Source organism: Homalodisca vitripennis, chromosome X, assembly GCF_021130785.1.
Source record: "Homalodisca vitripennis isolate AUS2020 chromosome X, UT_GWSS_2.1, whole genome shotgun sequence".
Lineage (NCBI taxonomy): Eukaryota > Metazoa > Arthropoda > Insecta > Hemiptera > Cicadellidae > Homalodisca > Homalodisca vitripennis.
In genome coordinates, this window is record NC_060215.1 from 21,395,832 (window position 1) to 22,487,295 (window position 1,091,464).

The window sequence follows — 1,091,464 nt, forward strand, 5'->3', positions numbered from 1 at the left end:
GCAAAGAAAGAACGTGGATGGCCAGCCATAGTGAAAATATATATATACTCGCCTTCGGTCGCTGGGGGCTACGCCCCCAGGCCCCCAAAGTAAACGCTTGCAAATTCGGGGATAAGCGGAATTCGGTGACTGGTTAAGTCGGACATTAAGTAAACTGACAAGGGATTTAAAAATTGACCTTTTTCATAGATTTTTTTCCGGATTCGTAAAAACTTTTGACTTTGAGGGCATTTTGCGGTTAAACCGTTAGAGATACGACAAAAAAGTGACTGGACCTTTCTTGTTGGAAATCTAATTTTGTCTTTCGATTGTGCCCTCAGATCTGATCTACGACCTATGGTTTAGCCAGAAATGAGCTCGGGAGTAAAAGTCTGCACGGGTCAGCTATCTTGGAATTGTTTAGTTTAAACATAATAAAAACCGACCTCAAGGCAGTATTTTAAGTCGAACAGGGGGTTTAATATCACCCAGGAGACTATCTAGTCAAGGCGAGAAATTCCCTGGGGTGGGTGATTAATGTTAAGGAGGTTAAGACAAGAGGGGGTTAATTTTCGTCAGGATATTGTCTGGTCATATGAACAAATTCCCAGGGGGGGTTAACGTTACCGGGGGATAAGTCTCCAGGGGGTTATCTGGTCATACCAGGATCTTCCCAGGGGGGGGGGGGTTAAGAGATTTGGTGACTGGTAAAATTCGGACATGAGGTCATGGCAGGAAAATTCCCTGGGGGGGTTTAATGTTACCAGGGGGGTTAACATATCAGGGGTTGAATGTACAGGAGGTTATCAGGTCATACCAGGAAATCCCCGGGGGGGGGGGTTAATATTACCGGGGGTTTAATGACACACTTGGGCCTTTTTTAGAGGGTATTGTGTCTGTGAACATAATAAATATTCCTCTGTCCCTATCTACTATTGACGCTTAGCTAACGCTCAGCCAACTCCCGAAGTCACTGAACCTTTTCTGTAGATCACGTGATTTTCCTAAATCCCGTTTTAAAATTTGTTTTGAGTTACGACCAACCGTTTAGCCGCTATCAAGCCCGGAATGTAAATTTTTAGGCGAAAATGTCCAATATTTTCACTTAATCGCGTTTTGCGGTCAAACTAAGGGAATATAGTAAAAAGTCCACTGGACCTTTTTTGTAGGTCATCTTATTTCCTAAATAAAACGTTAGTCTTTATTTTGACCTCCGACCAATGGTTTCGCCGCTATCGACCCCAAAAACAAAAGTTTCGCGTAAAAGTTACAACAAATTGTACATAATCACGTTTTTTCGGCCAAACCAATCGAGATAGGGCAAAAGATTACTGGACCTTTTCTGTAGATCGCGCAATTTGCTAATTTGATGGGTCCAATCAGATTTGAGCTACGACCAACGGTTCGGCCCGCTATCGGGCTTGAAACATTATTTTTATCGAAAAAATCTCTGGAATTTCAAATGTTCGAGCGTTTTGTCGCTTAACCATGGAAGATAGAGCAAAAAGTCATTAGACCTTTTTTGTAGTTCACTTCATTCCCTGACCATGAATTTTCCGTCAGATCCGAGCTAGTTCGCCGCTATCGGGGCTTACAAAAAATGCCTGCAGGGGTGAAGAATGCGCGATTTTTTGGGAATTTTTTTGAGGGGTTGAAAATGAAAAATTCTCACTTTACGGGATTTTCCTGGTGGTTACACGTGGAAAGCTATCTGTGTACCAAATTTCAAGTCTCTAATCTAACTCATCTGGAAGTAGGTTAGAATTAGTATACGTGAGTGAGTGAGTCAGTCAGGTTCAGTCAGTTACACATGCGGTTGTATATATATTAGATTTGAGAAGAAAAAAAAGGGGGACAAACGCAGACAAAACTACCCAGAAAGGTTGCCTACTCAGGTGCACCTGGAGAACAAAACTATAAGTGGTCAACCCAGACTTATGGATAAAATTAAAAAAACTTTATAAATTTAAGTTAGATAGAATTTAGAGCGCCAAATTTCAAACAGGACAAGCCCAAAATCACCCGGAGTCCTGTGGCACAGGGCGGGTTCCTGAAAGGATAGAATTAACCTAACTTAACTACTTAAAACTAGATAACAAACTGGATAACAGTACTTAAATAACAGGCACACTGAGACAATATCACAGCAGGTATCACAGAGAAATAATGTCCTCAGGTAGGAAAACCTTAGTAGCCCGCCATGGCACCGGTGTAAGGACCCGGCCCCAAGAATCATGGGAGAGGCGGACATTGGAGCTGGAGCTCGTGAACCTCGTCAGTTGACACAGCCGTGTTTAGCCAGACATTTGGGGCAAAACAAAACCCAAAACTAAATAAAAGGGTAAAAACAAAATAAACTTCACTAGTAACGGTCTGAACAGAAGTGAAAGTCGCTACTCTCTCGATCCAGTCGCAGACGACACCAAAGCCTCGAAGAGTCAACGAGAGCAAACACCAACAACAAAATAAAACACTATAACAAAAAAGAGTCGGGGAAAACCGAAAGGGGCACGAGAATTTGACCCGGCTCAATATGTGGTAAATGGAAAGATAAAAGGGATGTATTATTCCTCACTTCGAAATCATTGCCTGAAATGGTGGAGGTTCAAACTAAGACTGGTGTTACAATGAAACCTTCCACAGTTTTAGATTACAATGGTGTGAACTCCTACATTGACGTTTCAGATCAATTTGCCTCTTACGGAACAGGTGTTAGGCGTGGAGTAAAGTGGTATAGGAAAGTGCTGTTTGAACTTCTCACAAACACTGCTGTTGTTAACGCTCACTCAGTATACAAGAGTACAGTTTTTCAACCGATGGACATTGTAGCATTTCGGGAAAATCTTGCAACCTATTTAGTTGAAAAACAATGAAAACTGCCGTGAAAATGCTCCTAATAACAGAGGTGGAGCCCATAAACTAACTGAGCTTCCAGATTTGCGAAGGGACCGATGCCAGTCATGCTACAAGCAACTGTCTGCTACTTTAGGGCGCAAAGAAGCATCAAGAAAGTGTCTTCAAGTCAAAACTTCCTGCCCAGGCTGTCCTCAACAAAAATTTAAGAGTAAAAATTGTTTTTTTCAAATGCATAGATCATCATCAAAATATTAGGGACACTTCTTTTATAGGCCTAAAATATTTTATTTGCACTGTAAAAAAAGTAACAAATTAACATAACATTTATTTGTTTCGACACATTATTTTACCCAATAAATAAAATTCATATTAGCTTGTAGCTCTTGTAGCGACTTATCTAACCTTACCTAATTTACTAAAACAATAGGTTAGTTCTACTGCATAGGCTACAACAATGTTTGGTTTTATAGGTTATCTAATACTTATTTGAAATGATATACCAGCCTTTATTTGTTGATATCCAATTCAAGTAGTGTGAGTCAAATTGATACACATGGGCTACGAAGAAAAATAAAAAGAACAACATTTCCTTCCCACCCCACATGTATCATTCTGACTCACAGATTCCATACGGCTAATTTAGATGACTAGGAGCAAAGTAAAGACACATTTTTGATTCTGGGAATCTTTTCTTTGTTTTTGAGGCATAAAATCCTTTGGTCTTTACATAACCTTGACCACTTTTAGGTTGGGCTGGAGGTGCGGCTTCATAGCACCTAATCTTTTAGCACCTAATCTCATACCACTAACAGCAAAAAAAATCGTCTTTTAGGTTCTGTGATATTAGGCGCTATAAGGTTAGGTACTGTGCGACGATCCACGGTTCGTTTAGGTGCCGTGATACTGTTTCAAGTTTCAGTGTCACAGCACCTCTCGCTTTGTTACAAAGGGGCCTTGGTGGGGACAGAGCGGTTGGAGGAGAATCAAACCTTGCTCCTCACCCCGCTCACGACGATCCGTCATTACAGCAGAGCGAGCAGTCGACAGCACAAGGCGAGGCGACAAGAGATAGACAATGTGTCTACTCGCACAAGGGTAGGGTCGGTGCGTATGGCGTGCGGCGGTTGTTGATTACAACTAATGATGGCACCAAAAATTAAGTATCTTGAATTTGAATTAATGTTTAGGCCAAACCGCAAATCTTGCCCATAATCCAATAATTTCAATGATGTGTTCATCTAATTTAATTTTGTTTTACATTTTTCTATAAGTTTTTATCGTCATTGGAATTAAATATGTTCAAATCTTATATACCGTGCACTGAAAACCGGTAATAATTTGCATTAAAATCTCTATAAAAATAGGCAAAGCCTTAAATCATTCATCACTTATTCTCCAATTTCTCTACATCACACAAAGTACAATTTTTATACACGTAAGCATCATGACTTAAATAAAAAGCAAAAGTATTTGGATTAAAATGTAACATCCATAGGGAATTGCAACCATTAGAAGACTATAGTTTAGCTTTTTTACCTCCCGATGTTCTATAACAGTGAAATTTGACTCACGAGTTTTATACTTTCATGTCAAACTGTTAGATAAGTGTTATAATGAATACAAGTACTATACATCTATGATGTTTTTGTGAGCTAAATACGAGATTACATAAAAATAACCCGAACGATGTTAGAAGCATTGAAAGACTCGACAGAATGTAACATAAGTGGTAGCGCACAGACGATTCTTCTTTATCTTAAAATCAATAGAGTTCTTAATTAGACCAATAAGAGCATATGTACCAAGTTTGAGTCACTAGGGCCTTTATAATAAGAGTTATCGCACAGACGGACGCACAACAAACCATTTCAATAAAGCCTTTCGATTCTAAAGCGTTAATAGATAGGCGGCTCATTACATTGCATTAAAAAATATATTAAAATAACGAAACTAACCTGAGCTTTTTATAGTAACAAAATCACACTGGAAAAAAATAGGTTATATTAGTTTCTAATATTTAACACAATGCTGTTTGAGCGAAATTGATTTAAGAATATTATTTTAATATTCTATTAAAAAGTGCATAATGTCGTATATCAATGGCATGAGTATACATTTTAAAAATGTGAAGATGTCTAAAGTCTTTCAATCTGGCTTATGGGCTTATATGAAATAATATCCATCTTATGATTACAAATAAGGCCTACATATTATACATAAAAATGAATCACAAAATATGCTTATTTCGAGAACGGCGAGAAAAATTTTCGGTAATCCGTTGAAATGTGAAGAAATTTTATAAGAAGAGGTGGATCAGAATTGTTGCCTGGAATATTTTGCAATTTGAAAACTATTCTAATATTATTGTTTCATAATCTAAACAGTTGTTAACACTTTCAGTTCATGTTCGTAAAACTGGCAAAAACATTTTAATGCAAATTAAATTTCAGAACAGTGCTGTGTGTGTGTGTGTGTGTGTGTGTGTGTGTGTGTGTGTGTGTGTGTGTGTGTGTGTGTGTGTGTGTGTGTGTGTGTGTGTGTGTGTGTGTGTGTGTGTGTGTGTGAGTGAATAATAAATCGTAAACTAAAACTTTTAGGGTTTTAGTTTACGATTTATTATTCTAACATAAAGATAACCCTATAATGTGGAGTTCATAACATTATATATATATATATATATATATATACATATATATAAGTAGATATGAATATGAGGTTCGATAATAAAAATCGATGGTTGCAATCGATATTAGAACTGTTATAGTTTCCAATGTATATTAAATAAGTGAATATCAATATTAATTTCAAACCTTGTTGTTCAAAAACCACTCAACCGATTATAATGAAATTTGGTACACATATAGTAAATACTTAACTTATTCATAAGGGTGAAATCATCCCCTATTTCTTAATATTCATAAAAATTAAAAAAATTATCAGAAAAATCTGAAACTTCAAAAACAAGCGAGTTCAACTTAAAATTTCATGAAAATAACAAAATGTTCAAAATCTACCCCAATCATCCCTTATCTTTAAACTCCTATATCTAGAGAACTATTGGAGCTTTTCTGATGAAATTTGGTATATAGGTTCAGTAAATATTGAAATATTTTTTAAAATCATCACTTCCGGTCCATGACCTTGAAATAGTTTTTTCCTAATATCATCCCTATTTTTCAAAGTTTTTTAATGCAATTTAAAATGAATACTTTTATCAATGTCTTTAACAATTCTGTAAAGTTTTAAAACTATCCGACGAATAATAGCGAAAATAACGCGATTTTTACTGAATTTCTCTAATATCGTTCTTAATCACATCATAGGCTAAAAAATTTCTCAGAAACCACAACCACATAACAAATCGCGTTTGTAACAGCATTTTGAAAATCCATATTGATAATTATATCGTTCTTTGAACCAGAAATATTTGTCAAACTCTTTGTTGTATCAATGACATAAATAGGTCTATTCGCTAAAAATTCTTTAGGATTGTAATACATTTCCTTATTATTACAGTAAACTTTCTTAAAATCTTGATACATCTGATATATGATTCTGAAAAGACCTCCGGAAATGTTTAAATTTTGTAATTCATCTGGATAATAAGAACCGTTCAATTTTACTCTGATATTTTTTACATTCAAACTATCAAACTTTGAAGGATTCTTTTCTTGATTATTCTGTCTATCTGTTTGAAAACCAATGATAACGAACTTGGGATTGAAGATATTTCTATAAATATTTGTGATATCGAACGAATAAGTTGTTCCGGAAATACCTTTTTGTTCAATACATTGCCAATCTAGAAAATTAAACATAATGTTTTGACTTTTTGTAATTTCATCAATCAACCTAATTTTACTCGTGGTTTTATAATCAATCATTGAAACTCTAATAAAAAAATCTGTAATTGTTATTTTTCCATCAACAGGCATAACATTTCCAGTTGCAGTCTTCAGAATCACATCATCGTCTTCTGCTCTTATAAAACTTAGATAAAATCCTCCTTTATAGATCGGAATAGTAACATTTTCAAAAAATCCTAATCCAAAATGAGATAAATTTCCAGCTGCTTCAAAAACACCAAATTTAAAATCTGATTCAAAGCCATTAGAAGTTTGAGAAATAACATCACTTTTTGAATACGAAATAGTTCCTTTAATTGTGCTTAATTGGCCACAGTTTTCGACTTCTTCTATCAATTTATTGTGTTTTCTTACTTCAATCTTAGAAAATAAAAACGGTATAAAATTATCGATTAATCTAACATTATCAGTTCCAAGATATGCTTGACCATGTTGTTTTGTTAAAGTTCCAGAAATATAAAACTGGAAGTTAGACAAGCAAAAATTATCTCCAAAATCAATATTAAACTCAGTTCTTTTATTCGGTTCATTCAAATGTTGTTTACTAATTGGATAGAAATTTTTAAACTCCGCCCTTTCAATATCGCCTGAATAATTTTTGTAGTCCGCCATTTATATAGAAAAAATTTCAAGATTTTTTTACGAAAATTTTAATCATGTATAAGTCGATAAGAAAAGATTTTAGTCATTTTTTAATGATCTACTTCGTCATATTCAGGATTCTCTTCCTTAAATTTTGCGATCTCGGTCACATATTTCAATAAAATCTGCACAGGATAGTAACCACTATCTATAATATTATTCCAATCAACTGTATCTTTATTTTCATCCAAAAACTTTATACTCAAGTGTTGATAGAGACAAAGAACAGACATATGATCTTTTAATTGATAATGTATATTTTCTTGAATGAACTGTCATGATAAAGTTTGATATTTAGCAATGTTATACCAATTCAATTTGTTTACGTATAATCTCATCATATCTTCGGATAATTCATATTTTTGAGAAATATCATCCCAATGTTCTTTTTTCAAATCTCTTTCGTGTTGCATTATAAAAAGATCGAAAGCACTGTAATGTCCCGCCATCTCTATTTATTAGGAAAAAATTTCAAAATCAAGTTTTTATAAATTGGCTCTTTTTAGCGTTACATTCAGCACATTTTTCCAGAAACTCTTTTAACTCCATTGATATTTGCATAATATTTTATATCATTTGTTGCAGTTTTTTCTTTACATCTCACACAGTATATGAGCGCCATTTATATAAGGAAATTTTATCATGCATAAAACCCTACGCGACTACCTATTTCAGTAAGATCTTCCTCGAAGTTATTAATTTTTTCTTCTAATTTTTGAAACTTTGCAGCATAAGAATCATTGTATTCAATAAATTTATGACCAATATTCTCAAAAGTTTTCGTAGCATCTAAACTAAACTTATCAAAATACTCTTTAAATTTAGTAAGTTTTTCATTAATTTCACCAACATCGTCTACTGATCTTTTACTTCTTTCATACAGTTTTTCATAGACTTCTGTTGTAAAATCTTTAACATGCTGTTTATGATTCTCATAATTTTGTTTTAGTTCATTAAACATTTTAATAGGATCTTCTAATTGAATCATTACAACAACATCAAATGGATTAATTCCTTTACTAACACTGCTAATTCTTTTTCCTTTAAAATCTAAGGCATTTTTAACATTCGGATCATGTACATCAACAATATCGATGTTTTCTGATAATTTTAGAGGTTTCAAAATTTGTTCTTTAACAACAACATCATGTTTGTCAATACCAGGTCGAACACCGACAATTCTTTTTTTATTAGCCAAACTAACATAATTCTTTTCAACTTTGATCGCTTCAGTAATTTTATCAGCTTTTTCGATATGAGACATTAAATTGGTAAATATTTTTTTTGCACCATCTTCAAATTCTTTTTTCAATGTTTTTATTTTATCAGCAACTTCACTTGAACTCATGAAATTTGCAAGTTTGTTATCATATTCTGCTTTAAAATCTTCAATCTCGACAGCAAACATATCTGAATCTGGAAGGTTTTGTAATAAATTTTCTAACTTGTTATCAAACTCATTTCTCAAACTATCAAAATTGAAACTATTATCTACATTTTGAATAATTTCTGTTTTAATTTGTGTTCCAAATACATCAAAAATATTTTGTGAATCCATATTTATTAAGTAATAATTTGTTAACAACTTCTTTAAAATCTTTACCATCAGTCAACTCATTCAAAACAAAAACACATAAATGACCACAAATTGGGGGATCTTTATAATCTTGAATCTGAGAATCATTGTAGTAGACGCTTGATTTTTTCAAATATTTAATCAATTCTCTCGGTGGTTTATCCTCAATTCTTCCATACGAATCAAAATAACATGCATTCTTATCATTTTTATAATAACAAATCCAATGCGTTCCACTTCCCATAATCGAGTCTAAATTCACAATTCCACATTCAAATTTCTTAACTTTTTCAGGTAATGTATCTCTCATGAAGATTCCTCTAAAATGTTTAATATTTTTGCAGATTTCTTCCAATTCCCCGAATGTTAAAGGTTTAAATTTTTTTTTAATATTTGATTTCACGTATTTTAAAGTTTTTTCATCTAATCCAGATCCTGTAACATCTTCCAACTCTTTATCTAACCAATTTAAAATGTTTCGAACAATAGGAATCACATCTTTTTTAACGATTGGAGCAGCTTTACGAACATAAGGAACAACATTTTTAACAACTGGAATATTTTCTCCAAAATCTAATAAATCTTTCAAAAGTCCACCATTTTTAAGTTCTTTCAACTGATTATAAGAAAATTCTATTCTGGTTCCTTTATTGTTTTTCTTATGTTTTTCGAGTTTATTGTATTGTCTATTTGTTAAAAATATCTTATCTTCGCCATTTTTTAGTTGATCTATTTTAAATTGAATACTAACGGGTATTTTTTTTCTTAAAAGCGGATTTTATTTTTTCTTTCTGATTTTTGCTGAAATTTACATTCACCTCCATTTATATAGTTAAAATTTCAAGTTCTCTTCGATTCCCATTCCTAGTTTTCTCTTCAAAAACATTGCTCCAGCTGTTGGAAGCGCAACAAATCTTTCACCTAAACTAGCATCTTTTGATAAAAATCTATCCATTGCCTTATCTTGCAAAACTTTATCTGCTATATGTCTGGAATTTGTGTCTCTATGTTTTGCATAAAAAATATCGTGTTCCATAGCAGCTTGATCTAATTTATTTATACCAGGATCTCCTCTTTTTAGTCTTTTTTCGAGTTTTGTTCCAGGCCCCAGATACTGATAAGTTGGTACGTGTAATTCAAAAGGTAAATTGTTGATAAAATCATTCAAAAGTCCACTACCCTCAATCATAGATGAACTTATTGCCGGCAAAATTCGTTTAAATATTTAATTCCATCAGGTTTTTTAATCATTTCATCAAGTTTGTTCGAAATAAAATCTTTAATCGCTTTCTTTTCATTAAAAAAATTGTTGTTTCCAGCCTTTTCTTGAGCATAAATATAATTAATAATTCCATCGAGTTTTGTCAAATCGTCGATATATCTGTATTCAATCTTATTATCACTGTATTTTCTTACACCTGATCCTTCGATTCGTTTTTCCCAAATTGGTTTAATTAATTTCATATATTTTTTACCTCTACTTGACTTAGGCTTCTTAGTAGATGGATCATTATTTTTGTAAATTGAGTCAGATTCCCATAAAATTTCTGTATACTTTTTCAAATCTTCTTCAGAATATAAATTATCTTTTGGAGCGTCATAGTCTGTTAATAATCTCCATAAACCTTGAGTTCCTTCATATGTTTTTTCATTAATAATGATATCATTATGTTCAAAATTCACGGGAAAATTTCCAATCATAAAACTATTCTTTTTTTTATCCCAATACAAACCAAATTTATCATCTTTTACTCTAGGAAGAAACTTTCTACCAATTGGACCAACTATTATATCCATTGTTCTAGGACTTATTGGTTCAACTATTGTAGATTCTTCAATGATTCGAGGTGTTGAAGATGGTAATTTTGGCAATTCAAACTCTTCTACTTCAGATTCTGGAATCGAAATATCAGCAAATTGTCGTACAACTGGAACCAAATTCATCAAATTTTGATTATCACTTAAAACGTTTTCAATTTTACCTTCAACATTTTTAATTGCAGAAGTTACAGGTTGATTAATTTTTTGAATAAATTCTTGTTCTTTTTCATCAATTCGAATCTGTTCTTTAAATTCTTTGATTAATTTCTTTTCGATTTGATCAAGTTTTTTCGCTTCTTCAGAAGTTACGTTCACCATTTAATTAGAAAAATTTTGAAACGTGAACGTGGAACGTAAAACGTGAACGTGGAATGTAAAACGTGAACGTGGAACGTAAAACGTGAACGTGGAACGTAAAAACGTGGCACGTAAAAACGTGAACGTGGAACGTAAACGTGAACGTGGAACGTAAACGTGAACGTGGAACGTAAAAACGTGAACGTGAAACGTGGAACGTAAAACGTGAACAGATTTACCGTTTTTCAGTTGTTTTCATAATGTAAATAAAAAGTAAAGATAATGTAAAAATAATTGTAACAAATATTTTATCAAGTAGATTTGTCAGACCACTGAGCAACATTTATATTAGAAAATTTATTCATATATTTACCATTTTTAGGCTTCAAAGTTAGATTAATAGTTAAAAATCCATAGTCTTCTTTCCAAATTTTATCACATAATTCATTAAAGTGGTTAAAACTCATATCAGATCCCACATAAATGTTGTAAATATTTCTCGAATAGTGATCATCTTGCTTAAAAACACACAACATATTCAAATTATTTCTAATAACTTGTTTATCAACCTTTGAAAAGCACCTGGGAAAGATAGATACAAGATATGTTTTTGTGACGAGACATTACGAAATATTCCTTAATAACGTCCTGATTTTCCAAAATACAATCATCAAAAACGATTAACGAATTGGGTTTACATTCGCTTAACGGAACTATGTCCTCAGAAGCATTATAAAAATGTGATATTTCTTTGCTTAAGTTCTTCTCAATATTTTTGAATCTTTGTTGTAATTTTTTGTATGCGTCTTGTTCTAAAGATTTACTAAAAACATACAAATTGGAATAAGGAATCATCCTATTGTAAATAAAATTCAATAATAAAGTTGTTTTTCCACATCCACTTGAACCAACAATTAACAATCTGATTGGTTGATCTTTCTTATTTTCTTCAAACGTTTGAAGTTTTATCTGATCTTTTTGCTTTAAAAATTTCTCCATTTAAATAGCGAAAATGAAGCTGTTCAAGTTGACTTCAGAAAGCTCTAAATTAGTTTTACACTTGGAACATCCTATTCATTTAGAGGAAGAATCAAATTATTTTATCGGTTTAAGCGGTTTTTATTCTGACAATTTTGTAATAAATATTAGTGAAAGTTCTCCTTATTGTATAGGATTTAGTGAGAAGAACATAACAAAATATTATGGTTTAAACAAAGGATATTATACCTTCGATCAAATAAAAAATTCCCTTAAAAATTATCTGAAAACATTCAAACAATCAGATAAATCTTTAAACTTTGACGAAAACAAGTTTGAAATGCAAAACAATTATCTCTCTAATAAAATTCAAATAAAATCACCAGTAAGAATAATGTTTTCAGCAATTATAGTAGATTTATTAGGGTTTGTTCAAGAAACTATTGAGCCAAATCAGGTATATTTAGGAAATAAAACGCCAAAATTTAGACCGTTCGATGTAATTGAAGTAGGTACATTGTAATCTCGTTGAACCTAGTTTTGAAAATCATACCGAACATTTACACAAAGAATCTGAAATGTTGTACACTTTTTTCCCAAATGTTGCTTATGGATCAAAACTCAGTGAAAAACCGAATGAAATCGATTATATTCCAATTAGAAAAAAATATTAAAAGAATTCAAAAAATCGTTCTAACTATACAAGACTCTGAGGGAAATTTATTAAATAATGAGAGTAAAACAACAATATATTTAAGATTGTCGAAAGAATGATGAATCAAGGGGGGAACGAATCGTTACTACCTTCAAATTTTCAAGAAAACACCGTTTATCAATGAATCTGGACTTTACACTCAAAATAAAAATTACTATCTAAATGAAGACAGTTCTAGATCTAATAAATAATCAACTCAAATTCAATAATACAGAAATTTTTACGATTGTTGACGAAAATAACGAAATTTGGTTCAAAGCAAAAGATGTTGCAGAAATTTTAGAATATGAAAACACGAGGCAAGCTATCATAAATAATGTCGATAATGACGATAAAACAACTTTTGAATGTATAAATTACAGGAGTCTATCCCATAGACCCCGAGAAAATATTCAAAAACATACTATTTTCGTTAATGAATCTGGTCTTTATACTGAAATAAAAAATTACTAGTTAAAAATTTTTCTATCTAAATGGAGTCACTTGTAGGCCTACTCAATAATCAACTCAAATTCAATAACACAAATATCTTAACGATTGTAGACGAAAACAATATGATCTGGTTTAAGGCTAAAGATGTTGCAAAAATTCTAGAATATGAAAATACTATGCAAACGATCAGATTAAACGTTGACGAAGATGATAAATTAACGTTTAAAGACATGAATCAAGGGGAGCTATTGAATAGCTTACCTTCAAACTTTCAAAACAACACTGTTTTCGTTAATGAATCTGGACTTTATTCTTTAATTTTGAGATCGCATAAATCAGAAGCGAAATTCTTTAAAAATTGGGTTACAAAAGAAGTTTTGCCAAGTATTCGTAAATTTGGTGAGTACAAACTCAAAAACGAAAATAAGCAGTTAAAAGATGAAATAAAACAGTTACAAATTAAAGATGAAATAAAAACGGAAATAATCGCAAAACAAAGTGTAAAAATTGACTTAATGAAACCAGACCTTGTTTGTAAAGATTTTGATAAGAAAAAACACCATGTTTTTGTATTAATTAAGAAGAATCACATGTGGGAATATCCTTATTACGTTATCAGAGCTCAAAAGAGAGAAATACCGAAAAGATTGAAAGAACTTGAAATTGATTACCCAGAAATGGAAATTTTATTAAGATATGGAGATCCAAATAGTATAAATCTCTACAACCAAATGAAAGAATCTTTGAATATTTTATACAACGGAAATCATTTTACTACAAATATGGCAAAAATCTCGACTGATTTATAGAATATCTAAATTACACGATGAAAATGTTTCTAAATTTTACTAAACATTCGAATTATGATATTTTGTTTGTAAATGTCTTTTAAGACTATAGAAATGTTGAATTTCTCTTCCGCATACGCAATGAACTGGTCTAGCAAAGATTTGTTTAGCACAATCTTTACAATATGCTTGTTTGTTGTCTTTACTATAATGGAGATTATAAAATTCTGAAATATTCTTAACTTTTTTACACCGTGTGCATTCTTTCTCTTCTAAAGTTAATTTTTCCATTTTATTAAATAATTCTTTTCTATATTTCTTATTACAATCCTTACAATAATAGTATCATCCATCTTTTCTAGTCTTATCTTGACAAAACTTTGATAAATCTTTAAATTCTTGACACATGGAACATTTCTTTTGGGCCTCCATTTATATAGAAAAAATTACAGCTTTGACTTTCTCAATTCATATTCGTAAAAACTTCCGGTTATTTCTCAATTTTCAAAGTTTCCAAGTTTATTTAATTCGTCTAATATATCAGATTTCGCTTCATTTTTATAGCCATACGGTACTGTATCGATCTTATTTTCTAGGACAATTCTCTTATCATTTTTAGCGTTCAGTGCCAGCTTGTTTATGGTAACTGTGTACAACTCATGTTTGTAGCTTTTGATTACTGTCATCTCCCTAAATTCTTCTTTATCTTCGAACAAACATTTCTTCAAGTTTTCGATATTTATTGTTTTATTTACAACGCTTCTCTTAATCCCTTTGCATCTTACTGGATTTTTGTCTAGATATTTGTACGAGTACATTTTCGATCTCAATCCACAAAATTCTTCTAAAACTTTGCTATTTAACTCATCTTTGAATTTCCCTATTACCTTCTTATTTTTAGTAGTGAAACATTCGTGATCTTTTGGATAATCACTTGTATCAAAGTCATCTATATTTTCTTTAATAATTTTAAAAGGATCTCGTTTCAATTCTAGGAAATAACTGTCTGTATCCATGTAACACAGATTCAAATCTGGGTCAAACTTCTTTAATTTATCGTAATAAAACTCATACATTAACAATTTTGATAGGTCAAGAACTGAAAATCCTATGTAGATCGGTTTGTTAAATTTAACCTTTTGTTTGTACATGTGACTCGCTATACAGTTATCGTCAAAGATATTAAAGCATTTGAAGTTCGTTTTCTTGGCCTGTTTAATTGAAAATTCTTCATTTCCTAGTTTGATATCACATCTATTTCTAACATTTTCCATAGATTTTCCAAAGACTGAGTTGTTCATCAGCTTGTAAAAATCTTTCTCAAAGTCACTTGTAGCTTTGGTCCTCATATTAGTATTAAAATCAATGTACTTTTTCATAAAAGGCTTCTGATCGAATGCAATAACTCTATTTATTTATTTCAACGGTTCCACCATTTTTACAAAAGTAATTCAACAAATCAAGTACTTAGCAATCAAGATGACGAATCATAATCAATATACACAGTCTTATGTAAGCTCTAACTTGAACAACATAGGCAATAACAGAGTGATATACTATAAATATAAATAACAAAAAACAACAATAAATAACAAGGAATAATAACAATACAGTAACAGCAACGATAAATAAATAGTTGACCAATGCTATAAACATTAATAAAATTTAAAAAACTCAACAATATACTATCAATAATTAATACAATCGTAGCTGTTAGTTACTGTAAGTGGATCTGTTTAAGCATGTGTTAGGTGTTCACATGTTTCAAAATCATACCTTGTTCCAGATAGAATTTTAAATTTCTTGAATGAACAACGTATTCAGTTTTATCCAGTAAAGTTGTGCAAAGTTTGTTTTTATAATGTTCGGGAGCAAGAGGTAAATCCTTGTGATGTTCATGTAAATTTGTTGGATATCCAAGATCAACTTCGAGAATATAGCCATAATCTTCGTCGCCAGTGAGTTCCAAAATTGTTTCTTGCCACTCTTCTTTTGTATATGTTTTCGGATCCATCCACTTGATATCACCATATGGTAAATTTTGCATAAGACCATAACCATAAAGGTTGTTTGCATCGACATAAAGTAAATAGTTTTCGGGCTTTGTCTTATCGAAATCTTTCAAATATTTGTTATTTGCTTTAACATATCGTTTAATACATTGAGAAATTCCTCCACGAATACCTTTTTCAATCATTAAATACATATTATAATCACTAATCAATTGTAATTCTATTTTCGTTAATTTTAACATAGCGTCCTATGCGAGACTTGGAGCAGTTAGATAATGAGCAGGATCAAGTTTGTAACAATTTAGACAAATGTTTCTGAAGTTTTCGAATATATCAGCAAGCAATAAAACATCTTGGATGTTGTACAAATCAGAGTAATTTCCAAGATTTTTCTCTTTTAATTTGTTCCAAACGCTCAAGTAGTGTTGATAATCTTTCTCAGATATGCTCTCGTCTGTCAAAAGTGAATAGAAATCTTGAATTTTCAGGTCTTCTGTGTAATCAGGTTTTTCAATACTATCGATAAATTCGTAAGGAAATATGCCTTTTCCAGATAGAATTTTAAAGATTTCTTCTTCGTCATTTGGTTGTCTATCTAGAATTGCGTTCAATATTCGTCCATCTTGTATAAAATGATTTGTATGCTTGAAATCATCTTTTTTGAGGTTTTTAGCTAACTTTTCAATAGATGATGCCATAAATCTAAATGTGTCTACGAAAGAAAACTTGATAAATTTTCTAGGTTTATCATTGTCAAACTCATAGCCATATCCAGAATTTACAGAATAATTTATATATATTTTTCATCTGTGTTTGCGATCAAATCAACATTTCCATATTGTTTAGCCAATTCTTTTATGTACAAATGAGTATCGTAATTTGACATATTGTGACAGAAAACTGGAATATTTTGAGGAAATTTTAGATTCAAGTTACAAGATAAATGAGCTGAACCTCTAAATTTACCTGTTAAATGACAATGATCTCGTACTTTTTTTCTTGTTTGATTATCAAAACCCTCACATTCACAAATATGACAAAGACTAGAATTTTGTTAAGCTAATTCTTCTTCTTCGGTCAATTTCATAGGTTTTTTGTTCTTAGAATTATATTTTGTAGCTATGTATTTTGATATTTTATTGAGCTCTTCAAACAATTTTGTAGGAACATTTGGCAAATCGTCTTCATTTTTTGCTCTATAACATATCGGTTTATACTTGCGATTGGTCACATTCGACACTAAATATAGAGTAAAACCATAAGGAATATGCTTCTGAATCTTGGTTGTAGTCGATTTTTGCGGATTGTTTTTGCATGTTGGAATCTTCTCTAATATGCTTTCAAAATCCATATAAATAACGTAAGGATGAGAAAATTTCTTTTGATAATTAGTAAATGTTGTTGTTTGACCTGGAAATGGCATAATAGGTTTGCATACTTCGTGATTTTTACAAATTTCCAAATGATCTGCTAAATCTCCAGATTTGTAGAAATGACTCAAACATCTTCTACAAAGAATTTTTTTATTTTTACATTTAGATAATTGAGAGAAAACGAGTTTATTTAAATCCGTGATCAAAACATAATGAGATTTATCATCTTGCTTAAAATACAATAAATCAACGTTTAATTCAGCGTCATACATTTCTGAAATTTGCAATGGAACAATATTAATTTTCTCATCAAAGCTATACACATTTACAGACATTTTTGGATAATTGTACTTAGAATTATAACTTCGTTTTTCAAATAACTGTATATCTTTTAAAGACATTGGATACTCAAAGCCCGAAAATATCTAGTCATTTACAAATTTTTCATATTGTTTTGATCTGTCAACATGTATCTCGGGTTTTTCAATAGCACATCGGATAGAATAAATAAAGCAATAGTCATCTTTATTTTTTATATTTATACAAGCTTTTTTATCTTTGATTTTCTTTGGTAAATCGATATACGATCCGGCGTTCATCATTTCGTGTTTGTTAATGCTCAAAACTAGTTGTTTGCAGCTTTTAAATGTCCATCCTGAACCTCTATTTGGATGATTTGTCTGTTCACGATGTGTTAATTTATTAAATTGTTTGGTGATAAAATCGTTTACATCGAAGATTTCGTCTGCTTTTATAGTAAAATACATTGGACATATTTGTGTTTCACCGTTTACTAAAGTTCGTTCGTATTCACATTCCAAAGAGAGATAACCTTTCATATTTTTAACATTCTCTTGAAATTTTTCTATTAAACTTTTAATTTCTGGCCTCATAATTGATAGATATTTGTAAATTGACATGGAATTGTCGTTCAAGTTTGTTAAAATGTATTGCTTGAACAGACCGTGTATTGAGGATAAAACTTCTACATCTATGATATTTTCAGGTTTTTCGTTAAGAGTTTTATCAATTTCTTCGATCATTTCAGACTTAGTTTTATCGTTTGTTTCTATGGACAATTTTTCAGCGATTGATTGAATTTTTTCATCATTAAATAGATTGAGATCTTTTTTATCTTCCTTAAAGCTTTTCTTTAATTCACGCAATTTTTCTATATTGTACATCTTTTCGTGACCATCGATTTGATTCTCTTTAGCCCAATTCCTCAAATAATTTAGTTCTTTTTCATAAATATCTTTATTTTTCAGATGATTCTTTGAATTATAATGCCTGGTGTAATGATGTTCAAAAACATCTTTTTTGCAGTATGGACATGATACCTTTTTCCTCTCCATTTAAATAGGGAAAATTTCTTAACTATGAATTTGAAAAAGTAATGATTTTTACTTGAATTTGACAGAAATCAGCACAGTTTCTGCTGAAACAGTGATAGATTCTTCTATTTATTATAGAAAAATCTGTAAACTAAGACTTAAAATTATTGAAAAAATAGTATAGTTATAGGACAAAATAGTACTTTTATTACTATATTGGTTTGTAGGAGGCAATTTAAATTCTTTATGTTATTTTTTCAATAATTTTTTCTTTAACTTTTCCAAGATTTTTCATTAAGATTTTAATATATTTACAACAGAATTTTCGTTGATTCGAAGCAGATATGAGATCATTTCCAATAGATTGATTCGAAACAGAAGTTTCCAATAGACACCTTCAGAAAGTAGAAGCAAACAGCTATTGATTCGGTTAATTTTTCATTCGTGATTTACAGATTCGTTTATGGTTCAATGAACAGTATTTTACATTGATTTTCTGTCTGTCCCAAAAGTGGTCTAGGAACCTCATATTCATATCTACTTATATATATATATATATATATATACAGGGTGAGTTTTTTAAAGTGATCCAATAGCTAACTTTTTAATTACACGACTTAGCACCACACTTTAAATTTGGAACTTGCTCAATTTTAAGTTTCACTCAGGGATACACTTTCAAATTTTTTGAAGATGGCCGCCATTTTCCAATATGGCGGTCAACTTTAAAATCTCTTATGGAACACCCTGTATTTTATGTTGTTTTTAGATTCTACTCAACAAAAATAATACATTTTTGCTTTTGAGAGTTTTTCAATATCTCTAATGGTTCAGGAGCTACGTGGACTGGAAGTTTTCATAATTTTTGCCAATATGGCGGCCAACTTTAAAATATTTTATGGAACACTCTGTATTTTATGTTGTTTTTATATTCTACACTACAAAATAAGACATTTTTGCATTTTAGAGTTTTTCTATATCTCTAATGGTTCAGGAGCTACGTGGACTGCAAGTTTTTATCATCAGTCCGAAAAAATCCGAAAACTTGCAGTCCACGTAGCTCCTGAACCATTAGAGATATAGAAAAACTCTAAAATGCAAAAATGTCTTATTTTGTAGTGTAGAATATAAAAACAACATAAAATACAGGGTGTTCCATAAAATATTTTAAAGTTGGCCGCCATATTGGCAAAAAATTATGAAAAACTTCCAGTCCACGTAGCTCCTGAACCATTAGAGATATTGAAAAACTCTCAAAAGCAAAAATGTATTATTTTGTTGAGTAGAATCTAAAAACAACATAAAATACAGGGTGTTCCATAAGAGATTTTAAAGTTGACCGCCATATTGGAAAATGGCGGCCATCTTCAAAAAATTTGAAAGTGTATCCCTGAGTGAAACTTAAAATTGAGCAAGTTCCAAATTTAAAGTGTGGTGCTAAGTCGTGTAATTAAAAAGTTAGCTATTGGATCACTTTAAAAAACTCACCCTGTATATAATTACAGATTGCGCCAGTAATGCACTTATAAGAGCGCGTCTTGTTTTGGCTGTTCTAAGAAATAAAAACTTGTTATGAGTCTTTATAAAAATTATTTGTCAGCCTGCCATCTCTGAATTTTGGTGTATCGGCGTAAATCTCTCTCTTAGTAATGATTGCATAACAAATTAAAAATAATGTTTAAATTACATTGTCAAAGCTGAACATTCGTAGATTAAAAAAGAATGTATGAGACCATGTTAAAAAAGTCGTCAATCTTAAAAAGAGGATGAGGGCGATTAGAACATTACTTGAAAAAAACTGAGAACAAGTAATAAGGCTTCAAACGAGGCAAGAACGAGGATAATACGAAAACCGTACAGGAGTGGCAAGATCGATGGACATCGGGAGAGACAGGCAGATGGACGGCACGGCTGATACCAGACATCAACGTCTGGCTCTCTCGGAAGCACGGAGAAACGGACATTTTCCTGACACAGTTCTTGACGGGCCACAGCCAGTTCAATGACTACCTCTTCAGGATGAGACAGGATGAACACACGCTCTTCGAGTGTGCTCGGTGGAAGGACTACAGAAGCAGCGCCGAAGAGATAATAGGCGCCAGGCTCTCCCCCTCAAGCCTGGTGACCTATATGATCACACAAGAAGAAAACTGGTCAGCTGTCGCAGCTTATGCACACAGCACCTTCTGAGAGATAAAATCACCGAAAGGGACCAGGCGTCGCAAGACGCAGCACGGACTGGATTGATGTAATGCTAACGCGGTTCCAATCCAGTCCTCCCCGTACCATCTACGGGGAGAGGGGAGAGGAGTGTTCTTTTAGTGGGTAAAAATCTCCACACTACCGTCCATTGTTATCTGCCGTAAGATGGGCGGCGGAGGGAGTGCAGTATTAACGATGGCGGTGTCTTTTGAAGATTTTTTTTCGCACCTCTATAAAAAAAAGTATAAGGCTTCATAAGACCCATATAACATGACACAGAGCAAGACGGCAAAAATGAAAAAGTATCTTAACACCTTTATTGCTGGTATATACTGAGTGAGAATGACTACTCTCAGTCCTCCCACTGCACCGAAAGAAGTTTTTCGCAGTCTACTTGTGGACTGATTGTTGTTAAAATTAATCTTCCTGATTTTTTAGGACCAAAATTATTAATTGTTTAGGACACAATCTCAATACCTCTCAAAATGTTCTATATGATACTATTAATAACAGATCCATTTCATTGTAATATAATACAGGATGTAATACATAGGAAACAAATAAAATTTTATAACATATAACAAAATTAGGCTTTCAATCTCGGTTTTTTAATTGTATTTAAAAAATTAGAATTGTCAGAAATAAACTGTATATAGCCTGGCTCACTTGCCTACATAACGGGCATTGGAGATTCACCTGGTAACAAGGCAGTGTGTCTCAGCACCCAGTGCAAATGCACAAGTGGCCACAAGGAAAGACCACATGTGTAGACCTTTGAGTCAGGTACACTGCACTGTTACGAGGCACTCCTGCTGCGTTTTGAATTGTAGGAGCTGCTTCTACTGGAGGAGCGGCTGACGCAGCTATAGGACGACGGGCAGGAGTTGAGGCTGCTCCTGCGGCCGGTTGTAGGATAGTGGCTGACGCAGCTGGTGCTGCTGGACGTTTTACAAAAAAGATTAACCGAATTAGTCCAGCCGTTTTCGAGATTAGCGCTTACCAACACATTTCGCCATTCATTTTTATTTATAAGATAAGTAAACAGTGCTTGATCGGTAGTGTAATGCCGATAGTAAATAAAACATTAATATATAAATTTTCCTCCAGATTGCGCCAGTGACGAATTAAAATCATCTAATGCATTAATAATACTGTTATAAAACTAACCTTAATGAACAAAGTTATGCATGTTTTCACATAAGTTACTTTAAACTGGTGGGCTTCCTTGACATTGTGATATTGCATTTTAAAAGTGGCTTATGGAAAAATAGAGAAATGAATACTAACATGCCTGAACGATTCATTCTTTTCTGCCTACAATTAAAAAAAACAAGACTTATATGACAAAACTTTAATAATGATTATTTTGGAATGTTGCATAACCTTAGTAAGAATTTTCCTCTTATACCGAAAGTACATAAGAAGTAGGTAGGACTTCCCCCTAGGTCGTAATAGGCTTGTCAGTCCTACTTATGTGTGTATTTTCTTCATCAGGACAAGGCAAACTCAACTATGTCAACACGATTTTGACCAAAATAGATTTCAGAAAACTAGATAATTGAACGTACATATTATTTTGATTGAGGCAATGTGGCAAGCTAAATTGTGACATATTAGGTAAGTGAATTTAAACGGTCTTAAGTAATATAAGGTCTTCGGTTATAAAGATTGCGTGCGATGCCGTGGGTAATAGCTAGTTTGTATATAAGTGAAATTTAATTCGGTCTAATATAATATTCAACAATATACTCGTAATAGCAATAACACATTTTCAACAACTCTTGCTTCGCGTTTTATCTAGTATAGGCTACTGTTAATAAGTATAACAACAAAAGCTTACCTATGTTTTTCGTTAAAAATATTAACTTTGTGCAGTATTTTCAAATGTAGAAATTTTAAGGTTCAGGACGTTTCTTAGCTTTATGTATTCATATACAAATTCTTTACACAAGAAAAGAAATAATTTGGTGTGTCAATGGAAGGGGTTTGTCGTATAGTAAACAAATTAATCTTTTGTTACCAGGACAGGTATAATTTATGTTGGGCAATAGCTCTAAGGGAGACTCCTAGACCCTTTCTTAAGAATCGGGCAGGTACGTATAGTTAATGAGTTCACAAACGTATGGTAAATTCGTTAAAATATATTGTTAGATGAGTTATAAATGTCTTTGCTTTCTGATTTTCTAACTCTTTTTACAGCTTTAATGAGATCATCAATAGAGACTTCTACAAAGATAAATGTTTTTCTTTCAATATGGTAATTTCTTACTAAGCTTATTTTATTAACATGAGGTTTTTTTATACTACCCTTTATTTGGTGTTAACCAAATTGATAAAACAAATGGTTTAAGTTATCTGGAGTGATATTTATTGATAATGCTGATTGAGATGCTAAATCTCTGTATTTTTGTTTATCAAATCCCATGCGGCCTTATTTTCTACTTTTGCGACATTATGAGTTCGTTTTGCATCTTCTACGGACTTTTTATAACATTTCTCGAGATTTACATAATTCAACAAGAAGTCTATCACTAGAATAATGTTTTGTCAATTTGTCCAAAAAAAAAAGTTTTTTCATTTGGTCCAGTTCCCCACTATACCAATCATTTTGATTTCGACCTTTAATCTCACTAACGTTGTTTTTTCACTGTAGAGTAAAATGTTTATTTATTAACTAAAATGGAGAAAAATGCATGAACGAATTTTTTGGCAGAGAATACTCTTCCATTACTAAGTAAGACATTCCAATCATGTGAAAACAAATGGTTTCGTCAGATCATCAATAGAGGATTTAGGAAGAATTAAAATAAAATGTGTCACTTGTACTTTTGGATTTAGCAAGGTTTTAGATGTTTCAGACAAAGTATTCTTTTGAATATTTAAAATAAGCCCATTACGATCCGAGAAAGAAAAATCAAAGATGTTGCATGAAATAACCTGATCTAGGCAGACTAAAAAAACATTAGGTATCAAGACAATAGGCTCCCCGAGTTGGTTTGCTATCAATAGGATACCGGGAAGTTTACAAAGCAAAACGTAGTTGTTATAGCGGTTACAACTTCCATGTAAACCAGTAATCTGGGTTTATCTTCTTTAATATACGTTTTGTCTATTTATATGACGAGAACTGTGTGTGTGTTGTGTGTGTGTGTGTATGTGTGTGTGTGTGTGTGTGTGTGTGTGTGTGTGTGTGTGTGTGTGTGTGTGTGTGTGTGTGTGTGTGTGTGTGTGTGTGTGTGTGTGTGTGTGTGTGTGTGGTGTGTGTGTGTGTGTGTGTGTGTGTGTGTGTGTGTGTGTGTGTGTGTGTGTGTGTGTGTGTGTGTGTGTGTGTGTGTGTGTGTCACAAGTCACAAAAATCTTTATTCGGTCATAATACATGGTAGTTGACAGTCCCCATGCACCACAAGAGTGCGTGCGGGGAAAAGTAAAACATTTTTAAATACTATATAATTTCTTCATCTCTGGCAGTATTGTGAAATTTCTTAGTTATGCACTATAATTTACAATGTTACTATTTAAGGTTACAATTTAAGTCTGTGTCGAATCACTTTTTAAATTTATATTAACTTATTCATTATAGTTTTAACTTACATATAATAAACTATTTAAACAAAACAAGCAATAAAATATAAAGAGAGTAACGTGCAATCAACAATATAAACAAACATGCAATAAAAATGAAAATTAAATATCAAGCAATAACAATTAAATATAAATGTAACAAGAATCAACAATAAATATATATATATATATATATATATATATATATATATATATATATGTAATATATATATATATATAATGTACCAGGCACCACAAAAATATAAATAAATAAATATATGATAAATACTGTACACAAATAAATTAAGCACTGAGGTAATATGAATTTCTGACATCTATGGTTTGAATTTTCAAACCGCGCATTGCACTGGGCCACCAGGCGGCTCATGGCCCTCGGGTTCCCCCGAGGTTGCCTTATCAGGCACCGTCAAAGGACATGGTGACACACCTAGTCCCTGTGAAGCCCAGCTAGCACAATATGCGCCCTTAGCAATAAAAATTAACAAAACTGCATACCAGACACAGATATGCTGAGCTGACAACCATAACAAACCTCCAACACACACACGCACACGCACAGACACACACACACACACACACACACACACACACACACACACACACACACACACACACACACACACACACACATTTTGAATCTTACAAGCAGGCCTGCTAGTTGATCTTTTCATAAGTTACAAATTGGAGTGTTTTCATTTTAAATCTAGGCTTCCTCTCCCAGTACAAGTCATCACCATGACTTTGCAATAATTCATTAAATACCTTTGGAGCCAAGTAACTAAACTGATGTCTACACTTCTCTTTCTTCAAATTTGGCACGAGAAGTCGTATGTTGTGTGTATATCTAGTTGCTTTAGTTGCCTGCTTGATTTTAAATTGGTTTAAATACTTGAACACATACAATAAAACACTATATGAAATATAATTGACAAAACGTTAAGATATTTTTTTTCTGCAAATAAATGACTCACCCGATCAATCTTTCTAATTTGATACACATTGCGGACTGCGTGTCTCTGACTTACTATCACCGACTGTAGCACGGTTGGGTAGGTACCACCATAATGGATGATACCATACCTCAAAGTGCTTTCAAACCATGCAATATACAGTATACCTGCTTTAATTGGTCTTGTCTAACAAACTCTCGCATGTGATATAAGGAGTAATTAATTTTCCTCAACTTTCCATCCAAGTAGCCTACGTGTGAATCCCACTTCAAGTGCTGATCTATGATCAAGCCCAAATATTTAGTGTAGTTTACAACTTCAATACTACTACATTCACATGAATATGTACACAAATGTTCATGACACCTAAAATCAAATCTGTTTTGGAGATCAGTTTTTGATTTTTCATAATCAAAGAACAAAATGCATTTTGACTTGGACGTGTTAATCAGCAGCTTATTTTTAATTAGCCATTGTGATATTGTCTCCATATCCTTACTTAAATTTCTCCTTAGAATGTCTCTGCTAAAAGCGGAGCATACCAGTGCTGTGTCATCTGCAAAAGCAAAAATAGAAGACTCCAATGAAAGGAATAACAAGTCGTTTATATAAATTAAAAATATCAAGGGGCCAAGAACACCACCTTGCGCTGTTCCATATTGTAATTCCAACACATCACTCAATACACCATTAATCTTAACTACTTGTTTTCTACCTTTGCAAAAAGTTATAAGCCAATCCAAAAAATACCTCCGATCCCATATTTTTTGAACTTGACAATTAAAATTTCAATATCGAGTGAATCAAAAGCCCTTTTAAAATCCAAATACACAGCAGCAGTGTACTTATGTTCATCCATTGACTCAGTTATGCTTTCCACATGTTTTTGTATGGCCAGATCTGTACCTTTACCAGGCAAAAACCCATACTGATTTTTTGAAAACAAGTCTCTATTAATAAAATACAACTGTAATTTATTTTTAAACAACCGCTTCAAAAATCTTACCCATCGTATTTATAAGAGAGACAGGTCTATACGAAGATACTTCATACCCATCACCAGTCTTAAAAATAGGCACAACACACGCAATCTTAAATTTATCAGGAAATATTCCTTGCTCAAGCGACTCAAGCGCGCGCGCGCGCGTGTGTGTGTGTGTGTGTGTGTGTGTGTGTGTGTGCGTGTGGAATGTTAACTTTTTTCGGATAGCGGGAATATGAAAAATAATACAGAGTTACAGAGTTTACAAAAACCTTTATTTCAAAAATTTACATAAATTGAGTCAGGTGCTTGGAAGCACGTGTGACTTATTAATCTTTTGTTACCAGGACAGGTATAATTTATATTGGGCATTAGCTCTAAGGGAGACTCCTACACCCCCTATAGGACGACGGGCAGGAGTTGAGGCTGCTCCTCACCCCCAAAAAAATCAAGACTTATATGACAACACTTTAATATGTAAGTCAGAAGTATGTATTTGAGATTATTTTGGAATGTTGCCAAAAAAAAATCATATCCATAAAAAGTATGGGTATATTATTAAAAGTATAATAATATACTTTTTCTTGGGTTTGCAGTTATATTTCAGTCGCTATGGTAGTTAATCTTCATTAAAGAGCTATTGTTTTCCTATGTAAGTCATGAGGCACGTGTGTGCCACATTTCATGTACATAGGACATAGGGAAGTTGTAAAAACAAAACTGAAGTTTCTAAGAATTCCAAGCCCATTTCTATCCCCTATGGATGGATTATATTTATGAAAGATGTAATTATTGCTATTTATAATTCAAAATAAATATGTAAAGCACCTAGGAGCAAAAAAAATATATAAGGCAGAAATTACAGGAAGGATGGTTTACTAGGGTGGGGGGAAAAAAAAAGGAGGTCAGATATGAAAAAGTCGAAAATTCTAGTGACAGTCAAGCTCCACATGATAGAACTAATATGGGCTCAAATTAAAGTAAATATCGCAAAAATAACAAGTCGTTCACTATTACTTCTATCACAAAATTTGTAAAGAAGCTTTGGAATAGACTACCCCTGATTGTTGGATGAAAGTTGTAGGGATACAAAAATAGTTATTGTTAAACGCTTGGACCAATAATTGATTGCTGGGGGAGACTGTAGAGATCACCCCCCCCCCCCCCCACCCCAGGCGTGATTTCTCCGGTTAAACACTGTCACTTACGGTGTAAACAGTTCTTCGCACCTTGCTATAAGGAGTCTCAGTCAACTTGCGGATGACGAAGATGAAGATTTCCCCAAGGCAGCAGAAGTAATGTGATCTCAGACCTACGTAGATGGTGTTATCACTGGTGCAAACACCATGGATAACAGAATAGACCTCCAACTACAACTCAACAGTTTGCTCAGCCGTAGTGGCTTGGAACTCCGGAAATGGTCATCAAACTGCAACAAGCTTCTCCAGGTTCTACCCCAGGACCACCTCGAGACGCCATTGTTTCTGGACGAATCTCAAAAACCCCACGTCTCCTAACGTAAGGCTATGATTAAGCACTTAATAATGAAAAAAGCGTATTTCTGGACCCCTAATCTCCAATTTACTTCTTTCAATTAAAAACTTTTATTTCAAGAACAGGTAGTTTTTAATGTGTTTTATAATGTAAGTGTGTCTTAGATTAAAAACAACGAAATAATTTCTTCTGAATTAAAATTTCATAATGGTAGTATGTGGAGTATGTGTTAACGTATTTCAAGAAACTTATTTTGGATTTTTACTAACTCCTTATCCTCTTATGATACCTTACGATTTCTTACCTTACGAAATCTGTTAAAACATAAATTAGAGCAATTTTGTTGTTTGATCATGTAGCCTATGAAACGTTTTAGAGGCAAAATTCTTAACATCCAGCAGCATAAATAAACTTTCGGTATCTCAGTTTGTTCTTACAGTATTCCTTTACAATGTAAATATTAATGTCAAATTTTACCACAGTATAACTCTTTCTTGAGGTATTAATATTTTATTCCACATTCTGTATATATTTTCTTACAAGTCCAACTTCCCCCAAGTAACTCTTACAAAATGAAATTCCCAAGCGTCATCGCCAAAATATATTTTTGTGGATTTTTTAGCTCCATGAATAATAGTAGCAAAATGTATGTAAAATTGCTATAAACTTCCGGTTTAGATTAGGATGACCCAGTTCGCTCTGATCTTACCTCAAAATGGCACACCTTTGTTATGGATTCTCGATACATTTCCGAAATTCAGGTTCCACGCTCTTTTGTATTTTTACCTTGCTCACTAAGTTGAACTACATGTCTTCTCTGATGCAAGTGAGAGTGTATATACCACATTGCCGTATTTTAGGTGTTAGATATCCAGTGGCGAAGTGATAGTGTGCCAGATACTTTCAAAAACTCATGTATTGTAGTGAAGTTATAGCATGACCGGTGACTTCGAGATGCGCCGTAGGCAAAGACGGAACTAAAGTGGTGGGGGTGGAGCGGCTCAGTCTGTTGCCGTATTTAGCCTTGTGAACTTCGGTCACCAGTCTTCTATACGTGCCGCCCAAAAAACACTCGCTTGTGCCAATTCACGAGTTGTAATACAATTTACGTTGTGCTCATTACGTTTTAAGTAAAGAGTTTGTGATGGATCGTAATGTAAAAAGTAAAATTGGACGTAGAAAGTTTATACACGGCCAAGCAAGAGAAGTGATTGCAAATGTTTACCATTTTATGAAACGGGAAGCAGAAACCAACACACTTATAAATTTGAAGAAAGTTCAACAGCGTGTCGTAGATGCAACTGGAATTTCTGAAAGTACGCTGAGACGAATTTTGAAGGAGGAAAAAAATAAGTCCAATTGGCAATTCTTTTAGTACGCCCAACAAAGTAAGAAAACGCCACCACTATGAGCCGAAAACTCTCATTAGGGGTGGTAGCACCGTATTCACTCCCCTACTCCAGATTGTGCCCCCACGCGCTCACCTCCTCCACTCCTCACGCGCATCCCACCGGTCATGCTATAACTTCCCTACAATAGTTCCCCTCAAACGCGTCAAATTACCACATTTAGAACTATATGGTGCTGACTTACTCGACCTTCAGTAGTCCTTGCATGGCTGCGAACCCCTTCGAATCGTCGAAAAAATACGCGACAAACCGCGTCTCTCAAATTAAAGAACTTCTGCCCTCGTCCTACTGGCGTCATGTCCACAGTCAGGATAACCCAGCTGACTGCGCCTCAAGAGGACTTATAGCCTCTCAACTATGTGACCATCCGCTTTGGTGGTATGGGTCCTAGTGAAGAATGGCCAACCCCTTGCTGCACTCCTTCAGATGATAGGCTAGTCGCAGAGGAAACAAAAGTTACACTCCTCTGTTAAAGTGGAGAAAGCTTAAATTTAAATATGAAACTGTTTTTTCTCCATATGTATGCCCATCACAATCCACAAAATTTTTTTACTCTAATACATGGGTGAATTCTGAATACTACCCTAACAGTACAAACAAAAAATGGTTTCCGATGTAATGTAGGTATATGTTTTAATGTGGTAAACGTTTGAAGTGAGATGTTTAGCATATCAAATAGTTCGCATGGATCCGACTCCGTCAGTTTTATTATTTAATAAAACAAACTATAGTCTGAAAACTGTGGGCCCAGCCTCACTTCCTACTTTTCTAATGGTATTGAGATATGATTAGCCACAAACCGCGCCTAAGGCAGCTCGTAAGTGGCTGTCAAAGTCTGGTTTAACGTATGATGGTATAACGTGGATGTATAAATTATGACTGATTATATCACTGAAAGTACACGTTGTTTTAAAACCGCGAGGGTTTCTGCTACGACGATAATATAAACCAAATACTAACAGATAACTTTATTCTTACCACTCAGACAAACCCAATACGTATTTGTACCAAATTATTTAGTGTTACGTTATTGATATTTGGTCAAATATAACTAAATTTACCTGATATATTACAAAATCAAGTAATATTAAAGAAATAGAGCCCAAGTGCAGGAAAAATTCAATTACGCACGCAGGTGGCCAGCCTGTAGTGTGGGACTCCCCTAAAAACGGGTTTACTCACTAAAATGCCTCCTCTACTCTTTAGGATTCTAACCTGAAATTGTTTATCACATTACGTCAGGCTAGGTCTAAATTTGGCTTAAGCCCGTGGGGCTCGTTCCTTATCCAGCCGCTCGGTCAAGGGATCTGAGCCACTTCGCGGTCTATAGCGGGTTTCTTTTCCAGAACGATGCCCCGGACGAACTGTGACAATCAATCCCAGTTCCCCTTATCCTCCAAATCTTTTCGCAGACCGTGTCCACCGAAAAAACACCGAGTTTTCTTGTGGGCTCCAGGCGGGGCCTTTACCAACGTGGACAGCGGAAGAAGGTGTGTGCCGCGTCGTCGGGAACGCCCGGGCAGTAGATGCAATCCGGTGAACCGGTCTTGCACATCCGGTTCAGGTACAACTTGAAACAGCCCTGACCTGTCAGGAACTGCGTGAGGTAGTAGTCCACCTCGCCATGCCGCCTTTCGACCCATGGTTGAACCTGCTCGATGATTCGCGCAGACCATCGTCCTCGGGTTTCGTGCTCCCAGCTGTGTTGCCACTGCTGGAAGGTTCGGGCGCGCTCTTCGGATGTTGCTGCGTCCTTGCCGATCTCGCCTTGTCTCTGATAAATCGCTTTCCTCTCCCCTGCCAAGAGCTTAATAGGGATGACTCCGGCAACCACCAGGACGGCAGGCTCGGATACTGTCTGATAGGCGGAACATACCTGGAACGCAGCTTGACGCTGAACCCGGGCGAGTCGCAACCTATAGAATTCCTTGGTGAGAGCGTCTGCCCACACCTCTGCCCCATAAAGGAGCACGGAATAAACTGCGGACATCAATAACCCTCTTCTGCTGGACCAAGGACCCCCGACATTGTCACGAAGCGCATCCAACATATCGACCCATCTCGCCGAGTCGAAGGCATTCTTGATGTCAAGCGTAACAAGGAGCACTACTCGGCGGGAGAAATGGTTGTGGCTCTCGGCTATCTCAACTGCTTTCTGTACTTCGCGTCGATTGTTGATCGTCCCTTTCTGAAGCCGTACTGAGGAGGACAAAGGTCCCCGGCAGCTACCACGGCAGAAATCAGGTGGGAATGGATTCACTTTTCAAAGAGTTTTCCAGCCGTGTCCAGCATGCAGAGAGGTCTGTAGTACGACGGCAGCTCAGGATCACCTTTTCCCTTGCTAATAAGCACTAGTCGTGCGGTTTTCTAGAGAGATGGAAACACTCCTTCAACCAAGCAGGCATTGTACATTCTCAGCAACAACCCGGCACTGATGGTGAAAATCTTCTTCAGAGCCTCGCTGGGAATCCCGTCCGGGCCAGGAGCCTTGTTGCTATTGATGGTGAGATCGGAGGTTTCCAACTCCTCCTCAAGCGGCAAATCATGGAACTATGACGCAGCTCTGCAATACCACCACACGACCTAGTGGCCGTCGCCAAAACTAACGGTTCTTTAAGTGACTGGCATAATGCTAATAAATATGTTTCTATGAACTTAATAACTTACAGATTGAAATCTCAGGGTAGTTTTCTTTGCAATATAAGCGTTATTTACATTAAACAGACTAGCCTTCAATTTTACAATTAATTTATAGTATATAAAGCAAACTATTTGCAAACAATTAACTTCTGTTTTAATGTTAATAACAACGATAATGGTAGCTGTTTTGGCACTGTTTAGTTAAAATTATACTTTCAAAATAAAACTGTGGAGATAAATTACGAAGTTTTAACTAACTAGTACATAATCTTACTTTTAAAATTGTCTTCTTAAAGCAAACTGATAGCATCAAAAGCAGTCTTAACCAGTAACAACACCTAGCTGTCTTTGAAAAATATAAGCATGTTCATTTCCTTTTTTAGTCAAAAAGCTGTGCTTATTTTATATTTTTTAATTTTTAGCATCCAAAGCAGTCCTAACCAACAACAACACCTAGCTGTCTTCGATAAATATAAGCATGTTCATTTCCTTTTTTAGTCAAAAAGCTGTGCTTATTTTATATTTTTTAAATATTGGGTCCTAAAATCCCTTTTAATATTAATTTATTTTAATAGTTTAGTCTCACACTAATACAAATTTTGGTTTTTAAAGATTTAAAATCATATTTATTCAGTTATGATTTTCATTTGCCAATACGCAGCTTTTCATAGTTGGTAGCTTTATAGTTATATTGCAATATAGAGCCACATATAAATTATTTCCAACCGTTATTTTTCAAGTGTTATTACAATAATATAACAGCCCTCTGTGGATGGCTGAAAGTGGTGACTGACGTGATTGTTGCTCTCGTTTATTTGGTTAATTTACCTTGTTTTTGTCATTTGTCGGGACTCTGTGCACGCTAGAACTCGGTTATTGGTTCGGTAAGTTTTCCACTGTCACTGAATATTTTGTGTTCCGTCATAAAGCATCTAAATCTTTCTCACATAACTTTGTTTCACTCTCCTGGCTGGCAATCCACTTGTCGTGTTCATGCAGGCAACACTAACAGTCAATGTCATTAACGCAGGTCGGTAACGTCACTCACAATTGCCAACTCCCATAAACAAAATAACGTGTACATCTTTTTTTGCCACTGCCTTCTGGATCATCTTCGGTTCTATCCTGCAGTACTATACTAAAACGTTGTGGAACATTCTCTGTCCTCATAGATTGAGTTTGATCAAACTGGGGTGGATCGAGTAGCTCCAGAGATCTAGGACATCTCGCAAAATTATACGTCTACTTTCCTAAAGTTGTTTGAACTACAATCGCTTACATAATGGCATATGCTTCGACCGCTTGTATGGTGTGTATGAGACTAGTTCTGGATTCTGAAGAGGGCATTGCGTGTGACGGAGGTTGTAAGCGCTGGTTTCACCGAACTTGCGTGAACTTAACTAAAACTGAGTACACTCAATTCTCCAAGGACTTAAACAAGAAATGGCACTGTAGCAGAGTGGACTGTAAACCGTCAACTGATGACCCCATAGTGGCTCTAACTTCGAGCGTAAACAAACTGATGGACAGAATCGAGGGCTGGACAGAGAAAATTGAACAGATAGGCGGTGTCTCCGATGGAATTGAAGCCATAAAGTCGGATGTAGGTAAAATTAGAGACCAATTATCCCAGCTTGAGCCAAGAGTTTTAGCTAACGAGTCAATGATTTCATCCCTTGCTGCTGATATAAAGATATTAAAGAATAATAAGCCACTTGATTCGGAAACTGTCATTGCTGAAGTTAATGATCGGAACCAGCGCTCAAAGAATGCTATACTATATGGTATACCCGAATCGTCTGATATAGATATCAAGAGTAAAATACAGCATGATAAGGGAAAAATGGATGACGTCCTCAAAGTCCTCCAAGTGAGTGACCTTCATATTAGTAAGATAGTTCGAATTGGTAAAGGGAAGCCCGGAAAACCTCGTCCGATGAAGGTTTCCTTTGGTGACACAAGTGAGGCCATCAGCTTCTTTAAAAATTTTGATTCTCCCAAACTTAGCAGTCTCTTCCCTGACAGTGCTGTTGAAGTGTCCCGTGATCGAACTGTCAAGGAGAGATATCACTTGCAAGAACTTCGAAATTCTCTAGCTGTCAGAGAAAGGAATGGGGAGAAGGATTTAACAATTAAGTATCAGAATGGGGTGCCGATGATAGTTAAGAAGACAAAAAACTAGTTTCATCCAACGGTCATACTTATTTTTACTATCAAAATGTGAATGGAATGAGAAGCAAACTGAATGAATTCAAGTCCTCAATTACTATGTCTAACTTCGACGTTGTCATATTGGCGGAGACAAACTTGTCAGTTGACGTTGACGATGCTGAGGTGTTGCCTAAGAATTTCTCAATTTATAGATGTGATAGGTCTCCACTGAGCAGCTCTAAGTCTGGTAAGGGTGGAGTAATGGTGGCCATCAGGGATGCTATCAACTCAACTCAACTCTACTCTGAAATCAATGATATTGAGCACCTTCTTATTGAGCTTAAGCCCTGCAAATACACCTCATGGCTCCTAGTAGCTTGTTACATCCCTCCTCAGCAGCCTCCCTCCAGATACAATAGTTTGTTACAGTCAATAGAGGCACTAATGTCAACGGGGCGAAGATTCGATGAGGTGGTTGTCGTGGGTGATTTCAACCTTCCCGGGATTGATTGGAATGGTTTGTCAACTGGTACGCATTCCCCAGCGTCAAGAGTGGTACGGTCACTGATGGACTTGTTTCAGCTTTACCAAATCAATCAAATCTATAACAGCAGAGACGTCATGTTGGACCTGATTCTGAGTTCTAATAAAGATATTAATGTATCACTGGAGAGCGATAATCTGCTGCCGGTTGAGGAGAGACACCACCCACCCTTATCCTTTGAGATCCACTACCGACATATCAACCAATCTCATTTATTCAAAAGACACATATATGATCTGAAAAGGTGTAACCTTATGAATGTTCATCGCTCGTTGTTAACTACTGACTTTCATGCAATACTGTCCAACTCAGACCTTAACAGGGCAACAAATTCCTTTATCTCTACAGTTTCCAATATAGTAAAGGCTAACTCGCCAGTAAGAAGAATTGGCTACTCTCCGTTTCCTAAATGGTTTTCACCTTATTTAAAAAACTTAATAATAACAAAAAAATGTTTACATAAAAAATACAAGCACTTTCCGTCAGCATCTAATTATTCCAGATTCGCTAATATAAGAGCAAGGTGTAGGGTCTTGGCTGCCTGGGATTATCGCCAGCATATACAAAGGGTGGAAGCTGGAATCCCCAACAATTTCCGTTTATTTTGGAGTCATGTCAATTCCACAAGAAAATCTTCGTCTGTGCCCTCTCAGATTGTTCACAATGGAGTCGTTGCTGAGGAGCCTCTTGCGATGTGTGAAGCATTCAAGGACTTCTTCTCCTCGGTTTTCACGAAGCCTACGGAGGTCTTTGTTCCAAGCGGATATTACCATCTCGGTGACGGAGTTGCTTATGAGTTCACCCCTGAAGAAGTATTGGAGAAGCTTAGAAACCTTGATGACAAAAAGGGCTGGGGCCCTGATGGGATTCCACCAGGGGTACTCAAGTACAGCAGAAGCATCTTGGCCATTCCAGTTTGCCACATATTTAATACTTCACTTGCGATGGGAATTTTTCCTGAGGCGTTCAAAGCAGCCTACGTGGTCCCCATTCATAAATCAGGACCTACTGACATCACCTCAAATTACAGGCCCATTTCCATTCTCTCAGCGATATCCAAAGTTTTTGAGGATCTATTTCTTGATCGAATAAGATTTAGGATTGCTCAGTTAACCTGTCCTCAGCAACACGGTTTCTCACCAGGAAGGTCGACTCTATCAAACTTAATGTTACTCCAGACTCAGGTGCAGAATGCTTTTGCTAATGGCAAACAGCTGGATACAATATATTTAGACTTTTCCAAGGCCTTTGACACTGTTGACCATGCCTTATTACTCAAGAAAATCTCTGCGCTTGGTTTCGATGACATTTCAGTTCGTTGGCTGTCGAGTTACCTTTCTGAGCGCAGGCTTGCAGTGAAGTTTGCTGGCTCAATATCCTCTGAGTTTATCTCACTTTCCGGTGTTCCCCAGGGCTCTATCATTGGACCTTATCTCTTCGCACTCTTTATAAACGATCTTCCTCTGAATATCAACAGTGACTGCCTATTGTTTGCGGACGATGTCAAGTTATACTCACAGATTACTCATGTTGCGGATTGTGAATCACTTCAAGATAGTCTTCATGGCGTATATGAATGGTGCTTAATAAACAAAATGTCACTAAACGCCAAGAAATGTCAAGCCATATCATTTTACCGTTGCACTTCGCCTATAATATACAATTACTTGTTGCAAGGAGAAACCATCGCTAGAGTAAATGAAGTGAGAGATTTGGGAATTACTCTGACACAGAATTTTAGCCCTGAGGCTCACGTTCATAATATTTGCTCGAAGGCAAACAGAATGCTTGGTTTTATCTCCCGTTTTTCTAAACATATAACAAATATGGTAGCCCTGAGGACAATATACTGTGCCCTGGTACGCCAGATTCTGGAATATGGATCGACTGTTTGGAATCCACACCAAAAGTACCTTTGTGATGATCTTGAACGAGTTCAGCGTCGTTTCATCCGTTTGGTGGGTGTCAGAAATGGATACCAATACCAACAAGTACCAATTGATGATATGTACGCCAGACTTAAACTGGAACATCTTGATACTCGCAGGACTGTAGCCGACTTAGTGGTTCTCCATAAGTTGGTGAACGGTGAGATGGTTTGCCCGGACGTCCTTCAACTCCTCAATTTCAAGACACCATCCAGCACTCGTTCCAATGACCTCTTCATCAGGCAACACTATGGCACAAACTATGCAGCAAACAGCACGGTGGCTCGCCTGCAGAGGGCCGGCAACAACCTGCCTATAACTGTCGACCTGTTCCATGATGGCGTGAGATCATTGAAGTGGAAAGTGAAAGGTGCAGTGCTGCCAACGTAAATGCCTCCACTTAATGTCTATGTTTGTTCATTTTCTCGGTTTATTGTATGTCATAGTTTGTCTATTTACCATTGTTATTTTTACTGTCTGCTGTTTTGAAACACTGTTACGAATATCCCTGTTATATTATTTTATAGTTTATTATGTTTTTTCTGTTGTTACTGTTATTAAGTTATTTCTGTTATTATGTTATTTCTATTGTTATAGTTTATTTATTGTTGCGTTCTTTCATTATGGTATTGTTATAGTTTTTAAAAACATTTAAATACGTTTTTATTCTAGCATATATCATGCCTTGCATTAGAGTATTATGTAATATTTCCTTTCAGTCATTCACATGTTTTTGTTGAGGTAATTTTTTGGTTTAGGTTAAGTTGTAATTATTGATCTTGAATTATGGATCTTGAATGTAAAAATGGAGTATGTCCGTTGGAAATAAATAAATAAATAAATAAATAAATAAATAAATATAACAAATATTTAGACCCAACTGTTTATTCACATAACGTAAGGCAATGGTGGAAAGGGTTAATTCAATAAGAATGTTAAGTTCACTTTCTACTCATTGTAGCGTCTGAAGTGTAACGTCGTGACAAATTTGACTCCTAAAATCTGGAGCCAACATAAATCTAAAGAGAACCATAACAGTTAGCGATGAAGCAGCTCAAAATCAACTCTCTACATCGTTTCGACATCAGACATATGGATACAAACAAACGTAATCAAAATGTAGTGGTGTTCTCATTATCTCATCATGTACACAATTGAGTGCGATTGGAACAATTGAGTGCAATTGGTGTATAAAATCATCTAGATTTTATACACCAATTTTAACTTGGTAGTTATACTTAGAAAAATTAGTATAATATAACAGAATCAAACTGCGCCTTTTCAATAATAGTGAACACCGCCACTGGCAGAAAAATGGAGAACTATATCACGTGTCTTTTCACCTGGTGACCTGGTGAAAGTAGGCGGTTACAGTTTCAAATAGCCTAGTTTCTTCAATTCTTCACCTCTTCACGTAACTGTCCCTAGAAAATCTAAAACGACTGAAGAATATGATGGCTACCTTCAAAGTGGCATCGTGTTGATGTTGGTCATAAAAGACCAGTGTTCGAAGATGAATTGGCCGTAATCACAACCTGGAAAGGATGCCCTCAGGGAGGAGTACTCTCTCTTCCCTTTTGTGGGTGATGGTGGTTAACGACCTTTTAATAAAACAGAAGAAAGGGGAATAAGTCTACAATGCTATGCTAATGACCTGGTGCTCATGGCCAGGGAAAGATATAAAGGCACGCTGTAACGTCTCACTTAAGAAACTTTATATAAGCAACTGGTGCCATGGGGATGGTCTGAGAACTAACCCATGAAAAACAGGTATGATAACCTTCACAAAAAAAGGAAATTAGAACTAACGCAACCTGTTCTGGAAGGTATTAGAGTAAAACATTCCGATGTAGTCAAGTATCTATGGAGTAGTTCTAGACAAAAGGCTAACATGGAACCTAAATATCGAAAACTTATTATCCAAAAGCGACAAAGGCCCTTGGGACCTGTAAAATATACTTTGGATTGAAATGAGTACTGAAACCCAAATTGATTTTATTGTGTGTTTATGAACCTATTGAAAGTAAATAAGTACGTATGTAATGCAACTAATATGTACACGAAAGTGAACAATAATACTGTAGTAAGCAGAGTCGCAAATAATGATGAACACTAAACAATAATATGTCTACACAATTGATAGATTGCATCGCATATAGTCCATAATCTCATTTCAAAATAGTATAATGAGCAGTTTCTTTTAACATATGCATATAATTGGCATCCAATTTAATAACAAGATAAAATTAACTGATACAAAGTATACAGTAGTGTTTTATTTTTGTGACAGGACGATTACAAATTTCCGATATCCTAAACAAAATCATTCAAGCATAATGACTAACTTATATAGATAACACTACTGTACAATTTTACCGTTAAGCTAAAACAAAGCTATAACATAATACACGTAATTCCATTAATGTCCAATGAAGTTGTGGGGGACTTTTTTTTACAGATGTTAGAGTTTAAACTTCTTCTTCAGTTCTTTTTTTTAACTCACACATGGCATGGGACGTCAACAAAATAATAACTAATGAAAACAAAATGATTTGAGTAGCAATAAATTTTATATTTAGAGTTTGGTTTACATTCTGGAACGTTGCATTGCATTTTGGTTGCGATTTACGGATAAACGTATATTTTAGATGCATAGTCATCGTGTTAAGTTTATAAAATTGGCTATAGAATTAAAAATATTGAATAATGGCAGATCGATTAACACAACTTCAAGATACAATTAACCAGGTATTTACATAAAATATTTAGGAAACAAAAATATTTACATAGCTTTAACTTGGAACTTAACTGTCCTTGATAATTGAGGTAGACAGATGCGTGTTGTTACTTCTAAATTATGGTCAATTCACCAATAGATTTGGTACATATTTCTTATTATCAAGTTTTTGAAATTTTGGATGTGTATTCCTATGCCCAATAGTAAATATACCATGGAAATTTCACCCATCTCTCGACTCTCTCCCATTCGGGTGTATCATGATTTTCACAAGGGATAATGTTTACTTGAGCCACATTACCTAAAATGATCTAAAACTACTTTTAACAATTTCTTAAACACCTGCACTTTCATTTCCATAAAGAATTTTTGGGTGGAATTCCGATTTCTCAGTTCCCAAGATTGATGGACTCATTAAGATAGCCTATAACCTAACATTAAAGCACTTTTAAAAATTATTGTGCAATTATTCTTTAACAAGTTTTATTTCAATTATGTGTGTCTGATGATGTCTTTGAAAAGGAAAGGCCTCACAGAAATGAAATTGAGCGATTATTGGAGTGTTTGTTTTTTAATTAATATATTCCAATAAGAAAAAAAGCTGGTACAATGTGTGCAATACGACTGCCTAAAATTCGTTCCGGAAATGAAAGTATAGGGTGTAAGAAATGGTTTAAAGCAGTTTTAGATCGTTTTACGTAACGTAGGTAAAGTAAACATTATCCAAAGTCTTTAAAAAATTAGTTTAAATACATGCACAGTTTCTACAACAAAGAAGGCCAAAGTTAAAAAAGAGAAGTGTGTTTTCTTCATGAATAGGAAATTGAAACAAATTATTATTATTCAAACTCATTACAAGGAGTTTGAATCTTACCATACTACAAATTTGGCAAATTAAAAATTCAGGTTATAGTACCCTTCCGTCAGAGGACGTTTAGGCGTAGTAAACATGGGTTTTGAATAATGTTTAATTTAGCCACATCACCTAAAACTACTTTAAACAATTTCTTAAAATAGTATACTTTCATTCCCAGAAAGAATTGTTAGGTGGCCTTATCATATTGCAAAATAATTATTAAAGTGTTTTTATTAGGTTATGTTATCAATTAGTCCATTTGGGGACCGGAGGATTCAGGGTTACTGGATGGGGGAGGATAACAACCTAAGCAGTTGTAGGTGTAAGAGGAGGGGATAACAGGTTAACATTCAAACAAAAATTTGAGCACAAAGATTACGTGTACCAACAGCATTTAAATATAATTTAAAAGTTTTTCAGTATTTTTTTTCTGTTTTTTTCACATTTATACCTCCATGTAGAAATTTATTCATTGTTTCTACTTTTATGGTAATCATTATTTGTGGTTCATCTTTTGTTATTTTGATCCTGTGATCCAGCTATCGTGCAACATCTTTTGGCATCTCGATATTGCTTTTCTTGATTGGTTGGATTTAGTTGTGTACCCATTTATGTATATAGTCTTTGATAATTTTGTTGTGCCATTAAGAGGTCTTTTACTGCAGATTCAATGTCAATAAAAGTTAGTGTCTTCAGTACACTTTATCATATAATACTAATTTATTTTGTTGTTTTTGGAAGTTTGTTTTTGAAAATTGTGAAGGAAACAGGATTTTTCCAGAAAATTGCCATTGTTTAGTGATGAAAAAAAATCAATAATATTACATTTCAAGATCTACAATCTGATTTCTTCCTCGGGTGAATAACTAACCTAACACGTAACTATAATCGAGATTAAAATAAAGAAATCATACTAGAGTGTGCTACGCTTAAATCAGGAATCATAAACGCTATGTTGTATGTCAACTCCACTAACTCTAAAACGTGCTCTTATAAAAAACAAAGACACTTATTATTAAAACTGAACTATAAAATACAGGTCACAATAGGTCTGCTGACCAACCACATAGAACTGACCACCGACCAATAATAAATGGCATTGTCATGGCAGAAACATGATGGCAGGTAAAGAGGAAAGAACTGGAGTGGGTCTTTTTTGTTTTTTTGTTCATTTAGATGAACTTCTAAAACCATACTGTGTCTCCGCTTTGGCTTATTACAGATCTCTATTTTGTTTGATGCTTTAGTTTCCCTGTTAGTTCATTTTTTAACGTTAGCAACCAAAGTGGCCTAATTTTGACTGGACTGATCGTTGACTGATGAGTTGGTCTGCCAATGTAATATATGAAGTCTCCATTAATTTCTTTTTAAAGAAATGGGTTTCTGATGTATTACGTTGGCTTCATCCGAAGTCTTACGATGGTCTTTGGACCAACAATGATGTGAAATTTGTTACTTTTCTGTTATCCCCTTTCTTTTATTTTCTTGCTAGCACATAAACGATTGACATATATGCAAATTTATCTCTATTCTGATTTACTGACTGAGAAATGATTCTTCTGGTTTGAACTTGTTTATTAATGATTGTGGGTATCCATTACGTCTAAGATCCGATTCAACTTTCTGAACTTGAATCTGAATTAAGAAATTTGAATCAGTTACTAAATCCACCGAAATAAAAATGGACAAACATGTGAACATGGTCAGAATACACTCAAAAGGCTTCTCTTTCAGGGTTCACCATAAACCCTCAATTTTTAAAAGTTATCAGATTTAGACCAAATCTGTTATAAAATGTATTTCAGTAGTATACTTCAGAATGCATTCACGACACATATTATTACATTGAATATGCAGATAAACATCATTCGCTAGTACAACAAGAGAAAGAACAATGACTATTTCTGTAAAGACTAAGACGAACCAAATCTAACTAATCCGGCCACCTAGAAACTGCATGTATTTCAAATAATGTTTTAAATATTTGAATTAATAGGTCTGAAAGCCAGAGATTGTTACTAGTTGATAGGAAAATCAGCAGACTTACCTTAAAAACTATCTTCTAGGATCCACTGATTAAAAACCACATATTTTACACATAATTAGAAATTTCTGATTTCACTGCAATCTTTCTCAAACAGTAGATAACATTTTAGTGGAATTTCGTGCTTAGTTTTCAATTATCTGCCATATTTACGTGTATATGTGTAACTGTGAGTTTGTATTTTTAAGTGATATTTTGAGTGCTTGTCCCGACTTTGGTACTGGGTTTCATTTACATATTTGATTTTTTTATGATATGTTTCTGTTGTCATGTTAGTTTGTTAATTTATGTACATGCTTTTGAAATGTATTATTTCAGTTTTTTAATATGTAAGGGTGATAAATGTACATAATCCTGTTTTCCTTTCACATCATCCAACATCTACAAATCAGCTAATTTTTGGGAAATTCAGCATGTATGTGGCCGATGTTCAATTTATATTTCTCTGTGTGAAGCAGTTATCTCCTGATAACTTTCACATTCTTTAACATTTAGTAGGCTTTTATAAACTGTTAAGCCCAATTAATTTTTTTAAGTAAATCATGTTTTGGCCTAAAAAGAAGTTTATAAAATATCCTAGCAGTTCTAACTTAATTTTCACTTTTTGTAGTCTCTAATACGTTCATTATCACAGGTTTATCTTTAAACAAAAAATACAGGTTAAATTCACAGGATAGTCTAAGATTCTACAGATCAGCCATTGTAACAGTTAAGTTTTTATTAATAAAGGGAAGTGTTGTAATGTAACACTTAATATACAACCTTGAAAGTGGATGAAACACATCTGGATGTAATATTTATAGCGATTTATTTGATTTAAAAATACAATTGAAATTACGAGGATCTAAGTTATGTCTTTGACCAGAACAGTCTGATAGTTTAAAATCGGCAGATACAATGTTTAGTATGTAGAGGGGGAAGTTTGTACATATTTTAGCACTGTTTATGGAAGAAACTGTACTATTCTTTTATGAATGCACTGTGTATATGGGTCCATCCAGAGGGTGACACCCAATGTTGTCAGAATTTGATGAAATTTGGTGAGTTGGTTCAAACCAAAGACCTAAGAAACCACTCTGAATTTTTTTCCAATATCGTGACTCATTTCTGAGATATAGTACGTCAAAGTTTTGGCCAAAACTCGTTAATATTGTAGTATTTGTCAGGTTGCGACACAACACAGTTTTTTGTAATAAATCTGCTATTTATTAAGCTATAGTGGTCAAATGTATTTACCATTTTATTCAGGATGAAATTCTGAAATAAAATATGTAATTAGTTTAAATCTAAATACATATCTAAGCTCCTTAACTGAATCCTAAACTAAAAATTTAGACCTCTTTCTAAAATTTGTCATGTGTTCAAAACCTGGTCAATAACTAGAGTCTGACTCCGGAACCCAAATTTGTATTTATATCACCAAAAACTAGATGGAATTTGCTATAGAATGGTGTGGTGAAATCAAAGTAATATATATCAGACTTGAATCACGATATTGGGAAAAAGTTTAGTGTGGTTTCTTAGGTCTGTCGTTTGAACCAACTCACTAAATTTCATCAAATTCTGATAACCTTGTGCGTCAAAGTGTCCTTTGGCTGGATGATTTGAAATTGAATGACCCACATGTCATTAAGAGCAGATCAGGCAGCAATTTGTTGTTGATCATATTTTTGTTGTTGACAGCAAGCAGAGTATTTCTGCAACAGTATCGGAATATTGCAGCAATATTCCACACCCAGCAAGTTCTCAGGCTTTGATCGCAGTGGATCTCAGACTCCTCAACAGCAAGAAGGTAACTTTTGTCTGTTCTTCTGTGCATGGTTACATGACTACTTTAAATCTCTTAAACAATTATTAGAAAATAAGTCTATTTTATTCAGGTAAAGCCCAGTTAAAAAAAATCAGCTCTTGTAGTGTATCATGGATTAAAATACTTAGTAGAAAGGATTTTTCAAAACTAAGCACTGTTTTGAAATACCACTGCTGCAGCGATTTGGTCGTCTCCCACTTATGTATATTATATACCTACATGTGTTGGCATGCCACCCTGGAGTGGGTGACTCTCAGTAATCACTGAAATTTTTAAATGAAATGACAAATTTTTGCACCCTGATAAAAAAAATCTTATTATAGAGGGGAAGTTATAACTTAAAAGTAATTCTGCCACTTAATCTCTACATTTCAATTTGGTGCAGAGAGTTCATGAAAAAGTGTGAATGAATAAACGTTTTATTTTATAATTTTTCCACTAAAACTACAGTCTGCACCGTGGTCGCCAAAATGGATTTTTAGCCTATTCTTCAGTTAAACATTCTTCTACAGAATAATAAGGCTTCGTTGTAAGGTGTTCTTTTATTTAGCACTGACTTAAACTTTTATATGTCTTCTATATTTCTTATTTCCTGAGGGCCTTGTTATAGATTCTTGTACAGGTATATCTTGGTCTATTTTGAGTCTGACTAGACTATAGGTAAATGTATTTTCTCCTTTTGTCTAGTAGGATACCTATGTACTTCTTCATTTTTTATAAATTTTTCAGGTTTTCTTTTTACCAACAAGCACATTCCAAAATAAACAAAGCTGGCAGGTTTAATATTTATAGCTGCAGGAACAAAGCTTTATAGCGTGTCAGATAATGTTCCTTGCAAATTGTTCTAACTACACGTTTTTGTAGCATAAATATATATTAGGCCACTGGGCTATTTCCCCAAGAAATAATTCCATATTTCATCATGCTGTGAAAACATCCAAAATAAACTTTCAAAAGTACATCTTTACCAATGATTGGCTGTAACCTAAGTACCATGTAGCATACTGCTGAAAGTCAAGATGGATTCAATATGTTTCTGACATCATCTGCCATCACTACTGATATTGATGCCTAGGTGTTTAGCGGATTCAACTACGGCTATGAACATATTTGAAGCAACCCATCAAGTCGAAGCAACAAGGTACTTTCTTGGATTTTTATTGTTATAAAAAGTCAAGGCTTTGGTTTTCTTCTTGTTCAGCAACAATCTATTTTTCTTGCTCCAGTCACTCATCTCATTCAGTCCTATCTTTGCCTTATTCCTCAGTAACTCTTGACCTTTCTGATGTATTAAATGACTGACATCATCCACAAACAGCCAAACCTTGCCTTCAGAGATTGAATCTGGTAGGTCATTAACACAGAGAATAAAAAGCACAGGACCACGATTTGACCCTTGTGGCACACCCATGTTTATAATGAAGACACAGATGAATGATAATGCCGAGTTAACCCATCTAGCCCACTGTATTGGACATTTACCACCTGCCTCCTATCTTGAAGTTAAGTTGAAATCCATTTCAGTCATTTTCCTTTTATACCTATTTCCATCAGTTTATTTATAGGAACTTTGTGAGAAAGGAGGTCAAAGGTCTCATAAAGTGATGCCTCCAGTGCTTCTATCTCATTAAAAACTGATCTGATGTTAATGAATAATGTATGTAGCCCTAGGTTAGGGCTTAATCCAGACTCATTACTATTTATGATAGACCTCCTATGCCTAGTATGATTTTTATTTTTAATACTATTTACATTTCTTGCTCAATCCATAGGCCTAACTTTAGTAACATAATTGTGTCCCACCTTTGAAATGAAGTTTCCCTCTTTCAGAATAAAAAACGTTTCAATAATACATTCCTTGGCCTTAATTAACTATGTGCAACTTCGTCCTTCTTCGCAAAGTCAACAGCTATCTTGAAGCTCTCATTCAGTCCCTTCAAATCAGAGTCTTTCCACCAGGAAGATTTCCTAGTATTGGGAAAATTTACTTTTAGAAATTTCTTTACGTCTTCTTCAGATGTATTATTTTTTAGCTTGCCTAAATGGAACCATGCCCTTTTGATTCCTTGTATAAGATTCGACTCACCTGTGCCAATCAAAACATTTTCCTTGGGCTAATTCCTGGACCTATTTTGCTTAGGCCTAGGATAAGTGTTGATTTTAGCCTCAGAGTTGAGTTATTCTATAGACCTATTTTCTTTCACATTGTTTTCCTTTACTTTTGGTGCAAAGCTCTTTTTTTTCACAAACGTATTCCATGAATTGTCATCATCTTACCAAATTAGGAAAATTGTCGAAACCGAAAAACACACTAGAACTATTAGATTCAAAATCCTTCTCAACTGCCATTTTGTCTTCTTCATTCAGTTCTCCAACTCTGACATCAAAGACTTTTAAGTCCAACTTTTCAATTTCTTTTTTTGCATCCCTGCTCTCTTTAGTAAGGTTTAAATGTTACGTGAATTACGAAATGGTGACAGACTTGTGGAGGACGCGGTTGAGGTTGCGAATAGGCTTAACAGATTCTTCGGATCTGTTGCTTGTGAGCAAGGACCTTGCCCATCACCGCCACAAGGAATCCCAAGACAGAGAGAGTTTCCAGTAGCCTCACTGGCACTGGCACCTGTCGTTGAGGAAGAGCTTGAAAAAATAATTCAGCAGCTCCCAGCCAAAAAATCAAATGATTTAAATTTAATGTCGATGTGGCTAATAAAAACATGTTCAAAGCATATTGTGAAACCATTAACCCAATTAGTAAATTTCTCTTTTGAACAAGGAGTTTTCCCCTCACTCCTAAAAACCGCGAAAGTAAGCCCGATTTTTAAGAAAGATGATCCCCACTCCCCATACAATTACCGGCCTGTCTAAATTTTGCCAGTTTTGAGCAAAATATTTGAAAAACTTTTCTTGGTAAGAATGCTTCAATTTTTGAATAAGCACAACCAGCTATCTGAAGACCAGTTTGGCTTCAGGAAGGGTAAGTCGACAATAGACGCAATTAATTGTACATCTAGTCGATATGGTTGTAGAGGGGCTAGAACATCAGGATCCTACATTGAGTGTGTTCCTAGACTTATCGAAAGCATTCGACTGCGTTGACCATGTTACAATGCTTGACAAACTTGAATCTCATGGCATCTGAGGTGTGCCTCTCCAGTGGCTCAGGTCATTTTTAAGCCACAGAACCCAAATTGTCCAGATCTCAAACAAATTATCTGAACCAGTTCACCTGAGCTGTGGTGTCCCACAGGGCTCAATTCTCTTCCTGATCTATGTCAAAGACGTAGGTTCATCACTTCTGCACGGAAAACTTGTGCAGTATGCTGATGACACGACTCTCTGTTTCACTAGCAAATAAAAATTGATTCTGGAACAGCAGAGTTTTGTTGAGATCAACAACTGCGTCCAACATTTCAACAGCCTCAACCTTAAGACAAATTCTGCAAAATCTAATTTTCTAAATTTTGCTTTGCGATCAGTAGACAGGCATGACGAGCCAGCTGTTATGTTGGCTGACACAATGCTGGAAGAAGTCTACTGATTTCTTACTGGTTTTTGTATCACTGAATGATGGAAAATGTCTGGAAAAATCCTGTTTCCTTCACAATGAATCCTCTTAAGCTTAGGAGAATATAAACTGTCCCATATTAAGTATTACAAACATAATGAGTCCTCTCAAACTTAGGAAAATAGAAACTGTCTCATATTCAGTATTAGAAACACAGTGAGTCCATTTTCTGAAGTTTGTTTTTTGGCGATGGAAGGATTGTGAAATAAATAGGATTTTTCTAAACATTTGCCATTGTTTGGTGATACAAGAAACCAGTAACACTACATTTCTTACTGGTTTTTGTGTCACTGAACGATGGAAAATGTCTGGAAAAATCCTGTTTCCTTCACAATGAATCCTCTTAAGCTTAGGAGAATATAAACTGTCCCATATTAAGTATTACAAACATAATGAGTCCTTTCAAGCTTAGGAAAATAAAAACTGTCCCCTATTTTCAGTATTACAAACATAATGAGTCCTCTCAAACTCAAACTTAGGAAAATAGAAATTGTCCCATATGCAGTATCATAAAAACTGTTTTCTCTCTATACTTCTTTACTATCTAAAACTTACCAGATTTCATAAGTTATTTTTGTGTCTCAGATTATGCTCATCTGTTTGCCACCCTGATAGGCAGAACAGCCAAAGACATCGACACTCTAATTGAGTCTTTGCCCAATGAGGACTCCTCTACTGAATTACAGGTAAAATTGTTTTACAATCCAAGATATGTTATCGTAGCTATTTTGAATTTAACACTTTGCTTTGAAATACAGTGATATTCGATTGCATTGAAATAAATTAATACAGTTTGGATTGTTGAGTATATATTTCAAACAGTAAGCTATCAGCAGACTTTAGGTTCTTCCCAGCTATTTCTCTTAACAGCCTATTCTTGCTGATTCACACTGTAAGAATACAAACATTGGTATGTATAAACCACCAAATCACTTATCAAACATTCCTGTGTGTAGATAATATATATTAATAAACTACCGCACAATAAACAGTAAGAATACAATGTACATGTGTATCAAGTATAAAAGTAATTAAAGAAGTGCAGTGTTTCAGTTTTTTCCATTTTGTATTACATTTTTCTCATTAACATAAACATTAGAATTGCAGGTAATTTGCAGATTCTGAGTGTTACAACCATTGTAGTTCCACTGATTTTAACCTGTTGGCGAGTGCGCATGTGACATGAAAAAATCCCAAATGAGGACCTTCGTCATATGACGTGTGTTCCCATACGAGGACCTTCGCCATATGACGTGTGTTCCCATACGAGGACCTTCGCCATATGACGTGTGTTCCCATACGAGGACCTTCGCCATATGACGTGTCTAGAGATTACATTAAAAATCCAGTAGTTTAAACATTTAAACATAATCTGAATGTTGAAATCACGGTATATCCAACTAAATGGTATGTCATAAGTCCCGCCCCGTGACATCAATGGTGTGTTGGAGCTGATCATCTGCTACAACCAAATCACAAGCTGGAAGGCTCAGCTGTTTGGCTCGACTGTATCAGCTGACGCAAGGATGCGCGCGATACCGCCGTTTAGTTTTACATACCATGGTTGAATGTATCCGTAACATGCTACGATCCGTGGTAACTCAAGGAACTAGTTGCGCCACTTGTGACAGATTTCGCGCCTTTTTTATTCTGCCGCTATTCTGCTCCTGACTGATGTTATGTTTCTGCTGTGCTACTTTTCTATTGTAATTACTGTTTCTTTTTGAAATTATAGTACAGTGTTATTTAGTGTGAGTGAACACGTTGCGATGGAATGGGAAAATCGCATCTGTGACAATAGCGATGCCATTCGCAGAGAATTCGATATAGAATCTGATGGCACTTGGATATGGAATGAAAGCACTAAAGGTGTCCTCGCTGAGTTTTCCAAACTTCACAAATGGGTGGAAACAAATCCCGATGAAATTTATTGCTTTTTAGCAACCAGCCTTCTGATGTCACATTGCAAAAAAAATACAATAAGACAGTATTGGTTGAGTGATCCACTAATAGAAACTCCTATTTTTACTAAGATTTTCTCTCAAGACAGATACCTACTTTTGAGGCGCTTGATCCACTTTGATGACAACATAAATTCTAATTCTGGGGATAAGCTATACAAAATTAGGACAGTAATAGAAACATTGAGGAGAAAATATAGATCACTAATTCAGCCATACCAGAATTTAGTTGTTGACGAGAGCCTCATGCTTTGGAAGGGAAGGCTATCTTTTCGCCAATATATTCCCAACAAAAGGAAACAATTTGGTGTCAAAACATTCGTCCTGTGTGACTGTGAAACCGGAGTAGTCTTAGACTTTATAGTTTATACCGGTAAGGGTACAAATATTGACGAAGACAGTTGTAACAATGGCATTTCATCAAAAGTATTCTAAGATCATATTTGAATAAGAACCATACAGTTTATATGGATAACTGGTATTCCAGTCTAGATCTGTTTTTATGGCTATATGAGAAAAATACAGGAGCATGTGGCACGTTGAATACTAAACGCAAAAATGTGCCATGTCTCATGAAAAAGGAGATGTTGAGCTGCGGCATAATGATAATATGCTTATAGTTCAATGGTGTGATAAACTTAATGTAACCATGATTACAACTGTGGACAAACATGAAATGGTAAGAGTAAATACAAGAACAGCCAGAAATCAAGTGAAGCCTTTATGTGTTGTTAATTACAACAGAAATATGGGAGCCGTGGACCGAGCCGATATGATAGTTTCGTTCAGTGATACAACAAGAAAAAACTATGAAATGGTATGTCAAGCTGTTCTTGCATTTATTAGACATATCAGTTTTGAATGCCTATCTCATCTACAGAGAAAAAATGAAACAAACTAACCCTAGTGTAAAGATTCACATCATGGACTACCGCATGAATCTAATTCAACAGTTGTTAGAAGCCCACATAGCGCCTAACAACGACGCAGCTGTTGCCGTCTCGCGGCCCTTGGGCGGAGCCAAGGACCCGCTCATATGACTCTCTGGTCACCATTTCCCCCGCCCACTACCTGAGAGTTCAAGCCGCAAGAGGAAACTTCAAAGACCCTGCTACGTATGTATGCACACAACCAAGGCCCCATCACGGCGAAAGGACACGTCTTATGAATGTTCTTCATGTGAAGTATCGATTTGCATTTTCCTTGTTTTCAAAATTTTCATAAAAATTTCTAAGAACATATAAAATGCTCAAAAATATAATGTAACCTTATCAACAGTGTTTTTACAAGTAATTAAATAGTTTTTTGTAAAAAATTCTATTTTTTTACACTTACTCCTTTGAGGTTAGTTAAGGTAAAACGGCTCACTCCTTTAATAACCATTACACGGGAACGTCATATGACGTGCGCACTCGCCAACAGGTTAAGCAGATTTTGTATGAGAAATGCCGGTCATTTGTTTTACAATAAAATACTAGCTGTTGGGGGAAAGAAAGTCGTAACAAATTAATTTGTTTAATTTTCCCATGATCTTGTGGTTCATCTCATACGTATAAAAGCTAAATCCACTGGTTGACTCACCATGATACCTCTGAAACCACAGAAGGGATTTTAATGGAACTTGGTATACAATTTTGTCTTACATCTTAGATGCCTTTCTTAAATTTGTGTCCTCAAAGTCCGAGGCTTTTGCAGAAGCCTATCAGATTTGAGGGCTCCTGTTCTCTGATATCCTTGGGGGTGAGGAGATATGCTCCCAGGAATCTTTTCCGAATTTCTAAGATGGCAGGACAATCAAACCAAATATGCTCTGCTGATTCCTCCTCTTCTCCACAGAGTCTACATCTTAAATGCTTACTAATTACTAACAAACGGTTTTGAAAATATTCCAGCATAACTAAGAAAATCCGCAAAAAAAATTATGATATGACAATTTTTATTACATTCAGAATTGTTAAAACATTAAAATTACTAATAGGTTAATTTTAATTAACTAATCCACATGAGTTCTATAGATTCGCTCAAGACGATTCTTTTTCCATGACTAATTGTGGAAATGCTCAGAAAACTAAAATGTTGTTAATGTCCTTTTTTCATCATCACAAAAACCCAGAATCTAAAAAAACAGATTTGTATAGAACTTTATAAACATGTTTGCCTTACTTATATGCTTACTAAGAAATAGTTGAAAATCTTGCAGCTTAACAGCAGAAATCCATGAAGGACTGTGATATGTCCATGAAATATTTAATGACAATGAATTGGGTGTTTAGAATCAATTTTAGATGCCATAGGCCAGGGTGACCATGCTGTGAATATCTTTATGGACCTCAGTAAGGTGTTTGACAGTGTCTTGTCATAGTACTCTTATTAGAAAATTTAGGGATTGTAGGATTTTCACTAAATTGGTTTGAACCATACCTAAAAAATAGAAAGCAATAGTACATTTAGGATTAGTAACACATTAGAATTACCGTTTGGGCCATAATATATGAGTCCTACATAACTAATCACGAGAACTCATGTAAAGCCACCCTGTCACACGTGAACTCAACGCTCTTTGTAAATATTAGATACCGAGGTTTGACATTTACATATTATGTAAAAGCCAAATGTCATTTATTGACTCATCACAAAATATCTGAAATTACAGAACGGATTTATTTGAAACCTAAGAAAAACCTACAAAACAGATTTGAAAACTTCAACTTAAACATGGACAATCCAGGAAAAATATTAGATAGTTTAACCTGTTGAGGAGTAGCTGAAAGTTGTTCCAAAAGAGTACAGACGGTTATAGCAGTTTGATCCCAAAAGAGTATTGACGGTTATGACCGTCCATGACGGGGTTGCTAAAACAATCAATATTGCAACTGTTTATGCACTCTAGTGGCGTTCTTACATACTATTTCGACTGTGAAATGTTAAAAGTAATTATTGCTGTACGGTTCTGGCTCCTAGTGACGGAATACATAATCACAGATTTGCCGCCAAATGTTCTGTCATTTTCTCGCGCCACGTCCATTTATAGGCTATACATGGAATCAAAAAACCCAAATGCTAAGGTTCACATCATGGACTTCCGAATTAACGTTATCAGACAGATACTGGAAGCACATGTTGCACCAAGAGAAGAGGCCGCAGCTGTGACACGTCCGTTGGGCAGAGCCCAGCAGCCGCTACGCTTGTCAGGTCGCCATTTCCCCCGCCCACTACCAGTAAGGGAAAATGGCCGAAGGAAGCTAAAACGCTGCTTTGTGTGTTCAAATACAACACAGGGTGAGCGTAAAAGGAAAGAAACTGCTTATGAGTGCACAAAATGTGAAGTAGCACTTTGTGTGTACCCGTGTTTTGAACACTATCATATGTTTGTAAAATTCTAAAAAAAAACAAAATGTATGAATTTATCAAGTTGTAGATCCAAAAAATGCATTATTATGATATTTTGTAAGGTTTCAATACATTTTGAATGAAAACAACAACAATTTTTTCTTTACTCCCTGGAGTTCATTAAGGATAATTTTGCTTACTCTAGTATACACTAGGTAGGATGACGGTTATAGCCGTCAGTACTCCCTAACAGGTTAATACATTTTTATCACATTCATAAAAAACTCCTTAGTTGGTCATTTAAACAACCCTTAAAGTAAGTTACTCCATCTCTAATCATAAAAAAGTTAATATGGGGGGGGGGGGACTTTCAAGATACCCGGTATATAAAACTGTGACGTAGATAAATCGTTGTTTGTAGACTATAAGCAGATACAGTGTCTCACTTAAAAGGTTTTTAATTTGATTCCAATACATGTAAGGAAAAATATATGAGCTCCCTTCAAGTGACTTAATTTTGCTATTTGATTCTTTTCTAACATACATGCAAAACTTTAAGGTCTCACCTTGAAATGTGTAGGAGATGTAGGGCTTATTGTAATGTATATTGTAACAACCACAAAAAAGTATTCTCCATCAGTTGTTATCAGTCCGTTGACTGGTACAGATCGCTTTTAGTTTTCCGCTAACATAGACTGCTCCATCTGGTCCAATTTATTTTTAATACAAGCTAGCTCTAATAAAACAGTAGAAGGCAAGCCATCATCTGCTGTCTTAACTTCCATATCTATAAAATCTAAAAAGCAGTTGTGCGCTTGAAGGTGAAGGTTTATCTGAATGTGACGCATACTTACGCCTTTTTACCACCTACCCCTGGTGGTCCATCCCTGTCCATCTTCTTGGAGTATTTGGGTATGGTGCCCTCTTTTCTCGCCCTGGCTGAGACCGATGGTCTTTTCAGAATGAATCCTCTTTTTAGGAAGAGGGAGCAAGTTGGTGTATCTTTTTGCATGTCTGCACTGTCCTCAAGAATAGACTTCTTGATTAAGGTATGTACAGATTCCTCTTGATACCTTTACGGTCTCTTCCACTTCCATCTCCTCAGCGGTGTTGCTTTCTTTAATGACGGTCTAAATTTTTCTGAGGTCTACCCCACCTTTTTGGGGTCGTCAGTGTTCTCCTGGTGTTTTTTCTGTAGTCTTAGCTGAATTCTTCCAAACTTGTAGCTGATCCATCAATCCATCAATGTAGATGGCAAAATCAACTGCCAGGGTAACAGGACAGACTTTCTCTCATCCCTTCTACACAGAACGTTCCATTGTCCAACCGTTAGCTCTTTGTTTTGTGCTTTTAAGAACTTCATTATTTTATCGGTGGATTAATTTTTGTACTGTTTGGAAAATAAGCAGTCTTGATTCTGCAGGGAGGTGCAGATTGCTCCTTTTGTGACCCCTGTCCCTTTTCGTTTCTTGTTTTTTTTTCTGTGATGAGCTTCCGGAGTGGAGCTATCAGAGTGAGGTCTTTTTGGTTTTCCCTCTCTTTGACTTTTCTAGGGATTTCTGGGAATGGCCTTTCGGCTTTTGCTCCCTCTACCTTTTGGTGGTCATCCTCCAATATGGCATCTTCTTCTGACGTATCGCCTTGGGATGAGTCTGGAGTTCCAGGACTTCTGCTGGTAAGTCCGTGTGTCTGTTTTTATTTTTCAGGACAGCTAGGGTTAGCACCCTTTTCCAGTCCCTCTTTTTTTGTGGATTTTCATCCACTTTTTGAGAGCTGTTAGAGCTCTTTGGTTTCTTTTGTACTCATTGTGTTCCCACGAATAACGGAGATCTAAAGGTCACCCCAAGCAGAAGAGTGGTGGCTGTGAGTGTGCTGCTTGGACGCGTTAGCTTGTTGGGGTATGAAGACCCCGCTACTTTGCACCGTGTTTAATCTTGCTTGGTACATGAACTGCCAATCTGCCAAGTGGGAGTGACGTCCTACCTCGGTTTGGCTTTATGGCAAGAGTGGCTTTTTCGTGGAATTGAAAAGTCCTCTGCAGTGTAGAAGCTAGCGAGTGCTGATTGCTTCCATTAACAATACCGAGGTTCGTTAGGAAAACTAGTTGGATCAATAAATAAAAGAAATCTATGTAATACCTATAGTTTTTAAAATTATATGCATTTGATAGAACTTTAAAATTATATGCATTTGATAGAACTTTAAAATTATATGCATTTGAAAGAATAACCCTTAAACTATTTTTCAACTTTGTTACTATTTACATTTAAGCACTTCATATCTAGCACACCTGTTGAATAAAATTCTGCCACCTGTGCACGTAACTAATCAAATCAGTTTTTGAGGTTTAACCCCATTACATTGATTGTCCATTTTGTTATGCATTGACATAAGAAATCCATGTTTCATCCAACGACTATGTGGTTAGGAATTTCGTTAAATGCTTTATGGTACTGGGATTGAAACAAATAGCTGATCTCGTTTTCTTGGTTTGGAGTTCCTCAGCCAAGAGTTTTGGTACCAATCAGATACAAAATTTACTAAATTCAAGTTTCTCAACCACAATTTCCCATATAAAGTGTTTTATACCTGCAGAAAATGTGAAAGATCTATAATTGTAAAACTTTGAGTTCCCTAACCTAATGATTTGTTTGGCAAAGTCATCGGTAACCACAGATGTTTACAGTACCCTCTGGAGTACGAGTACATGATGATGTATGCTAATAGAACAAAATTGTATTCTTTTAAGGCTTATAATAATATTAATTTATCATATCACACTGATTTTACAGGTCACACTGTGCCTTAGATGATTTTACTGACTTAATTTTAATCTGATTGAACATGTAGTTTTCTGCTTAATAACTATTTTAATCAGCCAAATGTTTACAGACAGAGCTGGTGGAATTTGGCTTTATGGCTGAGAAGCCAATTTTCAGTGTGACAGAATTCATCACTTGTAATGCAAAAATAGGTTTTCATAAACACACTCATGTAACAAAATTAGGTAGTATTCATTGTGATTGTTTTATTGTACAATTCCATATAATCATTTATTAAAATCTGTATGGGTCCAACATCAACTAGACAGCAGAGGCTGCTAGACTCTTAAGGGCAAGACAGGCAACCTTGGAATCAGGATCTAGAACGGACGTCCTACCAATAATCATCTGTGTGTTATATGGCGTGTTCCTAGATCTATGTACACAGAAGCAATCTGACTGGTGAAAATCTTAGTGGTTGACCATCAGCACAGTAGGGACACCAAGGTACTGGCCATCAACCAGCCATCAACCTGAGAGGAGAGCTACAGATATCCGGTAAAGAGGGAAGGCCTCACTATTCTGGAGTCTAATCCATGCCACTACCAAAGAGACAATGTGTAACAGAGGCTGGAGCAAGCCTCTAACCTGGGCACTACAGAACAGTGTGGAATACAACAAAAGGCATATGCCAGATCAAGCAATGAGTCACACTTCTTACTCCCCCGTTACCAAGCCTCCTCATAAAGAAGCTTCTAGGACACAAAATTATGCTACAAATAAACCCTTATCTGTCCAAGATATAAGGCAGTGTTAAGACATTCACATTGACATTAGATAGGCTAAAACACTGCGGAGGAGCTTCCTGACAGTGCCCAACAGCTTAATAAGGTGAAAGTTGGTGATCTCATCGGGGGTTCCCAACTTGTGAATTAGCAATGTTGAAGAGGCTTTCCAGAGAGCCGCCAAACATATATTAAATATGGCAGATACCATTTGGCCCGATTGAGTCATGGTGGCACCATATACAGTACTTGATGGTATGCAGGCCCAGAGCAGGATTGACGAACTTTCATAGCAAATAAGCCATGTTCCCAGCCTCCACAGGGTGTCATAACAGGGGGGAGATCCAGTTTCTGTGGCCTGATTGAGTCATGGTAGCACCATATACAGTACTTGATGGTATGCAGGCCCAGAGCAGGATTGACAAACTTTCATAGCAAATAAGCCATGTTCCCAGCCTCCACAGGGTATCATAAGAGGGAGGAGATCCAGTTTATGTGGCATGATTGAGTCATGGTAGCACCATATACAGTTATTGATGGTATGCAGGCCCAGAGCAGGATTGACGAACTTTCATAGCAAATAAGCCATGTTCCCAGCCTCCACAGGGTGTCATAACAGGGGGGAGATCCAGTTTATGTGGCCTGATTGAGTCATGGTAGCACCATATACAGTACTTGATGGTATGCAGGCCCAGAGCAGGATTGACAAACTTTCATAGCAAATAAGCCATGTTCCCAGCCTCCACAGGGTATCATAAGAGGGAGGAGATCCAATTTATGTGGCCTGATTGAGTCATGGTAGCACCATATACAGTACTTGATGGTATGCAGGCCCAGAGCAGGATTGACGAACTTTCATAGCAAATAAGCCATGTTCCCAGCCTCCACAGGGTGTCATAACGGGGGGAGATCCAGTTTATGTGGCCTGATTGAGTCATGGTAGCACCATATACAGTACTTGATGGTATGCAGGCCCAGAGCAGGATTGACGAACTTTCATAGCAAATAAGCCATGTTCCCAGCCTCCACAGGGTGTCATAATGGGGGGAGATCCAGTTTATGTGGCATGATTGAGTCATGGTGGCACCATATACAGTACTTGATGGTATGCAGGCCCAGAGCAGGATTGACAAACTTTCATAGGAAATAAGCCATGTTCCCAGCCTCCACAGGGTATCATAACAGGGGGGAGATCCAGTTTATGTGGCATGATTGAGTCATGGTGGCACCATATACAGTACTTGATGGTATGCAGGCCCAGAGCAGGATTGACAAACTTTCATAGGAAATAAGCCATGTTCCCAGCCTCCACAGGGTGTCATAACAGGGGGGAGATCCAGTTTATGTGGCATGATTGAGTCATGGTGGCACCATATACAGTACTTGATGGTATGCAGGCCCAGAGCAGGATTGACAAACTTTCATAGGAAATAAGCCATGTTCCCAGCCTCCACAGGGTATCATAACAGGGGGGGAGATCCAGTTTATGTGGCATGATTGAGTCATGGTGGCACCATATACAGTACTTGATGGTATGCAGGCCCAGAGCAGGATTGACAAACTTTCATAGGAAATAAGCCATGTTCCCAGCCTCCACAGGGTATCATAACAGGGGGGAGATCCAGTTTATGTGGCATGATTGAGTCATGGTGGCACCACATACAGTACTTGATGGTATGCAGGCCCAGAGCAGGATTGTCGAACTTTCATAGCAAATAAGCCATGTTCCCAGCCTCCACAGGGTATCATAAGAGGGAGGAGATCCAGTTTATGTGGCCTGATTGAGTCATGGTAGCACCATATACAGTACTTGATGGTATGCAGGCCCAGAGCAGGATTGACGAACTTTCATAGCAAATAAGCCATGTTCCCAGCATCCACAGGTTATCATAAGAGGGAGGAGATCCAGTTTATGTGGCCTGATTGAGTCATGGTAGCACCATATACAGTACTTGATGGTATGCTGGCCCAGAGCAGGATTGACAAACTTTCATAGCAAATATGCAACCAACTTCATTCTTTGATGAGGACATTTATAGGGCATATATACTTCCAATTTGGTGGAAAAACGTGTTAATTAACACCTGCACTGCTGGTATACTCTGAGTAAGACTGGCTACTCTTGTGTCTCTATGCTGTAAGGCGTCTACCACAGTCAACTAGTCATAGAGGAATTTATGTAGGAAAGTAAGATGTATTGAAAATTATATTCACTTGACTAATAAATGGTCTAAAAGATAGTCAAGTGAGTATTGAGTTCACCATCATTCTTTTAATCATAAACAAACCATAACTATCATTTAATCATACAACAGTAGACTTTTTACTTGAACAGACAGAATGAACACTGACATGTGATCAAACTATGTAATGTATTTATTATTGCTGAAAGTTAAAGTAAAGTAAAGTAACCTGTTAGGTGATTTAAAAATACAGTACAATTAAAAACTGACTGGCAAACTGTATGGAAAAAATTAGTTTTAATGAGTTTTTGTTAGGTGTTAATGTTGAAACCGCTATAAAACTGAATCTGAGATCGAAATTGAATAGTAGAATTACCGATTTTTGTAATGAGTTCACCTATGGATTTTAAAACGCTGATTTATATTACATTACTTGCATATGTGTCTGTTCTTATTAAATAATTTTGATTTTAGACTTTTTGAACAGTGAATTAGTATAATATTATTGGGCTTAATTTGGTAAGCCCTGAACATATTAAATCAGACATTCCACACAGTTACAGTAACAATAATACAGTGCCACATCTGTTACTGCATTTTTAATATATATATATATATATATATATATATATATATATATAATATATATATATATATATATATAATTTAGTATGTACACACACACATTTGTATTCAAGCTATGTACAAAGTGTATGATGGATTGAATTGAATTTTTCCTTTGTGTTACAGATGGCTAGCTTAAGAAGGCTTGAGGAGGATAATCGAGAGGCAGCTAAGAGGCTGGAGGAAGTAGTTCGCAGAGGTGAATCACTCCTTGAGAAGATTCAGGAGGCTCTAGCGGACATTGCTCAGAGCCAGTTAGAAATGCAAAACTCATTAACAGACTCTTCAAGAGAAAATATTTTATAAGATTAAAGAATATTTAAATCTTAGTTGTTCTGAATATCTATGTTATTCAGGTAATTATGTTTTGACTCTCTTTCAATCTCTAAATGTTATTTTAGATTAGAATTTTGTACTGTATATGTATATAAAGCTTATCATACACACTATTAAGTGCCACAAAACATTGTTGTATTCAAGTTTTAACTCTTGTTGAAATCATATAAATCAAGTAAATTAGTTTTCAATGCAGTAAAGCTGGCACTTCATAACATTTTATTTTATAAAGTTATTTCTCAACAAAACCTTCTAAAAGTTTTTACAGTTAAGGTGATGACGAGTCTCATTAAAATCGTTAAAGTGTCTCATTTTATTTGTTTGATTTCAACAAGAATCATATTCTGCTTTGTATTCTTGATGGAAGTGAGTAGGTTTTAATGGAAACTGATGATGCCTCAACCGGCGAAAGCGCTTTTTAAATAAATTTAATGTGGAAGTATGAAAAATGTCTTTTCCATTAAAAGAATCATATTGTGACATTGGTTGTGAAGATAGGATCACTATAAAGTATTACAAAGTAGGCAGTTAAGAAGTTATTTTTATTTTGTTTATTTCTTAAAAGCTACATTCTGTTAAATGATCTACTTTCTGCTTACAACTGAAATTTTCCAAACAGGTTGTTTTTATTACCAATTTGCAATTATTCAATCTAACATGTGGTTTGGTCGACTCCGGCAGGCTCCCATCAGGGTTTCAATGCATTGTAATGGTTTTAAAATTAATAGTCATAGTTTATTCAAAATTGTAATGACCGGTATTACAAATTTAGCATATAATAGCGTTACAGTTATTATATTTAGCTGTTTCGTCCGTCTATACGGTCCCTTAAAATAGACGTGTGGTGGGCCCCAGTAAAAATGTCCAAAAAGAAAACCACACCAGAGTGCGGGTCTGCTGCCAGACCATCACCAAGCTTCCCTCTCCAAAAATTGTTACTTATTACTAGTAAAACATGTGAAACGTACGAAGTTAGTTTGATGTTTATATTACTTACTCTGCTTATAAATTCATAATGGTGTTATAATTAGTGGATAGTTAAATCATAGTCAATATCCAAAGTACTTCCTTTTTTGTTAAATATAAATACATTTAATTTGAGTTTATCTTAAGAAAATGTTCATACCTTTGTGGAAATGCCCATTTTCAAATGTTCTGCCTACTGGGTATTTACCTGGCCCAAATCTCAAGTAAAGTCTCTTAGTAACAAAATGCTAAGGATCTGGGCAGGGCAAGTTCAGAATGTTTCTAGTTTTTATGCACACATTGCCTCAATTTGCTAAAGTTAAACGTCTTTCTTAAGGATGGTTGTGTTATGAAATATTAATATCATCACATTATTGGTGGCTCTTTGCTCATGTAAATTATAATTGTTGAATTGTACTATTTTAATTAAAATTAATTAATAATATTACTAGTCTTTAAGACTAGGCCACATTATGAATACTTGGCACCAATTGTGAGTGTATTTTTTGTGTAGACACTGGTTGTACTGCTAAACAGTTGTTACTTTCAATATTGCACATGTTTGACATTTTCTACTGTTATTTATCATCTACGATTTGTTATAGATTTCTCACTTGTATAGTATAACGTTTGGAATAAAATGTTATAAAACTAAAAATTTGTACTGATTTATTGAACTATAACACGAAGCAAATGATACGTAATATCAGCTATACAAAATAATTCACAGTGTGGTGAAAAAAGAGTCAAGCTTCCGGCTCTGGAAAAAAGCAGCTGACACTGTTGTAATGAAAATGAAAGCTTGTAAGGAGTGTGTTGTGGAAAAAATATTGAATGTGTGAGTGGTTTTCTGGTTTAATTGAAAATGGAACGACCATGTGGCGAAATATTACTACCATATGTGGTATCCAAAATTGCTAAGTAGACATGTATTGCTGTCAGGGTGTTTTGTTGAGCTGTTGTCAATCAGTTATTTTGTGCTGTCACATTCTCTTTACGATTACCTATGATTTTTTATTTAATTTCAAAAGTATTATTAACTAGAAAAGTGAAGTACTACATTAATCTCTGTGTTTAAAAAAGAAAATCTCGTCACTATCTTTGTTTTATTGTGTGATGCATAACTGTGCGTACTGTCCATGAGTTAATTCTTTTGTCAGTAGAATTAACCTCATTTACAGCACTTTTTAAAGCCTAATGGTATTTTCAACTATTTATATCTGCCTTACCCATCCACATACATTGTTCTTTAAACCATAATTAATAATGTGTGCTCCATGAACTGTTGGGTGCAATTTCCATTAAACTCTTCTGCAGCATTTCCACGTACTTGGTGAGGACTTTAGTTTGAAATATTGACTCATCAGAGAAGAATACCTTCAAGAGGCCATATTACTGCACTACATATTAGGCCTAGAAAACTTTCAAATCACGTTTAATAAATAAATAAATCTTTATTTGTTGTTCAAATTCTTACAATCATTGACAATGTCATATTGCAGTCTAGAAAAGATAAAAATACTATACCCAAAACTTGAGTATAAAATTATATTCATAAATTAATTCTTATTACTTGCTAATAAAATAAAACAAAACTTCACTTGATTTGAAAGTACAGGAATTTATTAAGTAAAATGAAACTAAAAATGTTAACACTTCTAATTAAGAGCTTTTAATGAAATAAATAAATATAAATTAAAAGTCACTTGTAACAAATTTATTCAAAACAAATAATTAAAATAAAAATACCTTTCACACAGTTTTTATTATTAAGCTAAACTCTCCTCAACTTACTTGTTCTCTACTTCAATATATCTGTTGCAATAATATATTGATGAATTGGCGCTTTACTGAGTGAGTGTACATATTCATATAATATATATATTTCAAAAAAGTTCCTTGAGAGCATCTGTGGACAAAAACAACAAATTACAAAAGGGTTTGTCAAGCTTACGCAATTTAGAACAGATTTTAAATAAATAAATCTTTATTTGTCGTTCAAATTCTTACAATCATTGACAATGTCATATTGCAGCCTAGGGCATGGTCAAAATAAAACAATTTTATCAAAATAATTTAAACTTAAACTAACATTAAAAAAAGAAAAAAAGTGCTTTAGTAACATAAATTAAATAGTAAATAAACAATTGTCAAAGTTTACATATAAAAATTATTATATATCTAAAATGTAATGTTTTTTAATTCTAAAAACTCGTCTAAACTATAGAAAGGGTGTTTCAAAAGCTAACTACAAAAAAGCTTAGTGAAGGTGTTATGTGGATACTTATTTACCAGAGGTTCTAAAAAATGATAGATTTTCAGCGATGTCACCATGTGACTATTTAAGGTTTTCTGAGGCGGTGATAACCAATTGCAGCATTGTTTTTAGTTCTTGTATTGTATGAATGAATTTTGTTGTTAAATTTTAAAAATTTTGGATTTTTTAGAATATAGTTAATTAAATCAAATATATATAGATTGATAACCGTTTGAATCTCTAACAGAATAAAAAATGGTTTACAATGTTCCAGCGGTTGAGAATTAGTCATTACTCTAATAGCTTTTTTTTTTAAGAAAATGGGCAAACTATAACTTTGGTTTAGCTAATTCATATTAAATAATTGGGTCACCTAAAATAATCAAAAGGTGAGAATCAATACACAAATTAGCAATCATAATCAGTAGTTCACTTACTCGGCACTACCCAGTCGCGGTCAAGGTCGCCTCAGCTCAGTTGCAGCGCTCGTATGTCCTATCACTCGGTACGTTCAAGTCAGACTGGCCCTAGAAGCGTAGTATTGCCGAGCAAGTTCCAACTCGTGTTACAGATAAGTAAGGCCGCAGTCCCGTGACCACCGAAAGCCTGGATGTGAACGAGAAAAAATCACTCAATTTGCACATTGTCTCTGAGAGCCTATTTTCCAAGGGTAATTGCGGTAAAGCAAAACAAAATTATGCCCCATAGTTAACTACCATTTCGGTTTATAGTGATATTAAATATTTTTTTATTTGGCTATTCACAATCTTCTTTTCTTCATTGGTTTATGCCTCTTGCCCATTCTATGTCCTTCTTTGCCAAAGTAGACCAATCCGTCATTAAGTTTGAAGTAGTGTCCAGATTTGCCAACTCAAAGACTGATGGGTTCTACTTAATACAAGGGTCATTCAATAAGTAACGAGACAAAGTACTACTGCTAAAACGCGGCTGAATTGATCCGTGTGAAACTTTCTGGATATAAAGTTGGAAACCTTGCTATGACATCTCATCATCTGTTCAATCATATTTTGCAAACATAGCCTCAACTTTACTCATTTGACAATGGTGAGTCCACTTGAGAATTGCATTGTGGAAGAGCGACGTGCCATGATCATTTTCTTTTTTTTTTTTTTGCTCTCTTAGGACAAGAAGCTTATAAATTGCACTTAGTCATGTAAGAACCTTTGCGCTGCTTCCGGAGTGATAGGATATTCAGGATGGGTAAGGTTATGGAGTAGGGGCCGCCTCCTATCAAGATCCATGAGGAAGAATTAGGGCACTACATCTCAAAGTCATCCTGGAAGAAGGGGAGGCCAGCTCTGAACGAGCCTCTACAGTCAAAGTAGGCAGGGGGTGGCACACCCTTGTTGAGGTTAACAAGAACCTCTGAGGTAAGGGAACAAACCCCACCAACTCCAACAGTCATCTTCCACAGTAGAACAGTAGACTAGACCTATCGAATTGCCCATGAACCCCAGAATCTCAACATTTGCGGTTAGTGATGTGCCGCTACTGGACATCCATAAGGTGGCCCAGATTGAAGTGGCACATCGGTTTTTGCTGTGCCCAGTGGTGGGTTCAACTGGTAGGTATAAACCAGCCAGAAGTGATCCCTACTGGGTAATCTTGGAAGGTTAGATAGGCTGTAAAATCCACGAAAGAATGTTAAAATGTACAGACACCATTGTTTGAATCGAACGTTTACAAATGGAAAGACCAGTTTTAAAGTAGCTGTACAAAAGCTTTTGTCGAGCAACGCATTTGGACGGCCGATCGAAATTGGGACTTCTTGAATTGAACATGTCTTTTTTGCTTCAATATACATTTTGTATACATCAAATTGCATCATAAAAAATACTAACTAATATTCTTATAAACTAAGAGGTTATAATGTGATAAAATACCCTAATCCTATAACTAGTCAATCTGAAGATGATCTGGACAGGAGAGGAATTTTGTTCTCGTATCATTGAGTTTAATGAGCTAGATCCTTATTGACATTCTCAAATTGTTTTTTTCAGACGAATCCACTTTCTATCGCAATAACGTTGTAAATAGGCATAATTGTAATTATTACAACACTGGTAATCCACACATTCTTGAACAGACTCTACTCAAATCATAAGGAATTACTGTTTGAGCAGTTGTCAGTTGTAATGGGGTGATATCTTACGACATTTTAGACAGTACAATGACTGGGAATAGGTATGAACAGGTTTTAAATGAACAAGTATTGCCTCATTTTACGGTTCCAGAAATGGATCAAGCAATATTCCAACAAGATGGTGCTCCTCCTCATTTCGTAAATCCTGTCAAGCAATTACTAAATGACAACCTTCATGGCTGTTGGATTGGTCATGGAAGTGATTTTTTAGATTGGCCACTCCGATCCCCAGATTTAACTGTGTGTGATTTCTTTCTATGGGGTTACTTAAAGGAACAAGTTTGTACTCGTAGCTTCAGTAATGATGAGGAATTAAAACAATCAATTGAAGAGGAACTTCTCCGGATACCGCAGAATTTCTTGGTAAGAGCTTACGATTCATTTGTTAAGCGCTGTTATCTGTGTGTCGCTGTGGATGGATTACAGTTTGAATAATTTTATTGTGGACTGTAATTGTAGATTTTTTATAGGCTGTTCTCATTTTCTGATTGAAATGCTTTATTTCTCTAGAATATGGCAATAAATAATTTTACAAAACCAAAAATACTGTTTGTTTTATTGTTTTTAAACTATAGTTTTTCAAAATGCCACCATTTTGTTTCAAAAATTGCTAGAGAGCTCGAACTTTCACAAATTATTTCTAAAACCTATCTAATGAATTGTGCAGAGTTTGAAAATGTTTGGTGCACAAATGGGCAAGTAATATAAAATCAAACGTTTAAACCACTTTGTGGGACACCCGGTACAAATACGTGCATGTGTTTATTTATGAATCTATCTGTACATTTATTTAGCTTGAAATGGGCATTACTCATTTTCCTTCTTACAAGTCATCTTTGAGCCATTTTGTTAGACCGAAACATCAACAAATAAAGGATTAGAAAAATTTAATTAGAGCCCCGCAGTTTAAAATGAATGAAACCTGAACATTATTTTTTTTTTAATTTGAAGACATTTTAAAATAAATCTACAGGTACAATTTTTCTGGTCTCTTTTTTATTATAAATTGGAGCGTTTATACATAATTTTAAAATGTAAACTTTTATTTAATGTAAGCAAGACAAAATATTCTTGTAGACTATTAAATAAGAAATAATGTAGCCTGTGTGATTTCTAGTAAAAACTAGTAGTAACTTTGTTGTAAAACCATTTGTTTTTAAATATTCTAATACAGCGCTTCTCAAACTTTTTTGGTGTCATACCACCATATTTTGAAACCTTTATGTACCACTGATTTATATACAATAATAAACCATACATATTATGTAATAAATGCTATTTTAAAACTTGTAATATTTTATAACAGAAGTGTTCAAAGTTTATGATTCTTATATAATAAAAGACTTCACCACACTCCAAAATGGCATATCTACACCAATGCTCGTACCATGATTTGGCGTACCACCATGGTATGCGTACCACAGTTGGGAACCAATACTAATACACTTGTTATTTTTGGATTTTTATTAATAGGCGGGACTGTGACAAACACATTAAGAGGGTGAAGTACCCATTGATGACCTTGAGTTTAGTCCCATATAACCAATGTTCATTTCAAACTGTCCTGACCTAATTTTTGCAGGATACACACGTTTTTTTTTTATATCATTAATTCATTGTTTTGTGAATCCAATGATTACATTTCCAAAAAGTGCATAGAAAAATTGTTGAGTGCAATATTATAATAATTTTTGTATAATTAAGTAAATATTGAAAATAAAAATTTTGTTCACTTTATTCCCTTAATATGAAAATGTACTTTAAAATACTTTTAGTTTCATAAAATTATCTTGTTTGGTTAGCTTTGGAGGACTGTTTAAAAAATGTATGTAATTGTTACTAATCGGAGCGGTGCCTACAAGTTGGAGATGAAACTACTTGGAAAACTCATCAGATTAGTTCTTGGCACAAAATTTCAAGTATCTTAATATTATCTTGTTTAAAATACATTTAAATGTATGTTTCACAATATATATATATATATATATATATATATATATATATATAATTATTAATCGTAAAACACAAAGTGTTTGGTAACTGAATTGTTATAATTATATCAAAGCATGACACCAAGTGAAGAGCTTGACGTTATTGTAGATTATTATGAATGGAGAAATGTAGACAAGACGTATATCGTACATACGAGGAGGATCAGAAAGTTTTGCAACTAAAGTATAATGAAAGGCGTTAAACATATCAAACTCATTTACTTTGATACATAATCACCCCTTAATATAATCACTTGGTCAACCTGTTCGGTAGACCTTCGATAAAAAAATTGTTTAGTCTTGGACTGCAAACCATTGTTTTGTAGCAGCTTTCACAGACTCAGAATCCTAAAATATTCTTCCTTTAAGCTGTTAATCACTACGTACCAGGTCTAGGCTGCAGTAAGGTGGGTCGTTGAGCTGCTCGAAACCACACTCCCGGTCATCCTGTCCAACATGAGACTGATGAACTGGTCCATTATTGTGCAGCAGGAGAACACCTCTTTGCTGATCATCCCTTTTCCAATATGGCTTGTCTTAAATTCCGGAGTAGTTGGGCATAATATTCCCCTGTTTTTGTTCTTCTGTTATCAAGATAAGCAATCATCAGTATACTCTTGGAATCACAGAAAACTGTGGCCATCACTTTCCCGACTGAGTCCTGAACTTCCTCGGTGGTGGAGAACTCTTATCACACGATGACGATGATGAATGGAGAGGTTTCAAGGCACTCACCTGACTGAGACTTTGGACATGCCCAGAATATTATGAACTATCATGTGTGCACTGTCATTGGATATTTAGTTCAATAGCAACTTCAAAGACCTTTATCTACTGATGTTCCATAATGAGGGTTTCAGCACGGGTATTATGATCTGGATCATCTTTAATGGGTTCACATCCACGCTTAAACTCATTGAGCCATCGAGTTATTGTAGAAAAAGGACACTTCTCACAGTACATTTGCATCATCCTTTCATAAATTTTCTTTGCGGAACTCCCTTCTTTACATAAAATTTTGATACTCTGCAGTATTCAGATGTAAACTCACTGGAATCTGCCATGTTAACATGTTTATTGAGCAGCTTCAGAGCTCAGTCTGAACCAAATGAGGTGAGATTAGGAGTGCATTCTCTTAGAGAAGTAAGATAAGATAAGGAATAAGGCTAACAGATAAGACAGAGCTGCTTTCATTATACCTAAATTGCAAAATCATTTTAATCCGCCCTCGTATCTGCTTTGAAAACTAGGGGAGCAAAGGAGGTATGATCACTAGTGATGGGAGACGTGCAAGAGGCGGTGAACCGGGATCTTGTCAAACCTCAGAGTGAAATGTGTCTGCGCTATGACAGCAGTATTGCAGTGATCAAGGATTCTGACTGATAGAAATATCTTTTGTCTTTTCTTTCTGAGTTTTATTTACATGGTGTAATTGGAACACTGTTTTTTCAGCACAGTGTGTTTTCATACAAAAATGGTTAGCAAAAAGTACATAACACAAAATAAATGGACAAGAATAATGTCTTGTTGAATTGATTGTGCTGAACGGATTAGGTTTGTGCCAGCAGAAAAATTGAATTAGTAGTACTATTATGCTGAATCTGATTATGAAAATTATAGTTCAAACTAACTCAAAGTTCTACAGTAAAAAATTGTAATATTATAGATATGTTTTTAATGAATTAGTAGAGCCACTGGAATATCAAAACCGCTTGAGGGTGTAGTTTTTGTAACCTTATTCTGAAAATATCAGTAGTACTTATTCTCAAACCATGATATATTTTTGGATATAAAATGTGTTATTTATAAAATGCAGGGGTCAATAAAAATAGATATACATTGGACTTGACACATCGACTATGGCTAGGGTGATGAATTCAGGAATCTGCGCCTCTTAGTGAGGAAAACAAATATTTCGGAGATCCAAATATACTGGTACTTAAAAGCACTTACTTTTATGTTAGATATTGATTTATTAGAATATGTATATAAAACATAACATAATTTTGAACTAAAATTAAACTTTCACAAACCATTATACCATAATTTAACATACCCTACACAGAATTCCAGAAGAGAGATGCACCTTGTAGTATATAATACATTATAGCTTACTAAATTACTGTATTGTTGATAGCTTATTACAAATCAATAATTAAATATGAAAAATATATTTCACAGAAAAATTATAGATTATAACCTAGTGAATTTGACTTCAGCTTAAAATTGCAAGCTTACGCTATACAGGGTGAACCAGACAACCTGAACCATTGATTGTAGCGGTATAGCAAGTGAGGGTAGAAACTCTGTTTCAACTTTATTCCCCTACTTTGTAGCCAAAGAACTCAAAACAATTATTTTGAACCTCCCAACAAATCTGCAATGGGTATTCATGGGGCGTAGGGGGTTGTTTTGGGAAATTTTTAAATGTCTGTGGTATGTCATATAAAAAGATCTATTGGCACTGATAATTAAAAAAAATGTGTTCAATTAATTTTGCTGTAAATGAACAGGGTGTTAAAAAAAAAGCTTTAACACTGTTTTTCATTATTACTTTATTGAACAACGTATAAAACTCCAAATGTTACCTAAAATTAGTTAACAATCTACTCTTCCAAAAAAAAAACTAGAATTTTCAGTTCCCAAAACATTTCGAGATTAAAATATTTTTATAGTTAAAAAATATTAAATACAACAGTATGGTTTGCATTACATCAAGTTAAAGACAAATAGTAAGATACAACATTTCTCAGTTTTTTCAATTTTGACTTTATCTCAAGCGGTTTCGGTTCTGTTGATTTAAAGCATTTATTCACACAATTAATTGTAACAGGACAGTTAATCAAACTCACCAACACTTTCCAGGTACTCAGACTGTTTCCCAGTGTCGCTAATGTAAAGCTCCACTCACCCACTGAAGGTCTACTGAATGCTGGAATACTTCTGGAGAAATGGAAGCTACTGTACTGCATTTCTTGTTCTTTCCATCGTATCCTCTCTAGTAGTTGGTCTTGTAGCATAAACCATACACTTGGATCTCTTCCAAAGGTAGAAGTCAAAACAGGTAAGATCTGGAAAACAGGCAGGATAACCGACTGTTGCAACCCGTCCTATCCATTTATCAGGAAACTGTTAAATAAATGTATTATGAACAGTGATAGTATAATGTGGCGGGGCACCATCCTGCTGCAGCCACATTCTTTGTCTAACTTTGTTTGTAAGACCCATCAGTAAATTAGGTAAGACATTGTTAAGGAAATAGTAGAACATATCTTTATTTAAATTTCCTTTAAAGAAATAGGGGTCAATTATTCTGTTTCCAACTATGCTATACCATGTGTTCAGCGTACAATGCCTTAGAATTTCTACTGCACGCATCCTCCAATGTGGATTCTCAAAGGACCAATAACGCATCTCATGGCGATTCACCTCGCCGTTACCTCTAAATGTCACCTCATCATACCAGAGGACAGTGTTAAAGACGTTAGAGTCTTCATTCACTCTCTCTTAGGCCCATAAACAAAAGTTGGTACGCTGAAGATAGTCATCTTCGCTGAGCTCTTAATGTAACAACATCTTGTAGAGGTGCATCTTGTTTATGAAGGATTGTCAGAAATATCATTTGACTCAACCCAGAGTCAGTCGCTATTCTCTGGCTTGAGCTTTTGTAGAGCAGCAACTAAAACAACAGCAGATTTTTCGCTTCTAATTGTCCTCGCAATCTGCTTACCTACCTTTGTTGTGATTGCAATACACAATTCCAGTTTCTTGTACACGATCAGCTAAGTAAGCTTCGAAATACCTTTTGTGAGTAACAATGTCAATGTCTTTCAAGAAAGCGTTCAGGGTATACAGCAGCTGCTGCAGTGAGATTTTGAGAACACTCACAGAAAACCGTCAACATATCAAACACGCGTTGGTCTAAGCCATTTAAAAATTGTATTATATACAATTATAAACAAACCAAAATTACTGCAGTTTTATGTTAAGTTTTAGAAACTGAGTATTAAAACTGTTGCAAAAGTAACAAACATCAAAGTTCATGCTTCCTAGCTATCATTCGTTTGTTCAGTACTGAGTTGGCTGTTTAGAGTTAGTACACCAGGTTAAGTTTTATAACAATACCAAAACCTGCATTATTGTTATTGTTTACCAGAAGAAAAATGACCACCTTATCAGCTGTCTAAGGTCAATGGTCACGTTCCAGAGAAACCAAAAACATAAGAACATGAAATTTTAAGGCAAATTGCCTTGCATCCTCTAGGACTGTCATTGAAATTGGGCTAGTGGATTTCGTATTAGAGGATGATAAGAGTTTGAGGATCTGCAACAATTTTACAATGAGTTTTATAAGGGCATTGTTTAGAGAGTGTTGATTGTTTCAAAACAAATTGGAATAAACCATTTGAAATTGTTATTTTTGCCTACAGAATCACAAATGCTTGAGATAGAGCCAAAGTTTAAATACAAAGGATTTTGTTTTTACTCCCTTTAATTTGGAGTAATACATATCATATGGTTGTATTTAATATTTGTTTTAGATATAAACATTTTAAAATTTTCAAAAAGTATTTTTTAACACCTTGTACATTTACAGCAAGATAAATTAATTGTATTTCTTTTAGATGGTTTCTGTCAAAAGACCTTTAAAATGAGGTACCGCAAGCCCCACCTTTACATTTAAAAATTTCCCAAAACAACCCCCTACCCCCTTAAAAATACCCCTTACAGAATTTTTGGGGGTTAAAAATAATTTTATCGAATTCTTTGGCAACAAAATAGGAGGATGGGGGTTCAGTTGAAACGGAGTTTCTATGTTCACTTGTTATATCGCTTCAATCAGTGGCCCAGGTGGTTTGGTTCACCCCCTACAAAGATTTACTTTTGATAATAGCCGACCTTTAATTTTCTGCAAATTAATTGCTTTAAATAATTAATATTTGTTATGTTATAAGAAAAGTACTTGAACAATAACGGTTGAAAATAATTTGTCTACGACTCTATGTTTGCAATAACCGAAATAGGTAACCGAATAGATAACAAACAAGAGATTACGCTTTTTAACGGCACTTTATGGTACATTCTTGGGATCTCATGCATTATGATTTATGTTAGTCATTGGACAGTGACTTATTATCAAGTTAATTCTATGACGCTGGATATACATATGTGACAATAGATACATATAATCTAAAATTTCAAACTGTTGAAACAAATTTTTAAATCATTCATAATTCTGAAAATTAGTATAGAGAATACAGTAGTATACCGCATTCTCTTCTGACCAAAACAAATAATTAAATAGCAAATTAGCGGCTTTAATATACTTCGCACATAAAAATCAAACCATGTTACTATTTAAAGTCCTATAGGGGCCCATTTTCGGCCCAACTTTGTTTTTCTTTGTACGTTAACGACACTGGTTCGCTGACGCAGGAACTGTAGTTATTAGAGCATTTTGGCTTCAAAAAAGCAATTCGAGTGATTAGGTACTAATAATTTAGGACACTCATGCAAACCAAGTTCAGCAAGGTGTAATTGTCGACTTTATATTGCCTTTATGTTTACAGGCAACACTTTTGTGTCTCTTTAAATGTGCTGTCAATGAAGCGTGACGTGCACAAACGGGAAACTAAAGGCAGGGACATCTACTGTATTGGCGGGAGTTCACTACGTCAATAGTTTGTCAAATTCTATAAAGAATGCTCTAATGCTAGGCTGAAATGAATTTTAAGATCCCAAGAATTGTATAGTGCTGACTAGTTTTTGGTAGTTCACTGGGACCGCTGAATTCGAAATAGGAGGAATGAATGAATGAATTAAATTTATTCACATATCTACAAGTGACAATCAGTTCACAAAATAATGTACAGTGAAAAGTCCCCACAAAGACTATATGATCTGTGACTGGGGACGAGTACCTTCATCAGTATGTTGGTATCTTAATTATCCATGAATAACTAACTGTACAGTACTATTACACAAACAACAACTTAAATCTATTACAACTTGCTTTGGCTATTTGATTAACGGTAGTCGATGTGAATGGATTAATGCATTGTTTCACTTCCTAATTGTTTAAAGTAGTCAGCTTTTTTTATAATTGTCATAATTGGGGTTGGTTTAATCCATAGTATACTAAATCAAATTATAAACTATTTGACGATTTTGATTTTAATTGACTTTTTTCTTTGATTAAATAATTAGTTATTTATACTAATAAATTGACGATTCTTATACATTTCTGATTTACAATTTTAGAGTCTCAAACCTATGGAGAATGCAAGTGACTGTAGTAGCATCAATAGAGTAATATGTTTAAAATGTTTGTGACACAAAAACCTATAAGGTGGCTTGGATGTTTTCAAATTTACAATTGAGGTCTAAAAGAACCGGAATAAGCATTCGTATATACATTGTATATGCATATATACACATAGGTATAAACACACAAGACAATATAAAATGACTAAGTGTTATGCGAATGCAAGAATGCCTCCGCTACATCTACTCCTGCCCCTATCAAAAACTCCCTCAGCCTCTAATAAATGGTTGGGTAAATTTCTATAGATTATATGCGAGAGATACAAAGAATTTGTTTTGTCAACATTATTAATTAGTCTAGGAGTGAATAATCCAAAATTAATTCAATTTCGCGTAGGATACTCGTGCCGATCATTGAAAAATAAATCATTTTTATTATTCTTGATGTGTATTAGGAGATTTTTAATAAGCGATTGTCGGATACTAAGGACTAGGAAACTCCCTTTCCAGTATTTCACCCGGACATTTCCTCCCTTCTTTTTGTACAGTAGCTCTCTAGCTACAATACTGTACGACATGTTGTTACCACCTTCACTGCGGCTTTGAACTGAATGATGTTAAGTGAGAAGAAATAATGATATAATGTAATACTGAAATAATAAGTTTATTCCTCCACAAAAATACGGTTTTACGACAATCTACATTCTAGGAATACAAACTGCCACTTCATACAGTAATTTGACAGCGCAATAACAGAAAAAATGTTCATTAGCTAGAGTCCAAACTCTCCTTTATAACTGACTGCTCACTCCGTGCCGTCTGCTAATCACTTTACTTAATCTTATCAATAGAATTATCTTATTTGACTAATGTATTTGCGATTCATGCTTTTAGATATTAAAGCTTCCTCTTGTCACTAGATTAAGGAAACGAACATTTTGTTCGTTACACGTCTAACACCAAAAGACACTCGTTATGCATGCCTTTCAGTCACCACACTAAATTACTGTACAGTAGCTGTCTAGCTATAATACATGTTGTTAACTCCTTCACTGCGGCATTAAACGGAATGACGTTAAGTAGTCTAACATCAAAAGACACTCGTTATGCATGCCTTTCAGTCACCACACTAAATTACTGTACAGTAGCTGTCTAGCTATAATACATGTTGTTAACACCTTCACTGCGGCATTAAACGGAATGACGTTAAGTAGTCTAACATCAAAGGACACTCGTTATGCATGCCTTTCAGTCACCACACTAAATTACTGTACAGTAGCTGTCTAGCTATAATACATGTTGTTAACAACACCTTCACTGCGGCATTAAACGGAATGACGTTAAGTAGTCTAACACCAAAGGACACTCGTTATGCATGCCTTTCAGTCACCACACTAAATTACTGTACAGTAGCTGTCTAGCTATAATACATGTTGTTAACTCCTTCACTGCGGCATTAAACGGAATGACGTTAAGTAGTCTAACACCAAAGGACACTCGTTATGCATGCCTTTCAGTCACCACAGTAAATTACTGTACAGTAGCAGTCTAGCTATAATACATGTTGTTAACACCTTCACTGCGGCATTAAACGGAATGACGTTAAGTAGTCTAATACTAAAGGACACTCGTTATGCATGCCTTTCAGTCACCACAGTAAATTACTGTACAGTAGCTGTCTAGCTATAATACATGTTGTTAACACCTTCACTGCGGCATTAAACGGAATGACGTTAAGTAGTCTAACACTAAAGGACACTCGTTATGCATGCCTTTCAGTCACCACAGTAAATTACTGTACAGTAGCTGTCTAGCTATAATACATGTTGTTAACACCTTTACTGCGGCATTAAACGGAATTATGTTAAGTAGTCTAACATCAAAGGACACTCGTTATGCATGCCTTTCAGTCACCACAGTAAATTACCGCAGTAGCTGTCTAGCTATAATAAATGTTGTTAACACCTTCACTACGGCATTAAACGGAATGATGTTAAGTAGTCTAACACCAAAGGACACTCGTTATGCATGCCTTTCAGTCACCACACTAAATTACTGTACAGTAGCTGTCTAGCTATAATACATGTTGTTAACACCTTCACTGCGGCATTAAACGGAATGACTTTAAGTAGTCTAACACCAAAGGACACTCGTTATGCATGCCTTTCAGTCACCACAGTAAATTACTGTACAGTAGCTGTCTAGCTATAATACATGTTGTTAACACCTTCACTGAGGCTTTCCACCATCGGTTGGCTAACACCCTCACAGGAGCACGTAAAGTGTGTCTAACTTGAACAGCCGAGTCCTCTACATATAAATCAGCTATGGCGAGAAACATTATTGTTGAGCATCGTTTCGACATCTTAGACAACCAAACTCAAGAATCGTATCGAATTAGCCCTTCCCACCATAGCAGCTTTAGGTGTTGAGGGCTCAGTTGTTCCAATGTGCTTTGGGATCTTGTTAGTCAACATCGTATTGCGCGTTCGGAAGTAGAATCCCGTGGATGTCCAAGGCATTAAATCCTTCCAGTGGATGGATGCACATTCGGTGTGAGGTGCACGTTCGAAGATTTCGTTGGTGATCGACGCGCTCCATAATTTACTATGTTGACTATAGTGGATGCTTAGTGAATGTGCTTTGGTGTTAGCCTTTTTCACAACATCCAGTTTAAAACCGCAGTGAAGGTGGTAACAACATGTACAGCATTATAGCTAGACAGCTACTGTACAATAATTTACTATGTTGACTATAGCGAGTACGTAGAGAATGTGCTTTGTTGTTAGCCTTTTAGACATCATTCAGTTTAAAGCCGCAGTGAAGGTGGTAACAACATGTACAGCATTATAGCTAGACAGCTACTGTACAATAATTTACTATGTTGACTATAGCGGATACGTAGTGAATGTGCTTTGTTGTTAGACTTTTACACATCATTCAGTTTAAAGCTGCAAAGAAGGTTTTTACAACATGTACAGTATGTCATTTCAACTAACTTCTTAAATAAACCAATAGAAATGTTCTTACACAAGCATACATTATGCCTTAACATTTACTACAAGTTTTATGGAGAACTTATGTTGCAGACCGCTAAGCTCTACGGTCAGCCAGTGTTTTCCAGTGTTCATCTGTGAGATCTGTGTGGAAAGTGTGCGGTATCGGTAACGGCGGAGTCTGTTTCTTGCGCATTTACTCTAAGCTACTTTACTCTAGTTAACGATGTTCCCGAATAAAGTATTGAAAATTTGAGCGTTTTTTGTAGGTTTATTTGGATTAAAACCACTAAATTAATTAGTTATGTTATAGATGTGTTGTGTGATTCCTCCAGCAAATTTACATAGTTTGTTCTGATTATATAGGCCTAGTAATTGTTTAATATTTGACATGGCTGAGCAAGAAAATCACTTAAAATTACATGGTTGACTTTAAGTATTGATAATAATAATAAGTATAAGGGTGACAGAATTTGTGCGCATAAAAATAAGAATAGTTTATGATATTAAACATTGTTAAAGTGATATTTGTTGTATAACTTCACACTGTATCCCCCTCCCCTGATCAGTCATTGCATCATTTCATGAAACCAGTATAAATAAAACCATTATTGAAAATTATTGGATGCATTGACGTTTGCAACAACAGTGATTAACGTAAAATACCGTAACGATAGAAAGGATAAAAAATAATGTTATGGCCCCATATGCCATAAAAAGTTTCCTTAATAAAAATGTACAACAACATGTGGTTTCTTGGAGTACCTATATTGTTACTTCTAACATATAAATCTTGTTAACCACGATTTAATTAATTAGATCACATTGTAATTAACAATGTGATATAATTGGTAGTTTTAGAGGAATAAAATGTTAAAATTGATACAAGGTAAAAATAGTCTTTAGCTTTCCATTATAATTTTAAGTAAAAAGGTTGGCACTTCTGTAAAACTAACATGCAAATTACGGATTTGTTCGTTACTGTCCCAAATATAGCATTAACATTCATTATCGACCTGTTCCCAAACATCGCTAAAATATGTGATTTTCATTAGAATAAGTCACCATTTTCGAACTCTAACATTGATTGATTATAAAGAAAATGTTAAAACTAGGAAAATATCAGCTATTTTATATGCATAAACATAAGAGTTTTGTAAATAATACAAACATAACAAATTAAGCTGTCTAAAACTGTTTTGAGGACTTCAACGCTTGGCTGTTGTGAACATAGTATATAGTTTTATGCCATTTAAAAATAACGTTTTAAATAGTTTACAGATTAAAATTATAACGGGAAATACAAATGTTGTTTGCAGGATAAACATAGTTTTGAATCGTCTAATATCAATCGTATAAATGGGCTTAATTCAATTCAATTTTAATTCTTTATTTAGACATATGATTTTGTACAATTTTACAAAATATATACAAATCGTGTGTTTTTGTCAAGTAACATAATGGAGTAAGGTATAAACAATGCAAGGAAAAGCAAGAACGAGATATCTTCGATTTCTAAGTAAAAATTGAAAGTAAAAAATTAAACTCAAGGAACTCCTTAAGAGAATAAAAACACTGAACTCTTTATTTAGGAGGTTTTCTCAGCGATCTCTTAAACCCAGAAAGGGAGGTTTCTGCTCTTATTCGTTCCGGTAACTTATTGAACAGCCGATACCAAAGTAAAACGGACTCTTCTCAAACTTGGCCGTTCTGTGCTGTGGAAAACATAGTTTAGTTTTATTTCTTGTATTAAAATCATGAATGTCTGTTGTTTTAGGAAATTCATCAAGATTCTTATAAGTAAGAATGAGAACTTTATATATATATATATATATAATTTTTTTTTTTTCAATAAACATTGAATCACAAAAAAGTATTGAATCACAAAAAGTACTTGCTCCGCCGGGACTCGAACCCGGATCTCTCACTTGCCGGGTGAATGTGCTACCATTACACCACAGAGCCCTTACTTTTTACGATTCAATTATTTGTATTTGGCCGTATCTGTCACATATGTGTTTAAATAACCAAACTAACATATGATCGGAAGACCAAATACCTGTCAAAATGACTTTTATTTACATTTAATTAAATTTGTATAAATGGCAATAGCCGAATTTAATTTTTTTTTTCAATAAACATTGAATCACAAAAAGTACTTGCTCCGCCGGACTCGAACCCGGATCTCTCACTTGCCGGGTGAATGTGCTACCATTACACCACAGAGCCCTTACTTTTTTACGATTCAATTTATTTTTGTATTTGGCCGTATCTGTCACATATGTGTTTAAATAACCAAACTAACATATGATCGGAAGACCAAATACCTGTCAAATGACTTTTATTTACATTTAATTAAATTTGTATAAATGCAATAGCCGAATTTAATTTTTTTTTTTCAATAAACATTGAATCACAAAAAGTACTTGCTCCGCCGGGACTCGAACCCGGATCTCTCACTTGCCGGTGAATGTGCTACCATTACACCACAGAGCCCTTACTTTTTAACGATTCAATTATTTTGTATTTGGCCGTATCTGTCACATATGTGTTTAAATAACCAAACTAAACATATGATCGGAAGACCAAATACCTGTCAAATGACTTTTATTTACATTAATTAAATTTGTATAAATGGCAATAGCCGAATTTAATTTTTTTCAATAAACATTGAATCACAAAAAGTACTTGCTCCGCCGGACTCGAACCCGGATCTCTCACTTGCCGGGTGAATGTGCTACCATTACACCACAGAGCCCTTACTTTTTACGATTCAATTATTTTGTAATTTGGCCGTATCTGTCACATATGTGTTTAAATAACCAAACTAACATATGATCGGAAGACCAAAATACCTGTCAATGACTTTTATTTACATTTAATTAAATTTGTATAAATGGCAATAGCCGAATTTAATTTTTTTCAATAAACATTGAATCACAAAAAGTACTTGCTCCGCCGGGACTCGAACCCGGATCTCTCACTTGCCGGGTGAATGTGCTACCATTACACCACAGAGCCCTTACTTTTTAAACGATTCAATTATTTTGTATTTGGCCGTATCTGTCACATATGTGTTTTAAATAACCAAACTAACCATATGATCGGAAGACCAAAGACCTGTCAAATGACTTTTATTTACATTTAATTAAATTTGTAATAAATGGCAATAGCCGAATTTAATTTTTTTCAATAAACATTGAATCACAAAAAGTACTTGCTCCGCCGGACTCGAACCCGGATCTCTCACTTGCCGGGTGAATGTGCTACCATTACACCACAGAGCCCTTACTTTTTACGATTCAATTATTTTGTATTTTGGCCGTATCTGTCACATATGTGTTTTAATATAACCAAACTAACATATGATCGGAAGACCAAATACCTGTCAAATGACTTTTATTTACATTTAATTAAATTTGTATAAATGGCAATAGCCGAATTTAATTTTTTTTCAATAAACATTGAATCACAAAAAGTACTTGCTCCGCCGGGACTCGAACCCGGATCTCTCACTTGCCGGGTGAATGTGCTACCATTACACCACAGAGCCCTTACTTTTTTACGATTCAATTATTTTGTATTTGGCCGTATCTGTCACATATGTGTTTTAAATAACCAAACTAACATATGATCGGAAGACCAAATACCTGTCAAATGACTTTTATTTACATTTAATTAAATTTGTATAAATGGCAATAGCCGAATTTAATTTTTTTTTTTTCAATAAACATTGAATCACAAAAAGTACTTGCTCCGCCGGGACTCGAACCCGGATCTCTCACTTGCCGGGTGAATGTGCTACCATTACACCACAGAGCCCTTACTTTTTACGATTCAATTATTTTGTATTTGGCCGTATCTGTCCACATATGTGTTTAAATAACCAAACTAACATATGATCGGAAGACCAAATACCTGTCAAATGACTTTTATTTACATTTAATTAAATTTGTATAAATGGCAATAGCCGAATTTAATTTTTTTCAATAAACATTGAATCACAAAAAGTACTTGCTCCGCCGGGACTCGAACCCGGATCTCTCACTTGCCGGGTGAATGTGCTACCATTACACCACAGAGCCCTTACTTTTTACGATTCAATTATTTTGTATTTGGCCGTATCTGTCACATATGTGTTTAAATAACCAAACTAACATATGATCGGAAGACCAAATACCTGTCAAATGACTTTTATTTACATTTAATTAAATTTGTATAAATGGCAATAGCCGAATTTAATTTTTTTTTTTCAATAAACATTGAATCACAAAAAGTACTTGCTCCGCCGGGACTCGAACCCGGATCTCTCACTTGCCGGTGAATGTGCTACCATTACACCACAGAGCCCTTACTTTTTACGATTCAATTATTTTGTATTTGGCCGTATCTGTCACATATGTGTTTAAATAACCAAACTAACATATGATCGAAGACCAAATACCTGTCAAATGACTTTTATTTACATTTAATTAAATTTGTATAAAATGGCAATAGCCGAATTTAATTTTTTTCAATAAACATTGAATCACAAAAAGTACTTGCTCCGCCGGGACTCGAACCCGGATCTCTCACTTGCCGGGTGAATGTGCTACCATTACACCACCAGAGCCCTTACTTTTTACGATTCAATTATTTTGTATTTGGCCGTATCTGTCACATATGTGTTTAAATAACCAAACTAACATATGATCGGAAGACCAAATACCTGTCAAAATGACTTTTATTTACATTATAATTAAATTTGTATAAATGGCAATAGCCGAATTTTAATTTTTTTTTTCAATAAACATTGAATCACAAAAAGTACTTGCTCCGCCGGGACTCGAACCCGGATCTCTCACTTGCCGGGTGAATGTGCTACCATTACACCACAGAGCCCTTACTTTTTAACGATTCAATTATTTTGTATTTGGCCGTATCTGTCACATATGTGTTTAAATAACCAAAACTAACATATGATCGGAAGACCAAATACCTGTCAAATGACTTTTATTTACATTTAATTAAATTTGTATAAATGGCAATAGCCGAATTTAATTTTTTTCAATAAACATTTAATCACAAAAAGTACTTGCTCCGCCGGGACTCGAACCCGGATCTCTCACTTGCCGGGTGAATGTGCTACCATTACACCACAGAGCCCTTACTTTTACGATTCAATTATTTTGTATTTGGCCGTATCTGTCACATATTGTTTTAAATAACCAAACTAAACATATGATCGGAAGACCAAATACCTGTCAAATGACTTTTATTTACATTTAATTAAATTTGTATAAATGGCAATAGCCGAAATTTAATTTTTTTTTTCAATAAACATTGAATCACAAAAAGTACTTGCTCCGCCGGGACTCGAACCCGGATCTCTCACTTGCCGGGTGAATGTGCTACCATTACACCACAGAGCCCTTACTTTTTACGATTCAATTATTTTGTATTTGGCCGTATCTGTCACATATGTGTTTAAATAACCAAACTAACATATGATCGGAAGACCAAATACCTGTCAAATGACTTTTATTTACATTTAATTAAATTTGGTATAAATGGCAATAGCCGAATTTAATTTTTTTTCAATAAACATTGAATCACAAAAAGTACTTGCTCCGCCGGGACTCGAACCCGGATCTCTCACTTGCCGGGTGAATGTGCTACCATTACACCACAGAGCCCTTACTTTTTACGATTCAATTATTTTGTATTTGGCCGTATCTGTCACATATGTGTTTAAATAACCAAACTAACATATGATCTGGAAGACCAAATACCTGTCAAATGACTTTTATTTACATTTAATTAAATTTGTATAAATGGCAATAGCCGAATTTAATTTTTTTCAATAAAACATTGAATCACAAAAAGTACTTGCTCCGCCGGGACTCGAACCCGGATCTCTCACTTGCCGGTGAATGTGCTACCATTACACCACAGAGCCCTTACTTTTTACGATTCAATTATTTTTGTATTTGGCCGTATCTGTCACATATGTGTTTAAATAACCAAACTAACATATGATCGGAAGACCAAATACCTGTCAAATGACTTTTATTTACATTTAATTAAATTTGTATAAATGGCAATAGCCGAATTTAATTTTTTTTTTTCAATAAACATTGAATCACAAAAAGTACTTGCTCCGCCGGGACTCGAACCCGGATCTCTCACTTGCCGGTGAATGTGCTACCATTACACCACAGAGCCCTTACTTTTTACGATTCAATTATTTTGTATTTGGCCGTATCTTTCACATATGTGTTTAAATAACCAAACTAACATATGATCGGAAGACCAAATACCTGTCAAATGACTTTTATTTACATTTAATTAAATTTGTATAAATGGCAATAGCCGAATTTAATTTTTTTTTTTCAATAAACATTGAATCACAAAAAGTACTTGCTCCGCCGGGACTCGAACCCGGATCTCTCACTTGCCGGGTGAATGTGCTACCATTACACCACAGAGCCCTTACTTTTTACGATTCAATTATTTTGTATTTGGCCGTATCTGTCACATATGTGTTTAAATAACCAAACTAACATATGATCGAAGACCAAATACCTGTCAAAATGACTTTTATTTACATTTAATTAAATTTGTATAAATGGCAATAGCCGAATTTAATTTTTTTTCAATAAACATTGAATCACAAAAAGTACTTGCTGCTCCGCCGGGACTCGAACCCGGATCTCTCACTTGCCGGGTGGAAATGTGGCTACCATTACACCACAGAGCCCTTACTTTTTACGATTCAATTATTTTGTATTTGTCCGTATCTGTCACATATGTGTTTAAATAACCAAACTAACATATGAATCGGAAGACCCAAATACCTGTCAAATGACTTTTATTTACATTTTAATTAAATTTGTATAAATTCAATTTTTAACATTGAATCACAAAAAGTACTTGCTCCCCGGGACTCGAACCCGGATCTCTCAATTGCCGGTGAATGTGCTACGATTAACCACATATAATTTGTTTTTGATTAAACATGGTCAAAGTCCATGTCCAAGTCTAACAAAAGAAGTTTTTTTTGACGATGGAAGGATTGCGAAGGAAACAGGATTTTCTGGACATTTCCCATCGTTTAGTGACAAAAAATAATACCTAACACAAAGTTTCGAGATCTGCAATCTGATCACCTCTTCAGGTAAATAACTAACCTAATACATAACTCCAAACTAGGTTAAAAACTAGATTTGTTTATTTTAACCTAGTTTATAGTTATGTATTAGGTTAGTTATTTACCCGAAGAAGAGATCAGATTGCAGCTCTCGAAACGTAGTGTTACTGATTTTTTGTTTCACTGAACGATGGCAAATGTCCGGAAAATCCTGTTTCCTTCATTGCCAAAGTGATATTTTTTTGTACACCTTCACACTGTATTTCCCGCCCCCTGATCAGCCATTGAATTATTTCATGAAACCAGTATAAATAAAACCATTTGAAAATTATTGGATGCATTGACGTTTGCAACAACAGTGATATAACGTAAAATTAGTGATTCTACCCGTAACGATAGAAAGGATAAAAAATAATGTTATGGCCCCATATGCCATAAAAAGTTTCCTTATAAAATGTACAACATGTGGTTTCTTGGAGTACCTATATTGTTACTTCTAACATATAAATCTTTTTAACCACGATTTAATTACAATGTGATCTAATTGGTAATTTTAGAGGAATAAAATGTTAAAAGTTGATACAAGGTAAAAATAGTCTTTAGCTTTCCATTATAATTTTAAGTAAACAGTTTGGAACTTCTGTAAAACTAACATGCAAATTACGGATTTGTTCGTTGCTGTCCCAAATATAGCATTAACATTCATTATCGACCTGTTCCCAAACATAGCTAAAATCTGTGATTTTCATTAGAATAAGTCACCATTTTCGAACTCTAACTCATCCCACTTTTTCTCTATTATCACACATAATTACATTAATTTATTATAAAGCAAATTCTAAAACTAGGAAATATATCAGGTATTTGATATGCATAAACATAAGAGTTTTGTAAATAATACAAACATAACAAATTAAGTTGTCTGAAACTGTTTGAGGACTTCAACGCTTGGCTGTTGTGAACATAGTATATAGTTTTATGCCATTTAAAAATAACGTTTTAAATAGTTTACAGATTAAAATTATAACGGGAAATACAAATGTTGTTTGCAGGATAAACATAGTTTTGAATCGTCTAATATCAATAGTATAAATGGGCTTAATGCAATTCAATTTAATTCTTTATTTAGACATATGATTTGTACAATTTTACAAAATATATACAAATAGTGTGTTTTGAAAAATAAAAAAATTGTGGAGTAAAGTACAGTATAAACAATGCAAGGTAAAAGCAAGAACGAGATATCTTAGATTTCTAAGTAAAAATTGAAAGTAAAAAATTAAACTCGAGGAACTCCTTAAGAGAATAAAACACTGAACTCTTTATTTAGGAGGTTTCTCAGCGATCTCTTAAACCCAGAAAGGGAGGTTTCTGCTCTTATTCGTTCCGGTAACTTATTGAACAGCCGAATACCAAAGTAAAACGGACTCTTCTCAAACTTGGCCGTTCTGTGCTGTGGAAAACATAGTTTAGTTTTATTTCTTGTATTAAAATCATGAATGTCTGTTGTTTTAGGAAATTCATCAAGATTCTTATAAGTAAGAATGAGAACTTTATATATATATATATATATATATATATATATATATATATATATATATATATATATATATATATATAATGAATGCGCTGTAAAGATATTGAAATTTTAAAAATATTCTTTGCAAGAGTCTTATTGACGGAGGTTAAAAATTATTCTCAGAACAGACTTCTGGGATCATAACAGCCTATTTAAAGAAGATGGATTACCCCAAACCGCTTTACCATAGCGTAGTAGACTTTCGCAGTATTCTCGGTAAACATCTATGAAAACATCTATGCTACAAGAGGGTTTCAAAATTCGTATTGCAAAGATTGCACAGCTAGTTTCAACAGTTCAACTGTATGAGGTTCCCACTTTACATTTTTATCCATAGTCAATCCCAGAACCTTCGAGGACTCACAAAAGGTGATATCAGCATTAAGCCTTTGGATTCTCTACACTGGACTTTTAAATGTTTCTATGTTTATATTTTGTTTGTACATTTTTTATTTCTGCCTTTTATGAAGTGCTCAGTGCCTCCTTGTAAACAATATTCGTGGGTTCCCTCCGGCTGGCTGGAGGATGAGCAGGCTATAGGGTTAACTGATTCTTGAAGAATCCACTTATAACAGATATGTTTCGTTTTTCAAATAAACACGTATTTTAAATTATGCTCATCTGCAACAATTGGATCAAAATTAGATTATTTTATTAATTTAATAACTCAAATGTAACATTTCTGTTTACTTTTGATAACTTGATGACACTTTTAAAAGTGAAAACTAATTTACAACAAATGAGGCCTCAAACATAATTTGAGGCCTGAATATTTTAGTCAAAGATTTTTCACGTTATGTAAATTATGTGTTAATAATTCAGTGTTTTATGAATATAAAGCCATATAAAGTTAAATAATAAGTTGAAATAAATGATCAGTCATTATGTATTTAACTTACTTATGATTATTTATTATTGTCAATGTTTCAAAATTAATCGCAATGCAAGCACAAATGTATTATTACGATATAATACATTTTCCGCGTATTATTCAGATATAATCGCGACATTTTAAACATAATTTGTTAGAGATCATTAAGCCCCAATTCGTTTAAAAATGCGTTTGGATGTTTAAGCGTCAGCTCCAGTTGTGGAGATTTTGTGATGAAATGAATAGATATTGTGGTTTTTCGTGAGTTCATCTGTTAAGGTGTAGAATGTTTTGATGAATTATAATTAATTATATTGCTAGTAAATAACTTGGATTAGTTAACCACAAAATTAATCACATTGCAATACATCAAACTCAAATATTGCAGTGAGAATAATATCTATTGCATTGCAAAAGTTAGAGTACTAATTATTAATTTTGACAAGCTCACCATAGCTTTCTCCATGCACACATACAAATATATACATTCACTCGCCAATATTTATTTATTTGTTTATTTACCCACAGCTCCACCTTTGAAGTCAGTCAGCCAACTGGGCGGTCTCCCAGTCAGATGCCAGAAGCTTGTCAACGTTATAAAATGCATTTAACACTAAACAGAGTTTGAGACGAGTTCTTACTGCCTTGAGCGTTGGGGCATTCTTGATTGAGCTTGGCCACAGTGAATACCCGCCTGTGAGGGTAAGTGTTCATAAACCATCGTTCTGTGTCTCCTAGTTCGCTAGCTTACGCTGCCTGTGTATGTCTTGGCTCCTCGTTTAGGCAAATTTAGACATACAGAGCATTGTTTTGTTTCCCAAATATATAGAATAGGCAGCGTCAACAGTTGTAGAGTTTTGAAAGCCTCTTTACACGACCCTCTGGAGTTCAATTTTGCATTCATTCTAACAGCTTTTTTCTGGAGTCTGAAAGCTCTCATAAAGACTGTGTTTGCACATGTTCCCAAAAGCACTATTCCATAAGAGAGATGTGGGTACATTAAGCTAAAATATGCCATCATCAGAATCTGAGTCGGACAGTATTTTGCTAAAGACTTCAAGACATAGATGCCTAAAGATAATTTGGTACACACAGAATCAATGTGGTCATTCCATGTTAACCCCTTATCAAGGTGTATTCCAAGGAATTTTGTTGTATGGATTTATTCCAATAAGATGTCTTCTAACATCAAGGTGGTGTCACTTGGTGAGTCTGAAGAGCGAAGGGAAAAATTCATACCAGTTGATTTTTCTGAATTTGTTGTGAGATTGATTTTGTGGAAATTTTGGAAATAATTGTTTAGATCTATAAAAGTTTGAAGTTCCAGATTTAACTTCGTTTTTGTGCTGAATCATAAAGTCATGTCATCAGCATACTATACGATTCTTCCGTACTGTAGTGATGGTTCTACGTAATTGACATATATTAAGAAGAGGACTGGACTGAGAGTAGGTCCTTGAGGAACACCGTAACTCAGATTAATTGAATCTGACAATTGGTTTGAAATTTGGACTATTTAGGTTCTGTGGGTGAGAAATTATCTCAGCCACTTGTGAGGAACTTCTTATATGCTATTAGATTCCAGTTTATATAGCAGTATACTGTGGTCAACACAGTCAAATGATTTCAATAAATCGAGAAACAAACTTAATTTGGAATTCCTACATTCTAATTTCTCTACAACCATATCCCCTCTCCCATTATCCCATATCCCATTTCTCCTTTTAAATCACGTATAAATTGACAGATTATTAAAAATTGTACAGTAATTATATCTGTTTCTATAGAACATTTTCAACTTGTTAAATAGATTACCTAAGATCGCTATTTTTAGTGTACTATTTAAAAAGATTTCCTGGGGAGTTTCTCCTGACCCCCTTTTAAAGGGTTTTTCATATTTTATATCGATAGATTTCCCCAAGCATAATTTTATTCTCGCTATTGTAACGTAGTTTTACTGATTTATTGTGTTATTAAATAATTAGAAATGTCCAAAAGAATGGTTTTTTATGGAGTGGTTTTTAATGGCAAAGATTTATTTCTGATGCTCTACAGATTCTTGGTCGGAAAACATTGAGCACACTACCCTTGTCTAAAGCGGTAGGTTTACACAGATATATTAAGACTGTACAAAGAGAATTCCTATTAAGGGTAGTCTGGAGATTTCTAGAAATGATTAGAGCACATAATATGTTCATCATCAATCAAAACCCTGAGTTACATAATTTTTTATTATTATAGTATAGTCACCGTCTATCCCTATAATAATAAAAAATAGGGATAGACGGCACGCTATGTTTTAGCCCAAAAGTTTACCTATTGAACTGAAACTTAAGCGTGGAAAGCCACGAATGCCACCAGCTTATTTTAAAGCTGTTTACGGGTTTGAAAAACATTTGGAGATCAAAGTTCCAGGGATTTATTAGTGTACTTTTCTGATTCTGCTCATACATTTTGGATCAGTTTGTCTTAATCTTAAATTTTAAATTTTGACTAGTTAGAATTTAGACATTTTTTCATGGATTTAATTTTACCTCCTTCTGAGTCTGATTTAAGGCGGACATTTGGGAAAAGACGCGACAACTTTTTATGTCCGTGAATTTGTTGTAGCAACTAGATGTAGTCACTTACATTCATAGAGTACACAAGATAAAATAATTGTAGCATATATTATTAAACATTTTAACTATATATTTTGCCGCTAAATTGTGTATTTTTTGCATAGTAACAGTACGATAGTAATAATAATAATATTTTTTATTGCGGTAACAATTATAAAATTGCATACAAACGTCATAAATAAATATTTAAATAGTAAAAAGGTAGGCCTAAACTTCATTCACTCACGCACACAGTCACATGGTTCTCTCATTCACTCTCATCTTCATTCTCACCAGACAATCCTGCCACTGCCACACCAGAACCAGAGGATTGATGGTGTTAGTTTTGAATTTCGTCCCAGCGGCTCTCCATAAACTCGTCAACCGAGTAAAACACCCCCGAAAGCAAAAGATGTCTTAGTCGAGTTTTAAATTTTTTTTGGTCATTCAATTGTTTGATCTCTTCAGGGAGCTTATTGATTAGCTTGACACCAACCTCAGACGGCAAACGTTCGAATGCTGCAGTTCTGTGTTGTTGAACGCGGAAGTTGTCCCTGCCTCTAGTCCCGTACTGGTGAACGTCCCTGCCTTGCACCAAGTTACACTTAGAACGGCAGTACAGGACAACCTCCAGGATATAGAGACAGGGCAAAGTCAGCAATCCAAGCTCCCTGAAGGTGTTTTTGCATGAATCTCTGAAGTTCAATTTTGAAATGATTCGGACAGCTTTCTTTTGACTTCTAAATACACGTTAGAATTTGTATTTAGAACAGCTGTCCCACAGTCTCAAACCGTATGTCAGATGTGGATATACCAAGCCAAAGTAGGCCGTTCTTAGTATATCCAAATAGCAGAATTTTGCAAGGTTCCGTAAGGCATAAATGCCTGAGGAAACCTTTGAACAAATGCCGTCAATGTGATCGTCCCAAGTCAGCCCTCGATCTAGGTGCATTCCGAGGAACTTGGTGGAATCAGTTTCTTCTATTAGAACATCATCCGCCATCACGGCAGCGAAGTTGTCAGGTTCTTGCTGCCGGAGAAAAAAATTGACGACGCTTGATTTGGAACTGTTGGCCCTCAGATTTAGTGTTGAAAAATACTGAATACATGAATTCAGTTCTAAAAATGAGTTGATTTCTAATTCATCTTTTGTTTTTGCTCTGATGCAGAGAGTTGTATCGTCAGCATACTGAACCATCCTCCCCGTAAGGATCGATGAGTTCAATCTGTTGACGTACACAAGGAAAAGGACAGGTCCAAGGATAGATCCCTGTGGGACACCATAAGTCATTTTAACCTTTCCTGACAGGGTATTCGCAATCTGCACACACTGGCTTCTATCCCTGAGGTAAGACGAGATCCATTTGTGCGGCAAACCTCGAACACCACATGTCGTCAACTGGTACAACAGTGTTTCGTGATGTACACAGTCGAATGCTTTAGAGAGGTCTAGAAATATGCTTAACACATGTTCTCTTCTCTCCAGGCCATCGACAACTGTATCGATTAGGTCTGTGACCGCATCGATTGTTGATTTGTTTTTTCTGAAACCAAATTGTTCGGAACAGAGGATTTCAAAACGATCAAGAAAATTTTCAAATCTGACAAGAAAATCTTTTCAAAAACTTTGCATTAACTAACGATGTTCATTAACTAAAGAGAAAATGGTATTGTCTATGTATGTAATTAAATATTTTACAGACAATTCGTATTTAATTTGGTATAAGCTGGAAATTATATTTTTGTCATTAATCAACCAGGAACTTTTAATTGTTAATTATAAGTAACTATACGTTTTACCGTTAAATAAATTAAAAAAGTTGTAAATAGTTTAAATTATGTTTCTGTTTCCATCTTGATAATTCAATCAGCTATATAATAATTTTAATATAGCTGTATTTCATAAAACTATACAAAAAGTTTGAAAACTAAAGTTAATGAATTTTTAAAAGAAAAGTTTTCCAATTTAGATAGTTTCATTTGTTTCTATAAACACTGATAATTGTAGGTATTTATATTATCTAGCTTATACAGGGTGTCCAGCAACCATTCGAACAAGAACTTTGCCACATTGTTCAGCAGGCCAAAACTAACAAATAATGCAATGACCTATTTCACTTCGTTTAGCGTCTGTCTGTCTGTATGTGTTTTTTGGGAAAAAAATTACTACTCAAAAACCACTTAACATACAGAATTCAAACTAAACAGTTTATGTTAACCTAGTGTTGGTCCTTTTCAGTGAAAAAATAAAACAAATATCTCATTTCATTTCAAAATGGCGGCCGTTCAAAAATTTTCAAATTGTATTAGCTTTGAAACGGCTACTTTGACAACACATTCACCAGGATAAATTTTTTTAGCATATTTTATTACAAAATTCAGCAATGTTTGTTTCAAAAGATTGCATAACAAATAACTGAGTTACAGCACCAAACGTAAAAACAGGTTAAATGCATGCATTGCAAGTACATACAACAATGTAGTGGATTTTTACGAATAAACTTTTTAAGGTTCTTTAATTAAAATACTGAACAATTACTATAACCTAAAAAAAATATTACTATCATTTCTGTTCCATTTACAGTAATCAATGTGTTACACACACACAAATAAAAAAAGAAACAAACTATTCACAATGCTCTTAAAAAAACAATAGCATAATATTACATGAAAACAGCTGACCAACAATCAGCAACCAAATCAGGTGTTTTAAATGAAGAAAAAACTAATAAACAAACTATCAAGACATTGTTGAGCAAGTCTATGTTTTGAACGTGATTGTCACTGTTTGAATGTTCTGTTCTTCTTTGTAATTCCTGTTAGTTTTTCCTGTTAATTTAAATTTCTTTTATTACTTTGTTTCTTGTACGATATGAACCGTTTTACTTTTGAAGAGTATGCTGATATTCACTTTGTGTACGGACTTTGCTGGAGGCAATGCCAGATTAGCTAGCAGATTGTACAGAGAGCGCTTTTCAGATAGGCTGCACCCAGTTCATAGCGTCTTCAGTGCCGTTCATATTCGTCTTAGGGAAACTGGACATTTGAAAAATAATGTTGTAGAACGGGTAAAATCCGTACGGACTGTTGATTTTGAAGAAGAGGTTTTATTATTCGTAGAAGTAAACCCCTCCACCAGCGTTCGCGCTATTGCTCATAATTTGGATGTATGCAAAAGTTCTGTGTGGAAAGTGTTAAATGAAGAACGTTTGTGCCCTTACAGACATCAGAAAGTACAAGCCTTAGAACCTGCAGATTTTCCTCTCAGGGTGGACTGCTCTCGTTGGTTCCTTCACAAATTTAGTTGATGAACCCGATTTTTTAAGGTATGTTCTCTTTACTGACGAAGCGTCATTTACTCAAGATGGCATGTTTAATAACCGAAACAGCCATTTATGGGCTGAAGAGAACCCTCATGAAATTGTGCAACGTAAGTTTCAGCACAAATATTCTGTCAATATCTGTGCAGCAATATCTGGGCTGGAATAGTAGACGGATATTTGATTGGGCCACACATTATACCAAACAGACTGAACGGACCTTATGAAGTTTTTTTGAGGAAATCTTACCTGAGCTGTTGGAACATGTTCCTATTGAAACTAGACAAAGAATGTGGTTCCAACACGATGGAGCACCGGCCCACTTTTCCCTGATTGCTAGACAACATTTGAATGAAGTGTATGGAGATTCGTTGGATTGGACGTGGAGGTCCCGTCCCTTGGCCTCCACGGTCACCTGACCCTCACACCCATTGATTTTTACTTGTGGGAACACATGAAGCAATTAGTGTATACCACTCCCATACAGAATGAAATGGATCTAGTAGCTAGAGTTGTTGAGGCTGCTGCAGTTACTCAAGACAGTAATCCTTTGAAGGGGGTGAGAGAATCGTGCTTACGACGCTTCAGAATCTGCAACAAGTTACAAGGACGCCACTTTGAGCAACGATTATGAAAGTTTTACAGTAATGTAATCATGATTTTCTTAATAAAAAATATCATGTTCAATAACATTTTTCAAACCCATTGAATTAATTACGCTGTTTCACACAATTGCCATGTAAGAAAACCCTACACCCAACCATAACGTAGCCCTATTAACATTTTTTTTAAGATTTAAAAACCAGGATTCACAAATTGGTAAAGAACTTTTTTAAATTTACCTTAAAACAAATTAAAAAAATTAATAATATTATATATTAAATAATATTAAATTTCAGTTTATAATATTGTTCACTATTTTAATAAAAAGAACCTTAAAAAGTTTATTCGTAAAAATCCACTACATTGTTGTATGTACTTGCAATGCATGGATTTAAACCTGTTTTTCTACGTTCTTTTTTGAAACAAAAATTGTTGAATTGGTAATAAAATACCTAAAAAAAGTTATCCTAGTGAATTTGTTTGTCAAAGTAGCCGTTTCACAAAGCTAATACAATTTGAAAATTTTGAACGGCCGCCATTTTGAAATGCAATGAGATATTTGTTTTATTTTTTTTCACTGAAATGGACCAACACTAGGTTAACTTAACATCACTGTTAGGTTTGAATTCTGTATCTTAAGTGGTTTTTGAGTAGTAACTTTTTTCCCAAAAAACACATACAGACAGACAGACGCTAAACGAAGTGAAATAGGGCACCTGTTACATTGCATTATTTGTTAGTTTTTGGCCTGCTGAACAATGTGGCAAAGTTTGTTCGAATCGTTGCTGGACACCCTGTATAGTGTAAAAAGTGAACTTAGGAATAAAACCAATAATAACTATCTGTAGTTGAACGTATTGACTGCGAATTCCACAGTTTTTAAACTCACATGTAAAAATAAAAAAAACCCAACTGTTATTTAACTTTATGATGGGTTCATTTGTGTACGTGATTGTTACTGGAGCAAATGCGGTTCCGCAACGGCTGGTAAGCCACGTCGGAAACAACGAACAATAGAAACTGACGCAGATAAGTGCAAAGCTGTGAAGTAGCTAATGCATACAAGCGGCCAAGACAGTAACATTTGGCAAACTTCACGTGTTCTTTGTTTCAGCATTCAGTTCAAATTATATATGCTGCTCTTAAAACATTTCCACGTAGTTCCGCAAAACTGGGTGCATCGGTAACGGACAATAATGTCGGGATTGTTGTATTGCAAGAAACAAACCAATCGTTAAGTATGTTTAGCGATTGAAACGTTATTTACAGTGCGGTGGTGTGTTTGAAAGCGTTCGTTTTCAGCTCTTTGTTTACAGAGCTACAATATCAAGAAATGATTCGTCAAGAGGTATAAGATATTCATGGACAACGTCAATCACATGAAATTACTAAAAGTATTTAGGCTACATACAGTAGTTTGGCGACATTGTAAAAACCCTACACCGACTGACAACATACATACTTTGGTTAGGAATCTTTTCATACATGCTTTAAAATCATTGAAAGGTAAACATTATTACTTGTAATGGTAGAGTACTGAAAATTTTAATACCTTGGTGTCTAAAACTGTTTTTGTATTTACATTTAGCAATAGTGAAATTAAGTATATTTTTAGTGAAATCATCGTGCACGTCAGCCATACTGAAAAAGTACGAAAGTACGACAGGGTTGTACAAACACAACAAAGGGGTGGGGGTGGGGGTTACTGGGGTGTTTTATAAACTCTATTAAACATTACAATTAAATTATATCAAAACATTTAGAGAGGGCAATGAAACATTCCCAAATCAAAATCCTTATAGTGTGTTCTCGGTAGAGCCCCATTCTTATGAAGGGCGAATATTCTTTTGGCTTGATCCCTGTTCCTCATACGTAAAATGTCCAGAACTCTGTGCGTACAAGCGAAGCTGATACGCTATCAAAATAGGGGCTCAGGGATCTTCCACCGGGAAAGTTTTGTGCTTTAAGATCTCATAAATGTGTTCTAAACTTCTATAAACGCGTTTAGACATACTTATATAAATACATTTGTATAAATTATACAGCACCATTGTACTGCCAGCACCTGTAGCTACTTACTTGGTGTTGGGTGATAAGCACCAATACTGCACATTATGTATTGGTGCGTATTTATAAATAACGTTTATACATCAGAAACAATAACCTTAAACTGTTTGTAAAGTTTTTTTAACCTTTCACATTCGCAATTCGCAACATAGATTGAATTTAAATGGCCACTGACTGTTAATTAACAACTAACATGGACTTTGGGTAACAATGCATCAGTCTATTTTGCACATACAACTATTTTTATTCACAAAATGAAATTTTACACCTTAATATATTAGAGTTGGATATTAAGTTTATTGTTAGAGGTTACTTTTGTGAATTTTAGGATTCGTAGAGATAAAAAATTAAAATTGTAATAGAAACGCAACAATGAATTTTTAACATTAAAATTGTAATGCAAAATTGTAACATAATTTACAATGTTGCAGGAAAAGTACGTATACATTTTATCTCCATTGATGTATACAGATTGTAGATTTTACATCGCTTTACGGAAATGGGACGTTTTAATACTGGACCACTTTAAAATTGATTAGTACAATAAGAAATAGCAATACATTTTTAAAACGGAGGCTTTCAGTTCTTTGGATTAAACGACTTTACAAAATACTTTATAATGTAGGAATGCAATAAATATATTTACACATTGAATAATTAGGTAAACCTCGTATAGAAATGAGAGGTTAAAAGTTAAATAAACAAATTAATGAATATGTGTAAAAATGCACTGAATTAGAGTATTTTTGCTTAATTTATTACCAGATCCAAACCTAACAAAATTCACTAGTAACCTTGTTGTACCATAGTTCAAATTCATTTATGCTGAATCGCGGTAGGAAGTAGGCTCTTATTAACTAGACGCGGTGCGGGGACATTGTTTGTTCAGTTGGACCGGCAATCAGCTGATCGGTCAGTGACGTATCGGGTGATACGTTCCGACCCGGCAAGCCTGGAGAGGGTCAGAAGTGGGCAGTCTTGTCTTGGCGATTGAGGAGTACGTGTAGCGGTCGAGTTAGTAGCTGAAGTTCTTTCTCTAACCCAATAGTTGGGATTTAGAGTAATTTATTTTTCGTGGGTAAAGTCAATTTGAAGTATTTAAAATTTTTAGTGCGTTTTATTTTGCGATCTGCCTCCGTAATCTTCAAAGTAGTAAGTCCCGTACCAGCGTATAGTTAATATCTTTTATTTTATAATACTGTATTAAAAATTTCTAAAGTTTCCCATCTTTCAGAGTCTGAAAATTTAATTCAAATTTTTGAAGTTTTGTGAATTAAATTTTGGTGATAAAGTAAATATCAAGTTTTGTGTTATATTAATTTTGAGTATTTTGAGAAGAGAACTTTTATTTTGTTTTGTTAATTTAAACCATTTTTGGAGAAGTATACATTTTTAGTTTAATTTTAATTTCAGTACCTTTTGATCAGACTCTTAATTAGATTTGATTGATTGAGTGATTTTGAATAAAATTGAATCAAAAGTTTGTAAACTTTGTAAACTTTTGGGTGAACTTGAATTTCGGAATAAAGCAAGTATTTCCGAATAGTTGTTTAATTTATAAAGTATTTGCTCCATATAAATTTAAAATATATGTGCTATAATAACGGTACATTGTAATTACATTGTATTTTTATTAAACACTAATATTCGGTTATAACGATGACACTAACAGAGAAAAAAATAAAATAAAGGATTGAAATTATACTCATTTACAGCAATGGGAACTCGTTCACTAGTCAAAATGGCAGGATTGGACTAGACGATGCAAAATACGGAAAGTGGTCTTTGTTTAGACAAAAGAGATCCATAACCGACGCTTATCTAGTTCACTGCATCCAACAGAGCAGAATAATGTTTTTGGCGAATGTATTTTTCTTAAGAATGACATTTATATTGACAGAGTTCACAGAGATAAAATACATATAACAAATCAACATATACTCAAGTTTTGGGACCTATAGGGGGTAAGCAGGGAAAGATCAGCATTCGTTCAGAATTTTAGTAAAAAAAATTTTGCAGGTTTATAATCTTGGAAACGGCCCTATATCAACTTAACATTTTTCATTACGTAATACAAACAAATTGTGTTCAATAAAGGTACAAAACATTACAAAACACAAATGGTTGTATAAAACTATTTTCTAAGTCTAATAATTATAAATATTTAACAAACTAGATCTAACTATACATAACATATAATTACAACAACAAACGACATTACAAACACTGTAAAATATGTTATTATCAAAGTAATTTATCGTACTGGAAAAGTATTTTAACGAAAAGTTTATTTACATATTTGATTACTTAAATGCGAATTGCATGTATTTAACAAAGTTGAAGTGTTATTATAACTAGTAAGGAGAACATTGGCTGTGTTCTAATTTTGCTACCTCAAAAACAAAGCGCAGAGAATGTCTGAAACGTACTCAATAGCTTTTATTTTTTGTGCACCTCCTTAATGTATTATATACGATAAAAAGTACTTTCTATGTATCTATCTTATGTATAGTTTTTCTAATGTTATAAGTTTTATCAATATACATTTTATTCAATCATTAAATAAAATACTGTGAGTGATTTTCATAATTCTTGATGGAATAAGTAACATGAAAGAACAATTTCAAATAATAATAAAAACATCCTAATATTTCACTTCCACAATTTCAATATATATAGATTTACATTAAATGATACAGACCCTGTATACCGTAATATTGTAACTTACAATCATTTTGTAAATTATTTTTACTTTAAAATAATAAAAAAACCTAATATGCTTAGGTTTTTTGGTTGAGATTTAGCAAAACCAATGACTCATGGGGCTATAAAACTTTCGTTCTGTCTTTCCGCACCATATCCCTAAAACGAACTGACCAATAGACATTAAATTGTGCATGAAGCTCCATTCCTAGCTGAGGAACATTGAGTTCAATGTTTGTTTATGTCACTCATGAGATTTGGCTGAGCGTTAGCGAATATTTTTATATGTGTCTTATGATTAACCATGATGATAACGAAAAATAACAATATAAATACATCTGCAAAAATAAAAATGAAGAAGCTTCATTTTTATTCATAGAGTAAAACGAAAAATATTGGAGTAAATTCAATGTGGCAAGGTATCATTTCAGCGACCTCTTGCGTTGTTGTACCCTCCCTCGCTCACAGGAAAATGTATTATTTAAACACTGCTGTTATAACTAAAAAAGTAGAGTAAAATAAAGATGTCTTATTTTACCAGGTGGAGTTAGGGCTAAGAAACCATCTCTTACACTTAACCTGGGGACTAACGGCTTAAAGGTGACTTCCGAACCAACACCAATGGCCAGGCAGGCGGGCTGCGTGCAAGGACAGGATCACTCAGCGGTCACCCATCCAAGCAGCAGGCACACTCGACGTTGCTTGATCCGGTTTTATCTTGCGATAACTGTTGTACCCGCTACACTGCGACATTGGCAGTATGGCGGGTACAACAGTTACTTTTGTTTAACCAATGTAATAAACAAAAAGGTGAATGTATCATGGGGCAGGTATCCTGTAAAAGGTCTCATCCGTAGACTTTAAAACTTTGTGTCAAACTTCATTTCTGTATATACAAGAATATGTTCTATGATAGTTCATGTCCAACCATATAAATTTTCTGAGTGTAATTTTTCAATTTCCATTCTCTACAACTGGCCGCCTGTACATTTGACCACAGAACCTCTTGACATTGAAATGAGCTATGTATTTGAAAATTTGTATTCAACTTCAGTGAAACCTGTTAGCGCCACATGGTGTAGTGTGCTGCACCCTTGTCACGTACTTTCTAGTGATTTATTTTGTATCGATCTTGAGTAATTTTCTCTAGCTTGTTATGCATATTTATTTTCAGATACTATACAATGGCTGTGTCATGAGCATCTGCAAAAGTATTGTTTACTAAAAGCATGAATGGCCCAAGCACTCCACCTTGTGCTGTACCGTACAATAACTAGAATATGCTGAGGAGAGCATTATTAACGGTACCGAATCCATATTAATTTCATAGCAACTTTTATTATACTGTAAAACCAATATATCAATACAGATAAATATTGGCAGGAAATAAAATGTAACGAAGAGAATATTTCGTAGACTAATACATTATGTAACAGGAGTAATGCGGTAGATCAGAGAGTTAAGAATTCTGGATGGGATTAAATGGTCTCCTTCTTTTGATCCAAGTTGGATGAAAAAGCTCAAGTCCTTGTTTAACCTAAGTAAAATATTTTTTGGTTGCTTAAAATCTGTGTACAGTATTAACATTTATTAAAAAAGATGTTTATATGCACTTGGAAATAAATTTGAAATGCAAATGTAAATAGTTAATTGGATTTGGCTATCTACAATATCGTACCATTTTAATATAACTGATCCGTGAAGGAGGGTAAATATTAGCTCTGTTGTAGCTCTAACAAAATTCTCTAATATGTATTTTCTGACTAGGCACCATGGATCTGGCCAACTAATGTTGGAAGATGTGTACTTCCATTTGCTTTCAAGTAAGCTGTAGTTAAACTGTTTTAGAGCAAAGGAATGCCTAATGGTGTCCACATGGAGAAGTAAAGGCCCATGTCCATCCCGTCTAGATTTATAAAAGTTTTTGAAAACTTGTACGTCAAACGTTTACTGGCGTTTTTCCATCAAATAACAGTTTTTAAAAAACAGTTTGGGTTCATACGAGGCTCATGGGCGTATGATGCCATGTTTGACTGCAGCAGTCATGTTTCTGTAGCTTTAACGAACGGTAATGATCGTTTGGCGTTTTTTTTTTTTTATATTTTTAGCACATTTGATATTGTTTACTATGGGATCTTGTTTTTTTTAAACTGCAAAGGCCTGGAGTTGGGGGGAGGGTGCGCATTCGAATGGTGTATTAATTTTTGACATTTTTTTGGGGACTGTGGTAGGCATTTGACATTATTTTTACTGACGATTCTGGTTCGAATCCTCAAGTGTCTTCCGTAGTAACAAAGAAGAATGGTTTATCCCAAGGCTCTACCTTAGTCCGGTCCTTTTTGTTATTTGTTAAGATACCTCGTCTAATTTAAGTGCTGGTAATTTATTTTTATTTACGGATGACACATTAATATGTCAAATAAGTTTAGAGGAAATCTCGAATATGAAATATTTGTACAATTCAACTCTCTCCTATGAAGACTGATCGATTGATCGATGGAAGATAGTTGTCTCACAATATGGACACGACGAAGACAAAATTTCTTGATTTTAAAACCAGAGTTCCCATGAGTAAAAATTCACCTATTATTATTGGCCATCTTGTAATTAACTCTTCATAATGTGCAGACTGTTTGGGGTTGATTGAAGACTCGAGCCTGAACGATTACCTTCACATGGACAAGGTAAGTAACAAACTGTGAAGCGGTATCTTTATATTGTATAAAATTTTTATAATGTTATACCTAAAAACGTTTTCCAATCTTTTGGTTGCTAATCTGGATGTATATATATATATATATATATATATATATATATATATATATATATATATATATAATATATACCCTTACATATCCATGGCCTTCCATACTGAGGCCCTGAAAATACATTATATATTCTTTGTTTAGAGAAGAATTCTATGAGTTTTGTATTAAGACTGCCATATTTCGTAGTAATTGAAATTAGAAGCAGTAGTAATAGAACAAAACAAAGAGATTATGATTAATAAGAATTACTACTTTGTAATCGATTATAACGTGAAAGCCAAAAGGATTTAGGTTTCGTATGGTACTGACTGTATATTTCTTTGTTATTTTGTTACACTACCATTTATCTTTATCGTACAATGTGTTACAATGATAATTGACAAATAAAACGTCTTGATTTAATTTTTTACTCCTATACATTTTTATTTTGTTACATCTCAGCGAAGTTGGAATAAACAGTCTGATAAGAATTATTTTAAGTAATATATTCATAATTCGACAGAACCCTTGTGCCCGTTCCGTTCATTATTAATCATTATATGTAAAGTTGAACAAGAACCTACATGGGTGATACCAACATAGGAGAACCTAAGAAGAGCTTGCATCTTAAATTAACTAAACACATTAATCATTTAACTTTCTTGCATAAATGTAAGGTTGAAGACCTTATGCCTATTGGGTTAACTCTAAAAACTCCTTTTCATAGTAGGAAAGCCAGTAAAATTTTGTCTTCTGCTTCTAAATCTTTACTTAAAGAAAGAATTGCATATCATCATCGTGAAAGATACCTCCTCCAAAATAGTATTGAGTGTAAAAAAACTGAATTAAAAACACTGATCGGTACAGAATTCAACAACATTCTCGAAAACATCCAAAATAGATGTATAAAAGTTTCTGAAACAGATAAGAAAAAGAAAATCTCCAAACTGGAAAAAACTAGGCCTAAAAAATGTGATTTGCCTAAAGATGGCAACGTGAATACGGATGCAAATAATAAAAATGTAATCAACCTCTCTTCAAAAATCCTGAATGAAGCGGAAATATCAGTCTTATCCAAGGGTTTAAACTTTTCTGTGGCACAAAAATCGGTAAAGGCACTGGATTTCATAACTGGAATCGAGTCGGCTGTTTCACAGTTACCTGAGGAAACAGGGTGATTGGTTTCGTTGTGAGGCCAGTCTTTTACTCAAAAAAATTCCTTCCACAAAACCCAATTTGACAATAGAGGAGAAAAAGGCCAGGTCGATCCTTGGGAAAGACGACACGGTCAAAATCTTACCTGCCGACAAAGGCAACGCTACTGTGGTACTTGACTCAGTAGCGTATAAAGAAAAGATTGCGGAAACTTTAAATACTGGCAAATAATACAGTTTTAAATAAAGACCCGACTGATTCATTTGAACGCAAAGTAGCAAACACCTTAAGGAAACATAAAGAATTTTTTTCAGATAAATATAGATCTAAATTAACTCCTCACCACTCCAAAATCCCCCATATGTATGGCCTTCCCAATATCCACAAACCTACCATCCCTCTCCGGCCCATCATTAGTTGTCGTGATTCACCTTGCAGGGAATTATCTAAAGTCCTCTTGGACATCTTAACGCCATTGGTAGGAAAAACAGACTCTTTCATCAAAAATTCCAGGGATTTCGTAGAGAAGTCAAAATCCCTAAAGTTGACTGAAACTGATAAACTGGTAAGTTTTGATGTCGAAAGTCTATTTACAAATGTACCAGTTCCAGAAACACTCAGAATTATTAAATCACGTCTCAAAGAAGACCAAATATTAAAGGATAGAACTAAACTTCCCGTGCCAGTAATTATGGAACTGTTAGAACTATGCACTCAATGCAATTATTTTGAGTTAGAGGGTAAAATTTACCGTCAAGATGAGGGGATGGCAATGGGTTCTCCACTGTCTCCTATTTTCGCCAATATCTTTATGGAGGAATTCGAGCGAAAAGCTTTGGCTTCAGCTCAGTTCAAACCGAAGATTTGGTGGAGGTATGTGGATGATACCTTTGTTATTTTTTCTCATGGAGACATTGAATTAAATAATTTTTCGAATCACATTAATAGCATTTCTCCTTCCATCTGCCTCACAATGGAAGTGGAAGTACAAAACAAGCTTCCCTTTTTGGATGTGTGTGTATTAAGAGATAGGGATGTCCTTAAGACAACTGTTTTTCGAAAGATAACACACACAGGAACAAATATTTAAATTATCAATCCAACCATCAAAAATCTGTCAAAAAAGGAGTAGCCTACTCGTTGTTTGATAGAGCAAAGAGCTTGTGCTCAGATAAAGATGGACTAAAAGAAGAATTTAAGAAAATTGAATCGGATCTCAGAAGCAATGGATACCCTCAATTAGTAATAAATAAGTGCAAACGAACCAGAAGAATCATTCCTGAGTCAGAAAAACAGAATTGTGATAAATTTGCGTTTATGTCAATCCCTTATGTGCCGGGATTATCGGAGAAAATTAGAAGAGTAGGTAGAAAGTACAACATTAGAACCGCGTTTAAAACACACAACACTCTTAGACAAAGTCTCGTAAAAACAAAACCAAAAAATGGCACACAGGATTCCAAAAACTGTGTTTACAGTATAAAATGTAGCTGTAATATGGAATACATAGGCGAGACAAAAAGACCACTAAACGTAAGGATAAAAGAACACAAAGAAAACACGAGAAAGGGTTTCACAGAAAAGTAAAAAATTGCACACCATTGTTGGTCCGAAGACCATCATATGAATTGGGATGAAGCCCACATAATACATCGGGAACCACCTTTCTTCAAAAGGAAATTAATTGAGGCAACATACATTAAATTGGCAGACCAACCAATCAGTCAACCATCAGTCGAGATTAGGCCGCTTTGGTTGCCAATTCTAAAAAATGAACTAAAGAGTGAATGAGTAATGAGTAATGAACCAAAAGTATCAAACGGATCGGATATTTGTAATAAACCAATGCGGAGTCACAATATGGTTTTAAGAAGTTCATCTCGCATGAACCAATAATAACGAAAGGGCCCATTCCTGTTCCCCTTCCCTTGTATTTCCGCCATCTTGTTTTAGCCAGCCGTCACGATTACCATTGGCTAGTCCTTCTGGTCAGTCGTAGGTGGTTAGTAGACGAGTGAAGACGTATTGTGACCTGTATTACGTAGTTTAGTTAATGATTAGTGTTTTGTATAGTTTTGTATTAAGTGCATGTCTTTAGTGTTAGTGAAGTTGACAAACAACATGTAGGTTGTGATTCCTGACTTAGGCGTGCCACAACGCTTTAGTAAGATTTGTTTATTTTAACCTAGTTTGTAATTATGTATTAGGTTAGTTCTTTACCTGAAGAAGAGATCAGATTGCAGATCTCGAAACGTAGTGTTACTGTTTTCTTGTTTCACTGAACGATGGCAAATGTCCGGAAAATCCTGTTTCCTTCACAAACTAAGAAGGTGATGCGTTTATGAAAGGTGAGTTCCCATAAGAACACCTAATATAAACTATTTATTTTCTGCTTTTTGAGAAAGAAGCAAGCCCATGAGGGTTCAGTACTACCTATATTCTTGTTATTTTTATCAAGTGTAAACATTTTTATTTACAGTGTTGTCTCCCTTAGTGTATACTATTTACATTACATTACAATATGTTTGGTATGGTAAGTTATGTATTTTTACGTGTTATATTAAATGTAACAAAACGTATCGCTTTTATCACAAAGAAGCAGGTTTCGATTATTAAAAAAATATAAATAGAATAACAGTAGCTACTAGAGGCCTGCAGTTCTTTAAGATATTCTAAAATCTTAAATATTACATTTGATGCGTTGGGTAAATCATATTGCTGCAATCATCATGATATATTTATTAATTTATTTACCTCATCAGGCTCGCCTTTTACATGCAAAAGTACAAGAGGCAAAATAATCGTTAAACACGTAAGTCACTGTAATTATATAAGTATGCATATTATTGATAAAATTACGTACATTACATCTGAACAAGTCAGAATTACGAATGTTATTAAGAAAGAAGATCATACCTTTAACAGTTATGGCTTATTTGTGACTAACTGCGATGTGACGTAACCATGTATTCGGAAACACTATAGAAACATTCATTGACAAGATATTGCAAAGTTTCTAGAACTTTTTATACGATCGCTCTTCTCTCAAGTGGAGTGGCAGGCGATTATACAGAGTAACAAACGAGTAGTATGGGGATTTTTATAAAATGTAGTTCGATGGACCCGTTTGCAGAAGTAATGTATTCCTTGTAAAGTGTTCATGAGTATGGTTTCTGGACTTGAACTTATTAATGTTTTGCTCGGCTTACAAAAGGCTCTGAAAGATATACAACGAAGGCAAAGGTTGTATGTTAAGCGATTGAAGTGACGTTTACAAGAATCGTTACAGGAGTCTGATGATCCTCTTTCGTTACAGGAATACCTTGACTGAGTCGCCGGAATCACTCCCCAAGAAATGACTCCATATGAGATGTGGATCTGGACATAAGCAAAGTGACTTTGTTTTAGAGTAGTAAAATTTACTGCATTTGATAACGTCAGAATGTTGTAAAAAGCTTCATTCAGTTTGGTTGTTTTTAAGAGGCTGATATGCTACTGCCAAGTAAGACTAAAGTCAATCATCAAGCCAAAAAATCGAGTCGAAGATACTATTTGGAAAGAAGATGGGAGATATGTGAATAACTTTTAGGGCCATTACGATAATTTATATGGAAATTCATGAAATTGGATTTTTCCGGATTTATTGGCACTGAACCATTCACTCCTTCATTGCAAATGTTTAGCAGAAGAAGCTGACAGCTGACCTGAGTTCGTGTGTGAAGCCAATACGGTGGTGCCATCTGCGTACATTACTAGATTAACGGCAGAGACAACTTCAGGAAGATCATTGACGAACATAATAAAAAGCGTGGGCCAAGTATCGACTCCTGCGAGACACCAGATGAGACAGTTTGATACGCACTTTCGACCCCATCTATCATCAATTTTGCTGGCGATGATTCAAGTAGGAACTAATCCAGATCAAAGTCATATCAGCAACTCCGTAGAAACACAGTTTTGTTTAATTGGAATGTCATAAATGACTGTATCGAACGCCTTGGATAGGTCGCAGAAACACCCAACAGCAAACTGGAACCCATCAGCGGTGACCGGTTCCCGAGGATAACAACCCCGGCACAGACTTCTTAATACTGGTGCAGAATTCAGTCTTCCTAGGGTTGTTGAGGTGCTGCCCATTATTTGTAAAGTCCGGTCTTTGCAACATAGATATATCTAATAATTCACAAACACCTGAGTCGTCAACAAAACTCTGGATTTCAGAATTGCTATAGTCTTGCGGCTTTGTTCATGTACCGTCTGGATGATGATCGAATTGAGGGAATAACGGACAGATAACCCATTTCGTAAAACACTTTTTGTTGATTATATTGCGTAAAGCCGATAACTGATTCAACTGTGTTAGTGTCATTTAAGTCTTGAGCAGAAAAATTGTTTGCTTCAGCATTAATGACACAAACGTCTGTATTTGTCACTTTATCTATAATGCCATCCATGTTTCTAGCTACTGCCTGAACTCATCAGATTGGGCACTGGTGAACACATCATAAGTTACAGGAAATCTTCTTTGGAGCTCGTCATGTAGATTGCGTCCGTGACTGTTCGAAAAAATCTAAATTTTATTTCTTGATAGATGAATATGAATGGTTTAATATTATTTTTATTTATTTCGGCTTCTGTATTAATTTTACTGTATCTGTGTTTACACATTTAGAATAATTCGAAGTCTTGTAAAAAGAGCTGTCGTCAGAATGAAGTATTGTCAGAGCAGCAAATCTATTTCAAAGAAAGAGTGGTGTAATTGAAATAAAACACAATCATGACTTACCTCACCAAGACGTTCAGACGATGAAGCATATGATTCCTTATGCTTTCGTGAGACTAAAAACTTCAAAATTCTAACAGTCTCAATCGTGTTCGTGGCTTCTTCTTGGAGAATCACACACTTGTGGCTGACTAAAACTCATTTTTGCTCGAATAATTCAAAAATTAAACACTAGAAGTAACATTGTATTCTAAGTTCTTTTTATGATATACAGTTTTAACACCTTCAATGCGACACGAGTCATACACCGACTTTAGAACACTCAAGAATAGTAATGTGCGTGACCGCAGTCAATGTGTGAAACTATGATAAAACTCTAGCTACTGAATACGTGTTAACACCTTCAATGCGACACGAGTCATATACCGACTTTAGAACACTCAAGAATAGTAATGTGCGTCACCGCAGTCAATGTGTGAAACTATGATAAAACTCCAGCTACTAAATACGTGTTAACACCTTCAATGCGACACGAGTCATATACCGACTTTAGAACACTCAAGAATAGTAATGTGCGTCACCGCAGACAATGTGTGAAACTATGATAAAACTCCAGCTACTAAATACGTGTTAACACCTTCAATGCGACACGAGTCATATACCGACTTTAGAACACTCAAGAATAGTAATGTGCGTGACCGCAGTCAATGTGTGAAACTATGATAAAACTCCAGCTACTGAATACGTGTTAACACCTTCAATGCGACACGAGTCATATACCGACTTTAGAACACTCAAGAATAGTAATGTGCGTGACTGCAGTCAATGTGTGAAACTATGATAAAACTCCAGCTACTGAATACGTGTTAACACCTTCAATGCGACAAGAGTCATATACCGACTTTAGAACACTCAAGAATAGTAATGTGCGTGACCGCAGTCAATGTGTGAAACTATGATAAAACTCTAGCTACTGAATACGTGTTAACACCTTCAATGCGACACGAGTCATATACCGACTTTAGAACACTCAAGAATAGTAATGTGCGTCACCGCAGTCAATGTGTGAAACTATGATAAAATTCCAGCTACTGAATACGTGTTAACACCTTCAATGCGACACGAGTCATATACCGACTTTAGAACACTCAAGAATAGTAATGTGCGTGACTGCAGTCAATGTGTGAAACTATGATAAAACTCTAGCTACTGAATACGTGTTAACACCTTCAATGCGACACGAGTCATATACCGACTTTAGAACACTCAAGAATAGTAATGTGCGTCACCGCAGTCAATGTGTGAAACTATGATAAAACTCCAGCTACTGAATACGTGTTAACACCTTCAATGCGACACGAGTCATATACCGACTTTAGAACACTCAAGAATAGTAATGTGCGTCACCGCAGTCAATGTGTGAAACTATGATAAAACTCCAGCTACTAAATACGTGTTAACACCTTCAATGCGACACGAGTCATATACCGACTTTAGAACACTCAAGAATAGTAATGTGCGTGACCGCAGTCAATGTGTGAAACTATGATAAAACTCCAGCTACTGAATACGTGTTAACACCTTCAATGCGACACGAGTCATATACCGACTTTAGAACACTCAAGAATAGTAATGTGCGTGACTGCAGTCAATGTGTGAAACTATGATAAAACTCTAGCTACTGAATACGTGTTAACACCTTCAATGCGACACGAGTCATATACCGACTTTAGAACACTCAAGAATAGTAATGTGCGTCACCGCAGTCAATGTGTGAAACTATGATAAAACTCTAGCTACTGAATACGTGTTAACACCTTCAATGCGACACGAGTCATATACCGACTTTAGAACACTCAAGAATAGTAATGTGCGTCACCGCAGTCAATGTGTGAAACTATGATAAAACTCTAGCTACTGAATACGTGTTAACACCTTCAATGCGACACGAGTCATATACCGACTTTAGAACACTCAAGAATAGTAATGTGCGTCACCGCAGTCAATGTGTGAAACTATGATAAAACTCCAGCTACTGAATACGTGTTAACACCTTCAATGCGACACGAGTCATATACCGACTTTAGAACACTCAAGAATAGTAATGTGCGTCACCGCAGTCAATGTGTGAAACTATGATAAAACTCCAGCTACTGAATACGTGTTAACACCTTCAATGCGACACGAGTCATATACCGACTTTAGAACACTCAAGAATAGTAATGTGCGTGACCTGCAGTCAATGTGTGAAACTATGATAAAACTCTAGCTACTGAATACGTGTTAACACCTTCAATGCGACACGAGTCATATACCGACTTTAGAACACTCAAGAATAGTAATGTGCGTCACCGCAGTCAATGTGTGAAACTATGATAAAACTCCAGCTACTGAATACGTGTTAACACCTTCAATGCGACACGAGTCATATACCGACTTTAGAACACTCAGGAATAGTAATGTGCGTGACCGCAGTCAATGTGTGAAACTATGATAAAACTCCAGCTACTGAATACGTGTTAACACCTTCAATGCGACACGAGTCATATACCGACTTTAGAACACTCAAGAATAGTAATGTGCGTGACCGCAGTCAATGTGTGAAACTATGATAAAACTCTAGCTACTGAATACGTGTTAACACCTTCAATGCGACACGAGTCATATACCGACTTTAGAACACTCAAGAATAGTAATGTGCGTCACCGCAGTCAATGTGTGAAACTATGATAAAATTCCAGCTACTGAATACGTGTTAACACCTTCAATGCGACACGAGTCATATACCGACTTTAGAACACTCAAGAATAGTAATGTGCGTCACCGCAGTCAATGTGTGAAACTATGATAAAACTCCAGCTACTGAATACGTGTTAACACCTTCAATGCGACACGAGTCATATACCGACTTTAGAACACTCAAGAATAGTAATGTGCGTCACCGCAGTCAATGTGTGAAACTATGATAAAATTCCAGCTACTGAATACGTGTTAACACCTTCAATGCGACACGAGTCATATACCGACTTTAGAACACTCAAGAATAGTAATGTGCGTGACCGCAGTCAATGTGTGAAACTATGATAAAACTCCTAGCTACTGAATACGTGTTAACACCTTCAATGCGACACGAGTCATATACCGACTTTAGAACACTCAAGAATAGTAATGTGCGTCACCGCAGTCAATGTGTGAAACTATGATAAAACTCTAGCTACTGAATACGTGTTAACACCTTCAATGCGACACGAGTCATATACCGACTTTAGAACACTCAAGAATAGTAATGTGCGTCACCGCAGTCAATGTGTGAAACTATGATAAAACTCCAGCTACTGAATACGTGTTAACACCTTCAATGCGACACGAGTCATATACCGACTTTAGAACACTCAAGAATAGTAATGTGCGTCACCGCAGTCAATGTGTGAAACTATGATAAAACTCTAGCTACTGAATACGTGTTAACACCTTCAATGCGACACGAGTCATATACCGACTTTAGAACACTCACGAATAGTAATGTGCGTCACCGCAGTCAATGTGTGAAACTATGATAAAACTCCAGCTACTGAATACGTGTTAACACCTTCAATGCGACACGAGTCATATACCGACTTTAGAACACTCAGGAATAGTAATGTGCGTGACTGCAGTCAATGTGTGAAACTATGATAAAACTCCAGCTACTGAATACGTGTTAACACCTTCAATGCGACAAGAGTCATATACTGACTTTAGAACACTCAAGAATAGTAATGTGCGTGACCGCAGTCAATGTGTGAAACTATGATAAAACTCTAGCTACTGAATACGTGTTAACACCTTCAATGCGACACGAGTCATATACCGACTTTAGAACACTCAGGAATAGTAATGTGCGTCACCGCAGTCAATGTGTGAAACTATGATAAAATTCCAGCTACTGAATACGTGTTAACACCTTCAATGCGACAAGAGTCATATACCGACTTTAGAACACTCAAGAATAGTAATGTGCGTGACCGCAGTCAATGTGTGAAACTATGATAAAACTCTAGCTACTGAATACGTGTTAACACCTTCAATGCGACACGAGTCATATACCGACTTTAGAACACTCAGGAATAGTAATGTGCGTCACCGCAGTCAATGTGTGAAACTATGATAAAATTCCAGCTACTGAATACGTGTTAACACCTTCAATGCGACACGAGTCATATACCGACTTTAGAACACTCACGAATAGTAATGTGCGTCACCGCAGTCAATGTGTGAAACTATGATAAAACTCCAGCTACTGAATACGTGTTAACACCTTCAATGCGACACGAGTCATATACCGACTTTAGAACACTCAAGAATAGTAATGTGCGTGACCGCAGTCAATGTGTGAAACTATGATAAAACTCTAGCTACTGAATACGTGTTAACACCTTCAATGCGACACGAGTCATATACCGACTTTAGAACACTCAAGAATAGTAATGTGCGTCACCGCAGTCAATGTGTGAAACTATGATAAAACTCCAGCTACTGAATACGTGTTAACACCTTCAATGCGACACGAGTCATATACCGACTTTAGAACACTCAAGAATAGTAATGTGCGTCACCGCAGTCAATGTGTGAAACTATGATAAAACTCTAGCTACTGAATACGTGTTAACACCTTCAATGCGACACGAGTCATATACCGACTTTAGAACACTCAAGAATAGTAATGTGCGTCACCGCAGTCAATGTGTGAAACTATGATAAAACTCTAGCTACTGAATACGTGTTAACACCTTCAATGCGACACGAGTCATATACCGACTTTAGAACACTCAAGAATAGTAATGTGCGTCACCGCAGTCAATGTGTGAAACTATGATAAAACTCTAGCTACTGAATACGTGTTAACACCTTCAATGCGACACGAGTCATATACCGACTTTAGAACACTCAAGAATAGTAATGTGCGTCACCGCAGTCAATGTGTGAAACTATGATAAAACTCTAGCTACTGAATACGTGTTAACACCTTCAATGCGACACGAGTCATATACCGACTTTAGAACACTCAAGAATAGTAATGTGCGTCACCGCAGTCAATGTGTGAAACTATGATAAAACTCTAGCTACTGAATACGTGTTAACACCTTCAATGCGACACGAGTCATATACCGACTTTAGAACACTCACGAATAGTAATGTGCGTCACCGCAGTCAATGTGTGAAACTATGATAAAACTCCAGCTACTGAATACGTGTTAACACCTTCAATGCGACAAGAGTCATATACCGACTTTAGAACACTCAAGAATAGTAATGTGCGTGACCGCAGTCAATGTGTGAAACTATGATAAAACTCTAGCTACTGAATACGTGTTAACACCTTCAATGCGACACGAGTCATATACCGACTTTAGAACACTCAGGAATAGTTATGTGCGTCACCGGAGTCAATGTGTGAAACAATGATAAAATTCCAGCTACTGAATACGTGTTAACACCTTCAATGCGACACGAGTCATATACCGACTTTAGAACACTCAAGAATAGTAATGTGCGTGACCGCAGTCAATGTGTGAAACTATGATAAAACTCCAGCTACTGAATACGTGTTAACACCTTCATTGCGACACGAGTCATATACCGACTTTAGAACACTCAAGAATAGTAATGTGCGTGACCGCAGTCAATGTGTGAAACTATGATAAAACTCTAGCTACTGAATCGTGTTAACACCTTCAATGCGACACGAGTCATATACCGACTTTAGAACACTCAGGAATAGTAATGTGCGTGACCGCAGTCAATATGTGAAACTATGATAAAATTCCAGCTACTGAATACGTGTTAACACCTTCAATGCGACACGAAGTCATATACCGACTTTAGAACACTCAGGAATAGTAATATGCGTGACTGCAGTCAATGTATGAAACTATGATAAAACTCTAGCTACTGAATACGTGTTAACACCTTCAATGCGACACGAGTCATATACCGACTTTAGAACACTCACGAATAGTAATGTGCGTCACCGCAGTCAATGTGTGAAACTATGATAAAATTCCAGCTACTGAATACGTGTTAACACCTTCAATGCGACACGAGTCATATACCGACTTTAGAACACTCAGGAATAGTAATGTGCGTGACTGCAGTCAATGTGTGAAACTATGATAAAACTCTAGCTACTGAATACGTGTTAACACCTTCAATGCGACACGAGTCATATACCGACTTTAGAACACTCACGAATAGTAATGTGCGTGACTGCAGTCAATGTGTGAAACTATGATAAAACTCTAGCTACTGAATACGTGTTAACACCTTCAATGCGACACGAGTCATATACCGACTTTAGAACACTCAGGAATAGTAATGTGTGTCACCGCAGTCAATGTGTGAAACTATGATAAAACTCTAGCTACTGAATACGTGTTAACACCTTCAATGCGACAAGAGTCATATACCGACTTTAGAACACTCAAGAATAGTAATGTGCGTGACTGCAGTCAATGTGTAAAACTATGATAAAACTCTAGCTACTGAATACGTGTTAACACCTTCAATGCGACACGAGTCATATACCGACTTTAGAACACTCAAGAATAGTAATGTGCGTGACCGCAGTCAATGTGTGAAACTTTGATAAAATTCCAGCTACTGAATACGTGTTAACACCTTCAATGCGACACGAGTCATATACCGACTTTAGAACACTCAGGAATAGTAATGTGCGTGACTGCAGTCAATGTGTGAAACTATGATAAAACTCTAGCTACTGAATACGTGTTAACACCTTCAATGCGACACGAGTCATATACCGACTTTAGAACACTCAAGAATAGTAATGTGCGTGACCGCAGTCAATGTGTGAAACTATGATAAAATTCCAGCTACTGAATACGTGTTAACACCTTCAATGCGACACGAGTCATATACCGACTATAGAACACTCAGGAATAGTAAATGTGCGTGACTGCAGTCAATGTGTGAAACTATGATAAAACTCTAGCTACTGAATACGTGTTAACACCTTCAATGCGACACGAGTCATATACCGACTTTAGAACACTCACGAATAGTAATGTGCGTCACCGCAGTCAATGTACCGCATTGACAACTTCTTAAACTTTTGTTTTGTAAATATAACCTCTGAAAGCTTTACTTAAATATGTAAAAATGCACCCTGTGCTCCTAATTTTTGATTCAATAATGAATAACTTTCGCTGTTATTAGTTTTATCGTAATTAACAGAAGGAAAGAAATAATTCAGCATTTATATTTTATAGTTGAGAAATAAGATCAAGTATCAGTATTTTTATAAGCATTTGTTCGTAGTTTTTTGCAATAATAAGAGAAACATTTTTTTTGAAATCTGCGATTTAATTATTCGTCTAGTTGACTAATAATATAAAGACTACACATGAAGTAAACGAATAATGACCCGAGTAACCTAAGAAATAGGAATATATATATATATAACTTATAATATACCAATTCGAAAATTTTGAATAGGCCATCACAAAATTATGGTTCAATATGCATGAACTGCTTGGAAGGAGAAGAAAGAAAAATTTAGATGAAGTCATAATGGATGCTATGAACAAGACAAGGAACAAGTATGATATAGTAATGGTTTTGCTGACAACTTTTTAAATGGAGTTGTAAACCTAACACATACATGCCCCCATAGGCCAAATAGCGAGATAAGCCATAGAGATCATGATGTAAATAGATATCTTTATATACCCGTTGCCAGTTATAGAACCATAAAGGATATAATAGATACTATAAAAATCGACAAGTCCCCAGGTAGTGACAAAATTAGAGCTAAAGATGTTGTATATGTTTCTGAAAAAATTGCACACGTGATAGCTAGAATGATAAACACTCATTACAAAATGGAGTATTCCCTGCTAGACTAACGATTTCTGTAATATGGCCAGTATATAAGAGTAACGATAAGAAACAGTTTGGTAATTATAGACCTATAGCTATATTGCCAACCATCGAAAAAAATATTTGAAAGGTATGTCTTTACCTGAATAAATATTTGAAAAGAAAACAACATATTGAACCTCAACCAATATGACTTCCAAAGAAATAAATCAAATGAGCACGCTTTAAAATCATTTGCAAGCAAAGTCAATAGTTTTATGATTTAAGTAAAGCATTTGATACAATGAAACACAAAGAACTGTTAAAATCACTTGAAGGGATAAGTATAAGAGGAATATTCTTTAGTTGGTTTGAATCATATTTAAGAAACAGAACATTTACTTTGAAAGTTGAAAATAAATATAGTGTATTAAAAACCATAGCATTAGGAGTGCCTCAAGGTAGTTTACTTGGACCAATAATATTTTTTATTTATTTACATAGCTTATTTGAGCAGAAAACAGACTGTACAATTTTAGCCTATGCTGATGATATAGTAATTATAAGTGGACATAGACAATTAGGAAGTGGAACTGAGAAACTAAATAGAGGTTTTAACTTTAACTAAATGGGCACATGATAAAAAAACTTATTATAGACGGACAGAAGACAGCCATGATGCATTTTGACTCCCAGAACATGTCAGCCAACGAAGAAATTATTGTTGAGTTACAGAGCTGTGATTGTCTACATAGATTTAATATTAACATCAATTGTGACTGTGATAATATAAGGCTAGTGGAAAAATTCAAATACTTGGGACTGAATCTAGACAGGAAAATGATATTTAATGAATACATTTTTGATCTTCACAAAAGGTTGAATCCTTGTATTGCTACTATATGTATGTTGAGTGATAAAGTTACCAATAATAAGGTAAAGATGGTTGCATGTCAATCGCTGGTGGAATCCAAAATTAGATATGGTATTGGTATTTGGGGTGCAGCAGCTACATCCCATTTAAAAATTATAAAGAATCTGCAAAATAAGTGTTTGAAAAGACTATTTGGAAATGAAGAAATGAGTCTGCTATGTACAAGATAAGAAACAATGAAGTGGTTAAAACTTTAATGAATCCCAAACAGTTTTATATATATATATACAGAAATATTATAGACAATTTTAATAAAAATAATCACAAAATAAAAAGGATAAAGATTTTAAACACGACTTACCACAAAATATTCTATACCTGGTTTGGCTGAAAATTTGGTGATAGGTTGCCCGAGTTTCATATTCCAAATGAAACTGAAAACTTGAGAAACTTATTTCTCTCTAAAAGGGGGTTTAGAGAGGTAGTGCAGAGATGACTTACCATAACACACATTGAGCTCACTGCTTAGCTTACATCTAAACTAACTAAACACACACACAAACACATACACTATGTACATACACATGAACAGGCAAATGAAGTGAATGATTGGGTATAGCTTAGTTATTTCGGCAGTCAACCAGATTTTGTTAAATCTAGGATGCATATAACGTCACATTTTTATTGTTGTTGATGTTTAATACTTCATTGTTATTTATTAATATTGTTGTATTGTGGATGAATGTTCAGAGCTTTATTGCTCATATTTAACTATTTATAATATGCTGTTTGGTAATGGGCGATATTGTATTCATTGTTATCCAGAAATATAATTTAATATCTATTTAAACTCTGGATAATGTATGTATTATCCCAATAATGTTATATAAAATGCCAATATTTAAAAACCTGGATTTATAGAAGCACCACAGCCACACAAAGAGCAACATAAAATGTGTTGTAAAAGTATAAACTAAACTAAGCAAAGCAAACAATTCATAAAACTTATAACTTATTAACTAAGTTTCATTGTGGACCTTACCGATAAGTCATGTTGACTTAGTGGGGCCATGATTGTGCAAAGTTACCCGTCAAAAATAAATAAAAATAAAATAAATAAACATTACATCAAAAAGTAGCGATAGCCAGGATCAAGATACGTAACATACAATCAGTGTGTCGTTCACAAACACAAATTACCCTTGACACGGCACGCGTGAGTCCTAACACATTGATATTGAGTTTCATTGGTAATTTTATTGTTTATTTAGTGTTGTTTGTAAGAATAAAACTTTAGGATGAGAAAGATATCGAATCAAAATGTAGAAAAATTAATTATATATTATTTTGTAACTCCAACTTTGCAAATACTTGTAAAAGTTCTATTGCCATTTAAAAAAGTGGCATTTTATCTCTCCATAATTTTTGATTGTATAATTAGTTTTATATTGATGAAAATAAGAAAATCTGTACAAATTCAGCAATAGTCTAAATATACCTTATTAAAATGTTGTTCAATAAAAGAAGTTTCTCGGGTTTAGGTATACGAGTACATAATAATCTCAATTCTTTCAACCCTTACACAAACAATTAGTTTTCGAGTGTAGCAACGTTTTAATTGTCAATTTTGTATTAAGAAGTCATATAAGTCTGATCTTTCTTATTTAATTTGTTTGTTTACTTTAATACACACATAAAAAACATTTTATTTCAATTTATGTCCTGTATAGATAATTCATCATTTTTATTAATGTGAAAGATAATCTATCATGGTTTAAAATTAATTTTCTAACTACTATTGTATGGAACAGAATAGAAAAAAGCTATTTAGGCCTACGTTTTCAGTATCTATTAGTCTATTAGAATTTAGTCACTGAAAGAGAATGGGATCAAAAGACTATTTTAAGTTAACCCATCCTTTAATATAAACTCTTATAGAGATTTTGTAAGTAGTTTTTATTGTTATTTAGTACAAAATATTTCATGGTTTAATGCCAAAAACTCTGAATACCTTGAAGATGGTTTGATAAGAAAAGAGAATATAACATCGAAGAAAGAGTAAACATTATTAACTTTTAACTTTGTATTTATGCCAGAAATCTTTTCTCTGGCATAATTAAACATTGAAAAGAGCACAATACTACAATCTATAAAGCAATTCACTACATAGCTTGTGTGGTAAGTAACTAAGAGAGATATGCCTTACCCCTATCCCATCTTTTTTGAATCGCGGTAATGAATTTTACTGCAGATGTTTTAACGTAACGTTTGTAAATTTCTAAACACCAAACTATGATGTTTTGAACATTAAAAAAAATCTATTTCAATTCATGAAATAGAAAATTAACAATAAAAGTGAACTCAATTGTTTTTTATTTTTTTAAATACCACATCTCTTAAAAACATCTTAAAACATGTATTTTCCTAACCGGTTTTGTAATTAGTACAGCGATAACGAACCAACCGGATGAAGTAATCGAGTATTACTTCTATGTAAGGCATGCACGATTTATTTTCCTGCGGTATGGATGAGCTGTTTCTGGATTTTGACAGTTGACTGAACTTGACCTTCGTCCTACTAGAATTTATCCTTGGTCATACTGGAATTTTTACGGTAACTCCCTTGTCGTAGCATGATGAGTACATTGTTTTCAAATGTTCTTGGCTATACATATCTTTTTACGGAAATCGCATTTTGTGCAATCAATATCTTATGCCTACATTTTTGGGTTCTTGAAGTTATTCTTTGAGCTGCAGAAAGTTTCCTCGGTGCAGAAATTTTACGCTCTTAAAACTTACAGGGTGCATTTTCCGTTTTGGCGAGAACCCACTTCCTTGTACTGGCTTAGTAATTTGGATTTAGCTTTGTGACGGGAGATTTTAATATTATTTTTAATTTATGACTCAAGAACTTTGTTCTTACGTACTTTTTAATAATTGTAATTTTTAATTTATTTATTTATGGATAGCTGCCTTTGTCCCCCATACGATATATATATATATATATATATATATATATATATATACTTCCTTGTACGATCAAGAAGATGCTTTGATCATATTGCAAAACTTTATTTTCACTATCTTCACAAAAGTACTCTGTATACACTCATTCAGAGCGATTTTCGGGCTTACGGAAGGATATACGAAAACGCCACTTGGCCTTTTTGTACACCTCATAGTGATGTTCTATCACCTCATGTTAGAAGATGTTCTATTTGCGGAAAGTTTTAGATTCAAGCTGTGACCAACAGTTCGCCGCTATTGGTTCCAGAAACAAAATTCTGACATAAATATCACAAAATATTTACATTTAAACACACTTTGCGGCCGAACAAGTGTGGATAAGGCAAAAGGTCACCGGTCCTTTTTTGTAGATCACGTCATTTCCTAAATCTTGTATACAATTTGTTTTGAGCTACTACCAAAGGTTTCGTCGCTATCGAGCCCGCAACCTAAATATTCACGTGAAAATTACACAAATTTTGCACATAATCGCGTTTTGTGGCCAAACCGATAGAGATAGACCTAAAAGTCACTGAACCTTATTTTATTTTACGTAATTAACTAATTAGATGGGAGTAGACCTCCCGCGGATATGGCCGTAACATGGGCTCTTATGGAGTTATTTTAACATGGGCTCTTATGGCGATATTTTAGCATTGTCTCTTATGGGAGATACATTTCGGTGTTTCCTAACCACAGACTTCCTGTTTTCCGACGACTTATCTCAACCTAGACTTCCTGTTTGTCACACACCTCTGACTTTCTGTACTGCTTAACCACCCGTCCACAGGTCCCGTGTCGAAGCCTATTGACACTCACCTTTTTGTGTACCTGAGAGTTTTAACACCCGCACCCGCGTATCTGATGGCTCCTACCGGAGTCCGACACTATCCTACTACCCCCCGTACTCGGAGCCTGGCGTAACGCCCATACCCGGTTTTTTACCATTTTACCGACCAATGTACCACATAGGCCTGCAATAGCCCGTCTCTTGGACATGCTAAGACCTACTTTTCTAACGGATCCTGCAGAGGCTTCACACTTTCCTATTGTCTCCCATACCTAGGCTCTTAACCACGGATATTGCACATACTATGATTTCTCACTCCCTGACCTTTACGTGTGTATACACCTACAGCCTCTCACCTCTCTCGTGTACCCAAGCGTCTTCAGCCCTCATTCGTACCCTGCCGAGAACCTACACTTTTCGACTGCCTCCAGTACTCATAGCCGAGCGTATCGCTCATACCCTGATTTTTACCATTTTACAGTCCAATGTACCACATAGGCCTGCAATAGTCCGTCTCCTGTACATGCTAAGACCTAATTTTCTAACGGATCCTGCAGAGGCTTCACACTTTCCTATTGTCTCTCATACCTCCGGGTATTGGCTTTATGCCTGACTAGGAGTGGAAAGTGTGGGGCCACGGCAGGGTGCGGATGAGGGCCGAAGACGCTTGGGTACACGAGAGATGTGGGAGGCTGTAGGCGTATACACACGTAAAGGTCAGGGAGTTAGAAATCATAGTATGTGCAATGTCCGTAGTTAAGAGCCGAGGTATGAGAGGTAATAGCATAGTGTGAGTTTTCTGTAGCGACCATTAGAAATACAGGTGCAGGTCTTAGCAAGTCCGGGAAACGGGCGATTGCAGGCCTATGTGGTACATTGGACTGTAAATTGGTCAAAATTCGGGTAAGAGCGATACGCTCGGCTAGGAGTACTGGAGGCAATCGAAAAGTGTAGGGTCTCGGCAGGGTGAAAGCACACGATTAAAATTTTGTATGTCGACATTCAGGATAAGAGGTATGCGGTCAGAGTACCGATTTGGGTATAAGTTGGAACCCTGTGAGGGACTGTTCAGGTGTAGGTCTGCAAGAGACGGGGGTATAGATGGGCGGCTAGGTCCTGGAGTGGAGTGTTATAAATAACAGTGTGGGCAATATATGTGGTTAAGAGCCCTAAGTATTGGAGGCATTTGAAATGTTTGGGCAAGGGCCGTTAGAAATGTGGGTGCGGTTTTTCATGCATTCCTGTACTCGAAAAGATGGGTGACAGAATATGTCGTGCATGGCCGGTAAAGGTTAGGCGGTCAAAACCGGGTATGGGCGTTACGCCAGGCTCCGAGTACGGGGGGTAGTAGGATAGTGTCGGACTCCGGTAGGAGCCATCAGATACGCGGGTGCGGGTGTTAAGACTCTCAGGTACTCAAAAAGGTGAGTGTCAATAGGCTTCGACACGGGACCTGTGGACGGGTGGTTAAGCAGTACAGAAAGTCAGAGGTGTGTGACAAACAGGAAGTCTAGGTTGAGATAAGTCGTCGGAAAACAGGAAGTCTGTGGTTAGGAAACACCGAAATGTATCTCCCATAAGAGACAATGCTAAAATATCGCCATAAGAGCCCATGTTAAAATAACTCCATAAGAGCCCATGTTACGGCCATATCCGCGGGAGGTCTACTGATGGGGCAATTAGGTTCTAGTTACGACTAACCTTTCGGCCGATTTCGGGCGTTAATGAAAAATCTTTATTCTACAAAAATTATAGTAACACATTCTTTATCTTTTATTGTCTTTTTAAGAAACAACTCCTTTTTATTTTCTAAAATCAGATGACTTTATGCTCTCTATGAATGTAGAATCATACTGTGACATAAGCGGGACAATAGCAACTTTGTTGAATAGTCCCAATTCCCTTAATATGACCTAGAAATAGATTTCTCATAATATCATCCCTATTTTTCAAAAACTTTTTATATAATTTAAAATCAATATTTTTATCAATGTCTTTAACAATTCTGTAAAGTTTTAAAATTATCCGATGAATAATATAGAAAATAAGACAATTGTTCTAAAAATGTACTGAATTTCTCTAATATCATTCTTAATTACATCATATGATAAAAATCTCTAAAAAAAACAACAAAATAACAAATCGCATTTGTAACAGCATTTTGAAAATTCATATTGATAATTATATCGTTCTTTGAACCAGAAATATTTGTCAAACTCTTCGTTGTATCAATTACATAAATTGGCCTATTTGTCATAAATTCTTTGGGATTGTAATACATTTCCATATTTTTGTACTAAACTTTCTTAAAACCTTGGTACATATGATACATAAATCTGAAAAGGCCTCCAGAAATGTTTAACATTTGTAATTCATCTGGATAATAAGAACCATTCAATTTTACTCTGATATATTTTACATTAAAACTATCGAACTTTGAAGGATTTCTTCTTGATTATTCTGTCTTTTTAATGTTTGATTTCACGTAATTCAAAGTTTTTTTCCATCTAAATCCAGACCTTTTGACATCTTGTTACTCTTTATCTAACCAATTTAAAATATTTCTAATTATAGGAATGATGTCTTTTTTAACATATGGAACAACCTTTTTAACAGCTGGAATATCTTCTCCAAAATCTAATAAATCTTTCAATGTCCTTCATTTTTAAGTTCTTTCAACTGATTATAAGAAAATTCTATTCTGATTCCTTTGTTGTTTCCATGTGTTTTTCGAGTTTATTGCATTATCTATTTGTTAGAAATATTTTATCTTCACCCTAGAATTTGTATCTCTATGTTTTCCATAAAAAACATCGTGTTCAATTGCAGCTTTATCTATTTATTTATACCAGGATCTCCTCTATTCATTCTTTTTTCATACTTTGTTCCAGGTCCTACATACTAATAGCCTGGTACGTGTAATTCAAAAGGTAAATTGTTGATAAAATCATTCAAAAGTCCACTATCAAAATTGGAGAACTTATTTGAGGAAATATTCGTTTCATATATTTAATTCCATCAGGTTTTTCAATCATTTCATCAGGTTTGTTCGAAATAAAATCTTTAATTGCCTTCTTTTCATTCAAAAAATTGTTATTTCCAGCTTTTTATTGAGCATAAATATTAATAATTCCATCAAGTTTTGTTAAATCATCGATATATCTATATTCAACCTTATTATCTCTGTTTTTCCTTACACCAGATCCTTCGATTTTCCAAATTGGTTTAATTAAATTTATATATTTTTTACCTCTACTCGATTTAGGTTTTTTAGTTGATGGATCATTACGTTTATAAATTGAATCGGATTTCAATAAAATGTCTGTATAATTTTTTAAATCTTCTTCAGAATATAAATCATCTCTTGGAACATAATTGTCTGTTAACAATCTCCACAATCCTTGAGTTTATTTATATGTTTTATCTTCAATAAAACATATTATTATGTATATTATTATGTTCAAAATTCACGGGTAAATTTCCAATCATACAATTTTTTTTCTATCCCAATACAAAGCAAATTTATCATTCTTTGCTCTAGGAAGACATTGTTCACGAATTTCATCAATTATTATATCTGTTGCTCCAAGACTTATTGGTTCAACTATTGTAGATTCTTCAATGATTCTAGGTCTAAATGGTGTTGAAGATGGTAATTTTGGCAATTCAAATTCTTCTACTTCAGATTTAGGAATCGAAATATCAGCAAATTGTACAACTGGAACTAAATCCATCATATTTTGATTTCGATGTAAAACATTTTCAATTTTTCCCTCAACATTTGTTATTGCAGAAGTTACAGGTTGATTGATTTTCAAATAAATTCTTGTTCTTTTTCATAAATTCTAATCTATTATTTAAGTTCTTTGATTAATTAATTTTCTATTTGATCAAGTTGTTTTGCTTCTTCTAAAGTTACGTTCGCTATTTATTTAGAAAAATTTGGAAACATGAAACGTAAACATAAAAAAGTGACGTGAAACGTAAACGTGGAACGTAAAACGTGAACATGAAACGAGAAACACAAACGAGATTATCACAAGTTTATATTTGAAAATTAAGCGGCTTCAAAGTTATATTAATAGTTAAAAATCCATAGTCTTTATTCCAAATTTTATCACATAACTCATTAGATTGATCAAAATGCATATCAGAACCAACATCATTATTGTAAATTGTTTTACTATAGTGATCATCTTGTTTAAAAATAAAAAGCATATTTAAATTGTTTCTTATAAATTGTTTATAAACCTTTGAAAACATTGAGAAAGATAGAAGATATATTTTTATGATGAGACATTACGAAATATTCTTTAACATCTTGAATTTTCTAAAATACAATCATACAAACGATTTGGTTTACATTCGCTTAATGAAACTATATTATAAAAATCAGAAGTATTATAAAAATGTAACATCTGTCTGCTTATGTTTTTCTCTATATTTTCAAATCTTTCTTGTAATTTTTTGTATGCATCTTGTTCTAAAGATTTACTAAAAACATACATATTTTAACAAGGAATCAACCTATTGCAGATGAAATTCAATAATAAAGTTGTTTTTCCGCATCCACTTGAACCAACAATTAACAATCTAATTAGTTGATCTTTGAAGATTGCAGAATTGTCGAATTTCTCTGCTACATACACAATGAACGGGTTTATAAAAGATATATAGTATATATTCTTCACAATATGCTTGTTTTTATTTATCTCTACTATAATGATAATTGATTGTTAAATTCAGAAATATTCTTAACTTTTTACACCGTGTACATTCTTTCTCTTTCAAAGCTAATTTTTCCATTTTATCGTATAATTCTCTACAATATTTATAACGATAATCCTTACAATAACAGTATAATCCGTCTTTTCTATTCTTATCTTGAGAAAAATCCCCTGTATTTTTTATTTCTTTACACATGGAACATTTCTTTTGAGTTTCCATTTAGCTGTGTCTAATGGCCCGGGTTGACACTGGACAATTATAGGTGCTGAAGATTTGTAGATGGTAGCCTACGTGAAGAGATGTCTTCTTTTTCAAAGTAAGGTTCATGGACTGTTCATAGGTTACTGATCTTCTCTGGCACATCTTCTTTATGTGTTTGAGGGAAGCTTGTTACAATAAAGATTTTACTTCTTCCATATCGTTTCTCACATAATATTTCCAATTTCAGCTCTTCCATCGCATTATGAAGTTTTGAATAATTATCTTCCACCGACTCCCTTGGCTATCACGTCTTCCTGTCTCTTAAATATTTGTCCTAAAGGTTTTTTTATGACAGGTAGGTCGGATCATCTACTTTACTCTCTTCAACGAGGTCTACATTTTGGGTTTAGTTTTTACCATATGAGGGTCTACAATTGATACATTCCCATTCTGCCTTCTTCTTCGTGCTCTTGGCCTTCCAGGTTGACTTCTGTACTGCAGCACAATTGAAGTGAAAATCGGACCCATATTCTCCAAAAGTAGCGTAATCCCCATCTGAAGGCAAGGGTTTCTTACACGTCTCACATATTGTGTTGATTAAAAATTGTGTTTATAATTTATTTAATGGTTTTTGAGAACTGAAAACAATATGAACGTATTTGGCTAAGCATGTCCCTGAACTACTTGAGGTTATCTACCAAAAGCGTTTAATGTGAACTAACCTCAATGTTGGCCTACTCTCAAATAGTTTCAACACTTTGTCATATAAAGTTACCCTATAATGCCTGATTATTGTTTTCTATTCGGATCTTGTTTCACCCAATTATAAAATATTACAAATATTTAAAAAAACATAGCGTGCATTCAGAGGTACTGCCACAGAGAATGATAATAATGATACTAATAATTATTGGATTATTTTAGTTCATATTCCAATAATACCGTAAGTAGGTATTCAGGAAACAACGTTGCGTCAAAATACGTAAACTCAGTCTGCGCCCTGCGGGATTGGACTGGACCACGTGGCTGTGGAGGGAGAGGCCGCAGAGCAAACGTTGAGGTGTTTTGTTTTCCCGCTAAAATTGGCCGTTGTTGAGAAGTAACACGCTACTTTTCCTGCAGCGTGTGGTGTAGCTACGCAAGCTAATTTATTTTACGAGAACAAGTAGCAATAAAGTAGCACATTATCGGTGTGAAGAACACAATGTAAAATTGTGAAAAATCCAACCAACTGGTATTGAACTTGAGCCCTTTCCATCTGTCAGGTACTTCGGATTCGCGTGGCACTGTGGTCACTAGTTTTAGATATAAGGCGTCACAGAAATGAAAACTGCGGTTTTTACAAGAATGTTAGTCACTACAAAACTGATGTTTTGGTCGAAATTCATACAACCTTACCCTTTTCTAGAGGAAAATAATGGCATTTTCCTTGTCAAAATAAAAATAACTAAATAATTATGTTTATATTATGTCTATATATTATATTATAGACACTAGAAAAATTCACTCCTCTGAAGTCATTCGAGCCCGCGGTAGTGAGTTTGTGGTACGTCTACTGTATTATGTAGTTCTAATTTACTTTAGTTTTGTGTTTTGCAAACATTGGAGCCGAATCAATGTCTTATAACTTTTGATGGCCACGTTTTAAACACCTGATAGTAAAATACTTAAAATGAAATGAAAGAAAGTTTATTAGCGATACAATAACAAAACTACGGTACACAATTAGTTTTTATAGCTGAATAGATAATTAATATGTAACACAATAAATAACTAAAACGTTTTAAAGCCAAACCTGCAAACAAAAACTGCAAACCACTTTGGCAGATTGCAACCCACCCCCGACTTCAGGAACCAGCCAAACCTGCAAACAAAAACTGCAAACCACTTTGACAGATTGCAACCCACCCCCGACTTCAGGAACCAGCCAAACCTGCAAACAAAAACTGCAAACCACTTTGGCAGATTGCAACCCACCCCCGACTTCAGGAACCAGCCAAACCTGCAAACAAAAACTGCAAACCACTTTGGCAGATTGCAACCCACCCCCGACCTCAGGAACCAGCCAAACCTGCAAACAAAAACTGCAAACCACTTTGACAGATTGCAACCCACCCCCGACTTCAGGAACCAGCCAAACCTGCAAACAAAAACTGCAAACCACTTTGACAGATTGCAACCCACCCCCGACTTCAGGAACCAGCCAAACCTGCAAAAAAAAACTGCAAACCACTTTGACAGATTGCAACCCACCCCCGAATTAAGGAACCAGCCAAACCTGCAAACAAAAACTGCAAACCACTTTGACAGATTGTAACCTACCCCCGACCTCAGGAACCAGTAAACAAAAAGTACATACACCCCGGAAAACCAGAGGTAAAAAGGTAAACATGTTTAGTGTCTCCCTTCAAGTGGCCAAAGCTGCAGATAAAGCAAATTCACTGAAGCTCCAAGTACCTACTAAGCCTTATGGAAAGATGAATTTGAGCAATTCTCCACCACTTAATTCAATATCAAAAAGAAGCGATGAAACCTATGAGGACTTCTTCATAAAATACATTGCCTTCTATAAGGAGCATATGAAAAAGCATTATGGGTATGCTTGCAATAGTGGTGATCTGTCATGCACTAACAATGAATCTGCCTTAGCTTCTACGAATTTCTCTAGCACATCCAGAATTTTTTTTAGAAACAAGCCAACCTCACGACGCACCTGTCTAAGTAACACAAAAACAGAGAAGCTCATAGTTTTTCATCAAAACATAGACAGAGTAAGCAATAAAATCGAAAGACTGGAACAACAACTACATACTAAACTGCTGACATAGTGGTCCTAACTGAGCATGGACTAAAACAGCATGTCATCAATCATGTGAGGCTCAGTAATTATGACTTTGTGTGTGCATATGGCAGAACAGAGCATATCAAGGGAGGAGTGGCTATATATAGACACAAGAAGTTAGCCGACAAAACCACCACTCTCAACCTGGAAAAATACAGTATAGAAATGGTATGTGAGGTAACTGGAACTAAAATAAAAATTAGTAATAAAAAGGACATACATATATTAGGCTATTACAGACCACCGAATGCAAATCTTGAGACTGCACTCCAAGTGATAGAAGACACGTTAACTGAAGTCAAAAGACACAACTCTTACATCATAATCACTGGAGACATCAACATAGATAACCTTACCAGAAACCGAGAACAAGGTGCACTAGATGAACTGCTGGCTTCACATGACCTAAAGCGACTTGCCCTGCCACCAACGAGAGTCACAGCCGCCTCTAACTCCTCTATTGACTTTATATGCACTGACCCCCCACCCAGTAAACTAAATTTCGAAATCTGTAACACTGGCTTATCAGATCATACTAGCCAATATTGCACAGCTGACTTTCCTAAAATACTTGACAATATAACATTCTCAACATACAGAAATACATGCGTGAGGAACCTAAATTACCTAAAATCTATCCTAGCCACAGAAACATGGGAGAATGTGACGCAATCGAACAACATTGATGACGCTTACGATAACTTCCTTAATACCTTTACACGGGCATTAGATCTTGCCTGCCCACTCAAGACCAAGAAACAAAGCCACTCTAGAAAGAACACAGTCTATGATGAAGAAACCTTAAGATTAAGAAAGGAATTTATCAATGCGCAGGATAAGTTTAATGTCACAGGAAGAACTGAAGATAAATATGAGGCAAACCAGAAGAAGAAGGCCTATGATCTGAAACTCAGGTGACTTAGGAAGGAAGCTAATGCAGACCACATATATCACATTATAATAACAAAACAAAAGCAGTCTGGGAACTCATAAATAGAGAAAGAGCTGCTAAGAACCAATCAACATCAGACTTGAATCATTTAACAATCGACGGAATAAAAGAAACAGACCCAAAGAAAATCGCTGACCACCTTAACACCTTCTTTGTAAATATAGCAGAAAACACGCTAAAGCAACACCAAATATCGAATGACAACTTACTGTATAGTCCATGCTACAATATAGATACCACAATGACAGAAATGACCCCAACCACAGCCAAAGAAATTAAACAAACAATCCGATCATTGAAAAGTAAAACCTCCTCGGGTTTGGACGAGATTTCATCAAAAATCATAAAATTTTGCAAAGCTGAACTTCTGAAACCAATCCTTCACATCACTAACATATCCTTTATACAGAGCATATTTCCAAAATACTTAAAACAGGCCAAAGTATACCCTAAATATAAACAAGGAAACAAAGATGAAGCAACAAACTACCGTCCCATTTCACTACTACCAACTGTATCAAAAATAATAGAGAAGGCCACTCTTTCTAGACTACTCACTCACCTACAAGACAATAACCTCCTAGCCAATAATCAACATGGCTTTAGAAAAGAAAGATCTACATCAACTGCAATAATATATCTTGTTGAATATATTACAGACAACCTGGAAGAGGGCAACACCATCACTAGTATCTTTTTAGACTTGAGCAAAGCTTTCGACTGTCTTAGCCATAAGCTACAAACTCTTGGCGTCCAACAGTCAGCCTTAAAATGGTTTGAGAGTTATTTGAACGAAAGATACCAAGTTGTAGAGGTTAAACAGAGAAGAATGGGAGAGACCTGTACTGTTAAATCTGAAAAACTACCTATGACTCGAGGGGTTCCCCAAGGCTCCGTCTTAGGACCAGTGTTATATATTTTATTCACCAATGACCTGCCAATATTCTTGGAAAACTACACAAATTCCATCATGTACGCAGACGATACCCCAGAAGGATGTTGAACAGCTAGAAATCAACTCCTACATCTCATTCAATATGGCCCAACAATATTGCAAATACACTGATCTGGTCTCAAACAGCTTGAAAACTAAACAACTCACTCTAGGAACTAATAAAAACTATGTGTCCGAAATCCCTGGTATTCAAGAAACAGAGGACATGAATTATTTAGGAATAACGCTAAATAATACATTGACATGGACAAATCACATTGACAACTTATGCCTGAAGCTAAATTCATCACTCTATGCTTTGCGAAGGACCCATGCAACAAGCACTCTTGAATCTACCAAAATAGCGTACTATGCCCTATTTGAAAGTCATCTCAGGTATGGGATAGCAGCATGGGGGGGGGGCACAACTCAATGTAACCTACTAAAAGTCCTCAAAATTCAGAAGAAAGCAATCCGGTTAATGGGGAAGCTAGGACCTAGAGAAAGCTGCAGAGCTACTTTTAAAGAATTGAATATACTGACAGTGACTTGTCTATATATTCTGGAAACGATATTGTACTGCTTATCAAAAGACTTTCCTCGAAATAGTTATCTTCATGAACATAACACGAGACATGGTCAAGACTTCCACTTCACAGAACAGCTGTATTTAAGAAAAAACCAACCTATGCCGGGAAAAAAACTTTTTAATGCTCTGCCAGAAGAAATTAAGAAAAGTGGAAACAATCACATTAACATGAAGACTGCAATAAAGAACTGGCTTTTGCAAAGAACCATCTACACAGTGGAGGAATTTTACTTATGGAGACTGACAACTTAACAGAGACAAACATGAAATTTTATATTTTATAACTATGCAAACTTTTTTTTAATTGACGCTACTTGTAATCTTAAAGATTATCAATAAAGAATTTCTGATTTCTGATAGTGAAACACTTAATGTAAACATGTTTTGAGGTCTATATAACCAAACGATTTTGGTACTGTTTTTGGTAATGGTGCACTCAGAAAATAATTATGGGGGGGGGGGCTGACCGGCGTTCCCAACCAACGGAAAACTTTTTAAAAAGTTTTAAGGCATTACTTTAACTTTATTTTAGCTCTTTGAATGCAAGTTTTGAGTAGGGACTACAGTAATGAATTATAAAATCCAGCATATTACATAAGATTTGACAAAATCTTTTTATATCAGCTGTCTTACAAAACAAAATTGAATCTTATTTGGGTCTTTATCAGTATGGATAATACACTGTCTGTGTCAACTGGAATTTCCCTGTGGATATTGAGATTGGCTAAGCCATTTAGCCTACTCTCAGACATCGTGTTTCTTAGGTATGTCTTGATTCTTCGAATAGTGGAAAAAGAGCGCTGTGCTATGCTCAGTATTCAGAATGAGTAAAACATTTTTTCTTGAGGGGGGCTACAGCCTCTTTAGCCCCCCGTTGGTGCGCGCCTGGTTTTTGACCAGGTAAAGTACCTATATATTTCTTTCTAATCACAGTTCAGGCTGTGGCTGAACATGAATTTATTTATCTTTTCATAAGCCGAGCGACTTATTATTTGATAAAATTGAAAATCAACTTGAAAATTCAAACCTTTATACATCTCAATGCATATATAAAATTTTTCAAAAAAATAACGTCCTTAATAAACAATCTGAAATCCAACTTTATCGAGGAGTTTAATTCAAAATGGCCGTCAATTGAAATACATCAGGTCGTCATTATTGATGATGCACTTTAAGAAGAGATTGAATCCTCAAAATTCCAAGGTATGCACTCGACAAAGGGTGTAGAGAATAAAACATTGATAAGATTGGTCTAAAAGTGTCAAGAGAAATTTATGTCTTGCGTAATGTAGCAAAATGTTGTCCTCTAAAAATCCTAAAGACGGCCTTTTTTGGGCTAATTCATCCTCATTTCTCACATGGAATAAGACTGTGTGGCGGATACACAAAACACGAGCGACAACTTCTTTAGAATTTAAAAACAGTACGCATCATTTCAAAAATGAGTTCCAGAATCGTGTAGAAATGTCGTCAGGGATTTACCCTGTTTAAATTCCATGCCATGTCTTGCAAATTAAGGTGTTATTTAACTCTTGGCAGGAATGTCCATGGGTATGACACCAAAGGCTGGGACAACCATATTTGAGAAACTCCCTTTCCAGGTTAGTGTCAGATTAATGAATAAGCTTTGTGCTGATATTAGACTGAAATATGAAATTTGATTAAAACTGGACTAAAATACTTCTTGAGGACAAATATCTTTTATTGTGTGGAGAAGTTAAAGGCTAGACACTGGGAATAATTAACTAAAGCTCTGTTGCTTGATATGCTTCGTATGAAAGGTGTGAATACAGGTATGTGTGTGACTGGCGTAAGAATGAATAAAAATACGATATAGTTCTTTACTCCTTATGATATTAAATTACAAACTATGAAATGAAACTTTATTTTTGTGCTAGTGACTACTATCTGAACCCAGCAGCGATCACTTCTGGCTGGTTTATACGTTCCAGTTGAACCTACATTGGGCTCAACAGAAACCGATGTGTCATTCAAATCTGGGCAACCTTACGGGTGTCCTAAAGCAGCACATCACTAACCGCAAATGTCAAGATTCTGGGGTGCAAGGGTACATAGATAGGTATATTATACTGCGGGAGATGACTGTTGGGGTTAGTGGGTTTCGTTCCCTAAGTGTCAAAGGTTCTTGCTAGCCTCAACATAAGGGTGTGCCACCTCCTGCCTGCTTTGACTGGAGAGACTCGTTCAGAGTTGGTCTCCTCTTTTCTCGAGGGGACAAGACTTGAAATTAGTGTCCTAAATTCTTCCTCGTGGATCTCGACAGGAGACGCTCCCCCTCTACAACCACCTTACACATCCAGAATATCCTGTCACTCCGGAAGCAGTGCAAAGGTCCTTATAGGACTAGGTGCAATTTCTAAGCTTCTTGTCCTAAGAAAAAAAAAAACTACTATCTGACATGCTGTACGATGAAAACATTATGTTTTTGCAATAAGTTATTTTATATTAATAGGTGTTGTTGGAGTTGATTATTCTAAAAAAGGTATTTTCTGTGCAAAGATCATACACATAGATTATAAGAGCTTATGTTCGCACAAAACCTTCCGAATTACTTAATAAACACCGTTTAGATAGATTCGAGTGTGTATTTTGCTGTGAGAAACTCGTGACCTTACAACATGCAATTTGATACCGATATGGATATCATGTAAGTAAATTCGATTGCACCTATTGGGATTTATAATGGTCCCATAGTAAGAACTTCACGATATCTGTCTCAGATGGAATAATTCCTGTACATGTGTACGAATCCTTATTAGTCAGCCGAACAAGAGCCTGATTCCGGAAATTTGGTTGTGGGACCAATGTGACCAATAAACTTAAATGATCGTACTGTTCGCTGACACAGATACAATTAGACCTTAAGGTAAACGATTAAGGTAAACTCAGGCTGGAATTTACTTGTACAAAATTTACATTTTGTCTGGGAATATGTGATCCTTTTCTTCATATTAGATGTATCAGCTTAATAGCGGTAGGACAAGTCTTACCTCCGTGTGAGAGATCATCCTGTATCTTATAATTGTAAAGATTTAATATTGTAACGTGCACACTTTTGTAAGGTTTTAATTCCAAATAGGAATCCTAGACTGAGTTTCCAGTTTACATTTTTGTTTATTTTCGCCCATTCATAGAGACTAAATTAATTTGTTGGCATTTTAAAATCTAGATAATAATATTGTTTTTACTCTGTTTATCCTGTGGTACACAATACAGGATTTGACTCTACACATACTCAAAAGCATAAAGTGACATACTACTGTTTAGTATTATAACTTTTACAGCCCTCGTTACTCATTTTTAGGCTATATTAAAAGTACAATTAAGTTGAAGTATTGACATAAAACATAATACTGTATGAAACTTGTAATATGTTCCATACAATGATACTTTCAATCATCGAATATATGCCGCGTCCTTCTACCAAGTGACGGCAACGGATTTTTGTGACATTTAAAGTAGATGGCAGAATGTCGATAGATTTGAAGCGGAAGTATTGGGATGTACACCAAACCGTTTGGCATTGCAAAAATAAATATATTTGATGAAGGTACTAAAATACGTAAATGATAATTGTTTATATTCATTTTTTACCAAATTTACTGAGTGACTGAAAAATCGATGCATCAAATCAAAATATTTTTTGGGATAATTTTACTGGTCTTATAGTGGTTAAGAGAGAAAAACTTACACAGCATTGATTTTAATGCTTAAATAATTGTGGTTTAGGTTCATTTTTGTGCTGCGTTAATAAAAGAAACGCTTTGTTTATCTAAGGACCTCAGGCGACTAATATGAAACATGCTAAAAAGTGCGTGCAGCGGTCGATATACAAATACAGGTGGCTGACTCTTTCTATCGCCAATTTCCGACTGAACTGTTAACGGTGATTTCATTATTTAGAAATCAATAGTAACTAACTTTAGTAGCGGAAACTTATGAGAAAAAGTGAAAAACTTAGTCTAAATATCAGCAAAGTACGTCAAAAGTACAATTAGCATATGTACATGAATCCACTTCATACAGATATTTAATGTTGTCCTTGGTAGTTATCCTGGGAAAATGCTAAATTTATACTCGCCGAAACACAGGAATCGACACCTAAAAAATTGACATTTGGATGTCACTTTATCGAGCTCTTGACACCAGTTAGCATCATGTGAAATAAAGGAAGAGTTGGACTGTACATTCGATCCAGAAGATTGTAATAGTGCATTCAGAAATTAACAAGCCTATGAACAGTGTGTGCTGTAATGTTGTGATGATCTTCAGATAAAACTTTTCTTGGAATATCACCATGCCAGTGAACGCGTGGAACCAGATTGCATCTACTGAAATGAAGGAAGAGGCCGACTGGTAGTTCCATCCAGAATATTGTAATAGGGCATTCGGAAAATAATAAGCCTATGAACAGTGTATGCTGTAATGTTGCAATGAACTTCAGATAATAATTTTCTTGGAATATCACCATGGCAGTGAACGCGTGGAACCAGATTGCATCTACTGAAATGAAGGAAGAGGCCGACTGGTAGTTCCATCCAGAATATTGTAATAGGGCATTCGGAAAATAATAAGCCTATGAACAGTGTATGCTGTAATGTTGCAATGAACTTCAGATAAAACTTTTCTTGGAATATCACCATGGCAGTGAACGCGTGGAACCAGATTGCATCTACTGAAATGAAGGAAGAGGCAGACTGGTCATTCCAACTAGAATATTGTAATGGTGCATTTGGAAAATAACAAGCCTAGGTAAAGTGTGCTGTAACGTCACACTGAACTTCAGAGAAACGTTTTTGATAGTTTTCAAACAAATGCTATTTAATGTTGCGACTGAGCAATGTTTCGTGTTGAAGTGAAGAAAAATACCCACCTGGAAAATTATCCATGATTGGAATCTGTCTGTAAAAACACAAAACATTTCAAGGTAAGTTAGTACTCAGTAGCTTCGATAACTTTTAACCATTTTTCATATCGCAAACTGGTGTGTTGTTGTGGGATATAGAATTAATTTAATTTTACAGCCATGTCATAATTATGGAGATGTGAATACATGACATTCCCAGTCGAAATGCTGTCAGAGGTTCCTTCTCCGTAAATTATTTTCAAACCGTGGAACTTAAATTGCTGTTTCAATAGGTATTTGGCATTACTGGCTTTAACGGAAAAGACTTGTTGTATACTTCCACATAAAATTTATTAAAATAGCGCTTTCGCCGGTTAAGGCATCATCAGTTTGACATTGTTTACAGAAAAAAACATATGTGTAAAATACATGTCTTTTCCATTAAAACCAACTTACTTCCACCAAGGATACAAAGCAGAAAATGAATTACTGGCTTTGTTATAACCACACTTTATTCCAAAAGGTATCATTAGAATAGTTATATATACTTAGTATCTGATTTAAGGTTCTCCCTATAGGCAGCAGTAGGAGCAGGATTTTGATCTCCGACCCACGAGAGCGGTGGTATAAATCTTCCTTAGGCGGAATGGTTAGTCTTGGAGTGAAATTAAAGTAAAGAATGGCTCATTTAACCAAGTTAAGTTAGGGCTAAGAAGCCCATTCCAACACTTACCCTAGGGACCAACGGCTTAGAGGTGACCTCCGAATCACCACCAGTGGCAAGGCAGGCGGGCTGCTTGCAAGGACAGGATCGCTCAGCGGTCACCCATCCAAGCAGCAGCCAAGCTCTACACGCTACATTGCCCAAATGGTACAGCCATTGAAAGTTAAATTGAGTAAAAACTCCCAATTTTTTCGGATGTGTGCTGTTTGAAATTTCGGGGGAAAAAGTACACTTGTATGAACAATTCGAAAAGTCCTGATTTACGATTCTAAAGATTTAATTCATATCAAAATATGTTGAATAAAGTTTTTCAATATATTTTATGAAATTAAAATACTTTACTACCCTTAAAATTGTTAAAAACTACGCTTTCATGTCCGAAAAAGTGGGGGGAAAAGTTTTTTGCAGCTTAAAATGAACTTTTGATGCAATAAAAATAAATATTTTATCTCTTTTATTACTTATCAAAAACTTAACAGTCATAAAAAAGTTGAAATTTTTAAAAACCACCTCTTATAATAAAATAAAGAATAAAACTGTATTGGAGGCTTAAAATGTTTTACTGGTATACATGTGATAACTTGTGACTTTCCAGAAGTTTTCGATTGGTGTATTAATATATTGTAACTTTTACATTTTTGCACAACCCCTTATATAAGACCTACCCCTTATAAAAATATTTTCTATTATTGAAACATAGCGTTAAAATTATATTTATGGAAAATTTGCCTATGAATTGTATTTTAATGAGAATCGATTTCAAGATCCATACAACCCATACAATCGTGCCAAATGCCAATGGACATAAAAATGGTCAGTTGTGATTTTATCAATCTATTCTACGCAATTCTTTTTAGTTATTGTTTTTTTTACATATAGGTACTTTTCTAAAAACTAGTTGAGCTAGTACCTTGAAATTTGAAACACAAATGTAGAAAATGGTTATGTACAATAACTGAAGTTTATTTAAAAAAAATACTTTATTGTTTTTGTTTTATGGCCTTTTGTGTATGATTTTTTTAAATGTTCAAAACATGTTTTAAAAATAATTTTAATTTCTTCTGTAATAAAGAAAGAATGATTCCCACTGGACGTGTATTACGAATTAGTATATAAATAAGTGTTTAAAATTTCAGATCTCTAACTGTAGTGGTTCCAGAGGAAAATGTACCTAAGCTAACATGGACGAAGATAGGGAGGCTGCTTCCCTTAAACTGTTAACATGAATCAAACATTTATTAAAAGATAAAAATTCTAAATCCATCCAAACTCTCCAAACTTATTGATGACAAATGAGTAATGTAAACAGACTATGAATTACGCTTAATTTTAATGTTTGTCGTCAAGTAACATATTGTATACAGATTTTTTCTCAAAAGTCAAAAAATATTTTTATTTTGATTGTAAATAAAAATAAGGCATAGTCTTTTACCTATGCTCAGTAAAGGTTTGTTCAAGTAATACAAAAATGTAACTAAAAGTTTTTAAGCAAAAGGTTTAATTTGCCCGCTAAATAAAACTGAAAATTTTAATTAAGCTATCTTGAAAATCGACTTCAACTTCAAAGATTTATAATTCGGTTTATATTCCATCTATAAATATAAAACAAAAAAACCTCTTTTTTAATAAAATAGTAGTTTTTTATATATATCCAAACAATCGCTAAAAAACATGCATTTTCGGGCTAAAAACGTCCATCTTTAGGCGCCAATGTCTCAAAAAGTGTTGACTGTACAAAAAATTCGAACAGAAAATAGTTTGGTTACAATTTGTTCTTCTCTTAAATGATATGGTTATAAAAAATCCAGCCCTTAGAAAGGTGGCATCCACCCAGCACACATCGGCAATGTACCACTTTGTTTCATGGGGTACAGTCCGAATTTTATGCCATTCCATCCAATCCGAAAAAAAATTGGTAGCCAAAATGATTCAGTGACTGTACTACATTTGGAGTCGTGCTGAACCGGTTTCGAACTGGAGTTGGTAGATGCTATTCGTGGAGGTTTAAATGGAGTATGAATTTCGACCACGTAATATGGAACTAAGCAAAACTGTGGACTGTTATGTCTGATTGAATGTACAGCACCGCCGCACATAAAGATAACACGGCTTCATAGCAAGTAAATAATTTTTAACCTGCCATTGTGGACCATAGCCATCAAAGGAAATGGCCAAATACGAGCGTGAGCGTGCCACGCTATCGGCAGTCCTGGCAGTTTGCGCGTTTTCAACGAGCAGGCGCAGGCCACGCTATCGGCAGTCTGGCAGTTTGCGCGTTTCAACGAGCAGGCGCAGGCCACGCTATCGGCAGTCTGGCAGTTTGCGCGTTTCAACGAGCAGGCGCAGGCCACGCTATCGGCAGTCTGGCAGTTTGCGCGTTTTAAAGAGCAGGCGCCAGCCATGATAAATTAATAGAATCCGTCCAGTAAAGCCGGTGTTAAAAATTAAAGTTTTGAATAGATGTTTACCAAGCTACGCGCTCAAGATGATTACTTAACCATAACGTAACCAATACCGAATGTAGCCGATCTAAAAGAAAACTTATGCCAATTTTATAACAAAATCATATAACTTAAATATTCATAAATTGCGTAATCAAAAATACACTTGTACTATTATTTGTAAAACATTGATCTCAATCGAATAAAATGTTTTTGAGTTCTGAATTTTCAAAATTGCAGTTTGGTCAAAAGCGCGAAAACAGGTTAACATTATGAAAATAACAAGTAGAAATTATTGTTTGTAGATTATTTGATTTATACGAGTATCTAGCTAAAGGCAGAAATAAACAAGCAAATTTTAATGTAACTCCCGGTTTTGTATTTATACTAGTAGTAACTAGTATAAATACAAAACCGTATACTAGTATACTAGTATAAATACTAGTATACACTATACGTGGTTAGTGTTCCATCTAGAACGATGTCTATTGAGGTACATAAACTTATGTACTTTACGATACACTGCTCTTACTCGCGACTAATGTAGTATAACGTATTACAACTTTATTAATGCTTTATAAATATTTTATTATGGATATGAGAAATGAAATTTACAATTTTGCCATCTCCCCAAATCTTGCCATTCGGGTGTGAGCACAGAATAGCACGTGCCTAATGACGGGTCTACATATATGGTGTGTGTATACAGGTATACTCGTACATGTGTATCTTCAATTCGATTTGACAAAATAATCCAATGTTTAAAGCTGTAACTCGGACTTTGACAAGTATTTAATACACTTAAGTTGTTTTTGAGCTAATCTTTTTTGGTTATTGGAAATATTTGGATATTAAATGTGGAGAAGAAGATATATCGAACGGGTTTTGTAGATAAATAAGGGATTGTGATCACTAAAGGTTTTATGCATCACATCACTAAGAGCATGTTTTAAATGTTATGACCACACTGAATATTTCTTTAGATTTATTTCTATACACAAGACCTCTATATCACAAGTATAATTGTAGAAGATTACAGTAAATTTATTTATCTCTTGTGCATATATATATAACAGTTTTTGAGTCGATTACTGAAACTGCACTATTACAAAATTGAAGCAGTCCTACACCATACGAATTTGCGCGAACACACAAGCACATGTTCACAAGTACAATTACGAAACTGCATGGACTTGCCCCTCCACCCACAGTATTCATGGTTTTATTCCAAGCAGAAACAGTTCTTACGATCAATCTAAGCAAACGTTAAATACACACAATAAATAAATAAAAAACTATTAATCTTAACTACTACAGTAGATATATCCAAATTTCACCGAAACAGCCACAAATAGATGTGCCCAGAGTAGTAGATACAGTAAGTACTCGTATAGTGTTTGTGCCGCTTCTTCCTACTAATATTAACCAGTTTATGAAACTTTTTTAATGCTTGACATTTTACAAATATGATATTCTCTCAGTTGCAATGGCAGATTTACAATACAATATACCTTTATTGCCAGAAACAATTTTAACGTTGCATAGCATGCGTCACGTAATTAATTTTTTGTATTCATTAAAATAATAAAATGTCTTATGCTAACGATTTAATTTTTAAAATATCGTAAACGATATAGTTTTTTGGTAACAATAAAAGTTGTCAAGCAGTAAAATTAATATATAATAAAAAATAACTTTGAATGTCAACGCCCCTTTACAATCGCACATTGAAGCTAGTGAGATGGTCCATGAATTCACCAACTGTATAAAATGAATGAGACACTAAAAAGTGTCGCAATGTACTTTTGAACCAATTTATATCATTTATTGACTTTATTTCTTCAGGGAGCCCATTTAGATGCTTTATGCCGGCTTGAGAAGGAAGTTGCTCGTATCTTCTCAATCCATGCTGAACAGGTCTAAGAATTTCACGATACCTTGTATCGTAATTGTGAATGTCCCGACCTCGAACCATTTGGCTCTTAAACCGACAGTATACAGTAGTTTCCAGTATATACAAACATGGTAATGTTAGTATTTTGAGCTCTCTAAATTAATTCCTACACGACTCTCTAAACTTTAATTTAGCAATAATTCTAATACCTCTCTTCTGCAAGACTAACAGTCAGTGGAAGTCATTATTTGAACAGCCAACCCACAATATAATACCGTAGGATAAATGTGGGTGGACCAAACCGTAATATGCAGTATTCATTATTTTATCTGAACAGTATTCGGCAAGACCTCTCAAGAGATACATATTACTTGATAGTCTCGTACAAACACTGCCAACATAGTTCCTCCAAGTCAACCCTCTATCGAGGTGTATTCAAAGGAATTTTCGTACAGTCAACTTCACCCAGTTACCTTCTCCTCCAACATCACAACAGGTCTGTACTGAAATGGTGCAGTGCTTTCCACAAAAAACCACGTAATTTGTCTTCGAACAATTAAGTTTCATGTTTATGTTTTCCAAAGTATTGGGTACATACATTTAAATCTTCGTAAGCTTGAATTTCAACTTGGAAAATTGTATTTACATGTGAAAGAGAGAGTCGGTGTCATGTGCATATTGGATTATGTGTGTCCTTATGAATCTTTGAATTCAAATTGTTTAGGTACACCAGGAACAAAACTGGTCCGAGGATGGATCGCTGAGGGACCCCTCTAAAACTTGTACGTGAAAATGAATTTTTGAACTGATATTTGTTGTTTTCTATCAGAGAGGTATGACTGAAGCCACTTCAGCGGCTTAATCCTCTAATACCGTTACTGTACAATTTGTTGAGGAGATATGGTGAGATCCACACAATCGAAAGCCTTAGTCAAGTCAAAGAAAACGCTGAGCGTTACTGTTTTTCTTGTCCAAGCTATCAACAATCAGCTCAATTACTTGCGTGATTGCATCGGTTATGGATTTACCTTGTCGAAAGCCAAACCGATTTGAAGATAATATATAATTTTTCTTAAATAAATTTTAGCATCCTACTTAAGAAAAAGTTTTTCAAAAACCTTACTTAGTGCTGGTAGGATTGAGATTGGCCAATAATTATTTACTTTCAATGGATCATATTCCTTAAAAAATTGGAATTACTACAACTCTTTTCAGTGCCGCAGAAAACATACCATCTTGGAAAGATGTATTGATTATCATTGTCAGTGTTTCAGCAGAGGCATGAAACATTGCTTGAAAAGCCATGTCGACACGCCATTTACGTCAGTTGACTTCGACACCCTTAGAGAACGCATCACGCCAGCCACCTCCTCCTCTGTTACAGGAGTTAACGCCCTTGACATGACGGGACTTGGTGTTTGACTCGTTTCAAAACAGTAGCTAAGATTTTTATTTGAAACATTAGAAAAAAGTCATTAAAAATGTTTTGCCACAACTGAATGGTCCTTAATAATAATTTCCCGGTTGATTTCAATTTCTATAGGTTTATTGGGTGCCTTGGGTTTGTGCTTATTAATTATACCCCAAGCGGGTTTTATGAAAATTTTTTTGTTTCCTTCATTGCTTTATTATATTCATAAGCTTTGGCCGCTTTTAATAACCTTTCGATAGGTTAATTTTATACTTAAAAAAATGTTTTAAATTCTAAACTTGTTGATAGTTTTGATTGTTCCCAATAAAACCGTTTCTTATTTCTAAAACAATTGACGTGTATCTCCTATATACAGTGGTCTTGTGTTTTTTTTTTTTAACCTGTTGACTAATTTTGATTAATTGTGCATCATGGTCAGATATGGCAGTGGCTACAACGGACACGAACGTCCCGGGTATATCTGTGACAACGTTATCTATAGCGGTCTGAGACCAGTAAACCCTGTCGTTGGTGAATTCACCATTCCCAGATTGAAGCTAGCCAGTAAATCTCGGAAACTTTCTGGTTTTGCTACAACCCTGATTCAATACGTTAATATTGAAGATCTCCAGCGATCAGAAATTGTCGATTATGTGACGTAAATTCTACTAGAATATTCTCAAGATATTCAAAGATTTGCTTTCTGGAGATCAATAAACCAACCACATACCTGAGATTGAGCGATCATTACTGAGATTAGCAGTACCCGAGAGCTCAAACACCTTTTTCATTCACTTAAGTTAGCATCCAAATTTATTTAAGAATGCAACCCTCGACATAATAACAAAAGAGGGTTCGCTGGGTTGGAGTTCGTCTGTTTGCAGTAAGTTTGTTAGTAACGATTTAACACTTCATAGTTTAATTTAAACTAATTACAATGACACTGTGCCAACCACTATCTCCGGAGCAAATCGTAGACTTGTAGCAAGGCTTCTCATTCCATTATTCGTTACTTTTTTTCTTCTAATGTGTTTTAACCTTGTACATCTCCATACAACGCTATACATCTCTCTATGCAACCTTCACCTTTAGCGCTGAGGATCATCGGTAGATTACTTTTATCTTTCTTTTGAATTTATCGTCTTTATTCATCCATTCATGCTTGTTCTTTACTTACTGCAGTCTATTCTCATTTTGCCTCTAGACAACTCTCTCGTGCATTAAGATTTTCCTCCACCCTGAACCATGATGAAGTTAAGTTTACTGCAATTCCAACTTACATTAAAATTTTTTCGACAAATTTCTGATACTATACAATTTTTCAAACATTTAGGTATCTCGGTGGAAAGCCATATTCTGTTAACATATGTTACACAGGACCTGCCAATAATAAACATCCACCTGTACAGATGAGTTGAAATGGGTGGAGCTTAATCGTGATTGGCTCACACGCATCAAACAACGACCAATGGCCAACACTGATCAATAACACTTCTGTATCTTTCGGTCCCAGTTTTATGACAATTTCACACTATGTTCTGTTAAGGAAATAGGCATTTTTCCGGACATTTGCTATCGGTCTGTGATGAAAGAAATCAGCAAATTGCGTTTCAAGATCTGATGTATTCCTCAGGATAATAGCTAACCTAACACGTAACTACAATCTAGGTTAAAATAAACAAATCATACCGGAGCGTTGTGACACGCAAATTTCTGGAATGAACGGTATCATGTGTATAGTATAGTATCCTGATGTTTCATGTGTCTAATGTGTTCACTCACTCGTTCCTCACAGTAGACTTAGCAACGACTATGGAACTGAGTAGACTCCAGGCGTACAAGTGGACATGTTTTATTAGTCTGAAACAGTTCTTTAAATTTTGAGCTATCAAAAATACAGTTATATTTTTGTCTAACTAGTCTCCTCCCTATTTTATAAGTCGTTCTTTTATGTATGGAGATAGTCCAGTTTTGTGCGTTTTATATTTTAAATTAGATTTTGCTGTATACTCTGCGACCTAACTTGCAACCTCGTGTCGCCGCGACCGAAGAGGCACCTTTCCAGAGGACTAATTATTAACCGTGGATCCGCCACTAGATTTCCCCTATCCAAACCCAACCAGCTTTGATGAGGAAAAGATAAACTAATAATCTGTTTCGAAAGTTCCCAAACTATTACACTCAAGACTAGACCATATACATACACTTCTACCCGGCCTACTCTACACGATAGCCGCACAACGACTCAGACACAACCTCCGCTATCCGCTAGCTAACCTAGGCAGGAATCATCCTACCAGAACCTGTCCAGTAGAATTCCAGATAGCAGGAGGCTCCAATTGACCTAAAGGTCGTTGCAGCTGGCTATAGTTTTCGCGGCTTAAAAAATCATAATCAAATGAATTACACGCCAAATTCAAATCTATAGTGGCACTTGCCGCAAACCTTCGTAATTAGTTATTTTATATTTTTAAACCTTCATTAATCCGTACTGTATTACACCATTTTCCTGTAATGTTTAGTATTATGCCCTCTTCTCTGCATTCCAGTTATATTATCTGATATATATCAGATAATATAATATTTATATAGATTGGCCGATTAATTCATCCATTCAATAATCCGAAGGTCTCGACTGGATGATGATGAGGTTTCTTACACTGTGATGGTGGAGTGTGTGATGGTTTGTTACACTGAATGTCTTATACTCTTGTTTGACTTCCTAATTGTCATTACGTACCAAAAACGGTAAACGACTGTTTGTTCAACTTCTATGGTATACTTAACATATGCATTTGTATGTTATAGGAACAGCTAAATTGAGTCTACCGTGAGGCCAAACTGTCAACACATCGTAGTGCGGACGGTGCCATAACTATCGTCTGTTCTCTGGTTCACCCTGCGGCGAAACATCGCTTAAACGTTTACATCCTTGACATATTTCGGCCTAGATGTGGACAGCCATCTTGAAACAACTGATGTTAAACCGAAACTGAAGCACCAGGAAATATTTAGGTATCATGATATATTGATGATATTTAAGGATGGTGACTGCTATGCAGACTAATAATTATTCTATCTTATTGATTATTTTGAATAAAATGGTTGTATCAATAATGTAATAAGTATATGCTTAACATCGAAAATGCAAAAATCATTTCCCCAGAAAATCCAAGATTAGATTACGCAAACTCTTATTACGTTTTTTTTGAAATGTTAAGTGCTAAAACTATAACACTGTTATAATTATAGCCGTGGTATTTCACACATGATATTCTACATAGCAAAAGGAACAAAATGATAAATGGTTTTCAATACCCTTTTCAGTTATTTTATTTCTTGAATTAATATTTAATAAAAAACATTATAAACACAAATTAAATTTCATAACTGTACGACATGTGCTTTTTGATGCACAATTTTCTTACCAATTGTAGGAATCAATTTATTGCAATAATATGGTCTTAGTGCTTGAAAGTTATGACTAGTTGAATACATTTAAAATTCTCAGAGAAACAATGAAACGAAACAATGTAAATCGAGTACTAACGTTTTGTCATTGCAAGAGTAAACCCATTTAGAGCTGGCATATGTACCAGTTAGATCGTATATTTTTGACATGTTTATTTCACGCGTGTGTTTAGAGTTAAGTGAAATGAGAATGGTTTGTTTGAATAATTTAAACTATAAAATATTCGAATTAAGGGTTTAGCCATGGGGACTGGACAATATTGTTATAACGAATGTAACAATTATAATTCAGAAGACTAACATAAGCGTATGGCGCCGAAACGTTACAATATATACTACGCATATTCGGTCAAATTTTTATTTTTGTGGGTGTGATCAAAACTACCTCAGATGTATGAGATGTTAAATTATAGTTCACTAACAATTAACCACGGTTACGCCCGCAATTGCAACATTCCGTGTATTTGATTGAATAGATCCCAGGATTTCAGTAACACTTGAACTATTTTAGACCAATTTAAACTCCAAAGTCGAAGTTCATAGCTTACTTAGTGAAATCACGTGTGGTGTAATACGATAGGATCCTATGATATTTTTTAAAATGGAACTATTCATATATCAAGCATCAGACAGGTACCCATTTTCCAATGTTTATTATTAAGAGTACCAAATTCTAGTTCAAATCTTTTATTACCGTAAACAATATACATTATATGGTGAAAGTCAGCCATTTAATATACAATTTTGCAATCATACCACAGTGTCACATTCACACATAAAAATTTTGCACTCATTCACTCCAGTCACTCGCCAATTATTTTTACCATTTTCAACGCCAGGGTCTGTTTTAAAAATGGGTGGTCTCCCAGTTACATGCCAAAAACTCGCCGACATTATAAAATGCCATTGACGCTAAAAAGCGTTTAAGACCGGTTTTTAACGCCTTAGGCGTTGGTGCATTTTTAATGGAAGCTGGCAATCTGTTGATAAAATGGATACCTGCTTGCAAAGGCAAGTGTTCATAAACCACCGGTCTGTGTTTTCCAGAACGGTAGTTGTCTCTGCCTGTAGTCTCATATCCATGCAAGTCACAGCCCCTCATCAAGGTACATTTGGACATACAGAATGAAACAGTTTCCACTATTTAGAGACTGGGCAGAGTCAACAATTGCAAGTTTTTGAAGGCTGGTCGGCACGACTCTCTGAAATGTTCCCAATGATTCGAATCGCTTTCTTTTGAAGTTTGAAGGCTCTCAAAAATTGATTGTTTGCACTAGAGCCCCACAAAGCCAATCCGTAGGTAAGATGTGGGTAAATCAAACCATAATATGCCGTCATCAGTACCTGACTCGGGCAGTATTTGGCTAAAGACCTCATAAAATAAATGCCTGAGGCTAAGTTTTTGAAGGCTGGTCGGCACGACTCTCTGAAATGTTCCCAATGATTCGAATCGCTTTCTTTTGAAGTTTCAAGGCTCTCAAAAATTGATTGTTTGCACTAGAGCCCCACAAAGCCAATCCGTAGGTAAGATGTGGGTAAATCAAACCATAATATGCCGTCATCAGTACTTAACTCGGGCAGTATTTGGCTAAAGACCTCATAACATAAATGCCTGAGGCTAATTTGGTACAAACTGAGTTGATGTGAACACTCCATGTCAATCCTTGACCAAGGTGTATTCCAAGGGGTTTAGTGGATATTGCTTCTTCTAGAACGGAGTCTGCGAACATTATGGCAGGCCCACACCCAGAATCTCCACTTCCTAAAGAGAAGTTCACACAAAAAAATGGATTTTGAGGCTTTTTGCGAGATTAAGACTTTGGAAGTGTTGGACGCAGTTATTCAGGTCAACAAAAGCCTGTTATTCCAACACTTCCTTTGATTTTCCATTGAAACTATAGAGTCGTGTCATCAGCATACTGCACGAGTCTCCCGTGCAGTAGTGATGACTTTATATCATTGACATAGACCAGGACAAGAATTGGACTGAGGATGGAGCACTGAGGAACACCATACTTCATGTCTATTGGTGTTGAAAGTTGATTTGATATTTGAACCACTTGGGTTCTGTGGCTTATGGATGAACTGAGCCACGAAAGAGGCACTCCTCGAATGCCATGCGATTCTAGTTGTCAAGCAGTGTATTATGGTCAACACACTCAAACGCTTTAGATAAGTCGAGAAACAAAATTAAGGTGGGGTTTCGACTTTCTAATCCCTCTACAACTCTTTCAACTAGACTCACGACTGTGTCTACCGTCGATTTACCCTTTCTGAAGCACCAATGGTCATCAGCTGGTTGTGACTATTAAGAAATCCAAGCATTCTTACCAAAAAGAGTTTTTCAAACATTTTGCTTAGAACTGGCAAAATGGAGACAGGCCGATAGTTATTGGTGGAATATGGATCATCTTTTTTGAAGATAGGAATTACTTTAGCCATTTACAGGAGTGAGAGAAAATCTCCTGTCTGGAAAGACAAATTCATTAATTGAGTTATGGGACTCGCAATATGTTGGGAACACTTTTTTGTGATCCACATGGGCATTGAATTGAGACCAGTTGATTTTTTTTAGCTGGGAATTGTTGGATAGATTCGGTTAGCTCTTTCTCAAGAACTGGCGCTAACACCATAGATGCTGCAGAACATTGTCTTCGCGTTTGGGTAACTTAGGGCTGAGATGACCGAGGATCCAGACCACAAGCAACAGATGCAAAGAATCCGTTAAATTAATGGTCAACCTCGGCTTCATCTTGCACCAATTTATCTCCAATTTTTACTTTGATTTGTTTGAAGTTTTGGTTTTATTGTTAATGATATCTCACACAGTTTTGGAAACATTTTTAGAAGAAAGAATTTTGTTTGAGACATCATATGCTTTCGCCGCCTAGATCACGTTTCTATAAATCTTTTTATAATTTTGAAAATAAATTTTGACATTTTCATTTGCAGTAGTCCGGTAAATTTCGGAGAGAAATTTCAATTTTCCTCTCGAAACCAGTATTCCTTTCGTGATCGTTTCGGTTTGCCTTTTTAAGGCAAACGTTGATTGTTTTTGTAGGATAGCATAGATCGAGATGGTAGTTAAGGCAATGATTAAATAATTGAAATTGATGTTCTACGGGTTCTCTTAAATTTAGAAAATTCCATTGTTCCTCTGAAAAAGAAGCACTAAGGAGAGCAATGTTATTTGGCCTTGTGTCTCTTATGATTTTTGTAATTTTGGGCACCCTCTCGATTTGTTTTCCCATAATTATAGCCTCTTGGCTGTAGTGGTCCGAGATGGCTGTATTAACCACAGACACTGTGACTTTTGGAATATTGGTGACGACGTTGTCGATAGCAGTTTTGTGTTGTTGGTGTTACTTTCTTTGGAGATTTAACCAACAACTCCAAGCCGAAGGACCGTAGCATATCGACAAGTCGTATTGTGGCAAGGATGAGTGTTGTTCAGCGCGTCGACATTGAAATCGACCATCAGGACATAGTTCAGCTGAAGGTTGGTCAGGTCTGTCAGTATACATTCTAATTTTGAAAAGAAAACACCATCTCTTCCATTGGGAGACCTGTAAATACCGACAAAGAATGTTTTTGAATTGTTGATGTTAACTCTGATTCCAACTGCTTCAAACATTTTTTCCACTGTTTCCTTGATTGAAAAACTGTGAACTTGAATTTGTTTTTTAGACAAATCGAGACTCCCCCTCCTTTGGATATTTGTCTGCAATAAGAGGCAAGCCCGAAATTTGGGATTTTGCAGAGTTCAATGTTTTTGTTTTTAAACCCGTTTTCGGTCACGACAAGTATATCTGTGTTGTGTTCTTCACAGACGAGTTGCAATTTGTCGAGCTTATTGGTTGCGAATTGGGCGTTTTGATGTAGCAGCCAGAGGGAATTTTTATTTAGAAAATTTGCATTCGTTTGTCGTTGATTCGGCGCATCTGTCAACCCGTTTTGGCGTTGAAATATGGAGTCCCTGAAAGAGCGCCTTTTGTTTCTACTTTTTCCTAGGTCTGAACTAGTACAATTGTAGGAGTCTAAACACACACACACACACACACACACACACACACACACACACACACACACACACACACACACACACACACACACACACACACACACACACACTCACTGACTCACTCACACACACATTACAGTTTTATAAATTGTAAAGATATAGATATTGCTATTGAAAATTAAAAACTACAATCAACATAAATTATACTTAAACATTTCAATACTTACATTATGACAGATGTAATCCATATATAAATTGCACACAGTAAAGTTCTTTCCTGGCCTTATTTCAACAATATTTACTGGACCTGTGTCTCTTATTGTTTTTGGAATTTTTAATTCTATTTTTGACTAGTTTACCTCTGATTATATCCTCTTGGCCATAGTAGTCAGAGATTGCTGAATTTACCACGTACACTGCGACATCAGAGATATTAGTAATAATGTTGTCAATAGCCGATTGTGTGTTAGCGGTTACTCTCGTTGAAGATTTCACTAACAGTTCAAGATCAAATGACCTTAGCAAATAGATTAAACGCTTGGTAGATGGGTGATTTTTGTTTAGTGCATCAACATTAAAATCACCCATCAGAATATATTTTGTTTTGTTTACCTAGGTCCGTTAGTAAAGCTTCTAAATTAGAAAAGAAAACGTCTTCATTTCCCCCAAGAGACTTGTATATTCCTACGACAACTAATTTTGATTTGTTTGTTTCAAGTTTTATCCCGACTGCTTCAGAATGTTTTTCAGACGTTTCTTTGATTGTAAAGTTTGTGAATATACAATTTTGTTTTAAGAAAATTGCAACACCGTCTTCCTTAGAGACCTGTCTACAGTATGCGTTTGCCAATTTGTAATTTTGAATTTTGCACAGAGCAATATTTTCGCTGTTGAAACCATTCTCGGTTACAACGAGAATATCTGTTTTCAGGTCTTCAGCCATAAGTTGAAGTTCTTCCATTTTGTTAGTTGCTAATTGGGCATTTTGATGAAGCATTCGTAATGAATCATTATTGCATATTTTTTGTTTGCACCGATTTGAGTTGGATAACTTAACCCTTTGTCGAAAAGTTGTCTCTCTAACAAAGTGGTCTGTCGTATAGTTGGCGATGTGTGCTAGGAGGCCTCTTTGGCACCAGCAAGACTCTCGACTCCGGGTGACATCGAACCAGCTTGACCGATGCTAACTCCCTGTGGCACGGCTGCAGCAGATCCGGACTTATCGCCACTGTCTAGAACAGCGTATTTTCTTAAAGCTTCAGCGTACGAAATGTGCTGCAGTCTTCCGGAGTGTTGGTGTTAAGGTTGACATCAGCTGAGAAATGTATGAAATGAAATGAAATGAAAATGAAATGAAATGAAAAATGCCTTTATTTACATGCGATGTCCCCTCGACGATTTTCTCTTGTATTGTTTTGTGTTTCCTCTTATTCCCTCAATGCCAAGTTCAATACAATTGGCAAATTAATTGGCAATTCTCCCATAGGCACATTTCCAATTTAGTAGGCCTACATCCAGAATAGGTACAATCCAAAATATATGAATTGGTTTGCTTTGTTGCCCCGATGTTTAAATTAGAATGTCGCTGATATTTTTATGCTATAACTTTATAAAATGTAAACAAATTGAAAATAAATGTTAAATTAAAAATATATGGCCGAGCTGTCATAATACAATGATCACACAGAATTATTACATTCAACAGGCTCTTTTATATTACACAATTTTAGAGACCAAGATGGGATTTCTGCTAAGGCCAGTGGGGCGTAGCCCAGAGGAGTTCATGAAATAAGAATAGCCGTATATTCATCTCAGGGACCGTAAGAATGTCCATGTACAATCGGTTGAATAGTTTACGCGTGAAAGTTATACAAACAAACAAAAGCACTTTCGCATTTATAATTTTACCAGGATGTTAACTGAACCATAGCGTACAGATTATCTGAAGAGGTAAAGACTCGAAGCGGATTCCAACAATGAGACACGGGCCGTTCAGCGACAGTGTAGTAAACGGTGTAAGCGGGTGTCTGCGGGAGGTGGGTGGTGGGAGGACTCGACGTCACCGTCTCCCTGGTAACGGAAGTTCTCTCTCGCGCCGCCAGACGGCTCCCGAGTTCTGCAGTTCAGAGCCACGGGGAAAATCAATTTAGTAGGAATGTGGCGGGCAGTATGGTAGTGCCGTGGCGAGGGACGTGACACCATGTACCAGTAACCATTCCACCGCACAGTATGGCCTCGGTCGCCGCTTGGTTGCCCTTTGCGCGGGCGGCGGCCATCGGTTGGGTGCCCATCGCCACTCACCCACTTCCTCCGCCTCCCATACCCAAAGACAGGCGGAAAGCCGACGACGAGAAACTCCTCATAAACGTTTCCGGCCGTCGGTTCGAGACCTGGCGCAATACCCTCGAGAAGTACCCCGACACGCTCTTGGGCTCCAACGAACGCGAGTTCTTCTTCGACGAGGAATGCAAAGAGTACTTCTTCGATCGGGACCCGGACATTTTCCGACACATTCTCAATTATTATCGTACGGGAAAATTGCATTACCCCAAACACGAATGTCTCACGAGTTACGACGAGGAGCTGGCGTTCTTCGGTATCCTGCCGGACGTGATCGGGGACTGCTGCTACGAGGACTACAGGGACCGCAAGAGGGAGAACGCCGAGCGACTGATGGACGACAAGCTGTCGGAGAACGGCGACCAGAACCTCCCCCAACTGACCAACATCAGGCAGAAGATGTGGCGAGCCTTCGAGAACCCGCACACCTCGACTGCGGCCCTGGTGTTCTACTACGTGACGGGCTTCTTCATCGCGGTGTCAGTGATGGCCAACGTGGTAGAGACGGTGCCGTGCGGCCACAGGCCCGGACGTGCGGGTACTCTGCCGTGTGGCGAGCGATATAAGATAGTGTTCTTCTGTCTGGACACGGCTTGTGTGATGATCTTTACCGCGGAATACCTGCTGCGACTGTTCGCGGCCCCTGACAGGTGCAAGTTCGTGCGGAGTGTCATGAGTATCATCGACGTGGTCGCCATCCTTCCCTACTACATCGGCCTCGGCATCACGGACAACGACGACGTCTCCGGCGCTTTCGTCACTCTCAGAGTGTTCCGCGTCTTTCGTATTTTCAAGTTTTCACGGCACTCACAAGGACTGCGTATTCTAGGTTATACTCTTAAATCCTGTGCTTCTGAACTCGGGTTTCTCGTCTTCTCTCTTGCGATGGCTATAATTATATTTGCAACAGTTATGTTTTATGCGGAGAAAAATGTGGACGGTACCAACTTCACTTCCATTCCTGCTGCTTTCTGGTATACCATCGTGACGATGACGACGTTAGGGTGAGTCATGTACTTCGTATTTGTTTTACAAAGCCCGTTTAAGCCTAGAATTTAATGTGTGCAAATAGTGGCTATAGATCAAATTTCAGTGAAAAGAGGTCACTAAATCCAAATCTTATGTAGTTTCCTTGAATGTAGTTTTAGTATTCGTATTTCAACTGAAAACAACGAATATTAACATAAGTACGACGATGAGATGCTTCATGAATGCATGGTTAAAAATAAATAAAAATATGATGTACACATCTTTATACCAATATATTACTTTGCTCATTTTATCATAAAAGAACTCAGTATCTAAGAAGACTTAATTGTAGTAAAATAATAGTTATAAATGTATCCATATGTTGGCAAGTTAATCCTCTTATTGAATTATAAAATAGGTTTATTTGAATAATAATAAACTATATACGCTAGTAGACTTTAGATAAACGTACAGGAAATAGAAATTCTATACAACAAGAATTTTGGCAATTTACTTTTTGACATAAAGAATTCTTGTCTTATAAACATAATTCTCTTACAAATTGACAAATGATATATCATTTATTAAATATAGAAATTTGAATAAATACATTCAGTGTCCATAGATTTACTAATATTTTGATTGCCTTATAGGATTGGAGGATACAAAGGTTATAATTGAAGAAATGATAACACAAAAGATACATAGTTAAAAAGATATAAACATACTCGGCTACTGTGTATTATTCCATGGAAACTACCAGAACAAAACGAAAATAGTAAATACACTGTGGTGCATCAGTTTTGAAACCAATATTACCAATGTTTGAATTAAGTTAATTAACGAAGAATCAAGTGACAGATTAATGTCATTTAAGAAACAACTGATACGTTTTTGGTAATGTATGCAACGATGTATTACGATAATCATGCTGTAATACACGAGGCAAATAAGTAACTAGGGCTTCAGTGAGTATCGCTATGGTCATCGGTTGCATTGCGTACAATATCTACGACTTCATTCCATATATTTTAAAACACATATTGCTAACTCAAAGACGAAACTGTAGGGAACATAACAGCTGTTTTTATTCTTATATTTTGAGTTTTAATTTTACACGCAATCCCTGAGTAAAACACATACACAAAAACACAGGTTGGCAATACACTTCGAAGTATTGGCAAGTGTTCTCTCCCTCAGGTGTCAAGCACAAAAACATAAGGTTTAGCATTGATTAAATTAAACACATAAAGAAACACTGCGTTAACACAAAAACACAGGTTGGCAATACACTTCGAAGTATTGGCAAGTGTTCTCTCCCTCAGGTGTCAAGCTCAAAAACATAAAGTTTAGCATTGATTAAATTAAACACATAAAGAAACACTGCGTTAACACAAAAACACAGGTTGGCAATACACTTCGAGGTATTGGCAAGTGTTCTCTCCCTCAGGTGTCAAGCACAAAAACATAAAGGTTTAGCATTGATTAAATTAAACACATAAAGAAACACTGCGTTAACACAAAACACAGGTTGGCAATACACTTCGAGGTATTGGCAAGTGTTCTCTCCCTCAGGTGTCAAGCACAAAAACATAAGGTTTAGCATTGATTAAATTAAACACATAAATAAACACTGCGTTAACACAACAACATCTGAACATTCCAAATAAAAGATTATGAGCAAAACACATCATTTGGAACTAAAAACCTTGAAAAATTAAACATAGATCTACCACAGTACACACCCAAACGACGATACGCACATACCGTTTAGTTGAGAAGTATTTTCAATACTAACCTCGATGAGGTAATTTTTATCATGGAAGGTCTAGCGATTTCCGCACTTGTTTGAAGAAGATGAATGAAAGGACCTTCACTTCCCTGGTCTTTCAGTCCGTCATACTAATGTTTTTCTACATAGTTCTTCATAGTCACGACTTATCACTAGAAAATAGGTTCCTGACTATACCCCTCATCAGCGTCTACTTGTGGGCTTGTTACTCGACAATCAGATGTACTGTGAACATCACAAACAAAATCACTGTTACCGGAGAGTCTAAATGTATGTGTAACCGTAACATTTTAATTGTTAGCAGTTACTGAAGGTAGCTGAGTGATTACTGTCAGTAGAACAAAGTAGAAGACTACGGGAAAGTTTAAATGCTTAAAGCACCTGTAATAATCATTGACCTAAATTATAAATGAGAGATTTCAGTTTTGTATTAGTCTACATTATTTCTTTTCTATGTTAGACATTGGTCAGTAATTCATGGAAAGATGGATGTAAGTGATGTGTAGATTGAGTGCTAGCGCTCACTAGGTCAACTAATCCTTTGAAAGAGAAGTTATTCACTAATAGCAAATGAAGGCACTCTAAATAAAGGTTCAGTCGTTCAAAAAATCTATTTTACAAATCACGCAATTAAGAACTTCAGTACTATGAATCATAGCCATTCCTTAAACATTAGGCTTTTAATGTTTTTAAGAACTTATTGAAAATTTTAAGGAATATCCATGTAGTAGTAGCAGTAGTAAACGAGGTTACAAAATATGTTAGATAGCTAAATCTCTAGTACAACTAACTCCGAAGTCCGAGTAAGTCTGTAGTCTAACCTAGTACATGATTAATTCTATCGTCTAACTAACTGTATAGATAACCAACTATGTAGTTTAAATACATCTTCAGATATCTAGCTGAGTAATATAAATGCGGAAATTAATTAACTTCGCAATCGTATTGACTATTGAGCCTACATAATTATGTACCATAAGTAATACTTAATTATAAATATCGCTGTAGTTTCTAACTTTGTAGTCTAAACATGCTGTAGTAAGTGTTAATGCGATTTAACAATTGAGTTCTACAATGTGGCGTAACTAACCCTGTAGCCTTAGATTGTAGTCTATACAGCGTTGTATAAATATATTGAGTAGTCTAGCCATGGAGTAATAAAACCCAAATAACGTCATATTACGTATCTATTGAGTCCAACTAGCCGTGTAGCATAAGACATTCTTTATTGTATCCCCTGCAGTAATGTGGCAGACACTGCAAGGAAGCCATTTACACATGGTAGTAGAGATTAGTTTACAGTTACATCACTTCAAGTAACTACTGTACTGCTGTGATATTGTGGGTGGACATCTCTTTAGATAGTACTCTCTTTATCTTATAACTACACAATACATCCTTCAAAATAAGACTCTTCAGAAAAGGTATCATATGAACAATAACACTACTTATTTGAAAAAGCATACTGACCTGTATACGATGGCATATTTGATTTATTCTTAAGAAACACATACAAGGATCTAACAATTTTATTTGTGTAACAAACTACAGACTAATTAATTGCATTCAGTACTAGAAAACTGACTCCAATTATACTAAAAAAATAGTTTTTTATATATAAATGTTAAAATGGTGCATGGACCAAATGCATGGTATATTATATCATCTTAAATATTGCATGTGTAGTCTATACAATTTATAAGTCGATATTTACCAGGCTAGAGGCAGCAGGAATAAAGCGGACTACCGCGGACACAATGCGTTTAACTATAGCTTTTATGTCGGTATTAACAAGATCACGGGCACTACACTCAGTGGGTGTGACTAATGCTGATAGTCACAGTAAACACAAAGTGCACGATATATTAGAAGTCTGTATTTACAAGGTCTGGTTCAATAAGTAGAGTAATTATAGAACTCATGCATACTGTCGTGTGATTATTAAAATTAACAAAAATTAAGAAGTGTGTATTGACAAGGTCCGGTTCAGTAAGTAGAGTAATTATGGGTCTAATGCATACTGTTGTGTGATCATTAAGATTAACGAGAGTTAAGAAGCGTGTATTGACAAGGTCCGGTTCAGTAAGTGGAGTAATTATGGGACTAATGCATACTGTCGTGTGATCATTAAGATTAACGAGAGTTAAGAAGCGTGTATTGACAAGGTCCGGTTCAGTAAGTGGAGTAATTATGGGACTAATGCATACTGTTGTCGTGTGATCATTAAGATTAACGAGAGTTAAGAAGCGTGTATTGACAAGGTCCGGTTCAGTAAGTGGAGTAATTATGGGACTAATGCATACTGTCGTGTGATCATTAAGATTAACAAGAGTTAAGAAGTGTGTATTGACAAGGTCCGGTTCAGTAAGTAGAGTAATTATGGGTCTAATGCATACTGTTGTCGTGTGATCATTAAGATTAACGAGAGTTAAGAAGCGTGTATTGACAAGGTCCGGTTCAGTAAGTGGAGTAATTATGGGACTAATGCATACTGTCGTGTGATCATTAAGATTAACGAGAGTTAAGAAGCGTGTATTGACAAGGTCCGGTTCAGTAAGTGGAGTAATTATGGGTCTAATGCATACTGTTGTGTGATCATTAAGATTAACGAGAGTTAAGAAGCGTGTATTGACAAGGTCCGGTTCAGTAAGTGGAGTAATTATGGGACTAATGCATACTGTCGTGTGATCATTAAGATTAACAAGAGTTAAGAAGTGTTTATTGACAAGGTCCGGTTCAGTAAATAGAGTAATTATGGAAGTAATGCTGCTGGACGTGTGATCATTGGGATTAACAAGTGTTTAGAATTGTGTATTGACAAGGTCCGATTCAGTAAGTAGAGCAATTATGGAACTAATGCATTGTAAGTAGTGTAATTGTAGATTGAATGTTACCTGGCGTGCGATCATTGAGATTGACAAGAGTTAAGATGAGTGTATTTACAAGGTTATGTGTAGCACAATAATTATTTGTGAGACTGATACTGGTTGTCGTGTGATCATTGAGATTGACGAGAGTTAAGATGTGTGTATTTACAAGGTTATGTGTAGCTCACTAATTATTTGTGAGACTGATACTGGTTGTCGTGTGATCATTGAGATTGACTGGAAATTAGAAGTGGGTATTGAATAATGTATGGTGTTGTGACTACGGCTTGCGACTACTCAATATTTTAGCTGTAAAATAGAGAGATAGAGGGAAGTTTTAAATTAAAAAACCGTTACTACTCAGAGATTCTTACACTAGAAGGAGTACACGAGTAGAAACAGATGCTCCCATTGTACCGAACTTGCCCCAAATTATTATGTCATCCTTACAAACAGTGTAAAGGAATTTTATCTTGAGAAAGAAAACAAAAGATGACAGAAAAGGTCTCGTACATGACATTGCTAAGTTTTATACCAATATTTTGGCTGTTATTACATCCCCTGATCTGTTGTATAACATTAATATGAGACATTTAAGTTAAAAATCTCAAGACATTACACTTTAAATATGAGAAAAACTACATCCAATATTTAACACAGGAAATAGTACATAGAAAAGATGTATGGTTTATTTATTTAGAGAGGGCCAAAGATATCGAGACTTCTTTAGAGTAGGTGCATAGTTTGAGACATTAAGGCATAGTAAAAAGTGTTTTTTACCAAGATGTGGAAGCAATAAAATTCAAAAGTCTGTTGAATAAAGTTTTATGACAAATCTTATTAATTACAAAATTAATAGAACATCTATATGCAAAACCGATTTAAATGTATTACCGTTGCAAAAGAGATTTAAATGTATAAACGATTAGTTAGTTTTCAACAACTAATCGTTTATACATTTAAATTCTCTTCTGCATTAAAAACAAACAATGACAATAACATGAAGAAATAGTAAGAGAACACATGGGATCGGCAATCCAGAATCTAGTAATAAAGTATTGACAGGATCAGATGAATTTAAAATTTGAAACTAATCATTTAAATACTGTTTTGAAAACTACATTTAAAACGTCATTAAAGTGGAAAGTAACAGCTTTATACATAATTAGTATTTAGAATTGTCTATTCATCCCTTATAGAAAGCAAAAGTTATGTAATTTAAAATACTAAATGTTGGAGGTAAGGTATTTTATGATGTAGGCGTAAATATCCTCAAGGCTTTTTTTATTCATAAGTAACAGTTATTTAGAATCAATTATTAACCTCTTTGGACAACTTAAGAGCTCTTGATAACTTCGGATTGATTAGGATTGATTAGAAAAGGGATTTGTAGAACCGTAGTTTTCTGTAAAATTGTAAAGCTATACTGATTGTTGTGTGGGGAGAATTGAAAATTTGTGAAACAAACAAAAAATTGCCTCCTTGTAGGCAAAAAATGTATTACCATCGTAAAAACACATAAAATAACCACATAATATAAACAAGAAAGTAAAACAAAATTATTACAGGAAGTGTTCAAAATTTCTTTCATGTATGTAGATGCAAAGCTGAGCTCCTCGTAACAGCGCCTGTTGTACCTTTTGTTACAGTCGAGGTTTTCTCCCTCTTCTGCTACTTAATAATATATTTTCAATTTATAATATTTGTTATATTCTTTTTTGCATGAAGTGGTTCTTTTATTTGTAATTAAGAAGAAAAACACAGTTTGTTTCAGTAGCATTACATTTTTCTGAACAGAAAACAGAACATTTGCGACCCCATGTGTATTAAAAAAAGTTTGTTTTTACATCCTCTAAAAACCCTGAAAAAATACTCACTTTGATAGGAATCACCCGGAATAGTGATAGTTACAGAGCTATAAGATTTGGAATGAGTCAGCATATCGTTAAATTGATTCATGACAATAAATACAATGTTGTATTGTCTTGAATGGTTTAATTTATTACTAGCAATATCATAACCATACTAATTTAGCTTGAACTTTTAATTTTTTACATTTTTAATCGTTAAATGTAAAATTAAAATAGGTTCATAGTATAGATTTGTTTTCAAACTAAAAAACAGTATCAACCCACAAACAATGTTTATAGAAGATGGCAATCTACAGATTAATATAAAACAATATACGAACAACTAGATGGTGATTGAGACCATACAATCTGAGATCATGATGACAGTATAGATAGTATGAAGTACCGTTGTACTGAAGGGTTCGGAGTGTATGTGGCAAACATTTTGGCCAGCCGACTCGGATCAGCTGTTTGTTAGATCAGGCGCTGGTCGTCGTTGAAGTACCGTTTTACTGAAGGGTTCGGAGTGTATGTAGCAGACAATGTAGCCAGCCGACTCGGATCAGCTGTTTGTTAGATCAGGCGCTGGTCGTCGTTGAAGTACCGTTGTACTGAAGGGTTCGGGGAGTATGTAGCAGACATTGTTGCCAGCCGACTCGGATCAGCTGTTTGTTAGATCAGGCGCTGGTCGACGTTGAACTACCGTTGTACTGAAGGGTTCGGAGAGTATGTAGCAGACATTGTGGCCAGCCGATTCGGATCAGCTGTTTGTTAGATCAGGCGCTGGTCGTCGTTGAACTACCGTTGTACTGAAGGGTTCGGAGTGTATGTAGCAGACATTGTGGCCAGCCGATTCGGATCAGCTGTTTGTTAGATCAGGCGCTGGTCGTCGTTGAACTACCGTTGTACTGAAGGGTTCGGAGTGTATGTAGCAGACATTGTGGCCAGCCGATTCGGATCAGCTGTTTGTTAGATCAGGCGCTGGTCGTCGTTGAACTACCGTTGTACTGAAGGGTTCGGAGTGTATGTAGCAGACATTGTGGCCAGCCGACTCGGATCAGCTGTTTGTTAGATCAGGCGCTGGTCGTTGTTGAAGTACCGTTGTACTGAAGGGTTCGGAGTGTATGTAGCAGACATTGTGGCCAGCCGACTCGAATCAGCTGTTTGTTAGATCAGGCGCTGGTCGACGTTGAAGTACCGTTGTACTGAAGGGTTCGGAGTGTATGTAGCAGACATTGTGGCCAGCCGACTCGGATCAGCTGTTTGTTAGATCAGGCGCTGGTCGACGTTGAAGTACCGTTGTACTGAAGGGTTCGGAGAGTATGTAGCAGACAATATGGCCAGCCGACTCGGATCAGCTGTTTGTTAGATCAGGCGCTGGTCGACGTTGAAGTACCGTTGTACTGAAGGGTTCGGAGAGTATGTAGCAGACAATATGGTCAGCCGACTCGGATCAGCTGTTTGTTAGATCAGACGCTGGTCGACGTTGAAGTACCGTTGTACTGAAGGGTTCGGAGTGTATGTAGCAGACATTGTGGCCAGCCGACTCGAATCAGCTGTTTGTTAGATCAGGCGCTGGTCATCGTTAAAGTACCGTTGTACTGAAGGGTTCGGAGTGTATGTAGCAGACAATGTAGCTAGCCGACTCGGATCAGCTGTTTGTTAGCTGTTGGAGCGTCAACTCATGAGCCTCACTCGACTCTATTTATAGCGGGTGTTGTGGTTTCTACAGAGGTTAGTCACCAAAATATGAATAATACGCGTAACACTCTAGGCCACACGATACTGCCGTGCCGCGGCGCCGACGACAATAAACAAGTGTTTAGTGGACTTTAACTTCTAATAGCAAGTTCATGGGGTACTTCCAGTGACGAGGCGTGAAAAGCTTTTTGTTGTGCAATACACAAGCAATCTCATGCAAGTTTAGGTGGCACGTTTTTATGACATTGTTAGAATAATGATAGTCTTACGGTTATATCTATAAAAGATTACCAGTTAGGAAATATTCATAAGAAATATTTAGTTGGTTTTTCCCCTCTTTCCTCACTATTTGTGCGTATTTCTTTATCTGTGCTATAAATCTGAGATTAGGTATGTCAGCGATATTTTGGCGCATATTTATGATCCAAAACTTTAATTAAATAATAGTCAAATCGGTGAGGTCACGAGTTCTATTTATTCGTGTAAACTCTTCAACTATATAATTAATAACGAATAAGTGATATTCTGAATGAATATATTTAAAGGGTAGTGAAGCTAAACACTAACGAAACCTTTATAGTGTATAAGTATCAAAAACACCATTTTATTCGCCCAAAGCCTTCTTTTTTTAACATAATGCGTGCAAGAATATAAAAAGGAAACAAATAGAATTTAAAATTTAAAATGATTTCGAATTAATTTTAGAATCCGATCTGCATAAATTCTGCAATTGGTGTATTTCCACAACTAAAAGCTAAACTTTGACTTGTTAAACGATTTTTATCTTTATATATTATTAAAGTGTATATATTATTATGTACAGTGTATGATATTATAATATATAAATGATTTGATAATGTGCCTCTTTTATGCATGTCTTAGGAAAATACTCTTCTTTCGTTTTTTATAATTCTTTGTGTGTTTAGGGGATTTTTGAGCAAATATACATTTTGGAAAAAATATTTTGTCTAAAAATCTAAATAAATAAATAAATATATATATATATATATATATATATATATATATAGTTTGTATAAATGGCAATAGCCGAATTTAATTTCAATAAACATAAAATCACAAAAAGTGTGTGGGCTATTGCTTTTGGCAACATTACAGAAGCAATTAGGCAATTTCAGGTTGCCTACCCAGGAGTTGAACCAACTAGCAATCAAACAATAACTAATTGGAAAAATCTTTTGTTAGAAACTGGAAGTGTCTTATAAAAGTGTTTTAGAAGATCAAATGAGGAAAGAGAAGTACTAGTATGCGCATCAGTGCTCCGCTCTCCAGGTAAACCGAAATCACTAAGGAATTTGAACTTGAAACTGGTACAGAGAATAATTAAGAAAAACAAAATTAAATTTTATAAAAGTCACCTAGTCCATAATCTTCTAGAAGATTATCCGGACAGGAGAGTGGAATTTTGTTCTCGTATCATTGAGTTTCATGAGCTAGATCCTAATTGGCATACTCAAATTGTTTTTTTTCAGACGAATCCACTTTCTACCGCAATGGTGCTGTAAATAGGCAAAATTGTAATTATTACAACACCGGTAATCCACACATTCTTGAACAAACTCTACTCAAATCAAAAGGAATTACTGTTTGGGCAAGTGTCAATTGTAATGGGGTGCTATCTTACGACAATTCAGACAGTACAATGACTGGGAATAGGTATGAACAGATTTTAAATGAACAAGTCTTGCCTCATTTCACGTTTCCAGAAATGGATCAAGCAATCTTCCAACAAGATGGTGCTCCTCCTCATTTCGCAAATCCTGTCAAGTCATTACTAAATGAGAAACGTCATGGCCGTTGGCTTGGTCGTGGAAGTGAATTTTGAGATTGGCCAGCCCAAGCCCCAGATTTTACTGTGTGTAATTTCTTTCTACGGGGTTACTTAAAAGAACAAGTTTATACTCGTAACTTTAATAATGATGAGGAAATAAAAACCAAATTGATGAGGAAAAGTAATCAATTGAAGAGGAACTTCTCCGGAAACCGCAGAATTTCTTTGTAAGAGCTTACGATTCATTTGTTAAGCGCTGTTATCAGTGTGTCGCTATGGATTGATTAGAGTTCAAATAATTGTGGACTGTAATTTTAGGTATTTAATAGGCTAAGTTCTAATTTTCTGATTAAAATGCTTTATTTCTCTAGAATCTGGCAATAAATAATTTAAAAAAACCAAAAATACTATTTTTTCAGTTTTTAAAGTATAGTTTTTCAAAATGCCACCATTTTGTTTTAAAATTGCTAGAGAGCTGAAATTTTCACAGAATATTTTTATAAACTGTTTAATGAATTGTGTAGAGTTAGAAAATGTCGGTGCTTAAATCGGCAAGTAATTTCGAATCAAACGGTTAAACCTCATCGTGGGACACCCGACACACACACACACACACACACACACACACACACACACACACACACACACACATATTTGATTTATATACTTTTGATAAAGATTTGGTTATTTTATATATATATATTTCTTATTTATTTTTAGTTGGTCTTAAAACCCTCTGAAAATATACAAATGGTTGGTTCACAGTTAGTACAATCTCGAAATCTTAGACGTCTTAGACGAAAAAATAGTCCTTAAATAATTGTTAATATTTAAATAATTTTCAACCTTATGTTTAAAAATCAAAATAACACTTAATGCGCATGCTAAAGTTGCCGAAATTTATCAGAGAAAGATGTATTTATAAAGGGGTATGTTTCGAAATTTTGATCTATTCATGATATTTATCACTATTACCGATTAAACCTGACATTTCAAGTTAACTATTTCAGGTTAAAATAAATAGAAACCTGATGCTTATCGCACCGACCTAACATTCTGTCGGAAATATTGTATATGGAGAACTAATACAGATGGACAACTTCAGATACGATCTTTCGACGAATAGGTTTAGACAGGAACCACCAAGTTGCATAAAAACACCAACAATGCTTCTAGTACTCAACGCAATAGGCTAATAACTGTCGTTATAGTTCGTGTTTTGTTACATTGCCATCAGTGTTGTATTTAGGCGACGGGTGTGACACCTTCTCTTTTCCGACTTCCGTATAATTAATGGTTCTGTTTCTGGTGCTTTAGTAATATTTCCTACTTGTGCAGATCGGAAGAAGAGATCATATACCAGTTCTCGAAATGCCATCCTATTATTTCATTGGCACGGTGTTTCTCCAATGGGAATTCGCCAGAGTATGTCGTTTTCAAGGCTTCATCAGTTATCTTTAGAAGTGAGCAAGTGAGCTTAACCTTTTTAATGGCCAATAAAGTCTGGTCCACATCTGTCTCAGCTGGATATAACATAAAACCGTAGATACGTTAATCTTCTGGAACTATCCTTTTAACCTACACTTTCTGAGTAACACACACTGAGTAACACAGTCAGTATGCCACATTTCATCAATAATCAGTCTTATACTGTATATACTGTAACTATCCTTCTACCCTACACCTTATGAGTAACACACACTGAGTAACACAGTCAGTATGCCACATTCATCAATAATCAGTCTTATACTGTATATACTGTAACTATCCTTCTACCCTACACCTTCTGAGTAACACACACTGAGTAACACAGTCAGTATACCACGTTCATCAATAATCAGTCTTATCCTGTACATACTGTAACTATCCTTCTACCCTACACCTTCTGAGTAACACACACTGAGTAAAAGGTCACACAGTCAGTATGCCACATTCATCAATAATCAGTCTTATACTGTATATACTGTAACTATCCTTCTACCTACACCTTCTGAGTAACACACACTGAGTAACACAGTCAGTATGCCACATTCATCAATAATCAGTCTTATCCTGTACATACTGTAACTATCCTTCTACCCTACACCTTCTGAGTAACACACACTGAGTAAAAGGTTACACAGTCAGTATGCCACATTCATCAATAATCAGTCTTATACTGTATATACTGTAACTATCTTTCTACCTACACCTTCTGAGTAACACACACTGAGTAACACAGTCAGTATGCCACATTCATCAATAATCAGTCTTATACTGTATATACTGTAACTATCCTTCTACCCTACACCTTCTGAGTAACACACACTGAGTAAAAGGTCACACAGTCAGTATACCACGTTCATCAATAATCAGTCTTATCCTGTACATACTGTAACTATCCTTCTAACTACACCTTCTGAGTAACACTCACTGAGTAACACAGTCAGTATGCCACATTCATCAATAATCAGTCTTATCCTGTACATACTGTAACTATCCTTCTACCCTACACCTTCTGAGTAACACACACTGAGTAAAAGGTTACACAGTCAGTATACCACGTTCATCAATAATCAGTCTTATACTGTATATACTGTAACTATCCTTCTACCTACACCTTCTGAGTAACACACACTGAGTAAACACAGTCAGTATGCCACATTCATCAATAATCAGTCTTATCCTGTATATACTGTAACTATCCTTCTACCTACACCTTCTGAGTAACACACACTGAGTAACACAGTCAGTATGCCACATTCATCAATAATCAGTCTTATCCTGTATATACTGTAACTATCCTTCTACCTACACCTTCTGAGTAACACACACTGAGTAACACAGTCAGTATGCCACATTCATCAATAATCAGTCTTATCCTGTATATACTGTAACTATCCTTCTACCTACACCTTCTGAGTAACACACACTGAGTAACACAGTCAGTATGCCACATTCATCAATAATCAGTCTTATCCTGTATATACTGTAACTATCCTTCTACCTACACCTTCTGAGTAACACACACTGAGTAACACAGTCAGTATGCCACATTCATCAATAATCAGTCTTATCCTGTACATACTGTAACTATCCTTCTACCCTACACCTTCTGAGTAACACACACTGAGTAAAAGGTCACACAGTCAGTATGCCACATTCATCAATAATCAGTCTTATACTGTATATACTGTAACTATCCTTCTACCTACACCTTCTGAGTAACACACACTGAGTAACACAGTCAGTATGCCACATTCATCAATAATCAGTCTTATCCTGTACATACTGTAACTATCCTTCTACCCTACACCTTCTGAGTAACACACACTGAGTAAAAGGTTACACAGTCAGTATGCCACATTCATCAATAATCAGTCTTATACTGTATATACTGTAACTATCCTTCTACCTACACCTTCTGAGTAACACACACTGAGTAACACAGTCAGTATGCCACATTCATCAATAATCAGTCTTATCCTGTACATACTGTAACTATCCTTCTACCCTACACCTTCTGAGTAACACACAATGAGTAAAAGGTCACACAGTCAGTATGCCACATTCATCAATAATCAGTCTTATACTGTATATACTGTAACTATCCTTCTACCCTACACCTTATGAGTAACACACACTGAGTAACACAGTCAGTATGCCACATTCATCAATAATCAGTCTTATCCTGTACATACTGTAACTATCCTTCTAACTACACCTTCTGAGTAACACTCACTGAGTAACACAGTCAGTATGCCACATTCATCAATAATCAGTCTTATCCTGTACATACTGTAACTATCCTTCTAACTACACCTTCTGAGTAACACTCACTGAGTAACACAGTCAGTATGCCACATTCATCAATAATCAGTCTTATACTGTATATACTGTAACTATCCTTCTACCCTACACCTTCTGAGTAACACACACTGAGTAACACAGTCAGTATACCACGTTCATCAATAATCAGTCTTATCCTGTACATACTGTAACTATCCTTCTACCCTACACCTTCTGAGTAACACACAATGAGTAAAAGGTCACACAGTCAGTATGCCACATTCATCAATAATCAGTCTTATACTGTATATACTGTAACTATCCTTCTACCCTACACCTTATGAGTAACACACACTGAGTAACACAGTCAGTATGCCACATTCATCAATAATCAGTCTTATCCTGTACATACTGTAACTATCCTTCTAACTACACCTTCTGAGTAACACTCACTGAGTAACACAGTCAGTATGCCACATTCATCAATAATCAGTCTTAACCTGTACATACTGTAACTATCCTTCTACCCTACACCTTCTGAGTAACACACACTGAGTAAAAGGTCACACAGTCAGTATGCCACATTCATCAATAATCAGTCTTATACTGTATATACTGTAACTATCCTTCTACCCTACACCTTCTGAGTAACACACACTGAGTAAAAGGTCACACAGTCAGTATGCCACATTCATCAATAATCAGTCTTATCCTGTACATACTGTAACTATCCTTCTACCCTACACCTTCTGAGTAACACACACTGAGTAAAAGGTCACACAGTCAGTATACCACGTTCATCAATAATCAGTATTATACTGTAATTACTCGTAATTTTTACACAATGTCGGTAAGAAATAATTTACAGCTTGTTTTGTATCCAGCTTGAACACGATACCCATATACACTTTATATAATACTAATATTAATAGTAAGTTGTGGTGTGAAAAGACTTGACAAAACAAGAGAAAATTGAGAGATTGAGAAGGATCATTCTACACAAATTCAATAATTTTATCAGTGTTTTGAAAGGATGAAAGATTATGATTGTTCGATGTAGGAAGTTTTACTATAAGATCAACATAAGTATTTAAAACGAAAGCAGATCGCAATTTCTTGTCTATTTTTAGTGTATTAAATTAAATATGATCTGGCTATAAAACATATTTTTCATGTACTTAATGAGTATTATGCGTGCAGACTGACATTCTCATTACTGTCATTCGGACTGATAGTCTAGGGCCCGATTATTCAGAGCTAACAAAGCAGAAACTCAAGCAAGATGCACAATCCTATGAATATTCCAGTCTTACCCAAATCCAAATCTGAATCATTTTTTGGGAAATGCAGTGGATTTTCGTTCTTCTATTTGATGCTAATTGATGTGGGGACGGGATGGGCCGATATCATCTATTTGGATTATTATATGTATACATTTCTATACACTACGTTCATGGAGTGTTATACAGTATGTATATTTTGTATACACGGGTTTATATGTTGAAGATGGACCTTTATTGGCTACTTGTTAATTTATTTACATTCAAACACATAAAAACAAATATTTAAAACTTTTATTTTTGTGAGGCTTTTCGATAGCAAGGCTATCTTCGTCAGATACATAACAAAAGTCGAGGCCTTGCTAATGAAAGGCCTCACAAAAATAAAAATTTAAATATTGTTTTTATATGTTTGAATGTAAATAAGTTAACGTGTACATTCACGTGTACATGGCACGTATATGTGCCATCGGATGATTGGTATATATATATATATATATATATATATATATATATATATATATATATATATATTTCCCCTATCACGTCAATAAAAAAATAATACAAACACAAATACAACTTACTTTCACTACATACTGAATGCTGTGTGGAATGTATTCATTTGATAAGATTATGAAACAAATAATAAGAAAGTTATGCCATAAAGATTACCTCCCAAGTGGGTGTCAATCTCGAAGCGAAAATTCAAGCAACTTATTACATAATCAAATTTGCTACGTATAAACAAGGCTTGTCGCTCTCAATAGCCGAGCGTAAGCAAAGGCTAGCATTGTTATGAAAGCCGAGTTGACGAGATACTAATTTTAGACCGGAGCAAAGTGTAAGTCAGGTGTCTTGGCTAGAATAGCCCGCAATAGTATTACTCAATAAGTGAGAGCTCCTCGCACCAAACATCATATCTGGCTTATTCGCTTGTTGTTGGTTCGCATGAACTGATTATGTATGAGTGACATGGCAGTGTAACTACAACTATTGCAGGTGCTGTGTACTTATCCATGGTAAATAACCTACTTGTGCGCGTGGCCTACTGTGATTATATGTTCTAATAATAATAATCTCATTAATGCATTATTTCAACAATTTTTACAATGTATCACAATCTTAAATAATTTAAGTCAACTTACACGGTTTCATCTACACATTCACACGCCTTCATACTCACCATTCATAGAATCATTCAAGACACAATCGCAATGACCTCAGATCCAGCACTCTAAAATATCCCAGTGGCTTATCATGAATTCACCAACAGAGTAGAAAGTCTTGGACACCAAAAGGAGTTTGAGGCGCGTTTTAAATTGATTTTCATTATTGGAAGTTTTGATTTCTTCCTGTTGATTAATCTGACGCCAACTTCTTGCGGTAGATGTTGCGCTAATGTCAGTCCGCGTTTATGAGTTCGAAAGTTGTCCCTGCCTCTAGTTTCATATTGAACAACGTTTCTGCCACGAATCAAGGCGCACCTTGATCTGCAGTACGTGATCACCTCAAAAATACAGAGGCAGGGCAAAGTCAGCAGTCTCAACTCCCTGAGAGATTCCCTACACGACTCTCTGTAATTCAAATTTCCGATGATTCTGACAGTCTTTTTTGGAGGTTAAAGACGCGCTCCGTTTTGTTTTTCGCACAACTTCCCCAAAGTCGTATTCCATACGCAAAATGAGGGGAATTAGGCCATACTAGGCCAATTTAAAAACTTCTGGGGAACAAAATTTTGCTAGATTGCGCAGGTCATAGATACCTGAGGTAACCTTGCACAGAACCTGTCAACGTAATCGCTCCAGGTGAGTCCTTCGTCCAGAATCATTCCGAAAAACTTTTTAAAATTATTTTCTTAAAGGTAATAAAGATTTTCAAAAATTTCTCACAGCTACCCAAGGCTCTATTGATGTAGGCTTTTGCAGCTCTTATGGCCTTCTTATAGGTTCTCCGATACCTTCTAAAAACATTTTGAAATCATGATTTTGAGTATTATTGAAAACTTTATAGAAGAGTTGGAGCCTTTCTCGAGATACAATAATTCCTTTATTTATCCATGAACCCTGCAGTGTTTTATTGCTTTTCTGTTTTCCTGAGCGGGCATGCAACATCCAGATAGTGACTGAAAGTATCGCTAAATGACTCATACATGTCATCGACATTTTCAAATCCGCTCAAAAAACGCCCCAAACTCGGTTTTTAAACATATATTCAGGTGGAAAATGTTTTGAAAAGTAATTATCCTAGTTATTTTGAATTTTGGGCTTTGATTTTCTAGTTTGCATCCATGAATCACGACCTCCTGCGCAAAGTGATCATAGATCGCAGAACTCAATACAGAGACTGTTGTGTTAGGGATGTTGGTGATCACATTGTTGATGGCAGTACGCGTCGTGGCTGTCACTCGTGTTGGCAAATTCACGGACCAATTTAGGTTGAAGGAATTCAGAAGATCGCGAAGCCGCTGGGTAAGGGGGTCGGTGTGATCCAAAATATTAATTTGAAATCACCGATTATTACAAACTTCGTTGATTTAGAAAAAGGTGTTCCAAGCTCTCGAAAAAAGAATCTCTAAAGCCATTGGGGGATCTATACAACCCAATGTTAATTATTTTTTCGGAAGATTTGGACAAGATTGTGATGCCTTTAGCTTGAAAATTCATGTCCAAACTTTGAGGAATGTGTCATAAAAATCACCACATCACCCCCTTTACAGCTGGTTCGACAAACATGTTTAGCTAATTCAAAATTTAGAATTTTAAAAAGATGTATTGAATCGGATTTGAAACCGTGTTCTGAGACTATAAACACATCGGGTTTAAGCTCTTCACACATGATCTCTAGCTCTTCAACCTTGTTGGTTGCAATTTGGGCGTGTTGGTGAATCAATTTTATTTTTTCAGTTGGAAATTTAATATGTTGAATGTTTTTAAAGTGTCGATTTTGAGTTTTGCTGTGTTTTGGAGCTGGATCTGAAGTCATCCCTAGGTCGGCTTCACACATGTCTGATCAGAACAATTTTTCAAAATAGGAGAGCCTTCTTTTGTAGTGGATCCTCCTTTTGAAATATGGAGTGTCCTTCTTTTGGACAGTCTCTGTTAGGTGTAGTTGACACCCTGCTGCCTCCGCATACGAGACAAGCTGGAACCTTGGAGACCATTGAGTGACAGTAGCCAGCTCCCCAGGGTTAGTAGCCATTTCTACGAAGAGTTATAGGTCTTAGAGGTACTATACAAGGGCTCATATAATAGAGCCCAAAGAAACCCGGTTAAAGATAAGAATATGCATTTTTACTGTATTTTTTACGAAATACGACAAGAGAGAATTATATGTATTTTATTTATAAAAATGTGTTTCTTTAATTAATACTTTAATAAATAATTTTAAGTTTCTTTAAACATATTTAACTATTGGCTGGATGTGATCTAATGCGCCGGCAAAAAGTTTTAAACCACAAAATTCAACTAAACGTAAATCTAGTATATAAATTCCGTTGTTTAACGTGAGTTTATTTCTGAAACGTGATTGACATTCTCTATCGTTGTCAATTACTATATCACATTACTTACATCCAGTTTACTATATATCAGTATGGTTACTATATCCAGTTAAGAATTCCTGGATATATAAAAACACATGACCTGAGGTAGTCATCTAAAAAGTCACTCACTTTTCTCTCTCAGGTAATCTCTATTTTTTGTAGTCTAACCAAGAATATAAAACATCAAATTTTTTTTCTTCAGGGATTTGTATTTTGGCGTAGTTAAAGTTACTACAAAAATTTACCTCTTTAATTGAGAGTCAAAGTGACTGGTGTTTTACTCATGGAGTGATAAAATATCGGCTTTATATTTAGGGATTTGTATTTTGGCGTAGTTATCGTACTGCCCAAATTTTTCACTTTACACGAGTGTCAAAGTGACTATTATTTTACTCGTGGAATGTTAATATGTCTGGTTTTATCTTCTGTACGGTTTATAGTCCAGATTCAAGTATTTTACAGGGATATATCACTGCGAAAATATCAGTGTATTGTCGTCATGTATTAGATTTAAATAAATTACTATATATGATGTTTAGAAAATGTGATCGATTAAGTTGCCTAGCTTCTCGCTACTGAAGTAAGCAAGCAATATCAATCCGAGCGAAGTTTTTGCTTGCAATCTGTATAACTGAAATATTAGGCCTGGCTCAAATCTTGGTGGATATAGTCTTATGTGTATAACAATAATACACATTTAGGATCCATTTTAGGATTAAGGATAATACACTGGAGAGGATCAAGGACTGGTGTCGAGCTAACGCCATGGATTTAAATGTAGACAAATGCATGGTCATTTCCTACACAAGAGCAAGACATCTTTGCCAGTTTGATTATTTGCTACATGGTGTTATTCTTCGAAGGATCGTTAGTGTTCGTGACCTTGATACTCTTTTGACTTCTACTCTGGAGTGCAGTGAGCACATCAGTAACATTGCAAACAAATCTGAAAGAATATTTGGGCTCATCAGTCGCACCTGTCGGTAGAACTTCTCCATCGCATCATTTAAAGCTCTTTATATTGCACTTGTTCGGCCTATCTTGGAGTTCTCTACGGTGGTCTGGTCCCCCTACCAAGTGGGACAAGCCTCTATTCTGGATTCAGTGCAGAGGCGGTTCCTCAGGATGGTCGGCATCAAACTCGGCTTCCGGTACAGGGATGTCGATGTGCAAGAAATTTAACGCAGTCTTCTACTACCCACCCTTGCATCCCGAAGAATATTAATGGACATGGATTTCTTGCAAAAATTAATGAATGGTCTCATCGACTGTCCAGAGATTCTTCGCCAGGTTAATCTTCCTGTTCCTCGTGGATCCAGACACTGTCAGCTTTTCTGCAAGCATCACCATCCTACAAACTACCACTACCACAGTACTATACCTAGACTAATGAGAAATGGTAATGCCGTATGTCCTGACGTTGATTTTTTGGTTCTTCTTTTGCTGCCTTCAAAAACAGATTAGCCACTATAATTATGATTGAGTAGTTGTCCTATGAATCTTTGTTCATAACAAATATATGATGCTGTTATTATTATGTATAGTGTTATGTTGTTATTATTATGTGCATTGTTATGCTATTATTATTCTGGTAAATATATAGACCTAGTTAATGTTTTCGAAATTCTATAATTTGCTACTGTTTTGCCGTTAAGATTTCCACCATTTTAGTCTATTATTTGTTGTTATATTACCTAATTTTCTAATTTAAATTATTGTTATTGGAGCACTTGCGCTTTTTATTAAAGTTGCCTCATGGTAATGATTTTACAGAAAAAATTATTATTTTGCTATATTTAAAACTATATGCTATATTGTAGTATTAGTATTTATTGTTATATCATTGTATCTGCATGTTAATCAGCCATTCTCCATTATTAATTTAATGTAAAAAGGTGTATTGCCGTGTACAAATAAATAAATGAATAATGTTGCCTTCCCTCTTGGTCGTCACTAATAATTGAGCCAATGTAAAGGAATGAAACCATCAAGGCTGTAACCACTTTAAATTACCCAAACGTGGGCTGTTTTAGAAAAGTTATTTTTACTTGTAGTTAGTTCTCAAAACATTTATTTAAAATACAACAGAGACACCGGGATTGCAATTTAACCAATAGGCCTGTACGAAAGAGATACATTCACATTTAAGGAGGCGGTACACACTATCTCCTCCATGTAATTTTTGCATATTTATGGAAATGCATAAATTGGAATGGAATGGAATGGAAATGCATTTATGGAATGCATATTAACACCGTAGAGTTTTCTCAAAAACTAATAGAGGTGGGCTTTTGACAGTTTTGCATCTGATTTGTTACTCATCCGGATTTTTAGTTCATCCCAAAGTACACCTAATCAAGAGTGTTTTTGTCAAAGCACCACTTCAGAAAGAGAATGTTTGTGGATGCACTTTTCTTTGGTTATTTTTACTCTGTTGAAACCATGAAACATAAAACCCCTAACTTTTCCTGTGTATGCCTTTACAATTTTATTTTTAAGGGTTTAAATTGTCAGAATAACAAGAGAGTGGTATCAAAATGTTCAGAAGAAAAGACCTAAATAAAAAAAACAAACAAACCAAAAACAGAAAATTTAAGAAAAACAATTTTTTATTGCTACGTAACCTTAGCGTGGGTTATTTGTATAATTTCATATGACTAATATGATTATTATTGACTAATAATCGACGAGATAACACGGATTATCAACTCAGGCTCACCGGACATCTGCTAGCAAAAAAATGTAGTCAAAGTTTATTGCCTGAAATCTGAATACAAGTACAGGTCATCGTTTAGTGCCTGCTGCCACTTTTATGTCAACCAAAGTAAATTTGGAACAGCAGAAACGCCCTAATGACGTTTCTCCTGCATTGTTATCAATCACAATCGGATGTCTTTATCCGTAAAATTAATTAAATAATTTAAACTCGAATCAAAGCCTTTGATAGAATTTTATATTAAGGCTTAAACGAATTTCGATGACGTTTAGCAAGCCCGTGTCAATTTACTGGGTTCGAATGCGCAAAACACGATGGGAAGTGACGGGCGTCTGGGAGCAAGGGAGCCCATATCTCATTACGCGCTCCCCACACCGTAAGAGTGCCTCCCCGTCTCCTTTCCAACTCTTTTTTGTGTTGTTACTTAATACGTTACGCTGAACATTATACCTTATAATTTCTGGTCAAATTAGTAACATTGGAGTGAAAGTTTAAGTTTCACATCGTGTGTTTCTCAGTGAAATAATATTTATAAGCGGTATTGTTAAACTGAACGTCAGTGCAAACAAGCCTGTCATACGTTCACGTCAAGTTTTTAATCTACACGATATAATGACTTCCAGTTGGTGTTGTAATTAATTACAATTCCATGGTTCTTAAAACCGATCGAATTTACCGGCTGGATAATGGTGTTTATCACTATCCTGTTCTTTTAATAACGTAATAACTTCCATTGAATGATATAATAATTTATAATTTGTGGTGTAATGAATTACGATTATATAGTGTTGGAAACCGATCGACTTTACTAGCCGGACAATGGTGTTTATCAACATTTTTAGCTCTCATATATAGGTTATCACAAATCCAAAAAGTGCCAACAACAACAACTTTTAATTAAATTTAAGAAGTTATATTAACAGTTTAAAGTATTTAATTGGACGCAAATTTAAAAAAGGAATTTTTTTTTCAATTTTAAACTCCATAAAGAATATCATGACCTCTCGTATCTATGTTACAGTATAAAAGTACAAAAAGTTCGAAGAAAGAAATGTATAACATTAACTTTTCTAATAATAAAATAATAAAATACAGGTGTCCATAAGAAAAAACCAAAGTTGACCGCCGGTTGTTAGGACACGGAGGTATTTAAAAAAGTTTGATATACATATTTTTAAATGTCTCTACAAACAAAGTAAGATTGCCCAATTAAAGTTTCCAGTCAGCTTTATAGTTTCCAAGATCACACTGGTGGCCCATGTTGTGTGATGAATTTACTATACTCTCTTACTTGCTAAATTATAGGTGTTTCACGTGTTAAAAATAAACTAAATGTCATAATCGATTCTTATGTTGAAAATAAAATCCTTTCACTTTACAGTATAACGATATATGCCCTAATACGTAAAATACCCTGTTGTGAAGTGAAACCTTCAGATATGTAAATAACAGTTACTTTAGCGTCAACAGACGATATATAGAGGATAAATCACTAGGAATTCACTGTTTTGGTTTAGTTAAAAGTCTATCAAGTTGAAATATGATTCTTTAAATAAACCTTATGCCACCCTCTCATTTCGTACTTGCCTAGATTACAACTAAAGGAAGGTTTGTTTTCTATATGTACGTATGGCTGAACTCCCGATCCAACATACTGCTCGTGTTCCACATTCATGGAGAACAGTGGAAACAGTGGTTTATTTTATTTAATCAAGAAGTTCCGATATTTTGAAATTCTGTCGATCATGAGAGACAATTTTGGTATCTACAAGTCTACGGATATGATTCGAGTACTTGCGAAACGTGGATGAGGTTTTAATCGTAACATTAACGCGCAGAATGTATCTAGCCAAGTCTCATAAATAAGCAGTATACGAATCTCATGTGGAATCAACAATTTTGAGTGACTCAGTGTTATGGAAGACTCAGACCTGTAAGGAGAGAGGTTGGTCCTTGCTCGGGCAGAAATTTATGATTATCAAAGTACCCCGCAGAGGGTATCAACCGGCGATCTTCATATTACCGGTCAAGCAAACGCCATGACTCTAAGGGTGGATGACTGCCAAGTGTGACTGCCTTCGCAAGAAACCGTACTTCGTTCAAAACACTTGAGAATCCATAATTACATTTTAAATTCATTCAAAGGTTAAACTACTAATACCAAAACCGTTGGAGCGAGAGCGTGAGGACAACCCTGTAGTGACCACATTTTGTCAAGCGAAAGTCACGGAATATTCAACGAGATATATCGTGCACATATGTGCATAGAAAATTAAACTGGAGTTTTACAGGGTCGTCAACACATCTTTAAAACGATACAAGTACTTTGGAATGTGCATCTTTCATGAAAGTTCAAAGAGTTTTCATTAATGCTATTCACAATACATCGCTACTGACTAAAACTCACACGACTTCATCGTACTTTTCGTGACGAATGATAGAGACAACTAGGTAGAGGCGAGCGTTTATTTGATCTAAAGCTAAACAGTGGAGCTGTGTGAGCGGGTGGCCAGTCGTATTTCTGGAACGGAAGACCTCCTACTCAAATAGTTGCATCACTTATCTAGAAAACACAAGTCAATAATGTTGTCTTGCTTTGTGGGTCGTTTGTTTCAGCATTAAATCACGTGGAAGTGTTGAACAAACAGAAAATCGCGAGGGATCAGATCGCTCCACAGCGGTACCGGCCAGTGTTATCCACTCTCGAGTATAAATCTCGCCCTGTGAGAGCAAAACTCGCGACTGGCAAAGTTCAATTTATCGTGGCTATACAACCGTACCGGGCTTACGCATCTGTTAGTGCAGTCGACAATCAAAACATGGCTCCAGGAGAGACTGGTCTACATGATTACGCGAACTGACAACATAGTCTTCTTTGTCTGAAGTTTATTTTTGACGATGGAAGGATTGTGAAGGAAACAGGACTTTTCCGGACATTTGCCATCGTTCAGTGAAACAAAAAATCAGTAACAATACGTTTCAAGATCTGCAATCTGATCTCTTCTTCAGGTAAAAAACTAACCTAACACATAACTACAAACTAGGTAAAAATAAACAAATCATACCAGAGCGTTGTGACACGCCTGTCAGGAATCACAACCACCATGTTGTGTGTCAACTTCACTAACTCTAAAACATTCACTTAGTAAAAGCTAAACATTTGTTTATTTTAACCCAGTTCGTAATTATGTGTTAGGTTAGTTATTTACCTGAAGAAGAGATAAGATTGCAGATATCGAAAAGTAGTGTTACTGATTTTTTGTTTCATTTAACGATGGCAAATGTCCGAAAAAATCCTGTTTCCTTAACATAGTCTTCAGTCAACCTGTTTGTTGGCAGCCTTATCCATGAGCCTGAAAACGTCCATTCGGCTCCTTTCTTGGAATTAAGGTGATATTAGAGGATTCTGAGTAATATGGTCAATTCTTACCGAGTTTTACTTCATCGAACTAATTTTCCGTTTAACCTTCTTTTATATTCTTTTTTGTATTGAAAACATTTCCATTTATGTTTTCTTTCCTACTCAATGTACTTAATTGATGTATATTTCTGTAAAACTCAAACCAAAAATGTTTCATAGTGAACCGTTCTCAGCAACAGGAATAATTCACAAGTAATAAGACAAAGTTATGTAATATTGTTCTACACAACAAATTTTAAGAAACCAAAAATTAAGTTAAATATATTTAAAATAATAAAAATGGCTTTAATGTACATCCGTTGTTAAAATTTTAGATAGTAAATAATTTTTATATGATTTTTTCTAAAGCTAGTTGATCTGGAAGCATCTTGGGAATATAAAGAAGACGCGATAATCGGAAGTGTTAATATCAGTGGATGTTTGTAATACTCTGCAACAACAAACTTGTGCATTTTTAAAATTGCCTTAATAAATATGCCGTTTGACGTTTTAAAATATTTTTTCCGAAAACGGAATGTATGTTCAATAAAATCTAAAACTCATCGAAATATCTCCAATTATAGATGCACAGAGATATTTGTTTAGAAAGTATACATGATTTAAATTTAATATGTATTTATTTATTATAAGCTTCACATAGGTTTATAATTTTCAGCATAGCTAAAAATAAACATGTGAATTGTCAATATTAAAAATAAACTAATAAACTAAACTAAACTAATCAAGAAACAGTTACATATCTGCAAAGTTTAGTAAGCTTAGTCTAAAAATTCAATAATAAGAACTAGTAAACAATGTTATTAATTTAAGTATTCATCAACTGAATGGTATGCCTGGTTAATGAGGTAGCATTTTAAGGAAGTTTTAAATGCATTTATGAAATTCTCCCTCTTTAGATTATAGATAATTTATTATAGATTTTAAGAGCTGAATAATAAGGACCCTGCTCGAATAGTTTTAATCGGTGTATGGGGTATTGTAAGGTTTGATTTTTGATGTTATGATGGTGCAATACTTGATTTTGTTGAAAAGAGTTGTTATTAGTTTTAAATAGTAATAGGGTTTCTAGAATATCTAGAGATGGTAAAGTGAGAATGTTACGGTTTTTAAAAATTGGTTTGCAGGATTGTCTCTTTTTAAGTTTGAGCATGATTCTAATGATATATTTCTCAGTTTTGAAAATTTGTTTTGATAATACTGAATTTCCCCAAAATACCACCCCATACCTCAGATGCGAGTAAACATAACCATAGTAAACCGCTTTCACAGTATCTAAACTAGCCACATGAGAGATAGTTCTCAATGTGAAACAGGCTGAATGCAACTTCTTTTCTATAAAGACTGTATGTTCTTTCCATGAATTGAATTATCCACAACTAAACCCAGAAATTTACATGACGATGTTACTTTAATATTAGTTAGGTTAAAGTTAATATACGTGCTTGCCGATTGGAGTGTTGAGAATATTAATAATTGGCTTTTCATTGAGCAGTAGCCCATTTGCTGAGAACCACTGTCCTGCTTCGTCAGTTGAGTGATTAATTTTATTCTCTAAATCATCAAGAGATTTTGTTTGTGTAGTAAGAATGGTGTCGTCAGGAAACAGAACTACAGATGATGTAGTTAGGTTATGTGGGACATCATTCACGTAAATGAGAAATAGTAGTGGACCCAGCACTGAGCCCTGGGGAACGCCACGATCATTGAAAAAATCGGTTATATTATGCGATAGCGAAATTTAAACCGCTAAAAGACTTTTACAAAATGTGTTTACATTGGTTCCTATTTAATTCTTAGATTTATAATCATGATTGATTAATCATATTTTAAATCTGAAAACGTGCTTATGTAGGAGAGAAGTGTTTTCTAGAAGAAATCTGCAACGAAATTAGATTGAGTTTGAACACCCACAATCCATTGAACGTTAAATGAAGCGTCAGCAATCGGTCTTCTAAATATACGTATGAAACAAAAGTTATAATACCAATATTAATAATTATTACATACTTAGATTTTGGTTAAAGATACAAATGGAAACGTTATAAAATTAACGAAAGACTACAATGTTGTTAGACTACTAAAATTTATAAATAATGGTCATTAACCATGAAAACTTAAAAGTATAAAAAACTAAACAAACGATTACTTAAAATAAATGTCAACATTTTGATAGTGTTCTCTTCACAACACAATGGTAATCGATGGCTATTGTTTGTACGGTTATTGGTTTTGAAATCATAAAATTTACAAGAACTCTTAAATGTGGAGTATTCAAAACATAGCTTAAAACCCTTCAAGTTATGCTACAGAAATCCAGTCGAAGTAACTTCAAATGTCGACACATTGAAATCTCGCGTGGCCTGCTAGGTTGTTAAGCAATTTTCATGGGTTTCACAACGCGACGTTTATCAAAACTAGTGTCGTTGTTACCTTTTGTATTTGTACTCTGCTTTTAATGAATTTTATCTCGCGTTAAGTTATCCTATTCTATCAATGACGTAATGACTTCAATTGAATGATGTAATGGTGTTAATAACTCCTAACCAGGAATTTAATAAATCATGAATATATAGCGCTGGAGACTAATTAAATTCACTGGTATTGGACGATACACTGACTTCCAGTTGGTGTTGTAATAAATTACAATTCCATGGTTCTTAAAACTGATCGAATTTATCGGCTGGATAATGGTGTTTACCACTATCTTATTCTTCCAATAACGTAATGACTTCCATTGAATGATGTAATAATTTCCAATTTGTGGTGTAATGAATTACGATTATATAGTATTTAGAAATTATCGACTTCACTGGCTGGAGTATGGAGTTGTAAATGTGTGAGTCTTTTTGTAAAAAATGCTGTTAGCCATAGGTTATTATTAGTAGTGCCCATTGATAGCCCCAAATACCACAGAGAGGCTATCTTTCCAATAAGTATAATAGCGTTACTACTTCACTCAAAGGCGTATAAAAATAGAAACACGTGGAAATGGTATCCTGTTTTTTTTATTTCAATACTTATATTATAAGAATTTTACCAAAGCGTTAATCACAAGGCGTTAAGAAACATAGATCAAACAAGATTGAGATACGTAGAACATTATTTCTGAAATCAATATTGTTTATAACACCTAGCTTGTCTGAAGAACACATCAAATATCGTCACATTTGACTGTTTGTCGTAAAGCTAGAAATATACTGTGTTAATTACAACAGCTAGCCCATGGTTTATGTATAAATTACATGACTCAGACAACAATCCAAGGTGGTGGCGTCTAAAGCGATACTATAATAAGTGCAATACTAAATATTACAACAGAACAATGTTTTATGTGGAGACTGAGCCTTGAATCATTTACAAAAGAATACTGGAACAGCCAACCAGAATGTTGACGTCTAAAGAGAAAAGTATAATACTGAATATTATAGCAGAAACACAATGCTGATATTGAGTCTAGGCCGTGGTTTATTTATAAATGATATGATGACTCGAACAGCTATTCAAGGCGTCGGCGTAGAGAGATACTATAATAAGTACAATACTATAACAAAAATAATATTGATATAGATATAAGTTGTGGTTAATGTATAAATGGCAGAATTTGTACAGTCATCCAGTATGAGTGTTGACTTCTAAAGTGATACTTACGTACAATACGTAATATTACAAGAGAAAAACAATGTTGATATTGAGTCTAGCCGTGGTTTATTTATAAATGATATGACTCGAACAGCCATCTCAGGTGTTGGCGTAGCGCCTATTCTTTATCTACAGACCGTTCTGAATTGTGCGTACATTCTTGTACACGAGGGAAACTGTAAACAGTGGCGCTTCTCGCCATTTTCTCATCTCGTAAACTGTAATTTTACCAGCGGGTCAAGTCGGTAACAGAAGGATAGATAGAACAATGAATATCTTTTCGTGATACATTTTGGGACTTGATGACATGTTTACATCTTATATTGCTAGAAATTGATATTTTAAACTTAATGCAAATATATATTAGAATACAGTTAGAATAAGCAAATACATATTAGAATAAGTTATATTACTGACGCATGCAATACAATTGTAAAAAATTGTCTAGTGAAATAATGAAAATTTGAAAAGTGTCGTGACACATTTTGGGACTTGAAGACATGACTACATCTTATATTGATAATTCGGAAGCTGTATTCATAAGTGGTATGTTATGTACTATGAAGGGAACGAGAGTTTTTGGGACATTTACTATCAATGATTACAAATGATGGCAGTCCGGGAAGTCCTGTTTCCCTTACAATCATTCCATCGCCAAAAACAAATGTTATGTAAAGGAGTATGTGGTATATTACAATTCTTAACAATACAGTGTATACGTCTTGTTCTACTATTGCAAATTAGAATTTACATTAAAGAATGGCATCAATTTGTAATTATAGAATTTATGTAGGATAGTATTCTATTATTTAATACCCTATAGTAAACTTAGGATGGTGATCTGAAACATATTTTAATCAGCTCTTAACAGATAACTCACAAAAACTGTTAAAATATTCACGGGTTGACTCACATATAGGTGGGGCAACATTCAGAATATGAATGGGTGATTCAAAAAGAAATTTGACAGTTTGAAGAATATAATAAATGTTTTACTCAAAATTGGGGAAACGTTCGTGCATACGCATTGGCAACCGAACATAATTATGGCAACCAGTCATACGGCAGCAGCCTTTTAATAATTTATGATTATTTAAGGTAATTATGTGAGCTGCGGTTTAAAGTTACTTTTATTAGACGATTGCAAAAAAAAAGGTTTTTCTTTAATTTTTTTGTATTGGCGTTTGTCTGTATTTTGGTTTATCCAACCGCCATAGTAAAGTGATATTGTATGTGGCTGAATTACATTCAGTTGTAGGGCTTAAACTTTTACTGAGCTGTGACAACAAAGGATATGAGACAATATTTTTCTTTACAGCCCGTTTTCAATAATTGTTCAAGTTTAATTTATTCATATTTTTGGTATATTTAGAATTTCACTGATATATATATATATATATATATATATATATATATATATATATATATATAGACGTAAATTTTTATTCTAGAGATACCTAGGTTATTTATTATACTCGGAAAAGTGAATATTAGAGATTTAATGTCTTGTTGAGTTTATTCGGAGTACAATAGTGTATGTAAGGATAATTTAGGTGGAAAAAGATATAGAAACTGGCCACACTGCACTGTACTTTGTACGGACACAGATTTAAGGTGAACTGATGTATGTCGACCCACACCGCATGCCATATATGAAAGCAAAAACTTTTGATCACCTTGAGTGCTGAAACCTAGATTCTGTCTCTACAATGTAGATGTCATTGTATAAATACATCATCAATACATTATCTCTTGACGCTGAAACAACACGAGCTCTTCAACAACCGGTTGTTGTTTTGGTAATGTGTTCTGCAAAGTCCATTCCCTTCTGTTATTTATAACTGCTAGTATTAATAACTACATAACGTATAATAATTGCCCATTCTTGACGACTGAACACAGTTTACAGTAACAACACGAGCTCTTCACCAACCGGTTGTTGTTTTGGTAATGTGTTCTGCAAAGTCCATTCCCTTCTGTTATTTATAACTGCTCGTATTAATAACTACATAACGTATAATAATTGCCCATTCTTGACGACATAACACAGTTTACAGTAACAACACGAGCTCTTCACCAACCGGTTGTTGTTTTGGTAATGTGTTCTGCAAAGTCCATTCCCTTCTGTTATTTATAACTGCTCGTATTAATAACTACATAACCTATAATAATTGCCCATTCTTGACGACTGAACACAGTTTACAGTAACAACACGAGCTCTTCACCAACCGGTTGTTGTTTTGGTAATGTGTTCTGCAAAGTCCATTCCCTTCTGTTATTTATAACTGCTCGTATTAATAACTACATAACGTATAATAATTGCCCATTCTTGACGACTGAACACAGTTTACAGTAACAACACGAGCTCTTCACCAACCGGTTGTTGTTTTGGTAATGTGTTCTGCAAAGTCCATTCCCTTCTGTTATTTATAACTGCTCGTATTAATAACTACATAACGTATAATAATTGCCCATTCTTGACGACTGAACACAGTTTACAGTAACAACACGAGCTCTTCACCAACCGGTTGTTGTTTTGGTAATGTGTTCTGCAAAGTCCATTCCCTTCTGTTATTTATAACTGCTAGTATTAATAACTACATAACCTATAATAATTGCTCATTCTTGACGACTGAACACAATTCACAGTAGTAACATGAGCTCTTCACCAACCGGTTGTTGTTTTGGTAATGTGTTCTACAAAGTCCATTCCCTTCTGTTATTTATAACTGCTCGTATTAATAACTACATAACCTATAATAATTGCCCATTCTTGACGACTGAACACAATTCACAGTAGTAACACGAGCTTTTCACCAACCGGTTGTTGTTTCGGTAATGTGTTCTGCAAAGTCCATTCCCTTCTGTTATTTATAACTGCTCGTATTAATAACTACATAACCTATAATAATTGCCCATTCTTGACGACTGAACACAATTCACAGTAGTAACACGAGCTTTTCACCAACCGGTTGTTGTTTCGGTAATGTGTTCTGCAAAGTCCATTCCCTTCTGTTATTTATAACTGCTCGTATTAATAACTACATAACCTATAATAATTGCCCATTCTTGACGACTGAACACAATTCACAGTAGTAACACGAGCTTTTCACCAACCGGTTGTTGTTTCGGTAATGTGTTCTGCAAAGTCCATTCCCTTCTGTTATTTATAACTGCTCGTATTAATAACTACATAACCTATAATAATTGCCCATTCTTGACGACTGAACACAATTCACAGTAGTAACACGAGCTTTTCACCAACCGGTTGTTGTTTCGGTAATGTGTTCTGCAAAGTCCATTCCCTTCTGTTATTTATAACTGCTCGTATTAATAACTACATAACCTATAATAATTGCCCATTCTTGACGACTGAACACAATTCACAGTAGTAACACGAGCTTTTCACCAACCGGTTGTTGTTTTGGTAATGTGGTCTGCAAAGTCCATTCCCTTCTGTTATTTATAACTGCTCGTATTAATAACTACATAACCTATAATAATTGCCCATTCTTGACGACTGAACACAATTCACAGTAGTAACACGAGCTTTTCACCAACCGGTTGTTGTTTCGGTAATGTGTTCTGCAAAGTCCATTCCCTTCTGTTATTTATAACTGCTCGTATTAATAACTACATAACCTATAATAATTGCCCATTCTTGACGACTGAACACAATTCACAGTAGTAACACGAGCTTTTCACCAACCGGTTGTTGTTTTGGTAATGTGGTCTGCAAAGTCCATTCCCTTCTGTTATTTATAACTGCTCGTATTAATAACTACATAACCTATAATAATTGCTCATTCTTGACGACTGAACACAATTCACAGTAGTAACACGAGCTTTTCACCAACCGGTTGTTGTTTCGGTAATGTGTTCTGCAAAGTCCATTCCCTTCTGTTATTTATAACTGCTCGTATTAATAACTACATAACCTATAATAATTGCCCATTCTTGACGACTGAACACAATTCACAGTAGTAACACGAGCTTTTCACCAACCGGTTGTTGTTTCGGTAATGTGTTCTGCAAAGTCCATTCCCTTCTGTTATTTATAACTGCTCGTATTAATAACTACATAACCTATAATAATTGCCCATTCTTGACGACTGAACACAATTCACAGTAGTAACACGAGCTTTTCACCAACCGGTTGTTGTTTCGGTAATGTGTTCTGCAAAGTCCATTCCCTTCTGTTATTTATAACTGCTCGTATTAATAACTACATAACCTATAATAATTGCCCATTCTTGACGACTGAACACAATTCACAGTAGTAACACGAGCTTTTCACCAACCGGTTGTTGTTTCGGTAATGTGTTCTGCAAAGTCCATTCCCTTCTGTTATTTATAACTGCTCGTATTAATAACTACATAACCTATAATAATTGCCCATTCTTGACGACTGAACACAATTCACAGTAGTAACACGAGCTTTTCACCAACCGGTTGTTGTTTTGGTAATGTGGTCTGCAAAGTCCATTCCCTTCTGTTATTTATAACTGCTCGTATTAATAACTACATAACCTATAATAATTGCCCATTCTTGACGACTGAACACAATTCACAGTAGTAACACGAGCTTTTCACCAACCGGTTGTTGTTTCGGTAATGTGTTCTGCAAAGTCCATTCCCTTCTGTTATTTATAACTGCTCGTATTAATAACTACATAACCTATAATAATTGCCCATTCTTGACGACTGAACACAATTCACAGTAGTAACACGAGCTTTTCACCAACCGGTTGTTGTTTTGGTAATGTGGTCTGCAAAGTCCATTCCCTTCTGTTATTTATAACTGCTCGTATTAATAACTACATAACCTATAATAATTGCTCATTCTTGACGACTGAACACAATTCACAGTAGTAACACGAGCTTTTCACCAACCGGTTGTTGTTTCGGTAATGTGTTCTGCAAAGTCCATTCCCTTCTGTTATTTATAACTGCTCGTATTAATAACTACATAACCTATAATAATTGCCCATTCTTGACGACTGAACACAATTCACAGTAGTAACACGAGCTTTTCACCAACCGGTTGTTGTTTCGGTAATGTGTTCTGCAAAGTCCATTCCCTTCTGTTATTTATAACTGCTCGTATTAATAACTACATAACCTATAATAATTGCCCATTCTTGACGACGACTGAACACAATTCACAGTAGTAACACGAGCTTTTCACCAACCGGTTGTTGTTTCGGTAATGTGTTCTGCAAAGTCCATTCCCTTCTGTTATTTATAACTGCTCGTATTAATAACTACATAACCTATAATAATTGCCCATTCTTGACGACTGAACACAATTCACAGTAGTAACACGAGCTTTTCACCAACCGGTTGTTGTTTCGGTAATGTGTTCTGCAAAGTCCATTCCCTTCTGTTATTTATAACTGCTCGTATTAATAACTACATAACCTATAATAATTGCCCATTCTTGACGACTGAACACAATTCACAGTAGTAACACGAGCTTTTCACCAACCGGTTGTTGTTTTGGTAATGTGGTCTGCAAAGTCCATTCCCTTCTGTTATTTATAACTGCATAACTTATAATAATTGCCCATTCTTGACGATTGAACACAATTCACAGTAGTAACATGAGCTCTTCACCAACCGGTTGTTGTTTTGGTAATGTGTTCTGCAAAGTCCATTCCCTTCTGTTATTTATAACTGCTCGCATTAATAACTACATAACCTATAATAATTGCCCATTCTTGACGATTGAACACAATTCACAGTAGTAACATGAGCTCTTCACCAACCGGTTGTTGTTTTGGTAATGTGTTCTGCAAAGTCCATTCCCTTCTGTTATTTATAACTGCTCGCATTAATAACTACATAACCTATAATAATTGCCCATTCTTGACGATTGAACACAATTCACAGTAGTAACATGAGCTCTTCACCAACCGGTTGTTGTTTCGGTAATGTGTTCTGCAAAGTCCATTCCCTTCTGTTATTTATAACTGCTCGCATTAATAACTACATAACCTATAATAATTGTCCATTGTCGACGACTGAACACAATTCACATTAACAACCTACAGAAAATAACAGTGAGCGGAATATCGATACTGTACTGCAGTAGTGTTAGAAGTTAGGGATTTACTATAAAAACCACGAAGGACTGGTTTGAGCATGTAGTAGATACTTGTAAAATTCTTTTTCGCAATGCACTCACTGAAGAAAATGCAACTTTTTTGCAAACTATATTTAACTGTTACTTGTTAAAACACTTGTATTTCCAATTACTGTAATTAATGATATGACTGTAGTTTAGAGCAACAAAATTTGCTATCCAAAATTATCGCATTACATTTTTGTTTGATTTATGGAATATGATCACATTAACTCTTATTATATTCGTATATCAATATCAAAACTAAATAATTTGAGAAGCATTCTGAATATGTTATATTCCATTTTCAAAAGTGGGTTTCCACAGTATTTTGTCAATGATTTCCAATGCATTTGTAATAGTGGAGCACAAGAAATACCCGCACTGGATTGTCTATGCTGTTGATTCCAGTTCATAGAAGAGCAATATTTAATAAACCCGTCATTTTTACCGCATGCAGAACTTAGAATCCCCTTCCAGATAGCACTAAAGAACTGGAAAGCCGTGCACAGTTCAATTCAGCTGTAAAAAACTCTTCTTGGATCAGATGACCGAGGCTACCGAGACCGATGGCCTGGACATGGGTGAAAGCGAGCGGAATGAGTGTATGGGTTTGAAAATGTATTTCCTTTGTAATTTTATACATATTATTATGCAGAGTAATATTATTGTTAATTTTAATTTTTAAATATATTATAAACAGATTTAAATTGATATTTTTCTACTGGAGTTATCTATTTGTTTATTAATTGGATTTTTTCAAGGTCAAATGTAAGAAAGGGCCATGCTGCCCTAATTTCGCGTCTGTACTCATGCACTAATAAAGAAAATGATGAGTATGACTACATTGCTGCAATTAAAAAATGGTTGTCCGATGAAATAAATAAATGCTGAAGGATAGGTATAAAATCTTTGGATGCATATGAAGTCATAATGGGATCATTATGTAAGGTGCGCTCTTACAACACAGTAAACTCTTCACTCTGCTCAATATAGGGCAATGACTCAGCAGATTTCAGTTGACTTTGAGCCTGAACGTGTATAGGAACGTACTTCACTCTACCACTTCACTATTTTTAAACATTCTAACATTATTGCCTATTTAGCCATAATTTCTCTCTTCTACGGAGTTTTAACTCCCTTTCCCCTTTCAATATTTTCATTCTTTAGGGAATTTTAACTACAGTTAGTTAGTCACAGTTACATGGTGCACATTACCTTTTGGTACTGTGGTCATTTTAGATCACCATTTTCGTTTCATCATCTAGAAATTAACTTCAATTTCCGTACATTTAAACTAGCATTTACATTATTTAATTCAATTCGTTGACAGAAATAAATATTGTGCTTTTAATCGTGTTGTCAGTTTTCAACTCACATTTTATGTCACATTTTCTATAGTAAAATTTAATGAGGTTTTACATATTATCAAGTAATCTTGCATGACTGATAAAACCCTTGTTGTGAATCAAATGGTATATGTACAGGATACAATATACCAAGGAAAGTAAGTTTTGTAACAACCAGATTTCCTGTCCAGTAATAGTGTAAGATGAAAAGATAATGTTGTAGTAACATAAGCAATAATGTTGCAGATACCTCAGAATTTGCAGAACTATGGGTCATTTTATTTCTTGTAACTTCACATAATAGTCTAAGAATTACCTTGTGTACTAAGTGGTATATACACAAGACGCAAATATACCAAGGACTGTTCATTCCGTAACAACCCGACTTTGCACTACTAGGTCAGAGCCGGTAAAATGACTGTTGATCTCGATGGCCACTTCGTAGCAAGTAATCTTTTCCGGAATCACTCTCTACGTATGAACCAATAATACACAATTCCTTTCATTTGGAGAATAAGTCAGGTTTACGCTGTGCTCAGTGTAAGTCGAACAACTAACTAGTCCTGTTGTTATAATTATTACAACAAATATAAGACAGAGCCACAGGGATAACTTGCAGCATAAATACCCTGACTGCAACGTCTATTAGTGGTGGTAACTTCGAATCGACCTCATGCACAGAAATTATCGATATATGACAACCTATATGACACCGAGCTCAAGAATGTATTCTTGTTGGGACGCTTCTGATTTTAGACGTGGCATAATTCAAAGGAAGTTGGTGTCCATCCTAGGTTTATTATGGCATTTAGATTCTTCATGAGTTCAAAACCGTTCTTAGAATTTTGGAGTACTTTTCCTACAGATATTCCGTAAATGGTTGTTCTCCAACCGACTATAATATCTGAGTTACTATGGGCTGATTATTGTACAGGAAACTGTTATTTCTTATAATCAGTGTAGTTTATTGTTCTACCTATGTAGAACAATATCTACTGTACCGCGTGTAAGGCCTCAGGTATACAGTGGCGTATACATATTTAATAAATCAGGTCGAATAAGATCATTTCTATATTTATGTTAAAAGGACAATGAAGGGATAATACTGCTGCGTATCAGGCCTAAAAATTAAAATATCTACCTCACAAAAATGAAAGTGAAATAAATACTAACAAAATTTTGAATTTTTGAAATATATAAATTTTCTTTACAAATACAATTTTTCAATACAATAAGCAGACGGCAGTTAAAATTACCATTAAGGTTTTATGTTCCCGGTGTGGAACTTACATTTTTTATCTTATTGTTTTGATTTATTAATAAACGTTGGTCTTTTTTTCATGTAATAGAATGAATTACTGATACAAATATAATAATATGCATTATATAAACTTACCAAGTTGGTATAAAGATAATACTACGTAAATACTAATATGCAAAGTAAAATACCGACAAATACACGTAATTTACATACAATAATCTTTTTAACTTACTGATGGTGATGTCGATGCTTCAGTGTATGTAGTATGGGGAGAAAGTTCGTTTTAAATTATCGTATTAAATATGAGTATCTTAGTTTCCACAAAAATCACCGTTGCATTCAAGTAGTCAATTTAAATTTTGAATACCTACATTTTTATTTATTAATAGTTATGTATTGAATTTTATATTTGAATACAGACCAAGATATTTTTATTTGTCAACCTGACGATGGTATACCTCGTTCACTAAGATACCAACTGCGAACTAGAGACTGACGAGTATTAGGTACTTGACCTACTTTTATTAAAAATTACTGTTTCAGGATTCGTTAATGAGATAATAGTTCTATTTAAAACAATTCTTTAAGAGCACAAAATGCTTATGTAATATTTTATCATACAATTATACCTAGCGTTTTAGTTATGGTTAAAATAAAAATTTGTTCAATATATTGAAAAAATTTTGAATAATTCCAAAGTGTATGAAGAATGTAATATGGAAATGTCAACGTTTTGAAACAATGGTCTACAAGTGGTCCGTTTGGTTGATATATTACATACAGCCCTCCCAATGATTTTCTGTGCTTTAAGAACAACAGGGATATCGACAGCAAAACATTTATACTGCATGTCCCCTGTGAGTTACTTACTACGCTTATGTTCAGATGTTAAGATGTAGAAAAAAAGATCTGAAACTTTAAATATTGGTATAACAAATTCTCGTTTAAAAATATTAAGTCGACCTCACACTGTTCAGTATGATGTAAAATTACAATCTATGCCCATGGCTTTTTATATCAATAATTTATATAAATAGCGTTAATATTTTATACAGGTAACAATTAAGTTTATAATTTTAAAACAATCAAATACAACAAATTCACTTTTAAAATAGAAATATAAACATGGTTTGTTTTAGTTTAAATAAAGACTGAAGAATATTGTTCTAGAACGTGCAAGAGACTAAAACTTGTAACGTTCGTTTGGAAGACATTAAAAATCATGTTTAAAGGATTTATATGCACTACCTTTCATAATCTACTTAATTAATTTTTGCTTCCCGCCCCCCATGGCAAACATATCCTCTATCAAACAGAATCACTAACAAGCACGTAACAGCTACTATGATGTCAGTGCTCCATGCGTTCGTTATAGACAGTTAACGTGACGTTAGTGCGCCATGCTGTCAGTGTAGACAGTCAACATAACGTTAGTGCTCCATGCTGTCGGTATAGACAGTCAACATAACGTTAGTGCTCCATGCTGTCGGTATAGACAGTTAACGTTACGTTAGTGGGCCGTGCTGTCAGTGTAGACAGTCAGCGTGACGTTAGTGAATTGTTGTCAGACTAATACTATTAATAATGATAATAACATTTATAATTTTTCGCTATTTAAAATTGTATATCATTCGTTCAATCTGATTAGATAAAAAGTACCCAATCTATACATAATCACGTACAGTAAACTTTACATTCCATAAATTTACTCCCGTAACAATCACATTTACTTTGTACAACTCCTCATCTGGACTGCCTCATCTAGATCTCCTCATCTAGATCTAGTTGTAGATCTCCGTGTTTCAAGACATCCCAGCGGCCCATTTTCTGCACGGAATCATTCTGAGAGACCTTATACAGAGTTGAGTTGAAAATTCTGCTTTTTTACAAATTTTACAAGGTGTCGATGAAATATCGGTAATATTTTCTATAAAAGCTGGTCCTCGTCAAATTGTGTTACGTTTTTTGATTTACACAAATATATATATTTTTTCACAGACATGTTTGTTAAATATTTTGATATTTTAAGACTTTTTCTGTGCCAACAGAAAATATATGATCTTCAGAATCACAAGGAAGTTTTCACCTTCATGTATCTGAGCAATTAACAAACAAACAAACGAGGAGTGTAAAAATAGTCTTCTTAAAATTCCTGTCTCCAACTATTATCCTTCAAGGACACAGAAACTTAATTATAACTTCTGTTTTAATCCACATAGTAATATTCGTTATGCTAACGGCTGCTCAGAATGGACATAAGTTTAGGTTTAAAATGTGTGTAACGTCTTGGGTTATGTTGCGAACATAGGCAGTATTGTAAAACATAAAGGGCGCAAGCTGAGAGTTTAGTAATCCACGAATTAGTAACACACGCCATAGAAAATAACGCGTCGTTCTACCTGTGGCAATGGACAGGAAGTAAAAGTGGTAGAGAGGGCATAGCATTTTTGTAGAAAAAAATTATTGGGAAAATTGCAAATGAAGAGAATGGGTGAAACCTGGAATTAAAAACCTGGAAAAAGTAAAAAATAACATATAACACCATTACATATACAATTTATTATATGTGCCAATCCTATCAGTGCCTAAGCATATGTTCAACTTAATCTAGTAAATATTTTAGAAATGCCGAATTAGAGTTTAAAGTATAACTCCAGGTGTACATTATCCGTCGTATCCACCTAGTTCTAGTCTTATCAAATTTTTGTCTTCAAGCTTTGGACAAATTCTATGGGCTATTTTAGATTGGTAGCACGGAACTGTCACATTGCCTGTTTGGGTTCAATGCCTTCTTAAAAAAACTTGAACATTCATTGAGCAACTGTTTAGTTTAAATCTCTATTTCAAAGAGTTCAGGAACAATTATGACGCAGGGCTGGTCTCAGACAATTTAACCTAAAACTATTTACATCAAAGAGAAACACGTCTGTTCCAAACCAGAAAATAATGTAAACGGATTTCTAAAATTGAAAACACTCTTTGTACCATGGCCAACGTAATGACTGCGTGGTTAAGGGAGTGCCGTGAAATTAGTTTCTGTAATCCGATGCTTAAGTATGAGATTTTGCTCTCGGGGAGTCAGCAAATGCCTTCTCGATGTATTCCATAAGACAGAGGCGCTGTCTGTTATTATAACCGAAGTCTGCGTGATAAACGTATCTACATCGACACTTAGGTATCAGCATCATCTCATCCGTATCAACAAGAACGTATTTGTATCAACATCAACATAACCGTTTCAACATCATCACATCCGTATAAACAACATTTTCGTATCAACAGCAGCATATCCGTATCAAAATCAACACATTAAAAAAAATAAATCATGATTTGTTTATTTTTAAAATAGTTTTTAATTATATGTTAAGTCAGTTATTTAACTGAAGAAGAGATCACATTGAGATCTCGAAACGTAGTGTTATTGATTTTTGTAGTGATTTTTTGTATCACTGAACTGATAGCTAATGTCCGGAAAAAATCACGTTTTCTTCCCAATCCTTCCGTCGTCAAAAACAAAGATTCAACATATCCGTATCAACAACAAGATACACATTTCAACATCATAATAACTGTATCAACAGCATTCTTTTGTTTGAAGTTTATTTTTGACGATGGAAGGATTGTGAAGGAAACAGGATTTTTCCGGACATTTGCCATCGTTCAGTGAAACAAGAAATCAGTAACACTACGTTTCGAGATCTGCAATCTGATCTCTTCTTCAGGTAAAGAACTAACCTAATACATAATTACAAACTAGGTTAAAAACCTAATACATAATTACATAGTTTGTAATTATGTATTAGGTTAGTTCTTTACCTGAAGAAGAGATCAGATTGCAGATCTCGAAACGTAGTGTTACTGATTTCTTGTTTCACTGAACGATGGCAAATGTCGGGAAAAATCCTGTTTCCTTAACATTCTTTTTTTAAAGTGTGTTATGGACGTTGGGCAGTTGTAAGACATTAAGTTAAATATGCACTAAGAATTAAATTTAAAAATTAAAAGTGTGGCATACGACCCTCATTTATGATGAAAGATACATTTTGGTTAAACACTCCATAACCGTAGGACTGATTATTCTCGCCTCCCTCATTTCTCTTTTCAATCGTTGATTCGATCAATACGATGAGTTGTTGGATAATCAACGATCAATCTCTCATATGAATGTCCTCTATAGTTATAATATTATGTTGGCTAAGCTACCAAGTTGATAAGCCAATATAATGAATCCTAAATTGTCACTCAGCTGAAAAAAAGCTATGAGTATGCAGCTGGGACAATAATCTAAGACGTGACTTTAGATATTTAAACGGTCTTTTCTGTATTGGAAGATGTTGCAGACGGGGTGGCTGGTATTATATAAAATCTTAGAACCCTATTTCAACAAAATTTTGTTGTGCCTAATATGCAAGGGTGCCATATTACTTAGAACCACGAGCCAATGCCAGTTATGATCATCTTTGCCTTGTTTAGCTGTATTGCTTCACTAGAATGGTTTTATTCAACATTTCGCAAGTTTTTTAAGTTCATTTTATAACAATGTAGAACAGAAATTGCTATTAGAAGCAACTATTTAAAAAATGAATATAAACACATAAAAGTACTGCCACTAATTACAAGAACATATATACTATAATTTTGTAGAATCCATACAAGACCATTACTTACACACATAGACTAATATGCCAGTACTATTACACCTCAAAATTAAAAAAAAAATATTCCCTTTGAATTTTTGTTGTAATGGCTTCAATTATGTTCCAATATGATTCTCCTAAGTCATCTGAGTTGTGCTGAAGAGGTGTAAATGGTAAGGATAATGTGCTCAAATTCTTTTATTAAAGCAGTGTTTGTAGGAGGCACCGTTCCTTTTTTAAGCCTTATTTGTTTCGTTGTTAGAGTTTCAAACTATGCGAGATTCGTGATCAATGATTCGTGATCTCCTGCCCTTCAGTACAGGAGTGCGAGATAGAGCGATAAATTAACAAATGAACTTGGCGGGAAAATAGTTTGATGAACACGCAAGAATTGAAATAAAAAAAAAATTTATGGGGAGGAAATACATGTTCATCCGGAGACAATATAACGCTGTATCGCCTTTCTAGATTTATTTAGTATGAATTTGCGCAATATTACTTGATGGGATAAAACAACTACGGTCTATCTTGTAAAATTGATTTACAACTATAGATTATTACAACGTAATGAAGCAGCTTAGTATATCGATGAGTATTTCAAAAGTATTCTTATTCTTCTTAAAAGTATCGATCGGTGTGGTAGTGTGTCGACACCTTCAAAGGATTCAAAAACAAGGAGGTAGGTATGCCCTACCACGGGTCGCGTAACAGGCATCGCGCTGAGGTCGCTAGCCCCATTGCAAACCTATAGCTCATCTCGTTCTTGAGGTGTCGTGCAGCGGATAGACAGGTGGATAACCATGCAGAAAATTAATTTTTACATCCTTCAACAGAGAAACTGTGTCAGCCTACTGAATGATGGTTTTCAATGACGCTCAGCCAAATTTCATACTTCTAGATGATAAGTTCTTCATCTGAAGTTAACCTTCAATTATTAAATCTGTCGTGTACCAAATCGTACACCTGATGAGGTATGAGCTTTTTAGCTCTGAGACCGAAACAGATGGTACTTAAAAATTGCGTTGCGCTTTTACATTAGAAGAGTGATCCACCATTAGGGTGCTGTTTCCTAACGTAAACCCCAAATTGCCAAGCACTTTACTTCTACCGCAAACCTTCAAAATTTAGAATTTAGATAATAGAAGTGAAGATGCTTTAACACTTGCACTTAACTGCTTTAACACTCAACATTAATAATTGTGTAAGGTGTTGTGGTGGGGTGTGTAGTTTTAATCGCTTTTACATACTCCTTCCGTCTGGATTGCCCTATTTTCGAAATTTCATGAGATTATTCATACTACCTCAAAATGTATAAATTTTCAAATTTGAATTTCTGAATGGTAGCTAAGTAGTTGTAGATTTCAGCTACTCTGCTACGCAGGAGACAGATTTCAGTCACCTAGGGAGGTGGAGAGCCAGGCACATAACCTTGTTAAACGAACGATCTCTCCATAACAATAATATCAAACAGTGGTCAAATTACATAGTTGGACTTACATCATCACCAAATCACTATTAATTGTCTATCAAGAAATCAAGTTATATGTAACATTTCAAGTCTACATATGAAATATTTCTAGAGATGTCTTCTCACATGATAAAATTCAATTTTTTGCTATTAGGTTAGGTTTTATTACAGTGTTCAAATAATAAAAGTATCGGTAAGCTAGGGAGGGTACTACAAAGCAAGAGTGCTCTGAAATCAAACCCTTCCCTTTCACAGACTTTTAACATTGACAATCTGTGAGTATTTTATATTTACTATATAAACCACACAGATAACATACTTATAACTTATACGTCTCATATATATTTGATTACAAATCTATTTATTCTGAAATTTTATCGTTTCCACCATGGTTACCCATAAGACCAATGTAAAAATATTCGCCAACGCTAAGCGAAATCCAATGGAGTGGCATGCACCATAATCGAACTCAGTGTTTCGTAGACAGAAATTAAGCTCATAAAAACATTCCCCAGTATGTTTTTTATATTTCATGCGGACAGACAACAATGACAATTTCCAGCCCCTTTATTGATAGACTTCCTGACGGTCAGCTAATACCAAATGTATACCTTAAAGGACATTGTAACGGATACTCAATTCCTGTGACTTTTAATGGAATTTGTCCTGCACATAGTGAGCACCAAATATGCAGTGTGGCTTCGCTGACCGAAGAGACTACCTGCTCTTGAAGTCATGTTTACTAGGCCAATGATGATGACAATGACTCCTGAGCAGTTTGTGTCGTGATAGGATCAGGTGACAACGTATTGCCCTGCCCATAGTGAGCATCAAATATGCAGTGTGGCTTCGCTGATCGAAGAGACTACCTGCTCTTGAAGTCATGTTTACTAGGCCAATGATGATGACAATGACTCCTGAGCAGTTTGTGTCGTGATAGGATTAAGTGACAACGTATTGCCCTGCCCACAGTGAGCATCAAACATGCAGAGTGGCTTCGCTGATCGAAGAGACTACCTGCTCTTGAAGTCATGTTCACTAGGCCAATGATGGTGATAATGACTCCTGAGCAGTTTGTGTCGTGATAGGAGCAAGTGACAACGTATTGCCCTGCCCACAGTGAGCATCAAATATGCAGAGTGGCTTCGCTGATCGAAGAGACTACCTGCTCTTGAAGTCATGCTCACTAGGCCAATGATGGTGATAATGACTCATGAGCAGTTTGTGTCGTGATAGGAGCAAGTGACAACGTATTGCCCTGCCCACAGTGAGCATCAAATATGCAGAGTGGCTTCGCTGATCGAAGAGACTACCTGCTCTTGAAGTCATGCTCACTAGGCCAATGATGGTGATAATGACTCCTGAGCAGTTTGTGTCGTGATAGGATCAAGTGGCAACGTATTGCCTTGCCCACAGTGAGCATCAAATATGCAGAGTGGCTTCGCTGATCTAAGAGACTACCTGCTCTTGAAGTCATGTTCACTAGGCCAATGATGGTGATAATGACTCATGAGCAGTTTGTGTCGTGATAGGAGCAAGTGACAACGTATTGCCCTGCCCACAGTGAGCATCAAATATGCAGAGTGGCTTCGCTGATCGAAGAGACTATCTGCTCTTGAAGTCATGTTCACTAGGCCAATGATGGTGATAATGACTCATGAGCAGTTTGTGTCGTGATAGGATTAAGTGACAACGTATTGCCCTGCCCACAGTGAGCATCAAATATGCAGAGTGGCTTCGCTGATCTAAGAGACTACCTGCTCTTGAAGTCATGTTCACTAGGCCAATGATGGTGATAATGACTCATGAGCAGTTTGTGTCGTGATAGGAGCAAGTGACAACGTATTGCCCTGCCCACAGTGAGCATCAAATATGCAGAGTGGCTTCGCTGATCGAAGAGACTATCTGCTCTTGAAGTCATGTTCACTAGGCCAATGATGGTGATAATGACTCATGAGCAGTTTGTGTCGTGATAGGATTAAGTGACAACGTATTGCCCTGCCCACAGTGAGCATCAAATATGCAGAGTGGCTTCGCTGATCTAAGAGACTACCTGCTCTTGAAGTCATGTTCACTAGGCCAATGATGGTGATAATGACTCCTGAGCAGTTTGTGTCGTGATAGGAACAAGTAACGACGTATTGCTTCGCTCACCGATAGCTCTGAAGAAGAGAATATTTCAGGCAAGCAAGCTGCTGAGTTCGCTGACCAGGACCTAGCGAACGAGCCATGGTACCTGAGGTAACACATCAGCTAAATTGTACTCGCAGCCCAGCTGCAAATTAACGCTGCGCTTTTTGGATTTATAGTTGTGATATCTATGTCATATTGGTTTATCATAATAATCTTTGCACCCAGTGCATGTTATATTTACTCTTGTTAACAAGTATTGTTTTGGAAAGTACATATACAATACACTGGTGTCTGATACATTGTTATTGTAACAAACTCAGTAACTGTAACTGATATTTAAACGGAAAACTCAGTTTCATTGTTCAATAATACAGTTTAGTAGTTACAAACTAATACAATGATAGACGAAAATTTTGTTTTGACCGCTACTAATTAGTGTTACAAACTACGGTAATTCACTCGACAACTGTGCAATGAATGGTTAACCTCTACACTGGCAAGTCATTTTTGGTCTCTGCAAGCTCTATTTAAAAAAATATTTACGAAAATTATAGCTTTCATACTCACCCCATCATTATTTATACGGGGTTTTCACACAAAAAACACAATTTCATGTTATTTTATAAATATCATTTTACAACTGCTTAGGCACACTTATTATGATTAAAATGATGAATGTTTGATTTTGAAATAAAACTTCCAGCTGAAACTTTTATTAAACTTCCCTTTGAAAAACGTTAAAAATTTTTCAAACATTTATTATATATACAAATATAAAAAAATACATTTCTAATAATTATAAATACAATACAGTTTTATGTAATAAAATTAAAATGTTAAAATTAATAATAGTCCACCAAATTACCAAAGACTCACAATTACTTTTAAAAATGCATTAAATCAGTTACTATCATTATAATTGTTTTTATACTTTAAATATGAAGAAAATAAGTTTGTGCACATTAATCATAAAGGTTTTACTACACAAATTCGAATTTTTATTTAATTTTTAGTGATGAATCATAAGTTGAATTTGAAAGGAAAAAAATACAAAGAAAACAATACAATTTTCTAAAAACATCCAAATTTATTGGAACAGGTAATAAAAAGTTACCTACATTTATATGAGTTAAAATTGTACGCATTTACATAGTTTGGCCGTTATATGTATTCTTAAGTTATCTTTTACATAACATTATACATTGCAATTTAAATTACATACAAATATAAAACACACACTAAATTATCACATTATAACATTGTTTAATGTAGAATTTCTTCTAGTTTTACTTCAACAGGAAATGTTTACGTTTCATATGAACCGCGAATAGTTTACAGGCTCGTTGAACTTTATTTAAAATTCTTGAATTTTGGATGTGAAAAATAAAAAAAAGTCGTTCATTTTATACGGTCGAAGTACGAAACTGTCTACTTAAGTAACCATATATTGATAAGAGTGTAGCCTAGTTTAGTGCTTCTTCTCCAGTTATCTGTGAATACTGTGACTACTATCGACCAGATCGCTGTATTCTTATTCTGACGTTCTCCAACATCACCTTTCAATAAAAAATATTGCATTTTTTAATTCTTAATGATAAAAGTTGGAATAATTATTATTTGACTGTATAATATACTAACTATACGTACATAGTTATATTTTAATACTACTAATCACTCGTGTACTTTTTATGAAAACAAGACTAGTTGCGCTAATGTTTATTAGTATAAGTTAACTTGTTTTTTTATGGGCAAAAAAGTATATTACAGTTAATTTATAAGTAGTAAAATCAGGCATATGTCATAAAATTTGCAAGTCGGGTCGAATGTTTTTGTATAGGGTAAATGGTACTTTTTGATATATTTTAAATATTATGAATATAAAGACTACATCTAGCTTTATTTTTCAATAATTTCATTTATTTTTATTTCGAAAGAGAAAATAAGCAAATTAATTATTAAGTTCATACCGACTTTATATATATATATATATATATATATATATATATATATATATACATATATATATATACATATATATATACATATATATATACATATATGTATATATATACATATATATATATATATAATATATATATATATATATATATATTGTATATTGATACTATACTCTTAGTGCACAAGCATTCATATAATCATATAAATATAGCTAATAATTTTTACCAATAACACATTGCTAATGTTGGCAATACATCATTACGACGGGTAATAGAGCAGCGACCGTGTCCGTGGTACATTAAGCTACCTACTAAGACCCGGACAAAATGAAAAGTAGAGGTCATTAGGTCAATGGTAGGAAAAGGAGAGGTAATTAAGTAACGAGAACTAAGATGCAGAGAGAGAATGTACGCAACACAAGATAGATCTCAGTTGAGATATTTAGTCATTACTACGTATTTGTCATTATTGGAACGATTATTACTCTGATGGTATACATAAATTAGTATACGTATTATAGTTCAATATTATTTGTATTATGCGTCTTTACTGACTGAACTTGCACAGACCAAGTTTAAGTGCTTCTGAAAACAGTAGGACTGCACTATGAGTGGACATACAGTTTCATGATGAATTGTGGCTCCAATGGTAAATCATTGATCTGTTTTAACGTGACTGGGGTACATTGAAACACAATATTTGTGTAGTAAGTCAGACATGCAATATTACAGCAGTGGTAAGTTGATATGATGTCATTGTTAAGAGCTATAGATACGTGGTTATTTTAGAGGGGTTTAAATTCTATACTATACTAGTTGTTTTTATTAGCAGTACTATTGTTTTTTTTTTGTATATGTAATACGGTTAGTAATACGGTAGTAGTGCGCTGTAGGTACTATATTCTCTTGTGGGCTGTAGATGTGACGTTTTTGTAATGGGCTGTAGATGCAATGCTATACTGTAAGTGGTTAACGTGTTGTTATTATAGTGGTTTGTGCTTATAATGCTGTTGTAGTGGATTTTTAGATGAGATGTTGTTTCAGTAGTTAAGCATGCAGTGTTATTAACTTTAGACGTAATGTTATAATAGAGAACTGTAAATGTTATACTATTGTATTTGAGCTGTAGATGTGGTTTTATTGTATTGGGTGGTATAGCCAAAGTCATTGCAATGCAGGATCAATGTTATTACAGTGGGTTTAAAATCGCTGTTATTGTAGTGGCCTGTAGGTGCGTTGTTGCAATATTAGTTTATATATATATATATATATTATATATATAGCGTTTATGTGATATATAATAGCCTCTGTGTGTGATTTTTCTGTAATGTAATATAGGATCAGTACTACTAAAGTGGGTTATAGGGTCGAGTTTTTAGTAATAGGCTCTAGGTGTAATGTTTTTATAGTGGGTTGTAGGGTTGATGTTACTGTAATGGACTGCAGGAGCGATGTTATTGTAGTGGGTTGTAGGGTCGATGTTATTGTAATGGACTGCAAGAGCGATTTTATTGTAGTGATTTGTAGATCTATGTTATTTTTATGGACTGTAGGTGTTGGGTTGTAGATCGATGATATTTTAATGGACTGTAGGAGCGATGTTATTGTAGTGGGTTGAGGTGCGAAATGGTGCGATGGAGCTTGGCATCAATTGCAGCGGCCCCAGTATTGATCCCCGCATTCCCCTTTCCTTTACCCCTTCAAAACATCCCTTTGCACAAGTATCTCTTATTTTTTTGATGTTATTGCAGTGAGTTGTAGATCGATGTTATTGTAATGGATTGTAGGCGCAATGTTGTTGTAGTGAGTTGTCAATGATGTTATTGTAATTGACCGTAGGAGCGATGTTATTGTAGTGGGTTATAGATTGATGTTATTGTAATAGATTGTAGGCGCGATGTTATTGTAGTGGGTTGTAGATCGATTTTATTGTCGTGGACTGTAGGCGCGTTGTTATTGTATTGTGTTGTAGATCGATGTTATTGTAATGGACTATAGGCGCTATGTTATTGTATTGGGTTGTAGAATGATGTTATTGTAATGGACTGTAGGAGCGATGTTATTGTAGTGGGTTGAGGTGCGAAATGGTGCGATGGAGCTTGGCATCAATTGCAGCGGCCCCAGTATTGATCCTCGCATTCCCCTTTCCTTAACCCCTTCAAAACATCCCTTTGCTTAAGGTTTCTCTTATTTTTTCGATGTTATTAGCGGATTTCGGCTTCCTTGCGATCAATCCATATTTTAAACGCGCATACACACGAACGCACACATTTTAACACAGTTTTTTATTTTATTTGGCAATTTTGTACACTGGTAAACCATTAAAAATCTCCTTGTATACAACTGTTAATACTGCACCATTTGGTTATGTCGTTTATAATAGCTTTGAATACGAATAGATTGTAATAATGAATAATGAAATAACGATTTATTCCTTAAAGTAATTACAATTACAAAAAAACAATTTAATATTGTGGAATTCACCAACCACTCTACCAGTAATGTGGATAAAACTAACAAATAAACGAGAAAAGAATTCTTAGCATGGTTATTGGAGTCCAGTCCATCGTAAGTGAACACTATCACTTAGCACCTTACTGCAGCGAATGGTGCACTTATTAACAAACCTAAAGAATATTTGACATTTACAAATACAAGATAATGATGTAAACTTTAATATATCTTATCTTTCAAACCAATATCTCCTTAAAAGGCTCTATATTTTAATATCAAATAATCATTTTTTATTTCAAGACAGAACAATTTTAAATTTACACATTCTTTTAATGTAATTGGCAATTTGATCAAATAATGTGGACCAAGGTAAAGAAAAGATGGTCTAACTGTGTGTTTTCTCACTTTAGGCTTAAAAAGTAACGTTGTAAATTACTTCTTACCCCTTACTGACAGCGAATTGTACCCTTATTCCCACATCTGATGTAAAATAAACTTAAAAGTTTGAAAACAAACAAAAATTTGACAGGGAAAATACCGAGTTTTAAAAATGACTGAAATGAAGAATCACGTTTACGTTTCTTTAAAACAATTCTTAAGAACATATTTTGAGTTTTTATTCGATCAATCGTGGAATTCCATTCGCGCCACTGCATATAATACCGTACTGTAACCTTGAGTGTATTAGACTAAAATATAAAGTTCTTAGAAGATCATGTTACAGAAATTACGAAGAAAGTACAATTTTGTGATATTACATCTCAACTGAATATGAAAGTTGTTCATGTGAGTTTTCCACGTCCATTATTTATCTAAATATATTCCAAAGTAGTTAAAACATTTTACCTGTTCTAATTCAGGGCAATGGCACAGTGTAGCATTCATTATACATGTAATTTTATGCAATTTCAAGTTATTTTCAAAATCGAATTCCTCAAGAGCAAAGTTAACATACTTGGTTTTATCTACTTTAACAGCCATACTATTTTTCACACCAATTTCGTAGTATATTAAAATCACTTTCAATATTTATAAAAATATAGTTTTTATACTTAGAAGAGTACAAAACAGCAAAGACGTGAGCAAAAGCACACATACTACCCTGAAGCTGTTGTTTTAGTAAATCAATTATAAAATTAATAAATAAATTTTCTGAAATTACAGACCCTTGTGGTACGTCTGCTTTAATAAAAAACCCACAAAAACAAGAAGCCACTCTAACTTGTTGTACGACCTACCACAAAACTACGAAACCATTCTAAAACTACTCCCTAATGCTTGTCTTTTCCATTTTTAACAGCATAACTTCGTAATTAATCAAGTGAAATGCTTTTATAAATTCCACAAAAATACCCGTTACTTTATAATTTTTGTTGAAACTACCGTATACATTGTTGACAAAATTTAATATCGCATCTTCTGTGGATTTTCCCTTTGTGAAACCATACCTGATGCATGTATTGAAAATGGTTTCTGTTCAAAAAAATGTATTAATATAACTTTCACGCATTTCCCCAATATTTGTAAGAAAATTGAAAGTAGACTGATAGGTCTTATAATATAATTTAATTGAGCTTTCTTTCTTTAAAATAGTTATTACCATACTTTTTCAATTCTTCAGGGGACACACCGATTCTGAAACTTAAGTTTATGATATGTGATATTGCAGATGCACTGCTGTTTTTTAGCATTTTAACTGAAAAATTATAGTCCGTGGATTTTTTATTTTTAAGATATGTTGTAGTATTTCTTCATCATATGTAGGTGTTAAAAAAATAGGTTCAGTCAAGGGTGCCTCAGTAACAGTAAGTTTCGGGTCAGTTTGCCTAACAACTGGCCTGTTGTTATCAGTTTCTGATTGTACTGATATAAGATCAGAGTGTATCTCTTCTGCGACCAACAGTGTGCCATCAACAGTTAAACTAAAGTGATGTTTTCAAGGTTATGGCTTTTTGAGTCTCCCGTTAAATTATTAATAATTTTCCATACTGCCCTGAAATCACATTACATTCTTCTATAAGTTTTGAGTAATAATTATTTTTCACACTATCAATGTCATTATTTAATTTATCACAGTTATTTTTTATATAACGAAGCAAGCTGCAAACCGTATGGCTTTTGTATGTACTTTGTAAAGCTTTCGTCTGATTTTTATTCTATTTAATTTTCTTGAGTTAATCCATGGACTCTTTAATGTAGCCATAGATAATGTTTTATTACACAAACTGCCTTTAACATTTCTTATCAAGTATATTTTTGAATATAGTAACAAAATTGTTGTAACATATATTTACATCTTCATTCTTAAAAACACGGTCCCACTATGTCTTACTTAGCCCTTTTCAACTGTCTGATACTATCATATTTTTTAATTACTGCAGAATTTTACTCTATTATGAAATTTTTAAGTTAAGTATTTTTAATCCTAAGCAACAATGATCGGTTAAACCAAAATCAAAGACAGCAGTTTTAAACCTATTTAATATTTCTACTCTTAACAAAAATGTGATCAACACAAGTGGCTGTTTTTGTGTGTTATTTATGTGCTTCTAATAACTAGAGAAGCAAAACCATTGTTACTCATTAGACTAAGATAGTTCTGGACATAACCCCAGATTCTTTTAAAATATCAATATTCGATTCCGAAACAAGGATAGTGTTAGAACTCAAGTTTGAAAAAATATTATTTAGTTCAGTGATGAACTGATTTTCAGAAAAAGAATGAAGTCTGTACAAACAAATAAAATTAAAACTAAAATATATCTTTTATTTCTATTAATAAACAATCAGCTGTTCTCATATTTACCTCTTTAGAAGAAGCGCTAAACTGTTCCCTTATGTAACACACAACACCTCCTGCTCTATATAAGTTGTTACATTTACTAACATTTTAAAGCCGGGAATTTTATAAAGATTTATTTCATCACAATCAGCCTAAATTTCACTTAACTTGCCCTCTCGTGATCACTATAAAATTTGAATAATTTTTAATTCTTTCTATCTCTCCTAAAAACGTTTAAACATTTTCCTAATGCTTCTTATGTTTATGTAAATTATATTCGTGTCAACAGGAGGGTTAAAAACCCAGTTTTCTGAACTATTAAGCAAAGGACAAATTTCTTCAGTTTTCATTAATATTATTTAAAATAAAACATTTGAACTAAAACTAACTTCGGGTACATATAACGGGATTGTATTAGCAAACCTTTTTCTGTCCAATATCTTTACACTGTTCAGATATTCAAGCTTGTTAATCTTCTAAGCTTTTTGTCCGTCATTTTTCCGAACGTAGAACTTGCCCTCTCGTGACCACCCACGTATCTGATGTCCATCTCACTGCACTTGTTCTCCAACTGCGACAGGAATTGCTGTTATCTGAAGTAAGGTGTTTATTTATGTAGACTTGGTTGTTCGGCAAGGCACGGTTCACTTCATTGGCAGACAGCGATTTCTTCCTCCTGCAGCTAGCTATCCACGAGTCTCGTTGAAGTCCTTAGAGGAACTGCACCACTATTGGCCCAGGCCGCTTGTTCTTGAAAGAGGGAACTCTATGGGCCTCCAACGCTTGATTCTGGTGAATTTCTTTTCCAATAGCCTTTCCGATATCCTGCAGTAAAGCGAAGTTGTTCTCGTTCTGGGTTCCTGGCACACAGCTGATTTCTACGTTTAACCTTCTAGAGTACCGTTTGACCTCAACGTATTCCTTTTTCACCTCCTCTAGAAGTTTATTTGATCGATCCACGTTGTCAGATAGAAACTGGAGAGAGTACTCCATTTTTCAAACTGAGTTGAATGATTCCTTAACTCAGCAATAACATCTTTTTCGAAATCCTCAAGAACTTTTACTACAAAATACTTAGTAAATGCGGATGAGTCTAATGATGACTTGTTGATACTTGCTAAGGATGCTCCTCTTTTACACTCCTCACACTTCCAATCCTTACCTCCGTTTCTCGTTTTCACTCCGGCTAGTCTTATGCATTTCAAACGGAATACTTCCATACAGACACTGCATTTAACGTAATCCTCACTGCACTCACGTTCATACTCGCCATAGAAAACCACCATAATAATTATTGGTACGTTATAATTCTAAGAATAACACAGGCAAAAGCTTGCTAGCTTGGATATAATATACATCATGCGTGTAACCTTCAATATCAAATTTTGGAGGAAAATATTCTACATAGTTTTAGGAAATTGATATTTACTGTAAAGGTATACACCTAAATACACACATTTTTCAAACTAATGTTTTATCAAATTTATGCACTTTCTAAGAATGTCTTATTTACATTGAATTATGTGCTAGAGGTTATAAAAAGGGATCAAGAATGTTACTTTCATCGTAATTGTTCAGAGTTGCATAATATTTCAAAAACTTATATCTCCTGTCCTTAAAGTGTTATTTTATTCTTTAAATTTAATAATAAAAACTCTTTTTCAGTCATATAAATGTATTCAAGAAACTTTTGCAAGGCATATAAACCATTACATGTCGTCGTAACTAGACAAACAGATTTATTTTTCACCTGGAGCAATTGATATTTGACATTTACAATATATAATTAACTATGCATTTTCCGTCAATTTTTATCGTCTAACTCTAGAACCTTCACTTACGACACACGTTTATTCTATTATCCTGATCCCAATCTGGATTTTCAGTACTGATTTAAACCAAATATCTGTATCCCAGAAAGTTTTTCTTCAGAATGTGATTACCAGCGAATAAAAGCCGTATTCCAGTCCCAAATTGATTAATTAATTTTAAAATGTAGCCACTGTAATAGAGTTCCAGTTTGATGGAATCGAACTGTTTAGAAATCTTTCTTTAACTGTGTATTGAATTGTACAACTAAAATAACTGTAGTTATGTTGATTATGGATTTATTTTTGAGCTCTTTTATCGTGTCTTATTTATTTACAATTACATTTGAAATGTTATCAATAACATTTTCTGTTAAACACAAAACACATACTACATGACATGCCTCTCCTTTTTATTAAAATAGAGAATAATTACAGAGAGTAATTTGATATACAGGGTGATCAACATTCAAAATCCTGATAGTTGGTAAATAGAAAGATGAAATTGAGAGGGGTACTACTAACAAAACAAATGTTGTATAGCTCAGTAAAATGGAATAACAAATAAGAGATTTCGACTCATACGGCTGGGTTTTCATATTTACTAATGATCGGTTGATCAGTTTTTAACGGTAACAGACGAAATGTCAATAATTCTTGCAGAAAATGACGTTTCGAATACTCATATATTCTATCTTCTTCAGATGTCTAATACTGTGGCGATCCTGATACATGGCCATGGACACATCAATGTTTAAGTTGCCATAAAAAATGTGTAAATCAAAACCTTAACCATACACCTGGAACATCATCAAAGAGCACGATACAGCAAGGATGTACCATACGATCCATCCACAGCAGGAGGTAAATTCACTGTAACTTTTTTAAATTTTGTTTGCTAAAAGCAGGCTTTGAGTAACTCATACAGCCTGAAGGTACACTATTATTGGTTTTGTGGTTCAATCACTAGTAAAGAACTACAATCCTGAACCACAATGCTAGGACAAATGTCAGTCACAACATGTATATACACGTATCACTGTGTCAGTTTAAGATTTTGGGATACTATAAATATTCGTGGTATTTAGAGACTTTTTTTAGAATTACTGAGCATTCCTCACTCCCCAAGCGACGACATCCCGACCGTTGTCGCCTTCCAGTTGTGCTGGAACGACGATGTCAGTCTCACCCTCCTTGCTATGATGTGTGTATCATGTGTTTCAGTGGTTCATCACTGTTGTGCTGTGTTTTTGTTTGACCTTCTCCTGACTTGATGGTGAATTTCAGTTATATGCTTCCTTTTTTTAACTGACTTTAGTGTGTTAATAGTTTACTTTCGGAGTGCTTAACTTTATGCTAATCTGTGAATAAAGCAGATATCAGGTCTAGAAGTGCCAGTTTCTCTCGATAAGAAATAGCGATATCGAATAGCCATAGTCCTATTACCTTTCATTACCATCACCACCACCACTACTTTGCCCTATAGTGGTAATCCCTCTTTCGTAGGCAGTTCTTTCGTCCTTCTCCCCCTTCTTTCCTCCTCCAACTTCTCCACGTGGTGAAACAGATGCCGGAATGTGACAACGGCACCCCTCTTACCTTGCATTCATAGCTGTGCTAAGGAGCTAAGGGCCAAATTATCTTCCAGTGAAACGCCCTTGTCTTTACTACATTCTTACGTTTGATGAGAAAACAAACGATCCGCCTTTGAACAGTTTCAAAACTTTTATGATAACAAATGAAATAACGATTTGGCTTGATTATAACAATTTTAATATATTTATTTCTTTGTTTGCTGACCTGGAATCTTCTTAACTAATAGGACTAAATTAACACACACACACACACACACACACACACACACACACACACACACACACGCACCAATTTAAAATGAGTACACACCAGACAAAGAGAAGTTAATACTCATTGTTTATCATTTTCGATCCATGGTGCATCTATACACTAGAAAATAATTTTTACTGGTCTTGTCTGTTATCTGTGGAATTCTCTTCTCTTGGAAAACGATACACAGAATATTAATTTATTCGGTTAAGGAAAACCTGTAATGAAACTTTGTGTAGACTCGTCGGAGGAGGTGGTTTGAACCTCTTATGGTGACGATTGAAAATATATACAGAGGACTGTAAATATAGTACCATGCGGCGCCTGTTTGTTTTGATACATTGAGATTTGCATTCTATTCATTATTGACCTTAAAATATATGTTTGTAAAATGTCATGTAAACTATTATATATATATATATATATATATATATATATATATAAAACTAGTATCTAAAACTAGTATCTCTTTTCAGAAATTTGTTTGGAAGTCAGATGGTAGATATGATTTTTTATCATCAGAAAACTTTTCATCCTATCACTAAGAACCATACTAGAAATACTTCTATGCGCTTTACAGTATGTTACATTCTATATTTATTATAAGAAGAAGGAGAAGCAATAGATTATATATTATTGAATTCATTTACTAGTGTACATCAAAGAATCACATGCACGAGAGCCTGACAGTTTCAACAATGGCCTAGAGAGTCATTTGTTATTGTTGTCAGCGTTATTTATTCATAATTAAGTAACACAATAGAGTGCGCTTTAAATCATTGACTAATTATGAAAACAGAAGAGATTTGATGGAGCATGACCTGCCTCAATAAAAAAGTAAATCTTATAACTTAAGTGAATTCAAAAATTCTATATATGACTATCATTACATATTATACTATTCCATCAGTATCATGTACTGTTCAATTACTGTATTACTGTTCTTGTTATTACTTGTATATTTTATATATTTCGTTATTTTGATTATTTTTTGGCATCACGATTACTGATTACATACCCGTAGATAAATGCACGGGGCTCCCCTGCAACCAAACTATCTTCCAGTTAAACGCCCTACATTCTTACGTTTGGTGAGAAAACAAACGAGCCGCCTTTGAACAGTTTCAAAATTTTTGTGATAACAAATGCAATAACCAAATTCACACACACACACACACACACACACACACACACACACACACACACACACACACACACACACACACACACACACACACACACACACACGCCAATTCACACACACATGCACTGCCTATTTACATGAAATCAGTGCACTGCATATATTAGTGGTAACACGACCCTGGCAGGATAAGATACTGTATTACCGATGGTACACTGATGCAATAACGGAGACTAGCAACACAACGTTGAGCGTGACTGTCCAATGTTGAGAGATCCAGTCCTTCTGAGCAGCCCGCCTGCCCGGCCGTTGTCGGTGGTTCGGGAATCACCTTTAGCCGTTGGTCCCCAGGTTAAGTTTTATAGAGGGCTTCTTAGCACTAACTTCGCCTCATGGAATAAGACATGTTTACCAATATTTTGCTACTGTTTTATGAGTTTGCTCAGTGGATATTTGTTTTGAAACTTTAATAATTAATATATGACAACTCAACATGGTAATAAATATAGACCTACGTAGACACAGTCTGGACTGCAACTCTAGATATGAGTAGATATAATTTCCAGATACAGATGTGATTTTTTCAGAGACTACTACCGTAACGTAGATTACAACCGTAAGGAACATTGAGACATTGCTACGTTAAGAAACATTTCTACAGTTAGATATAGTGGTGTGTAATAACGAACTCTACACCCTGCTCAAGTTAAAATCTGAATGGCAGTTTATAGACAATGGAAGCGAATATTTTCAGTTAGAAACAGATGATTTTTCTATATTCTCAGATTTGAGGGAATTTCACCTGAAAAAAGGTGTCGCAACTCCCCGAGTCCACACTTTTAAATAGCAACTAGATACTGGACACCAATCTTTGAATACATTACAGTAGTAAATCATTCAGGAAATCAAAATATGAGATTTTTTAAAAGTGCAACCGACTTGGAAATAAAACGGAATAAACATTGTTAAGAATATTTAACCCCCAGAAGACACAATCACTAAAAGCTGTACCGATGGGACGAAACACATGCGGTTGGATACCGCTGAGACCGTAATAATGAATACTCGATTTGCAAAGTTTACTTATATGTTTAAATTATCAGTAGAGATTTAAAATTCTACTTCAAAAGGCAAATTCAAATTCTTCTCGATCCACCGGGCAAGTCTCCCTAACTTTCGCTTGTGGTTTAGAAGGTAGTATAAAGCTTGGTTTTCTGTAATCAGCTTAAACGTTTTACCTTATATGCAAATTAGTGCACTTAAAGCTTGTTTTTCGTAAATGGTATATCTTGATTCGGCATCAGAGAATTTCCTCGAGTAATAGTTTATCGACATTAATTATTTTGGTCGTTCTCTTGAAATAAACAACCACCTGCGGCTATTCCGCTAGCATCTGTCATTACTACAAATTGTTTTGAGAAACCGGCTAACTGGAGTTGTCCTGTATTCATTATTGCTTCTTTTAACTCTAAAAATGAATTCTGACAATCAATAGTCCAAATAAATTTAGCGTTCTTTCTTCTTAGACGATTTAAGGGGCTGCATAATTTAGTAAATTGTTTTATGAATTTAGAAACCAAAATTGTCATACCTAAAAACTGCGAAACTTGTTTGGAATTTTTAGGTGACATAAATGCTCTTCGATCGGGATCTATGGTGTAACGACCTTTTTACCAACGTATAGTAAATCGTAAGCGGAAACATGGATAACCGCTAGGGTCCTGGCAAAGGTCAGGGTAAAAGAGGTAGGTGGAACTAGGACACGACGCAGGGGAAATTAGTACAAAGCTGATTGTGGATAGGAGGGGAGTAGAGGAGATGTATTAGGTGAAGCGGAAAATGAAGGGTGTAGAGCGAGACGTAGGGCCGTGGGAGGGGAAGCTAAGATAAGATAGGTTAGAAACAAAGGGACGTCGGTAATAGCGGTAGGCGGAAAATAAAAAGGTCAAGCTCAATAAGGGAATCTAAACCCCGGCAAACAGGGTGTCTATTAGAAAGGAACGAGGATTAAGGACAGGGACGAATAAGGGTCGTTGTAATGGTGAATGTATTATTTTTTGTTAAATTTCACAAAACAGGAAATTTCCTCATAACAAAACTTGGCTTTCTATGGGTTTGCAATTAGGCCATGTTTAATTAATCTATTTTACTATGTCTCTTACATGAACTAAATGTGACTTAAGATCTTTAGTATCCACTAAAATATAATCACAAAAATGTATCAAATGCTCAAATTTTATGTTTTCTAGAATTTTATGCTTTTTATTTAGTTTTGTGTAGTTGATTACAAGTCTGTTCCTTTTAAAAAAAAAAGGTGGACTAGCAGTAAGCTGAAGTACTTGGTTCGATAATTCCCTGGTCAAGCCAATCTTGTATTATTGTTTTTATTTTATTTACAGTGGGAGGTCTCATAAAATAAGGCGCTTATATTTACAGGCCATTCAGTGTTAATTTTACTTCTAAATCTAGATACTCTTCTAGTTTTGCAATAAAAACATTTGGAAAATCGCTTATTAATTTTTTAATATCAGCCTCAGCTCGAGTGCACCCTATGTTTACATCTATCTTATTTATTTACTGTTCAAGGGGGCTGTTGTCTCACAATAGGTATTTTCTCATTACAGTTATATAAAAATAACAGGAGTCTCCAATAATATCTAAGATTAGTTTGCTGTTAATTATAAATGGGTTCCCTATAATTACAATGTCCCATTTTAAATTATCTAATACAATACATTTTATTTGGCAACAAAATTTGGAAATTTTTATTTTAACATAATAGTAACTAAAATTTTAGTGTTATTTTCAGCAAGCATCCTATAATTTGACTTTGATTAACTTTGAGACACATTTGTTTAATAACAGACTATCATAAAATTCTTAACTTGATATATCTCTGGTTGCTCCTGTGTCTAATAAACATTTAGTTTTTAAATTTTTACCCCCTATGGCTTCAATTATAGGCGTGTTGTTATAATCTCTTACATTTAGTCTTAAATTAGGTTTTCTATAATAAAAAACCTATAATTATTAGCTTACTCTAATTTTTTAATACACTAGCATACATTTTCAAGAAATAGCGTTTTTCTTTTCTTACTGCATGATTATTTTCAAACTTATTATTTTTAGACTTCTGAAACCGGGGAGGGATATGTTTATGAGTGGTACCTCTCCCCTATAAACTAGTTTTTCTTCCTATAAAATTGTTTAGCCAAGTGACCAGGCCCATTACAGTTGAAACATAATTTTGAGTTTTATACAGTACCTATTTTAGGCTCAACATGTGGTGGATACATGTTGTTCAAAAACGTCTTATTTTAAGTTTCCCTTAATTTCTCATTAAAAGTTATGTTGTTACTATCTATAGATAAATGTTCCAAATCAGTTAAACAAATAGGATTTTAAAAAAAATCAACTTATTTCTATCAGAAGGCTTAATACCTCTTTTTATGCAAGTTACCAAGTCCTGTTCACTTATATTACACAATAATACTTGGCTGAGCTCTTGAACACTGTAAATATATATTGGTTAAGTAGCTCATCATGCCTTTGTGGTCTAAATACTAGATTTAGTCTAATTCTTTCAAGTAGGCCTACAGGGATGAATGTGCTTACTGTTTCACTGAGTAGATAGTTGACATAGGGCATAATAGACTTACAGTGTATTATTTTAGCTAATAGAGGGCCTTCTGCATAATAAAGTAATAAAGCTAATATTTCATTATCAGATAAGCTGGTTTCTGATTTAAGTTTCAACAAATATTTCAAAAAATGTGTCAGCTCAGGGATTACTAGACCATTTGTTACTAAGAATTTTTGCAAGTAACTTTCTACAGAGTTTTTTGACTTATTAAAAATATTTAAATCAGACATAGTTTGACCTATGCCATTATTGTTAGCATTATAAATAGGTATTATAGGTGAAGTGGGGGTACTGGCAGTAGGCTGCATTGTTGTTGGTTGTTGCACAGAAATGGGGCCTATTTGTTCTTTCCTCTGGGACATGCTGTCTTGGATTTTATTTACTGCTTCCTCCATAGCCTCATCCTGTTGTATTGAGTTGTTTAATCTAGCTTCCATTACTTTAAGCTGTCCTACATCCACATTTGGTAGTAAGTTTTTAGGTAATTGTTCCTCAATATTCAATAGCCTAGACTTTAAAGCACACAAAGTTTCACTATGTACAGTACTTAGTTCTAGCTGGCTGTCTAGGAATAAAAGGTTCGTTACATGTTTAAACTTTTCTTGACATTTGGTAATTTCTAAGGGGAAACTTTCCTTATTTAATTCACTGCACCCATGTTCTAATAAGATCACTTTTTAACCCAGGCGTTTCACTTCCTCACTGTGATCTATTTTTTAATAGGCTATTTGTAGTAGGTAAAACATTGTCTCTCAAACACTACCTTAATTTCATTTACGGTAAAAACTTTACTTTACTTGAAACCTCTGGATATCAGTTCAAACACTAGTTCATCTTTAGATAAGTACTCTAACTTAATGGCAGGCATTGTGGCTTTTTCAATTAGTTGAATGGCAGTTTAGGCACATTAAGAGCAGATTCGCGCAATAAATTATGTGTACCGAATGAACGAAACACACGGGGTTGGATATCGCTGAGGTCGTAGTAATGAATACTCGGTTTGCATAGTTTTCCTATATGTTTAATTGTGACAAATAAACATAAAATCACTGCTTCTTAATGTTAAAAATAAAATAATGCATTGCCTCGTTGCTGCCAAATAGAGTAATAACGAACTAAATTATATCATGGGGGTGGACCTAATGGTTAAAATGTTGTATGGTAATTTCGCATACAAACTTAATAATTATTAAAATTTGACTTCCCTTCACGTTGATGTCGACTCACAAGCGCGGACCTCTGCAGCATCTTGGCTCGACATTGCAGCTGTAGTCGGAAAAAGTGAAGATTAGTAGACTAGAAGTCTAAAACATGCTGGAAACGCTCGAAGCTGTACTAATAGTTAAAATCAAACTCAGAGACTAGAAGTTAAACTCGCCTAAAACAAAATCACGACTATATTAGCCATTTATCGAGACAACTTAAGATTCATGACAACGTGGTCTCGTCAGAAGGACATCACCTCACTATTATCCATATTAATCTGCCAAATAAAACATTAACCAAGGTAAGTTACTTTACTACTTACAACTTTATATTACATTCAAAGTTAGATGTCTCGCATGAAAGGGCTAATTTTTAATACGAAAATATAAATTTTACTTACGGACTAGGCGCGGGAGGTGTTAATTAAATCAAACGGGCAAATGCAGTTAAGCGACCAACGTTTATTTAATTTTTAATTTGTACAATTATAATTAATATAAATTCTTACAATTGTAGTGTATGTGTATTCATGTATATTCGGCGTCTTAAAACCAATGAACATAAACAGACTTAATTAATTTTTAATTACGTGAGCAAAGTTCCTATTGTGATGGTGATGACATTATCCTGGAAGAAATAAATTCTGTTGAACTTCATGGAACAAAACCTCGATAAGAGATTTACCAGGAAAGTGTCTGCAAAATAGTCATATGTAAAAATCTATCGTAATCCTGCAGCTCCGATGTAGTACGAGTGATAGAATAATATTCCCGCGCCTGCCCTGCGGCACTACTCTATGGGATGGTTGTGCAGTACCCCAATTGTTATGCAGCCGAAAAGAGCAATTAAATTTGAGAAAAACACTGAATTACTGTAAAATAAAACATGAAACACACTAGTGTCAATGTGGTTTCAGGGAGCTGACCTGTCTAGTTACATCTTGGAGAGTGGTCTCTGATGTCGATATAAATGTACATTAAACACAAAGCGAAGATATCCCCAGATGTAAGAAAAGATCAAAACATTGCGCCATACCTTGTCATCATAGAGAGACGGCTTTGAATCGCTTGTTGTCTCAAGCTAGCTTAAGGTTATAAATGATCTTCCTGAAGCATTACAAACTTAAAGAATTAGAATAGTTTCAAAGCTTGACTGAAGTAATTTTTTATTTCCTTTGCTTTAGTCGGATTTATAAAAAGGTGATCGGAGCTGCAAAATCATATGACGTCACCAAATAATTGCTCACGTCAAATAATTTTCCAAAAACGGCATGTACTATCATAAAAAATTAAAGTTCACCATCTGAAAGACAAATTGAGCTTCAGATTGGAAACGATCAAGTCGGTGATGCAGCCAAAGTCGCGAACGCTTTCAATAATTTTTTTGCCTCGGTTGATATTGACCAAGTATTCAGTCAAAAGCAGCATCAGCCACATTCCACTTTGGTACGGAGCCCAGCAGCTTCCATGGCTCTGGCTCCTACTACAGAAAAAGAAATTGCCAGAGTGATGAGAGATCTTCCTTCAAAAATATTAAACTATTTGAATCATGTTTCGACGTGGCTTCTTAAACAATGTGCACAGCACCTGTTGAGGCCGCTTGAACATTTGATAAATCTCTCTCTTCGCTCAGGAATATTTTCATCTTCTCTGAAAAAGTACTCCAATTTACAACAAAGATGACCCCAAATTAGTTCAAAATTATCGTTCCATCTCAATTTTACCGGTTTTCAGTAAAGGTTTTGCAAAGATCTATTTCAGTTGAGTCATGAATGTTTTGGAAAAACACAAGTTATTATCATCAAACCAGTTCGGTTTCCGAAGTGGGAATTCGACAATAGACGCAGTCGTTGGGCTGGTCGAGATGATAGTAGAAGGAATTGAAAGTCATAGAGACACACTTATTGTATTTCTTGACGTATCAAAAGCATTTAACTACGTTGATCACAACACCCTAATTCACAGACTGGAGTATTACGGGATACGAGGAGTGCCACTCTTGTGGCTTGAATCATATCTCAATGATTGAACACAATTCGTAAAAATTTCCCACGTACGGCCGGAAGGGGGTGAGCTGGGTCGTGGGGTTCCTCAAGGCTCCATTCTCCATAGTCCGCTACTCTTTCTATTGTGTATCAACGACACTGGCTCATCTTTGCACCAAGGACGAATAGTCCAGTATGCCGATGACACGACTCTCGGTTTCAAAGAAAAATCAAACACACAACTTGAAATGACAACATTTAATGAGCTCAACAACTCAATTCAACATTTCAATGAGCTTAATCTTAAAACAAACCCATAAAAATAGTATTTGTTCAATTTCGTTTGCGAACAACCGTCTCTGATAAAAGTCCTATAGTGATGCTGGAGGAGACTGAAATTGAAGAAATCTACTCGACTACATTCCTTGGAATACACCTTGATCGAGGGTTGACATGGGATATCAACCCATGTAAACAACGTTTGTTCAAAATTTGTCCTCAGGCATTTATGTTTTGAGGCAGTTATCCAAATACTGCCCAACTCAGGTACTGATGACGGCGTATTATGGATTAATATACTCCCACCTGTCATACGGAGTGGTCTTGTGGGGAGGTTGGAGGCAAATACACATTTATCTAGAGTGTTTACACTTCAGAAAAAAACCGTTCGAACAATTGCAAAACTACAATGGAGAGAGTCGTGCAGACCAGCATTCAGAAATCTGAAAACGTTGACATTATCCTGCCTCTACATTCTAGAGATGTCTCTGATTTTCAGGTCATAATGCAATCACATTAGAGGCAGTGATATACACTAGTATGAGACTAGAGGCAGGGACAACTACGGAACTGGGAGACACAGGACGGTAGTACATGAGTCTCCCAAGGAAGGAGGTCTTCTCAGGAAGGAGCTTAGTTTGTCAACAAACTGCCAAATTTGATAAAAAGTGCCGCAATGCCTAAGGCATTTAAAACTCGTCTGGAAACAGCATTGCTCTCAGAAGATTTTTACAGTACAGACGAGTTCATGGCACATGTTTGGGTGACCACATGATTGGCTGACTGACGTTGGTGCTAGAGTGGGTGAGGAACAAATTGTGTGTATGAAAGTAAACTAGATGTCATGTATGAATCCAAACTTTTAGCCTATTTTTTTATTTTGGCAATTGGTACAACCTGTACATTTTTGAAAGCAATAAAATTATTATTATTATTATTATCATCGGTGAGTTCATAGCACTCAGAGCAAATCGTATATGTGGAGGCTTGATCCTATGTAAAAAAATTAAAAATTTAACAGCCACAAAAATACTGTTCGATCTAAAACAAAGGTGGCATGTTATGCTAAAAATAGATGAGGTTTTGCTGTGGCTTGAATGTGAGGCAAGTCGAAATTGAGCTTGCTTCCATTATTTAAACTAGGGATTCTAAATCAGAGAGCCCCCAGAATCTGCGATCATCGTCTATTGCTTCTGCAGCAGGACATGTTACATACCACTGCTGCCGACAGTGTGATACAAGCACATACTTCTGCAATGCCAAGCGCATAAGAGCCAAAACCCTGAGTGTGATTGAAAACTTCGGGAAGTAAGAGGGTTCAATCGGTTTTAGGTTTGTATAATTTTAAGAATTTAAAAAAAATTTTAGTCATAGCACTTTAAAATACCATGAAGAGAGGCAAAATAAAAAAATGATCATTCTATGACGATTGAAGCTGAATTTAATGTCATACTCTAATCATACCCAAAAGAAAATGGTTTGCAATAATGATATGAATTTTTTACAACGTGCATAAAAAATTACACAATTTAAAATTTTGTATAAAAGTATTCAGCAAAATATTTGTACTAAATCTCTTTTTCTAAAAGTATATTTCATAAAAGAAATAATTTTTATAAGTCACAAACAATTCAAAATGGTTATTAAAGCTATAAGCCATGTACATTGTACGTACTGTACAAAAGTCATTTTTATCTTCCATTGTTATTATTTTTTTTAAGTTTGATATACACGTTTTACTTTAAACGCCTGTAATTCATTGTGGAATAGAAAAAATCATGTTCTGTATCAAGGGAAGTTATCTTGATGGGATTACTTCCAAATTAAAAAAACAAACAAAACATGTGTAGAAACAGAATTGTTGTATCTAAATGGGATTCGGTACCTTGTTTCTCGTCAGTGCTAAATTGGTAGTTCATTGGTCTTTTTCTTAGGAATATAAAATTATCTGGCACTGGTACTTTGTGCTATTTCTTGAGTGTTTTATGAGTACTTTAACGCTGTATTAAAACTCCAGTTCTAATGCTTTGCATATTTTTGCCGGGCACTAACGACCTGGCGGTTGGCGGGCAGCGAAATATTTACCGCCATCTGGAGGGGTACATCGCTGCTGGATCTTCCAGCACCGAGATCATCCTCACCACACTGCCGCATCGCCACGATCTGGACCCGACCCACCCTGTCCACTATCAGGACCGTTCTCGTGAATGCCTACATTGAGGAACTGGCTGTTAGACACAATATTAGAGTGTTAAACTTCGATGACATCAGCCGTAGGTATTTCACGAGACACGGCCAACATCTCTCCTGGCGGGGCAAGCGGTTTACTGGCTGGGATGATCGTGGCGGCGATGAGTCCAGCCACTCAAGAATCAAAAATGAAGGCGCAGCCGCGACTTTGGAGGAATCCTCGCGCAGCGCCTGCTTCCACTTCCAGCATGCCAACGCCCGCTGCTGCCCGAGAAGAGTCGGCGACCACCCCTCAACGGCCAGCTAGCATCCAGGATGTCTCCTACGCGGACGCCGTGAGACGCTCCCCCAGTCCAGACATTCTGCAGATCAAAGGAGGCTCTACAAACCTAAAAGAAAATTCAGTTTTTTTAGGGGACCCACTTTACAGCAAAAGGACTAAATTGACCGACCAAAAATCGGCAAAATCAGGACAAAATCAATAATTACATGTTTCAAGGTTCCCTAAGACTACTCCACCAAAACGCCCAGTACGCAACCAACAAATTGGATGAAATTCAGCTGATGTGTGAGGAGCTGAAATCAGATATACTCGTTGTAACCGAGAACGGTTTTAACAACGAAAACCTTGAACTATGCAAAATTCCAAAATTACAACTTGGCAGAAGCGTACTGTCGCCAGACCTCCAAAGGAGGTGTGGTGTAGCAATTTTTCTGAGACAAAATTTAGTTTTTACAAAATTTACGATCAAAGAAAACGACCGCGAAAGATTTCGAAGCAGTTGGGATCAAAGTACAAACTAACAGGTCAACATTAATGGTGATAGGGATTTACAGGTCTCCCAGTGGAAATGAAGATCAGTTTTTTTCAAAATTCGAAGTGTTACTCACTGACTTGACTAACCCATCAATGCAATTACGTCTTGATGGGCGATCTCAACGTGGATGCGATGGACAGCAACCATCCATCCACCAAGCGACTAGTCCGATCTGCTGAGGTCATTCGGCCTTGAACTGCTGGTCAAAACTCCAACGAGAGTGACGGCTACAACACAGTCGGCTATTGATAACATCATCACAAACATTGAAAATGTCACAGTATCGGTGTCAACACAGCTATCTCAGACCACTATGGCCAAGAGGCTATCATTAGTGGAAAACAAATCGAGAGAGAACCAAGAATTACCAAAACAATAAGAGACACGAGGCCAGAAAATATTGCTCTCCTCAACGCTTCCCTTTCAAAAGAAAAGTGGAATTTTCTAAATTCTTCACACCCAGTAGAGCAGCAGTTTCAAATATTTTCAATGAATGTTTGAACTTCCATCTCAACACCTGCTGCCCTACAAAAACGATCAAACCTCGTCCAAAGAAGGTAAATAATACTTGGGTCACTAAAGGCATTCTGGTGTCGAGAGAAAAACTCAAGTTTTTCTCCGAAATAAACAGAAAAACAGCCAATGAACAGTTCAAAATCTTTTTTCGAAATTATAAAAAAATTTACAGGAAGGTGATCCAAGCTGCAAAATCGTTATGATGTCTCAAAATCAATTACTTCTTCAAAAAACGTTTCTAAAACTGTATGGGGAATCATTAACAATAAACATCAAGAATCCAAGCAAATCACAGTCAAAATTTGGGGACACCCTTGTGAGCGATGCCTCTAGGGTTGCCGACGAGTTTAACGGATTTTTTGCGTCCCTGTTGCTTGTGGACGGGGCCCTCGTCCATCGCTGCCACAGGGGAATCCCACGCGTAGACAGAGTCCCAACAGCCTCAATGGCTCTGACTCCTGTAGTTGAGGAAGAGCTCGATAAAATCATTCAACAATTCCCAGCTAAAAGATCGAATGATCTAGAATCGAGATCCATGTGGTTAATAAAACAATGCTCTAAAGCATATCGTGAAACCACTGACTCAATTGGTCAATTTGTCTTTTAAACTCAGGAGTTTTTCCCTCTCTCCTAAAAAAATTGCAAAAAAGTGCATCCTATTTTCAAGAAAGAAAAACCCTGTTCATTAAAATAACTATCGGCCAGTCTCAATTTTTGCCTGTACTGAGCAAAATATTTGAAAAACTCTTTCTAACGAGAATGCTTTATTTCTTAAACAAAAACAACCAGCTTTCTGAACACCAATTTGGATTCAGGAAAAATAAATCGACGATAGACGCAGTGGTGAGTCTGGTTGATATGGTTGTAGAGGGTCTAGAACGTCAGGATCACACATTAAGTGTGTTCCTGGACCTTTCTAAAGCATTCGACTGCGTTGACCATGAAATACTGCTTGACACATTACATTCTCATGGCATCCGAGGTGTGCCGCTCTTATGGCTTAAATAATTTTTAAGTCAGAGAAGTCAAGTGGTTCAGATCTCAAACCAATTTTTCTAAACCAATTCAACTGAGTTATGAGTCCCTCAGGGCTCTATACTCAGTCCAATCCTTTTCCTGATATACGTCAACGACGTTACATTCATCGCTGCTGCATGGTAAAATTGTGCAGTATGCTGATGACACGACTCTCTGTTTCAGAGATAACACACAAGAAGGTTTGGAGCTACAATCCTTTGTAGATATCAACAATTGTGTGCAATATTTCAATAACCTCAACCTTCAAACGAATTCTTCGAAATCCAACGTGTTGAATTTCACACTGCGTCCAACGGACTCCCAATGTGGGTCAGCCGTCATGTTGGCAGATTCCTTATTGGAAGAAGTCTACTCCTCAAAATTCCTTGGAATACTCCTCGACGAGGGTTGACATGGAATAATCACATTGACCATGTGTGCGCCAAACTGTCCTCAGGAATATATGTTTTGAGGTCCTTGCCCGGTACTGCCCCAGTCAGGTATTGATTGCGGCATATTATGGGCTAATTCACTCTCACCTTTTCCTATGGAGTGGTGTTGTGGGGGGCCTGTACAGGCAATAATTTCTGAGGGTGTTCAAATTGCAAAAAAAAGCTATTCGTATCATCGCAAAGTTGAATTTCAGAGAGTCGTGCAGGACAGCATTCAAAACTTTGCAACTGTTGACTTTGCCCAGTCTCTACATTTTAGAAACATCTTGGTTCTGTTTTGTCTAAATGTGCCCTAACCAGGGGACGTGACATACACGGGTATGAGACTAGAGGCAGAGATAACTACCGTACTGGAAGACATAGAACGGTGGTTTATGAGCAACTTACCTTCGCAGGCAGGTGTTCATTTCATCAACAGTTTTTGCCAAATTTTTATTACAAACGCCCAAACGCCCAAGGCGTCAAAAGCTCGTCTTAAGCGCTTCCTGGTGTCAAATGCATTCTACAGCGTAGACGAGTTTCTGGCGTTTAACTGGGAGACCGTCCCAATTCGATGACTGGACTCCAGCGCTGAAAGTGTGGGTTGAGATTGGCGATGGATGAAATGAGACTGAATGCATGAACATTATGTAAGTTTGGACGTGGTGGTAATGTGGTATGCGAGTTTTAAATTTATAATTAATTCTGACTATTTTGCCATACAATGTGTAATTGTGACGAGCAATAAAAGATTTGATTTGATTTTGATTTAGTAAAAAAAGGTTTCAAATACAATCTACATGTAATATTTTTTTAATGTGCATGTGATATAGTGTTGATATTTTCTCCTTCACTAGAAACAAAAGAATTTTTACTGGTTTAAGAAAATAAATTATTGTTGCAAATTAGTGCTATTCTAGTAATATAGTGATCTCTAAAACGTGTTTTATTTGTTGAAGTGGTTTAAAATACAAGTACAAATTAATTTAATATATAATATTCATAACTTACTATCATGTTGACATTTTACTTTTTACAATGTTATAATCGCTTATTTTAAGATTCTTGAATCGTCAATGAAAATGTTCAGACGTCTACATGTGACAAAATATTTTCTTACAAATAAAAAAAAAACTTTCGTAACATAAAAACTTTGGCTCGTCTACTTATGTATCACTGTAACTGTTCCTGAATCATATCTTAAGACTTTTTTCTATATGTCACTGTTTTGGCCCAGTATTTTAAAACTGTCCTATGTCAAATATTATATCATTCTATGCCACAAATGGCGTTATAAAATTCATTACACACTAGTGCTGTAATGAGCCCTAACTAAGAATACATTGCACTAACCGTTTGAGTGATTTTATAACCATTAAATAACACTAGCCACATAAGGGGCGTTGGTAAGGGAAGGTTATACAGTATTTATAACCTGAAGTCTGTAGAGGTTGAACTGAAATAGCAGTTAAACAACGAATGAATCAACGTAAAAATACGTGATATTTAGAAAACTCGATAACAATTACTACTATCACCCACATATGCACTGATTATCTCTGCCAGCATCATGTTTAACACATATTTTTCGGTTAGAACATGGCATTGATTCTCTTTCGACTTACCCCAATTTTTGTATTTGAGTGCAACTTAATTCGTGTCCCATTTATGTAATATTCTTACAATCCTTAAAATAGGTAGGAATTGAATCAATTCCATACACAAGTTACGTAATTAATCCACTAACATAATCTTAAACCGTGATTAGTGGAGAAATAGACAGATGCATTTATCCTTTTGGAACATCTTGAAAATAAGGTCGTGTAAAACTAACATTTTTTGCAGGTGTTATGAAATCTTTACATAATTTGTTGTAAAGTAAATATTTACATCATGTGATAAAAATTATCAAAAAGATGCTTGTGGAAATGATTTTGTATATCCCATTACATTTTGAACGTTCCATTAAAACGTTAAGTTATATGAAGTTCGTAACTTTTAAAACCATTTCTCATCTTAAGCGAGTTGTCATCAATATTCACTACTTGTATTTTGTGTAACAACGTATCTCACATATTGCATTGAAAAAAAAGGTAAACTTACTATGTTAATGCGCTATCAACTTGATTATAGGAAAAATGTGTTCCAAAACGATGAAAACGTAATCCTTTCAGTATCAACCAAAAGAGGAAAATTCGTTTATCAACTCAAACTTATATTTGGTTTTACCACTGCTGACATTTCCATAATTTTTATTTATGTACATACAATCAATGATTATCAGATTGTCATGAAAGTAAGAATATATAACATTGTATATAAAGATTTCATGTTCATTGCTAATCATTTTTACCCAAGAAACAAAATTTGGTTAGTATCAGCCCATCAAATTTCATTGCGTCCTTCTCCAAAGGCCATCCGTTACCTCTGTTCTGTCTATTGTGCTGACAGTGTACTAAATCTAGTTCGGATTGCCTCCTGTATAATCACTTTATGAGCATTGATTCTGTCCCACAACATTACTCCACTGATACGGAGTTTAGTACAAGTTCACGTAAGCTTCTTTAGCTATTTAAACTGCGTGGTGAAAGGTGAGAATTCTAGTTAGGGAATTGGCTCTCTTTTACTCCACCATTAAACATAAATGCACATACCCTCAGCTAAGTTTGTATAAAAACACTCAAAGCGTCTTCTCAACAAGTCTCAAAAAAATAAAACCACGGCTTTTCTACTCAAATTCGTCCTCAAAATTGAAAATTCTCAGAGTCATGACGAAGCCATTAAAATACCTCATACTCTGGATTTAAATATAAGTAAGCAACGTCAGAATTGTATTTTCAAGTTAAGCATTTAAGAATTGTAAAAGGTAAATGCAATGTTAAAATTGCTATCTTAGGAGTTTCGAAAACAATGTTCATGGGGATCATTTTAGGAGCGTCAAAGTTAAATGTAATGCTCAAGATATATCAAAAGTGTCAAATGTCAATTCAGTTAATTTTTCTATGTTTTGACGCTTCTCTACGTTTCGGGACTGGAGGCCTTTCTAAATAATCATTAAATACCCAATCTCACAGAAAATAGTTTTAAACATTTCAGAAAAGTTATGCTTCCATGCTTGTTTCCTGTAATAACAAACACAATCAGGCGAGTCTAGTTTGAAATCGAAATAACTTAGTCGATTAAAGCACAATATAATCAAACCGTCGGGATATTTTCATTTCTAACCCCTCTACGAATAATACTTACTCGAATGCCATTAACAAGGAAAGGGAATGATACAGTTCAACGATTTGAAGCTACGTAGCTAAATACTAGGAAAACCCTGTGTGAATATTCATCATTCTTCACAATAGAGCGACTTTTTGTAATTTTCTCTATTTGGTGAGATACAAACTGAAGTTTAAAGACCATAACCGTTTAAAAGTAAATTGATATAACGGTGTATCGAAAGATCTAACATAACGAAACGAAACAGTTATCGCATGGACTCCTGGACACCTGTTCCTAAAATTAATAGTTATTTCTCGGGATGGAAAGGCAACTACATAGCAAGTTTTAAGTCTCTAGGCCTTTTTTTATCAAGAGTTGTCGCACAGACGGAAAGCGACACAATTTTTAGGGCTCTTAATTAATATTAGAAAATTGGACTAATAACTATAAAAGTAACTTTGATGTGATACCATATGTATATTACTACTTAGCTTTAGCGAACAGGGGCTTTGGACATAGGAATTAAAGCATTTAATATCACATTTTTTATAGTCAAGGAAGATTCTGTTAACGTATTAGTAGGTGATATTGAAATATCGAGTAAAATTTTATCTGAAAAAAAAAACTGATTTATTTACTTGTTTTCCTCACACTTCATTAAAGTAATTTGTTAAATTGTTTTTCAATCAGTTATTATTTTTTACTCCACTTGATGCTTTTTTAAACCACATATCTTTTATTTAGTTTTATGAACCTGCAATGTATCTATCTGCTGACGTTTAAAATGGGGAATAACCGGGTTCAAATCATGTTTTTCAGAAAACTCTGACTGACAAACTATTGGGTTTTAGACCCGATGTTTCTATAAGCCCATAATACAAAAGCGTATTATCATCCAGTTAAAATTGCGAAACCATTACGAAAGGCTTTATTTTAATTGGAATAGAGTAATTCATATGTGTAACGTGTCTTGTGCTTACCAGGGCTGCTTGTTGCGCCCTGACAGAAACCGCACCGAACAAATGGAGAACTCTCTTGGCAGGACTTGTGCGCTACGTAATACTTTGTCTTCTGTCACTTAAGAATAACAATTAATAATCCAGACACCTGTTTGGATACAATAGCACTTAGCACCTGTAATGGTATGTTGTGGAAATCACTATTGGTTTTTTTTAAATAACAATATTTAGAGTTACTTATAGTTGTTTAAGTTAGGAAAACATGAGCAATGCTCAATTTGCAGGATTAATAACATCCACTATCCATAATAAATCTCATGCATGGATTTTAGGACATTCCCGATGTTCTCCGTCTCCTTTAATTATATACTTAGCTTCGGCTTTTTGTTGCACTTCCTGGTTCTTTACTTGGCTACGATATTCAAATGAACCTCTCAATAAGTTAAGGATTTTTGTAAAATTTCCAGATTATTTGTTTTGTACGTGGCCACAGTTTTCGGACTCATGATTGTGTACTTGGATGTGGCACCGTAGTGCAGCTCTCAAAAAGCTAAGGCTGCTCGATTAACATTCAAATTTCTTTATTCTCTATTTAATACATTTTGTTGAAGAATTTTTTGATAGTCTTTTGAGTATTTGACTGCTGTTTTGTGATGAACTCCAGATTCTATGATCCGAACATTAGGGTTTTTGATGGTTTTTGGATTCTTTACTGCCTACTTGTTTTTGCCAGTAGATTTCTTTGCTTGACTGCGGTCATGGCCAAATTCTCTTAAAAGAGAATTTGGCCTTCAACGATCTGTAACTTATTTTTTGAAAATTTCTATTAGTATTTCGGATGATATTCTAATATTATAATTTTTTTTGGTAAATTCAGAAGAAAATTGTAGGGGTTGCCCACAGGCAAAAAAGGGCGCAACGGAGTGCATATTTTTAACATTAATTCACAAGCAGCAGCAAAATTGCACAGCACGTGAGGTTTATAATTGCTAGTAAAAAGTGTGTTAGGAGTTTAGACAGATACACCGACAGTAAAATAAAATAACAATAAAATTATATTCTATTAATTATTAAAATAATTACAGAAAAGACGAAATGCATTGATGTCTGTAATAGGCTAATGGTGACCGAACTACTGCCATCAAGGTAACTTCAAATCCAGTGACGAATCTATACATGTGGGTGTGCGTACTTAAGAAACTGTTTCTGGTTGTACAATTTCCATGAAATAACTAACACGCTTAAAACTTGTTTTGGATTCTAAGATGTGACGGAACTTACTCGTGGCATCTACAGTCGCACTTGGTTATGATGAGTGGAACTCGCCTCTCGCAGCAACATATGCGACAATGTGAGCATTAGTTTGACTCATCATAAACTGACAACGAACACACTAACCAATAAATCGAAATTTCAGCAGCACATTATTCATACATTTTACGACGATCAATCTACAAAAAAACGGCTTCAAATCAACACAGCGTTGCATTTCAGGAGTATTAGAAAGTATAAATCTTTGTTATTAAAGACTAGGACATTAGTAAAAAGCAGAAAATGAAGTACAAAATCACATATCTGTAAACTACAGTGTTTGAATACAACCACATCTACTTGATTATTTCACAAGATCAAAATATAGAATAAAAAATTAACTATTGCAGTATATATAACGTATAGAAATCAACGACAATTAATTTAACATTCAACAGTATTAGCAAGTCTTAAGTAGAATCTAAAACGTCTAAAGACTTTTTCAATGGAAAATTTAGAATGCGTAATGCACTTACCCAAAGGTGGATCCTCTCCCGTTGTGCTGGGTGCGCTGGACAGAGTGTGAAACAGATGTCTTCACTCTTGGTGGTTTCACCACGTAGACTCAGGATTGCCGGATGGTGCCCTGGACGTAGAAGAGCGCATCTTCGCCATAGAGGTTGAGTGACATCCTCGTGATGACTGGGATATATGGAATATAACTGTTACTATTATTGTATTAGGCCTACCTAGGCTTGTTGAACATTGTTATGTTTGTTAAGTTATAGCTGAATTTTAATGCTGGGTACCTGCTGACAGTATTTTGGCGGCTTTACACAAATTGAATTGTTCTATTTTTGGAATATCATATAATTTGCTGGCCTCATCTGCCTTAGGGGGTGATGGAGGATCTTCAAACTAAAGATTCAATAAGTGGATACTATTTGATGTTCTATAGCTTTTATATATTTATTTAGTCAGGTTGTATTATCTTTCTGGTGTATAGTTACAAACTAATTCTTTATCTCATATTGTCCAGCTGTTAATTTGAGTTGTTATATAAGAATTGTTAACTATGGTTTGTTGCTTATTTATTTTGGAAGACAAGGTGGTGGGGTAGGATATGTTATTACCATAGTATATCGTGTATTATGTAATGTCATAGTTGTTTTATATTATAACAGTTTATATTATTATATCGCAATTAGAATTGTTGCACATTATGTTATTATATAATACGTTTATATTGCTATTTTTTGTGTGTGTTATGTTTTTATTGTGATTTTGTTTCTAAATTATCAAGATATGCCTATACACAGTTTAGGCTTTGACTTTCAAAGCTGTTCTTGAATGCACGATTGTGATTTGTGCCTTTAGAGAGCAGAGTCTTTCATTTCTAAATATAAATTTAAAAAATCCTTTAATATAGCATTCTTTATAAATATATATAAATAAGTATACTCTTTACCCACTGGGTTCTGTAGATGATACTGGAGTTGCTCTAATAGGGTACGTGTAAAGCACACTCACCAGGATATATATTGTTTCCCAGCACCAAATAAATTTTACATATAAATAGAATAAATTAACTCCCAGAAATACAATAAAAAATACAACCTATAGTAAGCACAATAGACACAGAGGTGATGGGTGGATTGTTGAGACTGACAACACAAAGATGTATAATAAAGAAAAATGGAATTAATCAATAAACACATAAGCTTATAGGTACTTTATTTAATTTTAGATTAAGTATTGTAGATTGCCGGCTGCATCACACTGTTTCCTTCTATACACCTAAACCCAACAACTAATCGATGCATTTGCTTGGACTTGACAGTATAGTAGAAGGAATGTCGCCGCCAGATGAAATTCCATAGACTAAAAACTGCAGGCGCAAAAAAGCAAATGGGAGTTTGTTTTATACGTATCATTGTAATTGGGAATATAGTAAATATTAATATTTCAAAACATTTTTGAAATAGTTAAATTAAAATTGGAAATATTAATGATTACGAATAGAATAAATCACAATGTAGTTCTTAAAATATTATTTAAGTAGAACAGATAACAGAGCCCAGTAAATGTTGTAGTAGTTTTATGCCGGAAAAATAATAACATATAAAATAGATTAAAATGATATAAATCATTTTGTTCCCACGCGAACCTTCTATTGTGATTGGAACTGCGGTATATGATTGTAAACAAGTGTTGTGAATAAACGATTTTGATTACTGGTTACTGATATCGTTTGTGTATAGGCTATCATAAGTACAGTATTGGTGTTAACACATATCCCTTTGTTACACTAGCAGCAACAGCCTTGGCCGTCGAAAATGATAAAAACTTATGTATGTATAGGAATGAGATTTGTTGTTCGTGGCTGTAGAAAATGAATATTTTAATTAGATCTGTGGTAAGGGAATTTGTGTGTGAATTAGTTGGTGTAATGTGTAATTTGTGTCATTGTAGGTATGTGTGGGTGAGGTTGTGTATCGTCTTCTCTCTCTCTCATCCTTTTAATTTGAGGTTGGATGATCACGTAACTAGATACTATTCTAGGTTGGAATGGCTTAAAATAAAGGAAAGAAGGGAATATAATATTTTAAGTATGATGTATAAACTTTTTCAGACAAGGAAACCTAACTATTTGTGCGAAAAATATTCAAGATTGTTTGATGTTCATTTGAGAGAAACACGTTTTGGTAATAGTACGCTTCAGTTTCCTATTCATAGAATTGTATCGTATGGGAGATCTTTCCATGTAATGTCCATTAGGCTTGTGAATATGTTATGTAATGATATTAAGAATAGTGTTAGTTATGATATATTTCGTAAAAAACTCAGAGAGGAATTGTTAAGAAGGTATTTATAGATATTAGTTTAATTAATAACATTTGTATGATTTTATTAATTAAATTAAAATATTAGTATTACATAAAGTTTAAGTGCGTAAATTTAGAAGATACCTAGTGTAAGTGTGAAAATTTGTAGTAAATATATATATATATATATATTTACTAGTATATACTATATATATATATATATATATATATATATATATATATATAATGTAGTAAAACGAGATTTAATTGTTATTCTTATTAAGTTAACTATAATGCCACAACTCAATTGGAAAATTCTGTATGTGAAAGTTTGAAGCCTGTGTTGGTGGAGGAGTGGACCCTCGGTCCAAACCAAGGCAGGGTAAATATATGTTATGTAATGATATTAAGAATATGTGTTAGTTATGATATATTTCTTAAAAAACTCAGAGAGGAATTGTTAAGAAGGTATTTATAGATATTAGTTTAATTAATAACATTTGTATGATTTTATTAATTAAATTAAAATATTAGTATGACATAAAGTTTAAGTGCGTAAATTTAGAAGATACCTAGTGTAAGTGTGAAAATTTGTAGTAAATATATATATATATATATATATATATATATATATATATATATATAATGTAGTAAAACGAGATTTAATTGTTATTCTTATGTTAACTATAATGTAATTGTAAAATTCTGTATGTGAAAGTTTGAAGCCTGTGTTGGTGGAGGAGTGGACCCTCGGTCCAAACCAAGGCAGGGTAAATAAACGAATTGTCAATTGTCTCTCTCTCTCTCTCTCTCTCTCTCTCTCTCTCTCTCTCTCTCTCTCTCTCTCTCTCTTACTTGATTTTTTTTAATTTCTCATATTTTCCTGTTAAACAACTTGTAAATACTGTGGTGGATAATAAGTTTCATTCACTCGTCGAGGAGGTAGTGTGATCAGTCAGTCAGGTATGAGGAGTCTGGAGAGCGGTTAACCAACTTGTAAAGTAGTTCCTGATGTCATAACAGATGAAACTACTTACGGTACTCACATGGACAGAGACTGCCGTAGTGGTGAGGTTCAAGTTTTAGTCGGTTAGTTGAAGGGTAACAACAATAACCAATCATCGGTCGCTTTTATTTGGTTGAGTAAACTAAAATAAAGTCTTCACTAATCTATTAATTTGTATAATATCGTTAGTTTTCTTATTAAATAGTCGTAGGCCTACTGTTAGTTACGTGTTTTTTTCGTTGAACGGAACGTTTGTGAGAGAGTGAGAGCTTGATTCAATAAACCAAGCGCCGTGCAGGCCTGATCTGTGATATGGGCAAGTGTCGCAATTATTGCCTGCCAAAGCGACACCAGGCGCTAGCCTGAACTTGGCACTGCCGAAATCTAGATTCTTGTTAGTCACAACTCTATTCCTTGTCACCCCCAAATATAAGATAATTGCATTTGTTAACACTCTAAATGTATATATATATATATATATATATATATATATATATATATATATATATATATATATATATCTTCTAGGCGTACATAACACGTGTATCACTTATTCTTATTGTCACGTCAGTCAAAGACAATTTAATTTCTTCTCATTATATTTTAGGAAGAATTCGTAAAATATACGTAATTGAAGGGCGTACAAATATGGGTTTTTGTAAATCAACAATAATATGGAATAGCGAAATATTTCAGTCAAGGCCAAATAATAAAATATAACCAAAATAAAATTCGCTTGGTTTACCTGCTATCGTTTTAACAGCTATTCTAGATTACTACGTCATCGCTTACTATTGCCATATAACTGGAATTTATTGAATAAATAATTCAAATGTGCTGCAACACTCTTTGAAATTAAAATAATGATATAACACTAAAAAGTCACATCAAAACAGTTGATTTACACCAATATTTTCTTGTTAAAGTGCCAATTATTTAAAATTAACTACTCAAATAGTTAGTGTTCTAAAACAATTACTGTTCTAATTTAACCTCTGTGTGATCTTAAAAAAGCTTACAAGTTATGATATAAAAAGTTGGTAGGAGTAGACTTATTCACCAATTTTAAAAATTTTGCTTTAGCTTTCTTTCTTTACAGAGTTCTGTCATGGTTGATGTTTAACTATGAAATTCGTCTGAGCATCATTGAAGCCATCTCTAGTAGGCTGAGACAATTTCCTTGTCCCCATGGGTGATCTAGAAATTTCTTTTGTGTATGTCGTCTTTCTGACAGCAGCACAAATGAGCTGTATGCTAGAAATGTTGCGTGCAACCTTAGCAAATGCTCTCTATATATATAGTATCCCACAAAGAAGTTTAAACGTTTGATTTTGTATGACTTCCATTTGTGCACCGAACATTTTCAAACTCTACACAATTAATATAGTAGGTTTTAAAAATATTCTATGAAAATTAAAGCTCCCTAACAATTGTAGAAACAAAATGGTGACATATTGAAAATTTTACAATTTTTCTTCCTATCAAAATTCATTTCTTGAATTACCTGATTTGATAACTGTGTTGCAGTTTTAAAGAACAGCTGTTTGATTGAAGAATATTGCTTGTGCTACGTATATAACAACATAACCTAACCTCCTCCATTACATTTGTGCGTTTTTAATAGGCTATATTCTAATGTTTTGATTGAAATGCTTTATTTCTCTAGAATATGACAATAAATAACTTTACAAAACCAAAAATACTGTGTATTTACTGTTTTTAAAGTATAGTTTTTCGAAATGTCACCATTTTGTTTCAACAATTGATATAGGGCTGAATATATATATGTAAGCCATAATCACTACTTTCCCCGTGGTTTTTAATAAGAGAATGTATAATATATAAAAAGTGAATACTACTCAAATTATAGTGCTGATAACGTTTTGTGTTGTTTTAACATATTTAACGTACAAATTAATCAAGTTTTGTCTATTAAACCTACAACAAATAATTATTGTTTAAGAAGACGTAAAAAGCTACTGCACATCACAAAAAATCGTACATGATTCCGTGATCTAGCACAAGTCGTGTTACTGAGCAGACTGCTATAACTAATTTACAGTAGCAACGTGGTTACTTCCACCATATTATTATGATGGCTATGGAGTGTACTACGTAACCCTGACCCTTGCTCTTGCGGAGAATTTATTTTATTCTGATTTTTTCCAGTTATTAAAGGTAACTTGATACACAGCTCAAGTCTTGCCATAAATCATAATTACAATTTTTACAGTAAATGTTACTGGTTTAGGTCAACTATACCTACTATAATAGTACATTAACCGAAAAACTTAATTATATGCTATTTACGATAGTGTAAGCTGAAAATAAGTTTACATGTATTGTAAACAGTGTACAACTGTAATTTTATTTTTGAAGTAATAAAAACATCCATTGCAGTGTTGTATAAAACAAAACACTCGCCACAGCTTTAACATAAAAACATACCAGAACAATGTTGCTTAAAAAACAGAAACATGCCACAGCAGCATTGCTTGAAAACAGAAACATGGCACAGGAGTGTTGCCCGAAAACAGAAACATGCCACAGCAGCATTGCTTGAAAACAGAAACATGCCACAGGAGTGTTGCCCGAAAACAGAAAAAGGCCACAGCAGCGTTATTCGAAAACAGAAACATGCCACAGCGTCGTTATTTCCAACAAAATTACGGCACAGTAGTGTTGCTTAATAAAATATATGCCTTAGAACTGTGACTTAAAAATCAAAACATTACTATTTAAAAACAAAACACACGGCCCAGCTTTGTTGCTTTGATATCTTATCCAAACCCCCAAAGTGAATAAACTAGCTTTCAGACGTTCGTTTTCCTACATGGGTCCACATTTGTTTAGTCAAATTCCAAATAAAATTAAAAAAATTAAAACCTTAAATTCCTTTTGTAATGCTATAACTAATTGGTTACTTAGTCAAACTGAACAGATAGATATCATACACAACAGATTAGTCTAAAATATTCTTAACTGGATTCTTTCTTTTCCTCATCTGCAAACTAAAATTTTGTCCCCTTTATAAACAACTATGTTATTTTATTGTATTTCTCTTTTAATTAGTAACCAATATAACAAAACATTTTGTAGAATCTTAATATTATTTCCATTAGTCTAAAATGTCAAGATAATATTGTCGTTATATAGATTGTATTTTTAAAATAGATGATTTTAAAGTCTTCAATATATTAGTCTTTTGTGTATACTTAAACATTGTATGTAAAAATAAGATGGACTTAAATGGATTAAGTTATACTCTTATCAACGTTAATGTATTTTTCTTTTAAGGTTAATTTTAGTTAAATATAGTGAGAAACTTTCAATATACCGCAGTGATCTGCACAAAAAGTCCTTTTCAGAGAAAACCGGACTGTTATCAGACCTTTTACAGTTTTATCTAACCACGCAACTTGTTAATGTGGTTAGATTATATTCCTTAATAATCTTGTTTGTAAAGTCTATATTTTTTCGGAATAAATCTCATTATCTCATATAAAAACTTACCACAACAGTGCTGCTTAAAACCCAAAATATTATTGTTTAAAAACAAAACGCCGCAGCAGTGTTGTTTATAAAAATAAAAACATTACATAGCTCTGTTGTAGAAATAAAAATTAACAACAGAAACTTGCCATATGCCACAGCCTTAATCGTTTAACAAGAAAATACAATTATTGATCCAACTTATTGTTATTTAGCGATTACTTAGTTATGGATGATACTGTGAGACTATAACACACACACACACACACACATATATATATATATATCGATATATCGAAAAGTGAACAGTACTTTATTTTAATTCTACAGTAAGTTTTACAGTATTCTAGTTTATGCCGCATATCTAGTTAAATAAAAATAATAATAGTAAAGTCAGTTTTTCAATGGATAAATTATAAGTGAAATAGTTCAACGTGTCAAATTTGCATTAATATTAGAAATTGTATTGCAAGTTCTTATTTACTTATATTATACTTTTTATCTTATAATTAATAATAAGAACCATTAGAATCGCTTTTATGGAGCGCCGTTATAATGATACTCAAGCACCACACTTTAACTGCATTCAAATTTAATGTCCCGGTGTATTATATTACGTCGTAGTAATTCTGAAGTTTTAAATTATCAGTCTCTTCACAATTAACACTTATATCAGTAAACGTCTATTATTTTGTTGTTGTCTCATTTCAATATCTCAAATTACTAAACGTACTCCTAATGGAGGCTGCAAATTTGGAAGTAAATAAAGGAAATTTACTTAGAACCGAACTTTTTCATTAGAGTTTGCTAATTTTGACTCTAAAATTTAAATGTATTTTAAAAGACTGAAAACAAATATAAATGTTCATTTAACTGGAAATCAAAGGCGATAAAACATACTTAAGAGACGAGACCTCTGTTCACTTAATACATATTTAGGAACTAGGTGGGTAGGACACAACCACGAGACAAAACATAGGTATAAGTGACAAATAGTGTTTTAGCAATTTGCAGGCATTCGGATCTAGCGTCCTGCCATAATCTGCGTCCACAACTTGTTTGTCCGTATATCTGTATTAAATCCACGAGATCTGTTAATTTGACATTAAATAAATCAAACAAATTGCATTTGAAATAAACTTAATTTTATTGCCTCCTGTTGACCTCTTACTTTTAAAAAAAGGGAGCCTAATGGCTCCGTCATTGTCGTTATCTGTTATAAAACCGCTACAATATTATGAGCTATAATCAACTATAATAAAACATTAAATTCGGAACATAAGATTAATTCAATATGTTAAAACAATACCACATGCAGGGAAGGAATATTATTTAGGACATATGAAACTGGGATTATCAATATTTTAGTTTTCCAAACAAGTTCCGGAAGCTCAAACAGGAGCTGACCAACGTGCCAGAAACAGGCCAACAAAACCTCAACAGGGCCTTAACTATTATATAGCCTAAACTCTGCATTTAAAAAAATCCAGGGAAACAGAAAAGACAACCAAAGTTAAAAGAACTACTTGAATCCATAACTGAAGGGGAGTTAAGAAACTTACCAGACTGTCATGCGGAGCACTGTAAAATCAGCGAATACTTGAAAAGTCTTGGTTTTTCAGAGAAGATTACCTACAGATTATGTCCAGACGGTATTGGGATACGTTATAATCTGTAGGACCGGATGCAGCAAGAAGTAGAAAAGTCAAAATCCGATGTTGGTATCCAGCTAGGGTAGATGAGCAGCCCAGCCTTAACCACATCCAAATGATTAGATTTTTTGCGGAGGAAGGGCAGCTTTAACTGGAATTTTTCCCAGTAAGCAAGGAGTAGGGGAACATTCTTTTAGAGGAGAGGATCTTTTAGATTGTGCCATAGACTAACTAAATACAATAAAACTTATTCTCCTTCGGTGAATGAATTATTCATGCTTAACAAATATACTCTGTATCTTAATAAATATGATTGATAAAGGTGATTGATTACAGATTACAATTATATTTATACTAAACTATTAAATTAAAATTAAATAATTTATAAATACATATTAACTGCTGCAGCATTTTGAACTATAAATATTGTTTTATTTTATTTTTTTTGATAATGTTAAAAAACTAAAATAATATTTGTTAAAACTAGTTTGGAGAACATTTGGAAGTTTGCTTTGAGCTAGTTGTATGTTCAAAGTGGTACAAAATTCCCCACCCTTTCTCCTTTATAGCAGAAAAGTTATTTTAAATATCCTTCACACATTTCTAATATGATCGCTTTTAGTTGTTTTTAGTGGATTTAAAAATGATCTCCTAAAAATGGGGAAACGTGGTGAGAGGTTATTGTAATGGAAATGGATATCGGGTAAGGTTACAAATTAAAACTATTATAGGACAAAATGGAGGGTAAGAACTCTTTTTCGGTCATGTTGCCTGGATTATCAGCTTTTATTCTGAAAGAAATTAATCATACATATAAAATAACTCAAAATCTATAAATGGCAATAGTTCCAAAAACACCTCAAACTGAAGTATTTAGCCACTAAATGACCGTTGAAAAAAAAACAATGTTTAAAACAACCTCATGTAAAATTGTGGCTTTACAATTAAATGACGTGCTTACCCATTTGAAACTATTGAATATTCCCCACTTCTCTTGCACTAGTAGGGATAATTAAAAATAACAATGACGTATATCTGCTACATCTAATGTTACACAAGCCCTTTAAGGAGTTTAGAACATTTAAGTACATTTGATTGTAAATTAGGAGTTTTTAGTAGGACGTGCTGCTTTTTAATCATCTTGCACATTTTACATTTAAGTGCTTTGTATTAATACCAATTAAAGCAATTGGTATCTTCCCTGTTAAATGTGATTGCTGCAATAAAGTTTCATTGGATATATAAAAATATGTCAATATAGTATAGTAGTTTAGTTTCATTGAAGACTATTAACATGACATTTTAGTTCCTGACTTGTTTATAAGTTATGGAGCAATTACCTATTTGTTGTGTAAACCACGATGTTTTACTTTGTTGCTATAAGTTTACGTTGGTGCGACCGATTATCACGAACGTAGATGGCGGACGATAACTGCAGCTAGTGAGCTAATGACACTTCACATCATTCTTTGGCTAAAGAAGTGAAAGGAGCATACTAGTGTTACTACACAGATCTCGGTGGTCAGATAGAGCGAGCACTCTACACACTCATAACTACTCCACACTAGAACATAATTTAGAGCTTACATTTACTCACATGTATATGTTTAGATTTTTATTCTTTAAGGCTATACCAGACAAAACGACGTACTTCGTTTTTAAGTAAGTTGTTTTTTTTTTTTTCATTCCATATCGAGGTTCATTGCAAACTAATAAAATGAAACGTTAGCCTTTAAGAGTTAATAGCAACTTTACATTATAACACCATTCTGTTTTATACACATGGCAATGTACCCTGGACAAATTATTCTGACTTCTTAAACGTTCCAATTTCTGAACGTTATATAGTTCTAGCTAAGTTCTAATTATGAATATTTGTACTAAATCTAGAAGTTTTCTCCATAAATTTATAATAAAAAACAAAATTTCTCTTCACTAATGCGGCTCGTGCCCCAGCACCGAAGGAAGGGTCTGAACAGGTTTAAAATCTAAAGGTGATACCACGAATCTTAGTTCTATGAAAATTACCACTACGAACCCACTTAAAGTAGATCCCGAACTAATCAAATCAATACTTTTATTAAAATTAAGTTTTTTTTAAAACAAATTGACAAACTAAGCTTGCCAAAAAGTTTAAGCATGTGCACATACAAAATCGTTGCAACAACCAATTAAAATAAAAGTTAAAGCAAGGTAACTGGCCCAATTTTATATGTCAATTTATATTTATAAATTGCACATATTTTTACTACTTAAATACATCAAATTAAATATCCGTGGACAGATTTAAGGAGATTTCGTGTGGAGATAGGGCCACACGAAAACTACTCGACGGAGGGGGGGGGGGTTATTTTCATTCTAACCTTCAGATCACCCTCACATTTACAAGTGGATGTTAAATTCAGCCAGGTAAAAATAATTTTGCAAAGGGAGATTATTATGATTGTTTTATCGTACTGTAAAATATTGTATAATTTATTATATACCGTATACTTCATAAATAATGTTGTATAATTCATAATTGAGTGTGAGTAGGAATTTGTATATAAGAAGCTATTAACCAACATTTTTCAAATAAAATTCAAATGTGCCTACGATTGACATTTTCTGAAAATTTTCTTTAAAATTATTGCTGCCTTTGCATTAGACTTTGCTGAAAGAATACATGAATTAGACAGTTGCATAATGTCTAAAAACCCAGTCATTATCATTTTTAGGTTGAAGTTGCGTAGGCCTATTAAAAGAAGTTGAAAAGACACGCTAAAAATCTATTTCCTGATCAGAAAGAAGAGGGAAAGTGATAAAACTCGGTTATTTATAGTCACACGTTGTTTTAATAGCCGCAAAAATTACATTTGCAAATAATTTAATGTGAAGCTGACATCAAATAAAGTAATAGTTTACATTTGACAGACGACAACTAGATCAGTGAATGCAATATACATGTACGTAGAGTGGTGGATCTATCTATCGACTTGTACATCTAGTGGTCATTGCCCTGCATAACTAATAATCAATAACCTTGATGTAAAGTATTGTTGTATGAATAGGAAAAAATTGTTTTCAAGAAGGGTAAATGAGATAAATTTGTAACAATCTGTTAATATTTGCTTCAATAATCTATGATTGTTTTGTTTCAGGTAAGTCAGAGCAAAAAGTCACCGTGCCACGGCCAACCAGCTCATATGTGTTAAGTATGCCTAGGTGTACAGCATAAGTAATCATTACAATTAATCCAAGAATAGTCACGGAATACGTCACTGGCATATTTATAGTAAAGAACTATTCCCACCTAAGATGTTCGGTTATGTGCGAAACATATTAACTCGTTAAGACCTCATTCTACTTAATTGGACGGTTTTAGGTAAACTAAACATGCTTATTTATGGTACACATCATGATTCACCAAGGAAACCTTAAAGTTAAAAGTTAAACATAAAGGAGGAATTTATTTTTGATACGAAGTTAGGATTAAGAAGGCCTTTATTTCACCTAACCTGGATTTAAGACAGGACGAAGACTTCTGCCCGGACAGATTGGCATAATGGACGGAGAGGATCCCTCGGTGGCCACCCATCCAAGGAGAAGCCACTTTCCTTGTTGCTTCACTAGGTTATTTTAACGATGACAGAGTTACCAAGAAAGAGAGATTGCTCTTGTTACGAAAGCAATTAAGGTTATTTTAACGATGACAGCGTTACTAAGAAAGAGAGATTGCTCTTGTTACGAATGCAATTAAGGTTATTTTAACGATGACAGCGTTACTAAGAAAGAGAGATTGCTCTTGTTACGAATGCAATTAAGGTTATTTTAACGATGACAGCGTTACTAAGAAAGAGAGATTGCTCTTGTTACGAATGCAATTAAGGTTATTTTAACGATGACAGCGTTACTAAGAAAGAGAGATTGCTCTTGTTAAGAATGCAATTAAGGTTATTTTAACGATGATAGCGTTACTAAGAAAGAGAGATTGCTCTTGTTACGAATGCAATTAAGGTTATTTTAACGATGATAGCGTTACTAAGAAAGAGAGATTGCTCTTGTTACGAATGCAATTAAGGTTATTTTAATACAAACTATGTCCTAAAAACCAAGCAAACTCAAAATTGAATTTTCGAATTACTGATTGAAATTTTACCACTTGAAAACAGTTTAATTCTTGCCTAGATCCAGAAAAGCAGCATATAGATGTAATAATATGAAATTATCGGCCGTGGGTAAGCATAAATACATGTTGATCATTTTTGTCGGGTCTGGAAAAGCATTTTAATTCTGTGTCCAGGCATGCGAACTGAAAAATGTGCGATTTTACTATATCATATAAATTTAACCCTTCTTTCGAGAAATTTGGCTATAGTGATTGAAACTTGCAATTTAAATTTCATTTTTTACATTTTTTCAAAGGCTATAAATTTACTTTACATGAAAGTTTTGAATTAAAATGCTGCTTTTCTAAATTAGTATAAAACACTATCAATGAAAACTGTTTCTGTTTCCAACCGTGGAAAATTACGATCCGTACAGAGACAATCGAATAACTAAATAAATAATTAAATTGAATTCATTATTGTAAAATGTAAACTATAAATTCCTATGCGCGGTTATATTACACATTCAATACATATAATGCTATAGTTTGAATATGTCTAATTGCCTATATACATTACAATTTAAATAAATTAAAAAAACACATTCAATAAAAAATATAGAAAAAAAGAATCCCAGGGAGGGCTCACTATCTAGTGCCACTTGAAGACAGGATAAAACAATCTCAGCCCAGTGATATTTTAATTTGGTCTTGAATGATTTAATATTTTGAATTTTTCAGGTTTTCAGGAAGACTATTAAACAGTTAGGATTCACAGACAAAAATGAGTTTAAAAAATGTCCAGTCTAAACCTTTCGATGACTAAATTCTAAACAACGATTCAAAAACGACTTAATATAATATCAAAACTTTTTTTTGTAATAAGGAGAGGCCCATCTCCTTTTAAGCCTTATTCTGTCCGCCCTCATGGGCCACTGGCCTGTGCGAGGATCTTATCAAACAGAATAAGGGGGAGAGTCGATACAGTACAAGATCGATGGTACTGATAAAAAGTGCAATGGTCACTGACAGGATTTGAACCTGCGTTATCTCTAACTCAGACCCAAAGTCCAACGACTTAGACCGCTCGGCCATCGCCACTCCCAACATGGCAATACGGTTTACAAATCTGTTTGCATTATTCTGCATATCCCCAATTCTCGTCAATATTCTGCCGGGGCTCTGGTCGCTTGTTGCTTTCATTATTCATCAAATAAGTACAACAATATACCTTTTCTACATCATTCTTTTGTTTCGTAAAAAGTTTTTTTTCTCTATTGTTTTACTTACAGTGCATACGAAACCAAAACATCATTAGGGAAGCTAGTGCATTAATACTTTTATATACTAAATTTTTTTCCGTTCAATGATAAATATAGAGTCTTGCACTAATAAAAATGGAGACGTAACATGACGCTGCCTTGCCAAAACTTACGCCATTTCTGCATAACATTCAGCTCGGACCCAGGTGCTACCCTATGGGGACATACACAAAATGAGTCACCCGTCTCACTGAGGTACGCTTACTCATCACTTCCACATTACCTTTCCAGAATATTCCGTTATCGCCTCTTGTCTCTCAACGAATTAAGAAAGACAAGAAACGCTTTCACGGAGTCCGAGGACCTATTTCTGTCTGATAAAGATAAAATCGTAGACAAAATTCAGGTGTTAACCCTCTCTCGACATATTTTAATAGACAAAATTCAAAGCCTGACGTGCGAATCGGAAGAAGCACTCGAACTCATTAATCAACTTAAGTGGCGCAATGAGACGTCACCAACTGCAGATCCGCGGAGAGGTCATCAATGGCTTCGACTCAGGATATTCTCCCAACGAACTTTCTCTCTCATATGACAGTCCCTGAAGAAAACACTACTAATAAAACGTTAGCTACTAACTTATCAAAGCCCTGTCCACGATCAATTTAATTATAAAAAGTGGAGGTGGGCATAAACACCTTAAGTACATTTTAGTGACAACATTTTAGTTTTAACACCATATGAATGTTTGGGATCACCTTTCAAGTTCCCTCGAATCAAAATTTTCAAATATATTTTTCTAAATTTGATCTTGTCTTGGCTAAAATTAGTATTTCTAAGCTTACCAAGGTAATATCGATAGCTTGTATTTTAATTTTTATATTTTAATTATTTTTTACTACTAACTGGAGTCTATAGCGAAAGGCGTACCCCAAGGATCTATTCTTGGCGCCTTAATTTTCATTTCATGTGTCAATTATCTTAATCTACATTTGCCTTTATCTATAATTCAATATGCGGATGACACTATGGTTGCTGATGTTGCGAATTATCTTGTAATTTGTTAACGTCCAGTTTCATAAATCTTAAATCATGGTTTTCACTCAAAGGTCTCGTTAAATACTGAGAAGACTGCTGTTCTCCATTTTTGTCAACAAGTCCCTTAATCGGAAACGATTCCTGTATAATTTATAATGCTTTTGTTCATGAAAGAACTCAGTTTCTTTACAAGGCTTCGATATAGATTCTTCCATTAATTGGTCTCGTCAGATTGACATAATTTGTACTAAACTCAGAAAACGTTTGTGGTCTTTATGACGTACATCTGAAATTTGTAATTCTTTTGCAGAAGAGGAGAGTTTGCTTGTTTTGTGGTTTAATAGGGAAGGAGAGCTACAAGGAGGTTTTTTCTGTGATATTTATTTTGCATCCGTGTACCCTAAGAATTATCCAATATTTTCAGCTATCACAACTATTCTACCCGATAATAATTCAAATCAAGTTCCGCAACACCAATCAAGTACATTTAAAAAGTCCATTTAGGCCCAAAGATGTTTAATGACTTTCCTGCAGCAGTTAAGGACTGCACTAGTGAACATTCTTTTAAAACTAAAATTAATTAGTAAAATGTTTTTACTCACTGAATAAGTTTTTGACCACCACTCAATGGTAATAGAAATTTTATTTTAATTAAATGAACTGATCCAAATTTTAAAACTGAAAATTTACTTATCTTAATGCAATGTAAAAGTTGTCTATGAGAAAAAATAAGTTTGATTTGATTTTTACAGTTAATATCTGTTACTTTGGCTCGAGAACGGATCATATCTTGAAACCTATACGCCTCAGAAAAACCATCAAATCCTCCCTTTTAAATTCTTGAAAATATACCCATAAATTTCAAAATAAGATGAAAAGTATGGAAGGATAACATAAATGCTAAAGACATTTACCGTTTTTAGGTACGAAACAATTAATAAAAACCCATCCTGTCGATAAGCAAGGTTTTCTCTCTCCTTTACGTGACAACATTAAAAAGTAATATAAAACATTCAAAAGAGTTAAACAATAAAAACTAGTGCTGAACGTTAACTAACACAAATAAGGAGCTTTGAGTTAAAATGACAGAAACGCAACAACAGAACTTTTATCTCTTCCAGAGTGTGTGTGTGTGTGTGTGTGGTGTGTGTGTGTGTGTGTGTGTGTGTGTGTGTGTGTGTGTGTGTGTGTGTGTGTGTGTGTGTGTGTTTAATATCGCTTTTATATAATATAATAGCATAAGGTACTGTTTAGTTGTCCTGTTGTGTTATGTTGGTTTGATAAAAAAACTCATCGTATAAAGAAAAGAGTACACGGATTTTCTTAAAGTATATTCAGTTATTTTTGTAAAATAGACAGTGGAAAACATATGAGGCATTCTTGTAATCCTTTCAAACCAGTCATTATCGTTAATAGACTTTAAACAAAGAATGGGCAGTGTGGTTGCGTGGGTGGAACGGACATTTATGTGGCTTTCCACCTCACTCGGAGTTCAATCCTTATTTCATAGAAGCAATCTGCTATTTTTATTGGGATGAGAGATCTATGGCTAACCGAGTGTTTTCATGTCGGAAATATATTTTTATCAGTTAAACAAAGTATGCAAGACTAATGAGGGACCGACTAATCTTACGAGCTAAAGTCTTCCAGGCGTGGGGATGAAGCGGCACAAGTGGTCGCCGGCACGGCTTCGCAAATACCATAAGCAATTGGTTTTAATGCTCGTCCCTGAATGCTACTCTATGGTTTCCGAGGAGTTAGTTGCTAAATTTGTTATAAATTGTTTACAGCCGGGCCTTTGCATCTCACAGATGGATGTGTTTATTACTGGCTCCTGACTTTGAATCACGGCCGTATTCACAAAAACAGACTCTAAAAATACACTTACCTAACTCTCATTAGTATTCACCTCCATCAATAACTTGAAGTTGTGTCTATCCGTGTCACTAGTGAATAAGTGTAAGCTAATTCAAGGAACAGTATACCGAAGTTTCTGTGCTGTGCTTTCCTGCTGTTGTTATCCTAGCAAAAGAAATGAGAAATTATATTTGTATACCTAACTAGGCAGCCTAACTAGGCTAGCCTACTAATTTGTAGAAGGAAAGACAAATTTGTTTTTCATACGTAATGAGGCGATTAATTTTGTTATATTTATGTAAATGTCTTACAAATTTTAAACTTAAAGACAGTTTTACTCATAAACTATGTAATAAGAAAGCCAGTATTGGGGAGATTCGTGTTTTTCTTTTGTGTCTTCTCATCCCTTATTTTTCTTCTGAAAGAGCATGCTTCACCATATCGACTCTCAAATAATGCTTTCTTCCTAACGACATGTTTGGTATGTGATTGAACATCGTTATTTTTGAACAAACGTTCAAGAAACGAGAGGTGCAACTAGAGTGACGTCAGTTTGATCGCAGTTTTTAATTATATTAAAAGAATGCAATGAAATTATCATAGAATTGTACTGTTATGGGTTTAAAGCAGAGTATAGTTTGCCAATATATTGACTAAAGAATCGAGATGCTTTATAGTTATTTTTTGTATTTCTTATACACCAAGCTTTTTTTGTAGATTTCAGGAAAAATACAGATTTAAAATATTTTATTAAAATTTGTTATTAATTTGAACAGGATTTTACATACGTTAAATAAGTTTGTTAAGCTGGAAACAATAATTTTTAAATTTATAGTCAACTTTTAAACACTAATCATACGAGTACAATACATTTTTAGGCTAGAATCCGTCTTGCATATTTTTTAACGGGTAAAGAGAAAAATGCATTAATATAAAGAATATAATAATAGTCCAAATAAACATTAATTACTGTATTTTCAAAACTTTAGAGTTCTCCACTCAAAAAGAAGTGTTTCACATTAAAATTTGAATTAATAATCGAGACTAAATATTAAAAAGTTAAACTTTGTACAACATATAAAATCTCTATATTCTTCAAATGACGAGAAGGAGTTCTGTATCCCTAAAAAAAAATTTTAGAACGACGCAGCTGTGGGGGAGTTTCTATAATACATTTTCAGATATCACATTAAATTTTCGTTTAAGTTACTCTTGAACCGATCATTCTGCAAACATAGTTTACCTTGTTTATCGGCCTATCAACTCCCCCAAAGCTGTGTTGTTCTAGAAATATCTTTTATTACATTGAATTTTCGTTCATGTTTCTCTCAGAACGAACATTCCACACACATAAGTTTACCTTGTTTACCAGCCTATAACTCACCCAAAGCTGTGCTCTAGAAATATCTTTTCAGATATCAAATTGAAATTTCGTTCATTTTGCTCGAGAACCGATTATTAAGCCCACATAATGTACCTTGCCCGGCTGATTAACACCCCAAAAAACGGCTTCGTTCCAGAAATATCATGTTTGACATCACATTGTTTTCGTTTGTTTTTCATCGCAAACCGAGTATTCTAGTCACATAGTTTACTTTGAATACCGGCCTGTCAACTCCCCCAAAGATGCGATGTTCTAGAATTATCATGTCAGACACCTCATTGAATTTTCGGTCACGTTGTTCGCGGACTGATCATTCTACACACATAGTTTACCTTGCCTTGCAGTTCAACTCCTCCAAAGCTGCGTTGTTATAGAAATATCTTTTTAGATATCACATTGAATTTTTGTTCATGTTGCTCGTGGACCGATCATTCTGCGTACATAGTTTCCCATGTTTACCGTCTGTCAACTCACTCAAAGCAGCGTTGTTCTAGAAATATCTTTTCAGATATACCAGTAACATTTCGTTCAAGTTGCCCACCAACCGCGCATTCTGCGCATATATTTTACATTGCTTACCGGCCTGTCAACACCTTCAGCGCGGCGTTGTACTAGAAATAGCTTTTTTAATATCTCATTGCATTATTATTCCTGTTGCTCACGGACCGAGCATTCTGCACATATAGTTAACCTGGCCATTTTGTTCAACTCTTCCAGAGCTGCATTGTTCAAGAAATATCCTTTCGGATATCGCATTGAAATTTTGTGCCTGTTGTTCGCAAACCGAGTTTTCATCAAACATGGTTCACCTTGTCCTGCTGTTCAAGTCTTCCAACGCTGCAACGTTCTAGAAATGTCTTTTCAAATATCAATTTTGACTATTCGTTCATGTTCTTTACAGACTGAGCATTCTACATACATAGATTACCTTGTTTACCAGCTGTCAAACTCCCTCAAAGCTGCGTTATTCTAGAAATATGTTGTCAGATATAACATTGAATTTTCGTCCACGTTGCTCGTGGGCCGAGCATTTCGCACACATAGTTTAGCTTGTTTACCAGCTAGTTCAACTCCCCAACCCTGCGATGTTCTAGAAATGTCTTTTTTAAATATCACATTGATTTATTGTTCATGTTGCTTGCGGACTGAGCATTTTGCACATTTAGTGTACCTTGATATTCTGTTCATCTCCACCAAAGCTGTGTTGTTCTAGAAATATATTTTCAAATATCACGTTGAATTTTCGTTCATGTTGCTTGTGGGCTGAGCATTTTGTGTACATAGTTTACCTTGCCCGGCTGTTTAACCAAGACTCTATTTGTTAGCCCGTTTCTGGGTGAGGGAAGGGTAACTGAAGGTATTGAGTCAGTGTTTTATCTAATTGGATTACCTATTTATGTAAAAATAATATTAAAATACGGAATTTTAAACCAATTTATTTTGTCCTACCTGTACTGTTTCATAATTATTATGGTGCAAAGGGAGAGGAAAGAATGTTAGATCATCTGGTATAAATTATACAAAAAAACTTATTTGAAAAACTCGTTTTAAAGCAAATGAGCATAATTATATTTTGAGTTTTTTTTTTAGTTAACATGGAATAAAAGACTACCTTTAAAAACGTTTCACCTCACAGCTGAGGTAATTCGTGACTGTGGTCACTGTATCTGAGGTAGCTCTTTCTCGCAGATGAGGATATCCATTGTACTGATGTCACTCTACCTTTCTGCTGCGGTCACAGCATCTTTGTTGAGTTAGTTCTACCTCACAACTGAGGGTGCTGTACCTCACAAATGTGATCAGACAGTATTTTTAATGAAGTAGAAGAGCTGCAATAGATGAGACAAATCATCATCCAGATTAGGTAACTTTATCTCAGTGCTGAAGATGCTCTACCTGACAATTTTAGTCACTCCGTATTTTCTACGAGGTAGCAATACCTCATATACGATATCGTATACCGTAGAAAATTAGTGACTACTGCTCAACGAACTTGAATTGAACTGAACTTGAAATGAACTTTACTTGAATTCGCATTCAAGCTGTACAAACTCTCTACTATTTATCTTTGTTTTTTCGACATTTAAAACATAAAAGGTTAGAAAACCAAGAAAATTGTCGCTATAATCTTTTTCACTGTTAACACATTTTTTTTAAATTGACTAACAATACATTACATACCATACCAATGTGATAAATAGTATGAAAATCCAACATTTTGGTGCTATATGCAGGTATATCTTTATTCACTTTCTAAACTAGTAAAAATCCTTAATAATCACGATTAAATAGATATTTTCACCGTAGAGCGAGATTTCCACGAGAGAAAGATATTTTCTGACGTATAAACATCCCGCTGTCAAGTCACCGCAATAAAAAATGGTCCGCTTCTTCTCGGGACCGAGTGATTTTCCGTATTACGTGAAGAAAGTACCCGAGACTCCCCAGAAGAGTCACATTGCGAGTTTTCCCACCCACTGAACAGCACCGATATGAGTATATGAGTAATGAGTTATCTTTCCCCTTCTTTCTGAGTTTAAGTACTTTATAAATAAGCATTTTTCTGATCCAACCCTTCTAGTGGGTGACCATTTTCTCGATAATAGAATCTGAATGAAAATTGAATCTGAGCCAATATACATTTCAAGCTCTCTTCTCTCTTCTCCCCTCTTCTGAACGGAAAGTAGTTGTGGTTGGTGGTTAGAATCATATAAGCACACTCCGAGTATCCAAAACTTGCCTATTTTAAAATAGAAAAGCTCGAAGTTGCCGTGCTAGTTGAAGAGCTGGGTTAGTTAAACATTTATCGTATTCCTTCAGTTAAGCTACCTGACCATCAAATTCTTATTTCTTGTTGCCTCTGTTCTTTCCAGTCCTCCATAGGGCGGGACTGGTAAGTGCTTCTTTTATCTCAAAAAGCACTCGTTTCAAAAGCGAGCACATCGATGAAAGTAGCCTTTGCATCCACGAAGACAGCTATCCGAAGAGTCCTTCCTCTCAACCACCGGCATTTCATGCCTTCAGGGGTCCTGCAGCGCACCGGCTCAGTTAGTGGATTCGTGTAAAAGAAAAACGGTGCATAGAACATAGACATAAGCTTGTTACAAGTCCATCCAATCTTTTCATATTACGGGCTTAAAAAGTCAGTGATTTCCTCCGCCGTCTTATCCTTGTGAATAGAATGATTAAGAAACCGCGAGTAAAATAAATAAAATAAAAGACAGTTAAATCTGTGTCGAAGGCAACCATTCATGAGATACAGGTTGGGAAAATTTAGAAGATACCACTTTAGCCTGATTTAGGTGTGATCCACCTTGCATATAGACCAAAAATACTCTTTCCGAATTTTATCACGCCATAATCATATTACATTCGATAAATCAGGAGCACCACCTTCACTGCGGTTCTATAATATATAACAACTAATGAGCACAATGAGTATTGTCGTTATAAAGCCCCACTTCTTTGTTTGTTGTAACTAGATCTTATCTTTTCAATTCAAAAAAACCAAGGGAGTTACGCGAATGTTAGACCGTTACTATTCCTATAGTCCAGAAGACAAAAGCTAGTTTGCATTGACTCGTTTTTAAAGTACATTATCGGTAAAATAGCACAGACTTCAGCATTTCAAAAGTCAAATTTCGCAGTATGTACATAATATACAAAAGGCCAAATTTACGGCCTTAAGACCCTGTTTTACAGTTTTTAACCAAAACTAGGGATGTTTAAATTTTGTATTTTTAACTATTTAAATGCTGTAATACTACACATAAAAATAAATAAATACGAGTATATACTTATATTTGTTTATTCAGTAGTGTGAACTCTGGAAACATTGCAGGGTTTGTATATTCAGGGTGTTTGTTCACAAAAGGGCGTCACAAACTTCTGTGGGTGGTGGTATCCATCGTTTCACACAAAATATTTCATATAAATATAGGTTGAGAAATGTCTCGTTTATCCTCTAGCCGCCTTTTTGTATTTTTTATAAAACAATTATTATCTTTAAAACAAGTCAAGCTAAAGAAAAAAAATTGGCATTTAGCTTTGAATAGATAAGAGAAAATTTTAAAATATTATGTTATTTTCTGTAATATTAACGAAATCAAAAATATATATATATATATATATATATACATAAATTTGAAGATTATAGTATGGTGCTTCTGTAAATAACTTATACAGAAAATTTCCAATGGATTGAAACTCTTTATAACTCAAATAGATTGATAGTGAATGATTAATGTTTCTTTACTGCTGAACATATAAATTGTAAACATTCTAAAGTTTTTTTAAAGATTCAATCTGTTCTATATATTTGTTCATAATAGTGTCAGACATGATAGTTTTCCACAGATTGTAGAATTGTCTACAGATTAAGTCAGAACTTTCCTGAAGGCAATGAAAGTAGATAAACTAACCGTATCTTTCCTATACTCTGTAATATATTAAAATGTTCGCCTTAATGTTCCAGTATGTTCAAAATACTGTCAATTGGCTCTGAGAATTATTTTTATTTAAAAAAATTAATACTCGCAGCGCGGTTAGTAAATTTATTCAACCAAAAGTTTATTAACAAAGGAATTTTATGTAATGTGATTCAAAGTAGTATGAAAAATAACAATTAGATTTTTAATGAATTATAAAGACAGTTTTGAAAATTTTATCCAACAACATTTATTTTAACACAATCATTTTTGTTTATTGTAATTTTTCCACTAACAAGCAAATGTAAATTACCCTTTTTATTAATTTCTTTACTCTTTTATCATCAAAGATATACAAAAATCTGTTTGGTAATTGAACTTTGAAATCTTTTAATTCAGAAATAATTGTCAAACTTTCATTTCCCAAATTTCTATATTTCTCATTTTATTTATAATCACTGAACTTTTGATATATTTTACATATTAGTTCTCCAAATTTGTTTAACTCTGTTATGTACATTTAAGAATAAATAAATTTAACTTATAAATGTAATTGTGAGAAATCAAAAAGGAGTAATTCGAAATAAAGTAAACCCCATATTGAAGATTGACTCTGGACAGTGGGGAAAAATAGAGAATGAACGGGTTTTATGAGTGCGAAAATTGTATTTAAATTTGGTATGAGTGCCAAAAGATTTACATCTTTCAGAATATCTTTTGCCATATAATTTAAACTGCTATCGCCAATAAAATTTAGAATTTTACTTTGAGTACGTTCTTTTTAAGTTTTAAGTTTTATATACTCTGTGGGTTTACGGGACAAATAAAATAAAATAAAGAAGTAAATTATAATGTAATTATTCCCTCTAACCACTATATTTAACTAAGTTTCAAGTCAGTTGACATAATAATATTAAAATAATAAAATATTTACATACAGAAATACAAACAGTTTGTTGTTACTGTATGTTTACTCTGAAACATTGGAACGCTTGGTCATTTATACATTTGGGGATATCTTACTTGCCGGGTGAGAGCGCTACTACTACACCACAGAGACCTTAATTTTTGCGATTCAAGTTATTTTTTTGTGTGATTCAATGTGTATTGAAATTAAATATGTAATAAATCAAGAAATAATATACAGTCTGTATTTACTTCATATTTTTAAATTAACAACAACCTACCACAGCTCACTTGGCAAATCACCCATTCCCTAACATTACACTGGAGATTAGTATTTTCATTCATGTTAAATTACTTGGTATTACTACAGCGTAAAGCTGAATTGTCTGGGTTGCTCACACGCACTGACGTAAGTCAGCTGCAATATGTTTTCCATTGATGGTGAGATAGGGAAATCTCGTATAAAATCTGAAACATCTGAACAGAATGAGCTCTGAACGATTGGGAAACTGAAGGTATCTCCTATACAAAACACATTAAATTAACATTAATTTTTTCCGAAATTTCCCTTACTATTTTATTAAATAAAGATTAGATAAAAAACGAATGTTTTGCAATATATTTAATTCCACGGAATGCAAAAATTAAAGATTTTTGTACTCAATCCGAATATGTGTTTAGATTTTTGCACTCAATGGTTAACAGAGTTCAAGCAAAGTTAACGAAAGTTATACATTTTGAAAGATATAGGCACGTTTTACTACGTATTAAAATGTGGTACTTAATCAAAGGCATTTTTTTGTTAGATCTGAACATTTCCTCGGTTTTTTAAGTGTTGGTATTACGGACTAAATTTCTAAACGCAGGCCTATTCCCTACACTCCAGCTATTCCTGTATGCATATTTGTAATTGAATCAGAATTAAAAGTTTTCACTACACTAGGAACGATGCAGTAATTATCATTAAATGTACAGATACAAAGTACAGAAAACCGATAACACAACAAAGAACAATAAAACTGTACATTACATCGTAATGTCTTTGAGACGGTTATGCATGGCTATTTACATACTTGTATGTACGTGCATATAATTACATACCGCTGAATCGGTATACTAATATTCGAGTATTATTAAATATTTTGAACCTATATTATATATATATAGATAGTTGGGAAAACAAGGTAACGAGTTAGCTGGTAGTGCAATATGTTTTTGCTTGTGTTGTTTTTTAATTAGAAAATCACAACAGTTTATAATTTTTTTTTTAAGACGTGAACAAAATAGACAAAGTATCTATTGATATGCAGTATTTCGGGCGCTCATGCAACCATGCCATTTGTTATGTATTAAAATATATAATTTCCTTCAGTTACACTTCCATGGGCCTGATCCCTAGATAGACCAATGAAGAGCCAAATGTATAGAAACGATCTTGGGTTTGATCTCATAAGAACAGTCTTAACCTTATATGTCCTCACTGGTCGAAATCTTATAGGAAAACGTCTCGTTTAAAGGAGAATTGGATGGCTAAATGAGACAAAAATTCATGATTTTTTAACTCGTCAGTTTTATTCTAAGAATATTTTTGTGCAATTCAGATTATTAGATTTTATAATATACTTTATTTAGTGAAGCACTGCACATTCAATTTAGCAAATGTGAATAATATATGTAGAACCATTATGGTAGCGGAAGTTATTTTATTCTGTTGGCTAAACAAATCTAAATATAATAATGGTTTACCCAAACACACTATTGTATAAGAACCAACATGCTAGTGGGAGAAAGTGAGAATTTACACCGTAACACCGTATGGGAATTGTTTCCAGAATAAATTATGTATAAAGACCAAGGAAAGACCAAGATATCGAAAATGAAGGACTATAAAAGGCAAGTTTGAAACAAAGGTAACTAACTGGTTGATAAATGGCTACAAATTAAGTAGAACAAGATGAGCCGTAAGTCTGATAAGTCTGATAAGCCACATAATGGGACCGGAATAAGCACTAAGGCATGGACAATTAAAAATATAATAGTAAAATAAGTAAAATATAGAATATAAATAACATTTTCCAAAAGTTACGTATTGTATATTACTTCGTGTTATGTTGCCATTAGTGCACTAACACGGGGAATCACAAAGTACGGGCTCGATTGTATATTACTTCGAGTTGTGTTGCCATTAGTGCACTAACACAGGGAATCGCTACGTATGGACTCGAATTGTATAATGCTTCGCGTTGTGTTGCCATTAGTGAACTACCACAGGGAATCACAAAGTACGGGCTCGAATTGTATATCACTTCGAGTTGTGTTGCCATTAGTGCACTAACACAGGGAATCGCTACGTATGGACTCGAATTGTATAATGCTTCGCGTCGTGTTGCCATTAGTGAACTACCACAGGGAATCACAAAGTACGGCTCGAATTGTATATCACTTCGAGTTGTGTTGCCATTAGTGCACTAACACAGGGAATCGCTACGTATGGACTCGAATTGTATAATGCTTCGTGTCGTGTTGTCATTAGTGAACTACCACAGGGAATCACAAAGTACGGGCTCGAATTGTATATTACTTCGAGTTGTGTTGCCATTAGTGCACTAACACAGAAGGAAGTAAGTTAGTTTATGTGTGAATTAATCTACGCCTTGTTGCGAGTTGTTCATTAACCATGGCTCGTTACACCTACACTAAAAACCATAAGACGTTAGAGCCTGAAAATGTATACTTTGTTCTTTACGGATACTTAAGCACTTATGTATATAATTTTTACCATGCCCCAATACTATTAATAGTATTCTAGTTGAATGTATTGTTTGCTTGCAATATGCATATAAAGAATTATAAAGGCACTGTGATTATCATATTACAAAACTATATATTGTTATGTATTTGATATGAAAGTAATAATTAATTTTGCTATAGATATTTACAAATGATAGAAATACGAGTATGTATTTGCATTTTTGGAGATTGTAATTTGTGTCTTGTTGTTACAAAAAGACATACGCCAAATAAGAACAGATTTTGACAGCTAGCAAGTCAATTCTATGGCTTTTGCCGAAGATCTCTTGCTTGGAACGGAGTCTTTAGGCAATGCAGGACCGTGTGGAACATGTGATGTCTTTTGCAGTGTTTTGTATGTTACGTTCCCAGCCGGAAAAGTTTAGAGGCTGTAATACCTTCCACATTTCTTGGAGATAGTGAATTTATTCTTCAGATAGCTGCTTCTTAGGAATGGCGTTCATAGATATGAAACTCGAATCGAGAAAGAAGAAAGTAAAACATAATTCACTTATATCTTGGCTGAATAACGAAGGCAAGCAACGCTTGGACTTTTGAGATCGCTTGATCTTTCTATGCGTACTGCAGTTCGGCGATGGCTTTGCTTGTCAAAGGACGTGCCAACCTTCGTGCTCTTCCATACTAATGCACATGGAGGTAGATTACTAGTAACCTACTAGTAGACGTCATATCTGTTGGCTTTTATCGTCCTTAGGTATATGCTCGGCATGCTGCAAAGCAAACAATGTACAAGCCATCATTTCCTGTCATAAAAATGGTGTCCCATTCCGCGTGAACTGAGAGGAAGAACAAGTATCTACGAAATGTTACCGGTAAGTGGTGAATTAGGGCGCTTTAAAGTTCAACGGACGTTTTTGGACTTAGAGAGAGTCCAAATGTAACCCGTTGTTTCTCTTTGACATTTTGATTTCAAATTCAACAGTGTTCTTCCTTCGATCAAGTAGAACTTATGTACCAGATTTCAAGTCTGCATGACCCCCGATATCAAGAGTTGTGATGTCCCCAAATCAATTATCTCGTCAAAACATATTTATAAAACTGTATGGGACATATCATAAACAATAAAAATAATATACAGAACCCAAAAAATTTTAAATAGACTGGTGGAGGGAGCGACTGAGGTTCCAAACGATTTTAACGGATTTTACGTGTCTGTTTGCTCGTGAGCAAGGTCCTTGTCCTTTACCTCCGCTATAAAATCTCACGCGTAGACAGAACCCAGTGACCTCATTGTCACTTGCTCCTGTAGTTCAGGAAAAAAGGACGAACTGCTCCCGGCCAAAAAATCTGTCGATACTAACTTAATGTCTGTGTGGCTAATTAAAAATTGCTTAAAGCATATTCTGAAACTGTTAACTAAATTGATCCATTTATCTTTCGAACAATAAGTTTTTCCTCGCTCCTAAAAATCGCGAATGTTACCCCAATCTTTAAGAGACAAGATCGCTAATATACCGATAATTATGGGCCTCTCAATTTTGTCTCAATAAAATTACTTGACAAACTTGAGCTTCATGGTATCAGAGGTGTGCCTCTTTAATGTCTTAGCTCATTTCTTAGCCATAGAACACAATTTGTCCAAATATCAGACAAATTCTCTGAACTGAGTTACGGTGTCCCTCAAGGATCAATTCTCAGTCCAATTCTTTTTTCTTATCTATATTAATGACATTGAGTCGTAGCAACCGTATGGAAGTCTTGCACAGTATGCTGATGACGCAAAACTTTGCTTTAGTAACAATTCCAAAATAATTCTGTAACAACAAACTTTTGTTGACACAAATAATTCTGTTCAGCATTTAACAGCCTAAATCTTAAGGCAAATTCCTCAAAATCAAATGTTCTGATTTTCGCTTTGTGATCGGCAGATCCAAACCTCAGACCAACCGTTTTATTGGATGATTCCCTGATGGGTGAAGTCGATATTCCAAAGTTCCTTGGAATATTCCTGGATAGGGGATTGACTTGGAACGTCCACATATATCATGTATGCTCTAAATTGTCCAAAGGCATTTATGTTCTGAGGTCCTTAGCCAAATACTGCCCTATACAGGTTCTGATTTGTTCGGCTTGATCTACTTCCATATCACCTACGGCTTAGTGTTGTGGGGAGCTAGCGCAAATATCCAGTTCCACAGAGCGTTCAAAATGCAAATCAAGCAATATGCATAGTTGCACATTTGAAGTTCAGAGAAGTTGCAAGGAAACTTTAAAAAAACTGCAACTTTTGACTCTTTCGATCCTCTTAATTTTAGAGACAACTTTATTTTGCATGTCTAAATGTACCATGACAAGTGGTCGAGACATACATGTGTATGAAACAAGAGACAGAGACATTTTGCGAACCGACAGACACAGGACTGTGATTTACGAACACTTACCCTCACAGGCAGGAGTTCGTTTTGCCAACAAGTTGCCATTGTTAATTAAAAATACCTCAACGCCCAAGGCGTTAAAAGCGCGCTCTTGAAATGATTTTTAGCGTCCCAAGCATTTTTAAGAGCTGACGAGTTTATGGCATACGACTGGGTGACTGCACAATCAATAAGTATACAGTACACAACCGGCACTGGAAGTGGGAATATTGGCAAAAGTGAATGTGCTATAAGTGACATTACTGTAAGTTTGACTGGGTTTCTATGTGGTGAGAATGATTTAAAACATTCGTATAATACTTTGACGATTGCTGTACATCTTGTTATGTTCTGGCAAAATAAAATATTTGATTTGATTTGAGTTATCTCGCCAACAGACATACAAGATATAGTTTTGAAAAAAGGCATATCGGGCCCTTATTACAAGGTTTTTGCTACTTGGAAAAACATCTACAACATGATTAAGAATACTAAACAAAAGCTTAAGGTTGGCCACAAAATTAATATTCTACAAAACACATTTGATTTTCTATGCATGAGGAATCTGGTGTTAAGAGCGACGAGGGCAAATTTTGTCTTGTAAATGAAAGCTCTTGTGCTTTAAGCATAACTGAAGGTGTGTTGCTATCAAGGTGTTTATGACGATATTTTCTTCTATTCTATGTGTACATTGCGGGTATAGAGACACATATATTTTCCGATTGTACAGTTTTTCTACATTTATATTTCAAACCAGGTGCTCTCTTTTTCTCCCACTCCCCCTTTCACTCTTGCCAACTGTACATGAATAGAAAGAGATGTCACCTGTTCAGGTTTAGTTATAAGTAAGAGATGTTTAGTTTCTTTCTGTTAATTGATGTATTTGAAAATCAGTATATCATGCATATTGTTGTGTTAAAATTGCTTAAATGTTTGTCACCATCTATCTTATTGAGACATAGTTCGAAATAAAAACAAACATTTCATTTATATCTTTGGTAATTAGTTGAAAATAATTTAGTTCAAAACCTCGATGATAAAAGAAACTGTCACGTAAAACTACGTAGTTAGTAAAAATACAAACAATTTGGCACCTCATTAATTAAAATTTAGAAAAATTCAGAAAATACATTGAAATAATCCTAAATTATACCCAAATAACTGATAGCTAATCCTACCAAGTAAAGTAGAAATCATATCGGTTTTTGGAGATTTCTTTCACTTTTTCAGATTTCCTTGCTGTCATTGGATAAATAATTTTTCACATCAAAGATTTAAGACACTGTCATCTATTAAATAGTGAAAATATTTGTTAATATTTATACTAAAGTTGATTTTACGTTAAATTAAAGTGAAGATGAAACATGACCAAAATCGTAGGCAGTTATGGTGATATCAGAGAATGGAGGAAGAACAACGGTTACGCAACGACACGTTCGCACCTCAGTTGGGTTGTCTCGGTAAAATACGTGAGGAAAAAGGTCCTCGGAAATTCACCACTAACTGAAATACGTTTACTCATACTAACACTTACTTTAATATTCAGTAGAAGAGAACGTAGAGAAAATTGCCGGAGGTTCGCTTGTATGCTCTTTTAGGTCATCGAACCGAGAGTTCGAATGGTAACTTTATATTAGCAGAAAAAAGTGTAGAATTGCGAAGGTATTTCGTAACAATGCTCTAAGAAAGACGTATAATAGGTTGGATTCGGTGAAATGCCAATAATTATTATTTTAAAACAAAATATATTGTATAGTCAGTAGCTGTACATACAATAAATTTATTTCAGACAGACATTTAAATTTATTCTAATTATGTAAAGACTAAACAATCTAACAAATGTAATAAAAGATGTTTTCTCTGAAAAATGTTTGTCATTATGTGTGATTAATGTTTCTCTTATGTAAAAATGCATGTATAGGACTAGCTAAGTGAGGATGAAGTGACCTTATTTCTAAAATTCATGTGATACAAAAGTCAGTGCCTAAAATATACAATTTAACAAAAAATGTATTATTTTAATCAGAAATATACGTGACTTTGCTGAGTCTTCATAATTTTGAAAAAAATGTGAACAGTGAGAATAAATTCTTTATCACACGCTACTTATAATGCGGTGGCAAAAGTTGCATGGGAAATAATAGTGAATAGAGTTACGTCTCCAACTACTTTAAAATGTATACAGTCTCCTGCTATTATTCTATAGGAACGGTCCACGGGAGGTCAGTTGAAAGTTTTTGATGTAAGCATAGGTTTATATACAATTTTAAAGTGCTAGTCAAGCAAAGAAGTATGCTGCAAACCACACTTCAAAAGCTTTATCCGTTACAAAATGGAGTGGTTCAAAAGTTTTTGAACGTTTACGTGTAAATTCAGTAGAAATTCCAGGAAGTTGTCTTGATTATTTTAATTTCACATTAATAATTTTTAGTGGTTAGTAACAATAACAACACAAAATCACTACCCAGATTGTTATAGGAAGTGTTCAAGTTCAAATTGTTTTCCCTGGGCTTCTTGGCAATATCCCAGCCGATAGTAAAGGTATTTGATTTTGTGTTGCTATTGTTACTAACGACTAAAAATGTGTGAAGTTTTGTAGCTTCATCTAATATGGTTACAATAAAATTAAGCTATTCTTGAACTAGCACATACGAATAGTATTGAAGCTTTCGACTGCCGCCATTTTGTTTAGGATTAACCTTTTTAGGTCTAATTTACGGCATAATGTTCTATAGTTTCTTTTTCAAAATAAGATACCTGACGGAGCCGGGTCTCGGCGACCTCTCCCACACGCTCAACATATCACTTCAAACGTCTACCACATTATAATGTACTCCTTATATTACTTCGGAAATAATTTTTTACTATTTGTGTAGTATTCTCCCATGTATTCAAGAAAGAGAAAAAATATTTTGTGTGTTATTGTGGATTGTGATAAACAGATGGAGAAAAACACGGTTTTCTGTTTCAAATTTTAGCTTTCTCCATTTTACTTATCATTATTTGAAAAGTAATGAAAGTTAAATAAAATCTTATAACGTATTTATCTCTTGAAGATCTACGTACCAAAAGTTGAGAATTCTTAGTTAATAATTATTAAATGTGTAATACATTTTTCTGTACCCTTACGAAATCGGTTATTAGTTATTATATTGAGAACTTGAAAATACTTTATGATACTCTTATGAACTTATATGAACTTTTTGGACCAAATAATTAAGTCTAATATAAAATTTTTGATTAATTAGCTATCATTATTGATTTTCTGTGTGTATTTGGCTTTGTTGTGGATGAAGAAATTTCCTTATTGCCTTTCAATCGCAGTTTTTGGAAGAAAACAAAGTTTTAATAAATCAAGCATAGTTTTTTTATGTAGAAATAATTATCAACAATATAAATTCTACCTCAGTCAATAGTTGTAATATAATAAAACATACTCTTTATGCAATATACTACATGAATTATTCAATTTATTTAATATCATTTCACGATTATTGTTGTCGGTTTAATACAAACCATTTAAATTTACAGAAATGCAAAAGGTAGACGAAAAGAGAAGAATATATTAATACAGAAGTTACGTGGTTATATTTATTACGTAACTCACGTGTATTTGTGTACATTACGAACTTTTATACACATTATAACAAAGTAAGCAATAAAATATTAGGAGACGTGACAATAAGAAACGATACATCTTACACGCGTCCGTCACTTCCAACTCCACAAATTTAAATCACATCTGCTCGCGCTTACAATAAATTACGTGACTCTCAATTTTATTTTAACTACTTATTTCTGAATACTCAACCTTTGGATTAGCAATTACTAAAAAACGGTGTATGAATTAAGATAATTAATTTAAAGCACCAGGGTCATCAGCCACCGCTTCGAGTCCTGCGCTTGTTTCATTCTGGGATCTGAATCAGGATAATTTTTTAGGCCAACCACCTTTTTAATTGAGTAAAAATTAAATCCATAATACTGGTTCTCCTCCAATTAAAATATAACAAAATTCAACAGTATTTCAGTATTGTTCTCATCCAATTAAAAAAAGATTTTATTCAACAATACAATGAAATAAACTGTTAATAATACCGAGATAACGGGAGAATTGTTCATCATATAATGAAATGCCTAAAAAATAGATACTACAATATTTTAAAAATTATGGACGATTATAGCGGTTTTTGATGATAAATTAAATTGAATTCAATTAAACTAATTTTATTCAAAAAAGACATTATACATTTATAACAAGCCCCATGCACTACTAAAAGTGCGTGCGGGGAAAAATTAAATATTAAAATAATAAATATTATAAATATTAGCAGCCGGTGTACATGTCTACTCTGTCCTTATGTTTGGTGTTAACTTCTCAAACACTAAGTATTATACTAATATTCAGACACAAATATCTACTTTGATATGCAAATACATATACTTATATATACATATATACACGCATACATTTACTATAATTTATATCTGTATAAAACATGCCCTCTACTGCAGTATAATTTTACTACAGCAAATAGAATTAGCATACTAGCAATACAACCAATTTGAACATGAAAATGGGTAAGAAATGGTTATTTATAAAATAAAAAATTTTAATTAGTAATAGTAAAATAAATTAGCAATTATAACAGAAAAATAATACTTTCAAGTACCTTAACAATTACGACAAAATTACAACGATAACAGCTCAATTTAACCAAATATATTATAGGGATATCACAAAATCAGTTAAACAAACAATAAACTTTCAAAAAGGTAACAACAATAAAAACATTATAGATTAAATTATACATAATAATAATATATCACATACACTTATACTATATTGTCGATAGGCAAACACAGAAATATATCTAGGGAGTTTTAAAGCTTAAGAAATAAAAATTTTAGTTAAGTAGATTGCCATTTTCGGTAATGATCTGTTTTAACCTCATTTTAAATTTAGGCCTCCTTTAGAATAATATCTCATTTACACTGTGCTGTATTATTGCAATACAATATTTAGGACCAATATAATAAAACTTATGTCTACTTATTTCTCTCTTAATACGAGTTTGTATATAAAGCAAGTTAAACTGGGTCAATCGCGTTGTTCTATTTGTTCGTCTGAAAAAAATGTATGTTGGTATTTATAAACATGCATTATTACACTATGTTCTTGGAGTTGTTTAAACGTTAAAATCCCATTCTCCGAAAAGAGTGACTCACTCTATCAGTTTTCTTTAACCAGTACATTGAACGTAACGCGTTACTTTGACACATTACTACAGGATATAACATTTTTGTATATACAGGGTGTTTGAAAAGTATGGGTACGGCTTAATATTTTAAAAACCATAGGAGATAACATCTATAAACTTTGCACAGTGTCATATGACTATGTAAATTATTTTTTCTTGCTATTACCATGACATGCCAACCATGGGGGGACGGCCCACAGAGGAAAACATGGAAATCTTAAATTGAAGCATGGGTCGAGTGATACCTCATTTGAAAGAGCTCACTTAGTAGAGTTGAATGCCGCAAACCGCATCTCAAAAGGTTTATCCAATCAGAAATGGCGGGTTGTTTTAGGTACACATTGTGAAGTACATTATGCGCTGCCATTTCTGACTGGATCGTCGTATTCTGATGCGGTAGGCGGCGTTTCACTCTACTAACCAATGTATTTTCACTAATTTTTTTTAATTTGCAAATTATGTCATAAATTTATAACACAATAAATACCGATGTTTTTTAGTTTTATTTATTGTGTTATAAATTTATGACATAATTTGCTAATTAATAAAAGTCAGATCCAGTCAGAAATGGCAGCGCATTATGTACTTCACAATGTGTACCTAAAACAACCCACCATTTCTGATTGGATAAACCTTTTGAGATGCGGTTTGCGGCATTCAACTCTACTAAGTGAGCTCTTTCAAATGGGATATCACTGGACCCATGCTTCAATTTAAGATTTCTATGTTTTCCTCTGTGGGCCGTCCCCCCATGGTTGGCATGTCATGGTAATAGCAAGGAAAAATAGTTTACATAGCCATATGACACTGTGCAAAGTTTATAGATGTTATCTCCTATGGTTTTTAAAATATTAAGCCGTACCCATACTTTTTAAACACCCTGTATGTGCCACCATAATGCATAATACCATAATTAAACCACGAAAAGTACAATTTTCTCTAATATTTAATGTTTGTATAATTCCTGATATAATAAAATTAATAATTTATTTTTCTTAATCAGTTTAGTAAGATAATCTACGTGATGATTCCATTTTAAATTTATTATTACTTCATAAACCTCATTATACTCTATATCAAAGGTTCGAAAAACAACATTGTGTATACTGTTGTCTTCAACTAATAAATCGCACCCAGAACAAAACTGTGGAACAATATTAGTCAGATATTTATTAAACTCGTTAGAAACAACATTTTCATTTCCAGAAACTTGAACCAATGACTCATTAATCATAATTTTATCCATTGTTATCTTATTTTTCCCAACTATTTGTTTAATTATCTGCCAGTATTTCTTAGAACCACCTTTACATCTATAAACTAAGTTTAAATAATAATTAAGTTTGGCTTGTTTAATACTCTTTGTAACCCTCTTAGAAATAGACTTGTATTCATCTCTTATCTCCAAATTATTTGTGTCCCTAGAAAACAATTTATATAGATGATTTTTTCGATTAATTAAAGTTATAACGGAATTAGTTGCCCATAAATTTCGCTTTCTACTCTTACTATTCAATTGTTTAAGTTTACTGGAAGCGATGTAACATTCATTAAAAGTTTTATACAATTTGGCCAAACACAAATTGACATCATTAATTTCAAATATACGATTCCAGTCAGCATGTCTAAGTTGCCTTTGTAATAACATATTATCTGTTACTCTTACAAATGTCAGTCTTATTTCATTATTAATTACGTCAGATAAAGCAATGTTCAAAACATAGTGATCAGTAATATCAATTGCAGCAATACCACATTAAAAATCGATATTTTTGGAATTTCTTTTAAAATATGATTAATATATGATGCAGCGGAATTTAATATTCTAGTAGGAGCATTGATACAGCTTTCGAGTCCATATGAAGCAATCAAATTAAGATAATCAATCTTGGAGCTATTATTCTTTAATATACATTCATATCTCCTATTATTATAGTTGGATCACTACTACCATTTAAAATATTTACAAAATCATTTTTAAAGAATTAATATATTTAAACTGACGATAAATTCCAATAATAGACATGATTTGATTAAAACCATTGCAGATAATATCTAAACTAACATTTATAACTTCAGCAGAGGACAGATACATAAATAAATAAATAAAATAAATAAATAAAAATGCCTTTATTACAAGCGATACTCAGTTTACACTGTTTTTTCAGTACAACTCAAGTCAAGTACAATAAATATGTCCTGAGCTAATTAAATAGATAACTTATACTGACAATAACTTACATGCACATAGAACATAATTACAAAAAAAAAACATGAATTTACAAATCACAGAAAGAGCTCTTTGGTCGTTTTTTTAAAACTGGTAACTGAGTTTAAAGCTTTGACGTTACCGGGGAGACCATTGTACAACTTCGGACCGAAGTACGAAAATCCTTTCCTCCCTACTTCAAGGCAGGTGGAGGGTTCTAGTGACATTTTTCCCGAGAAATACTATTACCGTATGCAGGATAGCAGTACTGAAATACTGACAAAACCAACGACTGCATGAGACGAAGTTTTGTAGGCTCAGGTAAAAGATCTCTGAACCTATATAAACCTCTTAAACGACCAAGCGCTCGTTGAATGGCGTAAGTGACATGATGGGTAAAGGTGAGCTCACTGTCTAGCACAACACACCCAGGGTCTTTACAGTGTTACATACAGCCAGGCTTTCTCCGTTAAGCCTGACAACTAAACCTTGGTCATCCACCATGTCAGTAACAGTTTGTGCTGCCACATGCAGGACATTACACTTGCCTACGTTCAGCTTCAACCCATTTTTTCGCTGACCATACGGAGATTTGCTGAAGGTCAGTGTTTATGTTGTTGATAGCTAAATTTATCTTTGCTGGGTTCGTAAGCCAAGTGCAGTTGACAGTCATCTGCATATAAATGAGCCGTGCAGCTTTGTATACTGTCTGTCATATCGGAAGTGTACAGATTGAAGAGAAGTGGACCCAGACAGGATCCTTGAAGGACACCTCGCTGCTTGAAGAGTAGCGAAGAAGTGTCACTTCCCAGCTTAGTGACTTGTTGCCTACTACCCAAGTATGATTTGACCCATCTCACAGTATTATCGTCGAAGCCCATATAGCACATTTTGGCCAGCAATCATCTCATGGTTGATCGAGTCAAAGGCCTGGGAGTAGTCTAGAAGTACAAAGTGAGTTTTGCAGTCCACGATCTTTGGCTTGAAACATGTCACTGAACAAATTTGTCAGCGCTGAACAGGTACTGTAGTTTTTTTGCGAAACCCTGACTGCAATTTAGGAAGCAACTTATTATCTGCAATGTATTCATTCATTTGAGCGATAACTATTTTTTTCTAACACCCTTTGACATTGCTGGCAAAGATAGAAATTGGCCTCAAGTGTTGTACAGATGTAGGGTTGGTATTTTTTGGGCAATGGTCGAATAACACTAAATTTCCAAGCATTGGGAAAAGTACCTGATCTAAAGCTTTCATTCAAAAGATGGGTGATATGCTTTAATTGCATATGGGCTAACAGCTTTTATCATTTGGATGGAGATCTCGTCCGTTCCAGTAGCGTGAGATTTTTTATTGCGTCAATAGCCCATCTGACGTTATCATCGGTAATAGTCTTGAATTTAAATGTTTCTTCTCCATTACCCCCTTCTATTAGCTTCCAAGAATCTAACTAAAATCCTTATCTACCTCTAACCCTGAGCCCATCTCAACAAAATAATTTATTCATTTCATTAACCTCTCTAAGCTGTTTTGAAGAGTTTTATTCGCCTTATCAGGAACAATATCACACTTTCGAAGGCATCTCCAGAATTCCTTAGAAGACTTAGTACAAGTAAGGTTATCAGAGAAGTGGTCTTTTTTTAGCTTTCCAAATTAACTGGTTTAAAACCTGTTTCTAACAATTCTGTATTGATTCCAGTCACTTCTCTGTCTGGTTCTCCAATATTGATTTCTAAGTTTATTCTTAGTCTTAGTGAGTTCTTTGAGTTGATCACTTCTCCAAGGGGCTTTCTTCTTTGTTACCCGTTTGCAGACAACTGTGCATGTTCATCAAATATTTTCTTAATTTCTGCACCTAGTAATAAACTGCTCAATTTCATTCACTCCTTCCATGCCTAGAGCAATATTCCAATTAACATTTGAAGTAGTTTTCTACTGCCTTTTCAGGGTCAAATTTGGAGTAAATCTCGGTATGTGATCAGTTTTGAGCTTGGCCTTCTTTAGGCACACAAAAATCTCACAAAAAACAAGTTTGTGATCTGTCATAACCTGCCCACGATGATCTTTAATGCTTGCAGTGTCTACTACACCGGTTCTCTTGACTTCAGTCGACTTGTCCACGATAATATGGGTCGAATTATGTGGTTGAAGTCCCTGTAACTCTTGTAGGCTCGATGACCATCTGAACTGCATTTGATTCCTTCAGGAGACGGCGGAGATACTTTGCATCGTTGCTTGTGGCAGAGAGAAGGTCAATGTTTGTGTCTCCTAAATAAATCACAGTGTTGACTTGTACTGCCAGTTCCACAAACAGCGAGTGAAATAGTTCCTCAAGGCTGGAGGATCTCACATAAGAAGGTCTGTACACTTCACAAAGCCCAACCCGCACTCCTTTCCACTTTAGAATTACACAGATGTGTTCTACTCCAGGATTTATGTCTTCAGACAAGAAATGTTGCTCAAATGAAATGCCTTCCTTGATGTAAAGAGCCACTCCTCCACCCATCTGGTGCCCATCTGGAGCTCTGCATCAGTTGATAAGAGTTGCAGAGATCAGAGTCCAAGTAGATAACCACTCCACCAGCTTCGTTTTCCGGCCTTTCCTGCAATAAAATAACAAAGAACAATTTTAATTGGACACTTTTAACCTATAATATCAGCCTCTGCTAATTTGTTCACATCACCTATAGTTGACAACCGCACTTTATTTTTGTCTTCAGACTTCCCCGCATATATTTTCCATCCGAGCACCAGATTAATTTATAGCCATAATCTTTCTTTCAGTTTCTTTGCATAAAAAAGTAAAGTTTTGTTGAAGAGTGTTGGATGTTCATTAACAAATACTTTTGTTTTGGGGGCGGAAACTAAGAAATTTGTTGGATTTCTTACTTTGTTTAAGAAAAGCCTCACGTTTTTGTCTGTTTGAAAAGTGGATGATTGGCTTTGGAACACCAGATCGCTTACTAGGAATTCTGTGCATAGCTTGGAAATCCGAGCTAAAAATACAACTGGCTCATTAATTACTCCAGAAGTCACACTTAATATCTGCAATTTTTTCTTGTTTTGTTTCAGAAATCCCCTCAATTTGAAAATGTTGTATTCCTATTGTATTGCTCAATTCTCTCATTTTGTAACTAAACATTACTCAACTCTCGTTTAAAATTACTGTATTCACTTTTTAACTCTTTTTAACTGCGATCATTATTTTTTTCAAGTGTTTTTATTTTTTAAAACATTTCACTATTTATCTGTTCATGATCATCAATTTTCTTTGAAAAAAATTCCAATGATTTTTGAAATTAAATATTTTTTACCAGTATTTTTTTTTCTTGTTCAATAAATTGAATTTCAATGGTTTCTTCCATTTTTTGGAGGAATTCTCCATGGAGCTTAGCGATTAAATCATTAGAAATACCTTGTTCTCTAGGTGTTGTAGACTTACTTGATATGCACGGTTTACACTTCCAGGCATTCTTTCTCTTTTGTCCCATCCGGTTCCAATTACTCTCCTAGACTTCAGCACACTCAAAGTGATAACTTTGAGAGCATACATAACAGACAGTAAAATCATCATTTTCAGGCAATGGACCACCACATGAAGCACAATCACTCATGTTGATAGAACAAAGTGCAGATTAGGTAGAAACACAGGTAAGGACGTCTGCACTGCACGGCTGCTTCCACTTTACTCTATAAATGTTGAATATGCACTGTGCGTGTAAACCTAAAAATGTTTGGAATACGTAAACAAGCAAAACAGTCAAAGTCAAAGAATGTCTTATTTTACCAGGCGAAGTGAGGGTTAATAAGCCATCTCAAACAATTAACATAGAAAGAACAAAGGTGTGTATAGATTTTATGAAACAATTGAAGTTGCGCTGTAACATTCACAGATAGGAGGAAGACACACAACTTCACAACTCCAAGTTTTATGGATGACGAGACAGGTCCGATATAACGCGGCTCTCATCTAATAAGACACCCTTCCATATATAAATCAGATGCAAGGCGCGATCGGGTACTACGTAACCTAATCCAATCTTACCTGAGCAAGATTGGCACGTCACCTTCAGCGTAGTGTCTGTACTGTTCTATGGAGGTCGCCAACATAGAATGTGGTGAGTAGAAAGTGTATGACTACTCATGTATGACCGGCGGCAAGATCTTTTTGAGGGAAAAATACAACACGGTCGCCAGTGGCTTTTCACGCGCAGGCAGAGCTGATTGCTACTTTAGATAAATTGGTTTTAGCTACCAGCAATCCCACTTGGCGGTGTTGTGTAAATCAATTGGCCCAGTTCGATGTAATGTACTTCACAAACGGTGCCATGAGCTTTATACCATGATGCTGAAGAAGAGGGTTTCAGTGAGTAAGTAGTTTGTCTAACAGGAGTTTCACACTGCTAGTAGTGTTTAAATGCATTTCCTACCTTATTAAATAAGAGTATCGGTGAATTAGTTAACTGCTGGTAACTCGCAGAGTTCTTCAGTAACTCTGATTTTATTTCGCTGGAGTTAGCTAGTCCGTTTACGTCACTCTGGTTACTATTGCATGTCTTCTCTATGTACGAAGTCTGCACTCTCCAGGATCCTGTTTTAACAAATGATCACTATTACATGAATTTAGATATTCAAACTATCTGAATTTTCAATATAGCTGAGTCTAGCCTGAAGAAATTTGTTTACTTTTTTCCCAACCTTCTTCATTTGTCAAGATATTCCAAGATATAGTTCGACATTAACTAACAAAAAAAATTCATGATCATGTAAATACGCTAAATGAGTTTTTACATATAGAATTAATTACAAGTTGAATGTACTCCTTGAGCGTATAATAATACAGTATAGAAAGTTGTTTATGGAAAACAAATGGCGGATAAAGGAGCACGCGTGTTACTTGAATGTGCAAGGGAGATAAGGGTTATTTTGGGCACTGGCCTTGATCTGGCCCGAATCACTGAGAAATAATTACCCACACGATGCGGCGACAGGATCAAGGCAGGCGTGGCTTATCTGGGGACCTGTGTTTGAAGTCGACGCCAACCTCCTCGTCAATCCTCCCTCTTGCCACTCTCGGGGCAATTTATTATCATGCGGTTCCACCAATTGGCCCAGGTCACTCTCATACTTCATACACCACACAGCACAATTAGGGGGCCATTTACCCATAAAAATGATTTTTTTTTCAAAATTTTTTTTTTCTGTTTTATTTCTTAAACATTCTGGAAGACATGTTTTGACATTTAAATAAGTTTTTATTGACTAAATCATGGATTTTTGTGTGGTTTTTGTACATGCATACCACTGCCTGACTCCCATTTTTTTCGCCTGCATGCAGAAACCTTCATTATGCTACACCCAAATACAACTATCCAACAAAAGTATTATTATTATACAATTATTATATAATTATTATATAATTATACAATATAACAGTGGTTGTTTCTCAGAGTTTTTGATTTGTTAGGTTGGCAATACCAGCCAGAAACAATCTGATTTTTTGTACTGGCAAGCAGAAAGCCAGCTGTTTGTGTTTTGTTTACTTCTCTAGCCTTGTTTTTGTTGTGGTCAGTAAACACAGTGTTTTAATTTTTGAAGTTTGTTTTTATTTTCAGTAGAAAAGCACAAACTATAAATAGTGAATTGATATTAGTTTTTATATGTTAGTGGAAGTGTTGAAGGACGGTGCTGTCTTCTTTGATTTGTTTTGAAGGTAGACAGATTTGTTTTGAAGAATTTTGGTGGTGAGCTTATGAATTTTTGTATTGTTAGTGAAAATGGCACCGATAAAACATTCTACTATTCAGAAAAGTGCTAGAACTAAGAGTAACAAAAAACTAAAAGCTGCTTTAGCAGCCAGTAAAAGATGGGGGCAAGTGAAAAAACTTATAGGCCTACCACATCCTGTGATGATTCTAACCCTGTTCCCAGTACTTCTAAAACATCTGAGAATAAGAGTGATTTAATTAGGTCTACAAAATCATTAGGCCTACCTACTATTAGAGTAAATGATATAAAACACAGCTTTTACTAGGCGTAACTCGGAAGTTAGCTGCGAGGATAACACAAGCCTTCACGGCAGTACGCATAACACACCGGAGTACGCAGTGGTTGACATTAGGTGTTTGAAGCCTCTTGTATACCTAGCCTAGCTTGCCCTCTATGCTTTTTAACAAAATTTAGTTTTTGAAGACATCAGACCAACGTGGGTTTGCAATAAAACTTACGATTTCATGTAGTACTTGCGAAGAATTAAAAGCTTCTTCTTTTACTTCTGATACAATTGATGAATCTAACAACTTTGATGTAAACCGTAGAGTTGTGAAAAGTTTTACAGCATTAGGAAAAGGTTATGCTGCTGTAGAGCAGTTTTGTATGATTATGAACATGCCTATTTTGAGTAGCAAAACATTTCACAAGCATGCTTCAGTTGTAGCAAATACTGCCATTGATGTCAGTCAAAGTAATCTTGAAATGGCTCGAAAAAGAGTGCGTGAAGTATACAAAGAAATGGATTGTACTGTAACTGACGATTCTGTCATTGATCTCGGTGTAAGCTACGATGGATCGTGGCACAAGAGAGGCCATACATCCAATTATGGCATTGGATGTGTGATAGAGCTACAAACTGGCCTAGTCGTAGACTATTGCGTACTGTCAAAGTATTGTCAGGTGTGTGAAATTACTAAGACAGAGTTAGGTGAAGATTCTCCAGAATATAATATTTGGTTTAGTGGACATAAAGACTTGTGCTACAAAAACTAATGATGGGTCATCCCCCAGCAATGGAAACAAAAGCTGCGGAAATCCTTTGGCAGAGATCTTTTGACCTATAACTTTCGTTATGTCACTATTTTGTCGGACGGTGATTCTTCTGTATTTGGTCACCTCCAGAGCCTTCATATTTATGGAAATGACTTAGTCCTAACAAAAGAAGAATGTGTTAACCACGTTTTGCCAAACGCCTTGGGACTGGGCTTCGCAATATTATTAAGACATGTCGTGCTAAAGGTATAACCCTTGGTGGCAAAGGCTACGGAATGCTCAAGGAAACAACAATTATAAAACTGACAAAATATTACAAGAATAGCATCCCTTAGGAATAAAGATGACATTTCTAAAATGAAAAGTGACATACCTTGCCACTTTACATCATTGTACATCCACAGATGAAGCGCCTCGCCACTCAAAATGTCCTGATGGAGAAAAGAGCTGGTGTTTTTACAAAAGGGCGCAAGCTACAAACGTTACACCTGGTCCGCATAAGGACAACTTGGGTACTGCCATCACGCCACAGGTTCTCAGACACATCTTTCCTGTTTACCAAAGGTTAGTGGCAAAGGAATTTGTTGGAAAGATGTGTAAAAGGAAGGACCCAAAATGCAAATGAGAGTTTGCATGGTACCATATGGAAAAAGTGTCCTAAAACAAGAAACGTTTCGAAAAAGACTCTTGAGGGCGCAGTAGCTGAGGCTGTTTCACAGTTTAATTTTGGAAACTCTGTATTTTCATTGAGCATGAGTGCTGCTGGAGTCTCTCCTGGAAGGTTCAGTGGTAGAATAATAAATATCAGAGACAAAAAGAGAGTTACTAGCACTGTGCGCAAGAACAATCTGCATTACAAGAGATATCGAAGGGAATTTGAAGCTGAAGAAGCAGAGACTAGAAGACAAGAAGAAGAAGAAGGAAGGGCCTACTTATGGAGCAGGGAACTTCTTCTAGGAACTTATATCCTTATAAGTAAGTGTTTAAACTAAATAAAATGTAAGAATTGTGTCAAGCCTTTTGTTTTTTTGGACTTTTCCGAAAGTTTTAAATTTCTGTGTTTTGCGTCGCAGGAAACACTCTAACTTTTTTATTTGTTAATATATCAACTTGAAATTTTTTTATGTACTCTCCTAGATACTTTATCTACACACTGTAGCATGGAAATTACAAAAATACTACAAATAACCCCACAAAAAAAATCTTTTTGAAAATTTTTTTTTTAAAAAACCTGACTTTTTGAGGAAAAAAATTTTTTATGGTAATAAATAACTGAATTTATTAAAACCCATGCTACAGTGTGTAGGTATTTGCTTACCCTACAATTAAAAAAAATAAATACTTAATTATCTATAATACTAATAAAACTAGAGTGTTTCCCGTGAAAACAAAAAAAACTGCTCTCCCCCCCCTAAGGCAATGGGTGGGGGGAAAGAAAGTTTTTCATTGAAATTTTTTTTACAAAACTAACCAGGTTATAATAAAATAGTCAAATTAAAAAAAAAATTATAATTAAAAAACTTTTGGTTTTGGTAAATGGCCCCCCTTAAACTTCTGGGTCAAGATCTGGTTATCGTGTTAAGCTAAAGAAAGTAACTGCCAATGATTGTTAAAATACTTATCTCTAAGCGTTTTAAAAACTCCATTTATTTTAAAGACAAAGATACATCGTTGAACATAGCGATTATATTTAGTTTTTAAACATAATGTAAACCCAACTCGTATCGTACGTTTTCAGACCTAAAGTTTTGTACTATAACTTATAACTCTTTTAAGCAACAACATTTAAGAATTAATAATATTAATTTTAGGAATAATTTGTGCAACTCCAATTACTCAACCCTGCACGTGAAATTATCGTATCAGTCTGTAATCACATCCAGTACTGGGGATTATTTGAAACAAAGTTTATAATGTATTACGTGTATAACCGTACATATGTTTTGTTATACTCATTCACTTATCTTACAGGTGGAAATGAGTAACTTTTGTAGAGTCAAGAGTAACTTTTGTAACAGTAAAAATAAATTCGACAGCTTAAGGAAATGTTCCTATGCGTACTAGAGGGTCGATTTAAAGAATTTTGCACCTTTGGAGGTATATTGGAAAGGGGGAAGAGGCCATCTTGCGACCTTGTGATAAAATTAAAAGTCATTAACATTCGAATAGTGGACAAAAGTGTTTTCTTGCCATCTCCATCCTTGTAGGTGATATCTGCTACTTCTACACAAATCCCTTAGCTGAAGAGGCGAATCGAAGCCGAAACAGCTCACAGCGTAAAGTTTGCAAGAGCTTACTTACTGTGCGTTAATTATAGCATGACCGGTGGAATGGGCTAAGGGAGTGAAGAGGTGAGCGCATGGGGACACAATCTCGACTATGGAATGCGTGGGATCCCATAGCGAGGAATCTATCAACAATCCCACAACAAAGAATCTAGTAGGTAGGAATCTCACAGCGAGGAGTCCCACAACAAGCAATCCCATAGTGAAGAATAGCATATCTCGGAGCCTCACAGCAAGGCGCCTAGCTGTAGGAGTCTTTCCTGTGAGTTGCCTCGCTATGGGATTCCGAGCTATGCGACTGATTTTCCCATAAGAAGGAAAATAGATGGGAAAATACGAACGGAGGGGAAGGCTAGATTATAATTTCCCGTTTGGGGAGTTTCTCCCTCATGGGAGGCAAATTGTTTGCTCATTAATGGTGACCCTCACACACACCGTCAGGCGCCCAACTCCGCCTTCCTGCCGTCGCTTTTGTTGCGATGACCTACATACCAGGCTCTAGTCTGCAAAATTGCTGATTTTGTTTTTATCTTAAGTCAGTATTCTTGTAATTTTATAATTCCGCATTTTATTTCATGAAAATAGAGTCCAAACAAGAAATGCTTACGACATTCCTGACGTATCTTACAAGTAAAAGAGTAAATGATCAACTAACCTTTGTAATTTCAATCATAACTCTAAGTACTTTTTAATGAATTCCTGTTAATGATGCAAATAAATAATATATTACAAAAGTTTAAATTTATAATGATATTAGCAATGTTGTTTACGACAAATAAAATAGATCAGTTTTTAATTTCATAATTGTGTTAAACATTTAGCTTAATCATTATCGTTATTAGGTTAACAGTACGCTAATCGCGTTTTCGGTTTTTGTTCTAATATATTTAATTTTAATTTTATCGTCATTTTTTATATCCCACATTTTATTTTATTTCTAGAACACCCTAAAAGGATTGTACGATGAGCTAACCTTTGATGGGAAGAAGGATAAGGTTTGATTAAGATTGGCATTAGGGTAATATATGTTTTCTATTTCGATCGCCAAATATTGAACTTTATTTTTAACTAATTTCTCTCGGGTTAAACTATGGCTTTGAGTTTACGGTATCAACATACTTAATTATAAGCCAAGGATCCATCCATCAACTTAGATGAAGTTGAAATTTAATGAGTATTTTTATTCGTCAACCGTCCCAACTCGTAACTGATAGAAACCATGCCCTGCAAGATTATTTTAACCCTCCGAGCATCCACCATCACATTTTACGTCAATCAGTTTTTTAATAAATACCAGTGTGCATCACTGTGAAAAAATAAGTGCTCGCCAATAAACTAGAAATAATTTTATCACTGATATTTCCAAATAAAGGTTATAGGTCTACCTTATATGTTACAGTAATAATGACCTCATGAGTGTTTCCTAAGTTTTAGTTTTGGGAGGGTAGAGTTTGATAAGCCGATTCGGTTTTTATATTGATCTTAATAGACAATAGATACAGCCATTAATAATGGAGCGATAGAAATTAATGAATTTAATAGTTGCTTAAGATATCTCTACCAACGTAAATACATTTTAATATTGTGACTATTATATTTGTCAAGTAACGTCATCTAAATTACATTATTAGTTAACTTTATAAAACTAACCAAAATACCATTTAAATATAAAAACCTGTTTTTTTCTTGTTTTTTATGTTTGTTTTGTATGATTATTTACATTAGAATATTTCTATTACATATCGCACATATCTATTTGATGGTTATTGTTCCTCTATTATTTATGATGTTGAGACATTGTCCTCCTCTATGTAAACATCCAAATGACAAGACACCGTACTTAATAATAATAATAATAATAAAATATTATAATATATGACAACTAAAATTCACCATTCATTCACTGCAATTGGACTCATTCTTACATACAATAGCTTCCATTCATAATCTCGTTTATTAGAATTTGTCCACTCTAGCCGCAGTGTCTCCAATTCAGCCAATTCAGAGGTCTCCCAATCGTGTGTTAAAAATCTGTATTATAAAATGCTGCTCGGATTAAGGCTGCTTTCAGATGAGCTTTAAATGCCTTGGTCATATTTGCACTTTTAATGGAATTTGGCATCTGTTGACAAATTGAGCGCCTGCCTGTAAAGGCAAGCGTTCATGAACTACCGTCCTGTGCCTCGCAGTGCGGTAATTGTCCCTTCCTCTGGTTTCATAAGAGTGTACATTACTACCTCTTAAATTTTCGAATTTGTACTTACGAAAGAGACAAACTTCCAAAATATAGAGGCAGGGAAAGTGTCAATAGCTTTCAACACTTATTTATGCGGAGGTATTCCAAAAAGACTGCAAGGAATTAAGGAATTCTATATGAAAATGAACTGCCTCATAAAGATCTAGCACAGTGTCTACAGGGTAGTATGTTTGCAACTATGAATACATTTTTGAAAGAATAAAAGTATTACTTTGTCTACTTGTTTGTTTGTAGGTAACAATATTGCTCTCTTCCTCATCCAAGCTATAGTTTTACAACTTATGTTATTGATTTCGGGATATACTTTGTCGAGCAATTTATGAACGTCATTTACCACAACACAAAATTTTCAAATGTCCTAATTTATTCTACAACTGACTTGTGGTAAATTTTAGTTACCAATTTCGAGCAAAAATTCTGCAAAATGCCTGTTTTCATGGATAGAATAATAATGTTTTCATTATTATATTTTACAATGAAGTGTGGTATGAGTCTCCGCTCGACCCTTCAGACCACAGGCGCCATTCTTTGGCCATAAGTCGCCCAACCAAAATATGCAGGAATTTTATACAATATACCGATTTAACAAAATATTAATCGAAATTAATTGCTTAGAGTAATTTGACCTAATCTTTACGTTAAGATTAATGGATTGATATGGATACTTTATTGATCTAAATAGCTTAGGAAATGCTAATAAACATGTAAACTTAAAACAAATTGCTACTTTGCGTTATTCTTTGGATGTAGATACATGAAACCGCGGACTACTTTTTGTAAGCCTTTTTGAAAAGTAAAATTCCACAGTACATTAATTTGTTATAAGTCGTAAGGTCAATATTAACAATGAACGTATTAAAAAATATACATTTTCGCATTATACAAACTTTTCTCTTCTTTATATGATTAAAATATCATACGTAAGAAGCCAGCCCTTGTTTATAACGAAGCCGACAGTGAAAACCGAATCAAAATACGCTGAGTAGTTAAGAAAGTACGGGGAGTGTTCTCTCAGACACTCCCCTTCATCGCAACCAACATTGCCATACCAGCAAGGCAAAATCCTGTGAATCAGCACTGCACCAATTAGTCAGTAGGATTGAGGATAGCCTGTCCGCCAAGGAATTGGCATTGTGCACCTTCATAGACATTGAAGGAGCTTTCGACAATGCCAAATTCACTGCAAGTGGTAAGGTGAGCACAGCTCTGTGCCAGGTGGCTTAGGGCCCCTGCTGTGCGTCCGAGGTCAGGGCCGATCTCAATGAAGTATCGCTTGTGATCGCACCCACAAGGGGATGTCCTCAAGGAGGCATCCTGTCACCTCTACTGTGGAATCTAGTAGTAGATGGTCTACTTGAGGACCTTACTAACAACGGAATCTATGTCCAAGGATATGCAGAACGACATAGTCCTTATGGTACAGGGAAAATACACAAATGTTGTTGTTGATATCATGAATACCAACCTTCAACATGTACACAACTGGTGTCAGGTGAGAGAGGGACTGAAAGTAAATCCCTCTAAGACAGTAGTTGTACCATTCACTAGAAAAAAGAACCTAGAGTCTCTTTCTAGGCTGAAACTCGCATCCACTCAGCTGGAGTGGTCAAAGACAGTCAAATATTTAGGACTGACTCTAGACCATAAGCTTACGTGGAATGATCATCTTAATAATATCCTGCACAAAGCAAAGTGGGGGCGCTCATGACGTCCAGGAGACTTGCAGGAATCTCATGGGGCGTAAAACCCCATATAGCACTATGGCTTTACAAAGCAGTTGTAAGGCCTCAAATCACTTATGGTTCATTAGTCTTGGTGGACAAAGGTGAATCAGGTAACTGCCAAAGCCAAGCTTGAAAGCTTACAAAGGCTTGGCACAATCTTTGTAACCGGAGCATTCAGGAGCAGTCCCTCAGCGACCCTCGAGGTGGCTTTTAGGACTTCTACCTCTTGATGTTTCATATAAAAGCTGAAGCGCGTAAGTCAGCTTATCGGCTGATGGTTGCTGGCTTGTGGAGGAATGGCGCGTCTAACGCGAGCCATGGCGCCATCACTGAAGCTGTAAACCCAAGCGCTATTCTCGAAATGGTCTCCGACACAATGAGAACGGAGTTCGTATTCAATAAGCCATTCTCTGTTGACTTCTACTCCAGAGATGAGTGGAAATCGCAAGATAACATCCCAACAATAAGAAAGAGCTTTGTCTGGTACACGGATGGCTCGCTTATTAAGGGTAGGGTAGAACTGGATATGGAGTGTTTAGTCAATCCCCTAGAACTGCCCTTAGCGGCAGTTTGGGTCGGAACTGCTCCATATTTCAAGCCGAAATCTATGGTATCCTAGCCTGTGCCAACCTAGGCCTCACCAGAAGGTACCAGGAAATGAACATCTGTATAATGTCAGACAGTCAGGCAGCTCTTAAAGCTCTTGACTCCAACAGCATTTCATCCAAGCTTGTGTGTGGGAGTGCTTTTTAACACTCTCTGCAAGCTTGGATCACGCAACTGTGTGCGTCTTGGTTGGGTACCGGGCCACACAGGCATAGGTGGCAACGAATGCGCCGACAGGCTTGCCAAAAAGCGGAGCAAAGCATGCCATACACCGGTCCAGAACCGAGTTGTGGTATAAGCAAGTCAGCCGCTTATCAAAGTATAAACAAATGGTCCAGGAAGACACACCGCTTGCGGTGGCAGAGTCACCAAGGACAAGCACTCGGCAAAAGACTGCTTGCCGATTCTAGCTCCGGATTCACCAGATGGCTGATGGGGCTGGGGAGGGGATCGGGTTTAAGCAAGTGATTTGCCTTGATCACTGGACACGGCCACTTCAGGAAAACACCTAAACACTCTAGGTTTACGAAATGAGGACTTCGGAGTGTAGACTCTGCAATAAGTCTGAAGAGACTGCAAAACACATAATACTGGACTGTGAGAGACTGGGAAGCAAGGAGAAGGGCTCTTTTCGGTGATAAAACAACCAGGCGACGAACCAGATGCTAGTATCGGGGAAAAGCTTCTTAGCCTAATTAAGGGCACGAATATAGGCTTACCCCTCTAACATCAAAGGGGCACACAATAAGCTCAGGTTGACGTGTGAGGATCTAGGAATCCACCCCAATATCCCAAAGGAAAAAAAAAAAAAAAAAGTTAAGAAAGACATATAAAATTAATTACAAGTCCAAAATTAAAGAAATCCGAATTCTAAATTAATCTTAAATTCTTACAAATCCTTGTAAATTGTTGAAATCTTTCTCTAATTTTCCTGTCATCTGAACAGTTACCTTAAAGGGATACATCATCAATCATCATTTACCTCAAGCAGCAAAATCACGTGGCACGAATAATAAATAATTTTTAACACATTTCGAAAAAGTTCTAAAATAGAAAAACTTGTTGTTAATAGTTCTTTGTTTGATGTGTATTTTTGACGATGGAAGGATTGTGAAGGTAACATAATTTTTCCGGACATTTACCATTTTTCAGTGAAACAGTGGATTTTGAAATCACTTAGTTTTTAAAATACTTCGAAAGATTTTCAAAGATATTGAAGAGGAATTTTCTCGACAATCTAGTTTATTTTATTTTTGTTTCAAAGTTATTTTACATCTCATTTTATAGTTATTTCAAAACAAGTTTTTGACATAATTTTAGAATTATTTTTTATATTTAGAAAATGAATTTCAAATAAATTTTAACTCGAAAGAGTTTTAAAAGAGTTTTAAAGTCATTTTCCTACCATTTTATTTTTTTTAGTTTTGTTTTTAATATGGTTTTATAACTCATTTAACCAAGCAAGTTTTTGACATAGTTTTAAAATGAGTGTGCTTCACTGAATTAAACATAATGTAATACGATATCAAACAGGTGTACAATAATATTACAGATTATTTTAAATTGATTTTTCTATCAGTTGCTAAATAATATTGACATCTAAACAAATTCATATTGAATTTAAAATAAGTTTTGTTTCACTTTAAATCAGATGCTGAATAGTTTGAAAACTACATTGAAATTATTTTTATATTTAATTTAATATATTTTTCAGTTACATTATATAAGTTTACAGTTATATCTTAAATAATTATATTTTTAAATAAGTTTAGCATCAGTGACAGTAGTCAATCAAAATTGGAGCTGAGGGAGTTGTAGAAGCCGCTTCAAGTCACTGAGCGAGGTACTTACTTTGTAAAACGTTACGAAATCGGCTATTAGTTATTATTTTGAGATTTTTAAAATACCGTATGATACTCTACCCACTGGTCGTGATTACTGATAAGGATTCGTGGCAATTCAATGTTATACCATCGCACATAAAAGATATTTCAAAAGAGTTTTGGATGCACAACGGGTGAGCAGTGGCTGCTTCATGGGCCGGGAGTACAGTCTGTCTTCAGGCGGCAATTATGGCTGAGTGTCATCTTTCCCCAGAGGTCTATGAAGTCGACATACCCAGCTAATAACTTTACCACGTTTAAAAAAAATACATCTTTAGTTCTTCGTTAGTTCCTGTTTGTTCTGGTGAAACATCCATTAGTTCAGCAATATTTAAAATTTTAAAGCACTGATTGAATGTGAGAAGATCAATTTCACAGCATAACACGTAATTTACCCACATTTAAATATTATAATAATTAAGCTTTCATTTTATATATATATATATATATATATATTTCCTGTAATTTTTCATGTATAAGTTATTATATCAACAATAATAAAGGGTTTTTCAGGCTTAATTCAATGTGTAAGCCAACTTCTCAGTATTAAAAGTAACTAAATTGATGACATTAAATACAGATAATCGTATATTCGGAATACCTATTGTTAGTCCCTGTTAGTTTATGTAAGACTATTGTTGTTAGCCAATTTCACAGCCTGGAAAATAGCTTATCCATAATAAAAGAATTCATAATTAGACCTTCGGTGAATGCCGTTCATGTTTCGTTACTGCCTGGTACTACTACCGTTCAAAAATAAACATATCACAATTTTAATTAAAAGAGAAGTGGTTTTTGTTAGTTCCCATAGTTTTATATGAATAAAATCACAAAATTACTAGCGGCATCCATTCACGAAAGGACAATAAAACAAAATTGGTTGGCAAATGTAAGAAGGAAGTGGCCGTCCCACAAAGAACACAGTTTAGACATGTCTGTAACTTTGAAACATTGGGATTTCCAGATTCTATGGTTTGAAAGCACATTTTCACTAAAACATCGGTTGTGTTTTACTGAGGGTGAGAGGCATTACAGAACATTGACCAACGGAGTGTTGCTGTTTTGTCCCACTAGGAATTTATATTTTTGAAATTTTCACAAAAGGATCCGTCTACATAGTTGCCCTTTTCATTCATTCGCTCATAGGCGTCCAAAAAACGTAGTACCTTGTCATTGAACAGGGTACGGAGGCTAGGCGAGTTCAGTTCCCGCAGCGGGATAGTGCACAGGATGTAGGCACAGTGGCGGGTCTATAGAGTAGAGACAGTCAGTAATAAATATTGCCTGATTTCTAAACAAATACAAGTCTTATGAGTATTAATCCAAATCAATATTCACATCCAGTATATACTTTGTCATAAAGTATTTTAAACATATGACACAATAATACCTAATGACCGACTTCGTAAGGTTTACAAAAATATTAATTACGCCTTTAATTATTAACCTCTCCACTTTGGAATGTCCTTGTTCAAGAGACATAAAACAAATGTTTTATAACAATTTTTTTACTGTCATTACTTGTAGGATAATGATGACTTAAAGTGGAGAAACATCGAATTTCAAACATAAAATAGTGTTTTTTCCATGTTTTTCATTATTACAACCCACAATAAGACACACAAAAATATTGTTATTTTACCCGAATACATGGGTGAATACTACCCACCCAAACAGTGAGAAATTATTTCTGAGGTCATATAGATGTATAATTTAATGTAGTAGACGTTTAGCGTGTGAGAGAGGTTGCTGGGACCTAGCTCCTTCAGGGATCTTTTTTAGAATAACAAACTGTAGATGTGGTAAAAGAATGGAGTGAGTATATTCTTATCTTGCTCGCTTGCTCCTCAGAACAGCGTAAAGGCTATCCCTGTATCAAAAATATCAATACAATAATTTCGAGCACCATTTAACTAGAATTAACCTACAACTATATTTGGAAAGAGCAAGTAACTGAATAGATACTTATTTTAGGCTATACCCCTGGCCTCTGCATATATGCAAATTGAAAGCACTAACGTTGCATACGTAGTTTGTGAATCCACACTTCATATAAATATTACAGTTTTAATTTAAATTATGTACTTTTTTAAATTACATATTTAATGTTCCATTGTATTTTAAAAAGGTTTTAACTGTAAATACTATTTCTTTAGCAACCGCAGAGAAAATTAAATTTCAAAATTAAACCCAAAATTACGTCCAAATGCTACTTTATGTCAGTTAAATGTGATGAACTACAAATAGTGAATTTATTCAGTAACTATTTCAGTTAAAAAAATGACGAACGCAATTTGAACACTTGAAAATAGTACACTAAAATAAATAGTGCTAAATGTAATAAAGGTATTCTATAATGAAAATGACCGTTAAATGATTGTGGCTGTGAAGTGTTTGAATAAAATGTAGTTGTAAAAGTTTACTAGAGAATTGATGGATAACGTTGATTCAATTCAAACAAATTTATTTGAGTGCCTTTAAATACAAATATAATTTGTTTGACTTTCTTTAAAATTTCTTAAATTACAAAAACAATCTTCAACTAACATCTAACATTGAAACATAATTAAATGAAACGGATATTTAAGGAAATATTTACAGTACACATTTTACTGTATTTACCCAAAATAGGTTTTGGAAATAGCGACATGTTAAAATGGGAAATGCATATGAATTCTTTTACGCAGTAATGTCTTTAGTTGTTATCTTGCTTCAGTTAATTTTTAACAATCCAACATTTCTTCGTCATATCTTGGCCATGGTGAGGCCAATTTCGACATCAGATAAACTGGACTCCTTTCAATATAGTCTCCAAGTCGAGTAAGCATTTCATGCACAGGATCTTCCACAATTCCGTTTCTCTCTCTTTTGTGATTGCATGTTTACAATACTTTTCCAGTCTGAAGGTCCATCTACTTCTGGTCTGGGGGCCAGTCTTCATTCATTAGTTGATCTAGACCTAATAACGACATCTTACATTCCTTGATCGAATATGGTGTTTAATTATTGTGGACAATATAAACCCAATTGTGTTGAATTTACATTTTTATGGGGATTCCTTAATGCTGTGTGACCCTGTTCTCTTAACATATATATTAATTTTTCAGGTCTTTTTCATTGGGCTTAAACGTTGGATTGTTTCATACAGGGTGATTCTGATAAAAGTTGAGGGTTGATAGAGGATGTGAATAAAAACTTTCTTTGTCCAGTGCACATGGGGTCGAAATTTCTCATTCCCAGAATTTATAAAACTCCTCCTTTTAGCCAACACATCGTGTTTCCTTTGAGATTCGGCCAGAAAAACGAAAATGTACTAAAACTAAATGTGTTTTTCTTCTTAGTAAGAAATATAACATTTGTGTCTTACTTCATGGCAAACAAGAAGTCATTTTTAAAATATTACTAATCAGTAGGTGTGGGAGAAAAACCCCGACTCTTTCAAAATATGACAGCCGATGATGCGAAAAGGTCAGCTTTCCATTGATACAAACGGGAGAAATTTGGAACATTTGCTGTAATAATAATTTTGTTTTACTTTCTTTTTCACACTATGTGGTAATTTTATGTATTATTACGAAGGAAATAAAGTTTTGATACAGCAGTTTTGCGTTTATTTTACATAATCTCAAAGGTAACACTACGTTTTTGTCAACAAAGAGTCGTTTCACAAACACTCAATTTTCTCGGAAACTTAAGATGTGCAACCCCATGTGCACTGGACAAAAAATTTTTGTATTTACATCCACTCATCAACCCTGAAAAAACGCACTTTTTTGGAATCACCCTGCATAATGTCGCCTTCCTGATGTTTTTTGTTCTTCATAGTTTTCAGCTGTCTCTGTAGCCAGTGGATCATGTCTTTGTTTGGCTTGTTTGGTTGTTACTATATTATTTTGTACTGTACGACATAGCGATATACAATACCCTATGCATAGATCGTTGTCTACCAGCCATTGTTGATCAGCAATGAGTTTGGAGGCAAATTTGGAAGAAATTTTTGGGGAATATTTCAAGGATCATTGTCTACCAGCTATTGTTGACCAGCATTAAACTTGGAGGCTAATTTGTAACAAATTTTTGGAAAATATTTCAAGGATCATGGTATACCAGCCATTGTTGACCAGCATTGAATTTGGAGGCAATTTTGGAACAAATTTTTGGGGAATATTTCAAGGATCATTGTCTACCAGCTATTGTTGACCAGCATTGAGCTTGGAGGCTAATTTGTAACAAATTTTTGGAAAATATTTCAAGGATCATTGTATACCAGCCATTGTTGACCAGCATTGAATTTGGAGGCAATTTTGGAACAAATTTTTGGGGAATATTTCAAGGATCATTGTATACCAGTCATTGTTGAACAGCCCTGAATTTGGAGGAAAATTTGGAACAAATTTTTGGGGAATATTTCAAGGATCATTGTATACCAGCCATTGTTGAACAGCACTGAATTTGGAGGCAAATTTGGAACAACAACTTTTTGGGGAATATTTCAAGGATCATTGTATACCAGCCACTGTTGACCAGCACTGAATTTGGAGGCAAATTTGGAACAAGTTTTTGGGGAATATTTCACAATTGACCGCTTTCAATTGATACTCTCCACCGGCGGTGTTAGCCTTGTAATCAGGCACTCTCCATTCAAAAACTCATCTTCCGACCTTATATCTAAAACTATTAAATAGTTTTATGAGTTTTTGTCGGTCAAAAGTATATAGTATTACACTGCCAAGACTTGAGGGAAGGGTTCATCAACCCATGTTTCATCTAGATAAAATATTTTTGACCCACCGCCTCTAAGTGATTTTATCTGGCGTAAATATGTGTACCTCAAATTTATCTACACTATATTCCTCTAAGACTTTCCTATTTTAACCACACTTCCTCCTCTTTAAAACACGTTTTCGTGTCCAGTCACCATATTTAAACCCTACTTTTAACGTTGTACTAGTACCATTTTTTACAAGTTGGAATAACATTTTTTTCGTCTAATACTTCCTTACGACGGCTAAAATAACCCTCCTACCAAAGTCATATACAACTGCGGTGTGAATATTATTCCGTTTCCTATTTTTTACAGGACCACGAAGTTTTCCATTTAGTGTGTTCTTCGCTTCTTTCCAAAACTTTTTTACAGTTTTTTCTTGGTCACGTTACAATACTTTGCACTCTGCGCAATTGCCTTTTACATTAGACAAATCAACGTTTCTTCCCGCGTTTCTTTATCACAACACCCTTCCGATCACTTCTCCCTCACAACTACGCATCGTCGCACCAGTGTTTAGAACAGTAAAAACAAGTACAATATTAGCATTAGAAAATCAACCACGTTAACAATACAAAGGAAGGGGGGTCTATTGAAGCTGTAAATAGAAAAAAATAGCTTGCAGGCTTACGATTGATAAAAATTGCCTCTAATATCAAAATAAGTTTAATGCTTACAATTAGTACAATGTATAATATAGTTAGTTTAATGATTTACCGTTCTCCAACAAGAGTAAATAACGGCGCACTAATACGTTGTTATCCTCCAGTGATAAAATGGATGATTTAATAGTTTTAAGATAGATAGATAGATAGAAAAAATATTTATTTTCTTGAAAATATGTACAATAGTAAAATTATATAAACATCATTTATACCTTAAGCACAAACACAAACATTGCTCCTTAATTGTAGACACAATTGACATGAAAATAAAAATAAAACAATGTAACTTTTTGTTAAAGAAATATGAACATGTCTTTTTTTTATATTAATACAGCTAAGGTACATCAATAAACAAAATTCAAGAAAACAAAATAGGACCTCAAAAGGCAAGGAACTGCCTGTGTAGAGGCTCCAACTTTCTTAGAAAAAAAAGAAAACAACACTCAAGCAAATGAAATTAACAAATAAATTCAAATACGATCAATCTTCCCATTTAAACTAAGCTTTAACAAAACAAATTTGAATAAAAAACACATTTTATAATTTTCAAAGTCTAAAGCTAATTCAGTACATAAAATGCCATAAATATAAATTATAACCATATCCAGTTATTATATCTTCCATATAGACTTAACGTTTGTACAGACTTAACCAACAATAAACCTAAAATTAATTATCAACTATTTATATTTACTAGAAAATCAACACTTTCAAAAGACAATAACCACGTTTTTAATTTTTTTGAAAATGATTTAGAATTATTACAATTTATTATTACACTTGGCAAAACGTTGTAAATTTTGGGTCCTAAAAAGATGTAACCTTTTTGAAAAAAAGTTAAATTAGGCTTGGGCACAGTAAATACAGGTTCATTTCTTAATTTAGAGATATAACTACTATTTTTTTGTGGTAAATTCCCACTTCTTACATAAAACAGCTTTAGGACCTTGAAAACAAACAAATGCTTCAGAGGAAGAATTTTACTAGTTACGAATAGAGGATACGAAGCTTCTGTCTTAACCTTTCCTGTCATTAATCTTAAAAAAAAACTTTTGCAAAAGAAAAATCGGTTTGATATTTGATTCATAATTCCCACCCCAACAAATTAAACCATATTCCAATCTACTATTAACTAATGAGAAATAAACCGTTCTTAAAACTTGTTCTCTACAAATTTTTTTCAAAAAATAAAAACATCTCAATACGTTAGTAAGTTTAGACTTCAAATTTTGTATATGTTTCTTCCAATTTAACTCATGATCTAATATAACTCCTAAATACTTCATAGTGGTTGTCTGACCTACTATAGCACATTCAATATTGCATTTGGATTGAAAACAAAGGCATTTAGTACATTTATAAACTATACAGTCTTGGAATTTCTTTTCAATCCTTAAATTAAAGTTTATATATTTTGTCTTGGCAGGACTTAGCAGCATATTATTACTAGAAAACCACCATTGAAGTGCATTCAAATCAAAACTAAGGGAATTTTTGACCGTTTCCCAATCATCTTCAACATAACATAAGGCTGTATCATCAGCAAAAGAAGTTATGTGACCGTGAAAACGTGCATCGCAAAGATCATTAATATAAATTAAAAATAAGATCGATTTAATAAAATAATCTGTGCGTGTTACTGACGTAAGTGCCTGCAAAATCTGAACAATGCATAGCTGCACCCTATGCTGGGCCATCGTAGCAGGTACAGCGACATGCAAGCCCGGCCATGTTCGAATTCCACGAACAAAATATTTCCACAATTTAGTACCCTTTTTTACTAATTTGTACAGCAGTATCAGAACTTTTACCAAATACGGTAAAAAGTTATTACCAAAACATAGTGGCTGGGACTGTAACATGCCAGCGGGCTATGTGTTTATTTCTTAAAAAATATACCATAGCGTAGTACATACTACGTCCCAATTCCTGAATTAATATTATTATTATTTCTAGCTTAAGTTACAACAAATATGTATAACAGTTATAAGGAAGTTCTATGCCAGCTATTATGTATTTTAAAGAACATACTGATTTATAATAAAGCACCCATTTTACCATTATTACTCCAGTAGTAGAATGATGTTTCCCTCACGTAACAACCGTTAAAAACTAAGTACTTTATGTTCTCGTTATAGCTATTCCAGTTCAAACGTTTATACTAAAGAATACATTGGGAATATATATGGAAAGAGTTTAGAGGTACTTCATTTCAAATGATAGGTTTCGTTAAGCGGGAATTTTCTTTTAGATGTCTGAATTATTTTGTTTAGATAAAAAGAAGAGCGTTAAGATATAATAAATTAATAATTTGTAATAAGAAAATGGAGGTGATCGCCAAAATTTTCCATCAAGTCAGGGGTAACCCTTTCTTATTGAAATAGCAAAACGGTTTTTTTTAGGAATGTGACCGGCTGTGAATATTTCCCAGCAAATTTCTGCGAATTCACTCGTAGGTTTTCCCACATCTCCCCCAATTGGTCACAACCCCAGAGGCTCGGTGGGCTGTGGACTGGGATCACTCTCAACACTCCGTGTTAGTATAAGGTCAGTGTCGTTGGAAGGGTAGTGCAGTAGTGGTGTGAACATGTAAATAACAGATTTAGATAATATTCGCAGTTTATAACGCGAATGTTCATTAACGGGATAGTTGTAGGTGTTTCGGGAAGTTTAAACTGGCGTATGTCTGCTAAAGTAATATTGTTTGTGAAAAGAAACTCTTTGGTTAGAGAAAGATACCAGGAATGGGGAGTACCGGAGAAGAACACCAGGAGTGATACAACAACAAGAAACTCACCAAAAGATAAACTATCTATATAATGTTATATTAACTTAAATAGATTGCTATTGTTTATATTTATAATGTTTGCCCGTTAAGTGAGAGATTCAGATTCCAGACTTAGCTGCTGAACAAGTACTTTTTTTCTACTATTTTGGTGAATACGAAGCTTTTTATTTGAAAATCACGGCCGGAAATGTAAGACTTTACTCATTACACAATAATAAATCCAGTTCTTAAGATAACAAATTATTTAGATTTTTATTTTTAAAACTACCTCAGGGTTATTTAGGTATGCAACACGATAATCTTTGTAATGATTTCATGGTGTGGCCAAAGTTCAAGTTTTGAGAAATGTTATGTTATGTAATAATTACAATAAAATACAAACATAAGGCTCAATATGCATATTTTTGTTCGGTTTTGTAAACCAAACAAATTTTACAATTTGTTTCAAAATAAACTAATAGTCATTTTACAATAAAATAATTTCTGCTTATTTCATTTTTTAATACAATATCACATTTTCATTATTATTTTTATTATTTCAAAAGAAAACGTGTTGTTTGCTTTTACATAAAAAATAAACAGATAACTACACTAATTTTCGTATCTATACATTCATGAATCATCTATTCCATTAAATTTAACTTTTCATAAAACAGCAATAATTATGAAAAATCACGATTAACAGAAACTGGTTATCATTCAAGTAAAACTTCTCCAATAATCACCGATAAAGGTTAATTTTTTAGCTTTATTGACAGCTAGTTGTTTCCACTCAAGTAAACCTCTTTTCGTTCCTTTTGAAATAATTTTACCAAGTAATAATAATAAGTAATAAAATATTATTATTAATAATAATGCAGTAACAGTTAAATTAACTTTATTGCATATTTCACAATTCAGAGCATATCATTCTAGAAATACCAGGAACAACTATTATCTTATTAACTCTAATGATAGTTCAATTAAGACTTTTAAGACTCTATCAGTTTAGGTAAGTGCCCCTAAACTATTTCCCTATAGTATGTTACTAATGTAATCTTTACTATAAACATGTGGCAAAAGTGTCATGTCTTTAACCATGACATACTTAATTTTTTATTATTATAAAATAATGTAAAACATTCTAACAGTGACTATGAATACTGATACTGATCCTGAACATTCCAACACATTCAAAGTTGGTACGGTATTGTAGATTAGATATTTTATTACCTACTTCGTGGCTGGCGTAAAGCTTCCTTGGCTCTTTTATACATTTTTGAAGGAAACAGGATTTTTCCGAACATTTGCGATCGTTCAGTGATAAAAAAAAGAACAGTAATACTACGTTTCGAGATCTGCAATCTGATCTCTTCTCAGTTAAATAACTAAACTTACATATAATTACAAACTAGGTTAATATACAACACAAATCATACCAGAGCGTTGTGACACGCCTAAGTCAGGAATCACAACCACCATGTTGTGTGTCAACTCCACTTAATAAAAACATGCACTTAATAAAAAAACTAAACACAACACTAATTATTAAAACTGAACTACAGAATACGTGGCCCATTGCGTCTGCATACTGTGTTTTTGAAACGTAGTGTTACTGTTTTTTTTTATATCACTGAATGATGGCAAATGTTCGGAAAATCCTTTTTCCTTCATAATCCTTCCATCGTAAAAAATAAACTTTATACATTTTTGTTGATAACTTGTATAAAGGAAGGGGTACAACTATAATCAATTGGTGAATCAGATCATCGCTGGACCGGCCACATCTTTTTGTCAATAAATGTTTATTTCTTTAAGTAAAAATTCTGATACTGCTGTACAAATTATTTTAAAAAACCAGTACTAAAACGTTGTATAATTATTTTTGTGAAATTCCAAAATGGCCGGGCCAGCGACATGGTCTGACCACTTTGTTTTTATTAATAACATTCTATTGCTTTGGGTATAAATTTTGATACTTCTGTACAAATGAGTACTAAGTCATGGCTTAAAATTCGTTTCAGGAAATTACACAATCAATACGAAATTCCACAATAATACGAAATTCCACAATCAATACGAAATTCCACAATCAATACGAAATTCCACAATCAATACGAAATTCCACAACCAATACGAAATTCCACAATCAATACGAAATTCCACAATCAATACGAAATTCCACAATCAATAGGAAATTCCAACATGGTCTAGCAAAAATGTAGCTATCCGGATCAATATGTTTTACTAATAACGTTTTACTGTGTTGTAAACAAATTCCGATACTGATGTACAAATTAGTACAAAATCAGTACTAAATTGTTGTATAATTATTTCCGTGAAAATCTAAGATGGCCGGACCAGCGACATAGACATCAACGTGTCATCTAGTGACTCGTCTACAATACACAGTTTAGAAGATCAGCATAGGAAACACACACTGACTGTGTTCTTCTTCCCTAACGAACGGCTAGAAGACAGCAGCCGAGACCAAGTAGTGAGAGTATGTTCAGTAGGGGTGGTGGTGTGGAGGCGTGATGCCAACAAAAACACAGACGGCCTTCGCATAATAGATCTTCCCAATCTTCACATTATTCAACTAAATACAGGTACAAATTAGGTTATTAAATCATTTAAACTTGCAATATTGCAATTGTTTACAATTATATAAACATCTTTTACCATAATCTATTTAAAAGTATAAAACATTGTAATCAACGTTAGAGGGATTATATGGAAATAATTTACAGTTATATTGAAATAATTTTAAAATGGGGTTTGAAACCAATCCCAATAATGAAAACAAAACTATTTTAAACAATTATAAAATAAAAAACCAAAAATTATGCGCAATGCGTGTCTTTGCGCCATTATTATTGGCTTTAGAATAGTTTTAAACGTTCCACCGTATTGTATTAATCCAAATCTTAATATACTCTCAAACCAAGAAAAATATAGTTGCTTCATGTGCTTATCTTTAAGGTGCTGCTTAAGATGGTATAAAGAGTAATTTACTTTCTTTAGCTTTTTCAACAGAAAGTTGATGTGGTGGTCCCATTTCAAATGCTTATCAAGATATAAACCCAGATATTTCACACTATCCACTACTTCAATAATTTAACAGACACACTTACACAAACAGCAATGTGAGTGACAAACTAAATTTAAATAATATTTATCATTAGATTGATTGAAAAAAACAAGACATTTTTATTTTGAAATATTGATTAAAAGTTTATTTTTAATTAGCCACTCCGACACCGCACTCAGATCCTCTTTAATCCTCATTTTTATCCCTTTGTTGAAAGCATAGCACACCAAGGCGGTATCATCAGCATATGCAAAGACTGACGAATGTAAAGGTAGTTTTAATAGGTCATTTATGTATATTAAAAAGATAATTGGACCAAGAACACCACCTTGAGCCGTTCCATAAAGCAATTCTAAAGAATTCACTATACGATTTACTAATGCTTACTATCTGCCTTCTTTTAGAGTGACATCAGCCAGTCTAAAGCAGTAACCCCCATTAATTTATTAATTTTCAATATATAGGCCAGTTTATGGTGATCTAGAGGATCAAAAGCTTTTGGAAAATCAAGATATACTGCACGTGTGCATTTATGTTGGTTTCTTTAAGCATGTTATACTTGAAATGTGTCAAGTGCCAAATCTATCACCCTGCCTGGCAGAAATCTGTATTGATGTTCCGAGAGAAGTGTCCTAATGTTAATAGTCCATACAGCAAATATTTTTAGCGATTGTTTCAAATATCTTTGCTACAGTATTAAAGACTGAGATCGGCCGGTATGACCACACCTCTTTCGGGTCACCATACTTTAGAACGGGTGGCACAGAAGCTATTTTGAAGTCGTCTGGAACCAATCCTAAGGGAAAAGGATTTTCTATATATATTACAAAGTAAAGGACAAAAGACGTCAATATTTTCTTTAATAGTTATAATATTTATTCCGTCAATGCCACAGCTTTGTTTATTTTGAATTTAAACTATGGTATACTTCTTCATCATTTACATCAAAATTTTACAATAAATAGTTATGCTCGGACTGGTCTTCAAGGAATAGGTCATATCAAATTCTTTTGATCTTAAATCCGACACAATATTTGTAAAATAGTCGTTAAACTTATTGGCTATCATACGCTCATTGCCTTCTATTTCCAAAAGATTACCATCTACCATTAATTTACTGAGTTTACCTGTTTTATTTTTCACTATTCTTTTTATAATTTCCCAATAGTTCCTTGAATCACCATTTGTCCTATCAATCATAGATGAAAAATAATCAGTCTTTGCCTGCCTTACCCTCCTAGAGACGATTTTTGAACAATGTTTGTATTCGATCTTTAGTGCCAAATTGTTCCTATATTTAGTAAAAGTTCTAAATAAGTCATTTTTACGATTGATCAAAGAGATAAGACTATCAGAAACCCAAGCATTTCGTTTTATAGTTTTAATGTTAACTTTTTTCAAGTATAATGAGGCTTCCCGACACTTATAAAATATTCTATAACATTCTGCCAGACATTTGTTTACATCATGTTCACTGAAAACGTAAGCCCAGTCAGCCAAACTTAACTGTCTACGTAACATGTTATAGTCTATTTTCTTATAACACAATTCCTACTCGTGATATAACAGTCTAATTGGGACAGTTTCAACTCTACTGCAAAAAAGTCGGTTAAACTTAAATTTTAAATTCTACATTTAAACTCTATATTCATTTAAAATCCTACATTTGAACTCTATATTCTTTAAATTTCTTTTACGCACACATCATCAAGGCAAGAAGCAGCGCTGTTAAATATTCTAGTGGAGGCGCTAAAATAGCTTATAAATTCATTGGACGATAATAGATTTAAATAGTCCTTACCTGAGCCATTATTATTTATTATACAAATATTTAAATCTTTTATAATAATTGTTGGGTTATGGATCAATATTAAAAATATTTTCAAAGTCGGTTTTAAAGTGTTGAGATAAAAGTTTACAATTACAATAGATACCATATAATGAAATGTCCAAGAGTGTGTTATTATAATTTATCGTGAAGGTGATATTAATAATCTCAGCTGTGAACAGCAATATAAGGCGGTGTTTATCTATATGTTTATATAGATGATTGTATCTACCTATTTTTATATAGATTTTACTTATTAGGCTTGCTTCTTTTATATTTGCACAGTGCAATAACTAAAATATTAATGAAATATCAAATAATGTAATAACTATTGCAAACGCACGTATCCGGTAGATATAAAAAATAAGTCAGAGTGCACGAGAATCCTTTTTTAAGTTTCTGAGTAGAAACCACCATTAGTCTTCAGTGAGTCAGGAGTTCATCTGGATTTGTGCTGTGATGAATGTACGCAGGAATGTTTCTATTCCCTTCAACTCCCTGGGGTTTAGTTGAGACCCTTCTTCATTATCTTCCCATGTAAGGGAAGATCGTGCCACCAGTGAATACACGTGGTGATGAGAGCCGTGAGTAGGTTACTTCCTGTTATGTGCAGTAGCTGCCAGTTCTTAGGGACTGGGCAAGGACTCTGACCAGGCACTGTCCTGCTTTCTGAAGTAACAAGAACGAGCAGGTCTGTGGACCTAGAAATGCTTTCATTATAGAAGAGAAGTTAGGAATTTAAATGAAACTCTGCTACTTGAGGCATTTAACGGTTTAATATCCAACGTGTATTTTTATAGCTATGCCATAAGTTGCCATTACAAATAGTATGTACATGACAAACAAAATATTAATTCTTACAATTGATAACAAGTAAAAACCATCAGCAGAAGTTACGCGACTTGTTTTCTTTCGCAACTTCTTTTTGCCTTGTTTAATCGCATAAGGGAAAACATAAGAAAAGTGGTAGTTTGTATTTCTAGCCCAAAAATAAAAAAAAGAATATAAATGAATACAATTTCAAATTAGGTTTCCTTAAGTCAATACAACGTTATGATTAAAGGAAATGAATTGTTTTGGTTACACCCAACTCCAAGATCCAAACAATATGAAAAGCGGGTACTGCAGATTTGCCATTTTAACTAGTGTGTTCTGGTTTACACACCACCCACCACCCGCAACTACCTCCCCCGCCCCCTCCGCGGGCACCACCCCCAGCCAATGCTGCCCATTCTATTGACAATGTCCCACTTTTGCATGTCCTTTTGTAATCAGCTGAAGACCGAGCAAGGTCACAAGCCAGCATATTGCACGGTGAAACCTGTCATTTCATATCTTGGCACCGACAGTTTTAACAGTTCTGGTATGTGATGAAACCGTTCACAGACAGATAATAAATATAGTTAACTACGATAGTTTAATTGGCTGAGCTTTACCGAAGCCATCCCTCGTGGCGCTGGAAAAAATAATTTCTGTCTGCCTATCTGCATAATACCTCGAAAACAAACCAACTTAAAAACTTTAAAATGTGCGTTAAGTTTCATTTTTATGAGGATCACTAGGTTCGATGATGGTGTTTGGTGTCACTCCATGGAATTTGGTTGAGCTTTAGCGAATGTTTTTATATTTTACCTTAATGGCAACAGGAAAATAGTAGAATAAATAAATTTGTAAACAAACTCAATCCACCCATAGAAGATTCAAACACACGAAGTCCAACAATCCCACAAATTAACACATACAAAATCATTTTATTGTGACTTGGTGTAAAGGAGAGGCCGATCCCCTTTTAAGCCTTATTTTGTCCGCCCTCATGGGCCACTGGCCTGTGCGAGGATCTTATCAAACAGAATAAGGGGGAGAGTCGATACAGTACAAGGTCGATGGTACTGATAAAAAGTGCAATGGTCACTGACAGGATTTGAACCTGCGTTATCTCTAACTCAGACCCAAAGTCCAACGACTTAGACCGCTCGGCCATCGGCACTCCCAATCTGAATGTATCATGTGCAAGATATGCCAAAATGAGTTATGTTATATGTAGGGACGAGAAATAAGTGTGAAAGCGAAATTTGGCATGAAACAAGATTGAGCTGCACGATGCGCCATTTCCATGTCAAACTTTTATATGATAATGATTGTCTGCCTTTATGTCCGCGGGTTAAATCGAGAATGAAATGAGTTATAGATTTCAAATGTTGCAAACCTGTTACGAGACACGTGGTGTGGCGAACTTTTACCTTGTATTGGTTACAAATCGATAGTTTTAAACCCGTCTATTGAAAGTTTCTTTTAGTTTGGGAACGGAAATTACTCAAGAGATGCAACTTTTCCTTTGCAGATATTGCGATATTATATTATTTATCCAATTTTGCGGATATAAGGCAAAACATGATAATTAGAACCTATACTAAAACCACTGCACAACACAAACTATAACTTTATAAATTATAGATACTTTATAGATTGGTTTGTTGTTCAGAAATCTGACAAACTTATTCTGTCTTATAATATATGTTACTGTGATATGTAAATATGATAGTGTATTAAGTTTCTTAAAAATAAGCGTACTTCAATGTATAAAAGAAAACCTTTAATGTTTGTCATCTTGGTTTGGTGGTCTTTGGCAATATTTAAAATATATATTTTATTTAAAATAAGTGTATTTTGTTTATTTTTAAATTCACGAAGGGTAAGTTTAAGTTCTATTAATTCTGTTTGCCATAAAAGTAAGTGTAACAATAAATGAATTTACGTGATTGGTAGTTATGCAACCGGAAATGAGCTCTTTATCTAAATGATTAACTTATCTGATGGAATCCCTAATCAGGATTTGCCTTTGAGACCCTATTTTCCTATTAAAACTATATATCAGAATTGTCGTAACAAAATGTTATTTTATACTAGTATAGATTTAGAATATGATTTTGTCTTAGTACTAATATTTGTATTTCTTTAAGAAATAAATCATTTATTCATTTATCCATTTATATTTCAGTGGATCGTTCCTTAGACCCATAAACATGTCATATAAATGTCCTTTTCTGGTTTCTGCTCTTTTATTTTAAATTGTATAGATTATAGATGGTTAACATTTCAGTGCGATAGTATTTTTTGGACATTTTTTAAATTCAGAAACTAAAAAATATTTTCTCAGTAAAACGTTTTGCACAACATTAGCCTTAAACTAATTTAATGCCATGTTTGATCGCTGTATCTGGAGATACCTCACTTTGAAGGTTTGATTTCACATTATTCCTACTCAATTTAGGTTTACGTCGATCAAGGTATGTTTTTACTGTAAAAGTGCTGTCATTTAAGCATTGAAACTAAACCCGTTGTTTTTTGTGGAATAACATTATATCATTATAGAAAAATCCAGATCATACATACCATACCTATGAATTGAGGCATTTAAAATTTCTAATATAAAATAAGAGTGTAAAATAGTTATACGTTTAACATTATTCTTATAAAAGATGGCCGTTGATACAATATGCAGGCAACCAAAGAAAGATCTCTTCAGCATTTAAGGCGCAATGCTTAAAATTACGTTTTCATCACTTGAGAGATTATATAACTGGTTTATAGTGGAAGTAATAATGAATGTATTTGCATGCATATTGTAGAACATGCATGATTCCTTAAAATAATTTCAGATAAAAAAGTTGTTTAAAGGAATTTGTATGAAATTCCATTGCGATTTCAAGCCTTCTTTAATAACTTTGAATTTAAATCGAACAAGCTAATAGCTTAGCTAATAATAAGCACAAAATTATTTACGTGCGCTTTTGAGCTAATTTACATACCACTGTCCAGTGATACACTAGATGTTACTCTCTCAGAGGGAAATTGAAATAAATTATACATGTGGTATTGCCGTAGAGATAAAATGACAAATCAGATATAAAATTATGACTCATTTTAAAATCGCATAAATGTAGAGTGGTAGCCTTCTTAGTACAAAACCTTATTAGCCAATCGTGTTCCCAAAATATGTCACAAATACTTCTTCAACAAAACGTGCCCTCTCATTCCAATAAATTTGAACTTTTTCCAACGTCACAAGTCGTAAAACAAGCGACAATCGTTAACAAACCGATTTAACATGTTCTTTTTTATTCACAAGACTATTTCTGAGAGTAGTTGTTGACAATGTCGTCCTGTTGAATTTTACTCTCTTTGTACCAAAATATTTATCTTTCTAATAACATTAGGGGATATTAAACAACATAATACAACTAACACATAATTACGTGTGCAAACGTTTCTTGACCCATATTCTGCAGTTCAGTTTTAATAATTAGTGTTGTGTTTACTACTTCTATTAAGTGCATGTTTTAGAGTTAGTGAAGTTGACACACAACATGGTGGTTGTGATTCCTGACATAGGCGTGTCACAACGCTCTGGTATGATGTGTTTACTTTAACCTAGTTTGTAATTATGTGTTGGGTTAGTTTTATTTACCTGAAGAAGAGGCCAGATTGCAGATCTCGAAACGTAGTGTTACTTAATTTTTGTTTCACTTAACGATGGCAAATGTCCGGAAAAATCCTGTTTCCTTTACAATCCTTCCATCGTCAAAAATAAACTTCAAACAAAGAACTGACACTGTACATTTTAAACCAATAGTATATCCATTTTCATCTCACAGTGCTATTTTTATCCTGGCGATTTCTTCGTTCAGGTCTATTATTGACGATTCGGGGACTAGAGTCTGTTCTCTCTAGGCGTCAAATGCTATACTAAAAGTTTAAACTTACAAAAAAGAAAAAAATCATAAACAATTCAGTGTTGAAGTCTTGATGAACACAAAGTTAAAAACAAAGTTTGCTTGTAAAAAATATGTTGCTTATTATGTCTAACAGCAACTTGTATGTTTTGTTGTCATTTTTAGATTTTACTTCTCCCGCGAAGGAGCAGTGTAGGTGCAGGTATGTCAATAAGTTTAGGTACAACTGTTGGTTCATATTTACATTATAGTTCCTGATATAATTATCTATGTAATTTTTTAATTCTTTTCCATAGTTTGAGTATTTTACACCTTATAAGAGAACAGATTTCAATCCTCGAAACGTCCTGGTCATGTTTCTATCATTTTAACATAATGCGATGGCAAATGTTACATAATCCTGTTATCCCTTTGCAGTACTAACCATAACGACATCGATTTTCCTAAGTATAAAATTTTAATACTTTATTTAACGTGTCTCCATTTCTATGTATGTATTACATATGCTATCGCTAACTTTAACTTGTTTAACGTAAGTTAAGTTATGCCTTTTTAAGAGTTAATTTAATGATATAATTGATGTACTTCCATACGCTTTTTGGTTTTTCTGATATTTTATAGGTTATTGAGAAACAATTTCAAACTTTTAGTACTTTATTGTTGAAATATTATAAAGGTATAGAGTAAAAAAAGCTAAGTAGTGTTTGGATGAATTATATCATAAAAATGAAATCTCTCAGAGCGCTACAATGGAAAATTAACCGTAAAAGTGCATCAATTTTAAAATGTTTGCAATGGGGAAAATGAGGTCTTATAACTACAAGCCAGCTCTCAATATTTTTGATACGCGATTTCACTGAAGATATCTTGTTTGGAGTAGACTTGACGTATGTAAGACTGAAAAGTCTTGCTGCTGCAATCACAAGTTTACACCTTGTATGTGGTATCGTTTTTTTCTCTCCGAGATAAATCATAAAAGTATTTATGGATTTAAATCACTTATATTATAAATTAACACAAAACATTTCGTGCTACTAGTGGACATAAAAATGGTTTTATTTTGGTTATGATTATTAAATGTTCATACTGATTGTAGATTTTTTTTCGTTTCCCTTACCATATCTTGGTATTATACTGGTCTAGTAGCGTACAAGGAATAGAAAGATATGTACAGGGGACAGACACGTACTGGGTAGATTCGAGAGAGATCCAATTGATGAACAGTAAACTACTATACTGTACTTATGCTTACGTAACCTTACTCTAAATTATTCATTATATTTTGTTTCAATACTTCTTAGTACCTTTTTTCATCATTGAGGAGCTACAATTAAAACAGATGGCGAACAATTCTCCATTACAATAAGTAAAATTGAAATTAATATTGAGTGGTCTGCACGCTGAGAATAGTTCCAAAAGAGTGGCGTTTTATAAATTTTATGCCACGAGACTTCATATACGAGAAGATTAATTTATCAAATTATATTTTATTTTACTCTTCCATGAATCAATAATAATAATAATTCAATAATAATAATTTTTCACCACCTATATAGTCACAAACTGGCTGCAACAATATTTTTGGTCAATTTTAACCTTGGTTTATTAAAATCGAAAGTATCAACGTTCTCCGTAGTGAGGGATGTCAACGAAAACACACTGACCTCTCTCTTAGTGGTTCCAAAATATCCTCGACTCTATTGGTCTGGAAGTTAGAGAAACGTCTGATGGTTGAGGGTCTTGTTGTTGTTCTTTCCTCTACCCTAAGTCCAGCTCTTCATGTTGAGCGCACTTGCTCTTCTGATTCTCGTAGTCTCGGAATGGTCTTCCGCTTCTCAAGGGATTTACCCTGTCCCTATGCTTTTAGATCTCTGTATATGCTTACGTGCTTACCTCATTTTGAGTACTACAGTATTGTCTGGTAACCCCATCAAGAATACGTAATGGACCGATTCAGAGGAGATTTTTTTCATCTGGTTAGGCTGAATCTTGGATTTGGATACCGGGATGCTCCTCTCAGTGACATTGCTGCTCTGCTCGGACTGGGGACTCTTGGTGTCAGATTTATGGTCCAGGACGTTCTCTTCTGTATCGCATCTTGAAAGGCCTGGTTGACTGTCCGGAAATCCTCGATGTGATCAATCTTCGTATACCATCCAGCACAAGATCAGAAAACCCGTTTGGTCGCCTACATCATGCCACACTAATTACGAGATTAACTCCACGATCAACCGATATTCTTCTTGCGGTGGATGTTGACTTCTTCCTTAATGACATCGCCTCCTTTAAGCATTGGCCATCTTTAAACACCTTTGTCCTACATAGTCACTTTTACACTCACAGGTTTTTTTTTATTACAATTCTTGCATGTTTCATCGCTATTGATTAACTATTGATGATTAAGATAGAGTTATTTTCGCAACATAGCTTGCTGTTCTTAACATCAATTGTTATTATTTTGTTATTTTTATTAATAATTGTATATAATTTGCTAAAAAAATCGTTACTACTATTATAAATTTTATATCATTTTAATAGTTTTCATGTGGTTATGTTATTATTACTCAAACTAGTTATTATTATTGTTTCCACATGTTGTTATTATTAGTTGTTGTACGTAATTATCATTGCTTTGCAACCATATTGTCTAATTTATACATTGTTAAAATTTTATTGATCTTAGTTTTAATTAAATATTCGAAAATATATTTCAGCTTTACTGTCATATTTTGTAATTTATTTACATAATGGATTTGCCTTTAATAAATAAATAAATAAATATCCATTGTTATGGCAATGGTGAGAGACAGAATGATGCAACGTTAATGATATGTTTATTTCCAAGTGCTCTATTGTGACTTTCTCTAGATCAAATGCTCCTATTCTTTATCATTATGACCTTAATAACCAACCCCTCACATATTGTACTAAGATCAAGGATCTAGATGTCATACTTGCTTTCGGCCTTGGTTCTCATGAGCATATCAATCAAATTTAAAAAAAGGTTAATGCAGCACTCTATTTCGTTATCAGCACAAGTCGTGACGCGATCTCTGTTCAAGCTCTATGTCCATCTTGTTAGACAAACACTTGAATATTCCTCTACTGTCTGGAACCCTTACCTTTTAGTCATATTGATAGGCTTCAGAGTATACAGAACTACTTAATTCGTTTGATTGGGCTGCGGTAGGGCTTTGAGTACCGTAATGTGCCGATTGGTGACCTTCAACTTCTGTTAAACTTAAGACCCCCCTCCTTTCAAGACGTTAAGTACATGCTATTTCTAAAGAAGTTTATCTACTCTGTCACCTGATTTGCTGGACTTCCGGGAATCACATCGTCTTCGCCACCCCTAGTTGTTTGCAAGGCACTACTCTTCTCAGTTGTTTAATAGTGCTTTTCCTCGCCTTCAGCGCCTGGCTACTAACCTGCCCGATCACAGGACCAGTATGAGCGGTGATACCTCCAAGAAAGACATACTGACCTGTCTACCGTCTAATAAGCTTCGCCGTCTTGTCTAATAAATTACCGCCTCATTATTGTTGTTACTCTGTTGTAGTGCTATTGTACTTAATTGTTTTTTGTTATTTATTTGTAGTTATTAGTATGCCTCTTTGTTATATAGCTTATTATTTGCAGCTTGAATTGTATCGTTTAATAAATGTCCCTGCAGTCATATTCTGAACCCACCCATCACATCAATTAAACTGTCTTTCGATGTGGGAATTTACCATTATCATATAATGTGAGGGATATATGGCCCATAATGTTCAGCTTAATTTCTTAACATGGTGCCTATAACGACAGAAATTAAAGCGGGTAGATTTGAAAGCATACAATCATGAACTATCACGCTGATATATTTAATTTATCAGCGACATAACCTTATTTATATATTTTTCTTAATATTTGTTAAAACTCTAAGCACATAAATCCAAAATTGTGGAATAAATATTCAGACCAATACACGAATTTATACGCCAAAATGAACACACATCACACTCATACTACACTACATTCAGAACTACACCTGCATGCCCACATGCTCAACCTCTATCACAGTTTCTATCTTGACTGATATTTGTTGTTGTTAGTATTAGTGTTATTTTTTATAGCAATTCTTGTTGTTGAGCATCTTTTTTATACCATTGCCATACTGTTTATTGTGTGTTAATTACCCATAATTTATTTCTATTATACTTGCATATTTTGTTAATTAGCATGTAAGAATTTACTTTTGTAATTACTATGCGATAACACAGAACGTTCATATGAATAAATGTGATAAAATCTACTACTATAAAAACCAAATTGTAATTATATCCATTTTATTAAAAACTGTATATTTTATTTTGGTTCATTGAAAGCTTACTATCTCAAGATACAAACATGGATTTCAGCTAAGATCAGTCATTGTTTACTGGTATTTGCTTTACGCTAAGAGACATTCGAGCAAGAAATTGTAGGGGAGAGTACCTAAGTAATCTACCGTTCGCGGCCCTATTGAAAATGTATAGAACAGGTTCTATAGGAAATCGAAAATATAAAGGTAGACGAACTGTACCAAATGAATAAATAATATAATAGATAAGCCGATATAATTAAACATCGAAAGACCTGACTGAATGTAACCGTAAGAAAGTATTTACCGAACTTACAGTGTGGGAAACTTTGCTGACCTGTGACCTTTTGACCCCAAAATCAATAGCGTTCTTCCTTAGGCCAAGAGAAACCATTTTATCATGCTTAAAACTCTGGGACTTTCTTATTACCGCACAACGGACAGATAGAAAACTACACGACTTTAAGTACATTCGACTCCTTATTAAGAGGCTTCTGTTACTGTGGAAACTCACTTAAGATTTCATTAAAGTAATTAAAATCGTCTGAGGCTTTAAAACCTATTAAACTGTTAAGTGTGACTACTAATTTACCTCCACACCAGAAGCAAGCGTGAGCATTTTCAGTATAATTTATTCAAATTCGTTCTTCTTGTCTTGGACCTACAAGGTGAATACAGTATAGCAAATGAAAGTCAAGGTTCATGCAATTGTTTAAGCATCGTGGTTTTTTAATTATATTCTGTTTATTTCATTTACTTAAAATGTTTGAAGTGGACAATAGGACGAAATTGAGACCTTTTTGTAAGTTATTAATAGCAATATGTTGTAAACTCGTTGTTAAAATTCATAGAAGATCAATCTTGTTGGTTATTCAATTTGAGGTTAGGTACTCAAATAAAACAGACATAAAACCAGGATAAATAAGTGTTAATTCAACTATTGAAACAATCTGTAAGCTATATCTAGGAGACTTTTTATAAACATATTTTTGAATTTACTATAATGTCTTGCTCCAAGTGTTTAATTGAGCTATCCAGGGACAATGCTAACTTTGAAGCGTGTGGAGAGTGTGAGCGTGATATTTATTTTTGGTGTAATGGGATATCGAAGACCACTTGGAAAGCTAAGATAGTGAGGGAGAAGCAGGAATGGGAATGTAAGACATGTAGAACAAGTACGACTCACATACTGGGCCTTGGCGTAGGTGAGGAGGCTCTGAGAGCCCCGCGCTTCTTGCTCTCAAGGAATTCATTGAGAAGATTGTCAAAAAAACAAGAGAAGATTACTACTGAGAAGGTTGTTAGGGTCATGGCGGTAATTTCAGAGTTTGAACAAAAATTCAAAGACATTTTTGATAATTTGGGTAAGTGGGAATACAATACAGTTTGTATGTGAGAGAGAAATCAATAACCTAAGGACGTACTTGGAATGTGAAAAACAATACAACAAAAGTAAAAATGTCATCATCACCAGTATACCACAGACGGAGAGGGAAGACGTTGGGGAGATCATCGTTACGCAGCTGAAAAATGAACTTTGAAATCAGGAGAGAGGAATTCACAGCTCATTGCCTTCTAGGGAGAACGGCCAGGCCTCAGTGCTCTACAAGGGGTACCAGAGACAATATAGTTCGTCTAGCTAGAATAGTTAAGCCTAGATTATAGATGCTTAGCAAAATAGATCAAGATAAAGATATCTACTTCTATCATCATTTAATACTCTACTTTGCTAATTTGATGATTGTGACTGAATCAATATTAGGAAAGATGAAGAATGTAGCCTTTACAACATTACAAACTTCAATACTATATACAAGTGCCGAAATAATAATAGAGGAGGTGGAATCTTTATCCTTATTTTGTATAGAAAACATTTTAAAATCCTTAGTTTAAAATTAAATTATAGCTTTATTGTTTGTACACTTTACAAGTTCTCCTTTAATAACGAGCCTTTCAAATTACCCTCTATTTTAAGGCCTCCATCCCAAAATATTAATAATTTTAATATTGAGCTGGAAAATTGTATACAGATAAATAGGATAAAAGAGGAACAAAAAACTGTTTGTAATAGGAGATATAAGTTTGTGTTGTCTTACACGAGTTTATGTATCTGACTTCTATTTAAATATTTTATATAATTATGGTTTAGTAAAAACAATTGAAGAGCCAACTAGAGTTGAATTGTATAATAGACGGGTATACACTTGTTTGGACCATATTAATATAATATTAGGCTAGATAAACCTAGTTTGGAAGGTACTTATTCATCTTTTACGGTAGAAAAGAAAATTGCTGACCATTTTTGAACAGGTACGGTAATTAATTTGAATATTAAAGATGGTAAATCAAGTCTCAAAATTAGTCAAGAGGTCATAGATACAAACAAATTAAACGTAGGTATACAACGGTATAATTGGTGGCATATATACTAGATAATTAATCAAGACCTAGTAGAAATTTATATATTTATTGTTGGAACCTTTGAGAAAGTATACAGTCAATCGAAAAAACAGTTAAAGGGGTAAAATCAACAAATTCTTGATACAATGTAGAAATAAAAATTCTTTCGGATTATCAAATTTACATTTGGAAGCAATTAAAATGAATAAATGTAATTTAAGTCTAAAGGAAATATTTCGAAGTGCAAGACTCAGACTAACTTTTAAGATCAGAGAGGCATAGCAAAAATATAATTTTAAAAAATTTGCGGATAATGGATAAACGCAAGAACAATTTGGAATACAATCGATCAATTTCTATCAAAAAATAAATCAAGTATTTTAGATAATATCAAAACAAATTTTCAAATTAAAGAGGATAACGAAGTACAAGCCATAGCAGAAGGTTTCAAAGAGTTTTAAAACATCAGTAGAAGATATTAGTAAAGAGAGAGTAGGGGAATCGTTTGATTGAACAGAAAACATAAACCCGGAAATTATTTAATAGGAAAGCAAATGATGGCAATTTAATACTCGAGTTTATATTATAATTAATTTATAAAAAATATCGAACTTAATGAATATGTTACCGAAAGAACTACAACTTCATAAGAAAAATCAGATAAAAAATTGTTGAAAAACTATTTTATTTCTCTATACAAAAAGGACAAGTTTTCCAGTTTAATAAAACAATTTTTTTATAGTAAAAAGAAAGAGTCATACCACTCAGCAATTCACAAATTGAGAGTAAAGCACTCACAAAGCACCTTTTTTTTCTTCTCTTAGGACAAGAAGCTTATAAATTGTACTTAGTCCCGTAAGAACCTTTAGCTGATTGGCTAATATATAAAAAGACTAAGGAACAGAGTCAAGCAACAATTTCGCAATGCCAAAATAAGATTTTATTATCTACAATTTTTTCTGTTCAACAATCAACAAAATCGTTATGGAAAAAAGTGAAAGAGCTTGGCATAGGTAAAGTTAACTCTGATAACCTATCTCAATTGATCTAAATATAATCAATAACTACTTTGTGGATATCCCTATTGATCTATCCGGGGCCCGTGATTAATACCAATGAGTTGAGTGTTGTTCCACTTAATCGTGCTCGGCATCAGTTCTCTTTTGCTAGTGTGACTGAGACTGACGTTTATGAGTGCGATCTTGAGAATTTCTAGTAACGCAGTTGGAGCCGATAAAATACCTATGAAATTGTTGAGATATATTCTTCCCGTAGTAGTTCCTATAATTACAAATATTTTTAAACAGATCTCTTTCTTCTTCAATATTTCCGTCTGTTTGGAAACTCGCTATTGTTCGCCCACTTCAAAAATGTTCATGCCCTGGGTGACCCCCTCAGACTTCAGACCTATTAGCATTCTATCAGCTTTATCTAAATGCCTTGAGAGAGTGGTGCATCAACAAGTATGTTTCTTTCTCGAATCCAATAAACTTTTGTCCAACTTTCAATCAGGATTTCGTACTAATCACAGTACAACGAGTTCTCTTTATAAAATCACTGAAGATATACGTTCGGCAATGGACAAAAGGCTTGTTACTATTTTAACGCTTTTTGATTTTTTCTAAGGCTTTTGACTGCGTTTACCACCCATTGCTTCTTTTGAAATTGTCTAAAATCGGATTCTCTGATGGCTGTGTGGAGTGGTTTGGGTCGTATCTGTCGGGTCGTCAGCAGTGTGTTAGGTCTAACGACAAAGACTCCTACTGAAACCTGTGAATCGAGGGGTGCCACAGGGCTCTGTCCTTGGCCCTCTTCTTTTTTTCAATTTACATCGACGATTTGACTGCTATGATCAAACACTCATTTTTTCACCTGTATGCCGACGATTTACAAATTTACATCCACTTTTCCATTTGGAACTATCTAAACATTGTTGCTGACATGAACACTGACATTGACGCTATTGCAACGTGGGCCTTCAAACACGGACTGAAACTTAACGAAAGCAAGACTCAAACTATTCTTATTGGAACTTCCAGACTTCTGAGCAGTATCGACTTGAACAACACTCCTACACTCATATTGAACGGTCATCCTCTTTCATACAGTGACAAGGTCAAAAATCTTGGACTGACTATTACAAAAACTCTTAGTTGGGCCGATAATGTTACTGAGACTTGTGGCAGGGTGTTTGCTGGTATTCATAGTCTTAAGCAATTTGCTATTTATTTACCTTTCAATTTGAAAGTAATGCTAGTGAAGACCCTGATTTTCTGCAATTTCAATTACTGTAGCGAAGTTATAAATGACATGACGGTTGAGCTTTCGGACAGATTACAACGTGCTTAAAATTATTGTGTTCGCTTTATCTTCAACCTCAGACGATATGACCATATAACACCCTTCATCAATCAGTTACATCTGTTAAAGTTGAATCTACTCCGTCAGTTCCACATTCTCAGCATGTTACATTCTATTTTTGTATAACGATTATTCCCCTTCCTATCTGTCCTGAACGCTTTTCTTTCATTTCTGAAACAAGCAATTGGAATACTCGACGTGGAGCCTCTCTGTTATCTATTCCTGTTCATAGATCCTCTATTTACAGTAAATCATTCACAGTCTCTGCTTGTCGACTTTGGAATAATCTCCCGGATCATATTAGAGGTATTCGTGGTCGGAAACGGTTTCGGGGGTGCTTAGGGACCATCTGTTTTGGACCTCGCCGGGTTGACGATATCGTGGCATAGGGTATGGGACGATGGCTTTGTATGAATGGTGATGGATGAATGTCTGTTAACTTCCTTGTAAGTTTTATTCTATGTATTTAGTTTTAGTTTCATAGAAAACCTTTGTTTCATTTTATTACTTTATATAAATAGAGATTATAATTTTTTGATAGTAAAATAGTAATGTAAACTGTATTGTGGCTCTTGTTTTACAGTAATAGTAGAGTTTATTAATTTGTGGTTAGGTGTAAGAGAGGACTTAATAGTCCTAACCTCGCCAATTGAATATGTTTTTACGTTGTATTCAATAAAGTCATTTTTCATTTCATTTCATTTCAACCTTTGCGCTGCTTCCGGAGTGACAGGATATTCAGAATGGGTAAGGTTAGGTAGTAGGGGCCGCCTCCTATCGAGATCCCTGATGAAGGATTAGGGCACTAACATCTCAAATTCATGTCTCCCCGGAAGAAGGGGAGGCCAGCTCTGAACCAGCCCCTCCAGTCAAAGCAGGCGGGGGGGGGGGGGGTGGGGGTTGCACACCTCTGTTGAGGCTAGCAAGAACCTCTGAGGTTATGGAACAAACCCCACCAACTCCAACAGTCATCTCCCACAGTAAGACCTATCGAATTGCCCTTGAACCCCAGAATCTCGACATTTGCGGTTAGTGATGTGCCGTTCCTGGACATCCATAAGGTTGTCCAGATTTAAGTTACAAATCGTTTTTTCCTGTGCCCAGTGGTGGGTTCAACCTGCCAGAAGTGATCCCTGCTGGGTTAACAAAGCACCTTACTAGTCCCTTACTCCTCCACCCGCTCTGAGGAATTGAGCCACTTCTCTTTTCATGTTCATTCCACCAAGATAGGAAATATTCAAGAAGAAATAATATACCAAGACATAATAATATCTTCCGGTTCAGTTTTGTGACCCATCACATTAGCTTCCCATTATTGTGGACGTATCATTACAGTTAAACAACCCAGCACTCATAACCCCATAGGCAACTTTCTCTTTTAAAGTACAGGCAAGCAAAGGTCACTCACAATTTCCACTCTATCAAAAATAAAACGTTCAATTTTATTTCTAATAATTTTATAGATTTTTTATTCATTTAAAAACAAAAAGAATTTATGTATTATTTATTGTAAGAAGAAATATGTTTAATATCTATAAATTATTTCAACTTGTTCATTATTATTTGCTGAATTAATGTAATTAATATTAACGTAGAGATGTATTTATATAAAACAATATGCATGTAAAGTAAGTTTAATATAATCAAAAACAAGTATTTTAATCAAATTTTATCCCTCGATTAGCAATGTTCGAGGGTTAGATATAGTTATATTTATACTGCAATATAATCAATGCTTTTCCGAATAAATTAATTTTTAATTTGAATTTGAAATGATTTAAAAAAAGTTCACACCTTAAAAGCCAAACCAGGAAAGGATAATAAGGCATCGACATACAGGATATTAGAAAATTTTACATATAATATAAGTAGGATGGGCTTGCTTTACATACTGAATAGATTGTCTCATTGTATTCATACTATTACTAGATCATTACACGCTTGAATCTAACCGGAATTCAAAACAGTATTTTTGAAATCTTTTGCTATATTTTTAATTTGATGAAAATATTTTCCTTCGCTCAAGACTCTCTGATGAAAACCCTATTAAAGTGATGTACACCATAAGTAAGCGGGGATTACAATATTTCAAACTTTTGAGAATTTATCTGTTATACTGTGTATAAGCGGGCGATGATGACCTAAATGTTTTTCGCCCACAAAAAAAAATACTGTGTGTAAAACACTCAGAAAAAGTTCTTGACACTTCTTTATAATATCATAGATAGATTAGTGCAAAAAAATTAATGATACTTGAGTCTCTCTTGAACTTGTCATTTATTACTCTCAGAAATTAAGATTGCTACTGCAGTAATGGTAAGAATACACTGACACTTACCGAGTCTTCAAAATTCCATGTAGGTGTGGTTCAGTTTGTACGGAAGAAAAGGAATGTTTTTTTTTTTATCTGCACGAGTTCACTTTGCACATTCACTTTGCACAGACCACGTCTGTATACTGATAACAGACTACGATTGAAGGTATTTACACAGAATAGAATCTGATAAAACAATGGTATTTGCAAAAGTTCCATACTTTTAACCAAAGATAATAAGATAAACGTTAGAAACAATCAAAGAAGAAAACGTCAGTCAGAATCGTCCTGGTAACCTGCGATGTTGAAGCCATATTCATCATATTAATAGTAGTTGGTTGGCTGAGCTTCAACCAATCACGATATAGCTCCGCCCCCTTCAACTCCCCTGTACAGGCGGATATGTATCATTGGCATATATAATTTAAAATATGGCTTTACACAGTGAAGCTGAAATAATTTAAAATTTTGATCGTGTTAATAAAATTCGACGTGGTCTAAATCCATTATTACTGTATTGCTCATCTTATTTCCCATATTGACTACTTGTACCGAGTTCAGCTTCGTATTTTGAGGGTGTTGGGCGTTCGAATGGGCTATGGCTACCTGACGACTCCAATTGAAGAATTGGAGCTGAGATTCAACCTGCATCCTCTTCACACTAGACGTCAATATTGCAAGATCTTCAATTGCTTCTTTACAAGTTGGTTAATGGCAAGTTGGATTGTCCTGACCTCTTTCGTCAAGTAAACTTCTACATTCCTAGAGGAACTAGATCAAAGGCAGTGTTTGGAAGAGTATACCGGCCAACTAGTTATGCTAGCAACTGTGGTTTGGCGAGGATGCAAGCGTACTGCGGGATTGGTTTGCGATGGGTTGGATTTCTTCCGGGGCTCTTGGTTGTCCTTTAAGTGGAGGTGCTCCAGGGTGTTGTCATGAGTTCATCAGTGCATGTGCTTGTTATTATGGTTATGTTGTTTTTCTTCAATTTATAGTTTGTTTTACCTCGTAATGTATAATTGTATATTATTTCCCTACATATTATAGTTCTGTTAAATATTGATATTTGTTATTGATTTGTTACATTCTTGCTATTGTGATCTGCCGCCGACCTGTAGTTTGCCCAGTGGGAGACAAAAGAAGGGATCTTCGTTCTTGAGTTCGCGGCGAGGAAAGGTCGAACTTTAGAAATAAAACAGCGAAGTCGGAATAAAATCTTACTTGTTTAATTTCGAACGTTTGTGATTAGAGATTTAGATTAAGATAACAAAAGATTAAAACTAATTGAATTAAAAATTAACACATGATTGAAAATTTAGAATTTGGCTCTAGAACAATAGAGTTAGAGAATTGTAGAGAGAGGAGCCGAATTATGATCTACCGCATCCCGAACCAATTTTACGACTCCCTGCTCTAAGATCGCCTCCAGTGATGCCCCTTCCCTTCTCTCTTGGCCCCCGACCAATCAGAGCGCCAGTTCTTCCCTGGTGGTTGTCCATCAGGTGCTGCCGCCAACGATTCACCCAGTAATTAACAAAACTACATGGTACTTTGGACGGCTCGAGGCCTGCGTTGAACACAGCTCTTCGCTGATGTCAGCGGATTCTTTACACGTGTCTGCGGCAACACCAGGTCGTTAGCTTTAGTTTAATGCACCTGCAGGCTGTGGAAAATTCCCTGTCCCCTTCCTCTGAAGTCGGCTCAGCGCCTATATTTCGCTATATTATTCCGGATGGCACTTAATGTGTACGGTGGCATTATTACACCTTGTGGAGGTCTTGACTTCCATTCTAAATATTGATTATAAGTAGTCACTAAATTAATGTTGTGTAAATTTTCGCAGAATTCTCAGTTTAATATTAGTTTAAATTAATTTATTTGTTGAAGCTTTGGGGCGTTAACACCGAGGTGTCACACTATGAATGTTAAATGATTTTTGGTGTCAAACTATTGTTGTTACTGCTTTGCCTTATGATTATCTGTTATGCTGATTGCTGTGTTGTTGTTTTGTGTACAATGTGATATTCTATTTTTCTAGCTTTAATTTAATATAGTCATCTTAGAAGTCTGAAATCTTGTAATTATGTTAAATGGCGTTGTACCGTTGGAAGTAATAAATAAATAACAGTTTATTTTACTCGTATGACACACAGTACTTCAGATCATATTTTGTGTGACACCTTGCTTTGTGTTTTGTTGTGTGTCATATTTAATAATCAACATATAACACAGACCGTGTACTGATGAACTTGTTTTGTTTCAGGTACGGGGACATGGTGCCAGAGACGATTGCAGGCAAAATCGTGGGTGGTGTGTGTTCGCTTAGTGGCGTGTTGGTAATAGCGCTTCCGGTGCCCGTTATAGTGTCCAACTTTAGTAGGATATACCACCAAAACCAAAGAGCGGACAAGAGGAAAGCTCAAAGGGTGAGTGACTGATCCTTTAAAGTTATTCCTTATCAGTTTAAAAATAATTTAATGAACGACGCTCAAAAGCCTTAAATGACATTTTATTTTAATGGTGTCTTTGTCACTGAGGTGGATAGCAACGTTTAAACATAGCTAAAGTTCAGTCAGGGGTTTATTTATGGTCGGCACTTTTTATAAACTTGGGTATTTTATAAGACGTTGTCTGACTTCAGGCGATTTAAGGGTAAAACAATAAAAAATATTTGGTAATTCTAAGCAATATATGGGTCAACCTCGATTTTTCTCATATTACAATATAATGTTCCAATAGTCAATTAGAAAAGGAAATGACTAGAATTTCTTGCCGGAAAGCAGTTATAGGGAGCAGGCAACCGCCAGACGGTCATATATTGCTTAGAGTTACCTATTAGTGATCAGGGGCACTGACGTGATCTGGGCTTCAAATTTGGAACTACTCGAGTTAATTTTTTTTTCTAAAAGAGCAAGCAGCGCGAAGCGCTGCGCAGCGGGCAAGCATCGTGCGTGATCCTTTTTTTTATTAAAAATTTCTGATAAATTGTTATTACATATTACGATATAATGTAGGTAATGTATGTAAAACAATTTTAAACACATAATTACATGCTGGAAAGCAAAGTAAACCAATATAATCCGCCCAATACAAAATCTCCGTAAAATCTGGTAAAGGAATCTGTGTCATTCCTTTGGCCTGAATCAATTCAGTATAGACGAAGATCACGCACGATGCTTGCCCGCTGCGCAGCGCTTCGCGCTGCTTGCTCTTTTAGAAAAAAAAATTAACTCGAGTAGTTCCAAATTTGAAGCCCAGATCACGTCATTGCCCCTGATCACTAATAGGTAATTCTCGCGGTTGCCTGCTCCCTATAACCTTTCCAGTAAGAAATTCTAGTCATTTCCTTTTCTAATTGACTATTTTAACGTTATATTGTAATATGAGTTGCCTGCTCCCTATAACTGCTTTCCGGCAAGAAATTCTAGTCATTTCCTTTTCTAATTGACTATTTTAACGTTATATTGTAATATGAGTTGCCTGCTCCCTATAACTGCTTTCCGGCAAGAAATTCTAGTCATTTCCTTTTCTAATTGACTATTGGAACATTATATTGTAATATGAGAAAAATCGAGGTTGACCCATATATTGCTTAGAATTACCAAATATTTTATCTTTCACACTGTAGATATTCATAATATAACAAAAATAAAAGTCAGGATTACCTGTTACAAAATTAAAACTTGATCATAAGTTTTTGATCTACGTAGAACTTGATCTAATTAACAGTTTTTGGTTAATGATAAAATAGTAACAAATTATTAATTTAAAATATTTTATCATAAAAGCTGTCCTGTTTTTACAACTCCACTAGTAAATATTGGCTAGTGACATTGTTCGAAAACACATCTGTATCAGATCATTATATAAAAATCAATAGTTATCGCTGTTTTATATTTTATAACTATTGAATAAAAGAATTCTTATGAAAAACTAAATCTTACATCTCCAATCCGCATAAATTGTTCAAAATATTTCGAAACTCATAAATAAAACATGTTAAATCGCTTTAATGCACACATTACACATATCGTTTGCTACGCAATGCGCATACTTATTTGTTTTATTAACACGCAGTTAAATTATAAAATAAATCAATCCTTATATTTTAAACGTCTTTCAGATGGCAACCGTTTCAATTTGTTCATATAAATTTTAATGAAAACCGAGGAAGCAAAGCAATATTAAGGGCAACCAACTTTCCTAAATATCATTAATAATTGGAACACTATTACTTTTTCAATTTTAAGGTACAGTATTTTCAAGGCTCCATGTGTATTCAGTTCAGTCACATAATTCTATGTGTCTAGATTGTATTTATGATAGCTTTAAATACGATTGTTAGATTGTATAATGAAATTCAATACGAATAATTTAAGCTAAACTTATTTTATAAGTAATAACAACATAATCTATGTTTTTCGCCTTTAGTTACGTTTTTGCAAGCGAAACGTACACCATTGTACTGCAATGATGAAAGGATTTCGGGCATTGCCGTTGTCGTTACGGAAAACACAAATATTTGTAATACAAGTTTTTTTCAATGATGTGAAATGTCCAAAACCATAAATACGCAGTTGTAATTGGAACAGAGTGTAATCAAAATTTCGGGTTATAGAACAAATGTTCCTACAACCAATGTTGGAACAGAGAGAAGAAGACACTATAAAAGTCACTACACGAGATTTGATACAGATAAATATGTATTTTAAAAAATTATGAATGTTAAATGTGAAGATGTGCAACATTTACACCACAGTCAAATAAAAGGATGTCTCAAATAAGTCAATCTTCTTTACATTAAAGAAATGACCGATAAAATAGGCGGAATATTGAGGAGATACAATATCAAAACTTTATAGAAGCTAGCCCAACCGGTGGAGGGTGAGATACCGCTCTGAATGCCGTGTAGGCATGGTTATGTCTTCATTTGGGAGACCAAACATTGAATATCTGAACGAGAGAGTGAACATATTAGACACAAGTAATGCCTACCAGTGAAGAATAACAATCCACTCTGTATACCAGTAGGTTAAGATATCCCGTATAAGTGTGGCTCAATTACATTAGAGAGGACAAACTTTTAATATCCACAAGAGTGAGGGAACACTTTAGACAAATTAAATGTTAACCAATGGAGGATAAGATTCTACTCTGCATGCCTAGAGTGTACAAAGTACCATAGAGGTGTGGCTAAGTCTACATCGGGGCTACCAAGCGTTTAATATCCCCACGAGTGAGGGAACACTTCAGACAAATGAAACGTTAACCAATGGAGGATAAGATTTTACTCCGCATGCCTACAGTGTACAAAGTACCATAAAGGTGTGGCTAAGTCTACATCGGGGCTACCAAGCGTTTAATATCCATCCGAGTTAGTATAAGATTTCATACTGTATGCCAGGAGTGTACGTAATCCCATGTAGGTGTGACTCAGTCTTCATTGGGAAAACCAAGCGTTTAGTATAAATACGAGGGAGGGAAATTATTAGACACCCGAAACGTCTACCAGTTAAGAATAACACTCCACTCTGTATGAATGAATTAATTGCCTCAATTGTTTTCTTAAAAAGTAATTTAAATTGTCTTGGAAATAACCTAAGCTAGTCGCACTTTTACCTGCTGATAGTGTGGCTCACTGCGGCACTGGGCGAGCCTTACCTTACTACAGCTTAATGCTATACCTAAACCAGCCTTCATTATAGTAAAATTAAACAATAATCCTAGTACTAAATAATTTAATATTTTTAAATGTTTGCAAATTAAATTGTCTAAGCTGTATGCTATAATTGCAAACACGTTATGTGCATCCTCCTTATTAAATAGGCAGATTTTAAACTTAGACAAACAAGTATTAAGATTTTGGGTTTGTTTTAATTATATGTGTTAAGAATAGAAAATAATTCTTAAAATATGTTTTATTAAGGGGACCCGGAATGCCCATCTCGGTAGTGTTAATAAATAGTCCAGTTTGATAAAAACAACTTGACATATTGATTTGAATTTTTTTACAGGGGTTCAAGCAACTCTATATACACATACTGAGTTTTTTTTAATTTCAAGCATTTGAAAGATAACGAAGAAAAATAATTTTGATCCTTTTTCAAAGTTTTCAATTATTTTTTGTTGTTTTATTTAAACAAATAAAACTGTTTCAGTTTCCACACCATAAATAATAATGAATCTCAGTTTAGGTAACATATGCACATTAGGTAAACATTTCAACTTAATATCTTTACTAGTTCCTGAGAAAATGGGGTTTTTATGTTAAAAAATGAAATTTGCCGAAAACTGTAAAAAACAAAAAATATTGATTTTATCAATTACCTCAGTACATTCCAGCCTCATAAGCAGCGGTTTCTTCCTCATTTTCCTCCAGCCTTCTTTTCTGCAGCCTATTTTTCCTTCTTGCTTGTCTCGTGAAGTCTGACACTGATTTTTCAGCACTTCGGATACGTTCAGAGTCCAATAATTTCATCGCGGTTATTGTGCGAATACCTGGTTGAAAACCCATTTCATGTAGGACTCTGCATTTTGAAATAGGTCCATCATTTTAACTGGCAACTGCTTCATAAACTCCAAATTCAAGGGTTTTTATAGTAACAAAATTATTTTTTTGGAATCCTAGCCCACATGACATTATTGACACTCTCGTTGACATTTTATGTCTTGCCATGTAAATATTTTTTTAGTAGGTTTTGGTCAACGAGTGCCTTGAAGGTTGGCTTTATTGCAGCCATTATAGCCTCTGGTATAGCATTATTACGTGTATACTCTTTGTTTTGAGCCATGGCTTTGTTATATTTACACCAAAACAATTCTCCATCAGGACGTAAGCTATTTTCTGGTGTTCTGGTTTCTCGTCGGTAGAGCCTATTTGGCCAAAAATTGCCCAAACTGCCTGTCTCATTAGTTGAAGGTTGTTTTTATTTTCCTTTATGGCCTTTCCATAATAAGACTGTATTTTGTCTATTAAATTGTCATTGAGGCGATTTTTCTCCCCTAAACTTTCACCATCATCCAGTTTCTTATTCTTAAAATCGACTTTCAATCGCCGAAGTCTAGCACCCATCCTTTCCATCACATGATTTATGCATTCTAATTTTTCTATTTTAATGTTTACATAGGAGTTACTAGCAACAATACTATCAAAACTATTGGAGTCTCCATCTCCTAAATATTTTACATATCTGACATCATACCGCTCCAACGATCGAATAAATATTTTTGAAATACCAGCCCCCTCCATGCTGCCACTTGAGCCCTTATGATTTGCTGTGCATTTATCATCATGGTTATTTCTGTCTAAACATAAATAATGCTTTGAAAAGATCTCCACATCCATAACCTTACCATTGTCAATGTTTGTACATGTAGCCACTCCGTTTAGGGACCGATGGCCCCGACCTTGCCAGCTTCCGTCAAAACCTGCTGAAATATTTCTTGGATCTGCCACTATTTCAGGTGTAGTCAGCTTTTCATCTTCAATAATCAGTTTGTTTTCTTCTACAGCTCTTTTCATTGACTCAGTTGCTACATCTTTACATTTCTTTTGCAGTACAGCATTATAGGGAGCAAATTTTGTACGAGGTTGTGGTAGGTTGAGAACACCGCAAAATGTTTGACCGGCGGTTTGACCCAACCTAATATTGACATAATAGAATTTTTTATTTTTATTAAGGATGTCAACTTCTTTAGAGTTAGTAAATGTATCACTAAAAAATCACAGTTTGAACAAAGTAGCTCTAATTTAGATGCTAGGCTTACAATGTTTACAGCTCGGATGTGTAGATCATTCTTTTTACAACGATTACACAACGAGTTTTCTTGGAACTTACTAGACAATAGTCGTATATCTATAATTTCATTCTATAGTCTCATATTCAGACAAATCTATTTTCTTTGTAGAACCAGACACTTTCTTAGGCTGAGACGTAGAACTAGAACTATGGCTATCAACAGAAGCAATTGTATTTACATTTAGGACTACAGTTATCTTCTTGCCACGTCCACTAACACCTTTCCTGCTTTTAGTGAGTTTAGAACTGCGTGTCACTATAGAAATATCATAATCAATAACATTACTAACACTAAATTATAATACACACTACCGGTATTTCAAGAATCAAAACATAAAACTTGGATATACGTACTAGATTACTGACATAGGTCAATGCATAACAAACAACAGTAAACAAAATTACTGGTGAACCAACACAAGAAAACGAAATAAACTATGTATTTCAATAAAGCTAATATATATGATTGTGTATAATAGTTTACACATGCAATAATTTGAAGCGCACGCTTATGTTTGAGCAAAACGTCTTGTGCAAACATATTTTAACTAATTATTGTGAGGTAAATGTGTTATTATAATTAGAAGTATTATACATCAATAAACTCAGAATGAGCCATATTTTCATAAAAAAATTAACAATTGATTTAAAATAATGTTTTGGGTTTCCGGGTCCCCACGCTGGCTGGAACATTCCCTATTGCTAAACTAAGTGTTAAGTATCATGAAATTTGCATGTGCTCATTCCTATTCTGGCCACTTTTAATATAAAATATTCGTAAAACTTTAAAAATTTACAAATGTCGAATTGGAAGAATATTAATAATTGATAGATATGAAATGAAGTTTTGCCTTTCAGTCTAAACAGCAACACCCGAATTATTTGGTTCTGAGTTGTTCTTATTTTCTCAACATATGATTTAAATGTACCTCCCCAGCAGTGTATTCCATATTGTAATCTTGAATGTACCAGAGCAATATAAAGTGTTTTCATTAGGCCAATGTCACATAAATGTCTTAAACAATAGGAACTTCTTATACTCTACATGTGTTATTTAGTGTCATAATAATATGTTGATTCCAAGATAACCTTTGGTCTACACTTATGCCAAGGTACTTAAAGTGATCTTGTTTTTAAAATTTTTGACAATTACATGCGTATATATCTTTACAATTTTCGACGTGATATTTTGATGGATAATCAAATTAAAAACTTTTATGTCCACGAGTTATGTTTTTTGAAGTTAAATATCGCTGTATTATGTGTATGCATAATTTTCTTAATAAATTCAGATCATCAGTCATTTGCCTCTATATCGTTTCTTTGTCTTTTTGAAAGCTAGGTCATCAGCAAAAGCTGTAATTTTTCCATTATAGTTTTTGATTAGTAGGTCATTCATAAGTATCAAGAATAGATTAGCTGATAACACTTAAGAAACGCCTGTTGTAATTAATTTTGGCTCCTTGGCAATATAATTTTTAATTCTTTGCTCTCTTTCATTTAAATAACTTCTGCACAACTCTAAGCTACTTCTCTAATTCCGGCCCGCTCTAACAGTTTCATGATTTACCATATCAAATACCTGAAGTCTATAAACAATGCTGAGGCTTTAATATTAAAATGCAAAGCTTCGTTCAACTTTGCAATTAATTCTGTAAGTTCTTACTCTGCAGATTTTCAATTGATAAAACCAAACTGATGGCAATGTAAAAACCAATCCTATTCAGATAATCTATTAATCTACATTTCATGAGTTTCTTTAATACCTTCGACAGGACAGGTAGTAAGCTAATTGATATTAGATTATCAATATTAACAGAATTAGGCTTTTAACTTAGCTTTAACCGCAATACTTTTTTAAAGCCTTTTTTGCCGTGTTTTAAACTCAGGTTAAAAATATGTTGTAAAACATATTGTGTGAGATCTTCTTAATACAAAATGCTGAAAGGTTATCTACTCCAAATTATTTCTTATTTTTAAAACTGCTTAACACCTTTTCCACTCCTTTTTCTACAACTAGCAAAATAAAAAGAGATCGACATGAGCTAAACACACTTGGCTCCACTGTGTAGCGGCCATTAAATACATTCGGTTCAAAATTTACTAAATAATTGTTTATCTAATTACACATATCTTCCACATTATCTGTAACTATACCGTTATCTAGAACTGCACTATTCAATGTGCTCTTATCTTTGCTGCCAGTTATTTCATTGATTAGCTTCCATTGTCCAACTCTATCACTTCTCAGTTTTGTAAATTCTTTTTGGAAGAAATGTTTCTTTGTAATATCTATTTCTGTGGTTAGACTTTTACTAAAAATATTATAATAATGCCTAAAGTTTAGTTCATATTGTTTCATAACTAATTGTTTATATAACCTATTTCTCACAATTAGCTTCGCTAATATTCGTAACGTTATCCAAGGGCTTCTATTTCTTGCTTTTGCTATTTCTATCGATTTCTCGTGTGATTGTGCTTTTCTTTATGTACTTGCTTAAAATGTCATAAAACCTATCGACATCCGCCAAAATCATTGCATTCAACTTGAGGCTGTTTATCCTTGTTAGTTTGCTGTAACTAATTCAGCCAATTATTCAAAAATTAATGTGTCTCACAGGTTATATTTACTATGTTCTCTTTATATACACTAACACGGTCAACATTCAGCCTTATTAGATACTGAGCAGACACATCAAGTCGAAAATTGCTGCTGAAACAGGCTGTAAACCTCTGCAGCATACGAACACATGGTTTATGCAAGAAGAATCATATCCCATTCGTGTTGTTTGTTTAATTACTAGAATAAAACTGTAGTGGCTCATTAAACTCATATAATTTCCAAACCCAACTGAATTACAATGTATAATTAAATAAATGTTACTGATAAAAAAGGAATAATGTTTTTTATTATTTAGTAAATCATTTAATTCTGTCAAAAAGTGTGTTGTGTTAATTTCTGAAGACTACACACAACAATAAGTGCATGCAATATGTAAGTCTAAGTACCTAACCGTTAAAACCAAACAATCTGCGGTTTCCATTGTTAACTCTACTTTACAATTACTATTTGTATATATATATATATATATATATATATAACCCCTCCTGACACACACACACACACACACACACACACACACACACACACACACATACATACATACATATATATATATATATATATATATATATATATATATATATATATATATATATATATATATATAATAACCCCTCCTGACACACACACACACACACACACACACACACACACACACACACACACACACACACACACACACACACACACACGTATATATATATATATATATATATATATATATATATATATATATATTACATCTACCTCATACACTGTAACCAGACATTTTATAAAACTGAAATTCATATGAATTTATCCTGACCTCACTTAAAAGTATTATATCAATTTTTCTTGTTACACTTCTTTTATTCCTTATACTTCTTATATTAAAGTTAAAAAAAATTACAATTTAAGTCATGATGGGTAGGCCAAATTATATCATTATCCAAATTTAACTGTTACTTATCAAAGAAAACAAATCGTTATCCTTGAATTTTATATTATAGTCTTATCAATGTACACATAATAGGACTTATAAATGATTTGATTTTCGCCAAGTCATCTAGAATATCAATCTTAACATATTTCTATTTGTCTACCTTTCTCGCAAATACTTTGCCCTCCCATCACCAAACATACCTCCAATCTACAGATTTACTCATGAAAGCAGCATCTTTGTCTCAGGTGTCAGGTGTTCTTCGCTTTAGGGAGCTCCTGGTCTGCCGTCAGATCCCGTCGTTCTCTAGCCTTGACGGTCCACTCTTCGAACTATTTCAATGTTACATCTCCTAGAGTACTGCTCCATATTCCTCATACGTATTTTGAGTCCTTTCACCTTCTGCAAGGTTCTTTAATTTTCCAGCCTCAAAGCGCTATTTTCGTTCTTAATCTCATTATACTGCATATTGATTTATTTGGGTTTACATGCTTCATCTATTTTGTCAGATGAAAATGCTTACGAGGTCTTGAATTCATTTAACTCCTTATTATGCATCTTTAACTCATTATGTGCTAAAGTTTCCTCAGGCATATTTGCCTTGCGAAAACTAGCAATGTACTGTTCCCCAAAACTCTTAAAGATGGCATTTATGGCCTTATCCATGCACATTTAGCGTATGGAATAAGACTATGGGGAGGTTGTTCCAAAAGTAAAATGGAGCGAGTTTTTAAACTCCAAAAAAAGCTGTAAGAATAATTTGAACGTTAAACTTTAGAGAGTAGTGCAAGACATCTTTCAGGGAGCTGGGATTGCTGATTTCCCCCGCCTTTATATTTCTGAGGTGATCATGTACTGCTTGTCCAAGTACGTCTTGGTTCGGGGCGAGAAAGTTCACAATATGAAACCAGAGGCAAGGCTAACTTCAGAACACAGCAACACAGACTGACGTTATTTCAACACCTTCCGCAATAGATTGGTATCAGAGTAATCACCAGGCTCCCTGAAAGGGTAAAAAATACAAACAACACAAATCAATTTAAAACTCGTCTCAAGCGCCTTCTGGTCCAAAGCGTTTTACTATGTCGAAGAATGCATGATGTGCCGCTGGGAAATTTAGAAATCAAGAAATTACATGGTTTTTTACAAAATTTATTAAAATTGGCGATTGCGATACAACGTCAGACAATTTTAATAGATTGTCATAATCATCTTTACCGTTAAACGTATCTAACTTGAAAGCTTCCATCACATTTACTAGAAACTCCTTAGTCAGGGCTATGCCAGGAGTTGACTGGTTACTCTCAAGTGATGCTGATGCCTTGCTCGTATCTTTCTTGCACGATTCAGACAAAAACTCCATCTTTCCTTCCCGTTATTCGCGACCACAGATGTACATGATAAGTGTAAGTATCTGCTGCAAACTCCCGCACAGTTGACAGCTTCTGCGCTTACTGCCCACGGATTACAAATGGCACAGTTAGCAGCCGTACTTAATTTAAACTGTTGTGTACATTACATAATACAAGTAGCTAGACAAGATTTAGATAGAAATAAGTCCAAAGATAACAAGTGTTCAATATTCATGCGAGGGATTGAACACTTTACACACACGAACTCCCACTAGTGAAGGATAAGAATGTGCTCTGAATGCCAGAAGTGTATGAGATCCCATGTTGGTGTGGCTCAGTCTTCATTGGGGAGACCCAGCGGTCAATATCCATACGAATAAGTGATCACATTACACACTGAAACTCCCACCAGTGAAGGATAAGAATGTGCTCTGAATGCCAGGAGTGTACAAGATCCCATGTTGGTGTGGCTCAGTCTTCATTGGGGAGACCCAGCGGTCAATATCCATACGAGTAAATGATCACATTACACACTGAAACTCCCACCAGTGAAGGATAAGAATGTGCTCTGAATGCCAGGAGTGTATGAGATCCCATGTTGGTGTGACTCAGTCTTCATTGGGGAGACCCTGCGGTCAATATCCATACGAGTAAGTGATCACATTACACACTGAAACTCCCGCCAGTGAAGGATAAGAATGTGCTCTGTGTGCCGGGAGAAATCCTATAAAGGAATGGCTCTGTCCAAGTTGGTGAGACCCTGCGGTCAATATCCATACGAGTAAGTGATCAGATTACACACTGAAACTCCCACCAGTGAAGGATAAGAATGTGCTCTGAATACCAGGAGTGTACAAGATCCCATGTTGGTGTGGCTCAGTCTTCATTGGGGAGACCTGCGGTCAATATCCATACGAGTAAGTGATCAGATTACACACTGAAACTCCCACCAGTGAAGGATAAGAATGTGCTCTGAATACCAGGAGTGTACAAGATCCCATGTTGGTGTGGCTCAGTCTTCATTGGGGAGACCTGCGGTCAATATCCATACGAGTAAGTGATCACATTACACACTGAAACTCCCACCAATGAAGGATAAGAATGTGCTCTGTGTGCCGGGAGAAATCCTATAAAGGAATGGCTCTGTCCAAGTTGGTGAGACCAAGCGTTTAATATACTACGTAAAATATAGACACACTAAGAGTAAAAATATTAGACACACTAAATGCCAACAAATGAAAGATAAGATTTTATTTTGTATGCCAGGAGGGTATTATACCCCTTGTTGGTGTGGCTCAGTCTTTATCGGGTTGGCTAAGTTTTGAATATCCATACCTGTAAGTGATCACATTAGACACACGAAAGTCAAACGGTTAAGGATAAGATTTCTCTCCGTATGCGAGTAGTGTATAAAATCCCATGCTGTTGTGACTCACTCTACATCGAGTTGACCGCGTGTAGAGCTCTCGAGAACGTGTACCGGTAGAAGACGACGATCACTGGCCGAGCAGTAGCAGCAGTGTGGGGAAGTCCAATTATTCTAACCAATTAAGTTATATTATTATAGTCTTTTCGCGAACTTTACTGTAAATTGAATAAGCCTTAATTAAGTAATCCGTGGGGCTTTTGGGGGTTGGGGTTACTGTATATTAAAAAAGTATTATTATTTTATCAGTAATATATAAATTGTTATTTGTAAAGTTGTTAATTATAACAGTCTAGAATCAGTTCATCAAAGCTGGCGAGGGAACTAGGCTGAATTTACCCTATGGGCATAGTATTGGTTGATTCGGATTATTCCCTTCTAGACCAACAATATTGATTAATATAAAATTAATAACTTTCACTATTTCGTCACGCCCTGATCGGTTCAAGAGATAGCAGATCGTTTTTATTTCTATCCCTCGCCAACATTAAATTTATTAATTAAGAACAGGAATCAACAGTTGAACCATTCAAGTACATTCACGATAACGCATGAATGGCTTTGTGTATCAAGTTTAAATTTATCAGTGTCACTAGATGAACTGCCTTAAATTATTTAAATTGTTTAAATTAAAATGTTTAAATTACAGCTTGTTTATATGAAAAGAACTGTTTTTAAAGTCATTATTTTAACTATAACAAGAAATTGATGAAAAAATAATTGAAATTTAATTGAGGAAAAGACGAAAAGAATCTGGTCTTTCCCCAATGGTCTAAATTTGTCATTTAATTTTTTCTATGAACAAAAACAGTATCAGCAGGTTACATTAAATTCTGAAATTTAAAATGAAACTCTTTTGTAACTTTTCCACGGCAAGCAATGCACATTTAGTATGTAATTGTTTTATTGGAATTAGATATGAATCAATGCGTATATTTTACAAATGGATAAAACAGATTATTTTGGTCCAGTGTGATATTCTCTTTCTGGTAAAAAAAATTACAGCATTTATGCTTAACAAGGGCTTATACTTAAATTCATTGATTTTATATTTTGAAATTTGTTTGTGGGAGTGGGTAGTAATTAATTCTGAATTTATATACGTTTATTTTTCAAGCATTCCTGAAAATAACGTTCTGATCTCCAAAAGAATTCTAGTTACAATACATGCATTGAAATATATTAAAGACTAGTAGAAAACCTATAATTAAATGCTACTTTAATTGATACTTACACCACAATACAGTTAGTTCCATATTTTATTTTATGTGTACTGAGATAGGTAGAATATGGAAAAGGAATTGGAGTTGTTTCCAATCATTTTATTAAAATATTTTAATTAAATCCCAGTCATGCTCTAAAGGTGAAATTAAGTTAATAAATCGTGGAAAGATGCACGATTCTATAAAGCTGGGGTTTTAATAGGCTTAAAGTAATACATCGTGAGAATTAAAATTAAGGTACAAACTAATTAAAATATTCTGAAATAACTTGTTATTTTAGTCTCAAGGGAAACGTTGCGAATATTATCGTATTTATAAAGTCTAAGGGCAATAAGTTAAGGATGTTATATATTTCTAACATGATTTATAACCATGTCTTGTACTTTTTAATGTTATGTTTGACGCGAATTAAACTTTTTATGATTTCTTATAGCAACAAAATGCTGCTTAACAACTTTATCAGGATACATTTTATTGATTTTTAAGTTTAAATAGCAACAATGAAAACAACGAAACACGCAGGAACTGAAAACGTGTAACATTATATTTTCAATTTTCTTTTAATACCACAACACACTAGTTTCATTTATTCCTATAAACTTGAAATTTTCACAAAACATTTAATAAATATAGATAATAATACTTTAGATTAAACATTTAACAACTCAGATTAAATATTTCATTGCTGTTTCACTAAATTTCTTTACAGTATATCTTTGTAACCAATCGCAGCAATGTATACAAGGCTAAGCAAAAAAGTATTAACTATTAGATAAGTAGTTATGTTTAGTTTTATAAAAGCGTGTGTGATTACCAGGCACTGTAGAACTGTGAGGTTTGTTTGTTATATGTATGTACAGTTTGTTATATGTATGTACAGTTTGTTATACGTATGTACAGTTTGTTATACGTATGTACAGTTTGTTATACGTATGTACAGTTTGTTATACGTATGTACAGTTTGTTATACGTATGTACAGTTTGTTATATGTATGTACAGTTTGTTATATGTACATTGAATTTAAAGCAGTTCTACAAATTAACTGTGAAACATCAAATTCACCATTTTTACAGGGTGGTTTTCATTCAAATTGTAATGTGACACCTGTGATTTTAAAGGATAATAGCATTTTGAAGTCACACGTTTATTTAAAATTTTAAGTTCTCTAAGCTCGTTTTAATTATTTGCCGGTATCGTAGTAAAACGTAGAAACAAGGAATGGAGCATAGTATTAGTAACTATGTTTTCACCAAATCTTCCAATGCTGTAGTTATTATTTCTGGGATAAAAGGTTTTTAAACAATTATAACGCGTACATTGACAATTTAATTGAGTACTCGCGACTTAAATGTATACAGTTAGATCAGCTGTCACCCTCACGCGTTAACCTCTAAACAATTATAACGCGTACATTGACAATTGAGTACTCGGGACTTAAATGTATACAGTTAGATCAGCTGTCACCCTCACGCGTTAACCTCTAAACAATTATAACGCGTACATTGACAATTTAATTGAGTACTCGCGACTTAAATGTATACAGTTAGATCAGCTGTCACCCTCACGCGTTAACCTCTAAACAATTATAACGCGTACATTGACAATTTAATTGAGTACTCGCGACTTAAATGTATACAGTTAGATCAGCTGTCTCCCTCACGCGTTCACCTCTAAACAATTATAACGCGTACATTGACAATTGAGTACTCGGGACTTAAATGTATACAGTTAGATCAGCTGTCACCCTCACGCGTTAACCTCTAAACAATTATAACGCGTACATTGACAATTTAATTGAGTACTCGCGACTTAAATGTATACAGTTAGATCAGCTGTCACCCTCACGCGTTAACCTCTAAACAATTATAACGCGTACATTGACAATTGAGTACTCGCGACTTAAATGTATACAGTTAGATCAGCTGTCACCCTCACGCGTTAACCTCTAAACAATTATAACGCGTACATTGACAATTTAATTGAGTACTCGCGACTTAAATGTATACAGTTAGATCAGCTGTCACCCTCACGCGTTAACCTCTAAACAATTATAACGCGTACATTGACAATTTAATTGAGTACTCGCGACTTAAATGTATACAGTTAGATCAGCTGTCACCCTCACGCGTTAACCTCTAAACAATTATAACGCGTACATTGACAATTTAATTGAGTACTCGCGACTTAAATGTATACAGTTAGATCAGCTGTCACCCTCACGCGTTAACCTCTAAACAATTATAACGCGTACATTGACAATTTAATTGAGTACTCGCGACTTAAATGTATACAGTTAGATCAGCTGTCTCCCTCACGCGTTAACCTCTAAACAATTATAACGCGTACATTGACAATTTAATTGAGTACTCGCGACTTAAATGTATACAGTTAGATCAGCTGTCTCCCTCACGCGTTAACCTCTAAACAATTATAACGCGTACATTGACAATTTAATTGAGTACTCGCGACTTAAATGTATACAGTTAGATCAGCTGTCACCCTCACGCGTTAACCTCTAAACAATTATAACGCGTACATTGACAATTTAATTGAGTACTCGCGACTTAAATGTATACAGTTAGATCAGCTGTCACCCTCACGCGTTAACCTCTAAACAATTATAACGCGTACATTGACAATTTAATTGAGTACTCGCGACTTAAATGTATACAGTTAGATCAGCTGTCACCCTCACGCGTTAACCTCTAAACAATTATAACGCGTACATTGACAATTTAATTGAGTACTCGCGACTTAAATGTATACAGTTAGATCAGCTGTCACCCTCACGCGTTAACCTCTAAACAATTATAACGCGTACATTGACAATTGAGTACTCGCGACTTAAATGTATACAGTTAGATCAGCTGTCACCCTCACGCGTTAACCTCTAAACAATTATAACGCGTACATTGACAATTTAATTGAGTACTCGCGACTTAAAAATTTCCTTTATTAAAGAACAAATAAAAATTCATAACGCGTACATTGACAATTCCTAATTGTAACATATCTCGGCACTTAAATGTATGTTTTGGGAAGGACCCCTTCTTAAAAGTATTTAAGGGCCAATATTTATCGCTGTGGCGTCTGGTCAGGAGAAGATATATAGATATCCCTTGTTCATGTTCAACTACCGATATTTCATAGATGTTGGAACGCTAATCATCTAATCCAGCGCAATAAAAATTGTAATAGATTTCCAGACAACTCTGCGAAGTGACTCTACAAGCATTTAGAGAGAGTAAATTTAGGAGAGTATTTAAAGTCAGAACAATTTTTCACAAGTGTTATCCACGGTCAACAAGAATCGACAGGCTTCACCTTAATAATAAGGGTCATAGTGTCCTGATCAACTTTGTGAAAATTAATATAAACGCTTAAGGATCCATTTTAATACCACATCTATTCACTCTAAAAAAACAAAGTAAAATCGACTGGCGGCCATATGGGTGTACTATTGACCATTGTTAATGGGCATTTGATCCCGTCCAACAAGAATCTTCTGTTTAACGCGAAAAAATTAAAAGTATCTGATTGGATGTACGAGTATGTATGGACCAGGGAAGGTAAAATATTTCCTAAAAATAACGAGGAAATATTCGATTTTTTTTTTTTTTTTTTTTTTTAAGGAATGAGGATGGGAAAACGCTTCGTGTCACTTCCCTGGGACAGATTGACAAGCTCAGTAGTAGGTGTGAATGGACAGGCGACAGTGTCGTAAAAATTTCAAATAAATAATCAGTTTTAGCTGTAATTTTCAAGTTTTGTTTTGCCAAATTATACTGTAAACCATAAACTCAATGATTTAAAGACCTTTGTATTAAATATTAGAGGCTCTTTTCGGTGATAAACAACCAGGCGACGAACCAGATGCTAGTATCGGGGAAAAGCTTCTTAGCCTAATTAAGGGCACAAAGATAGGCTTACCCCTCTAACATCAAAGGGGCACACAATAAGCTCAGGTTGACGTGTGAGGATCTTTGAATCCACCCCAATACCCCAACGCTAAAAAAAAAAAAAAAATATTAGAAGTTTAAGGAAACATTTCGATTGAACTATGTATTCATCTTCAGAGTTTACCAGAAACGTATAATTTAATTGTTCTCACGGAATTGTGGATTAAAAGCGGTGAGGAAGACAGGTATCAGTTGACGGGCTATGGCATGTTGCTACAACCGAGACCAGGACAGGCGGGGTCTGCATGTACGTGGAGTCTACACTGCGGTACGCTTATCAGCTGACCCTTCTCACGGCCGAGAGCATTCGACTGGTGCTCAACGTCACCCACAACAATCACAACCTCCAGATATCCGTGTTTGGCATTTATAGACAGTGTAAATTTGCATTTAACCCATTTAAAGTCTGATTTGTATTCTATTTTGAGTAAGACCATTAATCCTACCATTATTGTAAGTGATATGAATCTGTGTTTACTGAAGAATAATAATTCATATAAAGAGTATCTAACTTTAATTTCGTTACTCGGGTTTGAGAGTTTGTAGCATATCTATTAGAGTTGTAAATAATAATCTCACATAGATCATGTGCTTTTAAGAAATTCTTTAAAAATAAAAATTGAGTCTAATGTTGTCGTGCTTCATATTACTGACCATGATGCACTAAATATTTCTATGTCTGAGATTGTAAACATTGCAGAGTGCCCTAAATAATGTAAGTTTTGGATTATGGAGTGTTTAAGAGGCAGTTACAGATGGCTGACTGAAAAAGCTAAATAGTAGAAATAGAAAAATAAATGTGTGGGCTACAGATCAACTAATCAGATTAATTAATAGGAAGAATAACTTGAATAAAATGTCCTGTAGGAATAAATGTAGTTTAGTTTTAAAAGATAAATATAATAATTTTGCTAAATATTTAATTGGGAAAATTAGGAGGGTTAAAATTAATTATTATTCTTTTCTTATTGATGACTGTAAGTGTGATTCGAGAAAATATTGGAGTGTAATTAAAGTCTCTGGGTGTTAGTAAAGTTGAGGATAGGTTGATTGATGCCAATGGTAATGAGCTTGAAGTTGCTAATGAATTTAATAAATACTAAAAATCTGTACTTTCTAAATTAAAATCCGAAGCCTTTGGATGAGATCTGTTTTTGGAGAGTTTTAATGAATGTAATGTTTTGATTAATGGCTTTGATTGTGCATTTGAAAATGTAAATGTTATTAATTCAATTAAAAACAAGCGTAGTACTGGTATTGATGGTATCAATATAACGAATGACAAGCAAAACCTAGATATATTGCACCCCTTTGTGCTGTATGTTTCAAAAATCATTATAACAGGTAAGAGTCCCTGACGAGTTCAAGATAGCCCCCTCGTGTCTTTTTTAAATCACGATGTACTAGACATAGATATTTTATTAAATAAATTCAGGTACTATAGGTTTGGTTGTTTGGCTCCCACATGGTTGAAATCTTTTTGTAAAGGTGGTAGCACGTTAAGATTAATAATGTTATAAGTGATCTCTTACAATTGTACTTTGGCACATCTCGGGGTGGAGTGTTAGGGCCGATTATATTTTTAGTTTACATTAATGACCTGTTAGACTTGGAAACATATTCATCCGTGTTTGGCTGTGCTGACGACACTGCCCTTGTGTGCTCTGCCTACAATAAACAATCACTACATATCATAATTAAAGTCACGCAACGGTTGTCATGTCATCTAATCGACTTTTGATTTCCTCTTCTAAATCTAACTGTATAGTGTTTTTTATCACCTCATCAATGAGCATCAAAGGCATGAATTTAATTTATTTTGTCACAAACACCAGTGTATTTATACTGTAGTAATATTGAGGTAATATTTAGGGCTGTACATAGATAAACGCTTTAGATGGGACCATCACGAAGATTTTCTGTCCAAAAATTTCAGAAAGGTTAATTATGTACTCTACCACTTAAAACGTTTTGTAAGAAGTGACCAGTTGAAAAATGTTTACCTTTCATGGTTTGAAAGTCTCATTATTTTTAGACTAATTCACTATGGTGGAACTTATATCACTTATCTAAATAGCATAATTATGAATCAAAGACATCCCTTAAGATTAATATACGATGTAAGACGCATGGACAGGATGAGCTGCTTTATTTCCGAAAATAAAATTTTAAACTTTTCATAACTATACCAATACTCTGTAATATTGTTTGTTCAAAAGTTCATTGGTCAATTTGAATTTATGTAAACTAATACAGTGACAAGATGTAGTCAGAACTTGGTACTAAAAATTCCGTTTGTAACCAAGGAATCGAGTCGGCATCAATTTTGTTATATGGCACCTAAAATATACAACAATTTCTTACTACATCACAATGTAGTAAGTAGTAGCAGAGCGTTATTTTTGAAAGGAGACGTAAGGTAAAATTAAAGGCTCTGGAATATGTCAAGAACTTGCCTCTTGATTAATAATATAATTGGTGTAACTTGAAATGTCTTGTCTTAATTATATAGTATATAGTTATGAATGTTATCTTGTTATAATGTTTATATGTATTTATTTGTTGTATAGCCATTTATTGCACTCATAGTAACAATGAATCTGGCCTGGTTAACGCTTTGTACCTGCCTTATAGTTTTTTATGAATTTATTTTTGTATTATGCCACTCACTGCTTGTTTGATCTGTAAATGTATAAAGTTATTAATTTATCTAGATTGTTAATATGTTTATTTCTTTAGGCTGTCAATACGTTTTTTTGATTATATGAATTGTTATTAAATTTATTTATCTAAGTTGTTAACATATATTATTGCTCATATGAATTGTTATTGTATTTATTTATCTAAGTTATTAATGTATTCAATTATAAGAATTGTTAATGTACATTTTTATAGAAATTATGAGTTTGGGTAATTATGCTTAACATGCACTATGCACATAGACAAATTTTATAGTATTAATTTCAGTGAATATATTACACACATGAAACGCCTACCACTAAAGGTTAAGATTCCATTCCGTATACCGGGAGTGTTCAAAATTCCTTATAGGTGTGGCTCAATCTTTATTGAGGACACGTTTTGTGAAAAGATGGTGTTAATTTTGTTGTTTTAGACTTTTTGAGCAGAGAAACCCGCTTCTTCCTTTTGGAAAATTGAATTATAATTGGGTTTGGACCTTTAGCGCGTCTTGTGGGAAGTCTGTGGATTGCTTTCAAATCCCTATCAAAATCTATTTCCTCATTAATGGCTTCAGATATTTTCCCAACAATGCCAGCCATCCACTCATTGTTGCTCTCTGGAATGCCTTCGATATGTAGATTTTTGTTTCTACTATATTGCTCAAGATCTTCAAGTCGTATTTTACACGCATCTAACTCCGATTTAAGGGACAAATTTTCATCCTTAAGATAATTTTGCGTATTCACCACCCTACCAGATTAATCAATAATTTTCTACTCATAATCGTCAATGTTTTGTGGAAAATATTCTACAAAGCTCTTAAATTCTGTAATTTGATTAGAAAATTCTCATATCCTTTGACTTCCTTGTCAATAACCAAGAATAACCAAGTTCTCTGGGAGTTTGGGACCTATTTTGAAAAGGTTTACATTTCAAAGTTTTACTTTTATCTTCTCCCATTCGAGTGCATTTCAAGTTCTTTCTGTAACATCTGCACACTCAAATGAAGTTCTAATTTCATACTAAGACGGAAGAAGTAAAAAAATCAGTATTACCTTCAGGCAATGGTTCATCACGGTAGGTTCAGTCAGGCATCTTGATAAAGAGATAGCAGAGGTTATGATAAGCACGTCGACTCACCACATAGCCACTAACACAACAAAGGGAGTAAACACAATTAACACACAAAACGCCTAACAGTAAAGGATAAGATTCCCCTTCGTATGCCAGGAGTGTATGAAATCTTATGTAGATGTGGCTCAGTCTCCATTGGAAAAATTAAACGTTTAATGCCCATACAAATGAGGAAACGAATTACACACACCAAACGCCTACCAGTGAAGGATATGATTCTACTCCGTATGCTGAGAGTGTACGAAATCCCATGTAAATGTTCTCAGTCAATTCAATTCAATTCAATTCAAAAACATTAATTATTTCCAAATAAAGAAATTACAATTCCATTATACATTAATTATACTATAATATTTTTAAAACATGATTAAACATGAACATTTCTTAAAATATAGGGAAAAAATTTACCCACATAGGCAAGGCTGTATATCCGTATAGCTAAGTAAACACATTGCACACACGAAACGGCTACCAGTGAAGGATAAGTAAGATTCCACTCCGCATGCCGGGAGTGTACGAAATCCCATGTAGGTGTAGACAAACCTTGCACTTCCATGTATCTCTTCTAGATAGACCCATGGTAACCCAAGTGTTTCGGGCCATTCCAGCACATTCAAATTGCAATTTGGAAGTGTTAAGAGAACAAATAGCATAATCATCTTCACCTGTAAAAAGGTCGGAACAAACTATACCACATTCACGAATTTTGAAGTTATGTACACAGACAACTTTCCAGCCAGTTATCCGCAGCCAGCTGGATATCTAGAGCCTCCTGTATGCCGGGAGTGTACGAAATCCCATTAGGTGTAGCTCAGTCTTCGTTGCGAAAACCAAGCTTTTTATATCCATACAAGTGGTTGAAACACAATACAAATACGAAGCGGTAAGCTACCTTAGCAGAACTCGGTTTAAAACTAAACAAGAAATATTATTCTACGAATGACTTGTAAAACTTCTCTAATATTTTCAAGGTTAATAATAGAATCTTTGGAACGAAATAACTTTAACAAATAGGAGATCGTGTAAAATTGCCTAGAAGCTGGCAACTGTAATAGAGTGCTATTTTTATCATAAATGGTTTGTGGTTGGTTAAGATTCTTCCAATTATGATAAAGCTCCACCCCTTCCCTTACCTGTACAGACGACTGTTATTATTGCCAGTTTCGGTTTAACTTCTGCTTAAAGATGGTTTTCCACAGTGAAGCCGAATTATGTAACGAAGTTAACTACGTAAATAATATTCGTTATTTATTCGTATAATAATATTAACTGCAGAACTTAATATTCCAACTCTGTCTTTGCGCCGTGATGTAGCAGATGTACTCATGTTGTGGAAGTTAGTTGGCGCCCATGTGCAGTGCCCGGATCTTCACGCTGAAATTGGTATCAGGATCCCTGTAAACACCAGATCTAGTGGGCTTTTCAGCCGCAAGTACCACTCCACGAACTACGACTTCAACAGTCCACTGGCAAGATTTGTTCGCCTGGGGAATCGTGTTGCATCAGAGTGCGATTTTTTCGCTGATGGCCTACATCAAATCAGAAAGCGGGTCACTTATGTTTTGTCTCAACACACTTAAAATCCCCTGTAACTTTAAGACTGTTTCATTTTTTAGCTTTTGCTATTTTGTATTTTTTATTATGTTTCTGCTCTACTGCAAGGTACATTTCATTTAATTTCGACTTTTTGCATCATTGGTGTATTTATATTATTTTGGTTGTTGTTATTTACGTGTACTTGTTGTTGTTATACTATTCTATTTTATACATTGTTGTTAATTCTATTGTACGTTGGTCTATTTCATAATACATTGTTGATTTTTTATATGATATTAGTGTATAACTAAACTTTCTTGTTGTGATGGACAGTTATTGGGACTTGGAATCGATCATTGTTATATTGTGTTGTGTTCTGCCATTGCTAGCTCTGTATTATTTTATACTAGTTGTACTTTTTACTGCACTATATACACTGTACTGCCATCTTATTGCATATTGTATGTAAATTGGCTGCTTGCCGTTAATAATTAATAAATAAATAAATATTCCAACGAAGACTGAACTGGTAGACCTTAATGATAGTTACTACACCGGTCGCGGAATCATAAATATTAAGATCGATGAACTCTCGCACTTCAAGATTTACGCTTATCCGATAACGTTTTGATATTATAATTTACTAAACAAAATTATTGCACTTAAACAGAAGCTCTAACTTATTTTTTTTAATAAAAATAGATCATGCATTATAGAATAAACCCTATAGCGTAGGGAGGAACTATTGTCAAACTGTGTCTTTGTGTACTGTTTGTCACACAAAAACCAGTTCCGGTCTCGGTCAAATTCTAAATATTATTATTCATTTGATAAATATTCTCAAGGTAATTTCTTCATGTTATTGCCTTAAATACACTGCCTTTCCCCGGTTGGTAATTTTACTGAATTGTTTATGCCACCATCCTCTTTATACTGTTAGGCGATTACTTTCTATCTCTGAATTTACCTATTAAAGTGCCAATTGCATTTTACAGTGCCATACGTTAAAAATTGAATAAAGGTAAAGTAAAATTACGCTTAGCAGGTTACAAAGGTTGGGCAAGTCATCATTCTCTGTAGTTCCAGCAGTTTTCTATGTAGATTAGGGTGAGAAGTGATTGTTAGACTTGAAATCTATCACTTTTGAATTCAGAGAAGGACTTACTAAGTTTCTACTAAAACATTATTGGGTCAGATCAGTCGAGACAGTCTGATGGGTGGTTTTGAACTCAGTAAAGTTCAAATGTCACAAAGTTAAAGTAAAATTACGCTTAGCAGGTTACAAAGGTTGCGTAAGTCATCATTCTCTGTAGTTCCAGCAGTTTTCTATTTAGATTAGGGTGAGAAGTGATTGTTAGACTTGAAATCTATCACTTTTGAATGCAGAGAAGGACTTACTAAGTTTCTACTAAAACATTATTGGGTCAGATCAGTCGAGACAGTCTGATGGGTGGTTTTGAACTCAGTAAAGTTCAAATGTCACCGACTTAGCTGCATGAGTAAATGGTTTACAAGGTAATACACCGCGTTTCTCGGTAATCTCCCTGTATAAGCACAATTGCTGTACTTTTATTACCTTGGGAATCCAGATTTGATGTACGTGATACTGATTGTCACGTGACACAAAAGCACAGAGTTTGACACTTGCAGTTGACGTCATAAACCTAAGAGGTGAACTAACTGTGTGATACTCACATTCAGTGGACAAAAAATAAAGGGATAATCCGTTTTAGGGAAAGCTTCCAAAAGTACACTATACAATCAAGTACTGTCGTCTTTCCGTCCTGCCTGATCACTATATCTACCAAAGCCGTGTACAAGTTTGGCGAATTAAAAAAGTGATATTGCGAGTGCAAGCTCCTTTCTAATCATTCCTGTTATCTCCTGTTATTATCCCTCGAACGTATACGGTGTAACCAAAGTTGTGGTTCAAAACGTGGGTGATACTATCTTAAAACTATAACCACTCGCGGATAAAATCTATAACAAAAACTAGTGGAATATTTTGTTCACGGTTGTTTGATCATTTCCAGGGTTATTTGAAAATACAATAGTCATCAATAATATGAAAATAACTACAAAACATAAAAAATAACCAATTGGGTATGAGTTCTGTGCTGTTATAACATTTGTCTTCCAAGTTGGTTACATTAAAACTAGAGTGATCGTACAAAGAGTGGGTTTAACTTTTCACACTGTAACCACCAATTCCAAAAAACAAAAATTACTCAAGTCGTTTGCTTACGATTATATAGTTTATTTCATTTTAGTTTTTGGTACTTTTAACTAGGTCTGTTGGCTAATGAAATAAACGCTGAATACATACAGTTTTTTGAAATTATATAAGGTATCTAAGCCGATTTAACAACAAAAATGTGTTTTTGTTTTTGGTTTACTTTGTTGTGTTTGAAAAAAAGTGGCAAATAGTTTTTAACTGGGTATATGTAAAAATACTTCTATCGCCTATAGTAATCATAAGAATACATAAAGAAAATAGTTAAACTCTTTTCAGCGTGACCGCTGTTTGGATAGGTGACCGCTGAGCGATCCTGTCCTTGCAAGCGGCCCGCCTGCCCGGCCATTGGTGGTGGTTCGGAAGTCACCATCTAAGCCGTTGGTCCCCAGGTTAAATGTTAGAGAGGGCTTCTTAGCCCTAACTTCGCCTGGTAAAATAAAACATTCTTTTACTTTTTTAACTCTTTTTTCCTATATTTTCAATAGATTGTTATGGAGTAAAACGAACATGCAAATGGATTCTTATTTACTTCCGTTGCACTTGCAATATTGGTAAACAATAGCAAACAAACAATTCTTTTGCACTTTTATAATTTTTGAGTAACTGGGGATGATGTAAAATTAGCAGGACTCAACTATGTGTACATTAAAATTCTATATGTTTCCGACATTACCAATAAATAGGTATACTGTGAAAATAACATCCAGTTATAAACTTTCTGTTACATTTGTAAACTAGTGTAAAATATTATACGAAAAAATAAATGAAAAAATCCTTTGTAACTTTATAAATTTGGAATGGCTAGGTAAAGTGGACATGACATTCCTAAATCCAATATTTGTACACTATATTGTTTGACCAAATAAAATAAAAAGACAATAACAATATTGACCAAAAGTAAACAAACGATCCTACTAGTTTGGTCGTTATTTAAAAAAAGAGAGGTTACAACATAACGTAGCTCAATTTGCAGGTTAAAGATATTTATAAACATATAATAATGTATCAACATGTATGTACAAACATAATGTATCAACATATAATGTATGCACATATATAAATGCTACGAATAATAGTGTATTTTTGGTCCAAATTTGAAGAAAACCTATTAAAAATGCAGCTTGTAAAGATTTTAGTAATTTTAAATCCTAAAATTAAACCTACACTTTTTTATCACTATCTAATGGTAATGATAATGGGATAATTTATCATTAATTTACTTAATTAATTTAATTAATCATTAATTAATCAGTATGAAAGTCCTTGTTTTCCTCGTATTTGTCATTTGATTCCCTCTCCCCCCTCAAACATTACTTTACCTATGTAAAATATTCGTTTCCTTGTATCATAAACTAGTATTAGTTTCCTTCTGAAAGAATGATTACTAGACTATGAAGTGTCAGATCATTTTAAAAAGATTTCGTCTGCTTTTTGGATCGTAGGTTCAATACTCGTCTCGGAACTTCTATTGCGAGGCTCGACTTCGTCTCGTGTGTAAATGCAGTCTCAACCTTCAATAGGCCATTTTCGAGACTAGTAATGAAATTTACAATTATATTCATATAAAGTATGGCTGAATGAATGAAATATTGTGTTTTATTCATAAATACGCCAAAAGGTATGTAATTAACATTGTATTTGTACTGTATATTTGTGTAAAGATTGTATTTGATCAAATTAAATTTTGTTAAAATCACGTCATTTCGTGGGACACAAAATAATTTTAATTATACCGTTTTTTACGCCATAATATATTAGTATATACAACAAATATCACATTTTTATCTTAAACCTGATTAAAAAATGTCCTACGATTACTATGCGCCTATAAATCATCGTGGAGTGAAAACAACCATTAAAGTTTTTCCTGGGGTCTTTTTGCTAGCCCAGACCGTAGAAATATATACATTCTAATATTTTAGTGCTCTCTCACGCATTTGTGTTCAGATCCTCTAGAATTTTATTCTGTTACTGAAAAGTACTAATCCAAGAAGGTTAGTCTTTTATCACTCCCCTAGAATATAAACATCAAAAATAACGATTACAGCGTGATTGGTTTCATAGGTTTGGGGTGGGCTAAAAAGATAGACTCTTATTCTGTCTTTAGTTCAGCATGTTAAAGGGAAATTACTCTCCTCAAAAAAACTCTTTATAAAAATATTTGGAAAAACAAAAGTTCGCTTAGCAAACAGTTTATTAAAATGCTTAAAATGTATAAGGAGAAGAAGGAATGCACTCATTGCCATGTAATTCCTGACTGCAAAATAATACTTCGCAATGAACTAAAATATTTACACCGGCTGGTAGCTGAAGTAGCTGGAAGGGGGATGGGTGGAAACTGTCCTACTCTTTTATTATTGCTTTCCAGTGCATGTTAGTGTTCAATTTTAGTGATTCTCAATAAAATATTGTTCAAAATAATTATTCGTGATTTAGAGGCTGATTACTTATTAATTAAATATACTTACAAAAATTGCTTATTCATATTATAAACATAATAACTACCCTACGGCGTTTAAACCATTGCTAGATGTTGTGGAGAGTGGAATTATAATACTTCTCACTACTAGGTACTACTGTCCCTAATTACCTTTTTGAATATTTTATATTCACGTTAAATTAGATTTCTTCAATTAGGACTATTGAAAGAAAAATTTAATTGATGGACTTAAAGGATCAAGTTTAAATGTATATAAAATAATGTTTAAATGTAACGCCGAACTTTAACTGTACCTTTTAGGCATTATTTAATGGTCCGCGTAGTCACTTGTCTTTGGCTAAAGTATTTACTTTGGGAGAATGTAGAGTTTAGCTTAGTTTAGTTCACCTTTCTTTTACATGCAGTTACTGATGCTTTCGCCGACTCGACTCCTGAAATCTGGAGTCATATTCTGGAGTCAATTCAAATCTGCGACTGCATCAGTTTTCAGATGCTGCACGTAGGAGGAAGGTAAACTGGAGCTAAACTCAACATTCGCATTGAATTAACTCTTCCCACTATAGCTGCGTCATGTGTATTTACTTTGTCTTCGGTTGAAAGCAACAGAAGAAATTGTAATGTTAACATAGCCATACCTGGAGTACCTTTGATTACACTAATTGCTCTACCAGGGAATGTTATAAACAACCTCGGTTTGAACTTGCATTTACCTCAGTAACTAGTTAATCGCTTTATAGTTTCGACACGAGTGTATTAAGTTCGGTGTATCCATATGGAGAAGTTGCCGATTCACTGAAACAACTATACACGATTGTGGCTCATGTAAATGCGTTCCTCGTATCTTGGTTATCAATAGAGGGCGTGAATATTCAAAATATCAGGTACGTCATATACCTTTTGTAACATATAACGATGACAAATGTCCGAAATCCTGTTATCCTGTCAATCCTTCCATAGTCAATAACCAACTTTAAAAAAAGAATTAAAGAAATGTTAACGTACTCAAAAAGACTACACAGACTTGGAAACCTCGTCTCCTCCCAGCATGACTTTTTCAGTGATAGTGTTTTGCACCTGAAAAAAACATTTTCTTTTGTTGTAGACATTGACACCTGGCTCATACTAATATGTGTATATATTTATTTCTTTCTATTTTTTCCTCTACTCTTTTCTACATGCATACATTTGATTCTTTTTTCCCCCCCTTTTATTGTAATAAATTATTCCTATGTAGTATATGTGTAAGTGCAGATGGATGTATAATTGATTGTATAATTACTGTTACTATTTATTATTGTTGCTATGCTATTATTGTTATTTTCTATATAGTCTATTTTATATGTCATTGTTATGTTGTAGCAATTTATTTTGGCATTGTTAATAATTTATAATGTGGATCATTTTCATTAGCTTATTTTTGGATGTAAGAATATCTTATTGTTTTTTCCATGTACTAATGGTGTTACCGTAAATATATAAATAAATAAATAAAAATGACTTGTGTATATTTAACTCTACATTGACGATATTTATGTTGATGCGGTGGTACTATGGCGGGTATTAGTCTACCTGAGAGTTAATCACCGAACGTTGTTGCCCTGTTAACAGCAACCCGCGTGTATTGTGCTGTCCACTGCCTATTATACGTAGAGAGAGGTAGAAACTAAACATTGTAGTATATTTTCAGTAAATAGAACTAAACATATCAAATATGCTTTCAATATCAACCTTGTTACTAAACTTAATAATCATCAATAAGTACAGTTTGTAATTTTAATTTTAATTTATAATTATAATTCACTATCATTTTGGCCTATATGGTGGTTTGCTGATTAAGATATTTAATTTTACATTTTTTCCAAAATTTATCTCATTCTGACGAAACTCACATCAAGAATGGCAATTACTATTGCCCACGTAATAGAACAAAGCTAAAATCCTGAATTTGTTTCATATAAAGATATATTTGGTGTGTTTACTATTTAATCATGTAACAAACTCTTGAGACTTAGATTGACCATTTTTATTAAGAATTGACAAAGGACTGCTCAGATTAAAATTAATGCTGCTGTGTCTATTAGTTTTCCCACAGAGATCATGTCTTTGTTTACCTATACTGGTGATAAAAAGTTAGGTGCAATAGAAAGATATTGTTAAACCAGCATTTACTGGATAGCGTTATTGCTGTCTTGAAAAGTAAAAAATAATTTCCATTCTAGATCCCATTCCAACTATATCGCATACTTTGTAACTAAGAGGTCCCTAACTCAGAAACTCCACACAGCTGGCTATGTATCCCCGGATCTTTAGGGGCAGCTCTTTCTGGAAGGTATTACTTCTTCAGCAATAAAATATTATGGTCCTTTGGTTGTGCATGAATATATATATATATATAATGGTATGTTGTTATCTTGCAAGTCACAGACGTCTAGGACTGCCTGCCTGACGTCACAGACGCATAAAAGAACCACCACTACGGTTCTCTGAGACAGCTATATTAATGTTATTAGTGATAACAAGAGAACTTGTAGGACGAGGACGAGGGCTGTCCTGAGTCAGTCTTACAAGGCCCATTCGTCCCAAATGTGGCAGTTGGGTAAAGTACTGTGGGTCCCGTTCTATCAAAGTTTCCTCTCATGCTGTTAATTTTCTCGTTATTTACATTTACGTTGCTGGCAAAATATTTTGCTTTCTTTGTTGAGTGGATATAACCTCTAGGCTCATTACTTTAGTAGCTGGAAGATAGCCTGAAACTGGCCTGATACGTTTAAACCAACCCTATTTTGTGATGTTGAAAACATCATTGATATCGGTATTGATATTGGTATCATTGGTATGGTAAGCCTGTGCTGAGACAGAGAAATGATTTGATCAGAACTACTGGATATGGAGGTAGCATGTAGCATGGTATGGAAAACTAGTTGTGAAAAAGTTAGTTCAGTTATTAAACTGACAAACCAGTACAACACAAATTATCAAAAGTATTAAGATACCAACATTGGAGTGTAATGAATCAATAACAGGATTTTTCCGGAACATTTGCCATCGTTAAGTGAAACAAGAAAACAGTAACACTACGTTTCGAGATCTGCAATCTGATCTCTTCTTCAGGTAAAGAACTAACCTAATACATAATTACAAACTAGGTTAAAATAAACAAATCTTACTAAAGCGTTGTGGCACGCCTGAGTCAGGAATCACAACCTACATGTTGTATGTCAACTTCACTAACACTAAAGACATGCACTTAATAAAAAAACTATACAAAACACCAATCATTAAACTAAACTACGGAATACAGGTCAACAATATGTCTTCACTCGTCTACTAACCATTTACGACTGACCAGAGGGGGTAGCCAATGGTTAATCGTGACGGCCGGCTAAAACAAGATGGCGGAAATACAAGGGAAGGGGAACAGGAATGGGCCCTTTCGTTATTATTGGTTCATGCGAGATGAACTTCTTAAAACCATATTGTGACTCCGCATTGGTTTTATTGCAAATATCCGATCCGTTTGATACTTTTGGTATTCTCTTTAGTTCATTTTTTAGAATTGGCAACCAAAGCGGCCTAATCTCGACTGATGGTTGACTGATTGGTTGGTCTGCCAATTTAATGTATGTTGCCTCAATTAATTTCCTTTTGAAGAAATGTGGTTCCCGATGTATTATGTGGGGCTTCATCCCAATTCATATGATGGTCTTCGGACAACAATGGTATGCAATTTTTGACTTTTCTGTGAAACCCTTTCTCGTGTTTTCTTTGTGTTCTTTTATCCTTATGTTTAGTGGTCTTTTTGTCTCGCCTATGTATTCCCTATTGCAGCTACATTTTATACTGTAAACACAGTTTTTGGAAATCCTGTGTGCCATTTTTTTGGTTTTGTTTTTACGAGACTTTGTCTAAGAGTGTTGTGTGTTTTTAAAACGCGGTTCTAATGTTTGTACTTTCTACTACCTACTCTTCTAATTTTCTCCGATAATCCCGGCACATAAGGGATTGACATAAACGCAAATTTATCACAATTCTGTTTTTCTGACTCAGGAATGATTCTTCTGGTTCGTTTTGCACTTATTAATTACTAATTGAGGGTATCCATTGCTTCTGAGATCCGATTCAATTTTCTTAAATTCTTCTTTTTAGTCCATCTTTATCTGAGCACAAGCTCTTTGCTCTATCAAACAAACGAGTAGGCTACTCCTTTCTTTGACAGATTTTTGATGGTTGGATTGATAATTTAAATATTTTCCTGTGTGTGTTATCTTTCGAAAAACAGTTGTCTTAAGGACATCCCTATCTCTTAATACACACAATCCAAAAAGGGAAGCTTGTTTTGGACTTCCACTTCCATTGTGAGGCGGATGGAAGGAGAAATACTATTAATGTGATTCAAAAAAAATTATTTTAATTCAATGTCTCCATGAGAAAAAATAACAAAGGTATCATCCACATACCTCCACCAAATCTTCGGTTTGAACTGAGCTGAAGCCAAAGCTTTTCGCTCGAATTCCTCCATAAAGATATTGGCGAAAATAGGAGACAGTGGAGAACCCATTGCCATCCCCTCATCTTGACGGTAAATTTTACCCTCTAACTCAAAATAATTGCATTGAGTGCATAGTTTCTAACAGTTCCATAATTACTGGCACGGGAAGTTTAGTTCTATCCTTTAATGTTTGGTCTTCTTTGAGACGTGATTTAATAATTCCGAGAGTTTCTGGAACTGGTACATTTGTAAATAGACTTTCGACATCAAAACTTACCAGTTTGTCAGTTTCAGTCAACTTTAGGGATTTTGACTTCTCTACGAAATCCCTGGAATTTTTGATGAAAGAGTCAGTTTTTCCTACCAATGGTGTTAAGATGTCCAAGAGGACTTTAGACAATTCCCTGCAAGGTGAATCACGAGAACTAATGAATGGGCCGGAGAGGGATGGTAGGTTTGTGGATTTTGGGAAGGCCATACATATGGGGGATTTTGGAGTGGTGAGGAGTTAATTTAGATCTAAATTTATCTGAAAAAAATTCTTTATGTTTTCTTAAGGTGTTTGCTACTTTGCGTTCAAATGAATCTGTCGGGTCTTTATTTAAAACTGTATATTTGCCAGTATTTAAAGTTTTCCGCAATCTTTTCTTTATACGCTACTGAGTCAAGTACCACAGTAGCGTTGCCTTTGTCGGCAGGTAAGATTTTGACCGTGTCATCTTTCCCAAGGATCGACCTGGCCTTTTTCTCCTCTATTGTTAAATTGGGTTTTGTGGGAGGAATTTTTCTGAGTAAAAAGACTGGCCTCGCAGCGGAAGCGGTCACCCTGTTCCTCAGGTAACTGTGAAACAGCCGACTCAATTCCAGTTACGAAATCCAGTGCCCTTTACCGATTTTTGTGCCACAGAAAAGTTTTAAACCCTTGGATAATACTGATATTTCCGCTTCATTCAGGATTTTCGAAGAGAGATTGATTACGTTTTTATTATTTGCATCCCGTATTCACGTTGCCATCCTTAGGCAAATCACATTTTTTAGGCCTAATTTTTTCCAGTTTGGAGATTTTCTTTTTCTTATCTGTTTCAGAAACTTTTATACATCTATTTTGGATGCTTTCGAGAATGTTGTTGAATTTCTGTACCGATCAGTGTTTTTTTAATTCAGTTTTTTTTACACTCAATACTATTTGGAGGAGGTATTTTTCACGATGATGATATGCAATTCTTTCTTTAAGTAAAGATTTAGAAGCAGAAGACAAAATTTTACTGGCTTTCCTACTATGAAAAGGAGTTTTTAGAGTTAACCCTATAGGCATTAAGGTCTTCAACCTTACATTTATGCAAGAAAGTTTAAATGATTAATGTGTCTAGTTAATTTAAGATGCAAGCTCTCAAGGTCTTTGATTTGTTTACTGGTTCCGGGTCCGTACCGAGAATCAATTCTTTGTTTGAAGGTTATTTTTGACGATGGAAGGATTGTGAAGGAAACAGGATTTTTCCGGACATTTGCCATCGTTTAAGTGAAACAAGAAAACAGTAACACTACGTTTCGAGATCTGCAATCTGATCTCTTCTTCAGGTAAAGAACTAACCTAATACATAATTACAAACTAGGTTAAAATAAACAAATCTTACTAAAGCGTTGTGGCACGCCTGAGTCAGGAATCACAACCTACATGTTGTATGTCAACTTCACTAACACTAAAGACATGCACTTAATAAAAAAACTATACAAAACACCAATCATTAAACTAAACTACGGAATACAGGTCACAATATGTCTTCACTCGTCTACTAACCATTTACGACTGACCAGAGGGGGTAGCCAATGGTAATCGTGACGGCGGCTAAAACAAGATGGCGGAAATACAAGGGAAGGGGAACAGGAATGGGCCCTTTCGTTATTATTGGTTCATGCGAGATGAACTTCTTAAAACCATATTGTGACTCCGCATTGGTTTATTGCAAATATCCGATCCGTTTGATACTTTTGGTATTCTCTTTAGTTCATTTTTAGAATTGGCAACCAAAGCGGCCTAATCTCGACTGATGGTTGACTGATTGGTTGGTCTGCCAATTTAATGTATGTTGCCTCAATTAATTTCCTTTTGAAGAAATGTGGTTCCCGATGTATTATGTGGGCTTCATCCCAATTCATATGATGGTCTTCGGACCAACAATGGTATGCAATTTTTGACTTTTCTGTGAAACCCTTTCTCGTGTTTTTCTTTGTGTTCTTTTATCCTTATGTTTAGTGGTCTTTTTGTCTCGCCTATGTATTCCCTATTGCAGCTACATTTTATACTGTAAACACAGTTTTTGGAATCCTGTGTGCCATTTTTTGGTTTTGTTTTTACGAGACTTTGTCTAAGAGTGTTGTGTGTTTTAAACGCGCGGTTCTAATGTTGTACTTTCTACCTACTACTCTTTAATTTTCTCCGATAATCCCGGCACATAAGGGATGACATAAACGCAAATTTATCACAATTCTGTTTTTCTGACTCAGGAATGATTCTTCTGGTTCGTTTGCACTTATTAATTACTAATTGAGGGTATCCATTGCTTCTGAGATCCGATTCAATTTTCTTAAATTCTTCTTTTAGTCCATCTTTATCTGAGCACAAGCTCTTTGCTCTATCAAACAACGAGTAGGCTACTCCTTCTTTGACAGATTTTTGATGGTTGGATTGATAATTTAATATTTTCCTGTGTGTGTTATCTTTCGAAAAACAGTTGTCTTAAGGACATCCCTATCTCTTAATACACACACATCCAAAAAGGGAAGCTTGTTTTTTGGACTTCCACTTCCATTGTGAGGCGGATGGAAGGAGAAATACTATTAATGTGATTCAAAAAATTATTTAATTCAATGTCTCCATGAGAAAAAATAACAAAGGTATCATCCACATACCTCCACCAAATCTTCGGTTTGAACTGAGCTGAAGCCAAAGCTTTTCGCTCGAATTCCTCCATAAAGATATTGGCGAAAATAGGAGACAGTGGAGAACCATTGCCATCCCCTCATCTTGACGGTAAATTTTACCCTCTAACTCAAAATAATTGCATTGAGTGCATAGTTCTAACAGTTCCATAATTACTGGCACGGGAAGTTTAGTTCTATCCTTTTAATGTTTGGTCTTCTTTGAGACGTGATTTAATAATTCCGAGAGTTTCTGGAACTGGTACATTTGTAAATAGACTTTCGACATCAAAACTTACAGTTTGTCAGTTTCAGTCAACTTTAGGGATTTTGACTTCTCTACGAAATCCCTGGAATTTTTGATGAAAGAGTCAGTTTTTCCTACCAATGGTGTTAAGATGTCCAAGAGGACTTTAGACAATTCCCTGCAAGGTGAATCACGAGAACTAATGATGGGCCGGAGAGGGATGGTAGGTTTGTGGAATTTTGGGAAGGCCATACATATGGGGGATTTTGGAGTGGTGAGGAGTTAATTTAGATCTAAATTTATCTGAAAAAAAATTCTTTATGTTTTCTTAAGGTGTTTGCTACTTTGCGTTCAAATGAATCTGTCGGGTCTTTATTTAAAACTGTATATTTGCCAGTATTTTAAAGTTTCCGCAATCTTTTCTTTATACGCTACTGAGTCAAGTACCACAGTAGCGTTGCCTTTGTCGGCAGGTAAGATTTTGACCGTGTCATCTTTCCCAAGGATCGACCTGGCCTTTTTCTCCTCTATTGTTAAATTGGGTTTTGTGGGAGGAATTTTTTTCTGAGTAAAAGACTGGCCTCGCAGCGGAAGCGGTCACCCTGTTCCTCAGGTAACTGTGAAACAGCCGACTCAATTCCAGTTACGAAATCCAGTAACTCTGAAAAAAATTCCTCCCACAAAACCCAATTTAACAATAGAGGAGAAAAAGGCCAGGTCGATCCTTGGGAAAGATGACACGGTCAAAATCTTACCTGCCGACAAAGGCAACGCTACTGTGGGTACTTGACTCAGTAGCGTATAAGAAAAGATTGCGGAAACTTTAAATACTGGCAAATATACAGTTTTTAAATAAAGACCCGACAGATTCATTTGAACGCAAAGTAGCAAACACCTTAAGAAAACAAAAAGAATTTTTTTCAGATAAATTTAGATCTAAATTAACTCCTCACCACTCCAAAATCCCCCATATGTATGGCCTTCCCAAAATCCACAAACCTACCATCCCTCTCCGGCCCATCATTAGTTCTCGTGATTCACCTTGCAGGGAATTGTCTAAAAGTCCTCTTGGACATCTTAACACCATTGGTAGGAAAAAAACTGACTCTTTCATCAAAAATTCCAGGGATTTCGTAGAGAAGTCAAAATCCCTAAAGTTGACTGAAACTGACAAACTGGTAAGTTTTGATGTCGAAAGTCTATTTACAAATGTACCAGTTCCAGAAACTCTCGGAATTATTAAATCACGTCTCAAAGAAGACCAAACATAAAGGATAGAACTAAACTTCCCGTTGCCAGTAATTATGGAACTGTTAGAACTATGCACTCCAATGCAATTATTTTGAGTTAGAGGGTAAAATTTACCGTCAAGATGAGGGGATGGCAATGGGTTCTCCACTGTCTCCTATTTTCGCCAATATCTTTATGGAGGAATTCGAGCGAAAAAGCTTTGGCTTCAGCTCAGTTCAAACCGAAGATTTGGTGGAGGTATGTGGATGATACCTTTGTTATTTTTTTCTCATGGAGACATTGAATTAAATAATTTTTTGAATCACATTAATAGTATTTCTCCTTCCATCCGCCTCACAATGGAAGTGGAAGTCCAAAACAAGCTTCCTTTTTGGATGTGTGTGTATTAAGAGATAGGGATGTCCTTAAGACAACTGTTTTTCGAAAGATAACACACACAGGAAAATTATTTAAATTATCAATCCAACCATCAAAAATCTGTCAAAGAAGGAGTAGCCTACTCGTTGTTTGATAGAGCAAAGAGCTTGTGCTCAGATAAAGATGGACTAAAAGAAGAATTTAAGAAAATTGAATCGGATCTCAGAAGCAATGGATACCCTCAATTAGTAATTAATAAGTGCAAACGAACCAGAAGAATCATTCCTGAGTCAGAAAAACAGAATTGTGATAAATTTGCGTTTATGTCAATCCCTTATGTGCCGGGATTATCGGAGAAAATTAGAAGAGTAGGTAGAAAGTACAACATTAGAACCGCGTTTAAAACACACAACACTCTTAGACAAAGTCTCGTAAAAACAAAACCAAAAAATGGCACACAGGATTCCAAAAACTGTTGTTTACAGTATAAAATGTAGCTGCAATAGGGAATACATAGGCGAGACAAAAAGACCAATAAACATAAGGATAAAAGAACACAAAGAAAACACGAGAAAGGGTTTCACAGAAAAGTCAAAAATTGCATACCATTGTTGGTCCGAAGACCATCATATGAATTGGGATGAAGCCCACATAATACATCGGGAACCACATTTCTTCAAAAGGAAATTAATTGAGGCAACATACATTAATTGGCAGACCAACCAATCAGTCAACCATCAGTCGAGATTAGGCCGCTTTGGTTGCCAATTCTAAAAAATGAACTAAAGAGAATACCAAAAGTATCAAAACGGATCGGATATTTGCAATAAACCAATGCGGAGTCACAATATGGTTTTAAGAAGTTCATCTCGCATGAACCAATAATAACGAAAGGGCCCATTCCTGTTCCCCTTCCCTTGTATTTTCCGCCATCTTGTTTTAGCCGGCCGTCACGATTTACCATTGGCTACCCCCTCTGGTCAGTCGTAAATGGTTAGTAGACGAGTGAAGAACATATTGTGACCTGTATTCCGTAGTTTAGTTTAATGATTGGTGTTTTGTATAGTTTTTTTATTAAGTGCATGTCTTTAGTGTTAGTGAAGTTGACATACAAACATGTAGGTTGTGTGATTCCTGACTCAGGCGTGCCACAACGCTTTAGTAAGATTTGTTTATTTTAACCTAGTTTGTAATTATGTATTAGGTTAGTTCTTTACCTGAAGAAGAGATCAGATTGCAGATCTCGAAACGTAGTGTTACTGTTTTCTTGTTTCACTTAACGATGGCAAATGTCCGGAAAAATCCTGTTTCCTTCACAATCCTTCCATCGTCAAAAATAACCTTCAAACAAAGAATCAATAACACTAAAACAAATTCGTGAAGCAATTATAATGATAGTAAATAATGATAAATTGTTTAAACATTGTAATAGGTCCTAATAAATATGAATATGAGAAATAGAAAATTTAGTATCTGCAGAATTAGCAGAAACAATAATATCAATACCAACAAATAAAAAGAAAAATCGGAAAATATTATCAAAAAAATGACATGTGTGACATCCATAGACTATAAAATGGCATTCCAATGCCAGAAAAAGTTAACAGACGCAGTAAATATCAACAAAACAATAAATATTAATAAGTGATGAGGCATCTACCTATTGAGCTTATCTCTTAACATGAACACTATGTTATTCTTCTTGTTATTTTCGTATCCGGGGCATGTACAAAGTTCCTAAATTAAATCGAGTTGTCAAGTTGTTTTGAGTTGCAACTGTCTCCAATCTAACATGTATTTGTAGATTTTCTTATAGTTTACTCAAAAATACAACACCAGTTAATGAAAAAACCTTTCCAATTCAATTATTTCAGAGTAGAATCGTTTTCAAGACCGTGATGACGTCGACCACCAACCTAAGTTGGATTTACTTTAAAACCCTAGATTTTCAATAATGGAAAGAGTCCTGATCTGCAATACAATATCGCAAAGTTCTATTTCAGCCTTTTCGACGTTACTTCGTCACACGTACTGCCTTATCTACAAACAGAAAAATACTTATGTATTTGTTAGGTTACATCAAATTGTTGAAATAATTCATTTTAATAAACCTCTTAATAATTAGTAAAAAAGTAGCCGATGGAACGCAACAAAAGAGTTATCGCCCAATGGATAAACTGATGGACGGGCTCTCATTCATAAATCTAATTCTTTCTTGGATCAAGGGCAATCTCTGCACTAATTTTCAAGTTTCTAGAACCTTTCTATCACGAGTTATAGCCCAGACAAATAGATAGATAAGTCAACAACACGATTGTAAGAAGGAGATGTTGGATACTTAATAAATACGAAGGTAAATTAATGTTCCCTCTACCTATCTGTGTTCTGAGGAGTTTTAACTTCGATTCCGAGCAATGAATTTCTATAACCGAGTGTTTGGTTATCAGTATTTTAAGATTTGATGTCTTATAGTTGTGATCTTCTGGATTACAAATTTTTGTATTCAACTAACGTCTAGATGCTTGATTCACAGAATAAGCTATCGATAAGTTTCTTAGTCTATGAGCAGTTTGGTATACATTTTAATCTAGTATAAGATCCTAAATACTAAATCATTCTGGCCTCTTGGTGTTACTCTTGAAGATCCTAAATACTAAACCATTCTGGCCTCTTGGTGTTACTCTTGAAGATCCTAAATACTAAATCATTCTGGCCTCTTGGTGTTACTCTTGAAGATCCTAAATACTAAATCATTCTGGCCTCTTGGTGTTACTCTTGAAGATCCTAAATACTACTAAACCATTCTGGCCTCTTGGTGTTACTCTTGAAGATCCTAAATACTAAATCATTCTGGCCTCTTGGTGTTACTCTTGAAGATCATAAATACTAAATCATTCTGGCCTCTTGGTGTTACTCTTGAAGATCCTAAATACTAAATCATTCTGGCCTCTTGGTGTTACTCTTGAAGATCCTAAATACTAAATCATTCTGGCCTCTTGGTGTTACTCTTGAAGATCCTAAATACTACATCATTCTGGCCTCTTGGTGATACTCTTGTTTGTGCGGGGTTTCCAAATGTGACTCACTAGGTTCACCAAGCCTCTTGGTTATCAAGTCTCTTGTTTTCCTAAATCAATGGTATCACGATCTTCAAACCTTTTTCTGCATGGTCTTCTTACTGTCAGTGGAAGTACAATGCAGTTTAATATCAATCAATGACGGCCATATTTTCCTTAAATTTGGTCTTTCTTTTAATTTATGGATTCTTAGGAGTATAGTTTGATTGATTGAGTTTATTTATTTTAGGGATAGAAAATATGGACACTTTTCAATATTAGTTCTGTTTTTAATTTTTATAAAAATCTAAAACTCTCAGTGATGAATTTTTAAATAAAACTCGGCGTTCTAAAAAATGTAAAATCATGGCAAGTAAAGGAAAGTACCGCATTACCACCACAGATCCAAGCATCATAGAGATTTCTAAAGACACTGTACTTACTATGATTGAATAGAGAAAAATCATCAACCACTCGTTTTCTCCTAATCCTCTTGTTCACATCCTTTCTACGCCCTCGTGCTATTCTGCTGAACTTATAATTGCATTGTATTTTACTCTGCGCTACGCTATTTAACGAGTTACGTAATGGTCTATATGGAAGAAGTGATGCACCGAAGCCTAGTTACAGTGATCAACTGAGAATGTTATGATTTAAATATGACACGTCAACATTTTACGCGTAATATACACTATAAGTTGCATTTATTTATTGCATTGTTATTATTGCACTTCTATGCAATTTAAAGGAGGTATTAAAAATATAAACTCCATTAATTCACAACATAGCTATTATATTTATTCAAAACTAATCGGTTAATCGACATTTAGTTCAATTTGTATTGTTTAAGAACACAATCAAGGTTTTCGTGAAATCGATATAACAATATACTTTAAGAAATAAATCGATTGTTATCCACGCTATTCTTTTGGGGTCGGAATGAGAGGGTATCTAAAGAGTTAAAATTATGAAACTACAATGATTTCACTGGCCATATCTTTTAAACTTTACTCACATAAAATCAATCGTTAGTCAAGTAATCAATCATATAAGCGTTAGCCAACCAGATACTGACAACCTATTGGCTAAAAATGATGACGTCAACCTGAATCTCGTTGGCTATCACTGATACATGTATTATTTAAGCGTCCATCTCAACTATGGCATATAGTACAATTTATTATTTAATATTTAACCCTTCCTGACTGTTATCCCAAATCCAAGCAAACACGAATGACGATCGGTGTCTTTAAAATTAAAATTCCTCTAAAGATTAAAAACAAAATTACTTTGTATTCCATCAACATACTACCACATAAATTGGTTCTCGGCTACTGGAATATTTTTTCATATCAACTTCATCAAACATTACTTTTCTGTGTAATCTCGTTTTAAGTTTCTCATTTAGTTTGATGCCTCTAAGATGGTTGAAGCCTTAAATAATATAATCGTAGCTCATAGATTTATTACAACACAAGTGCAGTTATGAAGGTTGTTGCGTGAAAGATATGTCAGTTTAACGTAGGAGGTTTAGAACAATGGCTTTGTCAGCAGTCCATTCTCCCAAAATATTAAATTTATATAATAATTAAAAAATCTTACTCTTTTATCGACCTAAGCAGCACTACCCCTATCCCTTCACTAACTCATATTCTCATAGTTGAGATAGTTTTCTCAACTTTGGTAGCATTTCCTTCAGCCCGTGTTTCTAAATCTTGATTACCTTCTAGATTATACAACCTTTATTCTGCTATATTCTTTTCGTAACCCTTATGAAATCGTACCATAAGTTATGCTATGACGGTTACGTTCCTAACGCCATATACCGTATTACTTTCACTTGTCGTAGCTGTTACCTACCGAAGACAATTTTCCGTAAGTATTGCAAACCTCCCTGAAAATATTTAATCGTATTAAAATAACGAGATCAAGTTCTATCAATATTTAATATTACAGCATATGCTACAAATTTCTCAGAAAAAACTAAATAATAAGTCGTCTTTGTAACAGCATTTTAAAAATCCATATTAATAATTGTATCGTTCATTGAACCAGAAATATTTGTCTAACTCTTCGTTGTATCAACGAATTAAATTGGCCTATTTACTATAAATTGTATGGGATTGTAATAAATTTCTATATTTTTGTAGTAAACCTTATTAAAATCATGCGATTTATTTTCGGCGCAAGCGAAAATATTCGCAACTTACCAGATAGCCAGTCGAGCTGGGTTCGAGAATTTAATTTAACTATTAAAATTAACTGTTAGGAGTCGAATCAGATGGCCCTGCGGAAGAAACCGATACTTCCAAAAAAGTATTGGGCTTATTTCATCACGTCAACTACAATAACATTTTGAAAAAGTAGAAAAAAAATAATCTTGCAGTAAAATAAAACTTTCTTGTATTTGAAAAATGATTGTTTAAGCGATTTTGAATTTATAAAACAAACTTTGATCCTATAATATCCGAAATTAAACCAGTATACTGTATTGTTAATTAATGCGTCGGTCAGTGAGTAATTACTAGTGAGCTAAGTAGTCTCCACTGATAACTTGATCAGGAAATCGTATGCAGTAATTAATTATTGTAAGAGCCCAGGTCGGAATGATTAATCGGTTAAACAATGATACTTAGTAAAAGCAAAATACAAAATTAAAGGAAACATATTAATAGCAGTAGGATAACTATAACAAACAAAGCAGTATTCAAATAACACCATTAGTAAATATACAGTCTTATAAACTAAAGATTACCCATGCACCAGTATCAGAGTGCAACTACTATATACATAAAGGAAGCAGATAATCTTTAACTAAAAAAAAATACTTTTAAGAGATACAAAAGGTAGATAATCTACAGTTTAAAAATAGACGAAACTGTATTTATCCTGTAGGCAAGTGTATATAACTCCAAGATATAATACCAAGCCTTTAAGAGTTATTAGTCAGGCATTTCTTCCTATAAAATCCTAAGCATTTTTAACATTTGAACTAAATATATAAAACATATCTATGCTTTATGATAAATGTTATGGTTTTAAAATTTTGTTCTTTAACAACAACATCATGTTTATGAAAATTTGGTTTTACACCAACAGTTATTTTTACGAAATGTTTCTCTACTTTAATTTCGTCAGTTATCTTATCAGCTTTTTCGATATGAGACATTAAAGTATTAAAAACCTTTTTCCTTCAGGCAACAAAATCTTTTTCCAACTTTACAACATTCCTTTCGAATTCACCTTTTAACACTTAAATTTTTATTTTGAATACATCTGATTGTAAAAGGGTTTTAATCTTATCATCACATTTGTTTTAAATCTTCTATTTTTTACCAAAAATAAACATCTGAATTACTCACAGATTTTGCATCACATTTTCAAGTACAATATTTTGCAAATCTATAATTATACATTTTAAAGCATTTTTAATATCGGTATTTCTTTAAAGCTCATTTTTTACTAAAAAATACTAAATAAAATTTAATAAATAAAGATAATTGTAAATGATTTGAACCATGCAATAAAGGCTACTAAGCTAAATTACTATGGATATCAGGGCTCTATGAGAATCGAAAAAATTCAACACTTAACCTATCTGCAAAAAAATAAATTAAAATATCGTTAAGTAAATGTTTTTTAAGTAGAATAATCGAGGTATGGGTACCGGGACGTTCGCCGAGAAAGAAAGGATTGCGAGTCCTGAAATATAGGCTATCAAGGAAATTTTTTTTTATTATTTATAAGGGCATACGGCTATCAAGGAGAAAAAATAACAATAACTACTTACAAAAATATAAATAATAATAAAAATGAAAGATTTGATTAAATTTGAAGAATAATAAAATATTTACAAGTAGGTTAGAGATTAGCAAAGAAAAATTAATAGTATTCAAACAACAGAACTATGGTCGAGAAAATGTTATACTTAATTTATAAAAATAAATAACATCGATTGAGTATAAGATTTACTTTATAAGGATGGGGTCGGCAGGAAGAAAGTATTTGTGAAAGGGAGTACTAAGGATATGATGCTAGTACAATCGCCGAAAAAAAACAATGGTAAGGCAAGTCCCGACTATTGTGTTGTTTTCGGGTAGGAGATAACTGGTAGAAAAGAGATAATCGTAAATGGAAACTCAGTATATTTCAGTAAAATTTTCATTGGATAATCTCCACGATCTATATTATTTTTCCAATTATCCGAATCCTTAATTCTTTCAAAAAGTCTGGACTCAGGTATTGATATTGGCAAATAACAGACATATAATAGTTGATAACAGATGTTTTCCCTAATAAATTCTGAAGAAAGATATTGGTATTTTGCAATTTTAACACAATTTAACGTATTAATATAATATAATACCCCCATATTTAAGATAATTTCTACTTTTTTTAATATCATCCCAATGTTCTTATTTAAATTTTTTTTATGTTACATTATTAAAGGATCGAATTTGCATAATATCCCGCCAACTCTTTTTATCAAGAAAAAAATTACTATAAAATATATTTTTTCGTATTCTTCTATATCCAATTTCATAAAAAATTGATAGAAGAAGAATAAAAGTTATATTCTTTTCTATCTGTTTAAAAAATTAAGAAATACAAAAAAGGTCTTCTAAAATTGACCTTTTCTAGTGTTAAATTCAGCACATATTCTAGAAGTTCTTTTAACTGCAATAATGTTTATATAATATGTTATATCATTTATTGCTGTTTTTCTTTACACTTCACATATTATACGAGCATCATTTATTTAAGGTAAATTTGAACCTTCTGCTGCATTATTATACAGTTTATTATCAGCAATTCTTCAAACATTTTCATGATTTTGAATAACATTATATAATGTTTCTTCTAGTTTTTAAAATTTGTCATCATATGAATAATTAAATTCAACAAATTTATGACCAATACTTTTAAAAGTCATGATAGCATTTAAACTAAACTTATCAAAAGACTGTTTAAATTTTAACAATGTTTCATTAATTTAACAAAAGTCATCTACTGATCTTTTATTTCTAGCTTTTAACTTTTCATAGACTTCGTTTGTAAAATCTTTAACATGTTGCTTATAATTCCCATACTTTGTTTCAAGTTCATCAAACATTGAATATCATCATCTAATTTTTCTTTTACAGTAAAATCAAACGAATAAATTCCTTTACTAACACTGCTAATTAGCAGTGTTGGTAAAGGATTTTAAAGGAAGTACAATTGTACTTCCTTTAAAGTCCTAAGTATTTTTAACATTTGAACTAAATATATAAAACATATCTATGCTTTATGATAATTATTATGGTTTTAAAATTTTGTTCTTTAACAACAACATCATGATTATCAAAATTAGGTTTTACACCAACAGTTATTTTTACGACATGTTTCTCTACTTTAATTTAGTCAGTTATCTTATCAGCTTTTTCGATATGAGACATTAAATTATTCAAAACCTTTTTCGTTCCAGCAACAATCTTTTTCCAACTTTACAGCATTCCTTTCGAATTCACCTTTTAAATCTTCAATTTTTATTTTTATTACATCTTATTGTAAAAGGGTTTTAATCTTATCATCACATTTGTTTTAAATCTTCTATTTTTACCAAAAATAAACATCTGAATTACCCACAGATTTTGCTTCACATTTTAAAGTAAAATATTTTGCAAATCTATAATTACTCAATAATGATTCATTTAAACCATTTTTAATATCGGTATTTATTTAAAGCTCATTTTTTACATATGCACATAAAAGTCCGCAGATTGGAGAATCTGTATAGTCCTAAATTTGAGAATCATTGTAATATAACATGGATTTCTTAAATGTTCTATTGATTCTGTAGAAGCTTTGTCTTCGACTCTTCAATATGAATCAAAATAGTAAGCAATTTTATCTCTTTAGTAAATTTCGTAACCTTTTCAGGTAAAGTATCTTGCATGAAAACTCCTTTGAAATGTTTAATACTCTTACAGAATCCTTCTACCTTTCCGAAGGTTAGTGATTCAATTCTTGTATGTTTGAAGTCTCATAATTCAAAGTTTTTCGTCTAATCCATATCCAGCAAAATCTTTCAATACTATATACAACCTATTAAAATATTTCTAACTATAGGAATCATGAAGAACATTTTCTATCAATCAGTGATACAAAAGATTATTACATTACGCTTCGAGATATGCAATCTGATCGCTTCTTCATATTCTTTAGATGTTATCGAAAATCCTATGGATTTGTAGAGAAGTCAAAATCCCAGAAGTTCACTGAAACTGACAAACTATTAAGTTTTGACGTTGAAAGTCTATTCACAAATCTACCAGTTCCAGAAGCTCTCGAAATCATTGAATCACTTCTCAAAGAAGACGAAACATTAATGGGAAGAACTAAACTTCTAATGCCAGTAATTATGGAAATGTTACAACTGTGTACTGAATGCAATTATTTTGAGTTATTTGGTCAAACTTACCACCAAGATGAGGAAATGGCAATGGGTTCTCCACTGTCTCCTATTTTCACTAATATCTTTATGGAGGAATTTGAGCAAAAAGCTTTGGCTTCAACTCTGTTAAAACCGAAGATTTGGCGGAGTTATGTGAATGATACTTTTGTGCTTTTTCCTCATGGAGACACTGAATTAAATACGTTTTTAAATCATATTAGTAGTATTTTTCCTTCCATCCGCCTCACAATGGAAGTGGAAGTCCAAAACAAGCTTCTTTTTTGGATGTGTGTGTCTATGAAAAAATAGGGATGTCCTTAAGATAACTGTTTTCGAAAGAAAACACACACAAGAAAATATTTAAATTACGAATCAAACATAAACTTCCAGGGGAAAAAGGGAGTTAAAGAAGGAGTGGTAATTCGTCGTTATTTGATAGAGCAAAGAGCTTATGCTCAGATAAAGATGAATAATTATAAGAGGAATTTAAGAAAGTTGAATCGGATCTTAGACGCATTGGATAACCTCAATTAATTATAAATAAGTGCAACAAAACCAGAAGAATCATTTGTCAAAAATAAACTTCAAACAAAGTGTAGGAGTCACAATTTCTTTTAAAATTGGAGCAGCTTTTCTAACATAAGGTACAACATTTCTTACAATTGGCAGATCTTCCCCAAAATCTAACAGATCTTTCAATAATCCACCATTTTTAAGTTCTTTCAATTGATTATAAGAAAATTCGATTCTGAATCCTTTGTAGTGTTCTTATGTTTTTAGGAGAAAATCAAACACAAATAGGAAATCCAAAGTTTAAATTATTTGATATCATATATGTGCAATATTTTTCTAACTGTCCAAGACTTTGAAGGAAATTGGTTTAAATTGAAAGTAAAACAAGCGATTATTGAAGATTGAAGAAAGAATCTTACAAAATATTACAAATATCATTTAAATGCACTACTGAAATACATGCATAATATATTATTTTTATCAACAAATCTGTATCGTATTCTATCATTTTTAAATTGAATGAAATGTAAGACAATTGCTTGTTAATGATGATAAAATCCCATAATTTCATTTAAAACATGGTGGTCCTCGAGAGCCACATTATAAATAATCACAAAGATTCTAACATGAATTATAAGAAATCATGTTTGAATCTGGTCTCTATTCTCTGTTTTTAAGATCACACAAAAATGAAGCAAATATCTTTCATAATTGCATCACAAAACAGATGTTACCCTAAATTAGAACATTTTTTCATTGCTAAAACTATCTCAATTACATGATAATATTAATACATTTTATAAAAATCTTGAATTATGATATTTTGTTTCAGTTTTGTATAACTAGGTAACAATTGAATAATTCTTCCATTTCACTATGATTATCTTTCTTTTTTCGTTCTCAGAAAATTCTCTTTGCTCAATCTTTACAATATACATCCTTATTATCTTTACTATAATGCCAATTATTAAATTCAGTACTATTCTTAATTTCTTTACATCCATTACATTCTTTCTATTATTAAGTAATTTTGATATTTTTTATAATCAAACAATACTTTTCTATATTTATTATATAAATCCTGATAAATAGGGTCTAAACCATCGTTTCTACGTCTATCTTTATAAATTACTTGTAAATATTTAAATTCTTTTACACGTTGTACAATTCTTTTGAGCCTACATTTATACATAAAAACTTTTTATCTAAGAATTTGAAAATCCACATTATTACACAATATCAATAGAATCATGGCGTGAAATATCTCTAGAGTTCTTTTTATTAGTAAAATTAGGCAAAGACATAAACACTTTTTCCCCATTATTAATATTTATACAAATTGTTTAAAATATTTAATTTTTAAAGCTTGCAATGATACTTAAATATTCTAAAATACCTGTTTTCACATCATTTTATTACCCTATGGTACAGTATAGATCTTATTTTATAAAGATAACCCGTTTATCATCCTTAAAGGTCAACGCTAATTTGTTGATCTTTATCGTATATAATTCTTGTTTATAGGTCTTTACAACATTCATTTCCATACAGTCTCTAGTATTGTTGAACAAAGATCTCTTTATATTAGCCATATTTATTATTTTGTGTACAGGATAACATTCGGATAATTGTTTGTATTCAACTCGTAGATATTTTCTTTAATGTTTTTGTAAGGATCCTTCGTCATCTCAATGAAATTGATGTCTGTAAAGATATAACAGACACTCAAATCTGGATCATATTTATTTAATTTATCGTAATAAAAGTCATTTTTATCGTCCATTAGCAATTTGGAAAGGCCTAGTAAAGAAAATCCTATGTAGATCGGCATGTTAAATTTTACTTTACAATAATACAATCTTCAACAAACATTTTGAAGTATTTGAAGTTCTATTTCTTCTCTTGTTTCATTGCAAATTCTTTATTTCCTAGTTTTATATCAAATCTATTTGTAACATTTTTCATCGATTTTCAAAATACTGAGATATTTATTAGTTTATAAGTCTTTTTCGCTTGTAGCTTTGGTCCTCATGTTTGTATTTATTAAATCCATGTAATCTTTCATCAAAGGTCGCTTATAAAAAGTGATTAACATGTTTTAAAACCATTCCTTGTTCTAAATAGTATTTACAATTTCTCGAAAGAACGACATACTCTGTTTTGTTTACTACAGTCGAGTAAAATTTCTTGTTAAAATATTCAGGAGTAAGAGGTAAATCTCTATGATTTTAATGTTAATTTTTAGGATAATCTAGATTAACTTCAATAATATAACCGTAGTGTCGTCACCAGTGAGTTTTACAATTGTGGCTTGCCATTCAGAATTTGTTTAAGTTTTCGGATCCATCCACTTTCTATCGCTATATGTTAACCATCCATTTTCTATCGCTATATGTTAAATTGTGTGAAAAGGCCCAACCAAACAGATTAATCGCGTCTACATAAAGTAAATAATTGTCAGGTTCCGTATCGTCAAAATTGTTCAAATATGTATTATTTGCTTTAAAAATATCTCTTAATGCAATCATTAATTCCTCTATGAATACATTTTTCTATAATAAAATACATGTTGTAATCGTGTTTTAGCGTACCATCCCAGACTAGACTAGGAGCAGTTAGATAATGTGCTTGACCGAGTTTATAACATTTCAAACAAATTAATCTAAATTTACAAAAAATATCTGCAAGTAATAGAACATCTTGAACATTATAAAGATCTGAGTAATTGCTTAGAACTTTCTCTTTACATTTTCTCCAAATCTGTAAAAATGCTGATAACCTTTTTAGAAATATTCTCATCTATTAAAATTTAGTAATATTGAATTTTTAACTCTTTTTTGTTTTTCCATGTTATCAATAAATTCATGAGGAAATACGGTTTTACCAGACTAACTTCTATAAAAGTTCTCTTAATCATCGGTTGGTAATCTTTCTATTTTTATTGAATACTTTGCCATCTTGTATAAAAAATATTTGATTTTTTGAATCTTTCGCAAGTTTTTAATGGATGACGCCATGAATCTGGATGTATTGCCACGAACCCCTCAGTAGAAGGGTGACGCAAGGGGTAGAAAGGAATACTGAATATAAGAATATATCAATGTTTTCTTTTCACTTACCCATTTAATTAGTTGTACGATGCCCTTTTTTTCTTTATGTTTATGTAATTGAAAGAAAAACAAACCTACTTAAGTCAGTAAGCAATACACAGTGAGATGTTTCTTCTTGTTTTACATATAATAGATAAATTAATTCCGCGTAAAATATTTCTGAAATTTACAACGGAACAATATTAAATTTTTCATCATAACTATAGATATGTATAGCAATTTTAGGGTATGTGTATTTTGGAACACAACCTCGTTTTTCGAACAATTTTACATACTTAAATAACATTGGATCGCATCCAGAAAACATCTCGACATCATATAAATTGTTTCATATTCACAGTCTGTTTTTGGTTTTCCAATAGCACATCTGATTGAGCAAATAAAGAAAAAAATCATCTTTATGTTTCATATTTACACAAGCTTTTTTATGTTTGATTTCTTTTGGTAAATCGTTCTATGATCTGGTGTTTAAAAGTGTTTATTTAAGGTCACATTTAGTTTTTTGCAGCGTTTTAATGTCCAACCAGAACCTTTATTCGGATTAATCATCTGTTTTCGATGTGATAATTTATTGCATCGGGCAATAAAACAACAGGTGGTAACGTCGTTTACGAGATTTCGTCTGATTTTATATTAAATTACACTGGACATGTTTTTGTTTCACCTTTCACTAAAGTTCGTTCGTATTAATATTCTAGGGATGGATATCTTTTACTATTTCATCATTTTCTAACAATTGTTCCATGAAGTTTTTAATTCCTGGTCTCATTACTAATACATATTTGTAAATAGACATAAAATTGTCGTTTGAATTTGTTAAAATGGATTGCTTAGAAAGATCCTTAATTGGTGATAGAATTTTAACATTAATAAGTTTTTCTACTGATGTTTCCTTAAGCGATTCATCTATCCGTTTAATAATATCAGATCTCTATTTGCCAGCAAGTTTTAATAGATAATTTATCAGCAATTGACTGAATATTTTCATCAGTAAACATTTTCTTATATTACTTAAAATTTTCTTTAATTCTTGTAATTTTTCCATACTATACATGTTTTGAAAGTTATTAATTTGGTTTGGTTTCCTTGAGCCCAGGTTCTTAAATTATTCAGCTCGTTATCATTTTTTATGAATCGTTTAGTTGTAATGTCTTTAATAATTTTTTATGTATTTTTTGCAATAGGGACACAATATTTCTTCTCGCTCCATATAAATAGAAAAAATTTAAATAGCTTTTTTGTCACTATATTGGTTTGCAGGAGGCAATTTAACTTTTCTATACTATTTTTTCAATAATTTTAATTCTTGTATATGTTTCTACATATCAGCATATAAAATTATATAAAATATTACGGATATAAAATTATTAAATTATAATTATTAAAAACATGTAGAATACATGTTTTTTTACAGAGTTTGCTAGAATTTTCATTTGATTCCAATCACATTTGACAACATTCTTGATAGGTTTTTCAGTTGTTTTCGTTGATTTCATGCAAATAATTCAACATATTTTTAAGAGATCATTCAGTTGTTTTTAATAGATTTTTTAAATTTATTTTTAACAGATTATCTTTTTCTATGTTTATGTAATTTTGGATAAAAATTTACGTTAATTTACTATAGGGTTCAAAAGTGGTCTAGAGCCGCCATATTACTATCTACTTATTAGTATCCTCACAATAGAATTTATAATTAGATCTTGATAAGAACTATTAGGTTTTGCTAACTTTTAATGGAATTATGAGATCCTCCGATCAAACTTGATCAACTACATTTAATCACATTATCACACTTCGCCTGATTTGATGAAACCATTCGTTACTTCTAATCGCATGCCGAATACTTCATAACACTTATTGAATAAGATTGATCTCCGTCGATCAGAGTTAGTAGATTTGGCATAGAATCTTATCAGATTGTCATATAGATATTTTCCTAATCTCGTGTGTAATGAACTTTTTGTACTTTTAAAACAAGTACTAGGGATTTGAGTTAAGTATGTTTGGTTGAATTATAGTGTTATTTGGATTCTGTGTTTATGGTCCATTATTTTATGGTTTTGAATAGGAAATGAAGAGAAGAATAAAGGCAAAATCAATTAATGTTTACCATTGCTATTTGCAACAAAGGACTAAAAAAGCATTCGCTGTTAAATGTTGTACACAGCACATTGCAAAAGTTTCTTACATTTCTGTATTTGGTTGCCCAAAAATTAATTATTGATTTGAGGAAATTTCCACAACATATTCCGTTTTCGTTACCGAAGAAAATTCGTTCCAGAATTATTTGAGCGTCCCAATTTTTATATGTATGGTCTGAGATTTAGTGTCCTCGGCTAATATTTGATATTTGAAATAACCTTCCTTGACTTTTGTTTGTTCCTTGACTTGTTTTGATTTTTGTTTATCTTTATACCTTTCCTTGTAAAGTTGTGCTCGCCAATCTTGTGATAGAGCTACTTGAAGAGTAAGATAAGTAGTAATTTTACTAGGACATTGTAATGAAACTGCCAACTATTCCTCGGCCAGCTCGGTGTTGCACGAGGTATACATGAACTCTAGAATTGTATGATCACCTTAACCTAATCCGCGGCTTGACACTGAATTTGCACTTAGGTTAGATTAGACTTTCTTTACATTTACACATACACAAAACACAGCCAATTCACTACTGCACAATTCTGCAACTAAAATGTAACAGGACATAATTGCTCGTGGTTTCTCTTGGCCCTTTCAAATTAGCGGAAATTGATTTATTATATAAAACTTATTAAATGTTCGAAATAAAAACTTTTTTTATTTCAATGGTCCATTTTATAGAGCTAGCAAATTTTTCTGGAACAAAGTCGCTTTGAAAAGGATCTCAAGAGAACAACGGCGTAAATTTTTGACAATATCTGACCATCAAATACTTTTCTGGTTAAATGGCAGGAAGTCTATTTGGATTAAATTGCAGAATTAAATCATGCAATTAACATTGCAGGACCTGTCTTTTTATTTAGTACTCAATGGGTTGGCGGGGATCATACCTGCAGTGTTTCGGAACAGAAAGTGGGACTCAATCGATTCGTCAGGCTCAAAGGCCTCGGCTATGTCTAATTCATGGAAGACTCAGTGAATATACTCGTACTAATATAAATTCACCTTCTTTTGTTCTCTACTTTGGGTCTACGGAAAACCCATAATCATAGTATAAACATGCATTAACGTCCAGAAGTAGTCTTAAAGAAACTCCAAATCTGTATATATTTTTGAAAATAATTATGTTTATTCTGCTACTTAGCTCTTTCAGGTCGTTATTGTTGGTACAGGCCATGGGATAGTTTTTGTATCCGGGAATGTGCTAGTTTGTGGTGGCAATAATAGCGATGAATTTGGTCATTGAAAGATGTAGCGCAATGATCGAAGGCAATGTTGAACGAACTCATTTCTTGAGCAGAACTTTGAGCCAGACGAATGGTTCTCTTTATAAATGAGAGTAATAACGAACGTAACAGTAACTGTTTCTTTCCCCATAACAACAAAACCTGATCCTGTTAATTTTCTGTTACTTGAAGTGAACTTTCTAAGATTGTAAAAAGCAAAGATTGAAAGAATCACCAGAGCTTTGAATCTTTATTTAGACTTTGTCTCCTAGTAAAATTAATTTACTACATATATACATTACTACCTATATCTCATCTCCGGAAAGATAATACTAGCGATACCAAATTAGTTAGATCTTCCTCGTAAATATTTGGAGTAATTATTTTTATTCCCTTAGGGAATAAAAATAAGAGCAGGTAAATTTCATCAAGAGCAGGTATCTATACCTGCTCTTGAGGAATAGAGTCTGTTTTCAAGAAGAGTTTTAGGAATGATGCTGGATTATACAATTTAGGTTAAGATTTGATTAATATTTTTAAACATAAACTTCCATATAGGTTCGGTAGCGAAAGGAAAAATACATTAATTGCAGATCCAAGCTCAAAGTCCAAATTTAATGCATATAAGGAAAATTAGATAACAAATTAAGATATTGTATGGTTAGAACTTGAAAAATAGACAGGTCTCCTCTTATGTTCTGAGTCTAAACTTTAAAATAATATTAATATATACTTAAATTATAATTGATTTAAAATTACAAACACTGACTTTCTAGATTATCTAAATATGTTGAGTAGCAAATGTCGTAAAAACTTTACTAATGAAGAATTTTTTTACTAATGTATTGAAACTATAATTTATAATTTAATTTACTTTAAATTCTAACTTCATTTCAAAATCTTTGATTTTTCACCCCTATAAGGAACGAGCAGACCACGATGATAAGGCAAAAGTTCTGAGTCCAGGCTATTTTGGATGCTTTCGAGAATGTTGTTGAATTCTATACCGATCAGTGTTTTTAATTCAGTTCTTTTACACTCAATACTATTTTTGAGGAGGCATCTTTCACGATGATGATATGCAATTCTTTCTTTAAGTAAAGATTTAGAAAAAAGTCAAAAATTACACACCAATGTTGGAATGACCATTACGAGACTTTATAGGCCATATAGTATGTAGTTTCATTAAGTCGCTTTAAAACACTATTTTCACTTCATTCCATATCCATCGGCCAGTATTTCTCTAAAATTTACTATTGTTGGTAGTTCATTTTTATTTTACGCGCTTAGCAAATAAAAATACAAAGATAGTTATAACAACTTAGTCTATAAAGGCCTATTAGCTACCTTACCAGCTACCATAGTTTATTGAATATTGTTTATTGTTTAAAGTACAATATAAATATCTGTGTATCTGTTTTATAGCTGCTGCAAACAATTTTGTTTCGATCTGGTTCTAGGATTGCTGATAAAAATCTTATATTACGTACATACAGCTTTATTATTCCATTTTATCCATAGGAGTGACGAGTTTCACTCGATCATGGCATTATCAAGTGTACACTCAAATATATAAAACCACAGTTTAGGCATAAACACACAAGCACAGGAGACAAAATACATTAAATAATTCGCTTAAGCATCGTCAAAGTTAAAATAGTTACAAATATGGAGGAGACATGGCAGTACGGCCGAGTTACACGGACTGGTTGGTTTGTTCGCGTACATGTCCCTGGTCAAGGCGCCTTCGTTATTTGTCACATTTCGCTCAACTTGACAGCATTGTATGTATTGCTATTATTGAATTGCTGTCATAAATGAGATGCTTCCCATTAAAATTCCCAATGCCACATATTCTTTATTTTTTTAATTTTTCTCGCTTGTACAATGCCTTTTATATAGTATTTCTACACGTATGTCTTCTAATCTATTTAATCTCTGTCCTTTAACTCAACAGCATTTGTATGTATTGCTATTATTGAAGTTCTGTCATAAATGGGATGGTTCCTGCCACAGATTCTTTTTTTTTAATATTGTTCTCGCTTGTACAATATATTTTATATTTATTTGTCTTCTAATCTATTTAATCTCTGTCCTTTGTGACAATGATGTAACATTTCCATATTAACCCTTTGAAGCACGTTTTACAAAAAATAATTATTTTTTTACTTAGATGTGTTATTTTTAAAGAAAGGTCATTTATAAGCATTGTACATTGTTTTAAGATTTTTTGTACTATAAGTATTTATTTTTGAGGTGGTATCTCTGTATAACCACTATGCATGTACTGTTTTTGGCAAAAAGGTAATGAAGAATGAGTTTTCAAATAACTTTTATTTTTTACAAACGATAAATTTTAATTTAAACAAGTTATACACTTCTTATATTGATTGTATACAAACTAATTCCTAATTTAAACACTTTTCTTCTTAGTACTTTTGATGATACACTCGGAAATAGTTTTTTTGCTCACTCAAACAGGGGGCAACACCACACGTTTCACATACCCATTTTGATCTATGTACCTCTTCCTTACTGGAGCACTGAGCACAACGTCGGGATGTTCCTCTTACTGGTATGTGTGAGTTTTCTGTGAATCGAAGTTCCTGTGGCACTTTCGGCTTGAAACTACTGGTTGGAATTACAGAATTTCTTTTTCCCCTTGTTTCCTCCACGAGGCACTCCAAGCAGTGCTCTTGATACACTTCTTCTATAGTCTTTTAGTGTCAGCGGTTTTCCATCTGCTAAACATGAGAATATTACGAAAGAATTTACAATTCTCGTGTCTAGAAAGTGGCAGAAGATTCTGTGCCACCACTTTTTTGACTTTCGATCTATGGAGTATGTAGACATGTCCGCTTTATCGACATAGCCCAAATGAGCATTGTAGTCTTTCACTAATTTAGGACACGGGACTGCTTTAACTTCTCCATTTGGTTGTTTTCTATTCACAGTTGTGATCTCATTAGGATTGTGATAGTTAGAGAGGAAGTAAATTCCTCTCTTATCTTTCCATACCAAAGCTACGATGCTAGTTCTAGTTGACATAAAGTCGTGTTCTCCATGGCTCAAGTGATTGCCTCCAGGTAAGCATTCTTTTGGAAAAAGTTTCCGATCAGCTCTAGTCGTGCCACAAGCTTGAATGTCATTTGGTTGCAAATAAATTATTAGGTTTACCGAGGTAAACAAATTGTCGCAATAGATTATGTAGTTCTTATTTACTAAGTCTTCAGTGAGTTCTGTTATTACCCTTTGGCCAAGATTCTTTTCCACTATTCCGACCCTTTTACCTTCGTAGATTTGAAATTGGCTGATATAACCTTTTTCGTCAGCCCTCACCCAAACTTTATAACCACGTTTGGTAGGTTTATGTGGCATATATTGTTTGATCCCAATCCGACCTTTGAATGGAATCATACTTTCATAGATTGATTGATATCGAGTAGGAGCATAGCATGCCTTGTAGGTTTCTTGTAGCTTGTTTAGAAATACCGGATTTTGTATAATTTATCATAATTAGGAGAATCACGTTCTGGCATGTCATTATTGTTGTTTATATGTAAATGTGTTAAAAGCCATCCAAACCTGTTCACAGACATGTATGATGACATGTAGTCATCTCTCAGGTCCGCTTCTGAATACCAATACTATCTGTAGGAGGGTGTCTCCTTTATTCCCATTAGTAGATTTAAACCTAGGAACACTTTCATTTCTATTCTTGTGGTAGGATTTTTAATTACACCTCCACCTCTTTGGGTAGCGTAAACATTAGTTTCAAAAACCAGATTGTCAACAAGATCATCAGGAAAAAGTGCTGAAAACACATCAAGTGGTGTTGAAGCGTCAATAAGAGGACCTGTTTGTTCATTTAAATTTACAATTTATTGGGCGAGTAGTAATTTTGATGCCACGTAACGTTTTCTTTGTAAATTCTCTGAGCCAATGGTTCAGATTCCTTATCAAATTGAACTTCCATGGGTTCATTTTGAATTTCATTGACCGCATTTGCCGCAGGAATGTCATTCTCTACTTCGTCAGCACCACAAGGAACTTGGAAGTCATTCTCATTTAGAATTAAAATTGGGACATCCTCGATCTCACCTGTTTGAGCCAAGTCCAAATGATCCACTTCTAAGATACCATCCTCCATAACTATATAACTACCTATAAGGTCGTTTATTCCTCCAACTACATCCGGACATGCATGATCTTCGTTGTCTTCAGATTCGGGATCAGATGGAATATCTGCCGTTTCTGCCAACCAAGCATCTATGGTCTTCTCCATTTATGGTATAACCTATAACCAAATTTACAATTAATTGTAAAAAATATAAAAAATTAGTACTGCGTAGCAACATTATCAGTCTAAAACACGTTATGCTACAGGAGTCAGTTGTACATATGAGGCGTCCACAATCGCATAGTGGTTATGTCATGAAACAACCACAAGAAGGTCTAATATTTTATTTTATAAGTATTGAAATGCAATAATTACTATGTTTCTATATATGTAAGACATTATTCTAATTGAAATATGTATTTATATTTACCAGAAGAGTGAAAAACATAAAATAATTCAATATTGGTTACAGTCGATCACGACGTGATGAAAACGCAACATGTGTTCTAGCAAACAACGCTACTGCCGGGTTATAAGTGAAGCTAATAACCTACTTGATTAGTTTTCCACCAGAATGCATCCCTAAGCAGTTCAGAAAGGTGGCTATGAACATACACCACTATGCAGCATCATTATAGAAACTAAAATCAAGGTGGTTTCACTGTTATGCCACTGTGCTTAAAAGGGCTAACTGCTATGCTTGTAAAAGAATGGTTGTTTATTTAGGCGCTCATCGAATTTAGACCGTCCGTAAGTTTTATTAAGGGCTGAAATGTACTCTTTAAGCCGGTTCTGTTCACAGTCGGTTCAGTTTAATCTATGAACACCTGAACTGGAATAAATATCTGGTTTATCAATAGTCGCTTTAATTTTGTTCTGCAATTTTTTACTGGTTCTATATGCCACTAACCCGTGTTTTTAAACGTATTGGTTAAAATATATTCAACATTTTTCTTTTACCTTATTGATGTGAATTATGGGTTTCTCGTGGAAGTGGTTTATTGGAGTTAGTTAGTTTGTGTTTTATATCTGGATGAAGTTCATAGATTTCTTCTTTATTATAACTATTGTTGCTGTTGCTAAAGCTATTCGTGCATTTTCTGTAAATCAAGTCATGTTCTATTTTTTATAGAGTAGTTTCTAGGACGAAATTGTATGTTCTGTGTTTCCATGTGATTAAATGACGACAAAAATCATTGAACATGATATCATTTTAGAGACTGATACTACGACAATCTTTATAAAAATTAACCTCCAAAGAAATATGTTTATTTGGTAAAAAGTAAAATTATGTAAAATTTATCCTAATCTGAACTAACATTTAAGATATTTCTAAGGAGGTGGGTTTCATGCTGATTCGTCAAAAATATGGGTTCAGTTCAAATCAATAAATAAACTATGGTGTCAATGTGCATTTATTAAGTTAGCTCATTTTAAATTCGAAATGATGGATTTCTAAATTTTTAATTTAAGGTCTATTTGTAAATAACGCAGTCTAGTGTTGCACTGGCAAAATAAGTATGTTTTCAAATTTTATAAATTTTATAATAAATTTTCAAATAAAATTTCAAATGTTTAAAATTTACTTTTTATTAAGTGATAAAATTTGTGACCGAATACCAGTTACTGACTAAACCAAGCATAACTCAAGCCGAGACTGGATTCTACAGTTAGAGAGGACTTTAACCTCATTAAATTTAAAGGTGCCATCTGTCGTTAATACAGGATCAGGTTTAAAACTTTTGGCGCTGATAAATTATGGACTCATTACATGGCTGATATCTTATAAATATACTTGAACAAGTGACCCAAAACGTTTAGCGAGGTTGGTTTTCAGCTGCAGCATTATATTTTTACAGAAATAATGTTATTAGATGAGGATCAAAGTTTTCAGGCGACCTTTGTTCAAAATCATTCAAAAAATTACTAAAATCTGAACAATAACTAAAGTAAAGTAATGCCTTTTTTACCAGGCGAAATTAGGCCTAAGAAGCCCTCTCTAACAACTTCACCACCATCCGGACAGGTGGACTGCTTGCAAGGACAGGATCCACAGGTCACCCATCCAAGCAGCAGCCTCGCTCGACGCTCTCTAGTTTTAGCTATTGCTCAGATATAGATCACCTACATTTTCGGGTTCGTGGTGAATAGCCACAACTCGTGTTTTAGTGCGGCTTAAATTCCTACTCACTTTTTCACGAAATTTTACAGCAACTTTAAAGTTAAATCATTACACTTTTTCACACTGTTTAACGGCTGCGAAAAGTTTGAACAAAGAAGAACTGAAATATTTATTATATATAATATTTATTTTAGATCATTGAAGTGCTTTAAAGAGCTGGCCCGACTCCATTACTTTCTGTGTGAAGAGATAATTTCCTAGAGATCTGGTCATTAATTTTCAATGGGGTAGGGAAGAATTGCAAGAGAAATGGTAGGCTTTTGGTAAAATATACATGTTACCACAGTTTTTTCAGAGAAGAATTCATATGTTTAGTAATTACGCCAGTATATGGCATTCATTGAATTGGCAATAGCCGGCATTCATGAATACATTTGCTCTGCGGCGTTAAGTTACCGCGTGGGTCTACTGACATGTAGTAAGTATCCTAGTTACTCTATAGACCTGCTAATTTTTAAAAGTATATATTGCGTCCTAAAACGTTTATTTCAAACATACCTTTTTAAATTGCCTTCTTTAATATGTACAGGGCATGAAAATTTAAGAACGTGCTTAAACGATTGGTAATTTACTTTTTTTACTTTCCTAAATGCATGTTTTTATTGGCAAACATTTAATGGTGGAGTGTGGGAAAATGGATAGGGAATGATGAGGTACTTTTGGAAAAGTAAACATTCTAAAAATAGTATGATCACAGAATGTTCATCTATAAGGGACTTAAATGAAATATATGGCCAACCCCTTCACGGACGATTGTTGACAATTGTACAATGCGAAACAAGACCTGTACTGTGTTACTGTGAAATTGTTGCGATGCCCAACCTGCGACACCTAACCTGGACCGTCCCCTGGAGTCTCCTTTGGTGCAACTCAACTTCCTCAACTTCTGGAAGTTGATAAAACGTAAAACGGGTTTCGTATTTGTATTCTCTTCAGAATTAAATAAATTTAATAACGTATAAACATTTCAGTAAGCAAAAAGTTTTTATTTTTAACCAATAAAACCCGTGCAACATTTTCTGATAAGCTATGAAACAAAACAATTAACAATTACTGTAATTCCATATCAAGAGAGAGGGAGAGAGAGTTTTTAATGAAACGTTGAATCCCAACATCGGCAGCCTAGGTGAGCCGCTTTATGCGGGTTTGTGGTGCCGCCCTGCGGTTTTAGTTTTTGATACTGATTTTTAATTTTTAGAGAGATTTTACTATCGGCACAGAGATTGAAACCACAAAATCCCGACACTACCACAACAACTCGGTTGCTGCCTCTCCACAACTAACCTTGCACTTCCACAACCGACTGGCCACCACCAACTGCCACCATCGCAAATTGAAACTTAGTTAGTCCTGTAAGAACCTTTGCGCTGCTTCCGGAGTGAAAGTATACTCAGGATGGGTAAAAGTAGGGGCCGCCTCCTATCCATGAGGAAGAATTAGGGCACTACATCTCAAAGTCATGTCTCCCCGGAAGAAGGGGGCCAGCTCTGAACCAGCCTCTCCTGTTAAAGTAGGCAGAGGGTGGTACACCCCTGTTGAGACTAGCAAGAACGTCTGAGGTTTGTTCCCTAACCCCACCAACTCCAACAGTCATCTCATACAGTAGACTAAACCTATCGAATTGCCCATGGACCCCAGAATCTCGACATTTGCGGTTAGTGATGTGCCGCTCCTGGACATCCATAAAGTTGCCCAGATTTAAGTGACACATCGGTTTTTACTATACCCAGTGGTAGGTTCAACTGGAAGGTATAAACCAGCCAGAAGTGATCCCTGCTCGATACATTAATGACTTAGCTATACATGATGTCCTTCCGTATTGAATCATCGGCTGTTTATATACCAACTGCCTTTTATCTGAGGTGAAGCACTCTTAAGAGGTAGGCAAGAAAGAATTTTTCATCCCGGAATATTATCATACCGCACATTCACCGTCACCAGGATGATCAACCGACAACAGCGCCAAGCTTCGTCTTCTCGATTTTACCTCCTGGGGACCTGGAAGGCATCCCATTTACAACATCGGTCTGGTATGGCGGTCCGAAATTCGCAGGCTTGCATTAACCTCTTTTTTATCTCAGCTTCAGCAGCAATTCAATCAGTTTACCTGCCACGACCATCAAACAAAAGAGCATATATTTGGATATGGTTTTAGGATCTCCATTGATTTTGCTTATGAGGGCGAGGCTTGGACTTATTCTTCAGTGATGAAGTATCTTATCAGGGAATTGCGTAGCATGTTCTGTAACAACTACGGGCAAGTCCGTGCGTCCTTTTTTGATATTATCACTGTAACACTGTCGGGGTCAGCCGCCCTGTAATATATCGGGGTCCAACAGTCCAGGGCAGCTCCACTACGGTGATAGTTGAACACGAGTTGGATCTAAGGGGATGTCCTCACGGTCTCTGGGTGAAAGTAAACCCACGATTTTTCCGTGTGTGGATTATGTTTTTGGCTCAACTGACTGGGGACGGAACCTGTAATAAGGACTTCTGTGACGTAGTGTTTAACGATGAGTATAGATGTCTTCCATCACTGCTTCTTTTTGTAACACTTCTCCCCATTAATGTTTTCGAAGCTCTGAACTCCTAACTATATATCATAATTTTGAGGCAAATACATAGCGATGTATGATACATCTGGAGTCAAGTCTTCTTCAATAATCAGTGAGAAAGGGTTTGCGTCCAAATTTGAGTTGTCATCGACGAACGGTTATAACATGTGGTTCCATCTACAAATTGTCTTGCGTCCATTGGCTGCGTGGGTTCTCATGTGTTCAAATTTACTCTGAGGCTTATTCTACCTGAGAGGGTAAACAGCATCCTCTAAACTTTGCAGTCTGTCCTTTAAATATCCATGGTTGATTAATTAGGGATATCAATTCCCATAAATGTCTAGATCTTTACAACTAATTGCAGTTTCTCTTCATTTGCACGTATTTATACTTCATAAGAATACACAATATTAAAATGATGCGTATTGAATGGTAATGCTTAATGTATTTAAGTTATTTTGTTGGCGTTGCCTTTTGTTTTCAAATGTTTTAAATAGTCATTACGTAATTTAAATTGCCTTAAGTTAAAAATCAGCCTAAATTAATGTAAAATTCAAAATGCAAGCCTCAATAGAGTTTTTAAACTTTGTACAAACTTGAAAGTTACTGTATTTTACGGAATGTTCGACATATATAAAAGTAAACTTATGAATTACATTAGTTTTGGATCTGAATTATATTTTCTCTTAAGATCCTTTTTACTATACGATATAAATTAAATACAATACTCAAGTATTTTTATTACTATATTACTTTCGTAAAATTTGTAATAACTTTTAAAAAGACATTAACTTAAATTTATTTTTTCTTTCAGGTTCATACATAATATCAATCATAATATCAATTCCCATAAATGTCTAGATCTGTATAACTAATTGCAGTTTCTCTTTATTTGCACGTATTTATACTTCAAAAGAATACACAATATTAAAATGATTTTTATTTGATTTTTAAGGTCAAGGTGGTAATAAGAGCCCTGTATTTAATATGAGCTCCCAACATATATTATGTATATACGTATACAACATATATATGTATTATATATACATATATATATACATATATATATATATATATATATTGTTTCTTACTAACCTGTATTCGTTTAATTTACTCCCACGAAGAATGTGTTGTGACGATTTCTTTCTAAATGCGGTAAGGGTTGTATTATGAGCCAAAATTATGGTGTTGTATTATGGTCACTTATATACACTATATAAGTGAAGTTTTGGATACTGCCGATACCAAGACAAGTTCTAAATCCCAAAAACCTGCCCAAAAGAGAGTTGTATAGTTAAAAAACATGGCAAAAGCAATTAAATCGTAAGGTTCAAAGAAAGGGTGTCGAAGAAAGTGTCAAAACAAATTAATGTACCTCGCACCACATTGCAGACTTTCTAGAATTGACGCTACACAGAGCAAGGCAGCGGTGACTACATTGGGTCTGAAATCTGTCCATTGATGCAAAGTTCGAAAAGGAATTAGGTGAATACCTTTTTATCATGGGGGGTCACCAGACAAGATGTACGTCCAATATCTACGAATTATGTGAAAGAAGTTGAATAAAGCACCCATTTACTGTAGGATTAGCGGGTAGAGCATGGTTTGATGGACTCACCAGACAAGATGTACGTCCAATATCTACAAATTATGTGAAAGAAGTTGAATAAAGCACCCATTTACTGTAGGATTAGCGGGTAGAGCATGGTTTGATGGACTCACCAGACAAGATGTACGTCCAATATCTACAAATTATGTGAAAGAAGTTGAATAAAGCACCCATTTACTGTAGGATTAGCGGGTAGAGCATGGTTTGATGGACTCACCAGACAAGATGTACGTCCAATATCTACAAATTATGTGAAAGAAGTTGAATAAAGCACCCATTTACTGTAGGATTAGCGGGTAGAGCATGGTTTGATGGACTCACCAGACAAGATGTACGTCCAATATCTACAAATTATGTGAAAGAAGTGGAATAAAGCACCCATTTACTGTAGGATTGGCGGGTAGAGCATGGTTTGATGGACTCACCAGACAAGATGTACGTCCAATATCTACAAATTATGTGAAAAAAGTGGAATAAAGCACCCATTTACTGTAGGATTGGCGGGTAGAGCATAGTTTGATGGACTCACCAGACAAGATGTACGTCGAATATCTACGAATTATGTGAAAGAAGTGGAATAAAGCACCCATTTACTGTAGGATTGGCGGATAGAGCATGGTTTGATGGACTCACTAGACAAGATGTACGTCGAATATCTAACGAATTATGTGAAAGAAGTTGAATAAAGCACCCATTTAAAAGTAAAGTAAAGTAAAGAATGTCTTATTTTACCAGGCGAAGTTAGGGCTAAGAAGCCCTCTCTAACACTTAACCTGGGGACCAACGGCTTAAGGGTGACTTCCGAACCACCACCAATGGTCCATTTACTGTAGGATTAGCAGGTAGAGCATGGTTTGATGGACTCATCTGACAAGATGTACGTCCAATATCTACAAATTATGTGAAAGAAGTTGAATAAAGCACCCATTTACTGTAGGATTAGCGGGTAGAGCATGGTTTGATGACTTTAAGAATCGCCATAAGGATGTTTTTTCTGTACTGAAATCCGCAGTCACAACATTTTCCAGAGTAAATGATATAAACAAAGTGACCAACGTCTAATATGCTTTCCCAAATATCTGATGAAGTTACAGGGTCCAGCTGGCCGTTTGCCGTGGAGCATCCACTGCCGGCTTGCTTCACTGTAGTGATTTTCCAAAACACCAATAAACGTATTATCGGGGGGCTAATCTTGTGTGATGTATGTGGGGGGTATGGGACGCCGAATCTAAACAACTAATGAAGAAGCTGTCAAACTCAAACAACATTACACAATACACAGCATGGCAAGTTATCAAAGACTTAAATTCCAATAAGAAAAAACGTTATTACACCTGTCAATTGTTGGTGCCGGTGGAGTTGTAGAAACAGACCCTTATGTGATCCCGGAAGAGTTTGACTTATTTTTTACTCAAGTTGGGATACGACTTAACTCATCGAAGTCCTCCTCTGGAGGTACTTTCGGAACACTCAGAATGTAGTTTCCTCTTTGTACTTGACACTTACTGATGGTGAGGTATTAAAAATCATAAAATCGCTTCGAACTAGTAATTCTTCGGTCAGAGATGGTATATCTACTAAAATATTAAAAGCCAATGGTGAAGTCTTAGTCAGACCTCTTTCTTTTTTTAGCAAACGTGTCTTTCGAAGCTGGTGTTTTCCCACAGGATCTTGAAACTGCAATTTTTAAGCCTCTCTTTAAAAAGGGGAACCCTCACGAATCAGAAAATTTTAGTCCAATATCAATTCTTTCAAACTTTTCGAAAGTTGTAGAGGGACTCTTTCCCAATCGGCTGAATAATTCATCGTTTTTAATAAGATTATCTGCAAACAACAATTTGGTTTCAGAAAGCGAACTTCAATTTCTGATCATATTTTTAACTTCTTAGCACGGATTTTTGTATTCACTTGATTAGCATAAGCACACATATGCTTTGTTTTTAGACCAAAGTGAAGCCTTTGACGTAGTTCCGCACAATCTGCTTCTCAAAAAGGTCTACTGTGTTGGTATTAGAGGTAAGGCCTTTTATTGGGTTTCATCCTTCATTTTCAACCGTAAGCAGGTTGTGGCTGTTCCCTAAAACGACAGTATAGGCTGCCTTCGAACATTTGAATCTAGTGAACCGCCCACATTAGCAGGGGGCAGTTTCTTGTGTGATATTCCCTCAGCAGTAAATCGGGTCGACCCTTCCCTCTTTGCAGATGAGACATCTTTCAGCATTTCTAATAGTATGAGAGAACTTTTACAGACTGCAAATTTCACTCAAGGCAGTTCCATACTTCAATGGCTTGAGCAAAACCGTCTTCACGTAAACGAAAAACAGACCAAGTTCATTGATTTTTTCTAAAATCTTCTAAAAATAATTCAAACCAGTCTGATATAATTATAGGAGATTTTCGCCTTGGTTCTAGTTCATATACGGACTTCCTTGGTCTTGAGATCGACTCTAACTTATCTTTCCACAACCATATCCATAAAGTTTCAACAATGTTTAGCAGTAGTCTGTTTGTCTTGCGCAGATCAGCCTCGTTCTCAAGCTGAAAAGTCTTGTTGACAACATATCGCGGTTACTTCTACACGTACTTGAATTATGGATTACTCATTTGGGGTTATGGATCCCCCAAGACTAAATCCCTATTCGTTCTTCAAAAAAAGGCCATAGTGTAATTTTTAGACGCCACCGATCTCAATCGTGTAAAGGTGTTTTAAGAGAAAATAATTTACTTACTTTTCCTAGTATATACATTCTGGAATGCTTGACATTTGCCTTTAAAAATAAATACTTGTTTCCAATAAAACAAACCACTTATAACCTCCAAGATAATAATTCCTTGGCCCTTCCAAAACATAGGACATCCTTCTTTGAAACACATAAGTTTTATTCCTGCATCAAGCTTTTTAACAATTTGCCTGCAAGGTTCAAAGAGGCCACAAATTTAAACTCTTTTAGGAATAAGTTTAAAAAAACTCTAATCATAAAAGGATACTACAGCATTCATTTTTTTTAATTGATAAAACTTTTAGATTTAAGGTATTTTATTTGGTCATAGTCATTTTATATACTGACGATTGTTATGCAATTAACATTGCCAACAAAAATAAAGCATTTTGAGTTTGAGTTTGAGTAAGCGTAGGTGCGAAACATGATTCTTACGAGCGAGATCAACAACTTAAATATGTTTCGTATGAGAGTTGAGACCATTTAGAATTAACTGCACCCGGTGAGATATGTTGGGACGAATTGAAACAGATGCTAATTTTCTAAATCACGTGACCACCGGTGATAAGCATGTAATTTTGAGTACGACCCAGAAACAAAACGTCCAAGTAAATAATGGTACACTTCCAATTCACCTCGCCGAAAAGGCAAGACTGAGCAAGTCCAAAATCAAAACCACGCTGATTTCTTTCCCACGAAGAGGTTTTGCTGCTGGGTGAACTGTATATCAATACGTTTATCGTGAAATCTTTGAAAGGCTGCGGAAATAGTCCTGCGCTTGAGACAACTGGATGCTGCTGCATCATAACAATGCGCCTTGCCACACTGCACTGTCAATTTATTGTATTTGAGACATGAAAAACATTCCTGTCGTTCCTCAAGAGATTTCCCATTCATAGACATAAATGAATAATGTATTAAATATATCAGCGTATCAATCATACAAACCACTATGTACATATTTGCCTTGTAAACCTACACATATCCACAATTATACATTTTAAAGTCAAAAATACACTAAATACTAGAGTTTAATGCACAAATTTTTAATTATTCATTTTTACAAAATCCAAGGCGGGAGAAATGATAACCGAAGAGGTAATAGATGTGTCGATTTCTTCATTTGATAATGTCACCAACGTTAATTTATAAACAGTTGTATAACCAGGGAAAAGTTACAGTCACTCCAATAAAGACTTTCTTACCAGAACAGAAACCGAGTCCATTGATAATCTATTGTATAAGTGTATTTTTGTTTAATACTAATAATTGATCGGTGTATCACTGACAATAGTGAAGTTAGGCTGCACTGTTGTTTTGCTCGTTTCATTCAAACAATTATTTGAACGGGTGTGTTTATCAATGTGTTCCTAACAAACATGAATCGCAAGCTGTCTCTGGATCAATGAGCTTTTCTTGAAAAAAAACTGCAATTTGATCGAAACTGTATCAACCACCTAGTCGGCAAGCAATTTATAAAGAAACAAGAGGTTTGAAGAGACAGGTACATTAAATTAAGTGGGAACCATAGACTATTACAAACCCTGGAATATATGGAATTTCAGTTCAACTATTTGTAAAATTTTATTATGTTATGTTTATGTATACTACAAGTTATAGTTAAGCTGTATTTTGGAGTTTACTAATTTTGCCGCTCCCAGTACATAACAACTACATTTTGCAACCTCAATTTTGGAAATTATTTTTATTAGACAACAAAATATTTAGGCAATTAAGAGAAATAATTACGAGTAGATTGAAAAAGAGCAGAATGAAATTGAGTGCAGCACTTCCCTTCTGACGAGCCGGTTTGCGCGTTCAACTGTGAAAGCGCCGGTCGCGATTAATTGAAAAACCTTTTCCATTAACTTGTAATATAATTTACACGTCTTTCAATCCACTTGGTCTACCTAATTAACTAGCTCCGTAAATCGCCACGACAACCCAATCGAGAGAAAATTAACAGTTCAAAGAAAATAATATAACAGTTTTCTTCGTATAAAAAGTTAATTTCATTTATTTAAATAATTGTGTTTAAATATATTTATATTTTAGTTATATTTGTGTTGCTATGTTTCAATATTAGATATAAAAATCGATCATTTACGTAAACTATAAGACTTACTCTGCCTATAGTACGTAGGTACCATTTTGTTGACAGAGATCACACTATAAATAAATGTTATTTTGATACTAAATTTCTTACGTATCTTATTCTAAATTGTCTATAATAGCGGTATACAAAGCGCAATCGAACAATATCATCTCAAAACTCAAAAAATGTGTCAGGTTTTATGTCCCAGGCTGCTATCGATTTACTCCCCAGCCCCTCCCCCTCCACCACAAAACCCCACCAATCCATCACACCAACTACAACTCCCTCCCAACAGCAGCGTTTCGACTTCATCGTCTACGGCTGATCCTTGTGTCTCGTAATTACTTTTGCCAGATTTAAGGAGGTACTGCTCTACTAAAAGTGCATAACTGTTTTATTTTTGTTATTCTGTTCCTCACATCCCTTCCGCTATTTTAGTATAGTATATAATGTGTTTAGAAAATATAATTATGTATAAGTTTCAAAACAATTTTTTTTAGGTAAAAGATGTAAGTAGTAATAAGAAGGGGATGTCAATACCAAATTTGTCTTCTTGCAGACGAGGTCTATTAGAATCAAAGCTCCAAATGATTTGGAAATCATGGTTCTAGCTAGCTTCTTAAGAAGCACATACAATATCTGAGTGATTCAGCATAATTAGCTCGTATTAAATAATGAAAAAACACAAATCATTAATTTTTCTATCAGGAGTTCTCAGGATTTAGAACAGTTTATATTTTGTTTGGTGGATGAAGAAATATCGTCTTGACACTCGTTAAAATTTTCTTTGCATTCAGATTGACAACAAATTAAGCTACCACGAGGATATTGAGCTCGTCTGTAAGAAACTAGGGTCGGAGGTTTTCGCTATAAGAAACCTATCAAATTTTGCTCATACCAGAGTAGATGGTCTGATCTACACCTTTCTCCCAGACACGGTAGGTTTTTGGGGATGAAAAGTGTACGCACAAAATCCTCTTCCAAACTCCAGAAAAGGGCGTTAAGCGTGGTTTTGATGCAATCCTCGTAGAACTTTATGTAGGTCGATTTTTAGGGTGGCCAAAGTTCTAACATTCCTATCAATTTGTGTGTTTTTATGTTGAACCGTGTGACATTTGTTCACGAAAACCTCCACCTTTTCAACACACATAATTCCAAACGCCATCGCCACAATTTACGTAACTCCAATAAAATGAACATTCCTACCTATAGTTTTAGATTACGTGATTCAGTAATCAGCGGCATTACACCTTACAATGCTCTCACAGACTCTATGAAAGTCAGTATTTTTAAAGGGGGGGGGGTCAGACGGCTATTGGTACAGCGGGCCTATTACAGTGTCAGGGACTTTGTCGAGTGCTCTGATCAGACTAGTTTAATCTCAGGTGAAAGGCCACCTGTATAAGCTTTGGTTTATTTCTGCATTAATAAAACCTTTAGTACTATTTTAATTAGTCTGACTTTGTTTTTATATTTTACTGAATTAGGTTATTTTTAATCGCCTAATGTAATTGATTATCACGTATTATTGTTGACGCTATTTTGAAGTGTTATTCTCTCTATAAAGTAAAGAATATCTGAGTTTTGGATTGTGAAACATCCAGAAGAACCCTATATGGTAAACTCTTATCGATGGGGAAATAAATGGTTCAAATGATATAACTATTGATATTGTCAATACTCAGAAACATTAACTATTGTGAGCGTTATCCAAATATTTATATTAACTGTTTGTACATTCCTCTCGTTTCTTGAATTAACTCGTAGTTTTTTAATACGGGAACTTCAGTAACTCATAACTAACACTTAACTTTTCCAATTCACGCCGTGAAAAAACATTGCGTATCGTTTAAATTCTTGAATTAATTCGGCCATGATGTAGAGAGAAACAGGTTTAAAATCGAAACCGACTGATCTGCCTTGAATATTTCCAATATTCAATATTCAATATTCCTTGAGCAAATATCAATATCACTTCTATATCTAAAGATGGTAACTAATGTATTTTACAAACGGATACTTCTTTTTGTTTTAAATGTAAAAATACATGGTTAATTGTGTCCTACAATATGTATCTACACTAAAATATAATAAAGTACACTTTAAAGTTGAGGTCGGTATTTTATGAAAATAATTTAAAGCAAAATTTGACAATATGTATTTGAAACGTTTAAATAATTACTACCTCCTCAGGTGTGGGGGTAATGGGGAGAAAGAGTGATATTTTATTATTTTTACCCTCCGATAAATAAAATTTATAGTTTTAAGATATAAAAACAGTCTATTTCTAAGGAGTTGTGCAATCTTAAACACAAAACGCAAATTAGTTTATCTGTAATTGATTATTACACACAAACATCCTAAAGGTTAATTTAAAAGGGATGAGTTCAAAATTGTTTAGCAGAAACTTGGTTTTCTTCTTCGATTCTTCGATAAGAACTGCAATTAGCTTCCGTAAATTCATTAAGGGCGCCTGGACACAAGAATTTTACTATAAAGACCTCCCTTACCCTGAAATTTTCTGTTAGGAATATAATCAAAAATCTGCTTTTAATTTTGTTTAATGCCTCACAAGCAATTGATTAAAAAAACAATTAACTACATTTTGTAACAGTGCTTTGCATCTGATACTGTCCCGGCTCTCCTCTTATACCACCTGATACAGTTCTCACACAGACGACTGACCTTGGGGACGATTGGAATAAGACTACATAGCAGATCGTATCATTAAAAGAACGAAAGACGAAGACTGGGGAATCTACAAATGGAGGACAAGAAATAGTTGATAGAACTATTCTAAACGCTAAAAAATGTTTAGCTAAACATTTAAAATGCTTTTTGTAGATAACTAGTTTTAAAGAAGTATTAGGCTACACTCACAGATTTCCTGTCCTTAAATATTGTTTTTAATAGCAACACAAGTTAAAAAGAATAATTGAAACGTTTCAGAAAAGTGTTTTAATGTTACGATTTAAATAAAACAAAGAAGCGGATCTTAAAATGACAGATACTACAATCATAAACTTACATATAGAGTATACTAGAACCATAACTAAGATTATCAGGGTCTTAATCATGTTCATATAGATCTTCTAAGTGCCTTTTGAAGACTACCGTTACTTTCTCATTACAAATTGGCTCTGGAGTTGTCAAAGTTCTTCATTGTTTCTCAAATTTAATGCCCAGGTGTAATCCACATATTGATAAAAATTAAAAATTTAATTGTGTTCCCTTTTATTCCTTAAATTGCCAGGCATCAAATACACCTGCTTTTAGAGATTCTTTCACCAAAAAGTTTGATTCTAAAATTCATAACCTAATTACATTGTTCAGCTATTTACTTGGGTTTTATATAACACCATGAAAACACAATAAGGTGGACTCACATAAATCTCGAAATATTTGTCTTACCTCTTCTATGATTTCAGACACAATGTGAGTCGGCCTCTGAATGGGGATCGGCCTCGCCTAAAAAGCATACGAATGCCTGTCTGTAATCAATAAGTATGCCTAATCAAAGTGCATTATCTACAAAAGTCTATACGAGTATTCAAAACGTTGAGGCTGAGTACAGAACTTTACAAAATGTCATTGTTTGAACATGATGTAGACGTCCAATTGAAATAAACTTTTTATAAAATTAAAAATTAAATTCTGAGGTGAAACATTGGATTTTGAAAAATGTTGATATCTTTGACCCAGAATGACAACCAAGAGCCCATAAGAGCTGGCCGTAGTGAAACAACCTTACGTTCTGCCCCGTAAGAACAATGTTAAACTTCTAAACTTTACACTCTTAGTTTTGGTCCTATAATTGTGAAAAACGTCTAATTTTAAAGCTATAATGAATACATATCTAAAATAATTATAGTTTTTCTTGTAAAATGTATAATTTTTGAGTGCTCAAACGATGTAATACAAAAGATTTTCTGATTTTTTTTCAAGAATAATAAAATAACCAATAAAAATATCGAAACAACTTAAAGGCTTTTCGATGTCTATTAATCGTTTCTTTAAATGAGACATCTTATATGATGCTACACCTAAAAATAACGTCATAAGTGTTTGAGTTTTAGCATTGGTGTTGTGAGGTTAAACTCAAGATAGTTTTACTACAGCTGGCTCTTAAGCACCTCTTTAAGTATATATCAAACCCTTTTATTTGCCTTTAAGTCGATCCTCTTTGATGCCTTATTCTGCCCGTCCTCATTGGCCACTGGCATGTGCGAAAATCTTATCGAACAAAATAAGGGGAAGAGCCGAAGCAGTACAAGATCGATGGTACTGATAAAAAGTATAACGGTCACAGACAGGATTTGAACCTGCGCTGTCTTTACCTCAGACCCAAAGTCCACCGTCTTAGACCGCTCGACCATCGGCACTTCCAATATATGAACTTGTACTGTCTTTCATCATCCTGGAATTCCATTCACAATATAGGGCTATTCCCATTGTTCTCTAACAGTAATATTAGATGTATAATTAAATAAATAGTAGTTACATTTGACACTCATAGTTGGTTGTTTGCACATTCCCCTACCACATACATCTCCCACGCGAGTGCCCCCTTATTGCACGTTTTATACGTTTTAAGTGGTTATAGGGTGTGTAGTGAAGTACCTATGTGTCTTATAACCTTAACTTTTACGATACTATCCTCTACGAGCTGCACCGGAACTAGCGTGGCTGACGATTGATTATGTTTGAAGGAGGAAACATAATCGATAGAACATAGGAAACATAGAGAACCCTTTAGTTCTCTATCGATAACACGAAAAACTAGGTGTTTTGCTTTGCAGTGCAAATTAGTTCTCAGATTCCAGACCACAATTCCTATCTCCTCACCTCACCCCTACGTTCCATACCCATCTCTATTGAGGTGTTGCTGTGCACAGGCTGATGTGAAGTGCAATTGTAGCTAGAGATGACTTGAAACTGTGACTTGGATCCCAACCCTACGTCCCATACCCATCTCTATTGAGGTGTTGCCGTGCACAGGCTGGTGTGAAGTGCAATTGTAGCTAGAGGTGACTTGAAAACTGTGACTTGGATCCCAACCCTACGTCCCATACCCATCTCTATTGAAGTGTTGCCGTGCACAGGCTGGTGTGAAGTGCAATAGTAGCTAGAGGTGACTTGAACCTATGACTTGGATCCCAACCCTACGTTCCATACCCATCTCTATTGAGGTGTTGCCGTGCACAGGCTGGTGTGAAGTGCAATAGTAGCTAGAAGTGACTTGGATCCCAACCCTACGTCCCATACCCATCTCTATTGAGGTGTTGCCGTGCACAGGCTGGTGTGAAGTGCAATTGTAGCTAGAGGTGACTTGAAACTGTGACTTGGATCCCAACCCTACGTCCCATACCCATCTCTATTGAAGTTTTGCCGTGCACAGGCTGATGTGAAGTGCAATAGTAGCTAGAAGTGACTTGGATCCCAACCCTACGTCCCATACCCATCTCTATTGAGGTGTTGCCGTGCACAGGCTGATGTGAAGTGCAATAGTAGCTACTTGGATCCCAACCCTACGTCCATACCCATCTCTATTGAGGTGTTGCCGTGCACAGGCTGGTGTGAAGTGCAATTGTAGCTAGAGATGACTTGAAACTGTGACTTGGTGAAGTGCAATTGTAGCTAGTGAGTACTTGAAACTGTGACTTGGATCCCAACCCTACGTTCCATACCCATCTCTATTGAGGTGTTGCCGTGCACAGGCTGATGTGAAGTGCAATAGTAGCTAGAAGTGACTTTAACCTGTTGCTTACATCACATGCCTTCACTTGAATCCCAACCCTACGTTCCATACCCATCTCTATTGAGGTGTTGCTGTGCACAGGCTGATGTGAAGTGCAATATTAGCTAGAAGTGACTAGAACCTGTGACTTGGATCCCAACCCTACGTCCCATACCCATCTCTATTGAGGTGTTGCTGTGCACAGGCTGGTGTGAAGTGCTAGAAGTGACTTTAACCTGTGGCTTACATCACATGCCTTCACTTGAATCCCAACCCTACGTTCCCATACCCATCTCTATTGAAGGTGTTGCCGTGCACAGGCTGGTGTGAAGTGCAATAGTAGCTAGAAGTGACTTGAACCTGTGACTTGGATCCCAACCCTACGTCCCATACCCATCTCTATTGAGGTTTTGCTGTGCACAGGCTGGTGTGAAGTGCTAGAAGTGACTTTAACCTGTGACTTACATCACATGCCTTCACTTGAATCCCACCCCTACGTCCCATACCCATCTCTATAGAGGTGTTGCTGTGCACAGGCTGGTGTGAAGTGCTAGAAGTGACTTGAACCTGTGACTTGGATCCCAAGCCTTCACTTGGATCCCAACCCTACGTCCCATATCCATCTCTACTGAGGTGTTGCCGTGTACAGGCTGGTGTGAAGTTCAATAGTAGATAGAAGTGACTTGAACCTGTGACTTGGATCCCAGTATATAAAATTTATATAAAAATGTCTGAATTTAATTAAATTATCGTTATAATTGTCACCACGACGCGATGTTTCTAAGGCACTCGTTACATTAGGATCAGATTGACTAGTAGGTTTACGCATAAAACTTGAAATTTAATATATTAACTTTTATCATGATAAATCATATCAACGATGTAATGTGATGTCATGTGATGTAATGAACATGTTCAAGCAAAGCAGATTAAATGAAACGCTACAAAAATTTACGTTTACACCTGTCAGTTCAGATGACGTGATATCAGTGATGAATGAAATTAAATCTAAGGCAGTTGGCAGTGACAATATTTCTATAGACATGATACGCTCTGTTAGTTTTTATGTCAAAGAGGCCGTTACACATCTTGTAAACATGTCTCTTCAATCTGGAGTGTTTCCTGAAAATTGGAAACTAAGCGTAGTAAGACCACTACCAAAATTTACTAAGCCTGTGACAGTAGAGCAATTGAGACCTATTTCTATACTGCCAGCCATGTCTAAGGTACTAGAAAAGATCGTAATTAGGCAAATAATGTCCCACGTTGACTCAACAGATATCTTACCAAAACTACAAACAGGTTTTGGGAAAAATCACAGTACATGCACAGCCCTGACAAATTTAATATGCGACTTAATAGATGCAAAGGACAAAGGAAAATATAGCTCTCTCATAATGCTGGATTATTCTAAAGCCTTTGATTCAATACATCATGAAATGTTATCTGCAAAACTGAGTTATTTCGGCTTTGACGAAGACGTGGTTCGATGGATCAGGTCTTACCTGAGTTGCCGGCACCAGATCACCAAACTGGGGGACGAATCTTCAACACAACTGTTGAAAACAAGAGGTGTACTTCAAGGTAGTTGTCTAGGACCAATTTTGTACAATTTGTACACGACTGATTTCCCGAACTGTCTTCAAAGTTGCACTGCTCACTTGTACGCTGACGATTCACAGCTGCATATTTCATATGAGCCAAGCCTCATGGAATCCGCCATTGATAGGATAAATTCTGATCTTGAGGGAGTTATCAGATGGTCCTTTGCCAATGGTCTGGAATTGAATGTGAGTAATTGCACAGTTCTCCACACCGCACCAGCAGAACTAGCACAGACCTTGAATGTGAATGGGAGGGCGGTTGTTCTGTTCGATACGAGCCTTAGGGTTTGCGAAAAAGCAAAAACTTTGGGGCTTGTGTTGGACAGTAAACTTTCAATTTCAGACCATGTAACTTACACTATTCAGCTCGCACTGGGTAGATTAAAGGGTCTGTACAGATTTAGAAGCATTTTTCCAGAATCTGCTAAGATACATCTAGTTAATTCACTGATCCTATCAGTATTTTACTATTGCTATCCTGCCTACGGCAACAGTTTATTGAGGGAGGATCGGGATCGAATCCAGAGACTTCAGAACTCTGCCGTGAGGTTAATTTTCAACCTTAGACGCTTTGATCACGTATCCTCTTTCAGAGAAGAAATCAAGATGTTGCCGATGGAGGAAATGTGCAAGATGTTCAGCGGCTGTATGGTTCACAAAATTCTTTCCCTCAATGAACCGCGATACCTAGGTGAGAGGCTCTCATTTCGGGCGGAGGTGTCTCAGAGGGAGAGTCGCTATGGTGGAGCGCTGCACTTTCCAAAAGTATCAAAAGAGTGTGGGAGGAAAAGTTTTCCATTTTTTGGCCCAAAATTGAAAAAACCTTCCGCATAGCCTTAAAGAAAACTTATCTGTAGATACTTTCAAACGTAAATTAAGAAAAATACTCATTAGTAAGTAAGTACGTCACTTGTAATCTATTTATATCTTAATGGAACTATGTATTGACTTGAGTTGTTCTGTAAATCAGTGTACCTGAGAAACGCTTCAAAATAAAGGCATTTTTATTCTTATTTATTTATTATTAACGTCTAACTGTAACAAATGGGTAAATAACTTCATATAAACGTGTTATTATACAAATATATATTCCTTAATGCATTCTTAAATCTTTGTTACCAATGAACTCATTATTAATTTAACAAAACTGATATAGGTTTTTGTTAACTGGTATAGGTTGTATTTTGCAGTCTAGTTTATTTTTTATAGAGGATATTTAGTTAATTTTTACAACTAAGTGACACGTGGAAATCAATTGTATTTGCATATTTAAAAAATAAACACATTTGAGTTGAAGAAACTATATATTTTTATGATCTTTAAAAGTGAATTTCATAAATTTTTTTCATGTGTAAACCCCAAAGAGCCAATAGTTTTAGAAAACAGTTTAATTTAATGCGTATTTGTTTGAAACACGGCCTTGATGTTTGTTTTTTTTTATTTACTCTCCAGTAACGGAATGTAAAATACAAGATGAGGAGCAGTTCCTCATTACAGGTAAATAATGTTATTGTGGTCTGTTTAACTCCAGATGCTAAATCTCATCAGTTACAGAAACAAAATTAACACTGGAGAAAATTACTAATTTTGATACTTTTACCTTGTAAATTACCACTCATAAAAGTATTCTATAAAACCATAATTAGTTTACGCCATTTAGTGTCTAGGATCAAAGCGTATCTCATTAATAATTAAATGACGACGATAAATTGATACTTAAGAAGCTAATTGAATCAAGCCGGCATATTTCCTTTCGTTAGCCTGATACACAACCTGTCAAGGAGAAATTTTCTTCAAGAAGAAATAGATGTACAGTGCAAATTAGTACATTGTATAAAAGTGTAAAACACAGTTTTGTGTAAAAAAATTTAATTGTGTTCGTTAAAAATCATTTTTGTGCGATAGTATACGATAGTGTGACAATTAAGTCTTAGGACGACTTCATAGCTTTTACGACAAGAGATATCACAACCAAATTTGGCATAACGTTACTGGTAATAGTAAGCTACTTTTTTGAGTACATGGTGATCGGGTGTCACCTTTGGAGGACGGCCAATATTGAGTTGCCAGCCGCACAGAGGGGAACATTTTGAACACCTACTTTGAAATTAGTTCACTAAAATGTATTCCCAAAAACTGTTAACTTGTAAAAGGTACAGTATTAATTATTTCTTATGTACTATGTATTACAAATTTTTTAAACTTTTAACAACTATTGCTCCCGACTGGATCAACCTTTTGAAGTCCGGTTTGCGGCATCGTTTTTAGTTTAACTAGACCTTTTAAATTTCAACTCAACATTAGGTGTCATTAAATATTTTTCCTTACCCTCGACGAGCCGTCCTCCAAAGGTGACATCCAATCACCATGTACACAAAAACGTAGCTTACTATTACCATTTGTATGTCAAATGTAGTATGTCCAACTTTATATGTAGTATGTCAAATTTGGTTGTGATTATCTCTTGAAGTTTAAAAGTTATGAAGTCGTCCTAAGACTTAATTGTCACCCTGTATGTATGTAGTTATTGGAATATTGAAATGCTAGAAATCCTCGATATTTTCGTGGTTAAATGTAAGAAAGGACCGTGTGGTCCTAATTTCGCTGCAATAAAGAAGTATTTCTTTCTTTCTTTTACGTAAATCAGTATAAAGGAAAATGTAGTACCACATTGTAGGTTGAGTACAGCACCTGGTTTGAATGTATAAATTAAAAATATTATAAAAAAATATAAAAAACCATGAACAGGTCATGTACTACATAATAGCCAGTAACAAGTTAAAATACCAAGAGTATAGAATGTAGTACATGTATTTATTTAAACCTTATATATATATATATATATATATATATATAAGGTATATATATATAATTTTTTTAAAGCCTCAAAATTAGAAAAACCCCAAAATTAGAAATTTTTCCCCATTCGAAGTTTATGGGGAAAAATTAAATAACGCAGTGGAAATAAAAAGATAAAAATGCATTTTCAACCATTTATCGGGTAAACACAAATAAACACTCGGAGTATAACTTGATCATTGTGTTTACATACGGGTTTGTGTTTGTGTATGATACAGCATCAGCTAATCACTCTGATGACGACTACCGCCATGAGATCTATCGTCGAGAACAGCAGTCGAGCGTGAACAACTTTTATAACTAGCGTCCGATGTTAACCTATTAAGTAATTATTAGATTTACAATTAATTTATAAATACGTAATTAATAAATTAGATTACCATTGTACAGGTAACTGAACGCAATATTATTAAATTATGTTCTCGATATCTATTAAAACCTATATCTATTTAACTATGGCAGTGACAAGGTAATGCAAGGACTTTACATCTCTGAATGCAAACTTGAAGGCAATGACTCCTTTGAATATGTGCAAACCAGAGGAATGGATATAAAATATGCATTCACTTATGCAGTGACCAACTATTAAAAATCGTCTGTTTACTTTAATTTATGCGTGTACAGTGTTGTAAAGCCCGGACTCACCAGCTGTGGGTTTACACAGAACTAGTGCAAGTTTTGTGATAAAACGGCTTTTTAATTACATTTCAGAGATAAAAAGTAAACAACTTATTTTTATCGCTTAGTTCGCGTAGTTATGTGCAGGAATTAAGGATAACTGTGTAACCAGGCCCAAGGAAAACGGCCGAAGATAAGGATGTAAACTTTCTAAAAAATGAATATGAATTTGTGACTTCCGGAAATGCATTTTCAATTCAAAGTACACGCTTTCCTAGTAAAATTTTGGCTAAAAAAATGATACTATTGGTATATAAAAGCAGGTAAAAGTCAATCTTCTTTATTGAGCATACAGTGAACATTTCAATTTCGTCGCATTCTTCATGGTCCACAATTCGACCTTATACAACAGCACAGCATTATTACACCTTCACGATACAGCATAGATGCCTCGTTCCCATTATTCGGATGATTGAACGCAAACCGACCTGGGATCCCTTAAAGAAATAGTCTACCCAGGCTGCTGAAGCAAATAAATTGGGACTCTTGGTGAGTAGGTGTTCTCTCCAACCTAAGTGAGATATTCATAGTACGAGCAAATTACTTCTCAACCTGCTTGGAAGAGAAACTGTAGCAAAGGCCGAAGATAAGGACTTCACAAGCTTACAGCCTGCTAAGTTTGAAACAAGGGCAGTGATAATCAGAGTATGCCTTAGTTAACCGTCACGAACTGGAGTTAAAACCCCCAAATAGGCACGAATTTGGACTAGTGTTTCAAACGATTTCGACCTTTCAAGAGCTGACGGCATTTCAAAGAAACCTCCAACCTCTCAAGATAACTCAATTCTGATTTAACCTTGAAGTCGACGCCGAGTTAACAATATTCCTTTGAAAGAGACGTCTACGGAGTAAAGGCTCTTTTTCTCCAGCTAATTGGCTGAGAAAAACATATAATTGTGTAATTGACAATTGTACAATTGTGTATGGAAAAGAATGGCACGTTTTAGATCTTAAATAAAAAGTCCGGAGTGGGTATTCCTTTGCTCTTTAGTCAACAAGAAAAGTTTGAGCTTTCGTAGAATTGCCTGAACCGTCCAAGTATGAGGCTGAGTTTATACAAAAAAAAAATTATGGTTGCCTGTAAAGTCGGTTTTACGGGCGAAGATTTTACGTGACAACGTCTTTTTCTCGGTAGAATATTTATTGATATGAATATTATATTAAATTGCACAATAGGAACAAGGAATTGAATGAAAATAAGAATTGCACATAATTTTTTACATAAAAGAATTGGCTAAAACAATATGGAAATGTTGATTTGATTGCAAAAACAGATGAAAAATATATAAATTGTTCAGTCAGTTCTGGATATGATTTTGAGTTTGACAATGGTAAGCCAAGAAAATTCATCAATTTTTCAATTGTAGATACATTTAGATTTATGGCATCATCCATTGAAAAGTTAGCTAAAAATCTCAAGAAAGAAGATATCAAACATACAATTCATTTTATACAAGATTGAATTGATAAATAAAAATTCTAGAAATACAGCCAAATGACGAAGAAGAAATCTTTTAAAATTCTATCAGGAAAAGGCATATTTCCCTATGCATTTATTAATAATATTAAGAAACTTAAATATACTAAGAAACAGAAAATTAATTTTTTATTTAATTCTAACAGGTGAAACTGTTACTTACAAAGATTATCTACATTACTTACACGTGTGGAACAAAATTAAAAGAGAAAAATCTAGGAAATTAGTCTTATCTATATAACATTCAAGATGTTCTATTGCTTTCTGATATATTTGAAAATGTCAGAAACGTTTGCTTAAATTGTTACAAAATTGATCCATCACATTACTTGAGTGCTTTAAGTCTTGCTTGGGATGCAATGTTAAAATTAGCAAATATAGAATTACAATTTATTAGTGATTATAATATGTATTTAGTGATTGAAAAAGGAATCAGAGGTGGAATTCCTCAATAGATTAAATCATATATGAAAGCAAATAACAAATATTTGAAACATTTCGATAAGACAAAACCAGAAAATTAATTACTTTATGTAGATACGAATGATATCTATGGTTGGGTACTATCGCAAAAATTGCCATGTAATGATAAAAAGAAGAAGCTAAAGAAACAATTTTATAGCTTACTGGTGACGAAACTTATGGTTATATTCTAGAAAGTTGATCTGGAATATCCAACAAATGTACATGAAAATCATAAAGAACATGATTTACCTCTTGCTCCAGAACATTGTAAAAAACAAGTTCTGTACAACCTTTTTAAAACAAAACTGAATATGTTGTTCGTTCAAGATATTATCTAAGAAAATGAATAGTGATAAAACATGTGAATAGAGTTATTGCATGTATCAAAATAAATAAAAAATTATGGTTGCCTGTAAAGTCGGTTTTACGGGCGAAGATTTTACGTGACAACGTCTTTTTCTCGGTAGAATATTTATTGATATGAATATTATTAAATTGCACAATAGGAACAAGGAATTGAATGAAAATAAGAATTGCACAAATTTTAACTATAGAAATATATTTTGTTTACTAAAACATTGTACATAATTTGAAATTAATTAAAATTTTGTATTGTAAATGGTAAAGTTGAATAAAACATTTACTAAAATTGGAATTTGAAATTCTTGCTAAACACAGTTAAAATTCTAACTCCGCGCGTGGTGATTGGTCGGTTTAGTTCGTTTGTTTGGTCGCACTGTTATGACAGGTTAGAGGTTATAATTTGTTATTTTAAATGTTTGACTAGCAATACGCGCTGCTGTTTCTTCTCAATCGACTGAATTACGATTGATTGCAGAGTGATTTTAAACTAATAATTTACTTAACACTATCAACATTTGTCAATAGTATGACATAACCGATAAACTCAGTTTCTCAACTTTGTGTCAATCTAACAATTAATCAATCAATCATAGTTTACGATAATGAAATATCAGTGTACAATTATTTACTTTATTGTTTGTAGTTGTTGTAAATGACGAATCTAAGCACTCCACATTTTCACGAATAAACATAGTTATCTGCTTTATCCCGTGCGGCGGACCCACAGTTATCTGCTTTATCCCGTGCGGATCCCGTGCGGCGGACCCACTGGACGGGCATCGTAACGTTACCGGGCGTTACACTTTTTTCATGAGTGACTCCGAGCCCGCAACCTAATTTAAGACGTTGTCACGTCAAAATTATTAATGTATTAAGTTTAGTTACAAGTATATAACAGGTTTAAATATATCACGTAGAAGTTATTGGATAAAATACAGTGATAAATGCACAGCAGCAATGATACTTTTTGTATATCTTTTTTTTATTTTCAGCCATTGTGTCTGCCAGAGTTAATTCTGATTCGCACCATTTGCACTGTATCTAAATTCTATTTGTTGGTATCTACAATAATTTAACACTGCAATCAAGAAATCCACTCGAAATAAACATTTGTCGCTTATGGCTGAGCGTTATTTATAGCACTGCCACATTCCAGTCGCTAAAATTGCCTAAAGTTGAGAAACTAGAATGAAGTACTATATCGGTTATCGCTTCTGCTTAAAAAAGCTATAAGTGTCTGAGGTATAGTTTTGAAACACACTCATTAATTAATAGTATAATATAGAGTCTAAAAATATCTACTGTGAAATTCTTTCTTTCCGACGTACCCACTAATATCTTATATTACTGTGGGTGTATATGTCTTTGTATTGTTTTACGATTTACAATGAATGAAATGCACCAGACGGTGTTTAAAAATATCAAAGCACATTTTTACAATGACGGGTTTTTACTGCCAGCAAGCTACAAGATAAAATGTGTAATACAAAACTGCTCAACATTTTGACGACTGTGCCCGTAGTATGTACGGAGACTATGATTTATTTTGTGGATTCACGCTTTTATGCGTTTCGTGACCAGGCTACGGCCGTGGGACGTACGGCGGAGTTAGTTTTCCTTTCAGGTATATAGACTGTGCTTTTCTTCTGTACAGTTTCCGCCTGAAGACTATGCTTGTATAGATTACGTTTTATACATTTATTTAAATTTATTTTTGGGCACAGTGCATACAGGATTTAAATCATTGTTCCTTGTGACGTTAGGAAATTGTTTTTTCTTTGTGGGTCCCAACCTGTATGTACTGGTGGGAAGGCTTACATTTGGCACGTTACTGGTGTTGTTAGTTGTGTGACTCAATGTTTGAGTTACTATTAATTGTTACAGATAACGACTCAAATAACTAATAACTTTAATCACGCCTTTACGTGGTAATAAACGTCACTCTACAGTGATTGACCTTTATAACTTATTCATTTAAAAGACAGTATTGACTTTTATTCAATGTATTTACTATTATATTTTAAGAAATAACTATTTTACAAGCCCATATTACGGAAAAATTAAAGTGTGACTTTTAATGCGTATTTCGAATTTGATTATTAACACTTAATTCAATCCAAAGTGTTACATTTTTGGATTTCCTGAAATGTAGTTCTTATTTACGAATATGACACGGCCATCAATATTTATGAAACATTGCCTTCCTTGTTGTTATTTTAATTAAGGCATAATAATCAAATCAAATCATTTACTGCGAAACACTTTTTCAGTACAGGCATCCGTCATGTTTTTTCTTAATGATAGTTACAGTTATTGTACTAAAACTATCCCTTTACACTAAACACTAATCAATACTAATACTAAAGTTCTGACATATTAATCATTTTCTGTAATATAGAAAAAAAATATATATTGCATATTATTGCAATATTATTGGTAAAATAAAAATAATAACAAAAAAAAAGAATAGTTAACCAGTAAAAATCAACCAATAATAATTCATAAACAACATTTAATAAATAAAAATCAACAAGCAACAATGAAAACCTTAATGTCAAAAATTCTCCTATGGAATATAAACAGTTTTCCGTTAGTTTATTTCTAACGTACCTTTTAAAGGAATGAAGAGGGAGTTCTATTATTTCCGTAGGCAAACATTTAAAATATATAAAATAATACTGCTACCATAAAAACTTGAGTAAGACTTGCTGTATGAACAAAATTTGATAAATAATTTTTTAGTAATTATTTCAGGTTTTTTAATAATTTCTAATTCTTTTCTATTCCCCTTCACAAATGTCAAACACTACAATTAATAAATAGAAAAAAAACTGTTGGAATTCTATGCTTTAAAAATAGTGGTGAACAGTGTTCATCATGTCTGGGTCCAGACGGATGAATGGTGCCCCCATACAATAGTGCAGTAAGAAAGATGACTATGAAAATGGGCATAATATAAACTCTTGAAAACATAAATTTGATTCTCCCACTTAATCACCGAAGCATAAATATTCCTTTGACAACTCTGTTTGCAACTGATTCTACATGGTTATCCCAATTCAGATTCGACTGCAGTGTAACACAATACATTGTAACACCTAAAAATGTACTGTGGCAAACTCATGACCATGTACAAAAGAAAATTTATGTTTTTTATATTTAGTTTAAGTTGGTTGGATGGGCACAAGTTTTCAACAGTTTCATTTTTTTATTTTGTAAACTATCTAATTCAAATAAATTATTATGGTTTGAATTCAAAGCAGTGTCATCTGCAAAAAGGTAGCAGGAAGTGTTCGGGCAATCAAGGTTTGATGGCAGGTCACTTATATAAATTATAAATAAAAGAGGTCCTAAAACTGATCCTTGTGGAACACTGTTTCTTAACAAGGACTGAGTAGAGAATTCTCCACTAAAAAACACAGATTTTTTCCTGTCTTCGAAGTAAGACGAAAAAATCTGCAATTTTGTCAAATCCATAAAACTTCTGCTTAGAAACCAAAAAGGTTATGATTTACTGTATCAAAAGCTTTTGTAAAATCATAAAATGAAGATTTCATCTGGTTTTTGTTTTCAAGAGATGAGTAGCCGTCATTGCTAAAACTAACCACTGCATCACTAACTACTTCTGTCTGGTCTGAAACCAAATTTTCAGTGACGAGAAAAGGATACTGTTGAGAATATAGGAATCAGAGATATGGGGCGGTAGCTTTCAAAAGACTTCTTGTGAATGGAAGTAACCTTACAAATCTTGAGAATATTTGAAAAAAAACTCCCTCATCCAAACATGAATTAAAAATATGCTGTAGAACATCACAAATTTCAAAAGCAAAAAGTTTGAATATTTTTGAATTTACATTATATATATATATATATATATATATATATATATATATATATATATATATATATCTAAACTGTTACTATTGCAGAGTATAAATATAGCTGCATAAACTTCCTTTACAGAAACATGTCTTAGATGAAACTGAAAGTTTCTGCTAGGAAACATATTCAGAAAATCAGAATAAATATGTGACACATTACAACTATTAATATTATTTACAATCTTATCTATACTATCTACGAAATAAGAATTAAACCTATCACTACTGTGATGATGAGTATCTTTTTGTGTTTTACAAACACTACAATGAAAATGTTTTAAGTATGCTGCATTAATGCGTTTCCGGAAGGCCTTAACCTTATTAAGAGCATTTTCAATTATTTTTCCATTGTAGTCAAGTTTTGCATTACACAAAGCAACTTTGTAACTATTTAATAAACTTTTATAACGCTCAGCATTCTAATAATACCAAGCGTTATAGTGTGCTTAACCAAGTAATAATAATTGTCACATTCCTTCTTCATTGACACAAGACCAGAATTGGACCAGTTCTTATCCTTAATTACATTATTTACTCTAACTTTGGTTTGTTTAACTGGCAAAAAGAAATTTATAAAATATAAAAACGTATTAAAAAATGTCAAAAATTTAATATTTGAATCTCTTGCTGCTCTTGCTCAAACCAAGCATTATGTTTCAATGCGAACAATAGGTGAATACCCTCAGTCCTCAGCGTTAAAGGTCTTTCTTTACCCGTAGCAGCAACGAACGTAGTTTGGAGGTAAACTATATTTGCTAAACCGGAGAAAACATGGTCCGCGTAGATTCTACACGCGCAATCCACAGAGAATACGACGCACACTCTGAAAACGAGTATTTAAATTGTTTACTTATTTTAGCAATGAATAGACAGATATATAATTCACTACATTGTAATTCCACCAAATGCATTATTTTGATCATATAACAGGATAACAGAATTATTATTTCTTCCATCGGTAACTAACGAGATTAAAACCAAGACATTACAAGACTCAGAACTTGATTTTATTTACTTTTATAAACATTATAATTTCCGAGACAAAGAGAGTTTGAAAACTAATGCAGCTTTGTGATTTATCAAATGAATGATCGTTAAAACAGTCCAACGGCGCCTACAAAAAGGAATTTTATCTTTGTATTGTATGTTTGCGTTTAGGAAAATCTTTAAAAAGAGAAATTTTAGTGAGATAACAACCCAATTAAACTAGGTATCGGCTTACTGCAGGCTATCTTCTTTTTAGCTCCATAAGAATGATTGAACACTTGTACGACCTTATCTTTGATACAACCTTTAGACTATGATAGACTTTTTAGTCTTTTCTTGTTTTGTCATGTTAACAATTATTTTTTTATCTCGTAGTAATCTTCAATTTACAATTTGATTTCTGTACAAACTGAACTCAATTATTAAATTATATTTTTTATACAATTTTGATAAGAGCACATTTCAGATTAATGTTTGAACACTTACATCGTTTTATAATTCCTGAATTTAGCTTTAATATTGGTATATCAATACAAATAAAAATGCAATACTTTTTGTCATTAAAATGAACTAAAATAACTTACACATTTCATTTGGTTTCTTGTCCGGTTCACCGAAAATCCCGTAAACTGGATTTTCGGTCTTCTTTCAATAGGATCTACCTCTCTGCCTACGAAGCTAAACTCAAATCAAATCAGCTTTATTGCAGAGACAATAGTACATTGTATAGCAAAAGTCATGGATTTTAATATAAAATTTCCATGGTGAACAGGTGTTCAAAAACCACTGTTCTGTGTTTTGCAGTTCGTAGTAGTTATCTACCTCGTGTCTCATGCTTATGTATGTCACGGCCTCTGGTTAAAGTACACTTATGCATACAAAACAAAGGGGTTTCCAAAATGTACAGACACGGGAGAGTTAACAGCTGCAATTCCTTGAAAGCTTGCCTGCACGACTCTCTGAATTTTATCTTTGCGATTATTCGAATAGCTGTTTTGGAGTTTAAATGCTGTCTGAAACTGAAGTTTGCGCACGCTCCCCACAGGACCACTCCGCAGGACAAATGGTGGTAAATTAAATCATAATACGCCGTTATCAGTACCTGTCTTGGGCAATATTTTACTAAGGATCTCAAAACATAAATGCCTGAGGAAATGTTGGCGCAAACATGATTGATGTGTTCATTCCAAGTCAACCCTCGATCAAGGTGTATTCCTAGGAATTTTGAAGAGATCACTTCTTACAGTGTGGAGTCAGCTAACTAGACGGCAGGTCCACAATGGTTGCCTACATCGCGCAAAGCAAAATTTAAAACGTTGGATTTTGAGGTGTTTGTTGTGAGATTGAGGCTTTGGAGTTATTGTATACATTTCTTGATGTCAACAAAGGCATATTGTTCCAGCACTTCACTTGATATTGCACTAAAACAGAGCCGTATCATCAGCATACTGCAATAGTCCTTTATGCAGAAGCAGTGGCGTCGGGCCGGGGGGGCACGGGGGGGGCACGTGCCCCCCAACATTATGCAAAAAAAGAAAAAAATAATATAAATTATCTTTAAATTACGTATATGTATACACTAAAAGTTACGAATGAATAACTAATATAGATCCCCCGTTAGTCTATTTTTCTGTATGCATCTAATTTGATTCTGTGTGTGTAAAGTATGCGCGTGTTACAACTAAATTTACAAGTGCCGGTGAGCCGACTCTGGCCGGTTGCGCCCGAGCTGGAGCAGCCGATCGAATGCACCCGAGCCCAGCCGACGCCGGCCGAGGGCCTCCGAGCATTGACGACGCCTGGCGGAGGGATATCATACCAGCTCAGTGCGCGTGTGTTGTGGTGTTGTGTAGGTGGTCGCCACGTTTTATTCGTTCAATAAGCTTATTGTTACTAGCTGAGCTGCTATTGTTTGTGTAATTTTTGCGGATGTTCGTTTGTTATCATGTCTAAGAAACAGTCCTCTGTACTAACATTCTTTAAAAAACTTGGAAATTCAAGTGAAAGTGTAAATGAAGATAGACATTTAGCGGGAAGTAGCACTGGAGGTAGCGTTGGTGATGAATCGCCATCTTGTTTACGCCCAGATCGTGATGCTACATTCCAGGGCGAAAGTAGAGATCCTTCATTGGGAGTACAAAGTGCAGATATTGCAAAAGGAGCATTTCAGCCTGTTGATTGTTTTAAGGTAAGCAAGATTCAATCCAAATCGAGGCAGTTCAAAGAATCCTGGTACAGTGAATTTAATTGGGTCGAATATAGCCCCATTAAAGACGCTGCATTTTGTTACCCATGCCGACTATTTTGTCAACATAAGTCTGGTCGCGGGGAGGAGTCATTCACTAAACTGGGCAATGAACAATTGGAAGAAAGCTTTGGAAAAATTCAGGAAACATGAGAATAGTGAAATGCATCAAAAATCTAAACAGTTTCTCAATGAGTATAGAAAAGCAGGAAGCACGGTAGCAGATTCGTTGTCCTCGGCACATACTAAAATGGTTGAGATGAATAGGAGGTATTTAAAATTCATAATTGAAAACATCCTATTCCTTGGAAAACAGAATCTTGCCTTAAGAGGACATGATGAGAGTACTGCTTCATTTAACAGGGGGAACTTTATAGAACTGCTACAACTGAGATCTACTCAAATGGAGGAAGGAATCCAAACATTAATGAAATCCCAGTCCATTCATACAAAAGTGCCCAGGTACAAAATGAGATAATAGATTGCATAAAAAGTGAAATGCTTCAACAAATTGTCCAAGAGGTGAGTGAGGCTTTGGCCTACTCAATTATTTGTGATGAAACTACGGATATTTCAAACCCGTGAACAGCTTAGCATTTGCATTCGATACATTACTAAATAGATGGACACATTAAAATCAATGAAAGGTTTTTGGGCTTTCGTTGATGTGTCAGGACACTACTGGTGAAAATTTACATCACACTATTAAACAGTATCTGCAGCAGTTGGGTATAAGCTTAAATAAAATGCACGGCCAGGCATATGATGGAGCTAGTAACATGAGCGGCAAATTCAAAGGTGTTGCCTCAAGGTTCCAAGAAGAAGAGCCTAAAGCTTTGTACACACACTGCCATGCCCACTTGCTTGATCTGGCTGTTCAGAGATTTTGTGAAGAAATAAGACAGCTTCGAATTGCTTATCATAGTAAATCACCTGTATAACTTAATTAATGCATCAGCTAACAGGTTTTCAATATTTGAATCAATATGTAAGCAAAGCGGAGAAACAAAAATGAAAAGACTGGTGAGCTTGTCTCGAACTAGATGGACAGTTCGACACAAAGCAATCCATGTAATTCTAGAGCAGCTCCCTGAAGTGTACGAAACTTTGGAAGTTATTGCAAACGATGTATCAAATCGTAAAATTGCAGCCGAAGCTGATGGTCTAGCCAAACAAATCAGCACATTTGAATTTGTATTCAGTTTAAAACTATTGCACAGCGTTTTGAGTCAGACTGATATACTCTCCAAAAAAACTGCAGAGTGAATCTCTTGACATTTCTAAGGTTTTTGCAAAAGTTGAATCAGTCATTGACTGTTTAAAACTGGACAGAAATGATGATGGCTTTATTCAGATGTGGAATGAGTTCAGAAGAACAGTGTAACAAATATGGTATGAAAGGTTTGTCAGTTGAAAGGCCTTCACTACCACGCAAACGGAAGATTCCGAAAAAACTTGAAGCTAGTAGTAGCTCTTCAGATGCTGCATTTCATCAATCACCTGAACCTGAACCTGAACAGATGTTCAAGACTGGCATTTACTTTGCTGCTTTAGACACAGTAATTGTAAACCTGCAATCTCGTTTTTCCAAGAACGATTATGATAAAATCAACTGCATTGCCCAGTTACTATTTAATTGGACCGAAAATTGACAACAACGCTGTTATGCAATCCAAAAGTTTTATAACTTGTCTTTAAGTTTCTCTGTACATCTTAAGTTTTTTCACTGTTATGCAAAGAACAATTTTGTCAAAACAGACAAAGCAACCACAAGAATAACGTTCCAAGAGTTGGTTGATTTTTTTATTGAGAATGATCTTCAAGCCAGTGCACCAGATGTTTGGCAGCTACTAGAAATATCACTTTCGTGGCCTATCACAACAGCAAGCGCAGAAAGAATCGTTTTCTACACTACGAAGGCTAAAGACATTTCTTCGAAGCACCATGACAGAAGACCGCTTAAGTGGGCTTGCCCTGATGTCTATTGAGCAAGAATTGACGTCTGAATACATGAAAGATAAAAAAAAACTAGATCTGTTAGTTGACAGATTTTCAAATCTAGCCGATAGGAGGCTAATGCTTCATTAGAAGTAACGAAAATTGGTTCGTTTGAAAACCATTACTGTAGTTCTGTTCACCTTAAAACTTTGTCTTGTACACAAATTTGTTTTTGTGTTATAAAATGTCCTTGCAGTTATGTCTAGGATAGAATAAACTTGTATAATTTGAAATTGAGTCTTTTTATAATCCATCAATATAGTAAACATTGAATAAAACCAATGTTTAACAAAAATACACATATACTTTACTTTAGTTCTTAAGTGGTAGTTTTCAAAAAAGTTCCACGGGACCACCCCCCCCCCCCCGGAGACCCCGTGCCCCCCAAATTATTAGGTCACGCTACGCCTATGTGCAGAAGTGATGATCTTATGTCGTTGATAAAGCCGAAAAAGCACAGGACTGAGAATGGATCTATGGGCAACACTGTAACTCAGTTCTATTGGTTTTGACGATTGATTTGATATTTGGACAACTTGGCATCTATGACTAAGAATGAGCTAAGACATTAAAGCGGCACGCCTCTAATGCCATAGGACCCAAGCCTGTCAAGCAGTATGCTATGGTCAACGCAATCGAATGCTTTGGACAAGTCTAGGAACACACTCATTGTGAGGTTCCGACATTCCATTCCCTCTACAATCATATCCACAAGACTCACGACTGCGTCTATCGTCGATTTGCCCTCTCTGAATCCAAATTGTTCATTTCAGAGCTGACTGTATTTTGTCAAAAAAGTGAAGCTTTCTTATGACAAAATTCTTTTCAAAAGTTTTGCTCAATACTAGCCAAATTGAGACAGGCCGATTGTTATTGATTGAAAATTGAAAATCCAATCCAAATCACTTTTTTGGAAATTGAAACAACTTCTGCAATTTTCAGGAGGGAGGGTAAAACTTGTGTTTGGAATGAAGAATTTACCAATTGAGTTAGTTAGGGGTAACACCAAATGCTTGCAGAATTGTTTCTTGAGCCATGTAGACATTAAATTAAGATCGCTTGACTTTTTGGCTGGGAGCTACTGAATAATTCGATGAAGCTCATCCTCAATGACAGGCGTTTGTTACTTTCGGAAAAAAATTTCACTTTCGATCTCGAAACCAAAATACCTTTTGTGATCCATTTGTTTTTATATGTTTTTTTCGCAAATATTAATCGGTTTTGTAGGGCAGCATGTGGAAATAAATGTGGAAATTTAGGATGTCGTTAAACGTTTTGAACTGCTTCTCTACGAATTGAGAAGAGTGAAGAAAATTGCAATTTTCTGTTAACAGGGAAGTGTTGAGATGAGTGACATTTTCTGCTTACATGTCATTTTTCTAATGTTTACGGGTTTCTTTATCTTTAAGTTTTATTTCATACTCAACATCGATTGCTTCCCCTATTTCAGTGGTAAATACATTAGGGTAGGCATTGATTAGCTTAAAAATTTCATTTTTAACCTTGAAACACCCAATTTGGATATGTTAATTTACATTATTACTCATAACAATAAGTTGTTATGAAGCTTGTTGTTAATAAGCCCAATATTTACGATTTTATTAAATTTAAAATAACATTCCTCGTTATTAAAATCCATAACTAATCCAACATCTCTCATAAAGTTTGCTCCTAATATCATACTCCAAGCAAAACTTTTCCCTATTATAAATGTAACATACCAACTAAATGTTCTAATTTTAATTTTAACAATGCAACTACCAACAAGCTCAATTTTATCATTTGTATCAGTTAAACATTCCCTGTCAGAAGGATACACATTTTTTACAAGTTTCGCTTTTTATACATACTGTTTTTTAAAGTACTAAATTTATTACTGTTATACATGCATTTACTATTTACAGTTTTATTGTTTATCTTGGAAGAGGCATCCTGAGGGGTTGTAAAACCTCTCCCTCGATTCAAGTTTTTCTTTGTTCATAATTTCTTAAATTCATTTTTGCTTAGTAACAATTTTTTGCAATATGACGTACTCGTTTACAATTATAGCATTTCTTAACTTCCTGAATACTACTGACAAATCTTGGCTTAACATTAAAATTTGTAACACTAATATTTCTTCTTTGGTGATCTGCAAATGCCACATTTTAAGCTTTTATACATAACCTATCAAGGTCCTCAAAAGTGTTTGGATTGTTCATGAATACTAACCTAGCCCTATCGTCCTGATTTATTCCAAGCTTAATAATTTCCACTAGTTCTTCTTCACTGTAGTTACAATTTAAAATATTTGAGTTTTCCCTAACCTCAGTTATATACATGGAAAAGGGTTCTACTTGTTAGTTTGTGTAGTTACCAGTCCCGTTTTTAGATGTTCCTTTAAATCTAGTGGTACAAAATAATGTTCTATGTAACTCTTGAATATCTTTTTGTCCGATTCACACTCCATTATTTTGGAAAGTAAAGGTCCAGTCGCATAATCTAACAACGATTTTATAACTTGTGTATCGAATAAATGTGTTTCGTCATTTAATTTTAATAAGTTTGTTATAAACTCAAGTAATTGACTAATATTCAAGACATTGGTAATTTTAAAGCTTTCCTCTCAACCGGATTAGAAAGTTTTGAAAATATTTGTGTATTAATAGCCTCAACACTACAATACTCTCCCTCTTTTCTACGAATAATTAAATCAATTAGTGGGGTTTTACCATTACTTTTACTTGCACTGAAAGTTAGTTTATTTTCGAAAACCTCACTTAAGCCTTATTCATCCATATTTTTCTCACTTAACCTTCTAACTATTTCTTCTTTTAGCTTACTGTCAACTTCTAAGGTTTTACATTTTGTTTCAGCTACATATAGTTTTTCTATATATGTATGCAACTCTTCCGCTTGGGTACTATCCAATTTAAATATTAGCAAATTTTGTATTCTAATTTGTGGGTGACTTAATTTTTGTTCGAACCTAACAATGTTAGTAGTTGATTTACTTTTTATTATCTCTTCTAATTTTGTCAAACGTCTTAGCCTTTTTCTCAAATCTGTTACTTTATCTGACTTATCTGTATTTACATTCCTAACAGTAATTCAAAAACTGTTTTTTTGGTGAGAAGATCAACTTTGAGTGACATTTTAAAATGTTACACTTAATCAATTAAACTAAATAAATTTCACCTTTTTTCCAAAATGTCACACTTCACTTGTAGATACACAACTCCATGTTTCTTTCCAAAATTGAATTCATACATTTTTATAACACAGTTGCGCAATTTATTGTTACATGGTTGGACTAATAAAATTACACAAAATTATAATCATATTATAAGGATATGAAGGCATCTTTATTAATGAAGGCATTAATAAATAATTATATTTAAATGGAGATGGTGTTCTGGCAAATGAAATCATAGTCTTGTCATGTTAACCATTATTTTTATCTCGTAGTAATCTCCAATTTACAATTTGATTTCTGCACAAACTGAACTCAATTATTAAATTATACTCTTTTATATAATTTTGATAAGAGCACATTTCAGAATAATTTTTGAACACTTACATCATTTTATAATTCCTGTAATGAGCTTAAATTGGTATATCAAAAAAATAAAATAAAATAATTCTTCTCATTAGAATGAACTAAAACAACTTAACCGTTTGTTTGGTTGCTTGCCCGGTTGAACAAATCCCCCGTAATCTAACTCTCTGCCTACAAGGCTAAACTACACTAGAACGTAAGTAGAGCTCTCCAGTAGTTTTTTTGTAGCTTTACATCACATGTAGCAAACTAGATTTCCTATTGATCAACAAGTTTCAGGCCTCTGGACCAATAAAAATATTAGTTATTGACAATGTAATACCATTGTTTAAATATTCAGATTTCGACTTGGCCAATTCAAGCAAATTTACTTGTTTTAAAATTATATCAATCTTACATTTTATATTTATCAAACTAAGTTTATTACATGTAATAATTTTTTTTTAAATTTTCCATTTTGTTATAAAACAATGTATTATTGAAACAACTGGCATATACGGTACATTGTATTTGTATTTTAAAGGGTGTCAGGGGGGAGTGGGTTAATTAACTTCCACCTTAGATGCATAATATAACATACTAGAGGGGTATACAAAGATCGATTTACACTGTAGGAAACATGAGTGTGGCAGACTGGCGTGTAATAAATAAAAGACCAGAGCAGACGGGATAGGCAGCAGTCATCCTATACGGAAGGTAACGAGCTACAGAGAGTCCTCCTCCCTCCCAGCTGTTTCTCATTTGGAAGAGAATGTGTTTCTCGTGGGCGCTCAAGAGCGTTTTGAAGCCCCAATTTGCGTCAGCTTGACTTTTGCTCTCGGGTCTACATTTTTAGAATATACCTCCCAGACTTGTTCGGCGCACAAACCTTCCTTGAACGCGGGCCTTGAATGTGTGTCTACTGCTCCCACAAAGCATTTACACTGGGGATCAAAGTTCCAGTGGTAAATTTAGTCCAATTTTCGGCAATTCTAAGAATATCCTAAAATATAAATAAATAAATATATATAATTATATTCCTCTAAATTTACATTTTTCATGGAAAGATTTAGATTGTTAATTTTCTAATATTCATTAGGTCTCTTAGGCATTCGTGGTCAAACCATGAATTTTGATATGTTACACGTTATGTTCTTGAACAACCAAATTAAGAGAGTGGGGGGGGGGGTGTTGATGCTTGGTGTTGAGATAATTTTTGTTCGTTACCATTGGTGACACCCCTCTCTGATGGTCGGAGACATTAACATCGGAAAAACTGTCTAAAATTGTCCAAAAACATTTTCTTGGTTTGATCTCTACTTTCGTACGAAGTGTTAGGAACCGATATCTTTATTTTACCAGGCAGAATTAAGTTTGGAAATCTTTCCCACGCTCTACATTAAAAATTGCATACACCAGAATATCACTTATAAACACTACATATGAGATAGGTGTTACCTATGTAGCCTGTGATTTTCAAACACGTTGTTTTCAAATCATCATCACGTGTTTATTCGTTGTTTGTTTCTTCTGTCGTGAAAATGTTTTATAGGATAGGTGATAAAGGAAAAGGAACACTACTAGTTTCCTACTGAGTGTCCTACTTCCAAAATGTGGAACTTTTCAACAAAACTTGTTGAAATATGAACATAAATTTCTATTCTTTGTATGAAGTTTATTTTTGACGGTGGAAGGATTGTGAAGGAAACAGGATTTTCCGGACATTTGCCATCGTTAAGTAAAACAAAAAATCAATAACACTACGTTTCGAGATCTGCAATATGATCTCTTCTTCGGGCAAATAACTAAATAATTCTGTGGTAGGTTGTTTATTTACTTAAAGAAGAGATCAGGTTGCAGATCTCGAAACGTAGTGTTACTGATTTTTTGTTTCACTTAACGATGGCAAATGTCCGGAAAAAATCGTGTTTCCTTCACAAATTTCTATTATTCTGAATTTGTTATTCAGTCTTTATACCAACATTTTTTTAAATATGTAGGTAATTTATTAGTCATAAATTACTATATACTTAACACCAGATGTTACTTAATAATACCTATGTATATAAGAATTACCACTGACTTGAATAAGTACCATTATATATATATATATATATATATATATATATATATATATATATATATATATATATTCTGTGTTGAGAGTTACCTTTAAATACTCAATAAGATTAATATATCAAGACTCTGCCATTACATAATTTCTATATATAAATTAATTACTAATTAAAGATTACTCGGTAAATGGCAACATATATGCATTCGGGGTTTCTGGGATTGTAAGTATTTTACAGTTTGGGATCGAATGAGGATATGAAGGTAAAATGAAAACCCGAAATTAAACTGACGGAGCTGTGCGGTACCGCACGATGGCGTGGAGGTGGCCCGCAACAATGATTGGCGCTCCCTCCATCCATCATCACGCTATACAAGCTTATAAATGGAGCCTAGCCGGGAACATGCGATGTCGAGATAGCGGCATAACTACTTCTAGATTACTATTAACGCCTTGCCCTCTCGCTGATGCTTCGTTTCCGTTGTCTTCAACCTTATAAACAACGTTTTGATATTTTATATATTTTGCCGGGTAAGTTATTATATCAACAAATCAACAACCTTACCTCACTTTTCATAATTAAAACAAGATTACAAATAAAATAATTAAACTACAAAGTTTACACTATTTTTATTCTATTTGATTATAGTGCCTTACACAATATGTTAGTACAAGGTGGATCACCATGTAAACATTTCTCATTGATCACGTAAACAAACAAGTTTGGAGCATGTGGAGTGCCCACAGCATACTCGGTTTGTGTGTGTGTGTGTGTGTGTGTGTGTGTGTGTGCGCGCGCGCGCGCGCCGTGTAGTACTTGGGTTGTTAGGTACTTAGAGGCTTGGAGATCCAACTGAGGTTGTAGTGCCACGGCTATATTACATTTTGTAAACTTCTCAATTCAATTTAGTTTCTATTCCGCACGGGTATGTATTTTGCTTTGAAATAAGACAATTAGTCCGTAACACATGTATTATGTGGATAGTTTAAATGTACTCAAAATTACACCTAAATCATTGAAACATTTCCTTTTTGAGTTATTTACAATTTTGTACCACGTCGATGCGAGGTGTGGTTATAACTTGTATTCGAAAAACCACAATTCAATAAAAACTGTTACCGTTCATGCAACATTTTTATTGAAATAGATTTCTATAAAACTGACGGTTGTGCTTTATTTTATACTTAGGGCAACACCTGATCAATATGTAATAGTACTTACACTTACTAGATAACTAAGAAGTTGAGGGAATAAATACTTTTTAATAATGAAGAATGGTGAGGTGGACCTGTGTTACAGCGTTTATATAAAGTTATATAAAGAAACTATCATTGTGACAACCTATTAGTACAAGCGCCTATGATTTATTTATTTAAATCTACCTACTTTTAATGGTCTTGATCCAGAAGAGACTGGTTTATATACTTATTCTGTGTTTTTAATTATGTATGTTTGCATTACACGGACGCGTGAACAGTGTTTACTCTGCTGAGTGACTTCTACTAAGAGTGTTACGTTTTGTGTTGCAGAAAGCCCGGCTTGCGAGGATCCGTATAGCCAAGGCTTCGTCGGGCGCTGCGTTCGTCAGCAAGAAAAAGGCCGCGGAGGCACGGTTGGCCGCCCAGGAGTCGGGACTGGAGATGGACGAAAGCTACAGAGAAGAGGACATCTTCGAGCTTCAGCACCATCATCTGCTTCGATGTCTGGAGAAGACGACAGTAAGTTATCTTTTATCTTATCGTAACACGAACCTCATACTGTACCGACTTACACAATTTTCTTTTTCTTAGCCAGTGGATATTTTAAATAAATGTAATTTTGACAAAGTAATTTCAAGTCCAGGAAATATAAAATATACTAGCCCTGGAAGGAAAGGAGAGCACGGTTCACCTGTGAATGTCCAACAGAATGGCCGTACAAATTCAGTGTACTCCATGTTTTGTTTGAAACCCCATTACAGAATTTAATTTTTTGTTTTTCAAATTATTGATTATTCTACAACAAAAATTGTAACATTACGTTATACTTAAAATTATCAGTAGCACTTTTCTTATTTATTTAACTATTTTAGTATATTTTAAACTAAAATAACGCCTGTACGGCGAATAACACCACTATTAGCATGAGGAATTTCCTCTTACTTTGATTTTTACAACTCAAAATAGAACTTAATTATATTAAATTATAGTAAACAATATGGATCTATTCATTAAAGTTAAATTGAATTGTAATCTCTAATCTTAACTCTCACGTGATATGAAAGTAAGTTTATCTGAAGTTTACCTTCAGATACAGTGGAAGAAAGTTCAATTTTAGCAATGAAACCTAAAGTATATACTGTAGTTTTAAACTGCGACGAGAAACATATTTATATTGGGTAACGTTTCTTCCAAAACTGGTCACAGAGTCGAGGAAAGTTCGAACACACATAAAAAAGATAATACATCGAACCCTGCTGGCAGTGCTGTATTTTGCAACGAGGTTAGATGTTCCATCAAATCTAAAATATTAAAATGAACTATACTTGCTGATAGCATTAAGTAACATCATTATGATGTGTAATAGAGCCGAATTGTATGCATGCGTATCAAATGTTATTTGTTTTACTTGTGTGTAAATTAAGATTTAAAAAAAATTATAGTTCCTTTAGTAATAGATGTAATGTTAATAATAGTTTTTTTATCCATGCCAATTTTTCTCACTAACGTAGTTACAGGTCCCTAACTCACATTTCTTAATAGTAAATGACAGTAAATTTTTCAAACTATATTATGTCAGAATTGGATTTTAAACTCTTACTCATTAACATTAGATAACGGTTATATGACATCACATAGTGTTGTATAATTACTGAACTATGTAAATATACGCATTTTTGTGTAAGGTGACAATTGAGGTGCTGTGAAAATTATACAGTAGCCCTTGTATATTGTATTTTCAATATGCCCTGTAACCTGTAACGTACAAATTACAATATTGACTTAAAGAATACAGTAAGCTTGATTGTATTTCGGTAAGGTATACAGGTACAGGTAATTTATGGAAGAACAGATAAAATGAAAAAAAAAATTAAGTAAATGATGTATTATTTTATCGGAACAACTTGGGGCTAAGAAGCCATCTCTAACATACAGCCTGGGGATCAAGGGCTTAAAGGTGTATGTGTGTGTAGGGACAAATGTGTGTCCCTAGCTCACATTTCTTAGTAATAAAGGACAAGGGCTTAAAGGTGACCGATCAACCACCAACTGTCGAACAGGATCGCCCTGCGGTCCATTATCCAAGCAGCAGCCACGCTATGGGATAACCGGTGTTCCCGCTACAATGCGTCATTTGCAAAGATACTGTGACAAATAAAAGTTGCCTTCACATTTGATGGCTAATCGATCCTTTAATAACGCATAAATAAAAAGACATCTTCTTTCAGTTAAGTACCAGCAATTACGTATCTAACAGGACCAGAAATTTAAGTCTTCCATATAAATTAGAAAAAAATTGTATGATTAAATACTACCTACCCAGCCGGTGTATAATCTAACTACTAACTTTTTATAATATGAGTGATCGATTTTCATTGATGAGCAATAATAATGCACACCTATTTCAGTTAGATAGAGACTTGAAACACAAACACAGTTCCAAACATTCAGTTGCGTAACAACGAGTCGATGTACACCATCGAATATGGTGTGTAATCGAACTATATACATTGATGATTGATATTCAAAGATGATCGATTTTCATTGATGAGCAATAATAATGCACACCTATTTCAGTTAAAGGCTTGAAACACGAACACAGTTCCAAACATTCAGTAGCGTAACAACGAGTCGATGTACACCATCGAATATGGTGTGTAATCGAACTATATACATTGATGATTGATATTCAAAGATGATCGATTTTCATTGATGAGCAATAATAATGCACACCTATTTCAGTTAAAGGCTTGAAACACGAACACAGTTCCAAACATTCAGTTGCGTAACAACGAGTCGATGTACACCATCGAATATGGTGTGTAATCGAACTATATACATTGATGATTGATATTCAATGATGATCGATTTTCATTGATGAGCAATAATAATGCACACCTATTTCAGTTAAAGACTTGAAACACGAACACAGTTCCAAACATTCAGTTGCGTAACAACGAGTCGATGTACACCATCGAATATGGTATGTAATCGAACTACATACATTGTTAATCTCTTTGATCTTTCTGTCGTCTAGGAAAGAAAAAAACAAAAATCTGTTCTGCAGATGCACTTTGCAGTCTTCTAACTCCTTAATAATAATTAATTTAAAATAGCAAACCCGAATTTGTATTTTATTTTCACTAAATTTAAAGTTTTGTACTTCTTTTTTCTTCTAGATCAGAAAATTTCTTGTATTCTTTGTATCTCAGATCACCTACTTTATTTACAGCTATTTAAAACTCCATAATTTAGCAAGAAAAACATTTATTTAACAAACTCAAAGAATAAAAACTTTGACTTGACTTTTGAAGATATTGAAAAAGTAAATATATTATTTGAAGAATGTATGAGGCTTTTTGATACAAATAAGCATATTTATTATGAAAAGAAGATAATACCTATTTTTTACTATTAAGATATACAAGTTGTTTGAAAATTTTGCTAAAAACAGACAACTTTATGTCCTCTACACTTCCCCAATAATACAGAGTATAATGTCACCCAAAACAACTTTTTAGAATACTCGTAATTATTCTCATCAAGAAATACTTCAAGCCTTTTTTGCAAGTATATTATGAAATCATAAAAAAACTTCAGGATTGAAATCATAATCACATTTTAGATCTATGTCGTGAAAAATCACAGGTATTATCTTCTCATAATACATTTTCTTATTTGCAACATTAAATCTGATATATTCTTCAAATAATATTTTGTTTTTCAATATCTTCATAAGTCAACTCAAAATTGTTTGATATATCGTGGCGTGATTTTTTCATCGTGCCCTTATTGCATTTTTTCTAAACAGATTATCCAAATGTGTTTATTTTCTTTTCTTGGGTTTAGTCCTTTTATACAAGATTATTTTACAGTTTTTACACACTAGATATCTTTTATCAATAAGTTCTCCTCTTTATGAAGATTTATAACAGTTTATACTAATAGCTTCTTCATTCGTTTATATAGAACACATTTTTGTCATAAATGCAAAGAGAAATTATAGAGCTGAGTCCACCGAGAAATAAATTGTTTAGCACAAAGGTTTGTGTTTACATTACTACATCTGTTTTATCATTAGGGCATATTTTATTCTATTGTACATCTATTTAGGATAGTATTTTTGTGATAGCAATGATTATTACGGATTTTTTAATTACTAAAGACTATTTTTGATTTTCTATAAAGTATAAAAGAAAACATTATGAACATCATCAATTATTGTTTAAGAGCAAAATGAATGGTTGTGTAGTTTGTAGTGTTGTGTTTGACTTAACTAAATGACACTTGACAAATGTTCAGCAAATTGGTCATATTTGGTTCCAACTTTAAAATTGGTAATACAATTATTATTGTCCGACGTTTAATATTAAATACTTTAAGATCGTGTGATTTTTTTAGGTTATTTGTTTTATATTCAATGTCCTTAAATGTAGCTTCCCTGGAGGCAGGATAAATATAATATATTTCCCACTCTACAAGGAATTATGAAAGTTTATAGTAGTCATTATAAGCAACCTTGTAATCAGCCCCGTGATACAATGGCTTAAGACAAGTATATAAATTTTTTTTCTCTCTCTTAGGATAAGACGCTTATAAATTGCACTTAACTCTGTAAGACCCTTTGCGCTGCTTTCGGAGTGACAGGATATTCAGGATGGGTAAGGTTAGGGGGTAGGGGAAAAAATCCATGAGGAAAAATTAGGGCACTACATCTCAAAGTTATGTCTCCCCAGAAGAAGGACATAAGCTCTGAACCAGCCTCTTCAGTCAAAGTAGGCAGGGGGTGGCAAACCCTTGTTGAGGCTAGCAAGAACCTCTGAGGTTAGGGAACAAACCCCACCAACTCCAACAGTCATCTCCCACAGTAGACTAGACCTATCGAATTTCCCATAAACCCCAGAATCTCAACATTTGCGGTTAGTGATGTGCCGCTCCTGGACATCCATAAGGTTGCCCAGATTTAAGTTACACATCGGTTTTTGCTGTGCCCAGTGTTAGGTTCAAATGGAAGGTATAAACCAGCCATACGTAGTATTTCAATTCATACGTAGTACTGAAATATGTCCGAAGTTAAAATATAAAACTTTAAGGTAGTGTGATAGATTTTGATCATTTGTTTGTTTTATAGTCACAGACTTTAAAAGTAGCTTCCTTGGAGGCAGGATAAATATAATATATTACCCACTCTACAAATAATTATAAAAGTTTATTCTAGTCATTATAAGCAACCTTGTAATCTGCCCCCGAAACAATGGCGTAAGTCAAGTATATTAGTTTGTTACAGGTTAACATTATTTCACTTCATAAGTTCAGACGTGGTTCTATAAAATATGTCTGAAGTTTAAAAATTAAACTTAATGGTGGTGTAATAAATTTTGTTTGGCTTATTTTTTGTATTCACTGACCTTAAAGGTAGCTTCCCTGGAGGCAGGATAAATATAATATATTTCCCACTCTACAAAGAACTATAAAAGTTTATAGTAGAAACCTAAGATATAAGCAACCTTGTAATCAGCCTAACCTAAACCATAAGCAACCTTGTAATCAGCCTAACCTAAACCATAAGCAACCTTGTAATCAGCCTAACCTAAACCATAAGTAACCTTGTAATCAGCCTAACCTAAACCATAAGCAACCTTGTAATCAGCGTAACCTAAACCATAAGCAACCTTGTAATCAGCCTAACCTAAACCATAAGTAACCTTGTAATCAGCCTAACCTAAACCATAAGCAACCTTGTAATCAGCCTAACCTAAACCATAAATAACCTTGTAATCAGCCTAACCTAAACCATAAGCAACCTTGTAATCACGTAACCTAAACCATAAGCAACCTTGTAATCAGCCTAACCTAAACCATAAGTAACCTTGTAATCAGCCTAACCTAAACCATAAGCAACCTTGTAATCAGCGTAACCTAAACCATAAGTAACCTTATAATCAGCCTAACCTAAACCATAAGTAACCTTGTAATCAGCCTAACCTAAACCATAAGCAACCTTGTAATCAGCGTAACCTAAACCATAAGCAACCTTGTAATCAGCCTAACCTAAACCATAAGTAACCTTGTAATCAGCCTAACCTAAACCATAAGCAACCTTGTAATCAGCCTAACCTAAACCATAAATAACCTTGTAATCAGCCTAACCTAAACCATAAGCAACCTTGTAATCACGTAACCTAAACCATAAGCAACCTTGTAATCAGCCTAACCTAAACCATAAGTAACCTTGTAATCAGCCTAACCTAAACCATAAGCAACCTTGTAATCAGCGTAACCTAAACCATAAGTAACCTTATAATCAGCCTAACCTAAACCATAAGTAACCTTGTAATCAGCCTAACCTAAACCATAAGCAACCTTGTAATCAGCCTAACCTAAACCATAAGTAACCTTATAATCAGCTTAACCTAAACCATAAGCAACCTTGTAATCAGTCTAACCTAAACCATAAGTAACCTTGTAATCAGCCTAACCTAAACCATAAGCAACCTTGTAATCAGCGTAACCTAAACCATAAGTAACCTTATAATCAGCTTAACCTAAACCATAAGTAACCTAAACCATAAGCAACCTTGTAATCAGCCTAACCTAAACCATAAGTAACCTTGTAATCAGCCTAACCTAAACCATAAGCAACCTTGTAATCAGCCTAACCTAAACCATAAGCAACCTTGTAATCAGCCCCACGAAACAATAGCTTAAAACAATTATATGAATTTTTTACTGTTTAATATTATTTCAGTTCATAAGTTTATACGTGCTTTTATAAAATATGTCCGAAGTTTAAAATGTAAAACTTCGGCTAGTGTGATTTATTTTGATTAGTTGTTTGTTTTATAGTCACTGACCTTAAAGGCAGCTTTCCTGGAGGCACGATAAATATAATATATTTCTCACTCTACAAGGAATTACTTTTCAATTCGTACGTAGTTCTATAACACATGTTCAAACTTATTGTAGTGTGACTTACAAGTCTTTAATTTGTCTGACTTAAGTTTCCTTGTTAGATCATTTTTCAGAATTGGTAACCAATGTGGCATAATTTCGACTGAAGGTTCGACAGATCGGTTGGTTTGCTAATTTAATGCATAAAGCTTCGACTGATTTCCTTTTAAAGAAATGAGGTTCCCGTTTTGTTTATTATTGTTATTAAGTAGGACTCGTCTTACTTTATACAATGGTCTTCGGGCCATCAATGATATGAAATTTTGTCTCACTTAAGTATTTCCTATTCCAACTAAATTTTGTACTGTAAGCATAGTTTTTGGAAACCAGTGCGTCATTTTTTTTTTTTTTTTTTTTTTTTTGTTTCACGAGGATTTGTCTAAGAGTGTTGTGGATTTTAAACGTGGTCCAAATGTTCTACTTTCTACCCACTCTCCTAATTTTCTAAAATAATCGCGGCAAAATTCTACAATTTTAATAAACGAGAACTGAATTATTTTCTGATTTACTGTCTCAGAAATGTTTCTTATTTTTCATTGACACTTCATTAAGACTGCGTTAAGATTTATTTGAAATTTCTTAAACTCATATTGTAACAATATTTCAATCAATTATTGCTCAATTACATTACGTGTTGAGGTTACTCCTTTTTAGACGGATTTGATATGGTTTGATTGATAATTTAAATATTTGCCTGTATGGTTTCTTTCTAAAAGACTTATACTTAAGGTCATCCTTATTTCTTAATACACACATGAATACCAAAAAAGGAAGCGTGTTTTGGAATTCTACAGAAATACTGTAATTTGATCCTAAAACGTGTTCAATTCAGTATTTTCATGATGAAAAACATCAAAGGTATCATCCACATGTTTCCACTGAATTTTTTGTTTGAACTGAGCTAAAATCAAGACATTTTGCTTAAATTCCTTCATGAATATTGGCGAAAATAGGTGATAGTGGAGACTTCTTTGCCATTCCCTCATCTTACCGGCGAATGCAATCAACATTATTACATTAGTGCATAGTTCCAACAGTTCGATAATTACTGATTCAGGAGGTTTGGTCCTTTCATTTAATGTTTGGTCTCCTTTGAGACATGATTCAACCATTTAGACAGTTTTTTATAATGTACCAGATTTGTGTATTTAAGACTTTCCACGTCAAAACTGATTAGCTTGTCGGTTACAGTCAATTTCAGAGATTATGGCTTCTCTACACGATCCCTAGAGTATCCCTCTACTAATCCCAAAAACGTTAAAATTACGTTAGAAAAATAACAATTTTCTTAAGTCGTAAATGAATGAAAGCATGTCACTGCCTGAAGCTATAACTCGTGTAAATACTATAAAGATTTCATATGTTTATCTTAAACCGTTTTATTTGAACCTGATTTCAAAATTGCCTACATTTCCTACTTAAAACGACTGCAATTCCATTTGGAGTAGTAAAATAAAATTTCTACGTTTTCTTTATTCTTTGATATAGTCTTAACGAGCTAAAACATTGACAAAAACATCCAAGCGCAAAATCGATTGAATACATGTTAAGGTAGATGAATGATATTACTATACCTGACCTTCTTATGAATGTAATTTAGTTGCCACCTTTCAGCTTGATTGGACAATATCATTTTTAAGAACTATGAACTATTAAATTTGAATTTAATCGTAAAAGTGCAGAATCAAATAATTTGTTTTAATACTATAGCGAAATAAATTGTCTTATTTTGAAAATAATATTTGTATTAGTTCTTTTTAGAGTAATTTAAGAAAAAAGGAATAATTTTAAACTCGAATATGTTAGTAATTATTATCTGTAAATTTTGAACTAACGACATACCTCGGCGAGAGCTGCGAATGTATGGACTGGCGCATCGGCACTAGCTAGCAGGACACTGACAGAAGGCAATAGAAACTGGTTTTGAGCTACAGGCTATCCATTAGACCATTAGGCTCAAATTTATATAAAGTCCGCACTTTTTTTATGTCTGGAACTCTCTGGAATATTACAACTGCTTTATTAAATTTTTATTTTAAAGGTGACTTTTATTAACAGGAAAAGTAATAAAAATATTCTGAAAAGCATTCTAATGTCATTGAAATCCTACGTATCATATAGTGAGTTATAGTGAATTAAAGCTTAGTAAGCTATAATCGGACTACATGAATAGATATTTTATATACTGACAATGCCTAAATTTTATTCTATAGTATTAGTTTTGCTCACCTTTAATTCACTGCATTTGCAATGTCAAAGTTTTGTTATTATTTTTTCTCGCAGTCTTTAAAATAGCAAGGCACACTGAACGAAGGGGAAAAATATTTGTCCTGTGATACGTTTTTACAGTGTTCAGTCAAGCACTTATTCAAACACTATTTTAGCCCTACTCCAAACACCTTCTATATTCTTATGGTGCATCTAAATTGTACTCCATGACCGGGTTTATAGTAGCCTAGGTAACGTACAATGTACAATAAGGTAGAATCGTTATCTCAGTTTTTACCCACCCCACCCACCACCTCCAACGCCGCCGGTGTCCTGTTATCGCTGTTGACTGTGGGAGTGGGTTAATCTAATCCGTTTTCAGTCGACATTATATCATTGTTTGTTTTAGCTCGTAACATGTCACGTAAGTTTTTTGAGAAAATATAGAATAAGTAGGAAAATGTAGGGGCTTTATGCAAATTTTGCTGATAATGCTGGGTTACTAGTCAGGGTGGCAGTAATGCCTCTATCCCTCAGAGCGGGCGGCTACAGCCTAGAGATAGTTACCACTAAAATATCAGAATTCTATCGTCTGAGTTTTCCTCTTGAAAAAAGTAATGTGTTTGTGGTGGTATTTAATCAACGGAAAAGGTACACTATATTTTGTACCCGCCACTATACGTTAAACGTCAATATCTGGAAAAAGGTTAAGATTGTTTAAACTTAAGCACATACAACTTAAAACCCTTGAACTATGGTATAGAGCTATCTAAACTGTTTTATTATGCAATGTAGGCCATCACACTCCTATATTGGGGGGGGGGGGGTAATCCGTGAGAAGCGGTGTGCAAGTCTTAAATGGAAACCTAGGTCAAGTATCTTTTGATAGGCATCTATTATTATAATTATAATTTAATTCCATAAATTACACTTAAAAGGCTTTATTCATTGATCGATTTTGAACGTTAAACGATCACAATATAGGATGAATGGTTTAGGAATCGCGCTATTTTTTCATATGCACATGTAATTTATTTATTAATATTCCAAGGGCCAGTGTTATTATAATAATGCATATTAGAAAATGCAAAAAAATAATACTGTATTTGAAAAAACAGAACATTTGATAACATTCCTTCAAGATACACTACTACATATAAATAATATACATAATAATAAACAAAATAACAATACATAAAAAGAAGCCATAAAACGTAACAGTTCAAGTTATCAAATACAGTAATTGTAAAACAGAGAATATTCATTAATTATATCTATAACTATTATAGAAGGAAAAAATGTTAGTAATCATTCAAAAAATATAAACATTTGAACATTCAACAGTGATATAAAAATATGAATAACATAATTATGCCACAATCATGCAGTGGAGGATGCTAATAGCTGTCGCCTGAAAACTGGTATCCATAAAGGACGAAATAAAGGTGTGTTTCAAATGACTCCTGAGACCTTTTATGTCTTGAAACACGCCAGTCCACCAAGGTGAGAAAATCTGGACAGCCCATACCACCATTTAAAAGTTTGTATTGGAACATGAGATCGTATGTCCTCTTCTGGTCTCCAACCGTACGTTTCCAAGGCCTCTCTGCAACTCCGTCACAGGAACCTACACATAACCATATCCCAGCACAACGCCAACAGCTTCTATAAACCTGTGCCGCACCCTCTCAAGTAGCTCGCTGTGGTTTCTTCGGTATGGGCACCAAATCAAGGAGGCATATTCGAGGTGCGGCCACACCAAGGATCTAAATAAGTGCATCAAAGAGTTAGTAGAAAGGCCGCCACGGGAAGCTCTTAAAACAAACCCAAAAGAAGCACTGGCTTTCCTAGAAATATATAGCAGATTTTCAGTGGAATCGAGGTTGAATCACTCCCAAATTCTTCACTCTAATGACCCGTTCCAATGGCAATCCTTCCATGCAATATGTAAGAGGCGCTTGTGAGCTTGAGTAAGACATGACAAAACTCTTACATATATTCAGATCCATGCCATTGAGAGCGCACCAAACAGCTAAAAAGTTGAGATTCCTCTGCAGTTTAAAACAATCCACAGGACCCAGGACCTCATTGTTGATTTTGGCATCGGCCGCAAAGAGCAAGAAATTAGTAAGGTGGTTGTGGCCAGAATATTCGATAACAATGCTGAACAGGACTGGAACCCAATAACCATCCTTGGAGCACTCCTGACAGAGCCGGCATACCCTCTGAAAGCACCCAACCAAATCTAACATACACATGTCTGTCCATCACATAACTCCTAAACCACTAGAGTAAATTGCCATGGATTCCATAGGCTTCAAGCTTGTGGATGAGATGAGCATGACTAATTCGGTCGAGAGCTTTGCAAAACCAAGTACATGGCATCAACCTGTCTATTTTTCGCAAATGATTGCAGGATGTAAGTATTAAATACGGCTAGATTTGTTGTTGTAGGTATATCTCCACAGAAGCCATGCTGTTCATTTACGATTGAACTTTTTAAAGCAAAAGCACATCCATCACGATGATCTCAAATATTTTGGCAATACATGAACGAATGACCATTGGTCTGTGGTTCCGAACATCACCATCTTCACGTGTCTTATAAATCGGTGTTATAAAACCTACTTTCCGAAAAGATTCCCCTTTCCATCAGGAGATTGAAAACATTGTGAAGTTTGGTGGAATTACACAAGAACAATACTTGATCACTTTGTGTGGAATCGAGTAAAGACCCGGACCCCTATTAGGATCCAGAGCCTCCAGCTTTTTCTCCATCTCCAACAAAGAAAACAGAACATGAAGACAAGTTTAGGTCGAATAGAGGAACATGGAAAGGGAAGTCATACCGGTAGCCTGTAGACCGAAGCGGGCAAATAACTCACACATTCTTTGGGTCTCATGTGCGAATGATCCGTCAAGCTGCATTCTTGAAGTAAACCTTTAATATTTTCTTTAGCTGTTTATATGACCTCAGAAAACCTTAGTATTTACTGGTTTAGTTGCATCTAGGAGATTGATGTAATTTAAGTGGAACTGCCTCCCAAGCTCCTTACATCTTCTTCTAAATCCGCAAAATCTCCAGTAGTCTTCTTCTTTCTGTGTGGTCTTGAAGATTCTTGTCTATAACCAACTGTTTTAACTCCTTAGAGAACCATCTACGAAACCTGTTGCAAGCGATGTATCTTAGCGGTAAATTCTCGATCATGAAATCCCCTAGGCGCTGACAAAACTCAACAAATGCTCGCTCAACATCATCATCCACCATTGGGTATAGATTATTCTGAATTCATGTCAATACACTCTCAAGGTCACACTGATTCAAGTCTCGATGCAACCTTCCATTTTCCACCACAGGACGAGAAGAAGGTTCCACATTTATCTCAAAGGCAGGATGGTGTCTGTCCTGATGGAACAATATGTCTACAGCCGGCTTTGTGACATCATAATCCACCATTGGGTATAGAGTATTCTGAATTCATATCAATACACTCTCAAGGTCACACTGATTCAAGTCTCGATACCACCTTCCATTTTTCACCACAGTACGAGAAGAAGGTTCCACATTTATCTCAAAGGCAGGATGGTGTCTATCCTGATGGAATAATATGTCCACAGCCGGCTTTCCGATGTAATGTGAATTGAGGGAATAACCAGGTCCAAGATGACTCCTTGCTCTTTCAAAACTGACTTACACTGTTTAAGACTCAAGGCAGTAGACAGATCTAAAAAGTATTGAGACCTCAAATTTAACTCATTATTCCAGTCCGTATTAGGAAGGATTTTACCCCAACCACTATTTCTTCACCGTGTGACAAGTTTTTTAGTGAAAGCCTCTTCACCGGCGTCACAGAAGGCAGAATATTTATCAGGAGGATAATTAGGGTGGATATAAATACCACCCACAACTACACAGTTCCTTGTGAAACCTATAGCAACAAATAAACATTCAATATGAGCCGTTGATACAGGAACAAGCCATGATCTCAAATCCCTGTGCACTCCAATCAGAACTCCACTACTACTTTATCTTAGAACTAGATTCCTCGTGCCTATCCCTACGTTAGATATTAAAGCTAGACAGTTCAAGTTCCTCATCGTTAATATCCGAATTGAGGTTGGTGTTACAAAAAGTTATTATATCATAGGGGCACAGCTGTATGAATCTCTTAGCTAAAGATAATTTAGACCTGAGACCATTTACATTTTGTTAGAATATACATTTATGTTTCTGACCGTTGTAAATTGTTCGTTTCTTTCAGTGCCTTGACGATTGCTAGAACACCGTGGACATATTTTATTGTTAAGTCGGCCTGCTCTTAAGCAGATGTTACCAACATGCTCTCTCAGCCTATCCATATGTTGACGCTCTCTTTTAGTCCTATCTCGACCCATTCTTATTTCTGAAAATTCTTCAAGTTTTTACACCGCAGCATCATCAAATCCTTACAAAAACAATTTCCTTGCATCAGCCTCGGTTTTGCAAATGACTTTCACAAGAGGAGGGCGGCTACGTTTTCTTGATAACATTGCCTACTCTGAACATCTTGAGATCTTTTGCACGTACTTCAAGGCATATTATAGAGGATAGAGTGGTAATCTTAGTAGAATCGACATCTATCTAACATTGACATCCTTAGAATTCGACTCAGGAAGGCCGTAAACAATAACATTTGAAAGGCATTTGGACCGCTCATTCATTTCTCTAAGTAAATCCTCGTGGCCAATACCTTCAGATAGACCTCTAATTTCCAGAACATAAACTTACGTGACATTTATATGGGACTCCGATCCTGCTAATCTTGGATCAAAAGAAGCACACTTGTCATTAAGAGCTTTTAACTCACTCTTTAGCAAACACACTTTCAGCAACATTATCTGACACTGACGTTACAGACTCGATATTAGAAATCAATGTAGACCATTTCGAAGATGCTTCAGCCATTTGGATAATTAGTTTATTAATTAATAAACTAATTAATTATTCACTGATGAGTAAAAAGTCTGTGTAGCTGCAAGACAATTTTTATTATTATCGTTCGCATATTTAGAATATTCCGATTTGGTTTTCGCACACATTTAATGTGTAACCAGCGTTTACATCGACTATTACATACAACTGCATATACCGTATCCAGTTACTTGAGTAGACAAACAGGACAAGTTGGAACATCCATAATGACCTAACTTCAAAGTAAATCAATGCCCACCAATTTGGAGGTACTCAGTCCTCCTCAAATCGGAAAATCAAATCAATACCTGGTCCTGACAAACAGAATATTTTAATACAATATTGAAGTATTAATATAGTATAGGAATGGAATATAGCGCTGACCAATATCTAGAAGGCCGTGGCTGAAATGAAATTAACGTTATTGATTGGAATTGTTCATTGGTTGTTGCAAATGTAAAAACAAGGAATAAAATGTGTTGGCGTGATTCAGTTGTGGATCACATGAACACACTCAACTCACTGAATATAGAATTTTCAGAACTTGATTATTCCAGGCAAACAATCAAATACAAGGAGAATATCAATACAAACAAGCGACAAGATCAGCCATCTTGAGGGAAAAGATCGTAATCGGTAGAACGACGTACTAACAGGTTTCTGGGTCAATATCGTAATCTAGATTGTATATACAATTTTCTGTGATTGCGGGAACTTACTAAAAATGAACCAATTAACAATAAAATTGTATCGGAGTAAATCTTTTAATCTTGGCGTATTTGCGGATATAATAGATAATGCAAAATTCCAAAAAGCTATTTGATAGTTGTATATCTCAAGTATGGTTTGATCTGTAGAGTTGCAATTCATGTAGGCCAGATAGAGTTGGAAGATGCATGCCTCTCCATGGATTTTTCCTCATCTCTCCTGAATACTGTCGAATAAATGCCCATTTCCTTGTCATTTAGAAACACATTGTCTGATTAACCCTTCCTCTATACTACATAGTATCTTAACGTTCCATAAATTCCTTACATCTTTACTGAGAGAAACAGTCAACAAAAACATGAGCAATATAGATAACTCTGTTTATAGGTTGAAATGTGTGTTAAATTAAGATTAATAGTGAAAAAATAGAGAACTCTTCAAATTTATTATAATAAACTTAGATTATCAAGTTTGGTAAATGTTTGGTTACTAATAATAGTTATTATACGTTTTAATACAAATTATTAAATTACAAGACTTAGGCAATAATAAATATTTCCTTATTGCAGAAAGATCATTTTCAACCTCTAATTACAATCAAGTTGCAGTGTAAAATAAAATTACATGTACAATTAAGAAAGATTGCACATATTACAAAAATCTGTATGCGGTATTTTATTGTTATAACACCTACCAGTTAATGGCAGTGTTTTAAACATTTTCTTGGACACAAATGTTTCAATCTGCTACCATTATATGCTAAGTTAGGTTTGAAAGATTACTTCTTTTATCGAGGCTTTAGAAAAGAAGTTTTAATTGACGAGCTTTGCGTTAAGCCTATAAAAGGAAGTTTTGGACACTTGGGGAAAGTTGTGGTATCAACAACAACAATACCAGTTTTAGTCGCCAATGTAGTATACTAATGGTTTCGTTAATTCACCTCATTAAAATTATATAGAGCCTATTACGTTTTTATATAACATTTTTACTATGTAACTCAATATATTTTCTCTGTATTTCTATAGAAATTTTAAACTACATGTAAGTTATTTCATACATTTCCAAAAAATATCATGAAAGTAAGTTACTATGTAAAGCCTATCGCTGTGTACGAAATTCATCGAAAAATCATTAGGTACCGGTTTTAGTATATAGAAACAGAAATTATATAAATTGGCTCAAAAGACGCTACAACTAATATTTTGTATTAAAATAGTTTTAAATTGTTTCTTTCCAATGATAGAGGATTAGTATAAAAGAATGTAATGTAAGCACACGGTTCAAAGAATGGATTTGTATTTGAGAGGAAAATTGAGTCATATTGCTTTGTTAGATCTCCTTCTATTACTGTATTTTCGTGGTACTTATTTGTTAAAAATTGAGCTTGATATTATCAGCGATAAAATTTTAAACTATTTAAACCTCTTTTATAAACCATTTGTACTATTTAATACACAATAATTTGACTTACATCTAGTTTCAGCTTTAATTTTTTAGTGGAGAAATGGATCACTTTACCTATGGCGCTATTTCGCCATCCACTCCGTGTGAAAATACTTGCTTGTTGTTGCTTTGATCTCTCCACGCGATAACATATACAGTAGTCATAATGGGTAATTTAGTCATAATGGGTTCAAAGAATGGATTTGTATTGGACAGGAAAATTGAGCCATTTTGCTTGATTAGATCTATCCTTCTCTTACTGTATTTTCATGGTACTTGTTTGTTAAAAATTGAGCTTGATATTATCAGCGATATAAAATTTTAAAACTATTTAAACCTCTTTTATAAACCATTTGCACTATGTAATGTACAATAATTAGACTTACATCTAGTTTTCAGCTTTAATTGTTTAGTGAGAAATGGATCACTTTACCTATGGCACTATTTCGCTGTCTACTCCGTGTGAAAATACTTGCTTGTTGTTCCTTTGATCTCTCCACGCGATAACGTGTACAGTAGTCATAATGGGTAATTTTGCAATCGGTCTCAAGTATAAAAACTATTGTAGACAAAGAAATATCGTTTTTACATTATACATTCATACAGTAGTTGCATATAAATTATGAACATGTCATGTTTTTAATTATTTGTAACTTATGGAATTGATATGAGATTTTTTTCTCCTGTCATATTGCATTTACACGTTTCAAAAGATCAAATTCTTATCTGAAGCCATTTTCCGTGTGTTTCCCTTAAAGATGGGCCAAATTACGATTTCGATCGGCCACATTTCTGTGTGGAGTTGCAAAAAAAAACTTTCGTTCAGATGTCTTGAAGGCATCCATACAAAATTTGCATCGTCTTAATTACTTATTAACAAGTATCATAAGAATTACACATGTATCTAAAACTAAATCAATTGTTAGTAGCTACTTTAATGTTGCCTAAGGAGATGCATGCATCAGTAGATTTGACTCTCAGAGCTTCTAGTATACTCATAAAAACTTAAAAAGTTAAATAGCTTTTCGAAAATTCCATCCTTTTTTGACGGAAATGAGCTACGCATTGCACTACGGGCAGAAATGTCCGTGCGTTCTCTTGCAATGCGTTGCGTGGCATTCTAAATAAAGCCTACAAGAAACACTTTACTTAACCCTACCCTTTGAACAATACCTACCTATCTATCCTTTTGTTTGTCAGAGTATACTAATGATTCATCGTTACTAATTATTTTAACATGAATTGGTATTTTTGTTTAGCGCCCAATAGCTTAAAGAAATAGTTAACTGTGCAGGTCTTTAATTAAATGTCGCCTTTTTTCTTTTTGTTTACTGTGAGAATAAATAGCTCTAGGAGAAGTGATTACTTCCATTCAAGTTAGGAAAATAATTTGATTGGTGGATTGAAATTTGTTTAACTTTAACGAGAGTATAATTTCAAATTTCTAATTTGAACTGTTAAGTTACCGCATCCTATTTCCAGTAGAGGTGAATAATTATTTAAATTCAAATTTTTAAAACAGCATGCGATTTTAGATAATTGAAGCACGTCTAAAATCCTCAAAAGGAAAGGGAAGAGGTGAAATCTGTATACATTGCAAAATGAGGCATCCTTATTTTGGCAGGTTTGATTCCCGTGGGAAAAAAATTGTGCGTAACATTTCGTTTGTGCGCGTTTTCTTAAGTGACTCTGGTTTTACAGTGGTTTCTCAAACGATGAGTCTCAAATGCGTCCTCTTATTACATTGTGTAAACGTTCTATATAGAATGAAATACCTGTATGAAGAAACAAATGTTGATTTAGTCATCGTGCGTTATTGACGATGGTTGCTTAACCACTACATTTTTCATCATAAAAAATTTCAAAATATGAGCTTGAAATGTGTGATCATGCTTTTTGAATTGATTTATTGATTTCAATTATACTCGTAATAAGGATTGTGCTGTCACAACTAATCAAATATTGAAATGTTGATCACATTGAATCAAATCCTGCGTTTTCATTGTTGTTTTCGGATGGATTTTGTTTTCTAAATATATTCTGATTCCATACAGAGATAGATGTTTATTGGTGTGATGAACACAATTATGTTCTTTCACGCACCGACGTTTGACCTTATGGTATTAAACGCTCAAAATCTTTAAAAACACCATAACTATGAATTACTGTTTTTTAGAAAATCACTTTATTGACACAAATTTGTCACCCGTATTTATACATATTGAACAGTTCCTGTTTTATTTATTGAATAATTATACTTGTAAACTATTTCAAAAGTATACTTTATACGATTTCCCTGGATATAGAAATGCACGTTATCAGTTTTGACATCACTGTATACAATAAATTCGATTTTAAGTTAGACAGGGTGCCATCGGTCCTTGCCACTGTTAAACGGGTTTTACACCATGTGCATCGGTCCTTGCTACTGGTAAACGGGTTTTAGATCATGTGTGCATCGGTCCTTGCTACTGGTAAACGGGTTTTACACCATGTGCATCGGTCCTTGCTACTGGTAAACGGGTTTTATATCATGTGCATCGGTCCTTGCTACTGGTAAACGGGTTTTACACCATGTGCATAGGACCTTGCTACTGGTAAACTGGTTTTAGACCATGTGCATAGGACCTTGCTACTGGTAAACGGGTTTTACACCATGTGCATCGCTCCTTGCTACCGGTAAACTGGTTTTTGATCATGTGCATCGGTCCTTCGCTACTGGTAAACGGGTTTTTACACCATGTGCATCAGCCCTTGCTACTGGTAAACGGGTTTTACACCATGTGCATAGGACCTTGCTAATGGTAAACTGGTTTTAACACCATGTGCATAGGACCTTGCTACTGGTAAACGGGGTTTTAGACCATGTGCGTAGGACCTTGCTACTAGTAAACTGGTTTTATACAAATGTGCATCGGTCCTTGCTACTGGTTAAAAGGGTTTTACACCATGTGCATCGGACCTTGCTACTGGTAAACGGGTTTTACACCATGTGCATAGGACCTTGCTACTTGTAAACTGGTTTTAGATTATGTGCATCGGTCCTTGCTACTGGTTAACGGGTTTTACACCATGTGCATAGGACCTTGCTACTGGTAAACTGGTTTAACACCATGTGCATCGGTCCTTGCTACTGGTAAACGGGTTTTACACCATGTGCATAGGACCTTGCTACTGGTAAACTGGTTTTAGATCATGTGCATCGGTCCTTGCTACTGGTAAACGGGTTTTACACCATGTGCATAGGACCTTGCTACTGGTAAACTGGTTTTACACCATGTGCATCGGTCCTTGCTACTGGTAAACGGGTTTTACACCATGTGCATCGGACCTTGCTACTGGTAAACTGGGTTTTAGACAATGTGCATAGGTCCTTGCTACTGGTAAACTGGTTTTACACCATGTGCATCGGTCCTTGCTACTGGTAAAGGGGTTTTACACCATGTGCATAGGACCTTGCTACTGCTAAACTGGTTTTAGATCATGTGCATCGGTCCTTGCTATTGGTAAACGGGTTTTAGACCATGTGCATAGGTCATTGCTACTAGTAAACTCGTTTTATACAATGTGCATCGGTCCTACAGAGTTTACAAATCACTTTATTTTCAATAACATCTACAAAGCGTACAATTTCAGTTGCTCACAGAGCACGTTTGACTAAATATTTAGCATATTAATATTAAATTGCCATAAAATTTAAATTCATTTTACAGTTAGTAAAATAGCATAGTCTGTTTTCTTCTTTGATATTCATGATACTATAATTCCCAAATAACCATTCCCGAATCACATTGAAATGTATAAATTCATAAAACAATAACAATATCAACAAGCATATAAAGTGGTAGAACTATGTAAATATAACAATAATAAGTACTAAAAAACCCAACAATTATGTATAAAAATATGAAAGATAAAAAATAAATATCTAACAATTAATAAATTATAATATATAAACTAATAAAGACATTCAATAAAAACTATAATTTTCTTCGCTGTTTACAACATACCTTTTTTACTTAAATTTTAAATGTTGGTTTTGTTTCAAAAATTAGATCATTTCCCGTATTTGATATACATTTTTTATGATCTTAGGGCTCATATAGCTGAACTGTTTTCGTGCAATGTCTTTGGAATAACAAGGAACTTTTATTTTAAATTTATGCGATAATCTTGTATTGATGTTATATCTTTTTGTTTCGTATCCATCGATATGTCTGTGAGCTTACTTAAAGTTAAAATATTGTTATCTATAAATTCATTTAACACTCTTTCAAATTTCTTCAAACTATAAACATTCCTAATAGCATATCGCTGGTCAATAACAATCGGATTTAAAACAGTAGCACTACTGCCCCATAATGAATTATGCCATATCTTAAACACTCTCAAGCCATGAAAACAGTTTTAAAAAATAATTTATATTAAGGAATTCTCTCATGTAGAATAGTGCATAATTTATTTTTCTTAATGTGTTTATTAAGTGATTACTGTAAACATCCAATTTTAACATCCTATCTATAATTAGTCCCAAATACTTGATGTCACTTACAATAACGATAGGTTCGCACACACATTCATTTAAACAGAGGTGCTTATGGCAGTAGAATTTAGAATTTAAAATCTACCTGCAAATCTTTGCATGTTCTATCCCTTTCTGAGAAAAATATGCATTTTGTTTTACTAACATTAATTAATAGCCCGTGGTCTACAAGCCATTTTGATATTGCACTCAAATCATCTGATATTGATATCCTTAACCTATTTTTGTTATACGATGAATACACCAGAGTTGTATCATCAACATATGCTAATATCTGAGAATTTAGTCTTAATTTCAATAATTTATTGATACTGTATATATATATATATATATATATATATATATATATATATATATATATTATATAAGTATATATAATAAACAGGAGTGGTCCAAGAACTCCTCCTTGTGCCACTCCATATTGTAACTGCAAAGTTCCGCTTATATGATCCTCAATTTTAACTGCTTGTTTTCATTGTTTACAAAATGGCCATATCCAAGCTAATACATTATTTCTGATTCCATAGCTCATCACCTGCTTCAACAAAATATCAACATCCACCAAATCAAACGTTCTCTGAAAATCAAGGTAAATTGCAGCAGTAAACTTGTCTTTATCCTACGGTTTTAGACCATGTGCTTCGGTCCTTGATACTGGTACATGGGTTTTAGACCATGTGCATAGGGCCTTGGTACTGGCATACTGGTCACCCGTATTTATATATATTAAACAATTCCTGTTTTGTTTTATTGAATAATTATACTTGTAGACTATTTCAAAACAATACTTTAGACGATTTCCTTGATATTGAGATGGACATTATCCAGTTTTGACATCACTGTATACAATAAATTCGATTTTAAGTTAGAACGGGTTTTACACCATGTGCATAGGACCTTGTTACTGGCAAACTGGTTTTAGACCATTGTATCGGTCCTTGCTACTGGTAAACAGGTTTTACACCATGTGCATCTGCTCTTGCTACTGATTTTAGACCATGTGCATCGGCCCTTGGTACTGGTGAACTGGTTTTAGACCATTGTATCGGTCCTTGCTACTGGTAAACAGGTTTTACACCATGTGCATCTGCTCTTGCTACTGATTTTAGACCATGTGCATCGGCCCTTGGTACTGGTGAACTGGTTTTAGACCATGAGCCTCGGTCCTTGGTACTGGTGAACTGGTTTTAGACCATTGTATCGGTCCTTGCTACTGGTAAACGGGTTTACACCATGTGAATCTGCTCTTGCTACTGATTTTAGACCATGTGCATCAGCCCTTGGTACTGGTGAACTGGTTTTAGACCATGAGCCTCGGTCCTTGGTACTGGCAAACTGGTTTTAGACCATTGTATCGGTCCTTGCTACTGGTAAACAGGTTTTACACCATGTGCATCTGCTCTTGTTACTGATTTTAGACCATGTGCATCAGCCCTTGGTACTGGTGAACTGGTTTTAGACCATGAGCCTCGGTCCTTGGTACTGGTGAACTGGTTTTAGACCATTGTATCGGTCCTTGCTACTGGTAAACGGGTTTACACCATGTGCATCTGCTCTTGCTACTGATTTTAGACCATGTGCATCGGCCCTTGGTGCTGGTGAACTGGTTTTAGACCATTTGTATTGGTCCTTGGTACTGGTGAACTGGTTTTAAACCATTTGCATCGGCCCTTGCTACAAGTAAACAGGTTTTAGACCATGTGTCTTTGCAACTGCCAAAATAATGTTTAAATATATTGCGTCCGTCCTTACCACGCAACGAGTTTTAGGCCGGGAGCATCGGATCTTGCTTACGGTACGGATTGTAGGACAGGTACATTTGCTACTGGTCAATGATTTTAAGGGCAAATGCGTTGGTTCTTACCACTGGTAAACGGTGTTCAGAGCACGTATGTCTTTATCACTCAGATTGAAACATGAAGAACAATATCATTAAATATTGTCGTTTATGGAGCAAAGTAACAGAGATTGTAGAAAAGGAGAGGTTTTTAAAATAAATTTATAGTCTTGTTAAAACCACTCTTTTGGTTCATGAATCGACTGTCTAATCCGTTCTCAGATAAGTAAGGTTATAGGAGCTAAAGTTAATAACAACAAGGTAATAAGACTTGCAGACAATAACAGCTCCTTTTATTGTACCCACAGCAGTAGTTTTGACGTTAAAATGGCATCCTTAGGCAACTTTCCTAATAACTCAAATACCTCAAAGTGACTCCTGAATGCTTTAATTCTCAGTAGATGTAATAAAATGAACTAATTTTCAAGTTTTACAGCAATCTTCCTCAAATTATCCATAATCTCCTGTTCTAACATGTTTGCTAGCTTGACTGGTAGTATGAGTTACTGGTTACAATACATTTGTCAAACTCGGATACATTTTATTCAATTTACACATTAAAATAAGCCTTTTTCTTAGTATCTTTTTTTAAGAATGCTGGATATAAAAACGAAATCTTCCATCAATCTTTTAGTTCCCAAAAATAAAATTATCTCCTGAACGTCAAACATTCAGTCTTACAAGGATTAATTCGAAACTCTGTAACGAAATAACAAGTTTTAGGAAATTAAACTTTCAATTTGTATACTATATTAAAGAAAACACTAGAAATTATGCCTAATATTTTCAAAAGAAATTTGCAAGTACGCCTTTCCCAGTTTTGTACAATCCATAAAATGGAACCTATTACTAACTACAAAATATTAGTTTTCTTGTAAATATAGAACAAACCAATTATTGAAATTAATTATCAACGTTTCTTCTAGCATAAATGAACATGTGATTTAGGTATGAGACTTGATATCGAGAACGATAATTATAGTTTTAACGAAATTGCCAATTACTACAAAAGATTAGTATATTGATGATATGCATGTGTAATGAGTAATAGATTATAAAACAATTTTATAGTGAAATATAGTTGTATGTACCTATACACTTACTACTTAAATTCTGTTGGAGGCAGAATATGTGTTCTTAACATTATCTCAACGAGTAATCAGTTTATATTTTTATTTACATTGAAGAGCATCTCGAATGGAAATGGAGTACTAAACGTTTTGTTTGCTTGTCAACTATTTTTATGTTTCTTGACAAGGTGTCGTCCCTTTCGCAAAACCTAAAATTGTTCATCATTTGGAAATAACGGAGTTTTTAGTTATAGTAAGCTAAATGCATATCCATATAAAATATGCAACGCTATAGCGCTGTACTAATGTTATATTTAACGCTTTGTACTACTAAACAAAGTGATTTAGGAGATCCAGTCTAAGGAAAATTTTGTTTATACTAATTATCTTACTTTACGTTAACTATCACGAACAATAACACTCGAACATTGCAAGTAATTTACATTTGCTAGCTATTCCTACATCAGTAAATGGGCACACGAAAAATGTTTGAAATAAAAATAGTTAAAAGGATTCTGTACGATGTTTCCACATAGTTCAACATGTTGCGGTTCAAATAATGTAAACATGACCCTTCTCGCTTATTGCTGTTTTCAGTGGATATACACCAATAATTAATTTTGCTTTCTTTCTTTAATTATTTTAAAATTATATTTGGCGTTTATAAAAACTAAGTACACATACCTGAATACAAAATCTGTTCATAAATCTGTATTTAAGTTAAATTAGACTATTGCTACTGGTACAAATGTAATGAGTAAAACATTTCATTTGACAGGCATTTGGGCTTCCAAACACGACATAACATACCTATCATACGGACTTTGGTTTCTCTCATCTCTTTCATTAATTCATTTATTATTGTTGATGGATTTTGAGATATTTTTCATATAACGGGAGTAGGAAAAATTGGCGATAATACATTACATTTGATGTTGTTTTAAAAAACATAGTAGCCTAATAGCCCTCTAAAGGTGTAGATAAAAAATATAATATATCCCCGGTACTTTTGGATTTGTCCAAAGAATATGAAAGATGTAAATGTTATAGTATTAATGGCAATATTTGTAATTGGCAACATAAAATTGTCTATGGTACTTATGGGTCTCAGGCTGGTATTTTATCCGTCTTGATGACAATCGCTAAAAAATAAAAGAAATGTGTTGTTTAAACATTGCTGGCAGCAGTGCAATGAGCAACACTAATTCTTACCGTTGGCTTGTTTCCAACCTTTTCTGGATAACTTTGAAAATAAAAAACCTCCTTGCAGTTCTTGATAGGACGTTTTGTTCTGAAATAACCGTTCAGGATCGGTTAAAACCCTATAATGCGTGAAAAGTTTGAGTTTTGATCATGGTGTTTTGTAAAACATTAATTTGAAAGGACATTGTGATTATTAAACATTGAACTTCTTATTGTAAGATGAGTTAGCAACTAAATTTTTCTTTTATAACTCACAGAAACTTTCAGAACCTAACTATCCACATTGTGGAATGACATGAAATGTTACCAACCTCAGTTGAAGGGGGGTTAATTTAGAATTAGATGGAAGAATTGATTCGCCGAGAGCTCATTAAGCCTATATGATGATGTGACCTACATTGGTCGTTCGTTAGTTTATTGGCGTGTAGACATTTCCCAATCTTGCCCCAGCGCAATAACTGCCCTTCGACAATAATTTCCCAGGGCTTCAACAGATATGGTGGATCTAATTATACAATCTTCCAAATGAGAACATCGTTGCTGAACCTCATAATCTTCAAATACCGCAAACAAAATGTAACAAATCGTATCCATAGACGTTTTGATGCTACTTGAATGTCAGATATAGTTACACATTCGGTGTCAACACAATCATGGTGTGAAGCCTTAAAAGTTCTCCAGTATTTCGTTTTTGGATGTTTATATTTTTTATGCATACAGAGTGTTCACAAAAGGGTGTCACAATCTTCTGTTTGGTGATAGTACACATCATTTCAAACAAATCAGTTGTTTGTTGCTCTCGGCTTGTGCTAGGGTACATTTAAAGTAATCGTGCGCTTATACGTTGCCGGATTTCGTTTAGAATATTAACATTGGAGTTGTTATAACAATTTTAAAATAGTTGGTTTTTTTAAATATTTTATAATTGATGTAATACAGCTGATGCCTATCAAAACACAAAATGTGTGTTACTCCTGCTTGTGCAAGCGTACATTTAAAGTGGTCGTGCTCGCTTATGCATTAACGGATTTCGTTAAAACGAGTACCGTTAGAATTATAATGAAATTGTTTAAATAGTTGATGTCTGATAAATTTGTATAACTATACTAGATTCTTTGTTATTTTACTTTCAAAATTTTGAACCGACGCCATTTTTTAGTGTTAAAGGAAAACCATTTTTTTTAATTTTTCACTTATCTATTCTAATATATGTGATGGATTTGGTTACGAACAGTTTTATATATATACATATATATATATATATATATATATATATATATATATATATATATATATATATATATTATATACAAAATGGCAGCTAGTGCTAAACGAGATATTTATCGATTTATTTTTATGACTTTTTTGTCGACTGTTTATAAGTACCCTTGTGTGAAAACCCTGCATAAATACCTTCGTCCAACTTTCGTCAGCTGAAACAACATTACTTAAAATATAGGATGAAACAATGATAACTCCGCATTTGTTTTTATACCACAAATTTAACACTTTTATTACTTTACTGGTAATTACCATATAAATGCAAGCGTAATACAATGCAATTTTACTTTGTCAATCATTCTTTGAAAATCATAATCCTTCTCGGACGAGTTTGAAAAACCTTGAATTTCAAATAGCTCCATAGGAATAAATCACATCAGATAAATCTGGTGGTTGAGCTAACCAGTATAATATGTCGCCAAATATTGAGATCAATCGATCATTAAAACATTTTCTGAGAGCGGTCATGGGTAATTCTGCAATGTGCGCAGTGAACCCGTGTTGCTAAAAGTACGGAACATTAATATCAATATTCAGCTCCTCTAGTAATGGAATAAAAAAGTTATTCAACACTACAACATACAGCATTGAGTTCACAATAACCGGATTTCGCGCTTATCTTCAAAGAAGTACGGTCCAAAAGTTCGCTCTGTCGTAACTGCACACCGTACTCTCACATTGGGGATATGTAAAGGCTTGGGTTGAAGCTCTCTGGAGTCATGCGTACTCCAGTAACGCATCTTATGTTTGTAAACATGGTCAGAAAGTAATGGTGGCCCTTGACGGAGTAATGGGTTTACAACCATCCTTGTGGATGTAAAACCGATTCCGTCCGCCTTGTTCCTCTCTGAGAAGAAACCGAATACAAAGGTCGTAAACGAGTAATGGGTTTACAACCGTCCTTTTGGATGCAAAACATACACTGATCGACTTGGTCCTCTTTGATAGGGAACCGAACACGATGGTCGTAACCAAGTAATGGGTTTTACAATACTCCTTATGGATGCAGAAAGGACTCTCACGGACTTGGCTTTTTCTGAGAATAAAACAAACACGATGGCGTTTATAGGAGTAATAAATTTACAACCATCCTTGTAGATATCAAATGACTTGGTCCTCTTTGAGGGAAAACCGAAATCGTTGGTTGTAATCGAGTAATATGTTTTACAACCGTCCATGTGGATTCAAAACAAATTCCGACCGACATGGTCCTCTCTGAGAGGAAACCAAACACGATGGCCCTTAATGGAGAGTAATGGGTTTTACAACCATCCTTGCGGATGCCAAACGGATTCCAAACGACAAATCGTCCTCTCTGAGAGAAAACCAAACACGATGGTCGATAACCGAGTAATGGGTTTTACTTACAACCATCCTTGTGGATGCCAAACGGATTCCAAACGACTTCGTCCTCTCTGAGAGAAAACCAAACACGATGGTCGATAACCGAGTAATGGGTTTTACTTACATCCATCCTTTTGGATGCCAATCGGATTCCAAAAGACTTCGTCCTCTCTGAGAGAAAACCAAACACGATGGTCGATAACCGAGTAATAGGTTTTACATCCATCCTTGTGGATGCCAATCGGAATTTGCAACTCTGTCTGAGAGTTGAAAAGTATATAACTTAGGGATGTATCTAGATATTAAGTAGAGTCATATACAATTAATTTTTCATATTATTTCATGTCTATACAAGGAACATGTTTTATGATAGTACTTGTCCCTCTAAGCTATACGAGATTGGGTGAGCGCTTTTAAGAAAAGCTTTAGATACTTTCCCACTCACCACTAAAGCCCTGCAGCCCTCTGAATGGCATATCACTAATAACAAACCAAAATAGGCTAGAATTAGTGGCTGAGAATTAGCAAAGCCTACCAAACGTTGGGCTGGAAGAATTTTATTTCCGTTTATCTATTTCTCTGTATATATGTATGTCTCTCCGGATAATATATCGAAAACAAACCAACCAATAGACTTGAAATGTTTCATAAAGATTCGTTTATATATTAGCAACGCTGAGTGTGATGATACTGCGTGCTTGGGATTTGGCTGAGAGTTATCGAATATTTGTACATTGACTTTATAAGTAAATAAATTGAATCCAATCAGATTTTAATATGGAACCTTTATTCATAGAGTAAAAAAAAGGGTGGGAAGCCAATGTCAAAACTCGTTAAAAGATTTTATTTTAGCATAATCTTGAGTTTTAACACCCTCTTAGCTCATAGGAATTTTTATTATTACAACACTGCTATGAAACCTAATTTAATGAACAAAAATGGTAATACATTGTGTAGAAAGACATCTCGAGAAAGTTTTCATCTCTTAACTCAACATTTTTGCGTGACACATCATTTCGACATACAGGTACACAAGAATGTTATCTAAGATCGTGCATGTCCAACCATGAAATTTGGCTGAGCGTCATTGAAGACTATAACTCAGTAGGCTATCACGGTTTTTTCTCCTGTCGGAGGAGTTGCACAAATTTCTTTACGATTGTCCGCCTTTCTATCTGTCAGGAGGACAGCTTGAGAATTAAATGAGCTATAGAGGGCAAAGCTTGCATGCAATCTCAACGAAACCTGCCACATGACACATGGTGTGACGTACTCCTACCTTGTTGGCTGAACGTTAGCGAAGCCTATCACTCGTGGCGTGGGGCTGGACAACTTTTATTTCAATCTGCCTGTCCGCAACGATATATCAGAAAGTAACTAACATATAGACCTTAAATACCTTAAATTGTGTTTGAAGTTTCATTTCTATATGAGCAACACTGCGTTCGATTATGGTGAATGTCACAACATGGGAGTATATTACATTAGTCTTATGGGTAACCATGGTGGCAGTGATAAAATAGCACAATAAATAAACGAGGCTAAATAAAACTGAACTAAAACTTCCCAAAAACTTCTTTGTACCACTTATGTCACAACCTGTTACTGTTGGTACAGTCTCAAAGTTTAAACTAATTTAACTATGTTTCTCAAAAAATCTTTGTTAAAAGCTTTACATATTGATGTATAAAGATTATTCTCACTGTCGAATACTAAATGGTTATTAATAGCAACTTTTAAATAATATTACAATGGAAAACTTTACTCTGAACTATACTGGTATCGACAGGGACATGCAGTCTCTTGAAAACTTGGGTTAATTATTAAGTGAATTCAAATCTGTATATTTCCTTTTTGTATACAATTAGCTCCTATCTGAAAATCGTAATTCGACTATAAAAGAGCTATTTACGAAAACTCCCTCGCAGATGGATTCAGAAAAACTACAAATCCGAAAACACTAATGAATTACTGCAAAAGAACACTCAAAAGACCCCGAGAAGTGCGTGTCGTAGCTATTTAAAACTCTCCTTCCAGCCAACTATAAGCTATAGATTTAAACCAGCCAGCTATAAGCTATAGCTATTTAAACCAGCCAACTATAAGCGGTCCCCATGATTGGGCTCCCACTATCCAACAACAAGATCAGCGAAAACAGAAGTTAACTCTCATTGTAAACCCGTTAAAAAGCAGGTTTGTTTGTTTTCTACGGTAAATCCATGTTCCAATGTCATATTTACGCCGATAGCAAATATGACCACAACAATAACTTAATACATTTTAAGAATATTATACATAATGTATAAAAAAATAACAATATTAAGATAGAATAAACCAACAATAATGAATGGGTAGCAAGTACATAAAGTAATAATATCATGTTTAGGAACAACGTGCTAACAATATCAAGAACAAGTAAACTATAATTCAATAACAGAAGTGAAAAGGAAAATCAAACAACGATATCAAACAGTATTAACAAGGATGACGTCTACAACAATAAATATGCAAATGAACTATCAACAGCTGTGGTAAAAATAAATAGACAATCTAGTTTTATATAGTAATATGAGATAGCAGCAACAACAACAATGATCGTATGCAGTATTTTTACCAAGATCCTCTAGCGATGTGACAACAGTAACACAGGAAATAAAGTTAAGGTGAGTGGTAGGTATGAATTATCGCGGAAGGATAATTTCGCTAATACGTCTTATGAGTGAGCCCGGAGTGCTGCCAAAAAAGTCACAAACCTCATCACCCTCCCTCATCAGCCGAGAGGTGCAGCTATGATAACTGTAGAGTGATGACAGTAGATCTCCTAAGAAAACATCCTGGGAACGAGTGCTAACTGGGATACGAAATTCCACCAGTACCAGGAGCTCAAGGCAGTCGATCACACCATTTATCAGCTTGTTTAGCAGCAAGAGGTCAACCCTCCTTCTTCTTGCCGACAGGAAAGGAAGACCAAGAGCACTCCTGAATTGGTCCACCGGAACTTCCAGGTAACGATAACCCAGCCGCACACACACGAGCCTTAAGAGTCTTACTTGAAGACGTTCCAAAGCATCGATGTGCCCAGTTTGATATGGACACCACACGACAGAAGAATACTCAAGAACTGGTCTAATGAGGGTTTTAAAGAGTAGAGCCAAACTTCGAGGTGATTTGAAATCCCTAGAAGATCTGCATAAGAACCCAAGAAGGGAGTTGGCTTTTTTACAGATGTCAGTGATATGCTTAGCGGGGTTAAATTCTGAAGACATTATCACTCCCAAATACTTAAATTTGGTGACTCTATTGAGCAGGGTACCAGAAAGATTGTAGTCAAAGTTTATTGACTGGATGTGTCTCGAGTAAGTAAGGACAGCACTCTTGGTCGCATTAAGATCCATAGCGTTACGCTGGCACCAAGCCATAATATTATCCAGGGTCTCCTGCAGCCGGCGACAATCATCCAGGCAAGCCACCTCAAGAGAAATGTTGACAGCGTTAGCAAACAGAAGATGTTTTGTGGTAATCACGCTGCAAATGTCATTCTGAAAAAGGTTGAAAAAGGACGGGGCCAAGTGTGAACCCTGAGGTACACTAGACAACACAGGAATTGGCCTAGAGCAAGCACCAGCAAATTTTACTAAGAAATGCCGATCAATCAGGTAACTACTTAACCACCGCAGAAGCGCTCTAGAAATCCCATAACCCTTGAGTTTTGCCAAGGGGGTGTCCTGATTCGCCCTGTCAAACGCCTTGGCAAAGTCCAGGAGGATACAATCCACCTCATGTTGTTTAACAAAAGCACAAGTGATGTAGTTGTTGGTTAATGACAGTGGTCTTTCCTCGTCTGAACCCATGTTGTTCATCAGCGATTAAGTGGCCTAAATTAAGCTGTAATCCGTCTAGGACCAGATCTTCAAACACTTTAGCTAGGGCACATTGGATCACTATAGGTAGTAGTTAGATACTTCATTTTTGCTCCCGAACTTGGGACTGTATTATCCTACATCCGCAGAGAAATTATAAAATCCAATTTTCCTATATTTTAACATCACTAAATAACTTATATAATATTTTTAAATATATTTTCCTCTCATTAATATTTAATAAGTGCATTTAAAATTGCCTATGTTCCAAATGCTACAGCTGCGTATTGCTACCTTGTTTTAATTATAAATTGAATTGGCAAAAAGCATTATTTTTAACTCTCAAGCCTTTAAAACAAAGTGAGTTTTGAATTTTGTTCCATTTTAAATGAGCACGTGATAATGCCTCTTCTTGTGTGCATTGTTGCTGGGTAAGATCACTTTTGTAGTCTAGATGTCTCTGTTGCCGAGATTGCGTTTTGAGCGTCTTCGTTACCGACTGTCTAGGCTGACTGTAAACCATTGGTTGGCCTTCTTATGTCAGAACCCTTGAGAAACTAACAAATTCAAGGATACCGAAATCGTATTCCAAAGGCACTCTGCTGTTTCGGTCTTTGTCGAATTCCTTCAGACGGACGTAGACTCCAGATTCCAGTAGTCAAGGCTGCAGACAGAATGTCAGATTTCAGACGTTGCACAAAGTGGAAGGTGAAGTAGAGCTAAACTATTAAATTCTCTTTTGATAAAATCGATATGGATGTGGTATTGTTATATCTCTTCTACGAGATCTCATAGTTAATACTTTAATAAAACAAGGCTTTAAGAAAATGTCTTGTCAATAACATGTATTCTAATAGGCTACAACCGAATTACAAGACTATTAAAAATGTCGTCTAGATAAAAAAAAAAAACAATGAAACATTGTTTGAAATTCCATGTTTTATTTTGTTAAATATATTTTTTTGTGAATTAAAAAGAACACTTTGTTGGAGTGATCACTAAAAGTATATATAAAACTTAATGGACTGTTTTTTCTATACTAGTTTCAATGAAAATAGTATTTCAAACTTTTTTATAGTATTTTACGAAAGTTTAGTTTGGATTTTTAATAAAGATTTTATTATACTTTTTAAGGTTTTATTTCTTCTGAGAAACTTCTAAATAAAAGGACTTCGCGGTCAGACAAGCAGGATTATAAATAATGTATATGCAAGAATAACATAAATGTGCCTATACCATACCTCCTGTGACGGATCTCAGGCTGTTGCCTGAGACATTAGGTTTGTCTGAGACTCTAACCAAAATGAACATCTATTGGAGTCTTTGTTTTAACCAGTAGGATAACATAATAATCTCCAAACAACAAAATAGATTTATTTTTCGTCGGTTTATATTGTGAACGTTCATTCGTTATTATTTACCGATCACTAACATGTGTTAATTTCTTGCTCGACCATGTCAGATATTCCACAACTATTAAGCCAGCATATTAGAACAAACTATGTAATCTTGTGGAATAATGAAACAACACAAACAAAATAGAGCTTTGCTTCAGTGTTTAAATTAAAACAAATATACAATAATGCTGATATTTTCCAGGAATTTATTCCGGAGCACCATGCCGTTAAGATAATATAAGACGTGTACGAGACGAAAGCTATAGACAAGTATATTGTGTCAGAACCGGATACGGAAAGGCGTCTATAGCATGTTGCATCTGTCAATGACCCATCATCTCAAATGTGACGATGGTGCAATAGACTAACACTCCCTCGTCCCTTGTTTCGAGCCGTGAGCCTGCCAGGCTCAAGGATTTCCTCGCCGAATTTCTGTCTAAAGGAGAAATTCAAGATTGTTTTCTTACAGTGTCTAATTTATTATTAATAAAAGAATTATCCATGAGAATTGTTTGTAAGTTAAAAGTATATTAATTGATACACATAAAAATAATAACATGAGGGAATGACATGATAATACAAATAATATGACGAACTTCTAAACGAAAATGAAGTAAATTCACATAAGTTATTAACATTATGAAATTTATTCGTCGAGTAAAGTACCTGTATTGTAATGAATAATGTTGTATATAAGTAGATTAAAATAATGAATAAAAATTAGAAATGTCTTGTAAAATATGACTGGAGATTATATGAACCTTTTGAAATTAGCTGGTTACTTTCAAATGACAAAACTACTTGCTGGCGCTTTCAATGAAGGATCAATTAAGGAAGGAAGGAACAAGGATTAAGGAATTAAGAAGGAATTTAAGGAAGGAACAATTAATTACAAATAACTAAAAAACTACTAAAACGATACAATTTCCGCCTATAAAACTGTACAGAACTTTGCTAGATGCAAGAGTTGAATATACGTAAGACAGAGATACGGCCGTTTCTGTGTAGCCTACAGCTGACTTTTCACACATTCCACAGATCTGACCGGTAAGTAGCGATGAAACTTTCTCTATCAAACGTGGATAATTTAATTTCACCCTTGACATTGTACTCAATTAACAAAGCATAATAGAAAACGGCGGGTTATTTATAGGAAAGATTTTAAAACAAATTACACCTAATATTTTACAATTAGGAGGGAAAGGAGGGCCTAAATAGGATCTATACTACTGTTAACTTATCATATTTTTACTTAGTAATATGAGCTTCTCCATTTAACCCTATACAACGTTGTATAAATTTGAAAATTGCATTTTAATGTTTGATCAGCAGGTTTAGTGAGACGCGTTTACTTGTCTAGTACCGTGCGGGCTGGAAGAGTTTTGAGCATTTTGTCACCCAAGTTTCTTTGGCCCGGTTCCTTTTTTAGAACTTCTTAACATTCTGGATCCAGATAAAACTCACTCGCAACAAACCTCACGCGTGACTTTTATTCGCATTTCCGGTGCTGTATTACATTAAATCTTGTTAATGGGTAATCTTCAAATACGGATTTACTGGTTTTAGTGTTTTAGTAAGGAATATAAATTTACATAACAAGATTGTACAAAAATATGCATTTAATTGAATATCTAGATTAAGAAACAACTATAAATAATTTCATTTAGGTCAGTCCATTGCTAAATATATTTTTATTCAGACTAAAATTGGAACTAACTTGATTGAGTTTTATGAATACTAATTGCACATGCAATATTTTCCCATGCACACAATCTGCGTAACTGTTTATTTCAGTTTTTTCTCTGAATTGTTATTATCTTATTTATTTCTTTACTTCTTTGTTACATTCCTTTGCGTAAGTACCAATTACAAATTATCCAAATAATTCTTGTATTTTTATATCTAGTTAAAAACTTTTAAATTCCAGAACTAACTTGTCGGTAACTTGAACCGAAGGTATGAATAAATTATTGCAATAAAAATAATTCTATCAGACGTAGTCTGAATAAATAAGATTCATATGCGGCCACAACATCGACGTTGAGAATGTGATGCGTAGTGAAAATCACAAATTTTATTCTACAGTATATGTTAACACACGGTGCAATAGCGAACTCGCCGTTTATTTCACACAACAATCCCATTAATAACATTTACCATATGTTTCTAAATTAATGACAAAGATAAAAATATTATATGTTAATTCGAGTCACATGAAAAGTATAATTGGAAATCTAATTCACAATTTAGAAGTTATATTGTTTTGTACTCATATATTAAATATGATTATAAATATATTTACCTATTATAAGCATAATATTGATTTATAAAAACGTGGGTTATTTTAATAGTTTATGGGTCTATAACTTAGAGGCATTGTTGCACGATTGTAAAAGTACACTTTTATCAATTTAAACAAAATAAATTGTTCATCGAGAAGTGACCAAAAAATATACGAGACTGATCTGAATGTTATTTTAATGAATAGCGTTTAAACCTGTATAGTCTACCAAATGTTCTAAGGAGGCTTCAACGGGAGCGTCCAAACATCGGAAGTTCGTTCCCTTTCCCACAGTAGGCTATCGCTGAAAATTTCGTTGATTAGGTTCTACAGTTACCGCAAGCTAATTTTTTAATTAAACGAGAGTTTATTGCCTTCGGTAAGATTCATTAGACAGATACACAATGTTAACTTTTTCTTTGGTGGGAAGGTTAGGCGCTGTACAAATTTAAGGAGTTCATGTAGATTTAAATTAAATGATGAAGCAAACGTATTCGCAGTTTCACAATGTCAGTGAAAATATGGAATAAATGCCCAAAATCATAAGATGCAATTGGAAACCATTGATAATCAGTGAGTTGTGCATTAATTTATTTTTGTTTACTAATGTTCAAAAGGTTTATGATATACTGATACACCTTCAAAAACACGGGATGTTTTGTAGTTTTTTGTAGTACAAATCAGGCATCTTATCCAAAGCCTTTTACTGTGTGGATCACTTGATCCTTCTTGATCGATTACGAGGCTATGGTATCCGAGGGGTCCCATTAAACTGGGTTCAATCATACCTAAGTAATAGGACTCAACAAGTTCAGATCTGCGGTACATTATCTAAAGATTTGAAAATAAGATATGGTGTACCCCAAGAATCAATCCTGGGACCTATACTTTTCTTATTATATGTGAACGATGTTGCATCATCAGTCAATTCCGGAAACATCATACAATATGCTGATGACACAACTGTTTCTTTTAAATCGAATAACATGTCAAATCTTGAAATCCAAACTTTTGAAGGGCTGAATAGCTGTATACAATATTTTAATATGCACAATCTAAATACTAACAATTCTAAAACCAATTATATATATTTTTGTAACCGAATACCTGTAAACGTTCATAGGCCAACCGTGATGTTGGGAGAAGAAGAACTCAACGAAGTATATAGTACTAAATTCCTCGGTATATTCTTAGATATAGATTTGACATGGAATGTACATGTGGACAATCAAATCTAAATGTCCTTCCTGGGGATGCTTGTTATCGGACGTTTATTGAAATGGTTACAAAATTATTGCTACATAAGTTATTATACCTTTTATATGAATCACATAACATTGAACATAAAATTAAGTCTACAGTGTTTCATATGTGTCTTTTGTCAATTCAAGCTGTAAAAAGGTCTCATCAGGCATTTATGCTCTGAGATACCTGTCAAAATTGTATTCAAGGCAGATCTTGAGAACGGCTTACTATGTGGTTGTATTTCCTTATCTGTCCTAAGGCATTGCATTATGGGGCAGTTGTGGGAATGCAGCTTTTCTGAGACTTTTCAGACTACAAAAGAGAGCGCTCAGAGCGATTCTGAAATTGAAAATTAGAGACTCGTGCAGGAATAAATTTAGGGAACTTGAGTTTTTGCCACTGCCCTGCTTATACATATTTGAGACAATAATATATTGCCGTTCGAAGTGTGTGCTGACGCAGGGTAGGGACGTTCATAATTACAATACTAGAGGCCGGGAAAATTTCAGAGTTTGCCCAACATAGACTAAAATCTTACGAGAGCCTACCATCTGAAGTTGGTGTAAAATTTTTGAAAAAACTTCCTGATAATATAAAGAACCAGACGAACCTTTTCCATTTTAAACGATTGCTTAAGCGTTATTTAATATTAATTAATGAGTTTTATAGCGTGAGCGAGTTTATGGAACATACAACTTGATCGGACATCTCTCACTGGGTGTTGACATGTCTATTCTTATGTTGACATTGTTAATTTTAGAAGTAGATCTTGTTTTTTTTTACTAGGTACAAAAGTTGTTTAAATAAAATAATTTTAAACATTAACATAATTTATTGATAAATCTATAGAATTACACGATAGTTATAGAGTTATGACGATTGCTATACAAATTTTGTATTTGTCTTCTGGAATAAAGAATTGTGATTGATTGATTGTGATTGTGGCATAGTACTGAGTTATTTTGAAATTGGGGTAACAGGTAGAACAACTTTAACGTTTTGTTAATATGACTTGTACCGTAGTTTTGGTTGTCCATGTAAAAACAACAAAAAAATACACACAAACGAAATATAAAGAAACAAGTTGGGATTATTGTCTATGGAACGGTTATAGTGGGATTTCTATTGGGTATATCATATTTTGTTCGTTTTCGATGTGTGGCTGGTCGAAAGGCTCGAACTCGCTCAGATTGACAGAAACGAACGCTGAGGTTCATGGCCGTCTACTGAGCCACCACTAAGGCATGTGACTTCTTTAGGCAGTCTCAGTATAAATCCAATTACTTTTTCACCCTAGTTTATTTAAATATCCAATTTAATAAATAAAATTATTTACCACTTTGAATTCATATTATTTATGTTAACACATTATCACTGAACCTGATATGTAATTTTTGTAACCAATGAATGATGCCACTTTCGTACTGCCATCGCTCATCTAAATGTCCTTCCTGGGGATGCTTGTTATCGGACGTTTATTGAAATGGTTACAAAATTATTGCTACATAAGTTATTGTACCTTTTATATGAATCACAAACCATTGAACATAAAATTAAGTCTACAGTGTTTCATATGTGTCTTTTGTCAATTCAAGCTGTTCTAATAAAGTTAATTACTTGAACATTTGATACCGTCAAATCGAAATTACAAGGAAATTAAGACATTGAATAGAGATCATATGATGTGACTGTCGCATCGGCTAGTGAATGGTGAATCAAGTAATTGACAGTGCTATAGCTGTTAATAGGCAGATACATTCCGCAATAAGCGACTAGGGAGGAAGTTAAAATAAACAAAACCATCCGAGAGTATTTGAGTCATCTTAGGACAAGATAACGTCAACGTACCTTTTTTTCTCTTAGGACAAGAAGCTTATAAATTGCACTTTGTCCTTAAGAACCTTTGCGCTGCTTCCGGAGTGACAGGATATTTAGTATGAATAAGGTTAGGGAGTAGGGGCCATGAGGAAGAATTAGGGCACTAATCTCAGTCTTGTCTAATCTCAAAGTCTTGTCTGAAGGGGAGGCCAGCTCTGATCTAGCCTCTCCAGTCAAAGTAGGCAGGGGGTGGCACACCCTTGTTGAGGCTAGTAAGAACCTCTGAGGTTAGGGAAAAAACCCCACCAACTCCAACAGTCATAGGCTATACCTATCGAATTGCCCATGAACCCCAGAATCTCGACATTTGCGGTTAGTGATGTGCCGCTCCTGGACATCCATAAGGTTACCCAGATTTAAGTGACACATCGGTTTTTGCTGTGCCCAGTGGTGGGTTCAACTGGAGGTATAAGCCAGCCAGAAGTAAATCCTGCTGGGTAGTCAATGTACCTTTCTTTACATCAATGTAGCAGGCTTTTCTGACCCGAATTTATAGAGCTAGGCTGTTATTAGCAAATCTTTAAAATTGTGTACAAATATTTAAGTTTACTTAAAAGAAAAAAGCGGTTAGGGATTGTGCATTGGGAGCTTAGAAGGGCAGGACATTGACCTTGACAGTTACGAGGCAAATAACGGCTTGCCTACATTCCGGTCGCTCACGATGCATTTGTGGAGAATAAACGGGCACGGCGATTCGCGCAAAGAAGGCTTTTTTCTGTAAACATGAACAAGGAGGTTATCTATAAACAAATTCAGGATGGACGTGTACATTTTTAAATTTTGAAAAACAAAATTCGATTTAACTATTTTATTTTTTGGTAAATAATACAAATGTCAAGGGAAGAAGCTAGAAAATTCCTCTTTACTGTTGTATCTTACGAATACCATACAATCTACATTTTGGTACGACGGAAAATATAGTCAAAATACTGTATGAAACATCTACTAACAATTACTCACAGCTTCACATGCAATATGCGATTGAATAAGGTTGGCCATATGTGAAATAGGCGATGGCCATTGGAAAATATTCCAATATCTTGATTCATTCAAGAATAATTGTTAGAATTTAAGTTTAAAGAGCAGTGCTTCGTGGCTCTCAAACCGGAGAGTGAAATGTAATTTCAAAAAGTAATGTAGGTAGTAATAAAGGGTTTACATATTTTTTAGTTATATAGGTATGATATAACTCAAATTTCTGTGAAACTTTTACGATTTCAGTAACACTAAAACAATTAAGGACAGTGTTGGTTCCTCTACTCAAGGCGTTAATAGGTTTGTTAGTGAAATCATTAATAATGTAATATGATCGAGCTCTATGATAATTTGAAACGGAAGTAGGTATGTATGAAATACAGCGTATTTTAATGTTCATGCAAGATTTCAACGAAATTGTGTAGAGCTTAAGCGTAAAATAGTAACATCCAAAATCACGTAATAATCACGATTAGTTTAATTATTATAGTTAATATAGTTATAATGAACAAATATGCCTGCTTTGCGGGCCCCCTAGCTCACTATCTTTTGATGTACACTTAGTAGGTTTATGAAAATATGAAAATCAATCTAAAACTTTAAAATACAGATCATTTTGTAAACAACATATATGTTGTGTTTAATACAACTTTAAAATATACCAAAATTAATATTTTAAATTATATTTATTTTTATGATATTTGAGGCGAAATCTAAACATAGTTATATTCGCTTATACACGTTTTCTTAAAGCGAAGAAGCTTTCTTAAGCTTTAGTCAGGATCAACATTAATTCAGAATCTGAAAAAAATAATAAAGTAATCTCAAATGTCAATTGATATTTTTAGCTATATACACCGAGTATATAGTAGTACAATCTTAAAATATACACTGCATTTCACTTTTTTTAATCAACCAAATACTTTCTTGCTTAGAATTTCTTAAATTACCAAGATTAAAATATATTTTATAATATCAAGGTTAAATCAGGTTTTATTAGGAGTCTTAAACCTAACTCCACGTCGAAATAAATTGTAAATTATTTAAAGTCTTTTGCAATCTACACATGTTATAAAAACTTATGGAATCCTTTTGTAAAACATTGTTTAACAGTAAAACTAGGACTAAATTTTATTTTAATACCATACAAATCCAAACTATTATTATAATATAATATTTAATGCAAAATTTCGTCAACATAATAAAATTATGGGTGTCGCATGATTTAATTTTCAGTAAGATTGAACTTTTGTGTTTTTTTTTACAAGAATTGGTATAGAGACAAAGTTTGTGCTAATAATTGAAGGATTAAAAAATATTTCGTAATTTAATGGAGTCGGAGTGTGTTTTAAGAAAATCTTTAATGGTTTTTGAATGTAAAAAGAGGAAATTTACTGATTATACCCCCGTGACAAACATCAATATCGTCCATTCGTTTGCTTACGGCCGATACTTATATTCTCAAAAGTATGGAAGAAAATTTTTCAAACACTTTTTTGGGCCCACATAAAATTCGTGTAAGTTTACGACATATAAAAATCATAACACACTCCTCTATCATATGTATGATGTATGTATGATATCAAATTCTTAGTGCCGACCGTTCGATTCTGAAATTATGACGTATACAAAAGGAAAAGTACGTAAACACTGGGAGGATCTAACAATTTTTTATTTCTACTCATTTGAAGGTAGGATTGGCTAAAATGGGTGATAGCAATATAATTAGGATTATATAGTGAAATTCTTTCATCGAATTACGGTATTGGTAATAGGAATAGCTTAAAATATTAGAATACAATTATTTTTTAATGTATAACAGTTCAACTCATTTCGTGAATGTAACAGTTTTACTCGTATGAAGAAAGTTTTATCACTCCACTAGGAACAGGTAAAATATTAAAATATAGGAAATTTTTTAATAATGCTGGAATAAAAAAGGGTGAATACATTTTTACAGTATGTATATGAATGAATGCCATGTTATTTATTAATTTTATAACGTGAGGGGATGAAATTTAGTTAGTCGTATTTCTCATGTAAAGTCTACTACAAATAGATCATATGTCTACAAGAATATTTTCTTTGGCCTTGTTATAGTGCCCCAAAATTCTGCTTCAAACTTCTACCACTTTTCATGGAGTAAACCGTTTTTCGTGTCTGTATGAATGGTGCCCAGATTATGACTTTTCTTGAAACTTATAAAAATATTGTTCCAATCAACAGGCCTATTGTACCATCATAATGGGATTAAGCATGTAATTGTATTTAAAATTTCTCGAAATCTAAAGATATAAAAACTGTAAATAATACCTACTGAAGTTGTATTTTATAAGCTTCAAATAATATGTTTAATGTGGTACATAGGCTGTAAGTATCCAAAGATACAAGAATCGAGTATTTATATCAACAGATGCAATGACAAGACTGATAAAAGTGCCTCAACAAATAAGTATCTATGTATAATAAAATCTCTCATTAGAATATATTTCACTAGATTATTTCCTAAAATCAAATTTATAAATAAAAGTCCAAATATACTTACGGATATTACAGTTATTAGACTAACATTGCATCACGGTACCTGTTAAGATATAAAGATCATTTACATGAAACGGACACCGAACATTTGGACATTGAATTCATAATCGCATTTAATGTAAAGGTATGTTGCACATGTGTTGTTTATTTGGGTATAAACTACAGGTTCACAACATCTAGTAATGGCATTTCATTGTTTTTTACAGTTGAACACTTTCAGATAATCGGTATATTTTCAGTTTGTTGACTAACACTTTAGAAAACTCTTTTTCTAGTTATTGCATGTCTATGCGGCAGTATATTATGTACAAGAATATTTATTAATGCTAAACGCTACAAGTTAATTTCATTAATAACTAACCATCAATGACTATTGTCAAGGTGTACATAAAGCAAAACAAACCTTAAAAGTATAAAAACAAATCTAATATGGTATAATTAATCTAAGTTATAAAACGCGCCTACAACTGAAGGACGCTGCACGTGGCATTGGATGTACAAGTACTGGTTTAGACTGTTCGACCTGGAATCTTTGAGACTGCTATATTTTAATAATATTTCAGACCGGGGCACAATGATACCTGGATTTTATGACAGATGTTGTATCCTAAATTAATATTAGATACCTGGGTGAAGTGAAACCTGGACTTTATGAAACAAGCACTTTATTGTATGTATTTTTTTGTTGAAAATTCAGACCTGGACTTGATGAAATCTGGACTTAATGAAACTCTCCTTAAATAACAACTTATTTACTGACAAACACTTACATTTTACTACACATACACATGTCACCACGTTTCACCATGTTCCTGGCTACTCTTCTTAGCTGAACTCTGTATACCTCATTAATCGCATTGGTAATGTTTGTCTTCAGTTCCTGTATGGCATGATGATTACTCCTGTAAACAATTTATCTTAAGTAGCCCCAAAAAAGAAGTCACGACTAGACAGATCAGGGGTGGCCACAACCCAGTTGAAATTATTCTTACTTGAAATACATCCTGTAGTTTATACATACTATAGCGAGCTGTAAGGCAAGTGCCACAATCCAGTTGAAATTATTCTTACATGAAAAACATCCTGTAGTATCTCCATACTATAGCGAGCTGTAAGGCAAGTGCCACAGTCTTTTTGAAATTATTCTTACATGAAATACATCCTGTAGTATCTCCATACTATAGCGAGCTCTAAGGCAAGTGCCACAATCCTGTTGAAATTATTCTTACATGAAATACATCCTGTAGTATCTCCATACTATAGCGAGCTGTAAGGCAAGTGCCACAGTCTTTTTGAAATTATTCTTACATGAAAAACGTCCTGTAGTATCTTCATACTATAGCGAGCTCTAAGGCAAGTACCACAATCCTGTTGAAATTATTTTTACATAAAAAACATCCTGTAGTATCTCTATACTATAGCGAGCTGTAAGGCAAGTGCCACAACCCAGTTGAAATTATTCTTACATGAAATACATCCTGTAGTATCTTCATACTATAGCGAGCTGTAAGGCAAGTGCCACAACCCAGTTGAAATTATTCTTACATGAAATACGTCCTGTAGTATCTTCATACTATAGCGAGCTCTAAGGCAAGTGCCACAATCCTGTTGAAATTATTCTAACATGAAATACATCCTGTAGTATCTCCATACTATAGCGAGCTGTAAGGCAAGTGCCACAACCCAGTTGAAATTATTCTTACATGAAATACGTCCTGTAGTATCTTCATACTATAGCGAGCTCTAAGGCAAGTGCCACAATCCTGTTGAAATTATTTTTACATAAAAAACATCCTGTAGTATCTCCATACTATAGCGACCTGTATGGCAAGTGCCACAATCTTTTTGAAATTATTCTTACATGAAAAACATCCTGTAGTATCTCCATACTATAGCGAGCTGTATGGCAAGTGCCACAATCTATTTGAAATGATTCTTACATGAAAAACATCCTGTAGTATCTCCATACTATAGCGAGCTGTATGGCAAGTGCCACAATCTTTTTGAAATTATTTCTTACATGAAAAACATCCTGTAGTGTCTCTATACTATAGCGAGCTGTATGGCAAGTGCCACAATCCTGTTGAAATTATTCTTACATGAAAAACATCCTGTAGTATCTCCATACTATAGCGAGCTGTATGGCAAGTGCCACAATCTTGATGAAATTATTCTTACATGAAAAACATCCTGTAGTGTCTCTATACTATAGCGAGCTGTATGGCAAGTGCCACAATCTTGTTGAAATTATTCTTACATGAAAAAACATCCTGTAGTATCTCCATACTATAGCGAGCTGTATGGCAAGTGCCACAATCCTGATGAAATTATTCTTGCATGAAAAACCTCCTGTAGTGTCTCTATACTATAGCGAGCTGTATGGCAAGTGCTACAATCCTGTTGAAATTATTCTTACATAAAAAACATCCTGTAGTATCTCTATATTATATCGACCTGTATGGCAAGTGCCACAATCCCGTTGAAATTATTTTTACATAAAAAACATCCTGTAGTATCTCTATACTATAGCGAGCTGTGTGGCAAGTGCCACAGTCTTTTTGAAATGATTCTTACATGAAATACATCCTGTAGTATCTTCGTACTATAGCGAGCTGTATGGCAAGTGCCACAATCTATTTGAAATTATTCTTACATGAAAAAAATCCTATAGTATCTCCATACTATAGCGAGCTGTATGGCAAGTAGCACCATCGTGTTGCAGCCAGCAGTAACGCTCATCCTCTTGCAATAAGATTATGAACTGTTGGATAATGTCTTAGTAGAGGGTAACATTTACAGTTGTTAAAAAAGCAAAGGTGCCATCATTATTCGCCTTGAAACCGCAAACTATTCGCCTCATTTTTCGCTGTACGGGAGTTTCAATGACAGTGTGAGGGTTTGTCAGTACCCAAGGTCCGGTAGTTATGGCTATTAACATAACCTCCAAGATAGAACCAAGCACCATCTGTAAAGAACACCTGATCTAAAAAGTCAACGTTGCCTTTAATTAATGTCTTAAACCATTTGTGGTTTCCTTCGTGTGATCGTCTGTTGTTTCCCCAACCAACCATAATAAGAAGTGTTATACGTTCACGTTCGTCAAGCGACATAGTGTAGTTGAAGAACTACAAGCAATACGATAAACTCTTTTGTACTAAAGCGCACTGATAGAAAGGTTGGACGGCACTACTAAAACAAGAAAACTAGAATAGCCTACTATGAATAGACTGGCTAATAGGAAAGTCCAAACTGCGACCCAAAGATAAGAGCTTTCTAATTGTTACTGTTATCAGGTTTTCCCCGTTATCAATATATTAGGACCAAATTTGTAAGCCTTGAGGATAACTAACGTCATAATTCACTTCTGTACAACTGACAAGCATAATGTAGTATTTAGCTGTAGTATTCGTTTGGTTGCAGTTTTGCTTTACTGGGGTTATGGCTACTAATAAAATGTAACCAAGTAAAACCTTTGAATAGCCACCATTTTGTACTGGATCAATCTGTTTTGAGTGCGGTTTGCGGCATTAAACTCTGCTAGATAATCCCTTTAAAATTATGTGCATATTGACCTATGCTCCTATTTAAGATTTCCTTCTGACTCCTTGCGGGACGTCCCCATGATATTACAGAAAACTGATAGTTCCTTCAAAAATTAGATTTTTAGGTTTAGTGTTGATGTACCAAATCTTATTGATTTATCTGTTATCGTTCAGAAAATATTCTACCTGTGCAGGACATTATGTACACCCTGTATATTATACAACGCTATGTGTTTTCACTTGTTACCTTATAGCATGAATGTATTGTATTAGATTCCGTGCATTATTTATTGTACATCTTATTAAAAAAATAGCTTAAACGTTCAGGAGCATACTATTACTTCTAACCCAGAATACATCAAAATGATTGTGTTGATTGCACAAATATGCCTGAATGGTTTAATATCTGAGCAGTGATCAGTAGAGAGATTTTGATATCATGAGCATAACACTGAATGTATATTTCACGATAGATATTGTAGCATTTTAAATAACGATTAAGTGAGTCTCAAATTGGACACTTTTAAGGAGATCTATGTATTAGGATCGTTCAGTGTTAAACATTTAATGTTAACTACCGTTCGGAGACCTTTCTAATGTTTGTATTCAAACGTTCTACATCCAAAAAAGGCTTTACAAAACAGACACGGATATTTAGCTTTACGGTAACAAACAGAAAAGGGGGAAGAGCCTAATAGCTAGACATAAAAGGAGTGAAAGGAATTGCATAGGATTTCCACAACACAGACCCCGTTTAATAGTTATAAATGGCCCGCCACAATTCACCCCAACCCCACCCACACGTGAGACGGGTGCATGGACTCTCGCAGCTTTAGGGGTTTTCTTGTTCTGATTAGAAAAATTCATACGGCTACGTCGGGGCACCCTAATGGTAATCCATTCCACTAAGTAGCGGAGATAGTTAGAACGAACTTGAGACAATGTTCGAGCAGGAGGATACAATGGTACTATCAGCGTCAGTAATATAACCTCAATGACTGGTTACCTCGAATATTACTCGCCTTGCCGAAAGAAACTTCTCTACTCAGGGCTGATAAAGCCGCCGCCACTAAGTCCTATACATCCTGTTTTTTTATTTTCTTATTCTATATTCACTAACTACAGTAGCCGTTGAAACAAATAACTACTTTTATCGCATTGGCTTATTTTATTTTATTTTATTAAACACTCCTTTATAAATACAGTGTATCAAAATGAATGACCTGATTTTAAAACTCAATATCTATTGCTAAAAATGTACTACAAAAATAATATTTATTGCAAAATACTCACAAAATCTTAAATTTTTAGGTATGTTATTACAAATGTTCTATATGTCCACCAGCAGCAGCACGAACAACATCCAGACGATAGCTAAATTCCTCATAAACCTTACACAACGCATCTGCGTTCACAGACATTATTGCGACAGTTATTCTGTTCTTTAGTTCTTCGATGTCATGAGTTATAGGGGGAACAAACACTTTTTCATTCACATATCCCCACAAGAAAAAGTTGCATGGGGTCAAGTCTGGTGATCTTGGAGGCCGAGAATGAAGGGCATTGTCTCGAGGTCCCGTGCGGCCTATCCAGCGGTGGAGCAGAATGTTGTTGAGAAGCTGCCGAACATTGTTGTGCCAGTGAGGCGGAGATCCATACTGTTGGAAAATGAAGTCACCAGAGTCTGCCTGAAGTTGTGGGAAAAGCCAATTCTGTAGCATTTGAAGATAGCTCATTCCATTCACAGTGTCTCCCTCAAAAAAGGAAGGGACTGTTTCTACAATTTCGTCAGAAGTGCGAGGTCGGCCTGAACTTTTACCTTTGCACAAGCACCCTTTCTCTTCAAATTGGCGATACCATCGACGAATGTTTTTAGGTGAAGGCGGATCAATGCCGAAACGACGACGAAAAGCACGCTGGACCGAAACAACTGACTCATCCTTGGCAAACTGCAACACACAAAACGCCTTTTGTTAAGCGGGACGCCATTTCACTTCAGACTGAATGGAAATGTCTGGAAACGAAGAAGACGCACTGACCGAACGAGCTCCTCCCGTTTTGTTTTCAATGGGGTGATCGTGACAGGCGGAGAGAAAGAGTGGGGGCAGAGCCGAGCAGTACCGATAAATCCCGAACATTCCTGACAAACCCTGTACATGCGGCTGATAGCGACCTCAGTTCGGAACGGTTCTGATTTCTATTATCTTACAAATTAATGAGTCGTTTTATATCCGAATTAATGAGTCGTTTTATATCCGAATTAATGAGTCGTTTTATATCCGAACATATCTGCAAAACATAGAAATTATATCGAATTAATTATATTAATATTGAACTTTCTTTATAACTCTAAAGATACTTTACAAAATGTGAGATGGTGCACAACGAATAAAATGTCATAATCTAGAATAGAATAGAAAAATTATTTATTTTCTTGAAAATATGTACAATAGTAAAATTATATAAACATCATTTATACCTTAAGCACAAACACAAACATTGCTCCTTAGTTGTAGACACAATTGACATGAGAATAAAAATAAAACAATGTTACTTTTTATTAAAGAAATATGAACATGTCTTTTTTTATTTTAATACAGCTAGGGTACATCAATAAACAAAATTCAAGAAAACAAAATAGGACCTCAAAAGGCAAGGAACTGCCTGTGTAGAGGCTCCAACTTTCTTAGAAAAACAAAAGAAAACAACACTCAAGCAAATGAAATTAACAAATAAATTCAAATACGATAAATCTACCCATTTAAACTAAGCTTTAATAAAACACTTAAATTTGAATTAAAAACACATTTCAAAGTCTAAAGCTAATTCAGTATACATAAAATGCCATAAATATAAATTATAACCATATCCAGTTATCTTTTTGTGATATTGGAATATATTCAAATTAATAGGACAAAAGCAACTTATTATAATGTGGAGTCCTTAATTGGTAGTAAATAAATTAATAATTACTTAACCAAAAACATAATTATAGAAATATGACAAAATCAATGACAACTACCTGACTTAAATACCTAACATAGCACGTGAGAAATAAGCTAGACTTGAAATTGTGCATGCAACTTCGACCAAGCCTGATAAGTGTCATTTTGTGTCGTCTGGCGTACGCGATTATAATGCTGATCTGATCTATAGTACATGGAAATTATCGAATAATTTCTAACTAATAGTAATGTAACCTACAAATTATATTTATTTGATTAAGGCAGTTGGAAAATGCAATGAACCAAATATAATGTTACGAAACAATTTTATTGGTTTACATTTTTAATACGAAAGATGCAATTAAAAAACTCAACATAATTGTTGATTTTGTGTTTGGAGACCCTGAAGATAAATTCTTTAACTACTATGCTAAGTAGGGCTCTTTTTAATCCTCCTGGATGTTTAATCCACCCTCGAATGTTTTATAGCTACGCCACTGAATGTAACGAAGTTACTTTGTTACATTAGACTTCCTTACGTCTTTTTTGGTATTTCGATACTCCGTTGTATTGGTTTATTTGTATGTAGACAAGAGTAATTGCCTGCCATTAATTACGTTGTAAAATCACGGTTCAATGAAATAAATTTAATTGCGCTGCATCCTGCAGCATCCAGCTTTGAAAATGTAATATATATATTACATTTATAACATATACATACATATACATATTACACCACCAGGCTCTATTTAAATTCAGAGGAGTACAGAGCGAGAACGCGCGGACTGCTTATTTCCACTATTCTAATACGCGGGCTATCTCTAGTTGGCAGGAGGGGCCCCTCCATCCCCACTTTTTCTCTCCGCCTGTCACGATCACCCCCATTGAAAACAAACGGGAGGAGCTCGTCACTGACCGACATCTAGCGGCGATTTTATGAAACTTTAGGCCACGCCCATTCCAAATACACAGCTTTCCTTGCCCGCACGCCTTATGTTTCGTAATTATTACCGTACAAAATCAGGTCATTCTTTTTGATACACCCGGTATAACTGAAACTACTAAGCAGCTTCACTTTAATACCTTCAGGACTGTCTTAAAGTCATGTCGTTGCCAGCACATCCGTCTGTACGAAAAAGGTTGTAGACACTTGAAATTTGGTCTCTGCAACCTTTGTCCAAGGCTGTAGAGACATAGCTCTCTTTGTCAAAGGAAGAACTCTGTTGGTCTTGGAGTCAAAACGTCAAAGGGCAGAAAAGTTCCAATAATCCAGAAAAAATATTGTAGTCAGTGGATTATAGAGATTTTCTTTACGTTTTGTGGGTCCATTATTATTACTCTCAGTGAATTATTAATTTCTAGAAGGTTTAAGTATCAAATGTTGTTCGAACCAACTGAGAGTTCAAATTATGTTTGCTACTATTATTATCATCATTTTCACTGAATAAAAATTTCTGACAGTTTTAAATTTTATTATTTTACGTAAAAAGATCTAAACTTAAACAAAAAATAAATTTAAATTTACAATGGGCATTGGTTTCAGACGAAAATTAAGCAAATTATTAGTACGATTTTAAAGTTTTGATTCGTTAATATTAGATTCCTAGTGGTTTTAAAATTATTTAACTAAGTTAGAAATATACTGAAGTTATTAGTAATGCTTTTTATTCGCTGATTATAGCAAGATTTTGCCTTATATAGAGATTCCAATAACTGTATTTATATTATAGATATGTTATTAAATTTTTAATGCAACACATTTATTGTAATGCGAAAACGTTTAGGTTATAATCATAAAGTTTGTAATTAGGTTTCAGTCTTAAAAAATAATGGCATCCTTAAAAATTTAAGATATATCTTAATTAAACTTTGCCTCTACGGTATTTTGTTTACAGCTTTTATGGAACTGAGTACTCTTGACCATAGCACTAATGTAGATAGTTGGTATGAAGGTCATGCCAGGAAACACAACAGTCATCGACTCAACTGGGTGGAAACTAACCTGATAGAGTGGACACTACTCCAATTCGGCTATGCAGTTGATTTAGTGCAGTTGCAGTGTCATTTGGACTCTATAATCATGCGGGTCTGGACCATCCTACCCTTCCAATCTAGATCGTGATTATCTTCAGCCTATTCAAAATGACAGTGTAGTGGGTACGGCGGTTATCGAATGATGCGTAACATCAATCAACATCGATTATCCTGCCCTTGCAAACAGCCCTTTCCCATTGGTTTAACACCCAGGGTAAATGTTAGAGACCGTTTCTTAGTATACATTTTTCTGGTACAATAAGACGTATTTTACCGTTTGCATGTTTTAATCAGTTGCCTCCAGAAATGAAGAAAAGAAGAAGACAATTCGAATTTCCAATCGTGGGTCGATTGTCATGTATCGGATATTGCAGTGCAAGTGACCCAACCTCGCCACAGAATGCATGGTATCAATTGCAATGCTGCATCCGACACGGTAACTGATGTTGTATGCTACGACAGTTCGTCTGATATATAGAAGCTCTATTGATGGACAACACCGATGAGAAATATTACGACCTTCAAGGCGCAATATGGTCTGTATTTTTACTTAATTGGCGTGAGAGTGGGCCTTCTAAAAACACAAGGTTCTTGGTGTTTCTCAATTACTTAAAGCATGATTGAGAAATTAGGAGAGTCTTTGTTGTTCACTCACACCAAACAACTAAAAAGTTAACCATAGGTTTAGATAAATTCTATTTTTTTTTTATTTCTTTCACAACCATTTGTGATCATACCTTATAGAATATTATTTTGTTACTTGTCAGGCACTAACTCGTTTTCTGTCATACGATCAGTGCGAGACAGCCGCGAACTGCATTCCGCACTGATCGCCGGACGCATTAGATAAGATAAGATAAGATAGGGACGTTATCCAACTCCAATCTGTAAGGGTAAATTATAAATACAAGAAGAATATAAAACTTACAGATGGTTTATAATACCTTCAAGGTTTGGAGTGAGCTAACGAAATAAAACCAACCAGGGTATAACATGTAGTTTGTTGAACAATGTAGCCAACAGAGGAGCAAGCGCAAACAGGCTGTGAGGGTAAAATCAAAGAGTAACATTCTTAACGAAATAGGCCCAACCAGGATTCTCACAGTTACAAGTATTAGTTTGTTGAACAATGTAGCCAACAGAGGAGCAAGCGCAAACAGGTTGTGAGGGGTCAAACAAAGAGTAAACATCCATCTATGCTCTAAGCTAACATATAGCTCAACGAAATAGGACCGAGTTGTGGGGTCGTTTGGTTTCTCATAATCAATTCAATTCGTGCTAATTATTAATTTTATTCTTTGCTTTAACATGTTATAATAAAATAATTATGATTGAGTTAACAGATCCTCCAATTTACTCGAATGTTCAAATATCAGAAACAAGCTACATTAGTGCATAATTCCATTTTCTATACTAAAGTATTACATAAATTTTATAGCTCGTATGACTGATTATGGTCTATTTTCCTCAGTATAGTGGGCTACTGGCCTTTCCCAGTGGGAAAAGGTTTCAATAAAATAAAACCCAAAAAAGTAAAAAAGTAATGTAAAGTAAGTAAACACAATAAAGTAAAACCTAGTATACGACAAACATAAATGGCCTCTTACTCTATTTCTATTTATATTTATTTTTATTTTTCATTTTTATTTATTCATATTTTAATGTATATTTTATATATCTAATTATATTTCTATATAACATTTTTAGTTATCAAATTGGATTAAGTTTTTCTACGTAAAACAAGTATAAATAATTGTTGTTACTATATAATTATTAATTCATTAATAGTTTAGCAAAACTACAAATATACATACACGGTAAAAGTAGATTATTTTCAACGACAAATGTTCGATAATATTCACACACTTAACCACCTTCAGAGGTTAACGCCTTTTTAAACACTGCGTAATAATTGAACTGACAATAAAAATATATTGAACACAATTTTAAGTTTCCAAATAATTTACTGAAATATTTTCAATCTTAATGTAAATTTATTTAATTTCCAGACGTTTCGATGGTGTACTACAATTGGAATACGTGTTCATAAAGTTATAAAATAGTAAATATGTAAACAGAGTTCATAAACGAATAGCAAATTTAAAAAGGCATATATAAAATAAATATATAAACTAATTTCAATCAACTATAATTAATTTTGACTGCATAATATATACGAGAAGGGGAAATTTAAAAATGGGGACTGGGATATCCCTATACTTGTTAAATTTGTTAACTTTATGTACCTGTTTCTCAGTAACCATAAATTATAGAGACTTACTCTTTGTTTTATTTTGGATAGTACTATTCTGATCAAATTAAGTAGAAATGTTGTTATATTTATTTTTTTTAATTATTTATAATTTTTTAAATGCTTCAAAGTTTACATATCTTTTTACTTTTAAATGGCCAAGAAACTACTATTTAAATGAATTATGAAAAAATCTCAACTTAAAATGTCCAAAACACTAATAGAAACAAAACAAACAAAAACTTATATTGATACCTCCTATGGTTCTCAAGAAAAAGGTACATGAGTAGTAAAAAACACTTTTTTTCAGGAATCGCAATTTAGAAATGTAATAATATGGAAAGCAGCAGTTTTCATTACCTTAGTATATTCCTGCACCATAAGCTGGTTGATCTGGGTATTCCTGTGCTTCTTAATCATCCTCCAACTTCCTTTTGGCCAACTGCCGCTTCTGACGACACTTTTTTGGATTTCTTACACCGCTTTTTCAGCTTCCGCAATTTGTTTTTCATCAATAGCTTTCATGACTTTTGTACAGTTACTTCCAGGCTTTATTCCCAATCTTTCTAATAGTCTACATCTTATTATGTTCCCATTGTTAAAAGTAGCTATTCCTTCATACACACCTAGTTCAAGGGTAGATCTCATCACAAAGTTGGATTTCGGTATTCTGGTCCAGACTACACTGTTCAGGCTCTCAAAAGGGTTTTGGGTGCCACCATGGAAACACTTCTTCAACAGTTTGGGATTCGAGAGGTCTCTGAATATTGGTTTTATTTGATCCATAACATCTGTGGGGAAGTGTGTGTGATCGTCATGGTTGTACTGCTCATTGCTATCTTTAGCCTTATTGAATTTACACCAACTGTCGGGACCGTTGGGACATAGCTCGTGCATTGGCGTTCCATTGGATGAGGAGAGATGAAAATATCCAGCTCAAACAGCTCTTTGCGTAAGCTGTGAGTATTACGCCTTATTGCTAGGCCATAGTGAAGCTGGATTTCTTTGATGTTAGCCGGCCACGACCACCGATTGTTTTCCCATCGGATATTTTGGTTTTTGACAATTTTCTTTTTAGTGTCAGAAGTCGTGTACCAATGCGCTTCTGAACGTGCCCTACGCACTCTAGCTTTTCTATTGCAAAATCAGGGCGATAAGTTTTGGCTGCTATGACTGTTGGGTAGGAGGAACTGTCCCCATCACCAAGAAATTTTTTATATCTAATACCATGAGTTGTTACGGATGTTTGAAACGTATCCAAAATACCCTGAACTTCCATCCCGCCTCTTGTTCCTGAGTAATTGGCTTCACAAGTACTCTCATGCTCATTTGTCAGCCTATTTTTGCATCTGCAAAATTTTGAGAATATCCTGACGTCCAAAACTTTTCCAGTGTTTGCCCCTATAGCTGTGACATAACCGTTTAGGCTTGTGTGGCCGCGTCGCTGCCATGAACCATCAAAAATCGTTGTCAAATCTGTTTCATTGCCATTCTCTTTCTACACATTCGGTAACAGCACTCTTCATAGTTTATAAGCAAACCTCCTTTGCAGCAGAGCTCAGCAAGTTAGGGTAATACTTAAAAGCCGGAGGTCCAGGCATATTCATTATTGCACAAAAGTTGCTTGCGGCAGACTGCCCCTTTCCGATACAGCGGAATGCATAAGCTAGACGCACATTCAGTTCTGATTTCTTACCAGTACCAGTACGTATTTTCTTACTGTTACTTCCAATAACAGAAAAACCACATCCATTACATACAATGTTTATATCAACACTGAGGCCTAGTCTCCTACCACTACTAACAGGCAGCCTACTTTAACATTTGGTACAAACAGCTATTTGTGTGAGCAAAAAATCCATATCTTGTAAATTAATAAGGTCTGTTACAGGTACACCAGTGTTGTCATCTTCAAAGTTTTCATATTCAGACAAGTACCTACTTACCTTCTTTTTAGAGGAACTTCCCTTATTGGGTTCATTAGCAAAAGTGTTTGAACTAACACTAGTATTTTCATCAGGCCTAGGCCTACTTTCAATACCTAAATCTTGTTTTTTAACACCAAAAACACTGATTTTCATTTTTTTGAAAGGTTTGATTGATCTAGGCATGTTTAAAAAGTAATTTATCAGTAACAATTACTAATAAAACACAGTAACAAAAACACTCAGAATCTTCACCACACAGAATCAAAACAATAACATAACCAAGCAACCAGAAAGTATAAAAAATTACAAAACCATCTGCTCTTTCTGCTGTACATATTTACAGTAGTACCAACAGCTTAGAAAAAAATTAAAAGTTTATCTCAAAATAAAGCACTATAAAAAGTATAATGTTGTAGATGAATTGTCAGACCTTACTTAGCGTAGCTGAGAAGCTTATGAAAATGCTTATGCGTGTTGTTAATAAAGTGTTAATAACTTTTTTAATATTGTTCAGATAATCATAAAAATTGTACTTTTTACATATAAATAAACAGGAAAACACACAGAATGCAAAAATGGAAAAAAATCATAAATTGAAAATTTTCACCCTTAGGGTCATCCCAGTCCCCTTGCTATGATGAGATTGTAATAATATTAATCCAACAAAGCAAAGAGTATTTATTTATAGATAAATCTGATTCATATTTAGAGAAAAACACTTTATAAACAAAAATATATGCAGTTACTCAGTCTTACGTCAATAAGGAGACAATTTGTAAATTAAGGCATTTGTTTAATTTATTCATTACACGCCTACAGGCATATTAATCCATGTTATATGATAAGTAAATGGCGTGAAAGTTTATACGATTTTGATTCTTAACCTCTGTATCTATATTATCTTTAAAACTCAAATATAATCTTTTAGTTGGTATTTTTCAAATAAAAATAACACGCTTTTAACACTGTGAGCATAACACGGAATCGCAATGCAGATATTTAAAAAATAAATGAAAAACCTTTTTTAGATATTGAAGCCAAGAATAAAGTTTATCTTGCAATTATGGCATTGTTATTAATTAAATTGTATTGGTAACTCTCTTCAAGGCACATTTAGACATACAGAACATTGATGTTTCCCAAATGTATTGTGACTAGTCAGCGTCAGAGTTTGAAAGCCTCTTTACACGACTCTTTAGGTTTCAGTTTTGGAATGACTGAATTTTTATTCTGTAGTATGAAAATTCTGATGAAGTCCATGTTTGCACTTGCTCCCGAAGCACCTTTCAGTAGGAAAGATGTGGGCAAATTAAGCCAAAATATGCCATCATCAGCATCTGAGTCTGGCAATATTTAGCTATAGATCGTAGATGTCTGAGGATAGTTTAGCACAGACAAAATCACTGTTACCATTCCATGTCAGCCCCTTATCCAGGTGTATTCCAATGAATTGTATTATATAGGCTTGTTTCAATAAGGTGTCGTCTAGCATTACGGTGGGGCAAACGGTGAATCTGAAGGACAAAGGAAAATCCACCATAATGTATTTTACTAAATTTTCTGTAAGAGTTATATTGAATTTTGGACACTACAATTCTTATGTCAACGACATACGTCAAAAAGAGGACTGGTCTGAGAATGGATCCTTGAGGGATTCCTTAGCTCAGACTAATTGTATCTGACAATTGGTTTGAAATTTAGGAGTTTTGCGTTCTGTGGGTGAGAAATTATCTCAGCCATTATCTGTGAGGAACTTCTTATGTGCTATGAGATTCCAGTTTGTCTAACCGTATACTGTGTTCAACACAGTCGAATTCTTTCGATAAGTTGACAAACACACAATGTGGGATCCCGCCATTCTATCCATATACCAGATTAACCACTGCGTCCACGGTAGATTGGCCCTTTCTGAATTCCGGTTGTTCATTCCAGAGCTGGGTTTTTGTATTTAAAATTCGAATCATTCTTAAAAACAGTTTTTTCCAATATCTTCAATTGGATAGTCCAATAGTTATTGACACCAAAATGGATATTTTTCAAATTAGTGTTAAACTAGAAACTTTTAGGAGAGAGGAAGACACTCCTGTACGAAAAGACAGGTCAACTACTTTTGTTAATGGTTTCACAATATGCTTTGAGCATTTCTTGTGAGCCATATTGACATCAAATTGAGATTGTTCGATTTTGTTTGGGGGGAGGGAGCTGCTGAATAATTGGTTCGACCTCTTCCTCTTCCTCTGGAATAATGGTTCCAGAACCATTGAGGCTATTGAGATCAGTGTTCTTCGCATGAAATCAAACTGAGGACTACGTGGCCGCGGGCCTTGCCCACAAGCAACATATGCAAAGAATCATTATTAGCAACCCCTACTGCATCATCCACAAGTCTATTATTTGTATTATGGCATGTCCAATAAATTTATATTCCAAAACGTGCCGATTCCGCTTTCTAGATTGGATATTCGAAAGCGGTACCTATACTTATTTTATTCTAAAGTCTAAAGACGAGGTGAAATGTCAAGTACATATCTAGAACATAATTTATAGAATATTATTCAGTGAACATTTAATTATAGTGTTATGATTTGTACTGATATTGACCAGACGATGAAATATAAGCGTCCCTTACGGTTTAAACAGAATTTAAAGTAATGAGCCTAAAACGACGTTGTATGATAGTGGAATGTTAAATTAATAATTACGAGTTGTAACAAACCATAATAAACCCCGTCTTATACCTAAAACACTTTTTATAGGAAAAATGGAGATATATTTGAACTAACCTATTACAAAGAAAGGGTTCAGTTGCGTAGTGTTTCAAGCAAATTATTGAATTTCTCTAGTATCATTCTTAATTACATAATATAAGAAAAATTTCTCAGAAGTAACAGTAACATAACAAATCGCATTTGTAACAACATTTTCAAAAACCATATTGATAATTATATTGTTCTTTGAACTATAAATGTTTGTCAAACTCTTCGTTGTATCAATTACAAAAATTGGCCTATTCACTATAAATTCTTTGGAATTGTAATACATTTCCATATTTTTGTAGTAAACCTTCTTAAAATATTGATCTGATACATAATTCTGAAAAGTCTTCCGGAAAAATTTAAATTTTGTCATTCATCTGGATAGTAAGAACCATTCAATTTTAATCTAATATTTTTTATGTTCAAACTATCGAACTTTGAAAGGATTTTTTCTTGATTATTCTGTCTATCTGATTGAAACCCAACAATAACGAACTTAGGATTGAAAATATTTCTATAAATATTTGTGACATCGAACAAAAAAGTTGTTCCATAAGTACCTTTTTGCTCAATACATTGACAATCTAGAAAATTTAAAATAATATTTTGACCTTTCGTAATTTCATCAATCAACCGACTTGTACTCGTAATTATATAATCAGTCTTTGGAACTCCAATAAAAAAACTCGTTAATTGCAATTTTATCCATCAACTGGCATTCATTACCAGTTTTTGTTTTTAATATTGCGTCATCATATTCAGCTCTTATGAAACTAATGTAAAATCCACCTTTATAAATAGGAAAATTTACATATTCAAAGAATCCTAAGCCGAAATGTGATAAATTGCCAACCGCTTCAAAATGTCTAAATTTAAAAGTTAATTCAATACTATTTGAAAATACATTACTTTTGGGATAAGATATGGTTTCCTTTAACTGTACTTAATAGACCATCATTTTCAATTTCGTTTATCAATTTATTGTGTTTTATTACTTCAATTTTGAAAAACAAAAACGTTATATACTTATAAATTAATTGTCATTTGTTCCAAGATAGGTTTGACCATCTTATTTTGTTAAATTTCCACAAATATCAAACCGAAAATTAGACGAGCAAACATTATTTCCAAACTCAGTATTAAATATTCTTCCAATCAACTGAATCTTTAGATTTTTCCAAAAATTCTTTGATTCAAGTGTTGATAACAACAAATGACATACATATGTTCTTTCAATTGATAATAAATACTTTCTATAATGAATTCAGAAGACAAATTATGATATTGTTTGATATTTTTGAAGTGAAAACTTCTTTAGGCGCGTTGAGCGTTTTGGTAGAGGGTAAAATCCTCGGTTCGCGTCACCGACATGCTAATGATACTAACCTGCATGAAAAAGTCAGTCTCGCTGTGTTTTTTAACCGTAGACTTGTCCGCGAACTACTAACCTGCATGAAAAAGTCAGTCTCGCTGTGTTAAAAACTGTCCCGGCGGAGTATGAAAACAGACTGCGAAAATCAGTGACCTTTACGGCTCCCTCTCGCGATTTAAAAGTGAAAGCCAATGTCGTACAATTCTGTAAGATGCGTCAAATTAAAGCTCTTAATATTGGCAATCTATTGGTTACATTTTTAAATATTAAAAAAAATTTCGAAATAATTTTGATTATTGTTTACATTTTACATAGCGTTTACAATGACAAGAAAAAAGTAGTAAGCGAGGATTTTTTTTATTTTTTGGTCAGACAAAATTTGTCAGCGAGAAAGTTGTGTGAAAATAGATGAATATTTTTTTTTGTAATTTATAATTTTTTTATTGGAAGTTTAGTTTTAGCCTGTAGTAGCGTATGAAGTGATGACGTGAACGTTTCTGCCGGAACTGTAGTTGGCGCATTGGCTCACTGATACCGTATTAACTCAATAAATTAGTTTATTGTGCAATAAAAATACCTTTACGAAAGAACCAAGTTAATTTAACTAATTTATTAGTTTTAAAAATATTGTGGGTTTAATTGTTATTGCAATTATATACTTTATCCGTAGCAATAACTGTATTATTTACAACGGTGTTCAAACTCACTGTTGTTCACTCGGTGTTTACTCACTTGTATTCTATGTTTAACTAACTATTAATATTGAGCAATTACAACATATTTTTATACAGATAAATGAATAATGAAAACAACGAATATATTTTTAAACATTTTTAATATTTGTACGAATATTTGTATTTAAAATTTTAGCATTATTCATTTTAATTATGTTTTTAATATTTAACCTCTTCATCATGAAAATGAGTATTATTACGGTATAAGATTTATCTTACTAGCGTGGTAAAATATATTTCTAGTTATTTGATAATATTTTTTCGTGGATTTTAAAATTGGAAAATTAAAAAACGCGTCACATTTACAATTACAGATGTACTGCTACTATAACGTATTGTTAATTACTCTCAATTTAATAGTTCCGTTTTCACTTCTATCGGCAGTCCCACGACTGCTACTGTTTTTTTAATTTAATTTATTAATGTAAAATCTCATCATATCTTCGGATAATTCTTATTTTTCATAAATATCATCCCAATATTACTTTTTTAAATCTCTTTCGTGTTGCATTTAAACAAAGATCGAAAGCACTGTAATGCCATCTTTATTTATTAAGAAAAAAATTTAAATCAAGCTTTTGTAAATTGACTATTTTTAGTTTTATATTCAGCACATTTCCCATACATTCTTTTAACTCCATTATTGTTTGCGTCATATTTTATTTCATTAGTTTCAGTTTTCTCTTTATACATCAATGTTTGCAATATTTTCAAAAGTTGTATTAACTTCTTGTTTAAATTTATTGAAATTATCCCTTAATTCTTATATTCCAGTCATTAATTTGCCAATATTTCTTTCATTGAATTGAATACGATCATCTAAATCATTTTTACATGTTTCATATTTTTCCTCAAAGTTTGCTAATCTTCCACTAATTTCATCACTATTTTCTATAGATCTTTTACTTCTAACTTTTCATAGAGTTCTATTGTAAAATCTTTAACATGTTCTTTATGGTTCTAATAAATTTTACAAGTTCATCAAACACTTTAATATGAGCATCTAATTGCTCTTTTACAATAACATCAAACGGATAAATTCCTTTACTATCACTGCTAATTCTTCTTCCTTTAAAATCTAAGGCATTTTTAACATTTATATCAACAATATCGATATTTTCTGATAATTTTAGAAGTTTCAAGATTTGTTCTTTAACAACATCATGTTTATCAATACTAGGTTTTACACCAACAGTTATTTTTTATTGGCTAAACTTACGAAATGTTTCTCTACTTTAATAGCATCAATTATCTTATCAGCTTTTTTCGATATGAGACATTAAGTTGTTAAAAACTTCTTTCACTCCAGCATCAAAAAATATTTTTAGCTTTACAAAATTTCTTGAAAAAAACCAAATTTTACCTCAAGTACGTCTGATTGTATATGATTTTATCTTATCTTCAAATTCGTTTTTTAAAACTTTTATTTTTAGCTCAAGAAAATCTTTTTTTTAAATATTTTTAACCTTGCTTTCTAATTCCTTTTTTTTTTAACTCTTCTATTTTAACATCATCTGAACTACCCGACAGATTTTGTTATAGATTTTCAAATAATTCGTTCCTCAAAGTATCTATATTTTGTTAATTATCAGTCTTGATTTATGTGCCAAAAACGTCAAAAATATTGTAATTATTGACAAGTAATTATTGTGTTGTAAACTTCTTTAAAGTCTTTACCATTAGTCAATTCGTTCAAAGCAAAAACGCATAAATATCCAGAAATTGGAAAAACTTCATATTCTTGAATTTGAGAATCGTTATAATAAAGGTTTGATTTTTTTCAAATGTTTGATCAATTCTATCGGTGATGTGTCCTCAATTCTTCCATATGAATCAAAATGATATACATTTTTATCATTTTTATAATAACAGATCCAATGCGGTCCACTTCACATAATCGAGTCTAAATTCACAATTCTACATTCAAATTTCTTAACTTTTTCAGGTAAAGTATCTCCCATGAAAACTCTTCTGAAATGTTTAATGTTTTTATAGATTTCTTCCAATCCTCCAAATGTTACTGGTTTGATTTCAAAGTTTCTTTTAATGTTTGATTTTATCTAACCAATTCAAAATGTTTCTAACAATTGGAATTATGTATTTTTTTAACAATAGGAGCTGCTTTTCTAACATATGGAACAACATTTTTAACAACTGGAATAAATCTTCGATAGTGCATCTTTTTTAAGTTCTTTCAACTGATTATAAGAAAATTCTGTTCTAATTTCTTTATTATGTTTTTCAATTTTCAAGCGTTGTTCCAGGTCCTAAGCTGATAGCCTCGTATTTGTAATTAAGAAGTTAAATTGTTGAAAAATCATTCAAAAGTCTAATACCTAAAATTGGTGAACTTATTGCTGGTAAAATTTATTTTAAATACTTAATTCTATCTGGTTTTTCAGTCAATTCATCAAGTTTGTTCGAAATGAAATCTTTTCTTTCTTTTCATTCACAAAATTGTTATTTCTAGACTTTTCTTGAGCATAAATATAATTATTAATATTTTCAAGTTTTTTCAAATCATCAAGATATTTGTATTCAGTCTTATTATCACTGTATTTTCTTACACCAGATCCTTCAATTTCATTTTCATTTTCCCAAATTGGTTTGATTAAATTTTTATATTTCTTACCTTACTTGATTTAGGTTTTTTAGTTGACAATAAATTGAATCAGATTTTTATAAAATTTCAGTATAATATTTTAATTCTTCTTCAGAATATAAATTATCTCTTGGAACATCATTGTCTGATAATAATCTCCATAAACCTTGAGTTCCTTTATATGTGTTATCTATAATTATGTAATTATGCTCAAAATTTACTGGCATAATTTCAGATCATAAACATATTCTTTTTTCTATCCCAATAAAAACCAAATTTATCATCTTCTATTCTAGGTAGAGGTTTTTCTCCAATTTTACCAATCATTACACCCTTAGTTCTAGGACTTATTTGATCAACTAATGTAAATACTTCAATAATTCTAGGTCTAAACTGTGAAGATGGTAATTTTGGCAATTAAAATTCCTTTACTTCAGATTCTGGTATCTAAATATCAGCAAATTGTTGTACAACTGGAACTAAATCCATCATATTTTTATTTTTATTAAAACTTTTTCAATTTTTCCTTCGACATTTTTAATTGCAGAAGTTTCAGGTTGTATTTTTTTAAATACATTCTTGTTCTTGTTCATCAATTGTGATCTGTTCTTTAAATTGCTTGATTAATTTCTTTTCAATTTGATCAAGTCTTTTGGCTTCTTCTAAAGTTAAGTTCGCCATTTATTTCGAAAAAATTTTAAACGTGAACGTTTTTGTATACACCTTGTTCCAAATATTTACTGAAACATATAAATTTGAATAAGGAATCAACATATTGTAGATGAAATTCAATAATAAGGGTTTTCCACAACCGCCAATGAACCAACAAATAATAATCTGATTGGATAATCTTTCTTGTTTTCTTAAAATGTTTGTAGTTTTATCTGATCTTTTTCTTTCGAAATTTCTCCATTTAAATAGAAAGATTTTAATCTTGTAAGCATTCGCTTAGCACAAAATGAAACTATTCAAATTGACTTCAGAAAACTCTAAATTAGTTTTAAACTCAGAACATCCTATTCATTTAGGTGAAGTATCGAATTATTTGATTGGTTTAAGTGGTTTTTATTCTGATAATTGTACAACCAATATTATTGAAGATATTCCTTATTGCATAGTTTTTAGTGAAAAAAACCATGAAAAATATTATGGTTGTAATAAAGGATTTTATACTTTTGATAAAATTAAAAATTCCTTTAAAAATTACCTGAAAAATAAAAAAAATCAGACATTTCCCTTAAGTACCTAATAAAAATGGCTTCCAAATTAACACAGTTTACAATATAATTTAAATAAAATCACCTGTTAGAATTATTTTATTGTCAGTTATATTAGAATTACTGGGGTTTGAACAAGCAAAAATTGGACCAAATCGAACAATTTCCAAAATTTAGACTATTCGATGTAATTGAAAGTACATTGCAATGTTGTTGAGCCAAGTTTTTAAAATCGTTCCAAACATTCTCACAAAGAATATGAAACGTTATATAATTTTTTCCAAATGTTGCAAAAGCTGATGCAACACTTGACTTGTACTGATGTTGTTGATGAACACTTAGTAGAAAACCAAATCAAATCAATTATATTCCAATTAGAAAAAATATTAACAGAATTTAAAAAAAAAAAAACGTTCCAACAGTTCAAGACTTTGAAAGCAATTTGTAAAAAAAGACAGTAACACTACAATTTATTTAAGATTGAAGAAGGTATAAAAATGCCCCACAAAAAACAAAGGAAAGCGTTACTTATCAATGAACCAGGTCTTTATATTCAAATATATAACTGCAGTCGATTGTGTATCTAACAAATAATAAACTAACATATCTTTACAAATGTAAATGAAAACAATGAAATTTGGTTTAAAGCAAAATATATTTGTAAAATATTAGAATATGAAAATACAAAACAAGCAATCATATTATACGCCGATGATAATGAGAAATCAACATTTAAATACATAAATAATAAGGGTGTATTGAACAGACCTTTTATAAATCTTCATCCTCATACAGTTTTCATCTATGCATCTGTTCTTTATTAGATGATTTTAAAATAAAAAAAAGAAGAAGCAAACATCTTTCAAAAGTAGGTTACAAAAGAAATTTTGCCAACAATTCGCAAATTTGGAGAATTTAAACTTCGAAATATAATGTAAACATTAAAAAATAGATTATAAATCAATATTTTTAAATGAATTATGTTTTTTAAGTAATGAAATTATACCGCGAATTAAAAATACAAATTTATTTATTTTTTGTAATATCTCAGTTACATGACGATACATTTTATTAAAGTCATATTTGAATTATGATATTTTGTTTGTAAATGTCTTTGATCATTTTGCAAATATTCAATAATTCGTCCACCTTCATAAGAAGTCAGTTTCTTTTGACTTTCTCGGAAAGTTATTTTTGCGCAATCTCTACAATATGCGTCCTTATCATCTTTACTATAATGCCAATTATTAAATTCTGAAATATTCTTAACTCCTTTACAAATGCAAAATTTGTTCTCTTCTAAATTAATTTTTCGATTTTATCGTATAATTCTTTGTAATATTTACTGAAACAATCTTTACAATAAATTTTTAATTTATTTTTTCTACTGTTGTCCTTATAAATCTGTAAATTCTTGACACTTTGTACATTTCTTTTGCGTCTCCATTTATATAAAATATAGTTTTTATAATTTTGTCTTTTTCAACTCATAGTCATAAAAACCTCCAGTTATTTCTACATTATTAAAATCTTTTATACTATATTTTACAGGATCTGTGTTATTAATTTTATCAATTACCAAAATTTCTCCAGGACAATGGTTTTTTATATTTGTTTGAAAATGTGTTTCTTATAGCGATTCTTACATGATCACTAGTTGCAAAATTCGTCTTTTTGTGAATTTCTGGTGAAAAGTACCTGAGAATTGTCTTTAATAATTCTTTTTCTGCTTTATCTGCATTCTGCATCTTTTTTATGTATATCTTTTGGTTTCATTTTAATCGTGTTATGAACTTTATTGTTATAATTATTAATGATTTTTGAAGAATATCAATCCATTTAAAGTTTGAATTAATCTCAAAAAGAACTTTCATTCTTCATTTTGAGTTCTGTTGTATCTTTCTACAGTACTTGATTTCTCTTTATTTTCAGTATGATAAATCTTAATGTTATGTTTCATCAAAACTTAATTAATTTCCTTATTTTTATACTCTAAACTTTGATCCGTATGAAGTAAATTTGGAGGTTTATGATTGATCTTTTTCGCATCTGTTATAATATATTCAAAACGCTTTTTAAATATCTTTTCCATTTTTCCTTTTTATTGCTCGTGACCAAACATATTTTTTTAAAGTATCAATAACATTTAGCACATACTTAAATCCTTCATTTTGATCTGAATAATCATACATTATAACCAATTCTGCTTCCCATAAATCATCAATTCCTAGAGTTATTGTTTTTCTCTTTTTTCGCACTGGTGCATTAATTTCTCTAGCCTCAATCTCTATTTCCTCTTAATCTTTCAGATCCTTTTAATAATCATCAGTTTTTCATTGGGATATTTACACATTTACTTTTATTTGTTTTACATTTTGAACATTTTGCTGCAATTCTACTGCATTTAGAGTTTGGACAATTGTAATTTATACTTTTTTATTTCTGATAGTGAATTAAACCATCTTCCATTTATAATCATTAATTTTCAAAAATTCAAATTTTCTTTAATTCATCTAATATATCATATTTTGCTTAATTTCTATACCCATATGGTATAGTATCAATCTTATTTTCTAGAACAATTCTTTATCATCTTTTGAGCTCAGTGCTAACTTGTTTATTGTGATTGTATAACATTGATAATTATCTTCTAGTGCAAGATATTTCTCTAAATTCTTCTTTATCTTTGAATATATATTTCTTTAAATTACCTATATTTATTGTTTTATTTTACACCACTTTCCTTAATACCTTTACATCTAACAGGATTTTATCTAGATATATCAACAAGTACATTTTCAATCTCAATCCACACAATTATTCTATAACTTCAATATTCAATTCATCTTTGAATTTTTCCTATAACTTTATTATCTTACTTATTTTTATTAATAAAAAATTCATGATTCTTTGGATAATCACTTGTATCAAACTCATCTATATTTTCTTTAATAATTTTGTATGGATTCTTCTTCACTCTCGAAATAACTGTCTGTATCCATGTAACATAGATTCAAATCTGGATCATATGTCTTAAGTTTATCATAATAAAACTCATACATTGACAATTTTTACAGATCAAAAACTAAAAATGCAATATAAATTGGTTTGTTAAATTTAACTTTTTCTTTGTACATATGACTAGCAATACAATTTTTATCAAATACCTTGAAGCATTTGATTTTTTTCGCTTGTTTCATAGAAAATTGTTCATTTCCTAGTTTGATATCGCATCTATTTCGCATATTTTCCATACTTTTTTCCAAAAACTGAATTGTTCATTAATTTGTAAAAGTCTTTCTCAAGCCGCTTGTATCTTTGGTCCTCATATTTGTGTTAAAATCAATATATTCTTTCATGAAAGTTTTTTTATTTTGATACATGCAATAACTCTATTCACATGTTTTATCACTATTCCTTTTCCTAGATAATATCTTGAACGAACAACATATTCAGTTTTGTTTAAAAGAGTTGTACAGAACTTGTTTTATAATGTTCTGGAGCAAGAGGTAAATCATGTTCTTTATGATTTTCATGTAAATTTGTTGGATATTCCAGATCAACTTCGAGAATATAACCATAAGATTCGTCACCAGTAAGCTATAAAATTGTTACTTTAGGTTCTTCTTTTTATCATTAGCTACATGGCAATATTTGCGATAGTACCCAACCATAGATATCATTCGTATCTACATAAAGTAAATAATTTTCTGGTTTTGTCTTATCGAAATGTTTCAAATATTTGTTATTTGCTTTAATATATGATTTAATCCATTGAGGAATTCCACCTCTGATTCCTTTTTCAATCACTAAATACATATTATAATCACTAATAAATTGTAATTCTATATTTGCTAATTTTAACATTGCATCCCAAGCAAGACTTAAAGCAGTCAAGTAATGTGATGGATCAATTTTGTAACACTTTAAGCAAACGTTTCTGACATTTTCAAATATATCAGAAAGCAATAGAACATCTTGAATGTTATATAGATAAGAGTAATTTCCTAGATTTTTCTCTTTTAATTTGTTCCACACGTGTAAGTAATGTAGATAATCTTTGTAAGAAACAGTTTCACCTGTTAAAATTAAATAAAAAATTAATTTTCTGTTTCTTAGTATATTTATGTTTCTTAATATTATTAATAAATGCATAGGGAAATATGCCTTTTCCTGATATAATTTTAAAGGCATATTTTTTTCTTCTTCGTCATTTGGCTGTCTTTCTAGAATTTTATTTATCAATTCAATCTTGTATAAAATGAATTGTATGTTTGATATCTTCTTTCTTGAGATTTTTAGCTAACTTTTCAATGGATGATGCCATAAATCTAAATGTATCTACAATTGAAAAATTGATGAATTTTCTTGGCTTACCACTGTCAAACTCAAAATCATATCCAGAACTGACTGAACAATTTATATATTTTTCATCTGTTTTTGCAATCAAATCAACATTTCCATATTGTTTAGCCCATTCTTTTATGTAAAAATGAGTATCTTAATTTGACATATTGTGACTGAAAACTGGAATGTTTTGCGGAAATTTTAGATTCAGATTACAAATTCTATGAGCTCCTTCGCGAAATTTTTCTGTCAAATGTCAGTGATCTCTGCATTTCTTGAATGTATCATGGTGCTAATCATCTGGCATAAAACCTAAGACTTTTTCTGTATGTTGATACGAAATGTCTTCACAAATGTGGCAAAGATTTGAATTTTGATTTAAAGTTTCTTCTTCTTCGGTGAATTTCATAGGTTTTTTATAACTGTAAAATGTTATATTTTTTAGCTATATACTTTGATAATTTATTGAGCTCATCAAATAGTTTTACTGTAATATTTGGAAAATATTCTTCATTTTTGCTCTGTAACATATCGGTTTTTACATTTTATTTGTTACAACACTAAGTATAGAGTGAAACCATAAGGAATATGCTTCTGAATCTTAGTTGTAGTCGATTTTTGTGGATTATTCTTACCTGTGAGAATTCTCTCTAATATGTTTTCAAAATCCTTTAAAAGCATGAGGAAGTATCCTTTTTTTAATCTTTGAAGGATGAGGAAATTTCTTTTGAGAATTAGTAAATTTAATGGTTTGACCTGGGTATGGCCATAATTAGTTTATAAACTTCATGTTGCTTACAAATTTCTAAATGATATGTTAAATCTCTAGATCTGTTAAAAAATGATAAACATCGTCTATTAAAAAAATGTCTTTCTTTATGTTTAGATAACTGAGAACTCACTAATCTTTTTAAATCTACTATCAAAACATAATGAGATTTATCATCTTGTTTCAAATACAATAAATCAATGTTTAATTCACCATCATAAACTTCTGATATTTGCATTGGAATAATATGACATTTTTCATCATAAGTATAGATTTCTAGATATTTTAGGATATCTATATTTTGGATCAAAACTTCTTTTTTCAAAAGCCTTCACATCTTTTAATGTAAATGGATAATCAAATCCATAAAATATTTCATATCTTAAATAAATCTGATACTGTTTAATTCTTTCAGGATGACGTTTTTTCTTTTGAAACTGGAAAAAGGTTTTGCAACTCGAAGAGTTCGTATAATTCATCGATCAATTGTTTTCGAGATTTTGTAGAAATCATCAATCCATTCTCAAGTGCTAAAAATCTTGCATATATCTATTACTTCTCAAACCAAGACGATCTGGATGTTTCTGGACCTTTTCAATTTGTTTTATTAAAGATTCGCGTGATGAATCAACTTTTCTAGGAGAACATTTTTCTGCTATATTTTTTTAATTTTTCAATATTGAAAAGATTTAGATCATGCTTATTTTGTTTAAAAGATTTCTTTAATTCTTTTAACTTGTCTGCATTTGGTTTTTCATAATTATAAATTTGATTTTCTTTTTTCCACTATCTCAAATAATTAAAGTCACATATTATATTCATAGTCATATAGTATTTATAGTCATATTTTATTTATTTTCTAGATGCTTCTTAGAGTCGATAAGTTCTAGATGTGGATTATAATAATGTTTTAAAAGATCTTGATTGCAGTATGGACAGTTAATCTTTTCGTTACTCATTTATCACCAAATAATTTGATTAACAAATTTTACTATGTAGTAAAATATCTTTTTATTTAAGAAAAATTATTTACTAAATTTGTATTATTTTTTCTAATACTTTCTAAAAATTCAAAAATATACTCTTTCGCTGATGAAAAATCCCAATTTCTTAAGTAATAATCTTTATAATCGTTAAGATAATATCCTAAATAGTTGAACAGTACAATAAAATCGTTTCAATTTATCACAGTTGTAGAAATGTATAAACAAACATTTGCGTGGAAAAATGTATATCTTGGTATATTTAGTTCTATAATTTCTCTTTGCTTTATTAACAAAAATCTTTATAAATATATGAATGAAGAAGCCATTAGTACAAACTGTTATAGTTGTTCAGAAAGAGGAGAAGTTATTGATAAAAGATATTTAGCTTGTAATAATTGTAATTTAATTTTGCATGACAGACCTAAACCTAAGAAAAGAAAAAACAAATTAACACTTGTGAATAATCAGCTTAGATAATTACAAAATGGAGGTGAAAAACAAACACGATTTATAAAAAATGATGCGGTATTTCGTAGTAAGTAGTGAGGCTGATGCGGTTGCAGTATCGACCGTCCCATGGAGCTCAATATGTTACGATACAGTGTGTCATACCACGAATATTTCGTAGTGAGTAGTGAGGCTGATGCGGTTGCAGTATCGACCGTCCCATGGAGCTCAATATGTTACGATACAGTGTGTCATACCACGAATATTTCGTAGTGAGTAGTGAGACTGATGCGGTTGCAGTATCGACCGTCCCATGGAGCTCAATATGTTACGATACAGTGTGTCATAATTCGTAGTGAGTAGTGAGGCTGATGCGGTTGCTGTATCAAGCGTCCCATGGAGCTCAATATGTTACGATACAGTGTGTCATAATTCGTAGTGAGTAGTGAGGCTGATGCGGTTGCTGTATCAAGCGTCCCATGGAGCTCAATATGTTACGATACAGTGTGTCATAACACGAATATTTCGTAGTGAGTAGTGAGGCTGATGCGGTTGCTGTATCAAGCGTCCCATGGAGCTCAATATGTTACGACACAGTGTGTCATAACACGAATATTTCGTAGTGAGTAGTGAGGCTGATGCGGTTGCTGTATCAAGCGTCCCATGGAGCTTAATATGTTACGATACAGCGTGTCATATACGCGAATATTTCGTAGTGAGTAGTGAGGCTGATGCGGTTGCAGTATCGACCGTCCCATGGAGCTCAATATAATACGATACAATGTGTCATAACACGAATATTTCGTAGTGAGTAGTGAGGCTGATGCGGTTGCTGTATCAAGCGTCCCATGGAGCTCAATATGTTACGATACAGCGTGTCATATACGTGAATATTTCGTAGTGAGTAGTGAGGCTGCGGTTGCTGTATCAAGCGTCCCATGGAGCTCAATATGTTACGATACAGCGTGTCATATACGTGAATATTTCGTAGTGAGTAGTGAGGCTGATGCGGTTGCTGTATCAAGCGTCCCATGGAGCTCAATATGTTACGATATAGTGTGTCATAACACGAATATTTCGTAGTGAGTAGTGAGGCTGATGCGGTTGCTGTATCAAGCGTCCCATGGAGCTCAATATGTTACGATACAGTGTGTCATACCACGAATATTTCGTAGTAAGTAGTGAGGCTGATGCGGTTGCAGTATCGACTGTCCCATGGAGCTCAATATGTTACGATACAGTGTGTCATACCACGAATATTTCGTAGTGAGTAGTGAGGCTGATGCGGTTGCTGTATCAAGCGTCCCATGGAGCTCAATATGTTACGATACAGTGTGTCATAACACGAATATTTCGTAGTGAGTAGTGAGGCTGATGCGGTTGCTGTATCAAGCGTCCCATGGAGCTCAATATGTTACGATACAGTGTGTCATACCACGAATATTTCGTAGTGAGTAGTGAGACTGATGCGGTTGCAGTATCGACCGTCCCATGGAGCTCAATATGTTACGATACAGTGTGTCATAACACGAATATTTCGTAGTGAGTAGTGAGGCTGATGCGGTTGCTGTATCAAGCGTCCCATGGAGCTCAATATGTTACGATACAGTGTGTCATACCACGAATATTTCGTAGTGAGTAGTGAGGCTGATGCGGTTGCTGTATCAAGCGTTCCATGGAGCTCAATATGTTACGATACAGTGTGTCATAACACGAATATTTCGTAGTGAGTAGTGAGGCTGATGCGGTTGCTGTATCAAGCGTCCCATGGAGCTCAATATGTTACGATACAGTGTGTCATAACACGAATATTTCGTAGTGAGTAGTGAGGCTGATGCGGTTGCTGTATCAAGCGTCCCATGGAGCTTAATATGTTACGATACAGCGTGTCATATACGTGAATATTTCGTAGTGAGTAGTGAGGCTGCGGTTGCTGTATCAAGCGTCCCATGGAGCTCAATATGTTACGATACAGCGTGTCATATACGTGAATATTTTGTAGTGAGTAGTGAGGCTGATGCGGTTGCTGTATCAAGCGTCCCATGGAGCTCAATATGTTACGATACAGCGTGTCATATACGTGAATATTTCGTAGTGAGTAGTGAGGCTGATGCGGTTGCTGTATCAAGCGTCCCATGGAGCTCAATATGTTACGATACAGCGTGTCATATACGTGAATATTTCGTAGTGAGTAGTGAGGCTGATGCGGTTGCTGTATCAAGCGTCCCATGGAGCTCAATATGTTACGATATAGTGTGTCATAACACGAATATTTCGTAGTGAGTAGTGAGGCTGATGCGGTTGCTGTATCAAGCGTCCCATGGAGCTCAATATGTTACGATACAGTGTGTCATACCACGAATATTTCGTAGTGAGTAGTGAGGCTGATGCGGTTGCTGTATCAAGCGTTCCATGGAGCTCAATATGTTACGATACAGTGTGTCATAACACGAATATTTCGCAGTGAGTAGTGAGGCTGATGCGGTTGCTGTATCAAGCGTCCCATGGAGCTCAATATGTTACGATACAGTGTGTCATACCACGAATATTTCGTAGTGAGTAGTGAGACTGATGCGGTTGCAGTATCGACCGTCCCATGGAGCTCAATATGTTATGATACAGTGTGTCATAATTCGTAGTGAGTAGTGAGGCTGATGCGGTTGCTGTATCAAGCGTCCCATGGAGCTCAATATGTTACGATACAGTGTGTCATAACACGAATATTTCGTAGTGAGTAGTGAGGCTGATGCGGTTGCTGTATCAAGCGTCCCATGGAGCTCAATATGTTACGATACAGTGTGTCATAACACGAATATTTCGTAGTGAGTAGTGAGGCTGATGCGGTTGCTGTATCAAGCGTCCCATGGAGCTTAATATGTTACGATACAGCGTGTCATATACGTGAATATTTCGTAGTGAGTAGTGAGGCTGCGGTTGCTGTATCAAGCGTCCCATGGAGCTCAATATGTTACGATACATCTTGTCATATACGTGAATATTTTGTAGTGAGTAGTGAGGCTGATGCGGTTGCTGTATCAAGCGTCCCATGGAGCTCAATATGTTACGATACAGCGTGTCATATACGTGAATATTTCGTAGTGAGTAGTGAGGCTGATGCGGTTGCTGTATCAAGCGTCCTATGGAGCTCAATATGTTACGATACAGCGTGTCATATACGTGAATATTTCGTAGTGAGTAGTGAGGCTGATGCGGTTGCTGTATCAAGCGTCCCATGGAGCTCAATATGTTACGATACAGCGTGTCATATACGTGAATATTTCGTAGTGAGTAGTGAGGCTGATGCGGTTGCAGTGTCAATAGTACCAATATGGGACATGTTTTAGTATGTCGCAGACAGTGCAGTTGTCTGTTACCAATAAGTCATATTTTATAACGACCTCTTTTGCTATTTGTCTAATTTAAAATTTGTGTTGTACTTGTTTTGTGTCGTGTTAGGTAATGTTAAACTACATCAATGCTTTATAATGTTATGGCATATATTGCCTATTTGGGTAAATAAAATATAAAAGTTTCCAATTGTAACATTTTAACCTGATTTTGTGTTTATATGTGCTTTTACTTTAAATTCTTGTATCTTAAGTGGTTTTAGGCAATGTAATATGTTTACATCACCAGGGCTAAACGTTTCTATGATTTAAAACCGGCGGTTATTCTAGGACTGCTATGTTTTATTTCAAAATAACCGGCATAACAGTGAATATTTTAATAAATACTGAAAATCACAGAACATAAATGTGTAATAGCTGAATTTTTAGGAGCAGATAAAAATTATCCCACTGACATGTTTCGTTTAGTAAACACAAGATCAATACTGTCAAACTCCAACGATAAATTTCAATTCTTTTTCTTTAAGTTTCGTCTTATTTATGTTTTTTTTTCAGTATTCGTTAGTAAACTCATTACTTTTTCTTTGAAAATGGTTTTGTGTTTTGGGCAATGTTATTTTTAATTAGACATACATCCACGGAAGTCCTTTGTTTGAAGGTTATTTTTGACGATGGAAGGATTGTGAAGGAAACATGATTTTTCCGGACATTTGCCATCGTTCAGTGAAACAAGAAATCAGTAACACTACGTTTCGAGATCTGCAATCTGATCTCTTCTTCAGGTAAAGAACTAACCTAATACATAATTACAAACTAGGTTAAAATAAACAAATCTTACCAAAACGTTGTGGCACGCCAGGTCAGGAATCACAACCACCATGTTGTTTGTCAACTTCACTAACTCTATAACCATGCACTTAATAAAAAACTATACAAAACACTAATCATTATAACTGAACTACGGAATACAGGTCATAATACGTCTTCATTCGTCTACTAACCACCTACGACTGTATTAGGTTAGTTCTTTACCTGAAGAAGAGATCAGATTGCAGATCTCGAAACGTAGTGTTACTGATTTCTTGTTTCACTGAACGATGGCAAATGTCCGGAAAATCCTGTTTCATCCACGCAAGGTTACAATACTTTACCTTAGTTGAATAGTATTTTTTTATTTAATATCGGTTCAAAGTGAAGCACAGTTATACATAGGATAGACAAAGATCGAAACTAGATAGGATATATTTGCTCACAAAATATATACTGACCGTAAAATCAATCACATTTTATGACCAGAATCAGAATCCATTTATTTTCATTTTTTAAATATTATATGAATTAAGTCACGTCAAATAATAACAAATCAAATAAGGTCGCTTAATATAACTGACATATTGGTACGATCTGACAGGAATTCTAGTACAGTATATGGACGGACATCTTGAGTAAAATGAGTTTAACTATTTTTAGAAAATTTTTTGAGTTGGATAGGATTTTCAGGTGCCGAGGCAGCACTTTATAGATCCGCAGAGCTGAATAGTGCATGCCCTTTTTCAACAATTATCAATCTGTGGATCGGGTAGACCGTGTTATTCTTGTGGCGCGTAATAAACTTATGGTTATAGGTATTTCTGAAAAAATGAGGGTTATTTAAAAAAAAGTTTAAGTGTGTAGATACTTGGAAGATTGAGGAAATTCAGTTACTGAATAAAGGCTTACAGTGAGCACAGTGACCAGATCCTGACATAATGAGAATATACCTCTCTTTTGGACTCTAAATACGCTTAACTTTTCATTAGATAACCCCCAGAATGCAATAGCATATTTTAACCTACTGTACACATAACCAGATTATATTTGAAGGATAGTTTCTTTACCAACTACAGTCATTAACACTCGAAAAGCGTAGGTAATTGAAGATAGCTTTGTGCAAAGGGTATCAATATGTTGAGACCATTTGAGTTTATCATCCAAAGTCACACAAAGAAGAGAAGCAGACTTTTATGGGGTGATGTCATTTACGCTGAAACTCTCTAAATCACGGAAATATGATAAGAAAATCATTATCTTAGTTTTCTCTTCATTTGAGTGAAGACCATTTGACTTAAACCATGTATTCAAGTCAAAATATGACTGATTCATGATAATTTCTAGATTGTGAACAAGACCAGAAAACAGAGTAGTTGTGCCATCTGCATAGCAAACAATGTTTGAATTTGTATTGGAAGGAAGGTTATTTATGTATATAGAAAATAGGAAAGGGTCAAGTATGGAGCCTTGGGGTGCTCCAGAACAGACTTTCATCCAACCCCCTTGAAATTGTCCTTTATGTCTTAGTGCAGTTTCCTGATTCCTTTCAGTGAGGTACGAGGAAAGAAGTGAGAGAGCTGCACCGTTTAAGCCATATCTTTTCAGTTTCCCCAAAAGGACGGGATGGTTGATAAAATCGAAAGCCTTTGTTTGATAAATCACAGTATAAAGCACCGGCACACTGCGACTCATCCAAAGTTCCCAAAACGGTCTCCATGATGTTACTGACAGCACTTGGAGTTGAATGTCCCTTTTCTAAAACCAAACTGAGATGCAGTCAAAACTGCATTAGAGTCAAAGTATCTTTGGAGACTTGCCAGAATGATCATATCAAATAATTTAGCAAAATAAGAAAGCAGGCTAATTGGCCTGTACTTTGAAATCTCGGTGTTTTCTCTTTTTTATGGATTGGATGTACAACAGAAAACTTTAAATTTTCCGTGAAAAATACCCTTATAAAAGGATTGGTTTATTAGATAAATAATAGATTTGTTGACTTTATATCACTTATTCCCCTTTTTTGTGTAATATTTCAATAATATATTACGGAAACAAAGTTCAGTATGTCTAAAATATTTATGTGTCACAATTTTATTTTTCAAGATTAAACTTTTCTTCCCGTAAATTTAAGAATTTTTTGTTAGATTCGTAAATATTATAGATCTTTATTAGAACCTTCATTTCTGATATATACTTGGCCATCATTTGATACAAAAAAATGTGACCTTTAAAGTGTTTTTAAGGCTGACCAAATTGATGTAGATCCTCTTTCAGCCAACTCGATGCGGACCAATTTTTCCTAAGCTTTTGCCAATCTGCACGTTAAAGTCAGAGGTGACTCGCAACTAAGTTGACACTGGTCCTACAGGCACATTTTATGTATTTTACATGTCAAAATATTAGATTTAATATATAATAGACACAACTACAACCAATCATTAATTAAAAGAGTAATGAGTTTTAATTCGTTAATAAACCGAAATGGTTTAGTTGATTAACTACCGGCAACAGACAGCCATTTCTACAAAGATATAATAAAAACGGATAGGCAAAAGTAACTAATATTATTCTTCCTCTTAACAGACACCACCAAATAGTTGTTCAATATAATAAATATCGATTGGTTTTGAGAGTGATTTAATATCACGTGGGATTCAAAGGGCTTCCAGCTAAAACACTTTATAGTAAAAATAGTAAGTTATGAAAATAAAAAGCTTAATAACAGCAGTGGCCAACCAGGTTATTTCAGAAGGCTCTCATAGCCGACCTTGTTCATGGTGAGATTAAAAAAGCAAACATATCGTATCAGAAGATTCTTCTCTAAATTTCCCGTTACCTCGCACCCTTATGTTCTTGTATGTCTTGAAGTCTTAGAATTTTCCTAATGGAATTTTACAATAAGCTTCGGCCCGTTTTTTCACCGGCAGAAAAGTATATTCAGATGAAGTAGTTTCTGAGATTCACACTCAAGAATGTCTTAATTGCGTATGGGCTTTGGAAGGCTTACGATTGATAGCAAAGAAGTAATATTTACACCGATGCCGTCTTAGATAATCGTTCCTGGGCGGACTCTTGATATATGTAATTAAAATTGTGTGACGTACTGATTATGACGGTGGTAGGTGTGGTAAATTGAAACGACAGCAGATATTTCCTCTCCATCATTTGATGATTTTTGAAGTCGGTCTTCAGAATAAACGTTCACCAGTTATCCAGAATATATCGGTAGAAGAGACAGTCAGTGGTTGCACTAAATATTCTTGTATCAACTAATTTGTGATTTCTTGGATAATCATTTTGATGAAAGAGGACGTGAAAGACTTAAATGGATGTTATTTTCTCTGACGCAGATTGTGTTGCATCGGCATATGATGAGCTATCCAAAATGATATTGAGGAGATATGAATAGTTTATATAAACACACTTAAAGTCACCATTGTTCGTCAAAGCAGCCTGTCTTCATGTGGTTAAACTGACGCTGCACTTTTATTTTCATGTATGACGGTTGATTTTAACTGAGTCAGTCTGACACTACATGATCTGAAAATGAAATTTTTTTTCAAATCTTTTGGACCCTGCTAAAATTAGAGCATCTGTCGGTGTATTTATTTTTTATGGTAAATTCCCTTATCAATTTCATAGAAAAAATTAAATGAGATGAAAATTTGTTTATTTAAACAGGCAAAGTTAGGGCCTCATGGCCCTTTCTTACACTTAACCTGTCTGAACAATAATTATTGACAAATATTAACCAAATTAATATTAACACTAATCTACCTTACTAAATACATTAAATTAAACAATAATCTAAACACTACAAAATTATAAATATGATACTTCTAAAAAAAAAAATAAAAATATAATTATACAATCATAACACAAAATAATATTAGAACTTCCATTTTTAATAAGAACCAAAAACTATAATTAATACCTAATAACAATAATTTATAAATATATAATAAAAACATTTATAGAGCATAGAAAGCTAAGATGTGTGCTTATACAACGAAAACTGACGCTTGACTCCTGGACTAATTAGTATTTCTTCGTTGTGAATTATGTACGATGGAACAATACAACATGTGATTTGAGCTACAAACGATGGTGATCATGTATTTCTGTTGTTAATTCTGTTTTAGTTCAAAACCTCATGCATCGTACACATCGAACATTGAGAAACATGTTTATGATGTAAAATGTGTTTTTGGATATTTTTTTGTTAGTCCACACGAAACCACTCAAACTTTCCAATGGGCTTCTATAAATTCTAATATTTGACTGATCTCTCAAGCATTTGTGATTAGGCTCTCTAGAAATTGTTTCTGTTACGTGGTAGGCGCAGGGATGTTTTTATTTCGTAGCCATCTCAGCGGTGCAGCACTGACGGTACTACCCCATTCCGCACAGATGTCCAGATCGTTAGTAAGATAAGACAGGAAAGTTAGATAAGATAGGAAAGTTAAATAAGATAGGAAAATTAGATAAGATAAGATAGGAAAGTAAGATAAGATAAGATATTACGTGACCCCCATTCATGTAAAACAAAGTAAATTATACTTCCGTAGAATATAAATCTCATTAATACCGAATAAAGTGTGATCGTTGTGTATACGAGTATAAGGATGCCAGTTTCAGTGCGAGCTATCAAAATTGACAAGTCTTTCATGTAGGTTTTCTGTGCAATAATCGTTAATCCATCTTCTTGAACCACTAATATACTGTATTGAAAATGAGTGGGATTTCCACTTGTACCACGTCTACCTCGGTTCATGGCAGACAGTAGTTATGTAGGTCGGTTTAACTGTCGCGCCGCGTTGTGGCCGTCGCAGAATAATATTTTATCGATTCGTCTCTGTATCTGGGAGCTTGCTGCTGAAGCAACAACAAACTTTTGACCCATCTCATTTTTGGGCACACTCGTAAAATTTATATGTTTTAACACTGAGTTCAATCATGGTTCATGTCACTCCACAAAATTTGGTTGAGCGTTAGCGAATATTTTTCATAGGTCTCATGGGTAACCATGATAATAACGAGAAAACAGATTTATAAACGTATATTTCTTTAGAATAAATCATTTATAAACAAGCTCAGTGCACTCATAAGATATTCAAACCTGTGACATAATTACACGTGCAGCCTAAATATACCAAAACGTACAATATTATTTTATAGTGACTAGGTGTGTAAACTTTTCTTGATTGTAAGATATGTCAAAAAGACTTCGTTTGTAGACCTTAAATTTTGCATAAAACTTCATTCCTGCAAAAGGCAGTTCTATGACGTCTCATTTTCGTGTCGATTTCTTTTTTCTGAAATTATCTTTCCCATATGTGCGCAGAAAAACTCGAGATTGAAATGTGCTATAAATATCTAACATTTGCATTGCAACCCCAATGAAGCCTGTTACGACAAGTAGTGTAGCGAACCTTGTTTAGGTCACAGTGTTTAAATGAAATTTTATAAAATCTATAACGTTCCTTGAATGCCATGATTTTGTATAGCAATGTGAAGTATAAAACTAAATATAATTTAAAAGTATTATTTTAATTAAGTACCAATGATTAATCCAAATTATTAATTAGATTTTAATTATATCCCACTAAAGAGCTCCACCACACTGCTTTTTAATGTTAATCTTGTGACGAGTTAAAACTAATCCCAATATTAATTGAAAGTTATTACACTCTAGACATATTTTTGTACATTTTAAATATACACAAAAAGGGCTATACCAAACGGATTTCTAATATTATTCATATGACGATTTCATATTAATCCGAATATTAATTGAACCATATTATACTATTAACATGTGTTCGTGGATTTTAATTATATCCATCTATAGGTCTCACCCAAGCGGGTTTTTAATCTTAATCTTAAGTCCATTTTATAATAATCCAAATATTAATTGTCACATGTTAGGGCCATTTTCAAATTGGGAGCAAATATGATGTAGTAATCAATTGATAAACAAAAACTGTTTTAAATCACACCAGCAATGTTCCTTAGTTATTTGTAGTAACAGCTCCTGGAGTAGCAGAGTTTAATGTTTACAGTTTATAATTTTTTATATTTGAAGTCGAATGCGTCTGAAATTATTTTATGTTTATGTTATTTATATTATTTTATGTTTTAATTACAAAGTTAAACTTCCATACTTATATTATTTTATTAGTCACCGTCATTAATAAATGAATACGAGAGAAAACTTCATAATTTGTAAGAATTAAAGATATTTTATTTGAAAAACATGCTCAAACGGGAAAAATAAAAATAAAACTATAAAGATTAGAAAATACAATAAAATAAAATATAATTAATAATAAAAAATTACGCAACTTTGTTTATTAGACATTTTGTATCAACAAAATAAAAAAGGACCCTTTGCTTCCATTATTTATGTTTCAATATGCAAAAAAGTAATCGTCTGCGAGGAGGCAAGTGTTGGCGAGGGGACAAGCGCCATCGGCGAGGGGACAACCGTCATATGCGATACTAACAGCTGTTCCTTCAATCGTGTTTTAACTTCTCTTGCATTATTATAAAAATATAACAGTGTGGTATAGATTCGAAAATAAAAAACTGAAGACGTAACAAGTTTCCACTCAATGATTTAGATAATATTAGGATAGTAAATACCAAATTTATTTACATAAGACAATTTCAAAATATTTGTGAATTATGAAACTACCATAACCTAAACCAATCTTAAGATTAGTCTTTAAAGTTAGGCTTACGACCATGTGCAAAAAAAACACACGTGTTTTTTTTGGAATTAAAAGTTATTTCTGCACTCTGTATTTGATTAACATTTTCGAACCGATAGCTCTGGGTATTATTTGGCTCTCTTTAGTATTTTTGACTGACGATTTCAACTGCTTTCAAGGACATATCCGGCAAAAAGTCTTTCTTTACACGCGGAGATACCTTTTCATGGCCAACCAGATTTCTCACCTTTTGCTTGGTGAAGGCGATGTTAAATTCGATTTTTCAATCGCTCTTTTTGAAACAGTTTTTTGTATTTGTCTAGTTTGGCTTTTAGTTTAGTTTTTTTTTTTAGTTCTCTTTATGCTTTGGCTTTGTCTTTCCGGACCATTTTTCTTCCAACTTGTTTTTGACGAGAATCTCTCTCGGTAAGTGCTAAACTGCCTTCAGTGTCACTGTTGGGTGGAGTGTTTCTTATTATCTCTTTATCTTCTTTTCTTGATAAGACAAAATGATACTTATAACATTTATTGGAACATAACTAATTATCATTTTATTTTTAAATGAGTATATATAACAACTTCGCATCCGCATTATTAATCCTTAACCTATTATAAAATTTATTTGTACATTTACTGAAATGTCATTAACCAGGGAATGATATTTGCTCTCAATTTGAAAATGACCCATAACACTCTAGACATCTTTTATTGGTTTTTAATAAAACCACACGGGTTTCTAATGTTAATCTTATGGCAATTTAATAATATTACAAGTAATAATTAAAACACACATTACTTTCTAAATATATTGTTTTGGATTTTCAATATCTCCAACTATAGGCCTCTGCCAATCTGGTTTCTAATGTTAATTTTACTACGATTTGATTCCAACCCAAACATATTGTTGGATTTGTTGTGAAATATTTCATTCTAGACATAATATTTGGATTTTACATAAATCCAACTACATAATCCAAATTATAATTAAAATATATTACATTCTAGACATATTATTGTGGATTTTTAAAAATTCAACTACAAGGGTAAATCCTTTGACCATTTAATAATAATAATAATAATGTAGTAATGGAAACATTTAAATCTCTAAACATGTTTTTATGTATTTTAATTTTATCCATCTATACTTCTCAGCCAAACGGCTTTGTAATGTTAATATTATGATGATTTGATAATAATCCAATTATTAGGTGTAACATATTACACTCTAGACATAACATTGTAGATCTGTAATAAATACAACTACAGGGCTCTGCCACATGGGTGTTTTAATGTTGATCTTATGAGCATTTGATAGTAATCTAAGTAATAATTGAAACATTTTACACTCTAAACACTTTTTTTATTTTAATAATATCCATCTATAGGTTCAGCCTCGCGAGTTTCTAATGTTAATCTTCTGACCATTTGATAATATTCGAAGTAATAATTAAATCAAACGAGGTGTGACAATAAAGTAATGAGACTGATGTTTTGCAAGATGTGGCAACCCTGCAGGCTTGCGTAGGCTTAATATCTTTGACCTTCATCTGTAAGCTGCTTTAGTCCAAGCGGGACATCGATGCAACTGCTCAAGCGTGAATGTAAGTTAAGACGTGTTTGTGCCTTTCGTCACGGAAATGGAATCGTATAATAATGCGCAACGGTATGCCAATTATTTTTGCGGTAAACTGGGTGAAAACGCGACGATAATTTACGGTAAGTTTTAGAATGCTTTTGGAGAGGAGGTTATGTCAAGAGTTCAAATGTTTCGTTGGCACAAAATGTTTAGTGAAGGCAGAACGAATTTTGAAGATGATGACCGCAGTGGACGACCATCAAACTCACTCACGGATGTCAACTTGACCAGGGTGAGTGAACTCGTACGATCTGATCGATAATTACCCCTGGAAATGATTGCAGAAGAACCGAACATCAATCGGGAAACGGTTCGTATAATAATAACTGAAGATCTTGGTATGAGAAAGATCTGTGCAAAAATGGTTCCCAAAAATCTCACACCACAACAGCGAAAAACGTCGAAAAATGTGACCACCGATCTATTAGAGCAAACTGAAATTTATCCAGAATTGTTGAGCCGTGTTATCACTGATGATGAAGGTTGGTTTTTATTCCGCATGATGCAGAGACAAAACGCCAAGTTTCGCATTGGTGCTCAAAGGCAACCCGGACCAAAAAAAGCTCGCATGTCAAAATCAAAAGCGAAATGCATGTTTGTGTGTTTTTTTTATTCCAAGGGAATTGTTCATAAAGAGTGAGTGCCTTTTGGACAAATAGTTAACCAATCAAACAAAGAATTCCTACAAAGAATTTTTAGAAAGTCTTTGTAAAAGAGTTCTTCGTGTTCGTGCCAACATCGCTGATAACTGGATTCTGCAACACGGTAATGCGCCATCCTATAGTGCTTTGTCAGTACAGCAGCATTTGACCTTAAAACAAATTTCAGTATTACCACAGCCACCTTATTCACCAGATATTGCTCCGTGCGACTTTTTTTTATTTCCAAGAGTCAAAACGGCGCTCAAGGGACATCATTTTCAAACAACAAAGATGTCCAAAAAGCTGTGACGAGGGTCTTGGAGGATATTGCAGAAGATGAGTTCAAGAAATGTTACCATCAATGGCATAAGCGCTGGAAAAAGTGTGTGCAATCAGAAAAGAACTACTTTGGAAGAGACATAAGACATTAAATTTGAGTAAAACGGTAAGCAATATTTTTTTCACATCAGTCTCATTACTTTATAGTTGCAGATCGTATTTCTCTCTAAATATGTTTATATTTGTGGACTTTAATACATATAGGTCTCAGCCACACGGGTTTCTAATGTTAATTTACGATTATTTGATACTAATCCAAATACTAAATTAATATATTACACTCCAGACATATTATTGTGGATTTTAATTATATCCATCTATAGGGCTCTGCCGCTCGAGTAATCTTATGAGAATTTTATAATGATCCAAGGGATAATTCAAAATATTACTACAGGACTCTGTCACACGGATTTCTAATGTCAATCTTATGACAATTTGATAATAATCCAAGTATTAATTCACACATATTACATGCAAGACATGTTTTAGTGGATTTTAAATACCTTCAACTATAGGGCTCTGCCAAACGGTATTTTTTAGTGTAATATTTGGTTTGAAGAGTTTGAAAGAGGTATGTACTGAAAAATAAGCACTTTTAAAAAATATTTACGTTGAAGTTGAAGTTTTAGGGAAAATTTGCTAAAAGAGATAACCTTGTCCTTATTCAGACATAATCAATTCTTTGCCTATAAAGCCCTCATTATTTATCCTATCACTGTTTCAGATTCCTCTCCTTAGTTTCTCTGGCATTTTTGATCATCTCATCAGCTTCTGTATCGACTTTTATTTGAAGCATTTCATCAAACGCCTGTAGCCCCCAATTTGCTCCGGTGTCACTAAAGAGTTCTTGTGACACATTTACCCTATCTAAGCAATCAGACTTTTAAATAACTAATATAATGACAAACTCCTATTATGAATATGTCAAGTGCAACCAAAACTTTTTCTGATGTCCATAACTATCGAACATTATTGAAAGAATTATTTGGACTTTGAGTCTTTCCGTGCAGACGTTTCTGGTCATATTTGAAAATCTCTGTACATAGACTTTATTTTATTTATAACTGCCAAAAAGGAGTAAAGAGCAGTATAGCTATGATATACGGAGTAAAATATTGATATTTCAAAAGTTATGTTAGTATAAGAATCTAAAATGGTAAAATCAACCTTGTGCCATGTAACGTTGTAAAGTTTATTTGAATGACTTAGCAAATTGAAATACTCACGTTTTGTATACGAGAAGAGTAAAATGGAAATCAATGTTTTTAAAGGCGAAAGACTATCCTTAACTAAAACAAAATGTAATCATAACAAACTATTAAACAAAATAGTTAAGTTTAAATCAAAAATCATGACCAAAGCTAAATCTTGATGTTTATTTTCGGAGCACAATCTAATAGAGCACCAATAACACGAGTTATACTAAAATTCATCTTTTTTTATTTCTGCGTGTCTACGTATGAAACTGTTTACTAACAATAAATTCCAGTTTTTATATCAATGACAACGAGAAAAATACCGGTTTTTTGTTACTTTTCAAATAAAATGCAGCTTTTGAACATTCATAACTCGGAAACTTGTGAGTTCATAGTGACTAAAGGTTTTTACGATATATGCAAATGTACTTTAATTGACCATGTAATATTTTAGAATCTTAGAATACTATGGGGATAAATTTGTTATCAAAATGTCATCTTAACTTTTATTCTTCACTTGGTAACCCTCAAAATTCCGTATTGGTCAAGTCATGGAACTCTTAGTCATTGAGCATGTAATTTTGTAAACCACTATTAAAAATGTTAAATTTTTAACACAGATTAAATTTCATGGAACTCTTAGCCATTGAGTATTTAATTTTGTAAACCACTATTAAAAATGTTAAAATTTTTAAAACAGATTAATGTGCTCAATTTAATCTGTTTTAAACCGGCAACTGATCGATTTACCGCGCAAATCGTCACACTGCCCAGGGCGGTTTGCTTCGTAATGACAACAAATGGTAACAAACTAATACAGTTCAGAACTGCTCAGAGCTCGGGAACATACTCACTACTGTGGCAACTGATCATACCAGGACTATTCCAAAAGATAATTTGTACCGAATAATCGTCTGTCCTGAGAGTACAAGTTATAGCAAACCGGAAGTACCCGGTACAGTTTACTTTCACGATGTAGATACTTTACACGTTTACCGCCGTTCCTGGTACAAAGCACTCGGACTCGTTTAGCAGTTTCGTACGTGTACATTTTGCACTCGGTTACTGAAAGTACCGAGTAAAGGGAGAAGGCCACAAGAAATAGTAACAACTAACCTCACTTTCGTAATTGCTGCGTGGCGGTCGCTTTGGACTAAATTGAATTATATGTGCAGTGCTGTGTATTTCATAGATTAAAATGGTTATAAAGTTTGAATTGATATATTTGATTATAATTCATTTCAAAGTTCCAACATAAATGTTATGTGTCGTCCAAAATAATCTAATAGGGCATTGGTGACTGAAATTAAAATGCTCTTGGGGGGAGGGGGCAGGTCTCGTTCGTCCCCCCTCCGCGTCGGTGCATCTCTGAAAGTATGAAACAGTGTTGATTGTGGCTGCTGTTAGCTTTTGAAATTTACTGTATTGAAGATAAAGTGAGAAAAATCAATTCTGTCCCGCACACACACCCATCGAAAAGCATATAAGATGAATCAGTCCTCTTCTCTTGAAAACGTCATCCAAATGCTGCAAAACACTATCATAGTCATTCAAGCTTGGTTTTTCGTAATATCCGCTCGATAATTAAACTCTATATTAAGACACTTGTTGACTGTTCTGTAAAGCCGATTATTGGAGAGGCAGTTTTGCGGTGGTCGGTCAGCCAAAACTCTTCTTAAATATGGTACTCACTCCAGCAGACATATGATGTGAGTCATGAAAGTGCGAAGGATGTTATGCAAAGCCCAGTTTTGTCATTCTTATACTGATCCATTACAGGCGGACATATGGGTATTATTACACTAATGTTATTTCTGATATAGTTATTTGCAAGAATAATTTCTTCATGAGCAGATGAGCAGGATCCATTCCTCTTTGTTGTGACTTCGCTTCGTGTGTCAATGTTTTCTCTACATGTTGATTTGAGAATGGCGTTTTGCTATATCTTGAACAAACGTATTCAAGCTTACTGTTTGCAGCCGTATATATATATATATATATATATATATATATATATATATATATATATATATATATATATGAGACAGTCATGTTATTTCTTGGCTGGGGGACTGCTACTGCTGAAATATCATTGCTGTCAAGTTTTCCAAAGTGGTTTGTAAGAAGTTAGCAATTTTCAAAGCATGTGTACATAGTTGTGTTTATCAAATAAATTAAAATATATAAACTAATCTTGAGCATTTATATACAACAAGAGACTCCAGTGAGAGTCAGAGTCCCCTAGATTATCCACAGCTGGCAAGTCATTCACCGGTATTAAGATATAAGTTTCCCAGCCAAATTTTAATTTTAAAATAAATCATTTGTATTATCTAAACATTTCACAGCGTTTGAAATAATTGGTGTTAACGTTCAAATAATTTTTAACTAATTATTTGAACGTAATTATAATTATGTATAATTATGGAAATAAATTTCCATTCATATTTGTGTCTTTAAAAGTAGTTCTCTATTCAGTAGAAAGCACAATTTCTAATATTTATTATTTTGGATGATAACACAATATAAAACTAAACCATTTAATACAAAATGTACTATATGCTTTGGTACCACAAAAATGAGCATTTTCCTTTGTATTAAATGTCAATACCGTAGCTTTTGTTAATGTCAGAAGCACTTTACATAAGGAATACAACATTTAATTAGATATAACATTACAAAAATCCTAAAAATGATACATTTTATTTTGTTACGTTACTGAGGGATGTATTGTTCGCAAAATATATCGGCTGGCTGTGCTTTACATGTATTACTTAATTTTAAAAAATAACCCTCCCGAAACAGAAACTTGAGATAGACCACGAGTTACTTTACCATAATAATTTATTACAGGACTGATTAAATCTAATTTTGACAAACTTATATAATTTTGAAACCATTTTTACTAAAATTTCATAACTAATCTATATAATTTATTTTCCATTATTTCATGCTCTCAAGTATTAAATATCTCATTATGTCCAAGAACAAACCATTAGTACAGCTACGCAATTTCAAACCATATACATTTGTCATAAAATACAGGGTTATCATAAAAGAATGGTGCGGTTTCAAACATGGTTGAAAGAAAACTTACTTACAGTTAATCTTGTTTATTCATCTTATTTGTCATCGCAAACAGTTTTGTTTTCATAATTAATAAATTTCAATATGTGCACCCTTAGTCGCTCGACAACGATACGCTTAGCATGTCCATTAACATGTTGACAACGATACGCAACTTCTCTCCAAACATTTGCTAACATTTCTTAGGTTATGGTTGTCATTGCTTCATTAATCCTGTGTTTTATGTGGTTTAGATCGCGAACTTTTTGTGAATAAACAATGCTTTTCATGTACCCCATAAGAAAAAAATCACAAGGTTTCTAGACTCCTTGAGGGCCACAGTATAGGTCCTTGCCGGCCTATTTATCGATCTCCAAATCTTTTGTCAAAGCGTCCGTGACCAATGCACTGAAGAGTGGGGGAGCACCATCTTGTTGGAAAATGAAGTTGATGAATGTTTTCAAGTTCATCAAGTTGAGAAAAGCAATAATTGGTTTAACATGTCAAGATACTCAACGTCATTAATTGTTTTTTTTTTTTTTTTTTTTTTTTTTTTTTTACCTAAGAAGAAAGGCTCTACTATGCGATTTTTCATTACACCACACCAAACATAAACTCTAGGCTAATCACGTTGTATCCTAACAACTACATGTGGGTTTTCAGAGCCCCATATTCGTGAATTGTGTATGTTAAACACATCCATTTACATGGTACATAGCTTCGTCTGTAAGAATTATATCATCTTAAAATGATTTGTTTTCACCTATTCTGTCCAACATTTCAACAGCGAAATTGTAATGGTTTACGCAATCATTGCATTGGGTTTTAATTCCTGCAGTATCTGGATTTTATAAGTCTGTAATTTGAGTTTTTTATTAATTTGTGAACTTTTGTTTTTGGAATACCTAATTCAACGCGGACTTCACTGTATGGACTTCACAGGACTTCTAATTGCTGATTGTTGAATTCAACCGTCTTCGTCTGGTACACCTGGTCTGATGGTTGATTTCTGTTTCTTTACTGATCCAGTTTCTTCCAATTGTTTAAGCCAACGTGTTATTTAATTTTTATTATATTTTATTCACGTGGTGGACCTCTTTCTTTTGGGGGGGGGAGAGGCCGATCCCCTTTTAAGCCTTATTTTGTCCGCCCTCATAGGCCACTGGCCTGTGCGAGGATCGTGTCAAACAGAATAAGGGTGAGATACAGTACAAGGTCAATGGTACTGATAAAAAGTGCAATGGTACAGACAGGAGTTGAACCTGCGTTATCTCTAACTCAGACCCAAAGTCCAACGACAGACCGCTCGGCCATCGGCACTCCCAAATTTACCTAATTCACGTCATAAAGCATGTTTAATTAACTAAAATTACGGATTTTAAATCAGCCAACAATAAAACACACTTTGCTTTATCTTTATCCGAGAACATTGCAACTCATTAAACTCACCGCAACAACAATACAAGAACTGATTTTGAGGTTAGAACAGCCTATAAACAAAATGTTGAGTTGGAGGCTTTCAGTGATACCAACGCACCATTCTTTTATGATAACCCTGTACTGTAAGACATTCTAACTATACGTGCTTTCTTTGAAACCATTTGTACTGAGAAAACCTACCTCCCTTCATTCATTGTATGATTTGAATTAAATTGATACAGTAATATTTCAATATAGTTATAACATTTGCCTTTTCAACAGCTCTGGAAACATTTTATTGAAATTCGAGTCTTCTGAAAATGACAAATATATCACTGAATATAATTAATGAATTCTCCTTCTCTGCATTAGTGTTGGTTGTTTCAAACAAAAAACACAGAATACAATGTTTTTTCAATAAACCTGTGTTTTTCATAGAAAAGATATAACCATTTTGTAAAGTATTTTTAATTTAATTTTGATGTTTTATGGCATTAGTTACCAGCGTTCGTTACCATTGTAACTCTTGGTTCCTCGTTCTTCTATTTTGCAACATGGAAGAGTTGAAGTATAGTGAGAGAACTGGCGTATGCAATGCAGTTTTAATTTACCCAAATATGGGTTATCTGGAAGGTCTGGCTAGCCTTCTTCTATATAAGTTCAATTGTCTGATGCTTAAAAAATATTGGGATTTCCTTCCCCGGGATTTCCTTCCCCGGCCAATAAGGGAGGGCTCAAACTGAACAATAGGTACTCGTCCAAGTATGACAGATTCTTTGACAGACCAACAGATTGATCTTTTTGTCACTACATAGGTAAAACCGAAGTAGAAAGGGTTGTGCACTAATAAAGAAATCTTTACCTTCAGAGCTGATAGTAAATATTTATTATAACATTCTAATGTTATTATTAACTGACAATTTGCCTGAGGCGACTATCATTGAGGGACCTCTTTAAATTACACAGCCTTATTTAGAAAACTTAGTCTTACTTAACAGCTCTAATCCTGAACACTTCCTTCTTCGCATCCCCAAATAATTTTCCAAAATAATAACTAATAAAATAAAAACTACTTTATCGCTAGGGTTAAGCGCGTGCAACTCCAGTGCTGGTTTGACTGATCAAAAAAGCAAAAGGTGTGAACTTTATCACGTACTTTACAGTATTATTAATATTTCGCAATAATTTCTTGGATCAATAACTACCATACGCTAAATGAATATCTAAGGACAGAGATGATAGATAGCTAGAATTTGTCTTCGTGACTGAGTCTGTTCAATTTGTCTATCGGATATCACTAGACTAAAGCCGGAAGTAGGTGTTCAGCCACGCATAAAATATTGAGGTGTTTAATTATGGTTCTTTGTTTGAAGGTTATTTTTGACGATGGAAGGATTGTGAAGGAAACAGGATTTTTCCGGAGATTTGCCATCGTTCAGTGAAACAATAAATCAGTAACAAAAACAAAATGTAGGTTGTGATTCCTGACTTAGGCGTGCCACAACGCTTTGGTAAGATTTGTTTATTTTAACCTAGTTTGTAATATTATGTATTAGGTTAGTTCTTTACCTGAAGAAGAGATCAGATTGCAGATCTCGAAACGTAGTGTTACTGATTTATTGTTTTACTAATTACGGTTGTTTTCTGTATATAATGTATTACAATCTGTATAATGTTTGATTTGAAAATTGTAAGTATTTACAATTGCTAAAAGTAAAGAAATATATAAAGAGAAGGATTAGTTATGTAAATTTATGTTGCAAACCCCTCATTTTACAAGTTTGTAAATTAGAAGCAAACATAGTTTTTAGAAGTAGGTTTAATTAAATGGCCAATGTTTTAACACATTTAAAGTTGTAACTGACGAGTAAATTACTCAAAATTGTATATAGTTTTACTATGTATAAGTAGTTCCTCCATAATATAGTTATATGACTGAAAATGCTTATTCACAAGTCAAGCTGCGTAATCAGAAGAAAGAAAATCAGAGACAATTTATAAAATTATTATGTATCTAGGCTTTATGCACGACAGAGGTCAATAATTCATTATTAGAAAACAGCAAAAGGGAATTGGCGTTTTAACTTAAATATAAGTAACATCTGTAAATGTGTGAATGTTTAGAAACTGTCAATAAATAAAGATTGTAGATTTTGGATGTTCCGGAATTACAAGATTTGTGAAAAGCACAGATAATAGAACATTGATCTAGGTTGACTTAAATCTGTTTTCAACGTTTCTTGTATCAGTTAAAGAATAAGTTCTTGTAGGGTAGTATTTAATTAGTTAGTACCTTAGTTATCACATTTCGTCGTACAGGTTTCGGATATCCCATTAAAAATGTCATTCCAAAACAAACACAACACGTGAAAATTTATAATTTCCGAGAAAGGTGATTTCTGATAAGGTAATAAATTAAGGAATTGTTCTCTATGTCAACGCGACGAGTTGAATAACACTAAACTCAACATAAGTATTTTAAATTAGGATAGTTCCCCCAAATTTTAATGTTTTATCCCATTTTAGTTCCTCTCTCTGTTCTCAACTTCCTCCCAGATAAAAAACTACCATACTCAAATTTGAAACACTTTGTTACTGATTTGTAAGTGGTACTACAGAATGTTTTGGTAAATCACAATACTGTTAGCTGTACTATAGCTTACGTTGTTGCCAATAGCACAGTGTAGTGTAGTAAGGACGGTTGTCGCAAGATAACTGAATCAAGCAGCGTCGAGCGTGGCTGCTGCTTGGATGTGTGACCGCTGAGCGATCTTGTCCTTACAAGCAGCCTGCTCGGCGTTTCGTGGGGGTCAGAAGTCACCTTTAAGCTTTTTATCTCTATATTAAATGTCAGATAGGGCTCCTTAGCTGTAACTTTGCCTGGTGAAATAAGACATTCTTGACTTTTATAGTTACATTGGGGCGATAGTTTTGATTACTGAAGTTTGTTAAGTGTCCGTTGATAACATCATCCTCATTGGTTTAAAATATATATATTTATGTTTTTTTTTAATGTCCTCTATAGTTCAAAAATGCATTATTGTGTTTATTTCGTCAAATTACAAAAAGTTATACCCTTATTCGGTGAAACAAAAAGTCAGTAACACTACGTTTCGAGATCTGCAATCTGATCTCTTCTTCAGGTAAATAATAAACCTAACACATAATTACAAACTCGGCTAAAACTAGGCTTTTTTGTTTCACTGAACGATGGCAAATATGTCCGGAAAAATCCTGTTTCCTTCACAATCCTTCCATCTTCAAAAATAAACTTCAAACAAAGAAGTTATAGCTGCTTACCCACAAATACTCCCACCTACCTCCTTTTTCAAACCAAACGTTCCTAACGACATCAACGACGTAGAGTAATGCTGTAACGTTTCGTTTTTAGGACAGAGAGTTCGTGGAGTTGGAAGTGCCGTACAACGGACAGCCCAAGAGGCCGGGATCGCCCAGCCCCCTGATCAGCCCAACGCACTCGGCAGGCAGTCGCACGGGACTTCTGCACAGCTGTTGCGGCCGCTGCTGTGGCCAGCGTTATCAGGTACCTCTCTCACTTATCCATTCACCTCATCCATCTCTCGGTGTGTGTTTGTGTGAACAGTAGATTCCAATAACTGGCAGTTGTCTGGATTATAGTCTAGTGACGTGGAGCAGCTGAAGTTGGTCATAACAGCGGTCAACAAATATCACCAGGGTAATTTCTCGTACTGTCGTACTAAGCTCTCCCGCCGGGCCTTCCATACAAACAATGGAGCCATCATAACATCTGTTCAACCACTGATTTGCAATAAAGCGATTCAACAGAGATTCACTCAGACTATAGTAAAGTAAAGTAACCACTACTCTTATCTCTTGGTATCCTCTTGATATCACTTTTTACCATATACGAGTATGATTTTACCATACATCGAATTCAATATAAGTTTATTTATTACTATGTAAATAAACATTTATTCACCATATTTTTGTATCACACCTCTTAGAATTACATGGTATCATCACAGTTTTTATTGTTTGCCGTCTCCGTTAAAATTTTTCGGTGTCATTTACACAAGTTTTGTTAATTAAGAATGTTTCTTTATAATACATCCCAAATAAAGCAGGAATTTTATAGTCAATACACTTTTCAGATCATCTACAACCGTTTAGCTTTACTTCTTATAGTCTCCTTGCATTTTAACTGTCAATTATAAATAACACATTGGCTTCGTTAACGTATGTAATATTATTTGCACATAATTCAATAATTCCACTGAATACAAACTATCCTTTTTGTTTTTGGTTGCAGAATTTTACCTGGACATTTTACATAATATCACATAAACTTATATATACCTTTTATCAACTTTTTGTTTATGAAATCTTCTCAATGAAGTTAATAATATTTACTACTTATTTGAAACTGATATAAAGCTAATTCATAATTAATTAAATAACTACATACAAAGTTATTTTGTTTTCCTCTGCAATAGAGAACGAAAAGTACACAATCTATATTTTAGTAATGGCATTTTAATCAATATGAGAAAAAAATATCATCAAATAAAAATGATCAAATCTGTTTATATAGAGTATTCAGCTAAAAATTTACTTTTTAGATGACGAACCTTGAATTAAAAAACGTTATAGTTTTTTAATGAGGTAAAGCTAGTTTAAAATATATTAATATCAACACTCAATAAAAGATTTTGCAGGCAAGGTATTCCTGCCTAAATATTACGGTTTTTTATTTATAAAAACAACAAAAGAACTTATATGTACTTTAAAAGCATTAATACAAAGTATGGTTAAAGATTGCACAATCTAAAATCAAGTTGAAATTGGAAATAAAACTTGATAAGAAACAATTGATAGATTTTACAACATTTGAGAAACTAACCGCTATTAAACACATTTTAAAATTTAAACATCATTTTAAGGACATTTCGAAGAAAATGTTTTATAAAACGTAACCATATAAATTAACATTTCTGCATGTATGAAATTCCAAAGATATGAAATTCAAAAGTAAATAGAACAGATGTTCATGAATAAAAATATGAACATTTATATAAATGTATCTAATGAACGAAATCAAATGTAAATGGTGTATTTTAAGAATTGCTAATCATTTCATTAAATAATAGATACTGTATTAAATTGCCTACAGACATTATTATATAAATTCTATTATTTCTTTTAATTACGGGCAATACAGTGTTTAAAAAATGTTTCCCTATTATTTGGTAGATTAAAGAAAAAATGCAAGATCTCATGATCGTTATAATTTAATTGATAATATTGTACATTTAACCTTGCAATTTGAATAAGAAACTTCCTTAAAGTATTGTATGTATGTCATAAGGTGTCATTTATACAGAGTGAATAAAATGTCAGTACCCCCCTCCCTCTACTTTGTTCAAAAGTTTATATAAGGAGATATCCTATGAGTAGTGGTGCAATGTGGAAAGGAAGTTTCATTTGGTTATTTTCGAAATTATTTGTGTCCCCCAAAAATGCGGGATTTTTTGGGCAATTCAACAATTATCAATGTAAACCCCACTCAAGTGAACCCTCATTTTGAAAAGTACAAACAACTTAAAGAATAGTGAACACCGGAGATCGCAAGCTCTTTCCCATACAAAATAATAGGTTGTCCAAATTTTAATTTTTACGCTTACATTTAGTTGTTGTAAAGTTACTGTCTGCGTGTGAACTCGCATATTGTTTTTGTTCTGAATCAATTGGGAATGTAATGGACGAAGGATCCAATGAAGATTAGAAAGTACACTGATAAGCAGTGAATTTGCAATGAGTGGCCGGGCTATATCGATTCCAACAACGGTTTAGTACAAACAAGTTCCTTCTTTGTTTCAATCTCGTCAGAACAGGTCATACTTAGAGTGCTTATTATCCAGTGGGTCACTATTACCCAGTGGATCACTATTATCCAGTGGATCACTAGTATCCAGTGGATCACTATTATCCAGTGGATCACTATTATCCAGTGGATCACTATTATCCAGTGGATCACTATTATCCAGTGGATCACTATTATACCCAGTGGATCACTATTATCCAGTGGATCACTATTATCCAGTGGATCACTATTATCCAGTGGATCACTAGTATCCAGTGGATCACTATTATCCAGTGGATCACTATTATCCAGTGGATCACTATTATCCAGTGGATCACTATTATCCAGTGGATCACTATTATCCAGTGGATCACTATTATCCAGTGGATCACTAGTATCCAGTGGATCACTAGTATCCAGTGGATCACTAGTATCCAGTGGATCACTAGTATCCAGTGGATCACTAGTATCCAGTGGATCACTATTATCCAGTGGATCACTATTATCCAGTGGATCACTATTATCCAGTGGATCACTATTATCCAGTGGATCACTAGTATCCAGTGGATCACTATTACCCAGTGGATCACTATTATCCAGTGGATCACTATTATCCAGTGGATCACTATTATCCAGTGGTATCATTATTGTGTGTATTTACTGTTTTGCGAAGTGTTTTGAGAAATTGTTGTGTGTTTTAATATCATTACAGTTATTGATTTTGAATCGCTTTATCATTCTTACTTTTCAATAATATTCTTATATTCTTACTGCCTACGAATAATAATGCCCCGTTTTCACAACGATTAAGTAGAAATTATATTTATTTTCGGACTTTCAAATTATAATTATCATGAGGCAGAAAGTTGGTTTACTGTTGCACATCCTGATAGATCCGTGACAAGTAGCACAGTTTATCCACAGCAGTCCACCAGAGCAGTAGCAAATCTTACGTTTTTAGTGAACTGTAAAAACTTCAGCTTGTACGTGAGCTAAATAAAAAAGAACCACTCCGTCGACTACAATTTTGTGAGGAAATAGAAGCACTCATTTCTGGTCTTCCATTGTTTTTTCAAAACGTTGTGTTCAGTAATGAGTGCTGTTACTTTATCAATGGAGTTGTTAACAAACACAACTGCAGGTACTGGGACACAGATAATCCCCATGTTTTCCATGAATCCTGCATCCATTACCCAGAAAAAGAAAATGTGTGGGCCGAGATTTTTGGAAATTACATTTTAGGACCATTTTTATTACTGGGAATCTTATTGGTGAACTGTATTTGCAAATTTTACAAGAATAAATTATCCCCACAATTACTACTGTCATTGGGAAAAATGAACATGAATTTTATTAAGAAATCGTTTAATTCCAGCAGGGTGCCCATCACATTTTCACCGTGCTGTACGACATGTCCTGAGAACTCAACTACGTGGTCAGTGGATTGGTAGGCATGGTCTATTAGAATGCCTGCGCGGTCTCCGAACCTTACAAGCATAGACTTCTTTTTATGGGGTCAAATTAAATCCATAATTTACAAGACACCAGTAGAAAACGTTGAAGATTTAAGAAACAAGATTGTTGAGGCCTGCAACCAAATACCACTTCAGACTTTTCAAAATGTGAGAGAGAGCTCACCCGACGATTTTCTCATTGCCAAACAGTAGGAGGACTTCAGTTTGAACATTTCATTTGACTTGGCAACGTGGTAAGTTGTTAAAAAATATTGTTCTGGTAACTCTGGGTATTACTTTTGATGGGAAAGAGGTATCGATTTCTAATTATAACAATTCTTTAAGTTTTTTATGCACCTCGAAATGAGCGGTCATTTTCGAGGAGTTTACATTTAAAATGTTTGAGTTGCTCCAAAAATCCCATATTTTTGGGGGACACGATAAATTTTCAAAATCACCAAATGAAACTTTCCTTTCTACGGTGCACTACCCAAAGGATATTTCATTATATGAAATGTATAACAAAATAAAGGAGAGGTCCTGACTTTTATTCACCCATGTACATAACCATTATATAAAGCATTAGTCATAAAATATAAAAAATTGTGTTTCATCTGCAAATTTGGGCAAAATTACATAAATTACTCTGTATATACAGAATATTAATTGGACGAAAATAATCCGAAAATATTTTAAGTTCTCATTACTTATCACAGCTACCCTACTACCACATAAATATGGCTAATCAATCGGTGAAGAAGTGTCCTAGCTTCTATTTCGAAGGATTTTTTCAAAATAATTTATAGTTAATGTTGAGAAACTACATTACAACAATAACCGAAAATCCAAGGGTATTTTCAATTTCCTACATTGACTGTAGCAGATTGTTAATTGGTTTTACGAGAATTTTCAGTTTTTTACATATTATTCTGTTGTTTTTAATAGATTATTTTTCATATTTTTAAAAGATTTTTAATAACAATTTTCAGAAACACACAGGTCTGAACAAGAAATTTTCTGTGGGTTTATTTATGTTCCTTTGAACAGTATTTTACATTGATTTCTGGTCTGTCCCAAAAGTGTGGTTAAAAGATTTTCTGTTGTATTATTTATAGTATTTTGAACAATTTACTTTACAATAATTTACTTTGATTTGCTGTTGGCTCCAAAAGTGAGCTAGGAACCCCATATTCATATCTACTCACGTCACTTTATATCGTATACGAGATAACCTTTCAGTAAAGTAATTTTGTAAACTCTAGCTTGCCATATTAGTGCATACGTTTCTGAAAACTTGTAAATCTTCTTATCTGGGATGTAAGATGGAAAAAAGCTGTTATGGGACGGAATACCTTATAGGATGACACTGCGCAACTGCCAGGAGGCAACTAAGAAGTCCACACCGTCCTCAGGAGGACAAGGTCATTATCACTCATTATCACGTCGCTTTTCTACTGCTATAGCAAATCCTACTTTTTGCTATTATTTTTAATTCCAATTATCTACACTGCATTGTTGACGGGGGCTTTGTCATGGAACACTGAAGTATCCACTGTAATGTTCTACAAGACAAGTGTTTGTATTTAAGCCCCTTAGCATTTTAGCTAATAACATACGAGTATAATTTGACATGAATCCCTTCGTAAGACAGTGATGCTAGGCTGAAGTCTGCTCTAGGTAAACATTATACTCACCTGTTTTATGTGGATAACGGTTAGCTGCAATGTATACGCCATATCGTACTCGTATAATCTCAGAAATAATCCTTGTTAGACACAATGTTGAAGGACATTTTTTTGTATCCATGGAGGAAAAAGGCTGTGAAGTCAGAGTGGTGGTGGTGAGGGTTTGATCGTCTGGTGAGCATTCTCAATAACCTCTTGAAGCTGTAGGCGTTGTCGAGCACGGAGTTGAGAGCAGTGTTGTGCTGCGATTGCAGGGTTCTACGGCCGTCTCAGACATGATTATACTACTAGACTATCGGTTCCTCATTATTACGGGCGACAATCGTATTTTTGGTTTTCCAATACACTTCTACATCGCATGCGCTTTAAAATGTATTCAAGTTGACACTATGTGTTATTGTCTGACGCTTTAACTAAAACGATATTACAAATATATTCCTGTATTTATATCTTTAGACATAGTAAATGTAATTTCTGTAAAGAAAGCTAATTCGGTACCGTATTTTATACGAGCTATCATGCTTGTCTCTGATACATTATGGTGGTATCTGATCGAGTTGTATCGTACTACAAATAGTAGTTTATAATAATGATAGAAGTTACTTAAATTCAATAAAACTTTTTTTACTTGTAAATTCTGAAAAGTAGAAGAGAAATTTTAAACAGCTTTATTGCGGGCTGTTATAGCTCTTCAATAGTTTCTGTGGCTTCTATTAGAATCTCATTGCTCACTATAATTTCTGTAAAATCAATTACAACCTGAAGCGGAATACATCAAATATTGATACAACTGTTCTGTCGATGCTGAAACACAGCTGTTTTCATCATTATTCAGGTACGAACCAAATAATTTTATAATCACCATACACGTATAAAATACAGACGGTTTTAGTACAGTATGGTGTAAAATAATTAATTTTACAATCATATCTCTAAGCAGTATCGTGACTGCATAACAGTATCATGATTGTGATTACTTTGATCAGTATTCAGTTATACCTGAACAAAGTAATTGATTAATAATATATTGTTCATTAAAGTATAGATGCTAAAAATAGAATTTCATTCATAATTCATTTCGAAAATTCATTTTTATGGTGTCAGTTGGAATGGTGAGTGCATCATTAAATGATCAAATGAAGTCTTTAAAGGGTTACTCGATTGCTACTTTCTCATGTCTGAGAGGATAACTTAAAGCGTTTCATAATTCTCAACTCATGAACCTCCTTCCTTAGTATGAGATGTCGTCTGCTGCCTAATTTGAATGAACATTCAGTAGACGCTATGACGAAGAATTTATTTATTTATTTATTTATTTTTTCAATTTTACATGACAGCTACAGGACATGATATAGCACAAACAAAGTACAAAACCTTCAATTATTCCCAAAACAGCCATCCTAACTAAAATTAATGTACTCTTAATATGAACTTTACATAACAAACTAAACTAAACTAAACTGCTGGCAGTTACACAATTTAATATTTAAATTTCTTTACACAACATAAATAAATGAACTCTATACAATTTAAATAAAAATAACAACTTGCTACATTGTACACATACACTTCTACAATGAACAATAAATTAAATCAAAATAAAAGGTTGCTGCATATCTTTAAAATATTTTCCAAATTATAATTAAAAATATCTAAGTTTAATTGGTTTAAATTAAGAAACCGCAGAGTCTTGTACAAAGGAAAATTATAATGAGAAACTGTTCTACATCTAGGTAAAGCAAATACATTAAATTCTCTAAATATATGATGTGGTACATGCAAACCTATCTGACTTAACAAATACGAACTATCAACTGAGTTATTAAGTAACTTACATAAAAAACTTATTGAGGCTAGTTCCCTTCTTATGGACAATTTTTTAATCTCAAACATTTCCCTTAAATTAGAAGTGGGCATGTAGTAAGGACATACGTAATTATGTTGTTTGTAAAATAAAAATTTAAGAAATTTGTTTTGTATTATCTCTAAATTGCTACACTCTAACACATTTATTGAATTCCAGATAACAGAACATTACTCTAATTTACTTCTTATCATAGTTTTATACAAAGTCATAATTGTCTCAGTATTGTGAAAATATCTTGAATTTCTCTTGACAAAGCCCAGAAGTTTGTATGCAATCGACACCAGCATGTGGACATGATCATTAAAACAGAATGAAGAACTAAAAATTACACCTAAATCTTTAATTTTAGAAACATTTTTTAAAGCTTTATTACTTATGAAGTAAATGTTAAAATCAGGAATCCTCCTCCGTGAGTATGACATGGCAAAACACTTGTTTACATTCAATTCCAACTTATTAGTCGAACACCAAACATACAACTGGTCTAAAGAATTTTGGTTATATCATTAATCATACCCAAATATAATGTTTACTCCTTCTGCAATGCTTATTCAACAATCAAAAGAGGGAAACATGGAGTGGAAATTCGCTCAACTGACCAATTTTGGTCTTTACCTAATCCCCCACTCATCACGTGACGCTGTCTAAGAAACAAGATCTTTTACTGATACGTTAAAAAAATAAACAATAAGATTGTTCCATACAGTTTCAGAAAATGGTCTTCTTTCTTTAGACAACGTCACGTCGTGATCTCTGAATTAGTTAAACACCTCCACTATTGGTCGGATAAGTCTTGTCTGAACACTGTTTGTCAAAAATCTTCGGCTAACGTTAAATCTTACCATCATCCAAGCTACAAGTTCGGGTGTTGAATACATTAATTGATCACGCAATGAACTTATGAGATAAATAAAAGTGGACTTGCAGAGAAGAGATAAGTACAGAACACGTTTCAAGACAACAGGAACCTGAACTAAAACAAAGATTAATAAAGTCTTTATAAACAAGTCCAAATAAACATATATCACTCACTGATCTTCCTTACATCCAAGGACTGAAAAAATAGATCTTATATTTAAAATTAATATTAAATAGGTATTCAAGCCGACTAAACCGCCAAAGAACTATTAAGAACTGTTGATCGTGTGTTGATCTCAATCAGTACACGTCACGGCTCCACTATGCATTTATGTTGGGGAATCAATGAACATTCAATATTTAGACGAGTTAGAGAACGCATTTGGAACAAAAAAACGTCAGGAAATGGTAAATGGTGTATAGGTGAACACTGTTGAGAAAGAAAACACACTATAATTCAATAAAACAAACGTTCTTGAATAAAACCCATAACATTATCTAAGAATAATCAAAGCCGTATAGATAAAACCAATGAATAAAATACGGTAAAACCTCGTTTATCTGGATTAATTGGACCTGAGTGATCTGGATTAACCAGTAATACTCTAAAAACATAATATAGGACTCACAATATAACAAATACTCTGTATCTTTTGTTTAAATTTGGTAGACTTGCTAATGGCGCAGTGTAGCGGGTACGGTATTTATCGCGAGATAATGTAATCAAGCAACTCAAGCAACGTCGAGCGTGGCTGCTGCTTGGCTGGGTGACCGCTGAGCGATCCCGTCCTTGCAAGCAGTCCGCCTGCCCGGCCATTGGTGGTGGTTCGGAAGTCACCTTTAAGACCAGGTTGTGTTAGAAAGGGCTTCTTAGCTTTAACTTCGCCTGGTAACAAAATACGTTACATTTGACTTTGCATCGCTTCCGGCAAGTAAGACCCCACATATGTTTTAAAGGTCGCTATTATCAGAAGTGTCCACTGTCCTCTGTTGCCGTTAAAGAACAAGCACTTGATGCAAAATTCTTCGGCAATCATCGTACCAATGCTATTATCGATCTTAGGCCAATAATTACATCTGCCATGTTTGTCATTATCAACCTCTGGTACAACATTGTTGATTTGTTATTATATTGTATGCATTAGCTAACAGTGTTCTGATGCGATGTGAAACGGAAAACTTAGATAATAATTTAAATGTTTATTTAAATAAAATCCCAAGCTAAAGCTAAACACCTTATGGTAAACCCAATTTGAATGTTAGAAGGAAGATGTGTGCCATTAACTCGTCTATACTATACATATACACATATATATGTACCATTCACATAACTTCCAATATCGACGAAGTTTTCAGACAAGTTTTAACTGCCACATGCATTGTGGCATTTTTATCGAACTTGGCAATTTTTTTACGACTGGACTCCTGCCTGCGAAGGCAATCGTTCATAAGCCACCGTCCTGCGTCTTCCAGTACGGTAGTTATTCCTGCCTCTAGTGTCATAAGAGTGTAAGTCGCTACCTCTTATGACCTCGCATTTAGATTGTTTTATGTTTCCAAAATATAAACAAAGGGAAGTGTCAACAATTTTTGATATTTTTTAATACTGGTCTGCACGATTCTCATTGTTGAAGTCTTGCAATTGTTTTGACTGTTTTTTCCTGCAGGGTAAACATTCTATGAGAATGTATGTTTGCACAACCTCCCCATAAGATCACTCCATATGAGAGATGTGGGTATATTAATCAATAATACGCAGTCATCAGTACCTGAATTGGGCAGTATTTTGAAAGCAGTCTCAAAACATAAATGCCTGAAGACATTGTCGACGTGAGAATTCCATTCAGCCCTCTTTCAAGAAATTTAGTTGAGAGGACGTGTCAACTTCAGTTTCATCCAACATGACTGTTGGATTCCAATCTGAGTCTGTATTTCGTAAACAAAATTTAAGGAAAGTTGACTTTGGTGGGTATGTTTTGAGATTGAGCTCACTGAATTGCATTGTTGAGCTCTGTGAATATCACAATTCAAGTTCTGGGGTTGATCTTGCGTTGAAACAGACAGTCATATAATCTTCGTATTGGACAATTTGATTAAGCAAGCAATGAATCAGCGTCATTGACATGCTACAAGAATAGAAGCGGGCTGAGTATGGGGCCTTGAGGAACTCCACAGCTCAGGTAATCTTCCCCTGATTGCATGTCTGACATTTTGATGAAATCTTTTCTATTACTAAGATAAGGTTTGAGCCAATCAAGAGGTACTCCCCGTATGCCGTAAAATTCCAGTTTTTGGATCAAGGTGTAATTATCTACGCAGTCAAACGCTTTCGATGTCTCTGACACTTAGTGTCTCTGTGAATTTCATGTCTATCTTCATTCAAGTCAACTAGACGAACGACTACGTTTAATGTTGACTTCCTACTTTGGAAATCAAACTAGTTTATTGACAGCAGATCATGACTCTCCAAAAAACCGCACGATACGAATTAAGAGGGCCTTTTAAAAAACTTTGTTTAAAGACGGCAAGATTTTAAATCCGGCGGTTATTTTGAACGAACACGGGTCGCCCTTTTTAAAAACTGGGGTAACTTTGACCGTTTGAGAGAGGAGGGAAAAGTTCCAGAGGGAAAAGAGAGATGATTGAGGTGTTCAAGTGGGGCTTTAGCAAATTATTTTAGCACTGTTTTAGAAGCCACTTTGACAAAAAATTTAAATCATTCGACATTTTGGATGGTAAATCTCTTATTACCCTGGCAATTTCCTCCTCTGTTACCGGAGACAAAACCATGGAGGCTGGTGGGCTCCGTACTGATGGGAGGAAAGACTGAGTCCTTGTTCACCTCCAACCGAAGCAAAGAATTTGTTGAATTCATCAGCTACCCAGGTGGAATCACTGACTGATTCATTTCAAATCTGTATTTCAATTCGTTTGTTGGAATGTGTATGTCTATTGTTAATTATGGCCTAAGTGGTTTTTGAAACATTTTTTGAGCAATACTTTGGTGGTGTCATACGCTTTAGCAGCTCTGATCACTTTTCTGTAAATTCTTTTGTAATTTTGAAAAAAAATGTTTTGAACTCTAGGTTTGTTGAGTGCTTGGAGATTTCGGAGAGAAACAATAATTGTTTTCGCAAAAACCTTTGGTAACCCACACGCATGTTAGTGTTCTCGGGTTTAGTTGTGTCATTTTTTAGGGACAGCTCCCGTTTAGGTGAAAATTAAACGTTTCTTCAAAAGATTAAAATTGCTACTCTAATGGATCATCATAAAATTTGAAAGAAACAGGATTTTTCCGGACATTTTCCATCGTTCAGTGAAAAAAGAAATCAGTAACACTACGTTTCGAGATCTGCAATCTGATCTCTTCTTCAGGTAAAGAACTAACTTAATACATAATTACAAACTAGGTATTTTAACCTATACAATCCTTCCATCGTCAAAAATAACCTTCAAACAAAGAAAATTTGAAACTTTCGCAAAAGGAGAGATTTTAGAAGCGCGATGTTTGTGGGCCTCGTGTTTCTGATTTTCTTTGTCTTAATTGGATCCCGTGTTAACTCGTGACCTTTGATTATAGCCTGTTGGTCATAATGGTCCGAGATGGCTGTGTTGAGCGTTTACACCTTATAGTCAGTTATGTTGGTGATGATAAGTGTTGGGTTACCCTTGTCGGTTCCTCTATTTACCAGACGAGACCGAATGACCCCAACAAGTCAGCGAAGCATTTTTTCATAGGGGCGTTTATATCTAAAATGTCGATATTGAAATCGCACATGACAATTAAATTTTGTTCTTTCCTCGTCACATCTGTTAGTGAATCTTTGAATATAGAAAAAATATTTTCCGTTTGGGGATCTGTACACTCCAATTAAGAGTAAAGGAGTGTGGTTTGTTTGCACGCTTACCTCAGTAAGTGTCTGTTGTCTCGTTAAAGTTGTAAGAGGCAAACGAAAAATATTCACAAAAACGTATTTGACTGAGGTTCGGCCGTGGACATTGGCCAATTGATTATTTTGAATTTTGAAAACGGCAACATTGCTGATGTTAAAACCACGTTCGGTTATTACTAGCATGTCAGGATTGAGTTCCTCGCACATGAAAGTTAGATTGTCCACTTTATTTGTAGCCATTTGTGCATTCTGGTGAAATAATGTCACTTGATTCTCAAATATAAAATACAAATTTGATTGTTAATTATTTTACTTTTGTCAGTCAATTTGGATTTGTGGTTGAGAGTGGGTTCCCTAAAAAACTGGTTTACTGACAATGTTGGTAGAGTTCGTCTGTTGTGCAGGTGAGATCCGCTGTTGTCCAGATGCCTTTAGAGCGTTGGCGTAACTTTCAAAAGGTAGTGTTCTGGGATATAATAATAATAATAAATTATTTATTGCGTAAACATAAAAACGATGGTATTGCAATCGTCAAGTTGTTTAGCTAAAGTTTCCATCCATTCTAGCGTCGAAGTCCCTTTTAAACGAACAATTTTTGTGTTCACTGTCATCCATTCGAATTTATCCACCACTTTCCCGGTTAGTCAACAAATTAAGAGGTCTCCCAATTGTGTGTCATAAACTCGTCTATACTGTTGAACGCGTGTGTGGCCAATATTTTTTTGACGAGTTTTAAATTCCTTCAGCATGGTGGACACTTTTGATTGAGTTCGGCAACTTGTTGACAATTCGAACTCCTGCGTGAGAAGGCAAACGCTCGTGAGCTACCGTCCTGTGTCCCCCAGTTCGGTAGTCGTCCCTGCCTCTAAGGAAAGCTGGCCTGCATGACTCTCTCAATTGCAGTTTTGCAATTGTTCGAACAGATTTTTTTAGGATAAAAATTCTTTTAAAGTTAGCGCTTGTGCAACCTCCTCATAATGCCAATCCTTCAGAGAGGTGTGGGTAGATAATTCCGTAATATGCCGTAATCAGTACCTGAGTTGGGCAGTATTTGGACAGTTTTCTCAAAACATAAATGGCTAAGGATAACTTTGGACAAACATGGTCCACATGACAATTCCAGTCAAACTTAGATCTAGGTGTATTCCAAGGAATTTCATTGAGTACACTTAGTGATTTCAGTTTCATCTAACATGACTGTTGTACTCCAATCTGAATCTGTTTGTCGCAAACTAAAATGAATTAATTTCGATTTCTAAGGATTTTTTTTGAGGTTGAGCTCATTGAAATGTTGACCTGCACTGTTGAGCTCAATAAAAATCATTTTTTCAAGTTCTTCTTGTGATTTTGAGTTGAGACAGAGAGTCGTGTCATCTGCGTACTGGACGAGTCGCCCTTGTTGTGCCGATGAACCAACATCATTTACGTAGATCAATAAGAGTAAAGAGCTAAGTACGGAGCCCTGAGGAACACCATAGCTCAGACCCTCCTCTCCCGATTTGACGCCTGAAATGCCTACAAATTGTGTTCTATCACTGAGATACGATTTGAGCCACTTGAGCGACACTCCTCGCATCCCGTAGTAGGATTTGATAGTCGTTACAGTAAAACGCTTTTGATAAATCAGGGAAGATACTCAAAGTATCTCCTAGATCTTCAATTCCCTCTACTATCGCATCGACTAGACGCACGACTGCGTTTAATGTCGATTTACCACTTCGGAATCCGAACTTGTTTACAGACTGTAGATGGAGTTTGCCCATAAAATTCACACAACGGGAAAGAAATAGCTTCTCAAAGATTTTGCAGCACCGATATCTCTGAAGACAGGCAGCATCGATATGGGGCCGTAATTTTGAGTTGAAAGAGGTTCGCCCTTCTTGAAAATTGGAGTGACTTTGGCGATTTTGAGAGAGGAAGGAATCGTTCCCGAGTGAAAAGATAGGTTGATCAGGCGTTCGAGTAGCCCCAATAAATGCTTAGAGCATTGCTATAGGAGCCACGATTTACACATAATTTGAGTCATTAGACCGTTTTAATGGGAAGCCTCGTATCACTCTAGCACTTTCCTCTTCTGATATCGGGACCAGTGCCAATGAAGCTATTGGACTCGGCACTGATATGTGAAAATGCTATATGGTAGACGATGTCCTAGTTCAGCTCCAACCGAGGAATAGAACTTATTGAACTCCTCAGCTATCCTTACAGGATCATTGATGAGATTATCTTTGAATTGTAGTTCAATTGGTTTGTCAGTTAATACATGTGTATTTTTGATGAAGGCACATGCGATTTTTGAGGCGTTTTTTAACGTAAGAAACGCATTGTTGTAATTTTGAAAACAATCTTTTGAACTCTTAGTTAACTGATTGCTTGTTTATTTCTGAGAAAAATATTTTTTTCTCTGGAAACCAGGATACCTTTTGTAATCCATGCTCACTTTTGTTTCTTAGGTTTTTGTTTAGTTTTCCTTAGAGGACAGCTCACGTCTAGATGGACATTAAAGGTTTGTTCGATTTTTTGGAATTGCAGCTCAAGGGGATCCCTAAAGTTTAGAAAGTTCCAACTTTCTTTTGACAGTTGAAAGTTGAGCAATGTTATATTTGTGGGCCTTATATCTCTGAATGTTTTCTCTGTGATGGGACCTCTTGGTGCCTCGTGACCATTGATGATGACCTGTGGGTGAACCGCGATTCAGAAGGCTTCAGAAGGCATCGTGGTGACGTCCGATGATCTGGTCGCAGCGACAGGCCTGCGAGATTGAGGTGGACGTAATGAAATCTTCTTCAAGCCTTTGACAATTTGACAGGAAAGCAGTCTCTTTCCGCTGTCAGTTAAGTGAAGGCCGTGACATGTGAAGTGGTGTCTGTCGCCGATGTCAATCATGCTCGTTCTCTCGTGCCGGTCGCAGAGTTCCTGGATAAAGTTATTAACTTAATACAACGGTGTCGTGAATGGGGCTGCTGGAGGGCAGGTCATGCCTGGGAAGAAGTGGTGAGATCAGCACCTTGTGTTTGCTGCAGTTTTCAAGGACAGTTTCCATGTGCTTGAAGATGATATGCTGACTCCCATTTGCCACATCATTTGTCCCCGCGAGTAGGACGTAGCAATGTCCGACAGGAGAGCCGAGATGGGCGCGACCTCTAGAATACCAGCACTACATTTACACAGCCCTGTGACATTAGTCTTGGAGAAGATGGCTTTCTGTACATATGCTGCAAGTCTACAGGCATGACTGTCATCTAATACGGTGATATTATTGAACGGTGTTGGGCTAATCAGGTTTCTTCTTAGGTTATTTATTATTATGCTTTAATTATTTGAAGGTTTTTTTAGTTTAAATGGGAAACTTTGATAGCAGGTCTGCTAAGAATGTCCATTAATGTTTCCAGTTGGATGACGCGAACTACGCCGTCAGCTCCTGGAAAAACTCCGATGGTGCGGCAGAGTTTCTAGGTGAGAGGTGGAGCGTTGGAGTCATGGATGACGACGAGTCCACAATCTTGAGGTTGTCCTGGGGAGTATTCCACCTGGATCTGGACTGTAGTGTCTGGAGGTATTCTTGTTGCCATCTGCTCCAGATGTGCTGGACAAACACCTGAACTAGCTGCTATCTTTGCAGTATGTTGGAAGGTGTAGTGAGAAGCTGAGGCTCCACGATAGATGTGCGGGGTCCTCCAACCAGGAAGTGTCCGGTCGTTCGGGTTAAAAGTGGTAAAAAGTGAAAACTTTACTGATTTTTTCAGCAAAATGTCGAGTTTTTTGTTGTTTAAACAGTTTATGGAAGGTCTTTTTAAGCACCTTCAAAGTTTGTGCCAAAGTCACTATGTAAATTGCTGACCAAGCCGTGTTTAGAAATGAAGTGGGTGAGTGAAGCGATGAAAGCGTCTGCAGTAAGGTCTGTAACTACCTCTAAGTGTACAGCCTTCGTTGTGCAACATATAAAGGGGCAAATTTAGACAGCCTGCGCTCGTTTTAATAAGTTTACTTTCACTTCAAACGGCCCTGCGTAGTCAACACCAGAGGTTTTAAAACAACGTGTAGGCACTACACGACCTGACGGCAGGTCTCCCATAAGAGGGGCAGAGATTTTAGGTTTTCATGCGATATAATATATGAAATATAATATAATATATAATATTCTCGTGCGTATTATATTGCATGCGGATACTATCCAGAAGTTTTGAGAAAGCGTGGAGTGAAGGAGCAAGGGTCCAGCATGAAGATACTGTACATGAAATAATCAATTAATATGTTGATCACATTATGACATTTAGGTAAGAGGATTGGATGTTTAGCGGCGAGGTGAAGAGAGGAGTTACGAAGTCTGACTCCGACTCGAATTATTCCTTTTTTGTCTAGAAAGGGAGCGAGTCGCTGAATGCGTGTCGTACTTGGTTTTCCATTTTGCATGAGTTATAATTTCTCAGAGAAATTTTCATTTTGTACTAGCCAGCAAATTTTAAGCGTTACGCTTTCAAGTTCAATAGAAATTGGCGAACCAGAAGTTTTCCTTTTCTTGCAGCAATTAATGAAGCAAACCAGATAGGCCATAACATACTGTAATTTAAGCCGGGAACACTCATTAATTATGGCAAGCGTATGGGTTTCTGTAGTTACAAGCGTTTGAATAGTATCTCTTTTAAGTTCAGCCAAGTTTGAGTCTTCAATGATTTTAGATTAGGAGGGAGGCCATTCGCTAGACGAGCTGCTGAGCCAAGGGGGCCCTGACCACCAGAGCGGGTGAGGAAGTACACAACTAGGAGTGAGGCCGCACGATGCGCAGTCGGCGTACTTATTTCTGATACTCTATTAACCACATAGGCTTATAGGCTTCCTCTTGGGAGCACGTATCCAGGCTGAAACAATAGTCGAACCACACGAAGCTGTGATAGCGTCGATCTTGATTTAGTCTATAAAATATCAAAGCAGAATTTTATCAGTTTTGACAGCAAGCGCGCTACATAATTCTTGTTTAGGGAGAATAATTTGTTTAAGAGACTCGCGACTTGGCCTTTGGAGTCTGTAAACCGGAGATAAACACAACTTGAATAGCCTGTGCTGCTAACATCAGAGTACCCGTGCAACTGGATGTTTGAGACGTCAGAGACATCTAAAAGGCGAAGAATTTTAAGGTTTTCTAACATTTTGAGTTCTGTTGTAAATTTACTCTCGTAGAGTGTGAATTACCGGTAGCCTGTATGGATGAACTGTGTGTCGAAGCTTGAGCGGTCGCGAGCAGTCTGAGGACCACAGTGGAAGTGCTTGAGGCCGAACTGAAGTGCCTGAAGGGAACTATGGCGAGTCGAGAGTGTGGTGTGGGAGGTGGGAAGGTCGAATGGACAGTTCAACGTGGAAGAAGAAGTTTCGTCCCCCACTATCACTAGGGACGAAAATAAGTTTTACTGTACTAAAAAGCGTAATGAAGGATGAAGGATGCAAAGCAAAAGGATCGCAATCCTATAGGAAGGAAACGGACGTATAGAGCTAAACGGAGGACAAACAAGCTAGGCAACCGGTCCCCAATCAAATAAGAACTCTCCCTCTCCGTAGGATCCACATCGCCAGGGATAGCCACAGCCGTGATGCTGATGATCTTTTCCGCTGTATGGTGACTGCTGATACGACAGTGAAGGGTGTCTGCAGACCCGGGGCTGGGCTGCTGAGTGTCACTTCTGACAGTCCTCATCCGCCAGACAGCTGCTATGTGATTATTGCGGGCACCAACGAAGTCGCCATCGGTCAGCAGCGCAACATCTACAATCATCTGCAGCGCTGCATCAGAAACTGAGGACAGCTAAGGTAGTGGTATCTACTCTGCCTCACCGACACGACTTGCCTGTCCAACACCCAATGAACAAGGAGACACCCTTAATTAACGCCTACATAGAGGAGCTCTGCGTGAGGCAGAGTGGAGTGGAGGTGGTGGATTTCCACCGTATCGGAATGGGTGCATTCACTAACCATGGGATGCATCTAAAGCCTCAGTATAAGCGTCTGCTGGCCGAGCTGCTGGTGGAGTGTATGGGAAGGTTCTGCCATGCTGTTCGCAGGACATCGCGTCCGCCTCCTCTCAAGTCCTGTAGACCGTCACTTCCCCGGACTGACAACCTGTCGAAGACATCGGTTGCCTGTAAGTCTACGGCTGCCTGCAGTAGAGCCCCAGAGCTGCCCTTCGAGACGTTTGCGGACACAGTGAAGTTTAAGAATAACAAAAGCGGCTACAAGCAAAAAGACTCTTTTAGTTCAATTGACCTCAAATGTAACATCAAATCAAGGATATCAGCATCGGGTGTCCAAAATAATAACCTAAATCCTAAACAAAAACAAAATAAAGAAATTCTGTTTTCACAATCAAAATTTTCTGTTGTGCGCCAAAAACCCGCAAACCGCTTCTAACAAGGTTGATGAGCTATCAATCATGGCTGGGGAGCTCCATCCGGACGTTTTCATAGTCATTGTGCATAGCTTCTCACCTGAAGCGAATGTCTTCAACGGAAACAAAGGCGGGGGTTGCATATTTCCACCTTTCCACTAGTCATTCATGAAACTTCATTTGTGATTACTTGTGTACATTTTTTTAGTTTGAGGTTGAGTAGCAAATTTTCTCATTAGGATAAAACATTATATATATATATATATATATACAAAATATATAAAAACAATCTTTTAGTGTTTGGCAGTTCCTCTAATGCCCAAAACTTTGTAATTGACTCATTAATGTCAATGTGATTTACAGTGAGTAATGTAACTAGCTCATTGTTTGTTTATTGAAAGGTGAGAATTTGGAGCGGGCCCGATTAAAATTGTCCCAAAGACTGTGCTGATTGTAGAAGGTATGCATTTACCAAGCGAGACAGGCGTACCTTTCAAACAATGTTTGCACATTCAATGCAATGCAATTCAATTCAAAAATTCTTTATTTTCATTATTTAACAAGTATACAAAATTGTATGACATGTGTCACTAATCCTATTTTTCTGCCAATAAGCCTTGTCATGTATAAAACATTTTATATTAAAATTAAATAAACATTTGAAATAAATATTAATAATAATAATTCGTTCAATAAATTTCACAACTATACATATACACATGTTTTAAAATATTTCATATCAAATGAGTCGCACGCCCTTCAGCTCCCCACGTCTTTCAGCTCTGACAACGTTGGTTGCCCGCCCGGAACTCGCCCACGGAATAAAATGTGTTTTCTATTAAATATTCTTTCAACGCCTTTTTGAATTTTGATTTATTTGTAATAGATTTGATGTTTTCTAGTAACCAATTAATAAATCTGACACCCATCTGAGATGGGAGATGGCCATGAAGCTGTAGCCTGTGTTGAGCAACTCTGTATTTTTCTCCAGCTCTTGTATTATAACCATGGACATCCCTACCTAGCAACAACGTACACCTGAAACGACAGAACACGCTCGTCTCAAGCACGTACAGCGCAGGCAATGTCATTAATTTGAGCTCCTTAATGGATTCTCTACTCGACTCTCGGGAAGTTAAGTTGTTGATTATGCGAACAGATTTCTTTTATAATATAAATAATCTTTGAAAACACAAATTTGGACAATTACTCCACATTGTAATTCCATAAGATATGTGTGGAAAAATAAGTCCATAGTAGGCAATTCTCAATAAGGTCTTAAGACAATGATTTGATAAATTTCTTAGCAAATATATATTGGACGAAATTCTTTTAAAAATACTTTCAATATGCGTACTCCAGGACAGACAACAATCTATGTCAATACCGAGGAATTTAGTTGTATATGTTTCGACCAATGATTTTGCACCAATCATTACCGATGGTGAGGATTTATTTTAATTTCTCTGGCTATTAAATACCATGTAGGTCGATTTGGATTCGTTGGTTATGAAATTTAATTCTTGAAGATACTGAATACAACTATTCAATTCCGCGTAGGCTGGTAATTCTACTAGGGCTCTTAATTTAGCCTTAAAGGTGAGGCTTCTATCATCGGCATACTGCACAAGATTACCGGTATGAACCACATCTTTAACGTCATTTACATATAGCAAAAATAAAATAAGTCCAAGGATTGAACCTTGTAGAACCCCATACTTTAACTTGGATAACTGGGACAATTCACCCAAAACCTGTACTTGCTGACTGCGAACAGAGAGATAGGATTGTAGCTAATTAGGGGGATTCCTTTAATTCCATAATTATACAGCTTATCAAGTAGAATTGCATGATCTACTCGATCAAAATCCTTTGACATGTACAGAAATATAGCAAGTACTGTATCACGTGCCTCCAAGCCTTCAGTTACAAATTCAATTAGACTATTAATTGCGTAGACAATCCCTTTATTAAACCAAACTGTTGTTTAGATAGTACAGGTATGTTATTTTTAATCCAAATAAATTATTAACTGATTCAAAAACAACTTCTCAAAAACTTTACTTTAAATGTGGCAAAATAGATATAGGTCTGTCGTTACTTGATTTTGACAAATCACCGGTTTTGAACAGGGGAATACTTTTAGCTAGTTTCAATTCTGATGGAAATTTTCTTTCAGCAAAGGACAGATTTATGGCTGCTGTAAGAGGTTCTAAAAATATATCATAGCATCGTTTTAACAGCCACACAGAGACACCATCAACATCTGCAGACCTCTTTGTCTTAAGATATTTTATAACCTCCTCAACATCCCTTGTGGTTACAGGGGACAGAGCCATAGAAAATATAGGACCACTGTTAACCAAGTGTGTGCACGGTTTGGTTAATACGTCAGTACTTCTGACAATTGTCTCGAAGTACTCGCAAAACATATTAGCCACGTCGATCGGCTTACTACATGACTTATTTCCTTTTTCAGTTCAATCTGATGTTGATGGGACTTAATTTATTCATAGTTTTATTCATTTATAATTTTCCACGACGTTTTAGAAATATTATCCGAATTTTCAATACACTTTTGGATGTTGTGAGATTTTGACGTTTTTATTACTTGTCCTGTAATAAATTATAAAATTGAGGATCATCGTTATTTTTAGAGTACTTGGCATATTTTGACAATCTTTTTAAACGTTCTCTGGACACTAAATTCCTTTTGTAATTCCATTGTTTTTTTTGTTTTGTTTTTTTTTGACAATGTTTTATTTTGTTCAATGGACATTACATATTTAAATTAAATATTAAAGTATCATAGAATGTTGCAAACCTTTCCTCGTCAGACATAGAATTATAAACAGGTTCTCAGTCTTCCTTTTGTTAAAACCTAATCAATGTTTTAACATTCAAAGGTCGAGTGTGTCCCTCGCCAAATTTACCACCGGTGGACATCGAGTCGCGGGACACCTCGGCACAACAGCGAGTTGTCCGTAGTGGTCAGCGATACCCGTCGATACAACTGACACACAGAGACGTCTGGTATGTTGGTGACCAGATTGTCGATGGCTGACTCTGAGTGAGCTGTAACCCGTGTTGGCGAGTTGACGGACCACGTCAGACCAAAACTTCTCAAGATGTCTCGAAATCTCTGTGTACTGTGTAGTTCTCGATTCAGTACATCGATGTTAAAATCACCCATGAGAATAAATCTTTTATTTTTATTTATTAATAAGTTTAATAAAACTTTCAATTTATTATAAAAGTGTTCAATATTTCCTGTGGGAGATCGGTATAAACCATAAATACTTATGTAAGAACCTTTTACTGCAGTAAAGACTTTTAATCCAGAAATTTAAAAGTCCTTGTCAGAGCTGAATTTTAAATTAATAAGTTTGAATTTCGACGACCGTTTCAGAAATAGAGCAACACCTCCACCTTTTAAATTTATTTCTGCTGAAAGAGTTTCCTAAAATATAATTCCTTAGTCTAAAATACGTGCAAAGAATCGATGGTAAACCCGTGTTCAGATATTACTAATATATCTGGACTTAACTCATCGCACAAAATTTCGAATTCTAAAATTTTTATTACTTGCAATCTGAGAGTTTTGGTGCAGTACTGTTATATCATTTAAACTATTGTTAAAGCCTTTATCTTGTAGAGAGTTAGAGGGAGAGCGATCATTTACTACTTTACATGAGATGGTATTTGTTTTAGCTCTAAAAAAGTTTCGGAATAAAAAACATGATTGCTCTTATCTATAAAGTGAAGTTACGACTTGTTGGACGGAGCATCGACGGACTCGGCAACATCCGTGTCTCTGCTTCGGGCGCTCTCTTCCGTTGACGGCCGTGATACAGTGCGGAGAGGCGACTTGACAGCGTCAGCGTAGCTCACAAGCTGAACACTTATGGGTGAAAGAAGATATTTTATGAGCATCATCTTTTCGCAAATTTGAAGTCGAAGCGGTCGGTGAAGGAGCGTAATCTGAGATATCCGGCAGCACTTGCATATCGAGTTCAAAGGCTGGAAGTCGAATAGTGGATAGACGGAGTCGTCTTGCAGATGCAGCGATCATACCGCAGAGCACCCGCTTACCGATTACATTAAGATGTTGGCCGTGCAGTGTAACAGTCTCCTGCCAAACCTCACCATCGCCGCACCCACCTCTTCGAGATTCTCTTGAAGCTACATGTTAATTCGTCTCACTTCTCTATTAGCAAAGGAATTCCAGTGATCATGATACCGGTGGAACATGGATACCACTATTAAGTTAGTGTGGTTATGCTTCATAAGAAACCTCTTCACTTGGTCAACAATGCGTCTGGCTGGCTGGTTATCCCTCGGAGTAATGTCTGAGAGGTCGTTGGCTCCAGCAATGATAACCACTTTATCGTCGTTCGTTAAGTTTTCCGACACACTGTGGGCATTGTTCAAGACATAGTTCAAAGGACGCTCCTGAGCACGCATTGACGAACACTTCACACTTTGGTGGAACTTTATTTGCCCATAGATTATAAATATTTTTTTCCATGGCTGTCAGCGAAGACATGAAGTTTCTGCCCTGTTTCAATATTCTTTTATGTCATTCATATTTAGTTTTTTGTGACGGTTTAAATTAATTTTTTTGTTATTATTTTGTTTATTGCGTTTTTTCTCTTTAGATTTTCTTTTTTTAATTTCAACACAATCCCCATTTTCAGAAATTTAACTTCGTTTCTCAGAAAGAAACGGAGAGGAATTGCTTAAAGACAGCGACGAGCGTCGTTGCGAGCCCTCGCTGTCATCAATCGAGCTGTCCACAGCAAACTGCGTTCAGTCATGATACGCTCTTGCAGTGTGTTCTGGAGTCGCAAGTTCTCACTCTCTAAAGTTCTGATGGCCTGGACCATGTTTTGTGCCTCTTCTCTGAGAATTACGCAACGTTGACAAGATTCGTTTTTTCTTTATCGCTTTGGTGGAGTCAGACCCGTTTTATCGAATAGGCACGGTAGGCACGTGCCTAGGGCGCTAGTCAATTGGCATTTTTGGGAGCGTAAAAAAATTGGGGAAAATTTGCTTGTCCGAACATCACGGAGATGGAAAAATTAAGGTGAAACGAAAGCTTTCGGTCAACTTATGTTTTTGTCGCGCTTCCGAACGGAGAAAAGATCAAAAGAGACTGGCTTATTTACTCGAAATTAACAGGGCAGGTATTTTGTAAAATTCTGCCTTATGTTTCAACCAGAGGACAAATCCACATCTTTTAGCAAAGGGTTTAATGATTGGGAAAATTCCTTTCCATTAACTGAGAAACATGAAAAATCTGACGACCACAGGGCTAATGTTTTGAAAATTTATTTTGAGGAAAAGGACCACATCTAATGTCACCCAACAAATTCAAAGCCAATACCAGGAGGAAGTGAAATATTGACAAGAGTTGCGTCTGTTGTATAATTTTTGTCGAGTAGAGGCCTCCCATTTAGAGATGAGAACCAAGCGTTTCTACACCAGACGGAATTTTCTAGGCTGTCTTGAGCTGATAAGTAAATTTGATCCATTTTCACCCAACACACAGGTAAACAAAAGCAAAGGTTGCAAGTGTATCATACTTTTCGTCTGACATTTGCAGTGAATTTATTGAGATTATGAGCAAAGAAGTACCGAAACAAATGTTAAATGAAATCAAGCAAGCTCGCTATTTCTCTTCAATCCACACCTAATGTGTCGCACAGACCAATTGGCTGTAGTACTTTGGTATGTTTCATTGCCCAATGCTTGCGCCAAACGAAACGCCTGATACAACTCTTACAAGTGTGTGCCACAAATCTGGAAGTTTTGGAAGAAGCAACCCTCAGTTTACTTGAGAAACTTGAGCTGGATGTCGATAACTGTCGGGGGCAAAGGTACGACAATGCATCAAACATGTCGGGCATATACGCAGGTCTTCAAGCAAGGATTAACAGCAAAAAACGATCTTGCTGATTATGTACCATGCGCAAATCACTCACTAAACCTTGCAGGGTGTTTTGCTGCCGAGAAGGCGTGTCCAGAAGCAACAATATTTTTTTTACATTCGTACAAGGGTTTGTATGCTTTTTTATCGGCATCCACTTTCAGGTTAGAACATCCTAAAAAGTCATATTGGAAAGAGTAACGAAGGAAAATCGAAGAAAGATCAGAGAAAGCTAATGGTAAAACCCCTGACTGACACAAGATGGTCTGCTAGGGCAGACGCCCTTCGAGCTTAAAAAATAAGTCGAACATGAATTAAAATATGCTCTTGAAGACCTAAATAAAAAACGATACTCAGAAGCCAAAGACAATGCACAGCCGCTGGGTTTATAGAAACAATTGGAAATTTCCAAACCACGTTATTTACTGTGATCTGGGACGAAGTTCTCGAGAGAGTTAATAAAAACAAGTAAGACTCTTCAAAATTGAGATTTAGATCTGTTTGGTGCTATAAAGGAACTTGAAACACTATCCTCGTTTTTGAGTGAAAGAGAAATCTATTTGATGATTTCGATTCTAAAGCATTGGAACTTGCAGAAAAAGAAGAAGCTGTGTACGACAAAGTAAGAAAAAGAAAGTAGCCCGATGTAAAGAAGGACTTCTGTCCTTCTTTATTCTTCATGAAAGAAACATCTCCTCGCCAAAGATTTCGCACTGGGGTGTTTATTGCCATTGTTGACAACATAGCTTCGCAGCTCAACAAAAGAAGGGAGGCGTATAAAAATCTCGACACAAGATTTAAGATCTTAAAAAAATCTAGAAGAGGAAAATTCCAAAGAGGGTGGCTTCTGAAGCTAAAACTGTTAGGAAAAGTATACAGGAACGATATTTATGGGCAAGACCTTGCCCAGGAATGTAACTATTTCAAACTATACATGGCTTTGGATAATCTTTCTAAGGTCAAAGAAATGTACGCCTACATAAAATCGAAGAGAGATTATTGGTGTCCGCCCAAAAACGACATTACTTTAAAGTTAGACTACAAAAACATTATTGATGACTTTGCAACACACGGAAAAATCCATTGGTATAAATCTCTAGTCAGTCTAGTGGTAAAGCCAACAAACCAAAAATAATCTAAAAAAAATGTGATTAAACGAATACTGTAAATAACGTAAAATACTTCAAATGTAAAGAGGGGAGGATGGATGGTCCGTGAGGTATGTTACACGCATTCCCACCGGAGGCCAGTATATACCACATGGCTACAAGGCTCTCGAAAAGAATCAGGATAATTTGTAAAGTAGAGTTAAGGGACATTAAATCTAAAATCCCTCCCGAACCAAAATTCGCATTTTCAGACTAAATCTAAATTTACGGGGCATAGGCGTTATGGGAGGGCTGCAGGGGGGGCGTAGTCAGCTTACAGGGGTTTAAAAAGGGGTGCTACTCTTCGTGCATAGGGCGCAGGCAAGGTGTAAAACGGGCCTGGGTGGAGTGCCATGGTACTTTCAGCCAATTTTTTGAGTATCTAAACATGCATTTTTTAAGTTCTGCATTTCTTTTTCTTTTTCCTCAAGCTGTAGATGCATAGTTTGGCACTGGAGGACTAAGCAGGACTGCTGATTAGTTAGCTGATCAATACGCTCTATCAGTTCATCCTTGGTCTTCATGTGGCCGTCTTCAGTCTGACTAGCAGAGTCAGAAAATGACTTCCTGTTGTAGAATTGTGACCATAGAGGTGAGGCAGACGGACTACTTTCGACAGAATGGTTCAAAAGGGATGCGCCAGCAGAACCACTCTCAGGTATTTTACAGTTGGGAGTCAGGGAACGCATAGTGACGGAATGTGGCCCACTGTGTTTCTCATTACATATAGTTAAAACAGTTTTTTGAGAATCAGTTTTTACTACAGTGGCTCCACAATTTTCCCAAAACAACACCATGATAAATCACCATTTACTAAAGAGTGTTTTCTAAAGTAAATTCCATTTTAATAAATTTCATTTAGTCCAGCTTTCGTATATATTTAAATATATAATTCCTAAGTAACGATTAGTAATAGGAATACGCAGTTGACACATAAGTATACATAACAATAATTGTCTGAATGCAGCAACAAGTTCTTGTCACTTGCTGGAATCAAACTCGCTATCTCTTGAGTTACCGTATCGCTCTTTACCACTGAGCTATTAGTCCTTATCATTGAGCGTGAAGGCACTAGTATAAGAAAAGAAACGTGTTGTGAAGAAACGACAAACGTCGGCATGTACTTCACTGACTAGTGCTTGAATATTAGCTCTAATTTATGTTATGTATTATCAAAACTTACTCACTCTAGTGTTCCCAAAAGAGTTACTTATCGTCCAACACGTTCACGTTGATAAGACAGTGTTCTCACTATATAACTAACATTTCGATGTATTTTAATTAAATGTTTTTTTTGAAGACCAGATTTAACATTAGGACTGTACCGTGGCGACCACAGCGACCACATCTGATAGTTGAATACCACCATATCAATACATCGATAGAGTCACGCGTGTCAAAGGTTTGGTCAGCGAGAACAGAGTTTTTAAGTCCTGATTTTATACCAGGTTAAATAAGAGCTTTTGGTAAATTCTTAGTGATTTTATCCAAAATAGGAATTGGGTGTGCGGCAGACAAAATAACTGCACTAAGAGAGAAGATTGTGAGGTGTGAAGATCCTTTGGTTTTCACTTTTGAGACTGAGACACCATTAATACAATTATTTCCGGCTTGAGAGCTGCTAAGTCTTAGGTTGTTAACACAAACTTCGGAAATAAATGAGGTTTGAGATGCACTATCGAGTACAGTGCGGGCTACTGCAGTGTGCCCCTCATAGGATAATAACAGTCCTAGAGCAGTTGCAAGCAAAACAACTAGAGTTATTATTTGTTGTATAATTAATTGCGATAATGGCATTTCCTATAAGGGTTTTAGGGAGATACCCGAACTATTTTGTGAGATAGTGGCTTGGCGGGCGGGCGGAGATTGTGTATATATTGTGTTATGTAGCATGCTGTGGTGGCGCTCGTGACAAACACTACAGTTGCGTTGGGACTTGCAGACCGTCAACTTGTAACTACCAAAGCGGTTAATGTATAGGATCTTATTTTTAATAAACATTTGTCTACTTTATCTGGTGTGTTAAAAAATGCAGGACAGCGATAAATAATATGCACTGTAGAGGAACAATAGGTACATCCATGTGACTGAGTAGAAGAGAACATGTACCTTATTGTATTTTTGAGAGCTCAATTTTGTTTGGGAAAACTTGGTTTCTTAAAATGCGTGGCTTTTGAAAAAGATTATTGGCAAACATCAACAAGATTAGCCACCTCTATCTGTCACACTCGGTCTCAAGAAACACTGAACTCGTCTATGTTAGAGATTTCTTTTGAGTTTTCTCTCGAGTGCTCAAATTTAGATCTAATTTCTTAGTCAAGCTTTCTTAGAATGTACGAAGTGAGAAGCAAACTCTTTTTCGAGATATCATGGCCCTAACACTTTCAAGGCTTGAGCGTTTTCATTATAAGAGTTGAGAAAAGCACGCATGCTTTTCACCGAAGGGGCGTTAGTTTCAGGTAAATCCAGAATATTGTTAACTTGTAATGAGATTAGCAACCAACTATAAAATAATTAGCGTTGGTAAGTAGGAAAGATTTTACCATATCTTGTAGCTCATTACACAGGCAAGACAGTAGGTAAGTGAACTTTTCAACTTTAGAAATATTTCATTTTTACTTATAGTATGTTCAAACAAACTGTGAAATGCAACTCAGTTTTCTGGTTGGCCATTGAGAGTGGGTAGATTCCGTTTAGGCAGTTTTACAGAAGGTGCAGAGGCGTTAACTGATTGAAATTTGCTTAAATTCCTTTGGTCAGCTAAGCCGTTAAGAGGTGGCAACAATATCGATGGTGGTAGTATCGGTTTGAAATGACACAACACAATCTGAAATAGCTGCTTGTAGTTTCGTAACTACTTGGTCATCAATGTCGTCAGGGAGAGGTGAAGTACTATAAAGATTGTAAATAAATTTTTCGAGCTCGATATATTTATTATTAGCGGTAAGTATAAAACTTTAAGTAAGCTTAGATATCGGGTGTTCTGTAAGGGTTTCCTCGGCTGCTAAAGCCGAAACTTGACCTTTAATAGTATCCAGACGAGACTATAAGTCCAGCTTGCCTCACAAAAGTAATGAACCTCATTTTGAAAATTATTTTATTTCACTCTTACTTAAGAAAAGTTATAAGTAAAAATATCCTTAAAGAGCCCAAAAGTTTATTTCTAAAACATTTTTAATCACAATTCTGGTTTAAGCAACACTAATTATAAGTTTAGAGTATTTATTTTTAACACAATAAACACTGTTTTATTTGAAATAAAAATCAGTTTAATCTCCCTTCTGATTTATGTTTATTCTTTGTACCACAATAAAATGTAACATAGAGTTGTTATTGTCAGTTGATACAAAAATATTCTTTCTTCTTTCACAGGTAAGATAGAATATTTAAAAATTGTCGTGGCTTAAAATAACTAGTTGAAAGGCAACGTGTTTAATGTTGACAGTGGATGTGAAGCAAAGAATTATTTCTTTAAGTCCAATGTTGAATGAGGAAAAAATTATTGTAGGTAGGAAAAGGTAAAAATATATGTAATAGGCATCTATATTTAGATTGGAATGGCGGTGGCAGTTATCAGTGCAGTTGTAAAAACAAAGTGGGTGGGCGGAAGTAAATGTATGAGTATGAGAACGAGTATTAGTTACTGAAAATTAATTCTAGAAACCCAGAAGTGCTCACGTGGTTTGAGCAAGGTTTGGTTTAAGGGCGTCTACTAGTACAAAATTCAAGAAAAAAATATATATTGGTAGAAACATTAAAACTTTATGTTGAAACAATACGTGCAAGGAGAAAATGCTCATGTCATATTTTTCGGAAAGAAAAATGTTCACATTGAATTTAATACTAATTTTCATCAGCTAATAAAACTACTTTCTATTACTTTATAGGTCAGTTGAATAAATAAATAGAAAAGAGCACTGAAATGTTCAATTTACACAACTTAATGTCTAAAAAGCTGATTTAGTTTTAAAAAAATATTTTTTTAAATCCGGCTCGGAGGCTAAAAACTTATCTGAAGTCTTTAAGAGTAGTGGACTGTTTTAAAGAAATGACAAATGTTAATACAGAATGAAGCACCTTCAGGTATTGTGTGGAACAATGAATCACAAAAACATAGTATTTCGTAACACCATTCATACGTCTACTGTAGACAACCTTACCGTAATTCTATAGAAACCCCGTGATATTTTTAATTATACGGCACAAAGAACCATTTTTACGGTTTATCGATTTGGCCTTTAAAATTATAGTAAGTTCTCTCTTGATATGACACTGGAAAGTCAGCCTATTCAAGTTTTTACGGTCTTCTAACCTCAACTACTTCAAATTTTCGTAAAAAGTTTAAGTATATTAATTTTTTATTAACACACAAATATGGGACATTATTAACATTAGGTGCACATTTATTATACTAAACATATAAAATAAATACACTAATAAATATAAAAAATGCTTAAAGTCAAGTAGAGGGCCAAGATTGAATAAAGAATCTTCGCAAATGAATATTTATTCAATTACGTTTACACTAAGACGCATATTTCTAATTACATGACAGTTATTTTTTTAATGACACCTTTGTGTCGATAAAATTAATACTTTTTATTTTAGCTAGTCGATGCTGTGGCTATTAAATTTTGTCAGAATATGTTGTTCAAATGGTAATGATTTTTATATAACATATTTATTATTTAAAATCTGTTCTATAAAATATGAACAATAAGTAAATATGATACTTTAGAAAAACAATGGTTGATTAGCGTCCAAAGACCTTAAAGAAAGACCAACGCAAAGAACTTAAAACCGATCACTTAAATCAATGAAGTCGTTCCCTTTAAAGTATACACACTCTCAGTATTGTCCAGTAAATTCTAAGCAAGATGATTTTGACGTCCTTCAAGCTTAGTTATATAGCGTAAAATAAACTTTGATATCTCCTCTTCTACATACCTGTATGTAATTCCAGTGTCAGTAAATTACCGCATTTGCAACGAACCATGAAGGTAGGTTTCCAGATAGGTTTCAAAACAACTTTATATAGTAACAATGTGATAGAGAGAGAGAGATGTTATTTCCTTGCAAAGAGCAAAATACATTGTAGAAAACTTGATATTTCGTTCCAGTTTGTTTGATGCAAATGTAGATTATCCATTTTAATCGCCTATACAGGTGGATTCCTAAATATTTGATGTCAATTTGTCGAGTTAGTTGAATGTTGTTAAAGAAAACATGTGAACAATTTCCCACGTTAAAAGTAAATCTAAAATCCACGGATTTATTTTATTTTTTCCGTTGATTTATTTTGTGCTATACAACAGAATATTAGAAATATTAGTAGTGCTAGGCCCACAGAATAACTCAATGCCAATAAAATCCTGTTATGTCTAGGAAGACTAAACATTACTCCTTAAAGAGAAATAATACTACTAATGACACAATGAAGCGCAAAAGACCAGAAAAGCGTAGCTATACAACTGGAAAAGCCACAGGTGGCCATAACTTATCTGTGACGGATCGTCTACAGTTCATGTTTATTTTTAGACTAAGTATCGAAACTAAGTGTGATGATCTAAAAAGCTTTCTGACTAAGAGAAAGAATGGTAAATACATTGTTGAAAAGTTAAATTCAAGATTTCCAAACAAATACTCGTCATTCAAGATGAGTGTTCCAGCTGCGTATTATAAAGATATTTTTTCTACTGAATTTTTGCCAGAAAATGCATATGTTTCAAGGTTTTTCAAGAAACCTAAGAAATCTGATAAGCCTTTAAACTCTTAAATCCTAACTTTACAACCTGTAACTTAGACCTTGTTGAGTCTTAAAAGGAGATAAGTTATTTCTAGATGAATTGAATAGTAATAGGCCCTATTTAAGGGATTTTAAACTCCCAAAACCTCCAATCAAAAGTGGTGACCAAACGTCAAGTAGGCCTACCTATATAATCTTGACTGCCAGCGTTCAATCTTTCTTAGAGAAGCTCCCTGAACTTGATATTATAATCGCCAACAATAACTGTTCTGTTATATGCTTAAGTGAGCATTGGTGTACCTTTGACTCTAAGGACCTAGCTCTTATAAGTGGTTTTTACTGTGCTGCCATATTCTGTAGATCTTTAAGATCGCGAGGTGGAGTCGCTATCTATGTACATGAAACATTAAAGTTCTCTGAAATTAATATAAACAATTTCTGTGAAGAAAATGTTATTGAAGTTGTTGCTGCAGTCGTGGAATATAAATAGTCTTAAAGTAATCTTTGTATCTATATACAGAGTTTCTAATAGCAACAAAGATAAATTTTTAAACAACATGGAAAACTGTGGTTATTTTTTGTAATCTCAACCTCCCTATCATTACCTATGGGGACATCAATAAAGTAAATGAAGAATTTACAAATGGGTTTCTCAATCTTCTCAGATCGTTCGACTGCTTTTGTTTCAAATACAAACCTACGAGGGGAAAATCATGACTGGATAATGTTGTAAGTGCCCTACTGAGGGATTCTCTCTCTGTCGATGTACTACAGCTTCCCTTGTCAGATCACAATACTCTGATAACTACCTTGACATCTCAGTCCAGTATTGAACCTACACGAGGGATTCTCTCTCTGACGATGTACTACAGCTTCCCTTGTCAGATCACAATACTCTGATAACTACCTTGACATCTCAGTTCAGTATTGAACCTACACGAGGGATTCTCTCTTTGTCGATGTACTACAGCTTCCCTTCTCAGATCACAATACTCTGATAACTACCTTGACATCTCAGTCCAGTATTGAACCTAACCGAGGGATTCTCTCTCTGTCGATGTACTACAGCTTCTCTTGTCAGATCACAATGCTTTGAAAACTACCTTGACATCTCAGTCCAGTATTGAACCTAACCGAGGGATTCTCTCTCTGTCGATGTACTACAGCTTCCCTTGTGTCAGATCACAATGCTTTGAAAATACCTTGACATACCAGTCCAGTATTGAACCTAACCGAGGGATTCTCTCTCTGACGATGTACTACAGCTTCCCTTGTCAGATCACAATGCTTTGAAAAACTACCTTGACATCTCAGTCCAGTATTGAACCTACACGAGGGATTCTCTCTCTGACGATGTACTACAGCTTCCCTTGTCAGATCACAATACTCTGATAACTACCTTGACATCTCAGTCCAGTATTGAACCTACACGAGGGATTCTCTCTCTGACGATGTACTACAGCTTCCCTTGTCAGATCACAATACTCTGATAACTACCTTGACATCTCAGTCCAGTATTGAACCTACACGAGGGATTCTCTCTCTGACGATGTACTACAGCTTCCCTTGTCAGATCACAATACTCTGATAACTACCTTGACATCTCAGTCCAGTATTGAACCTACACGAGGGATTCTCTCTCTGACGATGTACTACAGCTTCCCTTGTCAGATCACAATACTCTGATAACTACCTTGACATCTCAGTCCAGTATTGAACCTACACGAGGGATTCTCTCTCTGACGATGTACTACAGCTTCCCTTGTCAGATCACAATACTCTGATAACTACCTTGACATCTCAGTCCAGTATTGAACCTACACGAGGGATTCTCTCTCTGACGATGTACTACAGCTTCCCTTGTCAGATCACAATACTCTGATAACTACCTTGACATCTCAGTCCAGTATTGAACCTACACGAGGGATTCTCTCTTTGTCGATGTACTACAGCTTCCCTTGTCAGATCACAATACTCTGATAACTACCTTGACATCTCAGTCCAGTATTGAACCTACACGAGGGATTCTCTCTCTGTCGATGTACTACAGCTTCCCTTGTCAGATCACAATACTCTGATAACTACCTTGACATCTCAGTCCAGTATTGAACCTACACGAGGGATTCTCTCTCTGACGTATGTACTACAGCTTCCCTTGTCAGATCACAATTAATCTTGACAAAACTACCTTGACATCTCAGTCCAGTATTGAACCTACATGAGGGATTCTCTCTCTGACGATGTACTACAGCTTCCCTTGTCAGATCACAATACTTGATAAAATACCTTGACATCTCAGTCCAGTATACTGAACCTAGCACGAGGGATTCTCTTTTTGACGATGTACTACAGCTTTTTTTGTTTGTTTTTCTTCCCCTTGTCAGATCACAATACTCTGATATAACAATACCTTGACATCTCAGTCCAGTATTGAAACCTACACGAGGGATTCTTTTCTCTGTCGATTGTACTACAGCTTCCTTGTCAGATCACAATACTTCTGATAAACTACCTTGACATCTCAGTCCAGTATTGAAACCTACACGAGGGATTCTCTCTTTGTCGAGTGTACTACAGCTTCTCCTTGTCAGGATCACATTACTCTTGATAACTACCTTGACATCTCAGTCCAGTATTGAACCTACACGAGGGATTCTCTCTTTGTCGATGTACTACTAGCTTCCCTTGTCAGATCACATTACTGCTTTGATAAACTTACCTTGACATCTCAGTCCAGTATTGAACCTACACGAGGGATTCTCTCTCTTGTCGGATGGTACTCACTACAGCTTCCCTTGTCAGATCACAATGCTCGGATAAAACTACCTTGACATCTCAGTCCAGTATTGAACCTACACGAGGGATTCTCTCTCTGTACGATGTACTACAGCTTCCCTTGTCAGATCACAATATCTCTGATAAACTTACCTTGACAATCTCAGTCCAGTATTGAACTACACGAGGGATTCTCTCTCTGACTATGTATGTACAGGTTCCCTTGTCAGATCACAATACTCTGATAAAACTACTCTTGACATCTCAGTCCAGTATTGAAACTACACGAGGGATTCTCTCTCTGTCTATTGTACTGACAGTTATCCTTCTCAGATCACGATTTACTTAGAAAAACTACCTTGTCTTGTCAGATCACCAATAACTCTGATAACTCCTTGACATCTAAGTTTCACCTACACGAGGGAAACCTTACACGAGGTCGATCTCTCTGTCTATGTGTCGAATGTACTACAGCTTCCCTAACTACCTTGAAAAACAATACTTGATAACTACCTCATCTCACTAACACGAGGTGATTATTCTCTTGTCGATGTACTACAGATTCCCCTTTGTCAGATCACAATTCTGATAACTACCTTGACATCTCAGTCCAGTATTGGAAACCTACACGAGGGAATTTCTCTCTTTTGTCCGATGTGCTACAGTTCCCCTTGTCACGATCTCACAATGCTTTGATAACTATCCTGACATCTCAGTCCAGTATCAGGTATTGAAGCCTACACGAGTGATTAGAACTCTGTCGATGTAATACAGCTTCCGCTGTCAGATCACAATGCTTTGATACCTACCTTCTAGACATCTCAGTCCAGTAATTGAACCTACACGGTGGAATTTCTCTTTGTCGATGGTACTACAGCTTCCCTTGTCAGATCACAATACCTTGATACACTACCTATGACATTCTTCAGTCCCAGTATTGAACCTACACGAGCGATTCCTCCTCTCTGGTCCTATGTACTAATCTTCTCTTGTCAGATCACAATACTCTGATACCTTTACCTTGACTCTCAGTCCAGTTAATTGAACCTACACGAGGGATTCCTCTCTCTGAACGTGTACTAACAGCTTCCCTTGTCAGATCACAATACTCTGATGACACTACCTTGACATCTCAGTCCCAGTATTTTTTTTTTTTTGTGAACCTACACGAGTATTCTTTTACAACTCTGGACGATGTACTACAGTCATTCCCCTTGTCTGATCACAATAGCTCTGATAATACCTTGAACATCTCAGTCCAGTATTGAACCTACACGAGGGCTTCCTCGCTCTGATCGATGTACTACAGCTTCCCTTGTCAGATCACATACTCTAGATAACTTAACCTTGACATCTCAGTCCAGTAATTGAACCTTACACGGGGATTCTCTCTCTCTGACGAATGCTAACAGCTCTCCCCTGTCAGATCCAACAATACTCTGATAAATACCTTGACATCTCAGATCCAGTATTGAACCTACACGAGGGATTAGAACTCTCTCCGACGATTGTAATCTACAGCTTCCCTTGTCAGATCACAATACTCTGATAAATAACCTAGACATCTTCAGTCCAGTAATTGAACCTACACGAGGGGATTTCTCTCTCCTGACGACTGTACTATGCTTTACCCCTGTCAGATCACACAGTGCTTTGAAAATAACTATGACATCTCAGTCCAGTATTGTGAACCTAACTCCGAGGGATTACTCTCTGTCGGTGTACTTACAGCTTCCGCTGTCAAGATCACATACTCTGATAAAGTACCTTGACATCTCAGTCAGTACTTGGAACCTACACGAGGGGATTCTCGCTCTTGTCGAGTGGTACTACAGCTTCCCTTGTCAGATCACAATAACTTGTTAATAACCTTGACGATCTCAGTCCAGTATTGAACCTACACGCTTGAGGTATTGCTCTCTGACGATGTACCTACAGCTTTTCCCTTTGGTCAGATCACCAATACTCAGATAACTAACCTTGACATCTCAGTCCAGTATTGAAACCTACACGAGGGGATACTCCTCTCTCATAACGATGTAACAACAGCTTCCTGTCAGATCACAATGCTCTGATCAACTAACCTTGACATCTTCGATCCAGTATTGAAACCTACATCTGAGGGATTAGAACTCTCTCTGGAATGTACTACGAGCTTCCCTTGTCAGGATCACAATACTCTGAAACTACCTTGACATCACATGTCCAGTATTGAAACCTTACACGAGGGATTACTCTTTCTCATGACGATGAACTAGTACTACGAGTTCCCTTGTCAGATCACAATATGCTGTTAAACTACATTGACATCTCAGTCCAGTAATGAACCTAGCAACGAGGGATTCTCTCTTTGTCGATGCTGTACTACAGCTTCCCTTGTCAGATCACAATACTCTGATAACTACCTTGACATCTCAGTCCAGTATTGAACCTACACGAGGGATTCTCTCTCTGTCGATGTACTACAGTTCCCTTGTCAGATCACAATACTCTGATAACTACCTTGACATCTCAGTCCAGTATTGAACCTACACGAGGGATTCTCTCTTTGTCGATGTACTACAGCTTCCCTTGTCAGATCACAATACTCTGATAACTACCTTGACATCTCAGTCCAGTATTGAACCTACACGAGGGATTCTCTCTCTGTCGATGTACTACAGCTTCCCTTGTCAGATCACAATACTCTGATAACTACCTTGACATCTCAGTCCAGTATTGAACCTACACGAGGGATTCTCTCTCTGTCGATGTACTACAGCTTCCCTTGTCAGATCACAATACTTTGAATAACTACCTTGACATCTCAGTCCAGTATTGAACCTACACGAGGGATTCTCTCTCTGACGATGTACTACAGCTTCCCTTGTCAGATCACAATACTCTGATAACTACCTTGACATCTCAGTCCAGTATTGAACCTACACGAGGGATTCTCTCTCTGACGATGTACTACAGCTTCCCTTGTCAGATCACAATACTCTGATAACTACCTTGACATCTCAGTCCAGTATTGAACCTACACGAGGGATTCTCTCTCTGACGATGTACTACAGCTTCCCTTGTCAGATCACAATACTTTGAAAAACTACCTTGACATCTCAGTCCAGTATTGAACCTACACGAGGGATTCTCTCTGTCGATGTACTACAGCTTCCCTTGTCAGATCACAATACTTTGATAACTACCTTGACATCTCAGTCCAGTATTGAACCTACACGAGGGATTCTCTCTCTGTCTATGTACTACAGCTTCCCTTGTCAGATCACAATACTCTGATAAATACCTTGACATCTCAGTCCAGTATTGAACCTACACGAGGGATTCTCTCTCTGTCGATGTACTACAGCTTCCCTTGTCAGATCACAATACTCTGATAAATACCTTGACATCTCAGTCCAGTATTGAACCTACACGAGGGATTCTCTCTCTGTCGATGTACTACAGCTTCCCTTGTCAGATCACAATACTCTGATAACTACCTTGACATCTCAGTCCAGTATTGAACCTACACGAGGGATTCTCTCTCTGTCGATGTACTACAGCTTCCCTTGTCAGATCACAATACTCTGATAACTACCTTGACATCTCAGTCCAGTATTGAACCTACACGAGGGATTCTCTCTCTGTCGATGTACTACAGCTTCCCTTGTCAGATCACAATACTCTGAATAACTACCTTGACATCTCAGTCCAGTATTGAACCTACACGAGGGATTCTCTCTCTGACGATGTACTACAGCTTCCCTTGTCAGATCACAATACTCTGAAAAACTACCTTGACATCTCAGTCCAGTATTGAACCTACACGAGGGATTCTCTCTCTGACGATGTACTACAGCTTCCCTTGTCAGATCACAATACTCTGAAAAACTACCTTGACATCTCAGTCCAGTATTGAACCTACACGAGGGATTCTCTCTCTGACGATGTACTACAGCTTCCCTTGTCAGATCACAATACTCTGATAACTACCTTGACATCTCAGTCCAGTATTGAACCTACACGAGGGATTCTCTCTCTGACGATGTACTACAGCTTCCCTTGTCAGATCACAATACTTTGATAACTACCTTGACATCTCAGTCCAGTATTGAACCTACACGAGGGATTCTCTCTCTGACGATGTACTACAGCTTCCCTTGTCAGATCACAATACTCTGATAACTACCTTGACATCTCAGTCCAGTATTGAACCTACACGAGGGATTCTCTCTCTGACGATGTACTACAGCTTCCCCTTGTCAGATCACAATACTCTGAAAAACTACCTTGACATCTCAGTCCAGTATTGAACCTACACGAGGGATTCTCTCTCTGACGATGTACTACAGCTTCCCTTGTCAGATCACAATACTCTGAAAAACTACCTTGACATCTCAGTCCAGTATTGAACCTACACGAGGGATTCTCTCTTTGTCTATGTACTACAGCTTCCCTTGTCAGATCACAATACTCTGATAACTACCTTGACATCTCAGTCCAGTATTGAACCTACACGAGGGATTCTCTCTCTGACGATGTACTACAGCTTCCCTTGTCAGATCACAATACTTTGATAAAATAACCTTGACATCTCAGTTCAGTATTGAACCTACACGAGGGATTCAACTCTGTCTATGTACTACAGCTTCCGCTGTCAGATCACAATACTCTGATAAATACCTTGACATCTCAGTCCAGTATTGAACCTACACGAGGGATTCTCTCTCTGTCGATGTACTACAGCTTCCCTTGTCAGATCACAATGCTTTGATAACTACCTTGACATCTCAGTCCAGTATTGAACCTACACGAGGGATTCTCTCTCTGTCGATGTACTACAGCTTCCCTTGTCAGATCACAATACTCTGATAACTACCTTGACATCTCAGTCCAGTATTGAACCTACACGAGGGATTCTCTCTTTGTCGATGTACTACAGCTTCCCTTGTCAGATCACAATACTCTGATAACTACCTTGACATCTCAGTCCAGTATTGAACCTACACGAGGGATTCTCTCTCTGTCGATGTACTACAGCTTCCCTTGTCAGATCACAATAATCTGATAACTACCTTGACATCTCAGTCCAGTATTGAACCTACACGAGGGATTCTCTCTCTCTGACGATGTACTACAGCTTCCCTTGTCAGATCACAATACTCTGATAACTACCTTGACATCTCAGTCCAGTATTGAACCTACACGAGGGATTCTCTCTCTGACGATGTACTACAGCTTCCCTTGTCAGATCACAATACTCTGATAACTACCTTGACATCTCAGTCCAGTATTGAACCTACACGAGGGATTCTCTCTCTGACGATGTACTACAGCTTCCCTTGTCAGATCACAATACTCTGATAACTACCTTGACATCTCAGTCCAGTATTGAACCTACACGAGGGATTCTCTCTCTGACGATGTACTACAGCTTCCCTTGTCAGATCACAATACTCTGATAACTACCTTGACATCTCAGTCCAGTATTGAACCTACACGAGGGATTCTCTCTCTGTCGATGTACTACAGCTTCCCTTGTCAGATCACAATACTCTGAAAACTACCTTGACATCTCAGTCCAGTATTGAACCTACACGAGGGATTCTCTCTCTGACGATGTACTACAGCTTCCCTTGTCAGATCACAATACTCTGATAACTACCTTGACATCTCAGTCCAGTATTGAACCTACACGAGGGATTCTCTCTTTGTCGATGTACTACAGCTTCCCTTGTCAGATCACAATACTCTGATAACTACCTTGACATCTCAGTCCAGTATTGAACCTACACGAGGGATTCTCTCTCTGTCGATGTACTACAGCTTCCCTTGTCAGATCACAATACTCTGATAACTACCTTGACATCTCAGTCCAGTATTGAACCTACACGAGGGATTCTCTCTCTGTCGATGTACTACAGCTTCCCTTGTCAGATCACAATACTCTGATAACTACCTTGACATCTCAGTCCAGTATTGAACCTACACGAGGGATTCTCTCTCTGACGATGTACTACAGCTTCCCTTGTCAGATCACAATGCTTTGAAAACTACCTTGACATCTCAGTCCAGTATTGAACCTACACGAGGGATTCTCTCTCTGACGATGTACTACAGCTTCCCTTGTCAGATCACAATGCTTTGAACACTACCTTGACATCTCAGTCCAGTATTGAACCTACACGAGGGATTCTCTCTCTGACGATGTACTACAGCTTCCCTTGTCAGATCACAATGCTTTGAAAACTACCTTGACATCTCAGTCCAGTATTGAACCTCACGTGAGTGGCATCCCCACGTAAGAGGAAAAGGTAATAAGATCTTTTAGTATGTCTAACAAAGTTAAATTGTATTCTTATTTTAGCCAAACGGACTGGAATCATGTTTAAACAATAATCCAAATCTAACACTGTTGAAACCTTTTAAAACTATTATCATGAAAGCATGAACCTGTGCTTTCCAAATAAAGTTATGAAATTATACATAAATTAAATCTGTGATCAAATAGTAGACCCAAATGGTTTTCTGAAGAACTTCTTCGTTTAAAAGAGAAAGTTAAAAACCACTATCATATTCATTTGTGGACAGTAAGATATAATCTGTTTGTGAAGAAACCAAGTCAAACTGTGTTGAAGCTCGTAAAACCTACAAGAAAGCAATTATCCATGCCAGACTAAATTTCAATGCTAAATATATATCCTCTGCAAGGCAGCACGGGAAATTATTAACAGTTCTAAAGGCAGCTCAAATGTTGTATGATCGGCCACAACCTAGCCCCTGATGACTTCAATTACACCTTCATTGCAACAGTGAAAGAAACATGTAATCAGATTCCGCCTTCTACAGTAGATTCCTGTCAACTTGGCTGAGAACTATCGACCGATATCTGTGGTGCCCACCTTTTTCAAAATCATTGAAAACCCTTTGATATACCAGGTTAATGATTTTTTTTATTTTAACTCTTTTTTTTTCAAAAAAATCAGTTTGGCTTTCCCAAGGGTTTGTCCACTGTGAGCGCAGTCAAGCTTTTTAGTCTCAGGAGTGACAGTTGGTTATGAACACTTCCCCAGCACATTAGCCAGCTTGTGTGATTTGACGAAGGCTTTCGACTGTGCTCCACATAACACCCTCCTTTACAAATTACAACACTATGGCCTAAATGGTGTTGAGTTAAATTTCTTTCGAACTTACCTGTCTGATCGCACTCAGAGGGTGTACTTCAACAACACACTCTCTGAGTTGGCTTTAATTAAAGGTGGTGTACCACATGGATCGGTTCGGGACCCATTCTAATTCTTAGTTCTTATAGATTATTTGCCTACCAATGTGGATTGGGTTCAGTAATTTTCGCAGATTACTCCATGTTTTATTGTTCAAATGACGATATAGATACCTTGTTTGTAGAGAGGACATGTTTTCCACCAAGCTAACCACTGGTTTTCATCTAATGGCCTATTACTAAATAATAATATATAACAAAATATTTTATTTTCCCCTTGGAAAAATCTTACGTTAACGAAATATAATTTTAATTTAAAGTCCTGTGTAAGACTGTATAAATTTAGATTCTAAGTTGACTGGCAACCCCATTTTTAATGTTTTTGTTGTAGGCTGTCAAGAGTAATTTTTTTGCTGGGCCACCATGGGGTAACCATGGTATTAATAAAGTATTATTATTACAGAATAATGCTGTTAGAATTGTGGCTAGTGTCTCCTCCTTAACTACATGTAAACCTATTTTTGTGGAGGAAGGCATTCTTACAGCTATCAACCTTTATATTTATTCATGTCTGATAAATAAAAAAAAGAGTATTGGTGACTTTTCTCTTAGAAATAACATCCATCACTATCCTACTAGAGGCAGCTTATATTTAGGTCAGCCCTACTGCAGATTACGCAAATCACAATCTATGTATTCTTTTATCGGTATCCGTTTGTTTAATAAACTACCCTTTAACAGTCATAACTTTAGTCTTAGTAAATTCAAATCAGTGATGTATAGATGGCTGTTAGCTAGACCTTTTTATAATATACATGAATATCTAGCACTTTCTGTGATAGATGTTTCATTTTAATTTTAACCCTATCTGTATTATAGCCTACCTAAATGTTTTATTGTTTTAACTGTCTGTTATTGTACTATTTATTTATTATTGTCCATGCTTAGTTAAAGGTAAGCTAAAACTGTTTCATCTTGGCCAATCAGGATTTTCACTAAAATTAACATTAAATTTAATATATTGTGAACTAATATTTTATTGAAGCTTTAGATATCGATGCATTTTTTAAATGTTATGATGACTAATAAAGATTCTATATTTTAATTTTATTCTCCAGCGTTTGTTCCAATTAATTGTAGTTAAGACGTGTTAATCATCTATCGAGGTAGATTCGCAAATATTTGACATCATTTTGTTGAGTTAGTTGATTGTTGTTAAAAACAGGAAAACAATTTCCCAAGTGTAATAGTAAGTGTAAAACACAAACCTTGGCTCCACGAAATAAGTGAGGATGGTTACCACAACACTTGGTAACCACAAAGTGGTGCTACCACGAACCCGACTAAAACAATGCCAAACTTTAAGTAACACCTAAAACAACAAATAAGCTTTAAGTTGAGTCATACATTAATAAAAGTAAAACTGCTTCATCAGAAGGGTTAAGCACGTACAACTTCACCACTGGCTTTAAATTATCGAAGTAATAAGGTGAGAGCTGAGTTACTTCAAAGTTTAGTGCAGTATACATTTAAGTTACTAAGATTGATATTTACAAGAAACTTATTAATTATTACTACTCTCAAAATCAATAATTACAGACAGAGCTCGTTGCGATTTGGTTGGCTTCGTAGCTGAAACTTACGTAGTTACCGTAACGGAGATGACCACATTTACACCGGAAGTGGATGTCTAACATAACAGGAGCATTCAGCGTCATTATTCTTTTATCATGGTATCCTTAAATGAATGAATTGATTTATTTCCCAAATATACATATACAATATTACAATCTTGAAGGAAACAGGATTTTACCGGACATTTGCCATCGTTCAGTGAAACAAGAAATCAGTAACACTACGTTTCGAGATCTGTAGTCTGATCTCTTCTTCAGGTAAAGAACTAACCTAATACATAATTACAAACTAGGTTAAAATAAACAAATCATAGCGTTATGGCAGGCCTAAGTCAGGATTTTAACCTAGTTTGTAATTATGTATTAGGTTAGTTCTTTACCTGAAGAAGAGATCAGATTGCAGATCTCGAAACGTAGTGTTACTGATTTCTTGTTTCACTGAACGATGGCAAATGTCCGGAAAAATCCTGTTTCCTTCACAATCCTTCCATCGTCAAAAATAACCTTCAAACAAAGAATTACAATCTTAACTAATAAACTTTACAATTTAAAAATTACGGAAAGTTTCTTGAAACTAATAAAAACATCATAAAGAAAAGCATTGTCCTCGGGAGTCTGAGCGCAGACTCAAGTTGCTCATGCTTAAATTAATACCGGACTGAGTATTTAACATGTATAAATTGAAAATATAATGAAAGGGGTGAAAACTGGGTAAATTTAATTTGTAAGAGTAAAGCGTGAAAGTATTATAAACTTAAAGAAGCTTACAATATGATATATATATATATATATATATATATATATATAAGCTACAATGATAACAGGATCGCTGCAGATTACAATGGGACTGTCTTAGTGATAACAAATGATATGGGAAGGAGGGGGTGGACTTATACAAGTCAGAGTGTCCGCCCGTAGTTAGTACATAGCACTACCTCTGCGACATCAATGGAGAATTATAAAAACTACTGGCTAACTTTCCTTTAAAAATAAATGTACGAACTAAAATTTTGGAAACTGTTTACTGAATCCTGTATTATAATCGATATAAACAGTTTACCAAATTCGATTAAAAGTGCCACAATGCTAAAGTGTATTTAAAACTCGCCTGAAAACGGTGTTGTTTGCAAAAGCATTTTACAAAACAGAGTTCGTCGCACACCATCGGGAGACCCGTTGGTAGACTGAACACAACCGGGGGCTAGAGGGGAACAATTTGTTTTATTGAGATTATTGGATGTAGAAATTGTATTTTAGAAATGATTTTTGATGGAATAATGAACGGAAATTTTTATATTTATAAATGATTTGACTGTAGCCATGAAATTTACGATTGGTTAATACAATAAAACTTTTATAATTATTGATTCCATGTATTTTTTATTCTGGGAGTTTTTTAGTAATAAAACTAAAGAGCATTACCAGACAAATCGCATTACCATTCTATAAAACTTAATTAATATACTTTAAAACTGTGAAACAATTTCTAAATGCTTATGCACGATATTTCAAGTAAATTTAATATTAGTAAGATTAAATTTATAAGTTTAAATATTGTAAACCAAACTAAAACACAGCATGCGACCTCGCTCCTGACAAGTAGTACAATATTGACCGAAGCCCTCAACAAGCAAAGCTGGTGTCTAGTCGACCTGCACATCATGTCACGAATCTTGATAAATAAACGTCCTGTCAGCAGCAGTTGATTAAAACAACCTCACTTTATTACTCTTCCTCTATTTATCTTTATATGATAAGATTACCCTATTAAATATGTTGTTTTTGTTGTCAGCTGCGTTATTGGATGTTGATTGGAAATTCTTTGTATCCACATGTGAACCCGTAGGCTACAAGTGATATAATTCCGGTAGGGAAATATACTGAGTGTCCTCTAAATACTCTTGAACTCCTTTATCTCGTTGCTTCAAAATAATTCAAAGTATTGAGAAACATATTCCACACTATAATTTGTATTTCATTGTTTCCACAATAGCCTGCCAGGATGTTCTGATAAGTTTATACAGAGGCGTGTACTTTGCTTCTTCACAATTGCAGTTTCAGTTTTACTCAAAATTCAATCTTTTCAAAAAGATTATTTGTAACCAAATGTGGTTACAATTTTTACAATTTAATGGACTGTAGAGAATGAAACGCTTAATGACGTCATTAAATGTTCAACAAAAACTTTCTAGACCTAAAATATTATTTTAGGTCAATATTTTAGGTTTATTACGTGAATATTGTTATTTATAATAATTAATAATCCATACATGCATAAATGCACATGGATAATAAGTTAATGTAATCAATATTAATACTTAAAAACAAAATATTTTAGATTTCACTTTCTTTAAGGTCAAGATTACTTTTTATTGGGTATATCTAAATATAATGGGTGTTCCAAAGTCTCATTTCCACCTTAACTTTAAAGCAGTCGAAGATTTTCAAATACTCTTTTGAGGATATTAACACCACTGTTATATCATCTGATTGATTACTAGGTGTCATCGATGTCTCATCGGAGCAATTAATTTAATGCATCGCTCGTTGACCATTCACACTTAACATTTTGTAATTGTTCTGAGTTTAATTTACCCTTCATTTTTGGGAGGAAGGTAATTCTGAAATCCATTTTCAGGACATTTTTGTCCTGAAAGTGTTGTTATTATACCAGTTGTCCCACGAAGAGTTTAAACGTTTGATTTTATATTACTTGCCCATTTATGCACCGAACATTTTCAAACCTTAAAAATATTCTGTGAAAATTTAAGGTCTCCCGCAATTGACACAAAATGGTGGCATTTTGAAAAACTATACTTTAAAAACCATAAAATACAGTATTTTTTATTTTGTAAGATTATTTATTGTCATATTCTAGAGAAATAAAGCATTTCAATCAGAAAATTAGAACATAGCCTATTAAAACCTACAATTACAGTCCACTATTATTCGAACTGTAATCTATCCACATCGGCACACTGATAACAGCGCTTAACAAATGAATCGTAAGCTCTTACAAAGACATTCTGCTGTATCCGTTGAAGTTCCTCTTAAATTGATTGTTTTAATTCCTCATCATTATTGAAGCTACGAGTATAAACTTGTTCCTTTAAGTAACCCCATAGAAAGAAACCACACACAGTTATATCTGAGGATTGGGGTGGCCAATCTAAAAAATCACTTCCACAACCAATCCAACGGCCATGAAGGTTATCATTTTGTAATCGCTTGACAGGATTTATGAAATGAGGAGAAGCACCATCTTGTTGAAAGATTGCTTGATCCATTTCTGGAACCGTTATATGAGGCAAGACTTCTTCATTTAAAATATGTTCATACCTATTCCCAGTCATTGTACTGTCTGAATTTTCGTAAGATAGCACCCCATTACAACTGACACTTGCCCAACCAGTAATTCCTTTTGATTTGAGTAGAGTCTGTTCAAGAATGTTTGGATTACCGGTGTTTAATAATTACAATAATGCCTATTTACAGCAACATTGCGGTAGACTGTGGACCCGTCTGAGAAAAAAAACAATTTGAGTATGCCAATTAAGATCTAGCTCATGAAACTCAATGATACGAGAACAAAATTCCACTCTCCTGTCCGAATCATCTTCAAGAAGAATATAGACTAGGCGACTTTCGTAAAATTTGAATTTGCTTTTCTTAATTATTCTCTGTACACCACTTTGGGACACCAGTTTCAAGAGATTTCGGTTTACCTGGAGAGCGGAGCATTGATGCGCATACTAGTACTTCTCTTTCCTCATTTTATCTTCTAGAGTACTTTTTTAAAACACTTCCAGTTTTTAACAAAATATTTTTCCACTTAGTTATTGTTGGATTGCTAGGTGGTTCAACTCCTGGGTAGGCAACCTGAAATTGTCTAATTACTTATGTAGTGTTGCAAAAAGCCAAATCCTACGCACAACATTTCACTTTTTGTTCAACATTAAAAGCCATTTATAAGAACTTCATCAACTGAAACTGCAACTGTTATAGAGGAGGTTAGGTTATGTTTTATAGCACAAGCAATATTCTTCAATCGAACAGCTGTTTTCAACAAAGAGCGTTATTAAACAGCTGTTCTTTAAAACTGCAACGCAGTAAACAAATAAGGCAATTCAAGAAATGAATTTTTATAGGAAGCAAAGTGGTAAAATTTTCAATATGTCACCATTTTGTTTCTACAATTGTTACGGGGGCTTTAGTTTTCACAGAATATTTTTAAACCCTACTTTATTAATTGTGTAGAGTTTGAAAATGTTCGGTGCACAAATGGGCAAGTAATATAAAAACAAACGTTTAAACCTCTTCATGGGACACTCTGTACATAAATTATATTTGCTGATTATTAGAATAATCAAACATATATTGTCTTCATAACAGTTTGAATTTTTTCATGGCAATAATTAAACATTATAATTAACGTATGCATTATGTTATAACATCCATTTTATAACTAACCAAGTGCTGAAAATTGAAGGAACTAAGTTTTAAAACAGGGGCTTCGAAAATCGTTTATCAAATGTTACAAAACATTTTAAGAGTAAATTTCAAGAAACATGAAACATTCCTTAAAAGATTAAATTTTTCATACTTATGTTCGAATCAAAATAACTAAAAATGTGGTATTTTAATTTTAACTTAACATATATCCTCTAGATATAAATATGTACATGGACAAATAGATGACCAGCAGCAGTGAAAACGTATTTTTCATATTTTGAATTTATTGTATGTCTCTTAAAGAACGACATACTGATTTTTGAGAGATCGAAGTTTATTATTAAAGGCGTAACACATGTTTTTGGAAACTTATGAAATCGGTATTAGCTATCATTTTGAGACTGAAAATACTGTATGATACTGCACGTACTGGATGTGAATACCGATTTGGATTTATTCTCATTATACTTGTATTTATTTATAAATTATGCAATATTTATTACTGATTGTCTTTACTTGTGAGTGAGGGTGCAGAACAAGCGAGGTACACAGTAACTGTGCCGGGACCGTGCTACAGTATGGCTTACTGAAACATGCCAACTCATCCTGTGTATACAAAATATAAGATAAAATATTGTCAGTTTTCTCACACAAACCACAACAGCGAGATGTTTAAATTAGGCTTTTATGATTCTAGTAAATATTTAATTCAATTAAATTCTTCTTTTACCCAAAAACAAACATTGAATTAAACGTATATGTGTAAATTCACTTACAGATAATTTGAAGGAAGTTAGTATTCCTCAAAGCGAAGCGGCCGAAAACCATGCATAATCTTATCATCATCGTCTTCGTTATCAGTGTTTATATTTTCACTGTCTACCTTATATTCACTGACACAATCTTCCGACGAACTTCTGTCTCCCAGTCAAATTCTCTACAGCCTCCTCCTGCAATCATTCGTTGGTCCAAGCGTTATCAATAATTAATTTAGTGTTCCTACAACTGTTATCCAACAATCAGGTGTAGTCTTTTCCAAAACTTCTTTCAAAAATAAAAAAGTTTTAATAGAAGTAACACTGAACGGCTTCTTATTTTTGCGACATTTCTTTTAATTTGACCTCATGTTACTTAGAGGTAACAACGATAGATCGCGTGTTGGTTGACTGTCACAGGGAGTTTGACTTTTTCATATTTGTACTAAAGTGAACTCCTTTTTGGTAAACCATTGATTTCTGCCTTATAGCTTTTTTCGTAGGTGCCCTATATATTTGTTTTGAATAATACGATGTATTATCAATAACAATAACTACATCTTTCATAAATATAATACATCCATTCAAGAACTTCATCTTTGTTTTACAACTTCCCAATGTCCTATGTACATCAAATGTGGCACACACGTGCCTCATAACTTACATAGAAAAACAAGAGCATCTTCATGAAGATTAATTACAATAGCGGCTGAAATATGATTCCAAAAACCCTAGAAGAACTATATTTTTATTTTTCATCTTCCCGAAAAAAGTTGAAATTTCACACGCACGTTTCTCTTCACACATATATATATACTACTAATATATATATATATATATATATATATATATATATATATATATATATATATTACTAAAAGTATAAAGTATATTAATGAAGATAAACCCAGAATTCGGGTTTATATGGGAGTTACAACCCCTTCAATAACTACGTTTCGTTTTGTAACCTTCCCGGTATAATATGAATGAAGTTTGACATACATGTGTATTATACCCTAAAAAACTACCTGCACCGAATATGCATTATATCTGAAGTAGATTATAATGACCGAACGTAGGCTAATTTTGACTGAAGTAGGATTTTAAGACCGAGTATTTAAACAGTGTGTCTTAAAAGTCCTTCCTACCCCTATTTATTTTCTTACGAATAGAGATAAAGTGATATTTTTTGTGGCATGTTGATATGACCAAATGAGGAGTTTTTTTTTATGTATGAAAAGTTTTGATACTCTACCTTCAAATGGAGGAGTTTAGGGTAGCTCAAAATGTTTAAATAAGAACCCATTGTAATTGACACATTATTTTAAAGTTATTATAGAAAAGAATAGAATGGAAACAACTAGAAGTATCTAGTGTTATTGCTGACAAGATGCTCGACATGGCTACTATGTACTTCTTGAAAGAAAAAAAATTAAGTTATGAGGTGGCAGGCGTCTTCAATCCCTGTCCTTAATTCATCGACTTGGGTCATTATTTATTGATTGCGATTTAACTAGTGTTAAATACATAGTCATGATACTAAACTGCACTGCTCCAGCAGTAAATGAGTTTGTACAAGATGTTTACGAGTCTGTATTTCAACAGGACGGTGCTCGACCACATTGCATGTGTTTGACCGAACATGTCATACGTTTCCGGACTGAAAGATAGGTCGGCGTGGTGCTATGTATGGTATAGTGGCCGTCACGTGCACCTGACCTTTCACCTCTCGATTTTTTCCTTTTGGCGTTTTCTCAAAATTTTGTAATAAAAAGCCCACAAACTTCGACGAATTAATGAAAAAGATAAAAGACGCCTGCCACCATATAACACCTGAAATCTTAAAAAATGTGAGACGCGGTTTTGAATGCAGGTTATTTTCGTCACGAAGTACATGGTGCCCATTTCGAGTATCTCATCTGATTCAAAATGAGGTGAAATTTCAAAATGCTTACTATTTCATTTCGTTGCAAAATTAATTACACACAATGGGGTTTTATAATCCAATTCAAACTTTAATTAGCCACCAAATTTGATAGAGTAATAGAGACCTTTACTTCTTGTCATTCTTCTTCTTTTTATAATACCTTTAAAATTATGTGTCACTTACTAGGTTTTCCTATTTAAAAATTTTGACTTGCTACCCTATTTAGTGGGGGGGGGGCTTTTAGACACCCAATATATTATTTAAAGTGACAACAAGGTAAACGTTACTATGACGTGTGTAATATAATTGGTTTTAACCAAAAATTATTCAGCGCACGCAAAAACTGTAATAAGATCAACTAGGAATTTTGTTTAGCTTTGTATTCTTTTAAAAATTAACACTGAAATAACAGGTACCATAGACAGGTCTTCTTCCAAATAAAAAAATATTATAAGGTTCCATCATATTAAATTAAAAGTGCTTTCATTAATATCCTAAAATAGTTCAAGTGTGGCGAAATTGTTACAGCAATCCATTAAAATATTATGGAATTTTGCATCAAAACTCCTTTACTTTCCAACTTTGGAACCCCAAAGCACTGCTATTTAAACTTAGTTGAATTATTATGAAGTGGAACAGGACACTGGAATATCTCTCAGTGACCATCACTTATTTTCTGGATGTTTATCATGCCTATGCCATACATTTTATTCAGTAGGAAATCGCTTGCAAAAGCCGCGGGCAACTAATAATTTAATTAGTAAAAGGCTATCGGAAATTATCAACTGTAAATAGAGTTCCTCTTTGCAATCCATCCACACGTTTTATAATCAGTTTGGAAGCTATACCCCACACCTCCACAATCTGTAGCCCAATAAAGGAAAAATTAACAAGTTGATAATTAATTAGTGCAATATTATGTTTCGAGAATAAAGTGACTTTACTTATTTTAATTATGATCGTGTAAATTGACTTCAAGAGAGCAGTACTATTACCTTTAAAGTGATTTGATATGAATGAATATTCCTCTATTTCGTATTAACAGATAATACGAGTGCCGATGGCCGAGCGGTCTAAGTCGTTGGACTTTGGGTCTGAGTTAGGGATAACGCAGGTTCCAATACTGTCTGTGACCATTGCACTTTTTATTAGTACCATTGACCTTGTACTGTATCGACTCTCCCTCTTATTCTGTTTGATAAGATCCTCGCACAGGCCAGTGGCCCATGAGGGCGGACAGAATAAGGCCTCTCCTTTAAAAAAAATATATATATACACTATTATTTTACAGAGTAATACAGTGGTTAAGAGTATCATATAGAACATTTTAGAGATATCAAGATTGCTCCCTAAAGAATTAATAATATTGATGCCTAAAAGTAAGGAAGATTAATTTTAACAACAATCAATTCACAAGTTTACTGTGGCAGACTCCTTACGGCGCAGTGGGAGGATTGAGAGTAGTCGATCTCACTCAGTATATACCAGCAGTAAAGTTGTTAAGATAATTTTACTAGATATCCTCTTAAAAGAATGTGGAAAGCATTCCCGAGTAGGAGCTTAAATGTTGGTCTCTTCATGGGTGAGAGATCTCTGGGTACTGTTAGTTCTGTCTCTGCATTAATTAACGTTTCACAATTGACAAAAAGTGCCATTTTCATGTTGCAGCCAGTTTGAAGTTTAGTGAACAACAATATTATTGAGAATGTTCACTTGTCTCTATAATGATGTGGCTACTATCTACCGTCAGTAGGTTAAATTTTAAAGATTGCCATGAAAGTACTAAAAACCCTCAGTTTTAGATCTTCACTTAGTTCTCCTCTCCTTTTATTAAAGAATTTTTAAATCAAAAACAGTAGAGTATAAAGTAGGGAACAGAGCTACTTGAAACGTGAGTTTAAGTGAGCTGAAATAAAACAAAAGGAAAAAGATCTTTATTGAGAGGAAAAGACGTTATCAACGTCAACAGTAAAGCCGAGCAGCTCTCAAACTTATAAGGAAGTGTAACAATGAATATTGTTTTACTAAAACATTGAGAAAAAATGAATCTGGATGAAATCTTTTGTTTTTGTTTTACACAAGTTTGAAGATACAAAATTATTTATTTGAAATGCATTTTAAGCAATAATATGCCTAAAATCTAGGTCCGCCTTTGATTATAAAGACTCAATATATTAGAGGACTCTAGAAATCTTAAAATCATGCCTGACTGTCGGTCCGTTCAGAGACTTGAAACTTGGTGCATAGGTTTCATGGTCTAAGTAAGGTCTAATTTTGGGGTAAAAAGATTGTAACTAAAGGTAAAAATCTAACATTTTCACATAAGTCCTACGGGTAACTAATAAAAACGAGACAATCTTAGCATGTAAATATGCACAGTTTTCAAGGGCTTAGGACTAACTTTATTCTGTATAAAACTAAACAGTTGCACCATAATATATTTTATGTTATATGCAGGGTGTAACAAAAAGGTTGAGCTGGTAATGCATTTTCAGATTTTATGTTTCGCTTTCAGATTTTGTTTAGCCGCAAGTCACCATTTTGTATTTTTTTATTGACAAATTATTATTTATAAAGCTAGTACAGCTAAAGAAACTACATTTGACACACGTGTTTGAATAGGAAAGAGGAAAATTAAAAAATAACTTTGCTTTTTCTTTAATATTAACAAAATGGCGTCTGATGAAATTTGTTAAAGTCAAATAACAAAAAAAACAGTACAGATATAGAAAATCTACTAGACACCAACTATTTGGAAAATTTGGATTGCAATTCCAATGGCACTGGTTCAACGAAATGCGTCAAGGAGCCATAAGCTAGCACATATGTTACTTCGGTTATTTAAACACATATGTGACAGATACGGCCAAATACAAAATAATTGAATCGTAAAAAGTAAGGGTTCTGTGGTGTAGTGGTAGCACACTCACCCGGCAAGTGAGAGATCCGGGTTCAAGTCCCGGTGGAGCAAGTACTTATTGTGATTCAATGTTTATTAAAAAATTATATATTTTTTTTTATATATATATATATAAAACAACAAAAAAAGCTATTTAATAACCTTGCTGAAACAGAAACATGTTGAATTGGCAAAAGAAAACTTCAGTTTTTGGCGAATACATTGTTAATACTGTGCTAATTGATACGAATTATCAAATTTCACCACAGTCAAAATGCCCATCACATCCTTACAACAGAGATGAAAAAGAAATAATTGCATCTTTTATAACTTAAAATATTATGAGAATAAAAATCAACATATGTGGATATTAGATTTTTAAAACAAGTGTCAACAAATTTTAAAACAAAACAAACTCAAAGAGAAACCAAATCATAACTAAAAACATATTGAATAATAAAGGTGCTTTATTCACTAGAAGAGTATTTCCCCGCTTCTGAGTATAATTCTTAGGTGAAGTCTTTCAAACAAACTTGTATTTAAAAGATTATATTTCTAATAATTACAAAGACACAATTTATACTGTATTGTGTTCATGCATTTATTGGATTTTCAATTTATAACTCTTTTGTTATATTTAATTTGTCGTTATCATCTTAAACATAGCTAATACCAGGTTACATGTAAAAGTAAACATTAACACTGTTTGTGCTTTTAAATCATATTTGATATTTACCTGCATGTTAAATTTCAAAGAACAAACTTAAACTTCAGGTCACAGAAAGAACCCTTTGCTTGTTTTAACTTCATCTGCTTATTATCCCCAATACATTCGTTCATGAGTGAGAGTTTGCTTAAAAGTCTCTTACAATTAGAAGTGTGATCATCTATTAGTGTTTTCATTTTTTCTTCTAAGGTCCTGTAGAATATTATCTAAAACTTTGATTTCTCATGCTTGAGCCATTGTGCACTAATGCCAAATCATCAACTTACAATCATTCAGTGTACTAGCTGAGTCACTATTTTTAGACATGTTGTAAGTGGGTTCTCTGAGTTGCTATACAGTTTAAAAGCAGACAAAGCTGTCCCCCTCCATCCATCAAAGTTGCTCCTATACTATATTATTTTCCTATGAAAATGTTCTATCCTTTCGTACCCTTGAAAGTGTACAATTCATCAAAAAAGATTTTGTCATACCACGTCAAAAAAATAGCTGTCAGGATTTTACTACATCTATTTTTGAGTTCATCGTTAAGTTTAGGTGAGTCCACCTTTTGAGATGGATGAAAAATGTAGTAAAATACTTCTTTGAGGTGAGATGCGCAGTTACTGTTCAACTGTCTCTTCGCTTGCAAAAGCACAAACTTGTTTCTAGAGGGATGAATTGGATGTTGAAGTAACCAGGTTATGTAATGAATGTAAATAATTTTTTAAGTCCACCATTCAATGTTGATAGCTCTTGAAGTACTCTGACATTCTGTTTTGTTCATATGACAATGGGTGATATTAGACAAACATAGATCTGTACCTGAGAAACTACTCTGTGTTGAATGTGTGCCCAAATATTGGATCATGTGTTTTAGCACTCCAGTTTGTTTTGTATGTGTTGTATGAAACAGTATCATACGGCTTACAGGTCAAACATCAACACATTAATTTGACGTATTTACAACAGCATTCAAACAATATTTGTACAGATAAAAAAAGATTAAAAGTGATGAACAAATATTTTTATATTTTAGGGATGTTATTTTTGTGCTCATGTCCTTTTGTTTCAAAGCGTCAAATTTACATTTAAGTTAGCTAAATAACTTCCCAAATCTCTACTTAACAATGTAAAAGAGATTTAATAATAAGATTTGTTGGAACCTTTTCTGCGCACAAGCAGAATATCTCTGCAAGTGAGTGTCAAATTCCACACCACTTAGTGTATGAATTTAGTTGATTATAACCTTGTAGCTTATTTACAATATAATAGGAACTGTCATAACAAATTTCAGCGTCAGAGGTAGTTTTATAATGCTGAGTCAGTTAGTGAGTGGAGTTGGAATTGGGTGAGTCTGTTCACCATTAGCATAAAAACCAAAAAGCTAATCAAACAGTTGGATTTAGAATAAATATTTGTTACAAATACATTGGTTTCCTTTATAAACCTTTTTTGCTAGTATATAAAAGGCAAAATTTCACTATTATAACCATTACACTGCCCGTTTACCTTTTATTTGGCAGCAGTGTATTCATATTGATCTCCATGTATTACTTCTCTTTTATGTTAGATACATATGAGATGTGACTGTTTCATATCCCAACATCTCATAATAGGGCATAATAGGCAAGTGGAGATATAGAGATTTGTTCAAAAAGCAACAGGAATTTTCAAGTTTCACGGGTTTGGAGAGTCCAACTGTCAAGATTTTTTTAATTGTGTTGGTGCTCATGCTCCGGTTATATGCTACTATTATAATATAATTTCCAGCAATATTTATTGTTTACTTTTTCAGTGGAAACTGGTAAGATTAGAACGTTTTATGAACTCCACGAGTTTCGTTTGATAAAAAATATGGATCGAATGTTTTGTGAAAAATAAAATAATGTGAAGGAAATGTTACCAAAGGAATATCGTGAGTTTGCTTTGAGTAAATCAAGGGGTTATAGAGTGGTATAAACATTCCGTGAAGACATTGAAAATGAAGAACGCACCGGATGCCCCTGTATCAACAATCGATGAAAACGTGAAAAAGTGGATATGAACGATCGCTGTATTACGAACAGAGAAGTATTACGCTGACGGTGTTGACATATAAATTGGTTCATGCAATAACATTTTCTGGTATGAGAGAATTGCAGTTTTGGGTATGAAATGGGTGGCAGCAAAATTTGTTCCAAAACTGTGGAGAAGTGTTTTGAGATTCGGAATAAATGCTAGCACAAGTGCATACTATATAATGGGGACTATTTTGAAGGTCACAACATTAATATAGACAAAGAAATAAAGGGTTTTTTCAAAAAATGAAAATTCCTGTTACTTTTTTAACGTACCTCATAAATGAGACAAGGTTGAGGAATGAGATGATTGAATGAATAAAATATTTTTTCAATTTGCTCATATCTTCCTTTTACAGGTTAAGGCCTACAGCCCCAAGCACTTTCGGTCTCCTGCACTTTAACAGGCATTACTGTATTGAGTAATACTGCCTATTAAGCTGCAGACAACAATAGATTTTGTGAGTTATGCCTTTCTAATGACACAGATCTCTGAAAAATCCCAATCTTTTGTGAATATTGTCTATGTTTGTGTACAACATTCGAACCAGAAGTGCTCAGCTGAATCTTAATTCCTTGTCATGGAATCTAAATATGTCAGACTCTCTTAAACTGTTTTTTGGAAAGATCCACTGCCTGTTAGTATTCTAATCAGAAGTTTTCAACTTACCAGTTGTGTGAAAGGTTGAGGATTTTCCTTCGCCAAGTGAAGTTATAGTGCGTCAGTTATAGCATGACAGGGTGAAGGAGGAGAGCACGTGGGGACACGATGAAGGGGAAGTGGACACGATGCTACTACCTATGATATTACTATGTTCTCGGCTCCTGGCTCATAGCAGTGGCACTGTCTCTGTGGGAACTGTCAAAATCAATGGCCTGTTTGTATTGTGTCGGATCATTATGTGAATTTGTTATACATGTACTGTTGTTAGGTTAAACTTGCTACAGGTTTGTTGTTTATTATCACTTGTATTATTAAAAAATAAATTCTCAATAGCATTGTACGAAATAAAAAATAAATACAAAAATATTGCAATCCTTCCCTTACATATTAGTTTGCAACTTTTTTCCTCCCACTCGTCACTGTCGGAATCCTCGCCTAGTCTCACAGCAATTTGTTCTGTCATTTCATCGACTTTTCGTTCGAGTTCCATATAAGACGTTCGACTGCTATCGTATGATCACGCCTTTTCCTCCAATCTTCTTGAGTGATCGATTCACATGTTTCCTTCACTAATTGTTCCACCGAATTTATATTACATGTAATATTTGTTTTTGCTACTCTTTCTTTAAGTAGGCTCCAAATAAGTTCGATTGGATACAAAATAGACTGAGCCGCTCCATTCCCCCACCACTTTATTGCACTACTTGCCTTCTGCGCATCTCGAGGCCACTGGTCATGCTATAACTGAGGTATAATTCTTGCTTATATACTGTAAAATATTTAAAATCTTATTACAGGAGTATTTACCACATTGGTGTTTTGATTTCTTTCTTTGCCTTCTTCACGACCCTCTTTGGTTTGCAAACAGGAACTCCAAATTGAGATTTCAGACCTGTCAGAGTTTGATACTATTCTTCCTAGTGTAGTTGCTTCCACATTTCCTCGAATGCCTCCATGGTATATAAACCACACTACACTTGATTTGTCAGCTAAAATACTGTCTTTATTAAAGTTCATAGACTTATAACATATTTGGAAAAATTAGTTGATTAAACCTAACATGTTAATTTCTTAAACTTTGCATGTAAATATTTATTTACCATATTTACATTAGATATTAAAAAATAAAAAATGTCACAGTAAACCCAATTTACCAACATTCTAATCAGGTGGCCAAAATGGTATTATTAGTTTGTTTAATTACGAATAGGTATTCATTTACATATAAAAATATAATTACAATTAAGGCTTCACTGATCATCATCTTCATGCTGTACTTGGACAGGTATACTAATATATATATTCTAAAAACCAAACTTAAAGTTTATTAACGATTATATTTTTCAAGCTGCCCTGTTTGTAAAGAAGAGTGCTCAGGTAAACCAGCTATTTTAAAATACGAGCCTTAAAATATTATTCGTACACCCTTTAGTAGACCCTTAGTTATAACTAAAAGCTTCATAAAATTTACACATTTGCTGTAGTTAAAATACATAATCATCCTTTAGCTTAATTTTATAATGTTTCATATGTTTGGCTGAGTAAACCTGCTTAATTTTACATTTCAGTTCCAACTAGCTAATGTAGTTTTGTAATCAGTGTTAAATTGGTAGCAAAATTTTTCATAAATCAATATTTTTATACAATTGTTAAAATGTATTAAGTATGAATCTATGTCATTTAAATTTGTTACAGTTAAAGGGGTTAAGAATCTTTTTTGCTCATCTTAAAGATTTAAAAAAATTTCTGTAACATTCCTGATATAACCATTACATATCACTCACAATACAGAAGTGCTTAAATATTCCAAAATAGCTCATTAACGTTATAATAATCCGATTTTTAAATATGAAACTCTCCCTTTTCTTGTGAGGTCTTAAACACAAATTCTTCACATTTTAGGTGGCGTCTAGATCGAACGAACTGCGAATATTTGATCAACAAACTTGAATGGAAGTATATATTAAGTAATACATCAGTTTGAAGTTTTGAATGAGACAAAAAAACAACATCAGGAATAAAATAAATTTCAGCAACCTTTCACGAAATAATCGTATCAATTAAAATTGTGTATGTGAAAACTAAATAGGCAAGGATGTAGCCAGCGAGGGGATCCAAGGGGTCTGGACCATCCAATTTTAAATTTTTCCAATTTCTATTTAGCAAACAATTAGCATTGTTTAAATAATTCAGTATTACTGACATTTACTGCTTAAAGATCGTTCTCAATATTGAAACGGGTCAAGAACCTTTTAAGGAACGAAATGGGGAATGAGCGGTTGACTGTACTTGCCTTATTTTCTGATCACTGCGGGAAAATATCAGGTGTCTTGACCCCCAACATTTTTTTCCTGGCTACGTTCTTGTGAATAGGATCATTTTTTAAATGAGGTTAAGCATGAACTGAAAATGATAAATTTATTATATTTATCGTAAAATCAAATACAGTCATATTGCAACACAAGATTATCTTGTACGTATCTACGCTGAAGATTAGTCAGGCAACATTAAATACCCACTAATAGAGTCTCCAGACCTTCTTTACTTTTGGCCGATTTTACCTACAGTTTTGCATAAATAATATCAGAGAAGATGTATAAGTTATGTAGGAGAGTCTTGATTGTCACCAGTTCAACAGAGTGTCCATAGATTCAAAGCTGATCTGTTGTAAATATATAAATAATGTTGTAACTAATGCTTGAAGGTGTGGATTCTGTTATGTAGACAAAAAGATCTTTTAACAACAGATTTTGAGTGACTCTTTACAGATACATAATCTGATTATACCACCATTGTCTGGAAAAGGTGCTGGGATTAAATGTATATCAACAGTGGCTTTGCAGATGAAATTCTTTTTTTGAGCGGTCTGAAAGTTTACGATTTTTGTTTGCTCTTGTGGTTACTTTCAGTATGGGCTGATTTGTCATTTTTTACAGAGTGCTGCTGGGGCACAGTATACATTCAGCAGAAAACATATGTATAAGAGTTCCAGGGTATGTATTTTGTATGAGTGGCCAGTTCCTCTGCCCCTGTTTTGGAGTGTGTGTGGCATCCAATTTGTTTGATCCACTAAAAATGAGTTTTAATAATTTGATTTTGAAACAATGAATTTAGCAAGTTTCTAACTATAGTGAAAGAGGCATGAGAGATATGGCTGTTCGACTGGAAACTCAAATGAAGCTTTATTTTAAGACACCATTTCCTCAAGTTTTTAATATTTCAGACTTCAGTAATGTTTCGGACCCTTGAATCTGATAGTTATACCGGTCAGATTTCAGGAATAGGAGAATGGGATTGTGTAAAGAAGGATGAAAATTGCACGGTACTTACAGTTTGTAATGAATTAATTCATTCGATTAAAAATGTAAACTGTAAAAACATAATTTTTACATTAAAAAAATCAATTTTTCAAGAGCAGATTTTGCGAGTGTACTCAGTTTTGAAGGGTTAGCATTCACCAAAAATGCACATTTAGACCTCACTACTATCTGTCCCATTTCCTATTTATTTACTCTGTACATGAATCCAATTACAATAGTCATATAAACATCACGGGTTAGTATAAAAAATACTGTTAGCTCGATTTTGGAATTGTATTAAAGGAGTGAAAAATAATTAGGCAAGCCAACGTTTTTTGCAATATTGCTGGTGTAAAATTAGTTTATAAGTAACGTTACATGCAGTATATCTTTTAATGCGAGAAGAAGAGAGCGTGCTGGTCTATTGACATACACCTCCTCTACAGTGCCCTTGAAACACTTGTCTCATTGGTCATACTTTTTTTTATTTAAGTTAATTTAGTTTTCTAAATTAAGATAAAAGAGGAATTAAACAATAATAAAGTTATTGTCACAACTAAAAACCAAAATAATACAACCTATAGAATAGTGTATTATTGAATAGAATAGAATGTTTTTGTATTTCATAAGTAACATTAATTGCATGAGAACTTTTAACATGACCTTAGACATTTGAATTTTCTATATGCCTTTTAAAGAAAAAGCAACAACAACAACAAAGCATAACACTCTTTCAGCAATTCACATATGTCTTCCAGCAAGTTCTTATTTGGGTCAGTAGATCCCACCAGGAACTTAATTACAAAATAATAACACCTATTAACAAAAACATGTTTGATAAACTATTTGCTGCTATCAATGCTCCCAATGCAAAGCATTGTACTCGTACAAACTGAGAGTGATATATTGAGTACTCTTCTCATGAAGAGTCAATCACTGAATAAAAAAACCTTGTCATCCAAGTGACAAGTATTGTAATAGAGCCAAGAAATGCAATTTTGAAATAAATGGTGGTTAGCTTGAAAGAAAAACAACATCTTCATGTAAATGTTTGGAAGGGTTAAAAAATTAAGCTGTCTGGGGGTATTAACATTGACTTATTGAAGAAAATCCCTGAAGGCATACAACTGGATGAGCTTTAACTTGCAAACAACATGGAAAGTTTGCCACTATCATCAACAAGAGTCACGCAGAATACACGTTCCTCAATTGACGCCATATGTGTTGACTATAAATATTCAAGACACAGATGTGCAGACTCTCCACACCGGAATTTTGGGCCATACTGGCTGATTAGCAATCTAAACCTTCCAGTTAAAAAAGAAAACATCATCGTCAGTCAAACAACATGTGATAATAATTGTAGCCTGAACAATCTAAAACACTGCCTGCCTGAAGAGACTTGGAACACCATTTTCAAATCAGAAGTTACTAACGGAGCTTACAATAATTTTCTTTTGATCATAACAGCAGCTCTGTTTAAGGTTTGTCTCCTCAAAAAATCAAGAATAATAAACAACTTCAAAACTCACTCTGTGACGCAGAAGCGAGAACACTCAAACAACAGTTTTTTTAGGCTGAAGAAAAACATATATTGAGTGGAAAAGAAGAAGATAAATACATTTCTGCCCAACACAAAAGAACCTATGATGCCAAACTGAAATCTATCAGACGCAATTTCAGTGCTCACCACATTAATAACTCCAGAAACTAATTCAAAGCTACTTGGAACACTATTAACAATGAGAAACACCTGGGAAAGAAACAACACTACAAAATGATCCTTATAGATCCTCTGGATATCCACATCCTGCAATTCAAAATACACCTATGTTCGTCCAATCTCAACTTTTAGTACTCAAGCCGACTATTCCCAAAGAACTAAGTGAAGTCTTAAATGGCCTGAAATTTAAAATATCCACTGGGTTAGATGAGATATGATCAAGAATTATAAAGATCTGTCAAAGTGAGTAGTTCCTCCCACTGCATAGTGGAGAGTTCCCCAAGAAAATGAAAACAGCAAAAGTAATTTCATTGCACAAGAAGGGTACCAAACTGTGTTAAAAACTATAGACCGATTTCACTTACTTCAACTTTTTTCAAAGAATATTGAAAAATTGTACTGATAAAAATCTTTGAACATCTTAACAACAACATCTTGACTGAGAGTCAACATGGTTTCCTCCAAAAGAAATCAACTCAGACAGCTCTAGTAGATCTAGTAGAACATATAGTGTATAGCATGGACAAAGGCCAAAGTTTCATTGGTACATGTATGGAGTAAGACCTTTGATTGACTCTGTTTGTCTCTGCTTGTAGAGATCAGGCAAACGGTAAGTGGTCTTGAAACTAGGGCTAGATCTAGCCTCTCACCAGTAAAAAGAGGTGTTCCACAAGGGTCGGTTCTTGGACCGATCCTCTTCACTTACACACAAATGACTTACCACGGTATGTTGAGTCTTTTAGCCTCGCCATTATGTATGCTGACGATTCTGTTTTATTAACAGGGCACAAATCTGTGGAAAATATTAAATTAAATTTGTTTATAGCTGTAAACCTTGACATTGAATACTGTCAGAATAATGGCTAAGTCTACAATGAATCAAAAACTACCGAAGTTATCTTTGGAAGCAGGAAACAAGAGGTATCACCTATGCCTGACTTTTAGGCGGTAAGAGCAACAAGATATCTCAAGATAATTATTGATGATTCACTGAACTGGAAGGACCACATGAATACTCTTTGCAAGAAACTCAGCAGTTCCCTATTCGCTGTTAGAAGAACGCACCACATCTGAAGCAGTTTTAATAGCCTACCATACCCTCATTGAAAGCAACATGAGGCATGGTATAATGGTACGGGGTGCCTCTTCTCAGCAGAACCTACAACATGTGCTCATTCTTCATAAAAAAAAAAGCAGTGAGGCTGTTGTCCGGGCTGGGATGGAGAGACTGTTATAATAGAGGATATTTCAAATAGCTGAAGTTGATGACGGTGGCTAGTCTCAACATCTACAAAGTCATCGTTCTGGCAACCTCCAGTCAGCAGCTCAACATCAATACCTCTATAGGTATAATACTAGAACTGCCCAGATCTATGGTCTTCCTGCGCATCATAGGACACTTATTGAGAAAAAGCCTTCATACACGGGGACAAAGTTTTGTCTAGGAATTTAGCCTACATCTTTTGCTGTGATAGTGCATACTTTGCATAACTCATCAATAAAATAATGGGTGAAAGAATGTCATATGGCCACAAGACGTGCAGCCTTCAAACTGTGTGAACTACTTACTATTTACAAGTATTATAAATACGGTACGATAATTTGGCAAAGAGTCAGCAGATCACTTCCACACTTTCAAATCAAGAACAGCGAAAGGGTGAAGTTCCTAGCCCAGCTGATCAATTGCAAGTCAATTATTTTCATAGTGATTAGAAGTTTGACTTTGATAGTTTTACTAGTTACGCCATAAAACGGTGTTTAGTTATCATTAACAATGTGAAATAATGTATGAAATTGTTTAATATTAAATAACCATATAGAAAAATTTTACGTTTTGTAAGCATATAATAAAATAAGTTCAGTGCTAATTTTAACTTTGAAGAGATTCATTTCTGAATCTGATTTCGCTCACATCAGGACGATTATAATACTACATAATCAAAGACACGACTCTTTGAGTTGGACCTGGATTCACCATGGTACCAGCTGTAATATGACGGCTGACAGTGAGCTGGTAGAACCATGTACTAAAGTTTAATATATAAGATTGAGAGGGATGATCCTGGTTTCAACTAATATCAGCTGCTATGTAAGTTTGATGACAGTAATTAGTATGTTAAAATTTAATCTAAAACTTATTCAAATTAACTATAACATTCACCTCAAGGGAGATAATAGGGGCAGATAACATGACATAAAATTGAGAGGGAGAGAGAGTGACTGACTATATCTGACCAAAAAGATTGGTCTTGGTTGCAACATTAAACTACGAGTAGCTGCTATAGTTAGTTTCATATATAACGGCAGTCTTCAATGAGCTGGTAGAGAAGGATAATGAGAGATAATGTTAAGTCACCCCCTGGCATAAAGAGGGTGACTTTATAGATTCAGGGAATAGGTTCTAGTTTCTCTATGTGACAGCCGCTCCCGGTGATATGGTAGACATTTAAATTATAAAAAGGTCATATTTATAACTGGCTGAGTGTTGGCGAAGCGTATCACATGTGGAGCTGAAAACATTTCATTTCCATTTGTCTGTCTCTGCATACAATATCTTGAAAACGAACTGACATATAGACTTGATATTATGGATAAAGCTTTTATATGAAGAACACTGAGTTAGATTGTGGTGCATTTAACTACATGGAATTTGGATGAGCGTTAGCGAATATTTTTATGTTGGTCTTATGGGTAACGATGGCAACGAGACATTAGCAAAATAAATAAATTTGTAAATACTCAGTATACTCGTAAGGGATTTTAACATGTGAATTTTATTCAACAGGGAAAAATAAAAAATATATTAACACGTGTAGCCTAATTATCCCAACACATCCAACATAATTTTATGGTGACTTGGTGTGTAAACTTTTTATTTGAACACTGACATGAAACTAAATTTAATGAAAATAATTTGAATATACCATGTAGCAAAATATATCGAGAAAGCATCAGTAGACTTGAAATTTTGGATGAAACTTCATTTCTACATAGACAAGAATGAGTTCTATGATGTTACAAATCCAACCATGAATTTTGGCTAAGCATTGTTGAAGTAGGGTGATACAATTTCTCTTTTGTTTGCTGGGAAATGTAACATTTTTTTGGTATTTAATTTTCTGTTGTTCTATCTGTCAATAATAAAATGAGCCTTGAAATTTTTCATTGAACCTAAGCGAAGCCTGTTACACAACACGTTGTGTAGTATACTCCTATCTTGTTCATAAGAATGGGAGAGAGAAAGGGTGATTATATATGATTGACTGTGTTGGTCTTGGTTTCACAGTGATGACATACAGCAACCCCCAATGAGTTGGTGGATTAGTTAATCAAATCGAGGCCATATTAGAATGGGAAGGAGAGAGAGGGACTCTAGTTCAAAGTTTTTGTGAAACTGAGCAAGGAGAAGACTCTGTGTTCACAGGTTAGACGTGGACTAAATATTTACTTATCTGCACATCCTACCTAGTCAGTAGAGAAACTACTTTTAACCTGGTCATAGAATGATCTACCTTCTTGATTCTCGTCACGCTCTCTTTATCAGTTTATGAAGGAGCCATTATAGATAAGAAAAGGAAATTCCAAAGGGTATTTGGATCCCTTCACCAACTACTTCTCTCCTAATGTAATATGAGTTACTTGATGTTCTTGTACTTTGAACTCTTGCACTAATCCTGGTTGTATGTACAGCATATGATGAGTGCAGTTACTGACACTCAAGGAAGTCCTTGGTGGGTGTCGACTCTTGACGACAAGAGGAGGTGGAATTTCTAGGAACAATGGTGTTTAATTTCTTATTCACAGTCTTATTTGTATTGAGATCATTCCTGATGCTCTCTTTACACAACCGATAATTTCCAATATACAGCTTGTTTTCAGTTGTTCTCTCTACCCATGTCTTTTCACCTACATCACCTGAGGGGAGTTCCATATACGGTGATCTTTATTGCTTGGTTGCTTGATGCCAGTAGTATAAGTATCAGTGCTTGGCACACAGGTTTCTTGTTTCCAATAAATAAAGATTTCTTGGATAATAGTTTGGTGAAGGTGTCCATGGCCAGCTCCCAGTAAATAAATTAGTAATTAAATTGACAACCTGGGTATCAGACGTCCTGCTCTAAACTGGTTTAGAAGCTACCTTGAAGAACGCAGCCCATTGGTTGAAGTAAAAAATACATACTAACTAACTCATACTATAAGATCCAAGCCACTTGCTATAACCAGAGGTGTACTTCAAGGATTTGTCCTTAGCCCTGTGATGTTTATTTTATTCACAAACGTCATGCCGCAATACAAGGATGACTCTTTCATACGCTTATGAACGCAGATGATACCATCCTTCTGTCTTCAGGGAATTCTTCTGACCAACTGGCAGTAAGCTCATATATATTATTAAATATGGCTTATCAACTGTACAGCAAAAAGGACCTAGTGGTCAATATATCGCAGACAAAACCAAGTTCCAACTTTTCCAGAAGTTGAAGTGAAACCATAAACCAAATTTCTAGGAGTATGTCAATAACGAAAATATGTCATGGACATATCATGTTGACGTCTTTTGTAAGAATTGAATACAAGCCTTTACATCTTAAAATGAATAAAAACCATCGGTAACACTGCAACAACAAAATCAACATACTTTGCCCTATTTGAAACGCACATACTATATGGCATAGTTATCTGGGGAGGAACATCTCAAAGGAACCTAAAAAGAATTCTACGTTTTCAGAAGCAAGCAATGTGGATCCTAAATTGCCTGGGACCAAGAAACACCTACAGAGAATCTTTTACAGACCTCAGAATTATGACCGTGATATCCCTCTTCATCCAGGAAGTTATATTACAAGTTGATTGAAAAACTTACCTCGAGCAGCTGACCTCCATGACTACCGCACCAGACACGCTGCAGACTACCAACTACCAGCACACCATCTCACGCTGTACCAAAAGAAACTGTCATATGCAGGCCAAAAGCTGTTCAATCTACTCCCGGCAGAAATGAAGATTCACACAGGAAAGAATCTAAAGAAATCGCTGAATGAATGGCTGACTTCAAGACCCTTCTACACACTGGAAGAATACCTGCACTGGAAAGATTTAAAAACAAAAGAAACCTTGCATTTCAACTTTATAAACACAACTGTATCTACTTTTGTGTGAATATTATTATTATAAATACTACAAACAGACATCAAGTTATTGTAAATTGACGCTATACTTTTCTCAAAGATATTGTGATAAAGAGTTTCTGATTTCTGATTTACTTCTTAAAACACCCAGTGAATCAGCCTCCTCCAGAAATGTGTTTCTATGTATGCCACTGACACCAGTATTTTTTTCTTGTTGTCTTAAGACAAAAAGCTTATAAATTGCACTTAGTCCTATAAGAACCTTAGCACTGCTTCCGAATTGACAGGATATTCAGGATTAGTAAGGTTAGGGGATAGGGGCCGCCTCCTATCGAGATCCATGAGGAAGAATTAGGGCACTAATCTCAAAGTCATGTTCCCCCGGAAGAAGGGGAGGCCAGCTCTGAACCAGCCTCTCCAGTCAAAGCAGGCAGGGGGTTCACACCCTTGTTGAAGCTAGCAAGAACCTCTAATACTTAGGGAACGAACCCCACCAACTCCAACAGTCATCTCCCCTAGTAGACTAGACCTATCGAATTACCCTTGCACCCCAGAACCTTGACATTTGTGGTTAGTGATGTGCCACTCCTGGACATCCATAAGGTTGCCGAAATTTCAGTGACACATCGGTTTTTGCTGTGCCCAATGGTAGGTTCAAATGAAAGATATAAACCAATCAGAAGTGCCTGCTAGGTATGACACCAGTACTACAACGTATGTTGAAGACATAAAAATCATTCTCATCAGCAGCAGTGCAGTTTGCTGTGTGTATTTGTGCGTTGTGAAATCACTAATAATAAGTTAAAACATCTCAAACTCTCCTTGACTTTATTTCAATTACAAAATGGCCTATACATTGATTAGAGAAGTCCATCTATTACTTTTGAAAAATGGATGAAAATGAATTCCACTTCTTGTACAATTTCGGAACAAACCAAAATAGAAATATATGGAGTTATTTTTTTTTAATTTTTGTTTCCTTAAAACTGATTTTAACACATAAAAACAAGCAATAAGAATATTTTTAAACTAAAAATAAGACAGCCATACACAAACTTTAATAGGCAGTATAACATCTATACTTTAAGTACTGACTTAACTAATAACTATATTTATTTCATTTCAAACCAAAATTATTGTAGAAACAAATAACCCAATAATGTTTTCCATTCAATTCAAGTTGCTCATTGTAAGAAATACATGCAGCTAGAATTTATGACATATTGTTCAAATAATAAAACAACACTGGCATCTTATTACATTCCTATTACACTTTTCAATAAATTGGCTCACACAAAATTCTCTGAACTAATTCAAATCTTCATTAAAAGGATATCTCATTAATAAGACCTACTATTCAATGTTGAATTGCTTAGGTGGTTAAAATAGTATTGTGCACATAATTGTAAGCTGGGTATTTTATATGTATAGATATTTAACTTAATGAAATAAACAATGTTATGTCATAATAAAATAAATCGGTTGCTCCTAATTTCAACATGTTACCAACTGCTGTGTTCAGCTGCCTTCAATGAATTACTAGTAGAGCCAGGTAAAAATAAATTGGTAATGTAAGAGTGGTTGGCTATATTTGATGAATGGGTTACTCCTGGTTTCAGCATGTTACCAACTGCTGTGTTCAGCTGCCTTCAATGAATTACTAGTAGAGCCAGGTAAAAATAAATTGGTAATGTAAGAGTGGTTGGCTATATTTGATGAATGGGTTACTCCTGGTTTCAGCATGTTACCAACTGCTGTGTTCAGCTGCCTTCAATGAATTACTAGTAGAGCCAGGTAAAAATAAATTGGTAATGTAAGAGTGGTTGGCTATATTTGATGAATGGGTTGCTCCTGGTTTCAGCATGTTACCAACTGCTGTTTTACAGCAGATTCCAGTGAACCAATAGCGACAGGTAAAATTAAATAGATAGTATAAGAGTGGGAGGAAGAGAAGGTTATATATGACTGACTGGGTTGGTCCTGGTTTCAGCGGGATGCCAGCCGCTATATGACAGCTGCCTCCAGTGAACCTGTAGAGACTAACGCAGCGGGGATGGACGGCACATGTCTTGTAGAAGCCTCGTTCTGACCTCCCTCCTCCCACATTCACATTCACATTCATCCTCCTTCCTTTAGGTGGTTTGGGCCATCATCTTTGAGCACACGTTTCATTCGACTCTTTGCAATATTCTTTCCTCATAGTGTCTTTTTAACGATTTGCACAACTTCCTTTTCACATCTTCTCATTTTTGTTAATGACTGATGAATCATGTAATAAATAGTCTTTGTATGTACTTGTTCAACTAGAGTCATGACCTTTTCATTCCTTTGATTTAGTTAAATAAGAAAAGTTGTACCTATAAATTTGTATTCATTATTTAAAATCAGCACTATGATTGGATCAAGGTAGTTTAATCAACTGAAGAACCGAACGCAATAGATTAACATTGTTAATAAGCGTCTTACTTGTTGGAGTGGTACGATAAATTGTGAAGCCTTCATAAATATAAACAAAGTAAGTCACACATACACACATATGTATGTATACCATGTGCTTAAAAAGAGCTGAATAATATAATAATTAAACACTTGTAAATCATGCTAAAGAATATTACACATCTTGCAAAGATGTGTAATATGAAAAGATAAATTTATTAAAGTACATAACAATTGTTATTTAAAGAACTATGAATTTTTCAAACGAGTCCTATTGATTGGTATGACAATCATAAATTAAACATAATTATGCTTTGGTTTTTAAATTATTAAACTGGTACTTATTGTATCATGAATATTATACAGTGTTTATTAATCAGTGTAAATGTAACAGTGAACTTAGCCGTAAATTAATTTATTTTAAGTCAGCACAAGTAACTCCAGATGCCATAGTAAATAAATAATAATTACATTCTTTTTGAAAGAATAAAAATTGTCAACTTTTAAATTATAACTACTGTTTATTCCATGACAACAGAAACACTATCAATATTTAAAACCTTGTTTAGTTAAACATCTAAACACATTATACACATTTTAATACTTAAAACAGTATATATTATTCATAAATCTGCATTCAATTGGACTTAATAGTAATGTTACAACACATTTATCTAATCTGTTACCAGAATAAATTTACTGCATTGTTCACATAGAAGGAATAAACATAGAACATGTTAAATTTTCAGCACTTCCTTTTAAAGAATTAATTTTTTTATATTTTTAAATTAATTTATGTATTTTATTGAAGTAAAGTTAAAAAGTAAAAGGTTTCATCACCCTTATTCACACTAAAAGTGAACTAGTTTATTACTTTAACCAAGGATGAATCAAACCAACTAAATTACATGCACAAACATATAATGTAAAATATATATGTAAAAAGTATTTTAGAAGATATAAGACCGCTTAACAGATAATTAGAGCATTATAAACACGTCAAAGTTAAAATGTAGGAAGCCATATTTGAACTGTTAAAGTGGAGATATTAACGGTAAATTAGACAAATCAGTTTTATTTTCTTACGTTAACAGATTCAGTGGAGAAACCTGTGTTTAAAGAGGTTTATGTTTGTTTACTTTTTAACCACAATTCTTACATATTTCTTTTAAAAATGGAACTATTTCATACACACGTATATTGATACCGTTATCCTGAACCCTACTCCCTCCCTGACCTCTTACTCTGCTACAGTAGGCCTTCACTATTGCTTCCTAGGCTTAAGGACAACTGCTAACTTTAATACACTTTAAAAATAAATAACAGAATGTCTCACTGTTGTTATTTATTTTTTTACTGACTGTGATGCACACGAGCCATGCTCACCACAAGCACCTTACATGCTCCGCTCTCAACCACTAAAAATAAATGTCTTTGCACGCTCTTCTGGCCTAACACCACTCTGATAGTTGTTTAGCACGTCTAAAATATTTCTAAAAACCGTACTCGATGAATGTTTAAAAATAATTTATAAAAAGTTATGTGAGGTTATGTTTGAGTAGCGTATTGTGGTGAGCGCATGAGGGGCGTACCTGGCAATCCTTAGTACCTCTCTAATCACCATCCGAAAGCCTGAAACTAAAAAAGATTTGCCAATCAAAGGCACAATTTCCAATACTCTTATTTATTTTTCATCCTAAAAATATATAAACAGTATTTAATTAAAATATCTCAAATAAATAAGTTTCATGTTCAGTTCACTGTGGCCAACAATCCCATAAAACAAATATTTATTTTTATTTTGCTTTGAAATAATTTCATAAAGCTGCATAAACAACATGTAGCTTACATTGTTTTACCAGAAGAGTTTATATATTCACATTTTTACTTTGATAAAGAAGTTTTAAATAATAAATTGGAATTTCCAAAATCACCTGGCCAAACTGTCATATGCCCACCCACGTCTGCTACCCATACGTTTACCTGTGACTGCCACCCTATCCCACCCCAAGCCTGGTCAGCCGCCTCACTACGCTCACAGGTACGCCAACTCTATTTATCCATATCGTACTCTATGTGTAACTCTTGCTACTGTCTCACATGTAGTATAGGTACTTCAAAATACAGTGTTGGAGTTAGGTAAAAAGTAATACTATGTATTGAAGTACAAGTAAATGGTGCCAAATCATGGTACAAGCTCTCCGCCTTATATATCTGACATTCTGTTTTCTCATCATCTCACTACCAGAAACCACATTACCATTTACCAGACTCCTTTAAAGTGGAAGTTGGCTGGTAATGTCACTTTGGACCAAGAATGTTAATTTAAATTCGTACTTATTCAACATTTTTCAAATGAAAGTTTTTATGGAGATGTTGTATTTGCCTTTGTTGTAAAAATGGACTTTCGTGTAAAAATGTAGCCAACATTGTGACAGCTTCTTTGTGAAAACTGTGTTTTTGACCAAACCTCTGATTATTTGTAAAATACTGTATTTTGCTAAAATTTTAAAGTATTAAAATTTTTTAAATTATTTAAATTCCCTAGAAGTATTTTTAGATTACCCATACAAGCCAAATTTTACCATATTCAAATTAAACAACATAAGGACTGTATCATGGTTTCAGTTGCATTTTTAACCCGTAATTAAATCATTTTGAAAATATTAGGTTCTAGAATCGTTATATTATAGTACCTCTGAAGTAATAAAAGGAGAGTGATGATCCGGTCAGAGTGTATAGTTTACAGTACAACCACTCTGCCACCAATCACCAGGAAGTTTATACAGGGATAGTTAAAATATTTTGTAACAAATACAGTTTAAATGAAGTTCATTTAATTTAAACGAAATTGAATTATAACATTAATAAAATATTGTAAAAAATAGTTTAAATCACAAATCAAGACCAAAGCTAAATCTTGATGTCTACTCTCGGATCAAAAAGTATTGATATCCGAGTTGAATAGCTTACCACAAACTAACTAATAAAACTACAATAACGGGAGTTATATTAAAATTTAGTTTGTGTATTTCTGCGTTTCTACATATAAAACTGTAGAATCCGATTAAGACCAAATGTTTATACAAGATAGATACAAGTGTACTGAAATTGAACATATCATTTTAGAATTTATAACAGTATGAAAATAAAGTTGTTATTAAATTACCATCTTTTCTTTTATTCTTGACCAGGTGGTTCACAAAACTTGGCACTGGTCACCCAGCCGGCCTAAGCTAAGCCGAGCTGAGCTGAGAGTCATTATATTGAGCGTGTAATTTTGTAAACCATTGTTTAAAACTTTGAATTTTTAACACATATTAAATTGAGCAGGTTTTGTGAACTTACAGGTAACTGCTCGTTTAAACACACAAATCGCCAGACTGCGCCCAGGGCGGTGTTGCCTCGTGCTGACAATGAATGAAAGTAAACTAACACATTACAGAACTACTTAGAGCTCAGGAAACTCAGTCACTACTGTGACAACCGATGATGTAGGGACTGCTGTAACAGATACTTTGTACCAGATACTTTTTACTTTGTACGTCTGTCTTGAGAGTAGGTACATGTTACCGCAAACCGAAAGTACCCAGTACAGGTTACTGTTAAAGGTTACTTTTACACATTTACTGCCGTGTACATGTTCCTGATACAAAGTAATCAGACTCGTTTAGCAGTAACAGTAGCTGGAACATGTCACTATACCATTTTAGGAGTACTCTGTTACATATGATTCTAAATCAGTATGAGTACATTTTGTGCTCGGCTATTGAAAGTACCATCCATGTACAGGTAAAAACCACAAGAAATAGTAAGAACTAACCTCACATTCATAGTTGCTTTAGGACAGTAAAATTCAAATATTTAGTGTTTTGAATAAAATAGAATTATTATAGATATAGTGCCATGTATTTCTCAAATAAATATACATATTAAGGACATATTTATATATTTTATTATGAGTGATTTCAAAGTTCCGATATAAATGTTTTTTTAGCTGAAAAAAATACTATTAGGCAATTAATTATTTTGAAATAAAATGCTTCTTAGGGGACCGGTCCCGTTCGACCCCCCCCCCTTCCTCGGTTGGTGCACCGCTGTACTGGTACTTATATGGTGAAAAAACACTATACATAATAAGATAGTGTTTTTTTCACTATTTGACACCATAGCAATAAAAAACCACAACATTAAAATTTTTTAGGAATACAAATGACCTATTTTAAAATATTGTTTGTATTTCAAACATTCTTAGCTACGTAAACATCTTCATGAAACGTTATGAAAAAACTACTTCAATTAATGTCAGATGATAATGCATATATACCCTCTTGGATGAATGAAAAGAATTTCCTGAAAGCTTTCAAAAAGCGATATAAGATCTACATGATCATAGATATTGCGATATTGCTTAAAAAGTGTTTAATAGGCAACCATATTAAAATCTTATTAGACATGTCAAAATTGTCAAACCAAGTCGGTCCATAGGCTGAAAGGTAGGGCTATGTTATGAAATAAAAAATTAATACATGATATTCAAGGATTTATGTTGTGTTAGTATTTTTTTTATGTACTGTAAAAATTTATGTGTAATTCTATAAACCGCTTTGTTGTGTTTTATTGAAGAATCACTATAATTATTTGAAATATATGCATATATTGAGAGATGTGTCACATTTTATATTTCGGTTTATTAAAGGTAATATTTGACCACAATTAATCTATTCAAAATAAGGATTATTTGATTTTTCAACTAAACTAAAAAGACAACTTATATTTCAATCTTGAAATATCTTTCACAATTACAATTGTAACTGAAAGGAAGTGTCAAGGGTCACTGTTAGAGCAAGGCAGCAAGGTAGCTGTAGAGTCCAGTTGCTAGGGTTATGATGGACACCTTTTATAGGACTTGTGAACTTTTAAACAACATGTATTTATTTATAAAAAGTATATTTTATAACAGATCTGTATTTTATAACCTTACATCCATATTCCAGACAAATTTTTCACAAATGACTACTGTCATGCCCTCCTGTACTGTCATACTAGCCTACCCACCCCACTTGGAATGTAATAACAAATCAACTTTTATGAGCCGTTTCTTTGTCTATTGTTTACATTGAACTGATTGTAATCAATCAATTCATATTCTGAAATTCTTAAATTTAAGCTTTAAGCCAGTTAATTGTCACTCTGCTTAGCACACGTTACTTTGTGACGCAGTGTGTTAACTAGGACTTGGCTTTTGAGGGAACAATTTGATTGAAGAGCACATCACACTAAGAGCTATGGAATAAATCTGGATAAATTTTAATTTGAACATATTAGATAGGCTTAATTTAAAGTAAAATATTTTATGACTGTGTTTAAAACGTGTTGGATTGTTTTTATAGGAATATTATTTAATTTGTTCCGCTCTTGTGGGGAGGGCTATCCCTGTTATCCCCCTTTTAGTTGCACTACTGATGTGACAATAAAATGGCATTTGATAAACAATATAAACTTAAATAATGATAAAAAATGTGTTAATTAAAAATTTCCATATTGGCCAGCTATAATTCATATAACTGACTTTTCATCTAAAACAATGTAATGCAGTTATATTTCATTTGGAAATCAATGGAGACCAATTTGGAGACCAACATATAATTATCAAAGAAACTGCAACTTTCTTTATTTTAGAATACAAATCTCCATTTTTTCAAACAAAATATGAAGACCAGTACTTTTCACTAAACGTATAAGTACGCTTAATTCAATATTTAAAGAGTTTAGAATCAAATAGAACTACCTCCAGAGCTACTGGAGTATTAAGATAAAAATTATTTACATATAATATTAAGCACTCTATACTACACAACCAGATAGCCTTGAGAACAGAATAAGACAGTTCAGAGAAATACAGACTGAGCCATCTTACAAACTTGGATACTGCACTTATACTACACAAGCAGATAGCCTTGAGAACAAACTTAATAAGACAGTTCAGAGAAATACAGACTGAGCCATCTTACAAACTTGGATACTGCACTTATACTACACAAGCAGATAGCCTTGAGAACAAACTTAATAAGACAGTCAGAGACATACAGACTGAGCCATCCTACAAACCTGGATACTATACTTATACTACACAAGCAGATAGCCTTGAGAACAAACTTAATAAGACAGTCAGAGACATACAGACTGAGCCATCCTACAAACTTGGATACTGCACTTATACTACACAATCTGATAGCCTTGAGAACAAACTTAATAAGACAGTCAGAGACATACAGACTGAGCCATCCTTACAAACCTTGGATACTGCACTTATACTACACAATCTGATAGCCTTGAGAACAAACTTAATAAGACAGTCAGAGACATACAGACTGAGCCATCTTACAAACTTGGATACTGCACTTATACTACACAATCTGATAGCCATGAGAACAAACTTAATAAGACAGTTTAGTGACATACAAACTGAGCCATCCTACAAACTTGGATACTATACTTATACTACACAATCTGATAGCCATGAGAACAAACTTAATAAGACAGTTTAGTGACATACAAACTGAGCCATCCTACAAACTTGGATACTATACTTATACTACACAATGTGATAGCCATGAGAACAAACTTAATAAGACAGTTAGTGACATACAGACTGAGCCATCTTACAAACTTGGATACTGCACTTATACTACACAAGCAGATAGCCTTGAGAAAAAAACTTAATAAGACAGTCAGAGACATACAGACCGAGCCATCTTACAAACTTGGATACTGCACTTATACTACACAATCTGATAGCCATGAGAACAAACTTAATAAGACAGTTTAGTGACATACAAACTGAGCCATCCTACAAACCTGGATACTATACTTATACTACACAAGCAGATAGCCTTGAGAACAAGCTGAATAAGACAGTTCAGAGAAATACAGACTGAGCCATCTTACAAACTTGGATACTATACTTATACTACACAATCTGATAGCCATGAGAACAAACTTAATAAGACAGTTTAGTGACATACAAACTGAGCCATCCTACAAACCTGGATACTATACTTATACTACACAAGCAGATAGCCTTGAGAACAAGCTGAATAAGACAGTCAGAGACATACAGACTGAGCCATCTTACAAACTTGGATACTGTATTTATACTAAACAAGCTGATAGCCATGAGACTAAATTTAATAACACATATCTGTAAAAGACAGTTTGAGAGTTATCCTACAAAGCTGGATACCTTACCAGTATTACATGAGCATATAGCCATGAGAACAAATGTAACAAGAGAGTTCAGTTTCTTACAGACTGAGCTATCTTACAAACCTGAATCCTGTACCTGTACTACACAAACATATAGCTATAAAACCGCAGATAACAATGAGAGCAAACATAACAAGACAGTTCAGTGACATACAGAATCAGCCACCTGCAAACCAGGATATTGTACCTATACTACACTAACAAGTACCTGCACCATACAAAATAAACGTAACAAATTAACAGAGAAGGAAATTTTTAATCCAGCAGTTACATCCAAATGTAATGCTACTATCAAAATATGCTTCGATATTCTAAAAAGCTAGGATAATAAATTGGAAGATGTGCAGTTTATGATATTCCCTCCTTTCTCAAAATAAATAATTAAAAACAAACTTTGCTATCCATTATTAATGAATAATTTTCTACATCCATATGCCAAATATTACAGCATTTATAAATGCACCTTATTTAAAAGAAATATTTTAGACTGCAGTAAACTATAAGTTATAATATTTTACTGTCAAACTGATAGTGCGCATAATATCTAAATGCAATTTGTCTTCTAGCTTTGTATTGATACATTTTAGTGGATGGCAGCAATATGTTCAAAATCAAGATTAAAAATGAAAATAGAACATTTTAATTTGCGTATATCATTCTTGAAATAAAATTTAATAAATAATAATTATCTCCTGAATATAAGTAACCTCAGTATTGGTTTTTAATGTATTTATTTAAATAATCCGTTTTTAGTGCAAATAAGATAAAGGAAAATGGTTTATATCTACATTTTAAAGATTCAGAAATAATGTGTCACAATACCACACTCACACTCGAAAAAATAATAGTTTTAACACAACACATCCAAGATTGTAGCCGTAAATGTCAACTACGTCAAAGTAGAGTAATTTAATCCATGCCTTCCTTTCAGACAGAAAATAATTTTTTCTAGTACATAGGATTCTTATCTATTGATGAACCTTATAACATTATGCTATGTTCTTTTAGGCGAAATACAATATTTCACTTTCAGTTACTTTTTTTAATTCAGTATTTGAACATATAGATTAAGTGGTAAAAAATGACAGGTGGTATTTCGTATATTGTAATTAGTATCGCCTGTATAACATCTGAAATCTGTTACTTCTAGAATACCATACGTAATAGGCAATTATGTGTTCCCTCAATACTATAAGATGTAGGCCCTAACCCCAATTTTTGTTCTAACCTCACTATGTTTTCATTCTGATGCCTTATAGATTATAAACCAGAAGAGACCGGCAGATTCCAAAAAGTTGCTTTTATCTTATTTGTTACAGGTAGCAAAGGCACATTTTCTTAGCAGTCCTGTAATTTTCAAACTTTTGCATCAAAATGTACATCTGTGTATGTTGCAGAAACACCACCACCACCAGAGCAGTGAGGGAGGGCACGAGGAGGAACTGAACGATATCCAGATCAGGCTACAGTTCAGCAGTAGCCGAGCCGGGGGCAGTGGGGGCGGTGGTGTGGGGAGTGGTGGAGGCAGTATCAGCAGAGACAACATCGCACTGCCCAGACCCACTGCAGGCCATAAGACACCCAGTGGACCTCTGACAGGATCTCTGGTCTCCATCAGCAAAGCCAACTCCACCACGTCCTCCAACATGACTGCATCTGTCGTTGTGAACCTTCCGACCTCGTACCCCAACTCTGACATTGATTACGCTTCCCCAGCCTCTCCTTCACCTTCCTCTCCTGTCGCTTCCTCCGATCAACAGCCCGAAGTAAGAATATCATTTTTATAATCGTTTGTCGTTTTGTTTGTCGGTTTTATTAAAGTTACGTTTATATTATTACCTTGGTAACCGGTTTTTCATCAAAAGGTGCTTTCTGTATTTATTTCTCATCGTGTTTGGCTGTAACACTACAGATGAAGTGGCTGTACATTCCATGGTAGTGTTAGTGCATCTCATTCATCGGTTGAACCTTTTTGTATCTTTTCTAGAATGTTAGTAGTGGCTATACTGTATCTATTTTAGTAATGTCTTCTTGTTCGTATAAGTCAAAAGCCTGTTGTAAAGATAAAAATATGGGAAAGCCCAATTCTACAATAAACAATTCTCAAACTCTACAATATTTTCATTATAAGCAGGGAAATTTCAATTTAGCTGGAGATATTTTTGTAATATTTTCTCTTTATTCATCTGGTGTTAAATATGTATAAATTATTTCCCCCAAAAAACACTGTTATTATAAATAATATCCTCTTGAACTAAGTTATAGAATATGAACTCCCGGATAAAATTAATACAGCACTTTAGGTTTTCTTGTAAGAGTTTTTAATTATAATTTTATATACATGATATTCGCATTCCAAAATATTTGTCTTATATATCAATGTGTCAATTTAAAATTGAAAACATTAGTTATAGATCGTTAAATTAACATAATTTTACATAAGTTAAAAAAATACTAATTCAATGTATTATATGAATTCTGTCCGGGAATACAAATCAATATTGATTGTCAACACACTATTAATAATATTGTAATATTTTTGAAATAGTATTAAGTTTAGTAATAAAGATTGATTCAGTAAAACCTGACCTACAACAATCACTATTTTATTGCATAGGAGTAAAAGTAAACTTTATGCCAATAACTCCAAACCAATGTGACCAAAGGTATTGTTTTATTATCAGACATTGTAATACATTACTTTGTTTTCAAAGCCATTATATTTGTATCACATTACACATAACTTACACATATCTTACAAAAATTTAACTTTCATGTGGTTAAAAACAATAAATTTTATTTTTGCCTGCCATTTCTAGTTACCACACAAACACGTACTGATTTTCAGTTGATAACGAAGTAAAGAATATATTAAATAGATTCAATCTTTAAACTATGGTATATTGTTTGTTATTTATTCTGTAAGATAAAATAAAATATTGGACTAAAACTAATTGGTCATTCGGTAATGTTTTATTTGTATCATCATTTAAAAATGACACTTTTCTATCATAGACTAATAATGTTTTTGTATTTTATCAGATAAGTCACCATCATCCACAAATTTTTATTACTCAAATTAAACATTTTTGACTCTCAGACAATCATTTTGAAATATTTTCAGAGCTTGTTTAAATAAATAAGAATCAAAGTTCTATAAATCTGCTAAACTAAATGTGACAAAGCATTTAAATTATATTAAGAAAATGGTATTTCAAAAAAAGAAATGTTGTTCTGTGGTGTATTAAATAGAAAGTAGTTAACTATACAATTATTCAGCAATCAATGGTATTTATTTTAGAGATCAGTAACATTCTTATTGTAACACGTCCTTTAAGATGTACGTGGGTAGCCAGCCTGTGCCATAGATTTATTTTTAATAACGGTAATGTTTATGTTCTTTAACATCACTTAGCTTGAACATTTTTAATGTTTTTACATATAGATGCTTTTTTATTACACCTTAGCTATAATACCTTAATTACCGACAATATAAAAATATAGCACAGACTTATCGGGGTGTAAAAGAAAAAGTATCAATTAAAAGATAAAAACACAGGAGATATATGAATACAACCCTATATATTTTATGAGTGTCTACCAAAATTTTGATCACCTTAATGTAAAGCTGTTATCAGAAAACACAAATTCACCAAGTATTTGGGTATACACAGTCAAATATGAAACAGAGTAACTTTTGGCCAATTTGTCTAAAGAATGTTATGGTTGGACAAAATTAACGGCAAAGTTTGGCTCAGGAGATCATAAAACACAGGGTTGTATTCTGGATTTTTAAATTATTTATTTGCCATTAACTGTATGTCTGTGTAAAAGTTTGGTTTCTATTTTCCATACTGATGGCAAATTTCATGTTTATAGTTTTCAGAACTTAACATTTAAGTAGTGAATACAGCAGTTTCCACAGAACTCTCAAAATAATTTTCTGATTTGTTGAATATCAGCTAATTTGAACTTTCCCGGGCAAATATTATAAGTTTTATTTACTAAACATAGATTAGGTCAATAAAAATGAATTCTAAAAACTGAGTGATAACTTTTGTGTTGGACAGAGACTATATGTAATAAGTGATAAGAGTAAAATAAGATTTATGTGTTTTTAACTTTTAACTTAATTTTATCACAATGGGCACTATACACAATCATACAATCTCTGTAATTTCCATGGTCAAGTATAGATTTTGGGTATGTTTTCTTCTTTTCGGAGTTCATTTAAAACAGTAATTTATATATTTAATCTTCTTCTGTTAATTATATGCGAGGAAGGGATAAACTTAATAAAATACTTAAGCAGGTGATTACTTTTTCACAAAAGTTGTTTTCATCCAAGGTGAGTTTTGATAAATAACTATTGTTAAAAATTTTAATAAGATCTAAGAAATTATGAGTAATAAATTGGAATAAATAATAAAAATGTTTATAGTTTAACATGACCACAAAAGTATCCAACACTTAAAAATAAATTTTTGTTATAAAGTGACATGTCTTGAAATACGTAAATTGTTTTCAATGTTCAAATTTGAAAACTTAAACCAATATAGGAATGAGTTAAAAAGAACAAGAAAAGCAATTCAGAATTGAGCAAAGAATTAGCAGTACAGGAATGAGTTATCAGGAATTTATAGGAGCCATTGGTTCATCTTGGGGGCAGCAAAGAACAAAGAATACAGATAGGTTTATAATGACTATAGGAAAATCATCGGTTTCATCTGGTGGACAGTAAAAAATATCCAGTACAGGAATGAGTTGAAAAGGGCTCGTAGAAGAGTCATAATTTTCAGTTTTAGAAAACAGTTAAGAATTAACAGTACAAAAATGAGTTGACTAGAACTTATAAGAGAGCCATTGGCTTCATCTGGTAAGCATTCACTAATACAGGAATGAGATGACAAGGCGTACACAGTTTCTTCTCGTGGCCAGTGAAGAATACTAGTACAGGAATGAGTTGTCAATATCTATTTTTTACCGTCTAGTTGGCAGTAAATACTTATAGATTACCTTTGGGTAATGCCATGACACATTCAGTGATGCAACTTATCCCAATTTTGTTTGAGAAGATCCTAGGATTGGCCTGTGCTGAGAAATAAAATAAATTTGTAAAGAACTCAGACTACCGTTGTTCTTTTAAAACAAATATTGAGGAGGTTAACTTGTTTGGTACAGAATACAAGTTGAAATTTATAAAAATATGTTCCTTTAAATTATGCTAAGAACCTGCTTGAGGACTCTGGAACAAGTGAAATCCAGCAGTTATCCCAATCTAATTCTTCTCTACATTAGAGATCCAAACTTGATTGGACATTTGATTTAAAATGCTCAAATGAAGCAGAGTGCCACAATAACATTGGGTTCTAAAAATTTCTTGAATTTTAAAAGTTGTGCAATGCCTTTGTAACACAGTGTAATACAACTCTTGTGCCGCTTCATGTGTTCTGTATGGATTGTATTATGGTATACAAAATTTCATCAGGATTTTTTTGTACTTATGTTTAATAATCATTGTGAAATAATCAAAATAGGATATATATAAGAGGAAGATAAATGTCTGACAATGTGAAATAATACTTGCGGTCAGCTATTCTGAGTTTTGCTGTTCTTTCCAGGGCAAACGATTCTCAGAATGGAATAAGCCCTTTACAATTTTGTCAAAAAGAGGATTGTAAAATTCTCTTCTTGTTTCAACAAGAGTTATTTAAAACTGAAAATATTTTATTTTTAAATTGGACACAAAATAAAAATGTGTTACATTGATGAATTCAAACCACATTTAATTTCAACAATGTAATACATTGTACCTCATGTTTTGCCTGCTGAAATACGATACATAACTTTATCTATTTGTGTAAATATTGTGGATTACTGGCATTCTGATATTTGAGGATAGCAGTTCATTTGTAATGATCTCATTTTTGGCCATAAGACAGATTGGCTGACAGCTAATTAAGAACAAATATAAAATATACAACACCTCACTTCAAATTGGAAAGATGTTTTACTCTTTGGTGTTTTTCACAAAATGGTCTGGAATAAATAGTTAAGCTGCCACAGCCTCTTGTGTATCCAGTAGATTTGATTTTTGGCTGGATTATACCTGTTTAGTAAAATCTGAAATGGGTGTAGGATACACCGATACTGATGGAATTCAAGGAGCAATTAGCACACCTCAGACCGAAAATGGCCAATTGGGAAAGGAGATAATGAATTGACTACCCTAGTCCACTGCACAAGTTGGCAGCTGCAGTATGTAAGGCTTCCTCATTACCAGATGCTATTTGCAGGTATAAACCTGAGGGAAGTGGTAATGCCTGCTCGATTATTAGACGCTGCAGCAGCACTAGTCTCCCATTTTTCATCGTTGGCTAATTCGGAGGCTGAGCCTTCATTATAGATTGTTCTATCTTCTCTTACTATAAAAAAGGAAAAGTTTTCTACAAGCACTAGCATTTCAAAACAATTTAAAGAATTATATAAGGAGTAACTTACCCAGACCCCAAACTTTAGTTCCTAAGAGCCACCGTTTGTGCCCATAACTGTTACTACACAATTGTGTTCAATTCATAAACAGATAACACGCTTTAAGAGAAGTGTTAAAAGAAACAATTAACTGTTTGTATGACTCCTCTATTTTATAACTGTGTACATTTCTTGTGAACTACATTTGTCAGGGACAATTTTATTATAACTTTTAACTCATTTACATAAACAAATTATAAAGTAGTTGTTAAAACTCATTTGGAAAAGCAAGGGATTGAGGTCAACATCCCATAAAAATTATGTCTTTATTAATAATATTCTTGCTTGATCTCGAGCTTTGTTGGAAATATGTCAGTGGTCAGGAGACAGCTCACCTTGTATGTATTATAACTTTATTGTTCTCATTTGTACGGTTAACATCAAACTTTTATGCAATGTTTTGTGTTAAACTTAAGAACTGCGACAGTGCAGCAGACTTAATCTTCCTTGTCTTCCACAGGTCAATATGTATTTCTTTGCACTTTAGAGTTGTATAGTAACATGTTTTTCATAATATTATTGTTATGTTTTGTTGGTATCTTCACCGAAACAAACCTAGATATTCAGTTACCATACTCAAATGTTAAGGTCTGTCTAAAAAACTACTTTAAGACAAATCTGTACTTTCCTGATGAAATACTTAGAAAGTACGTAGCCTCTCTTAAAAATTTCATCAAACATTTTATTTAGTAATTAAACTTAGTGTTTTAAACTGGGTTATGTAAATTCAGATATTTTATGTGCTAACTGTTTACCCAAATACAATAATTTTATGGACAGTTGAAAATGGAGTTATATTTTATGTATTGACAGATTGTTTGACCATTTTTATAATGTCGGACAAGAGGTCAATCACACAAGAGTACGTTTATTTGTTCTGTTAGAGAAAAGGACATTCAACCTGTAATGTAAGCACTCTTCACTTAATTAAAAAAGTAATAGAAGTATTTCTTTAAAAAACTAGTATTTTGGTATTTTAACATTTTTAGTATTTTGTAAATAATGAATATAGATTGTTTTGAGAGCATAGCAAAATGTTGTCTTTACATTCATATTAACTGAGTGTGAAGTTTTTATTTATCTTGTTCATCTACTGTAAAACATACGCATGAATTATTACCACAATCTGATCTATCTATTAGGCACAAGTGCCAGTGCATAGTGGAATTATTTGAAGTTTTAGCAAAATATAAATACCATTCTGAAATATTACGTCATCTACATTATATACAGTCTTCTTTTCCATGATAAGACAGGATCGAGTAAATCGTAGCACTGTACAAGCAATGACTAATATTATTTTATTAATTTTTCAGCCCAGTTGGCTAAGACATATTTTTCACAGTTCAGTTGGCTATATTTTTATATTTCAACGAAAAAGATAAATGAATGAACTATTGTTAATACTGACATTCATAAATGCTGTATATCTCGCTATTTTAGTATTTGTATGTTGTTTGTTATCTGAAAATAATACATTGTTATTTGGCACCAAATCAAAAACTTTGACCCTGGAGTTGAGAAGTTTGTAGTTTTGTTAAAATATGATTTAATGCTCCAAACCCGGAAGCAGGCACAAAATAATCAATGATTGTTCAAAACATTCACCTGTAATCATGAACATTATATTTAAATTTATTTCAGAAACTTCAACTTATTATAAAGATCATATGTTCCAGAAAAATGACCTTCAATACATGTTTGTGAGTGTGTTTGTAATTACATCCACAGTCACATATGTAAATGTAGTTTCTTATAGTATGTTCTTGTAATGAGGGTATTGGAGACAGTTGTTTATTTTTAACTATTTTAGATAAAACATGTGATGTGAAACAGTAAAATGCATTATAGTCATGATAAAGTTATTGATCAGTAGTTTATGAGTAGATAATTCGTGTCATTAGTGATTATAAGCTCATAATGCAATATCACGAATTTGATTCCCACATAATACAATTTGTGCATCTGGTAGGAACTTATGAATACTTCTATAATTCTGACACTTGTAAATAAGATGAAATGGATAACAAAAATCAACCGGTCAGCAATATGAAAAAAGATATTTCAGAATCATACCTTTGTCACAATGTGCTTGATGTCCAAGCACCTTTTATTTTTTCACTCTCTTGAAATATATCAAGATACGCCTACACGTAACATAACTTTTATTACACAGTAGTCATGAGATTGATAGACCAAATCAGGCAACTAGTAAATTTGTATACTTCTACAGTTCTGATACCTGCAAATAAGATGACATGAATGACAGAGTAACCAGACTATATAACATATGAGGTTTATAGCCCATATTACAATATATGTCTTAAGTTTTTAATTAAAGCACACACTCGGTTGTGCGTTCAAAGGATCTTAAAATACACATGTGCAATTTACTTGTGTTGGAACAAGAGTGTGAAAGAAAACATGTAACAAGAAAATTCACATGATCTAAGTAATTTGAAAGTCATTTTCTCAATAATAATTATTTTGTTTACTTTGATTGCAAATATTACAATAAAATGTCCTACAGTGTTTATAACCAAAAAAATCATTTCCCGCATTTTGCATAGTTCACACTCATTCAAACTTAAATTTTGGGCTATTGCATTGATTAGTATGGATGCAGCAACTTAAAACTATTTTTGCAGAATAACATTGAAGCCTTAGAGCTTTAAAAGAACACATCTGTGGGTTTATCCTAGTAAAAACATAAAAGTCACGTTTTGACTCCTAGATTACACTCCTGAGATGGTCCATATATGTTTAGAAACGTAATGCATTATCAGCAAAAACACTTGAGTTTCTATTAGTAAGCAGTGATAACTTATCTTTTGTAAACCTTTTTTTTTCTTCAGTGTTGAGGCAGTGTTCCCTTAGGTTATATAGCATAAATTAAGCAATAGGTCCTTAGCTTCATACTTAACTATCAGTTGTGATTACTTTTTCTAAGGACATTACATTAATTCATTTGGTTATTAAAAGGGATCGTAATATTGCCTCTAAAGATAAAAATGTCACTTACATTATGAATAAAATAATAACATGTTAAAGAAAATTAAACAACTTTAACGTTCTCTATATAAAATCTTCACACCCAGCTGTCATATGGTCTTTCTAATTTGATGACTTTTAACAATATTCTCAAATATTAAATACCCATGACAATTGCATTGTTAAAACATTTTTATTCAATGCTCATATGATAAAAAACAATCAAACTTAATGTGACAGTAGCTGTAGATGAACGATTGATGCCTTCCTTTAAGAGTCAAAGCAAGGAATTCACATATTTAACTTCTGTACAAATAAAGAGGTTTAAACAATGTGCACACAGTTCTAAAAGTCACATGTCATTTTGGATGCACCATTATACAATCTGTATTTAGTTTGGGTAGACAACAAAAGCTAGGTTGTTTTCATTGATTGCTACTGTTACGAATTAACCTATGAACATTAACCAGGATGCACGAAAAGTTTGAGCAGTGTGTTTTTCCAACACTGCTGCTATGACTCAATAACATCAATTCTTTCTTGGTACAGCCAATCCGTTATGGACTTTTATTGTACAGGTTTAAAATTTACAATGAAATTGACAATCCCACCAAGTGTGAAATACAAAGCATGGGCTGTTTTTTTTAAAACGTTTTAGATGGTTGAATATAAAAGGTTTGTGTAGTTACAATTTATAGTTGAATTACTAAGGTTAATGGTGTGATATATTAAATAAAACTGTTCAAAAAGTGTATTGTGTTTAGTTGTGAACAAAAAAAACTAATGTTTATGTTGAACATTGTCTCCCACCAACCTTAACAAAACGCACTATTTCAAAACTTATTTCTTCCATCATTACACTATTAAAAATCCCTGGTGACCCATCTATAAATTTTGATTAGACAAGCTTTTTCCCTTTCACATAGTCTTTATAATTGATGAGACCGCTCATTTTAAAGCTCTAAAACTGCACAGTGAACGTCCGTAACGGATCAATGTTAGCCTAAGACTGAGGTACTGGTAACTTGCATTTGCTTTCAATGACCTAACTTTGGCAATGGTTGGGAGAAACGTGTCAGATAAAAATACTCCTCACTTTCCAGATGGTGCTCACATTTCTTTTCTATCAAAGTGTACATAAGTATATTGCTACTACTTAGCACAAGTAAAAATACATCCTGATGTTCCATCTAAACATATTATCAATTTTTATAATTCCTTACCATATGTTTAAAGGTAAAAACTGTTTCCAATACTTATTACTGAATAAACTCCCCCCTTTATACCACAAACTAAAATTTTTACTTTTGATTCAAGCCAGTAACAATCAATTAAATGATTTATAGTTAAAAATTTGTATATCTATCATGTCAGTTTTTATATTTAAAGATAATTTATCTGTAGATATTGTTATGTAATTGACAGACATTATACAGCCGACTGTTTGTACTTTTGACTCGACGATGTGTGTTTAAAGCAGTGGTTAAAACTGTACAGTCTTTGAAAAACTTATGGTTATCTATAAATAAAGATTCTGTGATGATAGTATTTTATATTCTTTTCCTTTGAGTATTACTTTTTAGTTAAGTATTAAATAAACCATGGACACAAGTTCCACGAGGATGACAAATATGAGAGGATTAAAAAAATGCATCCATCATTAAAAAAGTGTACTTCTATTTCATGGACAAAGATGGAAACAAGAGTCTTCCTTATTTTATGTTCATCAATGAAAGGAATCTCATCAATAGTGCAGTCTTTGTTTTTTGTTATGTTGTTGTTTTATTCAAGTACAAGTAATATTTATATTTGAATAAAGCGTTAAAGAATTGAATTGGAAGTGGAGCTAAGGGGCACATGGAATAATATGTACCTCACAGGTCAAAAGCACTTTTATCAAGCTTCAGTTCTTAACCCATTGAGGATACAATTAACTTAACCTCTTTAAGACTGAATGTTTGAATTGATTTTGGAAAAATGTACTAAAACATTAATAGAATGAGTGGTTACAGATAAATTAGTACAATTTTCATGACATTTTAGTCCATTTGATTGCTCTAAAATAATGTTTGTTATTTTCTCTAAATACTGTTTATTACATTTTTTGTATTTATTTACACATTCTTTTGGTAAGAAAAACAAAAAATCAAAAATAACTGTCAATATTCTATTACTATTTTTGTTTACCTGTTTAATTTATTTTTTATTCCAAATACCGCAATGTTTTTGTACGTGGAAACCCAGTTTTGATAGGACTACTTAACTATAAAGCATAATATCAAAACAATCAAAATTCACTTACCAAAGCATTTTTTTTTTACTTTTTGATGATTTTATGACAAGCTCCTGAATTAGTTGTCAGGGAGATGAGACAAAACTGTTTGTTACATTCAATTGTTATTATTAAAATTAAACTTTTGTGTCAGTCTTTGAATATCTAAATATCACTGTCCAAGTATCTGTCTACTCCCGAAGTACGCAAATTGTCTTGTTTATAGCGAATGAACTAAAACCTCATTCAACAACTATAAACAGTTAAACACTAAAAATTGAGTACACAATACATAGAATGGAAGCAGAACATTGAAGTGACGAAAATTTAGCACATGGCAAAATGTAAAAAATAACAAAACAAGCTATTAGTTGTGGTTCCAGTGTACAAACAACAAAACGAAACAGAACGATTGCTCATAAGAATGCTGGAGGGCACACAACTCTAATCTAGCTGAAAAACAAACAAATATGTGACTGTTAAGAGTCTAGAAAGAGCACTACGAGTACAGCTCGGGGGAGATTATTCAGTCCTGCTCACCTGCAACGAGTGACGCTCGGGCAAATTCACCAATGGGTTAATAGTTATCAGACTCTCCTTATGTAACATCTGAGAAAGGAGGAAATAAGTCCAAGGTAATAAGAAATAAACTTGTTTTATTTATTGTAACAGTACAAACTTGCAATAAAAGTTGCATATATGTTAATTATTCCTTTAAAGTGAGACCTCACATAATTCTACAACCAAAAATAAAGGAATAAAAGTCAGTGAAGTTTAATATTGCTCTACATACTGAACTTCTAAAAAGTGAACTGAAAATATCAAATTTCTTACTTCAAAATTTCATATTTCAAAATGTAAACATTTTGAGGTTTTATTATAAAACATGCTCTATTTGTAAGTACTGAAAACAATTACATTTTTTGTCTCATATAGTACATAAGAAAGGTTCTTATGTATCAAAAATTACATTTGCAGAAAACTGCTAAATAATTTGAAACAAAAATAATCCATAAAATAAAATAATATAAAGTATATAAATAACTATAATGATCCTTATTTACAAATTTATCAAAAATTCCAAACTGTAGAGTTTGTAACATGCTCACCCAGCCTATCTAAATACTTGTGTAAGTAAAACACAAACAACAAAATAAACAGAATGGCTAGTTTATTTACTAATATTATCTTATAAGATAGTGAAAATATAAACTATGCCATCCTGAGAAATATAACATAAACAGTTGAGTTAGTACCCTCAAAGTGGCACACCCACATATGCCGCAATTAGGCCATAATTCTAGTATCGTCATCATATGCAGCCCATAAACATACTACCATGTAAACAAAGAACGGCATATAATATTTAGAGGAGAGTAATATATTACGTGATCACAATGTGGTTGCTAAGAGGAACACTTAAATATGCAAGATCTGTACACTTTCGATATTTTTCTAGTGATCTGAGAGAGTTAGTACGAGGGTCAGTCAAATATAAACAGGACTTTTATTACTATACCCAACGTCCAGGTTGTAGCAGGTAGCCATGTTGCAGTAGTGGTAGGGGGCAGCCTGGGGGAGGGGGAAAGCTGCAACAATGCGTTCTCAGTGCTGTTTTGTTTGTCATTGTAGCCATGTCTGAACAAGAGGTTGTACCTGCAGTTGCGCAACGAATTATTATTAAGTTCTTGACAAACGAAGGTGTTAAACCAAGTGAAATTTTTGTTAGACTGACAACTCAGTTTGGGGATAAGACTTTATCACGTTCTCAAGTGTACGATTGGGTTAAAAAGTTCAAAGGCGGACGTGAAACAGTTGAAAATGAGAGTCACAATAGGCGTCCAAGGACCAGTTTGACTAATGAGAACATTTGTGCTGTTCGTGAACTTCTTGAAAATGATCGACGCTTAACAATAGATGAAATTGCCAGTGAAGTGGAAATTAGTCATGGTAGTGTGCATTCCATCGTCACAGAGCATCTGGGTTTTCGGAAAATTTGTGCAAGATGGGTCCCTCGGCTTCTGACTCTCGATCAAAAACAAACCCGGAGAGACATTTGCCAAAGGCTTTTGAATCGGCTTGAGAGAGAGGGGAATGGTTTTTTAAATCACACAATAACCTGTGATGAAACGTGGGTCCATCACTATACTCCTGAATCCAAAATGGCGTCAATGGAGTGGCGAAGGAAAGACGAAACTCGCCCTGTGAAAGCCAAAACACGGTTGTCTGCTGGGAAAGTTCTTGCCACCATCTTTTTTGACTGCAAAGGCGTTTTGCTTATTGACTTTTTACACGAACGTCGTACTGTGAACGCTGCTTATTACTGTCAACTTCTTGAGCAAGCAAAAGCAGCAGCCTTTCGGAACAAAAGACGTAATCAGCCAATCAGAGATGTCATTTTGCTTCATGACAATGCTAGGCCTCACACAGCTGCCTTGACCCAAGAGAAATTACACCAAATTCATTGGGAAACATTGGAACATCCTCCCTACAGCCCAGATTTGTCTCCATGTGACTTTCACCTCTTTGGTCCTCTCAAAGAAGCACTTGGTGGAAACCATTTTGAAAATGATGAGGAAGTACAGGAATTTGTGTGCAATTGGTTCAAGACACAACCTCAAATCTTTTATGAAGAAGGGATCCATAAGCTATCCTCACGCTGGGAAAAGTGTGTGAGAGTTGAGGGAGACTATGTAGAAAAGCAGTAACATGTAATCATTGTATTGTTTAGCTTTAATAAACGTATAAGTTAAAAGTCTTGTTTATATTTGACTGACCCTCGTAAATAAGCTAAATTTACTAATTTCCAGAAAATGACATGAAAATAAAGATTTATACAATATATTTATAAGATATATGATATTTTCAAAGGAAAAAATCATTATATTGTTTTCTTTTTAATCAGATACAAAAAATATTTAACCCTAACTAATTTGAGTAATGGATTTTCTTGGGTCAGCATTCTGCTTGCTATAGGATTTAATAGATCTGCTGTCATTGTCATAGCTTTTGACTATTTCATCATTCTCACATGTCATTTTTACCAATCTACTTTTTAGAATATACTATAAAAATAACCAACTGTCCAAAATATATATATATATATCGTATGGGGGACAAAGGCAGCTAGCTATCCATAAATAAATAAATTAAAAATTACAATTACTAAAAAGTACGTAAGAACAAAGTTCTTGAGTCATAAATTAAAAATAATAATAAGATCTCCCGTCACAAAGCTAAATCCAAATTACTGAGCCAGTTTAGAGACCCATCCTCTAAACCACTTAGACCAGCCAGACCACCAGAAAACAATCGCAAAGGGCAGTCGTTTACAATGTGCTCCATTGTCTGAGAGTTTGCGCCACAATCACACGTCTGGTCGTCAGTAATACCCCACTTAAATTTCCAGTGATTGCTTCTCCCAACCCCAGTTCGAAAACGATTCAATAAAACCCATTCCTTTCGAGGAATTTCCAAGCCACCCGCTGCTTTTGTCACTTAGCTGGACCGTCACTCTTGTGATCTCCCAGTTATGGCAGCTATCGAAGACTCTCCAAAATAATAGTAGTGCTTAAACTAAATTGTTTGCAATACACAAAAGAACTAATAACTTTCACAATTTGGCTAGGCTTAGAACCTACACAATATTAAGACACTTATGGAACACTATGACATAATTATTGCAAAGCACAAGAATATTTAGAGTACTATAGTACTATAACCTATATTTTTTAAAGATCCCTTTTTTGGGATTTTCACCTATATCTCAGAAGAGGTTGGTCAGAAAATTTACACTATAGAAAATGAAAGCTGATAAAATTTTCCACATCTTTTGTTTTTATAGATTATTTACTATCTGCTACCATGAATGACATAGAAATTCTCGTAAATTGTTAGTTTAAAACATGCAATGGAACTGTGGGAATTGTTTTAGCATTTCTATGTGGATGGAGAGAGGCAGCAAAGGAGTATTTTGCCTTTGTTGTAACGGCCCTGCAGACCCAACGATGTTTTTAATTTATATAAATTAATAACAGTTTTTTGTATGTTATACAAAAACAAAATATCCATGAGAGAGATAATATTGTTGATAGATATAACTAAGATAAAAAACCATTTACAAATCAGTTCGAACAGAAAATTCCCGTATTGATCAGTTGTTACGCCTTGTTGAACCACCTTAAAAACAAAACTGAATAAATAAAATGTAACGATGATAGTGTGATTCATTATTGATTCTGAAATTGAAAATTGCAGTTTAAGCTAACATTAATTCTGGTGAGTTGCATCTTATTCTATTCTGACGCTGATTATTATTGAGTATCATTACTAGAATAGTAGTAGTACTGATTGGTAACCAACACACAATTCCACTGAGTATTGAGCTCTCAAATTGGCACTGATAATCATTTTGCATCACCAATTCATCCATAATTAGAAAAATTTTTACTCATGGTAAAGTGAATAGTACATAAATTGATTTGAAAATGTGGTGTATTGATTCTAATGAAGAATGTGACACAGACTGATATAGGATGGAAGTATAACAACAATTTCAACAATTGCTATTAAACCTATATGACGTTTTTGACAGAGTCTTCAGAACCTTAGTTTTAGCTCATTTTTTTTGTAAGATTCTTTTGTCTTTCTTTTCAGCCAAAAACAAAATCATTCACTATTTTGGATGGGATGATTTGAATACAACTCTTCTGCCATAGTCTGGCTCGACTGTAAGTTCTTGTACAATTTGAATTTTGTAAGGATAAAAATGAAGGTCCTTGTGCAAAATCCTCAGGAGGGATCTGTTTGAAAACCCTAGTGCTAAAGCTTGCTACCAGGCTGCCCACTTTGGACTGCGAGTAACTGCAACTCTTACTTTTTCCACATTGTATGGTGTAAGAACAGTTTGTAGACTTCCCCCTGTTTTATTTTGAGTAGAGGCCGTATTTCTTAATAAACTTACACAGTTTTTAATTGTTTTTAGATCTAACACCTGATGCTTTTTTGTAGGATTGCGGGTATTAGTTAGCAGATTTGTCAACTTGATCTATTCTGTTATAACTGTATATTAGGTGTAACCATAGGCGTACCTGTTTGGTATTTGTATATTAAAATACAGATTACAGAGCACCTGTGTATAAATTTTAATTGCGGGACTTTGTTTGGTTTAGTCTTTTAATCGAGAACGCATGTTTAACGATACATTTTCTACGGCCGACTTTTTATATTTGGGATTTTATTTTAATATACAACTAACAGGAAACCTTCATGGAAATTTTTAAATAAGTAAAACTATGTAGATTTGGAGAACGATCGCTTTTTAATAATTAGTTTTATAAACTGTTCTTAGTTTTTGAATTATTGGAAGCGCCTTCAAATTAAGAACTGCAACATTAACGCACAGACTACAAAAAGACGCTAACTTCACGGTGGTCGTATTTAAAGCGTTACAAATACTGAAATACTGATTTAGAATATCTAATGTCTAAAACGTTACCAGTACAGAAATACTGATTTAAAGTATCCTGTATGTGTAACCAGTATTTGTACTCAGTATCGTCACGTAACGGTATCAGAAGTAGGTAATGGTCACATGTATGTACTGGTTTAGCCCATTGTACTGGTTTAGCCCATCTATAGTCACAACATAATTCTTCGTTTGGCCACTCACATAAATAATTTTCTTAAACAATATTTCCCCTCCATCAAGTGTCCCCCTCCAAGGTTCTTATTTAATCAATTTAAACCAATAGGAGTTTGTGGCACTATGCGATACCACCAAGTAGAAACAGGCGCATAGCGCCACAGAATCGGCGCTAGCCCCCCAACACTCACCCACGACCTAGCCATGGAGCCCTACTCAAATTCGAGAGGGCACTTCCCCCATAACACAGGGGATTGTACCCACCCTGAGGGGTGATCCTGTGAGGCAGCCGCAGGAGGCCAGCTCTGGGGCCTTAGGGGGCAGCTCCCCCACTTGAGTTTGCCCGGGAGGACTAACCCCCCTCCCGGAGACTTTTAAAGTGACTGTTCCCAATAAGACAAATGTAGCCTCGGATGCCCCCTGGATCTGCGCCCCCAGGGAGGGTAACTTTGCCTGGGCGCAATGGCAACGGCGACAACGCCCCAGCTGGGGTTGCTGGCGAGGACCAGGAAACCGCGGCAATATATGCCTATCCGTGGGTGGCGTCTATCTGCCACCTGTGCCGCTCCTGGTTCACCAGGGTGGTTGACTTGAGGAATCACCACGATTCCCAACATGCTGAAACGTCTCTCCGATTTCGGTGCACCAAGTGCCAGTCGCTACACCGGAGGTGAAAAGGTATAGCAGCCCATTATGCTCAGTGCAGAGGGCCACCAATGACCGTCCCCGCAGCTGAGACGTATGCTTGCAGCTGCGAGAGAAGCTTTTCCACACAAGCTGGCCTCACTCTGCACCGAAACTTATGTCAACCGGATGTCCGAAATGCGGAGAGACTTGCACAACCCCCTACCCCTCCCATTCTGAGAGTGTCCAACCTCTGGACAGAGGAGGAGGATCAAGTGCTGCGGCTGCGGTATCATGAATACTGAGCCAAGGGGCGGTTAGGAAAAGACGCCAACACAACCGTATAAATAGTCGGATCCATACTCACAGCGTCACAGCTCATTGCCCCACAGAATTGGTCGAGTGCTCACAGCGGCCAACACAACCAAATAAAAAATCGCATCCACGCTCACAGCACCTACAAATTGCTGTGGCACTGCGAGGCCGCACCAAACTAGTTGACTTCAAGTGTGCAGAAGGTCAAAACTTTAGGTCTAGAACTAATAAATTGTTTTGTCCTTCCACATTTCAGGGTATTTTTTCCTTACTCTTTGACGTAGTTTAGAAAATACCTCAAGGTATTAATATTTTTAACATTTTCATCCGTTTTTGACTTTGAAGGGCAATCTTGAATCATCTTCAACGTCTTCTCTGCCATCTTTAAAACTCTTAAACCATACAAAAGCATGTACCCACGATAAATATTCACTGCTATACACTTCTTTCAGTAAATTATAACCTTCAGTAGCGGTTTTTCCAAGTTTAAAGTGGAATTTCACAATAATTCTTTACTCTTTTATTACACTAACAATTTTATCTGGGAAAACAAAAAAAACCAAGAATAACACAAACATAGGTTCTGAGTAAATGGTGTTGTTTACAAAAGCAAGACTAGCTGCACACTAAAGAGAAAAGTTCACACTGATTGATTGATGGCGGTTGAGGCATGCTTCCTTGATCTCCAGCAGCATCAGTCTCGTTACTTAAAAGTCATACCTCATATATCCTCATTCCCACCCATTTTGATGGCCCCATAAAAACATCTAAAACCTTTTTGTAATTTTTCATTGAAATACTCATGTACATTTTAATAAAATATGTAGGTTGATTACATGATTAAAATTAGTCATCACTTATTATTCTATGACTAAAAATAAGGATGTAAAAGGACATGAGGAGTATTATTGTTCTTATTGGAGACAGAACTCCCCCCTGGGGGCAGCCTTTCCGAGCCATGATTGCGGCAGATTCGTCTCCGTACTTTGCCTTTGTGATAATAATATAGTAGAGGTGTATTAATTTAAGATAAAATGAACATTCTACTCAATTCGCATTTTTCTGTCAATCAGAACCAAAGCTAATGGTTTTTAATTGTTTTATGGATTATTCTGTATATAAATAAATAGAATGTTTATGCATTTGTACAGGTGCACATGCATACCACGCAAAAAGAAAGAGCAGTCTTTAGAGTGTGAAGAGAACCAAAATTGTCTTATTCATAATTTAAATTTCAAAGAATGATTGAATGAACAATCTCTGAATCTCGAGAACAGCTAGGGACAAAATTCAATTTTCTAAGTGAATTGACTTGAAGGTGATTTGTTCGACAAAGGTAATGTTACCAAAATCAAATAACATGTTAACAGTTATCTCAAGGCTATATAAGGCTATCTCAAATACAACTTAAGTTATGTCTGCCACAACAAATGAAAACGCGTGAAAACCAAACTTTCGGAAAACAGCCTATAGCGATGGCTGCTAGCCTGAAGTAAGTGTTAGCGTTTCATTTATAGATAAAATAAACAAGTTATAAGCATTGGAACTGTACTTGTTATATATCAAATTGTTAAGAAAAGTACAAGGGACAAAACTAGGTAATAAAAAAAGTTTTGTAAATTTTTGGCATTTTCATCAATTCTAGGGTGGAGTGCCCCCTTAAGCGATTTGGCCGTATCCCTACTTTAATTATATTTATACATTTCTGATGATTATTAATATTGTTATTTAATATGATCCTTTATGTTTTATTTCCTGATGATTGTTTTATACTAAAATATAGAACTATTATTATTATCTTAGTAACATTAAACAATTTCCCCTGAGTTTTAAAACAAATAGCATGCATGTTCTATGTATGAAACCCTATACAGTAGTAAAATTATTCCTACCATCACTAAAATGAGGCTTGATCATTAGAAGAAGAAGACCTCATCTCGACAACTTATCTTGTCTTTCAGCTCCTGGACAAATTTAATCTACAAAAACTTAATAAATCAGGTATGTACTAAATTAACTTAATTAGGAAAGTCCTCATCTGTCTCTTTTACAGTTCTTTGATAATGTATAAAAATCCTACAAAATAAAAACTACCAGTACGATTCAAGCTATGAGGTAGTTCACTGTCAAAGAGTGGTATCGCATATGGGGTTCAGTAGCTTCTCCTTGCCGTTTCATGTACGAGTGATACATAGACGGCATTCGGTGGTCTCGAATCATTATCACCATATTGTTATTCATAGGTGCCAACATGAAATCCTGAAACAATACGTAAGCTTCCATTTAAATTTCACTTAGACGGCGTGCAGTAACCTGGGATCATTATCATCATATTGTTATTCGTAGGTGCCAACATGAAATCCTGAAACAATACGTAAGCTTCCATTTAAATTTCACTTAGACGGCGTGCAGTAACCTGGGATCATTATCATCATATTGTTATTCGTAGGTGCCAACATGAAATACTGAAACAATACATAAGCTTCCATTTAAATTTCACTTAGACGGCGTTCAGTAACCTGGGATCATTATCACCATATTGTTATTCGTAGGTGCCAACATGAAATCCTGAAACAATACGTAAGCTTCCATTTAAATTTCACTTAGACGGCGTGCAGTAACCTGGGATCATTATCATCATATTGTTATTCGTAGGTGCCAACATGAAATCCTGAAACAATACGTAAGCTTCCATTTAAATTTCACTTAGACGGCGTGCAGTAACCTGGGATCATTATCATCATATTGTTATTCGTAGGTGCCAACATGAAATCCTGAAACAATACGTAAGCTTCCATTTAAATTTCACTTAGACGGCGTGCAGTAACCTGGGATCATTATCATCATATTGTTATTCGTAGGTGCCAACATGAAATACTGAAACAATACGTAAGCTTCCATTTAAATTTCACTTAGACGGCGTTCAGTAACCTGGGATCATTATCATCATATTGTTATTCGTAGGTGCCAACATGAAATACTGAAACAATACATGAGCTTCCATTTAAATTTCACTTAGACGGCGTTCAGTAACCTGGGATCATTATCATCATATTGTTATTCGTAGGTGCCAACATGAAATACTGAAACAATACATGAGCTTCCATTTAAATTTCACTTAGACGGCGTTCAGTAACCTGGGATCATTATCATCATATTGTTATTCGTAGGTGCCAACATGAAATACTGAAACAATACATGAGCTTCCATTTAAATTTCACTTAGACGGCGTTCAGTAACCTGGGATCATTATCATCACATTGTTATTCATAGGTGCCAACATACTGAAACAATACATAAGCTTCTATTTAAATTTCACTTAGACGGCGTTCAGTGACCTGGGATCATTATCATCATATTGTTATTCGTAGGTACCCACATGAAATACTGAAACAATACATGAGCTTCTATTTAAATTTCACTTAGACGGCGTTCAGTGACCTGGGATCATTATCATCATATTGTTATTCGTAGGTACCCACATGAAATCCTGAAACAATACATAAGCTTCCATTTATTAGTTCACTCAGATACATCAGTGATCTCGGATTATTATCATCATATTGTTATTCGTAGGTACCCACATGAAATACTGAAACAATACATAAACTTCCATTATTAGTTCACTCAGATGACATCAGTGATCTCGGCTCATTATAATCATATTGTTGTTCCGAGGTACACATAAGATATACTGAAACAATTCATAAGCTATCGTGTCAAAACGATAAAACCTGGCATATTTATGGCTTAACAATCAACACTTTATACAAACTCAACAACAGCTCCAGATTTGATTATTTGAGCATCTAAATAGAACAAATATGACCCACTTTGCTGCAGAATAAGACAGTGGAAGTTCAAGATACCAATGAAAATATAGTCAATGGCCATGGAGTTGAGTGTGGATTGGTGAATGACAGTGAACATAAGAGTGTGGAAGAAAATCAAAGATGGTAACCAGTAAGGACAAAAAAATAAATAAACATGTTCTTGCCACATGCTCAATCCCAGTCTTTAACAAATATGAACTTTAAAGCACATTGCTCAAGGTCCCGAACACCTCATAAACAAAATTAATTTTAATCATGAGGCAAAAAATTAAAACAAACACCAAACAGGAAAACTACTATAAAAAAGGAGTGATAAGACAGCTCTGAATAGCCAGGGAAGAGGTCTTCCTGAAATAATTGGTGCATGCAATGGTGGAAACATTAGTGTGAATGGGGTTGTTAAGCCAGGGCCAATATCAAGCAGGTGTACAATTAAGCTCCCAAGTCTGAACACTGTTCTCTATTGATAATCGCTGGTACTAATGATATATCAAACAAATCTACTTAAGTTTTGTATAGGAGTTTGGAAGGCAAATTAAAGATCCTTAGCAAAACAAGGGAAGTGTATATCACAACAATTTCACAGCGGAATGACACACCAAATAGTCACCCATTACATGATGTTACTACCACGGCAAATAATTATGTAAGAGAACTTGCAGAAAGAATGAAAAAAGTACACATAATTGATTGAGATAGATTGAACAAGTTCCACTTCACAATACATGGTCTCTACTTAAATTATAAAGGTAAAAGGAAGCTTGTTCCATGTTTATTAAACAGCTGAAACATATCTCAAGGAGTAAAACTGATAGTTTTTTTATCCTGAGGAAAAGAGATGAATTATCTCCGCACGTAGTCCTAAAAGCATCTTTGCGCCTCCCTTACTTATTTGTGTTCTCAGAATCTAAGAATTTTACAGAAGCCGATCAGATTAGAGGCTCCTGTTCTCTGATCTCCTTGGGGCTGAGGAGATATTCTGCAAGGATTCTTTTCTGAATTTTTGATATGGCAGGACAGTTTAGCCAAATAGGCTCCAATGGTTCCTCCTCTTCTCCGCAGAGTCTGCATTCATCAGTCTTGCTAAGGCCCACCCTCATAAGATGTTTTCTAAGGGGACCATGTCCTGTCAGCATCCCTATTATCATTTTTATATCCTCACACACACACGCCTGAAATACTTAATTGTAATAACTTTCATACTGGGTAGCACCCAATCATTATACACAGTTTGGCATCTTCACCATAAGGTAGTAAAAACCTTTTGATCATTAGAAATACCAATAACTGCAGACAATTTAGCATCATTAACAACTCGATACTACAAGATGGTCTGGATCATGTGACAATACATCATCTACCTTGTTTTTTAAAACTAATCTTTGGATAAATTCATAACAGACAAATTTTTTATGCTTAAAAATCTATTAACACATTTTTACACAGAATTCAAGTTTTGACTGAGGAACAAACTGCTTTAATAAATAAGTAATGCTAACAAATTTCTAAATTTAACTACTTTAGAACTTGGAGGTTGAAATTTCAAATAATCTGCATAAAGCATTGAAAAAAATCAAAGGAACACTGTAACTAAATGCATTAACCAGTCAGAAAGTGATATCATGATTGATAAACTTACAAAACTTGAAAGTATAAAAATTATTACATTTAAAACACATCGAAGCTAACATATTGCTCCTAAAATCCATCAACTCTTGATATGCTTGTATGAATATGAGCAACTTATATGAAGAACTTGAGACCTATAAATCCTATGTTGAAAACAATAAAGCTGTATCAACAAACATTTGCAGTTGGTTAAGACTCTATAACCAACTGCAGAAAGAGACAATGAATGCTGGGATTCCTTCTATACACCAAGAAATTAAATCTGCTGATTTGTACCTCAAGGCTAAAGAAGACAAAACCTCTTTTAATTCTTCCATTATATACTAAATCGAACATAATATTACATCACTATGCACAAAGTATGAAATATTGTTCGTAGACATGAGAAATGTATAATATCATTCAGTACCTTGCAATTGATAAAAGTAGCAAAGGAAAAAAAAGAACAACAACTGGGATTAAATGAGAACAAACCAAGGGGAAAGATATTTGTTTTTGCTCACGGTCATTGTTTATTCAACAGGTTGTGGGATATGTTATCAGCTTCTGGTGAGACTTTCATTTGTTTTAATTAAAATACTTTTTCTGATAACATATTAAGCAATGCCAAATGCACAGCATCAACCATGACTCTCAGGAATACTGCTGTAATAGTTGTCAGTGTAAATGACATTTCTGGTTGCACACATAGAAACAACAGACCGGTTGGTTACTGCACTTCCTGGGAAGATACTAATCGCACCGTAAGGTAGCTCACCTTCATACATGCTGGATTGTATTGATTGTTCTACCACGCTACAATTTGCCATGGAATAGCTATAAGTATGTAGAATTAATATGAATCACTAATAATATGACAAGTTTTTGAGGAATTTAATGTTACTGATGTAACCCACCTCAACAGAAAACTAGCTTACATATTAAACAGACTATCAAAATATAAAATATTTTCATCTTGGAAGAAATCCTATATTCACAACCTGGTTGCAGTGAAGGCATCAGCTGATGTTGCTGCGGAGAGGACACAATCTCTTTTGTTGGTGATGGCTTGGAGATTAACACTGAGAACCAGCAGGTGAGGCGTTCAACCAGTCTGAACATCTGGCTGAACATCAGCCACTGCCTTGTATGAAGATAGTGTCCAGTAACACGTTCTGGACCTTTCCTAGACGTATGTAGTTCAGCCATACCTGTAATTGTACAACCTTGTTTTTTATGAAAAAGTGTCAAAACAAATGTCCTGCCTAAATTAAATTGAAAATAATAATACAAATATAGTACATTCATGTATTGAAATTTAGATTGAGGTTGTTGTCAGGTCTTGCATCTCAATATTCAATATACTTGTATTTGAGAAAAAGGTCACATCCTTAGATACTATTCATATGCGGACCCTCATATTTTAATAATAACAGGATATTGATTGAAAGACAATTAGATAAGTTTTATACATTTCAATGGATACACCTTACTAGTCAAGTTATAGTTAAGTTGTAACTAAATCTTGGGGAGTTCTTATCGACTGTAAAACAATATTAAATATAAAATTACTGGTCTAAATTCCCTCACTCAAGAGATAGATTTTCAACTGCAAGAGTTAAATTGTGTATTATTCAGTAATTTGAGGTTGATATTTTTGCATATATTGTTCTCCGAGTTGCAATCTTGGTGTGTTCACTAGCATAAAGCTGATATTACCATGAATTGGCTAGCTTGCTTAACTATACTATACATAACTTCTTACATCCACTGACTTAAGAAAGCTTGTGAGCTACGTAACTGGAGTCCAGTTTGTAGCCATCGTCACTGCCAGAGTCAACACTGACATTAATGACGGTAATGTAATTATAGAGGTATTAGGTACAGGTTATCGAACCACTTCACTCAGATGATCTTTTGTTTAATTTACCTGTTCCGTCACAGTGGTTCTTGGTGTTTACTACACTACTGCAGTTTTGTTACAATAATTGTAATATCTTCAGGTGTCATGAATGGAGGAGTGGAGATTTTGTCCTTGAATTGTTAACTGTTATCAATTCATGCAGGTTGTATCCTGTTGTCATTGCTGCGTCGTAAATTATGTTAGGCTGGAAACTCGACTGTTGACCGACTTGGAGAAGCGTGAATAGCTCAGTACCATATTCACCGGAGGACATGGCACTTATCACGTGAGCATTAGAATTATTGATTTCCTCTACATTTTCATGGAACAATAGACTTTTCTGATTGTTGAGAAATGAAATAACCAAAAGATAATACAACAGAGTTTTGGGTTCTGTAAACAGTAAGCATAGCTTAAAGTGCATAACACAGTAGTCAAATCAATCATTACTTTGACAATGATGGACATTCTTCCTCTTCAACTGATGATGAAATTAAATTTACGGATCTTGTTACTATCGAACAACTATGAGTGGAAAGCACGAACAGTTTCAATGATCATTCCGAGCCTGAATTGAACGCTAAAGAGAGACCTTCAGGTCAATGATTTTAGATTCAGTGGACAAAGTAGATAGTTATTAAGTAGATAGGTCCTTTCTTAAAAGTTTGATTCAAACATATAAACAGAAACAGAATTTGTGGTACTTTATTTAAATAAGTATATAAACCTCTGAAAAACAGGACTTCTGAGGTGTATGCAGTTGGGAAAAGATATTTAGATCAATGGGTTAAGGACATTCTGATGGTCCATTTTGACTGCCTGATAAAATTCACGCTCTTCAAAGCTATGAAGGAGTTTCCTTTTCTTGATATATAATTTCCAAATAATTGTGGATATCTGAATATATGTCATTACTGTTAATGATGTGAGTGGCTTATGCTCTTTTTAAAAAGCTTATATTTTTTGGTAGGTGTTCCTTAACTCCTTAACTGCCACACAGTTATTTTGAAACAAACCCCTACTTATTTGTTTCACTACAACACTCCAATGAAGGAGATATACTTTTCAAAACATGTTTATACCACTTGACTACATAATAACTTCAAATGAATTTGTCTACGTTATGTGTTAAGTGTCTTCATTTTTACTTAATACACACTCAACTAAGTAAGAGTTTTAGCACCTGAAAATGTTACAATTATTGTTAACAAAACTACAGTAGTGTAGTAACCACATAAAGAACCACTGCTATGGACCAGGTCAATTAATATTTTATGGTATTTTAATAGTAATCTGGAAGCCATAACAATGAAGTTATCTTTTGTACCCGTAGACTACACAATGGAGGACTAACCTGGCTTCTTTACTAGGCATTGCTTGACACCAGTAATAGAAACTGATTCATTGTTTGATCAATCTAAACCTCTTATCAACACAACAAATTGCTATCTCCACAAATTCCATTTAAGTCACAGGATGCTAACTTTTCTATATGTATGTATGATTTGATGGTTTACTTGACATTATTATGCTAATAAAGCATTGTGTACATTGGCCTGACATCCAATATTTACAAGTGAAAGTTTTAATAACAAATTTAAACATCGGGCCTCTGTACACAATGCCTTATAATAGGGAAATTTTGTTTTTTGGATGGTAGCATTCACATTAGCTGTACTGTCACTTCAATGGCACCTTTTATACTGGAAACAGAATGTTACACAGATTGTACACAGTGCTTCTTCGCTTAGTAAAATGAGTAACAAATTATGTAGTCTGAAATTAATCATTCATAGTCTCCGGGTGATTTCTATGCCAGTGTGAATGATGATAGTAGTGTGGAGGCAATGGTAGTCAGCACTACCTGACCCAAATAGGATTCCTGATAAGGACTGTGAAGAGTATGTCGATGGAAGAATCAGACACAAATTTTAACGCTAGTAATGCTAAAACTATAAATAACACATCTACTACAAGTAATATTAAGAATACCAATAATAATAGTAATTATGTGCTCTGGGAAATGTATGAGAGTAAGCAAAATTGCTCAATTTAACCAGACTTCAAAATTCAATTTCAATTCATCTAATGATGCAAAATCTTATTGATCATTTGTAGCACTACTTGACTCATGCAGTAGTTGAAATGGTTATTAAAACCTACCACAATCCAAGTAAAGTCGTTTCTAACCTGTGATACCTATAAGAGTGATTAAAGACTGGAAAAATACTAATCCAGACTACATGAAAAAATTCATTAATGGGTTTAGTATCACATACATGTATAAGTGATAACTGGTAAAAAAGCAATTAGTATAACACTCATATTGCCTAAAAAGTAATAATCAGAAATAGGTGCCAGTAACTTTACATTTCTGGGACATCAATAAAAACAGTAATAAAGAAATGAGCGAACTGGCATAGTAAAAACCCCTGCTGATTGCACTAAATAATTTGTTTTCTATCTTGGGAGTAGCAGAGAAAGATTTAGTCATAAAGAAGACAATGATACCACTTTGTGGTTGCTATGTTTCCAACAATGTATTCCTGGAAAAGCGCACAAGTCTATACTTGCTAACAAAATATTCAAGCTGTGCAATAAATCTGGTTACACAAATGCAGTAAAAATATACACGGGTAAAGGTACTGTGCAAAATACTAAAGACAGCTTAGTGGTAAAAGAGCTTACGACAAACTATTTGAATAGAAGCTATATAATTTATATTTTGGCAACTATAAAACTTTAGTTGAACTAGACAATTTGATGTCAAGCCAAATACATTTAGCTGCTATTTTGTGAAATAACTGTAAAGGTTTACCATAAAACCTTTTGAACACAAAATTTGTAAGGGTGAAATAGAGTGTTCTGAAAACTATAAGGGCACAGCTATCAGTTAAGTGGAGAGAAGTACATTATGCTTTCCACCCATGCCATAGGCTTGAGTATGTCGTGCTTTTCCCCAAAAATATATGGTGGACTGCAAATATTGAAATATTCTGTCGTCATTAACTATGATAAGGCAAAAGTTGAGATTGAACTTTCGGATCAGATGTCACCATACAACGCTGCTGTGTGATACACAATGCAATAGTTCCACTAACTAAGGGAATAATTTCTTCTTGGAGCTTCGATGGTTAACAGTTAGTTGGCCTACAACAGCTTTCTAAAGTCTAAAACAACAATCAATGCTCAGAAAAAGAAACAATACTTTCTGATTAAAGGGAGTCCACCCATTCGGAACATGCTACGGCTGTTATCAGAAAACCTGAAAAATTAAAAAAATTCTTATAAAACTAGTAGTTTAATACCCGCTACACTACGCCAATGGCGTAGTGTAGCGGGTACAATGGTTATCGCCACCTTTAAGCCATTGGTCCCCAGGTTAAGTGTTAGAGAGGGCTTCTTAGCCCTAACTTCGCCTGGTTAATTAAGAAATTTTTACTTTTACTTTAATTGAACAGGCTGTAAAATTTGTGACCATTAGCAGGAGGCTGCACTGAAGACCATGGAGACAAACAAAACACATCTATGAAATAGTACTGGTCAGTAAAATATAAAAATTCTGGAGGATCATTAATGCATGAAAGAGTTAAAAATATCACATGATAAAATGTATAATAAAAGCGAGTACTAACGAATCGCAAGGACAGGTTGCTTATGCTCACCTCTGTTGCTTGAGCCAATGACCTTTACCTACTCTGTGCACACCAATGGCCAGGCATAACTTCCCCATATTGGTAACAATTTTAAAGTGAATAAACAACATATTCAATAAAATTGCACCATAACAGCCGCAGCAAGCTCTGATTAAGTGGCCTCAGTTTAATCAGAAAGTACCAAATAAACACTCAGTTTCTATTACCAAGTTCAAAAAGGAATTTGCCTATTCACTGAGAGTGTGCAACAAAAACGGCTTAATCCGTGAGTAAGACAGCAATTGGTCACCACTACCTGGTGTCATCTCCTTTTTTTGCTGTAAGAGCAAAACAACGAAGAGCACAGAAAGTATGCAAGATGTACTATAAGAGAGAATTTGAAGAAAAGGATGTAATATGGCAAGAAATATGACACAAGTAACCACATTTTGTAGTAAATGTCCCATAAAATCATTTTCGTCACAAATATTTCAAAGACAATGAAGACAAGCAGCCTAATGTTTGAGTTTTTTTCATATCACTCAGTAAAATAACATGTGCAATAAGTTGTGTGAAAAGAGCACTGAATATTCTTTTATTAGCAAATAACGGTTAATGTGTTAATAAATATAACACAAACGTGTCAGGTAAAGTGGTTGAAATATTATGTTGATTACATCCAGTCTTTCAATCTAAGTTACTCCATTAAAAATACAAATACACTTCACAAGTCTTGTGACATGTTCAATTCTTTTTAGTTCAGACAGTGTCATTGAATTCCAACAGAATACAGCACAAGTGGGAAGCTAGTGAAAATGGCTACCAGATGCTTAGTGACGCTGTTGGGCCACTGCAACCAACAAGCTGTTCAAAACAACCAAGAATGTTCACCTGAAATGGCAGCTAAAGTGTTAAGTAGATAACCTTGGAATGTCGGTTATCTTTTCAGAAAAACTAGCAACTTAATTCACTAATGAATGTTTTACAATGTTTTTGATTCTGTTTGCCTTGAAAAACACACATGAAAATATCTGAAGCCCCAAGAGAATTAAGAATGGTCACATAACAGGTATAATTGTTGCAAGCCAAACATTCAAAAATTACATGAACAGTTGAAATTTAATTAGAGACAAGGACTAGAATAATGTCACGGGAGATATATGAATATATATATATAAAAGGTCTATTAAAGAATCCCACCTTATTTTGTTTTAGCGAAAACCTGGATATAAATGAAACGGGTTTGCATGTTCCAACCTTGAACCTTTGTGTTCACGTGTGAATGTTCTCCCACCTATGGATAGCTTCAGTCTTTAAGCGAGGTAGTGTATAGTACTCTGGTTGGTTCCTTTGTTGCAAGGAAATTGATGGATCAATTGAAGTAGCGCTATTGCATCTAAATTAGCCAAAAATTGGACAACAATCAAGCAGAAATATAAGAAGAACCAGAGGAAGAATCAAAAGATTCCAGATGGCTTTCATTGACAATACTATGGGCATCACACAGATTAAAGAGTGTTAAAGATGGCCACAAATTGGTTAAAGCACACTCTGGTTTGCTATCAAAATGCCATATTGACTGAGTGACTTTGATGCTGACAGCTTTCTTTCACTTCCTGAGTTTGGTACATGACAAGTACATACTACATGGTCAAACAATCATAAAAGTACACTAAATGTCCTCCGTCACTTACATGATGTTGTGCAGTGGAAGATGCCACAGTTGTGGTCAAAAGGGAAATTGACAACTCCATCATGACAATGTTCTAACACACTCCTCACACTTGATTCAAACGTTTTTGGTGAAAAAATCATACTCATATGTGGTTCAACAGGCTCCTTATTCTTCTGATTTCACTCCCTGAGACTTCTGGCTGTTCCCCGAACTAAAACCATTGAAAGGAACACGTACGGACAAGAAAGGACATTGTGCTCCAACGACAGCAGAGCTAAAGTCTTTTTTTTTTAAAGGAGAGGCCGATCCCCTTTTAAGCCTTATTCTGTCCGTCCTCATGGGCCACTGGCCTGTGCGAGGATCTTATCAAACAGAATAAGGGGGAGAGACGATACAGTACAAGGTCGATGGTACTGATAAAAAGTGCAACTGTCACAGACAGGATTTGAACCTGCGCTATCTCTAGCTCAGACCCAAAGTCCAACGACAGACCGCTCGGCCATCGGCACTCCCTATTCTGAAGGAGGCTTTCTCAGATTGCTTCCAACAATGGCGGCACTTCTTGGAGAATTGCGTGGATTACAAAGGAGACTACTTTGTGGATAATAGGTTTCCTATGCTCCAGGTATGACAGTTTGTTTTCCATGGCTAAAGAACAGAAGGTAATTGAAGGCTAAAACTTCAGGGGATATCCATTTAACAGGGTTACAGGAAGTGAATGACGCTGACAACGCTGTGGATGCTGTACTTGACTGCGGCCTGTCATCCAGCAAAAACTTACCAGTGTAATAAGTGCAATGAAAAGTGGATCACCACATGGGTGAGACTTAATTCCAAGAAAATGATTAAAGATAACATTCATTAAACCCAACCTCTTTTACACATTATAAACCTATTAGAACTGGAATATTTCCAAACGTTTTTAACATTGCAAAAGTAGTACTTATCTTTAAATCTGGCTCAAAAAGCACAATTTCTAATTATAGACCTACATTCCTCTTAATTTCATTTTCCAAGGTCGTAGTGAAATATGTAAAACTGCAACTGACGAACTATCTTGACCAGCAGAATATTATTCCAGAAAATTAGTATGGGTTCAGATTTAATAAAAACACTTCAAATGCACTAATTGGTTTATACCAATTAGTGCATTTATAGATTTATAGATTTTTTTATTTATAGATTTTGTTATCAAAATCTATCTCAAGCCAAATCAGTAAAAAGAAACGTGTTCTGGTCAGCTTTCTAGACTTAGCAAAAGCCTTTGATTTAGTTGAGAGATCTAAGCTAAGTTGGACATGATTGGCATAAAAACTAAATCATTAGAGTGGTTTAAGAATTACTTTCAAAATCGACAACAGGTGGTTTCCACTATTGGAAATATTAGTGATTCTATTGAGGTACCTCATGGAGTCGTGCACTGGGTCCACTTTTATTTTTAATACATTTAAATATAACCCCAAACTTTATTTAAAGATAAAATATTTTTGTTTGCTGATGACACGGCGGTGGTTTCTTCTGGTTGCACTTGGGATGAAGCATTATGTGAACGCATCCAAGGACTTAACAAATGTAAAAAATTGGTTTCATCACAATTCTTTAACTGTAAATGTTAGTAAAACGAAATTTATGCCAATAGTTACTCGTAATCAGACAGACCCAGGCAAGAAAGTATTAAGAATGCATTCCTGTGGTGATCCAAGGTCGACTGCCTGTGACTGTGGTCTTATTGAACTGGTGGACCAATATAAATATTTAGGAGTAATAATAGATCACAAACTTTCTTGGTGTCCACACATTCTAAATGTTAAATTGAAATATAGAAAGCTAATGTACGGGTTCACACAGTTGAGTCAGGCGTTAACCGTGGATCAGTGCAGGACTGTTTACATGCAGTCAGTGTTGCTGTATGGTATCTTGACATGGAGAGGGGTGTCAGTTAATGTTTTAGAAACATTCACGGTCAAACAGAGGTCACTTATAAAACCTGTATTAAAGAAAGATCATAGATATTCTACTGAAGCACTACTGAATTTCCAGTGTTAAATGTTAAGCAGCTATATATAAAAACTTTATTATTATACATCAAAATTAACAAAACTGAAATTTTGTCTGAAATACAGCATAACTACACAACAAGGCAGAACTAATTACGAATTTACTACTCCTAGACTAAGTGGCATGGTTCGGAACTCATTTTATCTTCCTCAAATCATCTTTAGAAACCTTCCCGAGGAATTAAAAGCAGAGTTTGACAATGTGGCTGTTTACAAACAGAGGGTGAGTCAATGGTTCTACCACATTGGCTTGGAGGCTGCCGAGGGGCTGTTACGTTCTCCTTACATTTAAATTCTGTACTATTTTATCTGCATTTTTTTAATAAATATCTAGGAACATACGGCTACATTGTATATTCTGGTTGGAAACTCTAAACTAAAGTTATTCTAAATTGTAAAAAGTTATGTTGTTGACTATTTTGTATTAATTAATATTTTTATTTCAAGATCAAAAACCCACAATATGTAAATGATTTATATAAGAATTGTATAACTGCTGTATACCGATGGACTCTCCCTGCACACAGACCTGCAGTCTTTGCACGGAATATTCCTTTAGTTAAACTTTGTAACTTGTTAAGTGTATAATTCTTTTGAATAAATATTATTTGGTTTGATGACATTAATATGTTTGATACACCATTTTTGATGTAGTTTATAATACTGAATGTAAAGAAAACTAAATAAAGGTTGTAATAACATTATATTAATTTTACGTGTTACTAAAAATCATTACCACCACTGATTTTTGGTGTGTTTTTTAACAATGTATTTTAGCTATGATGCAATTAAACAAATCTGATATACGCAACATGACGAGACATATCAAAATGGATATGCGATTTGTTGCTACAGAACTGTTAGCTGGAACCACTCCATGGCTGTCGTGCAATCGTTGCCACGGTTTGGCACTTTATTCTACTGGTGAAACTTTATAGGTTTTTTTATCCCATGCGCTACATGATTTTGATTACATATCAAAGATGCAGTCTATTGTGATTTAATAGTTCATTATCAATTCTTTATAGGTTTTTAATATTTACAATTGAGATTAATGAAATAATTACTTGATTAACTTCAACGTTGGCTGGGTTTCATTTCCTTGATCTTAAAAATGTCAGTGAAGAAGAGGCAATTCAAAATCTAGTGTTTCAAGACTGACATTTTTTTATACACTTGCTACTTCTTTACTGATTACTAGATTCTTATCCCAATTAAGTTATAAACAATTAAATATACAACAATGAATCCATAAAACCGTTAAAATAACCAAATGAAAGAGAAATTACAATTTGTATTAGTGTTAACAATGGACTTACTAAGGCCTTTACGGAGTTGTTCTTATCTCGGTACTCCATCATCCTTTTAATCTTGTCATTTACAATTGTCCTTATTTGTTTCTCCGCCTTCTTTGAAATTTTACTTCTGTCAGCTATCTGAAAATATCAATCAGTTTAACATGATTTGGAAAAATATAATAATCTAAAAATAAACAGGGATACCAGTAAACTGATAGTGTGATAATACATTTCATAATGATGATCAATCAAAATTAGGTACATCTATAGCTAAATTTTGAAACTAGATCAATCATTTTCACAGAAAATAAACTTATATTTAATGTGTGTGAATTTAAAATTTTTAGTAAATTCAAAAAGATCTGAACTTAAAACGTATAGAGCTCAACATTTGAAAACAACATAACATTTACTTAAAAATAAGTTATGAAACTTTATTACAAAAATTGTTTGCTCTTTTGTAAAGTAAAAATCAATGAGAAAACATTGATAAAAAGTTTCAGTGAACTTCCTGAACGATCAACATAACTTTCAGTGACGTGTTCTTTGTTAACACACATGGAATGGTATTGTTGCACTCTAGGGGTATAGCTAGAGAATAACAAATATATATCTAGCTGTGTGAGTTACGTAACACACAACCAAGACCGGTAAGTGATAGACAAACAAGATTTTATGTACCTTTGATTGTAAAATTCTTGTTTGCTTGATCATTTTTAGTTTGTGTTGTACAGGCGTAGGCATCTGTAACAAAAGAATTTCAACCATATTAATACCCCAAAATAGACCACTTTTAATAACAATAAAACTTAAACAAAGTAAATAGCTTCTTTTTTAGTCCCTTCTTATATTTGAAATGTTGGAAAGATTGTGTGTGTGAATTTGTTCAAAGCTTTTCATGGATTTTTACAGTTTGTGAAATTTAAAAAATCATTTCAAAGTGATCACTTATGGAAATACTGTTACAGAAGTTCTCAATTTAAAGCCTCATCTATTTGGAAAGGTTTTGTGAGTGAATTAGTTTGCAGTGTCACCATTAAATAGTTAATTTGTAATCCATATATTAGCCAGCACACAAGAGGTAAGTGAACGTGTGTACTAAAGTTTCATCTAAATTTGTTATGTGCTTCCAGAATGAACTTCATAAAATAAATTATAAAGTTCTATTTGACTTATGAATCTGGATATATTAATAAAATATTATGTTTATAGAAATTTGGATTAGTAATATTTATTTCAGGTACAAACAGTATGGTACAATGTTACTATCCTTAAACTAAATAAAAAATAGTCACTAGATCAAAAATCTAATTATGCCCTTTCCTTTCGAGTGCATTGATGTTTCTGAACTCATTTAAAATTTTTTGATTATTTTCTGAGGATTAAATTAAAAATATTTCTTCCTACAAACATCAAAAATACATATGCAATTGGCTTCTTTTAGAGAAAAAATATCCCTAGTAAACCCACAAACTCTCACCTGTTCTATCACTACTCTGTCTAAAGGAACTTCAACTGTAAACTTATTTTCCAAACCAATAAGATATACAACATGGTAATGTATTTCTAAATTTTGGCCCTCAATACAGAATCTCGACAAAATTTTATTTTGTTAATTTTAACAAAGATATTTATCTTCAAAGTTAGCAGCAACCTACTAAACTACCCTTGAAGGATTGTCACAGAATTGTTGTGTCCCAAATTCAATATTTTTTTCTATGTTCATTGAGTAGTTCAGCTGCTTAAACAAAACAAAAAAACAATATTTGGCGCTGCATTGGCAGCCTGTACCTTTAGAGGGAACCATTTTAGGACCCATAATCATAAGAACAAAGTCTTATTTCATTCCTAGAATGTGCTCCCAGAAGATTTAATAGGACTATATTATTCATAATATCAGAACTTACTTCATTACTAACAGACACAATCAGATTTCCACTATACTTGAAGTTTGGGCCGTATATTTCACTGCTTTTGCTCAAGCTCTCATTGGCTTCAAAATATCTGTTATCTGCATTGAAGAAAAACACAACTTCAACACTTGAATTTGTTTTTAGAAAATCATTATCTGCCAAAACTGAATAACTCCCCTCTTTCCACCTTTGGACTTCAACCATGCATGTAGGAGGAATATGATCATCTGTAACATTTCAGCCATACAGTAGTTTAAAGTAAATAATACACACTCTTCAGTTCAAAGTTCAACATGCAGTGTTGACAATGCATTAATAAGTTCAAACAATGGAGATTATATCAAATTGGATACTACAGATCTTCTAATGTAAGGTCTTACATTAGAACCTCACAAAACCTCATTGATATTGTTAATATTAGGGTCTTAATATTATCATAATTAGAGTAAAATTAAGAATGGGATCAGAATTTATGATGAGGTTTTAACTAACAAGAGGTTTTGTAGACGTTAACATCTGGGTGGTTTGCATGTTCAAAAAAGTAGGTGCCGTACATGGTAAATTAAAAACCTGCTCAACTAAATCCGTGTTAAAAATGTAATGTTTTAAATAGTGGTTTACAAAATTACACAACCAAGAAAATGACTTAGGAGCTACATAACTAAACCAATGCGAAGTTTTTTAATCACTTCTGTCAAGAATAAAAGTTAAGATTAAGATACCAACTTTTTTAATATAATTCTAAAATTACATACTTAAACACAGTACAGTTGCAGCATTCTTGTATAAAATTTTAGTCTCAATCGGATAACAAGTTTCAAGTTATGAATATTCAAAGTTGCAGTTTGGTTTAAAATCATAAAAAACTCTTACCCATTTTTATTGGTAATATAATAACTGGAAGTCATTGTTTGTAAATATCTAAATGCAGAAATAAACAAGCTAAATATTAATATAATTCCCATTATCGCAACTCTACTAGTTAGTTTGTGGCTGGACTTCACACTCAAATATCTGTACTTTTTGATCCGAGAGTAATTGTCTAGAAAATTAATAATTCATTTACATACAGTACAGTTGATATGATAAATATAACTAAGGCCAATATTATTATAAATAACTGAATTGATAATAGCCTGGTACCTTTGAAAATTTTGAAGCTTTATACAATATAGAAAGATTTAAAAAATCATTGTTGCTCTAAAGAACACTTTCTATGTGGATGGAATATAATTCTACTTCTTCTATTTAAGTATCACAAAAATAAACAGTCTGATATTGAAAATAATTCTTTATCAGCCTTAAATTCTGGAACATTTCACAGTGTACTGAACTTTTCCAAAGTACATCCTATATTCAAAAAAGATCTAGTGTAGAAATTTCTTACTACCCTCGAACCCTTCTATTGCTCTCTTAGGTAATACATGTATTTTACAGCATTTGCATAAAAATAATAAATTTTTAATAATAATATTGTTTTTAATGTTAATAAAACATTAAAAACAATAATTTAATTTAAGACTAGTAACAATATTAGTAATGATTTAAGTCAGATAAATTCTAATTTTATTTATACATGTATGTTTTTGTATGTTAGTACTGAAAAAAACTTAAATTGAAAATAACAACATAGAATGCTTAGTAAATAGATTAAGTAGGTAGCCTTAGACTTGTCTTTAAATTCTATTTCATTCAGTACAAATGAAAACATGAAAACTTGTTAACTACACTTATATACTACCCATTTTGAAATCTTATATCATTTGGGGAACCTCCCGTGATTTAGACAAAGTTTCATAATGCAAAAACGTTTTACAAGAGTAATGCTGGGAGTTGATTACATAGAAATCTAGCTATAAATATATTACATTTCTTTTCTATTCTCAAAAGTGACATATTGGGGGTGAGATGGGATTTACATGCAAGTTGAAGCCAAGCGTGGAAAATGCTATCAAGCACTTTCTACAAGATACTTTGCCAGTCACAATGCGTGTCTTAATTAGGATCTTTAATAAGTCTCTAAATTCTTCCTTGTTTCCATGGCATGATTGCCGAAATATGTGTCAGAAATAAAAATTATGAAAGGCTACTTTTTTACTTATTTTTTAAATACATCTTTATAAGATGCCCTACGCCATGAGTTACGAACTTCAATATCTTGTTAATTCTGTAATTATAATGTATTTGTAAAATGTGTGCATTTTCCCAATTTTTACCCTAGTTTTCTTCATTACACTCTTCAGAAAAAGTATCCACTTAAAAAATACGTACCAGAAAAAATTACAAGAATTTGGATTGAGCTCTTTTACAAATTTTAAAATGACAACTGAAGAAATTGTTCATAGTGCAATAAATCATAAATTAACCATTTTACAAAAATATATAAATTACATTTATTAAATTACAAACAAACAAAAAAGTTAATTTCAAGGACCTTGAATGTTAAAGTAATAAGTAAAGTAAAAAATGTCTTATTTTACCAGATGAAGTTAGGGCTAAGAAACTCTCAATGTTGGATGACATATTATATTAAACATGCTCTAAAATTAAATATATTTTAGTGTTTAATTGTTGGGATACTCAAAACACACATCTCAGATAAATTAATTGAATAAAAAAGGCAGTTTTATTTTTAATTTCAACCTCATTATTAGTTAGTTTGAGGTTTAGTCAATTTTATTCTCATTACACAAAGTTAAATAATACAGTTTTACATTTTGATAATCAAAACCATATTTCAAAATTATTAAAATGTTATTTCTGTCAAACTGTTTTTTGTGAATTTTATGCAATTTGACCAATGATTATATTTTAGATCTTTATCAGTTACTCATGTGCAATCTGAGAGATAGTCACCAATTAAATTACCAACTATTTTTGTCACCTGTGTTAATCTGCAGTTTAGTACATTGACATAAATGATTTTATTTATTTATTTGTACATTAGGTTTTGTTTAGTTTTAGAATATTTTTGTATACATTAAATTTTTATTTTAAGAAGCAAAAGTCATGTAAAGATCACATAAAACTTGTGAACAGTATAATTAGTTTTATAATTTTCTTGAAAAGAACCAGAAAACTAAACAGTTGCACATTGAATTGTTTGACAACTTTCCGATAAACAACTTAGATAAAGAAATGATAACATACCTTTCAACACAATGAAATCCTTTTTTGTGATTCTGTCTAAATATCGCAACCAGTAGTCTGACATCAAGAAGTTTATCAGCCTGTTAAGAGCTGACAAGTGACTTAGGCCTTCAATATAAACTGATTCATTATCATCCTGCTCAATTCTGAGAACTTCATAGTTCCTGCACAAAAATCAGAATAAAATTTGTAATTTTTACCAAACATCTAAATACTACAACCAGTAGTCTGACATCACACGTGCAAAATCCAAAATATAACATGTTATTTTCACCAAATGGGATTATAAAGGTCACACATTTATTTTTATTCAATATTACAAAACATAAAATGTATTTATTTTATTGTAAACCCTTACTTTCATTCGTTACTCAACTAACAAATCATCTAAAAACTATAGTATAGCTTAATAAACAAAAGAAATCAAAATCTTACTTCCAGCTCAATAGGGAGAAGTATATATATATATATATATATATATATATATATATATATATATATCATTAAATATACTTATATTTATATTTTAGTATAATCATAAGTATAATCCATAAAAATATATATATATATATATATATATATATATATATATATATATATAAATATAAAAATAAAATAAATAAAAATAAGTAAATAAATAAATAAATAAAAAAAAATAAAAAAAAAATATATATATATATATATATTTTTTGTGACAACTTAAATATTATTAATTTATTCTCATGGTATTTAAATGTACTCAACATCTCAAAAACCATTTGAAAAATAGAAGTAACTCTGAATAGTATTACATAACCAAATATTGTTTTGATACATTTGCTTAAAAGAAGGGACTAGAGGGATGGTATTGTGTTAATATTGAAATACTAAAAGACCAACGCACATCTAAAAAATCTGTGTAACAGTTTTTCCAATGTTACTCTTGTAGAGGCCAGCAAAGCCGAAAGGCGAATTCCATATACGTCATGGGCAGCACTTCAATGATGCAGGAAAGGAGATGGCCAACTTATTGTGGAAGTAACGACAGGAAGAAAGACGCAGTCACAACACCCACATCTGACGGATGAGCAGCCTCCACCACCAGGCACTGAGACTCCACCGGGGAACTCCAGCTCAGCGTTTCTAGGCTGAAACCCTAGGGGGAACTTTCTGCTATACCTCTTAGCGTTCTGCATTTAAATATACAGTCGATTATGAAAAAGTTAGATTTATTAAATTTATTTGAAAGTAATATAAACTGTAATGTTTTAACACTTATGAACATTGGCTGAGTGAGCAAGAAATCTCATTTTATGTTCCTTGTAATTTTACTTTAGCTGCTGTTTTACTGTAGGAAAAAATCTACGTACCAGAGGAGGTGGCTGCATAATATATGTATAAGGAGGGTATTGAATTTGAATGTATAAAATTAGGTAAATGTTATGCTGATCTTACATTTGAGGTTACAGCAGTAACTCTCCTAAAGATTAAAGCAGTTATTGTCACTCTTTATAGAGCACCAGATTCTGATACAAATGATTTTTTTAATACTATTCGAGGTCTTTACATAGTTTTCTCAACAAAAAGTACAATAGTTTTGAATATATAAAATCAGCAGATTTTAATATAAAATATTGGTGTAAATTCATTACAAACTGAGTCCTTTTTAAATTTATTGAGATCCTACAATATTTACTGACTGAATGAAGAACCCACTAGAGGGGATGCATGTCAGATAGTATAATAACTACTACATGTAGAGATGAAATCCAGAGTCAAATTGGTTGTTGAAACCTCACTTGTCAGACCATGCTGGAGTTTTTGCTAAGTCTGATGGGATTATCTCTTTCAGATAACCGTCCAAATTAACAACACTAGAACTATAAGAGGATCTGACACCAGGAGCAATATTTAAGTTTAGAGAATATTTATATCAGTCTAGCTTATCACAACTGAATAAACATACTGATACCCAACTAGCTTTTGACAATGTTTATGTTATTAGTGACAAACTCTCTCAAAGAGTGCTATAAATTAAAGGAAATTAAGACTGGTAGGTGATGAGATTGTAATGATTGTGAGTCCCTTTGTTGTTTCCTTTAGTTCCACTATTTACTTTCGACCTTTTAGATAGCTTTCAAACCAACTAAGTGCTGTTTGTCGAATACCAACGTTTTGAAGTTTAGTCAATATGAGTTCATGTCCAATGCAATCAAAGGCTTTACTGAGATCAGGGTATAAGCTGGTGATGGTGTTGCTGATCTCCATATTGTCAATTATATATTCAGCTAGGTTGATAATTGGAGTTGTGGTAGATTTTCCAGAAATGAATCCACGCTGCTTGTCAATTAGTATTTGGTTCTCTCTTAGATACATTATGAGTCTAATAAGAGTTACTTTTTCATTAAGTTTTGAGACTAATGGGAGAAGAGAAATTGGTCTGTAATTGGCAATGTTTTGAGGGTTACCATGTTTATATTTCAGATAGATTTTGGCTATTTTTAATTTGGATGGGAAGATGCCTTTCTGAATGGATAAATTTGTGATTTTTACAGGGGTTGTTATGAGTTCATAAGCACAACATTTAAGGATCTTAGTCTACTCCAGAAAAAGATGAGCTCCTTAGAGACCTTACAGTTTTATACATTTTCCAGCAGAAGTCATGTCAATTTATATAACTGTTCTTGATTAAAAGAAGAGAGTTGCCATTTATTCTGTTTTTGTATTGTTGGCTATTCGCTGAGAACCTCAATGTGGGCCATGTCTTTTCACAGTAAATTTGCTATAAATCAGTTATTTATTATTCGATTTAAATAATGTTGGTGTCATTAGATTTGTGATAATATACTCTAAAAACTGTTATTCATGTAATTCTTGATAAAAACTGCTGGTTTTTAAGATATTCAAAGTTTAAAAGTTTTAATGGCCGCTATTTTGAAAATAATAAAGATAATTTAATAAATTTTCAGTAAGTGGCCTTGTTATCTTAAATATTTGAACCAAATTTGGTATAATTAAACTTATTAGTTTTTAAGATATTAATTTTTTCTAAAAACACATACAGACAGACAGATGTGAACCTAAGCATCACAGACCCATGTTTATACAGTGAAATATGTTTGTCTTGACCTGAACAATAACGTGGTATACCTTTGACCAGAGAGTTACGGGACACCATATATTTTGGAAATGTTATACACATTCCAGAATACCTTTTTTGATTTTCTATAGGTTCATAATAGAGTTGTGTACATTTTAAAAGTTTGAATGGCTGCCATAAAGAAATGAAATGGCGTATCAAGCTGGCCAACGAATTTTGCCAATATATCTACAATATCAATTTTTTTACTAAGTTTCAACTAAAACATTTTAAACTGAGGATGATTTTGGGTTCTGGATGTCATATTTACATGAGAACAGACAAGTTGTACAGTATTTATAACCTGACCACTGATCATTTTAATCTGAGACAATGGCTTAAGTAAGCATTAATCAATGTCACTGGCCAGTAAGGTACATTGGTACGAGAAGCAGTACAGCATTTATAACCTGACCACTGATCATTTTAATCTGAGACAATGACTTAAGTAAGCATTAATCAATGTCACTGGCCAGTAAGGTACATTGGTACGAGAAGCAGTACAGTATTTATAACCTGCCACTGATCATTTTAATTAATCTGAGATAATGACATTGGTATGAGAAATAATACAGTATTTATACCTAATATCTAATTAAATTAATCTGAGACAAGAACTGAATTAAGAATTTATAACCAAACAAGATATGTGATATTATTCATGTATCCTCAATAATTCTTTTCTTTCTTTGTTTTTAGAGAAATAAATAAGTAATTTTTTGTTCTTAAACATTCTCTAAATGCAATTGGATAAAATATTCTGCCTAGAAGGTTAATTATAAGCTCTATTACATAACTTAATGGGTAAACATCAATATATTTCCAATTAGTATTAGAAATTCATGTTAGTAAAAACTTACCTACGATTGGGTGGTCCCTCTAGGTGCCATTCCAACTTAGAGTTGCTGAGTTCCTCAGCACAAGCATTATAAAATTGGGAGTCCAAGAATCCTTGAAGTGAAACAAGCCTGGTATTTTGTAAATCTTTACAAACCTGTTTTGTTGTGTTTTTGGCCAAATACTTTCGCTCCACTATGCTCAGGACATTCGACTTGGTCATGTCCTAAATAAAAAATAGTTGTATGAAGTGAACATTGTAAATTAAATAAAGAAAATAAAATTATTTTAGTTATATTATAAAATATTAACTGATACCTCCACTCACCCAAGATAATAAAGTGAACCCCATTGAGTACACTAAATCATCTATTTACAAGTGAATTCTATTATTAAATAAGAGGTCTAATTAAGATTCATCACACACTCCATGAGTTCTTCTCATGGAATGATGAATCTTAATTAGACATCTTATTTAATAACAGAATTCACTTGTAAAAACTGTTTGAGTCTGTAACATGTCTTGATGATATTGTTATAAAGCATATTGCCTATTGTCTATTGTCTAATAAGTTACAGAAACCAAAGGTAAGGACGAGTACTGGTAACTCTAGATAAGAGGTAGCCATAGGTGTCTTTCTGGACATCAAAGGAGCCTTTGACAATACAGCCACTCATGCAATTATCAATGCGGTCTCTAGACATGGTATTGATGGTCAAATATGTGACTGGATAAGGGCCTTGCTCACAGAAAGGGTGGTTGTTACCACCCTCATGGGAGTAAGTGTCAGTGCAAGGACTATGGGGGCTGTCCGCAGCGTAGCTTCCTTTCTCCTCTTCTGTGGAACCTAGTTGTGGACGACCTGCTAATTTCTTTGAATAGTAGCGGTGTCTTTGCACAGGGGTACGCAGATGATATTGTGATTCTTGTGAACTGACCAATGCTGCTCTAAACATGGTGGGAAATTGGTGTGATGAGTTTGGCCTCACAGTCAACCCTACCAAGGCTACTGTGGTTGCCTTTACCAGGACGCGACAGATGGAGGGCATTGGTCCATTTCTATTCAGAGGCTCTTCCATTGAGCTGAAGTTCGAGGTCAAGTACCTAGGCGTGATCCTAGATAGGGTTCTAAACTGGGGACCTCACCTGGAAAGGGTCATCGCCAGGGGGAAATGGTCTTTAATTCAATGCAGACGCGTGATAGGTGGGTCTTGGGGACTGAAGCCGAGGTTTTTTGTACTGGCTTTATGTTTCCGTAGTCAGACCTGCACTAATGTATGGAGCTGTTGTCTGGTGGCCAAAAACGGAGGCCAAGACGGCGGTAGCTTGTTGGCGGGCATCCAAAGGATGGCCTGCCTTGCTATCACTGGGGCTTATCCTAGTGCGCCGGGTGCAGCTCTAGACCGTTGTCTCAACCTCGCCCCCCTGGACATTGTTATTCAGGCTATGGCCAGGAGGAGTGCCTACTGTCTTCAGCAAATGGGACTCTGGTCGGGCTGCAGCAGTGGGCACTGTAGAATTAGCATCCTGATTCAGGAGGATGTTCTGCACATGATCTGTGGCAGATGCCACAAAAGTTTTCCTTTGACAAATCCTTTAGGATTGGTTGGAGGGAAGGAAACCTCTTCCACCAGCGGAGCTTGAATGGTTTACAGACGGCTCTAAAACAAAAAGTGGCACAGGCGCTGGAATTGTGGGAGTGAGACCATGTAGGGAGCTGGTGGTCCCTATGGGTCCGTATCCTACAGTTTTTCAGACGGAGGTCGCAGCCATTATGGAATGTGCTCGTGAGAATCTTCGTCTGCGATATAGGAGCAAGACGATCAACATTCACGGATAGTCAGGCAGCACTGATGGCGCTGGACTCTTGTGTGATCAAATCCAAACTAGTTTAAGATTGCTATCAAGTTGTTTCTTCCCTTGCCAGAATCAACAATGTGACAGTTTGTTGGGTTCCTGGTCATGGGGGGATCCCTGGGAATGAAAGAGCTGATGCCCTGGCCGACCGGGGCTCAGCGTCAATTATGACGGGCCCTTAACCGTTCTGCAGTGTTCCAAGGTGTGAATCCTTTGGGGCTGTCTCAAAATGGGTTCGAGCCGAACATGAGAGAAGGTGGAGGTTGCATCCGGGCATGAGAATGAGCAGAATGGTACTACAGTCGGCTTCCTCCAGAGTAATCTGACCTTCTCTCACTAAATAGATCAATGTCTTCTCACGTTATAGGTCTGATCACGGGACATGGTCACCTGAGGAAGCATCGTCACAGAGTCGGCATCCTTCAGGAGGATCCGCTCGGTAGAATGTGTGATGAGCAGGATGAAACTGCCGAACACTTGCTCTTTTATTGCCCTTCAATAGCAAGGGAGCGGTATTCCATCTTTGGTAGTTTGGACAAGAGTGGTGAATTTCCCCAGGAGGACCTGATAGGTTGTTTTTGGCGGATTGTGGAACTGCTGAAATCATAGACTGACAGGCCTCATGGTGTGCTTTCGGGGTGCACAAAAAGCCCTTGAGGCTTAAGTGCATGGCAGTAGGCTGCCCCATAGAAGAAGAAGAAGAAGAAGAACTCTAGATAACTTTAAATCTACCCAACACTGTTTAACAATATATGTCTACTCGTTTTAGTTTTTGTCACCTACACAGAGATAAAGTCAACACAGGATTCCACAGACAAGGTTTTACTAACAACTAACAGAGTTGAGCTTGCCTGCGTATACATGAGTTAATCCCATTGCACGTTTTTAATTACAAAAATATGTTAAAAACATTTTAAGAATTTGTTTTCCAATGTGATAATTTTGATATACTAGTTGCTACAAGTATCAGCAATATAATATATGATCTGGAAATTTTGAACTGTTCTATTACTAAAAATAGTACATACCTCTTGAAGGTGACTAAATCCAAACAATTTAGTTCTTAAAAACATATTCTCATTTTGGTTCACCCTAACCATCTTTCTTCCTTCTTTGTGAAACCAACCATTAATAGACAGGCGTTGCTTGTCTCTGAGGATTTCTTGAACCTGTAAAATAAATATAATTAGATTTCTTATTTTAATAATAGATACTAAAATTATAGAAACAATGATTATAATAAAGCTGAAACTGAAAACAAACAAAGGGGCGCTGTTTTATGAATTTAACCACTGGAAAAACCTCCATGCTTTGATTTGTTTAGTGTTTATTTTCAATTTTTCATAAACCAAAAATATTTTACGAGGTTGCTCTGTTTGTGTTTTACTGATTTTAAAATAATTAAAATGGTTTATTTAATTATTTAAATTCTGTATGTAATTTTTATAACTGTATACCTATTGCCAAACTTTAGAATGTCAAGTATGATATATCAAAACATGTTTGAGAAATTTTATTATTTTGTTTTCACATTTTTAATTCCTTAAAAACTGTAATTTCAAAATTAAGATTAAAAAAAAAATTATTTGAGTAGACTGTATTTATTCTTAAAGAATGTCAATATTTAGTGACATAAAAACAGATTTTTTAAATTTATATTTGAATTTTTTTTTAATTATAAAAAGACTTGCTGCTTAACATTATCTGAAAAGATAATAACTCTTTATATAGATACTACCTTACAACACAAAAGGGAATAAGTATGAAAAATCAATATTTTAATAATTATTTTGACAAAGGTTGAAAAAAGGCAAGAGCCAGTTTTGCCACGAAAACTTTTCTGAACAGATTTAGGGCTAAATAATAAAATTTGATAAAGCAACAACCACTAATAATAGCCAACACTAAGTTATGATTGACAAAGGTTGTATCTGCTTCAAGGAGATTCAGAAGTCTGACAATGAGTAACCTTGGAAATCTTTGATACCATCTCTGGATTACAAGTCCTTTGATTGCACGCAATTGCTCACACTCGACCATAAGCGCAACCGCCTGACCCCTTCAAAAGAGTGTTTAGCGATGTTAAGCCGTAATCCGGACGAGTTTTAGTGCTGTTTTGTAACTGTGGACGAAACATGGATCCATCACAACACGCCAGAGATCAAGGAACAATCGAAACAGTGGGTTGCTCGGGGTGAACGAGGACCAGAGAAGGCCAAGGTGAGTCAGTCAGCCAACAAGGTCATGGCCACAGTTTTTTGGGATGCACGGGATGTCATTCACATCAATTACCTTGAGAATGGTAAAATGATCACTGGCAAATACTATTCAGAGCTTTTGGACAGATTCGACGTTGATTTGAAGTAAAAACGGCCGCATTTGGCAAAGAGGAAATGTTCCATCAAGACAATGCAAGTGTGTACACTTGTCTAGCCACGTTGGCAAAAATCCATGAATTGGGCTACGAACTGCTACCCCATCCAGCATATTCTCCAGACTATTATATTATATATCTAGCCGCCTGTGACTATTTCCTGTTTCCAAACCTAAAGAAATGGCTGGGCGGTAGGAAATTTGGGTCGAATGAAAAACACCTATTTTGAGACCCTTGAGAAAACTTATTATTTGGAGGAAATAAAAAAATTAGAAAAACACTGGACTAAATGTGTTGAGCTAAAAGGTAATTATATTAAAAAATAAAATGCTTATTTGCCAAAAAAAATTTGTTTTATTCAAAAAGTCACTGACTTATCTAATGGACTTTCTATTAATCAACAAGAAGAAGGTAATACATCAACTGTTGTATTCTTAGATTACAGCAAAGCTTTTGACTGCCTGGACTATGACTACTAACTAAAGAAATTGACCACCCTAAAAATATGTGGGGCTGCAAAGTCATGGTTCTCCAACTACCCAATCAACACAAGCCAACTGCTTGAATTAACACTTGTAATAAATGGAAAAACATAAAAATTCAACTGAGACTTAGACAAATCTCATGAGGAGTCCCGCAAAGGTTGGTTCTAGGACCTGTTCTTTTCATACTACTCACAAATTACTTCCCAGCATACATACAAGACCATAGTGAAACACTTGTTGAAATGTAAGTTGATGACACAGTACTATTGTTTGGTAGACCAAAAACTGATGAAATTGAAATAGAGAGCTATATTGACCTAAACATGGCAATACAATACTGCCACAACAATGGTCTTGTTTTGAACGAATGTAAAACCAAGCAGCTAGTCCTGGGTAGGCAAAGCAAGAACATCAGAAGTCTACCCGAACTAGAAAAAGTCACAATTGGCATGATTATACCTTGGCATAACACTACATTAGACACTTTCATGGACAGCACCCGTCAACTCTCTCTGCAATAAATAAGTACAAGCCTGTTTGAAATAAGATAAATGAAATATGTAAGTGACATGATGGCAGCTAAAACATTGTATTGATTGTTATTTGAGCCACACCTTCGATACAGGATTGCAGTCTGGGGCAGCATTGCATCCTTGTTACACAAAATGGTTAATTAGGATTCTGTATAATCTGCACCCCAGAAAACCCTGTAGAAGAGCCTTTCAAGAATCAAATATTCTCACAGTGGTCAACTTGTATGCCCTGGAGACAATAACCCACCTCCACATTAAGGAACCGGAAACATGTAGAAGTAGATCACAAATTCACTATTTAAACACCAGGCACGCAATCAACTAATGCCTAGCTGTGCATCGACTTAGAAGAAAACAAGCTATATGGGTGCCAAGATGTGGACCACCTTGCTGGATGTTCTGATGAGTAGCAACTTTTTACCCGAGACCTGAAGAACTGGCTACAAGGTCGACCCTCTTGTACCATATATGAATTCTTTGACTACAATTTATAAATCCTGACTCGTTAAAAATTCGTTATTACACTATATTTATCTTGATGATACTGTACTAAAGATAATTCTGACTTTGACTTATCGATGAAATTCCGAGACCATAATCAACTACAATGAAGCTAATTATTATTACTGCTAATATTGATGTCGAATAAATAAGGCCCAGCTCAGCCATTACAGATAGGCTATCATTAGTATATATAGTTGATCAATCAATCAATGTCTTTATTTGTCATTTCATAGAGAAATAAAAAGGTGTCAAACAGTTTACAGAATGTAAAATTACAGTGTTGTTAACTTCAGAAAGTTACATAGTACAATAAAAGAGGTTATCTTGATATACAATGAAATCAATTGTCATTGTAGAACTCAGCTAGGCTGTAGTAGGGTCGTTTTATCAACCATTTGCTGAGCTCTCTCTTCAGTTCTTGTCCTCTCATTCTTCTCAGTTGTTCTGGGAGATGATTATGTAGTCTGTAGTCAATGTAGAGTGGTTGTCTTTCGTACAGAGTGAGGCGATGTTGAGGTGTAGCAAAGGATGAAGGATGTCTAGTGTGATAGCTGTGGATGTTGTTGTTGTGTGGTGGATTTTTATTGTCAGCATAAGTGATTACCTCTTAAATGTAGAGGTTGACCACTGCCGTGATTCCCAGATTCTTAAAATATGTACAGCAAGTCTCTAGAGGTTGTAAATCTGCAAGTACCCTTATAGCTTGTTTCTGTAGAATCAATACTCGTTGCATGTTGCTAAGTGAAGTTCCACCCCCCAAAAAAATAAAACCATATCTAATATGTGATTCACACAATCCAAAATATGCTGTTTTGGCAGTTTTAATATCAGCTACTTGTTTAAGTCTTTTCACAGCAAATAGACCAGAGGAAACTATTTTGTACATGTTATTGATGTAAGGTGTCCAAGTGAGGTTTGTATCAATTGTCATTCCAAGCAGTTTAACCTCATCTTCTTGCACTATATTGTCATGGATTATTAGTGTGTCTTTTCTCCTTTCGAAAAATATCTGCTTCATTTTTGTAGTGTTTGCAACCAAGTCATTTTCCTTGCCAAGTACTGATAGGCTTCGGGAATTCAAGCTTTAAGAAGAGTGTTCTTTTAGCCTGTTTCATTGCTTACTATAAGAGTAGTTTAGTCAGCATACATTAAACGAGTGTTCAGATCACCAGAGTATTGTGGCATATCATTGGTAAATAAAATAAAAAGAACTGGCTCCAGAACCGAACACTGAGGCACCCCTCTTGTTATTACCTAGGGATTGGATTTCACATACTGTACAAGGTTGTTGGGTGTAGACTTTATTTCAACTACTTGGCTGCATCCACTTAAGTACCAGAGTTTGCTGCTCCATTTATGCCTAATGTTCAAGTTTCAGGAGGATGAGATTGTGCCCTAGGGAATCAAACGCCTTGTTGAAGTCCAGTAGTATTCCTGTTACTAGTTTTTGTTTTCAAGCTTCATGAGGGTGATTATGAAGTCCTGCAGACTACTTTGGTTTAAATTACTGAATTATTTTTTATATTTCTTCTGGATTGGTGAATGATAGTTCTGAGAGATATTTATTGCATCTGAATGTGACTGGGTTGACTGTGGCAGCTCTTGATACATTGCCTTTAATTAGTACTTGATCAGCAGCACATATGAAGTAGTTATTTAGTTGTTCTGCTACTTTAAGAGGGTCTTTCAGTAACTTTCCATTCACATTCAGAGGATCTGGGGCTCTATTTGTCCTTGTTTTCTTCTTTCTTTATTTATTTATTATAGCCCACATAGCTTTTTATTTGTTTGGGATGTTTCTATGTATTCTATAGTAGCTTGTTTTCGCAGGGATTTTAATTTTAGGTCATACTTTTTCTTTGCATCAGTGCAGATTGCTTTGTCTTCAATATCTCCCGTAGGTTCAAATTTAGTGAGAGCTTGCAGATAGGTTTGCTTTAGCAAGAGTACCTCTTTATTGTAATAACACATTTGATTTTTTCTTTTTCTCTGTCTTGTTTTCTTTTTTGAGCAGGCTATCTCTATACTAGCATACAATGAGTTGTGAACATTGTTGTAGGCTTGGTCAACATTTGTGGCATTATGGACTTTGAGCCAGCGATTATCTGCTAGGAGGTACTTTAGGTGTTGAAGATTCTCTTCATGGAAGTGTTGAATGACCTGACCTGGTTGGGTTGTGATTGGTGGTGAAATTTTGAGGTTGCAAATTTGGGCTTTGTGGTCAGATATGCCAGTGTGAATCACCTCAACATTCAATTATTTTGTGTAGCGATTTGTACACACATAGTCAATTGATGTTGAAGTATACTTGTAACTCTGGTAGGAAGTAAAAGGAGTCACCCAATGTCAAAAGCAGCCAGTGTTTAATTTAATTTAGCTGCGGTTAAGTCAGGCTTTAAAATATCAACATTTATGTCACCCATAATGATCAGTGGGTACTTGTAGGCTGTTGTCACTTCTATGATTGTAGAAAGTCTTTCCAGAGCTTCATCTAAGTTAGCCTTCAGCTGTCTATATAGTCCAAGCAAGTACAAATTGCTGTTTATCTTGCTTATTTTTATCATTGATGCCTCCAAGTTTCGTTCCTTGCACTCTTTAAAGATCAATGGGAACAATGTTTTCAGCTAGACAGTCTTTAGCGTATATTGCAACACCACCCATTTTATGGTATGTTTTGCTAAATTGAGCAAAGAGAGTGTAATGAAGTAGGTTTGTCAAGTTCAGTTCAACTTCATTTAATCCATGCTCTGTTAGTATTATGATGTCTGGTTGTTAGAAGCAAATGGTTTATACGGTCAATTTTGTTTGCTAATCCCCTTATATTCTGATGGAGGATTGAGAAATCTTTCCTTGATGAATTAGTCTGAACATGTACAGGTAGAGCTAGAGGAGTTTATGTGCCTGGATCTATTTTATCCTGCATTATTTTTGTTGGGTTGTTGGATGCTAGGATTGACAGTAGCCTTAGAGGAGGACTGTTACAAGCAGTAACTTAAGAGACATTGCATTTATTTATTTCAATTAAGCAAGTCTTCTTGGTTGGTGTCTCATCGGTTTCTATGGTGTGTACTATTTTATTCTCCTTTTGTTTGTGAAGTTTCTCAACAGGGATCAAACGCTTTTTCTTTAGAAGGAAGGCTGGTAGTTTCACATGAGTTCTGTCAGCTTATTGGTGAATATCTGGAAATACTGTTATGAGTCGCTTATTTGTGATCGAGGTGAAACCATTGTTTGAGGAGCCTTTAGCTTTTTTAGGTAGTTTAGAATTTTCAAGAGTTATTATTTCTAATTGATGATCCAATGGGAGATGCTCATGAATAGTTATGACTAGTTTGTTATTTATTTTTCTTATCCAGTTACTAAGCAAATCATCCACTATTGGTGTAAAGTAGGTAAATGATTTTGTATGTCTAAATATTGCAACTAGGCAATGTGGCAGTGAGTCATAGATCTCTTCTCTTTTTCTCAGATGTTCGGACCACAGCAATATTCTCTGCTTGCCTTCCTTGGAATTCATGTACAGTTGTTGCATTAAATCCCAATTTTCTTAGAGCAATCTTCTGATTGTTTAAAAACGAGAACCCTGCATTGGTCTTTATTTATTGACATATTGTTGATTCCATTTAGGCAAGTTGGTATTTTTTTCATTGCTCTCTAGATTGCTGGTTGTCATACCTTGTTGGTAAAAGGTTGAGAGATCTGCCACACAGCTTGTGCATCGATAAGAGAGGTTAAGAGTTTGTGTCACTTTTGCTACTTCCAGGATATTGAAATATTTGAGGTCATAGGGAGTCCTGTTTATATATGGTATTTGGTTTTTATCTCCTATCAACAAATCTTGTGAGACCTCAGCAAGGACACATGCAAAAAGTATCTCCCCTGCATGTAACATCAGGGCTTCGTCCACTATTACTCTCTTATATTTGCCACTCTTTTTTAGGTAGTCTGTAGAATTTATTATGAAAGAGTGAACTGTTCAGCAAGAATATCTGATTTCTTCATCAGGTATCGCTTGATACTTCTGTTTTAGCCGTTTCTGAAAGTCAATTGCTCCATCTTTAGTTGGGAATAGCACGAGATCATCTTCCTTGTAATTGTTGATTATAAAGGTGGTTTTCCCACATCCAGGAACTCCTTGCACCAACTCAATTCTTATCTCCTCTGCGTCTTTAATGTTAATGTTTTTAATACTCTTGTATAGTCTTAGCTGATTCATTACTTCGGTTTCATCTGAGACCAACAAAATTTCATTTGTTGGTTTAATGCTAGGATCAACTGAGTACTTTGAATTTTTACACAAAAGTTGAACAAACTATACCGTCAAACCCATGACTATATTGTTTTTTTGGAGTTTCTCCTTAATAAAATATCTCCTGTCTTTAGGTCAATTATGTCATAGTTATGTCTGGAAGTAGTGATTGCTTCTTTCACATCATAACTAGATAATACCTGTTTGTTTATGCCCTTAGGTTTGTAAAATTGTGAGAATTTTTGTAATAAGGAGCTTCCAGATTTCTGCCACACGTCCCTTTGCTCTGTCATTGAAGCTTTGGATGATATTGATCCAGTAGGTTTACTAGTGTCTGCTGTAGTGTGTGATTCACTAGAAGAGTGGAAAGAATGTGTTGGTTTCCTCCAATCACTGTAGATATTTGAGTTGTTTGTTGTTATTCTGGATATTTTTCTTCGATACTTAAAGGAGTTGTTTAACACAGAATCTATGTTTCTTTTTACTGCCTTTTCTCGGGTGTAAAGTCTGAATCTATACATGTAAGAATTGCAGTCAAATTGAAGTCAAACCAGCAGTACTTCTCCAACGGTGATATTTATTGGGCATATTGGCAGCCATCAGTGTTCAATATCCAGTGAGATTAGGAGTAGGTATTTAATGCAATCATTTACAACTTCTATGAATTTAAATAATTTTGATTTCCAATTATTTTGGCCTGATAAGTAATATATAACAAAGAAAATTTTCCCTTGAAGCGTAATTGTTACAAAACAGTTATATGAACATTCATTTGATTCGGCTCTATTTAATATCTGTGTAAGTAGGTCTAAGGGCAAAGAAGGTACACAGCTGTTAGTGTCTCTGTCGTACAATACCAATCCGCTTACTTTTTCCCAACCGGAGTCCAGGTTCAATTGGGAGGAGATCAGGGGGGTTTCGTCTGGGATAAAATTAAAACTTTGTAAGTTTGTCACATTACTTTCATCCATGGAGTTTAGGAAAGACAAGCGGCTAACGTTTGAACTAACTGCAGTCCTTCTGACAACTTTCCTACAGATGGTCCTAGTTTGAGGTGTATCAATATCCACATCAAACTTAACTCCTGTTCATATAAAATACTTAAGCGTACACTATCTAATTTAATAACTTGATATGAGTTTATTGCTTAACATCACACATTTTATTCTTTACGTATGAGACCATTAAATAAATTCTTCTAAAATCATTCATACTTTAACAGTTTTAAAGATTGTTCAGATTAAAATAATGTTTTAAACAATTTATCAGATTCACTCTGAAGATCGATATTAAAAATTTTTTTTTTTTTTTTTTAATATATCAGTACAATATCAATACTTACTTCATGATATGAGGTTTCTGTGACTTCGAAGAACACCATAGAGTTATATGCTGGTTGAAATTGTTTCCTGTAGTTTCCAACCACAGGATTTAATTCTATAAATAAAATGTCTGATTGTTAACCTTTATCTACATTTTATATTTCAGTACACATATTAACACATACTGATCTTCATACATATACTGTATAGATTTACAGATTGTTAGGAATAGTAATGATTAAACAGTTCCACACAATCTGATCATATAGCTACTTGATCCTGTCTGATTATTACATTATACTTGATTACACTATTCAGCAGATTTCACCAATTGACATACAGATGAGAAGGACCAGTACAAAATTTTGGGTCTTAAATTCCCCACCATCCAACTAACTTCATTCTCTGCAATTTTTTCTTTGTTTTATGTTCCTCGTACAAAATCTCATGTATATTTTTCTAAATGCACATTATGGTTCCTTACTAGTTTCTCGAGAAAGGTTTCTTACTATAGTTTTTTTGGTTAGAAATATACACAATTAAAAAAAAACAGGCTTCGTAAACAATCTTAGTTAGTTTTGTAAGGATATTAACTCTTCTACCTCGGACTTGTTTAATGCAAACCCTATCTTGCAGTACTTTTTTCAAAATCACACTCTATTTTTTGTAAGCTTTGGTAAAAACCTTTCTCCAGCTCTAGGTCACCAACATAATTCTTTTACAAAACTGTTAAGAAATATCTACACTACGAAAACACTCAACATCCTACACAATCACACAATGACCTATAGGTTATAATGTATTATTTACAGCGCAAATACTAACTCCAATTGGGAGTGCCGATGGCCAAGCATTCTAAGTTGTTGGGTTAGAGATAGCGCAGGTTCAAAACCTGTCTGTGACCGTTGCACTTTTTATCAGTACCATCGGCCTTGTACTTTATCGACTCTCCTTCTTATTCTGTTCGATAAGATTCTCGCACAGGCCAATGGCCCATGAGGACGGACAGAAAAAGGCATGAAAGAGATAATCAGCGTCTCCTTAAAAAAAAAGGCGCTACATTTACAAACTTGACTCTGAAAACTATTTGAATATGATTTAACATCATATTACACAAAAACATGGTAAAAAAAATACAATTATACGACAACAAAAAATTCCCAACAATACTGCATAGCAACAGGGGTGACGGAGGTAAAGTAACTAAGGCATGGTCAAAAACGCTTAATTTTGAAACAATATCTCTGCTTCTATTGCACACAATTCACCAAAATGTTGGCAGATATAACATGATGGAACATCCATGTGACTGATGAAATCTGAAAAACCACCACTAGTGATATTTTTGGCTGAAGGATGTGTCCTACAAACTATCTTGAAGGATTACATTACTTATTAGTAAAATAACACACATTACATATTATCTATGATAAATTACCTACCCTTAATTAAGCAGAAAATCAGCAAGTAATAAATACTCTGCAACTTTAACTTAGTTTTTTATTTATACATGTTGTTAAAGTGATAATTTTAATTGTTTGAATTTTAAGCGTTAGCGTTGAAGGTTTTTAGTCACACTGTTGGTACTTAATTGATTTTCCTTCCTGTTTTGTGTATTTCTATTTGATAAATTGTGTATTTTATTTGATCACTTTTTAATTTTCAACACTAGAATAATTATTATCTTCAGTTCACAAATACATGAACCACTTAAAGGAAAATAATAAATTGTATTATAATATAGTTTTTACTGTATGTATAGTAAATGTGTACTATGCTCATAACAATGTCTATTGTACACTTGCGTATTTAATGACAATAAAGCTTCTTGACTCTTGATTCTACTGTAATGCTATATTATTAAAACCATCTTGGCAAAGTGAAAATAGTAATAAAAAACTATATTCACTGGTACTGTACTGTAAAAAATTTGAATGTGATACTTAAAAAAACTACCTTCATCAAGCTGAAAAAATCTCAAAGATCCTCCATCCTGTTCACAAATATCTTCACTCAGATAGAGTACAAATGCAATCTGACGGTCCTCCCAGAGATCATCATGACAGAGAAGAAAATCTGGAATAAATGATTTACTGTACCAGATAAACAAATAAAGTAAAACAAACATAAACACCGAGGACTATATCCTGTTATAATATCATCTCTGTCTGTACAGGAAGAACCTGTGTCACGCAAGTTGACACAATTACTGCCCTCAAAGAGTATATAAATAAAAAAGTTTGTCTATCGTCTATTGTCTATTGACACATGGATCGCAAGCTACACAACTTCTTGCCAGCTGAGATTTATATTCAGAAAATCCTGAGGATAGTGCTGAACAGATGGCTGGTGACTAGACTATTCTACCTGCAAGAAGAACATTTACAGAGGCAAATAGCACTCAATTCTGGATATTCATAATACTACACAATACCTTGTAGCTTTCTTTTAAACTTAAATTTTTATGCCAACACCTCCATACAATTAGAAATAGTATACAATACTATACAATACCTTCAACCTTTATTTACACTGTTAACTTTTTATGCCAATATATCTTTTCATATAATTTATTGTAAATAGAGATTCAAATCTTCAAATAATTAGTGAAAAATCTCTATGGTTTGGGTTGGAGACTAAAGAGTTGCCGGTTTCCCACCATTTCCGGTTTGTAGACCCCGTTGTGTAAGCCAACACGTGTTAGAAAGATCTTGACCTGATTCCTTCTTCTGAATACCGAGACCGTACGGGAAGCATGTGTTGAAATTCTTTCTGTTACTCTACATGTGATATCTAAATTTAATTAATCAAATCTTGAACAATAATAACTGACTGTTTGAATGTATCTGGTGTGATGAAATAACAAGTTAAATACAAAAATTGTATTTAATTTCAAATGAGACTGCCGAATCTAAGTTTGGTGTGCACGTGCTGAGTGTGTATATTGAGAATGTCATAACATGTTTGAAGTAGTGAATAAATTGATAATTTGAACGCATTTGTAAATTATTTAATTTCTCAGCGAGTGAAATCAGTTCTATGAAAATCAACTAATATAATGGAGTTAATCAACTATTATAAAAGAGAGTGTTGCAGCAGTTGAAAACTACAGGTGAGCCTTATACACCTGTATAATATAAAGTGTATTACACGGCACAAATAATGAACATTATCATGTGATATAAACAATGTGGTAATAAATATTATTCAGATTTGACCAACACACCTAATTTTCATAAATGACAATTAACTTCTGAGCTTTTTCATTATGATATAACAACATGGCACCATAAACATTAACACAGAATCCAAACTGGGACATATGACGCAACAACAAAGGGAAATTAACAAGAATTAAAAAAGGATCTACTTCAACTTGTTTTTTATTGGGTGCCTTCCGTCACTAAAATGGATACTAAAATTTTAATTAGTGAGAAAAATTCTAGCTAAGAATTAAAGAAAATTAAAGAAAAAAAGCTAAAGAATTAGAAATGAAAAATGTAATGAAACCGTAAAGCAGAGTATTTTATTTTCAATCATACTGCACAGGATATTTTTATTATTAATACCAAGACTTGGAAATTCATTCATTTTGTTGTTTTTATTTGATCCATCAAATCTAGAAAATGATTGAACAAAATGTATTACTATATTTTAAAAATTCTCACCATTCACTAATATTATACTTTAATCAAAGTACAACTTAAATGAAGTAATACTTGCTCATGTATTTATATAGACCTTACCCATTATGTTATACTGTAATTTAAATTAATAAAATGTTAGTACCCTCAGTCGATACTTTCTACTTTAATCTTCACTGAGTACAGATTCTCCATAACCATCCTTGATTGTCAAAATACTTTTAACCATAAGTGTGATGCAATAGTCCTATATATAAATATGTGATATTTACCTCCTCTGCCGTACAATGAAGTTGTCATTGATATTTGTTGTTTTGTCTTTACACCGTACAGCATTTCCACTTTTTTTCTCATGGTGGTTTCCATAAATTTTACAAAATTTCTTACCGTATCTGGTAATTCAGACAGAACTGAGAAGTCTTCACTGTGTCGGAAACAATGGAGATCATTCTGTGCGAGATAGAGGGTTAAATTTCGTGTTTGTTTTGAAAGGTCCTTGATTATACCATCAGGCAATACATTTTTTAACTGATAAAGCTTTAGGTCAGGATGGTGTACCAACTCTGAAAAAATACAAGATATTAAAATAACAAAATTGGAACAAAAATTAATTGGATGATCAGCATCACAGTTTTATGGATACAAAATCTAAGATTGTTAAAAGACACAAATAATTTGCTTACTTATAACATTTTAGGCACTTCCAACTTAATATATGACGTTTAAGACATAATATAATAATAAGTAAAAAATGGGCCAATGTTCACTTTAGACACACAATTAAGCGTATTGCATAAATACATTCTTTTCAAAGTGCACAGAAATGCATTTTTCAAACAGGATATTTTTATTTGGTGCAGGGTAAAGGAAATTTAAATAAACTTTCTTCCAAATTAAAAGAAAAGAAATGTATTTTCGTAGATTACATACCTGAAATATATTATAGCAGTAGTTATGAGTCTGTACTGGTTTGTTCACTAAATAATAAATGATTAGTCTCTGTATAGGAGATGTGATGTCAGAAATATAATTTGGGGCAAAATGCATTGCTAAGAGCCCAGATTTCAGAAATTGTGTCTACAGATACAATGTTTTGTAGTATATTGATCAGTAAAAGAGAAATAAACAGAATCTTGATTATGCACTTTGTACGTAAGCGTAGATAGGTAGGTAAGCTTGGATATGAGCTCCATGTGTGGAAGGTTGTCGGTAATTGTGAGCATTTAGATTTGCAATTATAAGTGCTAGTTGGAGAATATGAGCACGTAGATGTACGTAGTTTTTTAAGTCTTGGGACCTGTATTTAGAGAGTAATACAGCTAAGATTCCACTTAATATTTACTCTGGTGTATTTTACTCCAAATATATCAGTAGGATTCACATATTCTGTAATTTCTTACTTGACAAATGTAGGCTCTTCATTCAATATCTTAATTACTTCATTTAAGTTAATGTAAATTCCTTTACTCTAACATCTCAGACGCTGTCATCACGTATTCGGTTTGCAAACATAAAAGCAATACATTTTGAGTTTCTTCTTATCTTTTCGTTGAAAAATGTATGTCAAGTGCTCTGTTATTCAACCAATCAGTTGAATGAATTGAAACAGGACTTGGGTAAGCTCTATTATTTATTAAGTTCAATAGCGGAATTTGGTGAAGTGCTTAAAACATTTTTAAAACTAAACAAATTTACTGAATGGTAGTTAACAAAAGTGTTAACTGTAATTCAATAATAATTATTTCTAGACTGGTTTGATAACCTAAAAACTATAAAACAAGAAATTTTGTTTGTGAATTGTAATTGGAATTTGTGACAATTTTTGTTATCAAAGCACATTTATCAGCAGGCATAGTGGAAGAATATTAATTTTAATCGTTGTACTAATAATAGCGTTTTTGTTTGGATGGAACAAATCCTGCCAGAGTTCTTGGCTCTAAATTTATACTTATTTTTGTGTAGCTGAAGGGCAATAGACTCTTATCCTCTGACTCTTTTATCACGTTATATAACTCAGAGGCTATAGTCTGTGTTCTGTAAATCTGAGGTACTCAGATCTAATCAAACCAGAGGTGGTGAATCTTTTTAGATAGTCAAAATAATAAATAATTATTAATAATCAATATTTTTATTCTTTTTCGTGTTTTTATTTATACATTTTTTAACTAATAAATTGTTTTTCTTAATTAGTAATTTAATTAAAATTTAATATATTGATTATATTAATGAAAACACAATAATAATAAATATCTGAAGTGTACAGACTTAAAACAAGAAGGGTTTAAACAAATCGATAAACACACAACCACAACACATTGTGATTCTGCAATGAATGTAGCTTAATTAACTTGAGCTACAAGGAATACCAAGATGTTAAAAATATTAATGAGAACCTAACTTCAGAAATATAAAACTTAAATGAAGTAGTTAAGATATTGAATGAAGAGCTAACATTTTTCAAGTAAGAAATTACAGAATTAAGAAGTCATAATTCAAGACTAGAAATTTTTGTTTTAGAAAAAGAAGAGGGGATTTAATATCTTTCATTTGAATATCCAGTAAACTAAAAATAATGTTCACATGTTAAATATTTGGATAAATGAACTTAATATAACCATAGATATAATAGAATCACGAATCAAGATGATTCTTGATATAATAACAGTTAATGAACATTGGCTTGTTGAAGAAGAATTACTTTTATATCCTCCACTAGGTTTTAATTTAGCCAGTAGCTGTTGCAGAAACCCCCAGGAGAGGAGGAAGTAGTTTATTTGCCAGGGTAGGAATGGAATTTTAAATAATTAGTTTGGAAAACTATTGTCTTCCTCTCGTGTTTGAAACTTCAGCAATTTTACTGAACAATTTTTTAATTGTAACTATTTATTGTACACCTGTTTCCAATGTTAACAATTTCTTCCGTTAACTAGATAAACTTTTACAACATTTATCAAAAACATACAAAGAAACCATAGTTTTGTCGGGAGATTTTATCATAAACATAAATCAAAAATCATTTGAAATGGAATCCTTTCTTAATTTATTGCGTACTTACAGTATCAAACTGGATTTACTAAAACAATTAATTTCCGGAATTCCATAAAACAAATTTTAGAGTTTAAATTATATATAACATTATTTATTATAATTCTTTAATTACAAAGGAACAAATATATACATTAAATACAGTAAAATACTTATTAAAAACTATTAGCCCATTTGTTCATGTCCATTATTTTGCAAAATATCTCCCGAAATTGTCTGCGATTTACTGTTATGAAGACGTATTTAATAAAAATCTCAATACTATTTTATGCGTTTTATAGACCTTTGTAAAGAATTATTATTTTTGAACAAATTTTCAAGATATAAATTTATTTTTATTCAGCTTGAACTATATTAAATTATACAATGATAACTGTGATATTTAGTTTGAAAATATGTTATGCTAAAAATAACATGCCTAAAAAACTTTTTCCAAACTTATATGACTTATTGTTTTATGTAGGGACATTTAAAAAAATAACATGCAATTTTATGATTACTTTATACAAATGTGTAGTTAAAATTTTAAAAAATAAACAAAATAATGGATATTTTGATTTATAAAATACAAGAATTCAAAATTTATTCAGTATTATTATTAGTCAAAGTCTAACTAAGTAGGGCTGAAATTAAATTAAAACACTACAATAAAATAAATATTATAAAATGGTAGGCTGAGTATAGTTGAACAAACTTTGGGTAGGGCGGAAACAAGCACTCACGTGATCTGAGCTTGAATTTAGGTACTATCTCGAGGATATTTTTCTTTTTTAGCCCGAAGTGCAGGGTGGCCGAAGGTCGCACTGATGCAGATGGGCATTTCGATTTAGGCTTTCTCACGTGGTCTGAGCTTTAATTTAAGTACTATCTCAAGGATGTTTTTTTTTTTTGCCAGAAATACGGAGTGGTGCCAAAGGCACCCCCCAAAGCCCACACTGTTGGCCAGGGGCATGTTCGATTTAATTTCAGACACTATTTAGGCTCTCCTCCCTTTTATATCTGTTATATTACTCTCCTATACATTTATTTTCTTATTTTAAATTGATTTTTTGACAAATGGTGTTAAGTGGCTATAGTAAATATTTACCCACATATCTAGCAGCTATCCCATTCGTGTATTTACAAAAATATGTAAGTTATAATATTTTATCCTTTTTGCTTCCACAATAAAAACAAAATAACTCACCACATTCTGGATTCATTTTCTCAGCGCATTCAAAATATTATACATAAGAATTTATTCTTCGATGATCCTAACTCCACTTAATAAATTAAATTAACTTGTTCTCTCACGTGGTAGGGCAACGTAAACACACAACCAGTTTGAGGTTAGAATGGCCCAGTAATCAGTTGTAGCAAACAAAACTAAACAAGACCTAGCAGAAAGCTTTACACGCTGGGAGAGGGCTGCCCATACTGTTTTGACGCAGCCTTACGTTGCTATTAAACCAAAATTATTGCTTGAATTCATTCACAAAATTCACCTGTTATCTCCCAAAGGTTTTAAAGTTGGTATTATAACCCTCCCCCCAATAAGAAATAAAACTGACGAAATAAAACTAAGCAAAATCTGAATTCTCCACATATATGCTTCTTAATAGTAACGCAGTATATTTATATACATATAAATAATCATATATCAAATAATATATATAAAATCGTTTATTAGCCTCTATTCTTGGAAATAGAATGGACACGCGGTTAATTTTTTTTTTTATATTTCCGAAAATACATTAAATTAAGGTAAATGCTCTCCTCTTAAGAAAAAATTGTAAGAACTCGATATATGTAAAGATATCGAAGCGGAAATTTGTTTAGAGACACGTACAAAGGAAAATACGAACCACGCTTCCTCGCTCCTGTTATAATTCTAATTATTTTAATTTAGCAGAGCATTAAGGGATAAAGAGTTGAGTAATAAGTCCCACCCTGGCGAGATAACCCATACTGCACCTTCGTGTTCACCAAGGAATAATAAACAGTTATTAAAACCGGCAATGGACACAAAGTTCAAATTATAAAACTTTCTAAGAACTCCATACAGATATCATTTAATTCTAGACACATGATCTTTCCAATTAAGCATTTCCTTTAACAGAACTCCCAGATATTTTATTTGGCTAACTTGTTCAATTGTAATACACTCTATGCACGTTTTGTTCTGTGCAAAAATTCAGGATTTAGATTTAAAAACTTCATATTTTCGTTGTGTTTATCACGGAAAGAAAAGTAAATGAATCTTGTCTTTGTGCTCACAACCATTTTACTCTTCGTCATTTTGTATACTTATATTGAGATCACCTTGATTTTGAGCACGGTAGCATATTGCCGTATCTTCAGCAAAACAAGACAAAAACTCCGAAAAAGATCCATTACAGAGGCTGTTAATATAAATAAAAAATAAAAATTGGTCCCAATACGGATCCTCGTGGCACTCCTAGCGTAATAGGGAGAGTACAGTATTGCTAATGCAATTTCCAAACTTAACATATTGAAACGGTTGCTCAAATAACCCTCAAACCAGTTTAAAGTAACTTCTCCGATAACCGATCTCCAAAGAGTGCTGCACAAGATTTCGTGATTTACAAAGCTTTTCTTATGCCAACAAACATTCCTTATATGTAATTCTAACGAACAAATAACAAGAAACAAGTAGTCACAGTTACCCAAGTATATCAATCTGTTCCAGGAACGTAATGACAATAACAGAATAACCTTGATTTTTCATCATTGAGATTTTGCCATTCGGCACCCACAGATACGTATAGTTCTGTAACCTCTTCACAGCCCGGGCCACTGCAAGTAGTCTCCTCGCAGGACTCAGGCTCTCATTTATGTAGACTGATTCCGGAGCAGTTCCAGTGAAGCCAACGTCTTTGGTGTTGAGGTTCCTTTTAACAAAACAAAATATTGAAGGCGTTTTCCAGCATTGTTTGTTTATCTTCCCTCCGTACAAATTTCACGATGATGCCAGCTGGACGTTTGGCGTCAGGCCTCTTACCCAGCCGGTGACACACATCAAAATGCAATTGCAATCGTCGAACAGTTTAGGTAACAAGATATTTATTTGACATGAACCTGTAATTCAAACTATCCAGAAATACATTTCATTTCTTACTGGAAAGGAATTCCCAGCACGTCGTCCAGATATTGTTTCTAGGGTGTTCAAGGGTAAAACTATTATACCAACAATATTTCGTGCAGTAATTACCTTTATGTATGTGATAGAATTTTTTAAGAGGCCTGTCACGTTGCCATATGTTATTTATTCCCTTTTATGCTGAAGGGTCTACGTCTCATGAATTGGCTCAAATTGATCAATTGCATTTGTATATTAACGATTTGTGTAGTATATGCTAACTATTAAATAAATCCTAACAGCCTATTAAGGTGGTTAAAATGATCACTTTAATTAAAAAGTACAACAGATTTTCTTAAAAAAAAAAAAAATGGTTTTGAGTTATTTTATCTATTTTAGTGTTCCTAAAGTAACATCATTAACTAGTAAGTTCAGAAAACAAATAGTAAACATTTTAAAAAGATGATAATTTTCTTTTAAGTCTTTGCTTTCAGGGAGGAAAATGTTACTAAAACAAAAGTAGTATAAAACTGTACTTCTGAGCAAAAATTTTCTAAACGTTCTGAGGGATAACCATTTCATTCCCTCCCTCTCCCGAAAATTTTGTCTGGCTACCTACTGCAAGTTATGGTATCAAGATTCATAAATATTACTGGCATTATTATTGATTTTCTACTATTGACTTTGACTATAAACAAGGATTTGACTGTTGCTATATAAAGTAAACATTGCCATTTTTCAATACTAAACTTATTTTTTTAATTTTGGATGTCAGTACGTTACGTGTATGTACTAAGGAAATCAAAGTAGACCACCTCTTTATTACTGTATCTTGTGTCTAGACAAACGTTATGTAGTCAGCTGCACCTCAGTCTCTGGAATTGAGTTGGCATTGGTTTTGGATTGTAGTTATGGTTGTGAGAAAAATTTTACCAGGGATAGGGGATTGCAGGTGTAATCGTAATGGTTCATTATTGATACGTTGTTTGTGAAATTAAATTTCGAGTGTTATAATATCTGATTATTCTTTAAAAAATTATGCTTTAAAAGGAGTATTGGTCTGCTTACAGTAACACTTTGATTGATCTATCTTCTTTTATAATTGTAAATTGTGTTTACCGTGGAAGTGAATGAAATTAATAAAAATTTTAATATTCGCAATAATTTAATTTTTTAAGTAAGCAATGCCTATTTGTCAACGTAAAAGTTTTTCTAGGCTTGGATTGTGCAATACAAATTTGTGTTTTGTGTTATAGCTTAAATATACATCTGGTTAAAAACTATGGCTAGCTCAGCTACTAATGACAAGACTGTGAACAAAGTTGCTCTCTGTTCAGCAATATTTGCTGGGTTTGCTTATGTTGGATATTCAGTTGTTAGGACAGCATTTTGTAGAAAATTGGGAAGAAGAGAAGAAGGTAAGCATTTCCATATTCATTTAAAATTATTTAGTCTAACATCACACTAGTCAAAAAGTAGTTGTCAGTATAGGTGTCTAATAGCATAGAGTAGTCCCACTGGTCATACTCTGAAACATTTGTACTAGGACGTCTAGTTTACAAGACCAACTTCACATTTTTAGTTGATTTTTAGTCAGGTGAAAAATGCTTAATAAGTGATCAGGATAACAATATCAATTAACCCTCCAATGGTTCACTGTATCATACCTGGTGGTTCAGCCTATTTTGTGGCTTCTGCTGACTTGCTTTCAAAAATGTCCAAATAATGTATTTTTTAATTTATGTAAGCTAAGCAGTTTGACATATCATTTTGCACAAGAAATACGGTAAAAGATTATTTATCACATATTTAGCGTTCATTTCAGGAAAGAAGAAATGTAAAAAATATTGTTTACTTTTCACTCCTACTAAATAAAAACTATACACTTAATACTATTTCTGGACTACAGTATAATAAGCGGCCACCAACACAATCAGTTTATGATTATCGAATTTAAATATTGATACTATCGAATACAACGTTTGACCTATAGATATTCTTAAATAATCATTGCCAGCTTTCTTTATTTAGACTAGTGATGTCATTCCCAGCTGTTTCCAGTGACGTCATTACCAGTTGTTGGTATTTCGTTTATGCAGGAGAAGGCTAGTGACAATGACAAGAACAATGGTATGCAGACAATGGCTCAAAATGTATTTATAAACACTGAGAAATATTCTAAATGGTTACAAGATAATGACTTTACTCCTTTAAATTCGAATTGTCCAGCTTTTCATTGACGAGATGAAAACTAGAATTAAAGGTGTAATTCAAATAATGTTTCGCTGCAAGAAAAGTAAGAACATGACATATCTAAAAACGATCTTGAGAAGACTTGTTTTGAACATTCTAAGTTAGGTATTATGAATATATACTAATGAAAAATTGTGTACTATTTTAGTTGAAATCAAACAAACCATTACTTTTTTATTAATAAATGTACTCTTGACAGCATCAGTACCTCTAGAAATACCATTTCAGATTGGCTAATTTTACACTGGTACAATTTTCAGGTTGGTTTTTTTTACTCTGCACTATTTTATCTTCAGCATGGGTAGCTGTAGAAATAAGAATCACAGGTTTCCTGGTTGCTGTGTGTCTAAAGTTAACAGATAGCACATCTCCTTGTCTGAAATATAAGCTTTCCCCAGCAGGTAACTTGGCTCTTTTCACAGCTTCTGATAAATATTTCAAGGATCTGATAGTTGTAAATTTTTTTTGTTTTGTAGTAAATTAAATGTACAATAATATGTAATCAAAACATGTAGTAAATAATTAGTAACCTTCTAAATTTATACAGCAAATTATAAAAAATGGAATTTGTTTTTAATTTGAGTTTATTCAAACTGTACGTCAGACAAATTTGGTATAAACGGTGACATAATTTGATTTCAATGTATACCTATAAATTAACATGTATACAAAATTAAAAACAAAAATTAATAAAATTAGTTGCAAACAATTATTTCCAAAAATACTAATTTTAATTTTTTAACATGTTTGAGAAATATTCATAGGACTTATCTCTGAGTCCAAAGGAAATTAGAGAACAGATTTTTGCAGAAGCTCCAGAATTGAGGTTTAAATGAAATTAAGGGAAGTGCAATGGTCCTTTTAGTACTAAGTGTAGGATCCTAGACTCTTCTCTCAAACAGAAAAAAAATAAAAAAGTATAAAGGGTTAATGTTTAGGCTTTACATATTTACACTACAACATACTTAGACGCCCACCACATATAATAGTGATAACTAGTACACTACTGACCAGCTACATTCAGTGATTGACATTTTTATCAATGTGACTGTAGTAACTTTATCCACTTGAATGCAAAATCCAAACAGTGATATTTACGTACCAGACAAGAACTTTGATGAGGAAACAATAGTTCAGCTTAGGTAGCTTAGTAGTGTTCTTTTAATATGTTATTAAAGTAAACAGCTAGCCAATTTTAAATCTGTTTTTATTTATTTATGATGTATTCCCCATCTATCTCTAATTACAGAAAATTATAATAATACTATAACAATGCAACTGAACTTCAAATATATTAATTTCATTATAATATGAAATTATTGATGTTAGTAAAACATAATAGTTATTAGATCTTGGGTAATTGTGTACCAACTTAAATAATTAAGTTGTCACCTTAAATCCTATCTTAGAACGATACAGTATGTTACTTATACTTCATTGTAAATAATAGAAAACTATATTTTAACTGCCAAAAAGAAAAGAATTATTAAATATATTACTGTACCTTAAAAGTCATATTGAGAATCAAAAGTAATTATTATCTGTCGCTAAAAGTATGTAAGCAACTTAATGTCTTTATTCCCTATTATAAATGTGAACATACAATAACATACCATAAATTTAATGGCTTTCAATAAAACATAAATATTTGTATTCATCATATAGACTGGAATGTTTATCCTGCTATCTCGTAGGATGTTATTTTTCATTCATTACTCTAGCATGCTGTGGAAGCAGCATCTTGATCAGACCTGTAATATTCGTCTCACATAATGAATATTCCAGTGTCTTCTTACATAATTTCAGGTCTGATCATTAGTATTTCTGGAACAAATGGGGGCTGCTGCAACAGCACCATCATTAACTAACTACTAACATTGCTGATAAGTTTACTGTGGAAACACTTCAACTGTTGTATACTTACTTTGGCACATTAAATAAGTATGCAGAAATCAAACCTTGTGGTTATGGTACTGCGTTGGCCAGAAATGAACAGGAGTATTTAGGTTAGTTTGTGAGATAGTGCATCGTCTAATTCAAGCCACTATAGACGAAATGGTTGTGCAAGGTGTGCTACATAAAAAAAAACTCACCTGACTGTAAATAAGTTACAGTCAGATTTTTTGGAAGCTATATTTCTTATACAAAATAACAAAGACAAAATTTGGGTCAGTTAGATCTGACCTTCTTGGCAGCGAAACGTTTTTCAATCAATCACTCAAAATATTTTTATTAGTTAAAAGTAAATTAATATGTACAGAATAAATGGTGTCAAGAGTATTAAAATGATCCATAAATAGTTTTTAAAAAGCACAATACAATTTTTTGTACATCAAACAATCAAATAAAATATTTTTTCTTATGGCTAGAAATTTAACAAACAAATACAGCATTTTAATATATTTTCCTTTTTTAAAATACCTGTAAAGGTCTATTTACAAAGTACTTTTGTTGTTTAATTTTAAAAAATGTTAGAATGATTAATGTAAAAATTAGGAAATTATTTTAATTGATTCTACTGTTAAGTATTCCTTTTTTGTCCATTGAGGAACATCCTAACTTTTTACATGCTACTTTAATCTTTTTCTTTTCCTATCACAGTCACAATTAATCTGTATTACACATTAAATGCTACAAACATTAAGCCTTACAACATAAGCTAAATTGCTGCTGTAAACAACTTGACGTTGCTTCCTTTTACAATGCAGATTCCAGAACAGATACCGAAACACCTTACCTAATTTGAATTTTTTGGTCCTCAATTCAGTTTTATTCACTCTTGTTACTTCGGCCGGTGTCATATATCTTCGTATCCATAGTGTTCCAACATTTAATATAAATGACTAACGGAAGTTTCCTGCAAAAAAAAGCCAAAAAGTAATAACAACAATTGATTATAAAATGTAAATGGAGAGAGGGTGTAGTGGGAATCATTGTATTATGTAGTAAACTTGTAAACAAATACTTTTCGTTCTCAATCAAAATATTAACACAAATTTCCATTATATAATGCGATTTTATAGAAAAATTCAAAGAGAGGGGATTATTAGTTGCTTACAAGAATTTAGAGCTATGTTTTTACCCTCAATACCCGGTAATCTCCGGTGCAATCCAGTAATATGGCAACCCTTTATCAACAGTTTTCTAAATGTAGATATTGACTCCAAAATAATGGAATGGGATCTATTTACTGAACTGAAATTTTCCATCTTAAATTTTCAATATAAGATTATTCATGTTTCAGCAGTTTAATGGTATTTTGAGAACTGTTATTCAATCAGTTCTAATGCATCTAATTATTAACAGCAATAACAATTTATATTTGAAGTATGAACAATTATTGATACGTGTTTTTTTTCATTTAAGTTTATTAAATGTGAATTAAAAACATATATCTCTTTTCTATACTGGGCACACTCTTCTTATTGCATCATTCCAGTTGTCTAAATGACCCTACACAAGATACTTTGCACAACCTGAGCCTTCTCCTTTAGTCATTCTTATTTTTATTTTACTTGTAATAATTTACCACACAATAGGAAGAGGTGGGTTTCACTTAATTGTAATGTTTTTGCCATTTAGCGGAATTTGTAGCACCTTGCTTGGTCCTACATCATCCTTTGTCCTGCCATTCAATATATTTTCTTTGTTTACCTCTGAGCACGTTTTTGTCCTGACTCAACACTCTACAACTAGATTTATCATGCCTTGTCCTTCATTTCTTTCTCCTCTCACATCCTTGTGTCTGTTTCAATTCAAACTCTTTCTTAAAAATTTCTCCAGTTATTTCGCTTCCTGTTAGGCTTAGAGCTTTGTGATACACAACTTTAGTTTTCTAGCAGTCAAATTATTAATGTGTATTAAATTGTTATCATTTCTTCTGTATAAAACATTAGAACAGAAATGAGGAGTCTTTTGTGAAATAACTGACGTTTTATCAGAAACGCAGTGGGAAACAATTGCACAGTGCTGTACAAGTATGGGTATTTTTGGAATGAGCATGTTCACTCATTTTTTCTAATTCATATTTCCTTATTTTCAGGCTATCCTGAAGAACATAGGATCTACTTCAGGCGCTTGTCCCAGACTACTCAGACAGATGTCCTGCTAGGCAACTTGGATCTAACAGGCACAGGAAAGGTGGTACTTCATCCACTCACTGTTCAGGACCGGATCAGAGAGCTGAACCTCAAAGCTAGGATGTTTACAGACACCATGTTAGCTATACAGGCGACCACAGGGCCATCGCCCCGCCACGGCCCCATGCCTGGACCTCGCAGTCTCCAGGTAATATATGTGTTAGTTCACAATCCTAACACAATTCAACCACCATTCACTTCTATAGTACGCAAATTATGCCAAGACTGATGTTGGAGTGATTTCGTAGCTCTATAACATAAAACTTACTACATTTTGTCTCTTGTTACATTTTTATATTTATGACACTGTATTAAACTGAATATTCAATATAAAGATTATTTAACTATGAGATTTTGAAAATATTATGGCGTTTAATTTTTTTTAATTCTTTATAAAATGTGTGTAGTTCAAATTTTAAATAAAAAAATGTTAAATTCGATAAATTCTAAATTTAGAAAAATGTATTCATTTTTTGTCTATAATATTGAGCTATGGTTAAGTAAACATTTAAAACACCAAAATATCTTTTATACTACATGACACCAATTGTAACAAGTTACTTATTTACAAAATTAAAGCAAAATGTAAAATACTATACTAACAAAATATTTGTAGCAGTGAGTGAAAGAAACTGTAGATTACATTCTTTTTACTCATTTAGAAATTCCTCAACTGCGTAGTCGGTCTAGGAGATGGTGTTTTAGGGAAACTTTGAATTTGGTGTGGGAATTTTTAATTTTGAGATGTGGTGGAAGCTTGTTATGGGTGAATCTCACAAAATAGGAGAAAATGATTATGTAAAAGAAATAAAAATAATTAAATCAAAAGTTTGTTATTATTGGTGTAACTGTTAGTACGTATTGTAAGGAATAGTTATTTGTGAGTAGCAGAGCTAAATTTGAATAATTTCTATTTTTTTTTCAATTTTTACAAAGTTCAAGACACCATATTTTTACAAATCGGTAACGTTTAAAAATCCCGATAAAATTGTATTAATATTAATTATTACCAATAAATTAATCATTGTTTTAAGATTTGAAGTCCTAAAACTATGAAAGCAGTTACTGTCACAAAGTTTGTAATAATTTTTGCCATTTTTAATGCCTTTTAAGTGGAACCTGTAAGCTATCTAGTCATTTACATTGCAAACTTTGCAAATAAAACCCGAAATTCTTTAAGTACTTTAACTAGCTTGTTAAATATGAAAGGATAAGTTCTTAACACTAAACAATTTATAGGATTAAAAAAATAAGAGATAAAAATAACCTCAATATTGCCGATTTCACGAGCGTCACCGATTTGTAGCAGCCGTCACCGATTTGTAGCAGCCGTTACCGAGTTGTCGCGAGGTTACGATTTGTATAATCAAAGTGACAGAACGAATTCTAATGATAAGGAGTAAGAAAAAAGCACGCAGCAGTGAGTTTTATATGTTTATATCTATAACATATACTCTCAAATGACAATAGTCAAGATGATGTTTTTTAAGAATATTCTGAGGGAAACTAGATGACAAAAGTGTTATAAATTCAAAACACTCTATACAAAACCCCATTGAAATAATTATAAACTAATAACTAATATGATTATCTTAAAAGGATATGTTACATAGTTAGTACTACAGCAAATAATAAAATGTCCTATGCTGTTAACAATATCTGGACATAAATTGTTTGAAAAAACGTCTTACTTAGTGTAATATTTAATATCATAGTTTGAGAAAAAATGGGTAACAGAATATTATAAATTCAAAGCACTTGATATAAAAAAGTAATGCAATAATTATATCTTAGTAACTAACACAATTATCTTAGAAAACTATGTTGCATAGTTAGTATTACAGAAAATAATAAAAATATCCAATGCTGTTTACATCTTGACAAATTTTGCTTGAGAAAAGTTTCTTTTGAATGTAGTGTAGTATAATAACAAATTAGAAGGATATTTTGTTACAACTCTTACAATAAAGTGTGGTTACTATTATTAACCTGTGTGATATTAAAATCCTTTCATTGAAAACAAACACTTAAAAAAATTAATAGTAATATTTTTAAAAAAATTAGTTAGTCCACATTTGCTTTTTTAAATTTGTAAAAAACCCGATTCCCTTTCATTACTACAGTTGGGGTTGGTAATATGGCCTTAATTTGATCACCATGAACCGAAACAAACATCTTTTTCATTAGCAAAAATATAATTGGTTATCTTTGTTGCAAAATTTCAAAAACATCACGGTGACATCTTCTTGAGGAGAGGTCGTTCTGACATACACCAATAAATTGTTCAATCTTCGATTCTTTCCTTTGTCAATTTTGTATTCAACCAAAACATGAACTCCAGAAGTAACTTTCTTTGCAAAAATCTTCCTTGTTAGTGTTACATTTATACATTTGGGTCAAATCCTTTTGTTCCTTTAATTCAGGTTGGTCATAGTGGTTGCTATTTTACTCTTCGTCTTCTGAAGATGTAAATACGTCATCAACTGACAATTTTGAGGGGTTTTTTTGTTTTGAATCGATCTTATTTTGAGTAATTAATAATTGATCATCAGTTGGCAAGATTCAGAGAGTTTGTAGTGTCTACAGGATGTTTCTGCTGAACACTTAAAAACAAGAAAGTGTACGACATACATAATGCCAGTACAAAGTCCACAAGTTACCTGATGATGAACTGCATAATCCCCTTTATAAGGGGTATGCTGAGGTTATTCACTTCCAACTTTAAGTCTTCTATAACTGCTGATGGGATCTCATACAAATCAACGTTAAAAATACTAAGAGCATCCACAAAATCTTTGGCACAAGTTATGTCAGATCCACGTAACACCTTTTTATCAGCTTCCCTTTTAAGAGTACCGCCCACCCCATCCATTGGCCCCTTTACCATGACCGGCCTCAGTGAAGTTCCAGGTGAACGATTCCATTTGGGTAAAGTATTTTGGCAGAAGAGTCTTCAGTAAATAAAGGTTTATCCTGTTTCTATACTGACTAGATGGACTGTCAGTAAATATATGAACAGCGGTAGTTGCAGGGAACTGTTGGGATGCGTTTAAAAAAAACAGGTTTCATGTGACCCCAAACGGCGTGGGCTTGGTGGTCCAAGTTATCGGAGGCAGAGGCAAAACATGATGTTTTTGTGGGTTGTCACCTACTTTAGCATACCACACACCAGTTATTTAAGGATAGCTTGCCTTTTACTAGCACCGAATGTGAACGGATTGTACTTCCTTTTCGTACTTGGCTACATAATTTTCAGAAAAATCTAATCTGAAGAGAAGCTCTCCCTCTGAAAGATTTTCAATTTTGTTTTTTAGAGCACCTGCTTGGTGTTTTGCGTAAAAAACATGTTTTTTAAAGATAGCTAACTCGTTTTTTTAATAGTTTTTAAAGACAGATACTTTAGCTACTTCTTTCACCTTGACAGTTTTTTCTAACAATTTTCTTTTCATTTTTTATTACTTTTTGCTCTTCTACCATTTTCCACTTCTGGTATTTAACCAAAAAAGTCTTCTTCATAGCAGAACTTGACTTCATTACTTTTGCACTGTGAAACACATATTTAACATGCATTTTTTTGCTATCAGTTGAACACACAACAAATTTCACTACTTCAGCAGGAGACCGCTGCGCTATAACATTAGTTAATTTTAATGCTTTTATTAGCAAATCCATATTTGCGTGTTTTACGCAGGCACATGTTTCCCTGTCAATCATTTTGGGAAATGTAACCCAAAAGGGTCTGGAACGACAGAATGATGCCTTCGAAATATTTCCATGAGTCTCCTTTTGAAATTTTTTGTGAAGATTAGATAAAGTGTCCAATAGAATTCTTCTTTGTTTTTTTAATGCCACCCTTTTTAACAAACTCCTTTTTCCCAGGGCACATTTTGCTCACACGGTCGTCTTCAAAAAATTTCATTAATTTTTCAGACAATTCTTTAGTGATGGAAGTTTTAGTTGGCTGTGTATACTCAAAAGAGGTACTGGGGCTGTTTTCGATCACTTTGTTTGCAGTATAAGGCACTATATCTCTGAAGTGTGTTTGTACTCGGTATTTTTTTCAATATTTGGTTACCGACCACTTTGTGTAATATTTGATTTTTTATTTTTGAATGTGGACTTCCTTTGTTTGGGACTTCAGCTGTTTTTCCAGGGCATAGCCAAGAACAATTGTTTCCTCACTCGCGGGGAGACTTTTTCACCTCTTAGTATATTACGTACTTCTTTTCTTGGAGATGGGGATGAGTCAATTAAATGTTTTTTTTTCTCTCTGTGCAACGCTTTTTATACTTTCCTAACTTTTTTTTCTAATTCTTTAATCTTCTCTTGTTGCTTGGCTATAGTTCTATAGGCCTTTGCTTTGTCTCTTCGGATTTTTTTGCGCCCTCTTCTTTTTTGTTCAGATTCCTCTCTCACGTCCTGTAAAGGAGAAGCTGGGGGAGTATCTGTAACTTCTTTCAGTGATTTATTTTTTCAGGCTTCTAACAAGATTTCTTTCTTTCCAATACTTTCGCATTTTTCTTTGTTCTCTAGGAGTCATGTCTGATATTTTCTTTATTTTATTTTCTGCTTTCAATCGAGCAAGACGATCTCTGTCATACTTCCTCTTTTCTTCTTTCTTTTCTTCACTCATTCGTTCTCTATACCTTCGCTGACGTTCCTTTGTCAATGCTTTCTGTCTCTCATACTTTTCCTTTGCTGATAGCTTTGAGGAACGTACCATGGTTCTTCACGACCTAGAATCAAAAACAGAGAAAAGTGTTGCAAAAGTTTTTAAAAACGTATGTTTTAAATTAAAAATAAATGTATTAGAGATTTGGTTAATTTAAGATTTTTGAGGAAAATCAAAAGTTTCTATAATTACAATATGCCAATAAATAGTAATTTAACAAATTTGTTGTTAATTTATAATCCAATTGTTTGTTCTAAATCAACATGCTACAGAGCATATGAAAAACTGTTTAAAGGCTGTTTATACTATTCGTAGTAGTAATCACGTTTAATTTAGAAAAAGTAAAAGTAACATTAAAATTAATTTTAATCATAACTTTCAAACATTATATAAATAAAAAATTATTTAACAACAGTTATTGCAAGTCACACAGTTTAGAAGTGTATTTCCAACAAATCGATAACGCTATACCTCATCGTTAACGTCACGATTTGTGCGTCACCGATTTGTAATATTCAGATATAACCTAGTACTGCCGTGTTTAATGTTGAGAAACAAAGGTTATGAGATTGAGGGTATGTTCGTTACTAATAACGGCGGCATATGATAGCTTTCAGAAATGTTTTAACTGTATAGTTTACAAAAAAATACTGTTTACGAGACTTGTTGAGGGAATTAAGGTACTGATAGTTTCTTACCTGAATATTAATTGTTTGAAGCTTCTGGATTCGATGCAATCTTCACTAAAACAGCAAGTAAACTCGATACATTCACCTCACATACAAAGACGTAATTTTTACCGCTCAAATCAAGTCTTGCTAAACTTTTCGCGGGATCGTAGCTTAGTGGTCGTTGACGTAGACTTCCCGGTGACAAGGGACCAAAGGCAACTGAATATTATTTAATGAACTAAATTTCTTTTGTAGGACTTTGGTTTCTCTGAGGCCACTGTCTTTAGCTGTATTGTTGACTAATAGTTTTTATTTTAAACGTACGTTTTTATGACTTATATTTTGAGGGTGAATTAGCAGACGATAGCTCAAAAGACAGTTACCGATTTGTATTTTTCTTCCAATAAGAAGGCATAATTTAAGTAAATCATATGAGTTATTGTTTTAAATTATTTAAAGAGCTAAAGAAAGGTGTTTAGGTAAATAAAAATAACAGAATTTTACCTAAAATAATATTATTTATTTATGAAAAAAAATTGCCAAGGACTAAATTACTACATTTGGTGAGATTCACCCTTATACAGTTTCAATTTTGTTACCAAGTCAAATTTTTCATTTTTCAGGTTTAAATTAGCCACATTTCTATTATTTTCTTCATAGAAGAATTTGATTTTTTAAGTGAATATTAATTTTTATGTGAGCACAAAGTTATAAATGGAAATAAAAAGCGAAATATAAAATATGATGTGTTCTAGAACATTCATGGTTAAATAAACTTAGACTCTGAGGAGCTTGTAATTCTAAATTGGCCTTGATCTAAGATTAGAACCTGCCTTACATGCAATAACCATATAAAGTTATACACACAAAATCACTACTGTACTATGATCTTCTGGTGTTTTAAAGCATTATTATATTTGCCTAGTAACAATACTACTCAGGATATCAACAATCATTCTACTCATATTCTTGTTTCTGAAAAAGGTTAGGTCAGCCTCATTTTTACCTTATTCTTCCCATCATTGAGGGCATCTGGTCTGAGGGAAGATCCTATTAAACGAAATAAGGAGTAGAGTCTTTACAGTACATCAGTAGTATTGATTGTAACTTGTGCTATAGATCCAAATTTCGTCCTCTTATGTGGCCTCCGTCTCTCTCCACTGTCTAATTTGAAGGATTTTGACCATTCCTGCTCAGTAATTTTATATAAAGCCACTGATGTAGACAAAGGAAATAAGTTTATTCCAGGTAGAAGATTTTAAATTAGTTTATTAGTTTCTTTTTGAGTGAAAGTTATATGTTTGTTTCTAAAAATAAGTGTATATTTTTGTTAAAACATTTGCTAGATTAACTTTTGCAATACACATAGAGTTAACTGTTTTTTAACTCTATACAAAGTAAACGTTTTTTACAAACAGGTGGTACATAGCCTATTCCGTAAATATATTTAAAGTGCAATAATTTTGTTTGTTTGTTTTTTATACATAAATAATATTACACAAATGTATAATAAGATTTTAAGGAAATATACATACTGTATGTACTACTAACCATGGTGGCATTCTGCAATCAGTGCTCAAAGAGTTAAATTTACCTTTTTTATTTTTATCTATTTTATTTATCATAGATTCAATTTGTTAAAAAAAAATATTTTGTCAGTCTCACATTTGTGTGGTACAGATAGCATGTTATTTGTAGTGCCCCTGTAATGTGCAGTCCATAGTTTCCCCACACAGTTATGAATCTCAAGTATGTGCTTGAATTTTTTTACAACTCGCTCTGTTGTCAATTTTCATGACTGGCATGTTCGTCACTACATATGGATTTGAGCTTGGTTAACCCTGTATTAAATCTTTTGAAACTGTAGAATATAGATTCCAATCCGAGAAACATGTATTTTATATTTGAAATAAATAACAGTAGCAAACATCCTAAATCCTGTTTACTTTCATCTTCAAACTCGATTTTGCCTATGTAGAAATAAAGGTTTATGTAAAATATCAAGTCTATAACTCAATTTGTTCCTTATATTTTCTGTGGACACTTTTGCCAGCCCAGTTAGTGATAGATAGTATGTTAATTCTCAATCTTTTCCACAATTTACATTTGTCATACATTTATTTGACATTTCCAAAGCAAATATACTATATTTAGACATTTAAATTTTTTGTAATACATTGTGTAGTGTTCCCCATGGGGATCTCCACGAATCTTGAGTCCTGTGGATGTGCGCCATATCCTGTCAAGCCGCTCATCGGAAAACCTGGTGATGTTGGGGCTAGGCTCACCAGCACCATCACCGGTCAAGCGAAGGTGGACACGGCGGTCTCTGCGCCGCCAACGCTCCCCAGTCGCGCAGAGTGCGCAGCGCGTCAGCCAACAAGAGGAAGCGGAGAAACTGTTGCGCGACACCGAGGACGAGTTGAGGCTGCGGCTTGAAGCTATCACTCACAGGCAAAGGTAGACTTCACGTAACTTTCCTCTGCTTAACTCCACAACACTGTTTAGCTTCCAACAATCACAATAGACAGAAATAAATTTAAATCCATTTTGTGATCCTCTCACATTTTCTGAATCTTACTCATCCCGACACCCCACTGAGTAGATCCTGACCAGTAGAACTGCCTCAGTCACAGATTAAAATTGTTAAGAGTGTTTGCAATGGCACTATATCTAATTCTTGGATCACATGCTCCAATATAGGGAATAATCATCTGATCTAATTTCAATTATAACTTGAAATTAACATGAGTGGCAATGCAATCACTCATGTAATTATTGGATCAAATACTCCAATATAGGGAATAATCATCTGATCTAATTTCAATTATAACTTGAAATTAACATGAGTGGCAATGCAATCACTCATGTAATTATTGGATCAAATACTCCAATATAGGGAATAATCATCTGATCTAATTTCAATTATAACTTGAAATTAACATGAGTGGCAATGCAATCACTCACGTAATTATTGGATCAAATACTCCAAAATAGGAAATAACAAATGGATCTCTTACATGAAAAGTATATCCTGAAACTCTTATACATTTGTTTTATCTTGATAAGGAATTCTATAGATGTAACCAATTTACTACAGTATGGCAAGCTAAAATAGTAGGAAGTCTTAAGCTTTTTTAATACAGCGAGGCTACTATAGCTAGCTCAGAAACTTCCGGATAATCCATCTAAAGATTTCCTTTGCACAGTTTCAATTGCTATATCTGTGTAATCTTTGTCCCAATTCCAGACAGTGTGTTTTTACTGGACAATCTACGTTGCAATTTTCTCCTTACCTTTGAAACAACAAATTGCTTATATATTCAGAGAAGATCAACTTGGAATCTACAAAGACACCAAGACCTGAACAGTCCTGTTACTCCAAATCTCATAAAAGAAGGAAAAGAATTTAACAACTGATTTGATGAGGTTGAGGGGCATGTTACACATCTTTTTTGTCTAATCTAAAATATTAACATATAAGGATAATCAGGTTACTGAATTTTACTTTAGGTACTTGCTCTATAAGTATATTGCTAAGTATGTCTGCTCTATAAGGTCGTCCTTTAAAAGTTTTTTTAAAGCCAATATAGTTTTGTTCTGGTTTAATTTGTTTTGGAAAACAATTGTACAGTCTTAATCAAGAGTAGATTGTCTTGATCCAGCGAATATAATTAGGAGAAAGTAAAAATAAAACAGGATGATTTTTCAACAAGAAGTGATGTGGGAGTTTATCATACACCTTTTGGAAGACGGATAAACGGTATAAACTTGACCTTATAGCTGAATTGCAGGACCTGGCATTGCTGAAAATGAAAAATTGACCAAAACAACATGGAGTTTTCCGAACATTTGCCATCGTTAAGTGAAACAAAAAATCAATAACACTACGTTTCGAGATCTCCAATCGGATCTCTTCTTCAGGTAAATAACTAACCTAACACATAATTACAAACTAGGTTAAAATAAACTAATCATACCAGAGAATTATGTGTTAGGTCAGTTATTTACCTGAAGAAGAGATCAGATTGCAGACCTCGAAACGTAGTGTTACTGATTTCTTGTTTCACTTAATGATGGCAAATGTCCGGAAAAACCATGTTTCCTTCACAATCCTTCCATCGTCAAAAATAAACTTCAAACAAAGAATTGAACAACAACTCATTTGAAAGCAGAATTTAGTTGTGTAGCACTGCTTCAAACTCAAAAACAGCTTTATTGCCATGCATGATCCTCATTGCATCAGAGTTCGTACACAAGTGCTGAGAAGTGTGTTGCTTTGTTTACGTATCTCACCAGTATTAGTGGCTTAAGCGCTATACGGTGGTCAATCTCATTACTTTACCAACAAACCCTTGTAATTACCGAACATTTAGTATTTATTTATTAAAATATGTTTTCTACAGTTGTTCTAGTTTTATTGCTTTGTACTTGTTATCTTATAATATTGATGTATTGGCAGGGTGATGGCAGCTAGTGAGGCCAAGAGTCTCGTTGCCTTGCTGCACAGCAACGATGAAATACTTCTAGAGAGAACGTTGATTACTATAGCCAACTGTGGAACTTTTGCTGGAAACCAGGTATGCTCTTAAGAGTTTTCTTTTTAACTGACTGGTCGTTGATTTAGCATCTAATTTGTTTTTGACAAACAGCATAGATTATTAATTTCAGTGAGCTCCTCTGTTGTGATCATAAATTTGTTATGATTCTAAGTATTAGTAATTAATTTTGGAAAGTTCATTGAGACTATTTATGTGTCATGCACTAAGAATATCAAATTGTTACATTTATGTTGTTGATTTTATACAGATTTTCTAAATATATATTAATTTATCAAGACTTTTGGTGATTGGGCAATTAAAATTTAAAATCGTGGTCTGTTAACTCATTTGTTTTTAGAAATGTTTAACAATTATAAAGTAAGTAAACTAAGTAAAACAGCCTTTGGAAACTGTCCATCATTTCACTTTACCTTTGTTTAAAAATTTCTTTACATTAGGATGTTTCTTCCTCAAAGATGTTAAATTTGTATTTACTATGCAGCTTAGCTTAAATATTTGGTAGAAATGAAGTTTCCATTGATATATCTAGTCCCCAATAGATGACAACTCTAATTCCTTAAAAATCCCAGCTCCTTGAATTCAACTTTAAATAATAATTTAACTCTGAATATTAATTAATATGCAACTAACTTTATATTAATTTCATTATTTACTAAACTTATGATTACTATATTTGGAATTTTTGCTACATATATTTTATTTTTATACGAGTTTGAAGTTTATTTATAACAATGTTTGTATGTAATTTGCAAATAAATTATGATTCAATTCAATCCGATTCAATTCCTTCACTGTCCCTAATATTTGTAAAATCATTTCCCAAATTAAAGCCAAAATGCCCTTGATCATTAGTTTCAGACTTCTCATTATTTATTCTGATTCCTTAACAATTTTTCATGAAATCCTAGTCATGGCCAACCATTCTATTATCAGGATGGTTCCAAGGACTCAACCATTTTAACTCTTATCTCTCTTACCCCATCTTCTTCACCGAGCTCTTTTGTGAGTTGTTATGTGAGGTCAATGCCTAAGGAGTATGGATCTGACTTCCAGCTTACATTATCACTTTTCTAAGAATTATAACCTGTCTTGGGAATTGTACATCTGTGCTCCATGCTTTCTATACAAAGGCCATACTGACCAGTTTCCCAAGTTTGCCTATACTGACTAGAGAGCACAAAACCTGCTCTGTGAGTTCAAATAATGAAGTTTTACATCACCAATCATACAGGCCAGGCTTTGGTGCCAAATTTGACTATACTGGCCAGAAAGCACAAAACCTGCTCTCTGTGAGTTATAATGTGAAGTTTTACGTCACTCATCATACAGGCCGGGCTTTGGTGCCAAATTTGACTATACTGGCCAGAAAGCACAAAACCTGCTCTCTGTGAGTTATAATGTGAAGTTTTACGTCACTCATCATACAGGCCGGGCTTTGGTGCCAAATTTGACTATACTGGCCAGAAAGCACAAAACCTGCTCTCTGTAAGTTATAATGTGAAATTTTACGTCACCAATCATACAGGCCGGGCTTTGGTGCCAAATTTGACTATACTGGCCAGAAAGCACAAAACCTGCTCTGTGAGTTATAATGTGAAGTTTTACGTCACCAATCATACAGGCCAGGCTTTGGTGCCAAATTTGACTATACTGACTAGAGAGCACAAAACCTGCTCTGTGAGTTCAAATAATGAAGTTTTACATCACCAATCATACAGGCCAGGCTTTGGTGCCAAATTTGACTATACTGGCAAGAGAGCATAAAACCTGTACTGTGAGTTATAATGTGAAGTTTTACATCACTCATACAGGTCAGGCTTTGGTGCCAAGTTTGACTATACTGGCAAGGTTTTACATCACCCTCCAAAACAGGCTTGGTTTTGGTGGCAAGTGGTTTTATTCATTTATGCTTATGAACAGTGGCTCGACTCTTAACACTTTAACTTTGACGAGGAACTTCAAGATGCCACTATCATTTGGCTGCGATCTTAGGTAGCAGAATCATTCATGAGGAAATTTCTAAACTAGTTTACATTCATGATAGATGTGTTAAAATAATTTTGTCCATTACGTTGATAAATTAGTAGGCATTTGTAGTTTTGAGATAAATAATATACACTTTCTTTATTTTTTTAATTCTACTATTTATTTTTCTAAAGCCTGACTGTGATTACTTTCCAGACATCTCTTGTATATTGAAATAAACTTTCATGTAAGTATAAGTACAAGCCATCATGGGGCTTTATATGTTTTGTATAGATTTTGCATTTTCAGAAAAGCTGATGCAGTATTGAAGTTAACCAGTTACTATGAAATGTGTGAAAGCTATTCGTTAATTGTCGTGGATATAAGAAAATGTCTTTATAAGAAATTACAAGCTTAGTAGATAACTTCTTAAATAGTGACTATTTCAACAGGAATAAATAAAAATTGTGTGTTGGTTAGCTGAAATCCTGAGGAAAAGAGAGAGATCAATTCAGTTAACATAATGAAGAAAATCTTACATAAAGTAAAATGTTTGTGTATTGCTTATATAAATAGTAATGTGTTTAAACGTTTCCATGTTCTTTCTATAAGAAAATTTTGTAGGTTTTGCAAAAATACATTTATATAAGAATTTTATTCTGTGACATACTTGTTGGTTGATATCTTTAGATTGTTTTTCATCACTGTTGTACCTGTCCAGGATATGCTGCGAGAAGCGGGATGCTTATTCAGATTAACCAAACTCCTGACGTATCCCAAAACCAATGTTCAATTGGCTGCTATTAAAGCTTTGGGTAACTTGGCACTAAATGAAGATAATCAAAAAGAATTGAAGGTGAGGTTTTGAATTAATGATTGAATTACAGTAGGGACCACCAGAGAGTGCAGTTGAGGGAGGAGCCTATTTAGCACTTGACCTTGGAGCAGCCAATGAGGACTAAGCGACGTTGCCAAACTTGTTCCCCGCTGTAATCGCAGCGCGCCGTTGACGTGTTGTGTGGCAACGTCGCATGAACCTGTCCATTCTATTGGTCGCCGCCAACTGCACTCTTTCGTGACCCCTACTGTAGTTTCTTTTCTAATTATAAACATAAGTTGTAATATGAATGTTGGATTGGCTCACTGATATTTTATTTTACGTAATAGGTGTCATATACAAGAACAATTGAAGAAGTTTGCTGAAGCCGTAACATTAAAAAACGTCTTAACTAAAACATACAAATACATGTATTATTAAGTTTCGTTACCACTCTGAAAAAAATATAATAAACATTTAAATATTAGCGTCGTTGATTGAAATTCTTCAATAGTATGGATGTGTATATCAATAGTTTTCTGTGCTCGTTAAAAAATAATTAAGAATACCACATCCTAACCAATGTTAGTACAGTGCACTCTTTTAATAATCACAACAAAAATACAACAACCATTTATTTTCACAGACTCTACAGCAAATAAGATACATTATTTAAAAGTTTTTCCTTGGACCTTGGTTAATAATATAAAGAGTATTAAAATACATTTTGTAGATAGCTTTTAAAAACCACTTTTTGCAGTATGGATGAGTGATATTAATGTGTGACTAAGGTTACATTAATTTTTTAGGTCTGTTTGGATAAGTTTAATTATTAAGGTTGGCACAGTCAGACTCAAACATTTTCAGTGACTGCAATTAATTTGAGCTGTTTTAAGTGCAAATAATTATCCCTTACAAATCAGCTACTTAGTAGTATTATATTCTATAAGAAAAAATGTAAGTTATACTATAATTTAGCAATGTTTGAAAAAGAGTAGACTAGTTGTAAATATTAACCCATTGCGGATCACTGACGAGCTGTGGTCATCACACAGCAGCCGGGCCTACCGTTGTGTGTCATTTTAAACAATTTTGAAAGTCATATTAAACAAACTTAGGTTGAGCCAGTGTTATGAACATTGTCTAAAGAGAATTTGTAAAAATTAATTTGTTCAGAAATTAAAAGGTGGGATTATTCACTTCACAATAATCCTGATGACGAGCTCAGGTCACAAAAGTGGTCTGCTTTTAAGTTTCCCTCCAAATAGTTCTATTAATGTCTGATAGATTGGGCGATCATCTTCACTTGTCAATTAATAGTGTTTAACAACGGTGTCTACAGTCAGAGTTTTCAAAAGTTTTATAAATATCCTACAGATCGCAGTTGTATATCGAAGTTGAAAAATCATTCATATGAGTTTACTCTCTGCTTTTTAGCGCTTCTGATTGTTTGTTTTCCTCAGCTGTTATTATAATAATAACTAGTATCGCATTTATTTTATGGTATAATTTGCATGTCATAATATGAGCTGATCGAAATGGAAAACTTATGATCATCTGAACTTGATCGATATTTATTAGGGATATTTATTACAATAGTTCATAAATAATATATTGTATTTAATTATTTTGTTTTTACGAATATAGATGGAGATATTTTTATAAACCGGAACCCAGTTCAACGTAGATATGATGTGAGTATACAATAGCGAGCGATACGATGTGGCGCACCATTGCTGTTCGTTCGGCCGCTGACCATAAATTAACCCGTTCCCACGCGCCAAAACAATACGATCTGCAACGGCTTAATATAATAGATATTTCGCATTGAGAACTTTTCCTTCAGTAGGTATTTCTATGAAAATATTTTGGGTTTCCTTAATTTTAGAAAAAAGGATAATTTTGAAAGTCATATTAAACAAACTTAGGTTGAGCCAGTGTTATGAACATTGTCTAAAGAGAATTTGTAAAAATTGATTTGTTCACAAATTAGAAGGTGGGATTATTCACTTCACAATAATCCTATGTAGAATATATTTTTCTGTTATAATTTTGAAAGTTTGTAACAATGACCACTATTGAAGAGCATTACATTTTTACAGGATGCAATCCCAGTCCTGTTATCGTTTGTGAACAAGGAGCAGCCGCTAGAAAAGCTGGTGCTGTGTGCACTGGTCACTCTGACCAACATCGCAGTGTTGACCGAGTGGCATGACGAGTTCTATCCTGTGTTGCACAATTTGTACCACCTAGTGGATTCAGCCTCCCCGCAGATCAGACTGCAGGCTCTCAAACTCCTCATCAACCTGTCGTGCAATGAGGACATGGTTCCTAGCCTACTGGCTGCTCAGGTAAGTTGATTCAGCCTCCCTGCAGATCAGACTGCAGGCTCTCAAACTCCTCATCAACCTGTCGTGCAATGAGGACATGGTTCCTAGCCTACTGGCTGCTCAGGTAAGTTGATTCAGCCTCCCCGCAGATCAGACTGCAGGCTCTCAAACTCCTCATCAACCTGTCGTGCAATGAGGACATGGTTCCTAGCCTACTGGCTGCTCAGGTAAGTTGATTCAGCCTCCCCGCAGATCAGACTGCAGGCTCTCAAACTCCTCATCAACCTGTCGTGCAATGAGGACATGGTTCCTAGCCTACTGGCTGCTCAGGTAAGTTGATTCAGCCTCCCCGCAGATCAGACTGCAGGCTCTCAAACTCCTCATCAACCTGTCATGCAATGAGGACATGGTTCCTAGCCTACTGGCTGCTCAGGTAAGTTGATTCAGCCTCCCCGCAGATCAGACTGCAGGCTCTCAAACTCCTCATCAACCTGTCGTGCAATGAGGACATGGTTCCTAGCCTACTGGCTGCTCAGGTAAGTTGATTCAGCCTCCCTGCAGATCAGACTGCAGGCTCTCAAACTCCTCATCAACCTGTCGTGCAATGAGGACATGGTTCCTGTTTGCAATTTTTTCCAGCTTAGTTTATCCTCTAGTTTGATGATTCCCTCAGCACCAGTCTCATTTCATTAGAATTACCAGAAATCCAATTGATTTCTGGGCAGGGGAACTTCTGATTGATGATGATAGGTGGTTGCCAACCCCCACAGCTTCTGATAAATGTTGAGTATCTCCTGTTTTCCTCTTTTACTAACTCATATTCAATATAAAATTGTAAAGCAAAGTAATAAAACTGAAATCAAATTAATTAGCACCATAAATTTTATTAAAAAATATGTACATGCATTCATTATGTACTTGATCAGAGAAGATAATTGTTAGTTGGAAATAAGTATGGCCCACCAAACAGAAATAGGTGTTTATTCTTAGTGTAATATTTTCCATTTGGATTCTTTATACAATCATAAATACAACACATAGCCCATTGAATACATACTTTAACATGTTTACTAAAGCAATTAACAAGAAAATATAAATACAATGCAAAAACATTGCACTCACAAAACGAATCCGTTTACTTATCATAAAGCCTCTATGTCTTTGGGCGATGATATTTTGATGAACATCAAAAATGGACAAGTGAATGTGATTATAAACGTAACTATAAATACGTTTACATTTTAGAGACTACTGTTATAACTAGTTATTTTAATATTTCATGTTTCTTGTTAACTGAATGTTTTATTAATAATATCTTTCTGACCAATTAAGTTGTCATTCTGTAAGTGTTATGGAACACAGTGCTGTTGAAGACCTTCAACACTTACAAATTAGTCTCTCATTTAATATTTTGAGGTTAGAGTTGCGTATCAAATTTACCATTCATAGGATTGTGCCAGTAGAAATATTTTGTTTATAGCAGCTTCTGAGTCTATAATTTGAAGTAAAAAGAGATTACATGTTATCAATACTTTCATGTCATTGATACAGTAGTCTTATTGAAATATTCGTACAAGGTAGCCTAACTTTGCATAAAGTTATGTTATTAACATATAAAAATACTATTAGTGTTTATTATAACAACTTATCAGTAGTTATTATAGATTGATTATTATCTGAGAATCCAATGTCAATATGTCGCTTATTTCTAGCTATAATGGTTATCACCATTGCTTATGTCCCATATGTTGTGCGTCATGGTTTTATTGCCTATTATAGTACAAGTTGGATGTTGCAATGTTAAAAATAAAGATACAAATCAGAATGAAATGATGTAATACTTTATTTTTATAGATCATTAATCAGCCCAATCAGTTTTAAACATACTTTGAGAGGTTTCAGAAATGCAATAATGATTTATAGAAAAATAGGTTTAAAAATGACTATATGGTATCAAAAAGATCATATAGATTAAAAATAAAGCAGGCAAAAATAGCAGCAAATAATAACTACATTAAAAAGTCTAATAACAAGTGTAAAGCAGCATGGAACACTTTGTCATTATCCTTATCATATATAATGTATGTTGTTATGGTTTATATCTCCCTTTTAATCTCTTCTAATAGATTTGTCATTAATGTCAGCTTTAACGGTTTGTTTATGTTTTGGTAAAGCTGTCATTCTACAATACACGTGAAAGAACACCACATACTTTGAAAAGCATATGGAAAACATAAACATGTGTGATGTGAAACAAAAAATGTTTTCTCCATACAAAACATACATCCATAACCCGCTAAAAGAAGTAGTCACTTAAGAAGTCCGTTATATTTCTATTCAAGGCACATAAATTTATATTGAGCAGGGAGTAGGAGTAAAACAAAGTTGCCAAACAATTCACTAGGGATATGTTGTTGCAGGCTCCTCGTCGCCTCATTTATCTGTTGGACCTCACAATGAATGAGGAGATCTTGCTGCGAGTGGTAACTCTCCTCGCTAACCTAACGAAGACCACCCGTGAATTAAACCTGGACCCCGCCATCGACCTTCCTGCGGAGGACAAAGCAGCATCCCCCGACACAATGTAAGCAACTACTGTCTAAAATTCATGTAAATACTTTAATGATTCTCAATGGTCTGGTTTAAAGGGGTAAATTCTTGCCCGATGTTATTGCTCAATCCTACAATACCTTAAATCTTAGGATTGTAGGGTTTCAAATGCAAATAGATAATAGACAAAACTCTTTATTTCATGAACTTTGAGTACAGAAATGTCGTCAAAAGTTTCCAAGAGTTGAAACTTGATGAATACAAACTAGGCTTGCATTACAAATAGGTGATAAATCCATGTACGAAATTAGTTTTGATCTTGAAAAGTTCTCTCCACCGAATGTACTTGTCGATTCAGTAAAGGGGTCAAAAAAGGCGGTCCAGTCTTTACCAAAATTGTAATGGTTTATGGGGGAAATTGCATTTAGTAAATTAATAGATATTGTTAAATGATTTAAAAATATTTTTCATTGGCAAATTTGGGGGAAATAATAAAATATAAACTTTGTAGAAAACATACATTTTTACCCACTCCTTAATAGTGTTAATTTCTATAGTTAAATTCTTTTTTTTTACATAAGATTCGAGAACAATAATAAAAAATATTGCAATATTGAAGCATACATAATATATTTAATTACAGGTTATAGTTGTTAGAGGAGATTACAAGACGTTATTTAATCACTGCGAAGAAAAAAAAGCAAGTGAAAATTGAGGATAAATAATACAAATGATTAAAATGTAGAACTGTGAAGTGATAAGGAAAAAGTGAAAAATGTAAGCATTGACTCCTTTGTCCTCATTCTCACCTTATTTCGAAATAATATAATTGGTTGTAAACACATAAACTATGAACTAGCTCACGATCTTGAATCTGTACATCTGCCAGCTGGCTATCAGATATCATTTGCCACAAGTGGGCATTTCGTTGATCTGTGGGCAATCACGAAATTAAATGTTGCCAAGTGTACCTTCTTATTTCCAAATTATTGCTTTCAGTCATTTTCAAACACAATAATTCAGTGTAAAAATATAAAACAAAAATTTCGCTAGAGAAACCCATGCAACTTATTCTTCTCATCACTAAGCAAACATTGCAAATGTCGAGATATTGGCTTAAAGGGTTGATCAGCAGTTCTATTTTACTGCATAGATCACTGTTGGAACCAGTGGAGTTCCCTTAGTGTTAAAGTCTGTTACTAGCATAAACATCATGGAGTACTATCCCTTTGATAGGAAGAGGCTGGTACAGAACTGGCCTCCCCTTTTTCAAATGTAATGATGTGATCCTGTGATTTGAAAGTGATATCAAATTTGAATTTTTTCAAAGTCAATTTATAAGATAGCTAGTTTTATAATTTATTAAATTTTACACTTAAGTTTAAAAAAATGTCATTATTGTTTATTCAGTCAAAAATTTAATTTAAATTATTATTCGTTTAAAGTAAAATATTTAAAAATTTCTCCTGAAATTAATTTGGAAACGTATTAAAATCTTATAGCAAAATATTCTGAATGTATAACTAGTGACCCTTTAAATGTCCTGTACTGCATCTTCATGTGGCCACACTTCACCAGCGCAGAATGGCAGCACAAAGGTCGAAGAAGTGAAGAATGGGTGATTTTCTTTCACCCATGAGTTATTCCTTCCCCACCCGCTCATGACTCTGCGAACCTATCAGACCCTAGATTACCGGTGGCCTATCTATTCAACACCAGTTCTATTTTTAGCCTGACTACGCAGTTTATTGTATTTTTGGATAGCTTTTGTTGCCATACTTTTCGCACACTTTAAATAAGACATTGTGTTTATGTACTCTGTTTTTAAGATTTATTTTCAAATTTGCTCTAAATTAGCACAATTATTAATTTATAATCTGTTACAGTATGACTAAGTCTGTTCTCCCTACTCATGGGATCTCGGTGGAGGGAATCAATGAAACTCCCTGAGGTTAAAATTGCTATAGTTTGTTTTGCTATCATTTGCTTCAATTTTATTAAGAAAACACAGATTTCTAAACATATATCCATGTCATCACTTATGTTAGCCTAGACATCTTTAATACTGTACTTTGATTTAAAAATGGTGGTGTCATTTTAAAGACATTTAAGGGTATTGTAGAAATTGAAATGCATAAATTGCAAATAAACATAAAGAACAAAGTTGTAGGCAATACCGAGTTCTGAGGTATTACCTGCTTTCACAACAAGTTAAGAACTTAAAGGATATAACTAGGCCTAGCCATGTTCGACATGTGAAAAAGATTTCAAACCAGTCTTTTCATATTGTCTTAGCTAAAAAAATTATAATAGGACATTATCCAAGCCGTTCAAAGATGTGTATTTTTTTACATTAACCTAAGTTGCAAACTCTAGCCATCTTTGATCGGCTGTAATTTTTGACTCGGTTATCCGTTCGAGATCAGGTTTACAGCCTTTACTCTACTAATAAAGACCTTTTATTTGATATGCATATCAACCTATGCTTACATTTAAGATTTTCTTCTGACTCCTAGCGGGCCGCCCCCCTGAGGAAGTAGCGGATCACTGAATATGTGATAAAATAGATTTTTATGTCCAGTAACTTTGTGTAAGGTTTTGTAGCTCTATTTTAAATATTTTGAAAAATATTTAACCGACCCGGGACTTTTTGGACACCCTGTATATATATATATATATATATATATATATATATATATATATATATATATGGGTGAACTGACCGGTGTTAAAATATTTGACAACAGAGAACTGTAGCTGTGTGGAGAATCACAAACCATAGACTGCACAATACAGGCACACTACACATAATTTGCTATTGTCAATAGATTCAGAGCTCCAGTTGTTCTTAGAAAGACTGGAAACTGGATTGAAATATTTGTTTACCTCTTCTAGAATAATTGACCGGTTTCATAGAATATCCCGATTTTAAAGCTCCTTACTCCTTAACATATTTTAATATTGGTATGATTTTAAAATAATGTATGTGATAAATTATTACATAATTGTTGGTAACAATTTCCAGCAGCACACACAACACTCCTCCTGCCCTATATGTTTCATTACAGTGCTGATTTGATGAAATTACACTTTATTGAGTTATCGTAGTTTCAATGAAAATAATTAAACTCAATTGTAATATAAAATATTTGAAATTTGTTCATGGACTTTTTATATTTCTATAGATTATTCTATAATTTCTTTTATTAAGCTGTGAAATATTTTTGTTCATATACATATTCGTGAAAAATTGAAGGTATTCATTTACTAGAAAAAAAGAATAGATTGTAAATTTCGAATAATTTATTCTACGTATTCGACTTATATAAATCCTTAGATTATCATATCACACATGAGGTAATTGTTCCTGAACAGTGTACTGAAGTAATGGGTAGGTATGTCAGCAGGTATGCTGCCATATTTGGAGTCAACATTCTGGAGAAAATCAGGAGCAAGATATTTGTATTGATGAACCAACACCCCAACGAAGATATCCGAGTCCAGGCAAGGAAGATGTACGAAGCTCTCAAATCCTGAGGGCATGGCACACCCACTAGTCCTGGGCCTCCACCTCCCTGGGCTCTGCTACGCCGGCCCCGCCCCTCCATCGTAGTTACCAATCACTGAGCCACCCACCCCTACAAGCGTCTGCAGTATACATTCTATGAGGGCATCCTGTCAGTTGTCAAGATAAACCATTGTTTGTTTCTAAATCAGATATTTTTATTGTATAATCAGAAAAAATTTTATAAAAAACAGAAATTAATTTCTTTGCATGCTGGCCCTTAATGTTGTGGCACTCAATAGAATTTTGGGAATTATTATTGATACAACAAAATTAAAAATCAAAAACTACAATAAACATAAAAAGATACAGTGAATATTGTGTTTACCAGCTCCAACTATAACACTCTAATACCACTTGTACAATATCTCTAACAATGTAAACTTTAGTTATCATAATGCGAATGTCCATTTCACCTTCGGTCTGAAATCTTGTGCTGTCACAGACTGGACTCATGAAATCTGGAGTCCAAGATCTTCTGAAGAGATAAAAAAAGTTAATTTTAGATTGTTATCAGTGGAGCGCTAAACTCAATAAATACCAAAAGTACTTACATGGTTTGTATTCCTGTTTTATCATTTCCTATACTGTAAGACATACTGAATCTGATTAAAATATAAGTATGACATAACATATTTAAACACGTGTATTGTATTGACATTTAATGTGACTTATGTTTAAAAATTCATTCCTCTGACAACAGTTAATATAGTCATCAAACATAGTAATTAAACTAACCTTTTCATACTGTAAAATAAGCAGTATTTAGGTCTAGAACTAAATAGATTTTCAACTTAATACGGATATAGAAAGCGGAAAGCCTGTAAATATTTTGTCCTGTGTAAACCGAAAACTCAGGTACTGGTTATAGCTTATATACTTGTGGCTGCCAATTCCTTTGTTTTCCGTGGTTGGATGCATAGACAAACGATTATGTTAACACGCCTTAGTAATGCTCTGTGAAATAGTAGCCTCCAAGTGTTTATTTGTTATATTATGTAGTACAAATTGTAATAGTTTGATTTTATAACTACTCATATAGAGTAAAACCTTTTGAGATTTTCAAATATTTCAACCAACTGTTATATAAGAATTCATGAGTATTTAGGTTGAATCTAATATTGAATTGTATTTAGTAGAAATTTGTAAAAGATGTTAATTCATAGCAATTCGATTATGTATATATTACCCTAGATAATATAAATGTGTGTCATCACAGTTTTACTATTAAAAGTGCAATGATATATTGCAATGCTGTAATATTTCAATAATAACATAACGAGTAAAGTATAGAATTATCTACAGTAGGGCCTCTATTAACTAAACTGAATAGACAAATTGAACACAAGACAACTTAGCATGAGGGTTGGTTCAGTTGTTGTTCCTAATTTCGCTTGTTCTAGTCTTACCAAAAAGTGTTGATAAAAACCGTCAGCTCCCAGACAGAAACCAACTAACAAGTTTTTATGTATTTAACATTCAATATATAATGAAGTTCCATTGCTACATAACAGCTTGGATAGTGATGATTCAATCATTATTTAATACGATTTTCATTGTTCTATTATGCCTTCAGTGTTGGGATTGTATCTTCGCTTCTTCTTGTCTGCATCAAAGTCAGTAATCAGTAGTACCAAAAGTACCACCACAACCCCAAAACTAGTTTTGTACATGTATAGTTCTTACCTGAAATTTATGTTCAGTCTGTGTACTGAATGGAAACACTAGTTCAAATCTTTAGTCTAGTAAGCTGGTAAATAAAAGCTTTGTGAGATTGATGTTTGGTTAATCGAGGTCTTACTGGGCATTTGAACTTATTCCTTGTAGCAGTGGCGTATCCAGCATTTGAGTTCATGTGACCTAACCCATTATACTGGAGGGGGAGAGTAGATTAAATTCTTATTTTTGGTATTAAAGGTACAGATTGAGAGATTCCATACGGGCCCTGAGAAGCGCGACAGGGGAGTGGTGTGGTACGGAGTGGGAGAAGCCGTCATAAGAGGGGTGGGGCTGACTGCCGCTGCACCACAAAGCTTGCCACTGTCACTATTGTCAGTGAGCTGGATCTGCGTTCGATTATTTAAACAAATGTTAGACAAATTTACATTGGCAGTAACATACTTCCAATAGTAACCATTAAAATATTTCTATCTGAATTTAAACGTTAATGTATAAAAGCAAGCGCGAGGTCCTCACCACACAGCTCCGCGATACAGACTGGGGAAGCGTTACCCCCACTCCTCCAAATGACAAGTAGACCACTGCGCATCGCCAGGCCAGGGCCCGTATGGAATCTCTCCATCAGTATAAGGTGGTTAAAAAATGTGGGCTGAATCTTCCAGAAATGGTGAGTGAAATTGGTTGTTTTAACATTATATGTTCTCAATAGCCAATACAAATCTGTATTTATTTTATTTCAGTTTTGAAAACTGTACATACCTAAAATATACAGTTTAATTTATACCTAAAGTATTTGTAACATTTTATTTTTATCTGAGGATTTTGTTATATTTTCTAGACGGTTTTGGGTGTTCTCCAACCTACACTGTATACGCCAATGCCTTTGAAAATGTAACTGAAAGTTTTTAAAGAGTTTTGTGTTTGTTATATGTGATATTTTTATCCATTTTACATCGACAGCCCTCTGGATATGCTGCATTTCAACTGCAAAACGCTAAGCATATTTTTGTGTACTGCAGACCTATTTGTTACAATGCACAATTTATATGATAAGTTTATTTTTTAATTTATTGTACATATTGTATGTTGTGATATAACCTTATTAAAGTTTAAGTGATAAATTTTATATTTTGAAAATGATTTATTTTTCTAAACTATGTTGTTAAATGTTGAAAATACAAGAAGTTTTATCTCAGTGGTGCATATGCAGAGAGAAAGGTAACACTACTAACTATATTGTGTTATCAAAATGTTGACCGGAACACACTTGTTGACATGGTCAGTGTTATACTCGTATATTTCATAGACATAGAGGCTATTTTATCAGTGTATTTTGTCTTTTCATATTTCGCACGATTATAGTTGATGCCTAGCAACAGCGCTCTCTCTCTCTCACACTCTCTCTTCACACAATTCATTATATATATATAATCAATATGTAGATAAGTCTAACTTATTATTTTTTTCTCCATTATCTATGTTGCTGTGTTCAGCTATATACACTTGCAAAATAAGATTATGGTTTTGAAGTGTCAATATTTTTTCTTACAGTTGTTTTTTTACAAATATTACTGTGCAATGTATTGTGGCTGTACTGTTTCCACCTTATATTATTTGTTAATATACCCATCCGTATGTGTACATGTTGTATATATCTTTTATGTTCAATATATTGTTTGTTTTCTAGTATAATATTGATTTATAGAATTACATTACAATTTTCAACTGTTGAATATCTTTATTTGACTTATAGTATGTTCTGTGTATTGGTAATTATCAAAATGAGTAATTAGAAAAATGTTTAAAACATCTGGAATCAAGATTTGACTTAATCATTTTTTTATGTTGGTTTATTTTTAGTAGTTATTATTTCATTAAAAAAACTTTATTAAGACTTACATTATATGTTTATGTATTATGTTCTTTTGAACATTCCCTCTATTTGAGTTTCGATCTTAAAGAAGTTTTTATTTACTTACCACATGTAGGATCAAGTATATCCTTCTTTGACCCCCACAAGTGACTACTAAGGTATTCTTGGTTATCCTGGAATTTTTCAATCCAACTCAATAATTATTATTAGTTATAACATCAATAAGCTGAAATTTGTTTCTAGTAATATACCAGCCCAATGAATTACATAATTGGGATATAGATTGAGCTAAGAAATTTTGAGTTTATTTTCAGTACCTAATCTTTAAATGTTTGTTAAGTTTAAAGTTCCGTATCAACTTATAATCGTGTACATTTAAAGAAAATGAAATTCTTCACCACAGTCGTTGTTGGCTTGTACATAGGTTGGGTTAGTATAGGGCAGTACATATGAGTCAGCCCCCAAATTGTCAAAACCAACTTCATTCACATGTTAATTTGTTTTTTTAACAAATTTTAATTTTTTAGTTTCTTTTTATACATTTTCCAGTAACGGAAGTACAATCTCTTAAAATAAAACATTTGTTTTTATTGTTTTTTAATATTTTTATAACGGATCTCATTGAACCAAATAATATGATTAAAGTTTTCATAACAATCTTGTAATTGAAACCGGATATTGTTTATTATTTGGTGTACTGTATTGATGCCCAGTAGTGCCTCCATTGCAATATGACTTGCTAGGGTACCAAGAGAGGGTGGCCGATACCTTTCTGTTGCACAGTAATTTACGGGGTTCAGAAATATTTCACTTTTGTTTTTGAAAGTGGTCCCAGAGAAATCTTTTTGGATATTTCACAGTCCATGTAATGGTTCATGATAGGCCTTTATAGAGGCTACATTCCTGGAGATTGTGATGCAAAGGGAAGGATAGATGTAGTTTTAGACCTTAAACATCGCACATGGCAGAAGAAACAGTTTTTTTCACTTAGTACAAGAAGTTGAGTAAACCCCTAATTACACTTCATCCTAGAAAGAATTTGCGCTTGCTTCTGGAGTGACAGGGTATTCAGGATAGGTAAGGTTGGGGGTAGTAGCCACCTACTGTCAAAATCTCAGTGAGCATTGTCAGTTGTGTCATCGTGGAAAAGGAGTCTAGCTCTGGTCCAGTCTCTTCTAGTCAAAGGAGGTAGGAGCCACCTACTGTCAAAATCTCAGTGAGCATTATCAGTTGTGTCATCGTGGAAAAGGAGCGTAGCTCTGGTCCAGTCTCTTCTAGTCAAAGGAGGTAGGAGCCACCTACTGTCAAAATCTCAGTGAGCATTGTCAGTTGTGTCATCGTGGAAAAGGAGCGTAGCTCTGGTCCAGTCTCTTCTAGTCAAAGGAGGTAGGAGCCACCTACTGTCAAAATCTCAGTGAGCATTATCAGTTGTGTCATCGTGGAAAAGGAGCGTAGCTCTGGTCCAGTCTCTTCTAGTCAAAGGAGGTAGGAGCCACCTACTGTCAAAATCTCAGTGAGCATTGTCAGTTGTGTCATTGTGGAAAAGGAGCGTAGCTCTGGTCCAGTCTCTTCTAGTCAAAGGGGGTAGGAGCCAACTACTGTCAAAATCCCATGAAGGATAGTGAGCATTATCAGTTGTGTCACCGTGGAAAAGGAGCGTAGCTCTGGTCCAGTCTCTTCTAGTCAAAGGGGGTAGGAGCCACCTACTGCCAAAATCTCATGAAGGATAGTGAGCATTATCAGTTGTGTCACCGTGGAAAAGGAGCGTAGCTCTGGTCCAGTCTCTTCTAGTCAAAGGAGGTAGGAGCCACCTACTGCCAAAATCTCATGAAGGATAGTGAGCATTATCAGTTGTGTCATCGTGGAAAAGGAGCATAGCTCTGGTCCAGTCTCTTCTAGTCAAAGGGGGTAGGAGCCACCTACTGTCAAAATCCCATGAAGGATAGTGAGCATTATCAGTTGTGTCATCGTGGAAAAGGAGCATAGCTCTGGTCCAGTCTCTTCTAGTCAAAGGGGGTAGGAACCACCTACTGTCAAAATCTCATGAAGGATAGTGAGCATTATCAGTTGTGTCACCGTGGAAAAGGAGCATAGCTCTGGTCCAGTCTTTTCTTGTCAAAGGAGGTAGGAGCCACCTACTGCCAAAATCTCATGAAGGATAGTGAGCATTATCAGTTGTGTCACAGTGGAAAAGAAGCGTAGCTCTGGTCCAGTCTCTTCTAGTCAAAGGAGGTAGGTGGCAGTACACCAAGGAAGTTCCACCCACTCCAACAGTCACCTTTGAGGTTTCCTCCTCACCATTCATTATTAAGTAGCTCTCTAATAATTAATAAAGCAGGTAAACACAAAACATCTAATTACTTTAGTGTGTTACTGCAGATTGCAAAAAATAAAGCTTCATAAACACAAGAGAAAGAATTTATGCCATTTAACACAGACGCAACCACAAAACTATCATCAGCTACAAACCAGGCTCACTGCTCTATCATCAAGACTGTACAACCCATACATTCAGTTTCCACTTTTAGTAAAATAATTGAAAAAGCAGCCCTAACCAGACTAAGGAATCACCTATAACTCAATATCAACTTTTAACTGACAACTAACATGGGTTTTTAAAAAACAGATCTACCACCACAGCCGTCTCAAACCTGGTTGAGTTCATCATTCACCAAATTGAGGATGAGCAGTTTATTATTGCCTTTTTCATAGATTACAGTAAAGCATTCGATTGTTTGGAACAAAAATTAATATCCAAAAAACTAGAGTGTTTGGGAATCAGAGACCTTGCGGGCACGTGGTTTAAAAGTTACTTGGAAGGTCGAACTCAAGTCAGATTACACAAATAGTGTGTCACGTACATTGAGTTCTAATCTACTACCAATGTCCAGAGGGGTACCTCAAAGGTCTATTCTGGGGCCGTAATTTTTATATTACTGACGGATGACTTTCCAGGGCATATTCAAGATGAAGATACAGCATTCGTAATGTACGCTGATGACACTACCCTACTTGTAAAAAACCATTCCACAGAGGGCCTACACCAAAATGCAATAACAGCCTTGAATAAAACATTACAGTACTGTAAATCAACGACTTGGCAATAAACTATTTGTGCAAACGAGTTGCCTCAGGAGTTTACGTTGTCCGTCAAATGAAGCGTATCGCTGGTATTAATATACAAAAAACTAGAGTGTTTTGGGAATCAGAGACCTAGCGGGCACGTGGTTTAAAAGTTACTTGGAAGGTCGAACTCAAGTCAGATTACACAAATAGTGTGTCACGTACATTGAGGTCTAATCTACTACCAATGTCCAGAGGGGTACCTCAAGGGTCTATTCTGGGGCCCGTAATTTTTATATTACTGACGGATGACTTTCCAGGGCATATTCAAGATGAAAATACGGCAACTGTAATGTACGCTGATGACACTACCCTACTAGTAAAAAACCATTCCACAGAGGGCCTACACCAAAATGCAATAACAGCCTTGAATAAAACATTACAGTACTGTAAATCAACGACTTGGCAATAAACTATTTGTGCAAACGAGTTGCCTCAGGAGTTTACGTTGTCCGTCAAATGAAGCGTATCGCTGGTATTAATATACAAAAAACTAGAGTGTTTGGGAATCAGAGACCTAGCGGGCACGTGGTTTAAAAGTTACTTGGAAGGTCGAACTCAAGTCAGATTACACAAATAGTGTGTCACGTACATTGAGGTCTAATCTACTACCAATGTCCAGAGGGGTACCTCAAGGGTCTATTCTGGGGCCCGTAATTTTTATATTACTGACGGATGACTTTCCAGGGCATATTCAAGATGAAAATACGGCAACTGTAATGTACGCTGATGACACTACCCTACTAGTAAAAAACCATTCCACAGAGGGCCTACACCAAAATGCAATAACAGCTTTATGACAGGTAACAGATTACAGTTACCTAGGGAGGTGGAGAGCAAGGCACAATATCCTTGTTTAGTAAACAGCCTTGAATAAAACATTACAGTACTGTAAATCAACGACTTGGCAATAAACTATTTGTGCAAACGAGTTGCCTCAGGAGTTTACGTTGTCCGTCAAATGAAGCGTATCGCTGGCCTACCCACAGCCAAGACAGCATATTTTGCCTTTATCGAGTCGCACATAAGATATGGGGAGGAACATCATCCACCTCCATAAACAGAATCTTATCCCTGCAAAAAAGGCAGTGAGAGCCATGGCAAGCATTAATCTTCACCAATCATGCAGAGAAGCCTTCATAAATCTAAGCATAATGACATCAATATCTCTATCATGCCTTCAAGAAGTCATTTTACTTGCTGATAAGTTGAATGCACAAAGAGGCAGAGATCATCACTCATACAACACTTGATATGGCTCAAGATTTGCTCTTCCTATACATCCTTCTGGAAAAGAAACTATCCTATGCTGACCAGAAGCTGTGGAATCTGCTCCCAAACAACTTACAGGCCATAGAAAGCACTGCATCTTTACACATTAAAATTAATCCCCTGTATTGCCTAGGTTTGCATGTTTTTATCCAATGAGAATAGAATAGGTAGAATGAGAAATTGTTAACTTCTTTTGTTATTTTCCACTGAAAAAATTGTTTTGACTCTTGAGTGTTGATATGATATCCAGCTTTTGTGGTGGTCTCTTTAATGGCACCCCTGTGTATTAACAGTCAGATTAGAATTCAACCATAAAGCTGTTAAATTGAACCTTTGACCATTGCCAACAAATAACTGAATTATTTATTTCTATTGTATTGGCAGCTTTGTCCTGGTGTAATGCATTCAGTTCGGGTTCATATTTTTGTTGAATTCATGATGTTATGTACTTTTTGAAGGTTTGCAATTTTACTTTATTTTATTTTGATAACTTTCATAATTTATTAATAACGATATTCCTATTTCATGTGAGGAGTGATGAATAGATAGCATAGACAAAGTATGTAAACCATATTAGTTCCAACAAGCTCCAGAAACTAATGAATTCTTTAAGATAATTCTTTCTACTCAAATTCAATCTTCTACACATGTGTATTGTGTACTTTGTTTCAATCAACTTGGAATTCTTAAGGTCGTTTCAGGCCCAAGATCTTTAAAACATCAACTGTCTCTGTTTTGTACAAAAGTCCAATAGATCAAAGTTACATGACCCAAGTTTTGTTATATCATTTGTAGCTTATTTCTTTGGAATCTTCTCTTTACTGTTAAATAAATTTACTCTATAATAGCTTATATATAAGTTTTCCATTATCAGTATATATATATACACAGTATATCTTCCGAAGTATGACAGTCAAAATATAGGATCAGTATTTGCCTCTCCTCAAACACTTCAAAGAGTATAACAGTTATTTTTGTATTTTCTTTAATTCATTTTAAGTTTTTACCTTTCTGAGTCATGTGAGGAGTGATGAATAGATAGCATAGATAGACAAAGTATGTAAACCATATTAGTTCCAACAAGCTCCAGAAACTAATGAATTCTTTAAGATAATTCTTTCTACTCAAAAAGTTTTCAACTTCCCTTACATCAATATAAGTTGATTTTGTAAGATACATTTATATAGAGAAAGGAAAATTATCGCTGAAAAGTTAAACTGTGAAGAAAATAATTAATAATTATGAGTAAATTGTGTTGTATTGGGATGAATTAAATTGTATTGTAACTTTTAGCATTATAGTTTGTGGTATTTGAATACATTTTAAGTAAAAATAGGGTAGATGTTACCGATTTACAGTAGGATCCTGCTAATCTAAATGCATTGGAAAATAGATTTCAAGTAAAAATAGAATAATTTCCTGTAGAGTCCTGCTAATCCGATATGATTGGACCAAAATCTAAGAAACTATTTTAACAGTAAAGCTTAAATGGGGACCATTTGTCAGTTTTATGTGTAATAAAAATCTCAAAAATCTGTTTTTGATACTTTGAATGACAGTTGTTATTTTTCAATATAGTAAACATCAAAATTTTGCATATAACACCTAAAATGTTTGTGTTTTTTTTTTGTATTTATTGGGGTAATCCAATTGAAATAACTTACTCTAGTTGCGTATAAGTATCAAGAATGAATCGACCATTGTGAGCTAGTTGAGCAATAACAAATTCAAGGCTAGACTTAACCTAAATGTAAATTTAAACGAACCCTGTGAGACAATCCTCATGTAGGAGGGTGGATTGAGGTGGAGAAAAATAGAACTTAAAATTCCAACCCTATCTTGCCATAAACGTTATAAATATCCTATTAATACTAACAAAGTTATACAAAGCCGACAACCTCTTTTCCTTTGGTTCTTTATTTGTTTCATTTATTTAATATCACATGTATACAACATAAATAGAATAGTAAATTACCAAATAACAGCACAAACTCCCAACAAAATATTAATTAATATGAATTTGTTCCTATATTCAATGTTATTTAGTTTTATAAGGTTGTTTGTGTTTATGTAATAACTGTTCATTCTTTCCTATAACTATTCAGCTGTAATAGGCTAACATTATCTTAAAATTTGGTTGTAATGTTAACGTTTAGGCCTACATATAAATGTTATTATGTATAAAGTCTTAAGCCAATGCTAGATTTACTATGTTGGGCATTTATTTTGTGCAAATTATTGCTGTAGGAAGCTAATATTACTGCATGTGGTGTTGAGTGGGAAAAGCATCTCACTTTAGCTAATACATCATCGATGTTATTTCAACCAACTCCTAGTCTTCATAGGAGGTAGGCCGTTGCAGTTCCAGGACATTAGTCCAAAACATTATGTGCCATGAGGATCGAAACATGCAAGAAACTGCTGACAGTTGTTTTCTTTTCTACAAATAGATTGTTAGTGTCAATCCAAATTCCAATTACTTCATATAAAGTTATACTATACAATTTGAATATGACCAACCTTATATATACTTATATTACACATTTTGAATGGCTAGCAAAGAAAACACCAGCTGTGAAAGAAAGTTCAGATCCGGCAGAATACTTGTTCAACAAAGTGAACCCTGTTACCTGTTTGTCAGTTAATCGTGATAAATAAACCTGTCGTTGAGAAACTATTGAGATAGTGACATCTCACAGTCCAGTATTACGACAACTGCTAAAAATATGTGATGGATCCAATGTACAATATATAAATAAATTAATGTACGGGTCCAGAACTCAGAATTTCTGCAGCTAGTAACGCATTGCCTACAGTTCATCATCAGTTAGAAGATACCGCAACCGAAGGTAGTGCTGTGGCAAAATCTAGTCAGTAGCAGCAGACACCGGACCCAATAATCTTTGTAGACACCGATCTCGTTACAATTGTCGTATGATGGGTTAGTTTCCTGACATTCAGTTGAGAGCAAATCAACAGAAATTGTCAGCACCAACATCGTAAGATCACGTACGTTACTTGTATATTGGATCCATCGAAGCTTACTTGTAATTGTCACACGATACTGCGCTAACTGAAATATTATAATTGGAATTTGAACTCTCTTGATCGATTAGTATTTTCTTTACTAGCCACTTTAAAATGCGTTACAAGTTGAGGTCGGTGATATTCAAACTATCACACTATGACTTTATATGAAATCGGTATTGAATTGAAAATCTACTTTCAGAGAAGATGATAACTGTCACCTGTCTCTTGCATTCTGCAGATTTAAGATACAAGAGAGGTTCTATCCGATCCTAGGATGTTGGTGCTGACAATTTCTTTGGGATTTGCTCTTGACTGAGTGTTAGGACCCTGATCCATCCGGTATCCTGATTCTGATGTCCAAATATTAATATGTTAATTTATTGCCTGTCTCAACTGATTTCTCCACAGCACTATCTCAGATATCGCAAGAATATCTACAATGAACTGCAGGCAATGCGTATCCATTTGCAGAAATCGAGGTTTCTAGATCGACAGATTTATATACTGCTACAAGATCTACTTGACTGCAACTTACAGGTGGATAGATCCAGGTAGATTATGTGGTAAAAGGCAGTTTGACAGGCACCCACCGGATAAGAGTGAGACTAGTGGCCGTTTGTACATAGCTCCAGTCCAAGACATCATGAAGCTGATTGGTCAGCAAGCAAATAGAACTCGCTGCAGTACTTTGTGACAACAAACAAGTGTTGGATCCAGCGAGGCACACATTTTAGTTGATATCTAAAATACATGATGTTTATAATTGATTTTTATCTAAGTTTTCCTGTTTACACTGCATAAAAACAGTGTTGACACAATTCAATTCTTGTCAATGGATCTTGATGAAACAAAATGGCCAGTAATGAAGAAACTTAGATGATAGCTATAATGCCGGCTGCATCGTACTAAGAACTAAGATGTATATGATTGGCAAGATAAGTAAACGGACGGAAAATATTTTTGAAAGTTTAAATCTGCTATTACTGTTGGTGCATACTAGAATCATTGGTGGTATTGTTCAATACAGCAATATAAGTTCAAACTACTGTCATATTTATATTACTTCATATTAAAAGATACCATTTGGTTTTTATCAATACTACTTTTATTTTTATTTTAATTCAGATTAATTATTTGTATTTATTTCTATTTTAAATGCATTTTTGTAAATTACAAAGAGTTTATGGTTCCTTATAGAATGTATTTCAATTTTATATTTTGGTTCAGTTTGTTGTAAAATATTGTTTTTGTTAATACTCAATTCATTGTGTAATTTATAACTTTTGTATGGTTTCTGTTGGGATGGTGATATAAGTATTTTAGCATAATTTATAACTTTTGTATGGTTTCTGTTGGGATGCTGATATAAGTATGTTAGCATTCTTAGTGGCCTATGCAGACTTGATGTTCAATAGCTTACCATATGTGTGAGCCACAACCTGAACTGGTAATAAACATGTGTCCTGTATGTTCTCAGAAACTTTTCATTTGATCCTGTAACCATCCTGATCTCAGAAACAAGGCATATTCCCACGTAGAACGGAAGAAATATATTAACTGGTTCTCGTTAACCGTCTGCTACCAAAGAAAATAAATTTAATACTGGACAAAAACATTCTTGTCATTTGTATAAATAAAATAACTTGTTTCAACAAAAATCCATTACTTACTTACTCCACTACACTTAGAATAAGAGAATGTCATAAGTATCGATTATAACCAAGCAATCCACAATTTTATTTTGAGACCTCTAGACTCAAAGAAACCTTGAAAGTTATTACATGTATAGACCAATTTTTATCAGTTTGTCATAGGTGTTTGATTCAGTTTTCAAATGTACAATTCATGTTTTTAGATCATTACCAAACAACTATAAGTTTTTTCAATCATTTTCTAAAACTGATTACTCTAATTTAGGTTGTTTTTATTATTTATGACCTGTTTGATGCCATAGTAACGTGCATCAGTCTACTGAATGTTCTTGTTCTACTCTAAGATAATTTTAATTGTGATGCTAATTGTATGAGTATCTCTGAAGGATCTTTTTATTTTTAATAAATAATCAGAGTCTAGCAAAGTGACTTAAAGAAATGTAACTTTTCCTTATAAATAATGGTCACATATATTATTCAAAGTACAATAGAAAGTTTAACGTTTGTAAAAAGCTAATATTTACTTGGAAAAAGTGCAGTATATTGGGGGTATTTATAATTTACAACCGACGCTAGAAAGTTATAGAAGGTCTACAAAACTTGGACTTGCATCTTCTGAATACTCGAATGTAGTACAAAAATTTGACAATTACAAGTCATGGTGTCTACAGCTGGGGAGTGACTTTCAGTGACCTTAGAAGCAAAATATCGGTGACCTTTAATGGCATTTTTACAAAACTAGGATAATTTGTTGATTGTGATATCTATCTTAACAGTTTTCACACACAAAATACAACGAAATCACTTTTTCATGATCTAACTTCAAGCAAAATATTAGTTGTAAAAGTAAGACAATTTATTAATTGCATTATGTATCTAAGGATTTTCATGTACAAAATACAACAATAAACACGTAGAGATTGGTAACTCGCGTACTGCTAACAGCTGTTGTCCAGTAATGTACAGATTTGCAAGCAAAGTTAACTTATCTAATTTGTTAATTAAGTTATCTATCTATGGGTTTTCATACACAGAGTAGAACAAAATCACATTATCGAGATCATTAATGTATATAAAACCAATCAGCTGTCTGGAAAAATATGCAGCTAACTACGACAATTCATGAACATAAATATAAAAAATACTAACCGCAAGCAAAGAAAATTCATTAATAAGGTTATATAATTACAAATTTCAAACACAAAGTACAAAAAAAATTATTTAGCGATCGGTACTTTTTGTACTACCAAACAGACGATAATAATGACGGACCAAGTCTCTGCAGATTTGATTGTTGAATCCCGTCGATTGAATTTCAAACCCGAATATCTCTTTAATTCCTTGTTTGATTTTTGTTTTTGACAATGGTAGGATTGTAAAGGAAACAGGACTTTTCCAGATTGCCATCGCTCAGTGATATAAAAAAATCAGTAACACTACGTTTCGAGACCTGCAATCTGATCTCTCCTTCAGGTAAATAACTAACCTAACACATAATTATAAACTAGGTTAAAATAAACAAATCATACCAGAGCGTAGTGATACGCATAATGTAAGTCAGGAATCACAATCACCATGTTATGTGTTAACGTTATTACCTCTAAAACATACAGGTGACAATAGGTCTGCATTCACCGACCAACCACCTACGACTGGCGAGAGGGCAACAGTAATGGCAATTGTCATGGCAGCCAAAAAAAAATAAGGAAACATGAGTGGGTCTTTTTTATTATTGATTCATGCTATATGAACTTCTTAAAACCTTACTGTGACTCCACATTGGTTTCTTACAAATATCTAATCTGTTTGATACTTTAGGTTTTTTTTTTTTTTAGTTAATTCTGCCAACGCAGCCTAATCTCGACTGATGGTTGGTCTGCCAATTTAATGTATGAAACCTCAATTAATTTCCTTTTAAAGAAATTAGATTTACAATGTAATATGTTGCCTTCATCCCAATTCATATGATGGTCTTTGGACCAACAATGATGTGCAATTTTTGAATTCTCTGGTTAGACCCTTTCTCCTGTTTTTTATCCTTACGTTTAATGGTCTTTTAGTCTCGACTATGTATTCCTTATTGCAACTACATTTTATACTGTAAACACAGTTTTTGGAATGCCATTTTATGGTTTAGTGTATAAAAGATTTTGTCTAAGGGTATTGTGTTTTAAACGTGGTTCTAATGTTATACTTTCTACCTACTCATCAGGGATTGACATAAATAAAAATTTACCACTATTCTGTTAATCTGACTCAGGAATGATTCTTCTGATCGTTTGCACTTATTTATTTCTAATTGATGGTATCCATTGCATCCAAGATCCGATTCTACTTTCTTAAATTCCTCTTTATCTGAGCATAAGCTCTTTGCTCTATCAAATAACGAGTAGGCCACTCCTTTGACAGATTTTTGATAGTTTGAAAATTTAAATATTTTCCTGTTTTTTTTTTTCTGAAAAACAGTCTTAAGGACATCCCCATCTCTTAATACACACATTCAAAAAAGGAAGCTTGTTTTGGACTTCCACTTCCATTGTAAGGCGGATAAAAGGAGAAATACTATTAATGTGATTCAATTCAGTGTCTCCATGAGGAAAAATGACAAAGGTATCATCCACATACCTCCACCAAATCTTCAGTTTTAACTGAGCTTAAGCCAAGGCTTTTTGCTCAAATTCCTCCTTAAATATATTGGCGAAAATAGGAGATAGTGGAGAACCCATTGCCATCCCCTCATCTTGACAGTAAATTTGACTCTCTAATTAAAAATAATTGCATTTAGTGCATAGTTCTAATAGTTCCATAACTGGTACGGGAAGTGTAGTTCTCTCCTTTAATGTATGATCTTCTTTGAGACGTGTTTAAATGATTTTGAGAGTTTCAGGAACATTTGTGAATAGACTTTCAATGTCTAAAAAACTTAAATTTGCTAGTTTGTTAGTTTCCATCAACTTTAGGAAATTTCAAATTCAAAATATTCTTTATTTAGTTTCATCAAGAGATTGCAATGGCATCATATAATAATGAACCTAAAGCTAGATATAATAGTTTGTCTCAACTTAAAGAGATAGCTATTACATCAAATGATGTAAAACTAGTATTATACATGTGTGTTTTTCATAGTAAAATTGGTAAAAATGTCATTTAGAATAAAAACATGTAAAATTGTTATTATGTAAAAAGTGCTAAATAAAAATATTATAAAATTCTTAAAGTTATTGATGTAGTTCAAGTTCGAGGAATTCCTTCAAGAAGTAAGCTGGTCTGTCTATCAGCCACTTGTGTAGTTTTGTTTTTAGTTGCTTTCCCTTCAGTGACTTCAGAAATTGTGGTAGGCCATTGTGGAGTTTCCGGACGATGTAAGATGGTTTTCTAGTGTACTGGCAGAATAAAGTTGCTTCCTCGTCTGGTGTTGTACCTTTTGGTAGATCTGTCTCGTTCACCCTCAGGATTACTGCTTTAATGTAGAGGTTTACAACCAGTCAAAATCCCAAGCGATCTGAAAGCTTCCCTGCAACTTTCTAAGAGTTTAAGTTTGGCAAGTACTCGTATAACTCTTTTTTGCAACATCAAAATTCAGTGAAGTTGCTTTCAGAAGTCCCTTCCCAAACAATAAGGCCATACTGTATATGCGACTCCATTAAAGCAGGATATGCTGTTTTAGCTGATAATAAATCTCCAATTCATGTAATTCTTCCCACCACATAGACACCAGTGCTAAGTTTCTTACAGAGGTCATTGATGTAGTTGTTCCATGTTAGGCCTGTGTCTAGTGTAATCCCTAGTAGCTTAAATTCTTGTACTGTTGTCACATTTGTTAGGTCTGCTATTGGCTCTGTTTTGCGGCTGAAGTTGATACGGACGGTTTTTGCATGGTTGAGGGCCAAATCATTTTAGTTGCAGTATTCTTTTGTTCTGGTTAGTAAGGTGAGGGTACTTTGTTGAGTTGATCTGCGCTGTCATTGTGTAAAGTAGAGTGGTGTCGTCTGCATACATAATGTATTCAGACATGGTGTTTTTTTTTTAATCATGCTAGGGAAGTCATTTGTGAACAAAATATACAAGACCGGACCAAGCACTGACCCCTGGGGTACTCCTCTCTTGACCAGCTGAGGCTCTCATTTGTATGTGTTCTTCATCCCATTGGTTATTTCCTGAGTTTCTACAATTTTAGTTCAACCTCAAAGATAACTAGCAAACCATGCATTTGCCCTGCTTTTAACTTCTCTACAAAATTCCTGGAATTATTGATAAATGTCAGTTTTTCTTACCAATGTCCAAAAGGACTTTAGACAATTCCCTGCAAGGTGAATCACGAGAACTTGATGAGCCGGAGAGGGATGCTAGGTTTGTGGATTTTGGGAAGGCAATACATATAAGGAATTTTGGAATGGTGAGGAGTTAATTTATTTGAAAAATATGCTTTGTGTTTTCTTAGGGTGTTTGCTATTTTGCTTTCAAATGAATCAGTTGGGTTATTTAAAACTATATATTTGCCAGTATTTAAAGTTTCCATAGTCTTTTCTTTATACACTACTGAGTCAAGAACAGTAGTGTTACCTTTATTCGCTGGTAAGATTTTGACATTGGTGTATTTTCTACATTATGATTTTCCTCACATTTATCAGAAAGTTCATAAACATATATACACTGATATTGCCAACTTATATATTTCTCAGAGTCTGGATTTGTGAAGTTTCAATTTTGAATATTGGTGTAGTTTGGAAAATAGTGAAGGGATTCTTTAGGGAAGGAGGAAATCGTTCTAAATAATGATCAAGGAAATAGATGACCGGGGTCCTAACCTCTCTACTCCTTTTTTCTATGATAGCATCAGTTTTTAATGAATCTTATCCAGTCATTATTTGTAAATACAGTATTTAATTCCTATGTGACATCTCTATTAAAGAACAATTTTCCAACTCTTTCCTTTACAACTGTTAATTAGTGATGAGCATCATCAACGTGATGCCAGGTATTTATTTATATATAAATAGCAGTATGTTAAATAAATAATTAGTCACTTGTAATAAGGAATATTTCACCTACAAAACCTTGAACGTGATAGGAATTATCATAAAGATGTGAGACAATTCTCTGTACACTTTAGTCTGACACCAGCTGGTGAAGTTATTATGTGACAGCTGATGGCATCGGTTGGAAGTTCAATGAGTTCATAGTATTGTAGACATAGGGGTGAGGGGCCTGACAGGGAAACAATGTTCTGTTGACTGTCGAGGATGCCCGATTGTAACTGAGTCCCACGATTTTTATCCCCAGCACGTTCCAATGTTCAGTGTATATAATGCACGTTTCCAAAGCGTACGTGACTTGTGATCACATTTACAGTCAATATTATCTACAACATATTTGTGAAAATAAAATTTTTGTTATCAGTAATGGCCTTCTATTATTTTATCCACAGAAAGTACAGACGATACAATAACTACATGTGTTTAATAGAAGTTGAAACAATTTCTTATGAGAAAACCTTTTTAAAAAAATATAAGGGGGTGTCTTTTGTCTTAAATTTAGAGGATTTTCACTTCTTTCAATAAAAGTTTATAATACGTACTTTTCTTTTGGGTGGAGACTCGTGCCCATTGTTTAATAAGGGGTATTCTTTAATCTCCAGACTCCTCCTGTACCTTATCTCCCCTTCATATTTAATGACAAGAAGTCAATTATTTACCAAGCAATACTGCTGCTTCATCTATATCAAGTACCACAAAAGAAGCCATTTTGAGTAATAGTCAATTGCATAGTAACACACGATTGTCACATTGAACAGCTAGTGGCTACTTTTAAAAATCTATTAAAACAATTAATTTGGACACAATACCTATCAGAATATAAGGCCTCAGCGCTCAACTCGGCTCAGCTCAAGCGGTGTTTTGTCTGTATATTGGGATCATTGTGTTGCATATTTTGATCTTGCTCTATAATAATAAGATAAGATCCTGCTCTATACTCTTGAGATATTATAATTGTGTTAGCTATCGTTCTATGGAGTGTGAACTGGAAAATTTACACGATACTTAGGATAATGATCATGTAAGCCTGAGATCTTGGAGATGCCGCACTAAAGTTTAGTGAAGGCTAACAATTTCCTTAGTTACAACAGTTCCATAGTTATTACGTTTTTATATCGTATCGCAAAATTAGGCTATTTTATTCAAACCCCAAATAATTAAATCATAATACAAAATTAAGCCATTATTAATTATTTCATATATTAATTGTAAACATTAACTTTGCCTACTACTCAGACTAAAAAACTTTGTATTAAATAGGTTCTATGAGATGGTATGGTTGTATTAAGAGATGTTTATTCTTTGTAGTGGAAACTTATTTAGTTTTGTTTTTAGTTTATATATGTGAAAAATAATTGTCCAAATATAGGAAGGAAAGTTTTCAATGTTTGTACTTTAGTCAAAACCCTCAAAACCACTATGGTTCCTTTCACAAGACGGAGATACAAGCTCCGTTTATAGGGAGTACTATTGTAGCCTTCTCCATTGAAGTTAAATATCTGGGCATAGTACTCGATAAAAAGCTGACCTGGAACTCGCATTTGACGTCACTACTGCATCGTGCAATGTTCTATGTCCATATAAGTAGAACCTGATGTAGTGGCCTAAGATTTTAGTCTTATTCTAATAGATCATTGTTTGGCCAATAATCAATCACCTATGGTTCTCTTGTTTGGTGCCCGAAAGTAGAGGAAAAACAGCGATGGCTGGACTCTTAAGACATTTAGCACCTATCTTGTCCATGCATAAGTTGAGCCATGCGCTGAAGTCCCACGGCAGCTCTGGAAACGTTGTATAGGCTGCCTCCCCTTCACCTTTACATGAAGGGCGAGGCACTCCTTAGTGCTACAAGACTATTTCAAGGGGCCATGGAAGCCAAGTTATCTGGCTGGGCATATGAATAATTATGAACAACTTGGAAAACTCACAAATACTCATATTGTTAAGATATTATGCAGAAACAATTCTGCATTGATCACCCTTTCCAGGTAATCATACCAGAGCTCCAAGAACAGTGGCAAGATGGCCTCACTTTTGAGAAGGGAGCACAGATGGATGGGTGGGTCTGGGTTTCAAAGGACAAGTTTCTGATCCCCTTAAGGCCCTGGGTTCGTTCCCAACTGTCTTTCAAGCAGAAATGCTTACATTACATGTGTGCCAAGACCAAGAAAACCTTGGCTCAATGCAACAATATTTCTTGTTGAAATAATTCAATATTTACTGGTTTGACATAAAGAAGATTTCGCCTGTCATTATGTTGCTGAACTGAACGCAATGTAACATGAACAAGACTCTTTTCCAATAATCATTTGTTGGGTCTTAACATTTCCAATAATTCAAACTTGAGACTTGCAGGTGACTACATGGCCATTATAGTCTCTTATGTAGAAACTCTCAGGGCTAGCTTAAATCTCATCTTAACCAATGTTATCAAATTCAGGAAACAACAATGTAAAAATGTATAATAAACACAATTTTATTTATAAAACTTTACTAACAGACACAAAAATAGAATTATTTAGGTTTATTAATCTATTATGCACTCAAAATGTGTTTATGCACACTGTAAATTCAATATGTAAACATAAAAATGTAAAATTACTAACATTAATAATATATTATATTTAAAAATTTACATTTCCATTTTCAAGATTATTCTTCAAATGTAATATTTTTTAACATGCATAACTAATTTGTCAAACCATAACATAGCAGGAATATAAACCATAGTAAATAAACAATGGTTACTAAATATCAATAATTAACAGACTATTATTGTCTAAATAGATAAAACTATACCACAACATTAATAACATAATAATAATAGGTTAATGTAACCTATTCCAACTCATAGTAACATATACTGAAGGAAAACTATAGATACATAAAATAATAAAATACACATAACCCCATCCTAGCAACAAACCAAAAAGGTATAAAATATTACATTTAATTTAATAAAATATAAAATCTGAATACATCAGTACATTCATAAAATAAAAGAAAAACTACCACTGAATTAATTATTGTATTGTGTTAGATAGAAAAGTGTATAATAATTTGGTAACTTTGCCAAGCATTGGTGTTGCAAAACACAAGACTAATAATATAAAAATTCATACAAAAGTACACAATGCCATTCAGTTACTGAAATGAAACATATTGAAGGGATTTGTTTTAAATTAATACAAGTATATTAAGTTTTTTTAAATGTATAAATAACTGACAAAAACAGTTTTTGTAAAATACAAAGAGAAATAAATTATACAATTTAATTTAAACCAATTCATATGGTGCAATATTCAGCTCAGTGGTGGTGCATTTGCTGTATTATGAGGAATTCTCTGTGTTCTTGTCAAACAATGGACGAAGAAAAATATTACGATAATGAAGTCTTTGAAAATAGGCATACCACAATAAAATTATAACAACTAAGGGAATAGGTGGTATTTCTGTCACAGCCTATATATAATCTATTATGTATTCAACCTGAATCTGGCAAATGTGTAAGGGATTTTGTGCAATTTTGCGCTCCTCCCATCATGATTCAAGTAGAATTAACAACATTGTTACTACTGACTGAGAAACCATGGTTGGCTTTATTTTGAGCGATTTCACCTTCGTTTTTGGGGAAATCTGGAGTAGTTTGAAGCTCTTGTTGAGCCAGGTCAACTAATGAAGACATATTATTTGTAGATGAAGTAATGTGTATTTTTGAAATTGAAGCATCAAGGCCGTGCACAGGTCCAGAGTCAGAGTAGGCTCTCTCTGATGTGTTGGGTCGGAAAGTAGGTGGTTGGGTGGGGGGAGGAGAAGATTGGCCCCAGATCAGCTGCTCAGTGGGTCCCAGCATGCCTGTGAAGCGTAAGCTGTTAAAGGCGGGTCCTACAGGAGGTCGAGGTGAAGTCACACTTGGTGAGATGGGAGGGGGTGGCGAAGCGTATATGGGAACACCACACATGTATTCCAGTTGAGGGCTTGTCATACCCGTAGTGGTTAAGTAAGGAAAGCCTTCAAAATTCCATGTATTTTGTCCCACAGCTTTTTGTTCATGATGAAATGGAACTGAATTGGGAAATCGTTGGTTATTTTGGGGCATTGGAATGAACCCTGGGGGTGGGCGAACCAATTCCTGTCCAGGGGGGAAATGATACCTAACTGGATTTATTGAACTATGGGTAGGTTCAGTACTCAATTTTGAATTGTTAAACACAATTGTCGGAATAGGCATTTGTTTATTATTGCTCATGGGAGTTTGAGGTGAAAAAGTGGTGTCTGGAGATTGTGGCTTCAATAATTTTGAAGAATTTGTACTTTTTGAAGTTAATTTCATGGATTTTGAAATATTTGCACTTTTTGAAGATAATTTCATGGGTTTTGAAGTATTTGCACTATTTGAAGATAATTTCATTGATTTTGAAGTATTTGCACTGTTCGTAGTCGGACACTTCTGTGGGGTATTGTTTGTGAGAGGTGTTTTATTTGGGGAATAGATAGGGAATTGTGGAATCTGATGGTTAGGAGTTTGACTCGAATCTTGTGCCATGAAACCAGGAGGAACTGGTGACATCTCGCCAGGAGATGTCCTGGGCAGCTGATCCGATGTATTGGTGTGGCCATTGATCTCAGAGCTCATTACTGTTTTGTGCATGAGAACCCTTTCTGATTTTTTAAAGTCTTCCCTTTCTGGATTTCTAGACCACCAATCTTCCTGCTCAGAACTTTCTTTATCAGAATTACTATCGACATCATATTCTTCTTCATCATCCTGGTTTTCTATTGGGGGTTTCCTTGCAGTTGTCTCTTTTTTGGGTATGCTTTCTTTTTTCTTATTTGGCTTGCTCCATCCTTTTTTCTTCTTTTCGGGACAATTTTTTTCTTTGTGTCCGATAGACTTGCAGATTCGACAACCCCTGTCATTGGGTGGCTCCCCATCTGTGAGATCCCTTACATTCAGGTAGTATGCCTAAAAAATAAAACACATACAGAGACTACAAAATGTTATCAGCACATTTTTTTTATATACAGTGCATTAATAGAGTTCTTATTAGAGATGGTTTGTTTTGAACTTAGACAAATTAAACCTAATCCTGAATTTGGATTCCTAGAGAAGCAGATAAATACAGTCCACTCAGGATACATTATAACTGTTTATTGCCTCATGTAAACAGTGTTCCTTGTATCTTTCTGGGGGAAATGATACTCTTATACTATATATAAAACAAAATAACATCCAGTCCGAGGAACAAAATAATTGGAACAATCACACACAAAAAAAGAAAAAAGAAAATGGACGACACATCACGATTGTTTTATGTAAAATATATATGTAAAATTATATAAAATAAAATGAGTTAATTATTTTGTTAGATTCATAAAATAAACTCTTACTGCTAGAAATGTAATTTGATTACAACTTTTGTTAACTAAATACCAATGAAAAGTTTATCATAAAAGAAATTTATTCTAACTGAAACACATCCACAGCAACACACTGGCACACTGGTAACAATGATAAAGAAATGACTCATACACTCAAAAAAGGGTCTAGAGTAACCTCAGAAGTTGCTCTACAAAAAACGCTTTTTAAATTGTCATCATTGTTAAAACTGTCAGTGTACACTTGTTCCTTTACATAATCCAACTGGAAAAAGTTACACAAAGATAAATCAGAAGATATGGGAGGCCAATCCAAACATTACATTCACGGACATTGATAAACAGTGTGTTTTATGTCCTTCATAAAAAATCAAAACATTGTCATTTAATACTGCTTGACTGAATTTGCATAGGAAGGTCTGCAGCACCATCTTGTCTGAAAATTGCTTGCCCCATTCCCAGAACTGAAAAATTGAGCAATAATAAATGTTGATTTAAAACTTGTTCATACTTATTACCAGCCGTAGTACTATCTGAAATATCACAAGACAACACTCCATTCACACTGACAGATGACCATGCAGTAATTCCTTTTGATTTAAGTTGTTTCTGATCTAGAATATGAGGATTATTGGATTATCTAGAACAATTTCAATTATGCCTATAAAAGAAATTGGACTTGCTTGAGAAAATAATATGCTTGTGCCAATCAGGTTCACACTCAATTAACTCCTCGATGCATGAACACAATTTATAACTTCTGAGCGGATCATCTTCAAGCAAGTTATGAACTTTCATAAAAAATTTAATTTTGATTTTTTAACAATTCTCTACACTGATGACTGGAAATCCTATACTTCTCACTGACGTTGTTTCTCCTGGTGAGCGGAGTAATAAAGTGCTACCCTCATATACAGTTCGAGAGACTCTCCTTTAATTATCGATGGTTTAGATCAAGAATCTCCAACCCCCCGGAGTTGCCCATGGAAAGCTAGCTATTCCATTCCAATTTAACAGGCAAATTACGAGAAGACAAAATTGCTTCTTGGAAAACTCCCTTTCAAATCAGAGAAAAATTTTTACCAAGCAATATCAACATGAGGCTGTTGTTAAAGCCAGTTTCAAAGTCATCCATATTCTGGCTAAAACTTGTAAACCTTTTACCGACGGCCAAATGGTGAAAGATTGCATCTTGGTGAGTGTGGAAGAAATCTGTCCTTATAAACGTTCACTGTTCAATGCTATTAGTTTGTCAGCAAACACAGTAGCGTGCTGTATGAAAGATCTTGGAAATAATGTTGTTGATCAGCTGAAAGACACATGCAAGGACTTTTAATGGTTCTCAATCGCTCTTGATGAATTAACTGATGTCACTGACTCGGCACAAGTTCTTTTATTTGTTCGTGGTGTGAACAGTCATTTTAAAATCACTGAAGAGTTGGCTGATGTTCACTCTATGGAGAGTAGTGTCCCCGGAGACAAAATCTTTGCAAAAATAAGTCAAACCATTTCTAATCTTGGGCTTGACTTTAAACGCATTTGGAGCGTTACCACCAATGGTGGGAAAAATATGTCTGGTACAAAATCTGGAGTAGTTGGAAATATTTGTAATTCTGTTAAAACAGCTGGCAGTGTTCAACCCGTGATTTATCACTGCATTATCCATCAACAAGCATTGTGTGGTAAACACTTAGATGTAACTGAAGTAATTAATGTACAGTGGAGTCCCGCTAATCCGAACGTCGGTTAATCCGAACAGGTCCAGGAGGAATTATTTATAACGATAATGAACAGTTATAGGAACTATGTACATAAAAAATGAAAATGGGTGCATCATTTCGTACATAAACAAAGAAAACTTTAATTAAATAGACATACAGTATTTTATTAAGACAAATTGTGTACGGTACAGTACATAAATAATGAAGTTAAATACAATACCAAATTGAAACTTATAGGTTAAGTATGAGTTAAATTACTGTATTAAGAAATGAAATCAAACAAAAATTGGACGTACAGTACTGATATTATTATTGAGTACAATATTAATTGTTAAAAGACATAAATTCAGTTATTGTATTCTGTCGCATTAAAGAGAGTCTATTGGATGATGCGTAGTTTTCGTACAACTATTGAACGCATGGACCCGTACAATATCCAGTACGCTCACATTGCTTAACAATAGAACTCTCACACTAAATACGGTAAATGTGCTTAGTATTCGCAAACACGTTTATTTGTCAAGAAATACAATGCAACAGTCAGAAAACATGTTTTAATAAACAATGTTGATAATTCTATAACAAAATATACCCATTCTCAAGTTTAAACCCTTTTTTTCTGTAATTCTGGCTAATCCGAACAATCACATAATCCGAATAGGGCTCGGTCCCAATTAGGTCGGATTAACGGGACTCTACTGTAGTTGTAAAAATAGTTAACTTCGTAAGATCATGTTCCTCAAACACTGCCAGTTCAAAAATTTTCTTGCTTGAATTGACAGTGCATACCCAGATGTTCCCTCAATATAACTTACCTCAATATCTCTTGCACGCATTTTTGGGTTCATGGGGCGTCCAAAATGATTCCGTCCCTTTCTCAAGGCTTTTATGATATACAATGACACTAGAACAAACAAAATAAAACATAAAACAAATCTATCCCAATTATTCCAACATATTTGGCTAAATATACAGTCTAGGACATGTACAGGGAGCAGAGTGTGGCAGGATGTAGTGTCCTACAGGGTCCCCACCCGACCGTGAAAACCGTGAATAAGCCGTAAATTTGTTCACCATGAAAAAACCTTAAATATGCTGTGAGTTTAATGTAAAAACGGTGATTGGTCTTGGAGCGTTTTACTAGCTAACCAGATTAAATGGAGCGGTTTACTCGAGCGAGCACGAGCTGGCTGACCGCAGTGCGCAGCAGCTACAATCGTGAACAACTGCCACCACAATTACAGCGGTGTATCGTAGTCCCGGTGACGCAGTAGTGTTTGGGGGAGCATTGAACAGTTCTCACTGGCTACTAGTTGTCACAATCGATTGCCGGACCTCATGGACGTGCCAATCTTTCTCGAAATATTGATCTTGGCGAATTTGGTTGGAGAGGAGTCCAAAGATTCTCAATTATATATAAACATTAGCCTACTTTTTGTACTTTATGATGTAAATATTTTATGGTTTTTTTATTTGCAATATTTCAATAAGCAGGTGTTTTCTATGAAACATATTACTGAAATATAAACTATATGTTTATATCAAACTGACCCACTGCTTCATACAGTTAATTCATCTTACCTCTCTGGACTATTCCTTGAAAAAAATAAAAATTACAAAAATAAAACCTCTATTTAAAAAAAGGCGATCAGTTTGATGCAGCAAATCATCGGCCACTTGCATTGCTCCCAGTTATATCCAAAATATTTGAGTGTGCAATGTATAACCAGTTGGTTGACTATTTAGAAAGAAACAATTTACTTGATAGCATACAACATGTATTTAGAAAAAGTAAATCTGTAGTTACAGCTGCCACTGATTTCATTGAGTCGGTGATTGATTGTGTGGATAGAGGGGAAAAGGTAATAGGAGTATTTATGGACCTCCATAAAGCATTTGACAGTGTTAGTCATACCAAGTTGCTAACTAAGTTGTCACAGTTTGGTATTCATGGGAAGGAATACAACTGGCTAAAGTCATATATACAAAATAGACAGTAGTTTGTGGAAATACATAATCTAAACAATAAGAATAATTTAAGGGTTCCTCAAGGATCCATTTTGGGGCCGCTTCTATTCCTCTGCTACCTAAAAGGTATTCCAGAGCTAGATAAATTATGCTTATACACTGATGATGCCACTCTAAGAATTAGTGCATCATCTAAAAGAGGAAATAGAGGAGTTTGCTTTTCTCAGCTATCACTAATAATTCCGTTTTTCAAAGAAAACAATTTAATTTTAAATCCAACAAAAACAAGAATATGGAATTTTGTACTAACCAATGTAGAAATAAAATTAATTCTCATATAGAAATGGATGAAGTAGTTATAGTTAAGGAAGAAGAAATAAGGCTTTTGGGTTTAACGTTAGTTCGCTGACACGGAATAAACATTTGGAAAAAATAGTTTCAAAAATTAACTCCACATATTTATTCACATATTATATTTGGTATTTCATTATATGGATCCATATCAATAAAAAAAATCTAGACTTGATTTTAGTAATACAAAAAAAGCAATTTATGCTATTTTAAAACTACAATGGAATGAAACTGAAGGATCACTTTCAACTGGATATCATGGTTGTTTACAGTGCATATATATATATATATGACAATATAATGTCAGTGACAAATAGTGCTCATAGCTTAGGCAAGAGTAGTGAGAACCATGTAACTGATCAATATTGGTTAAATTTAAATTCAAACAGTTCGCGCCAGCAACAGTAAGCGGAAATTGAAATATAACCTGTGAGTGGTAATAAATGTAAACAAGTATGTTTATCATTCAAATTGAACATATCGGTTTGGGTTGGAGGCTAAAGAGCTGCCGGTTTCCCTCCATTTCCGGTTTGTGGACCCTGTTGTGTAAGCCACCAACATTGTTAGAAAGATCTGGGCCTGATTTTTTTAGTCAACATGAGACTGTAAGCTCAGGGTTCCCACTCAATCTTAATTATTAAATTCATGTCTCTTTCACGGTTTTACGGTGCAACAATAGTAATTTCAGGTTCGATAGTTTTTATACACATTACGAATAAAAATAAAAAAGTGTTTTTCACATAGAGGTCGTTCAGTATCTCGTCCCAAAATGCGCAACGAGCATGTGCAGTGCCGTAGGACTCAGTACTTTTGCGTCTGTTGCCAATGAATATTATGAATGGTTTAAATTTTATAATATTGATATATTTGTGAAAGTTTTACACACCTTTTATAATAATGAATTTTGATTATATATATATATATATATATATATATATATATATATATATGATTATGTGTGCATCTGTCTGTCTGTGTGTGCACGAGTACACACGCACGTGTGTGCTATCACTCATCAAAATTCATTAATGTGAAAGGTGTGGAAAACTTTAACAAGTGTAAATATATATACACATCTCCCTCCAACAAGTGAGAGATCTGGGTTCGAGTCCCAGCAGAGCAAATACTTTTTGTGATTCAATGTTTATATATATTATTTACCCCTGTGGGTATGTATGTAGGATTTTCATTCCAAAACATTCCATTTTACACTATTTCAATAAATTCTAAGAACCATAACAAGTGAAGTAATGGAAATTGTAACTTATGGACCTGTGAAATGTTTGCTTTAAATGACCATAGATGACGTAACCTTAGCATTACATTTAAAATAACACACCAACTAGTTCACACAGTAATTTAGGGTAGGTATAAGTTCATAGAAAATGTTACTTACTTTTCCTGGTAAGGGCGGAACCTAAATTATGAGAGAGATCAAATGGGTCTTCAATAGCAAAGCCCTTTGATATCCAGAGCTTCTCAAATTTTGTAACCGTATGACTGCATCTGATACAGATCACATTATTGACCATATCAAACTGTTCTGTGTAGAAGACGAGAAGGTTGAGCCACAGTTCCCCCACACTCTGAGTGTTCTGTCCTCTACCTGGCCAGACTTGGTCCTGAAATCAGGCATATTTGATAACAATGATACTTAAGTTTACTGAACAAAGAACTGTGGGTCTCTGAAAAAATGAAAGAAACATGGCTATTACTTTCTCACTCACTGACTGCAGTAATTATGAAGCAGTCCTTGACAAGGTGGAAACTTAAAATTTTAATTAAAATTAAAATTTGGAAACAAAATTTGACACCTTCACATTGTAATGAACCTGTTTGGGATCAACGGTTCAGAAATTACATTCTTAAAAAATACTTTTATGAAACTTTTTGTAATTTTATAATGTTAGCTTAATGGTTTCACTACACAATGATTTCTTTAATAAAATGACTACATCTTAATAGGTCTTCCTCACTCTGTGATATCTATAAGTAAATTAGTAACAAATTTCATCACCAGGATACTTCAGCTTGTTCACCACATAAAAGCTACAGGCATTTATTGACTAGTGCGAGAACTTATAATGTCCAAGGGTTTTCTTCATAATGATGATGTCTTGAATTCTTTTTTAAAATTCACTTCTGAAGGATGTCAATAGAAGATATTGTGGTGGTCTAAGATTTAAATATGTACCACTACTAACATGTCATAGCCCTAGGAGAGTTCACTTACGGCTGGTTGAACCTACACTTGGTGCAGCAAAACCGATGTTACACTTAAATCTGGGCAACCCTACTAATATCCAGTAACGGCACTTTAGTAACCGAAAATGAGAAGATATTGAGGTACAAGCGGAGATTGATGGGTCTAGCCTACTGTGGAGGAAGACTGTTGGAGTTGGGGGGAGCGCTCCATCGGTATTAAAGGAAGTTGCTGGCTTGGACATAAGGGAGTACTACCCCTGCCCACTATGACTGGAGAGGCTGGTATAGAGCTGGCCTCCCATTCTTCCAATGTGACATGACAGATATAGTGCCTGCTATCTCTCTTTAAAGATCTCGACAGGAGGCGGCCCCGTACTCCTAAACTCACTCATTTTGAGTATTCTATTATTCAGAAAATAAGTGCAAAGGTCCTTTTAAAACTAAGTGCAATGAGAGGTTTCTCATCTTTTTGTCCTACGAGAAAAAAGGCATTGTTGTTTCATAAATAAAATAAATTAATAATTATCAGGGTGGGCACTGAAATCCTTTTTTTCAAATTCCCATTTTATTAGTCGCCATCTTTTCTACTTGCGCCTTCTAGTGTAAAATACAGGAAACAGTGCATACGCACAGGTGTACAAAAACAACAAAACTGTTTATGAACTGATCTATTGTAAGTAAAACAGTATAAATATTACTAAAACTTAAAAGATAGTAAATAAATTACCCCTTGACATTAAATCCATATCTAATTTTTATAACTTCAAACACACGAAAAAATTACATCACAAAAATGTTACATTGTTTTCATAACTCTTTCCATTTTTATGATAATTCTACTTTTGTTTTAAGATTTTCACAACCTGTTAAACCCATTATGATTGTACATCAGTACATTAAATGTTATATGAGTTCATTAATAAGTAAATAATTGTTTAATATTACCAGTTTTGAGAGATCCTCGAAAAAATAAGCATTGCAGCCCTCAACGATATGTTTTGGAGGAGGACCTGATTCCGTCAACTGAAAAATAAATTTTTTATGTTACATTACTAATTTACATAACAATAATAAAATAAATAACTAAAATAAGCTTTAATATTGTTTCATAATTTTACATTATTTGTATACGTTCTTTCCCTTAAGCAGAATATATTTTGAAGAATTGGGAGTTTGTAAAGGTAATGTGTTTTTGACTTGTTTCAACTGGTTGTGGATCACCGACAAAATATCTCGTCATGCAGTAATTGGACCTAGCATCATGGTTATGAGCTCAGGTCGCAAAAGTGATCTATTTTTAATTTTACCTCTGAACCCTTTTAGTGCCAGAGGTGAAACAAATTTCATGTTGAAAGTGCAGATTTATTTTTTTGTGTGACTGTGAAAAGTGCCAAAGGATTATGAACGAAAACACAAGACTAGAAATATTTACCAAAAATGTATTTTTGTTCATAAAAAGCTCCTTTTTCTTTTTAAAGGTAATTCAGTTGTGTATAAAAAACTATGTAACATTCAGATTTTTGTATTATTTTTAAAATTAAAAGATTACTTTAGACAGCGTATTTCCATGGAAACAAAATAAAATTTCACTTTGAAGTGAAATAACTATTATAAAAAACTTGATTTCTAATTTCAATATTTTCATGATAAAGAGCATTTAAAAGCAATCTAAAAATCATGTGTAATAAATAACCTAATATTTTACCATAAACATAATTGTACAATAGCCAAGTGACAGGTTTTTTGACTAGAACAGAGGGTTTTGGAAAAAATTCACTTAAAGTTTACTTAACACCATAAATTAAATGGTGACTCTTAAATTTGTTTTGAAATTTCAATACTTTAATGATAAAGACCATTTAAAAAGAATGCAAAATCATGTGTCATAAAACATTACTTACTAAAACAAAACTCAAAACAAACAAATTACCTTACTCAGGCAATTTTCAAACAAACTCTACAACACTGTCCTCGTGTACATACGAATCTACAGACGTATCACCGGTACAGACACAGACGTCTTCTAAAAGTTTTCTTATGTGACTTCAATTACTTCTTTTATTCATTTTAATAACTAATATAACTTAAAAACATTTTAAATTAATAAAAACGCACATAAAAAAAAAAAACGCTCTGCTATTTGTCACGACACCACCAACCAACTGAGAAACTGTTGTAGTTTTAGTTGTTTGTGTAATCTAGCAGCAGTACAAAGTAGAAATAACAGTTGAAAACGTTAGTTCAGTTCATGTATTGGCCTTTAGTATAATCTCAGCCAGTATGGGATAAGTTATAGAGGTAATACAAATTAAATAGAAATTGTCTCGTTCCAAGACTCAGGTACTTTTTGTGTAGGTACATATTGTCTCGGAGTGATACTCTCGGGACTCAAGCGGGTTTTGTACATCGTCTTATAGTGAGATCCCTGGCACTAAAAGGGTTAACAGTTCTAATAATGTTTTGTAGATTGCGTGTCATTACTACTTTGCTGCCAACATGCAAATAAATTCTTTTTCTGCATTGCATACTTGATGGAAGTTGTATTAGTTTTAGTACTGAATTTTTTATTACTTCCACAAAATTTTATTTCAAAAGTGCTTTTGCCGGTTAGGGCATCATCAGTTATGAAATATAAACAGGACACGTGTATAAAATATAAAAAGCAGTTAAAATAAAATTTGTAACTAATGGTAAAGACCAAAAACTAATAAATTATAAAAGTATTGTGTGAAAAAATATGGTTTACAATTTAAAAATTTTGGCTGGATTTCTTCTTTTACCAAAGGTAGGAAAATAACAATGAAATTTATGGAAGGTTGAGAACATTCATCTTTTAAAACAGTCATACATACACTTTATATATTGTTTCTTTTGGTCAAGAAAGAGTATTTAAAAACTAAACTTGATGACTCAAAATTTATATTATGATCTCCTTTAGAGCATGTTCCACTAATTTAGATTTTATAGTTATTTTTTTAATCAAAAATTCAGTAGTATCTTTCTTTTAAAATGTTATCTTTGCCATTTGTCATTAAGTTATCAATCTTCTTGAACAAATATTGTACTAATCCAATTTTAACATGGATGTGGAAGATCCAATCTTGAGGATGATTTGAACTATAATTAAGGACAAGGTACTGTACAAAGTTTGTTGCTATATCTTTATTACGTGTAAATTATAATATATTCTGGTTGGATAATAAACTGAATTTGATCAAAATATGTATAAGGTTGATAATCAATTAAAACATTAAACTCAAGTACAAAAAGTAATACAAAATATTTGTAAAAGGAGAATTGCATATTGAATTAAGAAAGGTCGGTAGTTTACATTAATAGTACAGACAGTAGGAACGATTCAAAACCAAGAACACCGCTTTCATATGTTTAATAGTTACTTCCCTGTTTAGTCCTGATTCAAACCAAGAATACCGCTTTCATATGTTTAATAGTTACTTCCCTGTTTAGTCCTGATTCAAACCAAGAATACCGCTTTCATATGTTTAATAGTTACTCCCCTGTTTAGTCCTAACAATGGTGAAATAAGACAAGGAAATTCAAAACTATAAAATATATTAATTTCCGTAATTTGTTTACGAATAGTTCAATTTAAAAGCAATATGAAATTAAAAGATTTGTATGCATAAACTTATGACTAAAACTATTCTGTAGAGAGTTTATTGGGTATAATTGTTAAAACAATATTATAAATACAAAATTATAAATGAAGATAGAGTATAAAGAAGAGATCTGTTAAACACTAAATAAATATACCGCTAATTTTTGTTATCTCTTAATTTGTGTGGTTGGATAAACATGACTTCTGTCAGAATATATTTATGTTTATATCTTTAAAGATTTCAAGGTTTTATTATGGCTAAGAGGGTTTGAACATTTTTGATGGCCCCTTCTACTGGCGAGATTTGCTTTAACAGTAACAAAGATTTGCCTAGACAGTATATTTAGCTGTATTATATTGTTTATTACAAATAATACAGAAATCTGTATCAAATTTAGGATTGAGAATCAACACTATAAGTTTGGTATCGGTGTCAGTCTTTTTATACTAATCTATCTATAATAAAAAGTGAAACATTTCAATAAACAAAATCTTTTCCCAAAAACTAGTTTTATTACCCATATTTTATCAAATTTTCCACCAGAGGACCCTGTGTATTTATTGAAGGTTATTTCATATAACCTGAATACCATGAGGTGCCTCCCATGAACTTTAACTCTGAATCCGCGATTGAAAAGATCAAGAAACCTTTACAAAATTACTTTATTAACCACAAGGAGATTTAATTTCCAAAAAAAAAAAAAGTATGACATGTTGGAAAGCACAATTGTTATGTGCTTTAGAGCATTTGCTGTAAAACATTCCATTTCAGCACATTTTTCGGATAGCACGATGCAAAATCATGTTAAGACAAACCTCTTGAAGCACTGGCAGCACAGGCGGTTGACACTGCTGCAGAAAGTAGATAACTAGTAGTGTGTAAGCGTAGGATGAAAGACTCCCCTTAGAAGCATCTCCGATTCGACAAACTTTTGAAAATCTCTTCATCATGTACCCAAGAATCTGTAATGTAACATAACCAATCTTACTAATAATTGCACAACCAGAAATCATATTCTCTGTCTAGATAAGTCTTTCATAATAATAAATATATTACTAAGTAGTAATAATAATCTCTTTATTACAACACTGCATTTTTAAAATTGTCACATTAAAATACAATAACAACTGTAGCAAATCAAAAAATATAAATCTGTAATTTGTATTAGTGTAAGTAATTTATTCAGCCACATTGACAAAGAATATTGCATTAGCTAACTCAATAGTAATGGCTGTAAAAAATATAAAAAGACCTTTACACAAGTAATTGGTATGGTATATATACAATATATCTAATGTCAGGGACCACCAGCCAAAAAAATCACGGAAGCTGTATAAACACTTACCAACGAGGAGCTTTTTTATCATTTTCTTTTTTTTTATGTTTTGTGGTTTGACTCCAAAAAAAAGGATTATACCATTATAAAACGGATGATTATTTAAAAAGTTCTAGAATGCACAGGAATATTTATGTAGGTTTTATTTTTTACACTAAAAGTGGGTTGAAAGGACAGAAAACATGCTTAAAATTTGTTTCATAAAGATGAGAGTTTCTAGATTGTAGATGCGAGGAAATGTTAGAATTTTAAAAGAATGCAATATGTCCTTGCAAAATTTATCTTTTCTTACCTGAATTGCATTTGTTGTAATGTAAACAACAAAAACATCCACCAGTTCTCTGCTCCTCACATGAAAACCATATAAGCAAGTTGTGGATACAAAAGGCTATAAGTAAGTATGCAGTCATGGCCCTTCTCAATGGCTTTATAACCACTGGATCGTTAGGACCAAATTGTAGATTCTCTTATAAGTGACAGTGCAGATGAGAGGAAACTGAGAATGCTGGACAAGAAATTACTATCCAAGTTCCACTCAAAATCAATCCAGGTCCAAGTGTGACACAGTGCACAGTTTGGTACAGTTCCCAGGTGTTCGTTTTGAAAAATTATGTAGTATGCACAATACTTAAGAAAATGTTTAAGAGTCACTATTGGTGCCCTCTATGCAATTTTAGAGTCCAGCCTGCGTATTAAAGCAGCTATGAACACTTTTGGAGGCCCTCAAGGGGGGGAAGAAAGAAATGAGAAACTCAAGCAGAAGCAGACTCTTGAGTCACATCTTTTGTAATTCCTCTATGTTGATTTTTATTTCAAACTTAAAATGATATTTTTAGATATTTAAATAAAACAGATAAAAAATATGTAAAATATCTACAATGACTCTTTTTGGGTGCTATAAAACTCATCTTTTGAAGTAATTGTTTGACTTTGCCTGATTCTCAGGTATTTTTCAGCGGAAACAAACAACACATTTCTGTTCCTGTGCTTTCTTATAAAAAGTAAATGTGCAAGTTGTACATATTTCTTATTAGTAATAAGTTTGTTATTTTGTATATTTTGAATTACTACTTCAGTGAGTTTGGTGAAATGCTATGCTGTGCTAAATGTGTAAAAGTAAAAAGAGTCGTCTCTAAAAAACAGTGTAAAGAACTTTTCAACGTGCAAAGGTAAGTATGTAATCATCATTTTATAATTTGTTAATGTTTATGTACTGATTATTTACTTTCAATATATGCTGGCAAATTCTGTAAAAGAGATGAATATAGTCAGCACTTAAGAGGATTAAGTTCTAAAACATCTTTGTCTAAACTGATTTTATTCTGGATTCTGTTTTTATTTCAGCCAGCATTTTAGGAAATGATTTGTCAAAATAATATCTTAGTTGATTATAAAGTGCTTCAAATTTTTTATTAAAGTCATTAGTGTAATTTATTATCTTGCACATCAGATAGTTGTAATAGTTCTTCTACATTTTTCATGAAAGAGATTTGAATTGAATATAACATACATAAACACACAAACTGAAGATCTTTGTAATTCCTCTGAAGCGCATATTGGAAATCAATTCACTTTTTGCTGTGTCATACAGTAAGGAGTTATATTACTGCTAATGATTAGTATGATTAATAAATTATTCTAAAACTCTATATACACAATATTAAAAACAAAAAACTCTTAAGTCAAATCAATTTTACAGTATTTACTTGATCATTGCCAATACAAACCAATATTAAGATGTATTTATTTGAATTATCAGTGTATCCATACCTCTCCTGATAACTTACCCGGGCTCTTTCATCAATCTTGGCGTAAGTACAAAGCAGTTTGCTATTTTCCATTGCAAGAACATTATATAGACTGATATCTCCATCCAACTTCGTAGCTCTGTGAGTGAACTTCACTATAGGAACCTTGGCAGTTGCAATAGGCAAGAGATCTTGTACACCTTTAAATGTTTTTAGGAGTCTGTATAGAACGTCTATGAAAGCTCTAGCATCCAGCCCCTGTAATCATATAGGAAATATTGCAGATTGTTTTTATCAGGCTGCATGATCAGTTTAATGAAACCACATATATGTAAATAATGGAATGAGCCTTATGAGCTGATTGACAAAGTGAAAACAGTTTACCACCAATCTGTCCTCAGCTCTTTCAATGCCAACCACCCACCAAATGCAAGAGGTATGACAGCCAGTAAGTACTGGTTGCAACACACATAAACACACTTGTTATCGTTTTAAGTAAGCCTACTAAGTGTTTTGTTGTCTGTAATTTCCTTGAACTATAATCACTTTTGACAACATCATGAGACCGAATAACCTTGTACAGTATCTGAATGGTGAGTAAATAATTCTTTTTATAACCATAGATTGTGAAGGAGCTAAAACAACAAATGACACTTAAGTGCCACAAACCATAAATAAAACTCCAAAGACTTTAAAATCTATTTTGATCAAACTTCCAAACTGCCTGTGCTCAGTCAGATAAGAATATGATGGCTCAGGATATTTAGATAAGATTAGTTACGATTTAAATTTTAACGAATGACGTGTTGTCAACAAGCTTAAATAATTTGACATTTATATGAAAATTAAAGTGATAAGGTTACCCAGCAGGGATCACTTCTGGCTGGTTTATACCTACCAGTTGAACCCACCACTGGGCACAGGAAAAACCAATGTGCCACTTCAATCTGGGCAACCTTATGGATGGCCAGTACCGGCACATCACTAACCGCAAATGTTGAGATTCTGGGGTTCATGGGCAATTCGATAGGTCTAGTCTACTGTGGAGGATGACTGTTGGAGTTGGCGGGGTTTGTTCCCTTACCTCAGAGGTTCTTGTTAACCTCAACAAGGGTGTGCCACCCCCTGCCTACTTTGACTCGAGAGGCTGGTTCAGAGCTGGCCTCCCCTTCTTCCGGGATGACTTTGAGATGTAGTGCCCTAATTCTTCCTCATGGATCTCGATGGGAGGGGGCCCCTACCCCCTCTTCTTACCCATCCTGAATATCCTGTCACTCCGGAAGCAGCGCAAAGGTTCTTACAGTACTAAGTGCAATTTATAAGCTTCTTGTCCTAAGAGGGAAAAAAAAGCACAACTTACTTCTCCAGTCTTGTTATTTGAAAACGTGAGACAGATATCCATGTCTGATCCTTTAAGACCAAAACCATTCTTGGTTGAGCCGAACAATTCGAGCGTGGCAAAGGGATGGACTGCAGTGATGAACTCCTGCAGCTCTCTACAGATTTTCTCTCTCATCATGATATCTTCGTCACTCTGCCTCCATTTGTCTGCCAACCACAAAAATAAATTCACAAATGGTGTCCATACACAGTATTATAATTTTGAGTAATATGTTTGTAGTAATTTATATTATATCACAAATGAGGTATGAGTAAACAGCAATTCTTAGCAAAAGAAGCTTTTAACTAACTGAACTTAGGTAAATCGCACAATATGTACGACTTTTCTATTAAAAATTATGCTTTTTATTATTTATTACATGTGGTTTCACGAGTCAGTCGTAAACATAACGTTTTCCCGCTTGTAAAAATTATATTAGATTTCACTGAAAAGTGGGTCAGTATAGTGCAAAACATTTTACATTTAATGTTTCCCATTTAAAGTGTATTTTTTTCTTCTAGAAAATACCTGTCTTCAGCTATTGTAGTTGGTCAGAATGGGCACAAGGGTTGCAATGGTGGAAGCATAGAGTCAGCATGAAACTACTGCACAAAAGTATTGCTGCAGTCGGCAACCAAGAGTCCTATTTCCACTTGTATAAGATATAAACATACCCATGTCTTAAAACCAGAAATATCAATTCTACACAAATTGTAAGGTAAATACATTTAAATTGTCTGGTTAGTTTTGAGCAGCTGACATTCGCACATCAACAGAATGTATGAACATATAGTAAATATGAACTGCAAGCAATATACCATTTTCAAAAAACTATGATTATTTCGTAACCCTTGTAGTGGCAGTCATTTCACTTGTAAATGACAGGCCGTTTTTTTGTGTTGCGTAAGGTATTTTTCTTTTTATTTAAAAAAATACATATATAACAGCAATTATGGAGTATTATACATTGATTTTTTTTCAAAAAACAGTGGAGAATAACATTTTGTTCAGATAACTTGAATTTATAATAGGTGTATTTTTGTTTTATATATATATAATTTTCCCAAAATTTTAAAAGTTTTTCACATTAATTGCGTGAGACCATGGTTTGAAAATATTTTTATTCCTGAAACTTTTAAAACTTCAAGTTAGCCAAAAGTTCTCAAATATTATGTAGTTTTTGAAAGTATATAGGTTTTTAGGAATATATAGGTTTTTAGGAATATATACAAAGAAACTAAAAATGTGTGTGAAAATTTGAAAACATGCCTAAAACCCAACTGAATAAAACAGCAACTATCAATTTGAAATCTAGTACCAAAAACGTAATTGTTTTGAGCCATAGTAAAAAGAAACTTTTTGAAAAGAAAGAATAAAGCAACAAAATTATATCTATTAGCTCTCTTAGATCAGACTAAGGAGGATATAAGACTGATATTAGGAATGTTGACAGGACATGGCCCCCTAAGGAAACATCTTATGAGGGTGGGCCTTAGCCAGACTGACGAATGTAGACTCTGTGGAGAAGAGGAGGAATCAGCAGAGCATATTTGGTTAGATTGACCTGCCATCTTAGAAACTCAGAAAAGATACCTGGGAGCATATCTCCTCAGCCCCAAGGACATCAGAGAACAGGAGCCCTCAAATCTGATCGGTTTTTGCAAAACCTCGGACTTTGAGGACACAAAATTAAAGTAAGGGAGGCGCAAAGGTCCTTTTAGGACTAAGCGCGGGGACGGACTGTCCTTTTCCGTCAGGAAGGAAAAATAAACAAAAATAAAACAAAATTATATTTACAATATTAAAATAAATAAATAATTAATTTGTTTATTGTTTGTAATGGTTTTATTTCTGACTTGGGCTAAAACAAAACCATGATATGCATCTAAATTTAGTAAACAAATATACCACTGTTAGTATTATTTAATAAAATTACTCACATAAAAACATTACAGGATCATAATAAACACGTTTTATGCTATAATCAATCAATATTTTCAGTTAACGAACGTAATAAATGAACAAAATAACCAATACAGTCTGTCAACAACTGTGCCGGGCCGTAGCAACAGAGTTGAAAATAAATTCCAATTTATAAACAGCTGATTGTGTCATCTGTCCACTCGCTACGACTATTGAAAAAAACAATCTGTAGAAAGGACAGATTCTGATGTTTGCAATGGTGCCCGAATCACGTTAATACGAGTTTACGTACTATAATAAGTGATATAGTGACGCCATGACTATCAACGCCTAATCGTCAATTGCCAACCTCCGCGGGACTGTCACCGATGAATAGTCGTCGATTGCCAAGACTAGGGTTAATTTGATTATCTATCTACGCTTTTTTATACAGGAAAAAATACAGAAAAAAGCTTTAGAGATCAATAAATAGAATACTGCTGTTCAGCTGTTGTCCGTATATAGAAGTGACTTAGCAGATTCATGGTGATACGTATACGTAAATATAGAAAATACACACTACACACGAAGTATAATTGATCATCATGTTCTTAAAAACAAGTGTACTTTGCATATTTTAATTCCCTAATTTCTAATGTATTTGATGTTCTGGGACAATTCCTGCGATTCTTTGTGAAGCAGAAAAAGAGTGTAAAAATAATGTCTGGTGCTGGCTTAGTGAGCCTTACAAACAAATTTTTCAATCACTATTTTACTGCTTCCATCAATGTTTATATTACAGTGTGTGCTTTTTTTTTAAAATGCAATTATGGATAAATTTTACAGTAGAAACTACAAGTATTGTTATTATACCAGAAACTTTTGTACTTGAATATCCACTACACAAAACTATGTTCTTTGAAAAATCTTCATTTTATACTTGTATTAATATTTACAACCTTTTCCAAAACAATATAAGAAGTCACACATCCTGAACAGTCAAGAAGGAGACAATAGCTTTCTTTTCAATCACTGTTTCTATGGCGTGTTGTGCTATCTAAAATTTTCTTTAGGATCAATACTATAAATTCTCTGTATTCATGGGGTTTGGGCCAGCCTGCAGAATGTTCTATTGCTCTAGTCAAAAAATATTTTGGGTTAAGGTCATGTTTGTAAGTTTTTAACTTTAGAAAACAAAATTTAAATTTCTTTTGTATTAGTATAGTTTTAAGTTTTGACAATGCACCTATTCAAATATGGATGTATTGTGTAATAAAGATGACTACAACAACGATAAGGCTATTACAACACGGTAAAACCAAGTTTCAATAAACCACCTCCGTGTTGTATGTATGTTAACCCATTGCGGATCGTATTGTTTTGGCGCGCGGGCACCAGCGGGCGCGAATTAATTCACGGGCAGCGGCCGCACGAACAGCAATGGTGCGCCACATCGTATCGCTCGCTATTGTATACTAGAAAATTCAGCTGCGAAGGTATTCGTTCAGATGGAACATGGGCCTGCTGGGGTATCCGTGATGTAGGAACTATAACACGCGAGCAAGGTTACGGCGTGGCAGGGATGATGTCTGAATCATAGTCTAAATAAAGCGGCTCGGGCGAATCGATTGCAACATCCGGGCCATTGTCTAGACTAAACCCACCAACATTTACGTCTGCGTCGTTTAGTTGTGTCACTAACCTCAAAAGTATTATAATAACAACTGAGGAAAACACCCAATCAGAAGCGCTAAAAAGCAGAGAGTAAACTCATATGAATGATTTTTCAACTTCGACATACAACTGCGATCTGTAGGATATTTATAAAACTTTTGAAAACTCTATACGTAGACCGTTGTTAAACACTCTTAGTAGACAAGTGAAGACGATCTATCAGACATTAACAGAACTATTTAGAGGGAAATTTAAAAGCAGACCGCTTTTGCGACCTGAGCTCGTCACCGTGCCGTTAGGTCCGGCCGCTGCGTAACGAGCCCAGCTCGTCAGTGATCCGCAATGGGTTAAATAGTGGAGTTTTACTTTAACAAAGTAAGTACAGTACAACCTCATTTATTTGCCTTGGAAAATAGGCTCTCAGAGACAATGTGCAAATTGTGTGATTTGTTCTCGTTCACATCAGGGCTTTCGGTGGCCGCGAGACCGCGGCCTTACTTATCTGTAACACGAGTTGGAACTTGCTCAACAATACTACGCTTCTAGAGCCAGTCTGACTTGAACGTACCGAGTGATAGGACATACGAGCGCTGCAACTGAGCTGAGGCTACCTTGACCGCGAGTGGATAGTGCCGAGTAAGTGAACTACTGATTATGATTGCTAATTTGTGTATTGATTCTCACCTTTTGATTATTTTAGGTGACCGAATTATTTAATGTGAATTAACTAAACCAAAGTTATAGTTTGCCCACTTTAAAATCTGCTCTAAATTGCGTAAGATTGACAAAGCCTTTTGTAATTTGTTGTTTTTGTCCATAGGTGCTCTCAAGGAACTTTTTTGAGATATATATTATATGAATATGTACACTCACTCAGTAAAGTGCCAATTCATCAATATATTATTGCAACAGATATATTGAAGTAGAGAACCATGAGTAAGTAAGGCGAGCAGAAGTTTAAGTAGAAGCTTAACAATAAAAACTGTGTGAAAGGTATTTTTATTGTAATTATTTGTTTTGAATAAATTTATTACAAGTAACTGTTAATTTCTATTTATTTATTTCATTAAATTTCTTATTGAGAAGTCTTAAAATTTAAAATTTGATTTTACTCAATAAAGTCCTTTATTTTCAAATCAACCGAAGTTATGTTTTAATTTATTAGCAAGTAATAAGATCTACGAATACAATTTTATACTCGAGCTTTGGGTATAAGGTTATTCGGATTGGTTTTACAGAGTGGGAGGAGCCAAATTGTTTGAATAATAAATCATTATTATTCATTTCCAGTGTAATTTTTTCCGTGAACACGTTAAGCGTTCACAATAATGCATAACATCACACGCATACCCAGGAGTAGATTAGTATAAATTTGAACAAAGAATGTCTAAATAAACCTTTATAATATTAGATTTAAACACAGAGCCGATAACACATGCATCTACACAGCACAACTCATCCCCACTCTATCAAAGATTTTGGCACCCACTAGATAGGCCTTAGAGGCGTTCAGGCGTAATTCCACGGATGGTAGTTTCATACCACTGGCTGTTTGACCGAATGCATGAACCAAATGTCCGAACTTGTGGCCCTTTTTATACTGAGCAGGGTTACTATTGTAACAACCTCGTCACCAGTAGGTAAAACTAAATATGGAGGTCATGGAGGTGGTTCACAACGCATTGTTAGACTTTTCACAATGTTGTAGTAGGCCTATGTATGAGAGGTAGATAACTGTAAACTTGGAAGATATCAATGATTGGTTTCAAACCAAAATAGCATCAGAGGAATGACCAACGTATAAATTGCTTCAGCAGCTAGCTCTTATAGTAACAGAGACCAGTGAAAATTATTCTGATGATGAAGAATCAGAAGTTGTTGTGACTGGTAAGGACTACAGGGTCAATCTATTTTTGATTCTGATTATTTTGTTAAGTCATTGAACTGAGAAACAGTACTAAAAATCAAACTACTCGTTGAATGGTACAATAAATATACCCTGTTATCCTATTAAATATAATTTACAATTTCAAACTGTTATCGGAATATATTTCTAAGACTAAAAACAAAAGATTGTACAAGAATAGTAATTTTCTAAACCGACCCCCTCACCTTACTTGGGAAAAGTATTAATATCATTCCTTTTTTATTCTTACGGGACTGAGGCACTCCTATTACTTATCATTAATACATAAATCTGTATAATGGACTTGCGTTTACTTAATGACTACAAAATATAAAATACGAGAAAAAGGTAGCACAACAAACCAAAGATGTGTTGGCACAGGTGGTCAAGTACACTCATAGCCTCTGGGGTACGTTCTGGCAGAGGTTCCAGCGGTGGTAACCTCTCTTCAGGGCAATTGTCCTTCAAATGGCCCTCTCGTCTGCATACACTACAGATTCTGGGTGCTTTCTAAAAAAATATAAGAAAACAACAATTAAAAATAAACGTTTGATTCATTCCAAAACTTATGAGAGACAGAGATAAAATGTGTATCTGCTTTTAAATATACTATTACATCAGCGGTAACGTTTATTGAGACCAAATAATTCAATTTATTAAAAAGGAAACAGTTTTCAGTACCTTCATGGACTAGTCAAAGGCATTGTTAGTCATAATAAGCTAATAGAGATTAAAAACAATAGATCGGAGTGACAGGCAAAGATCTAGATTGTTTTCAATCTTACTTGTTTAACAAATGACAAAATGTAGAAATTACACACATCAAAAAGACAACCAAACTACAAAGCAAAGGGTTTTCAACAAGGGCGAGTTGATTTTGGTAGCTTGTTGCAGGTATATATTTTTGGTTACATTTTTCTCATCTATTGTATTTTATTCTGATACAGATGCCAAATCACCATGACAAGTTACGTAATTCAGTGGCATGTGCAAATAATAACACTTTATTATCAAAAATTAGTCTTTCTAAGTTAACTCTTTAATGTTTGATGGCCAGTTTTGAGATGAATGGTCTAGTAAATACTCAGGCAACACCTGTAAATCAAAGGAACAATAGATCAGCCGAGAAAATCACTTCGGTTTGTCAAAATGTCCAAGAGAACTCTAGGCACTCAATTCCTCACCATGCACAAGAACTTGGCTTTCACAAGCTTCAACTTGGTGAATTTTGGCAGATTTTGCACACTATATGAGTGAGCAACTATCTATGAGTGTGGCTAACTTCAACACTGGTTTATCAAAGGCCTAAGCTGGCCAAACAAATTGTTGATTTACAGATGCCCTTTGAGATAGTCTAGCAATCTGAGCTCATCCTACATCCTACCTGGCCTCTCTTAATGCTGTTTAATACAGATATTAAGAGCATGTTTGTTTGCTTTGTCGGATAACATTGGCATGTTTTAAAAAGACATTCATAAGTTGAATGGCTCAATAGTTTTATTGTTTATAATTGATAGTCCAGTCTTCTGTTTGTTTACAGCCTGCTAACCACTTGTTTATATACTGTAAGTGTGTTCTTTCATAAGTTTTATATCTGGTTGGTAGGCAATCTTGTTTTATCCCTTGATGAGTTCTTTGGACTAGAAAGCATTTTATTGTCATGATCTGTTTTGACTAGCATCAAGAGGGTACCAATATAATTGTACAATATGTAAACATATGTTTTAAATGTATTGTGAAATACATATATTTATTTATTTAATTTTATAAAAATATATCTATATGACTTGCTGTAATAGAATTAATAGATAACAATGTCAATACTTTTATAAGTTGCATAACAAATAAATATTTATTATTTACTTAATGCTGCTGTGTTTTGTATATGTTATGACAAAAAGTTTTTACATTTCCTGCATATGAATAAGGAAAGTGATGCAAAACTATGTAACAGGGTGTTGGGTTACTACTGAGGTGGGTAGATATAAAAAATATTTGTTTCAATGCAGCATGTGCAACTTACAGTAATCTTAATTCAACCTGAAAAGTTTATTTGGCTGTACTCTGGTTGTAATGTGGTACTCTAAGCAGCCAAGATATGAGGACCTTCAATTTTCAGCAGAACCAGATTACATTATTTTGGGAGTCTCTACTAATACACTCCGTACTGACTAATGTTTAATCCTCAAACCTGTTGGTTTAATATTTAAATAGTTGTTTTACCTCTCCACCAGTGCAGTTGGGAATGTTGAAGTTGTATTCTAGACATTTCGGGTTAACGGATGAGACAATGAGTTTAGCGTCACGTGGTGATACACGCATCATCCGGTAGAGTTGAGGAGCGCAGGTACCCCACTCCAGAGACCTCAGTGGCATATTGTCTATATTGTGGAATTCATTTGCTTGTATCAGCTGGAGAAACTCATTCAAATTCCTCTCCAATATACCTACAACATCAACTCAACATTATTGGACTTAACAAAAAACATGTTGGATGTGCGTTTTAAAGTAGACAGTAAATTTTCTTTTAATTTTACTTTCAACATCAACACTATTTATTTTTGTGCTTTGTGTTCATGTTATCTTCCATATACATCTGAGTGTGTACAATTTTATGATTACAATGATAAACTTATGATTGTAATCCCAACAAGGTTATCCCTTCGCCTAAACTCCAATGGCTCTCTGCACCCTACATTATCCTACACCAGTCTCACAAGAATTACATCTTTCATACAAAAGACAGATTCCTCGAGTGGAACTCTATGAATATTCTTGGAGACTGACGCCTGCACCAACACAAAATATGGAGAGAGAGTTCTCTGCTCTGAGAGAGATCAGGTCCTCCTGTATAAATTCACCACCCTTGTCCAGGCTACCAAAGATGGTGTACTGCTCCCTTGCTATTGCAAGACAATCTAAGATCAGTTGCCTGACATAAAATCTACGGAGTGGATCCTTTTGTAAAATGCAGACTCTGAGAAGATCACAGTGTGTAGCAAAGTGACTTGAAGAAATTCCCTGATTTTTCCAGACAAAACAATAATTTTCCATATCCTAACTGATCAAATAAACAGTGCTTTAAAAGTTAGTTTTATTTATAGATAATTTGAGTACCAAAATATGGTCACAAATACTGATAGAGAGAGTTCTCTGTTCTGAGAGAGATCAGGTCCTCCTGTAGAAATTCACCACCCTTGTCCAGGCTACCAAAGATGGTGTACTGCTCCCTTGCTATTGCTACTGGTTTAAAAGTTAGTAAAAAGCTAGAATTTACACGGGAAAAATAAAAATAATGATAGGCCGTATGTGCAATATATTGGGGTGTTTGGAATCTACAAAACCTGTCTTGCATCTTCTGAATACTCAAAGAAATATAAAATTTTGACGATTACACTAGAGAATGTCTACTCCTGAGGAATGACTTGGTGAATTTCATTGACCTTTGAGACAAAAAATCAGTGACCTGATTTGACAACCATTACAAAAGTAATGTACAAAAGCAACATCTAAACAAAGCAATATTTTAGTGCATATTTCACTTATTAAACTGGGAAATAATGAATGTAAATATATATATATACAGGGTGTAACTGAAATACATGAGATTGTTCCTGAGATCAAAACAAACCCGCAGCCCAAAATTCATTCATAATGCACGCTTTTCCAGATGCTCATTGTTGGTGGTAGCTCTGGTTAGAGTCCCGCGAAAGTATCATGGCTCTGAATATATCCCACTAGTAACGACCAATACATGAAGAATGCATTAGTATTGTTAGATTACAGTCAAGGACTATGAAACAACATGACATAAAGATCCTCATGCACGTTGGACTATTTGTTTGGAACTGTTCAAATCGTCTGAACGATCGTCACTTGTGTGTAGAAGTCGTTTCCGTAAAAAGCTGACCGGAGATCTGACGGGATTTCCAGCCGTCGTTCAACCGATGCCACTTTGACGACAAAAACTGATGAGCGTGGTTGATTCGATCGGCCGTCTGCTGTTTGTAGACTGGCAACAACATTAAGTTGCGTTTACACTGACAAGTAAAGTTGCGAGAGAATTTGCACAACCCTGTAGCATAATGTGAACAAAATAAGCAATTTTACTCACGAGAACTGTCGCAAGTACTTGCTACAGTTGTATCGCTGGTTGTTCCGGGAGTCAAGACGAAGTCTGTTCACACACGGCAGTGATGTCTCGGCAATGTTTATAATTGAAATTTTAATAGCCAACACTGTTATCCAGTTCTTGTAACCAACTGACCGACACTGGTTGCAGCAGGCGCTTATCAGCCGCCAATTCTAGACATTAAATGTTTCTCCTGCCACTCACCCCTCAGCTCATTCTGTCTTTGCTGTCCAACAGGATGCAAACACCCACTTCTTGACATTACTTGTTGTAACTTAACCCACTACTTTCTTCTCCAAAAGGTATCTTATCAAGCTTTGTGCAAATCCAACTGAAATTCTGGTGTACTCAAAAAATCGGGCTGCACCTCTTATCAAACCGTTTAACATTATATTATTTAACAAACTGAATTCTTAAGCCTGTTTATAACACTGTACATTTTAGGCCTGTGCTATCTATCTAACACACGTCTTTTCAAAACATTTTTTCACTCAAGAATAAGAGTTGGACAACTATGTCTGGAGACCCCTCTTCGACAAATGAATAATACTTAAGTAGAAAAAACCTGTTTGTATCGCGGTTACTACTGTTCTGCCGCTTAAAGCGTACCACATTTAGTGCCAAAGTTCGAAACGATCCGTCGGCCGATTTTAACTGTCAAATAATAATAATGTCTTTATTTGAAGCGATTTTCAACATTACATTGTTGTTTTTCAAAATAACTCAAGTCATACATTTTCAATCAAGGCACATACAAATCTATCTATCATCATCCGAGAAATACAAAATTAAACTAATCAAACCGATAATACATGTACATTAAACAGCTATTTAGGGAGTGAAACACTCCTCCTCCAAAGCCAGTCTGAGATTGTTTTTAAACGAGGAATATCCATAAGCCTTTAGACTGTGAGGGACGCTGTTGTATATCTGGGGGCCAAAGTATCTAAATCCATTCCTCCCCATCTCCAGCCTGACCCTGGGCACCTCCAGCATGGCGTCCTGCCGAGTGTGACAGTCCCTAATCTCAGCCCGGGTCTGTAGCATCCCCCTGAGGTAAGAGGGCTTTCCTGTCAGCAACACCTTGTGAACAAGGCAAGCCACCTGAAGTTTGAAAATGCACTTTATCGGAAGGATCCTTGCTGTACGGCGATACTGGCTAACGTGGTCAAATTTTCTCAGGCCGTACACAAATCTTACAGCAGAGTTCTGTAACCTATCAATCAGGACCGTACCCTCAAGGGTCAATCTTCCCCCAAATACAGGAAGAGCATAAACAATAACTGGGAAAACCACAGCTTTGACAATCTTAAGTTTCACTTCCTCCTGGAGTAACCCCTTAAACCTAAACAATACTCTTAACCTATTCATTACACCACGATTGATATTTTGAACATGGTTCAAGAAGGTTAACTGCTTGTCAAGAGTAACGCCAAGGATTTTTACTGTGTCCGAAACCTGCAAAGGAACACCTCCCAAGGAAACTCCCAAGGGTCCATTACCAAGAAAGACTGCATTTGAAGAGGGGTAAAAATTAACAAGTGAACAAGTTCTCTCCTTAGGTTGATTGGTGTCTTCTCAGGTTTTGGGTCTAATATACGGGGCATGGTCACCTGAGGAAGCATCTTCACAGAGTCGCATCCTTCAGGAGGATCCGCTCTGTAGAGGGTGTAATGAGCAGGAGGAGACTGCTGAGCACCTGCTCTTTGATTGTCCTTCAATAGCAAGGGAGCGGTATGCCATCTTTGGTAGTTTGGACAAAGGTGGTGAATTTCCCCAGGAGGACCTGATAGGTTGTTTTCGGCGGTTTGTGGAACTGCTGAAATCATAGACTGGTAGGCCTCATGGCATGCTTCCGAGGTGCACAAATGGCCTATGGGGCTTAAGTGCATGGCAATAGGCCACCCCATAGAAGAAGAAGAACTTTTCCTGGACTTCCGTGACCACTAGATACCAGTAAGAATAACCGGACAATTGTCCTGGTCTATCGTGAAATTCCCTGACTTTCTCCATATTGTTAAAATTCCCTGTATTCATGGTTTTTCCATTCACTAGATACTCTGGAAGATGCTTTCTCAGGTGACTATGTCCCGTATATTAGACCCACAACCTGAGAAGACACCAATCTACCTAAGGAGAGAAGATCAGATGCCACTCTGAGGGTCTACATTCCAGGGTTCAGTTTCTCAACCAGGTCCATGATATAGATAGCATCTTTCTTGGCCATGAACTTGTCAGTTCTGAGGAGGACCTTAGTAGACCAAAGAATATCCTTTTAGTCTCCATCCCCTTCAAGTCTCTGCCCAGATGCCTTCGACATAACGCAGAATCTTGTTGCTTTGTTCTCAGGATATATGGTGGGTCCTGGCTGTCTTCTTCAGTACACACTTTCTCTACCAGCTTAACCTGTTTCATTGCTCCTCAAAGATATATCCTCAGGATAGGCCTACGGAGCAATGACAACTTTCTAGCAAGCCACACAATTCTTGAAAGAGAGCCTGGCATCTTCTGAAGCTCCCTCTCTCACCAATGGGCACTGGTATCACCTGTTAAGACTTTTCACATACTTAGAGGGAACAATCTCAGAATCGCACTCTTCAGATCGCACTTAGACAAGGCGATCATCACCACCAGGCGGCTCATGGCCCTCGGGTTCCCCCGATGTTGCCTGATCAGGCACCGTGAAAGAACATGGTGACACAACTAGTCCCTGTGAAGCAAAGCTAGCACAATATGCGCCCTTAGCAATAAAAAATGAACAAAATTGCATACCAGACACAGATACGCTGAGCAGACAACCATAACAAACCTCCAACACAGACATCCATATACATACACACACACATTTTGAATCATTATGCAGGCCTACTAGTTGATCTTTTCATAAGTTACAAATTGGAGTGTTTTCATTTTAAATCTAGGCTTCCTCTCCCAGTACAAGTCATCACCATGACTTTGCAGCAATTCATTAAATAGCTTTGGAGCCAAGTAACTAAACTAGATATCTACACTTCTCTTTCTTCAAATTTGGCACTAAAAGTCGTTCCGAAACATGAGTAAGCTTCTCTGGTACTTCATTGCCTTAAATATACTATATGAGTTTTTACATGGAAATAAATTTTCTGAATCAAACAGATATATATTTCTTTTAACATTGCAAATTTCATTATTTTGCTGTACTGAAACTACATGCGATGTTAGCAATTTGCCGCCGACTTATTCTTCTGCCACAATCACACATAAACTAATTAAATATACTGAAGGACACACAGAATAACTGCAAGTAAATATACATATGTTGACAAATTGCTCAAATCAATAACAAAATACAGTCGCCATCACACGCTCGCTAGCAAAATGTTCACAGATTAACTTAATGACCGATCAGTAAAGACCATGGACCATTGCAGACTGGTTTTACCCAAAATCAGGTAGTGGATGAGGATTATATCATTGGTACTCCAACCCCCTACTTTCCCTACACGAAGAAAATATATTTTTTTAAATCTGGCTTTGCAGCATTTTACTGCGGGGGCATGTAATAACATGTTAACCCTTATGATTTATTCCCATGTAGACCTCAACCAAGTTTACCCAGAGCACTATTCCCTAGTGATAAATTTCCCCAGTACGCATACTTTTAATACCACTTGGATTTTTATATTATTTAGAACTTAGAAATAGAAGCAAACAATAAATTTACTCCATCAACTAATTGTGTTGCTGGCAAAACTACAAGAAAAGTATGAATAAAACCCAAAGTAATTCATAAATTAGCATGTCATTATTAATTAAAACAAAAACAAAGTTGTGTATATGTACAACTGAAAAAATCACATTTAAAAAGTTTTTATATTAATTCTTTTATAACAATATTCTGTATATAAAGAAATTTGAATATATTTTAATTTATTTTTAAAATATATTAATTGATAACGATATCATATTTATAACATCTTGTTTAGAATGACAAAAATCAACCTTTTTATAGTAATAAATCAATTATTTTGAGATTGTTTTATGTTACATTTGAATTTTTAAATACTTTCAATGAAATTACGCAAACTATAATATAAAATAATAAATAATCGAAATAAATTTAATCTATATAAATGTCTTGGATTTTACTATTTTTGTAAAAGCATTCCTTAGCTCTCCAAAATCAGCCAATCAGAAATAAAAAAACAAAATATAATTAAATACTTACCGGCTTTAGACTGATGAAAGTTTTGATCAAGCTTCAAGAGAAGTTGAATAAATTGTGAGTTGATACTATCATGAGCATACAGCAGAGCCTCATGGTCCGGATGATAATTGGTGGCTGGCACGTAGATGTCACCAAACAGTGGTCCATTCTTGGTCTGAGGAATGCTGAAGTAGCGGCAAGTGGTGAACAGACAGCCCAGAATGTAGTAAAACATCGAGTTACATGTTACGCTGCGTGCCACATTGCGCGTAGGCAAAAACGGATCTAAAACATCAGTCACAACCTGCTAAATACTGGTATGTTACAGGGTTCCAAGTATTCATGTTTGTATGTAATATATATATTGATAAACAAATTATTGTAAGGACTAGGCCTAGTATTTATAACAAAGTTAACTCTAACAGGATCGACAAACTAGTACATTTTCTAGTACGATCTAATGATTACATTCAAATGTGTCAACAATTTAATATGAAACAAATTATATTTGGATATATACAACTTAGACATCGACATCAATGTACAAGGATAACTGGTATAAATAAACATACACACATGAACAACGTACATACAGTATGGGCTAAACTACAAAAATTCAGTACCATTCAAACAATTTTTGTATTTCTATTTTCAAATCTGAACCTGACTTCAGTTTTAGCAGTAATTATAGATTAGCCCTAAATATGAATTAGATTTTAATTCTGAACTTAAAATTTTAATTTTTGTCTTGATTCAGGTTATAGATTTGTTTCCGACACTTTGCTATATATAGTAAGGCTGTTTAGTTGTCTGAGGGCCAGGTTGTTGGGTGGGAGGTGAGTCTTAAAATTGAATTCTCATTTCATCACCCCTTCATTGATGGCACCAATTTTACTTGAATGAGCATATTGCTTAGTTTTCTGATATTCTAGTAAAAGGTTTAAGAGTAGCTTTTGAAGAACTATTCTTTTATATGTCAGTATGTGTTGTGCATGAATAAATTCTTCAGCTCTACTATACTTGTACTGAAACAATACACTGTTTTCGATATTCATTTTTCTCATCTACATTAATATTGAATTTATAAACCCATAATGGGACGAAACATGAATTAGTAAGTTGATGATATGATTCTCTGCATCAGATCAAAAACCAAACCAGATCTTGCAATCAAAGTTTTTAAAGAACTCCAATGCATTAATTGATTTGAATTGTTCAAAAACAGTGATCAATTTGGCAGATGAAGCTATATTAGAAGAATAATTCACCAAGAGATAGATCTTGATTAAGGATTGACATGGTACAATCAAAATCAAAAAAATCAAAATCACTTTATTGTCGTATAAATCTCATGATCATTGACAAAGTCATAAATACAGCACATTCTGGTAGCCAAGTCCAACATAGATAGTTAAAAGTTAAAAGTTTCAACACAGTTACATCAACAATATCAGCATTAATGCACTTAATGTAATTTAATAATAATTTACATTATTTGGCTCAATGCAAAGAACTATACAGTAAATAACAATGGTTACCACTGTAGTTACATCGATGGGTCTGCATTGAAAACATAACAATCTTATTAAAAACAAAACAGACTTATTGGAGAAAAATTCTTCTACAGAGTAGAATGGGTTCTCCAAAAGCCATAAATTAATATTTCTTTAAGAAAAGTGTTTTGTCAAACTTTGGGATTAAATGTGACAGATGGTTATATACCTTCAGGGAAAGTACCTGATGACTCTTTAAAGTTTTACTTAATCTATTAAATTTTATTTTTGATAAATTCTTGCATCTTGTATTGTGCGAATGGGTATCACCAATGGGCTTTATTAAATTTGGATTTTTGGAAAATATATTGAATTAAATCAAATAGATACAGGTTTTATGACAGTTTGAATGTTTAGTAATCTAAATAGCGGTTTACAGTGTTCTAAGCTAGATGATTTGGATATAATTCTTATGGCCTTTTTTTTGGAGGATCAGTATGTCATTGATCCTACTACCATTGCCCCATGCAACCAGCCCATATCTAAGTATTGATTGAAAAAATGCAAAGTAGGCGGTTTTGACAATAGTCGGTGCTAACAGAAAAGGTTAGTCCGCCTAAGGAGGTAAACTACTCTTGACAATTTAGAAGAAATATAGTAATATGAGAGTCCCAGTTCATGTTTCTATCAATGTATACTCCTAGGAATTTTACATTGTCTGAGAGGACTAATGTTTAAGTTACGACTGTCAACTGTCCTCGTACTGAAAAATAATATTGTGCGTTTTTGATTCATTCAATAAGAAACCATTGCTTGTGAACCAATTTGAAGCATCTGAAATAGAATTTTTTGAAATTAAACTAAGTTCACTTAAATCTTTGCTAATATTTAAAAATGTAGTGTCGTCTGCATAAAGGATGGTTGAAGCTGTAATTGAAGCAGGCAGATCATTTATACAAATCAAAAACAGCAAAGGTCCAAGTATGGATCCTTGCGGGACTCCGTACTTCACGATTACTTCATGAGACCAGCTTTCCTCAATGCAAACTTTTTGTTTTCTGTTATTAAGGTAAGACTCAAAAAATAAAATCGGCATTTGACCAAAACCGTAATATGCTAACTTCCTTATAAGAATCATTATGGTTTACACAATCAAAAGCCCTGCTCAAGTCACACATAGTGGCTTGAGCAAAGGCCTTATCCTCCAAAGCCAGAGACACATCCCGCAACAATTTATCTAGAGCTTGAAAAGTGGAACAATTTTTCCTAAATCCCAAATTGCACAGAGCTAAGAAGATTGTTAGTTTCGAGATAATTGCTAATTTGCTTATGCACTAGAGCCTCCAACAGTTTGCCAAGAATCGGAATAAATGGATTATCGGGCGGTAGCTCTCTGGTTTATTTTTGAGTCCCTTTTTATAAACCGGACAAACTCTTGAAATTTTCAGCTCCTCGGGGAAAATAACTATCCTTTAGACAAAGGTTTAAAGCAATGTGTCAATGGAGATAAAATGTGAGGGGTTATTTGCTTTAATCATATTATTAGACATACAATAAACGTCACAGCTGTCAGAGTTTTTCATATTTTGAACTGAATTTAGAATATGATCTGATGTTATTTTAGCCACTGAAAAGACTGAGAGGGTTTATTGATATTACTTTTTATTAACAGATCACTTGCAGAAATTGTTGCATTGTCTAAGTTGGCTTTAATATATTGAGAACAGAGTCTATGAAATAGTGATTGAAAACGTCAGGGACTAATGCCAGGCTTATCATCACTGGCATTGGAAAAAAAACAGTTGTTGCTATTAATAATTTTCCAGGCTGCCTTGCATTTATTTTTGCTTGTATTTATAAAATGTTTCATTATGGCGTTGCTTTGCTAAGGCAATAGCTTGTCTGTAATTTTTTTTTTTAGATTTAAAAAACTTTGCCATAACTGGGTATCATGTTTTGCAACTTTATGAAGGTATATAAGATTACTTTTCATTTCAGACAAATCTGAGGTATACCACTCATTTCCTGATATATTATAATTTTTTCCATTTGATTTTTTTAGTTTTTTAAAATAAAATAATACATTTATAATGGTTGAAAAGAAATTATTGAAAAATGTAACTGCATCACATTGTTTATGCTGGGTCATGAATTTATCCCAGTCATATGAGGCTAGTGTTATTACAATACTTATCACATTAATGGAGTGTCCTCAAAGGTCATCTCAGACGTTTAAGCAATTCAGAAAAATTTTGCTATTTGGATGTACAGCGAACTTGACCTAATACTTGAAAATTTAGCTTAAGGTTTAGATTGTGAGACGGCTGTTCTAAATAAAAAAAATTATTGAATATTTGGAACACAAAAATAAGCTGCCAGAATCATTTCCAAATTACACCAAAGAATCATGTACAATACCCTTCAGGAGCTTGGACTGCTAACTCTATATCCTTAATGTCATGCTGTACTGTCAATTAACTTAGGACCAGGTAATTTACACTTTCGTCATTTTGAAAATTGTTCGTCACGTTTACAAAATAATATTATAAATAAAAAATTGCTATTTTTAAACATTCAAGGTCTTAATGGCAAAATTACTGTTCTAGAAACTTTTGTAAAAAATGAATTGAACCTATATGTCAATTGCTTATCAGAGCATTTTCTTAAACAATCAGTGGTAACATCTTTTCCAAATAGTTTTTACTGTGCATCTGCTTTCTGTAGAGCAAACCGGATTAGAGGAGGAACATTTATATTTGTCCACAATAATTTTCATGCAAGGCCTCTTGATGTTACAGAATTTTGTATAGAACTTCATTTTGAAGTAACCGCTATATTACTAGATAAATTCAAATGAATAATTGTTTCATTGTACCATTCAACTGATGGTGACCATAATATTTTTCTCAATAAACTTGAAAATCTGTTATTATATTTAACTCAATGGACCAGCTATATGATAGTTATTGGAGACGATTTGAACATTAAATTTGATATTACAAAGAACAAACCATCCGTTAAATATTTTTAAAATTTATAAAGGGAGTACAATTGTTAATGTCTGAACCAATCTCCTACAGGGGGTACAAATTGTCTTGACAACATTTTTATCAATTGTGAGCAGAATAAGGTTAACTCTTGTAACATTTTTCGTTTTCCCTTTTCTGATCACGATGGTGTAATGGCTGACCTTAATGTGCTAGATACTCAAGCTCTTATTCCACCAAATGATAAAAATGGTTTTATTGGGAAAGACATGTACTTACAAATTGTTCTGCCTAAACAAGAAATATGCAATTTAATATCTAGTTTGAATGTTTATGGCTGGGAACACTTAATTAATGAAATTAAGTTCACTGACGCTGAACAATCTTTTCAGTCCTTTTTCTAATTCTTTTAAATAACGTAAATTATTACTCAGTTGTTAAAAAAAAATCACTTATAGCTAAAAGCAATTTTAAATATAAATGGTACACTAGTGAATTAAGGAATATGAAAGGAAAGTTGTTATGTTTTTACTCTTTAATCAGAAGTTCTAGGGAGCCTTCGAATGACCTTCTCCAACTTTTTAACCACCAAAAAAGAGTATAAATTATCCATTAAAAACGCCAAACTTAATCACAACACCAATTATATTAAAACAAGCAGCAATAAAAATAAAGCAGCATGGGAAATCATTAAAAGCAAGAGTAAAAGTACACCCCATAGGCTTCAAACTGATATTACTTCATAAGACTTTGGTAATTTTTTTGACTTAAGTCCATCACAATTTGGTTTCAGAAGAGGTAAATCCACTATTGATGCCATTGACAATCTAATACGAAATATACTGTCAACTTTTGAAAAGCCTGAGTAAGGCCTTTGATTGTGTAAAACACAGTACTCTTTTAGCCAAATTGAAGCATTATGGAATTCATGGATGTGCCCTTGATTTTATAAAATCATACCTCATCAATAGAACACAAAAAGTATATATCAAAGGAAATTGGTCACAGGAAGTCACAATAGAGTACGGTGTCCCTCAGGGATCAGTACTTGGACCCTTATTTTTTATCATATATATCAATGACATAACACTGGCTGTTGATGCTAATACGCTTCTCTACGCTGATGACAATTCTTTTCAATAGTAGTAATAACCTGAATGAACTAAAGAAATTAACTGACACCACAATAAACAAAGCATCAATATAGTTTAAATAAAACTGACTTTTAATGAATGAAACTAAAATGCAAAACATTTTGTTTACTTATAAATCAATTCCTGAAAATAGTTTTAATCTTGAATCATGTAGTGTAATCAAAATTTTAGGAATTCATATTGATAATAATCTTTTATGGGGACCTCACATTGATTTTCTGTCAACTAAATTATCTAGAATTATTTTTTATTGAGATGTCTATCTTACTGCATAAGTGAAAATTATGTTCGGACTGCATATTTTGGATACTTTCAGTCAATTTTGAGATATGGATTAATAATGCAGGGAAATAGTGCTAGAGTTCAGGAAATAATGGTGCTTCAAAAGAAAGCTGTTAGAATTGTTGGTAAAGCTGAATATCTCGATCATCATAAACCTCTTTCCATTAACCAAGGAATTCTTACAATAGTTAATTTATATCTGTTTGACTTATCTGTTTACATTTTAAATAATAAGGACTTAATAAACCATACACAAACACATAATTACGACACAAGAAACAGAAATAACATTTTAATTGACTATTGCTGACTGAGCAAAGCTTTGAATAGTCATGTTGTAATTGGCTTAAAAATGCATAAAAAATTGAAAAATCTGATTGAAAAATACCCTCTTAAAATGTATAAAAATGAACTTTATGAATGGCTGTTACAAAACCCTTTCTATATTATTGATGAGTTTTTTTCTATTAACAAAATAGACTTTTAATGATTGTATCAAGATAAACTCATGATATAATCAGTGTAATTATTATATACATACTATTTTTGTATTATACTTATTAAATATTATTTAGAGACAATGCTTATTTAGTCTGTAGCTGAATTAGACTTTGTCAATGCATGTAACATGTAAATAAACGAATTTATTATAATTATTATTATTACTGCCGATATAAATGCTTATCAGCTTGGGAAAGCAACATCCACCAATACAAAACCAGAGACCGGGACAACTTCCACATCACACAGCACAGAACCACTGCTTTACAAATCCTTTCATCTCATGTTGGTGTAAAGCTAATCAACAAGCACCCGAAGAGATAAAATATAAGTTATTGACCCCAACATTTAAATCTCAATTACTAATATCATCTTACTCTGTTGACAAATTTGCAATGGGCCTCTGGGATGACATTCAATAACAATGTGAAAAATCTTTGTGAAAAAGACAGTAACAGTCTTTGGTCATGGTTGATTTACAGTATACTTTACTTGATAGCCTTTCTTATTTTCCATGTTAATAGTTTTCATATCAAGATCCCTGACAATAACAAAAGGGATAATTGATGAATAGTGTCGTTGAAGAGAGAGCGCTCAGTGGGAGGGGTCAGCTCCCTTATCTGGCCCGTTACGCCCCTCCTACATGAGTGGCGGGTGGGTACTGTGACCCTTCACGATTTATCAAAGTAAGTTCTTAAATTCAATGTTCTCAAAGTGCCAATAACCATATAAAGAGCAGTAGCGACACAGTGAGTGAGTTGAGCTGAAAAAGTGAACTTGTTAAGTGACAGAATTAGTGGTAATACTCCTGATCATGACAAAGGAAATTTTGTTAATAATTATTAACTGTGACAGTTTTAAATAGACTTGTGAGTAGATAAATAGATAGACAATATAGTTAATAGTGGTATTGTGACAGTGTAAATTAGTGACAGTTTTATAAACAATTATTTTATTTAAGGCCAGCCTAGTTTTAAGTTTTTAAATATTATATTTAGATTTATTTATAAGACAAATAAATATTTAGTGGATTCAATATTTGCAGAGTGTTTCATTTAAGCAAACTCATAACAGTATTAATATGATGTACATGAGCAGTCTGGAATCACTGAGCAGTCCCAAACTCCTGGATTCTTGCCATTTTTCAGATAGAAAAGGTTGAATCTACCAGAGAACGAGTTTTCTTTGCATCAACTCTACTGCTTATACATATACTGCTGAGATACAACAGAACTATAAATCAGTCTATCTCAATGAATACACTTTTCACAATTGTCAGTAGCAGAATAAAAAAAAAGAGAAAGGGCTTAAGTATCAAAAATTGTTAAAAACAGTAAAACCTTGTTTGTCCAGATTAATTGGGACTGGAGACCCAGTTAAACAAAAATGCAGATAATCCAGGAATACAGTAAAATTACGTAGATTACAGATAATGAGAATTACAGATAATGAGAAATTTATTTGTTACAAATATAACAGTAAACGAGTAACAATTTACTATTTGATTTTGCAGAGATTAATTAAAGAGAGAAGAAATAACATAAAAAATAGAAATGTTGTTTACGGTTTCATAAAAAAGTCGGTCTTTAACTTTGGTACACTGTTACGATACGAACAAGTTTCAAGTTTCCGCTGACAAAGTGTCAAACACCCAAAATAAAGCATCGGTTAGTCTATCTGCACTGTGGCATCAGAGTGAATCATGACTTCTTCCAGTTCTTCATTATCAGAATCGTTTTCACTGTCCTCTGTTATCATTGAAGAACAAGCTGCTAATACAATTTCCACGTCATATGCTATATTGACAGTCAGAAGTCAATCATTTACATCTTCAAAATTACCCCAACCTCCAATTCCCAGGTTCCAAATTATCAACTTTTCGTAGGCCTCCTACAACACTGTTAATTTGATTCTTTACATTCTACATAATATTGCATACATTATTCTGAACACCAAAAAAATATTAATGGAAAAGCAATTTACACTGTAAATTCAACAAAATTGTTTATTCTTCAAAACAATTTAGTTACTGCACTCTATAAAACCAATCCAGATAACCCAGAGATAAATGAGGTTTGTATAAATAATGTTTATTGTACCTTTTTAAAATTGAGAAAAAGAACTTCCCAGGGCTGATACACAAGTTTGAACTACCTTGCTAACATTGTTACGTAAAAATAAAATAATAATGTAAAACTATAACATTTTAATTTTAATTTAATTTTTTATTCTAATTTTATACCAACCTTAGTAGGTAACTTCAACATAAAAATGTAACAACCTGACAAAAATACATTGGGTATAAATGTATTTATTTGAAATTAATGTAATAGATCAAGTGCACGAAATGAAGAAACAAAAAAGTCATACATTTAATTAATAAAACAAGTTGGTTGCCAAGAGGCTTGAAATAAAATTTCCCTTGGATTACCAACTTTTAATACCACTAATTATCTTTTGTTAGATCAAAATTTGGTGAAAGAGAAAAAGTAAATATTAATTTAATCAATAAATTTCAAATTATTTTTATCTCTAAACTGGCCTGACAATAATTTTAACATTCTAGAGAAAATGTACTTTATTGGGCAACCAATGAAATTTTAACTATAGCAATTGTTACAGCACCCTCATCTCCTGATCGAATTAGCAAATAGTTGTATTTGAAACTTGATTAGAAAACACTTTTTTGTAAAATATTACTGCTATGTACATAAATATATATACTGTTTTGCCATTACTTTGTTAAAGAGTGGCAAGTGTTTTACTACTAAAAATAAAAAAAAGAAAGCCAGCACACAGATTCATCAAAATATTCATTGTTGTTCCAAATGAGTTTTGTGACATCTGATTCAATAACAAAGTGGGTTAGTAATAATAATAATTAGAGCTATCTCTAGTGGGGCTGGAAAAATGTCATTTCTAGCTGTCTATCTCTCTCTTTGTCTGTCCACACGAAATCTCGGAAACGAACTGACTTATAGACTTGAAATTGTGCACTAAGCTTCATTTCTATATGAGGAACTCTGAGTTCCATTACGGTACATGTCCCTCCATGGGATTTTACTGATAATTAGCAAATATTTTGACATTGGTCTTATGGGTAATCATGATGACAATGAAAACATAGCAGATTAAATAAATTTGTAAACAAACTCAGAATAATCATAAAGATTTCAACATGTGACGTATCAACATATTATGCCTATTTATCCCAACACATCCAACATCACTTTATGGTGACTTGGTGCGCAGACTTTTACAGATATGAAACCTGATTTAATGAACAATAATGTCAATCACTTGGCGAGATATATCAAGAAAGATTTCATCTGTAGACTGGAAATTTTGCATTAAAATTCATTTCTACGTAGACAAGAATGAGTTCACTATCACTCTGTAGGCTGACACAATTTTTTTATATCTTGCTGGGGAATACAAAATTTTTTTCATAGATCAATCACCAACTAACTTACCCATAAATATATTTATAATTTCATACAAATAGACATTTTTACTTTTAGTTAGGTTTATGGAGTAACCAAACTTTTATTTTATTTTAAAATGTTTTGTCACCACTTCCTTTCAGAATGGACAGCAAGAGATTGTATCCATGGGATGTAAAATAGGAAAAAGCCTTCCTTCCCAACTCAAGCTTCCTCGTACCAGTTACATGTCATGTGAGTGAGTGCAGTCACTCACTTACATGACTTCTATGAATTAGCTTACAATTTAAACAATGTGACCTTTGTGTCTAGAGTACACTATGTACAATCGAGACAGATTGAAAAAAGCAATACTCCTTAATGGTTAGAACATGAGCAACTGTACGATATTCAATAATGCGGTCAAATTTTTTGAGGTTATGAACGAATCTTAGAGCACTGTTCTGGAGCCTTATGAGAGTATTTGTACTTTCAAAATTCAAACTATTACCAAAAATAGGCAGAGTGTAATGGATTAATGAAAAAATCATAAATCAGACTATCTCCAATTCAGCAGCTCAGACAAGACTGCTTTCAATCTGTATATAGATTTCAACTTGGTTAACAACATCTCGACAGATGTATTCCATTTGAGATGAAATATCAAGTTTAAGATTTAAATTGACTACTAATATTTTTAAACACTTACACACATTAAGTGGTTCACTGCCAACTTTAAATTATATTTATCTATGGTTTCTACTTCCCTACAAGAAGCTGAATTTCTAACTTTCAAAAACAGAGCATTTGCCGGGATCAAGTTGAAAGTTATCATGATCTTCCAACCATCGTTTAACAGTTTCCAAATCAGTGTTGACTTATTTTATTGTTGATGAAAAATTAGCAAGTGTATAAGATAACACCAGCTACGAGTTGTCAGCATATGAATGAAGAGAACAGTACCTCAACCTCTCTCCAAGATCAGCAGTATATGTAATAAATATAACTGGTCCCAAACAAGTGCCCTGTGGGACTCCCACACTTCTAGGGTGGACCTTGGAGAATTTTCAACCAACATTTGATGTTTGAGTTCTACCGTAGATATATGTAGAGAGCCATTCTACTGACAGTTTGATGAATTTATAACCTTAACTTGGCCAAGAGCCATAATTGACAGAATCAAAAGTCTATGGATAATCCAAGGCAGTTACTATACTTTACAGCCACTTATCTTTAGCTTAAAAGGGTTCTAGCTCAATACATTCAGTTTTTACCAAATATAGACAAAAACTCCATTACTACAATAGGAATTTTGTTTCAATAACCTTGAGTTTTACCGCATAAGAACAATGTTAAACCTCAAGCACTTTTAAGCCCTTATTACAGGAGACGTGTAATTTTAAGGATATGATAACGTGCATCCCAACGCTTTTTGGTTTTCTCTTAAAGTATACTTTATGAGTACTTAAACTATGAAGTACAAAAAAGTTTCAGATTTTTTCCTAATTAACAAATAAAAATAATTCAAAAATTAGATTGTATGGGTATTAAGTATATTTTTTTACACCTACCATAACTCTATGATAAAAATAAGGTCATAAAAGTGTTTGTTGGGGTTTAACATTGTTTTTATTTGGCTAAAATTAAGACAGATCTAGCCTCTTATAACCTAACCTTGTGTTTAAAACCTACGCAATTAAACTTCAAATATATGAAAACAGTTTCACATGTACACTTTTTTATTACTAACAGGTTTTAAATAAATATATTTTAAAGAAAAGAGTAAGCAGACAGACCCACAATGAAGATCTTCCTTGTCTTTCGAGGAATTAGTGTAGACGAATCGATGCTGACAATATATTCCATGTAGTTGAAGTCAATTGTGTAAAACTTGAGCAGTCCAATCCAAAGAGAAGCCAGGTTCTGTTTATTCGATGTTCTCCATTTCTCTTTTATTTCACTGACATTCATACCTGACAACAACATTTTACATTATAATAGTGACAAAACAAAGTACTACGGTGGTCCAAGATGTAAATGTTGTAACCAATGTGTTATTATTATTCATTGTAGAAACGTCCCCTTGAAGACAGTGGGTGCAGTACTTTAACAAAAGAAGGTATCTATTTTCAAATTGTTTATGTAAATAAGGTTTGTAAGATCTATATTTGCACATTCACTGCCTTTTTTTGCTAAAAATAAACTGTGTTATTGCTACAGTATGTGTTCTATACTAGATTTAATAGGATGATATTGTCACAATTTAAAACATTTATGTTATTTCAAAACAAAGATATAAACATGAAATTTCTGTACTAACATAACTAAATGATGACCGTAGAAAGGGCAACACTGGATAATACTGAGATTAAAATCAACATTACAAATGTAATTTGTGAGATGTACGAATTTAATATTTCTAACCACTAAGAGGTATTTGTGAGATTATCTAATTTAGAGACCAGTTTTAATAGGAAAGTGTTATCTTATGTGGATTAGTCACAGCTTGTATACATTTATCAATCAGTCTACTGTAATTAGTTTTTGTATTATGTTAAGTGGACTATATTATAAATTTGTGTGAAGATCTTGAAACTAAAATACCATGACAAAAAATTCAATTATTAAGTTTTAAAGATTGTAAATGTAGTTTGATGGGGACAAAATAACAAATCTATACATGTGGGAAAAAACTATTTTCTTCAAAACAGTCAATTTCAGTAAATTTACATTTAACAATAATGATAAGTAATTTAGTATTACATGATTATAATATTAGTGATAAGGGTTTTAATTTTTTATAATAATACCTTTATTGTAATAATGAAGACATTTTAAAGAAATATCTGAAAATCTATAGAAAAACTTACTATATACGCTTCCCTTGGTCCAAGGAAGAAACCTACTGGTTTTGTGATCAACAGATCAAAAAGCAGTCTATTCATTAGTCTGTCCACTTGTATGAAACACTAAATATGGATCAACCATAATTTTTTTCCACAAGGACCTACAGGTCTTTAAGACACTTTGTTAGACCTAGAGGGATATATGCACTGTGTTTTAAATTTAATGCACAAATGGATCTTGGAAACTATAAGAGAGATTAAATTGACAAAGTAATGCATAATAACAAGATCAACAAATCAATGAGTTAAGTTAGTTATTGACTCTGTCGTTCACACTCGCTATGCACAAAAAACTGTTTTGATAAAAAATTTCAAACTGTCCAAGCTCTCTTATAATAAACCGTTTTTACATGAAATCTTCATGTATTTTTTTCTAATTTTTAAATATTACACCTATCTGTATTGTAGCCCACATAAATGTTAAACTGTTTTAATTGTCTTTTATTGTACTATTTATCTATTTATTATTGAATATTTTACCATTTTATTACAATTTTATTAATTTATTCTCTCTAGAATCTATTAATACATGTATTTATTGTTGATTGTTCATCCTTAGTTATACATAGGATACTATTATTTCATCTCGGCCAGTCAGGTTTTCACTGGAATTCACATTTAATGTAATATATTTTGATCTAATATTTTATTGAAGCTTTGGTGACGATGTCAATACATTTTAATGATGTTATAATGACTAATAAAGATTCTTGATAGGCCATCACAGGCTTAGAGACAGAGTTCTTATAGAGAGAAAAACTGTTTTTGAGATTTCTACAGGTAGATTCCCAGTGTGAAAAATTCCCATGTTTTCCCTAGTTGGGTGGCCACCCTGAATTACTTTGACCATTGCTTAAGTGAACAAATTTTTTCAAATAAAGAATCTGAATCTAATAGAAAGGCTCTAGAAACTTGAAACCACGTTTCTTGGTAAATAAAAAACTATTGATTTTGGGCTCAAAAGGTGAAAGGTCTGTCCTATCTGTGCAGAGGATGACTCATGGTGAAAAGTACTAGAAACTTCAAACTTGGTGCGTATGTTTCTGATGGTCCAAGGAAGAGCTGTAGAGATTTTGGGGTCAAAAGGCAAAATGGTAGTTCATCCGTTTTTGTGATAACTATTTCAAAACATTATACCAGGTTCTTTGATACTGATACTCTGTTGTTTTATATCCTTATATATCCTTGTGTCAGAAACTAGCTAGAGTTACTAAGACTAGAACAACCCATTGGTGAACTAATAGGAAGGCAATGAAAGTATAGTAAAAGATATTTATTTTAACATAAAATCGTGTTTAATGTTAAGGAAAACCTGGTTAACTATGCTAAATGATCTGTGGATTATTAAAAATTAGGTAATTAACCCTAACAATAAAAATATTATTGATACTACCCATAAGATATTAGAGTAAATAAACTTACTTAGTACTTTGGTGGTGTTGGCACTTTCTGATTCACCCTTTTCAGCCAAGAGATCATTAAGAACAGGAAGAACAGGATTGGGACACTGTTGCAAGTAGAATATTGTCATCAAATAAAAAGCGTAACCAGGCCATGTCCCTTCTTGTGGCTTATCCGTGTCTGTCATCTGAAAATGCAAGACACAACTGCCTGAGTACCAAAGTATAGAAGCTGGACTGTAGCTCGTAAGTCTTAGTGTCCGTAGCTAAGTTGTTGAGTGTTGTTAAGTGAGAGTATATAGTTGTCAATCAGCGGCATACATTTGGGAGGAAAATGAAAAGACGTCATTATGAGAAAGTAAACTATGATGCGCACTTGCATATTTTCACCAACATTTACATTTCTCCAAGAGTGAAATGAAAGAGTTGAATCGGTGTATTTACATGAAAGAGAACAAATGTAAGCAGCAAATCGGTTACTCCATAGTTTTGTGGATTGCTATAGCAGGAAATTGAAATTGCATATTTAAATAGACAAAAATAGAAAAAAACCAGGTTTTTGATTCTTCTTGAAATACAGAAGAAAGCCACTCTTGCTGGACTTTCCATCTCAAAACAGTTGTAGAGAAAATGTTTTTCACTCAAGTTTCCTAATGGTCCCCAATTTCTGTATTTATGAAACAAATTCTTTCAATTAAAATTTTTGTTTCATGAGGTGTGTTTTTTAAGTAAGCACCGTTTTGAGATTCTACTTCTGCAGCACTGCAATTGATGTCCCATGTCCCACACTGTCTACCTTCATCGGTTACCGCAGGTGCAATACAGCAAAAATGAGTCGTTTTGCATCTGTTGATGCATATTTCAGATGCCCCGGTCAATTGAGAATTACGCCAACTGTGAAGCATGTGCTGTTATTTGTTCTCCTGCCACTACAAGCGTGATAGCAGTTGAAATTCACAACCAGAATTTTGAAGTGTATGAACTAAACATTATGAGTGATGGAATGGTATTCAAATGGGTAAAAGCTTTAAAAAAATGGCTATGAGAATGTTCATGATGAGATACGGAGTGGACTCTTAATATTTACCAACAATTTTGTGCAGAAAGTGAGTGATAAAGTGAAAATAAGTTTCCTCAAGTTTCAAGAAGTGGTCTCTATAACATTTTTATCAAGAAACATATATTATTGAAAAACAATGGCCATCCCACTTGCAGCAAAAGAACTCAAGATATCATCACAGCATTTAGATAGGAACAATTTGATAACCCCCAAACAGCCCCAGTTCAGCACCCAATGACTATAATTTATTTGCTCATCAGAAGAAGCATGATGAAGGTGATTGCCACAACGAAAATAACAGCAAACTTTTCTTGTTACAGTCGCTGTTAAATCAGGTGGCAATCTTCTATGAGGACAGTATACGAAAGGTTTTTTTAGATACAATAAGTGCCTTAATATTTATGGCACAAAAGTAGATAAAAGTTTGTGGTTTCATATGAAAATAAAATTGTTACATAAAGATTACTTGATTTTTGTATATATCAAAACAATACTTACTTTAAAACACGCCTCATAATTAATCCACCACCAGCTAAACATGAATACAATATGAAATATAAAGTTAAGTTAAAATATGTTGAATATCACCGAATGACAATTCAAACACAAACCTAAATATTAGACCTAAAATTTATTAAAATTTTGCCATAGGTGATTTTCACAGTGAAGGATCATGAAAAAATTTAAAAGCAAGCTTACAATGGTGAACCAATATTTGTGTAATTTAGAGTGTTTATAATTTCAATAAGTGTGATATTGAGGCACATGGGCCTATCAAGTTATTGTCCAGTAACAAGTAACAAGGAAGTTCCCAAGATGATGACTACATGATAGATTAAAACTAATATTGCAAGAGTAACTTCCTAGCACTTGTGATGTGTTAGTAACGAACCTGTCCCCAAGAGCGAAACAAGGTTGCAAGCTGTGCTAGACGGGGATCAAGAGGTGTGTACTTGGACAAAAGGATAGCCAGGCTTACAGCCCTCTCGTTGTTGAGGCTGACAGAACACAACTCTCCACTTTTCTTGTATCGGAAACTGACGTATGGAAACTCGCAATCAAAATTCTCCACTACATTTCTGAAAAAAAAATGGAAAACGGATGACAATTTGCAGCAGAAATATGTCTGCATACTTTTCAAAGTATTTGAAGGAGGACATTCAATAAGCAGTATTACTTAACACTTTGTACCCTGGGCCCTTAATACATGTTTCGGCGTGGCTCCCTGGGGGTTTTATGATGCTTTTAAAAAATTCTGTGTTATTACAGTAATTATGTTATAAACTCATACTATATATCTTTTTAAAGATAGAGATACATACTTTTTTAAATGTATACAAATATAAAGTTTATTTTCAAAATAAAATTATTACATAATATTGAATGTTATGTAAAAAATACAAAAAAGGTTATTGCTACATAGCTTGTTAGTTCAGGTAATTCGCCTTAGAGTGGTAATTTTTAAAGCACAATGGTCTGAATCAAATACAGGATCTCGCAAATTTTCGTTTAGATCGTTCATAAAATCAATATTTGGTCCCAGGTGTGTATCAAAATCATCGTCACTTTCCGACCCGCAGTCAAACAAAAGATCGCGAATTGCATCATTTTTTATTTCATCACCCATATTATTTAACCCTTTTAGGACGACAAAAATTTTGGTTATTTTTTAGGTACGCATTTTTTGACGTGACCATATTTCATAGCGAACATACCAAAGAAGACGACGGTGAAATTGGGCAAAATGTAGTAGTTTGATAAATATATTATAAGTCCATTATTTTAAATTGTCCTTACACCATTTTTTATCCACATGTACATAATTAAATTGTCTACAATATGGTAGCATTTATTACTATTTACAATAACCAGAAAAATTAAAAATTAAATAAAATTTTAGAATTTTTATTTTATTTTTTTATTTTATTAGTTTGGCTTCAGTTTACTATGATAAAAAAAAATTTTTTTTCTGTGGGAACTAATATTACTATGTTTCTTACATAGTTTTCAGTTTAAATACAAAATTTTATTAACATTGGTTGAGAAATAATTGTTTTACAACAAAAAAACTTACATTACTACAAATGTTCAGATGCACTTTCTGAGTATTGTAACTCACGGTCCAGTTCACTGCTGTGATCAGCTAAGTTAAATTGATCCATATTCACAAAAGAAGTTGAACAAAACACATTTCACTATAAATCTATAAACACTAAGTTTATAACTGATCTGAAACAATCAACTATAGTCAACGCGACCGCACTGTGACTGACTGAATGTAAACAAACTAGACGGAATTGGCGCGCTCCGCCGACTGGCACTACAATAGGCGCTCACGTGCAGCTGTTCTAAAAATAGACATATGTTGTATTGTTTGGCCAAGATAAGTTCCGAAATACTCCATTTCCTGTCTCAGGATGTGCCTCTACAAGGAAAACTAATTTTGTTCATCGTATTTTCGATATTACGTGAGTATTATGCAAACGTAAACCGGCGGGCACATAAAAGTCCGCTCGTCTTCTTCGGTAAAACTAGTGCGGACTATTGAAAGCCCGCATCGTCTTCTTCGGCAAAACTAGTGCGGACTATTAATAGTCCGCTCGTCCTAAAAGGGTTAAACTCGAAAATAATAAGTAAATAATATAAAATAAAATCAACGGAAAGTCTAGAAGAAAGAACAAAGCGAGTATAAATACAAAACAAAACACACGGATAACCTCACATTGCTTGCATTTGCCTTTACTTCATTCAGTAAGAAACTAAAGTTCTGATTATTTACAAACAGTTAAATTCACATTTATAATACATTATAATAACATTTGCTTCGGTATTTGTCGGCAAGATTTGTAGAAGACATCACTAAGACTCACAACAACACACAACGTGAAACACTACAAAGCAAACTGACAGTACCGACGATCAGCCGCGGCGCCTACGATCAGCTGTCTAGACTTGCTTGTAGTACGACGATAAATATACGTATTTCATTACTAAAACGTGATCCAGGGATCTCAAAACCAACAAATACGAACTTAGACAACCAATGAACATAATCAAAATGTTTGAATCCAAAAATAAGATGACTGAGCTAAATAATACAATTATATAACACGACCCGACCTATACTCGGGCTCAGGGTACAAAGTGTTAATTTATAAAGTCTACCATAATTCAGATTTAAAAAATCTAAAATAAACAATTATGTGTGACCTGATACATGTGTGTATAAGGTATGAGTGAGTTTTTCCATTGTTCACAAGATTTTAAGACAGGAACTAAACATCTTCCATAGTATTTTTAGTTCTATTATAGCAAATTTGTAATTAACATATAAAAATTACCAATACGCACGTGAATAATTAGGTACGTGATTCTATTACTTAACCTGTTGGATCCCGCTGCCGCACAGTTGTGGCAGAGACAAGTGTGCAGTGTTGCAGCCACTTGCAAACCTTTTAATTTCATGTTTCCTTGGACAAACCTCGCTCAATTAAATGACGCTCTATATACTGGATTCATAGCAGAATACTGGCTTTCTCTTCAGGTCTATTTCGTTTTGCACTATGATATTTGACAGCTTTGTTTTAGTCCAATGTTGAGGCGTTTCAGCCAGCAGCTGTTGTTTGTGAATACAAATATGGCTTCGCGTAAGCGTGAGTTACTCGATAAAGATATCAATGAATTATTGTTTTGTGAGTTATCTGATAGTAACAAAGAAAGTAAGTGGATATTTTCAGTTGTGAAAGATGTGATAATTTTATTTTTAACGAGCTATTTCGTGATGCAGACTTCAGCTATGATCTAGGCTATCTTGATTAACCAACATATATGTGTGTGCGTATATATATTATAAAATGTTGTATATATAAATACAGAAACATCAATAACATTAAAATAGATAATGATCTTAAATAAATCTTATAGGTATATGATATTCCAGGAGCAAATAATAACTGTAATGCACAATAATAATCAAGTGCCTGGGTCAGCTGGAGTACCTGTACTGCAACAACCCGGGACTCAACAGGTTAACAGCTAAAACGCTATAAGGTTTGTGTTGGTGACAAACTACAGACAGATTGGATCGGCAATTTTGAGATGTGTATGGGGACTGTACAAGATGTTCAAAAAGTAACAAGACTTTGTCTCAAGATTAAAAAAAAATATGTTTTTATTCATGCTCCAGAAGTATAATAAAATTTCCATCTGTGTTCATTGTCCATATTTTCAGTGGCAGCTGCTATGTTTAGACGTGATTTATGAACTCAGCGATTTTTGTTTGTTAAAATAAAAAATGGATCAATTTGTTGAAATTAGTTGAATTTGTATTGAATTTTGTGTGAAAAATAAAATAAAGTGTAACAAATTGTGGGAATGTTTAGGGTGAGTCTGCTATGAGTAAAACAAGGGTTTACAAGTAGTATAAATGTTTCAAAGATGGCCTTGAAGACATTGAAGAAGACAACCTTTCCGGACACCCCAGCACATCAACAACCGATGAAAATGTGGAAAAAAGGTTATGAACGAAAGCCATATTACAATGAGGGAAGTCGCTGATGACGTTATATCAATTGGCTTATGCCGTTACATTTGTTAAAATGTTTTGGGTATGAAACGTTGGGCAGAAAAATTTGTTCCAAAATTGTTAAATTTTGAACAAAAAAAGTGGTGAATGGAAGTTTCTTATGAGTCATTAAATGAAGTGAACAACAATACAGAATTACTGAAACATGTTATAACAGGTGACGAAACATGAGTTTACGGATATAACATTGAAACTAAGGCTCAATCATCCTAGTGGAGGCATTCTGGATTGCCAAGATCGAAAAAGGCTCGACAAGTGTAGTCAACCGTAAATGTTATGCTCACTGTGTTCTTTGATTTTAATGGCATAGTGCATCATGAATTCATGCTACAATCAAACTGTCAATAAGGAGTACTACCTGAAAGTTCAACATCGTTTGCATGAAGCAATCCGATAAAACACCCAGATTTGTGGCAAAACAATTCATGGTTTTTGCACCATGACAATGCCTCTGCTCACACTTCATTGCTTGTTCATGAATTTTTGGCCAAAAACGGTATTACAACAATGCCCCAGTCTCCATATTCTTCAGATATTGCTCTGTGTGACTTTTTTTATTTCCAAAAATAAATAGAACCTAAAAAGGGCCGTCGTTTTACAAGCATATATTACAAAAATGCATCGCTGAAAAACCTAACCCATAAATTGAGTTTTAAAAGTGTGGAGGAAGCGCTGGCATAAAACCACTGCTTCACAGGTACAAGCTCAATCGTTTTTCCTCATAACATTGCACAAAGTTTACTGTGAAAAATTGCTATGGAAAAGCTGGATTATCACATATTTTGTGTCAGATGGGTGCCAAACATTTTGACAGAAGACCAACAACACAACAAATGACTGCAGCGCTGACATTTCTCGAGGCATAAGAGAAAATGTTGACAAAAAGCATCACATGAACTGATCAAAATAATTACGTCATTAATCTTCTGCCTGTAGAAGAAAGAAACTGGAGACAACCAACGGGTAAAACATGTCAATTACATGACAAAACGAGTCCAAAGAGTGGGGGAAGACACACAAGTTTTCCTAACGGCTTGAATAAGTGGTTGTTGACAACTCTCCAAAATGATTGAACAGAAAAAGCCAAGTAGAACAATAGTGTAAGAGTGTGGAGAGTGTGCCTTTCAAATAAGTTGTTTTTTTCACTTGGTATATTTATTCCAAAACATTCTTTACTTTCTAGACAGCCCTCGTAAATTTTCACACTGCATATTGGCATAAGAGTTCAACAAAACTGACTACTATGTAATCTTACACAAAATGAGCAGATTTCCTGAGCAGAGCAGCGACTCCTTTCAACATGGCAGGTGGAAGTGCATCTTTTGGCACCTGTAGGTCAATGTTGACATCGGCAGTCTTAAGTCCCAGGCCGTGGATTGACGAGCCAAACAGACGAATGGAACAACCTACAATGACATAATAATATAAAGTTGAATATATTTACTGAACATTTTTGTTATTAATTTTTAACTGTTTATACAGTACAGGCCCTGCAGTAGATCCGTATTTGAATTCTCGTTAATAATCCTTCATTGTTGTCTTTGTGTATTCTGTGTTAATGTTTATCACGTTCACTATTCACTGTATGAGACTCGCCTGTGTTTTCAATTGCTGCAATTCTCTTTTTATAACAGTATATTCACTCCATGTATTGGTTGATTTTCACCTAATTTATTTCATTAACTGGAAATTAAATAATTTTGAATGTGTTTAAATCAGTATTCAATTGTTAATTTATTACAATGAGTTCACTATTACGAATGTCTTATAACATTATAAATGTGTACACTTAGACCGTGCTCACCAAATTTAGATTCTGGAGTCTCAGTTAAAATCAAATAAAAATTTGGAATTCAAATTGTTACTTCATCATACTAGATATATTCCAATATAGTCAATCAACATTATATAAAATTCCAAAAAGCTGAACTCGATATCATCTGAACTCGATATCCACTGTGTATAAAAAAGTATAGATAGATAACCAAATAACAGTTCCTTTTTAATATTTTGCTTTCAAATCATATTTTCTATATTTACATGTGTATCACAGCTTTCTGTTGGGTCCACTTTCGGATAATGGTTGATTGGTATTATGTAAATTACCGATTGCTGAAGCGTTTTTTTATGTAATTTGTGAAAAAAATTCAAACGAAATTTAATTGGAATAAAAAGCTGGTCATCACAACTGCACTGTTTTTTTTTTTTAATTTTTTTATTTAATGAATACACTGAAAATCATAACCTATATTTACTAACAATATCATAAGAGATTTTACTGTTACAAATTAATTTTCTCTAATTACTATTATATTTTTATAATATTATGTTACATTTTTTTCAAGTAAAACAGTGAAATACTGAGTCAAAATTTCACTTAACATTGATTCGAGCCAAATCAGGCAAATGTGGTTAAAAAAATCCAAAACCATCTCTTCTTTGTGACAGATTTACATCAGGTTGTACTGATATACTTTGTATAGAAAAAACACGCAAGATATCCAATATGACACAATTTTCAACAGCAAAACCTGAAGTTTTTGGTGATCCGTTATTGTTAGCACACCCCACTCTGGGAGTATTACATACACACACCTGGGAGGTTGGTGCTAACAAGTTCCCCCACCAAGACAGCAATAGTCCTGCGGGTCTCGAGGTCTCCAGGATCCATGCCACGGTCAGTCACAATCTTCGCAAGGTAGGTGTTAAGGATAGCTAGCTGATCCCTGGTCAGCTCTGGTAGTTCCCTCAGTGTCACATCATCGTTGTAGTCCTGCAAGAGCACACCAGATTCCTATACTTATTTTGTTCCCCGTTTGTGCTCATTTCAAGAAAAATAGCACTTACTGTAGTTAATATTATTTTTCAAGAAAAAATGTAATTTATTAAAACTGTTGAACCAGAATTTTCTGAAGGGATTTTTACTATTGACTTTTTGGGGAAAAATCAACATTGTATTGTTTGGTTTTATTCTGTCCACTTAAGCAAAATGCAATCACGGTGCAGTAACTTAATAAAGTGTTAGGGAGGAAATGTGCATACTTTATGAACTAGTTTTAGAGGATAGGAGATACCTTTCCAAAAATAGAGACCCACATTCCTAGCCATCATTAGCCTGTACTATTGTTTAAATACTACAACTGCTATCATTGTATTTCTAAGGCATTCCTATTTTTACCAAAGCACTAGTGTCATGTGTTTATGGAGGGTCTTTCCCGATGTTTATTCAGTTTACCAGTCCATTTCACATTGAAATGTGTGTTAAACAAGATCACTGTACATTCTAGTAGGCAGTCACCCATAAAACTGTGACTATTTGCTTTATTTAGTTACCATATTGTCATCTAATTCAGCTAAACATAAAAGAAAGCAGTTCCTGTAATGTTTTACTGTAACAAAATGAAATGCACATTCTCATAGCTCCTATCTGATCCAACCAGCTCCAAATACAATATTGAAGTATTTTGAGTTTTAGGTTAGTAGGCTGTTTATACGAAACACACTCATCCATCATACATGTATGTTTCAGTTATTTGCTACCCCTGGATGAATGAAACTTTACTGCACTTACTTTAAGAAATGTAATAAAATTATCCTACATTTGATGCTTACATTATTATTTGATATGATCGTGAAAATTATAACAAATATTTGAAATTGTATGGAATGATTTTGGTGAAAACATCTCTCTTGGTACTGACCTGGAGTAGTCTTTGATGAGCGGGTTTCTGAATGTGGGTAGACACAACTGCCATACTGTCACAGTAGTAATTGCACACCATACACAAAAACTGTGCTTGAGGTCTTGACTTTTCTACCTGCAATGTTATTTTTCATTAATCCATCTACTGCTATCTGAAAAAACCACCAAGATCTGTTCCAATAACCCATAGAGGATTAAAAACAACAATTCATCATTAGTATGACAAATATGTAATAACTACCCGTGAGCACTTGGTTGTGTAGATAGTTGACTGTTCACTTCATGACCAAAAACTTAGCAATAGTGCAAAAATCATTATGAAACTTAAGTAAATAACATTTGAGATAACACTTTAGTAAAACTAATAAGGCGTTTCAGATTCTTCTAAACTTACTGGAATCTAAAGACTATGAGTTTACCAACTGGAAACTGTGTCATTGTTAGCGTACAACATCTCAAGTCATTCGATAAGTCGTTCAAGATATATATATATAGTATGTTGTAAAAAACAAAATGGTGGATAAAGTAACATTTTATAAGATTTTCATTATGTTGCCCCATAAAACCAACCAATCCTGAATTATATCTGTATACTGCAGAGACACCCTGTATAAAACATATCTTAGTATTAATTTTAAAAATTATTTTTTTTTATTAAACTTGAGAGTTATTAATGTTAATTATTTTATAGTTTAAAATTATTATGATAAGATAAAGAAATATGTCTTATATAAAATGTTTTAAATTGGATCACAAACAAACAAACAGTTATGAGTAGAACCAAACACTTGCACATTTACCCAATTTAATTGCAGTACCCCATGCCTTAATAACTACTACCTAAGAAACACTCAAATGAACTGACATTAAAACAAAAAAAAACTAAAATCAGTAAAATTTTAAAATTACTAAGCGTATTTTTTTACGCTTTTGATTACTTTGATTACTTACGCTACAATTACTTCATAATGATTGTAGAAATTCAAAGACATTTTCTCAAAATATTGGTCAGCAACTAGTGCTGTTCGTTTGGTTTGATTGGAGGTCACACAAGCAACTTAAATTAACAAACTTGCCAGCAGAATATTCAAAAACATATTATAACACTAAGAACAATTCATAATCAAATTAAATTAACTTACCGACTTGAGAACCACAACCTTGTTTCGATCAATGGTTAAGAGATCATGTGGTTTTGTCAGAAAATAATGATGCCAATTCTTCCTTCTCTCTTCTTCCATTTGCCTCCTCTGTAACTCCATCTGGTACTTTTTCTTTTCACGTGAGATGTTTTCTTGTGGATTATATTCACTGCCTTTGACACGAGTGTCTTCTTGTTGATGCACAGCTTTTTGAGCAGGAGAATGATTTTGTAATCTAGTGAATGACATAGTAGTGATAACACAATTTTAGTCTTTTAAACTTAAAATTTACTATTTAAAATGAATTTTTTTAGTGAAAGGTGTAAATTGAACCTATTTATAAACTGCTGTATATAACCTTGTTCGTTTTAATATAAAAACTGGCACACGCTACATAACTAGTACAATATTGTGTTATTAGTACTACTACACAATATAGCTATATTCAGCAAACAGCTCTCGTAAAGTACTATACTAAAAGAGTATCTCATCACCTACCATGTTAAAAAGATGCTGTAAGAAAAAGCACAAACCGAAAAACTGAAGAAGGCAATGTATTTGTCAAACAGAAACAAGGTAGGGGTACGTCACACCACGTGTCACGTAACAGACTAACAGACACTGAGGTTGCATGTAAAATATCAAGTCTACAGCTTATTTCATTCTCGAGATGTCCTGCAGATAGATAGATATACAGGCAGACATCATACAGGAAGGAACGTGTTACATCCACCTTCAGACAAAAGCAAGATTGTCTCAACGTACTAAATGATAGGCTTCAATGATGCTCATTAAATTCCATGATTGGACATGCACAACCATAGAATTCATTATTGTCTAAGTTATGTAGAAGTGAAGTTTCATACAAAACTATACAGATCAATCTTCCCCGAGATATCCTACAGGCTAAACATGTTACTGTGTACTATGACCAAAGATATATTATTGTAATCAGTTTGCCACTATTGCCACCCAAAAGAACAATGTAAAAGTGATTGCTAACGTTCCCCAGTAGGTTTCACTTCTGGCTGGTTTATATCTTTCAACTGATCCTGAAGTGGGTACAGCAAAAACCGATGTGTCACTTAAATCTGGACAACCTTATGGATGTCTAGGAGCGCCACATCACTGCAGGAGATGACTGTTGGAGTTGGTGGGACTCCCTAAGTGTTAAGGGCTATTAGTAGTCTAAACATAAGGGCATTGTCACCCCCTGCCTGCTTTAACTGGAGGGGCTGGTAAAGAGCTGGCTTCCCCTTCTTCCAAGGGAACATAACTGAGAATAACCTTTTGAATGCCAAGCACTTTCGATAGAATGGTGCTGTCAGTTCCAAGTATTTATGACAGGTCACCTCTTTCAGTGTGGTGGTTGTGTAGTGTTCAGCCTGAATAATTATTCATATAATAAAATAATATAATAATAATAAAACCAGAGAAAAATAGCACGCTTAGTAGTGAATAACTCTGAAATTTTCAACACCTAAAAACAAAAGCCTCTCATGTCATGACTCTTGTAAAAGGGCAATAATGGCACAGAATATGGTCCAGTCCAATAATTCAAACCTACAGTTTATCAGGCCTGCAGTAGTGGAACAAAAAGAATTGTTGAGAATGAAAGAGAAACTACTTCTTCATAAATTCTCTAAAGTTAACCAGGATATAGAGAATTACCTTTTCTAGGTCAAAAAAGCAAAATTACCCAAGAAACAAAAAATAATCTCTCCAGCTCCAAAGAAAACTATGTCCTTCTCGACCTAGAAAGTGGGATGTTTCTTGTTGTAAACTCTGATAAGAGATATCAATGTGGCTTTTGAAGGGGTAAACTTTATAGAATTAATAAAACACAATCAACACTAAATACTCTACTGACCCTAATACTTAATCAGTAATAATATTATTCTGGTATCTGACAATGCCCAATTAATGAACGATTTAAGATTGTTTGACAGTGTAAAGAATGTTAAGAGTTGAGGAAATATCTGCCCACACTTAGTAAAAGGTGCGCCAGGATGATGAAAAACATCTTTTATTTTTGACAATTATGAAGAAGGTGACTTAGTTCTGTATTCAACCAAAGAAGGAGCAGCAGATTTCTTAGAACGCCTAAAAACAGCATCCTGAACTTCGTGGTGACCCAAAGAATTATTGCAGGACAATCCATTCTCTACTAATTAACTAAACTAAACGTCTGAGAGAAGGATTTATAAACGACTGATTGTAGACAAATCACTCATGCTGCACGCAGGTGAAATTTTGTTTGCCATTGAACATTCACAGACTAAGGAAGTCATGATGATAGGTGACATGAACCAAATACCCTACCCTGCCGTGCGTCTTTTAATGAATAAATAACAGGCCATAAAGCATTATAATTCTAAACTAATACCAATTAAAATGTAACAATACTTAATAATAATAAGAATTAACAATAAATAAATAAGTTAAAATTAACAATCGCTTCTATAACAGGATTAACTAGCAATAAAATCTAGACTCAAACTAAGGGTTCTGACTAGAGGCATTTATCTCCCACATTCTACTTCTCCTTACTAAATAATAGCTAGTCACAGTATTGGAAGAGTGGGTGGAACTCTATCAGCTCTCCAACTGGCATCTTTATCAGCTCTCCAACTGGTATCTTTATCAGCTCAGCTCTTAAATCCTATGACTATGTTTTTATGTCACAATGTTACAACATTATCAAACCTACATACAGCTTTGCAATTACAGTTGTACTGAACCAAATGATATCCTTTTACAAATATTACAGTCTCAAACAATATCCTTTTACAAATATTACAGTCTCAAACAATCATATTTACACTCAGTCATCTCAAATTTTGATTCTTACAGATAATTTAATGGTCGTAATTCATTGAATTGTTTACTAAATTTAGTCATAGAGTGCCAATAAGTTTAAAAAATATTTAAATTATTACTTCGAAAATTACGTAGCCATTAATTTTTAAACTTTTGCCTATTTAAACGAAGTAAAAATTAAAACATTTGAAAAAATGAGAAATTTATTCCACAACTGATCTGCTGTTAAACGGAGGACATCCATTTAGGAATAAATCAAAATTAAAATAGATAAAAAAAATGTATTCTTTATTTTTTAAAGCGTTTTACAGACATATGTACAAATTTTAAGGTGAATAAGAGTGGAGGATTAATGTGATGAGTCTAATGGGTCGATGACCTGTAACCTTGCTGGTATCTAAATTGTTTATGTTACTAACAGACATATTTACAGAGAAATATGTACTCGTTATAAGGTGAATGTGAGTGGACAATTAATGTGATGAGTGTAAGGGGTTGATTAGCTGTAGACTTGTCAGTAACTATGATTGTTTGTTTTGTTGACAGACATATGCACAGATCTTTAAGGTGAATATGAGTGGGGGATGAATGTGATGAGTCTAATGGGTCGATGGCCTGTAACCTTGCTGGTATCTAAGATGGTTTATTTTATTCATAAATATATGTACAGAGTTCTATGTACGCATTATAAGGCGAAAATGAGTCTAGCTGCAAGCCAATATGATAAATAACAAAACTGTACTTATCAAAGTGTGACTCCAGCACTTCCAATAGGTGGATGTGGTGGCAAAGAGCATATTACTATTGCGATTTCTCTAAGAAATAGAATAATTACCTTATTTATGGTAAAAAAATCATAGTAGACTAGCTTTCGGATCAGTAAATGTTAGCTACTGGTACTTTACAGTATTTAAAAAGGACTTACTGGGCAGTGTTAGTTTTCTTAGGAGTGCCATTGTTTTTCTTCTTCTGTTGGTACTGTGGACGTTGTCCTTTGTTTGTTCTCTCTGGTGTTGCAGCCTTGCTACTCCCTGTATTCTTTGAGAAACTCGCACTGTCTGTGTCCCGCTTTTGAACAGCCTTCTCTAATTCAACATCCTGCGTTTGCTTGAAAATAGGTTTTTGTACATTTTTTAAAGTATCATTTTTTTGCTTCTTTTTAGGTCTGTTTTTCTTTTTGGGTGACGCAGCAATGGCCGTATCTGGCACTAAAACTGCCGTTTCCGACATGGTTGACTATTTATTTCCTCTCTTTAGACCTTGTGGCATGTCCCAATAATTTTCTTAAACTGTTGTTGAACAGATATGCAGCTAACTATCCTCATTCTGAAACAAACAAAAAAAAAGTTGAATGCTAAAGCTATTGTGTTCAAGACAGTCTACAATCATGAAAGTAAAGCTTGCCTGTTGTATATTGTTCGCAACTAACTCTTAATTTATTATGATTTAAGCCAAAAGATTCTGGTTGCATCTGTATTGAATTTACTAAATTGGATAAAGTCTACCGGTGGGGCAAGTACAATAAGAGGCCATGTATTCTACAGTACTGGCATTTGGATCTGTATGGGGAAAGAGTAACATACTCAATTAAGATAAGCATCAAAAAAGTACTTTTTTTATTGAGTTGATTTGTTCTGAAGTTATGGAGCTTTTAATAGGGCGTTGAAAAGTTTGAAAGTTAGAATATAACCAATTAATGAGGTATAATAATAGTTTATATGTTCTAGCTGTGCACCATGTATTGGTCACCAAACGGTAATGTGGATACGTTTTTTGCACTCCTTGAACAATGTCTTACATTTTTACTATCTATAGATATGTCTATTGTTATTGGTACTGATCACAATATTAACCAGTAATGATGTTTTTGAATATTCTAAGGAGTTTTAACATTTTTAACACTATAACTACACCCACTAGAGGGAATGCTTCCCTTGATTCCTTTTTAACCAATATTGAGACTTGGAATTATGAGGTTAGCTTAGGTGAATATTAGATAGTAGCTGATCACAAACATTTCTCAATTTAAAATGTCGGCTCCCCAATAAGCTCAGTCAGACAGTCTCTACTGTAGAATTTAGATCCTTTAACGAGAAAAAACATGCAAGCTTTTAATAATGCTGTGTTAGCTAAGAGTCTAAGTGGTTTGACTTAGTGAAATCTCTCCCGGACAATGAGAGACTTTTGCTATTTTTTTACAATTTGAAGGCCTCTTTAACCTATTCTTTCCTGTTAAGGCTAAGATCGTGCCATATTGTGACAAAATTAAATCTAAAACCAACAACTGGTATACAGCCGAACTTGGTCAAATGAAAAATTCTATAGTACTACTGATTGATCTGCATAAGACAAGACCTGATCTTGGACCTTTACTGAGTGACCTTATGAAGGAGTACCATTTGAAGCTTAAGTTAACAGCTAATGCCGAATACATTTCAAAGTCGGCTAATCCATGCATAACTGCATGGAATCTTATTAACAGGATTAAGCCTAGTGCTTCTCATAATAATACTTTTGCCTCTTATAATGACTTCAACGATTACTTCATTAGTTCTGTTGATGAAATTGTTGATAATCTAAATAGTTTTGATTACTTATTGAATGTTCCTAATGTACAATCTAGGTTCAGTTGGAAGGTTGTAAATAGTCTAGATATAGCTAGTGTAGTGAATAGGTTTAAGGCAACTGCTAGTAAAGATGTTCATGGAATGACTCCTATCTTTCTCAAAGGAGTGGTATGTGTATTAGCACATATTCTAAGTTTTTAGTTGAATATTTGTTTGGTGGAAGGAAGTTTTCCTGATGTGCTATAAGTGGCAAGAATAGTCCCCATTTTTAAGAAAGGATCCCAATTTGAGATTGCTAGCTTTCATGCTATATCGCTGATCCCCGTCATTGCCAAAGTTTTGAAACAATCATGCGTACACAGTTGTGTGATTACTTTGAGTTGCACAATATTCTAGTTCTCGCTATATATATAGTGGTAGCACATTCACCCGGCAAGTGAGAGATCCGGGTTCGAGTCCCGGCGGAGTAAGTACTTTTTGTGATTTAATGTTTATTGAAAAAAATTATATATATATATATATCAGTGTATTTTAGAAATAAATGAGAATTTTAATGAATTACCAAAAAATTGCACGGTGTTTACAGTAACTCAACTAGGAATAGTACACATTTTTTTGCCCAGGTAGAGGCTTGATAAAAGCATAAAGTGTTTTCCTGTTACAGTTATCAAGTTTTATAATAGTTTACCTCCTATTGTATGTCTCCAATCCAAACCAAAATTTCAAAGAATTGTTAAAAATTGGCTTACTAATAACCCATTTTATTTATAATGTGAATTCTTTTGAGACTGATACCTACACTGTATTGTAACCTAACCTAAGACATAGGCTAATCAAGGTAAAGTTTATAATCTTTGCACGTTTTTGACTGTATGGTGTGATTTTCTTTAAGTAATATCTATGACTTGGCTTATTGTATATAGCATCTAATAGCTCAATAAACATATTTAATCTTTGTATCTCCTAAAAATATATTTTGAATCCTTCTTAGTTTCAAATTATGTCTTTGGGCTGTCTGAATGCAAATGTAACCAATTTTATATTGATTTACAGCTAAATTACTAACAGTAAAAAAAGATGCTAGATTTTCTATTTTTTTATACATTTATTTTCTAAATTATTGTGATTAGATCCTACTAATGTAGTATTGTTGTGAAAAGAAAGAAATTATTAACTGGTATTGTAACACCAATTTTGTTAATGAACATTAAATATAAAAGTGGCCCTAAAACAGAACCTTGGGTACACCACTTGTTACTTCTCTCGGGGTACCCCAAAGGTTTACATTGTTATTTCTCAATTTTTAATTTGAGCAATGTTGAATCTTAATTAATTAGGATAATGTTTACTTTAGCCAAGTTACATACAACGATCTAAAATAACTTTAAACAATTTCTTAAAATAGTAGGCTACATTTTTTAACAATAAAATTTTTAGGACACACACCATATATTGCAAAAAATTATTAACTAGTGTTTTAATTTTAGCTTGTATCTTTATTAGTATATCAATCTAGGAGGACAAGAGAAATCAGGGTTTCACGGTGGGAGAAGATAACAAACTAAGAAGGGGTAGTTGATATCAAGGTTGTCACATGACATTCACAAGAAAATTTGAGCTGAAAGAATAGGTAATTTACCGCATTTGAAAGTAATTAAGATTTATTCTGTACTTCTTCCTGTATTTTGTAATTTTGGCCATAGATTTTATCTCCATCGTTAAGTTTATTCATCATTTCTACCTCTTTGGAGAATATTATTGACTATTCTTTCTTTATTATTTCAGTTCCGTAGAATGTTACGCATCTTCTATGGGCATCTTTATGTTCCTTTTCCTGATTGGTTAGATCTGATTGTGTATTCATTTACAGAAATAGTCATTGTGGATCTAGTGAGTGATGTTTTTCTGCATGCCCAATGTAAAAGTTGGGTGTTATGAGTGCAGATGAAAGTACATTACTTATAATTGTGTCAGAATGAACAGAAAATATGTTGTTTTGTTTTTCTTTTACTTCTTAATGTGAATCTGTGTAATTTCTTTGTGTACTTCTATAGTAGCTGGTAGCAGCCATTGCCCAGCCATGTACAACAATACAGTTAGGTGAGTTTGTAGCACTTTTAGTTTTCAAGCATTAGTGATCAGTCTTTTGGATTTTTTATTTTACTGATTGGTACTATGTCAAAGATGTAGCCATCCGCGCAGGACAGCATTGATGGTCCTGCCAAAGCCTGTGCTGATGTCAGACGCAGTAATGTCAGCCTGTTCAACTATTAGTAGCTTTTACCCTTTCAGCCTTTCAGAAAATTAAGTTTTCCATTGTTTTTGAACCCTAAAATTGGCAATTGACATTATATATTTTAACTGACTCGATCGGGAGTGGCAATCAACATTATGTCAATCCAACACGCATCCGTGTTTCAATTTTTTAAATCTTAATTTCTAGGAAATCCAGTTCAGGTTTGTAACTTAGTTATTAGTATTTATAGTTTTAGCTACATCAGAAAAAAGGTTATATTTTTCACTAATTATTTATGGGTTATTTTCCATTTTAGCTTTTATGTTTAGTGTTACATTACTTGACATATTCTTTTTTTTAGTTGCCCCAGATTGTTTATTATATTTTACAATTCTTTCAATTTATGTTTTGCTTGTATACAATAGTATTAACAGCTCATTCAGTCTTTGTTACTTTCATCTGAGCTTTATTTGCCGATACCAAAGAATATAATTTACAACAAAACATATTAAAATTTAGGTATTTATTTACAATAGCGTGACCATAAAAAATGGACTTTTTTCATGGGTTGGGCATTTATAGCCAAGTATTATTATCACAGGTGCATATAAACTGGGGGGAAAGTATATTATTGTATTATATTGATGCCTTTCGGGCATTATTGCGTTAAGGAGCAGGGGCATCACGTGATCTGGGATTCGACTTTTGCAAGCTCGAGTTAATTTTTTTTCTAAAAGATCAAGCAGTGCGCAGCGGGCATGCATTGTTGACAGGATTAACGTACTAGTCTGCATCATTTCAGTAACATATCACTTACCTTAATGAACATCCAACACAAAGGTGTGCCATTACCACTACTGAACTAGGAGGTTAAGAATAGACACGGAGGAAAAAATAGTTCAAAATGGCGTCCCTTCTTTATTTGAGAGAGCCGCGGAGTAATACCAAACTGTCAAATATGGATAGTGTTGCCAGAGGTACTGTCAAAAACAGAGTTTTCAGAGGATTTCAAAAAATCGTAACTCATTTGATTTTCGTTGCCGACGAATTTTTTTTTCACTATTGTTTTCAGGAAAAATTGTAGTTTTCAGGAAAAAAAAATGAACATACCTTTCCATGGTCACGTTATTGTAAATTGATACCAAAATTTATATAGGCCACGTATTTCTAAAAACAAATGTGAGTTTCTAAATAAAAAACCTGCAAAACCGACCAATCTCTGCTTAGAACTACTCGGCAAGCTGCAACATGAAGTGGCTGATACTCTATGGGTTAATTCGTTTATTAGGTTTAGGCTTACAAAACTAATTTTATTTAGCTATTTCTACTAATTATGACTTGGTAAATCTATAGGAATCTATTGCCATTAAAATTACTTAAATAAGACTTATTCACATTAACTTAATTAACAGAAAGATACAAATTAGCTAATTTGTTGTGCTTATTTTTGTTCAGATGATAATTTACAAAGTACAATTTTTAATATACACAAATTGTTTCTAACCCTAGTCATAATAAACTGTATCTGTGTTACAACATTCAAACAATCATAACACTCAGTCTTTAGATTATAAAATAGGCTCCTTATTTTTTAAACAGAAAGCCTAAACATCAAAATTACATAGCAAGGATAATACAGGAAACTTATGTCCGTTTTAAAACGTAACAGCAAATAGTTAAGCATCATAACTATCCTATAAAACTGTTCAATATCTGTGAAATTATTAACAAGCAAAGTCAATGTTAAAATAATACCTCTCAAGAACTAGCTTTGTCAGTACACTTTTGAAACACTTTCTTATTTCACTGTCAGCACTCACATCGAAGTAAGTTCACCATTATTTTACTCCCGATTTCCTGATTTTCTTTCCCAACAAATTTACAAATAAGGCAAGCCATAGAGGTTGAAGCAGATGGATCACATTCACGGGTCTGGAAAAATACTTTTTTTAACTCCTTTTATTGCAATAGGTATCTTGAATATATTTTTAATGCTGATTTCCAATATGAAATACGTTTTTCTCCATCACATAAAGCTTTCCTGCAAAATGTGGCAGTTAACTTAGAAATATTTTTTTATGTTAATTGTAACAGTGTATAAAAAGTTTACATTGAATAAATGTTTTTTATAACACAATTTTATAGCATCAGAACACTTTAAACCAAATAAAGATGTACATTCAACATGGTTATCGTGGTTATATGTATATTTTTATACTATCTATCAAAACTCATTTTAGCCCTTTTTCTGTTGCGAGCTTATTGTGGATTATCTTCAACATCCAACCATAAGCGGCTATCATGTTTGTGTAAGAATAAGAATAAGAATATGTTTTATTGTCGTTCAGGCTTACAAAAGCATTGACAAAGTTATTTATACTGAGCAATATTGCACGTCACTAACCTACTTAAATAAATAATACAGAGTGTCCCATGAAGAAACGGAGAAACTGTCAGGACTTGTTCTTACGGTGAAAATAATGAAAAAAGTTCATATACACATAGCTCCATAAACGCTTAGTTAGCGAGCTATACAGAGTGAAAGATTTCGCCCAGATTTCAGTGCCACCGTTTAAAAGGGAGCCCTATTAAATTATTTTGGGCGTTACCCAGGACGTAAAATTTAATGTATATTATGCAAATTGAACTTAAAAATTGAATAAAATTGGTACCAGACCTCTAACTGCAGTAATTTTTAAGATATTATAAGAGGGTGAGGGGGAGGGGTGGAGGATGATGGAGAGGGAGAGAGAGAATTTTGATAATTTGATAATTTGTTTATTTCCCCTGCCATGGTTTAGACGAATGGTCCAATCCACCACCATGACAGGCATAAAATACACATTTACAACAAATACATGAGTTATGGCCCTTTTACATTAATATTCATTTTTGTTTGTCTTATCATACTATTTACTTACTATTAACACTAATTTATATTTCGAAAAATAAAACATCCGTTTTACACACAAAACAATACTACTATCATTATATTTTATTCTACATTTTATTACTAAATTTTATTACTAAAACACAATTATATATATATATATATATATATATATATATATATATATATATACACACACATACATATTCTTTCTATATCATTATTCTGATTCACACTGATTTACAGCGACATGAATTACGGTTATAAGTTCTGAATTAAATTCCTCTCAATTTATATTCTACATTTGCATTACAACTACTGTATGTTGACATGTTAAATATGTCTGTATATACACATTTGTTTCTCTCTAAAAGTTACAAATACCTTTCTAATAGTTTACTTTTAACTCCTCTCAAAAAAGCCTTAGGGTTTTCTGTACTTTTAGTTTCAACATCAACAGCATTTAATAATCTAACTGACTGCACATGAAAAGATTTACTATATGTCACGGTTCTGTGAATTGGAAACTGCAAGGTTTCACTACCAAAACGTGTCTCTCTAAGGTGTACATTGTTCATAAACGTATACTTTTCATACAAATATTGAGGTTCTTTATATGTCAAGGCTTTAAAAGCCAAAGCAAGAATATTATACTCAATTCGTTCTTTAACCTTTAACCAACCTAAATCTCTAAAATACTGAGTAACATGATCGTCCAACCGTAAATTGAAAATAAATCTGATACACGCATTCTGTGCCCTTTGTAACTTTGCTATCAACTCACTATTCAAATCACAGAAGGCTACACTAGCATAGTCAAACAACGGTTGAACAAGAGTTGATATCAATAATTTCTTAATATTCATTGAAGGACTAAAGCACAATCCTCTAAATTGATGCAAACACTGAAAAACTCGCTTATGTATGTAGTTGACTTGCTCTGTCCAAGATAAAGTGTTATCAATTCTTAAACCTAAATTCTGAACCATACTTTGATACTCTAACACAATACCATCTATAATTACAGGTTCCGCTAATTTAAAATCTACTGTATTTAACAACCTTCTACTTCCTAAGATAATTGGTTTGCATTTACTGATGTTTAAACTCAATCCATGATTGTGGCACCATTTAAAAAGTGTATCTAAATCTGCATTTATATAGTTAATTGAGTTATTTAAATCTTTTACATTAGTATGGATATATAATTGCAGATCATCCGCGTACAACATGGATTTACTAAAAACAAGTGACTCACAAATTCTATTTATATACAAGCTAAACAACAAAGCAGACAAAGTCGATCCCTGTGGTACCCCTAACGGATTATGCTTCCAATCCGACAATAATCCACTACCTGTTTTCACTCTTTGCATTCTATCCGTTAAATAAGAATTAAACCACATAATAGCACTTTCACTAAAACTATAAGATTTAAGAATAGACAGTAATAGCCTATGTTGAACACAATCAAAAGCACGTGCGAAATCTAGCAGTACCATTACAGTTAATTGGCGAGTGTCTATAGCACGCCTCACATCATCAGTTATACGAATTAGAGCCGTTTGTGTACTGAAGTTAGTCCTATACCCTGATTGATACTTATATAAAATGTTATTATTACTAACAAAGTTACATATTTGTTGATAGGCTATTTTATCAGTTACTTTACCCAAAACACATAAAATATTTATCGCTCTATAGTTTTTGCACTCACTCGGGTTCGCAACTTTAGGGAGCGGTAATATCAAGGCCTTTTTCCATTGCTTAGGGTAAACACTATTTAACAGAGAAAAATTAACAATGTGACACAAAACACACTTTATATCATCAAAAATCAAAAATAAAAACTTTAAATGAATTCCATCATCTCCCACTGCGTTAGACGAAATTTGTAAAATAACCTTATAAATTAAGTCACAGTTTACTTCCTTAAAACTAAAACGATCATTAAATCTATTAACAAAAACTAAATTTTCATAATACTCATATAATTCCTCATTAATATTATTATTAACACCACAGAAGAAAGAATTCAAGTCATTTAGAGGAACAACAGGATCAGATCGTTTTTTTGACTGTAAGGTTTCCTTCAAAAACGAATGGTCCTAGAATTTTGTCATCAATAACGGCACACCAAACATTAATGTGAAATCTGTGTTGAAAAAGGTTTCTACGGTACCATGTGGATTTTCTTCGCTCCATAAATGACTATTTCTACAATTGAAGGACCCGTTTCTCGTGAAAGTTGCTTCATCAGTAAATAAAATTGAATTCACCCTTTCAGCATTGTCTAGATGCCAATGAGAAAAGTTTAACCGTAAAGGGTAATCTGTCGGCAGCAAATGTTGTACCTTTTGCAGGTGAAAAGGATGAAGTCTCTCTTTACGCAAGATGCGCCACCCTTTGTTTCTCGATAAACCAGTGCGATACGCAATTCGCATCGTACTAGTACCCGGGCTAAGATGAATATGTTGAATCACTTGAAGTTCATCGTTAACGCGATGATGTGCCTGCCGTTCAACCGAAAACGAAATTGTTGGAAATGATCCATTCGTTCTTAAAAACTGAAACACTGAAGAAAAGGTTTTCGCATTCGGAATCCGCCTTGCAGGAAATCTTTCCTGATATTCACGTCAAGCAGCTTCCGCATTTCCATTAGCATATCCGTAACAGAACATTATGTCGGCATATTCTTCATTAGAAAATTGAAACGGCATATTAACTTTTATACTGTATCAATATTTACACTTAACTTATCTATATATGACACTTCAATATAAAATATTCAAAAAAAGTTCGTAATTGTGATTGTTGAACAGCTGTTAGTACTGCCAACCTATGAAAATAATATTTTTGTTACAAAAGATGTAGAATAACGTAAATTAATTCGCAGTTATTGTTAAGTTTCAGATTTTATAACACTACAGTTTTTTTACTAGTATGTAATTCAGTAGAAAAAATAGAAGAATGTTTCTATAAATAAAATCTATACATAATTATTTTAAATAATATTTTCAATAATTAACATGTTTTCTCCAAATATTAGGATGTACATTCAGTAAGAAAAAAAGTGTAACCGATTTTTTCTATTCTTCGTACGTTATTTATTTAATTAAAAATTGATTTTCTTAAAGTTTACGTATAATTTTTATTGGCTTATTTTACATCATTATCTTAAGAAATTAATTCTTTACAAGTTTTGTTAAAGAATTTTACGTATTTTGTTATACATTTAACAAAGTTAATCTACTTGAAACCTAATGAAACTTGTTTTTGGACGCCGAAGTTTGCGTATTTCTTCAGATATCTTAAAAATTACTGCAGCTAGAGGTCTGGTACCAATGTTATTCAATTTTTCAGTTCAATTTGCATAATATACATTAAATTTTACGTCCTGGGTAACGCGCAAAATAATTTAATAGGGCTCCCTTTTAACGGTGGCACTGAAATCTGGGCGAAATCTTTCACCCTGTATAGCTCGCTAACTAAGCGTTTCTGGACCTATGTGTATATGAACTTTTTTCATTATTTTCACCGTAAGAACAAGTCCTGACAGTTTCTCCGTTTCTTCATGGGACACCCTGTATAATATATTTTAAAAAATCTTTGGATCAAGGAGTCATACCAGTTCAGTTTAAAACAGCTGCTGTGGTCCCAGTTTACAAGGCAGGAGATGAATCTGAGGTCTCGTCATATCGCCCAATCTCTGTGTTAAGTACGATTGCTAAAGTATTTGAAACAATTATTAAAAGTGAATTACTTAAGTATTTTGATAGTAGACAGTTGTTTTCAAATAATCAATTTGGGTTTCTGGCAGGGAAGGGTACAGACCAAGCTGTGGGGTAAACATATCGTTAATATTACCACCTCTGTGGATAGTCACAAGTATACATTGTCAATATATTTAGATTTCCAAAAGGCTTTTGACGTAATTGATATAAATTTACTTATAAAGAAAATATCAAAAGTATGGTATAGGCTGTTATGGTTGGAGTCTTTCTGCAAAGGAAGAAAACAAGCTGTAAAAATTAACAACCAGTATAGTGAAACATTAGATTTGAACTACGGAACAGCACAAGGCAGGGTGTTAGGACCAGTTGTATTCCTTATTTTTATAAATGATATGTTGAAAATGGATCTTAATTCTTCTGTTTTTGCATACGCAGACAACACCGTTCTTGTATGTGGGGCTTAACAATAGACGTTCATTATTTCTAAGAATCAATTTTGACTTGCAGAAGATTTCTAATTGGCTGATCAGTAATAGATTGCTTGTAAATGTAAATAAGTCTAAGTGTATTACATTTTTTGATAATAAAAAAATCAAAAGAATATTTGCATGACATGTTTGAACTGCTTTGTCACTCCCATCAATGTGTATACCTGTATAGGTGTGAATGTTCTAGCATAGAAATCATTGAAAGTGTGAAATATTTAAGTTTATATATTGATGATTACTTGAAGTGGGATATACATGTAAACTATGTAATAAAAATGTTAAGGAAAATAAACTATGCACTTTACCACTTGAAAAATTTCCATAGGAGTGACCAGTTGAAGCAGGTGTATGTGTTTTCGTTTGAGAGTACCATGAGGTATGGGATATTGCATTTTGGAGGTGCATATGCCACTGTTCTAACACCTATTGTCATGAGCCAAAGACATGCATTGAGAAATATATACAATGTAAAATATAATGAAAGTAAATGTTAAACTGTATTGTTTACCAATGCAATATTTATTACGTACTATTGTTTATTTATTTATTGTTTGTAGCCACTTGGAATGTCTATTTATTTGTTATTAGATTTCAAATACTATAGTTTATAATCATAGATTCAAGATTTTTATTGTTGAAGACTGTACAGCATAACAATGGTCAAAGGTCACTAAAGCTAGAATATTTTACAGTTAAAGTTAGATTAAACTACGTCAAAATACTCACAGACCTCATATAAACAGTTTTCGACTAGGAAGCTCTTAACTGCTGACTTAAATTTATTGTACGGCAATTTCTTGATATTATGTGGTAAAACATTGTACATTTTTATACCCATATATTCAAAACTATTTTGTGTACTAGTATACATACATCTTTTCGTGTTTAAATTATTTTTATATCTTGTGTTAAAGCCGTGAATACTGGTTGGGTCATTGAATTTATTAATATTTTCTTTAATATACAACAAGGTTGAGAAGACGTACAGTGATGGCAATGAAATTACTCCTAGTCATATGAATAAAGGTTTACAATGGGTTTGATCCGGAGCGCTACATAATAACCTGACTGCTCTCTTTTGTAACGTAAAAACTTTTTTACACCATCCGGAATTACCCCATAAGGAGATACCGTAGCTAAGATGACTTTGAATGTAAGCGTAGTATATGCTCAGAAGGATGTCAGGAGTAACACTGCTATTTAGAGATCTCAACAAAAAGAGCCCCTTTGCTTGTTTGGTGGCTACATTGTCAATATGATTACCCCATTTTAAGTCAGTTTGTAAAAATATGCCCAGGAACTTCAAAGCACAGATTTCTTTCCTTTTTGGTGACAAACTAAGTGGTGACAACATAGTTTATTAAATGTTTTTAAATTTCAAACCACCTACAATATATATATATATTTATTTATTTGTTATTGCTTGTTATTTCATTGTTTTTGTGCATAGCAAGCAAATAACTTTGCAAAAGAATTTGCTTGAAAGTGTGTTAAAGTTGTACTGTTTCAAAGTCATATATATTGTTTATACTACTTGTTGCACACTTGGATTATTTATACATAGACTATTTATTTATTTGGTTTGGGAATGTCAGATTCTATTGTTTACCACTGCAATATTTATTACTTATTATTGATATCACTGCGTTATTTATTTATTTATTGTAGTCACTTAGAATTTTAATGTATTAGTTATTAAATTTCAAATTATATTGCTTGTTATTACCTACAGTATATATTTATTTATTATTGCTTGTAAATTTGTAATGCTTGTAATTACATTGTTTTTGTACGTATAACTGTTAATGCTGCTTTATTCTAAGTAATAATAATCTCGTGGTATACTATTTATTTGATTTACACTGCTTTTGGCTGGTTTGAACTGAACTGAACTATCTTATAAAAAAAATTGTCAAGACCAACATCATGGATACTCTCTTTGAATGGAGTTGTATACTTTGCTACTATCGTAGCATCAGTCACATTATTGTGGTGATTTTTACCACATATTATTTATATTGGTGGGGTAACCCAGTGAACAACTTGTTTATTTATCCCGTGTAGGTTTAGACTAAAGGTCAACTCCACCATTTTCACAGGCAACAATTACACAAATAACAATCAGTTGTGGTTTACACATACTTCAACTTAACATTATTATTTTTAAAAGAAAACCTAATTATGTTATATTCTCTTCTTTCTTTAATATTCAACCAACCAAGCTGCACATAATACTGAGACACATGTTCATCCAGAGCCAAGTTAAATAAATAAATAAATAAATAAATATATATATATATATATATATATATATATATATATATATATATATATATATATATATATATATCCGAAACAAGCGTTTTGTGCTCTCTGCAAAATATTAGTTAATTCATCGTTTAAATCACAATAAGAAAGAAACATAATCAAATAAAGGAAATAATGGGATACTTGTTGATTTTACTGCAATTTACTGGGACCTGATAACTACAAGACCAACTTGACTAACCTTTTCCGTTCCTGTAATTAACTATTCTTCAACTAAACACCACTCACCACACAGCTACTGCCAACACATTGCTGGATGTTATGGTGGTTGCTGATCCGGATCAGGTTGAGCATCAAGGATAATACCGTGCCCCTGGACTTTCTCGACATGGCCACATCTTTTGTGTTTACAGACTATCTATTGCTAAGGCGAGCTCCAAATTGGAATCCTTAAGAAATTACAAATACATTGATTCAAACGCTCTTCTCAATGATGCGTGGGCCTTAACTTAGTAATTGTAGCCCCTACTGTTGATCTTATGATCAATAAATTTAGCTCTTTGGTTTCTAGGACCTAAAGTTTATAATAGGTTGCCAGATTATTTCAAAACCCAGCCATTCCCTTTCCATCTTTTAAAAATATGCTTAAAAAAACCTTGTAAAAAACTATTTTTATTCACTCTCTGGATTTTTTTGCTCCAACCACCCATACCAGTAAAACATATTCAGAGTACTGACATTTTAATCTGTTGATTAGTTGGTAAGATTTATTATTACACTGATAATATAAACACATTTTTAGATTATGTTTAGCATTTAGTTGCATTATGCTACTCAGAAAAAGCTTTAACAACCATATTCAATAAAAGCAGACGGTTTTCTTGCAGAAGGCTATTTAGAGAGAGCAATCTCTTAACATTTCCTGTCATATACATTATATATATATAGCTTTGTTTGTTCTGCAGAATATTAACCCTCCATCGGGCGCTAAACGGAGTTTTCCTCCGTGTATTTTTTATTATTAAAAATAGTACTACTTTTCTGATGTTGGCAGTCGTGTCCCGCAGTGTACTTCACGAGCATCTTTCGGGGAAGCGAAACAATTGCCTCCCACTTATCTTAGTCAAAATCTGTCAAGTATGAGGTCTACTTCCGTGAGAGACCGGACGATTCCTCCGTGAGCGCCCGATGTCGTTTGTAGTCCTTGGACGAAATCTCCGTGAGCGCCTTATAGTGTTTAGTTTTTATGGAGTAATAATCCGTGTGCGCCTAAATGTCTGACCTGTGATGGTTTCTTTTTAAGTTTTACAATATATTTTATTTGAATTTTGTGAAATGGAGAATGAAAACGGGAGACTTGTCAGTACAGTACCCGTGTGCTAGGGAACATTTCAGTACTGTTTATGGAGTGAACATTGTCGTTATAAGAACCAGAAGGAAAATGTTTTGAAACTTTGTGTAGTGTTAAAAAATTTTTAGTAAAGAATAAATTTTGATTTTAGAATAATAATTGACATTACAATTGTATAAAGGCGGGTTTACACGCTACGATAAATTGTTGCGATGTGGTTGCAGCAATTTATTATTGCAATCAATCGTGGTTGGGATAACTGTTTAAATACGCCAATTTATTGTGTCGATATATTCATTTAGATCTCGGTTTCGGACATGGAGGAAGTATTGTTGTGGTCAGTGTATGCAGTGTGCATAGCGATTAAATTTCGAAAGACGCGAAACCCTAGAAGAAAGTGGAGCCGCCAGTGGTTATTGCAGAAAAGGACATTTTCTCATACCAAACTATTGAGAGAATTGCGAAATGAACCAAATGACTGGCGTAATTATTTAAAGATGGATGAAGATACCTATATTGATTTATTAAGGTTAGTTTCTCCTATTATTTTGAAAAATGATACGGTTATGAGAAGAGCAATATCCCCGCACGAAAGACTCTCAGCTACTTTAAGATTCCTTGCCACCGGAAGAAGCTTGAAGGATATGGAATTTTCTACTGCAATATCGAAACCTGCTCTCTGCAAAATTATACCTGAAACTTGTGAGGCTATCTACAAAGTATTGAAAAAACTCATACAGGTACGTCATTTAAAAATTTTTATTTACCTTCAAAAATGTAATACAATAGCTAGACTATAAACATGTATAATACAATGTCAAGTGAATAGTTAAGTAATAGAATAGATTATTGAACTCATGATATTTTAATGCTACTCCAAAAAATTTGTAAAAAATGTTGAAGCATTGATTTCCATTGATTGTTTAGGATATACTGATTCACTAGTAGTGTTCATCGAGTAAGTGGGTTGTTGAGTTTCAAACTGTGGTGATTGTGGTTGTTGAGTATTGGGTTGTAGGGAGTTGGCTTGTTTTGAGACTTCGGCATTATTATTTTAGTAGGGTTGGCAGCATCAGGTTTCAGAGTTTCAGGGTATCGTGTATGATAGTTTTGGAGTGGAGTGTTAGGCCGTTGAATGTTATTTGAAGGACGAGAACTGTGGTGTTGAGGGTAGGGCATCTGAGAATAAAATATTTGATCTGACTGTTGAGGGAAGTATGGTTGGTTTGGGAGTGGTGGGTACAATTGTTGAGGATTAAATTGTTGTGATGGACTGATCATTACTTTGTAATCTTTTGTGAGGGTTTCTAGCTCCCCCTCATAAATCACGTCATTCATGAGTTTTCGTGCGAATACCGACTGGTTTCCTTTAAGCGAACGTAGCTTATGGGCGATATACTTTCCAAAAGCATCAAATTCATCATCAGGACGAATCGCTTTCAGCTGCTGTCCCGCTAGCTGAAGCACCTCATCAGTAGTGGTTAGGTTCTTTTTTCGTTTTTGGCGTGGTACATTTGGGGCTGGTGTCACACTTCTTGACGATGCACTTGCTCTATCATCACCTGACGTTGGCAGAGACGATGTTGTAATGACTTCCCCTTGATGGTTGAAGTTGTCTAGATTAATATACTCAGGATCATCCTGAAATGTAGAACATGTTTTATAAAAGATTTTTCTAATACATAAATAATGGAAGACACAAATTAATTCGTTAAACAAAATCAAATAAACATATTTTTATTTCCTATCTATATCCATTAAAAATGCTATCCAATAAAATCTAAAAATTGTAGCAGATTTAGACCTAATTAATAGTCTATTTATACAATAATTTTTTTACAGATTCCAAAAACAACAAATGAGTGGTTAAAAATTGCTTCAGCTTTTGAAGAAATGTGGCAATTTCCTCATTGTTTGGGTGCGATAGACGGGAAACATGTACAGATCGTTCCACCACAAGATAGCGGATCTCATTATTACAACTACAAAAAGACACACAGCATAGTTTTGATGGCTGTAGCAAATGCTCATTGTGAATTTATATATTGTGATGTAGGAACAAACGGTAGAATATCTGATGGAGGTGTGCTAAATAACACTATTTTCTACGAAAAACTAATAAATAAGCAATTGAATATACCTGAATCGGAGCCGGTTTCTTTTGATCATGATTTGGAATATGTTTTTGTTGGGGATGATGCCTTTGCACTGCGACCTGATCTTATTAAGCCTTACAGTCGGGATTCACTTAATAATGAGAGAAGAGTATGCAACCGTCGCATATCGAGGGCACGGCGAGTTATTGAGAACACTTTTGGGATTTTAACATCACGCTTTCGAATATTCAACACTGCAATTAATTTAAAGGTTGAAACAATTGTATCAGTAGTTCTTGCGTGCTGTGCTTTGCACAACCTTTTGCGTAAAAAATCAGTCACGTACACTCCTTTTGAATATTTTGATAACGAAAATATTATCGATGGTACTATTCAGATAGGTGCCAGGTGTAATCCTGATATATTACACAACCGACGTTCTGGAGGTCGAGTTTTACAAGAAGCAAAGATAATCCGAGAAAAGTTCTGTACGTATTTTAATGGGGAGGGATCAGTTCCTTGGCAAGAAAAAAGTGCATTGAATGTTTGAAATTAACAGTTAATAGTAAAACGCATTATGATGAGTCTTTAACTGATGTAGTAGTTATAACAATTATTTACTTTACTAGGCAACATACTGTTAATTTGAATAATGTATATGAATAATTCATTCATACTTGTTGTATTTATTAATAAACTATTAATTTATTTATGAAATTTGAATGTTTATGCAATAATTTGGTAACATAGCTAGTATTTCTGCTGTTAATAAAAATTAAGTCAACTTACTTCTTGTTGTGTTTCTTCCTCATTATCCTCATCATCGTCCATTGTACTCCTGGTGGGTCTTGCAGAGTCCTGGTCGTCCAAAAATTGCAGAAGGTCAAAGTACTACAAACTAGGTTTGTATATATCATCTGCACCTGCCCCGGATTTCAACGATCTTTTAACTTTTGCCAATTCTTTTTTCATACACCGTACGTAATGCACCAATTTTTTTCACAACAATGTTCCTGTCTGCCAATGGATCAAATTCCTTATATTTTTTTACGAGTTCTACGTATGCAAGGTCTTTTTTATTTCTGTCAGAGTATTCTTTGCTCTTAACGAGCCACAAGCAGGGAAAACTCCGATATAATTCGATAAATTCACTAAGGAACTGTCGAGGGGTTTGAACTGCCATTTGTTATAGTATTTGTCCACAAACAAAACAAAACACCTAGCTCCGTGATTAATCAGACTCAAACTGAGTCACATCGCAGCGATGAATTGGTGCTACCCGTTTACACGTCTCAACTTGTCGCTACGGATCTCAGAAATTTATGCCGGCTGGCACCAACCACCCAATCCAACAACGATCCCGATAAATCGTTGCGATGTACCGTTTACACGCACTGATAAGTTGCAGCAATTAGATCACTACAATAAATTGCAGCAATTTATCGTAGCGTGTAAACCCCCCTTAATATCTCAAGAATTGAAGTAAGTTGTTTTTGTAAGAAGTTAAAAACTAAGTTAATTTCCATATATTATTACAGAAGGTTGAACATTTTTACAATTAATTGCATTATTCCTTAAAATAAATAATGTTGTTACTATACAATAACATTTTTTTAAATATCGAAATTCTTATTTGGAAAATTCATTACATAAGAGAGTAATTTTTATTTAAATTCTAAAAATGAATATATTACATTGTAATTAAATCATTATGAATATTTAAACAAATAAAAACAGTTTAAACGACTATAATATCCATTATTCACTAACCTGGAGGAAACCTCCGTGAGCGCCTGATGGTGTTTCTAATTTTAAGCGCCCGATGGAGGGTTAATCTTTTTGACACTGCCATAGGTAGCACCACCTTCACAATGAACTAAATCTTATAATTACAAAACATAGGACCACGTTTTTTGAAAATCAGCTTGTTTATAATGGAGTCAGGCTTTACATTTCATTGCCTGATTGCTGATGCAGGAGAGTGGGGATGCTTTGGGAAGGGATTAAGGAAACTTATCTTGTCAAAAACCCCTTACAGTATTGAGGAGTTTCTGTCTTAACAACAAACGTTGACAATGAGCATATAAATATTTTGCTATAAGAATATAACTATTAAAATTTAAAAAAGTTACAAAATACGAGTGGTATAGCTTTTTATTAGTATAGCTTTTATTAGTATAGGTTTTTATAGAAAATTGACGCTATTGTGCAGTGAATACAGTTTTAAATAAAGACAAGTTTTATGTATAGCGGTACGGACTATTCTTAATACATGTAAATGTCCATGAAATAAATGATTTTTTTCCATCCGGTGCAGGGGCACACCGACGGGGAGAAGGGGGGGGATGAACGGGACCGGCCCCCACAAGAGCATTTTATTTAAAAATAATCAATTACCTAATAGCAACTTTTGCTAAAAAGAACAATTATGTCAGAACTATTGTTGACTCCAGAGCTAGCTAGCCTCTGATACTTACTGTTCAGATTGGACTAATACATTACCATTCTTGTTGGTTCCATCCTTACTCACTAAAAATGCAGGACTTGCATAGTTAGACACATACGGGTTCCACATCAGTCACCTCTAAATCAGTCTAAACATATATTGCCTTGCCAATGTTACTGGCGAAAACCTCTCGATACTCATTCACTACTACTACAAATTTTACTCTATGTTACAAAATATTTCACATAATTTCAATAAAAACACAGCAATAAATGTTGGGTTTCATCATTTATTGATAGTTTAAATAGTGGAATAAAATTTCAAAAACAAAGAAAATTATTTAGTTGATTTAATAATAAGTATTGGAAAGCCAACTCACTACATCATGCATATTGACAATAAGTCTTCCAGGTGAGGTCTGATGATGAAAATGTCCTGTATGCATACATAGACTATGTAGAAGTTTACATCTTCATGTATTTTAGAGTGGGAAAAAATTACAACAATATTTCATAACAAAATTAGATTTATTTTAAAGCTATAACAAACATTTATTGGCTTGAACATTAACTTCATTGGTATCAACAAACACTTCTTTTTATAAAAATGGCAAATACAAATCATTTAAACTAATGAATGTATTTAAAAGATTGCTTACAATAATGGGAACTGACTATTTCATAAATAAGAACAAACTGTTAAGAGCCATTTTAAAAAGATTTTAAAATTAATATAGTTATTTTGTTAAAAACATAGTTTGTTCAACAATCGCTAAAATTATGTGGATTTCTTTCACCGTTACACTCAAAGATTGTAAACATTTCATAACATTAAAAAGTTATTTTGTTACCCAACATAAAATTAAGTTTGTTAATAAACATTCTGAACCATCTCTGTTTCATCTATTATACTATCTTTGAGGCAAAACCTCCAGTCCTTCACAAAAAATTAATGTTTGCAATAAATATTATCACTAGCCTTGATTTACACAAATTTAGATTATTTTCTAGGACAAATGTGACATTCAATCAACTTATAAACAAGTAAATTTTAAATGAATATTTAACTCATAACTAACAACTGTGAAAATAAACATAGCTCTCCTTTCTATTAAAAAGATTACAGACTTTTTTGTCTATATATTGGGATACTTAAAATGAAAAAAAAAAACCATAATACGAATTAAGAACGAAACTTAAAGCAAAATAAGAGGATTTTCTCACTCATAGTTTTGTGACTCAGTACACAAAGTGAGCTCAAGTTTGCTTACCTTATCGCTAATTGAATAAACAACAGTGGAACATGGAAAAAGAAACCTTGAGATATTTTATGTATGTAAAAACTTAAGGAAGGACCCCCCCCCCCCAAAGGACAGATGCTCCTATGAATTGAATTTCTCATAAGGATACCATCTTTTAGTGTTACATTATCAAAAAGATAATAAAATTCAGAGTATTTTGGTACATACCAGAAGATTGATATTTTTACTAAATATTGAAAGTCATCATTTTAATCTAAAAGGCTATAAAAATTCACAAGTGACATTTAAACATTTGTACCGAGGTAAATTATCAGTGAAAAATGTGTTTGAAAATCATGTCTTTGGTAAGAGATTACAATTTTTAATGAAGAGTGATCCTGCATTTTGCTAAAGAGAGTTTACATTACTGAGAACCATTAACTTATATTTTTCCTTTATCAGAATGTTCAAGAATTAAACATTTTTGTAAATGTAACCTAATTTTTATGGTAAATTTAGAGGAAAAGAGTAAAGGTAAAGACATCTTGCTTCCATCATAATGTTTGGTTTATTACTCCATTTTCCATAATGGATCACAAAGGGAGATTGCCATTTAAACATTTTGAGTAGCAAAATGTTCTTTCTTTGGGGAGCATTAAAAAAAGCAGGTCCCATTGACAAATACATATTCTCAAAGTTTCCTTTTTCAAATACTAAAGAAAAATATAGTTTTTTGCTAATCCAAACGATTTACAAAGTGGAAGCCTTGATTGCCATTTGGTACATCATCTAAGAGACTGATGTCCAAGATACAGAAGACGCTGCGGCATAACGGGCAGGTACATTTAGAAGATAGCCAACTTTCTGGATGTCCTTCGTCTTGTCTGGAGTAAAACCTACACAGTAAATTGTATTCTTTATTATTTGTTAACTTTCCACACATTCCTGTGACATTATACTACAGTCTTAACTAGTTCTCGTATTACAATTAGGGCAAGTTCAAATCCTGTTTGGAACTCTAGTGCTGTTTATGCATAAAAACAATGATGTATGTATGGGTTAGCAAACCATTATCTTAATGGGCAGCCATAATTAAATGGACATTTAAAGACAATTTTCTTATCCTTCTAAAAACGCAATATCCATATTTCCAGCTGTTAAAAAAAATCATTTTGCCTGCTTATTACAAGAGCCGTTTTTTTTTTTTTTTTTTTTTTTTTTTTTTTTTTTTTTTTTTTTTTTTTTTTTAACCTGCAATCTCATGGTGCAACAGCCAGACATGAGGCAGGTCTGCGGTGTGCGCAGTATTTGATCATGCATCTTCCCCGCTACAACATTTGTCACTGCCGAGTTCAAGTAGCTAGTTTGTGTTGAACTGCAGTCGCATAAATATAGCCCCTCCTCATCAGCCACCAAAAAATTAACAAAGAATAGTTTCCTCAAAAGTAAGAAGATTCATTAAAAAGTACTTAGACAACTTAAAAAATACAAATACTATGCAATCATTGTGTTTGCATTTCATTAGAAAATATCTCAAAGGATGCTGATTTTTTAAAGGCAATTTCAAGTGATTGCAGTTGAAGTTGAAATAATTGCAATTTTTGTCTTATTGTGAAGTTTGATAGTTTGGAATTGACGAACAAGATGTTGCAACGGATGCAAAGAAGGCCTAACAGGCATCTGCTATTTCCGAAAGTAAAGTTATTAATTCTCCCTTTACATCAATTTTATCAAAAATTACGCACAATTTTAAAACCTCAATATTTATTAGTGTTAATAATCGTACAAGCCATTTTTGAAACATCTTCAGTATTTATTAACTTTAATTCAATGTCACGAGCCTTTGCAGCATTTACAGGTATGGCTTTATTCCAAATTATATAATGTCTATAGAAGGTTGTAAGATTTCCTTTGTTAGTCTGCCTTTTTACTGAATGGTACATTTTAGGATTTTGTCTTGCTATAAGGATACCAGGGATATTCATGCATTTTTTTACTGATGTTTTGATTTTTGTAATGTCCTTTTTTATTTTAAAAAGGAAAACAGTTGTTTACATGGTACATGAAATGTTTGTTAAATTAATTAAATTGATCATTTAGTGTTATGCAAAGGTTTCCATGTTTCTTGTACAATGTTTCAGGGTTGAACAACTCTATTTATGATAGTGGAATTTTTTCTTCTTCCAGGTCACATCCATAGACAACTTCCAGAGCAAATGGTCTGAGATGGCCAACTAAAAAAGAATCAGGACTAGAAAATCTTGAAGATTCCTAATTACGTTATCATGCCAATATGCTTATGGGGGAGTTCACATCCCATATAAATCGAATAAGGAAAGAGCTGAGCTGTCAGGCTGGTGTGATCAAAAATAATAATACTGAAATGTTCTATAATCACAAATTTATGTCAATGGATTGATTTCATAAGCAAATCGGGTTTGTCCAAGAACATTTGAATAAGCTATTTGGAGACTTATACAGTCCAATAACTATGACTTTTTCTGAATTATTTATCAAAAGATTGCTTCTTCGACTTCAAAATTCAAGTCTGAGTAAAATCATTTTTTTATAAGATTTATATTGAATTTTGTTGCAACAAAAATGTCAAAGTACAATAGTAGTTGTATAAGGACTATCTCAAAATATCGTACTATGACGCCAAACTTTTAAACTGAGCGAGATTTCAATGCAACCCCAATAACTTTCAGTCCCATGCTAAAATTTGGTTGGTGGGGCATGGGTAAAACTCAATTTTCAGGTACCTTTGATTGGTGAGTTCTGGGTCTTTTAAAAAAATGTGTACAAGATTAGGTGTTAATAAAAAATCAAAATAAAACCACATCCAGTAATACTATGTAAGAAACTGGGATTTTACCCTAATATATATGAATTTTAACAGAAATTGTTATACAGTATTTGTAACTGTGCCACCATATCTGATAGCTTTCACCGTACTTAGTTATGTCGAAGCCATTGTCTTATAAATTCACAAAAATACTTTTTGAGACTTCTATGACACACATGGCTCAATCTTCTTTCCTTATAGTAAGTTTACAAATATTCAAAACAAGTTTAAATATTCTTAAGCATATTAAGTTCTACATATCTAATGGTGAATTTATTAAATTATATAAGTTAATGGCTTATTACAAGTCACATATAAATAATGCTTCATTATTTAATCTGTTAAAACCTTTTGTATATTACAGGCCAAGAGTTAACTTAGTGTATAAATGAATGAGAATTTTTTTTGCATCATATTGCAATACTAAAACAAATTAGTTATACGTATATTCAGTGTTTTGAGCTGCTACTGTAATGCATGTTTACAACAATAAGGGTTAAGTTTAAAATTAATTAAATTACATAGGCACTTGCAATACCACTTTATGTTTTGTTTAACTCACCATTGCCCCATACAGCTCACACACCACATTGGTTTGCAGTTGCAGTTTCCACAAGGGTCATTTACATCATCGAAGCAGTTTTTCACTAGTTTTACATTAGCTGGATTTGTATAACACCCAACACATGGTTCAATTTCCTAAAAAAATAACGTAGTGTGATATAAAATTTGTTACACAAATACAGAAACTTAATGGCTGGTTGTAAATAACATATTTTGAAAAAAACAAAACAAAATTAAATACTGTTTTTTATAATATGTCTTTCATAATTCTAAGAATTTTGACTCTTACCCTTTAATATAGAGGCATTCTTTAAATATATTATAGCATAACATTTGTTTATTTAAAGCTGTAGTTTAAACATTTTTAGTTTGTATCAACATCTATGGCCTGAAGAACAAACCAAAGTACCTCTCTGTTATACAAAGCACTGAATGAGTACTGAGTGTGCTACAAAAATTAAGAAACTGGCCAAATAAATATCTCACTCTCACTTTCAGTTACTGAAGTTCAGAAACCACATATAATTATAATGAGAATATATCTTCTATAGTTTAGAAAAGAGTAAAAAAACTGGTTTATCTTATGTGTAGTGGTTAATTTAAAAAAAAATCTTCAGGTCACAATGCAGTTACTTTTTAAAGTAAGCTCTTCAAATGTTATTATGATAGTCAACCACTAACAAACAAAAACCAATTAATATTGCTTAAAATGATATTGTACTAATAATTGTATTTCAATTAAATTTTCACCAAGAGTTTCACCTTTTTCCAGCCTATTTTAAAAATTTAATCATCTATTTGTTTCATATGAAATAGTATTTAACTATAAATAAATAAAAATTATACAAATCTAATGAAAAATAAAAGAAGATACCAGTATCTTTTATAAATGTACGCATGACAAGCATTTCTTCCCTGATGGCAGAAACATGCCAAGTTGCAATTACAATGTATACAATTACTGAAGAATGTCTAATAACCCCACTTTATATAATTTTTTTTTCGTGAACATATTCTATTTAGCCTTTACTTGTGTGTAACCCAAGTACTCAGATTAGTCCATGAGGGACTAGACTAAAGGAGCATTGTTCCTCTCTCTTGCGATAATCGCTCAACGATAGCAGCTGAGCACTGGTTAGTGTTGTTTCACATACGACTATTGTCCCTGATGTGACTAGTATATATGCACTGAAGCTTCTAGCGGCTGTAGTTAGTGATTGTAGCGAGTCTAGTCCGAGAGCAGACTTAATCACAATTGTACTAACTTATATTCTGTTGACTTTAGCTTCCTGCCAAGTGACTTGGACATTTTCGATTAAGCAAAACCCTCACCAGTCATGTTGTAGTATCTTTGAAAATTTATAACTTTCTGGAGAAAAAATATTGCTCATATCCCTTTGATATCTTTAAGAATAAGTTATATTCTGGTTGTTGGAGAATCCGTTTTACAGTCTAGATGAATTCTTCAACACCAAAAGTATTGATTTTTAATGTGTTTGTTACTGTTACTGACAATTTGTACTGTCATTTTTGTGATTTTTTATTTATTTTATTTAATTTACTTGTAAGACTTTATTGACTATTGTATTGACTTGGTTAACAATAAGCAATATACTATGACTTTGTCAATGATGTAATACATTTTCATGACAAATAAAATTATTATTATTATTATTATTATTATTATTATTATTATTATTATACCCTCCTCCATGAAGTATGAGATAAATGTGTTCCTGACTGCAAAGCGCCAAGATAACTTCGTCAAAGTACGGCTAATGATAGGGAGGCTAACATTTCTCTAGCAGAGGCAGAGGTAAGACAGAAGGCAAAAATGCTTAGATTACTTTAGCAAAGACAAGGTGAAGGCAAACGCTATGATTTCTGTAACAAAAGCAAGGGCAAATGTTATTAATTCTCCAGCAGAAGCGAGGTAAGGATGAATGCTAGGATTTCTCTAGCAGAGGTGACGTCAAATCAAATAAAATATTTTATTTTGCTTGAACATAACAAAATTTACAGCAATCGCCAAAGTAGTATACAACATTTTTAAATCATTCACACCACATCGAAACTCCAACAAAACTTACAATACTATCACTCATACCACATTCACATTTGTCAATTTCCCCACTTACAGTGCCGGTTGTCAGTATATTGATTAAATAGTCACCCAGTCGTATGCCATAAACTCAGTGCTATAAAATGCTTGGGACGCTACAAAGTGTTTCAAGCCACGCATTTTTAACTGATACTGGCAACTTGTTGACAAAACGAACTCCTGCCTGTGAGGGTAAGTGTTTGTAAATCATAGTCGGTTCGATAAATATCTCTGCCTCTTGGTTCATACACTTGTCATGGTACATTTAGACATGCAAGATAAAGTCGTTTCTAAAATGTAGAGGCTCAGAAGAGTCAACAGTTGCAGTTTTTCTAAAAGTTTCCTTGCAAGATTCTCTGAACTTCAAATATGAAATTATGGTTTTGCATTTTGGACACTCTGTGGAACTGGATATTTGCGCCAGCTCCCCACAACACTAAGCCGTAGTTGAGACGGGGGTAGATCAAATCGTATTACACCATAATCAGAACCTGAGTAGGGCAGTATTTGGCTAAGGACCTCAGAATATAAATGCCTGAGGATAATTTAGAGCATACATAATCTTATGTGGACATTCCAAGTCAATCCCCTATCCCGGAATATCTCAAGAAACTTTTACCTATAAACTTTATCCAGCAGAGAATCAACCAATAAGTCGGTTGGTCTGTCATTTCTATCTACCGATCGCGAAGCAAAAGTCATTTTGATGTGCTGATCGCAAAGCAAAAGTCAGGACATTTGATTTTGAGGAATTTGTTTTGAGATTCAGGCTGTTGAATTGTTGAACACAATTATTTGTGTCAACGAAAGCTTGTTGTTCCAGAATTATTTTGGAATTGTTACTAAAGCAAAGTGTTGTGTCATCAGCATACTATACGTCTTCCATACCGTGGCGTTGACCCTATATCATTAACAGAGATAAGAAAAAGAATTGCTCTGAGGATTGATCCTTGAAGGACACCGTAACTCAATTGAATCGGTTCAGAGAATTTGTCTGAAATTTGGACAACTTGTGTTCTATGGCTAAGAAATGAGCCATTGAAGAGGCACACCTCTGATGCCATGAAACTCAAGCTTGTCAAGTAATTTTAAATAGTCAACACAGTCAAATGCTTTTGATAAGTTGAGAAACACACTTAATGTGGAATTTTGACTTTCTATTCCCTCTACCACCAGTTTGACTAGACTCACAACAGCGTCTATGGTAGACTTAACCTTTCTGAAACCGAATTGATTTTCAGAAATTCAAGCATTCTAATCAAATACAGTAGTTTTTCAAATACTCCTCAGGACAGGCAAAATTGAGACAGGCCTATAATTATAGGTAGAGTAGCGATCATCTTTCTTAAAGATTAGGATAACTTATGCGATTTTAAAGAGCAAGGGAAAAAACTCGATAAATTGAAAAAACTCCGAAAGATAAATTGATCTATTGAGTTTCACAATACGCCTTAAGCAAATTTTAATTAGCCACACAGACATTAGGTTAGTATCAACTAATTTTTTAGCCTGGAGGTGCTGAATGAATGTTTTGAGCTCTTCCTCAACAGATGGTTTTGACAACGGTTAATGTTTTTGTTATTGAAACCGTTCTCAGTAACTACAAGTCTGCCTGTAAGTCTTATAAGAAGTCTGTAAGAAATATAAGTTGTATTTCATCCAGTTTATCTGTGGCAAATTGAGTGTTCTGATGAAGCAGCTATCTTGAATTTTGATTGTCAAAAATTGATCTTGCTTGTTTAAAAAAAAAATACGTCTGTAAATTTTGCCCTTTATTGGTAAGTGAGAGGGGTCCCTAAAAAATTTAAATTTTTCTTTGGCAAGTAGGCTTACTTGTCGTTCAGAAGAGTCAGCTGGAGACGTAAGACAGCCGTCACATTTTCTGCACCAAAACGAATAAAGGTTCTTGATGTGGCTGTCTCCAAAACATGAACTTTACAACTGGTTTGGTCGCTATTGTCATTGGGAGACGTTTGACTATTTATTAATTGATTAGCTGCAGATTTCCAAGTCTTAATTGTTATTGTAGATGTAAGGTCAATAGGCTAAGATTTCTCAAGCAAAAATTGATCTTGCTTGTTTAAAAAAAAAAATACGTCTGTAAATTTTGCCCTTTATTGGTAAGTGAGAGGGGTCCCTAAAAAATTTAAATTTTTCTTTGGCAAGTAGGCTTACTTGTCGTTCAGAAGAGTCAGCTGGAGATGTAAGACAGCCGTCACATTTTCTGCACCAAAACGAATAAAGGTTCTTGATGTGGCTGTCTCCAAAAACATGAACTTTACAACTGGTTTGGTCGCTATTGTCATTGGGAGACGTTTGACTATTTATTAATTGATTAGCTGCAGATTTCCAAGTCTTAATTGTTATTGTAGATGTAAGGTCAATAGGCTAAGATTTCTCTGGCAAAGGCAAACTGAGGATGAGTGCTAGAATTTCTCTAGCTGAGATACATTAAGGTGCAAGGTATAGTGCTAAGGTTTCTCTAGCAGAGGTGTGGTGGCAAAGGGTGGAAATGCTAAAATTTCTGTAGCAAGGGTGAGATGTGGACAAATGCTTGGATTTTTGTGGCATGAGCGGGATAATGCCAACAGTGGATTTGCTAAGATTTTACTAGCAAGGCGATGCGAGGGGAAGTATGCATTACCTCGATAATTCTGAAGTCAAAGTGCAACTCCTAACAACGGTATCCCCACGGGGGGCTGTATTCTTTTGGATGTGTCAAAGAGCGATGTCAGGGCCTGTAATGATCTGGGGCTCTGTGGTATCTCGGGGTGAAGTGCTCTGGAGCAAAATGAGCTGTTGACGAACTGTAGTGAAGTGAGCTGTGATGATCGGAATGAGGTAAGCTGCATAATGATCCAAAGTAAAGTGATTGGGCAGGAGCGAGTTTTGCTTATATATGGCTTACTTCTACGCATGCACAGAGGACCAAACTTGTCCAATCGTCACTATGACCTGAAACTGTGCACACCTAGAGCTTTTTTGAGGTTTTCTATGGGCTCCAACGTACCTTGGTGCTGGACAGGAAGATTCCAGGTTCAACCTGCGTCCACTTAGCAATGCTGGCTAGGATGATGCTAGAATGTTAAAATGGGGTGCTTCATCTTAATATCAAGGTAAGGAGTAAGTAAGGAGGGAAAAGAATGGTCAGTCAAAGGAACGATGCAGGATGTAGGATGTAGAGTAAAAAACTAAGGGAAAATGATTGTGTGAGCAGTTAAATAGAAGGGGAAGTAAGCACAAATGGCTGGGAAAAAAATTTTAGATTTGGGGATAACGACAATGAGCTTTTAAGTGCAATGGAGGGTTCAAAGGATCTTAAGTTAAGTGCAATTGTAGCTAACCAGTCCCAGTCGCTTAGCGACTATCGCAAGAGTCATTTCAGCGACAATGCTCCTTTACAACTTAAAATTTACAAAGTTAAACACCTTAATTGTGTACTTATGATTTAAAACCATTCATAATTGTGTGAAAACAAATTGTATTTCCGATTTTTAATTAATAAATATGCTAGTTTATTTAAACCTGTATTTTTAGTACAGCTTATTTGACTTACAGGTAGCAGTGTTTGACATCATACACTATCAATAATAATAGGGCTGTTTTAATACTAAGAACCTATCTGGTTTGTAATATGCATATGGGTGCTACCTCGACAGGAAGATAATATGGATTCTGGTTAACATGCTCTTTGAATACGTCCAAAAACTGGTCTGCAATGCTTCGGTAGAAAGTTACATTTCGAGGGATTATCACACGCTTGCGTAGTATTTCTTGTAAGTCTTTGAAGTCTAAAACATTTATCCTGCAAAATAATTAGAATATTCCCTTTTAAGCCAAACAATTTTGTGCTAAAGTAACATAAAAAACAAATGCATTTGGACCAATATCTGTTTTAAAGTTTCCAAGATAGACAAAATGCCTACATATGTTAAGCCTTTGTTTACTGTAGTGGCCAATCATTTAAAATCAAATTAAATTGTTTTTTGACTTAAACAAGACATTTACTAACAATGAATATATAAAAACTCTTTAAAATATAATTGAACAACAATCAAGCAATGACCAACATAACTTCTAATAGATCAATATATTCCAATTTTCACGTTGAACACCATTACACGTGTTGTCCCAAAAGTCATAACCTGTACACCTTGAATTTTGCACATGAAAAACATCACCTGAGAACAGTTTCAATGGATTACACAATTACTCACTTCATATAAAAAATTAACGTTGTTTAAAACAATTTCATTTAAAAAAGATTAGAATTACTGCAGTTATTTGTAACCCTGTTTTTTAGTCTAATTTCCTCTTCTTCCTTTAACGCACTCCATTAAATGAGGTTATTTTCCAAACCTTAACCCTTTGAGTGCCGGAGCATCGCTATTTGCAATCCTGCATTATATGCAAGAAATTCCAGAATCGCTATTTGCGACTTCTGCGCAGGAACGCTTATATTTTATATAGTATTTATCTAAATTGGCTCAATTTAGATAAATACTAACATACGCATTCCTTTTTATGTAGGTTTTGTTGCATTCTGGTTAGATTCTGATTTTTACGGTGGTTGTAAAGTGAGCGTGTCAGTCAAGTTTAGAATCGACCACTACGTGGACGAGCCGTCACATGTTTTGTTTGCACTGGTGTTTATTCCACAAATGATTGTAAATATTGAAAGTTTTTAAGTGTAAATGGGTTCGTAGTGTTAGTATCTTCAAATTATTTCGTTTGTGTATGTTGTTCTAGTCTGTATGTAAGTAGAACAATAATTTGACCGTGAGTTACGGTGATCGTAGGCAGCTAGTACTTTACAAAATACATTTGTATAGTTTTTATGTTTTTTGTGATTGTTCAGTGATATTTATAAATAATGAGTCGTAAAAACATTGCCGACAATGAAGACTTAGTATTGCAGGCATTAGATTTAAGCATTAGCAGTGTAGACAATACACAGAGTGTTAGGTTAGGTTAGAAAACTTCTAGTTTTGCAGTGGTTCATATTTTCATATTTATTTTCCAAACTTTATTTATAAGTATAAAAAAAGTTTTTATATGTCTTGTTGTAAAGAATTAAATGGAGTATAAGATAGAATAACTAAAAGTGAAAAAATAAAGTATTTCAATAACACTAAGTTGTGTTAAAATAAAAAAACAAAATGATTTTGCTCATAAAGTTTTTGTTAATGTTTTTTTTTATTGGTATAAATACATTAAATAAGTGATCAATGTGTTATATTTATAAAGAAAATATATTTATCTTAAAAAAAAAAAAAAAAACAAAAACCCAGGACATTATACCAATAAATAATTTTGTTATTAATATTTAACCAGACCCTTGCAGAATCAGGCATTTTCGCTCGCCATTTTATGCATACCATATAGCAAAGCGCTGCAGCACTCAAAGGGTTAAACATTAATGATCAAGTTCTATTCTTCAGTTGTAACAAGTTTAATAATGCTGTTGATTGTTTGGTAAGTGTTTGTTGGGTTATTTTTATCATCTTTAATTAAAGTTTATTATATAATGAACAATTAATTGATATATTATACATTTAAATATATATAATTACTGTTATAAATATACATTATTGTTTTAACTAGTTTTGCAACAAAATTTATTAACCATGAAATTTCTTTAACTTGACCCTTTATTTTTAGTTTCTTAATTACTATTATTCAAACTGTGCATACAGCTGTGTATTGTGGATAAGAGATAAATTTAGTAGTTTAGTTCATAAATTATTTAATATTTAATTTTTACTACAATTCTGTTACTTGTTTTGTTTGATTAGAATAAGAATAAGAATTTTATTTTGCCATTTTATTTTGATTCCATAGCTAATTTGAATTTACTTTAAGATTTTATTTGTACATATTTATGTGTAATGTTCTCTTAGAGCCATTTCTTATTTCTTCTATTAACTTTGTTTCTTCAGTTTGATATATTTAAATCTGCGAATTAAATTTGTTTTAGAAAATTAATTATTGCAATGGTGAGAAATTTTTATTGGAATTTATATAGCTACTGAGACTAGGAAGTTTCACATTGAAAACTATAATACTCGTTATAAGTTGATAAAACCGATAGGCTACATTGCTTTCAAAATTTAATTCTAATTTTTGTTTCATTAAATCAGAAATCAGAATTATACTTATTTTACCTACTTATAAAAAGTTTATAATGTGATTACATTTTGAAAATGATTAACCTTCAATCATATATATTTTAGCACACGAGTTTTATGAATAAAATCATATTTTCTCTTTATCTAACCACAATAAAAACAAACAAAAATCATAAGCACAAATACATACATTATATATATATATATATATATATATATATATATATATAATATATATATATATATAGAGGGAGAGCCAATAGGTTCTTCCTTTTCCTTCAAAATGATGGTTTTGTAGGAATAAATCTACATGAAAAGCACCTTAGCAATTATAAAAAATTATTGTCATTACCTTTCCAGGACACAAGCGTGTCTTTGCCTTCATCAGGGACTTCTTGATGCACTTTCTTCACTTCATACTCACATTCTTTTCAATTCAAAAACGTCTTACCTTCTTGTTGGAATCAACTGAAGAGCCACTACGAAACCTCCGATTGATGTCGCTTGCAATCCTCTGATAACAGATGTGGAACCCACCTAGACACTTTGTGATATCTCAAGTCTCTGTCACAATCTGTTGGACATTCCCGTAACTAATATTGAGTTCCTCAGTGATTTCAAAGAGTTAAGTACCCATTTTCGGTATTTTTGGTATTGGGAATATAGCAAAGATGTTCTTGTATTAGTGTCACTCTGAAAGTATTGAGATATACAAACAGTTTTTGTGCTCGAATTACAAAAGGTATATTTGTTCAAAGTAATCCTCCCTAGTATCAATACACTTTTGAAATTGGATTTCCACTTGTTAAAAAGCACCCAGTCACTCAATTTTTTAAATGGAGTCAAAATATTAATGAATCTCATCACAGATTTTGGCTTATCAAGAAAAGCGATGACCAACTAAATGTTTCTTCACATTGAAGAATTGCCAGAAGTCGCACATAGTGAGATCAAGTGAATAAGATGTATGCTCCATTTATCATTTTTGGTCAAAACACCAGAGTTTTTACAGTAATATGAGAAGAGCCATTGCTGTGGTACAAAACTAAACCCTGCATGTTTAAGTTCTGAAAAACTTCTGGCAAGCTTTTTCAGTATACGACCTAGCTGTGATAGTCCTTTGTCCCTCAAGTTTAAAAGCCTTCACCACTCCTGTACTGAGAAGAAAGATATGATTATTGCAGTATGCACTGTCTGCCGGTATCTCAACATTTTCAGAGTGACCCTCGTATTATTTGTTGACTTCAAGAAAGCATATGCTAGTACAGATAGACAGAAAATCTGTAAATTTATGAAGAAATATGAGATACCAGGAAAGCTAATTAACTTGGCAAGAATGTGTGTTTACTACTCCAAAGGAAAGGTTAAAGTAGAAAAGGAATATACAGACATTTGGAAACAGCACTGGAGAAAGGCAAGGAGATAAGCTTTCTCTCCAGTACAATTTTGCTATAAAAAGCTTTTAAGACAAACAAAGAGTGAGCCAGGAGGTCTAAACATTGGAGGGAAAATAAAGATGCTGGCATTTGCCGATGACCTAATTTTTGGCATAAAAAAAGGAAAATCTTATGAAACTAACAGAAAGATTTTTATTAGTAGCAGCAAAGGCCGAATTATTCGTGAATGAAGAAAAAAACTATAAATAAAGATAAAGAGAAGACCTCGAGTGAAACAAACAACACTTCTTCAAAATGTGGATGGGTTTTAATACCTTGGGACAACCTTGAAGAGTAACAACAAAGAAGATACTGAAATACAGCTCAAAGTATCACTCCAGAGAAAACGGGAGCTACTGGAGTCTTATAAAAGTCAGATAAATTTAATCAAATTCACTCCTTCATTCAGCTTTTATGCCACCATAATGAACAAGATAAAACACATACAAACTGATTTAAAATAAGATCTTTAAAGTAAGCTGTTAACCTCTAGAACAAAAATAAGATTGTATAAAGTAATGATCCAACCTGTTCTACTGCATGGATCAGAATTGCTGGCTCTTACATGGAAATTTCAGAGAAATTCTATTGTTTTAGAAAACATTTTATTAAGATGAATATATGGCCCTATTTAAGAGGAAGGGGAATGTCCAATTAAGAAAAATAGGGAACGAAGAGTCTTGTACCAGGAACCGGCTGTGGTTGCCCTTATAAGAAGTTAACAATTACGATGGATCTGCCATCTTAATATAAGGGGGAAAAAATTCATCACTCGAAAAAGTGTGGGAAGGAAGATCAGAGGGAACAAGACTAAGAGGAAAATCAGGATTTATTCCAAAGGACTGAAGGACCGCACTTGAGTTGTTCATGTGGAAAAAAGACAGGGATACGACTCAACCCAACTCGTACAAACCCATAAGCCTAACCTCCTTCATGGTGAAAACTATGGAAAAAATAATCAATAGGCACATTAGGGATAAAATCTTACTAGTACACACACTTAGTCTATCTCAACATGCGTATGTAGGAAGTAAATCGACTACCACCGCTCTCTACAGTTTAGTGGAAGCGGTGGAGAACACCTTCAATGAAAAGAAAGCCCAAGTCAGCGTCTTTATGGACATTGAAGGAGCTTTCGACAGAGTAGCATACCAATCCATGGAGGCAGCTATGGAACAGTTTGGAGTTCTCTCGGAAAACAATCAAAAGAAGTAGAATATCTGGGCATAGTCCTGGGATGAGAGGCTGACTTGGAACCCACATATTGAGAACACAATATCTAAAGCGACAATGGCCCTTGGGGTCTGCAAGAGACTCTTTGGATTTAAATGGGGTTTGAAACCCAAAATAATTTATTGGATATATGATACCATTGTAAAACCAATGGTCACATATGCTGCATTAGTGTGGTGGCCGAAAGTAGAACAAAAATCAGGTGAACAAGAGGCTACAGAGTCTTCAAATGCTAGCTTGCGTAAGCATCACAGGAGCAATGAGCTCCTGCCCAACTCTGGCACTCCAAGCGGTCCTGGGATACACTCCTCTGGGGCAGGAGGTGATGAAGACAGCCACTCTAAGCGTAATGAAGCTTCTAGGTACAAAGGTAATAATAACTACCACCTTGTCAGGTCACAAAATAACCCAGGAATTTTCTGAGGCTGAAATGCTAACCTGTATGTCAGAAGCAATGGTTAAGAAATACTGCTTTGAAAACCATATGTAGTCCCTATTGAAGAAAGGGATTAAAAAGGAGGCTTACCCTACAAAAGGAGTCCAGAAGTTTTACACAGATGGTTCAGGCCTTGACTTTAGGGCAGAATTCAGAATATACGGACCAGGAGTTAACCTAGCAGTGCCCCTGGGAAAACATGCCACGGTCTTCCAAGCAGAAGTCATGGCCATAGAATGATGCGCCAGAAGACTCATAAAAATGAGGCCAAAAACAGCAAAATACTTTCTGACTGGCAGGCTGCACTGAAGGCACTTGATACCTGTTCGTTTGATTCGAAAGCAGTTTGGGAATGCATGAATGCTCTGGTAGAACTAGCTAAGGAAAATAGAGTAACACTCGTTTGGGGGTACCGGCCATTTCCATTCATGGAAATGGAAAAGCAGATACCCTCACCAAAAAGGGAGCTGAGTCCTTTATGGTGGGGCCAGAGCCGGGTTGCAGGATAGCTTTCTCCTATAGCAAACCTCTTGTAAAAGATTGGGAAAAGAGGACAAGAAACTTTAGTTGGAGTAGGGCCTCAGGATTAAGACAATCAAAAATGTTTATCTCTCCTTATGCTAAACAGTTGGCATCTTTCCCAGATCAGAGTAAGGAGGATATAGAAACGATAATAGGGATGCTGACAGGACATGCCCCCTTAGAAAACACCTCATGAAGGTGGGCCTAAGCCAGACTGATGAATGCAGACTCAGCAGAGCATATCTAGCTAAACTATCCTGCCATATCTAAAATTCGGAAAAGATTCCTAAGATCAAATCTCCTTAGCCCTAAGGACATCAGAGAACAGGAGCTTCTAATCTGACCGGCTTCTGTAAGTCTCAGATTCTGAGGATACAAATATAAGTTAGGGAGGCAAAAAGTCCTTTTAGGACTAAGTGGGGGGACAATCATTTCTTTCCCTCAGGTAAAAAAGAGGAAGATCAAGAATGATATGGGGAGATCAGACGAGAGCAAACCCAAGGAAGATAGGAAAAGATCTGCAGATAAACTAAGACAGAAGAGCATGAAGGCACATTGATCGTGTGGCCAAATCCCAATTGGGTTTGAGTGGCCACAGGAGTAAGAATAAGCCAATTTTGATCTTGGTTAACTTCGTCCTTGGGCAACGATTGTAGCTCTTGTTTTCCACATTTACAAACCCTTCTGAAAATTCTTTGTGTCAAGCAAACACACGGGTTCTTGACAGGGTATGTCCCTGACCTGTGCCCATAATTACTGTAAAATTTAGGTTGTACTCACCCCAATAACTTCATCATAATCCGCTACTCCAGAGAGAAATGCATTTTCTCATGATTTGTTTTGATAATAAATGGATCTGAGAGAGTTATGGTTTGTTCCTCCCTCTCTATAATAATAGTACAGACTACCTCTGCATCAACCAATTGTAGGTGAATGACACATTCTGAATATTTTTAATAATCAATCCGGTTAATATTTGACATCTCATATGTTTAAAATATTGCTACTAGAGTAAAAGATTTGTCAAAAAAAGATGATAAACCAGTGCAAGTCAATCTGTGCTGTGTTTATCACAATAGCACTGAGCTGTCCAATTTGATTCAAGACTAGTGTACGGGAGAGGGTTAGGGTTAATCCAGCCTTCGACGTCTTCCAATAAGAAATTAGTAATCCTCAGCAGGTATACAAGGTTAGGCAGACCACCCGTCGTCCGCAATGTTTAGTGCCTGTTTTGTTGCATTTAGTAAGCCATTGTGTTCTACCTTTTCCTTAGACTATTCAAAAAAGTCTACCAATTGTTTTTAAAAACACTTTCTGTATAATGAGAGGTACCATAAACTAAAAATGTGAATCCCTATGAAATTTAACCTTTATTTCGATCTATCTATTAAGAGACCTGTGATGGATTTGTTTCATAACAAACCACATAGCAAATCCTGCTATGTTTTGACCTGTTTTTCATTAATCTAAACATGTGTTTGTATGTTCAGTTACTTTCTACCAGTATGGACAAGTTTATCTTCAACAACTACTGAACCTTTTTGAACAAGTTTGGGAGAAATTATGAGAGATGAGAATGATGTATTATCAGATTTTATTTCTTTTACACACTTTTGTGCTGTCTCTATGAAAACATGTATTGTTGTCTGTAAAATATGCCATTCACCAATGAAGAAACTTTCTTGATGTTGATGGTGTTAGGTGACGTTAGAGAACTAAACAGCTGCTGCTGCTCTGTACTCTCAACGTTACCCAGACCGTGAACATCATACAAGAAAGTTTTTCCAGAAACTTGCTAGTCATGTCCATGAAACTGGAAATATACAACCAGATTACAACAAAAGAAAACAATTCACTAAGTCTGTAAGAGATGATAAGACACCAGACATTTTGGCTGCAGTTCAGCTAAATCCACGTGACTCATCCAGAAGCCAGAAGAGTGGCTACCGATGCACGAATTAGCTAACGATCAGTAATTAGGATCCTTAAGGACAACAAAATACATCCATACTGGATTTTACTACATCACAAACTGTATAGAGATGACTATCTTCAAAGAATGAACTTTTTTTGTGGGCCAGTGATAAAATGTATGAAGATGAATATTTTTCAGAAGGTTTTATGGTGCGATAAAGCAATTTCTGTAGCAACAGAGAGATGAATCATCACAACATGAGGTTCTGGGCTTTTGAGAATCCCCACTGGATGCGAGAGGTAGATAACCAAAGGTACTGGACCCTCAATACTTGGTGCGATATTATTGTTAACCAAATTGTTGACCCTTTTTTATCAAATGACACTTGGACAGAAATATGAACAACTTCCTCATCAATTACTTGCCTAATTTATTGTTGAGTATTCCTGAACAAACTATCCAAGAATCATGGTTTATACATGACGGGGCATCAGCCTACAATTCTGAAGCAATGCGACATAGTATAGATGAGGAATATCCTCAAAAATGGATTGGAAGAGGTGGACCAGTCAACTACACATCCAGTTCCTCGTATTTAATGTGCATGGACTACTTGTGGGCAAGGTTAAAAGATTTGGTTTATGCATCAAGGCCCACTACTCAAAAGGACATGAAGCAATGAATCAGAGATGCTGTTAAATCAAAGCACGGAGAAGAGGTCTTAAGGGCAGTAGTAAACTTAAGTTCCAGGGTGGAAACTCTGTCTGGAAAACAACAGATTACATTTCTAATATCTGTAAATAAGGTTAGTTGAATAACTTAATTATTGGGCCAAAATAGATAGAATCTATGTAGTAATAATAATTAGTTAAATTACAGCATCTAACAGAGGAAAATTGTACAAAAGGTGAAAAATGATTCACTAAAAATCTCTGCAAATACAGTAGTTCAAAAGACTGTAATGTAACAAAATGTCATGGTATCTTTGGCATCAATTTCCAACCATTACTTTAAATACAAAAATATTTTAGTTTTTAAGAGAGCTATTGATAGTTGTAAAGAAAGTCATACCTTAGTATTTGGATTTTTTAAGTTTTAGAGTTGGAAAAATCCTAAATTTGAAATATAAAAAAAATTGGAAATGTACTGAAAAGTGACAGCTCTAACACATTTTTAGAAAGAGTGCTTATTTGGTAACTTTGGATAAAAATTTAACGAGGTAACAAAAAAAAAAAAAAAACTGAAAACTGTACAACTTTGACATTTCCGACCACCCTGTATGCCAGAATAGAAATGAAACCAATTAAAACTTTTTTCCAAATGATAAGTAAACTGAATGCATTTCTACCTTTAAAATGAGGTACGACTCGACCTACTTTTACATTTGAAAACGACCCCTAACCCCCTCCCAAAGCGCCACTTTGGAGTATTTTTAGTGGCAAACATTATTTTCTCAAATTCTTTGGGGTCGAAATATGGGGGTTTCATTAAAATAAAGAAGGCAGATTTCTTGGATGGTCTGCCTCACCATGTATATGATACTGCAGACAGGGTTGTTAAGATTGTGATGGGTTTATTGTGTTCCAGATAATCAACAGAAATTATTTCCACAATTATCTTCTGCAATACCAGGGCATCTGAAAAGTTCAGGAGTGACAACAGAGATCCTGTTTTTACGAGAGTAGACAACAGAAAAGGCCAAATCAGTGACGGCTGTTCTGAGTTTGTAAAGCACATTCACACGGTTGATCACTGTCCTGAAGAGTTTTGGATCGCTTGTGATTGTCAATAATATCCATAATAAACCTGTCATTATTTCAATACAGATTTCAACAACTCATGATAGAAACAATTTTGTACACAGTGACTACACAAGAAGTTACCTTATATAGAAGGTGTAATTTTCTCTGTGAGGAGTACAGTTAACTTTGATATTGAGGAACTGAGCAATGCCCGTGCCTGTGGCTGCCATTGCATGAGTGTCTGTTGTGACGACAGTCAGTATAGCATCTTGCTGTTGTGCCAAGTCCAAACTGTAAGGACTCACTTTCACGATCCACTTTTCCGTCACCACTACATCCACTAGAGAGCTGCATCTGAATACCTCCTTCCGTGGGCTGTTACAAAAATGATCAAATAAAACAAGTTTAGATGACGATCATTGTACATTTTTATTTTTACAAGAATAATCTTAATGTGACCAATGGTGAGTATACTTAGAACTATATCAGTGGAAAGGTCACACTATTGACATTTGTCTACAATATTGACATTAATGAATAATACAGTTGAAAATCCCATTAAATGTGAAATCCACTCAGTAATACAGTTACTTCTAATTAAACCTCTGAATTTGAAGATTTTACTGGCTTGTTGTGATCTGCAATTGCAGAATTTTGTGCTAGAAATCAAAGATATAAGAATTCTTAAATAGGTCTGGTGAATATTTACAAAAATAGGATGTAAAGTTCTAAGTTAAAATTAATCTATTATTTGTATCCATTTTAGTGTTTTTAAAAGCCTAACGGAGGTTACATTTCAAAGAGCCCTGTAATGTCATGTTGACTGTAATTTAATTTATTTTAATGTCATTTAATTTACAGAACTAAAAATTAACTTAACTATAGACTAATTCAAGTAATGACATTAACAGTTTATAAATTACACAAGGAATTAAGGCCTCTTTTCCACAGTGTGGGGATATTTGAAAATGCACCGTAGTAACTCATCGTATTTAGTATGCAATTGGTACTCAGACGGTTATCCATGGCTTGATGAAAATATGTCTTCAGACAGTCATTCTATCAACATCGCAGTGCTCTGTTAATTCATCTGTCAATTACTGCCATCTTGTGTTAGAAATCTTTCTAGCTTGTTCTAAATAGAATGTAGACCTACTTACTTTCTGATATCTCAGTTTGGCATAAAGATAATGTGACAGTCTGTCCGAAACAACCAAAGAAAGAAATAGTCTGGACATTCTCACTACTTTTAGGCTGATGTTACTGTATGGTTTTATTATACCTTTTCATTTTATATCAATCAAATGTTATTTTATCTTATTATGTACTTTTAAAATATAGTTTTAATTGTTAAACTCTACTAAATGCTTGCAGAAAATTGTTCAGCAAACTTAATAAGACAAACAAACCTGCGTATGTCAATATTGAGGTGCCAACCCAAATTCAAATAATGGCTCTCATTTTCACCAAGCGCCATCAAATTTTGTGAAATTGGATGAGTCTTCCAATTGTGGCTCCACCAGTAGTAAATTATAATACATGCTGATGTTTGCATAACAATGCCCAATATGCCTATGATATTGAAAATAGTCAAACCATCATCCACAAGAGGGTAGTTGGCTATCCATGATACTCCAAGTCTGTAAACTGCAATAGATCAATTAAATTGTTTCAAATGAAATTAATATAAATACCACATTATGTACCTAAGACACAATTTACTTATAAATTAAACTAAAATTATTAACAGAAATGAAAATTTTAATTTATTAACAAAAATTGGTGTATTGTGATTAACTTGACTTTTTCTATTAGTACAGTCCTATACAACTATTCCAAAATATAATAATATTTAGTGTGTTCCAGATTTTATATACACTGAAGGGATCTTGGGAACTACAAAATATACAGCAAAGATTAAAAGGACAAAGTTGTGTGTATTCAATGTGGTCAAGTTGATTATTGGTTCACTCGCTGCACTCAAAAAACTGTCTTTGGTCCAAATTTTCAAACTGTCAAGGCTCTCTTATTAGTACTTGCATAAACACGTTTTTCACACAACATGCATATGAAATTTTGTCTAGTGTTTAAATATAATGAAAAATTTGTCAAGACCACCAAGCAGGAGGTATAGGGATCGAGTAGATTGTTTTTAATGAAATGACCGATATTTTACTTAGTCAAAAGAAAATAGATATTTTACTGATTTGAAAAAATACTACATATGTTATACTTTCCTTGTCGTTTTCATCAAATAATTAATATAAATCCGTTTTTGTATGGTCGAGTGAAGAGAATTTTAATTCTTCTACTTGGATAGTTGATATACCCGAATAATATTTCACTACACAGTGTTGTAATCAGCTATTTAGTGAAATCAGACAAGGTCAGCGTAAAAATGAAATTTTAAACACATATTAGAACACACCTTATTTAACTCTAAATAAAAATGTCTGCTGCCCTACATGTGCACAAGACTTGTCACCATTAGATATTTTTATTTGGGAATAAATTACCAACAAAGTCTATACATGCAGCGTAACATGCAGTGTTGAAATTGTTGTAAGATGTGCATGATACAAATGCATTATTGAACACATTTTTAAAATTAAAAGCTACTTCAAAAACTCAGTCCTTACGATTACATTCCTATTACATGAAACAATTTAGTTATTTATTAGTTATATTCTGTTTTAGTTATAAAAAACGTAGTTGTGTTAAAATGGAATTAGGTTGTTTTATTATTTTTACATGATATATTTAGTCCTTCATCATTGAAACCCGAAGTTTCTGCCTCCACGGTAAAGTTTATTTATTGTTTTCCTTTGTAATTCAGCCCGGTTTGCCATTGCACAACTTCTTTGGGCATCTCGGTGTTGCTTTTCCTGATTAGTTACATTTGGTAACATAGTCATTTGACAAAACAGACATTGTTCTTTCCTTTTGTGGATCTAGTGGTTGATGCTTTTCTGCATAGGGTTGCAGTATAGTAATCGGCCACCAACACAATTGAATCAGGACACCAAATTATCGAATAGATATACACAAATTACCGCATACAAAAACATTCTAATTGTAGTTGTTTACATTTAATGGCTGCAGTATAAAGGGTGATTGAAAATTAAGTTGCACCACACCCTAAACATTTTTTGTTATTTTAGATATGTGAAATCTGTTTGTGGAACACTTAGCTACAAAGAACTACACTAATAATGATAGTTTTCAAATTTTTGACCCTCAGGGGAAAGAAGGGTGGAGGTCAAATAACAATTGTCAAATAGCACTTACAGTCTTGTTTAAACATATAATTTTAAAGGTTTTGGCTATTCAATAAAAAATACACTTCAAGAATTGATATTGAACCACTTTACATGAAATGGCAGCCCCAAATGTATTTTGTTGGAAAGTAAGTTGCACATCTCCCTTAACTGGTTTATTATTTTATATATGTGAAATCTGTTTGTGCACTCTTACTAACTACAAAGGATTACAATCCAACCTATGGCCCGAGAAAAAAATTTTTCCGGCCTCCAGAAAGCTAGCATACTGAAAAAATATTTTTATTTGATATTATATTTCCTTTTAAGCATTTTTACCATTAGCTCGTTCTTATTCGTACCAGTATTCATCTCTCACTTGCCACTTCTTATCTCAATAACTGTAAAACTAAATATATACAAGTAGCGATCAACCACTGAGCGATAGATAGTAAGTGGTTAGCAAGGACTGTGTGTGTACGGGTAGAAAGCTCGGCGCTGTTATACTCTACCCCGATTGTACCTGAGGCAGCAGAACGAAAATAACCTTGTCTTATCAGTTGTTTTCCAGCATTAGTTACAATCACAACTAGTGCGAATGTTATATTTCACGAAGAGCATAGTAATTGTGGAAAGTGCCTTTAATATTTCTGTTTTATTGCTCATAACAATGGCTTCTTGTAAAAAGAAGGAAAGTTGACTTTGAGTGCCGCGCGTTTAATACACAGTAGACTCATGACTTGTGAACAAAACACAAGAGCAAGTATTCCAATTTAACAGACAAACTATGAGAGGACTAAATTGCTTCTTTGAAAAATTGGCTTTCAAATCAAAGACAAATTTTTACCAAGTAATCTCAACAAAACAAGGCTGCTGTAAAAGCCAGTTTCAAAGTCAGCCCTATTCTGACTAAAGCTTGTAAACCTTTTACCGACGGCGAATTGGTGAAAGATTGCATCTTGGTGAGTGTGAAGGAAATCTGCCCTGATATAATGCTTTCACTGTTCAATGCTATTAGTTTGTCGGTGAACACAGTAGTGCACTGTATGAAAGATCTTGGAAATAATGTTGTTGATCGGCTGAAAGACGCATGCAAGGACTTTGAATGGTTCTCAATCGCTCTTGATGAATCAACTGATGTCACTGACTCGACATAAGTTCTTTTATTTGTTTGTGGAGTGAACAGTTATTTTAAGAAGAGTTGGCTGATGGTCACTCTATGGAGAGTAGTGTAACTGGAGACAAAATTTTTGCAAAAATAAGTATAACCATTTCTAATCTTGGGCTCGACTTCAAACGCATTTGAGCTGTTACCACCGATGTTGGGAAAAAATATGTCTGGTACAAAAACTGGAGTAGTTGGAAACATTTGCAATTCTGTTAAAACAACTGGCAGTGTTCAACCCGTGATTTATCACTGCATTATCCATCAAAAAGCGTTGTGTGGTAAACACCTAGATATAGCTGACGTAATGAATGTAGTTGTAAAAGCAGTTAACTTCATTAGATCAAGTTCCCTCAAACACCACCAGTTCAAACATTTTCTTACTGAAATTGACAATGCTTACCCAGATGTTCCCTACCATTGTGAAGTTCACTGGTTGAGCAGAGGCAAAGTATTTCACCAGTTCTTCGAACTTCGTGAAGTGACTGACATTTTTATGAGTGAACAGCGTCATCCTGTACCTGAACTTTCTGACAGTGTGTTTGTATGGAAATTGGCTTTTTTTGTTGACCTCACGGCAAATATTAACTTTCTGAACATGAAACTGCAGGGTGAAAACTTCAGTTTGTGACTTATACTGGCATGTCAAAACTTTTAGAAAAAGACTCATACTTTTTGAGAAGTATTTAGGAGGTATGAACTTTTACCATTTTAAATCTTGTCAGAACTTAAGTGCAATAAGCACTGCTACCTTACTGAGGGTTTACGTTTTAGGAATCATATCTAAACTATGACAAGAGTTTGAAACCCACTTTGCAGACATGCAGCAGAAGACATTCAGATGTTTCAAAACCCTTTTAAGTTTTAGCCAATGGCGCAGTGTAGTGGGTACGGCGGTTATCGCAAGATAACCAGATCAAGCAACACCGAGCGTGGCTACTGCTTGGACAGGTGACCGCTGAGCGATCCTGTCCTTGCAAGCGGCCCGCCTGCCCGGTCATTGGTGGTGGTTCGGAAGTCACCTTTAAGCCGTTTGGTCCCCAGGTTAAGTGTTAGAGAGGGCTTCTTAGCCCTAACTTCGCCTGGTAAAATAAGACATTCTTTACTTTACTTTACTTTTTACTTTAAGTGTGACATTGACAAAGTTCCTGTAGAAAAACAACTTGTAGTCATCGAGCTAACAACCAATGACTCACTTAAGGACCGATTTCCAGGAATCCTACAAAGAAGGTAACCTACTTAAATTCTATAGTTCTCTCCCAGAAACGGACTTTAAATACATAAAAAAACAAGCTCGAGCTATATTTTCACTTTTTAAGGCTACCTACAAGTGTGAGCAGACTTTTTCAAGACTTTCTCCCCTAAAATATTGCTGGCCCGCCTTTCCTCAAAATATTTACAATGTGGCCCATCAATAAAAAAAGGTTGGAGACCCCTGGGTTACACAATTGTTGATAGTTTTCAAATTTTTGATCCTCAGGGGGAAAAGGGGTGGGGGTTAACACAAAATGTTCAAATAGCACTTAATAGTCTTGTAACATATTATTTTAAAGGTCTTGGTTAGTCAATAAAAAGTACAACTAAAGAATTGAAATCGGACCACTCTAAAAGAAATGGCAGCACCAAACGTAACTGACCATTATTGTGATTCATAACGTACAGACTAATACCTAATTTAACAAATAATGAAAAATCAATTAAGACAAAACTTATTTGGGCAATGGCAGACAAGTATTGTGGTATTAGGGAGGAAGTAATTGTGAAAACTAATACCCTTTGGTTTATCTGATTCTTAACTTATGCAATGCTTTTATCCAATCAGTTTCCAAAATTTCTAACAGTTTGCTTGAAAGGTCTGACTTATTCAATTACCAAATACTAAGTTCCTACTAAGTTTAGTTGTAGTTTTTAATTCAGAGTATGACGTAGGTACGTTATTATTACGATAACACCCTGAATTTAATGCTTTAATGTGCAATTCAGTAACCCCTGTGCTAGAATGAATCAAGATAGATATATATAGAGTTGAGCATTGTTGGTCAGCATATTTTTGTGCATTGTTCAATTGCAATTTTTTGTAATGTTGTATTGTGTTTCGAAGTTTTATTGAATAAATAGACAATAGACAAATATTTATTGTATAATACGTTTTCTGTTATCACAATGTAATAAAAAACTGGTACATAGTAAATGATTAAAACTACATAACTATGCTTATTCTAAAACCTTACTTTGGATACATATTTTATGAATATAAAAACGTCATAAAACGTAAAAAAATATTAATTAAATCCAAGGCTAATTAAATTAAAAAGATATATTTTTATTATTCGTTTTCATCATAAACTGTCTTTAAAGAACTCATTTACACTATAATATGTTTTTTGACAAAGTGCTTTTTAAATTTTTTTTGTAAATGTAGATAAGGGAAGTTTTTTATATGACTGTAGAATATTACGAGGCGTATTAGAAAAATAAGGTTCCCTATGCCGCCGAGACAGAATGCGATATGTTGGGAGAAATCTGGCAACACTGTCTTACTCATCAGCTGTCCCTCTCTCTATCCATACCACTCGCGCCTCACTACGTCCAACAGTGCTGGCCTAGCTGCCTTCGAAGATGGAGTTCCCTATCGGTGTTACCGCCAGATGCGAAATTCGTGCTGTGATACATTTTTTAAATGCAAAACAGATTTCACCTATTGAAATTCATCGTCAGTTAATCGAAGTTTATGGGGAAAACTGCATATCTGTTCAACACGATTGGAAATGGTGTAGAGAATTCAGTGTAGGCCACATGGAAATTCACAATGAAAACCGAAGTGGACGGCCTTCAGTTTCAGATGGAGTTGTTGGAAAAGTTGAGACAATATTGCTTCAAGATCGGCCATCCCCCCTACAGCCCAGACCTAGCCCCAAGTGATTATCACTTACGTATTTCCAAAATTAAAGGAACACTTGGGTGGCCAACGCTTCAGTACCGATGATGAAGTCAAGGAAGAGGTTACTCGATTCCTCAAAGGATTGGCGGCAGAATTCTACAACATGGAGATAGAAAAGTTGGAGCATCGTCTATAAAAGTGTTTGGATAGAAACGGTGATTATATGGAAAAATAGCTTAACCTTTAAGTTTTAAATTTATGTATAACACTAAGTAGAAATATAGAGCTGTCTATTTTAAAAAATCATGGGACCCTTATTTTTCTAATACCTCTCGTATTATACAATTTCAAACCTGGATAATGAGGATTAGTTTTAAATTTTGTAGTTTATGTGCCAGATATTGAAACAAATTACAATTTCTTGTGATATCTACGATTAAATTTATATTTTTCAAATTAATCAGGATTTTTATGTACAAATTTAAGCATTTCAAAAAAATATATTATATATACATGGAAAAGTAAGGATGTAAAATGTTTTAATAACGGTTTACATGTTGTTCTTAAGTTGCAATGACCTATCGTTCTAATATAATTGATTTTTGACTAATAAAGAGTTTTTGCACATCTGAGCAATTACTCCACAGAGTAATTCCATAACTCCACATCGAGTATACATGGGCATAATACACAGCTATACCAACTTCCAAAGATGTTATTTTAACTAGTATACTCAAAGTATACCTGGTTGAATTAAGTTTCTTATTTAATATATTGATATGGTCAGAAAAATTTAATTTAGTGTCAAAATGTATCCCTAAAAATTTTACTATGTGTGTATTATTACTAAACCCTCTACAAAAATGATCATTTCTTAACTTAAAGCATAATGTATTAGTCTTGTCTCGATTTAACAACAGACCATGAGTAAAGAAAATTTTGTCAATGACATCTTTGGTGTCAAGTTTTAAGTCACTTGACATTTTTCGTCTAATTCATCATTTTTTGTCTTAGAGTTATCGTCTATGTTCTTTGAACCTGTTTCAATGTATGAGCTGGAAAAGATTGTAAATTCATTGAAAAATAATAAATCTCCAGGAATTGATGGTTTAAGTACTAACCTAATTAAAAACGTATTTTCAAAAACTTCAAACGTTCTCTTATTTTTAATAAATTTAAGTTTAACAAGTGCATTTTTCCAAATCAATTGAAGGAAGCAGTTGTGGTGCCATTACATAAAAAAGGCCCTAGTGCCAAGTGCAGCAACCATAGGCCTGTGTTCCTTCTCTCGACCTTCTCCAAAATATTTGAAAAGGTAGTTAAGCAGAGACTGGTTATATATCTTTCAAAAACTAAGTTTTTAAGTAAAAATAAATTTGTGTTCAAAAATGGGTGTAGTACGGAATTTGCTTTATTACATTTTATGAGCAAGGTAGAGCATGGGATGAATGATAATAAAAAAGTAAGTGGGATATTTTTGGATATAAAGAAAACATTCGATACGGTAAATCATGAAATATTATTAAATAAAATGTATAATTGTGGAATTAGAGGTGTCGTGTATGACTGGTTTTGCAGCTATTTAAAATCGAGAAAACAGAGGGTTAGAATAAATGGACTTTTGAGTGATTTTGGGGAAATTGAGCACGGAGTCCCACAGGTATCGGTTTTGGGCCCGATTTGTTTTTGATTTATATAAATGATCTTTGCAATGCTAAGTTCAAAGAATATGTTACATCATTTGCTGACGACACTGCCTTGTGTTATATTGAAAATAGTCGTGTTGATGTAGAGCAGCATATCAATTTTGATCTGATATTGTTGAGGTGATGGTTCCAAGTTAATAAAATGGTGCTCAGTCCAGAGAAAACAAATGATATACATTTTAGCCTAAGGGGAGAAAAAACAAATCTAAATCCGTTAGTGTACAGATGCTTAAACTGCTTAGAGGTTCCAACGTTTTGTGATGATTTTTGTTTCAAAATTAGAGGGGTGGATACTATTAAGTATCTGGGAATTGTATTAGATAGGGAACTAAATTAGAAACCACATATAGTAATTTTGAAGGGAAAATTGATGAATCAACTTCGTATTTATAATTTTCTTAGACAATTATGCCCATCAGACGTACTTCGCACGGTTTACTTTTCTTTAATTCATAGTAGGCTTGATTATGCTCTCTCCTGCTGGGGCGGAACTTATATCACAAATTTAGGAACATTAATAACAATACAAATGATTTTTATAAGACTATTGACCAAAGCTAATTTTAGGGAACATTCTTATCCCTTATTTGTAAGCATGAACATATTACCCCTTCGTTATATGTTCATTTGTAAAGTATTAAAATTGTTTTATATTAGAAGCGCTAATGCTTTGAAAAATGTAAATAAAGCAGAAATGAGGTTAAGAAATGCAAATAATTTTTTTGTACCAAAGCCTCAAAAAACACATTTTACAATTGTTTTTTCTTTTATATCTCCGAGGACATAATTTATTGCCAGAATTAGTCAAAAACAGTAGGAACATAAATATATGTTCTAAAAAAATTAGAGCATCATTGATCGGTCAAAATTATATTGAGTATATGTTTAAGATAATAAATTAGTGTATGGTTAGTCTTGTCTGCTAAGTTATAATAATATTTAAATAGACAAGTTAGAGAATTATAGAATAATTATTTATAATATAATATTTAATGTTAAATGTATAAAGCCTAATATTTTAATTGTAAATCATGCATAAATCCTTTTTATTTAATACAGCACAATAGTTATACTTAATTTAAACTTTGAAACGTAATAGTACATTATTTACTACATAAGCTACAATAACTAATTTTTATCATTTCATTCTTGCTTGTTTCCGCTATTTTTATTTTTTACTCTTTTAGAATATAGTCTACCCAACACAGGCACAGCCTTATGGGGTACCTAAATTTCCCTTATTGTGTAAATTTATTGGCCTAATTATTAGTTTTTATTAGTCTCAGTTCATAAATTAGAAATAAAATAAGTAGAAAACATTTTTTTTTTTATTTGTTATTTACTGCTATTGTAAATACGTTATGTTATAGTATTATTTATTTTTAAGCACTGGCAATAATATTTGTTTGTAATATTCAGTTTGTTATTTTGGGGAAATATATGATTTATTTTTATTATTATTAATTAGAGCAGTTGTATTGGCTGCATATAAAAAGAGGCTACAAACTTCTTTAGAGAGGTAATTTGGCAGATCACTGACATAGACAATGAATAACAATGGGCCTAAGATTGGCCCTTGGGGTACAAAATGTTTTACATCTGCCCAATTAGAACAATATTTTCCTGATTTATTAGTAATAACTGTCCTATGTTTACGGTTAAATAAATAAGAATGTAATAGTGTAAGAGCTCTACCTTTTGACACCCTTTCTACCTTTCTTAACTTTGTAAGCAGCAGTGTATGGTTTACACAATCAAAAGCCATAGATAAATCACAGAAACACCTGCAGTGTAACCTGACTCATCCAAGGTCTCATTGGTACTGTTTACGAATGAGAACAGAGCTACTTGTGTACTTAAGTTTTTTCTAAAACCATACTGCTCTTTACATAATTTGTTATTAGATTCTAAAATGTCAAAAAGTCTGCTATAGATAATTTTTTCATAGATTTTTTAAATCAAACTTAGAAGAGAAATTGGTCTATGATTGTTTATTTTACTAGATGAACCCTTTTTATGTATTGGGTGAATTTCTGAAAACTTTAATAGGTCAGGAAAAATTCCTTCACATAAGGACAAATATAAGTCCAATTCAGAATCAGAAAAATCTTTATTCAGTTGTTACACATGGTGTCCATGAATGGCGTCACATGAATGAGAAAGTAAACAGTAAAGTTTACTAAATATGCTTTACATTAGTATCTCACTAAATCTAATACAAAAACATGTTAACAATAGTAAAAACTCATCCCATCCACTTGAACAGTTACTGTTGCTCAGATTTAAAATTATGTTTTTGACCTCAGTTTTGTTAGTGGGTGAAACAACTTGCAAGCTCAATGTCATCTTGTTCACATGTAAGATAATGTGATGGGGGTAATATGGTAGGAACTTTTGGAACTTTTAATATCTCTACTAAATTTGTATATTGATTATTAAAAAGTTTAGCTATAGATATAGGGTAATGTATCTCCCTGCCATTAATCTTTAATTACATTCCACATTGCCTTAGTTTTGTTTTTAGAATCTATTATATAAGAACTATTACAAGATTTCTTCGCTTCCACAACCTCCTTGTTGAACACTTTTTATATTTATTGACATAACTTAGAAATAAAGGATCTGTACAGTACTTTGATTGAATACGAAGTCTTCTTTTATGTTCAGAAGATTTTATGATTCCCTGAGTAATTCATTTCTTTGGTTTTCTCTTCTGCTTCAAAGAAATAGTAGTTATCAATTGATTTTCTGGTTTTTTGAAATCTTGGTTTAGGAACAACGATAAGTAGTATGTACACTTTTAGTAATTGAGTTTCTCGGGTAATTAAAACATGGTTTTTTCAATAGAAGAACATGTAGAACTCGTCCTACTCTATGAACAAGTATGAACTTACAACGGTGCTAAATAACCTTTTAATGAGACACCCTGGCCTTTTAATTTAGCAGGACAACAGTCACTAAATTAATTCAGACCTTTAAAATTACATGTTACAAAACTATAAGTGCTGTTTGAAATTTTGAGTTTCCCCTCAACCCCCCTGTCCCCTGGGAGTCAAAAATTTGAAAACTATCATTATAGTATAGCCCTTTGTAGCTAGTAAGATTGCCGCAGACAGATCTTATGTATCTAAAATAAAAAAAAAAAGTTAAGAGGGGGTGCAACTTACTTTTCAATAACCCTGTATAAACAGCTACCAGCACAATCTAATTATCTATATTCATGATTCCCTAAACTATCAAAACAAAAATGACAAACTGAATTACGTTATTGGTATTTAAAATTATAGTATAGGTCAACTGTTTTTATATACATATGTGTTACAAAATTAATTTAATCATGAATTAAAAACTATCTAGGCTGTGTGTATTTGAAACATGTAACAATCAAAACAGTGTATCATTTAGTTACTTTTTACTGTTTTGAAGGATAAATGTGTCTTTACAGCCTGTTACACAAATAACACATGTATGTACTTTGCTATTGTACTTTCACCATTACTCAAATACCATACCAATTATTTTACTTGGTTGAATTAATTTAAAGCAATACTATTATTCACTACATTAAATAGAGCTGACAATAATTAGTTGTACTACAGTACAATAAGCGGCCACCACAACAATCAAATCATTGGTATTCTTGATTACTGAATCACCGATCTTCATGAGTAATGAATCCTCGATAAAACTACCGAAACCAAATTATGGTACAGGCTTTTCAAATTACAGTATAGTTGGGCTGTTTTTGTTTCTTAAAGGTAGTAGTTTTATTATGAATATAAAACTAGCTAGGTTATGTATATTTATACAATGTAACAAACAAAACAGTGTATTGAAGTATAGAAGACCATGTATTGCATGTGTAAAGAAATATTTATCAAAATTGGCTCGAACGTTTTTGAGGTACAGCCATTCATATGTTTTTTTCCAGTATTTGACATGTAAAATCTATATATCTCTGAAAATAGGTGCGGCCTAAGAATGAGGCTTATGTTGTAGTATAGTAGACTGTGTCTCAATTGTGTATGTAAAGTTTTATCAAAATCGGCTTGTAAGTTTATGAGGTACAAGCTATCCATAGATTGGTTTAGTCAGCATATCGCCTGTAAAATCATAGTGGCTCCGAAAATAGGCACGGCCTAAGAATGAGGCTTATATTATAGTACAGTAGACTGTGTATCAATTGTGTATATAAAGTTTTATCAAAATCGGCTTGTAAGTTTATGAGGTACAAGCTATCCATAGATTGGTTTTGTCAGCATATAGCCTGTAAAATCAGCGTGGCTCAGAAAATAGGCACGGCCTAAGAATGAGGCTTATATTGTAGTATAGTAGACTGTGCCTCAATTGTGTATATAAAGTCTTATCAAAATCGGCTTGTAAGTTTTTGAGGTACAAGCTATCCATTGATTGGTTTTGTCAGCATATAGCCTGTAAAATCAGCGTGGCTCCGAAAATAGGCGCGGCCTAAGAATGAGGATTATACTGTAGTATAGTAGACTGTGTCTCATATGTGTATATAGAGATTGATCAAAATCAGCTTGTACGTTTTTAAGGTACGGCCATCCATATGTTTTTTTCCAGTATTTGACATGGTAAATCAATATATATCCAAAAAAAAGGTGTGGCCTAAGAATGAGGCTTATATTGTAATATAGTAGACTGTGTCTCAAATGTGTATATAAACTTTTTATCAAAATCTACTCGTACGTTTTTGAGGTGGGGGAACATCTATAGGGTTTCTCAAAACTTGTCTTGTTAAATGAGTATAGTCCTGAAGATGGCTGCTATAAATGGCAATTATTATCATAAAAGCAGTCTTTGTTCATTTCAAATCTTTATTTGTAGTGTTTATCTTGACTTTATTAAATGACTATATATTTTGAATGGGTTAAGTTGATGAACTAGGTTAGGATTCAGTTAGGAACTAGGTCCGGGTACTCGTTCTTTCTATGGATGGAATCTATGGCCAGTTTCAAGTCGGCACTGTTATGTGTAGCATCTAATATGTGATGCTGTTGCAGACTTGACTCATGAAATCTGGAATCATGTTCATCTGAAGGGATCCAAAAATAGTTAGTGATGAAGAAGCTTTGGGATCGTGCCAGTCAACATTGTAGTCCTTTTAATTTAGCATCTAATGAGAATATCTCATCACCTGTATTGCACTACTTTTTGTAGTCTGTGTGTCTCTGATATCGAAACGACTACTTTTGGATCCCTTCAGACGAACATGACTCCAGATTTCAGAAGTCTGCAACATAAGAGGAAGGTGAACTGGAGCTAAATTCAACATTCACACCAAATCAGCCTTTCTCACCATAGTGACTCGTACCCAGTTGGAACCTGGGAAGGCCATTTTTTGACGTTACATCACGTTGAACTAACTGAGTGGTCACATGGACTGAGCTACAATTTAGTTACTATCTCGACAATGTTTTTCTTTTTTGTCAGAAATGCAGAGTAGAAGCTGCCACCAAGCCCGCACTGTTGGCCTGGGGCATTTCGGATCAGTGCTATTCCAACTTAATTTCAGTTATTCTTTAGGCTTTCCTGCCTTCAATATCTATTGTACTATTATCCTATAATATATTTTTTTTTGTATCTAGGTTAAAGGCTGACCCAGCAAATCACGAATTTGATGTTATTAACGTATTCTGCTCATCTTCCTGAACAAAAATATATATGGTTTTAGGGGGTGGAAATGACAAATAACATGGTTATAGGAGGTATATTCATAAATAGTTATGTTTTTAATAGTTATGTTTATAATGTTCTGTTTGTGTACTGTGTGTACTTCAATGTTATCTGCGGCCGGGACTGATAGCATATCTGTTATCTGAACGCTTCAGGGCTGTGGTCCAGTGCTTCACAAGGACATTGTATACTGTAGTTCTGATCGAGTGCTTGTCAATAATGGATCAACCATCCACTAGTTTGACGAATCGTAGTAAATTGTGTGTGTCAGAGTGTTTTGTCGGGAGTGTTAGGAATTCACGTTTTTGACCGACACAAGATTATTTCCTTTTAATGGTATGTGTTCTCTATTACTGTCCATTTATATATTAATATTGGGTTTTTATATATTACGTTTTGTACGCTTTACATAAATTTCTTTGCATTACTTTTCAATTTATATTTCTGATCAGCCCTTCTAGAATTTTATATTTTACTGATAGGTACTATCTCGAGGGATGTTTTTCTTTTGTTGATATCTCAACTCGATAACAACTAATTAATTTGTAGCTCAAAATTTAAGAATAGCATTGTTCATTATGGATCAAAATTCTGCTCATTTCAGTATTATTTTTCATTTACGTTAACTTTCCGGGGCCTAAATTATGTTTTCTTAATTTCACATGTACATCTCTAGATTATCGTAGTAAAATATGAAAAAGTTTGAGGTTGACCAAGTAATTGCTCAGAATTACCGCCCGCGCTGATGTCAAGGAAAGAAAAACATTCCTCAAGACAGTACCTATCAGTAAAATATCAAATTCTAGAGGGGCTGATCAGAAATATAAATTGAATTGTAATGCAAAGGCAATTATGTACAGAGTAAAAAACTGAATAAATCATGAAAACTCCTAATATAAATATATATAAATGGACAGTAATAGAGAACATTTACCATTAGTGTGTTCCACAGAATGTGCAGAAACTAAATAATCTCGTTTCGGTCGAAACGTAAACTCTTAACATGCCCGACAAAACACTCCAACACACCAACTCACTAAGATTGGTTGAACTAGTGAATGGTTAATCCATGATCGTCACGCACTCACTCGATCCAAACTACAGTACACGATATCGGGATGTGGTGCTTGCCCCGTGCTGATGACCAGAAGCACTCGTCTCAACCCGATAACAAATAATTAATTTGTAGCTCGAAATTAAGAAAAACATCGTTCATTTGGGTGAAAATTCTGCTCAATTCAGTATTATTTTCATTACATTTCCAAAGATGGTGGTGCATCCCATGACATCATGACGAGGTTGAATCACAGTTACGAAAGGTCACGTGACGCCCGACGTGGATGTACAACATAGAAACACTACTTCGCACGTGAAAATTAGTTCCATTATTTATGTTCTACAACTTTGTTATTTTTCATTACCACCCCGTGAAACCTTATATTGTTTTGTTAAGTAGGACGATTCCAATAAGTTAATAAAGTGAAACTCATATTTTTCCTCTCTGGCTGTTACTTTCACAATTACCATTTTAAAAAAATTAAGTCAAAATGGAAATTACAAGATTAAAGGCCGACCTGGCAAATCACCGTATTGGTGGTAAATCAATGACGTTATCAACGTATTCTGCTCATCCTCATGAACAAAAAATATATATGGTTTTAGGGGGTGCAAATGACAAATAAAATGATTTTAGAGGGTATATACATAAATAGTTAAGTTCTTAATGTTTTAACCCTTAAAAGCGCTAATATAAATTACTGTCAAACGCTAAGACATAAAAAAATATTTTTTTTAAATTTCCCAATGCTAATTTTTTGTTTCATATACCTTGGTATTACCTTAATAAGAAAAAATAATAAACATGTAATATTACATATTTTTGAGAATTTTATACGCACGAAAATATTTGAAATTTTGAATAAACTGCATTGCAGGATAATGGACATAGCAACACTATTTGACAGATTACATTACATTTATACAGGTTATTTATAATGAGTAAATTGTAACTGAAGTTCCTGTATAATTAGTACATAAAATAAATAAGTTCAGTATAAGATTTTGAAATGTAATAATATGAAATTCAACACAAACTTATTTATATGATAGCCTACAAGGGAAATGAAACAAATATTGTACTTATAAACCTTATTTATTTAGAATAAATAAACTGGACTTGTATGGTGAAACTAGTATAAAATACAAAACAAATAATTGAAAAAAATATTACACATAATATACCAAAAATGCGCTCATTTGTCAAAACTTGGATCATCTGGATTAGCCATTATAACAAAAAATTATACTAAATGTTAGTAAAAACAATTTTATAAGAATTGTATAAGAATTACAACGGACTGATTCAAAACACTTTGTTTAACAATATAACCAACATACGACCAACACACGCGTAGTTAAACAGCTGAATGAAACGAACGCGTCTGTAGGCGTATGCCGCGGTCACAGGCCATACAAAAAATGGCGGCGATTGCTTTCAACCCGAGTAGATACCGTTACAAAGTCCACCAACGGTGACAAAGCGTTTTGTTTAGTCCCGACAGTCGAAAGGAAACATCGATCTGCTCTCTTACGGAAGTTTTAACAACTAATTCTTCGCCATTTCATAAGTAAAGCTTTTGCGTTTTTAGACGTAATCCGCGTTTAAAGCATCGGCAGTTCCGCGTCTTTAGGCGTTAGCCGCGTTGGAAGGGTTAATGTTCTGCTTGTGTGCTGTGTCTGGATATCAGTAAATATTATCTGCGGCTGAGACTGATAGCGTATCTGTTATCTGAGCGCTCTGGGGCAGAAGTCAGAGATATCGTGTAATGTAGGTTGGATCGAGTGATTGCGTGACAATCATGGATCAACCATCCACTAGTTCGACCAATCGTAGTGAACTGGTGTGTCGTAAATATTATCTGTGGCTGGGACTGATAGCGTATCTGTTATCTGAACGCTCCGGGGCAGAAGTCACTGCTTCGCTAGATATCGTGTACTGTAGTTTGGATCGAGTGAGTGCGTGACGATCATGGATTAACCATTCACTAGTTCAACCAATCTTAGTGAGTTGGTGTGTTGGAGTGTTTTGTCGGGCATGTTAAGAGTTTACGTTTCGACCGAAACGAGATTATTTAGTTTCTGCACATTCTGTGGAACACACTAATGGTAAATGTTCTCTATTACTGTCCATTTATATATTTATATTAGGAGTTTTCATGATTTATTCAGTTTTTTTACACTGTACATAATTGCCTTTGCATTACAATTCAATTTATATTTCTGATCAGCCCCTCTAGAATTTGATATTTTACTGATAGGTACTATCTCGAGGAATGTTTTTCTTTCCTTGACATCAGCGCGGGCGGTAATTCTGAGCAATTACTTGGTCAACCTCAAACTTTTTCATATTTTACTACGATAATCTAGAGATGTACATGTGAAATTAAGAAAACATAATTTAGGCCCCGGAAAGTTAACGTAAATGAAAAATAATACTGAAATGAGCAGAATTTTGATCCAAATGAACAATGCTATTCTTAAATTTCGAGCTACAAATTAATTAGTTGTTATCGAGTTGAGATGTCAACAAAAGAAAAACATCCCTCGAGATAGTACCTATCAGTAAAATATCAAATTATAGAGGGCAAAATTTGGTGCGTTGCAAAACGCCGTGTTCATACAAAAAACGTTTTAACTTTTCATGATCTTCACTTGAAACCGTGAAACTAAGTAACGTGTTCTCACACCCATCACATAAAAAAGGATTATTGGATGAACCACTAGCCATAACAATACTGTCACAACTGGCCTTCCGCGCGTCTCCCGTAAGCCACTGTTATCGCGTGGACTTTGAACCTTCTTATCGCTCGGCAACCTGTAGGACGACCTTGCGGTGCTTGAATTATATGTTTCTTGCTTTCTGAGAACATCCTTATGACCGTAGTAAAATATGAAAAAGTTTGGGGTTGACCAAGTAAGTTAATTGCTCAGAATACCGCACGGGCTTCGGTGCTGCTGAAGCCCGCGCTGATGGGCGGAGGCACTCATCTCAACTCGATAACAACTAATTAATTTGTAGCTCGAAATTAAGATAAACATGGTTCATTTTGATCAAAATTCTGCTAATTTTAGTATTACTTTTCATTTACTTTTGCAAAGACGGTGCCGCATCCGATGACGTCATCATGAGGTTGAATCATGGTCACAAAAGGTCATGTGATGCCCGACGTGGATGTACAACATGGAAATATTGCTCCACGCTTGAACAGTTGTTCCATTTTTCATGTTCTAGAACTTCGTTATTTCTCATTTCCACCCCGTCAAATCTTGTTATGTTCTGTAGGACGATTCCAATAAGTTAATAACGCGAAACTCGTATTTTGCCGCTCCGGCCGTTAATGTCACAATTATTATAGTCAAAATTGTTAAAAATAGTGTGAAGTGGCTAAAGTAAACCATTACCAATTTTAATCAATTACTGATTCAATCATGGTGGTAACCGCTTATTATAATGCTATCAACATTATTTTTAAGGTATTTTATTTTTGAAAAACAACATATAATATTATGAAGTAGCTAAAGTAAACATTTACCTATGTCAAGGCTGAACAGGGAATATACTACAAAAGCCCAGTGTTAATCATTTAAGGTTCCAAAATCATGTACTTAACACAGAATTTACACATATAACAGAGATTAAATTTAATAAGCTTATTGATTGATAATTAATTAATTACTCACCTAAAAGTAGTGATGAATGTATAAACAATGTACAACATGTCCGCTTAATGTGATACATTACGAAATTGTCCATTTCATCTCCAAGGATTGCACTACATAAGTTTTCAACACTTAGAAAACTTGTAAAAACTGTCCGAAAAACCAAACAAGAACACATCAAAATATATGACAATGTAAACATTGCGATATTTTCATCCATCGTTCCTAACTAACAGCACAGATCTGTTTATTGGAAAATTTTGTTACTTCTCATTTTATAAGTCCACCTACCAAAAGATCACAAAACAAACCGAAATATTTACCAAACATCAAACACCTCCCACTCCCACAGCTGGACTATTTGACTATTATTACTACTACAGTCACAGTGTGCGAAAATCTAAACTCGTTCAACAAAGCACTTCCCTGTAAAAGATTTCACTTAGCCGAATGCAAAGTGTATTGCCATGTAATTGTATTTCTTCTGGTTTGCTGTAAGCAGACTTTATAGTTTATCCACGAAGCTTCGATATTCCTTTTTGTGATCACTTTGAACATAAGTTTTTGATTAATTACAAATATATACATATAATTGTTTTGGTTCAAGTCTGTAATTTCCTTAACACTGTAATCATAAAGTTATTACCGAATTGTTTATCAGTGTATTGTTATTCCAAAATGTGCTTGTTAATTCGTTTTATATTTTTCTTTCTGTCTTTAAATAATGGTTTATTTCTTTATATACTTCTTGTTTTGATTTAAATCTTCCTTTAATCTATTATGATAATGCTTTATACTGTGGGCACTCATTTATTAAATAATTTCATGTTTCTTCGTTACAAAGCGGACGTTTTAAGCAAAGCCTTGTGATATCCAAATTCTGTGTGAACTGGCAAGGCAAAACTTAAGTATATAAATATATTTTTTCATTTGATATTAATTTGATTGGAAGAGTATTTTAAATATTGTTTTGTGTGTGTATCTCTTAGGTATTTTATTTTCCATGCAACTGCTCATACACTTGTTCGCACTATAATGAGTTCTTTAAATAGAATTTATTTTACGTCATGGTTGCCGATTCTTAATTCTCAGATTAACATATATTATGTGTTTTATCTAGGTTATTAATCAACATTTATGTCTCTCTTTTTACACAGAGTTTTTAGATGAAAGGGACTTGGAAATATTATTAAAAGTTTACTTAAGTAAAACACTCGGGAGATATTTAATTTAAATACAAAAGATTTATTTATCTTGTAATAAATCTAAATATAATAAATGTTCGTATGATGTTATCAGATATTTTGTCATATGGAGTAGGCGATGATAGAATTCAGATAAAGGTTTTGAAACTTATTGTTGATGACATTAAACAGTTCTTATGTCGTATTTTTATTTGTTTTTTACTTAATTCAGTTTATCCCAGTCAATGGAAAAAGTCACTAGTTTTCCCTTTACCCAAAGTTTAGAGTCCAAGTGAACGTAAACATTATAGGTCTATAAACACTTTAAGTGTTCTGGGTAAAGTATTAGACAATTTAGTACATCGTCACATTTGTGGATTTGTAGATAGTAGTAACATTTTAAACGTATACTAATCTGGATATAATAATAATCTATATTGCAGTTTGACAATATGTAGATTGTATTGCAAGCGACATTTGTTTTAACTCCTATATCTAAGGTATTCACACATACATTCAAACATATGCAAGTGATCATCCATTCTCTCATTCAGTACTATCAGGACCGTCAGACCCGCACATAAATTATAGACTAATTATCCCAGCGGCATGTCAGGAACTCATCGACAGAGTAAAACGCATTTGACACCAAAAGGTGTTTCAACTGAGTTTTGTAATGATTAAAATGTTGAGTGCGTTTTAGATCTTCAGGGAGCCCGTTAATTAATTTGATGATAACTTGTTTGGGAAGTTTTGCAAAAGAATTCAGCTTCCCCAAAGTCGAATTCCGTATGAAAGGGGAGAATAAACCAGGCCAAAATAAGCCATTGGTAAGACTTCCGGAGAACATGTTTTTGACAAGATGCGCAATGCATGAATACTTGACGTTACCTTAGCATAAACTTTGTCAACGTGATCATTCCAAGTCAGAACTTAATCAAGGTACATTCTTGGGAATGTTGTAGAGTATGTAACTTCGAGGACAACATCTTCCACAAATACACAAGGTTCTATTGAATTTTCCTGACGGTGTAGAGTGAATTTCATAACTTTTGATTTTGATTCGTTTGTCTTCAGATTAATTTCGGAAAGATTTTGAATGCAAGAATTCAGTTCTATAAAAGAATCCATTTCCAAATCTTGAAAAGTTTTAGATGAAATACAGAGAGTTGTATCATCGCTCAGAGTACTTAACCATTCGTCCATGTTGGATCGACGATTTTAGATTGTTTTCATATATCAAAAACAAAACTGGCCCAAAGATTGATCCCTGAGGGACACAGTAAGGCATATCAACCTTTTCTGATATGATATTCCCAATCTAAACGCTCTGATCACTGTCTTTGAGATAAGACGAGAGCCATGCAAGCGGCAGACGACGAATGCCATGTGATTCTAACTTGAGCAGCAGTGTCTGATAATGCACGCAGTCAAAAGCTTTTGATAGGTCAAAAATATGCTTAGCACATGTCCACACCTGTCCAGGCCATCGACAACCGATTATATAAGATATGTAATTGCATCTATAGTCGACCTGATTTTCCTAAATTACAATTTTTCCGGGTCGAGAATATCCAGATGTTCCAAAAAACGCATCAGTCTCTCAAAAAAGACTTGTTCATAAACTTTATTCTGAACGGGAAGAATTGAAATTGGTCGAAAGTTACATGTTTGAAGTGGATCGCCCTTTTTAAATATTGGAATTACTTTAGATGATTTTAAAATTTATGGAAAAATTCCTTTTTCAAAAGAAGCATTTGTAAATTTTGTCAGTAGGGTTAAATTGTGCCCATAGCATTGCTTGAGCAGCCACACAGACATACCAAATGTGTCATAGGACAGGATTTTTTTTACTTCAGTCCCTGCACAACACGGGCCACCTCCACGTCGCTAACTGGATACAATACCATGGATGACACTAGTCCGTGGCCCGACATATGAGAACATTTAAACGAGGGGATAGGCCCAACAACTGATGCAATTAATTTGTTTGCCACTTCTTTTGGCTCATCAGTAACTTTTTTGGTAACTTTAATTTTTACTTTTCCATTTTTTGAGATATGGGAGGTTTTTGTAATGTGTTTATTAATAATCTTCCAAGCTGTTTTAGAAATGTTTTCAGCCCCTTTGAGGACGCGACTTATGTCATAAGCCTTAGCGTTCCTGATGACTTTTCCGCATATTCTCTTATAGGACGTATAAAAGTTCCTGAAATTATTGTCCTTACTTTTAATACAGATAGAGTGATAACATTTTAATTTAACCCGTGATACAATAATACCTCAAGTGATCCAGGTATTTTCTTGAGGTCTTGTTGTAATTTTAACTTTTTTGAAAAGAGAATATGTCTAAATAAAAGGTTAATCATTCATAAAATGATTTAAATTGATCGTCTGGCCTTTCATGTTTGTTAATAAAATCCTAGTTTGCAGCTTTAAAACAGCTGATTAACTGTCGAATGTTCAAGGGCTTAACATCCCGTTTGAATTTAAAAACTGGTTGCACGAGTTCTGGCTTACATCCATTAGCAATGACTTCCTGAGCAAAATGATCAGAGATAACAGGGTTAAATACATGGACTGAAGTGTTTGGAGTGTTTTAATCACATTGTCGATTGCTGTACTTGTCGTTGGAGACACTCTAGTCGGTTCACTGACCAATTTATATTGAAAGTATTAAGCATATCGTTTAGTCGTTGGGTTTTGGGATCAGTGTGGTCCATAACATTTATATTTAGATCTCCAATTAAAATATATTTAAAATATTTCGAAAAGAAATAATTTAGCAAAGTTTCAAGTTTTTTCAAAAAATGTCTCAACACATCCACTTGTTGGATTTTAATGCAGCCTGGCTCGAAATTTAATTATGAACAATAATTTATTTTTACAGGCTGGAATGAAACACGTGTTTTGGTAAAACATTTCCACACCAGCCTACTTGTATTTACTTCTGTTAAAATGGACTGCCAATTCATAATTTTCAATTTTAAAAAGATCTATTGCTTCTGATGTAAACCCGTGCTCTGACACAAGGAACGCAACGCAAAATTATGTTTTTGTCCGCCTATACATGTTACAAAAATGTTAGTTATGTCATTAATATTTCCTTTATTTCATTGTGCCTCCGTGTTTTATAGTGATTTAAATGATGAATTGACTAATAGGTTGCAGAGAGCACAAAACGCTTGTGTGTGTGTGTGTGTGTGTGTGTGTGTGTGTGTGTGTGTGTGTGTGTGTGTGTGTGTGTGTGTGTGTGTGTGTGTGTGTGTGTGTGTGTGTGTGTGTGTGTGTGTGTGTGTGTGTGTGTGTGTACGTAGATATGAATGTGGCGGTCCTAGCGCACGTTTGGGACGTTTGGGATTGGTAGTTCAACACAAGATCTTGTTCAATGTGCCATAAATGAACCTGAGAAATAAATAAATCTATAGATGTTTGCTTCTACTTTCTTGAGCTGTCTAATGGAAACAGTCAAATCTGCTTCGAATCAATCTATTGGAAATGTTGTCAAATCTGCTACGAATAAACGAAAAATCTTCGAAATCTTAATGAAAAACCTTTATACTACAAAGTTAATTGTAACACAATCTTCATATTTTATTGTCTTTTTACCAGTGATAACTAGATGTAAATCTCTTTTATTCAATTCTTTAATCTTTTTTCATCCAAAGCAGTCAAAAATCTGTTCGGCAAGTGTACTTTACAATCTTCCAACTCTGCAATTATTGTAAGCCCGATTTTATCTTTAATTTTATCCAAATTCATGATTTTATACTTATTTTTGTTTCCAAAATCAATTAATTTCTTATATTCTTTGAAATTTAGTTCACCAACCTCATTTAATTCCTTTAGTAGCTCCATTTATTAAGAAAGAAATTGGGTAAATTATATACTTTTAAAATTTAAAAAATCGACATTCTACTTCCAAAAACACAAGAAAACCCGTGTTTTGGAGCCCATGTTTAATTAATGTACATTCTAGTAAAATGTACGTTCTAGTACTACAGTTTTTTGGAAAAATCCTGAAAAATCTACTGAATTATTTCAAATTATTGCCAATTTTCAGCATAAAAGTTGATATTTTTCTTAAATAAAAAGATATTTTACTAAATAGTGGAACTTGATACATTCAAATTTTTTCCTAATAAATAGAGATGGCTCGAAGTAAAATAACATGTCCATACTTGTTGCGTTTTTAAAGCTACATTGGTTGATTTTTTTAATTAAAACTTAAATTAAATTACATTTTTGGGAAATAAATATTGGGATTTAATTTTAATTAGGTTGTGATAAGTTAGGATAAAATCTAATATGTAATCCTTTGGCAAGTTAGTGCTGGTAACTTTATTATTAGGAAGGTGGTTCACTGCCTTCACCGCGGATGTCCATCAGAGGGGGGTGGAAAGGGAACTATAAAAACTGCCAGCTCATAATTTTCGGCCTTCTTTTGGTAATTATCGTGATTTTAGTTGATGACAGTGCGCGCCGTGTTTCTAAATTTTTTTCCGTGAGGGATTTTGAGGTAAGCACCAAATATATTGTACGTTATATTGAAATAGTCTTCCTGATCTGATATTAGATTAATTTTGATGTCTTGTTTATAAGGAAAATTAAATTTATAGAAACTACAGAGCAATCTGCATAACTGATTCTTGATGAACAATTAAGCACAATAGAATCAAACAAGTTACATTTGGTTCAAACTTGCAAGAATGACTTTGATTGCATTTTTGGAAATTTAGTAATTTATTAATATTTAATTTGAACTGTTTTATTGTGAATTATTAATTGGAAATTAACTGAACTTTAATAATTCAAATCAAATCTTTTTATTCATACACATAAAACAATAAAATTATACATTTCCATAATTTAAATGAATAATTCCCCATATAGACTATAGGTCTGTGTAAGGGAAGAGTCCATCAATCAGTCTTTTCTTAATTGTACTTAATTGTTCTTAATTGTAATCGTAATTGTAATTGTGTACCATACTTTAACCTAAAGATTTACCAAAGATCTGTTTAAGTAGTACAAAATACATTGTTGTAAAAATTGTGTATACATATACTTACATACATGATACGCATACACACACACACACACACACACACACACACACACACACACACACACACACACCACACACACACACACACACACACACACACACACACCCCATCTCTATACAGTTTAGGCACCGCTTAACCACCATATTACTATTAGATGGATGGAAAACAATCCAACAGCACCACCAAAACCAATCCCACAATAATAATTCCTACTTACACAAAATTCCCAAATAATTTGCTATTAACAGGCTTCTTCGTAATTTATTGGTAACTGGAACGAATCAGTGCCTCTGCAGCAGCATCACCCAGGCTGAGCAACCACCGACCCACCCTACGCTTGTACTCGATACACTTCCACCCTCTGCCTCCAATATGTGCTCTGGTAGATTTTTATAAAGCACATGAGCTATGTAAAAAAGAGTGTTAAATTTTTCTATGCAAACAATTTGGTCTTGGTATCTGATATCCAAACTGTATTCTATTTCTGGTAGTATAGTTGTGGTGAAGCGCTATAAAAATAAAATCTTTGTATTTTTGTATATGCAGTAAAAGAGATTTTATATATAATTGCCTTACACTTAAAACAGGAAACTCATTATATAACAGATTAGAAGGATATCTGCGGCTTTTTCCTCAAAATGATCCTTAATATACTTCTTTGTGTGACCGCAAGTGGTTCCAGTACAGCAGACGACACTCCTCCCCACGCGAGAATACCATACTGCAGAACCGACTGCACGTAGGCAAAATAAACTGACCTAATACGATCCCCACTCAATACCGCGCTAAGCTGATTAAATGCAAATAACAACTTTCTAACTTTTTTCTTCACGTAATGGATTTGAGGTACCCAATTCAATTTAGTGTCAAAAATTACTCCCAAATAGTTGTATTGGTACACACGACCAATGATACCACAACCGCAGGACTCGGAGTAAGGATCACCGCAGGAGTGCAGTTTGAGGCATCTCTGACCCCGGATTAAAATCTATTCTAGAAACAAATGGTAAATATTTTGTTTTTGTTAAGTTAATAGTCAGAGTATTGTGATCACACCCAATTTTTTATTTTTGACAGATCTAAGGAAGCTTGTTCAAATGCCTCCTCCCACGTACTGCCAGATGACACCACAGCTGTGTCATCAGCAAACAGAAAACAACTTACTATTTATGTCAATTTTTGTTATATTATTTATATAGACTAAGAACAACAATGGCCCAAGGGTGCTTCCCTGCACCACTCCGTAGTCCACATTTGTTTGGCTACTCTTAACTCCATTAATTGAAACAAATTGCTGGCGATTATTAAAATAACTGACAAAACCAATTGAGCGTTACGTTTTTTACTCCAGCCATATTCTAATTTTGATAGTAGTTTCCGCCTATCTAAAGAGTCAAAAGCTTTAGCAAGATCAAGAAAGGTGACCAGGACTCGCTTTTTAGAACCAATTTCTGACGATATGAATTTAGTTTATGTCATAGAGAGCATCTGAAGTATTTTTACCACTCCTAAGCCATATTGGTTATTTGAAAGGAATAAATTCATCTCTAGATAATTCATCAAATTGGACTTTGATAATTTTTCAAGTAGCTTTGATACAACAGCAAGCGAAGAGATCGGCCTAAAATTATTCATTGCTGATTTAACAACCTGACTTATAAATGGGAACAACTTTGGCAACTTTAAACGCATTAGGGAATTCTCCTGTTCTAATACTACAGTTAATGATATGATAAAGGGGTTCCGAGAGTGCTTGAATATTATCTTTAATTAATTTTGTAGGAATGTTATCCCATCCTGGTGAAGAGCTTCCTCTTAGACCAGCCACTATATTAAAAATTTCCTGCCGTGTAACCGGGCGGAAATCCAAAACACAGCACTCGCGGCGTGGTCCGCGTCGTCCACCACCGCAGGGTCGCTGGGGTGCAAAGCTCCCGCCAGCATCGGTCCCACAGAGGCAAAAAAGTTATTAAATGAATCGCAGACATTTTCCACAGATGGCGATGTATCAGAGTTTTTCCGGATCACAGAATGCCTCAACAGGAAATCGCTCCTTATCAGATGTCCTACCAGCCACCTCATTAACCACGGACCAGAACTTTTTCATGTTACCTGCAGTTTCAGCAATTTTATTATTGTAATAAACAAATTTAGCTCGCTTTATCGTCGAGTGTAACGTGTTACGGTACCGAATAAATTTATTTCGCAGTTGAGTATTAAATGGCTCTTTTATTAACGATCTACTGAGTTTTATCCCTATATCGAATAGATTTTAACAAACCCATAGTTATCCATGGTTTTAATTTTTTATTTTTTGCGTTTATCTTTACTTTTCTAGAATTACGATTAATAACCGAGCGCAGAATATCAATAAATGTATCAACAGAAGCATTAACACAATTGCTCTCTAAAACAGGTTCCCAATTTGTGTCCAAAAGATCTTTGCCAATATTTACCCAGTCATACGTATTATAAAACGGTTTCAGGCATTGAGTAGTGTGTATGTTTTTGTAAATATAGCTGGGCCAATACTGGATAGTGATCAGTCACTGTAGTTTCTAGAATTATAGAATTAATTTGACTCAAATTATGAAATTTTACAAAAATGTGATCGATACAAGTGTTACTAGACGGTCGCGTTACTCTATCTATACACCCCACGAAACCTGCATCGCTCAGAATATCCATGTACCGTTCTTCCTGTGAATTCGAATTAATATTAAGAATATCACAATTAATATCCCCCTACTAAGAAACAAAGTTTGTTTCTGTTGATATTATAGTACTCATCCAAGGCGTCATTAAAGAGGACAATGTTTTGAATTAGGACTGCGGTAAATAGCCAATAATTGACAAGGGAGACCGGCCCAATTGAAGTCAAGAGATAAGGCGGTGGCCACCCCTCCAAGTCTCAGCTCACTGCAAGACACCGATAACGCACTATCTATATAGATAACAAGCCCATCTGATCGATTAATGTTGTTGTAGGATCTAAATAATTTGAACCCATTCAAATGCATTTAGTTCACTTTCGTTATCAAGCCATGCTTCTGTTAAGACTATGCAGTTGAATTTAATTTTTAAACTATCCAATAAAATTAAAAATTCATCTATATTTTTATTGTAACTTCGAATATTTTGGTTGTGTACTATATTGAATGTGGTTCCGCGGTTACTAGTGGACCGCTTGAAATATGTCGAATTTTTAAAATTGTTGATATCCGAACAGGTTTCAATTTTAATTATCGGCTCGTCGAGGGGATCGTCCTCTAGGAATCATTCTGTTATTTCGATGCCGCCGTCCGGTGTTAGGATTATATTATAGATAATCATTTGGCGATTGGAATATAAATCTCTAATTAATTGTAAATTTATGTATCTAACAATGGCATATGTAGGCTGAAATCACATATAGGTATTTATATTTTTAGGTGTATAGCTTGTGTTTGAACACATCTCTAAGAACAAAAGCTTGTATAAAATTTTATTTTTAATATATAATTACTCTGTGGATTTAGATTAGATCCTAGAATTCCGGTTCGTGGTTAAATGATGCCATTTAACAATTGTCTTTTTTTATACATCTAGTACATAATTTAATTGTTTGAGAAAGTTGTATCTGAATTGCAAATACTTGAAAGTTAAGGTGGAAAGAGAAGTTTTATTTTTTATTTTTGAATTTTGAGTGAACTTAGAAGTGAACATTTTTATTTTAGTTATTTCCAAGTGGTATTTGATTTTTATTTGAAAACTTTATTATTTTATTTCAGAAGAGAGCTCTGATTTTTAGTTTGATATATTTGACTGATATTTTTATTTCCTGCCAAAGGACCTTTTAATATTACTAAACTGTTTGTCAATTCTTTGTGGAAAATAGAGTGATGAAAATTCTGATACATTGAACTTTTTTATTTTTTATTTTAAAATAAATACATTATTTTTATTTAGAACTGTGATTTTTATTTTAGACAAACCAGATAATATTTAATAGTTAAAAATGTAGTAATAAATTGTACTGAATAATTCACTCGGAGCTTACTAATCAAAACATATTTTATATCGTCTTGGATGTCTGAATATTAATATCTACAAAGTCGTTATAATACTGCAAAAAAGAAGTTTTTGAACAACATTATACCAGACATTACAAATGAAAAAATCATCTCAAAAATAAAGATATTTATGAAAAGGAGCTAAATTATTTAAGGAAATGGGCTAGAGAGAATCAGATTGATAACTATCAAAATATGTATAATATAGAAAAATTAAGGGAACTAAAGAAAAATTTTGATCTATTTAATGATGAAAAATTCATTCAATCGCTGAAAAATTATCCATCGAAACTAACGAAAAAAGTAAGTCTGATATGATCGAAGAAATAGATAAATCCTGTAAATCTGTACTCCTTAACGAAAAACCTGAAAATATAATTGATGTTGAAATTTTATCCTCTATGCAAGGTCTTTTCAAGCAATATATTTTAACGAATTTGAACGATAATTTTATGTCAATTTACAATAATATCTATCAATTATGCGCCCAGAAATTAAAAGTTTAATCGAAAAATTTCAAGAAACTGTTAAAAATATGAAAGGTTATTTATATTTAGAATGTGAATACGAGAAAACTTTAGTGAATGGTGTAACACAAACTTGTCCAATGTATTTTACTATAAAAGCTGACGAAATCTTTATGACGTAAACTATTTTATTACTAAGCAATTTAATAAATTATCACATCGAGAACAAAGGAATCATCCAAATAAAGGATGGACATTTAAACAATAATTCTGAGCCTTAACAAACACGAAATGATGAACACAGGGTCATATATCGATTTACCACAAGAGATAAAGGTAAAAAAGCTTGTGTAAATATCAAAAATAAAGATGACTTTTGCTTTATTTACTCTATCCGATGCGCAATTGAAAAGTCTAACAGAGACTCTGTACGTACAAAACAATATTAAAAATTCGTGAATGATGAAATATTTTCTGGATTCGACTATCCAATGTCTGTAAAAGTTATAAGAATATTTGAGAAACGAAGCTACAATTCAAAGTATAAATATCCAAAAATTTCCATAAATATCTATACTTATGATGAGAAATTACACATTGTTCCGTTGCAAATTTAAGAAATATATGATGCAGAATTAAATATTGATCTACTGTATGAAAACAAGATGACAAATCTCATTATGTTTTGATAACAGATTTAAATAGGTTAGTGAGTTCTCAATTATCTAAGCATGAACACAAACAATTTCTTTGTAGAAGATGTTTAAGCCATTTCAACAAATCTGGAGATTTAACAGATCGTTTGGAAATTTGTAAAAAAAAAAACATGAAGTTTGCAAGCCAATTATGCCATTTCCAGGTCAAACAACTAAATTTAATAATTATTAAAAGAAGGTTAATCATCCGTACTTTATTTATATAGATTTTGAGAGTATTTTAGAGAAAATCTCGACATGTAAGAACAATCCACCACGATCGACAACAACCAAGATTCAGAAGCACATTCCTTATGGATTCACATTATATTTAGTGTCGATGTAGCCAATCGCATGTACAAACCGATATGTTATAGAGCAAAATATGAAGAAGATTTGCCTAGTGTTCCTATAAAATTGTTTGAGGAGCTCAATAAATTATCAAAATATATAGCTAAAAAATATGATTCAAAGAACATGAAGCTTATAAAATTGACTGAAGATGAGGAAACTTTATATCAAAATTCAAAACTTTGCCACATTTGTGAAGAAGTTTCGTATCAAGATACAGAAAAAATTTTAGGTTTTATGCCCGATGATTGGTACGATGATACATACAAGAAATGCAGAGATCACTGTCATTTGACCAGTAAATTTCGAGGCTCAGCCCATAGAATTTTGCAATCTGAATTTGAAATTGCCACAAAACATTCCAGTTTTCTGTCACAATATGTCAAATTACGACACTCATTTGTACATAAAAGAATTGGCTAAACAATATGGAAATGTTGATTTGATTGCAAACACACATGATAGATATATTAATTATTCAGTAAATTCAGGATACGGATATGAGTTTAAAGATGATAAACCTAGAAAATTCATAAAATTCTATTTTCGAGATACATTTAGATTTATGGTCTCGTCTATTGAAACATTAGCTACAAATCTAAAGAAACTAGATTTACAACATACAGATCATTTTATACAGGATGGAAGAATATTGAATGAAATTATAAAAATACAGCCAAATGACGAAGACGAGATTTTTAAAATATTGTCTGGAAAAGGCATATTTCCTTATGAATTTATCGATAGTATTGAAAAACTTGATTACACAGAAGAGCTGAAAATTGAAGATTTCTATTCACATTTCACAGATGAGAGCATATCTGAAAAAGATTATCAACATTATTTAATGGTCTGGAACAAATTAAAAGAGAAAAATCTAAGAAATTACTCTGATTTATATAATATCCAAGATGTTTTATTGCTTGCTGATATATTTGAAAATTTCAGAAAGATTTGCTTAAATTGCTATAAACTTGATTCAGCTCATTATCTAACAGCTCCAAGTTTAGCTTGGGATGCAATGTTAAAATTAACGAAAATCGAGCATCAGCTGATACACGACTATAATATGTATTTGATGATTGAAATAAGGGATTCGTGGATGCATTTCTCAATGTATTAAGCGATATGTGAAAGCAAATAACAAATATTTAAAGGATTTTGATAAGACACAGCCCGAAAACTATCTGTTGTACGTTGATGCCAATCATCTTAATGGTTGGGCATTATTACAAAATCTACCGTAAAGTGATTTTAAGTGGATGGATCCAAAAACATATACAAAAGAACAATGGCAAGAAACAATTTTAGAACTCACTGGCGATGAAGATTATGGCTATATTATCGAAGTTGATTTAGGATATCCAACGAATTTACACGAAAATCACAAGGATTTGCCTCTTGACCCTGAACATGTTAACAAGAAACTGTGCATAACTTTATTAGATAAAACTGAATACGTTGTTCATTCGAGAAAGTTGAAGTTCTATTTAGAACAAGGAATGGTGTTAAAACATGTGAATAGAGTTATTGCATTCGATCAGAAGCCGTTCATGAAAGAATACATTGATTTCAATACAAATATGCGAACCAAAGCTACAAGTGACTTTGAGAAAGATTTTTACAAGTTAATGACCAATTCATTTTTTGGAAAATCTATGGAAAATGTTCGAAATAGATGCGATATTAAACTTGAAAATGAAGATTTTCAATGAAACAAGCTAAGGAAAACAAATGCTTTAATATCTTTGACGACAACTGTATAGCGAGTCATATGTACAAACAGAAAGTAAAATTTAACAAGCCAATCTACATAGGATTTTCAGTTCTCGATCTTTCAAAATTGTTATTGTATGAGTTTATTACAACAAACTTAAGAAATATGATCCAGATTCGAATTTATGTTACATGGATACAGACAGTTATTTCCTAGAAATGAAACGAGATCCTTACAAAATTATTAAAGAAAATACGGACGAGTTTAATACAAGCGATTATCCCAAAGATCCTGCCTGTTTCACTAATAAAAATAAGAAAGTTATAGGAAAATCAAAGACGAGCTAAATGGTGAAATATTAGAAGAACCTTTTGGATTGAGATCGAAAATGTACTCGTACAAATATTTAGACAAAAATCCAGTAAGATGTAAGGGAACTAAGAGAAGCGTTGTCAATAAAACAATAAATATCAATAATTTAAAGAGATGTTTGTTCGAAAACAAGGAAGGATTTCGTGAGATGAATGTTATAAAAAGTTATAAACATGAATTTTATACGATAACAATCAACAAACTAGCACTGAGCTCGAAAGATGATAAGAGAATTGTCCAAGAAAATAAGATCGAAACAGTACCGTATGGCTATAAAAATGAAGCGAAATCTAATATATTAGGCGAATTAAATACACTTAGAAACTTTTAAGTATAAATGGAAGATGATTTAATTCACTGTCATAAATGTAAGAAAAAACGAAATATATCGATTTTAAAATTGTTTAAACTCAAAATGGATTGTATAGAATTGCTGCAAAATGTTCAGAATGTAAGACAAATAAGAGTAAATTAATAAAAAATCCAAAATAAGTACTTGTTAAGAAAGAATTGAAGAATAAAGAAGAGATTGAGATTGAAGCTAAAGAAATTCATGCGCCAGTACGAAAGAAATATAAAAAGAGAAAAATTATAATATTAGGAATTGACTATTTATGGGTAGCAGATTTAGTTAGAATGTCTAATTATTCGGATCAAAATGATGGACTTAAGTATATGTTAAACGTTATTGATACTTTCTCAAAATAAGCTTGTTCAAGAGCGATTAAAAGAAAAAAAACGGTAAGGATGTTTCAAAAGCTGTGAGGTACTAAAAAGGTACAGTGTATTTTTTTATTATTTTGGGTCGTCCATTCAAGTTTTATTGTGGGATTAGTTTTCCCGTCAACAATGATTAACGGGATCCAGATAAAACAAGTTCGCCTCAGCTATCGTGCCACGACATGTTCGCCGCTTGACGGGTTGCGGCATGAACGATAAGTCGCGCATGCGCTCCAACGCAAACTCGTGAGACGGACCGGCCAGCAGAGGAGCGAGAGGTCAGTCTACACAATCCTATCACGACGATAAGACCCACTGTGCGCTGCGATCTTAACCTCACTCCTGCCGACTGGTTCGTGAGATACGGACGTATCGATTACTTCTTGCTATTGGTAATATATTACTTCAATTACTATACTTATCATAATTAACCTTTCATTAATATTCTGTATCGTTTTTATATGTTGTGCCACACGAAATTTACTTATAACGTATTATTCTTGGTATTCTTTTACTTTACTTGCTATCTTACTTAACCTATGTTCGTGTAATACGGACCTAACCTTTAAATTTGGTATTAGTGGTTCTTTTCTTTACTTACTATCTTACTTAATCTATGTTCGTGCAATACGGACCTAACCTTTAAATTGTTTATCGGTATTATTGGTTCTTTACTTTACTTACTATCTTACTTAATCTATGTTCGTGCAATACGGACCTAACCTTTAAATTGCTTATTGGTATTATTGGTTCTTTACTTTATTTACTATCTTACTTAATCTATGTTCGTGCGATACGGACCTAACCTTTAAATTGTTTATTGGTATTATTGGTTCTTTACTTTACCTTCTATCTTACTTAACCTATGTTCGTGTAATACGGACCTAACCTTTACATTTGGTATTAGTGGTTCTTTACTTTACTTACTATCTTACTTAATCTATGTTCGTGCAATACGGACCTAACCTTTAAATTGTTTATTGGTATTATTGGTTCTTTACTTTACCTGCTATCTTACTTAACCTATGTTCGTGTAATACGGACCTAACCTTTACATTTGGTATTAGTGGTTCTTTACTTTACTTACTATCTTACTTAACCTATGTTCGTGTAATACGGACCTAACCTTTACATTTGGTATTAGTGGTTCTTTACTTTACTTACTATCTTACTTAATCTATGTTCGTGCAATACGGACCTAACCTTTAAATTTTTTATCGGTATTATTGGTTCTTTACTTTATTTACTATCTTACTTAATCTATGTTCGTGCGATACGGACCTAACATTTACATTTGGTATTAGTGGTTCTTTACTTTACTTACTATCTTACTTAACCTATGTTCGTGTAATACGGACCTAACCTTTACATTTGGTATTAGTGGTTCTTTACTTTACTTACTATCTTACTTAATCTATGTTCGTGCAATACGGACCTAACCTTTAAATTGTTTATTGGTATTATTGGTTCTTTACTTTACCTGCTATCTTACTTAACCTATGTTCGTGTAATACGGACCTAACCTTTACATTTGGTATTAGTGGTTCTTTACTTTACTTACTATCTTACTTAACCTATGTTCGTGTAATACGGACCTAACCTTTACATTTGGTATTAGTGGTTCTTTACTTTACTTACTATCTTACTTAATCTATGTTCGTGCAATACGGACCTAACCTTTAAATTTTTTATCGGTATTATTGGTTCTTTACTTTATTTACTATCTTACTTAATCTATGTTCGTGCGATACGGACCTAACCTTTACATTTGGTATTAGTGGTTCTTTACTTTACTTACTATCTTACTTAACCTATGTTCGTGTAATACGGACCTAACCTTTACATTTGGTATTATTGGTTCTTTACTTTACTTACTATCTTACTTAACCTATGTTCGTGCAATACGGACCTAACAAATAGATTATTGCTCTGGGTCTATTATTATTTCTCCTACACTTTTCTTACTTGATCTTTGTTAATACGATACTGACCAAACATTATATATTGTTCTTAGTGTTGATATTACTTTTGCTCATACTATTTTACATAACATACAGTGTGTTGCGATTTGAGGTAGCTTTGATTTAGATAGAGATCTAGGTAGTTACGCTTTTGTGTTTTCTTTAATTGATGATAGTAAATATCTTATTTATCGACATTATTTTATTTCAAATTCTTAATTTTTTCAAGGCCAGTTGGGTAATGATGATTTACTAAATGCTTGAACGTTACCACCACCTTAGGTGATAGCAATATATCTGAACCCAACTGACATACATAATCCAAAAGAATAAAATTTAGACCCCTGGATCGAATCCCCGCTTGATTGGGCTCATCTAGGGTATGCGATACGTGTCATTCTTAACAGTAAATGGTTGTGTTGAGAAAAGACACGTCACAAAGCTTTCGAAGATACATTAAAAGATGCGATAAAAATCAATTACAAACCTCTAAATCTATTGCATACAGATAAGGGTTTAGAGTTTAAAAATAAAGAATTTAATGATGTTTGAGGAAATATAACTATCAAAATATAATTTATCATCCTAAAAACGAAGAGAAATCAAGTATTGTAGAGAGATATAACAGAACTCAAAATGAGAGAATGAAAGTTTTTTTGAGATTAATAAAAACTTTAAATGGATTGATATTCTTCAAAAAATAGTCACAAATTATAATAATACTGTTAATAGCACAATCAAGATGAAGCCTAAAGATGTAGATAAGGATTAAGGATGCAGAAAAAGAGTTATTAGAGACAGTTTTCAAGTATGTTCCACCACACACAACACACGAAACCACACACACGCGCGCGCGCGCGCGCGCGCGCGCGCGAAAACTAGATTTAAAATTAATGATCATGTAAGAATTGTTACTAAAAAACAAACATTTTCGAATAAATATTAGAACGAGTGGTCAAGAGAAATCTTTGTGATTTATCAAATTAATAACACAGATCCTGTAACTTATAATATAAAACATTTTAATGATGAAGAAATAACCGTAAATTTCTATGAATATGAATTGAGAAAGTCAAATCTATAATTTTTTCTATATAAATGGAGTCTCAAAAGAAATGTACAAAGTGTCAAGAATTTAAAGAACAGTAGGAAAGATAAAGTAGACATTTGTTGTAAGGCTTGTTTAAGTAAATATAATAGAGAATTATACGATAAAATGGAAAAATTATCGTTGGAAGAGAAAGAATGCACACGGTGTAAAAAAGTTAAGAATATTTCTGAATTGAACAATTGGTATTATAGTAGAGATAAAAAACAAGCATATTGTAAAGAATGTATTAGAGAAATATTTTCTAGACCAGTTCATTGCGTATGTGGAAGAGAAATTCAACAATTCTATAATCTTCAAAGACATTTACAAACAAAATATCATAATTCAAAATTTTAGTACAATGTATTAACATTTTCATATAATTTATAGAATTTATATATTATATAACTTAGTCGAGATTCAGTCATATTTGTGGTAAAATGATTACCGTTGTATAAAACATTTAAAGATTCTTTCATTTGATTATAAAGATTTGTACTATTTCAACCACCAAATCTTAGTAAAATTTCCATTTCTGAGTAATCAATTTCAAGTTCTTTCAATTTTTTTGGTATTTCTCTTTTTTGAGCTCTGATAACATAATAAGGATATTCCCACATGTGATTCTTCTTAATTAAAACAAAACATGGTGCTTTTTCTTATAAAAATCTGTACAAACAAGGTCTGGTTTGATTAAGTCAATTGTTACACTTTGTATTGCAATTATTTCCGTTTTTATTTCATCTTTAATTTGCAAGTTTTTAACTTCGTCCTCTAAATATTTAATCTTGTTTTCAAGTTTGTACTCACCAAATTTACGAATACTTGGTAAATCTTCTTCTAAAACCCAATCTTGAAAGATTTCTGCTATCTTCATTTTAGATTTCAAAGTTATAGAATATATGCCTGGTTCATTAATGAAAATAGAGTCAGGATGTAATTTTTGTAAGGGTATCGTTTCTATACCCTTCAGATTTTTAAATGTTTTCTTATAATTTTCTTTAACATGATCGATAATTGCTTGTTTTGTATTTTTATATTCCAATATTTCTGCAACATCTTTCGCTTTGAACCAAATTTCATTATTTTCGTCAACAATCGTAAAAATATCTTTGTTATTGAATTTGAGTTGATTATTGAGTAGGTCTACAACCGACTCCATTTAGATAGAAAAAATTAACTAGTAACTTGTAATCTTAAATTAATTGTATTTTTACTCTCATTTTTCACAAAATTTCCTTCAGAGTCTTGAATAGTTAAGACGATTTTTTAAATTCTTTTAATATTTCTTCTAATTGGAATATAATCGGTTTCATTCGGGTTTTCACTAATTTTTGATCCATAAGCAACATTTGGAAAAAATGTGTATACAATTTTAGATTATTTGTGAAGATGTTCGGAATGATTTTCAAAACTTGGTTCAACAAGATTACAGTGTACTTCAATTACATAAAATGGTCTAAATTTTAGTGTTTTATCGCCTAAATATATCTGATTCGGTTCAATTGTCGCTTGATAAAACCCTAATAAATCTACAATAATTGCTGAAAAAATTATTCTTACTGGTGATTTTATTTGAATTTTGTTAAAGGTTGTTTGCATTTCAAATTTGTTTTCGTCAACTTTTGAAGTGTTATTTGACATTTTGAATGTTTTCAAGTAATTTTTAAAGGAATTTGTTATTTGATCGAAAGTGTAATATCCTTTGTTAAAACCATAATATTTTGTTATGTTTTTTTCCACTATATCCTATACAATAAGGAGAAGTTTCGCTAATATTTGTTATAAAATTATCATAATAAAAACCACCTAAACCGATGAAATAATTAGAGTTTTCTTCTAAATGAATAGGATGTTCTAAGTTTAAAACTAATTTAGAGCTTTCTGAAGTCCACTTGAGAACACTTTCATTTTCGCTATTTAAATGGAGAAATTTTTAAAGCAAAAAGATCATATAAAACTACAAACTTTTGAAGAAAGCAAGAAAGATCAACCCATTAGATTGTTAATTGTTGGTTCAAGTGGATGTGGTGTGGAAAAAACAACCTTATTATTGCATTTCATCTACAATAGGTTGATTCCTTATTCAAATTTGTACGTTTTTGTAAATCTTTTGAACAAGACGCATACAAAAAATTACAAGAAAGATTTGAAAATGTTGATAAAAACTTAAGCAAAAAGGTATCACATTTTTATAATGCTTCTGAGGAATAGTTAATAGTTCCATTAAGCGAATGTAAACCAAATTCTTTACTCGTTTTTGATGACTGTATTTTAGAAAATCAAGACGTCATTAAAGAATATTTCGTAATGTCTCGGCACAAAAATATCTCTTGTATCTATCTTTCTCAATGCGTTTCAAAGGTTGATAAACAAGTTATAAGAAATAATTTGAATATGTTGTGTATTTTTAAGCAAGATGATCACTATACTAGAAAAAATTACAATAATTATGTTGGATCTGATATGCGTTTTGACCAATTTAATGAGTTATTTGATAAAATTTGGAAAAAAGACTATGGATCTTTTACAATTAATCTAACTTTAAAGCCTAAAAATGGTAAATATTTAACTAAATTTTCAAATAAAAATGATGTCGGGGGTCTACTTGATAAAATATTTGTTACAATTATTTTCACACTATCTTTAATTTTTATTTACATTATGAAAATAACAGAAAAACGACAAATCTGTGATTAGTTGCACGTTCCAGTTTCACGATTCATGTTCCAAATTTTCCTAAATAAATGGCGAACGTAACATCATTCTGAAGAAACGAAAAAACTTGATCAAATCGAAAAGAAATTAATCAAAGAATTAAACGAACAGATTAGAATTGATGAAAAAGTACAAGAATTTATTCAAAAAAATTAATCAACCTGTAACTTTTGCAATAACAAATTTTGAGGGCAAAATTGAAAATGTTTAAGTGATAATCAAAATTTGATGAATTTGGTTCCAGTTGTACGACAATTTGCCGATATTTCGATTCCTGAATCTGAAGAGCTTGAATTGCTAAAATTACCATCTTCAATACCATTTAGACCACGAATCATTGAAGAATCTACAATAGTTGAACCAATAAGTCCTGGAACAACGGATATAATAATTGATGAAATTGGTAAAAAATCCTTCCTAGAGCAAAGGATGATAAATTTCGTTTGTATTGGGATAGAAAAAAAAGTTTTATGATTGGAAATTTGCCCGTTAATTTTGAACATAATGATATAATTATTGACGATAAAACATATAAAGGAACTCACGGTTTATGGAGATTATTAACAGATATTGATTTTACAAGATATGATTTATATGAACTTTTAAAAGATTTACTAGATTTTGGAGCAAATATTCCAGTTGTTAAAAATGTTGTTCCATATGTGCGAAAAGCTACTCAAATTGTTAAAAAGAACGTGATTCCTATTCGTTCGAAACATTTTAAATTGGTTAGATAAAGAGTTGGAGGATGTCACGTGGTCTGGATTAGACGAAAAACTTTGAATTACGTAAAATCAAACCTTAAAAAAATTATAACAAGTCATTACATTAACATTTGGTGAATTGGAAGAAATCTGCAAAAACATTAAACATTTTATAGGAATTTTTATGCGTGATACATTGAGGACAAACCACCGAAAGAATTGATCATATATTTTGAAAAAAATCAAACGTCTACTACAATGACTCTTAGATTCAAGACTGTAAAGAGAGTGGGCATTATGGTATCAAAATTTAATTCATTAATGAATGGTCTTCTTCATAAACACGCTACATTTGTTTAAAAAAGGGTAACCAAACAACCTGTTCTATTGATCTCGGAATTTATTCGACACCTCTAGAAGCAAAGAGATAGAACTTTCCTTAAAGCTAAGCGGACCAAGTTACGTGATGACTGGGCTTGATATAAAAAATTAAGGAACATTGTGCAACAACAAATTATAAATACCAAGATCAGGTTTTACTATTCTTCCCTGTCTAAAAAACAATCTAGCAGAATTTTGTGGTCGAAACTAAAAGATCATGGAGTCGGTAAGTTTAACACTTACTCCTCGGTTTCCCTTAATCTTGACGATATAAACAACTTCTTTGTTGAGATTCCTATTGATCAGTCTGGGGCTTAGGAGTATGTCTCCCAGATCGAAGATGCTGCTTTTGATAAACCTGAGTTTTAGTTCTCTTTCACTCCTGTGATGGATACATATGTGTTAAAGGCTATTATAAGGATGTCTAGCAACGCAGTCGGGTGCGATGGTATTCCTTTAAGGGTGAGAAGCAGTCAAGATGGAGATCAGTCATCCGTGGAGTTCCACAGGGTTCAGTCCTTGGGCCACTTTCACTGTACTGTAGGGAAGTTATAGCATGATCGGTGGGATGCGCGTGAGGAGTGGAGGAGTTGACGGCGTGGGGGCACAATCTAAAGTAGGGGAGTGAATACGGTGCTACTAACCCTACTGAGAGTTTTCGGCTCCCGGCTCATAGTGGTGGCGGGAGCCGAATATTGTAGTGTTTGCCAACATTTCTAGACCCTTATGTTCTTACCACGGTGGTCTTTTATGATGAGCAATTTAGTATAGGAGACCTTGAGAATATTTGAACATTTCTAGACTCTTTTGAAGTTACGGCGACGGACTTTTATGATGGGGAATTCAATACAGGAAATCTTGGAAATATTGGGACCGGATGTACGTGATCTTAACAATGACTATATTCTGCCGAAATTGTGTTCATAGCTCACCCTTCTTAAGGGGGGTCCGTACCAAAAATTTCATTTTTTTTGAGTTTTTTTTGGTTTTTTTTAGTTTTATATTCTTCAGAACCTCACCTTTTCAAAGATGTGCTTATTTTCTTTCTATCTTTATTAGAAGTTATTGAAAAGAAAGTTTTTCGAAAGCATTGCAACCAATTTATGGTGAAAGAGGCAGCCCCGCTGGTGGCCCACCGCTTTAATCATATTCATACATACTACTACTATTCTTGTTTCCTTATTGTTATGTTATGTTGGCTACCCTGCTTTTGATGTATATTTTTGTCTCTGTCAGGTGTACTATTTGTCATGTGATCTTTGTTTATGTGATGTCAGTGAGAGTGTTTCTCAATTTGTGTTGTTTACAAAGTGACAGTTTACTTATTCGAGTTTTGTGAATATTAGTTGTTGTTTCAAGTTAACATGGGAAATAAACAGAAAATCGGGAATCGTTTCAAGTGTTATTCCAAGAGAAAGCATGTTGGAAAGACTAAATCTAGCCTTGAATAGATCTTCTGAGGCTATGTATAACCTCAATACTGAAACTTTTGCCCAGGCCTACCACCAGCACTGACACTTCTGATAATCCTACCACCCCTAGTTCTTCTGTTAGAAAAATGAAAGTTTAAGGTAATTTTGAATACTATAATCAGGAAGAATGAGGTTTTAGCATATGACATATTTGATTTGAATTCGCTTGCCGAAGCCATAAATGAAATCGCAGGATGCAGTCGTTGCAAGCACAAATTGATTTTTGAAAGGCGGTCTGTTGAAGGACTTGCAGTAAATTTCTCAGTGTATTGTCCAAACTGTACAGACAAAAAAAGGTCTATTGACAATTGTAATAAAATCACTGAAAATATCAATGGAAAATCTGTAAACTCTTTACGACTTGAACCTACGTCTTGTGCACGGTATGCGCAGCATTGGCAAAGGCCACACAGCAGCCCAAATCTTGTGTGGCACTCTAAATCTTCCTTCCTCCTCCTCCAGTTCATTATAGAAAACATGAACAAGTTTTAGGCACAGTAGCAGAAAATATGTGTAAAAAAAGTATGAGAAACGCCGTAGAAGAAGCAGTGAGCAGTAAATGATGGGGACCGACATAACTTATGCGTTGCACTAGGCGGTTCATGGCAAAAGAGAGGCCATGTCTCTCAAAATGGCATTCTTTCTCTAACATCAGTAGATACAGAAATTACTAGATGTATCTATCCTTTCAAAAGTTTTGTAAATGCCCAAATAAGTGTGAAAATGTTCATGTAGTCAGCTGTAAAGCAAACTATCAGGGTAGCATCGGAGGAATGGAGGTCGCTGGCGCTTTAGAGGTTTTTCGGAGGTCAGAGCCGGAATATAATGTTCGCTACCTCAACTACTTGGGAGATGGAGACTCAAAGGCCTATGCATCAGTGAATGAAGCTCAAGTTTATGGAGAAGAAATAAAAATAAACAAACTTGAATGCATAGGCCACGTGCAAAAGAGAATGGGAACACGTTTACTCAAAATAAAAAGTACGTCGGGTAAAACCCTCCTTGAAGATAACAAATCTATGTCCGGAAAAGGTCGACTTACTACTGCTGCTGTTCATCAACTGCAAAGTTATTATGGACTGGCTATACGTCGGAACACATCAAGTGTAAGGGAAATGAAGCAAGCAGTTTGGGCTGAATTTTTCCACGTCTTATCGACTAACGAACAACCCCAACACGTAGCTTTGCCCAAAAGGAGACGGAAACGTGGTGTAAGTTCAACCAGAGCTTACTTGATAATACTGAGTATGATCATAACAAACACTTTTCATTTGCCAAAAGCTGTTATGCTTGCTATCAAGCCAATATTTAGGGATTTGGCTGATCCTGAGCTTTTGCAAAAATGTGTGAAGGGCAAAACACAAAACCCAAACGAATCATTGAACAATGTGATTTGGTCTGTAATACCAAAAAGGGTTTTTGTTAGCCTACCAGTGCTAAAATATGGGACTTATTTAGCTATAAGCACATTTAATAATGGCCTGATAAGTAGAGTACAAATAATGGATGAGCTTAAAACTTTCTCCTGGTAAAAATTTGGTTGCTGCAATGAAAAGCCTTGAGAATAAAGCGACTCAAGAAAGCCGAATTAGCTGCAAATGAGCTTGAGAAGAAAATCAGGAAGGCTAAAGGCATTGAAGAAAAGAAAGTTAGAGGACCAATTTGAGCAGGATGAAGCAGACAAACCAGCCTACAGCACTGGCAGCTACTGATGTTACCAAGTTCACTGTAGGTTAGTACAAACGATTTTTTCAATCGCGTTTTCCCAAAATTTGTATTTTCTAACTTTGATGTAAGTTTTCTCAGGACCTGTTAAAGATATCTTATGACATTTTCACTGTGTGTTTGTTTTAGTATATACTAGACACTAACACAAGGATTTTGTAAAATTTTAATTTTTGGGCTTATAAAAATTAAATTTCTGAATTAAAAACTTGAAATTTAACACAAGTTTTTAAAAAATTTGTAGAAAAATTAAAATACAAAATAAACTAAAATCCTTGTGTCAGTGACTAGAGTATTACATGATTAATAAAATAAAATAAAACATTTCAGTGTAGGTTCAACACAACTCTATAAAAATTACATATAATTAACATTACGGAGATAGGCGAACAGACCCCCCTTAATGAGTTCGCAGTAGAGATACCTGGTGGTAAGAAAGGGTTCTCATAAATTGGGAAAGGGTAGGAATTAATATTATTCTTGATCTCCAACGACGACAACAGTTCAGAATTGTAATTGTTACGCTTTGTTAGCCATTAAAATTCAATTTATCATATACTAACCGTGTAAGCTTCAGGATTTACGATAGTAGGTACAATTATACACTACAAAATTTTCAACTGACATAGCCTAGCTGCTAAATTAAAAATTAATATAAAACTGGTTAAACTAATTTGTCAATATACACAGTAGAATAAGAAAAAAACTCAGTTTTATCTACCAACTTGTATCAAGTTAATTTAATGATGTATACTTAAAATAACAATAACGCCAACGATCCACACGCAATAGTTAACATAACAAAACCCCATTGCGATATCACTGTATTAAAAAAAAAATTAAAATATTGGAATCATCGCCTTACAACATAAATGAAACATATTACTAATTGTTATTATGTTCTTACCTTGTACATGCACTGTTGACAGAACTACTCCTTGAATTTCGCTGCGCTTAATAACACTCAAAGGGCACAATTCCCGTTAAGTCATCATCACCACTGTCACTATTGTCAACGATAGGTTCCCTGTCTTCGTCACTGCCTCTTTCTTCATCCCATTCGTCACTATCGGAGTCCTCACCGAGTCTCACAACAATCCGTTCTGTCATTTCGTCGATTTGACGTTCGAGTTCCATATAAGTTTGTTCCACAGATATCGTATGATCACACCTTTTCCTCCAATCTTCTTGAGTGATCGAATCACACGTTTCCTTCACCAATTGTTCCACCGTATTTATATTAAATGTCACATTTTTCTTCGCTACTCTTTCTTTAAGTAGGCTCCAAATTAGTTCAATTGGATTTAAATCTGGATGGTAGGGTGGCAGGCGCAAAACAGTGTGTCCACTTTTAGAAAATATTTAATCAATTTTGTACTTTTTGTATGTGGGCTTGTAGGCTTGTATAAGATTATACAATTCGGGTTTGAACATAGTGCTTGAGTGAACAATGTTACGCTCGGAAAGCCAATTAATCATTTCGGCCTTTCTGCTTGATGTTGTTGGTGCAGGATCGTCTTGTTTGTTGTGATAGGGGGTGTTATCTATCACAACAACAGAATTATCTTTCAAATTTGGAATTAATTTAGTGTTTACCCATCTTTCATAATTCTCGTAGTTCATGTCATCGTGATAGTCCCCTGACTTCTTCCCTGATTTGAACGTAAGTAGAGCATTGTTAATAAATCCACCTTCCCCGCCTGCGTGGACAATTATCAGTCGTTGTCCTTTACTTAGAGGTGTCTTCAGTCCCGAAGTGGTACCATCTGTCCAACCATTGGTTTTGGTGTGTGTTGAGTGAATATATGTTTCATCCATGTACACTATTGGCCTTTTTTGATTTCTATACTCGGCTAAACGTTTTAAATACTTAATACGTAATTCACGGATGTCGAAACGTTCGGTTAAAATATTTCTGTTGTTAGTAGCTTTTTTCCAGCGGAATCCCAACTTCTTCAATATTTTTGTAAGCGCCCACTTACTTCCCTTAAAATGTATTTTATTCCCTTAACACATTTAATAATGATTTCAATGTAGGCCGTTCGCCTTGTTATCGATGAAAATTATTTATTGTTCTTCGAACTACACCCAAATCAAAATTGTCCAGATCACTTTTAGTATGTTTGCGTTTTCTTACTTTGTTGGGCGTACTAAAAGAATTGCCAATTGGACTTATTGTTTTCCTCCTTCAAAATTCGTCTCAGCGTGCTTTCTGAAATTCCAGTTGCCTCTACGACACGCTGCTGAACTTTCTTCAAATTTATAAGTGTGTTGGTTTCTGCTTCCCGTTTCATAAAATGGTAAACATTTGCAATCACTTCTCTTGTTTGGCTGTGTATAACCTTTCTACCCCCAATTTTACTTTTTACATTACGACCTATCACAAACTCTTTACTTAAAACGTAATGAGCACAACGCAATTAATTCACAAATTGTATTACAACTCGTGAATTGGCACAAGCGAATGTTTTTAGGGCGGCACGTATAGAAGACTGGTGACCGAAGTTCACAAGGCTGAATACGGCAACAGACTGAGCCGCACCACCCCCCACCACTTTAGTTCCGTCTTTGCCTACGGCGCATCTCGAAGTCACCGGTCATGCTATAAATTCCCTACAGTACATCGATGACATTACAACTCAATTACTCATTCCAATTTTCACTTATATGCAGATGACTTACAAATATACCGCCACTTTTCCTTAACAGAAATGCAAACTTGTGTGACTCTCATGAATTCCGATATTGACATGTTACTCACTGGACTTGGAAACATGGACTAAAATTAAACGTAGAAAAAACTCAGTGTATTATGATAGGTCATTCAAAGCGTAAAATTGACATTACTATGGCTTCCAAATTAAAACTAAATGATCTAGAGCTAGAATACTCTGGGAAAGTAAAAAATCTAGGACTTATTACTGACAAACACTTAAGATGGACTGAACAGGCTTCCTTGATATGTAATAGGATCTTTGCCGGTGTTCGCAGCCTCAAGCGGCTAGCTTCATATCTACCACAGCAAGTTAAAATGATGCTGATAAAGACTCTTGTACTACCTCATTTCAACTACTCTGACATAGTCATTAATGTCATGACTGTGGAGTTTTCAAATACTCCAGAGTGCTCAGAACTTTTGCATTAGGTTAATTCTCAATCTTAGACGTGATGATCATGTAACGCCCTACTTCAAACAATTATCTATCTTAAAATTACAAGATCTTCGAGACTATCACTGACGCATTCTGTTGCACGCTCTTTTAAATACAAATTGTCTCAGTTATCTTTCAAAGAACTTACAATTTATGTCTGAAATAATATATATATATATATATATATATATATATTATATATATATATATATATATATATATATATATAGTTTTAGTATCGGTAAGGTATTAACGTTAATACGGTTAATCAGTCTCCAGTTGCCTATAATCATTGCTTCAGCGTTATTTACATTCAGTTTCAGTCTATGTTGTTTAGCGGAAAAGTTAATCACTCAAATACCCAAATTGAGTAATGACACAGAAGTGCCTAGTTCGTTAAGTAAAGAGTGAATGTACATGTTTGTAAATCATCCGCTTAAAAATGTATACTTGAATACCTTATGATTGAAGTAATATCGTTTATGTAAAGTGAGAGTAAAAGGTGCCCGAGAATAGAGCCCCGTGGAACTCTCCTAGTAATAGTTTTCCAGTCAGACATTTTATCCCCTTCCTTCACATATTGCCTCTTTGCAGGTAACACTCGCGGCAGTTAACACAACCACTGTAAACCCCAAAAAGCGTACGCTTCTTTAATTTAATGAGAAGAATGGGGTATTATGCGTAGTCAAAGGCCTAACAAAAGTCAAAAGCTCAAAAGCATTAAAATGGTCACTAGTCTCTTATCCATTGCTAATAGGTGTTTGTAGGTACATAATGAGACAACCGTAGCACGCTTCCGGTTCGTGGGGAAGAAACGAACTCTTGCTCATTTCTATAACACTTATGAGAGTTTAGAATGTTCATAGCATAGCCACAGGATTAGTTAAATATTGGTGCCTATATTGATTTGTTTATGTTCCGTAAAACTCATTGTCAGCGCTATGAGTGTCAAGCGAACTGAACTACAATACATATTATAATAAATTATATTATAATCTGTAATGCCAGTTTCTATGGACTTTGGATTGATTCCCAGAGTCTGAGTATGGGGTTTGATATATCAACCGTTTAGCCTGTTATCTGTCTAACTCCAAACCAACTACACTGCATACAACACAAGTTTGCAAAAATATCAGGCTCTCTGTCTGTAATGGTGTAGTGCTTGGGGTTGGGTTGTCCTGAATCAAATTGTTATCGGTATTGGGAGGATTATTGTTTGTTTTTATTTTAACATATTATTTATATATTTTTGAAATAAATATACTGAATAATGTCCAGTGAATCCGTAAAAACTGTAAGTATTTTGTACCTTAAGTTAATAATTCGAAATGGCAATAACCTTAACATACGAGTATGACAGAAGGAAGTTGTAATTTAGGTAATAAAATATTTTAAAAATTAATTTTTTGAGGGTGGTATACAAACATGTACTAGTTTACAAGCTTCACTTCATATATTTTGTTGAATTTTTTAATGGAAAGTTAATTAAGATTGCAATATTAATTAAATAAATGAGGAAAGGCCTACACAGCTAAAAATATAAAGGGGTGCTCACTCTTGCAATAAAATATATCAACACAAACTCATGTACCTAGAGTGTTATAGGATGTGTTTAAATTGTTTCCCCTCGGCTTCTTGGCAATATCCCAGCCGATGATAAAACTCTGACAACACATTGTTTATTATTATTACATCTACTGGAATATATGCAGCTTTTACAGTGCTGTGCTATTGTTACTAGCCACTAAAATTGTTAATGTGAAATTAAACTAATTTAAAGCAACTTTCAGAATTTTCTGCTGACTTTAAAGTTTATTCTTTAAATTTTGAACCACCACTAGTTTGTAACGGATAAAGCTTTTGAAGTGCGGTGTGTGGCATAATACTTTGCTTGACTACCCCCTTAAAATGATGTGCATATCAAATTATGCTTACATTAAAAATGTTTTACTGACTCATTGTGGACCGCTCCCATAGAAGAATAGCAGGACACTGAATACTTCTTAAAGTAGATGTTTGTGTACAGTAAACATGTGTGAATTTTTGTAGCTTCATATGATGTGGTTACAATAAAATTAAGTCATTTTGTACTTGCACATAAGATCGGTATTGAAACTTTCGAGTACTGCCAATTTGTTTCAGATTAACCTTTTGAGGTCTAATTTGTGGCATGATCTTCTACTAATTAAGACCTTTAAAATGGTATGCACATCAACGTATGTTTAAATTTAATATTTTCTACCAACTCCATACATGCCATCCCCCAGAGGTGATGAAAGCTACTCATTGGATCAAAAAGTTCAATTTTATACAAAATGTTACTGTACAAAGTTTTATGTTTGTTCGTTTACGGGTACAAAAGATATTACATCTTTTAAGACTTTTTAGCACCTGTACAGGAAGGTAATCTCTCTTGGGTAGGGTGTTAAGCCTACCAGGGCGATAGGCCCTCAGGTACCGCATTAGGCATTTAAGTAGGACAGTTAGCCTTCGGGAAGATGAGACAGTCAGGTAGTAGGTTAGGTAAGTTTTTGTAAGCTTTATGAACAAAGTAAATTTATTAACTGTTAGGCAATCCTCATTGATTATTTTTGTAACAATAAAAAAGTAGCCTAGTATTTTAGTTCTTAGTTATGGAGATTAAGGAATTCCCTACATTGAGAGACTTCCTCAAGCGGTAATTTTTCTTATTAGGTCTTTCCTCACTTTTATTCTTTGATATTGCTATCCTTAACACTTTTCAAGTACTTTCCATTAAAAAAAAAACAACAAATCATGTTAAGTTGGACTTGTAAACCTTAAACTTGTTTACCTTAAATTTTTTGTGGGTGATTGCTGATGAAGGAAACAAGATTTTTCCAGACATTTGCCATTGTTCGGTGATACAAAAAAACAGTAACACTATGTTTTGAGATCTGCAATTTGATCTCTTCTTCAGGTAAATGACTAACCTAACACATAATTTCAAACTAGGTTAAAATAAAGAATCATACCATTGCATTTGTTGCATTTTACAAAACGACCTGAGAAAATGCGATGCTGTTAAGTAAAGCTCTCGCTTAATTGCGACAAAAGCGAAAAAGAACTAACCGTGAAAAAAAAGTATATCTCATTTCAAAAATCAGTTTACAGTGTTAAAAATATTGATTTTCAATTATACTGAATCAAGAAGCTTTGTCATTAAATACACAAGTGTACAATAGACATTGTCGAGAGTTAAACTAAAGGTTTAACTTGCTATTAAGCAGCCTATGCTTGTTTCTTGTGTCATGATTGTGAACTGCAGCTAATTCCTTAAATCTATCTAAATTGCTTCTAATAAACATTAAAATGAATAAAATATACATGGACGGCATATAAGATCATACATTTTGTCAACACAATTCATTTCATGTAGGCCTGTATAAAATATTAGACTCCGTGCGGCAGCGCCGGTCTATAACTGTCTGGTTGGAAGACGCTTGCCTACTGTCGGATCATAAAGTATAGATACCCGAATATGAATGTTTACCACAAACTAACTAATAGAGCTAAAATTATTGGAGTTACATTAAACTTAAGATTGTTTATTTCTGCGTCTAGATGTATAAATAAAACTTTTTACAACCAAGTTTTGTGACTGTAAAATAAAAAAAAGGTACCAATTTTGGCGCTTTACTTCTAAACTGCAATTTTGAAAGTTAAATTATTCATTGTTAAACCTGCCATTGGAGGCTTAGACTTCATATGAAAAAGCTCATGGGAAATTGTCTAATGAGTTAAAACAATATTTTATTATTTACGGCTTCTCCTTCTTGCACTTAGGGGTGTGAGTTGACTGCCCATGATCGTCACAATATCGCCCTCGATGGTCTGACGGTTCACGCGTTCCAACGAGTATGCACTAGCCACGGCAAATTAACAAAATCTGTTTAACTAAGTTAAAGTGGTGTTAAAAACTATACTTTTAAATTGTATTTACAAAAATAAATTACCTTTAACAAAGATAATGATTATAAGCTCAATAATATGACCAATGCCAAGTTTTTATAACCTGACCCGGTTGAGAATGAAAGTTAAAATGGTTTACAAACAACTGGTTCAACTACAACTTTTATCAATATAATACAAAAATTCAAAAATTATATTCTCCAAGTTAGTACTCTTGTGCATATCTTGTATAAAACGTTGGTCTTAATAGGAGTTTCCCTGGTTATGAATGTTCAAAATTGTAATTTTTTTGAAAAGCACCAAAAAGGCTTATATATTGAATGATGTCAGTAGGGCCTAATTAGTTTTTTTAAGAGAAATTGATGGTAAAAGTAATTTTTTTATAAAAAAATAACCATACTATTTTATTTTCTTTTTTTTTAATAAAGTAAAGACTTTTAGTTTTTTATTAATATATTTTTACAAATAAATTTAAAATTTTATTTTTAACTATATACTGCTTTTAATCAAACCCCTTAAAAATCTTTTAATTATTGAGGTTCTAAATATTTTAACAACACTAAATATATATATATATATATATATATATATATATATATATATATATATATATATATATATTCAATTTGTATAAATTGCATTAGCCTTATTTAATTTCAATAAATATTGAATCACAAAAAGTACTTGCTCCGGCGGGACTCGAACCCGGATCTCTCACTTGCCGGGTGAATGTGCTACCATTACACCACAGAGCTCTTACTTTTTACGATTCAGTTATTTTTGTATTTTGCCGTATCTGTCACATATTCGTTTAAATAACCAAACTAACATATGATCGGAAGACCAAATACCTGTCAAACGACTTTTAGCAACATTGAATTTGTATAAATGGCAATAGCCTTATTTAATTTAAATAAACATTGAATCACAAAAAGTACTTGCTCCGCCGGGACTCCAACCCGGATCTCTCTCGCCGGGTGAATGTGCTACCTTTGCGGGGAATGAATACTCACTTATTATTATTGCTATAGTTTTTTTATTCACAAACACTTTAGCCTTGAACAAGCCTGATAAGGATGCCGGTTCCAGTTCAGCTAATAGTTCTCTCAAATCAGTAGATTTGTTCCTAAAATTAAGTGTGACTTATCAGCCATATTACTAGTAACCAAAACAAAATATAAACTAAAATAAATCAATTAGACAGACACCAAAACACAATGACAGCTGATGTAACTAATAAAACAGTCGGCATGGTCAGCTGGTCACAGTCAAAACAGTTGCTTGCACAAGACGTTTCTTCTAACCATATAAAGAGGAATAAAGTTTGATGTAGTAAATAATAATATACCTCATTCGATAGCTCGATTATTCTGCCATTGATTGACATTAGGTTTTAAACCGAAACATTGAAAATACGTAAATAATAACTGATTTCTGAAATGTCTGCTTACTGCTGTATATCAGTAGTACTTATGGTTGCCAGTTAAGAGAGTTAAGAACATACCAAGTATAAAAGTACAAACATCAAAATTAGTAGGACTATTTAACTAATGAAAAAAATTAAAACTAAATAAGAATACAATAATCTATATCTTTATTAGTCCTTAACCTAACATACACATCAATAATGTGGAGCCACAATAGACTGTGGTTCATGATTAAGGACAGAGTAAAGAAAAATATTAGATATGTCACAATTAATGTATCCCAGTAATTTAGGTATATTGTTATGGTTAATTTCTATCTCCTTCTGCCCAATAATAAAATAGTTTTGTAATCTCTTATTTCCCTGCCTAATATTAAAAACTGAATTTTAAGAATTCAAGCATTGTTTATGCTACTTCTGGACATAACTAAAGTGTTTATTTTATCCATTCTTCTAGATTGCTAGGCCAAAGACTGTTTCAATCAATTTGGTCAAACTTCCAGGATATATATGTTTACAATAAATAGTGTGAACAGGGGAGGGTTAATTTAAAGTGTAGTAAATATAAAAAAAAATTGCATTCCATATTAAAGCTTATCATCTTATTAAGAGGCCAATTATTTCATGTGTTTTAGAGTATTTTAGAACAAAAGATAAATAATTTTGTGATATACCCCACAAAACACATGGGTGTTTTATGGGTGTTTTGTACCCATTGTGATTTATTAAGTACGAAACAGTAGGTTTATGAAACAAAGCTAGTTTATGCAATGTCTACTGTTAAACATTTTAAAATAGCTTGATCTTGTTATTTATATAGGATGCATTCTTCTTTTGTGTCGTAAATTGACACTATTAACAAGTAATGCACAGTTTAAAGGCTTATTAATGTACATAGAGTAATTAAAATAAGTTTCCAATTTAACAATTCTGTATTTGCCTTTTTCAGTTTTCAAGCTTAGAACCTCCGGGTTATGTTGGGTTTGCAAATTTGCCAAATCAAGTCCATCGTAAATCAGTCAAAAAAGGATTTGAATTTACATTAATGGTGGTGGGAGAGTCTGGTTTGGGAAAATCAACTCTAGTTAATAGCCTCTTTCTAACTGACTTGTACCCGGAGCGAGTCGTGCCCGATGCCATAGGTGAGTTGAGTGTTTTTTTTTTTTTAATTTATTACTGTTTTACCTAATACAAATTATGAACTAATTTAGTATATTATTATTTTTGTACGTATTAATATTATGGACTAGCAACAGGATTTCGGACTTTGCCATCGTCATATGTTACAAAAAGTATAACATGACATTTTGAGGATTGGAATCTAACCTCTTTGTCAGGTGGGAGAAGTATTAATACATACAAAAATAAAGAACAGAAAGAAGGAAATAAGGGAAAGAAAGAAGAGGAAGAGGGCACCTTTGTAGGTGGGTTTTTGTTCCGACAAACTCAGGTGGTGTTGGGGAAGTGAGAAGTTTGCTGCATGTCTGGTGTTATACTGGTGAAGATCTCTATGTCTCGGCTGGGTTGTTGAGATGGTGTGCATAATTGTTTCCTTGATATAAAGTGAAACTGCTGTTAGAATTTTCAGCTCTTTAAAAGGTTCTCTGCAACTGTCCCAATAGTGAAGATCTGCTACGCATCTAATCGCTCTTTTCTGCTTTAGAAGCACTCTTTCTAGGTTGTTTTTTGATGCTCCTCCCCACGTTGCAATGCCGTAGCTTAGGTGGGACTCGAAAAGGGCAAAGTAGGCAACTCAGGCTGAGTCCGGGCTGCATACTTGCTTCATCCTGCGGATGACATAGAGGCCTGAGCACAGCTTCTTGCAGAGTTGGTCTACGTGAGGTTTCCAGGAGAGCTTTGAGTCAATTATGATGCCTAAGTATTTTGTGCTGTTTTTTGTAAGTAGTCCAGGTAGTGATATGGTTGTGTTATTGCGTCTGGTGGTGAAGGTCATCTGCACTGTTTTGCTTTCATTTAAAACCAGGTCGTTGGTGGAGCAGTATTGTTTGGTTCTCTGGAATTGTAAGTTTGTTTTCTCTTCTAGCATTTCAAGTGTTCTGTCTGTAAACGTGAGGACAGTGTCGTCTGGTCTGGTCGCGTACATAATGGTGTGTCCATTTTCTGCTATCCATCCTGGCATGTCATTTGTGAGAACCAGAATTAGGACTGGTCCCAGTACCGATCCTTGTGGTACACCCCTTTGTATATCAGCAGTTCTGGAATGGGCCTTGTATTTTGTGTTGTTTTTTTATATAATTTATTTTCACAAGTTGTTTTCTTTTACTAAGGTAACTGGCAAACCATTGTTCTGCTCTCCCTCTCACACCCAGGTTCCTTAGCTTGAAGAGTAGGAGATCATGGTTCAGGCAGTCGAAAGCCTTACTAAAGTCGAGAAACAGGCTAGTAGCAGTGCAACCTTCTTCTAGTTGATCTAAAATATGTTCTGTTAACTGAATTATGGCTGTGGTGGTTGATCTGCCTTTCAGGAATCCATGTTGCTGTTTATTGAGGAGGTTGTGTTGTTCAAGGTAGAGTAGGAGTTTGTTAAGTACTACCTTTTCAATGATTTTCGAGAATGTTGAGATCAGGGAGATTGGCCTGTAGCTATTTCTTTCAGTGGTTGGTCCAGTTTTGTATTTTGGGTAAACTTTTGCAATTTTCAGTTTGTCTGGGAAAACTCCTTGTGAGAATGACTTGTTTATTAAGTCTGTCAAGGGTAATAACATTTCATATTTACAAGATTTTATCACTTTGGCTGGTTTTAGGGAGTCAATGGCTGTTTGGACTTCGTCCTGCGTAACTGGTCTGAGCTGGAAGATATGATTTGTTGTTGATGAGTCTGGTAACATATTAATTCTTGTGTTATTACTTACTAATTTGAAGTGTCCTTTCAGCTATTGTTGAGAAAAAGTCATTCAGATAGTTTGAAACTTCTATTGGGTCGTCTACTATTTTATTGTTAATTTGTAAGTGAAGCGGTTTGTCTGGACTGCATTTAACTTTTTTTTCACAGTTTATTGTACGCCACTGTGCTTTTGATTTATTTTCTGCTCTGTTGATGTGGTCTGTAGCATTTTCTTTCCTTAGTATTTTTAGATGTTGGCCATATTCCTTTTTCTTTGCAGCTGTTCTAACTTTGTCTTCTGCTAGTCCTGTAGTCTGCTCCATTTCCAGGGCTTTTATGTACTCATTCTTAAGTTTAGTACATTCTTGATCCCAGCACTGAGTTTTCTTTGGTTGTCTGGCTCTTGACGTTTTCAGTGGGCAGGCATAGTTTAGTATGGACTGAATTATGCTATGGAATTTATTGTAGGCTTCATCTGCATCATGAGTTAGAATCACACTTTCCCAGTTTTGTACCTGTAGTTGTATTTTGAGTAGGTCTATTGCTTTTTTGTTGAAAATTCGTTTTTTTTTCTTTAATGTTGTTTCTGGCAGGTTTTTTGGTGATTACTGTGGCTAGTTGTGCTGTGTGGTCTGATAGCCCTGATACTATAACTGATGTCTGTATTTGTTGAGGGTCAATGTTTGTACATATCCAGTCTATTGATTTTGCTGTGTCTCTGGTGACTCGTGTGGGCAGCAGGTTCAGTCTTGTGATGTTGAAAGGTATTAGGAATTCCTCTATTTTTGTTTTCTCAGTGCTGTCAACTAAATTGTCCACGTTGATGTCACCCACCATTACTATTTGTTAAAGGATTAAACATAAGAATAAACATAATATAAGAGAAGGATTAAACATACCCAAAAGCTTCATGGAGTCCAGTCCAGATATTGCAAGTCCTGAGCACAATTAATTCACGAGTCGAGAATCAAGTCCACACATCACACTAGCATAGGCTACAGTGGGATACTAACAAGAATGTTGATATCAGCTCTTTCATCAGCACCGCTTAGTGCCATCTGAAATGTTGCAATTTTTTTTGTAACATAACAATAGCAAATGTCCAAAAACCAAAGAATGGACTAGCAGCTACCCACAGCTTTTCACACAATTGTATTGGCTTTTCTCATGTATGAGTCACTTCTTGGTATGAGTTAATTATATTTCCAACACCATTGTTGAATTTTCCTTGTTGCCACTAGCAAAAAATATATCAAAAAAGTGTATATTTATGGTCATTGTAATTTAATCCAGTTTTAGAATATGGTTATGTTTTTTGGCAATTTTTTTTATTTTTTACAAAAAATATGTTTTTAATTTTTAAAACAAGACTTTGTATTTGAAAATATTTATGCATGAGCATTTGAGTAGAAAGAAGAAGAACCTCAGCTGTAAAATAAATTCAAGTCCCATGGTTTTTTATAATTGGTTAACAAAATTATATTTATTTAAAAATCATTAAAATGGACAGCAATGTAAGAAAGTTGTCAAAATTAGGAGGCGGCAGTGAAAGTGTTAAGCCAGTGGTGAATTGCTTTATCAGCTGGCGAATACGAAACTGTTGCTGCACACCAAAAATGCATTTCAATTCTACATACCATAGAACACACTGTGCCTTCTGTTGTGCCATAAACATTGTACTCCGACTGGCACCAGGCGTGTCAGTCACAATAGAAAACTGCAACCGCACAGCTATTCTACACATACCAAGGTCAACGTTTCCTTCCATACTAAACACAAAACAAAACTTAGCTATTTCAACTTCAAATTGGCGTTTAAAACTTTTAGCTAGCTTGAATAATTTTTAAGTAACTGTAATCAATTCTCAGCATTCTTTTTCGGAGACCGTTTATTTGGTCTAATATATTAGTTTTTGTTGTTGCAACATATATGTTTATGCTACATAATATATGTGAAACTCTATGTGAGACGAATCAATCATTTCTAGAGTTGATGTACGGAATAAAGACAATCTTCTTAGTACGTAAAGGCCTGATTTTACTTTAGGTATAATTTATTCAACATGCTTATCCAAAGACAAAAATTTATCCAATTTAAGCCAAAGAAGACTAATCTAGTATAATTACCATGTTTAATTTTTTTACCAATAAAAATATTTGGATTAATTGGGTTTATATTTTTTTATGGAGAAGGGCATGGCATGTTTTCTTAGTCAGAGTATTTAAATATTTATATTTTTTATTAGTGTATAAGAAAAATGGTTATAAAAGTGAGTTAAAACAGTAGTGGTATGCAGTCAAGTAAGTGGTATGAAGTAAGTAGCTCTCTTATTGTTTGAGCAAAGTGACGATTTATGTTACCATGTTCATTGTACTGGTTGCTACAATCCCTGCTGGTTTGTACTGGATCTTATAAAAAAGGTAAATAGGAAATCTCAGCCCTTTAGTTATAACCTTGTTCAAAACTATGTTGTGGAACCTGTAAGATCATGTCAACAAGCATAAATTTCAAATGTTAAATAACCAACAAAATATATCCTATCAAAGAAACATCAACTGTGTTACTAACATCCTAATTTATCAATTTATTTATAATTTTTGTGAAAACAGCATGTCGCCCAAACATTGAGTTCCTTACACATGATTAACTGGCCACTGATTTGATATTGTCCATAGCGACATAGAAAAGCCTTTAGCCAGTCATGCTATGAATGTGCATAGTCAAAATTATCTAGAAAATTGTTACACCATCAAAAGTATCGTGAATATCAATGAAAATGTAAATGAAAAACTTAAAAGATTAAATACGGAAAATAGAATCTGCACACCAACTATTTCTGCAAACAGGAAATCCGAGAATCCTTAATTTAAATCAAATTTATGTTTTATACTTGCTCATTCCCAAACATCAATTTCATGGATGGTCAGCTGGTGATCTATTGTATTTATTTATAATGTTTGTTTTTCTTGTTCGAATCCTTGCTTTCTTTTTTCATATTTATTGTTAATATTTATACAGTTTATATCTATAAGAAAAAGTGAACCAGAACACTAAAATTTATAAATGTTTCAAACTGTTATACAATGGCTTTTTGATGACAATTAACTTGCTAAATTTATTTATATATATTCAGTTTAAAGTGAATACAGTTCTCTTCCATTAAGTAGTTTATTATTTGATTTAAATAGAGTTTTTGGTGGTTATTATTATGTCAGGCGATATTTAGTTGGTGAAAAGGTTGGGGCTATGAAGCATTTGCAAAGTCTTACCTCCTGAAAATGTGCACAAAAACTACTCATAAGCTACAGATTTGTGTGCCTTTATGTCTAAATAAAATTCTAATATTAAATCAATTTTTTAATTTTTATTGATATTTTTAGTTTATTAGAATTCCTATTTTTGTAGATTACTTCCTTTCTTAATTAGTTTGAATAAAATATTGCTTCATAGATTAAAATACTTTAAATCCCTGTTTTCTGATTTGTATATTAATAAATATTATATTTTATTGTTCAACAGAAAAGACTAACCAGACGGTGAAGCTAGATGCTTCTACAGTAGAAATTGAAGAGAGAGGTGTCAAGTTGCGATTGACTGTTGTCGACACGCCAGGATATGGAGATGCCATTGACAATACTGACAGGTTAGTACTCGTTGCTTGGTGGTAATACTACATAATCAAAAACACATTTATATAATGGGTCAAGATTCTCACTAGTATTGGAATGAATTTTTATGACAACAAAATATGTACTTTACCGTTGATGTACATAGTACTCGTTGCTTGGTGGTAATACTACATCATCAAAAACACATTTATATAATGGATCAAGATTCTCACTAGTATTGGAATGAATTTTTATGACAACAAAATATGTACTTTACCGTTGATGTACATAGTCATGCATGAGTATATAAACAAAATGTAATTTTCTACGTAATGTATGAAAATTAATTTCATGTGGGTAATAGAACTAACAGCACCAAATCGCTAACATTATCATTGTATATTATTATTGTTGACAAGGAAGTGTATTCACTCCTGTCTTTGTTTAATATGCTACTTTAAAAACTATATTTTTTGTGTGAACCATACCATGAGTAAAGCAACTATTTTTAGATGAGATTTATTATGAAAATAAAAATAATAATTATGTTAAGATTCAGCAATTAATATACATGAACTACCTTACTTGAATGTGTTTATTATAAAAAGTAACTAAACATAAAGTTTAATTTACAATAGGGCCCTGTAGTCTTTCTAGCCTGAGCTTGGTTAATTTGGCCCTCCAGATTATTTTATAACTACAATACAGTTAAGATAAACTAATCACAACAAACTTGTGTGTCAGTACTATAAACCTTATCTCTAAAACATGCACTTAAAAAACTAACACTAATTATTATAACTGAACTAAAAATACAAGTCTCAATATGTCTGCTCATAATAACTGATCACTGGTAACTGAGGAATGATCAATAGTAAATGGCAATTGTCACAGCAGAAACAAGATGACAACAAATCAGGAAATTAGAAAGGGCTTTTTTTCATGATTGGTTCATTCTTTATAAACTTCTTGTAAAAAGTCTAGTTTTATTTCCAAACCTTATTGGTGCTCGGCTTTCTAAACAATGTTTAGTTGTATGGGGTGTCAGGGTATCGTAGGATCACAGGTAATGAGACAGCGGACCTCTAGGCCAAAAAAGAAGCTAAGGCCACATTTGTCGGTCCTGAGCCAGTCTGCAGGATTAGCCATTCCCAGCTTGTAAATGAATAGGTCAAGAGAGATGCAGCTGCTATTTCCCATCACTGAGCCGATGTTATGCAAAATAAGTAGTTCTGGCTCAGTTTGAGAGAGTGGGGGAAGAGGTGAGTTGTTTTAGTGGAGACACCACATAACTCTTTGGAACCATGTCAAGAGGAATACAAAGCAAGAATAATGGTACCCAAAGAAAATCCGTAGGATTTTTCCCCTCTTGCTGCAGGAAAAAAATGGCTGTAAGCGTAGTTAAAAAATGGGCTTATGATGAACACAGTCCTAGGGGGGCAGTGCCGATCTGGCCGTAAACTCTGCAAGAAACTTTTTGGGAGCTCTGATGCCGTGCTTTCCGGGTCCATGTGTGTTTTTTTGCAGAGATAACTTGAGGAGGATTATTGATTTCCTTACTGGATATCAAAAGAAGGAGACTGCTGGATGCTCAAGAAATCAACTTAGGACTCCCTGTGTAGCAATCATATTGGATTGGTACAATGAGTCACAAGACTGACATGCCTCAGTCTGAGAGCTAGCTACTTATATTTTCATTTATTCATTCAGCTTCTTGAAATCATTCTGTGACTGGATTTATTGGTAAAAAACGTCCATCATTGTCGGTCAGAAGGTCATTATATGAATTAAGTTGAAGCTAGCATAATACATCGGGAACCTCATTTCTTTAAAGAAGAAACGTTTATAATAAGCTCAATTACATCTCTTTTTTGAAACATTTAACATTTACAATCAAAAACCTCAATCTTAGAATCCCATTTAACCCATTGCGGATCACTGACGAGCTGGGCTCGTCACGCAGCGGCCGGGCCTAACGGCACGGTGACGAGCTCAAGTCGCAAAAGCGGTCTGCTTTTAAATTTCCCTCCAAATAGTTCTTTTAATGTCTGATAGATCAGGCGACCGTCTTCACTTGTCTACTAAGAGTGTTTTAACAACGGTCTACGTTTAGAGTTTTCAAAAGTTTTATAAATATCCTACAGATCGCAGTTGTATGTCGAAGTTGAAAAATCATTCATATGAGTTTACTCTCTGCTTTTTAGCGCTTCTGATTGGGTGTTTTCCTCAGTTGTTATTATAATACGTTTGAGGTTAGTGACACAACTAAACGACGCAGACGTACATGTTGGTGGGTTTAGTCTAGACAATGGCCCGGATGTTGCAATCGATTCGCCCGAGCCGCTTTATTTAGGCTATGATTCAGACATCATCCCTGCCACGCCGTAACCTTGCTTGTGTGTTATCGTTCCTACATCACGGATACCCCAGCAGGCCCATGTTCCATCTGAACGAATACCTTCGCAGCTGAATTTTCTAGTATACAATAGCGAGCGATACGATGTGGCGCACCATTGCTGTTCGTGCGGCCGCTGACCGTGAATTAATTCGCGCCCGCTGGTGCCCGCGCGCCAAAACAATACGATCCGCAATGGGTTAACCTACAATCTATCCATTCAAATCATAGGTATTACAGAACACTGATTAGACAAACAAGAAGTACCTGTATAATTATCAATTGGTCTCCACTTTGCGGGTGCCTTCTGTAGATCAAACCATATTAGAGGAAGTTTAAATACCTCTATCAGTAAAATATATATATACTTAAGTTTATTGTTATCTCCTAATATCACTCACCCTCAGGGGATCCGGATATCTTTTTGGAAAAGTTATAATAACTTATTAAAATTCACTTTACCTCACAAGTTTATGAACTACAACCTGATGATAAGAGGAAATTCCAATAATATTTAAAAATATAGGAACATCGTATGTGACAGGATTCAACAGTTAAATGGCAAAACTCTAGACAGTCTAGTGCAGCTTGTTTGTGTACGTATTCCATATGTGGTAATCTCAATTCTCATTGTTCAAGCACATTGAACAGTTCGCATTGTTCATTCTTATATCAGCTTATATTTATGTTTTGTTTATTAATTCCTATTATAACATTTGTTTTCAATAATAGAAAAACACATCCTAATTAGTTAACACGTTTTTGATCAAACACTATGTATAGAAGTATAATATTGTTGTTGTTTTGTTACAATTAATTGATTGTGAAGAGAGAATAAACGTTTCATTTCATTTCATTATAATACTTCACAAGTTATATCACAACACATTCTTCAACATTCATAGAGACTATTTCAATAAATAATAAGGACTAATCAACACAATATCTCCTTAGAAAGTTAAAATAAATGACACCACTATCACAGTACTCGACGGAGTAAAGACAGCGAAGCGCTACTAATGAAATTACTCATCACTGACCGAGTAAAGACAGCGAAGCGCTACTAATGAAATTACTCATCACTGACCGAGTAAAGACAGCGAAGCGCTACTAATGAAATTACTCATCATCACTTTTGTAACGTAGATCTGTGATGCCACAGTTGACATAGAGAAATAAAAAAGACATTACAATGTTCAGCAATTCTTCCCATTGCAGTGGTATATAAATCATGTTGATAATCACCTGAATATGTATTATAATGAGTGATGAGAGGGAGTGCTGCAAATCAACGGAATATTTGTTGATACAGTTGAGACACAGCATAATCAACGTAAGATCTGTTGATTACCATTTAGAGGGTTAATCTATTTATTTATTCACTTTTAAGTGTTTTAATAATGGGCTGCCAAATGGTCTATTAATATATTTATATTGTTATTTTTATTTATTGATATTATTAATTATGTTTCTTTATTATTAATGTGGTTGCTTGAACCCAGCAAGTGTAGTTTTAATTCTATTTGTTTATTCATCAACACGTTCACGACTATGTGTACCCCATCGAGTACACACGATTTTTCACAACTGCGCCTGATGGGGTACACGTTGCTATGCATTTCCTTATTGCGTTTTTATTGTTGCCTCTCTTTGTGGATTGTTAAATTTGATTCCGCGCTTAAATAAATACCAAAGACTATTGTTACCCTGTTGGGTGCACGATTGCGTAATTTTTAAGGTAATTAATTTTTTAGGTAGCTCTTGGATTACACAGAGAAACATTGAAAAACGTAATGGAATACATTTTTTTTTAAATTGTGAAGCCTACATTAATTTCTTATTATACTTAAGACGTTTAATGTAAAAAAAAACTATTACAATATTTTGCTGTTATTACTGGAAAATTCTTACGGGAAATAAAAAGGTCTGGAAATATAGATGTTTTGAATAAACTCTTAAGTTGAACTTTGACATTTACAATATTTGTAAAATGTTTTATGACAATAAACATTTAATATGATTTTATTTGAATTTAAAAGAAAAAAAATGAAAGATTCGTAGATTAAAAATTAGCGAACCAGCATCTCAGTCAACTGTTACTTTACATTAGGCCACTTCGGTTGCCAGTATTGAAAAACAAACTATAAACGTAATCTAAAAACTCAAACAGAATAGAGAACTAAATTAAATTTAACAAAATTCAAGATTTTTTAGTCTTTACAGTTGAATTTTTTTATTTACTCCAGATAGCTAGATCCTTAATTTTTAGGTTGGGGATTTCATTTTGAAACGCATTATTTTGTTTAATTAATTTATTAAGTTAATATATCACACAAAGTCTTAGTACACAATTAAGATGATATAACACAGACATGTAAATTGTTAGCGGAATAATAGATTCTAAAATAAAGTTACACTTTGTCTAAAACCAAGTTAATAACAATTTGGAGTTATTTTATTACAAGTAGTTATAGGGTATTTTCAAAATGGAATCCACAATTGTGGGAGTTCAATGAAACTGGGGCTGCTGTCAGTCGTGACAATATAAGCTTTATGACTCATAAGAAAATGCTAAACTAGTTACTTCTTATTCCAGCTTCCGTGCCATCATACAGTACATCGATGAGCAGTTTGAACGCTTTCTTCGTGATGAGAGTGGTCTTAACCGACGCAACAAAGTGGACAACAGAATACATTGTTGTTTCTATTTCATATCACCCCTAGGCCATGGGTACGTATATCTACTTAACACTCCTTGCTCTTTTTGTCAAAAGTAGTTTTGACTCTGAATTTTAATACAATGGTGTACAATAACTATGCTTATGGTAACATGAAGAGATTAGGATTGGTCCCTGAATTGTATTATAATGGTATAAAAAACTAGTATACACAAAGTGCCAGAGTGTTACTACAAATTATGACGGAAAATTAGAGTGGAATTGTAGTTTTTATGTGTGTACTTTCTGGTGACTATATCTAACTTTTGTAGTAAGCTTTAACCTCCAGCGACTTGCCTAATAAGGTGTTTCCTTGTGTAGAGTTCTCAAATGGTTGTATCATTGTATCAAGTAATTTAAAGTGTATTTTGCAGGTTAAAGCCACTGGACATTGAGTTCATGAAACAGTTGCACAACAAGGTGAATATTGTTCCTGTCATTGCCAAAGCTGATGTTCTTGTTAAAAAAGAGGTTCTAAGACTCAAGAAAAAGGTGAGTGACCACTGCTTTATGCCGTCAAGTGTTTCATTCTGATTTAAGGATTTAATCACTAACAAAGTCAATGTAAGAAAAATAAAAACATATCTTTTTAATCTGAAATATTTTGTTACCTAAGACAATATTCTGTATTCAGGGGATAATTTTAAGTGGATAAATGAAATTGAAGTAGATATAACAGAGGCTTATAAATATGGTAATTAGTAAAATAATTATTTATTTACCATTAAGTACATTAAATAGTACTATTCCTAATACAGTAAGTATTCTTAACCGATTTCAAGCAGACTGGGGTTTATTCATGAAGGTTATGGATGAATTCTTACATCAGCCCAGTGTGTCATACTTACTGTACAACATAAGTCTGTTTACATTATTTATAAATATTATACCTTGACTTTGACACACTATAAGAACAGAGAGTGATTGTGGCGTAATTAATAAATGTAGTCAGATTAAGTATCTGGGTTTGACTCTAGATGAAAACTTATCGTGGAAACCTCATATAGGTTCTCTGAAAAAATCTCTACGGTCATCACTTAGGGCATTTTTTCATTTGAAATCAGTTTGTCCTCCCTCAGTTATGAGACTGGCTTATTTTTCTTTGATTAATTCTAGGCTGGAGTATGGATTGTCATTGTGGGGTAGTTCATATGTTTCAAATTTATCTAGTCTAATAGTCCTTCAGAAAAAATTTATAAGATTGATATGTAATGCTAATATTAGAGAACATTCGTTTCCGCTTTTTGTTAGAAATTTTATTTTACCATTAAGATATTTATATGTTTTTAAAGTTTTAGTAATTTTTTTCATACTAAGTGGTAACAGTGGACCTGTTATTGACAACTCTGGTTATTCTACTAGACTCAGTAATCAACAGTATTTGCGATTGCCTAAACCAAACTGTTCTTTGTTTCAAAAATGTTTTGTGTTTTTAAGTTATAAGTTTTTTAATTTAATTCCAAGTGAAATTAAAATTAATAGATCTATATTTATTTTTAAAAAGAGGCTGAAGGTTTGGTTATTGAGTAGAAGTGTTGAAGATATTGAAAATTTTTATTTAGTTGTTCAGTAAAAATATTTTGTTCTTATTTTATAAATTGTAAATGTATGTTTTTATATTGAAGGTGAGTTGGATTTCTCTAATTAATGTGTTAATTTGATGGTTAAGTAATTTTAGTTTCTTTATTATTATTTGTTGTATTTTCATATTGTTATTATAGAACTTAAATTAAATTAAGAAGCTGATGATGGCTCCCACCCAAGTGCAAGATTATTTTCTTTTTGGGTTGGTATATTTTTTTCTCTGTAATCTGTATATTGTTGTATACTGTATTTACATGTATTTAAAAAAGAGAAAAAAATAAACGCATTTATTATTATTATTATTATAGACATTGAAAATATTTTAGAATTTTTCTGCAAAATTCATTAAGTTTGTTTGTGACCAGATTTAATTAATGTGACCATTGATGATCTGCCATATACATAATAACCATTACAAATTCTGGAAACAGTATCAGCTATAATAAATGTGTCATAGAGAAAAAGTAGATATAAATATTTTAGAATCTTTTTAATGTAAACATATAGAAAATATGGGTTTTGAAAAATTGTTCAATTCCTCCTCAAACTTTCTGATGGCAGTAACTCTATATGTTAATAATTTGGGAAATTGGACTACACAATCTTGAGGCTGTGAGGTTTCTATAAAATGGTTTGATGGCCTATATATATATATATATATATATATATATGTATATTTTGTAAGGGATGGAATGAAAAAAAATTGAAAAAAACCTCTCCTACAATTTTTTGTTTTAACTTTGCTATATTTTATCTGAGAATGTTAAAAAATTACTATTACTTCTTACACTATTTTTTAATATTCCAACAATTTTAACATACTGTCATATCCATTACCTTTGTAATTTCAGGTGATGGAAGAAATAGAGAAACATGAAATCAAGATCTACCCCTTACCTGATTGTGATAGTGATGAAGATGAAGATTATAAGGATCAGGTCAGTTTAGCCACCTTACCAGAAATGTCATAACATTTTAAATTTACCAAAAAATCATAGAAAGTTATTTTTCTGTTTTTAAAATGGAAAAGACATATACAGGGTGACCACCGGGAACCGGACGTTTTTTAAATAAACATAAACCACTTATTTTTTAACATAAAACTTATTTTATTACATAGAAATGTTTGTACTTACATGCCATTTAAGAACAATGTTACTTATGGAATATAATGTCAAATAGATGGTGTCCATTTTCTTGAATGCAGGTTTCTAACCTTTTAAGAAAATCTGCATGTACACGTTCGAGAAGCTCTTGATCAATTGCTGCCACTTCGGTCTTGATTGCATCCTTTAGCTCTGCCAAGGTGCGAGGTTTGTTGTTGTAGACTCGTGATTTGAGGTACCCCCACAAAAAAAAGTCACAAGTCGTCAAGTCTGGTGACCTTGGGGGCCACTGGATGTCGCCGAAACGGGAAATGAGCCATCCTGGAAACATTCGGCGGACCACAGCCATTGACAAGCGAGCAGTATGCGGTGTGGCACCATCTTGTTGAAAATAAATGTGTTCATTTCTGTCTAGACCTTGTCTTCTCAGTTGTTGACGTAAGAAAGCGTTCAGCATGTGAGTGTAACGTTCGGAGTTGACTGTTACTGAGGCTCCATTTTCACCTTCAAAAAAATATGGACCAATAATTCCAAAAGTGGCAACCGCACACCACACAGTTACACGTTCTGAATGGAGAGGTTTTTGGTGAATTATGCGAGGATTCTTGGTTGCCCAGTAACGTAGATTTTGCTTGTTAACTTCTCCATTTAAATTAAAATGTGCCTCATCACTCATAATGATTATTGTGCTGTCATTATCTTCGAGCAACACTTGCATGTGAACGGCGAAGTCCTCTCGCTGAATGTAATCTCTTTCCTTTAGCTTCTGAACAACACACATTTTATAGGGATGAAATTTTAAATCACTTTGCAAAATTTTCCGCACTGATTCACGCTTTAACCTTAGTTCACTTGCATGTCTTCTTGCTGAACGACTTGGGCTCCGAATGAGGGCTAGTCTCACCCTCTCGACGTTTTCCGGCGTCCTTACGGTCTTCCTTGGGCCAGGAGATTTTTTCTTTAAAATAACTCCTGTCGTTCTCAGATTTTGAACCCACCTGAGAATAGTATTGCGGGTAGGAACCGTACCATGGCGTCCAAGGTTGAAATGAGTGCGAAAAAGCCATTGTACCGTTGTAACAGACTCGCCATTTTGCACATACGCGTTGTTTGCAAACATGCGATGCTCCACTGTCCACTGCTCCATGGCTACTGAAATGGCATTGTATAGCGAGGTCATTCACCACACTCTCTCCCCCCTCTCCCATCTTGGCTGAGCGTGTACTAGCAATTCCAAAAACGTCCGGTTCCCAGCGGTCACCCTGTATAAGAACTATGTTGTTCTTGAACAGAAGGGCTTTGTGTAAACACATTTTTAGAGACCTGAAAATTTTAACCATTCCATCATTGTATATTTATGATTATTTAATTTTTATTCCTGGTTATCTAAATTCAGAACTCATTATTCAACACGAACATCGGTATAACACTTGTTTCAAAGACAGACTGCAATTCCCTATTCACAAATTAACACTATTTGAAAGTTCACCAAATTATAAAGGAATGAAATTTTACTATAAGTTACCTGATCATTTAAAGAAGCTTAAAATGTCTGGTTTTAACCCTAGAGGTGGCATTGTAAATTCTCTGTAGTGGCACAGTGTTTTAGGCCAACTGTTCGTGTATTTTTCTAATATATATTACTACCTCAACTAATGCTCCAAACTTAACATATTATACATAATTTGTTTTATAAAGAACACAGAAAAACATGTTCTACAGAAAAACAAATTTTTTCTTGTTATAAATTTTTGATGTGGCGAAAAGATTTTAAAAAGTAAAAAAAATTTATCCTCGGATTAAGTTCTGTACTTGACTTCAAGCGTATAATAAAACAATTCTAATATGTACATTTTATCTAGAATTTATTGGTGATATCAGAAATATATAGTTTATATGACTTTTAAAATCCATATTTACACTCTTACTTCTTTTACGGAAATTTACCAACGCACTTATTTTTTATGCACAGGGGCAAGACATAAAGCCGATATATACATGTTGACATATAATGTATTCAATACCCTAAAACCATTTCTATGAATCATTTTGGTTATAAATCAACTAAAAAATAAATATAAAACACATTGATGTTACATACCTATATTTACAATATATACAAGTGTAGAATTCAGCTGCTCAAGCAGTTCAGAATAGCAGTTCTCTCAAGTCACTTGATCTATCTCTAAAGATTTCACTCATTTTATCACAAATTATTTACAAAAATATGTGTAATATACTATTATTTAGCTCATAAGTAATAACTAGCTGAAATAAACTCCAAACTATGGACTTGGAACAACACAAGAAAGTAAACAAATGTTGTGCAGGCGGGCCAGATGTCTGTTGCACAACTGTTTATATACTATATCCATAGAGGATATCTATAAATAGTATAAAACCTAATAAAATACGTTATTATTGTAAAGTATGATTCTTCATCTTTCCAAATATAATATGATTTTTATCACAATCAGATTATATTTACTCCTTCAAAAATAACGTAATGCGACGCAACGTAATCGGGCCAGAATTCCGGCGCTGCCACTTAGACAACGCCCAACCGCGCCGTATATCCGGCACCTGCCACTTCTAGAGTTAAAAATGCAGTAAAATGTTTACTGATAAGTAAAACTTACTACAGCAAGCCTGAACTTTGGCAGGACATCTGCAGTATATGTGTTATTTTTTAATGCAGTTTTGACTAAATTAATTTGGTTTTTTTGTAGAAGATATTTTAGTAACCTGTTATTGTTGTTTATTAACTAATGTATTTTATCTTGTGTTTTTAATGTTGTTAAAAATTCAGGTTGTCATTATAGTATTTTATTTTTTTATGTTATTTAATTTATAAATATTTTGTAATTGTTGAATTGTAATTTTGTTATTTTTGTGAATTATGATTTATTTTAATAAGTCATGCAATTTTAATAACTTATTTTAACTAACTGGGCATGTTTTTTTAAACACGTAAATGAATCTTGATATAATTATTGTTTTTAAAATTTGTAGTAGTTAGACAGATATTTGGCATTGTGCTAGTACACTGACTTTCGCAATACATAGGAGTCATTGACATTGTATATATTGTGAATTTTATGTTGTAATAAACATCTTGATTTTTTGTAATTGTTCAGAAATTATCAAGCCTGTGTGGGACTTTATTAACACCCTGTATATTGAGGCTAGTGCTAAAACTCTTAATCTAAAAAGAGGTTTGCAATGATCACAACTAAAACATTACAGATCAGGCCAACTGCTCTTTTTTGTAAAATAAAGAGAATATCTGCTGCCTGGAAATATCCCAATAAAGTAATTCCGTATTTTGAAAAAACAATGAATATACTCATAGTACATACCCTATAAGTGGTCAGTGAAAATTACACCATTAGGCCTAAGGGATCTAATTTAAAAAAATGCTCCTAGCAATTCGAGAAGGTTTTATACCTCTGCAGTATGCATTTGTTATAAATAATCTCTCTGAATTGCTCGAGGTGAAAACGTCTGTTTCATATCTTGCAAGAATTCACACTTTTGTCAAACAAAATACACACAAACACACACATGCATACAAATGCACATTATGTTTGTTTGTCTTTACATAATGTGCTAGACAAAGTAAAGAATTACAACACATCTGTAAACAAGCAGATGAGCTTCTTGATATATATATATATATATAGACAGTGATGCAACAAAAACAGGTAGAAAAATAGCTGTTCTGCTGTAGAGACATAATTATTTATGATGAAAAATTAACTATTCAAGAAATTCCACTTGGGATGCAGGCTAATATTTGTCTATCATAAGTCACGTTAGACTGAAGAAACCTGAACCTGAAATTGTGTGTATCTTCATGGAAATTTTAAAATTATTTATGTATTATAAAAGTACATTAAGAAAGTTTTCTCAAACAGAAGTCTCAAAGAAAAGTATTATACATACATTCATTAGAAATGCTTCCAGAATGCTGCAATTTATATTTAACGACGTGTGTTCAGTGTGAAATATATTATTTGATTTTAGTAAAAAGGTGTTTGGGAATATTTTTAAACGCCTTGTAAAGTAACAGTTTATAACTGAACAGTATGTTTGTGTTTCCTGCAGCTACGCCAGTTGAAAGAATCAGTACCTTTTGCTGTTTGTGGCTCTAACACCACACTGGAGGTGCGGGGACGGAAGGTGCGAGGTCGCCTGTACCCATGGGGTGTTGTGGAGGTCGAGAACCCAGAGCATTGTGACTTCATCAAGCTCAGAACAATGCTTATGTAAGTCATTTCTTACATCTGATGTCATAAAACGTGTTTGAACTGATGCTAAAACTATTCAATGAAATAAAAATAATTATCTATCGTCTTTTAACCCTCCGAGCGTCCATCATATTTCCCTAAACGTCCACCTGTTTTTATAGGTTTTGCAGTCTTTTTTTTGTATAATTTCATAAAAAATCTTAAGAATGGTTTAAATATAGAGTATTATACATCATTTTTCTTGTAAAGAATCACAGAATATGATTATATAAAAATAAATATTAAAAAATAAATTTTCTTTTTGCAACAGCCTGTGAAAGGGAAAAAAATATTTTAGAAAATATTTTTAAATATAAAAGTATCCACATGTTATTATTATATTACTTCTAGAACAATTTCATAATAGGCAAATTATAGCAAATTTAGTCATGAACACATAAATATACAGGGTTATAGGGTTCTGTGAATATATTCATAATGTTATACAAACTTACATGGATATGCACAAATTTGAATTTTTGCCTATTTGGTATTGCTAAGTAACACAACAATAAAATGTTCTACCTGTTGGAGCAGGCTGAGGGGCTACTTCTTCTGGTGCTGTTCTTGTGAGTTCATCAATTAGAACCATCACAAATTTTCTTCTGGGCATAGGCTTGTCTGTGTTTTTTGAATATAAGATGAAGGAGTCAAAAATTGCCATGTCAAGGAGATTATAAAAGATTTTTTTCCAATAGCAAGTGGTGGTCCGCGAGCATGATCTGTGATAGATGGATTTATCTTTCATGTCCACTTCACCCATGTAAAAATTATACTGCTGTATCATGTATGGCTTTACAGCCTAATGGTGACTTTTAAACCCATAAGTCTTGGGCATGACAAGCTGTTGACAAAAGGTATACTGGTTTTCAGGTTTTTTGTTTGTTTGTACCCTACTGCTAACACAGGCCCTCTTCTAAAATAAACACTCTGTTGTTATATTATTATAATATTATAATACAGGGTGTGGCAAAATGATCTGACGGTTTTCGCCACCGTGCTGTAGAGCGAGTAAGTGGTGGGGGGTGGTGGGGATAAGCGCGTTCTGGAGCCCACATGTGGACATTTTCAGTAGCCATGAAGCAGTGGTCGGCTGAGCATCGTGCGTTCGTTGTCGAGGCGTTTTTTTAAAGTGGCGATTCCTGCGTTGCTGTTCAGCAGCAGTTCCGTAGATGTTTTAATGTTGGACCCAGAGGAAGAGTCCCAACTCGTAACACGATTATGTTATGGGTGAGTAACTTCAGAGATACCGGTTCAGCCTTAAAATGTAAGTCGACTGGACGTCCAAAGTCAGCCCAGACACCAGAGAATATCGATCGAGTGAGAGAAGCGGTGGAAGCCAGTCCTCGGCGGCCGGCCCGTAAACAAGCTGCTGCTTTACGCATGTCTGACCCCGCGGTACGACGAATATTGCGTTTTGATCTGCATTTCCACTCATACAAGATGACTATCGTCCAGCAGTTGAAGCCTACTGACTATGCACATCGGCAAGCTTTTGCAGAGACAATGATTGATTTGGCGACTGATGACAAAATTGTCATGATGAGCGACGAGGTACATTTTCATCTGGATGGTTATGTCAATAAACAGAACTTTCACAAGAGTATACAAAAACAAACCCCGCACACTGGTCGAACTAAAAGAAGCCATAAGCCAAGAAATTGCAAACCTGCCTCCTGCAATGTTAGAGAAGGTATTCGACAGCTTCAGTGCAAGACTTGAAGAATGCTTGGCCAAAGAAGGACATAATTTGAAGGTCGTTATCTTCAGGTCTTAAATGTGTGAAATAAGTTGTACTGATGTTATTTCCATTAATTTACATCAAAACCCTTATGTAATACCCAATAAAATACTTTTTATCACTTTTAATTTTTGTGTTTTTTTAATTTTAAATACATCAGATCTTTTTGCCGCACCCTGTATTACACCAATAATTGTGCAGGTTGAATTAATTTGATCGGCAAGTGCCCGCCGTCTTAGAATAAGACAGCGACGTTTAGAGAAAGGTGTCGTCGACTTAAAACAAGTCGGCCGACGCTTGGAGGGTTAAGTTTTCTTATTCAGAACCAAACATAATATAAGAAGATAATTAATTTACTATCATGACAAAACAGTTCAAGGAGATAAATGATTCAATGTTTTTCTCTTATTTTGATCCCCCTGTGAATAAATAGGTAATTTTTGTGTAACTTAAAGTAAGTATAATATTTTTTCAGAACCCACATGCAAGATTTACAAGAGGTCACTCATGAAGTTCATTATGAAAACTACAGATCTGAAAGATTAGCAAAAGGAGCTCCCGTACCCAAAAGAACAACGTAAGTAATGAATCAGTGTAAAAATTTATTTTTGGGGGAGGGATGGTGATTGGGGGGAGGGGGAATTTTTTATCTTCGAAGGCCTCAGATAAGCGGAAGTCTAGTGTAGATTAAAAACATAATTTTACCATAGGGAATTTTTTTAACTCAATTTATTTCGTCCTCATTTTCTACTGCTGGGTTTGGTTGAGCTTACAGAAGCATGTCTATTGTTTCAGGTAGAACATAAGACATTTTTCTTTTATTTATAGTCCTTGAAGCACTAAGTAAGGGATCTGGGCTCAAGAGAAGTCTGTTCCAAATATTCATACTACAGGATTCTCTAGAGAATTTTCTTGTGTAATCCTCTCTGTAATGTATGTTGCGTGCCTCTTCAGACAATTGTCCAATCGGTAATGATGCATTTTTTATTATATCCGACCCGTGGATGAGTACCTTGTGCAGTTTTTTTTTCTTTTCTTTCTTTCGAGATGGGGAAAAACCTTACATAGGCACTACCTAGCCCGTAGTAGGTGGTAGTGTGAGATTCTTACTCACTAAAAAACCCCCTTTCTCCGCTTCACTCTGGGATCACCTTGTTGGTATTGCTTCAAAATGAAGGGACTGTTTCTTCTACTCCTCTGTATCAATCGGGCATCTCATCATACTATATTTCTCTTTTTCCTTGCATTATTTTTCTTATGTAGTTGTTAGCCTCCTCCCATTTTTCTTTAGAGGAGTGTAGGAGTCATTGGGTGCCAAGGGTACAGACAGATTTATGAATAAACAGGCAGTTTCTTCAGCATATTTTTTTCATCTATCATGTATCCGCTTGATATTGTTTTAAAAATTACTTTGAGCCTGTATATTAACTGGTAATCTACACCTGTAATGTGTGATTCTTATTTCAGATCTTCAAAGAATCCCCTGCTTGTATTTCCGTCATTTATGTTTCCGAAGTTTATTTAGGCATATTAACTAATAAGCCAGTTTCATTGCGAAACCTTGTCTGTATTTCTATTTTTTTCTGCTTCTCCTTTCTTTTTCCTCTTCTGTTTTTCTTTCCCGATAATTTTTTTATGGTCAATTTATACACTAAATGCAGAATACATTCAAAAAATCTTATTCTGGCATGTAAAATAGACACGCCGAACTCAGTAGCTTTTATTAAAATTTGTTTTTTGTTGTCTAATTGGTTGAATTCTTTGGAAGTTTTCCCACAAATGTAACAACTACTTGTAAATATTGTTCCAGTTGCTGCGTTGCAGACTTTTTCGTCTACCATTATCATAATGAACTGATAGTTGACAAAAACTTTTTTCCATCAATGCCAACCTCAGTCGCGATGAGAGAATCAATGGAATTTTTTACGTGATTGATCTCTTTGTTAATATCGTTTGTCTCTTTAACGAACCAAAATCAGATTGGACAACAAAATCGGTGAGACGAAGGTGTTGGATTTTCCCATAGCACCTTTTCATTGTCCTTGCCACAAACTGTGTTAAGTCAGCATCTATAAACATTTGCAATGCTTCCATGGGAGTTAAACGCAAGAGATTTGCACATTTAGAAGTACCATAAGTTTTTGTGTATTTCATTACATGGGTCGGGGAGCTTGTTATATTCTTTGAGTATATTTGAAGCATCTCGTTTGCCCATTTTACTTAACTCAACTTGTGCTGCGTGTAGTATGACACTCTCTTCTACATTAGAGCGGAGCTCTTCTGTTTTTCTTCTTTTGCTGGATTCACCAAATGATTTATGAGGGCGACCTGGACGATTTGGTGTTGTAATAGGAATTTAAAATGTACCATCTAGCCAAAAAATATTGTAAAAAAAAATATCTCATCTTTTTTGTGTGCTTTTAATCCATCTTTGTTTCATTTCAGATTTGAAATGTGCAAAATTGGTTTTATACTTATTAAAAAGATTATCTTTTATAAAATATAGTTTTTCTTCCAAGTTACCTTTTTTTCAAAATGTCAAACAGGTATTTACGAGTAACTATCCTTACTCCTGAGGTACCCATCGTACCTGGAACAAGTAAATACTGATACACAAAAGACCACTATTTATTGATGTTGGTTCATAAATAGTTTTTTCTTCGAATTTGCATTTTTTGTGTATAAAGTTGTTTTTTGTACTGTGAGTTTGCGCATCCACGGTATTCCGCGGCTGATTTATTTTAGAACTTGTTAAGTAAGGTTTTAGAGTTTTCATATAAATTGCAAAAGTGGCCGGATGTACTACAAAACAAATATGTTTCCAAACATAAATTTCAATGAAATGTTTTTCTTATTTTGGACTTAATGTACCGATCATAAAAAGTATATTAAAAGTTAACATATTCAACGAAATATATTGTGTTTGAAATGTCGCTTACCTGTAGTTGCTGAATCCATCACTACTTCGCACCAGGTTAACAATGAACGCTTCAGTTTTAATCACAAATTGAATGCTTCTATAAAATCTCCGAGAACAGACACGTACACAAGGTTCAATGATCAAGTTCTGAATAGTTTTTTTTGGGTAACGCGCAACGGTATAAGGGTGAGGGCAGCGGCCTATTGTTCGTTGGAATGTACCCTGCCTCAGGTAGTAGTGTAATGGATTTTATTTTAACTGTGTTATTATGACTTATGGCCATGTAGATCATTCAAATACTACAGTGTGCATTGGTGAAGTTTTTTCTTTGTCCCTTTTAATTCTTCTCTTTTGATTTCATCTGGAAGACTGTTGTAAAATTTTGCTCACACATAAGATTTCTTCTCAAAGAATGTTTAATTGTGGTTAGGTAGGGTGAAGTTTCCTCCATGTCTTGCTTTATACTGATGTAGATCTTTGTTTCATTGAAGCTGTCTTTCAGTGACATTAATAACTGTTTCTTGTATGTACCACCTTACAACAGTCAAAATTTTCCAATCCTTGAATATTTGTCTACAACTGTCAAGAGGTTGTTATAAGCCAGTCATCATTTTTAACATTCTTTTTTGCAACAATAAAACCTGTTCAAGATTCTTGGTTGAAGTGGCACCCCACACAAGATGGAACTGAAATAGTGCCTGGTATTCAATATTAATGTTTCTGTAGTGCTGACTGCTTTTGTTCTTTTTATTGCATAAAGTGCCCTACTTAACTTATTACATAGTTAGCCAAAAGTCAGCTGCTTAGTTTTGTCTTCATTAAAAACCAAATCGTGATTCTTAAAGTATTGTAGTGCTAGGTTGACACATATATGTGTCTATCTCCAAAATTCAGCAGATTTATTTGCATTGCGTAATCAAGTGTCACTGTGTACATTATAGTATGGCAGTACGGATCAATGAGCATTGTAAGATCGTTTGTGAATAGTATATAAACAAGAGGGGACCAAGAACTGACCCTTGGGGCTAGTCACTCATAAAATTTGAGATCTTGAAGAAACTGACCTTCCATGAACAATGTGTTTAAGTTTGACTGACTGCATCCTTTTATGTAGGATGTAAACCAGTTTTTTAACTGTATGTTGAATACCCATAGCTGTTAGTTTTTTAATAATGGAGTCGTGACTAAGGCGTTAGCCTGACTTAAATCTATGAAAATACCAGATATGGTTTTCCCTTCTAGAGAATCCGAAATAATCTCAGCTGTTTCAACTGTGGTTGTAATGTTGACTTTTGCTAAAATCGTGTTGGTAGCTTGTTAAATATTTTTTAAATGATTTTGGATGTTGAAGGGATGAGAGAAATAGGCCTGTGGTTTGAAACATCATCTTCCTTTCCCTTTTTATGCAAAGGTATCACTTAAGCAGTTTTAACTTTGTTGGAAAGTGAGGCATTAGTAATATGTAAAAGAGGAACAACAAGTTCATCTTTGCAGAATTTTAAAATCTCTGACAACAGTTCATCTATTCCTGTAGAATTTTTTGAATTTAAGTCATCAATTACCTTGCCTATTTCTTCAGGTGCCGTTGAAGGAAAAAACTGACATTACGGTACAAAAATTATTAGTACATTGTATATTTACTGTTTTAGTGTGGGGTGTTTGATTGTTTTTAGTGTTTGTTTAGCCACGTTAGTGAAGTATTTATTGAAGTGACTGGCAATTTCAGTGGGATCTCCAATTTTTTCATCTCCTACTTTTGGTGATGTTATATTTGCATGAGCAATATCTTTTAGGTTCCCTCTAGCTATTAATTACTTCCCAAACCGCCTTACTTTTATTATCTGAGTTATTTATGTGATCAGTGCTTGCCTGGTGCTGTAGAGTCTTTGATCTTAAATCGTATTCCTTTTTTAAGGAAAAGCTTGCTTTTTATCATTGTCCATTCCATTTAAAAGATACTTTTGTTCTAAAACCATATTCCTTCTTTAACCCTTTGAATGCCACAAGGCAAAAAATTTAGTACAAAAGAAATGCACTAGCAACTATATTGCAAGTCATATGCGAAAAATGCCAGGGAATAATAAGAAGTATTACCGGGCTTCCGGAAAAACAATATATTTTTTTTATTTTTCATACTATTTTTTATGAAACAGGTATCAAAATGTTTGTAAAAAATTGTATTACAATAAAATGTTACAAAACAAATGAAACAACATAAAATAATATTAGTTTTGGCATGTCAAAACCAAAAAATGTATAAAGCAATTTTTATTTTTTTAGTTTTTATTTTTTTTGACAAATTAATAAGAAACAATTTTACTATGGGAAGAATTTTTTTAATATTCTTTATAACATTGTTAATGTGAAAAAAAATAATGGTTAACTTTTTTATATAATTACTATAGTTACATAACAATGCTTGAAATTATGTACATAATGAAAAAATCATTTTTCAGTACCGGTAACACAACACTAAAACAAAAATAATTAATGCATTACTTACATTTATCCTTTGGTTCTAAAGTATATCTAAAATATGGTCTTCATATTTTCCCAAAACATATGTACACACACACACACACACACACACACACACACACACACACACACAAGCGCGCGCACGCAAGCACGCACGCGCACGCACGCACGGGAGATATCAATTTAACAAAATCATTTTAAAGATCCTAACCTCAAAACGATGTAAACACAACCATTTGACCGAACGTATTATTTTAGATATTACGCATACTATACGTAGCGAGTTGTTTACGCGTCAACGATGTTACGCGCCCGGTTGATCACCGCCAGCTGTTGTTGCTTCTATTATTCTGTGTTTTTTTTATCTTCACTAATATAAAGTACTATGTGAACTATTATTTATCTATTGCAGGATAGTTAACAAATAAAACAATATTGGTTGTGAAAAGAATTCATGAAAAATAAAGCGTTAAAAATTACGATAACAGACGGCGACGACGGATCGTCGCCTGGCACTTTTCGCAAAGTAAGTCGGCGACGATCCATCGTCGCCGTGGCACTTTTCGCAAGGGTTTTTGGCGACGATGTATCGTCGCCGTGGCACGCAAAGGGTTAAGGAAAAAGCTTGCTTTTTATCAATGTCCATTCCACTAAAACAATACTTTTGTTCTGCTTCTAAAAATCTGCACTTAAGTTGTTACACACCAGTATTGACTTGTTGTTCAGAGGCAAGATTGAGTCGAAATGAAGACAAATTCCCGCAGGTTTCTGGTATAACTCCAATGTCTTCCCTCATCACAAGGCAACCCACTATCACTAACAAATGCTGCTACATAATCACATTCAACTACCCTCAACTCTACTGCCATTGCCACAGTGTCTTCATCGATTTTGAAAAATTGTGACATCGCTCCATTCAGAATTAGAGTATTTAATGGGGTTTAATAAAGTTTTCTATGTATAGGTTGATGTCTTCGTCTGTCAGACAATGTTCACTAATATTATCAATTGTATGAGGAACAATTATGTCTGAAGCACGGTCTGTTGAAGTACGCTCAAACAGACATTACAGCTGTCTATTTCTGTTTCAATTCCAGAGTCTTTATGTTGAGGGAGATTCCCATTACTGGCTTCTATTGCAAGTTCAAACTGCTGTAATCTGTACAAAATTTTACAAACTGCTGTAATGTTTGTAAAAGTCTAGGGTATTTTGATAATTAGTTTTAAGTAGATTAAAAGGTTTACGTATTAAGATTATTATTAATAAGTATACCAGTATTTAGATAAGTGTATTTAAATAGAGAAATTAGTTAATTACAGGTTGTTTAGACATTTATTAAGAAATTTACTCACTGTGAAACTAATTTTGCCATAAAACTTTGTTAGCATGTCTCAAATGTCAGGACGTGACCATGACCATCATCATAATAAATATCTGATTATATTTTCTAAAACAAGGACTTTCAAATAGCTTTATTATATTTAATTTAAATTATAACATTCATCCTGTATAAACACTAAAAAAACTGTTGTTTAGTGGTTTACTATGTTATATTGAAATTTGGCAATTTGTTTATGTTAAGGTACATTTTGAAAAGAGTAGTTGTTTTATCATGAACTTCTCGTTTTGTTACAGTTCATTACCAGATCATGAGAAAGGAGATGATAAAGATAGAATTTTACAAGAAAAGGAAGCTGAGCTGAGAAAAATGAAAGAGGCCTTAGCAAAAATGCAAGCTCAAATGCAGCACAAGAACTGATATGTGGTCGTACTAACGCGCTATTCTTGGATAAGACTATAACTTTTGTATTAAAATGACATGCAATTTTTAAAACTTATTTAAATTTTTATATATTCCCTATATTAAGTTATCTGTATTAAGATTACAATATTTATATATTATATTTGTATATTATTTTTAAGCATATAGTTTTATACATTATGAAAAGTGCTTATGGGTCATTATGTTGATCAGTTAGTTTTAAAGCATTGGCTAAATTATTAAATAAATATTTGTTTAATTATATATATATATATATATATATATATATATATATATATATATTTATTGTAACAAGTATGGATATAATCACACTGCACTTTAAATTTTACCATTATGTACTATTTTAGTTTTACAATTGTGTATGATTTTTAAACATTGTATGGAAGTTATTTACATTACTTAAATTTCAATAGCCAAAAGTATATATCAGCATAACAGCATAACAGTTGATATTTTTAGAGTTTATAGGAGTTCATGCAAATTATAATATACACAGTATTCTTCAGAATTATATTTTAATACAGTCAAATAAATACATTTATAGAAAACTAAAGGTTTAATCATTTTTCCATCTTAGTTTGTAATTATTAATTCATAAATCACATAATATTCTTGGTATTTTTAACCTTATAGTTGTTTATTTGATTACTTTTTTATGTTTTACCTTCATTTTTATTATGAGGAAACCTCTCATTGCCCTTAGTCCTAAAATGACTGTTGCACTGCTTCCATGATATTCAGGCTTGGTAAGAATGGGGATAGGGGCCGTCCTCTGTTTAGATCCCATGTTATATCCACCATGAGGAGAGATAGCGGGACTATAATTATTATCTTGGAAAAAAGAGAGACTAGCTCTGTCAGTCAAAATGGACAGGGAGCAGTACGCCCTTATGTTAGTCTTACAAAACCCTTTAAACTAATGGAGCTCATCCCACTTTAACCGTCATCCTCTACAGCAGAGTAGACCAATTAATTACCCTTTTACCCCAGTATCTTGATATTTGCTATTAGAGATGTTACACTCTTAGAGATATTCATGGGGTTTCCAATGTAAGTTACACATCAGTTTTTGCTATACTCAGCATAGGTTCAATTGGCAGTTTTAAACCAACCAGAAGAGAACCCTCCTTGGTAAATGTATGTAATCATCTGCGATACTATAAATTACTGTTATCTGTTTGGAAAGACCTTAGCACAAAATTGGCCTCTTATGACTGGGACAATATAATCTACCAAAACAACCTTAATTCACACCTACTTTTCAACAAAATTTGGACTGTGCTTAACAACGCTATATTATATTTTAAAAGACTGACAAAATCTGACTCAAACAAGCCAAAGAATATTAAAAATGAATTGTATAAACACAATTTGGCTAAAATGAAGGCAATCTGTTCTATTATCCCAGTATATAAAAATTATGTTAAGACCGCGCTTTTCAGCCCTGAAAAACAAGTACAGAGAAGCTATTGCTTCAACTAAGTGCCAACATAATGAAAATTAGATAAATCAAAGCAATAATAAATGTAAAACTGTGTGGAAAATTATCAACAACACGTGTCTTTCAGATACCAATTGCAATAATATCATCATTACCTCTGATATTTTTAATATTTTTTTCATTAATTCTGTCTCAGAAATTAAAGACAGTTTGGGAAATTCTTCTTGTGCTGCAAAAAAATGTTTACAAAAAACTAACATTGAACTACCACCTTTAAATGGACAGACATCAGATCCGGGGATATAATCGAAACTGTTAAAAACCTAAGCAACTCTGACAGTAGTAACATATAGAACATGTCCAATAATGTCTTAAACAAAATTATTCCAGATATTGTTGTCCCCCTTACAATATGTTTTAATCTCTGTTTAAATGAAAGCTATTTTCCTGAAGAACTTAAAATCTCAAGAGTTTGTCCAGTGTTTAAGATGAGTTCAAAAAATAAACCTGAAAGTGAACTCATCGCTATAGTTCCGGTTGTTGGTAAACTACTTGAAATCCTGGTTTATAAGCAAATTTCTTATTATTTTGAAACAAACAAACTTATAAATTCTATGCAATTCGGTTTTAGTAAATATAAATCTACCTTTCAAGCCCTAGGCAAATTAGTTAGAGATGTCTTACAAGCCTTTGAAGAAAAAGCAATCGCTCAGGTCACTTTATGTGATAAAAGATCTTGCCATGAAATTATCATACTATGGTTTGGGCAGTGTACCTCTCTAATTTCTAAAATTGTATCTAAGCAATAGAAAGCAAAAGGTTTAAACAATGGTAACTGGTCTCAGGAAGTAAATATGACGTATGGCGTCCCCTAGGGATCCATATTAGGTCCTTTGTTATTCTTGGTCTGTATTAATGACTTGCCATCGTCAGTCTCTGCCACAACAGTCTTATGTGCAGATGAATCAACATTTTTAAATACATGTAATAGCATTGAGAAACTGAACATTCTAACACAAAATACTTTATTAGAAGCTTGAAGCTGATTTAAAAACAACTGTTTCCATCTAAATGTATCTAAAACTAAAAATGTCTCGTTCGGTTTACGAAAAAATTACAAGTAATACAGTAATATATTAAATTACAGTATTATGTAATATGCAAAGTCAAGTCCCTATAATCTTTATCTACATTAAAGAAGGGGTTCACTGCAGGTGAAATTCCTAATCCTGCAGTTGGCAGCACTGCTAGAAGAGCCAAGCTGTCTCATCTGTTAGTTCACATTTTCTGCCAGCATTACCGCTGTCAAAAAGTTAGAGGCCTGTCAAAGGGCTGTTTGTTTACAACATTTTGTAAATAACAGTATTTCGATTTGTGTGTTAATTACATTATTTAGAGAAATAATTTTCTTGAGATTTATTCTTGACTTCATCATCATCATCAGACGTTTTCGTTATCCATTATTCTTGACTTAAAAACAAATTATGAAAATAAACAAAAATCATTGTCAGCCACAACAAAATTGTTTCTCATCAGTTTAGAAAAATATACCAGGGACTATATTTTTGAATGTCCACTCTTTTTTGGGTTTTGCCTTGGTGAATTCATTTATTAATGCATTGTGAACTTAAACATGTATGTTGTAGCATTGGTTTAAAATTCAGTTGTTAGTGAAAGTACTTTATGATAGTGGTTTCAGAGATAAGATCATCAGATATGTTAACATGCGGACTTCAACATGTAGTGTATTTTACAGCAGTATGTATCACCCAGTTCAATTCAGTGTTAACAGTTTATAAAGGGGTAAGTCTAGGCAGAAATGTGTTAACGACAGACGAGTACTTTTATAAACCTAGATTGAAAAAATGGAATGAATTGCTAGCAGTAGGACTGTCTAGAGCATGATATTTTCCATCATATAATCCTATTTTCATCCTTTACATCTATCAAATAATGATAAAACATCTCCAAAAGACCTTTTTTCAGTATTATCTTTCACAATATAATACGTATTTTGGAAAAACCTATGTATACAGAGTGTTCACAAAATGGTGTCACAAACTTCTGTGGCTGATAGTACTCATCGTTTCAAACAAAAAATGTCATATAAACATAGGTTGAGAAATGTTTCTTTTAGCCGCTAGTTGCCATTTTGTATTTTTTACAAACAATTATTATCTTTAAAAATAGTTAAGCTAAGAAACCAAATTTACCACATAAGTTTGAATAGATAAAAGATTTATTTTTTAATAATTGTGTTATTTTTAGAACGGTGTTGATATTTATTGAGGAGAGAATGTTTACTAAACAAGGATATTGTGCCTTGCTCTCCACCTCCCTAGGTAACTGTAATCTGTTACCTTGTGTAGCAGAGTTGCTGGAATCTGCAACTCCTCAGCTACTTATCAGAAAATCAAGTTTAAATTTATATACATTTGAGGTATTAAGTTCAGTCTCATTAAATTTTGAAAAAGGGCACTCCAGAAAGAAGGAGTATGTAAAAGCGAGTCGAACGCTCGTACCGCCCAGTGAATTGTGATTATCATCAATGACATGACATCACTTTCTTTTCACTATAATGTTGTCTTGTAGTGGTCTTCGGACCTATCTACGACTGAAGAGACTAAACAAAGTCGAAAACAACAGAAGCACACCTCCATCCTGAAAGACGGAATGGTTGTAATTTATTGACGCAGGCTCAATCAATTTAGAACATGCAAGCCACGCCGTAACGTAGATTCGGACACACACGAAACGTAACGTGCGCCGACATCAATGCTCGGAGAGGTTGATGTTTTGGTTTTGAATTCTAAATGTAATTAAAACAATTGGCAAAGGGTTTATCCCTTTCAACCTTATAAAATGATAACCTGTAATGGCGTCAATAATTCCCCCATCACTATTACGCGCAACCGGGTTAAAGACGTGGGGCACGCTGAATTTAATCGCAGCTATCAACCAGTAAAAGCCATCTTGGCTATGGGAACCCACACGATCGCCGGATAAGCAGATGCTGACACGAATTGTGAAATAGAGCCTAAACGTGCAACTGTTTGATGGTACAAACGATCTTGAACGTCTGATTGAGAAGACGACCTCACATCACCGAGGATTTAAGAACTATACACCCTACCGCAACACCTTATACCAATACAAATTTTGAGTGTTACACTAGTTAGGTGCAAGTGTTCAACACTTCACTTCTATATTTAAAATTCTAAATTTTGAAGGTTGTGGAAAGAAGCAAAGTGCTATGAATTTGGGGTTTACATCAGGTAAGAACGCCCTAGTGGCGGATCGTTTCATCCAATGTAAATGTGTGTTGCCTTGAGCAACACCAAGAAGTACCATCTGTTTTCGGTCTCAGAGCTAAAAAGCTCGTACCTCATCAGGTGTACACTTTAGTACACGACAGATTTAATAATTAAAGGTTAACTTCATATGAAAGAGAAGATTCTGAAGTATAAAATTTCGAAAACGAATTAAAATCAATTGAAACTTAATTCGGTCAAACTTGTAATTTTGAAATTTTGGAACAAACTGATTTCTGAGTTCACGGGGGCACACCCGAGTCTGTATTTAGAAACGGTGTTTGATATTTATTGAGGAGAGAATGTTTACTAAACAAGGATATTGTGCCTTGCTCTCCACCTCCCTAGGTAACTGTAATCTGTTACCTTGTGTAGCAGAGTTGCTGGAATCTGCAACTCCTCAGCTACTTATCAGAAAATCAAGTTTAAATTTATATACATTTGAGGTTTAAGTTCAGTCTCATTAAATTTTGAAAAAGGGCACTCCAGAAAGAAGGAGTATGTAAAAGCGAGTCGAACGCTCGTACCGCCCAGTGAATTGTGATTATCATCAATGACATGACATCACTTTCTTTTCACTATAATGTTGTCTTGTAGTGGTCTTCGGACCTATCTACGACTGAAGAGACTAAACAAAGTCGAAACAACAGAAGCACACCTCCATCCTGAAAGACGGAATGGTTGTAATTTATTGACGCAGGCTCAATCAATTTAGAACATGCAAGCCACGCCGTAACGTAGATTTCGGACACACACGAAACGTAACGTGCGCCGACATCAATGCTCGGAGAGGTTGATGTTTTGGTTTTGAATTCTAAATGTAATTAAAACAATTGGCAAAGGGTTTATCCCTTTCAACCTTATAAAATGATAACCTGTAATGGGCGTCAATAATTCCCCATCACTATTACGCGCAACCGGGTTAAAGACGTGGGGCACGCTGATTTTAATCGCAGCTATCAACCAGTAAAAGCCATCTTGGCTATGGGAACCCACACGATCGCCGGATAAAGCAGATGCTGACACGAATTGTGAAATAGAGCCTAAACGTGCAACTGTTTGATGGTACAAACGATCTTGAACGTCTGATTGAGAAGACGACCTCACATCACCGAGGATTTAAGAACTATACACCCTACCGCAACACCTTAATACCAATACAAATTTTGAGTGTTACACTAGTTAGGTGCAAGTGTTCAACACTTCACTTCTATATTTAAAATTCTAAATTTTGAAGGTTTGTGGAAAGAAGCAAAGTGCTATGAATTTGGGGTTTACATCAGGTAAGAACGCCCTAGTGGCGGATCGTTTCATCCAATGTAAATGTGTGTTGCCTTGAGCAACACCAAGAAGTACCATCTGTTTCGGTCTCAGAGCTAAAAAGCTCGTACCTCATCAGGTGTACACTTTAGTTACACGACAGATTTTAATAATTAAAGGTTAACTTCAGATGAAGAAGATTCTGAAGTATAAAATTTCGAAAACGAATTAAAATCAATTGAAACTTAATTCGGTCAAACTTGTAATTTTGAAATTTTGGAACAAACTGATTTCTGAGTTCACGGGGGCACACCCGAGTCTGTATTTAGAACGGTGTTTGATATTTATTGAGGAGGAGAATGTTTACTAAACAAGGATATTGTGCCTTGCTCTCCACCTCCCTAGGTAAACTGTAATCTGTTACCTTGTGTAGCAGAGTTGCTGGAATCTGCAACTCCTCAGCTACTTATCAGAAAATCAAGTTTAAATTTATATACATTTGAGGTTTAAGTTCAGTCTCATTAAATTTTGAAAAAGGGCACTCCAGAAAGAAGGAGTATGTAAAAGCGAGTCGAACGCTCGTACCGCCCAGTGAATTGTGATTATCATCAATGACATGTCATCACTTTCTTTTCACTATAATGTTGTCTTGTAGTGGTCTTCGGACCTATCTACGACTGAAGAGACTAAACAAAGTCGAAACAACAGAAGCACACACCTCCATCCTGAAAGACGGAATGGTTGTAATTTATTGACGCAGGCTCAATCAATTTAGAACATGCAAGCCACGCCGTAACGTAGATTCGGACACACACGAAACGTAACGTGCGCCCGACATCAATGCTCGGGAGGTTGATGTTTTGGTTTTGAATTCTAAATGTAATTAAAACAATTGGCCAAAGGGTTTATCCCTTTCAACCTTATAAAATGTAAACCCCAAATTCATAGCACTTTGCTTCTTTCCACAAACCTTCAAAATTTAGAATTTTAAATATAGAAGTGAAGTGTTTGAACACTTGCACCTAACTAGTGTAACACTCAAAATTTTGTATTGGTATAAAGGTGTTGCGGTAGGGTGTATAGTTCTTAAAAATCCTCGGTGATGTGAGGTCGTCTTCTCAATCAGACGTTCAAGATCGTTTTGTACCATCAAACAGTTGCACGTTTAGGCTCTATTTCACAATTCGTGTCAGCATCTGCTTATCCGGCGATCGTGTGGGTTCCCATAGCCAAGAATGGCTTTTACTGGTTGATAGCTGCGATTAAAAATCAGCGTGCCCCACGTCTTTAACCCGGTTGCGCGTAATAGTGATGGGGAATTTATTGACGCCATTACAGGTTATCATTTTATAAGGTTGAAAGGATAAAACCCTTTGCCAATTGTTTTAATTACATTTAGAATTCAAAACCAAAACATCAACCTCTCCGAGCATTGATGTCGGCGCACGTTTACGTTTCGTGTGTGTCCGAATCTACGTTTACGGCGTGGCTTGCATGTTCTAAATTGATTGAGCCTGCGTCAATAAATTACAACCATTCCGTCTTTCAGGATGGAGGTGTGCTTCTGTTGTTTTCGACTTTGTTTAGTCTCTTCAGTCGTAGATAGGTCCGAAGACCACTACAAGACAACATTATAGTGAAAAGAAAGTGATGTCATGTCATTGATGATAATCACAATTCACTGGGCGGTACGAGCGTTCGACTCGCTTTTACATACTCCTTCTTTCTGGAGTGCCCTTTTTTCAAAATTTAATGAGACTGAACTTAAACCTCAAATGTATATAAATTTAAACTTGATTTTCTGATAAGTAGCTGAGGAGTTGCAGATTCCAGCAACTCTGCTACACAAGGTAACAGATTACAGTTACCTAGGGAGGTGGAGAGCAAGGCACAATATCCTTGTTTAGTAAACATTCTCTCCTCAATAAATATCAAACACCGTTCTAAATACAGACACGGGTGTGCCCCCGTGAACTCAGAAATCAGTTTGTTCCAAAATTTCAAAAATTACAAGTTTGACCGAATTAAGTTTCAATTGATTTTAATTCGTTTTCGAAATTTTATACTTCAGAATCTTCTTCATCTGAAGTTAACCTTTAAATTATTAAATCTGTCGTGTACTAAAGTGTACACCTGATGAGGTACGAGCTTTTTAGCTCTGAGACCGAAACAGATGGTACTTCTTGGTGTTGCTCAAGGCAACACACATTTACATTGGATGATGAAACGATCCGCCACTAGGGCGTTCTTACCTGATGTAAACCCCAAATTCATAGCACTTTGCTTCTTTTTCCACAAACCTTCAAAATTTAGAATTTTATATATAGAAGTGAAGTGTTGAACACTTGCACCTAACTAGTGTAACACTCAAAATTTGTATTGGTATAAGGTGTTGCGGTAGGGTGTATAGTTCTTAAATCCTCGGTGATGTGAGGTCGTCTTCTCAATCAGACGTTCAAGATCGTTTGTACCATCAAACAGTTGCACGTTTAGGCTCTATTTCACAATTCGTGTCAGCATCTGCTTATCCGGCGATCGTGTGGGTTCCCATAGCCAAGATGGCTTTTACTGGTTGATAGCTGCGATTAAAATCAGCGTGCCCCACGTCTTTAACCCGGTTGCGCGTAATAGTGATGGGGAATTATTGACGCCATTACAGGTTATCATTTTATAAGGTTGAAAGGGATAAACCCTTTGCCAATTGTTTTAATTACATTTAGAATTCAAAACCAAAACATCAACCTCTCCGAGCATTGATGTCGGCGCACGTTACGTTTCGTGTGTGTCCGAATCTACGTTACGGCGTGGCTTGCATGTTCTAAATTGATTGAGGCCTGCGTCAATAAATTACAACCATTCCGTCTTTCAGGATGGAGGTGTGCTTCTGTTGTTTCGACTTTGTTTTAGTCTCTTCAGTCGTAGATAGGTCCGAAGACCACTACAAGACAACATTATAGTGAAAAGAAAGTGATGTCATGTCATTGATGATAATCACAATTCACTGGGCGGTACGAGCGTTCGACTCGCTTTTACATACTCCTTCTTTCTGGAGTGCCCTTTTTCAAAATTTAATGAGACTGAACTTAAACCTCAAATGTATATAAATTTAAACTTGATTTTCTGATAAGTAGCTGAGGAGTTGCAGATTCCAGCAACTCTGCTACACAAGGTAACAGATTACAGTTACCTAGGGAGTGGAGAGCAAGGCACAATATCCTTGTTTAGTAAACATTCTCTCCTCAATAAATATCAAACACCGTTCTAAAATACAGACTCGGGTGTGCCCCCGTGAACTCAGAAATCAGTTTGTTCCAAAATTTCAAAATTACAAGTTTGACCGAATTAAGTTTTCAATTGATTTTAATTCGTTTTCGAAATTTTATACTTCAGAATCTTCTTCATCTGAAGTTAACCTTTAATATTAAATCTGTCGTGTACTAAAGTGTACACCTGATGAGGTACGAGCTTTTTAGCTCTGAGACCGAAACAGATGGTACTTCTTGGTGTTGCTCAAGGCAACACACATTTACATTGGATGAAACGATCCGCCACTAGGGCGTTCTTACCTGATGTAAACCCCAAATTCATAGCACTTTGCTTCTTTCCACAAACCTTCAAAATTTAGAATTATTAAATATAGAAGTGAAGTGTTGAACACTTGCACCTAACTAGTGTAAACACTCAAAATTTGTATTGGTATAAGGTGTTGCGGTAGGGTGTAATAGTTCTTAAATCCTCGGTGATGTGAGGTCGTCTTCTCAATCAGACGTTCAAGATCGTTTGTACCATCAAACAGTTGCACGTTTAGGCTCTATTTCACAATTCGTGTCAGCATCTGCTTAATCCGGCGATCGTGTGGGTTCCCATAGCCAAGATGGCTTTTACTGGTTGATAGCTGCGATTAAAATCAGCGTGCCCCACGTCTTTAACCCGGTTGCGCGTAATAGTGATGGGGAATTATTGACGCCATTACAGGTTATCATTTTATAAGGTTGAAAGGGATAAACCCTTTGCCAATTGTTTTAATTACATTTAGAATTCAAAACCAAAACATCAACCTCACTCCGAGGCATTGATGTCGGCGCACGTTACGTTTCGTGTGTGTCCGAATCTACGTTACGGCGTGGCTTGCATGTTCTAAATTGATTGAGCCTGCGTCAATAAATTACAACCATTCCGTCTTTCAGGATGGAGGTGTGCTTCTGTTGTTTCGACTTTGTTTAGTCTCTTCAGTCGTAGATAGGTCCGAAGACCACTACAAGACAACATTATAGTGAAAAGAAAGTGATTGTCATGTCATTGATGATAATCACAATTCACTGGGCGGTACGAGCGTTCGACTCGCTTTACATACTCCTTCTTTCTGGAGTGCCCTTTTTCAAAATTTAATGAGACTGAACTTAAACCTCAAATGTATATAAATTTAAACTTGATTTTCTGATAAGTAGCTGAGGAGTTGCAGATTCCAGCAACTCTGCTACACAAGGTAACAGATTACAGTTACCTAGGGAGGTGGAGAGCAAGGCACAATATCCTTGTGTTATTTTCTTTAATATTAACAAAATGGCGTCTGTTGATGAAAAGTTTCAAAGACAAATTACTAGACACCAACTATTTGACAATTTTATTACAATTTCAACGGTACTTGTTTCAACGAAATCCGTCAATGCATAAGCAGCGAGTACAAACACTTTAAAGGTACGCTTGCCCAAGCTGGGAGCAGCAAACATTTAGTTTTTTTGATAGGTATTAGCTGTTTTATATAGGTTATAACAATTTTACAAGGTATTAACTATTTTGAAATTCCAACGGTACTTCTTTTAACAAAATCCGCAATGCATAAGCAAGCATGACCACTTTAAAGATATGTTTGCGCAAGCCAGGTGTGCCAAATATGCCACAGTTGAGAGGTATCAGTTGTTTGTTGCTCCTGGCAGTATATGTATATATATATATATATATATATATATATATATATATATATATATACTGTATGCATGTTCAATTGAGTACCCATAGCATTTGGGTGTCACTTTTCACTTGCCAGTAGAGAGACTAATCATGTCTGCCCGTAATTTTTATCTGAATTTTTATTTTGCTATTGCTTCCAAAAGGTTGTATTCAGTCTTTTTGCAGTGATTAAAATGTATTGCCTTGATAACATAAAACTTTGTATTACATCATTACACTATTACACCTAATAATCTTACAATACATACAAATAAAAGTGGTCCAACAAAGTACTCAGAAGTGATAATTTACACTTTACTTAAGTAAATACTAACTTAAGTGAATTTTACAGAAAATTGGAACACAGGATTCCCTGGGAAAACCGACTCCCTATGTCCCACAAATTCATTATTTATTTGTCTTCGGAAAGCTAAAAAAAGATGAGGGCAACCACTACTGGATGGAAAATCCTGAACATGGACTAAGTAAATTTCTTGGTATTGGCCAAACTGTGAAGAAATATCCCTTGACTGTAGGGAAGTACAAAACACCAGTTTTAATTAACAAACCTGGAACAGGACATGTGAGTTTTTCAAAGAAATTTTATTCATTTTATAAGACAAAGTAAGTACTGTCATGGTATATAGGAAAATTATATAACAGGTATCCCGTAACTCTCTTGACAAAGGCATATCACGTTTACATGGTATACCTTTGTCCAGAGAGTTACGGGACACCCTGTATATAACATTAGTATTAGGATTCAAATTACTTCTAATCAGTAGTTAGCAAGTACTAATTCTTTATAAATAATAAAGGACAATGCTACAAAGTACGAAGAATTATTGCTTCAACTTAGTGAGCTAATTTCATGTCAAATACTATAAAGGTGGATTACACTCAATCAATGACATTAATGTTTACCCAAACTTAGTCATAGAAAGTTGAAATTTGACTTGCAGATGTGCTTGATGCTTCGGCTCAAACCATTTGGAAACAGCAAACATCACCCACATTTTGGTATAAACAGGTTTCTATGTACAATATTCTTTTGAAAAAATGGAAACAGAGAGTTGCGAAACTATAGTATAAAAAATACAATGTTAAACCTCATAAAATACACCACACAGGTAGACTATACATAAGTTACCATATGTTTATTATTGGATTTTCTAATTTAATAATTTTACTCCTCACAAAGTTAAACAAAAACCAGAAAATGTTGAAACATCTTAATTATTACTCAAATATGCTTGAATTGAGTATCATTTTAATGGTTTGTTTTTATTGAATCTGAATTAGATTTGAATTCTAAAAAACCCAAAATATGTGGCTCCATCCCCAAACATTTAAACAAACACACACACACACACACACACACACACATATATATATATATATATATATAGAAACACCATCACCCTAAACAAAAACTTTTAGACACTTTTTAAGTTTGTATATGTTTAAGTTAAACATCAAATTAAAAGGTATTATTTTCTAAACCCAAACATAAGCAACTTTGAATTTTGTTCAAGTAAAACATTATTACTCTCCCTTCAAAATGGAAAATGGAATTTTAATATCTTTTTGATCATCATCATCGTCTAAGCTTATCCTCTGTGTTTCTAATTCATCTGAAGTTATTCTATGCTCATCTCCTGTCTTTCTTCCCAATTGTGTTATGTCACTACTCTATATCTTAACATCATCTGTGTTCAGTCCCTGTGTCTCCACCCCATCTGAAGATTCTCCACATTCATCCCTATTATCTGAAACCCACCCGTAGTTATTCTGTGCTCATCTTCTCTATATCTCCATCACATCTGAGCTCCCTATTTACTTGTCATTTCTTACATCTCTACCCAATCTGAAGATCCTCTATGTTCATCTCCTCTATGTTTTCACCTCATCTGAGAATTCACTGGTACCTATATCTCACACTCAAATCTAGTGCTTTTCTCATATGCCTTCATTCCATCTAAAGATTCTCTACCCTCATCTCCTTTGTCTCCAGCCCATCTGAAGAGTATATTGTGTTTGTCCTCACTATTTTAACCCCACCTGAGGGTAATCACACTTCCTCCAAACCCTTCTTCTCAACTACAGACTCTCTAACTAAAAAGTTCTATATATTTGACTGCTATGGCTGTATTTTATTTAAAGACCATTACCAAAGGAAAATAAAGTTCAATGGAAAATTGAAGGAATACCAAAAATGGTATACCAAAGGTCTTACTTACAAGAAGTTTCCTATTGGAGCAGTCCTCGTAAGATATGCAACTGCCAAGAACTGAATGAAGCTTATGATTGGTCTGGAATGACCCTTATCTGTGTTAAGTTGGAGAAAATAATTATTTTTACTCAATATAAACAAAAGTAGTTACTTCAGACATAAGATCAAATTTATTTACAAAACATGTAATGAACTGAAATGTAATGGGTTTCTAAAATTGTCATACCTCTTTGTTATAGAAAATCTTGGGAGAAATATATTTAGTAGACACATTCATGCTGAGGACATTAGATCTGCTGGAGGGAAGCCCAGTGTTTAATGTACGCAAAATGGACATTGTTAGATTGTTTCTTGAAGACAATCCCAAGGGAAAGGAGATGATGTGTTGGATTTACTTTGCTAGAGTAGACACTGAAAATTTATCAGGTCTTACATTTATATCAGAATATTCATCAAAAAACATTGCAGAATCTTGATTTTAATACTGTTGAATAAAAAAGTGAAAAGTGACTAAAAAAATTATTTTTTAAATTTTACTCACACTTTTTTTCATATCAAATTATTGCTATAAAGTTTCTTCCTTTGGCATATCAGCTAGTAGTAATTATAAAAATAGTAAGATTTGTTCATTGTATGGATTAAAATTTAAAAATATTGTGTTAATTTCTTAGTAATATTGTGATAAAGTTTTTAATTTTGTATAAAAACAACGTAAAATTCTTCAGAAATGATCTTGTTTTTGAAGTAGGTGTAGTACCCAGAATAGAATGTACAGGCCATTAGCTTGAAATAAACATATTTTCAACTGAAATAAAGTTATAATTTTTTTATAGTTCATTGTAGCTTCTAGATTATAATTGGAATAAGAATGAAAATAATAGCAATAAGCTGCTATTAGCCAAACCTAAAAAGTTGCTTGTGATGTTTTTTGAGTAACAGTATATTTAAGACAAGTGGAGGAATCGAGCTCACTTTTTGCCTACGCCTTATGAAATAGAAACTGTGCAGGGATTATGGGATGTTGTGAGTGACTAGCAATATTCTAGCCTGTACAAGTTAAAATGAGCACGTCTCCAGGTCAAAGGCTTGCTAACAGCCTTCGGCACTCAGGGAGCACCATTCCTCAAACTGTCCATCCTTCACAATACTCACTTGTACTAGACCTTGATATCAAGTCAATCTAATCATCGGTATTTCACCATTTGTGGTTATTGAAGTGTTCATGGACATCTAATGAGTTGTCCAGATTAGAGTAATAACCTTAGTTACACAAAACCAAGATATGTAGATTGAAGAGAGGGGTGTTAAGACTTCTGGAATCTTTGAGATCTCTGTAAAAACGTTTTAAATAACTAGAACATTATAATTTTTATGCTATTTGAGACAATTATCAACTGATAAGGTTTGTTTTCTTCTAATATTATAGATGTTAATAAATTAAAATCAATGTGGATATACTTCCTGACTACAGGAACAGGCAATCAACATAAAATGTGATTCTCAAGCATCGGCGAAATTCCAAAACATGGGCGATTGAGACTTTAGGTTGTTTAATCTTGTTTACCTCCAAGTGGCTTGCAAAATTGTAGAAGCAATTTTCATCCACATACCTCTGTGAGTATGGATTTTCAAACATTAATTGGCTTATCTAAAGTCAAAATATTGAGCAAGACTGGACTTCAAAAGTTACCTGCAATGTGCTTTGGCACAGTTACAACCATATATTAAAAAGCACAAAGTGACTGATTTTTTAATGACAGGTACAGTTTTTCATTGCAACTGCACTGATAACCACCACCATCTTTCCAATCTAGATAGAAGCCTACTAGATAGTTGTTTACCTTGTTCCTACAATTTGTCCTCATTCAGCTTTGAATTCTTAGAATAATTCTTAACTTCACATCCACTGTCAAAATTAAATATGTCACCTCTAAACTTATTTATTTTATGTCACGCAAATAAATTAAAATATTTTAATTTGCCTCTGAAAGGAAGAAAATTTTTGTATCAACTGACAATAACAACTCTGCTAATTATAACTGATATTTAATGTTGCTTATACGAGAACTGTGCTTTAAAATGTTTTAGAAATGAACTTTAGAGCTTTTTAAGGATATTTTCTTGATTATTTTTCTCAAGTAGGAGTAAAATAAAATAATTTGCAAAATGATGTTCAGTGCTTTTATGCGACAAGGTCTTGTCTGGATATTATTAAAGGTCAAGTTGCGGCTTTAGCAGCCACGGAAACCGTTACAGAACACCAGATATCTAAGCTTACAGTTTTATCACTTACCACTAATAATAAATATATCGAGCTTAAGAAGTTAGTTTCTAAACTTAATAGTACTTCACCTCTCCCTAACGAAATTGATGACCAATAGTTATAAAACTACAAGCAATTACAGATTGTTTTGTGGCAGTTCAAACATATACTAATATATTGTTACCACCTGATAACGATTCAGCTGACCAAAGTAACGTGAACACATCTCAATCACTTAACATCTCTGCACCCTCAGTGAACCTACCTAAACTGAGAGTAGGTAGATTACTTTCACTGGCCAACCAGAAAACTGGGTTGCATTTCACAGTTTGTTTGCTGCCCAAACAAAACTTAGCTCTCAAAAATACAATAAGGTAGCTATGTTCTCTTCTACTCAGTCACATGGATGTACCTATTGTTTCTCTACAGTGCATATTATTTATTGCTGCCCTGCATTTTTCATGTATCCGTTCAAAGTAGATAAACCTTTATCTATTAGATCATGCATTAGTTGCAACATTAAATTAATTGGCCAACTCTTATATTAGTGTTCTGCAATAAACATACATTAGGAATTGGAACACTGGAATTATAAATGAGCGATAGTGAGAATAATAATTATTTATTTATTTATCATCAAAGTATTTTAACAATATCAGATCAAACAGTCTGATAATTCTCATTCCATAAACAAGAAAAAAAACAATGAATGTCTATAGCACCTTATCTATGTAGTATGAGTTCGGTTTGTGTGTCACAGCTTCTGTCTCGTATCTACAATATTGCGGAGCCGCATCTCTGAATTCATGGGATCGTACACTAGTTAGAGGAATTTAAATTGGCAGAGAAATATATATTTATATACACAACTAACTCGAATTACATACTGTGAATGTTAGTGTAATTCTACAGTAAAATGGATTGATTCTAAAGTCCAAATTGACAGACATTGTCTTTGTTTTTGCAAAAACTAACAAAGTTACTTGCACTTTTCCATTGACTTGCTTGTCATATTTTACCAGCAAAAAAATGTAAATTGTTCATTACAATACCAAAAGAACAATATACAATACAATACAATATAAAAAGAATACTTACACTTGACAGTTTATCAACTACAATTTCAATAATTCATAATACCAGGTGGGCCATAAATCATTTGACAAAATGCATTGCAAAAGCAATTATTAATTTTAATAAATGCTTTGGAATTGAAGTATTTCGTTTTTAATTCTCATATAAAGTACAATTTATTAATTTTAACATAACCTCAAAACTAAATTACTGTAACAGACAGCTGTCTAGTTACAACTATAGTCAAACTGATACTAAGTAACTTCTATGGGTCAATATAGCCCACCCAGTACATCGTATTCAGTATTTTATTTTAAAACATTTTCAGTTAAAGCTAGATTATAAGCAAAGCAAATTTTTCAATATACTATATACTAAAGACTAAACTTGGGTAACTTTTGGCAAAGTGTACTTTGAAACTCTATCTCAAGCCAAATTTAAGTTGAAGTCGTTGAAGATATATTATTTTAATTACAACTTAGGAGATATTAGACAATTAAAAGTAATTAAAAAAAGGTTTGAAAATACAGTATAATACGTTTACATATGTAGAATAAATGTTACAATAATATATATATATATATATATTTTATGTTGATATACACTGCTTTAATTGAGGCAGAACGATTAAGTTCATGAAATTGAGGTGCTAGAAGCTTAGAAATTTAAATGTCAGATGATTTCTTGACCAATATAAAGCTTTAGGAAGCGTGTTTGAAGTGTCAAACCTTTGAATTGCAGTTTGTCCTAGTCAATGTATTAATGATCACAACAGATTTGAACCCATATATTTTCTAAACCCCACCTTTGGACTATCACAGAGACTGTTTCCAATATTACAACATTGGCAGTTGTATGACATGATGTTGTATGTTAAGAAAACAATTCATGGTAATATATACAATCAGTTTCACCTTATTTTGAATCAGTTCGAAGTGGGACGGATGAAGTTAACATCAACATACAATTTTGCTTGGTTTCAGTTGATATATGGAATAGTGTCTGAACAAATTCTGAAATTCCATTTATAATCTGGCGTTGGCTAATAAAAGTTGTCATCATTTTATTTTTCGCTCTACAAAGGATGAGAATGTACACTATACAACTAACGATAAGATTTAATGGTGACATGTTATAGCCCGAGGTAATGTACGTAGTTCATTCAAAACGTATTTTTTTAGAATTAAAATGTTATTATTAAAAGCAAATGTAAAACGTTCAAATTTTGTACTGAACCAAATAATTATTTTTGTCAAATTTCATGGCTGTTGGACTAACACTATAGGTCTCTAATTATAAAAGTATTTTAACTGACACATCAGCTTACAATGGGCAAAAAATACATAAATATAACTTTATGTTATGGCTCATACTTTTAATTTTGAGATAACATTTTTGGTATGACTTTGGACTTGTGGAACATTGAATTTTGAAATGTAATAATTTGTGACAAACTGCTGTTGGAGTGGGTTTCTGAATTTATCTATATCATTCAGCTAATTATTTCCTCAGTCAAATTTATTTATCTGCTCCTACGTATTTCAACAAACTATTATAACCATGTGCATATTTTACAGTTTCAATAGGTGACTGGATAAGATCACTCAGCCTTTGTGATGCTACTATATACACTTGTCTGATTACGGACAGATACACACTACTGAGTGGTGTACTTTAGGTACTGAAGCGATCTTCAGACAGTCCCAGGAGGGTTCAAACCTACTCTGGGGAAAGCAAGACCAATGGCATTTAAATCTGGGCAACCCAATGAATGTCCAGGGCCTGCACATCACTAACCATAAATGTTCAGATAATGGGATAAAAAGGACTAGATGACTGGTCTAGTTTACTGTAGAGAATAGCTGTTGGGAGTTTATGGAGCTCTCCAAATGATAAGGCAGTCGCTAGCCTAGACATAACGCTACTACTACCTGCTTTGACTGGAGAGGCTGGTATAGGGCTGGCCTCTCCTCTTCCAATGTAACATAGTACCCACTATCCCTTACTCATAGATCTCGAGAGGAGGCAGTCCCTACCTCAACCTTACCAATCTTGAATATCCTGTCACTCCGGTAGCAAGCTCAAAGATCCTTTTAGGATCTATAAGTGCAATGAGAGCTTCTTGTCTTAAGATAAAAAGACCTTCAGACAATAACAACATAAACACTTAATACAGGATGTATAAAGGAACAGCTAATGATTTACTACTTTAACTTACAAACTTAGGTTGATGTGCAGTTTCAGTCGCAAAATATAAATAACTACAAACATTACTAAGCTATAGCTTAATCTTTTTAAACATTGTGTACACAAAATAACAATAGAATGAGTTTGTTTATTTATCTTAACATTCAGAAATATGTACTGAATTTTAAAAAGTCTCAAGAAGGAAGAGAAAGTCGCTGGAAATGTGTTGCTTCCAGACAAAATATTTTAATATCTCACTCTACACCTGATCTCCGAATTCATGAATTTGTTGCCCAGATTTTAACTTAATTGAGTACAGCAAATACATTTGTTTTTAATTCAATTCAACTAGCTAATGAATTTAATCATAAAGCATTGAATGATAATCAACTTTATTTTATCAGTGAAATTTGGTACTTTCTGAGGGAGGACCCTAATAACATCCGATAAGCATTTCTCTTGTTTATATAATGGCAATCTTTATTAATATACTTAAATCAGTAGTAAGTATATAATTTTGAAGGTGGTTTTTTTATGAAAAACAACATTATTCCTTCATTACTCATTTTTATTTCTTGGGCTTTGTTCATCTTAAATCCAATTTAAAGCATTTACTAGTAGCATTGTTTGTAAGGAACTCAACTTGTACAAAATATCAAAGGATAGGTAGTGTAATAACAGGACAGTAGACACAATCTCTACCACTAGACAGTTATTCGATCTTGATTGAGCGCTCAAACTGTATCCATAACAGTAAAAATCCATTAGTTAGCATTGACTACATAGAATGTTTATCCGGTTTTGCAAATTATTTGTGAATTTAGATTTGTTCAGTCTCGATCTTTATATTTGCAACTTATAACTGCTTTGTATGACATATTATGCCCAATAAATAAAAATAAGTAATATATTATATATCTTGCCAACAAATTAAATGTTGTTAAAAGATGAATATGTTATTCATGTAATAAAATAAAAAAAGAACATCACTTTATAAACATATTTGCTTGTATATTTCCAAAGTTTGTGAAGAAGAATTTTACTGTTTACAAAACATTTATCTCTGCCGCAACACAAAAAAATATTGACCCGTAATCTTTTTATATTCTAGAAAGAATTCCAAAATATTGTACATAGAAATTAAGATGTATAATATTTTGTTCAAAAGACAAAAAGAAACAAAACAAAACAAATTCAATTCTACTAGATTCGTGCTTCCAAAAAAAAAAAAAAAAAAAAAAAAAAAAAAAAAAAAAAAAAAAAAATTGCTACTGAAGGATTCAATTCACTGTATCCAGAAATAAGGAATTAAAGTATAATCCTATCTCTTAAAATAGTTGGCTACATGTGGTGTTATAATAATTTAAATATATTTTATGAGCTCTCTTAAATTTTTAATCATACTTTATGTTCTTGATGCTTCATACTACAGTGAACAAATACTTAAGTTAGTCTTAAATGAAAAATAAATCAACTGATTTAAATGATTTATCTAATATACCTATATTTAAAATATAAAACACTGAGATAGATGTCATTTAGATTATGAGCCAATTTTTTTAGTAAAAAAAATTAAATATTCAAAAGGAAAGCCTACACAATGTGCTGAACAATCTACTCATCCTATTTAAAGTGTGTCAAAAAGAGCCTGAAAGTGGCTTAATAACTTTTAATTTTATATATAATCTCTTTCTTCTGTGACGACCCTCAACATATAGTTGTAAGGCCAGACCAGCAACATTGTATATGGTCTCAATCAGCCAATTTTAGAAACGTTAAATTATTAATAATATTTATTTTCACTGATTATTCAATTGTAATAATACATGATAAATAAAATACAGTCAGTCGCATTAAGTTAAGTAATGCAGGATGAGATGATATACAAGGGCTATCCAGTAAGTAGATTATTTTTCACTCTGTAGCCGCTAGTGGCCATTTTGATGTCAGGGAGTTTCTCCGTTCAATGACTATCCAGCCGTGCTAGTGAAAGGTTACTGTCGCTCCTTGTTGTTTTACAATAGCAGTTTAAAATGTGTGATGCAATTAAAAATCCTGTGAGTTGTTAAGTGCGGTCGGTAATACTTCACCAACTCTGTGAAGTTTATGGGAACAATGTGAAATGTGATTACTGCAGGTGATGTGTGTCAGTGCTGCATTAGGTTTAAAAATGGCTTAACTACTGAACTAATGTACATGATGATGAACAAAGTGGATGGCTAAGCATTGTGACAGATGAAATTGTCTCTAAAGTTAATGAGAAGATTACAGAAGATCGCCGAATCAGAATAACATCAACTCTCTCTCAGTTTTCCTCAAATTTCAAGGAATTTGTTATACGAAATTGTTATGCAAAAGTTAGGTTACCAACATTTTATGCAGGATGGGTACCGACCACACACGGCCAAACAGACTCGAAAAGTCCTGGATGCTTTTAAGTGGGAGGTGTTTCCACATCCGCCTTAACAGTCTGAACCTTGCACCCAGCGACTATCACCTGTTTCCAGCAATGAAGAACTGTCACACAGTGCTTTGATGACAACATGGAACTGTGGGAGAGTGTGACTACCTGGTTGAAGTCTCAGGCGGCACAAGTTTATAATGATGGAGTTTTAAAAGTAGTATTTTAGTGTCACTTTCAAATGTATATAATATAATTTTTTCTTGTGCTTTGTTTTATGTTTATATCAAAATGTAATCTACTTTTCTGGATAGCCCTCCTGTGTGTGTGTGTGTGTGTCATATATTTAGTAAAGTACAAGAACTCTAATATAAGTCCAGTTGAGTCACCAGTGAGCCAGGTAATTTTCCATATTCAAAGTATAAAAGCAGCTAAGTCGCAGTAAACACAGACATTTTCTCAAATCTGCTTAGCTATTGTATACCAAGTTGAGAGAAGTCAACTATTGGAATGAGAGGCAACTGCCATTAAGTAGCACTGTTGTATTGGGATTTTGAATGTGTTTAGCTTGCGAGAAAATTGCTCTTTTCTCCATTCTAGGAACCTAATTATAAGTTTGGCTAAATTGTAAAATCAATTAAAATTGTTCATCTGTTTGAAAATATATTATTTTCTTTCAATAAACCAGATAGAGTTTTTTTCTTCAATTGCCCAGCGGACCCATGGAAACCCTAAAATATATATTGTGATATATATATATATATATTCAACCCGTGGTTGGTGGAAAATCTTTAATATAAGCATTGGTCAAGTTGTCATCATTTTCAAGGTTTTGATTAAACAAAATAATGATCTTAATCTATTGAGATGATATTTAGGTAGTCCAATGTAGGCCTGATGGCAGCGAGTAAACATGATAAAAAATGAAGAGTGGTTTTTCCCCTTACACTTTTTTTCTATTAATTATAATACTAAGAAGTTCAGAATATCTTTTTGAAGACATTACTCTCTATACTATATAAATAATTTCATATAAAAAATAAAAGCCAAAATATATAAAAGTTACGTTTATTACAAACATAGAATTAAATGAATAATAGACATAAATAAAAAGTACATTTTTACAGTAAACACTATGTTAATAAACTATTTAATCTTTTTGTAGTATATTTTCATTAATAACAGTAATATGTTTTGTAAAGGAAAAGATATTGTAGACCTAAATATACTAACCTAAAAACTAAAAAATATAACTGATACAACTATAGACTCTGCCTTTACATTTTTGTTATTTTCAACACAAAAATCAACAATATACATTCAATAGTAACATGTTAATAAGTTCTAATTGAGTAAACAATTCATTAACTTAAAATCATTTTACTGTATACAGGTGAAGTAATTACAGGTTTGACAAGGTTTATCTATTTCCATTACAGTAATCTGATAGCCTTGAAACCATTTTAAGTTGCAGCTGCAAGTAAGACAATCTTTAATGTTTTCATTATGTCACTATTACTTTAAATCTATCTAAAAATAAAAACTTATAAATTAAAAAAATATAAAAGACTTTGCATTTTTGTTATTTTCACACAAAAATCAACAATACACATTCAATAGTAATATGTTAATAAGTTTTCATTGAGTAAACAATTCATTAACTTACAATCATTTCACTGTATACAGGTGAAATATTTACAGGTTTGACAAGGTTCATTTGTTTCAATTATAGTGATTTGCTAGCCTTAATACCATTTTTAGATTAAAACTGGAAGTAAGACAATCTTTAATCCTTTTATTATATCAACATTACCTTAATTATATTCACGACAACTTTATCAATTCAGAATAACACAAGTTTTCATGTTCCATAATTACATACATTATACCAAAACTTTTAGACAATGAAAAACATTGCTCCATACAAACAATTAATAAAAAATAATAATAAGACTAGCCATTATTAAAAAATTATATTATTTGTTAATTGCTGCATCTAAATACTTAAAATGACATTTGAACATTATCTAGCAAAAATTAAAACAAATTAATTTTAACAATCAAAGGTAAAAGCCAGACCATGTAGTAGCATGAGTAAGCTTAGTAAGCATGAGTCTCGGCAATCAGTCCTGAACTGGTATCATGTAACCAGCAAGAGTATCTACTTCAGGGGGTTGAAAAATTGAGATTGGCCATTTATGTTTTAAAATATGGGATATTAAATAAAGTAAATATTTTACCCATGGTTTATATAAAAAACAAACAAATGAATTCAAGACAAAGAGCAGTAAAAGTGTATGTGCCACAAATTAACTTTTTTACCCTCAAATTCATGAGCCTTCCAAAATGGTGTAAAGTATCCTTGTTTGGAATCATATTTCAAAGAATCTTCATCCTGAAATCATTATTTTATTCAGTATAAAACTTGTGTTAAAAATGACATCCATCCCCATTATAATAAAATCCACATAAAAATTAAACATATGTGTGTTTTATATATATATATATATATATATATATATATATATATATATAAAATTGTTATTTATCTACTTGGTAGTTGTTTCATTAAATAAATGAATTATTTATGGAATCAAACTATGGATTCAAAAGGCTCATAAAAGCACTGTGTGTATATAATGGGCTTGTTCTGGCCTACTCTTGGATCAATTAGTTTAAATATTGAATTTAGAATTAATAATTAAAACACGATCATTTACAATATAAATATGTATTAATGTAACGTATATATATATATTTTTTTTGTAATAAAATATAATAACAAATACATTATAGCAACAACAAATCAAGACAATAAGATTACTAGCAGATAACAACGTCAGAAATTATTATGTAATGATGAATGATTAATAAATAAAAACCCAAAAATATTAACTTCATTGCTATAAAAGAAAAAGATAATATTGATAACAGTTTCTTAGGAAGCTTGGAACCCTCCCCTCTCTATCTCCCCCTTTCTTTTTATGTTTGTAAACACTTGATAGCTCAAGGCAATCTGGTAATGTAGGCAAAATTTGCTTAAAAATATAAATATGTGGTTTTTAAGGAAGTGCATTATTATGTTTCTAACATATAAAAGTCTAACGTTAAAAACCTTAAATTCATCAACTAGTTCCGAAGGATAAAGACGGATTTTTTTCAAGGCAGCTTTAATAATTGCTTTTTGGACGATTTCTAATGGTAACAGCAAGCTCTTAAATGTCCCACACCAAGCAATAATTCCGTACTGTAGAAGAGATTGTACGAATGCGTAATAAACCAGTTTTAGAAGATCAAATGTTAATATATTACAAAGTTTTTTAAAAATAAAACTTTGTTTCCTTAACTTACTTCTTATATACTGGGTATGAGCTCACCATTTCAACCGATTATCAAAAATTACTCCTAAATACTTGTATTCAGATACACATTCACACGACATACAGCCAGCCACTCCACCACAAGTGTGAGCCTCAGGTGTAAATTGACCTGTCCGAAGTGCCACTGCCCTGCAATTTTATTTTTGACATTGATGGTGAATCCATTTTGGTGAAACCAACGCTTGACAGTGTTCAGACCACGCTCAGCCGCCCCATACACCTCTCACCAGCTGAACCCTTCAAAACAAATAGCTGTGTCATCCGCGTATAAAAATATCTTACCATTTTCCATATTTATTTTACCTAAATTGTTCATATATATCAAGAATAATATAGGCCCTAAAGTCCTTCCTTGAATTACACCGGACTGAATGCTTTTCCTTGAACTCTTACGAATAGCTTAAACGCTCATGTTTCAGCTAACAATGACTTTACCCACTTTAAAAACGTTCGGATAAATCCCTTTTAAAATACTACAGTCAACACATTCGCTGCGGGTTACACACCGGCGGTTAACAATGCAATTGCAAGCTTCAAGCCTCGTTGTTGCTTAGTTATCTGTTGAAATCAATTTGGACCGTTTTCGCATAGTTGTTCAAGTCTGTATTTATATAGGGTTACGTTGATTGGGAATTTTTGGGTTTACAGGTAACTTGTACAATGTAAACAGGAATTTTTAAGAGTTTTGTTTTGGAAACATATATAATAGTGGTATAAAGTCTTATTAGTGTTTACACAATAATCAGACTGGGTCTGACAAGTGACACGCTAAACGGTGGCGGAAAGGAGCGGAACTAATACAACAGGTGTAGTAGCCTTAGTGTCGAAGAACTCCGCTAGACCGCTACTATACTTGTTCGACCTTATTTTAGTTTATTTGTGTTTATTGACCAGTTTAAAACGAAACAATGGATCCTGCCATCCCTGGAACATCTGGTTTGCAAGCCGGTGAAATAATACATAATGTTGAACATTTAGACAGTAATCTGAATAAAGATGACGATGTTTAACAGGTTATGGATGATGAATATGACGACACTGATGATGAGTAGGGGGAAATCAGTGAACCTGATGAAGATCCAGACATTTATTACACTGCTCCACAATGGTCTATAACAACGACAAGCATGAGGTCAATCGAATTCACGAGAACTGACATATTATTAGTAACCGTACCAGGTGAGGGGAAACCAATTGATTGGTTTAACCTTATGGTTGACATTGTTTTCCTTGAAGAAATTTGTAAGTATAGACATGAATATGCTCTTCAGGTTTATTTCAAACCTACTCTGACACCCAAGTCAAGAATAAATTTGTGGAAAAAATTGGTAGTGGCAGAACTCAAAGTTTTTATGCTTTAGTACTGCATATGGGCACGATTTGCCTAAACAGAATCCAAGATTATTGGAAAATAGATCCACCATTTGGTCTACAGTGCTTCAGAAAGAGTATGTTTAGAAATAGGTTTTGAAAATTTTCCACTCCCTTCACTGTAGCAAAGTACCGAACGAGGGACAAAAGGAGAACTCAATCAAAAACGTGGAACGTGAATAGTGAATTATTTTAATAATAAAATGAATCAGATGTATTACCCACAAAAAGAATTATCTCTCGATGAAGTGATAGTCCTGTGGCGTGGGAGGTTCTTTTTTCGCCAGTATATTAAAGGTAAACACCATAAATATGGTGTCAAACTTTATACATTGATAGAGCATCAAGGACTAACTTTTTTTGAAATTTTTGGTCTATGCTGGTTCTGATGATGAAATGTTGGTGTGAAGGGACACACAGAAAAAGTAGTCATGCATTTGTTGAAGGGAAAATTATGGAACGGGCAGTCTGTCTTTATGGACAATTTTTATAATAGCTATAGTTTGTTCCTCTAGGCTCCTCGCACACAAAACCTATTCCACAGGAACTTTGCGGCAAAACCGTAAACTTGTCCCAACTGACGTAAAATCAGCAGCACTAAAAACTGGTGAAATAATTGCCAGATATGGGAATAATGTCATGATTGGCAACTGGAAGGACAAACGTGTTATGATGTATATCTCTACAGAGCACAAAAACAAGATGGTAGATTTCGTGAACAAGAGAGGTAAAAAAAAACTAAAGCCTCTGCCCATTATAAAATATAATGCATTTATGAGTGGAGTTGATAGAGCTGATCAAATGCTCAGTTACTAACCCTGTGACAGAAAGTCGATGCGATGGTACAAAAAAATTGTCATCCATATTACACAAATGTTGTTGTTGAATGCCCATGGCTTACACAATATAATTAATAAATGTTTTATTGCGAGAACATAGTACATGTTATGGCAATCGTCAGGAAACACAATTAAGCTAAAATTTTCCACTCATTCTTGTATCAAAGTCCCTTTCAAACATACAGTTTTGACATTCACTCTCTCCCAGTCATTTGAATTGTTCCACCCTTTCCCCAGTCAGTAAACCAATTGTTAGGTCTTCCAATCGTGTGCCATAAACTCGTCTGTACTGTAAAATGCATGTGTGGTCAGTGTTGTTTTTAGACTAGTCTTAAATGGCTTCAGCATTTGGGTACTTTTAATCGAGCTTGGCAGTTTGTTGACAAATCGAACTCCTGCCTGAGAAGGCAGTCATTCATGAACTACTGTTCTGTGTCTCACAGATAGTCGTTCCTGCCTCTCGTTGCATAAGGATGGATTTCACTACCACTTATGGTTTCGCATTTAGACTTGAAAAACATGCAGGTTTCCAAGATGTAGAGGCAAGGAAATGTTAAGGGTTTCAGGTTTTTGAAAACTGGTCTGCACGACTTTCTCCATTGCAGTTTTGCAATTGTTCAGACTGTTTTTTTTTTAAGGATGAAAATTCTGGAAAAAGTTTGCGCTTCTGCAACCTCCCCACAGTGCCAACCCGTAGGAGAGGTGGGGGTAGATTAGTCCGTAATATGCCGTCATCAGTACCTGGGTTGGGCAGTATTCTGACAGTTTCTGCAAGACATAAATGCCTGAGGATGAACAAACATGGTCTATATGAGAATCCCAAGTCAAACCTCAATCTAGGTGTATTCCTAGGAATTTCATAGCGTAGACTTTATTGATTTCAGTTTCATCCAACATGACTGTTGGACTATAATCTGAATCTGTTTGTCGCAAACTAAATTTGATGAAAATTGATTTCAATGGATTTGTGATTTGTTTTCAGATTGAGTCGTTGAAATGAACTGTTTAGCTCAATGAAAGCCATTTTTTTAGTGCTTCTTGTGATTCTGAGTTGAGACAAAGAGTCGTGTCACTTCGACTTTGGGATTCGTCTACAATGGCCTAAAATAGTTCAATTGTTACTGAAATTGTAGCTATTCAATTAATAATCATGGAATATTGGAGAGAAATTGGTTGCTTCACAGGTACTTGTAAAAACTGTTTCACTCTCCAACTTCACGGTCTCAAAACACTGCTCTTTAAACTTAAATTAAAATGTATCAGGATATTGGACATTTTTCAGTGACTTAGTATGTCTAATGGAGAAATAATTATGTAAGTACTGTTCTGTTAGTGGTAGGTTTAATGGTTAGTTTTTGGCTTACTTTCAAACTCAGATATTTAGACTTTACGATCAAAGAGTAAGAGCTCTTTTCAAACCTGTTATTTAAACTTTCCAAAACAGAAAGATAATGCCAGGAGACTTTGATTCAATTCTGTGCCGTTAATGATATTTGAACATATCACAAAGATGAAATTCCAAATTAAATTTCACACAATGCCTTTATGCCTGAAACTGATGGAGCTTATTTTAAATAAACATTCCTCAATGTCTTCGAAACCCCAAGTTGTTTTGTTTCTTTATTTCCATCAATTAGTACATTTTAAAAATCTGTATATTACTACATTCATTTTGTTTGAAATAACTGGCATCAATAAAAAATATTATGTGAATATAAAACATTTATTATTTTCATAAACACAATTGTAAATAAAAACTAATATTACAAGATATCAGTACTCCTTTTCTTTGTGTTAAATTCTTTACTGAAAGCAAAAAAAAAAAAGGCAGTGGATAATTGGTATGACAAGATTATAAATATTTGGTAATAATATGTAATAAAGAAAGTATAACTCTGCATGAAATGAGTATTATAAACTAGAGTTACAGATATTTTTACATGTAATGATAGCTAATTTTAACCTGTTGTCATTTCATATTTATTTGGTTTCTCATGATTGGCATAAACAAAATATTTATGTACATAATAATACATTAATTATTTTCTCTGCCAACAGACACGCTGCTCATTTTTTATAACAAAAAATTAACCTAAATTAAAAATGAGAATTTGTTACACTTGAAGCTGAAAATCAATGCTTTGAAAAGGCAATTTTACCTGGAGATCCTGTTGTCATGGGAAATATCTATCATAACTTATACATAGCTTTGATTTGATTATAAAATAAAACAATATTATAAAACACACTATACATAACGCTTAGTTTGTAAGAAGATAAACTGCTTCCTTAACCTGCATCGTTTACGTTACACTTTCTGTATGTTTTAAGTTATAAACCTCTAACTAATTATGTAATAATTCTCTTTAAGACTATAATTAATAAAAGTTCTAAGTTAAAGCTCTTTCATGTGAAAGCCTATTATTATTACTTAGAAATAAAGTCTAATGAGGATTGTAAATCTTAAATGTAAAGATACCACAATATGCATGTGAACACTCGTAGATGTGTCACAAATCATTTGTGACTCCATATTGACTAATTTTTTACGAATAAATGTTTTTAGTGCATTTTTTTTAATGAAAAATATATTATGAAGATAAAATATTAAAATAACAATAATGGTAATTTGTATAGTGGTTAAGATGTATACAATATTCATATTATGGTTTCATTTAGAATTAACAAAGAAGTCTAATGTTAAGCTACTATTTTATAATTATACAAGCATATACAAACAAGAATAATATAATAGAAAAACAAAATGATGCAATAAATAATACATTTTTATTGTTTAATGAGCTTTGGTAATATATAATACATCAGCATCTAATGCGTAATGATCCACTACAATCATCAGTATTAACAAAAATGATAACAGAATATTATTATATATGCATGCTTTCAGCAACAGTTTAATTTCAGAATTGATTATAATATATTTACAAAATTTCATACTTAAAAATAAAATCTTACGAAATCATTACATAAATCTGTTTAGACAGCAGTAGTGTGAGTAACATTGCTATAAAGCATAATAAAATTAGTACATAAGTAACTGAACATACAGGGTTATATCTAAAAATACTTTGTATAAGCGATGTTTACTTCTTTCGCCCACTCACCCACACATGCATACATAAACTCATACATACTTACGCATGCACATAACCAACTTCTATTAAAAGATTTTTCTCTTGTACAAAAATAATTATCCTTTCTTACATGATGAGGTTCTATGTAAAATACTACAAATAACTGAGAATACACTAAAAACAATATGAATACAATACGGATTGCAAAACGACACTTGTCCCAAGTACCGTGGTCCACAGGTGACGCGGTACAGACACTGAGCCTAAAACAGAGCAATTTGTCATTATTGTACACTTCAATGTTAAGAGCAATGGACTCCTCCATTTTTTCCATATCTTTAAAAGAAGCAAAAACATTAAATAAATAAAAAATCAATTGAAACAAATTAATTAATTAAAAACCCCTTCACAACACCGATAATGAATTTCCTAAGATCAACAATAAATGTTTAATTCATCAATAATCCCAAAAAACTCATCCACTTTATAAAATGATTGACCCAAGAGGAAAAACCCAATTTGTCCTTTGAAAATATTATATTGGTGGATGTTTTGATATGTTAAGTTGTTTGACGTTGCCATATAAAGCAACAGTTTATACACAACTAAACAAGGGACTGTCACATCATGGAGCTGCTCGGTGAAGACTGTAAATTCAAACGTATTCTCCATTTATTCAAATTCTGACGTAAAATTATATCTAAAAGAGATCCTATATAGTTAGTTTATTATATTTGGCTTTTTCTTAAATAACTAAGAAACATATAGAATGAATAAAATCAAATTAAAACTCAGACATTTTTTATGTGAAAATGTTATATCTCTAAGCATAACACTGTGATTTCAATATATTTCTATCATATTTCATCCAAAAGGAAGTCAAAATATATTTAAAACGTTTTAGCATATAGGGAACTCTATATAGGAATTTTTAGCAGTGAACGTGTTAAGTGATCATTTTAATTGTTTAAATTTTAAGTGTAAACTTTGAAGCTTTCTAGTCACACTGTTGATACTAAGTTGTTTTTATATCCCTCTTTTGTGTCTTTTTATTTAATAAATTATGTATTTTAATTGATAAAATTTTAATTTTAAATACTAGAATAATGTTTATCTTCAGACCATAAATATGTGAACCATTTCAAGGAAAATAATTTTAGTTGATTATAGTTTTTATTAATATTATAGTGCATATTTACATGTTCATCAGTATGTATATTGTACACTAGTGTATTTAATGATAATAAAGCTTCTTGATTCTAAATTTATAAAACAGTAGCATTTAGAAAAGTTGTAACGTTAAATTAGGTGTTTTGCTGCATTAACATGAAATGAATTAGCAATTTTTCCTTAATTCTAATTTTTTAATAATTTTAGCACTAATTAATGAGAGAACTAAAGCAAGAAAGTGAACCGTACCAGTAACCCTGCTAGCAATCTGAAGATGAAGAGGAGTGGTTCTCGTGGTTCTCCTCATTGTTCTCATTACTCTCAGGATAGCGGTTCTTGTTGTTTGAGCCATCACATATGTATTTTCCTGGAATATTTACAAAATAAACTAGATTTTAATTAATGTAATACACAGATCGTACGACCTCAAGTCTGTTACAAACGTTACATCTATTGTGATATTAATAAAATGATTCACTCATCGTCTACTACAGAGCGCATGACATCTTATGTATGTTCAGTCTATCGATTACATCAAGGAATAGATATTTCTGAACTATTTCCATACTTCCAATCACGTTTTCTTATGTTAGAACATCTTTATATAGTTATAATTTAGTTTATAATTTCTTTTGAGTATTCCATTTTTATTTGTAGTTATGCATTTATATAATTAATCATATAAATATTTTTATTTAATTGTTGATTAAAAAATGTTTAAAGGTATCAAATTTGGAAATTTATGCAATACTATTTGTAAAAGAGATTCACATTTTAGGGTTTTAATGATTTATTGAGAAGTCTTTTACACTAATTTTCTTAAGAAGAGGCTGATCCTCTTTTAAGGCTCATTCTGCAGCCTTCATAAGCCACTGGCCCTGTATAAGGATCTTATCTAACAGAACAAGGAAAGTTGGTACAGTACAAGATCGATAGTACTAAATATTGCAAGGTCATAGACAGAATCTGAACATGCGCTAGCTCTAACTTGAATCCAAAGTTTGACAGCATATCTCGCTCGGTCAGGACCTCTCCAAAAGGTGTAATGAAGAATGTTGTCAGATTTTGTATTAACTAATTTGATTTTAAGATAAAACAAAATATTGTAAAATTTTAATTTTTTGCCTTCACACTAAATGAAGGAATTATAGCAATTGTAATAATGGATTCTAATGCAAAAGACTTTGTCTGCAACCAAAGCATCTTAAAAAAGATACCACAGATTATGATACTCTATCCAAGTTACAAAAGATACACAGCTGATTACTATACTTTATGTAAGTTACAAGAGATGCCGCTGATTATGATGATCTATCAAAGATACAAGATACCGCTGATTACCATACTTAATGTAAGTCAGAAGAGATCATTGATTATAATACTCTATCCAAGTTACAAGAGATGCTACAGATTATGATGGTCAATGCAAGTTACAATTGATATCAATGATTATGATTGTACACCTACGTTACTTATTGGCCATCTGTTATGTCCGAACTGCTTGTAGAGATTGACTTCAGGGTCTTGGTATATTGTCTTACTCAGTTAGGGTTCTTCTGAAGAAATGTTTCACTGACAATTTCTACATCATGGGGAAAAAGTCAGTGGTCATTTTGTCTTGTTAATTGGATTTGTGGTGCATAACACTTTGATAATCATTTATGCAGAATTAGATACTTTAATGCATTATATAACTATAAGTATACTTCAGTGTTTATTATTAACACATTCGTTGCGGCCGGTCCGCCGGCGGGCCCCGCGCGTCATGGCCTTGGAGCGGGCGGACTACCGCGCATCGCATTGTGTATAGGCTCAGTGTGGTTCAGCCACTCGCCGGTCGGACCGCCGGAGTAGGTCGGTACGCTACAGCAGTTTGCTTGTGATTCCTGTCGATCTTGGAACGTGGTTCGTTTGCGTCTCGCCACCACCCTACGGGGTCCGCCCGCAACCCCTGGTTTTTATTACTGTCTGTTAGTTTTAGAGTGTTCACTGTTATTTTAGTGTGTACAATAGTGTTTGTTGTGTGTGTACTAGTGTTGTACGATGAGTACAATGGATCATTCAATCCTGGACCGTCTGGAAACACCTCAGAAGCTACCCGCATCGAGTTAAAATTTGAAAATTTAGACGATGTCGATGTAGATGACCCTGTTCAACGCGCTGTGGATGACGTATCGGATGAGGAATCAGATGATGGATCGTCGGTAAATGATGCTGATGAGGACCCCGACATATACACTACAGCTCCACAATGGACAATAAACTTCAGGAATGAGACCTATAAAATTTACTAGGACGGACACATTGCTTGTTCCAATACCAGGAAATGGAAAACCAATCGGCTGGTTCAATATGTTATTTGACATTGTTTTTTTTGATAATATTTGTAAAACAACCAACAAATATGCCTTTGACGTATTATTCCAGCCGGATTTGACACCTAAATCCAGAATAAATAAGTGCGTAGAGTTAACAGTACCCACAGGAATACAGGAGTGACAACGCCAGGTGCTGTGGGGTCCACCAACGACTGATGACTCTGATGGCCAGAACACACATCAGGAGTTCGGATTTGTGATTCTAATGCCATTTCCAGACATTTCAACACATAAGGAAGGATTTAGTAACATAACATTTTTTTAGCACCTAATAGCGTCTTGATATAATTTTTCAGCAGCGAATGTGTTAAAGATGTTTGCCCTTGTTGCTTCAATTTTATTGCTTACTTTCTTACGCTGACTAGGCTGTCATATTTATCTCGTCTTGAGCACATCATGGTTAACACTTGCCAATAAACCATTCTCTCTTTAGAGTCAAATATTGCAGTCACTGATCTCTACAAAAGTAAACACTGACCCAATACAGATCCATGCCAGTAGAGATTACCGTTGTGGTTTGGATTTATACCATACTGTATGTTTTTTTTAATTTTTATAGTGAGTGGGCTATTGCATTTTTTAAGTTTCCTTAAGTTTGAAACAAATCAAAAACACCCTACACTTTCGATGATTTGGCAAAAAATATTTAAATAACATAAACTAGCTATGTTGTATAGTAATAGACAAGGGATACACACCTGACACGAATCTTTTCTTGACCAGCGACACCCTGTAGCCTGGACCCTGCAGTTCAAGGTCTACCCCAGAGAGGGTGGTGCCCTCGCAGTTAAACTGTACAGAGATGGTACCTATGGAGCTTGGACCCTTGGCCACCTCGAGCCGAGCTCGCAAGGAGCCGATTGGCCCATTCTCTGTCAGTTCCGATAGTTCTGTAAACCTCCAAATGGCACAGTTGTTCTCTTTGTCCCTGAAATGAGGAAGCATAAAATAAAATATTTTGTTGACTTACCTTTTTTTGGTTTGCTTTTACATCAAACAACAGTTATGACCTGGCCCTCATTATTAGGTCAGGTATTAACTTATTTTTGTACTGTAAGCAGTGTTGAGTAGTACTAGTAGTAGTTTGCTAAAAGTACTGTGCTACTTGTTTTATAAGTAGCAGCCCAACAAAAAAATATTAGTCAGTAGAAATCATGTTATTTTTTCCACTACTAAATTAAAATATTTAAAAACAGAAAGCATCCAATTATTTTCAGGGGGAAAACTCAAATTTTATAATAAGCCAGCTAACCTAAACTTTAGCCAAACATCAGTCATCCCATAACCGTGGCTGTCACGAATGATGCATTTAAATGAGCACTCAGGTTTCATTCCAAAATTTCTTACCTTATTTAGTTAGTTCACTTCTTCAATTTAATACATGAAATTTTAAAATGAATTGGCAAATATTACTGAAACAGTTCATAGAAATAATTACGGTACTCTATTTCAAAGTCGGTGGAGTGAGAATAGCGTACCATTCGGCATGCGGTTCTGCATTGATATTCTTCACTTCCCCGTCGACAGGCACGGTAACAGTGAGATTCAGAAGGGGGGAAGGGGAGCCCATGGCCTTCTTGTTGTACATGTAATCTATCCGGATGTCAGTTTGGTTGCGTTCACACTTCCAGTATGCAACTAACTGGAATGGACACGAGGACGCCCCAAATTTTGGTTTGATCTGAAATAAAATAACACGGTTAGCTGGCAAGTCAAAACACATTTACAATGAGTGTATTATGAAAGAGCAATCATTTGAACAGTAACCTTTATCTGTCTGAATTGTTTACAACTGTTATAGTAAAAAGATTACACAAATTATAATTTCAGTCTTGCTTAGATGTTTCTCAAACAAGAATTATACTGTTAAAATACATGCTATTCGTTATAACAAAATAATGAAGCATTGGGGGTTTAAGCTGCGATCGCATTTGTCGTATTTTGCTAAATGTAGCAAGAGAAAATGCGATGCTATTGAGAAAATCTCTCGCAAAATTGCAACATAAGCAAGAAAGAACAACCAACCGCAAAATGCATATCGAATTTCGAAAATCAGTTTACAACAATACAAATATTGTTTTTCCATTATATTATTATTTTAGTATCATTATACTAAGATCATATTTTCTCATCACATTTAATTTCATATACATATATAGTATTAGATAGACACTGTGCCACACCAACGGTCGGCAAACTGTCTGGTTGGAAAATGTCTGTATATTCTCTGATCAAAAAGAATAGATACACGAGTTTGAACGTTAACCACAAACTAACTAATAGAGCTAAAATTATGGGTGTTAAATTAAACTTACGCTTATTTATTTCTGCTTCCAGACATATAAAGCAAATTATTTACAAAAAATAACCAAGTTTTGTATCTGTAACAATGAGAGAAGGTACCGGTTTTGGCCAACACTAGTGGAGGCAACCCTCAGATGAAGCGCGTGAACATATATCGATCTTCATTCACAATTTCACAATCCGCGTTGTGTAAAATACAATGTTTCGAGATTAATCAGTTCTTGAATCAAGGAGCTGTCCGATTATGTCTTGGTTTTATAAGGATACGGATGCCTTGGATACGGAAAAAACTGTTTTTGAAATTTTCCCGGTTCTCAGGAAGATTCAGGGCTTATTCTCGGTTTATCCCGGTCCGTTAAATTCCCGGGTTTTTCCATTCGGGTGGCCACCCTGTAAACGTCTTGTCTTGGCTTCTGTAACTAGTACTGGAAATGTTTTGAGGTTATGTTATAGTCAGATGTTATTTTCAAATGTCAGATATTCGTGAAAGGTTAAGCATAACCAATCTAAGCAATTTGTTAATGATGTATATTGAAGGTACTGATAGAAATGTCCATTTCAATGAGGATTAAACATTGGTGTTTACAAAACAAAGAAGGCTACAGTTTGAATGATGTTAGTAGGGCCTAATTAGTTTTTTAAAGCTAAACAGATGTTAAAAGTTACTTGTTTTATAATAAATAAGAATACTATTTTTTTTACTATTTTACTTTGTATTTTAAACTGAGAAAAGACTTCATGTATTGGTATATTTTTACAATAAGTTAAAAATATTATTTTCTAACTATACTGCTTTTAATAATACTTCTTAACACTGAGGTTTTAAATATTTTAACAACAGTACATTTTTTAATGTAAATATTGGTTCTGGAGTCTTAAGTGTTATACAACTTCAGACTGTTTTTCGATAAGTATTATTGTAATCTTCGCAGAGTATCAGTACTATTAATTAGTGCTACAAGGCATTGATGCTAATAAGTCTCAAGAGATTGTAGCATTTCTGCTATGAAAATTTTCATCTCAGCTTAAACCCTGGATATTGACATTGAAAGAACATCCTACATAAAATTAATACACAGGGGCAATTTAAACTATCAGAATGGCTAATAACTTATGAATGGATCAATATACAAAAAACTCTGTACATAAAATTTTGTTGGTGCCGTAAGTAATTTTTTTCCTCCTCAGGGAGATTCTCTGCAAAGAGTTAATGGAAATGTACATAGCACAAGTTGCATATTACTTTCAAAAATAAAAAAAAAATCAAAAATCAAAAATATCTTTATTACGTTATCGTCAAGATAAGTATAGTGTCATACAATATTACTGAGGAGCAAGTACAATTCTGAGTAATTTTTCAAAAGTCTGGTTGAGTTTGCCAGCTCATGAATTCTTCAATGCTGTAGAAGGGTCGATTGAGAAGCCAGGTCTTCAAGTGACGAGCGAATTGTTGTTGATCCACTTTTTTCAGCATCTCTGGCAAACAGTTCCACATTTTGGCGCCGATGTAACTTGGCTTATGTTCAGTGCTGCGGAGTCGGTGCACAGGAAGGCAGTAGTCAGTGGCCCGTCTGGCGTTGTAGTGATGGAATTGCTCACCCCTTTCTGCTATGCCTGGAGTCTTGATGTGGACATACGTTACTGTTTCCAGGATGTACAGGCCTATGACTGTTAAGATTTTGAGGTGCTTGAAAGCATCCCTGCAAGACTCTCGTGGTTGGAGATTACCCAGTATTCGTATGGCTTTTTTTTGTTTCAAAAGTATGCGTTGCAGGTTGCCAGAAGTTGTCCCTCCCCAAGCTGCTATCCCATAGCGGATATAGGATTCAAACAGGGAGAAGTATGCAATCCTCGTGGTCATGGTGTTTCCTATATTTTTTATTCGTCGTATTACATACAGTCTGGTGCTTAGCTTTTTGCAGAGGTTGTTGATGTGTGGTGTCCAAGAAAGGTCTTGGTCAACTGTTACCCCAAGGTACTTGGTAAAGGTGGTGTCATCGGTCTCTGGTAGCCTTGGAGTTTTTTTTCTACACCTCCCTAGAATGAGCTGTTTTGTCTTCTTCTCGTTCACAACTAGGTCATTGTTATGACAATATTGGATAGCCATATTCACTGCTGTGTATGCATCTATTTCTAGTTGACCAGGAGTTCTTCTGCCGAGCAAGAGCACTGAGTCATCAGCATACATGATGCAGTTGCTGTATTCCTGTATATACTTAGGGAAGTCATTTGTGAAGAGAATGAACATAATGGGTCCCAGCACAGAGCCCTGGGGTACACCTCTTGTGATCTTTTTTGTCCTTGACCTGACCTTTTCCGTTTCTCTATTACTGTTGTATCTTAGCTCAACCATTTGTGTTCGTTCCGTTAAGTAGCTGGTAAACCATGCTTTTGAGGTTCCACGAATTCCAAGTGTCATTAACTTTTTCAGAAGGTGTTCATGGTCAAGACTATCAAAGGCTTTACTATAGTCTAGAAAAATGGCAGTTGATGTGTTCCCATCTTCATGCTGATCTAGTAGGAACTCTACAAGATTAATCAGTGCTGTGGTTGTAGATTTACCAGGTAGGAAGCCGTGCTGATATTCTGTTAAGAGATTGTTGTTTGAAAGATGTCCCCTTTGCTGGGACTTCAACAATGGCATAACAAAACTGATATTTGGACTAACTTGTATAATATAGCATAACCATATTGTTGTAAAATACAAACTTATTGGATATGAAACACTAAATAATCCACATTTTTTGTATGGTACAATGTTTGTAAAAAAATCAACTTAATAAACAAATACAACAAAGTATCGAAGGATAACATAAATACAAACAAATAAAAAAACATACATACAAACAAGCCAACATACATACAAACAATCCAACATACATACAAATCCAACTATATCCATACAATGTAAGTATTCTGACACTGAATATATAGAATTATGCTGGCTGTAACTTTTGACCCCAAAATCAATAATGTTGTTCTTTGGACCAAGAGGAACCTTTGATACCAAGCTTCAAATCTCTAAGACCTTTCTATCAAGAGTTATCATCCAGTTGGACAGACAGACAATGACAATTTTAAGAAGGACAGGTTCTTAATAGTTGATTTAGGGTAAAGAAACCTAAAAATAATTTGTCTGGAGTGAAGTTTCTTTAAATATTAATTTTTTATTTCTAAAGCCTTTTCACTCAGAAAGGCGTGCAATATAATATTGTAGGGCGCTTCTTGTAGCACATAAATCTTTACTGTCTTTATCATGAATTAATTATTTTTTTATAAAATTCAGGAATAACATGATATCACCTACTTAGAAATTAAAATTTAATAATTTTAAACAAGCATAATTTTCATAAAAGTTGGCCAAAATTCTTTTTAATGCCGTTGTTCTTGTCTTTTTTTTGTAATTACTCACCCAAACCTTTTAAATTATACACAACTTGACTTACACTTATATTTAATATTTTAAATCGACTCTTCAGACTGTCTCATAGAGAACTGAATAAATGCTGATGGTGTAAAAATGTTGAGATGGTGTCAATTATATAATTTGAAACACTTTAAAGCTATTACATTATTCAGTTAATACTATATAACAGCATATTTCTTAAAATACGGTGGTACCTTAATACTAAGCATTATTTGTATTTGGCATTTCAAATACAATCAATTATTTATCAAAGTTTAAAGAACCAGGAGCAACAACAACCAAACTGCCACAACTGTAATTAACTATTGTCTTGCTTTTGGATTTGCACTCTTTCATTTACTTGATCAATCGCTTTCTACCATTTTTAGACACATGAATCACTTCAAGGTGAGTCATAAATGAAATAACATATGTAAGAAATACTATGAGAAATATTATTTAAGTTGTAATAGTCATGTAAGCCTAGCTGGCACGAATCTCACTCTCTGACCGGCCGTAGGCTGGTTGAAACCCTCTTGCAGGCTGCTACTCTACAGTCTTTATTAAGTAAAATATTTACACAAAATTTATATGAAACAAGCCTTATTACACTCTGTTGCAATATTAAATCATTTTGATCTAAAAAATCGATTCACTTAACTAACCTCCATTATTTTGTACAATTGACATTGAATCAAATGCATGAATGAATATAACTTTGATTGATATAGTAAAACTTTGCATGGTAAACAAGCATACAATTTATGGCATACTTGATATTTGAGAATATCCACATTGAAGTAGGAAGCTGTTGGATTCTTCTCAGACTGCCTTTTGAGAAGGGCAGTTAAGGCACTCATGTTGAATTTGAAGACAGTCCAATACAACATATTTTCTATATATGGCTCTTCATAATCCCTGAAACAAATTCAAAACATTAAATTTCATTTTTCTGTTTTGATTGTTTAGAATCTGTTTATTTCATACAAAGTTGGTTTAATGTGAACGCAAAATTTAGATTTCCATCTTGACACATTTAAAATAATGTATGTGCATTTTATAACTTAGATGGTTTGAATTATATCAATAACCGCTCACTCATCACAGAGTGTGGGTCAGTTGGATTCCTCATGTGTGTTTTTTATTCCCCACTACGATTAATAAGGTCCTAAAGGGATGCTGTAATGGCATACATCACAAAGGAAAGCAGTAATGACTTTGGAGACACTTATAAGAATATGACAAAAAACAAGCTTCAGAGATGTTTTCCAGGTATGGAAGAAACTTTAGTAGTAATATACTGTACTTATTTCAAAGGGAAATACACAGAAATTGACTTGCCAATTTTAAAATAAAAAATTTCTTCACACTAGTCTCAGCTTTACGTGAACAAACTTGAAACAAATTTTAAACAAAATCAGTGTTTTGTATCAAATTTTAAAATATCAACCCTTTGACGACCACAGACAGGCGTTCAGATTTTCCATGTTTAACAAATAATTAAATCTTTACAAACATATAATAGTTTACTGGAAAATGTTTAACTAATAAAGATACTGAAATAGTATTGTCAACACCTTTCTTTGCGTAACGTGGTAAAGAATAAAACAATTTTACTTCACTTCAATCTGAACAAAACAATTTTACCAACTGCCTACAAAATTTCTTTTCTCAAAAACATAATTTTTATTTTGCACGAAGTTAGAGATAGTGAAAATGTTACTGCTTTATCGTTAGAAGATTGCAAGTTATGGGAACAATTTCCATTAAAAGTTAACTGAGACATGAGGATAAATAATTATAATGGTACAAATTTAAAATTGTTAATTGATAAGAAGTAATTATTGACTTTTTTGTTATTCAAATGTCTTTTAATAATTTTTAAATATGATACATCACTGTCAACACAATAAAGAAACTCATATCAAGTATCAAGTCAGTTGGCTGTTGTGTTGGTATTTTTAACTGCACACTTCTACTTTCTCACTCTGTCGCTTTTATTCACTTCAAAACACAATAATTCACTTAACCAAAATGTAAAGAATCCTATCTCAAGATAGGCAGTTGGCTATCGGAACCAGTGATTCGGCTATGAATCACTAATACAAGTCATGCCAATAATGCATTTTCTCATACTGTTGTTAAGGATTGTATCTTTATACTCAATTCAACAAATATGTGTTACGGTTTGTGGCCAACATTTGGTTCACTAAAAGTTAATAATGAAGTTTAAGAACACAAAACACAAACTATTAATGGTTAGTTTCTCCTACAAAGATTAATGTAACACGTAACATTACGTGACAAAATGATTACCAGCACAGAGTAAAATTATCATAAGTTGCAAGCTTATACTACAGAATATGCAAAAACATAGTGACATATACTACTGTACTTGAGACAAAATAATTATTTCTTACCATAAAATAAGTTGTTTATTTGGGAACACTTTATTGAATCTGGAGGAATTGTTAAGCCTAAACATAAGCTGCGCAGGGTTTGGATTGTTGGTGAGAAGCGTAACAATACCAGCTGGGAACGAGAGCATCATATCGCCAGACAGCTTCACCTGACACCTGGGAAACATCACAGGTATGTTACTTACAAACTACATGGTTAATCTACAAACCAAAATTCTCTTTATTTGTAACATCAATGGAGAAAAGTCCTGGCATTAAATAATTAAAAAAATTATGTTATACACATTAAGTAGTCTCTTGTTTATATTTTATGTTGTTATTTGTGTTTGAGTAAATATGCTTCCAGCGTGTTGCAGAGCTGTTCAATTTTTAAAAACTGTAATAGTTATTTTTACTTAACTTTAATCCATCCCATCAGTTAAGGATGCCAAAAGACCTTCAAAGCAACGATGTACAATAATTGTCCATTGGAAAAAAGTTGGAATATAGTACCAAATCCTACAACAGTCAACAGTTCTTGTGTACAGTTCGAGAACTTTACCGTGCGCGTGGCCTTGAGTGTGTGGTGATTGGCGGGCGGGGTAGCTTTATGCGCTGCGTCCCAAGAACATTTCCTATGACTCATCGATGACAGCCCCCTTTCTCGGAATTATAGTGACTTAATAAAATCATCTCACTCGCTAAAACTCAGTCTGTTTTGTGAAGAATCTTTGTTTTTACTGATAATGTCTCATAAGTTAAAGTCAAAATTTAAAGGTATAATAATTCCCGAAATCGTGAGTAATATTTATAAATTTATGAAGGAAGAGACAGACCATCATACCGTTAATATTCCGTTGTAGAAGGTTCGTCAAAGAACTACTCCAGCAACTGGTGTATCAGAGAGAGTTGTGACTCAAATAAACGGTGAACTTAAAAATTGAATCAGTGCAAGGCAACTGACTGCACAAAAAAGCTGACGACGTAGAACAGTTACTTATTTAGATGACTCGATAAGTGTGTACTGAGAAGACTAGTGTACAATTTCACATTGTAGAACATCGGTTATCGACTTTAAAACTATTGAGGCAGGCGCTAAGGGAAAAAAATAAACTTCCAGGGCTGTGAGAAAAGTTTGAGGTGGATATTAAAGGGCCTGAGGTTTAATTGGTGAAGGACAGCAAACAAGAGGAAATTATTAATTGAAAAAAACCAGAAATCCGAGAGAAAAGGATAACATATTTCAGAGCATTAAACATTATGGAGAGCAAGGATGCCCAATAATTTATTTAGACGAGTCTTATATACCATCCTCTCACGTATGTAGCTATATAAAACAACACATGCTCAGTACGCCTTGGAAAAAACTGTTCAGCTGGAGGGTCATGACATCTTATGACTTCCACCCTACCACATAGACCTCAATCCCATTGAGTTTATTTGTGTCGAAGTCAAATGTCGTTAAAAGGAATACATCCATGAATATATATCCATGTCTCAAGTTAAAGCTCTCTGAGAAGACAAGTACCAAGTATGGGCGCAGAAGAGTAGTCAGTAAAGGTACGTGGATAAACTCGAAAACGACTTTGCAGCCGCAGAATCTCAGATTGACAATATTATAGAATCCCTTATTGTATCAGTTTGATATGGTTTGGATACAGAGAGCAGTGACAGTGGCCCAGATAAGGACCATTTGTGTGGGATTAAAGAACTCCAATGAAAAACACTGTAGGTTACATTTATTATTATAAAATTGTATTTATTCCAGTATTTTAATTAACTAGATATTATTGAATCCACTCACAATTAAATAATTAAGGAAATTCAAATAATAGCAATATTAGGACATATAACTTTTTTATAAAATTTGTATAGTCTCATTTAACGTGTTTTTCAAAATAACTTATTTGTCGATACTAATCAGCAAATCGAAATCGTGAGTTTAAACTGATGTTAAAAAGATTATTGCGCCTTCATCTCAGCGGCTCGCACGTAAACGCAAACCGCCACACAGATAGCGTTTATTTGTTGAAAGGGTAGTGTTTAGGTTCTGTGCGCTGATTTCTAAATTAAATTCTAGCTAAATTCCTCCATCTGTAAGTAAACATTTAAGACAAATTTCTATTAACAGATCTTACAGCTTAATCTCAAGTGTAAGAAAGAAACAATTTAGCCCTAAACTTTGTTCATTTCATTAAAGGATTTTGCATTTTAGTTTTTAATAATTAATATATTATACAACATTTTAATAGTCCTTCAAAATCTTTGTGTTTTCCTATCCAAAATTAAGCATAAAAAGGAGCCACTTACTTTTTCTCATCAGTGCCGTGAAAATAAGAATGGACCATTTCGTGGAAAGCGACGGCGAGCGGAATGGTGTCGGACATGCCCAGAGTTAAAGGGGAGGGTCCACGAGACAGACCGACTGGGACTCCAGCCGCACGAAACTCCAGACTGCTGACACTGTCAGCGCGCATAATGTTGCTAGGTCCGGGACTACTGCGCAAGGTGGCTGGACTGTTCCTGCCAGCTGCATTGCGCCCACTCTGATCATATCATACAGATCCATCAAATGCTGGTTCAACTCTATTGCTACATTAAAATCTAATTGTGCTAAATGTGTATTGTGGTTACTTGTGAAATGCACAACACTAAACAGCAAGATTCATTTTATAACAAAAGTTGTGAGAGGATAATTGTTTTGGGCAGAAAAGTAAGTTGTTTTTTGGAAATGTTTTTAATAAATTAATTTGATTTAATGGAAATGCTTGCGAGTTCCTCTAAATACATTCATTATTGACAGTGAAAGAACTCTGGATCCCATTCAAATAGCTGCAATCATTCTGGTAACACATTACAACATACTAAGGAACGATTTCATTTTTATGAAATCACTTGAATTGTGATTAAAGAAAAAACAAATTAAAGCTGAAATCAAAACAATGATCCAAAACTGTTAATACATACCAAAATTGTCATCTTTTAGACTTTGTATGGAGTATTAAACTACCATCACATTACAATGACAAATAATACACTGAAAGAGAACAATACATTTGAATAGAGCATGATTAATCCATAAATATTTCAAAAATACACGAACAAATGTGGTTTTTAAAATTAAAATGTTCTACACTAAGTATGTAAAACAGGTATAAACAGATAACTCCCACTTTTATTTGTGCTCAAATAGCTCAAAGTGTTATTCACTATTCATTTTTATTATTCAATTTACTATCTGGTAACATAGAAAATTTAAGAGTTACTATAAAATGTCTAAAATACAGACTTTTAATTCACTGAATTTTAATTAATGGTTCCAAATTCCACGTTCCCCAACTACCAAACTTGTGTATGTACCGAAGAAGTGATGTCATCTCTACGAGAGGGAGGACGGGGAATGGCGATACCAGAGGTTGGAGTTGGTGTCTGTCGCTGTTTTGTGTCAACAGTACTGGGCTGGATCACCCCCACTTCTTGGAACAGGTCTTGTAGATCTACGTTTAACAAAATAAAGTGTTAAATATAAAAAAAATATTATAAAAAAAGCTGAGACAACTTTTTTTACATAATGAGACTGTCTTGAAATTGTAGTAGTCTGACAGGTAACAGTAGGACTGAGAATAGAATACAATGTTTGAATGTAACATTTTGTTACTACCTCTGAAACACCTATTCAAACAAATTAGTTCATTCATCATATGTTTTATGTTGATGAACTCATATAAAAAATAAAAAAAGGTTTGGTAGACAACTGATGTAGGGTGATTCACGAAGATATGCAGAAACTGTGGGTTCTCATTCTACATGTAACAATAATGAATATATATATATATATATATATATATATATATATATATATATATATATATATACTCATTTATATACATATATTTTCATTGATATATATATATATATATATTTCATTTATATATATTTTTAATTATTTTTACATGTAGAATGAGATCCCACAGTTTCTCCATATCTTCGTGAATCACCCTGTATCAGTTGTCTACAAAACTTTTATATATATAAACATGAGTCCAGATATACTTTTTTAGCAAGTTATCAATTAAATTTAAAAAAAGGGTTCTAGATTTTTAAAATATAAAATAAAATTAAAGTGCCTCTTATGATGTTATTGGTGCAAAGAGTTTTATGATCTATAATTAAAAACTTTATAATTTTGATTTTTTTTAATTACTTGACTTAAGGTAATTTATGACAAAATTTACATTTCGGATGAAATATGGTTTGGCAGTTCAAGCAAAAATGGTTTCAAACAAAAAAAATGTAGAAGAGCATAAGAGAGCAACTCACCTGAATACCTATTGTTGTTGACAGGTGCAGGGCTGTTGGCGGATGTGAGAGTGGGGCTCTGCAAGGGAGCGTAGGGGTGACTTCCAGTGGGGGTGGATGCACTGGACCCCACAGGGCTTTGGAACAGGTTCAATCCAACCAAGTCATTATTCAACTTGCTGGAAACACAATTCAACTAATATAATCTATTCAAGTTTAGTTATTAAAGAAATACAAAATACATTAAAATGTCTTTCTACTATCATTTTCCAAATTCCAATAATCCAAGCTAATTAAGTCTGGCAATACCTGGAACCATATGAGTAAAATGACTCTAATTACATTGACAAAAAAAATAATACAGCATTAGAAAAGAATAGCAGGTATAATTGTGTAATACCTACAAAATACGTAGATAATGACAACAGAAGGAAAGATTGGGGAAAACATATAATATGTATTTAAACTAAAATCATCTTAAAATAATGGAGCTTTAAAATAGTGAGTCTCAAATTATTGTGGCTGTACTGTACTTAACATTTCACTCCTAAATATTAATGTTTATGTGTCCGGTATGCTAAATTGTTTTTACTTATTTATACAGTGTCCCACGAGTAACCTAACAAACTTCTCAGGTGGTTTCTTCATCAAAATAATGAAAAAAGTTCGTATTAACATATGTCTGGAAAAGCTTTGTTAGCGAGCTACGGCTAGCGAAAATTTCACCTAATTTTATAGGAAAGGAAGCAAAAGAAATGTTTTTATGGCGTAAAGATAGTTGTTAAATTTATTAAATTTTATGTATAATAAACTGAAAAATTGAATAAAATACATCCCAGAGCTGTTAGAGCACCCATTTCAGAGATATCAGACAAAATTTGTAAAATTCGGACTTGAAAAACATGCTTTGTTGTTTATGCAATATCTGTTTATTAAATGAACTTTTTTTCTTTTTTTTTAGTAAAGTAAATAATTACAAAAAAGGTACAGTATAAAAAATTGTATGTTGCGGAACAAGATTTTTAAAATGCAGCGTCAATTGAAATGCTTTTAGTTTATTGAAAATCAAGAGTTGGCAACACTGCTGCAACAATGCCTGAATCCAAGTTATTATTGTACAGCTGTCCAACAATTAAGCTGTTGCAGTAACTTGTCTATCATCTTTGGTTTGTCCAGTGTATGTGTATTATTGTATTATGTGTACTTTGTTCGTGTTTCTTTTATCAATAAGATGCCATTTACATTTTCAAATCAAGAGTAAGCAGATATTGTTTCCGTCTATGGTTTTGCCAATGGAAATAGTCAGGCAGCTAAATATGAATATGAAAGTTGATTTCCGAACAGAAAAACACCTACTAACAAAATATTTGCATCGGTTTTCAATAACTTACAAACAATAATGGATCTTATCCAACTGTTAATTGTTCGAGAATATCCTGTAATACATCTTGTACGTGAATAAGATAATATCATTGACAAGATACATGCCGCAAAATCTTTCACTAGCCTTAGCTCGCTAATAAAGCGTTTCCGGAAATATGTTTATGCACACTTTTTTCATTATTTTAATTAGAGGAAACCCCCTGATAAGTTTGTCGGGTTCCTCATGGGACACCCTTTATACAAGCGCTTGTATACACATATGTGATAACATACACTCTGCTTAATGACTTGATCACTATAAATTAATTTTGTTGTAACAATAGTTTTAAATCTATGTCCAAATATTCTCGACTCTTTTTAGGAAATGTAGATATTTAAATTACTCATAATAAAGTAAAGTAAAAATGTACACCACATAAAGTTACTACATTTTTTTCTCTTACAAGAAGTTAAGAAATTGCATTTAGTCCTAAAAGAACTTTTGGGCTGCTTCCGGGGTGACAGGATACAGATATGTGTACTCTCTCGAGTTGCCACTCTGCAACTTGTGTAATGATGTCTTACAAGTTCGCTAATGCCCATTGCTATAGCCTGATGTTGTTTGAATAAGTACCTATTCTCACAAATTTATTTATAAACTACATTTAGGTGTAACACCCGCCACAGCAGCAGTTCTCTAAACAAGAGGATACGCATTTAATTCCCTAGGAGGTCATTAGAAATTAGCAAATGGTTTTCAACTATTTTCCTTTTAAAATGATTAGCATAACTGATGCCACTAGCGAAAAAGCCCTTAGAATAATTACAAACTGAAATACAGTTCAGTTTGTACCAGTTCGATCTTTTCATCTACTCAGACTATCTCCTGTGTCCGTATTCCAGCGGATGAAATACAAGTTATGAGGTCATTACTTTGAAAGTGACAAGATCATAAAAACACTGTGCAGTTATGGTTTTCATCTCTGTTGGGATGTTACTCTGAGGAAGGTTTGAATAAGTAGATTATTCACTACAATAAGTTCCTGAACATTGGTTAATCACGGTTGTATAATCTTTCAGATAAAGTTAAAAGTAAAACTGGGTTGATAAACATTACAATTTTTAATAACATTTCAGACATACCTGTACTACTTATCTCAAATAAATATTTTCAGATAACCAAAGTAATATATTAAAATGAGTATTATAACTGTGAAGCTTTACCCTCCACCAATCTGTTGTGACACCGACTGCGACCTCTTCATTGTGTGGTCTTCAGCATTGGAGCCTCTCCTTCCCTGCAACATTATGTTAAAGGTTTTTGTTATATCTAATGTTTAACACATATTGGTTTGTAAATAATGGATTGGTAAATAAGATTTTTGGTATGACAGAACTAAACTTATAAACTGTTTAAAATTTTAATTTTAATGTTCCCAATCATGTGCATCCAACAAATGGTAAGTGAATCTTAATTCTTTATTAGTTTAATAATATTGTTGTTTATAAAATTTGAATTTTAAGGCTTATGAATATACTTTATGCTTATCCAAAACTTTTGGTATGCTTTAAATATAGCAACAATGAGTTAAAATACATTTAAAATGTGCAAGAAAACTGTCCAATATTCACTCCACATTACACACAACACTGAACATTTTACAAAGTTGACATAAGCTACTGGTAAAAGCAAATAAGTAAATAATAAGTAGAGATTTATTTTCTTTTAGAACAAGGTGTTATTTTATACATTATTTACTGAATTAGTCTTTCAAAATTAAGCGTAAACTTAAACATTAAGAGAATTTTGTTACAACAAACAATCTTCTCTGATTTATACCATTCACCTTACAATCTGCCATGCAAATCTAGAAGATATTAATGTATTTTAACTAATGAACACTTGCAATTCTTAATTTACTGACCATGCCAATATCTTTTGACAAGATCATATACTTCTTGATTCTTAATTTGTAACTCGTGCGGGGAACAAGTATGTGTCTTGCGTTGGATTTACTGTTTTGTTATTAAACACAAACATTTGGACAATTTTACCTTTATAAAACAATTTTAGTGGTACATAACTTGCACAAAAAATTATATCAGTCGTCATTAACTTGATGGGAGTCAGACTACAAGTGGAATGGGTAATTCTAAGCAATATATGGGTCAACCTCGATTTTTCTCATATTACAATATAATGTTCCAACAGTCAATTAGAAAAGAAAATGACTAGAATTTCTTGCCGGAAAGCAGTTATAGGGAGCAGGCAACCGCCAGACGGTCATATATTGCTTAGAATTACCTATTAGTGATCAGGGGCACTGACGTGATTTGGGCTTCAAATTTGGAACTACTCGAGTTAATTTTTTTTCTAAAAGAGCAGGCAGCGCGAAGCGCCCACCCCTCCAATAGGTTCTGATTTTTCAACTAGAATAATCACACAAACTTCTCAGAGATAGCTACTCCAATCTACTACAGCAACATGAGACAGGTCGAGTTCATGTCTTAGCAGGTCATGTCGTGGTGGTTTTAATAACACCCAATAAGCCACAAATCGGCACACTGTTTGCGTTGTGAGATTATAGTTTTCGAAAAAAGTTAATTTATACTGAGACACATACTTTTTGCACTGAACTTTCACTTTCTTCCGGTTATGATCAGTCTTTTCTATCCTGTTCCAACATCGAAACACGTGATCCGTTTCATTTAAGGTCATTTGACCCCCGCAACTCGGACAAGTTTTATTACGTGGTAAAACTCCGTGGTCTTACAAAAAATTTCTTAAAGTTACACTATCCTCAGAACAAACTATAAATGACGCTAATGTAAACTCGCACGAATTACACAAAAAAGGATTAACATCCGAACGGCTGCACATCACGATAGCAACTGATTAGGACCGGCCGCCAGTGACTGATAACGCCGTGCGGACTGAAATTAATTTAGTATATACCCAGATCACGCACGATGCCTGCCCGCTGCGCAGCGCTTCGCACTGCTTGCTCTTTTAGAAAAAAATTTAACTCGAGTAGTTCCAAATTTGAAGCCCAGATCACGTCAGTGCCCCTGATCACTAATAGGTAATTCTAAGCAATATATGACCGTCTGGCGGTTGCCTGCTCCCTATAACTGCTTTCCGGCAAGAAATTCTAGTCATTTCCTTTTCTAATTGACTATTGGAACATTATATTGTAATATGAGAAAAATCGAGGTTGACCCATATATTGCTTAGAATTACCGTGGAATGTACAATAATGTTGTGTTTTGTTGTGAGTTGTTGATTTGTTACAAATTTTCATACTCACACACTGGTATTAACACTTTGATGACAACACTATTTCTACATACTACGCAGCCAGTTCATTGTTTTAGAAAAAGTAGTTTCTGTATGGTCTTAGATTTTGGACCACAACCATAGATCCTATGTTTTCACCTTTATAATTTTGTAAAAGATTAATGGCCGGATAATCAGAATTACTGAACTGATATTCCTATTGGTATATTTTCGTTTTAATTTGGATGTTTCATGGGAGATAGCGTGTGTGTATCTTACTTATTCATTTTTGCAGATATACAGAATTTTAAAGTTCCTTAACCCTTTGCACTCGGCTGGCCGTTAAGTGTGGCCCATACTTATCAATCACTCAGCTGAAGTGGAACTAAAGGTAGTTCTCCTCTCAGCTCGGCTGGGTTTACATCACTACTTGGCGCTTGTGTAACTATGTACGTCACTTAACCCTTTGCACTCGGCTGGCCGTTAAGTGTGGCCCATACTTATCAATCACTCAGCTGAAGTGGAACTAAAGGTAGTTCTCCTCTCAGCTCGGCTGGGTTTACATCACTACTTGGCGCTTGTGTAACTATGTACGTCACTTAACCCTTTGCACTCGGCTGGCCGTTAAGTGTGGCCCATACTTATCAATCACTCAGCTGAAGTGGAACTAAAGGTAGTTCTCCTCTCAGCTCGGCTGGGTTTACATCACTACTTGGCGCTTGTGTAACTATGTACGTCACTTAACCCTTTGCACTCGGCTGGCCGTTAAGTGTGGCCCATACTTATCAATCACTCAGCTGAAGTGGAACTAAAGGTAGTTCTCCTCTCAGCTCGGCTGGGTTTACATCACTACTTGGCGCTTGTGTAACTATGTACGTCACTTAACCCTTTGCACTCGGCTGGCCGTTAAGTGTGGCCCATACTTATCAATCACTCAGCTGAAGTGGAACTAAAGGTAGTTCTCCTCTCAGCTCGGCTGGGTTTACATCACTACTTGGCGCTTGTGTAACTATGTACGTCACTTAACCCTTTGCACTCGGCTGGCCGTTAAGTGTGGCCCATACTTATCAATCACTCAGCTGAAGTGGAACTAAAGGTAGTTCTCCTCTCAGCTCGGCTGGGTTTACATCACTACTTGGCGCTTGTGTAACTATGTACGTCACTTAACCCTTTGCACTCGGCTGGCCGTTAAGTGTGGCCCATACTTATCAATCACTCAGCTGAAGTGGAACTAAAGGTAGTTCTCCTCCCAGCTCGGCTGGGTTTACATCACTACTTGGCGCTTGTGTAACTATGTACGTCACTTAACCCTTTTAACCCCGGCCATTAAATCAAGTGATGTGCCAGAAATCCCAAGCCATTTTCAGACAAAATGTAAGGGTTTTGTAAAAAATTCATAACTCAGTTATTTTTTATGATATTTAGGTAATTCTTTTTTTGTTTTACTTCTTTATACATATAGCTTACAGAAATATACAAATAAAATTATTATTTTGAAAGTAATTTTTTTACATACATATATATAAAATAAATAAAAATGAAAAAATTTCAAGTTTGATCATGGAAACCATATAGATAAAAAAATATTTGACACAAAAATACCTATTTAATTTATGATATATTTAATCCTTAATAAAAGGAAACAAAAATTATAGGCCTACCTTATTTACAAGTGGAGTAACATAAATTTTTGTAAAGCCGTGTAAATTTTTCTTTTTGCCATTTCTGGGCAAGGCAATGTAACAAGACCTTTGAAATTCACAGTACTTAAAATAAAGATAAAACCAAAGTTATTTCTGACAAAATAACTAAATTAATAATTCACTATCACTTTCCTCTGCTAATTCCCCTTCTGATTCAGAAGAAATGTTTTCAAGATATCCATCACTCAAATCGTTGTCACTAATCACATCCACACCTTTGCAACTAGGTTACTAATTACTGTAGTGTATTTTCACTTACGGGAGACTTTGAACAATGTCTTTTACTCATTTTGAAATCAAACAAATAATAAACTAAACTTTAACTGCCGTACTTTACACTGCTTTAACCTAAAACTGTGAAGAAAACGGAATATTCACAACCACGTGATATACAGCTGTCTGCAACAAGCGTGAGCAGTCAGTCGAGACGAACTGCAATTGCTTAGTCACAGACTGACAAAATACGAAGTCAAACCATTACAAACTAATATATTTCGATGCACATATACAAAGTTTATTAGCTTCAAGGTTGAAACATATCTATTGTCTTAGCTATGGTAGGAAGGGTTGATTCAATTTGAAATCAACTGAAGTTATTTCAACACTCAAATTTATCAACTGGTTATTTATTACTTGCTTTTAAAAGAACCAAGTAATATGTAACTTAAGTTAAAGGATGACCTATTTAAAAAAATATTTTTATTTGCAGGATTAAAATACTCAAGTGGGTATTTAATATCAACAGAATATAAAGTTGTATCCATATTTTGAGGTTCGTCCCCACCAAATGCAATAGTATTTTGATAAACTGATAAGATACATTATATTGACACTAACACTCAGATAAAAAGCAATTTGGAATTATGTTTACTAAGGTATGTGTTGCTAACTAAAAATGTTAATTTAGTTACTTATTTGGTCAAGAGATTTGGCAGCAGTTCCCTGACACAAATAGTTAAGAATTGAATTTTATAAGTAGGCAATACAGGGGCTATAGTGGCATGATGAGCCGATCAGCCAAAACAGGAAGGGCCATTAGGAGTGTTCTGGGTGATAGTCATAAAATTCCTACGTATCAGATAGAACACCTATAGCCACCCATAGCGGTCCTCAGAGCTGAGAGAACAATCACATAAGTTCAATTCCAAGCTCTTAGGATTAACTAAAAGGATTAACTTTATAATCCACTTATTATGAAGAAAAAGATTTCAAAAAGTAATTTCCTTCTTTCTTTTTAGCCCAACACCTGTCTGATAACATAGACGTTTGGCTTACTATGCAATTGTTTTTATAATACCCTATTCACATTATTTACATATCCAATTATATTATTATAGTTTATTACTTCTCAGATTAGTTCATATTTATTTTATTCTTATTACAATAACGGTCCTCCAGGAAAATTCTGTTCTTTGATGAAAACATTGGAAGTTTGTTATGAAATCGAGACAGTATCAATGAACTTTCACTAAGGAATAGATTTTCCCACCAGTTTTGACCTAAATAATACTTTTAATAAGCAACCAAACTAAAAATTTCTGTAGTAAATTGTTTTAAAATCATTTTTTGTCTTCTGTATAGTTTTGTCTCCCATCAGAAAGTGTTGCTAATAATCAAAGCCCTGATTTTGGATTGTGAAATCATGGGCAATAGAAACAAAGCCTGGTCCCAGACAATCGAACTGCCCCAGCTCCGTGAGTATGGACAGGCAACTGACTCAGTCAACACACACAGCGGGCTGGATTTTGGAACATGTCTCTCAGCCCTGTGATTAAAATCCCCAATTTTCATTTCATTTTTTGAAAATTTTGAATTTAAACAATTCCTTATTTCAAATTAAAAAATTACTTCAGAATCAATTAACAGTCCTGAAAACACGATCATACCTATACACTGGCACACGGTCAGTATTAAAATACTGCTGTAAGATGGGGTAAATAGTCCTGCCATTAGAAGCAAAGTTGTAGAAAAATCTTTACCGTTGCTGTTCCTAGGGGCGAAAGAGAAATATTCTCAACTGTAGCTCGAAGCTCGTCCACACTAGCACTGATGGGCCCAGTTCCATTTCCCAACGGCTTTATCTCAACATGAATCTTCTGCTCCCGTTCATCCTCTAAAACCAGAAATTAAATTATAATCTATCAATAAGAATATTTCAAGGCATATCACAAATAAGACTCATTGCCTAGAATTATGTTTGAACTGTTTGAGTAAGTGCTTTAAACATTGACAAACTGGTAATTGAATTTTTACAAGTGCAAATTAGCATTCTACATTTGTTAACTAAAATGCTAAATATGTTAACTAAAAATGTTAACTATATCAGTTTTCTTTCACTCACAAGTTGTCATTTAGGTTCATAAAAAACTTAATTAATAGTTAATTACAATTTTGTTCTATTAAAAAAACAGTATTTTTAACAAAACGAGTTTGTTTATTTTCACTTTGTGTCAAACGATCTACACAACACCGATCGGTTTCGTCTGTATGTAGCACCAAAATGTGCTGTGTGCTGACAACGCCTATGGGCGTCATTAATATTATTTACGTGAATCAGATGAAATTAGGCAGATAACTTATAGTAACATGTTAGAGAAGTACTTTCAAAGCATATTTTCACATATTCTTCAATTTTCAGCACAGCACAACAGTATATAATTCTGGGCAGCAGTGAACATGTTAATACTAAGGGAACTCCATCCACTCCAATAGCCATCCTTCACAGTTGATTACACTCATCCATCCACTCTTCCACCCCAATATTTTGACATTTGCAGTTAGTGATATGCAGCTCCTGGACATCTATAGAGTTGCTCAGACGTAAGTGACACATCAATTTTTGCTGTAGCCAGTTTAGGTTTAATTGGAATGTATAAATCAGCCACAAGTAATATTTTTAAGTTATTTCCTGTCCGTACAATATTCCTTGCACCTTTAACTAGACATGGTGTGAAACCTTTTAACAGAAGACTAATTTACTATATTTTCATGATAAGCTTGTCTGACTGCCTAGGAATAAAATAAACTATAATATTATTTTATTTTATTTTCTATTGGCACTTCCATCTTGACATAACCAGTAATGTGGATTCACACCCAACTATGGAGGACAGCTTACCAGTAAGCACATAGTGGTAGGGCCTTCAGACAGGCCTTTGCAAAGTTTAAAAAAGTGCTTTTATAGGAAATACTAGTTGGATGAATGGGGCCAAAACTGTCGTTTCAACATATTCCATAAAGCAGAATTAACTTATAACCACAACAAAAGTTTAAAGGACATCTTGGGAGAAATTCTTTTTTTAAATAAACAATATTTTGGTCTGCTGACTTAAGTTTATACAGAATTATACAGTTTGACTACATCAACAGACTGAGAGTGGAAAATGAAAGAAATCAGAAATATATTAATATTGAATAGTCACTGTATTTGGCAATAGTATATCATTTACAAGAAAATCAAGGAGCCTCCACGTTCAAGTTCCTCGTATATTGCTGAAATAGTTGTCGGTGGAAAGGTAAAAAACAGCAACAACTAGGAGATATGTAGGAACATCAAATTATGTACAACTTTACCAAAGAACATAGCTAACATCGTATATTATTAGGGGGTTGACATCAACTTTAAAGGGATTTAACTTTAAAATAGTTCCAGTCTTGGAACACATGTTACGAGCAAAATAGAGTTGTTTTCACCTCTAGAATATACTCTTAAGAATTATATATACATAGGCTCCCATATTTGTATATTTGGATAACATAGATTATCTATATTTCAATCTCTGGGCCAATAATAGTTGCCAAAATGTTAATTGGAGGAAAATCTTCTTTATATGGCACATCCCCCAAATAGTTTTAAATTATTTCTTCTTAATACCAAATTAACTGTTCACATTAAAAAAATATAAATTCCAACACATTGGAGAAGTTTTGATTTTTTTCTAATGCTTTTTGTAGAGAATATAATTTTAAATGTTGTTACTTGCTATAGAGTTTCTTGAAATATGACCATTTAAAAGTTAATTCTTTCAAAAATAGATTCAATATAATTTTCTTGTCAGAATGTTTCTAACACTACTACACCAAAATAATAATTAATAATAAATGATAATTATTATTGTGCTGATTTTAATAGTAATATAAATAATGTTCCATGACAATTCAAATCAGTTGAGAGAGCAAATACCTCAGATAACCAAAAACCTTGGCTTATGCAAGATAATTGAAAATGTATAAGATACGGCATAAGCATGTTTTTATTCAATAATTACAATAAATGATTTAGGACTGCTTTGTTATTACAGTAGTCTAAGAGTAACCTTATTTTACAAATTATAAATATAAATCTTCTTAAATTAGTGAGAGGTTTTTCCTATCACAAAACACATGTGGATTAAAGTTTTCTATAATAATGATATGATTTAAAGATGAATATTTCAATCCTTGCCAAGCTCAATGTGTCCAGTCAAGAGGCTTTGTGCATATGTGTGTGATTTACATGTGTGCTTACGAGTATAAGTTATTATAGTATGCCTGCACTCCCTGTACCTGACCCATGTGATCTTCTAACTTGTCGATGCAAATGTTTTAACTAATTTATTTGAAGTCTTTAAATTATTTCTATAACCAAAATCCAAACAAAAAGATGTGCCAAATTAGAAATACTAAGTGTTGGAAATATGTGTGAATTGTGCAATAGACAATAAGCACAGTGAATAAATCGATTTTGTATGTATTACAGTTAACTAAGGTGTTCAATTCAAAGCATCATCTGTAATCAGATAATAGCTTGAATATACCATCGTTAACTTTTAATACAAACAATCTACATTTAACACATTATAAATTAAACTGGATGTACCAGAATCAGTGTCGGAACTGGAGTAAAAGCTGCCTTTTTCGTGATCCCAGGGGTCAAGTTTGGGCCGTATGCAATACCCTTCCTCATCCACTTCTGGCGTCGGAGTTTTCGATTTCTGACCATCTTCCTTTTCTTCACTGGAACAGGTTAGAAACAAACAATTACTCCCACAGATCGATTATATCCAAACATATTAATAAAACTGTAACACGGAAGGTAACAATTTGAATCAGTATATATTATTATTAATGAAAAACCGCAACAAAATAGAGAATTGGCACCGCAAAACTACACTATGAACACAAATAAACTAAAAGAATAAAATGAAATAAGAAATAAAAGATCTAAGGCCTTATTATTCAGTAATAGTTGTCTTAAATTATTGTTCTTCTCTAAAATGTTCTATCTAGCTAAATAGCTCTCTAAAAAGGCTCTAGTAGCTAGACTTCCTGTGAAGCTCCTTGACCAGACTTTTCTTCATCTGTTAAGTGCAGGTTTCCTGGAGTCATGTTCACGAGTTTTAGTTCAGCATACAGAGGTTTTCTTAACATAAAGAGATGGATTTTGTACTGGAAGACTGCAATAATTTAACTTCTTGTATGACAACCATGGATATCCCTATTCTTTACACAATAATTATAGAAAACAAGGTTTGGCTGGATTATAGAAAAAATAACCAGACTGATTCCCAGTCAGACAACAGTGTGGGTCTCAAGGTCAAACGCTACACCATAGAGTAAAATGACATCTGCTCTGTCCATTCCCACCACCTGCCTACCACTCAGTTGTCTTGGTCTTCGTTATCAGCTGCCCATCAGCTGGGTGGGGGGATTGAAGTAGGCAATTTGTGAATAAGTAAAAGTAAAAAATGTTGTAGCCTTAATCCAATTTTTTAAACCAAACTTCACAGTGAACTGGAAAGTTGCATTTAAAATGTCTTAACTCATGTCAATATATATGAAAGTGGAATTACATTTGAGGGAATTGTAAAGAAATGTAAAAAAAGTTCAATATGGAAAATTATTAGAAAATAGCTTGTTGAGAAAAAATATCAGACATACAAATTTGTTATAAATAATAGTATATAGAACATGTATGTTTAACCAGGAAACACACCAAACTACATGTTATTTGGATTGTGATAAGGGTCAATCTGGCCCTAATAGTAACAATTAAGAATAGAGTTAAATTTGCTTATACTAGTTGCAGACTACGATACAATTGAAATAGGTGATTTGAAGTTTATATCCTTAATCACTATAAACACTATATGATTTATCCCATGTTATACAGCTGCTGAACACTTAATTAATATTTACAACTGACATAGGGACTCTGAGGGCACAACGAACCATGTTACTAAAAATGATTCACAGTTATGTTACTTTATGTCTGACTGCCAAAATGTATTATTTTATTAATAAATTTGGAACATTTTCAGATTCCATGAGTGCCATATATATACCATGCAATCTGTATATATATTATATAGGCTATATATTTATATATATATATATATATATATATATATATATATATATATAAAACCATGATTGCATGGTTCATATCTATATCGAAGCTTGCAATCCACTAGCATATATCACAAACTAACAAAACAAATTACAACTATTTTACTTTTAATTAACAAGTTGATTGCGGTAGACACCACAGTGCATTCTGTGAGTTAGACTGCTTAAGATCACTCAGTATAGAGCCGTGGTGAAGGTGTTAACAGAATGTATGGAATGATTAGGAACTAGTACATGAAAAATATTAAAGCCAAATTAATGTATTAAATTCAAGTAAATAATTATTTGAAAGTTGTTATAGGGTTATAATTTGTGTTTTAATACCTGAAAAGAGTTATTTTGAATACTGTAGTTTGTAATGTAAAAAGCCTGATTTTACAAAGAGTCATCAACCACTCGCTCTAGGATTGCAGGATGGAATTATGTCCTCCTCAGTGTTGTGATCCGTAGTGACAAGCAGAATTACGAGGTGGTATCAGAAAGTTCCTGGATTAGGTCTGCTAATTATTGTTTTCTTACCTGGGCTGTTTTCTTATTATTGGCTGTTATTCATTAGAAATAGGCTCTATTTCACTTAATAAACAACGAACCCAGTGTTTTTTCCACGACTAGAAAGAGCAAAAAAACAGCTTTTCCAGAAAGCTGTTGAGAAATTCCAACATTTTTTTGTATGTCTTTAACACTGTCAAAGTGGTGACCTTTCATATGCATTTTCATTTTTGGAAAGAGGGAAAAGTCAAAAGAGGCTAAATATGGCAAATAAGAATGATGTAGAACAATAGCCATGTTGTTTTTGACCAAAAACTGTGTTTTTCATGAAAGCATGAGCTGGAGCGTTATCGTGATGCAACAGCCAGTTATAGTATTTCCACAAATCAGGCCTTTTTTGAGTCACATTTTCCCTCAAACGCCGCAAAACGTCACAATAAAAATCAGAGTTCACTGTAATACCAGGTGGCACGAACTCACAATAGACAATGCCTTTAATGTCAAAAAAACCAAGAGCATTGTTTTCATGAATGAGATGCGAATTTTGCCAACAATTACATCTGTTTTGATTGTGAAAGGCTGTTCTGAACGATGATCATCTTCAATTGAAGTTCTACCAGCCTTGAAACGAGCGTACCATTAAAAAAAACCTGTGTTCTGCTCAGTGAATGATGTGTTCTTCAAAAGCTTCTTGAAGCAATGCCTAGGTTCCGTTGGTGATTTCTTAAGTTTAAAGCAAAACTCGATACAAGCCCATTGCTCGAATTTATGAGCCATCACAAAAATCGCTACGTAATGATAACACACAACAACAAAGCACAACTTGTAGACATAACATAACCACTCACAACAACGAAACTCAGCGGCTATAGCGACAGAGGCTATTGGCACACCGGCTTGTACAGTCACATCCAAAAGATAGCAAGTACAGTCCGGGAACTTTATGATATCACCTCGAATTTGGAAACGTAATTATTTTTAATGTAATATCCTTGTGGTGACCTCTATAAGTAAATTGCCTATTTTCAATATAAAATCACATGTACCTTGATATACAGGGTGAATATAAAGTCAGGACCCCCCCCCCTCTATTTTCTTCTATAGGTAATATAAGGAGATATCCTTTGGGTAGTGGTGCAATGTGGAAAGGAAGTTTCATTTTATGACATTGAAAATTTTTTTTGTCCCCCAAAAATGCGAAATTTTGGGGGCAACCCAAAAATTTCAAATGTAAACCCCTATCAAGTGACCCCTCATTTTAAAGAGCATGAAAAAACTTAAATAGTAGTGAAAACCAGAGATTGCTATCTCTTTCCTAATCCGAAATAATAGCCAGTATTACCAAAACAATTTTACACCACGTCACGAAGATACGAAAGTGACAATGTTCCAGCTGCATGATCAGCTGTTGGTGTCAGCTCTACTGTCTATTATAAATAATAATGCATCAGCTGACTCATACTGCTTATTGTGTTCTGACGATTTATTTACATTGAGGTTATGTATACTGATGATAGTCCAGTTTATTTTGATGTGAATATTTCTTAATTTTTGAAATCAATTCTCAAAAAAAAAAAAAAAAAATCTCCAAATAAATCACTGGATGAATAACTTTCTAAGATTCTTAGAAAGTTATTCATCCAGTGATTTATTTGGAGATTTTTTTTTTTTTTTGAGAATTGATTTCAAAAATTAAGAAATATTCACATCAAAATAAACTGGACTATCATCAGTATACATAACCTCAATGTAAATAAATCGTCAGAACACAATAAGCAGTATGAGTCAGCTGATGCATTATTATTTATAATAGACAGTAGAGCTGACACCAACAGCTGATCATGCAGCTGGAACATTGTCACTTTCGTATCTTCGTGACGTGGTGTAAAATTGTTTTGGTAATACTGGCTATTATTTCGGATTAGGAAAGAGATAGCAATCTCTGGTTTTCACTACTATTTAAGTTTTTTCATGCTCTTTAAAATGAGGGGTCACTTGATAGGGGTTTACATTTGAAATTTTTGGGTTGCCCCCAAAATTTCGCATTTTTGGGGGACAAAAAAAATTTTCAATGTCATAAAATGAAACTTCCTTTCCACATTGCACCACTACCCAAAGGATATCTCCTTATATTACCTATAGAAGAAAATAGAGGGGGGGGGGGGTCCTGACTTTATATTCACCCTGTATATACACTTTCTACTTGTGATTTCTTTTAAACTGTAAATAACTATTTGATTGTTGAAAATAAATGTTTAACGTAAAGAAACACAATCATTTTAAATGTGAGACTTGTTTTATTCAAGTTTCACATTTTTCTTCTTTTCTGAGTTTTGGCCAGCTTTAAAAATATCTCATGAGCCGTATGGTGACAAGTTCTAATACCAAGCCAAACCTTAAAAATCAAATATATAGAATTTGTTTTGAAATATTTCGCAGCAGTGGGAGGTAAGAAATAAACTTGAAGATTACAAAATTTATTATTTTAAAATGACATACATTAACTCTTGAATTACTCTTGGAGCAAAAGTTTAAGTTGTTTATTTTACAAAATACTGTATATATGAAGTAATTTGTAATATTTTTGCTCTATAAATTACTGTTTCATTCTCTTGTCTTCAACCTCCTCTTTAGAGTTTCAACATTTTGTCATCGGGAGTGGAGATCTTTATGAGTTATGTGAAAGCATGAAGGACTACTTCAATGATTTAGTCTTATAACTTATGGACTTCCTAAGGTTCTAAAAGCCTTACTGTACGCTTCTGTAAGACCAACATTTACTGAAGGTTGCTGGAAAAGGAACAAACTCATAGAACAATGCCACAACAAATGTGGGTCTCATTTAAAGTGTGTTATTTGGTCTTTGTTGCAATACATAAGGCTACTAATGCAGTTCTTATCATAACCTAAAGTTCAGAACTTATAATTGTTTATTTTTAAGTTATCTACTGGTGTTAATAGTGATATGGTGAAGGACTATCTCAATGATGGTGAAAAAGGTGAGTACTTAGTAACTCAACTTAAAAATCGCTATCCGACTTACCATTCTTTTAAGGTTGGAGTGCGAATAGCACTTTGGGATAAGGTATTTTTACCTGAATTTTGGCCTACTGAAGCACATGTAAATCGATTCTGGTTCTCACGAAAACCCCTTAGTGAGGAGAATAGTTCTTTTTTGGAAAAAAGCCTCAATGTCCAACTGGATACTTAGGTAAGTACGATACTTGTTGAAGAGGAATCCAAAGCCTATCCCAACCAATGGTGATAAGGCCAGTTCCCAGCATTTTAATGAGCCTAATGTGAAATTCAAGAAGTTGTCACTTTTACAATGGAATATTCAAGGTCTACTCAACAAAACTGATATTCTTAGTTTTATTGCAGTTCAAAATCAGTGTGATGTTATCTCCATATGTGAACATTGGTTAACTGATGTTGATATGATTAACTAAGCCATACCGGTCTATGAGATCACATCCCACTTTTGCAGATCCACATTACAGCATGGTGGAAACATAATTCTTGTAAAAGCAGGCTTAAAGTATACTGCCTATGAAAAATTACCAGTGGTAAGTGAGGATCAGGTATTGAAACTGTCCACAATTTTTCTTGATGACTACAAGACAGTGATCGTTTCTGTTTACCGTGCACCTTCAGGTAACCTATCCTCCTTCTTTGATAAACTGCATGATGTGTGCTCTAGTCTACATGAAGTGAGCGTAAGCTTAAATATCATTATTGCGGGAGACTTCAACATTGATTTTTTATCAACCACTAACAAATCTTTCTGAACTAATAAACTTATTCTCTAGTTTTGGCTTGCAGCCAACAGCTTTTGACGTAACAAGGCCTAACCTTAACACAGGTGTCTTATATGGATATAAAAATGTACAATGTTTTACCAAATAATGTCAAGAAATTGCCTTACAATAAATTTAAGTCAGCAGTTAAGAGCTTCCTAGTCGAAAACTGTCTATACGAGGTCTGTGAGTATTTTGACGTAGTTAAATCTAACTTTGATTGGAAAATATTCTAGCCTTAGTGATCTTTGACCATTGTTATGCTATACAGTTTTCAACAATAAAAATCTTGAATCTTTCAAAACTACCAGACGCTCTAGATCTAATCCGACCGAATACTATAAGGTCTTTATACATTATACAGGTTCTTGGCATTACTAACTAATTATTGCTTTTGTTTTTTTTTTACTATGTATTGTTATTGTTTGATACTCTCTGTAAGCTCCACTTATAACTATCCTTCTTTGAGTTCTTTACAGTAACTTAAAACAGTTTTGTCTCTCTCTTGGGTCACTTGATTTTGACTTTTCTCACGATATTCAAGCAAGTTAATATATTGCTCTTTTTGGCTTCATGTATCTCTACCAAGGAAATATGAATATCAAAGGTCCATATGGTTGTTATGTATATATTAAGGAGGTAGTATCAAAAGTAGGCAGTATATTCATGGCTATAAGACTAGGAAGAAATATTTGTTTGATCTAGATCATATAAGACTTGAAAAAACCAGGAGTAGTAATTTACTTTTACGATTAAAACTATTTAATAAATTACCTGAAATGGCCTGGAATGTTACATATAAGTTTAAAATAAGTGTAGAAAAATTGTTTATAGGCTAAAAATTTTATTCTGTTAATAATTTTAGTTATGACTTGGCCTGTGATATGAATCTTTAAGTTTTTAGTAAATTTGGTTTATAATATCTTTTAAATATTTTATTGTTTATTACTATTTGTTGCTTTGTAAATATATGTTAGTGATATATAATTTTTATTACATACCCTCAGTAGTGTAAAAATATTCTTGATATAATCTGTTATTGTTATTCATTGATTTTGTTAATGTTTGATTCTGATACTTTATTTTTACTTAATACCCTCACTCGTTACAGCCTGTATTACTAAAAGAAAATAATATTGTGACTTTGTCTATTACATGAATAATGTTTAATAACAATAAAATATTCTTGATTCTTGAAAAAGTGTTCAGCATTTTCCAGTATAGTAGTTAGCTAAAAATGTTAATTACTGTACGTATGATCGGTTTACATATAATGTCATAGTGCATGAGTTAGTATTACGTGAAGTTTTAAATTACACAGATAACATGTGGCCTTTTGTTACAAGTGAACATAATGTAGATTAAACACTACTGATCTTAGTGTATAACTATATTTAGTGCCTAATAAAGAATTAAGCACTGAATTGTAATTTCATTTTATTATAATCAATAAATGGTTTTAAAGGTTGCTAAACAGGTATTCATCTGTTGAGGCATTTGTTGGTTGAAAACTAAACTTATATGTAGAGTTGAAACAACTGGTAAAATGACCAATTTTGTATGATCACACAATTTCAAAAATTTAATTTCTCATTAATCAATTAATTTAATTGTACTAATATAGTTTTTCTTCATAAGTTACTACTCTGACCAGTAGTTTAAAGTGCACATTAACAAAAAGTATAAATTAATTTTAACAATTGAAGAAAAAATTATAACAATAATTTTAAATTAAAACAGTTAAATACCTGGTTTGAAACAGGCAAATTAAATATATTTTCGGACACCTACATTTTTATTTTTTTAGTTTTTCTATTTTGTTTAGTACTTAATTCAGTACTTTACATTGACTAATCACTCATAAACCACAGGATTAGTAAAATATATAAAACAAATATAAACCTTAAAACAACCGTTTGGGTAATATTGTTTTCAAATGTTAAAACAAAAAAGTTAGTTTGATTATTCATGAAAAAAAAAAACCACAAAAAATTGAATATTCAAATAAAAGTATTTTAAAGTACATTTTACTGTCTACATAATAAATTTCTTTGAAAGGTTATACTGCTTTTCGTAAAATTATTCCTAATTTATTTAACTTACTAATTAATAATTTATTTAATTAGTAGATTCATAATTTATTTAATGTACTTTTTCATAATTTATTTAATTTACTAATTCATAATTTATTTATTAATTTACTAGTCATTATTCGAAAAATTACGAACAAAATGTTTTTCCTTGTAAAATTGTGGTCATTTTGTACATCTTGGATTAAAGAAAAATCAACTTATTAAACCTAGAGGAAGTTGAATCCAGAAATTCAGTGCCCAATTTCAAATCAAATTACATTTATCTCATGTGTGCATCAACACTTTTTTCATATTAGCATTTACCATTTTCTATATTACTACTGTTATTTCATTTCCTGACAAAAAGTATTTATAATAATACATAATTTGAGTAAGGCCAAAATTTAAACTAATTGTTTAAGGCACCATATAAACTCCTTTGAAACACTGCTTAATTGCTTTAAAACTTTGTCAATGTGCCCAAAAAATAATTTTGAACTTTCACTACGGCACTAGATCTAAGGCTGAAAATGTAAACTATCGATATTTTACTTCTTAATGCCTTGTATTCTTTTAAAGTTTTTTAATTAATGTGTTACTGTTATATAACGGAATATTTGTATAAAAGCATGTTTATTAAATAAAGTTGTGTTGGTTGAATTTAACTTAAAAACTGAATAAAAATTATACCCTGCCTTAATTACGATCAAAATTAGAAATAATAGAACATTAGAAAACCAGAAAATGAATACATGTAGAGACAACTTAAAGTAGAGGTTCTGGACACAAACTAACCTTTCTGAGTACATGGTTAGCACTGCAGACCGTGTTCTGAACTCCAGCTATCAGTATAAGCTATGATATGCCATTAGACTGATAACACACATTCACTCAGTAGTTAATGGTTTAATGGGTCCACTCCTAACACAATTACGGCAGTCTGATAACGAACAAACTAAAGCATTTCAGATGCAGTCATAAGAGATTAAATGAAATATCCTACAGTAATGCGACGTCTTCAGGAATGATAATGGGTTTCTAAGATCATGTCCCCACTCCAACCCATCACTTAACTTTTGAACGAGAGTAGACAGAAACATTTACTTTTGGGAATTGATACACAGCTCTAAAATTATGCTTTTTGACAGTTAGGATAATTTTGCTCCTTTACCAAAATGGGAAGGTGACTGTTCAAAAGTAATCAATTTAAACCCGAACTAATATAAATAAATACAAAACATTTTGATAAAAAAAGAAAAGTGCTGAAAACTAGGGGTGTAAGTTGATTATGTCCAAAATAGTGCCTTATTAAAATATACTTAAAACTAACTAATTGAGATATGAAATACTTCCTTGATTACCATAAAATACAAAACAAACATTTGTTTTTTAACTCTAGCAGTGTCTGAACTCTCATGTTTGGAAATATGTTTAACATTCTTTTATCCTATTCAGATTATACAGAGCGTGGAAGGACCAATTAAATAGTTTTATGAAGATATAAAAAGTAACAAAGGTAAGTGGACATAAATGGAGTCTATTTTAGATATCAATAGTAAATATAGTTTTACGATCACAGATTCATCAAGACGGACATCTGAAAATAATCTTTGAGGTTCTGTAGAGTCATTCACATGTGTACATCTCAGAGTGTAGCATTAACCTCCTCAATAATCTGCTCTCTCAGGTCTGGCAGTGTGTAAGTAAAATGTTAAAACACTGTATCCTTCAGATATCCCGAAAGAAAGAAATCACAAATGCTAAAGTTTGGTGACTGGATTCACAGATATCATGGGATGTGCCCTTAACCTCATCAATAATCTACTCTCTCAGCTCTTGCAGTGTGTAAGTGAAATGTTTAAAAGTCTGGTGAGTGTGGATTCACACATATCACGGGGTGTGCCATTAACCTCATCAATAATCTGCTCTCTCAGCTCTTGCAGTGTGTAAGTGAAATGTTTATAAGTCTGGTGAGTGTGGATTCACACATATCACGGGGTGTGCCGTTAACCTCATCAATAATCTGCTCTCTCAGCTCTGGCAGTGTGTAAGTAAAATGTTAAAACACTGTATCCTTCAGATATAACGAAAGAAAGAAATCACAGATGCTAAAGGTTGGTGACCCACTTTTGTTTTGGTCATGATTACTGATTTATTAGTTTTGTAGTATAGCCGCACTACAAAGCCTTGATGATATTCAGACCAAACCATGTTTAACACTAAAATGGGGTCATTGGTTAAAGTCAGTGATAACAGATTCACCCTTCTCCCAGCCCTACAGCCAGAGAGAACTGGCTCAGCGTAATCTCTTAATCAGTTCTGCTGCACGCTGTAGTGTCTAGTTCACCTCCTCTACTTATCAAGTTTCTTCTCATAGATTGGAGCACTTATAAAAAGAAGATTTAACCTTTATCCTTTATACTTCTTCCCCCAAATAGAGTAGAATACATAAAAAAATATTGTTATGGAAAAAATCAAAGAGATGATTTTTTTTAGAAATACCTATACCATTAAACAATGTTTGCAGAATCATCTGTCCATACGGGTGCAAAAAACATCTGACATGACCTAACAAACATACCAGTTATTGTTAAATTTGGTATTTGGTTGTCAGGGTGTATTTGGCATTTAGGTGTTTAATTAATTAAATTTATACCCAATTTATTTTCATTTCTGGAAATCATAAGCTCTTTGGATTCATTACCCAAAAGAATAATTTTGGTTCAATTATATCATTTTTTTCATTCTCCCTGTTTATAGTCACTTAGATGATTATAATAAAATTATAACTGGTGAAAACTGTGTCTGTTTAAACATTCTTATTCACTAGTTATAATGGGCTGAATTTTATTTTTGGGTGAAACGCAAATGAAACCTTCGGCACAAAAACTCAATAAACCTTTTGTCTACTAATTGCCCAACTAAATTTACAATTTTAAGACATATTGGCTAAATAAATTATAAATGTTATCCAGGCTTTGTCATTGGTAATTAAAAAAAGAAATCTTAAATAATCCAAACTATTTTGATTATATTTTTACCATTAACAGCCAATAGATACTTTAAAAAGACATAAACCAGATAGATATGCACTAAAATAATTTGTTAAGATTAATTTTTTTATGTTATGAAAATATGTAATTGAAACCGTTGAGACCCAAACCACGCCACAACCTAGATTTTACAGAAGTGTGGAGTAGTATAGTAACTGAAATATAATATATGTGAAGGGAGAAATTTTATGCCATATTTTGGCAAAAATATGTATAAAACATTGAGAGCAACAGTTATAGCCCAGAAGCTGAGAGGCAATTTGCATTGAATAAGCATAAAACATAACTTCTTCTTCAAATAAATACAGGAATTAAAAACAAAACAAAGATCATTTGATCATTTTAATGCCAAGCTATGTTTAATAGGAGTCAAAATGGGAGGGTATTAACAGAATTAAAAATATCAAACAATAATTTATTTTTCAGATCATATTTTTTATCTTCACGAATGTAAAAAAAGTATCACACATGTAAATAAAAATTAAATCAGCCATAATTAAAGACAGACTGTTTGGCTAAAAACAACGAGTTTCAGTTTTTATATTGTTATATACTTTATTTATGAATCTGAGAGTTGCTTTTAAAGTGTGTGGTGCTAAAAATTAAAACATGAGGAAGAAATTACTGTTTAATAATGACACTAGTTATACACTACCATTTTAACCCATTGCGGATCACTGACAAGCTGTGCTCGTCACACAGCAGCCGGGGCACGATGACGAGCTCAGGTCACAAGAGCGATCTGCTTTTAAGTTTCCCTCCAAATAGTTCTATTAATGTCTGATAGATTGGGCGATCGTCTTCACTTGTCAACTAAGAGTGTTTAACAACGTACTACGTTAAGAGTTTTCAAAAGTTTTATAAATATCCTACAGATCGCAGTTGTATGTTGAAGTTGAAAAATCATTCATATGAGTTTACTCTCTGCTTTTTAGTGCTTATGACTGGTTGTTTTCCTCGGCTGTTATTATAATAGTAACTAGTATTGCATTTTATGGTATAATTTGCATGTCATAATATGTGCTGATCGTAATGGAACACTTACGATCGTCTGAACTTGATCGATATTTATTAGAGAGTGTTAGTGAGAGTAGTGGCCTAGACAGTTACAATGAAGATATAGTGCGCTTATGTCCACGCCGGTGCGCGAATGAAGCAAGCGACTTTGAGGTTAGTGACACAGAACTAAACGACGCAGACGTACTTGTTGACGGGTTTAGTCTAGACAATGACCCGGATGTTGTAATCGCTTCGGCCGAGCCGCTTTATTCTTAATTATTGTTTTTATTTTATTGTAATATTACAATAGTTCATAAACAATATATTGTATAAAACCGGAATCCAGTTGAACGTAGATATGAAGTGAGTATACAATAGCGAGCGATACGATGTGGCACACCATTGCTGTTCGTTCGGCCGCTGACCATAAATTAATTTGTGCCCGCGCGCCAAAACAATACGATCCGCAATGGGTTAATCTCCACTAAAACCAGTGTGACTGATAATCAATTTCCTTCTTAAGGGAAATTCCTCTACCAATTTAATGAAAAACTAGGTTATGTGATTAGAGTGGGTCTTGGCTCATGGACTACTATTAGTGTAACAATAAACTAAATGAAACTCACATATCAGATTTTTCATCCTTGTTGCTGGTATTATCTTGGCTTCCATCTTTCTTCTTTTTGGCTTTCTTCTCTTTTCTTTTCTCTCTTCTACTCCTTAAAAACCCTAAAGAATAAAAGTTTAGTACACTTTAAAAAAACCTTGTTTGAAACAGTATTTAAGTGAAAAAGTCAGAAATGATGTGAGCACGACTACTCTGTACAGATTTACCTGTAAAAGTACAACACAAAGGTTATTGTAATAAAATCTTTATGAACGGTAATTGAAATGGTTTTAAGCATATCATTATGAGAAAACAAAATCTTGTTGGTTAAAAAAGTAAACAATTTAACTGAATACTAGAGCTAAAATTGATAAGCACAGGCTATTATTTTGTTCCCAGAAATGGATTCAATATTGTTTTGGCAATGATCACTTCAAATGTGAATTGATCTAATACTTGCAGAAGTTCCACCTTAATATAATGTTTCAAATACATTTTATTGTGTGATAAAAGTTCATAATTTATTGATTAAAAGAAATTGTGACAGTGTTTTTGAATAGTTTTTTCTGTGTATTAGAAAAATGTTTACTTCTAGTACAAAACTAAACGCAATAGATTTTTATTACATTCCATTGCATTATAAAAATTAGTAATAGTTTTACTGGAGAATGTTTAACAATTTTTAAATCTAAAAAGTTTAGTTTTTTGAGTTTAGCAAAGTGTTTATTCCTAGTATTAAATTAAATATATTAATACACTAATGACTAGTCTTATTTAACTCTGTATACAATAAGCAAAGAAGCAATAAAAGCAAGTTAGAAAAGCATCTCTTATATCATTCAATAACAATATTTAAAATATGACATTCGTTGTTACAGTTTAAGAGATTTACTTATTGTTATAGATTTTCCTGGATATATTAAAAAATTAAAATAGTTGAATAATATTTAGTACATTAAGTAGCATCCACTGAAGATAGAACAAGTCCAAAAATCTCCCAGTAGTGAGATACTTTCAGTATAACAGCTGGGTTAAATTTTTGTGAGATACTGCCTGTTTCACAGTTTGGATATATTTTTGTGACTAAAACTGCCACAAAGATTGAAACAGAATATTTTCAATTCTCTAATCGAAGACATTTTCAGATTATCAAAAAAACTCCAGATTTCCAGGTTGATTACATGTGCCTTTGTTTATTACAAAAGGTTGATCAACTACAAAGTAAATTTTATTTATTAGTGTATTTTTTGGTGCTGACAAAGAATTATTTTGAATATGACACAGAAACTTGTTATGTGATTTAGGCTGTTCAGAAAGTGAAATCCATTGTCGTGTTCCCTTCATTTTTAGCAAAAATGTACACAGGTTCATTGCCAATTATATTACTAATTAATTTTTCATTATTTCCTGAAGTTGAATACTTTGCACCACAAATTTCAATATTGGTAGGAACACAAGAATTGCAAAGATTATTGGAATTTTAGTTACAGCGAAAAATATCTGTTACATCCCTCCTCTTGAATTAAAAAGGGTTTTACTAAATTTCTGTCTGGAGTTTCTATATGTGTTGTTTAAGAATCAGAAGTGGTCAAAGAGAACGAGGGTGGTATTGACTTGGATGTGTGTTGGTCTGTGCCTTCAAACAAGCAGATTCCAGCCTCAATAAATTAACAAAACCTGCTTGATTACATTGGTGTTAAATATAGTGGTTTACAAAATTATATGTCCATTATATGTCAATTACATGATTTTAGGAGCTCCAGAATGATACCAATGCTGAATTTGTTGAATTACTCTGTTGAGAAAAAGAACTGTAAATGCTAATTCAATAATACATTTTTCATATAATTCAAAAACATCTTACTACAAAACAGTACATACAAATGGATGTACAAAGCTAACTTCTATAAAAAATTTTGTTACAATCGGATTATAAGTTTGCAAGTTATGAATGCTCAGAGTTATGAAAGAGTATTCATAACAAAAGTTTTGCTTTATTCAAGACCAATTGTACATTATTGCAAATGAATAATAATATTTTGTAATTATGAATGCTGCGTTTTTCTATTGTAATATTAACTGAATTGAATCAATAAAGTAACCATAATTACCTCCTATCGGAAATTTTGCGGATTCTTGAAATTTGCGTATAAAAATCCTATGGATAATAATTTTTACTGGATTAATGAATAAGCTGTATAAAATGTTTGGTGAAAAATTTCTATAACTGTGCATTTTTGGAAGGTGAGGCTATATATATAACATTTAGTATGACTAACAAGTTTACCTTTGTAATGCATATTTTTAAAATGTACGATTGTGCTACCACCATTTACACATTTTCAAACTAAAAATTTAAATTTTTAACTATGTAATTTTTTATTTATTGATTAAAAATATTAAATTATAAACAATAATGAGTTTTAGAACACAAATTTCTTAGGTAAAAACAATGAATTTCACACCAAAATTAAAAGCATAAAACGTATCACAAAAAATTATAGTTTTGCCCTAAAAGACCTTGGCAGTGTTTTCATGTACCACAGTAAAATGTGTGGTAGTGAAAGTGTTTGAAAATATTGATGTATATATTACATCAATATAATACTACATTTAAATGAAATATTTACTAATAAATTTCTTTCTATGGCTACCTGAAAATGTAGCTTCAACAGAAACATCACTAAGAATTTTGCCCGCTGTAGACAATATTCTGAACAGGGTCAAAATATTCTAGTGTGTACTTTATACTATAAATAAATATGATAAACCAATATTTTGCCAATACAATAGTAAAACCATTAACTGGTAACATAAATTTATGCACTTTTTGACTCCTGATCAGAACAGGAAAGAGAGAAGAAGAACAGCTGTTCTAATGTATACTAGCTGCATTAGGCATGCATAAGCTAGGTGGGGTGCGCAGCACACAGCAATGGCTGTTGATGGATTCTGTGGCTTACCTTGAGAGCATTAGCTGGGTGCTACACAATATGTGCTTCTATTTAGCTTTTTAGGCAGAGAAACAGGGACACAGGCCTACCCAGCACTGAATAGTAAAGTGATAAACCGCCTCCCTGGACCACTTTCTAAACTTATTCTCAAATAAGTAAAGAAAGATCTTGATTTTTAGTTCTTTTTAATTAGATAATTTTAAAACAATAAAATATATTAGGATTTGGATTGAGCTTTCTTACGTAGATTACAAAATAATTGACATAAAACGAATCTTCATAGAATTTACTTCACAAAACGTGAAAATCAACACAAATCAGCAAACAACTAATTAAAAACATAATACTGCTACTATCTAGGTAATAAAATATATGGTGTGTAAACTTCATATACCTTAACAACAAATTAGATTGCTTGCTTTTTAAATGAGATAAACACATGGAAAAATGTAAACACTGAAAAATTGGAAAAAATAAATCAACACTAAATTTATTAAAATTACAAATTACACAGAACAATTTTATCCAATTTTATAATTTTAGTCAACATTAAACTGAAAAATGTTTCATGTGAAAGATCAATCTCATTAAATTTATATTATAGTTATGAAATACTGAAGAAAGTTTAAGACATTTAAAAGGTATTACTTTATTTCTTTGCTTATTTGAAGTTGAATATTTACTGAGTGTATAATTGTAATGGTTAACACATATACCAGCTTAAAACTTTTTATTAACAATATGTATTAAATGTAATATAATTTGATTTCTTATAGGAAAATTAAGTAAACAAAGAAGCTAAGTGAGGAATTTAAGAGTAAGATTAACTTTACTTTCTTCAATTTCAAATTATTCATAAACTAATAACAACAAAATAAATACAGAATTTTAACTTATGGAGCTATTATACTGAGGAAAAAATTATGGCAATAAGAATTTAAAAATGTGCTCAAAGCAGCAGAGTGTGTAATAAAAAAGATCTGTTGAAAATTTCAATATCAAGGAATTGTAAATGTTTTACTCACAAATATCTCAGTTATAATTTACCATACACATTAATTCACTTCTGGAGTAACTCAGATGTGATATTTTTTGAATTTCTAAAGGTATGGACAACTTGGTGACTAATCGGCCAAAGGAAAATCTTGTTCAGTGTGGGCTTAAATCAAATCAACCTAAGAAACTTTTCTAAACAGATCCTACACATTCTAGAATAAACTCATGCATGATTATAGCCCATGGTATTTTAATTATATCATAATTTATATTATATGAATCACAAAAAAATAACACACAGTTCAATTACATTTTCAAACCTTACAAAATTACATAAAAATATCATTTGACAATAAGTCATGAGAATAAAACTAAATGTTGTACTTTGAATAAGTATAAAATGTTCAAGTGCATTAGTATGTATTAACCCAAAACCCGAGATGTCCTATCTGCATATAATAGCTCCATAAGTCAATGTTGAGTAGTTGAACCAAACAATAACAAAACCTGCCTACAACTACGAGTCTGGGTAGAGTACTTGCTACATAAAACGGTGTACTTCACAAGGTAAAAACGGTTCTAGTTCCAAGTCAACTAGTACAAGGTCCAACCGACCAACAACTACGAGTCTGGGTAGAGCACTTCCTACATAAAACGGTGTACTTCACAAGGTAAAAACGGTTCTAGTTCCAAGTCAACTAGTACAAGGTCCAACCGACCAACAACTACGAGTCTGGGTAGAGCACTTCCTACATAAAACGGTGTACTTCACACGGTAAGAACGGTTCTAGTTCCAAGTCAACTAGTACAAGGTCCAACCGACCAACAACTACGAGTCTGGGTAGAGCACTTCCTACATAAAACGGTGTACTTCACACGGTGAGAACAGTTCTAGTTCCAAGTCAACTAGTACAAGGTCCAACCGACCAACAACTACGAGTCTGGGTAGAGCACTTGCTACATAAAACGGTGTACTTCACACGGTGAGAACAGTTCTAGTTCCAAGTCAACTAGTACAAGGTGCAAACCGACCAACAACTACGGGTCTGGGTAGAGCACTTCCTACATAAAACGGTGTACTTCACACGGTGAGAACAGTTCTAGTTCCAAGTCAACTAGTACAAGGTCCAACCGACCAACAACTACGAGTCTGGGTAGAGCACTTCCTACATAAAACGGTGTACTTCACACGGTGAGAACAGTTCTAGTTCCAAGTCAACTAGTACAAGGTCCAACCGACCAACAACTACGAGTCTGGGTAGAGCACTTGCTACATAAAACGGTGTACTTCACAAGGTAAAAACGGTTCTAGTTCCAAGTCAACTAGTACAAGGTCCAACCGACCAACAACTACGAGTCTGGGTAGAGCACTTGCTACATAAAACGGTGTACTTCACACGGTAAAAACGGTTTCTAGTTCCAAGTCAACTAGTACAAGGTCCAACCGACCAACAACTACGAGTCTGGGTAGAGCACTTGTTACATAAAACGGTGTACTTCACACGGTAAGAACGGTTCTAGTTCTAAATCAACTAGTACAAGGTCCAACCGACCAACAACTACAAGTCTGGGTAGAGCACTTCCTACATAAAATGGTGTACTTCACACGGTAAGAACGGTTCTAGTTCCAAGTCAACTAGTACAAGGTCCAACCGACCAACAACAAGACTAGCCACCAACTACGAGTCTGGGTAGAGCACTTGCTACATAAAACGATGGACTTCACATGGTGGGAACGGTTCTAGTTCCAAGTCAACTAGTACAAGGTCCAACCGACCAACAACTACGAGTCTGGGTAGAGCACTTCCTATATAAAACGGTGTACTTCACACGGTAAGAACGGTTCTAGTTCCAAGTCAACTAGTACATTGTCCAACCGACCAACAACAAGACTAGCCACCAACTACGAGTCTGGGTAGAGCACTTGCAACATAAAACGATGGACTTCACATGGTGGGAATGGTACTAGTTCCAAGTCAAATAGTACAAGGTCCAACCGACCAACAACTATGAGTCTGGGTAGAGAACTTGCTACATAAAACAGTGTACTTCACACGGTGATAATGGTTTAGTTTCACTTCAACTAGTACAAGGTCCAACCGAATGACAACTACCGCCGGACAACATAAGCACAGTGAGACAAAAAGATAACAAGACAACGAAGGCACTAAGTGATAAGGCAAAGTGAAGCATTGTCAGTGCAGGGTGGTAAACCTGTAGTCCAAGCCGTGATGCTAGAGTAATGCATGGTGGGAGACGGTGAGTCTCTCGGTTCTGCCCCTGTCAACATAGTTCATTGCTGCAACAGATTTAATCAGTAACTACAACCGTCATATGGCTTCTTTCTGTGCATACCAACACTTGCAACGTGCTATGTTCTTCTGAACTAGGTTTTCCCAATTTTGTTTATTTAAAGGTCTAGGCTTGTTAACACTCTTCAGTTACTGAATGTTATTTTTAATTAATCTAAATTTTTCTCTTTTAATACTCAAAAAGGTTTGAACAATTGTACGGGTAAGGCGTAACTTACATATAAACTGTACACATAGTTGTACATACTAATTTAAAAAATGATAGAATAGTTAGTTTGGCTTGAAGTACCTTTTATCAAAAGAAAAATATTGAAAGTCTAAAGATGCTAGCAAATTGTACCGAAGTATGTAATTAGTTTGAAATTCACAACTCACAATTGCAAGCATAGTCAAGTTTTCAATTCTTTTTTCTTTTAAGAGTGTTCAAAACCGAAAGACACATTTTGTTTCTAAATAAAATAATTAGCTGTACCATGATACATTTTTTTAATATGAAATATACAATTTTGTTTCATGTTTTTAATATATATTTATCATGCATACTTTAGTAAACATTTTCAAAACATTGTACTTAAAACATGCATAAAAAGTTTTTTTAACTCAGATGGTTTTGACCATCTGAAGGTAAAATTAAGACAATTTTTGCAAAAAAACTTGAAAAAATATATTGAAATTGAGCTGCCTATTTTGCTATGTTCTTCAAGTCCCAAGAACATTTAGCCAATTATGGGACTGTTGGTAGTCGATTTTGGTTGCAACGGAGAGACAGAACTGGTAATACTTCTATCAGTCTGAACACTGCATCAACCCAGCTGACAAATTTTGTTTAGACTAGTTCCATATCAAACTCGGGTTGTAGACTTTGATATTAATTAATTACACTCTTTTAAAATGGAAAAAAACTTATTATCATTAAAATTATACAATAATATTGAACTAGGAATTAAAGTACTTAACGTTTGAAATTAAAATATTTACACAATGGGAAGGAACTTAATGGCAAACTTCACATGAACATGTATTTAAGTAAAGTAAACAAATACATTTTATTGCCATAAGTATTTTGTTGTTACTGAATTTTAAAATAATAATTCTTTGAACAACTATAACTTTTGAATTTACAATTATAATAATGATCAAATTACATATTAAGTAATTACCATTGATGTTATTTACATCATTTTTAAGAAAAAAATCTCATTTTTATTTCTTCGCTAATTCTGTATCACAGTAGTTTTGATCCAATACCACAATGTGGAAGCATTATAAGCTTCAAAGACATAAATATGGTTGCTTTACAATACCAACATAAATGTTCTCATTTGTTAATACTAATGAAATAATGAATGTTTCTCATTCGAAATAAGTTTTAATCGTTTTCAATTATTTAAATTGGTATGCAAGGTGAAGAAAATAATTTTTATTTTATCTTAACTGATTTTAAAATGCAAGCACATAAAATCTTTTTTCAAAATATAGCATTATTATAGAATCTATTTTGTATTCATAAAATAGTTGGCTTCTTCCTTGCCATTTGGGTGAAATTGAATGGCCAGTTAAATTTAAATACAATCTCTAATAATTTAATATACAAGGTTTATTATATAAGCTATTTAATATATAAGGTTTGTCCAAAACTATTGGACCAACCTTTGCTGGTTGATTACTACGCAAAAAACAGTCTAAGATTATTTATGGTGGGCAGGGGGCAGAAGAGGGACACATGGCAGACCACCGCCATGCATTTCTTCTGCTCCGCCTAGTCTGTTAGTGGCAGCAGTCTGTTTCCTATATTACTAAATGTGCTAGCATCACATTTCACAATGACTGAAGTCTTGAGCACAGAAATAATAATATTATCTGAAATATTTCTGGCACCTATTAAAAAAAAATTGGGTAATAAGAAAACTAATGTTTCAATTGTGTATAAAATCTAACTAATCTTGATAAGTATACATAACATTAATATTGAATTGGTTTTCCTAATATTTTCCAATTAAATGTTGAAGGTCAGACCGATTACATGTTACCATGGTGCAATCAGTTTTCGCTTAAAATATTGTTTTATTTTTAAAGAAACTTTTGGTCATAACCCTTCAAGATACTATTTTTGAAGACAGGAAAAATATAAGAGTAAGTATAATTATTCCATGAGACATTCCTCATGGTAGGAATTTGAAGCATCATTGTTGGCATCTTGTAATCAGGTCCAAAGATAAATGGTTGAGGATAAAGAAAATGAACTTTATCAGTATAAACATGAAAGATGACTGGAGAGAGTGTCACGTTTCTTATTAATAAAACAAGCAATTTCTGTAAGAAAAAGTTATCAAAAAAATGTTATCATAAATTGCATTAAAAAAACTTTTTAGTCATAAATGAACAAAAACAAGTCACTCCCTGAAACTATAATTCATGCACATAGTGTAAATATAATTCTAAATAAATGCACTAGATATACATTTAGTATTTTTATTTTCAGAATTTCTTTACTTGGGCCTGAATCCAAAAATGCCCAAATCTTTTAATTTAAATGAGTGTTATTCCTCACTGTGCTATCAAAAATAACCATTTCTATTTTTTCTATCATTAGGAAAGTTGTCTTAAAGGGTTAGGAATTTAACATTTTTGCAACAAAAAAGATTTTACCACAAATATGGTATTAAAAGCAATCACCAACATTTTCTTTGCAATTTTGGAACGATAGATGAAAGATTTTGTCTACTTGCATTTTAACTTGCTAATGTGAGCTACTTTTATTACATAAATATAAAATTCCATAAAGTTTGGCTCACAAGTTGAGGGTCTAAAAATTAAAAATCGCAATCAATAAACATGTGCAAAACCCATAAACAAGAAATAATATGCCAAATAGAGAATAACAAATGAGTTATGATTAAAGTAATTTCAAAAAAGCAAATAAAATAATAATATAAAAATAATTTCACCAATTTTATTTTTTTCAGTTTTGAAAATTCAATGTAATTTTCATACAAATTTACTCTACAATCCGAGAGGAATGATAAATGAGACAAGTAAACTTCACTAATTCGGTACTAAATGAGACAAACCAACTTCACTAATTCGGTACTAAATGAGACAAGCCAACTTCAATAATTCGGTACTAAATGAGACAAGCCAACATCAATAATTCGGTACTAAATCAAAAGCACATAGTATATCATGGTATAGAATAGAAAGAAACCTTTACACTATTGACTATATATATATATATGTAAATAAAACAATCCCGCCAGGGATAGGTGGGAATGGAAGGACATAAAAACATGAGAAATGAATAAACGTTAATTGAAAGAAGAGAATATGTTTACTTAACATATAACACTTAAAGTATATTAAAATAAATCCATAAATTACTTAAGAGCCTCAAAGAGTCATAGACTAAGATATTAATTATTATATACGTCCTGTGTTCTATTCCGAGCAAGAAAGAATATGGGGACATCAAATTTATAACTTGGCTTCAATATAATTTAAAAATAAATCTTCATAAAATATTCTCTTTGCAAAGCACTGAAAGTTTTTGTATAATTATTTTCAAAGTTCACATATGAGAAAATTTAGTTATAATTTTTTGTGTTTTTTTGCTAACATTGGAATTGAAAAGTTATAGAAATCCTGTGATAGTACAGCATAGCTTACCTAAAACCATAATTTAAGTATAATATGTCAAGAGCTAAAGTCCTGACAATCGATTCAAACATTTAAGCTATGTATATTCACACACTGAAACTTTCATAGGAAATAAACATGTATTGTGATAGAGTTACAAATTTAATTTACATATTTGGACTTTAGTAACAGGCTTTAATAGATTTTACTGTCTATGAAACAAGCACTCCATTCTTGCACATTCTGTGTATTTTACAAATTCAATTTTAGAAATAAGTGCTAAACAAAGTGGCATGTTTGCAGGGACTAAGATCGATTAGATATTTTCTTCAGTGTCGATTAGATATTTTCCGGAAGTCACTTTATTGCACTTAAGTTTATTTATACACCCTGATTCAGACACCGATGATTACCACCACAACACAATGTAGAATGTAAATTGGAAAGTAAAATACTAGAAATTCCAAAATAATTACACAACTACACACACCTAAGGTCTTAGTCTTAGGTACCTAGATAGTGAACACCTACGGGAGCATCATGAACAATGAACATGTGTAAGAATCTTCCATGAATTTTATTTCTAAAACATTCAAATTTTAGAAAACCTGTAAAAACAAATGTCACCAACATAATTATATTTAATGCTGTTCTACATTAATGTAAGTTTTAACATGTTTAGCTATATATAAAACTAGAACTGTAAATAACTCTTACTTAAGTATAAAAGGCCAGCAACACAGCGGAAGAAGTATGGAAACCGTAAACCGACACTAACTGAGCTCAGTGCAACGCATGCATTTTCCAAGTAAAGCAATCACAGAACTTTCACTGCACAGTATTATACATTTTCTATGTAGACACAAATTACACATAAATGGGGGTTTCTTTACACAATAGACACATTATTGTAAATATAACAGCTACAATCAGTCTTTATTTGTTGTGAAAGAAACACTACAATTCTCCACAACTCTAAACTTTAATACTTAAATAACGATCGTACAATAAGACAGCTTAACTGTTTCCTACTATAGGACTTTGTACAAAGTGAAAGAATTAATAACAAAGAAGTTACAGATGATGAAGAGGGATAAGTACAACACCACACTTTGTTACCTAACCGAAGTTACAAACCTCACTATTATAACGCTACAAGGTTAAACAGAAATTTACTTAAGGTACACTTCATTTATTGATCAGTTAATAAAAGATAGTATAAAATATTAATTTGATTACAGAAATTTTTAATAACATTTGCAGCACTGATATCCCCGACAACAAGGTATAAGGTAGAGTGAAAAAGTTCTAAGATTCGTCATACAGGGTGATTCACGAAGATATGCAAAAATTGTGGGAGCTCCCACAGGATCTCTAATACTGCCATCAAAAAAGGTATAGATAATTTCTGACGAAGTGCTGTGTTACTCAACAGATCTTTGGTACCGTTTTCGATTTTGGTTCATGTGACTGACATTTTTAATGAAGCTTGAAGAAAATATAATAGCAAAATACATTTCATATAAGCAGATGTTGTCATTTAATTTTAAAAACTTTGGTGACTCATGTTGAGTATGTCTCAAGCACGGCGCCCACTGCGACCGGCTCGGCCCAGCCCAGCCCGGACTGGCCTATTATACTCTGTCAAAATGCATACGATCAAATGGACACCCGCCCACTGCGACCGGTCCGGGCTGGGCCGGTCGCAGTGCCTTACTATCCCGCCTGTTGAGTTAGAAAAGGTAAGTCTGTCTGTATTTAATTCTTTTTGTTTATTCTCAATGCTAAGAACATGGACAGGTTAAATCAATATTGGGGTGTATTCTGAAAATTTTGTATTTTATACAATAGCTTTCAATTATTGACTGCTTGATTTTAAGAGAATCTGTTTTAACACATTCACTGCTATGGGTGGAGTGTATTGCTAGCATTAAAGTAGAACTTATTGTATTATTTGCACTGTGAAAGGGGAGTTTTGAATTGTACAGTTCTTTCCACTTTTTGTCATTTTACAATCCCACGGTTATTTTCATAGGTTTTTATGTATTCCACATAATTAATGACTAAAATATTCAGGGATTTATTCTGAAGAGGTTTATCCTACTATGAAACATTAATTTAATTGTTTATATTATTTCTTATGAACATTTACTTTTAGGTGAACATGGACATCATCTGTACCCTTTGGTATTTTATATTAAGCATAATTTCTATAAACTTTACAGCATTTTGGATGAATTCCTTGTCTGTCCTGCTGTCAATACTGGAACATAAATATGTACATGCCAATTTATATTACAATAGAAATATTAATAAAATATCTTTTTCAGACACCACAATCATTCCTGAATGTGACACACCGATTTGCATATGCGCCTAATGTCTACAGCACAGTTGTGGAGAACACTGACCCACTTAGCAGTAAATGTGTCAAAATAACTAAATAGTTAATGTGTAATAGTGTCTGCAAGTTTCTCTCAAAAATTAAATAAGTTTTTCACCATTTATTATAGCTTCATTTTTACAAAGAGTTTTACCATTTTTGCAGAGTTTCTTTCTGCAAAATAAAAAAGGTAGAAAATTTGTACTTTTCAGTTACTTAAATGTAAAATTAAAATGTAAACTCGCATAAATTAAACAAATTAATATAGAAAAGTTTTAGAAATATTCCTTATACGTTTTATTTATATTATAATGGTTATAAAATATACATAAAATTGTTCGAATCTACATTAAGAACTATGGTTTTATATATTTATAACTGGAAAAATTTGAATGCTTTGAGAGAAGTAATAAATAACTAACAAAAGATTTAAGATGCAATTATTAACAAACAATTATTTTCCATACCGATATTTATATAAATACATAAAAAAGTATTGTGATTTATATCTTACTGATTTTCTAACTTAGAAATTTCAAGAGTGGCATTCAAACTTGAAAGATAAAAAAATATAAAAAATACATTCAAAATATTGAACTACTGTAGTAAAGCAAAATTATTTCCATTTTTATAAATTACAGCTGATGCCCATTAGTTTGTTACAATTAGCAAGTAAAAGCCTATTAGTTTGCGTTGACTAACTTAAATTATGCATAAAAACATGCACAAATGCTTTACTAAAAATTAAAAAGCCATAAAATAACAAAAGTACAAATACAAGATGCAATTGTACAAACAAAATTCATAGTTAATAAAATGTGCAAAACAGTGAATTTAAAACACACAATATGAAGATGAAAACAATTTAATAATGATTTTGAAACCAACATTATACTAAAAAGATGAAATTTATAAAACTCCACACTGACATGATAAGATGAACAGCTTTTGTTTACTGCATGTTTGAGAATACTTTTAGTTTCTTATGTTTATGTAATTCAACCATTTTCCCGCTTTCCCTTCACACAGAGATTGATGTGGTTCAGCAGTGTGGTATTAAATTTGTTTTAATTTCCCAAGTACAAAGTAAAAAAATGTACAGTTTTTAATTCCAAATTTGTTGAGCATTTTGGTGAGTATTAAGCTCAAATCTATTCTTTTATAACTGCATGCTCTTCTTGAATTGATGTTATTATAAAATTTATTTACTATCCTCTAGTATCCAATTATTGCTTTTTTTTACTTAATTAACTAGAACTTAGTGGCAAGTTTTTCCACTTAAGGTAAAAAAAATGACATTTCAGTAATACAAGATTTTTATACATATCACTTAATCAACTGAAATGTTTCAATTAGAAATCCAAATATTATTTAATGACATTAAATAACAATCACCATTATTTAGTTTTCAAGTAAAACCAACATTTACTTCAAATCATTTCAGCAGATGTGTTGTGACTATATATATTTTCCAAACTATCATGCTGTAAACATCGGCCTGGAACAAGATTTCAGAATGAATCTTAGAGGATTGTGAACAGTTATTGAAACACTTATTTTTATAATAAATTGTTAAAATTGGACTACAGCAGCTAGACTTAATGTCATGTCAGCACCACCTTAAGTGCTCTTTCTGATAGATACTTTTCCAAAGAGCTTTTAGTCTGTTACGATTTTTATTATTTACAAGATAAAAAAATTATACACTTGGATATTATTACTTAATTAAATCTAGGACATTTTCAGAACCTACAATATTGTCAAAATATAAACATGCAATTTTATTAAATTGTTAACTAAAAGTTTGAGGAATTTTTTCCTAAAGATGACTGTAAGAAATATACATCTGAATGACTTAAAAAATAACCTTCAAAAATGTAAATTTTTAAAAATATTTGGCTTTAATTTAATCTATTATTTTGAAAGAAATCAATGACATGTTTATAGAGTAAAAATGGTAAATTTATATATGTATTTTCATAGGATTAATAATTAAATGATCTTATAATGTTTAGGGACTGGATGTTAGTTCATCTCATTTCCACAGTTTCTTCTTGTCTCATCATATCTTGCACATTTCTATGCCATATGCAGTATATACACAACAAAATATTGTATATATTTTATTTGCCTTTTCAACATTCAAATTCTTTATATTTTCTATTAAAAATCGTTGTGAGTCAAAACATTTTCTAAACAACCAATTTTATGATTTTATATTGTTTTAATTAATTAGTCCATTTAGGTGGTAAACAAAATGGTGTAAAACTTTGTACATCAAAAAATTTATTTAGGTAAAAATATTTATTTTAGTTTTGGTTGAAATGTAAATGAAACTATTATACAGAAAATACAAATTGTTTGATTTAACTAAAAGTCAAGTTTATGAAAACTATAAATTATGATGATAGGTTTTTTTTATTTAAAAAGCTCTATTGATTTATTAGAGGCTCTAGTGATTTTGATTACATTTTCATTAGTTATAGATTTAAGGGCAAAAAATCAATCAGACCATGGTTACAATTCTTTTCCAAACTGATTAAAATTTGTCTAGTTAAAAAATGAAATTGAATCCAAATGTCACAACCTGACTGTCCATAATTTTATGGTAATCTGGCAATGGCTAGACACAAAATCTAGCCTGAAAGGGAAGAATGTTTTTACTGTATTTTGGTGCTATTTAGGTTTATAAGCATAGTGAACAAATGACTTCTTATATAATGTAACACAAAATAACAGTACAAGAACTTATTGTTCCATACCTAAGCACATATGACCTCTACTGCTTACATGCCTACCAGATAATATGTCCAACACATAGAGACTTGCTCCATTGGTGTATGCATCTATTAGTTACGTAAAATAAGCATTACAATTACATGTAAACCAGGATTTGAACTGATTGAATTCCTTAACCCTGGAACTGATATAGGTTGTATATTAAGACTCAATTATGTGTTTCTTAACTGATAGTCGTAATTTACAATGAATTGTTTTAGTCATATTACTTGGCAACCACACAACATATTCTCTGAAACATCCACAAAGTGATTCTTTAGCTCATTTTCTATATTGAATATTATAACTGAATGTATAAATTTGTGTTGTTGCTATATTTTTGGCTAAGAGAAAGATAAACGCCTCGTGACCTGACTGTGTGTCATTGTTACTTCTCAGCATTACAGCTGGGCACTGTAAGGTAGATCCTATCTCTGGAACTGCATATATGACTTTTATGAGTTAAAAAGATACAAGGGTTAAAGTTTACTTTGACTGCTAGCCTCAATATTATTCATTAACATCAGTTTGTGATCTGAACATCAAGTAGTTTTGTCTGTTACTGATAGGTATTATATCGAGGGATGTTTACCATTCGTCACAAAAATGACCAGAGGTATTTCCCAGATGAAATGGCCACAGCCATTAGTCTCAGAATTTTCGACTACTACTTCCTTTTTTTGAGGTTGTTTTTATTTTTAAGACTTTCCACACTTTGTTTTCAGTTGCTTCCCATTCACGTTATAAGCATTTTCCATTTGAAAAATCAACGAATACCGTTACGTGGGTAAAGTAAATGTTCCTTACCAATAATGTGTTTTCTTCGCGAATGTTGCATTTAGCTCCAGTTCACCTTCTTCTTATGTGCAGGATCTGAAATCTGATGCCGTTTCAGACGTGACTTATGAAATCTGGAGTCATGTTAAACACAAAAAATATGTAGTCTGGGTGTCTCTGATGTCTAAACAATGTGGGGGTTCATTTTCAACTACTTTGTTCTTCGTCACCGACTAATTTTTGGATCCCTTCAGATGAACACGACTCCAGATTTCAGAAGTCAAGTCTGCAACAGCATCAGATTTCAGATGCTGAACTTAAGAGGAAGGTGAACTGGAGCTAAACTCAACATTCGCATTGAATCAGCCCTTCCCACCATTGATGCTTTATGTGTTTTCTTTGCTACTCCACTTGTTTGAGCTACAATATTACTTATAAAATCTTATTATGGACTCAAATAATACGTAACAGCTGTATGAAAAATATTGAAGCAGTCAAAGTAAACTTACCAATACAAGATATGATGAACACATATATGTAACTGAGATCGGCTAAAGCTTGCTGATGCTAATTTGGTGTGATGATCAAAACTGTGAGTTATGCACTATTTAATTGATCCCTTACTTTGTGTAATAATACAGTAGCATACAACTTGGAAAGTTTTGACATTGTCGACAATAATTTTCAAGTGTTGCTGACATTTCATAAAGAAAAAACTACGGTATAGTCCATCAAAATGCCGCTTTAAAAATATTTCTATTTAATCACACATTATAAAATAACACTTCAAAACAGGGTTGATACTCTAATATGTGCAGCTGAATAGAAATATGTGTTCTGTAAGTGTAGGGGTGACATAAAAGAAAACACAGAACAATTAGCTATATAATGTGCTTACATTGAAAGTTCAAACAGAGATCGGACAAATGGCTAAAAATCCTTTCCACCTTTCCCAGTACTACAATTTTATTATGTCAAAAATGTTGTAAAATCTTTCAGTACAAAGTACTAGAAATTATGTTACAGTGAATATTCTTTTAAGTTATTTACGAATCAAAACTAAATGTAAGAACCATATATTTTAGAATAGCTAATTAAGGTGAAATGTATCCAACTTAAAATTAAATTTATCAGACGGTAAAAGTAACTAAAAGTGTTACCTAAATTTTGTGTATAATCTGTTTAGTTACTGAACAAATAGATTTTCAAGAAATTTCGAATAAATAAAAACCCATTTTCTATTTTGTGAAGAAACCAATTTCAGTAAGAGATGGGTGATCATATTGACATCAGATTTACCTCCAATACGATCCTAGATTGTGCAGTGAGATTAACTTAGAATAGACATTCTAAATTGTGCCTTAAAAAAACCTCTGCCAATTCACAGATTTTAATATAATATGGTGGGAGAGCTGTCGTAACCGTATTGTTAACCATTTGTCCGGATGAAAGAAGTGGTAAGTTATGGATGTGTTAATTACATTTGGATCCTCGCAAAGGGTTCCGGACAAGTAAGTTGGTAGAGATGGCAGGGCCGGTGGTGGGGCTGGTGGGGGCCGAGGTGGGCACAGCTTCCTTGCCCCCCACCGCTGAGCCTGTAACACACCAACACTGTGCACTGTGCACACACACACACACACACACACACACACACTCACACACGAGCACTGACCCATGGACCCTGCTGTCATATCATAGTTGGCCCCACAGTTGGCTACTTATACATTTGAATTTGTTACATTGTACTTCAAGGGAATTTTACACCTATTTAATTTACCCACGGTATTTTTTCAACAATACCAATCATTAAATTACACCTTGCCAATTTTCGAAAGATAAAGAGTCCACTGATTAATGAGATTGGATCTTAGAAAGTGATTATTTGTATTTTATTATAATCATTATAAAAATTATGATTATAATAAAACAATTTATTTATAATCATCTTTTTTATAAACAAAACAATTTATATATGATAATAAGAAAAAGAAAATATTTTGTCAGATTTTAGTATTATTTGATTTTAAAATGAGGTGTAAACTGTAAATTAATGATTTGAGACAATGCATTCATTGCTAGGGAGCACCTGAATCCTGGAAGAATATTTCATTTAATTTCCTCGTATTTAGATCTCAATACATGAAGATTCACCAGATTTTACAGTAACCAGTATTTTTACTTCATTTTACTATTGGGTATGATAAAAAATATCATTGTACAATAACGTTAAATCCAATAAACTGGAATAATGGGAACTCATGAATTGAGGAAACTTTTTTTTGTATTATATCTGGTATTTAATGAGTTACTGGGTCAAAGTAGAGTACTTTTACATGAAGCAGTGTATCTGTAAAATGTTAAAGCCATTAAATCTTTTAACCCCAATGACTGTAGTGTGTGGATATCAAACAAGTGGCAACAACACCCAAGAAATAAATTTATTATAGATAGCCGCATTGAAAGCGACCTGCACGAAGATTTCTTGCGCATAAGGGGGGGGGGGGAGGCGCAGGAGCTTGACCACGCCCTCTTTCACTGCTTCCTTATTTCTCTTGCTGGAGCTCTGCTTCCCTGTGTTGGTGTTTTGGAGCATCACGCAATGTTTTGTTATTCTCGTTGTTACGTAATAACAAATATAACAGCTGTTGTTATTATTACTGGGTTTGTAAAACAGCTGTTATGTAACTCTTTGTTCAGTACACTGTTTGAATAGAGTCAATGTTTTTCTGTAGTACAAGCACTTGTGTCCATGTTAATTCCAACAATTTTTAGTGTTTAATCATATTGTGGTACTTACTTATTGATGTCTTTTAAAAAAAAAAACTATTATTACATTACGTACATTTTGATTTGGCTTTAATTCGGCAAACTATGGCAACACCAAAAAAGTCCAGATGTACTTCTGGAAGACCTCTGAGGGGACAGGCTCAGGAAATAGTGTACAACGTGACTGAGTATTTAAAAGAATTGCGGGTTGAAAATAACTTAAAGTTTAACCTGGCTGATGAAACTAACAGGGCCACTGGAGTTGGTGCAATGCTGGTCAAACAAATTATAAGACAAGGAAAACAGGCATCTGAAACTCGTGGTGAGGTCTCCTTTTCAACTCCTATGGGAAAAAGGGGAAAAGAGCAAATGTATGCAGTAAAAAAGGTGTTTCCAACATTGGCAAAAATACAGAAAGAATCAGAGGAGGCTGAAATTTAAAATGCGGAAAAACATCTTTGAGAAAAACTATATACGATTTTGTATTTTGTTGGAAAAAATGTCAATCCAATCGTAAAATACTGATCGAGAGGTCTGAAATTGTTGCCTGGCGTATTAAATACCTGAGACAAATGAAAAAGTACAGAGAAGAAGAAAAATGTATTGTTTAATCGATGAAACTTAAATTAATGCTAATCATGTAACTGGAAAATGCTGGAACAGTCCAGAGGAAATTGGAGTAGTAGTAGCATCTGTAGGGAAGGGGGATAGGATTGTCATTGTTCATGGTGGAGGAGAAGAAGGTTTTGTAAAGGATAGCCTTTTAATTTACAAGTCCAAGTTAAAAATGACCGAATATCATGATGACATGAACTTTAATAACTTTTTGAAATGGGTTCCTGAAAAGTTGGACCAAACCTAATGGCCAACAGCTCTGTAGTGATGGACAATGCAAAGTGCCATTGTATTGAAGAGGACAGAAAACCATGCAGCAACAGTAGATAATGACATTCAGAATTGGTTGTTAAGGAATAATATTGCATTTGAGGAGTCAATGACCAAAGCTAAACTATTGGTTTTACTGAAAAACTCTGCAGTACCTCCAATCTATAAAGTCGACACCATAATAGAAAGTTGTGGTCACAAAGTATTACGCCTGCCTCCATACCATCCTAATTTGAATCCAATAGAGCTTGTGTGGGGAGCAATCAAAGGCAAGGTAAGTTTTTATAATTTTATAGTAAACGTAGACAAGTGTGTGTGTGTTAGTATAAACAAATTGGTTAAAGCTATAATTTGTATTCATATACAGTATAATAAAATAAAAAAGTAATATTTTGAAAATGTTACTTTAATATTATAAACGTAAACCTTCAACCTTTTAAAAAGTTTAAACATGAATAAATAAACAAATAATAATTAAAATTACAACAATTATAGGCCTATAACACATTTGTTTCTTTAGGTTGCCCAAAATATATCGTTAACGAGCCTTGCACAGAAAATGGAGTACAGTAAAATATTGTTTACTGAGTAAACAAACGATGAATGGAAAAATGCTGTGCACACACAAAGAAAATAGAACAGGAATACTGGGAGAGGGACCATATAATAGATGAAGAAATGGATAACTTCATTATTTCAGTGAATGGATCGGATTATGACGACTCCTTTATCAGTGAAGACTCAGATTAGTCTGACTATTATACACTGTCACTGCAAACTTTAGAATATTTTGTAACTTCATTGTTTATTTATAAATACATAAAATTATGATTCCTACGAGTGGTAAAGTGCCTACAGAGGAGTGGTTGTGAGGAATGTGGAGGGGGAAGTGAGTCTGCACTTCTTCTCCCTCTCCACATCTCTCACCCCCCCCCTCCCCCAATGTTCACTTAATAGGTCGCTTTCAAAGCGGCTCATCTATAGATATCAACTATTTCATTACAATTCCAACGGTACTTGTTTCAACAATATCCGTCAACATATAAGCGAGTATGACCACTTTAAAGATACGCTTACACAAGCTGGGAGGAACAAATAACTGATAACTCTCAACTGTGACATGTTAGGTGCTCCTGGTTTATGCAAGCCTACCTTTTTTTGTTTCAAATGATGAGTACTATCTGCCACAGATGTTTGTGACGCACTTTTGTGAACACCATGAATATATTTTGTTATGTTTTTTGTTCAGAATCAAACAAAGAATACTGTTCTCGATTGAAGTAGGTGATAAACAAATTTTAAAATTTTCTTTTTGTTATGAAATACAAATATTTAGAAAAACGTTTTTCAATATTTGGGAGCCTCATATGTAGGAAATGAAGTTATTGTAAATCAAATAGGATGTGAGATAACCATTTTGTGTTAAATTTAATTTAGTTCAAATCAAATCAAAAAGTCTTTATTTAGTGTGTATAAATATACAATAAATAGTGTCAAGTACATCATAACTACTATTAACAATGTTTCTTCATACTGTAAAACCTCATATGATATAATAAAATAATTTTAAAAAAAACCTTAAAACACTATTGTATGTTTATGAGTTATACTAACTGTCCTATGAATATAATTCATCTAGTGAATAAATAGCATGCTGCAAAATAAAATCTTTTAGTAATAGTTTGATCTTTTTTCACTCATTTATTTCCTTTATTGCTTTGGAAATATAGTTTAAAAACTTTATTCCAGCATAGGTGATGCCTTTCTTGAATTTTTCTAGGTTACGATGAGGTAATATAATGGTGTTTTTGTTTCTGGTATTGTAAAAGTATACAAAGTTTCAACACAAAAAAATCTTTAAATGTATACATGAAACCATACTTAAAGTGCAATAAATTGCCTGATATATTTCTTACTCAAATATAAACTATTGCAATGAACTTTCACATAATTTAAAAGTTAAAAGAAGATGGAGTTTATTCATTTAGAAATAACGTTTATTACAAGTATTAGAGTAAAACTTATAAGTTAGAGAGGGAATGCATTCCTCAGGTATATTGAATTGTCACTGAATGCTGTATTCAGTTTTTAATGCTTGTGAGGTGAAACAATTTCTGGGCATAAGAGGTCAGACAGAGACAAAAGACACAATTACTATTTCATACTGATTTTTTAAAAGTGAACATGCTCCACAAAACTTATGCTTAACTGTTTAAGTGTATCCTCCGGTATAAGCTGATATAAAATACTACATGCATAATACTAAATGCAAAATTTGTATTATCCGACATAAAATTTACGTAACGCTTGAGATTGTACTTGAGTAAATTGCCACTTCTACCTGTATAAACATTTCCATAAAAGTTATGAAAGGGTCTATTCTGGCTGGCTTAAACCTGTCCAGTAAAGCCTAATCGAAAGCTGATGTTTTCTTTCTTCAGAGTTGGTAATGGCCGAGGCGAAGAATAATCTCAAAAAAACCCCGTCCCCTCAAGAGTCTTTTCTATGGGATATCGGCAGGAAGCAGTTCTGACCCCTGCTCATTCTGAATGTCTTATCATTCTGGAAGTTGTGTAAGATCGTTTAGATTTCCTCGCTAAATACTATGAATTAGTCACTTACGAGGGGGTACCCAAAAAAAACCGGAATTATTTAATAAAAATTATATATTATCAAATTTTTTACAATACGACCTTATCTCCTTCAAAATAATCTCCATTACAACTAATACACTTGTCCCAACGGTATTTCCATTGATCAAAACATTTTTTGTAGTCATCTTTAGAAATGGCTGCAAGCTCAAGCTTCGTTTTTTTCTCAACCTCTTCAACGCTGTCAAATCGTTGACCTTTCAAGCCTCTTTTCATGTGTGGAAATAAAAAAAAGTCGCATGGAGCGAGGTCAGGCAAGTAAGGTGCGTGGGGCAGCGGAACCATGCCGGTTTTGGCTAAAAACTGCCTAACTGAGATGGCTGTGTGTGCCGGTGCGTTGTCGTGGTGGAAGAACCAGTCTCCAGTCTGCCACAAATCGGGTCTTTTCTGGCGAACACTGTTGCGCAATCTTCTTAAAATCTCCAAATAAAGTGTTTGGTTGACAGTCTGACCTGGAGGAACAAACTCAGAATGAACAATGCCTTTAGCATCAAAAAAGCAAATCACGAATTTTCTCAACATTTTCGTCTGTTCGAGAGGTTGATGGACGTCCAGAACGAGGTTTGTCTTCAATCGACATGTCGCCATTTTTTAAATCGAGCGAACCACTCGTAGACCTGAGTTTTCCCCATAGCATCATTTTTGTAAGCTGTATTCAACATTAAAATAGTTTCTGCAGCATTTTTACCAAGTAAAAAACAAAATTTCACAGCTGCACGTTGTTCACTTAAACTTGCCATGACAAAAAACGAAACAAGAACAAAACAGGGTTAGCGAAAACAGTCACTACGAACGAACAGAATGCACTAGGACAACGGAACTGGGGTCACTGAGCTCGCAATGGGTTGCGCGACACACGCCTAGCGGCAGGAATGTGTACTACACGCTGCCGGCTGCCAGCAATACAATTCCGGTTACTTTTGGGTACCCCCTCGTACATACAAAGACGAAAAATGAACTATATTTTATATGCCCCGAATGACTTAGTATGCTACCAGGTAATTTTATTTGTGATAAGTGGCAAATCATGTAGAAGCTAATACACCAATCCCATCTGACAGAACAGCTAGCTATCAGTAGTATCTGGTGTCTAGACAGACAGTCATATGAGTTGGTGCTTTCTTGTGCTGTTAAAATTATGAGTGCAAAACCTGCAACTGTTACAATTTTATCCTTTGATAACCTAAACTGCTCCCCAGGACCAAACGTACAAGCTGTTGGCACGAAGCTGTCCCCTGATAACACACTTGGGCTTATCGTGTTGTATACATAATGTACATAACAACAGGAAATAATCACCTACGACTTTAACAGAGCTAAAACATGTATCCATATAACAAACATGAATATTGTTCAATTAACAAAATGAAACTATTGATAAATAATTTAAATTTAAAATACAACGATTTTCTGTTTGTTCTAACATCACACAAATTCAAAATACAGTCCTGTTAACTGCCTATCAGTGTGACCTCGCCATTCCGAGAAGTAAGTCATATCTATTTTTAGCCGCTCTCTCGGTTCAATAACAATGAAAAAGTAACTAACTACAAGACAATGTGTCTCCTGCTGAACTAGGGAAGACCCTTTTATGGCAGTGGGAATATTCCAAATGAATGCATCGTAGCTAAGTGAAATGTATTTTATTTGTTGTAAACCAAAATGAATGTAAAAGTTTATAAAAATGTTAACCCACATGTTAATGTTATACATCTCTGCAAACCCACTCAAATTCAGTTATTATTTACAAATATGTGGTGAGTAATTATAACAAAACCTATTTAAATGTTTAATTGAAATGATTGTAGTGTAAAACAAATATTTTAGTACAAAAGTTTATAAAAATGTATAAAAAAAGAAGAAATAAGTTTACTAAAATAAAGTATTGATATAAATTTGTATATAAATCCTAACCAACCCACCCAAAAGTCGTTTATTATTTACAAATACGCCTAGAACTTGGTTGTTGTACACCACTTGGTCCCGGGGGAAGATCCATTGTGTTGCACAATCACTTACTATTAAAAAAAACTAAAAAAACCATTAAAAATAATGGAAAAGGCTAATGTGAAAACGAAGTGCAAAAAAAACATGGGAAAAGTACCTCCAGAGGAGCAAGAAATACGGCGTTGTGATAGCTCTAGTGCTGGCCGCACACTGACCTCATTTCAGAACAAAGGCTCTGTGGTAACCAGAGTTACCGCCCGCAGTGAACGTGTTAACCGACTTTTTCCTTATCCAGCCAAGATTTGGTACCGCAGGTGGTCACTTAAGAAGACTTCTACTGTGGGTATTTAGCTCAAAAGTCAGAACGTGGGTGATGCTGATCTCCATGTCCCCACCACTGCCCTAGAGAGAGATTTTTATTTGGAGTTTTTGTTTCAGTTTTCATGTTAAAACAAAAAATTTGGGTCTCATCATTTTGACAGAAGATATAGTCTGAGTGGATGCAAATTTTGTAACTGAAATGTCCTCAAAGGGGATTCAAATTCGAATTCAAAATTTCTTTATTCAGACATGTAACAGATTACAAGAATAGCGTCACAATAAATCTCAATATAAATTTATCATTTATATATTAAAACATAAAAATCAGTTTGACACTCACTGAAAAAGTAAGATTTGGCTATGTAGCCTTCTACAGAGTAAGTTAAAGCATTTTTACATCAAGGCAGTTTATTACTTAAGGTAATTATTAGGTAATTTAAGGGGATTTTATACATTTCTAAACATACCCAACAATACTTAAAAGTTATTTACATATTGAAACAAAAAAAGTCTTCAAAAGAATACAAGGATAACGTTAATAAATAATCTTTAAGTAGTTTTTTGAATTTTTCATAATTTTGCTCATTTTGAATATTGAGAGGAAGGTTAAACAAAAATTTTGTGCAGATGAAACTAGTTTTCTTTTCATAAAACTTCAGCCTATGTTGTTTCCACATATCTGCTACGTCTTAAATAGTAATCATGATGATTTAAAATATTAATTGGGTCATATACAGATCATATACAGTCAAACTTCGAAGTTGAGAAAAGTATGGTTTCACTGTATGTCTTTGTTTTAGGTTAAAAATTATTCTTAAAGCTTTTTTTTGTTGTAATAAGATTCTGTCCAGATTTCTTTTAGTTGTGGCTCCGTATATGCCTATATTGTAAGACATATGGGAATTTACCATAGCAAAGTATATGGCTTTCAATGTCTCAATGCTACACACCCTTGACATTTGGCGTAAAGCAAATAGACCGGAGGACATTTTTTTTACCACATAATCAACATGTTTCTCCCAACCTTAATTCCGATCTAATATTATTCCAAGAAACTTTGTATTGTCTACTTGATTCAATTTTGAATTTTATAAATATATGTTAGGCTCAAATTCTAATCTTGATTGTTTGGTACGGAACGATAGAAAATTTGATTTATTTGGGTTTAGCAAGAGATTTTTGGAACTCAGGAAATTCTTTAACAGTTAGAAGGTTTAAAAAAGATAAAAGCTCAATGTCTTCCTGTTTATTACCTGAAACCGTAATACTTGCATCGTCAGCATAAAGGCATATTGAGCCTCCACCTGGAACCGTCCCAGGGAGTCCCTTTAAATAACAGAGAAATAAAAGAGGGCCCAGGATAGAACCTTGAGGAACGCCATGTTTTACTATTTTAAATTTTGAAAAATAGGTTCTAATGTAATTATATTGACTTCCAGCATAGTTAAAAATGTGTTGAATTTGAGTACACTGCTGTCTTTTCTTCAAATATGACCTAAACCAATTGTATTCCTTGCCTTTTATATTCAAATCACTAAGGACATCAACCCATCATGTGACACACTGTCAAATGCTTTGGTAAGATCAAGAAAAATTCCAATAGAAAGATTACTTTTGGTAAGTTTCACTAATTAGTACAAGAAGTTGTACACGAGCCACCCAAGTGGATATTACTGCTCTGTCCAAACCACATCTGAGACTCGAGCTCCTCAGGGACTTCAATCTCATGTTTATCACAAACGTGACACTGAAGTAAGAAATACAGACATGGAATTGCTCAGAGTAATCTTATGTAACATCACAGTGACAGAAGAAACTCGCTGCTTACTCGACCCTTATGTATTAACCGTATCTCATTTTATTTATCTCAAACAATATCTTCTACAAATATCACGTATACAATGTCACAAACAATCTGACACAAGATTCACCCGTTTCCAACAATTTTTCATTTGTGGCACGGACAAACATTTTTATTTTGACTGAACAAAACAGCAAAATTTAACTTTCTAGAATAATTGTATCTTCATGTGATAAAGATATGACAGCAGAGTACATGTTTGACAACAAAACAACATATATTAGTGAATATATCTAATATATTAATGAGTTAAAACCAGTATATTGGTTAATTGTTATAGTTAACACAGCTGTCCAAACCTTACGAGTTACTGACATAAATGTTACATTGAAATAATTTATGTCTGAGAGTATCCTATTGCAACTTCAAATTTTATTTGAATCATGTCTACTAAGGGGTTTAATTATGTTTAATAATAAAACTAAAATTTATGAAAATAAGTGACCTCTTATAATTAATCCTTCCGAATCACAAAAATTGAAAATTGGCGTGCTGGTGCACTGTATTATTAGCATATTACATTGTCCTACTCTACAAGGAGTATCAGGAATAAAAAAATGTGCAGAAAAAGAAACGTGATTAAAAATCTTGGAAAATCCATCTTTCTATTCAATCAGTATTAAATATTAAAAACACATGAGCACACGGCGTAGTGTATGAAGGTCAGACCATACGCCAATATATAAATTTATACAAGTTCTAGTCAAACACGACATAAACTAGAAGTTAAATATATTGATTTTGGTCAAGAGGGTATGAGAATAGTACAGAATAGCAAATAAAATATTTCTAAATTTCATTTAAAACTTTTGGAATACCTAAAACAAAGCGTTTTTTTATAACACTCACTATTTACCAAATGCAACTGTATTTTAATACTTTCAATGCTGTTCAAATATGCATAGTATTTCCTCATCTGCCACTAACTTAGTGGTATACTTACTACTTACATCATCCAAAATTAACCATATATGTATGATGCATTAGTGTTTTCATAGCACATTGCCAAGATATATCACACCCTTGTGCTAAAAACGCACTTGTACGTTCATGTATATTTCACTCTAATATTGATCTTAAATATTGTTTTGCTCTACCTAACAAAGTTGTTACGAAGGAAATCTTGTATCATATAATAGACTATGGCACCCTTATGATATACTTGGCAACCAAGAAGTCAATTAAGTAAGCAATTGACACACTGTATATGATATTTATTTTTATGATATTCTAACCTTAGCAATAAACGGTTCCTTATTACTCATTTTTAGTTTTTTAGTACATTAGTAATAAATGGTTCCTTATTACTCATAATTAGTTTTTTACTACAATCAAATGTTAACCAATGCAGAAATAAAAAAACACACGAAACACAACCAAACACATTCCAAACAACGCTGTACTAACCATAGCCTCAATAATTGAAGAGACTACGAAAATGAGGAGCTGCATGATGTGCACATGTGTGCCCAGGGCATTGCAGGTTGACTTAACGCAAAGCACACGTGTTTCCTTAGTGCTAAATACATTGTACATTTCTCACTAGCGAGAATATACATTCTTGGTTTGTGAAATGAAAATATTAATATAAGTCCCTTTGTTTTGAGTAAAACACCATTATATTAATTATAAAATGACAATATTATAATTATAATACTATAATAATTCATACAACAAGATGGTTTAATATATTGTTATAAGATTTATATGTATAAACACTTAAAAAATCCCTTATCACAAAAAAACAATATAACTTTTTATCAATTTTCTTATTGTAATTGACGATAAATGAAACTGAATATCTATGTCAATAATTATTACTATTGGTGGTTTCAATATTTTAACATTAATAACGAGTATATTTTTTAAATATGTGAGACAGTCGCCTTAATATCAGTGAAATACAAGTAATATCTCATATATGTCCTAAAAAAGAGCTCTGCTGGAATGTGTCTTCCACATAGAGAATGATTCTTAATTAACATTTTATACGTTGGTTAAAGCGACTTTCTGAGTTTGAAAAGTTAATCCTGTGACTGCGGAGTGGTCAGTTGAATAAAGTATCACATCGTCAATGTGTGTTTCACATCTCTGTGATGTTATTGAAAAGGGATTACCATAAACCAGGGCTACTTTGCCCTTGAGGGTATTACTTTTCTCCACCGCTAAAAAAAATATGTTATGCTACCTAGTGGCAATTAATTGAAAAACAACTACAGTATTTAGTTCCAAGTTTCACTAATGGGTAACATCTCTATATAGATTTAGATATCATTTTGTGGTCTTTGGTCATTTTGTTTTCTTTGTATCGTGTTTAGAACCTTTGGTGTTACTTTTTCGTTAACATTTACCGCCTTAAAGTGTTGTTGATTGTATGCGATTCAGCAAACTCTAAAGCAACTGGATCTATGCAATTGTTTTGCACATAAAATTAATTTAAACTGATTTGAATGTCAAAAGAACCTTTACATACAATACTCCATACTCTGTGGATATTTTACTCTGAAGTGGGGTACTTTGCTCCAGTTGAAACATGTATTTAAAACGATATAAATATTTTGTAGGACAAATAACTATAGCCTTGGTGTTATAGGCCCATAGACCTATTCTTGGTACTATAGTCTATAAATAAACTTCTACACGTATATATAACCTAATAACAAATAGTAGATAGGATTAGGGACAGAGTGGCCCCCTTCTTGCCGATATTACTTCCTTTCGGGAGCCAGTAAACAAGGATCGATCGTCCTAATGACATGTAATTTTCACAGAAAGTCAAATAGAGTCTGTTCTCCCTAATAATGTAGGTTTTTAGGTCCCTGGTAAGAAAAACTTTTTTTAAATAGTGGCCTCCTGATAGTAGTACTCACAAACCTCTCATTGTTGTAATATTTTTTAAATCCTTATTTATAAATAGCAGTAAATAAAATGTTTTGGTTGTTCACTTATTAAAAACTGTTATTAATTACAATTTTAAAACCAGCCAAAATATCTGTTAAACCTTTTTTCAAATACTTAAATGTTCACATATAACCGGAATATAAATATAAATGTCATATTTAACCATATAAATTTCTTTTACCACAAATATTTTGTATTTATAACTGCCGATTTATTGTAGAGTAGGGAAATTACATTTTTATCTTTAATCACAAGTAAGACATGCCAACACGGTTAAAATGTTAATGCTATATTAAATAATTAGCAGACCATCAAACTGCGCATATTGTAAAACAGTTTCATATCATGAAAATTTATGAAATCTAGTAAATGACAGTATTAAAATGAACATGAAAGAAAACAAAACAACTTCAGTTAATCCTATTCCGGTCATATTATCTCTAAATACTAACTGTACTACTGGCATAAAAAGAGTTAACGTATCAATATTCTGTACCTTAATCATCACTAAGCATTGTAGCTTTTATATTGAAATAACGACTTCATGAATTTTCTGTTTCACAGGATCCTCTTAGATCATCTCATATTACTATCTGTACAATAAGTGTACAGTCAAAAAATGTTCCCAAAATTAATACACTAAAAATGGGAAATTTAAATTGAGATTTAGTAGTTGTACTAAATTAGTTAACAATGAAAGTAAAACTATACACAACCATATTAAACCTGTACAAACATAGACATTAGTAAAGAGTGTTTTGTGAAAGACGAATAGTACAAGTTATATAACAGAATCACAAGTGTAAGTTACTGATACAAAAAAAATCCCAAATATTTCAACACTCGAAGTTGAGAGAAAATTAATTCCAGAGTACTGCTGAGAAATTACCAACTATAAATGCACAATGTTGAGAAACCATGCAAATTACCGAAGCAAAACTTACCAAAACAAATAGATGATACAATCTAAAACAAAGAAAAATTACAAAGGAGAACAACCACAGATATAATATTACTGAAAAGTAATTAGAAACCAAAAAAGCAGACTACACTGAGATTGATATAACGTAATATCTTTACAACATTTAAAATAAAAAAATTACATGGTTATAATAATGAATGCATCTATTTATAAAAAAACAATTATTATTTGAATTAGTATATTAAACATCCAGTTATTTTTAATCAATTCTTGAAATTCGCAGTAAACTGTTTCTAGATAATGTAATAAAGATCAATGTTTAATCAAGGTTACGTGTAATATCAATCTGACAAGAGAGAATATACCACATACTTTTGAGATATTATATATTATAATTTGTACAAAACAAAACACATAAAATAAAATTGTTGTTAAAGTAAATAATAATAAACATCTGAATGAATGTCTGTTTGAAATAAATATTTCTGTAATCAGTAGATTACCTACACTTATGTGATTCAAAATAGTTGCCAATATTATACAAAAAAACTTATAAACTAATATTTACAATAAAATACATTTCAAGCACGCCCAATATTGCACAAGTACTATCAGCTTAAAGCAGTTTATCCAGCAAACTTGCATAGAGCACAGTAGAGGTAAAAAACACAACACAATTTAACCAAATAAGAGACAAGTTACAAAAACTAAGCAAAGTGACTTAAGAATGTGCTTCCTCTTTGCATCACATATTGTTCCTCTTTGGTATATCTAATGTTCAGTGGAACAATCTTGCTGCTGATGGATGTAATCTCAGAAGGCTGTAAGATGCTGTTCTTCTCCAACCAAGTAGATCCTAATTCTCTGTGCACTGACTCTACGTTTGAAATGAAATTATTGTAAGGTTTCTTTCAATAGGAATCTTTCCAGTTATTCTTGGGTTTATAACAGACAGCTCAACATTACACAACAGTTGATCTTATAAGTACACCACAGCGTTTATGTGTGTTCAAACAGTATGCCATAGAAGTAAGCTGGCATGTAGGTCATCTAGCATCTCGATTATGAACTATTTTGACCTCGAACTAAGAAGTAGTACTATGTATTGTTTATTATTTATTCTACAGTTATGGTTGAAAATATTACTGTTTCTGTATAAAATTTGTTCATATACCAAGTTATTACCATAACAAATGTATGTTGTTGTCTACTTGTGTAAAGTGTTTTATTTTTCCTGCTCACAGCTTTTATTTTAATGATTTAGTAATAATGTGTTTTGGTTTAGTATTGTAAATTTCATGATTGTGTCCGACTTACTTGTGGATCAGTGATGTGTCAAAGCTGAATCTCAAATCTACTGAATCTTACAAGATTATGGCATCTGAGAATCGATTGCAGGGATTCGACAATAACATTTTCCTAAATTCATTGAGTTACTAATTACTGAATGGAAGTCTAATTTCATGTCCCAAGTTTGCAAATCAATGCCAATGCAGTTCAATGGTCTGCACGAATAGCATTGCAAACAAAACCGAACATCCCTTCAAACGATTGTCGAGATTAACTACCACCCTCCATCCTTCTGCAAGTTGCGTAACGTGCATACTTCATCAACTACACGGTACGCAACACCAACAAGATGATGCATATGTAGATGGTAGTCATACATTACTATTTGGACTTGATATGTTGGAAAAAATATTGCCTAATTTTTACAGAGATGTTTAAATATTAATGGTAATTATAAGAAGTCACTCAAATTACTCCAATATATTGAAAGTTACATAATAATTTGTTTACATTCATTCCAAAACATACTAATCTAAAGTTTGTGAAAAACTGTAGGCAAATAACCAAAGTAAGGATATGCCATGTTCTTGTAAAAAATATTTAACTTGACATTAGTATATTCTACATTTATATTTATGCATCGGAGCAAGTCTATTCATGGACGACAGGGAGTAAGCAGTAAGCTAATTACGTGGAGCATAGATAAACAAAAATGTACAAATTGTAGTGTTTTAGTATTGGAATTTGTATATTTATGCACAGATGAAAGTGGCTTGGCAGTAAACAACCAATTGCTAAAACATTTTTTTTAAATAAAAAAGACTATACAGATAAACACAGTAAACAAACGACATGGTATTTTAAATAATATTTTGTTTACAGTTCATATTTCCTTTGTGTTTTGTTTGTGCACAGTGTGTGGTCTCTGGTGCCCTTATTCATGAACATCAGCTAGTCGGCAGTAAACGGAGAATCACTAATTTTGGTTCAACTCTTATGTTGTGTAGTTGTATAAATATGTACCCTATAAGAATAAATCTAGGTTTATATTTTAATTTTTTTTTAACTTGGATTGGAGTGGTTTGAAATTTGTTCAAACATTTAAAACTATGTATCATAAGTAATATAAATATGCATCCATATTTTTCAAGGAAATGGTACATATTTTGGTAGCCCGTTTAAAAATCTAATTAATTACAGTAAGATAATTAAGTTCTTTAAATATAGCCATTCCCGTGAAAATCTGAAAATACCTCTTAGACAATAGACAAAATTCTTTATTTGTAATCTTAAGAGATCAGAATACTAAAACAATTTAATTCTTCACTCCTCCAGTTTAAGAACTCATCCAGCGAGTAAAATGGCCTTTCTATAAGCCATTGTGTCAAGACTGACTTCAGTCCTTTAAGTTCTTCAGGAAGAAGATACAAAGTTTCCTGCCTGCGTAAGAATGTTTCTTCTCAAAGAGGTTTGTATGGTGTTGTTGAAGGTGGAAGTTTGATGCATGGCGGTTATTGTACGAGTGAATGTCTTGGTCTTGTAGTAGTTGTTCTCTGTCTGCATGGATGATGACTTCTCTGATATAAAAGGCAATAATTGTTATCACACACTGGCGAGGGAATGCACTCCTACAGCTCTCTCTTGGACCGAGGTTTGACATTATCTTGACTGCTCTTTTTTGTAGTAGTAAGATTTTTCGTAAGTTTCCTGCTGTTGTCCCCCCCCCCCCCCAGATTACTAGACCATATCTTAAATGGTAATACGTAGTAGGCGGTTCTTATAGTCAGTATCACTGACTTGCATTATCCTTTATAAGACGTATAAGCATGAGTTCAATTCCTTGGAGAGTTGGTCAATATGATTGTTCCAGGATAGATTGTTATCTATAGTAATTCTAAGGAATTTTGTCTGGCTTTCCATTGATACATCAGGTAATCCTGGAGTGTCTTCTTGCCTTCTCCCAAAAGCTAATTGTTTAGATTTTGCTCTGTTGACTACTATGTCATTTTCATGACATTGCTGGTAGGCCATATTTAGTGCAATATAGGAAATAACAGCCAAGTTGTTGGATGATATTTCAGGTACTAAGAGTGTCATGTCATCTGTGTACATCAGAGGAGTACAGTGTATGCCTAAGTACTGTGGCATGTCATTTGTCAGGAGGATTAAAAAGACTAGTACCAGGACAGAACCCTGGGGTACACCTCTGTTAATAGGCAGAGGGTCTGATGTTGTTTGTAAAAAGCCTTTTTGAGTGTGTTGGATCTCAACAGTTTGGCTTCTTCCCTCCAGATAACTTCTGAACCATTGTTCGACTGTTCCTTTAACTCCTAACTGTTCAAGTTTGCAGAGGATTAATTCATGCCTCAGACAGTCAAAAGCTTTGCTGAAGTCCAGCATAATGCTTGTGACAAGATTTTTTCCTTCCAGATTGTCAATAATGAATTCGGCAAGTCGAATAATGACTGTTGTTGCAGACCTCCCTTTCATGAACCTGTGTTGGTCTTCTGTTAAAGTCTGTGTAGTTCACAGTGGCTCATTAATCCTTTCAAGACTATCTATGATTTTATAAAATGTCGGAAGTAAAGATATAGGTCTATAATTGTGCGCTTTTGTATGGCTCCCGCTTTTAAACTTAGGATATACCTTACTTTGTTTGAGAGCAGATGGAAAGTATCCTTGAAAAGAGACAGGTTTGTTATTTTAACTAGAGGTTGAATTAATGCTTTGCTACAGTGTTTTAACATGTTCGGTGAAATTTCATATAGTCCCGCAGATGTTTTAGGTTTGAGGCTTTTGACTATTGCTTCAATTTCATGTTCATTAGTGGGGCTTAGATTATGATTTTTGGTTTGTGGTTGAACTATATTCTGTTGTTTTGTATTTGGCTGAGTGCTAAGGGTATATTCTGCTATATTTGTAACAAATTGATTGATTGAATTGATAAGATACTGTACAGGGGTTGGTGATAGTTTCCCCTTCTATGCTTAGTGTTGGTTGGGATGATTCTAGGCATTTATTTTTCCTCTCACTATTTATTACTTGCCACAGGGCTTTTGATTTATTTTCAGCCTTTCTGTTTTGTTCATTTCAATTGTATCTGCTTGCTTTCCTGATAGCTCATACCTTTATAGACATTGTAGATAGGTCATTTTTAAATGTTTTGCCTCTTCATCATCATATATTGGCGTTTTCCTCTTCCTTGGTCTTATGGGGTCATACTGCATTCGTAGTCATAACAATAGTTGATAGGAAATTTTTGTAGGCAGTTTCTACTGAGTCAGCATGATAAACGTTTTCCCATTCTTCTTGTTCCAACTGGGTCTTGAGTGTATTAAGGTTTTTCTGGTTTAGTATTCTGTGTATTGCACTCGTCTGAGGAGATGGTTTTAATTTATACTTAATTTCACATATTTGGGCAGTGTGGTCCGAAATTCCAGCATGAATTACAGTTGAAGTTATTTGTTCCTCGTCTAGGTTTGTGCAGACGAAGTCTATTGATGAAGCAGATGTGGGAGTGACCAGTGTTGGAGGGAGTGATCTTTTGATGTTGTGACTGCTTAAGGTGTCATTTAGCATTTGGTTATCCTTGTATATTTTCAAACTATCAACATTTATAACTCCCATTACAAGAATTGTATGGTTCTCTGCTCTGGTGTCCTCAATTGTTGCTGAAAGGAGATTTACTGCTCCTTTTAAAGAGAGTTATCAGACGATCTCAAGAGGTTTAATAATGGCTAAAATTGGTTTGGTAATGATTTTATTTTAATTAAAAAAAGGAAAAAAAAATCAGCTATTAGGAGTCAAAATTCGAGGATCAGTAATCAATTTTTTAATATTCGGAATCAGATTCTAGATTCGACATTTCTGGAATTGAACATAAAATAATACCAGGGCTTTGTTTCATCACATACTGTAATTTTAAGAATACTTATTTGGTATTTCTGACTGATAAAGTTAAGATGTAATGTTTGCTATACAAGAATAATATGATATTAACCATTTTATAAATCATAAGGTTGAGTTCTATGGTGATGTAGAGGATAAATTCCATAAGGATGTTGCCAGTCATTGTCTATTATGTCATTTAAACTAAGCTGAATAAAACAATCCTTACCCATATTTATAACAACTTTTCAACAATCTTCTCAACAACTTCACATTCTCATAATACTCGATATGCATGGAATATTGGAGTTGTTTCAATGTAAATTAATAAATCCATATCATCAACTAACTCCCTCTATTTTGAAATCTTTGTCAATATTTTCCTGATCACCACATTTTCAATTCACCGTCTGTATTTACGTGTAAGAAATGCTCAAATGAATGGTTGTCTCTTATCAGTATTGACAAGGCTGAATCAATCATTAGGGCTGAATACAGATGGGACTACTTCTAACATTGGCCCTCCTCTCCTTATCTAACCTGTTACTCCACTACCGACAATTATGAATGGTTTTATAGCAGCTCTCAGTATAATGTATGTATTTAACTTTACTGCATTCCCTTTAATCCTCTGCAAGTAACCATTGTATATAAGTTGATATTCTGCATTTCTTCTTGATTCTGGAAATTCACCATTCTAGATTTTATTACTTTTAATTATTCACTTAGATTGACAGTAGTACAATATTTAACGAAGTGTGTGTGTATGTACGCGCGCGCACGTGTGTGTGTGCGCACGCGTAGGTTCGCATGGTTTTATATTTAATAATGACAACCACAAATTATAATCTGTCCACGATTTCATGGCAGCAACTCAAGCCTATGCACAGGCTTTCTACAGGCCCCTGTACGCTTATTTCCTAACTCACTAATATTTTTTATTAATACGTAATGAGTATAACTTTTTAACATAAATTAACTGCTACTATTAACGAATGTACAACTAGTTATACAGATTGATTCCTTAATTGTATGTTATTAAATAAACTTATAATTACTACTTAATTTTTACATTGTTACATTTACTTTATTTTTTAAGGAGATTGAATTTTAGTTTGTACATTTCATGTACCACAATTGAAAATAAATTATGATTCAATTCAATATGAAATGCTAAAAGCACATTTTGTGATCAGGATGAATTATTTTGATAATGCAAGATTTAATGACATCATCCAAGGAAATTAATCTAGAAATTCACATGATTTATAAAATAATAGCTTTTAATGCTAACTTTGTCATTGTATGAGCAATAATATTCTGAAGTTCGAATTAAAGTAAGATTAAAGATTTCTTTATTTCAAAGAAGTGTACATGTTTATACAACAAGTTCTAAGTAAGCATTGACTTTATCCGTGGAAAACATTAAACGTTTTTGTTGTAAAATGATTTTTTTAACCGTCCCAATTAAAGATTTTATAGGTTTTAGATGTATTTTAGGAAGTTGAATGTACACACATTTGAATTATACACACAATTAATAGCACAATTTAATTGTTAATGTTTATGTATTACAACATTATATATGACTCAGAGCCATGTATAATGTTATAACATGCAATTATTCTTACAAAATATGACTAAAATTATCATACATATATTATTTAAAGATAGAATATGAGATTTACCCTTACACAAAACATAACAAACTGTTAAGTTCAAAATGACACCATTTGTAAGCTGTGATTTTGATTAGTGATTTGACCTCAGTGAGAGTTCTATGTGCAATGAATGCTCTCATGCATGGCTTACAGCTCTTCCACTGCTGATGGATGATAATAATAACGATCATTATCATCATATTATAGAAACAGTTTTCAGAGCGATGTCAGATCTACTTTGAACACATTTTTCTTGTCTTCCTCTATCTTTTTTGTACTCTTTACATCTTACCATCTTCATAAAACACCCAATCCGTGTCTTGCTCTATCTCTACCTCCTTGTATCCATTGCTCAGTCTTTCTATCGTCATTCCTATCTCTTTATATCATACGATAATTTTTCAATCAATCTTGTTTTCATTTCCTGAATTCTTATTCTGTCTTTCTTGATTATTCTAGAATGCAACTTAACTTGTCCACGCTTTACTCTTTTCACTTGGATCTCATACTTCGGATAATCTCTTCCACTGATCAAAATTGAAACAGTACTTTTAATATGATATGGCTTTACCTATTACTACCACCTCAGTTGGTTTCCTTCATGAAGTGTCCTGCGTGTTTTGTGTTACATATAACATTTTATATTTTCTTCATTATCCTCCAGATGTTAATGAATTATTTAAAACAATTTATCTCTCTTATCATACATATCAAAATTAAATTACAGAAGAAAAAAACAATTTAAATGTAAAATGTAAAAGTAAAAAAATATTGACGCTCCATCATTAAGATGAATCATAATCCATTTTAGACTACATATATATTCTATACTTAAAAGAATTTTCAGTAATAAAATTATTAACTTTTGATATACAGTATTGCAATGCACAATTATAACCTTTTACCACTGTATTATGAGACTGGTTTTAATAGGGTGTAATTACAATGAAGTACTTGTGCTAATGAAGATACACCCATAGATCCTACAAACAGAGATAATATTATAGTCAAACTTTATACAACTAAACACAATAATATTAATAAACCATAAGAAAGAAATTATATTCATAATTTACACTCTTATTCTATATTAAACAAATACATTGCAGTAGATACAGAGGAGTATTGCAGCTTTCTTACTACGTCCAATGTATGAATACTGACAGTTTAAGACTAATTTTGATTTCAATATTACTTTTAAAACTTAACAATCAAAGAATACTCCCTTTGATATATGTGTTTTTGTGAAGTGTGAAATTGTAATTATTAGTCTGGTTCAAAGTTTAATTTATATTATATTATAAATATGAGTATGATATAAGTCTTTGGGCCAGCAGAATGTAGAATGTGAATGCTATTTTTAACATATTAATTTTTTAATTTTAGTTAATAAAACTAAAGTCTACTTAAGAATCTAAATATAAAATTATTCAGTTTTAAATTTAATAACGAGATGTTTTATTTACTCTTTAATCAATTCATGAACGTTAAGATATTGTTTCTGCTAAAGCTATAATTTTTTTTCATATTAAAATCTTATGATATAAAAATATTAAAGAGGAAAAATACAAAAGACAAAATTTCATACACAGAAAGGCAGTGAACACATTTAAGTTATGGTGGGGCAAAAGTATTGGACTAAAAAGAAACTGAAAGAAAAGTTTACAGACTGTACGAAAAATGAATGACAAAAAAAAAACAAAAGAGACAGAAACAATAGATGAGGAAGTAAAAGAAACAATACAAATGTGGGATGACGAAGACATACCCTGGGAGTTAGGCATGAAGAGATTGAGAAGGGAGGTAGTCCGGCGGGATTGTTTAGCTCCTGACCACTGACTGGCATTACCTTCACGCTTGATCCCTGGTGCGGGTGTCGGCTTCGTCTCCTCAGATACAGCACCGCCCACTGACACCTCCTCGAACTCTACACACCCTACACAGTACACACCATGCTCTACGTCACTCACACGCTAAGCTAACACTATAACAGTTAGTCCCAAACACTCATTGTTATTCTCTCAAGCTGCAACCTTTCAATCGTGTGTTTTCACACAATTTATGTTTTCAACAAGTTTAATCACCTTAAGGGGAGTCAAGAGAAAATCTTAAACGAGAGCATAGATTTTTCTATGATGTAAAGTGGTCTCTTTAATAAAAATACATAGGTGCAAAGCTGATTTACGTATAAAGGTGGAGGTTTTAAGTTACATTGCTGTGCCCTTTGAAAAAGGCTTAAGTTTCTTTTTTCATGAGTTACAATAATAAAGACCCGACTTTCAACTGTGGATGTAAGGAATAATCTTTCTAAATGTTGAATTCATTTCTGACTGGGGTTTTCTTTTTTGTATGGTTTGTAGTAAAATGTTTTACACTATATTTTATATATACAACTGCTATATACCATTCAAAATATTCTGTTAATATAATAAACATATACAGGCGATTCTTTCAGAATATTGCAAATAATGTCCTGCTTGATGAAAAATTAATTGAATTGTTTCTTTAAAACAAATTCCAATAAATAAATAAGTAACTATATCTTAATATTAATTTTATTTCATACTACTGTACAACTATAAACACTGTAATAACCATTCCTCCACAGGTCCGGAGCTGTATATTTAGTAATATAGTTAAGTAGCAAAATTATATCTTTTTCATACTTTACTTAACAAGCATTACATTACATTTTAAGCTGTATTTATGGTTGTACACCATTTTATTTACACAAAGAAATGCCTCTACATTTTTACCTAAGGGTCATTCCATATCAATTAGCCAATAAAAATATATTTTTCAACTTAACCATTTCAGACTTGGCTAAAACTTGGTTTATTTATATTCTCTGAGATCCTGAACTAAAATATAATTTTAACAAACTCTATCTCTCATAGTTTTTTAGTTACAAATGTTCAAATATCACAAAATGCAGTATTTTTTAACACACACTTAAATAAAAAATTTGCTATAACTATAGTTCTATTACTGCTAGAGAGCTGAGAGATAGCTCATTTTAAAGAGGGACTTATAGGCTTTGATTTAATACCCAACTTGAACACTCTGAGTATAAACCTTTCGTGAAACTCAAAAAAATGTTTTTGAAAAATGTTTGAGTTTGTTTTTTTAATTTAAAAAAGCATATATGTTTTAATACATTAAATCCTCCGTGTATTTTTTATTATTAAAAATAGTACTACTTTTCTGAAGTTGGCAGTCATTTCCCGCAGTGTACTTTACGAGCATCTTTCGGGGAAGCGAAACAATAGCCTCCCGCTTATCTTTGTCAAAATCTGTCAGTATGAGGTCTACTTCCGTGCGAGACTGGACGATTCCTCCGTGAGCGCCCGATGTTGTGTTTGTAGTGCTTGGACGAAATCTCCGTGAGCGCCTTATTGTGTTTAGTTTTGATGGAGTAATAATCCGTGTGCGCCTAAATGTGTGACCTGTGATGGTTTCTTTTTAAGTTTTATAATATATTTTATTTGAATTTTGTGAAATGGAGAATGAAGACGAGAGACTTGTCAGTACAGTACCCGTGTGCTAGGGAACATTTCAGTACTGTTTATGGAGTGAACATTGTCGTTATAAGAACCAGAAGGAAAATGTTTTGAAACTTTGTGTAGTGTTTAAAAAATTTTTAGTAAAGAATAAATTTTGATTTTAGAGTAATAATTGACATTACAATTGTATAATATCTCAAGAATTGAAGTAAGTTGTTTTTGTAAGAAGTTAAAAACTAAGTTAATTTCCATACATTATTACAGTAGGTTAAGGGGAGTCGGATTACCCTATCTTTCCCATGTTAAATAGTACTACTTTATGTACCATTTTCTAAGAAACCGTTACAGATAAAAACTTAAACCTTTTTTTTATTTTATTATGCATATATTGTTGTACATTTAAGGCACAGCATATTAAGGTATCATAATATTTAAGTATTTTTTTTTTAATTTTTATATTTTAGCATAAAAAAATTTAAAAAAGTTACTGTTTGAACGTATGTAACTTGGAACTGAAAATAATAAATGTAATTTCCTGTGCCTTAAATCTGTATTTATATATGGCAATCAAAACAAAAAAAAAAGTAGGGCATTATCTTTTTTGGTTTAGGAGATAAAGGTACATTTGTGTAAAAAAACACCGTTTTCCGGAAAACGCATTTAAAGTCAAAACGCAGGTTATCATATGACAATAAATCACCCTAGTGCATTCCAGCTCCATATGCAGGGTTGTCAGGGTCTTCCTGCTATTCATAATGGTCCTCTAGTTTCCTTTTAGCTGAGGTCAATTCCCGACGACACTTTTTCTCTATGTCTTCTATTGCTTTATCGGCTTTCCAAATCCTAGTATTGTCCAATCACGTCATCACTTTCACACAGTTTCTCCCTGGTCTAATGTTTAGCTTACTCAAAATTCTACACTTAGCAATGTTTCCATCGTTATAACAAGCTACAGCATCATAAGCTCCAAATTCTAAAGTGGTTTTTCATTATAAATGTAGTTTTGGGGAGCCTTGACCAGATAATGCTGTTCAGTGATTCGCACGGGTTTTAAGTGCCCCCATGTAAACATTTAGATAGGAGACTTGTTTGGCATAAGTCTCTGAAAATTGGTTTTATGGACTCCATTTACAAATGACTCCATTTTGCTCATAGTTTACAAAAAGCTGTATATATATAATGTATAATGTTGTACCATAAGTTTGTTCAAACAGCTGGTGACTGCCGACCGACCCCACTAAAAGTTGAGTGCGCGCGCATTTATAAAAATGCCAATAAAAACTGTTCTAGATGTCAGAACTTAATAACTTTGGTGTCAAATGAAACTTAAAAAGTCCAAATAATAAGAAACACGCAAAAACTAAAAAAAAAAAAAATTTTTCCCAAAAAGTCATCCGACTCCCCTTAAACATTTTTACAATTAATTGCATTGTTCCTTAAAATAAATCATGTTGTTTTTATACAATAACATTTTTTAAGATTTTGAATTTCTTATTTGGAAAATTCATTGCATAAGAGAGTAATTTTTATTTAATTTCTAAAAATGAATATATTACATTGTAATTAAATCAGTATGAATATTTAAACAAATAAAAACAGTTTAAACGACTATGATATCCATTATTCGCTAACCTGGAGGAAACCTCCGTGAGCGCCTGATGGTGTTTCTAATTTTAAGCGCCTGATGGAGGGTTAATACATGATTTGTGAGTATACCATAAAAATTTCAGAGTGGGACCATGATGGGATCAGGAGATATGTTAAAAATACATCAGTGGTGTCAAAACATTTGCAGCGTTATTGGTATAGCATTCTGTACAGTCTGCTTTTAAGATATGGTTACAAGTGGGTAATTTGTGTCAACTCCACTCTCTTTGTTATAAAACAAAAATAATGGAAACAAATTTTTTTACCATAAAAGATATATTTAATAATTAGCTGTTATTTGAAAGTAAAATAAGTTATATAAATTTGATTTTAAATATTTTAAGTCATGTATTCAATAGATTTTTTTTAAATAGAAACAATATTGATAGTCCATTTGTGAGCAATCGTATAAGGACTGATTTTGTATATCATGCTTGCTAGTACTATAGAACTATAGTTATAGCAGATTTTATATTTAATTGCATGTTACAAAACACAGCATTTTGTGATATTTGAAAACTTTTAACTAAAAAACTATGAAGGATAGAATTTTTTAAAATTATATTTTAGTTCGGGATCACAGAGAGTATAAATATACAAAGTTTCAACCAAATCTGAAATGGTCATGTTGAGTGCCTTGTTGGTTTTACATGGAATGAACCCTAACTCAAAGGATGAAAAGAGCAATAAATCAAATTGTGATAGTGAGGGAAGCCCATAAGTACAGAGAACGCATATACTCACACCCACAACATCTACAAACAGCCACATCCTTAACATCCCAATTAGAGACCTGGAGCATAGTATCCTTAAGAATAATCCTGCAAATAGTGCTAGTGAACCAAGAAAAAGTAAATATAGCAGCAAAAATAGGTTCTGCTGTTTTGGAGGAAAACCAGCAACTGGATGAAGCAAACAGCTCATTTATAGCTTGCCTAAACAACACGAAAGCTGTTATTATAAACTAAGGCATAGACATATTTATCCAGAATTAACCAGCTAGAAAAAAAACTAATTGCAGCCCTCAATCTCCTTGAAAAAGAAAAAGCTAATACAAGGGGGCCTGTAACTAAATTTGAAGAACACAATAAAAAGAGCAGGCAGATGGACACTCTGAAACCTAAATCATCGACAGGGATAGATGACATATCTGCCAAGCTTACAAAAAACTGTAAAAAAGAACTAACTGCTCCAGTAACAAATATAATCAATAAATCATTACAACAAGGAGTTTTCCCAGCTCAATTTAAAATCACTAAAGTATATCCAAAGTACAAAAAGGGGCCAGCTACGGAAACAAATAGTTACTGACCTATTTCTCTAATACCTACTTTCTCGAAAGTTATTGAAAAGATCGTCTTGGAACAGCTTCTATTAGTTGAGATGAAACATATAACAGCGATCTGTGTAACTCATTCTGTCAGATCAGAGTGCCTTCCTATTGCAAGATGGGTTCCACAACGCTCACTACTGGATTCAGTAATATTCATTCTTTTAACTCATGACTTCTCAAACTACTACAGCTCTGTGGTCATGTACACTGATGACACCACCTTACTTTGTAAAGGAAACACAGCCGAAGAACTAAGCATAAATGCTTACATAGCCTTAAATATGACTTACGACAACTGTGCTTTAAATTATCTGGCTGCAAATACTCTAAATATTAAACAGATAAATTTTGAGTAAACTCTTGGACCTTACTCTTGATACCAAATTGAAGTAGAATTGAAGTACTCTTGAAGTAGAACCCACATATAAGTGAGTTATTAAAAAAAATTAACTCTGCTGTCAATGTAGTGAGAAGGTTGAATCAAATAAGCAAAACAGATGTAACCAAACTAGCTTGTCATGCACTCCTGGAATCTCACATTTGATACGTTATTGTAATCTGGGGTGCCATCTCTGCTACTAACCTGAATAGAGAACTCACTATACAGAGAGCAGCAATAAGATCCTTGGCTGAACTGGATCTGAGAAACGCGCAGAGAAGCTTTTAAGCAGCTAAAAATTAAGACTGTCATTGCTATCTAAATTCAAGAAGTGATGAAAATTGGCCTCCCCAGAGAAATAAAAAACCACTGGCACAACACAAGGAAATCGTCAAGGACTCCTCTCCCAAGACACAGGACAGCTCTGTTCACAAGGAAGCCAACCTACATCGGAACAAAACTTTTCGACCTGCTACCAGATGACATATGAATGATAACTGGAGCTGGCAAAGACTGGACACCAGGCTGATGGATTGACCCATGAACACAACCCAGAATGTTATGAAAACTTCAGGGGATGACTTCTTAGTTAATAGGCAATATACTCATTATTTTAATATCTAATTGACACCAATACTTTTCTTAAAGAAAATTTAAATAAAGATTGATTGATTGGTACATAATGTCTCTGAGTTGGAATTGTAATAATTTCTATAGTTGATTTAAAAAAAATAGTTTTCAGGTTAAATGTATAAGGTAGTTTCATTGATACTTTTTACATTATAAATTTAGTACATAAGACTGATCGTTCAAAAATTCTGTTTTCTGTGTAGACTAAATGTGAAATATAAGTTGTTATGTGGTATCACTGGTTCCTGTTACGCTGTGAGGTTAGTAGGTTCTAGAACTCAGGCACACGGTTTTCGAACTAAATTTTGTGTCACAAGCATTCTCATCGTACCTCTGGTACAGTTTAAACTGTAAGTTTTACATTTATTATTACAATTCTATGACACAATTAAGATATCTTTTTAGAGAAAAATCATTACGTCCATTTGAATATTTTAATTTTAATTCAGATTATTTTAGTTTCTTGTAATTCAATACCTGCACTTCCTACTTTTGTTATTATTTGAAATTATATAACTTTTATATCATTAAATTGTTCATATGTATCAAGGCATATTTTATTTGCATGCTCAAACTTAAAAACTTACCTTTTTTGTATATAAAGGCAATTGTAATGCTATTATTCTGACAAATTAAAAAATGACTTTCCTTTTTTTAAATTAATTCGTTCTTATGGCATCCTAATTTACAGTGAAATTTATAAGTTTGGCCTGGAAGAAACTGCTACAACCAAGTGCTTGCACTAACAGTGCATTAGCAGATATATTATGAGTGGTACAAATTAACGTAAAGCTGCTTGGTTTGGAATTAAAAATGAAACCAACTCTGAATTTTAAAGATTAGAAGATCAGACCCTGATGACTTTTAAAACTATTTTATTAATGTAGTTCCTAATTTGAATTTAAATTTGAATTCAAATTACTTTGATCCTGGTATTAAGTTATTAACCAATTACATATCAAATTGTAATGTTATAAATAAATCTTTTCTGTCGAATATAATAACTGAATCTGATATTTTAAAATATGTTTCTAAGTGGTTCAAAAACTGAAGATTGTTACAGATTTTCAAATAATATTATAAAAGAAAGTATACATTTCATGAAAAAACTAATGACTTATCTTTTAAACTGAATGTTATTTAAGGGCACATTTCCTAAAGTATTGAAATGTACTAAAGTAGTGCCAGTGTACAAAAAGAACAAGAAGGCAAGCCCGCTACCCATATTTATTAAGATGTTTGAATGTTGTTTAAAAGATCAGCTGTATGATTATTTTTCAGAGCAAATAAAAGGCTTTGAGAAACATAATGTTTGTAATTGTGAAACATGTACCGTTATTTAAAAATTTCAAATATGACATTGCCAAGCATGTATATTTATTATTGGTTACGGGTATCCAAAGGATGGCCTGCCTTGCTATCACTGGGGCTTTTCCTAGTGCGCCAGGCGCGGCTCTGGACTGTTGTCTTAACCTCGCCCCCCTGGGCTATGGCCAGGAGGAGTGCCTACTGTCTTCAGCAGATGGGACTCTGGTCGGGCTGCAGCGGTGGGCACTGCATAATTAGCACCCTGATACAGGAGGATATTCTGCACATGATCTCTGATCAGACGCCACGAAAGTTTTCCTTTGACAAACCCTTTAGGATTATTGTACCCTCTAGGGATGATTGGTCAGAGGGAAGGAAACCTCTTCCACCAGCGGAGCTCGAATGGTTCACAGACGGCTCTAAAACAAAAAGTGGCACAGGCGCTAGAATTCTGAGAGTGAGACCATGTAGGGAGCTGGTGGTCCCTATGGGTCCGTATCCAACAGTCTTTCAAGCGGAGGTTGCAGCTATTATGGAATGTGCTCGTAAGAATCTTCGTCTGCTATATAGGAGCAAGACGATTAATATTTTCACGGCCAGTCAGGCAGCGCTGATGGTGCTGGACTCTTGCATGCTCAAATCCAAACTGGTTTGGGATTGCTATCAGGCCGTTTCCTCCCTTGCCAGAATCAACAATGTAACCGTTTGTTGGGTTCCTGGTCATGAGGGGATTCTTAGGAACGAAAGAGCTGATGCCCTGGCCAACCAGGGCTCAGCGACAATTATGACGGGCCCTCAACCGTTCTGCGGTGTTCCAAGATGTGAATCCTCTAGGGTTGTCTCAAAATGGATTCGCGCGGAGCATGAGAGAAGGTAGAGGTTGCTTCTGGGTTTGAGAATGAGTAGAATGGTATTACAGTCACCTTCCTCCAAGGTGACTCGGACCTTCTCTCATTAAACAGATCAATGTCTTCTCAGGTTATTGGTCTCATTACGGGGCATGGTCACCTGAGGAAGCATCTTCACAGAGTCGGCATCCTTCAGGAGGTTCCGCTCTATAGAAGGTGTAATGAGCAGGAGGAGACTGCTGAGCACCTGCTCTTTGATTGCCCTGCAATAGCATGAGAGCAGTATGCCATCTTTGATAGTTTGGACAGGGGTGGTGAATTTTCCCAGGAGGACTTGATAGGTTGTTTTCGACGGTTTGTGGAACTGCTGAAGTTGTAGACTGGTGGGCCTCATGGTGTGTTTCCAGGGTGCGCAAAAAGCCCTTGAGGCTTAAGTGCATGGCAGTAGGCCGCCCCAAGGGAAAAAGAAAAAAAAAAGATTGGTTACTTCAAGTAAAAGAAAATTTGAATAGCTTTATAAATAGACGAGATATTCACAGTTTAAATTACATTTTTGGTTTTTTCATCTTATAAGCCGTAAGATTAGAATTTGAAAATTATAGGTGTCTAAACACCATTTCTGGAAATAAACCAAAATATAAAAAAAATATTTTAAAACAAACTGGAAGTAGTTCAATTTAAAACCTCCAAAATTTTTGTCTCTAATAATGTAACATAGGCTTTTATGACGGGATAGACAACACCTAGTGAGTTTCAATGGTAACGAATGTTTACATATATGTATATATATATAATGAACTGAGAATTGAGGTAAACGTTTCTGGGAGTAGATCAGATTAGCTTCACTCTCGGAACTACTTGAGAAAACTCACCTTCTAGTAAAATCCATAAAATTCTTCCATCATTTCAAATCACAATGTTAAGAAACGAAAACAAACAGATTAATAATAATTATTATAAATATCACACTCACTGATAAGTCTAGGATGCATATAAGTGATGAATTACTTTACCTGGCTTTTCCAGCCCAGTATACTTGCTCAGGACAAACTGCTCCAGAAGTTTCTCGACCGTCATCTCTAAACACTGTCTCTTAAATTCGATGTACTCCTGAAAATTAAAGTAACAAATTAAAAACAGCTTGTGTAATGAATAAATTTGGAATTTCGAAATACTAATTTCTTTTAAAACCAATTATCCAGCCAACCTCATGTTTCATGTGAGAATGAATACGAATCATGACTATCCTGAGGATGAATTGTACCATATCAAAGCTCTTATTATTAATCGGCCCATAGGTGCGGTTCACACGAGCGAGAATTGCGCAAGCCTAATTACGGCATTTGAGGTGATTGGTCCTGGCACGATTTTGAGCGGTTTCATAAAGTTGTTAGCTGTGGCAGCAATATCGCAGGACCCTTTTAGAAGGAGTTTTTGCGTTTTACTGTGACTCAAGTTCCCCTTCCCCACCTCATTCAACAATAGTTTATTGATGAAAGAGCATTCATTAAGAATATTTTTTTATTTTTTGTGATTCTTCGCTGTTTTTTGATTTAAGGGGACACTGAAAAGACTGAAAAGTGTCAAGAAAGCTTAGAGTTTATTCTATCTTGGGTTCCAGGTTTTTTTCACGTCGGTTTTACCTAATGCTATTGCACTCAAGGCTTAGGAAAGACACCATAATTTTTTTTAATTATTACCAAATGTCCAAAAAAAATCATTCAACAAACAAGTGTGGCATATTAACTTGTTTCTTGATTTCAAAACGTTTAAAGTTTAGGTCGCACATTTTAAACAGTAAAACAAGGTTAACCCTTTGACCCCCCAAGGTTACCAAAACCATTTGAACTAAGAACTACCGAGAATCCCCAGAGCAAAAACAGCTGTATTCCATACTGTTCGTAAAAAATTAATATAGTTGCTATTTTTTATGCTATTGTCTTGTATTACACACCAAAATGTCCAGAATGAAATTGTGTACACAGAAAATTTTTAGTCTAAAGTATAAAAAATTGTTTAACAACATTCAAATAACTTTAAAATATATGTTTATAGTTTTTTTAGGTAAAAAAAATAGATTTTAAGATTTTTTAATTCAAAAATAAGAAAAAATTTTACTATGGGCACCCACATTTTATTTTTCTAAATTTAGTTTTATGTATGTACAAAAAGAACTATATTAATATCTCTAAAGATAAAGACTTTGCAACCGCGATCTCACTGAGGCCGGTTGGTCATTGTCCGGAGTAGGCCTAGCGGCGGCGTTACCGCGAGAAGTAGATAGCTGACTAAATGGCATTTCTTCGTCATCTGAGTCCGAGATAGTTGGCCTATAGGTAGGATCAACATCAGTGTCATCACTGAAAATTGATGAGACGTCAGACCAATCGTCATCTGATAGGTCAACATCCAGTTGTCTGTCCAATTCACTCGGGTGATTTACAATGTTGTCACTCATTGTTCACAGAACTGATTATTACTATAAGATTAAAACTAAAGAAAAAGTGACTAAAAACAGTCCTCAATTACAACATTTAACTCAATTCACACGCATAAAGACAATATACGTAACATTAGACTGCTTTGTAAACAAATACAGCTGTAGCAAAAAAGAGTAATATATTTTTTTGAGCATAGATGTTATTTTAAATAATTACTATACTATATTACTAAAAACATTTGTATTTTACTAAAATACTTATAAATATGTATTAATACTCGTAAAATAAGTATTTTACGGTTTCAAATAAATATGTATTAAACGCATATACCATGGCGACGATATTACGTCGCCCGGGGATTCTCGCATCTTCATTGGCGACGATACATCGTCGCAGCGGGGATCTTCGCGTATTTTCTCGGCGACGATATTTCGTCGCCTGGGGTTCAAAGGGTTAATATCATCAGAACTTAAATGAAACACACCTGTATTCAAGCCCGTTTGAGACGAGAGAACCAGCAACACCATAAGTGTTGAGTGCTGGGCCACTGCACATGCTTTTGGCGTGTTTTGGCACTGAAATCATCCACTCCGTGTAAAAGCACCGATGTTTATCCATTGTTTGCAACTCTATAAGTCCAACAGGAAAGCAGTCGGCGATAGAGGGTGAAAAGCTGAGTTCGCTGTTTGTGAACCATGTGAAACCACCTCATTTTTTCCCCCCTTTTGAGGGAAAGAGACGACTGTCCCCACACTTAGTCCAAAAAGGATCTTTGTGCCTCCCTTACTTATATTTATGTCCCCAAAATCTGACACTTTTAAAAGCCAATCAGATTTGAGGGCTCCTGTTCTCTAATGTCCTTGGGACTGAGGAGATATGCCCCTAGGAATTTTTACCAATCATTGTTACAGGACAACTTAGCCATATGTGTTCCGGTGATTCTTCAGCTACTCCGCAGAGTCTGCATTCATCAGTCTGAATAAGACCCTCCTTCATAAGGTGATTTCTAAGGGTGCCATACCCTGTTAGCATCCCTACAATCATTCTTATATCCTCCTTATTATGATGCCTCCTAGGAGGGATGCCCACCCTTTCGCATAAGGTGAGATAAACATTTATTTGATTGTCTTATTGCTGAGGCCCTACTCCAGAGGCCCTCCCAACGGATCTAATCTTATTTTCCCAATCTTTAATGAGATATTTTTTGGCAAGGGTATCTGCTTCTTCATTACCGTGAATGCTATCATGGTCCGGCACCCAACCGATCTCTGTTCTTTTTAGCCAGTTCTATGAGAGCATTCTTGCATTCCTAGACTGTTTCCAATCAAACGAGCAGGTGTTAAGTGCCTTTAGTGCAGCCTGGTTGTCAGAGTATTACATATCCTGCTCTTTTTTTAACCTTTTTTGTATGAGTCTTCTGGTGCATGATTCTATTGCCATGACTTCCGCTTGGAAGACTGACGTATTTTCCCAGGAGCACAGCTATGTTAACCCCTGTAAAACTTTGTTGTGCTAGCTGGAACTTTCTTTTCTGATAAAGGTTATCATATTTCTTTTAGATATGTTAATCTGTAGACCTTCTCCATGACACTAGTTGCTTATGAAATTTATAGCTTCTTGAACGATACGTTCCAGCATGCCTTTGTTTTTCCCTTTGACCATAAGCACCAGATCATCGGCATAGCATTGTAGACTTATTCCCCTCTTTTCTGCCTTTGGTCATCAACCACCACCGCCCACAGGAGGGGGAAATAGAACCCTCTCCATGGGGGCAGCCTTTCCGGGCCATGATATGAGGCACGTCCAGAATGTAAGTGTACTGGTACTCTCACAGCTGTAGGGAATACTTTTTCAACATGTTGGCAACACTGTCGCGTATAAGACTGCCACGATTCTTCCGCACTATCAAAAGGACCCATACACACATTCGCGGTTATTTGCATGTGTTCATTACGTTTGTTGTCCTTTCACACTATATCACTGTAATTCACTGTTGCAATGTCCCGAATGTCCTTGCACATTCGTTGTTATTTGCATGTGTTCTTTCCGCTTATTGCCCTTTCACACTATATCACTGTAATTCACTGTTTCAATGTCCCGAATGTCCTTGCACATTCATTGTTATTTGCATGTGTTCTTTCCGCTTATTGCCCTTTCACACTATATCACTGTAATTCACTGTTTCAATGTCCCGAATGTCCTTGCACATTCGTTGTTATTTGCACGTGTTCTCCGCTTATTGCCCTTTCGCACTATATCACTATGTTCCACTGTTGCAGTTGTTACCCTCGTCGCCACTGTAAGATATGCAGGTCGTCACTGTACACTATATGGGTTGGGATAAATAATAAGACATTACATTTTAGAGTACCATTGCTCTAGGACCGCTCGTAAAGGAATGAACGGGACACGGAGGTTTACATGACAGTGTCTGGTGGTGGACTGCTGGGTAGCCAGCTTGGACCGTTGGGTGTAGGGTAGTGGCGTGATGTGACGTCACAGGAGAGCAGCCTATGAGCATTCTTTATTCGTATCAGACCACATCGTATGATACATCGCCTCAACTGGTGCAGACATTAAATATTGCTATGGGTACATTACCAACTTAGTACCTATCACACTAAATATACTACAATGTGTAGCCTGACTCCTCCCCTTCAAAACGAGACCAATCCGAGGTTAGTGTGTTGAAAACTCAAGAGAACCTACAATGACTAATGCCACTTCAGAAAAAAGCTATAAGGATTCTTAACTGCCTGGGCCCCAGAGACACCTGTAAAGAAGCCTTTAAGAACCTAAAAATCATGACAGTGATTGCCCTCTATATTCGGGAGGTTATTCTGTATGTTGATGGGAAGAACCTACCTCGAGCTGCTGACCACCACGACTACTACACCCGACATCCTACAAACTACCAACTACCAGCCCACCATCTTACACTGTATGAAAGAAAACCGTCATATGCTGGCAAGAAGCTGTACAACATAAAAGTAAAGTAAAGAATGTCTTATTTTACCAGGCGAAGTTAGGGCTAAGAAGCCCTCTCTAACACTTAACCTGGGGACCAACGGCTTAAAGGTGACTTCCGAACCACCACCAATGGCCGGGCAGGCGGGCCGCTTGCAAGGACAGGATCGCTCAGCGGTCAACTATCCAAGCAGCGGCCACGCTCGACGTTGCTTGATCTGGTTATCTTGCGATAACCGCCGTACCCGCTACACTGCGCCATTGGCAACATACTACCACAAGAACTAAAAGCTTTTAAAGGAATGAAGCTGAAGGCATCGCTGAATGACTGGCTGACATCAAGACCCTTCTACACCCTAGATGAATATGTGCACTGGAAAGACATTCAAGAGTGACATTATTTTTGTATACAATTTGAATTGTATCCACTGTAAACTGACGCTATATATTTCTCTAAGAAATTTTATAATAAAGAGTTTCTGATTTCTGATTACTCTTAAGACACTTATAAGTATTCAAAGTTTTGTCTATGTTCTACAGAGTTAGTGGTAATTCAAGGCCCATGCAGTTGATAATGCAGTTGTTGATAAACAGCATAATTATTCAACCAGGCAAATTGCTGGTATTCATATTAAGAGTGTCTAAACCAAATTGTATTTTATTAGTAGTAGTACAAGTAGTCATACCAAGCTCAACTTACTGCAGTTCTGACCTTTACGCCAATTATATCAGTTTACAACCTTGTGTAACCTTAACTTTATGTACTCTACTTTAAAGGGTTAAAGGATTTATTACATGCTAATCCTAATGTAAAAAATACAATACTTACACGACCTATTAAATCGTGATTATTTTCAACTAATTCTGCATAGGTATTCAGGAAATCTTTCATCTGCTTCAAGTGGGCTTCTTCGATTTTCTGGAAATGCTACAACAGAAAATTGATGCACTGATTAGTGTAACCACTCTGGACCACCAGGTATATGCTTGAGATTTTTATATATAACCTTTTGTATTGTTAGCTTTGACTTTGGCAAGTTCATTGCCATATATTGATTAGTGTTTAACTTTGTGTTTGTTTGCACGAACACAAAGTTAAACCTAACCTTGTTGTTGGTTAACCTTGTTTAACCTTAAGTTTTTTTGGCATCTGAAGAAAAGGATAGATCCAAAAGGAAGTGTTCTATTTTTGTAACGAGGACAGTTTTTTCAACTTGCAATCTCACACCATGACATACAGACACATGCGAGGTCTGCGGTGTGCACAGTAGTCTATCATGCATCTTCCCCGCTACAACATTTATCACTGCGTAAGTTCAAGTGGCTAGTTTGTGCTGAGCTGCAGTCACATAAACATGGCTGCCTCTATTGATTTTTCCGCCATATGTGAATTGAGGAGTGTTATTCGTTTCCTGCAAGCAGAAGGGAATAGCGCACTTTGCATAAGCGATTTTGCTCTCAATGAGACTGTATGTACTAAACAAAGCAATAACTATGAGTCTGGCTGAATGTTCTTATGTATTTTAAGTTAGTTAATGAGGCTTACTGTAGTAAAATGGTGCAGATATCATTTCTTGATTTGTATAATCATGTAATATTAAATGTTATATCAAGTGAAAACAAATCCTGTACCACAACTCAAATAAATGAGAAACAGGCTAAACAGTCCGATCTAGTCAATTTGATACTTGAGTCAACTTCTCTTCCTGCAGGAGACGAGCACTTGGATGAGGCTGGTTGGGAAACTGTTCAAAATCACAGAAAAAATCAATTCCGTAACCCCCAAGATCTCTCTTTTGGACACAGTAACCCTTACTCCGTCCTTGCTGTCCTCCACGAACCTGACTCTCCTGGCGGGACAACAGGAGTGGATATTGGGGAGGATAAAAATTCTGGGAGTCCTAAAATGTCATTATGCAACTCATCCAGTCAGGGTAAGGGACATAAATCATGCCATACAAATAATGTCCAATTATGCAAATCAAGTACTAACCAGGGTATGATTAGTCCAACTATTCCCGAAGTTTACGGGGGAATAAATGTATTTTCTTCTGTGAATGAAAAACCTTCTGTGCCTAGAAGGAAAATTAGACTACTAACTGACAGTCATGATAAATTGTTATTTATGTAAAGTTATTTGTTACAAGAAAAATTGTGTAGTAAAGGACAGGTGTACATCGCACCACAGTTAGTAGGGCAGTCTCTCGATTCCGTGACAGAGGTTTTGATTGTAGGAGGCGTAGGCAGGTCCGTCCTAGAGCCACAAACCGAAGGGATGATCAGTTTTTGAGACTTATTACTTTGAGAAAACAGGCCGTTACAAGTTCTGATCTACAGGCATTAGCCAGAAATGTCTCAATATTTTTGCTCGAACCATTCGTCGCCATCTTTGGGGATCTAATTTACGAAGTAGGAGACCTGGTACAGGCCCAAGACTCACCAGAGATCATCAAAAAGCTCACCTACAATTTACTCGAGAACATCGGCATTGGATATTGTAAGGTTGGAAGTGTGTACTTTTTACAGACGAGACCAGAGTAAATCTGTTTGGTCCTGATGGGGGTTAACGTTTGTGGTGACGTGAAGGAGAAAGGTTTTCTGAAACCTGTATATCAGCAAGAGAGCCTTTTCGAGGTAGGTTGATTATGTTTTGGGGTGGATTTTCTTTTGAGGCTCGCACAGAATTGGTGGGTATACATGGGGCAGTTCTAAATGCTCATACGTATATGGTAAACATTCTGGAACAACATGTGATGCCATACGCCCCTTTGTTGGTGATGACTTCATCTTCATGCACGAATATGCACACTGTGCTCGGATTGTAACGGACTACCTCCATGAGGTCGGAATCGACACTATGGAAAAGCCAGCCAGAAGTCCCGACCTTAATCCACTAGAGCATGTTTGGGACGAGCTGAAAAGGCACGTTTGCACCAGACAGCCAGCACCTTGGACCATGGCTTAAGTAGAAGCCGCCGTAACAGAAGAATGGAATAACGTCCCTCGACATCGCCTCCAACATCTCACTGAAGGAATGGGAAGACGTATGCAGGCTGCTATAAATGCGAGAAGGGGAAATACAAGATGCTGTGAAAACAGTCCTTCAGTTATCGTTGTTCTGAGGTGCACTTTACTACTTTTTAATTTTGTTTAGAATTTGTGCTCAATTTTGATTTTCCTAACCTCTCTTACTCAATGATAAAATAGTATATATTATTTCCTATGATTTGAAATCTTTCAAACCCCTTATTCATATTTCACATACTTAACTCAAAATATTAATAAAAGCTTTGAATTAACAGTGATTTACTATCCAAATCTTAAGAAATAAGGGAGTGTGCGATAGTTTTTTCCAGGAGGGTTTATACAGCCGCATATGTAACTCACTGATTGACTGATAGGGTATACAAACTCTAACCCACTTCTAGAAGTGCTGGAAACATGAAATTTTGCACGCAAGTAGGTTTTAGCTTCAAACCACTGGGAAAAGTCTGAAAACTGGAAATTTATACTTTTTATTTAGCCGCTAAACACGCTCATGACGTCAGCAATTTTCTTGACTTTTTTATTTGCCATTGAATATATCAATAATAATGACAAAAAACCGTAATCAGTTTTTTAATATCACACCGTACAAGTATAGTGGGAAAGGTATGGAGGCTTCGCAATTTTGCACAAAAACAATTATTTCTTTAGTTTTTTCAATTTTTCTCCGTGCACCCCAAGGGGTACGTAGGGGTCTAGGGGATGGACTGACTTTCTTTTATACTGAGGGAGAGAGACGTTTGTCTCCACACTTAGTTATAAAAGGATCTTTGTGCATCTCTTGCTTATATTTGTGTCCTCAGAATCTGAGACTTTTACATATAATTTTTATATGGCAGGACAGTTTAGCCAAATATACTCCTCTGATTCCTCCTCTTCTCCGCAGAGTATGCATTCATCAGTCTTGCTAAGGCTCACCCTCATAAGATATTTTCTAAGGGGGCCATGTCCTGTCAGCATCCCTATTATCATTTTTATACAGGGTGTACATAAAGTCCTGCACTGGTATAAAATATTTTCTAAACGATAACAGATAAGTGAACAAGATTTGGTACATCAATACTACACCTAAAAATCTACTTTTTGAAGGAACTATCAGTTTTCTGTAATATCATGGGGACGTCCCGCAAGGAGTCAGAAGGAAATCTTAAATAGGAGCATAAGTCAATATGCACATCATTTTAAAGGGCTTATCTAGCAGAGTTTAATGCCGCAAACCGCACTCAAAAAGATTGATCCAGTACAAAATGGCGGCTGTTCAAAGGTTTTACTTGGTTACATTTCATTAGTAGCCATAACCCCGGTAAAGCAAAACTGCAACCAAACGAATACTGCAGATAAATTACATTATGATTGTCAGTCGTACAGAAGTGAATTATGACGTAGGTTATCCTCAAGGGGTACAAATTTGGTCCTAATATATTGATAACAGGGAAAACCTGATAACAGTAACAATTAGAAAGCTCTTATCTTTGGGTCGCAGTTTGGACTTTCCAATTAGCCAGTCTATTCATAGTAGGCTATTCTAGTTTTCTTGTTTTAGTAGTGCTGTCCAACCTTTCTATCAGTGCACTTTAGTACAAAAGAGTTTGTCGTATTGCTTGTAGTTCTTCAACTACACTATGTCGCTTGACGAATGTGAACGTATAACACTTCTTATGATGGTTGGTTTGGGAAACAACAGACGATCACACGAGGAAGTATGCCATTTATTTCATGACTACTTTCATGAGAGGCAGCCAATTTATAGAACAACTGTAGGGAGAACTGTTCAACGCTTTATGGAAACAGAAGTGTTTCCGATCGTCATAGGACAGGAAGGCCCGCTACTGCAACAACTGAAGGCAACTCTTTAGATGTATTGCACTCATTTATTGAAAATCCGCAAGAGTCCCTACGCTCAGCAACACAAACTCATGACATCTCTGTTACGTCTGTTAAAAATATTCTGAAAGGGTTCTAATTTTAAGCCTTATAAAGTTAATTTGGTGCACGAACTCAACGAAGATGATTTCGATCGACGTATAGAATTTTGTGGAACTATGATGGCAACAAAGTTGATGCAAACAATATTGTGTTTTCAGAACGAGTGTTCATTTATGCTGAATGGAAGCGTAAACAGGCACAATTGCCATTACTGGAGTAGCGAAAACCCTCACTGGATGCGGGAGGCACGTACGCCGTATCCACTAAAGGTGAATGTCTGGCTTGGTGTGATAGGTAACCAGTTTGGTAGGTCCTTTTCTTTATTGAAGGAAATTTAAGTGCAATATCATACCAACGTTTGCTAGAAAAATGAAATTACTCCAGCACTTCGAAACATGTTTGGAGAACATTACCAGAATATCTGGTTTCAACAGGACGGAGCACCCCACACTACGGCATTGACGTAAGAGCCTATTTAAACACTGTTACCAATATATTAGGACCAAATTTGTAACCCTTGAGGATAACCTACGTCATAATTCACTTCTGTACAACTGACAATCATAATGTAGTATTTATCTGCAGTATTCGTTTGGTTGCAGTTTTGCTTTACCGGGGTTATGGCTACTAATGAAATGTAACCAAGTAAAACCTTTGAACAGCCGCCATTTTGTACTAGATCAATCTTTTTGAGTGTGGTTTGCGGCATTAAAACTCTGCTAGATAAGCCCTTTAAAATGATGGGTGCATATTGACCTATGCTCCTATTTAAGATTTCCTTCTGACTCCTTGCGGGACGTCCCCATGATATTACAGAAAACTGATAGTTTTCCTTCAAAAAGTAGATTTTTAGGTGTAGTATTGATGTACCAAATCTTGTTCACTTATCTGTTATCGTTTAGAAAATATTATACCAGTGCAGGACTTTATGTACACCCTGTATACTCCTTACTCTGATCTAGGAGAGATGCCCATCCTTTAGCATAAGGAAAGATAAACATTTTAGATTGTCTTAATCAAGAGGCCCTGCTTCAATTAAAGTTTCTTATCCTCTTTTCCCAATCGTTTACAAGAGCTTTGCTGTTTGAGCTGTTTCGGTATTTATATGATGTGTAGTTGCTCCATGTTATGCTGCTCAGATTTTTAATTGGTTGTGGCATATGCTCCGGTTCAGTTAAAGTGTAGTGCCTCACGTTGGTTACATGATGTGTCGTGGGCCGTGTACTATACCGTGGTTCGGAGTGACACGGTAGGTCAAATGTATTAGGATTGGTGTTGTGGTTCGTGATCTAAATTATTGTAATCTCAGGATCCAAGTAGGCTATATCCTTGTGTAGATAAAAAACTCACTGTGTTGAATTTTAAGGATAAAGGTGATTGGTTTCACAGTACTTTCTGGATTGCCACTGTTTTAATACAAATTTAAATTGTATAAAAATGGCATTTTAATGTACGGCTTTGTCTTTACACTGAAATTTTTCAATTCATCTCAGAATTGTCCAAATTGACTAATTTATTTAAAAGGTATTAAATTTTGTGAGTCTATTTGGCTATGACTTATATTAACACTTACCAATTGTCTTGGCAGCTGAGATAGATATTAAGTAAAGAAACTCAGAAACTTTGTTATTTCGATTTATTTGCACACCATTTATAACTTAATTTCACTGATTTTGCTTTGTTTTCATGTAAATTTATTTAATAAATGCTGTATCCCATCGCCATGTAGTAAATTTTTACTTTTAACGAACAATTTTTCACATCACTGTCAGGAGCATCTGTCCTATGTCCACATTGTTCAAACCAGCGTCTTCACGCTTTAATTTAATCTAATTCGTTGTTAATAAATAGAGAACTCCATAATGTCCACTATAATTTATCAATTTGAGTCTTTTCTATTTACCCTAATTATTTATCTATCAATTTTTTATTTAAATTTTCACAACATGTGCTTTCTGAGGTCATTGTCCCTTCAACATTCCATTTGTCTCAACACCCCAAACTAGCTGGTTTGCTTCATTATATTTAGTACTTTTAAATAAAATGAATTTAATTGTGTTTGATCTAATTTAATTATTTGAATTTGTTCCCGTGTAAAGTTAATTTATTTTTATACTATTAATTTAATAAAACATAACCGTGACAACACATGTTTTTTTCAGTTTACCGTTTCCCCGCTGATTCCCCGTGAATATTTGAATATTGTAATTTGATCTGTCACATGTTGGAGTAAGCTATCCCGCAACCTGGCTCTGGCCCCACCATAATGGACTCCGCTCCCGTTTTGATGAAGATATCTGCTTTTTCATTTCCATGAATGCCCACATGGCCCGGCACTCAACCGAGTGTTACTCTGTTATTCTTAGCCAGCTCTGCCAGAACATTCTTGCATTCCCAGACTGCTTTAGAATCAAACAAACAGGTATCAAGTGCCTCAGTGCAGCCTGGCTGTCAGAGAGTATTAAGTATTTTGCTCCTTTTGTCCTCATTTGTATGAGTCTTCTCGCACATGATTCTGTTGCTATGACTTCCGCTTGGAAGACCGTGGCATGTTTTTCCAGGGGCACTGCTAGGTTTATTCCTGATCCGTATATTCCGAATCCCGCCCTAGAGTCAAGGCACGAACCATCTGTGTTAAACTTCAGGACTCCATTTGTAGTGTAGACCTCCTTTTTAATCCGTTTCTCCCTTTCGGATAAAACCCTATAGAGACTCTATATGGTTTTTCAAAGGAGTATTTCTTAACCATTGCTTCTGACACATTGGTTAGCATTTCAGCCTCAGGAAATTCCTGCATTATTTTCATGTGACTTTCTGAGGAGGTAGTATTTATTACCTTTGTACCTAGAAGCTTCATTGCGCTTAGAGCGCCTGTTCTTATCGCGCTTAGAGCGCCTGTTCTTATCGCGCTTAGAGCGCCTGTTCTTATCGCGCTTAGAGCGCCTGTTCTTATCACCTCCTATCCCAGAGGAGTGTATCATGGACTGACCTTAGTTCGGGTAATCCCCAATGAACTGGGAAAGTACCTCCACAGGGGGTGACACTCAGTTGCCACTAAAGACCAATGGGGGATCCAAATCCAACCAATTGTTGGGCTCAGATAAACGCTAGTTAATGGCATGGCAAAAGGTGGATCTGCTTTCAACTGAACCCGACGATGTAAACTAGTGTCCCCATTGTGCACTCTGCACGGTGGTTGCACTCGGCGCTGTGCAGTAGTGGTGCCAGGTAGGCCATGACCAGTCTCGACTGGTCTGTCCAAAATCATACCACACACTGCTTTTGCCCCCATCCCACTGTGTGAGACGACCTGTGCCTAAGAGATGCATGGTGCAGGGGTAATGCATCACAAACGGAGGTTCAGGGTAGTGCAATTATGGGTTTATTTGATCTCAGTTGTCCAGTTATTAACAGGAAAAGATCCAAAGTAGCCTGGTGGAGCTCTGAACTGGCCTCTTTGAGGAAGAGAGTCAGGCCTCTATTCAGGAGAGCTAAAACTTGGGGTACTTGGGAGACCTACCACGAGGCTCTTGCACTGTAAAACCACAAGGTCTGTACGGCTAAGAGATTAGCCTGGAAGAAACTCTGCACTGACATTGACACACAGGGCTGTGCAAGGCTTCAGAAGCTATTGGTGAAAAATCCCATCTTGCCTCTTGGTGGTCTCAAGGACGGTCAAGTTAGACATGTTACTGAACCGGAGAGAGTTCTAAAAGTTATGGTGGGAACACACTTTCCGGACTGTAAAATTTATAACAAGGATCAACCACTGAGCTGTGGAGGGAGACCCGAGGGGCACGCCGCTCACTCACAGTGGAGTTCGGAGTGTCGTGTAGTAACCTTCTGAAGGATTGAGTGGGCGACTAACTCGTTTAGTCCATATAAAATTCCGGGGGAGATGGAGTGAGACCGGTTTGCTTGCAGCGGGGGTTGGATATTCTCTTTCCCCCTGTGCTGTGCAGGCTATTCAGGGCCTCTGTGACCCTCAGGTACACTCTATTCTGGAGGGTATCCAGAGTAGTGTTTATACCGAAGCAAGGGAGGTCTAGCATGAATCGACTTAAGTCCTTTAGGCTAATATGTCTGTCCTCTTCTCTTCTCAAAACCATGGAAAAGATGGTTGGTTGCTAGGTTTGTTTGGGAGGGATTTCTCTTGGAGCACCTTCTACATACAAATTAACATGCTTACAATCCAGGAAGATCATACGACTCAGCCTGGCATCAACTGGTATGCACGATTGAGAAGGCGCTGGCAGCGAAGGAAGTAGCCATGGATGTCTTTCTGGACATTGAAGGAGCTTTTGACAATACAGGCACTCAGGTGATTGTCAATGTGGTCTCGAGACGTGGTATTGATGGTCAAATATGTGACTGGATAAGGGCCTTGCCCATAGACAGGGTGGTTACCACCACTCTTATGGGAGCAAGCATCAGTGCTAGGACTACGAGGGGCTGTCCCCAGGCGTCCTTTCTCCTCTTCTGTGGAACCTGCTCATGTCTTTGAACAACAGTGGTGTCTTAGCACAGACTCTGGTGTCTGTGTCAGTACACAGACTCTAACACACTTCCTGGTATACTAGAAACTTGAAGTTTGGCATAATTCTAGTGTAGCCCATGTAACTCCAAGAAAACACCTATTAGTTGCAAATTCTACATTGAAATTGCTCTAAAAAAAATCAGAAGAGCTGACCAGTGCAGTCTTTTCTCCCAAAACTGTATACAAGAATGGACCAGTCACTTTTTCTTTTATCTCTAAAAGTTAAGACACAAAACGCATTTAAAGCCTAAAACTTTAGTTACATCTAGGCAATTTTTCTTGTTTATATGTCTTCAAAAGCCAATTTCGATCGATCTAGAGGCCGGAACACAAATCTAACACAATATCTTCATTGGTAATTAAGTGATTTTTATAAAAGGACTTTTGGTACTTCCTCGTATCTCTATTTATCATCCTGAAAATACCCCTCAAATTAAAAAATTTGATAAATTCTTGTCCATTTCATAGCTTAAATAATTCTTTTACTTTGTTATACTACTACATTTTGTCTGATTAGATTCAGTCTCTGGAGATTAGACTCTAGAATAAGTTCAATTTTCTAAGGAATCCATTTTGATTATTTTTATACATCACACATCATTTAGCTGAGCATCAGCAAAGAATTGATACAACTGTGAACATGAAATTTCAAAAACGTCATCTCCGAATTCAAATAATACCTAATTCCTTTTATCCCCAAAATTCTCTACGGGGCCTGGGGGCATAGCACTCAGCAAGCCGAAGGCGAGTTCATTCATTTACAATTGTAACACTTGCCATACTGCTTTTGACTTTTTTTCAGTTCTTTCAATGAAATTGGAAGATGCCTTCTTTCTTAAAGCCTTCAGCCTCTTGTCTTAGTTTTTCTAAAAATGAGCTGTTCTCTTTATCCTTCAGGTTTCCTGTTCACTCATATTTGTTCTGTGCAGGTATATAGGAGTTTATGAAAATGAAAGCTTCTTGGTCAGCAAAGTGATTTAGTTTTCGTTTATTTTTAAACTTTTGAGTTTTTAAGGAATATGTTGCATTGAGAGCTTGGGTGACAGTATTAATGAAGTAAATAATTATGTAGCCCTCTTCTGCAGATGAAGTACAGGTGGCATTTTCCCATTCTCGTTCAAAAGAAACACTTTATAAGGTTCAGTAGGTTTTGGTGTCGAAGATCATGGCATAGGGTGTTTGACCTTTGAGTTGTGATAGCTAGGTTGAAGGAGCATGTCTGAGCTATGTGGTCTGATAATTTTGCATTTACATCATGTACATATAGTGCATTTTAAACCACTAAATTATTGCATAGCCATCATCTAAACCAATATTCAAACTTCAGTAAAGCTGTATATTTAGTGTTTACATCTTTAAAATGTTTGGGCCTTCCACTATTTTTGGTTTTACTCCACATTTAATGCTCTACCTCTTATATATTTACTTTATTATATCAATAATCATGACTTTTGTATAAAAGTTATAGTTGGATTTAACCCTGGAACTGGCAAACGCCCGATATCGGGCGTTTTAGTCGCATCCTAGATGGCAGCGCCCGATATCGGGCGTTTTAATACGTCTTTTATTTCTCAATATTACGTACTTAAAACACGATCAAAGAGTATCGGTATTGATACCAATCGAAAGAGGAAGGTTCAATTTATGTAAATAATACACTAATAAATAATTTATTTTTTCGGTACACGTTTATACGTCTTATAATCTCTGAACTATTTGTTTACATTCTCCCGCGTTGCGCGCGCAGCGATGAGTCAACTGGTTCATTCGGCTATTGTTATTTCGTCAGCTGCATAGTGTCCTATCTAGTTTATTGTTTGTTTGTGTTTGTTGTAATGATGGTTGTGTATATTACACACTAATAGTAAGTTTTTTGTGCGTGTTTACGTAATGGATCGTAATTTCCGCGATCGTTCAAGTTGCATTCGAGAACTAGTTGTACATTGATACCAATCGAAAGAGTAAGGTTCAATTTATGTAAATAATACACTTATAAATAATTTTATCGTTTCGTTACACGTCCATACGTTTTGTAATCTCTAAACTGTTTGTTTACATTCTCCCGCGTACTGCGCTAGTTGCGCGCGCAGCGATGAGTCAACTGGTTCATTCGGCTATTGTTATTTCGTCACCTGCATGGTGTTCTATCTGGTTTATTGTTTGTTTGAGGTCGTTGTAATGATGGTTGTGTATATGACACAACAATAGTAAGTTTTTTGTGCGTGTTTACATAATGGATCGTAATTTCCGCGATCGTTCAAGTGAAATTCGAGATCTAGTTGTACATGAAATAAACAACAAAGAGGATTCCGATTTATACATTCAATCAGAACATAATTAAATAAATATATAATAAAAAATTAAAAAATAGAAAATTAATATAAACTAATAGTTACAAGATTGTACAAATCCAAGTGAGCTTTGAAGTTCTTACTTTTGTTGGTAAGTAGCACTTTCGAATGTAAGTGTATAATTTTTGTAACGTTTACCACATGTAAAAAAAAATACCTTATAAACTATGTGTTGTTTTATTTTTACTCAGAATTAAATGCTCTTCCTTTTGTATATTTTAGATTTTGCGTATCACTAACAACAAAAATTTTACAAATCAAAAACTTTGAACTAACTTTTCTTTTTTCTAAAAAACATTTTTTTCCTGAAGAGGTAGAGTAAGGGTATTTTTTTTGTTTTAATTATATTATGTGAAAAATGTTCCTTGAACAATGCTGAATAAAGCAATATATAATATGACATAGGTACTTTAGAGTAAACATGTAATAATAAAAAAAATATAAGGCAATGTATGAAGTACTAAAACACTCTGCCACTGAGAGAAATATGACCGCCAGTTCCAGGGTTAATATACACATATATATTTATTACTTTATAATAAAAATATTCCTGGAACATTCCTGAGGTACACATTGTACAATATAATACATGTATTTGATATTATACATATAATAATAAAACAAGATGAGACAAAGTATAAGGTACCGAATACAATCTGCCACGGAAAGAAATTTGACTACCCGTTCCAGGGTTAAGTTATAGAATAAATTACGAATAGCATAGTAATACTTGGCAGAAAAAACTGTTTAAATGTTTGCATAATTATTTTTCTAAACACTCTTTCTACGTACTAAAAGAATATTTTCAAACCACTATAAATGTCTGTAATTTTAAATTTATTTCAACGTTTAGTTTATTTTAGCAATTCGACCATCGCAGTGTTTGTATGTTGTTGAAGGAAATAAAAAGTATTTTATTCCTGTAAATGCTAAAATACTTCAAGGTTCAAACAGCTACCTTTTTGTATTAATATATAAATATTCATAAATCTAAAGGTTTGTACAGACAGAATTGATATTTCACACATTTCTTTCTTCTTAAGACAATATAACATACAGAGTTTTCAAAGTAAAATAACTTGGAGCATTAAACTACAGGCTATAATTTATCTAGGCTAAATAAATTTGTGGAAAACCCACAGGGTATTTTGCCACCTTGTGTGTTGAAAAATTACCAAGTGACAATTTTGCTTTAGACTCAACATTAAAATGTTTGCTTTCTAGGTAAGATTAACTTATTCTTCCTTGACGATAATAATAACCAATGACTAACCGCTTAGTTAGAGTTAGCATTATTTGGATTGTGAGCCTATCTTCCTTAACCCTGGAACCACCTCGTTGAGCCCTCCATTATTAGTCTAGTATTAAATGTGTGATCGTGGATAGCATAGTCTACTAAGTATAAGGTAGTATTCTAGCTACGAATTGGCTGGTTCCTATCCTAGCAAGCAGCCACATGCCCTGCCTGCCCTGGTGTTATATGTTAGTTGCCAGGTTCAGTGTTAGAAAGGGCTTTTCAGTCCTATCTACTTACTTTATTGATTGTATCCAACTTACCTGACATGCTAAAGACATTTTCTTTTCAAATTCTTCTTTGATTGTACCATACTTTTCTACAAGGGATTTGTATTCTTCCTGAGCCTTTTTTAATTTAATTTCAGCCTTTTCCAATTCTTTAGCTGACGCATTGTCTTTCTTTAGCTTATCAAGTTCGATTCCTCTCTGTACATAAGTATCCTTGGCTTTCTGGAGGGTGACTGACGTCGACTGGATTGCCTGAGCCACCTCCAGCGTCCCACACTCCTCCTCCTTCACCTGGATGTGGAATGCCAAAATGATTAGATACCACAGGCACAGATTCACTGGACAACTTCATCCAGACCCAACAATACCGGAACTTAAAAACAAAGGATGGGTATCGTCATACTAAGATGCCATGTCAAACTCACAATGTTGTAAATGAAATATGAAATTTACAATAAAAAACAAATAGACAGATTGATATTACAAAATGTGAGTGGCATACAGTCTCAAAAACATTTTTTCCTTTCTAAAAATAATTTAACAACTTTCAAGCTTTGCTTAGGTCCAAATTTTTCAAGACTTCTGTATAACGTTAAGTATGCACATAAAAATGTAATAATAATTAAATTTGATGTATATGTTATAACCATTTACAAGAAAATGTTCAAAACTCATGAAATACAATTTTTTGTGCGAACATTCAACACATGACCGTTATAAATGCTGGGGAGTTTAAATTAAAAACATTAACAATAAAAATGTGATATAACAGAACAATAAAACAAGTCATAAATCCAGAAATAGATTATTAATACATTAATAATGAATTGGACATAAACAAATATAAGCAAGAACAATTTCAATAGTATGTTATTTCAACAATATTTTACTTCCTAATTCTTTCACCTGTCTATTAAAAGGACTTAACAGCATAAATAATGTTGGTACTAAATGGTAAAATAAATATCACAAGTTTACCAGCAATAAAACTATATGTTGTGAATTAATTTTTCATTTTTAGAGAACGATTTTAACAAAAAGGTTTTGGAAGACTGATGGATTGGAATATTGGACATTTCAAATATTTATAAGTAAGTATTTGTTACAAAGTATTTTAATTTTGTAATTGTACCAAACATCTGATACTTGCTTTGAGATAGTAGATTACAGATACTTATCAGTGAGAAAATTTAATATGGTTTTATAATTTTATGACGAACAATAGAACAACAAAGTTCTAAACAATTAATACTAAACTAAATTATAAGGTTGGTTTTTTATTTTATGTGTAAAAATAAATTACCTTTATAGAAATAATGTTTTATTTTTGTAAATTCTTTTTGAAGCAATGAATATAATTCAGAATGGTGTTACTTAATTATATACTTATAAGTAAAGCCCAAATGTTGACATTCAAATTTACCGCATATTTATATTTATCTCTATATAGAAACATAGAAAACCCCTTAATTATAGAGATAGTTTACCTGTCATGCTTAAATGTGAGAAATTTTAATTTAGAATCCACTCTATTATGAATAGAGGAAATCTGGACTAATAAAGAAGGAAAGAATTACTAACAATAAAACATATAAAAACACAACAATAAAAATATAATTCAATTTATGATTTACTAATTTGTAGACTACTTCTTTAAATGTACGCACATACAGTAATAGTAACAACAATATTTATTTTCAGAAAAGCTGTATATAAAGTTTAAATAGCTATATTTGTCTTTTTGGTGAAAAGTTATCCTACATACAACACCCAAATTAATAGTAAATATAAATTCCACGTAACAAATGTATAAGAAAAAAATTAAATAAATTGCAATAAGATACTTACAGTAGAGGGAAATACATAAACTGTAAAGGTATGACATATCCAGTATCAATAAATAAGCAAAACTGCACACACACTAAATTAAATACCATATGTTCAGTACCAAATCAATAACAAAGGGAAATACGAAATAGTTATATAACGTGTTTCTGATGCTACTCAAATTAAAATATAGAATAAAAAAGAATGCTGGGGAGAAGATATCATTCGCTCACCGTCTTGTGTTTTTTGTGTAGTTCATCCGCGTACTTTGTGACTTCTTTGACAAGATCTGTAATTTTCTGGACCATCTGCAGGTGGAGAGAGGAGAGTTTTTCGGCTGTGGTCCTCAGAGCCTGCCACACCGGAGCAAACGTGCCATGTACACAGCCACTGCCAGCTTGCTTGGCTAACTTCCCCAGTACCTTGGAGTTGTACTCTTCTATACTTGAACTAAGTAACAACCACATCAGTATAACTAATTTAATCCATAATTACAACATGAACTATGTCCTCATTCTAATTATTTAATGTTTGTGTTATTATTGAATCCATGAATGTCAAGGAGTTTTTCATTCTAAGGAAATTTGTCTGCTTAAAAATTCATATTTTCACAAGAAATTAATGTATCTCACATCTACTTCCTTATGAAGTAGGCTTTCAAGTAAAAAAATCAATTTTTACTGATATAATTTTAAGTTTAAAAAAATTAACAGTGTGGGTAAAAAATTTGTGTAAGTTTGATACATTGTAATAAATATTGAACATTGCATTATATCGTTTTTACATACATTATCATAAACTAAATTAATATTAACAAAATTAAACAAATTTAAAGTTCCTACCTTCGGTAGAATTTAAGTAACAACAAATAATTGGAAAGTTAATTAAGGTTGTTACCAGTTAGGCTATTACACAGAGGTTAAAACACTTCCAAGCTAGAAAAGGTACATATTTTTCATGTTTCATGAAGCTTGAATATTTTGTTACATTGACCTCTAGTTGTATGGTATTTGGATAAATAATAAGCAAGTAATAAAATCAGTTAACTGATGTCTATTACACCTGTTGGTTGTGAAAGTTAATTTGGGTAGGGTATGATAAGCGGACCCGGTTTTTTATATAGAAGAATGTAGTCTTCGACACCTAATATTCGCATCTCAAATCCTAGACTGTCAATCGATATAAAAGTATCTATTATAGTCCTCAATAACAATCATATGTTTTAAATTAAAATATGAATTTAATATTTACAGTGATCAAACAAGTAGGCTAATTATAACAAAAATTAGGAAAACTGAAGACGACCATACTTGCTCCTCTCACAGTTACAGTTGTTTCTTTCCCACAAATTTCACATAATAGGGTTTTCTTTTTGAGTCCCAACATATTGAAGCCACAAAAACAATATATTTTATTTTATGTGTTATCATCTTTCAAGGCAATGTCGTGTAGTTTTCTAAAATTGACTGCCATTTTTAATAATTAAAATTACTTATGTAAAATTGAAATATTACCCTACGTGTATTATTTTAAAGTGTTTACAGCTGTTGATATAGACTATTTAAGTTAATAATTCAAAATAATTAATCAGTATCGATTGATTATATCGATGGTTATGATTAAGTAATATCGTTTGCCAATTTCGATATAGAAAACCAGGTCCGCTTATCGTACCCTACCCGTTAATTTTACAGTGGAGGTCTATTATGGTCTAATATGGCACAAATGCACTTTTCGGCGTGAACCTCTACTACGGTTGTCGGCCTTATAAAGATTAACACATTTCAAAATTGTTTTAATTAAATCAAAGTAATTTTATTAAACATACCTCTCACGAAAAAATTCTGCTAATTCCTTGCTGGCAACCAGTCCAAACTTCATATTATGATATAAAACATCAAATCCATTATTCTTCTCACCCTAAAAAAAAAAAACAGAACAGTTGTATTGCCTTAAAATATATTCCTGTTTGATTTATCAGCTCAATACCGTGATAATCGATCAATACAAAACCAATTGACTTGAGTTTAAGGTTAAAACCAGGGCAATCATCAATTCCAAGTCGAACAACTTATGACGAATCTTGGATTCCACTCAGGTAACTTGAAGCAACATAAATAGAGTGTAAGGTACAGATCTACAACCAATGGATGTGAAAAATGACTTACTGATTTGTCGAAACAAACTGTCACTTGAATCAAGAATCATTTCACAATATTTCAGAATCTGTATTTGTTGTCAAACATAGTACACTGTTATTAACATATTCATATTATAATAATACAGAATTATAAATAACATACACTATCAAACAGATACTATGTAAGCCTAAGGTACTTTAGCACGTCTATGGTTGATAGGAAAAAGTTTTTTTTGAAATCTCCAATTGTTAAATATGTGTAATGTTTTGGTACATTTAAAACAATGTTTATAGAATACATAACCTTAAATAATATGTGTAGGTTTTGTATATTATGTAGTCTTATACCTAAGAAAAGTTATTTAGTCTAAAGTAATTATGTTTTACTTTGTTTTGGTTTTTTGTGTTGTAACTATGTAAATTATTAAACCGTTCATTAATATTGAATTCAGCATATAGTAAAATAAAAAAGATAAATATTTAGGACAAAGATAAAATGTTTAATTCTTGCCAGACCATGGCTGTTACATTAAATGTGAAAATAAAAAATATATTTTATACATAAAATCTCTTTAACAAAATAATATGTTGACGGCGACTCCAATCAATAGTTTCTATAAATAATAACGTCAAACTGAAATCTTTAAACCTGATGAATTTGTCTATTGTGATTACTCAAGCTGCAACTTAACAAACAATTACAAAGTATTGTATACTGTAGCTTACGACTAAAAGCTATATAAATACCAGTTAGAAACATTGGTATATTTTAAATAAACGCTTAGAATCTCATCCTTCCAACAATATCATAGACTGTTTCAATTTAAGACAGTTATCAACATCCAAACCCAAAAAGAACTATATATTGCATCAACCGAAAAATGATTTTGGTTGCTGCTTTTAGGGTTGATGGGCCTTAGTTGGTTTTTTTTATATAAAAAGGAGAAACCGATCTCCTTTTTAAGCCTTATTCTGCCCGTCCTCATGGGCCACTGACCTGTGCGACGATCTTATCAAACAGAATAAGGGGGAGAGCCGATACAGAACAAGGTCGATGATACAGATAAAAAGTGCAAGGATCACATACAGGATTTGAATCTGCGCTATCTCTAACTCGGACTCAAAGTCCAACGTCTTAAACCACTCGACCATTGGCTCTCCCTGTGTGGTTTGAGAGGACATTATACCAATATACTATTGAAGTCCTTGCTTTCAGGATACATAGTGGTGTAGATAACCTCCTTATTAATTGACATAAAACTCATATCACAGACCTTTTTATCAGTGATTTTAAGGGACACCATGTCATACCATAATATGTGAGGGATTGCACTTTGTTTCCTTGATGAGGGAGATTGTGCTCAGGCAATTTGAACATATTTACTTTTTAATTGTCAGTGATTTTCCTTCAATGAGAAATCTCAAAAAAATACTGTAATTATTTCAGTCTCTTAGAATATTCTACCTTAAATAATCAGCATATAAAACTCTAACTCCATCTTAAGATTATTTCAGTAATCCGGAGTGAAATGTACAGAAATTGTAGGCTAACTAATAATTTTTTAATCATCCTTTATTTTGTAAAGGCTAAATAAGTTTTGCATTTCATCACACAGATTATGAATAGTTTATGCAAGGTCCTAAATGAAATTATTGACCAGGGACCTGTATTCTTTAAACATGACTTACAATTAAGTAGCTCGTGATTCAACTCGTAGATTTTAATTCCTTCTCTTTCGTTACTAGTTACATACAGTTTTCCAACCACCAACAGTACAGTTTTTCAGTTAGTACCTGGTCATTTCCAATGTACACATAAGAATTTCAGATAGCTTTTCATGTATGTTATTAATAATAGTTGGTACGTTAATTAGAGTTGTGTGCAATGGATAGAAATTAAGTAAAAAGAGTTTCAATAGTTTTAGAACTAGAATATTGAGAGTTATTTAAAACTCTTGGTGCAATTTATAAATGACATGTGATAATAAGTTAAAATATTCAGATTTAATACAACCTAAGTCAGCAAAATGAAATTTTGTATTTATGTTATTCTTTACAGCAGCTGAACCATTATTATACACTAACTGATAAATTTATAATGTGATACAATAAATACATCACAAACAATAACAATATATATAAGTGTAAAACTAACTAATGAAATATAGCAAACAATATTTAAAACCAATGGCAGAGATTACCAATAGTTTGTGTATGTGAATAATACTGATAAATTATAAATTGCAATACAATTTAAATAACAAGACAACCTTATAATGATAACAAGGTAGATAACTCAATGACAATTCCAATCATTTTAACAAATATATTTAAACTATATCCATATTCATAGAACATGTGTCCAATATATTTTATACAACAGAAATTGTTTGATTTTTCAGCAATAATTGGTTAATTTATCTGTGATCTAAATTGACTCAACTTCTAACAGGCTACATAGTAAGTAGCAACTTTTTAAAATTCAATTTTAATTCTATCTGAGCCAAGGCCAACTTATGGCCAACCTTAAGGCCAACCTGCTTACAGATAAAAACATCAACTAAATATGTATTAATATTAACCATTTCAGGACCAGCCATTGTTACATCGCTGTTAAAAAAGAACAAAGTTATGGACCAAGTGGTGATATATCAAAGGCATGACATTTTCACTTCAGACCAGCTGTTGGTAAATCGCCAATTCAATATTGTCAGCACTTGACTACCATTTTGGGAATTATACCACTGAAAACTGAATTAATTAAATTTAATATTTATAACAACTAAACACCTGCTGTTTTGTCTTTGTTTGCATTGAACACACACACACACGCGCGCGCGCGCACACACACACACACACACACACACAAACAGATGTCAAGCAATTATAGTAATTGTGCTGTCACTGACATAGTGTAACATTGCACACTTTTGTATATAATGTAAATAGTAGTGTAAGACATTTGTAGATTAGTAATTTATTCCATCCAAACAAAAAGGTACAGTCATTTTTTTACTTCATGTTCTACTTGTATGGATCCACTACTAATATGTTGTATAGCTGTGCATGTTTGTTAGTAATAAAAACTAACAAATTTGTTGTTTAGGCTAATTATTTTGAAACTTAGTAAAATTATGCAATACAATAATTAAAACACAATAAATATGATTCTACAGTATATAAGTACCTCTTTGAACTAAAACTATTCCAAACCAATGTTTTTGGTTATTGTTATGTTTCATGTAGGCTAGTAAATATATTCAGATTTTTAAAAGCTTAACATTACTTTTTTCATTGAAGGCAATGCATTTCTGCACATCATTGTATATAAAGTTCCCTGCCTTTACAGGACTTCTAGTTATGGGTTTATACAACTCTTAAGAAACACACTTGCAAATATGCCTATGTAGTTTTGGGATACATCACCAAAATGTGGTGTGACATTTTGAGACATATTAATTTTTCGGTCTTGGTCCCAAAAGGATAATTAAATTGCTTGGGGTAGGCTACTTAGTAGGCAAGTGTTCTAATGAAATATTCAGATGTTTTTTTTTCTCAATATACCTAGCTCACAAATAGCCTATGGTATGGTATACTGAAACAAAACAGTAATCAATGTTCTCATAAGAAATACAATATAGAAAAGGTACAGTTTATGCGAGATTGTTGAGTTAACCCTACCCATATTACCTTGCTTGACAGTATAGATTAGATTTTATTTAGACTATATAATTCCTTTGAGCTCAATTCAATGTTTTACTTTCATTTCAACATTATTTATCCAGCAAACTATTGTATGAGAGCTGGGAATTAATCTTTCAAAAAATGGTCTATCTGTATTTTTGTAGGTTAAAATTTATCATGACGTTGGTCAACTTAAGACATAGTGATAAAAAGGCAATTTAAAAAATACATGGTTAGTGATATTGTTTTGATATCTTTTAATTTATGTTAAAACTGTGATCTGTTAAACTGATAAGGTAGTGTGGGGAAGAAGGTGTCAATAAAAGTTATATTATGACAAACTGGAGTCTGACTTCAATCCAAAACATACTTTATGTAATGACGTGTTATTTGAAATTTTTGTCTTCCGTATAAAAACATATATTTATACGTCAATTTTCATAAAATAAAATATACAAAAATATATCAATACATTTTATTGAAAGGTTGAAGATACAAACTTACCCAAAAATAATCACTGAAATCAACCATCATGTCGACCTATATATCATAACATTATTTTTTAAAACTTCAATTTAAAATTTTAAAAATAAAAATACAAAACTTAACACGTAAAATTAATCATTAAAGCTCAATATAAAATAGTTTTCTTTCAGTTTCCTAGTATTTCATGTGTTTTCTGTACACATCAGGCAGACAACACTCACAACTCATCAATTTGGCCTCAATTTTACCTCTCAAACAATATGTATATAATGTATAATAATTACATTTCCATCAAGCACAAGTTTTATTTTTGATATCCATATTATAGAAACTAAACATGAATTATAATTGTTGTATTAAATGCTATTTTATATCCAAATTAATAAGCTGTTCAAAATATTCAATTGAAACTGTCTAAGCCAACTACAGTACTTCGCGTCTCGTAATTGAGGTATAATAAGACACAACATTTTATACTGCCAATTGGAAAGTATAGTTCAAAACAAGAAAGTCAAATTGTAATAATCAGAGGGTACATTGTTATTATCCTGAGGCAATTATGTTCCTACCTAGTACTTGTTACTACGTAATTTAAGTAGATTTGATTAAGGTATAATAAATATGTTAGGTACTAGTAGTATAAAAGTTGCAATTAACCTTTACGAGCGCTTCCGTGATCTGAGCTTGAATTTGGTTAATATCTCGAGGGATGTTTTTCTTTTGTAAGTGCGGCACCGAACCACAGATCATCCAACGTGATCTGACGTCGTAAATGAAACCGCTCGGAAATGCCTCTGATGCGGGCTTCGGCGACTCCTTTCCGCGCCTCTGGCGAAAAAAGAAAGTTTCTTTCGAAGATATTTCTAAAATTGAAGCTCAGATCACGTGAGCACTCATAAAGATTAATTGCAAGTTTTCTGTTTATAATACGTACTTATATATTCACCTTCTTATATCGCGTAATAACAAATAGAAGATAGGGACAGAGTGGCCTTTCCGAATATTACCAATGCACTGATTATAACTATTTAATGGTGCTAATACTTTTATGACTTTTAACAATAATAAAACTGAATAAATTTAGTTTTTGCTTATATGTAAACTGAAGTTGTATACTGTATTTATGTCATCTATGGAAATTGAAATCTCTATTGAAACATCTTTCGTGTTATATTTCAAACTTATTAAACATCCTTTTAATGAGTTTGTGGAGATATTATATACTGCTTCTACTAATACAGTATTTTTAATTTTGCTAAAATTTTGCTAAAAAGTTGTTTTAATATAATTTCGACAAGTCCAATATTATAGTTTCTGATGATATATACGACTGTAACAGTCAGAAATAAACATTCTGTAAAATACCTATGTATTACATCTGGATAGAAAGGTAATTTTGACAGAAACGTTCACTGAGGCTGTATTAGAAATAAAGTTCTGTATAATTGATATTAACAATGCATTTAAGTAAGTTTTTGACGATGTCATAACGACATAAGTCGAGTATGCACTCAAAAGAGAGATCTCCAAACGAACTAAGAGACCACTCGCAAATGTGTGCCTCAATTTCGGTTGAATAAAGTTTCGACTTGGATGGCGAGAGCTCTGTCACGTAAAATTACAAAATGGGAGTGTGCTCCCGTTAGCCGAGGTGAAGGGGAGCGTTCAGGTATGAACAGGAGCCTCAACTGACTGACTCTACCGTACCACTGGCAAAATAGTCACTCGCTCAATTAAGAACAAACGAACTTTGTCGTCGTCCATTTTATCACAATTTGAATCGGCGAAGGGCTCTCAAAACGAGATTAATGAAATATAACTTTAGTAAATTACGTGTGATTTTATAAAAAAAGTTTAAAGCAAATGTAATTTCTTCCAGTCATACTTTTAAAATTTAATATCCATAACTTCAACTGTTTTTCTTTGGATATAATTGTGAGTTAAGTCTAAGTTATGTGTAAAATAACTATCACTTATCACGAGGCGATAAAAATGTAGTTATATTAATCCTGGCTAAAAAAAAATGTTTAGAGAATTGTGGCCAGAATTTCGTTTGACAAAAAAAACAAATATTCCATAGGAACCGATTTTACCACCGAGTAGGTGGTAACAAATTAGTATTATGTAGCCGTTTCCATTAAACACTTGTTCATTTTTAATCGGAGATGACGTACTGCGAATCTTATACTGAATGCTTCCTTCATTACTTTTGTCCATAAATATTTACATATACTTTTTACTAAAAATAAAAAAAAAATATTGTTTTATTGCCACAACAACTAAAAACTATGAGAGTGTCAGAAAATATGATAATATGAACAAAATAAAAAGTATTTGAAAGTTTATTATATTTTTAGTTAACTTCTCAAAGGCCAGGCAATTGATTTTCAAATAGGGGTAGCCTTAGTAACCTCCTTCTTGTGCATTTCTATTTACTTTGTACAATTTGCTACTACGTACTAAATATAAACTCAGAAATGAGTATGAAATCTACAGCTCGTAACAACGTGTGCTCTCCGTTGTGCGAGTAGGCTCTCAACTTTGTACACCTAGAAACCTAGTAGTAGGCAATCGCAAAAAATTACTAACTTACAACATGAGAGCCCACTCATCGCTAAGCCGACTCTCTGCGTTTTATTTAAATGACCATGAGTGGGCACTTATCCTTATTTTAATTCAGGTATTCCTCGAAAAGTTTGAAAGAAAAAAGTAATTTTAAGAACAGTAAAAGTCAATAGGCCAAAATAAATTAGGTACGATAATAAAACTAAATTATAGCTCGACTATAGTAATACAAACTGCTTATTTAGGCTATCTATATAGGCTAATTTTAAACAACCGCTTTGTCAATTGGGCCTCGATCAATTGAGTCAAGTTAGTTTACTCTGTGGGATCTACTCTACAATAGTTAAAACTGGTACTCATAACTATTTAACAAAATAGACACCCCTGTTGTGTAGTGCTCGAAAGCGCATTTTTAAATTACTACTGCAGACAGCGTTAGACACAAAATTGACATATCGTTATAAACACAAAACATTCACGCTTTCACATGACTTGATTCTAAGATTTGCCCTAAGGCAATGTTAAACATCTACGTTGCACGGTTTTGTTCCTCTGTTATAGATAAGCTAAGACAGGGTTGTGTTAAAAAAAGTTTCTCAAAATAAATACCTAGTGAAAGAAGCATTTCATTATTCCCAGGATCAAGCCCTCACTTGGTGACTGTCATCGAAGTGCCACGCTTTAAACAGCGTTCGGGATGTCCGGAAACGAAGTGGCGAACAGGCAGTAATCGGCGAGACCGTTGCTTGACCTGGAGAACACATTATTATTATTTTTTGAGAGAGATACTTGATACTTTCTTTATTTATCCTGCCATGGTTTAGACCAATGGTCCACTCCACCACCATGACAGGCAACAAATGAGAGAGAGAGAGAGAGAGACCAATTTTGACACCAATTTTTTATTTTACCTGCCCCGGTTTAGACCAAAGGTCCACTCTTCCACCGGGACAGGCACCAAAACATTACAACACAGAACATAGGTCTTACAAACGTTTGACCTTACAAACATGATTTATACATTGTACAAGGAATACATTGTTAATTATATATCTAGTTAAATATATATATATTTTTGAAAATCGAATATACTATCATGTTTCTTTCGTAAATATAATTCCAAGAGAGAGAGAGAGAGAGAGAGTGAGAGAGGGGGGGAGAGAGGGGGGAGTGAGAGGGGTAGAGAGGGGGGAGAGGGTGGTGAGAGGGGGAGGGGGGAGGGTGGGGGGAGAGAGAGAGAGATTCAATTTGAACTCGAAAGAATGTTTTTAAAGTCTATTTAAAGAGCTTTTGGCTTTTATTTATACACTTCACATTTTTTATGAAGCTTTAATATATAAGAAGACAGAATCCTCCATCTAAATGTCTCCTAAATGTTAACGTATTTTTTATATCTGTTTGTGTCAATCGTTTTTACCGAGTGGGAGTTTTTAACCTTCAAGCCAAACGTTGATAGTGTTTAGTGATTAGTGATAAAAACTTTAGAGGAACTGCTCCCTCCCTCACTTGTTCGGTTATAAGGGCAATACTATACGGACCAAAAAACTGCGAAAGAAAGTCAACAGGAGAAAAGATTGGCTTTTAGGACTTACATTACACAATGGTGTATTGTATTCGAACAGGTATTTCCCTGCCGACAGAAGCGTTAATAAGCGGAGAGGCGTAAACTACGCCAGCATAAATTCTGTGAGCTGAAATTCTGTGTATCTGAATGCACGAGTCGAATTTTAGTTGAACATCAGCGCCAAAACATATTTGTGTTGGTTGTTTTTCTGGTTTTGATGTTGTTATTTTTATAGTTGTGTTATAGTTTTCTTCCCAACAAATTACGTTCGATGCAGATAAGTTTATCGTGCAAGTAGAGCAACTCCAGCCTTGTTACAATGTCAGTTGTAATAAAAAATACAATTTAAATAAATAAAAGGACAGATATTCAACCCAATGGCTGAAGTATACAGAGTAAAACCTCACCACATCGTGCAGACAGAAACGATTTACTCCTCGTCCATTTTGACCCTGACTTGAAACAAAATTGATGAGCGTTGTCTGACTAGAAAACACTTATATATTTTAAAATGCCAGAACGCGGCACATATTAAGTGCCGAAAAAAATGCTTGTGTAGTCACTTTACATTTGGCCGACAGAATCGCGGTTTTTTGGTCCGTATAGTAATGTCTTGGCAGTACGATATGAGCCCTGTGCCGTATGATGGCGTAGTGATTGTTTGTTATATGAAGCGGCTTTTGGTCCGTATAGTATTGTCTTGGCAGTACCGCGAGTTCCGTGCCGTGCAATTATGTAGTGATTGTCTTACTACGTTACGGTAGATTTTCATTAAAATGTATAAAAACATATACAGGGAAAAGCTGTTTCAATTGTTGATTTTAAACTTAAAAATGCACATCCCTAGGATAAACAGCTAACAGTTAAATACTAAGTTCTAAGTGACCGTTTTATATTAATATATCACGTTTTACTGCGGAGTATAAGATTATCTCTTTTATATCACAATTTTAAAACAATATAAATGGCGGAGGTGACAGCGTTATTTAATTATAGAGGTATTGTTACAGTTACAAGTCCATTAAAGTAGGGAGAGAGGGTCTGTAAAGTCCGATTTTAGCGTTTCTTAAGTAAGGGACGACCGCTAATAAACAGTGAAATTTAATTACTTGAAATAGCGGATTTTAAAATAATAAAATCAGTAGACTAAAGGATGATGTACTGTTGTTTTTACGTTACTACTACCAATATTAGTATTCATTATCAACAAATATCACTAATACACGACTAGCGTCAACAACGAAAACGAGGTTAAGACTATTACAAATCAGACATTCAAAGACATTATCGATAGCCGTTTATTGTCATTATTCGTTGTCTTTCTTGCACGTAGCGTGGGAAGTGTGAAAGCGCTGTATTATATTTTCCACCCCTACAGGAATAAAATCGGCATTCCGAAAAGCTACTAAAAGCTAGCCTTGTGTTGCACCTTTAACGGACTTACGCAATGAATGGTTGTCCTGTATCTCAGCTGTTAAAGTTCAAATATAAACAAAACTGAACTATGATAAATGGATGGTATGTAACAACGAGTATACTTTCAGTTTAACGCAAGTTAAAATATACCTCGAATATTAGTACGTATATGAGGAATCCTCCCCACTACTATGGAAAACGGAGGCTCCGCGGCTCACCACTATAATACTATCTTGTTGACTGGGACGTTCTGCTACCTAGTGGCTGAAGTAGGTACTATAAGGTGTAGATACTCGAGTTTGCACGTTAACCATAAACTAACTAGATGAGCAAAAATGACGGGACTTAAATTAAGAATTAAAGCTTGTTTATTTCTCCGTTTAGACATATCAGACCAATTTCAATTTAAATTTTTATATCGGTAGGAACGATAAAAGGTATTACTTTTTAGCGTTTTCAACCAAACTGCATTTGTGAAAACTCATAGTAATTCGGCAACTTGTGTCCCTATTAAAACCAAATTGTTCAAAATGGTTATGTAAAAATGTACTGTTTTAGAATTATAGACTACGAATAGAAGTTGTTATCAATTTCCTATGATAACTTTTATTCTTGATCGGGCGGTTCAAACAATTCTGCATTGGTCACGTTGTGGAGCTCTTAGACATTTAACTTGGGCGTATAATTTTGTAGAGTAGAATTTAGAACTTAAATTTTAACACCGGTTTAATTAAACAGATTTTGTTAATTTACCATTGCCAAGGGCACCTGCTCTTTGAAACGCAGCCTCTATCGCCTTTGACTGGAAGTAGGAACCCGTAATAACATTTTCTTGCAAAGCGTAACATATCATGTGATTTTGTCCACACCAAGTCCCGTCGGTAAAAAATATGGTGTACTCTTTTCATCGGAGGTCCTTAATTTACCTTAAACTGTATGTCGTAAAGCAGTAATCGTAATCCACTCGATCAAGATTTGATTTTTGTTTAGTTTCTTGAAAAAAATTCACGTTGGTGTAAAATTGTCATAAGAGTTTTTATTGGACATTCGTTTTACAGAGGGTGGCCAAATTATTAAACTAGATATTTAAATTTACTACATTTTAAATTAGGTCTATCTCATAACCATGCTTTATAATCCTAGAATATATTGTTATTTTTCATATATTTGCATTCAATACATTATATTAGAACTTTATATTCCTATTTGAGGTATGGAAGTTAAATTAATAGCCAGTTGGTAGCACTTAAATCAGCTGACGTTTTTAGGCAATTTGAACTGGACATAATCTCAACTTCTGTTTGTATCTAATATTGGTTATTCTTGTCTGTAGTGGTTATTCCTTGTAATATGAGCTGGTAACAGTGTTAGTAGTGTCTTCAAGGTTGACATTGTCAAGGGGAAAGGGTTGACATTTTACATTCATAAAAAACCTTTTGTTGGTCATATAAACTTTTCTGAAGTAAATACATAAAAATAATAGGAGGGTGGGACTTTTAAGACGCTATGTACGAGATGTGTTTCAAACACATTTGGAATGTAAAAGAGTAGATACATACATATGACACTTAAGTTGAAACTCAAGATGATTATTTAGTCAAAATGTATTATACACTAGTGACATATAGCTCGTAATCAAGCATTACAAAAGCTTTGCCCAACATTTTCTCAGATTACTGAAAGTGAGTTATAGATTTATTTTCAACATTATCATATGGAGTCATTAGCTTTTCTTCATGCAGTGTTGCTTTCTTAAACTTCTTAATCTAGCCGGGAATCGGTCGAGCATCAAATGGGTGCAATCATAGATTCCTCCCGTCCCGTTCACATCGATTCTTGGCTTCAGGGATCTTACAACGCCTCCATCCTCCCACCACAAAACAAGACGGCATTGTGTATGCCTGATGCCAGTGGTGTATCCAGAAATTTTCTCTGGGGGTGTCTGGAACACCGGGGAGATGGGAATATGGAATAACCGCAAAACAGTAGGGGATCCGGGGGCACTCCCACGGTCAAGTTTTGATATATGAGGTCCTAAAATGTTTATTTTGTAGCACTTTTGAACTAATAAAAGGAGGGCAAAGGTCAGGTCAGTGTGTATAGTAAGTTTACATTAAAACCTCTCTACCATCAATAACTAGGGGGTTTACACCGGGATAATTGAAATCTTCTGCAACAAATACAGTTTATATAAATCGTATTAAATTTAAAACAAAATTTAATCATAACATTAACAAAATATTGGACAGAATCGTCAGTTTCAAATACAAATTCAGACCAAAACTAAATCTTGATGTCTACCTAAAAGGGCTACAATAACGGGAGTTATATTAAAATATATCTAGTTTATTTCTGCGTATAAAACTGTAAACTAACAATAACCTCTAGGTTTATCAATAACAACGAAAAATACCGGGTATGGCTTTTTCAAACGAACTGCAACTTGGAAGATTCATAACTCAGAAGCTTGTGATCCGATTAATACGAAATATTTGTAATAAAAGATAGATAACCCTATACAGTAATTGAGTAGGTAATTTATAATTTCGAATTTAGAATAGTATGTAAATAAAGTTGTCATTAAATTAACATCTTAACTTGTATTCTTGACCATGTGGTTCACAAAATTGGACACTTATGGAGGTCTTAGTCATTATCTTCAGAGCGTAATTTTGTAAACCACTGTTTAAAACGTTTCATGTTAACACAGATTTAAACGAGCAAGTTAATTATTATTATCCTTAACCGGCAGTGCTCGTTTTCACGCGCAACTCGGCAGACTGCCCAGGGTGGTGTCGCCTCGTAGTGACACCGAATGACAACGTAGTGACTGCTCAGTGCTCAGAAAGACCTTTCTAATTATGTACAACACAACCTAGGTTGCTATTTGATTTTTTTATATTGGGGCTGTTAAGTATTTCAACATTCTATGTATATTTAAAATGTGTAAATTTTGGGGCAGGGTGGTATTTGATGATATTTTTTCAATAAGCCGTCTCATCGTTAGTTTTGAATAAAAATGTCGTCTCTCTACATTTGTGCAGGTAGTTGCAATAAATTTACCCACAAACCCCTGATTTTTAACGTTTTGGTGTACCCTGTACATAAGCGGCAAGATAGGTTCAAACTTTTTGCATCAAAATAATCAGTGAAGAAGTACCTTTAAAATGAGGTATAACTCAACATACCTTTACATTTAAAGATTATCCAAAAACCACCTCTACCCCCCAAAAACTACCCTTTTTTGGGAGTTTTAGAGATTTCAAAATAATTTTTCCAAATTCTTTGGGGTGGAAATAGGGGGGTTTAAATTGTTACGAATAATCTACCTCGTTTGGTTTGGCCGCTATACGTACTGTACGGGTGGTCTGCCTCACCCTGTATGTACACTACCTATATCAGTAACTTGAATCGGAAGCTTCGGTTTGCGGAACTTTTACTCTCGGGGCAGATAAAAGTTAACAGATAAATATATATATTTATTTATAAATTATAAACTAATATTTGAAAATAACATGATTATATTTGCTTTAATGCTTTATTACTGAATAACAGCCAACAAAAGATTTCACCCACAATTTAGTACCCGAGGTTTTAAAGGATCACTTGCTAGGATCTAGAAAAAAGTTCTAGAGAAAAGAGGGATTTAGAGACAAACGCAGTTTCTTTAATGATTTTGACATTGTAAATTGAATAAAGTTTGTTCCGTAACTGTATATCTCTTATTGTTTAAGATTTACTATGTAAAACACAAAAAAAGAGCGTTCGAAAAAATATTTTTTTTATGTTTAACGTACAATTAATTTGTTGAATAAGTAATACAAACATACATTTTAGAGATAAACTTGTAAAAAATTTAATACGGAAGAATATTATTTACAATAAGGCAATTACAATGAAATTATAGTTTTTAAAATCAAATTGTACTACCAACACTCAATATGTAGAAAAACAAATTAACGAAATTGAATGACACTGAACGATGAGTTGATGGATTTAGGGGTTAAGTTATTTTAAACTTAGTATGTTGAGAGCGCAATTGTTGATGTTTCGTAGTGCTAGTTCAGTTCCTGTCCACCAGGTTACGGGCTGAATTAGTTTAAACTTTATCTGTTGGGAGCGTCATTGTTGTTGTGTGTTTCTTCTGTAGAGAATAATTATTGGTATTTAATTAAAATTACAAAATGTTCTTAAAATAAATCAAACGTGGTTATATTTAAAAGTTTATCGCTATAAATATAAATTCGGTATAATACAATATAAATACAAACAAAACAATAAATCAAACGTACTTTTATACACTCTCGTCCGCAGATTTAACTGTATAATTTTTTAAATACAATCATGCTACATCATCACTATGGTGTAAGATCATAAGAATTTCTTCGTTGAATCAACTAGTATTTGAAAGCTGCAGTCAGTCATTCTTACCTGAATGTTGATATGCAGCTCATATGCTAATCTATAATAACATTTAGTATTCTTCCTTAAAGACTGTATAATGTTTTGGGTAGTTAAAGGTTATTTATAGACACAACAATATAAATAAATATTAAACTGTATAATTCAGTGTTATTAGAATACCGTAATCTAGTAAAAAAATATATATGTACATTTTACCATACTGATATAGTTTTATAAATACAATTATCATACATGATAATTGTATTTATAATGATAATTGTGTACAGCAACAATTTTCAGATGAAATATTCATAAATAAAGAAATAGGCTACCTACTTAAATAAAAAAATGAGAACAAAATGTGGATTTCTTACTATCAGTCAATATAGTAGTACTATTAAGGCTAGGTTCTTAGAATGTAGGCCTATAAGTTACTGCTAGAAATTAGATTAAAAACACAGTTTAAAAGAGTCAAGAGTCAAACAATCTTTATTCGTGATAATCATGTTACATAGAATAGTGTCAAAAATTAGTTTTAGAATAAACAGTAAATTACATACAAAGAAATAACAATTTTTATACATTATTCAAAAAGATGTATAATATCAAAAAACTCCAAATAACTATAAATTGGGTTGTTGGTAAGAAATGTTTTGAGCTTTTGTCTGAAGTGCTTTACAGACAACAGTCTTGTGTCAACAGGTAAAGGATTGAAAAGCTTCACTGATACCACCTCAAAACTTTTTTGAGTTCTTGCGTATTTATGAAATTTAATGAAGAGATCCTGTCTATGTCTGGTATTATGCTCATGTATATCTTCAAAGGCTGAAAAGTTTCCAATATTGCATCTGACATAACTTAAACAGTCAAGTACAAACATTGCTGGCCAGGTCAAAATTCCAAGATCTTTGAAGATTGGTCTACAATGTGCTCTAGATGGGGCTCCTGTCATTACCCGTAATGCTCTCTTTTGAAGAACCAATAGATGAATAGCAGTAGAATGAGTTATGTATACTGTAACTATAATTCTGGAACATTTTGCAACTTAGTTCTCTTTTCCACCCCTTGAACTGATATATTGTTTTGTTTAGGAGGACAATAGCATAACACAAAGCTTGTATTTTGCAAATCTGCCTGTTAATTAGGTCATGCCCTCTATGCATTAGAAGCTATAATAAATGGTTGAGAACGGCATAGCTTTGAAGGGAGCAATCCGTTTTAACTCTGAGAAGTATATCTTAACTCAGATTACAGAAAAAATGCTTTTAAGTGAGCAAGAGAACCACTCGAGCATGACCAGGCAAGGAAGGTTTCCTTCCCCATGTAGCATGAGCTACAGGTGCTGAAGCTGCATTGGCACGTGCTGACAAAGTGTACCACACTGATGTACGTGTGTAAGCTCAAATTTTCATATTTTTCTGTAGAGACATCCCTAATGAAGGTTTTATCCAACATTCGTTGAACATGGCTGTTACTCTCTCAAGTTGTAGGTATTATGCGCTCTATGCTGTATTTATTATGGCTACTAAGGCATAGAGGGCACTACCCCTATGCTATGCACCTGACTTACTTGGAAACCAAGTATGAGCAAAGGAGTATATATTCCGCCTAGTGATAGCTGTTTCGATGTCGTTTCATTTCATCTCTTCAAACGCAGATAGGCAGCAGATTTCAGCTGTCACTGAGTTACAGCGTACTCAGTTTAAGATTGAGAACTTCACCCTCTCTACGAGTACCATCCAAGCAAGGGTAGGAGACTAAACTCTACTACTAAATTTTACTATTTAATAAAATATATTTTTATTTAAGAATTATATTTAATAAAAGTTGATAATTTGTTTTAAATTGTGAACTTTTCAAAAGAATTTTGTTGAATGTCATCAGTTTTTCATAAAGCTTCTGAAATTTGAGAATTTTTTTCATAACGTCTTATATTTTCACGAATTTTTAGCTTTTTAAACAAATTTGATTAAAAAAAATCTTTCTCCTTGATAAAAAAATGTTCTATTTGTTTTTTGTAGATCTGTTTGTGGTATTTTAGGTGGTTCACTTGATTTTCTGTTGGCTCCAATATTGTCTTAAAATTGACATATATCGATTTACATGATTTTGATAATGACATCAAAATACAACATTTATTAAAATACAAGTAAATTTTTTTCTTCTCAAGGTTAAGTGTTTGTTGCAATCTTTAACTCTTCAAAAGTGTAGATGGATTTATCCCCGAGTCAGATGCATAATCGTCTTTTTAAGTCATGTGGAAGCATGTTAATTAGTCGTACTTTAATATAGGAAGGTTTCTTGGAGAAAAGTGTAGTTCTTTGCACCAGTAAGGAGAAGTCATTGCCATGTTGTATGTGATGATCATGAACTGTCATTCTAGCAAGTTTCCTTGTGAAACAGCATGACTGATGACCAATTATGTAGATAGATACCACTCTAAGAATGCAAAGGGTCTTAAAGACTTCTCAACAGCTATCTCAAGGTTGAAGACTAGCCGGGACCCACACAGTGTGCTTTTGTGTAACAAGGGCTCATTCGAGATTGTCAATTGAACAGCTCCTCCAAATGATTATCCCATAACAAATATGAGATTAAAGAAGGATAATATACTATTTTTGTGTGTGTTAGTGTGATTACAATTCTTTTTTCTTTTCAATTAAAAAAATAGCAGAACTGAGTTCAGAACACAGCTTGTTAATGTGAAGCTTCCAAGGTTATTCATTTAATATTATATCTAGACGCTTGTTTGCTTCAACCCTTTGTAAATTTGAGGTTTGGTAATTTCATTTTTTAGCCTTCCTAATGCTATAAGTTTTGTCTTGGAGGAGGTAAAAAACAAGGTAATTGTTATTACATTACTGCTGTACCATTCTCATGGTGATGTAGAAGTAGAAGTAAAATATATTTATTTCCTCAAAATACAATAAATATTTACATGTGATTCATTTTACATAGAAAAAACTAAAACTCAAATGTCTTGTTGCCAGATTTGTTTTAGGCTACATAAGCCCTACTTAAGAATAAACTGAAATTAAATTAAATGTCGGTTTAATTTAGTAGTTTTAAAACAAAATAAAAAAATAGTAATAATATTTTTGAGGAAATAATAGGGCTTCCAAGGCCAAGCCTGTTTGGAGGTTCCATCAATGTGTTATGACAAATGGTATACAAGAATCCAGCTTCAGAATTACAAAAAAATAAAATTCAACTTCTCGCTAAAAAACAAAACACGCATCTATTTAATTTGCTTAAATTGTGCCATATATTGTAAAATAAAATAACTCCTTGTAAAATATACATGCACACAAATATCTACATACATATAATAATAAAATAATTTTAATACAGTCATTACTAATATAAAAACGTAAGAAATCAAACAATTAATTAACAATACCTTGCTGCAATGTATGCTACTACAACTTTAATTTACTTCATCCAGGAATCTCTAGCAGTGTTTCAATCTCTTTCATACTAAATTACCAATGTTTAAGTCTTTTTACAAATATATTTGCATTTTTAGAAGTTTTAATACGGTCTGGTAATTTATTATAAATCCTAGTTGCAAACAAAATATAGGATTTTGTAAAAAAAGGTTGTACAAGATTTTGGGACAAAAAAATGCATTTCTATTCCTAAGTCTATGTTTGTGTGCATTATTATCACAAGGCATGTTACCATTCTTATTATAGAACAGTCTCATTACACTGCAGACAAACATACTGTAATAGAAGTATTTTTAATGTTAAAAAAAAAGGATTGAACACTCAGTTTTATTTTTAAAGGATATTAATCTTATGAAATGTTTTTGTAGAATGTATAATGGCTCAATGTTTGTAAAATATGTCTCTCCCCAAAAAACTATTCCATATTCTAATCTACTTTGGACCAAAGCAAAATATAACATTCGTAACAATGTCTCATTATACATTTCTTTTAAATAATAAAAGTATCTCAAAATATTGTTTAAATTGTTTTTTTAATTTATTAATATGAATTTTCCACTTGGTTCTTTCGTCAAAATGAATTCCTAAATATTTAATGTATTCCGCTCTTTCTACAACAGTACATTTAACCGTCCCACATTCTCCCTAGTAAATAAGACAGTTAGGACACTTATATTCCGGATTAATATAAAAAATAACGTTCTTCTGTTTCAAATTTATGTACTTCATTTTATCTGCACTTAACAGCATATTATTATTGGTGAACCACCATTGAATTGCCCTAAGATTATTTTGCATTGATGATTGAACCATATCCCAACTTCTACCAACATAGCAAAGGGCAGTGTCATCGGCAAATGATGTAACTTTTCCTTGAAATCTAGCATTACATAGATCATTTACATAAATTATGAAAAGGGTTGCTCCCAGCACAGAACCCTGAGGGACCCCTTGCTTTATTATACCCATTTCACTGATGTACAAATTTATTTTTAAACATTGTTTTCTTTCTAGTAAATAACTCCTAAACCATTTATGACTAACACCCCGTATTCCACTTTTATATAATTTGTCTAACAGAATACCATGATCAACGGTGTCGAAAGCCTTTCTTATATCTAAAAACAAGCCTTTGACACATTTGTTTTCATTGATTCTATTATAGATATCTGTTATAAAATTTGACACAGCACTTTCATTATTCATCCCTTCCCTAAAACCAAATTGATTCATGCTAAAAAAATATTTTCTAAAAATTTAACTAATTTTTGTTTCATAATCTTTTCGTATACTTTATAAAAACATGAAAGCAAAGATATAGGCCTGAATTTGCTGCATTTTTTATTCGAGCCAGTTTTGTACATGGGTATGACTACTGCAGTTTTCAGACACTCAGGAAAAACCCCAGTCTGAAAACTTGAATTACTTAAAAAAGTTAGATCTTGTAATATATTACAAGAAACCTGTTTTAATAGAAAAGAACTAATCCCATTAATTCCTGGAGCTGTATTATTTTTTATAGATTTTATTACACTTTCAACATTCTGTGATAGGATGGGAAAGATAAATATTGAACTTAGCTGATTGGTTACAGAAAAATAGTCCTTCAATATCAGCGATGAGGACCCAAGGGGTGGAGTATTGCCCAAATCGAGATTGTCTACTATATTGAGAAAATAAGAATTTGATTTAATTTAATTAAATGTATGTGTTAATATCCAAGAGCTCAGTGTAGTAACTGCCAGTTAACAGGACAGTATCACCAACATACACAATAGGATAACATACATTTCTGAGTTAGTTTGGAAAATCTGAAATGAATAGTAAAAACAAAATTGGGCAATATCAATAGGGACACCTCTTTTAACCATTTGTGATTTTACAATTCTTTTAGTCCCATTCTGTACTTTTTAATTTTAAATATTTGCTCTCTATCTGTAAGTTAACCACAACACTTCCCTCGAATCCTAGAAAATTGATCTTGTGGAGTATTATACTCTGATCCAAAGATTCAAAGGCACACTTGATACAAGTATAAAAGTGAATGAGGAAATTGCTGAGATAAGCTGTAAGACTGATTATTTGAGCATGATTTTAGATTTTGAAGACTGATTTGCAGAAGAAAAAAAACAATGTCAGTTCCATAGTATTCTGGAAAACAGAATCTAAACAATGGAACAATTACAAATTTAAATTTAAGATATATTTTATAACAATACATATGATATTTAATATTAATATGTCTATGTGTCAACAACAGTAAATTTGTAACTCATTTAATCTTTGCTCCAGTAATAACCTAAACCTTGTTATTCAAGACTACTGTACCATGGAATCAATAAAATACTTTAATTTGTCGCCTCATAAATTAAGATGATGAACAATAGAATATGAAGACCAACTGTGTATTCTTGAAGACATATAATATATATATATGAGAATCAAACCAACGTAGGTGGTGTTTTAAAACTACATAATTCTTCTCCTTCACTGAGATCTGTGAGGCAAGGTTATTCTATAAACAGGTCCTTATAAGCCATAGGACATGTTCATTTGTTTATGTTTGTAACAAGTATCAAGTCTCATTTGGACTCCAATAATACATCACTTGCAAGAACTTGACCCTGAATCGGGATCAAAACATTCTTATGAGGCACGATATCATTTACAAAATATAGTAAGCTATTGATATGCATTATTATAGCAATGACTGATGTTACCATTATTATTGTTGTTCTGTTAAATCAGTATTATTCATTCTCATTACAACTGATGTATCCCTTATCTTATTTCTTAGTGTTGTGAAGTAGTTTCTGTTTATTCTACCTAAATTTAGAACATTTTATCATAGAAAATGTATATACATTTTATGTAGGGTTGTTGTACCTCGGATCACTTTTATACATTTTACTTTTATTATTTTATTATCATAGTTGTATGGTCAAAGAATCATCACATTTTAAATTAGTTTTTATGACAAAAAACCTTTTATCTTCTTTTATTAATTTTTTAAAATTTCTTTACAAATGATGCATGGTACATGATGGTCATGTACCATGGATTACACCCTCATGTACCTAGGATCACTAACTTCATGTACCTTGGATATAAGGTGGGTCATTGGTAGTAGAATAATTTTTGTACAAAGTGAATAATTTTTTTATTTGGGGAACATAAACAACTTTAATGATAAAGTCTAACTATTACATGTCTATTCACAACTAATAAAACTTATGAGAAAATGCAATACAGTCATTTAACATTGTAGTTTAAAAAATCAAATGGAAAACACAATTGTCCTTATGTTCTTGATGAACCAGTCATTATTGTAAGTTTAGGTAATTTAACAACTATATTCTCAATCATGACATCAAATATCTCTTCAGATTCTTGTACAAATTTGCTGGTGACGCCAATTCTCTTGTTAAACTTAATCTGCAATTCAAATCCTTGAGGGTATTTCTCTAATATTTAACCAAGATAATGCTCAGGCTCACCAACTATTTTTTGAAAACCTACTAAGACGTATTCATCTTTTTCAAAGGTCGGTCTCTCAAAAAGTTGCTATTCTTGTTGTTGATACATTTCTTCATTTACTTATTCTAGTAGTCATGAATAGCAAGCATCTTCACTGCCAGAGTCAGGATCATCATAATAATGCCCAGAACTGCTGTCAAACAAGATTTTTGCAATAGCTTTGTTTTTATTTTTGCTCTGAGCATTGTCATTTGCCAATTTTTAATTTTGTTGCTCCTCTTTTCTTTTTCTTCTTTTATTGCTAATTTCTTGGGAGTATCAGTAGCAATTTTAATTCTTCTGGGCTTTTTACCTCTGTTACCTTTCTTGCGAACCGGAGCTTTAGGGAATGGTGCCATCTCTTCTGGTGTAACCATTGTATAAAGCTTATTTTGAGTAATGGTATGCCTACTTGGTGTTGCTGTTAGTTGTACATTGTCCTCTGACTGTGTTGTCACTGATTGTATGGTGACCTCAGACGGGGCTGCTGATTGATTGCTGCTCACTTCTATCGCTGCCTAATGTTCAGTTGGACTGTTGAAGGAGGACGATCAGAGATGTACAATGCCAAAAAGTCATCATCAGAAAAAAAAACGTTTTTATATAGTGGGTAAATTCCAGGTTCCTTAAATGTTAGATGTACTAAATGCTCGAGGAAAGATCTGGCCAACGATTTCAGCAATGCAATATATATCAAATACCTTGCCAGGATTGTTACAAAGCCATGCTTCAACTGCCTGGCTGTAATAGGTTTTCAAAGGTGAATAAATGGTAAGATCCAAAGGTTGTAATCTATGTGAGGTGTGGGAGGTGGAAATGGTAAAATTATCACACCAACCTCTGACACCTTTGCATTGACTTCCAATCAAAGGTGTTTCGTGGTTGTCTGTTATTAATATGACAGGTTCATCCTTAGAGGGTTTCGAATGTTTAATGAAATGGTTAATTAACTTTAAATAGAGTTCCTCAGACGACCATCCAGATGGATTAGCTCCTCCAATTGTCCCCGGTGGTGTCTCTTTCAACATGAACTCCTTAAAATTAACCCTTGATAATATTAACATGGGCGGAATGTGGTTTCCAATTCCATTGATACAGGAACTTAATGTAACTAATTGTCCACATTCAGCCGACATCATTGCTCTGAGTTGCTTAATGCCTTTAGGAGCAACAATTTTAGTAGGATTTTGCACTGTCATTAATCCTGTTTCATCTTGGTTCCATATTTTTTATGGTGGAGTTGGCCAAAAACACTTATGAATATCTTTTAAGTTATTATATAACTGAGAGATATTATGCTTATTAATGCAGTTGCTTGTGCCAGGCTAGTTTTTGAGGTTCTCTGATCAATAAATTGCCATGTCTTGTTAAGAAAACTCCTCATCCATTCTTTTTCATGGTCATTAGAGACCAGGAGCCCTCAAATCTGATGGCTTCTGTAAGTCTCAGATTTGGAGGACATAAATATAAGTAAGAAAGGCACAAAGATCATTTTAGAACTAAGTGGGAGGGCAAAAGTCTCTTTCCCTCAGGAGAAAAAATGTAAACTATTTGTTAGTTATACATTTTTAAGTAATACAAATATTTAGATAACAAAACAAGATGAAGCTCAGGGGTCACTGAGTTTTAAAATGATAGTGACAATGATGATGGTGGTAATGATGGTAGTGATGATGATAGTGCAAAACCAAATATAATGAAACAATGAAGCCGTGGTTAACTGCTAAGTTCAGCTATTCAAGGGAGAGTTCACTCTAATGTAAGCTCAGAGCAACTAAACCTGTCAGTAAGTAATAGAATGTGTTTACAATAATTTTCTTAAACTTAATATTCATAAGAAATCAGTAGTTTTACTGATGTATTGACAATTCAAACCATTACAACTGATGATCTCCAGAGTGTTAAATATAAATACACTAGAAAACTGAATAACCAAGCTAAATGGGATCAGACAATCTTAATACGGAAATATTCGGATAATACAGATGTTTCGATAAAATATGTTAATGTACAGAAAACCTGAATATCAATTAGCATAAATGGTTTATTTATATAATAAAAAACACTTGATATCTTCATTGTAATTTTGTACACTTCATAATGATTATTCATGTTTTTAAAACAGGCCTTGGTTAACTGGGCATGTTGGATAATCAGACTTTTACTCTACTTCTTTTTGTATTTTTATGCTTTTATTCATTTCAGGCTCCTCCTCGGTTATAATATTTTATTAGCTTTAAAACTAGCTGATTCCCCATTAGGATGAAACATTGCATTTGGGAACTGCTAAATTTGCAAGTACTTCGGCTAAAACTTTTGAATGTAAACCAGTTGGCTGATATTAATTACTGACAGGTTTTTTCATATTTATGCTAATGAGCCATTGTCAGCTAACAATCACATTAAAGTCAAGTACAGCATAGGTACAGTATAGGGACACAACATATTACATCAACTCTGCTTCAATACAACCTCAAAACTAGTGTTCTAAAATTGAATTAACTCCTTTTGTAGAGTTAATTTGTCGCTGACTTATGACTAAATAAAAGCGTGTTAAAAATGCTCAGTGAAGAGTGAATCCGTCGTGCAACAAATTAACCTGATTAATTTTCATTTGACGGGTGGGAATTTGACTAGCGGGAAAACAGTAAATAACATTACACAGTTTATTGTTTGACGCTAGATTGTATAAGCATGCTGATTGTCTTACAATGTGATGTATAGTGCATAATGTATGCGAATGCATCACAAATTGCTTTACCAGTTCAGCGATTGTGATGTAGGTTTGTGCGTGGCTCCTTGCATCAAGGTTTCCCATTTTAAAAAAAAAACATTAAAAACGGTATTCACTAACGACTGTGTGTAATAATGTCATTCGTTTAAAAGACCAGTGTTAAATTAAACACAGCCAAAAAGGTGTGTTTTAAGAAAGTTTTTAGCTTAAAAAGTAGTTATTTTGTAATTAAAATATGCAATAAAAATAAGCACTTTGTTGTCTGTCTACTTTTGTAATTTTTAATTAGCCATTAAGGGGTTAAATGTGTAGTAATTCTGGTTTAACCAGAAGAAATACTACATTAATGAAATAAAATAAGCATTTTGTTGTTCATTAGAAATGAACACTCTAGTGAACTGAAATGGATATGTTCCACCAGCACGGTCGATGATACAGGTTACCAAAAAACCACTGGCTTGGAATGAGCAGTAACGTCCAGTAATGTTTAGTTTGGTCCTGGAAATAAAATGAAAAATTATTTTTATCTGCATTTAATAAAAATAAATAAATCAAATGATAAAATAAAAAACTCTAGAATTTCTTTAAATAACATTATTAATATAACGTCTTACCACAGAGAAAAACTCAATACCTTATGTAATCACTCACATGTCCACACATCTGTCAATAGCACAGTCCAGGGAACTTCAGACAAACCGGTCTTGTTCATTCGCTCTATGTATATCTTCTTCAGTTCAGCCACAAACTGGTGACTGCCATCAATGGACATGATGGAGAGAAGAAGCAAATTCCACTTGAAAGCTGTAGTCCTTTGGTAAGACATGTGTAAAACATGTATGACAATTTTAGTGTTTTTTGAACTTTCAAAAGAAATAAATATAAAATCACAAAAATATTTTGGAAGCCCTGAATTTTAATTAAAAAGTAATGCCAAAATGTTAATGGGTTGTTGTTAAATAATCTTGAAGTTTCAATGTTGAGGCTGCTCTAAACGGATGTAGTCATGTCATTAATCATAGAGTTGTAGCTGCTAAAATAAGGTACAACAAGACACTTCATCAGAAGACAGTTTTCTTGCAATGAATTAACTGAGGAGAAATATATATCGCCGAGCGTTTGCGTTTTGTGCACATAATGGATGTCAACCACTTAATCGCGGTAAGAAAACATCACAATTACTAATTTCATGTATCAAAATTTGTGTAGTTGTATACGCAGTAAATATATTCTCTATAAAAATGCATGTCAATTGTATCACAATATTTTTTATCAGGGATAACCTGGTTGGAAAATTAAAAAACATTTAAATGTTAAACACATATTATTTAAGTAATATAAATGCACGCGTAAAATAAATGTTTTATATATATATATATATGTGTGTGTGTGTGTGTGTGTGTGTGTGTGTGTGTGTGTGTGTGTGAGTCTTTTAAAATTACACGATCATATATACAGGGTGAGGCAAACCACCCGTACAGTACGTATAGCGGCCAAACCAAACGAGGTAGATTATTCGTAACAACTTAAACCCCCCTATTTCCACCCCAAAAAATTTGGAAAAATTATTTTGAAATCTCTAAAACTTCCCAAAAGGGTAATTTTTGGGGGGTAGGGGTGGTTTTTTGGAAAATTTTCAAATGTAAAGGTATGTTGAGTTATACCTCATTTTAAAGGTATTTCTTCACTGATTATTTTGATACAAAACGTTTGAACCTGCCGCTTATGTACAGGGTACACCAAAACGTTAAAAAATCAGTGGTTTGTGGGTAAATTTATTGCAACTACCTGCACAAACGTAGAGAGACGATATTTTTATTGCAAAATAATGATGAGATGGCTTATCGAAAAATTTCATCAAATGCCACCCTACCCCAAAATTTACACATTTTAAAAATACATAGAATTTTGATATACTTAACAGCCCCAATCTACAAAAAATCAAATAGTAGTAACCTAGGTGTGTGTGCGTGTGTGTGTGTGTGTGTGTGTGTGTGTGTGTGTGTGTGTGTGTGTGTGTGTGTGTGTGTGAGCGTGCGTGTTATAATAAACATATAATATATATTTTACTAAAAGTATATATATATATATATATATATATATATATATATATATATATATATATCTACAATATAATATATAATATTTATATATTAAAATCTGTTCAGGATCCATCACTTTCCTATGAAGACAATCAGACTGAGGATTTCAATTGTCATTCAAAGCACAGAAAGTTAATCGTTTGGTGAAAAATGGAGTATTTTTGTCTTAAAACTTATTATATATGTGATAGACACAATCTAAACTCCAATGCTCCATACCAATACCATTGACAGGGTTTAGAGAATCATAATAGAGAGAAGGCTCTGTATTTTATGAACTCAGCTTTAGCATTTGAGATCTTAAAATTAAAAACACAACAGATGAGGTCTTCCCCAGATACAGCCGGATTTGGAAATTACTCATGATGGATGTCTTGTGGGCCAGAAACTATCACGAGATCAAGATAAGCGTCTGCTACATTGATATGATGTGTTGGTTCAAACAGTAGTCTGTGGTCAAAATGCATTTGATCCTAAGTGAACCAGCATTAAAAACACCCATGATCGAAACATGATTATAAGCAGCTATAAATTTCAGAAGAGCATTTTCGAATTTTATAGAATTCCGGACTCTAGAAGGGTTATAGTACACTTCCAGGAATAAAACATCTGAGCTAGGTAAGCCAATTTTGTACATAAATTAAAAATTACAACATATAGTATTTGAATGGAAAATTTAATAATCATACAATTTTATTTAATAATTCCATGACAAGACACTCATTACATTATTTATGGATATGAGGGTATAAATCTATAGAATAAAAAAATAATATCAGATAAATAATACTAAAAACAGCACAATGTTTTTGTCAATAAAAAGACAGAGAAAAATAATGTTACATATAATATACACATACAGAGTGTAACAAAACTCTTTACACAATCTTTAAGACCAAAAGGAGTTAAAATCTAAATCCAGCCAATCGTTCCATGTTATTATATTAAGTTTCAAGATGGTGGATGGTTGAAGATTTGGAAGCTGTAAAAACTAAAATTTGTATGATAATTCTTAAAGAATAATAAAAGTTGCTAAGTTTAATTATAAACATTTTACACCTATATCATAAAACTCGATCACTAAATAATGTGATCGAGCTAATAAGCTTTTAACAGTTATAATGCATGGTTAATTATTTTGTAAATGTGTAAACAATAAAAACTTTGCTGTTACTTGAAATCAACTATTCCACAAATATTTAGTTTGAAAAAGTTAAAGTCAACTTGACTTTTTCAAATGTTATTTAATGTGTTTACATTTATGTTTTCTTGGTTCTTGTTTATTATACATTTTGTTAAAATATTTTAATTTATATTTAAAATTTCCTGGACGGGTATTAAATCCTCCAAAGTATAGAATTGAAAATGATTTTAGAACATCGAAGGTAACCCGGGTCATATTTTAATCGGATTGATATACTAGGTCACTACCAAAACTTTTGTGACCCGTGTATAACGCCATTTTTGCAGGCCAAATTCACACTAGTAAACTGACTTAGAATATATTATGATCAATCAATTACGTTATTTTATGTTTATTTACTGAGATTTAACATTAGTTGAGAATATTAACCCGTTTTAATATGACTCAAAACATTTGTGATTTATGTATGACGCAATTTTTGCAGGCCAACCTCACACTAATGAAACACCTCAAAATTCATACAAATCTTTATTTTACATTATTTTAGGTTTAATTACTTAAAAATAGGCATCATGGAGACTGCTTTGGAAATATAAATCATAAGTTCGAGTGGAGTAGCATTTTTTATGTTAGGGCCCAAATCGAATGGGTGGCACTTGAAACTTTCCACTTCTAATTCCAACTCGCTCTTATCTAAATCATCTTTGTAAGAGATAACCAGCTCATTTGCATGGTTCTTCAATTCCTTTTCTAACATTGTTTCGCAATCCAGCTCCATTTAAGAAACCTAATAACCCATTCATATTTTGGATGGCTTCAAGCCATTCTGTCGCAGTTCAGACAGAATCCTACCTGTTATTTGAATAATCAACAGTTCAATCTTCTTTTCCTTTGAAAGTTCATTTACTTCATCTTATTCTTTTTCGTCAAACATCCGCTTCTTTTTTTCGCTTGCGTACTTCTTTGAAGTGTAGATCTTTGTTGAAATGTCTTTGGCATCTTTCACTGCATCAGCCGAACAATTTGATGGTTGTGGTTCAAAGTATGTGATCAATCAACCAATGTGTCATGTCGATCCTATCGACAGTGATGTCCTCCTGAAAGAAGCTAATTAACAATGTTAATGCGTCCTAATTGTTTGTACCAAAAAAAACAAGAGAACAACAAATTAAAACATACTAACATTTGTTAGGAGAGAGTTTGAATGTTGTTAGTTTACTGGCTTTTAGTTCATTCAGGGCATCTACAATTTTTCCTAAGCTCTTATAAACACAGTCACAGCTTCCCTCTTCGTCGACCATCTGGCATTTCTCTGTAGTTTGAGAGATAGAGGAACATGTTTCGATAAAACCTCCCATCTATTGGTGGAGTAATCGAATAAATTGTACAGGCAATTAAGAGTGCCAAAGTAGGTTTGTGCCTCTACTAACAGCGTTTGCACCAAGCAAGTTTGCTGCGCATGGCACAAATGAGACCAGAGAGATTTCTGCTAGAATTAGAACTTGTACGCCCTTAAACACGCCGGCCATGTTTGATCCGTTGCCGTAACATTGGCTCCTACAGTTTTTTATACCGCATCTAAACCCTCATTTTTTATTTTTCAAATATTTTTTCAAACAGAGCCAATCCACTTTTTCACTAACTGTTATAAACCAACAAAACTTTTCACTATTTATAAACCTTTTTGTGATCCTTACATAACGAATATCTTGAGACGTTTGTTCTGAGTGACTGATATCTGGTGTACAGTCAAACATAATCAAATAGCATTTTGAAGCTTTTATTTCTAAAAATATATGTTCTCTAATTTTCCAGCAATTATATCTAAAAACTCGTTCTGTATGAGAGGATAAAAAAAGCTTACTTGACCTTCTTTTATGGCGAGTAATATGCTCTCTTAATTGGGGATGAAAGTGAGACACTAGCTCTATAGTATTTAAGAACCTGTCATATCTAGGGTCTACGCTTTCAATAGAACCTCCTAATGGGCTACATTGTTTAGCTAAATTTGTCATAACATCAATAATATCATATAGAACCCCTCTTCAGTGCGCTTCCTCAAGTGATATCTTGTCTTGTAGTTATCTATCAATACCAGTCATAGACGTATCTAGGATGACCTATGAAGTGAGTTACCACAAAACATTTTCTGTACTTTCCTGTCAAGCTAAGGTACGGGAGCACCTCTCCCCACCCGTAAGATGTTAAATTCAATTCAATCAATTCAAAAAGATTTATTTCCAAAAATTTACAAAATAAACTTTACAAACATTCAAGAAAATTGACACCCACATAGGCTGAAGCCTGTGCGTGGGTGCGAGCCGTTAATGTAACATAATATAATATACAATATTGAGGAGGTTCAAATTAAAATGACATTTTTTGGTCTGGTACATTATGACGAGTATGGAGTATTTTCATTGGTAATAATTGGGTGAGAGGAGTCCAAAATTTAATAAAAAAAAGGGAAAGTCTGTAATATAAAATAAACAAAAAATGCATGTTGTGGTTATGGACATAATTCTGCTCTAACGAGAGAGCCAGCCCGACGAGAAACGCGTTCCAGTACGACCGACGCACCACATCCGCGAACCGGGCCACCGCCAGCGACCACCGCCCCGGCCCAACGACGACTGCTGATCATCAACACCAGCGGTCTGTGATTTGGCAAACCGTCCAGCAGCCACCGCCGGGCCCAACAATAGCCACCCGCGAAGGCCCAACCAACAGACAAGGCGCGTCAACCGCCGGAGGATGTGATTAACTGTAAGATAACGGATAGTGGATTGTTTGTCAAGGTCAGTGAAGAGGTCAAGGTAGGCTTATCTGTATCCCGAGACTATGACGCTTTCGGCCGCGTCTTTGCCAATACTAAGTATCCAGTCATGCACTCTCTTTTTATAAGAGCTTACAGAACATCCTCCAGAGTTTCTCAAATAGCTCGGAATATTCCTATATAATATATGCGCAATATAAAATGGATTTGTTGTTGAAAAAGACCTGTTTAGCTGCAGTGGCTGTATTCCTATCGATTCTTCGGTTCGTGTAGAGTATGTATGGGATACATTGTTAAAAATTAATCTCGGTTGTTTGAATATGTAGAGTAAGATGGTTTTTACATAAAGCTGTCTTATGCTGAGAACTTCAAAAATATTAAATAGATCATGTGTCGGAAACCTAGTACCAACTCCAATCGCGGCCTTTAAAATTGATTTTTGGACTATATATAATGGTTCCAAAGTTGTTCTGAGCGCTCCACCCCAAGCAACAAAACCCCCCAAAAACAAAGACTGACAGTACGCAAAATAGACAAGTTTTATTTCAGAAAATGTTAATATTCCGTGTAATTATTTGAATCCAAATATGTATTTCCGAATTTTGTTTTTTAAATATTCAACATGGGCAGTCCACTTCATTCTCGTATCAAATATTACACCTAAATACTTGTATTTCTCCACTTTTTCAATCTGTTCGCATTTGCAAGTTGTATTAATGCAGCTGCCGCAAGTGTGCAGAGTAAGATAATTAAAATGTGGGTCTGATCTCTGTGTTAGTGAGATTGGCATGAATTTCGTTTTTGAAACGTTCAGAGATAAAATATTTTGATCAAACCACTTTTTAAGAACAGACAAATCATGTAACGCATTGTTATAGACATCGTCCCAGTTTTTCCCCCGACATAAAACCACAGTGTCGTCGGCAAATAAAAAACACTGGCCGGATATATTTAACTTGACAACATTGTTTATATAAACAAGAAAGAGAATTGGTTCAAGGGTACTTCCCTGAATAACACCGTAATCAATGGCCCTCTCCCCACTGTCTACCCCACAAACCGTGACAAACTGTTTGCGATCAGAGAGGAAACTTCGGAACCAAGATAGGGATAGCCCTCGACAACCTATGGATTCCAGTTTGTGTAATAGTTTACTTCTGTCTACGGAATCAAACGCTTTTGCAAGGTCCAGGAAGACTAACAAACAACGATCATTGCAAGTGATAGCATCATTAATGTTTTTTGATAAAGCAAACAAAGCGTCTGAAATGTTTTTTTCCTTTCTAAATCCATACTGGAAATCGTTAAGAATAGATTTTTGATTCAAATACTGAACAAACTGACCTTTTACAACTTTTTCAATTATTTTAGAAAAAATACTGAGCAATGAAATTGGACGAAAATTATTTTTGCACGTGACATCATTAGACTTATGAAGAGGAATGACTTTAGCTGTTTTAAATTCGTTTGGAAAAATTCCTGATGTAATGCTTAAGTTAACAATGTGCAATAATGGTTTTACAAAAATATGTACATTTTCCTTTAACAGAGAAGCAGACACGCCATCATGGCCCGGGGTAGAGCCACCTCGTAGACTGTTCACAGTATTCAGTATGTCAGCTTCAGTAACCGTGTGCATTACAAAGTCAGTGTCAGTAGTAAAGTCGCTGTCGTTCACTAATGGAGTCCCACTGTCGTCAATGGATGAGGCCAGCTGCGATCCAACCTCGGAGAAAAACGCGTTAAACTCGTCGGCCACTCCCTTCACTTTATTTAGGTTCAACTCTCCCTCAAAGTTTTTCAAATATTTTGTGATAGGGAAGGAATCTTTCTTTGTTCGTCTGCCAACAATTTCGTTGACTGTTTCCCAAAAAACTCTAGGATTGTTTGACGATGAGTTAATTTTCTCTCTGTAGTACAGTTTCCTTGCACTTTTTATTAGATGATTTAAATTATTGCGATCATTTGAAAAATAGCGTTTCAAATCGGTATTAAAGGGCTGTTTTTTAATTTGTTTACTCAATTTGTCGCGTTTTCTTATTGACGTGATGAGGCCTTCCGTTATCCAGGGTTTAATTTTTTTCTTTTTGGATGAACATTTGTTTGGAGATTTTTTAGAATTTTCAACGATAGAAGAAACAATTTCCCGAAAAACACCGAGAGCTCTCTAACACATCGTTCGTCCCAGTCACAGAATCCCATTTCTGTTCGCGGAGGAGAGCGGTAAATTTGTTCTTATCTACGAACCCACGACTAACTGTAGGATCGCAGCGAGCCTCAACCCCATTTTCCACAACCTGTATAGTTAGTAAAGTACTTGAGTGGTCAGTGATGTCAGTGCGCCAAACCCCGGCCCTTACCTTATCAAAGTCGTTATGGTCCACAAACACGTGATCAATACAAGTCCGGCTGTCGTCAGTCACTCTGGTCGGCAAGTTTATACAGTTTACAAACCCATGTCCACACAAAGTATTCAAGTATCGGTCTACATGCAAGTTGTTTTGTAATATGTCTATATTAATATCTCCAAGAAAAATGTATGTTTTATCTTTCGTTTTTCTTTCGTAAAATCTGTCCAGTTCTTCAATGAATATGTCTTTGTTACTGTCATGTGTCCTGTATAACGCCAGTAAGCTAAATATAGTTTTGTGAAAAGTAAAGTCAACAGTCAATCCAAAAACGTCACCAATCACCACTTCCGTTACAGTAGCTGATAATCCCTTTTTCACGTATATAAGTGTCCCATCGTTCCTGTTTAGTTTCTGTATCGTGCGTGCAACATCGTAACCGTCTAAATCAAAGCAAAAAGCGTCCTCGCCCAGCCAGGTCTCCGTCAAAATGATGATGTCAAACTGAAAGTTGAGTGCCTCGAGTGACACTAATAAATTATTGAAATTTTTAAAATAACTCAAATAACTCCTTATATTTAAATGAAGGAGTTTCAATCTATTGATATCTTCAAAAAGTACATGATTACAGACATCACGTGATTCTTCAAACTCCTCGCACCCAACCCCATCATAAACATTTGCATCACCTTCATTTACTACCATTAATAGTAAGTTACTTAATCAAAATAGTACAAAGATAAATAATATTACAATTGAAATGAAATGGAAAACTATAACTATCTCCTCTGATCAAACACCAGACTATTTACGTCCTACCCAAAACAATAACTCTGTGGTAAAAAGATCTATCTTTATCAATGAATTAACATAATGACATCATGTTAACATAGTTACAAGGAATAAATACATTTAAAAAAACTGATTAATTTTAAGCCCATCGTGCAGAAAAAAATGGTTATAATGTGTGAGTGAAAACATATCCAACTACCAATAAAATATTGAATATGCAGTTTCGAGTAAAATACATTCATGGTGTTTGATCAATGAAAATCAACTACAACTATTTAGCATGATAATTTTAGTGTTATACACATCAATTATAATTAATGAAAAATAAGTTAAATGTTGGTAAACCAAAGTTATTTTTGGAATGTTAGATCATGAATTAGCTGTGCTGTTATTATTTCGGAAACATTGATTTGAATTACCTGTATATTGAAGTCTTGTAACTATGGGACAATAAATATAAGCTTGTAATTGTTAAAAAAAAGAAAAAAGAAAAACAGCTGCAATTCATACACAACAACTTAAAAATGTTCTGATACTTTTTATTCAAGCTAAACAAAACTAAAAATTTTAAAATAAAAAAAAATCTTATCTTGGGGTTTTTAAACTTGTTTAAAATGAAAATATATCAAATGTTTTATCACTAGGCGTACTGCACCAGTTTGGTTACTTGAAACAGTATTCACTTAGACAGTTGGAAAAAAATCATTATTTGCATTGCTTTAATAATCATTCAACTATTCACTTTAACTTAACATATTAATTTCGAAATTTACATCCTCAGATAAAAAAAAAGAATAACAAGATTCAGTTTTACATTACTTTAGGCCTACTTATAAATTGCTACTCAGAGCATCGGGACGATTTAAATAGTACTCAGCGCCCATACGAATAAAAATATTGGAGCCTAGGATATATGACTTAATTTAAATCTAATTTATTGGATATCTAATTGCAAAATGAAAAATAAAGTACTTGAAAAAAGAAACTGCCATCTTATTCCTAAACTACAGCTACAAAAGTGTACATATGTGATTTACGATTTGATATTGTGTTCCTAAGCACAATGAAAAATGAAAAACTCTTTAACAACATTCAAATAAGCATACAAATTCCAAATAAAAATTAGGATATAACACTTGATCTTTAAGCTGATGAGAAAACAAGATAAAATTTAAGTTCTCATGACTTACAGTTCTATTACTCAGAAGCGAGCAGTTTATCCAAGTCCGAGTGGCCACTTATTCTGACGGCCGGAGCTCCATCCATTTTTCGCACCAACAGCTTGTTGTTTGACACCCATGCGTACGCCAGTCGTCCTTCCTTCACCTGGGCTCTGCACTGGGCGAGTAGCGCCTTCATGTACACCGTCAAGTGTTCATTGATGTAAATGGCAGATGGCTTGAATTTTTGATGGATATTTGAAGCGCAGATCCGCCTTTTAACAGCTCGTGCCGCAGTTAACCATACGTCTCTGGTTCTTCTGGAGACAAATTTGGCGACAATTGATGGGTACAGCGTGCGTTTAGATGACTGGAGACGATGAGCGATAGCGATATCTCCGTCGTGGAATGGGACCGACAACACCCTCGCCACCTGCGCCATAATCTCGTACACATTCTCACCCTGCGTCACAGGAACACCGGTAATTTCCAAATTGTCGTTCCGGGAGTATTGTTCGAGTTCATGAATTTTAGAGTTCAATTGTGACACATCCAACTTAATCTCGTTATTAATTGCTTTTAGCAACGCACACTCCTGTTTAAGGGCCACATTTTCAGCTTTCACAGAGTCCAAGGATTCACTTAGTTGGCAGAAATCACTCCTTAGTTCTGATATCGACGACTGCATATCTGAGAATTTCGTATCCATTTTAGCGCTGAGGTCGGCAATCGCTTTCAGAATAGCACCTTTGTCCTCGCCGCTCTCAGAGCCTGTCAGAGACGCCGCATCGTCCTTACACGCGTCACATCTCCAAGCTGTCTTATCCCGAAGTCTTTGAAATTTCCGATCGCCACCTTTTATACACGATGCATGATAACACATTTCACAAGCACAACACTTTGCCACCTCTGCGTCGTTTATTAATTGTTTGCACTTGAAACACTGGGCCGACATGATTAAAAATAGATGAAGTGAACACACTCAACTTGTAAACGATAAAATGCTATCGTAAAAATTTATTAAAAAGACGATTATGCTAGTCGCGTAATATAGAATGAAAAAGCACGATCTAACATGAAACGCGTAATGGGCAGGACGCGCCTCGCAGATCAGATAACGAGACCCTCACTCATCGGAGGTCTGTTAACGACTGATACTCCTAATACTAAATGCTTATAATATTTAAAATTGTATGTTTAACAGTGTTTGAGAGCACTATTATTATTATTTTATGCTCAACAAAACGGCTATAATAAAAGGGGAAATTTACCCTTTTGGAGACCACCCGATAACACAAAACAATTTCGAGAAAATGACGCTGTATTAAAGAGAATAACAGACGTTTGGAAAAGTTACTATATTTTAAGAACTAAAAGACTGAGAGAGGTTTTGGTGGTGATATCCTCCACCTTCTACATAGAATTTTCACATTCTAATATGGGCTTCTAATATGTTTTTTAATATATATAAAACATTTATTTTACGCGAAAATATGGGCGTGCATTTGTATTACTTAAATAATTTTCCAACCAGGTTATCCCTGATAAAAAATATTGTGCTACAATTGACATGCATTTTTTATAGAGAATATATTTACTGCGTATACAACTACACAAATTTTGATACATGAAATTAGTAACTGTGTTGTTTTTTTTACCGCGATTTAGTGGTTGACGTCCACTATGTGCATTTGAGCATTGCGCATAGACGCAGCTAACGCTCGGTGATGAATATCTATAGATATACAAAATATTAACTTCAAGATAAATATAATTAACAAAGCACGATGTTTCGTTACATTGGTTGTGTAATGTTGGGTTTCCATACACAAAAACGGCCGTTAACATTCCCCAGTTATAACTACGTCTAAAAAGTGAAAAAAGATCTACACATACACTAATCAGCTGTCAATAACAAATGTCACTCAGCGCCAGCTGCAGAAGCGAAACAGAGGGAAGCAATATAACCAATATAACCTATAAAAAGATACTTGTAACTTGTAACATGTTAAACTAATGTAAATTCTATAACGTAGGTTGAACTGGAATGGGTTGAATTGGTAAATACTGCGTTTTGTTGTATGTGTGCAATTAAGCAGCGTTTTTTGTAGATATATGCATAGTGTTATTCTGATTTTTAACTCTTCTTAAGGCAACCTATAAATTCTTTAAAAATGAACAATTTTTCTGAAGCTCATTATTTTACGTTGCCCACTCAGGGAAGTGTTTATTCCCTTGCTGTTCTTAATTTATGTTCTGGAATAAATAAGTTCATAATTGCTTCATTAAAGAAAAAAATCATAATATTTGAATATTCTGAAAATTCAGATGGAACCCTCAAGCCTAATGTCAAAGAAATATCATGCTCTTACATTCCAAGTAAGTTGAGTAACATCTAGAAAATTTGAAATAGAGTATAAATCAATTCTTTAGATCCTAGTAACTGTACTTAGGATAAAAAATCAATGAAAGTTATTTGTAAGAAAAATTTGTGAACTTCGGCACAGGTGGTTACGTATTTCCTATGTTCAATTTTTTGAAATTGTGCAGTTGTCTTCCTGTGCCCTTTAAGTCAAACAACATACATTTTATCCATACCTCCTCATGGGATCCCATGATCCCAGTTTTAAACAGTTGCTATTTTCATGAATTAAAAAAAATCTCTATGGCTATTTAAAAATCGGCAGTTGTGAACTTAATGATCGGAGTGTCAAAGTTTCACATTACACAATAATTCTTAAGTTTGGGGAATTGGACCCAAATAAAGACATTTTTATTAATTTAGACCTTCTAAGAACAAAAGTTCATATCAGCATGACACAAATGCCTCCGGCCATCAACGTGGCCTATGGCAGCACCTTCCGTACTGCCTCGCACTGATGGCCACACAAGAAAAACATCCGTCGAGGTAGTACCTATTACTAAAAGATCAAATTCTAAATGTTTTGATCACGAATGCCTATGGCCATTACTGCTAGTTAGAAAACTGTAACTTTACAAAACAAATATTATAATTTACTTAACCATAACTTCCTACCATCTTGCAAGAAAAGTGGTTCCACTTTTAATGTTCTAAAATTTATTACTTGTAATTTTCATTGCCTAAAACCTTAAATTGTTTTGCAATAGGTGGCTAACACAAATCTCGTTACCGGTGAGGATAAAAATTTGAAAATAAGGGATCAAATTAAAACAAACTTTCTATAAATGAATGGCTCTTGTATAAAGCAAACATAAGTTAAATAAACAAAAGTAATGTAAATATAACTCCCTCATTTAGTATGTATGTATTATCTACTTAAATACCACATGTAACTTCTGATCCCATACAAAAAGTTTTTCTAAAATTAAAAATACACACGATTACATGACAATTGCATGCTCTCACTCCGATAAAACATGACCAGTTAAATAGGAATAAATTGATTTCCTAATATTTTAACTGCTCACATAATCCGCAATCAAACATGTAAATAACTTTCAAAATTTAATGATGGTATTAGAGTTAACATACGCGGTTGTGTAATGGATGTCATGGTTATCCATGAGGCAGTGAAGGCTAGCCTATTGCATGGGAAGGCTTTTGATGCTGTTCTAACCACAAAACACTCACATCAACTATCAGAAGCAGATAATGCTGAAAATTATAGATTAAAAGAACCACAGCATATAAATATATGACACAAGATGACATTTACATTACAAATATTAAAAAACATAGTTATCTGTAACTTGTTCCCCTAAAATCAGGAGGACTTTTGATTGGCTACTCCACTCATTAACCTCACTGATACCAAAAATCCACACCAAATCTTTATTGCTCCTACTTTTGGCGGGAGGGAGATCAGAAAACTCCTCCAAATGATATGATAAGGGGTGAGGGAGTATAATAACTTGTACTAGTCTCGTTTATATGGAAATTTACAAATGTGTAAGCATGGAAAAGTAAAAAAAGTTTGTGTTGACCACACCCAAAAGGACCCTTGGACAAAATTCATGGTGTAGCCTAAGCTAATTGGTTAAATTACACATTTGGTACTTGCATTCATGGTTGTAAAGAAAGCTTTTGTAAGTTTGGACTTAAATAGTAGCTTTCAAAATTAGAGTTAATCTTAATGAATGGAAATGTTCTAAATAAGCTATAGTTCATAGGCATTTCTTTACATTATAAAAGTGAAAAATATTTATACTATTACAAATATATGTATGCATACATATTATATAGGCCTATTTAAAAAGTACCAATTTGCCTATAGTATTTCACCTTGAAAAAATATTCTTGAAAAACAGTATTTTTTTTATTATTTACAATGAACTAGATTAGGAATTTCCAAAAATTTTCGTTCGAGGACCAAACTGTAAGATTTTAAGATGTAAGCGCACCAAGTACTTTCACAAGTGTTAAAAGACAATATGGTTATCTATGTTTACTAACTCCATGAATTGAAAGTAACAGTAACTGAGCCAATGTAGCAAGTTTCTAAAGAAAACTATCAAATGTTTCATACAAAAACATTAATTAATTTACTAAAAATATAGTTGTTCATAAAACATTACACACATTTTTTATAGAGCCATCCCTTGTCTTTCATGTGTATTTGAGAAATTTTTACATTTGATTTTGGCTCTAATTGGAAAATCAAAAATCATCAAACTCTTTACTTGGAAATCTCTTTACTATTACAAATCATTTTTGAGAAGTTGATTCACAGAGGTTTTAAAGTGTTCTCAAATTATCTTTCCGAACTAATTCTAAAAAAGAGCAATGTTTTGTTCTAAAAACTTTGTTGAAAACCGGATGGATAGTTTTGGCTGAAGATTCAAGTTCAAAAATGAAATAAGTGACAAGATATACTGCAAATGCCTCTATATATAGTGATCCATGATCTGAAAGCATTCCTGCATGGTAATATGCTGATAGCTTGACATATTAAAAAAAATCTTTACAGCATTTTTCCTCTACTCAGGCAACATACATAACAATGATAAGGCATGTCTGGATATTCATCTTGATTTTTGAAAGAAAATGATTAAACTGGCAGTGTGAGCTTAAGACTTAATATAAGTCACTGTATATTAACAACAACCTGCATTACGTATGAAACCTCATTTTTTACCTCACTAAGCAGTAATAAATTTATTATTGGTGTATTATACAATGGAATTCCAAGAGTTTCTCAACTCCAGCGTTTCAAACTGTATTCTAAATGTATCCTACTAAGCCACAAGTACTTCTACCTCCGTCTTTAGTTATTTCCTTCAGTTATTTAGATAAAGTTGGGGTTTAAAAATAGATTCATTTAAATTTGAAAATATATCTGCCCCAGTTTCGTTGCTTTCCACGGAATAAACATCAGCCAATTCTTCTTGATTTCTAAATTATTATTTACACATCTCTTAAAAAACACTTAAGCCGAATCGGACACATCCAATGAGTCGTCTAAAGCATACAAATACCACTAAAATGTCTTGGAGGCATCTTAAAACTGTTGACTAATGTCAGTCGGTGCCTATATCTTCTATACTTGGGGCACAACTGTATTTGGAGACAAGCTGAGTGAATGAAATATTTACTGGTTTTGGAGACATTAATCCTAAACGGCCATTTTAGTCCAGGAGTCGAGAATACAATTTACATTGTATAAGCGCATAGCCTTATTTTTAGACAATAGACAACAGACAAACTTGAAATCGTTACAGAAATTTTTCCTAAGGAAGAAATCAATCATCAGCCATTCCAGTTTTGGTGGAGATCGAAATAGGAGGGTGTCAAAAGAATAAGGAATGTGAAACACATTTTTCTCTAATCATATTTTACTTCGTGAAATCAATAACAAAGTTTGTGAAAAGCGCCGTTTCACAATGACTGCCCTCAGAACATTTCCCACAAATTTCATAAAGTTTACTTCATGAAATTGTTGTAGGTAAGCTTGGATACCACAAATTTTGTGCCAGGTGGCTTCCGAAAATCCTTACGGAAGATCACAAAAAACAAAGACTTGCTGCACTGTTAACTTTCCTTGATGAATACAACAAGCATGGTTACAAACTTCTCGATCATATCGTTACTGGTGATGAAACATGTGTGAAGCATGTCAATTGTGAAACAAAAATGCAGTTTATGGATTGGGGCACACAACACATAGTCTCCAAAAAACCAGTCTCCAAACTCTGTCAGCGAGAAAGATTTTGGCAACTATTTTTTGGGATGCTAAGGGTGTGATTCTGGTTGATTTCCTTGAACAAGGATCAGCAATCAACGCAGAGAGTTGATTGCATGAAACATTGCATACGCTATGGCAAGCGATAAAAAACAAGCGTAGCAGAAAATTTAGCTCAAAAATTTTGTATTCCATGACAATGCACGTCCCCAAACAGTCAATCGTACACGACAAGTCTAGATGATTTTGATCGGGAAGTGTTTGATCATCCACCTTATAGCCCAGATCTGGCACCAAGCGACTACCACCTCTTTCCAGCGATGAAGATCTGGCTTACAACGCAGCCCTTTGATAGCTGAACTTCACGCTGGAGTGAATCTCTTATCCAGCAAAACAACCCATCACTATTTATGGAAATTAATTTATGCTTACTGGTTTGAAACCCTCTCATTACCCAAACCTGTCTTGCGGGCCGTAGTTAAATAACGCATAAATAACATAATTTTTTATTTAACTGTATTGGAGGCAGTCACTGATATTTTGATCGCGTTGCTCAGGTCATGGAAGATGGCAACAGAGTTTCCTGATTCTGGCTTTCTATCACAAACTGTTAAGTCAACAAGCCTGATTGTAGTAGATTCTCAAAGATAAAACCTGTACCTGTAATAAGCTGTATTTGTCAAATCTCTCTTGTTAGCATGGATTTATCAATCTTAGAAACTGTTAATATTAGAGATATAGGTTTAAAATTTGTTTTATCATATTTTTGACCTTTTTTCTGCTGAGAATAAACTTTGGGTTTTGAGTCCATTTGGAAATATTCCTTGTGAAAGAGACACTCTTTTTTGTGTTGCCCATTAAGGGGGAATACACATCTTAGAGCTTTAGCAGTCTAAAAGAGATATCATACACACTAGCCAACATTTAAGACTCCATTCTTTGGATCTTCTAACTTGGGCTCAGCGTCCAATATGATAGGACTTTAACCATTCTGTGGCACTTCTAGGTGTGAATCCTTTGGGGCTGTCTCGGAATGGGTTCACACTGAACATGAGAGAAGGTGGAGGCTGCATCTGGATCTGAGAATGAGCAGAATGGTTCTATAGTCGCCTTCCCCTAGGGTGGCGTCTGACCTTCTCTCACTAAGTAAATGGTATCTTCTTGGGTTATGGGTCTGATTATGGGACATGGTCACCTGTGGAAACATCTTCACAGAGTCGGGTATCCTTCGGGAGGATCCACTCTGTAGAATGTATGATGAGCAGGAGGAAACTGCTGAACACCCGCTCTTTGACTGCCCTGGAATAGCAAGGGAGCAGTTCGCCATCTTTGGTCATTTGGACAAGGGTGACGAATTTCTCCAGGAGGACCTGATCGCTTGTTTTTGGCGGTTTGTAGAACTGCTGAAACCGTAGACTGGTCAGCCTCATGGTGTGCTTCAAGGGTGTGCATAAGGCCCTTGGGGCTAAAGTGCATGGCAATAGGCCCATCCCATGGAATAAGAAGTAGAAGAATCCATATAAGTAATTGGAAGGGAGGGGGGTTGTTGGCTTTCAGAGTATATTTTGCTAAGTTGTAAAGAACTCGTTGCAATGTTCAGCTTTGTTAAAGGGATCTTCAGTTAGTTCTGAGATGTTCAGCTTCTATGTTTTCCCCTCAGTGCTACTTGGAACTTGCTCTCTCACAATTGATGATGCTCAAACCGCTCTATTCGTATTTTCCAACTGGGTGAAAAATGTCCAATTTTGTTCTCAAGGTTTATATTTTGATTTTTCTCTACCAGTTACAATAAATATATTTTTAGCTGCAGAACATTGGATTCGTAGATGGTTGACTCAGAAAGCAAACCATTGTGTCATGAGTTCAGGTGACCGCTGAGCGATCCTGTCCTTGCAAGCAGCCCGCCTGCCCGGCTATTGGTGGTGGTTCGGAAGTCACCTTTAAGCCGTTGGTCCCCAGGTTAAGTGTTAGAGAGGGCTTCTTAGCCCTAACTTCGCCTGGTAAAATAAGACATTCTTTACTTTACTTTTTCTATAAGGTTAAGTTATATCAAGCAATGTTTTCATGGTACCAATGAAGCTATTATAAGCAGCATCTGTACCTATTGCATCCTAGACTCACTCCCAGGATTGGCTAGCTACTAGATGCTTAAATAGCACTATGTATCGAGAGGTTAAGCCTACCAATATTGTTGCTAAGCCAATCTATATTTTGATGACAAAATTCGGTAATCTCAGTTTGATTATTGAGTTTTAGGCATTATTTCATCCTTCAGGTCTTCAGTCCAGCTCGATCTAAAAGACATTGGTGTTTCTCTGCATGGCCAGGTTCATGTGATATGTTGTTAGGGGTGGGATTAATATTTTGTTTGTGTTGTAGTGGTCTGTGTTTAGTGTCTTAACCCCCAATGATTTCACCCCTAAAAACCTGGAGAATATTTGTTTTTGGAGTTTGTTGTAGTTTGATCAGTTATGATAACAATTTGTAAATTTGTTTAAAATATTCAAAAGTTTCATCAGAGAACTCCATTTCCCCAGTCTCCCTAACGGAGTATGGGTTGACTGGCTTCGAGATCTTATTGCAGCTGTCATCTGAGGTATTTTTTCCTGAGTTTGGGGACTGGTTAGTGGGGGATGCATTACATTGTTATTGGATGTAGATGTTATTATATAGTTAAAAAAGGATAAATTGGGTGGTTTAGTGATGTGCTTTCTGGTTGGGTGGTTTGTTTGGGAGCTGAATGTTTTCAACTTCTGGACTTGTATAGAAACGCTGGCTTTATTTTTGGAATAAGTGATATGTTTATACCTTGGCTTTTTCTTTTCAAGAGTTTTATCTTTTTTATATAATGTTCCCACTAAAGATTGAGGAGTTGTTTACTGAATTTCTTAAAACTGTGCTCCATTTATTCCTGCCTTACTTTTAATTGCACAATTTCTAGCAGGAGAGTTGAGTCTGGTAGTGAAAGTTCACAAATAGTTGGTGTTTGAGTTTCAGTTTTTCTGTTTCTGGAGGAGTTGTATTATCACCGAAATGCAAGGTTTTTATTCAACTGTACCTTTTTTACTTTCCAGTTTGTTGATTGTTTATGTAGTCAGATATTAGTTCTTCTTTTTCATTAGCATGATCATGAAAAGTATGATTGAATTCAGGACTTTTCATGCTTTTCTGTGTCAAGCTGTCCTTGTGTCTCTTCCAAATTTATAAGTAAATCTTCTATTTCATTTTATTAAATATTTATCTTAGACATGTGAATAAAACTTTTTAATAAAATGTGTGATATAAAGTGTAAAGTTCTTAATTATATCTCTTTCATTATCACACGTCTGCAATTCTATTATAAACATTCTTTATTAAGCATAACATTTTGAGTCCGTACCAAAGATATATAAACCTATTTCCTTGCTTTACGACATGAATTTCCAAACATATTGTATGATAGAGGATGTGAACAATTAGTAGAATTTACAAAATATGGTTTTCTATAAAACTTACTTTTAGGAAAAAACCCGTATAATTCAATATTAATTAAAATATGGAATTTAGATATACATTTTACATTGTACTTTCAGGTGGAGCTGAGATAATTGCTGTTGATGCTTTTAACAAATCTGATACCTATGATGATTTTCAAATTGGCCTTGCCATAGCAAAGGTAAATAGTTAACTTACTGAAAAAGGATTACTGTATTTGTATAGTAGGCGTTTCAGAAGTAATATTTATAATGCTAACATGCTTCTGAATAAGTTGGTTAAGAAACACACATTGGAATACTCTTGAAGTAAAAACAAACTGGTGATTTGATAATTAACTCAGAGAAGTCCTTCTGGGTGGGCTCAAACAAGTTTTAAGTTAAAAAAAATGGCTGAAATGACTTATTTTACATACCTTAATTCAAAATGGTGAATCATTCTATCTCATCAGTAATGAAATGAACTTCATTGTGAAGTAGATGGGGTATTGAGTCCTTAACTTATGATTACTTATCTTTTTATTCTACTTCACTTGATAGACTAAGCAGTTATTGGACGAGAAAGTTACATGTCTGTTAAGGTTAATATAATAATTGAAATAAGAATTGGTGAGCATTCTATACAATTAACGTGACCTCTAGTTGTCTTTAATGGGGAACTAAAAATGTAGTATTACTTTTTTCAAGACTCAGAAAATGGAGTTAGTTAAATACAGCATTGTATTTTAAAGCATTTCGTAAAACTTTTATACAGCACTTGGATGAATGTTTCAACTTGACTTCACAAAATTTGATAACTTCCCCCCTCATACTGTAAAGAGGCCATTTGGCCAAAAGGACCTTTTTAATTATTTTCTCTAAAAATGTACTAATTTAGAGATATTTTGCAATGTTACTTCTTAGACGCAAGACATCCATACTCCACCTTTATTTTGATTTCTTTTCAAGTTGAAAGAACTTTAGTCATAGAAATGTGGACTGGTAAAGTAATGAAACCAAAGTCAATTCAAATTATGGATTTGCAAAAGGAGAATGTACACTAAAATAGAAAAAGACTGTTTCTTCAAGATGATTACCTAGAGTTTTTGAAGGAAAATTGTAGGAATAATCTTCAAATATTTAAAAAAAGCTCAAAATTACTGCGGATCATATCATTATTCATTGTTACTGTAGCTGATTTTAAAAAGAGATGAAAGGAAAAGTTCTTTCCTATCACAAAAACACGCCTCATTCCTTTGGAAGTTGAGCCCAAATATTTTTAGGAGTTAGAATTCAATATTATCCACATTTTCCATGCTCTCGACATTTGGGTTCCTTGTATCGTCAAATGACCCTAATGTGGTCAAATGGTTGGCCTGAATGAGACTTTGTCCCAATATAAAATTGTGGAAAGAAGAGTCTATTTTATAAACTTTGATCAATCTCATCATTTGGTAGGGATATATTAAAGCAAAAGTGAACAAAACTTGAATTATTTATAGTGGGAGACAATAGTTTAAAATAGACTTATTTATTCTAAAATGTTAAGAACTTTTCTCTTTGAGCACTGACTTTTCAAACCTTCTTGGTTCATGTCCTCTAAATATATTTGAAGCTCTACATATTTAATTTGGAATTTTAAAGTAATGATTTTTCTTTCAGATAAATACAGATGGAGGTCAGGAAACATATTTGAACGTCTATTCAGAACAAGATCTAGATAATAACAATAAGCTAAATATTGATAACATTGCTCAGAACTGTGCAATGGTGGAGCTGAGTTTTATCCCATATCATTTGACTCACACACTCATATGGCGTCGTTTGGAATGTTCTGTTTATAAAGAAGTAAGTTGGTCAAAATATGTAAGATTTAGTTTTTTAGATTTTAGTACAATTTAAACATTTTTGGTTTTGAAAATAAATAATGTTAGCAGTCCATGTAACAATGTATAATTGTAGATAAAAAAAAATCATTCCCAGAAATTAAAACAAATTATCTATACTATATTTTTCATTCTTTATCACATTCAAAAAACAACTGTTAGTAATGCACAGACCAGAGAAAGAAATAGACTGAGCTTAGGCGAACAGCAAGTAAAACCAGGTACCATTGAGTATGGAGGAAATGCAAGAATCACTACTGGAATTTAACTACTGTCAACTATTACAGTATCTGAGTGCTTCTCGGACACACTGATTCAGTACTTATGAGAGGTAGTATATATTGACCCTTACTTCTCACACACTTATCCCTCCTGTATTTTCTAAAACATCCTTTTGTGGGCTATAACATTAAAGTAGCCATTCATATTATTATCTGAAATATAATTTAGTTTCTTGAATAAGATTTGTCATGTTGTAGCTTATTCAATATCAAGGTTGGTTAAAAAATTGAATAATGTCTTCTGATGAATGATATCATATGTGGGTTTTTGTGCTTTTTAAGTCTTTAAAAATATAGTTTTATGGAAAATTCATCGGTTTATACTAGTCAGGATAGTAATTCAATTTATTCAATTACGATTTATATGAAATGAAATGAAAATCTTGTGTCAATCATATGAATTCCACAATTTTTAGCGCTTAAAATGTTTATCACAGCTTTCAAAAATAAAATGGTATACAATTAAATATTTAAAATATTGCATTTTGAATGAATTTTGTACCAACACAGTTTTTAGAATGTTGAAAATACTAAACCAAAGTGTCAACATTTTATTTTAGGACACAATAAATAAATAAAATAAAATTATATTTGTTGGCAACAAAATAATGTCATTTTATTTGGTACCCTGGAACTATCTGGATGTCATTATGTTTTAAACAGTTTTTTCGTACCACGGCCTAAAATACTACATTATTAAAAAGAACATACATATGTTACTAGTAGTTCCAAAGTTGAAAGAAAACCTTTACGAGCGCTCACGTAATCTGAGCTTGAATTTGAGTACTATATCTGGGGATGTTTTTCAATACGAAGTGGCACTGAACGAAACCCGCACTGGTGGCCAGGGGCATTTTCGATTGGTACTTTCCCGACCTTAGATCACGTCCTAAATTGTCCAAATTTTCCGATGTCAGATCATGTTGGACTATCTGGCACGTGCTCTGAAGTACGGGATCAGTGGTCCCGTACTTATGGCATAAAAAGAAAAATTCCCTCGATTTAGTACCCACATTCAGATCATGTGAATGATCGTAAATTTCGACTTTAACTATTTATATTTATTGTACGTACGTATGTACAACATAATAAGAAATAGTAGACAGGGACAGAGTGGCCTCCTCGCCGACATCGCTTCCTTTCCATTCAGCAGAAAAATGAACTGATAGTCAAAATAACATGCAATTTTCTCAGCAAATAAAAAAAGTCTGTTCTTTCTGATAATGTATTTTTTTTAGGTCCTCAGTAAGAAAAACTGTTAAAAAATAGTGGCCCCTGGATATACCAAAGTACCTTTCCAAAGAACTACTACACTTTTCGAGTGTATTGGAAAGAATCCTTGTATTATGTTATAAGATTAAGTGAGTTTTATAATCATCGAATTAAAAAGATAATCCTAACACACAAACTCAAAGAAAAACTTATTTCAAAATGCAGAATGACAAACCAAGCACATCTGTAAAACCTAAATCTCAACCACTAACACCAGCCGGAATAAAAGCGCTAAGTGACAAACTTAAACAGAATGTCAAATCTAAAATAGAAAATCTTTCTCAATAAACACCCCTCTATAGTTACGTAACTCCTCCTGATCAAGCATTGTGGAGGACGACGACACAATGTGGAGGATGACGACAATGTGGAGGACCTTACTTTAGAAACCAAATTCAAGACGGTACAAGAAAATCAAAAATCCTTGTTTTTCTAAAGGAAGGAATAAAGTAACCTTTTTACAATAATATATAGATTTATTCTAACCATAATCCAATGGTATGTAAAAGAAATAAGATCCCATGTAGAAGAATTAAAATAAATCCTACAAGAGCATAAGCCAAGTATTGTCTGTATAAAAGAAACAAAGCTGTATTGGGCAACTCCTTTATTACAAACTATGTGAACCTAAACACTCCCCTCCAAGCGTCCTATATCTAACTATCTTCCCCTATTAAAATAAACATCTCCTTCATATACATCTTTAACCCCTTTCCTCCTTAATAGAAGTGACCTCTTAGTCTGACATTGATCTGTCAGTGTGTATTCCGGGTCTCGTATGCCGAGTAGACTGGCAACTGATAACAGACTGTCCTGTAAGCGATCACTCCCCGATCCGTATAAAATTTTTTCCAGGAACTGATGAGAAATTCAGAGGAAAACCGCACTGGATTATAAATAAAGCCGATTGGAACACATTTAACAAACAACTAACGATGCTATGAATAAATATACCGTTGGATAATAATGCAACAGTAAGTTATCTTAGGAATTCCATCATACACGCAGCCCAACACAGTATTCCAACATTTTCTTGATTGCTAAAAAGAAATCATGTTTCTTGGTGGTCACAAAGAATGTGCTAAAGCCTTACAAGATAGAAGAAGTGCACTGAGGAAGTTTAAAACCAGACAGTCTAAAAACCTTGGAGAACTACCAACAAAAGAGAGCAAACGGCTGTTTTGTTATTAAAACCTCACAGAGACAATTGTGACAAGCTTTCACTGATGCAATATCAAGGACCACGCTTACCTCCGTGGTATGGAAGAAATTTTGTTCTATCTGAGAAATCTTCCAATCATCCTATTTTACAACTAAACATTGATAACAATATTATTTCCAACCCTAAAGAATTAGCAAAACAGTTCGCCATCACCATAGCTGAAGTGTAAAAGTCTCCTTACTGTTCCGAGTTTCAGATAATTAAATATAATAATGAAACAACACCAACTAACTATAATTTATATACAAATAATCCCCTGAACTTACCACATTAGAAGAGCTAAACTATGCAATAGCATGCTCCAAAAACTCCGCCTCAGGACTAGATATACACTATGCCATGCTGAAAAATCTTCCAACAACATTTAAGCAAGTCCTACTCAACCTGAACGATCGGGTTTTTGAGAATCGCACTTTTCCTTCCACAAGGTGCACATTATCCCTTATAAAAGCCAAAGAAGGATAAAACAAATCCCGCTTGTTACCGGCCAGTTTCCATAAATAGTTGCCTGTGAAAAAAGTTTTGGAACAAATGGTGAATCGTAGACTAGTCTGGTATTTGGAAAGCAACCACCTTCTTGCCATTCAGCAATGCAGGCTTTGCCAAAGACGGTCGACACGGATATGTTTGTTTCCCTAGAAACTAAAATCCTGGACGCATTCCTTGAGCGAAAAAAGGAATTAACAGTGTTCTTTGACCTTCGGAAGGCCTATGACACCGCTTGGCAGAGGGGTTTTACAAACATATCAACATCATGGGGAGTTGGTGGAAACATGCTTTCTTTTATTAATAATTTTATGAATGACAGGATTTTCCATGCTAGACTCGGAACAACCCCAAAATGGAAAATGAAGTACACAAAGACAATGTGCTCAGCTGTACTCCCTGTGCAGTATCTATAAATAGCTGTGTCACTAATCCTGTTTGTTGTTCCCTGTTTGCTGCAAGAAGGAGTGCTGTGGCAGGAAGAGTGATGCAACTTGCTATACATCACTTTGAAGTTTGGAGCCATCAACAGAGATTTTCCTTTCTCACTTGACACTTGAAAAGACGCAGTGGATCCTATTTTTCAGACTCAAGAATATGCCAGATCCTTCACTAACATTAAATGGGTTTCACTCAAATACCAACAACACAAACTGTGAAATTCTTAGGAATTATTCTGGATGACAAACTTACGTGGATGTCAGATTTAAAAAAACGTAAGAGCAAAATGTCTACGGTGAATTCACTTGCTGAGAGCTATGACGGAGACGAGGTGGGGCCCGGATGGGACATACATTCTTCGCTTTAATAAAGCATTCATTCGTTCATGTCTTGATTATGGATGTCATATATATTCTTCGGCTCGTCCATACACTCTTAAAATGCTTTACACCATATATTAGTCTGCCATTAGACTGGCTACTAATGCTTTCCGTACCAGACCTGTGATTAGTTTGTTGGTTGAGTGTGGAGAACTGCCCTTGTTGCAAAGACGCGATTATATTGATGGCGAACTTTTGGTTTAACCTTAAGTCCAGACTGTTTAGTCCTACTTATGGACTAGTGTTCCAGTATAAACAAGATACAAAAGATAAATATATTTTAAAAACAAATGCTCCCGTCCCTTTTAGTATTAGAGCGGAAGCTACACTAACAGAACTTTGAATTCAAGACCTTGTAGTACTGAAAAATCATGGCTTTAATAAACCCTATGGTCTATCTGATCTAAACATTTCAATATCATTGCAAGAGTAACGAAAAAGTCAGGAAAGGTTCTAAGTAGTATATTCTGCGAAGTTGTGGGTAAGTGGAGACCCTGTGGTGTCATGTACCCAGGCAGGTAAAAAATGGGGCTGACACCGGATATGCCTTTGTAACTATGAGCACTGAATACAAGTTTTGTCTTCCCCCTGTGTCCTCACTGTTCTCGGTCGAGCTAACAGCTATCTAGAAGGTATTAAATATCACATGTCATAGTACCACTGGGCTAGTAATTTGTTCTGACTCATTAAGCAGTTTCTTCTTCTTCTATGGGGCGGCCTATTGTCATGCACTTAAGCCTCAGGGGCCTTTTGCGCACCCCGGTAGCACACCATGAGGCCGACCAGTCTACAGGTTCACCAGTTCTACAACCTCTCTTGGGAAGAAGAAAGATAAAAAAAATTGTAAGGAGGGAAAGTGAATAGTTAGAGAGATGTTGATAAAAGAAAAAATAAAAAAAAAAACGGAAAAAAGGAAGTGAAAAGACTACTAGATTTTCCAGTGTCAGACATTTTTTTTTTGTTCTCTTAGGACAAGAAGCTTATAAATTGCACTTAGTCCTGTAAGAACCTTTGCACTGCTTCCGGAGAGTGATAGGATATTCAGGATGGGTAAGGTTAGGGAGTAGGGGCCGCCTCCTATCGAGATCCATGAGGAAGAATTAGGGCACTACATCTCAAAGTCATCCCGGAAGAAGGGGAGGCCAGCTCTGAACCAGCCTCTCCAGTTAAAGTAGGCAGGGGGTGACACACCCTTGTTGAGGTTAACAAGAGCCTCTGAGGTAAGGGAACAAACCCCACCAACTCCAACAGTCATCTTCCACAGTAGACTAGACCTATCGAATTGCCCATGAACCCCAGGATCTCAACATTTGCGGTTAGTGATGTGCCGCTACTGGACATCCATAAGGTTGCCCAAATTGAAGTGGCACATCAGTTTTTACTGTGCCCAGTGGTGGGTTCAACTGGTAGGTATAAACCAGCCAGAAGTGATCCCTGCTGGATTAGTGTCAGACATACAAGAGATTAATCAAGTGTGGTCAGTAAAGTAAAAAGTTTGGAATCTCATTTGAAAAAAATAAGCTCCTATGGAAGGTGCTTCTCACAAGTAAGTAGAAGTAATGTCATATGACATACGCTCCGGTTGCTGTCCACGTACAGGTCTGACACCTGTGCATAAATACCTGGCACCAATGATTATTATTGAAAAAATATACCTCTGGCACTGAAAAAGTTAGTGTACAAATAATTAACTCCCTTCTACAACATAGTTGTATTGGCTAGACTCTTAAATTAGTTTTCAAATTTCAAAACGATTTTTTCCTCCCTTATTTAAAGCTTCGGTAACCTTTTTACTATAAGAAACAGTTTTGTACACGCATTTTGTATCCGTACATAACCTTTCTCAATAAAACACAACATGATCATTATCCTCAGGAACACTGACACGCACTTACTGTATTAACAGTGAAACAAATGGTAGAATGGAGAACCTGTGGTATTGGTGGCTATGGAGGAATTTAGTTCTGTATCCATAATTATTATATTTCTCATATGTTTTTGTCAAAAAATAAATGTTACATTTATTTTGATTTCATAAGGTGACCAGATTTTTCAGAAAGCAGTTTTCTCTATCTATTGTGACATATTACTTTTCGTCCTATGTTTTTAATATTTCAAACTCATTAACTGTTAAATATAAAGGCTAGGACTAATATAAGTATTACAACGCTTATGGTCCAAAAATCATTTATAAACAATGGAAAAAGCATCTTTAATCATTGTAAAAAGTAAGTATAAGTGGATAAGTTAAAAAAGCACTTTGTTATTTTCAGATAGCATGGTTATTATCAGGCAGTGATAATAAGATCCATCTGTTTGTTGAGGATCGGCAAAGTCACTCGTACATGGAGACCGATATAACTGAACAGTTACCTGAGTTTACAGTCCTGCCAAGTGTTGGTTTATGGATAGATATTCGTTACACTCACAATTTTACAAGGTACATTCACTCTTCAACAATGTCTTTGACTCTGGTATAGTTTGTTGTGAAATTGTTTGAGGTGATATCATAAAGCATAGAATTGGTTGTTTCTTAGTGTGACATGCTAGAATATTATACAATGTTTACAATTATGAATGATTCTATCATGGCTCAAAGATTAAAAAATAAGGTAGTCCCCGGACTGACTGACAGAAGTAACTACTTCTTATAACATACTTCTTGTTTATAATACATTATATTTTATATTACATATTGTTTATTAGTTTCTATAATTTGTTCAGTATCATTTTCACTGCAATCTTATATTTCCAAAATAATTACTTAATTTTCATTGTCGTATTCTAAAAATGAAATTATGGGTTTATGATAATGAAAATAAGAAATAAAAATTCTAGAATGAAATCTTGCTAAATAACTTGTAACTCATTGTGCTTATGTTTTTATCGCTCGACATTGTTAAATTTCATTTATCTTTTAAAAATTGAATTAATAGCTTTTGGCGTTTCTTCAGCAAAATTTGTATTAAATCTGTTTTTTCGTTCTTTATTTTTAAGTGAATGTAAGGTAAGGCCCAATGTAATTCAGTAAAGGTTATAATTATAATCAACATAAAGCCAAATTTTTTCCAAGATTAAATTACACTACGGATTTATTAGCTCGAAAAGATCTAATCACTTTATTTTGTAATCCTTTTTTTAAAACTCGTCAAGACGAAACTAGTAATGAACTTGAATAAGAATTAATATTAACCGCTCTAAAATTCAATTTTGAATCAGATGAGCTTTAAATACTGCTATTAATGATGCAGTAAGTTAATCAATTTTACATTTGATTCATTAATAACTTAGTAGTTCGTAGATTTAGTCAAATCAGTATTTTACCATATGTATATTCCTGAGGGAAAGAGACGAATTTCCACGCACTTAGTCCTAAAAGACCTTTGCGCCTCCCTAACTAATATTTCTATCCTCAGAATTTCTTTTTTACAGATCAGATTTTTGGGCTCCTGTTCTCTGATGTCCTTGGGTCTGAGGAGATATACCTCTAGGAATTGTTTCTGAATTTTAGTTGTAGCAGGACAGTTTAGCCAAATATGCTCCGCTGATTCCTCCTCATCTCCATAGAGTCTGCATTCATCAGTCTGACTAAGGCCTACCTTCATGAGATGTTTTCTAAGGGGGCCATGTCCTGCTTACTAGGGTGGGTTGAAAAAAAAAAATATTTTTGAACGCTTTAGTGCGGAAAAGTTAAAAAAACAATATCCGTTAACATCTTCCGGTCGCGCATTGAACTTCAATTTTATAAACATTTGTGAAAATCTGTCTATTTTGTAATTTTGTCCTACCATTCAACGCTTAAAGAATAAGCAAGCTTTACTTTGCCGTGTTTGGTTTATGGGTTAACCCATATAACCCAAATAAATTATAATATAATCGAATGTTAAATGTTTTCCACTCGCGCAATGTCTTAGAAAATAACATAAATTACCATCTTAGGCTATTTTATCTGTGCAACTCTTCGCCCATTTTGTAGAAACAAAATTGACCCAGAACTCTCCACGTGGAGGTGGTTGCACTTCGAGTTCCACCCAAACCCTACCCAACCAACCATCCAATTGTTGGGTGTGGTATTTCCATAATATTTACTATGATGTATAATTTTTTTTATTTTACAAACATGTTACATAGTTAAGTATTTTTCACTGTGTTTTCATTTTTCTTTTTAAATCTCTCGGTAAATACTTAACATTTAAAATCTGATTTCTTGGAGAAATGCGGCATAACAGATCTAGACTTCAGCGTTGCTCGGATAAAGCCATCTCCAGCTTCATTTCCACACACTTTGTTCGAGACTTCTGTCACAAGTTTGACGCACCTCTCAACAGCCTGGGTGTCCGATTTTCCCTAAATTGAAATTCCTTCGAAGATACATCAACTCCAATTCAAGAAGAGGAATTTTATTTGATGTTTCACAGGAGCATGTAACGACCCACCTCCCAAATTTATAGGTCCCGACTTGTTCAGTGGAGAAGGGTGTGTGTTAAGTTCACTGAGATCTACTCCTACTGTAATGTCACTAGCTAAGCTGTGGTGGAATGCAAGGGTATTTAATAATATTTTGTAAGGGCGCCACCCCATTTCTAGTTATGTAGATGAATCTGTAGGACGACAATGGGGAATCAATCCTACGGCCCAGGTGGACAGAGTAAGGCAGATCAAGCCCAAGGAAAGTACACTATTGACTATTCATGCTTATCCGATTATTAATAGATATAGACACACATACTTATTGACTGAAAGCCTAGTGATTGCCATTCAATACATAATACCCACTGTGATACTGTTAACTGTAAGTAATGATCATGTGATTCCAGAATTATGATAAGAGTCAGGGTTATCTGACCTTCCTTGTTACGTGTATTTAAACATAGCAATCAATACTTACATCAATACATACTTTATACTTAGCAATCCAATTGAAATTCGCATTCTAATATGCTAATTCAGTTTTACTGTTTCAGTGAAATTAATAAAAAAAAAGGTAAATCAGAAAACCAAACAATGTAATTAAGTGAAGGCAATTTTATTATATCGCAAGGTATACTAGCACCTTCAAACTGATGACAAATTCTAAGAACCTATTATTCAATATTCTTATTTTGATTGAGACAAAATATTTAAAAATTTGTCAAAGTGATACCAATATTTGGCAATTAGTATTGTAATACATAACTAGAATTTACCAAGAAAATTGGCTTAAGATTACACTACAAGAGAATGATAGATTAATTCCCAAATACACCAAAAGAATAATTGCAGGTGGTCACCATGCTGAAATATTAACATATTATATTTAACAAGAACACACAACACATTAAAAATACGGTACAACTTAAGTACTAATCATTGGTAGCCTAAATGTATAGTAAAGCTCTTCAATAACACATAAGAGTCCAAATCCTTAGTATAATCATCCCAGTTGTCCAATTGGATATCTCCTAATGGAAGCACGGCGCAAATTGTCCGTAGGCCTATGTCTATGATTTTATTGGCTAGCCAATGTTTAATTAAACGGTACAGAATTGTCCCAAACAAAATTATTCATAGAGTGTCAGACTTATCGGTCGAGGAATGCGTGGTCAATCCCGCAACAATGCAGTGGCAGTCCACGGTAGGGAGGCTCGTGGTAGACCTGCGTCCGGTCAGGTGGCTGTGCCGGGGCGTCCAGGGGCGGTGCGCGTCCGTGCAGGCTCTGACAGAGCGGCAGTGATGGTGACCGTTCCAGGGCCGGTCGTAGCCGTAGCTGAAACCGTACAAAATTCCTATCTTAATAGCATCACATAGCTATGGGCTTAATATACAATATATAAACATATACATATTTACATATACATACATAATTACAGAAATAACTATTGTGTTGTGACTTGACATACAGTACATATTCCAAACAAAAATTTTCACTTATTGATATAAATTTATTTATCGCCATATTAATCTTTACAAAATAACTACTGGCTGAGATAGTCTAGTTTCAACTATTTTGGACAATAGACATAAATGTTAAGCCAGCAAACATAAAATTTACAAACTTTAAATTGTCCACAGATATCTAGTTACAGTTTCCCTGTTTAGAACATAATACAAAAGAAATAGTGACTGTACGTTTTAAAGATAAAATTTTATACAATTTACTAACCAAAACTACACAAATTATGTACATACCATTTATTATCTGTAACTTTTATTCCACGGACTATTTTAATCCTGTACTTAATTTTTCCCAAGTTTGAAATGACAGATAAATCAGAATATTGCTTTAACATAATAATAATTAGGATACTATTAATGCCGGTATAAAAAAATTACTGGAGTGCTATAGGCCCAATTTATTAAATTTACTTAAGAATAAACTTTTGCGAATGGCCTATTAATGAATGTCGAGGCATGAATAGTCAACCAATTTCAAATATCATTAATTGCCAATAAGTTAATATCACCATGAATTTTCACTGTACATAGTTACAAAATCATGATTTTAAATGAAAAAATTCTGCCTTACCTCTTAATAAAATCCACAGGGGTTTTAAATAGCCAGAGAAGAGGGTTCCTGACGAACTTTACACCAATGGAGTCCAACGCCAACTACCTGTAGACGAATGTCGTACATCCTGACTGTAACTCTCGTGTACAAACCTGTGGGGTCCATAGTTCAATTAGGGAAAGTACGGGTGGCAACGTTTGTAGCGGTTGGAATTTAATTGTTCCTTCAGTACAGGATAGGCAAATGCAAGTCTTGAATGTCACGGAAATGCAGGGTTGTTGAAGGCGTCCCTCCAACATAGCTAAATTACGATCGGTTGATCAGACCGATGACCCCAAAAGTATTTTTCACGTAACGATGACGTTACAAGCATTTGATTTAAATTGCACATTGACATGCATCTGGTGTTTTTTTGCATGTACAGTTCACTGTCATTGTGCATTTACAAGCAGCGACGTCAAAAAGGGATTGAGCTTTCACTTTAAAGTCTTCTAGTCTGGCTTTAAATAAAGGCTTGCCTTTATCACGTTTATATGACTTCATTATCTTAGTATAAGAATCATGATACACATTATTCATCTTCACAATTCGGCAGCAGACAACATATGAATGGATGCTTTATCATACAAACCTTTGATTTGTTCCGCAATCGTTGAGGCTACTTTGGACAAACTAACACATTTTTTGTTTGTCGTGAGTGACAACTTGTATCTTTCTTCAAAACAGCACTTAAGAATACATTCATATGTTGGCAGTTTATTTTGAAGGAAACTTCGAGGTTCACCAAATATAGGGCAGTAAAACTCCTGTCTGGAGTCGGCAATAACACTTCTAGTGAGTATACTTTGCGACTCACTCATCATTATATGATATTGTTAATAAATATTAGAGAATTATAACACTTAACAATACAAACACACAATCTTGTACGCACAATGTACAGTTTCAAACGCACAGCACAAAAGTCATTTGAAGCAACACAGCGTGTGATACTTGAAACAGTCAGAGGTGGTAGCGATGGTGGTAGTGGGGGACAGGGGGAGGATCGAGCCAGTTCTATCTAGTTAAAACCAGTTAAAGTGAGTTCGGGTTCGTTACATTCTAGGAAAACAAATAAAGAGTCACACTTCAAAAAATGCGAAATATTAGTAAATATAACTTTTTTTCCAAGACACTACGCGAGCGGAAAACATTTAACAATAGATTATATTATAATTTATTTGGGTTATTTAAACCATAAACCAAACACGGCAAACTAAAGCATGCGTATTCTTAAAGCGTTGAATAGCAGGAAAAAATTACAAAATAGACAGATTTTCACAAATGTTTATAAAATTTAAGTTCACTCTGCGACCGGAAGATGTTAACAAATTTTGATTTTTTTTTGTATAATTTTTGTTCTCAATGCAACAGGAAACTTTTCCACACTAAAGCATTTATAAATAAAAATATTAATCTTTTTCGACCTACCCTAAAGCCCACCTTTTAGCATAAGGACAGATAAGCATTTTTTATTGTCTTAATCCTGAGGCTCAACTCCAATTAAAGTTTCTTATCCTCTTTTCCCAATCTTGTACAAGAGCTTTGCTGTTGGAGAAAGCTATCCCGCAACCTGGCTCTGGCCCCACCATAATGGACTTATAGTAAATTAAAGTATAAAATGCAGTTGCAATAAGACACAAGACCTTTATTGCTGTTGATCATTTATACAATGAAATAGGCATTGTCAGTACACTTTTTAGTTTAAAACATATACTAATATAGAAAGAAACCATTATGGAAAACCACAAAACAGGTTTAACAGACTCAAAAACATTTACCTTACAGTTGTAAAATAATAGGGAATACATGGGCAAGACAAAATAGACCATGAAACGTAAGAATAAAATAACACACAAAGAAAACACGAGAAAGGCACTTACAGAAAAGTACAAAATTGCACATCATTGTTGGTCCTAAAACCATCATATGAATTGGGATGAAGCCAACAAAATATAACGGGAACCACATTTCTTGAAAAGGAAATTAATCGAGGCTACATACATTCAATTGACAGACCAATCAATCAGTCAACCATCAGCCGAGATTAGGCCGCTTTGGTTGCCAATTCTGAAAAATGAACTAAAAAGAAAACCAAAAGTATCAAACAGATTAGATATTTGTAATATACCAATAAACACACACACACACACAGAATGGAGAATGGCATACTGTGGAGTCACAGTATGGTTTAAGAAGTTGATCTAGCATGAACCAATAATAGAAAAGGCCCACTCCTGTTTCCTCCTTTTTTAGCCGCCATCTTGTTTCTGCAGTGACGATTGCTATTAACTATTGGTTCCTAGTCAGTTGTAGGTGGTTGGTCGGCAAATGCAGACCTATTGTGAGCTGTATTCTGTAGTTCAGTTTTAATAATTAGTGTTGTGTTTAGTTTTGTATTAAGTGCATGTTTTAGAGTTAGCGAAGTTGACACACAACATGATGGTTGTGATTCCTGACTTACACGTGTCACAATGCTCTGGTTTGATTTATTTATTTTAACCTAGTTTGTTAGGTTAAAACCTATGTGTTAGGTTAGTCATTTACCTGAAGAAGAGATCAGATTGCAGATGAATTAGTTCTTTGACTGTTGTGCTGTCCTGGTTTCTCTGTTATATTGATAATTTTTCTGTCAGAAAGTGAATTCAACCAGTAAAGAGGTTGTGTAATACTTTTGAAAGAAAATTAATTACTTTATTTAAGGAGAATAATTGAAAATGAAATTGGAGTATATTGTGATGTAGTAAAAACAAATTTCCATTACAAAACCACAATTCTACTAGTGTTTGGTTCAATGTTACTTATTTACTTCAGTGGTAATAATGTAGAGATTGAGTATCTGGCACCGAGGTTGTGGTTTATTGAAGTAGGCTGGGATCCTAAATCCCTGGCTTATTGAGTATTGAAAAGGCTGGGGTCCTGTATAACTTTAATAAAGATATAACCTCTATTTTGCTAGTATAGCCGTAAAAATAAAGATATAACCTCTATTTTGCTAATGAGTGTTCTGCAGGCGGGTTTCTGTGGTCGGATGTGACTGTGGGACCCTTCAGATGTCTCTAGTTAACGTGGAGACTAACAGTGTCATCTTCAATCAGTTCAGCATCCTAGACGGTCCAATCACTCAAGTCAAACTGTTCTCCCTTGCACCTAAGGACATTCATCCACCTAGTGTCTTGAAATCTTTAGGTATGCCATGTACTTCTTAAGTTTTCAAGTAACGTTCTATATGCTTGTTAGAATTGTGTTAATTTAAAACTTTGAAATATTACCTGTTGAAAGTTCTTAATAAATACATACCTACCTTGTAAGAAAGGTAGGCTCAAGCAAAGGCAGGTGTTAGTAAAACCACAAATGTTTTAGTATGTTAGAATGAGGTTATCTAACTTATGGTGGTGGCAGCATCACCATAGTAGTTATTTTTTTAGTCTTATTGAATAAACATAACCCACATACAACAAAAAATATGAGACTAAATTTGCCACTAACATATATACATTTGTACATCATTGGACAGTTTTGTACATGTGCCCAATGTATGAAGACAAAGTTGGGCTTGTGTCGTGGCTTTTACATAGTTAATCTTCAAGCTGTTGGATTACAATATTATTCCTACAAGTACCTTATAGAAATTGTATCTATGTGTGCTGTGATTAAGTTTTAATATTCACCAAAAGTGTGCTCAATATATACCTTGTTTGATGTCAAGAGGTAGAAGAAAGAGACTGTAATCCAGATCCTTTGAAGAACGATCTCCATCTCATAGTCTGTAGTGCACTGGTACCAACAGTTGTGTACATGTAAGTACTGTTCAACCATGATTTATTTCTAGGCTAAAGGAAACTCCTGTTCACTTCACATACCAACCCTTGCTCACTTATCTGTTTTCTATGTTTTATTATTCACACTGCTAACACAATTAGAATCTTACGATATTTCAGCACCAATGTGATGTCATCTTCAGTTCTAAACTTAGTTTCAGTGTGTGTTTGAAGATGGCTCTTTACAATGAAGCTGAAATACCTCTAGATTCTCATAGTGTTACAATATTTTGGCATCATGTGAATTGACTTTGATGGTCATGATATCAGCCACTTAAGAGAAAAAAAAGATTCCTTGCATACTTCTTTCCTCAGTCAGTCATACCTGGTACACTCTTGTGCATAAATGATCTTGGTGTACCAACCTTAGTTGCCGCTCTGAACCTCTCATTGTCTTCTTCTCATAATGTGTATTATTTCAATCTTGATGCATGCAATATTGTGTACAAACAACCTTTCTGTGCTGAACTCTGCTTACTGCACTTGGCAGTTCTCTTTGCCTTTACCTCTTAAAGTGTGTGACTGTATACTTGATGTATGCAATATTGTGCACAAACAACCTTTCTGTGCTGAACTCTGCTTACTGCACTTGGCAGTTTTCTTTGCCTTTACCTCTTAAAGTGTGTGACTGTATACTTGATGTATGCAATATTGTGCACAAACAACCTTTCTGTGCTGAACTCTGCTTACTGCACTTGGCAGTTCTCTTTGCCTTTACCTCTTAAAGTGTGTGACTGTATACTTGATGTATGCAATATTGTGTTCACAATCAACCTTTCTGTGCTGAACTCTGCTTACTGCACTTGGCATTTCTCTTTGCCTTTACCTCTTAAAGTGTGTGACTGTATACTTGATGTATGCAATATTGTGCACAAACAACCTTTCTGTGCTGAACTCTGCTTACTGCACTTGGCAGTTATCTTTGCCTTTACCTCTTAAAGTGTGTGACTGTATACTTGATGTATGCAATATTGTGCACAAACAACTTTCTTTCTGTGCTGAACTCTGCTTACTGCACTTGGCATTTCTCTTTGCCTTTACCTCTTAAAGTGAGTGACTGTATACTTGATGCATGCCATGCACAAAAAGTCTGTGCTAAATAAACTCAGTTTTTACAAGAGTGAATAGTATCAATTCAGATGTTTAAATTGAAAGCAAATTTAACTTTACCTGAACTGTTCAGGAATATACAAGAACAGGGGTTTGTGGAGAGACAAATCCTAAGTGAGAGCGACCACTACGATGTTAATTTGTGTGCCTGCGTGGCTGACATAAACTTTGATGGCTTCCATGAAATTCTGCTTGGAACATTTGGAAAGGTAAATAAAACTACAAAATTATAGCATTATAAAGTGTAGTAAGTATTAAAAATATTGTGGAGCAGACGAATGCATTCTGATTGGTTTTCGTTATTTTAAAGTAGTAGTCAACACTGTCATAAGAAAGGGTTCAAACAAACAACAAATATTGGTTGTTAAGTTTTCGAGGTTATGTTTAATTGGTGTAACCATTGTAAAATGTGTAGCTTACTTAAGAAAAAGGTGGAATAGATTTTGAGTGGTTGCAACAAGGAGACCCTGCACATAACCATAACAAAAAGAGACCTGAAATACGTTGTATATAACTTCAATAGTTCTTTACCATAATCTGACAGAGAGTTATTAAATGAAATAATGATTGAATTCCATTCTTTGATTTAACATATACAAACAAAATATTAACTTCGGAAATAGCTGACTACATTTACAAGTATTTGTGGCCAGTATGAAATTTATGTAATAAAACAGGTTAACAACAAAATATTGAACTTAACAAAAACAGATTATAAATAAAATAAATGCGTCCAGATTGTATACATTGAAAGATTCAACATTCTCTGTGGCATTTGGATTACTTAGAAATTACCTTAAATTCTAAAATATGAGTTTGTGGTTTATTTTAGAATCCTAATTTAATATATACACACTTTAACTATTAATTTCACATTACTGTATGAATAAAAAATTTAAAAAATCATCAGAGAGATAATGTCATCAAGTGTATCATTGAACATTGAAATAATAATACAATTAGTTTAAGTTGTTAATCATATATTTAAAACGGAGGATATTTCATTTGTAATTTCTTTAATGCAATTTACAAAAGCTTGATCAACACCACATGATTTTTTATTTTTTAGGATTTTTATTGTTTATATTATTTTAGTGTTTTCTGTACGATGTATAAAGATGGTGCAGGTTGACTTTAGACAGTGATAAGATAAGAATTTATCGACTCTGCTACTTGTCTTGCTTCGGGCACAATTCCTCCACTATCCAACTCAATCCTGTCTACAGGCCTATGGTTTTCTGACCCACTCAGGTTGTTTATAACTTTCCAGTACTGTGCAGAGTCACCCATGCAATTATTTAATTTTGTACAGCAATAACTTCATGTAGTTAAATTAATATAATTTCTCAGTTTATCCATGAATATAATAACGTTTAAAACTCAAGTCGTAGGTAGCTCACTGTGAGCATGGATCAGATTGTTTATTCTGATAAGAGCAAATCAGCTTTGTGGGAAGGATGGAAGACATTTCTCATTCCCCAAGAACTGTCTTTATACATGTTGGTACAAATGATTTGAGTAGGAATGTATGTCCGGACGAGGTGATGGGAGCCATGAATAATGTAGTTAAACTCATAAAAGAGAAACTGCCGAAAGCTCAACAGCACTACAATTCAAAAGAGAAATATGGTCTACAACCCTGCACCGCACAAACCAAAATGTTAGGTGGGTATGCAAGAACCTTGTGGCTGTATATCTAAACTTGGAAAGATAAATTACGGATGCTTGTCTCTCAAGGGATGGTCTTCATTTAAATCGAAGAGGCACATCCATGTTAAACAGAATATTTATGCAAGTTGAGTCTCTGTGTGACAACATTTACTCCAAAGCCACAGGACTTAACTCCTAGGGAAGCTTAGAGAGTCATGATCAGACTGCCAACGGCAAAACTGACAATTATGAGAACTTCTATGAGAAGGCAAGTGTACTACCACCAAAAACCATCTCTCTCAGCAGGAATACCCGCCTCTGCTGACACTGACACCAGCACTAGCTACCATCTACAGTTGGATAATCCTGGTGATGAAACATCTAGCGGCTCTCTACCTGGTCAGTACCACGAACGAGGTTGACGCTGCTTAACTTCCACATCAACTGAGTGCATGAAAGTTGTAAATGATACAGTGCTTTCAGTGCCCCAATTTGTCTTTCAAGTGCCTGTCAGTAAAGATTGTAATAAAGATAAATCTAATTCAAGTTCTGTTTTTTTAGACAGCCGACATGTCAAATTAATACCAGTATAGAAAGATGTTTTAGAAGTCAACTAAATAGTAATAGTTTGTCTAGTTTAATCTTGGATATGAAGGTTTTTAATCCTAAAGCACAGTCTGATAGTGTTTCTTGCGTGGCAGGAACAAATAACCACTACTCACATTTTAAAATAATAAATAAAAAACCAAAAGAGAAAACTATTCTAGGCAATAACAGTAAAAAATATCATGATTATGCACCAAAACATACAAATTTACTCTCATCTCATTTAGATCAGTTTCAAATTAATTTAGAAGAAATTAGACCAATATTTTTGTCTGAGCATAAAATGAGGGATGCTGATATACTGTACCTAGATATTGATAATTGAACAATAAGATCATATTTTTCTCATCCAACTACATCAGGGGGCAGAGTAATGATTTTAACTGAAAAATATATTAAAAGCAAATTTATATTGATTCCTGTCATGCAGGAGCTATTGGTGGAGAAGTAATTTGAATGCTGCATAACAGAGTTTTGAGTGACAGACTATTCTTTTGTCTTAGCCTGTGTATATTGAACCCCAGCTCACTGTTATATACATACAATTTTAGATAAGCTGGATATTCTTATTGATGCACTCTCTAATATGTTTGATAATGGTATTATAACAGGTGATTTGATTATTAATGTACTAAAGTGGTATAATATATATAGTAAGTTTTGTTCTATCTTAAAAATGTACAATATGAATTATAAAATAGATTTCCCGACAAGAGTAACCATTACATCCAAATCAGCTAGTGATAATTTTATAACGAATATAAGCAATAGAAATTTACTTACTTGGGGCATAGTAATCAAATATCTCGGACCATGACGCTCAATATCTTCAAATATTAAATACAAATAGTAAACATAAAAAATAACACAAAAAGAAACCAGTTACAGACAATTCATACTGTAACCTCTGGATTGGATCACAAGTGATCTTAAAAGAAAAAAGATGAACTAATGGAACTAAAAAAAATGTTTTGATCCTCAAAAAAACATAAAATTAAATTCAAAAACTGATAGAAAAGGAAAGATTTTAACAAAACAATAATAGAAACACAAAAAGAGAAAATCAATGAAAGGATTATAGGCTCTTCAAATAGAGTAAAAAGTACTTGGAATGTAATTAGATCTAAAGTACGAGTAGATAAACCATCCAAGACCATGACTAATATAACTTTAGAACATAATAAAGTAGAAATTAATGATCCATTAAAAGTTTGTTAACTGTTCAATAGCTTTTTTGTAAACATGGTCGATGATATGATAACTCCAAATATTCACAAAACATCAACACACTTTTTGCCTCAACAGTATATTCAAAGCAAGATTAGTACATTCTATTCAATTCAATGAAATTGAAAACAGCTTTATTCACTTGGCATATACACATATATACAAGAATAGCGTCAGGATTGAATTTATGTTCTTACTAGAAAAATAAAAAAACAAGAATACATAACAGAAAATACAAGATATATCACAGGAGATAGCAAAAGTTTAAAATACAATTATTACAGTTGTTGAAAGGTTACAATTCTCATTCAGTCCCATGTCCGAAAAAGAAGTAGAGAGGATTATCCTCTCACTTGAAAATAAATGTTCTTCAGGCATTGATGACATACCAGTAACAGTGATTAAAACATTCAAGAAGCTTCATAATCAAACCATTAACTCAATTAATTAATTCCTCTTTAATATCGGGCAATTTCATAGGAAAATTTAAAATATCCGAAGTAATTCCTATTTTTAAGAAAGGTTGTGCTAAAGATGTTTCATGCTACCGGTTTAAATTCTTCCTTCATTTTCAAAAATATTTGAACAAGTGGTTTATAACCAACTTTTTAAATATTTAGAAACAAATCATTTATTAAATAAAGAACAGCATGGATTTTTGCCAGGGAGCTCCACAATAACTGCTGGTGCGGAATTCATATAAAATATAATAAATTCAATTGATATTGGAAAAAAAGTTATAGGAATTTTTTAGACCTGTCACGCACATTTGATAGTGTCTCTCACAACCTTCTAATAACTAAATCGAAGGAACTGGAAATACAAAAAAACTTGCTTGGTTTACTTCATACTTGAGGAATAGAAAACAGTATGTAGAAATACATTTTACAGAATATAATCTGTGCATTAACTGTATTCGGAAAGTTACCTCCACGCAGCAAGTAGTAAAGCACAGGGTACCACAAGGGTCAATATTGAGACCTCTACTTTTTATATGTTATCTTGGATGATTTTGGATGTTATCTATGTATATCTAAAAGGACCAATTGTAGTAAAATGTGCTTATATGCGGATGACACGAATTTGGTAGTAACAGGAAAATCACAGGAGGAAATTGAAATATCAGCTTTTATAGACTTGGATAATATTGAACAATTTCTTATAATCAACACAATTTGTTACTGAAGTCAAAAAAACAAATTTCACAAGATTCTTATCAAAACAAAACAGGCAAAATTTGGAAATATCTATACCAGTTGGCGATAATTACATAGATCAGGAAAAGTGTTTCAAAATTTCTGGGACTAATCATAGATGAAAACCTGACTTGGAACCAACACGTGGGATATGTATTTAAAAAAAAGATTTATACACTGTGGCGCATGTCGGAATTGTGTGATTTGGATGCTCTGAAAAAAGTCTACTTTGCATTGATCTATTCTAACCTAGCATACGGAATATGTATATATGGTGCAACATCCAAGCAAAATCTGGATAAAATATTCATAAAACAAAAAAAGCAATAAGAATCATGCTAAACTTGAATAATTAGACTCAGTGAAACACCTGTTCGGTGAACTTACGATCTCTACCATTTATAGTTTATATAATAGAAGTAATAAAATTTGTAACAAAAAAAATACAGTGAATCTCTAAAATCTACATATATTTACAATACATGCAATAAAATCACAACTGATTTAATTTGATGTGCATATGAACTAGCTTACATTTAAGATTTTTTTCTGACTCCTTGTGGGCCGTTTCCCTGAGGGATATGTGTTACATATTTTTATGTCCAGTATGTCTGGACCAAGTTTTGTAGCTCTATCTTAAATCTTTTCAAAAATATTTAACCGCCTGGGACTTTTTGGGCATCTTGTATATCTATCTATCTATCTATGTGTATATATATATCTATATATAAAACTATATATATATATATATATATATATTTCTTGTGTGCTTGTGTTTGTCTAAAAAATAAATTTCTGGTTGAACTTAAAGCTTGAGTGTTAGACCACTTTATAATAAAGGACATGAACATTTAGCACGCGTCTTTTTATAATTTTGTTGTGGTTCACAAGGAAATCTCAGCCTACCAAAAAAACTTTTAATCGTCCATAATTCAATATATAAATATGAGCATTAATGACCATCATGAAATAATTTTTATTATTTATTAAACGTTCCTTAAATTATTGTGTTTGTAAAATTAACTTGATTTTTTGTCATACCTTACATATTAGAACTGTTGCAACATGTTACAATTACTCAAAACTATATTTACAAATCCTAATCCTAATAATATTATAAATGCGAAAAGTGTCTTGTTTATTTGTTTTCCTTTCACGCATAAACTACTCAACCGATTGCGCTGGAATTTGACATGGACATTCTTAGGGTCCCTGGGATGAATATAGGCTTATTCTTATTAATCCCTACAGGCTCTGCCCACTGGTCTTTAAAGTGGTGAAAAATCCCATCTTGGTCTCTAAAGTAGTGAAAGATTAATTAAAAGAGCATTTCTAATGTAATCAACTGTTCTGTGTAAACATTGTTTTTTTATTTTCAATTTGTTTACGTTTATAATGAGTACAAATATTTTTAATGCCGTTTTAGATATCAGCAATTAGGTGAGTATTCACCTATCTTACAAAATGCCCCAAGATAGACAGAATTTGACACCGAAGACTCCCTTTGAAGAAGTCAACAAGAACTATACTAGATGAAAGTTCGCTGAACTGTTTTTGAACTAATGTACTAATTCCAGCTCTAAATGTTCTATAATATTAACAATATTTTTCAGCTTATAACGAAACAAACGTGTGGTGTGTTATTGTTAATGTACTTTTAGCTGTACCTTTTTATCCAATATTAAGTATTAAATCCAAAAAACTATGTTACTATTTAACAAAGTAAACTATAATTACCATAAATATACACTCTTTATCATATTTTCTTGATCATGGGAAGAAGTAAAATTCAACATTAGCATTGGAAATATAATTCACTTGAACCAGAAATGCTCATACTGGTGCCAAATTGCGTGTAAAGCCTTGGGTAACTACTAGTATACGAGGGGGTATCCAAAAAAAACCGGAATTATTTTATAAAAATTATATATTATCAAATTTTTTACAATACAACCTTATCTCCTTCAAAATAATCTCCATAACAACTAATACACTTGTCCCAACGGTATTTCCATTGATCAAAACATTTTTTGTGGTCATCTTTAGAAATGGCTGCAAGCTCGAGCTTCGTTTTTTTCTTAACCTCTTCAACGCTGTCAAATCGTTGACCTTTCAAGCCTCTTTTCATGTGTGGAAATAAAAAAAAGTCGCATGGAGCGAGGTCAGGCGAGTAAGGTGCGTGTGGCAGTGGAACCATGCCGGTTTTGGCTAAAAATTGCCTAACTGAGATGGCTGTGTGTGCCGGTGCGTTGTCGTGGTGGAAGAACCAGTCTCCAGTCTGCCACAAATCGGGTCTTTTCTGGCGAACACTGTTGCGCAATCTTCTTAAAATCTCCAAATAAAATGTTTGGTTGACAGTCTGACCTGGAGGAACAAACTCAGAATGAACAATGCCTTTAGCATCAAAAAAGCGAATCAACATGGTTTTGATGTTTGATTTGACTTGCCGACATTTTTTTTGGATGAGGTGAAGATGGCGACTTCCATTGGCTTGACTGTTGCTTCGTTTCTGGGTCATAACCATAGCACCATGACTCATCACCATTAATTACCTTTTCCAGAAAATCGGGATCATTTTCGAGATGTTCTTTCAGAAGGCGGCAAGTTTCAACTCGATGTGCCTTTTGATGGTCAGTCAGAAATCGAGGAACAAATTTGGCAGCAACCCTTTTCAGTCCTAAATCTCCTGTTAAAATTTCGCTGAACCGAGCTCCAAGTTAACCCACTACTCTCTGATAGTTCCTCAATTGTCTGTCGACGGTCGGTGAGCACAAGTTCACGAATTTTCTCAACATTTTCGTCCGTTCGAGAGGTTGATGGACGTCCAGAACGAGGTTTGTCTTCAATCGACATGTCGCCATTTTTAAATTGAGCGAACCACTCGTAGACCTGAGTTTTCCCCATAGCATCATCTTTGTAAGCTGTATTCAACATTAAAATAGTTTCTGCAGCATTTTTACCAAGTAAAAAACAAAATTTCACAGCTGCACGTTGTTCACTTAAACTTGCCATGACAAAAAACGAAACAAGAACAAAACAGGGTTAGCGAAAACAGTCACTACGAACGAACAGAATGCACTAGGACAACGGAACTGGGGTCACTGAGCTCGCAATGGGTTGCGCGACACACGCCTAGCGGCAGGAATGTGTACTACACGCTGCCGGCTGCCAGCAATACAATTCCGGTTTTATTTGAGTACCCCCTCGTATATGTATATAAGGAACTTATATGATGAGCTAAAAAAGGATTCACAAGCAGATTGATTTCTTATTAATGGTAATACCTGAATGCCTCAATGTTATTTCTATTGTATTCTTTCAGAAAATCCTAATGTACACCTGGAATGGTGATAAATGGAAGCTGAGTGGTCAACGTAACACGGCCAACTCTGTCCACTCATTACACTATGTTGATGTCACCAACGATGGTGTTAATGACCTACTTATCCAAACTCCATCAGGAGTTCATATCCTGCAGGTATTTTTTATCCTAGAATATACACACATCAATCTGTCATTGACAAATTACCATTGTTGTGCTCCGACCAGTACGTGTACAGGACGTATAGACTCAATTGAATACTCTGCCTTATTTAAAGACTGTACTGTTTGTGGCATCATTGTTTAGATAAGTAGAACAGAAGTGACAAATTCTTTTTTTAACATGTACCTAGTCACCCATCATCTAGGAAGATGCTTATAAAGATAGCCAATGACATCTGAAAGATAGCTGGACAATTTTATGAGTTAGTAGAATCAAACAATCCAAAACCATTATTTAAGTAGATTTATTGTCCATATTTCTTTTTATATAAATATTACAACATAGTGGGTAAGTAATTTGTAGGATTGTATTGTAGCTGCTTTCCAACATAGAGTAAAAATATTGTTTTTCAAAGGAACGATATAAATTAACCACTAGAGCTTTATGTGCTGAGGTGGATCAGGAATCCAAATCATATGTCCTTGTAATTTTTGGAGATATTCTCATAGATTTACGCTTTGCTTTTTCTGAAGCCCCAGTACACAACATGAAGGACAGGATGATGGCAGCAAGACACAAGAGTTCAGTGGACAACCAACACGGGCAGGTAATCTTAATTCTTGGGCTTACACGGTTGGGTTTTCCGATTAACTGTGTCGAAAATTGTTAAGACATTTCACATCTTGAAATATTTCTACCTCACTGCAAGGAATATCTTCAGTCAGTAAAATTCTAAACCAGTACAAGCAGGACTGATAACTCACTTCCACAGGTGACTGAAGGGAGTGGAGCGTTTAACCAATCAGTGATCAGTATGACTCCTCTAGCACAGGATGCTGTTCTTTATAATCTGATACTTCAACAAAGAATATACCATAGTAATGAAACTTAAATTTTGATTAATATGTATGTATATGTATTCTCCCTTCATCTGAGTGACCTTGGGTCACACAATTATGTTTGTGCTGCAGAAGTTTCTTTTTGTTATAGTGTAAATTTTTATTTGCCTATCATACAGTGTGCTCATTATTAAATTAACCAGATTCTTAACATTTTTTAGTATGTGTTTGAATGCACTTTAGTAAAGATTTTTTTTATTGAAACATTTGTTTCAAGTTTTGCTATGTCTAATAAAACCCACATTAATGGAGCAGTGTATTACTCTTTGATTATAAATAAGTTGGAATCTCCAACTTAGTACATTTTATTGATATATGGAGCAGTCTTTAATTCTTGAATTTTGTTATACTTGTTATTTATGTAGAACAATAATTTAACAAGTTACATATACGATTTAAGTTAATTTCTACTATTACAATTTGTAAAATATGTTTTCAGCACTGTCCTGGGAGAGTGCACAACGTTTTCTTATCAAGATTGAAGGACGATGATGCCGGAAGAGAAATCTCTGTCGATATTGACATAGCTGAGGCTTTTCTGGTAGACAATGTTTCGGTGGAGGATTCCCAGGAATGCTTACTGGAGATAGATGAGCCTCCGATACCTTTACAATCAGGGGATGCTGTGGATGTGATAGTCGGAGAACTTTCACCTGAAACCTCCATTGTCAATGAACCTCTTCTAGAGACTATTGAAGTACAGAAACCTCTCTCGGACTCAGACTTCGATCACAAACCTCTGTCAGATCTGGAGGACTGTCCTTGTGAAGAAGCTTTTGAACAAACGGAGAACTAAAATATATGATATTATTATTTACTAATGTATGAACAGTTGTTAATTTTGAATGAATTTATCTCATGGTTAAATACAGCCTATATTTTATACATTTATTAATTAAAATGTAACTTGTTACTGTTTTGTTCTTTCCACACTTTGTGAGTGGTATTCAATCCTTTTAACCCTGAGCTCTCGTAAATTGTAAGGATCGGCCAGAAATCTTGTCACTTTTGAAACTGGTGGACCTGCCAAACTTCCCAAACAAATATTAATTACATAAGCAGATGATGTTTATAGAAACATTTGTAAATTCTTTATTTTCATACCAAAACTGACTAGAATTTACTCTCAACAAATTTAAGATATTACACATCTTCACATTTTTTAGTAAATTTGTTTATGAAAGCTAATTTTTTTTAATTTAAGATGTTTTGGTAGTATTCTTAAATAAGGTTAGCTAATACTGATTATAGAAGAAATATTATAGTCTTAACTGGGGTGGTGTGGAAAACACAAGTACAAGAGCTCTAAACACTGTGGCACTGTAAAAAATTCACTTTTCAATTAACACAGTCAACAGAATATGTTCTTTTCAGTACTGAAAAGCAATTCTTCTTTGTATTATTTACACTGGACTAAATGTGAATCCTATGTGTCTGTAATTATATTTACAAACTATTAAAACAAATTTTTATATATTGATTTAGTTTTTAAAATTTATTTCAATATTTTTAATATTTTCAAAAAGTAGTTAAGATGCTAGAATAGTTACGTACTTTGAATGACAACCAGGACTTTTGTAAAAACTTCATTGTTTCTGGGGCACAATAAAAGCAATTACTTAAGTGAACTACACAGTTTGGTGTTTCATCAAATGAGTATTAGCATAAAAATGTATCTTTTTGGTACCATGCCAAAAATTTCAAGTTTTGTGTCGGACTGTAAAAATCGTTTCTCAACGGGTGCGCTGCCGGACAGTTGTTTGCAAGAACTGGAGATCAGTCTCGACTATTAAAATTTCTATTATAAACATTGTTGAGACATCACTGCCGTGTGTGAACAGACTTCGTATTGACTCCTGGAACAACCAGCGATACAACTGTAGCAACTACTTGCGACAGTTCATGTGAGTAAAATTGCTTGCCTTGTTCACTTTATACGGCAGTAGTTGTGCAAATTCTCTCACATCTTTTTTTGTTATTTTAAGGACAAGAAGCTTATAAATTGCACCTAGTCCTGTAAGAACGTAACCTATGCGCTGCTTCCGGAGTGAGAGGATATTCAGGATGGGTAAGGTTAGGGAGTAGGGGCCCCTCCTATCGAGATCCATGAGGAAGAATTAGGGTACTACATCTCAAAGTCATGTCTCCTCGGAAGAAGCGGAGGCCAGCTCTGAACCAGTCTCTCCCACAGTAGACTAGACCTCTTGAATTGCCCATGAACCCCAGAATCTCGACATTTGCGGTTAGTGATGTGCCGCTCCTGGACATCCATAAGGTTGCCCAGATTTAAATGACACATCGGTTTTTGCTGTGCCCAGTGGTGGGTTCAACTGGAAGGTATAAACCAGCCAGAAGTGATCCCTGCTGGGTACTCTCACAACTTTACTTGCCAGTGTAAACGCAGCTTAATATTATCGTCAGACCGAATCAACCACGCACGTCAGTTTCGACGTTAGGGCTGGATTGGACGCTGTAAATACCGTCAGTTCTCCGATCAACTATTTACCTGAACGACTTCCCCGCTTACGTGACGATCGGTCGGACGATTCGTACTGTTTAAACCAAACAGCCCAACGTGTATAAGGATCCTTATGTCATGTTGTTTCGTAGTCCATGTCCATAATCTAGCGAACTTGTGACGAACCACAGCCTTTCGGCGTTTATTTACTTTGTAGTTGTGTTTTGTCGTGATGGGGTGATTCTATTCTTTCATTATATTAATGATTGACACAAAATATTTAGGAACCAGTAATTGCTAATATCAGTTGTGTTCGTATTCTGGGTGCAGACTGTAGAAGGTACTGTTCTGTACTGGTGTCTTTGTACTTATTCTACAGATCACGAACTAACCGCACTTCGGTAACTTTCGTAGCAGATAACTTTCTAATGCATTCTTCACGTATTGGCTGTCAGTGGAATATATAATATATTGAGAGCCTCGATACTTTCGCGGGATTATAACTAGGGCTACCGCCAAAGATGAGAATCCGGAAAAGCGTGTATTATGCATGAATTTCTGTCTCCGGGAAACACGCGTAGATATGCGTGAATTTTTATAGTGTAGCTGGAATTTGTAGTAGGATGGAACGCTACTAGCTTGGTTTGGTTAAGCCACACACAAGCGTTCACTTAGAGCCGCCGTCGGCCAGTCACTCCTCGCGCATGTCAAGTGCCCAGTGCAGATTGTAGATCACCGCTATCAGCTGGACACTACGTCAGCAACAACCCGCGCGGTGGGACCTACTGTACTGTGTCAAAACTCTTCAGCATAATCTAGTTCGAATTAAATACCATGCTTAAAACAATGCTCTTACATTACATCAACCTATTAATAAAACTTTCCATTTTTAAACTCGACAAAATAAACAATCTTTAGACGTTAACTTTACATTTATTTTCTGAGAATTCATTCAGAAACAAACTCGGTATTCTTTTGGATCCCTTATTAGTAACATGCTTAACTCAACTGTACGTAATTTACTATACTAAAACACTTATAGCAATACAAGGGCAAGACAGGTCTGGTAATGGTAATTCAACTGTCTTGCTGATGGGGTCCGGAATATCCCTCCAGCAAGGCATTTAACATTCACTTTCTCGTGATCATTCGCGAAATTAATTTCTTAATTTATTTGTATCGGGCTCGCTTCTAGACACCCTCAGTCCAGTCTTGAGGAGTCGAAAGGATAGGGTATTAGGATTGGGGGTTGGCGATACCAGATGCGACCCCTTTAGACAAAATATGTTAATTTTATTACTGTTTCTATTTTTTCCTATTAAAACATTAACTTTTCAAGTTAATTCGGAACCATATAGAAAATCTTCCGATAGGTACTCTTTTACCTCTACCACCAGACCACTTAAATTTTGGCCTAGTACTTGAAGTTCTATTAGGTTGTACCTCAGTGATATCTTCCAGTGGCTGTCCGTCAAGAGGACCTCCTGCCCACCTTCGAAGATAATACCTTGGTGGAAGCAGCTCACCAAACGGCATACCGTCCCCAATGCTGACAAAATTATACTTACAACAGATTTTTCAAAGTGTTACTTTCAATCGTTCCTCTCTCTCCACCCTGGATTCCTTCAAGCGCCCATACACCTCCCGCGCTAATGCAATCAAGGATATATCCCGGCCTCCTTCGGACCCTTTTTGTACTCGTCGGGACTGTGAGACAGGAAGCTCGTCCTTCTCGACCACATCTTGTTCATCTACCCATTCTTTGACCTCTATCGTATCGGCAACCCGTTAAGGGGCCACTGGGGTGCGCCTCAGGCATGGCTTGATATGGTTAACATGGACTGTTACTTCACGTTTCCTAATCTTCAAAACAACGTTCAGTGGAGATAACACCCTCAAAATTGTATAGGGCCCTTCCACAATCTCGATAGCTTTATAACTCTGTGACGTCCTATACTTGGTACGTGCAACAGGACCATCTGATCTTAACGGTAATACACTTTATCCGTCTTTTTGTTATACTGACGCTCGTACCGTTTGCAAGCAGCAGCTTTACGCTTCGCTGCTAACTCAAAAGTTTCTCTAAGTTTACTCCTCAGATCCTCCACGTGATTATTATACAAATCACTGGCCTCTGTAATGGTCAAATCAGCCTACATGGGCATCTCCACTTTTCGACCGAACGCCATCTCGTACGGGGAGAACCCTGTAGTCTCATGGGCCTGAGAGTTGTAAGCCATCGTCACTTACGGAATGTACTCATCCCAGTAAGTTTGATGCCTGTTAAAGAAATTGCTAAGCATTCGTGCAATCGTTGAATGCACTCTCTCCAGTCGCCCATTTGACTGTGTATGAAACCCAGTGGTTTGAATTTTGCGTGTATATATATATATATAAGAATTTGCAGAGATGACCTATCAAATCGGAAGTGAAATTTGCACCCTGATCTATGATTAGAGCTTCTGGGACTCCAAATTTTGTAATCACGCGCTGTACAATTGCTCGCGCTACACCTTCCGCCGTCTGGTTGGGTAAGGGAACGAACTCACAGTACCTCGTGAAATGGTCCATTACACTCAGAATGTACACATTTCCCGAGCCACTAATAGATAGAGGGTCCACTATGTCTGCAGCAATCACTTCAAACGGAGCCTTCGGCTCGTTGAAGATGGTCCCTAGGGAAGCCTTCGTTTTCCCATAGTCGGTACGTTGACCACAACTCCTGCAAGTCCTTACATCATCAAACACGTCTTTGTCCATCCCCTTCCACCAGAATTTCTCTTTAACACGTTCTAGAGTTTTTGCTACTCCTGCGTGTCCGGCCGTAGAGGAAGTATTATGGTCGGCATGTAGAATGTCGCACGACGCGTCGGCCGCCATCAACAGTGCAGCAGCAGTGCATCGGTCTGCAGATTCCTGACTTTCCCTCGCCTTCGACTCCAGTTGCACCATCTCCTCCTTCAAACACTTCACATCAGCCTTCGAGCACCTCAATAGTGGTTGAAGACACTTCCGTTCAACAGTCAAGGTAGCTAACTTGTCCTCACTTTCTTCTCGCAATTAGACTAATTCTGTATTTATGTTTTTACTAACAGATTGTTGCAGTTTCTGGTTCTCACATCTAAGTTGTTGTAACTGAGACTTGAAATCAAGATCTCTCCCACGTAACTATCCTCAAGCTCATCACATTCTAAAGTCTTCTCTTTAAAGCTACTGTTTAAGTCGGCACACTTATGCACAGCAGTTGTTAGGTTATGACTAGGGTTTTCTAACTCTAGCTTACAGTCAGAAGTTTCTTTTTGTAAGTCATTCAACTTAGTCATAAGGGCAATTATATGAGGAACAATTTTTCCTACAATGCCCTCCCCATATGTGGCCACATTGAAGAGGACTGCCATCGTTCGGCCAACGGTAGCATCAGCTTGTCAGCATCTCAAACCGCTGCAGATTTATGCCCTACATTCTTTTCTTCTTTCCCAAAGAAACCCGATCTATAAAATACGTTATTAATCGGAGACTCACATTTGCGACACGCAAGTATAAATTGTGTGGTTGGGGGGGGGGTTAATGTGCAGTGTCTACCAGGGGGGAAAATAATAGATATCAAGAACAGATTGTTGCAGCAGTATACTGGGATTAGCCCATCAGTAATTTATTGTAATGTAGGGACAAACAATCTAAGGAAAGGGTACAGGGGGGTCCCGGATACAATTGAGGGAACGGTAAGAAGGAGGCCCTTCACAGCATGGCGGACTTGCTCTATACTGCAAAAACAAAATTTAAAAATTCAACAATAATTTTGAAAAGTGTTTTAATTCGGCGTGATATTGGTTACAAAGTCCTATTTGACTTTAATTCCCAGTTGGAGTTTATGTGTAACAATTTTATGTCACTTACGTAGAGGCAAACTATTCTGTTGTCAGGAGGGGTCTCTCACGAAATGGAATCCATTTGAACAGTAAAGGGGTTTCTCGCCTCAGCATGCTATTTCAAGACGTTTTATATATATATATATATATATATATATATATATATATATATATATATATATATATATATATATATTGCTTTGCGAAGTCTGGATGATATGGACCTGTCCACTCAGGATAAGGCCACGTCAGGGTCCAGTTTTCTTCCTGAGAATGAGGGTGAGGTCTCAATCCCCGTTCTTTATGTGAGCCCAAGCTCTCCTCATCCCTCGGGAAACTGCCTGCCCTCGGGGGGAATAAAAACCATATCAGATTCGCTCATCTAAATGTATGCTCGCTCAATAAAGGGTTTGACGAACTGAGTGCATTGGTGAATGACTGAGTTGGATTTATTTGGTGTAACTGAAACGTGGCTGCATCCTGACACTCCTTCTGACAATTACACTATGCCATGCTATACTATGTTGCGGTGCGATCGCAATTACCGGGCAGGTTGTGATGGCGACCGAGTAGGCGGTGGTGTCGCTATCTATATCAAGCGCGGTGTTGTGTTTGAGCGACATTACTTATCAGTCGATATTGACCCTGGTATGGAGTATATCTGTGTTGTCTTAAACTTTAGAGGAGTAAAGGTCGGTGTTTGTGTGGGCTATCGACCACCGAATGTAAATTATACATCCCTTGTGGCCTTTTTTCACTCCATTTTTGTTGATCTTGCTGTCGAGGTGAACCATGTCTTGTTTTTGGCTGACACTAATATTGATATGCTCTCGAGGTCAGACATCAATACTAAGTTTTCAAGCCGACTCTTGAGAGAATCAAATGCAATTCAATTAATACATGAGCCCACAAGAGTCACAGCTCATTCGGCCACTTTGTTAGACCACGTTATAGTGGACAGGTCGGTTGAAATCGAGAGGAACGGCATTATTGACGCATCAGACATTACTGACCTCAGAGGTGTGAAAATAACGAACCATAAGCTAGTATATTGTGTAGTTAACATAAGGAAAGATAAGATTGGTCCTAAATTGATTTCTTATAGAGATTTCTCCAGGTTTTATGTTAACAAACCGATATCTTAAATAAAAGAAATGCAGTGGAGCAGTGTAGGGGAGATGCAGGTTGTTGATGACGTAGAATACTTCAAATATAAATAAGATTTTTGACGAAAATGCTTCAATCGTTTGCAAGAGAGTGACAAAAAGAAAAGCACCTTGGATAAATAAGAAAATTGTAAAGCTGACCAAATTGAAAAATAAATTACGAAACAAATATTAGAAAACAAGAGATGTTAATGTTGCGCACTAGAAATGAGTTGAATGGACTGATAAGTAAAACAAAAAAGGCATACTTTACGAAGAACCTGGCTTCTTCTAAAACCCCCCGACACTTCTGGAAGTGTTTTAAAAAAATGTGATATCGTTGGCAGTAATAATGGAAGTTTTCTATCTCCTGATATAACAGTTGATAAAATAAATGAATTTATTGTTGGGAATGGGGAATAATGCTGAAGTCAGCAAAGAAACCATGGATTTGTACATGACAACTAAAATGGATAATATTGACAAAGAATTCCAGTTTAAAACTGTGACAGACAACGAAGTTAAATTAGCAATGAATGAGATAAAATCTAGTGCGGTCGGTATTGATGGTATTTCAATAAATATGTTAAAAGCTGTGAGTCCTTTTATTGTTGAAGCGGTGGCCCATTTAATCAATACGTCTCTTAAAACTGGAAATTTCCCTACAAATTGAAAAACCAGTATTGTTCACCCGTTGCCAAGTGTCGACCCCTACAAGTGTCAAGCATCTGAGGCCTATATCAATCCTTCCAGCCATATAAAAAGTTCTAGAGAAAATAGTAGTTCACCAGCTAAGCACACATATAAAAACGAATGATATATTGCCATTATTGCAATCTGGATTTAGAGAAAACCATAGTACCTGCACTGCCCTCACAAACATGTTTAGTGATCTGGTGGATGAAAAGGACAGAGGTAGAGTGAGCTCTGTTGTTTTGCTTGATTATTCGCAAGCTTTAGACTTTATCAGTTATGATATGCTGGTGGCTAAGATGAGTTACTATGGTTTTGGACAAAATGTCTTAAACTGGATACGTTCATACCTCAGTGGGAGACAGGAGATAACCAGAATTGGTAGTGACTCATCATTGCCGCTTGCCAAACAGCGGGGTGTTCTTCAAGGAAGCTGTATTGGTCCAATTTTTATTGGTTCAATCTGTACACTTCTGACTCTTCCAGGAGTGTGCAGTATTGTACTCCTCATTTATTCGCGGATGATTATCAGCTGCACTTGTCATATGGCCCGGACAGGTTGGGCGAGGCTATTGGTCGAATTAACTCTGATTTACTTAGTGTAAGCCTGTGGTCAGTGACTAATGGTATTCAGCTCAACACAGACAAGTGCACAGTTCTTCACGTAGCCCCACACACTACTTTACAGACCCTCGGCGAGACTAACCTGCAGGTCATGCTGTGTGGCAGTAGTCTGGCAGTGTGTGACAAAGTGCACACTTTGGGAGTCATACTGGCTGAATTCAGGCCTCACTTTCAGTGACCATGTAACATATGATACACAGAGTGCCTTGGGTAGACTGAGAGGTCTGTATAGATTTAGAATTATGCTTCCAAAGTCCGCAAAGCTGCAGATCATACAGTCACTTATATTGTCAGTGTTTTACTACTGCTACAAACTGCAAGACTCGCCAAGTTCTATGTCTTGGAGAGCCTCGGTATCAAACTGTCGTATCAGGAAGAGATCACTCAAAGGAGCACCCGTCAAGACAGAAAAGCTTCATTTTCCTCAAGTGCGGCTTGAGGTCGGGAGGAAAAGTTTCACCTACTTTGGTCCGACCTTGTATAATGACCTCCCTGACACCATAAAGTCTTATGTGTTAGCATGTTTAAAAAGAAAATGAAAATATTATACAACAGCAACAACTAAGGTGTTAATAAAGGATTTGCATATTAAGTAGTGATTTTGTTATATTAGTTTGTACGTTTTAGAACTTTTATATATTTTATTGACATAATTTTCATTTTTGTATTTGACTTGCCTTAAAATAATTAATTTATAGCGTTTTAAATGTTTTTGTAATCATTGTTTTAGTTTGTGTGTTGTAATGTATGTTATTGTTATTTAGTTGATAAGAAGGGTTTTAGGCATACGAGTATACCATTTGACGCAAGTTATTCTGAAAAAAAAAAAAAAAAAAAAAAAAAAAACAGTTATGTATTGAGAAACCCTTAAGAAATAAAGGCATTTTTATTTATTTAGGCAAATCGTGGTTTAACCGGATCACTTTCACTGGTTATGTTGATTGTTACCACAAGACTTTTCTTAGCACCGTTTACTCGATATAGGATCTTCTCAGGGCTCATCTTGAAATTCTTTGATTTTTTAAGCTCTTGGTAGTGAGGATCATTATTCTGGTGCTCGCGAAGCGTGGCAAGGTCGATCACAGGGAGCTCGTCCTTGCGAACCGCTGCGCACATAGCTCTGCTGAGCCCATCCGCATTCGTGTGTTTCTCACAAGGTTTATGTTCTACAGTGTAGGTACACTCTGCTAGTCGCAGAGCCCACCTCATCAACCTACTACTTGGGTCCTTCAATGACAGCATCCATTTGAGAGCTGCATGGTCTGTGATATGACTTTAAACGGACGACCTAGGAGGTAGCACCTAAAGTACTTGGTACTCAAAAATAAACTAAGAAGTTCCAACTCTGTCGTTGAATAATAATTCTTTTCGGTTGGAAAAAGTGTTCCTGAGCAGTATGCGACAGGGTCAATCAATCAGTTCTTGCCCGTCCACTATCTGGGATAAGACGACGGCCTGAGCTTGTGTACTTGCGTCTGTAGATAAAATAAACTGTTTAGTGAAATATGGGAAAACCAAGACTGGTGCGGAGATTAGCATCTGCTTTAGCTCGTCAAAAGCTTTCTGGCATTCTGGCGTCCATATAAATTCGCATCCTTGTTTCGTTAAGCCAAACAAAGGCTTTCCGATGGTCGCAAAGCCTGCTATGAATCGCCGGTAATACCTCGCTAGCCCTAGGAATGATCGAACATTTTTAACAGTTTTCGGCACGGGAAAGTCACGCACAGCAGAAAATTAATTCGGGTCTGGTTCCACTCCTCTTTTGGTAATGGCATGGTCCAGATAATTCACTTCGGCAGCCATAAAATTACACTTACTGAGTTTTACACAGAGATTAGCTTCTCTTAATTTCTCTATAACCTCCTGCAACGCTGCCAGGTGAAATGGCATGTCTTTTGGAAAATATGATTATATCGTCCAAATAGACCAAGCACTTTTCGCCCTTAAGTTCCATCAATACCGAGTCCATTAGACGCTGAAATGTAGCCGGGGCGGTACTAAGACCGAAAGGCATACGCCAGTATTCGTTATGTCCACCCGGCACATTAAAATCAGTTTTAGCCCTACTTTCTTCATCAACTTGAATCTGATGATACCCAGCGGGGAGATCAAGCGCCGTAAAAAATACAACAGCCTCCGAGAGAATCCATGCAATGTCTCGGTAGATACCAATGTCCGAAGAATACCATGTCTTGGTATGTGATATACATCGGGTGTAGTTATGGCATTAATGGCACGGTAATCCTCACAAAAGTGGTATTTTGGTGTTCCAGCTGGAGATTTTTTCGGAACTATCTCTACTGGAGAAGCTCACTCACTGTGTGTGACTGGGAACTATGACCCCCTTATCCAGCTGATCCTGGATCAATTTATCCAGAACAGCTCTCTGATTGTAAGGCACGCGATATGCCTTCTTATAGACCGGAGCTGCGTCTCCGGTGCGTATAATATGCTTTACCGCAGATGTAGCCTACAACCTAAGTGTTGATCACCACTGAGTGCGAATACGCTCCTGTACTTGTGGAGGGTACATTTCACCCGCTCTCTATCCTCACGCGAAAGGTGGTCTAACTTCGCATCTAAACAGGATTCAAACTCTTCATTGTTATTTTTTTCCACCCTGCCAAATCCTAGCGACCGTTCTTTCTGCCTTTCAAAACAATTTCACGTATAATCTGCGCCAATTTAATTTTACCCTGCTCATTTAGATATAATCCATGTATGGTATACATTGCCTTGGGGAATTGTTTCTGAATGCCGTAGTATGCAATGTCACCCCGCTTTTTTGCTGTCACCCTTTTGACAAGTTCCTTGACAAGTATATTAGCGTCCTTCAGCTCTTCACTGAGATTCACATCGTGTCGGTCAAAGATAGGCAACACAGCTATCCTCGGTCTCCACGAGTCAGGCAAGGAACGGAACGCTTGCTGTAGCGTCAGAGCATAAGGTGCAGTCTTGTCAACCGCATTGGTTCGTCTAATTATAACAAGTAGGTATTTATCCAATAACTGTCTAATCTCATTTTGCATATTAGGTACCACATGTTTTAATTTTCCGTTGGGCATGAATATGACACGTAGCTCAACATTACTCGGTAATCGTTCAGATAATATTTCTTGTAATCCACGCCCGTGGCTATCTGCCAAAATCAATACCTTACTTCTTGTTTTCCTCGCCTCATATAGCTCGACAAGATCATTATCAAGAAGGCCTACTTTGATATTTTTCGAAAATAACATGTCCTCCTCACTGACGTTCACTACTTCCCAACAACGATTTTTGACTACCTTAGTCAGAGTTCTAGCCAGGTATACGCCATGCATTGCGAGTGATACTGGCTCAATCACAACTTCTCGCCCTCCCAATTTGTTATTTTGAGCCGAAATCTTCAATTTCACTTGATTACGTTTTTCACATTGAAGAGGGATTTTAATGTCTTGGCAGCAATAAAAACATAAGACTCTTTTTCGTTTCCGCAGTCAAATTTGCGTTGGCGGCTGACTGATGATGGGGCTGGTTCCATCTCGTGGACAGGCGCCTGTGCCCTCCGCCTCGGATCAGGCACGCTTTCGCCTTTATTAAACGGTTTAGCCGAATTTCTTCTCCAAACAATACGTCTCATTACACCCTTTTCAACATCGATTGCTCCAAATCCGTCGTGGAGTATATCATAGCCAAGGACGGTTGTATAACCTTTCGGGATTACTTACCACATAGTCGCCAGGCACTTGCACCCCAGGTTTCAGTGATATCGACACCTTTTGGCGTCCATACACCTTCAGAGTGCGCCCTGATACCTCTTAGTATTACGTCGGGTTTGACTATAGGGGCAGAAAATGCACTTCGTTTTATGAGGGACACTTGAGCACTGGCGTCTAGCAAAACCTTGCCTTCGCATGCTTCTATACGCCCTATAGCCACTAGTTCTTGTGCCAAATTTTTTACTTCAGGACACTCTGACAGACTTTTCGAGCATTCTACAGTCTGATTTTGTCGCATTGGAGACACCCCTAACTGGTTCTCTTACTGGCTGGACCCGGCTGTGGCGACTACGCTGGGTCCGGTCTCGTTTCCCGCCATCTGGCCAGAGGGATACCGAGGCTTATAGGAGCGGCAGTCCCTCCTCACATGTCCTAGTTTGCCACAACTCCAACACTTCAGACTACCTTGTAGTGGCAGAGGTTTTGCGTTACTCTTGGCTCTACAATCTCGCGAAAGATGACCCTTTTTGTGACATTTGAAGCGAACAGTTTCGCTGTTTGTTTCCGATCGAAACACGCGTCGTTCAGGGGTGAACCTAGTAACGTAATGGGTTGGCCTTGCTATGTTTTCAATAGCGATAGCTAATGGTATCGTTTCTCGCAATGAGGTAGGGAACTTTAGCCTCGTTTGTTCACCAACGTTACCCATTACACCCCTCACGAACGCATCCAGTGCACAGCGGTCAGCTTCTTCTCTGAGAGCTTCGTTGACTTCGCTGTTACCGGTGAACCCGAATTGTTATTTCGTTTAATACTCGGACTCTGTAGGCAAACGCTTCAATAGTTTCACCTCGCCTTTGTTGTATCACTGCCAGTTGCTGAAAGTAGCAGTAACTTGGCGCTTTGTCGCTGAATCTACCAGTTAAAGAAGCTCTAAGGTTGGCTTATGTCGTTAAATTTGTCTGGTCTTCCGTCCAAGTATATTTTAAGGCGATTCCAGTGATTCTGGCCTTTCAACGCTGAAAGATTCGATCGATGTGTAATAGTTTGGTTCAGTTCATCAAGCGCCACCGCTATTGCCTCGCGGCGAGACTGACAAAGCTCAATTTCCAGAAACGTAAGGGCTTCCTGGAGTTTCATGTCCGTTCCTCCGAGACTAACACGGCCTGCCATATCTCCGGTGTCAAATTACTTAAATAAATTGATTAAACAAATTAATTTACGGTCCGCGCCTCCTTTTGGTTGATTCTCAATCAAATGTTGTTAATCCACAGTTATCTGACGCACTTGGCCGGTTAGCGTCAAATGTCGGAGATAAAGATCCCCAGGAAAAATTTTCAAACACGAGACAGAGTAATTCCCAGTATTACTCTAGTTCAATATTATTCACACTCAAATAAAACCATTCTCAAACAAGTATATCTCTGTTTACCCTTAGATAAACCTCTGCTAACAACTCTTATTACTGAAATTAATATAATTAATTTCCTACTTAATAATTCCAATTTTCAGTTTCCGCTAAATGTTATAAAGACAAACTACAGCTAAGTAAAACAAATACCCTGGATTTGGTGACCAGAGCTTGAAGGTATGGCACAAAATGATTGCAAGATTTCATGCAATCTTTTTCTAGTAAATTGATTTAATATTAATATATTTTTTCATGTATTTACGTGCCTCCCTTCCAACTATTCACCCAGCGTACTTAAAATCACTCTTAACTTACATTAAAGTAGTGTTAATCAGCCTCAAGCAATTTCATTTGTTAGTACAAAATACAGCTATAGGTATATTAAGATTTTATCTAGTAAAGTTTTATTCAAATATGAGACTAGTTCTATTCAAATATTTCTCAACTATCAACATAGTTAGTTTCTAACTATTACAAAGTTTCATCAGAATTCTATATCAAATTAAATTAGGATATTACACAAAGTTACAACAATAACAATCTAGATGGCACTGACAACCATCTTAATCTACAAGATTATAAGACAAAGGATTTGTATAACACTAATCAATGGAGTGGAGGAACTGACGCTATCTTTATGCTTCTATAATGGCGGACATCAGTCCATCTTAAACTTATTTATATATTCAAAGTTCCAGAATAATTCAGAGTATAGAAATTTTTCTCCAGAGTCCACAGAATTAGTTAAGTTAAATTTAACCAAACAATTAAAATATTTTTTTAAATTTTTACGTTACTTGTATAAAACTTGTAAAAGATTGCACCACGTGTTCAAACAATTTGGTACTTACCTTTATCCAAACGCATCTTCAGTTCAGCACCGATTTCATGGTTTCCGATGATTTGTCTTGCACAGGAACCCCACACCCGACACCAATGTAACTCCGCCAATCCCGCCTAAATAAATTATCAGAACTTCTGATGGTTTTGACTCAGGTAAATGAAGTACTCACGTGGTGATTGAATTTGAATAAATAAGTTTAATTTCGAATTTTTACTCTCTTATGCAATCGGTCTTTAAATTAATATATACAAAAATAATTTAAATTTAGAAGACGATTTTAACAATGTTATGTACATTAACTAAGGATAGAGAGAGGACGCGGACCAAGATGTTACCTACTTATAATTTTGAACGCGACTGACGACCACCGGTTCAGCAGGTCAAGAGGCGGTCATCGCCTCAGCGGCCGTGGCCAGTCAAAAAGGACTAGGTCCTGTGTGAGAGGCTAGCTAGCCCTGAAGACAGCAAATTGTATCAGCAGAGAACGAGGTTAGCTGCACAATTCCAGCTCCATAACTTGGTACTATTTTTATTGTAGTATTAGATTCCAGTTTCTGGGCTCAAAACCTTAAATTACTTGGTTGGTGACGGGTCAGATTAACTATTAATATTGAAAAATTTGGTTAATTATAAAATGGAATAATAATGTAACCGATAACAATATATTATATTAATTCTGAAATCATAGTTGTGTTAGTTATCTTTTGTCTAGCAGTAACGATTTACAGATTACATATCTGACAACGCCATTGTGTCTCCTGGTTCTATGTGCTGACGTTAGCTGCTCAGGCGATTGCTAATTTTAATGTTAAGTATATGTCGTACTTTGTGTTGTTGTACATAAATAGAATCTATATAAATGTAAATATATCCATACATTTTACGTACATGGAATATAATCTGGAAGCTCATTTTATAATCTACTATTTCTATAATTTAAAAGGAGAATCTCTGCTAATTATTTTGAAGTAGCGTGGTATCCTTAGTCTTGCTCCCCCCCGGCCAAAAAAGGATAAATTAATTAAGTAGAGTTCAGAAAGTATTTGATGAAGTATCAGATGGACCGACCTTGTGTACCGGTGAAATCATTGTCTCGTACCGAAAGTTCGACAACACAGACCTCTGACCCGCAATGTTGGACTGCAATCTGTCCCACGGTAGCGCTGTGTTGGTATTTATTTGTTATTTTTGTTTATTCCGTATTGGATATATGTATTTTCCAAACATCACAGAAAGGAAAGTAAGTTATTAGGTATACACAATGTTTCGTCAACATATCGAAAGACACAAAGATAAGAACTAAGGAGCTTAAAATAGGTGATAGTGATATCATCACCAAATTTCTAGCATATCGCTAGCGTCAAAATTCTAGTGCACCACAGCTTTGTGGTATTCCTTGCAAATACAGCTGGTGACGATAAACCGTCACCGTTTAACTCAGCGCAAGGCTTAAATACAGTATTACTGTGGTTTATTTGGTTTCAAAATATACTAGAGAATCGGAAATTTTCGACCAGGAAAACTGGGAATTTGAAAAGAGATTTTGATTAGCCACCCTGATATAGCTAACCTACTCTTGATATGTTTTGTAGAATGTTAGGCTTTGCTTAAGCTCAGCCAAATTCTATGGAGGCAAAGGCACTCTAATTGAACTCAATCTTGCATATATAGAAATGAACCTGCTCATAAACTCTCATGTGTATAACTCAATCTGTACTCAAGATAACCTTCAAAATGCTACTGGAGTTCGGTCTTAGGGTTGTCAGAAGTAATTAATAAAACTTATTTCTAAATCGGTATACACAAATTTTAGTTCTTACAAATTCAGAGAATTTTAATTTTATTTTGTGTTAAAGTTATAAGTAGAATTATACTTATCACAGGATTGTATTATTAAAGATATGATAGATACTT

General features: G+C 34.1%; 10 protein-coding genes across 18 annotated transcripts; 6 read left to right on the plus strand and 4 right to left on the minus strand.

Annotated features, from left to right (window-relative positions):
• The first annotated feature begins 39,031 nt into the window (after nt 1-39,031).
• LOC124368755 (mediator of RNA polymerase II transcription subunit 21) lies at nt 39,032-61,171 on the plus strand. The gene is made up of 4 exons (XM_046826102.1): nt 39,032-39,299; nt 43,872-43,980; nt 48,152-48,252; nt 59,338-61,171. The coding sequence occupies exons 1-4, from the start codon at nt 39,258-39,260 to the stop codon at nt 59,515-59,517; spliced, it is 432 nt and encodes a 143-aa protein (XP_046682058.1). The 5' UTR covers nt 39,032-39,257; the 3' UTR covers nt 59,518-61,171.
• An 88,261-nt stretch (nt 61,172-149,432) lies between these two features.
• LOC124368756 (potassium voltage-gated channel protein Shal) lies at nt 149,433-585,827 on the plus strand. Of its 2 annotated transcripts, none has more exons than XM_046826103.1 (5): nt 149,433-150,628; nt 309,042-309,204; nt 406,551-406,739; nt 498,425-498,577; nt 576,158-585,827. In XM_046826103.1, the coding sequence occupies exons 1-5, from the start codon at nt 149,514-149,516 to the stop codon at nt 576,545-576,547; spliced, it is 2,010 nt and encodes a 669-aa protein (XP_046682059.1). In that variant the 5' UTR covers nt 149,433-149,513; the 3' UTR covers nt 576,548-585,827. The 2 variants fall into 2 exon arrangements, with proteins under 2 accessions (XP_046682059.1, XP_046682060.1); XM_046826104.1 differs by lacking the exon at nt 576,158-585,827 and adding an exon at nt 567,046-569,419.
• A 7,582-nt stretch (nt 585,828-593,409) lies between these two features.
• Nucleotides 593,410-637,613, minus strand: LOC124368757 (prolyl 3-hydroxylase sudestada1). Of its 4 annotated transcripts, none has more exons than XR_006922998.1 (12): nt 637,365-637,613; nt 633,406-633,696; nt 631,446-631,565; nt 629,510-629,604; nt 621,051-621,191; nt 618,188-618,390; nt 614,210-614,373; nt 611,054-611,286; nt 609,828-609,890; nt 609,168-609,284; nt 599,580-599,789; nt 595,271-595,396 (listed from the first exon to the last, which is right to left on the minus strand). XR_006922998.1 is itself a non-coding variant. In XM_046826105.1 (11 exons), the coding sequence occupies exons 1-11, from the start codon at nt 637,378-637,380 to the stop codon at nt 595,241-595,243; spliced, it is 1,599 nt and encodes a 532-aa protein (XP_046682061.1). In that variant the 5' UTR covers nt 637,381-637,611; the 3' UTR covers nt 593,410-595,240. The 4 variants fall into 4 exon arrangements, 2 of the variants coding, with proteins under 2 accessions (XP_046682061.1, XP_046682062.1); XR_006922999.1 differs by lacking the exon at nt 595,271-595,396 and adding an exon at nt 595,893-595,911; XM_046826105.1 differs by lacking the exon at nt 599,580-599,789 and having other exon boundaries at nt 593,410-595,396; nt 637,365-637,611.
• A 2,547-nt stretch (nt 637,614-640,160) lies between these two features.
• On the plus strand, nt 640,161-670,366 carry LOC124368758. 2 transcript variants are annotated; one of them, XM_046826107.1, is made up of 8 exons: nt 640,161-640,675; nt 645,553-645,797; nt 653,178-653,452; nt 655,455-655,572; nt 658,241-658,375; nt 660,439-660,687; nt 663,087-663,250; nt 666,612-670,366. In XM_046826107.1, exons 1-8 carry the CDS (start codon nt 640,540-640,542, stop codon nt 666,751-666,753), a joined length of 1,464 nt encoding a protein of 487 aa, XP_046682063.1. In that variant the 5' UTR covers nt 640,161-640,539; the 3' UTR covers nt 666,754-670,366. The 2 variants fall into 2 exon arrangements, with proteins under 2 accessions (XP_046682063.1, XP_046682064.1); XM_046826108.1 differs by having other exon boundaries at nt 666,624-670,366.
• Nucleotides 670,367-686,899: 16,533 nt separating this feature from the next.
• Nucleotides 686,900-752,128, minus strand: LOC124368760 (terminal uridylyltransferase 4-like). Its single transcript, XM_046826109.1, has 19 exons — nt 751,970-752,128; nt 746,337-746,737; nt 742,592-742,826; nt 741,448-741,564; nt 740,342-740,519; nt 739,002-739,152; nt 734,054-734,240; nt 732,124-732,289; nt 729,592-729,768; nt 717,978-718,241; nt 711,862-712,085; nt 710,001-710,148; nt 704,136-704,323; nt 702,815-703,033; nt 700,507-700,653; nt 697,017-697,094; nt 695,263-695,488; nt 692,363-692,451; nt 686,900-689,413 (listed from the first exon to the last, which is right to left on the minus strand). The coding sequence occupies exons 2-19, from the start codon at nt 746,639-746,641 to the stop codon at nt 687,995-687,997; spliced, it is 4,518 nt and encodes a 1,505-aa protein (XP_046682065.1). The 5' UTR covers nt 746,642-746,737; nt 751,970-752,128; the 3' UTR covers nt 686,900-687,994.
• An 8,981-nt stretch (nt 752,129-761,109) lies between these two features.
• On the plus strand, nt 761,110-763,829 carry LOC124368761 (putative nuclease HARBI1). Its single transcript, XM_046826110.1, has 2 exons — nt 761,110-761,685; nt 762,788-763,829. The coding sequence occupies exons 1-2, from the start codon at nt 761,263-761,265 to the stop codon at nt 763,589-763,591; spliced, it is 1,227 nt and encodes a 408-aa protein (XP_046682066.1). The 5' UTR covers nt 761,110-761,262; the 3' UTR covers nt 763,592-763,829.
• Nucleotides 763,830-765,995: 2,166 nt separating this feature from the next.
• On the minus strand, nt 765,996-805,465 carry LOC124368762 (E3 ubiquitin-protein ligase TM129). Its single transcript, XM_046826112.1, has 6 exons — nt 805,096-805,465; nt 787,059-787,296; nt 785,791-786,024; nt 775,889-776,042; nt 770,135-770,271; nt 765,996-767,623 (listed from the first exon to the last, which is right to left on the minus strand). Exons 1-6 carry the CDS (start codon nt 805,292-805,294, stop codon nt 767,464-767,466), a joined length of 1,122 nt encoding a protein of 373 aa, XP_046682068.1. The 5' UTR covers nt 805,295-805,465; the 3' UTR covers nt 765,996-767,463.
• Nucleotides 805,466-834,011: 28,546 nt separating this feature from the next.
• LOC124368764 (septin-1) lies at nt 834,012-866,274 on the plus strand. The gene is made up of 9 exons (XM_046826116.1): nt 834,012-834,197; nt 839,209-839,401; nt 844,624-844,747; nt 849,704-849,838; nt 850,199-850,316; nt 852,260-852,346; nt 856,622-856,782; nt 859,020-859,121; nt 865,579-866,274. Exons 1-9 carry the CDS (start codon nt 834,174-834,176, stop codon nt 865,700-865,702), a joined length of 1,068 nt encoding a protein of 355 aa, XP_046682072.1. The 5' UTR covers nt 834,012-834,173; the 3' UTR covers nt 865,703-866,274.
• A 27,871-nt stretch (nt 866,275-894,145) lies between these two features.
• Nucleotides 894,146-1,008,925, minus strand: LOC124368763 (F-BAR domain only protein 2-like). Of its 3 annotated transcripts, XM_046826113.1 has the most exons (21): nt 1,008,754-1,008,925; nt 1,004,254-1,004,345; nt 1,002,659-1,002,875; nt 1,000,632-1,000,889; nt 988,045-988,143; nt 982,821-982,917; nt 973,928-974,095; nt 952,548-952,661; nt 935,253-935,355; nt 922,688-922,824; nt 919,809-919,942; nt 914,074-914,147; nt 911,509-911,666; nt 910,549-910,685; nt 909,499-909,734; nt 907,210-907,365; nt 905,563-905,707; nt 900,558-900,760; nt 899,778-900,007; nt 896,951-897,068; nt 894,146-895,794 (listed from the first exon to the last, which is right to left on the minus strand). In XM_046826113.1, exons 1-20 carry the CDS (start codon nt 1,008,781-1,008,783, stop codon nt 896,962-896,964), a joined length of 2,895 nt encoding a protein of 964 aa, XP_046682069.1. In that variant the 5' UTR covers nt 1,008,784-1,008,925; the 3' UTR covers nt 894,146-895,794; nt 896,951-896,961. The 3 variants fall into 3 exon arrangements, with proteins under 3 accessions (XP_046682069.1, XP_046682070.1, XP_046682071.1); XM_046826114.1 differs by lacking the exon at nt 952,548-952,661 and having other exon boundaries at nt 974,009-974,095; XM_046826115.1 differs by lacking the exons at nt 952,548-952,661; nt 973,928-974,095.
• Nucleotides 1,008,926-1,040,622: 31,697 nt separating this feature from the next.
• LOC124368766 (KICSTOR complex protein kaptin-like) lies at nt 1,040,623-1,075,737 on the plus strand. Of its 2 annotated transcripts, XM_046826117.1 has the most exons (9): nt 1,040,623-1,041,084; nt 1,048,439-1,048,521; nt 1,049,981-1,050,166; nt 1,056,560-1,056,726; nt 1,063,826-1,064,001; nt 1,064,522-1,064,612; nt 1,065,817-1,065,952; nt 1,073,745-1,073,900; nt 1,075,245-1,075,737. In XM_046826117.1, the coding sequence occupies exons 1-9, from the start codon at nt 1,040,880-1,040,882 to the stop codon at nt 1,075,599-1,075,601; spliced, it is 1,557 nt and encodes a 518-aa protein (XP_046682073.1). In that variant the 5' UTR covers nt 1,040,623-1,040,879; the 3' UTR covers nt 1,075,602-1,075,737. The 2 variants fall into 2 exon arrangements, with proteins under 2 accessions (XP_046682073.1, XP_046682074.1); XM_046826118.1 differs by lacking the exon at nt 1,048,439-1,048,521 and having other exon boundaries at nt 1,040,950-1,041,084.
• The last annotated feature ends 15,727 nt before the right edge of the window (nt 1,075,738-1,091,464 follow it).

Excerpts from the sequence above, each read along its gene's own strand:
- LOC124368766 (XM_046826117.1), top strand. The coding sequence starts at position 1,040,880 with ATGAACAATTTTTCTGAAGCTCATTATTTTACGTTGCCCACTCAGGGA. Across the intron at positions 1,050,167-1,056,559 it reads AATGTTCTGTTTATAAAGAA|ATAGCATGGTTATTATCAGG; the intron begins GTAAGTTGGTCA and ends TGTTATTTTCAG. Across the intron at positions 1,064,002-1,064,521 it reads TAGTGTCTTGAAATCTTTAG|AGGTAGAAGAAAGAGACTGT; the intron begins GTATGCCATGTA and ends TTTGATGTCAAG.
- LOC124368763 (XM_046826113.1), bottom strand. The coding sequence starts at position 1,008,783 with ATGATGGTTGATTTCAGTGATTATTTTTGG. Across the intron at positions 1,004,346-1,008,753 it reads ATTTCAGTGATTATTTTTGG|GGTGAGAAGAATAATGGATT; the intron begins GTAAGTTTGTAT and ends TTTTTTTTTTAG. Across the intron at positions 982,918-988,044 it reads ATCACGATTTAATAGGTCGT|GAGTACATCGAATTTAAGAG; the intron begins GTAAGTATTGTA and ends TTTAATTTTCAG.
- LOC124368761 (XM_046826110.1), top strand. The coding sequence starts at position 761,263 with ATGGAGGAAGTATTGTTGTGGTCAGTGTATGCAGTGTGCATAGCGATT. Across the intron at positions 761,686-762,787 it reads TATTGAAAAAACTCATACAG|ATTCCAAAAACAACAAATGA; the intron begins GTACGTCATTTA and ends ATTTTTTTACAG.
- LOC124368757 (XM_046826105.1), bottom strand. Across the intron at positions 609,285-609,827 it reads CAAGAATTTTACAATCAAAG|ATAGCTGACAGAAGTAAAAT; the intron begins GTACATAAAATC and ends TGATATTTTCAG. Across the intron at positions 595,397-609,167 it reads ACAACTCCGTAAAGGCCTTA|GATTTCATGTTGGCACCTAT; the intron begins GTAAGTCCATTG and ends GTATTGTTTCAG.
- LOC124368758 (XM_046826107.1), top strand. The coding sequence starts at position 640,540 with ATGGCTAGCTCAGCTACTAATGACAAGACTGTGAACAAAGTTGCTCTC. Across the intron at positions 653,453-655,454 it reads GCTATCACTCACAGGCAAAG|GGTGATGGCAGCTAGTGAGG; the intron begins GTAGACTTCACG and ends ATGTATTGGCAG. Across the intron at positions 655,573-658,240 it reads GAACTTTTGCTGGAAACCAG|GATATGCTGCGAGAAGCGGG; the intron begins GTATGCTCTTAA and ends GTACCTGTCCAG.
- LOC124368760 (XM_046826109.1), bottom strand. The coding sequence starts at position 746,641 with ATGTCGGAAACGGCAGTTTTAGTGCCAGATACGGCCATTGCTGCGTCA. Across the intron at positions 710,149-711,861 it reads CCAACTGCACTGGTGGAGAG|AAAGCACCCAGAATCTGTAG; the intron begins GTAAAACAACTA and ends ATATTTTTTTAG. Across the intron at positions 704,324-710,000 it reads CCTGTGCCAACACATCTTTG|ACAAATGGAGGCAGAGTGAC; the intron begins GTTTGTTGTGCT and ends TGTGGTTGGCAG.
- LOC124368755 (XM_046826102.1), top strand. The coding sequence starts at position 39,258 with ATGGCAGATCGATTAACACAACTTCAAGATACAATTAACCAG. Across the intron at positions 39,300-43,871 it reads TTCAAGATACAATTAACCAG|CAAGCAGAGTATTTCTGCAA; the intron begins GTATTTACATAA and ends TGTTGTTGACAG. Across the intron at positions 43,981-48,151 it reads GACTCCTCAACAGCAAGAAG|ATTATGCTCATCTGTTTGCC; the intron begins GTAACTTTTGTC and ends TTTGTGTCTCAG.
- LOC124368762 (XM_046826112.1), bottom strand. The coding sequence starts at position 805,294 with ATGGATGAAAATATCGCAATGTTTACATTGTCATATATTTTGATGTGT. Across the intron at positions 787,297-805,095 it reads ACATTCATCACTACTTTTAG|TTTACAGACTTGGAGTATCA; the intron begins GTGAGTAATTAA and ends GATCTATTGCAG. Across the intron at positions 770,272-775,888 it reads CATATTATCTTCCTGTCGAG|GAAATTGAACCATGTGTTGG; the intron begins GTAGCACCCATA and ends TTATTTTTTTAG.
- LOC124368764 (XM_046826116.1), top strand. The coding sequence starts at position 834,174 with ATGTCCAGTGAATCCGTAAAAACT. Across the intron at positions 834,198-839,208 it reads CCAGTGAATCCGTAAAAACT|TTTTCAAGCTTAGAACCTCC; the intron begins GTAAGTATTTTG and ends TGCCTTTTTCAG. Across the intron at positions 856,783-859,019 it reads AAGCTCAGAACAATGCTTAT|AACCCACATGCAAGATTTAC; the intron begins GTAAGTCATTTC and ends ATATTTTTTCAG.
- LOC124368756 (XM_046826103.1), top strand. The coding sequence starts at position 149,514 with ATGGCCTCGGTCGCCGCTTGGTTGCCCTTTGCGCGGGCGGCGGCCATC. Across the intron at positions 150,629-309,041 it reads GTGACGATGACGACGTTAGG|GTACGGGGACATGGTGCCAG; the intron begins GTGAGTCATGTA and ends GTTTTGTTTCAG. Across the intron at positions 498,578-576,157 it reads GCTGTGGCCAGCGTTATCAG|AAACACCACCACCACCAGAG; the intron begins GTACCTCTCTCA and ends TGTATGTTGCAG.